Below are 1,106,885 nucleotides of genomic sequence, written 5' to 3' on the forward strand. Positions count from 1 at the left end.
AGAAGATGGCCCAAGTCCTCGGGCACATGTACCCATGTGAGAGACCTGGAAGAAGCTCCTGGCTCCTGGCTTCAGATTGGCGCAGCTCCAGCCATTGTGGCCATCTGGGGAGTGAACCATAGGATGGAAGACCTCTCTTTCTCTCTCTCTCTCTCTCTTCCTCTTTATCTCTCCCTCTCTGCCTCTCCTGTCTCTGTGTAACTCTGACTTTAAAATAAATAATAAAATAAATCTTTTTACAAAAAAGTCTTCCATAGCCTAGGCAGCTCATGTCAAGAGCCTTGGGTGATCACTGACCTCATACATAAGAGTATTAATAGTTCAGTTAACAAGAGTCACTGTGCACTAACTTCCTATGCAGGACCTCTGTCCTCAGAGAGTTGTATTATAATGATGTCTAAGTGCTCCCCCAAAAATGTATCATTCTTGGGTGCTTTATTAAAGTTAATTAAGTTTCAAAAAAAAAAAAAAAAGAAAGTGAAATTAACTTCAAGATGCAATGACTTTGAACAGCCCTTGTCTGGACTGTTGAGGAACAGTTTTGTTTTGTTTTGGTTTTGTTTTTTTTTTTTAACCATGCAAATTGTTGAGCTCTTTTTTTAGTATAGAGCTGGTCTTCTATATATAAAGTTAATAGAAAATGGATCTTAGTGGAGAATGGGACTGGGAATGGGAGAGGGAGGAGGAGGAGGGGTGGGAGAGTAGGTGGGATGGCAGGTATGGTGGGAAGAATCACTATATTCCTAAAGTTGTACTGACGCATTATGAAATGCATGAAATCTGTATTCCTTAAATAAAAAGTTTCTTTGGGAGGAAAGTGAAAAAGCAAACAAACAAACAAAAAAAAACCCCACGATTACAGGAGCTTTAAATGGGACACCTGATCTAGTCCACGAGTGGAAGGGGGTGGTTCAGGGAGGTAACACATAAGTTCAAAGTGATAGGGCAACAGTAAACAGTATGTTCCTTTCATGTTGTTTTAATGCCCCTTTCATAATAAATAATGATCATAAAAGAAAAGAAATGAAAATCTTGGCACAGGAAATCAAATGGATAAAAGCTGTAAAAGGCCCTCATGTTTCTCTTTATAGTCCAAGTAAATTAAAAGTTGTTTAACTCTCTGATGAAAAGTCTTCATCACCCAGTTTCTACTTTCACTGCTTAATCCAGACAGCAGCTTCCATTTGTTCAGTTCCCCTGTCTTTCATTCTATTTCATACTGGATCCTGCCACATCCTGCTCATGAAATAAATCCTCTTAAAGCTTTTTTTTTTTCTTGGTCAGTGTGTAATTACAAAACCCTATATCAGTTTCAGAGGAAGAGTATTAAACAAAGTTGTAGATCTGTCACCCTTCTTTGTTGTATTATAAATATTTTAGAGAAAGATAGCTATCATGACTTTTAAGGAACGTACCAAGTTGTTGTTATGTGAGGAACTCAAAAAGGAAGAGTGCTTTAATAGCAAATGATGAGCTTCTCATTATTCTGATGCGATTCTCATGAGAGAGGGCATTTAGATGCCTCAGTGGATTGCAGGACAAGGTGAAAAGACTGTGATGCAGGCATTGAATTTGAGAACCCCAGTTCAAATCTATTATACACACACACACACATTATAGTATTATTCTCATGGACTCACTTATGTGCTTGAATTGAGGAAGACCACAAAGATTTAAGTAATCCCAGACCATTGTGTCTGACAGTGGCTGTCACTAGGGAAGTACAACTTTTGACCATAATTTCTTTTTTTTTTTCTTTTTGACAGAGTTAGGTAGTGAGAGAGAGAGAGAGACAGAGAGAAAGGTCTTCCTTCCATTGGCTCACCCCCAAAATGGCCGCCACGGCCAGCACTGTGCTGATCCGAAGCCAGGAGCCAGGTGCTTCCTCCTGGTCTCCCATGCGGTGCAGGGCCTAGCACTTGGGCCATCCTCCATTGCTTTCCCGGGCCACAGCAGAGAGCTGGACTGGAAGAGGAGCAACCGGGGCAGACCCCAGTGCCCCAACAGGGACTAGAACCTGGGGTGCTGGTTCCGCAGGCGGAGGATTAGCCAAGTGAGCTGCGGCGCCAGCCGACCATAATTTCAAAGTGAAGGACAAAGTGTGGAGTGAAGAAATGAAAGAAACAAATATAGGGAAGAAAGACTAGCAGGTTCACCTCCATGGTGACTACATAAAATAAGTCAGGGCAGAATTGTAACTTTTGTATTTGCTGAGTGTGAAACAATTATTTTTCTCTCCATGTAAGCTTTTCCTGAATTAGCCCATGGGCCAAATAAATTTTTCACTTCACTTGAACGATTCCATTTAACAATCCAAAATCAAGTGATTATAGAATATACCTCTATATTTTGTTGAAAAATTGATGCGGTTGTATGCTTGGCAAGAAGGATTCAACACCCCTATTTCTTTGAAAATAGGATAAGGCATAGTTCAGAAGAGACAGAACTGCCTGAACCATGAAAATTTCTTTTGTAAAAATTGATAAAATACTTATGAATTTGTTAAAAAAAAAACCCTGAGCTACACGAATGTTTAGTACAATGTTTAAAGTTTAGAAATGTTTACATTATCCTTTTCACTTGACACAAAATCAAGAGCATTTTCTGAAGTCTTAACTACCTTCTTAGTATGTATATGTCGTCACACTTAGCGGACAGCTGCAAGTTTGGGCTTGGTTTGAAGAACATGAAAGTGTATGGAAACGTGCCAAGATATTTCTGTTAATGGACTTGTGGAGCACTATTGGGGTCTTGGGAAGTAAGATAAAGATGGACAGACACAGACAGAAAATATTAGCAATGTTAGAGCTTGCACTTTATGATAGTCTCAAAAACTGATCCTCAGAGAGACTTACCCACTCTATTTTTAATTCTGGAGCCAAGTGAGTCTCTCCAGCTTGGGATAGTGGGGCTGCCAGGAGGATTAATACTTGTAGGAGCAGAGGCTTCTAGCTCCTAAAGATGATGGAGGGTGGAACTGAGCTGAACATGCCCAATTTACTCCTAATTTTTCAATATGATAAGTTACTTTACTCCCCAGTGAGAAGAGAGTAAAGCAAGGGAAAGAGGGTAGGAGTGTTCAAGGAAAACAGCTCCTCAGAGAAACCAGAACAGCTGGGAAAATGTGTTTTTCTCTAGCGGAAATGACTCCTTAATCCCTTTGTCTGTTTTCATTCAACACTCTTGGTGGCTCCAACACATGGTTCAAGGTGGCTTTGAGGGATTAAGCATCAAAACTTTGAGATGTGTAATGCAGTGCTGTTGGTAGCACTGCTTTGTCTTGCTTTGTCCTAATGTTTTCCTTTGAGTCGCATGCCCAGAGCTATGTTAATATGCTTGAATGTTTTAATCTTATTGTAAGTAGCTATAACTGGTAAGAATGTTGATAAATAAACCACTAAGATCCTCATTCTTTACTTCACATGATCTAGTTCCCCAAACAAATCAGTGACACTTTGTCTTGTCCTACAGATGTTTGTTCAGATATATCAGTTACATCATTGTTCAGAACTTTACAGTCCAGATTTTATTCTAAACACAAATGAAAGACATTTCTGTGTCCTTCCAAGCATGAGAAATGTGGTGTTCTTACAAGATACAGATATTAACTTTTTTGGCATTTACTTTTCTGTCATTATATGTAATATCGTGTATATAATAGGGTGCTATTAATACTGCCTACACTATGAAGATCAAGTCAGTTATGATTGCCAAAGTTGAAGCTGTTTTTAGACAGAAAAGCAATCAGTGAGAGATTGTAAAGTTCAGCTCTGTATGCCAAATACAAAAAAAGTTTTTATGAAAACCTATGAATTTTTTGTTTTCAGATGACAATTGAAGAAACAAACATGCAGTAGGTCTTACTGTCTCTGTTCCATCTGACTACTAACAAACACATTTTAAAATAATGGCCAAGAGAATTTTGAGTGAAATCTTACAAACCAGGAGGACTAGCAATGGTCTTCTGCCTTTAGTGATTTGGTGACCTTTGAACATTTGTTACAGTATAGGTCGGAGGTGTTGTTTTTGGCTAGGCCTTTGAGTCCATGTGAGGACTGAGGGAGGCTGACTGGAATTCCAAAACCAGTGTGTGTTTATACTGTGCACAAATCATGGCTGACCCGTAACTAGGGCTGCTTTCCTTCATTTCTAGAAAGGTGCAAGGGTGCCCTCTTGGGCCCTGGTGAAAAATCTTTTCTCATACTTTTCTGAAATTCTATGGTCCCTCAAATTAGAAACTTCAAAGGCCATCATCAAGGTTTAGTCAGCTCAGGTGGAGCCCTTGGAGTGAGTGACAGCAGCTGCATGACGGAGGGCAGGTTTGCCAGTCATGGTCAATCCCATCGCAAGCTTTCTCCTGGGCTCTTGCTGTGTTGCATTGCGCTGCTGACCTGTCCCATCTCCTCAGTCAGAAGACTTTCAGCTGTTTTAATGATAGGTTAACTTGTACTGTGACCCCTTTGGAAATAACAACGGTGTTCCTTGGCTAAGCCATACAACACTGTTTCTTAAAGTGTCATCAAAATATATCATGTCATTTGTTGCTGTAGCCATAGAGACCTGTGAATCTAAAGGTCAGAAGAACATTGTAGATGATCTCATTTAGCCTATTCTGTAAAAAATGAGATGAAGGGTTAGGATAAATGTAACACAATGAAAAAAATAAAAACACAAGATGTGAATCTGGAAACTGACTGCTATCCTGAAACCCAGATGAATTAAGTTTATATTACACAGTGTTTACAACAAATATGCAAAGGCCTCAAGATAGATGTTATTCCTACTATACACTGAAGATCATGGAGGTTAAAGGATGTATATAAGGGTATATTACTAAGTTGGAACAGAGTTAGGAAGGAATTCAGATCCTTTAACTTCCAGTTAGTATTTTTTTTAACACACACATGCATAAATACACACTGAGAAAATGAGACATAGATTTACAACTAACCAGCTGGTCAACTACCAAACATCCATTGATGTTAGATACTTTCCTGGTCAGTGAGGATATTTTTGAACCGGAGAGTCTATGACCTTCAGCATATGGTAGGCTAATAAGATAGCCCCCCAATAAATTTTTTACCTTTTGACATCCATGCAACTTATCTAGTCCCTTCTCACATAAGGATCACCTATGTAGTCAATAAGATATTGTTGGAATGACCACGTGTTACCTGGGAGGCTGGATTATAAAGCCTATTGGGGTTTCATTTCTGCTATCTCTTGGATCACTTGTTCTCAGAGAATCCAGGGCTATATTTTAAGGGTCCAGCAACACAAAAAAGTCCGTATGGTGAAGAATTGAGACCCTCTGTCGATAACCAGCACAAACCTGCCAACCATGTGCTTTGGTCATCTTGAAATCATATTTTCAGGCTTCAGATGACTTCAGCCCTTCCTAACTTATAACTGCAAGTCACGTGAGACCCTGAGCCGGACCTACCTACCTAAGTAAGGCATTCCAAATTCCTCCTACCAAAAATATTTGACATAACTAATGTATGCTGTTTTAAGCAGATTATTCTTATTTTGAATAGTTTATTATGTAGAAATTAGTAAATAATATACAGGAAGTGAAAAATGCACACACAGATTGATAAAATATCTTCAGGTGTATAAGTGTTTTGAAGAAGACAACATAGGACAATATAATCAAGGCATGGGAGCGGTTGCTAAGAGAGGAAAAGAAAGGCCTCTTTGAGGAAATAGCATTTGAGTGGAGACATGACTGATCATAAACAGGCAACCCTGGAAGGGCCTGGGGGGAAAGAAGTTCATAAAGCAGTAGGAATGCGTGCAAAGACCCTTAGACAGGAAGAGCTTCAGTGTGTTTGAAAGATAGGAGGAAAGTCAATTTGGCTGGAATATGATGAATTAGGGAGAAGTTTAAAAAGATGAAGTCAGAAATATAGGCAGGGCCAAATGATTAAAGCCCGTGAAAGTCACTGGAAGCCACTGGAGGATTTGTAGGCAGAGGAGATGTGCCATCTGATTTATGTTAGAAAGATCACTCTGGTTACTGTATGAGCCTTGGATAGCTGAACAGTAGGAATTCAAAAGACCAGTTAGAGGCTGTTGCAGTGGCTCTAAAGAAGGATGGTTGCCAACTGGACAGGGGTGGCAGCAGTAGAATGATAAAAACTAACTGGACTCAGGCTGCAATTTGAACCTAAGCTGAAAGGATGTTCTTAGGGATGGGTTTGGGGTGTGAAGGCAGTGGAATCAAAGGCAACTCGGCTGTGATAGCTGTGGTCCAGAAACCACTCTTGGCCTCAGGTTCTTCACGTAGAAAGAAAAACCTAATAACTGGATATATCCTAGTGATATGGCATATACTGTGGGAAGTTTCTTTAAAAAAAAAAAGAAGATATTTTTATTGTTAATGATCTCCTCAAGTTCATAAGAACTCTTCTGCTTTGGAAAGGCAGCAGATACTAGCACAAACCTGGCTGCAAGGATGAACGTATGATCCAGAAGGCGCCCCTGATAGGGGAAAAGCCTTATGAACTGCTCTATGCAACAATGTCCTCAGGGACAAGAAACTGGTGAGAGCCGAGTCCAGCATTGGGCCGTATTCCTCAAAGGAGAAAGTAGTTCTCAGAAACAGAAATCCCTTTTTTTCAGAGGAAGAAATATGACTAGGATTACAATTACAGGAGGTCTCTTTTCTCTTACATTTTTGTGTCTTATTGAAACCTTTAAGACTTTCTATTAGTTATAGTTAGCACTTCATGAAGGTGACAGTAAAAGGCAGTTTATTTTTCAATTCCTTCAATTCTCTCCACATAGGAAATATGGGTTCTGATAATATTAAAATCAAAAGGCAGTTCACACTGTAAAACAGTGATTTCCTCTAGAGAACCTTAGGAACTAAGCACCCTCGTATAGCGCCGGCAATTTTTCTAAGAATAACACATGATGATTTCAGAATGATAAGGCATACAATTGCATGGATTGTTTATGTTTGGGGAACTAATGAAGAGTTCTGTTACGCTTTATCCTCCAAGGGAAAGACCATCATGGGTCTCTGTGACCCTATCATGTTAGAGTGCCATGCCATGATGCACTACATATCAGCTCTTCTCTCACTCATTCACATTTGCAGACCTAGCTACTTGACACACAGTTAACAATGTCGTCTCAAAGTGAAAATCATTGAAGCACTAAACAGATGTGAATAAAAAGAAGAGATTAGTCTAAAAATATTTCTGTTGCTGTCAGCAATTATTTTGTCCCATGAATGCCATTGGCTACTGGTGTAGAATGTGAATAAAGCTGGTTTCAGTTTATGAGTTTGCTTATTGAAATTTCATTGTGCTTTTCAAGCTACATTTTACAGACAGCATCAGATTAAAATGAAAAATAGTTTACATAGATCAGGAAATTATTTTCTTCCATATACTACCATAGATATGAACATACAGAAAATGTTACAAAACCTATCATTAGAAAGAGACAAGAGAGATATCTTATCCACTGGCTCACTCCCCAAATTTCTACAGGCTGAGCCTGAGCCAATTCAGGTCCAATTATCCAAGCTATTGCCGCTCCTTCTAAGGTCTACCCTAGCAGCAAGTTGGAGTTAGGAGCTAGAAAGGGATATCGAACCCAGATACTCCTCTGATGTGGGCAAAGTCATCTAAACCAATGTCTTACCTGCAAGGCTTATCAGATTCTCTAACGCCACATTTTAAAACACTTCTTTAAAAAAAAAAAAAAAGAAGAAGAAGAAGACCTAAATGAAAGATCTCTGTGAGTGAGATCCCAGTGGAAAGAATGGGGCCATCAAAGAAGGAGGAACCTTTCTCTGAAGGGAGGAGAGAACTTCCACTTTGACTATGACCCTATCGGAATAAGATCGAAGTCAGCGAACTCTAAAGGCTTCCATAGCCCTGGCAACTCATGACTAGAGCCTAGGGAGATTACTGACGCCATGAACAGGAGTGTCAAATTGTTAAGTCAGCAACAGGAGTCACTGTGTACTTACATCCCATGTGGGATCTGTCCTTAATGTGTTGTCTAATGTGCAGTGATGCTATAACTAGTACTGAAACAGTATTTTTACACTTTGTGTTTCTGCGTGGGTACAAACTGATGAGATCTTTACTAATTATATACTGAATCGATCTTCTGTATATAAAGATAATTGGAAATGAAAAAAAAAAACCTGGTGTTAAATTGGAAATGGCATAGAAAATTAATTAATTTAAAAAAATATTATGTAGGATCTCTGTCTTTAATGTGCTGTACACTGTTATTTAATGCTATAACTAGTACTCCAACAGTATTTTTTTTTTCACTTTGTGTTGTTATATGGGGGCAAACTGTTGAAATCTTTACTTAATATATACTAAACTGATCTTCTGTATATAAAAAGAATTGAAAATGAATCTTGATGTGTTTGGAAGGGGAGAGGGAGCGGGAAAGGGGAGGGTTGCGGGTGGGAGGGATGTTATGGGAGGGGGGGGAGCCATTGTAACCCATAAGCTGTACTTTGGAAATTTATATTCATTAAATAAAAGTTAAAAAAAAAAGAATTATCTAACCATATTCAAAGGAGTCCAAGAATATTTTATTTCTTTGGTTTTTTAATGTCAATAATTTTATTGAAATAAAACTTAGCCTAGAATATTACATTTTCTTGAGAATAATAAAGCTATGCCTCTAATATTAACTCTAAAAAAAAACCACTTCTTTAAAAAAACATTTCTCTTACTCCTCAAAATAACTGTTATCACTGTCTTTACCGATATAAAATTTTCTTCTTGAATCATATTGAGACACTTTAGATCAAACAATTACAAATTGTTTTTCTCTTATAAGATGTTATTTAGTTGAAGTGCCACCATTTGCTTACTGAAAAATTAGAGAATAAAAATATATTGCAGTAAATTAATTGTATATGCCAGTGATTTGACAATTCGGAATAATGTGCTGAAATTTCATGGGTGGAAATGAACTTTCTGAGTACAAAAACTTTATGAATCCTTAAGGACATAGTTTTAGAAGAAGTTCTTCTAGATAAAATGTCAGCCAACTCAAGATAAAGACCAACATGATGATCAAAAAAGCAGAAGGAAGTGAATACTACACTTGAAATTAAAATATGATCCTAAATTTAAAAATCTGGAACCAGAATACTTGAAAGTTCATATTAATTATGAATGACTATATAACAATATATATTTCTAACTTATATAGAAATTGAAAATTATATAACAGAACTGTATTAGATGGGGTTCTTTAGAAAAACAGAATCAATAGGATGTATATATAAAGAGAGATTTATTTTAAGGAGACTGGCTAGTTTAAAATCTGCAAGATGAACCAGCAGTCTAGATACTTAGGGAAGAATTGATGTTGCATTCAAGTCTGAAGGCAAGTTTGCTAGCAGAATTTCTACCTCTTCAAAAGAAGTTGGGCTTTTTCTTAAGATATTTAGCTGACTGAGTGAGGTTCTACCACATTCTGGAGGGTACTCTACTTAACAGAAAGTTCATTGACTTAAGTGATAATTGCATATAAAAAAATGCCTTTACAGCATTTCCAGATGTGTTTGACAAAGCATCTGGATACTGTGGCCTGACCAGGTTATTACAAGATTGTCCATCTCAAGTACATGGTAAATCATAAGATACTCTCATGTGATGATGGTGGGATATTAACTCCAACAATTCTGGAAAGTAATTTGAACATTTTATATTTGAATTCTATGGAAATAAATTTAAATCTAGACACAAAAAGCAAGTAGCATAAACCACAAAGGAAAGTACTAGTAAATGTGATACATCAAAAGTGATATTTTATGTATATATTTATATATTTTTTATGATACCTTGCATAAAGTTAAAAATAAACCAAGGAAGATATTTGGATAACATGTAGCAGATAAAAAAAACTGGTAGTCAAAATACATGGAGAATGCTTAATACACCCATAATCAATGAGAAAATGATATAAAGCCCAATGAAAAAATGACCAAAGGTTAACAGGAAAGTTCTTAAAAGATGACATCTGAACAGCCAGCAATCAGTTAAAAGGATATGCAGCCTAACTTATAAATAAAAATTAAAACAAGACACTTTTCAAACTATCAGAAAGGCCAGAATTAAAAGTTTAATAATGCCAACTGTTGGTAACTATAGAAACTGATATAACCACATTGGAGAAATATTTGCCAATATCTAGAAAAACTGATGGTGTGTTTACCTTAGAACTTTAAATTTCACTCGTAGGTCTATATAACCTTGTGAAATTCTGGTCATGAGCATATGTGTGTACAATGAATATATATTGTTTACAGTGTTGTTTAAAAATGAAAAAAAGCATAAGTAATTTAAATGTCCATCAGCAAAAATCAATGCACCTTGATATAGTCAGCAAACAGAATATTGTATGTCAGTTTAAATAAATAAATTTGTTTTACATTTATCAGCATGGATTTACCATGAAATTATGTCAGATGAAAAAACTTACAAACATACACATATGTATGTATATATATCTATCTACATAGAAAGATAAAATGCTTTCCTTTACACGAATGTTGAAAAAGTAAACTGTATTATACTATACTACTCCTGTATACATGTAAAATTATTAGCAGTAGGATTTTACTATTTAGATACATTCATTCACCTTTAAGACAACTCTTTAGACATGGGTAATCTACATTTTAAGACTATGGAATGAGATTTGAAAAATTATTCATTTTTAAAAAAATGTTATTTACTCTCTTCTGGATAATAGCCATTCTGACAGGGTTGAGGTGATATCTCAGTGTGTGTATGTGTATGTTTGTGTGTGTGTGTGTTTTAAGATTTATTTATTTATTTGAGAAGCAGAGTTACAGACAGAGCAAGAAACAGAGAGAAAAGTCTTCATCTTCTGGTTCACTACCCAGATGGCTGCAACAGCTGGAGCTGGACCCATCCAAAGCCAGGAGACAAGAGCTTCCTCCCGGACTCCTACACTGATGCAAGGGCCCAAACACTTGGGCCATCTTCCACTGCTTTCCCAGGCCATAGGCAGAGAGCTGGATCAGAAGAGGAACATGAACCACTGCCCATATGGGATGCCAGCGCCACAGGTGGAGGTGTAGCCTACAATGCCACAGTGCTGGACCCCTCATTGTGGTTTTGATTTACATCTCCCTGATAGCTAGAGATGTTGAGCAGTTTTTCATGTATTTGTGGGCCATTTGTATTTCTTCTTTTGAGAGCTGTTTACTGAGGTTCCTTGCCCATTTCTTAACAGGATTTGTTGTTTTTCTGTTGCTGAGTTTTTGGGGTTGCTGATATATTATGGATATTAATCCTTTATCAGGAAATATTTTTTCCCATTCTGCTGAATGCCTCTTCAGTCTGTTGGTGGTTTCCTTTGCTGTGCAGAAGCTTCTGAATTTGAAAATTAGTGCAGCCACTCTGGAAAACAATATGGAGAGTTCTTGAAAAACTAGAAATATATCTGCCATATGATTCAGAAATCCCACTACTAGGTATATACCTAAAAGACATGACTATATTTGATCCAAGAGATAGCTATACCACCATGTTTATAGCAACACTGCTCACATCAGCTAAAATATGGAATCAACCAAGGTGCCCATCAGATGAATGGATACAGAAAATATAATGTATGTGTGTATACATATACATGTATATATATATATATATATATGTATATATATATATACACACACACACAGTGAAGTATTATTCAGCTATTAAAAAAATGAAATTCTTTCATTTGCATCAAAATGGCTTCAACTGGGGGACATCATATTGAGTGAAATAAGCTGGACCAAGAAAGACAAATACCACATATTCTCCCTTATATGTGGGAGCTGAAATTAAAAAACAAAACAAAAGCAAATGCCTGTGTGTACCAGTTATTCTTTAAATATATTGTTTCATCAAACTTTGTTTTAAATCTTTGTCAAACAAATTGTTAGGAATGATGTAAGACTATAGTTTAATGAGCTGTGACTATTTAAAATTTACTGCATATAAATGAAATATATAAATTTTTTAATTTAAAAATATTTATTTATTTCAAAGTCAGAGTTACAGAGCGAGGGAGACACACACACACAGAGAGAGAGAGAGAGAGAGAGAGAGAGAGGAGGAGAAGGAGAGAGAGAGGAGAGAAAGAGAGAGAGACCGACCTTCCATTTACTGGATCACTCCTCAGATAGTTGCAATGGCCAAGGCTGGGCCAGGCCAATGCCAGGAACCAGGAGATTCATCCAGGTCTCCCTCGTGAGTGGCAAGGAATCAAACACTTGGGCCAGCTTCTGCTGCCTTTCCCAGACCATTAGCAGGGAGCTGGATCAGAAATGGTACAAATGGGACATGAACCAGCACCCATATGAGACGCCAGCATTGCAGGTGGCAGCTATTCCTTCTATGTCACAACTGGCCCCAACATTATTTAATTTTATTATTGTTTATAGTCCTTGCCTATATTTCTGCTGAACTATGGTCTTTTTATTTCTTATTTGTTGAACGCATTATTTCGTGGAGTGTTAAGTCTTTGACTATAATATAAATTAAAAATATGTTATCTCTGGGGCCGGCGTTGTGGTGTAGTGGGTTAAGCCTCTGCCTGCAGCTCCGTCATCCCATATGCTTGCCCGTTCAAGTCCCAGCTGTTCCTCTTCCGATCCAGCTCTCTGCTATGGCCTGAGAAAACAGGGGAAGATGGCCCAAGTGATTGGGTCCCTGCTCCAGTGTGGGAGATCTGGAAGAAGCTCCTGGCTCCTGGCTTTGGATTGGCCCAGCTCTGGTTGTTGTGGCCACATGACAAGTGAACCAGCCAATGGAAGACCTTATTCTCTGCCTCTCTTTCTCTGTGTCTTTAACTCTACCTGTCAAATAAATGAATGAATGAATAAAATCTAAAAGCAAACAACCAAACCAAACCAAACCAAACCAAACCAAAACCCTGAGTACCATCAACCCCTTCAGGTTAAAAAAAAAAGTTATCTCAAAAATAAAAGTAAAACAAAATAAAGGAACAAAAATTTATATATAAATTTTGACTATTTGAAGGGCAGAGCCACTGAAGACTGTGAGGGAGGGGGAGAAGCAAGATGAGAAGAAGGAGGGGGAGGAGAGAAAAACACACAGAGAGAAACAGAGACAGAGAGAGCTGCCATCTGTTAATTCACTCCTTTGATGTCCACAATAGCAGGACTGGGCCAGGCCAAGCCAGGAGCTGTGACCTCCATCTGGTTTGCCCTATGAGTGCTCAGAGACAGAATCTTACTCAGGATTTCTGATTTATGGCTATAGGGTTCTGTGTCATTCAATCTGTAACCTAAAGTTTCAAGTTTCATGAAGTGCGTAGAAGTACAAATCTCACCCACAGTATAATAGTGTGCTTTCTAGATGGTCTATCATTTGGAAAACTGATCTTGTAGCTAAACCACCAAAAATTTAAAGAAATTAAAGGTGGATCAGACATACGCTGTTGTGGACTACAGTTATGATTGTTGAGTGACACTGGAGATCTGTCATTTCTTCAGTCACTTGTTCATTCATTTACTAAAATTGTTTGCCTTGAGCATTATTTCATACTATATTTTGAATTTCCCAAATTATTTGTTTTGCAAACTTATTGCCACTTCTTATAGAAGACAGCATTTAATATCCCTGGCTTTGGTGACAAGGTTGTTTGACACAGCTAACAGAAAATCTTTGTGCTATGAAAAGAAAAAAGCTGAGACCAGTTGTATTTAACAAAGTTTACTTGACAAGAAAATGATTCCAGAACTGGGCAATATTCTAGACTGAACTTGGTTCAGAATGTCCTCTTTTACAATGTGATGAGTTGTGTTTTATAACCAGAAAGACAAGCTATGACATACAGAGATTAGCTGATTGGTACAGTTTGACCTTTGCCTTATTTGGTCTTGGGTACAATTTGGCAGCCTTCAGCCTGGGATCGGCTGAGGGGTTGGTTGCTGTGATAGGCTGCAGCTCAGCTGGTTTGCTAGGAGAGTTTTCTCTCATTCTCCTGCGGCCTCGGGAGGCCTCTTCTCCTGGCTTAAGAAGCATGAGGAATGTTGTAGCCATTTTCTACTTATTCATGTTTGACTATCCAATTATATTGACTTTGATTCTGTGGTTTTTTTTTTTTTTTAAATCTATTATCATTTGTTTCACAAGTACAAATTCTCATTGTTCTTTCCCATCATACTGATTCATTTCATGGTGTGAGTTGTAATTTCTGCCATAGCTTATATCAGAAACCTTAGAGAGTGATTTGTGTTTCCTTCTACAGAGAACTTATGGATTTTCCCTTGTCTCAGATAGTTTTTAAGCCAATTTTTCATAAACGATTTCTGTACCATATGGGTTGCTTTAAATCAAACTACAGATGTATGTGGCAGAGGCCTGTTTTTCTTAATTCTCACAGATTTTTATGTTCTACCCTGGCTATGGGATGTTGGCAAGCTGTCTAACTTCTTTTTATGGTCAATGTGTGTGCAAGTTTTCTCATATTTGTTTTATCTATGAGACAGCCCTTCCTGATTCTAAGCTGTGTATCAAGATCCAGCCATTGTGCTTTCTAGGGCAAGTGTTAGTGTCCATCTTGATTTTTTGTTAAGCTTCTAGATTTACCTGCCAAATACCACTCTGACTTTCAGTCCAGTGCAGCTATGGATTTAGTTTTGTGATCGTTACACATATTTCTCGGTGGTTAAAATCAGAGGGCAGTATTTCACTTGGCATCTTATTCTGCCATATTCACCAGGATTCTTCTTCCTATTCGTACACCTTCAGTCAATTAATGAAGTCTGACTTCTATTCCTCCCTTTGCAATCTTTCTTTGTATTTTACTCTGACTCCTGTTCTCTTGCCCCTGTCCAGACTCTTATCACACTGGATTAGTGCTTTTGCTTTCTAATTACTCTTTCTATTGTCATTATATACCCAAACCCATCTTAGATAATACTTGTCATAAAAATTGGGTTTGCCATTTCTCTCCCCAGAAGACTTCAGTGGCTCTGGAATGTGGAGTTCAAACTACTTCTACTGTAACTGGACCGAAACCTCTCTTTCTGAGCACATCTGTCTTTACTGTTAGCACCAACGCTGGATACCACTGTCCCTTTATGCATGCACCTTCTTCACACACTTTATTGTGCTCATACCACCCTCCAAGTGTGGAAAAATGTGGAATGTCTTTCTACAATGAGCATACATTTCCAACTAATTTTCTATCTTTTAGATCATTTCCTTCAATTTTTTTTCCCCTGAGATTCCTTCATGGGCCCTTATAAATTCTGTTTCTTGCCTCTGCAAGTCTTAGGTGCTTTCCTTGGTTCTATTCTCTCTGCTATCTCTCAATCTCTGTGTCCCTATGTCTCCCTTTACTTCTACCTCTATCTATATCTCTGAATGTATGCTCCTTGCAGGTGGGTGGAAGGGAACCAAGAAACTATATTGTATGAGGTACATTTGGTTTGTTAGATTTATTCTTCACAGTTAAGCAATGCTTTCTTTGCACATGAGGGCTTCTTGTTTGGATGTAGGAAACGAGAAAATAAATTTCGATGTGGGAAAAGGGTATAAAAAGGAACAGGAAATACAATCATAATTGTCACTGAAATCAAGATGGAACTTGAGATATTGCCTTCAGAATAAAAACTGCTGAAAATTCCTGCCACTTGATTTTCACCTACTTGATTAGCCATTGTGATTGGAGCAAGCCTCAGTAAAGCTATGAATGCACTGACACTTAAAACAAAACACAATGAAACACATACCCCAAACACAGATCAATCCTTATGTAACTGATACATTAAAAAAAAAACATTAATTACATGTTGTTTTAGATAGTCATTACTTTTGCTATCCTTAACTTCTATTAAACAAAAGGTCAAACAAAATGAGAAAACTTATTGGAAGTTTATTATATAGCTAACACACTAATACATTTTACTCATCAGTTTCTAATCCTTGATAAAATACAGAGACTTTCTTGTTCTGCTGTAGAATTGTGTACAAAATAGCTCAATAGCTCAGGGTTTTGGCTGACTAGAGCTTAGTATCAGCACATAGAATGATGTGGCAAAAGGAAAAGAAACAGACTCCATTGACGAATTCATTTTAGCTCTTGAGAAGCATAACCTTGCCATATTCAATGCTTGCCTATTTCACATAGAAATTTGTAAGGTCATAAAAACTTTAACATTATACAGAAACCCAAGCACTTAGTTGGTTTCTTTAAAATACAGATCTAAGTAAGTGGAAGAGATTGGTTTCAGGTTCTTGGTTGCCACTGGTGGAGCAGGGACTCTGCCGGCCTCCTCATTTCAGAGCTCTGGCCACTGCCTCATGTGTCCCCACTAAGGGCTGTGTTTTTGTTGGATGCTTTAAAATGGTCATTGAAAACTTACACAGAGTCTTGAGGAACCCACATCGTTTGATATAGGTGTTGGCATCTTCTCATGTCAGAAATACTGAAAGGAATTAACCCTCTTCTGCAGAAGAGGGACTAATGTGGCCAAAACATTGCTCAGAGGCACACAAAAGTGTTCAGGGACATATTGTTTAATCTCTGTGTTTTTGTATGGTTTTCAAGGCTTTTCTTTCTATTGGTTTCTAGTTTCATTGCATTGTGATCAGAGAAAATATTTAAAAACATTTCTTGAGACTTGTTTTATGGCCATATAGAAGAGGATTTTGAATGTTGTTATGACAAAGAAATGATAAACGTTTCATGTGACAGATATGCCAATTACCCTGTGTTGATCATTACACATGTATGCATCTGTCAAAACATCACTTTGTATCTCAGAAATATGAATATTATACGTGAATTAAACGAAGCTGAAACGTCTCATATTACTTTACTTCTTCCTTGTTTATGAAATATTTTCTTCTGGCTTCTGAAATAATAAATTGCATAGATCTTGATATTTCTTCCTTTTATGTTCTCTCTCTCTTTATGTATCTCAATTGTGAGTCATTCTTGATGCTTGGTTCCTTATCATCTGCTTTTCCTTCTGCATATACATAAGTAATTCAGTCTCAAAATTTATTTTAGCACTATGTATATAAACTTCAAAATGACATCTCATTTGTACTTCAGGTTCACATCTCCAACTATATAAGATGTCTTTACTTAGGTGTACAGTTATTGTGCGACCCCAGTGTTTAAAGGAATCCAATCTTCCCTGCAAACTCAATGAGATTCATAGAAGCCACAGTTTGTGTGGTCTGACCTAAGATTGGTATCCCTGTATGAAAACACACTCCAGTGACCAAAAGTGTATTCAAAATCATTAAAAACATTCTCTTGTGTTCATTAAACATCATGAAATAGCACATAGTAAATAAAAATACTTCTTCATATTCCATACTTCTCTCCCATTTTTCTTGCATACCATGCATATATTCCCAAGTATTTTCTTTTCTCCAAAACTCTTTCAGAAGTTCTAAGTCATTCCTCTCTTTCTCCTAATCTTGCATCACAAAAGTTTAAATCCCTTTGTATCAACAATATATCCCTTTCTAGAGGGTGTGGAAGGGAGAGAACTTGAATTTTCAGACAGCAATATTTTTTAGCATGTAGAAGCAAGCAAAAAAGCTGGACACATGTATATGGCAATAGTCCCATTAACATATTTTTCTATCCTCTCTTGCTAACAGACAGAAGCCCCAACATCTGAAAGTGTTTTGCAAATTCTATTGTTGGTGCAATCCCTAGTGGACACCTGTTGGAACGTCTGCCTCATGCGCAAAGATGCCTTATCTGCTTCTGTCCACCACAATGCTAGACTCTTGGCATTTGTTTTAAACAACGTAATCATACAGGCCCTGGACACAAATAATTAGACCCAGACTCGAGACAGATCAATCATAATCTATTTCCACGGACTTTCTGAATTAGGACTGAGAGATATTGTGTCTTGCTAGATGGCTCTGTAACTTGTAAGCTCCAAACTGTTTGCACTGGCAGATGTCAAAACACAACACTCATGAACCTCAGAGTCAGGTCACACAACTTCTGGGTTCCATACTTCTACTAGAAAAGGTAACATGGGATGGCACTGTCTCTTTGTGGGCTTTGTGCTCCATTGCAAAATTTAGTGGTGAACCCAGGAACTCAGTGCAAGCTGACCCCTTTCTAGGCTCCATTAATCTCAGGCAGAGGCTTAGCCTACTATGCCACAGTGCTGACCCTTCCTCAATGTCCTAATCCTTCCACAGTGCCCTCTGGAACTCTTCGTTTGTTAGCGACACAAATCTGTGTCCTCAAGCTTCTTTTTTGAATATTCCATTAGAGCTGTTCTAAATGACATCTGGCTCTCTCCTGAGGGCAGATTTTATTTCACACTCCTCAAGCTGATGATCTGGGAGGGAGAATAGGTATTATTCTTGCTCCTTGTTGCCACTTCCAAAACCTTGACTTTCTCCCTTCCATAAATGTTATATGCCTTAATTGGCTATCAGATTTCACTATCCACTGTTTGCTGCAACCATTGACCAACCTGTGGGACACTCATTCTTTCTTATTCCTACCTTGCAGTACATATTCCTACCATACTCCTTTAAGATTTGAAAATCCCAGTTTCCTGGCCTTTCAGGAATCTGACCTCTTCCCTATTCACAAAATGTCTTTTTAAAAGACTTAGCTTCCTCTTGTCAGTAAAATAGATATAATCATGACTTCCTCTTGGGCTTGTTGTAAGAATTACATGATGTTGAAAAAACATGCCTCGGAAAGGTTACCTGAAGTTGAATCTGGACAGCTTACCATTTTTAGATTAGACACTGTGACTTAGAGCCAGTCTCATGCAGAGGCCTAAAATGTGTACCAGTGGAGTTGCTTCTGTGGAGATGGGGGAGGGCGGTGAGAATGGGCAGTTCTCTGCAGCGTGACCAGCCAAGCCTGGAGGTCCCAGAACAGAGTTGCTAAGACTTGACCCAGAACAATTTGAAAACCACCATCCTACATTTCCTATTTCTGATCGACATATTGATTGAAGTCATTTACCCTAAAAAAGATACTTTGGTGCCTCGTTAACATTGTTTTCACAAGCAAGAGGAAGATTTAAAGTATATTCCTTGGATATTATTGATAATTACTGAGTAAAAGCTAGTTTTAGGATAGATTTTCGATATTTTTGAAAAAGAAATTTGTGTATAAAAATAACATAATTTTTTCTTCTATAAACTTTGAAGCAATCAAATTTTAGAGATTAATGCTAAGAAAAATGTTTGTTTCTTCTGTTAAATTATTATACTTCCTTATGTTGGTTGGTCATTATACAATATATTATGCTTGTTTTTGCCTTGCCTGGCAAAATTTATACTAGTTGTTCTTAGACTATTTCTTTAATCTAGTGCAGTTATTTTAGCATCTGTTTAATTGACTGATGTTGTCTTATCCTGATAATTTTAGTGACATATACTGCTATTTATTGTGACCATGTCAAATCCTTTTAGCAACAGAAAACATGCAGATTAAAATGAATATGATCTAAATAATAACAGGAAGCTAATTAAAGAGCAAACCTAACTCAATTGTTAGAAATTTATGATTTTATCCATTTATAGTACATGTAAGTTCTCAGCCATTGGAACTATTGTTTAACTTCTTTAAGCTTTGTAGGGATAGCTACTCATGGGTCAATGGGATATTCCTGAGAATTGCATAAATTTTAATGTCTTAGCAAATGTGGGTATTTCTGGTCAGTTAATAAAATTTCATGAGAAAAGAAAATAAGAATAAGTCAGATTCATTCTGTTTACTTCTGAGAAATATTGTTGTTAGTTTATTCTAGGATATTTGAAAAGTTGGTTCTGGTTTTGTAATGTCTAATGTTCATTTCAAAAAAAAGAGTGCCGGCTTCTAGGACCAAAAATATGTTGTGTTATTGTTAGATCATTTACAAACTCTACTTAAAGCTGACAGTTTACTGCTAGCATATAATATAATGTAAAATTAAATTAGAAGTATTCTAGAATAATTTTATAGGAATCCATCTTGTGATATATTTACTTAAACTGATATATTTAGAAGGACATACTTTAGCAAGCAGCATTAGTTTAAGATTGTAATGTAATTACTATCATAAAAGCATTTCCCTCTTTAAAAAATCATAGGGAAAAACTGATTATAATTTTTCTTTTAAAGATTGGCATTAAGCTTTTATTAGTAAGTACAAAAAGATTTTAAAAAGTTATGACACTGAAATAGACATATAGAAGAAAATTCCAACATTTGCAAACAGATTAGATTATAAAAACTAACATTAGTAATGGGTTGGGACTAAGTAATATTTTGCTTTAAATGAGAAGGCAGGGGAGAAAGGCCGACCTTTTGTATTTGTTTGAGTAAATGTATATCTGGCAAATTTCCAAAAACATTTGGATGGAAGAAAATAACTACAAAGAGGCCTGTGTTTAAATATCATGGTTGTGACATAAACTGACAAACGCCAGCCCCTTCAGTCTGTCACTCTCCCAGCTGAAGAAAACAAAGCAGGGACCTGAGGGAAGAGTGGCATGTCCGCAGGAACTCACAATTTTCTGGCTTTTGTCATTATGTCACACATTGTATTTCTTTTAAAGTATGTTTTATATTTTACACAAACCTCTCACCGATCTGGGGCATGTGACAAGCAGTCTAGAAAATAAAATAATAAAAACAAAGAAACTGGTGAGATTTAAAAATATATCCTTTAATCAATCATATTAGGTGACATGAGACATGTCAGTGTGGGCAGCATAGTAATGTGGGTGCAGGAGAGACAGGAGCAGAAGATGCCAACCTAAAATCAACTATACTTGTGTGTTTTTGCTCTGAAATCAAAGCTAGATGTTTGCAGTTTACTTCTATCTCAGTCACTCTCCCATCATCGGCTGGTAAAAGGGTAGGAAACAATAGGTCAGAGGTTGCAAGAAAGAATTGCAGCATAAAATATCGCACTTGGCCATTTTGCCTAGTATTTATTCCAAATAGTCTAAGACGGATTGTCTGACCCAGGGCACCATAGCTTTGTTACTATTGAAGGGCGGAAGTGTCCACTTTAGTAACAGCACCAACCACACTGAGTAACTTTTGTAGATTTGAGGATTGTAATGCTCATTCTCTAGCAGGGAACACTATATACATGGCAAATGCTTGATTCATATCTGAATGAAAAATCCCTCCCGGACCTTGACCTAGGAGACAATAAATTACTTAGGACAATGACTCAAGGGCCTCAGTTGCACAAATTCCCCGTATTAACTGTGGCAGCCAGGCCTGCACTGAACACAAGTGACAGAATCCAACTTGAATTGACTTAGGGCATTTGTTGTCCCATGTGTCTGAAAACTTCAGCTCTCTGTGGCCAGAGGCCAGATCCAAGCTGCCAAATGATGTCATTGAGGGTCTCTTTTTCAGTGTGTGACTCTGGGTTCTGTTTTCCCATTTCCCTTGTTATCAGACAAGCTTCTGTCGAACATTGGCAAGAAACTGACCAGCAGATGCAGGCTTACATCCTAGCAACTCAACACCACCCCCAAAAAACAGACCTTTCCTCTAAAAAACAATTAGACAAATTTAAAAAAAAAAAAAAAAACCTAACAAAATTTTTCACACCAGGCTCTTCAGATAGACTTCTTTCATTTGTCCATTTTAAACATTCATCACGGTCAGAGGGTAGAAGAGCTCAGTAGCCAGACCTGTGCCATATTCCTGACACTAGAATGGGGCTTAGAGGGAGGAGAGAATGGTGGAGGTTTGGGACCAGGTGAAACCCACATAGACGACAGTGTCTGTGGGAAGTAGCCGCTGCAATAGCACAACCTCTCCATTGCTATCATGACTCATATTCTTTATAGTCAGTAATTTTCTGAGACCCTTAAAGGGAAAAATGTATTTGATGAGTTCAATAAGAATTGTTAAAATGTTTCATTAACTATGGTCTTTATACTTTAAATAACAGCTTCGGGCTGGTATTGTGGTGTAATGGGCTAAGCCTCCGCCTGCAGTGCAGGCATCCCATATGGGCGCAGATTCGAGTCCCGGCTGCTTCACGTCCCATCCAGCTCTCAGCTATGGCCTGGGAAAGCAATAGAAGAAGGCCCAAGTGCTTGGGCCCCTGCACCCTCTTGGGAGATCTGGAGGAACCTCCTGGCTCCTGGCTTCGGATCAGCAAAGCTCTGGCTGCTGCAGCCATTTGGGGAGTGAACCAGCAGATGGAAGACCTCTCTCTCTGCCTCTGAGTAACTTTGCCTTTCAAATAAAGAAATCTTTTTTTTTTTTTAATAACAGCTTCTATGTGCAAACAGCTGATTTACAAATTTCTCTGAATTACAGACACAAATTGGAACTGTTGACATAAATCCCAGCAATGAAATTATCCTTTAACTTCTTGTAAAGCACAATTAGCACTCCACAAAACTATGTAACCAGATCAACTGTTCTTTAGAATTAAAACAATTTATTGTTCTTTTCGCATATATACTAGATTCCTTTGTATATCTTAGCTGAGTGACAAGTATGAGGGTGCATCAGTCATTGTACAATCTGGGGAGAGCAACCATACAGTAAACTGAATGGGGGAAAGTTTAATATGAAGAATTAGTAGCAAGGCCAGGGGATTAGAATACAAGGGATGAATTAGTGAGAATTGGAAGATAATTGTAAAGAGTGTAGGAATAGTAGTAGAAGGAGCAGTTACTGCCTGGGACTGGGCCAGGGAGCTGAGAGCCATCTCCCAGGAGGCACTTTTTTTTTTTTTTAGATTTATTTTATTTATTTGAATGGCGGAAATACTGATTGAGAGAGAGAGAAAGATCTTCCATTTGCTGGTTCACTCCCCAGTGGCTGCAATGGCTGGGGCTGGGTCAGGCTGAAGTCAAGAGCCAAGAGCTTCTCCTGGGTCTTCCATGTGGGTGTGGGGCCAAGGACTTGGGCCATCTTCTGCTTTCCCAGATTCCTTATCAGGGAGCTGGATCAGAAGTGGAGCAATTGAGACTCAAACCAGTGACCATATGGGACAAGTGGAGGTCTAACCTTCTATGCCACAGCATCGGCCCCCACAGAGGGGAGTTGACAGCAAAACTCCAGGGGAGAAGGGGAGGAAGACAGATGCTGGGTGCTGCCAAGCACCATGCACTGCAGAAGTGGGACACCAGAGTTGTCATAAATGCTCCAGGAGCCAGAGGCCTTCTGCAACAAAGTCTGCCCATGGGAGGGGAGGTTGCTGGATAGAGCTGCTAACTGAAGAGTGCTGAGCACTGCATACTGCATGGACTGGATGCTGGAGACCCCTGTGAGTACAAGAGCCTGATGCTGGAGTAGCTGTGAATCAGGAATCTGCTGAGTGAGCATGTGGAACTAGGACCCAAAACTCTTTCCAGGTCTCTCCAGCACTCAGTACTCAGGTACTCACAAAGCTTCAGAGGCAGATGACAATAGGAAAAAATATTTAAAGTCCCAGATCCATTGCATGGAGCAGGAAAGCAAGGTGAAGTTGGAACTAGAAGGCAATAAGTAGATAACCAGCGCACAGACATCGCAAAGCTGTACTTTGACTTTGGCAATACAATATGTGCATGTCCTTCACTTCTCAGTTTCCCCAGGTTTCTTTTCTTGTGTTCATAGGGTAATCTTGTAATCCCATAGGCAATGAGTGCATTCATGATTCTGAACATCCCTTGCACACCACAAAGGAAGATTTAGGAAGAAGCAGCCTGGGTGGATTTAAGAAGCCAGAACCAAGTTTCAGGGGATTTTTGTCTTATATAGTTGTTCTCATAATAACCCAAGGGAGGGAGAATCTGCAAACATCTTAATGACCTTTGTTGTATATGAGGAGACTTCAGAAAGCTTGTGGACAATGAACTTAAAAAGCAAGTTTCTAGTGATCAACAGAGGATGGGAGGGGTGGAAGATATCAAAGGAGTTTGGATAGAGCAAAATAGAGGAGCCTGGGTGTGGTTCATTAATTGTGACCAAACTATTATAAGACGTTAATGGGGCAATGGGATGAAGGGTATATGGGAACACTTTGTATTACTAATTTTCATTTTTTTTTAAATTTAAAACTGTTCTAAAATGATGAAAAGGCAAATTTTTAAAAAAGATTTTTTGTTTGAAAGAGTCTCTCTCTCTCTCTCTCTCTCACACACACACACACACACACTGCCAGAGAAAGAGATCTTCCACCCAAATGGCCACAACAGTCAGAGCTGGGCCAGGAACTCCATCTGGGTCTCCCATGTGTGTGGCAGGGGCTTAGATACTTAGGCCGTCATCCTCTGCTTTCCTAGGAGCATTAGCAGAGAACTGTATTGGAAGCAGAGCAGCTGGGATTTCAAAGACTGCTCTGAAAGGGAAGTTTATTTTGGAGCAAACATTTTTGAAATTCATGCATCATTTTTCCTGAACTTTTTGAACACTCCTTGTATGAATAGATTTAAAATCTTTTGCATCAAAGTAAACTCATGTTTTAATTCCACTTTCCATGAATTTTAAAAATTATTTGTATTTGGGGCCGGTGCTGTGGTGTAGCAGGTTAACGCCCTGACCTGGAATGCTGGCATCCCAAATGGGCTTGGGAACCTGCCATATGAGCAGTAGGTTCAACATCCGGCTGCTCCACTTCTGATCCAGCTCTCTGCTATGGATTGAGAAAGCAGTAGAGAATGGCCCAGGTCCTTGGGCCCCTGCACCTGCGTGGGAGACCTGGAAGAAGCTCCTGGCTCCTGGCTTCAGATCGATGCAGCTCAGGCCGTTGCGGCCAATTGGGGAGTGAACTAGTGGATGGAAGACCTCTCTCTCTCTCTCTCTCTCTCTGTATAACTCTGATTTTCAAATAAGTAAATTAATTATTAATTAAAATTATTTGTATTTATCTCAGCATATAGTAGGGTTAGTTATTATAATGATAATTATGTAATAATGGTAATGAGAATAACAACATATAGTACAGTTTCATAAACCATTCAGATAGCAGAAGGTTCTGAGAGAGTCCCAAGAAAGTTGAGGCCTCTTGGTACACAACAGGCGCAAACATAAAGCACAGTTTGGAATTTCAAGGTTTTTGCAAAACCCAGGAAAGAATTCTGTTCTAAATAAACACAAAATGAGTTTTACTTCCCTATGAGAATAAGAAAGGTTACTTTTTCAGTTTTAGTTTCTTAGTTTAAAGAACACAGACAGGGGCCATTGCTGTGGCACAGTAGGTTAATCTTCTGCCTGCAGTGCCAGCATCCCATATGGGCTCCAGTTCAAGTCCCGGCTGCTCCACTTCTGATCCAGCTCTCTGCTATGGCCTGGGAAAGCAGTAGAAGATGGCCCAAGTCCTTGGGCCCCTGCATCCATGTGGGAGACCTGGAAGAAGCTCCTGATCCTGGCTTTGGATTTGTGCAGCTCCGGCCATTGTGACCATTTGGGGAGTGAACCAGTGGAATGAAGACTTTTCTCTCTGTTTCTCCCTCTCACTCTTTGTAACTCTACCTCTCAAACAAATAAATAAAATCTTTTTTAAAAAAAACAGGGATAACCTTTCTCTCTGTCTCTCTCTCTCACTGTCCACTCTGCCTGTCAAAAAAAAAAAAAAGGGGGGGGGATAATAATAAATTACCAATCCCATAATTTTAAAATTTTTAAAAAGTTTTATTTATCTGTTTTATTTATTTGAAAGACTGACACACAGAGAAGTAAAGATTTCTCACTACTAGTTTACTCCCAACGTGCCCTTAACAAGGCTGGGAGCCAGGAACTCAATCCAGGTTGCCCAAGTGGGTAGCAGGGACCCATTTACTTAGATAATCATCCCAATGGCATATTAACGGCTATGCCAGTGCCTCTCCTCCTCACCCAGAATTTTTTGAAAAACTAAATAGTTTATATTGTGTTTTACATGTTCGTTAGCAATACGTGTTAAGTAACAAATCAATATTATTTATGTAGCCTTCATTAGAAACAGTAATGAGCTTATTACTATTTTTTCTTAATAAATATATCAATATATTTTTAGAAGACCCACAAATTTATCTCAGAAGATAGTTGAGGAGCTACCTGAATTTTCCTATTCTGGGGGGCCAGTATTATGTGATAACAGGTAAAGCTTCCGCCTGCAACGGGTGCCAGTTCATGTCCAGGCTATTCCACTTCCAGTGTAGCTCACTGCTATGGCCTGAGAAAAGCAGCAGAAGATTGCTCAAGTGCTTAGGTCCCTGACGTCCACGTGGGAGACCCAGAGGAAGCTCCTGGCTCCTGGCTTCAGCCTGGCCCAGCCTGAGCTGTTGCAATCATCTTGCAAGTAAACCAGTGGGTGGATGATCTCTCTCCCACTCTGTGTGTGTAACTCTGACTTTCAAGTAATTCAATCTTTTAAAAATAATTTCCTATACTACATTTTTTGCCCCCATTTCAATTTCAGTATAAACAAGTTTATTAATATATTCCATGGAAGAATCTAATAATAAGTCTTCTTGAGGTTACATTTATATTTGAAAAATTTCAATAATTGAACCCAATTAGGCATTTCATGCTGAAGTGCAGTTTGCTTTCATAAACACAGAAGCAGTTGGGAATTATTACTTTGGCCACCAGATGGAGCCAGTATTGTTTCAGAGATGCAATGGATCCTGATATTTTCCACAGTTTACCACTATCATTTCCACTTTTTTTTTTACAGATTTATTTTATTTATTTAAAAGACAGAGTTACATATATAGAGAGGGAGATAGATAGATAGATAATAGATAGATAAATAGATAACTAGAGATCTTCCATTTGCTGGTTCATGCCCAAATGGCTGCAATGACTGGGCTGGTCTGGGTCAAAGCCAGGAGCCTAGAACTCCATCTGGGACTCTCACATGGATGGCATGGGTCCAAACCCTTGAGACATTATCTGCTGCTTTCCTAGGTGCATTAGCAGTGAGCTGGATCAGAAGTGGAGCAGTTGGGAATCAAACAGGAGCTTTTATAGGATGTCAGCATCATAGGCAGTAGCTTAATGCACTGTGCCATAGTGCCAGCTATAACCTAGGAGTTTGTGGCCTAAATTTACTAAACCTAAATTTGCTTTTGAATTTGGTCAGAGATGCCAGAGATTACTATTATTAATGGAATATATTCTTGTCAATTAAAAGCTATGTCCATTATTTTCTATTAAAAAAAAACCCCTAAATTTCTTATGTGTAAAATGACTGCATTGTTTTAGGTGATTTTTAAGTCTTTCCAATTTAGAATTCTCTAGTACATGCTGAAAATTCTTTAAAAGTATCACTCAGATACCATAATGACTAGAAGACATCCTTTGACATCTCATTATTCATGATTATGGCAGTCTCAATGTAAGAGAATGTAAAGCCTGCATCAGCTAGCAAGAGGCAGAGAAATAGGTGAGATACAAATGGTTTCTACTATAAAGGTTCTTTGAATGTCTATCCAGAAGAAATTTCAAAATATTGAGCAATCTGATCCAAGAGAATGTAAATTTGTGTGTCTGAGGGCTCAGCTTAAGGATTCTTCAGTTTCCCATTAGGAAGACCTAGAGAGGTAACACTGCAATGCTAAAGTTACTTGTAAAAATTGAAATGTTTAAAAATTATCAGATGCTCAAGCTGGACTTCCCAAAGTTGATACACATGAGAACTTGTGATGCATAGAAGAAAACACACACACACAGATAAGAGTACTTAAAATAGTTCATAGAAAATGGAATTAAAACCTAAGTTTACTCTGGTGCAAAAAATTTAAATCCTATGCATAGTTTTTTCATAATACATATTTCCATAAACTTTAAAAAAGATTTTTGTTTATTTATTTGAGAGGTAGAGCTACAGACAGAGAGAGGGAGAGACAGAGAGAAAGGTCTTCCATTCCCTGGTTCACTCCCCAAATGGCTGCAATGGTCAGAGCTGGGCTGATCCAAAGCCAGGAACCAGGAGTTTCTTCAGGGTCTGTCACATAGATGCAGGGCTCAAGCACTTGGGTCATCCTCTGTTGTTTTCCCAGGCCATAGGCAGAGAGCTGGATGGGAAGAAAAGCAGTGGGGTCATGAACCGGATGGCCCCATCCATGAACTTTTTGATAATTCCTTATATACATACATATGTACAGGTCTGTGTGTCTAATATTATTCTGCTGTACCTTTATTTTACCATTTTTGTACACAAGGAATATCTGTCTTTTGTGAAGTAGATTCATATATATGTGTGTATATATATATATACACTCATATGTATGTTTTCTCTTCACTTTTTTTAAAGATTTATTTCAAAGGCAGAGTTACACACACACACACACACACAAAGAGAGAGAGAGAGAGAGAGAGAGAGAGAGAGAGAGATTCCATCTGTTGGTTCACTTTCCAAATGGCTGCAACTGCTGGAGCTGGGCCAGTCTGAAGCAAGGGTTCAGGAACTTCTTCCAGGTCTCCCACATGGGTGCAGGGGCCCACGCACTTGGGGCATCTTTGACTGCTTTCCCAGGTGCATTAGGAAGGAGTTAGATTGGAAGAGGAGCAGCTGGGATTCAAACCAATGCCCGTATGAGATGCCTGTGTTGCAGGTGGTGACTTTACCACAGCTGGCCCCTTCGCTTTTCTTCTTGTTCACAAACAATGTTGGTGATTTGAAAATCTGAATATGGAGTTGGAATTGCCAGTAAAAGGGACCGTTGGAGCTGAGAGAAGAAGATATACCATCAGAGTAGCAGAAAAAGGTTAACCTGAAGTGAGACCAAGGTATCATTTTAGGAAGACTGAGTGTGTGTTGATGACCAGGTGGTGAGAGCTCAGAACCCTTTCAAAGTCAGCAACTCAGGGGAATGGAATTCACACACTTAGTCTAAGCATGTAGTGTGAGAATGGATTTGACAATATATGAAAGGCAAGGCTATGAGTTTCTAATTGATTTCACTGATAAAAGCCCAAAAGAGAAGCTGCATGTGAATAATAGGAGAAGTTGAGGAATTGATGTTATATAAACTTAATGGGCATAGTTTGGCAACAGCATGTGGTCTCTAGGTTACTGTCAATTATAGCATTATGAGGGATGGTTGCTCTTGCCAGGACTGTACCTCAACACAATTGTGCTATGATTAGGCTAATGGAATATAAAAATCTGCTTTGGGGACTCATTGCTAAATGTGAAGTTGGGATGAGAAAAAAGATGAAAAGGCTCAAGGAAGTAGAATTAATACCTAAGAATACAGACTCCGAGGTGAAACTGGGAGTTCTCAGTGCTGCCCCGCCACTTCTAAGCTGGCCTCTGCGGCTGTGGTGTGCAGTCACTCTCCAGCTGGGTGATTTCTGCTCTCCAGATCTGTGCTGTTCCCTCTGGAAAGGGAAATAAATGTGACACTGTTGCAGGAGGGTGTTAGGATTGAGATGATACATAACAATAGTGCTTAATGTGTGATAGCTCAATGCTAACAATGAATAATACTGTCTCTAGGCTATTTCTTCCAGGAGAAACTTGGATGGCATTGAACAGCAAAGAATATCTCAGATAAGGGGACAGGTTTGTCCAAGATTCTTACCTGAGGAAATATTGAATTTCTAAGAGTGCTCAAAAGACCAAATGCCTCTTCTAGGACAGGAAAAGTATTCTGTTCAGGGAAGAATTCTCCTGGGGTAATTCTAAGAGGAGAAAAGCTGCCACCTTCTAGGGTGTACATTTACTAAGCAGGTTGCCTGTGGCCCACTTTTCTGGTTAGTGGCAGGGATCCTACAGGAACGCTGCTCAAGGACTTGGAGGAGCCCACAGGAATCCCTCCCACCAGACCTCTCTGAAGCCTGGTAATTTGGGAAGGAGTCTAATTCTTAAGAGAGCATTCCACTAATAAGGAAATTTTACTCATAGAGGAAAAGGAGAGATGCAAATGTGTTCACTTGGGAAAAACATAATTCTAAAAACAGAGTTTCTGAAAATTCTTGACTTGTTATGAGGACATTTTCACTGCTCACAATGTAGAGAAAACAATAAAACAAGACCAGATTAAAAAAATAATTATTTGGAAAGGCAGACAAACAGAGAGAGAGAGAGAGAGAGAGAGAGGGAGGGAGGGAGAGGGAGGGGAAGGGAGAGGAATGGGGAGAGGGAGAGGAAAAGGGGAAAGAAGGGGAGAGGGGAAGAGGAATATTATCCATATGCTGGTTTATTCCCCAAATGGCAGTAACACCCAGGTCTATTTCAGGCCAAAGACAGGAGTCAGGAACTCCATCCTGTGTCCCAAGTAGGTAGCAGGGGCCTAAGTATTTGGGCCATTGTCTGCTGTCCTCCCAGGTGCATAGCAGGAAGCTGGATCTAAAGTGGAGCAGCAGGAACTCAAAACTCAAAAAAGCTGGAATGGGTTGCCAGCATTACAAGGGGCAGCTTAACCCACTATGCCACAATGCTGGCCCCAAAACTTAAGCTTTTGAACAGATGATCTGCTATTGGATAGCAAGTAATGAGATGGCAAGGATGGTTCAGGGATGGTCCTGGCACTGTGGAACCCCAGAAATTCCAGTTTATAAGAAGGTCACATGACCCCGGCCTGGGAGGAAGCCCCCTACTGCTAGTAGGATACTAGCTGATGGAAGGTAACTTCTCAGAAGGCTAAATATTTAAGGTGTGTTTATTTGACAGGCTCTTAATCTTTAGCAAATACATGCAGCAGCAATTCATTGTGTCAAATAGAAATGGAACAACAACAACAAAGTAAATTTAAGATCCTAAAAAGAATATATTGGGGCCAAATTGTGCCACAGTGGGTTAAGCTGCAGCCTGTAAAACTGGTGTCCCTTATGAGTGCTGGTTGGCGTGGAGTCCCAACTGCACCACTTCTGATCCAGCTCCCTGCTAATGTACCTAGGAAAGCAGTAGATGATGGCCCGAGCACTTGGGCCCCTGTACCTATGTGGGAGACCCAGATGGAGTTTCAGGCTCCTAGCTTTGGCGTGGCCCAGCCCTGGTTCTTGTGGCCATTTGGTTTTGAGACAGAAGATGGAAAATCTCTGTCTCTTCCTTTCTCTTTGAAATTCTGCCTTTCAAATAAATAAATACATCTAAACAAAAACAAAAAGAAGATGATCTTTCCAGCTCCAGATAAAGAGTGGCCAAGAGGAACAATGTGTATTTGCCCATAGCTAACATGTTCCTTTTGATCACCTTGTGGCAACTTGATTCCAATTAAGTGAAATAAGTATTTTCTAAACCTTAAAAGTTCAAGAAAAGTCAATATAAATGGCACAATCACTTTAATAGAAAATAAAGGAAAATATGATGGCATGTTTGTTTAATTGTTTTTAATTAGTAGGAATATTCATATATAACATTGACTTTGTTATTAAATTTATATTTATAAAGTATGGATATGCTATTCTTTTATTCTGTGTAAGCAGGAAGTGATTAAGCCAAATAGAATTGGAAAATGTAGGAACTGGACCAAGAACTAGTTCTTGGGGGTCTACTGAACAATCAGAACAATAAGGCCTCACACATGTCAGAGGAGTGGATCACACAGCAAAGTAGAAAAGATCAACATTAAAGGTAAGAAGGCCATGAATTATGTAACAAGGCAAAAGGAAACAAAACTTAGGCAAGCTTTATGACTTATCTTCTAAGAGATGAAATCTCAATAGGGACCTTACAAATATAACAAAGCCCATGTGAGTTTATGATAATGATAAAAGACCTGATTTATACAGTGTGATGAAAAGAATTAAAGCAGACTGACAATGCAAGATTTTAAAACAATACACACGAGGAAGCAAAATGCTAGGTTGCAAAAAATCTAGGTGAAATTTGGCATGAACTTAGTCATAGTGACCAAAAAATATGAAGTTCAGTTTAGAAAGCAAGGCAAATAACTCAGATAGCTAGTAGAAAATGTGATTTTCTTTGGGAGAAGTAACAAGATTCTTGGTAGTAGTCAGAAGGCAATTGACTGTTTACCTAAATCCTGTTAGTTATAGGAGAGTGGGTAAAGATCTGGTTTTAAAGCAAAATTCTATAAGAAAAGAATACATGTACAAACAATAGTGTGAAAAAACAATGAGGAACAACAGAAAAAATAAACCCAGGGTCTTAATTTTTTTCTTAAAAAATATTTTTAAAGATTATTTGAAAGGTAGAGTGAGAGAGAAAGAGAGATCCTCCATCCACTGGTTCAGTCCCCAAATGACCACAACTGATGGAGCTTGGCCGATCCAAAACTAGGAGCCAGGAGCTTCTTCTGGGTCTCCCACGTGGGTGCAAGAGTCCAAGCACGTGGGCCATCTGCTGCTGCTTTCCCAGGCCGTTAGCAGGGAGCGCCATTGGAAGTGGAGCCACGGGACTGGCTGGAATCAGTGCCCATACGGGACGCCGACACCGCAGGCGGAGGCTTTACCGTTAAGCCGTGGTGGTGGCCCTAAGGATCTTAATTTTTACAAAATAGGTGTAAGTGTAGAAATAAGTTTTATACTTACTGTATTTAAAGACACCTGGTTGGTTTTGGAGTTTAAAAACATTGAAAGTAATTAGTTGTAGTAGATCTATAATTATTTTTAAAATCATTTAAGAGATTTTAATTAAATAAGACCATAATGTTTAACTGTTTAAGGAAATTCGGTTTCACAGTTTTGGTAATTATGTATAAATATAGTTAATTGGACATTCAATAAAATTAAAAGGATGGTGAGTATTGATTTTAAAGCACAAACACACAGGAACCCCCTTCTCTGTTGACTAATCTAATTATGGGATAACTAAGCCGTTAGAGTTTAGGCAAGCTGGAACTTGCAATGTAATACTATCTCTTTAACTATGACTTTGATACATCCACATTCCCAGGATGCAACTGTTGCATCTGGGACCAGGGCGCATGCTCCGACCCTGCGTTTGCATATTCAATCGGGTTACTGCCGCTTCGCTTATAAAAGGAAGTAGAAGGCGGTAGTGAGCCCTTCCGGTTTGGATCCTGCTTGGAGGAGCTATACCGGTTTTCTCTCTTTCCGCTGCAGCTGCACTGGGCCGAACCGCTCTCTCTACAGCTCTAAGCTGTCTCGGCATTACCTCTCCAACTGCCGGGTGGACCTTCCCAAATATAGGTACCTTTTCCTCTTATTTACGGGCAGTTCTTTGGCCTGCTCATGTTAGGTTCTTTGTGTGGTGTGGCCCATACTCATGTGTGAATTTGCGTTTATTCCCTCACTACCAGATAAAGTCTGTTTGTATTTGTGCAACATACCTTAAAATTGCTTAGTAGTCCTGTCTCCGTGCAGACAAGAACCTGTTCAAAAACTAATATATTCATTGCTCCCGTAATAACCACTTAATAAAACTACTGGAATTGGTGATGTAAGCCAGCCATTTAGCTCCAACACGGGAGAAATAGGACTACCAGTGTGGTAGGCAGTGCTGCCATCGGTGGCTAGGTGCTCACAGTAAGGGCCTAGAACCGGGGAGAACTGGGTGGGGTGCGGGGCGGGGCAGGGCTGGATCACAGAGAAGCTCTGCCTAGTGCTGTGATTTGTGCCATTGTTGGGGGCACGCGCGGGGTTGGGGGGATCTTGGGAAGTCCTTTCAGGCTCTTCCTGAAGCTGTGTAATGAGACCGGTTGCGAGCCTGAGGGGCGGCTGTGACTCCCTGGCCGAGGTCCTTGCCGCTTTCGCCGCCGGGAGCGTCCCTCCTCTTGGGGTTCTGTGCGTCCGAGCGCCCCAGGGGCCCGGCCCCGCAGGTGGAATGGTCGCCGAGGTCCCCGGCGGCGGGCGTCCGCGCGCCCTGTAAACGGACGGGCGAGGCTCGAGGGACCTCCGCCCCCACGCCAGGCGAGAAAGCCCCCGGGGGAAAAAAAAAATGAGACCGGTTGCTGTGCTGGCTTATTTCTCGCTTTTCATTTATCTGAACAGAGAATGTGAAATATGGTTCTTCCCGGGGCTGGGGAGCACAAGTAGGGTACTTGAGGTGAGAGGTGTAGGGCCAACTCCTGGGGCCGAGCCAGGGTGCAGGCACCACACTGCAGAATGGTTCCTGAAGTTGCCCTGTATTCTACACAAAGCAGCTTTTCCCTTTCAGATTCTAAATTTAATGCTTGATCTGTCATCCCTGCAAACGGCATCATTACTCACTCTTCTGCCTTGGATGGCAGAGGTTTTCTGCAGTTTGAACTGAATAACAAGGAGATTCCTCTTGTTTCTTTATTTCAATAACCGTGTTTTCATGGGAAAGCCTTTAACCTTTCTTTGCTGAGCCTCTGAAAAGCGGCTAAGAGATTTTCTTGTTCCTAATGTTTGTTCCTCAGACCTACACTCAGAGTGTTAATAACTATTTTGCAATACAAGGATTCTGTGATCTAATAATTGAGCAACTACTAGATAAAATGAGGTCAACGTTTTTTTCTTTGCTAAAAGACTTTTGGCCAAGGAACCATTTTTGAGATAGGCACCAGTAAGCTCAGTGATCTGCAGAATATATTTTGGAAATTGTGTCTACTTCCAGCAACCCTCCAGGCTCTGAAGCTTGGTTGATAGCAAAAGAGTGGATCAGCAAACAAAAGTAAAGTAGAAATCATACAGTTAAAGGGAAACAAGACCCATCATTTGCGTGATAGTGAATAACAGGCAAAACAGAGCAAAGCAAAGCAAAAAATCCCTTCCCCTCCACCAATCAAGCAAACAAATGTCAACTACAACAACAGCAAAAAACCATGGACTCAGGTAGAGAAACCTGGCTTCACAGCGTCTTTGTCAGCTGTGAGCCCTGTGTGTGACCTGGGGTTAGACCTCAGCTGTCCAGCCAGACGAATGAGGCCTAGAAGGATTGTGCTCAGGGCTGGATGAGGCAAAATGTTTAATAGAGGGCCTGTTACATGGTAGGTGTTAAAAACACAGCATCTGATTTTAACGCAATGATTTAAATTTTAATTATGATTTTAATGCGATCAGAATCCAAATTGTTCTTCTTTTGGTAAAATAAATGTCCTTGAAGAAAAAATTTTCAGATGTTTCAGTGTCTCTAAATCTAATTTCCTGGCATTGAAGTTATATAGTTGATTAACCCTACCAAATGTTAGGTGAGTCCCGATTCTAGATGGTTACTATAATTTGGTTAAAGAAAAATACTCGATAAACCAGGATGTTCCCAAAAGAGACTAATTGTCCACTGACAGGGCTTCTGAAGTGACTGGCCATTTTTGGGAGGAATCACAGGTGCGCACCACACTAGCTCAGGCTCCCCAAAATCCCAAGAACTGATCTCTGTCTCTGGGTTTTGTTGAGAGTATGAGGACTTGGAAAGACTCCAGCACAAAACTGGAATAATCATGTGTGTACAATAAAAGCAGTGAGTTTCAAGTTGGCGAGATTATAAGGGTTGTGTATATGTGTTTAATGGATAGTCTTCTTTTAATGAAATAAACATAAGATATCCCAAGCTAGTTTGATGAGTTCGAATCCCAAAAGGGAAGTGACCTATGTTAACCACTTGCTTGGTGTCTGTCATGTACCAGATGCTTTGTAAACAGTCTCTCAGTTAATAGCTTCACAAACATGCTGAGTATTGGATACAATTTCAGCCTCATTTTACTAAGGAGGAACTGATGGGTAAATTAATTACTAAAGGTTACGTGGAGATAGTTTTTCAGGTCACAATCGTTAGAGTCATTCTTTTCTTTCTTAGAAAAATTCTAATTATTTATTTGAAAAGAGTACAAAGGAAGAGAGAGAGCGAGCAAGTGAGCAAATGAGAGAGCAAGTGAGAGCTCAAGAGAGGGTTCAGAGTTCTTCACTCCCCAAATGGCTGCAATAGCCAGGACTGGGCCAGGTAGAAGCCAGGAATCTAGAACGCCATCCAGGCTCCCACAAGGGTGGAGAGGCCCAAGGGTTTGGGCCATCTTCTGCTGCTTCTCCAGGAGCATTAGCAGGGGGCTGGGTTGGAAGTGGAGCACCTGGGACTTGAACTGGCACCCATATGGGATTCTGGCATCACACGCAGCACCTTAACCTGGTGCACTACAATGCTGGCTCCCTTAGAGTGATTCTTGACAATTGTCTCTCTTCATAATCCACATCCAGTCTTTCAAGAAATCTTATTTGCTTTCCCCTTAAAAAATATCGCTATCACTTTCAGACTGCATCACTCTCTTCTTGTGCTTGACTTGCTGTGGTCATCCTTGCAATGGCTGCAATGATCTTTTTAGCTTTTTCTACTTTCCCCTGTTTCTACTCCACTCCTGGCCATCTTGAAATTCCATAAATTCACCAGGCATGTTTTCTGTCAGGGCAGTTTCTGTAGCCATTCCCCTAGATGGAATGTTCCCTAGATATCTACCTGCAGACTCCTTTACCACGCTCAGGCCATTCCTCAAATATCACTTGTCAACAAAAACTCCCCAAACATTCAGATTAACACCACATCCTATCCTTTCTCCTGAGCCTTCCCAATTCCTTATATCTTACTTCATGTTCTGATTTTCAAGGGCACTTATTTGGTCTTTAACGTATTACATGACTTGTGTATCTGTTACACAGAGCAAGGTTCTTTGTTGTGTTCACTGACACATCCTAAGTGTCTATAAAAACCATTTGAGGGGCCAGCACTATGGCTCACTTAGTTAATCCTCTGCCTGCAATGCTGGCATCCCATATGGGCACCGGGTTCTAGACCCAGTTGCTCCTCTTCCAGTCCAGCTCTCTGCTGTGACCTGGGAAGGCACTGGAGGATGGCCCAAGTGCTTGGGCCGTGCGAGGAAGCACCTGGCTCCTGGCTTTGGATCGGCATAGCTCTGGCTGTGGTGGCCATTTGGGGGGTAAACCAATGGAAGGAAAACCTTTCTCTCTGTCTGTCTCTCTCTCACTGTCTGTGATTCTATAAATAAAATAAATAATAAATAAATAAATAAATAAAAATCTAAAAAAAATAAAAATAAAAAACTATTTGAATAGGGCTGGTATTGTGGGATAGTGTGTTAAGCAGCTGCCTGCAATGCAGGCATCACAGATAGGTGCTGTTTTGAGTCTTGGCTGCTCCATTTCTGTTCCAGCTCCCTGTTGATGGCCTGGAAAAAAGTATTTGGGCCCCTGCACTCACATGGGAGACCCAGAAGAAGCTCTTGACTTCTGTGTTTGGCCTGGCTCAGCCCCAGCCATTGTGATCCTCTTTTGAGTGAACCTGCAGATGGAAGATTCTCTCTCTCTCTCTCTCTCTCTCCCTCTCTTCTTCCCTCTTCCCTTCCTCTTTTCTTCCCTCCCTTCCCATCTCTCCCCACTCTCTGTGTAACTCTGACTTTAAAATAAATAAATATTAAAAAAACTATTTGCCGTGTAGAAGTTGCTAAGTAAATATTTGTACAATTAGTGACTATGAAGCCCATGGCCTTTCCACTGTATCATCCCAGTAGGCTGGATTCACTTTTTAATGACCATTGTATCCAGGAACCTCTTAGATGAATAGCACAAAAATTTTCATTGCTGATTTTTCTTCCATAGCCAGTCAGTAGATTTTTGACAAATCCATTCTTAAAAGAAATTAGAGAAGAATCTTTTACTATATAACAGCCAGCCTTGGCATATTTGGAACCAGAAATTCCAAATATATACATATATATATATATATATATATATATATATACACACACACACACACACACTATGATTTTACTTATTTATTTATTTGAAAAGTAGAGCTACAGACCGAGAGAGGGAAGAGAGAGAGAAAGGTCCTCCATCCACTGATTCACTCTCCAAGTGGCTACAATGTCTGGAGTGCAATGTCTGGAGTTGTTCCTATCAGAAGCCAGGAGCCAGGGGCTTCCTCTGGGTTTCCTATGTGGGTGCAGGGACCCAAGCACCTGGGCCATCTTCCCCTGTTTTCTCAGGCCATAGCAGAGAGTTGGATCAGGAGAGGAGCAGCCGGGACTTGAACCAGTGCCCATTTTTTGGGGGGATGCAGGTGCTGCAGGTGGCAGCTTTACCCATGACGCCATAATGCCAGCCCCACTGGGAGTATCTTGAAGGTGATTTTTCTTATCTCTGTTTTCTATTGAGAGTCACCTTAGATCTCTGTTTTTAAGGACAGCCTATTATCCATGGCACTCTATAAACTTCCAGTATCTTAGTGTCCTTAAACCATTGAAATATACAAAATTTCCAGCATTATACTCAAATTAAACTTTCCCAGTACTCGGACTTAGCGTTCATTTTTTTTGGTTAGACCAGGGTTTTGGTTTTGGTTTTGTAAATGTAGTTATTACGCATACTGGTGACTGTGGTGTTTCCAGGGAAAATTTTTTCTTTGCAAAGTTTGTATAGATGAGAAAATTACTGGTGCCCAAAGATTCCAGGCTATAGGAAATGATTGTCTACACCAGCCAGATTGGGGCTTATTCAAGAGAAGAAGCGGGGACAAGGGGAGAGGAGAACCCTCCCCATCGCTACCACCCCAACGTTAGTATAACTAAAGATCCCATCTTTGCTTTTGTAAGCTACAAGGGAAAAATCCAGTCAGAATGTTGACTAATCTCAAAATATCTAGATAAAGTTCTTTAAGTATGTTCTTATTTTCCCTACAGTCTGCTTTGAGGAAAAAATGAAATAAATGTCAAGGTAAGCTTCTAGGGAATAATCGACAGTTCTAATTAATTTCTGTAGATATTTGTTGCTTCCTTTTTCCTGCCCCATATCCTTTCCTTTAGATGAGAGCATGAGGATGTCAGCCATGTTTTTCTTCTGTGCCCAGATATGTGAGCTGGCTAATCAGAGGATGATCCCCTCCTGGATTCGAAGAGTGGCCCAATTGTGAGTGTATAGTCCCCAGAAATTTCAGTTGTTGGACTATAAGGACGATAGAAGGTTGGATGTATAGGTGACCATCTTCTCAGAGACATGGAAGAGAGCTTCCTAGGGATTTAGCCATCAGCAAGGAAAGAAAAATTAAGAAGGGGAGCCGGCACTGTGGCACAGTAGCTTAGGCCACCCTCTGCAGTGCGAACATCTCATATGAGTGCCAATCCTCTTCCACTTCTGATCCAGCTCCCTGCTAATGTGCCTGGGAAAACAGGGGAAGATGGCCCAAGACCTTGGGCCCCTGCACCCATGTGGGAGACCCAGAAGAAGCTCCTGGCTTTGGATTGGCCTAGATCCAACTGTTGGGGCTATTTGGGGAGTGAACCAGCAGATGGAAACTCTTTCCTGGTTCTTAACTTTGAAAAGAGAGAAAAAAAAATTGAGAGGGAAGAAGGAAACTAAATACTGTTTGAGCTTCCAGATCTGCCTCTTACTGAAAGATTAGCCTCTGTCTCAGACTTCCCGATTACAGTTGCCCCCTTCTCTGTTTTGGAAATCTAGTTTAAGTTGGGTTTCCTTTCCAATACAGCTGAAAGAATTCTGACTAATAAGACAGTGTTCCAAAGTAGAATCACCTCACTGTCCTGCATATTATTCAGTTATAACTAGAACTCATGTATAAAATAATGACCCAGAGACAGGCACTTGGCCAACCATTTAAGACAGTGATTGAGAAGCCTGCATCCCACATAGGTGTGCCTGGGTTTGACTCCTGGCTCCAGTTCCTGATTCCAGTTTTCTGCTAATGTGCACCCTAGGAGGCAGCAGGTGATGGTTCAGGTAGTTGAATCCTTGATACTCACGTGGGAGATACATATTGAGATCATGGTTCCCAGCTTGAGTGTGGCTCAGCCCTGCCTTATGGGCATTTAGGGAGTAATAAGTGATTGGGAACTCTTTCTGTGTCTACAGGAGGAAGGCAGGCAGGCAAATAGAGAAAGAGGGAGAGGGGAAGAGAGAGAGAGATGGAGGGAGAGAGAAAAGAAAGAAAAAGAAAAGGAAGGAAGGAAGGAAGGAAGAAAATAGGAGCCGGCTCTGTGGCACAGCGGGTTAAAGCCCTGGTCTGAAGCTCCAGCATTCTATATGGGTGACGGTTCTAGTCCCAGCTGCTCCTCTTCTGATCCAGCTCTCTGCTGTGGCCTGGGAAAGCAGTAGAAGATGGCCTGAGTCCTTGGGCCCCTGCACCCATGTGGGAGACCCGGAAGAAGCTCCTGGCTCCGGATCGGCACAGCTCCGGCCATTGCGGCCATCTGGGGAGTGAACCAGCAGATAGAAGACTCTCTCTCTGTCTCTGCCTCTCTCTGTAAGTCTGTCTTTCAAATAAATAAAATACAAATTTTTTTTAAATAAAGAAAATGATGAACTGATGGTCTGGAATAATAAAGAAAAATAAATTATGTTTTAGGTTTTTTTTCTTTTTCCCCTTCTCTCCTCCCCTCCTTCCTTTTCCCTACCCTTTCATTTAATTTCCTACTTTTATCCCCAAAGGTTCTGTCTCCACTGTATGAAAAGGCAGAAAAATGGATGTTATAAGCAGATGTTGTGCCAATAGTTATAACAGCAAATTTTCTGGTTGATTTTCAGTTATCAAAAAATTAATATTCCCATTTCCCAAATATCTTGCTACTTGATTAAAACATTTTCCCAAGAGCATTATTTTGCCATTTTTCCTGTTACTAATTGTGTTATCAGATCAGATTACTAGTTTTTTTTTTTTTTTGGACAGGCAGAGTGGACAGTGAGAGAGAGAGACAGAGAGAAAGGTCTTCCTTTGCCGTTGGTTCACCCTCCAATGGCCGCTGGGGCCAGTGCGCTGCGGCCGAAGGCAGGAGCCAGGTGCTCATCCTGGTCTCCCATGGGGTGCAGGGCCCAAGCACTTGGGCCATCCTCCACTGCACTCCCTGGCCACAGCAGAGAGCTGGCCTGGAAGTGGGGCAACCAGGACAGAATCCAGCACCCCAACCGGGACTAGAACCCAGTGTGACGGCGCTGCAAGGCAGAGGATTAGCCTATTGAGCCGCGGCGCCAGCCCAGATTACTAGTTTTAAAGATTTATTTATTCATTTGGAAGTCAGAGTTAGGAGGAGAGACAGAGATAGGACTACCTTCTATCCACTGTTTCACTCCCAAAGTGCCACAGTGACTGGGGCTGGGCATGCCAAAGCCAGGAGCCAGGAGCTTCCTCCAGGTCTCCCACATAGGTGGCAGGGGCCCAAGGACTAGGACCATTTTCTACTACTTTCCCAGGTGCATTAGTAGGGAGCTGGATTGGAAGTGGAGCAGCCTGGACTCCAGCCAGTATACATATAGGAAGCCAGCGCTGCAGCTGGTGGCTTAAGGTGCTGAGCCACAGCACCTGCCCCAGATCAAATTATTTAAACTTTGTGACAATTCATTTTCTTATCTGTCTGTAAATGAGAATTATGATATCTACCTGGAATGCTCTTGATAATAATATAGTAAGATAATGTATCAAAACTGCCTGGCCTGGAGAAGATGCTCAATAAATGGTAGTTATTTTTATATTATCACTATCACATTACTTTTACCCACTATTTTTAGATTCAGGAAGGAGAATGACATAAGGAGGTGTTCTTATTCAGTCTTTAAGAATAGCTAAGAAAAATAGGACATTGCTAAGTAAGCAGGAAAAATTCTGTCTCTGTTTCATGCCCACGTTTGCTATAATGTGAAACGGCCACAAGTTTAAGTTTCGTTTATGGTAGCCTCCATGTTCTCTATCTCTGTACCAATGATTTCTTATTTTTCTATTGTTTTAAAGATTCTTTCCAAAAGATAAAACCAGTGAGGTGTATTGGCAGAAGTTATAACATCCTAAGGGAGAGAATGTTCTTTATTCACATGCAGATTCAGCATGGCTTTTTCTGTAACAGAGCAAACAAAGTTTTACTGGGTTAGGTACACATTTGACTGCAGATACTGTCCCTGAAGCTAGATTTTTACCAACTACAATAATGGCATCTATTTCTGTTGCATCATTTCCATTCAAAAAAAGTGCACATATTTTCAATGGCCTCAAATTCTAAGTATGAAAAGCCAGGAAGGGTGGAAGGATGCTAAAGGAAGATTAAGAGAGAATCATGATGTAACTCTGTTTTATCACCTTTTCTTAGACAAAGCTCTTTTGGGTTTTTTTCTTCCAGTAACTGATTCAGTGTTCATGCCCATGGCAATGTGGATCCTTAAAAATAACTGAATATCTTGAAGTACAGAGTTTTTCATAACCATGCAGTATGGTTTTGGATTAATCTTTTATTTTTCTCATAATAGATAACAGTACAAAAATAATGTCTTACATTTGCACAGTGCTCCAGGCTTTACAAGTGCTTTGTGTGCTTTATCTAATTTTATTCTTCTAACAAAATAGTAACAGCGGTAGAGTTTGCATATATCTCCCTCTCTGTTTTAAAGCTGTACAATTTGAGGCTCAGTGTTTTTAAATATTTAGCCAAAGGTCACAATGCTAGTGAGTGACATAGCTGGGATAGACTTCTGGGTCTAAGCGCAGTACCTTCTTTTCTGTACCATATTTTAAGTGTTTTTTTTTTTTAATATTTATTTATTTGAAAGGCAGAGTTACATAGAGAAGGAGAGAGAGAGAGAGAGAGAGAGAGAGCTGGAGCTGTGCCAATCCGAAGCCAGGAGCCAGGAGCTTCTTCCTTGTCTCCCACGGGGTGCAGGGGCCCAAGGACTCTTCTATTGCTTTTCCAGGCCATAGCAGAGAGCTGGATCAGAAGTGGAGCAGCTGGGACTCAAACTGGTACCCATATGGGATGCTGGCACTGCAGGCAGTGGCTTTACCCGCTATGCCACAGTGCTGGCCTCTTAAGTGTTTTATTTGTTTGTTGCTCTGTTGTATTTGCTTTAAATGATTGAGCTTGAGTATCTTCTTTTTTCCTAAAAAAGTCCTATTTTTCAGGTGAATGTAGAGCTCCTCTGTTTTTATTTCAGTGAAGGAGAGTCAATTTACTTTTCTACCCGACATAGTTCCTATAAGATACTTATTTGCTTCATCGTCTTTTAGTAAATAGTGACTATTTGGAAACTGTCAATAGCTGGCTTATAACACATTCACTCCACTTCCTTATCAACTAAAATCTACATTTAAGTTATACATAGTAGGGTATAAGACTGCAGCAAATTCAGTACTTTCTTAGGAGTTTGTATGCTAGACTAACTGTGAATTGGAAATTCCCATGAAAGTTTTCCTGTCCTAAACTATTGATGGTTGATAAAGTGGACGCGAGAGAATAAGTTCCACATATGCATTACTTCTTACCCATTTTTTCTTCTTTCCTCTGTCATTGGGTAGTAACAAAAACTGGATGATAAGACACAATACTGAACTAGAATGTCTGGAAAGAATTGTCTGCACTAAAGATGCTGGTTTGGAAGTAGAAGTGTTTTCTGACCATGCTTTATATAACACCTGCCTCTAATGTCCCTTATATTCTGCCTTCTTTTCCTCTTATCTTTTTTATAATAAAGGTCCTTTTTTTGAGATCTATCTAATATTTCTGTTGATTGATAGATTGAAATTAACTAATATCCAATAGTAAATTCAGCTTTATACCCCCCAAACTGTATTGTCCAGGAAGCCTACAGACTCACTGGGAATGAGAGTTGTATATTCCACTACATCTCAGTTTAACAGAATGTACTGACTGCAGTTCTATAATGGTTTAGAGAGTTCATGTGCAAACCACAAGGCAGTGTGAGATTAAGTGAGATGATTTAACACTTGTATAATTGAAATTTCACAAAGGAAGAGAGAGGGTTAAGGCAGAAGGAATATTTATAAATGTAACCACATTAAATTTTCCAAAAGTGAAGATTCACAAAATACCACAAAATTCAGTCAAATTTATGTCATATTAAAACAGCTAAAATAAGAAATGAATCTGAGAAAAACAAGGATTAAGGTTATTCGGTAACCCTATTGGTAAGAAAGGATCACTTCTAGTCCCCAGAGTTGTAGGCCTTGGCAATATAAGCCTGGTAGGACTGCATAATTGTTATGAACCAAGGACTGCTATGAGCATGTGTGACTCTCTGGATTACGAATGTCTGCTTGAAGTTATCCTCTCCCTTTCTCACCAATATATGTTGGATGTTGTATTAGTCAGCTTTTTATTACTACAATGAAATACCTGAGACAAGCTACTTAAGAAGGAAAGAGACATTTCATTTTGTCCAGTGTTGGAGGTTAAAAGTCCAGATGACATGGCACAAGTTTTGGCTTTTGGGAGGGGACCATGCAGATGATGGAGTACACATAGAAAGAGAAGCACGTGGTGAGCTAGGAAACAATGAGAGAGGCTGGGCCCAAATGCGGGCTTTTATAACAATAGTCTCATGAGAACCATCTTTTAAGGCCACATGTGCAATGATTTAAGGACCTTCCATTAGTCCCATCTCCTAAACACCATAGTTGAATGACTTTCCTATTTTCTTAGTATCATAACACATGACTTTGGGGTTTAAAGTCTTAAGTGGAAAAAAAATGGGGCCAGCACCGTGGTGTAGTTGGCTAAGCCTCTGCCTGCAGTGTCAGCATCCCATATGGGTGCTGGTTTGTGTCCTGGCTACTCCTTCAGTGCAACTCTCAGGTTATGGCTTGGGAAAGCAGTGGAAGATTGCCCAAGTGTTTGGGCCCCTGCACCCATGTGGGACACCTGAATGAAGGTCCTGGCTTCAGGTCAGCCCAGCTCTGGTTGTAGCAGCCATTTGGGGAGTGAACTATTGAATGGAAGACCTTTTTTTCTGTTTTTCTCTGTCTCTCTCACTCTATGACTCTGCCTCTCAAATAAATAAAATCATTTTTTTAAAGTCTTATGTGAATATGGGTGTGAAAAAATTAGTTCACAGATCCATGATCAAAGAAGACCTGATCCCAAAGCATCTTAGATGATGCTTCATTTGCATCAGGAACTCAAGTGAATTAATGGATCCTATACTTTGAACTAAGCCTTATGCAGTGATTTGATGAAATTTTGAGTCTTATGAGGGGGTTAGTGTATTTTGCCTATGGGAGAAGATGTGAATTCTGCAGACCAGAAAAGACTAGATTTTTACAATAACGTCCTCCTACTGAAGCATACATATCTGGCATATATTCCCCTGTCATTTGTCTGTGAGCTTGGCTGTATGAGTTCTGGCTAGTGGGGTGTCAGCAAACATGATACAGCAAAAACTCAATAACAGTTTATCGTTGATGTTTGTGTTCTTGTAATGCATCCTCTGACCACCATGGCATGATAGAGTCTGGAGATCACATGGACAGATTAGCCCGAGAGTCCCAGCTATCATAGCTGAGTCCATCCTTGGGTTCCCATGAGTCAAATGAAGCCATATAAGTAAGTTCAGTAAAGCGTACATGGAAGATGCCATTATTAAACCCACACTTATCTGAAACTGTTGTAGTATAAGTCATATTTAATGGTGTTTAGTTCATCAGCAATATATAACTGAAATGATATACTACATTCAGTTTTTTAAAAGTTCACTTAGTTCTTCAAGGGAAGGAATTTAGTCTGTCAGGAATGATATGTTTTCCAACTATATGTCATCAGCAAGAAGTATCACAAATCTACATTTATGAGTGGGATTTGTTAATTACACAAAATTTTCAAGAACTATGTTAGTTTTATAAATTACAAGGATTTTGCCTTTTAGGGGTTAGTAGGTTAGCAACTCTACCTAGTCTAAGAGGTCTGAATTACCACTTAAAATGGAAAATGAAAAACTCTCGGAAGATGGATTACTATGAACTCAGTTGTTTGGATCCTGTCTTTGGCTTTATGATCCATCACTGGGTCCAAGGGTAACAACAGAGACTAAATAGACACATAAACATTCCTACAAAATGTATGGATAGCTTCTTTTGTTTGTTTTTCTTAAGGTTTATTTATTTATTTGAAAGTCAAAGTTACACAGAGGACGAGACAGAGAGAGAGAGAGTTCTTCCATCTGCTGGTTTACTTTCCAAATGGCTATGGTGACTGGGGCTGGGCCAGGCCGAAGTCAGGAGTTTCTTCTGGATCTCCCTCGTAGGTGCGGATTGGGCCATATTCCTCTGCTTTCCAAGGCACATTAGCAGAGAGCTGGATAGGAAGTAGAGCAACCGTAGGATGCTGGCGTTGTAGGTGGCGGCTTTACCCACTATGCCACAATGCCTGCTCCTTCTTTTGTTTCTAAGTCAGATTTTACATTAAAAATGTTTTAAAAGATTTATTTATTTGAAAAGAAGAGAGAGAGAGAGAGAGAGAGAGAGAGAGAGAAACACACTACCATCTGTTTATTCGCTCCCCAAATGCCCTCAACAGGCTGAGACAGGCTGAAGCCTGGAGACAGGAAATTTATCTGTGTTTCCTCCCTGGAGGGCAGGAATCCAATTGTTGGGCTATTATCAACTACCTCTTAGTATCATTAGTAGGCAGCTGGATCAGAAATGAAGGTGAGACTCAATCCAAGATACTCTAACAAGCAGTATCTTAATCCACTGTGCCACAATACCTGTTCCCAGTATCTTTTTGATACATTACCGAGTTGTATATTTTTTAAAAACAAAAATATTTGGTTACCAAATCCATAGCAGAATGTATGTCCAAGGGACACAGTTAAGAATAGTTTGAGACTATTTGCAGCTTTTATCAAGTTAACCTTAGGCAGTATATTTCCCCAACAAAACAAAAATACAGGTTAAATATAAAAAGCCAGCCTTTCTAGCTAGTAATGCTTTCTCAGAGCCAGTCCCAAAACGCATAGTAAGAACAATCTTGTGACAAATGCAAATCCAATATTAAACAATATAGAGTTTAATTCTATTTTTCTTTATTATTTAAAAACAATATATAAACTCTTAAATTGAATGCACATACTACTGCTCTAGTCAACAGAAAGATAAAAATTTATCTTCATTAAAATACATGTTCATTTTCTCTGTCTGAAGAAAAATTACCTTTTTTTTTCCCCCCTGAAGACAAGAGTTACATAGAGGTAGAGACAGAGAGAAAGATCTTCCATCCACTGGTTCATTCCCCAGATGGCCACAACAGCCAGAGCTGTGTGATCCGAAGCCAGGAGCCAGGAGCTTCTTCCAGGTCTCCCAAGTGGGTGCAGGGGCCCAAGGACTTGGGCCATCTTCTACTGCTTTCCCAGACCATAGCAGAGAGCTGGATGGGAAGAGGAGCAGCCAGGACTAGAACTGGGGCCCATGTGGGATGCCGGCGCTTCAGGCCAGGGTGTTAACCCACTGCGCCACAGCACTGGCCCCGAGAAACTACTTTTAAAAACAATTAGGTTGAGAGAAAATGTCTGGTTAGATCTTCGTAAAAATTAAGAGTGAGAATAGGAGAGGGAAGAGGAATAAGGGTGGGAGTGTGGGTGGGAGGGAGGGAAAGGTGGGGAATATTACTGTGTTCCTGAATCTGTATATAGGAAATACATGAAATTTGTATACTTTAAATAAAATTTTTCAAAAAGAGCTTGCATGTCACTGCTCTTATTCTCAAGTGGAAAAATCTGGACAATTGAGAAATAACTTTTCTTGGACCCATAAGAGGATTGAGTTGGCAGGGAAAACCATTCCCCCCAAGTGTGGATCAAGAGGTACATCCAGAGAGTTATAGCTGAGGTCTGCTTACCTGGAGCAGCAGCCTTAGTAGGAACACTTAGAAGGTAATTTTGACAAATTGCTAAAGAGGCTGCAAGTGGGCTAGTGTCAGAATAAGAAACAGCAGAACCACATTGGTGGCAAGGCCCTAAACTTCCGTGAGTTTTTACACCAGGAACCTCACCAGATTCTCATTGTTAGAATGAGAGAAGCTATATTTACAGTAAGGAAGGAGAGAAGTACTTGTTACAGCTGAGAGTAAACCCAGGAGCTTGTTCTACTGATGATGAAGTTTGAGACCAGTGGACACACGAGAAGGTTTTTCTTTTTTTTTTTTTATCAAAGTTAATTAAAGTGAACAGAGACAGTTCTTGCAGCCAAGTGGTTCAGCAAGAGAGATCTTTTGAAACAGGTCTTATTGAAGAGCAGAGAGGACTCCAGAGAGAGCAGCTGGGAGGGACGTTTCTCAGCAAGGGGAAAAAAAAAAAGGAAATGGTCTGGGGGGTTTATATCCTCTGGAAAGTTCATCTTGCCTTCTTATCTCCCATTGTATCTCCCATTGTCCCATTTGGTCAGTCTCTGGTCCCAGGTGTCTTATCTAGGGTTTCCACCAGTCCTACTCCCAACCCCCATCTTGCTGTTCTTGACCTTGGACTCCTTACAGTCATATAATTTTTTTTTTCTCTTACCCTGTTAGTTTATAGTCTCCGGACTTTTGCTATTTAGTTTTGCAAAGCATATCTCATAAGTGCATGTCCTTGTGTTGCTTAATAAACAAGGGCCAGTATCCTCATCATGTAGCCCTCCCCTGCCAATCCTTAGCTGTCTGCCTAAGTCTAACCTAACCTAGCTAACTTTCTCCTACCTATATCATAGTCACTGTGAAATACAACTCAATTCAGTTCATAAAAGGCATATTAGTTGGGTTGGGCTGCCATAACAATATATTATAAGCTGGGCCAATTAACCAACAGAAATTTATTTTTTCTCATAGCTCTAGGGCTAGAAATCTGAGTAAGACTTCCAGCATGATCAGCATCTGGTGAGAGCTTTCTTGGTGGCTTATAGATATAATTTTCTCCCTTGTCCTCTGATGGGAGATGGAGAGAGAGGTTTAGGGGGGACAAACTCTGGTATATCTTCTTATAATGGCACTGATTCCATCATGAGGGCCTGACTCAAGGCCTCATCTAATCCTAATTATCTTCCAAAGGCCCCACCTCCTTGTACTATCATATTACAGACTAGGGCTTCAACACTTGAATTTTGCAGGGACAGTGCTGAGTCAGTAGCAGTTGGGGAAGAAAAGAAACAACCAGTGCGGCAAATGACAAATAGTGACAAAGATACTAGATGTTTGTTATATACCTAATCACTGTAAATGTGAGTGGTCTCAAAACACCAAATAAGACAAAGATAATTAGAGTAGATAAAAAGACAAGGTGCAATTATGTTATATGTAAGAAATCTGTTTGAAATATAAAAACTCAGGTAAGTTGAAAGTAGAGAGTGGAGGAATGTATGCTAATACTAATCAAAAGAAAGTGTTAGAGCACAGGAATGAGACAAAGAGGAGACAGCAAAATACAGGAACAAGACAAAGAGGAGAAAGATCACGAACTCAACAGCCAGAACAGGTTTATTCAGAGACAAACCTGAGAGGGACTCACTATCAGCAAGGGTAGAGAGTGTTGTTCTCCTACAGACTGAGTCTTCATATAGTTGGAGTTACATCCTCTTATCAGCTGGTTCTGGGTGGGTGCTAGGCAGGCTTGTGCAGGCTCTGGGGCTTTTGAGTAGGGTTGCATTGCCTGCAGATCTGTGCTTCGCTGATTGGGGGTTGTCCTAGGACGGTGGTGTGGCTGTAAGATGGTGGTACTTATGCTCATGACCTATGAGAAAGTTTGAAAAGTTGTATTAATGTCATAAAAGTAGATTTCAGAACAAGGATAATTTTTAGGAATAAAGAGGAGCATTACACATTGATACTGGAGTCCACTCTCAAAGAAGATGTAACAGTCTTAAAACTTTATAAACCTGAGAACAGATTGTCAAAAGTATGAGGTAAAAGCCAGTAGAACTGAAAGAAGAAATAGACAATGCCTATCATAGTTGATAAAACATATCTAGAAGAAAAACAAACTGACAAAATGGTTGTCTATTGGGAGGGAAATTATGTCTGGGCACAGAAGAGAGAAGAAGGATTTACTGTTTTATCTTATACCCTTTCCGACCTTTTTACTTCTGTGTGCCATTCCTGTATTATGTATTATCCATGAAAAAAATAAAAAAATCTTTGGAATTAGGTCAGATTCAAGTAGTGATTCTGCCACGTTGTTAGTGCCTGTTTTTTCCATCTATGAATTGTGGACAAGAGCAGTACTCTTCGGTGTTTGCTGTGAGCGTTAAATGAGGTATATATGTTAGGTGGTGAATGCAATGCCAGAAAGATACTTGAAAAGCCCTTGATAACTACCATTTTGATCTTAGGTATAATTAACTTAACACTTAATTGAGTTGTTCAGCTGCACAGGTCAGAATAAGACTTGGAGTATTTATTTTTCAGTGCCTTAGCTTCTCTAAGTTCTGGGTTTGGTGGTTCCTTCACTTTCTGCAGCCAAATTTGATGATTCATATTCATAGTACTTAAGATTTATTTGCTGGTCCCCTGCTGAAGTCAGTACATTACACAGCTGTAGCACACATTAGTGGAGTCATCTTTGTTTTTCTAGGACTTCAGTGTCCCAATTCACTTACTGACTCTGTCACTTGCCTTAATGTGAACACCAGTAGCCCCTGACACAGGTTTTTGTGCTTGCTTAAGCTTCATAGGAAAATGTTTAGAATAAAACTGAGCAAAGCAAAGGGTGTACCAGGAAATAAAGAGCACCACAATTAGACAGATATTATTGTGGGCTCAAATATTTTTACATTAAGTTAATGAGAATTAAAACAAATAACCATAGTCATTTTTAAAGAAACATAGTCATTATTAAAAGGTGCACAGTGCAGAATTTCACCATGAGAAGGAATGACATTATTTCCATTAAATATTTGAAGCATTTTGACATTTTGAAGCTAAGAATTCATAAAAGGTCAAAGGATCAAAAATTAATTCTAAATAAAGACTGGCTCATGCATTTAAAGGCAGGTCAGTCTTATATAGCATGTACTATGACTAGGCAGAGCTGTGGAATGGACTGTTCAAAAAGGAAAAACCTTTGTGCTTTGTTGATTCAGAACCATTTATATTGTGCTACCCCCCTGCTGTTTTTCCTATTGCCTATGTCTTTGTACTGTCCTTGGATGATCCAAAGTGGTGTCTTATTGAGGTTTATCTTTCTATTTGGAAATTTTCTTCTTACTACTACATGTCTAGATTTTCTTCTTAACACTACATGTCTAAAGTAAGCATATATCCAAAAAATCAGGAGGAAGTTATATTTTTGAACCCAGATGTCTTAACAGGGACTAGATCTACACTTTACCCTGAAACTAAAAAAATATGTGATTTATTTGAGAGACAGAGTTACAGACAGAGAGGGAGAGACAGAGAGAGAGGTCTTCCATCTGCTGGTTCACTCCCCAAATGGCTGCAATGGCTGGAGCTGCACCGATTTGAAGCCAGGAGCTGGGAGCTTCTTCTGGGTCTGCCACATGGGTGCAGGGGCCCAAGCATTTGGAACATCTGCTGCTGCTTTTCTAAGCCATAGCAGAGAGCTGGGTTGGAAGAGGAGCAGCTGGGATTAGAACCGGCTTCCATATGGGATTCTGGCACTGCAGGTAAGGGCTTAGCCCAGTATGCCACAGTGTGAGCCCCAGTAAATAAATCTTTAAAAAACCGTCACTGCTGATGTATTTCATAATGTTTGAAAATTTAGTTAAGTAAGATATGAAAAAGACCCAAATCAAATTTCCAGAGATTAAAACTACAGTGAAAGGGACTGATAACAGACAAGACATTGCATAAAAAATATAATAAGCTAGAAGTCAAAACAATAGGAAATTTATAAAATAAACCACAGGGGAAAAAAAGAGAATCAACAAAAAGAACAGAGCACTGACAATTTGGAAGAAAATAATAAGTGGTCTATATGCATTTGAGAACCTTGAAAAGAGAGGAATAGAAAATATATTTGAAGAAATAATAGCCAACATTTTTCTAAATTTGATGAAACCTGGAAACCCACATGTACAAGAAATAAATCCTAAGCACAAAAGTCATGAAGAAAATTATATGAAGGCACATAATTATCAAATTGCTAAAAATTACTATGAAGACAAAATCTAAAAATCAGCCAGATACAAAGATACATTACGCCAGGGGAACAGTGATGACAATGGACAGTTTTCTTTTCATAAACGGTATAAGTGATAAGACAGTGGAGCAATGTTTTCACAGAATTGAAAGCTTAAGTGAAATAAAGATGTTCTAAGTCATTAGAAAAAGCTGAAAGAATTCAACACTGGCAGATCTGTATAACAGAAAATATTAAAGAAAACCTCTCATGGAAATGTGGCTTTAGACAAAGGAACAGCAAGCACTGAAAATTGTATTTATATGAGTAAGTAAATGAAATAATTTTCTTATTGTAAAAAAAAGCTCTTAAAAATTATTGTTTAAACAAAATTATAGAAAAGTAATGTGGAATTTATAGCATATGCAAGTTAAAACATAATATTAGCACGAAATCAGTGATGGGAGTTAGAATAGCATTATTGTAAGGTTCTCATATTATAGAAAAATGGTATAATATAACTTGAAATAAAACTGTGATAAGTTGAAGATATATACTGCATACCCTACAGCCACCACTAAAATAAGAGAACAAAGGGTTGGATTTAATAAATCAACAAAGAAGTTGCAATGGAATTAATTTAAAATACTTAATGAGTCCAAAAAAGGTAGAAGAAGAAGAAAGTAGGACAAAAACATATGAAATAAATTTAAAACAAGTAGTAAGAGAACAGTTTTAATTTAACTATATTAATAATCTCAATGTACATTATTAACTAAATATTTCAGTTAAATCAGAGATTAGATAACAAACCTAAGCTCAGCTCTATTCTGCTTACAAAAACATGCTTACATGTAAGGACCCAAATGGGTAAAAATAAAAGCACCAACTATGTGAACAGTAGCCAAAAGAAAGATGTATTATGTATATTAATATCAGAAAAACTGGATTTCAGAACAGCAGTTGATCAGAAGCCTATGGATAAATATATTCATGAATAAAAATAATACTTCATAACGATAGAGGACTGACTGATCAGGAGAATTTTACCATATGAAATATTGTGGCACACTGAGTTAAGCTGCAGCTTGCAATGCCTACATCCCATATCAGTCCTTCTCACTTCTCAGCTAGCCCCTGCTAAATCGGCTGGGAAGGCAGCAGAGGATGGCCCAAGTACTAGGACCCCTGATCCATATGGGAGATCCAGGTGACCTTCTGGGCTTCTAGGTGGCCTGGCTCTGCCCTGTTTGTTATAGACATTTGGGGAGTGAACCAGTTGATTGAGGATCACTTTCTTTCTTTTTTTTTTTATTTAATAAATGTGAATTTACAAAGTGCAATTTTTGTTGTGGCTTCCCCCACCCCAACCTCCCTCCCTCCCGCGGCCCTCCCCTCTCCCACTCCCTCTCCCATCCCACCCTTCATCGAATTTCATTTTTAATTACCTTCATATACAGAAGATCAACTTAGTATATACTAAGCAAAGATTTCAACAGGCTGCACTCACACAACTGTACAAGGTATAGGGTATTGTTCGACTAGTAGTGTTGTCTTTAAGTTTCATAGTAAAACACATTAAGGACAGAGATCCTCCGTGGGGAGCATGTACCCAGTGACTCCCGTTGTTGATTCAACAATTGGCACTCCTATTTATGACGTCAGCAATCACCTGAAGCTCTTGCCATGAGCTGACTAGGCTATGGAAGCCCCTTGAGTTCACCAACTCTGAACTTGTTTAGTCAAGGCCATATCACAGTGGAGATTCCTTCCTCCCTTCAGAGAAAGGCGCCTCCCTTCTTGATGGCCTGTTCCTTCCGCTGGAGTCTTGTTCACCAGGATCTTTCATTTCGGTTGTTTTTGCCATCGTGTCATGGCTTTCCATGCCTATGAGACTCTAGTGGGCCTTTTAGCCAGATCCGAATGCCCTAAGGGTTGATTCTGAGGCCAGAGTGCTGTTTGGGGCATTTGCCATTCTATGAGTCTGCTGTTTGTCCTGCTTCCCCCGCAGGATCATTCTCTCCCTTTTAATTCTAGAGGATCACTTTCTTTCTCTCTCTCTCTCTCTCTCATTCTTCCTTTCACATAAATAAAATCAACCTTAAACCTTAAAGAGAAAATGTTTTAAAATTAACTATTCATACACCTAATACAAGAACTTCAAAGTGCATGAAGCCAAAACCTATAGACAGGATCTCCAAAATATTACTAGGCTTATTAAATACTTTTATCAAGGCCCCAAGATCCAATATAATTTTTTTTTAAAAAATTTGCACTTCCTTAATACTAGCAATGAACAATTTTAAATTAAATTTAAAATGTCATTTAAATAGAATCACTATATTTAATATTTAGAGATCAAAATGACCAAGATCAGCACAATGAAAACTCTAAAATATTGATGAGAGTAATTCTAAAAGTTCTAAATAAATGGAGAACTATAATGTGCTTATGGGTGCAAGGAGATTACATTTAAGATGCCAGTTCTCCCAAATTAATATAGAAATACAATTCAGTACCAACAAAAGTGCTAGAAGGATTTTGGTTTTGTTTTTTTCTACTTTTGTAGAAATTGAAAAACTACTTCTAAAATTCATGTGGAAATGCAAAGGGTTCATAATAGACCATAGGACTTTGAAAAAGAAGGAAATTAGAAGATTAAAATTATCTCATTTCAAGAGTGCTTTAAAGCTTTAGTAATCAAAACAGTGTGGCATTGGCTTAAAGAGAGGGAATTAGAACAATGGAAATGCATAGAGAATCTAGAAATAGATTCACACATATATGGCCAAAAATTTTTCAGCAAAGATGAAAAGGAAATTCAGTTGAGACAGGGCATTCTTTTCACCAAGTGAAACTGGAAAAATTGTATATCCACATGCCAGAATACAAATTTCCATTCATGCCTCATAACACATATAAAGATTCCTTCAAAATGGAATATTGAATTAAATGTAAAACAAAAACTTTACAATTTATAGAAATAAAAATCTTTGTAACTGAATTAGGCACAGATTTCTCTGGTAATATACCAAAAACAATGATAAATTAGATTTCATTAAAATTTAAAACTTTTGCTTCCCCAAAGACACTGTTGAAAGAGAAGAAAAGCCACAGATTTGGAGAAAGTATCTGCAACTCTGTTAAAAAAAAAAAAAAAAAAAAAACTTGTAACAAATTATATAAAAACTCTTAGAATTTGATAGTAAGAAAATGCTGTAGGCTGAATGCTTGTATACTTCCACCTCAATTTATATGTTGAAATCCTATGCTCTAATGTGATGGTCTTAGGAAGTTGGACTTTGATAGGTGATTAATGAGTGCCCTAATAAAGAGACTTGGGAGAGCTTCCTTAACCATTCTGATATGAGAGGATACAATGAGAATCCTGGTGGCCAGCTATGAACCAGGCAGCAGGCCCTCACCATACGCTGAATCTGCCTGTGCCTTGATATTTGATTTCCTATCCTCTGGGATTGTGAGAAATCAATATCTATTGTTTATAAGCCTCCTAGTTTCGCTATTTTAAATTACAACAGCAGCCTGAATGAACTAAGACAGAAAGCAAACACACCAAATAAAAAATTGGCAAAATGCTTGAACATAACTTTTAGTCAACAAAATGTAAGGATAGCAAATAAACACAAAATAGTATGTTCAGTATTGATGGTTATGAGGAAAAAGCAAATTAAAATGGCAATGAGAAACTACTTTCATCTTTTGGGATAGATTGCTTAACCTTATCAAATATTGGCACATCTGAAAAACTAGAACTAATTAGTTGCTGATGAGAATGTAAAACCCTTTGGAAAATAAGTTGGCCATTTCTTATGAAGTTAAACATTTATCTGCTATACAACCCAGCCATTTTGTCCCTAGGCATCTATGCAAAAGAAATGAAACATATACAAATGCTCATAGAATCTTTATTCATAATATCCTCTAACTGGAAACATTATATATGCCCATTCAGATGTTATTTGATAAATATGATGTATCTTCAAAAAGTTCATGGAAAATGCATATTATAAAGAAAATGCATGGATTTCAAAAATCTTTGCATCAAAATAAATATATCTTTATTTTTTTAAATTTTTTTAAAAAAATATTTATTTTATTTATTTGAAAGAGTTACAGAGAGAGGTAGAGACACAGAGAGAGGTCTTCCATCTGCTGGTTCACTCCCCAGATGGCTCCAGTGGCTGGAGCTGTGCCAATCCGAAGCCAGGAGCCAGGAGCTTCCTTTGGGTCTCCCACGTGGGTGCAGGGGCCTAAGGACTTATGCCTCTTCCACTGCTTTCCCAGCTCTTTGCCATAGCAGAGAGCTGGATCGGAAGAGGAGCAGCCGGAACCAGAACTGCACCCATATGGGATGCTGGTGCTTCAGGGCAGGGTTTTAACCCGCTGCGCCACAGTGCCAGCCCCTAAATATATCTTTTTTTTTTTTTTTTTGACAGGCAGAGTGGATAGTGAGAGAGAGAGACAGAGAGAAAGGTCTTCCTTTTCTGTTGGTTCACCCCGCAATGGCTGCTGCGGGTGCAGGGCCAAGCACTTGGGCCATCCTCCACTGCACTCCCGGGCCACAGCAGAGAGCTAGACTGGAAGAGGAGCAACTGGAACAGAATCCGGTGCCCCAACCAGGACTATAACCCGGTGTGTCAGTGCCGCAGGCGGAGGATTAGCCTAGTGAGCCGTGGCGCCAGCCTAAATATATCATTTTATTCTATTTGCCCTGACGGTTTTGAAGTAATCTTGTATACTGAGATCAGCTTATACAGTAGTGTATTACTTATGAATAACAGAAAATAACCTATGGATCCATACTACAACATAGTTGGGTCTCAAAATAGTTGTCCTGAGTGAAAGAAGCCAGACAGAAGGGAGTACACAAATTGTGATCCTAAAATTCTAAACAAGACAAAATAATCTATAGGAATATAAATTATAACGCTGGTTTCCTGGGGTTGGGAAGAGGTAGGTAGTGTGAGGGAGAGTGAGAATGAGAAACATGGGGCCAGCGCTGTGGCACAGTGTGTTAACGTCCTGGCCTGAAGTGGCAGCATCCCATATGGGCACCAGTTCGAGGCCTGGCTGCTCCACTTCCCATCCAGCTCTCTGCTATTGCCTGGGAAAGTAGTAGAAGATGGCCCAAGCCCTTGGGCCTCTGCACCCACATGGTAGACCCAGAAGAAGCTCCTGGCTCCTAGTTTCAGATCGGCGCAGCTCCGGCCATCGCAGCCAATTGGGGAGTGAACCATCGGTGGAAGACTCCCACCCCCCCACCCCTGCCTTTCCTCTCTTTGTGTAACTCTGACTTTCAAATAAATAAATTAATCTTTTTTTAAAAAATAGAGAATGAGAGACAGGAGGAGCATTGGAGCTATGGATATGGATCTGATAGTAATCTTGATTGTTGTGCAGCTCCAGTGAAATATATGTAATTGTACTCTTTTAATACATGCATTTTATTGTATGTCAATTTTACTTTAGGGGCTGTTCGAAAATAGGAAGCTAGAAGAAAATTGGAATGTTTAACCTTGAAAGTTTTTTTTCCCAATTTTTATATTTATGTTTAAGATGAAATGTCTTAGAAAATATATTTAATAGTTCATTAGGTAATCATTTAAAACTGCCTGAAACCATGTAGTTCAAGGAAACCTAGTTATGATATACTTATCCCAATCTAATTTCTACCCACATTGACAGTTATCAGATAATCTCACTAAAATTGTTACAAGCACATTGCCCTTTCTCAGCAGGTAAGTTTTGCTATTAGATATTGTTAGTGGAGTGTTACAGAATCTTGGAATCTTGCCTCTGAGCCCTGCTGTCTGTGATATGTAATAAGTTACTTTACTTTCCAATAGGCAAAGTTGTGCTCTGCCCAGATCCCTTTTTCTGTAGTGGGAGCCCTGTCTTGTGTGGGCCTGCTAGTTTGTCTTCCTACCCTGGCCCCACCACCGTACCTCTGTAGGTCTTTGCTGATGACTGATACATGCGGGAGTGACAAAGAGCCTCATTTTCCATTGCAGAGGTCTCCTGTTATATGAAGTTTCACAAAGCAGGGCATCACTGAAATCTAATAGATACATAGTTTATTCCTGTCCCCTATCCTGCCTTCTCCATTCTTTTTCCTATCTTCTTGAGTGTGATTCTTAATAAAACACCTGCATGAGGAATTCTCATCTTAAGGTCTGATTCTGGAGAGCTGAAGCTAAGATAGTTCTCATCAGTAAATGATAATGGCAAAATATTCCTTGCAGAATTATTATAAGAATCATGATATAAAATCCAAAGCCCCTGACACATAGAAATCATTATTAAATAGTAAACATGCTCCACTGGTTACCTAGTGCCAGTTAGCCAAAGTAGAGTACAATATTGAGGTGAGAGGATAGTGCCAAGTAGAAAAGAGTTATGAATTTTCTAGTCAGAGCTTCTTGGGTTCAAATTCCAGTCTTGTCATTTGCTAGCTGTATAGTTTCATAATTTATTACATTACTGTGAGTCTCTGTTTCTTTTGTGTAAAGTGATGATAACAGTTCACAGGGTGGAAAGAATATCCTTAGTTGTAACTAAGATTCAGGTCTGGCATGAGTTAAACAATATTATCTCTGGGGCCGGCACTGTAGCGCAACGGGTTAAAGCTCTGGCCTGAAAGGCTGGCATCCCATATGGACGCCAGTTCTAGTCCAGGCCACTCCTCTTCCTATCCAACTCTCTGGTATGGCTTGGGAAAGCAGTAGAAGATGGCCTGAATCCTTGGGCCCCCTCACCCACATGGGAGACCCGGAAGAAGATCCTGGCTCCTGGCTTCAGATTGGCGCAGCTCCAGCTGTTGCAGTCATCTGGGGAGTGAACCAGCGATGGAAGACTTCTCTCTCTGTCTCTACCTCTCTCTGTAATACTGTCTTTCAAATAAAAAAAAAATCTTTAAAAAACCAATATTATCTCTTCCATAAGTATCTATTCCTGTTATTTTTGAGCTAAGGAAAATTTTAGAAAATACAAAAGTGACATGCAAAGAACCTTGAATACAACCAAGGTTCAGGCATAAAGATAGTTTGGGCTAGGTTAGGTGTTCTGTATAGAGCACAGGAATTGATTAGAAATAGTTTTGACCCAGCTGCCCCATGGACATGTGTGTACTCCCTTGAGATGGAAGTTTCACTACAAATGGAAGCTGCACTCTTAACATTTTGTGACACTTCAGGTCCCAACTAACTATGCTGTTGGATCCCCCAGAACATGCCTAAATAGAACTGTGTTGTTTCTGTCTTACTCTCTTTGTACCAACCAATGGTAGAAGCCCTGTCTTGAGCAGAGATGACTTGGGAGTTTCCATTTTTTTTTTCTTTTTTGAACTTTGTTAATAACATTTACCAGGAGACCCACCCACTCTCTTAAATTTTGAAGTGTGCCATACATTGCTGATTAGAGGTATACTGTCATACAGCTGGTTTTTAGAGCTTATTCCTCTTCTTTAATGGGAACATTAAGCCTATTCATAAATAACTCCCCATTTCCCTTTCTTCTAGCTGCTGCTAACCACCATCCATCCTACTCCTTGATTCTATGAATCTGACTATTTAATAAACCTTATAGAAGTGGCATCATCCAACATTTGTCTTTCTGTGACTGGCTTATTATTCATTTAGCATAATGTCCTCAAGACTCACCCAATATCCTGTCCCAAATTTCAGAATTTCCTTTCCCTCTCTGTAAAGACTGAACAGTATTCCATTATATGTATTTTCTTTATACATTCATTCATCTGTTTGTGTATACTTAGGGTTTTTCCACATCTTGGCCATTTTGAATAGTGCTGCAGTGAACATGGGAGTACAGATATCTTGTCAAGATCTCTATCCCTCTTCTTTTGGATGGATATATCTAGTAGGGGGATTGATGAATTGTACAGCTTTATTTTTAATTTTTGAGGAAGTTCTGCACTGTTTTCCATATTGACTGTACGATTTTACATTCCTAAGGTTTTCAGTGTCACCACATTTTTCCCCAACACTTGTCTTTTATTTTGTTGATAGTAGCTATCATGATAGGTGTGAAGTGATATCTCACTGTGTTTTTGATTTGCATATCGCTTATTACTAGTGGGGTTGAGCATTTTTTTTTTCATATGCCTATTGACCATTTCGATGACTTTGGAGAAATATCTATTCAAATACTTGGTTCATTTTTCAATTGAATTATTGGGTGTTTTGTTTGTTTCACTTTTGCTGTTGAGTTTTAGGTGTTCCTTATGAATTTTGGAGATTAATTCCTTACCATATTCAATGTTTGCAAATACTTTCTCCTATTCCATAGGTTGCCTTTGTTCTCTGTAAGGATTTTGATCTTGATGGAGGAAGAGGTCAGGCAGGTAGACGCCTTAAGGCAAGCACAGGGATGAGGGAACATTTCTGAAGCTTGAAGGACTGAAACCAAAGATAGGTGATCAGTCAGGTGGGTTCATGAACATGTGTGATGTACTCTACACATCATGAAGGGAAATTCACAGGAGACTGGGAATTCTGTCTTAAGCAGGTAAGAGACACTAATTGCTAATTTCCAATTTCATTCCTTTGTGGTCTGAGAAGCTGCATGGTATGATTCTAATTCTTTTGAATTTGCTGAGACTTGCTTTATGGCCTAGTATGTGGTCAATCCTAGAGAAGGTTCCATGTACTGCTGAGAAGAATGTAAATTCTTTATGTGTAGGATGAAAAGTTCTGTAGATATCTGTTAGATCCATTTGGGCTATAGTGTCATTTAAATCTACTGTCTCCTTGTTGATCTTCTGTCCTGTTGATCTGTCTATCTCTGAGAGTGGAGTATTGAAGTCCCCCAGAACTATTGTATTGGGGTCTAAGTCTCCCTTTAAGTCCCTTAACAAGTCTTTTAAATAAACTGGTGCCCTGTAATTAGGTGCATATACATTGATAATCATTATATCTTCCTGTTGAATGGATCCCTTAATCATTAAATAGTGCCCCTCTTTGTCTCTCCTGACAGTTTTTGTGGTAAAGTTTATGTTGTCCGATATTAAGATGGCTACACCCGCTCTTTTTTCATTTCTGTTGGCATGGTATATCTTTTTCCAGCCTTTCACTTTCAGCCTGTATGGATCATTGTTGGAATGATGAGTTTCTTGTAAGCAGCAAAAAGATGGGTTTTGTTCCTTAACCCAATCAGCCAATCGGTGTCTTTTAACTGGACAGTTCAGGCCATTAACATTCAGTGTGACTATTGAGAAGGAGTAACTTTGCCCTGTCATTTGCCAAAGATATTTTCTAATATATGGTTTGAGATTCCTGTGATCTTTAGCTGTGAGGTTTCCTTCCTTTACCTTCTTTCATATTGGTGACCGTGTTTCTGTGTTTATGTATGTAAGACATCTTTAAGCATCTTTTGCAGGGCTGGACGAGTGGCGACAAATTCTTTCAATTTCTGTTTGCTGTGAAAGGTCTTTATTTCACCTTCATTCACAAATGAGAGCTTTGCAGGATATAATATTCTGGGCTGGCAGTTTTTCTCTCTTTTTACCTGGGCTATATCTCGCCATTCTCTCCTAGCTTGTAGGGTTTCTGATGAGAAGTCAGCTGTGAGTCTAATTGGAGATCCTCTGAGAGTAATCTGGCGTTTCTCTCTTGCACATTTTAGGATCTTTTCTTTGTGTTTCACTGTGGTGAGTTTGATTACGATGTGTCGTGGTGAGGATCTCTTTTGGTCATGTTTATTAGGGGTTCTATAAGCTTCCTGTACTAGGATGTCTCTGTCCTTCTCCAAACCTGGGAAATTTTCTGCTAGTATCTCACTAAAAGGGCCTTTTAATCCTTTCTCCCTTTCCATGCCTTCAGGAACTCCTAGAACCCGAATGTTGGGTTTTTTAATAGTATCCTGTAGATTCCTGACAGTATTTTCTAGATTTCTGATTTCTTCTTCTTTTCTTTGATTTGACTGTTTCCTTTCCTGTTCTCTGTCTTCTAAGTCCGATATTCTCTCTTCTGCTTCGCCCATTCTGTTTTTAAGGCTCTCTAATGTGTTTGTCATTTGATCTACTGAGTTCTTCATTTCATTATGGTTTCTTGTCACTATCACAGTTTCATGTTCTACTAGTTGTTTCATTTCATTTTGATTCCTCCTTAATGTTTCATTTCCGCGCGACAGATTTTCTATCTTGTCCATTAAGGATTTCTGTAGTTCAAGAACTTGTTTTTGAGAACTTCTTATCAATTTTTTGAGATCTGCTTCTTGCATTTCCTCTATCTCTTCATCTTCATAATCTTGCACTGGGGTGTCTTGTTCATTTGGGGGTATCATAGTGTCTTCCTTGCTCTTGTTACCTTGGTTTCTACGTTTGTTGTTTGGCATGTTGGAGATAATTTATGGTTTTTTCTTGTCTGTGGTGTTTTTTTCTCGTTATACTATGCCTCTAAGTGGGCTGTCTGCTTTGATGGATCCTTAGAGGCTGTGATGGGTGTGGCCAGAGAGCTCTGCTTGATTCTTCAGGTTTAAGGCTGTGCAAAAAGTGACTCACCCAGATTGTTCTCTCCCTTGCTCCTTGCTGGATCTCTTTCTCTCTCTCTCTCTCTCTTTTTTTTTTTTTTTTGGGACTCAGTTGGGAAGTAATTCTGCACAGCTGAGTGGAATTGAGGGTAGTTGAAATCTGGCCTCTGTGAGTATTCGTTTGATCTACCCCTGGGACCACACAAAGAGTTTATGCAGCCCTGAATGTATTCTCAAGTTTCGTCACAGTCGCAAGGTTACTGAGTTTGTATACTCGGTGAGTTCGCTCGCCCCCCCTCGGATTTTCACAGTCGCTTATAGTTAGCTTCACCTGTTTTCACTAGATTCTAACCTCCTGTTATTTCTCCCAACCAGAGTCAAGTTTTTCTGCTTGGCTACTCGCGGTTGCCGCTTTACATATGTAAAATGGCGCCTGCTCTTTGTTTTGCTCAGCTTTGTTAGGTGAGTGGAGAGAGAGGCTAGTGTCCATGCTGGTTCCCCTGATTTATTCGTGTTTTTTTTTTTTTTTCTCCTCCAGTCAGCCTGGTGATCTTTGCCCAGTGGGGCCTCAGGCCTCTGCTTTTCCCCGCCAATGTCTCGGGTTTCTGAGGTTTTTGTCTTACCTCCCATTCCCGCGCCGGCGAAATTCTGCGGCTCGACTCCCGCGGCTGGGCTTCCACGCGGTGGGCTCCCTATACCTCCTCTGTGTCACATCCACTAGATCCAGAAGCGTTTCCTCTGCAGTTTTTTTTCTTGAGTCTTTTCCTGACGCTACAGTAATTCTACTTTTATTAAACTATATTTTCCCAGACTATCGGTGCACGTCCTCACTATCCGCCATCTTGGCTCCGCCCCCCTCATTGTGGTTTTGATTTGCGTTTCCCTGATGGCTAGTGATGATCAGGATTGTTTTGAACAGACTCAATTACAGATGTTTCTTCCCATTTTTATTAAGGTATAATTTATAAATAAGAAATGAATATCATATTTCAAAACATGTGCAATGTGAGATGATTAAGTCTAGCTAATTAACACATCCATCTTTTCACATAGGTATCCTTTATTTAAAGTTTAGATGTTTGAAAAGGAGATATGCATATACACACATGCACACACCTATCCACGGGTTGACTCTACAAATGCCTGCAACAGTAGGTGCTGGGCCAGGCCATCTGGATCTCCCAAGTGGATGTTAGAGATCCAGGTACTTGAGTCATTATCTGCTGTCTCCCAGAGTGAACATTAGCAAGAAGCTGAATTGAAAATAGAGAGAGGACTCAATACCAGGCATTCCAATATGGAATGTGGATGTCCTATGTGGCAACTTAATCACAGTATACCACAAAGCCTGCCTCCATATCTTGTGTGCCTGTGTGTGTATGTGTGGTGAGACTATTTAAGATCTACTCCTTTAGCAGTTTTCAAGTACATAATGCATTCTAATGAACTGCAGTCATGGTGAACAATAGCTCTCCAGAAACTATTTCTTTTGTCTCACCCTCTGCCTTCCACTCGCCATCACTGGAGCTCCTGGCAACCGCTTTTCTAACCTTTGTTTCTACAAGTTCAACTTCTTTAAATTCTGTATATTAGTGAGATAATGAATTGCAAGCCTTCCTTCCCCCAACACACCCTTTTTTCTTAAAGAGAAGCATGTCAATAAATGTAACTGACCAAACTAGGTAGGTGGCAGAGTTGAGATTCAAACTCCTATCAGGGTCAATGAAACAAGTGTTCTGCTTCCCAGATACTTTTTCACTTGGTCTATTTTTTTTTAATTTTTATTTAATAAATATAAATTTCCAAAGTACAGCTTTTGGATTACATTGGCTCCCCCCCCCCCCATAACCTCCCTCTCACCTGCAACCATCCCATCTCCCACTCTCTCTCCCATCCCATTCACATCAAGATTCATTTTCAATTATCTTTATATACAGAAGATCAATTTAGTATATACTAAGTAAAGATTTCAACAGTTTGCACCCACACAGAAACACAAAGTATAATGTACTGGTTGAGTACTAGTTATACCGTTAATTCACATAGTACAACACATTAAGGACAGAGATCCTACATGGAGAGTAAGTGCAACAGTGAATCCTGTTGTTGATTTAACAATTGACACTCTTATTTATGACATCAATAATCACCTGAGGCTCTTGTCATGAGTTGCCAAGGCTATGGAAGCCTCTTGAGTTCGCCAACTCCAATCTTATTTAGACAAGGCCGTAGTCAAAGTGGAAGTTCTGTCTTCCCTTCAGAGAAAGGTACCTCCTTCTTTGATGGCCCATTCTTTCTGCTGGGATCTCACTCACAGAGATCTTTCATTTAGGTCATTTTTTTTTTCCCCACAGTGTCTTGGCTTTCCATGCCTGAAATACTCTCATGGGCTTTTTAGCCAGATCTGAATGCCTTAAGGGCTGATTCTGAGGCCAGAGTGCTGTTTAGGACATCTGCCATTCTATGAGTCTGCTGTGTATCCCTCTTCCCATGTTGGATCATTCTCTCCTTTTTAATTCTATCAGTTAGTATTATCAGACACTAGTCTTGTTTATGTGATCCCTTTGACTGTTAATCCTATCACTATGATCAATTATGAACTGAAACTGATCACTTTGCACTTGGTCTATTTTAACATCCACTGCAATTAACAACTTATTTTCAAAATGGTCAAATAAAAGTGAGATTATAAGGATCTGTAATACATTGAGCTTCTTCCTCTGTCCCTTCAGCACTCAACTCATTTAAATGCTGCAACATTGATCCTGACATAGCTCTTATCTGAATAGTTTCAAAAATACTGAATACCTGTATTAACACACTCTCTAAATTGTTGTGTCTGAAATATATATGTGCACATAGAGTTACATAAAATACTGTGCATCAATTATATATAGTTATACAGTTTATTAGACCCATTCTTAGGTTATCTAATGGTATCTAGTTAAACAACATTAAATGACAACTTTATTTGTTAACAATTTGAGACAATGGGAAAATGAATACTTCCATTTGAAATGTCATTCCAAGCTATACCATTTAGTTTCACTGTAATGAGTTTTTGCTTGTGAAGTGGAAAGTTATTTTTCCTGATTGTTAATATTATATTACAGCTGAATCTAGATAGTCACAGATCCCCTGGGCCTAAATATTAATGTTGAAGGCTGGTTAAAATGCACAGTGGCTTAGATGCAACCTGCCAGCCTTTTCCCCCAAGCCCCTTATTTTCCCCAATAAATTGTATTTAAAAATCCCAGGAGGAGGGTCTTCTTGTTTTTGGTGCTTATGGTTACAGGATTTCTGTTTTCTAGTCAGAGAAAAACTGTGTTAATACTAAGTATTAGCATTCAAGACAGATATAACAAAATGTTTTATAATTGAGTTGTATTTTATAAAATATAGTATGTAGAACTGACATAGAAGGAAATAGAGTTCTTATCCTTAATCTGAAAATTTGGAATTTTATTAGTAGTTAGTGATACTACATTTCTGTTTCTTTATTCATATCTGAGACAATTATATATTTATATTGTTATAGCAGCTTTTCCTCAAAGAACTTAAGGCACTTTGCACACAGGAATTCTCTCCTTGCTTCTGGGAAATTGGGAGAAAGTTTACCAGAAATCCCTGTCATTCTGATTCTATCCCATAATCTCATTTCTGTAAATGACATCCTCCAAGGGCTATTTTTCCAACATTTATAGGCCAGTGGTATACATGTATCAGTGTAATATTACTATATAATTTTTTGAATGACTGAAAAGCAGTATATTGACTATTTCCTTATATTATTAAATTTTGGAGAATGAATGACCAATGCATCACTAGAATTTTCCAGTTCTCAAGAATTTTCTAATTTAAATTTACTAAACTTTAGTTTTTAAATTTAAGGATGGAGTATATTCTCCTCCAGTGGTTAAAAAGTTGTAGATTAATTAAAACACATTCCAATCCTAGGTTTGAGCAACATTTCTGTTTCTGGTCCTGCCTATACACCCACACATATGTGCACACAGATGTCTCTCTATATCCCATGATTCCACTTCTGTGTATGGAACCCACTGTAATGGAAAACATTTTTGAAAAATTTTGAAAGATTGTATCTGTAATGAACATGGGCAGATATTTTATTCTTGTCATTATTACTTAAATAGTGCTGTATAATAGCTATTTATATAACATTGCATTGTATTAGATATTTTTAATCATCTAGAGATGATTTAAAATGTACCATAGGATGTGCATATATTATAGGCAAATACTATATAAATTCATATCAAAGGCTTAAGTACTCACAGATTTTGGTATTCTTGAGGGATCTTGGATTCAATTTACTGTGTATATTCATTATCAATAGTGATATCTTCACTTTTGTTGATTTTGCATATCTGTGACTGAGTTTTACCAAAAGTTTCCAGCTTTTATGCCTCCTAATTTTTAAATCTCTATCTCTTTCAGTTTTATTTCTCCTGTCTTTTATAAATGAATCATGATCCTTAAGAATGAAGTATCATTAATGGGTGTTATTAGAGTGAAGGTGGCACAATATTTCAGAGACATATCCTACAACAAGTAAAATGCAGTCACACAGAAATGCCCACAAAGCAAACACATAAAATAGAAACATGCAGTCACCCTGAGGGTAGAATGCTGAATAGGAAATTTGGTAGCTGTATTTCGTGTTTGTTTTTTTTTTTTCTTTTGCCACTAACTCAGGAAAGTGATTTAATACTGTGTGTTTTAATCTTCCATTTGTGGAAGAAAACCAATATTAAACCTTTTTAAATTGCAAGGTGAAAAATTCTCTACAACATTTGAATAGGTGAATGATATTCTTAGCAAACCTGAATCTGAATCATTAGGTAACAAAAATTTGGTATAATTATTTGCTGTATTCAAGAGATATATCATTTATTTGTTCTACTCCATACTATCAGTGGACATGTATATAAGAAGAAAAATATTGTGGACAAGAATGGTGGGAAGTGGCTCTTAAATATGCTATTATTGCAAATTAGTAGGTGATATGTATTACAACAGTAACATCAGCTTTTAAAGATATTGAGAGAGAAAGATCAAGGAAAAATTTTACTGTAGTAACTTGAGTTGTCCAATTAAAAGAGTTAATAAATATCAAAAACTGTAGCAAACAGTAATATTTCATTTTTCTGAAGATTCTTCAGGATATGATGTGGATTGCATGTGGTGACAATTATATTTACTTTCTAAATAGAGACACTTTTGAGAATAGAATTGAGAGTGAAAGTAAGTTATATTGATCATTATGGGTAATTGATATAAAAGACTATCCTGGGCAATCTTGAATGTAGTTTGAAGTCTGAAACTGGACAAAATTTGAGACATCACTGTACTTGCAAACTAACAAATTTCTCTGCCTCTATGTGTGTGTGTGTGTGTGTGTATGTGCTAATGTACTAACAGACAAGTTGTTTGGCTAGATCAGAAAATAAATCTTGTATTCCTCACAGAGCACCAGTTCCCCATGCAGTATTCCCCATATGGTAATTCTGAGCACCTGTACAGGTAGCAGAAAAGGAGCACCCCACTGTGAAACTCAAAACTTATATAGGGCAAATTTATATAGGGCAGCTGGCATGCTTGCTCACCCTCTTTCCTGGTGAAAGAAAGAAAGTTAATATTAGAGATGGGGATATTTTTGCTCTGGAATGTAAACAAATCCTATCTGTGGAGAAGAATGTAAATATCTGGCTCTAGGAAGGTAAAGCTGTATAGCTCTCTCTATATTATATATTAAGCCATATGGACAGAAGCACAGAGGGATTTGATGTGCAATGAGTTACAAAAATTGTAATTCTATGAAATTTTAAGCCAAGTTCCACTGCTCTTTTCTCAGAAATATTATAAGTTTCATGGAATATTTCTGCTAACAATTGTCATCCTAGTTGAGTATCACTGGTGTGCATGACTAGCTTTTCAGAACTAAAGCCAGTTAAATTCAGGATTTTCAGCATACGTCAATGTATCCCTAGACTTCTCAGCCTATTTGGGGCCAAATACATATTTGAATTGCACATTTAGAGTAAATCTACTTGAATTCCCCACAGATTTCTGGGATGGTAAAATAGGCATTAATTTATTTAACTAATCAAGTACAGAAATCTGACTTGAGCTAGCTTAAGCAAAACCATAGAATTTATTATAAGGCCATTGTCTAACCAAGAAAACCTAAGGTGAAGAAGAGCTGCAATGAAGGATTTTGCTTCTCTTTTTCATTTTCTACTTTGCTGTGTGCCTCTGTTTATTCTTCTATCTCATTGTACCTCAGCTCCCTATGGATGCGTTTCTGTCCAAATGGTTTAATATGTAGCATATAGAGTACTTTTCTTTCAAAATCCTAACAGTTCTCTATGAATATTTTGGATATCTCCTTGTTTTAGGCTTCTAGTTCCCTCAAACAGACTCAACTAAATTACCTTGAGTTACTCATGTAATAAGAAGGTTGATCCTGTGGAGATTAACAAAGAAAGGTTTGGATTTCCAAATAGGCACTCAGAAGCTGAAACTAGGTTAACTTCTAGCCTTTTGGAAGTAAGATTTTGTTCTTTTGCCTTTATCATCATTCAGAAACTCTGTTACTACAGCTGCCATTCACACTACCAGCAATAGCGACTTCATCACTAGACAGTCCTTATGAAAAACATGCCTCTCCCAAGAACCCTGGCCTTCCTTTGAATGCTTTTCAGCTTTTGTTCCTTGTTGAAACTACTCAACTCTCCTTTCAGTGATAACTTTAGAATTTCTGCATATGTGAGACTAAAGGGCCACCATCAAGTTTGAAAAGAAATCTCAAAATGGGTATTAATAAAATTGAGCATTTTAAGAAATTGAAGTAAACATTGATAAAGCTTATGGGATAGGAATGAATTGAGACTAAGAATCAGTTGTAGAAATTTATACATTTCAAAGACTGATTAGAGTAGAAAGTTGCTGTCATCTGTGTTTGGGTAGAGTGTTTGCATTGCCCTCAAGTTATATGCCATCCTTGGCCCAGTCTGTGTTCGGGAAGGCATGGTCATATGGCATAGCTGGTGAAAACCTGAATGGAAGGAGCTGCCTAGGCCACATTACCTAAGGTGCCCATGTCATTACCGTGTGTTTTCTCTGATTGCAGAAGAGAGAAGCTGATTCACAAGAACACCAAGTCATGGCCTTGAGCCTCTGTTCCAGCCACTGTAGGCAAGTTATTTTCTGTCTCTGAACCTCGATTTTTGTGCCTTTAATATGGAGATACCAACCCTACTTGAATAGTATATTGAAAATCAATTGAGATAACAATTTAGTGACTGGTAAGTCTGTACAAAATTAAGAAGTTGTTTGTAATGCTGTAAAACTTTTAAAACTTGAGTAACATCAGTTATTGAGTATCTAACACTTTCTGAATGCTTCTGCTCTAAAGACTTTCTGCATATTAATTACTCATCGTAATTACTCTATGGGGGACATTTCTATTTTCAGATGACAATGAGCATAGAAGTTAAGTAATTTGTCGAAGGTCAGACAGCCAGTAAATAGTTAGGATTTAAACCCAGATGGCCTAGTTCCAAAACGAGTAACCTTTTAAACCTATCTCCAAGATTCGAATACAATTCCGTGGTAACAGATGGTATAAAAAATAGAAATACTTCCACTGAGTAGAAGAAGCTAGCATTCTGCCCCCCCCCCCAAGTGTAGGACAATTTTAATCTAAGGCATCCTTGCAGGAGAAAAAAGTCTTTATGTACAGCTTATCTGGCCACAGTTTTGCCATTGCTGGTTTAAAAAGACTACCATCATTTAGTCATTTTTTATTTTTCACATTTTGATTTGGAGGGCCTCCTTATTCTCCGAAATACCTATAGTAGTTATTGAACTCTAATGGGTGTGTTATTGGATTAAAGAGGTACCAGTTCAATGATTTAAATCCTTTGATCTTCTAAAAAGAAAACAATTCTTTAGTTGTCTCAACTTTTTGTGCTAAGAAATTCATTTTGTATCAAACATGAAGGATCATATGTCAAAGCAAACATCGATTTTTCTGAATTCCAGTTTTCTAATTTCCAGTCAGTACCTTGATGTATACATATAGATTTTCTGAAAATAACATAGAAAAATCCTATTACTCAAAATTGTTTCTATTATAATTATGTAGCTTTTTATAATTGAAAGGTTAGGTGGGCAATTATTTTGTTCTTTTTACTTTCATGTAGTTTTTAAAAGTCAACATGCACTTCATATTAATAAATTGTTATTTTTAAATTAAAGAATCTAAATGCTTTACATGATTTTCACTATCTGTGAGCATATACTACAAAAGCAGGGATAAGATACACCCATAGCATTAAGTATTAGTGTACCATCTTAATAACTAACAATCATCATAGTTTTCTTATATTTTAGGCACTATTTTACATGTTTCAGATGCATAATTAATTTAGTCTGCAAAACACATAATTGATGTAGATTATGGGGTTTCCCTCCAATTTCTATTCTCTTCTTTGCCATAGGAATAAAAGTTGTAGTTAGGCATAAATGGCATCCTTTGAAACTAGACGTGGCCATTAACTAGGTTCTAGCTAAGGAGTTATGAGTAGAATTGATATGAAGAACTTCAGAATAACACCTGTAAAAGAAATGAGGACACATTCTCCTTTCTCAGATCTTCTCCTGCTGGTTAGGAGATAGGTATAAAAGGTTACTTGTTTTGGAACCAGGCTCTCAAAACTTGAGTTTCACTGTGGTCCTCTCCACAGCAGTCTTTTCAGTTTTAGATCTTCTAGGTTGTCTGGAAATCACCAGTAGTAGAATTTAATGGGACAGTATTCAAAGTTCTGGTTTTATTGTTTTGTTCACCCTGGCTTCTCTTCCTATCAGTATTTTGACAGCAAGGATACCAATAGCAAGAGGCTAGGAAGGTATATTTCCTAAAATCAGAAAATTCTGAAACTATATTGCTTTTGTATTCGTTGACCAAAATTCTATCTCAGAACAGAGGTGTTTTCTCTTACCACTGGTTCTTAAGCATATTTCTCCTCTTCTCAGGAGTTCGTTTTCCTTAGGTGTGAATGGAAGACTGGAACTGAGTTAGTACTGAGGTTATTCATGGGAATAGCCTTGCATAGTTCACCTTTCTTTATAACTTCAAATTCACAAATCATTGAAAAAGAAGTTATGGACTGCGTTTTTTTTTTTTTTTAATTCTTCCTTTCCATTGCCACAGTTACTTAGTTAAATGGGAAGTTTTATGCATTCATGCCTTTGTCTAAGAAACCATTAGAAAAGGTGACTTTTTCTCATACTTGCTTACACTGTGTAAGTAAGGCAAAAAGACAATTCTATCTTTAGGAGCATGAAATTGTTCCAGGGAGAACAATAAGATGATACATCTGGACTCTACATTTCTTGAAAGAAGAATTTTCTAACTTCTAGCTTCATAAATGTTGCTCCAGGAAAGGAGCGGTAGGAACCTCACTGACAAAGAATGCAATATAGCTCCAAATATGCTTGATGGAAATCATCACTAAGTTCATATCACTTTATACTTGGCAAAGTGCTTCACAGTGCAAGGCCTCCTTGCCCAATGTGGGTGAGACGCAATGAATAAAATATGATCCCAGCTCAGAAGGGGCCCTAATCTGGGGGAGAAAATAGACACATGCATAAATAATTCTAATTCAAGACAGACCCTGATATGTGCTTGAATAAAGATACAAAGGCAGTGCTAGAACAGCAGAGAGGGAGATATTACTTCCCATAGGGTCGTAAATGATGGTTTCATGGAAAGAATGAGTGTTTGTCAGGACTATGGCTAATAGCAAATATAATTAGTCACCTACTTTGCCTATTTCTCTTTAACTTTTCACAGTAACCCAATGAGGAAATAGAACAAAATGTAGGAAATTTATGGTGTTATGGGTACATGTAGAAGGACTTAATATTGGTATTCACCCAAGAGCAAACATACTGAATTCAAGAAATATCTAGATTTTAGGTCACTGCATGTAATAGGAGAATGTGCTCTATGAATTTTGACTTGAGGTTGATAAAATGAATTTTATGCATGCCTCGAAATCTGTATTTTAAGTCTGACCATATTAAGCACGGTTAGATTTGGAAAAGTTCCTTTTCAAGATTTTAATAATAACAACATGTTAGTCAACAATTAGAAAAGTGAATATTTCATTTTATTATGTTAAGCCACCTGAAATTGCCATCTTTGTGGGTGAAAAAGTCAAATACTCACAATCTTATGTAATTCAATAAATATGTATATAAATACATTGGGCAGTCATTACTTGACTTTAGGCCAGAGAGTAACGTAATTGGATTTGGGTTTTGAATGACGAAAGGGGGCTTGGAGGTAGGAAGTAACAACTATGGTGACCCTGGTGAGAGACAAAATTGCTTGAGTGGGTGGGTCTCCCTACTGGGTTGTGGGTTTCACATTTCTGCTGAGCACCTGCTGAACACAGAATAGAGGCCCCAATGGAGTTGTTAAGTGAATGAGTGGGAGACTGGGCATAGAGAAGAAAGAAAGTATATGTGAGATGTGGGGTCGATGTATTTGTACACCTCAATGTAGAGACAGAGACAGGGTGAAACAAACAAACAAAAAGGATGATTTCAAACCTTCATTTCTAAGGAAGAAACGTAAAAGAATAATCGCCAAGTAATACCAATGAACAAGTTTTTCCTAATTAAAATACTTCTCTCAGAGATTTTTGTAAAGTGTACTGTGAATCTCCAAATGGATAAGAATATATAATGTTGCCTAGTTTGATTCACTACTAACCTCTTCCTGAATGATCATTTTCTAGATCTAGTATTTTGTGACACAAACTTAAGGAAGTGTTGATTTGAGATTGCTTGTCTGATATAATTATTAAACTTTAAATTTAGAGATTTTTCCTCTGTTGACCACATTTTTCATAACAGTTTGGGGAATTATATTAGAAATCCCCCCAAAATTTATAATTGAGGGTATAGCATAATTATGATAGTGTTGAAAAGTAGCCTGTAACTATAGGGAAGAAAGTAAAAGGAATTATTTCACATTATCATCAATGATCTTTTTAGTATAGTGGGACTATGCAATACCATTTAAGGATATGTTGAAATGTAAGACCCCTTAAGCAGGCGTCCCACAACCCGAACCCCAGAAACACAGACTCCACTCCAATCGATGCAAAAGGCAAGAGGGAAGTTTATTACATTTGCAAATGGGCCGCTCCAGCAACACCTACTAGTAAGGTGCAGAGCGAGAGCGGCCCCAAACAATAGCTTACAGAGTATTTAAAACTTAAAACCACAGTATTAGCATATTTGATTGTGTTACAATTCTATTGGGCAAGCTACAGGTTACTAGCATTTTATTGGGTAAGTTAATGGTTGCTAGGTAAGGTGCTTGGGAGGGGGGTCACGGGCAGTTTCTTCTTGTCAGCTAAAGCAAGCAAGGACGAGGATGGCAGTAGAACAGTAAAACCTTAGTATGTCACAAGATAAGGGGTTGGAGACTCTCCGTTCTTCTTTGTTCTCTAAAAATAACACATGTTTTACAAGCTTAGCCATTATACAGAAGTAAAAAAAATTGGTTAGTGTTAACCTTAGTTCCCCCATCTTGTCTCTTGATTAGCCCTTTCAGTCACAGAACCTTATTGTAACTCTTTTCCGGACTCCTGCAAGTGTTATCGCGTGAGACCGTTACACAGACACAGAGCAGTTTCACAAGGCAGTTTCCCAAGGTTATTCTGCAGGCAGGTGGAGACACAGTTATCTTAAGGAATGGCTACTGTCAGCAGCCAAACTTTTTAACCCTTGCTAGAATTATTTTAATATTTACTTTTAGCAGGGGTCTTACTTTTAGCAGGGGTCTTATATTAATACAAATAAGAAATAAGATGGAAGAAATAAAAAAATTTTAAAAGAGTTATATCAAAGAGAGAACATTAATAAGTAAAATATTTAAAAAATTTTTATGTACAGGCAAATTTAGGAAATGTTGGAGCTAAAGCCAAAAGAGTAAAGTGCAAATTTTGAAGATAGTTTTCTTATAAGTTTCTACAGTTCTTACCTTGATCCTTGAGACTGTACACTGCGGCTTTTAGCAGACACTGTCAGGTGGTAGAAAGGGTCTAGGTTTAGAGTCTTGGAGGACTTGGGTTTAATCTTAGTTTTCTTTTTAAAAAATCCCTTTGGGTGGTTACTGGTGCCATAAACTAGAGTGTCAATTTGTTGGGTCAACAACAGGAGTCACTGTGCACTTGCTCCTCATGTGGGATCTCTGTCCTTAATGTGCTGTACATTTTGATTTAATGCTATAACTAGTACTCAAACAGTGTGTTTCACTTTGTGTTTCTATGTGGGGGCAAACTGTTGAAATATTTACTTAATATATACTAAATTGATTTTCTGTATATAAAGAGAATTGAAAATGAATCTTGATGTGAATGGAAGGGGAGAGGGAGCGGGAGAGGGGAGGGTTGCAGATGGGAGGGAAGTTATGGGAGGGGGAAGCCATTGTAATCCATAAGCTGTACATTGGAAATTTATATTCATTAAATAAAAGTTAAAAAAAAATCCTTTTGGTAAAATGTTGTTATGTGCATGCTTCTAATTTATTCCCTACAGTTTTGTGATCTTATTGTGCCATTTAACCTGTTGAGCAGTTATCATTCTCATAAATTAATTGTGTAAAACCACTATAATAAACATAGTCTAATATTTATATGGTCTTTTTAAAAATATATTTTATTATAAAATGATATATACATTGTAAGTAACTTAGAAAGCATGTAACTAAATATTATCACATTGTTTGCTTTTTGTTGAACACACTTATCATTTGCCTTTCTGTATCTCTATTACACAGTAAGTACAGTGAGAGCAGGGAATGTATCTGCTTTTGTCCACTTTGTGTTCACAGAGCCTGAAGAGCTATTCAATAAATGTGCTAATTGTGTTAATAAATGTGCTAATGAGGAAGTATTTAATAAACGTGTTGAGTGGGTAGAATGAAACACGGTTTGCTGGGGCTAGTGTTTTGGCACAGTGGGTTAAGTTACCACCTGCAATGCCAGCATCCCATCTGAGTGGGATTTTGTATCCTAGCTGCTCCCCTTCCAGTCCAGCTTCCTGCTAATGTGTTTTGGAAAGCAGTGGAAGATGGCCCAAGTGCTAGTGCCTCTACTAGCTATGTAGGAAACCAGGATGGAGTTCCAGGCTCTTGGCTTTGACTTGGCTCATCCCTGGTCATTGTGGCCATTTGAGGAGTAAACCAGCAGACAGATCTCTCTCTCTCCCTGTCTCTGTGTCTCTCACTTTTTCTGTATCTCTGCTTTCAAGAAATTTCTGTCCCAAGAAATCTGTTTTCCTCCTGTTTCCAACAGGGGAATTAGGAATCAGATGGTTTTTGGTGGATACCTGACTTACCTTCAAACTCCTATAGCCTCTGTACCAGGTAATAAAATTAACTTGAGGCCGGCACCGCAGCTCAATAGGCTAATCCTCCACCTGCAGCGCCGTCACCCTGGGTTCTAGTCCCGGTTGGGGCACCGGATTCTGTCCCGGTTGCCCCTCTTCCAGTCCAGCTCTCTGCCGGGAGGGCAGTGGAGGATGGCCCAAGTGCTTGGGCCTTGCACCCCATGGGATGTGGGGAAATTAGTTACATGAAGCAATTCAAAGATGGTGCCAGAGGAAGTAAGATGGGCGGAATCCAAAGTTGTTTACCACTAAAACTAATTGGCTGCGCAACATCAGGGGAGGTAACAAAACTAGTAACAAGTGTATAGACATAGGGCTAGTCCTATAGAAGTCCCCCCATAAGGTGATTTTTTAAGTGATTGGTTGGTCCTTAGCCCTGCCCCAATGACTCTGCAGTTTTGTGCTATAAAAGGTACTGTTACGCACAAAGTAAATGAGTCCTTGCTACTAGACTTGGCTCCCCGCTGTGTCTGTCTCCGGGATCAGGAGGCTGGGGAACAGGCGAGCGGCGCACTCACCTTTCCTCGGACCCAGTCCATCCTGTATGGGTGGACTAAGACCCTGCAATGGGAGACCAGGATAAGTACCTGGCTCCTGGCTTCAGATCGGAGCAGCACGCCGACCGTAGCGGCCATTTGGGGGGTGAACCAAGGGAAGGAAGACTTTTCTCTGTCTCTCTCTCTATCACTGTCTAACTCTGCCTGTCAAAAAATAAATAAATAAATAAATAAATAAATAAATAATAAAATTAACTTGAAAATACAGTTAACCTTGAGATGTTACTATCCGTGTTCAGGAAAGTCAACTTGAGGAGTTTAATTTTTATCTCTGTTTTAATTTACAAGGTATTTCTTTGCTGATGTGAGGACTGATTTGGATTTTGTAGGCTTCCCACCCTGCTGACACTGCAAAGAAGGCTCCACAGGTTATCTTCTCAGCTCTCACATGGCCTCTGTGGTTTGCAGTAACCTGACTTGCTACATTGTTTCACATTGTTTCAGTCATCACTTTCTTTTTTAGTATTAAATATTCTCTTATGTAAATGATGAGTGTCATCCATATGCTTTTTTGTGAGTATCATTTTTGAAATAGTAATAGCCAGATAAAAGCTGAAGGAGTCCAGTCAGAAGCCCCATTATGCAGCACTTCAAGGAAGGAACTGCAGTATTCCCTTCTGTTCCAATAACTCTTACCAGTACTTGAAATAATTGTCTCTATTTTAATGGGATTGGTATAGCTTTGTCACAAATCAGTGTTATTTTAGATCCTCAGAGCCACAGGGGGGAAAAACCCTCTCTGCTTAAATTAATAAAGAATATTTGTGTTAGGAGAAATAACATCATGGGGTATATTTTCTGAATGAAAAGACAAGGACATAGAACCTTCCTTCTACACATCCCTAGTTTTTGGTTGTCTCGTGGAACCACCAGTCAGTTCCCTGATCCGGACTAGGGCTTGATTCTCAAACCCTAATAGCAGCTAATTATATGCAAACATGCATATTGGACTGAGTTACAGAAAACCCAAGCAGCAATTCTGGGAGTTTTTTAAAATCAATTAATTAATGAGATTAAATTTATTTATTAGAAAGATAGGGAGAGAGAAATAGACAAAGGGGTAGAGAGCTTCTGCTCAGTGGTTCACTCCCCAAATGCTTGCCATTGCCAGAGCTGGGCTAGGCCAGCACTAGGATCCCAGAAGACAATCCTGGTCTCTTATGTGGATTGCAGGGACCTTGGAGGCAAATTAGCAGGGAGCTGTATTGGAAGTGGAACATAGGACTCAAACCAGTGTTCATGTGGGATGTTGGCATTGCAGGCAGTGGCTTAACCCATTGTGCTACAATGCTGCTCCTAAAACACTAAATTTTTTATGAAAGACATTGAAGAGCACACAAAGAAGTGGGACAACATCCTGTGTTGATAGATTTGAAGACTCAAAGTATCTATAGTACCTAAAGTTATTTATTTACAATTTTAAAGCAATCTCTAATGAAAAATTGTTGACATCTTTTATAGGACTTAAAAAAAAAAACTACTAATATTTGTATAGAACCACTAAAGACCTTAAAGAGTCAAAGCAGTCTCAAATAAAATAGACAAAGCAGGAGGAATTACACTACCTGACTTTAAAATATAGTATAAAGCTATAGTAATTAAAACAGCACTGTATTGGCATAAAAACAGATCTACACACCAATGGAACAGAATAGATACTTTAGAAGTAAGCTCATTAAAAAAAAAAAAAAAAAAAAAAGCCGGCGCCGTGGCTTAACAGGCTAATCCTCCTCCTTGCGGTGCCGGCACACCGGGTTCTAGTCCCGGTTGGGGCGCCGGATTCTATCCCGGTTGCCCCTCTTCCAGGCCAGCTCTCTGCTATGGCCCGGGAAGGCAGTGGAGGATGGCCCAAGTGCTTGGGCCCTGCACCCCATGGGAGACCAGGAGAAGCACCTGGCTCCTGGCTTCGGATCAGCGCGATGCGCTGGCCGCAGCGGCCATTGGAGGGTGAACCAACGGCAAAAAGGAAGACCTTTCTCTCTGTCTCTCTCTCTCACTATCCACTCTTCCTGTCAAAAAAAAAAAAAAAAAAGTAAACTCATACATCTGCAACCAACTGATCTACAAAGGTGTTAAGAATATGCCCTGGAAAAAGGACAGTCTTTTCAATAAATGGTGCTAGGAAAATTGAATACCTGCATTCAAAATGAAACTAGACCCCTGTCTTTCACCAAGTACAAAAATCAACTCTAAATGAATTAAAGACCTAAATGTAAGAAATAAAACTTTTTTTTTTTTTGACAGGCAGAGTGGACAGTGAGAGAGAGAGAGAGAGAGAGAGAGAGAAAGGTCTTCCTTTTGCCGTTGGTTCACCCTCCAATGGCCGCTGTGGTAGGCGCGCTGCGGCCAGCGCACCGTGCTGATCCGATGGCAGGAGCCAGGTGCTTCTCCTGGTCTCCCATGGGGTGCAGGGCCCAAGCACTTGGGCCATCCTCCACTGCACTCCCTGGCCACAGCAGAGAGCTGGCCTGGAAGAGGGGCAACTGGGACAGGATTGGTGCCGCGACCGGGACTAGAACCTGGTGTGCCGGCGCCGCAAGGCGGAGGATTAGCCTAGTGAGCCGCGGCGCCGGCTAGAAATAAAACTTTGAAACTACTAGAATATAAAGTAAGGAGGCCGGCCCCTAGGCTCACTTGGCTAATCCTCCGCCTGCGGCGCCAGCACACTGGGTTCTAGTCCCAGTTGGGGCGCCAGATTCTGTCCCGGTTGCTCCTCTTCCAGTCCAGCTCTCTGCTGTGGCCCGGGAGTGCAGTGGAGGTTGGCTCAAGTCTTTGGCCCTGCACCCGCATGGAGAGGAGGAGAAGCACCTGGCTCCTGGCTTCGGATCAGCATGGTGTGCCGGCCGCAGTGGCCATTGGGGGGTGAACCAACGGCAAAGGAAGACCTTTCTCTCTGTCTCTGTCTCTCTCTCTCTCACTGTCCACTCTGCCTGTGTGTGTGGGTGGGTGGGGAGTGAAACACTTCAGGACATTAAAATGGGTAAGGATTTTTTTTATATGACATGAAAATCAGTAAACAAAAGTAAAATGGAAAACAGGATTTCATCAAACTAAAGAGCTTTTGCACAGCAAAGAAAGCAATCAAGAGTAAAGCAATAAACTACAGAATAGGAGAAAATATTTTCAAATTATAGATCTGATGAGGTACTAATAATAAAAATCTGTAAGAAACTCAAACAACTCAGTATTAAAAAGCAAAAATCCAATTAAAGTTGGGCATTAGATCTAAATAGGCATTTCTCAAAGGATAGACATACATGTGGCCAACAGATATATGGTAAAATGCTCACTATCACTAATCATTGGGGAAATGCAAATCAAAACTGTAATGAGATATCACCCCCTCCAGTTCGACCATTATAAGAATGAAGAAAGATGTCAAATGTGGACAATGATGTGGAGAAAAGGAAATGCTTGTGCACTGAGGAGTGTAAATAAGTACAACTGTTGTGGAAAAGAATTTGGGGGTTCCTCAAAAAACTAAGCATAGAACAACAGCATGATCTAGCATGGTTGTATATCCAAAGCATGAAATCGGTCTACTGAAGAGGCATCTGTACTCCTAAGTTTATTGCGGCACTAATCACCATGATCAAGAAATGGAAACAAGTATCTGTCCAATGGTGAACAGAATAAGAAAATGTGGTCCATATACTCAGTGGAGTACTACTCAGTCTTTTTTTTTTAATATTGATTTATTTATTTGAAAGGCAGAGTTACAGAGAGGCAGAGAGAGGCAGAGAGAGAGAGAGAGAGAGAGAGAGAGAGAGAGAGAGAGAGAAAGAGAGGTCTTCTATCCACTGGTTCACTCCCCAATGGCTGCAATGGCCAGAGCTGGGCTGATCTGAAGCCAGGAGCTTCTTCCAGGTCTCCCACATGGGTACAAGGGCCCAAGGACTTGGACCATCTTCCACTGCTTTCCCAAGCCATAACAGAGAGCTGGATCAGATGTGGACTCAAACCCATGCCCATATGGGATGTCAGCACTGCAGGCTGTGGCTTTGCCAGCTACACCACAGCACCAGCCCCTACTCAGTCTTTAAAAAGGATTAAATCTTGTCATTCTCAAAAACATGGATGGAACTGCAGGCCATTATCTTAAGTGAATTAAGAAAGACATGTAGACTTTCAAAAAAGATAGTCTTGTAGAAGTTAAAAGTATGATGGTGGCATCCAGAAACTGAGGAAGGAAAGTTGAAGGATGAGGTTAGGAAATGTTGATTAATAGGTAATGTGCTGTGGTTAGATGGGAGTAAGAAGTTCTAGGGTTCTGTTTCACAGTAGGGTGGTTATTGATAATGTTATTGTACTATATCTCTTTAAAAAAACTAGATGCTAGGGCTACAGTTTTTTTTTTTCCACTGTAATGAAATTTTAAACATTTGAGGAGGTAGATATATTTATCCTGATGAGACATTACACAATATATACATGTATTAAAACATTATATGGTTCACCTAAATACATATAATTTTATATGCCTATTAAAATATTGTTGGATAAAAATAAAATGTCAGTAAATTACATTTTAAAGAGGAAAAAAAAAAAACAGGGCATTTTAGAATTCTCCAGAAGAAAGGATTACATTTTCACCTGCCCACTGTGGGATCCTGGGCACCTGGCAGATTTTCCTAGGTGGGACTGGGAGGTGCCCTCCTCCCCAAAGCATGGAGGGGAGCTATTGCTTGCTGACCACCAGAGTTCTAACCACACTTTCAGGACCTTATCACTAGCCCCTCTGGTTGCTTATTGTGATTCACTGAGTTTGTTTCAAATTCAGAACAATCATTTTCTCAACATCAGCACTTGCAATTAAAAGCTTTCTGGAATGTTATAGAGCCTCCATGACCTACCTATTTATACCTACTGCTTAGGCTGATATATGGATAATGTCCTCTAATCTGGGCTGCTTTGTAATCCTCAAACCACTGCTAGCTCTTTGACCATATTTGGCGCATTCTCCTTTCTATTATTGGTATGTTGACTTAATGTCAAAAATATGAAATTTACTATGCAGTGTGAAATTCTGCTTATCATTTAGCCCCCCCACCCCCGCAGTAGTATACAGCATGGATCATGCTGGCACAGAGCTAGGAAATTATAATCTTGTTAATTAGCATGGTTTCCTCATCACTTCTGTGAATCATGATCATGTGAGAACTGCTGTGAGAAGTCAGAAATCAGGTATAAGGCAAACACCTTTTCTAACAGGTGGTGTATTCTGCTCCTCCACATGCCAATTTCCCTGGAGACTAATGGGTAATACATGAAAACTGTAACTATTAGCAATGGGAGCACACTAGGGAAAACAGTAGCTAATTTGATTTGGTTTAGTGCCTTATCATTGCAACTAATTAGAAAAAATAACAATGATACAAAATACTGAGATGTAGTGACTATAGTGATACCTTTTGCTGCAAGGGAGCAAAGACCAAGTGGGATATGGCCAGAAGTGAGAGTACTCAAAGAGAAGATGCTGGAAAAAGCCTGGAGTTTCCAGGCTCATCTCTGAGCCTGGAATGTGGGAAACTCCCTTACAGAGGCTATGCTGTTCCCAGGCACTTCCTGCCAGACCTAGCTTCCCCTTGGGAGTCTCTTCACCGTGCAGAGCCTTATGATTATTTCTCCATGGACCAAAAGGCTTGGCTCTCTCCTCTATGATCCACAGCCAGGATCTTTTCCAATCTGGGTTATCTTCTTAGGCTCAGTAGAGCAGACAAGGCATGAATGTTCCAACTTCTCCTGTCCTGTCTCCCAACAGTTGCCTGAAGCTTTTAAAGATTTTGATGTTTGTTTGCCCCTTCCCACACAAATATAGGAATTGGCATCCTATGTCCGTGGTTTTCAGAACTGATTGCTTAAACACAGGGTAGGGCATTGAGAGTCACTTCTTCTGTCACTTTCCTCAGGTTTCCTTAATTGTACTGAAGCGGAGATCATCTATACTTTGGAGAGACAAAGCTCAATGTCTTAATCAATGTCTTAGTGTAGTCTGCAGGAAGACCCTCCTTTCCAATTTCAGAAGGCTGTTTCTTGCTCTTAAGGCTAATGTGTCTCTAAGCAGGCTGGAAATAGAACGAACATCACATATTTGGCATTAGGGGATGGGTTGGGGATGGGGTTTATGAGAGAGTGTATGTTTCTACTACAAGTTAAAATATTTTTAAAATATTTGGATGTCAAATCTCATTGACTGCCAAATTCTTGGTTCAACTTTTTTTTTTTTTTATTTTCACCGAAGACAGAAAGCAGAGTACTTTCTAACATATAGTGCTGGTATTTTGCATTATAGCCCTAGGCTCTAAGGTTAAAATGGAATATATGTTAGCTATACAGTTTTATGAGGAAAAATTTTGGTCAGGTTTAGTTTCTGTGAAGAAAAAGTATTGAAAAAATTTTCAAGCATTGTGAAGGGTGAAAATGAGGACTAATTCCCTAGAAAAAAAATCTCCAAGAGTGTCTGTGGGCTGTGGATACTTGTCTCCTAAATGTATTTTAGATCCAGTGATTACACAATCTGTTATAACATAAGCGGATATCAATTTTTAGCTCAAAATGAATTTTTCTAGTGGGGCATGTATAAAAGCTCTTTCCAAACGGAAAAAAAATTGGTTGTAGTTCACTGTGAAATATCTTAGCTGAACAGAACTATAAAAGAAATTTATCATGTAAAGAATCTATTTTTTGGAGTGGATGCTTAGCCTACCAGTTAAGACACTGGCATCCCATTTGGGAATACCTGGGTTTGATACCCAGCTCTGGCTCTCAACTCTATCTTCCTGCTAATGCACACCCTGAGAGACTGCAGTGATGGCTCAAGTCATTGGGTTCCTGCCACCCATGTAGAAATCCTGGATTGAGTTCCTGGCTCTCAGCTTCAGTCTAGCTCAGTCCCAGCCTTTGTGGGTTTTTGGAGAGTAAACTGGCAGAGTAAACCAGAGTTGTGTGCGTGTTTGTCTATCTCTCTCTCTCTCTCGGTCTGCCTATCAAAGAAGAATCCATTTTTCATGCAGTTGTTTTCCTGAAACAAGAAACAAAACTAAATAGATATATGTGGCGTAATTATCTAATTAATCCTGGAAAGGTCTCATACATGCTGTTGATTCTACTTTTATGGAACAAGTTGAGAAACACTTTTTTTACATTAAAAGTATGCCTTAAATTTCAGGGAAAACTACACAGTGCACCCTGGATTTGTTGTGTATAGGCAAAAATTTAATCAGCACCTTGGTAGAAAAATATCAGATTCATGGCAGGTCCTGGCAAAGTAAGCCTGAGGTCCAAAAAACCTTCATAAATACGCTTACCATATTTAACTGATATCACACAACACAGGGGAATTGAGGGGAAGACTTTGTTCTAAACTCCTGGAACATGTGTGTGACAGTGTTTTGATTTACAGAGGTATTTCTGCAAAAGTTAAAGGACTTTTAGAAAGGTACCCATCTCCATCCTGTAATGGCTATTCCATAAGTGAATTTTGAGGTAATGTTAAATAATTTATAATTTCAGCCACATTTAATTAATTTTCCACCTCATTACTGTTTTCAACTCAGTAAATGCTATCTCATAATGAATAATGACTTCCTATTTATTTGTTTGCTGGATAAACTATTATAGTCAGAATAAAAGCTGTGAATTAGCAAAAGTAAAGAACAGTTGTTTAAATAAACAAAATTGAAAAAAAGTAAAGACTTGATTTATTCTATGACTTTTATTTGTGCTACCTAAGAATTCACATTCAAATTTTAAAACAGTTTCTTTTAAACTGGAGTCTGTGGACTGTAGATCAATTTGTAGGCCATGTAAAATCTGTGAATTTACTGATACTGTAGGCAGAATTTCAAATGTGTGTGCGTATGTGCTCTTTATTGGATATAGGTTTTTCTCACTTACATCAAATTCCCAGTGGCGGACCAGAATCAAAGTTATTTAAGAATCACCAATTTAATGAGTTATGCATGTTACATTTTAAATAAAAAATAAATGAAGATATAGATAAATTATAGAAGTTGCCAAAGAGCTAATTTTCCCCTAAATGATAATTTGAGGATGTCTGAGAGCGTCTCTTCAAAACAGCATACTGACTAAGTGCTCATTACAAGCAGAGTGTTCTCCACTTCCTTTGCAGAAACTGCTCAGTCTAGTATTTAAGACATAAGCTTTGCCACATGGAGTAATGACAGCCATTTGTAAAACTGATGGCATGAAAACATAGAACAAACTTGCTATTTCACAGGGAAGTGAGTATTCTGATTATCAAAGAATTATCTTATATAGTATAATAAACATGGATAATCAATTTTCCAGCAATTTAATGCCTCTCCCTCTCACTTCAGAGTTTCACAGCCATTTTCATATCCACTCTCTGAAGAATGCATAGCAGCAATTAAAATCCTCTTTGCTAAGCAAAGTGAAGTTATTGAATGAGTTGGCCACAGCTAAAATGAGGGACACTGGGATATAGGTCTTCTGGTTTCTAAAATTTTGTTCTCTTTGTTTTTTTGTTACTGCAACATGTTTCTCTATATCTAAAATGGAAGTTATTGCTCTTTACTAATTCAGAAATCATTTTCAGGAGCACATGTTGACTTTTGCCATGATGTTCTTGTTACCATACAGTTCCAAATAAAACATCTAAAAATTTAAAGCTTCTAATAACTTGGATTCTTTACACCGTCATAAGGGTTGGAAATAATGTTCATTTCATTCTATGTGGCAAGTTTCAGGCTCATTTTTAGGTATATCAGTGAGAACCCTGACTTACCTACCTTAGCACTTACCCATGTTTTGCTTAGCTGTCATGTATAACACAGGATATTCATCTCTTCAGAACATCCACACATAATAAGTGTTATTGTGGAGTAGAGATGTTGGAAAATTGCTTAGGTGATTTATATATGGTTACTTTGAATTTTAAAATTATAAGTTTGGGTCAAAATTATTGAATGCTTGATTGCTAGGCATGACATTCGTCTCTAAGCATAGAATGGAGAATATGATGAGTCCTGTCCCTGCTTTGGGGAATGTGTATCTGAGGGAGAACTGGAACTCTAAGACCTGGATTGGGCTAAACAACGTAATAATTGTACAGCATCCTTGTAGAGTAAATATGCGTGTTAAAATGGAAGTCAAGATATCTGGACATTGACATAGATGTCTTCTGATAAATTAATGTTATGTTGTGGACGGGAACTACAGCGAGTTCACGTTTGGCCTTCCTAAGTGTCTATACTTCACAAAGATGAAAACCTTTTCTCTTGGGTATATCAAGTTCTTTAGTATGAAGGCTTCCTCCAGCAGAGATCTGCCAAGCTTTTCAGAGGATTGTAGAGGGGAATGCAAACATCCATGAATAGGCATAATTTGAAAGACAAAATTTTTTCGTCCAATTTGAGATTCTATGACTTTTGAAAAATCCTTTAACTTAATGTTGCCTTAAGCTTCTTCACCTTTTGAGATGAAATAGAAATATTTTATCTATCTACATTACGAAATCTTTATAGTTCTCTGGATAGTTTAACACATATATGTTGATGCATAATTGCTGAAAATTAGAAATTTATACTTCAGTTGTTTTGTTTATGTGCAGTTTTGTTTTCTTTTTTAAATTAAAAAATTTTTGTTAATATAAAGAGAACAGATTTTATGATTTTAATAGGTACAGTTCTAAGAAGATAACTATACTTCCCTCCCACCCTTCCAATAGCCTTACTTTCTTGCCTTCTTTTCTTTCCACTAATTTTTGCAAGGATGCAATTTTAATTTTCTATAATCAAAGGCTTAATATTTCATAATATTCAACACTAACCATAATATTAAACAAGTAAAAAGTAGGAAGACTGAAGTTCCACAGAAGTATAAACAAGGGCTAAAAACAACAATTATATCACTAGATATTTGTTTCATTGCTATACATTTTTTGTGTGTTCTCTAATAACTGCCACATTTCAGAGAACACATGGTATTTATCTTTTACAGACTGGCTTATTTTACTGAGTATAATGGTTTCCCAGTTGCATCTGTTTTTTACAAAAAACAGGATTTGTTTCTTTTTATGGCTGCAAAATATTCCATAGTGTATATATACCACATTTTCTTTATCCAGTTATCAGTTGATGGACATCTGGGTTAATTCTATATCTTAGCTATTGTGAATTGAACAGCAGTAAACTATTTCATAAGTAAGATAGCTGGGTCATTTGGTGGAACTATTTTCAGATTTCTGAAGAATCTCCATAGCATCTTCCATAATGGTTATACTAGTTTACATTCCTACCAACAGTGAGAATTTATCACCAGCATTTATTGTTTTTTAGATTTTTTTAAAGGTTTATTTATTTGTTTGAAAGTCAGAGTTACACATAAAGAGAAGGAGAGGCAAAGAGAGAGAGAGAGATCTTCCATCCGCTGGTTCACTCCCCAGTTGGCCACAATGGCCAGAGCTGCGCTGATCCAAAGTCAGGAGCCAGGAGCTTCCTCTGGGTCTTCCCTTGTGGGTGCAGGGGCCCAAGAACTTGGGCCATCTTCTACTCCTTTCTCAGGCCATAGCAGAGAGCTGGATTGGAAGTGGAGCAGCTGGGACATGAACCAGCGCTCATGTGGGATGTGGGTACTGGAGGCGGCAGTTTTACCCACTAAGTCACAGTGCTGGTCCCTGATTTTTAGATTTTTAGATGATAGCCATTCTGATTGGGGTGAGGTGAAATCTTATTGTGGTTTTTATTTGCATTTCCCTGATGGCTAATGATCCTGCACATTTTTCATATGTTTGTTGGTCATTTGAATTTGATTATTTTAAAAATGTCTGTTCTTGACCTTGCCCATTTCATAACTGGATTGTTTGTTTTGTTGTTGTTGAGTTAGCTTGTTTAGATCCTGGGTACTAGTCTTTTATCAGTTGCACAGTTTGCAAATATTTTTTATTCAGTGGTTTATCTTATTAGGTACTGGGACTTCTTTATGATTTTGGATACAACTTCTTTATCAGATACATAATCCCAATATATTTTCTCCCAGTGTGTGGTTTATCTTTCAATTTTCTTAATAGAGTTTCTGGAAGAATAGTTTCAAATTATGATGTTATCCAATTTATTAATTTTAGTTTTAGGAATTTGGCTTTCCTAGGTTTTTTCATGGTTTCTTTTAGAAGTTTTAAAAGCATACATTTTGCATTTATGTCTATGATCCACTTTGAGTTAATTCCTCAACATAATGAGAAGTGTTTATAAAACCAATCAGAAGAGAAGGTATTTAGCCTAGCAGGTAGATGCTCATGTCCCACATCAGATACTTGGCTCTGGTTCCTGACTACAGCCCCCTCATCAGTGCAGAGCCATAGAAGCAGTGGTGATAACCCAAGTAATTGGGTTCCTACCAGCCATGTGGAATACTGGACTGTGCTCCTGGCTCTGAGCTTTGGCTCCAGTCCAGTCCTAGCAGTTTCAAGCATTTGTGGAGTGAACCAGCAGCTAGGAGTTCTCTTTCTCTTTTTGCTTCTCAAATAATTAAAGAAAATAAAGAAAATTGATCAGGATGAGTCTTCAGGAGATTAACTTGGAACATTGTGTTTTTAGTAAGAAATGTACAGTGAGGAAGTTGGATGTCCAAATATACCCCTATCCACTGGAAAACAGGGTAATTCTTATGACAAAAGATCATTGGTAGGGACTTCTTTACAAAGTTAAGATTGTTAAGAACATATTTGTCTTCAACATTGGACCTCTCCCTATTTCTTCCAAAAAAGGTAAAACATACAAAACAATGATTTTCAAGATACTGGAAATGAATGAAACTATCTTATGTTTGCCTCAGTATACTGCATTGAGAGAAATTCTAGATTATGGATTAAGGAAGGAGAAGCAAGTGGAGCCCAGCAGACTTTCTAACTTGAGGAGACCAAGGCAGTTAAAATGCTCAGTAAAGTATACTATACATAGAGAGTTCTAGACATATGCAAATAGTCCCCTACAGTTCTCAGCTGAATGCTGTCCTGTGGATGCAGTGAGGATACTACCCTAGGTCAAAGAAAAGAGCTGTCCAAAGTTTTTTTTTTCAAGACAGAGGTTTCCTTATTTTCCGATAGATAAAATAAGATCTTATTTGGATATACACTTTGGTCTTTATACATTTGCTAAAGGTATACATGCTAAAGACATTTTCCAAGTTAGTCTCCTAAGAGTTCTTCTTAATCAATTTTCTAAACTGTATTGAGACATATTTTCTTTGACCTGTATTTATCCTTTTAAAAATGTAACAGTTTGGGGCTGGCACTATGGTGCAGTGGGATAAAGCCCTGGCCTGGGGTGCTGGCATCCCATAGGGGCACTTGTTCTAGTCCCGGCTGCCCCTCTTCCAATCCAGCTCTCTGCTATGGCCTGGGATAGCAGTAGAAGATGGCCCAAGTCCTTGGACCCCTGCACCTGTGAGGGAGACCTGGAATAAGCTCCTGGCTCCTGGCTTCAGATCAGCACTGCTCTGGCCATTGCGGCATCTGGGGAGTGAACCAGCAGATGGAAGACCTCTGTCTCTACCTCTCCTCTCTGTGCAACTCTGACTCCCAAATAAATAAATAAATATTTAAAAATAAAAATAAGATAAAAATGTAACAGTTTAATTGACAACATTCCTTTTATTATACTCAGCTTTCAATTAGTCCTGGCATCTTCTCTTTTTACTATTTTTCTTTTCCTCTCTCCTTTATGACTTGATGGCCCTGCTAGCAAAGGAGCCTCACTTGTTTTGACAAAGATACTTCTGATGAAAGGTTTTCAGCCCTGATGAGTCTACAGATAGTTTCTTCTAGATGCAATTAAAATGTTGAGTCAAACAGAGTCTAATGCATTTGATTTCTGGTTTCTATGATAGCATACGTCTCCCTAAGCAGAGTGGAAACTCAAGGTCAGTTGCAGTTAATCGTAGCAGGATTTGAACTTCAAAAAAATGGAAATGGAAGGTTTTCATAGAGAGCCTTTAGATCTGTTTGCATCCTTTCCAAGGCTTAAAGGCTTTTATTTTTCTATGTCAGGGTAGATGAAATCATTATTCAGTCATATCCTAAGGGGGTAAGAATTTAGCTAATACCCATTTTAAAACATTTCCTTTTCTTAACATGTATATTCCTCAGTGGATTTTGTGAGGATTACTGAGTTCTTGTTTTTGTTTTGTTTTTCATGTTTCCTTTTTGTAAAATAGGCCAGACTCCATGGAGGAAAATATTCAATAAAATACTTGTCTAAAGTGTAAAGTTTAAAAGACATCTGGTTAAGAAGGCTAGACAAGGGGAAAAGGGAGGAAATGACTTCTACATCAAGGCTCCTGTGTTCAAATATGCCCACTCACTTTGTGGATGAAGACTTCCTGGCAGATCCATTAGGCCTGGATCACAGAGGGCTCTGAGCCAGGTTGCCTGGATTCAAGACCTGGTTCTTCCTCTCACTGACTGAACCATGTTGGCCAAGTTAAATAATTCATCTATATTTCCATGTCCCCAGTGGTACTGGTGATAGGGAAAATCACCTCTTTTATAGGTTTGATGTAAGGATAATTCAAGTTAATAATTATAAAACACTTAGTAGCTGATGTATAAGCAAGTACTATATAAGTGTAATATAAAATATACATTTTAAAATATACTTAGAATCACCACATTTTTAGAAGTATCATCTTTTTGTAAATGTTAGGAAGATTGAGCTCTAGTCAAAATTTAATTCTAATGTCTGTTAATATGCTTGCATGGGCAAGTATATTGTCTTGTACTTTAATAAAAATACAAAAGTATTTTATACTCAAAAATATTAAGGGCTTCCTGAGTATTAATACAATACAAGTTGCTAATAATTTAAGGATGAATAAGGCCTGAATTTTGATAATAGAACATTGCAGTTAACAGACTGATACAAGGATCATTTAAAAACAGTATGCAGTTGCAGTAGCAAGAATTTTTCTGAAAATCCCTGGTAAGAGTACCAAATCCAGGAGTACAAATAGGTCAAAGGAACCTCATTGCAACTGGTGTGTAAAAATCAACCTGGCCCTGAGAAGGGAAATGGAATTCCAGACAGAAGAAGATAATTTCCCTGTGATCTTAAGATAAAGTAAGGCATGCAAGTTCAGCATTGTAGGAGTTTAAGAAGGAAGTGAGACGTCTGTTATTTGAGGAACATTATTCTTCTTTGCTAACAGTTTTTACAGATGATCTCTTCATATAAGGCTATATGTTGTATTTGAAGAGCTAGTCAGCAAGAAGGAACCCTAATGGCTAGGGTCCATGCTAGATCCCACAGGTTTGACATATCTTGGTGGGTCATTCTTGATTCCAAGACCAGACTCAAACTATGAAGTAAAGGACACGATTTATCATTTTTCTCACAGATGAGCTGAGTGTCAGTGTTGACAAAATATAAGCAGATACAAAAGAAGCTGATTTTCACAAGATATCATATTATGAATATACCCAGGACTCTAAATCCTACCCAATAGTCTACAGACCAAATGTTCATAGAGGCTCCCATCTCTACTCCATTGGCCAATCCCATTTAGGAAATCAAATTGGAGAACGCGATGTTGATTGGCAAATGTCAAAACTGTACAAAGGTCATCCATATTCTTGGGGAATACTTCCAACTACCTAGAGTAGTGGACACACCAGTAATTTTCCATCTGCACATTTCTAACCCTTAGTGACACACATTATGAGGGTTAGATGAGGCATCCTCTTCTGGAAACAGCTGAATACAAGCTGTTAATTTATTGATTCATGGCTCCCTGGTTTTAGAATTTGTGCAGGATTATGAATATTTTCAATATATCTCAATCTCAGGATATTATTACGATATGATTGACTTGGCAACAGCTTTCTTTAGGATCAAATCCATAATTATGTGCATTGTGTTAAAGAAATACTGTGATCCTAAGTGGATGTGGTGAGTTCCTTTCTTGACAAAAAAAATTACAAAAGCTTTCTTATTACAGATTACTTTTGGTATGTTGCTATTATTCATCATCTGTTGATTTTGTGAGCTTCCAAATGATGTTTCCTCACTTTATCTCTCAATTTGATCTTTGAAAATTTATAGATTTATTACATAACTTACTAACTGAATAATGCCTTTAAATATACTTTTTAGGGGTAGTCTAAATTGCTAAACATGCATTTCTGGTAAGCAGAGCATTAGGATTAAAGCTAAACAATAAAAATCAAAACAGGATGAGAGAGGAAGTGACTATACTTCATTTAAAAGCTAAAGAAACAGTATTTCTATTCCTTGATTCTTTCTTCTTTGATATATCACCAAGGACAAATTAATAATGTAACTTTTTCAATACCTTTAAGTCAATCTCTTGTCATACAAACTCATTAAATACGTTCCAAGTCTTTGATTTTTGTCTTACATTGCATCATCTATGATTGTATTATCTATCATATGATACAAAATATCATCTGGAAAAAAAACAGTTTCCTGTCATCAGAGATCTCAGATTCTTGGGGAAACAAGATACAATGCACACAAAAAATAAAAAAAAATTTAAATTTTTAATTAGCTTTTAACAGATTCAATGTGATTTGTAAATACATTTCTAAAAACTAAATATATTCCCTTCCTCCCTCCCTCCATCCTTCCTCTTCTCCCCACCTCCTTCCTTTTCCCTGTTTTTTTGAGATAACATTTTAAATTTACATTACAGTAAAAAGGCTTAATATTTTACTGAATAAGAACTTTAACAAGCAAAAAGACTGTAGTTTAATAAGAATACAGACAATGACTATAAACATTAATTAATTGGGAAATGACCATTTCACCTATATACAGTGAATTTTAAAGTAATCACAGATCATTAAAACTATAGTAGTATAACACTCTTTACCACTGTTTTGACAAAGGCATAAGGCAAAGTTTTACAAAACTATATTTGCAACAATACTGATAGACACAGACATTCCTTTTTGTTTTGTTTTGTTTTGTTTTTAAATTTTAGCTCCCACATGTAAGGGAGAATATGTGGCTTTGTCTTTATGGGTCTGGCTTATTTCACTCAACATGATGCCCTCCAGTTGTGTCCATTTTGCTTCAATGGTAGAATTTCATGCTTTTTAAAAATTTTTTTTTAAAGATTTCTATTTATTTGAAAGTCACAGTTACACAGAGAGAAGAGAAGCAGAGAGAGAGAGAGAGAGGACTTCCATCTGATGGTTCACTCCCCAATTGGACACAATGGCCAGATCTGTGACGATCCGAAGCCAGGCGCCAGGAGCTTCTCCTGGGTCTCCCACGTGGGTGCAGGGGCCCAAGGACTTGGACCATCTTCTACTGCTTTTCCAGGCCATAGCAGAGAGCAGGATCAGAAGCTGAATAATATTTCATTGTGTGTATGTGTGTGTGTATGTATGTATATACACACATATGTATACAAACACACACACACACACCCCACATTTTCTTTATCTGTTCAGCTGATCACGGACACCTTGGTTGATTGCAAATTTTGGCTACTGTGAATAGTGCTGGTGTAAACCTGGTGGTGCAGGTATCTCTCATATATCATGTTTAACTCTTCTGGGTATTTACCCAGTAGTGAGATTGCCAGTACATATGGCAAGTTTATTTCTAGATTTTTAAGAAATATCCATGGGGCAGGCGTTGTGGTGTAGCAGGTAATGCTGCCACAGGCAGTGCTGCCATCCCACATGGGTTCCAGTTCGAGTCCTGGCTGCTCCCCTTCCGATCTGGCTCTCTGCTAGTGCACCTGGGAGGACAGCAAAGGATGGCCTACGTGCTTGGGATCCTGAATCCACATGGGAAACCTGGGGGAGGCTCCTGGCTGCTAGCTTCAGCCTGGTCCAGCTTTGGCCATTGTGATCATTTGTGGAATGAACTGGCAGATGGAAGATTCTCATTCATTCTCTCTCTCTCTCTCTCTCTCTCTCTCTCTTTCCTTCCTTCCTTCTCCCTCCCTCCCTCCCTCCCTCCCTCCCTCCCTCCCTTCTTCCCTTCTGTTGTTCCTTCCTCCCTACCTCCCTCTCACTGTCATTCTGACTTTTGAGTAAACAAAATAAATCTTAAAAAAAAAAGAAATTTCCACACTGATTTCCACAATGGCTGCCTAATTTACATTCCTGCCAATGTTGTATAAGTATCCCCCTTTGTCCACATCCTGCCAGGATTTGTTATTCTCTGTGTTTTTGATTTTAGCCATTCTGATATGGTGAACTGATATCTTATTCTGATTTTGATTTGCATTTCGTGATGGCTAGTCATGTTGAACATTTTTTTCACGTATTTGTTTGCCACTTGTATTTCTTCTTTTGAGAGCTATTGAAGTTTTGCCCATTTCTCAACTGGACTTTTTTTTGTTGTTCAGGTTTATAAGTTGCTGATATATTCAGGAATTAATCCAAGGGGAGTTCCAAGATGGTGGAGGAGGGAGGGAGCTTACTGTGCTAGTCCTGGAGAAGATAGCTTTAAAAAAGTGGAGAGAGTGCAGTCTCAGGGAAGAGTTAGGAAGAAAATGGTGGAGGAAACTCTACTGAAATTAGAGGGATGTGGTGGACCTATGTGGAGGCTGTGGATGCCCACTACTCAGAACTCCAGCAGTGGAGAGCCTATGCACCTGTGTTGGGAAGTGAGGTGAGACCAGACCACAGCAGCCCAAGCCACTGGCAATAAAGCCACAGGAAGAGCCTAGAGGGAACCCAGCTTGGAGCCCCATGGAGGATAGTGTACGTGCAAAACTAGCTTGTTACTGCATCCTGTAACAAGCTGATAGAGTGGGTGCCTTTTTTGACATACATAACATCTGCACCAGTTCGTGTCTGTGCCCAAGAACCAGCTGAATGTAGACTCATGGCTCTGGTGGTGAGAACTAACAGGAGGCTAGGAGCTTGTGACTGGGCCAGGACTGTGAAAAAAACTGAGAGTGTGTGGGAGGACTCACAGTGTGGCTGGGACTTTTGGTAGTCATAGTGGGAGACTCCACATACTCAGGGCTTCCTGATTACCTGGTGAGAGACATTGCTGGGCAATCTGAAATTACACTGAGGACTGCACAGATCCTTTGTGTGGTCTTTGGGACACACTGGGGCTAGCACTCAGGCACTGGTCTCCTTTGAGGAGAGGAACTCAGCTGAGCAGAATAAATTTCCCTTCTGATTAAAAAAAAAAAAGATTTACTGCACCAAACCTGGGTGTGTCACCTTGGGCATGCCCTTAACACTGAAGAACTGAAGAGAGCTCTCTGGCCACACCCACTACAAACTTCTAAATATTCACTGAAAGCAGACATTCCACTTATCTTCAGAGTCATAGTATACAGATAAGAATGCTGAACAACAGACTCAGCAATTCAAGAAACAAGAATAAGGAAAGACATCATGCCATCCCCCAAAAGACCTTAACACTTTAATACTAAACTGTAAAGATGTTGAGATGGAAGAAATGAAAGAAATGAAATTCAAAAAATTGATCATAAGATTATATGGAAGTAACCAGAAGCAAATGCACGAACTACTGAAATCCATACAGGACATGAAAGAAAATTTCTCCCATGAAAATGAGATCTTAAAGAGAAATCAAAATTAAGTGAAGAATTCAGTAGAATAAATAAAAAATGCAATGGGGAGCCTTGACAGCAGAATCAGTGAAGCATAAGAAAGTATATCAGACTTAGAAGACAAAGCACAGGATATTATATAGTCATACCAAAGACAAGAAGAGAAAATTAGAAAACTAAAAAACACTGTTGGGAATCTACAGGATATTATCAAATGGCCCAACATATGGGTTCTAGGAGTTTCTGAAGTTGTGGAAAGAGAGAAATGATAAGAAGGCCTGTTTAGTGAAATAATAACATAAAACTTCCCTAATTTGGAGAAAAAAAACTGGTGACATCCAAGTACAGGAAGCACATAGAACTCTTAACAGACATGACCAGAAAAGACATTTACCATGACACATTGTAATCAAATTCATCACCATAAAATATAAAGAGAAGATTCTAAAATTGCACAAGAGAAAAGCCAGATTACTTTCAGAGGATTTCCAGTTAGACCTACAGTTGATGTGTCATCAGAAACCCTACAGGCTAGGAGAGAATGGCAAAATGTAGTCTAAGTACTAAGAGAAAAAAACTGTCAGCCCAAAATATTATACCCTGCAAAGCTCTGATTTATGAATGAAGGTGAAATAAAGACCTTCCATAATAGAAATTGAAAGAATTTGTCACCACCTATCCAACTCTACAAAAGATGCCAAAGGATGTACTGCACACAGAAGTACAAAAACATGGTTATCACTACGAAAGAAGGTAAAGGAAGAAAATCTCTCAGTAAAAGTTAAAAAGAAATTCCAAGTAAAAAATAGGAATATTTTTGAAAAAATGGCAGGGCAAAGTCATTACTTATCAATAATCACCTTGAATGTTAATGGCCTCAACTTTCCAGTTAAAAGACACAGACTGGCTGAATGGATTAAAAGACATAACTCATCTATTGACTGCCTACAAGAAACATCTCACCAACAAAGATGCATACAGACCAAAAGTGAAAGCATGGGGCTGGCGCCGTGGCTCACTAGGTTAATCCTCTGCCTGCGGTGCCTGCATCCCATATGGCCACTGGGTTCTATTCCCAGTTGCTCCTCTTCCAGTCCAGCTCTCTGCTGTGGCCTGGGAAGGCAAAGGATGATGGCCCAAGTGCTTGGGCGCCTGCATCCGCATGGGAGACTGGGAAGAAGCACCTGGCTCCTGGCTTCGGATCAGCGCAGCGCCAGTGTGGTGGCCATTTGGGGAATGAACCAATGGAAGGAAGACCTTTCTCTCTGTCTCTCTCTTTCTCACTGTCTAACTCTGTCAAATAAATAAAAAAAAGTGAAAGCATGAAAAAGATATTCCATGCCAACAGAAACAAAAAAGAGCTGGTGTAGCCATCTTAATATCAGACAACATAGACTTTAACACAAAAAAACTATTAAAAGAGACAAAGAAATGCACTATGTAATAATTAAGGGATTAATTCAACAGGAAGATGTAACTATTATAAACACATATGCACCTAATTACAGGGCACCTGGCTATTTAAAAGACATTTTAAGGGACTTAAAGGGAGACTTAGACTCCAATACAATAGTAATAGGGGACTTCAGTACCCCACTTTCAGCAATGGATAACTCAACCAGACAGAAAATCAGCAAGGAAACACTATATTTAATTGACACTGTAGACCAAATGGACCTAGCAGATATCTACAGAACTTCTCATCCTAAAGTTGCAGAATACACATTCTTCTCAGCAGTGCATGGAACTTTCTCTAGGATTGCCCACATGCTAGGCCATAAAGCAAATCTCAGAAAATTCAAAAATATTGAAATCATACCATGTATCTTCTCAGACCACAATGGAATGAAGCTGGAAATCAGCAACTCAGGAATCTGTAGAACATATACAAACACATGGAGACTGAACAACATGCTCTTGAATGAACATTGGGTCATGGAAGAAATCAAAAAATTTCTGGAAACAAATGAAGACAACAATACCACATATCAAAACTTATGGGATACAGCAAAAGCAGTGTTAAGGGGAAAGTTTATAGCAGTTGGTGCTCCATCAAGAAATTGGAAAGACACCAAATAAATGAGCTGTCATTACATCTCAAGGATCTAGAAAAACAACAGCAAACCAAACCCAAAACTAGTAGGAGAAAAGAAATAATTAAAATTAGAGAAGAAATCAATAAAATTGATTCCAAAAAACAATACAAAATATCAGAAAAACGAAGAGCTGTTTTTTTGAAAAAAATAAATAAAATTGACACACCATTGGCCCAGCTAACCGAAAAGTAGAAAGAAGACACAAATCAATAAAATTAGAAATGAAAAAGGAAATGTAACAACAGACACCACAGAAATAAAAGGAATCATCAGAAAGAAAATTACAGACCAATTTCCCTGATAAACATAGACAAAAATACTCAATGAAATTCTGGCTAATCAAATCCAACAACACATCAGAAAGATCATCTGTGCAGACCAGGTGGGATTTATCCCTGGTATGAAGGGATGGCTCAACATTTGCTAATCAATCCATGTGATACATCACATTAACAAACTGCAGAAAAAAACCATATGATTATCTCAATAGACATAGAGAAAGAATTTGATAAAATACAGCACCCTTTCATGATGAAAACTCTAAGCAAATAGGGTTAGAAGGAAAATTCCTCAACACAATCAAGGCAATTTATGACAAACACACCTCCAGTGTCCTATTGAATGGGGAAAAGTTGAAACATTCCCCTTGAGTTCTTGTACCTGACAGGGATGCCCACTCTTACCATTGCTATTCAGTATAGTCCTGGAAATTTTAGCCAGAGCCATTAGGCAAAAACCAGAAATCAAATGGATATAAATTGGCAAGGAGGAAGTCAAACTATCCCTAGGGGATCCAAAAGACTCCACTAAGAGACTATTGGAACTCATAGAAGAGTTTGGTAAAGGAGCAGGTTATAAAGTCAGTACACAAAATTCAGTAGTCTTTGCATATACAGTCAAAGCAAAGGCTGAGATTGCGCTTCTAAAATCAATCACATTCACAGAAGCTACAAAAAGAATTTCAAACACCTTGGAATAAATTTAACCAAGGATGAGATGAGAATTACAAAACTTAAAAGCAAGAAATAGAAGACAAAAAAAGACATACTACATCTCAGATGTAGAACTAAAACAGCCTAGAACTGGTACAAAAAAAGATGGATAGATCCATGGGACAGACTAGAAACACCAGAAATCAATCCAAACATCTACAACCAACTTATATTTGACCTGGAGCAAGAACAGTCTCTTCAACAAATGGTTCTGGGAAAACTGAATTTTCACATGCAAAAGTATGAAACAAGACCCCTACCTCACACCTTACCCCAAAATCCACTCAACATGGATTAAATATCTAAATCTACAACCTTACACCATCAGAATATTAGCGAATATTGGGGAAACCCTGCAAGACTTTGGGACAGGCAGAGTTCTTGGAAAAGGCCACAGAGGCACAAGAAGTCAAAGCCAAAATTAATAAACAGTATTACATCAAATTGAGAAGTTTCTGTCTATACAGCAAAAGAAATAGGAAAGTGAAGAGGCAACTGACAGAATGGGAGAAATTATTTGCAAACTATTCAACTGATATAGGATTAATAACCAGAATCTACAAAGAGATCAAGAAACTCCAAAACCACAAAACAAATAACCCAGTAGAGTTGGGACAAGGACTTAAATAGACATTTTTAAAAGGAAATCCAAATGGCCAACAGACACATGAGAAAATGTTCAGGATTACTATCTGTCAGGGAATTGCAAACCAAAACCACAATGAGGTTTAACCTCATCCCAGTTAGAATGCCTTTCATTCAGGAATCAATAAACAAGAAATGCTGGCAAGGATGTGGGGAAAAAGATAACCCTAATCCACCATTGGTGGGAATGTAAACTAGTAAAGCCACTATGAAAGACAGTATAGAAATACCTCAAAAATCTGAATATAGCCCTAACGTATGACCCAGTCATCATACTCCTGGGAATTTACCCAATGGAAATTAATTCAGTAAACAAAAGAGTTGTCTCCATGCTTATTGCAGCTCATTTCACAAAAGCTAAGACATGGAATCAACCTAAATGTCCATAAACTGAAGACTGGATAAAGAAATTATGGGATATGTACACTATGGAACACTACACAGTGGTAAAAAAAAAAGTGAAATCTGGTCATTTGCAACAAAATGGATGAATCTGGAAAACAAAATGCTGAGTGAATTAACCCAGTCCCAAAGGGAGAAATACTGTATGTTCTCCCTGATCCATGAGAACTAAGAGAACATCTAAAATGAAATCTATAGAAGTGTAATTGACACTTCAAGAAGGGATGACTTGAGTTGCCCTTGTCTTGACTACTGAGGAATAGTTTCATTTTCTTTTTTTGTTTGTTTGTTTGTTTTTCCTCATTCTATTTGTTGAACTTTTTTTTTTTTTTTTTTTGACAGGCAGAGTTAGACAGTGAGAGAGAGAGGCAGAGAGAAAGGTCTTCCTTCCGTTGGTTCACCCCCAAATGGCTGCTCTGGCCAGCGCGCTGCACCAGTCTGAAGCCAGGAACCAGGTGCTTCCTCCTGGTCTCCCATGTGGGTGCAGGGCCCAAAGACCTGGGCCATCCTCCACTGCCTTCCCGGGCCACAGCAGAGAGTTGGACTGAAAGAGGAGCAACTGGGACAGAATCCGGCGCCCCAACCGGGACTAGAACCTGGGGTGCCGGCGCCGCAGGTGGAGGATTAGCCTAGTGAGCCGCAGCACCAGCCTTGAACTTTTTAATATAGAGTTAATCATATGTGTATAAAGTCAATTGAAAATAGATCTCAATAGAAAGTAAGAGTGGGAATAAGAGGGGGAGGAGGAAGTTTGTCACTATAAAGCTTTATAGTTCTGTATACATCCCTATGGACTTATTTCTAAGGATACAGTTTAAAAATTTGTCATGGGACTCTAAATCCCATTAAGCCTGGTGGTAAAAATGCTATCTTAATTGTTATAAAGTGATTATCTAAAGTGTTAAAGTGAACATATAGATAGGATTAAGTGTTAAAGTGATCACATACATAGGATCAAGTGCCTGGTAATAATAATAGATGGAATTGGAAAGGAGAGATTGTTCCAGCATAGGAAATAGTCCACACAGCAGACTCATAGAATGACAATCACTTTAAATAACACTCTGACCTCAGAATCATCCCTTAAGTCTTCCTAGTCTGGCTGAAAAGCCTGTGAGAGCATTTCAGGCATGGAAAGCCAAGACACTGCAACAAAAAATGTTCTGCATGAAGGATCTCTGAGACCCCAGCGGAAGGAAGTGGCCATCAGAGAAGGATGTACTTTTCTCTAAAGGGAGGAGAAAACTTCCACTTTTCTTATGGCCTTGTCCAAATACTGGTGGAGTTTGTGGACTCAAAAAGTTTCCATAGCCTAGGCAACTCATTTCAAGAGCCTTGGGTGGTCACTGATGTCATATGTAAGATTGTTAATTGTTAAATTACCAACAGGAGTCACTGTGAACTAACTCCCCATGCAGGACCTCTGTCCTCAGTGAGTTTTATTATTTAGAGTTTAAAGCCAGTTCTCAAACATTTTATGTGTGTGTGTGTGTGTGCACACTTTATATAGAGTTGGTCTTCTCTGTACAAAGTTATTTGAAAGTGAATCTTAATGGAGAATGGGACTGGCAAGAGGAGAGGGATGGAGGAGGAGGGGCAGTATGGTGGGAAGAATAACTTTATTCCTAAAGTTGTACTTATGAAATTTGTACTCCTTACAAATAAATTTTAAAAAATCCATTAACAGAAAAACAACAGTAAAACCAACATAAAAACACAAAGAGCATGTGGGAAGGAGGCAGTTAGCTTGGAGCTAAGGGTTTGTGTACTGTGAGAGCACCTTTCCCTAGCACTACAATTATTGTTTCATTAGGAGTGACAATGACAAGGCACAGTAGGACAATTGTTATTTTTGAAAAACATTGGTCAAATGACCAATTATCAAGAACAATTAAACTTTTACAGAGCACCTCCAGAGATATTTGCATTCCCATGATCCATGGATATAATTGGCTCATGTGGAAAGTAGAAATGGCTGAGGTACAAAGCATAAGTGACTGACATAAAAACATGTTTCTTACTGGAGAAAAAATATAAAAGATCACCAAATCAAAATTTTGTTTTTTTTTTTTTGAGAAGATAAACAAAATAGATAGACATCCAGCCAGACTAACAAAGAAAAAAAAAACAAACCTGAAAGTTAGAGATAAAAAAGGAGACATTACAACCAACAGCACTGAAATACAAAGGGTCATAAGAAACTACAATGAAGAACTATGTGCTAATAAACTGTAAAATCTCAAAGAAATGGATAAATTCCTGATTCATATAACCTTCCAAGATTAAATCAAGAAGATATAGTCTAACCAAATAGACCCATAACAAGCAATGAGATTGAAGCTATAATCAAAATATTCCATCAAGGGAAAGTCTGGGACCTAATGGCTTTGCTATTGAATTCTGTAAAACATTCACAGAGGAAGTAACTCCAGTAGTGTTCAAGCCGTTCCAAAATATTGAACAGAATGTAACTGCCAAACTATTTTAAAGAGGCCAGCATTATTTTGGTACCAAAACCAAACAAAGATATAAAATGAAAAGAAAACTGCAGACCTGTATCATTAATGAACATAGATGTAAAGATTCTGAACAAAATACTAGCAAATCCAATCCAGAACCTCATCAAAAAGATCACATATCAAAAACAATTGAGATTTATCCCAGAAATGCAAAGGTGGTTCAACATTCTCAAATCAGTAAGTATGATAAATTAATTACACCAATAGAATGGAGAAAAAAACACATAGGATTATCTCAATAGATGCAGAGAAATCCCTTGATAATATTCAACAAAACTTCATGATAAATACCCTCCACAAATTAGGTATAGAAGGAACATTCCTCAAAATTAGAATTAAATATATTTTTTATTAAAAAGCCAATGTGTAGAAGTTACTTGAGAAGAAAATCAGTTGTTTCAGAAAAGAATTATAACCAGGATTTATAGTAGTAAAGGACATTTAATAATTCAGGTGGGATTCATGATTAATTTTAAAGATGAGATAGATTTACCATGAGATGGCTCAGAGGACACTTGAGAAAAGAAGAGCTAGGGATGAATTGCATATATGTTTGCATGTGTGTGTATGTGTGTATGTATATGCTTATGTGTATACCTTTGGGTGCTTGTATGCATATATGTTTGCTTGCATATGTCTGTGTTTATGCCTGTATGTGTGTTCATGTGTATGTGTGTATATGTATGTGCATGCATGTATGTATATATACGTTTGTATATGCTTACATGTATAAATTTGGGTATGGGCATATGTTTGTGTGTATATGTCTATGTATGTCGCTGTGTTTAGGTATTGTGTATATGTTTATGTGTATATGTGTCTTTGTGTGTTTATGTATAAATGTATGTATGTGTCTGTGTATCTATTTAAGTGTGGGTGTGGTGAAGGGCAGGTTATAATTAGTAGTCATGTTGGGAGGGGAGTGCTGAAATACATGTAAATATATTTGAATAGGTGAAGGGGGCTGTCATTTATAAAGTTCATACAATACAATGTCCTTCATAAATTATTCATATCATTGTTAACCAAAATCCTATGAAGTAGGCAGCGCTATTTTCACCACCACTTGACAAATTAGGATGCTGGGACTTACTACCTTTGTTCACATAGCAAATTAATAATGGAGCCACAATTTGTACCTAGAAAGTTTGACTGCTGAGTCTAGTCTACTTCTACCGGAGAATCAGGCCACATATTTCATATTATTAATTATAAGAAACATGAATTCTGATTTTGTGACTTAATATGGCAGAAGGCCTTTATTGCTCCCTGAGTGACATTGTGAAAGTGACATCTAAGGATAGGTAACCTATCAGAGACACTGGAGTGAACTGGGATGAGGTCATGAAATCAGGAGAAATAATGGGGTAAAAATGAAGACAAGTCAATGATAAAACTTGTCACCACTTCCTTACTTAATTCTACATTTTTTGGCTCTACTACTGACAGGTGTTTGGGTATAATAAAAGTCAAAAAGCATTGCCTACTCTCCCCCAACCCTACCATTTTCTCCTTGAGAGCTTAATTTACTTGAAGGATCAAGACCAGACCCCATTTGTGGGAGTTCTTTTAGAGGTTTGTCTGTCTGTGAGGTCATTTTGTGAGCCAGGGAAGAAAATAAATTATATCCTAGAAATCCAGATTGGATGTAATTTGTTTAATCATGTGACATACTCACCTGAAGTCTCACTTAACCTGACCGTACCTCAGAAAGTGTCATCATTTTTATTAACACACACCATGACCATGAACATGTTTACTGTCTGCTGAGTATGGCAGCATTATCTGATTTTCTGTTTTATCATTGACTTACATGTTGACTGTTAACTAAATTCCACTACATCAGTGGGCATTTGGGTTGGTTCCAGGTCTTAGCTATTGTGAATTGAGCTGCAATAAACATTAATGTGCAGACAGCTTTTTTGTTTGCCAATTTAATTTCCTTTGGGTAAATTCCAAGGAGTGGAATGGCTGGGTTGTATGGTAGGGTTATATTCAGGTTTCTGAGGAATCTCCAGACTGACTTCCATATTGGCTTAACCAGTTTGCACATAGAAATGACTTATAAACTCCCTAATCTATCCAATTGAAAAGTATATACTTTTAAAAAGGTTTAAGTAAATGAAGTATATAAATGGAACAGTCCCAGAAATTTTCTATGAGAACTATAACCAAATAAACATGCCTTGATTTATAGTCAGATTTTAAAACTCAATGAGCAGTATTATTGCCAAGAGTAATTTAATTATTCAGATTTTGACCATATGGAATATAGTTATAGTAACAGATTTAATGTCTTTACTAATACCATAATGTATGCAATTTTGGAAGCTATTTCTATTGATTGATTTTCCTGCTTCATAATGGGTTATGTTTTCCTACGTCCTTGTCTAGATTGTCTATTCTAGATTGAATACTAGATGTGAATTTTACCTTATGCAGTACTGATATTTTTTCTCTGAAAAATTATTGCATCTTGTTCTGACTTGCAGTTGGGTTATTTGGGAACAATTTGGTCCTTTAAGGTGTCTCTTTCAAGCTTTGTGAGGCAAGACCAGGAGCATTTAAATGCAAAGTTAAATATTCCTCACTGACACAGCAGTATGGTTGCAAATACTCTGCCTGATGCCTTCTGTATTATGAGGTATTTTTCGTATCCCAGTTGGTGGGAATATGCACTGTGCACAGACAGCCCTGTGTGAGTCCTGGTAATTGTCCTTCCTGCTCCTGTCTGGTGGTACTTTCCGTGACTCAGGTGGTTACCTCCCACACAGATATTCACCTGTACCCAGGTAACACCTGCCAATATGAATGTCTTGCTCTTCCTGTGCAACTCTTGTCTCCAGGCACTCCTCACCTCTCTGTGTCTCTCTCCTATCCACCATTTTGCCCTAAAAATTCTCTCCATCTCTGCCTTCTTGAATTTTCCATTCTGTTTCTCCGGTGTGGGAAGACCATTAGCTTCCTGGCACCAGGACTTGGAGACACTGAGGTAGTAGACTGGGGAAAGTCCTAGGGCTCACCTAGCTTGTTTCTCATCTTTTGGAGATCAGATTCTTGCATCGTCTGTTGTTTGATGTACAAAAACTGTTTGTCATAGTTGGTCTCAGTTTTTTAGTTGCATAATGATAGAGGAAGGTTAGTCCTGATTACCTATCTTGGTTGGAAGTAAAAGTCCAATTATTCAGATTTTATGTATGCCAAAAAATAAAATAAAAAAATGAAAACTTTTACTGCTTACCATAAATTGTGAGAGACTTGTAAATTGAATCTGGAATCATTTAGAAGATGTTCTGCAAGCCTTGTGAACAGAATATGGATCTCTTCCAGAATCTCACTCTGTCTCTTCACAGCAAAATTGATATGCTAAAATTCTGTTGTCCTACACATCAAATTTTTATAAGGAGGAATGCACCATAAAAAGAATTTCAAGATCAGTTGTGAGAGCCTATAAACCACATTTGAGACCAAAATAGTGATTATATGTATATTTATGTATGTATAGAAACCTTCATGTTTCAATTTGATTGGTGTTATAACCAAACACTGTCAATAAAATGTTTGGATGTAAGTAATGAGTGTCATGATTGATTGTAGTTTTAGTTATGTTTGATATATCTTGTTTCATATCTTCTGTTCAGAATCTTCCTAAGCTCTCAATTCTTTACTGATATTCCCTGGCCTAGTATGTCAAGTATACTTTTAATTAAACTTGGCTAGCATGCTTAGGGCTACTTTCTGTCTCACGTATGAGTTTGGTCTTGTCGTTGTGAAGACCAGTAGTGTATTTGGTAGAACCAGCCAGGAGAGAATGAGAGCAGTGGTGTGGGCAGAGCAACCTCATTCTGAAGAATGCTCCATGTCTAGTCTTCTATCCTTTCTCCTGCTTTGTGTAGTGGTAACTAAATTCTCTTTGCCAACATTTCATGGAGACGCTAGAGCCTCGGCCACTTTCCTTTACACTGGCCACCTTGACCTTGCCCTGCTGACTTCTTCTTTCAGCCCAAGTTGTCTGACTGCGCTCACACAGGAAGAGAACCTTACAAGATTCCGAGGACAATTTACTGTCTTTCAAATTCTCTACCTAGACCCCCTTGGCCCTCTCTGCCTTGTCTGACCTGCCTAGTGTCTGTTCACTATCCCCACTCCTTCCTTTCAGGTGTCTGGAAGTGAGTGGAATGTTACTGCTGTCCAGCCAAGGCCCTACACCTGGTCAGTAAGGCCTCCCTACTGAAGAACAACATATGCCTCAATTTCCTTATCTCTTTTGCCACCAATCTGAAAAAAAGCATGGTCAAGTATTAGTCATAATGTGACAGGGTAGCTTTAAGTTTAAAATTTTCCCACAGGACATAGCGTGCCCAGGTGGTTATAGGTTATCTTGCTTAGTTGCTTCAGAGCAGGACTGTTCCTCTGAGAGAAACAAGTTATAGATATCAGTCTGCTCATCCGGCTGTAATCAGCATATTTCTGGCTTCTGTACTTCTGCATGCTTGCTTGGTAATGGCCAAGGCCACCAAAATGTAGTTTCTGCCTTTAACCCCCCTCCCCTCCCCACTACAGCTTTGGGCCGTCTTCTGCAGACTTACTCAATGAGAGGGCAGTCGCCAGCTGGCTAATAAAGACTTGTAATTTGACCTCAAAAGTCCCACAAATAACATGTTTTTTTGTTTTTGTTTTTGTTTTTTTTTGAAAGAGTTACACAGAGAGAAGGAGAGAGAGAGAGAGAGAGAGAGAGAGAGGTCTTCTATCAGCTGATTCACTCCCAAAAATGGCTGCAATGGCTGGAGCTGCACCAATCCAAGCCAGGAGCCAGGAGCCTCCTCTGGGTCTCCCATGCAGGTGCAGGGGCCCAAGGACTTGGGCCATCTTCTACTGCCTTCCCAGGCCATAGCAGAGAGCTGGTTCAGAAGTGGAGCAGCCAGGACCTGAACTGGTGCCCACATGGGATACCAGCACTGCAGGGAGTGGCTTTACCCACTGCGCCACAAGCAGCTGCCCCACATGATTTATTTTTAAACCACGGTTTTTACCACTGACCAGGCCCCTTACAGGGCTATGTTTTCCAGCATGCTCTGAAGTTTATTAACAGTGAATCTTCTGTTTTCTTGTAAGTCTTCCCATTTTCTTGCTCACTAAATTATGGAAGCTTCTCTGCCTATTAAAGATCCTTCTCTCATAGACTGGGACCAATATATGCCTTTTTTTTAACTCAGAGAACTCTCCAATTGCACTGCCCTCCATTGTAGGCACTGAGGCCCAAAAGGATAAAACAGCCTGTGAAAGCCTACTGTACTTCCTAAAATGCTGTAAATTGCTCAGTTGTTATAGTCATCATCCATTTTAAGTCATTTTGTCATCTAGTTATGATTCTTTGAAAATATTTCTGATTATATTTATGGATCTATGTATTTTAACAAAACATTGTTTCTTCTATACCTTGATAGAAGGTCTTCTAGGTTTAAAGATTTTCCTGAGAAATCTAGTGTTCTCAACACTTTGGTGAAGTATAATTGTATATCAATCATTTACTTGTATTCTACTTGGTTCTTCCAAGATTCAAAAACTGCTTATGTAGCTATGGGTTAAAATTTTGTATGTTCTTTTAGAAGATGTTTTTTGTCTAGAGGTATTAGAGGATGGTTTCAGGATGTGAATTGAAGGTAATAGTAGATGGGAAAGAAAGAAAGATGTGGAGGAAGCCATAAGCATGAGAACGTATTCAGTGACTAAAGTTAATAAGCAATTTTTTTGAACTCTCTGAAGTAACAACAAGTTCATTTGCTGATGTCAGATGCTAATCCTTTTAATCAAGGTTTTCCTCTGTTTTTGCAACTGGCCTGGGTAGTGAAAATTTGTCCATTTTAGGGGAAGTTTCTCATGCTTTCTGTTGTCTTTATTGAGTCTTGATTGCTTGGGAGAACTTAGTTTTAAAGGAATTAACATCTGCCTATTCTAAAATGTTGGAGTGATTATCTTAATTCTGATTAGATCTGACCCACAGTTTTTGTTCAAATGTTAAGGTTAAATTGATTATTACTTTCACTTTTAGCAAATGGCTTGAGCCTCTGTCAGTTTTTTAAAGTTCTAAGCTGAGCCTTCTGATGAAGCAGCTTCCAGCTGAAACCCTGGCACTCTCAAAGGATGAGACTTTCAACATGGAGAGACAGTAGTTGTTTGAGTTAATTTAGGTGCTGTAAAACACACTGTCAGGTTACAAAATGATTTCACACTTACATTATGCATGTATAAAGTCTGATGTTTTATGTGTTGTAGTCAACTACTACTTTTAGGATGAGATTCCAGAGCTGACCCTTCCTCCTTGCCACGTGAGAGGAAGGCCCATCCGACAGACTTAGAGATGACTAAGTCTGGGTTACGTGGGGGAGCACCAGTTATCCTACAGTCCAAGAAGGTGGGCTATGCAATGAGTATCAGTTAAGTTCAAAAGCCCAGAGACTGGGACTATTCAATAAGCACTGGTTAAATCTGAAAACCCAGGGGAAAGACATCAGCTTTTTCCCAAGGGGGAAAATAACCAGGCAGACATGCATGGTGGCCCCATTTCTCCTCTGTTCCCTTCAAGATGGGAAACTGATGCTTTATATCATCTAGTTCTTCATTAGGATGCACAAAATGACACCCAGATGTTAATCTTCCTTGGTAACTCTGGCCACAATATAAATTAGAGGACCAAAAATCATTGTTTAAAAAATGAGACCTTAAATTATAATATGATTTTATAGCTAGATCTGTTCTGCTGTGGGTATAGTAAGTGGCTAGAAGTCCCCTTTTGAAATCAAATTAATAGGAGATAGGAAATTTTACCTACGACCTCTTATAAGCAGGTTGAATAAGACAGTTACCATGTTTGACCTTACCTGGAAAGACAGTTCTCATGAGCATTGTCTTAACTTGTAAGAAAAGGCAAACAATATCAGAACATGCGCATAACTATAAATTTCTAGCTCAGACCACTCCTGATATTAGAAAAAGTCTTCAAAAATTAGGGATGGGACTAGCAACCCCCGAACCCCCCACTGCCCCTGGCTTTGGCTGACATTCTTTTTTTTTTTTTTTTAAAGATTTAGAGGAGAGGGCTGACGCTGCGGCTCACTAGGCTAATCCTCTGCCTGCGGTGCCAGTACCCTGGGTTCTAGTTCCAGTCGGGGTGCCAGATTGTGTCCCGGTTGCTCCTCTTCCAGTCCAGCTCTCTGCTGTGGCCCAGAAAGGCAGTGGAGGATGGCTCAGGTCCTTGGGCCTTGCACCCGCATGGGAGACCAGGAGGAAGCACCTGGCTCCTGGCTTCGGATCGGCTCAGCATGCTGGCTGTTGCAGCCATTTGGGGGGTGAACCAACCGAAGGAAGACCTTTTTCTCTGTCTGTCTCTCTCTCTCTCTCTCTCTCTCTCTCTCTCTCTCACTGTCTAACTCTGCCTGTAAAAAGAAAAAAGAAAGAAAAAAAAATAGAGAAGAAGAGGCAGAGAGAAAGAGAGAGAGAGAGAGAGAGAGAGAGAGAGAGAGAGAGAGAGAGAAAGGTCTTCCATCTGATGGTTCACTCCCCAAATGGCTGCAACGGCTGGAACTGAGCCGATCCAAAGCTAGGAGCCAAGAGCTTCTTCTGGATCTCCCATGCAGGTGCAGGAACCCAAGGACTTGGGCCATCCTCTGCTTTCCTAGGCCATAGCAGAGAACTGGATTGGAAGTGGAGCAACCTGGTCTCGAACCGGCACCCACGTGGGATGCTGGCACTGCAGCCAGTGGCTTTATGTGCCATGCACAGCACTGGCCCCTTTGGCTGACATTCTAAATGCTGCTTCCAGGTCTACCAGGAAAAAGAGAGGAGTGACTTAGGCAGAAGGAGCAAAATAAGGATATGTGGCAGGCCTATCTTGATAACCGCTTTATGTGATGATCTTTCAAAAGGACCCAAGAAGGCCAGTTCATTCCCCAAATAGAACCTGTTATGTATGTGGAAAGCCAGGGTATTGGGCATGCAGCTGTTGCAACAGAAATTGGCCTCTATGGAAACTATGGATGCTCTGCCAAAAAATGGACCACTGAAAATGGACCTTCTCAGAAGGTTGAAGGACTTGTGGGCCAGAACATCAGACTCTGTTGGCCCTAAGCTAAAAAAAGCCCTTCACTTTGCCTGCTTCCCAAGCAGACCTTTACTGTTGAGGGAACAGAGACTAGGATCATTATTGACATAGCTTGTGGGACCATAGATTCTCTTTTAGATGGAGTAGCCACGTACTCTGTAGGTCTCCTATTCTCAGGCCGGCTCTCCTGCCAGTGTAGTCAGGAAATGATGGCCAACAGGGTGCTTTTCCTAAGTATGTTCACACCTCCCTTGTATTGTCTTTTTCAGTAGCCCATGTGAAGAAATAAATCTACAGGTCAGCCCACAGGTCCGGGCCAAACATAACTGGCCAGGCCTTAAAGCCCACCCTGTTATTAAGTCTTAAACCCTACTCATGTCATTTATTATTTACTTTTAAATTGGTTAGCATATAGGGCATAAACTGACAGCTAACCTGGACATTGCTGCCACAAAAGTTCAGACAGCCCCCTCCTATTTGGAAAGGCCTTTGCAGAGGACTTAAAGGACCAATCTCTTGACAGGGATGGAGAAACGATCTAAAATGTAGATGATCTACTAGCCTATTTCTAACTGGAGACAACATTTTTTGGTATGTGACTAGCACTCCTTTTTTTAAAAAAATATTTATTTATTTATTTGAAAGTTAGAAAGTTACACAGAGAGAGGAGAAGCAGAGAGAGAGAGAGAGAGAGAGAGAGAGAGAGAGAGAGAGAATCTTCCATGTACTGGTTCACTCCCCAGTTGGCCGCAACAGCCGGAGCTGCACCAATCCGAAGCCAGGAGCCAGGAGCTTCTTCTGGGTCTCCCACATGGGTGCAAGGACCCAAGGACTTGGGCCATCTTCTACTGCTTTCCCAGGCCATAGCAGAAAGCTGGAACAGAAGTAGAGCAGCCAGTATATGAACCTGCCCCATATGGATGCTGGTACTGCAGGAGGCGGCTTTACCCCCTACGCCACAACACCGGCCCCTAGCACTCTTAACTTTATAACAAAGTGTGACTACCAGGTATCCAAGAAAAAAAAAGAAGAACTTGATGTCAGGAAGCAAACTATTTAGGGCTCATTCTTATCTGGGAAACAGAGACTAGCCCCAGAGAGTTTATAGGCTACATAGAAAATTCTTATTTCTTTTTATTTTATTTTATTTTATTTTAATTTTTTTTGACAGGCAGGGTGGACAGTGAGAGAGAGACAGAGAGAAAGGTCTTCCTTTTGCCGTTGGTTCACCCTCCAATGGCCGCCGCAGTAGGTGCGCTGCGGCCGGCGCACTGCGCTGATCCGATGGCAGGAGCCAGGTGCTTCTCCTGGTCTCCCATGGGGTGCAGGGCCCAAGCACTTGGGCCATCCTCCACTGCACTCCCTGGCCACAGCAGAGAGCTGGCCTGGAAGAGGGGCAACCGGGACAGGATTGGTGCCCCGACCGGGACTAGAACCCGGTGTGCGGCGCTGCGGCGCCGGCCGAAAATTCTTATTTCTACAACCTTAAGGCCACATTGGCGTTTCTCTGACTAACATGTTACAGATCCATAGATATAGGGATATATCTATAAATCTCCTGTATCAGGTTCTCAAGAGTAAGCCAGAACAGGGCTCTTCTTTAGGGAAAGAGAGCAAAACACAGCCTTCACCCATTTAGAGGGCCCCATGCTGGGGTTGTTAAACCCAGTCCTTCTCAACAGGCAGGACTTTGACATACTTATTATTGCCTAAGGAAGCATTTCTGCCATGTTCTATGAAGAATGTTGTTTTTTGAGTCAAACTGGACAGATACAAAAGCATATTCACTATTTCTTGGATGAGTTCAAACAACTCCAGCCCCAAACCCAACAGGTGGCAACTTCTGGCCTAATACAGAAATCCTAGATGTTGCCTATCCTTGGCCCTATAGCTTTCATTCTCTTAATGAATTCTGTTTGGACCATGCATATTTAATGTACTCATTCATCTTGTATCTAACAGAATAAAGGTCATCCAGCTCCAGAGGGTCCTGAGGCAGGGCTTATGACCTATCCCACTGAATGACATCATCAGTCCTCTGGGTGGAACAAGGCAATCTTTTCCAAGGCCATGTCCAAACACTATAGGACATACATCACGAGAAGAATATCCATAAGCAGCTCTACACCCATATGCCAACTTGAAGAAAATACAGAAGATGAGCTTTCACCACTCTACCCCCATAAGATTATGGGTTACTTCTCTTAAGGAGGGAATGTTACAGTAGCTAGGTAGACGTTAGCCTATGTGAGTGAGAGAGGCCAAAGAATATGACGCCATGAACGGGAGTGTCAAATTGTTAAATTAGCAACAGGAGTCACTGTGTACTTACACCCCATGTGGGATCTGTCCCTAATGTGTCGTCTAAAGTGAAGTGATGCTATAACTAGTACTGAAACAGTATTTTTATACTTTGCGTTTCTGTGTGGGCACAAACTGATGAGGTCTTTACTAATTATATATTGAAGTGATCTTCTGTATATAAAGAGAATTGGAAATGAAAAAAAAAAACAACCTGGTGTTAAAATGGAAATGGCATAGAAAATTAATAAAAAAAAAGAATTTTTTAAAATATAAAATTGGAAGTTTTGTGGAGTTGAATTAGAAAAATTGTAGAAGCAAGCCTTGGAAGCAGACCAACATTTACATATCAAAAGTCTTGCCTTATTCGATAACATTGTAAGGTGGGTATGAACCCTCTCTTGGTGGTAGGTGCGGGTACCTTAGGGAATCTTTCCTGTCCTATACCAAGTGGGCCAAATTCCTCTGGGAGGAATTTCAGGAATTCCACATGCAGAAAACCCTTCACACAGCCATATCCCAGAGAGTAAGGGAGGAGAAGAAACAGAGGGCCATTACCTCCATCCATAAAAACTATCGAATACAGAGTGGGCCCTCAGCTCTTCACTGAGATGCCTGCCTGGTTGTTCAGGTGTATTCTTGATTAGCATGCTTATTGTTAAAAGTAAAAACAAATTTTATATTACTTTATTTGCTTTCCTGATAGAAAAAATTTGGTATAAGTTGGTATTTCTTATCTATGATTCTAATAGCCTTTCTAGATCAAAGTGTTGAACACCAGTAATCACTTTGTAACACTGTAGACTTGGGCAGTGCAGTTTCACTAGGGCTTAATGGCCAATACATTGATCAGGGAATGATAAACATAGACAAATATATAGGTCAAGGCTGGCATGTAGCCCAGAGACACTTCAGGAGACTCAGTCGGAAAGGTCTTGGCTTGTGAGAAGTTGACAACCAAAAATCCTATATGAGGTCGTATATGACTTGAAAGTGGGAAAAAAAATCTGTTAGTAAATAGAATAATGTACTAGATCTAGGAAAATATGATTTTGGAGAGAGTAAGGTGTGGATAATATGGGCAGATATATGGAATTTAGAACTTTAGTCTCTGAGGAAGAGGTAGTAGAACGGGACAGTCAAAACCATATTCTTCCAGAAAATGGAAATGAAAAGAGACCATCTAGATAAAAAAGATTAGAAGTACCCAGGAGCATTAGCAAGTTACTTGGTTAAACAGGTACTTGTTACAGGGCTACAGATGTGGCTGCACTTGTGCTTTCCCAGGGCTGGGGATTTGACCAGCTTAGTTTCAAGTGGAGTAGAACCTAAACATGCTTTTGACTGTAAAATGCAATGTGAGAATTCTAAGGCACAGGGAGAGAGCAAGCTGGCTGTTACAGTGTTGGGGAACAGGCCAAAGGTATCATTTCAGACTCTTTAAATCAATTCATTATAACCAAAAATACATACTGGGAGGGCCTGCAAAGGTGTCACTAGTGTGGCATACTTGGGATTAACCCAGACCCCCTCCCGCTAACCAGATCACAACATTCTTCTCTGTAAGCTTCCCTCTGTGATTCAAGACTTCAAATTTTTCAACTGCATACTCCCAGGTTTTCTTTTAATACTTGGCCCTTTGCCTTTGATTAAGACTGTTTGAACTACTCTTTCTAAATTTTTTTGTAAAATATTTATTTGTTTATCACTTCTGGATATTTTGGCTAAGATCAAGTATATCTATATCTACCTATTTATTTATTATTTGAAAGGCAGAGTGATGGGGGGGAGAGAGAATATTAATATCTTTCGTGTGCTAATTCACTCCCCGAATTACTGATATAGCCATGGATGGGCCAGGCTGAAGTTGGGAACTCCATCCTCTCTCCCACATGAGTGTCAGGGGTCCAGGTACTTGGATAATCTTCTAGTACCATATCCTGCGTATTAGCAAGAAGCTGGATAGGAAGCAGAGCAGCCAGAACTGGAACTGGCATTCTAATATGAGATGCTGGCATCACAGCTTAACCCACTGCATTGCCAACCCTAGCCTTCCTCTAGGACACAGATCTCAAAATTCACTCTGATACTTTGCATGTGGCAGACCTTGTGTGCAGGAAGGGTCATGCGGGACTGATTGGTGTATGTCCTGCTGTGTGTCCTTTAACCCCTCCATCAGCAGACTGTTCTGACTCTGAGTTATATCCTGGAAATGATCTATTTGATTACATCTGTGATGTGAATTTGTTCTACTTAGTTTAGTTTAACACCCATATCCTAAAAATATGTTGTGAGCCAAGGTGCAAACCAGGTCTTAGAACTGTGAAGAAGAGTGGGGCTATCTCCACAGGTGAGGAAGTTGGAGTTTAGGGTAAACAACACAGAGGAAGCAGATGACTACATTTGAATTTGACAAACGCTTTGGAGAAACCTACAGATGCATCTTCTGAAAGGAGGGACAGTTTAACAGTGAGGAGGGAGACATTTGGTCCAGCCTAGATATTTCTTTCATTCCTCTTGTTAACAAAAGCTATTCAGAAAATTCTCATCAGATGAAGTTTTATCACATGATCAAAAGTGTAATAATATACTCGAAATACAGTGCTATCTATGAAATACTGTAAGTGGCCAATTTTCATCACACTGTTCTTGAGGCATGGTTAGAGACTAGTTTTGGGAATTAGCAATCATTTATGGCTTTGACATAATCTGGCTCTGCCATTTAGTGAATGTACTCATATCTTTGCATGCCTATTTGTGATTTTAGATAATGGCTACTTTGCAAGTATATCACTTACTAATTTATTACCTCTCAGTTCCAATATATGTTCAGTGATAACTGAATTCCTTTAAGGATTTCTCATTTAAATGAAACACCATGTTAAGTTTTCTTAATAGAGGATAGCACAGGACATTGGAGAGGAAGCAGTCTCCTGCAGTTTCTGGTATGGGCAGGAGAAATGAACTGTGTGGGTATGAGGACATATGGCAGAAATGTCCCAGAATGTGGTCTCTGTGATCTTGCAAGCTTGGCTGGACAGTGTCTTGTCTGTAGCCTTCTAGACACGGAATCCAGAGCATCACAATACAGGCTGTAATTTCTTCTGCAACCTGCCTCCTTACATTTTGAAGGCCTCTGTCCTTGCCAGTGCCGGAATACCACTGCATACCATGATACCACATGGTTTTTGCCTACTCGCCTCCTGCCTACACTCTGGATAGTGGCCTGTCACTTACTCAATGCCTTTAAGCAAATGCTGACCTGGCCATGTTGCTGACTTCTCTGCTGTCTGGTGACTGAATCACACCTTCTCCAGTGAGGTCTGACCCACTTTCAGGATGGTCCTTTGAGCATTCTCCCTCAGTCCTGGGGTGCTGTATAGAATCTTACCTCATAGTTATATTTATATCTTTATTTAATTCTCCTTTATGACATATTTCTCTTGTTGAACACATTGTGTTGTTTCTATCTCTGGATTGGACTCACATTGCTATAGCAGGTATATCACGAGGATTACATGAAACAACAATGACATAATAAACAATAAGAGCCATAGATAGTATTTTCTCTTCCCTCTATCCTTCTACCACAAACTCTGATGTGTTTTTTTTGTTAGAGATTGTGTGTGTGTGTATGTGTGTGTGTGTGTATGTGTGTGAGAGAGAGAGAGAGAGAGAAGGAGGGAGCAAACGTGTGTATGAGGGAGAGCTTGTGTTGGGTCTAACTGTATATTGGCACAACACTGAGTGTGTTTCTTTTCTTTTAGTTTGCTTCTTATTACCAGACACCTAGCTTTTAGAATTGAAGGAAGCTTTAAGATCACATAGTTCAATCCAAATAAAGAAATTAATTAACAGAAGGCTAAGACTGTTGCTCATGGTCATGTGGTGATTCTCGGTGGGGCCTGTATATGAAGTCATCTCTCCTAAGGACCAGTCCAGAGTTTTCTCTGTAGTTGGGATTCATTAGAGGATGTATATACATTTGAAGTATAGAATAATGGCTTTATTAGTTTCCTAGGACATCCATAACAAATTGCCACAAACTGGGTGACCTAAACAACTGAAATTTATTCTCTGACAGTTTAATTCATCAGCGCTGTGCTCCGTTTGTGGGCTCTAGGGGAGAATTGCCAACCCCCAGTAGCTACCCTCCTTCTTGCACTTTTCTGCTGTCTCTGCCTTCAGATTGCCTTCTTCCCTCCATATCCCCTTTTCCTGTTTTTGTCTATAACAATACTTGTCATTGGATGTGGGGTTCATCTCCATAATTGAAAGTGATATTCATCTCATTATTTTTTCATAATTTGACAGGTAAGAGTTGTAGACAGTGAGAGAGAGAGAGAGAGACAGAGAGAAAGGTCTTCCTTCCATTGGCTCACTCCCCAAATGACTGCTACAGCTGGCGCGCTGCGCCGATCCGAAGACAGGAGCCAGGTGCTTCTTCCTGGTCTCCCATGTGAGTGCAGGGGCCTAGGCACTTGGGCCATCCTCCACTGCCTTCCTGGGCCACAGCAGAGAGCTGGACTGGAAGAGGAGCAACCAGGACTAGAACCCGGTGCCCATATGGGATGCCGGCATTGCAGGCGGAGGATTAACCAAGTGAGCCATGCTGCCGGACCCTTCATCTCATTATTTTTACCTAATTACATGTACAAAAACCCCTTTTCTAAATAAGGTAGCATTTACAGGTTCTGAATATTTGACTGTAGACATGCATTTTGGGGGATATCGTTCAGTCCACTATAAGATTTTCTTTCTTTCTTTTTTTTTTTTTTTCAGATTTAGATTCCAAATGGTATAATGATCCAGAGCTCCATTAGTGCAGTCAGTAAAACTCAGAAATACCTACCGAAGTGATTTGCTTAGTTTTGGTATGAAAGTAATTCTATGCTGATTTAGAAATATTTAGTCTGTTCAGTATAACCAGCTGTATCCTGTAGCTGACTGGCCATCTTAATGTAAATTCATGTATGGTATGGAGCTGGCTATGACAACCATGTAGCAAATCTTAATGTAATACTTTCCCCATTATAGGCAGGTAGGTACTTTACTCCACGAACACCTGAGTTTACTGAAGCTTTAGAGAACACATCTGAATTTTTGAGGTTGCATGAGTATTAAGATGTCGTGGAAGACTTTTGGATCACTGATCTTGTGTGCCAGTCTGCTATCTACATTCTGTAGAGTTTAAATTTCAAAATTCCTCCTGAAATTTAAACTCAGCCCATCATTTTTCTGTTAAGGTGATATGCTATACAAGATTTCCTCCTAAACTACATTGCTATCCACCCATTCCTTACTCTTGCATCACCTTGTGTTTAATCCCATTTAGATAGAAGTGTTTTTTAACATTCATTAAGTTAAGTGAGGTTAATTTTGAACATAATAGCACTGTTCATGCAGTAGGAGTATGTGCTGTGATTATGAATGAGGGAGAAAGACATGCTATCCTCCCGTGGGATCACTGATTAAAAAAATAGGCATTAGATTCAGGATAATTACTACTAATTAACTCTGGAATATAGACAACTGGGAATGCAGGTCACTTGCACTTCACACCACCCAAAGTGGATACAACTGTAAAACTGTGCCTTATTTTAGGTCATTTAGTTCCTTTTCTTTCTACTGGTGGTAGAGAAAAAAGATGATTTTTTAAAATATTTTTTAATTATTCATTTGAGAGTGAGAAAGAGGTGGAGACAGGGACGAGGCTGGGGATGGAGACAGAGAAGAAGATGGAGACAGAGATAGATAGATGGTGAGAGAGAGAGTTCTCATTTACTGGTTAACTCCTGAACTGCCCAGAGTAGCCAGGGCTGAGCCTAGGCCAAAGCTGGGAGCTGAGAACTCAGTTAGGTCACCAACATGGGTGCAGGGACCCAACTACTTGAACCATCATTGCTGATTCCCAGGGTCTGCATTAGCAGAAAGCTGATATCAGAAGGTGGGACTTGTACCCAGGTACCATGATATGGGACATAGATGTCCCAAACCAGCAACTTAACCACTAGGCCAAATGCCTGCCCTGAGATAGGATTTTTTTTTTTTAATTATAGTGTTACCTTCCTTCCTATGCATATTTATTTATTATTTTGTGATATGTCAGGAATGATAATTTTTTTCTAATCCAAGTCTAGAACTACTAGATACAAATTGAGATGACTGAAAGCTAAATTTAGAGGCCTGTACTTACCACCTAAACTTCCCAGCACAAGTTGTATGTTATTTTCTTGCAACAGCTAAAAAACAAAACCTAAGCCCTGCCTTGTAGAAAATGGAATCCCCCATATATATTTTTCTTTCTGGTATTAAGATGACATTGAATATCATTGAGTCTTCCTTCTCTACCATGAAAAACTCAGAAATGCTTTGGAATCTTCCTTTTTACTCTCTACACCGCTTTCTATTTCAAAGATCTTTTAATTCCTGTGGCTTCCGATGGAAAATCTAAATCAGAATGCTCTCTTTATCTTCTGCAAGTCTCCTTTCCTACACACAGACAATAACAATAGCAATAGTGACAGCAGTCAATGAGAGGTTGGGAGTGAGCCTGTCACCCATCAGAGAGCAGCTGCTTGTGTGAGAACCTGGACGACTTCTTTGTCCTCTCACTTTCCCAATGCAGCTGATGAATGCATCTCTGGGAAGGGGAGAGAGACATGGGTCAGAAAATAAGAGATTCTCTGGCTTGATTGTCAGGTATGTGTTTTTTTTAAAAGATTTATTTATTTATTTGAAAGGAAGGGTTACAAAGAGGCAGAGGCAGAGGCAGAGGCAGAGGCAGAGAGAAGTCTTCCATCTGCTGGTTCACTCCCCAGATTGCTGCAATGCCTGGAGCTACTCCAATCCGAAGCCAGGATCCAGGAGCTTCCTCCAGATCTCCCACACTGGTGCAGGGGCCCAAACATTTGGGCCATCTTGTACTGCTTTCCCAGGCCATAGCAGAGAGCTGGATTGGAAGTGGAGCAGCCAGGTCTTGAACTGGTTCCCATATGGGGTGCTGGCACTGCAGGCGGCAGCTTTACCCACTATGCCACATTGCCGGCCCCAGAGATTATCCGGCTTGATTGTCAGGTATGTTTTATGTTTTCTGATTCTTGACTGCTGTTTGTTAGTTGGTGGATACAGAGTAAGGAATAAATAAAATGCTGGCTCACCTGGAGCTTCAAGTCTAACAGGGAAGTTCGATCCTGGACTAATAGTTCTATGCATCACAAGTTGGTAGTGTTCATCAGAATTCTGGAGAGCTGACTCCTGGCAAGGAACCAGACTACACAGCAGGGCTGAGCATAAGAGGGAGGATCCCAAGTAGAATGACCAAGTAGAAGGGCAGGGAGAGAGAGAGCAGAGAGGTGGTAAAGGCCCTGGGAGAAAACAGACAAACTATTTGTAGTTGCCTAGAGTGAGAAGCTTTAAGGACAGGCAGGCAGATATCTAAAGTGGATTTTTCAAAAGCTCTCTGCATGAAACACTATTTAAAAATCTTTGTGCTTTTATGGTAAAGTAAATAAAGATTTGATTTTTAAAATATTCTTCAGGGTTTTCCAGGGTGGGATTTGCATTTGTGTTTGAGTTTCTGTGTAAAACTTTAAGAAGAGTGCTGCAGCTTAGAAAAATAAAAGAGGCTGAGGTAGCCCCCAGGCCCTCCCACCTCCTCTTCTTCTTCCTCCCCTTCCTTCCCTTCTCCCCCTGCTCGTGGCTGTGTTTGTTTATTTGTCAGCTGAACTCCATCCTTGTGAAAGAAGAAAACTCTTTTCCAATAATGCCTGCTCGTATTCTACTAAAACCTACAATTACCCCAGCTTTGCCAAACAGGCCCATCCCAGCTGGGATCCCAGAAGCACATGTGAATACTTTGAAGGACCTCCTTAGAGCTGGAGGCATGATGGACCACCCAAAAATGATGGACCACCCAAAAGCATGAGATCTGAATGTGGAGGAGGGGTAGCACCCGGGGAGAGTCTATCATTAGGAAACCATGAATGAATCTTTGCCTGGGGGGGCGGGGTGGGGGCAGTGCGGGTACTCAAAACAAAATTGAGTGGAAAATCTCTCTCTCCCTCTCTATTTCAATTTCTATTTTTTCTTATTTGAAAGGTAGAGTTGCAGAGAAAGACAGCAAGAGACATCTTTCATCTGCTGGTTCACTCCCCAAATGGCCACAGTGGCCAGGCACTGGGCCAGACCAAAGCAAGGGGCAAGGAGCTGCTTCTTGTCTCCTACATGAGTGCAGGGACCCAAGCACTTCGGTCATCTTCCACTGCTATCTTAGGCCATAAGCAGGGAACTGGATCAGAAGTGGAGCAGTAAGACTGGAACCAGTGTTAGTTTGGGATGCTGGGCTGCAGGCAGCTTAACCTGTTAAGTCACAACTCCAGCCCCAACCACTTCTTCAGCTGTTTTGCTATTTTAATCTTTGGAACTTGTCTCCTGCCCCATCTTCTTCATGTACTCTATTAATTAAAATTTTTCTCTTCAAATATGTACTTTTCTAGTTCACGCTTCACTGTTCATAGATTTGTTTTCTTGTTTCTGAGAAGAAAAAATAATCATCTGGCATAGATTATAATGAAAATGACAGTTTCTTGTGGAGAGAAAGGTAAATTGGTCCACTAATAGCTAAGAAAATAAAAATATGCATGAAATGTTAGAGCAGTACATATAAATGTTAAAGTGCTTCATTTGAGGCAACATCTGGCTTTACATATTCAGACAGGCAAACAGATTTTGATATTTAAAGATTTATATATTTTATTATTCATATTAGAGAAAAATTAAAACCCTAAAGTCTCAAATGCAGGATATTAGCTTAATAAATTATTAGATATCTACATAATTACTTATGAGGCATGCATTAAAAATAATGTTCTAAATAATGTTTAGGAAAGAAAAACATTTAATATAAAAGAACAAACATGTTTAGAGCAGTACACAGAATTGTAGGTACTCTGTGTTACTCTAATCTACATAAAAAATTTTGACACTTAAAGGGAAAAAATAGAATATGAAATTTTCATCTCTAAAATGGGTGAAATTAAGAGTATTGTTTTCTTTACATTTTGTTAAATTTTCACATTTAAAGGTTTTATCTATTATTTTAATAATCAGGTAAAAGAAACAATAAATGTTTCAAAGTTTAAATTTATCATAGTAACACTTAAGAAAATCTTGTTTGGATTCCAAGATGGAAAATTAGGGAATGACACACTGTGCTAGGCTAAGGATAAATAGTTAAAAAAAAATGTAGGAAGTGCACTCAGGGGAGAATTAGAGAAAACCACACTAGAAATTCTGCAAAAGGAAGAGGAATGCTGTGGACCTGTGTGGAAGGTGAGGATGTGCAGCATGACTGCAGCAGCTGAGAGCCGGAGCACGTGACAGCTTAGAGGTGTGGGTGAGACCAAACTGCAGCAACTCATGGTGATGTAGCCAGAGGGAGAGCATGTGCTGAGTCTGGATTGGAGCCCTGGGGGCTGGCAGTTTCTAGCAGTTCCTGTTGACCTTTATCTCACCCTGTCTTCCCCACAATGGTGTCTGCTGCCCAACTGAGAAAGGGTGGGCACCATTTTGGGTGTGGGTGGAAGCTGTGGAGGCCTTTTATACAAGTGGCTTTTGTATACCTGTGTGATCCAGAGATTCTAGCAGATGGAAAACTCCATAATACTTGCCATGTTTGAGACTGGCTCGCAGGATTGACAGGTTCCTGAGTAACCCCTATAGGACTCTGAGGCACACATAGCCTTCCAACATACCATAGGCTCTGGGGCCAAGCCACCTATGTGGAGCTGGTTCAGGGAACATCTGCCTCTCAGTTGACTGGACAGGCTGGCAAGGCAGAGCCAAACCTTTGAACCCAGAAACCGTGGAGCCTTGTGTGCTGAGACTGTGGGGACTCAGTGATAGCATTAGAGGGTGTAAGGTCTTTGGGCAATCACTGGGTGTGGCTCTACGTGCTTGGAGCTCCTTGGCTACCCAGGGCAGGTCATTGCAGTTGGAACAGTGATCAGGGTGAGGACTGTGGAGATCATTTGTATGTTGGTGCAGAAGAGTGTTGAACCCACTGAGGGCTAACACCAGGCATTGCACAGCTTGGAGGAAGGGAGATGAGGGGGTGATCACACTATCAGAGGTGACCATAACCCCGTTCTGTTAATAGAAGATTTGCCAACATAAAATCCATCAGAGGAAGAAACCAACAAGTGACTCCACAAATGCCCAAAAATAAATGCAGAAATCTGAGAAAAAAAGAATAAGGAAGACACCATCATCCCGCCCCCCACCCTGCCAATAACACAACATTTCAATATTAGAATATAAGATGGAGAGACTGATGAAATGCCAGAAATGAAATTCAAAAGATTTGTCATAACATTGCTCAAAAGCAAATACATGAACTAAAGAAAACTACATGGCATGAATGAAAGTTTTTCCCAAGAAATTGAGATTTTAAAGAGAAGTCAAAATATTAGAAATGAAGAATTCAATAGATCAAGTAAAAAATGCTGTGGAAAGCCAGGTTGAAGAAAGAATATTTGACCTGGAAGACAAATCTTTGGAGTTCTTTCAGTAAGACCAAAAAGAAACAAACAAAAATTAAGAAGAAACTAGAAGAGTTAAAAACAGTGTTGGAGATTTATGATATACCATCAAATGACCCTACATATGGATCTTTTTTTTTTTTTAAAAGGGAAAGGGTTTATTGGGGAAAACCCGACACACTGGAGGGAAAGGGCAAAAAAGGAAAAGAGAGAGAAGGAGAGTGTAAGAGAGAACAAGAGAGAGAATGAGAGAGAGAGGGAGAGAGATCATAAGACAGACAGAAAGAGATCCACATGTTCAGGAACAGGTCCTCTTAAAACTTTGCCGGGGGGCAGGCAGGGAAGTAGGAGCTGCGAATCCCATTAGGATGGGGGTGGAGCTGACACAAGTAGTTGGGCCATGTGGCCCCCTGGCTTCCAGCAATGGTGGCAGGGGCTAGAGCCTAGGATGGTGTCTGGGGTGTAGATCGCGCCATAGATAAGACTGTGCCATTATTAATATTCCCCCATTTTGTTTTTTATAAAGCAAGAGTTGTATGGGATTATGTTAGCCTCAAAAGTCCAAGATGGGTAGAGGGACGATGATCTTTTTTTTTTTTTTAAAAGATTTATTTATTTACTTGAAAGTCAAAGTTACACACAGAAAGAAGGAGAGGCAGAGAGAGACAAAGAGAGAGAGAGAGAGAGAGAGAGAGGCAGGCTTCCATCCACCAGTTCACTCCCCAGTTGGCCACAATGGCCAGAGCTGTGCCAATCTGAAGCCAGGAGCCAGGAGTCAGGAACCTCCTCCGGGTCTGCCTTGTGAGTGCTAGGGCTCAAGGACTTGGGCCATCTTCTACTGCTTTCCAAGGCCACAGCAGAGAGCTGGATTGGAAGTGGAGCAGCCAGGACTCAAACCGGTGCCCATATGGGATGCTGGTACTGCAGGAGGTGGCTTTATCCTCTATGCCACAGTGCTGGCCCTGATGATGTGTCTTTAGAGTTACTTCCTGCTGATATAGAGTGACAAGGTACTCTTTGCCAGCATGGGGCAATGTCTCAAACTGTTGTCTCCTGGGTGGGGAACTGAGTATATCCCTGTACCAGTATTTGGTTGACTGCTGGTTGGTTAAAGTCTTGGTCACAAGTTCCATTATCACCTCCTGTAAACACTTAAAAAGATATTGTAATATAAAAGACAGGGTGAGACTAGCAACCAATTATCCTAAGAGTGGCATTAACCAAGTAATGAGAGGATTTCATAAAGGAGAGGAACTGAGGAGGGTCTCTGGACCTTTGTGAAGGCTTTTTGATGGATGTGGTTTAAAGCTGATCCCAACCAATACCAGGAGAAAAGCCATTCATCTTTTGTGGGTAGAGGGGTTTCTCTGCTGATCAAATCTGAAGAATCATACAACATTAAGTGGGGGAAAGAACCATCAATACACACAGGTCAGGAGGAGAGCCATTGAAGTTAGAGTAGAGGCAACAACATATAGGTCTAGGAGTTCCTGAAGGTGTGGAAAGAGAGAATGGACTAGAAGGCCTATTTAGTGAAATAATTACAGAAAAATCCCCCCAGTTTAGAGAAAGAAAAGGAAGTCCAAGTACAGGAAGCACATAGAACATCTAATAGATACGACCAGAAAAGATCTTCACTGAAACACTGTAGTCAAACTTTCTTTCTTTCTTTCTTTTTTTTTTTTTTTTGACAGACGGAGTGGATAGTGAGAGAGAGACAGAGAGAAAGGTCTTCCTTTTTGCCATTGGTTCACCCTCCAATGGCCGCTGCGGCCGGCGCATCTCGCTGATCCGAAGCCAAGAGCCAGGTGCTTCTCCTGGTCTCCCATGGGGTGCAGGGCCCAAGCACTTGGGCCATCCTCCACTGCCTTCCCGGGCCATAGCAGAGAGCTGACCTGGAAGAGGGGTAACCGGGATAGAATCCGGTGCCCCAACCGGGACTAGATCCCGGTGTGCCAGCGCCGCAAGGTGGAGGATTAGCCTGTTAAGCCACGGCGCCGGCCTGTAGTCAAACTTTCAACAGTAAAACATAAAGATTTGAAACGTGCACAACAGAAACAACAGATTACTTTCAAAAGATCTTCACAAGCTGACTTCTAATCAGAAAACTTATAGGTTAGAAGAGACTGATGAGACATAGTCCAAGTCTTAAGAGAAACAAAGGGTCAATGCTAAAAAGTGTACAAAGCTCTCATTTATGAACAAAGATATAATAAAGACCTTCCATAACAAATAGAAATTGGAAGAATTGGTCACCATCCATCCAGCCTTACAAAAGATGCTTAAGGATGTGCTACACACAGAAACACAGAAAGATAGCCATAATTATGAAAGAATGTTGAAGCGGAAAATCCCCCACTAAAATTATAAAAGAAATCCATAGTAAACAATAGGAGTATTTTTGGAAAAATGGCAGTGCCGAGTTGTTACTTATCAATAGTTGCCTTTGTACTCTGGCCTCAGAATCAGCCCTTAAGGCTTTCAGATCCAGCTATAAAGCCCATGAGAGTATTTCAGGCATGGAAAGCCAAGACACTGTGGCAAAAAAAAAAAAAAAAAACAAAAAAACAAAACCAAACCAAACCAAAAAAAAAAACAAAACCTAATTGAAAGATCTCTGTGAGTGAAATCCCAGCAGAAAGAGCAGGCCATCAAAGCAGGAGGTACCTTTCTCTGAAGTGAGGAGAGAACTTCCACTTTGTCTAAATAAGATCAGAGTTGGCGAACATAAGAGGCTTCCATAGCCTTGGCAGCTCATGACAAAAGCCTTGGGTAATTACTGATGTCATCAATAAGAGTGTCAATTTTTAAATCAACAATAGGAGTCACTGTGCACTTGCTCCCCATGTAGGCTCTCTGACCTTAGTGTTTTGTACTATGCGAATTAATGCTAAAAATACTACTAAAACAGTACTCTATACTTTGTGTGTCTGTGTGGGTGCAAACTGTTGAAATCTTTACTTAATAAATACTAAGTAGATCTTCTGTATATAAAGATAATTGAAAATGAATTTTGATGTGAATGGGATGGGAGAGGGAGTAGGAGATGGCATGGTTGCGGGTGGGAGGGAGGTTATGAGGGGAAAAAGCCGCTGTAATCCAAAAGTTGTACTTTGCAAATTTATATTTATTAAATAAATGTTAAAAAAAATAGTTGCCTTTAATGTAAATGATCTTAACTCTCCAGTTTAAAGATATAGACTGGCCAAATAGATTAAAAAACAAGACACATGTATTGCTGCTTACAAGAAACACATCTCACCAACAGAAATACACAAACTGACAGTGAAAGGATGGAAAAAGATATTCCATGCTAATGGAAAAAAAAAAAAGGGTAGGAGTAGCTGTACTAATATCAGATGAAATAGATATATATAAAATGCAGGTACTTGTTTTGTCAATAGCTAATCATAAACAGTCTTCTACTGTTTTTATTTCTTCTAACACCCTTATGTTTATTTAGTGGCCTTATCCTTGGCATTTTTTTTTGTATGCTTGGCTCATTCCTTTAATAATATGTTTTCTTAAAATACATAAAATATCAATTTTTCTCTTCTTTCCTATATCTCTTGACCTTTGTTGCTTTTATTTAAACTTTCTATTTGGGATCTCTTTATTTTTTATTTTAGTTTTGGGAAAAGAACTCTGTCCTCACAAGAATCTCAGAAATCTAAGAATACAGGGGCTGGCATTGTGGTACAGCAGGTTACCATTCTCTGCAGCACTGGCATCCTGTATGTGTGCAGATTTTAGTTCCAGTTGCTGCACTTCCAATCTAGCTCCCTGCTAATTCGCTTGGGAAAGCAGTGGAAAATGGCCCAAGTGCTTGGGCCCTTGCATTCACATCAGAGACCCAGATGAAGCTCCTGCTTCCTGGATTCAGCCTGGCCCAGCTCTGTCCATTTGAGGAGTGAACCAGCACATGGAATCACTCTCTCTGTAATTGGAATTTTCAAATTAAAAAATAAAAAAAGAAAAAGAAAACAGAACACAGACCTTAGCATTTATAGCATAGCTTCGTGTTCTCAAGTAATTCCTTTAAATGTTATGGCTAGAAGATACTCTGGAGAGATCATGGCTCAGCCTGTTCATTCTGTTTGTATCATGCATTTGAAAATGAATAAACTGAGTTCAAAGAGGTGAAGGAACTGCCCTGCAGTCAGAGAGCTGGTTAACTGCGACTGACTTGGAATCCAGACAGCTCATCCATGCTTCTTTCTGTATACACTGCTCCTGACTTCTCTCCTTTGCTCTTCCCTCTGCTCTTCTTTAATATGGTTTAGTTAAAACCACATTAATATTTAGTTTCTCAACAGAAAATGTATCTGTCATATGCCAGAAGTCTCCTTGAAGATGAGGGCATGCCATTTAATATATCCATAAGCAAAGAGAGATAGCAAAGGCAAAAATCTGATAACAGTGATATGTAATATCAGAACCGACTTCTAGAATTTAATTTATATTTGGCTCCATCATGGGATTTATTGATTCTAGTTGTTTTGAATCTACACAAATTATGTAAGAATTTCTCCTTTGAGTGTGATCATTTGGATATAATATGAGCTGAACTCGTGTTCTTCCTCTACATGGTACACCATCTAGCCTGCCGAAAAAGCCAGAAACAAGGTGGATTTTATTTTTTCTCTTCTTGCTTTACGCTTGTTACACCATGAATCACAGGGTTCCGTCGCTTTACCTCCCACAGACCTCATGTGTCCATTCACTTCTTTCTCTCCATCCTTCCTACCCTCTCCTCACCAATCTCACTCCCACTGTCTCTCTTAGGGTCTCCTTCAGATCACCCAAACTTCCACACCCCTCCTAAGATAGTCTAAAGAATTCAATCCACTCTCTTGATGCTCCTGCTGGTGTGTTCAGTGTCTTTCTTTATTCTAACATCAAATGAAAATACTCATATGTAACATGGTCTTGTAGCCTGCTCTGTTTATTATCTAACTCTTCCCTTTTTCTGACTGGCTTTTAGTCCCTAGTACTCAGTGCACTGTGTTCCCTGCTCTCTCCAAGCCCAGGGCATTTGCTGTTTTTTCTGCCCAGCCTGAAATTGCCTCACACTTTTCCTCTAAGGAACTCCTGGTATGCTGACTCAGCTTTCAGCTTTTTTTTTTTTCTTCCCAGTCTTTTTTCTCCTTCGGAAGACTTCTCTGTTCATTGTGCCATGGGGGGTGGGGGAGGGGGAAACACTGTTAATGCTTTTATAGTTCCTCCATCTTTTCCTTTCTAGGGAGCTCACCATTGGGATTTTCAAATTATCTGTGAGGTAATTTGATAAATTTCTTGTTTCATTTAGACTACAGGGTCTAGTTTTGGCTCATAGCATATAGATGACATTTAGTAACCTTTTACTGAATGAATTAATCAATGGATGTGTATTTAATATTCCACAATTGTTTTGCTTATATTAGAAAGCCAGCTATGTTTCCTTCTCCTGATACTTCTTGTTAAGGAAGGATGTTGGCTTCCATAAAATTAGGCATTTAGTTTTTAGCTTCAGGGAATCACTGAAGAAAATAAAATAATGCTAGGGGCTTTTGAGTGCCTGAATATATAGCTGGCTACTCAGAGATACAGCGATTCTTCGCACATACTTCTCAGAATACTTTCCCATTCCTCACAGTTGATCTTCCAAACTTCTCTTTAACTTGCGTATTCTACTCCCACCATCTTCCTAATTCTTAGCTGTAAATATATCACCCAAGTAAAATGAATCTAACAAGATTGACATACTGCCTAATACACACATCCACGATTGTGCCCATCTTTTTCTCCTTCTCTACTATCCAAGACCAATCCCTGCCCTTTTGTTCTATATCCCAAATCCTCATATTTTCTTCAGGAGGATCTCATTGGATCCTTTAACCTATCATTTGTCTGTATTTCCAACTTTTATTTTCATTGACTAACCCTTCATCATATGTAGTTATAAATAGAAATGTTATAATATACATTTCATAAATGAAACTAGGGACTTCTTTTTGTAAAATGTAAGAAAATTGAATATATCTTAATCTAAAAATCTGCAGGTTTGAAATTTGCTAACAGCATCCATACCAGAGTGCTGGTAATATTTTTTCTCTTCTGAAACATCCCATTACTCTTCCATACTCTATATTATCAGTCATTAACTTTAGTTCATGTTTCACAGAAAAGCCATCAAAAAGATTTCAGGATCCCTGCAGTGCTGGTCTGTTGACCTCTATGTCTGTGTTCTCTGTATGCCTTTTGTTATTGGGAAACAGCTCTTCCTGCTCCTTTTTAAAGCCAGTGCCCCTAATTGTGCACAGATCCCATCTTTGCCCTCCTCAAGATCTTGTTTTTCCCCATAATCTGTTTGTCCTCTTTTATTGAATTATTTTCATAATTCAATACTTTTTCCAAAATTTCCAATTTTAAAGAACCACAGCAAATTCTCTTGACCTTATCTTCCCTTCTACAGAAATAGCTCTTGTTGAGGCTACTTCTGACCTCTGCAATGCTAAAGTCAATGCTCAATTCTTAGTCATCCATCTCCTGAGCCTATTAATAGAATTTAGCAGAGATGATACCTTCTCACCTCTTAAAACATTTTCTTCACTTGCTTTCCAAAACATGCAGCACTATTTCAGTATTTCTCCTACCTCCATTCAGACTTCATTGCTTGTTCCTTCTGATTTCCTTTTCATTAGTGCACCAGGACTCTCTTTTTGTACTTTCCTTTATCATCTATCCTTTCCCCCAACTGATCTCTTCTAGCACTCTAGTTTGGAATATCTGTATGCCAGTGTCTTCCAATTTTGTACCTGTGGTCCTGAACTCTACCCTGAATTCAAGATTAATGTATGGCATATGTAATCAGTTTCTATACTTACATGCCTAATAAAAGTCTCAAACAATGCCTGATCCAAAAGGAAGTCTTGATTCCAACTCTCCACCCTTGAAACCTGCTTCTCTTCCAGTGGCTTCTGTTAGCAAATGACATTTCCATTCTCCAATCATGGCAGGAGTGTGTGTAGTAGCAAGAGATCACACTTGAAACAGGTAACTAGAAACACTGGGGTCCTATAATCTTTTCAGAGTGCAGTGTTTCCAGTTGACCTAAATATCTCCTACTGGGCCTTGCTTCTTGAAAGTTCCACCTTCCAGCATTACCACACTGAGGATAAAACTCCTAATCCTTGGAGGACTGCCTCAAACCACATTCAAACCATAGTACTCTCTCTCATCAAGATTATTAACATAATCTCTCATGAGGTCTCCTGCTTTCGCCTTTGTTCCACCCCCCCCCCAACACACACACGAACACACACACACACACACACTTCACAAAGTAGCCAGGGATTTTAAAAAAAATATTATAAATTTTACTGATATAAAGGATATGTATCACAATTTGCAATTAATAATGAAATATGCATAAAATGCTTTTGTTGATATTGGTCCAAGCCTGTAACCCACTTACTGTTTTCAGACTGTGAAAACAAGGTAGCTACCAGAAGTCCAGAAAAGTCACAGTTGTGACAAAGGTGAAATGGCTATTTAACACAATGTCTCATTATAATAGAAGTTTCCAAGTTACAGGTCACAGACCTATTACAGCAGAATTATATAAGGGCCTGAGAGAGAGAGAGAGAGAGAGAGAGAGAGAGAGAGAAGGAGGGAGGGAGAGAGGGAGGTGAAGAGAAAAGACAAAGAGGAAGAGGAAGAGAGAGACTGAGACTCCTGAGGACCCATTTCAAACCTACTGCACTGGAATCTCTAGGATTTGGAAACCAAGAATATGTACTTATTTTTCAAAGTCTACTGAGTTTAAAAATAATAGCCTTATACTGTGCCCCAATGATTGTTAATCCAATATTTACTTCAACTGTGGTAATGGTGGCTGGCATTGTGGCATAGCAGGTAAAGCCTCCACCTGCAGTGCTGGAATCCCATATGGGTGCCTGTTCGGGTCCTGGCTGCTCCACTACCTATCCAACTCCTTGCTAATGTGGCTGGGAAAGCAGCAGAAGATGGCCCAGGTCCTTGGGCCCCTGTACCAACATGGGAAACCCAGAAGAAGCACCTGGCTCCTGGCTTAAGATCGGCACAGCTCCAGCCATTGCATTCATTTGGGGAATGAACCAACAGATGGAAGATCCCTCTCTCTCTCTCTCTCTCTCTCTCTCTCTCTCTGCCTCTGCCTCTGCCTCTGCCTCTGCCTCACTGTAACTCTGCCTTTCAAATAAATAAATAAATCTTAAAAAAAATACTGTGGTGAAAAGGGACTTGGACCCAAGGGATCATTTTTTTTTTAAATTTTTGTTTATTTATTTTTTGACAGGCAGAGTGGATAGTGAGAGAGAGACAGAGAGAAAGGTCTTCCTTTTTGCCATTGGTTCACCCTCCAATGGCCGCCGCGGCCGGCACATCTTGCTGATCCAAAGCCAGGAGCCAGGCGCTTCTCCCGGTCTCCCATGCGGGTGCAGGGTCCAAGCACTTGGGCCATCCTCCACTGCCTTCCTGGGCCCTAGCAGAGAGCTGACCTGGAAGAGGGGCAACCGGGATAGAATTCGGCACCCCAACCGGGACTAGAACCCGGTGTGCCGGCGCCGCAAGGAGGAGGATTAGCTTGTTAAGCCACGGCGCCGGCTCAAGGGATCATTTTTAAGTATAAGTTAGGTATTTCACTCTTGTTCTCCAAGTCTCCCAGATGGTTTTCCACAGAGGAAAGGCCCAAGTCTTTTTGGTTTTTCTTGCATGTATATGCTCTAGGTCCCTGCTACTTCTCCAGCTCCAACTCCTTCCCTGTTTTTCCCTCCTCCATCCTGCTCCAGTGATGTTGGTCTCTTTGCTGTTCCTTGAACACCTAGCATGCTCACAATAGGGACCTTTGAACTTGCAGATTCCCTTCTCTGTAGCACTCTTCCCCCAGATAATGTCATGCCTCCACCATTATTCTGCTAATTTTTCCAAATGGCACTTCATCACCTAGGCTGTTCATAACCAAAGTATAAGGCTACTTCTAAAGATCACAGAAAATGGAACTAAAAGTTAACTTGATTTTGATGCAAAACTTTTTGAAATATATGCATACCAATATAAAACAAGCTCCTTCTTCCCATTCTATTCCCAGGTTACTTCTTTATTTTTATTTTATTTTTTCTTACCTATACTCCTCTCCTTTAATAAAACTCCCTTTTCTTAAAAGAAAAAGGATGACTTTTACTTAAAAATTTATTAGTAACTTATTCTTTAAAACTGTACCATGGGGTCAGGGTTTTATTTATTTTTTAAGACACATTTTTTGCTCTCATACTTTTTTTTTTTTTAAGATTTATTTATTCATTTGAAAGGCAGAGTTACAGAGAGGCAGAGGCAGAGAGAGAGAGAGAGACAAAGAGATGTCTTTCATCTGCTGATTCGCTCCCCAAATGGCTGCAATGGCTAGAGCTGTGCCGATCTTAAGCCAGGAGCCAGGAGCTGCTTCTGGGTCTCCCACATGGGTGTAGGAACTCAAGAACTTGGGCCATCTTCTCTTGCTTTCCCAGGCTGTAGCAGAGAGCTGGATTGGAAGTGGAGCAGCTGGGACTTGAACCAGTACCCATATGGGATGCTATCACTGCAGGCAGTGGCTTTACCTGCTGCACCACAGCGCCGGCCGGCACTGGGGTCAGTGTGTTTTTGAGCAGTGTGTTAAGCTATCAGTTGCAAACTGTCATCCCACATCCAAGTCCTTGGTTTGCATATAGGCTGCTTTGCTTCCAACCCAGCTTCTTGCTAAGACATCCTCAGAGGCATCAAATGATGGCTCAATTGCTTGGGTTCCTGCCATCCATGTGGGAGACCCAGATGGAGTTCTAGGCTCCTAGTTTGCCCATCTCTGGCTGTTGCAGGCATCTGAGGAGTGAACCAGTAGACAGAAGATCTCCCTCTCTATCTGTATGCTTATATGTGTGCCTTTCAAGAAGATGAAAACAAATACTTAAAATTATAAAATTGTGCCATGTTAGATGCTGGGATTTGGAAAAATTCCTCTTTTTTGCCTGTACTCAGTGATTTGTTCTATAAACCCACCTTTTTCAAGTTCTTTCTGGGAATGCCTCCTATTCATAGTCCATGTTCCCTCCTACTGGACATAGCTGCTTTGCTGACTCCCTCATTTAATGCAGCTAATAAACACATCCTGTCCTCCCCATGCATTTCCTCAGTTCTCTAATGGTAACCATTGCTGTTGACAGGCCTAGGAGGAATGACCCACCAGCTCTTCCACTACAAATCAGTAGTTGCCCTAATGTTATGAGTGATGAGGTGGTGGCAAAGAGATGACCTCGGTTCTTTGTCTCACGTGAAGAAAGAATTATCACATGGATTGTTGCATCCACTTGTCAGCTAAAATAGAATGTTACAAAAACCAGTGACAGTCACACATGAGATTTATTGAAAATTAGAAGCAAATGAGGGCCAGTGCCACGGCTCCCTTGGCTAATCCTCCACCTGCAGTGCCGGCACTGTGTGGTTCTAGTCCCGGTTGGGGCGCTGGATTCTGTCCTGGTTGTCCCTCTTCCAGTCCAGCTCTCTGCTGTGGCCCAGGAAGGCAGTGGAGAATGGCCCAAGTGCTTGGGCCCTGCACCCACATGGGAGACCAGGAGGAAGCACCTGGCTCCTGGCTTCAGATCAGCGCAGTGCGCCGACTGCCGCACGCCGGCTGTAGCGGCCATTTGTGGGGTGAACCAACGGAAAAAAGGAAGACCTTTCTCTCTCTCTCTCTCTCTCTCTCTCTCTCTCTCACTGTCTAAATCTGCCTGTCCAAAAAAAAAGAAGAAGCAAATGAGAGACAAATGAGAGGTAAGGTAACCAATCGGGACCGGCCACCAATCGGGACCAATACACCTTATCAGAGTGCAGCTCCCAACAGTGGGTTACACAGCTTTTTATAGTATTCTGTCCACTAGGGCTCACAATTTCAAACCGGACTGCTGGTATGCAGTGAAAAATAAAGAGGAAAACCAGAATATGGTTGTAAGATAGCAGTTAACAATAACAAACCCAATAACAGATCCAAGGTATGTTTGTAAGATAACAGTGGAGGACACATTTCGGTCTACCTAGTTCCTGGGAATTTAGGCCCACATAGTTTCTTTCTTTTTTTCTTTTTCTTTTTTTTCTTTTTTTTTTTTTTTTTTTGACAGGCAGAGTGGATAGTGAGAGAGAGAGAGAGACAGAGAGAAAGGTCTTCCTTCTTTTTGCTGTTGGTTCACCCTCCAATGGCCACTGCGGCCGGCGCATCGCGCTGATCCGAAGCCAGGAGCCAGGTGCTTCTCCTGGTCTCCCATGCGGGTGCAGGGCCCAAGGACTTGGGCCATCCTCCACTGCACTCCCGGCCATAGCAGAGAGCTGGCCTGGAAGAGGGGCAACCGGAATAGAATCTGGCGCCCCAACCGGGACTAGAACCACAGTGCTGGCGCTGCAAGGTGGAGGATTAGCCTAGTGAGCCAAGGTGCCGGCGTGGCCCACATAGTTTCACAAGATACACACTTAGTCATTGGCAAGCAAAGCTAATATGTACAGAAGCAAAATATCTGCAATTAGCTTTTAGCCACACTCACTCCATTTTGATTCTGATTTTATAGGATAAGACAGAAAAGCAGGATTTATTTAAGTTGGAAACTTCCTGCTGAAGTGGCTGGGAGGGGGTTCCAAGATAGGAAGACCCAAAGGGATGGTGGTAGTGGGGTTTTCCAGCACAATTTTGGGGAAAAAAATTTCTAATCATTACAAGAGTTAGGTAGGAAGTCAGATATGAGCTTATGTGTGTGTGACATAAAGGCTTAAAGAGTTGACATCTAGGTCCAGCATATGCAGCTCAAATTCATCCCAATAACCTTATCTACATCCTGCCCTGCCCCCTCCTACCTGATAACCTGCCAGGTGGGGGTCCCTGCCCTTCTGCCTGAAACCTTCCAGGTGCAGCCCAGTGTCTGCACTTCAATATCCTGCTCCTCCAGGGGGTCCTGCCCATGCTTCCTCTACACCCAGGGGGCGCCAGCCAGGCTTCCTCCTGTCTGATAACTGCAGGGGGGAAACTCAGAAGTTTCTAGTATTTACACCCATAAAGTCTTTTGTTTCAGGAGGAGATGTGAGAAGACAAAGACCCATCCCCTTAAAAACCCCTGGCCTCAACCGGACTGCACGCTCAGCCCTCTGCTTGCTGCCTAGCCGCTCGCCTGGCCTGGCCAGGTGTATTCTCTCCACTCAACCGTGATCCCCGCTCTCCCCGAGTCTGAGTGACTGGGCACTCTCTCTCAGGTTCTGTCTGGAGAGGTGTCCATCCGTTCTGGATGTCCCTTCCCTAGTAAACCTTGCTATTTAACTTTCCTTTACTCTCTGTCTCACACCTGAATTCTTTCTTGCGCAAAGACAAGAACCCTGCCATTCACTGGTAACACAAGGTGGGGGAAAAAACCCATCAAAAGACCTGATTTGTAATCTTATTTACACTGTATGGCTGTCCTGATAAAACAAAAGAGCCATCGGAAGGGTGGGATATGTAACTTGTTCTACAGTAAACTGGGATCTTAGAAGGGTTGACTCACCACTCCAGTGCTGTTCTCTTGATAAGACTGGAAGCTCCCAAACAGTGGGGCAGGCACTTTAGATCTTGCTAAAGATAACTTTTGGGGGAAGCAAGCATTTTGCACCCTCAATTTCCACCAGGACCCACCTAACTGCCTATTATCCCAGCTGACTCCTCACACTAAGTTAAGTGGAAAACATTTCTCAGTACTGATTTGACTCTTCTCCCTGACTCGCTGTAGCCTGCCTTTCTCAGGAGACTCTTCCCACCCTATGCAGTCCCCTCAAGGACATGCAAGCACTTCCTTCTCATCACCAGTGAATCAAGACCACCACTTCCTTGACTTCTTTCTTCTACATAAAATCTCTGTTTCTCTCTTTCCTGATGGAACAAAGACATAAGCTTCAGCCATTTTTGCTCGCTGCCCAAATATTGATAAACATTGGAATTTATTTCTTGCCCTTGAGTCTCCATTGGATCTCACACCCTGTTGGCTTCATACCCTACTGTGCATTCTTATCCAGGTTCCCAAGGCCCTGCCTAGTTCCAGGCATTCACCTCTGCCTGCTGCCCCCTACCCCCACCCCTATCCCTAGCCCTCCTAAAATATAAAAAGGCCCAGTGCCTGGGGTCAGGGCCTTCTGCCACATGTTCTGTCAATGTGCACACCAACAGTTGGTGACCCACCTTTGCAAATTTTTGTTCTCTGAATAAATTCCGTCTGGCTGTAAATTCGTATGCTGCCTTGTCTCTATTGTGTGCTCCTTTTCCTAACATTTCTCTCTGTCTCTCTCCCCCAACCACTACCACCACCCACCCCTTTGGGTCTTCTTATCTTGAAACCCCCCTCCCAGCCACTTCAGTGGGAAGTTTCCAACTTAAATGAATCCTGCTTTTCTCTCTCTGTCTTATCCATGTGATAATTCTTTCTCTCTCTCTCTCTCTTCTTCCTTCCTTCTTCCCCCTCTCTCCCTCCCTCTCCCCCTTGCCCCACATGCGCACACACATTTTAAAGGCTCCTCTATGTTCCTGTTTACTCTCACTCAGCACAAGCAGTTCCCTGTCCCAACTCTTCCTTTGACCATTCTTCACCTTTCTCTCTTTTCAGTAATAATATAACTTACCCAAAGATAAAGCTACATATTCTAGCTTACTCACTCCCCCTTTTTCCTTAGCCCCCTCAATGCTCTCCCTTTCTCTCATTCCACAGAGCTTGTTCTTGTAAAGGTCACCAATGAACCAAATGACAAGTCCTAGCAAATCTAGTGGCCTGTTCTCTGTCCTTATTACCCATTGCAGTGTTTGAAGATACTGCCCAATAATTTTTCTTAAAATTTTTCTTTTCCATTAACTTTCAAAGAATGAATTATTTTTTATGACTTTCCTCCTATCTCAGAGTTTACTTTGTTTTTGTCTCCTTCCTGGGTCATCCTTCTTTCTCTACACTCTTATTATACAGAGTCCCTCAGAGTTCTATTTTGCATGTATTTCATTCTCTACACAAGCCTGGATGACAACTTTATTGTATTTCTCGTGCTTCCAGAAGTCTTTGTGAAATCGGACATGACCCCCTAAAATTTATACAAAAATATGGCCCCTTAAGTCCCCCAGAATTGCTATCTGGAATGCCACATGTGCTATCGAAATTTGGGGTGCCATATGATTTTACCATATGCTTACTAATAAATCCCCAATCTTAGTAAGCCCAAGAAGGTTCTTGCCTAATATTTAGAGAAGAATTCTAAATACTGGCACAGATAAACGAGGCAGCATGGTATATTTTAGGCTTTATTTAGTGTGAAAGGTATCTAGGAAAGTGAGGGCAGGTTGGAGAGAGGGCAAAGTCTGGGAACTAGGGTAGTGTCCATACCACGCAGAGAGCAGGCCAAAAGCCATGTGCAGCAAGCACCATGAGCTCTATGCACCGCTTATCACTGGCAGCAAAGCAGAGGCAGAGAGCTTTATTTAAGAGAGAGAGAGAAATATGGTTCATACCGAGGACCAGGAACCATCCATGTGGAGGAGCATCTAGGTCGAGAAGCCTAGGGCATGTGGCCTAGGTGCAGGGCTACAGCAAGAGGCCAGGGCCGAAGAGAAAAAGCCTGTGTACCAGGCTTTTTTTATTTATTTATTTTTGACAGGCAGAGTTAGTGAAAGAGAAAGAGAGAAAGGTCTTCCTTCCATTGGTTCGTTCACCCCCTAAATGGCTGCTATGGCTGGCGTGCTGTGCCAATCCGAAGCCAGGAGCCAGGTGCTTCCCCCTGGTCTCCCATGTGGGTGCAGGGCCCAAGCACCTGGGCCATCCTCCACTGCCTTCCCAGGCCACAGCAGAGAGCTGGACTGGAAGAAGAGCAACCAGGACAGAATCTGGTGCCCCAAAAGGGACTAGAACCCGGGGTGCTGGTGCTACAGGCGGAGGATTAGCCAAGTGAGCCACAGTGCCAGCCATGTGTCCCAGGCTTTTAACCCATTTCCAAAGGGGAGTGGTTAATTAACCTGATTGGCTGGTGGGCACCCAGATGTGGCCATGTAGGGGGATGAGGTCACACAGGGGTGTGGTGAAGGCGTGGTCTTCCAGCTCACAAACCTAATCAATTTTAACCTATATGCCTGCCTACTTCATTTGAACTTAAAGGATTGTGCTTGGTCAAGTCCAATCCACCTTGTGCTAGCTCTGTGCATAACTTATTCCCCTTGTTTTATTCCAAAGCTCTTTATAGATGGAACTGTGTTTTAATAACATTTATAGCTTCTTTCAGGCCTATCAGCGTTCAAGCATATACTGATTCTTATTGTTGGAATTGAGTTAATAGGGTTTAGAAGACCATGTACTAGAGAGCATCATCTGATTTTGTGATTGGTAGCCCGAGTCAGGGGCCTCAAGTTTTTGCTTTCTCTTTGTCAAAAGTGGGATAATTAACAAATGTGGACTAATTGACAAAATTTAATCACTGATCCTGACAAATCAAAATTGTATGTTCAATAAAGTATGTTCAGCTTGTAGTCAACGGTCAAATTTCATTAGGAATTGATTTGCAAAGAAAAAGCATATAACATTTTTAATATACATAATAGAACTGTGGTATCACTTTTTCAATCAGCCAGCCAATAAAATCTCTGTATTTTAGGTGATGTTTTAGCCTTCTGACTCTCTCAGCACTGCTCATCAATCGAGGTGCGGGCGGATATAAAAGAATACTATCGCTTCCTAGCAACCATAGCTAAATGTTGGACAGAGCACTTTCATTTGGTCTCCTCGGTGTAGTATGGAAAATATTATAATGGCCATTTTACAAATGAAGAAAATGAGGTTTATAGACATATAATAATGTGCCCAAGGTGAAACAGATAGAATGAGGTAGCCAGATAGAATCAGGGCCTACAGGACTACAGGACCCAGGAGACTAATGATATGCACTTAGGAGTCAGGAAACAAAGGCTTAATCCTACCTAGCAGGAGTATTTTGTTTGGATGCCAGAGCCTTTACATAGACAAACATTTCCATTAAATTGGAATACCTTTGTGTGGGGTATGCCCCAGGCAAAGACTCCCTTTCTTTGATGACCTTGTTCATTCACACATTCACAGGACATGGTGATAACAATTAATCATTTGACTCTCCACTACCATGACAAGGCATCCTTCTTGTGTGTACTCTGTTCATGTTATAGTTTAATGGGTAAGTACAAACCAAGAATAGATACACAGTGTTACAATTCTAGGAAACTAGAATTCTAGGTTTTTTTTTCTTTCAATGCTAGGAAATTTAAAACTTCCTCATTAAGAGGAACAAAATGTACTATGGAGCTATGATTTGATTTATATAGTCATGTGCTAGAAACTACACTACAACCATCACTTGATTTATGCTTCCTATTACTTCTCTAAAGTGAGGCTTTTATAATCCACTTTTCCCAGTGAGTTACCTGGGTTCAGGGGAAGTTAAGTAATTTCCCAAGACTACACAGATGGTAATTCTCAAAGAAAGGACTTAAACACAGGCCACCCAACTCCAAAGTAAAATGATAATAATTCTTGCTTAATGCTTCTGATTCCATCAATTATGTTTTAAAAATGGGCATTTGGTGGATTTTCTAGTGGGCCTTTATATTTCATCAAAGCATAGTAACAAGTGCACCTATTAGAAGTATGTGTGGGGGCCGGCGCCATGGCTCACTTGGTTAATCCTCCGCCTGCAGCGCTGGCATCCCATGAAGGTGCCAGGTTCTAGTCCCGGTTGCTCCTCTTCCAGTCTAGCTCTCTGTTGTGGCCTGGGAGGGCAGTGGAGGATGGCTTAAGTGCTTGGGCTCCTGCACCTGCATGGGAGACCAGGAGGAAGCACCTGGCTCCTGGCTTCGGATCAGCACAGCGACGGCCGTGGCTGCCATTTGGGACGTGAACCAACGGAAGGAAGACCTTTCTCTATGTCTCTCTCTCTCTCTCTCTCTCTCACTATCTATAACTTTACCAGTCAAGTAAATAAAAAAAGAAAAGCATGCACACAATTGGATTTTCACAAACTGAACACACTAAGATAATCAGGACCCAAGTCAAGAGACAGAATAATACCAGCATCCTTAAGAGTCCCCATATCTTGGTATTTAATAACATAAATAATTTTGCTGGTTTTCTGATAAATAGATGGGTATGTCCCCTTTTGACTTCTGCTTATCTCACTTATGTTTGTGAGGTTCATTCTAATTGTTCCATGTATCTACAAATCATTTCTTTTCATTTTGGTATAGTTCAGTGGATTTTATTATTATATTTACTTTTGTATAAAATAAAAATACTGCTGATTGTTCTCTCACACAAAAAAAATGAAGTTCAACTAGAAATTCCAAAGATGCTACATTTAAATGGATGCAAGAAAGTATTAAAAGGTAAGAACAGCTGACATCAGGATATTACCCATATGTATTTGTAAATTTATAGTGATTTTTATAGAGACTCCCACAGCCTGTTTTGGAAGATTATACATTATAACTTCTTTTTCATAATCTGCCATGTATGCTTATTTTGCTTAGTAGGAATTTCTTATTTATTTTTTGAAAGAATCTTCATATTTAGAATGAGTCAGACACCATTCACAATAGAATGGAAAATATCACAAGCAAAATTATTAATAAATATTTTCATACAAAAGTAAAGCTCACATTCATGCTATTAAATAGATTCTTTAAAAATAGGAAGGACACAGACAGGAAGGATATTTTTGTTCAAAGTTTCCATATTTTGGGATCATTAAAATTGTTTTACATTCACGTAGTTTTTTCTAGTTCAAAAAGTTTCTTCAAACAGCCCTTAAATGACCAAAGGAAGAAAGCAAGGGTTCATAGTCTATCAATAATGAAATATTTTCTTTTACTAAGATGCTGTCTCTTGTAGGCTTTTCATCCTGTTACCATAGCCCTCTACTCTTCCACCTAGCACAAAACTAACAGAAACAGACCTTCCAGTTGTAGACTTTTTTTTCACAAGAACTAGCTCAGACATAAAAAATGCATAACATATAATAATTTCTTGAAATATGGTATTGTCATACCTCTGGCTTTGTTTTTGTCTTCCTCCTTTGCTTTTGAAGTCTAAGGTACTCTAAATATGAGGCAAAATCGTCTTGCTATGACAAGGCCTTTCAGATGTTATTAATCTAGTTTCTTTTGACTCATGCCTTCTCTCTTCTATCTAAAGTTTTTGGGCAACTCTAATAGACTATATTGTCTTCTCCCCTGAGTTCTTACACCTGTTACTTCTCTATTTCAACTTCCCTCTTCTGCTTCATTTCCATTTTAAGATCCTGCTTCATCCTTTACTGTGGCTTCTTCCAGCAACATCCATTCCCTGCTCTCATTGTAAACCAAGTCCTGATCCCATGCATGAGGCTCCTCCACCAGACTCCAGCTGCCTTCTTGCTGCTTTTTTATACGTGTTTTCTTAAGAACTGTTTAGCACTTAAATTTTTTTAACTCTTAATTAACCAATTGCACATATTTATGGGATCCCATGTACATGTAGTCATTGTATAATATTCAAATCAGGGTAAATATATCCATCTCTTCAAACATTTACTATTTTTTTTGTGGTGAAAAATTCACAATTCTTTCATCTGGTTTTGTATGGCTTTGTATTTGTATTTTTTGAAAAAATATATGGTGTATATCATTACCCACCTTACTGTGCAGTAGAATATCAGGACTTTTTGCTTATTTTAAACTCTAACTTGGTACTTGTTAATTAATCTCTCTTCATCTCTCCCTTCCCCTTTTTCTCCCCAGTCTCTGGTAACCACCATTATACTCTCAACTTCTGTAAGATTGGTCATCTCCGATATCAATTTCACATGGAAAGTCATGTCGTATTTGTCATTCTGTGCTTGGTTTGTTTCACTTAATATTATGATCTCCAGTTCCATCTATGTTGTTGAAAATGATAAGATTTCATCATTTTTTGTCTGAATAGTATTCTATCATGTATGTGTTCCACATTTTCTTTATTTGTTCATCAGTTACCAGTCACCTAGGTCATTTACATTTCTTAGCTGTTGTGAATAGTGCTTCAATAAACATGGTGTTACAGATGTCTATTTGACAGACTGAAATCATTTCCTTTGATCACTTCACCTCTTGCTTCTTGCCTCTTAAATGGACCTTCTGTACATTTTGGCATAACTTTGAGGTGAGGGAATGGTTGAAGAGTTTGTATGGTCCTTTGTAGGACAGTGAGAGAAGAACTTCCCACTAGGGCTCTCTGGATCTATTAGTGATCATCTTCTGGTCACCTCTCTTTCTAATATAGCTTCTTACATGAGCAGAGTTCTTAACAACATCACCTTATGAATTCATTCACAATTATTCACTGAGTGTCTTCTGGGTCTGCTTTTAGTTTTATATAGTAATCATAGGTTGATGCTTTGAGTTTATTAGTTGTTACTGCATTTTCTTCTAGAAGTAAAGAAGTCCATAGTAGAGAAACATTTATCTTTTCAGAGTCAATTAGGTAGACTACCCATGTGAAGATACCTCTGAGTAGTCCTCTCTCTTTGATATTGTCAAAACATATGATTAGAACAGGGCTAAACAGGAGAACCGTTAATAGTACCAAAAACAAGGAAGTTTTTTTTCATAGTTGATTCCTGCCATCAAAACTAATGGTAAGCATTGCTTCTGTCCCTAAAGACACAGTGGAATAGGGTACACCATTATGTAAAACTGGGTGTGAACACACATACACACAGATACACACACATACATACACACACACATAAGTGACAGAAGGAGATAATAGCAAATGCAGTACAGCTCAAAATCCACAAAAATAACTCTGGTTGAAGAAAGAAGCAGTTGGAAAAGTCTTAGTGAGGAGCTGCTATTTAAACTCTGTTTTCAAAGTGAGTGGAATGTAGTAGCTATGAAGAAAGGGCATACACATTATTCACGGGTACATAGGGAAGAGGAAAGGCTCGTGGGAGAATTTCACTGAGCTAAAGTACTAGCTTGAGAGAAGTGTGTACCACTGAGCTGATGCCCTATGAAAAGGATCACTTGGATGACTGGCAGGAAGGGTTCCTTAAGGAATTCACTAGGTGGCGCTCTTTCTTTTTTGGCAGTTTCTTCATAATAAATGGCCGAATACTTGGAATTGCTACTGAGTTTCTTCCAGGTACCTGATGTAAATAGATATTGTACCCTTTCTGTCTCTGTGGTTGGTGCATGGAATGCTAGGAATGAGGAGTCTCAAGTGAAAAAATTGACACTGTGACATGTGTGATGGCCTCACAATTGAGAATAATTGAGATTCGTACATGTGTGATAGTCTGAAAGTGTTTTTGCTTGGTAAATTTTTGTTGGTACTCACAGTTCTTTCATTTCAGTACTTTCTTTAAAGTTTTCTTTTTCCAAAAAATATATTTATTTTAAAGGTAAAATGTCAGAGAGAAGGAGAGGGAGTGGGTGTGTGTGTGTGTGTGTGAGAGAGAGAGGGAGGGAGAGAGGGAGAGAGAAGAGAAGAATCTTCCATTCTCTGGTTTACATCCCAGATGGCCCAAATAGCCAGGGCCAGGCCAAAGCCAAGAGCCAGGGACTCCAGCCAGATTTCCTTATAAGGAGGCAGGGGCCCAAGCACTTGTAATTTTCTGTAATCTTTTCACGTGCATTAGCCGGAGGCTGGACTGAAAGCAGAGCAACTGGAGGTGCTGATGTTGTAGTGCAGTAGATCAAACCAGCTACTGCACCTCTGGCATTGCATATTGAAGCTCTGGTTCAAGTTCAAAGCTCCAGTTCTTTTCCAGCTTCCTCCTAATGTGCCTTGGAAGGCACTGGAGGATGGTCCAATTTGCTGAGGCCTCTGACACCTATGTGGTAAACCTGATGGAATTCCTGGCTCCTGGCTTCAGACCAGCCCAGCTCTGGCTGTTGTTGCCATATTGGGAATTAACCAACAGTTGGAAGGTCACTCTATCTTTCTCCTCCTGTGTCCACCGCCCCCAACACTATGCCTTCCAAATAAACAAACAAATAAATAAATACATTTTTTAAAAAGGTATTTTTGTGCCTAAGATTTTGAAATATATGCATAGATTTTTGTTTTTGTTGTTAAATATTTATTTATTTATTTGAAAGACAAAGTTACAGAGAGAGAGAGGTCCTCCATCTGCTGGTTCACTCCCCAGATGACTGCAATGGTCTGAGCAATGCCAATCCGAAGCCAGGAGCCAGGAGCTTCTTCTGATCTCCCACGTGGATGCAGGGGCCCAAGGACTTGGGCCATCTTCCACTGCTTTCCCAGGCCATAGCAGAGAGCTTGGTTGGAAGTGGAGCAGCCGAGACTCCCACCCACATGGGAAGCTAGTACTGCAGGTGGCGGCTTTTCTCACTCTGCCACAGCGCGGGCCATGCATAGGTTTTTTAGAATGCATATTTTCCTTTTATAACTTCAAATCATATGATAGAAAATATAACGGAAAAGGATTTTACTAATATATAGCTAATTACTTTTATTATAATTAATATCATGCCTTCTGGAAATAGTGGAAATAAAGTCAAAAACTAAAATTATAGCACAATACTGGGTCACATGTTAACTTTGAAATATATAGATTCTCAAGTCAATTAATCAGGAATTATTTTTGCAATTGATTTAGACATTTTTGGAAAGAGATTGACAGGTATTTGAATAATGTGTGCAGTGAACTGACAATTTAAATCCAAAATTCTCTGGAATAATTATACTTCTAATTATCCCTAATAGTGCTGCAGATCACATTTTGTTATTGTTCTTTATTAACAAAATAAGAAACATTGTCCTGATGTGCCCCTTCAAGATTTCAAGATTTACTTTCTTTTCCTTCCTTCCCTTTTTTTTTTTTTTTTTTTTTTTTGGACAGGCAGAGTTAGTGAGAGAGAGAGAGAGACAGAGAGAAAGATCATCCTTTTTCCGTTGGTTCATCCCCCAAGTTGCCGCTACAGCTGGTGTGTTGCGACCGGCGCGCTGCTCTGAACCAGAGCCAGGAGCCAGGTGTTTCCTCCTGGTCTCCCATGCAGGTGCAGGGTCCCAAGGACTTGGGCCATCCTCCACTGCACTCCCAGGTCACAGCAGAGAGCTGGACTGGAAGAGGAGCAACCAGGACAGAATGAGGCGCTCCAACCGGGACTAGAACCCAGGGTGCCAGCGCCGCAGGCGGAAGATTAGCCTAGTGAGCTGCGGCGCCGGCCTCCTTCCTTCCTTTCAATTTTATTTGTTTATTTGAGAGGTAGAGCCACAGACAATGAGAAGAAGAGACAGAGAGAGACAGAGAAGTCCTCCATCCACTAACTCACTCCCCAAATGGCCACAATGTCTGGAGCTATGCCCATCTGAAGCCAGGATCCCCCACCCCCTACCCTGCCCCAGGTTTCCCATGCAGGTGCAGGGGCCCAAGCACTTGGGCCATCTTCTACTGCTTTCCAAAGGCCACATCAGAGAGCCAGATCAGAAGAGGAGCAGCCGGGACAAGAACCGGCGCCCATATGGGATGCTGGCACAGCAGGTAGAAGATTAACCTACTGTGCCAGAGTGTTGACCCCCATCTTTCTAAAATATTTTAAGAGTCTCATGCTCTACTGACTGAGCTAGCCTGGCATGCATAAAATATTTTAATTATTTAGGAAGAATACAAAAATACTAAAAATCATTTTCATCGCAATTTATATTTTAGGGTATGCATTTAGCCTGGTTTTTAAGATGTCTACATCCCCTATCAGAATATCAGGATGTGATTCCCAACTCCAGCTCCTGACTTCAGCTTCCCAACATACCTTAGGAGGCAACGGTGATGCAGTGGCAATGACTCAAGTGGTTGGATCCCTGCCACTCACTTGGGAGACGTGGATTTTGTTCCTGCTCCCAGCATCACCCTGTCCCATCTCTGGCCATTGTCAAACATTTGAAGAGCAGACCTGTGGATGGGAACTTTCATTTTCTCTCTGTTTCGCTCTCACTCTCTTTCTCCTTTTCAAAGAAATAAATAATTTCTTTTTTAAATAAGGAACTTATTTTAAGGAACTTATGTAAAATTTCAAATACTTTATGAATTTCTGATAAGAGAGCAGTAACGAGGGCAGGGATTTGACACTGTAGATAAGGTAGCACTTGGGATGCTGATGCCCTTATATTGGAGTGCCTGGATTCAATTTCATGTTCTGCTGCTGATTCTAGTTTCCTTCTACTATCCATACTGGGGTATAGCAGGTGATGGCTAAACTCATGGCCAGCCATGTAGGAGATCTGGATTCATTTCCTGGCTTATAATTTGCTTCAGACTGGTCCAGGCACAGCCTTACAGGCATTTGGGAAGTGAATCTGCACATGGTAAACCTCTCTGTTAGTCTGGCTCCTCTTTCTGTCTTTCAATTAGAAATAAATATATCGCCAGCACCGCGGCTCAATAGGCTAATCCTCTGCTTTGCGGCGCCGGCACACCGGGTTCTAGTCCCGGTCGGGGTGCTGGATTCTGTCCCGGTTGCCCCTCTTCCAGGCCAGCTCTCTGCTATGGCCAGGGAGTGCAGTGGAGGATGGCCCAAGTGCTTGGGCCCTGCACCCCATGGGAGACCAGGATAAGCACCTGGCTCCTGCCTTCGGATCAGCGCGGTGAGCCGGCCACAGCGGCCATTGGAGGGTGAACCAATGGCAAAAAGGAAGACCTTTCTCTCTGTCTCTCTCTTTCTCACTGTCCACTCTGCCTGTCAAAAAAAAAAAAAAAAAAAAAAAAAAAAAAAAAAAAAAGAAAAGAAAAGAAAGAAAGAAATATATCAATTGTTTAAAAGAAAGTGGTAACAAAGTTTCCTAAACTTCTTGGTAAACTAGCCAGTATTTTCATTGAGGTTAAATAATGAAGCTGAGAGGACAAATATTAAAAAAAAAAAAAATAAGCAAGTAAACAAATCTGAAAGAGAGAAAGTCTGTGAGTAGTATGTCTGTATATCAAAAGGGGAATTCTGGTTAGTTTATTACATGTAACAGAGTATAATTTTTTTTAAGAGGCAGAGTTACAGACAGAGAAAGAGAGAGAGAAGGGTGTCTTCCATCTGCTGATTCACTCCCCCAATGGCTGCAACCGCTGGAGCTAGGCCAATCCAAAGCCAGGAATCAGAGGCTTCTTCTGAGTCTCCCACGTGGGTGCAGGAGCCCAAGCACTTGGACCATTTCAACTGCTTTCCCAGGCCATAGCAGAAAGCTGGATAGGTAGAGGAGCAGCCAGGACACAAACCAGCTGCCCTATGGGATGCTGGCACTGCAGGCAGAGACTTAGTCCACTATACCACAGCAGTGGCCCTGTGTAATAAGTTTCGTGGAAAAAAAAAAAGAACCTAACAAAACAAAATATACAGAGTTTGAGTTTTTGTTATCTTTTTTGGTTTGCACCTAAGCAGATCTAAGAGATCTTGAATATGTATGGAAGGAGTAAATGCTATATGTTCTTGATAACACTCTCTCACGTATAAAACTTGACTTTCTCTTGCTCTTTAGACCCAAAGACCATTTTCTGTTGATGTTGTGGTGGAAGTGCAAGAAGGAAGGAAACTCTTCCCTATATCACTGCTTGAATTCGTTACACTGAAGGGAGAGTGAAAGCTGCATGATATTCTGGAGTTGATCTACTGCATATGCTTAGATTACTGATATTCTTATTTGTACACATTCTATTTCTTGCTCTCAGCCATCCCCTCCTCTTAAACCATTTCATTCTGTTCTTCAGTGTCCTGCATATTGCTGAAGCCAGTGGGCACATTGCTGGACTCTTCACTTCCTTGATCACTTCTGAAAAAGCAGCTACTCCTACTTGTACCTCCTACAAGTGCAGTAAGTGTTTATTGGACATCTTTGCTTGGATATCTCTCATACACTTGAATGGGATTTACCATATCTCTCTCCTCCATTGTCCAAATCTCAATTACTGTTCCCTTATATAAGTCAGAAACCCTGCTTTCTCTCCCAGGTCCTTCATCTAATCAAGTTTCAGTGATATTCATTCTATCTCCTGTACTTCTCTACATACATCAATTTTCTCCCATCTTGACCGCCACTACCCTAGTATACACCACTGGTTTCTCATGCTATACCACTGAAGTGAATCTGTACTGGTCCCCTAGCATTCAAATTAATCTATGGTCTGTCCTGAATCAGGACTGCTTCATTGATTTCCTACTGTCCATGGGATAAAGCTCAACATTTTGTTGGTTTTACTTGGCCTCCTATGGCCTGTGTTTACATACTTCTCCAGTCTAGCTCTCTTCCCACTCTCAATGAGGGCTTCTAAGATAATGAATTTTCTGTGTCCTTGCTTCATGCCAATTCATTCTGCCTTGTAAGCTTCCATATATGCCAGTTCCCTCTGAGAGCTGACAAAATCTGTCATCCTTCAGATAAAAGCTTAAAGAGCACTTCTTTGGGGTTGCTAGCTCTCTCCAAGACTGTCTTTATCCAACATGTTTTATGTATTTTGTTTGTATTCTCAGATCTTTGTACAGTGAGTAGCACAAAGGAGAAAAATAGAGCTGAACCAATTGAATCATTTTACTTAACAGACAGTAACATATATGTTTTCATGTCTCCCCTGCTGTATTTTGAAGTCCTTACCAGCAAAGGCAGGACTGCCACTTACTGAGTTGATATCTGAAAGCATTGAGTGAATTAGTGAGTGCCTGAATTACAAAGAGGGGTACCTATACTTGGCTCCTGTACTAAGAGCTAGGAGATGACAGTGAAGTGTGATGAGACTTATGTGAAAGCACAGAGAATCATGAGAGACTGTAATCTTTATGAAGGTACGAATGTACACAGGCATCATATGTATAAAAGAGGAACATAAACTAGAGATGTGTGAGTATCCGTATCCATGGGAGAGGTTCTTTTTTTTTTCTGCACCCTTGCAAAAAACATTATGGAACAAATAGGGAGCAAAGCAAAAGCCTTTTCTCATGGTGTAAAAGCAAGAAATTTTAGAGGAGAGTTGAAATTGCAACATGAAAAAAGAAGCTTCATGACAGATTTTTGGATAAAATACAAATACATTTAAAATAAAAAATGTAAAAACTGGGCACAGAAGAGGGAAATTGAAGATTTTGGTTTATAAATTCCTGTTCATAGAAAAACATACTGTTTTTTTTTAAAAAGGTTTACTTATTATTTGAAAGCCAGAGAGTTACAGAGAGGCAGAAGCAGAGAGAGAGAGAGAGAGAGAGAGAGAGAGAGAGGTCTCCCATCTGCTGGTTCACTTCCCAAATGGCTGCAACAGCCAGAGCTAGACTGATCCAAAGCCAGGACCCTGGAGGTTCTTCCAGGTCTCCCACATGGGTGCAGAGGCCCAAGGACTGGGGCTATCCTCTGCTGCTTTCCCAGGCCATACCAGAGAGCTAGTTCAGAAGTGGAGCAGCAGGGACTTGAACTGGTGATCATATATGATGCTGGCACTGCAGGTGGCAGCTTTCTCCACTACTTCACAGCGCCAGCCCCACAAATGCTGGTTTTAATAAATGTTTAATTTAATATTTAATTACTTTGGTTGTTGGACTATTATAATGTCTAAATACTAAAGGAAATAGCTAAGTTAATTCTATGATGTTGCAATAAGCATATTTGTATGTAAGAATTTGTCTTAGAACTGAATCAATAATATTAAATCTATGAATCAATAGTTGAAACATAAAATATTGTGTAATTATATAATTTGTCCTTGACAACTAACTTACAGTAAAATCTTTGCTCTCAATTATGGGAATGCATAATTTTCTAAAATTTTATACATTAGAAAATGAAAAGGAAAATAAACATAATCTAATCTAGCTCTCATTTTACATGAGAAGAAATCCATGCTTGCAAAGTAAAAATATCCAAAACTCTTGGTACTTCTTGACCTTCCCCTGGGATAAGCTTCAGGGATCCCTCTTTCATTTTTCTTCTCTGTTACTCAAGGTCTCCACTACCTTATGTGTTCCATTTCTCTAATTAATAGCATATCAATGTTTTAAGTCAGTTTCAAGGTCTGTAATTCCAATAAGATTTCTACTGTGAAGAGAAAAAAAGGAAAAATGTGGGGTGGGAATTTGACTCAGTGGCTAAGATAGATTTGGGACTCCCATATCCCATATCAAAGTTACTGGGTTCAAGTCTCAACTCTGCTCCCAATTCCAGTTCCCTGCTAATGTGTACTCTGAGAGGCAGAAGATGATGGCTCAAATAGTTATTCCCTATTACCCAAATAGCAGACTCAGGTTGAGTTCAGAGCTCCTGGCTTTGGCCTGACCTAGCCATGGCTGTTTTAAACATTTGGGGAGTGACCAGCAGATGAGCGCTCCATTTATTATCTCTTTGTTTCTGCATTTCAAACAAATAAAAACATCATATTTTTAAAATAGAGAGAAACACTTCTTATTGAAATCTTGACATAGCTATCTCTTTTGATCTACACTGAAATGTTGTGACTTGTCTAGATAAGTATTATTTGTTTTACAAATAAAAATTGAGCTTTGGAGAGTTAAGGGGTCTAAGCAAACCCACAGATAGTGCGTGAAAGGATGGGATATAAGTCAGGTCTTCCAACATTGATCCCACATATCACTTGTCCTTCACTACCCTTCTATGCTACCACTGAGACAAGAAAATAGTATATTTTGTAGCCAAATTTTGCAGTACAAATGAATAAAATGAAAAGTTATCCAGAATAGTATCTTAAATAAGCTTTTTTTAGAATTATGAAAAACAAATCTTGTCTTTATATACTTTGAATATAAAGCCTATATGCCTATTTGTCCATAGAGGAACCTGTTTATATTTAAGTAGATTTCTTCCTGTGGGCTACATTAACTAACAGGTGCTTTTATTTTTTCATTCTTGTGTTTATTCATCTATTCAGCAAGCATTTTTGAGCCCTGTTGATATCAGCCAGGAGACTAAAAGATAAATAAGATAAAGTCTCAGTTTTCAAAGAATTCACTCATGGGGGCCAAGAAAATGTCTCAGTAGGAAATGAGTATATAATAATATTACATAAATTGACATAAAATAGGCACAGTATTACAGGAGCACAAAGATGATTTATCTAATTTATTCTGGATGTGGGTCTATGACCTAAACTGTGTGCCACCAGTTACAGAAGCATTTCATACAGAGAGCCCATCATAGCTGCTGAGTATCAGTAGATAAGCAAGATGTTGGTGTGCATGTGTGTGTTATTTGACTGTAATCAAGTGCATCTTTTGTTTAAGCACAAATACAAGATAAAGAATGGATATTAATATAGCCAAGATATGAAGGATCTTGTATATTACCATGTTAAGGATTTCAGCCTTTTATGCTGTAGGTACACAATGAAAGGAATCATTAAGGTGTTAAGTCGTGATTACATCTGCATTTAGATAGGTGGCCTTGGCTAGTTGATTAAGAATGGATTTGAAGAGCAGAGGCTAGGGATATTTTGTTTAGTTATCTTTATGCCAATTTATCCTGTGAAGTAAAACCCAATGAAGTCCACGCATTCATATGAATGAAGCAAAGCCCTTGTCTAGACTGTTGAGGAACAACTTACTATTTTGTTCCTTTTAGTATTTTTGTTGTTGTGGTTGTTGCTCTGTTTGTTCTACATAAGACCACTGGTTGAACTCTGTAATCAATGCACAATCATTCTTAGGCATTTAAAATTAACAGAAAAGTGATTTATGTTAAACATAGGAGTGGGAATAAGAGAGGGAGGAGATATATAGGTTGGCACATGCTCACTCAGACTTACCTCCAATGGTGGATCTAGAAATGTGTCAGGGGATTTCAAATCAATCTTACCAAGGAGGCAGGTACCAATGCCAGCACACTTGGTAAAGTGATAAGTATAAATACACAACCGATCAAAAAGATAGGGTATGTGTCGAAAAGATTTCACAAATAAGACCAGTGTAAGCAAATAATGAAGGATAGAATTAAAAAGGAGAGAATGATCCTGCAGGGGAAGCAGGACACACAGCTGACTCATAGAATGGCAAATGCCCAAAACAGCACTCCTGCCTCAGAATCAACCCTTGGGACATTCGGATCTGGCTAAAAGGTCCATGAGAGTCTCACAGGCATGGAAAGCCATGACACTGTGGCAAAAAACAATCTAAATGAAAGACCCTGGTGAACAAGACCCCAGCGGAAGGAACAGGCCATCAAGGAGAGAGCCGTCTTTCTCTGAAGGGAGGAAGGAACCTCCACTGTGACACGGCCTTGACTAAACAAGTTCAGAGTCAGTGAACTCAAGGGACTTCCATAGCCTAGGCAGCTCATAGCAAGAGTCTCTGGTGATTTCTGACGTCGTAAATAAGAGTGCCAATTGTTAAATCAACAATGGGAGTCACTGGGTACATGCTCCCCACGTAGGATCTCTGTCCTTAATGTGTTTTACTATGAAACTTAAAGACAACACTACTAGTCGAACAGTACCCTATACCTTGTGCAGTTGTGTGAATGCAGCCTGTTGAAATCCTTGCTTAGTATATACTACGTTGATCTTCTGTATATGAAGGTAATTGAAAATGAAACTCGATAAAGGGCGGGATGGGAGAGGGAGAGGGGAGGGCCACGGGAGGGAGGGAGGTTGGGGGGGGGGAGCCACAACAATACAAAAGTTGCACTTTGTAAATTCACATTTATGAAATAAAAAAAAAAACACAAATGGACAAAAGTAGCAAATCTTACAGTTATAGAATATAATGCAATTTTCTTGGGTTTTTATAGTTTTGCATATGTAAAGAGTATCTGAAAATTCTAAGACTTCAGTTTCTTGGTGCACATTTCAAATTCATGGAATAGGGTATGGAGGTTGTCAAAAAAATCTATAGTTTCACAATAATATCATTAAAAACTGACATAATTGCTCAATGAAGAAAAAATTAATTTTAGAAAATAGCCAGAAAAGGGGAGTTGCATGAAAGACACTGGGAACCTGTGGTATGAGACAATACTTGATTAGTGTTTACAGAAGAGGATATACTAAGTTTGTGTAGAATCTGCTCATTTGGACCACAAGACTTGTGGATTTCATCTGAATGGATTTCTGATCATAAAAGAGAGTTCTAGTATCCCCAAACAATAGGGGATTAAGAATACAGCCAACACTATAAAACTGGAAAACCAGAAGTAGTGATATGGACAAAGCTCTGTATCTGTTACATTTATCATAATAAAATGATGAATATAGATATACCTTAGATAAAAAAATCCAACAAGAAATTGTATCACTACTAGAGTATTCGGGATGACAAATTATTTTGTATTGATTAGTGTTTCCAGGACTGAGACTAGTAGGCAGAGGGAAGATACATCTCAAGCTTGCAGGGCTAAGACAGAATTTCTGCAGATGGTATTAAGCATCTTCCTGAATGATAATACTTACTCTGTCTCAAAAGGTGATATTCTTGAAAGTAGTCCAAAAGAAAAATTGCTGCGTTTTTTCCTCCACTTTTGTCTGGAGGAAAATTATAGCTCTACATTGCCAGTCAGAACCATAATCTTAGGATAGAGCAGTTTTGAGGAAGTTCTTTTGTTGGCTCTGTGGAGAGAGTCAGAGGTCTTGAGCAGTAACTCTTATTTGAAGTTACTGCTAAAAGGAAAAAGGAAGGTAGAGGATTTTTTAAGGAGAAAACACACATTCATTCCAAATTGATGTTCTAAAAATTTGGCTATTTCCAGTCATTCTGACCACTTCTGTTACTTTTAAACTTTGCTGGACATCAGATCACTTGAAGAACTGGTTGAATAAATATCCCTGGGAGCTACACATATACTACCATGTCAGATATCAGGAGATGTCATAGAGTTAATAAGCGATTTGTGAGGTTTGAAAGAAGCAGAATTATGGTATAGCACAGTAAGATGAATTTTCAAAATGGATGGCTAGAGTCCCCTGCCTTTGCTCCACTGACACAAATATAGCTTTCCAGTTTTATTGAAAAGGGAATTTAAAAAGAATGATTGGGCTAGTGCTGTGGCTCAACAGGTTAAAAGTCCCAGCCTGCAGCGCCAGGATCCCTATGGGCACCAGTTCTAGTCCCGGCTGCTCCTCTTCTGATCCAGCTCTCTGCTATGGCCTGGGAAAGCAGTAGAAGATGGCCCAAGTCCTTGGGCCCCTACACCCATGTGGGAGACCTGGAGGAAGCTCCTGGCTCCTGGCTTCGGATCAGCTCAGCTCTGGCCACTGCGGTCATCTGGGGAGTGAACCAGTGGAATGGAAGACGTTTCTTTCTCTCTCTCTCTCTCTGGCTCTACTTCTCTTGGTAACTCCTCTGTCTTTCAAAATAAATAAAAGAATTCTTTAAAAAAAAGAATGATCAGTATTAGTTGGTGTTTTCAAAGATTTATTAATCATGGCAGTTCTAGTTAGAGTTCAGTTCTACAAAGAAGAACAATTACTCATGATTATTACTTAGACTCCTGCAATGAACATTATCTGAGACTGACTCTGTAGAAATCTAGATCTCAAGTGGGAGGTGTGTGTTATTATACCTGTATAACTTTGTTTTGGATCTATAGCTAAGAAGAGGAAAAATTTAACAGTAAATAAACTTGATTTCCTTTTTAAAAAAGATTTATTTGAAAGGCAGAGATAGAGGCACACTCACACACACACACACAGAGAGAGAGAGAGAGAGAGAGAGAGTGTGTCTTCCATCTGCTGGTTCATTATCCATATGGCTGCAAAGGCCAGAGCTGGGCCTATCTGAAGCCAAGAGTCTGGAGGTTCTTCCAGGTCTCCCACATGGGTTAAGGGGCCCAAGGACTTGGGCCATCTTCTACTGCTTTGCCAGGACATAGCAGAGAGCTGGCTCAGAAGTGGAGCAGCCAGGACTTGAAACAGCACCCATATAGGATGTTGGCACTGCAGGCGGTGGCTTTACCCACTATGCCACAGCACCGGCCCCTAATTTGATATTCTTGACATAGACATTTGGGTGTTAGGAAGAAGCAATATCAAAGAAACAAAGTCCTATTCTCATAACTGCCCTCTAAATTAAAGGACCCAAGAAGCATCTCCTGGACATTGCAAACTTTTGGGATCCTAGAAACCATCATAGTTTACTAGTATATTCAAGTTCTTCTGTGTGGAAGGTTACCAGACTCAGAGTTTGTTCCAATTTTTTTTTTTTTTTTTTTTTTTTTTTTTAGTCTCTGTAATTTTGATTCCACAACCATTACATACCAATTGGTTCATGGACATAATGGAATATTATTGAAGTATACAAAGGATTAGAATCCTGTACATTTGCAAGAAGATTGGTCAAAATGGAATTGATTGTTCTAAGTGATAAGCCAGCCATGGAATGGCTAATACCCATACTTTCTCTCATATGCAATTGTTAAAAAACAAAACAAAACTAGAGTTTCCTGAACTTATAATAGAGAATACTAGAGGTTAGGAATTGGGTGAGGGAGGATAAAGGGAATTTGAACCAAAACACAGTCAGATAAAAGGAACAAGTTCTAGCATTCCACAGCACAGTAGGTTGACTGTGGTTTACAATAATGCCTCATACGCTGTACAAAGAACTGGAAGAGAAGAGCTAGTAGGCTCCAGACACAAAAAGATAAGGAAATAGAAAAGCTAGTTGCTATGTTTCATGTTTATGAAATACTGTACTTTTCCTATAAAAGTTTCAAGTATTGCATGTTAACCAAAAATTTTTTAAAATGTTTTAAAAAATAAAAAAACTTTTTTTTTGTTTCTACTTAGCACTATATGGGAGATAAGTTAGAAATTGTTATTGATCATAGCGTCATTTTTGTTAAGATGAATTTGTTTTTGAGATTTTAGAGCTCTCCTACAAATAACATATAAATACAAAAAAATGAATATTTGAAAAATTAAAAAAATATGTATTCTGGGCTTTTAAGAGATGCACATATTTGAACATGCATATAAGTTTTATACAAATCTCTGTGTTCTTTCTCTGTGTATGTCTTTGGCCAAGATTATATTTTTGTGATATTTGTAAGATGAAGGAAATTGATTAAGTTTATAATATGGAGGAAATTGACTTGTAAAAGAAATGGTTTACTTTCTGGAACACTCTGTCATGGCCTGTGAGTTACAGAACATCGAGTTTGTTTCCACAATGAAAACTTTCATTTCCTGTATCAAAAATATCGACCACAGTACAATGCCTCCAGAGAAAAGCTTTTTAAAAAATAGAATTATGTTTCTAAGTGACTTCTAGTAGGAAAATAAGATATGAAGCTTTTCATAATCACACATACCTTTTAATTTTCATTTTACTAATAAATGAATGTACACTAGAATTTAATAATAGTATTTTTGTTAAGCCTATATGTAGAGTCATTAAATAGGTTGATTGTGCAAACAGGTAACACTAAACTACACATAGGAATGTGTTTCATCTCATGTCCTTCCTGAGTGAGTCCACTTTCTTCTTTCCTTAAGTAAGAAACGTTATCATTTCAACTTTATGCATTATGGTAGCTTTGGTTTACTCAGTTGCTTTCCCTGGTATCCATTTTGCACTCATTCACCTGGCTTAATCATGAGATTCCCATGTGCATATCTCCTTGGATGTGTGGTGGGGGGAAAATATTTATAGCCACTCAAGCCTCCAGAAACCAAAAACACCAGGATGATAAGTAACCTGACAAGATGTTGTGGAAAAGTGTGGAGATTGAGACAGGAGATATCTCCAGGAACAAAGAGTTGATGGACTGGGGAGATTATCAGAGGGCAACACTTGAAGGAATAAGACATACATGGAATGAGCGAAGCTAGAGAAGCTGAAAGCTGGGGGTCCTCACTGTCTGGTCTCTTCATTAGGCCCTTAACCATGTCCGATACAAAAAAAATAGCAACCTGTCCCCAGCAGCAACCTTACCTTTGACACTTGGTGTTTTTTGTCATGTCCACAAATTGTTTGCAGGCACATTCCTTTTCTGGAAAGAGTTTCTGGGTAAAGCATTCCTCAGCTTTGTCATGAGACTTGTCTTTTATTTTTGTTTTTTTAAAGATTTATTTATTTATTTGAAAGTCAGAGTTACACAGAGAGAGGAGAGGGAGAGGGAGAGGGAGAGAGAGAGAGAGAGAGAGGTCTTCTACTGCTTTCCCAGGCCATAGCAGTGAGCTGGATCGGAAGAGGAGCAGCCAGGTCTTGAATCGGCGCTCATTTGGGATGCCAGCGCCTCAGGCCAGGGCATTAACCCACTGTGCCACAGCGCCGGCCCCAGAGAGTTGTCTTACCAAGTTCCATTCTCTTTGGCTTATGCATCTTCCAACCAAGTGTCAGAATGGAGCACAATAGAAGATTGGTTCTACAAACTGAGCAACACAAACCTCCTGGGCTTTTGAGGGTTCAGGGGGAATCTAGTACACATCTTGATTTGGGGAAAGAAGGGATTAGCGCTCAGTTAAATTTCAGATTTATTTATTTATTGAGTGACCATTTGGTATTATATGGTATTATTTAATAAATACAAATATACTCTGATGTGGGATGAAATGTTTACATACACTTGAAGATAAAACAGAAAACTTTAAAGTTTAAATTGAGAGTTAATAAGGATAAAACTAATGAAAAATTTGGAAGCAAAGTAACAGCTATGAATTAAAATTCAACTGAAAATTGAAGAAAATAATAGAAAATAAAATAATATGGAATACATTAAAAGCAAGCAGATGGTGTTAATCATCATAATTTAAGCTTTTCCATATGTTTTCTTTATTTAATTGATGCATATTTTACAGAGTACAAAAATGTGGTTTATATGACTGAAATTGACATTTTGAGTTGTGTTTGCTGTTGATAGCCCTTGTTTATGCTCTTGAGGAACAGTGGTTTTTCTACTTTTTTTAAGGAAAAAAAGATGAATTTTTTTATCTTCTTTTTTTTGTGATTGCTGCTTTTAAATAAATAAATTTATTTATTTAATTTTTTAAAAGATTTGTTTATTTATCTGAAAGGCAGAGTTACAGAGAGGAGAGGCAGAGAGAGAGAGAAATGTCTTCCATCTGCAGGTTCACTCCCCAAATCACTGCAATGGCCAGAGCTGCTCCAATCCAAAGCCAGGAGCCAGGAGCTTCTTGCAGATCTCCCACAAGGGTACAGGGACCCAAGGACTTGGGCCATCTTTCACTGCTTTCCCAGGTCATAGCAGAGAGCTGGATTAGAAGTGGAGCAGCTAGGTCTTGTCCTTGTATAAAGAATCCCATTAATAGCAAGCCCACTCCTGTGATAATAATATGAATCTTTCTGTGAGTGCGGAGCCCTCATGACCAAAACACCTCTTCAAGGTTCCATCTCCTAACACATCCACGGTAGGGGTTACTTTTGCTACACAAGAATTTTGAGGGACACATTGAAACCATATCAGATATATACAAAAGTTAGACTGATGGATCATATGGTATTCTATTTTTAGTATTTCTAGAAGCTTCCATACCATTTTCCATGATGATCTATGAATTTACAGTTTTAAAAACAGCGTCCAAGGTTTTTTTTCTTCTATATTCTCACCAACATTTGTTATATTTAGTCTTTTTTTTTTTTTTGGACAGGCAGAGTGGATAGTGAGAGAGAGAGACAGAGAGAAAGATCTTCCTTTTTGTCGTTGGTTCACCCTCCAATGGCCACTGCGGCCGGCGCATCTCGCTGATCCGAAGCCAGGAGCCAGGTGCTTCTCCTGGTCTCCCATGCGGGTGCAGGGCCCAAGGACTTGGGCCATCCTCCACTGCCTTCCCGGGCCACAGCAGAGAGCTGGCCTGGAAGAGGGGCCACCGGGATAGAATCCGGTGCCCCAACTGGGACTAGAACCCGGTGTGCCAGCGCCTCAAGGCGGAGGATTAGCCTGTTAAGCCACGGCGCCGGCCGAATCTTTAGTCTTTTTTATAGCTGCCATTCTAACAAGTGTGAAGGAACATCTCATGGTTTTAATTGGCATTTCCCTAAAGATCAATGATTGGTGATGCTTTTAAAATCCATGAATTTAGGATATCTTTCCATTAATTTATGTCATCTTCAATTTCTTTCATAAATGTTTTATAGTTTTATGAATAAAAATCTTTCATCTCCTTTTCCTATTTTGCTCCCAAGTACTTTTAGGCTATTATGAATGGGATTATTTTCTTAATTTTCTGTTTTGGATACAGCATTGTTAGTGTATACAAAAGGCAGTGATTTTTGTGAGTTTATTTTTTTAACCCTGAATTTTGCTGGATTCATTTATTAGTTCTAATTGGTTTTTGGTGAAGTATTTTGCATTTTTTTGATGTAATATCATGTCATCTTCAAACAGAAACAGTTTCATGTCTTCCTTTATTATTTGAAAAAAAATTTTATTTCTTTTTCTTACCTAATTGCTGTCATACGAACCTGGACTTGTATTAACTTCATTTTGTATCTATTTTATTTTCAATAGATTCCTGCTCTGATGATACTGTCCTTTCCAGCTTTGGCTGGAACATTTGGGTATTTGTGAGTGCCGGTCTCCATCTTTTCTCTCTCTAGCTTTATGTTGTCTCCAAGAGCTCTACTCATTTTCAGCACTATTAGACACTGATTTCTGTTTGGCATCTTTACCTTGAGCGCCTGTGCTGTGTAAAAGATAACACATTTCTTCAGGAGAAATAAGATTCAGAGTATAGGTGAGGAAGCTCAGGACCAAAAGCAGGCCAGACTAATGCCATCCCACAGCTGCCTGCGGGTGCACAAAGGCAGTGCCTTCCCCTCACCAACCACAAGCAGAACAGGATGGAAGCCCCTTGTAACAAATACTTATCAATGATGACAAGATTTAGCTTTAGATAGAAACAAGCTAGAAAGGGCTCCATTAAGACTGTCCTGTACCTTCACAGTAACTAATATATAACCACTGCTTTGTTCCTTGGAGATAACGTGTTAAGGACGTACAAATACACCTAGACTTTAAGACCTCAGCAGTTGGGTCTTTCTACCAGACCCCTAGAATCATGGTGTTGGGAGCTTCTCTTTTTCTTACATAAATAAAACATCATTTCTTCTACTCTCACTGTTGTGTCTGGTCTCATAAATCGTCATTGACACTAGGACATGAACCACACTCATCTCACCAGTTTTCCCACATTGCTCTCCTCTTGATGTGCTTTGTTTCTCCCTGGATTAACTTCTCTGCAAATCTTTCCTGCCTTGATAGCCCTGAACTTCAAGTTTTGTGCCCCCACCCCCAGCCTTGGAAGACTGCCAAAAGCTCATCTCAGATCCTGTTAGCAACCTCCTCTGCCTATTCCATTTCCGCTTAAAAATTAGCAAATGTCTCAAGGGGAAAGTGCTAGAGGATATAATGTACCCCTCAATATGTGTATCTTCTTTCTGGAATTCTGTTTCTCAAGGCCTGGCTCCTTTGGTATTTCAGTGATACACTTAAATAGGTGCTTGCATGTTTTAATTTCACTTTTATACTTGTTCTGTGTGTGAATATTGGTCAATACCAGTCATTCAAATTATATGAAAAGTGTAAATTTTTATTTTCCTTTTATTTCTGTAATTTCAGTTCTACAATTTTGGTTTGGGTCTTTATATCTTGTATTTCTTAGCAGAGACTGTCTACATTTTAATTTGTTTCAAGAGTATTCATAATTGTTCTTTAAAGCATTTTTAAAAATGATAGCTGCTTTAGAATCTTGGTCAGATTATTCCAGTATCTGTGCCGTTTAGATATTGTGTCTGTTGATTGCTTTTCTTCATTCAACTTGTGATTTTCCTAGTATTTTCTTGATATGACAAGTTGTTTTTGATTGTGTTCAGATCATGTTAGTCAGTTGTACTCAGCTGGGCACTGCTCACACACAGAGATATCTACTGTCCAGGCAGGAGTACCCTGTGGTCACTGCTGGTTTGTGTTTGTATTCTGCTCACAGAGTCCTGGTATTGGTTACCACAGATGATAGGGCCATGGAAGGCACAGGTTTTTGTTTTTTTCTGGAGTTTTTGTGGTGTTGCCCTAAAGGTTTATGGCTGCATGGCTTCACTTTAACCAGTCCTTTGGCAAATGAGACCAGGATTTTTTTTTTTTTTTTTTTTTTTGCCTTGCTATTGTTATGGTTTGAACTTAGCTGTTCTCTCTGGCTCATGAAATTCTTCAGGGCACAAGGTATGATGTTTAGGAGGCAGAAACAAAACACCTGCTCAGTCATTCCTTGAATCCCAAGATCTGTAAGAAGCTGCCTTCTTTTCAGAATCTTTCATTTGTTTTATGTATTTTGTCCAGAGGTTTTTAGTTGTTATAAGCAGAGATGAATAGGGTCAAACACGCCTATTCCATTTAGATAGGGAGAACTGGAAGTCTGCATTATTTTTTAATGCTCATCCTCCATTTAAACATCATTTCACAGCCTTGCAGCTCTCTAGCTTCTTGCAGTATGACATTCTTAAAGCATTCATTGCTCCTGGGTGGAAAGGATCAGTCAGGACCAAGCACTGCACAAAACGTTTGGATTTCAGCACTGTAGCTCAGAGGACCAGCCCCTGGTGACCAGGATTTTCTATTTCTTTTGTAAAATGAAGTTGATGATCCTCATTTTTCTGAATATAAAATAGATCTTTGTTCACTAGAGTAAATTTTAAAAATTCCTATAAATCTAGAAAATCTTTACAATGGCTCTCAACAGGGGCAGATATTGTAGCCCAGCTGCTTAAGCTGCTGCTTGAGAGACACGCATTCCACACTGGAGTGCCTGCCTTTGAATCTGGCTCCTTTGTTTCTGATCCAGTTTTCTGCTGTTGTGTACCCTGGAAGGCAGCAAATAATGGCTCAAGTACTTAGGTTCCTGCCACTAATGTGGGAGAGCCAGTTGGAGTTCCTGGCTCCCTGCTATAGCCAAGTCTAGCCCCAGCTGTTTCCAGCATTTGTAAAGTGAGCCAATGGATAGAAGGCTCTCTCCCTCTCTCTTACTGTCTCTCTCCTTCTCTCCTTTTTCCCTCCCTTTCACATCCCTCCACCTCTCCCTCTTCCTCTTCTTTTCCCTCTCCCTCTTCCTCTGTCACTCTGCTTTTCAAACAACTAGCTAATTAAATATTTTTTTCAAAAATAAAAAAATACAAAAGTGAAATAAAATTGTTTCCAACAATGGATTCTAATACTCAGGTTATAAGTTACATGTTTTTCTTTTTATTTATTTCACTGTAGTCTTTTAAAATTATATACTTAATAATTTGCTTTTCATTTTGATTTCTGATCTCTTGATTACTTCTATAATATTGTTTAAGCATGTACACATCTTTTATTAGTTAACCAATAACATTGATTTCTTAGACCCTGCATGCCTTCCTAGCCGTCACCTATTTATTTCATATGTTGGCCAATTCATCCATATACTTCAGTCTCCATGTCATCACGAAGCTGTTCCTGTCTGTGTGCTCTTCAGGCTCCCCTCAGTTTGACCTCTACAAGGTCCCCCTATTCCTCAAAGTAAAGGATATTTTCTAGCCTTTACTTTACTGGACTCATGACTGGCAGTTGATTACTATTTGACATTTCCTCCTCTTCCTTTCCTTTTAGCAGCATCTTTGTTTTTTCCAAGACGACTTTTTAATTTTTTCTTTTTTGCTACTTCAGAAATATGGACACAAGGTGGGCATTTGGCTCAGCAGTTAGTTCACCGTTCACCACTTGTTCCATCTTTTTGTTTTCACTCTATGTGCAACTTTAGATGTGAAATGAGTTTCTTTGGTCCTTTTTTTTTTTTTTTTTTTTTTTTTTTTTTTTGGGACAGGCAGAGTTAGACAGTGAGAGAGAGAGACACAGAGAGAAAGGTCTTCCTTTTCCATTGGTTCACCCCCCCAAGTGGCCTCTATGGCTGGTGCGCCGTGGCCAGCGCGCTGCGCTGATCCAAAGCCAGGAGCCAGGTGCTTCTCCTGGTCTCCCATGCAGGTGCAGGGTCCAAGGACTTGGGCCATCCTCCACTGCCTTCCCAGGCCACAGCAGAGAGCTGGACTGGAAGAGGAGCAACCGGGACAGGACTGGCGCCCCAACCGGGACTAGAACCCGGGGTGCCGGCGCCGCAGGCGGAGGATTAGCCTAGTGAGCTTCAGCACTGGCCCTGGTCCTCTTTTTTAGAAAAATTAGGATGCAATTGGAGAATTTTGTCCATTGGTGTTCAAAGTGCTTGTTTTATGTGAGGTCTTACTAATGCCCTTTTGTTGCTTGTTTTATATTATTATTGTAGTTCTTTTCTTTCTTTGTCTCTAAATTACCACCTTCATTTATGGTTAAGTAGTTTTCTCTCCTGGTGTACTTTAATTCATTGCCTATTATTTCTGGTATTCTAAGTTTTTGCTATTTTTGGTTACCACGAGGCTTACAAAAAATTTCTTTTGACTCTACCAAGCGATCTTAAAATTATAACAACTTAACATTGATTATAAAGATAAGGAAAGAGACAAACCAAAAACAAAGAGCACTCAGTATTTGTGCTCCATTCGTCCCTAGATTTTATATTTTTGGTGTTAAATTTGATCTCTATGTATATTGCCTGTCTCTTAACACTTTGATATAGTAATTATAATTTAGTTTTCACAGTAAAGATACAAATGATTTACACAGGATGTTTAATATTAGATCATTGTGAATTTTTGTGTAGTTACTTTAAGCACTGAGTTTTCTGCCTTATTACATTTTCTGCTTGCTTGTTAGCCCCCCTTTCTTTCAGTTTGAAGAACTTCCTTTAGCATTTCTTATAAAGCAAAAAAGTCTGTTGGTGATAAATTCTCCTAGCTTTTTTTCCAACAAATTTCTTTATCTTTGCTTTTTCTGAAGGATAGCCTTGCTTGGCACATTATTCTTGATTGGTAGTTTTTTCCTTATGCACTGTAAAAGTCCTATCCTCACCCTCTTTCCTTTTAAGGTTTCTGTTGAGAAATCTGCAGTTAGGCAAGTTGCGACCCTTTTTATGTGTTATTTCTTTCTTTTCTATTGCAGCTTTGAGAATCTTCTTTTTACCTGGGAAATCTTGGTTTTCTGTCATGGTGTAGACTTGGTTGAGTTGATTCTAATGATCTTTGAATTTCTTGTACGTGGATAAACTGGATCTTTCTCTGGTTTATGTAGGTTTTCTGTCATTGTCTCTTTGAATTGGTTTGTAACTCTTAGGCATTTTCAAATCCCTCTTGAATCCCAGTAACTTAAATATTTTATCTGTTTATGTTGTCCCATATTTCCTATAAACTTTCTTCATTCTTCTTTTTCTCCTCCAAATTGTGTATTTTCATATAGCCTATCTCCAAGCTCATTGACTCTTCTGTTTAATTTATCCTGCTACTAATACCTTCTATTATATTTTCATTTTCACTTAGTATACTTTTCAGTTGAAGGATTCTTGCTTGATTTTGTTTAATTACTTCCATCTCTCTGTGAAATCTCTTGTTAGAATAGTCAATCATTTTTCCGAGTTCTCTTGAATTTTGTTGTTTTCTTAAAACAAATATTTTAAAATACTCAATTGAGTAGTTGGAAATTTCAATTTCTAGATGATTTGCTTATGGTATCCTGTTTTGCTCTTTAGGTGATGTTATGGTTCTGGGGAGTTTCTTCACTTGATCTTAGCCAAAAGGCCAAGAAGTGATCCATGGACTTTATTGATACTTGTTGGTAAATGGTGCCATCTGAACATTTCAGAGGCAGGCATAATTTTTATTTTGTAAATATTTGTTTATTTTCAACTCTTTGAAAGACAAAGTAATGTGTGTAAGGGGATATCTTCCATCTGCTGGTTCACTCTCCAGATTGCCTCACCAGATAGAAGACCCCTCTCCTGCCCAACTTCTGCTGCTTTTCATGTAAATACATGAAAAGAGAAATTTTAAACAATATGTTAAAGTTTTATAAAACCTCTTTATTGCATAGTTTTTCAAAGATATTTATTTTCTTTTGTTTGAAAGGCAGAGTGACAGAGAGAGAGGAGAGACAGAGAGAAAAAGAAATTTTCCAGCTTTTGATTCACTCCCCAAATGGCTGCAACAGTAGGGGCTGGGCCAGGACAAATCCAGGAGCCTGGAACTCCATCTGGGTCTTACCTGTGGGTGGTAGGTATCCAAGTACATGGGCCATCCTTCACTGAATTCTCAGAGGTAGTGGTAGGGAACTGGACTGGAATTGGAGCAGCCCAGACTTGAACCAGTGCTCTGATACAGATGGCTAGTTTCAAAGGCAGTAGCTTAAGTCACTGGGCCACAATGCCTGCCCCACATGAATAGTTTTAAAATGATATTCTCCATCAAAACTTTGCATATGTCATTTAAAAACATGTTATCAGCAAATATGATCAAATTTGCCAAATTACTTATTGGAAATCTTCTACTATTAAATCCTTCCATTAAAATGGGTTTAACTCTCAAACTGTTCCTGCAGTTAAAAAGGTAAACCCCTTGGGAAGAGACAGTCATGGGTGACAAAGTCAAGGTGATTACTCAAACTTGGTGACAAGTCTTTGACCTCCCCACCCCAGCCTCTTCCTATTTCCCATACAGAAGTGGTGCTGAGAGGCAAGATAAGGCAAGCTAAGGATGCAGGCATGACTTATTTACAAAAATGATGGGCTCAGAATAATAGTGAGCTGACTCCTGGTATGGTAATAACAATATTGGTGTGACTATTGCTGTTCCCATTTGCTTTTGGCACAAATGATAGCCAGTTCTGTAAATGCTGAAGCTGTTTTCTGCTGCCAACATGTTGGACAAATGAACACTGCAAAAATGCTAGCTGCAGCTATGGAGGTAAAGATTTTTTTTTCTTGGTTTTAGAAACAGAAAAATGAAAGAAGACTAAATGAATGCAAATTGGACATAGAAGCTGTTCCTTTTCTGGCTCCACAACTTCTGCCCAAAGCTGTTGAACCACACTGCTGAAGACAGAAGTCCCCTACTTGTTCTTATATTTTTTCTTATTTATTTGAAAGTCAGAGTCAGACAGAGAGAGGGAGGTAGGTGGGGTGGGAGTGGGGGAGAGATATCTTCGATCTGCTGGTTCACTCCCCAAATGGTCACAATGGCTGGGACTTGTGCTGGGCCAAATCCAAGAGCTTCTTCCATGTGTCCCACGTGGGTGCAGGGGCCCAAGCGCTTGGGCCATCTTCCACTGCTTTCCCAGGCCATTAGCACGGAACTGGATTGAAAGTGCAGCAGCCAGGACTCGAACTGTTGCCCATGTTTAATGCCAGTGCTGCAGGTGACGGCTTTACCTGCTATGCCACAACACCACCCTACCCCCGCTCCCCAACTTTGCTCTTTCCCCAAGTTTCTTTGTCTGGACTGTGAACTATATCCTCCTTGTAATATTCAGAAATGAGTGGGTTTCCCTGTCATATGCTTATGAAAATAGGAGAAAAGTGCCAGATTCTTTTCTGCTGAACTTCACTACCCATTTGCATCCCTCGAAATTTCTGAGAAGCGTATAGGGGGATATGTGCTGGAGACAGTTTTCATTTGGTTTTCTCTGATCTCTGGAAGTGGTTCTGATTAGGACCATGCTTATAAAGCACAGAAGGTGTTTGGAATTAATGGCCAGAATCCAACTCAGCCAGTGAAAAGGCAACTCCAATTACCCTTCTTTGGGGCACTCTGAGGATGGCAGTGGGCAGGTTAATTGCACTCCACAATCCCCATAGCCACCTGGCCATGGTGTTCACATTTATTTCAGCCATGGCCCTGTCAGTTTGATTACATAGTTAAAACTAAGAGTGTTTTGCATATATTTCTGGAGCAGCTCAGCTGCTGAGCTCCTGAGAAGTACTGATGACCTGGAATCAGAGTGACAGGAGAATCTGAGGCTCCAGTCCTCCACTGTGTGCTCCTGCCAGTATCTGTCTTTAGCAGAGTAACTGGGATATGGGAAATTGATGCACGCTTTTTCATCTTTGATAAAAAATATGTATGCTTCTCATTGAGGGTGTACCCTGTATTAGACTACTTACATGACTTTCAATTTTCACAACCCTGCTGTGTAGCTCTATCTACTTCCATTTTTAAAGTGAGAAAGCAAGACTCAGAGCATTCAAAGAATTGCCCAAGGCCACACAACTAAAGTTGCTGAAACCAAGATTGGCTTCAAGACACCCTGATGCTTTCACTTGGACTCTTCCTCCAGGAAATATTTTTCCGCAGTCTTCATCAGCAACTTTGGTGCAATCAGTGGGTGTGCAACGACAGTGATGGACAACACATGAGGAAGCAAAGAGAGCCCGGGCTGCTATTGCAGTTAAATTTGTCAGCATCAGAAGGGAGAGATGACATTTAAAGTTAGTTAGAGGGGGCTGGCTCTGTGGCGTAGCAGGTTAAGCCAAGGCCTGAAGTGATAGCATCTCATATGGGTGCTGATTCAAGACCTGGCTGCTCCACTTCTGATCCAGCTCTCTGCTATGACCTGGGAAAGCAGTGCGTGGGAGACCTGGAAGAAACTCCTGGCTCCTGGCTTTGGATTGGCACAGCTCCAGCCCGTTGCGGCCAATTGGGGGAGTGAACCAGTGGATGGAAGACCTCTCTCCCTCTCTCTGCTTTCCTCTTTCTATGTAACTCTGACTTTCAAATAAATAAAGAAATAAATCTTAAAAAAATAAAGTTAGCTAGAGATGCTAATGGGAAGGAAGCGCACACACTTAGCAGGAACTATTAACACTTCGCAGTAAAGATCTAAAATGTTCCAACTTCCCATAGGCTCAGCAGACTGTACAAGTCAAATCGGTGTCACTCCTTCAGTCACAAACCTTCAGTGATTTCCCATCATTTTAAGATTAGTTCCAAACACTTAAAGGTGGCAAATTAAGTTTTTAAATTTACCATTTTCCATTTTCTTCTCTGTGCCCTTTTTTAAAATAGGCATTTTTTGGCTGGCGCCGCAGCTCACTAGGCTAATCCTCCGCCTTGCGGCGCCGGCACACCGGGTTCTAGTCCCGGTCGGGGCACCGATCCTGTCCCGGTTGCCCCTCTTCCAGGCCAGCTCTCTGCTGTGGCCAGGGAGTGCAGTGGAGGATGGCCCAAGTGCTTGGGCCCTGCACCCCATGGGAGACCAGGAGAAGCACCTGGCTCCTGCCTTCGGATCAGCGCGGTGCGCCGGCCGCAGCGCGCCTACCGTGGCGGCCATTGGAGGGTGAACCAACGGCAAAAAGGAAGACCTTTCTCTCTGTCTCTCTCTCACTGTCCACTCTGCCTGTCAAAAAAAAAAAAAAAAAAAAAAAGAATAGGCATTTTTTTTTAAAGATTTATTTTATTTATTTGAAAGACAGAGTTACAGAGGGAGGAAGAGACTGAGAGAGAGGTCTTCCATCCACTGGTTCACTCCCCTAGTTGGTCACAATGGCCAGAGCTGTGCCGATCCAAGCCAGGAGCTTCTTCCAGACATCCCACTTTGGTGCAGGGGCCCAAGGACTTGAGCCATCTTCTGCTGCTTTCTCAGGCCACAGCAGAGAGCTGGATTGGAAGAGGAGGAGCTGGAACTAGAACCGGTGCCCATATGGGATGCATGCGCTTCTGGCCAGGGCTTTAACCTGCTGTGCCACAGCGCCGGCCCTCTCTAAGCCCTTTTATTCCATCCATGCTGAATGATCTGGAGACCTTCTTCTCTGTGTCTCTGTCATCGCATATACTGGTGTTTCTGGCAGTAGTCTCCCTCACTTCGCTTCCTTTCCCAAATTTAGGAGCTTAAGGGTCTGTCACCCTCAGAAGTAGCACCAACCTACTCATCGTACTTTCCTCTCATGATGCTAAATTATTTCTACTCTCTGTCATGCATCAGCTACACTTAGTGCTATCAGTACACACTGTGTGGAAATATGATTTTGTTCACTTCTCTCCGACCAGACTGTGGGCACCCTGGGGGCATATTTTGACCAGTAGCACTTGTTAGAAAATTAAAAACTACTAAATTAAAGTATTTAGGCAATTTCTAAATTCTCACTTTCCTCAATTCAATAAGGTAAAAGACTTCTGAATTACTACTTTTCCTAAACATGTACAATTAATTTGGAATCAGTTCATTTTCAAATACTTTTACATTCTGGCTGCAAACTCCTCGTGGATTCCCTATTCTACAGGGTAAAAAAGAAACAATTTCTCTAAAAAGCATGGGGCTTAAATAGACAAGATAAAAAGCTAAAGTTTTTGAAACAAACATTTTCTTCAAATAATGTCAAACATGTATGGCAAATTGATGAGATGCAGCAATGTATAATACTAAAGACTTGAGTCAGTTTGTAAACTGTAAACTTTGATAGCAGGTACAAAGACTGGATGATTATATCCTCCAGAGAGGTTAGTGAATGAAAGTAAAAATATCAGCTTAAAACAAATCTTCACATGAGACACATATTTGAAAACAATGTGGATTACTTTGGTTTCAGATGTGGTGTTTCCTTGTATTTTTCGCTATGTGGAATTAGAAAAGAAATAAAGTATAGGGTTGGCTTACTGAAAAAGTTTGTTTGAGTTTGAAATTAGTATGTAAATAATTAAAATGTCTTTCTCATGGGCAATTCTTTTGTGTCCTGTCAAAAGTTTAACTTGAGTGACTTAAAAGGTATGGATGTGTTATATTATTTCACTCATAAATATCACATTGAAGTGGTTGAGTGACAGTACTGGACTCTCTCTCTCTCTCTCTCTCTCTCTCTCTCTATATATATATATATATATATATATATATATTTATTTAATTATTTGAGAGGCAGAGTTACAGAACGAGAGAGGGAGAGACAGGAGAGACAGGAGAGATAGGTCTTCCATCCACTGGTCCATTTTCCAAATGGCCACAACAGCCAGAACTGGGTCAATTCGAAACCAGCCATCCTCCACTGTTTTCCCAAGCCATTAGCAGAGAGCTGGATCAGAAGTAGAGCAGCCAGAACTTGAACTGACACCTATGTGGGATTCAGGCACTGCAGGTAGAGGCCCAACTACTATGCCACAGCGCTAGCCCCAGGACTCCTCTTTTAAAATAGAGCAGTACACTGTTTAATGCAGGAAGGAATGAAGAGTATTACATGTATAAGATTTGTTTTCAGAACTTTTTTCAATTGTTTAAGACTAAACCAAATATACATGGAAAATTTATATTTCACATTCTAGATTTTAATTAACAACAAAAAAAAGATATGGAGTTGTTATTGTCAAAGAATAAACAACCTTTACTAGGATTAAAAATGTTAATTTCTAGATAGGTTAACCCACATTTCTCAACCTGTTTTAAACCATTGCCTCACTGAACTAAAATCTTAAAGAGTTTAAATTTTTCCAGTTTACATTAAGAATTTTGTGTTGTTTCCCAACTATCATAGCTTATTATTAAAGAGGCTTTGCCCATTATATGGTACCTTCACCCTACTACCTTGAAAATCATGTGTTACCTTTTGCATACTCAGAAATTAACCCCCCACTTAACTAAGCACCAAACTTCAAAAGATAAGGTTTAGATGAGAAATGCTTTGGTGATGTCAACTTTTATCCAGAGTGATTATGCATTCCTGAGGATATTTTATTCCTGGTCCAATACATTTATTAAGGGCAAAATTCCAATATCTGGTACCTCAGGAAAGAACTCATGATAGGTAAGTTTACTTTTTAAAGAGAACAGTACATAAATATAGGAGGATTAGGAAAGCACCAACTTATTACATGATTATATTTCCACTTTCCCTTGGAGGTCAAGAATTTATTTTTTATTTATCTAAATGCTTAGTTCAAATAATGTGTCCCTACAAACCTTTCATTTTAAATGTCATACACCTGTCTATTGTTATGGTTTTTTTAAAAAAATTATTTACTTTGAAAGTCACCTTTGTTATATATAAAGACAGAGGGACACAGAGAGAGATCTTCCATCTGCTTGTTTACTCTCCAGATAGCTGCAATGGCCAGTGCTGGGCCAGGCCAAAGTCAGAAGCCAGGAGCTTCATCCAGGCCTCCAAAATGGGTGATAGGGGCTCAAATACTTGGGCCATCTTCAGCTGCATTTTGTAGGCCATTAACAGGGAGCTGGATTGGAAGTGGAGCAGCTGGGACTCAAACTGGTGTGCATGTGGTATGTTAGCCTCGCAGATGTCAGCTTTAACTGCTATGCCACAACACTGGCCCCTACTGCTAACGCTTTTAAAAAGAATATAAAAGTCTTCATGGTTTATATTTGAATTTATTACATGATGAAACTTCATTAAGCCTATCTTAGATTGCTAACAATCCTGATTAATATTTGAAATTTGAAAAGATGAACGCTTTAGCCTTTTCCCCTCTTGGGAGCATTTAATTTGGTGATCTGTTTACTGTTTCATTAGGTGAGCAATATAATCAGAGACCCGTAGTAACTATAGAAATTATAAGTTATTAATGATTCAGGAATTTCCCTGAAGTGAAAAATAATAACTAAACTGAGTAATCTAAATTGGTTAGTTTTGTTTATATCATGATATCTCTTGGGACCATATTATTAAACTTATCGCTTCAATATTTTCCATTAGTTTCATTTCATGTACATTCCAGTATCCAAAAGCAATTCTGCAAATGCAGTTTACCATTTCATTATTTTTTGAAATTGCTTTTGGCTTTGTCCTTTGGGGACTTTTTGAGCTTATAATTCAAAATCAGTATGTAAACTCCTTAACAAAATCAAGAATCATTGCCAATATGAGGGCCATCTCTCTGATTCTTGAGTTGGGTGATGAAGTCTCATACACATTGTATTGGCTTCTGTCAGTTCCACTATGATCGCCTCAAACTGAAGTGTTTTGTATGTGTTGGATAAGAATATGTGAGGGAAGAAATTCTGTCCTCAGGCAGCTTACAATCTTTGCTTTTGGGAAAATGATACATAAGAAATGTTTTGAATAATATGTGGCAGGTTGGGATTATTAAAATACAAAACATAATTTTTATATTTAAAAGAACATTATCAAACAAAGGGTCACTTTTGCAAACTGCCTCTGCAAGTTGATAGTTCCAGAAGGTAACAGTTTTGGAATATTGTCATTTGGATTTGCTCTTGAAGTGAGATATAAGACCACATGGGAATACCTGTCTTTTAACACCACAATTTTAAAACATGGAGACACTTTTGGCCATTTTGATTGACTTAACTTTTGAATGCTTTGAAAATTGCATTTCTCATGCTCAGGATATTAAAATTGTGTATATGCCCAAGCATCTAAAATCAATTCTAGTAGAGACATTTTAAGATTGAGACTTACCTTAATAAAAACAAATGATTGTTAAGGTAGAAAATTTGTATTTATAATATTTGTGTAAGTGTATTTGAATATTTATACAACACACATATTTGTGTGATACAGTCTGATGTCACAGAATCAGAATTTCACATAAATGAGATTTAGATAGCAGACAGAAGTATTAGGGGAATTTCTGATAGAGAAAAAAAGAACAAGGAATTAAGTAATGTTTGCAACTAGAGAGAGGAGGACAATGAGCATTTCAAAAGGTGATTGGAAAGTGATTTGGACACCTTTCATAAAGAGAGTGAAAAACAAGGGGAGGAATTAAAAAACTGAAAGATTTCTACCTTTGGTGATCAGTGGCCATTATCAAATGAGAGATGTTGACTCTGAAGTAGAGATGGTGATTTTATCTTTAGCATGAGGAATTGGAAGAACCTTAGATACTATCTAGTTGGAGTTCCCTTCCCTTGTAGAAAACAAATGTTTCCATTTGACCAAAAATATGAAACCAGTCAAGAGGGGCAGAGAGACACCTGCTGACATTTTTTCTTTAGATTAGGAGTGAGTTTGGGGCCGACGTTGTGGTGTCTCAGGCTAAGCTGTGGCCTTTAGTGCCTGCATCCCATATGGGCACTGAATTGAGCCCAGGCTGCTCCACTTCTGATCCAGCTCCCTGATAGTGTGCCTGGGAATGCAGCAGAAGATGGCTCAAGTCCTTGGGCCTCTGCACCCCCATGAGAGACCTGGAAGAACTCCGGCTCCTGGCTTCAGCCTGGCTTAGCCTTGGTTGTTGTGGCCATTTGGGGAGTAAACTCTCAAGTGGCAGACCGCTCTGTCTCTCCTTCTCTCTCTGTAACCCTGCCCTTCAATAAATAAATAAATCTTGAAAAAGAAAAGGAAAAAAAAAAAAAGAATGGGAATGAGTCTTTCAGAGAAGGGGAGGTTTGGGTAATTATTTGCTGTGTGAGTTATATCTCAATAAAACCTTTGTAAAAACAAAGCAACAAGCGAACATGATAAAAAAAAATATTAATCTCTTTAGGAACCTTGTCTGAATTTGCCATATCACTGCTTAGGATTCTCAGTAACTTCCTGCATACCTGTTTCTCCTGTTATTCCAGTCTCAGGCACTCAGACACACGGGAATGCTTACACACATACACATGAGCTAGCTGCACACATAAACTGCTCCTGGTACACCAGGATACCTGGTAGTTGAGCACCCTTGGTAATGATTTGAGATACTGTCAACAGCTTTCTAGTTCCCCCGTGAATTGTTGAACATGTTACACAATGCCCAGGCAAATTTAAATGAGGAAAAACTAAAATAATTTTGTTTTATGAAAGTAGTATTTTTGTTAGGAATTGATGGGCAAAATGCATCCAGAAATGTGGAGGTGGGGGTCTATACTTCAGGAGGCAAAACAAGGGAAGACCCAAAGTGTTTTATAGGAAGCAAAGGTTAGCAGAAACTAAAGCAGAGAGTGCGTGAGATGAAAATGTAAAGAACAGGTATACTCAGAGTCTGTGTATACATCCCATACTGACAAGTGAAAAGATGGCATTAGGTGGTGAGGGTCTCTGAAGTCTGGTAACTGGGTCAAATATCAGCCGGGTTATCTCTATACTGTCATGATGCCCCTTGATGATCCCGAACTCTATTCTGAATTTGCAGCTTACAGTCACACAAAACTAGACTTCTTCCCTTGAAATGACAATTTCATGTTTTAAAGCCATGATTAATTTAATTTTTAGATAACTCAAATGGTTGTAGTGAGTAATATTCATCATAATCTTCTTTATTACATAAATTTTTGCCCTGAGTATTAGCTAGGCTTTTACAATTCCAGCTAAACGCTTTATTCCAAGACCCTAGATTTCATGCTAGTTGTTTTGTAGCCATGACTGAATGTCTCAAATTTTTGTCACACAGGTTGCACGAATTAGAGATTAAAATTAAAAATTAGAGATTAAAATTAAAAATTAGAGATTAACTTGCTCCCTCATTTCTCTATTCTAAGCCCAACTTGTTCTTTCATTTCTCTATTCTCTTCAAGGTAGGGAACTAATTCTATTATGAAGGAATCTGTAGGACGCACAATTTAATCTTTAGACCTAATAAGAGATGGCTAACATTTTTCTGTAATAGCATAGCCAAAATAAGAACTTAACTGATAATCTCATAGCTAGATTCACATCGCCATCAGCGAAGATTACAGTAAGTAGAAAAAAAAAAAACTCCCTTTCAGACCAAAGGGAAAGAAAGTTTTAAAGTGAGAATATAATTTTCCTCATGGGCATTGTCTACCTTAGAAAAACTACTACAGAACATGCCTGCGACTATAGACTTGTAGTTCAGGCCACCGAAGATTAGAGATCGGACTTGGGCACTCCCTTGAATTGCATCCTCTGGTCTGCTTTAACACAAACCAGGAGGAAAAGAAAGCTCGGCATCAGAAGCAATGGGTGGCAGGCCTATTAATGGCTGATCTGTACAGTGATCTGCCCTCAAGGAGACCCAACAGGCCAGTCCACTGCAGTGGCTTTCAATGTGGTAAGCCTGGGCTTCAGCAGAAGTCAGCTTGTGAAGAGCCCTGGCAGCTCTGCCAAGAGTTGGATCACTGGAAATGGACCTGGCCTGGAGTCGAAGGATGCCCAGGTCAGAGCCACAGATCTTATTGGCTCCAAGCTGAAAAGCCCTTCACTCAGCCCAACTTCCAAAGTGACCACTGCAGCTGAGGGGATGGTCAAGTAGGGTCAGCAACATTGCAGGCAGAACTGTAAATTTCTTGTTAGAGATGCCCCCTGCCTTTACCTGGCCAGCTCTCCTCCCAGGCCAGCCAAGTAATGAAAGTCAACAGAGTGCCTTCCCCTAGGAGGTTCACACCTCCCTTAGGATATACCCCATGTGAAGAGATAGATGGGTCTGGGCCTCTTAACTTACAAGGCCTAAAGCCCAACAGATTATTATCAAGCCCCTTCTATCAGGTTCTATTTGCCTCTCAATCAGAAAACTTAATTGTAGCTTAGACAGCACCTTTCTTAGCTCCTCTAATAATGACTCTGTCCTTTGTTCTAGGCCCTGTCTAGTGCACTTGGGCCTTATTTCTTTGTAATCATAACCTCTACTCTACCACCAATGGCTCTACTCCCAACCTGTGTGTACTGATGGTCCTCTTCCCCACTTAATGCTGTATAATTGTTCAGACCTGGTAAATGCCACTCTTAGGATCATTGGTTACTGTCCTCACCCTGTCTTTTATGACCTTGTCTAAATATGATCAGAGTCGGCAAACTTGGAAGGCTTCCATAGCCTTGGCAACTCATGACGACAGCCTAGGGTGGTTACTGGTGCCATAAACTAGAGTGTCAATTTGTTGGGTCAACAACAGGAGCCACTGTGCGCTTGCTCCTGATGTTGGATCTCTGTCCTTAATATACTGTACATTTTGATTTAATGCTATAACTAGTACTCAAACAGTATGTTTCACTTTGTGTTTCTATGTGGGTGCAAACTGTTGAAATCTTTATACTAAATTGATCTTCTGTATATAAAGAGAATTGAAAATGAAAAAAAAATTAGAGATTAAAATTAGAGATTAAAAATGACACCTATAACATAAAATTGATAAGTAAAACTAATATAAAGCTCTTAGGGATTACATTGATAAGATTGTCAGGTTGATTAATTTGCAAATCAGAGTCACATTGGCAAGGCATCTTTTAGGTGTGGACTCCCTGTCCTGCTTCACCTGACTGTACGTTAGTAAGATTCTGTTAGAATCCAGACAATTGGTTTCATTCACTGCAACTGTGTCTTCTTTTCAAGCCAGTTAGGAATCATTAACTTGGTTATGCTAGTTATTATCATTCTTTTTTGTGAGCAGTCTCTAGATTAATCTCAGATGGAAGTGATCTTTGCCTTCCGTTGAATCCTGAAAGTTTCGGTTGTCACTCATACCTTTCAGATCCCTCTTTGTTGTACTGTAACTACATACACATTGTCTTTTCATTGATCAATATACTATTTAGTTCTAAAACCATGCTTTTTTTCCATCCTTAGTTGTGTCTATTCTAGAATAAGAAAAGAGTATGCACTCAAGTGTCTTTGAACAAATGAATAAAAGAACAATGGTGCTATATTTTCCTCATATTCCCCTTTTAAGTTCCCTTCAGCCATGGAGATTGTCCTAGAATTTATTACCACCCTTCATATTTCAGTGTGAGTTATTGAATACCTACTTAAAAAGAACCAGTATGTTATAAGAGGTAAATAGAGTATAAAAGAATAGATATGCTAATAAATATTGTCAGTGATTACCATGGATATATTTTATACAACACTGTTATTTTAAAAATTGAACTAAAATGAATTTCAAAGGAAGACTAGGAATCCATATATTTCAAATAAGTAATCAGAGCTCACCTGCTTTGATAAAAATGAAGTATTTTTTGTGTTACACTGAATTTATACTGATAACAGATGGGTACCTTTATGTTTATGTAACAGTTTATTTGGTGTTTACCTAATCAAAATCATTTGTCGGTTTTGGTTGACAATCAAAGCAACGCTTCACTTTAATTTAATCAATGATTGGTTAACTGTGTTAAGTTTTTTTTTTTTTTTTTAAGATTTTTATTTATTTATTTGAGAGGTAGAGTTACAGACAGTGAGAGGGAGAGACAGAGAGAGAGGTCTTCCATCCACTGGGTCACTCTGCAAATGGCCACAACAGCCAGAACTTTGCTGATTTGAAGCCAGGAGCCAGGTGCTTCTTCCTGGTCTCCTGTAAGGGTGCAGGGGCCCAAGCACTTGGGCCATCTTCTGCTGCTTTCCCAGGCCATAGCGGAGAACTGGATTGGAAAACAAGCAGCCGGAACTAGAATCCATGCCCATATAGGATGCTGGTGCTGCAGGAGGAGGATTAACCTACTGTACCACAGCACCGCCCCCTGTGTTAAGTTTTTGAAATGAATTATTTATAAAACTATGGTGTATGATCTTGGGCCATATCCATATGTTGTAATTGCTTTTAATACTTCATTATGAAGTGAAACAAAGAAGGAATTTAGTGGCAATCTCTGGAATTCTTTTTCTGCAAATTGATATATAGCAGATTCCAAAATATAGTATGTGATATGCCTATAATTGGTAATGAATTTGCAACACAGAATATTATTGCTTCATTTATATGTTGCCCAACAGAAAGAAACAAATTCCGGATCTCTTCGATCTTCAACCAGATTTAGTTACTACTAAATTGGTTGACCCCAAAGGTTTCTTGGCTAGTGAACAATCTTGGCTAGTGGGTAAAGGTTCCTTTGAGGGGCCAGCGCTGTAGTGCAGCAGATTAATGCCCTGGCCTGAAGTGCCCGCATCCCATATGGGCACCGGTTTGAGACCCGGCTGCTCCACTTCTGATCCAGCTCTCTGCGATGGCCTGAGAAAGCAGTAGAAGATGGCCCAGGTCCTTGGGCCCCGGTACCTGCATGGGAGACCCAGAGGAGGCTCCTGGCTCCTGGCTTAGGATCAGCACAGCTCCAGCTGTTGCGGCCAGCTGGGGAGTGAACTATCAGATGGAAGACCTCTCTCTCTCTCTCTCTCTCTCTCTGCCTCTCCCCTCTCTGTATAACTCTTTCAAACGAGTAAATAAATCTTTAAAAAAATAAAAGACTTCTTTTAAACATTGTGGATTTGTTTCATAAAGTAGTCAAGGACATTTAAGGATTAAATATAGACGATAACTCAGTAAAGAGAAGGGAGAATCTTGCAGTAGAATAACTAGGAAATAAACTTGAGTAGATCAGGTAATATAACACCAAGTATCTGGGGAGCTGCAGGCTGAAATAAAAGCCTGAGAGAAAGGGTAGACTTTCTGTGAATGGTTAATAAAAAAAACATAAAAACTAACTAGAAATGGCAGGGCTCAAAGTCATTACCAAAAGCAAGAATATATAATCATTATTTTGAGTTAAAATCTATGGCAAAATATCTTAATACTTGAAAAGATAGCAACATTGTATTGCTGCTAAGATAAAAGAATGTTGAACAAGAGAAAAAGTGTTCTGAATTTAATTTTTTTTTTTTGACAGGCAGAGTGGACAATGAGAGAGAGAGACAGAGAGAAAAGTCTTCCTTTGCCGTTGGTTCACCCTCCAATGGCCGCCGCGGCCAGCGCGCTGCGACCGGCGCACCGCGCTGATCCGAAGGCAGGAGCCAGGTGCTTCTCCTAGTCTCCCATGGGGTGCAGGGCCCAAGGACCTGGGCCATCCTCCACTGCACTCCGGGCCACAGCAGAGAGCTGGCCTGGAAGAGGGGCAACCGGGATAGAATCCGGTGCCCCGACCGGAACTAGAACCCAGTGTGCCGGCTCCACAAGGCGGAGGATTAGTCTAGTGAGTCGCAGCGCTGGCCCTGAATTTAGTTTTGATGAGTGTTATTTGTGTCCTTGTAACTATGCAGATTACTACATTTTGATGTTGTTTTTATTTTAAAGATGTATTTATTCGAAAGGCAGAGTTAATGGCAGAGAGGGAAAGTCAGATAAGAGAGAAGGGTCTTCTATTTGGTGGTTCACTACTCAAGTAGCCACAAAGGCCAGGGCTGACTCAGGTCAAGGCCGTGAGCTAGGAGCTTCATCTGTCTCCTAGGGGTGTGGCAGGGGCCCAAGCATGTGTGCTATATTTTACTGCTTTCCCCAGGTCATTAGCAGAGAGCTGGATCGAAAGTGGAGTGCTTAGGATACAGTAGAGTGCTTACTCTACTGCATAAGTTATGCTGGCTTCTCTGCTATTCCTAGGACATGCCAAGTGTACTCCCACTTCCGGGTCTCTGCCTTGACCGTGCCTTCCCACTGGAACCATTTTACTCTCAATTTTTGCATGGCCAGCTCTATTATTGCTTTCATGCCCTGTCAAATATCACCATTTTATGCATCTTCCCTGACATCACCGTATAAAATAGCACCATCCTTACACATTTCTTTTCTCTTTACCTTGCTTTATTTTCTTCACGGCACTTAATGCCCCTGGAACATTATTTGCTTATGTACATATCTATCTCCCACATTATAATGTAAGCTCATGAGGCCATGAACTTTGATTCATTACTGTGTCTCCAAGACCTGAAGCAGTATATCCATACAGTAGGTCCTCAAGAAAAATTTGTCAGATGAATGACTGATAAGTGATAACATATTAATCATTTAAGAGGGGTAGTTTAATAATTCTCAAAATAGTTTTAGTATCTTCACATTGTATTTAACACCATAACTAAGACACAATGTTAAAGTAAAATTCAGATTAACAGCTTGCATTTCTGTATGTGCACATATATATTATATATAATATTTATATATCATATATATAGCATGTATATACATATGTACATATACATATACACACATACATATATACGCATGCACTATAAATCTTCCCCTGTGAAGGAAGACACCTCTTGGGAGGGAGGGAGCTCCTTTCTCTGTTTGTTGCAAATCTGGTAAAGGGAATTTTAATAAGAACAGACAGAGTGGTTAATTAGACCTAATTCTTGTTAATTTAATAGGCATTATCTGTAGAGTAGATTATACATGCTCATTGATTTACAGTCATCATCCAACACTAATTTTCTTAAAATTCTTGGTCTTGTGTGATTTTCACACAGTGTTTCTACAGACACTAATCACTGTGAAGTAGCCACAAAAATAGGTTTTTTTGCTCAAATAACATTGGAAAAGGTTGGACTAAGCGAAGTTCAGCAAGTTTTTTTATGATAGGAATTTTCAAAATCTTTAACACTTATCACATGAGTCAGAAAGAATCAGGAGCCTGGATTGTTGCTCTACATCTGTTCTACTGAAACATTAACACATTTCTGTCCCTCCTTCTAATGTTTGCAAAATTTTTAAAAAATATTTTTATTTATCTATTTGAATGTCAGAGTTGGAGAGAGAGAGAGAGAGAGAGAGAGAGAGAGAGAGAGAGAGAGAGAGAGAGAGAGGTTGATCATCTATCCACTGGTTCACTCCCCAAATGGCTGCAACAGCCAGGGCTGGGCCAGGCCCATGCCAGGAACTTCTTCCAGTGTAGATACAGGGACCCAATGACTTGGACCCATCTTCTTCTATCTTCCCAGGCCATTAGTAGGAAGCTAGATTGGAAATGGAGCAGCCAGATCTCAAATTGGCATCCATATGGGATGCCAGCACTGCAGACAGCGGTTTAACCTGCTGCGCCATATCACTGGCCCCTGCAAAATTTTAAGAAAAAAGTAATATTATTGTTCTATAACCAACATAAATGTAAATGAGCCAGCTGTAGATAACGTTATCCTTGATCTCCTTTGCTTTTATTTTTGTGTCTTCGTTAAATAAAATTGTTCAAAAATTTGTTTAAGAAGTGTAGTAGTATAATATGATTTATTTCATTCACAAAAATGTTTGCATCTTTATGGGTTCTTAGGAGACAAAACTCTGGGAGAAGATGAGTTAGAAATTCAGGGAACTTTGGGCTTTATTCTGCCAGATCTGTCAGTACACATATTCTTTCTACTGTTCTCTTCTTCCCCAGTGGTTTGAGAGTGGGTGGTGCAAAGAAGAATCCTGATGTTTGGGAGTGTTCCTCATATACTCATGGACAGTGTCCTCTATGAGATTAATATGCCCGGGCCCGAACCTCATCCTCAAGTCACTTCCCTTAAAGAAGGCATGTCTCCTGGGTGAACTGCAGGAGGGGCGATGATAATCTATTGAAATTCCATAGTGTGCAGACTGAGTTTCTCCTTCCCTAGCCACTTCAGACCAGCATGAGGTAAAGGGCTGAGTAACTGCACCTGCTCTGCCAGCACATACTTTCCCTCAAATGGCTCACCTCAACTTTTTACAAAAATTATCCATTTTTTTTTATTATTTATTTGACAGAGTTAGACAGTGAGAGAGAGAGTGACAGATAGAAAGGTCTTCCTTCCGTTGGTTCACTCCCCAAATGGCAGCCATGGACGGAGCTATGTGGATCCAAAGCCAGGAGCCAGGTGCCTCTTCCTGGTCTCCTATGCAGGTGCAGACGCCCAAGCACTTGGGCCATCTTCCACTGCCTTCCCGAGCCACAGCAGAGAGCTGGATTGGAAGAGGAGTAACTGGGACTAGAACCCAGTGCCCATATAGGATGTCGGCACAAGTTATCCAGTTCTTAGTGATGGATGGGAGATAATCTATTGAACTTTTTCAAAAAATGTAATGTATTTTTTAACAACTTTAGATTTATAGAAAATTTGCAATAATATTATAGAGTTCCTATATACCCTACATCCGGTTTCACCTAACATGTTACACTTGTATGGTTGTTCCAGTTAATGAATAAACCATGATATATTATATACTATAGCTCATACTTTATTCAGGTCTTCTTACTTTTTTCCTATTGTCATTTTTCTCTTCCCATCCAGCTTACCACATGATACTTAGTTATCATTTCCTAAGGCAACTCTTGGTTGCAACATTTTCTCAGACTTTCCTTGTTTTTGATGATCTGGGAGTTTGAGGAATACTGGCCAGGTTAAAAGATGCCCCACTACTGGGAATTTCTAATGTTTTTCTTGTGATTACAGTGGAGTGATGTGGTTTTGGGAAAGAAGACTCAGAAGTCTTCTTTCATCAGTTAGAGGGTACATCATATCAACATGACTTTTCACTGTTGATGTTGACCTTGATCTCCTGGCTGAGGTTGTGTTTGTGAAGTTTCTGCACTGAAGAATTACTCTTTGTTTCTTTCTAGAACATGTTATTTGGAAGAAAGTCTCTGTGTACTGCCTAGACTTAAGAAGTAGGGAGTTGCACTCCAGCTCCTTGATGACTCCATGTGTTCTGTTCAGTTTTTGAACATTAATTTTTATATGAATTGGCTGCTGTGCAACATTTTACAAGGGGGCTATGCTGTTAAGTTACTGAAGATAGTTATGCATTTACAAGGAGGCTGGCATAATATTGTGGCTTGGACAGAAGTGCTGAACTGGATAAAGAAAGCAAATGTGCCCTTTTTTTGATTCATTGGATACTTTATGAGCAGTGTGACCCTAGCTTCTAACTTGATTCTGTGAGTGTCAAAGACCTGCTTTCAAGGAGGTTATGTTTAAGCACAATAAATAAATGCATTCTAAAAATAACAGAACTCCATTAGGACACGTGGATAAGGATTTTAAGATACATGCAAAACGGTTCTTGCTGCCTAGAGACAAATTTCCATAGAGTAGGACGATGTTTTTCAGACTCTTGTGGGAATTTAGTACAAATAGATACATGGGTGGGACTTTCATATAGACAGAAAGTGAACCTGTTGGTGTCATAGAGAAGATGCATGGATTCAGACTTCGGCCTTCACTGGTGGGGACTGAGGACAGTATGATCCCTCAGAACATCCTGAGATAAGCGTTGAAATGACAGGGTCAATGAAAATAATTCTCTCATTTTATGTGAATGAATTTTCCAAACGCACCTAAGTTTATTTACATTACTTCTCTTCAGAATAAAATAGTGATTTTACTTCACTTCTTAAATTAAAAGTTGGGTTTTTTACATGCTACCTTTCCGTCCTTGACAAGAAGTTGCAAAAGAATATTCTAAATCACAAAGTCTTATTGTTTCCATAGTCAATAATTTTGGAGTTCATTGTGCTTAGTGAACTTGAGGCTTATTTTCACTGTTTCCTTTTATTAATTAAACCTAAAATTAACACAGCTTGAACCAAGAGTATTATGAGTTCCAAATTATTCATGCTCTCTTGCGTATTGAAAGATATCTGATTCTGCATGGCCTTGACCAGAATGAATCCTGAATAAATGGTGATGATTATAGACTTACTGCCCTAATCTAGGGGTTCATTTAGTGTGAGTTCTGTCAAATTTCTGACTGAGACTTAGGGGACATCTACTGAGAGAAGGAGGCTTGATAAAGAATTTGCATCATTCCTTAAACTAGAGCAAGGAGGGGAGACTTTTTATATTATCCCACGTGGAATGACTGCTTAGTCTGCTGTGGCCATTTGTGAGTATGAAGGGTGCTAGCATGGAACAGTCAAATGTGCTAAGAATGGCAGAACAGAAAGAGAAAACAATGTTTCACATAATATCAATGAACCGAATTAGCAAACCTTCTAACAATCTGTGAGCTAGCAAGATTTCCTCTTTTTTGTTTAAACCAGTTGGATCAAAGTTCTTTGTCTTTAATAGCCAACATCTTAAAAGACTCTAGAGTTATTTATGTAAAATCACTTGCATGAAGGAATTTAGAACAATTTAAAATGTCTCAGATAATTTTGTGTTTACCTGATTCTGACTTTATATTTTAATCCCTACTAAGGGGCAACTCTTATGGAATACGTTTATTGATAAAATCTGGTAATTTCTTCTTTGTAACATTTTCTTGTTTTAGACATATTTTAGATTTGTATCATAAATTAGGCTTCTCTCACTTGTGAATTCTTCACCCCTACATAGTTGTGGACTTCATTGCATTTTGACAGTTCCAGCTTTTGCAGTTTGAACTGGGAAGACACCTGACCTGTGTTGGACCACTGAGACTCTTTTTAAATGGTATTTGGATTTGAATGTCAGAGGCATGGGTAATTCTTCATTAGCTCTGAAACTGTTAAGTGGTCCAAATTAAGGGCAGGGTCAGCCATATCTGACCTCGTGCATAAGAAAGTAGAGAAACTAATTTTGCAGAAAAAGAAAACAAATTAAGAAAAGAAAAGCAAGGCTAAGAGACCTTGACACTCAAAAGTAATTTTGTTTTGTTAATATCTGGTTTCTGGATCTGTTTTCTTCTGAGGGCTGACCTTGGATTCCATGAGATAAATTAATATTTTCTAATGTTCTATTTGAAATTTTTTGAAAGAGGGAGAGACAGAGAGAGAACAATATGGGCGCCGGTTCGAGACCCAGCTGCTCCACTTCAAATCCAGCTCTCTGCTATGGCCTGGGAAAGCAGTAGAGGATGCCCCAAGTCCTTGGGCCCCTGCACCTGTGTGGGAGACACAGAAGAAGCTCCTGGCTCCTGGCTTCGGAGCAGCTCTGGCTGTTGCGTCCAACTGGGGAGTGAACCATCAGATAGAAGACCTCTCTCTCTCTCTGCCTCTCCTCTCTCTGTGTAACTCTGACTTTCAAATAAATAAATAAAATATTAAAAAAAATAAAGAAGTTGAGAAGGTTTATGTTACTTGCCACCTTTTAGTACTTGACCAAGATAATAATGAACTTTAAGAGACTCATCTAGTAGTATTTCATTTTTTCTTTTTTGGTAATGCCATAGCAATAGTTCTTGCTGGCACTTTGTTTCATCTGCTATGTATTAATAGCTACTTGATGAATTACATAATATAATTTAGTACATAGAATTTTTGATTGGCCCAGAAATGGTTAAGACAATAAAGAATTTTGAGAAGAGCATTTTAAAACATTTAAAAAATTTGTCCTATTCATTTTTTAATTTACTAAATCATGAAGAATTATTTTTGCATATAATAGGAATTAAAAATATTTATTAAATGGTAAATGTAGGCCAAAGAAGGAAGACATAAGATTTTCATTAATCCAAATTGAGTATTTATTTTGGGTATCTTAAAAATACCTTGAGGCTGGCGCCGTGGCTTAACAGGCTAATCCTCTGCCTTGCGGCGCTGGCACACCAGGTTCTAGTCCTGGTCAGGGCGCCGGAATCTGTCCCGGATGCCCCTCTTCCAGGCCAGCTCTCTGCTATGGCCCGGGAGTGTAGTGGAGGATGGCCCAGGTCCTTGGGCCCTGCACCCGCATGGGAGACCAGGAGAAGCACCTGGCTCCTGGCTTCGGATCACCGCGATGCGCCGGCCGCAGTGCGCCGGCCGCAGCAGCCATTGGAGGGTGAACCAACAGCTAAAGGAAGACCTTTCTCTCTGTCTCTCTCTCTCACTGTCCACTTTGCCTGTCAAAAATTTAAAAAAATAAAATAAAATACCTTGAATCACTGGCTAGAGACATATATAAATAAAAATTATTTTGTTTATACTATTATTTAAATCATTGAAATCCCTTTTCAGCAGTAATCAACACTTACCCTATGGATGTCATTGTGAGATTTTTGCATATTGTTGGCGATTAAGTAGTTGTTTTAAAATGAACATATTACTTTTTAATTAATTTGGTCAAAATAAATTCCAAATGTGTTTTTACTGACAGTGCTCTTAGAACTTTTAATAAAATTAGGCAATGCTTTAGGGGTGACATTGCTCTAATTACCTGTCTTTTAAACAGTGCATAAATTATCCTCTTAACAGTGAGAGTCACAGAAACCCCATATTCACACATGATGGCCAAGATGACCTTAATGCTTCACTCAGCATGAACTAAACTTTAGACAGTATTCTCCTGATTGCTACCCGTACCCCACCTTTTTTGAGTATTTACTTTAGAAAGCCTCCAAAGTGTGTGTAACTCTCAATGTCTTACTAGTTTCACAACCCAGGACTGTCTTTCACAAGGATCTCAGATATATCTCTTAGAATTGCAACCGATGAAGACAGCACCAGTGGCTATCAGATATCAGATATCTCCCAGTTCAATATTCCTGAGGTAAGGATCCTAACTTCCTTGAGTGCTTTGCTCAGAGTTGCACCTTTTGTCATGAAAACCTGATAAAGTTTACTTTTCCTCTGGGTAAGTCCAATGAAAAAATAAATTATCTACAATTATATCTGTACTCTCCCTGCCAACTCTTAAATAAAAAAGAAACAAAAAACCCAGGGGTCCCTTGATGTGGCTCAGTAATTATGCCTCTGCCTATGGTGCCTGCATCCCATGGGCACTGGTTCCTGTCCCAGCTGTTCCTCTTCTGATCCAGCTCTCTGCTATGGCCTGGGAAAGCAATGGAAGATGGCCCAAGTGCCTGGGCCTCTGAATCCATGTGGGAAACCTGGATGAAGCTCCTGGCTCCTGGCTTTGTCTTAGCCCAGCTCCGGCCATTGCAGCCATTTGGTGAGTGAACTGGTGGATGGAAGTCCTCTTTCTCTTTCTCTCTTCCTCTCTGTAACTCTGCCTCTCAAATAAATAAATAAATCTTTTTAAAAAAAATCTCTTTTTTTTTACAACAGAGTTGAATTCAGACTGCATTTTCTCCTTTATTGTAATGGTCTTGAAAAAAGCTTCTTTACCTATTTAACAATCCAGTGAAGTGTTTGCTTTGACAGTTTCAATTAAAAAAAAGTAATTTCTATCTGCAGTGCTTATAAAATGCCATTGGAGAACTATTCTTATTAATTGTTTTAAACTTAAAGATAGTTAACTGCTATGCAAATTTTACTTGAGAATAGTAGGGATATGCTGACAAACTTTACATCATTTCCTGTCAGAAAGCCCCCTAGATTTACTTCTACCTAGTAGGGTTGGGGGATGCCTTATAATCTCTTTTAGTCCAGATATCTGGAATTTCTGAGCAAGTTATTCATGAGACTCAGGGTGCACTTGGATCAGTTTCTTAAGGAATTGAGAAAAATGGTCCTACTTGAGCTTGCATTCGTGTTTTCTGATCCCTCCCTCCCTCCCTTCCTTCCTTCAGATTTATTTATTTACTTGAAAGAGTTACACACAGAGAGAAGGAGAGGCAGAGAGGGAGAGACAGAGTGAAAGGTCTGCCATCTGCTGGTTCACTCCCCAATTGGCCACAACATCCAGAGCTGCACTGATGCGAAGCCAGGAGCTTTTTCTGGGTCTCCCACATGGGTGCAGGAGCCTGAGGACTTGGGCCATCTTCTACTGCTTTCCCAGGCCACAGCAGAGAGCTGGATCAGAAGTGGAGCATCCAGGACTCAAACCAGCACCCATATGGGATGCTGGCATTGCAGGCAGAGCTTTACCCACTACGCTGCAGTACCGGCCCCGATTGCTGTTTCTTGTAACCCTTACCTCCTAATGCTTTATGGAGTTTTGATAACAGACATTTCCATCGGTGTCAATTATTATCCTCAGTTTTGATAAGACTTTTTGGATGAACAGAGGTATTTAGGTAATGGTAGGTCAATAACTAAGCCACTTTTGGTGATCTTCACTTGCCTTGCACCTCCGCTCATCTCAGTGGTACCGGATTCCTGCAGGTAGCCCCATTCTCCTGGGTTTACTCATCAAGGGGACTACCCAAGGAGTGGACTGCAGACTTCTCATAGATAAGAGACAGGTAGAGGAAGGAGAGGATCTGTACCAGACGCTCAGAGAAACAGGGGCTGAAACATAAATGAAAAGAAAGCTTTGGCAAAGCAGAGTAGAAAACTCTGATAGTTGGAAAAAATTTTTGATTGACCCAGAAATGTTCAAGACAATGAGGAATTTTGAAAACAGTATTTTAAAACAAGGAAGCACAAAGGATAAGACACATACCTCTTCTTACTACTTAGGATTACTATCTGTGAACACCAAATCACCTTTGTTTGCATTCAGTTGGAATGAAGAAGGATTAAATGACAAACATGCCAACTTTTATCCTGTGATATTACTTATTCTATGATGCATTAAAGAGTATGTATTAAAGAATCTTACAAATGTGGGACAAAAATCATTAGAAAGTGTTAGAAAATAGTTCTTAAATAAACTGACATTCATTAGTCTTTTAATATGTAATTTAGAATTTTAAATTTTAATCAGCCATTTTCCTAAATCTCCAAATACATGAAAATTATTATAAATTTTAAAATCATTTTAAAAATTTAGAATCTGCAAATGCTGTTAACCTTAGTAAACAATATTTCATGAGAGATTTGTAGATATACAAGATGATATTTTTAATTACTTAAAACATGAACTCTGTTGATTCTAGACCAAGAGAGATTGTGGTTATGCAAACACTGGACCCAGGGCTGTGTGGTGACCTGTAAGATATGTATGCAACACCCTAGGAAGATACCAATTGGTAGAGGGGGCATCATTGACCTAGTAGACAGCTAGAAAGAGCAATACGTATCCTGGGTAGTGGTGTAGCAGAAGGGAGACTTAGAGAAGAATAGGTATGAAATATGATACTTATTAAGCTGATAACCATAGATGTGTACTTAAACCATCCCCCTCAAAATTTTTGATAAAACATACTGAAAAGATCCTTAGAAAATATCTACATTTCCTGTTGCTTTCAATGATGAAAAATTCTTTATGGTTATGAAAGATTAAGTTGTTTTCAATGAAGTTTGCACCAGTCCCAGCCACGTGAGAGACACCTCTGCAAAGACCTCATGCAGGGTTCCTTCAACGTGGACAAATGGAAAAGCAAGTAAATTTGTAATATTTGATGTGCACCAGCATTGTATAGATGGTACACTAAAGTGTTCATTGAATTCTGTGTTAAGAATTAACATATATTATTGACATAGTCTATTTTACACATTGAACAAGATCGTCTGTTGTTGAGGTGGATTCGTTCTGAGAGGAGGAGTGCAGTGGGGGCAAGAGGTGCGGAGTCACCACACAGACCCTGGGAGCCATATGAAAGCAGGCCAGAGGTGTGCATCCCACAGACTTGTTTATTTCAGTTGGTACAGTAGCTTAAATAGCCAAGGCAGCCAATCCGGTCAAGGGGCGGTCTATGCCCCAACCAATCACAGCCTGCTGCCAGGCAGTTTCTGTAGCCATCCAGTCACAGCCTGTTGCTAGTTAGGCTCCATTGCCATGTGGTTTCTGAAGCCATCCAATCACAGCCTGTTGCCAGGCAGTTTCTGTTGCCAGTGGCCATCTTGGCATGGCCTGTTCATTCCACCACATTTCCCCCTTTTCGTTTATTTTTGAGCAATGGGAGGCATGATTCTTGGTCATACCATTGTTGCCCCATTTCCATGTGGTCTCCGTACATGGCTGTGCCTGTCTTAGGTTGTCCCCCAGGGGATCTTACCCATCGTTGACTAACCAGCACTCAAAATGGGATACCACAGGAGTGCTTGCTCAGATGGGGGTAGGAATGAGGAACAATGGTAATCAGGGATGACATGACCACACGCAGGCTGTGGGTCATTTGAGTGGCTGACCAGAGCTAGTGGGGTATAAAGCAGTAACAGATGTGGCTATGGGCAGTTCCGCAGGGTAGGATGATAGGGCAGGTGCGTCTGCTAACAAGGCAGACTCTCAGTCTTGTTCAGCTGGTTCTGGTTGACTGTCAGTTGCAGGCTTGATGTTTCTGGCTGGTACCCAAATGGATTGTCTTGCATTCTCTGGAAAGACACAACATATCCTCGGCCCTTGGTTAGCAGAAGCCTTTCTATGGGCGTTGGAATCCAGGGCCTGAATTTTGTGTCTGCTCCTACATTAATGGCAAACATGTGGTGGGATGGGGTCTAGCAGCTGCCCTGAGAACCTGGGGTGCCTGGGGACTGCCACAAATGTGGGGACCCTCACTGAGTGTGGATGGGATGACCTCACATGGGTTATTGCCTCGAGGTCGTCCAAGTTCATCCCATGGATATTTGGGGGATGGCTGACTAGGCATTGCTGCATTGTTTGCTGTCATGTCATTTTCACTGTTGGAGCTCTCTCTCCCTAAGTCATCAACTGTTGTCTGTGAGGCAGAGGCTTGGAGTGACAGGCTCTTATCACTCACAGATTCATCATGTTTGGTAATCTGGGTGGCTTTCTGAGAGGGGGGTATCTTTACCATGTTTGAGTGCTTAAGATCAGCACACTACGCCAACTCTAGCCTAAGGAAAGACACCCACAGCACTGCTGCCATAACAAAGCAAATTCCTAGCACCTCAGCAGCTGATGGCATTATGCAGGGGTTTCCCTATGTTAGATGAACTGACAGTGGTGTGTCAGATTGTACGAATTTCCTGTGCTTAGTGGGGGACTTCCTTGATTTGTTAGGTCAAGGCCGTATGCCCACATGGTGTGTCGGAGCGTCACCTCTCTTGAGTGAGGGAAGATGACTTGGTTCTGAATTCTGGGATGATCAGTCCCTTATGTGAATTTGCTGGGTAAACAGAAAGTAAAATGAAGGGCCAAGAAGCAGCCTGATGCTTCTGGGTGGTGTGTACCTAACCTGGGGTCACTTAGACCGAGGACAAGGACAAGGAAAGGAGTGTAGGAGGGGGTTCTGTGCTCACCCTCACAGAACTGAACAACACACAAAACACCGACAGGCCTACTTGCCGAAATCAAGCTGGGGACCTCGCTGAGTTGAATTTCTTCTGAGAGGAGGAGCATGGTGGAGGCAAGAGGCACGGAGTCACTACACAGTCCCTGGGAGTCAGGTGAAAGTCGGGTGAAAGTGGGCTAGAGGCGAGCATCCTGCAGACACATTTATTTCAGTTGGTACAGCAGCTTATATAGTCAAGGCAGCCAATCCGGTCAAGGGGCAGTCTATGCCCTAACCAATCACAGCCTGTTGCCAGGCAGTTTCTGAAGCCATCCAATCACAGCCTGTTGCCAGTCAGGCTCCATTGCCATGTGAGTTCCGAAGCCATCCAATCACAGCCTGTTGCTAGGCAGTTTCCTTTGCAAGCGGCCATTTTGGCATGGCCTTCTCATTCTACCACAGTCTGTTCTATCTTCTTACACTGTCTGATTAGATGTAAATATATAAGCCTATCTTTATTATTCCTTGGTTATGGAATCACTTGTTTACTCATTAAGCATGGCCTGTACCAGGTACATTCTTGTCACAGGTAGCTTCCTTAACTTACTCATGATTAAGGAGCTGAGATGGATAGCTAAAGAGATGATTATGCTACAATACACCATGTGTGATGATAGAGGAATTTGGTGAAGTGTCAATTAAGTATAGGATAGGTATATTATTTGGATGCAGAATAGGTTAGGGAAGATACTAAGTAATTTGTAAACCTACTTATTCTCCTATCTTTCAAATCAGAACTTTTCCACAAACTTTTACAAAGACTATCCAATTATGGTTTATGGACAAGAACTATTCTAATTACACATATATAGTTTGCAGGGATGTGATTACTTTGTTTTCTGGTCAATTAACAAACATTGACATTAATATGCAAGTTATGAATTTATAAAACTTGGCACTAAAATTTTGGAATGACAATCCTTGTTTTAAAGATTTTATTGATTTATTTGAGAAGTAGAGTTACAGAGAGAGGGCAAGACAGAGAGAAGGGTCTTCTATTCATTGGTTCACTCCTCAAATGGCTGCAATGGCTGAAGCTAGGCCAATCCAAAGCCAGGAGCCAGAAGCTTCTTCCAGATCTCTCACCTGGGTGCAGGGGCCCAAGCACTTGTGCCATCTTCTACTGCTTTCCCAGGCCATACAGAGCTGGATTGGAAGAGCAGCTGCTGGGACATGAACCACTGCATATGGGATCCCAGCGCCACAGATGGAGACTTAACCTTCTAATCTAGGATGCTGGCCTTTTGAATGGCAATCTTGATGCTAACAAAATTTTTTTGTGAAGGGAAGATGCGAATATTATTCTTTTTTCAGGTTTATTTTATTTATTTGAAAGGCCAATTGACAGAGAAAGAAAGGAAGACAGAGACAGAGAGACAGAGAGACAGGAGAGACAGGTCTTCCATACCCCAAATGGATCAAATTTCAGACAGGGATGGGCCAGGCTGAAGCCAAGAGCCAGGTGCTTCATTTGACTCTCCCATGTGGGAGGCATTAACCCAAGCACTCAGGCCATCTTCTGCTGCTTTCTCAGGTGCATTAATAGGGAGCTGGATTAGAAGCAGAGAGCCAGGACTGAAATGGGCACTCTGACATGAGATGCCAGTTCAAAGGCAGCAGCTTAACCCACTGTGCCACAGTGCCAACCCTGATGGCAGCATTGAAAATGGAATATTCTCCGAATGGTAAAATTGTTTCTCATTTTCCTTTCCTGTGTAACATAACTTGTTTATGTTTGTTAACAAATACAAGTACAGTGTAGAGCAATCTACTTGAAAGAAGGCTGTTTATAGAGGATTTCATGTAGGCTGCATCCAATTCACAAATGCCATCGTTTTCTTTTTTTTTTTTTTTAAGGTTTTTTTTTTTTTTTTTTTTTTTTGACAGGCAGAGTGGACAGTGAGAGAGAGAGAGAGACAGAGAGAAAGGTCTTCCTTTGCCGTTGGTTCACCCTCCAATGGCCGCCGCGGTAGTGCGCTGCGGCCGGCGCACCGCACTGATCCGATGGCAGGAGCCAGGTGCTTCTCCTGGTCTCCCATGGGGTGCAGAGCCCAAACACTTGGGCCATCCTCCACTGCACTCCCTGGCCACAGCAGAGAGCTGGCCTGGAAGAGGGGCAACCGGGACAGGGTCGGTGCCCCGACCGGGACTAGAACCCGGTGTGCCGGCGCCGCAAGGCAGAGGATTAGCCTGTTGAGCCACGGCGCCGGCCCATCGTTTTCTTACCCACTTTGTGTGCATCTGAGTATCACCTACTAGGAGTTCTCCTGAGTACATACATGGGTTGCAGGTGAGACATTCCTTTAGGCAGGTATTATTGTTTTTTTTTTTTTTGCTTTCTGTTGAATTTAAATTAATTAATCAAAGCATTATGTATAATCCTCAAGACCTGGAAACCAGTAACTGGTTGTCTCTGTCTTCTAAGTCAAGGCAAAAAGGAATCTTCTTTGATAAAGATAATATGCAGACATCTTTTAAATTGAATACTAGCAATAAAATCTTTATTAAAGACAAAATTGAGAAAAAATTATTGTATGAGTAGGTTATAGAAGATGTACAGGAAGATACAATTGGAATCTTGGATACAGTAATAGGTGGAGAAGGAAGTGTTTTCTGAGTAGGACACCATCGATGTGTCATCACTTGTTTGTTGTTGCTGGTTGTGATTTAGGCCTCCTGCTGCTATTTTGGTTCCTACCTTAGAGTATTTACCATTTAACTTTCTGGCTAGGACCATTTGTCTTCCTGATTTATTCGGACTCTATGAGTAATATCCCTAAGCAAGTTTAATTTGTCCAATATCAGTGGGCTTAAACTAAGCTCTAGAAATATTTGTAGATGCTTAATTGAAAAATGCAGATTCTCCAGCTCCCTCTTTGAAATTCTGCATCAATATACTGGGAATAGGGGCCGGGGAGCTGTGTTCCTATTAAAAGTCCTAAGTGATTTTATCTTTACTTATTTTTACTAGTTTTGGTATGCATTGATACATGCTGTTTGTATTATTTCTTTTGAAGATTATTACTGTGTGCACTTTGCCAATTTCTATTTTCTTTTTTTCTGATTATTTAAAATTTTTATTTTAGATTATTTGAAAGGGAGAGAGAGAGAAAGCGATTGATCTTCCATCTACTCATTCATTCTTGAAATGCCCACAACAGACAGGGATGGGCCAGGCCAAAGCCAGGATCCAGGCACTCAATCTGGGCCTCCAAATGGGTTGTCATCTGCTGGCTTTAGCAAGAAGTTGGAATCAGAAGCAGAGCTGGCACTCAAACCTAGTCACTCTGATATGGAATGCAGGCATACTAAGTGGTATTGTAACTGTTGTACCAAGTACTCATCCCATTTTTTTTTTTTTTTACTAATTTATAAAAGTGATAGGTGAGTGGGGTCTTAGAAAAGAAGGGACATCTTCTGTTGGCTGCTCTGGACTAGCTTGCAGGACAGCTGCAGGTAAGGGTTACACGTCAGAGGAGCACTGGGATCCGAGACACTGCATTCCCCTTCTGAGCACTACCCAAACTCCAAATAGATTAGTGTTATGTGCAGTGTGAAAATCCCCTCTTTATCATGATCACCCCATCTTTATCCTGTGTGAAAGATATTCTGGCGATATTTTCAAAACAGATCATCACCTTTGGCAGTGAGGCATTGTCTACTCTGAGTCTTACTCGCATCTGACTTGGTGCTGTCGGTTGTGTATCTGCAAGCTGAGCTGCTGCATGTCCTGCTTCACTTTAACTTGCTGTCTTCCTTGATTCCTTTTTACAGTTTCTACAGTTCTGTTCTGAGGGTTCAGTGTAATTGTCTGGGCTTATTCGCTACAAAGCTAGCTTTCCAGCCTCTAATCTCAGCAACGTTTCCTGATCTTACATTAGGGGTGGGCTAATGTTTTCATCGGAGAACTAAATAGTAAATATTTTAGACTTTCCAGGCTGTAGATATCTGTCACATCTATTCAATGCTGCCATTGCAACACTAAAGCAGTTATGGGTACCAGGCAAGTGATGGCCATGGCTGTGCCCTGATAAAACTCTGTTTACTAACAGGCAACTAACTAGATTTGGCCAAGCAGCCTAGTTCAGCCATCCCTGCCTTCAGTGTTGCTTCCCTCCGCTTTTTGATTAAGAATCCTCACTATTTGCTTTGCTGGCAGCCATCTACAGTCAAGGGAGCCAATGGGCTATGATTAGGGAGCTGTGAAAGAAGCTGAGGGGCTTGCCTGGAGCAGGTATGGGCTAGTGGCTCACAAATTCCCAGAACAGCTGCTAGGAACTGTGGGAGAAGGGTGAACTTTTAACAAATAGACTGGTAAGGACTATATAACTGGAATATACAAAAAAATAGCTCATTTCATATTCAGCAACTGCTGAGGCCACTGAGATGGGATAGAAGAGATTTCTATGCATTTATTGATACACATATGCAAGCTCATATACTGTATTCTAAGGTTACTTCATTGCACACATTTTAAAATTTTTATTATTTATTTTCATTTTTAAAACATTTATTTATTTGATAGGCAAAATTACATCCTCCATTTTGCTGGTTTACTCCCCAAATGGCTGCAATGCCTGGAACTGGGCAAGTATGAAGGCAGGAGCCAGGAGCATCTTCTTGGTCTCCCATGTGGGTACAGGGGCCCAAGTACTTGGACTATCTGCTAGGCCACCAGCAAGGAACTGGATCAGAGTTGGAGCAGCCAAGATTTGAACCATTTGAACTGGCATTGCAGGTAGCAGCTTTACCTGCTACACCACAGCATTGGCCCCATTTTCATTTTAAAAACTCTAATAGGAGAGAGACAGAAAGAGAGGAGGAGGGGTAGAGGGGAAAGGGAGATATGTAGACATACAAAGAGATCTTTCATTGGCTGGTTCATTCCCCAGATGCATATAATGGCCCTGGCTGGGCCAGGCTGAAACCAGGAGCCAGAAACCCAATCCAGCTCCCACTGGGATAGAAGGAACTGAGGTACTAAACTATCATCTGCTGCCTCACAGGGTACAGAGCAGGAAGCTGTAAATGGAAGTGAAGCTGGCATTCAAACCCAGGCAATCTGGTATGAGATATGAGAGTCATAAGCAGAGTCTAACTATTGTACCAAATGTCTGCCCTGTTGCATATACTTTATGGAAGTTCTATTTTTGGATTTTCTCCAAATATTTAGAGGATTCAAACTTTCACTGTTACAGTTGTTATAATTATCTTTATGAATAAAGGATAGTATGTGTTTTTTAGATGATTTCTTTGAGATAGATTCCTAGAAAGTGATTTGCTGAATCAAATTTCTTCAGCATTTTCAAGGTTCCTATAACCCACTGATACTTTATCTCCAACAGAATGTGAAAATGCCTTCATTTTTGCATTCAACAACGCTGGATGTTGAAGAATTCTTTGCTAATTAAATATATATTTTAATTTCATTTACTTGATCAATAATTAATTTAAATATATTTTGTGTTTATTGACAGTTAATGTATAAATTGATTATTACAAATAATGTTTGATAATAATGCAGAGAGTCAGAGAAAGAGAGCTCCCATCTATTGCTTCACTCCCTGAATTCCTGCGATGGCCAGGATGACACAAGGCCAAAGATGGGAGACAGGAACTCAGTCCAGGTCTTCCTTGTTGAGGCAGAGGCTCAAGTACTTGAGCCATCACTGCTGCCTCCCAGAACTGGCATCAGCAAAAATGTGGAGTCAGAAGTCAGAGCTATGTGTTGAACCCAGACACTCTGGTGTGGGATGTGCAGTTCCAGTTGACATCTTAACTGCCAGGCCAAATACTTGCCCTGATATTTACTTTTTGAATCTGTAAGCATTATTATCTGCATGCTCCAGAGGAAGCTCTGGTTCAGCAAACTTACTTGTCTAGGGTCAAATAGATAGAAAGCTGCAGACCTGGAACTTCAACCAAAATTCTGGTTCCCATTCAATCCTTATTCCACCGTACAACAATAAAGAAGAAGCACTATGGCTTTCTCCACTTTCTGTATCTGATTCTATCATCATAGTCTTCTTTTCTTCTTTTAATTCCTGGAAATTACAACTGACACCAAAAATCTCAGGAGAAATTTATTATAGGAGCTACAAATCCTCATTCAAAGATGAAGGTCAACAGAGACAAAGTAGATACAATTTCAATCTGTTTTAATGAATCAAGACTGATGGAATGAATTCCCTTTTGTAAAGGAAAAAAGACTGTTACCATGATTTCCTTTCAAAAGGTGATTTTATTCAGTTTCTGATTAGGCTAAACAGGACATAATATTTCAAGGACAAGATACAGTTTTTTTCCAGATGTAGAAATACCTTCCTATCTGTAATCAATACTTATTTTCTATATAAAATTAAATTTGTGGGAAGTAGGATTGAGGTTATATCAAAAAGACAGAAGACAAGACTTAAAATGTCCTTCAGTCAAAGTTGAAAGAAGTCTTTACTTAAGTTGATAATTTCTATTAAATCCTTTCCTTTATGAACAAAAAAATGTGTTGATCATTCTTCTCCCTGAGATTCCCATCTCTATTTCCATCTCATCCTCAGATATTCCTCTGGTTTTTTTTTTTTTGTTTGTTTGTTTGTTTTGTTTTGTTTTGTTTGACAGGCAGAGTTAGACAGTGAGAGACAGACAGAGAAAAAGGTCTTCCTTCCGTTGATTCACCCTCAAAGTGGCCGCTATGGCAGGCTGATTTTCCAGGATAAAATAAGTAAATATGTATTACACTATTTTAGATTTAAAGCATGCATTCTTTTACATTCTCATGGACCCTGAGTTCAAAGACCTATTTGTCATTGCATAAAAAGACCTATCAAGAGGCCGGCGCCGTGGCTCAACAGGCTAATCCTCCGCCTTGCGGCGCCGGCACACCGGGTTCTAGTCCCGGTCGGGGCACCGATCCTGTCCCGGTTGCCCCTCTTCCAGGCCAGCTCTCTGCTGTGGCTAGGGAGTGCAGTGGAGGATGGCCCAAGTCCTTGGGTCCTGCACCCCATGGGAGACCAGGAGAAGCACCTGGCTCCTGCCATCGGAACAGCGCGGTGCGCCGGCCGCAGCGCGCTACCGCGGCGGCCATTGGAGGGTGAACCAACGGCAAAAGGAAGACCTTTCTCTCTGTCTCTCTCTCTCACTGTCCACTCTGCCTGTCAAAAAAAAAAAAAAAAAAAAAAAAAAAAAAAAAAAAAAAAAAAAGACCTATCAAGATGTGATGTGGTACCAGACTTTAAGTTTCTATAATGGAAAATGCTATTAATACAAATGTTTGAAAATTAAAAAGTCTAATGATCTTGTGTTACTAGACATGATAGTTATCTTAATGAGAAAGCCCCAGAGGCTTAAAGGGTTAAATACTTGTAAAATCCTACAGGTGCTTTCAAAAATACTGTGAAGTAAGCAAGTGCCTCTTGTTGATTGATGAGTTTATAATTTTAAACATGGCGACTTAAAGTCTTTTGTCATCCACAGTTATATATGATCTGCTGCTCATAAAACTAAAGCGTTGTTGGTTCTGTGTTTAGCTGTCCTCCTATAGGTTCCTATGGACTTTTTCCAGCCACTTTTATTGTATTCAGTACTTTGGGATGGCTCTGTAAACAGATGAAGCCAATAATGTATTAACAGTACCAACTGAGAGAAAGTATGGTTAACTGAGGTTACTAAAAAGAAAAAGCAATTCAAATCAATTGGCAATCTACAAAAAGAGTTAAAGATTTTAAAAGCTATTATTAAAATTGCTATATTGGTCTATGATGCTATATTATATGTGTGTACATATTGTATGTCCACATGGGGAAATTTTATTAAGAGTTTTATTTTAAATGGCTTATAGATAAGATTGTCCATAAATTTAAGCTGCTAAAATCAATCAAAGATACATTTTAATTTGTGGGACCTGAATCTGTGTATCTGTTTTAGACTTGTTGGTAGAAAGAAACTAAAAACATTTTAGATGGTTGTGCTTAAGTTTACTGGCTAAACAAACTACACCATGTTAGATATTTAAGAGGTGTTTTCAAATACATGATTCTTAAAATTTATAGAAGGCATTGGACCTTCTGGTAAATGTTTTCTTAAGTTGTTATCTAATGGTTGAAACGGTTTGCTAAGTATTCATGTGATATTGCTATTGTCAGCAAGCGATCTAGGACTTGCTCCCTCATTTCTCTATTCTAAGCCCAACTTGTTCTTTCATTTCTCTATTCTCTTCAAGGTAGGATACTAATTCTATTATGAAGGAATCTGTAGGACGGCACAATTTAATCTTTAGACCTTATAAAAGAGATGGCTAACATTTTTCTGCAATAGCATAGCCAAAATAAGAACTCAAATAATAATCTCATAGCTAGATTCACTTCGCCATCAGCAAAGTATACAGTAAGTAGAAAAAACCTCCCTTTCAGACCAAAGGGAAAGAAAGTTTTAAAGTGAGAATATAATTTTCCTCATGGGCATTGTCTACCTTAGAAAAACTACTACAGAACATGCCTGTGACTATAGACTTGTAGTTCAGGCCACCGAAGATTAGAGATGGGACACGGGCACTCCCTTGACTTGCATCGTCTGGTCTGCTTTAACACAAACCAGGAGGAAAAGAAAGCTCGGCATCAGAAGCAATGGGTGGCAGGCCTATTAATGGCTGATCTGTACAGTGATCTGCCCTCAAGGAGACCCAACAGGCCAGTCCACTGCAGTGGCTTTCAATGTGGTAAGCCTGGGCTTCAGCAGAAGTCAGCTTGTGAAGAGCCCTGGCAGCTCTGCCAAGAGTTGGATCACTGGAAATGGACCTGCCCTGGAGTCGAAGGATGCCCAGGTCAGAGCCACAGATCTTATTGGCTCTAAGCTGAAAAGCCCTTCACTCAGCCCAACTTCCAAAGTGACCACTGCAGCTGAGGGTATGGTCAAGTAGGGTCAGCAACATTGCAGGCAGAACTGTAAATTTCTTGTTAGAGATGCCACCTGCCTTTACCTGGCCAGCTCTCCTCCCAGGCCAGCCAAGTAATGAAAGTCAACAGAGTGCCTTCCCCTAGGAGGTTCACACCTCCCTTAGGATATACCCCATGTGAAGAGATAGATAGGTCTGGGCCTCTGAATTTACAAGGCCTAAAGCCCACCAGATTATTATCAAGCCCCTTCTATCAGGTTCTATTTGCCTCTCAATCTGAAAAATTACTTGTAGCTTAGCACCTTTCTTAGCTCCTCTAATAATGACTCTGTCCTTTGTTCTAGACCCTGTCTAGTGCACTTGGGCCTCATTCCTTTGTAATCATAACCTCTACTCTACCACCAATGGCTCTACTCCCAACCTGTGTGTACTGATGGTCCTCTTCCCCACTTAATGCTGTATAATTGTTCAGACCTGGTAAATGCCACTCTTAGGATCATTGGTTACTATCCTCACTCTGTCTTTTATGACCTTGTCTAAATATGATCAGAGTCGGCAAACTTGGAAGGCTTCCATAACCTTGGCAACTCATGACGACAGCCTAGGATGGTTACTGGCGCCATAAACTAGAGTGTCAATTTGTTGGGTCAACAACAGGAGCCACTGTGCAGTTGCTCCTCATGTGGGATCTCTGTCCTTAATGTGCTGTACATTGTGATTTAATGCTATAACTAGTACTCAAACAGTATGTTTCACTTTGTGTTTCTATGTGGGTGCAAACTGTTGAAATCTTTATACTAAATTGATCTTCTGTATATAAAGAGAATTGAAAATGAATCTTGATGCAAATGGAAGGGGAGAGGGAGCGGGAGAGGGGAGGGTTGCGGGTGGGAGGGAAGTTATGGGGGGGGGGAAGCCATTGCAATCCATAAGCTGTACACTGGAAATTTATATTCATTAAATAAAAGTTAAAAAAAAAACCTAAAAACTCAACAGAAATTATAGTATTATTAGATTGTTCTACCATAAACTCCTCAAAAAATGTTCAGAGAAATTTTGAGTAGAGACCAGATAGGGCTACAATTAAAGGAGAGAACAGGCTTATAATATGTGGATGGCATTCTTATCACTAGCACCTCAAGAGGCTTCTGATAATACCATTGCAAGCTGAATTGTCTGACACAGAGGATCTATAAGGGATGCAAAGGAAAGGCACAGATTTCTAAGGAAACTGTAAAGTATCTAGATTTTATGACATCCTAGAGATACTGGAATCTTGGGCAGGGTATCCAAAACCAAATGCTGGAATCATTAACATGTATGAATGGTGGCTTGTGCTTTTAAAGAGTTAAAATGTTTGCAGTATGGCCACCCCCATCCCCCCGACAGTTAGTTGCAGCCACCTGTTTGCTGATTACAGAAGTAGAAAAACTATGAGACAAGTCCTGGCTGTGGACCCCACGCCAGGTGGCAAAGGTACTAGAAACAAATGGTCCCCAATTTGTTCCCTGGTGGTGAGATGCTGCAGTATCATGTCTGGTTGCTAGCACTGCAAACATCAATCTAAAACTCTGTGAGTTCCTGAACCCTGCTAGATTACTGCCAGGACCCTGAGGAGATAGACCTGGCGTACTTAAATAGGAACTGTTGCAGATGGGAACCTCTGCCCAAGACAGAATGACTATGATTTGTAGATTGTAGCAGTTTTATGGTAAATGCTCCAGATGATGCAGTTGTTTTTACATGGAACAGTTTCATCTAAGAATCACTCCAGGCTGTTTACACAAAAGGCAGAGGTAAAAGCCCTGACTAAAGCACTAGAATTGGGAATAGGAAAGACTGAGCATCTTTATAGAATCCAGGTATGCCTTCTCAGTTGTCCTTGCTCTTCAGCCATTTGGAAAGAAAGAAGAATCTCAAATACCAAAAATAGTGAAATTAAATATGGTAAATAAATTCTCAGGACTGCTACAAGCTATAGAGAGATCTAAATAAACAGCACTGTACATGGCAGAAGGCATCCAAAGGGATATTCTGCAGTGAAAAGAGAATACCACCCAGCCGATGCTGCTTCAAGGCAGGCAGTCCTGACAAAGGAGATTCTCTTGTCACCTCTGATTCCTTCTTTGCTCCTTTATAAGTTTCAGCCTAAGTACTCTCAGGCAAACTCAACAGAAGCTCAACTATAGGGTTTTCAAAGGACCATTGGCTCACTATCTCAGTGGGGTAGATAGTAGACAAAAGAGGAGAAACGGGCGGATACTCTGAAACCTATGCTGGTTCTGTGATTCCACCTATCATGGTAAAGAGATAAGGTATTACTGGCTACTTAAGGCAATCAGAACCCCAGGGATGAAGAAACTGGTACATGAAAAACAGCAAAATAATGTAGTTGTTGCCTTAAAATAACGTACAGACCAGGATTTTCATTCCTCCACTAGCCAAAGCAGGGTAAAAAAAAAAGGTACCTTGTCTGGAGATTGGCAGGTTGACTTTACAGCTATGCCTACTGCTCAGAAGGATTTAAATACTTCCTAATGTTTGTAGATATCTTCTCTAGGTAGGTGGAAATCTTCTCCTCCCATCTGAAAAGACAGTAGAACTCTACAGAAGCTGCTAAGAGAAATTATTCTAAGATTTGGTCTACCTGTGACTGTGCAAAGTGGTAATGGGTCAGCTTTTATTTCAAAGGTGGTAGCTGGAGTGTCCCAGGCTTTAGGGTAAATTGGAAATGACTTGCTGCCTAGAGACCTCCATCATCCAGAAATACTTAAAGAAACAATCTAACCCCTAAAGGTACCTTTGCCAGGAAACATTAAAATTGGTTAAAGCTCTTATATCATCATATCATCTTATATCATCATAACTCATGTTAGAGCAGCTCCCAAAGGAAAGTTGGACCTTAGTCTTTCCCAGCATGTCTGGCCCCATGATAAGCCCAGATGTGGAAACTGAGAGATCAATAAAACAGGTAATACCGTTAGGGCAGGCAGTGACTGCTGTTAACCAGTATGCAAATAGGAGCCTCCCATTGCCTACTGAGATTGGGGTCCTCCCATATGAACTGGGAGACTGGGTCTACTTACAGGTATGGAAACTGGGCTTCTCTCAAGATCAGTTAAGTCCCACCTGGATGAATCCTACCTGGTTCTGTTAGCCGCTTATTCTTCAGTTACAGATATGACTCCTTGTAGTCACCACACGTGAGTAAAGAAAGCCCCTGAGCCTACCCTGAACCTTCTCCAGAGGTACTTTTGTGAGCCAGAGTTAGACCTAAAACTTCTCTTCCAAAGAAAGCAATAGTGGTAAGTCTACTTTGCTTTACCTTGTTGCTGGCAGACCCTACCAGCTATTCCTCATGACCCAAGATTTATCTTAATCTTGCAGCCCGAGAGTTTCACTACTCTAACGTTTGAGATGCTAGTGACTGGGTTCAGCAGGAAGTGGCTACAGAAGAATACCCTCACCCCTCCACCCCCCAAGAAGTTGGAGTGAAATGTCTTCAGGGGGGATTTTGTAACCAAGAGCATAGGATTTAGGCAGGAGAGGGCACAGGAACTGGGGCACAGAATCTGAAACAGTTTCTTCTCTGGCTTCTTTCTCAGTCCAGGAAAGTTTACCCTGCTGCACTGTACTCAGAGGAGGCCAGACCTCCTGGAACAAGGAAAGCTACAAGAAAACAGAGATTTGAACATATAATATACAAAGAAGTGTGCTGCTTGAATAGGAAGGGACTTCATACTCTTCCTTCCTTTTCTACATCCTATTCACTCCTCTGGCTGTTTCTCTAAAAGCACTGACAAGCATCTCCATGGAGAGGCCATTTCTTTAGAGAACCATACTTTCCCACTGTGTCCTTTGCTTTTCATAAATAAACAAAGCTTCCCCTTGAGAAACTCACCCTTGATGCTGATTATTCAGTAACATCCCAAGCCTAGGGACCCCTGGTGTCTATTAACAATATGAGTATCTTCCAAGGACTCTTAAACATGAGTATAATTTTCTATAAGCAAGTATGCTACTTTCTTGGTCTGCTGATGACAGCAGTATTTGCAGCTGGTTTTAAGGGTATGACATGAGTATTTATATTAAGATCAATTCATGTTTGGGGAACAAATAATTTTCTATTTAATATTGAAAAGCATTCTCAAGTACCAATAAAACAGAAATACTTCAAAAGTCATTTCAAGTAGAAATACATGTAAACCTGACATCATTAGTTAGCAGATTTCATTAATATTTTCACTACCTTATAATCTCTTGATTTGGAAACTAAAATTTTAATTTCTTGGTATGTATTGTATGTATCTTTCATGCTTTAAAATATCAAAATAATCTCTAAATTCTGATATGAAGCAATGTAGACTTTCATGTTTCTTGGCTATTTCCTTTGTCTAATATAAATGTACATAGTCAAATTTTATTTTAGAGCAAAAATTTGAATGGTCCATCTGAACAGAGTTATTTCTTTGAATATATTTATCTTTTATGAATAGAAGACTTTTATAAGATAAATAAAAATATGTTGAAATAAAGATAGTATTTAGAATACAAAATGGCTTTAGAGTTAAGATCTACTGAATCTCATTTCTGGTTATTTAGGGATGAAAGAGACTAATGAGATATTAATTCTGGTTATTATTATCCTTGTGTCAATTCTAGTAGGAAAAATAACAATCCCAAATACTTTAAATCAATGTTTTCTTTCAATTAAAGCATATTCAAAATGTTTTATATGTTTTATTGATTTATGATATCTTTAAGATATTTGATAAATATCTGATATTAATGTTAACTGAAAATAATAAATATGTATAGTTTAAACATTGTATAAGAAAAACCTAGAACTTTCAATTTCATGCATTACAAATATCTGTGGTTGAAATGGTATTGAAATGTAAATGTTTTAAATGAGGAAGAAAATGCTAGGAGACTGATTTTTGTTGTTGCAGCTAATAGAACTATGTGATTTTGCTTTAATTGAAATTTTATTAACAAAGTTCTGCCTGAATGATGAGACTTCTTAATTTAGCAACTTCCAACATCAATTTAGGAACTTTCAATGACTTTCCACTTATTGGTCCCTTGCCTAATTCTTTAACTTAAACAACAAATATTGATTCTATAATTAAGGAAACAAGTCCCGAATGTTTCAGTTGGTAATGAGAAAATAGGAAATAATTTCATGTCTGTTTAATAGAAAAGAATAATAAAACATCCTTGCTGTAGGGGAGTTTAGAAATCATGATTGTGGTGGAGCAGTGAGCGGTGTCGCGGCGTGGTATTATATGAGTACAGACTTTGAGATCGAGCAGACCAAGGCCTCAATCCTACTCTATCATTCATCAGCTGTGTTACCTTAGGAAGCTTCCTTACATTTCTCTGACTCAGTTTTACCATCTGTAGGAGAGAAATACCAACAGCCTCTTCAGGGGATTTCTGTGAATGTTAAACATGATGACTAATGCAAAGTTTGAGCATTGTGGTTGGCCTAAAAGAAGGGCTCGGTTCGTTATAGGTCTTATCAATATCACTGTATTATTTTTATGAATGAGTATGTCTCCTTCAATTTATTAGATGAGGAAATGGAGAGCCAGGAAAGTAAATGCCAAGTCCCAGGCACGCAGGATTATCTTTTTCATTCTGTGCTAGATGTTTAGAATCGCACCTGATTACCTAATTGAAATAAGCATTGCAATATGAACACAGAGGTTTCGAAAATTTTCTTAACATTTGTCTTTATCTAGAAACATAAAGATAAAAATACTAAATGCATGAGAGGGATAAAATTAAATCACATTCCCACAAAGAAAATACATATTCATACACAGTATTGAGAGAGAAACAAAATATGTTATTCATGTATGTACTGTGTTACCACAGTACACCTAATCCCTGTATGACCATGAATGTTTTTGAGTTTTTTTTTTTTTTTTAAATGAATGTTCTCCTCTAGAGATAGGTGACATTAGAGCGAGCACTTACCAGGGATGGGAATGCCTGTGTTCTGGTCCTGGTATCCCTTCTGAAATTTGAAACATACCATAGGGAATCAGCCTTTTTAGAGTCCCCATGTGTGCCTCTGTATTTGGGGAATGTTGATGTCTACTTGCTGGAAGTTCCACATTTTAAGGGTGTTAATATGGATTTCAATTTCTAAGCACTGTGCAACTGAGAGAAATTAGTGAACAGTCCTTAAAACGCTGTGGGTAGCAAGTAATTATGAACATTTATATGAAAACATGTTTTGGTTAAGAATATGAAGAGAGAGCATGGGGTTTTTTTTTTATAAGATTTATTTTTATTTATTTGACAGAGTTGCAGAGAGGGGTAGAGCCAGAGAGAGAAAGAAGTCTTCCATCCACTGGTTCACTCCCCAGTTGGTTGCAAAGGCTGGAGCTGCACAAATCCAAAGCCAGGAGTTTCTTCTAGGTCTCCCATGTGGGTGCAGGGGCCCAAGGACTTGGGCCATCTTCTACTGCTTTCCCAGGCCATAGCAGAGAGCTGGATCGAAAGTGGAGTAGCCAGGACTCAAACTGGGACCTATATGGGGTGCTAGCGCTGCTGCCCAGGGCTTTAACCCACTGTGACACAGAGCCAGCCCCAAAATCATAGATTTTTTTTTTCACTTTTTTTTTATTTAATAAATGTGAATTTACAAAGTGCAACTTTTGTATTGTTGTGGCTTCCCCCCCCACAACCTCCCTCCCTCCCGTGGCCCTCCCCTCTCCCTCTCCGTCTCCCATCCCGCCCTTTATCGAGTTTCATTTTCAATTGCCTTCATATACTGAAGATCAACTTAGTATATACTAAGCAAGGATTTCAACAGGCTGCACTCACACAACCGCACAAGGTATAGGGTACTGTTCGACTAGTAGTGTTTTTAAGTTTCATAGTAAAACACATTAAGGACAGAGATCCTACGTGGGGAGCATGTACCCAGTGACTCCCGTTGTTGATTTAACAGTTGGCACTCTTATTTATGACGTCAGCAATCACCCGAGACTCTTGCTATGAGCTGCCTAGGCTATGGAAGTCCCTTGAGTTCACTGACTCTGAACTTGTTTAGTCAAGGCCGTGTCACAGTGGAGGTTCCTTCCTCCCTTCAGAGAAAGGCGCCTCTCTCCTTGATGGCCTGTTCCTTCTGCTGGGGCAAAATCATAGATTTTTAACGCTAAGTAAAATAATCAGGAAGGTTTGAAAATTTGATTTTAATCTGCTCTACCTTGTTTGCATGTAATTTAAGACTGATTTTCTTCAACAATTTAATGTTTTATTTGAAGTTATGGGCTTCCAAATAATTTTATGTTTTGATTAAAACAAACAATACAAGTTAGAATTGAAGTTAGCCCATTTAAAAGAACCTCTGTTCTTTATAAGCAGTTATTCATAACTTTTATTTAGAAGTTGATAATTTCGAAGACAGAGAGGAAAAAATAGAAAAGTACACCAGATTTATAAGTTAGAGATGTATTATAGAAGGAATTGAGTAATGTACATCAGAAAAAAAAGAGAGAGGAGAAGATTTAAGAGGACAAATGATGTCCTTAATTTTTTGATGATGCTGAATTTGGGTTTGTCATGTGTCACTAAGGTGAAATCAGTTAGATATTGAGTTAGATATTGAGATACAATTTATTGTGGAGATACTAATTTAAGTGTAGTTGAATGAACCCATGTTAGAACACAGTAAAGAAAATAACAAAGGTCAGGGGCTAAGAAGAGAAAACATTATTAGCATATTATTCTTAAGCAATAGTGAGAGACAGAGGAGCACAATGGGCAGAGTGTGGTCAGCAAATTCAGGGCAATAGCAAAAAATGGAAAGCTACTCAGTGAATTAGAGAAGAGATACGGAATGAAGGAGACTATGGACACACAGAGAAAAACCAAACTATATCGAGAATATATTCCACAAATAGAAATGTAGAAATGTTGTATAATTCTTTGAATTCACCCAGTTATGATTAAAGAAAGGTTCTCAATAGAAAGCAAAGACAAGCCAGACAAGTATTAAAAGGGTGGGGTGGGGATGATATTAAGTAATTCAAGTCAAATTAGAAACCCTTACATTTGATAAACTTAGATAATTTTTATTAGTATGCATAGGAAATCACAAGTGGCCAGAAAATAAAAGCTTTATCTGCAATTATTTTCAATTATTTTCTTTTTTAAAATTTTATTTATGGTATACAAATATTTCATATTAACAGATTTAGAAACAGAGTGATACTTCCGACCCTACCCTCCCTCCCATTTTTGCTCCAACCCTTCTTTCTCCTCCCTCTCCTATTCTCACTCCTAATTTTTAAAAAGGTCTATTTTCAGTTTACTTTATACTTAAAAGATTAACCCTACACTAAAGAGTTGACCAAATAGTATGAAGAAAAAAACACTGTTTTTCAACAGTTGAGACAAGGGCTGTATACAATCATTTAATCTCAAGATGTTATTCATTCCTATACATTACATTTTGGTACTCTTAGTTATCACAGATCAGGGAAAACATATGATATCTGTCTTTTAGGGACTGGCTTATTTCACTAAGTATAGTGGTTTCCAGTTGCATATGCATCCATTTTGTTGCAAAAGACATGATTTCGTTTCTTTTTCTTTTTTTAAACTGCTGAATAGCATTCCATAGTGTGTGTGTGTGTATATATATATATATATATCATAACTTCTTTATCTAGTCATTAGATAATGTATATCTGGGTTGATTCCATATCTTAGCTATTGTGAAATGAGCTGCAGTGAGCATGGGGTACAGATAACTCTTCCATATGCTGATTTCAATTCCTTTGGATAAACTCCCAGGAAAGGGAAGTTCAAGTCATATGGTAACTCTGTGTTCAGCTTTCTGAGGTATTTCCATACTGTTTCTCACAGTGGCAGGACCAGTTTACATTCCTACCAATAGTGGATTAGGGTACATTTTCCCCCAGATCCTTGCCAGCATTTATTGTTTGTTGATTTCTGAATGAGAGCTATTCTAATTGGTGTGAGGTGAGATCTCATTGTGGTTTTGATTTGCATTTCTCTGATGGCTAGTGACTGGAGCATCTTTTCATGTGTCTGTTGGCCATTTGAATCTCCTCTCTTGAAAAATGCCTGTTCAAGTCCTTTGCCCATTTTATAACTAGATTTTTTTTTGTTGTTGTTGAGTTTCCTGAGCTCTTTATAGATTCTGGATATTGCTCCTTTATCAGTTGCATAGTTTGCAAATATTTTCTCCCATTCTGTAGGTTGCTGAGTGTTTGTTTTGTAGTGAAGAAGCTTCTCAGCTTTATATAATAGCATTTGTCAATTTGGGCTTTGATTGCCTGTGCTTCTGGGGTCTTTTTCAAGAAGTCTGGGCTATGCCTACATCTTGCAGATTTTCCCCAATGTTCTCCAGTAATGATGGTATTGGTCATAGATTTAGGACCTTGAATCATTTTTTTTTTTTTTTTTGACAGGCAGAGTGGACAGTGAGAGAGAGAGACAGAGAGAAAGGTCTTCCTTTGCCTTTGGTTCACCCTCCAATGGCCGCCACGGTTGGCGCGCTGCGGCCGGCGCACCGCGCTCATCTGATGGCAGGAGCCAGGTGCTCATCCTGGTCTCCCATGGGGTGCAGGACCCAAGCACTTGGGCCATCCTCCACTGCACTCCCTGGCCACAGCAGAGAGCTGGCCTGGAAGAGGGGCAACCGGGACAGAATCCGGTGCCCCGACCGGGACTAGAACCCGGTGTGCCTGCGCCACAAGGCGGAGGATTAGCCTAGTTAGCCACGGCGCCGGCTGAATCATTTTTTAAAATGTAATGAAACTTACAAGGTAAGTATTAAACCTTAAGTTATATGTATTCTAAAACAGAAAAATGGTTCTGTTATTACTTGCTTGAAAAAGGAATCTACTGAAAATGTGAGCTTCTAATAAAGAAACAATTCTCAAAATTTGTATGAGGCTTATATAGAATTAAAAAAATAAAATAATCTATGTATTCATTGAATCACTTATTTTATACAGGTATGTACTAAACAGTTACTATGAGCCAGGCAGCATTCCATGCCCTGGGCACAGCAGTGAATGAACACACACAAGCCTCTGATATCCCATTGCAAACATACTGGTGTGAGGGTGCCGCCATTTAATAAAAAAAATACATAATGCAGTTGGTTATAGGGACTTTGGAGCAAAGTAGAATTAAGAGGAAAAGGTCTGAGAAGTGGTATTATACACAAATGGTTACACCTTTCTGCTGAGAGGTATTTGGAGAAATAATGGAAGGAACAAGAAACATATGTGTAGTTATCTGGAAGAATATGCCAACCAGAGGGAACAGGAGCTGCTTGAAACATTCAGAAAGGGCCACAGGGCCAGAGTAATTAGACTACAGTGAGCAAGGTTTAGAGTGGAGGAAGAAGAGATGTGAGAGTGTGTGGGGGGCTGAAATACGTATTGTCTTAGAGGCTACTGGATGGACTTAGAATTTACTTGGAAGGAGTCCAGAAAATTTTGGAGAGGTTTGAGCAGAGTAATAACATCTGACTTCAATCTTTCAAAATATGTGGTTGGCTCTTCTGTGGAGAACAGTTCATAGGGTGAGAGTAGGGAGACCAGTAGAGTAGTAAAATGATAGATATCAATGATTTTGAACAGAAAGGTAGGGTAGAGGTGATAAGAAGTAGTCATAGTCAAGACATGTTTTGACCATACAGCCTACAGTGTTTGCCAGTGGATGGGCTGTGAGGGATAATAGAGACAGGAGTGAGTCAACTAATAGAGTACCTGAAATTTAATATATTGGAGTGAAGTAGACATTTTAAGAATTGGTTGTTTATAGCCCTTGTCTCTTCTGATGAGGAACAATATTTTTATTTTCTTTTCCTCTTTATACTATTTGTTGAACTCTTTTACTTAGTGTAGGGTTAACTATACAATCATTAGGTATACTGAAAATAGATCTTTGTAAAAATTAGGAGTGGGAATCCAAGATGGAGGGGGAGGAAGGGTTGGAGTATGGGCAGGAAGTGGAGGGGAAGTGCCACTATGTTCCTAAATCTGTATATATGAATTATATGAAGCTTTTATAACTTAAATAAAATTTTTTAAAAAGAATCATTTCAAAGATTAGAGTTTGAGTAATTGGGTGAAGTGTAGAATGAAGCACTGATTTAGTAAAGTTTTGTAAAAAGCAGGTTTTGGTGGTGAGGGTCAAGAATATAGGTTTGTGTATGCTAAGTGTCAGATGCCTATGGGATAGATAGGACTGTAGAGTTCAAGTGAAATACCTTCAGTGGAGATTTATTTTGGGAGAATGTTTGGCCTTACAGATGGTATTTAAAGTAAGAAGACTGGATGTACCATCTAAGAAGGTATGTGAGGTTTGTGAATAGAAGAGATCTGAAAGACTCATCATTCATGGATCCTAAGGACATTCCTCAACACATAAAATTTGAGAAAGTAAGGAGAATTCAGTAAAGGAGGACTGGCAGAAACAGCCAGAGTGTTAGGAGGCAAAGAAAAATGTTTCAAGGTGTGTGTGATAAAGTGTCAGAGATTGGGTGGCCATTACATTTGGCAGCATGAAGGTAACTGATGACCTGGATCAAAGACTAGGTAGAGCAGTAGAGGTAAGGAACTTTCTGGAGAGCATTCAAGAGAGAACAGCTTTAGCAGAAGTTCATACAGAATGGAGTCAACTGTTCCAAGAATTTTGCTGTAAAAGGAGGTAATGAAAGGAGAGCAGGATTTTAGGAGAGGATTTAAGAAAAACTGAATTTAAATATCAGTTCAAAACATTTTTGATAACTCAGATAATACATATGATTGGGAGTGATGATATAAGAAACTCAGCTATATTGTTTACAGTTATTCCAGGTGCTTCATTTGCATTTCTGAAAATAAATTTATGTTTTTATGCATACAATTGCATTTAAATTTCACTGTGAAAAACTTGCCTAAAGAGCTGACAACTCTTATATCTTTTTTCATCCTGATCCCTTATGATCTTTTTATCTAAATATTACATATGCTTTCTCCTTGCTACTGGTAGCTATTTGATTTGCCTACAAAAATACAACTCAGGAAATTTTTAAGTCATGAAGATTGTGTGAGACATTGTTAACTGCCTGCACAACAGTTATATCCCCGTCTTTACTTTTAACATATTTCCAATTTTGTGTAGGATGGCAACCTGCTTCACTCTCAGCAATGAAAATCTCACTTCCCCTTGGCAGATGATATGATTGTAACTGGCAGCCAGCCTATCATCATAATGGAAAAAGCCAATAGGCTGAGGATAACAGAGGAGAAGAATAAGTAAAGATTTGGTGTTTGATTATATTGTTTCTTCACCAAATCTCTAACCCTTTACCACTATATAAGATAATTTGATGTCTTAATTAAGTCATAGTTACTCATGTATGCTGTTACTTAAGGCTAACAATATCCATAATTGATAAAATTTTGATTTTAATTGGTTACTGAAATTCAAAAGTGGAAGCAGCTTTAGACTTTACACTGAAGAATTTATTTTATTCCAATTATTTTATTCCCATCTAAAGGAGTCCATAACAAAACATCATTAATAATAACAACTAACACATGTAAAACACTGGATTCCCAGCACTGTTCTAATACTCCAATTATTTTATTTCATTTAACTCAATAAGATAAATACTTTTGGGGTTGGGCATTGAGGTACAGTGAATTTCTCAGAACCTTGATATCCCATGTTGGACAACATGGGTCAAGTTCCAGCCATTCTGCTTCTGATCCAGCTTCCTCCTCGGCAAGAGGTTTTGAGGCCAGGGACCTGCTAGAATATTTCAGGGAATTTAAATGAGATAAAAGAGGCCAGCACCATGGCTCACTGGCTAATCCTCCGCCTGCGGCACCGGCACCTCAGGGTTTTAGTCCTGGTTGGGGCACCGGGTTCTTGTCCCCGTTGCTCCTCTTCCAGTCCAGCTCTCTGCTGTGGCCCGGGAAGGCAATGGAGGATGGCCCAAGTGCTTGGGCCCTATACCCGCATGGGAGACCAGGAAGAAGCACCTGACTCCTGGCTTTGGATTGGCGCAGTGCGCCGGCTGTAGCGGCCATTTGGGGGGTGAACCAACGGAAAAGGAAGACCTTTCTCTCTGTCTCTCTCTCTCTCTCTCTCTCACTGTCTAACTCTGCCTGTCAAAATGAATGAATGAATGATATAAAAGAGAAAGTTGAAGGTGTTAGTAGTAAAAGCAGATACTGAAACAACACAATTATAGGGAGAAGCCATGAGGCAATGAGGTTGACAATAGTAAGATTTATGGTTGGTGTTGTATATGAAAAACTAAAAAGTCAAGGCATATGTGACTGCTTGGCTTAATCTTCTGAGACATTATTTCTATTAATAAGATAAGATGTGTTTTATCATAAATCTGGATACATTTTATAGTATCTTCTTTCACAAATTATTTTCAATAATGTTCTTCCAATTTTTCCCAAAATATAAAATTAAGATTCACTTTTCTCTTTTGTTCTTCATGTTTGGCTTTCTTTACCCTTGTAACAATTAGCTGATAGTTGATTTGTATTTCCCAGAAAGTGCATCATCTGTTTATAAATTCTCAGAACTTTCAGTGTGCAGTTCCCAAGGTACTCTGCAGGTTATAATGCCAAATATTTAAATTGGTCAATAATGACAAAGGATGTAGAGTACTTTAGGAAATGTAATTCTAACTTGAGATGTAGTACCTCATATGGAAAGAGAAGGAGATGGTCGTTGATTAGGTTTTGGATGAGTCTGTAGTAATGACAGGTAAACAGGATTTGCTAATTTTCTGTCTGATAGAATACACTAATAAGGAGACACCTGGGTGGCTGTTAATCAGAATTTCTGTTAGCAGTGTAACTAAGATATATTGATTTGGCTGTGACTTTAGGCATCCAGTAAATGCAGGATGGCCCCACTTCTGGTCTGTTGCCATGAAATATATTTGACTTGATCCAGGGTAACCATGAAGGGACTCATTAGATAATTCACCATGATCTGGTATTTTTTGCAATTAGCAATTTCATAATTATTTTAAAATTTATTTATATGGGATATGAATTTTGAATTGAATATATTTTACTTGAATGCTGTTTCATGATAGCTTTCTATTATCCACCAGTTAACTTGTTTCTAAAATATTTCTCAAATGTATTTGGCCAACAAGTTGTGATTGCTATCTTGTCTCATTCTATATTAGTAGTTATTTGTGTTAACATTTTGTCAGCTATTTTTGTTATCTCTGAGCCCCTTATTTTTAGGTATATTGTTTTCTTTTATTAAAATATGACAGGTTTTTTCAAAGAGAAGTTAGAAAATGCAGAAAAGTGGGAAGATGAAAATATAAAATCTTTCAATTGCAAAGATAATTGATCTTGTTTTCTGGTCCATAATAAATTATCATATTGCCCTATTCAGAAGAAAAAGAGGATGGATTTGGGTATTATAGACATTTTTTACATATTTCAACTTAAATTAGAAGGATAATCACTGTTTTTAAACCATAAAATACAAATAAAACTTGTACTCACCTCTTCTCCCCATTCTGAATATTAGCTGTTTTTACAATTGCGAAGTGAGAAGCAAGAATAACTTCAATTTCTGTAGAGTGAATTATAATGAAAATAAGGACAGACTTATAAAATTCATGTATAATAGCAAAGATCAATCTTGTCAGAAGTTTTAGTTTTCCTCCAATAATTATTCTATTTTATTTATCCATATTAGTATAACACCCAATATTTAGGGTTCATGGTGATCCAATATAGTGACTACAGTGGCTGCTAGGTGTAGTTATAGCAGTAGGTAATGGCCAATGATAAGCTGATGAATATGTTTTGTGGCAGCTCTTGGGAATCTTCAGTAAAAAAGAGCTCCTGGATTTTCTTTGCTCTTTTCTTTCTTATTTTGGACCATGAAGAAAAAGATGAGGTGATATAATTGAAGGAGTTTGATATCTTAGGATTTCCCTCTGAAGCTTCATGTGAGGCAAAGATAGAATTTTAAGTTTATTATTATTGTTGACATTTCCTTGGTACTATTGTCTAAAATTAATTGTAATTCAAAAAATGTACCAAAAAAGCTTAAGAATAGTTCTTTGAGAAGGTAATAATATGTAATAAAAAGAAAAATAATAGGCTGGTGCCACGGCTCAATAGGCTAATCCTCCGCCTGCGGCGCCGGCACACCGGGTTCTAGTCCCAGTCGGGGCACCGGATTCTGTCCCAGTCGCTCCTCTTCCAGTCCAGCTCTCTGCTGTGGCTCGGGAGTGCAGTGGAGGATGGCCCAAGTCCTTGGATCCTGCACTCGCATGGGAGACCAGGAGAAGCACCTGGCTCCTGCCATCGGATCAGCACAGTGCACTGGCCGCAGCGGCCATTGCGGCCATTGAGGGGTGAACCAACGGCAAAGGAAGACCTTTCTCTCTGTCTCTCTCTCTCACTGTCCACTCTGCCTGTCAAAAAAAAAAAAAAGAAAGAAAGAAAGAAAAATAATAACAATGCAGTACTAAAAGGAAAAATAATAATTTTCCCTTAAAAGGAAAGAAACATGAAGAAATAGAATAAATCTGCAATTTGAGGAGGGGCTTAAATTCTGCTATCATTAAAAAGAAAAAAGAAAATTATAAAATAGCTATATCAACAGATATGAGAATGTACATGGAATTTTAAGAATCAAATTGACTTAAGACAGACAACTTGAATAATCTTATAACAATTATATAAATTTAATCACTTAAAACATCAGAAAGAAAACAAGTGAACTGTCTTATCAATAAAGTTTCCAGAATATTTAAGATATAGAATATTAGCCAATTTTTAGGCTATGTTATCTATAAGCAACTTTAAAGTAGACATGTGTTCCACAGAATATATGTATTTCTTGCTCATATTATGATATTTTTCATGTTACAGCCTTGCTCTAATTCTTTTCTACCTGTTCATTGTGATTATGTTGTTTATATATGTCTTCTAGTTCCAAGACTGAGGTGGAAGGAGCTGCTTCCAATTTAGATAATCTTTCTCACGATAAGGTCTTGGAAGTAAGGAATACTCTGCAACCATCCTGTTGCTTTATGGCTGTTTCTTGGATGTGGCATAAACCACATCCACTCACATTCCCTTGGCTAGAGCCAGTCTCAGGGCAGGTCCAACTTCAGTGGAATGAAAATAAGACAATAAACTATGCATAGTAAATCCCAATCTTTAGATAAACTCAGAGTATGACTCAAACTAGATATTACAAAAGTGGAACAACAAAACAGGCAGAAGCAGTAAGTGAAACAAATATGAATGACAATCTCTTTTTTTTTTAATCAAAAATATTTTATTTTTCTTTTTTGGAGTACAACTTTTTCACAAAGATACTGTTAATTAAAATTTTAGTAATTATCTAACAAACTGCTTGTTAGATTTATTGTTTAGTCAGCTTGATTATACAGATGATGCAATTAGTGTTGCATCCTATTCAATCTGAGTATCTTTTTTAAAATTTTTTTTATTTTTTATTTCATAAATGTGAATTTACAAAGTGCAACTTTTGTATTGTTGTGGCTTCCCCCCCAAATGACAATCTCACTCATGAATACAGGTAGAAAATTCCAAACAAGACAACAAACCAATCCAACAATATTTGGAAGGACAATATTAAAGACTAAGTGTTTTACACCCAGGTGCAAGTTTTTCTTAAAGATTTATTTTGAAAGGTAGAACATGAGAGAGGGAGGAAGGGAAAGGAGAGGAGAGGAAGGAGGGGGAAGGAGAGGAGAGGGGAGGGAAGGGGAGGAAGAGAGGATGGGAGGAGAGAGGGGAGTGGGGAGAGGAGAGAGAAATCTCCTGTTCTTTCCCCAGATGACTGCTACAGGCAAGTTTCAGCCAGGCTGAAGCAAAGTGCATTAGCTGGCTAGGAAGCAGACTAGCAGGGACTCAAACTAGCACTGGAATAGGGGATGCTGGAGTTGCAAGCAGAGTCTTAACCCACTACATCACAACATCATCCCCACACATTTTGATGAAGCCTAGAAAAATCAAACAATATACTTCACTTAATTAATGAAAGAAAAATATTATCATCACAATAAATCCAGGAAAATAAGAAAAAAATTAGATCTTTAGTATTTCCATAAAAAATTTAGCCAATGAAGAATAAGGAGAATTTCTAAACTTACAGTTTTTTAAATATTTTTCATTATGGAACAAGTTTAGACTTTTCAAAAACCTACAAAAATAATACAAATGGTTCCTGTATAACATTCCTACCCAAATAGTAGGATCTTACAGAATCTGCATTCAACTATCAAAAATCGACACCAGCATAATATTCATAATGTACAGACATTCAAATGTTATTAATTGTACCAGTAAAATTTACTTTTCTCAAAATCCAGGATCAGACATTGATTTGATTGTCATAGCTGCTTTGTCTCTTCTAGCAGAGACAATTTACCATTATCTCTTTCTCTTTCTCTGCTTCCCTTTGGCCAGTTAGTTTGTAATACATTCCCTAATTTAGATTTGTTTTGCAACTCCAAATAATGAATTGAATTCAGGTTTTGCATTTTTTTAAGGATTTATTTACTTATTTGAAAGTCAGAGTTACACAGAGAGAGAGAGAGAGGTCTTCCATCTGATGGCTCACTCCCAAACTGGCTGCAACGGCTGGAGCTGTGCTATCCAAAGCCAAGAGCCAGGAGCTTCTTCTGGGTCTCCCATGTGGGTACAGGCGCCTAAGGACTGGGGCCATCCTCTACTGCTCTCCCAGGCCATAGCAGGGAGCTGGATTGGAAGTGGAGCAGCAGGGTCTTGAACCTGTGTTCATATGGGATGCCGGCGCTTCAGGCCAGGGCATTAACCCACTGACCCCAAGGTTTTGCATTTTTTGTGGTAAAAATACCATGAAAAAGATGTGCCATCTCTGTTCATCCATCATATTAGGAAGATTGTAATGTTGATATGTCTCACTAGGGCATGCCACCTTTAAAATCAATGGGTTAAGACACTACTTGCTAAGATATACAAATAAGTATATGTATTTACATATATATTGCATTACAAAAATACTGTTTTCCTCTTTCAAAAGAAGTAAATATCTTGTGGAGAGATTGTTTGCTCATGTAAATATCTTATTTATCATCACAGTTTTGTTCCCTAATTTGGGTATCCATTGATGATACTTTTTTTTTTTCTGTTTAAAGATTTATTTATTTATTTGGAAGGCAGTGTTACAGAGACAAAGAGAAATTTTCCACTCATTGATTTACTCCCCAAAAGGCTGCAATGGCCAGGCTGAAGCCAGGAGCTAGAAGCTTCATCCAGGTCTCCCACATGGGTGCAGGAGCCCAAGGACTTGGGTCATCCTGTGCTGCTTTCTCAGGCACATTAGAAGAGGGCTGGATTGGAAGGGGAGCAACTGGGACTCGAACCGGTGCCCATATGGGATGTTGGTGCTACAGGCAGCGATTTAATGTGCTGCGCCACAGCACCAGCCCAAAATTTATGGTACTTGGATGGCAAAAATTATTACTATTGTTTGTTAAAATAATGATCTATTTATAATATTCTATCTTCAATAATTGAAATTCTGTAAGAACTTGTTTTCTCACCATTTTAAAAATTAATATCAATATAAGCTTACAAATATTTATTTTACTACATGGGTTATTACTCTCACTATGTCTTTTGTTACTCAAATTTTCCTAACTTGGGCCATTGTAAGCCACTTCAAAATAACTCTTACATTCTTTCTTTTGGAATGTCCCTAACAGTTTTTTATTTTGAAGACTGAAAGATGTGCCAATCTCCTGCTGTACTTTATGTGACTAGCCTTGAAATCAGCTATTTCTCTAAGGAGCTCTAATTATTGTATTGGAGAATAATACCTAGAAATGAAGATATGGTTTCTCGATGTACTCCTTGCCAATGGAATTTTATTGCCTTTAGACCTTTGTTAACAAACTGAACTAGGAAGTATAACTGTGTGTGTGCACAAATTGTGTGTGCACACTGTTTATAAATGCATATTTAAAATCATGAGTTCATACTGATGCCATTGATTCCAACCTGACATCAGATTTTTATAAGATATCTTATCGCCCACATGCTTTCACTTATTATTCAACCCTAGTACACATGTAAACTAGTGTCAGAATTGCCAAGCGTGCCTCTATGTAACACAAGTTTGCTGAAGGGAACACAGCATTGGTTTACAGTTAGTTTTTTCTTTAGTCTTGGAATACATTGTCAAATACTCTTTCTCAGTTAACCTAGGCTAGTTCCTTCCTTCCACTCCTTCAGTGTGATTATGTTATTCATTTGCAACACTGCCTATTCCATTTGGTGTTCTTCCTGCATCCTGCTAGAGGGATATATTTGAACCTGAGAAACATTAACATGTAAGTCAGTTATAGAAAAGATTTGCTCACAGAAAGGTCCCCTTCCTCATCCCTTTGACTCCATTTCCATTTGCCAATATTCGCTCACAGCTCCTGAGCACAGAAGCCTGGAATCAAGGTAACAGCAGAACTGCCCACCCTCTGGAGGCTCTGGGTAAAAATCTGTTTCTTGTTTCACCCACCTTCTGGTGGCTGCCTGGTATTCTTAGATTTCTTCGGCTTATAGTCACATCCCTCCAAACACTGCCTGTGTCCTCACATCAGCTTGTTCTCTGTGTCTTTGGCAAATGTCTTTTGTCTGTCTCTTGGAAGAACCCTGAAAATTGCATTTAGGGTCCACAAGATGATCAGAATCCTCTAGAGATTTTTAATCACATCTACAAAGAACCTTTTTCCAAATAAAGTAGCATTCAAAGGTTTTGATGTGAGGGCATGCACAAATATTTGGGAGTTATTTTCAACCTACTCAGTAATCAATCTCATCGTCTCATTTCTGGTTTATTTTTCTCATTTTTTTTTTCACAAAAAAAGCAGGTATTTAAATTTTATTTCCCTTTCTTCTAATACGGAAAGTAGCATACAGTAATCATTGTGGATTTACTTTATTTTTATAGAAAATTTATTGAATAAATATAAATTTCGAAAGTACAACTTTTGGATTATAGTGGTTCTTTTCCCCTATAACCACCCTCCCACCCGCAAACCATCCCATCTCCTATCTCTCTCCCATCCCATTCTTCATTAAGATTCATTTTTAATTATCTTTATATACAGAAGATCAACTCTATACTACGTAAAGATTTCAACAGTTTACACCCACACAGACACACAAAGTATAAAGTACTGTTTGACGACTAGTTTTACCATTAATTCTCATAGTACAAACATTAAGGACAGAGGTCCTACATGGGGAGCAAGTGCACAGTGACTCCTGTTGTTGATTTAGCAATTGACACTTTTATTGGTGACATCAGTAGTCACCCGAGGCTCTTGTCATGAGCTGCCAAGGCTATGGAAGCCTCATGAGTTCACAAACTCTGACCTTATTTAGACAAAGCCATAATCAAAGTGGAAATTCTCTCCTCCTGTCAGAAAAAGGTACCTCCTTCTTTGATGGCCCCTTCTTTCCACTGGAATCTCAATCAAAGAGATTTTTTATTTAGGTCATTTTTTTTTAAAATTATTTGAGAGGTAGAATTACAGACAAAGAGGGGGAGACAAAAAGGATTTCCATATACTGGTTCATACCCCAGATTGCTGTAACTGCTGGAACTGGGTTGATCTGAAGCCAGGAGCCAGGAGCCTCTTCAGGTCTCCCATGTAGGTGCAGGGGCCAAAGCACTTTGTTCATCCCCTACTGCTTTCCCTGGCCATAGCAGAGAGCTGGATTGGAAGATGTAGACTCATCCTGCGAGGCCCATACTGCCAGGATGGTGGGGCGATGGCGTTCTTCAACATGAAGCACCGGAGACACGTTTTGGTGAACATATCTGTTTATTAACAATCAGGTGCAAGCTTTTAAAGGGCAAGCAAGGAGAAGTAGCCAGTTCAGGATGTTCTCACGTTTCTATAGGATAAAGCAGACACTGGGGCCACTGTGTTTCCCCAATCAGCTTGAAGGTCTCGTAGTCCATGTAGCCTTCCAGGTGGTCTTTATGGGTCTGGGCCACACTGGGAGCTATTTACCTAGTTGACAATTACAAGGCCCTTCAACAGGAAGTGGGATTGGGGGAAATGTGCCTGGGGTCCCTACCACCTGTAGGTCCCAGTGAGCTGAGCCCTCAGCCATGGTTTTTCCCCGGGGGCATGGAGTGCCATGCACTCTTAACCTCCTGCATGGGATAGGCAGGCAGTCTCCCAGCAAGGCACAGGATCACCCACAGGTAGAGGAGCAGCTGGGACATGAACCTGTGCCCATATGGGATTCCACCACCACATGTGGAGGGTTAGCCTACTACGCCGCTTTTTATATAACAATATATCCAAGAAGTAAATCTGTATCCATTCACAGATAAATTTATTTTATTTTTGTAACCTCATAGAACTTCACTGTGTGGATATACTGTAGTGTTTTCACCCATTCTCATGTGTGTATGGATATTGAGGTTGTTACTAATGATTTGCAATTTCAAATGGTACTGTTATTTTTGTATTATTAGGGGTGTGTCTTCAAATTAAAATTTTAGAGGTAGGAGAATTGGACTGAAAGATATTCATATACATAGTATTGTCAGTGTTTCCAAATTCCCCTCAAAAAGGGTTATCCACATTTGATTTCTAACCAGGCAGTCCCTCTTTTCTAAGGCCTCATCAGAGACTGTGTTGTCAGACTTTTAATATTACAGAAGTCATTAGATAATAAGTGTTTTAGTTTTCATTTGTTTATTTTTTAAAAGATTTGTTTATTTATTTAAATGTCAGATTTACAGAGAGGCAGAGGCAGAGAGAGAGCGCAGTCTTCCTTCTGTTGGTTCACTCCCCAAATGGCCACAATGGCAGAGCTGGGCCAATCCAAAGCCAGGAACAAGGAGCTTCCTCCAGGACTCCCACGCGGGTGCAGGGACCCAAGGACTTGGGCCATCTTCTGCTGCTTTCCCAGGCCATAGCAGAAAGCTGGATCAGAAGTGGAGCAGCCGGGACTCGAACCGGCACTCATACGGGATGCCAGCACTACAGGCGGTGGCTCTACCCCCTACTCTGCAGCACTGGCCCCTTCATTTCTTTATCTTGAGTGAGACTGAACATCTTTTAACATGTTTAAGTAACATTTTAATATCTTTTTATGTTTGTCTTCTTATACATTAAGAGACTTCCATGGCCATGTAAATTATACATATAAATAAATCTGCAGACATATCAAATTAGCAAAGAAGCTGGAAAGTATTTCATTTTAGATTAGGAACACTGTAATGATTCTGTTCAACACTGAATTAATTATCCTGGCTAGCGAAGTAAGGCATGAAAAGAAATAAAAGTAAAAGTATTAGGAAGGCAGAAACAAAACTCTTACTGTTCATAACTGACATGATAGTCTATGCAGAAATATCAAAAGAATTCATAGTTAACATTAAATCTGTTGAAATGATTTAACAGTGTTTCTAGTTACAAAATCAAAGACCAATTGCATTTCTAAAAGCCCAAAAACAATGTTATTTGTAAGTATACACAATGAAAAATGATGAAATATTAACTATAAATAATTCATCCAAAGAAATCAAGGCATTTATGGAAAAATTATAAATACTATATTTTATTGGAAGTTATTAAAGACAATCTGAATGGTAAGGATGGACAAATATTGCCATAAGTAGGAAAGAGATGTATAATTCATACCCTGCTATTGAGAGCATAATGTTTTAAAATATACTTCAAAGTATATTTTAATATACTTTATATACTTTTAATATACTTTAGTAAAGTATATTTTTACTTATATTTAACAGAAGTTAAATCCAGGCATATTTTCATTGTACAAAATCCATTTTGAGATATATACCCCAAAGAAACTATTTGATATATACAACCAGAGACAACAGCCACAATGTTTCTAACAGCAACATTTGTAAAGAATGAAACAGGTTAAGTACCCAAATTTCCATCCACCAGGGAATAAATCAACTAGTGAGTCCACAGATAAGAACAAATCTACAAAACAGTGAAAATGAATGACATTCAGCTGCACATATCAATGTGGATAAATCTCAAGAATAATGTTGAGCAAAAATCAAGTTGCAGAAGAATATGTATACAGGCATATTTTCTATGAAGTTTATTCTGATATGTTACTAGGGATATATGATAAAACTTTTTAAATGAAAGGGTATAATAAATACAGTTTCATAGTGGAGACCATCTCAGATGCTGGGAAAGGGAGTAGACTCAGATCAGCCAAAGTCAGACACTTAAAGTATTTTAAAGTATTAGAGTGCTATTAGTATATTGTTTTATAAAAAGGACATATTCTTCATACCTTACGTGTACCATATATGCTTTTGTATATATAAAAATTGAAAGCAAGCAGTAGCATCAATTAGAAACATTAACAGAACTCTTGACCTTTTGGGAGAGTAGTTGTATATGTACCCTGTTATAAGAGTGCTGACAGCCCCTCCGTTCCTGATCCAACTATTTACAAATACACTTTCTCACTCCTGGCTGAATATTTTGGTCTAGAATATCATTTTCCATCAAGAAACCTAGACTCAGAGGAGTCTGATTCTGTGTCTTGGAACAAGTAAAACTCAGATAAGCTGTGACATTAGAAGAAAGCAAGAAACTTTCAGAGGGATGTAAGAAGAGGAATGTGGGGGCCTGTGCTGTGGTGCAACAGGTTAACACCCTGGACTGAAGTGCCAACATCCCATATGGGTGCCATTTCTAGTTCCGGCTGCTCCTCTTCCAATCCAGCTCTCTGCTGTGGCCTGGGAGAGCAGTAGAAGATGGCCCAAGTCTTTGGGCCCCTGCACCCACATAGTAGACCCAGAAGAAGCTCCTGGCTCCTGGCTTTGGATCGGTGCAGCTTCAGCCAATTGGGGAGTGAACCATCGGTGTCTCCTTTCTCTGTGTAACTCTGACTTTCAAATCAATAAATAAATCTTAAAAAAAAAAAAAAAAGATGAAGAAGGCTGACACCACGGCTTACTTGCTAATCCTCCGCCTATGGCGCCGGCACCCTGGGTTCTAGTCCTGGTTGGGGAACCAGATTCTGTCCCAGTTGCTCCTCTTCCAGTCCAGCTCTCTGCTGTAGCCTGGGAAGGCAGTGGAGGATGGCCCAAGTGCTTGGGCCCTGCACCCACATGGGAGACCAGGAGAAGCACCTGGCTCCCGGCTTCAGATTGGCGCATCGCGCTGACTGCAGTGCACCGGCCGTAGCAGCCATTTGGGCGGTGAACCAATGGAAAAAAGGAAGACCTTTCTCTCTCTTTCTCTCTCACTAACTATGCCTGTCAAATAAAAAAAAAAAGAAGTGGAGTGTGGCAGTGTTAGAAAACATAAAAGAAAAAAATGAATGCTGCTAGTTTCTTGCAGCTGACAAGCTGAGTATCAGAAGGAAAATAACTAATCGAGTTTGGGGATATATATTTCTAGAGAAGGTCACATAGATCAGTATTATGTCAATTTATAAATCTTTTTTTAAAGATTTTATTTATTTTACTTGAAAGAGTTACACACACAAACCCACAGAGAGAGAGAGAGAGAGAGAGAGAGAGAGGGAGAGGTCTTCCATCCGCTGGTTCACTCCCCAGATGTCCACAATGGTCAGAGCTGCACCAATCCAAAGCCAGGAGCCAGGAGCTTCCTCTGGGTCTCCCACATGGGTGCAGGGGCCCAAGGACCTGGGCCATCCTCCACTGCTTTCCCAGGCCATAGCAGAGAGCTAAATTGGAAGTAGAGCAGCTGGGATTGAACCGGCGCCCATATGGGATGCTGGTACTGCAGGTGGCAGCTTTACCCGCTATGCCATAGTGCTGGCCCCAGTATTAATGTCAATTTATTTTGTGAATCTCCACGAAAGATGTTGCCTGCTAATTAGAGGGTTAACCCTGATATTACCACAACTTCCTTGTCCTGGTGGCCTTTCTCCTGACTGAGTTAGAGGAATGTATTGTGCAGATTCTCTCCTAGACTATTCTTGATGCCAGTAATGCCTACCCCTGTACCCTGAACAACTACAGCATCCTTTCATGAAGAAGCCTAGCATCCTGCTCAGTAGCATGGTTGAAGAAGAAAACTTGTTCTGGGACCTCCTCCGTGTGCTTCATTCTAATCAGTCGTCTTCCTGGATCAAGAGAAATGGTTTTCATTCTACTATCTGATTAGAATTTTGTAATTGTTGATAAAGTTATTGGCAACATTGATTGGGTATATGTGAATGGCAGGAAACAGTTAACAATCAATAAGTTACTGGGAACATTGGAGAAGACTATCGTCATAAAGATATTTTGTAATAGAGAATGGAATCATCAGATATAAAAATGATAAGCTAAAGGAGAGCCATTTTGGGCTATTGCTTTAGGCTATGTATTGAGTCTTGCATACAGACACCAAGATGTCTTTGACACTTTCAAAGACCAGTGGGGCCCAACTAAACAACGCAGTTGTCTCAGGACAAGGTAACACATATATGACAGTGGTTTACTCCATGTGCTACTGTCATTAATAGGAAGTCACCCATACGAGCAGGGAATCTATTGTCATTTGCACTTAGAAAACTTCGATGACTACATGACCATGTTGTTACCAGGTTTACTAGCTCAGAAAACATGTCCAAGATGGGACTCTGCATCTATATTTTCCAAGCACTCTCCACACCTATTTCTCTCATATTGTTTTTTTATCTAATGGAGCAAATATCTCTGCCATCCATCCATAAACCTGAGCCAAAAATCTAAGAATCATTCCTTGAAAGTTCTTTTTAAGGAGACATTTCAGGGGGCTGGTGCTGTGGCATAATGGGTTAAGCCACTACCTGTGGCACTGGCATTCCATATGCGTGCCAGTTCTATTTCTGGGTGTTCCATCGATGATCCAGCTCCCTGATAATGTACCTGGGAAAGCAGCAGAAGATGTCCTAAGTGCTTGGGCCCTTACACCCATGTGGGTGACCCAGATGAAGCTCCTGGCTCATGGCTTGGGTCTGGCTCACTCCTGGCCATTGTGACCAAATGGGGAGTAAACCAATGGGTGGAAGTTTCTCTCTGTCTCTCCCTATCTCTCTATAATTCTGACTTTCATAAATAAATAAATAAATATTTTTTAAAAGGAGACGTTTCACTTCCCCATCCTGATATAATGCAAATCTCATTGTTCTATTGCAAATATGTATTTTAATCCATCAGCTACACTCTCAAGCTATGTCTAACCTGTACAGTCTCTCTTCAGAAATACTGAAATCTCCTAGTTTTCCTAACTCTACTCTTAACAGCTCATCTCCTCCTTAACTTCAATATCTAAATCTCTTCTCTCTTCAGGTATCATATTGTAAAAGTGCCTATAAAAGCACGTTATCCTTGCATACTTTGGTTAATGTTTCCTCACTGCTCTTAGAGTAAAATCCTCAGAGTTGACTTGATACCCAAGTCTGAAATAATCTGTCCAGTGACCCTTTACTCAGCAGCAGCTCATGCCACTTCCCCATCACATACCCAGTTCTGATCATGCAAGACTTCTGTTTCCTGCTTCTCAAACATACCATGCCCTGTTCAGTTTTAGTTTGTTTGTATTTGCTATTCACTTTCCTGGCTAGATATATCTTTGTGGTGGCAACTAAAATGTCATCCCACTAGATGACCCTCTATGACCATCTCGTGCCTCTTCCTTACTCTATCCCACTACTCTTGGTCACATTACCATGTATAATTCCTTCATAGCACTTGCCACCACGTAAAATAAAGTTGTTTGTGTTTGACTATTGTCTTTTTTTTTCTTCTTTTTCTGGCTTCCCTTGTTGGGCTGTAAACTCCAGTATGGAAGTCACTTTGTCTATTTTACTCCCTTCTGCAGTCCCTGTGTCTTGTGTCTTGTGTCTGTGTCTTGATTCTCAGTGAACTCTTGGTGAATGCATGTGGAAGATCTCAGTGACCTGGGTACATCAGTTCACCAGGACATATGTTGAGAGGCAAGCAGGAGCAATAAAAATATGTACAATAGTCATTATTTGTTACATGTAATTTAATGCCAGATTTGGTTCTAACCACTTTATAAACATGATCTCCTTTAAACTTCAAAGCAGCCTTGTGAATTGGGTATTATTATAGATGATGCAGTGGAGGCTCAGAGTGGTTAAATAATTTGTCCAAAATATCAGTGGTAATTGGAAGAGAAGTGATTTATACTTAGGTTGGACTTTCACATTCGTACTCCTAGTGTTGCTCATAGTTCAGCTTTCGTAAAGCACTGGATGAAATCTGAAGAATCCATTACCATCACGTCAAACCAGTGTTGTGGCAGCCCTTCTGCTGGAATGCCTACCATCCCTTTTACTCCTTGTGCTCTCCTGTCAACCACTAGCAATATTACTTCATTTTTCCCATGTATCATACTGTCCTAGTTCATCTGCTGCAGAATTTTATCCCAAGTAAAAGGAAAGTGGGAAAATTGAATTTGATATGTAGAATTGCTGGCAGTGGGAAGCTTATAAAGTTAATCAAGCAGAAGAAGGAAGCAGTGGGAAACTTAGCAGAGAAATAGATAAATGATTAAACATTTTATATGACTTTATATGTATATATATTCTGCAAAATACAGATTTGGCTCCTCATATTAAAGTAATAAGATCATAGAATTTGAAGCAAGAAGGAATGAATATGAATGCATGCTGTCCAACTTTTTACCTTCTGCCAACTGAGGTATTACCCATATTTTTCTAAGGCAAAGGTCCAAGAAAGTTAAATATTTGCTCCCATTTGGCCTGAAGTGAGAAGCATGTCTACAGAGAGAGCTCTCTGAATTCCGAGCGAAGTGCTTTATCAGAGTATCTGGCTTTTTGTAAGATGGAGTAGGCAGAATGCCGTCTTCCCTTACCCTCTGGATATCTGTGTCCTGTTCCCCAGGACCTGTGGATATTACCCTACGTGGCCAAGGAACTTTACAGAATGTGATTATAGCTGAGGACCTTGAAGTTGGGAGATGATTATGAGTATCCAGGTGGGAACAGCTTAATCACATGAATTCCTAAAAGCAGAGAAAGTTTCCCAGTTGTGGGCAGAGGATGTGACTACGGAAGAGGAGTCAAAGGGTTGCTGGCTTTGAAGGACAGGGTTACGGACTAAGGAGTATGGGTGGCTTCTAGAAGCTAGAAAAAGCAAAGAAATGAATTTTTATCCTAGCGCCTTCTAAAAGGTATAAGACATTTAGGTATATTTATTTTAAATCAATGAGACCTGTGACAAATGTCTGACCCATAAAATTATAATATTAAATTTGAATTATTTTTGAGCTACTAAATTAGTGGTAGCTTGTTATGCCAGCAATAAAAAAAGCTAATATATAGAAAATTACAATTTTAAAATATTATTTAAATTTTATGTAGTAGCATTCTGAAATAGAGCACATTTCAGAAATTGGAGTGGAAAGGTTTGGATGCCTTAAGCTCAAAAATCCCTCACGAATAAAACCATATTCAATGAACACTGGGTGTCTCTGTGTTGTGTCAGGGACTCATTTGGCTAGGGTTTGAAAAACCCATTAATACTAAGACCTGTTTCACCTAAGGAACACACTTTCTTTGTTTGTTTGTTTGCTTTTGTCAGATGATGACAGACAGAAATTCCTGAGAGAAGCCTATGACTCCAAAGCTAGGCAGTAGGTTTTGCTTGTCATTTGTTTTGTTTTAATACTGTTAGGTAATATCTTTATCATGAATTTGGGATAGTTAATGCAAATTGGAATTTTATGATATTAAAAATGGACCAAAAGTTTTAAATGCGATCTTTGTTTTCTGGACTTACATGCTCATAGTTAGTTCCTGTTTATTTAAGTCTACTTGAGGATATTGCTGTCTCACCTCATTCATTACAGAAGATAGAATCTTCTGGCTTATGATTCATCTTCTTTCCCTTCTTCCCCCGGTAAGGAACAGAATGCAGTTATACTGGGAATTGGAACTGTTATCAGGCCACAAGCATTTAATTAAACAATGCAGTTGATTACTTCTAATCATGTTGAATTAATCTTCTTGGTTCTGCCCTTTTATTAGTCAGGAAAGGCTAGACTTTGCTCTAGTAATAAATACATTTTCAGTGTCTATCCACAACAAATGTTATTTCTCATTCAAAGTCTACAACCTTCTTAAATCAGGTTGTTACGTGTAGTTAGTAAAAAATTCAGATTTGTTACAAGGTGTGGCTCGGTCTCCATTTTGCAACCTCCATGGGCATTGAGGCAAGAGAAAAGACAGCTGAATCATTCTAGTGCTTTGGTGTAAGGGGGACACAAGCCACTTGGGTTTCATATGGCAGACACATGTACCTCCTGATTTAATGGTAGCTGAGAAAGCAAGAGGAGCACATGGATATTAAATAAGAATCATATGTCTGCCAATCTCCTAAATCACAAAATCCAATTTCACAAACAAATTCTATTGATGTATAAAATGTCTATGAGTACTTTAAGGACAACAAATCTGTAATTCGTGTGAGATAAATTTAAAAAGTTTGTGGGAAGTGGAATTAAAAGATAAGTTTATCTTGGTGCAAAGCATTTTGAAATCCATGCATACAAGGAGTCTGCAGAAAGCTCATGGGGAATGTGTGCTATGTAAAAACTCTGCATTCAAAATGAATCAGTTGTTCAATGTAATGGAACATTATAGTTGTTATGGTTCTAGATTCCAGAATGCAAGTAAACCTTAAAAATTACGTAATATGTTTTGCTATAATGTCAATGAAGGATAACCATGAGTCTTTGAAAGTGTTCTTTTTTTTCAACCTAGAAATCTTTTACTGAAGGTATACAAACTTCATGTATTTCATAAATACAAATAGGAACAATAGTGATTTTCTACCCTACCTTCCCTCCTGCCTACACTCCTACCATTATTCTGCCTCCCCTTCCTATTCCCATTCATATTTTTACTAATATATATTTTCAGTTAACTTTACACACAGAAGATTAACCTTACACCAAGTAAAGAGTTTAAAAAATAGCATATTAAAAAAAAGACTGTTCCTCAGCAGTCAAGACAAGGGCTGTTCAAAGTCCTCACATTTCAGAGCATCAATTTGACTTCTATAGATTACTGTTTAGGTACTCTATTAGTGACCACAAATCAGGGAGAACATATGGTATTTGTCCTTTTGGGACTGGCTTTTTTCACTAAGTATGATGTTTCTGAGTTGCACCCATTTTGTTACAAGTGACTGGATTTCATTTATTTTTATCATTGTGTAGTATTCCATAGTGTGCATATCCCATAATTTCTTTATCCAGCATTCAATTGGCAGACATCTGGGTTGATTCCATATCTTAGCTATGCTGAATTGAGCTTCAATAAACATGGAGGTGCAAATAACTCTTTCATATGCTGATTTCGTTTCCCTTGGTTAATTTCAGGAGTGGAATGGCTGGGTCATATGGTAGGTCTATATTCAGATTTCTGAGGTATCTCCATACTGTCTTCCATAGTGGCTTTACCAGTTTAAATTTCCCCCAACAGTGGATTGGTGAAGCTTTTTCTCCACATCTTGCCAGCATTTGCTGTTTGTTGATTTCTCTTTTCTTTTTTTTAACAGGCAGAGTTAGACAGTGAGAGAGAGAGAGAGAGAGAAAGGTCTTCCTTCTATTGGTTCACTCCCAGGGTGCCGGCGCCGCAGGCAGAAGATTAGCCTAGTGAGCCACCATGCCAGCCTGTTGATTTCTATATGAAAGCCATTCTAACAGGGGTGAGGTGAAACCTCATTGTGGTTTTGATTTGCATTTCCCTGATGGCTAGTGATCCTGAACATTTTTTCATGTGTCTGTTGGCCATTTGGATTTCCTCTTTTGAAAAATGTCTGTTTAACCCATTTGTTAACTGGGTTGGTATGTTTTGTTCTTGTTGCCCACAGTGACTGCTCAGAGACCTAGCCACATCCTAAGCTCACAGCAGCCACAGTGTGTTCACAGTCCCAGCACACGAGGCTCTGAAATGGTTCTTAAAAAGCTCCTCCCTTTTTTGACTATATGTTTGTGGAAAGTCAAATTTTCTTCATACAATTTAATTGAAATGACACATCACAACAGATAGAAGGAAAGATCCATTATGAGAATCTAGCTGCCTTTTATAAGCCAAACAAGAAAGATGTTAACAAAAATGTAAAACAATACCACTATTCATTCTATATATTTTTAGGAAAATGTAGTTATTTTTCAGAAAAATAAGCTTTTATGTTGATATGTGATTGCTTTTTTATTGTTGTTTGTAAATGAATTAACAAATTTGTAGGTGAAGTGACTCAGTTTTAATCTTTAATATGGTACAAATTAGAGTTTAAGAACTTCTATAATGCTATGTTTATCAGTGGTTATAATGTACACAAACTAAAACTCAGGTTTTCAAAAATGTTCAACAGTGTAAAGGGATCCTATCACCAAAAATTTGAGAATGACAGATTTAGAGGTAAGTGCAGCATTTGACGTTTAAAAGAATATGTCCTCAAATTTGAGTATCTTTTCTATTTGAGTATCTTTTCTACTAGTTAGGAATATGTTTTTAAAGAAACATACCAAAGAAAATAACAAAATCATACTTCAACTGTACAATGTGAAATAAGCTACAGAATTTATTTGCATACTGCAACAGAGACTGTTAATGTACTCTCCAATATACATTCTCTCCTTCTGTACTAAGAAAAAAATTTTTTTTCTCTTCATACTATTTGTTGAACTTTTACTTAGTGTGTGGTTAATGATAAGATCATTTAGTAAACTTAAATTTACTTAGATTTTTCTAGAAATTGAGTGGAACTGTGAGAGGGAGGATGAGGAAGGGTTGGAGTATGGGCTGGAGGGATGGTGGGGAAGAAGTGTCACTCTATTCCTAAATCTGTAAATATGAAACACATGAACTTGTATAACTTAAGTAAAATAAAAAAAAAGTAAGGGAAAAAAAAAAGAAAACCACAGTTTTGTTGGTGTGTCAATCTTACCAACAAAGCAAATTACCCAGGTTTCCCCTGCAAATCAATCAGTTTCAGCCAATAAAAACAGCTGATGTAACTGCAAGCTACTGGACTGCACTTGGGTAAGGTGGTTTATTTTGTTTTTAAGGATAGGGATCTCACTTGCTTTCTTCTTTTACTCTTGTTCCTTTTGCTATTTGTCTTTATTTCACCTGGTACTATGGTACATAAGCTGGAACTCAGCATCTAAATTGGAAGTGTGAGGACAATGTTACACTTTCAATATGTAAAACTAAAAAGCTACTAGTTGATATGGTTCCTGATAATATCAACCATTACACTGATCTAGGCCTGTGTACTCACTGTATTTTTGTTATGGAAGAGAGAAATAATATCTTTTATTTCCACAATCCTTTTTATTGGTGATTTCTCAATTTAGTTCTTAACTAATGCAGACATGTTATCTCATTTAATTTTAAAGAAATTCTCTTGAGATGGATAGGAAAGTTATTTCCATTCTATAAACGAGGAGACCTAAGGCCAGAGAGTTTAAGCGAAGCACCTTTAATTGTGTCCTTGGGTTGCACGATGAAGTGCCATGAATTTGGTGTTTAAACAATGGTTCTGGACACTAAAAGTCTGAAGTTAAAATGTCCACAGATGTGGTTCCTTTGTGGGCTGTGAAGAAGAATCTCTTTTATGCCCCTCTCCTACTTTCTGGCAATCTTTGGCAATGCTTGGCTTAGATATCCTTCAGCCCAGTTTCTGTTATTAGATTCAGTGAGTTCTCCCTTTGCCAAGTATCTCCAAATGTCCCCCTTAAAAAAAGAATATTCATTATATTTTATTAAAGCTCATCCTCATGTTCTCATTTTAACTTGTCTGTATAAAGTCTCAATCTCTAAATGAGGTCACATTCTGAGTGACAAGGTGACGACTCCAAGATACCTTCTTGGGGATGTTAGGATTCAACTGATAATTGTACCCAATGTCACATAGCTATCAATTGGCAGAATTCTATACTCTGATTTTCTAACTTCCAGGTGATGCATTTTCTTCTAAAGCAGTGTGCCTTAAAGCATGGTTAGTATCTGTGTAAACTCCTGGAGCATGCACACATATTTGTTAATTTATAATCCTGGGCCTCACTCAGACCTATTCAGTACTTTGAGAATAACAATTTTAAATTTCATTTGTTAGTGTGTCTTAAAATTGATTTTTTTGGTGTGAAGTTCTGTGAATTTTAACATATGTAACCACCACTATAACCACGATACAGAACAATTCCTTTACCCCCAGAATGCCCCTCATGCTGTCCCTTTGTGATTACATCCTAAGCCCTACAACCACTAGTCTGTTCTCCACTACTACAACTTCACTTTTGTCAATAGAATAAATACGTGCTTGGTGCTACATTTTGAGAGTAGCTTCTTTGGCTCCTCATAATGCCTTTGAGTCATACAAGTTGCTGCATATACTCATTGTTCCTCTAGTGTATCCCTTTTTATGTTGGAGTAGTGTTCTACTGTTTGGATAAGTGGGTCAGGTTTAAACTTTCATTCGTTATATAGGATTGGGGTTGTTTCCAAGTTTGGGTAATTATGAACAAAACTGTTGTATGTATTGTGTATTTTTTGTGAAAATGTGTTTTAATTTCTCCAAATTAGATAAGTAGGAATAGGATTGTAGAGTTTACAAAAAGTATTTATCTAATCTTAAAAGTAGGAATAGGATTGTAGAGTTTACAAAAAGTATTTATCTAATCTTAAAAGGAATTACCAACTTGTTTATCAGAGTGAGTGTACAATTTTGCTCTTGAATCTTATTTAACACCCACTGTAAGTTATTCTTAGCTAAAAGAGGGCTTTGAAACTCCCACCTAGGGGCTGGTACTGTGGTGCAGTGGGTTAAGCTGCTACATGTGGTGAAAGTATTCCATATGGAAGCCAGTTCAAGTCCTGGCTGCTCTACTTCTAGTTCAGCTCCCTGCTAATGTGCCTGGGAAGGCAGCATAGGATGGCCCAAGTGCTTGGGCCCCTGCCACCTGTGTTGGAGACCCAAAAGAAGCTCCTGTCTAATTGCTTAGGCCTGTTCCAACCCCAGCCGTTGTAGCAATTTGGGCAGTGAACCATTGGATGCAAGATATCTCTCTCTCTCCTTCTATCTAAAAACAAACAAACAAAAACCACACACACACACACAAAACAAAATACTCCCACTTAATACTTTCAGTGGTTCATTCATAGTGTAAATCTGTTAGGTAATGATGATAAGATATATGATGAAGTAGATTTTAGTATCTGTATTAAGTAAATTATACACCATGTACAGAGTTCTAATATCTGTATTTTTTCTAGTTTTTAGCATGTTCTTCCAAAAACAGGAATACAAATATTCACAGGCAGTGTGCCTTCACATCTAATAATAACTTGTTCTTCATTTCCAAAATGCTTATTAGAGCAGTATTAAAATGTGCTCTCTTAAACACATACTGAGAATGGAGATTATGTATAAATAGTTGTTCTGAATAATTAATCTGAAAATTTCCTCTAGAAGTGTGTGCATATATTATTTATTAAAACTGTCTCAGGTGCAGTTTTAATTTTTAGCATTTTCTTAAAATAAACAATAAAAACTAATTTGAGAACCATGCCCATAAAAATATAAACTCATACTAATTCTTGGTTTTCAAAATCTCTTATAGAGTCTGGAATTTGTGTCTTTTCTATGGGACACTGTCAGTAACACATACAAGCAAGAGAATTGGCCAGCTGAAATAATAACAAACATCTCAAGGCCCTACACATAGTATTAGCATAACATTGATCTCAGTCAGTATCACATGCAAAATGCAACTAGTGCAGCTAAAATCATTAAGGGCCAGCTAAAATCATTAAAAGAAAATAACCTGAAGTTCTATTTATGCTCTTTGGGTCGCATTGATTTCTACCTCTATTATTGGAATCAATTTGATACCACACGTATTCTGCAGAATAATTAGTTGTTTGAGGATATGGAGCTGACTGAAATTTTCATACTGTCATGACTGAGAAATGTTAGCTTGCAAAATGGACTACTGGTGACAATATATTCTGGAGTTTTCCAGAAGGGAGACTCTAACATGGCAAGTAAGTTGATAATAATGAGACAGTTCTTTGTTCAGGTTTGTATTTTGAAGTTCCATCATTCCTTGCATTAGCAAGATTACCTTTCCTCTTATCCTTAAACTTGGAACCAATTAACATTTCTTTAAAGATTTATTTTATTTATTTGAAAGACACAGTTATAGACAGAGAGGTCTTCCATCCACTGGTTCACTCCCCAGATGGCTGCAACTGCCGGAGCGGCGCCGATCCGAAGCCAGGAGCCAGGAGCTTCTTCCAGGTCTCCTATGTGGGTGCAGGGGCCCGAGCATTTGGGCCATCCTCTACTGCTTTCCCAGGCCATAGCAGAGAGCCGGATTGGAAGAGGAGCAGCCGGGACTCAAACCAGTGTCCATATGGGATGCTGGCGCTTCAGGCCAGGGCTTTAACCCACTGTGCCACAGAGCTGGCCCCTAGAACCACCTAACATTATTGAAAATTGCCCTAACCTTCTCTTTGGTTGGATTTTTAGAGGACTAATTAATGGATAGAAAGTGCTTTGGAAATTTTAAGTACTAAAAAAAATCATTTGTTACTCAATAAAAGATCTAATCATTATAATATATTACATGACTCAACAGGCTAATCCTCCGCCTACCAGCGCCGGCACACCGGGTTCTAGTCCCTGTCGGGGTGCCGGATTCTGTCCCGGTTGCTCCTCTTCCAGGCCAGCTCTCTGCTGTGGCCCGGGAGTGCAGTGGAGGATGGCCCAAGTTCTTGGGCCCTGCACCCCATGGGAGACCAGGAGAAGCACCTGGCTCCTGCCTTCAGATCAGTGCGGTGCGCCGGCCACGCCGGCCATTGGAGGGTGAACCAACGGCAAAGGAAGACCTTTCTCTTTGTCTCTCTCTCTCTCACTGTCCACTCTACCTGTCAAAGAATAAAAAAAATAAATAAAAATAAAAAATAAAATGTTTATTTTCCTTTACCAGATTATATTGTTGCAAAGGCACTGTGTATACAATTGAATGTTGATGGATCTTTTTTCATAAAGATTTCAGTGTTAGCACACTTTCATCATGAATGCTTAAAGGACACTATTTAATAGCTACTAAAGTCCATCAAAGGAGGTTCTAAAGATGTTTGATGACAAACATTAACACTATGGAAAAGTATCTACCTTCTTTGCCATTTTAAAACCATCAGATATACTTGGTGATTTATTTGCTTATGTGCTAAATTACCTTAACATTGTTGGTGATTAAATAGAATACCAGCATATGGCCTGGTTTATGAGAGTTTCATAAGTGTGTCAGCAGTGGACATGTTAATTACTGACTTGATACTAAATTAACCTTAATCTCTCTTAATATCAATTTCTTATATATGATGTAAATATTGATATTTTACTTGACAGAGATATTGGAACTACATATATTTATTAAAAAAAAAAGTCAGTTTACCTGACCTTGTAAAGATTTTCTCTATGTAAATATTTCATAAAAATTAAAATGGGTTATTCAAGTTTTTACCTGTCTGGCCATTTCTACAATTTTCAGAGGTAGCATATTAAAAATATTTTATATTTGTTTTGAGATATAATTAAATGAATGTCCTGAAGACAGACTCTGAATGTGAGTAAAGCTTACATTGGCTTCTTCTGGGACAAGGACAGAAATCCAGGAGCTGAGGACAGGGCACACACATGCTCAGTAAACATATTGACAAATGAATAAAGTAAGTTAAAATAACTGAGTTCAGTTATGAAGCCAAACATAATGATACATCTTCATGTCTGTAAGTGATATGCAGTTGAATTCCACTGTAATCCACTGTAAGTAAAGTGAAATTCACGTATCCACACTGAAATTATTATTAAAATGGAAGAAATCAGGATTATAAAACTGTGCCACTTATGACTACTTTAATCAGTTTTTGTCTCAAAAGATAGCCTTAAAATTGATATCAGGAAGCTAAATATACCTAAGCTACAGAATTAGCTGAAAGAACCAAGAAATGACCCTTGCTCATATTCTTGTCTCTGAACACAAATTCTTTGTTTCAACAGATTTGTGTATATGTTCAAATGATCAATAGAGAGAAAAAGCAACATGTATACAGAAAAGCAAATATAGCAAAATATAGCAGTCTCAAAAGAAAATGTTCTCTGTAAAATTTCAGACTTGATGGGATGAAGGTGCTTCGAATTGAAAATACTATCGTGGAAAATTGTTCCTTATTACTTAGCAATTTCTGACTTACTGAATCTAGGATGTGATTAATCAGAAAGCATATATTATTTATGTATGACTAAGGAAGGAAAACATCACTACCAATTATAATTGTAGAATATTATTAGTTCTATCTTTTTTAGAGATAAAAGGATGTGCTAGATAGAATGAAGAAAATACATTATGCACAGTACCAATTTAGGGTAACAAATACTGCTGAAAAGGAAAACAAAAGCAATAAAACAAAGTGTATATCAAAGGCCAGATGAAAGAACTTTCAATGGCCAAAGCCAGAACAATTTGAGAACAGCTAAATAAATCAATATTGTGCTATAGCTCAAAGCATAAAATAAGTATCAGTGAATCTATGCTCATATAAGGGAGCAGGTTAGAAAAATATGCAGGATAAATCTAAATAATTTATGTGAATGTCACATGAAAAAAAGTGGAACTTGACTCTCCATTCCATAAGTGTAGGCTGTACATAATGTCTGTTCCCTGAAAATTATTGCATGGAGAATTACAAAAAAGATTGATTTTGTAATGGAAAACCTGAAACCCTACTGCATCCAGGGGTTTAAGAGGTTAAGTCGTGTTGACAGTCATGTTCTTAATATCGTGTGAAGAAAATGGCATGGTGCCCCTATTCCATTCTATGGTTTCTCTCCGTAAAACCCATGCTGCCATTTTAATAATGAAGAGTATGTTGACAAATCTCAATAGAGGAACATCTTACAAGTTTACCAGACTAGTCCTTAAAATTCTCAGGACCATGGAATAAAAGGAAAGTCTGAGACACAAGTGCAGTCAGGAGCAACCTAAATGTTACATGGTATGTGGTTTTAGAATCCTGGAGGGAAGAAAATCACATTAGGTAAAAAGTAAAGAAATATGAATAAAGTATGGACTTTAGTTAATAATGCATCAGTGTTAATTATTAATTTTAACAAATGTTCCATACACACGTAGTATTTAGTAATAGGCAAGACTGAGTTTGGGGGATATGGGAACTCTCTGTACTATCTTTGCAAGTTTTTTCTGTAAATCAAAATTGTTCTGAAATTAAAAAAAAAATCTTAAAAGTGTGTATTGCAGCATCAACAAATTATAGTGTATAAAGCACCCCCTGAAAACAAATACTGCCCTCCCATTCTCAATCTGAAGAAGCTCTTTGGAAAGGTGATATTGATTTGTGTATTTGCACCTAACAGATCCTTAATGAATTTGCCAAGGATAATTATTGAATATGCTATTTCATATTGTGAACCTAAGTGAAAGAGATAGTTCTTATATCCATTGAACTCCCTCATTTTTCAAAGCATCATGCTAGGCAACTAGTTAATGATCCCATTAAGTCCATAGGGATTGAGTCGTTTTGAAAAGAAAAGTCAATATCTGAGCGAAGAAACTTGTTTGTATGAGTTGGCTATGGCTGCCATAACAAAGCACCATGGACTGGATGATTTAAACAACAGAAACTCATTTTTTATAGTTCTTGAGGCTAGAAGTCTGAGATCAAAGAATTGGCAGTGTTTCTTGACTGAGGCCTCACTGGATTTTAGAGGACTGTCTTAAATTTTCATCTTTTAAGAATAATTAGGGTGAAGTGTGATAAGTTAAAACATGTATTCTTGTGCAAACATCAAATCAGGGTAGTCAGCATTGCTGGCTCTTTAAGCTTTTTTTTTTTTCAATTAAAAATAATCACATATTTATGGAGTAGTATGTGACTTTTCAATAAATGTATACAGAGTGTCCTGATAAAATCAAGGCATTAACATTTCCCTCTCTTTGTCATAACTTTATGAATGGAGCCTTTTAACTCTTCTCTTCCACTTTCTCAACCAATATATCATAGGTTATTGCCCACTATGGTCACCCCACTGTGTTGTGTAATACTAGGAGCTTATTCCTTCTTTCTAACTATGATTTGCTGCCTGTTACCCTCTTCTCTCTAACCCTTATCTCTGCTACTGCACAGCCTCTGGTAATTGCTATTCTATGTTAAGATTTTTTTAAGCATCTGAATATGAAGGAGAAAATGCAGTATTTATGTTTTCTCTTCTTATAAGGACATCAGTCATGTTAGATTAGGTCCACATGCATGACCTCATTTTAACTTTATTACTACTTTAAAGACTATATCTCCAAATATAGTCACATCGTGAGATACTGAGGGTTAGGAGGATAGCATATTAATTTTGGAGAGAGGTAATTGAGCCTGCAGCAATTGGTCCAACTTGGTCCACTTGCCCCTACCTCACTCCAGTGACAGAGGTGTGATTCTAGCATACATCTTTATTACCCTCAAACCATGTTCATTTCTTTAGAGTTTTATAGTGGTCATAAGCCAGTGTTTATTTATGCCTCTTATTGTGGTTGAGCTCCAGGAGAAGATGAATTAATCTAGCTTTGTTTTAGCATTATTTTTAAGTATCAGTCCATGGTGAACATTTTACTTTCAAGCACTAGCTAGTACCATAGTAGTCTAATAGGTTGGAATCGGACAAACCTAGATTTAGATAGTTGATAAGCTACTATGTAACTGTGCTATTTTCCTCCCAAGATTTTAGGGACTACTAAATGAGATAATATAAATACCTAGCTTGAAGGAATTATCAATGTTACCCTTATTACAGAGAATGCTAGTATAGCGAGTCCACTTGTCTAGTAAGTACAGTAAGCATATGAGGCATACAGTGACAGGTTCTTTATGAATGGATTAGGAAAGAAAATATTGCCCTGTGAGAGTTAAACTTCAAAATCACATAATGGATAAAAACAGTCTCTTTTTCAACAGCAGGAGTTGATGTAATATGACTGGAGCTATTAATACAACTAACGGAAGGATGTGTCACTCTGAGGTAGGGGGTTAGACAACCCAGTGGAGCTTAGATAGAAGAGTCATAGAGACAAACATTAGCAGAACCCATCTGGCTGGGCCCTTTCAGGAAACAGAGAATTGAGCCAGTAGATATTTTAAATATTAAGTTCCCATTCCTAGCTCCCAAATGTGTGGAATTAATAATTTGTCTCTTTTACTTGTAAACTATAGAATATTCACACATTCTAATGAATTCTTTGTGTCTGAAAAGTAATTTTACCTGGCCACAGTGTGATATAGATGTGCTTATGAGATTATGTGAGCCTATCAAACTAACTTGAATATTCAGCAACCTGCTAGACTTTTATGAACTTAGTTAATGTAATTGAGCAATGAATCCAAATTCTGTGTACTTAGGAAGTCTTATTTCTGTCTCTGAAAGTATGTAGACCAAATTCTACCATGTTTGGAATTTCAGTTATAAGTTTCACAATTTAGGGGTGTCTAACTTAGCAAATGAAAATATAGAATATTCAGTTAACTTTGACTTCATATAATCAGTAGGTGTTTTGAGTATAAGGGTGTTGCAGGCAAAATTTGAGATATATTTATGTTTATAGTTCACTTGAAATTCAAATTTAACTAAACACCCTGTATTTTACCTGACAGCCCTGGAATGACTTTTTTTTACATAACTCCTACTGTTAACATAATGTAAAACTCAGATTCTGGCACTTAAACACAACAAATGGCAGCTCATACCAGTTTTTTTGATTGTTTGTTTTTTTGTTTTGCAAAAGAAGTTCTATTAATGGGAAAGTCATCACCTTTGCTGATATCCAACAGAAAGAATGAAAAATATGTGTACTTTTAGTCTTCACAATATTACTTCTATTTTATTCACGAGGTCTCCAATATGGCTCCAAAGAAGAGGATATTTATGAAATGGTCAAAATGTTTGCTTCCCCTGTAAGATTAAAAAATAAAACAAACTCTTCCATTTGAAATTCCTTCCTGCTGACTGGGATGAGCTTAGAGTAGACATTAACTCAAGAGTCCTAGGGCTTAAATAAAATGTTTCTCTTCAATCCTGCCATAGTATGTCTGGTCACTTTCTATTAGCACAGTGCAGCAGCGTGGCAGGGCATGAATTGTTCTAAAATTTTTGTAGGCAATTAACCTTCAGAGTATTTGAATATTAAGGTATAAGAGGAAATACATATTTCCTTCACTCATCCTGGATTCACAGATGAGGTCCATATAATAAAAGCTTAATGAGAGAAGAGCATAAAAAAATTAAGTTTGATGTGACTATATGCACAAGGCTTAGGGCTCAGGACAAGCACATCCAGATTCTGACAGCTCAGAGAACAACTCAGTGCTGTTTGTGGGTTTACATTTCCTTTATTCATGGCAGCAGTGACAAATGCACAAGGAAAAGCCACTTGCTTCCTATGGTAGAAAGGCCGTAGGCGATATCTGCCTTTGTGTCCGTGGCAGTGGTCAGACACACACATACACAGACAGCAGACATCTACGTACACACACACACATGCAGTCACATAGCCACGTACGACTGCATCCACCGATTGCCACGTGAATATATACATCCATTCTCAGGCAGCCGCATTCATGTCCACCTCCATACACAGGCAATTGTGCCTAGCCATGCCTTCCAGTTGCTTCTATAGGTTGACAGACAAAAGTAGCCCAGAACCAAATCATTACATAACAGACTTGTGGGCAGCAATTGATAGGTGGTTGTCAATTGCCATGAAACCAGTTACCATAGAGAGACAGAGACATGGGGGCACAGAGATGGTGGGCAAAGGCAAAAGGCATGGGGATTCGCTAACTTTACTTTCCTGAGTTCATCTCTTCAACAGTGACACAGCGGCCATCATAAGGCTGTGAAGACCCAAAACAACAGATAAATATATTTTAGAAAAGTTTTGCTGAACAGTGGACAGTTATGCAGAAGCATGGCAGGATGAAAAAGGAATGATCTAATGGTAATAAACTAGAAGAAAGTTAGCAAGTCATATTTACTCATGTTCCTCTCTGTATCCCTTCTTCGTCAAAGATAAGGATGTTCCTTTGCTCGAAATATAGAGAAGGCTCCTCTCACAAGAGGGTCTGACAGTGTGCTTTGTAGGTGTCATGGCCTGGGTCAGGGAAGACAACAAGGGAAGGTGAGTGGCCTTCCTGCTCCTGTGGTTTTCTCAAATCCCCTCAATTTGAAATACATGGAAGTATTAGGCCCTAAATGCCATCATCCAAAAAAGTGAATGAGGCTTAGCAGAGAGAAGCAGCTATACTCTGAGCTATGCAAAGCCCTAAGAGTCTTCTGAAATAAAAAAAAAAAAAAAAAGAAAATCTTGACGGATAATTTTAAATGTCCTTTCTTTGCACATTTCCTGTCTGGACCAAAAATTCCCACAAGATTAAAAGCTGTTAACTGTTCTTTCCGATTACTTGGCTTATTGCTCTCCGGGCAAAAACTTTCTCCAGATAAGTTGTGTCAGCTAATCAATACATTCTTCCTTTTGTTTTTCCTTTGCTTTCCCGAGTTGTTCTTTAGGATATCCCTAATGACATGAAATATACCACCTCATGTACTCTTGTACTGGATGGAATCTACTTAAAATGGGCCATGTGGAATAGAACTCTGTCATTCTGAATAAACACTTTGTTTTCCTGACCAGGACATATACAATCATGTAGAAATTACTGGTGAAAATATATGGCTAAGCTACAGTTGGTACAGCTTTTTTTTTCTGAGTGTATTTTTTGTCTGTTGTGAAAAGAGAATGGCATTAAAAAGTGTGTTACATATTACACAGTATTCCACATTCATATATGCATCTGTTTTAATAAAACAGCAATAAGTTGAAAGGAAAATTAGCATATCACAAAGCAAATTTTCATTTTTGAGAATTGTATGGAAAAGTGTGGTCTTTCTTTTCTACTTTTAAGAAGTAGTTAAAATAAGCTGTCCTCCTTTTACTTAATTTCACCAAATAAGATAAAATGATGCTTTAAATTACGTGTTTTGTGGAATGATTTTGTTGGCAAAGCCAAACTGTGGGCATTCTTTAAGAAACAATTCCCCTAACAACAACAAACCCTTATTTAGCTCCTTTTACAAAGTCTTATATGATGCTTTACAATTAAAACACAGCCAGCGACCTACTTTCTTAAAGGTGTTTAGGAACAGGAATGAATAAATATGTCTTTAGTTTTCATTGTCCAGGCAGAAAGATACTATAAATAGAATCTAGAAAGAAATTCTGAGACTTCATGAGCCTGGAGCTCATGATTGGGATAAAGCAAATAGCCTGCTGATTCTGACCTTAATGATTGACCAGGGACATATGGTCATCACAAAAGATCTCACTGTTTTCGTGGACCTTAGCTGTTAACCAACTAATCAGTGAGTAAGACACCATTTAAGTCAGTATTGAATTTTATGGGGATGCAATTCAGAGTGTGTAACTGGAGGTCTGAGCCACATGAGCCCAATAGCCAACAACACTGAGGGCTACCCATCTTAAGGCCCAGGTCACAGTGGATTACTGTACCACTGGTGATGAAGGGTGAGGTTGTACTCTAGAGTGGAATGTGATGAAAAGAGGTGTCTACAAGATAGAAGTAGGAGCTGATGTTGCAAAATCCCCTGTGTCCAGCAGTACTGACATTCAACAGAGGCTTGTGTTGCCAGTAGCTCCAAAGGCTTCATCTGACTTTTCAAGCCAAACTTGCTTTAGCCAAGCCCATCAGTCATCTACTCTGGATATCAAGAGGAAATTTATTCTCTCTGGTTAGCCTTCCATACCATTATTGGGTTCTATGACTGGGAGAAGATCTAAAGAAAGAATCTGAACATTTCTCAGGGACTTAGGCTCAGCTCTCTGGTGTGTACTCCAGAGGCTCCAGCTTCCCACGGGCTCTAGTCGTTTACATTCATGTGCCAATGACCAGCCTGGATGATTTCTGTGTGAAAATGACCCTGAATGAAATCAAATGTCTTACCTAAATTTGTTTTTGTAATAGCAAATACATTTAATTCTAATGTCAGGGAAGATCTGTGGTTCCCGGTCAAGAGCAATCTTGTCTCCAGAGGATATTTGACAATGTTTGGAGACCTTTTCATTGTTACAGTTGGGGTCCTACTGGTATCACGTGGCTGGAGGCAGAGAATGCTGCAGAATGTCCTATAATGCACAGGTGTGTCACCCACAATGACGAATCATTCAGCTGGAAATATCAAGAGTGTTGCAACAGAGGGACCATAGGATAGATTTTTCTACATGAAAACTATTTTAGTCTAGCTGAGGATGCATATAGATAATTTGAAGAAGCTTTGAGATAGTTAAATTATGGCTTAAATTAGGACATAGGCACATATGCTGCAGGATTTGAGGGAAAAACCCAGTCAAGATGATATAGATTTTTAGGGAAGGATTCAGGATGGAGGTAAGGCTTCAGTTTTGCTTTAGCACTTACATAAGCAGAGACCAGTCATTGCTGGATAGTGAAATGGACATATATCCAAACTGGAAAGAATTGCTTAAAAGTACAGCTTAAGCGTCCCATTACCCCAGGTCTGTGTGGATCAACAGAGGATTGGAGAGCTTCCAGAAATTTTGCTGGGCATGAGTGCCTTCTGTTCTGTTCCCATTCTGTATGTCTCAGGAAGTACCACTGTGGCTGAGATTAGGGAAGAGTGTGTACCAGGTAAGACAGATTAACCAATTGGATAGAAGAACTTAGAGCACCACTGTTAAGGCAGCTATGCCAGTGGCCAGGCATCCTTTTGGTCTTCAAGGAGACTTAACGTCCAGTGAATTCATGATTTATTCACTTCAGGTTACTATAACAATACTCTGGAGTGTTTGGCTTATAAACATCAGAGCTTTATTTGTTATATTTCTAGAGGCTAAGAATTCTAGATCAAAGTTTGGCAGATTTAGTGTCTGCTGAGGGCCTTTTTATTATCTTCTCCCTCTGGTTTCACAAAGCACAAGAGGTAAGAGAGCTGTCTGGGATCTCTTTTTTTCACATTTAAAATATATAAAGAGAATACATTTCAGGTATTTCATATGCAATTCTTTTAAGATTTTATTTATCTATTTATTTATTTATTTATTTGAGAGTTAGAGTTAGGAACAAAGGGCAAGAGAGAGAAATGTCTTCCATCTGCTGGTTCACTCCCCAAATGGCTGCAATGGCTTGAGCTGGGCCAATCCAAAGCCAGGAGCCAGAAGCTTTACCGGTCTCTCACATAAGTGCATGGTCCCAAGCACTTGGGTCATCTTCTGGTGCTTTTCCAGGCCATGGCAGAGAGCTGATCAGAAGTGGAACAGCCAGGACATGAACCAGTGCCCATACTGGATGACAGTGCCACAGGAGGCTTAGCCTATTACACCATAGCACCGGCCCCCATATATGCAGTTTTAAGAGCATAATGATACATCCCATCCTACCCTCTCTCCCTCCCTCCCTCCTCTTCCTTTTCTTGTATTTTTTACAATGATATACTTCATAATCACAAGCTTAACCCTCCACTAAATAAAGAATTCACCAAGTAGAAAGTAGAAAATCCATGGTTCCTCAAGAACATAGACAGGGGCTATAAACAATAATCAAAACTTAATATGTCAATTTCACTCATATACATTACAATATTTTGTACTCTGTTTATAGTCCACAAATCAGGAAAAATGTGATATTTGTCTTTTGGCACTGGTTTATTTCCCTCAGTATAATGGTCTCCAGTTCCATTCATTTTGTTGCAAAAGACATATTTTGTTCTTTTTTATGACTCAGTAGTATTCATTCCATGAATACTGTTCTTTATCCAGCCATCAGTTGAAGGATATCTACTTGCATTTATATCCTAGCTATTGTGAATTTAGCTGCTAAAGAAATGGAGATATGGATAACTCTTTCATATGCTGATTTCATTTCCTTTTCATAAATTCCCTGAACTGGAGTGGATGGGTCATATGTTAGGTCTATTTTCAAATTTCTGAGGAATCTCCATTATGTTTTCCATACTGGTTGTATGAGTTTACATTCACACCAAGAGTATTAGGTTATCTTTTTCTCAACATCTTTGCCAACATTTATTATTTTTAAAAATTTTTAAATTATAGTCATTCTAACTGCGGTGAGGTGAAATCTCATTGTGCTTTTTATTTGCATTTCCCTGATGGCTTGTAATCCTGAGCATAATTTCATGTATCTGTTGGACATTTGCATTTCATCCTTTGAAAAATGCCTGTTCATCTCTTTAGCCAGTATCTTAACTGGATTTCATGTTGTTGCTGTTGTTGAGTTTTTTGAGCTCCATAAATATTCCGGGTATTGATCCTTTACCAGATGTATAAATTGTAAACATTTTCTCCCATTTTGTCAGTTGCCTCTTTGTTGAATATTTCCTTTGCTATGTAGAAGCTTCTCATTTTGATGTAATCCCATTTGTCTATTTTTTCCCTTATTGTTTGTGCTTCTGGGGTCTTATCCAAGAAGTATTTGCCTATGCCAATGCCTTGCAGTGTTTTCCTTTAGCTTTCCTCTTTGTTTCCTCTAGTAATTTGATGGCTTCAGATCTTAGATTTAGATCCCTGATCCACTGTGAGTTGATCTTTGTATAAGGTGTAAGGTAGGGGTCTTGTTTGATATTTCTGCATGCAGAAATCCAGTTTTCGCAACACCATTTGTTGAAGAAACTGTCCTTTCTCCAGGGAGTGATTTTAGCTCATTTATCAAAGATTAGTTGCACTCCCTGGAGAAAAGACAATCTTTTCAACAAATGGAGTCTCTTTTAATAAGGCCTGATCACCTCCAAAAAGCCCTCACTTCTAAATATCATCAGCCTGGGGATTAGGTTTCAACATGTGAATTTTGGAGGGACATAAATATTCAGACGGCAGCAGTTCAGAAATATGCTGTTAATGTGTACCTCAAAATTATCATGCTTTTTACATTTCCTTTAGTCAAAGACATGGGGCTTTGCCTCACTCACAATGGCTTTATTAATGGCATCTGTCATATATCTCTGTACTATGTAGTAGCAGAAGTTGTATGACTCTCACTCTTCCTAGTGTTTCAAACGGCCTGAAGACTGAAGACGTTCACTCTTTATAAGTAGCACTTGTGAACACAGAAGGGTGGAAACAAGATCAGGAAAATGTGACTGAAATAGAGGGATTAACAGATAAATTCCTTTTTTTTTTTTTTTTTTTTTTTTTTGCAGAAGGCCCTCACCTTGTTAAATAGCAGTGGTAATATTTTCCAGGTCTTTGTTTAATAGACTAGGTTGTATTCAAGTAGAATGGTTTTTAATTCAACATATATGATGAAAGTGTTCTCTGTAACTGTATTGAACCATGCAACTTGCTGTTAAGTATCTGAGAAATAGTACTAGTAGAAACTGGCAGTAAGTGGATCATAGGTAATAATCAAGAATCTGGTTGATAATTTGCTATCAGGAAGTTAACAATCTGTCTAGAGTCCAGCAAAAGAAAGCCAACAGACAAATACTGGGTTATTTTTGGTTCCCTATCTTCAGGAACATCATGTTCTGATTCCAGAAACTCATTCCTCATTCTTGAATTAATGGAAACATCCCTCCTGAGTATTTAGATTATTTCTTGAGCACCATGTGACTTGCCTTTCCTTTTTTGTTCTGTTGCTGTTTTATTTAGGGATAGCTAGCCTTGCATTTGTTCCTTTCTGTAGCCTTGTCTAGTGGGTTCAAACGCCCTGAATGGTAATGGGCTTTAGCTGTCAAGCTAAGGATCACTACCAGGACTGGCCACTTGTAAAATACTTGCACTTCTACATTAGTTTATTGAATCTGGATATAATCTAGTGAGGCAGAATGAACAGTGTTTTTTTTTTGTTTTGTTTTGTTTTTTTTTAATCAACATTCTCTATGGAAAAGGAAAAGCAAAACTAGAAATGCCAATTAGTTTGGTAAATCTCAGTCAGTTGTTCTGTGCCAGAGCTGAAATTCAAAGACAAGCCTATCTGCACTTTCCACAATGCTAAAATCCTGGGAGAGTCAATAACACAAAGATCCAGAGATGACAGAATAAGTCCCAGGGACAAAACATGCGAATGTTTCTGCCTGACACTTCTCCCAACCTAAACTCTTTTTCGTTCTGTGGTCTTCCCTCTCCCTGTGGTTGTTGTGACTTTGGTTTCCATTCAGGAGTCTCTTGGGTGACTCACTTTCTTTTCTCACACCCTGGAGGCATTGAGGATGATGTTAGAAATGACTGGGAGAGAAAAATGTGGCATCTCCAGGGACGTGTTTACCAGAGGATACGTTCTTCTGTGTGTAGCATGTGAGAGGAAGTGACAGTTGAAGAGGTGAACTCCAGAGTGTCCAGAAGAGTGAGATACTTTGAATCTTAAAATTCCCATGTCCTTCTTGATTTTTAGGTGACCAGACAAATGTTACATCTATCTGCCTTGACATTGCTGTTTGTAATTCTATAATGAGGATGCAAAAATGTTAAATAGAACAGGAGATAGATCCTTTTACTTTTACAGATCCTCAGGTACAAGGAAAATGTATCAGAAAGAATTATGTTTCTCAAATCATCTTTAAATTTGGCCAGTCATTTCATAGACTTGCCATATTTAATCAGCCAAGTATGTCATTTTTCGCCTTGCTTTTAAAGATTTGTTTATTTATTTGAAAGACAGAGTTACACAGAGAGAGAAATAGAGGCAGAAAGAGAGAGAGAGGTCTTCCATCCTCTGGCCCACTCCCCAGTTGGCCTCAATGGCCGGAGCTGTGCTGATACGAAGCCAGGAGCCTCCTCCAGGTCTCCTACACAGGTGCAGAGACCAAGGACTTGGGCCATCTTCTACTGCCTTCCCAGACCACAGCAGAGAGCTGATTCGAAGTGGAGCAGCTGGTCTTCGAACCGGCGCCCATATGGGATGCTGGCATTGCAGGTGGCGGCTCTACCCACTATGCCACAGTGCCAGCCCCTCTTGCCTTGTTTTTAATACTTAACTGATTGAATAGCTTTGAGTTACACCCATAAGAGGTTTCTCGGGCATGCCTTTCTTAATCTACTTATTTTTGAATATCCTACTTATTTATTGTTAAGTGTACTATTCTGATAATCTGAAACAAGAGATCTTTAAAGAAATTTCCATATCAGAAAATTGTGGATAAATAAATCATATGTAAGAACATACATTGGCCGGCGCCGTGGCTTAACAGGCTAATCCTCCGCCTTGCGGCGCCGGCACACCAGGTTCTAGTCCCGGTTGGGGCGCCGGATTCTGTCCCGGTTGCCCCTCTTCCAGGCCAGCTCTCTGCTATGGCCCGGGAAGGCAGTGGAGGATGGCCCAAGTGCTTGGGCCCTGCACCCACATGGGAGACCAGGAGAAGCACCTGGCTCCTGCCTTCGGATCAGCACGGTGCGCCGGCCGCAGCGCGGCAGCCAATGGAGGGTGAACCAACGGCAAAGGAAGACCTTTCTCTCTGTCTCTCTCTCTCACTATCCACTCTGCCTGTCAAAAAAAAAAAAAAAAAAAAGAAAGAAAAAAAAAGAACATACATTATTATCAAAATAATTCATCAAAATATTTAAGGAGAATTTAACATAACTTATATTTACATACAAAAAGTAGCTGGAGGTGTTTTGAGAAGTTAAATTATTACAGTATAACAGAGTCTGTGGAGCAAAAATAAAAACCTCAAGAAAGTGAACACAGCCAGTAACAAGTTAATTAATCTGCCAGTAATAAGATTGCATATTTAATAGCTTTAAAAAAGACATTATTTACATTTATGAATCTTCAGATGCAACTGTTTATCACCTGGTATCAGCTTGAATTTATTCCTTTGAGCCTACTCATTTTTCCTCTCAATGGAGTAACAGTGTGAATTACCAAAACTATATTTTAAAAAATATATTAATTTGTTTATAAGTCAGAATTGGAGTGAAGGAAAACAGAGAGAGAGAGAAAAGTCTTCTCTTCACTGGTTCACTCCCAAAATTGCTGCAACAGCTGGGGCTGGGCAAGGCTGAAGCCAGGAGCCAAGAGCTTCTCTTCCAGGTTTCCCACTTGGATGCAGGGGCTCCAGGACTCAGGCCATCCTTAGCTGCTTTCCCAGGACATTAACATGGAGCTGGATCAGAAGCAAAGCAGCCAGAACTCAAACTGGTGCCCATATGGGATGCTGGTGCTGCAGACTGTGGCTTAACCTGCTGCACCACAGTACCGGCTTCTACTGAAACTCTTGTTACAGGTTTTCATGAAGTGCCATGTGTCTCTGGAGCTGCCTAGGTTCCATAATTATGCAGTTTGTGTTCAGTCAATTTTGATTCATTTTTATTCCTTATGAAATCTCCATAGCAGATTTGAGAGTAAAAAGATTTGCAGCAATAACTTGCTGCTGCACACCATCCTGCTGCTATTGTTTTTATCTTTCTTGATGGAAGGAAGAAAAATGCTCTGCAATTGTATGTTGGAAAGCCCCCAAAGAATGTCCTCTTGAATCAAGACTGGAATTTAAGAGCCTCAAATTGAGCATTAAAACTTTAAAATACCCCTGGTTAGTGTTTGTCATCTAAATTTAGCTGCAGTACATGGACAGGTTTTTAATTAGGAAAGTGTGAAAACAAATGGAATCCTAAGTGAATTTCTTATTTTGGAATATTCTTATGACTCTGAGGCTGAACATTTGCAAGAACGTGCCTTAGTTTTATAAAACTTTTTTCAGACAAAACAGGATTGGGGAGCAATAGATTTCCATTGGTTTTAGTAATGTGTGTGCTTCTAATATCATGGAATAGATTTTTTTCAGTTGGTGGTAGCAAAGTTAGTACTTCTCAGTGTGAATCTGATTCTTGAGACCCCCTTGATTTATTTAAGGTTGCATGAATTTGTGCTTCTTGAAACCCTCTTTTCCTCGTTTATGATCAGCATCAGGCAAGAAAACTGCAGTATTAGTCTAAACATGGTAGAAAGGTAGTTGTCATCATAACCTGAAACTACATATTTATTTTAAAAGGTTTATTTGGATGCATTAGAATTGGAGGGACCCATTAATATGATCCAATAGAGGGGAAAGATAAGGAAATATTGTTCACATTCCCTTGAATAGAACCTCGAAGTCTTAGAAACAGTAAGCAATGCTTCTAGTAATGTGTTATTCAATTCTGTGAAATTTCTTGGTTTGGTCACACATGGATGCATTCAAATGAGTTCAACAGAATTGAATTTAAAGGACTTCAGTAGGGATAGTAGAAGACATACAAATTAAGACAATGTAGTATGCGCTCCTGTAGTATGCTGGACACGACACTGACATAAGACTTCTACAAGAACACAGATGCTTATTGTATTTGTGCTTCTTTTTCCTCTGTAATATTTTATGAGTTTAGGAGTGCAGGATCTTGTAAATATCTATTGCAAATGGCTATTATGTTCCTGAGATCAAAATAGACACTCGAGTATTTCTAGAGTAATGCTGAATTTTATTTTGTAATAGGAAATAATATAACTAATGTTAATACATTTCTGTATTGTTTCTTATATTAACCAAATGTGCTAGATTTACTATGTAAAAATAACAATAAGAAGAAAGCCTTTTAGGCTCTCTCCTCACTAATTCAAGGTCTATTGTGTTTACTAGGTGTAGTATCTGAAAGCAATTATTAATATATCCCTTTTTCTCTGCTTTCATTACTACGGATGTCACCCTAATTGCTCGGAGCCAACTTTTTAGGAGAAGGAGGTAGGGTAGAGAAATTAAGAATCTTTCAAATGAATGTAAGACAAAAAAATACAAGAAATATGTGACTTTGGAGCCTCAAAATAGAACAGTCCTTTTAAGTCATGTTATTTTTCTGGAATAAGTTTTCCAAGTTCTTGTAGCTCTCATTTAGCATTATCATGGGTTTACTTGAGCTCTTGATTCAGATAGAAGAAGGATTTGACATAGAGAAAGTAAAAGGACACTCAAATTCTTTCCAGTGCCTAAGGATTATGATACAAGTGTATGGACAGACACAGAAGAGAGAGCTAATAAGATGTCTATGTATTGATTTTCTCCTTTATGGGCTTAGCTCAATAATGGTTGACAAACAAGGATCTTATAATGGCAAGGTGTGTGGAAAGCTCTATTACCTGCAATCCTAGTTTTGGACTCTGGAAAGAGATATTTGCTTCTCCTAAGCAACCCAGGACATGGAAATATCAACTTGAAGGCTCAGTGAACTATTAAAAGAATGAATGATTTCAGTTCTCCTAAACTATCAGAATGTGGATCTGAGATCTGAGTTGGGCTTTGGAGGACTGGCCAATAGAATCTTTGTGTCAGCAGAGGCTAAAGATAAATGACTAGTCCAGGGCACCAAATCAAGGATGTATGTAAACAATTACGCAGAAGGGACCCAACCAAATAAGAAACTCCATCCCGTTCTGACCAAGCCAGGCCAGATTACACATTTCTCCAGGCATAAATTAGACCAGCTGTGGAAGAGGGCAAGTAACAAGCAGTTGAATAAGAGATATAACCCCTGAAACTGCATCACCAAACTTGATAACCAGTAGGTGAGAACTTTGAAAACAGGTAAACATATATGGATCAAGCTGTTACTTTTGTCTGTACATAAAAATTGTAATTAAATTCTTAAAAAACAAATTATTAGGACAGTAGTTTTTTCCCAAAAGTCTGGAGGCCTAATGGTCTAGTTTAAACTTGTCAATGATCAGGCAGTGTTAATATAGAGCTAAATCTCTCCTAATAGTCCTTTTGTACAGCCAATACATTTGTGATTCTTTAATCAAAAATCACTACTGGTAGGAGAGCCTGCTTAAGTCCTCCGAAAGTTGTCATTCCAAATAAAATAAATACAGGTTTGAGGATGCTCATTTTGTGAGTCAGGATGGGGAGGAAATGACTGCTTTCAATTCACTCTAGATATTCACATTAATAATGACCTTGAATCAGTAATATAGGCTACTAATTCGAAATGCTTAGTCCATTGTTTCCCATGTAGCAGTAAAAATACTGACTTATTTTGTATTACATTTAATTTAAACATATACATTTTTAAAACTTTCATAGTAACTCTGAGGTTAGAAATCAATATTATGTTTTGTGGCAAACTAACTCTCTAAGGGTACAGGTGAATTGCCAAATATCACAATTAATAAGAGGCAGTGTCAGGTATTTATTGGTTAGGTCTTTATCATGGGTTGAGAACTTTACATAAAGGATTAGAATTCATCTTCATGACAACCTATCAGGTGGATATTAATTTGTCTATTTTGTAATGAGAAAGATTAAGTAATATACTTAAGATGGTGCAGCAAGATTAGAACCCAGATTTGATCTGATTTAAATACTTCTGTTCCTTTTACTTTTATATCTTAACTTCTAATTATGTCTATTTGACATTCAATTTTTTTTATTTTTTATTTTTATTTTTTGACAGGCAGAGTTAGACAGTGAGAGCGAGACAGAGAGAAAGGTCTTCCTTTTTCCGTTGGTTCACCCCCCAAGTGGCCGCTATGGATGGCGCGCTGCGGCTTGCGTGCGATGCGCCGATCCAAAGCCAGGAGCCAGGTGCTTCCTCCTGGTCTCCCATGTGGGTGCAGGGCCCAAGGACCTGGACCATCCTCCACTGCCTTCCCGGGCCATAGCAGAGAGCTGGCCTGGAAGAGGGGCAACCGGGACAGAATCCAGTGCCCCAACCGGGACTAAAACCTGGTGTGCCGGCGCCGCAAGCGGAGGATTAGCCTAGTGAAATGTGGCACCGGCTGACATTCAATTTGACCACTATAAAATTTATAACATATTAAAGAACTTTTCATGTTATTTAAAGGATGAAGGAGCAAATGAAACATAACACTGGAATGCAGTTTCAGTGTTCTGAGTTTTATTGTCATATGTTTCATTCCTTATTTTTTTCAGGAATTAAATGGGATAATTAATTAAAAATACAAAACTATTTTTACTTATTCCCCTACAAACTCAAAATACACAGATAAGATATATAAATAGACACATATATAGGGTTCTATATATTATATATCTTTATGTAAGATATATAAATTTCACTGATACTGTAAAGGTTAAACATAAAATATTCAAACAATTTGCATTTGACTTTTTTAACAGATACAAAATAACTTAAATTCTTTTCAAAATGTTCATTTATTTTCATCTACTTGAAAGACATAGCAAAAAAGCAAAGGAAAGTGTGAGACAGGGATAGAGAAACAAAAAGAGAGAGATCTTCCATCTCATGCTTCACGCCCCAAATGCCTACAGCATCCAGGAGGTCAGAACTCCATCATGGTCTTCCATGGGGGTGTTAGGGACTCAAGCACTTGAACCATCATCCACTGCCTCCCTGGATGCACTAACCAGCATCTGGATCGTAAGCAGAGCATCAGGACTCAAACCAGCAATCTAATACAGCTTTCAGGCATTCTAGGCAGTGTCTCAACCATTGCACTACAACACCTGCCCCAGATTGTTACAAAGTACAATTAAATGAAAATTTGCCAAGCCTGAAATTAATTAATATTATTAATGTTATGAAATTTTGATTTGGTATTATTTGACCATACGTTGTTGTTGTTCAAAGAAATGTTACTGTATATGGTCAGGGGAAGTGTTTAAAATATCATTTGAAAATAAAAATATTTTAAAATAGACTGAGTTATGGCTTTCAAAAATTTATAATTAGGTAAAATACACCTTGGTAAAAGACACTGCAATGCTGGGCAGTGAAATGTCTGCATAGCCCTCTTGCTCCCCAGGACTTTAGCCTGTCCATATGGTCATCTAATAGGGGGCCTGAAGTCTGTGGGTGATCTTGCAGACCATATGTGCTTCAATACCTAGGAACAACTGGGGCTTGGCAAATGACGTGGCAAGAACCTAAATTTGGATTTACCTTGTTTTTATTGAGCACAGCCCAAACATCATATTTATTTTTGCATATTGCTGTTTTATTATTTAATTTGAAATGGACCTGCAAAAGTGTATCCCTTTGCACTACAGACGTACTTCAAGTGACCTGTTTTAACCAATATCAGGTCTCTCATTGTATGAAAATTTTTTTAAAAGCTGAAAGAAATAATGCTGCAATCTCCTTGTGCTGAGAACTATTTAGGCTACAGTCTACAAGGAGAGTGGCATTGGAATTGCAGCTGTAAATGACCTTGGCTACCTCTCTGAGCCAAGACTGTTCTCTAATTTCATAGCTGATATAAGAAAACATAAATGTGCAGCTTCTGAGATTATGTTAGAAACTCAAGTGTGCAAGAAGATCAGCATAAAGGGAAAATACCAATCTGATGAAATGATCATCAAAATCATGGGTTAATTCATTTCATTTTATTGTCTGTTTCTAGCTGAGCATCATCTTTTGTCAGTGCTACATCATTTAAATACTTCGCCCTCTTAGTGTTATCTTAGCACCACTTACAAATACAGCAAAATTTATCACCAAGGAATAGAGTATGTGCAAGAGTATTAAGGGACAGCGGTATTTAGAACTGGGTTCCCTGATTAAATTCATACATTACTTATTTGCTTCATGTCCAATTTCACATTGATCCACAGTCATTATCAACAAAATGTCAATAATATTAAGAAGCTTATTTTCAATTCATTCTCAGTATAAATTGCATTATAAAATGAAAGAAAATTCCTTTGTGTAAAAGATAATCAGAGGAATATCTGTAAGATTTTTGATGCACTCAAAGATATTCTATACCTCCAGAGAGGAGCACTGGGAGTTTTCCCTTAACAGAACCACTTTTCTACCTCAATATCCTTGTGAACAATTTGCACTGGATTAAGAAGCATTAAATTTGATCCTACGTCTTAAGTTTCATATTTCAAAACTATGTCTGATGTTTAGAAGCAAATTAAAAGTCTAAAGCTTTACGTAAATGTGAACAACTATTTAATTTCTTTCTACAGTTATAAGTCACAAGGAAACGAGGCTCTTTTTATATTTGTGTTGTGTTGCTTTAAATTCATTTGTACTGTTTTGTGATTTCAAAACTGGTAGATATGCCAGGGATATGCCACATTTAATTCAGAAACGTGTTGTCAGATTGTTAGGAAGTAATTTTTTTTAACAGAAGTGAGATCATTGGGTAATATTAACCTTTATGTTCAAAATTGGCTTGGGTTACTCTCAACATCATACTTAATGAGGATTGTGAAATGGAAGAACTAAGGTGTTTAAGGGTTTTCTTGAACATGCTAACCACTGAATTACTTCAGTTAATTTATTTATCAATAGGCTATTTGATTATCATAAGTAACAGAATGTATTCTGTGTTTATGGAAACTGATACAGAGAATGATATTGAGACTGTAAGTGTAAGTGCCTTATTCATGTAGTGGTGGAGTCAGAGGTGAGAAACAGATTTCTGCTAGTAGTTATAGGTCCTGAATGCTAGAATTCTTTATGAACAAAGGCTCTAACATAGCATAGATGAGAAATTACAATTATGAGGAAAGCATAATACTTTTACTAAAGATAGGGTAATAACAAGCAAGTAGAACCATGACTAATGGTCACTAAACTAGGTCTAAAAATAAAATGAAGACTCTATAAAGGGAACAAATTTCATGTATTTCATATATACAGTTTTAAGAGCATGATGATTCTTCCCAGAATTTCCATACCAAGAATCCTGTAGGTATTTTCCTTGAAAAGTTTTTGACAAAGTCTCATTTGGAATAAATTTATGGATCCATTCAACAAGTATTTACTGCATGGTCAAACAGAGCCCAGTCAGGAAACAATTCATACCAGTTACATAAAGAATCACAACTAGTTTTCCAGTGATTAAGTAGATTATAATGCTGTTATAATGAACAGCAAGGACAGTGTCACCCAACAGAGACAACTTACTAAAAGATAAGGAGATGCTTAATAAGACATGGTAAAAAATCTGTAGCATAAAAAGCTACTTTAAGGTGTGGCCGCATAATTTAACAGGGTCAAATCTGTGGGCAACAAAGCACTCTCAACACAGAGAAATAACAATCAGAAATTTTTTACAATTAAAGAGAAAGAGAAAGAAGTAGTTACGAGTAGAGCTTCAGAAACCGAGGAAAAGACACCTGTGCCTGAAGAATCATGGCTGGGAATCCCAGAACAGCTTCCTTTGGGTCCCAATTGAGCAGAGTTCCTCTCCACGAGTGAGATTTTAAAGTCTCTTCCTCCCAATGTCCCTTAAAAAGCCATTCTGAACAAAAGTGGCATTCATTCAAAAGTCCTGAGGGGACTAGGTAGGGTTTCCACTCTCCCAGGAAAGGCTAGTGAAGCGGCGGAGCACACACATACCAATCTTTGCTTCATATCTCAAGTTAAAAGTAAAGCTTGTTTTTCTCTATGTAGTGTGTCAAGCCCACAAGCAACAACAAAACACAACATATAGCTCTAGGCTTTTGAGTTTACAGCACAAAAAAGGGCATGGAGGATCTTTATTTTAATATTAACCCCTCGTAATCCCAGCGGCAAGACATGAGAACATAACAAGGGTTTTCTTTAGTTTGTATGACCAAAAGAAATCAAGGATAAATATTTCAAGGACTGAGGCAGTCACTCTAGTAAAATACTACAATCTGTTGCCCAATTTCTGTATTTGGGCCAATTTGCAGACTCAAAAGCCACAACTGGCCAGCTCTCCTCCCAGGCCAGCCAAGTAATGAAAGTCAACAGAGTGCCTTCCCCTAGGAGGTTCACACCTCCCTTAGGATATACCCCATGTGAAGAGATAGATAGGCCTGGGCCTCTGAATTTACAAGGCCTAAAGCCCACCAGATTATTATCAAGCCCCTTCTATCAGGTGCTATTTGCCTCTCAATCAGAAAAATTACTTGTAGCTTAGACAGCACCTTTCTTAGCTCCTCTAATAATGACTCTGTCCTTTGTTCTAGGCCCTGTCTAGTGCACTTGGGCCTCATTCCTTTGTAATCATAACCTCTACTCTACCACCAATGGCTCTACTCCCAACCTGTGTGTACTGATGGTCCTCTTCCCCACTTAATGCTGTATAATTGTTCAAACCTGGTAAATGCCACTCTTAGGATCATTGGTTACTATCCTCACTCTGTCTTTTATGACCTTGTCTAAATAGGATCAGAGTCGGCAAACTTGGAAGGCTTCCATAGCCTTGGCAACTCATGACGACAGCCTAGGGTGGTTACTGGCGCCATAAACTAGAGTGTCAATTTGTTGGGTCAACAACAGGAGCCACTGTGCACTTGCTCCTCATGTGGGATCTCTGTCCTTAATGTGCTGTACATTGGGATTTTTTTTTTCTTTTTTTTTTTAACTTTTATTTAATGAATATAAATTTCCAGTGTACAGCTTATGGATTACAATTGCTTCCCCCTCCCATAACTTCCCTCCCACCCACAACCTTCCCCTCTCCCGCTCCTTCTCCCCTTCCATTTGCATCAAGATTCATTTTCAATTCTCTTTATATGCAGAAGATCAATTTAGTATAAAGATTTCAACAGTTTGCACCCACATAGAAACACAAAGTGAAACATACTGTTGAGTACTAGTTATAGCATTAAATCACAATTCAGAGGCCCAGGCCTATCTATCTCTTCACATGGGGTATATCCTAAGGGAGGTGTGAACCTCCTAGGGGAAGGCACTCTGTTGACTTTCATTACTTGGCTGGCCTGGGAGGAGAGCTGGCCAGGTAAAGGCAGGTGGCATCTCTAACAAAAAATTTACAGTTCTGCCTTCAATGTTGCTGACCCTACTTGACCATCCCCTCAGCTGCAGTGGTCACTTTGGAAGTTGGGCTGAGTGAAGGGCTTTTCAGCTTAGAGCCAATAAGATCTGTGGCTCTGACCTGGGCATCCTTCGACTCCAGGCCAGGTCCATTTCCAGTGATCCAACTCTTGGCAGAGCTGCCAGGGCTCTTCACAAGCTGACTTCTGCTGAAGCCCAGGCTTACCACATTGCAAGCCACTGCAGTGGACTGGCCTGTTGGGTCTCCTTGAGGGCAGATCACTGTACAGATCAGCCATTAATAGGCCTGCCACCCATTGCTTCTGATGCCAAGCTTTCTTTTCCTCCTGGTTTGTGTTCAAGCAGACCAGAGGATGCAAGTCAAGGGAGTGCTCGTGTCCCATCTCTAATCTTCGGTGGCCTGAACTACAAGTCTATAGTCACAGGCATGTTCTGTAGTAGTTTTTCTAAGGTAGACAATGCCCATGAGGAAAATTATATTCTCACTTTAAAACTTTCTTTCCCTTTGATCTGAAAGGGAGGTTTTTTCTACTTACTGTATACTTCGCTGATGGCGAAGTGAATCTAGCTATGAGATTATTATTTAAGTTCTTTTTTTTATTAAACTTTTATTTAATGAATATAAATTTCCAAAGTACAGCTTATGGGTTACAATGGCTTCCCCCCTCCCATGACCTCCTTCCCACCCGCAACCCTCCCCTTTCCCGCTCCCTTTCCCCCTCCATTCATGTAAGGATTCATTTTCAATTCTCTTTGTATACAGAAGATCAGCTTAGCATATATTAGGTAAAGATTTCAACATTTTGCCCATATAGCAACATAAAGTGAAAAAACTACCATTGGATTACTAATTATAGCATTAAATAGCAATGTACAGCACATTAAAGACAGAGAACCTACATGATTTTTTTTCAAATTAATTAATTTTCTATTTCATTTCCATTTTAACACCAGGTTGTTATTTTTTTTTTCATTTCCAATTCTCTTTATATACAGAAGATCACTTCAATATATAATTAGTAAAGACCTCATCAGTTTGTGCCCACACAGAAACGCAAAGTATAAGGATAAAGTATTACCTTGTATATCTAGAGTCAGGACAAAAGCTGATCAGGTCATTGTTTCTTATAGTGTCCATTTCACTTCAGCAGGTTTCCCCTTTGGTGCTCAGTTAGTTGTCGCCGATCAGGGAAAACAAATGATATTTGTCTCTTTGGGACTGGCTTAATTCACTCAGCATGATGTTTTCCAGATCCCTCCATCTTGTTTCAAATGACTGGGTTTCATTGTTCCTTACTGCTGTATAGTATTCTATGGAGTACATGTCCCATAATTTCTTTATCCAGTCTACTGTTGATGGGCATTTGGGTTGGTTCCAGGTCTTAGCTATTGTGAATTGAGCTGCAATAAACATTAATGTGCAGATGGCTTTTTTATTTGCCAAATTAATTTCCTTTGGGTAAATTCCAAGGAGTGGGATGGCTGGGTTGTATGGTAGGGTTATGTTCAGGTTTCTGAGGAATCTCCAGACAGACTTCCATAGTGGCTTAACCAGTTTGCATTCCCACCAACAGTGGGTTAGTGTCCCTTTTTTCCCCACATCCTCTCCAGCATCTGTTGTTGGTAGATTTCTGAATGTGAACCATTCTCACCGGGGTGAGGTGAAACCTCATTGTGGTTTTGATTTGCATTTCTCTGATTGCTAGTGATCTTGAACATTTTTTCATGTGTCTGTTGGCCATTTGGATTTCCTCTTTTGAAAAATGTCTATTGAGGTCCTTGGCCCATCTCTTCAGTGGGTTGTTTGTTCTGTTGTTGTGGATTTTCTTGATTTCTTTGTAGATTCTGGTTATCAACCCTTTATCTGTAGTATAGTTTGCAAATATTTTCTCCCATTCTGTCGGTTGCCTCTTCACTTTCCTGACTGTTTCTTTCGAAGTACAGAAACTTCTCAATTTGATGCAATCCCAAATGTTAATTTTGGTTTTGACTGCCTGTGCTCCTGGGGTCTTTTCCAAGAAGTCTTTGCCTGTACCTATATCTTGCAGGGTTTCTCCAATGCTCTCTAATAATTTGATGGTTTCGGGTCGTAGAATTAAGTCTTTAATCCATGTTGAGTGAATTTTTGTGTAAGGTGAAAGGTAGGGGTCTTGTTTCAAGCTTCTGCACGTGGAAATCCAATTATCCCAGCACCATTTATTGAATAGACTGTCCTTATTCCAGGGATTAGTTTTGGATCTTTGATCAAATATAAGTTGGCTGTAGATGTTTGGATTGATTTCTGGTGTTTCTGTTCCATTGGTCTATCCATCTGTTTCTGTACCAGTACCATGCTGTATTGATAATAACTGCCCTGTAGTATGCCCTGAAATCTGGTATTGTGATGCCTCCGGCTTTGTTTTTATTGTTCAAGATTGCTTTGGCTATTTGAGGTCTTCTGTGTCTCCATATGAATTTCAGCATCATTTTTTCCAGATCTGAGAAGAAGGTTTTGTAGTTTTCATCGTAGAGATCTTTAACATCCTTGGTTAAGTTTATTCCAAGGTATTTGATTGTTTTTGTAGCTATTGTGAATGGGATTGATCTTAGAAGTTCTTCCTCAGCCATGGCATTGCCTGTGTATACAAAGGCTGTTGATTTTTGTGCATTGATTTTATATCCTGCTACTTTGCCAAACTCTTCGATGAGTTCCAGCAGTCTCTTAGTAGAGTTCTTTGGGTCCCCTAAATAAAGAATCATATCATCTGCAAAGAGGGATAATTTGAGTTCTTCCTTCCCGATTTGTATCCCTTTAATTTCTTTTTCTTGCCTAATAGCTCTGGCTAAAACTTCCAGAACTATATTGAATAGCAGTGGTGAGAGTGGGCATCCCTGTCTGGTACCAGATCTCAGCGGAAATGCTTCCAACTTTTCCCATTCAATAGGATGTTGGCCGTGGGTTTTTCATATATTGCTTTGATTGTATTGAGGAATGTTCCTTCCATACCCAGTTTGCTTAGAATTTTCATCATGAAAGGGTGTTGTATTTTATCAAATGCTTTCTCTGCGTCTATTGAGAGAATCATATGGTTTTTCTTCTGCAGTCTGTTAATGTAGTGTATTACGTTGATTGTTTTGCGGACGTTGAACCATCCTTGCATACCAGGGATAAATCCCACTTGGTCTGGGTGGATGATCTTTCTGATGTGTTGTTGCATTCTATTGGCCAGAATTTTATTGAGTATTTTTGCATCTATGTTCATCAGGGATATTGGTCTGTAATTCTCTTTCAATGCTGCATCTTTTTCCGGCTTAGGAATTAAGGTGATGCTGGCTTCATAGAAAGAATTTGGGAGGATTCCCTCTTTTTCGATTGCTCTGAATAGTTTGAGAAGAATTGGAGTTAGTTCTTCTCTAAATGTCTGGTAGAACTCAGCGGTGAATCCATCTGGTCCTGGGCTTTTCTTTGTTGGGAGGGCCTTTATTACTGTTTCAATTTCTGTGTCAGTTATGGGTCTGTTTAGGTTTCCTATGTCTTCCTGGCTCAATTTAGGGAGGTTGTATGTGTCCAAGAATCTGTCCATTTCTGATAGATTTCCCTGTTTGCTGGCATACAAGTCCTTGTAGTAATTTCTGATGATTCTTTTTATTTCTGTGGTGTCTGTTGTTATGTTTCCCATTTCATCTCTGATCCTATTGATTTGGGTCTTTTCTCTTATTTTTTTAGTTAGTTGGGCCAATGGGGTGTCAATTTTGTTTATTTTTTCAAAAAACCAGCTCCTCGTTTGGCTGATTTTTTGTAATTTTTTTTTGGATTCAATCCTGTTGATTTCTTCTTTGATTTTAATTATTTCCCTTCTTCTACTGGGTTTGGGTTTGGTTTGCTGCAGATTTTCTAGATCCTTGAGATGACTTGAAAGTTCATCTATTTGGTGCCTCTCCAATTTCTTGATGTAGGCACCTATTGATATAAATTTTCCTCTTAACACTGCTTTTGTTGTATCCCATAGGTTTTGGTATGTTGTGCTGTTATCCTCATTTACTTCCAGAAAATTTTTGATTTCTCTTTTAATTTCTTCTATGACCCATTGTTCCTTCAGGAGCATGTTGTTCAATCTCCATGTGTTTGCACGTGCTCTGGGGATTCCCGAGTTGCTAATTTCCACCTTCATTCCTTTGTGGTCTGAGAAGCTGCATGGTATGATTCTAATTCTTTTGAATTTGCTGAGACTTGCTTTATGGCCTAGTATGTGGTCAATCCTAGAGAGGGTTCCATGTACTGCTGAGAAGAATGTAAAGTCCTTAGATGTAGGATGAAAAGTTCTGTAGATATCTGTTAGATCCATTTGGGCTATAGTGTCATTTTAATCTGCTGTCTCCTTGTTGATCTTCTGTCCTGATGATCTGTCTAACTCTGAGAGTGGAGTATTGAAGTCCCCAAGTACTATTGTATTGGGGTCTAAGTCTCCCTTTAAGTCCCTTAACAATCTTTTAAATAAGCTGGTGCCCTGTGATTCAGTGCATATACATTGATAATTGTTATATCTTCCTGTTGAATGGATCCCTTAATCATTAAATAGCGTCCCTCTTTGTCTCTCCTGACAGTTTTTGTGGTAAAGTTTATGTTGTCTGATATTAAGATGGCTACGCCTGCTCTTTTTTCATTTCTGTTGGCATGGTATATCTTTTTCCAGCCTTTCACTTTCAGTCTGTATGGATCATTGTTGGAAAGATGAGTTTCTTGTAAGCAGCAAAAAGATGGGTTTTGTTCCTTAACCCAATCAGCCAATCGGTGTCTTTTAACTGGACAGTTCAAGCCATTAACATTCAGTGTGACTATTGAGAAGGAGTAACTTTGCCCTGCCATTTGCCAAAGATATTTTCTAATATGTGGTTTGAGATTCCTGTGTTCTTTTGTTGTGAGGTTTCCTTCCTTTACCTTCCTTCATATTGGCTACCGTGTTTCTGTATGTAATACATCTTTAAGCATCTTTTGCAGGGCTGGACGAGTGGCGACAAATTCTTTCAATTTCTGTTTGCTGTGAAAGGTCTTTATTTCACCTTCATTCATAAATGAGAGCTTTGCAGGATATAATATTCTGGGCTGGCAGTTTTTCTCTCTTAGTACCTGGGCTATATCTCGCCATTCTCTCCTGGCTTGTAGGGTTTCTGATGAGAAGTCAGCTGTAAGTCTAATTGGAGATCCTCTGAGAGTAATCTGGCGTTTCTCTCTTGCACATTTTAGGATCTTTTCTTTGTGTTTCACTGTGGTGAATTTGATTATGACGTGACGTGATGAGGATCTCTTTTGGTCATGTTTATTAGGGGTTCTATGAGCTTCCTGTACTAGGATGCCTCTGTCCTTCTCCAAACCTGGGAAATTTTCTGCTAGTATCTCACTAAAAAGGCCTTCTAATCCTTTCTCCCTTTCCATGCCTTCAGGTACTCCTAGAACCCGAATGTTGGGTTTTTTAATAGTATCCTGTAGATTCCTGACAGTGTTTTTTAGATTTCTGATTTCTTCTTCTTTTCTTTGATTTGACTGTTTCCTTTCCTGTTCTCTGTCTTCTAATTCCGATATTCTCTCTTCTGCTTCACCCATTCTGTTTTTAAGGCTCTCTAATGTGTTTGCCATTTGATCTATTGAGTTCTTCATTTCATTGTGGTTTTTTGTCACTATCTCAGTTTCATGTTCTACTAGTTTTTTCATTTCATTTTGATTTCTCCTTAATATTTCATTTTCACGGGAGAGATTTTCTATCTTGTCCATTAAGGATTTCTGTAGTTCAAGAATTTGTTTTTGAGAACTTCTTAATGTTCTTATCACTTTTTTGAGATCTGCTTCTTGCATTTCCTCTATCTCTTCATCTTCATAATCTTGCTTTGGCATGTCTTTCTCATTTGGGGGCGTCATAGTGTCTTCCTTGCTTTTGTTACCTCGGCTTCTATGTTTATTGTTTGGCATGTTGGAGATAATTTATGGTTTTTTTTTTTTTTTGACTCAGTTGGGAGTGGAGTTGAGGGTAGTTGAAATCTGGCCTTTGTGAGTATTCGTTTGATCTACCTCTGGGACCACACAAAGAGTTTATGCAGCCCTCAATGTGTTCTCCAGTTTTGCTAAAGTTACTGAGTTTGGCTGCGCTTTAGATATGTAAAATTGCGGTGCTCTTTGTTTTACTTGTTGAGTGAAGGGAGAGGCCTCTGTTTCCCTCCCACCCCCCCCCCCCCAATGTCTTGGGTTTCTGAGGTCTTACCCTCCTCTGTTGGTTCCCGCGCTGGCGAGATTCTGTGGCTCGGCTCCCGCCGCCCGGCTCCGCTTCCGCCGCCCGGCTCCGCTTCCGCCGCCCGGCTGGCTCCCGCCGCCCGGCTCCTACATTGGGATTTAATGCTATAACTAGTACTCAAACAGTATGTTTCACTTTGTGTTTCTATGTGGGTGCAAACTGTTGACATCTTTATACTAAATTGATCTTCTGTATATAAAGAGAATTGAAAATGAATCTTGATGCAAATAGAAGGGGAGAGGGAGCGGGAGAGGGGAGGGTTGCGGGTGGGAGGGAAGTTATGGGAGGGGGAAGCCATTGTAATATAAGCTGTACACTGGAAATTTATATTCATTAAATAAAAGTTTAAAAAAAAAGAAAAAAAAGCCACAACTGAAGAACTGAGTTTCCAGAAGGAAATATGGCAACACCATGGCAATCGTAAATAGTAATTATTCCTGTGCTCCTTATCCCAGAAGGACATATAGCCATTTACTCATAGTACCATAAACTGATTAAGAGAGATTAGACATTTCAAGAACTACTGAACACTAAGTTTGAGTTGACACTCATTTCTAGGGACCCAACAAATTTTACTATGATGGTCCCCCTGTTAGAGCAGAAAATAAGTGAGCAACAGATAATAAATAGAATATCAGCTCAGGCTCAGCTCACAGTAGGCTCCCTTGTCCAGTCACTCACACTGTGATCATGTTCTTGGTTCCTGATGTATTATTGGAACATACTCATTTTGTAGTTGACAGAAACCCACATTGGTTTCTTGATCTTGGTGAGAGCTATTTTAGGGGTCAGTTAGAAACTTTTGACATCCTCTATATCAACTGCACAGATCCTTTAGGGCAACAGTGCACTTCTACAAACTTTTTTTTTTTAATTTATTTCATTTTTTTTGACAGGCAGAGTGGACAGTGAGAGAGAGACAGAGAGAAAGGTCTTCCTTTTTGCCGTTGGTTCACCCTCCAATGGCCGCCACAGTAGGCGCGCCGCACTGATCCAATGGCAGGAGCCAGGTGCTTCTCCTGGTCTCCCATGGGGTGCAGGGCCCAAGGACTTGGGCCATCCTCCACTGCACTCCTGGGCCACAGCAGAGAGCTGGCCTGGAAGAGGGGCATCTGGGACAGGATCGGTGCCCCAACCGGGACTAGAACCCGGTGTGCCGGCGCCGCGAGGCAGAGGATTAGCCTAGTGAGCCGCGGCGCCGGCCGCACTTCTACAAACTTAACCAAGTAAATTTAGCATAATTTGTAGGTCCTGTGGCAGTCATGATTTCTTTGCTAGACTAGATTAATGTAATTTCAGGTTTAAGTGTTGGTATTAAGTGCAGTGGTTTTCAACTGGGAGCAAAGTTTTTTTGTGATATGACTGGGATGGGGCCATGGTTCTCTACTAGGTAGAAACCAGACAGGCTGCTAATCACCAAACTGCACAGGACAGATGCCTACAACAAAGAATTTCTAGAGCAATATATCAATAATGCTGATATTGAGAAACCTGGTGTAGTAAAGGCATTTTTTCCCATTTCTGTCAAGAGAGAAGACTAGAAGTAGTTTACATTCATATGTGCTAGACCTATAGTCAAGTCCTAGGACTATGCTACTTTTCCCATTCCTTCATAATATAGTTCAAATGCACCTAGACTTTCTTAACATTCTGTTGAATGTAACACCAGTCTGCAATATTAATTCCTTCATGTTACTCAGAATAGAAGTCTATGTGCTCCAGGTTAGAGATGTATTCAAAGTGTCCATTATCTATGAAAAATTGGTGAACTGTTTGATCTACAGAGATCTAGAACATGCTGAGATATGCCCTTACAGATTAAGGAACATATTACCTTTCTTACGTCTCATAGCTATAGTATAATGCCAAGTAGACTTATTTGGGGTCTCATATTCTAGAGGGAGTCTATTCCTCACTTAGGATCAGTGCTCACATGCATTACCAAATATAAAGGAAGAAAGGGCTGTAGTTGTAACTGGCTATAATCCAAATACCTCTGATGCTTAGAAGATTTGACCAAGCAGATGCCATGCTACTAGAGGTAACTGTGAAGGGAAAAGGTACAATGTAGAGTTTATGGAAAGACCCAAATATAAAAATCACAACCTAGGTGCCCTGCATGTTTGGAACAAGGCTAGGCAGAAAAATTTAAAACTATCCCAAAAACAATCTCCTTGCATCCTACAGAACATGAGTGCCTAAAAATTGGACTACTGATCATATGGCCATATTTTGTCATTGTGCATTGGGTTTTATAAGGTTCAATGGGTCTTGCAGCAAGTATTCACAATACAGAAGTGTTATATCTATTATTGGGCATAAAAAATAAGAGAGTACAAGGTGTGAAGATTTTTGTATCATTTATTATCAAAAACCAGAGATACATCCCTCCCAAAAGACAGAATGGCATAGTCAATTGTCTATATAAAATCTCTGTTCCAGCTACCCCAGTGTTAGCACATTAGGAGCATGAAGAGAGCATTGTCAGGTATAGATGCTGCCCAATTGCATGGCCTCTCACTCACTAAAGTTGAAATAACAATGACTATTACTGCCAACTGTTCTGTTTGCCAAGTGCTCTTGATATACCCCCATCCTTAAGGATACTGACTAGCTATTTGGTGAAAAGTTGACCACATTGAACCATTTCTGCTTCCTATACTCATCTTGACTAAAAGTTTTGAGTGAATCTCTTTGACTTTCCTGACTTTCAAATTCAGATAGCATCACTAATCAAGCTTATATACTGCTCAGTCAAAAAAGATGGGATATGTTTTAACATTACATGAGACAATAGGATGTACTTATATCAGTAGAGGTTAGTTATAGCAAATGATAATGTGATCATGAATTCTATCACATACCGTGTCATGTAGAAAATACTGGCATGATAAAGAGATGGTTTCTTTATCAAAATTTATTTTATTTCTTTAAGAAAGGCAGAGGATAGACAGAGGGGTGAGGCAGAGTGAGAGAGAGAGAGAGAGGGAGAAAGTGGGAGATATGTATGTATTAAATGAAAAAACAAAAATGCAAATGGATGGGACTTTGGTCAATCACTGTGAGTGATTCCATACACTTGGAGCTCCCTGACTCCCTGGTGAGGGTCATTGCTGAGGGATCCAGGCTTACATTGAGGACTACACAGATCTTTTTTGTGGTTTTTGAGGCATCACAGATGTTGTGCTCACTTGGGCTAGCACCTAGGCACTGGTCTCCTTTGAGTATAGGAGGTGAAAATGAGACTATGCCAAAAAAGCAGAAAAAACCTCCCCTCTGATTAAAAAAAGAAAGAAAGGAAGAAAAGAAAAAAGAGGAAATTTACCATTCCCATCCTGGGTATCACCTTGGACACTCCCTTTACCCTAGAGCACTGAACAGAACTCCTTGGCCACACCCACCACATGCCTCTGGGTATTCACTGAAAGAGCAGACATTCCACTAAACCACAGAGGTATAGTCCAAGGATAAAAGCTATCACAGAATTAAAAAAAAAAAAAACCAATAAGTATCTCTACAAATGCCAAATAATAAACATAGCAATTCAAGAAACAAGAATAAGGAAGACAACATGACATCCCCCAAAAGAAGACAACACTTTCATACTAACATGTGGAGATGGAAGAGTTTGAAGAAATGCCAGAAATGAAATTCAAAAAAAAAAATTGATCATAGGATTATTTAGAAGTTGTCAGAAGCAAATCCATGAACTAATGAAATCTGTACATGACAAGAAAGAAAATCTCTCCCATGAAATTGAGATCATAAAGAGAAATCAAAATGAAATCTTAGAAATGAGGAATTCAATAGAACAAATAAACAATGAGATAGAAAGCCTTCACAACAGACTCATTGAAACAGAAGAAAGAAAGAATATCCAAGTTAAAAGATAAATTGCTGGAAATTTTAGAGGCAAACCAAGAAAAAAAAGAAGAAATTAGAAAACTAAAAACAATGTTGGAGATCTATGGGATAATGTCAAATGATCCAACATACAAGTCTTAGGAGTTCCTGAAGCATGGAAAGAGAGAATGGACTAGAAGCCCTTTTTAGTGAAATAATTTCCAAAAAATCTCCCTAATTTGGAGAAAGAAAGGAACATCCAAGTACCAGAAGCACATATAACTCCTAATAGACATGACCTGAAAAGATCTTCACCACAGCACATCGTAGTTGAACTTTCTACAGTGAAACATAAAGGAAAGATTCTAAAATGTACATGAGAGAAATGTCAGATTACTTTCAGAGTATCTGCAATTAGACTCACAGCTGACTTCATAAGAAACTCTACAGGATAGCAAAGAATGGTGAGATATATTCCAAGTGTCAAGAGAAAAAAAAAACTGTCAGCATAGACTACTGTACCCTGCAAAGCTCTCATTTATGAATGAAGGTGAAATAAAGATGTTCTGTAACAAACAAATTCAAAGACTTCATCACCATTTGTCTGACATTATAAAAAATGCTTAAGCTTGTGCTACAAGGAAACACTCTGTAGCCAACATTATGAAAGAAGATGAAGGCAGAATTTCTCCCAGTAAAAGTACAAAGTAAATCCAAACAAAAGGAATATATATGGAAAAATAGCAGGGTGAAGTCATTACTTATCAATAGTCACCTTGAATGTAAATGACTTCAACTTTCCAGTTAAAAGACACAGACTGACTGAATGGAGTAAAAACAAGAACCAACTATTTGCTGCCTACTAGAAACACATCTCATCAGCAAAGATATATGTGGACTGAAAGTGAAAGGATGGAAAAGATATTCCATGCCCACAAAAACCAAAGAGAGCTGATATAGCCATCCTAATATCAGACAAAACAGATAGCTACAGAACTTTCCATCCTACAGACACAGAATACACATTCTTCTCACCAGTGCATGAAACTCCAGAGACCAGCTCCAGCCAGTCCAGGGGCCCCAAAGTGTGAGAGGTGTCGGTGCTCGGAGAAATGAGAGACACACTCACAGCAAGGCTGATGGCATGGCTCTGGCTCTAGAGCACCAGACTTTATTTTTATATCATAATTCAATTAATGATTCTATTTTCCCACAATAACAAGTCTATTCATTTTTTTTCCTAATTTTTCTTTGATTTTCAAAGGCATATTCAGAGCATAGGTTACAATCACAGACAGGTGTGAGATAATGGGCTGCCTACACAAGCCAAGGCCTGGAGTACTTTCAAGTTGTACAGAAATTGGCTACACAAGCTAGAATAATACCTTCCTAATCTAATCTTTACTAGAAGCCCCAAGTTCAAAGCAGAATCTTTTTAAATATATCCCCTCTTGGCCGGTGCCGTGGCTTAACAGGCTAATCCTCCGCCTTGCGGCACTGGCACACCGGGTTCTAGTCCCGGTTGGGGTGCTGGATTCTGTCCCAGTTGCCCCTCTTCCAGTCCAGCTCTCTGCTATGGCCTGGGAGTGCAGTGGAGGATGGCCCAAGTGCTTGGGCCCTGCACCCGCATGGGAGACCAGGAGAAGCACCTGGCTCCTGGCTTCAGATCAGCGAGATGCGCCGGCCACAGCAGCCAGTGGAGGGTGAACCAACGGCAAAAAAGGAAGACCTTTCTCTCTGTCTATCTCTATCTACTCTGCCTGTCAAAAAATAAAATAAAATAAAATATATCCCCTCTTTGCAGTTCTTTCTGCAATTCTTTAATTTCTTTATTGTACTTATTTAGAGGTTCACTGAGATCCATTCTACAGTTTTGATATCCTAACCAATGTTGTATTTGTAGCATATATTGAATTAAAGCTTTAATAACATTTATCTTTATTCTAGTGGGAATTATATACCAGAGAACCTGTTGCTTTTAATTCTTTTCCACAAACAACTCAACCTTGTATAAAGCATTAACCCCTTCTCCTACACTAGCATTTAATTTGATTAGAATTCCATAAAGCAGTGGATATTTTGGGGATAATGAGACTAAGCATTTTCCCTAAAATTAGGAATACAGCAATCATTAGCAGGACCACCAGGAAATTTGGCTTTCTTATGCAGAGTGTAATTCCCAACAAACCTAAAACCACCAAGAGGAACACAGCTGTCCTTCTCACACCTTGCTGAGACAGACCTTCTGCTGTGACCTTGTCAGCCAGCCCAAGTTGCCTTGGCCTCGCCATGAAACATTCTTTAAGATTGACAAAATGCTACCCTATAATGCAAGTCTCAGCAAATTCAAAAATATCAGAATCATATCATGCATCTTCTCGGACCACAATGGAATGAAGCTGGAAATCAACAACTCAGGAATCTCTATGACGTATGCAAACACATGGAGACTGACAAACATGCTCCTTATTGACCAGTGGGTCATTGAAGAAATTAATAAAGAACTAAAAAAATTTCTGGAAACAAATGAATATGATAGTACACCATATCAAAACTTATGGAATACAGCAAAAGCAGTGTTAAGAGGAAAGTTTATAGCAAGTGATGCCTACATCAAGAAACTGGGAAGGCACCAAGTAAATAGGCTACCAATGCATCTCAAAGACCTGGAATAACAGCAGCAAACCAAACACAAAACTAGTAGGAGAAGAGAAATAATTAAAATTAGAGAAGAAATCAACAAAATTGAAACAAAAAAATACAAAGGATTATGAAAACCAAGAGCTGGTTTTTTGAAAAAATAAACAAAATTGGCATATCATTGGCCCAACTAACCAAAAGGAGAGAGAAGACTCAAATCAATAAAATTATAGATGAAAATGTAAATGTTACTCAGACACCACATAAATAAAAAGAATCATGCCACATAGAGCTGTATACAACAAAATGGGAAACCTAGAAGAAATGGATAAATTCCTGGACACATACAACCTAACTAAATTGAGCCATGAAGACATAGAAAGCCTGAAAAGACCCATTACCAAGACAGAAATTGAATCAGTAATAAAGACTCTCCCAATAAAGAAAGCCAAGGACTGGATGGCCTTACCTCTGAATTCTACCAGACATTTAAAGAACTAACTCCAATTCTTCTAAGCTATTCAAACCAATTGAAAGGGAGGGAATATTTCCAGATTCTTTCTCTGAAGCCAGCATTATCGTAATTCCTAAACCTTAAAAGATACAACAGAGAAAGAGAACTACAGACCAGTTTCCCTGATGAATATGGATGCAAAAATCCTCAAAAATTACTAGCCAATCAAATCATCAACACTTTGGAAAGATCATTCAGCCTGTCCCAGTAGGATTTATCCCTGGTGTGCAGAGATGGTTCAGCATTCAGACATCAATGTGATACACCACATTAACAAATTGAATAACAAAAAACAGTGATTATCTCAATAGATGCAAAGAAAGCATTTGGTGACATCAATACCTTTTTAGCCTGAAATCATGAAATTATTAGAGAACATTGGGGAAACCCTGCAAGATATTGGCATAAGCAAGTAATTCTTTGAAAAGACCCTAGAAGCACAGACAATCAAATTCAAAATTGACAAATGGGATTACATCAAATTGAGAAGCTTCTGCACTGCTAAAGAAACACTCAGGAAAGTGAAGAGGTAAAAGACAGAATGGGAAAAGATATTTGCAACTATGCAACTGATAAAGGATTAAATCCAGAATATATAAATGTCTCAAGAAAATCAACGAGAACAAAACAAACAACCCAGTTAACAAATGGGCAAAGGACTTAAACAGATATTTTTCAAAAAAGGAAATCCAAATGGCCAACAGACACATGAAAAAATGTTTAGGATCACTAGCCATCAGGGAAATGCAAATCAAAACTTCAATGAGGTTTTACTTCACCTCCATTAGAATGACTTTCATACAGAAATCAACAACAACAAATACTGACAAGGATATGGGGAAAAAGGTACCCTAATCCACAATGTAAACAGCTGCCGTGTAAAAACCATTTGAAGATACCTCAGAAATCTGAATATAGACCTACCATATGATCAAGCCACTCTAGTCCTGGAAATTTACCCAAGGGAAATAAAATCAGCATATTAAAACATTATCTATACCTCCCTGTGTATTGAAGCTAGATTCACAATAGCTAAGATATGGAATCAACCCAGATGTCCATCAACTGAAGACTAGATAAAGAAATTAAGGGATATGTACACCATGGAATGTCACACAGCAGTAAAACAAAAATAAAATAAAATCCTGTCATTTGCAACAAATTGGATGAAACTGGAAAACATCATACTTAGTGAAATTAGCCAGTCCCAGAGGGGCAAATACCATATGTTCTCCCTAGCCTGTGGTAACTAATAGAGCACCTAAAAGGTAATCTATATAAGTGAAATTGACACTTTGAAATATGACTTTGAATAGCCTTTTGTCTCAACTGTTGAAGAACACTCTTTTGTGTTTTACATACTATTTGTTGAACTATTTACTTAACCTATAGTTAATCATATTTGTATAAAGTTAATTGAAAATAGATCTTAGTAAAAAATAAGAATGGAAATAGCAGAGGGAGGAGGAAGAGGGGTGGGATAATGGGTGGGAGGGAGCGTATGGTGGGATGAATCACCATGTTCTTAAAGTTGTAATTATGAAATGCATGAAGTTTGCATTTCCTTAAATAAAAGGTTTCTGGGTAAATAAAAGAAATGTGCCAATGCCCATGTTGCACATCAGACTAACTAAGTCAGACTTCTGAAGTTCAACCCCAAGTGTAGAATTTTCTCAAAATTTTCAGGTGATTTTAATCTGAAGAAATACTGATCACCACTTCTTTAAAGATCCTTGAAGCACATCAGCAGATTAGAAACCTTGAGAAGTAATGTGCTAACCATGCCTGGTTTCTTTGTTTAACCTACAATTCAGAAAATAAACTTCTTTTTTCCTTGTACATCATATTTAATATCTCAAGGAACAGTAGTATCTCAGTAATATATTTTGTAGACACTTCTGTAGATAATTTAAACCCAATCTGCACCTCCGAAGCATGAAAATCTGAAGGGTTAAAAAACCACCTCTTATTTTTTCCATTTGCATTTTCTTGTTTCTTAGCGAGGTGAACATCTGTTCAGATGTTTATTTAAAGGTCACGAAGCTTGCAGAGCTGCTTTTGGTGGTTATAGGGCATTGCAATAAGGGATGAAGAAAAGAATTTCCAAAAAATAGAGGACAGGTTGGCCAGTGTTTTCAGAGAATCATTTATTGGGAAACAGAATTCTGGGTTTTCCATCTATGTCAGTGGCATCATTATTTCCCCATGAACATTTATATAGGCAGTGATATTGAAGTGTTTGTTTTCATGTTCATCTGAGTACCTCCTCAAATTAGCAGTGTATGTCAGAGCCTCCAAGACATATCTGTTGAATGAAACCGTTATTGAAGTGCACTGCTGTGAACATTTCTAAGCCTCAGTAGGGGGTCATGGACACTGCATTAGTTTTGCTGCTGTAACAAACTGCCATTGCCTCCTCTCCTCTCAGTGGCTTAAGCAATCAAAATTTATTTTCTTAAATTTCAGAGTCTGGATGTCCAAGATTGAGGCATTGGTAGGCTTGGTTTCTTTCTTTTTTTTCTTTTTTATTTGACAGGCAGAGTTAGACAGTGAGAGAGACAGAGAGAAAGGTCTTCCTTCATTGGTTCACCCCCCAAATGGCCGCCACAGCCAGTGCTCTGTGCCAATCCGAGGCCAGGAGCCAGGTGCTTCCTCCTGGTCTCCCATGCAGGTGCAAGACCCAAGCTCTTGGGCCATCCTCCACTGCCCTTCCAGGCCACAGCAGAGAGCTGGACTGGAAGAGGAGCAACTGGGACTAGAACCTGGCACCTATAAGGGATGCCGGCGCCGCAGGCAGAGGATTAACCAAGTTAGCCATGGTGCCGGCCCCCGGCTTGGTTTCTTAAGACATTTTTCCTTAACCGTCTTCTACCTTTGTCTTTACAAGGTCTTTGTTAAGTGCAGATTTGTGTTTTAATCTCTTCTTGCAAGTACACCAGTCATATTGGAATAGTAATCATTCTGCTATGGGTGAAATGGTGGTGGACAAAATATTACCCTGGTTCTTTGTCTCACATGGAAGAAGAATTTCCAAGCAGACAAGCAGAGAGATCTAAAAGCAAGATTTATTAGAGGTAGAGTCCTCCAGCCAGAGTGGCATGGAGGAGGGTTCCAAGAGAGGCTGGTGGTAGTGGAGCTTTTAAACACAACTGTGGAGGAAAAAAAAAAAAAAACTTAACAATCAGGTTGACATTTAATTACAAGGCAAGACAAAACCCATGAAAAGACGTGATTTTCAATATTTTACCCTATCTGTCTTGCTCAAGATAAATCAAAAGAGCCATCAGAAGGGTTGGATACCTAATCTGTTTGTAGTAAACTGGGAGCTCAGAAGGGTGGAGTCATCACTCCCTTGCTATTCTTATGGTAAAATTGGAAGCTTCCAAAGAGCAGAGCAAGCTCTTTTGACCTTGCTAAAGATAACTTTTGGGGAAAGCAAGCATTTTGCAAACTAAATTTCCACTGGGACCACCCTGACTGCCCATTAGCCCATCTGACTCCTCCCAATTCCAATAACCTAATTTTAATTCAACTACCTTTTTGATGACACTTAAAATATTCCAAAAATATAATCACATTATGAGGTTCTGTAAGGGCTTTGAAGTAGGCAGGCATATAGGTTAAAACTGATTAGGTTTCTGAACTGGAAGACCACGCTTTCGTCACGCCCCTGTGTGACCTCATGCCCCTACCTGGCCACACCAGGGTGCCCACCAGCCAATCAGGTTAATTAACTACTCCCCTTTGGAAGTGGTTTAAAAGCCTGGGACATGGTGTGTCCTGGCCCCTTCTCTTCGGCCCTGGCCTCTTGCCAGGAGGGGGGCTTGCTGTAGTCCTGTGCCTCCACGGAGCATGGCCTTTGGGCCACGTGCCCTAGGCTTCCTGGCCTAGATACGCCACCACGTGGCTGGTTCCTGGTGCTCGGTATGAACCCATATTTACCTCTCTCTCTTAAATAAAGCTCTCTGCCTCTGCTTTGCTGCCAGTGATAAGCAGTGGATAGCAGCTCAAGGTGCTTGCCTCATGCAGCTTTTAGCCTGCTCTCTGCGTGCTTTTAGCCTGCTCTCTGCGTGGTATGGACGCCACCCTAGTTTCCAGACTTTCCTCTCTCTCCAACCTGAACTAAAACCCTCACTTTCCTAGATACCTCTTGCACTAAACAAAAGCCTAAAACGTGCCATGCTGCCTTGTTTATCTGTGCCGGTATTTAGAATTCTTCTCTAAATATTAGGCAAGAACCCTTTCGGGCTTATTAATATTGGGGATTTAGTAATAAGCCCATGGTGAAATTGTATGGCACCCCCAATTCTGATAGCATATGTGCCACCCCAGATAGCATTTCTGGGGAGCTTTAAGGGGCCACATTTCTGCGTAAATTTTAGGGGGTCATGTCCGATTTCAGCTTCACTATTTGAATTTTGATTCAGCCCCAAATAGATGACTTTGTGACTTGCAAATTATCTTGATTCCTGCATTCTTTTTCTCATCTGGATCATTGTGGATATAGCAAAATTTTTTCTCCCTCCCTATCAATCTGTGTGTACATATATATGTCTGTGTTTTGGATACCTGTATCCTAGAGTAAGAGACAAGCCATTAGAAAGAGAACTTCTAATGAAGTCGGGCTTTTGGAATATTCTAGCAGGGACTTATACTGAACAAGAGTCAGTATAATATGTCATATTTCTCCTCTCCAGTTTAGTTCTCTTGGAGAATTAAATCTTTGCGTGATGGTTTAGAACCTCTCAAAAGCTTTTGAGGTATGCCTGTAAAATGTAGGATTAATGGTTGTTTAGCTCCAAGATTGAGTACAGATATGTTTTTTTCTTTATATTACTTAATTTAAATCATTAGTTTGAGGTGGAATCAGTTGTAAGGCAGAAAGGACTTTAAAACAATGTGATAAGTTTCTTAAAAAGTGAGATTAGACTCTATATCTAGCACTATTCTTCACTTACTGAAGTGTTGCAATAGTTTCTCTCATCACAAGGTTTCTAATAATTTTAATTTCTCTTCTACTTTAAGTGATTTAGTTAAAAATAAAATAAAAATAAATCTGATAGAATAATCTCTGCAATCATTCTTGATTTTCTGTTATTTGGGAAAGCATATTAAATTGTTAATGTTCTCTTCTCATTTAGATTAAGATATTTAGAGACTAGCACTGTGGTAAAGTGGATTAAGCTGCCACCAGCCATGCCAGCAACCCATATGGGTGCTGGTTCGATTCCCGGCTGCCCTACTTCCAATCCAGCTCTCTGCTATGGCCTGGGAAAGCAGTAGACGGCCCAAGTCCTTGGGACCCTGTACCCACACAGGAGACGTGGAAGAAGCTCCTGGCTCCTGGCATCAGTCAGTTCTGGCCATTGTGGCCATTTGGGTTTAAATGGAATGGAAGATTTTCTCCCTCTCTCTCTCTCTCTAGTAATTCTGCCTTTCAAATAAAATAAATAAATAAAAAGAAAGATATTTAGGATCTGTCAATATTGGCAGGAATTTTATGTCTTCCCCTGCAATTATTAATCACTTGAACAAAAATACTTTTATCTTCATTTTTATTAAAGAGCAGTGCAAGAGCCAGCAAGCAAAGCAGTCCTTTAGCCTTACCTATTGGACTAAATTTCCTACTACAATAAAAAGATGAAAATTATCATGCATCAGTTAATTTGTTATACCATAACTACTAAATTTATTTACTAAGATCTTAAAGTTATCATACATGTGGAGGTCTTTCTGGATGGGAGAACAAAAGGGAGTGTGGATTCATTTCTGACACTAGGCCCTCCTGGGCTCCACCTCCCTGCGGTGGGCGCAGGGCAATTCTCTCTTCTCTGGTCCTGCCAGCTGGTGGGTCCCTCCTGCATCTTCCGGAGAAGCTTCTGCTTGGAGGTTGAACATCATTCAGGTTTAGTCATTAAGGTGATGCAGGGGGGTGGAGCCAAGATGGTGGATAGTGAGGACGTGCACCAATAGTCTGGGAAAATATAGTTTAATAAAAGTGGAATTACTGTAGCCTCAGGAAAAGACTCAAGAAAAAAAACTGCAGAGGAAACACTTCTGGATCTAGTGGATATGACACAGAGGACCTACAGGGAGCCCACCGTGTGGAAGCGCAGCTGCAGGAGCCGAGCCGCAGAATCTCGCTGGCGCGGGAACGGGAGGTAAGACAAAAACCTCAGAAACCCGAGACATTGGCAAGGAAAGGCAGAGGCCTGAGGCCCCACTGGGCAAAGATCACCAGGCTGACTGGAGGAGAGAAAAAAATAAAACACAAATAAATCAGGGGAACCAGCATGGACACTAGCCTCTCTCTCCACTCACCTTACAAACCCAAGCAAAACAAAGAGCAGGAGCCATTTTACATATGCAAAGCGGCAACCACAAGTAGCCAAGCAGAAAAACTTGACTCTGGTCGGGAGAAATAACAGGAGGTTAGAATCTAGTGAAAACAGGTAAATCTAACAATCTGCGACTGTGAAAATCCGAGGGGGGGGGGGGCGAGCAAACTCACAGAGTACACAAACTCAGTAATCTTGGGACTGTGGCCAAATTTGAGAACACATTGAGGGCTGCATAAACTCTTTGTGTGGTCCCGGGGTAGACGAAACAAATACAGAGGCCAGATTTCAACTACCCTCAGTTCCACTCAGCTGTGCGGAATTACTTCCCAACTGAGTCAAAAAAAAAAGAGAGAGAGAGAGAGAGAGAGAGAGAGATTGAGCAAGGAACAAGGGAGAGAACAATCTGGGTGAGTCACTTTTTGCACAGCCTTAAACCTGGAGAATCAAGCAGAGCTCTCTGGCCACACCCATCACAGCCTCTAAGGATCCATCAAAGCAGACAGCCCACTTAGAGGAATAGTATAACAAGAAAAAAAACACCACAGCAAAAAAAAAAAAATTATCTCCAACATGCCAAACAACAAATGTAGAAACCAAGGTAACAAGAGCAAGGAAGACACTATGACGCCCCCAAATGAACGAGACACCCCAATTCAAGATTTTGAAGATGAAGAGAGAGGAAATGCAAGAAGCAGATCTCAAAAAAATTGATAAGAACATTAAGAAGTTCTCAAAAACAAATTGTTGAACTAGAGAAATCCTTAATGGACAAGATAGAAAATCTCTCGTGAAAATGAAATATTAAGGAGGAATCAAAATGAAATGACACAACTAGTAGAACATGAAACTGTGATAGTGACAAGAAACCATAATGAAATGAAGAACTCAATAGATCAAATGACAAACGCATTAGAAAGCCTTAAAAACAGAATGGGTGAAGCAGAAGAGAGAATATTGCACTTAGAAGACAGAGAACAGGAAAGGAAGCAGTCAAAACAAAGAAAAGAAGAGGAAATCAGAAATCTAAAAAATATTGTCAGGAATCTACAGGATACTATTAAAAAACCCAACATTCGGGTTCTAGGAGTTCCTGAAGGCATGGAGAGGGAGAAAGGATAAGAAGGCCTTTTTAGTGAGATACTAGCAGAAAATTTCCCAGGTTTGGAGAAGGACAGAGACATCCTAGTACAGGAAGCTCATAGAACCCCTAATAAACATGACCAAAAGAGATCCTCACCACGACACGTCGTAATCAAACTCACCACAGTGAAACATAAAGAAAAGATCCTAAAATGTGCAAGATAGAAACGCCAGATTACTCTCAGAGGATCTCCAATTAGACTTACAGCTGACTTCTCATCAGAAACCCTACAAGCTAGGAGAGAATGGCGAGATATAGCCCAGGTACTAAGAGAGAAAAACTGCCAGCCCAGAATATTATATCCTGCAAAGCTCTCATTTGTGAATGAAGGTGAAATAAAGACCTTTCACAGCAAACAGAAATTGAAAGAATTTGTTGCCACTCATCCTGCCCTGCAAAAGATGCTTAAAGATGTGTTACACACAGAAACACAGAAACATGGTCACCAATATGAAAGAAGGTAAAGGAAGGAAACCTCACAGCAAAAGATCACAGGAATCTCAAACCATATATTAGAAAATATCTTTGTCAAATGACAGGGCAAAGTTACTCCTTCTTAATAGTCACATTGAATGTTAATGGCTTGAACTGTCCAGTTAAAAGACACCGATTGACTGATTGGGTTAAGGAACAAAACCCATCTTTTTGCTGCTTACAAGAAACTCATCTTTCCAACAATGATGCATACAGACTGAAAGTGAAAGGCTGGAAAAAGATATACCATGGCAACAGAAATGAAAAAGAGCGGGCGTAGCCATCTTAATATCAGACAACATAAACTTTACCACAAAAACTGTTAGGGGAGACAAAGAGGGACACTATATAATGATTAAGGGATCCATTCAACAGGAAGATATAACAATTATCAATGTATATGCACCTAATTACAGGGCACCAGTTTATTTAAAAGACTTGTTAAGAGACTTAAAGGGAGACTTAGACACCAATACAATAGCTCTGGGGGACTTCAATACTCCACTCTCAGAGTTAGACAGATCATCAGGACAGAAGATCAACAAGGAGACAGTAGATTTAAATGACACTATAGCCCAAATGGACCTAACAGATATCTACAGAACTTTTCATCTTACATGTAAAGAATTTACATTCTTCTCAGCAGTACATGGAACCTTCTCTAGGATTGACCACATACTAGGCCATAAAGCAAGTCTCAGCAAATTCAAAAGAATTAGAATCATACCATGCAGCTTCTCAGACCACAAAGGAATGAAGGTGGAAATTAGCAACTCGGGAATCCCTAGAGCACGTGCAAACACATGGAGATTGAACAACATGCTCCTGAATGAACAATGGGTCATAGAAGAAATTAAAAGAGAAATAAAAAATTTTCTGGAAATAAATGAGGGTAACAGCACAACATACCATAACCCATGGGATACAGCAAAAGCAGTGTTAAGAGGAAAGTTTATATCAATAGGTGCCTACATCAGGAAATTGGAAAGGCACCAAATAGATGAGCTTTCAAGTCATCTCAAGGATCTAGAAAACATGCAGCAAACCAAACCCAAACCTAGTAGAAGAAGAGAAATAATTAAAATCAGAGAAGAAATCAACAGGATTGAATCCAAAAAAAATTACAAAAAATCAGCCAAACGAGGAGCTGTTTTTTTGAAAAAATAAACAAAATTGACACCCCATTGGCCCAACTAACTAAAAAAAGAAAAGACCCAAATCAATAAGATCAGAGATGAATATGGAAACATAACAACAGACACCACAGAAATAAAAAGAATCATCAGAAATTACTACAAGGACTTGTATGCCAGCAAACAGGGGAATCTATCAGAAATGGACAGATTCCTGGACACATACAACCTACCTAAATTGAGCCAGGAAGACATAGAAAACCTAAACAGACCAATAACTGACACAGAAATTGAAAGAGTAATAAAGGCCCTCCCAACAAAGAAAATCCCAGGACCAGATGGATTCACTGCTGGGTTCTACCAGACATTTAGAGAAGAACTAACTCCAATTCTTCTCAAACTATTCAGAGCAATCGAAAAAGAGGGAATCCTCCCAAATTCTTTCTATGAAGCCAGCATCACCTTAATTCCTAAGCCGGAAAAAGATGCAGCATTGAAAGAGAATTACAGACCAATATCCCTGATGAACATAGATGCAAAAATACTCAATAAAATTCTGGCCAATAGAATGCAACAACACATCAGAAAGATCATCCACCCAGACCAAGTGGGATTTATCCCTGGTATGCAGGGATGGTTCAATGTTCGCAAAACAATCAACGTAATACACCACATTAACAGACTGCAGAAGAAAAACCATATGATTCTCTCAATAGACGCAGAGAAAGCATTTGATAAAATACAACACCCTTTCATGATGAAAACTCTAAGCAAACTGGGTATGGAAGGAACATTCCTCAATACAATCAAAGCAATATATGAAAAACCCATGGCCAACATCCTATTGAATGGGAAAAAGTTGGAAGCATTTCTGCTGAGATCTGGTACCAGACAGGGATGCCCACTCTCACCACTGCTAGTCAATATAGTTCTGGAAGTTTTAGCCAGAGCTATGAGGCAAGAAAAAGAAATTAAAGGGATACAAATTGGGAAGAAAGAACTCAAACTATCCCTCTTTGCAGATGATATGATTCTTTATTTAGGGGACCCAAAGAACTCTACTAAGAGACTACTGGAACTCATCGAAGAGTTTGGCAAAGTAGCAGGATATAAAATCAATGCACAAAAATCAACAGCCTTTGTATACACAGGCAATGCCATGGCTGAGGAAGAACTTCTAAGATCAATCCCATTCACAATAGCTACAAAAACAATCAAATACCTTGGAATAAACTTAACCAAGGATGTTAAAGATCTCTACGATGAAAACTACAAAACCTTCTTCTCAGATCTGGAAAAAATGATGCTGAAATTCATATGGAGACACAGAAGACCTCAAATAGCCAAAGCAATCTTGAACAATAAAAACAAAGCCGGAGGCATCACAATACCAGATTTCAGGGCATACTACAGGGCAGTTATTATCAATACAGCATGGTACTGGTACAGAAACAGATGGATAGACCAATGGAACAGAATAGAAACACCAGAAATCAATCCAAACATCTACAGCCAACTTATATTTGATCAAAGATCCAAAACTAATCCCTGGAATAAGGACAGTCTATTCAATAAATGGTGCTGGGATAATTGGATTTCCACGTGCAGAAGCTTGAAACAAGACCCCTACCTTTCACCTTACACAAAAATTCACTCAACATGGATTAAAGACTTAATTCTACGACCTGAAACCATCAAATTATTAGAGAACATTGGAGAAACCCTGCAAGATATTGGCACCGACAAAGACTTCTTGGAAAAGACCCCAGAAGCACAGGCAGTCAAAACCAAAATTAACATTTGGGATTGCATCAAATTGAGAAGTTTCTGTACTTCAAAAGAAACAGTCAGGATAGTGAAGAGGCCAATGACAGAATGGGAAAAAAATATTTGCAAACTATGCTACAGATAAAGGGTTGATAACCAGAATCTACAAAGAAATCAAGAAAATCCACAATAACAAAACAAACAACCCACTTAAGAGATGGGCCAAGGACCTCAATAGACATTTTTCGAAAGAAGAAATCCAAATGGCCAACAGACACATGAAAAAATGTTCAAGATCACTAGCAATCAGAGAAATGCAAATCAAAACCACAATGAGGTTTCACCTCACCCCGGTGAGAATGGCTCACATTCAGAAATCTACCAACAACAGATCCTGGAGAGGATGTGGGGAAAAAAGGGACACTAACCCACTGTTGGTGGGAATGCAAACTGGTTCAGCCACTATGAAAGTCAGTCTGGAGATTCCTCAGAAACCTGAACATAACCCTACCATACAACCCAGCCATCCCACTCCTTGGAATTTACCCAAAGGAAATTAATTTGGCAAATAAAAAAGCCATCTGCACATTAATGTTTATTGCAGCTCAATTCACAATAGCTAAGACCTGGAACCAACCCAAATGCCCATCAACAGTAGACTGGATAAAGAAATTATGGGACATGTACTCCATAGAATACTATACAGCAGTAAGAAACAACGAAACCCAGTCATTTGCAACAAGATGGAGGAATCTGGAAAACATCATGCTGAGTGAATTAAGCCAGTCCCAAAGAGACAAATATCATTTGTTTTCCCTGATTGGTGACAACTGAGCACCAAGGGGAAACCTGTTGAAGTGAAATGGACACTATAAGAAACAATGACCTGATCAGCTCTTGTCCTGACTCTAGATGTACAATGTAATAATACTTTATCCTTTTTAGTATTCGTTGTTGTTGTTGTAGTTGTTGTTCTAGTACTAGTGGTTGAACTCTGTAATTAACACACAATTATCTTAGGTGTTTAAATTTTAACTGAAAAGTGATCCCTGTTAAATATAAGAGTGGAAAAAGAGAGGGAGGAGATTTACAATTTGGGACATGCTCAATCAGACTTGCCCCAAATGGTGGAGTTAGAAGTGTGCCCGGGGATCCAATAGAATCCAAATCAAGGTGGTGTGTACCAATGCCATCTCACTAGTCCAAGTGATCAACTTCAGTTCACAATTGATGGCTCTGATAGGTCTAAGAGTCAAAGGGATCACACAAACAAGACTAGTGTCTGCTAATACTAACTCATAGAATCAAAAAGGGAGAGAAGGATCCAACATGGGAAGCGGGAGACACAGCAGACTCATAGAATGGCAGATGTCCTAAACAACTCTCTGGTCTCAGAATCAGCCCTTAAAGCATTCGGATCTGGCTGAAGAGCCCATGAGAGTATTGTAGGCATGGAAAGCCAAGACACCATGGAAAAGAAAAAAAAAGAAGACCTAAATGAAAGATCTCTGTGAGTGAGATCCCAGTGGAAAGAACGGGGCCATCAAAGAAGGAGGTACCTTTCTCTGAAGGGAGGAGAGAACTTCCACTTTGACTATGAACCTATCGGAATAAGATCAAAGTCAGCGAACTCTAAAGGCTTCCATAGCCTTGACAACTCATGACTAGAGCATAGGGAGATCACTGACGCCATAAACAAGAGTGTCAAATTGTTAAGTCAGCAACTGGAGTCACTGTGTACTTACATCCCATGTGGGATCTGTCCTTAATGTGTTGTCCTATGTGCAGTGATGCTTTAACTAGTACTGAAACAGTATTTTTACACTTTGTGTTTCTGTGTTGGTGCAAACTGATGAAATCTTTACTAATTATATACAGAATCGATCTTCTGTATATAAAGATAATTGGAAATGAAAAAAAAACCTGATGTTAAATTGGAAATGGCATAGAAAATTAATTTTTTTTTTAATTTTTGACAGGCAGAGTGGACAGTGAGAGAGAGAGATAGAGAGAAAGGTCTTCCTTTTGCCGTTGGTTCACCCTCCAATGGCCGCCGCGGTAGCGCGCTGCGGCCGGCGCACCGCGCTGTTCCGATGGCAGGAGCCAGGTGCTTATCCTGGTCTCCCATGGGGTGCAGAGCCCAAGCACTTGGGTCATCCTCCACTGCACTTTTTAAAAAAATATTATGTAGGATCTCTGTCTTTAATGTGCTGTACACTGTTATTTAATGCTATAACTAGTACTCCAACAGTATTTTTTCACTTTGTGTTGCTATATGGGGTCAAACTGTTGAAATCGTCACCTAATATATACTAAACTGATCTTCTGTATATAAAGAGAATTGAAAATGAATCTTGATGTGAATGGAAGAGGAGAGGGAATGGGAAAGGGGAGGGTTGCGGGTGGGAGGGAAGTTATGGGAGGGGGGAAGCCATTGTAATCCATAAGCTGTACTTTGGAAATTTATATTCATTAAATAAAAGTTTAATAAATGAAAAAAGTTATCATACATGTGAAAATTTAGTCAACTCTCCATAGTTTGTGAATTTGTATGTGAAAAAGGAACAATATCTATAAATTAAAGATGTCAAAACATCATACTTAGAAGTATTGATTGGGGACTAAACGTCTATATGTAGTTGTGCTTATCTCTCTAATATATTTAACAGTAAATATAGTTTATTTATTGTTTAAGATTTATTTATTTATTTGAAAGAGTTACAGAGAGAAAGAAGGAAAGGCAGAGAGAAAGAGAGGTCTTACATCTGCTAGCTCACTCCCTCGTTGGCTGCCAGAGCTGTGTCGATCAGAAGCCAAGAACCAGGAACTTCCTCCAGGTCTTCCCATGCGGGTGCAGGGGCCCAAGGATGTGGGCCATCTTCTGCTGCTTTCCCAGGCCACAGCAGAGAGCTGGACCAGAAGTGAAACAGCCATACATGAGCCAGTACCCATGCAGGGTGCCAGCCCTGCAGGCTGCAGCTGTACTGCCTATACCACAGCGCCGTCTTGAGTAAGTACAATTTAATCATTTGCATAATAAATACAATTTCACTTCCTCTTCAGTAATGTTTTTCTAACAATGAATGTAAGTACTATGAAGGCATACAGTATGTCACAGTATATAAACTATTTTAGTGAATTCTACCTCAGCCATTTTCTTGTGTGATAAAAAGCTGTAGTGCATTTTTTCTGGGGCTCATTACAAATGTTTTACTTTTAGCTCAACTTCTCAAAGTGAGAATCCTTAATAAAGTGATTTGTGATATAAAATTGATAAATTGCATCTTGGAATTGTGAACAATTAAGCAAGATGAGAAATATATATATATTTAAAGATTTATTTATTTATTTTGAAAGAATTACTGAGAGAGGTAGAGACAGAGAGAGAGTTCTTCCATCCGATGGTTCACTCCCCAATTGGCCACAATGGTTGGAGCTGCGCCAATCTGAAGCCAGGAGCCAGGAGCTTCTTCCGGGTCTCCCATGTGGGTGCAGGGACCTAAGGACTTGGGCCATCTTCCACTGCTTTCCCAGGCCATAGCAGAGAGCTGGATATGGGATGCCGGCGCTTCAGGCCAGGGCTTTAACCCACTGCGCTACAGAAAATTTGTAAGAAAATATTCAAAATGTTTATCTGAATACATATTATGAAAATCTCTGTGTAGCTTTAAATTTTTACACCAATGTAAACTTATTTTTTAAAGCCATTTATTTATTCAAAGGTCAGAGTTACACAGAGAGAGAGAGAGAGAGAGAGAGAGAGAGATCTTCCATCTGCTGGTTCACCCTTAAGATGGCTTCAAAGGCCAGGCTTGGGCCAGGCCAAAGCCACAAGTGAGGCGCTTCATTCAGATCTCCCAGATGGGTGGCAAACACTTGAGTCATCTTCCATTGCTTTCCCAGGCCAACAGGGAGCTAGATCAGAAGTGGAACAGCCAGGACAGGAGCCAGTGCCCATATGGGATGCTGGCTCCTCAGGCTTTGGCCCTACCCACTATACCACAATGTTGATCCCTAAACTTATTTTTCAATTACACTTTTTCACAAACTTTCTGACATACTCTTGTATATAAAACACTAAGGGCTTGATAAGCTATATAATTATTAGATTATAGGAAATGACTACTTCAAGAACTCCTACATGATAGGAGAAAAAGTAAGGAGAGTATAACTGGTCTGAAGAGGAGCCTTGAGTTATTAAGGTATAATAATGGGGCCGGCTCTGTGGCGTAGTGAGTGAAGCCTCCGCCTGCAGCGCTGGCATCCGATATGGGCGCCGGTTCAAGCCCCGGCTGTACTACTTCCGATCCAGCTCTCTGCTGTGGCCTGGGAAAGCAGTGGAAGATGACCGATGCCCTTGGGCCCCTGTACCCATCTGGGAGACCCGGAAGAGGCTCGTGGCTCCTGGCTTCAGATCTGTGCAGCTCTGGCCATTGTGGCCATCTGAGGAGTGAACCAGCGGAAGGAAGACCTCTCTCTCTCTCTGCCTCTCCTTCTCTCTGTGTAACTCTGACTTTCAAATAAATAAATAAAAATCTTTAAAAAATATGGTATAATAATGATAATTAAACAGCTGGATTGTTCCAGTAACTGTGCCATCTGTGTGGTACAGATTTTTCCTCTTGGCCTTCTGAGAGTGACTCAAGAAAAACCCCAAACCGATACTGTGATTTTTAGTCACTTTAGATTTTGTTAAGGCTAAAGACTGTTCTATTTATTTAGACAAATTGTTCCTCATAATCTTGGCAGGATCATTGATGATGGCCCCACGTCTAGAACATTTCACATGCAGAGAAGATAGTCTTTTTGCTTAAATCACCCTTCTCTTCTGTGCAAGAAAACTAGGTTTATTAATAATCATAATATGAAACAAATAATATTAGTGCTTAGAAAAGAAATGTCCAAACAGTGAAAGTTTGCTTTTATTTAACTGCACATGTGTAATAATGTAAATGATATATTTTTTTTAATTTTAAATAAAATTGGTTTGGGACTGGCATTGTGGCATAGCAGGTTGAACTACTGCCTGCAACACCCACATCCCATATGGGGACCAGTTCAAGTCCCTGCTGCTCCATTTCTGATCCAGCTCCCTACTGGTATGCCTGGGACAGCAGCAAAGGATGACCCAATTCCTTGGGTCCCTGTCATCCACATGGGAGGCTGGGATGGTGCTCTTGGCTGTTGGCTTTGACCTGTCCCAGTCCCGGGCATTGATGTCATTTGAGGAGTAGACCAGCGGATGGGGGCTCTCTCACTCTCTCTAACTCTTCATGCCAAATAAATAAATAATTAAAGCAAGCTTTTTAAAAATTAAAATAAGTGTAAAATTCTTAAAATAAAAAATGGCTTAATATAGTTCATTTATAGTAATTAATTTTTTGAAAAGGGAAATTCTTGTACCTAAATATTGGCCTATTACATAAAGAATGAAATTATAGTTTCCATTTCTAGACATCTGTTTTATAAATTTGTCAATGATTCTTTGACAGTTAATCTCTTTTTTTGCATGATGTTCAGCAAGATAATACAGATAGATTTGTCAATCAGCCTCCAAAGAATTCTATCAAAGAGCACTTTTTATTTTAATTTTTAAAAGTTTAATTTTTACAAGGTAATGATACTCCAATTGTTAGGAAAAGTTTTAATTATAAGAATGAATCTGTTAAAGATTCTTAAAATCTCATTTTATAAAATATTCCAGAAATTTGAACGTAATTTTTGACCAAGATTAATTATAGTCTCTGCAATGAAAAAAAAATATGGCTAATAATTGAGTGCTGTACATTTTAACATTGCTGAGAGTAAATTCTAATGTTCTCATAAAAAAAGGTTAAGTATTTGAGATGATGAGTATATTCATTACAATAGGTCACTTATCCCACATTGTATTAAAAAATTATAATAACATTTTGTACTCTGTAAGTATTTGCAACTATAATTTGCCAACATATTTTATATTTTATAGCACTAGACATGCTAGCCAAGTTTAATGAAGAGAGTACACCTGACATACCAGGCATACATCTCAGGAAAGAAATGAGAGGCCAGTTGGCCTTCAGACTGGAGTTTTATGGATTTGGGTATAGGCCTTCTGTTTCTACTCCCTCCAATACCCTCTCTATGATATTGGTGGGTGGAGGGCTTCCTCGGTGTGGAACCTAAAATTCCTCCCAAAACTTTATAATGAACCTAATGACCCCCTTGATGCAAGGCAGAAGAGAGTCCTCTGAGCTGCCCCCAGGGAGAGGACTGGCATTCACACAACCAGGTCATTGAACAGTGACGAGATTTTTTTTTTAAAGATTTATTTTATTTATTTGAAAGCTACAGTTACACAGAGAATGAAGGAGAGGCCCCAGTGACAAGATTTTTGATATGTAAATGCTGGTTTGCTTCTCTGCTTCTTCCCTTATTCAACCACACAAAAGACACACCCAACAAGGTTATTGAACAAGAGAAATATTTCAGATAAATAATAAGAGTCTGCTTCCAAGACTTGCTTCTGCATTTCTTCCTTCATCCATCCACATAAAAGTTCCAATTTTTTTTAAAAAGATGACCATTTTCTTCATCCTTTCTTACACACATAGGCTAATGTCTATTGGCTACCTAATATCCCTCCCTCAAGAAAAGTAATTATTTTCTATGGGTAACATGGATGAAGGTCCATCTTCTGTACTTTCTTTGATCTGAGATGTGAGTGTATAGCTGCTTATGGTTATTCTTACTCTCCATCCTGTGGTATTCAGAAGTAGCCTGGGAAAAGATTGTCTTGCGTTGTCCAGACAGTTGGTCAAATTGTACAACAGAATAGGCTGGAAGCCCTGCCTCACAACCATCTGGTGCTGGATTGCTTTTATTCTGTAGGAGACAAAACGAGCAAGGGCATTAAAGAGACATAGTATAAAAGCAGCAGTGAGAGTATGGAAGCTGTAGGGCCAAGGAGACAACAACAAGGAATTCCATAATCCAATGCTGGGTCATAAACTTGAACCTTGTTCAGCCTGGTCCTGGAGTTGTTGGGCCTCGTTCAAGAAATGGCAACTAGGATTTTGCACCTGTCTAATTTGATTGACCAAAAAAGCATTCGTGTAGCATGGTACAGACATCCTTTGGGCAGTAGTTAGCATGTCTAATTGCCTGATTGTCTTGAAGAATCAGGTTTAACAACCCTGGCACAGGGATCCTAGTCATGACTACATTTAACTAGCAGAAGCTATATTGTGTTCTTTCCCAATTGAGAGGGGCGTGTCTTGGATTGTTCTTGAGAGGCTGATACAGAAACTTTGCTATTTAAATGTACCTAGAGATGCTTAACCTGTTAGTCTGAGAAATGCTGGAGCAGTCTTAAGACTGTAGGAATATAAATCTACTGCATGGCCTATATCCTCTCTGGGGCAGTCTCTGTTCCCCAGATGAGGTTGAGCTCTAAACAGTTTATTTCCTGGGAAACCAGTTGTGCTTTTTCTTTCTTTGTTTTTAATTTACATTTTTTATTAATATAAAGAGAAATAAGAGATTTAATGTATCGTATAGGTACAATCCTAAGTAATAGTGATTCTTCCCTCCCTCTCTACCTCCTTCTCTCCTTTCCTTTCTTTTTTTTCTTAATTTTTGACAGCATATTTTTAACTTACTTTATCGTCAAAGGCTTAATGCTCCACTGTGTAAAGAGTTCAATAGGTGAAAAATGGAAAGACCACCGTTCAGTAGGAATATAGACAAGGACTATAAACAACAATGAAATACAAGTATGTTAGTTTCCCTCACATACATTAAAATTTTTTATACTCTGTCTATATATTAACTATCACGAATCAGAGAAACATGAGATGTTTGCATTTTTAGGTATGATGCTTCACTAAGCATAATCTCCAGTTGCATCCATTTGTTATATAAGTCAGAATTTGGTTCTTTTTTATGACTGAGATATACATGCCATATTTTGTTTATCTTGTCATCAGTTGATGGATATCTAAGTTTCTTCCATATCTTAATTATTGTGAATATAGCTGCTATAAACATGAGGGTACAGGTAACTCTTTCATAAGCTGACTTCCTTCCTTTGAGTGTGTTCCCAGGAGTGGACATGCTGCACCATGTGGGAGATCTATTTTTAGTTTTCTGAGGAATCTCCATACTACCTTCCATAATCGTTGTACTAGCTTACCTACCCAACAGTTACCAGAACTGTTGGTGTATACAGATACTATTTATTTTTTATGTTGACTTTATATGTTATCACTTTACAGCATTCTCTTTTGAGTCCCAATAGTTTCTTAGTGAAGCCTATTGGTTCCCCCTAATAAAGCATCATATCATTTGCAAACAGATAATTTGACTTACTGCTTTCCAAATTGTATTCCCTTGATTTCTTTTTCTTGCCTAATGGCTCTGGCTAAAACTTCCAGAACTGTATTGAAAAGTAATGGTGAGAGTGGACATCCTTGTCTGGTTCCAGATCTTAGTTTGAAATGCTGCCAGCTTTTCCCCATCCAATATGATGCTGGCTGTTGGTTTGTCATATATTGTCATGATTGGGTTAAGGTATGTTCCTTGTAGACCCAATATCTTCAGGTTTGTTTTTTATCATGAAAGCACGTTGGATTTTATTTATTTGTTTTATGTATTTATCTCATTTTTTGAGATAATCATATGGTTTTAGCTTTCATTTTGTTGTTGTGATGTATCACAGTTATTGATGTGTGAATATTGAACCTTCCTTGCATCCCTGGGATAAATCCCACTTGGTCCAGGTGGGAGATAATTCTGATGTGTTATTGGATTCAGTTTGTTTGTGTTTTGTTGAGGATTTTTGTATCTAGGTTCATCTAAAATACAGTTCTCTTTGTTTTATCTTTTTCTAATTGTGTAATTAAGGTAATGTTGGTCTCATAGAAATGGTGGAAGGATCCTTCCCTTACAGTTGTTTTGAGTATTTTAGGAAGAGTTGGCCTTAGTTCTTCTTTATTTTTTATTTTTTAAAAGATTTATTTATTTTATTTGAAAGGCAAAGTTACAGAGAGCAGAGAGAGAGAGAGAGAGAGAGAGAGAGAGAGGTCTTCGTCTTCCATATGCTGGTTCATTCCCCAGATGGCTGCAACTGCTGGAGCTGTACCAGTCTGAAGCCAGGGGCCAGGAGCTTCTTCCAGGTTTCCCACATGGGTGCAGGGGCCCAAGTACTTGGGCCATCTTCTGCTGCTTTCCCAGGCCATAGCGGAGAGCTGGATCAGAAGTGGAGCAGCCAGGACTTGAACCAGTGCCCATAGGGGATGCCGGCACTGCAGGTTGTGGCTTTATCCGTTATGCTACAGTGTCGACCCCTAGTTTTTCTTTAAAAGGTTGGTGGAATTCAGCAGTGAAGCCGTACATTCCTGGGCTTACCTTAATTGTGAGGCTTTTTTTTTTTTTCATAAATTTTAATTGTGAATTTAGCTAACATTTTTCCTGTATGAATTCGTTGTGATATTAATAGTCTTTTAAAAATATTTATTTTGAAAGAGTTACAGAGGGAAGGGGGGAGAGATAGAGAGAGAGAGAGAGAGAGAGAGAGAGAGAGATGGAGATAGAGATAGAGATAGAGATAGAGATAGAGATAGAGATAGAGATAGATCTTCCATCTGCTGGTTCACTCCCCAGATGGTTGCAATGAAGCCAGGAGCCAGGAGTTTCATCCAGGTCTTCAGTGTTGGTGGCAGTGGCCCAATCACCTGAGTAATCTTCTGCTGCTTTTCCTAGGCCATTTTTAGGAAGCTGTATGGAAAGAGAAGCAGCTGGGACTTGAACTAGTACCTGTATGAGATACTGGGATTGCAGGTGGCGGCTTTACCCAGTATACCACAATGCTGGCCCCAGGAGGCTCTTTATGATTGATTCAATCTCTGTCTCAGTTATAGGTCTATGTAGGTTTTCTATGTCTTTGTGCCTCAGTTTTGGTTAATTATGTGTGTCCAGAAATCTATCCATTTCTTCCGTATTTTCGAATTTGTTGGCATACAGTTGTGTGTACTAATTCTTGATGATTCTTATTTCTGTAGTATTTGTTGTAAGATCTTTTTTTGACTCAGATTTTATTAATTTGGATTTCTCCCTTTTTTGGTCTTTGGTGGGCCAATGGTTTATTAATTTTGTTTATTTTTTAAAAAACTTCATTTCACTGATTATTAGTATTTTTTGTTTTGATTTTTTAAATTTCTTGTCAAATTTTTATTATTTCTTTCTTCCTACTATGTTTGTGTTTGATTTGTTCTTATTTTGTTATGTTCTTGAGATACACTGTTAAATCATTTATTTGATAGATTTGCAGTTTTTTGATTCAGGCAATAATTGCTATATTCTTTCCTCTTAGCACTGCTCTTACTGTATCCCATAAGTTTTGATATGTTGTATTGTCATTTTCATTTATTTCTAGGAATTTTTATTTCTTCTTTGACCCACTGTTCATTCAGGAACATGTTGCTCAGTCTCCACGTGTTGTGTATTTTCTAAGGTTTCTTATGTTGTTGATTTTTCAGCTTCACTCCATTGTGATTAGAAAGGACACATGGTATGATTTCAAGTGCTTGTATTTGTTGAGACTGATTTCTTGGCCTGGTATATGGTTTATCCTCGAGAATGTTCCATGCATTGATGATAAAAAGAATATGTATTCAGCAGCTGTGGATGGAATGTTCCAGAGTTATCAATGAGGTGCATTTGGTTATAGTATAGATTAGCTCTGTTGTTTCTTTGTTGGTTTTTTGTCTGATCTGTTCATTGATCACAGTGGGGTGTTGAAGAGCCCCATTTTTATTGTGTCAGAGCTGTTGTCTCCCTTTATATATGTTAACATTTATTTTAAATAACTGCATGCTCTAGCATTTACTGTAGTCACCTGCCAGGCCTGCGCAGGAGAAGGTTCAAAGACTTCCTGGAAACATTGAATTGAGAGCGAAGTCAAGGTGCAGCTTCGGAGCAGCCGGCAGTCTGAGTGGATTGTCTGCCACCTTGTCCTGTGTTTCTGCCTGCCTGCATCTCTTTGGCCAACTGAAGAAGTCAGTGTAAACGGGGATGATGGAAATTTTTGCCACAAAACTGGAAAAAACAAGGAAGACTTGAAGATCTGAGGGACAAGAAGAAAGAAAACGAAGACAACCATGGATCATGATGTATGAAGTTTTTGATGTGGTTTTGGATTAAATTTTCTATAGAATCTTTATATCTATGTCATTAACAATATAGGTATCTAGTTTTCTTTTCATGCACATCTTTGGTTTTGTTATCTAAGTAATGCTTGCCTAATAAAAAGAGTTTGACAAGAGTTCCATCCTGTTCCATATTTTTGGAATAGTTTGAAAAGTATTGTAATTACTTCCTCTTTGAATATTTCATAATTCAGTAGTACAGCCATCAGGTCTTGGGCTTTTCTTTGATGGAAGAATTTTGATTACTGCTTCAATCTCATTGCTTGTTATGGGTCTGTTTAGATTGTCTCTATCTTCTTGAGTTAACCTTGGTAATTATATTAATTCAGGAATTTATTCATTTCTTCAATATTTTCCAGTTTTTTACCATTTTTCTTCATAGTAGTTTCTTATGATCCCTTGTTTTTCAGTGGTGTCAGTTGTAGTACCTCCTTTTCCATCTCTAATTTTATATATTTGAGATCTTCTCTTTTTTTCTGTTAGTCTGGCTAGAGGTTTATCTATTTTGTTTATCTTCTCAAGAAACCAACTTTTGTTGACCTTTTTTATTTTTTTTTAATTCAGTTTCATTTAGTTCTTCCCTCCTGCTGATTTTGGTTTTGGTGTGTTCTTGTTTTTCGAAGTCTTCAGGATGCATAATTAAATCTTTAATTTGAGACATTTCTCTTTTTAAAATGTAAACACTTAATGCTATAAACTTCCATCTTAAGTTTGCTTTTGCTGTATCCCACAGGTTTTGATATGTTTACATTTTTGTTTGAATAAAGAAAGTTTTTTATTTCCTTTTTAATTTCTTCAATGACCCATTGATCTTCACTTGCATGTAGTTTAATTTTCAAGTATTTCTGAGTGTTCTATTGTTTTTTAAATTGATTTCAAGTTTTATCCCTTATGTTCTGAAAAGATACATGGTATGATTTCAATATTTTAAAAGATTGATTTGTGGCCTAATATGTGGTCTATCTTTGAAAACGTTCCATGTGCTGCTGAGAAGGTGTGCTCTGTAGTGATTGGGTAAAATGTCCTATAAATGTCTGTGAGGGCCATTTGTTCAATAGTATGTTTCAACTCTGATCTATCTTTATTGATTTTCTGTCTGGATCACCTGTTCATTGATGACAGTTTGGAGTTGAAGTCACCCAATGTTATTGTATTGGAGTCTATCTATCCTTTCAGGTCTAATAGTATTTGCTGTATATAGCTGGGTGGTCTTGTGTTGATTGCATATATATTTATGATTGTTATGTCTTCTTGATTATTCAAACCTTTTATCAAAATATAATGCCCTTCATAATTTTTCTTTTTGTATTATTCCCTTACAAATACAAGCCTTTCAAAAGGGAGATCAATTAGAGTTACCGCATCACAATTTTTTCACCTCTGGATATTATTATAGAAGATTTTGTTTGTTTGTTTATCTTTAATTTATTGTTCATGATCTCCATTACAACTCATTTAGAGACTCTGGTTCCCTGGTTACTAATCCCTTTAGAGCTGATGGCTATATCACAAGCATGGACATCATCATTATTATGCAGAGACGTGTTCTTAGGGAGACAGCAAGAAAGAGAAAACATCTACAGCTTTTCCCTGGAGGAAACTGAGCATGCTATGGGAGTGACTAAAGAAACTATGTTAATGTCGCAGACTCTCACAAGGGCAGGGACTGTGCAGCCTACAGGTTGTATAATGTCCACAGAATCATTTGATCTGACCTTGCCAAGGCAACAGCAGGCAGGACTCGAAATTCAGTAAATCTGTAACAGGCAAATTTTTAAGTTGATAATTTTGTGTGGCCCATAAATGATGTTATAAATATCCAAATGGTCCTTGGGAAAAACAAAACAAAACAAAAAACAGTTTCACCACCTCTGTATCTTGAGACTTTTAAAACCATATACATACTACTAGAAATAGAGTGTATTAGGTTAACATTCCTAAAATTATAACTCATACTATAGTTTTACACATTTAAAAAGCACTTATGAGACTAGTTTGAAAATAATTCATTATTCTCTGGTTTTTAAAATTAGCTTTGGTTTGCAGTTTGTAAATTTGTTTGAAAGGCAGAGAGACAGAAACAGAGCAAGATCTTCCATCTATTGATTCACTCCCAAAATGCCCTCAATAGCCTGGCTGGGCCAAGCTGAAGCTAAGAGCCTGGTAGAGACCTAAGTACTTGAGCCATCACCAGCCTCCCAGAGTGTGCATTAGCAGGAAGATGGTTTTGATGGCAAAGCTGTTGCTGAAAACCAAGCACCACCAATAAGGCATGTGGAAGTCTCCACTGGCATCTTAACTACCACACCAAAGGCTGGTCCCTAGAGTTAACTTTCAACTGTGAGGGAAAACTCTAGGTTGAGGGACTGAGATAATCTTGGCTTAATTAAATGCAATTCCTCTTTTGTGCACCTAAGAGGTTCTGGGGCAGAAGTTGGTCCTGGGATCAGAGATCAATTAAGGAGTAGGATCTACCCTTTCAAAAGTACAATATTAATTTAAGAAATTGGACATCAGGATGAGTTTCATGAAAAATAATTAGTATTTTAAGGAGGAAAATTTTAAATAATAATTCAAAAAATAGGTAAATAACACTATCTTCTTTTTTATAAAAGATAAAGAAAAAGTTGTATAGATGTATTCTGCAAAAAGATACATGTAGTGTATTAGCATGGGCTGAATTGTTAAAGCAAATGATGACCTGGTAAATGCGGAATAGTTCCATTTCTTCCATTTGGCTTTTTAATATATCTGGAGTTCATTTTGATAAAGTAGCATTGATGAGGATGAATCATTCAACTTTGTACAAAGATTTTCACTACAATGTTCCTTATAATCACAAAATATTTGGAATCAAATTAATGTTACCAAATAATAAGATGGATAACTAAAATTTAGTTTGCTAAACTGATAATTACAGAAACATTACACTGTATTTAGGAGGGTTTTAAAAACACATTTAAATACTTTTTTCATAATGATTACTCTAAAAAGTGGCACATAAAATGGAAAATAGATTACTAATCTAATAGTTGGACTAAAAGCCAGAACTAAATATGAGAGATCTTCAAAACATTTGTGAAAAATTATGCAACAACTACACACTATGCATGGGTTTCAAAATGTTTTTGCACCAAAATAAACTTACCTTTAATTTACCATTAAATTTTTCCAAGAACTTTCCTAGGTACCCTCATAGTTTGAATATAGAGACTTTTCAAGCACACACAAGCATTTGAAAGGCTATATGCTGAAACATTCTATTTAGCACAGGTGATTTCTCTCTGTGATTTCTGTACTTCTTGGAATTCTCTATAATAAGTGTATCTTGGTTTATAAATAGAAAAGAAGCCATTTTGAAAAGTGAAATTAGGATACCAGAAAACTGAAGTAGCATATGTGGATACTCAAAGTTGACCTCAAAGAAGTAGAGTGTAAAATAGTGATTACCGGAGTCTGGAAAGGGTGTAACAGAAGGAGAAGAGAAAATGGTTAGCAGTACAGTTGATAGAAGGCATAATCTCTAATGTTTTATTGCTCAGTAGGGTGTGTAAAGTGAAGAACAACTGACTATTTTGAAATAGCTAGCAGAGAGAATTTTGACTCTTCCCATAACAGAGAAATGATAAATGTGTGGTAGTAAAGATGTGCCAATTACTGTGATCGTTACCGTTACATGGTGTATAAGTGTATTGGAATGTTACACTATACCCCATACATGTGTGTAATCACTGTGTCAATTAAAAATAAAAGATTTTGTAAAACTGAAGTAGGTTTGCGAAATTGTATTTGTCAAAGTAGCAACCATTGTAGTGACTCCTTTAAAATGTGCTACTAGTTAGAAGACTACATTAGCTTTATTATTTTCCTCTGGTTATAAGCAATTTCTGTTCATATAATTTTAGAGATGTAGCATTTTTAACATAGTATGAAGCTGATATTTTGGATGTCAAACATTTTTAAGCTTTTTATTGAAGTATAACATATGTACAGAAATTTGTAAAAAGTGTGTAGCTTTATGACTTTTCACAAATTCAAAGCATCTATTTAACCCAAGCCCAGACCAAAAAGCAGAACATCCACAGCACCCAGAGGACTTTTTAAAAATTTGTTAGGATTAATTTTATTTATTTGAAAAACAGAGTTACAGGGAGAGGTAGAGACCGAGAGAGAGAGGGAGAGAGGTTCCATTCACAGGTTCACTCCTAAAATGGCCACAACAGTTGGAGCTGAGCTGATCAGAAGCCAGGAGCCAGGAGCTTCTTCTGGGTTTCCCATGTGGGTTCGAGGGCCAAGGATTTGGGCCATCCTCCGCTGCTTTCCCTGGCACATTAGTAGGGAGTTGGATTGGAAGTAGAGCAGCTGGGACTTGAATTGGTGCTGATATGGGATGCCAGTGCTGCAGGCCAGGGCTTTAACCCACTGTACCACAAAACCGGCCCCCCAGAGGACTTTTTTTATGTTCTCCTCTCATCACTTATATCCTAGGGAACTACATAGATTAACTTTTTGTATATAGTGTAAGAAATAAAATCACATAGTATATTTTCTACTGTGTTTTACTTACTTTACTCAACATTATATGTATGCAGTTCCATCTGTGTTGCAGTACATAGTTTTAAATTGGGCACTATTGTGTAGTATTACATTGGGAAAGTAGGAGGGTATTTCAAAAAGTTCATGGAGACTTAGAATTAAAATATAATCTTATTCTGATATAAAATTGTTTTTTGAAATTCATGAATATTTTTTATAGTATGCATTTCCATGAACTTTTTGAAGACCTCTTGGATGCATGAATTTCTTTCTCTTTTTTTTTTAATTTAAATTTAAAAAATTTTTAAATTTAAATTTTGTGTTAGAAAAGACTTAATACTTAACCAAATAAGAAGTTTACCAAGTAAAAAGCAAAAAGACTCTATTTTAATGGGAATATAGATGATGGCTATAAACAAATATTGAATGGGAATAGGACCATTTCACTCATATACAGTAAATTTTAAAGTAATCACAGATCATTAAAACTATAGTAGTATAACATTTTAAACCACTGGTTTGACAAAGGTATAAAACAAAGTTTTAGAAAATTATATTTGTAGCAATATTGATACTCATATACATTTCTTTCTTTTTTGTTTCTGTTTTTTTGTTTATTTATTTTTATTTTCAGCTTTCACATAGTAGGGGGAATATGCCATGTTTGTCTTACTGTGTACAACTTATTTCTCTCAACGTTATGTCCTCTAGTTGTTGCATTTTGCTGGGAATGGTAGAACTTCATTCTTTTTTACAGTTGAGTAATATTCCATGGCATATATATACAAAATTTTCTTTATCCATTCATCTGATGATGGACAACTAGGTTGATTTCAAATTTTGGCTACTGTGAACAGTGCTGCTACAAACATGGTGGTGCAGATATCTCTTTGATACAATGTTCATGTCTTTTGTGTATATACCCAGTAGTGGGATTACTGGATCATATGACAAGTCTATTAGTTCTTTAAGAAATCTCCATACTTTTTTCCACAGTGACTGCACTAATTTACATTCCCACCAACAGTATATAAATGTTTCCCTTTCTCCACATCCTTGCTGGTATTTGTTACCATTTGTCTTGGATTTTATCCATTCTGACATGGGTAAGGTGATATCTCATTGTGGTTTTGATTTGCATTTCCCTGATTTCTAGTGATGTTGAGCATTGTTTCGTATATTTGTTGACCATATTTACTTCTTATTTTGAGAACTGTCTATTGAGGTCCTTTGCCTATTTCTTTACTGGATTGGTTGTTTTTCTGTTGTGGAGTTTTTTATTTTTTTTTAATTGTGGTATTTTTTAAATTGCTGTTATATTCTGGATATTAATCCTTTGTCAGAAAGTTGCTTCCAAATACTTTTTCCTATTTTTTTGGGTGTCTCTTAACTCTATTAATCATTTCCTTTGCTGTTGAAAAGATTTTGAGTTTTATATAGTCCTATTTGTTTAGTTTTGATTTTGTTTGTGCTTTAAGGGTCTTGTCTAAGAAGTTACCCCCTACACCAATGTCTTGGAGTGTTTTCCTCTTTATTTTCTGCCAGAAACTTCATAATCTCAGGTCTTAAACTTTGGTCTTTGATCCATCTTGTGTTTATTTTTGTATGGTAAGAGGTATAGATCTAATTTCATTGTTTGGTATACATATATCTAGTTTTTCCAGTGTTGCTTAATTATCCTTGCTCCACTGTATGATTTGTGCACTTTTTCCAAAAATTTGTTGGCTATATGTACATGGATTAATTTCTTAGCACTCTGTTTTGTTCCATTGGTCTATGTATTGTTTTTTTTTTTTAATGCCAGTACCATGCTGTTTTAATTACTATAGCTTTGCAGTATGCTTTGAAATCAGGTATAATGATGCCTGCAGCTTGATTTTTCTTGCTCAGGTTCACTTTGGGTATCTGAGTCATTTGTGATTCCATATGAATTCTAGGATTGTTTTTTCTAATTTTTTAAAGAATGTCATTGGTATTTTTATAGGGATTGCACTGAGTCTGTAAATTGCTTTTGGTATTATAGACGTTTTGTGAGAGTGATTCTTCCAATCCATGAACAAGGAATATTTTTAAATTGTATCTTTGATGGTTTCTTTCACCAGTGTTTTATAATTTTCATTGCAGAGATCTTTTATTTCTTTAGTTCAATTTATTCTTAAACATTTTATTTTTTTCTGTGGCTATTGTGAATGGGATTTCTTTCTTGATTTCTCTTTCAGTGAGTTCATCATTAGCATATAAAAAGCCATTATTTTTGGTATGCATATTTTGTGACATGTAAGTTTGCTGAATTGACTTACAAATTCTAATAGCTTTTTGGTGGAGTGTTTAGGTTACAGTGAATGCTTATTAATTTATAGAAATATAGTGAATTTTTCTTTAGATTTATTCCTTGTTATTTGATATTTCTTTCTTCCACTGTGGTTGGTATCATTTTAAAACATTTGTTTTCTGTTTGCAGTGCTCTCTGGTGCTCTCTCCTGTGAAACTGCCGTGCTTTCCTTGGACTTTCAGCACTATTTTCCTTGCTTATCAAGCCCCTTCTGTCAAGTTCTATTTGCCTCTCAATCAGAAAACTTAATTGTAGCTTAGACAGCACCTTTCTTAGCTCCTCTAATAATGACTCTGTCCTTTGTTCTAGACCCTGTCTAGCGCACTTGGGCCTCATTCCTTTGTAATCATAACCTCTACTCTACCACCAATGGCTCTACTCCCAACCTGTGTGTACTGATGGTCCTCTTCCCCACTTAATGCTGTATAATTGTTCAAACCTGGTAAATGCCACTCTTAGGATCATTGGTTACTATCCTCACTCTGTCTTTTATGACCTTGTCTAAATAGGATCAGAGTCGGCGAACTTGGAAGGCTTCCATAGCCTTGACAACTCATGACGAGAGCCTAGGGTGGTTACTGGCACCATAAACTAGAGTGTCAATTTGTTGGGTCAACAACAGGAGCCACTGTGCACTTGCTCCTCAAGTGGGATCTCTGTCCTTAATGTGCTGTACATTGTGATTTAATGCTATAACTAGTACTCAAACAGTATGTTTCACTTTGTGTTTCTATGTGGGTGCAAACTGTTGAAATCTTTACTTAATATATACTAAATTGATCTTCTATATATAAAGAGAATTGAAAATGAATCTTGATGCAAATGGAAGGGGAGAGGGAGTGGGGGGGGTTGCGGGTGGGAGGGAAGTCATGGGAGGGGGAACCATTGTAATCCACAAGCTGTACTTTGGAAATTTATATTCATTAAATAAAAGTTAAAAAAAATGAAAAAAAAAAAGAAACTGTCTTGCTTTCCTTGGACTTTCAGCACTATTTTCTTTGCTTATCACACCTTCCTCCTCTGTGTGCTGTGGCCGAGAAACTCTCCTAAAATAGTACAGCAAGAACAAGTTTAAGGCTTACCTCATTTGATTCCCACCTCTTCTGGATCACAGTCCTTTGTTTCCTCCTGTCTAGTTTCTTGAAAACCATTTTTTCATTTATTTTTGTGTGTGTTCGATTCAGGCAGTAGCACAAATATGGCTCTTTTTTCTCGACCTTGGCCTGGAAGCAGAAGATATAAAATCAGTAGGTGTTTGTTTAATTATTGTTTTTCACAATATGTGAAGAGATTTTTCTTTTTTGCAAATTTTAAGAAATCAGGGGCCGGCGCCATGGCTCAACAGGCTAATCCTCCGGCTAGCGGCGCCAGCACACCGGGTTCTAGTCCTGGTCGGGGCACCGGATTCTGTCCCGGTTGCCCCTCTTCCAGGCCAGCTCTCTGCTGTGGCCAGGGAGTGCAGTGGAGGATGGCCCAAGTGCTTGGGCCCTGCACCCCATGGGAGACCAGGAGAAGCACCTGGCTCTTGCCTTTGGATTAGCGCGGTGCGCCGGCTGCAGTGGCCATTGGAGGGTGAACCAACGGCAAAGGAAGACCTTTCCCTCTGACTCTCTCTCACTGTCTACTCTGCCTGTCAAAAACAAAAACAAAAACAATTTAAAAAAAATCAGGATAATTTCCATGTTGCTTGCCATTTTTTTAAAGATTTATGTATTTTATTTGGAAGTTGGAGTTATAGGGAGAGAAGGAGAGACAGACAGAGAGAGAGATTTTCCAGTTGCTGGTTGATTCCCCAGGTGGCCACAACAGCTGGTGTTGGGCCAGGCTTAAGCCAGGAGCCAAGAGCATCCTCCAGGTCTCCCAAGTGGGTGTAGGCACCCAAGCACTTGGGGCATCTTCTGCTGCTTTTCCCAGGCCATTAGCAAGGAGCTGGATGGGGCGTGGAGCTGCTGGGACTTGAACCTGTGCCCATATGGGATGCCAGCACTCCAGGCAGTGGCTTTACCTGCTATGCCACAATGCTGGCCCCAGCTTGCTATTTCTTTATAAATCCACTGTCATTTTTATAATCAAATAACCAAAAAAAAAGCATGTTAGACTATGAATAAACACCTGATTATTATCCAGTTCTGCAAAGAAGTCATTCGTGTTATTGAGGGGTGAGTATAGTTTTGACATTAATTTTGGTTGATGTTTATATTAATGAGTAAGACCAAAATGAAACAGTGAAGAATTAGACTAGAATTTCACTCACTCATCAGCAACACAAGTGACTTCATTGCTGTGCATAGTAATTTTCAAATACTAGAAGAATGTTTCCTGAACATCGTCCTGTTCCAATATGATAGCTACAGATATGTGAAAGCAAGAAATTATCAGCTTGTTCTGGTTTTAATGAAAATTAGGTTAAGGATAGCCTGTAGCAGCATTCAACAATTTTTCATTTAATCTGCCTCAATGGCATTGAGTTTTAGATTGAGACAATCAACAAAATAATATAGAAACACCTTATTTGTAGTATAGCTGATATCTGTTGTGCATATACTCCCACCATGACTAGCTCCTCATCTAATACCACTGAACATGTAGTTGGAAAGAGCAGTAGAGTAGCACACTATTCTGTAGTGTTTCCACCACAGGAATACAAGAAACACATCAACTCGGAAGCATTATTTATGGAAAATATATCAAAATAATGAGGAAGCTTTGGGTTTTAAAATTTAATTATAAAACCATTTATTTTAAATTTAAATTTATGTTCCTTATTTTTTAAGAATGATAATTTTTTTTTGATAGGCAGAGTTAGACAGTGAGAGAGAGAGAGAGACAGAAAGGTCTTCCTTCTGTTGGTTCACCCCCCAAATGGCTGATACAGCTGGCGCGCTGCACCAATCCGAAGCCAGGAGCCAGGTGCTTCCTCCTAGTCTCCCATGCAGGTGCAGGGCCCAAGGACTTGGGCCATCCTCCACTGCACTCCCTGGCCACAGCAGAGAGCTGGACTGGAAGAGGAGCAACTGGGACAGAATCCAGCGCCCCAACTGGGATTAGAACCCAGGGTGCCGGCACCACAGGTGGAGGATTAGCCCAGTGAGCTGTGGTGCCAGCCAAGAATGATAATATTTTTAATTAGTTCAAAAATAGCCTGGCAGTTTAACAATTGCCACTCATAAGCTAACATGAGTAGACTTGTGCCTAACTATGGAGTAGTTGAGATGTTTAAACGTACATAGGTAAAATTTGTTTTATAAGAAACTGCTAAATAAGGGACAACCATAAGCTACACTATATCCCCCAGCTCCCATTCAGGGAGACTGGTTCATCAGAAACACTTTTTTTAAAAAGATTTTATTTATTTGAAAGAGTTACAGAGAGAGGTAGAGACAGAGAGAGAGGGAGATCTTTCATCTGCTGGTTCACTCCCCAAATGACAGCAACACCTGGAGCTGAGCTGATCCGGAGCCAGGAGCTTCTTCTGAGTCTCCCATGTGAGTGCAGGGGCCCACGGACTTGGGCCAGCCTCTACTGCTTTCCCAGGGTCGTTAACAGGGAGCTGGATTGGAAGTGGAGCAGCTGGGACTTGAATCGACAACCATATGGGGTGCCAGCAAAGCAGGCTGGGGTTTTAACCCCCTGTGCCACAGTGCTGGCCTCTCATCAGAAACATTTTTACTTTGTTGTTGACACAAATGTAACATATTGTGGAAAAGATCTCTGTGATAAGAGCTCAGTATGGAAGAGGAGGATTCAGAACTGCTTGTAGGCCTTGATCTGTGCATTGGATAACTATTCCAAGCTTCAACTACTTCATCTGTAAGATAAGGACAATCATTATGTATGTACCATAAGGCTATGCACATAATAAATAAAATAATTTTTACAACATCCTTAGAACAACATTTTGTTAGTATAAAGTGCCAAAATTTAAAAATGTATGGGACAGAACAAATTCACATCTAAAGCTCAAAGAGTTCTCATGAGTTCATGAAAAGGTCTTTTCTATCCATCGCTCCTTCTTTCTGGCTCCACTGTCACTGTGCTATCACTTGTCCCTGCATCACTAAGAATATTTTCCAGGGCCAGTGAAGTGGCATAGTGGGTAAAGCTGCTGCCTGCAGTGCTAGCATCCCATATGAGCACCAGTTTGAGTTCTGGCTACTTCATTTCCAATCCAGTTCCCTGCTAATGCACCTGGGGAAGCAGTGGAATTTGGCCCAAGTGCTTGGGCCCCTGCACCCACGTGGGAGGCCTGGATGAAATTCCTGGTTCCTGGGTTTGGCTTGGCCAGCCCCAGTCATTGCAGCCATTTGGGGAGTGAACCAGCAGATGAATATTTCTCCTTGTGTGTGTCTTTTCCCCTCTCTCTCACTAACTATGCTTTCCAAATAATAAATAAATCTTTTAAATAATAAATAATATAACAATATTTCAAGTATAAAATAAATCTTAAAAAAGATCTGTACAGTGATCTGCCCTCAAGGAGACCCAACAGGCCAGTCCACTGCAGTGGCTTTCAATGTGGTAAGCCTGTGCTTCAGCAGAAGTCAGCTTGTGAAGAGCCCTGGCAGCTCTGCCAAGAGTGGGATCACTGGAAATGGACCTGCCCTGGAGTTGAAGGATGCCCAGGTCAGAGCCACAGATCTTATTGGCTCTAAGCTGAAAAGCCCTTCACTCAGCCCAACTTCCAAAGTGACCACTGCAGCTGAGGGTATGGTCAGGTAGGGTCAGTAACATTGAAGGCAGAACTGTAAATTTCTTGTTAGAGATGCCACCTGCCTTTACCTGGCCAGTTCTCCTCCCAGGCCAGCCAAGTCATGAAAGTCAACAGAGTGCCTTCCCCCAGGAGGTTCACACCTCCCTTAGGATATACCCCATGTGAAGAGATAGATAGGTCTGGGCCTCTGAATTTATAAGGCCTAAAGCCCACCAAATTATTATCAAGCCCCTTCTATCAGGTTCTATTTGCCTCTCAATCAGAAAAATTACTTGTAGCTTAGACAGCACCTTTCTTAGCACCTCTAATAATGACTCTGTCCTTTGTTCTAGACCCTGTCTAGCACACTTGGGCCTCATTCCTTCATAATCATAACATCTACTCTACCACCAATGGCTCTACTCCCAACTTGTGTGTACTGATGGTCCTCTTCCCCACTTAATGCTGTATAATTGTTCAAACCTGGTAAATGCCACTCTTAGGATCATTGGTTACTATCCTCACTCTGTCTTTTATGACCTTGTCTAAATATGATCAGAGTCGGTAAACTTGGAAGGCTTCCATAGCCTTGGCAACTCATGACGACAGCCTAGGATGGTTACTGGCGCCATAAACTAGAGTGTCAATTTGTTGGGTCAACAACAGGAGCCACTGTGCACTTGCTCCTGATGTGGGATCTCTGTCCTTAATGTGCTGTACATTGTGATTTAGTGCTATAACTAGTACTCAAACAGTATGTTTCACTTTGTGTTTCTATGTGGGTGCAAACTGTTGACATCTTTATACTAAATTGATCTTCTGTATATAAAGAGAATTGAAAATGAATCTTGATGCAAATGGAAGGGGAGAGGGAGCGGGAGAGGGGAGGATTGCGGGTGGGAGGGAAGTTATGGGAGGGGGTAGCCATTGTAATCCATAAGCTGTACTTTGGAAATTTATATTCATTAAATAAAAGTTTAAAAAAAAAACAAAAAACAAAACAAAACAAAACAAAAGAACATCTTCCACATCCCTTCCTGCAATATTTGAATGTGCTTGTCAAATATTTTCAGCAACTTTAAAAAAAATTTTAAATTTTAATTTTGAATTAATTTGTAACAGATTCAATATGATTTGTAGATACAATCCTAAGAGCATAATGATATTCACTTCCTCCCTTATTTCCTCTCTCCCCTTGTCTGTTCCACTCTCCTTCTTTTTCCCTTTCTCTCTTCTTTTTTTTTTAGATTTTGACATATATTAACTTTACATTGCAGTAAAAAGATTTAATACTTTTGAAAATTTGAAACAATGATATAAGCCAGTCAGTATCCACATTTGTTTCATAACACCCCTCAAACTGTTTTAGCAAATCCGTTGGAAAGCCATAAAGCATATACTTGTACTCATAGTGATTTAAAATCTGATTTGGCTTAGGGAATTTTGACAATTACATGATACTCCTGAAGATAATTGAAAACACCCCAGTGTCACAAAAGCAGGGCAGAGAGTTAGCAAGAGGAACTTGAAGAAGGCATTCCTAGCAGGGAAGACAAAGTGGGCTTTGGTCTTAGATGCAGAAGCCTGATCTGGCTGGGCCTGGCACGGCTCGGATGCCCCTGGAGAAGAAGAGTGATGGCAACAGGATCCTGAAGTGATGTTGCTCTTCCATACAGGAAACTATGTATAGGATGCATTGGGAAAAGAGTACCTTCTAGGAAAAGACAAGGGAGAAAAAGAAATGACGTCTTCTCCTTTTTCCTCCACGAAGGTCATTTTGCATGGAATCTGCTTTCTTAATAGTTAAGTAAGCACAGAGCTAAAGTGCCACAGAGTTCTCTGCCTCTCAGATATCTTGTAAGAGAACTGGAAGTTCAACATTCAAATAAAATGGTACGAGGTTTTCTGGTGGAGCAGAGGTCGAGGTCTTGAAGCAGAAAGACAAGTGAGCATCTGAAAACGTTGTGAATAGCCAACTGTGCATTATGATGTAGCAGGAGCGGAGACAGCTTGTTGGCCTCCTGTAGCATCCATAGGCTGCTGTAGCTTATGAGCTTGCTTATGCTGTAACCAGTTTATTGATGGGCTGAGCTCAGTAGTGCACATTGTACTTTTCGCTACCATTTCTTTGAAATAGTATCCATCAACTCTCCCAGCATTCGGCTAATATCATAATTTTAGATCACTTGCAGGTATGAAAAAGAGATTCATTGTCAGTAAAATTCCAGCCTGGTTGAAATCTATCCTCAGAGAATCCCCTCTTTAGAGCCCAAGTTGGTCCATGGATTGGAAAAAAAAGAAAGTAAGGATGGGATGACTTGGAATGTAAACCTGCCTTTTACCTCTTTCTCTCTCATGTACTATGCTGTTTCTCTGGCTTGCCAAGTTTGAGGTATGAGAGACAGGAAGAGAAAGGAGGAGCAGAGTAATAGCTTATTATTTTGCCTATGCAGCTGGTGATTCCTTTTTGGGAAGTGACATGTCATGCAGGTAAACGAATACGGGCCCTTTCATGGGGCTTCTCCCTAGGGATCCCTCGCAGTAACCTCCACACTACCCTCTTTCTATTGGCTGATTGCCTGATCTCCCGCGTCCAGCACCACAGCTTGAATTTTTCTGCTGGAGTCCTTTCTCTTCCACAAAATGCTCATCAGGGCTCATCCCAAGTGAGTCGAGTAAAGTTACAGGCTGTGGCATCTGCTTGACATGCAGATGAAAAGCTAACATCAGTCTCTGCTGAATTTTCAAGTTCTCCCATGATCCCTTGTGCTCCATCCTAAACAGCTCAGGAGAACATTCAAAATGTCTGCAGTTTGGTAGTCATTTAGGCGATGGGGGTTCTCTGTTGTGGCTGATACATGTGGTAAAGGAAATTTTAAAACAATAATAAAAATGACCATAAGTCAATTTATAATTATTGACATGGACTAACAATTTTAAACAATGTCAGTAAAAAAAATCCTTGTGAGAAATATTTACTGACCTAATTCCTAAATCATTGCTGCACTTCCTTTTTGGGATTAATAATGCATTGAAGGCCTCCAATAAGCATGTTGTTGTTACTTCAGCACATACTGTATTCCTTGAGGATGTTTGGAGAATTCCTTTTGATACAGTGGCCCCATGACAGACATAGACTAAGCTACAGTGATTCATTCTTGAGAATAACTTCACAATAGTTTGGAACAGTTGGAACTCACTTCCATTGTGGTTTGTGTCTCCAACCCTGGTGGAACTACATATTCCTGCATGTAAATAATAGATTTGAAATATGTAATAACAGCACAGCTATCATAATGCCAAGGGGACAGAAGTTGTTTCAATTCTATCATTCCTTGTGACCATTTGGCATTTTTACTTGGGTTTAAAATTTAAACAGTGAAGTAGGTACAAACTGTAAGAAGCAACATGTTTGGGGAATACAAATTTCTGTTCACTCATGAAACACTTTTTAAAATGTTAATATTATTATTTTTAATTTCAATAGCAGAGGGACAGAGAGATCTTCCATCCACTGGTTGATTGGTTCACTCCACAGATGCCTATACAGCTGAGGCTGGACCAGGCCAAAACCGTGAACCAAAGGTCAATCAGGGCCTCCCACACGGGTGGCAAGGAGCTACCCATGTTGGCCATCTTCTGCTACCATCCCAGGTGCACACTAAGAAAGCAGGGTCAGAAGCAGAGCTGGGACTAGAACTCAGGCACTCTGAGATGGGCTGTGAGTGTCCCAGATGCTGTTTTAATGGCTGTGCCAAATTGCACCTGACTTTACTGACTTTTACTAATATTTAAAAAATTCAGTTGTGTTCTTTATAAAAAATACTTTGTTTTTCTTTTTGCTATTTAATTTTGTGTTAAATTATAATTATTCATTACTGTGACAGTACAATATGTAGAGGTGTTTTTCACCTGTATGTTAATGCAAGTTTAAAATGTTAATTCATTATATCTTTCTTTTTTGTATTGTAATATTAATTTTGTTTTGCCTCTTTTTTACTGACATGATTGCATAAGTGAAGCTTAAAAACTTTTCACTTACCATTCATTTACTATCTAATATTATTTGCTTCAGTTTAGTAGTATTAGGAAGCAGACAGAGTGTTTAAAAATGATCATAATCAAACATAGAAGTTGCCATTGTGCTGGGGACTAGGATACCAATATCTCCATTTTGTAAGTGTCTTGTCCAATCTCTGAAGAGTTCTCCTGAAACTTCCTCACTGGGATGATCACTGTTACAAGTGGGTTAAATCTGAGATTTAGGGTAGAGTCTACAATAACCAGAACTTTTGATATATTAAAATTCTTTTCTAGAATTCTTCTACCCCTTCGGTAACCTAGTTGGGTATGCTTGTGCAAATCCGAGTGTTAATCCATTGGAGATAAAAGGAATGTGGTAGCAAGAAAGGAGTGCCTTCTGACCAGCTCCTTCCTGGGCTTCTGTGCATGGGGGGGAAACTGGAGAATTGATGAGCAAGTGCACTAGGGTTCCACATACAGGTTAGCAGGAGAAAGAGAGCATACAAAGGGGGGCCAGCAAGAGAAAGATCTCCCAGTCTGACAAAGAAGTCCCAAAGAGATCCAAGGCCACAGACTGAGACCAAACTTCTGACTTCCTTATCAGTTGGAAAGCCTGTACTTTTGAAAAGGGAGTAAGTAGCCCCAAGAGAGCTCCTGGATTACAACCCTATTCTACAAGTGTTTGCAATTTATGATGTGCTAGAAAAGGACAGGGCTCAGTTCAATGTAATAGATATTCCCCAGTGCACTATATACCCCACAAAGCAGGCCATTCATTCTGGTTCTTTGTGTCTGCAAGAGTCAGCATAGGGGTGACATTCAATTATGACACATTTCTTACTGTTTCCAAAGCCTTCTTCTCAGTCTCCTGACTTCTCAGAGAATCTGATACGTGATGTATTTCAACATCTTCACACCTTGTTGTTAAATTATTTTCATTCTCTAACTCAAACACTACTTCCTTAACTAAGCATTCCATAACCCCTGGATTAACTATGTTCTCATCTGGCTATGCATGACATTCTTATTCCAATGATCATTTTTATTTAATTTCAAATTATAATTTATATGTTTTCACACATTACCCTTGTCAAACTTTGAAGTTAGAGTTCATGTCCTTGTGCTTTCAGGTTTGTATCTACCCTTATATTTGTTGTTCAATAAAACACACTTTAAAATTTTTCTCATCAGTAGTTATTCAGTAAACATGTTTGGAAAATAATTTAACTGATTGTCAAAATACTGACCAGATGAACAGAGTAGTTACTGCATACTAATCAACCAGATTTCTGAAAAAGCTTAACCTATTTTTATTAAATGTCTGTTATACTCTACATCCTATTCACAACACAATAAATATTTCAACTGTGAAGAAAATATGAAAGGCTTTGTTTAACCCCCTCTAGGATTAGAGATGCCAACAGCCAACTACATTGTATCTATTAGAGAAAGAGTGTCTTGGACCCTTTTGTATTGCTCTAGTAGAATGCCTGGGACTAGGTCATTTCTAAAGAGCAGACATTTGTTTCTTCACAGCTTTTTAGGCTCCATGGTGAAGCACTGCATCGGATGAGGGTGTTCCTTCTACGTTATGCTAGGGCAGAAAACACCCTATCCATGTGAGAAGATAAAGGAGACAACCAACTCCCACAAAAACAAACCCAATTTGATGGAAGCAGCATTACCGAGCTCACCCCAAATGCATCCTGGTCAGCCCCACCTCCCAACACCGCTGTGTTGGGGATCAAGTTTGCAGCACATTAACTTTGTAGGATACATTCAGAACCATAGCAGATAGTTATCTTTCCAGTGAATCACTGGGATTGAGTTAATGAGTTTGTACAGGCCAAAGTCAAGATTCCTCAATTCAAATTCAAAATGAAACCAGGAGTCAGGTTATCAGACTGAGTTAAGAGACATTAAGATCGTAAGATCTGGAAATAATGGGGGAAACATGAGAATGAACAACCTGAGATCAGAATGAAGTGGTAAGTGGGGCAAATTTCGTTCAGTCCTTATTAAAACAAGATGAGCCAGAGAGCCAGATCATCATCAGGAAAGAACATTTTAGGGACTTTAAAGAAGGTGGACACTATCATTGTCTTCTCTGTTTACTTTCAGCTTCTCTGTATTTCTCTTTGGTAGGCTATAATCTACGCTGCAGCAGCAACTTCTATTTAGGGATCCTGATTACTTTTTTCAATTTGAGTAAAAGTATTAATAGATATACAATTACATAAATAAATACTTAACTCATTACATGCAGGTCACCCTCAAAGGTGGAGTATAGGGACAGATGTTTGGTATAGCAATGAAGACTCCACCAAGGAGAGCTGCATTTCATATTGGAGTGCCTGGGATCTAGTGTCAGCTGTATTCCCAATTGCAGCACTTTGCTAGTCTCTGCCACTCATGTGGAAGACTTGTTTCGAGTTTTGAGTTTTTGGCCTTGGGTTAGCCCAGCCCTGTGCTGCAGTTATTTCATGAGTGACCTAGCAGATTGGACACCTGTCTTTTTCTGTCTGTCTGTCTCTTTGACTGTCACTCTGCCTTTCAAGTGAATTTTTTTTTTTAAATTAGTGCATAACTTCAATATAGAACAAATCTATACCTGTGGTCTTATTCTTCATCTGAATGCTCTGTTATATCAAGTCTATAATAATATAAATGTGCCTACTTTCTTAAGAGAATAAGTATTTAAATATTCAGATTTTCAGCATGGAAAGTAATTTGTGAAAGATGTACTTAAAATACTGACATTGAAAAATAATGTATTATTTGATTCTTCTAATAGTTGTCTTTGTTTTATTTTGTTTTTTGGTTTTTTGCTTCTGTTTTTTATACAATTCCAGTTAATGGAGCTTTACTTGGGGAAGGGAACAGGGAATTTAATGTAACAGCTTGGAAACTGCAATAATTGAATATCTTTCAAATGCCAACTCACATTTCACTTCCTGAGTGAAGCTTTCCCAATGTTCCCAGAGTCCTTCATCTCAAAAATTAGGAAGAAAACTGAATCACTAAAATATGTCATACTATATTTCATAATATTCCAGAAAACCAACCATATAAAACTTTGGAAATCAATATATCACATACACATGTTAGTGTGCCTTTTGCTAAGTAATTTCATACTAAAATTGCTTCATTGAGCACAGATTTCATGACTTTTGATCTCCCAATTTTAACCTTATACACATGTCCAGCATTTTTTAGTAAACCAGACTAGAGAACTCACATCATGGTTTGAGACACATTTCTGTGGGTGCCACTCATCTACTCATTAGGAATATACTAATTATGGTTCTGTTACAAAGCATTGAACTTGGCCAAAAGGCCAAGAAGTGATAGAAAGCAATGAACTGGAAAAAAAAAATCCAACAACTGAGTTTGAGAATTGACTTTTCCATTTTTGAGGTTAATGAATTTGAAGAATTCACTCTATTACTCTGAGACTCAGTTTGATCATCTATAAAGTAAAATAGTGAACCTACTTCACACAACTATTGTGAAAATTTATTATAGATCATATATAGGGACTTTATGTTATGCAATTTTTGTCACTAAGAGGTCAGAAAAGCCTCCTTTACTTAGTTTGCACTTTTAACAGCATATGGACAAGTTGGCTGCTCTTTTGTTTATCTGCCATTTTCAAAAAGAAAAGTTGGGCAGCACTAAAAAAAGATGTGGAACAATAGAAACCAGAGAGAGCTATGTGTAATAGTAAAGTGTGATGTCATTTTTCCTACCTGGAAAGAGCCATGTCTGCCCTGAAAAGTCCAGGTGAGGTTCGGCAGCTCCAGGAGAGGATATGACCCATGGATACCTCATTTGTTCCATGGGTGAGTGAGAACCTGTTGGAAAATATGGCCTGCACATAGATTTATTGTTCATAATTGGGTTAATTTGAATTCAATTTCCTTTTGATTAAATATTTCTCCTTTTTTTCTTATATACCCTTATATACTATACAATATGTGATGTATTGTGTCCTAATTCTTATAATCTATCACTCTAGCCTTCCCCATCCCTTGCTTTATGGATGGGTATCTGGAAGGGAACTGACTGGTAAAGTGAAACAGAATTCTTCATGGACAGAAATATTGAATTGAGTGGTAAGGTTCCAGCTCATCTCCCCCAGTTCAACCTCTCAAAGTTTTCAATTTCCCTATCTGTAAATTGTAGGGTTTGACTAGCACCAGGTGATCCCTACGCTCTCCTCTAGTAAAACTGAATTCAGATCTTGTGAAGCAGAATCAAATGCTCTTTTCTCTACAATCACAGCTTCTTCTTTCCTTGAAGTGAATAGGAAATTTCTGCACATAGGAACCATTATAAACCTGACCTTTACCAAAGTCCATACATATGTATTTCACTGATTCAATTTTGCATAACATTAATACTCCACCAAGATGAGAATTCCTAAAGTTGTTGAAATGAAAAAGGAGAAGAATAGACCATTGATCACTTTGGCAGGGCATATACTAAAAGAAAAGATCCAAAAAAAATTTTTTTCTAGCATCACAAGGAATAACAGTAATTTTGTTCCTGATACGTGGCTATTGCACACATTCATTACACGAGAGGGCAAAATAGGTCAGGTTTAAATATCCTGCTGCTTATAAAAATATATGAAACTATGAAGCAGTCTTTGTGTGTGTTCCTTTTCTTGAAAGAGTGGATATTTTAAATGACCTGGACAGCTTTGAGGATCGATCCTTTTTTTCCATGGCAGTTCCACTGATAAAGGGCAAAAAGCTGGTTGCTTAACCACCTTTTCCTAGGAGGCAGAGATGACTGTAGCTGCAAGTTTCCTAACACCTAGAGGTACTAAGAGCTTGTTGTATTAATGTTAGAAAAGATAACAGAAATCATATTTTCTTTGAATTGTACTTTTATACAATTCTTATCTTTAATTCTAAATGCTATTAGAAAAGTTTCCAAGGGTAAATATATACATTACACTTTTACTCCTTGTACATCTGTAGTCTTCATTTTATGATTCTCTTGATCAAATCTTATATTGCATATATTAAAGATCTTGTTGCAATACCACTTGTAGGATATTTAAATCGCTTATTTTTATTGAGTATTCATCCATCTTCAACCACAAGATCTCTTTTGTTTTTATGTTATGCTAAAGAATAGAATTTCTTGAGTCAGTCCTGTGCATCTTTATTTTTGTGTAATTGCCATATCTTTGCAAGACTCTTAATTTATTTAAATAGCTTGAAGCTATCAACCTTTACAATTAACTAAAAATGCACTTAATTCCATTGTTTTTTCATCCCTCTGAATTTGATTTTTACCCCTAAAAGAGTCATGGACCACTTATCTAGGGGTTTCCAGGGGATGAGGCATGAATTACTGCTGCCTATAAATGCAGTGGGTGAGGGGCCAGCACTGTGGCATAACAGGTTAAGATGCACCTTTCTCTCTGTCTCTCTCTCTCTCACTGTCCACTCTGCCTGTCAAAAAAAAAAAAAAAAAAAAGATGCACTAAAGATGGCCAGAGTACTTGGGGCCCCTCCCACCCAAATGGGAGACTGAGATGAAACTGCAGACTTCTGGCTTTGGCCTGGCTCAGACATGGCTATTGTAGCCATTTATGGAGCAAACCAGCAGATGGAAAATCTGTCTGACTCTCTCTGGCTCCCCTTCTCTCTCTGTAACTCTGCCTTTCAAATAAATAAATCTTTAAACAAAATATTGAATGACCAAGGCAGAAAGTGACAAGGGAAGGAGATCTGAAATTACATAGACCTTGAAGAGGCCACTTGGGGCAGTTCTTGCTGCTAAATCTTCAGTATTTATGACATTTTCTTTGAGGTTGTAAAATGCTGGCCCTGAGTATTATATGGCAGTTTTACTAAATGGGTCACCTATCCTGCTTCTGAATTTTGCTGAAAATGTTCTCTATGCCTACAATTGTCTCCTCTTGCTCCTTCAGTTTGACCCTCGATGGTATCCTATTTGAGTTGCTACAATGAGGCATACAACCCTCCTCCTTTAAGTATTCTTAACTTTTCAAAGATAATGGTTTCTATTAAATTTACAGTCTAAAGAATTTTAAATGCCTACTGTAGGATAATCACAGTATTTGATTTTATAATAGCCTTTGTGTACATTGTGAGAATTTGTAAATACAACATCTCAATTTCAGTGGAGACTAAGTAGGACCTTCTGACCCAAAACAACCCTCCCCATAAATCAGGGCAATAAATCCGATTGTTCCTTGGCCTTATCTCTTATTCTAAATTAAACACTCTACTGCTGAGTGAGGTGACAACAAAATCGGTCATTAACACTTCTACGTGTTGGGTTTGCTCCGCACTCCTCTATGAAGGGTCTGGGAACACCTGTCAGTAAGGGAATGTGCTGTGACTAGAGTAACGGTGCTCTTCTGCATCCAGCCACAGCTTCCACATGCATCCTGAACAAAGCAAAGGCACCTTGAAGTTGTCTTCCAGAAGCACTAAGGGCTCCCCCTGGCCCAGTCCTCTCTGCAAGGCCTGCTCTTCGGGCAGGCAACTCTGAAGAGAGGAGAGGAATGTATTGTGCACTCAAAAATACTCTCTTTTAAATGGAAAAGCAAAAAGCCCAAGATAGCTAATTCATGTCTCCAAAGGGATGTTTTACATCAGTTGTCCTGAAGCAGAAACTCTGCCTACGCCCTTGCTCTCAGGACCTGCTTTGATATTCCTTTGTGTAAGGATAAAAAGGTCTAGATGGCATCCTTCTATCTCCATTAAGGTTGCTTATAAAGCAAAAGCATTCATATTAAGCGCTGTTTCTCCACTTACAGACATTTAGAACTAGGACAAAGGTTTCAGCAGGGTACCAATGGGCGCCAATCCCTGGAAGTCCTCTCCCCTGACCTGGTTGCCCAGGCTGCCTGTGGAGAGTCCATCATCTGCAGTAGAGAATCACAAGAAGCGAATTTGCTTCTGTTTGTTTAGAGGTGCAGAAATCTCCAGTACTTTAAAACAGTCAGTGCTACTCTACCAGAGAATTTATTATCATTCTTACTGTTCATCCGAAGGGTCACAATTTCTGGAAGAGTGTGACTACTGGGCTCTTGATTTACCAATGGTAATACATTAAAATTCTGTATCAAAGGTCAGTGAGTTCCAAAGAAATTTTCAGTATCCCTGATGGCCCTGCTGGAAATGTTTGAGATGAAAAAAAAAAAAAAAAAGAAGCAATAGAGTAAAGAAAGAGATGGCTTATCTGAGAATAGAACTGTGTCCCCGGGAAATTGCCTCTTCCTTCCTCTACCTCTTTCCTCCTCCTTCTCTCTCACACACAAAACTCACAGGGCTCATCTCACCCAGTGTGATATTATTACAGCAGGTGACACTGAAGTGCAGTGGCTGAGAGGTTTAACCCATTCAGTGGAGAAGTTTTAATCTGATTTCTCACTTCTTGAGCTACAGTGTCCCTGACTTGCTCTGGGAGGTTAATTCCCTTTCTCTTCTCAGAATCTTAACTGCCCTTGCCACACATGCCTTTGACCTTGGTAAGGTGCTCAGCACACTCATAACCTTCACCAAAGGCTTTACCCAGAGCAACACGTTAGAGACTGTCAGAGCCAATGGAAAATCCCCACTGAAATTCCCCCGTGCAAATGGTCTGCGTAATAAATTCCTGCCTACCAAGGAATTTATTATTATTACTGTTAGTTTGAAGCATCACAGTTTCCCTTTTATTTGTTCAAAATTATTTTCAAGGCATTTTAATGATATTTTTGAAGTTGCCAAACGAATGCTTACTTGTAGCTTTAAATTTAAAGTCAATAATTTCTAAATACAGTTAGATAGAAGTAACAAATTCTAATGTTCCACCACACAGGGCAGTGACCGCAGTACACAATCGCTATTCCATATTTTATGAGGAACTAGGAGAGAGGAATTTGAAGTCTCCAACCATGAAGTAATGACAAGGAGAGGGAAACAATAATTACCCTGACTTGATCAGATCACATTATATACATTTATTTAAACTTGACTGTACCCTATAAATAAGTGCACTTATTGTTAATCAAGACTTTTTAAAATGTTTTAGGAGATGAGAATGCAAACTAACCTGATTTGGTCATCACACATTGATTACATGTGTCATATTAGCATGAATATGTATAATTTTAAAAAGTGTGTTCTAAATGGCATGCTTGTGCTGCTTCCTTATCTTCTACCTTAGTACTGATCCAAAACAATCCCATTTCATTCTTTTATCTGTTTCTCTGGTATCAGCTTTCATGTTCCTATCTAGTGTTTTTATTCTGTTATTTATTTATTAGTGATATTTTGCCATTATCTTTTGATTTGACGGCAGACAAGGATTTAACTCCCTAATCCAACTTCTTCCTTGCTTTGCTGTTTCCCCAATAAAGGTAAATCAATATTCTGTGTTTAAATGATTACGATTATGTGAATGTTCTCAGTTCAACATTGAGCTACAATTTATTTTTGTGTACACACGTTTGATAATCCTGAAGTTAATACTTACTTGTTTCCTCATTTGATTTATTCTCATGGCAAACATCATTAATTCCTCCACCTCTTCCTAACAATTCCTCAATGTAATTTGCCAGACAGACTCATTTTCCATTTCTAATTACTTTCTGCAGATTTCCCTCCTGGTGGTCTGAGTCCTCCAGCTCTCAGTCAGTTGGTGGTTTTTAGGCCTGCTCACAATTGTCTTCCTGGAAATTTTTAAAAATTTAAAAATTTTTTTTGACAGGCAGAGTGGACAGTGAGCAAGAGAGACAGAGAGAAAGGTCTTCCTTTTGCCATTGGTTCACCCTCCAATGGCTGCTGCAGCCGGCGCGCTGCACCGATCCAAAGCCAGGAGCCAGGCGCTTCCTCCTGGTCTCCCATGCGGGTGCAGGGCTCAAGGACTTGGGCCATCCTCCACTGCACTCCTGGGCCACAGCAGAGAGCTGGCCTGGAAGAGGGGCAACCGGGACAGAATCCGGTGCCCCAACCGGGACTAGAACCCAGTGTGCTGGCGCCGCAGGTGGAGGATTAGCCTATTAAGCCACAGCGCCGGCCTGGAAATTTTTTTAAAAGATTTATGTATTTATTTTGAAGGTCAGGATTACAGAGTGAGGGGGAGAGAGAGAGAGAGAGAGCGTGTGCCATGAGAGAGAGAAAGATGTTTCATCTGTTGGTTCACTCCTCAGATGGCAGCAACAGCCAGCACTGGGCCAGGCCTAAGCCAGGAGCCAGGAGCTTGCTCAGGTTCTCCCACATGGTAGCAGACACCCAAACATTCGCTGCTTACCCAGGCCATTCGCAGGGAGCCAGATTGGAAATGAAGCCTCAGGGATGCAAGCCAGCGACTGTCAGGAATGCTTTACCTGCTGTGCCTCTATTCTGTGTGGAGCCACCTGACCCTTGGATCCTTCATCTTCCTCTTTCTTGGTTAACTTATTTGTTTTGTTGTTCAGATCCACAAGCTACCTTCTGAGAAAGGCAACTTGGAAGATAACATGCTGAAACGTAGCAAATCTGCAAGGGTTTTAATTCCATTCCTGTATTATTTACTTAATAGTTTTACATAGAAATTGAGGGAGTAAATTACGCCACTCAGAATTTTGTAAGCATTGGCATGTCGCCTTCTGCCTGTCAGTGATGTTAAAAAGCTGATGTCATTCTAGTTTTTATTTCTTTTTCCATTCTGGAAAATTTTAAATAATGTCTTTTTATCCTTGAGTTGTGAAATTTCGAATGCTGCCTTAGTGTCCCTGCGTTCTAATTTTCTCTGCCTGACTTTGGAAACCCCTTTTAATTCAGTGTTTCATGGCTTCCAGGTTCAGGAGATGTTTTATGTTATTATTGTTTTAGATATATCTGTGTTTCTCTTTCTTGTACGTTTTTGTAATTGGATACTGAATATTTTTCATGATCTTTGCAGTGTCTTGTATCTTCTCTTACATTCTGCACCTCTTTGTCTTTCTGTGCTCATGTCTGGGGGTTATCCCAATCAGATTTATTGGGTGGGTATTATCAGAGGTTCTCAACATTTATGGTTCTTCCCCCTTTATTTTTATTTAACTTTTATTTAATGAATATAAATTTCCAAAGTACAGTTTATGGATTACAATGGCTTTTTCCCCCCCATAACTTCCCTCCCACCTGCAACCCTCCCCTCTCCCGCTCCCTCTCCCATCCCATTCACATCAAGATTCATTTTCAATTCTCTTTATATACAGAAGATCGGTTTAGTATATATTGAGTAAAGATTTCAACTGTTTGTACCCACACAGAAACAAAAAAGTGTAAAATACTGTTTGAGTACTAGTTATAGCATTAAATCACACTACACAACACATTAAGGACAGAGATCCTACATGAGGAGTAAGTGTACAGTGACTCTTGTTGCTGACCCAACAAATTGACACTCTTGTTTATGACAAAGCAATTACAATTGCCTGTGAGTATTTCCAGGCAGAACTGCTTAAGAGCTGCAAAGTGATTCTCCATGTTCTTTCCTTTCAACAATGGATGCCAAAATAGGGTCTGTGAGTTTGGAGTAGCCTCATGGAGATTCCACCCATCCTCATATGGAACAGTTGGGTTAGAGAATCCCCCAGGCTAATAGCAACTGCGCAAACAAGAAATAAACTGTTGTGCTAAACACCTGAGAGTTTCTATACAGCAAAATTTTGTGTTGTCCTAAATGATTTCATTTCCAAGAGACTTTGTTGTGATTTCTTTGTTTTCCTTTTGTGGAATTTCGTTCTTGATACATTGATGTATTGGTATACCATGACTTCAAAGTGAAAACAACATCATGGTACCGTATGCTGCTGCTGTATAATCTGGGTACATTTTTGCTTCCCTGGCTAGCATGTTTTTCCCTCTGTCTTTCCTCAAATGTCAACGGATTCTTGGGTTTCAGTTCCTTTTAGCAGCACTATCAGTTTTGAACCTAGTGAATTTCTTTTTTTTTTTTAACTTTTATTTAATGAATATAAATTTCCAGTGTACAGCTTATGGATTACAATGGCTTCCCCCTCCCATAACTTCCCTCCCACCCGCAACCCTCCCCTCTCCCGCTCCCTCTCCCCTTCCATTTGCATCAAGATTCATTTTCAATTCTCTTTATATACAGAAGATCAATTTAGTATAAAGATGTCAACAGTTTGCACCCACATAGAAACACAAAGTGAAACATACTGTTTGAGTACTAGTTATAGCATTAAATCACAATGTACAGCACATTAAGGACAGAGATCCCACATGAGGAGCAAGTGCACAGTGGCTCCTGTTGTTGACACAACAAATTGACACTCTAGTTTATGGCGCCAGTAACCATCCTAGGCTGTCTTCATGAGTTGCCAAGGCTATGGAAGCCTTCCAAGTTTACCGACTCTGATCCTATTTAGACAAGGTCATAAAAGACAGAGTGAGGATAGTAACCAATGATCCTAAGAGTGGCATTAACCAGGTCTGAACAATTATACAGCATTAAGTGGGGAAGAGGACCATCAGTACACTCAGATTGGGAGTAGAGCCATTGGTGGTAGAGTAGATGTTATGATTATGAAGGAATGAGGCCCAAGTGCACTAGACAGGGTCTAGAACAAAGGACAGAGTCATTATTAGAGGCGCTAAGAAAGGTGCTGTCTAAGCTACAAGTAATTTTTCTGATTGAGAGGCAAATAGAACCTGATAGAAGGGGCTTGATAATAATCTGGTGGGCTTTAGGCCTTGTAAGTTAAGAGGCCCAGACCTATCTATCTCTTCACATGGGGTGTATCTTAAGGGAGGTGTGAACCTCCTAGGGGAAGGCACTCTGTTGACTTTCATTACTTGGCTGGGCTGGGAGGAGAGCTGGCCAGGTAAAGGCAGGTGGCATCTCTAACAAGAAATATACAGCTCCGCCTGCAATGTTGCTGACCCTACTTGACCATCCCCTCAGCTGCAGGGGTCACTTTGGAAGTTGGGCTGAGTGAAGGGCTTTTCAGCTTAGAGCCAATAAGATCTGTGGCTCTGACCTGGGCATCCTTCGATTCCAGGGCAGGTCCATTTCCAGTGATCCAACTCTTGGCAGAGCTGCCAGGGCTCTTCACAAGCTGACTTCTGCTGAAGCCCAGGCTTACCACATTGAAAGCCACTGCAGCGGACTGGCCTGTTGGGTCTCCTTGAGGGCAGATCACTGTACAGATCAGCCATTAATAGGCCTGCCACCCATTGCTTCTGATGCCTAGCTTTCTTTTCCTCCTGGTTTGTGTTAAAGCAGACCAGAGGATGCAAGTCAAGGGAGTGCCCGTGTCCCATCTCTAATCTTCGGTGGCCTGAACTACAAGTCTATAGTCACAGGCATGTTCTGTAGTAGTTTTCCTAAGGTAGACAATGCCCATAAGGAAAATTATATTCTCACTTAAAAACTTTCTTTCCCTTTGGTCTGAAAGGGAGGTTTTTTTCTACTTACTGTATACTTTGCTGATGGCGAAGTGAATCTAGCTATGAGATTATTATTTAAGTTCTTATTTTGGCTATGCTATTACAGAAAAATGTTAGCCATCTCTTTTATAAGGTCTAAAGATTAAATTGTGCGTCCTACAGATTCCTTTATAATAGAATTAGTTTCCTACCTTGAGGAGAATAGAGAAATGAAAGAACAAGTTGTGCTTAGAATAGAGAAATGAGGGAGCAAGTCCTAGATCGCTTGCTGACAATAGCAATATCACATGAATACTTAGCAAACCGTTTCAACCATTAGATAACAACTTAAGAAAACATTTACCAGAAGGTCCAGTGCCTTCTATAAATTTTAAGAATCATGTATTTGAAAACACCTCTTAAATATCTAACATGGTGTAGTTTGTTTAGCCAGTAAACTTAAGCACAACCATCTAAAATGTTTTTAGTTTCTTTCTACCAACACGTTTAAAACATATGATACACAGATTCAGGTCCCACAAATTAAAATGTATCTTTGATTGATTTTAGCAGCTTAAATTTATGGAAAATCTTATCTATAAGCCATTTAAAATAAAACTCTTAATAAAATTTCCCCGTGTGGACATACAATATGTACACACATATAACATAGCATAATAGACCAATATAGGAATTTTAATAATAGCTTTTAAAATCTTTAACTCTTTTTGTAGATTGCCAATTGATTTGAATGGCTTTTTGTTTTTAGTAACCTCAGTTAACCATACTTTCTCTCAGTTGGTACTGTTAATACATTATTGGCTTCATCTGTTTACAGAGCCATCCCAAAGTACTGAATAAAACAAAAGTGGCTGGAAAAAGTCCATAGGAACCTATAGGAGGACAGCTAAACACAGAACCAACAACGCTTTAGTTTAATGAGCAGCACATCATATATAACTATGGATGACAAAAGACTTTAAGTCGCCATGTTTAAAATTATAAACTCATCAACCAACAAGAAGCACTTGCTTACTTCACAGTATTTTTGAAAGCACCTGTAGGATTTTACAAGTATTTAACCCTTTAGGCCTCTGGGGCTTTCTCATTAAGATAACTATCATGTCTAGTAACACAAGATCATTAGACTTTTTAATTCTCAAACATTTGTATTAATAGCATTTTCCATTATAGAGACTTAAAGTCTGGTACCACATCACATCTTGACAGTCCTTCTAATATACTCCAAATAGACTGATTATTTGGTGTCTCTATAAGATGAGAGACATAGGTCCTTCGATTTTTTCAGTTGGGCCCAAATTGGAAAAACCAAAGTCCAGGATTTACTGGAAATTTTAGAGACCAGATTGTTTGAAACTTTGATTTTTTGAGTGCCTGTCAAGAATGCCAAGAAGGCTCAAAATCCAAAGTATCTGGTTGAAATAAGATTCCTTAAAATCATGACATAACATAGACCAAATTTGATCATTGTTACAAGGTGATTATTCAAATCTTTGAAAATAAGCACATATTTAAATAACCCATAGCTCTTAATAAAATTTCAGCTGTTTTTGAACAATTAGAATTTAACAGACATCAAGAGAACATAATAGATTACTTTAACACATTGCTTTAACAGAGCATCAGAGTTTAATTCTATGTCAAAGAGAAATTGAGCTTCCTGTGATCTTTTGCTGTGAGGTTTCCTTCCTTTACCTTCTTTCATATTGATGACCGTGTTTCTGTGTTTCTGTGTATAACACATCTTTAAGCATCTTTTGCAGGGCAGGATGAGTGGCAACAAATTCTTTCAGTTTCTGTTTGCTATGAAAAGTCTTAATTTCACCTTCATTCACAAATGAGAGCTTTGCAGGATATAGTATTCTGGGCTGGCAGTTTTTCTCTCTTAGTACCTGGGCTATGTCTCGCCATTCCCTTCTAGCTTGTAGGGTTTCTGATGAGAAGTCTGCTGTGAGTCTAATTGGAGATCCTCTGAGAGTAATCTGACGTTTCTCTCTTGCACATTTTAGGATCTTTTCTTTATGTTTCACTGTGGTGAGTTTGATTACAACATGTCGTGGTGAGGATCTCTTTTGGTCATGTTTATTAGGGGTTCCATAAGCTTCCTGTACTAAGATGCCTCTGTCCTTCTCCAAACCTGGGAAATTTTCTGCTAGTATCTCACTGAAAACGCCTTCTAATCCTTTCTCTCTCTCCATGCCTTCAGGAACTCCTAGAACCCGAATGTTGGGTTTTTTAATAGTATCCTGTAGATTCCCGACAATATTTTTTAGATTTCTAATTTCTTCTTCTTTTCTTTGGTTTGCCTGTTTCCTTTCCTGTTCTCTGTCTTCTAAGTCTGATATTCTCTCTTCTGCTTCGCCCATTCTGTTTTTAAGGCTCTCTAATGTGTTTGTCATTTGATCTATTGAATTCTTCATTTCATTATGATTTCTCTTCACTATCACAGTTTCTTGTTCTACTAGTTGTTTCATTTCATTTTGATTCCTCCTTAATATTTCATTTTCACGAGAGAGATTTTCTATCTTGTCCATGAAGGACTTCTGTAGTTCAAGAATTTGTTTTTGAGAACTTCTTAATGTTCTTATCAATTTTTTGAGATCTGCTTCTTGCATTTCTTCGATCTCATCATCTTCATAATCTTGAATTGGGGTGTCTTTTTCATTTGGGGGCGTCATAGTGTCTTCCTTGTACTTGTTAGCTTGGTTTTTGCGTTTGTTGTTTGGCATGTTGGAGATATTTGGTTTCTTCACTGTGGTGTTTTTTCTTGTTACACTATGGCTCTATATTAAGTGGACTGTCTGCTTTCAGTGGAGCCTTAGAGGCTTGAGATGAGTGTGGACTGAGAGCTGTGTTTGGTTCCTCAGGGTTGAGGGTGTGTCAAAGATACACTCCCAGGTTAGGTGTGGTAAATCTCTCTTTCTTTTTTTGATTCAAAAGGGAAGTAATTCCGCACAGCTGAACGTAATTGGAGGTAGTTAGCAGGCAAATGATATACCCACAGGAGCCAGAGATCGGAAGCTCTTTCCCAAGGACCACACTCTGCTGCCCTCAGTGTGGGCTCCAATTCTCCTGCAGTCTCCCACTGGGTTGCCAAGTTAGATCCTAATCTCCTGTTATTTCATCCCTCCCCCAAGAGTCAGGTTTTTCTGCTAGGCTCAGGGCTGGTGCAGACCTGAGGTCGCCCTGCTTATGACGTATGTCCAAAATGGCGCCTGCTCTGTCTTGCTCGCCTTTGAGAGGTGAGGTGAGCGGAGAGAGAGAAACTTGTGTCCGTATCGGTCACTTATTTTATTTTTTTCCTCTCTCTCTTCTAGTTAGCCTGGTGAACTTTTCCCCACGGAGTTTCAAGCCTCGTTCCCTCTAGCCTCCTCTTTCTGCTTGCCCGCTGGTGTCTCGGGCTATTGTGGTTCGGCTCACCTCGCGTTCCAGCGCTGGCGTGTCGAGTCTGCCGCTGGTGTCCCGAACTTGGGCTCCCACGCTCTCCACGCAGGTACACTGTGAATCACTAGTTCCAGAAGAGTTTCCTCTGCTGTTTCATCCCCTACTCTTCCTTGACCGTGCAGTATCTCCACTTATATTAACCTGTCTGTCCCCCGGACTAATAGTGTGCTCCCTGCCTATTCCGCCATCTTGCTGCTCTCTGAACCTAGTGAATTTCAATGTGAAGAGCAGGTGTTTGGGGCCTAAAGCTCAGAAATATAAGTTATAATAGAAGACCTGTGAGATCCAGAGTAGCCAGTGTATGTATAAGTTGAGAAAAACCAAAGAACTTTGAATCATCAACATTTGGGAGGTGGACAGAAAAAATATTCACCGAAAGAGTCTGAGAAGGTGTGATCAGGAGGGAAAGTGGAAAATCAATAGAGTTTTGTTCTATGGCAATCAAGAATAAACTGCTTTTTGAGGAGAATGCTCAATGAAATCTACTACAAAAGAGATAGAAATCAATTTAAAGCTTAACTGGTTGGAACTGAGTGATAATTAGCAGGTAGAACTGATAGGAATTAGAAATTGGTTGAATGCACAGCATGAGGAAAAACCTCTCAGACATCTGGCTTGGATCCTCATACAAACAATACTTTTTCTGAGATTAAAATTCCAGGAGAATAGTCAGGTTTAGCAGGCAAAGCTTTGTGGAGTTTGAGGCACCTCTCAAACAAACATCCAAGATAAAGCATCCTTAATGAAATTTTGTATGTGGTGTCGGGCTTGAAAGAGAGATCTGGTTTACATCAGAGAAGATAAGGGCTGTGAAGAAAAAAATTCTTTAATAAAGAGAGCATCATTTTTCTTGGCGAACCAGTTGCAATTGTATGGTGTAAAATAAAAGTGAGATTGCAGTGGTTCTGAAATAGAGTCAATATGTGATTCAACTGTTAAATGCATGTAACTTTTCCCCAACAAAACTCACCTTATTAGTCATATCCACTCTCTATCCTACTCCCTTTTCCCCTCTCCTCCTTCAAACTTTCCATAAATTTCTAGTGTCATTTTCATATTCATAAAAAATTCTGGCAATTTCACAATACTTACCCTGCTAATCCCTAAGACTAAATCAATACAACAGGTATGTTTTTTTGCTTTTATATGCAAGCTATTAAATAATTAAAAGTGCACAACTGTGTGGTTTGTTTACAATAGAAATTTATGGTCATGAGCCCTATTTAAGCCTGGGTCTCTTAGATAGCTATTTATTTTCTCATGATTCCTTCAGAATAACTTCAGAGCTCCAAAATTCTCACTGAAAGTTAACAGTAATAAATTGCTGACACAGGAAAAATTCGGAGCCCACTGAGCAAAAGTTTCTTCACTTTGCTACTTGAAAAAAGATATGTTTAAGACTCAAATATTCTTTTTTCTTCTTGTAAGCAGTGGTTTGGCATAATTATTTCTGACAAAAAGCAACCCATAAAACTTTTTTATAGGTATGCCTTGGGAGACCTAGTTTCACTAAACTACTGCCTCTCAATCCTGAATCCATATTTTAAAAATGCAAATTAACTGTGCCACTGCCCAGAAAAGTTGACTTTCTTCAAATAGTGCCATTGGGTTTAGAATGAAGTCCTAATTACTTGGCATTCCAAAAGGGCTCTCCTTAAAGATGCAAAGTTGTGGACATGAACGGAAGGAGATCTGAAGTAAGATGAGGTGGATAAATATTTATTGGCATGGAACTAGAAAAGTAGGCAAAGGACACATCATTAATGACCTTGTATCACAAGCTTGGTGGTGGTGTCTAGAAGGAATGCGAAGAATGAAACCAGTCTGATGTCTCAAGGTATACAGATTGGTCTCACCTGGGACCACATATGAACCACATGGAACAAAAATTTTAATGTTTTCCATCACGCAAGGCCTTCAAAGACTTCTGGACTTTGGAGCCAGTGCTACAGCATAATGGGTAAAGCTGCCGCCTGCAGTGCTGGATCCCATATGGGCACTAGTTTGATTCTGATCCAGCTCCCTGCTAAGGTGCCTGGGAAAGCAGTAGAAGATGGTCCAAGTCCTTAAGTCCCTGCACCCACATGGGAGACATGGAAGAAGCTCCTGCCTCCTTTCTTCAGATAGACCTGACTCCAGCTTTTCTGGGCATTTGGGGAGCGAACCAGTGAATGGAAGACCTCTCTCTCTCTTTTTTCTCTCTCTCCCCACCCCTGCCTCTGCATCTTCTTTAACTCTTTCATATAAAAAAAAAATCTTAAAAATAAAGACTTCTGGACTTAGAGTGAGTTCCTTCCTATCTCATTATCACTTGAGAAAATATGCTCATTGCTAAGCAAGTCTTAGGGTTGGACCTTGGGGTTAGAGGAGTGGCAATATGCAACAGATTATTTGTAGATTCTTAAGTCTATGAATTAGTCTTTATTTTTATTTATTATATTTATTTTTCCTCTTATGGGAATCCCTAGCCCTATCTTTCATTCACCCTTCTCCTGCCTGAACTTTTGTATAACCAATTGTACAACCCTAAATCTTCATTAATCTTATAAACTGGCAATGAGAAAGTATAATTCTAGTTATTAGTACTCTATACCTGTCCCCAGGCAATTACTGATTTTCTTTGTATCATTATATGTTAGTTGATATTTTCTAGAGATTTATATAAAAGAAATTACACAAACATTTTTGCCTGGTTTATTTCAACATAGTTATCTTTAGATTCATCTATGTCATTGTATGTATTAGTAACTCATTACTTTTCATTGCTACTTTTAGTCCATCACAGAAACACAATATTTTAGTTGTCCATTGAGCTGCTGATAGATAATTGAGGTGTGTCTAATTAGTGGCTATTAAAAATAAATCTGCTGCAAACGTTGGAATAGAACTCCAAGTCTGTATATAGACATGTGCTTTCATTTCTATTGAATAAATATCTAGAAGTTGAATGCCCTAATTATATTGATATATACATATACATGTATATAAATATATAATTTCTAAGAAACTGTAAGTTTTCTAGAGTTGTTTGCATTTTACATTCGCATTGGCTGTGTATGAGAGTTCCAGGTGCTCTGTATTCTCACCAATACTTGGTATGGTAAAGTATTTTGTAAATTTAGACATTCTAATTGTTATACATTCTGTTGTACTTTTGTGGATTTAAGTCACATCTTTATATTATAATGCTGAATATCTTCATGTGTTTCTATACCATATATATTTGTGTATATACATGTATTTTTCTATTTTCTTTAAAACTTTTTAAAAGCAGTATTTTAAAAGTTTGATGAACTTACTTTATCAACATTTTCATATTTTGGTGTTAGAGCTACGAGAATTTTTTCAAACTGGAAGCCAGTAATTTCTCCTAATTTCTTACAGAAATTTTGTAGTTCTAGAATTTATATTTATTCTATAGCCAATTTAGAATAGTTTTGTATTTTGTGTGAATATTAACAGAAGCTTGCCTTGTTGATACATGAGTGTACAGTTGTTCCAGCACCATTTATTGAAAAGATTATGTACTTTATCAACTGAGTTGAAATTTTTCCTCCATAAAATAAGATTTGTGTCTTTACTTCTGAGTTTACTACTCCATTCCTATTTACCTATTTTTATATTAAATCATATTGTTTTATGACAATTATATGGCAGCAAATTTCATAATCCAAAAGAAATGAAAAAAAATCCTGTATATATGCAACTCATCTGGATAAATTATGAAGATATGAAGAAAAAGACTGCCTAAGTAGATCAATAATGAGTAGTAAAGCTGTACCCCGATGTTCATAGCAGCTCAATTCACAATAGCTAAGATATGGAATGAACCCAGATGTCCACCCACTGAAGACTGGATGAAGAAATTATGGTATATATACACTATAGAGTAGTACCCAGCTGTAAAAAAAAAAAAAAGAAAAGAAAAAGAAAAGAAAAGAAATCCTGTCTTTTGCAACAAAATGGATGGAACTGGAAACCATTATACTTAGTGAAATAAGCCGGTTCCCGAAAGACAAATTCCGTGTTTCCCCTGACGTGGGGTAACTAATAGAGTACCTAAAATGTAATGTATTGTAGTGAAATGGACATTTTGAGATTCAATGATTGTTTATAGCCCTTGTCTGCACTACTGAAAAACAGTGTTTTTTTTTTTTTTTTCATAGTTTTGTTGAACTCTTTACTTAGTGTAAGGTTAATCTTATGGGTATAAAGTAAACTGAAAATAGATCTTTGTAAAAATTAAGAGTGAGAATAGGAAAGGAGAAGCAAGAAGGTTTGGAGCATGGGCAGGAGGGAGGGTAGGGTGAGAATTATCACTGTGTCACTAAATCTGTATATATGAAATATATGAAACTTGCATACCTTAAATAAAACAATTTTAAAAAGAAAAAATAAGCAAATAAATAAAAAAAACCCACCATATCAACAAAATGAAGATCAGACAGCTAGGCTGGAAATGGAGCAGCCCAGACTCCAACTGGCGCCTATTTGGGATGCTGGTGACACAGGTGGGCGGCCACACCACTATGCCACAGTGCTGAACCCAAGAATTTCTTTTTGATGGCATTTGTTCTTTCAGTATTTTTAAGATGTTGCCTCACCAGCTTGTTTAGTTGAATTGTTTCCAGCAAGAAATCTGCTGTCATCCTTATTTCTGTTTACATAGTGTTATCTTTTCATTATGCCTTATGAGACTTTTTTCTTTCTTGCTAATTTTGAGCAATTTTATTAGCTGCACAGTAGTGTAATCTGCTGTTTCTTGTGCTTAGAATTTATTCATCTATTTTTATTTGTGGATTTATAACATATCAATTTTGGAAAATTTGGGATCATTATTTCTTAAGTTACTTTTTCTTTCTCATTTTTCTGTCCTGGTTTTTGGGGATATCCATTAGACATTTGTGTGTACACTTGAGATTATCCTATATCTCATTGATGCTCATCACTTTGTAATATTTTCCTCTCTCTCTTCCATTCTTTTGGATAGTTTCTTTGCTATATCTTTTTTTTCTTAATTTATTTCTTTGAAAGTCAGAGTTACACAGAGAGAGGAGAGGCAGAGAGAGAGAGAGAGAGAGAGAGAGAGAGAGAGAGAGAGAGAGAGACTTGGGCCATCCTGCACTGCTTTCCCAGGCCATAGCCGAGAGCTGGATCAGAAGAAGAGCAGCCGGGTCTTGAACCAGTGCCCATATGGGATGCTGGCACTTCAGGCTAGGGCATTAACGCACTGTACCATAGCACCGGCCCCTTGCTATATCTTTTAATTGATTAATCATTCATTCTGCAGTGTTGCCATTTAATTTGAGATTATTTCAATCTTGTGTATTTTTCATCTTAGAAGTGTAATTTTCATCACCAGAAGCCAATTGTACTTTGTCATCTTCCACATCTCTTCTTAAATTTCTGAACTTATGGAAGATATTTGAATATATTTTAGTGTCCTTGTTTGTTAATTCTGACCTCTGTATCAGTTCTGAGTCAGTTTTGATAGATTCAATTTTCCCCTCATTATGGGCTATAGTTGCCTGCTTTGTATGTTTGCTAACTTTTAATTAGATACCAAATATGAAATTATGTGTTGTTGAGTGCTGGAAATCTTGGTGTACATTATAAATATTCCTAACTTTTTTATTCTGGGATACTGTCAGGTTATTGCAAACAACTGGGTCCTTATGTGTTGTGTTTTTAGATTTTAGCCCTAGTCAAATTTATTGTTAGGGCTAATTATTTGCCTCTGCTGTTCAAGACTCTTCTGAGTATTTGATGCAATACTCTTGAGATTTATGACCTTTTCCCATCTGCAGGTCAGCACAGGTACTCTTCTAAGCCCTGTGTAAACACCAGGTACTGCTTCCATTCTTTTCCCAGCTTCAGTTGTCTTCTGTTGTGCACATGTGCTGGTCAATACTTAGTTGAGTACTTGAGTGAACCCTGTGTAGATGCCCAGGGTTTTCTGTGTGCAGTTCTGTCATCTTCACTACTACTTACTCTAACTTTGTTGGTCTCCTTGGGTCCTAACTTCCATCTCTTCAACTCAGAGAATCTAACAATCTCCACCTGGGTTAACCTTCTCTTAATCGCATCCTAGACACTCTCTCAAGGAGGCAGCAAGCTCAAGGAATTACAGACTCACCTCATTTGTTTGCTGCTTCTCACAGATCCTCGTTCTTTGTTGCTTGATGTTTTGTTAAAAACTGTCCTTCAGATAGTTTATCTTGTACTGTGGCCATTTCACTGTATCATTCCTTTTTATTCTGTCTTGACTAGAAGTGAAAGTCCTAATTTATTGTTAAAGTTTGCTTTTAAATGATAGGAAGACTTGATCTTTGCTTTTACATATTTACTCTCTGATATATCATTTTAGCTTGCAATACATTTTTATAGCAGTTAATAGTAGCTTCAATTTATGCACTGTAAATCACTGATGTGATTTTTCTTTCTGGTTACCTCTTTTTACCCTTGTACTTAGATATTGCAGCCAGATCAAATTCTGATTCACAGAAAAGTGTTTGTGGAGATGGTAATTTTGACATTAAATCTCTTAAAAGTATTTATACTGTCCATTTTTTTTAAAGTCTTAACAATTCTTTTCACAATTTTATAGAGTCCTTTAGTTACTTTCCACCTTTTTAAAAGCCAATATTACTTTGTAATTTAAAAGATCGGAGAACTAGAAAAATGGCAATGACCAATTACTTTCATGCTTGATATAATTTTTATAAGATTTTAAATAAACTGAGGGAGAAGTTCCAAGATGGTGGAATAGGGAGGGAGCACACTGATAGTCTGGAAAAAGATAGTTTAATAAAAGTGGAGATACTGTAGTCTCAGGGAAGAGTTAGGGAAAAAACTGCAGAGGAAACTCTTCCGGAACTAGTGGGACATGGTGGACCTATGTGGAGGGCACAGGTACCCACGGCTCAGGACCCCAGCCACCGAGTCTATGCACCAGCGCTGGAAAGGGAGGTGAGGCGAAACCCCAGTAGCCTCATACACTGGTGGAAAAGTGGAAGGAAGAGCCTAGAGGGAATGAGGCTTGAAGCTCTGTAGGGGAAAGTTCACCAGCCTAACTAGAGGAGAGAAAAAAAATAAAAGGGACCAGTATGGACACGATTCTCTCTCTCCACTCACTTTACAAAGGCAGGGAAAACAATACAGCAGGTGCGTGAGCTCAGGGCTGTGCTTGCCCTCAGCCAAGCAGAAAAACCTGACTCTGGTGCGGAGAAAAAAGAGAAGGTTAAGTCCTAGTGAATGTGTGGAGCTTATGAACTAGGACTGTGGAAAAAAAAAAAAAACTGAGGGTGTGAGGGAGAACTCATGGTGTGGCTGAGATGTGAGTAGTCTTGGTGGGAGATGCCACAAAATCGGTAACCTTGGCAACCAATGGGAGACATTGCAGGGGAATCTGAGCTTACACTGAGGACTGCACAGATCCTTTGTGTGGTCCTTGGGACAGAGCAGATGAATATTATACCCACTGGGGCTAGCATTCAGGCACTGATTGCCATCAAGGAGAAGAGCTCAGCTGAGCGGAATTACTTCCCTTCTGGATGAGAGAGAGAGAGAGAAGATTTAACATGCCAAACCTGGGTGTGTCACCTTTGACATACCCTTAACCCTGAAGAACTGAACAGAGCTCTCTGGCCACATGCACCACAAGCCTCTAGAGATTCATCAAAAGCAGACAGTCCACTTAATCTAGAGTCATAGTATAACGAGAAAAGCCACCACAGCAAGGAAAAAAAAAAGAAGAAACCAAAGAATATCTCTACAATGCCAAGTAACAAACACAGAAACTAAGGAAACAAGAACAAGGAAGACATTATGACACCCACAAATGAGCATGGCACTCCAAAACAAGATTATGAAGGTGATGAGATAGAAGAAATGCAAGCTATATGATAAGAACATTTAGAAGTTATCTAAAACAAATTCATGAACTACAGAAATCCATACTGGACAGGATAGAAAATCTCTTTTGTGAAAATGAAATCTTAAGGAGGAATCAAAATGAAATGAGGAATTTAGTAGAACATGAAATTTTGATATTGAAGAGGAATCAAAATGAAATGAAGAATTCAATAGAACAAATGACAAACTCATTTGAGAGCCTTAAAAACAGAATCAGTGAGATAGAAGAAGACAGAGCACAGGAAAGTGTACAGTTAAACCAAAGAAAATAAGAGGAAATTAGAAATCAAAAAATATTGTCGGGAATCTACAGGATACTATTAAAAACCCCAACATTCAGATTCTAGGAGTTCCTGAAGGCATGGAGAGAGAGAAAGGATTAGAAAGCCTTTTTAGTGAGATACTAGCAGAAAACTTCTTGGGTTTGGAGAAGGACCGAGACATCCAAGTACAGGAAGCAAATAGAACCCCAAATAAACATGACCAAAAGTGATTCTCACCACGACACGTTGTAATTAAACTCACCACAGTGAAACATAAAGAGAAGATTCTAAAATATGCAAGAGAGAAACGTCAGATTACTCTCAGAGGATCTCCAATTAGACTCACAGCAGACTTCTCATCAGAAACCCTACAGGCTAGGAGGGAATGGCGAGATATAGCCCAGGTACTAAGAGTAAAAAACTCCCAGCCCAGAATATTATATCCTGTAAAGCTCTCAATTGTGAAGGAAGGGGAAATAAAGACCTTTCATAGCAAACAGAAATTGAAAGAATTTGTTACCACTCATGCAGCCCTGCAAAAGATGCCTAAAGATGTGTTGCACACAGAAACACAGAAACACGGTCATCAATATGAAAGAAGGTAAAGGAAGAAAACCTCCCAGTAAAAGATCACAGGAAGTTCAAAGCATATATTAGAAATATCTTTGGGAAAATGGCAGGGCAAAATCACTACTTATCAATAGTCACATTAAATGTTAATGGCTTCAACTGTCCAGTTAAAAGACACAGACTGGCTGAATGGATTAAGGAACAAAACCCATTTATTTGCTGCTTACAAGGAACACATCTTTCCAACAAATATGCATGCAGACTGAAAGTGAAAGGTTGGAAAAAATATTCCATGCCAACAGAAACCAAAAAGAGCGAGTGTAGCCATCTTAATATCATACAGAATAAACTTTAACACAAAAACTGTTAAGAGAGACAAAGAAGAGCACTATATAATGATTAAGGGATCAATTCAACTGGAGGAAGTAACTATTATAAATGTATATGCACCTAATTATGGGGCACTGGTTTATTTAAAAGATATGTTAAGGGACTTAATGGGAGATTTATACTCCAGTACAAAGTATTGGGGAACTTCAATACTCCACTTTCAGAAATAGATCAAGCGGCGCCGTGGCTCAACAGGCTAATCCTCCACCTTGCGGCGCTGGCATACCGGGTTCTAGTCCCAGTCAGGGCGCCGGATTCTGTCCCAGTTCCCCCCCTTCCAGGCCAGCTCTCTGCTGTGGCCAGGGAGTGCAGTGGAGGATGGCCCAAGTGCTTGGGCCCTGCACCCCGTGGGAGACCAGGAGAAGCATCTGGCTCCTGCCATCGGATCAGCACGGTGCGCCAGCCGCAGCGCGCCAGCCGCGGCGGCCATTGGAGAGTGAACCAACAGCAAAGGAAGACCTTTCTCTCTGTCTCTCTCTCTCACTATCCACTCTGCCTGTTAAAAAAAAAAAAAAAAAAAGAAATAGACAGATCAACCGGACTGAAGATCAACAAGGAAACAGTAGATTTAATTGACACTATAGCCCAAATGGATCTAACAGATATCTACAGAACTTTCAATCCTACACTTTAAGAATTTACATTCTTCTCAGCAGTACATGGAACCTTCTCTGGGATTGACCACATACAAGGCCATAAAGCAAGTCTCAGCAAATTTAAAAGAATTAGAATCATACCATGCAGCTTCTCAGACCATAGCGGAATGAAGGTGGAAATTAGCAACTCAGGAATCCCTAGAGCATATGCAAATACATAGAGACTGAACAACATGCTCCTGAATGAACCCTGGGTCACAGAAGAAATCAAAAGAGAAGTCAAAAACTTTCTGGAAGTAAATGAGGATAACAACACAACATATCAAAACTTATGGGTTACAGCAAAAGCAGTGTTAAGAGGAAAGTTTATAGCAGTAGGTGCCTACATCAAGAAATTGGAAAGGCACCAAATAAGCTTTCAGTGCATCTCAAGGATTAGAAAAACTGCAGCAAACCAGACCCAAATCTGGTAGGAGAATTAAAATCATAGAAGCAATCAAAATAATTGAATAAAAAAAAGTACAAAAGATCAGTCAAACGAATAGCTGGTTTTTTGAAAAAATAAACAAAATTGACACCCCACTGGCCCAACTAACTAAAAAAAGAAGAGAAAAGACCCAAATCAATAAAATCAGAGATGAAAAAAGAAATATAACAACAGACACCAAGGAAATAAAAGAATCATCAGAAATTACTACAAAGTGTTGTATGTCAGCAAACAGGGAAATCTATCAGAAATGGATAGATTCCTGGACACATACAACCTACCTAAATTGAACCATGAACACACACAACACTTAAAGAGACCCATAACTTAGACAGAAATTGAATTAGTAATATAGGCCCTCCCAACAAACAAAAGCCCAGGACTGGATGGATTCACTGCTGAATTCTACCAGACATTTAAAGAAGAACTAACTCCAATTCTTCTCAAGCTATTCAGAACAATCAAAAAGGAGCAAATCCTCCCAAATTCTTTCTATGAAGCCAGCATCACCTTAATTCCTAAGCCTGAAAAAGATGCAGCATTGAAAGAGAATTACAGACCAATATTCCTGATGAACATAGATGCAAAAATCCTCAGCTGAGAAAGAACTTCTAAGATCAATCCCATTCATAACAGCTACAAAAACAATGAAATACATTGGAATAAACTTAACCAAGGACTTTAAAGATCTCTACATGAGATCATGAGAATTACAAAATCTTAAAGAAAGAAATAGAAGAGGATACCAAAAAAAAAAAATGGAAAAATCTTCCATGCTCATGGATTTGAAGAATCAATATGATCAAAATGTCCATTCTCCTATAAGCAATTTATAGATTCAATGTGATACCAATCAAAATACCAAAGACATTCTTCTCAGATCTGGAAAAAATGATGCTGAAATTCATATGGAGACACAGGAGACCTCGAATAGCTAAAGCAATCTTGTACAACAAAAAGAAAGCAAGAGGCACTATAAGACCAGATTTCAGTACATACTACACAGCAGTTATAATCAAAACAGCATGGCACTGGTACAGAAACAGATGGATAGACCAATGAAACAGAATAGAAACACCAGTAATCAATCCAAACATCTACAGCTAACTTATATTTGATCAAGGATCTAAAGCCAATTCCTGGAGCAAGGACAGTCTATTCAATAAATGGTGCTGGGAAAACTGGATTTCCACATGCAGAAGTATGAAGCAAGATCCCTACCTTATACCTTACACAAAAATCCACTCAAGATGGATTAAAGATCCAAATCTATAACCTGACACCATCAAATTAGTAGAGAACATTTGAGATATATAGGCACGATGACTTCTTGGAAAAGACCCCGGAGGCACAGGCAGTCAAAGCCAAAATTAACAATTAGGATTGCATCAAATTGAGAAGTTTCTGTACTTCAAAAGAAACAGTCAGGAAAGTGAAGAGGCAATCGACAGAATGGGAAGAATTTTTGCAAACTATGCAACAGATAAAGGGTTGATAACCAGAATCTACAAAGAAATCAAGAAACTCCACAACATCAAAACAAACAACCCACTTAAGAGATGGGCCAAGGAAATCCAAATGCCCAGCAGACACATGAAAAAATGTTCAGGATCACTAGCCATCAGGGAAATGCAAACCAAAACCACAATGAGGTTTTACCTCACCCCAGTTAGAATGGCTCACATACAGAAATCTGCCAACAAAGATGCTAGTGAGGATGTGGAGAAAAAGGGACACTAACCCACTGTTGATAGGAATGCAAATTGGTTAAGCCACTATGGAAGTCAGTCTGGAGATTCCTCAGAAACCTGAACATAACCCTACCATACAACCCAGCCGTCCCACTCCTTGAAATTTACCCAAAGGAAATTAAATTGGTAAATAAAAAAAGCTGTCTCCACCTTAATGTTTATTGCAGCTCAATTCACAATAGCTAAAACCTGCAATCAGTTTAAATGCCCATCAACAGTAGACTGGATAAAGAAATTATGGGACATGTACTCCATAGAATACTATACAGCAGTAAAAAAAAAAAAATGAAATCCAGTCATTTGTAACAAAATGGAGGATACTGGAAAACATCATGCTGAGTGAAATAAGCCAGTCCCAAAGGGACAAATATCATATGTTCTCCCTGATCGTTGACAACTAACCGAGCACCAAAAAGGAAACCTGTTGAAGTGAAATGGACACTACGAGAAACAGTGACTTGATCAGCTCTTGTCCTCAAGTAATTTGTTGTTGAGTTTGTTTTTTATCACATATACTTTTTATTGATATTTAATGGTTAGAAACCATTGTAATTCTTTTCTATCATTATTTTTTTGTCACAGACCCATTGGTTAAGTAAACTCTCTTGGGCACTCAATATGAAAAACAGATGAAAACAAGTTGTTCACATTTGGACCACTGAGGCAGGAGGAATAGTTCCCATTTCTATTCTTTCATTAATATCTTTGGAAGTGTCTTTTGAGAATGTATTATGAGTTGGATAATAAAAGAATGATATTGTGGGCTGAGATAATTAGAACTATGACCTTGGCTAGAACTGCAGGTTTATCTGAAGCTCTAATGTCCTCATTCTTTGTGAGGAGGAAGGTATATGTCAAAATTCAATATGAAGAAAGCATTTGAACAGATTTGAAAAGCTAAGTTTTGTTTCTAACTGCTAAAGGTATAAGACTGACCTGAGGAGTAGATTATTGAGTCATGACAGTATGTTATAATTTTTAGCCAAATATACCTTCATTCCTTTGTTAATCATATTTTTTTCCTGCTAATCATTTATATAATAAAATCACTATTAAATTCATTTGCTCCCAAATTTGCTAAATTAGATCCACTGACAACCAAAGACTGCACTTGGATTTTAAAGTGCAAATTGGTGAATTCCAGAACCCCATTTTTCTTCTTTTTCCTTAAACTATATCATCCAGTTGTTATGTCTGAGTTTTAAAGTTGACTTAAAAAAATCGAAGACTCTTGCATAGGAGATTTGCATATTAATTTTTTTTCTGCCATGAAAGTCTCAATTTTTTAATCTTTAAAGTAAGGAATTTGACTAGCATGATTTCTGAAGTTCTTTCAAACCCTCAGCTCTGGAATATTAGGCTTTCTACTGGGAGGAAGGCACTGATATGTTCACACGAAATGGTAGTGACATATGTCACAAACCTGAGAAAAAAATTCATCTAGAAGAGAGATATACTTGAAATGGATGTGACAAGTGTTGAGAACTTAGGAATTAGAGCTTCGTTATTTCTGCAAATACCATCATTCTGGGCCATTTAAACAAAAGCAATTTCCCTCTCTATTCCTATGTGATTTTTATTCACATTTTTTCACAAATATTCACTCACTTTATAAATAGTTATTAAGTGTCATCTATGTAGCAATCACTTTTCTACTATGTACTATTGCAGATAGTTTTAATTTCAGATTTTTTTTCCTACATGCTAAAAATAAAGTATGGAGAATTGTGGGTTCATGAGTGAGTGCTTTAGAACATTTTGAAATATTGAATTGTGTGTGAGAGATGATCTGTCCACCAGCTGCTTCTCTTCTCATTTTCATCCCCACTCACATTCTGCACAATTCTTTGAAAGTTCTTTCTAAAGATTTTGTGTGCAATGAGGGGATAATTTTGATGCACAAAGTAGGAATTGAAGGAGGTAAGATTAGCATAAAATATTAAGATGAATACTCAGTGTAGCCAGAGATGAGAGAGCAAGTAGCCAGGAAAGAGATGAAAGAATTCTAAAAGTAAAAATGCCAGGGTTCACTTGGTTAATCCTCTACCTGAGGTGCCAGCACTCCGGGTTCTAGTCCTGGTTGGGGCTCCGGGTTCCATCCTAGTTGCTCTTCTGTCAGTCCAGCTCTCTGCTGTGGCCCAGGAAGGCAGTGGAGGATGGCCCAAGCGCTTGGGCCCTGCACCCATATGGGAGACCAGGAGGAAGCACCTCTGCTCCTGGCTTTTGATCAGCACAGCGCGCAGGCCATGGAAGCCATTTGAGGGGTGAACCAATGGAAGGAAGACCTTTCTCTCTGTCTCTCTCTCTCTCTCTCTCACTGTCTAACTCTGCCTGTCAAAAAAAATGCCTGCTTATAGATAGACTTGTCCTCATGCCCTAGAAATCACTTTTGGTTTCTTGCAAAAGCATAGCCTTTATGTGAGTGTGTGTGTGTCTGTGTGTGCACACCCATAGTTGGCATGCATTTCTACTTTGCATTTATGTCTTAAGTGGCCAAAATATTTTGTTTCATGTTTTTTTTTAAACTTTGAGGCATTCCATTTTTCTATTTATTTTATTGTATTCATAATAAGTCTGTATTTTATAGAAATCCCTATGAGCAAAACTATAAAGTAAGAAGACACTTGCATTAGAAATACATGCCTTGAAGTAGCACAAGCTTCTCTGAGTTCAAGACTTAATTCTTTATATCTAAACTGTACCATCCCATTTTCAGGTTTCTCCAACTTTCAGGCTGTACATGTCATCTTCATTCCGTTGTTTATGTGTTTATTTTGGGAATGAAACATTTAGAAAAAGGGAATCTGCTTCAAGAAATGTGAAGTGAGAATTCCGTCACGAAGTAAATACTGAAATCAAGTGGCATTTATTTTTCACACATCTTTTATTGAATTTTATATTTTTGGATGTCACCTTTTAGGGAGCCTGCAATAAACAGTATATAAAACATGAAGCAACTGTCAGCTGAAATTCACATGTTAAATTGTGGTAAAAGTTTGAATATTGGAGTTTATTGTAAAGTAGGGTTTTTTTTGTTTTATTTTCAGTTTGGAGTGGTTAAGAACTTTTGAGAAACTGACAATTTTTAATCCTAGCTTAAAATCTCAGTACTGAAAGTCTTTAGGATATTTTGTTATGCCATAATTTATTCAACAAATGCATATTAAATCTTTAAAACAACCATTATACTTAGTGAAATGAGCCAGTACAAAAGACACAAATACCATATGTTTTCCCTGATCTGTGTTAACTAATAGAGTACCATAAATATGATGTATAGGAGTGAAATTGATATCTTGAGATTTGATGATTGTGTACAGCTCTTGTCTCCACTGTTGAGGAACAGTGTTTTTCTCTCCATACTATTTGTTGAACTCTTTACTTAGTGTATCTTATGAGTATAAAGTAAACTGAAAGTAAATCGTTATAAAAAATAAGAGAGGGAAAAGGAGAGGGAGGAGGTAGAAGGGTGGGAGTGTGGGTGTGAGGGAGTACGGTGGAAAGTATCACTATGTTCCTAAATCTGTATATATGAAATCTGTATACCCTAAATAAAATGTTTGAAAAATAAAGACAAAAAATAAAATAGAACATGACATTAGGTGTAAAACAAACAAACAAAAAAGACAACTACAGAAAGTATAAATCATCTGTCTTTATTTAAAAAAAAAAAAAGTCTAGGGACAGGTGTTGTGGTGCAGCTGGTAAAGCTGCTGCTTGCTACACCTGTCTCATACCACAGTGCCCGAGGTTAAGTCCTGCCTCCGCTTCTTATCTGGTTTTCTGCTAAGGGAACTGGGAGGCAGCAGGTTATGACACAAATACTTGGGTTCCTGCCACCCTCATGGGAGACCTGGATGGAGTTCCTGGCTCCTGTCTGTAGCCTCAACTAAACCTGGCTGTTGTAGGCATTTTGGGAGGGAGTTAACCAAATGATGGAAATCTCTCTCTTTCTCTCTCTCTGTGTGTGTGTGTGTGCATGTGTCTCAAAGCTACTTTTGTAATTCTTGCACTTGACTTACTAATAAAATATATTTCAGCCACCTTTTTAAACCACTTGTGGAAAAGCTATGTATCTTGGATTCTAATATTGTAAAGGTGAACATAACATATTTAAGGGGAGGCACTTCAAATCCATTATGAAATGTTCATCACAGTAGACAATGAATCCCCCATTACAAGGATTTCATTATTCCTCTTATTCATTCAGTATCAGCGAAGATAATAATTTCTCATCAGTATCCAGAAGAGATCAAAGTGGCTCATCTTTAGCTTCCAGCAAGGCAGACCTGACATTTCATGTTCTCAAGAAGTAAATTAATATGTTGCATCTTGCCCTAACAGTGGAGACCAACATTATCATCTTCAGTTCCACAGATCATTTATGTCCATAATTCAAGTAAAGGTTTCCAGGAGCAAATAAAGATTTGCCAAAAGTGAAACAAGGAGAATTAAGCAACATCTATGTATTCCTTCCTCAACCTATTCTATAGGTTAGTTCTTTGTGGTCAGCTACCACCAACGATGGCAACTCCAGACCACGTAGCCAGGTGACCCTATTCTGTCAATTTAAACATGATTCCAACTCAGTTTATTTTAAAGCTTATCTTATTCATATTTGCAATATCCACCATAAAGTCCCGACACTAGTTTATCACTTCCTTAGATATTGAAATTTATTTAGAACCCCTAAATCCAAACAGCATAGACTTTGATTAATGTGGTTCCCTGAATTTTTAGGGCTTCTAAATACAACCTCTGGAATAAATCTTTCAGATAGGTAGCAAAATATAAGGAAAAATATAAAAGGAACTTTTAAAGTAAGTGCTTGGGATCCACATTTAAGGAAGTTAGTTTCCAGCATTTGAATAATATACATTTCAAAACAGTATCGGTCATAAAGTAGTAGTGGTCTTAGGAATAACAAGAGGGAATTTATAGAAAGTGAACAAGGTTAAGTAGTAAACACAGAAAAAGTTGACAAAAGAAGCAGAATACTTAATCTGTGAAAGGCAGCCTTGGGATGGCAGGATGTCAGGAAGGTGAGGCTGGAGATAATCCTTAGTGGATATAAACAGGAAGTTATTTTATCTCTACTTCATTCTCTGCAGAAAATTACAAGAGTTTTCCTAATTTTTATTTTGTTTTCGAAGTATTGTCTTTTTTTATAGCCCTGAAATCTTACTGATTTTGACTAACCTACCCCTCTAATTTTGTGAGCCAAGAAATAAAATTAGACATAACACCAGTCACAATTCTTTTAAGTTACAATTCTTTGTGCACTGATGTTAAATTTAATTGCATGGATACTAATCCCAATTCACTTATAGAATAGTTATCAAAGTATGCAACATGTCTGGGTAGCAAGAAGACAGGCAAAGGACATCTCGTGCACAGGAAAATGTAACATGCAATGGGAACCTGGCCATGCCTTGTATGTGTGTATGCATGTATGTATGTAGATGTGTGTGTGTGTATGATTACACAGAGAAATCTTATCCTTCTTGTCTAGGCTTGACAGAGTAAATACTCATGATACAGATATATACTTGCAAAACTGCCAATTTTATTATCTTGATAGCTGTCTGCTAGAATATTATCTCCAGAAATAAGGAACTTGGCCTGTTCGATTCACTGCAATATTCCTATAGGACAGCATTCAGAAGTGGCTAAGTATTTGTGGAATGAATGCACTAACATACTGATTTTTCTATTAAATGTATTTTTGCCTAATATGTTCATTGTTAGGCAAATTGCTTAAAATAGTATGTGGAAATAAAATGTCTATGAATAACATAATATTGTCAGTGTGCAGGGAAAGTTTATTGATTTCTTTGATAACCTTAAATGTGATCAGGTGCCAGGACTCTGCACACACTCCTTGGACAAATGTCCTTTGGTCTTTTGTGGTACATGACTGTGTCTCCCACTCTGCACTGGACCAGAAATATTGAAGAAAAAGCTGTGATACCATCAGTCACTTCTGGATTTTTCTGGAAATTTTACCATACTGGCAGAAGTAGGGATGCAAGAATGTTGATTGTTTTTTTCTTTCTTTCTTTTTTTTTTTTCTTTCCGGACAGGCAGAGTTAGACAGTGAGAGAGAGAGAGAGATGGAGAGAAAGGTCTTCCTTTTTCCATTAGTTCACACCCCAAGTGGCCGCTACAGCCGGCACATTGCGGCCAGCGTGCTGCGCCGATCCAAAGCCAGGAGCCAGGTGCTTCCTCCTGGTCTCCCATGTGGGTGCAGGACCCAAGGACCTGGGCCATCCTCCACTACCTTCCAGGGGCAAAGCAGAGAGCTGGACTGGAAGAAGAGCAACTGGGACAGAATCCGGCGCCCCAACTGGGACTAGAACCCCAGGGTACCAGTGCCGCAGGCAGAGAATTAGCCTAGTGAGCCATGGCGCCGGCCAAGAATGTTGATTGTAAGAGTCTGAAACTGATCCTGAAAATTGAAAATCATGCTGGGCTCAGAGGTACTTAAAGGAGATGTATCTGTGGCATTGTACATGTGCTAGTGTTGCTGGAACTGCTCAGCCAGGCAGCCAAGAATCAGTATGACTGTTATGGGGAGCAAAGACTGTCCAAATGCCTAAGATATTGCAAATATGAGAAGAGGAACAGAAATATGAAGAGCAGTTGACATTCCTTCAACAGAAAGAACTAGATTATAAATTTGGAGAGCTTAAAAAGCAACTGTACACATTAGGAAAATCTCTGTGCAAAACCAAGATTGTTACCCTGGATGTGGTTGCCAAAATACTGATAGAAGAAAGCCTGGACTCCCTAGACCAGAGAAAATTGGCAAGATTAGGTGGCTATTCCTCAGAAATTGGAAGTCTGGCAGCTGTTTACAGATGGAAAATAGAGGACAGTTCACATTTTTTTTTTTAATTTTTTGCTTAAAGGAGGGGAGCCAGTGTTGAGGTGGAGCACATTAAGCCCTCACCTATGAAGCCAACATCCCATGTAAGCACCCTTTGCAGTCCCAGCTGTTCCAGTTTGGATTCAACTCCCTGTTAATGTGCCTGGGAAAGCAGCAAAAGGTGGTCCAAGTTCTTGAGCCTCTGCAACCCATGTGGGAGACCTAGATGGAATTCCAGGTTTCAACCTGCTATAGTCCCAGGCATTGTGGCTATTTGGGGACTAACCTTAGATGGAAGATCTCTTTTTCTCTGCCTCTCATTTTCTCTCTCTAACTCTGCCTTTCAAAGAAATAAATCTTTTTTAAAAAGAAATGTGAAGTATTTTCCATACGTACTTAATGTTTTAGCTTTGTGCATTGGCATATACAAATATTTTCAATATGTTTAACTGTATTTTATAAACTGGATATGTATTAGGATAATATTGATATTATTTTATATGGCTTTACTGTGAAAGAGAATTATGTTTTAACTAAAAATGATTGACCATAAAACAAAAATATCACTAAAACTTAAATGCTTATTGACAATTCATAAAATTAATTTTAACTTATCAAACAGATCTTTATAGACAAGGCACTTTATAATACAAATGTAACCATGATCTTAAGTAATGACAGTGTTTCCCCATTGGGAATACACACTGTGAAACACGAATAAAATCCTCTCTTTAATAAAGAATCCTGCCACCTGAGCACTGGTTCCAAATCATGGAGCGGATCAGTGGAAATGGAATCTTGCTCTTTTTCTCCTTGACATTTTGTTTTTTTTTTAAAAAAAATATTTACTTATATATTTGAAAGTCAGAGCTACACAGAGAGAGAGACAGAGACAGAGAGATTCCATCCGCTTGTTCACTCCCCAAGTGGCCACAAAGGCCAAGGCTGATCTTGGCCCAAGCCAGGAACTTTATCTGGGTCTCCCACATGTGTGGCAGTGGCCCAAACACCTGGGCCATCCTCCACTGCTCTTCCCAGGCCCCTAGCAGGGTGCTGGATCAGCAGTGGAGCAGCTGGGACCCAAACCGGTGACCTTATGGGATGCCAGTGTCACAGGTGATGGCTTTATCAAGGTGTGCCACAATACCAGCCCCTCTCCTTTATGTTTTTTTGTGGATCCTTATCCTCAGTATATAAAAATACTTGTTTTGCCTATATTCCTCTCTTAAAATTAAGAATCCAAAAGTTACCTCTCTTTTGCCTTTCTTTCTCTCTCTCTCTCTCTCTCTCTCTCTTTCTCTCTCTCTCTCTGTCTCCCCCTCAAAAAAAATCACTTAGGAAAAGGTAACAGAAAAAAATTTAAAAAAAATCTGCTTCTCCACTGCCCTCTATCTCACCCCATTTTTCTGACCCATAATTACGTAGTGCTTAGCATAGTGGTTAGGCGTGCTGGCTCTGAAATTTCAGCAGGTATTCTAATCCACATCTTCCATCCTTGTGGCTCTGTAATGCTGATTAAGTTCTTTAGGTTGTATATGCTACAATAACTTTGTTTGTAAAATTGATGTAATGATGGTACCCAACTCATAGAATTATTGTTAAATTTAATGAGACTTTGTATAATGTACTTAGAAATGATAATACCTTGTTCTTTCTCAGTGCTGGATTTTGTCATTATTATTAGCCAATAAGTCTACTGGACCCATCATCTGAACCTTGTATTGGCAAAGATCATTAATGCCTCGAGTTACCATATATCAGTGTGAGGGACTGTTTTGTGTATACCTGTTATCTCAATGTCATGATGAATAACACTTTGTTTTAATCTCAGAAGTGTGGCAAGTTGGAAAGAAATGACATGGTCACCCTAACAGTAACTCTATTGAAAAATCAACTAGTCCAGAATCATGCCCATGGTCATTGTATCTGCCCATAAGGGTTGCAAGGACTAGGGGTTAGCAAGCCTCAAATAGTTTCCCATTATGACCCAGAATTTCAAAGAAAATGCTCTGCTCCTGAATTTGACCAGGTTCACAAAGATTATTTCATGTCAACAATATTTATGTTATGCTAACTACATGCAACAATACTGAAAATTACCTACACACCATTTGGGAAATCACTATCTTTCATACTCTATTTTTTAAATATATTTGACAGGTAGAGTTATAGATAGAGAGAGACAGAAAGGTCTTCCTTCCATTGGTTCACCCCCCAAATGGCCGCTACTGCCAGTGCACTGTGCCAATTCGAAGCCAGGAGCCAGGTGCCTCTTCCTGGTCTCCCATGCAGGTGCAGGGGCCCAAGCACTTGGGCCATCCTCTGCTGCCTTCCCGGGCCACAGCAGAGAGCTGGACTGGAAGAGGAGCAACTGGGACTAGAACTCGGCGTCCATATGGGATGCCAGCGCCACAGGCGGAGGATTAACCAAGTGAGCCACAGCACCGGCCCTCTTACATCCTCTATTTTGCTGAGCTATTTCAGTAGTCACATTTCTTTCTTTCTTTTTCTTTTTTTTTTTTTTTGACAGGCAGAGTGGACAGTGAGAGAGAGACAGAAAGGTCTTCCTTTTTGCCGTTGGTTCACCCTCCAATGACCGCTGCGGCCGGCGCACCGCGCTGATCCGATGGCAGGAGCCAGGTGCTTCTCCTGGTCTCCCATGGGGTGCAGGGCCCAAGCACTTGGGCTATCCTCCACTGCACTCTCTGGCCACAGCAGAGAGCTGGACCGGAAGAGGGGCAACCGGGACAGGATCCGGCGCCCCGACCGGGACTAGAACCCGGTGTGCCGGCGCCGCAAGGCGGAGGATTAGCCTGTTAAGCCACGGCGCCGGCCTTCAGTAGTCACATTTCAATATCTTCTTCAGGTCTTCAGTTTCTTATATTCAAGATTAAATATTCTTACTTTAGGTCCAGCCTAAGACCTCTTTAGTGCATAAAAGTATCAAGGTACAAACCAGCAGATGTCGCAACTGAAAAAAATCACTCACCTGACCCAAGAAATCTATTTCTCTGAAAAATAACTTCATTGCACCAAATATGTATGAAATTCTTGTTGAATCTCTGCTCTGTGATGTCCAATTCATACATAGTAAAAAACCAGAACACGTTTTAGAATTGTAGAGTATCACATCAACTACAACGGGATCAAGGACCAAAGATCTTTTTTATCAACATCTCATTCTTGAAACCCTGATCTTGTGAAGGAGATCTCATACATGATGTCCAGTTAAAAACTGGAAAGAAGCTACTCTCCCAGTTTCGAGCACAGATCATCCAACACCACTGATTCTTCCTTCTACCAAGCAAATATTCTTTTCGCCAGTCAAAATTTGACTAGCAATCACCAGGCCAACCTCATACCTGGTACAGTTCCGGTATTGCAACATTCTCTGCTGTGAGCGTGTTAAGACTTAGATTATGCTGTGATTCATCCTTGGACTGCCTTCCTGATTAATGTAGCATCTTTATGGGATAGGACATGCTCTAAACTTGCAGTTTGGTTAGGGGAGACCCATACACTTTTCATTATGCTTTTTAGTCTCATTGTAGATGCTTTCTTCATTTGTCGTTTCTGAAACATCAGTGGTTGGTTGCTGGATATGCCCTTACTTTTCCTATGTGAAGAAGTAACTCACAACTGTGCTTGCTATAGATTTGACTCTTAAGTACTGTCTATTCACCAAATTCATTGCTACCTGCTACCTACCTAATTGGATATTCTAATAATGCACACTTTCATAATTTGTTAGCAGATTGTTGTTTCCCTTTTGTTTTTCTGAGATTATTTTTATTTTTGAAAAAAATTGTTTTAATGTGAGCAAGTTTCATGTATTTCATATATACAGATATAGGAGCATAGTAATACTTCCCACTCTATGTTCCCTCCTGCCCACACTCCCACCCTCCCTCCTCCTTTCTTTCTTCTTCTTTCAATTTTGAGAATTTTGAGATTTATTTATTTGAAAGAGAGAAAGCGAGGAAGAGAAAGGAGGAGGAGGGAGAGGAAGAGGAAGGGGGGGAGGAAGGGAGGGAAGGAGGGGGAGGGAGAGAGAGGGAGAGAGACAGACAGAGAGAGAGAGAGAGAGAGAAAATCTTCTACCCTCGGATTCACTTTCCAAATGGCCACAATAACTAGATTTGGACCAGGTCAAAGCCAGGAGGTGGGAACTTCACCCTGCTCTCCCACATGAAAGGCAGAAATCCAAGTATCTGAGCATTCTTCCATTGCCTTCCTAGAGGCACTAGCAGGAAGATGAGTCAGAAACAGAATAACTAGAACTTGAACCCACATTTCCATATGGGATGCTGGTATTGCAAGTGGTAGCTTAACCTGCTGTGCCACAATGTTGGCCCCGGTTGTTTCCTTTTAGATGTCAGTACTCGAACTCCTAACTTTTCTCCGTATCTGCCTTATGTCTCTATTCTGATATTTCCCTATTTTATGGAGCTTTCAGAATGCTCCAAGTCTGAATATTTCCAAGCAAAAATAGTCATCTTCCTTTAGTGCATTTACTAGCTCTGAAACTTTGAGACATTTACCTATTACTTCTGTGACATAATTTTCTGTATAAAAATATGATAATGCTTTTCCTGCCTGTTCAAAGGGTTTTTTGTGGGTGAAATAAAAGTGTGTTTTTATGTATGAAAGTCATTTTTAATTATAAACTAATATTCAAGTTATTATGCATTATTCACACATGAATATTACATAACTATTTCCTATAATGACTTTCGTTGGGAATCTTTGATTTTAGAGTGTCTTAATATCTCAGGAAAAAAGCAAGTCTTAGCGAATGTATGGTTTGCAATGGATAAAACTACAAGAGAAAAATATCATGATTTTTTTTTCACTTCTCCTTTTGTACTTGACAGCATTTTAGGGAAGCTGATTCATTTGTCTTTTCCAAAACATCAGTGACTCTGGTGACTGGATATGCCCTTTGACAAAAACTTGTTTTCAATCCCATTGCTTTGGTGGGAGGCTTAGACAGATTAGGTAAAAAAATAAAATAAAATAAAATTTGTAAAAAATGGCTAGAATATTAGACAGTCTGATCCAAAGACTTGTCACTTTATGTGAGCATAATCCTGTAAGGATTCTAACACTACAAGTTGTTATCCTTTGAGTCAACTTTGTGATGACTTATTTTGATATCGGTTCAAAATATGGTGTGTTACTTTTATTTGCTAACTCCAGTCACTTTGGATACAAATATTTTTATTTTAACATTTTCATGTTACATCCCTTGAAAATATATACATATTTATTTGTAATAGAATAATACATAGTTTTAAACAAAATAGGTAGAAATGATGTGAGATTTTTTTCAAAAATTTAAAAGGCTTGATTAACTTGCAGTCCTAAATATGTAATACTGAAAATATTATTGAAATGCATAAGATATTATTGCTAAACCTTTAGTATCAAGACTTTTCAAATACACAGTAGGACCTAAATTTATTAAGCTCACTCATTTCAAGTAAAACTGTATTGGGATACTATAGGTTGAGTACATAGTTGCAAAGAAACAATTACTTACTAATCCCTATTGAAAGGATAAGGAATTGCAGAAAAACAGAGTAAAAGTTAAAACGCATTGAAAGGGATAAAGTAAAGGGAACTTATTTGTTGAGGATCATCTCAACAAGAGGGAAACAAGAAGGGTTAAAATTAAGATTGTAACTTTGAGATCATGGGGCATAGGATCTGCAGACAGAATCCAGCATTGAACAATGTGGCAAGTATCATTGGGAATACTCTCAATAAAACCTGGGACCCAAGAGTCCCTTTTTGGGGGGAAAGTAGAAATAACACTTGTTACAAACTACAAGAAAAATAATCAAATCTTGATAACCAATGGAGCAAAAAACTCTCCGTTGATTTTTCAACCATGAACTAGTTGTTCTTCATTTAAGCCTGGGGAAATCCACAGTTCTTGTACAGACTGAAAATAAAGCAAGAATTCAACTGAAAACCATCCTTGGTTGGGAGTATTTGTAGGCAGTTGCAGAAATTAATGCTAAGTCTTTCTGGAGCAAGTCACTTAAAATAAGGTTTTAAATATTGTCTTAGGCATTTGAAAAGAATAAACTCACAATAAAAATACAAATAAGGAAACACAGTAAGAGTAAACAGAATAATGTTTAATACCTTAAAACCTGTAAAATCTTAATATTTTGAAAATATAAGATTACAACATTTAAAGTATGTGTAACATGTAATTAAAGTGGAAATATTGACCGGCGCCGCAGCTCAGTAGGCTAATCCTCCACGTGTGGCGCCGGCACACAGGGTTCTAGTCCCGGTTGGGGCACCGGATTCTGTTCCGGTTGCTCCTCTTCCAGTCCAGCTCTCTGCTGTGGCTCGGGAGTGCAGTAGAGGATGGCCCAAGTCCTTGGGCCCTGCACCCCGTGGGAGACCAGGAGAAGCACCTGGCTCCTGGCTTCCAATCAGCGTGGTGTGTCGGCCACAGTGCACCAGCCGCAGCAGACATTGTGGGGTGAACCAGTGGGAAAGGAAGACCTTTCTCTCTGTCTCTCTCTCTCTCATTGTCCACTCTGCCTGTCAAAAAAAAAAAAAAAAGTGGAAATATTTGTGAGGGAAAACAGACAAAATGTCTGCACATACGTGAATAAATATGTTGGAAATCTAGTTTTGAAAATACAAACATTGAGATTAAAAAATACAATAGAGATGTTTCACTGAGTTAAAGGGAGAATTAATGAACTGTAACTAAAATAAAAAGTATTATATAAATGCAGTTTAGAGCGGGCACCATGGCTCACTTGGTTAATCCTCCGCCTGCAGCGCCAGCATCCCATATGGGCACCAGGTTCTAGTCCCCGTTGCTCCTCTTTCAGTCCAGCTCTCTGCTGTGGCCCCAGGAAGGCAGTGGAGGATGGCCCAAGTGCTTGGGCCCCTGCATATGCATGGGAAACCAGGAGGAAGCACCTGGCTCCTGGCTCCTGGCTTCGGATCGGTGCAGCGTCGGGCCGTAGCGGCCATTTGGAGGGTGAACCAATGGAAGGAAGACCTTTCTCGCTGTATCTCTCTCTCACTGTCTAATTCTATCTGTCAAAAAGAAAATGTAGTTTAAAGAAGAAAATAGTGGAAAATATGGAAGAATTAAATATACGAGAAGTCATGGATGTTTAACATTTATCTAATAAAAACTAGAAATTAGGAAGGTAACACAAGGTAGGAATAACATATAAACCTTGTGAAAATTGACAAAAAATGCCAAGCTACAGATTCACAAAACTAAACAGTTGTATGAATGAAAAAAATCATACCAAGTAACATTATTGTGAAAATGAAAAATGCCAATGACAAAATAGCTTAAAACCAAAAGAAAAAGTTAAATTATCTTTCAAACAAAAAAGAAGTCAGTCTTAGGATGTCATTTGACTTCTCAATAGCAATAGTCAGTTAGAAGGCAATGATATAATGTGGTAAGAGACCATCAAAACTGACAGCCAGATTGATTTACTCAGTGGGAATATTTTTTGGAACAAAGGGATATCTGTGACATGTTCAAACACAATAAAACAGAAATTTGCTACCAAGAGATACTCATTAAAATCAATTCTTTTTTTTTTTTTTACTTAACACGAAATCTGCTTTACCAAACTTTCAAGTGAACAATAGAGTATTATTAATTACAGGCACAAAGATACACACAAGCTCTCTGGACTTCCATAATTGAAACTTTATACCTCCTCAACAGCAATTCCACATTTTGCCCTCCCTCCACAACCCTGTTTCTGTGAGTCTGACTCTTTTAAATACCTCACATATTTGAAATCATGTAGTCCTTTTATAACTGATAGATTTCACTTCCTCCAAAAATGAAAAAAAAAAATAGTACTACCATATGATCCAGCATCCCCACTTCCAGATACATATCTAAAGGAAATGAAATCAGGATCTCAAGGAGACATCTGCACTGTCACATTCGTTACAGCATTATTCACAACAGCAAAATTCTAAAGGATGTACGTGAGTGAGAAATAGATTTCAGAGAGATCTGAGCTGCAAGAGGAAATCATAAGCAAAGAGCACGACAACACATGACTAAATCTAACAGACATTAACTGTATAAATAGCTATAATAATGTCGTGTGTGTGATTTTAAAAATTATATATATACACACACATACTGGTATCATGTATTGGAAAATATTTAAGTGTGTGGTAGCTAAAATGTATTGCTTAGGAAGGAGTACAGTTACTAAAATGATTAGCCTTTGAGATGTACAAATCTTCAAAAGTTCTTATATTATCATTGAGAGGAGTAAAATGAACTGTATGACACTGAAACAAAGAAATGGAATGAGAAGACGCAGCAGATTAATGAAAGAATATGTCATAGGCCACATAAAAAGCACAAAGTGACAACAGAGAAATGCTGTATTAAAAGATTAAGCGAGGATTTAAGAACCAAAATCAAACTATATATTTAAAATATTGACATAGGAACATATGTAAAATGTTCATAACATGAACAAATGATCAAAAATGAAATAAAAAATGAAAACTGTTGATTAAATGAAAACAGTCTATGTTAAGATCAGAAAAATAGAGGCTATAAAGTAAAAAGAAAAATTACTGCTGCTAAAGAGGTTTACTTATAAGAAATATTCAGTTCTTCAAGAAGATGTAACTACATTTCTAGGCAGTTAATACCAAAGCTTCAAAAGGAAAATTTACAGAATAAGAAGGAGCATTCAAACGCACAAATCACAGTGGAAATTTTGACGTAATTTTCTAAGAAATTGTTAAGTCATTACAAAATATGTATTGAAGATTTGATAACAATTCTGTAGCTTCTGCAAATAGATACGGTGGGATGGGTGGAAGAGAAAGAGAAAGACCGCAAGATGATATTATATTCTATGAAATACATAATATGCATCCCATTGAAGCATACATAGAATAGTCAGGAAAATTTTCATTTACTAGGTTCCAAAGCAAGTCATAACAAATTTCAGAGAGCTGATATCTCTCAGACTACCTTCTCTGACAATATAACAATTATAATAAGATAATTTATAAGAAATACAACTTTAAAGGCGTCATATAAATGATATTATGAAACATGCTTTAAAAAACACCTCTGTAGATCAGTATAGATGTAAACATAGTTTTGCCAGACTCTGTTTTATATCTTTGTCAAACAAATGGTCAAGAATGATATACAACAGTTTTAATTAGCTGTGATTATTTTAAAAATGTACTGTATGTGAGTGAAATTGACATTTCTCACTGTTTCTTGTTTATAGCTCTTATCTCTATTCCTGCTGAACTATGGTCTTTTTACTTGTTGAATTCTTTATTTGGTGGAGCATTAAACCTTTAACTATAATGTAAATTGATGTCATCTCAAAAATAAAAAAATAGAAAGAGAGATAGGAGAGAGGAAGGAAGGGAGGAAGGAAGAGATGGAGAAAAGAAGGCAATTATTATAGTCTTAGAATTGTACCTGTAAACTACATCAAATGTGTTCTCTTTATGTTAAGTAAATAAATGAATAACTAGGAAAATATATGCTATCTAAATAATCATAAATAAAATATTGTCAAAACATATTTTAAAATATTCATAATTCAAAAAAGAATTCTTTTTTAAAGGTTTATTTATTGAAAGGCAAAGTTACAGAGAGGCAGAGGCAGAGAGAGAGAGTGAGAGAGCAAGGTCTTCTATCTGCTGGTTCACTCCCCAGATGGCCACAATGGCTGGAGCTAGGCTGATCCAAAGCCAGGAGCCAGGAGCTTCTTCCAGGTCTCCCACGTGGATGCAGGGGCCCAAGGATTTGGGCCATTTTCTACTGCTTTCCCAGGCCATAGCAGAGAGCTGGGTTGGAAATGGAGCAACCAGGATTTGAACTGGCACCCATATGGGATGCCAGCACTTCAGGCAATGGCTTTACCTTCCAAGCCATAGCACCAGCCACCGAAGAAGAAATCTTAGAAAATACTTTGATAAGGGTCTGCGCTGTGGTGTAGCGGGTAAAGCCGCTGCTTGCAGTGCTGGCATCCCATATGGCTGCTGGTTTGAGACCTGCACCTGCCTGGGAGACCTGGAAGAAGCTCCTGGCTCCTGGCTTTGGATAGGCACAGCTCCAGCCATTGCGGCCAATTGGGGAGTAAACCAGCAGATGGAGGACCTCTCTCTCTCTCTGTCTCTCCTTCTCTCTGTGTGTCTAACTCTGACTTTCAAATAATTAAATAAATCTTTAAAAAAATACTTTGAACATAGTGATAGTAAAACTATCAAACAGTCAAATTTGTGTTATTCAAACAAAGGGGATTTAGAGAGACATTTATATTGTATTTATTAGAATGAGAAAAATGTGGAAGTGAATTGACTTACCATCTAATATAAAAGTTAGGAAAGAATAATATAGTAAATTTAAAGGAAGTATAAGTGGAAGAAAGGAAATAATAGAGACAAGAGCAGAAGTTAACATAATGGGAAGTAAACATAAAATGGGGAGAATCTATAAATCAAAAAAGTAAAAAAAAAGAAAATTCCCTGAAAACATTAACTACTGAAGAAAATATGATGCCTTATTTGACACTTGTATACTTACATGGTACACGTGCAAGTGTAACTTGGTATAACCACTTTGAAATACAATTTAGAGTATGTTTTGTGGTTGTAGGCAAACGTACCCTATCACCCCACAACTCCATTACTGGGTTTCTGTAGTAAGAAACTCCTGGCACTGTGCACCTGGAAAAAGGTACAGAAATATTCATAGATTCAGAATGGTACACACATGAGAAGGAAAGGAAATAATGTTCTTTTCTGATACTGTGTTGTGTTATGATGTTCATAGAGTCAGTGTGCTTTGTGCCTTACCAACAGTTAACATGAGTTTGCTTCTACTCAGTACTTAATAAAAATTGGTCCTATGTTTGGCAAATGGGGCCTCAGGGAAAAGATCCGCTAGCCAGGGTAACTTGGCTGGTGGTGTGGGCAAGTTATGGGTTGGTAGGCTAGATACTCTGATTCATAAAAACCATTGAGCAATTAGAAATCTAAAATTACATTTAAAAGTGATTTTTGAAACAGAAATACCCTCTGGAAGATCAAGCCCATTACACATGAACACTCCTTTCAGCATTACATCATCCAGCCATTGCTTTCATCTGTTCGGTTCTCACTTTTCCTCACTGAAATCTTAGTCCACGTTGCCGTTCTTTCTCCTCTGCATCACTATAGCCCTCTCTGAATCAGCCTCCTCACATTCACCCTAGCTTCCTGCAATACATTCCCAGGACGGATGCGGCCGCAAGAATGTTTCCCTCCAAAACAATTCTCTCATCCTCAGCTCTGCCCCAAATTTCTAGTCAAGCTGGTTTTCAATGACTTATCATTCCTTGCATCATAAAGGAACATGTCAGCTGTACCTATGAATCCTGTCATTGGGCCCAAGCTTCTGGTTCTTTCTTTCTTTCTTCTTTTTTTTTTTTTTTTAATTTTGCATTTCCTCCTCCTCCTGACATTTCTTCTTCTCATAGCATTATGTTCTGGAATACACCCTCGCCTGCACTCAGCTCAGGCTATTCAGTGCCCACCAGTTAAGATTTGCTTTCTTCACGCTGCAACTTTCTCCCAGTACACTGAGCTCTCCTCCCCCTCAGCCAAATCATGCCTCTTACTCCAGCCAGAGCTAAAGTTTCACCTCCCACAAGAAGTTTTCGCTGATGGTTCCCTACTCTGAAATGCTATACACTTTTCTAGACCAGATGATTCGCTTTAGTCCTTAATTATTTGCCAGTGATGTACCTAAGCACTTAGGAGTCAGATGTCTTAAATTTCAACCATCCAAGATGAAACAGGAATTTGGAAACATGTAAAAGAAAAATATGACTTGTAGAGAAAATAGCCTCTTAAATCCCAAGTATGCATGAGTCTGTGTCACTTGGCTCTAAAGCTCCTGAGGAGCCTCTTGGTCTCTCCCGAACACACATATGTTCATGAACTCTGCTCCACTCTCTCTTGTGACAAAGGCAACCAAAATTCTGTTTTGTTTTCACTGTTAGACATCTTGACTATGTGAACTAATAAAAACCAACTCTGAACTAATATACTTCTGGGAAAAGTCTGCATTAGCATTAGTAATGAAATCAATAATGCCAAATTATTCCAAAGATTGATTTTGTGTTGGGTTAAGCTCAAATGGAAACAATACAGCCTGCATCATGTGATGATGCCCATTACATGAGTGAGGTTCAAAGATCCCTGAACCACAAAGGAAATGAATAACCTAACAATATTATTATTATAATGTTTTTACAACCAGCTTTATTATATTGCTCCTCTAACAAGCATTTTAGACATCGTTTCCTAGTCACATCAAATTTTAATACCACATAGATATTCTGTATGCATTTATACTGAATGTATATTTGCTTTATTTTTAAAATAATAAAAAAAGTTTTATTAATTGTATTTATTTTAAAATGGGGTGAAGAGGAGATCACCCATCTGCAGGTTTATTCCTTAAATGCCAACAACAGCCAGGGCTACAACAATCTGAAGCTAGGAGCCCAGAACTCAATCTAAGGTTTCCCATGTGGAATTGTAAGCTGAACTGTGACTTAAACCCTGGCACTCTGATATGGGGTGGAGTCTTAACTGATAGTCCATATTTGTGCTTTTATACACCAAAACAATATTGACAAGTGTTTTAATTTAGTGCAGGATCAAGCACAAATTTTAGCCTAAAATTAAATAAAAATTTAGAAAAAATTTAACTTCACTTTTTTTTTTTTTTAATTTGACAGGTAGAGTTATAGCCAGTGAGAGAGAGACAGAGAGAAAGGTCTTCCTTCTGTTGGTTCACTCCCCAAATGGCTGCTATGGCTGGCTCTGCCCCGATCTGAAGCCAGGAGCCAGGTGCTTCCTCCTGGGAAGCCAGGGGCCCAAGCACCTGGGCCATCCTCCACTGCCCTCCCGGGCCACAGCAGAGAGCTGGACTGGAAGAGGAGCAACCGGGACTAGAACCCAGAGCCTATATGGGATGCTGGCGCCGCAGGTGGAGGATTAATCAAGTGAGCCACGGCGCCGGCCCCTTAACTTCACTTTTTAACTGTCTTCGTTGAATAACTTCTTTATCTGTATAAATTGCAGTGTTTTAAATTATATATTATAAAAACATTGTCCTCTCTCTCTCTGGGGATGCCGAAACTCCTCAACTTGACCTCTGGCTATATTGAGATGCCAGTGCATTGTATCCACATGAGTAGCCTCCAGAGTGGTAAGTGGCTGCTGGCTGAGTAGGCAAACACTGAGAATGAAGGGGAACAGTAACAGGGTGGAGCTTCTTGGCATAGCCTCCAATGTTCCTGGGGTAGCCCTGTTTAAAAAAAAAACAGGTGGAGGGGCCACATTTGTTCTGTAGGTCATTCTTGGCCAACCAGTAATCTAAATTATTTGCTAAAATAAATTTAGCAGGCTGAAATTTTACTCACATGATATTGCCTCGTTGCTCAATATACTTCATCAATGAGGTTTTATTATGCTGTCTTGTGTTCCTGTTTGCATCCCATTTGCTGTGACATTATCCTATATCTGTTGAGTGTTTCCTCTTTAGAAAAATGTTTCTATAAACCAACAGTGATCAAGAATACTAGACCTGGAGGCAGAACCCATGCAGATAGATTATTAAGAATAACAATACATCCACTCTTGCTTTCTAGATGTGTTCATTCTGGCTGTGGAGGAATCACACTTTTTTAAAAAATTATTTCTACAAGGTGAACAAATATCATATATTTCATAAATACAAATCTAAGTGTGTAATGGGACTTTCGACCTTACCCTCCCTCCTGCCCTTGCTCCACCTCCCTTCTCCTCGTTGTTGGCTCTAAGGATATACCCCGTTTGATGGCAAAGCACAGCCATCCTGCAAGGTGTGTTTCCAGATGGCAGCAGGACTGTGCCTTCGGTGGGTCATGTCATTGTTCTGCTGGGCCAGCAGTTGCTTTGAAGTGGAATACATCAAACTCGGGAGCATTAGCTGGAGTGTTACACTTCTGTAGTGAATGAGTTTCTTAAGTGAAAACAGTGTTATGTGGAGTATGACAATATTGCATGATGTGTTTTGGAACTCCATGACTGGTGTTGCTACCAGAAGAATGGGGTCATCAGGAAAGATCCATCCATATCTAAAACATGTGCCTGTTGCTCTGAGGATAAATTACTGCCTCTTCTGTGGTGAAGATAGTCCAGTGTAATGTAATAGTAGGAAGTGTAATGGTAGGAAGACTATGGTTTGTTCATGCCTTCAGGGAATGGTGAATTCGATTCTGCACTGGCTTCTGGTGTTGGTAGGTTACGATCTTAGCAATGGTGGTGGCTATTTCACACCTGGGATGGGAGTGGGGTTCCATGATATTCAATTTGTGAATAGATTTTATCACTACCTTACTGGCCACTTTGTGCCTGAGTCCATTTAGCAAGCAGCAGGGGACTGAGAAAGGAGCATGGCTAACATCCACAGATGGTTTATTTAATCTTCCTAATTATCACGAGCTTCAAAAACTGTAAAATAAATGCTAATATTTTATGTACTGAATGACATCAGGTTTTAAAAAAAATTTTTATTTGAAAGTCAGAGACACAGTGACACAGGTAGAGAGAGACAGATCTTCAACCTACAATAGAAGCTGGAACTCCAGCCAGTGGGGATTGAGCCATCACCTGTTGCCTCTCAAGTGCATTAGGAGGAAGTCAGAATTGGAAGTAGAGTCAGGATTCAAACCCAGGCACTTGAATACAGGAAGCAGGTGTACCAACAGATGTCTGCACTGCTGTACCAAACGCTTGCCTGTGTCATGGTTTAATACATAAAGTGAGTTTTTCCAGAAATATAGAAAGAAATAAAAATTTACAAAGTTGTGATGTTAGATTTTAATGTAGGTTTTCAAAGCTTACACATCAGTAGAGAAAATAAAAACAAAACAGAGTTTTGGAGATTCAATAAGCAAGTTCAATTTTATTTGTATAAATAAATAAATATATATATATATGAATATGTGTTTCCACTGTTTTCATAAAAGTGGCTCCCAAACTAATTATATATTGGACTGAATCATGTGAAAGAACGATTCTTACAGATCAAAAATAGTCAATATCAATAGTTTTAGTTCAATCCAGTTATTCATAAATCTTTTTTTAAAAAAAGATTTATTTATTTATTTGAAAGTCAGAGTTACAGAGAGAGGAGAGGCAGAGAGAGAGAGAGAGAGAGAGAGATCTTCCATCCGATGGTTCACTCCCCAGCTGGCCGCAACGGCCGGAGCTGTGCCGATCTGAAGCCAGGAGCCAGGAGACTCTTCCCGGTCTCCCACATGTGTGCAGGGGCCCAAGGACTTGGACCATCTTCTACTGCCTTCCCGGGCCATAGCAGAGAGCTGGATCTGAAGAGGAGCAGCTAGGCTTCAGATCGGCAAACAGCCAAGGAAGACTGTCCGTAACCAGCTCTACGTCCCTATACCAGCTCAAAGAAAATGCAAGCCGGTGCCGCGGCTCACTAGGCTAATCCTCCGCCTTGCGGCGCCGGCACACCGGGTTCTAGTCCTGGTCGGGGCACCGATCCTGTCCCGGTTGCCCCTCTTCCATGCCAGCTCTCTGCTGTGGCCAGGGAGTGCAGTGGAGGATGGCCCAAGTGCTTGGGCCCTGCACCCCATGGGAGACCAGGAGAAGCACCTGGCTCCTGCCATCGGATCAGCGCGGTGCGCTGGCCGCAGCGCGCTACCGCGGTGGCCATTGGAGGGTGAACCAACGGCAAAAGGAAGACCTTTCTCTCTGTCTCTCTCTCACTGTCCACTCTGCCTGTCAAAAAAAAAATAATAAATAAAATAAAGATAATATCTTAAAAAAAAAGAAAAAAAAAAAAAGAAAATGCAGAACACAGACCTTCCCCTATTCCACCCCTGTGAGATTGTGGGTTACTTCTCAAGTGGGGAATTTTGGGTAGCAAGGTAGACATTAATCGATGTGTGTGAGAGGGGACAAAGAAAAACATGGGAATTTTTTGTGTGGTCAAATGAAAAAAAAAAAAAATAGAAGGAAGGCTTGTTAGGTGGGGCCCAGACCTCTCCCAGTGACATGTTAGAGGTATCTTCCCCATCCTGTAACCAAGAGGGTTCATGGGTCCAGTGATACTGTACTCATGCAGTTCTGGGAGGAATTTCAAGAATTCTAGGTACAGGAAGCTCTCCATCCAGCAATATCCTGGTGATGGGGGTGGAATGTAGGATCCATATAAGAATTCTGATCAGAATGCACACTGGGCTCTCAGGTCTTTCCTCAGATATTTCCCTGTCCATCAGATATATCTTCTTCATCAAATGTTGTTATCTTGCTTACCACTAAAAGAAAGATAGTGTGACATATCGAATCTCTTACTTATTCTCAAAGAGTTTGTGTAGAATTTGCATTATTTCTTCCTTATATGTTTGTAGAAAATGCTGGTGAGGCTATCTGAACCTGGAGTTTCCTTGGAGGAAGGTTGTTAGCTGTGAATTTCATTTCTATAATAAACAGAATTTTCAGTTAATCTGTTTTTTTTTTTGTGAGCTTTGGTAACATGTACTTCTAGGAATTTGTTAAATTCATTTATTTTCCTAAATTTATTGGCATGTATTTGAATAATATTCTCTTATCTACTGTTTGAAAGATCTATTATGCTGTTCTCTCTTTGGTTTATGATATTATTAATTGGAGTTTTCTTTATTTCTTGATCATCTTAGGTACAGGTTCATCATTTTATTTTTCTCAAAAGCCACTTTCTGTTACACTGATTTTTCTCCATTGTTTTCTGTTCATTAATTTCTGCTCTTATCTTTATTATTTCCTTGATTTCGCTTACTTGGTGTTTGGCTTCCTAATTTTTTCTTTCTCTGATTTCTTAAGCTGTGTGATCAAAGCATTTGTGTAAGACTTATATGCTCAGCTAATATATGCATTTAATTCTATACATTTCCCTTGTAATATTTAGCTATGCTGAACAAATTGTGATATGTTATATCTTCATGTTCACCCATTATAAAATACTTATGTTCTCATAATAAGTTTTTTACCTATTTGATGTTTATCAGGGTGTATTTGAAAATTTTTACATATTCTTTCTTAATCTTACTTAATTTGGATATTCTCAGAGGATATATGCCATATTATTTCAATTCTTATACATTTATTGACATATTTTATGGCCTGGAAAATAACCTATCTGAGTGGTTATTATCATATCCACTTAAAAAAATGAGTATTCTGCTGTTATCGGCTGGAGAGTTTTGTAAATGTCAATTCTATCATGTAGGTTGATAGTGTTGTTCAATTTTTCATATTCTAATTTTCTGTATACTTGTTCCATCAGTTATGAATGAGTTACGTTGAAATATCCAAGCAAAACTGTAGCTCTGTTTCTCTTTGTCTCAAGAATTTTTTGCTTTTTTCTGTTTTTATGTGCTGCTTTAATGACTATACACATTTAAAAGTGTTTTCCTTTTGGGGGGTGATGTTCTGGCATAGTGGATTGGGCTGCTGCCTGTGACACCAGCATGTCCTACGTGCACCAGTTTGAGTCCTTGCTCTCCATTTCAGATCTAGCTCCCTGTTGATGAGCCCCGGCACCCACGTGGGAGACTCAGAGGAAACTTCTGGCTTTGACCTGACCCAGCCCTGGCTGCTGGCTGTTGGGGCCAGTTAGGGAGTGAACCAGTTAATGGAAGATTCTCTCTCTCTCTCTTTCTCTCTGTAACTCTGCATTTCAACTAACTAAATAAATAAATCTTAAAGAAAAAAATTGTTTTCCTTCTTGATGATTTGATCTCTTTCTCATTATGTGACATGATCATTTTTGTTCTAAAGACTACATCTGATAATAAAGCAATTCCAAATTTGGTTTGATTAGGCTTGTATGTTTTCCTGTTTAAATTATTTTACTTTCTAGTGTTCTCTATTTTTTTTTACTAGGCAAAATACTTTATCACCCAAATCAGGTCAGTAGTTCAAGGAAAGAAGAAAATACAAACCAAATTATTTTCTTCTATTGATTTAAGCAGAAAATCTTATTGAAGAAGAATCAATGAGATAGTATACATTTTTAAAAATTGAATTATAGAATAAATAGTAGATAAGCATCTTTAGAAGCAAATGAAAGCATGTGCCATAAAAGTCAAGTTCTGCTTAGAGAGGACTTGTTTATCACTTAATTATAAAGACATAGATGAAATGAGAATTTTGGAATTACTGTTGTAGCAACCACAGAAGCGAGCAGCACACATCTCTGCAGGGACCATCATTCACTGATGGCATCAGGTGTATCCAGCTACTTTCTGATCTGCGGTTTTCAGGCTGAGGCCATGTTTCCTGCGGGCTGCTACAATCAGTGATGAAGCACAACTGGTGCATTAGTTTGGGTGCATTCCAGTAGTCTGTACACCTCCTCTCAGACTTGACCTTAGCATGATGATCTCCTATTGGCCTTTTAAAATATTTCTTTTTTTTTTTTATTTGACAGATAGAGTTAGACAGTGAGAGAGAGAGACAAAGGTCTTCCTTCCATTGGTTCACCCACCAAATGGCCGCTATGGCCGGTGCTGCACCGATCCGAAGCCAGGAGCCAGGTGCCTCCCCCTGGTCTCCCATGCGGGTGCAGGGCTCAAGCACTTGGGCCATCCTCCGCTGCCTTCCCAGGCCACAGCAGAGAGCTGGACTGTAAGAGGGGCAGCTGGGACTAGAACTCGGTGCCCATATGGGATGCTGGCGCTGCAGGCGGAAGATTAACCAAATGAGCCATGGCGCTGGATCCTTAAAATATTTTTTACAACTTCTCAATAGTCTGAACTTCCTCTTTCTCAGTCCTCTTTTTTTAAAAAAATTATTTAAATTATGCAAGTTTCATGTATTTCATATATACAGATTTAGGAACATAGTAATATTTCCTACCCTACCGTTTCTCCCACCACGCTCTAACCTTTCCTTCTCCTCCCTTTCCTATTCCCACTCTCAATTTTTACAAAGATCTATTTTCAGTTTACTTAATACTCATCAGTTTAGAGTTCAAGAAATAATATGAAGAAGAAAACAAGGTTCCTTAACAGAAGAGACAAGGGTTGTAAACAATGATCAAGTCTCAACATGTCCATTTCACTCCAGAAAAAGGTACCTTAATCCACTGTTGGTGAAAATGTAAACTGGTGCAGCCACTGTGGAGACAGTATGGAGATAGCTTAGAGATCTAGATACAGACCTATCATATGATCCAGCCATCCCACTCCTGGGAGTTTATCCAAATAAAAATAAATAAGCCTCTGAACGAGCTATCTGTACCCCCATGTTCATTGCAGCTCAACTAACAATAGCTAAGATATGGAATCAACCCACATGTACATCAACTGGTGACTGGCTAAAGAAATTATGGTGTATATATATATATATATATGTATATGTATATATGCTAAGGAGCACTATTCAGCTATAAAAAAAAATGAAATCCTGTTTTTGCAATAAAATGGATGCAACTGGAAACCATTATACTTAGTGAAATAAGCCAATCCCAAAAAGACAGATAGCATGTGTTTTCTCTGATCTGTGTCCTCTATTTTTAAAGTAGGTTTCTTATAGATAGTCTGTAGTCATTCTTGCATACTTCTTAAGTCTGGGAAATTTTGCCCCTTAAGCTGACATACTGAGATCATTTATGTTTTTTAAAAATATGTATTTATTTAAACATCAGAGTTACAGTGAGAGAGGAAAAGACATATTATCTTTCATCTGCTGATCACTAGATAATGTTTTTTCTTTTTTAATGGTTGGATTTAAGGATTAAAATCTACCTTTTTTCTTTAGCTTATTATGATCAATTGCAAATAATAGTGTTTCAGTTTACATGTAGCATGAAGTTATTACATTAGGAAATTCACATTTTCTCCTTCTCTTTCTTTATATAATGCTTATGATAAAATTTACTTGTAAATCTCAGAATACATTATTACTACTTTTGCTTTAGTTTATCAAGCCTGTTTTAAAAAATTATTAAAAATAATCTACAACTCTCATAATTTTGAATCCCATTGTGTAGCGCCAAATTTCTATTTGTAATCAACTTCCTCCTTATGGAAAACTTATCTTAATATTTCTTAGTTTGTGTCTGCTGACAATAAATTCAGATTTTGTTTTCATAATAGTTTGTTATTTCATTTTTATTTTTGAAATTTATTTTTGCCAGATTTAGATCTGTTACACATTCCCTGTCTTCCTCTCTCTTCCTCTCTATTTTTCCTGGATGCCATGTATGTTTTTTTTCTTTCCTTTGGTTTTCAGCATATTGGCTATGATGTGCCTGTATTTATATTTATATTTTAATCTGGGATTATCTCAGCATTTAGATTTGTTGTCCTTCATTAATTTTGGAAAATTCTCATTCATTATGTCTTCAAATATTTCTCTGACACTCTCTTACTCTTTCTTACTTTAGGTCTTGATTTATATGTGTGTTAGTTTAGTTCATATCACCCAGTGGCTCTAATCTGCTTTGTATTTTTGTTCTTCCTCTGTTCTTTTTATTTTTTCCTATTTGTAAAAAAAATTATTAACTTGCCATCAAGCTCAATGATTGATTACTCTGTGGCCTCCAGGTTATGAATAAGACCTTTGGAAAATTCCTGATCTCTGTTAGATTTTTCCTTTCTAGAATTTGCACTTCATTGTTCCATCTCACTTTTAAAATCACTCATGTGTTCATCCCTGTTTTATAGCTATTCAACTAGATTCTCTTAGCTTTATTTTATTCTTTAGCTTATTTTTCTTGATTACTTTGAAATTCACATTACATAGTTTCATATCTGGTCTTTCTCTGAATCTGGTACTGTTTACAATTTTAAGTATTTTAGCAGAACTAAATTTACTGAACATGCTGCAAAGGAGCAGTGGGCAGGCAGGACAGCTGCCATACACTGCAAGGGAGCAGAGGGCAGGACAGCCAGGGGTTGTTCTTGAGAATTGGTTCTTTCTGCTTGCTTTTCTGTATGTCTTATGATATTTGACTGAATGACAGATATTTTGTGTAATAAAATAGTGAAAACTGTATATGCCTTTTTAATTCTTATGTCTTTAATGTGGGATATAAAGTCAATCTGTTCTTTTTTTTTTTTTTTTTTTTTTTTTGACAGGCAGAGTGGACAATGAGAGAGAGAGACAGAGAGAAAGGTCTTCCTTTCCCATTTGGTTCACCCCTCAATGGTGGCTGTAGCCAGTACATTGCGGCAGGCACACTGTGCTGATCCAAAGCCAGGAGCCAGGTGCTTCTCCTGGTCTCCCATGAGGGTGCAGGACCCAAGGACTTGGGCCATCCTCCACTGCACTCCCGGGCCATAGCAGAGAGCTGGCCTGGAAGAGGGGACAGAATCCTGCGCCCCGACCGGGACTAGAACCCGGTGTGCCGGTGCCGCAGGCAGAGGATTAGCCTAGTAAGCCGCAGTGCCAGCCGACAATCTGTTCTAATTTTAAGCTACAGTTGAGCTTTCTTTTTGCCATTGTTACCTTTAAGAGTATCTTTGGTTTCAAATTCCCTGAGTGGTAAATTCCTGATATCTTGTGCTTTGAGTGGCACCTGGATTACTAGAGGCTGTTTTTCAGTGTTTTTGGATGTCAGAGTCCCATGGCAAAGCTGGTCTCTCTGTCCCCCTGCAGTGCATTGCTGTTGCTTGTTATTCAAGACACGACTCTGAGCAGAGACTGGAGTTCTTGATTCTCTTGCTCATTAGCAGCCTTAGGTAGGTAGGTGTACCTGAACCTCAGGGACAGGACAGTCTCAGTGTCCCAGCCCCTCTGTCTCGGTATAGACAGCCTCTCCTCTTACTTAGTGCAGGATTTAGTGCACTTGGTTTCCAGCTCTCACATTTCCTGGTGGCAGTTGATCTCCACCTTCCATCTTTTAGGGTCTTTAATGGCAGCAATGTTTGCTCCTTCTCCAGTGTTGTATAAATTTGGCCTGATGAGGCAGCAGAGCATGGTTTCTCCTTTCTCTCTAGCCACATCCTACCTTTGTCAAAGCCCAGGAAATGAGAGGTCTTCCTCCCTTTCCCCAAGGAGCACACATGTGTGTGCTAAGGAAGAGTTAGAAAGTGACCATGCCTGGATCATGGCTAAGCTTCTTCAGTTACTGCCTCTGCACTCCCAAACATTGCCAGGCTCTGCACACCTAAGCACCAAAAGTAAGATGCTTCCTCAGGTCTTCTACCCCTGGACCCATTCTTTTTTGTTAGCACCAAGTAGAAGTCTATGGAAAAAAGGTGGTGTCTTAGTTAGATCTCCCTTTTGTCAAAGGATCTCAAGGATTCTATAGTATCATGCTATCCCACATTTAACCTTTAAGGATTGTTAAAATTTCACTTGTTTTCTCCTTAAATGCATTTACAGACACTGATTTTTTTGTGCACTGTTTACGGTAAATGCATTTGTGAATCTTATCTGTCAGAATCTCTTGGGAATTTACATCATCTGACTTTGCTTCTGAACTCATCCCAGAACAAATGTGAGAAAATAAGATCAATAACAAGACTTTGTAGAAACTGATATTTTGGAAGTTCATTCAGATTTTTTATTGTTAGGATGGGAGCAATTTTTTCTTAACACATTCTGTATCCTTTGTGGAAGCAGAATTCTGAATGCTTCGTTAAGTAGAAGACGTAGAGCTGAGTAATGAAGAACAGTGTATTAAGCAAAGACCAGCTCACCCTATAAACCAATGCTAACAAGCCTGAGGACATCTAAAGCTTTCACTGTTCTGAAGATGTCAGGGAAGGCAGCATCCATATTGATCCATATTGATTAAACCAAGAGTATAGAAATCTAGGCTCATTGAGGAACTGAGTTGGTTAGGAATTTGGAAATCCATTACTACACTTTATCTCTTCTGGGATCATCTGACCCAGGATATTTAAAATAGAAATCACATGCTGACAATCCTCCACCCAGCACAAAAGGTCTAATTGGCCCAATTTATATCTTCCTGCATGTCTTCTATCTAATCATTTGTTCCTTGAACAGTTTATTTACTTAGTGCTCACTGTGTGCTAGGATCCATTCTGTGCATTTGGGAAATTACAGTTAATAAAACAAGACTTGGTCTTCACCGTGCAACCATTGTTGTGGATGAACAAGTACACAAATTTCACTGGGCATATTATGCAGTTGCAGGTTTCATAACAAAAAGAAGCAGTCTAAGTAGAAAGGGAATGAAAGTGGTTCCTATAAAAATAGGATAATGAAAAATTAAGTCCACATGTTCATATATATACTGACATTTTGCTACTCAAGGAACTGTTTCAGGAGGTCAGAGCAATGTTAGTGAAGGGCTGGAATGCTATGGTCTGGATATTTGAGATCCTTCCTCCCCCCCAACCCCCGGCCACCCAGAGACCTATGTGTTAAATGCTGGATGCTTAAAGTAATATGTTAGTGATTAATGGATTAATGTTAATGGATTAGGAATGGAGATTTGATCCAATCATGGAGTCCAGGAAGTGAGACTAGAGGAAAGTCCTTAGGTCGTTAGGAATGTGCTTTCAGGGTGTAATTCTCATGAGAGGGCTGGGCCCAGCCTGCTGACGTCACCATGTGATCATTTCTCCACACTCACTCTGCCATTACCACCTTCCAGTGTCACCAGGTGGCCAAACCAGTAGATCTACTCCATTTTAGATGGTGGGCCTGCAAAACCACAAGCCAAACTAAACTTCCTTCAGAAATAACCTATGGTAGGCATTTAGTTATAGAAACAAAAAATAGACTAACACAGAAAGCAATACGTTGACAAGCTTAGAATGCATTTTGAGAAATAATGTAGTGGTTTAGACTTACCAAAGTTATAAGTTTTTGTTTTTTTTTTTTTGACAGGCAGAGTTAGTGAGAAAGAGAGAGAGAGAAATGTCTTCCTTTTCTGTTGGTTCACCCCCCAGATGGCGACTGTGATTTATTTTATTTATCTGAAAGACAGAGTTACAGAGAGAGGTAGAACCAGAGAGAGAAAAATGTCTTCCATTCCCCTGGTTCACTCCCCAAATGACCTCAATGGCCAGAGCTGAGCTGATCCAAAGCCAGGAGCCAGAAGTTTCTTCCAGGTCTCCCAGGCAGGTGCAGTGGCCCAAGCAGTTGGGCCAACTTCTACTGCTTTCCCAGGCCATAGCAGAGAGCTGGATTGGAAGAGGAGCAACTGGAACTCGAACCACACCCATATGGGATGCTGGCACTGCAGGCAGTGACTTTACCGCTGTGCCACAGCTCCGACCCCAGTTATGAGGTTTTGAGTAAAGAAGGTAGATTAAGGTTTAGAAGTAGAGGAATTAGAAAGTGTAAGATAAGTGGAATATTGATAATATTTAGGATTTATACATTTGAAACTGTTTTAAAAGCAGCTCTTGTATGATAAAATATCTAGAATGAATGTTGAAAGAGATTATTTATAATATCTAGAGTAAATTAAAAAGATAAAATCTTGTCTCAAAGAGTGTGGATTTAAAATCCCACATCTTAGTCTCAATTATCACAAATCCTTAAGACTGTGCTGATTGAGATTAGTCTAAATGTATGTAAAGCTTGTGTTTCTATTTTTGTCCCTTCCTTGAGTCGCAGTGGGTCAAGTGCCAGATCAGGAACCGAAGATGCTCCCAGTATGCCAAAGGCACTCGCACTGATGTCTAAGGAGGCAATGCGTGTCAACATTTTCAGGAGCAAACTCGCCAGGTGTGATGTTTCCACAATGTGGAAATCAGAGAGATTATCACAGATCTTTATAATATAGCAGAGATCCATCTATCCTATGTGCTCTGTGACAAAATCGAGCTTTTAAGGAAAGTATGTTGTAGTTCTACTTAAATGGAAGCTCTCCTTGATGGTGTTTATATTATACTTGATGTTGCATATGAAAGGGAAAAAAGTCAAACCTTTAAAACTTTAGAAATCCTGACCTTTTGTATTTTGTGATCACCCAGAGAAATAAAGGAGGCAATTATCCAGAGAAAGGAAAAGGAAGAGGCAGTCTGACAGCAGACACATCAAGAGTTACAGCAGCAACAGGGTTGTGTCAACTAATTTTTATTAAAATTAAAGGCATACTTCATTCCTTTCTGTGAGTTCAAGTTCCCAGGCTCTGATGAATTTCATTTCAAAGTACTGAGAATATTTACAGATATTTTTCTGCAATCAATGCTAGTCATTACATGGAATTGTGGGGGAAGGGAAAAAAAGTTAGGAAGACTGAATTCCAACTGGAAGTAATGTGGATTTAACATAAATTCCCAGTAAAAATCAAGACCTGTTTGTAGACATTTGGCTTCTGACAGCCAATAAAAAGAATACACTAGAAACATCAGGAGTTTTCTAAGACGAGCATCATAGCAAACAAAGTAACTTTGTTTCCTTTAAAATACTAAAAAGACAGTGTATTTTGAGATGTTAAGTAAATTCTCCCATGTGTACATTGTGACTGTGTGGAAATTGGTTGTGAAGTTGATTCATAGTCTTGCTTATTAGCAGGTTCAGGTAACTCTTTGACTCTGCCTTATTTAATATTTTGACAATGACTTAATTAAAGATAAATCTTCCATGCTTAGTACATGTTGTAGCAGCAGAATTAAGAGGAGGTTGACACGGTAAGTTGCAAAATCAAAGATCGAAGGGAAAATTTCTCATGCTCCCCAGCTGCAAGGGGTGACTGTATTTCACATTAACACATTTTATATTTTGTGAAGGAGCAGAGCTGGAAGGCTCCAAAGATAAAGGAATGATAATGAAATGGAAATGCTAATTACTCTGATTTGATTAGCATGCACTGGACACATATGTTGAAATATCACAACTGTAAATAAATACATGTAATTATGTGCATTTATTACATGTTGATCCAAATGTTTAAAAAAATAAAAAAATACAAATTTAGAAGAACATGGTACATAGGAATAATGGACTGAAATTCTAACAAAAATATTATAAAATCCTGCCTTAATTTTTTTTTTAAATCAGCCATGTAGCATAGACAGAATTTAGCTTTGGGCCTAAAAAATACCTGGTCATTGATTTCCTTCTGACAGGTAGACTAAGAGCATTTTTAAAAATTCCTTTACATTTTGCTTATTCTTCTAAGTCTGTCTATAATACGGGATTACTGTTCTGAAGGGAACAATATTTGTGACAGTGCACATTGGTGCTGGCTTGGTAGGAGTCAGTGAACCTGTTCAGGTAATTCAGGGGTGCAGGCTGTGGTTGGAAAAGGAATTGATAAAAGATCTACAAAAGGAGAACATTCAGCCGAGTCATAAGTTGTAATACTTGAAGTAAGGGCACTTAAAATTGGGCCTGCAGATCAAATCCAACCCAACACCTATATTGTACAGCTGTTGAACTGAGAATGCTTTTTAAGTGTTTAATTGTTGGGAAAGATTGAAGACAAGAGTAGTAATATTTTATAACACTGGAAAATTACATGAAATTTGAATTTAAGTATCTATAAACTTTTATTGGAACCCATCTACCCTCTTTTCTGTTAGTAGTCTTCCTTCTTTTTCTTTTTAAAATGCATTTATTTATTTATTTTGAAGTTCGAGTTACAGAGACGTGAGAGCCATCTTCAATCCTCTGGTTGACCACCCAGAGCATTCTTTTTTACCAGAACATCTTGATGAATGCCTCATTAAGATACATTTGTACTTTTAAAATTTTTATTTGAAATGCTCTTGTAACCAGTATCTCTATCACATTGTATCACAACAAACTTCACATAACCAGTAATTAGGCATATAGAGAGAAATTTTCTGAGTCCTACTCCTTAAAAACATGAACGCTTTGTTAGGTATAATCATAAAAATTTGAACTTCCAGAACATATGTCTAATCATAAATTATTACTTTATTTTGGGGAACATTATAAGTGAAAATCTTTGTGTTTTTTTTACATATATGCCTTATGAGTTTGTCTTATAAGTTTTATGCATTTGATGACTATGAATATACTACTGAATAGAAAAATTGTATTTTCAAGAACTTAATCAAAATGTGTAATCACTAGCCTGTATAAAGGATACAATAGGAAAAGATCAGTGAAAACAAATACTTTCCATGTCTCTTTGGTATTTGAGCAACTATAATAGTAACTAATAATAATAAATCAGAAAACATTACCTCTTTGCAGGGGTTAAATGAAAAGGTTGCAGTTCATTTAACTCCCCATCAAACACCCACATGACTGAAGTTTTATTACGGCTCTTCACAGGAGGCTTACCCTCTGCTACTCACACCATGCCACCACCATGTCTTCTGTGATCCCTGAAAAGTTCCAGCACTGTTTGTGAGTACTCAACCCTGACACAGATGGGCAGCACAAGACAGTCCTTGCCACACAGCCATCAAGCATGTGGGGTGAAGATACGCTCAAGTAGAGTTGAGGAAAACAAACAGGGACCTCACCAGGAGGGCAGGAGAATTCACTGAGGATGAGGTAGAGAGAGTGGTCATTATGATGCAGAATCCACATCAGGACACTATCCCAGACTGGTTCTTGAACAGACAGCAGGATGTAAAGAATGGAAAATGCAGCCGCGGATCTGGCCTGCGGTCTGGGTACAAGCTTCTCTGGGACAGGAACCACTAACGGAGATTCAGGCCCATAGGGGGTTGCCTCACTTCTGGGATCTTTGTAGCCAAAGCCATCACAACAAGACCACTGGCTGGGTGACTACTGTGGGTGTGTCCAAGAAGAAATAAATCTGTAGCTATTCTGTTGATACATAGTTTATACACCTAAAAATTCTGAAATAATTTGTTAAAGATTGGAAAATTTGACCATTCTTGGCAGTTTTTCTCTAGGCAAACTTTTCATATGTGTGCATCTAGTGAAATGAACTACAGCTTTCAGCATCAGATAAAAGCTGAATGCAAATCAATATAGGATCGAGAGCCAAGACAGAGGAAAGACAGAGCAGCAAAGGAAAAGGCAGAGTAGCTGCAGACATGATGTTGGCAATGGTGGCTTCCACCAGAGCTGCTTCCAAACGCTTCAAATTCTGTCCCAGGTCTTTATCCGTTTTGAAAGCAGGGTTCTTTGAAATTTAGTTCTGAAAAATCAGTGCGTGTAGACGTGGTATACTTGTTTCATCTTTGCATTTTGCCATTTGCTATGTAGCAAGCTGAGTAACTGATACAAATCTGAATGAGAAGACTGTTAAAGGGGGAATAAAGTAAAAGAATTACTCATCCTGATAATTTCGTGGGTAGAATTCTGGGAATTCAGTAACCCAGAAGTTATACAACATAAAAAGATTCGATCCCTTGTCTTCTCTTCAATCTACACAGTCCCTTGGTGATCTTATCTGATGTCTTGAATCTAAATCCATAGGTACATCTCACATTTGTATATTCGTCATATATATTTAACTGTCTGCACAACACTGCTGCCTGATTACTTAGTAAGTATCTCAACCTCAACATGTCCAAAATTAAAATCTTGATCATTCCCTCGAAATCTTTCCACTTGCAGGGCTGGGGAATCTTTTTCTTGCCAAAGACCACTGGCATATCTATAACAGCATTCGAAGGCCATACAAAATTACCAACTTAAAAATTAACGTGCCGTAGATTGATTGAACCTCAATCTCACCTGCAGTTGCCTTGGCAGGACTGGACCCGATGATTTTGTGGGCCTGATACAGCCCGAGGGCCGACATTCCCTACCTCTGAATCTTAAAGCTTTCCCCAACTCAGTAAGTGGTATCTGTTGTCCTTTAATTGCTCACAAGAGACGCTTGGGAGTCAACCTTGATTTTCTCTCTGTCTCTCTCGCTCTCGCTCTTGCTCTCGCTCTCGCTCTCTTCCCAACCCCAGATGCAAGTTGTTGGGAACTCCCATTGGCTTCACCTTCCAAATAAAGCCAGAATCCCATTGCTTCCCACCACCTCCACTGTTACCCTGGTGTTATGAGACACCTTCATCTCTTCCGTGGAATATCACAATAGCCTAGCAGATCTCCCCGCTTCTAGCTTTGCCATCCTACACCTGGTCTTGTCTCGGTACAGCAGACACAGGATGCTTTTTCAACACATCAGATCATGTTACTCCTCATTTTGATACCTGCAAGGACTCCCCTCTCCACTCAGAACAGAAACTGAATCTTTATAATGCCAGTCAAGGCCTTAACTATATCACCCTTCATACCGCCTTCACGTTAATTTTATTAACTGCATTTTTGTACTTTCTCCTGTAACAAATGGTCACAGACTTGGTGATTTGAAACAACACTCATTCATTTTGTTATGGTCCTTTATGTTGGAGGTCTAATGGTGGTCTCAGTGGATTCGAGTCAGGGCATCCACAGAACTGTGTTTCTTCTGGAGGTGCTTCAAGACAATAGCCCTCCTCCCTGTTTTGAGCTGTCCCCTGCCTTCTGTATTTAGCTCCTGGCTCCCTTCCTCAATCATCAAATCAGCATCACACTACAGCTCATCTTTTACTTTCCTCTTCCACTTTTGAAGAACACTTGTAATTGTGTTGGGATCATCTGCATAATCCAGAGCCCTCTAAGCATTTCAAGGCTGCTAATTAACAACCTTGTTTCCATCTGCAGCCTAACTCCAGCCAGCAGATGGAAGACCTCTCTCTCTGCCTCTCCTTTTCTCTGTGTAACTCTGACTTTCAAATAAATGTTTAAAAAAAAACACCAAACAAAAACTTGCCTTTTCTCAGTAGAAGAACATTGCTTCAAAATGATTATTAAGTTCTCTCCTTGCTTATATTGGGAAGTGATTTTCTATCAAACATGATCTCTCAGATAAACTGAGAAATGATTAAAAATTATTTTGAAACTTTCACAACATTCTTAACTGACATAAAAATTGCACATGTTTGTGGGGTACCATGTGATGTTTTGATACATGTGTAAATTGTGTAATGTCTAATTGGAGTACACAAATCTATCTCTTCAAACATATATCATTTCTTTAAGGTGAAAACATTCAAAATTCTATCTCATAGTTTTTTTATGAAGAAAATATATATGATGCATCATGATTATCTACAGCCATCCTAATGTGCAATAAAATTCCAGAACTTACTCCTCTCTAACTATAAATTAGTACCGAGTGATCAACACACCCCCTCCCTTTCCTTAGCCTCTGGTAATCACTGTTATATTGGCATCTTCTGTGAGATCAACTTTCATAGTCTATATATGACTGACATCATGTGGTCCTTGTCTTTCTGCTTCCAGATTTTTTTTTTAAGATTTATATTTATTTATTTGAAAGAGTTACACGGAGAAGGAGAGGGAGAGGGAGAGGGGGAGAGGGGGAGGGGAGAGGGAGAGGGGGAGTGGAGAGAGAGAGGCAGAAGAGAGGGAGAGGGAGGGGGAGAGGGAGGGGGAGGGGAAGAGGGAGGGGACGGGGGAGAGGCAGGGGATTGGGAAAGGGAGTGGAGAGGGAGAGGGAGGAGGAGAGGGAGAGGGAGAGGGTGAAATTCTTCCATTTGCTGGTTTATTCCTCAATTGGCTGTGACAGCTGGAACTGAGCAGTTCCAAAGCCAGGTGTCAGGAGCTTCTTCAGGGTCTCCCACGTGGGTGCAGGGGCCCAAGGACTTGGGCCATCTTCTGATGCTTTCCCAGGCCATAGCAGAGAGCTGGATCAGAAGTGGAGCAGCTGGGACTCGAACTGGTGCCCATATGGACTGCCGGCACTGCAGGCGGTAGCTTTACCCACTAGACCACGGCGCTGGCCCCTCCAGATTATTTATTACTACAGGACCTCCAGTCATATCCATGTTGTGGCAAGTGACATCATTTCATTATTTCTTATGGATGAATAGTATTCCATATATGTATGTACTGCATTTTCTTTATCCACATTTTAGTAAATGGACACTAAAGTTGCTTTCATTTCTTGGCTATTGTGAATAGTGCTGCAGTAAACATGGGAGAGCAGATGTTTCCTTGACATAATGATTTTGTTTCTCCTGGATATATACCCAGGAATGGGATTTCTGGATCATATGGTAGTTCTATTTTTAGTTTTTTGAGGAACCCCCCATACTGTTTTCCACTATGGCTATATTAATTTACATTCCAAGCAGTATTGTGCAAGTGTTTTCTATTCTCCACACACTCATCCACACTTGCCATCTTTTGCTTTTTTTGGTAAGAGCCAATCTTATTGTAGTTGTGATTTATACTTCCTTAATATTTAGTCATATTGAGCACATACTCACGTGTGTGCTGGCCACTTGTATTTCTTTTTTGAGAAATCTGTTTTTATCTGCTGCCTATTTTTCAACTGGATTATTTGTTTCTTTTTTTCTTTTTCTTTCTCTCTCTCTCTCTCTCTTTTTTTTTTTTTTTTGCTATTGACTTGGGTTCCTTATTTAGTCTAGATGTTAACCCCTTATCAGATGGATAGCTTGTCCAAGTTTTCTCCCATTCTGTTGGTTGTCTCTTTACTCTGTTGCTAATTTTCTTTGCTGTGCAGAAGCTCTTTAGTTTGATAAAAATCCCTTTGTCGATGTTTGCTTTTATTTCTTGTGTATTTTATGGCCTGATTCAGAAAATTCCTGCCAATTACAATGTCCTGAAGTGGTTTTCCTATGTTTTGTTCTTGTAGTTTCAAATTTTCAGGTCTTATGTTTAGATAGTTAATCCCTTTTTAGTTGATTTTTGTACATTGAGGAGTTTCATTTTTCTGCCTGTGGATCTCCAATTTTCTCAGCACTGTTTATTGAAAAGACTGTCATTTTTTAAACTAGTTCTTTCAATCAGGTGATTTTTTTTTTTAAAGAAATGCCTTCTTGAGTGGTACTTCTCATAAAGCCTTCACACAATTATAGTTATATTAATAAAAAACAAAACCATAGAACTTAGTAGTAGCCATAGTCTTAGGTGTTCTATCATATGGGAAGGCAATTTAGAATGAAAACTACTTTGGGCTTTCAAGGATTAGTTTCTGCAGGGATTTCCCACGTTTGCCTAGTTGTCACTGAAAACATGTTTATATCTTTGTGTGTGTGTGTGTCTGTGTGTCTGTTGTGTGTGTGTATGTCTGAGAAAACTTCCTTTGGAATCACTTCTTGCTGAGGATTAACTTCTCTGCAAATAAGATTGCATAGCCTTTTCAGGAAAGGACAAATGGCAAGTTCCCCCTCTTCTAACGAACATAACTAACAACATTACAGTAAAAAAAGATGTTTTCCCTGATCTGTGGTAACTAATAGAGTACCTAAAATGTGATTTATTGGAATGAAATTGACATTTTGAGATTCAAAATTTACAGTTCTTGTCTCTACTGTTGAGAAACAGTGTTTTTTTATTCATACTATTTGTTGAACTTTTACTAAGTGTAAGGTTAATCTTATGAGTAAAAAGTAAAAATCTTTGTAAAAATTAAGATTGGGAATAGGAGATGGAGGAGGAAGAAGGATTGGAGTGTGGGTGGGATGGAGGGTGGGGTGGGAAATATCACTGTGGTCCTAAATCTGTATATATGAAACACATGAAATTTGTATAACTTAAATAAAATTTTAAAAATAATGTAAATTTAAAAAGAAAAAAAAACTAACATCATAGTAAAAAAATTACAATGGTACAGTATATATTATATAAAGTTTTTGACTATTTAACTCTGAAATTTAATAGTTCTCAGTGCATTTTCATTGCAGTATAATCACCCTCAGTATCTGTTCCCCTAACTTTTATGTTAGCCTGAACAAAAACTCTGTTAGGCAGCATTTCCTGCTAGCACATAATACTTCTTATTTGATTTCCAAATATATGGATTTTCCTATTTCATTTTTGTTTAATTTTTAAAATTTGATTTTCTTTACAGTGGACACACGATAATGATGCATATGTATGATATATATGTGCACTGTGAGGATTTGATACATGTATGTATATAATATGATCAAATCCATCATCTCAAATATTTATCATTTCTTTGTGATGAAAACATTAAACATCTACCCTTCTAGTTATTTTGAAATATACGTCATTATTAACTATAGTCACTCTTCTGTTGCAATAGGACATCAGAATTTATTCCTGCTATGTAACTGTAACATTTATTCTTTCTAAATAATTTCTTCCAACTTTCCTCCCCTTCTTATCCTGCCCATTTTATAATAACCACTGTTCTACTCTCCACTTAAATGAGATCAGGTTTTTGTTTGTTTTTAAATTTTTTAATTTTAATTACTTTTTAACAGATTCAATGTGCCTGTAGATACAATCTGAGAACATAATGATAGTCCCTTCTTCCCTCTCTCTCACTCCCACCCTTCTTCCTTCTCTTTTTCGTTTTTTAGTTTTTAGGTAACATTTTAAATTTACATTACAGTAAAAAAAGCTTAATACTTCACCAAATAAGAAGTTTAACAAGTAAAAGAGCAAAAAGGCCCTAGTTTAGTGGGATTACAGGCAACAACTATAAACAACAATTGAATGAAAAAATGACCATTTCACCCATATACAGTAAAACTTAAGGTAATCACAGATCGTTATTAAACTAGTAGTTAAGAATGTTATATACTATGGCTTTAATGATTTGAGATCAATTTTTTTGTATTCTACATATAAGTGAGATACTGCAGTATTTGTCTTTCTGTGTCTGGTGTATTTCCCTTAACACAGTGTCCTCCAAATTCTTCAATGATATCACAACAACAGCAGTTCATTCATTGGTTATGGCTGAATAGTATTCCATTGAACACATATACCACATTTTATATATGTTCATCCTTTGATGGATACTTAGGTTGATTCTGTATCTTGGCTATCATAAATAACACTGTACTAAACATGGGAATGAAGAAACCTTTTTGACATACAGATTTCAATTCCTTTGGGTTTATCCTAGTAGGAGGATTGCTGGGTCATACAGTAGTTACATCTTTAATATGTTGAGTAACCCCATACTTTTTCCCATAATTACTATACTAATTTGTTGACTTTGCATAAGTTAGGTATTTCATTTAAGTAGAATCATATGACTGCCCTATTATGACAGATTTATTTCACTTATAGTGTTTTCAAGGTTCATCTATTAATTTAAATGACCAAATAATATTTTATTGCATGTGTAAAATGTTTTTGGATTATACATTCATCTGTTTGATTTGACACTTGCTTTGTTTCTACTTTTTGGCTGTTATGAATAATTCTGCAAGCAGTACTGGTATACAAGTGTCTCTTTGAGTTCCTGCTTTAAAACCTTTGAAGTATACATTCAGGAGTGAGAATGTTTGATCACATGATAGTTGTTCCAGCACCATTTATTAAAAAGATGATTAATGTTTGGAAGAATTACCAAACTAGTTCCCATCATGACCACAGTATTATAAATAAATTCCCAGTAGCAGTGCACCAGGATTCTAATCCCTTCAAATTCTTGCCAATTTCTGTATTTTCCTTTTCTGACTACAGCTGCCCTGGTGGGTATGACGTGAGCTCTCATTGTGGTTTTGATTTGTATTTCCTTCATGGGTTATTAGATAGGTATATGTCTTCTTTGAAGAAGCTAGAATCCAATGCCCATTTTCTAAAAAGTGGTCTTTATTGCATACATCAGTTTTAGATTCAATATGAAGTAGAGGGAAATGTAAGGAGATTTCTTATATACCTCTGTTTCTGCAGTACACAGCCTGCCACACTATCAAAACCCTACACAAAAGTGGTACAGTTGTTACAATTGATGAACCTACATTGATGCAACACATTTACTCAAAGTTCATTTACATTAGAGCTCTCTCTAGATATTTTACTTTCTATAAGTTTTGACAGAAATATAGTGACATTTATCCACATTTAGTGGACCATACTGAGTAGTTTTAAGATCTTAAAAATAAATCTTTCAGGCCGGTGCCGCCACTCAATAGGCTAATCCTCCGCCTGCAGCACCAGCACACCGGGTTCTAGTCCTGGTTGGGGCGTCGGATTCTATCCCGGTTGCCCCTCTTCCAGGCCAGCTCTCTGCTATGGCCCGGGAGTGCAGTGGAGGATGGCCCAAGTGGTTGGGCCCTGCACCCACATGGGAGATCAGGAGAAGTGCCTGGCTCCTTGCTTCAGATCAGCGCGGTGCGCCAGTCGCAGCGTGCCGGCCGCAGCGGCCATTGGAGGGTGAACCAATGGTAAAGGAAGACCTTTCTCTCTGTCTCTCTCTCTCACTGCCCCTCTGCCTGTCAAAAAATAAATAAATAAGTAAATCTTTCTCGTCAACCCCAGGCAAGCACTGATAGTTTTATTCTCTCTATTCATTTGCTTTTTCCAGAGTGTCATTTAGTTGGAATTATACATTATGTAGTTTTCAGATTGTCTTCTGTCACTTAGCAATATGCATTTAAATTTGCTAGATATCTCTTCATAGTTTGATAACTCACGTCTTTATAATGCCGAATATTCTGTTGTCAGAATGTACTGCAATTTATTTATCCATTTACCTGCTGAAAGATATCTTGGTTGCTTCCAAGTTTTGGCAATTAGGAATAAATCTCTAAACATTTATGTGATGGTTTTTATGTGGACATGAGTTTTCAACTCATTTGAATAAATATTAAAGAGCACAATTGCTGGAACATATGGTAAGAGTATGTTTAGTTTTGTAAGATATACTCAAACTGTCTTCCAAACTGGCTGTACCATTTTGCATTCCCACCAGCAATGAAAGAGAGTTTCTGTTGCTCCACATCTTTTTCAACATTTGGTATTGTTAGTGTTTTGGATTTTCATTATTCCAGTGGGTGTATAGTGATATCTCATAGTTTAAAATTCCCTTATAGTATTGTTTTTGATCATCTTTTCAGCAGCTTATTCTCCAACAGATACATGAAGTGTCTGTTCAGATCTTTTGTTTATTTTTAAAATTGGGTTGTTTGTTTATCATTAATGTTGAGTTTGAATAATTCCTTGTATAATTTGGGTAACAGTTTTCATATAAGAGGGTATAGTTCATGAATAAATGAAAATGTAGATCATGTACATTTTCCATGATTTTTTTAAAGACTCCTTTTAGGTGCCTTGCAAATATTTTCATCCAGTCTGTGGCTTGTCTTCTCATTGTCTGGGCAGTGAGGAACTTTCTTTTTAAAGTAGTTCTTAGTTTTAATACAGTCCAGTTAGCCAATTTTTTCTTTCTTCATTTATGTCTTAATTTTGATTGCTATACCCAAAGTCATTGAGATTTTCTTATGTTATATTCTAGGAGTTTTACAATTTTGCGCTTTACATTTAGGTCTGTGATCTATGATAATTTAAATTTGAGGAAGGGTAGAAAGTCTATAGATTCATTATTTCTGCACATGGATATGCTAGTTGTCCCAGTGCCATTTGTTGAAAAGATCTTAATCTATTACATTGACTTACTCCATGATCAAATGTGAGACATAGGGATCTGTTATGAGCTCTGTATTCTGTTATTCTATTTGCATATTCTTTTACCAATGTCACACTTTATGTAGCTTTTTGGTAAGTCTGGAATTTGTGTAATACAAGTCTGCTGAACTTCTTCTTCAAATATTGGCTATTTCTTTGTCTCCACCTCTGCTTATACTTTAGAAGCAATCTATCAATATGCACAAAATAACATGCTAGCATTTTAATTGGGATGATTACCTTGAATCTATAGATCACATTGAGATTAACCGACATCTTTGTGTTTGGGTCTTCCTATACTTAAAAATGAAATATCTCCCTATTCATTTAGTTCTTTATTTGTTTCATCAGAGTTTTGCAGTTTTTCCCTTACAGATTTTGTGCATATTAGATATATAGCAAAATATTTCATTTAGGCAAGAGCTAATGTAAATGGTCTTGTGTTTTAAATTTTACATTCCACTTAATCATTGTTGGTATATAGGAAATCAATTGACTTTTGTATATGCATTTGTATCCTGCAATCTTGTTATAATTTTATATTAGTTCCATGTATTGTGCTTGTTTGTCTGCCAATCCTTTTGGCTTTGTTACATAGACAACCATGTTTTCTTTGAACAAAGACAGTTTTTTTTTTTTTTTTCCCTCTGTGGCATCTGTAGACCTTTTTCTCTTTATCTTGTTTAATTGTGCTTTTTGTGATGGCCAATATGGTGTTGAAAAGGAGGTGCTGAAGGCAACATTCTTAACTAGCTTCTAAACCTAACAGGGAAGTTCCTAATTTCTCCCCATTAAGTACGATGTTAGCTTTTAAGTTTTTGTGATTTTTTTTTTTTACAAAGTTGAGGAAGTTACCCTCTATTCCAAGTTTTCTGAGATTTTTTATCATACATGAATGTTGGATTTTGTCAACTTCTTTTTCTCCATTTATTGATATAATAATGTTCTTTAGCTTGTTGATGTGATAGATTACCTTAAATGATTTTTTTGAATATTAAACCAGACTTGCATACCTAAGATAAATTCTATGAGTACTTGGTAATGTTTAAATCTTTTTTTACTTTATTGAGTTTGCTTTGGTAATAAATTGTTGAGGATTTTTGCATGCCTGTCCATGAGAGATGTCATAAGTTTGTTTTGTTTTTGTTTTTTCCTTTCCTGATATGTTTATCTATTTTTAGAATTAAGGAAATATTGGCCTCACTGAATGAATCAGTATGGATTCTCTCTGTTTCTATCTTTTGGGAAAGATTGTAGAGAAGTTTTATCTGCTGTGGCCCAGGAGTACAGTGGAGGATGGCCCAAGCGCTTGGGCCCTGCACCCGCATGGGAGACCAGGAGAAGCACCTGGCTCCTGGTTTCAGATCCGCACAGTGCGACGGCCATAGCGGCCAACTGGGGGGTGAACCAACGGAAGGAAGACCTTTCTCTCTGTGTCTCTCTCTCTCACACTGTCTAACTCTGCCTGTCAAAAAAAAAAAAAAATCTCTTTCTTAAATGTTTGGTAGGTTTTACCAGTGAACCCATCTGGGCTTGGTGCTTTCTGTTTTGTAATGTTATTAATTATTGTTTCAATTCCTTTAATAGGCATAGACCTATACCAATTACCTATTTCTTTTTGTATGAGTTTTAGAAGATTGCCTTTCAAGAAGTTATCCATTTCATCCATGTTATCAAATTTGTAGGCATAAAAAGTTGTTCATATTATTTCTTTATAATCTTCTTAATGCCTATAAATCTGTAATGATTTCACCTCTTTCATTTCTGATATATTTTCCCTTATTTCATAGATAGATGTTTATCAATTTTATTGATTTTTTTTCTAGAACTAGTTTTTTAATTTTTCCAACTTTCTCTATTGATTTCCTTTTTTCAAGTTAATTGATTCCTGCTCTAGTTTCCCTTACTGCTTATTTTATATTTAATTTTATCTAATTTTTCAAGTTTCCTAAGGTAGAAACTTAGATTATTTATTGTTAGATCAACTTCATATATAATATATATATATATATATATAAATATATGAAATATATACATTTGGTACTATACATTTTCCTCTAAGCATCATATTCTACAATTTTAATAAGTTGGATTTCCATTTTCACTTAATTAAAAACATCTTTTTTTAAAAGATTGATTTATTTATTTGAAAGGGAGAGTTACAGAGAGGCAGAGGCAGAGAGTGAGAGAAGTCTTCCATCCACTGGTTCACTCCCTAAATGACCACAATGACTAGAGCTAAGCTGATCAAAAGCCAGGAGCCAGGAATTTCTCCTGGTTTCCCATGTAGGTGCAGGGGCCCAAGCACTTGGGCCATCTTCCACTGCTTTCCCAGGCCATAGCGGAGAGCTGGGTTGGAAGTGGAGCAGCTGGGACTCGAACCAGCACCCTTATGAAATGCCAGTACTGCAGGCAGTGGCTTTACCTGCTACATCACAGCATGAGCCCAAACATCTTTTAATTTCCCTTGATTTCTTGAGTCATGTTTTATTTAGAAATGTGTTGAGTAATCTTCAAGATTTTCCAACTATTTTTCTGTATCGATTATTTATTATTATGTTTTAAAGATTTATATGTTTATTTGAAAGACAGAGTTACAGATAGAAAGAGGAAGAGATAGATAGAAATCTTTTATCCACTGGTTCACTCCCCAAATGACCTCATAGCCAAAGCTGGGCCAGACTGAAGCCAGGAGCCAGGAGCTTCTTCCAGATCTCCCACATGTGTGCAGGGGCCCAAGTGATTGGACCATCCTCTGTTGCTTTCCCAGGAGCATTAGCAGGGAGCTGGATCAGAAGTGGAGCAGCCAGGACATGAATCAATGCCCATATGGAATGCTAGCTTCATAGCCCACTATGCCGCAATGCCATCCCCGTATTGACTTTTAGTTCAGTTTCATTGTGCTCTGCAAGCAGACACTAGTATTTATTTTATTTAAAAACTGCTATATTTTATGGACCAGAATGTGGTCTATGTTGGTGAAGTTTCCACACAAGTTTGAGAAGAATCTGGAATCTGCTGTTGTTGGATGAACCAGTTTATTGGCGATACTGATGTATTGAATTAACTCAATACTGATTTTCTGCTGCTGATCTTTCCATTTTTGGGTAGATAGGGTTGAAATCTCCAATTGTGACTGAGGACTTGTATTTATCCTTGAAGCTTTTTCAGGTTTTGCTTTAGAATTGCTATATGTTGTTGAAAAATTGATGTCTTTATAATTATTTAATGCCCCCTCTATTGATAATAAAGCCCCTTGCTCTGAAGTCTCCTTTGCTTGAAATTAATATAGTTAATGCTGATTTTTTTTATTAGTGTTGGTATGGCACTTTTCCTACATCCACTTACTTCTAATCTAGATGTAGGATTATGTTTGAAGATTTCCTATAGACAATACACAATTGAATGTTGCTTTTGAGGCACTCTGCCAATCTCTGTCTTTTAATTGGTGTATTTAGACCATTGAAATTTTAATTAGTTATTTATATTGTTGAATTATCTACATTAGAATTATCTATATTAGTTGTTCCTATATTCTTTTAATTCCCATTGTTATTTCAATTCTTTCTTTTCCTTAACTTTCTTTTTTTAATTTAATTTAATTTTTTTGATTTGACAGGTAGAGTTACAGACAGTGAGAGAGAGAGAGAGACAGAGAGAAAGGTCTTCCATCCGATGGTTCACCCCCCAAATGGCCGCAATGGCTGGAGCTATGCTGATCCGAAGCCAAGAGCCAGGTGCCTCTTTCTGGTCTCCCACACGGGTGCAGGGGCCCAAGGACTTGGGCCATCCTCCACTGTGTTCCCGGGCCACAGCAGAGAGCTGGACTGGAAGAGGAGCAACCAGGACAGAATCCAGTGCCCCGACCGGGACTAGAACCCAGTGTGCCGGCACTGTAGGCAGAGGATTAGCCTATTGAGCCGCAGCGCTGGCCTTTTCCCTCTTTATTAATATATCAGTTATACTTAGCATATCAATTATACTTTTAAAAAGTCATTTTCATAGTTGTCCTAGAGTTTTCAATATATCCAGTCACAACTAATTCATACCTACTTTGATATAACAATATACCACTTCATAGGTACTATGAGTAGTTTATGATAACAAAATAATCCTGATTCATTCTTCCCATCTTATTTGTATCATTATTGTCATTCATTTCACTTTTAATAAGCATACACAAGCCCACATATGATAGACAATTATACATATAAAATATAAACATAATCATACCTAATTGAATATTTTGTAGGTATATTATTATTATTATTTAAAGATTTATTTTATTTATTTGAAAGACACAGTTACAGAGAGAGAGGTAGAGCCAGAGAGAGGGAGAGGTCTTCCATCCACTGGTTCACTCTCCAAATGACCGCAAAGGCCAGAGCCGGGCCAGTCTGAAGCTACGAGCCAACAGCTTCTTCCGGGTCTCCCATGCTGGGTGCAGGGGTCCAAGGACTGGGGCCATCTTCTACTGCTTTCCCAGGCCATAGCTAAAGCTGGATCATAAGTGAAGCAGCCAACCGGGACTTGAACTAGCACCCACATGGGATGCTAGTGCTGCAGGCCAGGGCTTTAATCCGCTGTGCCATAGCACTAGCCTCTTTGGTTTATTAATGTGGACTAATTACTATCTGTGAGGTCAATTAACAGACAAAAATTAAGGTATTTATTTTACCTTAGCTCACTTTTTCTGATGTTCTTTAAACAGATCCAAATTTCTAACCTATGTCATTTGCATTCACTCTGAAGAATTTTTAAAAAACATTTCTTGCAAGGCAAGTCTACTGGCAATAAATTCCATAATTTTTTGTTTGCCTAAGAAAGTCTTTATTTCTTCTTCTCCTTTGAAGGATAATTTTAGTGTGCATAATTCTAGGTTGATGATATTTTTCTCTCAGTGCTATTCTTCATTTTACTCTGTTCTTGTTTACATAGTTTTTTGAGAAGACAGATATGATTTTTATTTTTACCCTTTATTGACAAGATAGTTTCCCATCTGGTTCCTTTTATGGATTTTTCTTTATCTTTCATTCTGCAATGTGAGCATCATATGCCTAGGTGTAATTTTTCTTGCATTTGTTCTTAGTGTTCTCTGAGATTCTTGGCTTAAGGTCTGGCAGTGATTTGGGGGAAATTCTCAATTTTCATGGCTGTAAATGTTTCTTCTGGTTCTTTCTGTTCCTTTTTCTTCTGATATTACTATTACATGTATGTTACAGATTTTATAGTTGTTCCACAGGTTTATTATAGTCTTGCTTTTTCATGCCTTTTTTTCTCTTTGCTTTTCAGATTTTTTAAGTTTAAATTGAGGTAGCATCAAGTGATTTTCCTGTGAGTTTCTCTGTTTCATCTTGAGTCAGTTTAGGAAATTTATGTATTTCCAGGAATAACAATTCCTTTCTGAAAGGAGTTGTGTTCCTTATATTCAGTAGAAAACTGAAATTTACATTACTTTATTTCAGCTTGCAAACTTTTACCCATTATCTTAAAACGATCTTCTAAAAACTAGAGTGTCTAATTTTCTCCTTAGTCATTTGAAATTACTCATCTTAATCTTTGAAATAAATTCAATCAGATTATTTCACAATTATGTCTATCCTATGTCTAATTTTGTCATGTCAGTAGTATTACAAAGGGCCAGATGGTTTGCTGTTGAAGAACTCGGTTCCTGCCAGCATCAGCCCAGCATCAGCCCAGCCTGCCTTGAATCCCTTCCCTGATCCCTGGAAATATGCTAGTTTTTCTTGTAACAAGTCTATCCTAACCTCTTGGTTACTTATATCTCCTTGAGGGTAGTCACATCAATGCCTTCTTTAGAGTATTCTAAAGAGTATTCTAGAGTATTCTTAAATGTGACAAGCTAGAAATATTGTAAAACAATGATTCCTCATGAGTATCATCATGCTGTGTATATAGTAGTGCTATTATCAATCAACAGTCACGTGGTGGGAGGAAAACAAATAATATGCAGCTGTCAGACCAATAGGCCCAGGTCAGAATTTCAGCAGTACTCGTGTTCCTGCATGGTGATCCCATGAGAGTGCGTGTATGACTATCAGTTATGTTATTAACTAAAACAAACAAGTGGCTAAGAAGCAAAAGAGAGAAAACACAGCTGTGGTATTCGATATGGTTTTAGTTTCTGTTCATCTCTTCTTTCTTATTAAATCATGACTATATGCCCACTCTTCCACTCTTCTTCACAGCCATAGTATATGAGGGGGCAATATTATAATTGAGAATAAAAGTTCAGGGCATGGGATAAACAAAGGAATTACTTTAATATATTAAATCCCATAATGACAGAGTTCATGGTAAATAGTTTGGCATCAGGGAAATTCTGAGCAGGTGTGTTAAAATAACTATCACTTTGTGATATGTGCTTAGACATTTGACTATTGGTCCTTAATCTTCCGAGAATATTACCTCTGGAAGCCTTCTCCAAGGAGTTTCTTCCCTGCCTCCACCTTCTCCTAGCCTGCTCATGGCTGCCATCCCAGGGGCTTTATGTTTTGCTTCCACTCTCTGTGACTCTCATTGCCTCTAACAGGAGTCTCCCTAAGGAGCTCACACCTTTACTTTCAGCACAAGGCTCTCCCAGACTAGATCTGTGCCATCCACATTAAGAAGTAAGCCCCTCTCCTGACATGGCATTTGGTTACTCTTGCTGTGTCTATAACATAGCATGATATAAATCAAGACAAAGCATGCTAATAAAAATGAAGTTTAAAAAAAACTGCAGTAATATAACTATTACTGAACTGCTGTCTAAATTATTCCTACATCAAATACAAGAGCTATAGCAGTTAACTCTAAGGCATAATAATTTCCACTTTCTTCTGAAAAAGGGACATATTCAAGCTGTCGTTATATGTTAAGGACCATTTCCCTAAAAATTGGGAGAATATTGTACTATCTGTAATTATGCTGCTTCCCAAAAACATTTCTCCAAAGATCCAAGAAGTAGTATTCCATCTGGAAAACCAGTCATTTCAAATTCAGTATTTCTGCTAATTATTATGGTATAGGCCTTCCAGACATAATTTTAGGTATTCAGAAAAGCATTTTGCTAATGACAAATTAACTCTGAACACTTCTATTCATTATGTGTTGTTGAATTATGGCTTCTCTGTCTTTTACTTTGGCACTTACTTGGAGAAATACATTTTCAAAAATATGTCTTAATTTAAACAAGGAACATAAAAAAGCAAACACAAATATACTGTATATTTACAATTTGTATCATTCCCCTCATCCTTACAAAGGTTTTAAAGGCTTTATTGTTTCCTTTAAATGCAGAAGGTATCAGCAAATCTGTTCCATGATGGGAGAAGATGCAAAATTCTTGTCTCCATGTTACTATTTTCCTTTTTTTATATTATGAATAGAGTTAGTTTTACAGCAATCTATGTTTATATTTTGGATCAATGGATGGGGTGGAATGGGCAGTGAGGGAAAAGAAGATATTCGCCAAGAGAGCCGCGGTGCTGGTCACCCTCTGATTTTTGATACATGTTGTCAGTACCCACAACTTTCTTGCCCCATCTTTACTGAATAAACTATACATTCTTTATGTAGAAGACTTCCAATTTTGGAACCATTCAGTTCTGTACTTTTTCTGATCCTGACCTGTAGGCTGCCCTTTAAATGCTCAGATTGGCAGATTAGAAGCACCACTCATGATGTATAAATTAATCTGGGCTTTCCTAGAATTCTTTTCCATATCTCCAGTCATGTCCACATCTCACTCCTAACATAGTTATTATACAACTTCATTATTCACCACTCATTAATTATTCTCAATATATATCCTTATTTCTGTTTTATCAAAAAGCCCTCGATATTCATGTTTTCTCCTGTAGGATGCCATAAATTTCTATATCCAGACCAATTTTTACCTGTTTCTGCCATTTTGAGATATCACAGAGAATCACACTTTCAAATAAAACTTGCCTGAATCAGAGCTGCTACCCCTTTAAAATTTGCCAATAATGTCAAGGATACAAGTAATCAGGAGGCACAGATGAAACAGACAGAGGTGCAGCAAGTGTCCCTGAATCCGAGACTTCATACCTTAAACCCTGCCCCTAGCGCTTGTCCTGGTCCTGCCTGGATGTGTTTACTAAATCACCTGCCCACAGTGTGATGATGCCTCTCCAATGTAGAAACTTAGTTGAGACACATTCTTTCAATAATCATTTCCTGCTCAAGCTCTTTCCACACATCCTGTCCTCAACCTCATCATGATGCTCTTCTTGACCATATAATTGTTTCTCTGTCTCCTCCATGAGTGGCAAGCAACTTGTAAGTGGAAATTTTTTCCTTTATCCCTAACTATTAGCATGGTACTTGCATCAAGTTAGATTATCAAAAAATGCTCATGAAATGAATGACAGATTAAGGATACATGCTCTCTGATACAATGTAGGTTCAGGAGTAGGACAGCAACACAGAGGAAGTGATGGAAATACAATGTAACAAGAGTTACAACAGATTCAGGAGAGCTGTAAGAATATCAGGGGGAACCAGTATCTCCACCTCAGGTAGGCAAGGGGAATTTCACAAGGGCAGAATAGAAACAAAGCTGAATTCTGAAGAGAAGATAGATTTTTTTTTTCCAAGTGGAGACAGAGGAAGGTTGTGTGGGACAGAGAGGATACCATATCTGAAAACACAATTATCATTCTGCCACGTGCAAATGTGCTGATAAAAATTTGATACTTTATGTGACAAAATATTAAAGCTTTGTGCTTTTGCTTAGTGGTAGAAAGTATCTGGTATTTTGGTATGTACAAGGGAAGTGAATTTAGCCTAGTATTTGTATTACTGTATGATGGAAGAATATATAAAAATCAGTTTGTAATTTGAAGACAGATTTTTTGGTGGCTTATAATGCAATGATTTTTACAGATATGCTGTGAATTATTGACTTAGCAAGCAATTGAGTTTAAAAATTGCTAAAACTAAATGTGTAAGCATTTTATTTCTTATGATGCATGCATCTGAGCACACATACAACTTATTTATGTGTGGAAGAGAAGCAAAAAATGCTATTAATCAAATGCTCAAATAACTAGCAGAAATTTATGTCAATTTCCTTAAAGTTTATGATGACTTCAGAACCTAAAGGTACATTTTTTACTATGAAAATGATTGTATAGTTCTGTAGAAGAAACCAATAAAATATAAACTTGTTTTAACAGTAAGTAGAATATATAGCAGCTGATACATTGATATGTGTGTGTATTCACATATCAAAACCTACAGTTATGTGTGGTGCATTTTAATTTGCAACTAGAACCTCATTCTTTAGTGACCGTTGACATTATCATTGTGATTTAATACTTATCACTGACCAAGTTTGGCAAGTAAATGGTTTGGGAGAAGTAATAGAAGAGATTATGAAAGCTTCCTGTGCTCCAAGTATTTACACAAAAGAATTGTTTGCAGGTTCTTCAGTCACAGGAAGAAAATAGTACAGGAGCCACAAGGATATTTACATGCAAGGAATGTAATGTAATGTAATGTAATCCCCTGTGTACAGAGGATTCTCCATTCTCCATCCCTGGGGAGACTAGAAAGACAAACACACACAATGGAAACTGCATAGAAGGCACATGGAAAGTATCATTAGAATGGTCACTCATAACTTGAGATGATTTTATACCTGCCTACCCCACCAGCTCTCTGGGGATATTTGGCAATAACTGGAGACATGTTTAATTGTCACAAATGAAAGGTGCTACTGTCGTTTAGTGACTAGAGTCTGGGGAGGCTACCAAACATCTTACATGCACAGGCCTTCTCCACCACAATGAGTAAAGCCAGCCTTAAATGTCAGTAGCACAAAGGTTAAGAAATGCTGCACTAGGTCATTATAGATGACAGATTTTGTTTTAGTTCTAAGAAGCAAAATATGTGTGTGTGTGTATATATATATATATATATATATATAATAACTTGGCATTCCCTTAGGAATGTAAAACATAGAAGTTGCAATGAATGAAAAATCTACTTGACATATGCAAAAGAGTATAAAGGACAAAAATGAAAATCTCCTGTAATCCCTGCATCCAGAGGTAACCACTATTACACTTTTAAATTTCTAGTAGTTTTTGTGGTAATATTTGGAAAGGCACTATTAATTAGATGGGGATTCTGTTGCATTGGAGGATGGTATGTTATCAAGGTAAGTCATAAAAATAACAAGACAAATTAGTTCATTTAGAGAAGAAATGTACAGGTTAATGAGGACTTGTGAAGAGACAAACAAGAGAGAGGTGCCAAAGAACATATTCTGAGTGAATTGAGTCAAGTATTGATTGTGACTAAAATATGCATGCCCCAATGGGAATTATCTCCTATAATAATGTCAATTTGTTGGGTCAACAACAGGAGCCACTGTGCGCTTGCTCCTGATGTGGGATCTCTGTCCTTAATGTACTGTACATTTTGATTTAATGCTATAACTAGTACTCAAACAGTATGTTTCACTTTGTGTTTCTATGTGGGTGCAAACTGTTGAAATCTTTACTTAATGTATACTAAATTGATCTTCTGTATATAAAGAGAATTGAAAATGAATCTTAATGTGAATGGAAGGGGAGAGGGAGCGGGAGAGGGGAGGGTTGCGGGTGGGAGGGAAATTATGGGAAGGGGAAGCCATTGTAATCCATAAGCTGTATACTGGAAATTTATATTCATTAAATAAAAGTTAAAAAAAATGTTTAATTAGAAAAGAAAAATAAGCAAACAAGACACAATGGAACTAAACTGTAGATGTCCACTTCAGCTTGGCTGGCAGGGGAGAATACATGCTACAGAATCTTTGGAGAAGATTTTGCATTAGGTATCAATTAGTTTAAATATACCTGCATGAAGGAAGACTTTTGGATCCAGCATGCACTTGTTTCCCCAGGTAGTTTTCTCAACAAGCACCCAGTACCATAGTAATTAAAAACTTGTATCTGTTCTACTTACTGCCATTGCTGCACAGATTTTGTGCTAGACAGATTTTTGTTTTCTTGATGACCCCTTCCAGCTAATTTAGAACAAATGTGAAATCATCAAACACATACTTTCTATTGTTCAATCAATGAGAAGAGTTATAAGACTAATAATGGGGGGCTGGCACCGTGGCTCACTTGGTTAATCCTCCGCCTGCAGCGCCGGCATCCCATATGGGTGCCGGGTTCTAGTCCCGGTTGCTCCTCTTCCAGTCCAGCTCTCTGCTGTGGCCCAGGAAGGCAGTGGAGGATGGCCCAAGTGCTTGGGTCCCTGCACCCTCATGGGAGACCAGGAGGAAGCACCTGGCTCCTGGCTTCGGATTGGCGCAGCGTCGGCCGTAGTGGCCATTTGGGGGGGTGAACCAATGGAAGGAAGACCTTTCTCTTTGTCTTTCTCTCACTAACTCTGCTTGTCCAAAAAGAAAAAAAGACTAGTAATGGGGTTATCTACATAACCTGGGATCAAGCATTTGTTACAATTACATGACTTAAAAACTTGGGACCATAAAACATAAAGATGTGGTAGTCTATTTTTCATTTTGTGCATGAGTATATCATGAGCTTTTTCTCATTTCATTACCTAGTCTTGTAGATGCAATTTTATCCTCCTTGCACACACAGAATTCATCCCTTGGCTCTCCCATAGTTTATTTATCTAATCTCTGTTGTTGAACATATGAGCTTCTTGTAATTCATTTGTCTTGTAGGGTTTTCACACTAAGCATCATTTTATAATAATTGTATTAATTAAGTATATTTAAAATAGATGATGGATGGACAAGCAAGACAATGGATACTTTTGTTAACAATTTTATTGAGGTATAAATTATTAATTACAGAAATGCACCCATTTTAAATATATGATTCAGTGATTCTTAGTATATTTGCAGATATTTAACCATCATCACAAATTTTCTTTTTTGTTTTTTGACAGGTAGAGTTAGACAGTGATAGAGAGAGAGACAGAGAGAAAGGTCTTCCTTCCGTTGGTTCATCCCCCAAATGGCTGCTATGGCTGGCGCAGAAACCAGGAGCCAGGTGCTTCTTCCTGGTCTCCCATGTGGGTGCAGGGCCCAAGTAGTTGGGTCATCCTCCACTGCCTTCCCGGGCCACAGCAGAGAGCCGGACAGAAAGAGGAGCAACCAGGACAGAATCCGGTGCCTCAACCGTGACTAAAACCCGTGGTGCGGGCGCCGCAGGTGGAGGATTAACCTAGTGAGCCGCGGTGCCGGCCGCCCTGCTTTCTGAGGGAGAAACATGAGAAGGAGAGAAGCCCTGTGAAATCCTGAACTATGTCAACTTCTGAAGGGTACACTGGGACAGGGGCCTGTCCTTGAGAGGTTCTTAAACTTGAGCGTCCCATGTCTTTCTGCTCTCCCTTCCCACAATACATACATTACCCCCAAATGGTGAATTCTAATTTGCCTTCAAGATAAGACTCACTTAAAACGTCTTTTAAGTGCCCTTGGATTTCATAAATATGTTTTACTTTGACTTTTATAAAGGGATTTATTTGTTTATTTCTATTTATTTATTTATTTGAAAGGCAAAGTGACAGAGGATTGGGGGTGGTGGGGAGAGTGTCTTCCATCTGGTGGCTCACTGCAACTGTCACATCTGAGCCAGATCAAAACCAAGAGCCAGGAACTCCATCCTAGTCTCTCACATGGGTGACAGGGGCCCAAATACTTGTATCATCTCCTGCTACTGTTGCAGGTGTCTACTGGTACTGTAGTTTTTTTGTTTTTTTTTTTTTTTCCTCTGCCGGGTTCATGTCTCCTGTCCATAAAGACTGAGGAGCATGGAAAAGAAAAGGCATGTAAAGCAAAAGTAGTTTTTTGAAATAGCATAGAAAATGGGGGCTGGCTCTGTGATGCAACGGGTTAAAGCCCTGGCCTGAAGCGCTGGCTTCCCATATGGGCGCCGCTTCTAGTCCCACCTGGTCCTCTTCTAATCCAGCTCTCTGCTAAGGCCTGGGAAAGCAGGAAGCTGAATAGGAAGTAGAAACAGATAGGAAATTGGGAAGAGCCTGGATATTAATGACCTTGAAGACTTCATAGGCTTATTCATGGCCAGTTACACTTGTTTGAAAATTTGCTGTAAAATTAAAATCTACACAAGAGGTATTTCATCATGTTTAGTTGCATAGTTACATAAAAAAGTATGATTATTTCAAATATACTTCTGAAGTTTACTTAATGGAATTAACAATAATTTGATATTTCACCTTCATTTAATCATATACTTGGAATAACAGGAAAAAAATTATAAAACATTTTCTTTGTTTCATCTACAAACAAATATGTGTGTGCAGTGTGTATGCATGTGTTTGTATACGTGTATGTGTGTGTGGATAGTTTTCCCCACTAAAATAGCCATATAGTTTTCCATGTTTCTTATATTTTATTTCCTATTACTACACATGGCCTTATGATACAAGTATATTGTGCATTTAGCCCTTAACTCATTTACTATTGTGGTATCTATCTTCAATGTCAAGTATGCAATAGAAAACAATTTTTTTTATTAAACTTTTATTTAATGAATATAAATTTCCAAAGTATAGCTTATGGGTTACAATGGCTTCCCCCCTCCCATAGCTTCCCTCCCGCCCGCAACCCTCCCCTTTCCCGCTCCCTTTGCCCTTCCATTCATGTAAAGATTCATTTTCAATTCTCTTTGTATACAGAAGATCAGTTTAGTATATATTAGGTAAAGATTTCAACATTTTGCCCATATAGCAACATCAAGTGAAAAAACTACCATTGGATTACTAACTATAGCATTAAATAGCAACAGGTCCAAAAAGATGAACTATGTGGATACTCTTTCCAGAGTGAATGTATTGGTCTAATCACATGAATTGCTGAAAAGAGCCGATGTGTGCACCTTAGAAAATTCATAATGTACTCCTCTGATTATCTGCATGACTGCCTCCCATTCCTCCTTAAGAATACTCTCAAATACTAGCTTCCCGGGAGGACTTATTCTACAACAAGTTTATTTAACATTATACTATCAAATATTCCTTTGCCAACATTCATTCTCTGCTCTTCACAATATTTTTCTCAGATATACACTTCTGACATACTATGTATTTTATGTATTGGTATATATACTGTGTCACCTGTCTAGATATATAATTTGTAAGGGCATTTTGGGGGGTATTTTATTTACATGTCACCACCCCTAGAAGAGTGCCCCAAAAATTCCAGGAACTCCACAAGTGTTAAATGAATTAAAATTAATGATTGTGGCATACATGTGTCTTGTTTGCCCGGATTTCAAATCTAAGCAAGTTAAAGTAAAACTGCAAAATAGTTAGCGTCTGCTTCTATGTATTTTATGCAACTTGTGAGAGAATGTAAGACATAGCTGAGTGGCTCTTGTTAGGGCCTGTTCTTTTTCCTCAAAGAAATGTTTAGATTGCTTAACTGCAGTCAGGAAATTGGGCCCCAGGAGCTCAGGTTTAAGAGAATATGCAATGGATTTGATTTATCATTTTCTACTTCCCATCTTTGAAGGATCTGCACCTGTAACAAGACCATACTGGGGCCGGCGCTGTGACACAGCAGCTTAACACCCTGGCTTGAAGCGCCAGCATCCCATATGGGCGCCGCTTCTAGTCCCGGCTGCTCACTTCCAATCCAGCTCTCTGCTATGGCCTGGGAAAGCAGTAGAAGATGGCCTGAGTCCTTGGGCCCCTACACCCACGTGGGAGACCTGAAGAAGCCTCTGGCTCCTGGCTTCGGATTGGCGCAGCTCCAGCTGTTGCAGCCAATCTTTTTTTTTTTTTTTTTAAGACCGTATTGATGGTCTACGTAACAGGCAGAGGTGGGTCCAGGGTGTAATAGTCAGGCATGCAGAACCATAGGCACCCCTCATTCCTAGCAAGGAGGTTTCAGGTGTGCTGAGGAGCCTTTCTGTTCTTTACCACCTCTGCATGGAATGGACAAGTGACAGCTTACTTAATTTAGTAGAGAGAGCTGTGAACCCAAGCTGTCAGTCCACAAAGCAATTTCAGACTCTTCTACCACCTGACGGAGAAAATGCCTAATAAAGTACAGTGCCCATGGCCCCTTTTCCAAGATGCAATACACCTATTCAGGAATATTTCCCTCCCAGGAGTAGAACCTTTTGCTTTTCATCCAATTACCCTGGATTGAGGATTAACAAGGCATTCTTTCCTACTTCGTCAGCGTGTAAACTCTTTGGATAACCTTCTATTCTGTTTCAGTTAGGGTGGTAAAAGAAATACGGTCACATTAGTTAAACTAAATATTTTTTTTTTCCTGTCAAGTAAAATGAAGTTCAGAGACAGCTGCACAGGGTTATCAAGAACCTGCCTCTTCCTATCTGCCCCATTCTGTGGCAAAATGGTTGCTTTTACAACCCGGTGTATCTTGTCTATGTCCTTTCTAGATACTGAAGGAAGGGGAGATAGAGAAACAAAGAAGCAAGGTAAATGTGGTAAGTATTTTCAACTGAAAGCATTATCATCCTCAACAAAATAGGAGTTTACAGTTAGCAAGAAAAAAGCAAGGAGAGTCAGTATTGAGTAAACAAGAAGCACAGTATGACACAACCTGCTGTGTCTTCTTCATCGCTACACCCTCTTAGTTATTCTTTCTGTTGCTTACGTCCCTCCCGGGTTTCCATTCTACTGTGCCATCCTTATTCACATCCCTCCATCTCATGTGTATGTAGAACATACAGCACTATCTGCATAGCTGACCCTCCTCTCCTATTCATGCTTTCACTCTCAACCCTTCTTCCAAAAGGAGTGCTGTATATCCCTCCCTCACAGAGAATTCTTCACTTATTAAACGGTGCAACTAGTCCTTAGTCTTATCATCAAGGCCCTCAGACTCAATCCCAGCTTCACATAACCTTAACTACTCAGCTGATGCAAGCTGATCCGCCAAGCCAGTCTCCAATGTTTGTTTTTACTCAAATACTGACAAGTTTGTCCATATCTGTACCATTTTCCATTTAGAATGCCTAAGTATACTTTTCATTTAAGAAGTGTTTCACTTGATAGATTTTCTAAAATAATTTACTTATAAGACATTGGATTTCACATTTTCAAAACGATAGCAAAAAGACATAAAGGGAAATAAATGGAGGCTCCTTCTAGAAGCGGAGAGCACTCTTTTTGGAAGTTTGCTGAATATAATTTTATTTCCAAAGTGAAGAACATAGATGTGTGAGTCCCAGTAGAACCCTTTTTTGCTAACCACATTCCTACTTACCCATGCTCTGCTCTTTTGAAAATTGACTCTTTTCACAAAAATATTTCAAAGACAGAAATATGGTAGCTTTGGGGATTCATTAAGTCTATTGTTTTATAGGAACTGTACAAGAACTAACCAAAACTTTCTGCGCTATGTTGAAATTAATTATCGTATGTTTTGCCATCTCAAATAAAATTAAAACCATCAAAAAATAAAGATCTCTTCAAACTTCTTTCCTTCATCATTTCCCACTGTTCCATTTTAGTGTTGCCATGAACACAGCACTCCATACTGCTCTGCAATTTAGGTCTTTGTACTCATCTCCAATATCATAGTAAAATGAAAGTTGTCATACAGTTTAATAGACTATTTTTTGTGAAAATTCTAGATCTACAAAAAAAATTTTGAGAAGATAGTGTAAAGTTCCCATTTAGCCCATACAGTTTCCCTTATTACTGACATCCTATCTTAGTATGGTACACTTATTATAATTAATGAAATTATGCTGATGTATGATTAACTGAAGACCATGTTTATTCATATTTTTCTTATGTAATTTCTCTGCTCAAGCAGCCCATCCAGGACTCTACCATATATTTAATTATAATGCCATCTTAGACTTTTCTTGGCTGTGACGGTTTTTCAGAGGTTCCTTGTTTTTGATGACTTGGAGAGTTTCGAAGGGGTGTCAGGTAAAGGGTATTGTAGAATGCTACTCTATTGGAATTTGTATAATGCTTTTCTCATGAGTGTACTGGGATTATGGGCTTGGGGAGGAACATAGAAGTGAAGTATCATTTTCATCACATCATCAAAGGTGCATACTGCCAACATGGTTTACCACTGTTGATGTTGATTTGGATCATCCAGCTAAAGCAGTGTTTGTCAGCTTCCTCCACTGTAAAATTACTCTTTTCTCCCATTTCCATGCAGTTCTCTTTATAACAAAATTACCATATTACCATATTCAGCTCACATTGAAGTAGCATGGGTTTCCACTCCTCCTCCCTGAAGGTAGAGTGCATACATACATTATGCATATATGTATATATGTATATATGTATATATGTATATATGTATATATATATAAAATGAATCTGTGTATATATATATATATATATATATACACACACACAGATTCTTCTCCTCCATGAATTGCTCTATTCAATCATTTACTTCTGTCAATATGGATTTATGGCTATTCTATTTTATTTTATACTTGGATTATAATCCTTTTGTGGACAGCATGTTTTTGTGTTCCCAAATTTATTTATTTAAGCCCTAGCCCCTAATTTTGAATTGAGGACATTAGAGAGTAATTAGAGAGGACATAGCCACAGATCTGGGAATTCACCATGGCCACGGATCTAAGTATCTACCATGGCCATGGATCTGGAGGATCCATCATGGCCACAAATCTGAAGATTCACCACAGCCACAGATCTGGGGAATCCACTATGGGCATGGATCTGAGGATCCATCACAGCCATCTGAGGACCCATCATAGCCACAAATCTGGGGATTCACCATGACCACGGTGAGGATCCGGCATGGTCACCGGGAGCCTGCAGGGCATTGGAGGACATTAGAGAGTAATTAGATTTTAAAAAGAACATGAGAATGAGACCCCCATGATCAGATTAATGACCTTATATAAGGACAGGGTAAAGAACCAAGCTTACTCTCTCCACCAAGTAAAGACACAGGAGAAGTAAAGCCAGGAAAGGGCCTTTCCCATAAACCAAATATTCTGACACCTGATCGTGTACTTCTCAGGCTTCAAAACCATAAAAATAAATATCTGTAGTTTAGCACTCAGTCCATGATAGTTTTCTATGATAGCCCAAGCTGACTAACAGAAATCCCATGCTATTCTACTTTGTTCCTCAAATTGTTCCAACATTTGCTGTTAGAAGTTATTCTGATGGACGCCATAGCCCTAGACATATCCCCATGTGTTTTTGAGCACTTACACATTTGGGGTCAATATATGGTCTTTTTGGTATGTCATATATTTCCTGCCCTGGAATCAGCCTATTATCCTTGCTCCCCTGTTTTATTTTATTAGAGAATAATATTAGAAGCAACGACTTGGGTATTAGGTGTTCCTACTGAGTCATAAGTGTGCTCATCACTACTAGGAGTCATTTATTTTAGGCCCTCTCTGCTAAGAAAAAAAAGGAAATCTGTGTGTAGACTGCCCTATTTATTGATAATACATGCCCATGTATCTATAAATACTTCCATAAGTAACTAGGTTTCAGGAATGAGGAAGCTTTTTATCTGTCAAAGACCATTTGGATATTTATAACATCATTCATGGGCCATACAAGATTATCAACTTAAAAAAATTAGCCTGCTATTTATTTAATGAGCTTTTAATTTATTTATATAAGGTAAACAAATTTCATGTATTTCATATATACAGATTTAGGAGCATAATGATACGTTACCCTCCCTCCCACACATGTTCCAACCCTCCTCCCTCCTTCCTTTTTTATTTTTTTAATTTTTACAATGACACAGTTTCAGTTTATTTTATAATCACAAGCTTAACCCTCCACCAAATAAAGAATTCAACAGGTAGTAAGTAGAAAAAAAAAACCCACTGTTTTTCAACAATAAAGACAAGGGCTGTATATATTATATACATGCATTAATCAAATCTCAAAATGTCAATTTCACTCATATAACACTTTTGTACTGTGTATATTAGTTACCACAGATCAGGGAAAACATATATTTTGTCTTTTTGGGATGTATTATTTCAGTAAGCATAATGGTTTCCAATTGCATCTGTTTTTGTTGCAAAAGACAGGATACTATTCTTTTTATGGCTGAATATTATTCCATAGTGTATATATATCATAATTTCTTTATCCAGACACTAGTAGATGGACACCTGGGTTAATTCTGTACCTTTCCTACTGTGAATTGAGCCAAAATAAACATGGAGGGGGGGACAGATAACTCTTTTGTATGCTGATTTCACTTTCTTAGGGAAAAATGCCTAGGAATAGGATGGCTGGGTCACAAGATAGATCTATTTTCAGATTCCTGAGGAATCTGTTTTCCATAATGGTTGTACTAATTTATATTCCCACCAAGACTGCATTAGGGTATCTGTCCCCCCACATCCTTGCTAGCATTTGTTATTTTTTCAATTTTTGGATGATAACTATTCTAAATTGGGTGAGGTGAAACCTAATTGTAGTTTTTATTTGCATTTCCCTGATGGCTAGTGATGCTGAGTGGTTTTTTTTTTTTTCCTGTGTATGTTAGTCATTTGAGTTTCATCCTTTGAGAAGTGCCTGCTCATGTCCTTTGCCCATTTCTTAATTGGATTATTTGTTTTGTTGTGCTGAGTTTCTTGATGTCTTTATAGATTCTGGATATTAGTCTTTTATCAGTTGCTTGGTTTCCAAATTTTTCTCCCTTTCTGTCAGTTGCCTCTTTACTTTTTTGAGTGCTTCCTTTGCTGTACAAAAGCTTCTTAGATTGTTATAAGCCAATTTTTCAATTTTTGCATTTATTGCCTGTCCTTTGAGGGTCTTTTCCAAGGAATAGTTGCCTATGCTAATGTCTTGCAGAATTTCCCCAATGTTTTACTTTAATAATATTTTAATATTGGATTCATGAAGAGTTGATTTTTGTATAAGGTGTAAGGTAGGGGTCTTGTTTCATACTTCTGTACAGAGATCCAATTTTCCCAGGTACATTTTTTGAAGAAATTGTCCTTGTTCTAGGGATTTATTTAGTTTTTTTTTTTGTAAAAGATTATTTTTTTGTTGATGTGTGGACTGATTTCTGAGGTTTCTATTCTATTTCATTGGTCTACATTTCTATTTTTATGCCAGTACCAGACTGTTTTGATTATAATTGCCCCATCATATTTCTGAAATCTAATATGATGCCTCTGACTTTGTTTATGTTGTTTAAACTTGCTTTGGCTACTTTGGGTCTCTTCTGTTTCCATATGAATTTTAGCATTATTTTTTTCTGGATCTGAGAAGAATATTGTTGGTATTTTGATTGGAATTGTACTGAATCTATAAATTGATTTGAATAGTATGGACATTTTGAAGAAATTAGTTCTTCCAATCCACAAACATGGAAGATCCTTCCAGTTTTTTAAGTCTTCTATTTCTTTCTTCAATGTTTTGTAACTTTCATTGTAGGAATATTGGCTTAATATCCCTGGTTAAATTTTTTTCTGAAGTATTTAAATCTTTTGTAGCTATTGTGAATGCTACTGGTATTACTAGTTCTTTCTCAGCCATGGCATTGTATACATTGTCTGTTTATACAAAAGCTATTGATTTTTGTATGTTAATTTTATATCCTGCAACTTTACCAAACTTTCTCATGAGTTCTAATAGTTTCTTAGTGGAGTATTTTGGTTTCTCTATATATAGAATCATGTCATCTGCAAACAGTGATAATATGACTTTTTCCTTTCCAATTTGTATTCCTTTGATTGAGTTTTGAGTCCTGTCTGTGATTGCCTTGGTAGAGCCAGAGGAAATGACTTAGGTTCTCCACTGCTGGTTATTATGTATATCAAAGTGAACATGAATAATGCATCTTTAATTCATTACCTTGTATCCAACTGTAATCCATTACTACATAGATTACTCTAGTCCCCTCTGCTTGCATATCTACAAACACATGTTCCAATGGTAAGAAATCTGGTTACTGTGTGGTGCTATCAAATTACTTAACTGTTCAATTCCATTATACATGTATAGTAGTATCAGAATTGTTAATCTGAGAAGGCAGAAATACAGAGAGAGAAGTAGAGACAGAGAGAAGGAGAGACAGAGAGAGAATTTTCCATCTACTGGTTCACTTCCCAAATAGCCACAACAGCAAGGGTTAGGCCAGGCTGAAGCCAGGAGCCATGAGCTTCTTGAAAGCCTTCACAAGCGTGCTGGGGCACAAGGACTTAGGCCATCTTCTTCCACTGCTCTCCCAGCCACAGGAGCTGGATCAGAAGTGGAGCAGGTGGGACTGGAACTGGCACCTATATGGGATGCTGGCACTGCAGTTGGAGGCTTAACCTTCTACGCCACAGCGCCAGCCCTGTGTTTTTGCCTTTAATCTTAGAAAATGCACTTCATGTTGAATGATACTTGTACCAGCACCTTTAACTCCACTATCTTCAGTGAGGTTGTTTCATGTATTTGTTTTATTTATTTATTTATTTATTTATTTATTTATTTATTTAAAAGAGTTACACAGAGAGAGGAGAGAGAGAGAGAGAGAGAGAGAGAGAGAGAGAGAGAGAGTCTTCCGTCCGATGGTTCATTGCCCAATTGACAGGAACGACCAGAGTTGTGCCAATCTGAAGCCAGGAGCCAGGAGATTCTAACGAGTCTCCCACACAAATGCAGGGGCCCAAGGACTTGGGCCATCTTCTACTGCTTTCCCAGGTCATAGCAGAGATCTGGATTGGAAGTGGAGCAGCTGGATCTGAACCAGCGCCCATATGGGATGCTGGCGCTTCAAGCCAGGGTGTTAAGCTGCTGCGCCACAGCACCAGCTCCCGTTTCATGCATTTGTAAGATTTTTAGATTGTCTCATCACAATCTGCATTTCTTTCTGCAACATTACCTTAACCTCTTTCATATTTTTTTTTAATCAGCGTGCATCCAGATTCATTCTGCTTTACTACTCTGTGGCAACAAATTATGTCTGTGTCCGCCATTTCAGAACAGTCCAAAAATGCCTGAATACACTAAAATTTCCCTTGTGCTTCACTTATTTAATCCCCTCCTCTCCTTTGGCAATCACTGAACTTTTACACTCTGTAGTTTTTTCTTGTATAAAATGTCATCACTGTTACCACATAATATGTAGCCATTTAAGACTGAATCTTTGTATTCATTTAGTAATATGCATTTAAACTTCACTAGTCTCTTCATGGCTTGATAGCTTACTTAATTTTATTTCTGTATGGTATTATGTTATACGGATGTAATACAGCTTGATTATTCATTCATCTATTGAAAGATATTTTGGTGATTTGCAATTTGGAGTGATTATGAATAAGGCTGCTATAAATATTCACATGCAAATTGTTTGTGGACATAAGTTTTCAATTGAACAGGGTAAATACTGAGAAGGACAACCACTGTATTGTACAATAAGGCTAGATTTCACTTTGGAAGGGGAGAGGGAGCGGGAAAGGGGAGGGTTGTGGGTGGGAGGGAAGTTTTGGGAGGGGGAAGCCATTGTAACCCATAAGCTGTACTTTGGAAATTTATATTCATTAAATGAAAGTTAAATTAAAAAAAAAAAAAAGAAAGTGTTGAAACTGTCTCCCCCAGTGGCTGCACAATTTACTTTTTGTGCAAGCAATAAATGAAAAATCTTTGAGTTTTACATCCCTGCGAGCATCTTCAAGGGTTTTTTAGGGGGTGGTGGAGGAGGGGTTTTATCTTTTCTGATTGTTGTGTAGTATATCTTGCTGTTGTTTTAGTGTACAATTCCCTACTGATAACTTATGCTTAATTTTTTGGAATATGCTTATTTTTTGTCATCAGTACTAACTCCCTAAGAGAACTGTCCTAATTGTTTGCCCATTTTTAGTGCTTATATTTATATATCATAGAATTTTCAGATATTTAGATTTTAGATAAGATATTTAGAATTCTATCATAGAATTTTAAGAATTTAGATATAAGGCTACATTAAAATTTTATATGCACTCAGCTGTTCAATTCTCTGTCGTCCCACTGGTAATCATTGAACAGATACACAATTCACAATTATTTGCTCCCAGCTTGTGACCTATCTTTTCATTCCTTAAGTCTCATGTTTGACTTACAAGGTTTGTTTTGTTAATTTACAAGATTATAATATTAACTTTTTAAGGAATAATGCCATTACTTTTTCATTCATTTTAAGAATTTTTAAAATATTTTCCTTGATCCATTGAATGCTCAGGAAAAATGCTTTTTAATTTGCATTTATTTATATAATTTCTGAACTTTTTCTTATTACAGTTTCAAATTTTTTTGCATCACATTCAGAAAGTATACTTGATATTATTTCCATTCTTTTAACTTGTTGAGACTTGTTTGTGATCTTTTATATGATGTATCCTAGAGAATGTTCCATGGACTATTCAGAATGTATATTCTGTAGCTACTGAATGGAATTTTCTGTAGATATCTGTTTGGTTAAATTGATCTAGGGGGATAATTTAGCTCTACTGTTTATTTGTCTAAATGACCAGTCCATTTTGAAAGTAGGGTGGTTGAAGTCTCCTACCATTATTGTATTGAGGTCTATCTTTCCCTATAGTTCTACTAATATGTGCTTTATATATTTGTGTGCATACATATTTACAAATGTGATTTTTCTATTCTTTGGTTAAACCCTATTTTTTGACAGGCAGAATTAGACAGTGAGAGAGAGAGAGACAGAGAGAAAGGTCTTCCTTTTTCATTGGTTCACCCCCAAATGGCCGATACGGCCAGCAGACTGTGGCCAGCACACTGCACTAATCCGAAGCTGGGAGCCAAGTGCTTCTTCCTGGTCTCCCATGTGGGTGCAGGGCCCAAGAACTTGGGCCATCCTCCACTGCCTTCCCGAGCCACAGCAGAGAGCTGGACTGGAAGAGGAGCAACTGGGACAGAACCAGCGCCCCAACCGGGACTAGAACCCCGGGGTGCCGGTGCCACAGGTGGAGGATTAGCCAAATGAGCTGTGGTGCCGGCCTGGTTGAACACTTTAACATTAATAACTTTCTTTGTTTCTTCTTACTGCTCTTGATTTTAAAATCTATTTTATCTGATTGATATATAGCTACTCTTGCTGCTTTTTTTGCATTTAATATCTTCTGCAATCCTTTTGATTTCAGTCTGTGTGCATTTTTAGAGGTCAAGCAAGTTGTCTATAAGAAGATATGGTTGGGTCTTGTTGTTTTTAAATCCAGTAGGTCATCTATGTCTTTGAATGATAGAATTTAATCCATCTACATTTAATGTAATTATTGAAAGATAAAGTCTTACTTTCACCATTTTGATATTTGTTTTCTAGTTTTATTGTAGTTCTTTTTTTCACTCTTTTACAATCTTCTTTAGTACTTAGGAGAGTTTTCTCTGGTAGTGTGCTTCAAATTTTGCTTGTTTTTTTTATTAAGTCTATTATATATTTCTGCTTTGTGGTTACAAAGAGGCTTAACCTTTTTTTTTGTTATAAGAAGCTATTTTGAAATGAGAGGAACTTGACATGGATTGTGAGAATAGGAAAAGGAACAAACCAAAAAAAGAAAGAAATAATAATAATGAACTCTGAATTTGCAACTGCTCCTTCACTACATTTTGAATTTATATCCCATTTTATATCTGTATATTTTGACTATATCTTACTAATAACATTACACATATGAGAGAACATGTGTGGTGTTTGCCTTTCTGTATCTAGTTTATGTCAATTAGTATAATGATGAACAATTCCAACCATTTTGTTAAAAATGTCAGGATTTCTTACTTTCTTATGGCTGAGTAATAAGTAATATTAGGTTAGTATCCAGAAAATATAGATATATATGTATCACATGTGAATCCATATATCAAATATATGTATATATATTTATACACATTACATATATCACAAATTCTTTATCCCTTCATCAATTAATGTACATCTAAGATGATTCCATTATCTCTGTCATAAGAGGCACAGCAATAAACAGATGAGTGTAGGTATCTCTTTCATAAGTTGATTTAATTTACTTTGGATATAGTCTCACAAGTGAGATAGCTAGGTGATATGGTAGAACTGTTTTTAGTTTTTTGAGGAAACTCCATACTATTTTCCAAAATTATTGTACGGATTTGAATTCACCCACAAATGTATTAAGGTTCATTTTTCTCCATAACTTTATCAATATCTGATTTTTTTTTTTTACTTTTTGATAATAGTCATCCTGAAAGGAGTGAAGTGATACTTCATTGTAATTTTTATCTACATTTCCCTGATGGTTAGTGATATTGAGCATCTTTTAAATATGTTTTTGGCCATTTGTATTTTTCTTTAGAAAACATCTATTCAGATTTTTGGCTCATTTCTTTTTTTTAAGATTTATGTATTTATTTGAGAGCCAGAGATACAGAGAGGCAGAGGCAGAGAGAGAGAGTTCTTCCTTCTGCTGGTTCACTCCCAAGATGGCCACAATGGCCAGATCTATGCCAATCTGAAGCCAGGAGTCAGGAGCTTCTTCCAGATTTCCCACATGGGTGCAGGCACCCAATGACTTGGGCCATCTTCTACTGCTTTTGCAGGCTATAGCAGAGAGCTGGATCAAAAGTAGAGCAGCCAGGACTCAAAACTGGTGCCCATATGCAATGCCAGCACTATAAGCTGTGGCTTTACCCAGTAAGCCACAGTGCCAGCCCCTGGCTCATTTCTTAACTGAGTTGTTGGTATTATTGTTGTTGAGTTTCTTAGCTCCTTATAGATTCTGAACATTAATCTTTTACAGATACACAGTTTGCAAATATTTTTCCCATTCTGTCAGTCATCTTTACACCCTGTTGATTCTTTTGTATACAGAAGCTTCATAGTTTTTTTTTTAAAAGATTTATTTATTTATTTGAAAGAGTTACACAGAGAGAGAAGGAAAGGCAAAGAGAGAGGTCTTCCATCACTGGTTCACTCCTCAGTTGCCTGCAATGGCCAGAGCTGTGCCAATCTGAAGCCAGAAATCAGGAGCTTCTTTGGTTCTCCCATGCAGGTGCAGGGGCCCAAGGATTTGGGCCATCTTCTACTGCTTTCCCAGGCCATAGCAGAGAGCTGTATTGGAAGTGGAGCAGCAGGACTCAATCAGTGCCCATATCAGATGCCGGCTATGCCGGCTTTTCTTGCTTTTATTGCCTGTGCTTTTGGGGTCTTATAAGAAAAAAAAAAAAAAACAAAAAAAAACAAAAAAACAAAAACTTTGTCTATGCCTATGTCCTGTAAAGTTTCCCTTATATTTTCCTCTAATAGTTTCATGTCTTACATTTGAATATTTGATCCATTTTGTGTGGATTTTTGTATAGGGTTCAAGGGAGGGATCTTGTTTCAAACCTCTGCACATGGAAATCCAATTTTTCTGACACTATTCATTTCTCTATGGAGGGCTTTTGGTACTTATCAAAGACAAGTTGTTTGTAGACTCATTGGTTTATTTCTGAGGTTTCTGTTCTGTTCTATTGGTTTTTGTGTCATCTTTTTGCCAGTAACATGCTGTTTTGATTACAATAGATCTATAGAATATCTTTAAATCTGATATTGAGATATCTTTGGTTTCATTTGTATTGTTAGGGATTATTTTGATTATTCAGGGTCATTGATGTTTCCTGGTGAATTTTAAAAGTGTTTCTTTCTTAAAGAATATTTATTTATTCAAAAGACAGGGTGACCACAAGCGAGAGAGAAACAGAGACAGAAACACAGAAAGAGATCTACCCACTTGTTCACTCCCCAAGTGGCTGCAGTGGGCTTAGGCTGGGAAAGGCTGAATCCAGGAGCCCAGAACTCCATCATATTCTCTCACATGGTTGATAGGGGTACAAGTACTTGAACCATTTTCCCCTGCTTTCCCAGGCAGAAAAGCAGGGAGCTAGAGTGGAAGCAGAGCAGCCAGGACTTTATTTGGTACTGTGATATAAGATGCCAGTATTCCAAGTGGTAAATAAGCCCACCATATCACAATGCAGGCCCAAGGATTGTTTTTTCTCTAATTCTGTAAAGAATGTCATAAGTATTTTGATGAGAATTGCATTGCATCTATAAATTACTCTGAGTAGTAAAACCTTTTGAGAATGTTAATTCTAATCTATGAGCACTGGAGGTCTTTCTATTTTGTGTGTGTCCTCTTCAGCTACTGTAGGGTCTTAGTCCACCCAAACGAGGATGGATTGGGTCCAAGGAAAGGTAATTGCGCCGCTTGCCCGTTCCCCAGCCTTCCAATCCTGGAGACAATCAGATGCAGTGGGGAGTCAAGTCAAGCAAGAACTCGTTTATTGCGTGCATAGCAAAGCCTTTTAAAGCACAAAACTGCAGAGTCATGAGGACAGGGCATAAGGACCAACCAATCACTTAAAAGGTCATTTTACCGGGCGATTTTTATAGGACTAGCCATATGGCTATACAGTTGTCATCACTTCCCATTATGCTGCATGGCCAATCAGCTTCAGTGGTAAACAACTTTGGGTCCTGCCCACCTTACTTCCTCTCAGCGCCATCTTCTTTGCCCCTCTTGCAGGGCCCACTGGAGAAGAGGCTGCCGGCATCATCGTCAGCAGCCTGGTCCCTCTTCATCTGGTTCCCAATGGTCCTCTTGCCGGGCGGCTGTGGCCGCTGCACGAGCTGCTCCAGGATCCACTCCTCCTCTTTGCACAACAGCAGTTTGCTCATGGCCGGCTCTGAGCACAGCTGCACCATGGTAGCAGCTGTGCACACGCTCCAGCTCACAGTCCTGATCCTCCAGCACCTGCAGGTTGTAGATGAAGTCCTCCTGCAGGTGCTGTGGTCGGCCCTGTGCCTCCTGGAACCAGGCACGCTTCACAGTGACCTTCCTTGGTGCCACACAGGGCCCCCATCATCTACACCACCTGGGCCCTCACCTGCAGCCCCAGGGGGCTCTGGAAGTAGACGTAGGGCCCTGGGCCACCGCTGTCCACCATGGTGGCAGCTGGGGCCATTTGCACATGCGCCAAGTCCCTCCCTGCGCCACCGTCCCCAGGACGCCCGCCGCCTGACTCTGGGCCACTAGCTTGGTTTAGTTCACAGGCTCTTCTCCACACAGCTCAGGCGGTGGCAGGGTTGCCGGGGGCAGTTGTGCATGTGAAGCCCCCAGGCCTGGCCTGGTTGCACCATGGCCACACTCATGCCCCTCAGATTCCCCATTTTTGTTTTTAAAACAGACCCACCTCTCACGAGGTTCGGGTTTTTGGGTACACCCATTTGGCACCTCTTTTCGCCTAGAGTATAGAGGAATCCTTAGGGCCGAGCTTATCGTAGTGGACACAGAGCACCATAGTTTGTTTAATATGCAGGGCCCAAAGGTACAGATTAGGGTAAACAAGTCATATTAGTTGTATCCAATGGAAAAGTCAATCTGGCCAGCTGGGTTTCAGCTGGGTCTCCCCATCTGCACTGAGCCAGGGAATCTGCAACCTGGCACTTTCCTTTAACACCTAGTGCCTCATAGAAGGGAGGTCTATGTCAGGCCACCAGGTTTGGAGGACAACATTACGCGTGGTGCTGTTGAGGATCTCTCCATTGCCAGTGCTGGTCACTAGTCAGGTCACCCACTGAGGTTGATGTGAGTTTCTCTGGGCCACTGTCTGAGCCAACAGGGTTAGAATGCCCATCAGCTGAGGTACCTCCGTCTGAAATGGTTAAGGAACATAAAAGCTTCTCAAGAGCTGGGAGCCCTTGGGGATGATTACTAGTTACTTTTTGGGTCCTTTTTCCTTTGAAAATGAGCTGTGACCACCATAATCGTTTCCTCTCCTTGTTGGTCATTCTGTTTTTGGGCATTTTGCTGTATAGAGGAAATGGACAGAAACTTAAGGTTTCTGGCTGGAAGCCAAATTGGGGCTATCTCCCCTATGGGGAAGATGCATCCAAACCCTCTGCCCATGGTGATTAAGGGGACTGGTCCCCTCCATTGTTGCGTTAGAGGGTCCTTCCATTTAACCTGAACCCGGGGACTGGGGTTTAATTGGCCACAGTGTCTTTGGAATTTTGATTCAATTGATTTTAGGACGCCTGCCGGCAGGCTCCAAACCACTAGCTCGGGTTAGTTCACAGGCTCCACTCTGCGTGGCTCGGGCAGCAGCGGGGGCACCAGTGGGCTGCTGTGCATGTGGAGCCCCTGGGCCTGGCCTGGCCACGCCATGGCCACGGTCATGCCCTGCAAACTACTTTTATTGATGTTTCATAATTTTCATTTTAGAGGTTTTTCACACCCATGGTTAAGTTTGCATCAAGCTATTTACCTATTTGGGTAGCTACCGCAAATGGGTTGACTCTTAGAAGTCCTTTCCTAGCACAATTATTTTTGGTACATAAAAATGCTAATGATATTTGTCTATTAATTTTGAATCCTATAACTTTGCTGAATTCACTTATCAACTCTAATAGTCTCTTGGTAGTCTTTTGATTCATGTCATCTGCAAAAAATGATGATTTTACTTTCATGTTTCTTTTTGAATGCTTTCTCTTGCCTAGTAGTTCTTTTTTTTTTTTTTTTGACAGGCAGAGTGGATAGTGAGAGAGAGAGACAGAGAGAAGGGTCTTCCTTTTTGCCGTTGGTTCACCCTCCAATGGCCGCTGCGGCCGGCGCATCGCGCTGATCCGAAGCCAGGAGCCAGGTGCTTCTCCTGGTCTCCCATGCGGGTGCAGGGCTCAAGCACTTGGGCCATCCTCCACTGCCTTCCCGGGCCATAGCAGAGAGCTGGCCTGGAAGAGGGGCAACCGGGATAGAATCCGGAGCCCCAACCGGGACTAGAACCCGGTGTGCCGGCACCGCAAGGCAGAGGATTAGCCTGTTAAGCCACGGTGCCGGCCTTAGTAGTTCTTTATTTATTTGTTTATATAAGTGGAACAGATTTCGTGGGTTCCATATATACAGCTTTAAGGACATAGTGGTTCTTCCCACTCTCACTCCCTTGCTTCCTCCTCCTTCCTTTCTTGTGTTTCTTTTAAGTTTTTACAATTACATACTTTCTTTTTTAATTGATTTTTTATTTTTATTTATTTGACAGATAGCATTAGAGAGAGAGAGAGAGAGAGAGAGAGAGAGAGAAAGGTCTTCCTTCTGTTGGTTCACTCCCCAGATGGTGACTATGGCCGGCGCTGAGCCGATCCGAAGCCAGGAGCCAGGTGCTTCCTCCTGGTCTCCCGTGCGGGTGCAGGGCCCAAGCACTTGGGCCATCCTCCTCTGCCTTCCCAGGCCACAGCAGAGAGCTGGACTGGAAGAAGAGCAACCGAGACTAGAACCCGGCGCTCATATGGGATGCTGGTGCTGCAGGTGGAGGATCAACCTAGTGAGCCACGGTGCCGGCCCCACAATTACATACTTTGAATTGACTTTATAACCACTAGTTTAATCCTCCACTAAATAAAGAGTTCACTAAGTAGTAAGTACAGAGATCACTGTTCCTCAGGAGTGTAGGTAAGGGTGATAAGCCATAATCAAATCTCAAGATATGAATTTCACTCATATGCACTACAGTTTTATACTCTATATATTAGTTACCACAAATCAGAGAAAATGTATGATATTTGTCTTTGGGGAGCTTGCTTATTTTACTAAGCATAATAGCTTTTCAGAGCTATATTGAATAAGATTGGCGAGAAGATATTCTTATGGAGCTCCAGATCTTAGTGGAAATACTTTCAGTTTTTCCTCATCCAATAATACGTTGGCTGTGGACTTGTCATATATATATAGTCTTTATTATGTTAAGTTGTGTTCCTTCAATACCTAATTTCTTTATTTTTTTTTATAACAGATGGATGTTGTTTTTATAAAATGTTTTCTTTGCTTTCATTGAGATGATCACATGATTTTGTATACTACATTCTGATCATTAATGTGTTATGTTTATTGATTTATGTATATCAAACCATCCCTGCATCCTTAGAACAAATTTTCTTTGGCCAAGGTGGATTATCTTTTTGATTTGCTATTAAATTTGATTAGGGGTAATGAAACAGCAGATGGTATCATTCTCTCTGTCTCTCTGTCTGTCTCTCTCTCCCTCCCTCCATCTCTCCTACTCTCTTACACTCCACCTTTCAAAATAAATATTTTTTTAAAGGAGAAGTGTGTTATTCAATCTCAACATATCTATTTCTAGCCATATATTATTTATTTATAATTAAATCCATCATAATCTGAGAACATTCTTTTTTATTTCTACTCACTTAAATTTTTTTTATTTGACAGATAGAGTTATAGACAGTGAGAGAGACAGATAGAAAGGTCTTCCTTCTGTTGGTTCATTCCCCAAATGGCCGCTTCTGCCAGCACACTGCACCAATTGGAAGCTAGGAGCCAGGTGTTTTTTCCTGGTCTCCCTTTCAGGTGCAGGGACCCAAGAATTTGGGCCATCCTCCACTGCCCTCCCAGGCCACAGCAGAGAGCTGGACTGGAAGAGGAGCAACCGGGACTAGAACTGGTGCCCATTTGGGATGCTGGTGCCACAGGCGGAGGATTAACTAAGTGAGCCATGGTGCTGGCCCCTCACTTAAATTTTTTAAGTGGTGTTTTACATCCCAGAAAATGGTTCATCCTAGTATATGTTTCTTAGACACTTTAGAAGAATTTGTATTCTGCTATTGTTGGAAGGATTAGTCTATAAATGCCAATTATATCAAGTAGGTAACAGTGCTGTTCAAGTTAACTATATTCCTTATGGCATTCTATCTCTTGGTCTGTTAATTACTAAGTAAAGGGTGATTGGTGTTGAAGTCTCCAGCTACAATAGTGCATTGGTCTATTTTTCCTTCCAGTTCTATCAGGATTTTTAAAATATATTTTGATGCTCTTATGTGAAGCTTACATAGACTAGGAAAAATAAGACTTCTTGGAAAATTTGCCCCCTTGTCATTATGTACTCCTCATCTTGTTCCCCAAGATTTTTTATTCTGAAGTATCCTAGTCTAAAATTGATGTTATATTTAATACTTACAACAATCTTAATCAGTATTAGAATGGTATATATTACCCAGTCTATTTTCTTTTAATGTATAAGATTCCATATATAAAGTGGATTTTTAATAGACAACATATTGGTAGGGATTTAAAAAATGTACTTTGATGCTTTCTGTCCATTAATTTAGACCAATCACATTTTAAAGTGATCATTGATTGAGTTAAGTTAATATCTATTATAGTTCTTTTCTTTTTGCATTTGTTCTATTTAACTTCTTCCTTGTATTCTCTGATTTTAATTGAACCTTTTATATAATTCAATATTCTCTCCTTTCTTAAAGTTATAACTACATTTATTTATTTCTTCAATTTTTGTAGTTTCCCTAGTGTATTCAATATATCTTTACAGTGAACCCAAGTCCGTTTTCAAATAATACTGCACCATTTCAACTACTGATATACCTTAAAATGGGATATTCCCAATTCATTTCTCCCATCCTAATAATAGTGCAGTGTTATCATTAATTCATTAATTTCCATAAGTTGTATTAACCCAATACATGGCTATTATTGCTTTTTGAACAATTATCTTTAAGGTCAACTAAGAATAATAAAAGTAAAAGATTTCCTTTTAGCTTCATTTATTCTATCTCTGATGCTTTTCCTTTCTTCCTAGAAATACTAATTTCTGACTCAAACTTTTTTCTTTTATTAAGGAACATATCTTAACACTTCCTGCATAACATGTCTATCAAAATAAATTCTCTCTGTGTCTGGGAAGTTCTTTAATTCTTCTTCACCTTTGAAGCATAATTTTGGTGGATATAGAATACTAGATTATTGCACTTCTTCTTTCCACACTTTAAATATTTCATTTTACTTTCCTCATGTTTACAAGTTTTTTGATGAGAAGTGTCTTGTGATTCTTGTCCACATTTGTTTTGTGTTTTCTACAAATTGACTACGTTATACATCAGTGTAGTTGTATGGTTGCTGTTTTCACTGCTTGGTGTTCTCTGAGCCTTCAGGATCTGTGATTTGATGTTTGTCATTAATTTGGAAATTTTGTTAGAGTTTTTTTTCCTCAGACATCATTATTTCAAATATTTCTTCTCATCTCATCTTTCTTCTCCTTCTAGTATTCATGCAAATGTTACAGCTTTAGAAATTGTTCCATAGTTCTTGGATATTCTTATTTTGTTCAACTCTATTTTCTCTTTTAATTTAAGTTTATGAGTCTTCTTTCTTTTTTCATTTTTAAAGATTTATTTATTTATTTGAAAGGCAGAGTTACAGAGAGGCAAAGGCATAGAGAAAGGGAAAGTCTTCCATCCACTGGTTTACTCCCCAGATGGCCACAATGACCAGACTGAGCTGATCCAAATCCAGGAGCCAGGAGCTCCTTCCGGAACTCCCATAGGGGTGCATCTTCCACTGCCTTCTCAGGCCACAGTAGAGACCTGGATTGGAAGTAGAGTAGCCAGGAGTCGAACCAGCATCCATATGGGATGCTGGCACTACAGGCAGCTTTATTTGCTATGCACAGTGCCAGCCCCATGGATGCCATTCTTTTGTATAGCTTAGTAGTATTCCACAATGTATATATACCACATTTTCTTTATCTAGCCATCAGTTGATGGGCAGCTGGGTTGATTCCATCTTAGCTATTGTGAATTGACCTGCAAAAAACATGGAGGGGGTAAATTACACTTTCATTGCTGATTTCAATACCTTTGGGTAAGTTCCCAAGAGTGGGACAGCTGAGTCACATGGTAGATCTACTTTCAGATTTCTAAGGAATATCAACAATATCTTCTATAGTGGTTGTTCTAATTGACATTGCCATCAACAATGTGCTAGGGGACAACTTTCCAACTTTCTCCACATCCTGACCTGCATTTATTGTTTTTTTTTTTATTTCCGTATGAGAGCCATTTTAACTGGGGGGAGGTGAAACCTCATGGTGGTTTTTATTTGCATTTGCCTGATGGTTAATAACCTTGTGCATTTTTTCATGTGTCTATTGGCCATTTGAATTTCATTCTTTCAGAAATGCCTGTTGGAGTCTTTTCCTTTTTTCATGACTGGACTGTTTGTTTTATTGTTGTTGAATATCTTAAGGGCTTTATAGATTCTGTATATTAATCCTTTATCAGTTGCATAGTTTTCAAATATTTTATCTCATTATGTCAGTTGCCTCTTCACTTTTTTGAGTGTTGCTTTTGCAGTACAGAAGCTTCTTAGATTGATGTAATCCCATTTATATATTTTTGTTTTTATTGCCAGTGCTTCTGGGATCTTTTCCAAGAAGTCTTTGCCTATGCCTATGTGTTGCAGAGTTTCCTCGAGTGTTTTCCTCTAGCAATTTGATAATATCAGGCCATAGATTTAGATCCTTGATCTATTTAGAGTTGATGTTTGTATAAGGTGTAAGGTAGGGGGTTTGTTTCATACTTCTGAATGTGCAGATACAATTTTCCCAGAACCATTTTTTAATGAGACTATTCTTGCTCCAGGGGTCGATTTTAGGTTGTTTGTCAATGATTAGTTGGTTATAGAAATGTGGATTTATTTCTGGGGTCTTATTTTGTTACATTGTTCTACATGTCTATTTTTGTTCAGTACAATGTGTTTTGATTTTAGCTGCCCTGTAGTATATCTTAAAATGTGTCATTGTGATGCCTCTGGCTTTGTTTTTGATTTTTATGATTGCTTTAGCTATTCAGGGTCTCTTATACTCCCACATGGATTTTGGCATCATTTTTTCTAGATCTGAGAAGAATGCCCTTGGTAGTTTGATTGGGATCACATTGAATCTCTAAATTTATTTGAGTTATATGGACATTTTGATGATATTAATTCTTCTAATCCATGAACATGGAAGATTTTTCCAATTTTGTGTCTTCTTCTATTTCTTTCTTTAATGTTTTATATTAAGTGTTCTAGAAGCTATAGCCAGAGCCATTAGGCAAGATAAAGAAGGCAAATGGATACAAATTGGAAAGGAGGAAGTCAAATTATGTCTGTTTGCAGACAACATGATCCTACATATAGGTAAACCAAAAGACTCCACTAATAGACTATTGGAACTCATAAGAGAGTTTGTAATGCTACAGTATAAAAAAATCAACACACCAAAATGTTCTTTATGTATACAGACAATGCCATAGCTGAGGAAGAACTTGTAAGGTCAGTTCCATTCACAATAGCTGTAAAAATTTTTAAATACCTTGGAATATATTTAACCATGGATGTGAAAGGCTTCAGAATTTTTATTGAAATACTTCATATCTGTTGTTTCTTTTATAACCCTGTCTCATCTACTGGGAGCTTTTCAAAGGCATTTTCCTTTTATGTTACAAGGTTTTTTTTTTAATTTATAGCATTTTCCTTTGATTTTTTCTTAGTTTTTTTCTTCTCTCTAGTTGGGCCACTTACTGTTTCTTTCATATTGTCTACTTTTTTCTATTGAAACCCTTAACATACTGATCATAATTATTTTCCATTCTCCGTTGGTAATTCCAAAATCTATTTCATACCTGAATCTTACATCTTCTGCCTGTTTTTTCTTGACTTTAAGCATGTTTGCATTTTCTTGTTAAAAGTTAGACATTTATTTGGTAGTAAGAACTGAGAGAAAAGGACTTTAGTTTTTTTTGTTGTTTGTTTATTTTATTTTTTTTTTTTAGTCTTCCTAGGAGTTGTTTTCTGTCTGTAGCTGCCAGACATTTCAGATTTCTCTGGGATGCTCTCTTTTATTTCCCCTCTTATCTTTGGGTTTACCTATGAAGACCACTTTAAATAGTGTATGTGCCTTGCAACTTGTGCAAGTACAATGCACTTTTATTATACTGGAACTCTGTGGACTTGGTGATAAATTATGGAGTAGGGGAAAGACACTATAATTTTATGATTACATCTCAGCTTGCCATTGGACTTTTTTCATTATGCAGTGACCTTCATAAGTGTTTCCTAGCTTCTACCCCTCCCTTAGAAAGAATATTGTGAGACTAAGAGGTTTCAGATATTTTACTGATAAAGAGTTCTGGAATTCAAGAAATACCTTTCTTCCCAGAAGGGGTAAAGCCAAAGTAAAATCTTTTCCTTGGAGAATAGTACGTTTTAAATGAAAAACACTATGTATATTTCCAAATGGTTACTTTTATTCTCTCCTGTTCAAGGTCATGAGATAATTTGTCCTGCTACTTCTCAGAAATAACATTTATGAATGTGGGAGTCCTCCTAACACTTCAACATCCAAAAGTCTCTATGCTCACTCCAGTCAACACTCAAGATATTTGCAAAAATTATCATTTAAATACTAGTTACAAGGCATAACGGTTCTGCTCCTATAGCTGACCTTAGTTTTCTTGATTCATCTGTATCTTTAGAGTTCACGATGTAGTTTTCCCTGTGATCTCGTTCTGTGAGAGATCTAAAGAGAGTCAGTGTTCAGTTTGGTTTGCTTTTTTCTCATAGTGCAGGTGAGAATGACAAATTCTATGTTCCTAACATAGAATTCCTAACATTTAAAAGTGAAATCTTGAAGTGGTTTTTCATTTTTCCATTGATTAGCACCATGCATTATCTGCCTAGAGACACAATAGGATCCCAAGACATATAGATTACATTATTGCAGGCATTATTGATTACTATAACAAGTAAGTGTAAGCAGTACCATTTCTCCTCTGGAACAAGTCACATCAGTATAGGGTATCATTTCTATTTTCAGTGAGTCAGGTTAATTTGGCCTTTATAAAAATAATACAATTTAATAACACTTGTTGGCCAACATAGAACTCTTTTTTGGTCAAGTCCTAGATGAGAATGAACAAGGAGAAAGGAGAAAATAATCTTTAACCTTCCTTGGCATAAAAATATGAGTTTCCCTATAATTCCTAGAAAATATTTGAATTATAACAAGGAAGATTTATCACCTTGTCTGGGAAAACAAGTCTATTTTCTTTATTAAAATATATGAAAGAAAAAAACTAAGTTTCTTTCTTGGAAAACAGATGTTTGGGCAAATTTTACTATATTTTTCATTTTTTTTAGTTCAAGAACATTATCAGGAAAATGATATTTAAGATTTTGCAGTCTGAGCATATAGTTAATGTGAGAATTTTTCTTGATACAGTAAATAGTCTATAAAAATGTGTTTTTATAAATCAAGTGTGAGTCAACCTAGTATATTTAACTTAACTCTTACCTTAGGAAACAGTGTCAGAAACGTATCTTGAGGAAAAGGGAGAAATAAGATGAAGAAAGGGAGAAGAAAGAGGGCGTCGTTGTGAATGTAAAGAGAGAAGTTCTGATGTTGTGGATTTGGAACATTGTGTATCATAAAGATGGAGACATCAAAATGGACATTTTGATCTGGAATGTAGGAGTATTCTGATATAGTAACCTGGTCACAGTATTGGAGACTGGAGGCAACATCAGGTCATTGCTTTTGATCCAGTGAGTTTGTCGAAGTTAAATGCTTAGTAGGGACCCTGGGATAAGACATGCAAACAGAACTTCTGAAGCAAGTCTCGGAGTCCACAGGACAGAATAAATCATAAGTAAACCCAAGGTTGCTTCTGAAAGAATGCTTTCCTTCCTTTACCTGAGTGTGACCGAACAGTTTGGGGAGATTGGTCAGCTTCATTAGCTTGACTCATTGTGGAGAATCAGGAGATTAGTTCTAACCTTCATAAATAAAAAATGCATAATTAGTGATTATTAAAATGACTTAAGCATTGTAGGAAAGTCAATGCATCCTGATTTTTTTAAAGATTTATTTATTTATTTTGAGAGGCAGAGTTACAGACAGACAGAAGCAGAGACAGAGAAAGAGGTCTTCCATCCACTGTTTCACTCTCAGAAACCTGCAGTGGCCAGAGGCTGGCCAATCCGAAGCCAGGAGCCAGGAGCTTCTTCTGAGTCTCCCACCTGGGTGCAAGGATCCATGAACTTGGGCCATCTTCTACTGCATTCCTAGCCATAAACAGAGAGCTGAATCAGAAGCAGAACAACCGGGACTTGAACTGGAGCCCATGTGGGATGCCAATTCCACAAGGGGAGGCATAGCCTACTATGCCACAGTGCCAGCCCCACATCTTGATCTTAATCGCTGTGAATCAAAGAGAAGCACTGTAATATCAGGCTTTGCAGATCATTCATTCATTAGAAAACAGTGGTAGCTATGATTGCAAAGGAGATACATTACTCAAGTATATTCTTTGATTAGTGTATGAGTACATGTTGCTGCCTTAATTTGCTTCTCTAAACTTATAGTAGATTTTATAAACTCATTTATGTGAGTCTCTCTCTGTGGATTCAGCATCCATGGATTCAGCCAATCATGGATGAGAAATGTTTGGAAAATGAACACTACATCTGTATTAAACCTGCACAAATTTTTCTTACTAGTCCCTACAATACAGTATAGTACCTATTATACAGTATTTGTATTAATAAAGTGTTATAAGTAAGGTAGGCCGGTGCCATGGCTCTGTAGGCTAATCCTCTGCCTGCGGCGCTGGCACATTGGGTTCTAGTCCTGCTCAGGTCATCGGATTCTGTCCCGGTTGCCCCTCTTCCAGGCCAGCTCTCTGCTGTGGCCCGGGAAGGCAGTGGAGGATGGCCCAAGTGCTTGGGCCCTGCACCCCATGGGAGACCAGGAGAAGCACCTGGCTCCTGGCTTCGGATCAGTGCAGTGCGCTGGTCGCAGTGTGCCGGCCGCGGCAGCCATTGGAGGGTGAACCAGCAGCAAAAAGGAAGACCTTTCTCTCTGTCTCTCTCACTATCCACTCTGCCTGTCAAAAAAACAAAACAAAACAAAAAACAAAACAAAAATTAAGGTAGAGATGTTTAAAGTAAAAAGAAGAATATGCATAGGTTTACACAAATATTACACTATATAATTGGGTTTACAGCCTGTGGATTTTGGTATCTATGAGGACTTGTGGGATCAGTTACCCACAGACACTGACGCAGGTCAGTATACTTGGTTCACCAACTTATGCTTCTCAAGCCATTGAATATAAGGGGTAGTGTTCTATCTGTACAATGTAATCTGATCACATTTAAAACCACTTAACTTAATTAAACTTGATTACATTAAGCATAATTAAAATCCGGTTCCTTATTTGAGTTGTCAAATTTTAAGTACCCATAACCATATATGGCTAGTTTCTACTACATAAGATAATGCACAATACAGCATTTATATCAAGGCAGAAAGTTGTTGGGAAGTGCTGCTTTAGATATACTATATTTATTTTACTTCTTCAAATATTCTAAATACTTTTTCACAAAAGGCCTTTTGCTGATATCATCTTTATCTTCACTTCTTTGCCTATTTCCTACTTATTGGAATTGAAGTCTTAAAATGCAAAGCAATACCCTTGTACATGACCTCTCATTCATAGTGCCTTTAATAACTGTAATTAATTATTGACATTGATTCTCACTAGATTATATATTTATTATAGCAGAGATTATGTCTCCACTCCCATTTCTATCACAATGCCTGACATTTAGTGAGTGTTCATTAAATGTTTATTTAGAAAAAAAAAGAATATTGAGCAAAAGAAGATGACTATAAGAAGTGAGGATATTTATATAAAGGAAATGCTTTGAAATATCAGGAAAAACATTATTTGGGGTAAGAAGTTAATATTAGCCCAGTGTTAGTCACTATGTCTTTGAGATGTTGGTGGGTACTACCTATTTGGCCACTGGAAATGTGGAATTGAATGCTAGTAGGAAAGGAAACAAACTGAAATGTGAAAATCATTTGCCTGAATATTAGAGTCGAAGGCCTGGAAGTGAATGGTATTTGTGTAATACTATAGTCAGAGAACAGACATTAAAATGTGTGCCACCTATGAGAGAGAAGAGAAAATCCATTGATCACACCCAACAAAGGGCATTCAGTGAGGGTAAAAGGGTGCTGATATTGTCTAACATCATCAAAATTCATGTTCAACTCTAATAACCAAGGTGATAGTACTGGATAGTGTGCCTGCTGGGAGGTAAGTAGGTAATGAGGTTTCTTCATCATGAATGATTCAGGTCCCTTAGAATAAGGGCTTGTGTGTGGGGAGCCAGCCCCCACAACCTCTGTCTTCTGCCTGCCTGTAGACTGATGTGAAGTAATGCAACCAAACGTTCCCACCGTTCCAATGTGCGCAAACAGAGAGGCTATCAAAAGGACAGTACATACCCTCTAGGACACTCTAAAACAGGGGGCTGCAGTATGTGATATGCTGTGGAAGCCTCGGTCTCTCTCTTCCTAACTGCCTCATTGACCGCTTGCTCCTACACTGTTCTTAGGGTGGACCAGTAGTCAACGACGGGTAAGCACTCGCAGGCTTCTCTAGCAACCTAAGACAGAGGGCAGGACATGCTTCCTATATCCTTGATGACGGGTAAGCAGAGTAAGCGCTGCGGGGCACCTAAGACAGGCATGAGTCCACGCCATTCAGCGTTTAACGCGAGGGACTTGTGGGGGATGGATCCTCCCCTGCGGCCCTCTGGACAGTGTAGACACCGGTTACCATAAACACCAGGCCATTCTTGTACAAACAAGAAGGGGGAGATGTCGGGGCCAGTGGCCCTGGCCCGACATGAGATGCAGCATCCCTTATCTAATCCTGTTTCCAAGACTTTTCATCCCATATTCCTGCAGGCAGGATGTGACTTCTGATGAAGGTTTATGATGTTCTTTGCTCTATCTGCAGAGCTTGTACCCTGATCATTGCTACTTTGTAAACTTGCTCTATTCCTGTGCTATGCATGATTGCACACAATGAATGTTATCTGTATGGGGTCTGGGGTATATATCCTTGTCTTTCTGTGTGCTCGGGGCTGGAGACTGAAGGGTTTCCTTAGGGAGACTGCCTCCAGTCCCTCATCGCCGGGCCCCCTACTTTGGCTTGGAACGCGATGAGGCAATAAACGTGGTGATGAATTGACTGAGTGCTGCGTGTCTCCATGTGGTTTGTCGGGTGGCCTCCGACACTTGTGGAAGTGGATTTATTTTCTTCAGCTCTTTTGTCATGTCAGATCACAGATTTTTTCCCCTCCTGCCATTTTACCTTCTGCAATGTAGGAACACAGCAAGAAGACCCTCACAAGACACTGAATGCAGGAACGTTGGCCTTGAATTTCTCAGCTTCAAAATTACCCGGTTTGTGGCATGTTGCTCTTTACTATTATGTGCCTGCTTTAGTTTTGCAGGGTCCTTTTTCCATAGGTACAGCTTCTGGAGTATAGTGGTTCTTCCCCCCATAGCCGCCCTCCCACCCCCACTTCCATCCCACCTTCTACACCCTCTGCCATCCCATTCTTCATTAAGATCCATTTTTCATTATATTTATGTACAGAAGGTCAACTCTGTACTAAGTAAAGATTTCAATAGTTTGTACCCACACAGAAATACAAAGTAAAAAGTACTGCTTGAAGACAAGTTTTACCATTAGTTCTCATAGTACGGCTCATTAAAGACAGAGGTCCTAAATGGGAAACAAGTGCTCAGTGACTCCTGTTGTTGATTTTACAATTGACACTCTTATTTATGACATCAGTGATCACCTGAGGCTCTTGACATGAGCTGCCAAAGCTATGGAATCCTTTTGAGTCCACAAACTCCGTCAGTATTTGGCTATAAGCAAAGTGGAAGGTCTCTCCTCCCTTCAGAGAAAGGTACCTCCTTCTTTGATGGCGACTTCTTTCTACTGGGATCTCACTTACAGACATCTTTCATTTAAGTCATTTTTTGCCAGTGTCTTGGTTTTCCATGCCTGAGAAACTCTCATGGGCTTTTTATCCAGTTCTGAATGCCTTAAGGGCTTATTCTGAGGTCAGAGTGCTGTTTACGGCATTTGTCATTCTATATGTCTGCTGTGTGGCCTGCTTCCCCTGTTGGATCATCCTATCCTTTTTAATTTTATCTATTGTTATTACCAGACACATAGTCTTATTTATGTGATTGTGTTGATGCTAATTCCTATATTTATGATCAGTTATGCACTTAAAATGATCACTTTAACAAGTAAGATGGCATTAATACCTGCCAACTTAATGGGATTTGGAGTCCCATGGCAAGTTTTTAGCTTTACCCTTAGAGGTAAGTCCATGGGAGCATGAGCCAAACTATACATCGCCTCCCTCTCTTATTCCCACTCTTATTTTTTCAAAAGGGATCAATTTTAAATTGGATTTAAACACCTAAGAATAATTCTTTGTTAAGTAAAGAGTTCAACCAATGGTATTAAGTTGAAAAAGAAAATAGTAAAAAGAATAAAATAATAAGCTGTTTCTCGACAGTCAGGACAAGGGCTGATCAAGTCATTGCTATTCACAGTGTCAGTTTCACTTCTACACTACAGGTTTCATTTTAGCTGCTCAGTTGTCACAGATCAGGGAGAACATATGATATTTGTCCCTTTGGGACTGGCATATTTCACTCAATATGATCTTTTCCAGATTCCTCCATTTTGTTGCAAATGACCAGATTTCAATTTTTACTACTATATAGTATTCCATAGAGTACATGTACAAAAATTTCTTTATCCTGTCTTCATTGACAGGCATTTAGGTTGATTCCATGTCTTAGCTATTGTGAATTGAACTGCAGTAAACATGAATGTGCAGATAGTTCTTTTATTTGCCAATTTCATTTCCTTTTGGTAAATTCCAAGGAGTGGGATAGCTGGGTCATATGGTAGGACTATATTCAGATTTCTGAGGTATCTCCAAAATGTCTTCTATAGTGGTTTTACCAATTTCCATTCCCACCAACAGTAGATTAAGGTACCTTTTCACCAATATCTTTGTCAGCATTTGTTGTTTATTGATTTATGTATGAAAGCCATCCTAACTGGGGTAAGGTGAAACCTCATTTGGGTTTTGATTTGCATTTCCCTGAGGGCTAGTGAACCTAAACATTTTTTCATGTGTCTATTGGCCATTTGGATTTACTCTTTTGAAAAATACCTGTTTAAGTCCTTTGACCATTTCTTAACTGGGATGTTTGTTTTGTTCTTGTGGAGTTTCTTGATCTCTTTGTAGATTCTGTTAATTAGTCATTTATCACTTGCATAGGTTTCAAATAATTTCTCCCATTCTGTTGGCTGCCTCTTCACTTTCCTGACTGTTTCTTTGCAGTACAGAAACTTCTCAATTTGATGTAATTCCAATTGTTAATTCTTGCTTTGACTGCCTGTGCCTCTGGGGTCTTTTCCAAGAAGTCTTTGCCTGTGCCAATATCTTGCACGGTTTCTCGCATGTTCTGTAATAATTTGATGGTATCAGGTCATAGATTTAGATATTTAATCCTTGATGTTGAGGTTGATTCATTCCTGAGAGGAGGAGCATGGTGGGTGCAAGAGGCGTGGAGTCACCATACAGACCCTGGGAGTGGGGTGAAAGCGGGCCAGAGGCAAGCAGCCTGCAGACTCATTTATTTCAGTTGGTACCACAGCTTATATAGCCAAGACAGCCAATCTGGTCAAGGGGTGGTTTATGCCCTAACCAATCAAGGCCTGTTGCCAGGCAGGCTCCATTGCCAGGTGGGTTTCAAAGCCATTCCTGAGTAATTGATGCTCGCTTGCCAGCAGCAATCTTGGCATGGCCTTCTCATTCCACCACTCATGTTGAGTGGATTTTTGTGTAACGTGTAAGGTAGGGATCTTGCTTCATACTTCTGCATATGGAAATTCAGTTTTCCCAGCAGCATTTGTTGAATAGACTGTCCTTGCTCCAGGAGTTGGTTCTAGCTCCTTGATCAAATATAAATTGGTTGTAGATGTTTGGGTTGATTTTTGGTGTTTCTATTCTCTTCCATTGGTCTATCCATATGTTTTTGTACCAGTACCAAACTGTTTTTATTATAACTGCATTCTAGTGTGTCTTGAAATCTGGTAGCGTGATGCCTCCAGCTTTGTTTTTGTTGTATAAGATTGCTTTAGCCATTCAAGGTCTCCTGTGCCACCATATGGATTTCAGCATCATTTTTTTTCATATGGTTTTTGTTCAGCAGTTTGTTAATGTGATGTATCACATTGATTGATTTGCAAATGTTGAACCATCCCTGCATACCAGGGATAAATCCCTCAGTCTGGGTAGATGATCTTTGTGATGTGTTGTTGGATTCAATTGGCTAGAATTTTGTTAAGCATTTTTGCATCCATGTTCATTAGGGAAATTGGTCTGTAATTTGTTTTCTCCATTGCATCTTCTTCAGGTTTAGGAATTAAGGTGATGTTGGCCTCAGAGAAAGAATTTGGGAGGATTCCCTCTCTTTCAATTGTTTTGAATAACTTAAGAAGAATTGGAGTTAGTTCTTTAAATGTCTGATAGAATTCAGCAGTAAGTTCATCCAGTCCTGGGCTTTTTCTTTGTTGGGAGGGCCTTTATCACTAATTCAGTTTCCACCTTAGTTATGGGTCTTTGTAGGTATTCTGTGTCTTCATGGTTCAATTCAGGTAGGTTGTATGTGTCCAGGAATCTATTTCTTTTATGTTTCCCAGTTTGTTGGTATACAACTCTTTGTAGTAATTTCTGATGATTCTTTTATTTCTGTAATGTCTGTTGTTACATTTCCTTTTTCATCTTTAATTTTACTCATTTGGGTCTTCTCTCTCATTTTTTGGTTGGGCCAATTTTGTGTCAATTTTGATTATTTTTTCAAAAAATCAGCTCTTTGTTCTGCAATCTTTTGTATTGTTTTTTGGATTTAATTTGTTGATTTCTTCTTTAATTTTAAATTTTTTCTTTTCTCTTATTAGTTTTGGGTTTGGTTTATTGTTTTTGTTATTTCTTTTTTTATTATTTGACAGGTACAGTTATAGACAGTGAGAAAGAGAGAGACAGAGAGAAAGGTCTTCCTTCCATTGGTTCACTCCCCAAATGGCTGCTATGGCTGGTGCTGCACCAATCTGAAGCCAGGAGCCAGGTTCTTCCTCCTGGTCTCCCATGTGGGTGCAGGGTCCTAAGCACTTGGGCCATCCTCCACTGCCCTCCCAGGCACAGCAGAGAGCTGGACTGGAAGAGGAGCAACTGGGACTAGAACCCGGTGCCCATATGGGATGCCAGTGCTGCAGGTGGAGGATTAACCAAATGAGCCAGGGCGCCAGCCCCTTGTACATTCTTGAAATGCACTGATATCTCATTTATTTGGTATCTTTCCAATTTCTTTTTTTTTAAATTTTTTAATTTATTTATTTATTTATTTTTTTGACAGGCAGAGTGGACAGTGTGAGAGAGAGACAGAGAGAAAGGTCTTCCTTTTGCCGTTGGTTCACCCTCCAATGGCCGCCGCGGTAGCACGCTGCGGCCGGCGCACCGCGCTGTTCCGATGGCAGGAGCCAGGTGCTTCTCCTGGTCTCCCATGGGGTGCAGGGCCCAAGCACTTGGGCCATCCTCCACTGCACTCCCTAGCCACAGCAGAGAGCTGGCCTGGAAGAGGGGCAACCGGGACAGGATCGGTGCCCCGACCGGGACTAGAACCCGGTGTGCCGGCGCCGCAAGGCGGAGGATTAGCCTAGTGAGCCGCGGCGCCGGCCTCCAATTTCTTGATGTAGGCACCTATTGTTATAAATTTTCCTCTTAACACTGCTTTTGGTATATCCCATAAATCTTAATATGTTGTGTTATCTTCATTTGTTTCCCGAAAGTTTTTGATTTCTCTTTATATTTCTTTTATGACCCACTGTTCATTCAGGAGCATGTTGTTCAGTCTCCATGTGTTTACATATGCTCCATTGATTCCTGAGTTGCTGATTTCCAGCTTTATTCTATTGTGATCTGAGAAGATTCATGGTATTATTGTGATTTTTTTGAATTTGTTCAGACTTGCTCTATGGCCTAGTATGTGGTCAATCCTAGAAAAAGTTCCATGCACTGCTGAGAAGAATATCTATTCTGTAATTGTAGGATAAAAAGTTTTGTAGATAGCTGCTAGGTCCATTTGGTCTATACTGATGATTAAATCTCCTGTTTCATTGTTGATTTTCTGTCTGGTTGATCTGTCCATTGCTGAAAATGGAGTATTGAAGTTCCCAATACTATTGTATTGGAATCTAAATCTTTAACATTTCTTTTAAATAGCCAAGTGCCCCATAGTTAGGCATATATATAGTTTGTAATAGTTACATCTTCCTGTTGAATTGATCTCTTAATCATTATATAGTGCCATTCTTTGTCCTTTTTAACAGTTTTTGTGTTAAAGTCTATTTTTTCTGATATTAAGATGGCTACACCAGCTCTTTTTTGGTTTCTCTTGGCATGGAATATCTTTTTCCTTCCTTTCACTTTCAGTCTGTGTATGTCTATGTTGGTGAGTTGTGATTCTTGTAGGCAGTAAATAGATGGTTTTGTTTTTAATCCATTCAGCCAGTCTTTTTCTTTTAATTGGGGAGTTGAGGCCATTTACATTCAAGGTGACTATTTATAAATAATGATTTTGCCCTAGCATTTTCCAAAAATTTCCTAATTTATACTTTGAACTTACTTTGATTTCTTACTGAGATCTTCTTCCTCTATTTTCTTTCATAGTGATGACCATGTTTCTGTGTTTCTGTGTGCAATACATCCTTAAGCATCTTCTGTAGGGCTGGATGGGTGGTGACAAACTCTTTCAATTTCTGTTTGTTATAAAAGGTCTTTATTTCACCTTCATTCACAAATGAAAGTTTTGAAGGGTATAATATTCTGCAATGACAGTTTTTTTTCTCTTAAGACTTGGACTACATCTCACCATTCTCTCCTAATCTGTAGGTTTTCTGATGAGAAATTTGCAGTGAGTCTAATTGGAGATCCTCTGAAAGCAATCTGGCATTTCTCTCTTGCACATTTTAGAATCTTCTATTTATGTTTCACTGTGGTGAGTTTGATTACAATGTGTCATGGTGAGGATCTTTTTTTTATGTCTATTGGGAGTTCTGTGTGCTTCCCGTACTTAAATGTCCCTTTCTTTCTCCAAACCTGGGAAGTTTTCTGTAATTATTTCACTAAAAATGCCTTCTTCTTCTTCTTTGTTTTTTTACAAGCAGAGTGGACAGTGAGAGAGAGAGAGAGAGAGAGAGAGAGAGAAAGGTCTTCCTTTTGCCATTGGTTCATCCTCCAATGGCTGCTGCGGTCAGTGCGCTGCGGCCAGCGTACCATGCTGATCCAAAGGCAGGAGCCAGGTGCTTGGGCCCTGCACCCCATGGGAGACCAGGAGAAGCACCTGGCTCCTGCCTTTGGATCAGCGCGGGGTGCTGGTCGCAGCACACTGGCCACGGCAGCCATTGGAGAGTGAACCAACGGCAAAAAGGAAAACCTTTCTCTCTCTCTCTCTGTTTCTCACTGTCCAGCCTATTGAGCTGTGGCGCTGGCTAAAAATGCCTTCTAATCCTTTATCTCTCTCCATGCCTTCAGGATCTCCTAGAACCTCTATGTATTTTTTTTTAATAGTATCCTATAGATTCCCAACTGCGTTTTTTTAGTTTTCTAATTTCCTCTTCTTATCTTTGGTTTGACTGTATACTTTCCTGTGCTTTGTCTTCTAATTATGATATTCTCTCTTCTGCTTCACCAATTCTGAATTTATGGCTCTTCTCCTATCTGCTGGTTCACTCTCCAGTTGGCCGTAATGGCCGGAGCTGCGCTGATCTGAAGCCAGGAGCCAGGAGCTTCTTCTGGGTCTCCCATGTGAATGAAGGGGCCCAAGGCCTTGGGCCAACATCTGCTGCTTTTCCAGGCCATACCACAGAGCTGCATCAGAAGTAGAACAGCCGGGTCTCGCACTTGCACCCATATGGGATGCTGGCACTGCAGGCAGCAGCTTTACTCATTATGCCACAACACCGGCTCCTGGACATATCTGCTTTTACTCAAAATATGTACCTTAAGATCCATCCAAGTTGTGGTATGGGTTAACAGTTCGTTCCTTTTTATTGCTTAGTAATATTTCAGAAATGAGGGGGTATTAGGACTTTTTAATCACTCATCTGCAAAAGGACATTTGGGTTGTTCTCAATGGTTTTTTTTTTTTTTTGTATTACTGATAAATCCACTATTTATTTGCTTTTGTGTGAACACATGTATTTATTTCTTTTGGAATAATGCTCAGGAATATAACTGCTAGGTTATATGGTAAGTACACATTTAATTTTATAAGATACTGTTAAATTATTTTTCCAGTGTGGCTGAAACAGTGTGTATTCCCATTAGTGATGTATGAGAGACCCCTTATCTCTACAAGCTTGCCAGCATTTTAATATTTCTAATAGATGTACATATATTAGTATATCTCAGTGTAGCTATAAATTACATTTCTATAATGGATAATAATGTTGATGAATTGTCAGTTTTGGTACAAATAGGTTGTCTAAGTTAAGCTTCTGATTTTCAGCATCTATATTTTCATCTTATGATACTTTTATATCACACACACAAAAATTCCTAAACCATTCATTACCTACTACTGTAACATACTATTTACCACATTTTGTACTTTTAATGTTAGAGATATCTAGCCTTCTAAAGAATATTGTAAGAATATTGTTGAAATCCTAAGTTTTACATAGCAGGTAACTGAGGCCTAGAAACATTTATTCAAATCCATACCATCATAGCTTGAAACAGAATCCAGACAAGCAGTTTCTTGGTTCAGCACCCTTTTTTGGTACCACTATGTCTTCCTAAAATGGACATTCACGAGTATGTATTTGGTTGATAAATGATTTTAGATTTACAACTTTTTCTAGAACCTTGGCCTTCCAAAACCATATGTAAAGAATAATAACACTGGCTGGCGCCGCGGCTCACTCGGCTAATCCTCCGCCTTGCGGCGCCGGCACACCGGGTTCTAGTCCCAGTCGGGGCACCGATCCTGTCCCGGTTGCCCCTCTTCCAGGCCAGCTCTCTGCTGTGGCCAGGGAGTGCAGTGGAGGATGGCCCAAGTGCTTGGGCCCTGCACCCCATGGGAGACCAGGAGAAGCACCTGGCTCCTGCCATCGGATCAGCGCGGTGTGCCGGCCGCAGCGCGCCTACCGTGGCGGCCATTGGAGGGTGAACCAACGGCAAAAGGAAGACCTTTCTCTCTGTCTCTCTCTCTCTCTCACTGTCCACTCTGCCTGTCAAAAATAAAAAAAAGAATAATAACACACTACAAATGATTATTTAAATTTATAAAGCATTAAGAGATTTATTTGTTTGGATCCCTAAAGATATAAAGAGGTAAGGGTTAGGAATAGGACGGCTTGTGATAAATAAGGAGAGATACAAAATTCAGTTGGTAGAAAGGTAGTAGAGGCTTTAGCTGCTATGTTTTGAAGAAGTGAAATACTAAGAGAAGAAGTACAAAGAAGTGGGCCCCAGGACAAGACAACACCTTTAGAAATAGGTTCTTCCATGAAAAAAATGAACAGAGAATTTAACTGCTTGGTGGCTTTTCCTCAAACTAAAATAAAATCATATATAGCCCTAAATTAAAATTCCTTCCTTTATGTTTTGTAATTTGCTTTGGTTTCTCCTATACTTTTCCTACTATCAGATGTACACAATGGACGATCTGAATGTTTGTGTTCTTCCAAAATTCAAACAAAATCCCTGATGTGCTGATGTTAAGAGGTGTGTTTTGCAAAGAGATAAATCTGTCACAAGGGCAAAGCCCCCGTGATTGGGATTGGTGCCTTAAAAGAGAGCCCCATGGGCTTGTTTTTCCCTTCTGCCATATGAGGACACAGTAAGAAGATAACTTTTAGGATTCAAAAGATGACCCTTATCAGGTACCACATCTGGTGTCACTTTGATCTTGGATTTCCCAGCCTCTGGAACTATTAAACAAAATCTAAGGTACCTGGTCTGTAGTATTTTGTTACAGCAGCCCAAGCAGTCCAAGATAACCATCCTGATAAAGTCTGAGATACTCACCTAACTCCTGAGGAAGTGGTAGGAGTATGTCGGAATCAGGGTTGGGTGAAAACTGCCTTCCCTTCCTAGTCCCCCTCACTGTAATGGGTCTGATGCATTGTAAATCATATTTTTTTCCTGAGGGTCTGTAATCTCTAGATTCCAAAAGACCCTGAGGAAAGTGTGCAGTGGGCCATAGCAGAAAAAAGATAAAGATGTATAGAAGAGCAGCAGGAATCAGGTAATCAAACTGAGACAACATATTCTGCTTGCTGCCCTTTCTAAATCAGAAGGAGATATTAATAAACACGAATATGGAGAAATCTATTACATTATTTGAGAAGGAACTGTATAATATCAACTGAACATGAAGGTAACTAAAACTAAATTAAGCCTGGAAACAGAAAAAATAGGGTGTTGGTATACTGAAGGTGTCCAGATTTTCAGAGTTGTAGATATAATGAATGGCACATGCAGTCAATAAAGGGAAGTTTGAATCAGTGGTTTTTGGAAATTGTATAATTTGTGAGTATTCAGAGTCTAATAAATAGCCATGGAAATGGATACCAAATGTTATGGAGTTTAGAAGACTGGAATAGTAGAGATCAAGACATTAGATGGATCAGTCACAGGAAGGTTTAAGATGTTTTCCACTGGCGCTGCAGCTCAATAGGCTAATCTTCCACCTGCGGTGCCGGCACCCCGGGTTCTAGTCACGGTTGGGGCACCGCATTCTGTCCCAGTCACTCCTCTTCCTGTCCAGCTCTCTGCTATGGCCTGGGAGTGCAGTGGAGGATGGCCCAAGTCCTTGGGCCCTGTACCTGCATGGGAGACCAGGAGAAGCACCTAGCTCCTGCCTTCGAAGCAGCGAGGTGCGCCGGTCGCAGTGGCCATTGGGGGTGAAACAATGGAAAAGGAAGACCTTTCTCTCTGTCTCTCTCTCTCTCTCTCACTGTCCACTCTGCCTGTCAAAAAAAAATTTTTTTTTTAAAAAAAGATGTTTTCCATGAGAGCCGATCTTGAGGTAGAAACACTTTGAGCTTAAGTTTGCTGTACATGAAGAGAGTAAATGATCAGGAGGGTTGTTGAGTGATCCTAAATAGAAGGAGAGATTAGTATAAGCCACAGATTAGGATAAATTTTACAAGTTGGGGTGTGAATAACAATCTGGTAGCTTCGCTTGAGGGATCAAGGGAAACACTTGTTTTGTCCCTTAATTATGTGGAACACAGAAAATGAAGAATGACAATGGGCTGCACTGGTCATGTTAAATGGTGCCCAAAAGGATATTAGTGAATTCTCATTGTTAAAAGAAAAATGCATAATAATGCATGTAGAACATTTAACACAGACCAGGAACACATAATAGAGTATTATTACTATTGTGCAGAAGTTGGGAATAGTTAATGGAAATATAAATGTTTCCATTTTACAGATAAAGAAATTCAAGCTCAAGTGATTGAGTGTCTTGCTCAAATCTATGGCTCAAATGTGTATGGCTGGAATAAAGAACCAAGCCCTTATACTCTTCAATCATGTTTTCCAGTTGCCTGCAGAGGCTGTGGCATTAGGGATAGAAGTCAATATATTTTCCATGGTTGTCCTGTGTTGTGTTAGATTGCCCATCTCAGATTTTGGAGTAGAAAAGAGGAATATAGGCAAAAGAACTTCCCAGGAACTAGTCTTACAAATTTAAGTAAGAAAATTATAGGAAGGGTTGCTTACTTATATGACTGTTGATATCTCTGTGTTTAAATATTATTTTAATAAGAATATATAATCAGCTCTCCATATCTATGGGTTTCACATCTGTGAATTCAACCCATATCCAGGAAAAAAATTGCATCTGTACTGAACATGTGCATTTTTTCTTCTAATTTTCCCCCCAAAAATAGACTTTAATAACTATTTCCATTGTATTAGTTATTATATAAGCAATCTAGAAATGATTTAAAGTATATGGGGAGGTATAAATAGGTTATAAGTTTTTACTATACCATTTCACAAAAGGGACTTGAGCATCCACAGATTTTTGTACCTGGAGACAGTCCTGGGATCAAATTTTCATAGATACCAAGGCAAAGTGCAATTAATATATATGAAACTTAGTAAAAGTGCTTTCTATACTTGTTAAAATTGTAGTGCCTGTACAATAATGTAGTCTTAGAAATTATTATTTAAATCCATTTTCTACTTAGGATGTTTTTGGCTTTGTAGGTAGGCAAAAGTATATTTCTTTTAAAATTAATTCATCTGCCCTCCTCTATAACATAGAGATTAAGTACAAATAGAGAAAGGTTTCACTCACATAGCTGGACCAGGGTGAATGACTTTAAGACATTGGCACCATAGTCCACCCAGAGTAAACTCTTAGAAAGTACTCTCAGAAATATAAAACCAGAAAATAGTTAAGTGATCTCAAATGGAACCTCTTTCTCCAAATGAAATAAAAACTGAAGAATTTGAAGGAAATTACTCACTGTAATGAAGGAAATTAGAAAAGAACAGAATGTGGAGAAATTATTCTAAAACAGTGCCAATCAAGCATCGTAAGCTTGGCTAACATGGAAAGTGATTGGCCCCAGAAGAATGCAAAAGAGGCCATGAACTCTGATTCTGAATCAAGAGATGAGAATTGAAAGGAAATAACTCAAGGGAAGCATAAATAAGAATGCTAATTGCTTGGTGGGGAGGGGAGAAAGTACATCCAAGGGTGATATGACCCACCACAAGAAAATGAAATGATGTCCTTGTTTTTCAGGTCCAAGGACAAAAACATTTCTACACACTAAATTCCTCATGAACTAAATGACAATAGTGGAAGCTTCCCAAAAATCAGATTAAAATAGGTATTTGGCTGAATTTGAGCCAAAATCTGATATCCAGTTTCAGCCAAATACTTTCAGTGAAATCTCCTGAGAGCCAAATGTTCTTTGAAGCCAGAAAGACTATCTTTTTGCAGATTACTACAACTGTGCATAAATAGGGTGACCATATAATTCGTCATTCAAAGTAGGACACTTTAAGCGAAAGGAAACACTGTTCATAATAAACTCATATGGTCTTCAACCATCAAACTGGGACATGATTATCATATGTAAAAATCAATCTTATGTGATAGAATATGGCAATATTTGTGGAAATGGTGGTGAAAAATACCAAGGTGGATGTATGATAGCACAAGCCAAAAATCAAGGATGAGTATTCATTGTCTAGGCTAGATTAAATCCCAAGTAGGTGTTGAAGATATTCCAAAATAATTTATTTCAAAAAGTTGTGGAAATTAATAATAACAAATTGCTTGTTTGTTTAGAATCCTGAAATTAAATGTGCTACATGTTTAGTCTTTGAAGTAGAAATTAACTAATTCTTTACTTTTAGCTCTTATATGAATGTGCATATCTTTGTTTACTTCTGTTGATTATACATTAGCAGAATGTGAATTTTCTTCATTGTTAAGAGAGTGGCAAATCCCACTTCAGTCTTTAGACCAATCTTTGATAGCAGTCTGCAAAATAAAGATCATCATTTTTTTTTTAATTTTAGAAAAAAATACCTTGGTCAGAAGGATCAATGGGCAAATTAATTTCACATGAGTCTATTTTTCTTTTTGAGAATTTAGATGATGATGACAAAAGCAATGATGAAAATTCTTTTTTTTTAAGAGAAGTAAGCCTTTACTTCCTGTTTTGCATATAAAGCTGGATGAATTGGTTGCTTTTTGGCAATTAGATGGAGACCAAATCCCATACCCTTGCCTGATTCCTCTGATTCTTCCTTAGCATCAGTCTTGGCTGAGGCTGCAGCAGCAGGAGTAACAGCAGTGGTAGCAGCAGCTACAAATGCAGATGGATCAGCCATGAAGGATTTGACCTTTTCAGCAAGTGGGAACATGTGCTCAGTCTCCACAGGCAAAGTCAGGACCCACTTGTTCCCATTGATGATAGAATAGGGTATTGATGCGACAGATAACCAATCTGCTGACTAACACTGGCACCATTGCGGACACCCTCCAGAAACTGAGAATTTAGTTTCCTCTGTGATGTCCAGCACTTCACGGTTTAGATACTGCTGTTGTCAAACACCTGCCGAATGATCAGCCTAAAGGATTAGGGGGAAATGTTCAGCATGCTCAGCATTGTGGTTTTGCTGGCTTCCACCTTGTCTCCAATCTTTGTCAGCTGCACATCACTCAGGATTTCAGCAGTGCCCCTGGAGATTTTGTGGTGATGCCCAAAGCCTGGGTAAAGGAGGGCCTGTTGGGCCCTCAGACTGGTGTTCTGAATTGGCACAGTCTCCTCACAGTGGGCAATGTCACCAGCATGGCTGACAGCTACCCCTTAATGGCCAGCAGCATGTCCCTTTGTCTCTTTGGTGGACAAAAAGCCCAAGTTCTCCCAAGTATGAGGCAGGGATTTCTCTAGCTCCAGGTTGTTTTTCATATGCCCTTGGATAGCCTTGCTTATCATGGTGTTCTTGCCCATCGGCACCACAACCTTCCCTCTGATGGACATGTGGATCTGCTGAATATGCATGGAGCCCGCATTGGCTGCACCCATCCAGAAGCTGGATGATTCTGAGGAAGTAGTTGGTCTTCCAGGTTGTCTTGTCTTCCCTGGGCATTACAATGGTGCATCAGAGATTGCCACATTAAAGACAATGTCACTTTCATGAGGAAGTCTGGCAAGAGAAGAGCAAAAATTCTTGGCATGCCTACCATACCATTTGTCCTTTCCCTGTCCCCTACCTGACACACACATGAATCTGCCATCTCAATATGTGGACCCACAACCTACTAATCCACTGTTCATTCGAAAGCAGGCATCTCTTGAATGTGATCACAGTTCTCCAGTCCCTTCAGCTCAGGCCACTTTAATTTCTCCTAATGAAACTTCCTGTGTTACTCCCCCTTGCTGCTGTCTGTTCTGCTATCCACACGCAAAGCATCTTTGCAAAAATGTGAAGCACGTCATTTAACTCCCAGCTCAAGCTCTTTAGGGGCTTCCTATTACACAAGAAGAAAAGAACACTTCTTGTCCTGGCTAATTAGACCCTACATGAGCTAATCTCCTGGCATTTACTCCTCTCTGCACAATGTTCCTTCTCCACCATCTACTCCGTGTCCTCCAGAATACTGCCTCTTCTTAACTCAGGCCTGGCCACTCGTGATTTCCCTGCTTGTGACACTGTGCTGAACTCTTCTTGGGCTAGTTCCTTCTTATCCTTCAAATCTCCACTGACAGTGCCCTTTTCTAGGATTCCATGACTTCTTCTCTTCCTACAGTTACTGATAAGTTATTTTATGGAGTAATTATTATACACTGACAAGTCTTGTGTGTTTATTTAATTATGGTTATATCCTCCAACTGCTCTGTAGGCATCTAGATCATGGGTCAACAAACTTTTTGCTATAAAATGGTAGTAAATATTTCAGGCGTTTTGCAACATATGGTCTCCGTTGCATCTGTTCAGCTCTACCACTGAAGCATGAAGGTAGCTACAGAGAATACGTAAATCACTGGGTGTGACTGTGCACCAAGAAAACATTATTTATAAAAAACAGGCACTGGCTTAGTGTCCATATTTGGTCAGTCCTCTCTAGGACCGTCACCTTATATGCTTTTCTCCCTACCATATCCTCAGCATCAAGCACAAAGAAGGTCCTCCAGGAGTGCATCCTAAAAGAATGAATGAATAGAATACCTTCCATGTGTCAGGAAGTATGCCTGTATTCACAACCTTTCATTCTTACTAAAACCCTGGAAGGCCAGTATCATCATTTTCATTTGATAGAAAAGCAAAATAAGTCTCAAGTTCACAGGACCATTGTATTAGGTTCTTAGGGCTGCTGTAATAAAGTACAACAAATTGTACAGCTTAACACAAGAAGAAATTATTGTTTTACAGTTTTGGAGTCTAAAAGTTCAAAATCAAGATGTGAGCAGGCCATAATCTCCATGAAATCTCTGCTAGAAAATCATTCCTTGCCTTTTGTAGTTTCTTTTTCTTCTTCTTCTTCTTTTTTTTTTTTTTTTTGACAGGCAGAGTTAGACAGTGAGAGAGAGACAGAGAGAAAGGTCTTCCTTTCGTTGGTTCACCCCCCAAATGGTTTCCATGGCTGGTGCGCTGCGCCAATCCAAAGCCAGGAGCCAGGTGCTTCCTCCTGGTCTCCCATGCGGGTGCAGGGCCCAAGCACTTGGGGCCATCCTCTACTGCACTCCTGGGCCACAGCAGAGAGCTGGACTGGAAGAGGAGGACAGAATCCGGCGCCCCGACCGGGACTAGAACCCAGGGTACCGGCACCACAAGCGGAGGATTAGCCTAGTGAGCCACAGCGCCGGCTGCCTTTTGTAGTTTCTGGTGGCTCCTGGCATTCTTTGGCTTGTGGTAGTATAACTGCACTCTGCAAGACTTTTTTCCATAGATTTCTCTGTCTACACATATGATATTCTTCTATGTTTTTCTGTGCACTTTCTCCATGTATAAGGACACCATTCAGGGGACAGCTTTGTGGCACTTTGGGTAAAACCACATACCTGTGATTCCAACATCCTGTATTAGAGTGCTAGTTCAAGTCCCAGTTGCTTCACTTCTGATCTGGCTCCCTATTAGTGTGCCTGGTGGAAGATGGCCCAAGAACATGGGTCCCTGTCATCTACATGGGAGACCCACAAGGAGTTCCAGGCTCCTGGCTTCAGCCTGGCCCAGCCCTATCTGTTGCAGCCATTTCCAGAGTGAACCAGCAGATGAAAGACATTCTCTCATTCTATCTCTCTCTGTCCCTCTCTCTCTCTCCCTCCCTCCCTCCCTCTCTTTTTCCCTCTCCCCTTTCCTCCTTCCCTCCCCCGCTGCCTTCCTCACTCTGTCTCCCTCTCCACCTTTTTCACTCTGCCTTTCAAATAAATAAATCTTAAAAATAAAGACACAATTATTTGATTTAGGGCCGCTTTTAATCCAATCTGACCTAATTTTAACTCATTTCACCAGTAAAGACCATTTTTCAGATAAGGCCACATTCTGAATTTCTAAGTGGAATAATTTTGAGGAAACAGAACACCATACTCTGCAGCTTTCAGGTTGTAGTAAGAGGCTTTGAACTTGATACCATTCAAATAATTTTCTACTCTGAAGTTATATACCTTAATTATTAAGTTAAATTAAGAGTTGACAGTGGGGGGCCAACTTCATTTTGAGAATTGAATGTTAGAAAATATCAGTGGAAATGAGAAGTTAAAAGCCTTACCTTTTAGGAACTTTGTCTATATCATAGTTTCTGACTAGTATCCTAAGCATGATGTCACTGTTGACATCAAGGGCATTTGACACATGTCTTGTGAGTAGAGATTTAAGATGTTTTTGTATAGATTTCATTGGTTGACCAAGAAGAATCACATTAGAGGTTTCATGTCCCTTGGCTACCAGGTCTAAAATCAACTTTTTTTTTTTTTTTACCCCCAAAGCTTGTCTTAAGCATGCTTCCTACATCAGTCCATTTAGTAAATGCCAGACCAAACAAATTAAAATGAATTCCCTTGCTATAGTAAATATTTGCTTCTTAGTACTTTTTATTTGTTAAGATGGCTTGTGATTTTCTTGGATGGAGGTATTGCACAACTTTTTCCTGAAACATTTTTTGCAGGGCATCTCCAGGAATTGATCATCTGTGTCACACAGTTTGGTAGAATCACTTTGGGAGAATCACTTTGGGAGAATCACTTTGGGTGTTTGCTTGCTTATCAAAGTACAGGTGAACTCTGCTTTTCCGAAGGTACATTTATAGAAACCGAATTTCTGTGCTTTAGAAATTGGTTTTGAGCCCTTTCACAATGGATGAGGCTCCTGATAAAAAGAAAACACCTAATCCAAGGTTAAGGTGTCAGCAGGTTTACACCAAGGGCTTTACTGTTATGGCCTCATCTCAATCGCTCATTTATTCAATTATGCCTTCACAGATTTTACATGGATATATTCAGCCTAAGGAATTATCTATGAATTTAAAAATGATGGAGAAACAGATTTCTTTTCATTAAGTCATCCTGAAAATATATGTAGATCACCATTTCCCAAAGTGATCCCAATAAATGGAAATGACCAGTTATAGACAGAATCATGTTTCTTACCAAATTCCTATGTGGAAACTCTTACCTGGAGTACCTTAGAATATGACTGTATTTGGAGATAGGGCCCACATCAAAGTGGCAGTCCAGCTTGAATGGGGTTATAGCAGTGAAGCCCTAGTCTAATAAACTGCTGTCCTTGTACGTGAAGGAAGTCACCAGGGTTGTGTGTGCACAGAAGAAAGGCCGGGTGAGAACACAGCAAGAAGAGGCCATCTGCAAGCTGAGGAGAAAGGCTCAGGAGGAAACAAAACAAACCAAACCTGTTGATATCTTAACCTTAGGTTTCCAGTCTCCAGAATGCTTAAAACTTACCTGTTAGTCAGGCCGCTCTGTCTGTGGTTCTCGTTATGGCGGTTGGAGCAAATTAAAGCACTACTGTTCATTAGGTCCGCGCCTTCAAGAGCTTTCGCTCAGCTAACTGTAATGTCTGCTGAGGCTTTATTTGCATTTTGGAGGTATTTCATTTGAATGAACTTGATTGTAAACCTCTTGTGGGCAAGGCCTGTGTTGCACGTTTGCATTTCCACAATGACATGAAGGAGACAGGCATCTGCTAGAATGAACATGTCATCTCCATTTCTACTGTGCCCTGTGAAAGAGTAATGGAGAGACAGCACAATGTATCTTTGAGACAGCAAGAAATAAGAAAAAAAAAAAAAAACAGAGCCACATGTGCTAAGCACATAGCCAGAAGCTTCAAATATCTTCTTATTTAATACTTCTATTCTATTTGGAGATTCAAAGCTTTATACCATTTTACAGATGAAGGAACTGGTTCAGACAGATTAATTGCTTTAGCCAAGATCATAAAGTCATGGGTAGAACCACAATTCCAATTCAGTTTTCTTTTCCCTGAATATATGTTGCATGGAGGGAAACAAGTACAACTTTAAAAAAATGAAGAAAAAATGTTGAGTGTTTCCATCCATTACTTAAGGAAAGAGGAAGTCTAACTAGATAGCAGCGTTTATGAAAAACAACTGCACATCCCCATAAGTGACATGGGTATCACAAACTTAGCTCATGGCTAAGTCATTCAAATAAAAATAATGATTAGAAAGCATTATTGAGCACTTAATAAGTTCCAGGCACTGTTCTTGGTTACCTGTATTCTTAGACTTATTCTGTGTGGCTGGTGGAAAAGCTAAGTGGGTCCAAAGGCAGGTGGCCAGAATAACTTGCCTTTGAAAGGATGCTATGCAGTTACAGGTGAGGTTTGTTCTGGATAAGATTGAAGAAGAGATAGATAGCTGCATCGAATACTTGGGAACTCTTCAGTTAGAAGAGAAATTTAGACATAGTTCTTAAGAGATAGTGAGCTTTCAATCACTGACAATATTCATAAAGATGTGTGCATGTAAAGCAACTTTTGTGTTTAAAGGAAAGTCAACTCCTTACGTTTGGAGATTTTAGGATTCATAAATTATCACTGTCAACTTCTCCAATAACAAAATTAGTATTTGAGGCAAAATATGAGTTCTGATTACTATGGGAACTACAGAAAGAATTTCTAATGTGAGAAACATATCAATTCCTATCGCCATTACTGAGAGATCCTCACAAGGAAATTGTTCAATTTGAACCCTTCACATACTGATTCTTTTATAATTATGTTGACAAAATTCAGTCTCCAGGTTCCCAAGCCAATGCCATCACCTGTTTCTAAACTTTTTTTTTTTTTTTTCCCTTATCAGGGAGAGAAGCCCATCTTACAGCCTATCATTGGGCAAGGCATCCAGCAGAAGCTTCTTAAATGCAATAGGATATGATCGGATGTTTTTCTTATCTGGGATCAGTGTTTCTTGAGAAGTCGCTGTAGAGGCTAAGACATGAGTACATGATGACAGTGAATATCATTAGAGCAATTAGAGTAGATAATCCATTTGCAAGCACCAAAGAAGTGCATTTATGTGGTGCGTTGGGGCTACCCAGAGCCCCAAATGACAGTTTAGAGGTACTGTGTTGTGGGGCATCTTGAGACGAAATTAGGATACGTTGCTGAACAGTCCTAGCGAGAACGGGTCAAGAAAGACACTGCATTGAAGAGTACAGTGTACCCACAAAATCCAGGCTGTCGGAGGTGTGTGTGTGTGTGTGTGTAAAAATGATCTAGAAAATCACATTGTTGTAGCCCTGAACACTTGACTAGTAAACGCGATAACAGGAAGGAAGAAAAAAAAAATGTGTCCACAGGGTGTTCCATCCTGCTGTTCAGAACATTGTGGGTGCCCAAACAATATTAATGCTCTATGATGAAGACGGTAGAGAGGATGATGATGATTAATGCAACTCATGGAAAAGCAGGGCTGGGGAGGATGACATAGACCAGGGACCGCGAGAGGGAGGATGACTCACGGGTGAGGGCTACCTGGGGATAGAGCGATGTGGCGTGCACGTTGGCGAGCGTGGGGGAGCGGCCGGGGCACGCGTGCCTCGGACCTGGGAGTGGGCGGGTGGGCGCGGAGAGGCGGAGCGTATCCCGGACTGGGTGGCTGGCAGCTCTGTCTGCGAGAGCAGCAGCATCACCCGGGAGCGAAGCCTCGGAGACTCCGCCTAACTGACACCCAAACTCTCCCTCTCCCTCCCGCAGCCCCAAACTGGAGGCAGCTGAGTCTGCGAGCAGCCTCGGCGGCGGCGGCGGCCGCCCCAGCCCCGGCCCCAGCTAAGCTAGCCCCGGCCCCGGCCCCGGCCCCGGCCCCGCCTCGCACGCCCCGCGGAGACGCCCGGATCGGCGGAGCCCGGCGCAAGCCCTCGCCCCCTCGCCGCGCCCGCCGCGCCTCCGCCCGCCCGCCCCCGCCACCGAGACCCGGCTGCGGGAGGCGGCCGGCGGCCCCGAGCCTCGCCAGGGCGACCAAAACAAAGGCAGCATCCGGGGCTGGGTGGATGCACACAACCATGAAAGCCTGGGCTCGCGCTCTCCCCAGCTCCGCCGCCGCCGCCGCCGCCGCTGCCGCTCCTCCTCCCCCTGCCGCCGCCGCCGCCGCCGCCGCCGCCGGGAGGGCTCGGCTGTGAGGGGAAGCAGGGGCGCAGCAGCTGGGCGTGCTTCCGAAAGGTGAGAGCGAGCCGCCAGCGGAGGGGGCGGGCAGGCCACGAAGATGTCCTCGGCCGTGGGGCCCCGCGGTCCTCGCCCACCTACGGTGCCTCCCCCTATGCAAGAGCTGCCCGACCTGAGCCACCTGACCGAAGAGGAGAGGAACATTATCATGGCAGTGATGGACCGGCAGAAGGAAGAGGAGGAGAAGGAAGAAGCCATGCTCAAGTAAGCCACCCATGCCTCGGTGCCTCCCTCCGTCCATGCACCACTCACTCGCCCAGTCCTCCCGGCCGCGTGGGGGAGGGGCGGGCGCGGGTGCTGGGTTCGGGCGGAGGCGCCCGCCCCGGGGCCAGGGGTGCTGGGTTTGAGTAGGGGTGAGGCCAGTGGGGCCGGGGGAAGCCGGGGATGCCACCGAGCCGGAACCAAGGAGCCGGGTGTGGATGGCTTGAGGCTGGAGTGCCCGGGAGGATTGGGGGTGGACAGGGGCCACCCTGGTGGTGGGATGTGAGGGAGCTCAGAGAACCTGAAGCCGCCAAAGTGGAAGGGCCCTGGGCTGGGAGCAGGTGAGGGGGCAGCGGATAAGCGGTGGAAAGGAGGGATGGGCTGAAGAGGTGCTGAGGACAGCTCCTCTGCTCTTTTGGAGTTGTTTGGCAGGTCGGGGTTAGCCCCGTGAAGGGTGCCCGCATTTACAGAATGAAAATGCTGATTTTTAGTATTCATTTTGCTACTCATTCATTTCACAGACCAAGGTTGGGTCTTTTCTGGGCAGTTGCCATCTTTGGTAACCTGCCTCCCCAGCTTCTCTTCACCCTGTTCTTCACAGTCTAGAGCAGAGAATACCTGTGTGAAGATAAATTTTCTTACCCAGATGTAATGCCACGGGCAATGCAAAGTTTCTAATAATGAGAGAAGCTGCTGAGGAATCTGGCCTGAATAAAATAGTGGGCACCAAGAGACCTCCGGGGCCTGCTCCATTCCTGGAGGAAGCAGTCCAGTAAGATATTGAGTGTTTGCACACATCCTGCCTTCTTTAGAGCCCATAGAGCCTTCAGAGGATCTCTGTCTGGTGCCCTATTTTCCTGGGGACAGCGAGGGGATGGGGTTGGCTGCTGGTGGTGCAGGGGTGTGTGACAACTGTGCTGCTGCTTGCTCAGACAACACTGCTTACAAGGAACTGGCAGAGAGACTGGGCTTTCTCATCCTTAGCATCACCCACAGAGTGGAGCTGAAGGGGACTTCATCCTCTCTTTCCTGGGGGAAGTCTTCATGTATTTGGGAAAGTTTCCCACTATGGAGTGGGAGGATTCCGAGACCCTGACTGGGAGTAATTCTTCAGGCCCCTTGTGTAGGCTAGCAGGTGTATCTGGGGGCAGGGGATTGGCATGAAGAGCTGAGAGGAACCTGTTGCATCTGGAGTTAGCTGATAGGAAAAAAAAAAAAAAAAGGAGTAGAAAGGGAGCAGGAGTGACAGCCAGCACAGAGCACACCCAGCATGGCCTCTCTCCCACCCCTAGAATTGCCTCCTGGAAGGAAGATGCCGCTGGGAAGGTTTCTTCCGTTTCCCCTCGGTGTGCAGCGGTGCCTCACAGGAGAGGGAAGAAGGGAGGCTGCATTCACAAACTGATGAGTCTCCAACCAGTGCAACTGTCACCCAGAGCAGGGAGGCGACACTGAGGGAGAGATGTGGTTGCTGGGTCACAGCAAAATAGTAGAAGCCCCGTCATTCCTGCCCTGTAACTATGGATAGAGAAAAGGGCTGTTAACCAGGAAGGCCAGAGCTGGCCTGATTCTATAAAGAGCAGCAGGCTTCTGCATTCCCTGCTCCTTCTCATCCGAAAAACAAATACTTTAAACCTGCAGGCTTCAGAGAGGCACAGCCCTCGTTAATCTGCTGCCTGTCCCTAGTGGAAGAATGGCATCCCTGGTGCTGCAGGCTTTCCCTCTTCTGAGACTGGAAGTAATGGATGGTGTCTGATGGTGCTGCTGTCTGTGTGTCTAGTTGTCAGTTTGTCTGTCCTTACTGGTTGCAGCCCCTGCCACCTGTCTGGACACCTTTTCTGCTGTTCAGTATTTACAGGTGTGTTGCTGTTCCTTTTGGTGTTCACTGCAGACAGCAAGTGGATGGAGGTTTCCAGCACCTAGTGGAAAATATGGGTGGCTGCTTGACAGTCTGGTTAGAAAGGGGAAGGCACATTGCAAGTTGTGGCCATCACGCCTCTTCATTGGCTGTTTCAGGCATGGTGAAGAGTGATGAATTTTAAGTGGGAGTGGGTGAGTTTTAGGACAGAATCCTAAACCTGCTAACTGGTTAAGGACAGTGATTATACGATTGTATGGGCTTTTATGGGCAAATGAAAAATAAAGCATTGTCCAACTGCTCACCTGTAACACTTTTTTTTTCCCACTGCTTTTCCTATGAGTGCTTTCCACTTACTTGCAAATATTTTTCCTTCGTTGCATGGTTTCACAAAATACCACAGTATGTCTTGCTGTTATACAATAGACTTCTACAGTCTTGGACCTCTGCATTAATTTGTATCGATTATCCTCTTTTACTGATGTCTTTTGTGCGATGGATTGGTGAGTCTCAGTTTGTTGCCATGCAAGTATGTCATATTGTCTACAAGCAATGGAACAGTAGTATACTTTTATTGAGGGGACTCTGTCTTAAAAACTGAGGATAGCAAAGGCTATCCAGATGATAGAGGGGCTTAATGATACCCGGTTATAGGTGGTGGCTTTTTCTAAACTTCTCATTGTAGTGCACAGATTTTGACAACATTTGTTAAATCAGAGAAAAGCTTTTATGGCAAGGATAGGTCCATCATATTGCATATTAGAGAAATTGCTGTCACAAAAGGCCCTATAAAGTTAAAGTTCTGGAAGCAATAATAAGACTTAAAATTCACTTTTGTTACCAATGCAGAACCTTGAGATTCCTAGTGTGCATGCTTTCTCTCTTCCTAGTTTGTAAAAGTAGGCTTTAAGAAGGAAAAGGAAAAATAGATGGGTTATTGTGCCAAAGCAACATTACAAAATATCAATTAAAATATAATGGTGCAGTTTCATCAGCCTTGATTATTAAGTTACTGCTTAACTCTAGTTTCAATCATGTCTTTATGTATAAATGGGAAAAAATAATCAAGCTACCTTTACCTCAAGAGTTCAGAAAAATTTTATGTGAAATTGAAAGTACTTTATAATTAAAATTATTTTTGGCAAAAAGTATGTTAATTTTAAATACAACTGCCATATTACTGGAAATAGTTAACTTCTGCAAATTATATTTAATAATTGTTTTAATTATCTACAAATTAGAGGTATTTTCTTAATCTTAGTAGCTGTGTGTGTGTGTCTTTGAGTGCACATGTACATGCTAGAGGCTTTTTGAAACCTTATTTCCTCGATGAATACTCTTTCAAGTAATTTTAGGTAGATATCATGAGCAAATATATTATATAAGCTGAAAACTATATTATCTGGGGCCTAAATCAGGGAAGATCTCATTAGATCTAAAATCTTATTCTTTTTTTGTTAATAAAAGCTTCATAGGGAAAGGAGTGATAGAAGAGTAAAAAAAGAGGAAAAAAACCACAGAAATATGGGATTAAAGGGATGGGAATTGAGAGCTGCAATGGAATTCTTCATGAAAATAGTTAACATTTATTGAGTCTTTATCTCACATCAGCCATTACTTTATGTAGTTATTTAATCTGTAGTTATTTATTCATATTTAACCTACATATAGGTGAACAATGCTCAAGTGTAATGTGTGTATGAATATTTGGATTCTCACAGTAGCCTGTGCAGAGGTGAGGCAAGTATTATAATTTTCTAGCCTCACCCTACACTCAGAAAGTTCTAATGATATCCTCAAGATGACTCAGAAAACATGGCCCAACAAGGATTTAAACCCAGACCATTTAATCTAACTTTGGGTGTTTCCTGACACACTGCACTGATTTTCGATCAAGAAGAAGCTGGTGTTCCATTTATCTTTTCCTTAAATGAATTTCTGAATTTTCCTCAGTTCCAGAGAAGTGGTTTGGCAAGGGATTAGGCTGATTCAGAAGATCAGTATGGATTATGAGAAGGCTTGGAGCTTCACCCACATATGTTAATGTGGATTCATGGAAAGGGGGGGGTCTCCAATTTCTAGACAATAAATGCATCAGAGTATAGTGGAAAGATGAATACCTTTGAATACAAGGGTCTTGGACTGTAATTCTAGGTATGCCACTTATTGTATAAATATGGGCAAGAGAATTATCCTGGGATTGTGTGAAGTTCTATTTTCCTAAAAATTCCTGCAACCTGGATTATGAATTGATTTCTAAAGAGATTTGACTTTGGGCTTCTTCCTCTCTGCTTCACAGGGAGCCTAGCAATCATCCACAGTAGCTCCCTCCTTTGTGGAGACAGAAGAAGAATTCCTGTAACTTCATTTTTCTTCTCTTCTCTCTCCCTCCACATAACTAATATTTTGTCCTGAAGTGTGTCCATGAGATTCTCTATGAGAGACTCTGTTTAGCAACAGGGATAAGAAGACTAGGTAGACTGGGAAACTGAGGGAGGCATAATGGTAGAGTCCCATGTACACAGGTATCATATTTTCACTGGGATTTGCAAGCATTTTCCCATTTCACACCAAGCAGCATTCTCTCATATTGCTGAGGCAGGGATGGGTAAGGAGGAAGGGGAAAAAGACAGGCAGTGAAGGGAGTAAGAGGACCAAGTGCCAGGTGTCTACCTGTTCCAAGGTCTTGTATTAGGAGGAGACTTACTGTTTGACTCTAGTCTCTTTCATACCATTAATGGATAGGGTTAAACTTAGGGAAGACTAACCCTGAACTACTGTGGAGATTTGTGCTTTCAACCAAAAGCTGTCTTAATAAATGTACATGCCTAGTACTAAGGTCACAAATGCTAATAGAGAAAACACTGGAAAAGAACACTAAAAGATGAAACAGGAGGCGTTACCAAAGAGAAAGGAGAGTGAGAGACAGGATCATTAGTTGCCATTTCTGTCAGCTTGTCTTGATTTTCTTTAAACTTGGCTGTGTTTCTTCCTCACTAGCAGTAAGAGGCATTGCCATTTAACTAAATAGAATATTAAAGCAGAAGTGGAATATGGAAACACCGTTGTTAGCTGTATGTGCTATACTAACTTTATATTAACTTAAGTATAGAAATACATTCATGCGATGCTATTTGTTCATTTTGTTAAGTGGAGAGAATGATTTTTTAAATTGTGTAGAGAGCTTCTGAGAAAGATACAAAATGTGAATTCTTGTAATCATATTATTATTCTGCCATAGTTGTAATAGGAAAATGGATGTGGTTGCTGTACCATGTATTCAAATTCCATTGTATTTCATCTAATTGATCTTTTTGGGCCTTTCCTATTTTTAAGCAACTTATTAAATTTATTTCTGTAATACAAGTTGAATATTTTAGAATTGGTCCTGGGATTTAAAGTAAATTTACCTTAGGTGCATGGCAACTACAGTAATATAATCCAGCATCCATGCATACTGATTCCAAATACTTAGTGTTCTTCTAATTCTTTTTAAAAGTGTATTAAGCTCAAGTGGAGGGTTCTTGCCATCCACATGGGGGATCTGGATTAAGTTCCTGTTTCTTGGTTCCCAACTCTGTACCGCTGGCCATTGTGAGCATTTGGGAAATGAATCAATGGAGATTCATTCTCTCTCTCTCTCTCTCTCTCTCTCTCTCTCTCTCTCTGTATGTCTACATCTCAAATAAAAAAGAAGTCTTTAAAATTATATCAAGCGACACTATGTTTTATTTCCCTCATCAACTGGGATTAGACACTAACCTTTATTGTGTGCCTTTTATGCATAGGAATTTTGCTGGGTGCCTGGTGAGTTTTACTACACCCTGTGCTCATCTCTTGATGAGAAGTCCAGCCTACCAATATTTATTAATTTTCTAATGTTAGTGAAATTTTCAACTAGCTAGATATCTCTTTTAAAATATTTATTTATTTGTTTATTTGAAAGGGTTACAGAGAGGGAGAGGGAGAGAGGGTGAGAGGGGGAGAAGGGGGAAAGGGGGGAGAGAGAAAGAGAGAGAGATGGAGAGAGAGAGAACCATTCCATCTTCTGGTTCACTCCCCAAATGGCTACAGTAGCAAGAGCTGAGCCAGGATGAAACCAGGACCTAGTACTCCATTGGGGTCTCCCACATGGGTTCAGGGAGCAAAATACTTGGGCCATCTTTTGCTGCTTTCCCAGGTGCATTATCAAGAGCTGGATCAGAAGTGAAGCAGCTGTTACTTGAACTAACAGAGGCTTAACTCGCTATGCCACAATGCAGGTCCCACTAGGTACCTTCTGACCATTTACTCATGACATTTGCTCTGAGAGTGCAGATAGCATGCTTAAAGGGAGTAAGAAAATAACATCATGTGGCTATTGGTGTTTTCCACATTTTTCTGAGTGCTCTCATCCTGGCCTCACATTCCTCCTTAACCCCATAAATATTCAGAACTTACTTGATTTGCTGTTCTGTCACTCACAAGGCTCCCTAATACTTCAACATTTTCCCATATTTTCTTCTCCTACAAGGTTATGTCTTCTCACAAATATGATTCTGAATTTTATTTATTACATAGGCTATTTCTTTAAAAGTATCATGATATTTAATTCAATATTAAAACCATTGTTTCAGGTGTTAGAATTGGATCAGGTATTTGACTCTGGTTACATGACAGAGAATATTTTCCTTAAATTCCTATTGTTTTAAAACTGGCATGGTCAGAAAAGGAGGTGGGCATTGGATAGTTGGATAGAAGACTGCACTAGATTCTAATCTTAACATTATTACCTTTTATAGATATGAACATCACAAGGTAAGCTACCCAAGAATCATTTTCCTTATGTGGAAATTGGAATTTATAGCACCTGCCCTTCTTCAGTGGAAGCATCTTTCCACTTCAAATTGTGCTACCCAAGGAAGCTGCCTTTATGTTTAGCCTTTATAACTTCACAATAATAGGAAGACTATCCTTTCCTCTGATTGGTGCTAGGGAGTCTTGTAGAGATGAACTTTATAGTAGGGCCTGTCATCATATTATGTCATACTATGTTAGCAATGCAGTGTGGCCAAGGTTGAAAGAATCAGTGTGAGAATTTGTCATGGAGGTAAAAGGTAACATGAATACAGGGCTTGGTTTGAGGTTATGTTTATATTCTTCTTTCTTTCTCATGAAATAGATCATAAATGTTTTTAGCACAAAAAGCATTCTAGGTAAAATGATGGAGTTTGAAATACCTAAAAGGCAATGCTAATTCAAAAAACCAAATATTATATTAGCTTAGGTTGATTTCCTCATCTTGTACTAGAGAAAAAATTGGAGAGACAAATTGATGATTTTAGTGTCAATGAATTTAATAAATTATTGATTTTCACAGTTAGCTGAATAAGGGAATGTGTACATGGCGAATAGTAGTTTCCTTTTCATATCATTTTACTACTGACTAATGCAATAAATGGTATGTGCTTCAGAATGCTTGAAGATGCCTTAGGCCTTCTGTATGTATTTTCTTAATATTTACATCAGGTTTATGTATGCTTATTTTGATGTAGGTCAATTTTCTGTGGATGGGGGCGGTATATACTGGAGAGTTGACTTTATATTGTCATACTACTGCTGCTAGCTTAGGAATACTCCCTATGCATATGAATGCTTGAAGACAAAATAGTTTTTAAAAAGGAGTAGAGAAAAAAAATCTATACACATTGATCTGTTGTCATCTATTTATACCAATTCTCAAACATAATTATGAATAGTACTTCTTTCCCTTAATCTTGAGTTTAAGCTTAGGTGAAAAAGTATATTGTCTTCCTCTTTGTACATCTTGCTTCCCCTGCCCCAAATTACTCATTTAAAACCTTTGTCTATAAGGTGGGTATTGTATGACAGTGGGCTAAGCTGCTGTTTGGGATGCCCACATTCCATTTCAGAATGCCTGGGATCAAGTCCCACCTCTCCATTTTGACTCAGCTTCCTGCCCAGAAGACAGCAGATGATGTCTCAAGTGCTTGAGTTCCTGCCACCCATGTGGGAGACCCAGCTGGAGTTCCTGGCTCCTGGCTTCTGCTGGCCTAGCTCTGGATATTGCTGCCACTGGGGAGTGATCCAGCAGATGAAAAATCTCTCTCTTTTCTCTTTCTGTCACTCTGCCTTTCAAATAAATAAATGTTTTTCTAAACTCAGAATATGAGCAATTAATAATCTTAAAATATATCATCAATAAGTAATGCAGGCAAATTGTAGACATAAAATCTCAAAAACCACTAGTAAATTGGATGCATTGCTTTTGCTGAGGCTGAGGTGTTATCTTTTATGCAGTCTCAATGGAATGCAATATTTTTGTGGCAAAGTTGAATTTAAAATTTCAAAACATTTTTCAAATAATAATAGTTATGAACTGCAACTGCATAGAAGACTCTCATTATGAAAATTTTCCTTTGAGCCTTGCAAAAGGGCAGCCTACCATTGAAGACAGTATCTTTAATGTATGAGAATTCATTTAAATAGATTTTAGAATAATATGTTGATAATTCCCCTGAAGTTTAGATAGTAAAATAATGTTATATAAAGTAATTTCATGCAATTTATAAGTAATAATGCATTGCTTTAGAATATTAGCTTTTTAACAGAAGCATAATGATTGAAACAGACACCTTTATGCAATATAGAAGATATTACTTTGCTAATTATTTATACATTATTTAGTATGTTTTTGTGCTAGTTATCATTATTTCAGGTAATTATTATCTAGAAGATGCTATTATATTTAAATAGAGAGGGTATGTAAATTGAAAACCAATTAAAATATCTTTATTGTCATATAAATGTCTCAGGATATTTAGCTTCTTTTAATGGACTCATGCATAGTGTGTATATTCACAAGAACTACTAATAGTAGTAATTACTAATGAAGTTTTCTTGTAAGATTTGCTAGACTGCATTGTCTATGTGATCAGTTTCCAGCTTACATCTGTGTCCTTCCAGTATTATTGATCAGTTTTTGAGGAATATTCTTTTTTTTTTTTAAGATTTTAATTATTTGAGAGAGGTAGAGTTACAAACAGTGAAAGGGAGAGACAGAGAGAGGTCTTCCATCTGCTGGTTCACTCCCCAAATTGTCATAACTTTGGACTGCACAGATCTGAAGTTAGGAGCCAGAAGCTTCTTCCTGGTCTTACAAGCAGGTGCAAGGGTCCAAGTACTTGGGTTGTCTTCTACTGCTTTCCCAGGCCATAGCAGAGAGCTGGATTGGAAGAGGAGCAGCTGAAACTAGAACTGGTCCCCATATGGGATGCCGGCACCACAGACAGAGGATTAACCTACTATACCACAGTGCCGGTCCCTGAGGAATATTCTTAATCTCAAGAATATCAAATTATTTTAAAGCTGTAAGGTATTGATGCACAAGCACTGTGTGCCATGTTATTGTTCCATCATTTAAGCATAACTAAACTGTTGACAGCAGGAGTGAGAAACTCCTTAGTAGAGTGGTTTAATTTATATAGGTACATTTTAGAAAACTTGGTCTCATTGCCTGTGTAGTATCTAATATATGTGTAAATCAACATATCAAATATGAGGTAGTGTAGATCCACATTTAGAGTTTCTATCCAGGGAGAAAGATTATGTGGTATATTGGTAGAAAGAAATGAAAACAAAAGTAAAGCAACCAAATGGCTTTTTTCTTTTGTATTTCACAGAGCTTAACAGATTTATTTTCCTTGGCTACTTCTGTATTGTAATATTTTGGAGCTTAAGTCTTCTCTTTTAACTTTTTTCCCCTTGGGGGAAAAATGGATATATTTTTATATCCTGGCATTTGAAATAAAGGGATACTGAAATGAACAGTCTCATTTACATTGGATATTAAAATCTTGATAAGAGCAAAATCTGTAAAGAGAATCTACTTTAATATTATTCATGATCATCATGAAATTTTAACAAAATCATAATTTCAGAAAATAAAGTGAAATCTTCTTCATCATGAAGATAGATATTTCAATTTGCAAATGTCTACGTATCATAGGCCAAACTTAGCCATCTAAGATTTAGCACCTGGAGTAAAAACATGATAAAAGATACAAAGATCTGAGAATTTTTCCAGACATAGGAGTTAGAAATGGATTCCATGGTATTTGGATCTCCAAAGGTCTAAAAAACAGTTGTCGTTATTGAGTACAAATATGGTTGATTATTGCTTGACTTTCTAGTTCCTATTTTCCATAAAGATAGCAAACTTGAGATTTCTGGAAGAACCACACAAAATTAAAAAAAAAAAAATTCAGCCCAGGCTTTAGAACTGGATGCATTACCTAGTAAGGCAATGCAAATTTAAATATACACATAAAGTACTTTGGAAAAAGTTTTTTAAAAATTATTTATTTGAAAGGCAGAATTAGAGAGGAGGGTAGAGATAGAGAGATCTTCCATCTATTGGTTCATTCCCTTAATGGCTGCAATAGCCATGACTGGGCCATGCCAAAGTCAGGAGCTAGGAGCTTTATCTGGGTCTCCCACATGAGTACAAGGGCCCAAGCACTTGGGCCATCCTATGCTCCTTTCCCTGGTGCATTAGCAGGTAGTTGGATTGGAAATGGAGCAGCTAGGAGTTCGGTAATGCCCATATGGGATGCTGGCATCTTGGACAGCAGCTTAACCTTCCTCATTGGGAAAAGATTTAATAGTCATTAATACAGAATAGTACAAAATGATTGGTGTTTATGAGAGCTGAAGAACTTTTGAAGCTCTCTCTTGCCTTTCTCTGTAATTTCTTTTTTTTTTTTTTTTCTAATTTGGCTTAACTGTTCTCGATGTCACTGTTTTATCTGCTCTTAAATGTTATCCTTCTCAGCTTCTGTATCTTTTAGCATATCTTTGGTTCCTGGTCTATCTCAAACAATGGCTTCAACAACATTTATGTATCAGGAATTCTCACATACAAATACACACACACACACAGAGTAGAATTTTCTACCAAATCTAGATTTCACGTACTTAACAAATAACCTAAATATCTCTAGTTGTAAGTCTTTTTTTATATTTTTTTATTTAGTAAATATAAATTTCCAAAGTACAGTTTATGGATTACAATGGCTTCCCCCCCATAATTTCCCTCTAACTTGCACCCCCCCATCTCCCGCTCCTCTCCCATTCCATTCACATCAAGATTCATTTTCAATTATCTTTATATACAGAAGATCGATTTAGTATATATTAAGTAAAGATTTCATCAGTTTTTATCCACACAGAAACACAAAGTGTAAAATACTGTTTTGGTACTAGTTATAGCATTACTTCACATTGGACAACACATTAAGGACAGATCCCACATGAGAAGTAAGTACACAGTGACTCCTGTTGTTGACTTAACAATTTGACACTCTTGTTTATGGCGTCAGTAATCTCCCTAGGCTCTAGTCATGAGTTGCCAAGGCTATGGAAGCCTTTTGGGTTTGCCGACTTCAATCTTGTTTTGACAGGGTCATAGTCAAAGTGGAAGTTCTCTCCTCCCATCAGAGAAAGGTACCTCCTTCTTTGATGGCCTGTTCTTTCCACTGGGATCTCACTTGCAGAGATCTTTCATTTAGGTCTTCTTCTTTTGTTTTTTTTTTTTTTTTGTTGTTGTTGTTGTTGTTTGTTTTGTTTTGTTTTGTTTTTCCAGAGTGTCTTGGCTTTCCAGGCCTGAAATACTCTCATGGGCTCTTCAGCCAGATCTGAATGCCTTAAGGGCTGATTCTGAGGCCAGAGTGCTATTTAGGACATCTGCCATTCTATGATTCTGCTGTGTCTCCCGCTTCCCATGATGGATCGTTCTCTCCCTTTTTGATTCTATCAGTTAGTATTAGCAGACACTAGTCTTGTTTGTGTGATCCCTTTGACTCTTAGACCTATCAATGTGATCAATTGTGAACTGAAATTGATCACTTGGACTAGTGAGATGGCATTGGTACATGCCACCTTGATGGGATTGTATTGGAATCCCCTGGCACATTTCTAACTCCACCATTTGGGACAAGTCTGATTGAGCATGTAAGTCTTATAGGCACTTATACTTATTGTGACCCATCATAGACTTCATGGCTTTCTTCCTAAACATGCTGTCTCTGTACTCCCTGTCTTTGTGGGTAATATCTACCACCGTTGAAACTCCTCATTCAATCAATTATCAAATCTTTTAGATTCAATCTTCTTAGAATTCTTTGAACTTCTTTATTGTCTAATTCCTTTGCTGTTACCTTAATGTGGCATGTCATAACTACTTATCTGGAAGTCTATAATTACCTCCTAAATCATTGTCCTGCCCCCAGTCAAACTTTCTCCCATCTGATTCCTACATTGTTTTCAGGAATATTTATCAAGTTCATTTGATGATGTCTCTTCCATAAAAGCCCCTAACTTCATCATCTGGATCCAGCTCACTCTTGCCTCTCTGTGGTCTGTGCATAGCTTCCTGCCCTAGTCTTCCAGTCTTATTGACCTAATCCTCAAGGTGTCATTGCTGTTTCACAACTTGGTGACTCCACTAATGCCTTTTTTCCTGTCAGATGTTTCCTTTTTAGTCTAAATACTTTTTACCTAATACTTCAAATTAGCTCATATGATACCTTTCCAGATTTTGCAGGTTAATTTTGATATTTGTCTTCTGCATATATTTTTTCATAACCCTTCTCACTCAGCAGTACTTCTGCTTTAGTTGTACTGCTCAGTACAACATATACTTATGAGATCATTCTTATTTTTAGCCCTCACATAAGCACAGTAGCTTGCATGTAACAGGTGCCTGTTTTCAGAGCTGTGTATACAAATGAATGAATAGATTCAGAGGCTGTGGATGGAGGAGTCACCTAAGGCTGCTAAGGGTATGAGTAGGAGGATAGAGTGGGATGGTTATTCTAACCATGGGAATTAGATCAGCACATTCTGAAAGCAAAGAATAAGCTGAGTGTTTCTGGCTGTTAAGAAAATCAGGTTGACCAGAATTTATGAGGAAAAATATATTGGATATAGGACATTAAAAGGTAAAATTAAAATATAATTTTCTGACAGTCTGTTGTGTTCTTGATTCATCATTTGTGGCTTTTTTGGAAAGCATTCTTAAAGCTGCTTGAATGTCAACATGGGAGGATGTGAAATATTTTTAGGGAAATCCTCTGGAAAGACAAGCTTACAGGAAACATTTTCTAAAGTGTGATACATGTTTTCTGATTTGATATTTAGAATTAGATCAGATGCTGTGACCATACAGCATTGTACTGATTATAACTTAGTTAAGTCATCTTCTAGACTTAAATGTATCAAAACCAGTCTCCTGTATTCTTTGTATTTCTGTTGCCCAGCTCTATGATCAGCACATAGTAGGACCTCAGCAAGTGCTTGTTGAACTAACTTGAACAGTCTATCCAGAATATAAGTCACTGCCTTGCGTTTCAGACCTGGGCTAAGTTTATATGTGCTTGAGCACTTAGTGTCTGTCTAGACCAGAGCTGCTAAACACCCAGTACACATGCCAGTTCTTATACCTAGAAGAGCATCACCAGTAAGCTTCAGATGCCCCAGAACTTTTTCAAACATAGTGCTTCAGGCTATAAATTGACAAAAGTTGACGATCAACATGTCAATCAACATTTTAGCCACAGAAGATTTATTCCACTTCTGCTTTAAGAATTGAAAACTGAGGCCCAGAAACACATTCAAATTTTCATTAATTAATAGGAGAGCTAGTGATAAAATAGCAGCTCCTCTGTGTTCCAGTCCAGTGTGTTTTTCCACTGTCATTCCCGCTCTACATGCTATTTCAACTACCAGCAAATTTGAACAATTAGTTTTTTTTTTCAATTCTAGTTTGATTTGCTTACTTTGCATCCTGTTATGGAAAACTCCAAGGGAACTTCAAATTATTTTGTTGATTTTGAATTTGGATTATATTGAGTATTATTCAACATCAGTGAATCATTGATGGAGACTAATAATTATTTATTTAAATATTCTCTTCGTAATGATATTTGTTGCAATTATATTTAATCTTTATTAATATTTCTTAATTGTAATCATTTTTCAATGTTTAATATTTCTCTGAAAGATAAATTTCCAATATGCAATATTTCACTTACAATCTCAATAAGCTATTCCCGCCATGCTTTTGAATTATATCCACGTTAAGGTAATGTTTTTGTTCTTTCACTTAGAGTAGTCAGTTGTTTTTTGTTAACTGTTGGGGAGAAGAACTTCCCATGGTTTCTCCTCATTGGGGCTTTTGCTTCAAATAGACATTTGGTCAGTAATTCAAGAATGAGTTAGTGAGATAGTGGCTACTCATATATACATTCATGAACTTACATACAAATGCACATATACATTCTCATCTCATTTTGCACCCGTACATATGATCTCTTAGAGCAGGCCAAAGAAAATGAGTGGTGCTCATTAATTTGTTCATGAAAAAAATAATAGACTGAGCACTTAGGATATGCCAGACGTTATGCTAGAATTAATAGAATCATCTGCTCACTGACTGTTCTACAATGAGGTCCATTTTATAAACAAATACCCATTTAAAATTATGCTTCATGATAAATGCAGGTCAGAACGATGTTGGTATTTTGATAAATAATACAAACCAGGAATATAGACTAAGATCAGGATGTCCAAAGATGACTCCCCACAGAAGTGATAGAAAAGATTGAGCTAAGAACCGAGTATAAGTATAAATTAGTCAAGTAGGAGTTGAAGTTCCTATTGAGAAAAAAATACCTGCAAGGTCTCTGATAGTAGAGGAAATAGTAAATCTTAAGAACATGAAAAAAGACAAGTAAAAAAGCAGAAAGTCCAGAGAAAGCCAGATGGGGTATGGTTTGAGAGGAAAAGGTAGGCAAAGCCAGACAATGTGGGGCCTTCGAGGTCATGTTGCAGAAGAACCAAAAAGTTTTTGAAGAGACATCTGATATAATACCACTAGTATTTTTTAAAAGATTACTTTGATTGTAGTATCAAGAACGTGGGTGAAGGACAAAGGCATTCTTGTGCATAATCCAGTTGGAAGGATATTATAGAGATGCTGGTGGGGTATGTTAAAAACAAAGACATGGGTGGTGATGGCAAAATGTCGAGTTTTAAGAGGGAGCTAGAAAGCAAAAGCTGCAACTCCTTTACTTTTAGAAATCAATTGAATATTTGTTGACATCTGACTGTATCCCCAAGTTGGAGGAGTATTTGAAAAGGGAGATCCTAAGTCTAGTCTTGGTCATTTGGCTTGGTGGTAATTTTCAGAAGTCAAAGAGGAGAGATCAAGTAGGCTGTAGGTCTTTGTTTTAAGTATAAATTTATTAGTAGTCTATACACAGCCTAGAAACAGGCTTAAGGTTTCACTTTGAAACCTCTTACAAAACAATGATTATTGCAGTAGACCATTGTCGGTTGCTAAGAACTCAATGCCACAGACTAGGTAAGATGTAAAGAAGAGAGGTTTATTTTGATTCAAGGTTCTGGCCAAGGAACTGAATGTAACTGATGATGGCCTTCTTGCTGGCAGAGTCCCAAGGTGGCACAGGGCACACACGGCAAGAGACAAAGATTGCATGTGTGTATATCTTCTATTCTCGCTGTCTTCTTACACACACACACACACACACACTCTGTATTCGATCACAGGGATCTCCTGCCTTCTGACCTTACTAAGCCTAATCATTTCTCTTTGACCCACACCTCTAAATTGCATAATTGGATTAAGTTTCCACACTCTCACAATGGGGATTAAACTCCAACATCAGCTTTGCTGGGAAAAACCATATTCAACTTATAGCCACCCTGCAAAGACATAAAAAAGAAATCACCAGAGAGATAGGATAGAAATCATAGTAGCTTTGTTTCATCAAAGAAGGACAAGAATATTTGAAGGAAGAAAAGGCATACTCACTAGAAAATCCAAAATAAAAAAAGAATGGAAAATCAAATTTTGGAGAAGGCATGAGACACTAGAATTCTTACTTATTGTTTGTGGGAATGTAATATGGTCCAACCATTCCAGAAAACTGTTCTGCAATTTCTTAAATAATTAAATGTGCATGTACACTATGATTTAACTATGCTGTTCCTAGATATTTATAGAATAAAGGTGAAAATTGTATTCACAGACTCTTATATGTGAGTTCATAGGAGCCTTACTCATAATGGCCACAGCTGGTTATAACTGAAGTAGGTGTTCATCAGAATAAGAATGGATATTCATTCATGAAGTACTGTTTACCTATAAACCGAAATAAATGGCTAATACCTGAAGAACATGAATGCATCTAGCAAAACCATACCGAATAAGAAGAGCTTAATACATATAGTACAAATTGTGCAGTTCCATTTTTATATTCCATAATAGACAAAGAAAATTTATGATGGGACACATCAGATTTGTGGACTCTTCTGTGGCATCTCCTGGGAGGAGTCAATGTGAAAGAGACAGGTGGAAATTTTCTGGAGGAATGAAAGGTGTGTATTGTACATGTGTATGCATTTGTCAAAACTGATCAAACTATATACTTAAGATCTGTGTGTTTCCTTGCAAGTAAATTATACCTGACTGAATAAAAAAAGAAAATTCTCTAAGGTATCAAATATGATGAGAACTGAGAACTGGGAGTTACAGGACTCCGTAACAAAGAGATAATCAGCCAGAACTAGACTGGAATGGGTACAATGAGAGGCAGGTGAATAAATACATACAGTTAGTGAAAGCAAATCTTTCAAGAAATTTGAAAAAGGATAAGAGTCACATGAGTACATAACTAGATGGAAATTATAAGTTCATTGTAGGTTTCTTTTAAATGGAATAAAATTAAGAATAATTAGAAGTCAGTAGGAGGGAGATGGCATTGTAGTATAGTAGGTTAAGGTGCTGCCCACTGGCATCTCATATAGGTGCTGGTTCAAATCCTGGTTGCTAGTCTACTTCTGATTCAACTCCTCGCTAATGTGCCTGAGAAAGCAGCAAAGGATGGACAAGTGTTTGGGCCCCTGCCCCATGTGGGAGACCAGGAAGAAGCTCTGGCTCCTAGCTTTGCCTTGGTCCAGCTTCGGCTGTTGTGGCCATTTGGGAAGTGAACCAGCAAATGGAAGATCAGTCTAAATCTCTCCCTCTCTCCCTCTCTCCCTCTCTCTCTCTCTGTGTGTAACTCTGCCCCTCAAATAAATAAATCTTTAAAAAAGTCAGTGGAAGAAGAACAGGGAAGAAGGTGCTTTGTATAAGAGTCTAAATTTGGGCCGGCGCCGTGGCTCAACAGGCTAATCCTCCGCCTTGCGGCGCCGGCACACCGGGTTCTAGTCCCGGTTGGGGCACCGATCCTGTCCCGGTTGCCCCTCTTCCAGGCCAGCTCTCTGCTGTGGCCAGGGAGTGCAGTGGAGGATGGCCCAAGTGTTTGGGCTCTGCACCCCATGGGAGACCAGGATAAGCACCTGGCTCCTGCCATCGGAACAGCGCGGTGCGCCGGCCGCAGCGTGCTACCGCGGCGGCCATTGGAGGGTGAACCAACGGCAAAAGGAAGACCTTTCTCTCTGTCTCTCTCTCACTGTCCACTCTGCCTGTCAAAAATAAAAAATAATAATAATAAAAAAAAAGAGTCTAAATGTGTGGCTAGAAACATGAAGATCCTTTTGTCTTATATTTTCTTACTGTGAAGTAGATGAGGAGATTTAGAGATTTGAAAACAAGGGAGAAAGTTTAAAACAGTTGAGTTAAAGAGAAGGAGTGAGGGTTTACCAGCAAAATAGTTGATTACTGATATACAGAGGAAGCCAGATTGGGCAATGTTCAAGATGAGTCAACACATAGACAGGGAGACTGACAAAGACGTGCAGATAAGAATGATCTTTTGGCCCATGAAACTCCAAGAGAAGACTGTTTGTTCCTGACCTCCCAGGCTGAGTCACTGAGAATTGGCTCAGCACTTTGCAATGCATACTTAATCTGAGTTGGTTAGAATAAGTTTCTGTTCTGTGAACCCATAGAAGACTTTGTAGTTTTTTTTTTTTATTCTACACTTTAGAATTATACTAAGTCTGCATTGTTAAGTCTTAAGTCTGCATTAGAATTAGACTAAGTCTTGAGTTTTTATATCCAGATAAAGAGGGTATTTCCACTCCAATAATTAATATAGAAATTATATATGAATGCATGTACACATTCATACAAGAAATCTTGAAAAGTTTATGGAAATGCATAATGTGAGAAACTATACATAAATTTCTTTCTTTTTTTATTTTTTGGACAGGCAGATTTAGACAGTGAGAGAGTGAGAGAGAGACAGAGAGAAAGGTCTTCCTTCTTTTTCCTTTGGTTCACCCCCCCAAGTGGCTGCTACTGCTGGTGCATTGTGGCTGCCATGCTGTGCTGATCCGAAGCCAGGAGCCAGGTGCTTCTCCTGGTCTCCTATGTGGGTGCAGGGCCCAAGCACTTAGGGCCATCCTCCACTGCACTCCCTGGCCACAGCAGAGAGCTGGCCTGGAAGAGGGGCAACCGGGACAGAATCCGGTGCCCCACCCAGGTTTAGAACCCGGAGTACCGGCGCCACAAGGCGGAGGATTAGCCTAGTGAGCCACAGCGCTGGCCAGAAACTATACATAAATTTTTAAAAATTGTCCATAAATAATTTTTTACAAGCATTTTGAAGCACTCCTGTATATGCATACACACACACACACACACGTACATATGAAATCTCCATAAATTAGCTCGATCAACAAGGTAATTTGTTCTTCCTGTTTTGCACATACATCTACCATCTAGTCCTTTCATGTTTCTATCCCCTCCCTGAGGATGCCTTTGTTTATTTTTATATAAAAGCCTTGGGAGACACAGAGAATGGCATGATTTACTTCTAATCCTTTCCCATCACAAGCTCTCTGTTACTCACAATGATATAGGAGAAGCTCTGACCACACAAATTTGACTTATTTCCAGTGTCATGGTTGCAGAGTAATTTGGATTTGCTCCAGGTCAGACTCCTCAGCAGCAGACTTTGAAATGGAGATTACGAGGCAGGAAGTTTATTAGGGAGCGCTTTTAGGATCTACACCAGTGTGGGAGAGGAAGCCAGCAGTTGGAAAGTGAGTGGAGTTGGGCTGTAGTCATCTTCTTGGAAGTGCTGCCACTAATTGGAATATTCTAATATTGCCCAGTTTCTGGATTCATACTGCCCAGGGAATAGAACCATGTCCTGGAAAAGGTTCTGTCTTCAAGGCAACTTCAGAGTGAAAGCTGAAAGCTAATAGCATCTTGGCATTTAGAGGAGTAAGTACCCCAGTCTTGACAAGGACATTTGGGCACCTTAGTATAGCATCCATTCAATAATTTTAGCTGACAGTAAAAATAGGAAATTTTTGAAAATTAAGCATTTCTTCCATGCCTAAGAAATTAAGAGAAGTCACAGGATAAATATGAATTCGGCTCATAAAATGATTGATAAACCTAAGCTTTATAAATGAAATAGAATATGTAAGTCAATTGGTGACAGTGTGCAGTTGTGGGCCTTTTTGGAGATTGACAACATCATCCAGATCTTAAATTACAGGTACATCTAAAGAACACTTTGAAATGACGGTGAAATAATGGATAAGAATTGTGGAGGATTGTGACTTCACTTGGGACATTTACTTTGGAAGATTTGCTCTCATGAGACCTTTAGCTTTATAATATTTCTTTCCATAAATTATCTTTAAATAAGAGAATCTACCTGGTACTTCAAACAGTACTGAATAATGGGATTTTAATGTAGTGATTTAAATTTTTGGGCAACCATGCCATATAATCTTTGAAAAATAGATTTTCTCATTTAGGTCCTTGTTCCCTAAACAATACTTACCTCTTTCCTTGGTATGTGTGTACCTTATGTTAGTACTAAACTTTGTTCCTTCTTATATCGTAAAATAGAATAGTATGTTTTATTTTTTTAAATTTTTTGACAGGTAGAGTTAGACAGTGAGAGAGAGAGACAGAGAAAGGTCTTCCGTTGGTTCACTCCTCAAATGGTAGCCAAGGCCAGTGCGCTGTGCGGATCCAAAGCCAGGAGCCAGGCTCTTCCTCCTGGTCTCCCATGCGGGTGCAGGGCCCAAGGACTTGGGCCATGCTCCACTGCCTTCCCAGGCCACAGCAGAGAGCTAGACTGGAAGAAGAGCAACCAGGACAGAATCTGGGGCCCCAACCGAGACTAGAACCCAGAGTACTGGTGCCGCAGGCAGAGGATTAGCCAAGTGAGCCGCTGCACTGGCAGAGTAGTACGTTTTAGATCTATTCAGTAATTCATTCTAAGTATCTCAACTAAACTTAAAGTATATTTTTGTTAGGGAAAAATGAGCGCAAGCAAATTTAATGGCCTAAAAGGCACAGTTCTTTGTGCGTTGAGTGGCTCTTTTGCATCTTGAATCCCTGATCCCTGTAATTGCTAGCCACAGCTAAGGAAGAGAGGATGGAGGAAATGGACTCAATATATATCACTACTGCTCATGTGCCACTGCCCTGGCTCATGAACTGCATAAGAGAATGGGAAATATAGGAGGTCACATAGGATATTTTGTGAGTAGTAGCTTTGGATTTAAGTTAGAATATTTCCATTTTTTTAATTAAGTGTCCCATCTCCAAAAAGGAGCGTTTCTTCGTGAATGTAGAGTTAACATGTTGAAGATGGAAATGAATATTTACATCCATGGATGTGAATCAAAAGAGGCTCTGGCATCCATAAAAGCAGTTTTCAACCTGTGTTTCTAGCAGTTGTCCCAGGGGGTCGGAATGCATCATTGGCTGGACAAGGAGCAAGCGTGGAAAGCAGGCTGTAGGATTGATGCTCTACTGCAGTTTCAATACCTGTTCTATACATTTATCTGCGTTATATTCTCTAATTTAGGGTAAACGATTTCTGCAGCAAAGGAATTACATGACAACTACTCACTCATTACAGTGCCCTCCCCCCCTTATTTATAGCTATGGAAGTTTTAATATATTTAATACTTTGGAGACCACACTTTGTATACCAGGTCCTGATTTAGGCTATGGACAGAGTCCATGTCTTCCAAAGTCCACTCCTTGGTGTATCCCAGGGAACCTCAGTGCCTTTCTAATGTCTAAATATGATCTACAACCTGTTTTCTTAACTCTTAGTCCTGCCTTAAGTCACAATACGATTGATAAATGAGAACATTCTGAAGACATCAAGAAAATCTTGCATGGAAATGATGTTTAGGGAGAGTTAAGGGTTGAACAGCACTTGGTCCCACAAACTCTTGCCGATATTTAAACCCCAAAGTGTTATGTGAAGTTAATGTAATAATGTTAATGGTTGGTGGGCTTGAGATCAGATTGAATTATGGCAGTTAGGGCTTGACCCAGTGGGAAGTCTGTAGGTAAGTGGAAGCTTGCCCTCAAAATTAGTTCTTGCAAGAGAGTTGATTAGTTAAGCCCAGTTTGACCTTCTGCTTCCTGGCTCACCATAAGATTGCTCCTTCTCACATGCTCTGCCATCGCCAGCCTCCACCAGACATCAGACTGAACTACCTTATCTTGAATTGTGAATCTGCAAACTGTAAGCCATAATAAACCCTTTCCCTCTCAAGAAGTTACTCTTGGTATATTAAAGAATGAGAAGCTGGCTAATAGGAAGTGTGGCTATACTTCCTATTGATAATTGTTACTATCTTGGAGCAAGAATATAAACCTCCTTAAAGTTATTTTAGGTCCAGAGTATGTACATTGTTTAAGGTTCCCTTATGTCTCTCTTCTTGATTTCCAGTAGATTCTCTGCTCACAATCAATTATGTTTTCTTCACTACAAAATTATCAACAACATTCACACCTATAGCAAAGAGTTCCCATATGCACACTCCTAATTTTATTCTTACTTTTACTCCATGAAGTCAGTATGACAGCTATTACTCCTATCCCTACTTTATTGAAAAGAGAATAGAGTAAACGTGATTCAGGTCATCGTTACACAGCATGAGCAGTGAATGTTCCATGGAACTGGGAAATAATTATTATTACAACACGATATTAAAATGTAGGTAATAAACAGGAGTTTCTCTAGTGTAAATATTGTCACTGCTAACAGTTATTATTATGGGATGCAGAGAGGGACTGCCTGCATGTGTAGATTTCAGAGTCAAAGTGGCCTTGGTCACTTACTATGTGATCCTGATGAAGTCATTTATCCCCCAGTTGTCTTATAGGTGAAAAGGGGCTGAGTGGGAGGAGTAAATGAGCTGACAATTGTTATATAATGTACTTGGCACAACTCCTCATACATAGACAGCATTATCAACCTTTGGCTGTAGTCATTGTGGTTTTATAAGAGTATACATTTAAATAGTACCCAGTATTCACATCTCTTTGAGTATAAAGACAGGTGCATCTGCACTGTGTAAGCACTGTTCCAGCTCAGAAGTGCAGTACTTGCTGTGTTGATACTATATAAAAGAATTTTTGAATCACAATTGGAACCTTGGTTCTTACATTATGCTAAGCGAGAATACTCTTATTCATTGTAGTGATTTTAGCACAATGCAGTTCCCTGAGCTTTGGGAACACAGAGAACTTGGGTGCTTTCTGTTAAACTAGGGTAATAAACCTTATTTTACCAGTACTGTCCAATAGATTTACTCTGTATTATGCTTAAAGATTTAATTCTTCACATTTGCTGTCTTACTAAGGAAAGAGGTTGGCTCACTCTTCAGTTTATAAACTCAAATGAATGCATGAGAACTTACATATGTAATTATATGGTCTGTATTCAATACTGTATCTTGAATTTACAACATGGCAAAATACCCACAACTGAGAATACTCAGTTCTCATAGGAATACCTTATTAGAAACTGGATTCATTTTAATCCATGTTGTATGAATATCATTCCTGAGCACATGTTCAAATGTGCAGAATCAATGCTGAATGAAATGTTAAAAATGCTCTTTAAACATATTGCTTAAGTGAAGTCTATTGTGGACTTATACCAGGGAAAATGTGACATAATGCTGATATTTTCATACAAAATTAGGAGTGATAAGGATAATATTCCCATATTTGAAGATAACTCTATACCTTTGCTGAAATCAAATGTATTATGCAAATATTCAAAGATTAAAAAATGATAAAAACATCTCTCACTTCTAGTTGTAGCTCACAGCATGTATACTTGTGTAACACCACACATATGTTAGAAGGTCCACTTTTCACTCAGGAGAAAATAAACTGCACAGAATAAAGACCTGTATTTTGTCAGTGAAACTCTGGTAATTTGGATGTATTTTTTTCTTTTTTAAAAAATATTTTATTTATTAATTTGAGAGGTAGAGTTACAGACAGTGAGAGGGAGAGACAGACAGGTCTTCCATCTGATGTTTCACTCCCCAAAAGGCTGCAATGGCCGGAGTTGCGCTGATCCGGAGCCAGGAGCCAGGAGCCTCTTCCGGTCTCCCACAAGGGTCAGGTACCCAAGGACTTGAGCCATCTTCTACTGCTTTCCCAGGCCATAGCAGAGAGCTGGATTGGAAGAGGAGAAGTCGGGACTAGAACTGGAGCCCATATGAGATGCCGGTGCTGCAGGAGGAGGATTAACCTACTGCGCCTCAGCGCCGGCCCCAGATATATTTTTTCAATAATGAAAATTTTCAAAAAGATAAAATTCGTCCTAAAAATTTCTTTCTACATAAGCTCGCAGTGACTTAGAAGAATCAAGGTAACTCTAAGACTTAGTTTCTACTTTTTTTCTTTCAATTTTAAGTTTTAGAGGCTGGCATAGTTGTATCACAGGAGGCATTGCAAAGTCTTTCACAACACATGGTTGGGAAGAGAATTGGTGCCTCAACCCCACCCCCTGCCTGAAGGGGGCACTCTGGCTTTGGTTTCTGTTTTATTTCTTTAAGGAAGAATTAATGGTAATTTGGGCAGATTTAGGCACTTTATCATCTTTCTTCCCTTCTTTACTCTCTATTCCTCCTCATTACAGAAGACAAAAATAGGAAAATCTCAGGGGAGAATTTTCTTCAAATGAAAAATGGAGCATTTATTGCCATATAATGCCATTCATTTCTGGAGAGGAGTCATTGCTCTTGTTTGGTCCTTAGGCTCTGCCCTGCTTGATCACCCCAACTCTCTTGCTATCCTCCTCAAGATTGTTGAAAGGGAGAGCTTCTGGAAGGAGCTGTACAGATAGGAGGTAGGCATTACTTCATAGGAGCTTCCTCACTTTAACCTCTCCTTCTAGGAGAACTGGCCTCTCAGGGTGTAATCAACTTCTCTAGCTTCATATGGGTGGCTGCATATGGGAACTTAATGTACTTGTGGGCTCTGAGGCATTATAGACAAAACAGAAACTGTGGATGAGGTAGAATAGTGCTTTTGCAAAGGAAGGGGTTGCTGTGTTGCTTGCATAGTCATTGGTAGAGTCTGAGAAAGCCCTATTATTTTCCCTTCAGCATGATGTTGCAATATGTTTTGTTCAAGGCTAAGTGAACCTTTTCATCTGGTAATTAACATATTTACAGTGTCTCTCCTACTACCATATATTTTTGTTTAGAAAATTAAGACCCAGAGCCAGAGACAATGAGTAAAATGTTTATTTTGGGGAAGTGTATGTATTTAACCAACTAGAGATGATTAAAGTATAAAATGAGAAAGTTAAAATAATTTAATCTCCATTTACTTGATTTTTCCCATCTATCAATATTTTGATCCCACTGTCTTTGAAGTCTTTTATTTTTTATTTTTTGGAGCCTACATAGTTTAGATATGTTTCTGAAGCTGTCTTCTACTAACATTAAGTGGTAAGGACAACCACTACATGCATTTGGTGACATACCTTCCATGACATACATTTTCATATACACAGTGGTTTGACTCTGAGGTTGAGGAATCTGCGGCGCGAACAGCCACATTACACTTTAGCTGAGGAATTCCTGTATTCTGGTCTTGATTCCACTGTTTCTTTAATCTAACCCTCTAGGGTCTCTGAGTTTTCAAGAATGTTTAATTCATTTTAATTAATTAATTGCTTAATTACAATAATATTTTGGTTCTGGCTTGCATCAGGAAATACTGAGGAGTACTGAAATTGACAACAGTTTGGAGATTCTGTAAGTTATTGCTGAGCTTATTAAATTTTTAGGAGGCTCTATTTTTTTATGTACACATGTCAGAGCTAGTTTTTAATTTATCTGAAGTAGTTTGTAATTATTGGTAATGCTGGTAATAAAATTCATACTGTTTGTATCAGAAGAAATTAGTGGAGCGCCAGCCTTTGATTAAATGCAATTTGGACTCTATAATATGCTTCCTGGCACTACCCATATTGTGATGCCCTGCCTTCTGCCCTCCTCTCCTAGAACACAGAAGATGAACTAGATGAAAGGTCAACCCACTTCCTTCTAACACTGAACGTTTGCTATCAGCTGGATGGGCAGAGGCGTTCAGCAGCACTTCTAGGTCTCTGTTTAGAGATCTAAAAGGTAGCAGGGAGAGTTAATTTAGGCATTGGAGAAAACCTTCCAGTAGCAATGCTGTCTATTTTGCTGTGAAAATCAGAGCGAGAGGGACACTTCACTGCACACACTTTTCCTCTGGTTGGGAGAAAATTGAAAATAACTGTCCCAGGATAGGCGTTTGGCCTAGTGGTGAAGCCACCAGTTAAAATGCCTGTATCCCACTAAGGAGTGCCTGGTTTTGAGTCTGAGTTCACTCCTGTTTCAGCTGCTAGCTGAGGAAGGCCCTGTGAAGCAGTAGGTCATAGTTAAGGTAGCTGAGTCCTTTCACCCATGTGGATTGAATTCCCAGCTTCTGGCTGTGGCCTGGCCCAGCCCCCCTGGCTATTGCAGAAGGAGCCACTGGATAGCAGCTCATGTGCATTCTCTCACTCACTCTCTCAAATTTAAAGAAGAACCTGCCCATTTGATAGACCATGTACAAATTAGCTGACGAACCATGGTTTAAGGAACAATGTGAGCATTCTGTATTTGGAAAATACATTATTTTAGGAGGAGGTGAACAAAGTAAAACACAAATTTTATTATATTTTTGGATCTTGATGTTTGAGAACACAATGAAGTTCTGTGCATTCTTGGACTGGACATATTTTAGTCAATAACCTGCCTGTGGGATGCCTACGTTGACTACAAGGTCTGACAGAAAGGGCTAGTTGGTGCACGTTGTCCAGTATGAGAATACACACTAAGCTACATTATCCTTACCAATATCTTGGAATACAACTTTTTAAAAAAGTTAATTTGAGAGGCAGAGAAAGGGGATTAAAAGAGAGAAAAACATAGGAATAGATGGATAGATTGAGCAAACTTCTGTCCACTGATTTACTCCCAAAATGCCGGCATTAGCCAAATGAGGGCCGGCTTGGGGCTGAAGCCGGGAACCGGCAATCCAGGTGTGAGTTCCTCCACACATGTGTTTTGTGGTGCATGGCACACACTATGTGGTGTATTTATGTTGCATATATACTCTGTGCTATTGTAGAATGCAGACACAGGGAACAGAAGAATCTAGTTGTGGTTACTTCTAAATAAATTTGGATATTCCAGGGAAGGTGTGTAAAAGCACCTTTGATAGTTTGAGAGTTGACCCTCAAAGCTAAAGGTTCACTAATATTTTACTATTGTTTGGTTTAGTAAATGGTGAGGAAGTTAGGGAGACCTAGCAGCACTAGAGAATGGTGAGATTCACCAGTCTCCCAGGGAGACTGGATTGGAAGAGGATGCAGGGAGTTAAGGTGAGAATTTTTCCATTAAAACTCTGCCAGGTGAAGATTATACGGTAATTGAACCTAATTTGGGCATAAAGTTCTAAAGGCAAGGCAGTAGAGAAGGTGAAATTTGAGTATTATTAAAGTTACCTTTGAAAAAACTTTTGGAAGACGTGACATTGAGGACAAATACCATCTCTCGATTATGCCTCACAAAGACAATTTATCCTCCAGCACTAAATGGTGCAATTCTGCCCAGTACCAGACTATGTAGAGGACTTCTACTTTAAAGGTCATGTTGGATAAAAAGTCTTTCTCTCTTTGATTTAATTGAATACCGTGATTTCCCTCAACACGGAGAGGTATTCTATGGAAGAGATCCACACAGGAGCTGAGGCTGCCCTGGAGGACACAGTTCTCATGGGCATGCTGGCTAAGTGTTCATGGAGAGAGTTATAATGGTAAATGGACTCATGTCTGCTTTTAAATGATTTTCTTATGTGTTTCACTGTCACATGCATATGGTTAAATTCTAATAAATTAACTGCTTGTATGATGCAAATTCATTATTTTCGTGGTCAGCTGGCAATAGCAAAGGAATCCTCTAGATCCCACACTGTGACTCTTGGTGGATTCAGCACTGGAAATAAAAAACAAACATTGATTGTTAAAAATTTCTCAGTTTTAGATGGACCATCTCTTCAGAAATTGACTTGCTCTCACAAGATCTTGTTCTCCATAGTTTAGAAAAATACAAAATTATTTGTAATCATTACTTTTTTTAACATGTATCAATCTAAAGGTGAGATATTAATGAGCAATTTCCTCTTAAAATTTGTTGCTGCTTTCCAAGTACAAGACAAACTCTGACACTGAAGTGTCAATATTTAGCAAGAAACAAGTGCTACAACTTCTTATAGGGCTTCCATTTAAGTTTGGCCTTGCTGTTTCTACTACCTTTGATATCTCTTAAATTTCTCCATTTAAGACAAGGAGTGTCTCCATTGAAAGGAGGAAATCTCCCCTCACCAATGTCAAAGCTCTTGTATTCAGTTCCAGAAGGGGTAGCCTTATGTTCTCAATTTTTTGCTTCTCTCCAGTGGGTGTAAGCTTTTTATTAAATCTTCAGGTTCATATACTGAAACTAGTCAGTCGAGCCGAGAGAATAAATTGGAATTAGGTGTGGAAGAAATTTGAAGGTGAGAAAGGAGGCTTGAAAACTGGTATTCAACTTTGCCCTTTCTGTTATTACAGTGTTACATCAGAAGGGATTAGAAGCTTGCACTTCAATGAAGCAAGGGTGGTTCTCCTCTCATTGTAGGAAGTATATTTCAGCTAGTTCATATCTGTTTTCCAAGTGGAAGATTTGTTAATAAATCTCTGATATTAAAACAGATTCTGTATTTCTCCTCATTCCTCCCTTTCCTGGGTTCTAAATTAAAGCAAATATCAAGCATTGATCTGCAAAGAATTGGAATAGGATATAAACATTCTACCTTTTGGTTCCTATTTTATGATAATCAGCATTTTGTTTATTTATGAGGTCTTTATGCTTTTAGTGGCTCTTTGTTCACATGCTAACATATTTATTTAAAAGTGTCACAACGTTGTTCACAAGGATAGTCCCCTACTCTTTTCAAAGCAATGACTTGCTGCAATGACTAGGAAACTGTTTAACAGGAAAGAAGGTGCTCAAGAGGTCCTAAGGAACATTTGGCAAATATTTGACCTCAGAAATGAACATAAGCTTAAACATTCAATTTAGTTGAACAAATATTTATTAAGTATTATGTTTCAGGTAGTGATTCATATTGCCCAAAATCTATTAGTAAAATAAATAAAATTTTAAAGGAGAAAAGTATTTGCTGTATACTGTAAACCTAGCGTCATGGGAAAAAAAGGATTTGATGTTTCAGTATTATTGTGCCAACAAAAGACAAACACTTTTATTTCAAAATCCTAGGTAAAAGCAAATGTGAAAAATAGAGTTCATGCTAGCTTCTTAAATTTCACACAGTATCTTTTGCTCTGAAAACAATTGACTGCAATCAGATATGGTTTGAACTTCTTAAAGGAAATGGACTCAGATTCACTCTTGCTTTATTCAGTTGAACACTCCTTTCATCCAGTTATTAAATCTGCTATGTGCTGATGCTTGAATATAGCCCAAAATTTCTGAACTTTGTATAGTCTGGTTTTTATCAAGGACTTATATTTCTTTGAAATATATAAAATATGTCACTTAAAAGATTATTAATTTAATTTTGTATTGGAAAATAAACAGGATTCTTCTAATGAGGTGTTTATGGAGATCAACTTGGTTCATTAACTTGCAGACAAATGGATGACCTTAAATTTTTTTTAAATAATTTTACAATTTTTTTAACATTTTGCCATGTTCTGTGGTACTACATACATACACATATATGCTATTTTTTTAGTGGAAACAGATTCTAATACCTCAGAGTGAGTAATTCATGACATTGATCATAACATGGGGAAAGAAGAGTGTATTATTTATGTGACATTATTCAGTGAAGCAATATTTATAACAAATGATATGACATCCAAACAATTCTTATATTCTCTCTACATATCAACTTCCATAAATACAAGAAAACATGTGATATTTGTCTTTCTGTTTCTAGCTTATTTCACTTAGCATAATCTCTAGTTCTGTACATTTGTTGTAAATGTCAGGACCTCGATTTTTGTGGTTAATATTCATCATGAATATATACCACATTTCTTTATCAAATCATCAGTTATTGGATATCTAGGTTGATTCCCAAATGAGTGAATTTAAATGGATGCTAAGGGGAAAGGCCTTACGGACTGGTTAGCTGCTAGCACTCTGAATATATTTTGACAAATAGTATGGTAGACAATAATGCTATTTTTGGGAAGTCTGTGTATCTTTTCACAAGCCTAATAACTTTACTTCAATCTGCTAGAAAAATATATCCCACATGCCCCAACCACCAGCTTCATTTGTCTATACTGGGATTTTCATAATGTAACATCCTTAAATAGGGAACAATTTCATCCAATCCTACTTTAAAATGGTTGCTAAGGGACTATTCATAGGCACTTAAACACAATTCAAGATCTTCCTTTAAATAGTATAGGAGAAAAAAGTTTAAAAAATTATAGGAGTTTGACATATGAATTTTTGACATGTGATTTCTGGTATTAGAATGTAGGAATCTTTACATAGTCTGTGAAATTCTGGGCTTTCTAGTTGAGCCCTGAACCCAATCCCATTATGTGACTCTCCTGGATGCCTGAGGATCCTCACGGGAAAATGGGTTTACATAGCTGAAGTTAGGGTGGAAAGGATACTTTCTTTCTCTCCAGCTCAGGTGGTAGCTAAGGAGTTGATCAATAGTGCTGCTAACCTAGTCCTTGAGAAGAAGGCAGAGTAGTCACAGGGGTTGGGGAACAAGGCTGGCTGGTCAGGTGTACTCAGTTCTTCACTGCTTGTTTTGGAACTGGAGAAGTGTGTTTCATGGTGGCTCTGAATGTTTGACCTACGATTTCTCTGTTTCATAATGAATGTGCAATATCTATTTTTCCCTTCATCTGTGATTGACCATTATATTACTTTGTGATTAGGACAGTATGAATTCTAGGGTTTGCCATAAACCAGGTAAATGTGCTTTATAATAAACAATATTTTTCATTTCATTGCCAGTTGCAAGTATTCAAGAGCTTATAAGAATTTTTGAATGCCAAGCCAGACTTTCCTTCTGACAAACAGAAAGTTAGAGATCTCTTTGTCCACACAAAAAAATTAAGAATAGACTCAAGGACTTTTAAAAAGAATCAACACATGGCCAGAGATTTTAGAGCAGAGGACACAGTAAGAAATTTCCAACTCAAGTAAGAAGGTTAGGGTAAAATAGTTCAGAAAACTAAAGGTAGAACTAAGATGAGCATAAGCATCAAATTTTACTAGTGAAGTTATCGAATTATTCTTGGATGTTTGTATTTAAATTATTTTAGACATATTTATATATCATTGATAGTTGATTTTTATTGTTTATAAAGTACAGACATCTCTGTCTTGAAAGCTATCAGATTCAAATTTGAAATCTACCATCTCCATCTCAGTTTGTCAGAGAGCTTTACAATCTATACAAGGTACCATAATTCATTATTTGATTTTTTGGAAGCATATTAACTCTTCAGGGAATAAAGGCTTCTGATTGCTAGCCTACAAATGCAAACAAATTAAATATTAGGAAGCATAAAACAGGCAACAATTGTAGGCCCTATTTTGTTGGGTTTAGGTTTTTTGAAGCCTGTCTAGTGTTATATATGTACACACATGTCTTTTTTTTTCTCCCCTTCCTTATTTTTTCGCAATCTGGTCACATGTGCCTTTCCTTTTTGCCTCTACTTTCTCTCCGACTATGGTCAGACTGCTCCAGAAGAAATCAGTCTAGTGACATATGAGGTAATCTGCCTTCCTTTAAACAATAGTTCTCAATGTAAAAGCCCGGCATCACAGAGTATGTTCGCTCTGTGTAGGTTGTTCAAGTTATTTCCCAATTGAAAAGAAATGCCATCTTTTCAAACACCTGTGAGTCGTTTTCACTGGAGAATATACCGTATTCTCTGCAGTCTCTACAGACTTTGTTTCTTCTCCCTCACCAATGGGAGCAGAGTATAGTTACTGTGAATGCCAGAAACAGCAGAGCTTAGCAAGTCACTTTGCTTCTCTGTGCCTCACCTTCCTCTTCTCACAAGAATGTTTGGAGGATTTTGTGAATTAATATTTTAAAGCACTTAAAGCAGTATGAAAGATATAGTAAACACTATTGAATTGTTTGATAAATGAAAATGAGTGTAGAAGAAAACTAGTGATGAGAAAAATTATGACATTTAGGAAACAGAAATCTTTACCTCTAATGAAAAGAGTAGCAGAATTCTTTGGAGAAGTGCTTGGATGGAAATGCCGGAGTGACCTCCAGGGATAGCTTCTCATCCTTGTAATCGAGCCATTTCTAGCAAATCCAACTAGAGTAACTAGCATTCCAAAAGATCATTTTACGGATTTGAGGGAGTGTTTATAAGCTGTTTCCAAGGTAACAACATTTCCTAAAATACTCCATAATTGAACAATAGTGAAATTTTACTTCTTCATATTCCTTCTAAAAATTCACTGCTTGCTCTTCTTCCAGTGGTTAATGAGTCACCAAATTGACTTGATATTTTTACTTCTAAGAATTCGTCCTCTTTGATTAATTCTAAGATTATTTAAAGATTATATCTATAAAATTATTCCTTGTATTTTATATAGTCCTTTATTATATATAGATATACATATATAATTTTGCAAATCTGAAGATCATTCCTTTCTATAGTAATGAGAAAACAGAAGTACATTTTTTAAGCTGTCTTGAGAATGTTGTTTAAAAAAAAGGTGTTGCCGAACAAATTTTATTTCAAGGATTTTTTCATAGCAACTCCTTGGTGATTTCACATTGAACCTGTTTACTCCATTTTGTCTAGATTGTGTTATAGTTACTTAAGTTAGTTAATTAGTTAGAGATTGCCAGTTAGTAGTGGAATGGGAGCAACCAGAGCCTGAGACATCCATCTATTCTGCCAGTCGATACTTATTTACTGAGTATCTACAGTAGAGGGAATATTGCATAGTAACAACCAAAGCTCCTACCCATATGGATCTTATGTTGTAGTGGAGAATACATATAACACAGTGAAATTAGAGACATTCATATTACAGTGTTTGAGTAAAGACTTACATTATCTGTCTAATATCTACTATGTGACCATAACAACTTTTTAACCTCTCCATGCTTCAATTTATCTATAGAGTGAGAATAGTAACATTACTTCATGAAGTTGTTTTGAGATTAAATGGGTTCATATGTGTAAAGTGCTTAAAACTGTGGCTGGTACATAGGTACTATGTAAGCATTTGCTATTAATTAATTTAGAATATGGAATCAAGGATAAATGGGGAGACACAAGGTGAAGCAATAGGGAAGGACAGGGGCTACTATTTCAGTTGGGATTGTCAGGAAAACGCTCATCAGAATGGAGTAATCTGAACAGAACAGAACACTGAAGGAGAGAAATAAGCTGAGCTAGTATCTGGTAGAGAAGTCCAAGCAGAGGGGAAAATGAAGGAAAATGTATGCAGTATTGGAGTGCATCCATGTTCAGAGTAACACAGAAGTTTATGTGATGGAATTTAGTGAGCCAGAGAGACTGGAGTTGGATAAGAGGGTAGAGAATAGGGGAGAAGGCTATGTAGGGCTCTGTCAAACAGAATTTTCCAGCCATGGATTATATTGTAAATAATGAAAAGCCAGCAAAAGACTATGTCAGGGAAGTAGCAGTATACTGCATGATGAGCCAGAATGTAATGAAGGAGACCATTGAGCAGCCTATTTCAGAAATCTAGATGTCATATGATTAGCACTTGAGCTACAAAATAATGAGAATGAGTATAGCTTGAATGCAAGGTATATTTGAAAGGGGAGAGCTGACAAGAATTCCTTATAGGTTTGACTGAGTGTGAGTAAGGAAAGAGTTAAATTATGATTCCAACTTTGTGGATCAGCATCCACATGATGAAGGTGTTATTTGCTGTTAAGTGTGTATTTGGTGAAGAGGTATGGTTGGACTAAGTTTATTTTGGGACATAGTAATTTTGAGATGATATTGGTATATACATAGTTGGCTATAATGAGCACATAATTGAAAATTGAAGTTGGGAGTTCAGGAAGTTTTGGTGCCAGGGATGTAAGTTTGGAGTGGTCCAATGTTAGATATTTTAGAAAGTGATAGAAGCTAGATTTGATCACCCAGACCAAGCAAGACAAAGAGGAGAGGAGAGCAGAAGATTGAGCTGTGGGGTTGCTGCTATTTAGATGGACAAAGGAGGCTGGCGCCGCGGCTCACTTGGGTAATCCTCCGCCTGTGGCGCTGGCACCCTGGGTTTTAGTCCTGGTTGGGTCGCTGGTTCTGCCCTGGTTGCTCCTCTTCCAGTCCAGCTCTCTGCTGTGGCCCAGGAGTGCAGTGGAGGATGACCCAAGTGCTTGGGCCCTGCACCGGCGGGGGAGACCAGGAGAAGCACCTGGCTCCTGGCTTCGGATCTGCCAGCAGCGCGCCAACCATAGTGGCCATTTTGGGGGTGAACCAACGGATAGGAAGACCCCCCCCCCCTCTCTTTTAGACAGTGAGAGAGAGAGAGACAGACAGAGAGAAAGGAAAAAGCAGAGCTAGTGAATGAATCAAAAAAGACGTGACCAGGAAAGAGTGGAGTCCTGGATGACAGGTAAGGAAACCCTTTTAAGAAGGGGAAAGTGAGAACATCTTGCCCAGTGCATGTGAGAAACAGAGTAATGATTTAGGAAAGAGTTGCCCCTTGGGTTAGGTATTCTGGGAATCACTAGTACCCTTGCCAAGGGCAACCTCCTTGAATTGGTGAAGACAAAATACAATTGGAGCAGATTTAAGAGAGAATGAGAAATTGGATTGATACAATATTTTTGAAGAATTTTGACTTAAAGGCACATAACTAGTATTTGGAGGGTGTGTGGAGTTTGATTTTTCTTTTCAAAGCAGAGATGCTATCACTTGGCTATTGATAATGGGAAAATTAAATGTTTAAAAGCAAAAGCCTTGATGATGTGCATGAGAGGAGCACTCACAGGATTGACGTGTTTGCGTAACAAGAGGGAGTGGACTTGAGTAGAAAGGAGGAATCAGCTATAAATATATGAGCTAGAACAGCTCATGCATTGTTAATGAGAAGAGGTAAATTTAAAGGTACAGACCCAGATATGGCAGATCTGAAAGTAACGGGAAAATGAAGCTCTCTTCTGATTGTTTCTCTCCTCATAAATGCAGTGATTAGCTGAGAGTGATGAGAATGTAGAGGTGTTAGAAGAAAAAGAAGAAAATGTGAAGCAGTAGTTTCAGAGACTGAAAAGATGAATTGACTGAAAAGTTGCTAGCCATACTAAATATTTATTTGAAGTTTGAGATCATAAATGTAATTGTATTCAGTTAGCATAGGCATGTGATTTTCTTCAGTCAGCTGTTTAGCTGTAGACATGGATAAATGGAAACTTAAGATTGAACTGGGTTTGGAGTTCTCCCAAGTTAGTAAACACATGCAACAAAATGGCAAATGCCCTGAGGGTGTATGTCACACTATGTTATAGTAAACTTTGGTCTGTAAAATCTAAGAGGATAAAGGGACAGTGAGTTGTAGGTACTTCTGGACTGAAGAATTGTGAAGTGAGAGATTTTCAGAGTGAGTGAACACAAGATAAAGTGAGTTGAAAAAGCAGAGTGTTTGAAGTTGAAGATTTGTAATAGCAAAGTCCTGTATGATTAAGGCAGTGGGTTCTTAAATTACAGCAGTAGACTAAATTGCTGGAAAGAGACATTGAGTGTTGATGAGCCCAGTGGTCACATTTATGTGTGTATTGACATTACTAAGACTGGTGACAAGAGTAGTGGTGGGGAGACAGTAACCCACTGGAAAAATCTTCAGTGATGGGGGTTTGTTTCTAGGAAATAAGAGTTGGTGGATAGATAGGTTCATGGCATGTTGCTTTGACTTTTTAAGGGATTTTTCCAAGGAGTTTAGTGCCTACCATGTTCAGGCACAATGGGAGATCCATAGGGTCCATCAGAACATCTTCTAAAGGAGTTCAAAGTATTTTTTTGCAGCAGAAAAGAGAACCTTGCATGAGTAACTTAACAGTATGGTGAAGAGATAGGCGTTGTGTCACACTAGGTTATGCTGCCATTTTTGGTATTCCCTCATCCCATATCAAAGTGCCAGTTCAAGCCCTGACTGCTCTGCTTCTGGACGTTTCCTGATATGATACCTGGGAAAGCAGAAGATGATGACTAAGTATTCAGGTCCCTGCCACCAATGTGGGAGACTAGGATGGAGTTCTTGTCCCTGATGTTGGCCTGACCAATTGAGGAGTGAACCAGGGATGGAAAATCTCTCTGTCTCTCTGACTTTCCTTCTTTCTCTGTCTTTCAAATAAATAAATCTAAAAAGAAAGAAAAGCAGAGTAAAACTGTGATAATGAAACAACAGAGGTATAGTTAAAGCACAAACAGCATCTAGAAGAGTTTGCTTTCAGATTGGTATCCAGGAAAAGTTTTTTCTTTGTTTTTGGAAACAGTGTCTTTCAGGTGGGTTTTGAAGGCTAGATATGATTTGAGTATAGGATTGTGAATTTCACGCATAGGAAGAGTGTAGGTAAAGCCAGGAGAGTAAAGAATTATAGGGAAACATCAAGGGGTCATTTTGGCTTCCAGTACACACAGAAAGTCAAAAGGAGAGGGTTGGAAATTCTGATTGAGGCCAGTTGGAAGGGGAAGGATTCTCATGCCAATAAAAGGCATTTCATTTTTAGACAGCAAAGAGTGGAGCAAGATATGTAAGCACTCCAAAAGTTTTTGAGCAAAAGAATGACATGACTTGTGGGCTTCAGGAAGAGAACTATGTTGCCCAAAGTCTGGTGGATAGAGGAAGAGAGCATGGGGGGAAAAGAAAAGTTATTGCACAGGCAGAGGATAATTTATATGTTTTACAACTTTTAAATGCTTATTGTTGGTGATAATAGTGACAGTAGCATTGGAAAGGGATGGAAGGACAAATTAATCAAATCTAATGCAGCTTCAGTCAATAAATATCGACAGCTGGTTAGACATGATATTTAGGTATGGAAAGAAAATGACAAGGTGTTGACCTGAGCTTACCCACAGGGACATGTTCTAATAAATAAAAGAGAGAGCAAAAAGAACCAAGTGTGAGTAGGAGGATTGTCAGTTCTGTTTGGGCATATCAAGTTTGACATGTCAGCTAGCATCCAGATAAATTTATCTGTCAAGCAATTTGAAATTTATGGCTGGCACTTGGGAGTGATCAGTACAATGCTGATGGCAGAAATCTTGAGACTGGGGAAACATGCGTAAGGAGAGTGGGTATAAGAGAAGTAAGTAGTATCAATGAGGTAACCTGTGGCAAATTTATACTATAGGAGGAGAATGAGGAGGAGCAGCCAGAGATTGAGGCAGATAATGATAATGATACCCAACTAGAGAGCAAGCCCAGAAAACTATAATGTTACTGGGTTTAAGAGGAAAAAAACTAAGATAAGAGGGCTATTTAGTAGTATCAAAAAATGTAAAGTAGGGCCAGTGTTGTGTAGCAGGTGAAGCCTCTGCCTGTGATACCAGCATCGCATGTGGGAACCAGTTTGAATCTAGGTCCCTGCTAATACACCTTGGAAAGCAGTGGGAGATGGCCTAAGTACTTGGACTCCTGCTACCCAAGAGGGAGACCTGGATGAAACTCCTGGCTCCTGGCTTCAGCCTGGCCCAGCCCTGGCTGTTGCAGCTATTTGGGGAGTGAACCAGCAGATTAAAGATTTCTATTTGTCTCTCCCTCTCTCTTTGTAATTCAGCTTTTCAAATAAACAAATAAATCTTTTTAAAAAATCAAAGACATTTGAAAACAAAAGTTGAAAATATGCTGTTGGATTTTGTAACTAAGAAATCACAATTGATGGGCAATAGAAAAAAACACCATCAGTGACAACAACAACCACAGTCGATGCAATAGTATTATTTTACTACAGGCAAGGGAACATCACAAATGCCATAGTTATGAGAATATACTTAAACTTACAGCAGCCTGGGAGCAGTTCAGATAATATTCAGATAGTGTATCCCACTTCAGCAAACCTTGAAGAATTCAATAAATTATATTTTTAATATAATTGATGTTTATAATATTAAAACTAAAGTCATTAAGAAAAGATTAATTCACATTAAAAATACTTGACTGATAACATTTGCATCCATGAAGTCCTTTGTTTCAGACCTTCAAGAGAAGTTTTTCTATTTACATCCAAAAAGCCCTTTGTTCCAAGAGGAGCAGAGGTGGGGAAGCAAGACCCATCTCCTTAAAAACCCCCAGCCTCAACTGGACTGTGCGCTCAGCTCTCTGCATCTTTGCTGAGCTGCCCGCCTGGCCTGGTCAGGTGTAATCTCTCCACTCAACATGTAACCTCCCTCCTTCCTCCTCCCCAGTCTCTCAGGCTCTGTCTGGAGAGGTGCCCATCAGTCCTTTACAGATGTCCCTTCTCTAATAAACCTTGCTATTTTACCTCCCCCCCCCCAAAAAAAAAATACTTGACTGAAAAACTAATGACAACAAATGCAGTGCAATATCCTGAACTGAATCCTGGGACAATAAAAGGATGTAGAAAATTTAGTTAAATCCAAACAACGTCTATAGCTTAGTTTATAGTCATATACCAAAGTTAATTTCTTAGCCTAATATACCATGTAAGACGCAACATTAAGAGAGACAGGATGAAGGGTGGAGAAAATTTACTTTCACATTTGGAACTTTTATGTAAATCTAAAATTATTGTAAAGTAAAACTTATTTAAAAATAACCAAAAATTCAATGTACATATAAGATAAAAAGTATTTCTACCAATAGGTAAGTGAATAAATTGTTGGTGCTTAGGTAGGTAAATAGTTGATGAAAATTTTATTTTTTATAAATTAGACATTATTTTCATAAGACTAAACATAATTACTGTATAAAATTTCCTTCAAGTCACTTACTGTCTCATTTGCAAGCATCAAATGACCTTGCTTGCATTATGAAATCAACTGCAGTTTTATATTTGTATTTTATATTTCCTGTTAAATAATAGTTTATTTTTATTTATAGTTTCCCTTGCTAAGAACTTAAGACCAAAAAGAGATAGGTGCCCACTGTTTATTAAACAAATAAGGGCTTATAACTTTTTTTTTTAAAAAGTACTTATTTGCGCTCTCAGGGCATATTTCGTTTAGCTTGCATGTATAATTCATGTTTAAAAAGGCAAAGCCATCCTACTGGAAGTTCTGTATAAAAGTCCTTCTGTGCAGTAGGCAGGTCTGTCTCTGGTCTTACTGAAGACAGTGGGGTTGTTAATCAAAACTCCATTCCTTCTCCACTTTTTAGTCAAAGGTATGTTAAAGTGTCAAATTCTCATTTTCCCCTTGCAACATAGTAAATTTTCCAGATAATTACAGTTGCCTTTGGGAGGCTGACCAGTATGAGTTGTGCTGGCTATAGTGATTCACAAACATAATTTTGGCCTCTTATATAATCATGTTCACTGAATTGCATTTTGGCTATATAAGTTTGGGGTGGGTGTTGTTGTGCCACAGGTTAGGTTGCTGTTTTTGACACCCACAAGGTACATACTAGTTGATTAGATTTCTCAGCTACTCCTCTTACAACCCAGCCTCTTGCCATTGCCTCTTGGAAGGCAGCAGATGATGGCACAAGTATTTGGATCCCTGCCACCCATATGGGAGACCCAGATGGAATTCCAGCCAGACAGAATTCCAGGTTGTTGATTTTGGCCTGACCCAGCAATGCCTGTTGTGGACATCTGGGGAGTGAACCAATAGGTCTAAGATCTCTCTCTCTCTCTCTCCCTCTCTCTCTCTCCCTCCCTCTCCCTCTCCCTCTCCCTCTCCCTGTATGTGTGTATATGTGTGTTTGTCCTTCTAGCTGTCTCTGCTTTTCAAATAGATAAATAAATAAATCCTTTTAAAAAGAAGTTTGCCTAATGAATTAGTAAACATCAATACCAAAAATGCTTATGAAAAAGCAATGAAAATTATTGCTTTTTTCTTATCCAAATATTGAATCATTCAAAATATAAAATTAATGTATATATTACACTGTATTTGTGAGAATTACAAATATAAAAATAGCCATTTTATACATACAGCAAATGAAAAGAAACTTGTTTTGATCTTCATCATGCAGTATAGATGAGGAAATATGTTTACTTAGTGAGAATTTCTGGTATTATTTCTTTCTGGTTTCTTACTGATAAAATCTAAAGCAGTTGTTTTGATTGTTATTTTATGGACATTATGTGTTTTGTTTTGGCTGCCCTGAGAATCAGAGCTAAATCTCTGCCATACCTTTAACCACAGCAGGACACAGTGACAGACATTATGAGTATTTATTCGATCCAGTCTATTTTCCTATTCTTATCTTCACCTAATTCTACCACATAATATGTTATATGCATTTCTCTGATCTTTCTGGAATGATTTTTATGATAAAATATTCATGTATGTTACACATTTATTTTAACCACTTGTAGATAACAATTCAATGTCATTAAATGTTAAATACATTCACAATGTTTTGTAGTCACAATCACTATGTGTACCCCAATATGTCTTGATTCTAAACAAAAGTGCTGTACATGTTAAACAATCACTCCTCTTTCCCTAGCATTCGTAACTTCTATTTTATTTTCTTTATTAATTTGCTTATGTTGGGTTCCTTGTATAAGTAGAATTATGCAATATTTGTCCTTCTTTGGCATATTTCATTTACAATAATACTTTCAAGATCCCTTTATGTTGTAGGATATTTCATTAACTACACTCTTTTTATGACTGAATAATCTTTCCTCAAATCCTTTTCAAAACAAGGAAGGTGTAAAACAGAAAGCATAGGGGCCAGAGCTGTGGCGTAGCGGGTAAAGTCGCCGCATACCTGCATCCCATATGAGCACCAGTTTGAGTCCCGTCTGCTCCACTTCCAACCAGCTCTCTGCTAGGGCTGGGAAAGCAGTGGAAGATGGCCCAAGTGCTTGGGCCCTTGCACTCACGTGGGAAACCCTGAAGAAGCTCCTGACTTCTGGCTTCAGATCAGCGCAGCTCCTGCCATTGTGGCCATCTGGGGAGTGAACCAGCGGATGGAAGACCTCTCTCTCTGTCTCTCTCCCTGCCTCTGCCTCTCTTTAACTCTGCCTTTCAAATAAATAAATAAATCTTAAAAGAAAACAGGAAGCACAAGAAGAGGAGGAAGAAAGGAGGATAAGGAGCAGCATAGGAGATGGAGGAGAAGAACGAAAGGGGAAGAAGGGGAGGAAGAAGGGACTGGAGAAGGAGGAGGAAGTGGAAGAATAGAAAAGCTGGCCTAGGCTGTTCCTGTAGGAAGAAGTAGTTGAGGTTTGGTGGAAATGGAAATGGAGTCACACTCGAGCATCTGCTACATGCTAGATAACCTAATGTTGAATAAGTCAACTTAATTCTCTCAGCTTTAGTTTCTTCTTGTGTGCAACAGGAGGCACAACCTCTACCCCCATGAGAATTAGATGAAATAAATACGAGAATATGCCTAATATGTTGTCCATGCTCCACAAAAGTTATAGCTTGAAAAAAAATGGTTTTTTTTTAAGATAACCAATTATTGATTAAATTGTGAGGTAATCAAAATTGATGTTTAGGTCTTTTCTCCCTTCACTCTCAGGGCGTCTCTTCCTTCCCTCAACTTCTCTGTTCCAGATCTCAAGACACTTCTGCTCCAGTTGCAATGACTTATCTCCACCAGTTTCTGAACTGTTCACCAGTTCTTTAGGATTTAGCTCCCCTCATCCTTAATGGGTTAGCCTGTAATAAATTCATGTGATGCATTAATATCCAGTGGCTAATAAAAATTATGTGGTGATTTTGTTTATTTCAAGGGAGTTAGAATTCTAATGCTAGAATCTGGATCTCACAGTTTTCTCATGTGGTGATGATTTTCCTCAGGATACAAGGTGGTAAGAAGAGGAAACAGTCTTTCTTAATCACCAAACCACATTAAATGTGGAGAGACATGTGTTTTTGTGTTACCTCTACTGGTGATAAGGACAACTGGTCTGTAATAGTCACAGGGCAAGTTCCCAGACAAGAGGCTAGGTGTGCACCACTAAATACTGTATCTCCTTTGATGACTATTGAAGTGGTATTTGAGGACTCCCACTACCTAATTACATTTTTATGTTTTTTTTTTCTGCATAGAGAAGGGGGATTGATTCTATCTTCTGTTTGTTTTGTTCATTAGCTAATCATTTATATAGATTCTCTCTGGCAGATCTTCTAAAACTGCCTGTACTTGCCAATGTATTCTCTGTTCTTACTTTTTACCAAATTGTCTTGTTGGATTATAGTTGTTTTCCTGTAAGCACTTGCGTGTTTCATGCTTGAGCAGTTTTATTTTACTGTTGGATAAATTTACCATCTAAGTACTTGGTAAGCAAGAACTGGTTTAGAGCTTGTACTATGATGAAGAATACATAATACAATAGTCTCAACTCTCCATAAAACATTTGGTAGACTGGGGCTGAATGAACATTATAAAAGAAGCCGTGTTTCTCTCTTTGCCTTCAGGGGAAACAGGCCCTGATGACCCAGTCACCAACTTGGTAATATAATCTACAGGGATTTATTCTCAGGCTAGTTCCTCTAAAGGAATTTAGGAACTTAAAGTTTATGAAGTGCTCATTTATCACAAGCCAATAAAATGTAAAGATTTGTTCCCCTCTTTACACTTCCCTCTTCCTTTATTGGTCTTGTGTATTAGAAATATTGCTAGAAATCTCCTTGAGGATGTCACCTTCACCAGCAACACACTACCTCTTATTTTAAGATGTTACATTTTCTTTCTAGAAATAATGTTGTATACCAGAGTCTGGGCAGGGACTACACAGTTCTGTCTTGATATGTGAAATGCCTAGTACCTAGTAAATGGTTAAGGAGTACTGTTTGGATGTATGCATTCATGTGTAAATAAATAATTATTAAAAATTGGAATATAATATTTTACAGTGGTAATGGGTTAATGGAATAATCTGGAAAGATTAATAATTCCACTTAAATGCTTTTATTAATGTTTTATTAATTATTTACATTTTATTTAAGAGAGAGAGAGAGAGTGAGCCAGCTTCCATTTGCTGTTTTATTCCCCAAGTATCAGCAATAGCTAGGAGCCTGGAAGTCATGTGGATGGCAGGGACCAAGTGTTTGAGCTGTCATCTGCCTCCAGTGGTGCACATTAACAAGAAGCTGAGTTGAAAGTGGAGTGTCTGGGACTTGAACCAGGCACTCTGATATGGAGTATGGGCATCCCAAGTGATTTAGTCACTGGGCCACATACCCACTCATAATTCTGCTTTTTAGTTTTCCCTGTCATCTTTCATTTAGAGATGATAACACCTTTATACAATTGTGTTTGTCAGTAGGAACAATAAAATGTGCTTCTTCCTGAGCTTATCCACCAATCACCCTGCCTCCCTAGCTGCAGTATGAGGGAAGTCAGTGTGATAATATCCACGTCAGAGCTCCATTTATAATTTGGAAAATGGAGACAATGAGATCTCTTTGAGTGGTTTTGAGAAAAGAAATTAGGAGACAGGTATATGATAAATTAAATATTGCTTTCTTTTTCTTTTGTTTGAGGCAGAAAATATTGTGGGAGGGAAGACCATGGAACAGTTAAAAAGCTACAAAGCAGGTTATTTGGTGTAAATACAATGGAGAAAAATGCTTTAATATAGAACTAGTGTGCTACAGTGTTAGAGTATTTGTTTTCATGGTTTTTACAAATTGACTATGTAACTCCAACAGTGTTTTTTCACTTTGTGTTGCTATGTGGGGGCAAATTGTTGAAATCTTTGCTTGATAGGTGCTAAACTGATCTTCTGTATATAAAGAGAATTGAAAATGAATCTTGATGTGAATGGAAGGGTAGAGGGAGTAGGAAAGGGGAGGGTTGCAGGTGGGAGGGAAATTGGGGGGGGGCATTGTAATCCATAAGCTGTACTTTGGAAATTTATATTCATTAAATAAAAGTTAAAAAAAAAACAAATTGACTATGTAGAGAAAATATTTGACAATGTTCTTTGATGTTATAAATTACACACAGAATATGTGAATGTTACAGAAGTACAAAATATCTAGATGTTTGATGGTGAGTTACTATATGATCTGATTGGAAGACAGAAAAAATAGTTAAGGCCAAAATAAAGTTAGAACATTGTAAAGTCATCCAAATATTAGCATTCGTTTGAGTGATCATATTTTGGTTACTCATGCTGTTGTCTTACCTAGTATATTATTTTTATATTGGCTCTTGGTTTTAAAGTTCATGTTGTTCCTGGTACATTTTTATTGCAATCATTGATTCTATTAAATGTTTAATGAACATATTATATGTTTAATGGAATAATGGTAAAATGTCTAATCAATCAGTTTAATTTAGACATGAACTATGGATTGTTAAAATATATTTCTTCTTTACAGAACTTTCCTATGTTTATCTACATGGATGTCTCCATCTCAAGTCTCGTATTAATAATGTAGACCATGGGAGCCAGCGCCACGGCTCACTTGGTTAATCCTCCGCCTGCAGCGCCGGCATCCCATATGGGCGCCAGGTTCTAGTCCTGGTTGCTCCTCTTCCAGTCCAGCTCTCTGCTGTGGCCCAGGAGGGCAGTGGGGGATGGCCCAAGTGTTTGGGCTCCTGCACCCGCATGGGAGACCAGGAGGAGGCACCTGGCTCCTGGCTTCAGATCGCCCCGGAGGGAAGACCTTTCTCTCTGTCTCTCTGTCTCTCTCTCTATCTCTCACTGTCTATAACTCTACCTGTCAAATAAAAAAAAATGTAGACCACATTTAAAGGTATGGTGTTATAAAGTGTTAAAGGATATGGCATACATTAAAAACACAATTATAGAGCCAGTGTCACAGTATAATAGTTGTAGCTACTGTCTGCAGCCCTGGCATCCCATATGGGCAGTGGTTCGTGTCCCAACTGCTCCACTTCTGATTTAGATCCCTGCTAACACACCTGGGAAAGCAGCAAAGATGGCCCAAATGGGAGACCTGGAGGAAGTTCCTGGCTCCTGGCTTCTGCCTGACCCAGCTCTAGCCATTGTGGCCACCAGCATATGAAAGATCTCTCTCTGTCTCTCTCTATCTGTCTCTCTCTCTGTTTCTCTCCCCCCCCAACTCTTTCAAATAAATGAATAATTTTTAAAACAAATAACACAGTTATAAAATTATATATATGTATATATATATATAATGCTAATGTAATATTTAGGTTTCCACAAAAATATCTGCTCTATTGTGCAATCTCTGTTGTATAAATAAACCTGAACCATTTTCTCATTTCATCTGCGGGGTAAGAGGCCAGATACCACTTCCTTCAAGGGTATGCATAACATCGTTTAACTCACTGTGATAGAATTTAAGATGCAGAGCATTCCGACCACTTCAGTCTGATAACTTATATTAGTGAAGATATGATTTTTTTAAAAGATTTTACTTATTTATTTGAAAATCAGAGTTATACAGAGAGGATAGAATGAGAGGCAGAGAGAGAGAGAGAGAGGTCTTCCATCCGCTGGTTCACTCACCAATTGGCCTTAAGGACTAGAGCTGTGCCGATCTGAAGCCAGGGGCCAGGAGCTTCTTCTGGGTCTCCCACACGTGTGCAGGGACCCAAGCACTTGGGCCATCTTCTGCTGCCTTCCCAGGCCACAGTAGAGAGCTAGATCAGAAGTGGAGCAGCCAGGCCTCGAATCAGTGCCCATATGGGATGCCAGCACTGGAGGCGGTGGCTTTACCAGCCATGTCACAGCGCCCACCCCGAGATATGAATTTTAACTTATAGACTTTGTGATATTACTTTATAAAAGCAGGTTATAATATGAATTAAATACCACCTAGATCCCCACAGGTTGCAGGTGTTGTGATGGGTGTATGATAAAGGGATACTAGGTATTATTAACGTCATTTCAAATGTTAGGACACTGAGTGAAACTCATAAACATAGTGAGTGACAAACTAAGATGTAGCCTAAGTCTGTTTGGATCTAAAGCCAGTCTTCATTTTGTCTTATTGCCATTCCAAGTGAATTTTATCAGAACTGATCATAGGTGGAGAAGGGAGGCAGAGGAAAAATTGAAATGAATGGATGGCAACTAATTATTTGTCTTCTCCATACACTTTCACTCTATAGTAGTGAGCTGAGGAGGACATTAGAACATTCATCAATACTTGTGTACTATTCTACCCTTATTTTCAACAACTTTCTATTTCAAACTGATGGAGCACATCTACTGATATACAAACCCTACACAGTTACTCTGAAGGATAAAGACAATTGCAGCATTTAGACATGACTAACTTACAATTTTCTCATTTGTTACTAAACAATTTTGTGCAATGGTTTGTAAAGTTATTACAGCTAACTGCACAACATAATAAATTCAGTGTTGAATATGTATTAGTGTATCCTGTGATGAATAATGAGTCAAGGTGAATCATAATTGAAAGGCTAGCATTGGCTGAATAAAGGCAGGTGTTATTAGTTGACTGATTAGACAAGCTTTATTGACATTCTTAAGGGCGCTTAGTATGGGCTGTGTGATTGTAAACTTGGATCTGAATATCTGGTAGCATTTTTTTTCTTTGATTAGATAGTAGGGAAGTATATTATTGTATGGTACTGAGGATGATGTTTAATTGCTAGAAAGAGCTACATTTCCTATTCTGACCATACGCCAAACAAGAGAGAACTCATATTTTGGAGTTTATCATTCTTTTTAAAAATAAGATTATAACAGCATCACTATCATAAAGCCTTATACATTGAAATAAAAATTAGACACCAACTTACATTTGAAAGATAATATTAAATTGCCAGGTAAGCAAAATGCATGTATGTGATATCACTTATCCAGCCATATTTCTATAACTAGCAATTTCTTAAAAAATTTTAGTTTATGGTTGAAGTCTTTGAAAATTCTTAATAATCTTCATAAAATAGAAAGTTAGCATGCTCTGCAGACATTGTGGAAATCACAATCCTAAGTTTTTCCAAATAAAAGAATGCAAGCTCATTCTTTTAAACAAGTGAGCATATATGAATGAAAAATGAAGCTCTTAGCCCTTCCCCAAACACATTCTGCAAAACTGTATGCAATGATTCTAGACGTTCTTTGCATATATAAACAAGTTTATACATATATGTATATATACACACATAGTTAACACAGGAATCATTTCCTCCAAACTATTCTGATCTGATATTTTAAAAAAATTTACCAGTGAGGCCGGCGCCACGGCTCAATAGGCTAATCCTCCGCCTTGCGGCGCCAGCACACTGGGTTCTAGTCCCGGTTGGGGAGCCAGATTCTGTCCCGGTTGCCCCTCTTCCAGGCCAGCTCTCTGCTGTGGCCAGGGAGTGCAGTGGAGGATGGCCCAAGTCCTTGGGCCCTGCACCCCATGGGAGACCAGGAGAAGCACCTGGCTCCTGCCATTGGATCAGCAGGATGCGCCGGCCGCGGCGGCCATTGGAGGGTGAACCAACGGCAAAAGGAAAACCTTTCTGTCTCTCTCTCTCTCTCTCTCTCTCTCTCACTGTCCACTCTGCCTGTCTAAAATAAATAAATAAATAAATAAAAACACAGAAAAAAAATTTACCAGTGAATCCTGTTCATCTTTTACTTCAGAGTATATAGGATGGCAATATTATTTAATGATATTCTATAATATACATGTATCTGTTTATTTAATCAGTCCTGTATTGATAGTTTCCCCTTTTCATTATTTGATATAATACTCAAAGCCTTTTCTCACACATACATCCAATAAAGTGTATAAATTTGAATTGATTTTCTTTCACTTTTATCTGATTATCCTTGGAGGGTATATTAAATTCAATATGAATTACCAAGTTATGGAAAATTAAGAACATGTATAAATTAAAGAGTCTTTTATGAATGCCATTCATGATTATATATTCTTTAATAATTTATACTAGAACAGCTAATATACTGTTTTTGTTCAAGTCCTCAAATTTCTAGAAAGCACTACAAAGAGCTATGCCTCTCAGTCTTGACTGCATATTATATTTTACAAATCTTGATTCTGTGGATGTACCAATTGATGTAGAATCTCCATGAATGAGACCTGGGTTTACTGGTAAATTCTTCCAGAAAATTCCAGGGTGCAGGCTATACTGAAAACCATTGACTCAAGAAGTAGCTTATTTTGAATGACATATTTTCTAGAAAAAAAGAGAAGAAGCAATACAAATTTCAGTATATTCTATGTAGAAGAATTATAATAATTTGGCCTACCATCTAGAATTTTCTATATGTGAAATGCATGTCCACATCACACTTTTTCTAATGGCCTGAAAGTCACCATTTTGTGCTTAATTTGGTTAAGGGAAGAAAGTAGAAGCATTGTTGCCCCTTGCTGTGCACAAGACTTATCCTGTTACCTGCTATAACAGTTTGTGATATCTCTCCTTCCATGCACTTCTAAGGGCTGAGTTTTATATTTTCTGTTAATTTGCACAGCTTTTCATGTTTCTCTCCCCGATAGAGGATACACCACATGAGAGCAGGACCTCAGGCTTCTTGAATTCAGGCTGCATCCCTAGGGTCAGGTGTAGTGCTGACACACTTGGTGCTTGGTCAGTACAGCCTCCATGAATTCATGACCAGCATTTTAATGCTTCAAAAGAGGGTGAAAAGTATTCCGGGAACAGAGCTGACAGCTTGGAGCAGATTATACTCTTGTATGCCACATCAAGAACAAAGTGCATTGTTTTGAGGAAATACCAAACTGTATTTCAGTTAAAATTTATGTAGGGAAAAGATTTGGAGGAAAAGTGTTTTGCATCTCATACAAATGGTAGAGAGTTTGGGAGAATTATAATAATAATAAAGGTCATTGGAGGGGAAAAGGGCATTTTATTAAGTAAGATAGTAAGTACTTTTTTTGATAAGGCAGAAACTTACACACATTTTGAAAAAGGCTGTCTTGTATTTAAGCAACAAATAATTCAAAGGAGACTTGGTTCCCATGAAAGTCAGTTTTAATCAGAAGGAAGATTTTGGATGGAATAAAGATTGTTTCAGAAAGATCTGAGTTGGTTCAGTGCAGCAGGGAGGTTTTAAAAACCCTACATTGTAAGAAAATATTCTCAAGGTTCAAATGAGACATCTAAAGATATAAAAGTTATCATGTTTAATACATAATATCAAAATTAACGGGATTGGCACAGCAGCAGCAGCAGAAGGATGATTTTAATGTACTCCAGGACTCTGTATACAAACTTTGGTGTGAAATATGAATTCCTATTGCTATTAAAGAATGGAATACAGCCTATGTCTGCAAATTGCTATGATTAAGTTGGGGAAATAATGGGTAATATTTTAGTGGCCAGTAGTATTCTGTAGTTGATGACCAATATTGTTACATTAAGATAAACTTGGTTTCACTGTGTAAATTCAGTAGTAGGAAAGTCCCAAGTGTATGGGCATAAAGGTATGAATACATGAAGATATGGATGTTTTAAAATTATTTTTCTTTTGTCAAGTTTACCATCATTATCTTCAGTAAGTCATTTAGCCTCTGTACTTATTTCTATATTTGTATGTGCACATTTCTAAAATGTTTTCAAGTTTGTCCTCAGAAGAAATGAGTGATGAAATGAGCTTATTTTTTGTTACACATGACCTGTTTCTCATGAAAACAAGGCTACTTTGGTGTACTTAAATCTTTATTCTCCGGGGTTTTTTTTTATTATGAATATTTTCAACTGTCTTGTGTGATCATTTTAAAAATCATTCCCAGTGTTCTCTATAAGCCTCTTTATGAGAGTCTTCTGTTTTGGATGAAAGGATCCCATAGTTGTAGTTTCAAAGTGGCCACTTTAAAGCAGATTTAAGGGCAGTATTGGTTGGCTAAAAGTAATTGTCTTAATAAAAGAGTACAAACCAGATGGCCTATTAAAATGTATGTAGTTCATTATATTATTGTATTTGCATTTCTAATAAAACTATTTCTCATTCTGTGTGTGCTAAGAAGACACAAGGGTGTTATTTTAATAATGCTAAGTAATGGCATTAAGGAATGTTCTAATTACCACCTAAAGATATAGGTCAAGAGTGTTTAAGTGTGATATCATCCACCTTAATTTACTTCAGAGTATTTTTCATATTAATATAAACTTATGATTAACAAGTAAGATTTCTGTAATAAAACCCCAACCCAAGGAAACATGATATCAGTTTTGGGGTCACATTCTCACAGATTTTAGAATGCCTGAACATTTCTTATAATCAGAATTATATTGCTGATGGAAGGGCCCTAGAGATTACTCTGTCCGTTTCCCAGTTTAAAAGGTGAAAAAGTGGTCCCTGAACATTGTTACTTAGATAGCTAAGAGCCGTGAACGGAATCCAAGCTCCCTTGATTCCCTGTCTATTGCTCTTCCATGCCATGTTTTACTTATTTATGAGTGAATCAGATCCAAGATTTGCCCTTTATGATCTTGCCATTTTTTCAGCAGACTCAGAATGCCTTTTTCATCATGAGAACCCAAATTATTCTCTTGCTACACACTAAAGCTTGCCTGAAAATTTACAAATGGAAATGATGTTAACACACCCAAATCTGAAAATAACTGCCACAAGTATTTAGATTATATTAAGGTAAAGGTCAGGGTTGGAAAAGTCAGAATGGATTAAATGCAAAATCAGTGTAAGCACCAAGATACCAGTATCCATTAAGTAGATAAAGCAAAGATTGGCTTCATATTGACCCTTTTTATTATGAAGCCACTAAAAGTAGGAATAAATTTATGTATAATTATATTATTTGTTGATGCAAATTTTTTTATTCTTAGAGAAGATTTTTGCAATCATAGTTTTATGTATTCTTGAGTAATTTCTGTTCAAAATACCAAACTCAAATATGCTGACCCTAAGGAACTTAATTCTCTGCAGCTCAAAAATAGGGAGCCCTGAATAATTCCATCAAAAGGTTACTGTGCTTGCATTTAAAAGGGTCATGTAAGACCTCAGGAGAAATACTTGCTAAATGTCATATGCTTAAATACAGGGCATTTATATAAAAACCCTAATTTGCATATGCTTATGAAATATGAAAGAGAGCAGGAAGAAATTCTAGTATCTAAAGAATTGACCCAAGAAACCTAGCAATATTTTCCAGTAAGTAGACTCTGCCATATACCAAGAAATTTGAGGATAGCCAGTCACAGGCAAATTTGATAGTCTTTCATATTCTGATAATAATAATGAATTTGTCATCAATCATGATAAGTAGATGTCATTCTAGGATACATAGCTTGGCATTCAGATGTTCTACAACATGCTGTGACTTTTTAAATCATTTATAAGTGGAATGATCCCAAAATAAAATTTTATGGAATGAGACTGGGAAGTGTCTTAGTTTGGAGGAAGAAACTATAGAAGTGGCATTCTGAATACAATTATGAAAAGTATAGAGGAAAGGAGCATAAGTTAAAGATTCTTTATTTGGCTCCTAATAGTCCTTTCTTCAACAAATATTTACTGAGCAAGTACTTATGTGTCAAATGAAGGAGGATATAATAATGGCCAATAATCCCTGCCCGGAAGGAACTTGCATTTTAGTGATATGTATTGTTTATTGTTAAATGCTATATTGTCAATGCTTTGAATACTTATAAAGAATAGGATAGTAAGGAGTAGAGTGGAGGATGGAGGGAAAGGGGATAGAATATGACATGATGAAGTGCAGAAAAATTGTGAAAGGAAAGTAGACTCATTTCTGGGATTGTCTGCAATGTTGGACCTTCTCTGACTCTACCGCTGTGTGAGATATCCTCTCCCGTACCACTCAGGCCTGCTTGTTTTCACCTCTGCAGTAATCATCACCTCTCTCTGTTTCCACACATGTTCTCTTAGCTTTTCTCCCCATTTGACTCTCATCTGCTTTGGTTCATTGGTCTTTGTATCACACAGCCAGCCATGGTGCTTGGCACAGAATGGGACATTTAGGTTTGTTCAATGAATATTAATTGCAGTTATCTGACAGTGTATGAATTTATTGTAGAGAAATTGGGCATTTGTATTTTTGACTATCTGTATTTCACTGGAAACAGAAACAGAGTTTTTGTTTGATCGATTTTTTTTTCCCTTGGAATTTTGTAAGACCAAATACCAATGACAGGGAAAAGAGGTGGTGGTGTAAGGGAGAGGATTTTAGCTGCCTTACTTTCCCCAGATAATGTCTTGGCTCTTCCTCAGTCACAGGAAAAAACCCCACAAAATTAGATGAAAAAAGTGTGAATTTAGCTTCAAAACAGTTTCCTCGGCCTACCTTCCAGTCAGTTTTTTATTTTGACACAGCCATTCCAGAGCTGCTACCTTTAAATTACTAGCTATTGGAAACCATTTAAATCTTAGGAACATGTAAATATATCTTTTACTTATTTAGTAACTTTATAAAAACATCATCTGCAATACAGAAGTCCAATATAAGCCTTTTACTTTGTGGGCTTTACTGGACGTTTAAGGGAAATCCATACATCTGATGATTGCAAGTAAAAATATACTTGAATTAGTGCCTGGAAAACTCTCACACTTCTTTGGGTTTCCATGACAAGCACTGTTTTTGGTTCTCTCTGAACTCTGCAGAAGATCTGGGATGTGGGAGTGAAAGGCTAAGCATCTGTATGTGCTCAAACAGTTAAAAATAATTCCAAGAATTCCCTAGAAGAATTTTTATATCAGTTTGACAGTATTACCTCTGGTTTTATTTTGGCAAATCATTTAATTATGAGGGGACGAGTGGTGGGAGAGAGAGAGAGAGAGAGAGAGCGAGCGAGCACTAACCAGAGGACAGTGAGTCAGGAATGGGTCAGTTCAATGCTGAGGACTGGAGACTCAATACAAGTCTTCCACATGCGTAATGGGAACCCAGTTACTACTATGGTTACCTCCTATGGTCTGCATTAGTGAGAAGCTGGAGTCAGGAGTTAGAGGTAGGGACTGAACCCAGGTATATTGATATAGGACACATGCATCTTAAGTGCTAGACTAAATGCCTTGCCCCAGCAGATAATTTAAAACATACACCTATTGTCTTTGTTTCATGTTTGTAGTCAGAGTGGTTTGAAAATCACCTTTTTGAGATGTTTACCCTGCTTGCCACTTCAACAATTTCTAGTTATAGTTTATTTTGAGGTAGTAATGTTAATACTCTTCAATATTTTTTACTTAACAATTATCTTTTAATTACCATATGTTTTCCTTTTGAGACAAATATCACTGATCACATTAATTGTTAGTGGGCATTGGTATATTGAGATGTGTAGATTAGTCACTATGGGAAAGAGGAGGAGGAGGAGTTAATGTTAGTTGGATTATGTTAGTGCTGGCTATCAGAAGAAGAAGGAAGTAATGCAGAATGGGTCCTGGACTCTGGGTCCAAGCAATACTTGTCAGACAACAGCAGGTTCCTGCTGCATAATAAACATCCCAAGCACAGCTCTATTTTACTAGCACACCTTTCCAATTATTGGAACTTAAAACACTATGACGGTATTGTGCTTATTAACAAAACCTATATTTGTCACCAGAACACCTTTCCTTCCAGAATTAATGTGTGCTTATGTGTGTGCAAGCATGTTAATGTGTGTGCAAGCATTTATCCCCAGCAAAAGGATGAAGTAGAACTCAGAATTAAAGCTCTTTACGATGAAACTGCTGTCAATATTGGGAGCAGTGATAAAGTAGGTAGGGTGAATAAAAAGACAAAGTAAATGTAGTTAGAGTGAAAAAAAAAAAAAGATTATACAGAGAGAAAAAAGCCTGATGGGTTGGTTTCCTGGGAGGTTTTCTTGCAGTTCTGACTGAGACAGGAGTTTGGCCTAAAGAATCAACCCTTTGCTCTTTACTGGAAACTCTTGATTTCAAATGCAAATTGAGATAAATAATTTGTCAAGCCACATGGATTTACTAGTCAAATGAATTTCCTTTCCAACTATTCCATATTTTTTTCTGTAAACAAGGAAATGTAATTTATGTGCCAATTAATAATATGTCGTAGCACTATCTGATTGAAGTACTATGGATTATTTTTCTGAAACCATATTATTTCATAACTAATTTATATACTACCTTCATTTTGATAAGAAAAAAAATCAAATGTATAATCACATAATTAATCCCTGGAAAATGGTTTTTAAAACATAGGTGTTTATTACTGAAATATGCTTTGGTCTAGGTTGTTAGCTGGATAAGCTAAAAGTACAGAAGAACTCTTGCTGGAGAGAGAAGAGCTAGTCAGAGCATGCATATTTCCCCTTGGGCCTGTTTGCCTTAGCCTCTCTACCAGTTTATTGCTGTATCTATCCTGTCTGGGCTGAGAAGCAGCCTGATATGCCCTTAAAAATGTGAACAAGAACAAGTTGTGACCTGGGGCCACAAGAACTAGCTGGACTTTCTCCTGTTCTATCAAAACCATGATTCTAAGGGTTTAAAGTGGATTCTAACTAGGAACACAATTTTGAAATCTCTCTCTCTCATGATTTCTTCCCCCCTCTCTTAGATACTACAATTGTAGACATTTTCTTGAAGTAAGCTTTCATTATGAACATAAAGGAATCAGAACTGAAAGTATAAACTATTGAAAAATTTAATATTGGAAAGTCGTGCTGGAGGCCGACCACAGAACTTCCCCAGTCCGTGTCTCAGAAAGAAGACAATGAAAAATCGCAGTGAAGGTTCTTCGGACTCTGATGGAGCACAGTCCTAAGCTCGAAGTAAAGGAAATTATGAAAACTAATTATCTGATAGTTCTGATAACTGTGGGTGGGAGAGTTCTGGACTTGTGCATTAGTTAACCAGCTGCATACCTGCACCATGCGTAAAACGAAGGAAGGCCATAAACACAGAAAGCAGGATGTTCCGTTCAATTCTTCCCTTGGAAATAGTAAGTTAGAACAATGAGAAGAATTATCTTGAGAAAGCAAGTCGAGCTTCCTCTATGGCACATGCCCTAGATTTTTGTAGTTGGAATTAAACAGAAAGCTGTAGTCAGAGAATTATCTAGTAGATTAGAGAAGTTCTGCAATAATGTCTTAGGGAAATAAAATGCCTCCTACTGGCTATTCCTCTATGTAGTGCTGTCATTTCATAAGACTGGCTCAGAACAGGAAGCCCTCAAGTTCCTGCCTTTGCTGAAGAGGAAGTATTATGTATACAGCATAATTAGAAGCCAGTCCTTGAGCTCTGTCCATTTATTTTAAAGTTCAACAGTGGAATGGTCCAATGGCTCGCAGGGAAGACAGAACTGTTTGCCTTCTGGTAGTGTCCATTTGTTCCGCTGATCTGAAAATCTCCATGAGCCTAGTAGAGTCCTCTGTCTCTAGCTTACCTCTTTGTCCTCATCAGCTGAAGGCGTTTCCCTGTTAGCTGGGGCAAGTCTTGGCTTCTCTGCTCAGCTTACCTGCCTAGGTTTAACACAGGCAAGCTCTTTCCAAAGCAAACTAACATAGACTGGTTGGTAGTACTGACTATAGTTTGGCCTTTGGAGATAAACAACTCAGTGCAGAGTAACCACATAATGGGAAATGGGATTAGAGGGCCTAGAATTAAATACCTCTGTGCTAAGTATCTAAGTTATTTTATTCAAGTTAATAAACTGTGGTTTTTAGTTTACTTATGTGAATTTTGGGATCACTACGTTTACCTACTTTGTTGCTGCTGGCATTAAATGGAGGCAATTTACATGCGGGACACTAGTTGTTCCTTACTAAATTTAAATTCTCAAGTTACACGTATTATTATTAATTTAGGAATAGGAGTGTTGTTGGGGTCTATGGGATGGCATTATAACTTAGATTCTGGAATTCTCCCTTCCAATTGCATTCATATTTCTGTTCTCCCTACTCCTATCCCAAGTATTTCTATGGGAAGAAACATCCAAAGATGAAGCAAAACATGATAATCAGCTGGGGACATTTTCAATCCTCTCTGGGAATTCTGATAAACAATGGATTGGTACAGAGACTAGCAGAAGTCTAAACTGCAAAATTGTAAACCTTGCAATCCCCCTACATCAGTTTGGCTGCGTGGAGTAGAGAAGAAGGGTTGCTTGAGAAGATCCCTGTCCCCTGAAATGCCAACCACATGGAGAGGGATGAAGACAGTGCTTTTTGAAGCACAGTAAACTTACCTGTAAATTAAGTATGATCTGTCACAGAGAGATTGTACTGGACAGAGTTAGCTAGGCAAGGAAGACATTATTCAAGACTGCTGTTACAGGAGTCAAGACTTTTGAAACAGGGAAGAGAAACTGATCTGCACTAAAACAAATGCCCTGGTGAGGTAATAGACAAGAATGGGGAAACTTTAGAGAGAGGTTAGTTAATGAGAGCTGGCCATCTGTGTTTGCTAATTTCTACTTTTAGAAGTTAAAATCCCTTCTTCCCACAGTGACTCTGAGAAGATTTACAACTCAAAGGGGCAGAGAAAATTTACAATTCTTTTTTTTTCAAATAAAATTATATTTATTTTTATTTATTTTTTTAAACTTTTATTCAATGAATATAAATTTCCAAAGTACAGCTTATGGATTACAATGGCTTTTCCCTCCAAAACTTCCCTCCCACCCACAACCCTCCCCTTTCCCGCTCCCTCTCCCCTTCCATTCACATCAAGATTTATTTTCAATTCTCTTTATATACAGAAGATCAGTTTAGTATATATTAAGTAAAGATTTCAACAGTTTGCCCCCACATAGTAACACAGTGAAAAATACTGTTGGAGTACTAGTTATAGCATTAAATCTCAATGTACAGCACATTAATGACAGAGATCCTACACGGTATTTTTTAAAAATTGATTAATTTTCTATGCAATTTCCAATTTAAAACCAAGTTTTTTTTTTCATTTTCAATTATCTTTATATACAGAAGATCAATTCAGTATATACTAAGTAAGGATTTCATCAGTTTGCACCCACACAGAAACACAAAGTGTAAAAATACTGTTTCAGTACTAGTTATAGCGTTATTTCACATTGGACAACACATTAAGGACAGATCCCACATGGAAAATTTACAATTCTAAAGCATCAACCATGAGAAAATAGAGAGGGAGGAACCACTGTCAGGAAGAAACCTGTCCAAGTTCTAATCAGGTGGAAGAAATCTTAAGGCTGCCCATGATTGTGACAAATCAGAGTCCTCATTCTGTGTCAAGATGTATCTATGTGATCTATGGGATTTTTTTGTCCCCAGTGCAGATTTAGCCACTATATTATTGACTCGCTCCGCCTGTATAATTGCCCATTCATGCCTTTTATGAATAAATTTTTTATTCATAAAAATTAGAGTCTTGTTTATCATAGAATAATATTGTACTTAAATCAACAGAGAGCAAAGGAAAGTTTCGCATTACTCAGATCTCTTCTGGTTGTATGGTATTAAATATGTCTTTCCCACTTTGTCCTGGCTATGAACATTTGTGTTACAAAAATTGCAATCACCATGTAACATGCATAACTGATTTTTTGCATAGCATATTGTGCGTATTATTTCATTGTTACAAGTCAATGTTTTATTTACATTTCTTGTACCTTATTTTTGTTCTGATTGATGTTGCAAGGTATCTGGCCAATAGTAGCATTCAGTCAAGCTAAATAATGTGATAATTGCTTATTAGACTAAAACATTCTTAGTAAATTGTTTTACATAAATTTGCATTTAAATGTATGCATTCTTTTTCCTATTTTCTATGATTGTTCCTCAAGCATGGTCTGACATTTTATAATAACCCTTTTCTCATGAAATGAAATCATGAGTCCTGGTACATGATAGATGTCCAGTAGGTTACTATTATTATTAACCTATAAGGGAGAGAATACTATAGACCAGAGTTTGCCTGGGGACATCAAAAAATACTAAGTAGCAGTTTATTATGGCGTATTTGTGTAGTTTTATAGGTCATAGATCACACACATCTAAATTTAAGGCGACATCCTCAGGTTGTGAACAAGGTCTCATTAGAAGTTTTGTTGTAGTTGTTTTGATTTTTTGCTTTAGTCTGATTTACTGTGTATTCTGCCCACTTAAGCTCTCTTTGGATTCCCCACATCCTTTCCTCTGGTTCATGTTAAACGAAGTTAGCCCTTTGATGTATTCCCACCATATTATCTCTTGCCCATGATTCTGAGCCTTTTTGATCCATATTTTTATGTCTACTTTGACTCCATTAATTGCTCCAATTCTGCTAAATGTGTTCTGATTCAAACATGTGTTGAACTGTCTGCTTCGTTCTTGGAGATCATTATGTTGCTGTTCATATCTCATGCTTTACTGCTTTTGCCTTGGTGCTGCCCCATTTCTAAGCCAGCCCAAGATCCCTCATCTGGAATGCAGCACCAAGTCAACACGCGAAATTCATGATCGCTTCCCATCTCTGCTCTCCTTATATAATTCTAGACCTATAATTCTATCCTTTCGTGTAGCTGACAGCTTAACGTTTGAAAAAGTGATTTCTTGATAGATTTATGTATGGACACTGATTTATCAAGTTAGTTTTCCTTCCCTCCAGGGCTTTCTGGGGCTATGTGTTACATTGTGGAGCACTGAGCATGCCCAGGGTGGAGACTGGGAACACCTTCTTTTGTTATGTAGGTGTGTGTGGTGTTCCTTGCTATGGGCTTATCCTACATATGACAGTCCTTTACTCTGTGTGTAAGCCAGCACAGGTAACTCCATAAACACACTCAAAACTGAACCAGATAGGCAACTAATTCTGTGTTTATTGCACTATTATAAATATAAGGATTCCTTAATAAGGTTATGAAAAAGCTAAAATTTTAATCACTATAAATTTAGTTAAGTTTCATTTTAAATGATGTCACTTTCCTTACCGTACATACGTTGTACTTATATTCTGAAAATTGGAATTTTTATTTGGATTTCCATGTATTTAAAATTGTGCAATATAATACTTTGCTTCTTTTCTGTAACATATTTCAAGTATATGCTATATATTATAGTTACAGTTATAGCCTATGTCTAATTGGAATATTTGTCAGTCAACAAACATGTAAAGGTGATTTTCTGAAAATACTTTTTTTTTTAATATATAGTTTTTCTGTGTTTCAGGAATTGCCTGGTGTTTTTTTTTTTTAAAGAGATATCAGATGTAACAAAGGAAATAGCTTGTAATAAGGGATAAAAGCATAATACAAAATCTAAAATTGAGATACTTAAAAATTGTAATATTTTCCGAATCTCTGAATGTTAATAGTTATCCATGGACAATTTATTTAAATATACTTTCAAATGGTAAATGTAAGCAAATATTACATGTAAATTTATGGAAATGATAGCACTCCAGTGTTTAAGATGAGTATTAAAAGGAGGAAATATGTGCTAAAAAGGAAAGGCATAATATAAAATGTGCTTCCAAATTTTGAATAAAAAATAGCATTTGAAGGAGTCAAGATAGCATCTATGTTGCTTGTATACACTCTCATATTCTGTGATTACTCCTAGTAAAGAACTAACAGATGCGTTATTAAAAATAAAAAAGCTTTACCTGCTACTAAATTGTAAATAATTTTCATTTTTAACTTGAGCTACTTAGTGACATTGTACCCTGGAATCTAAACTAAATTCTAAGTCTAGTGATGATATTTTCTTTTTGTGCTCAGGTATTTGAAAACTGTAATATTTGTGGCCCAAGCTCAATAAGACTTCTGTGGAAACAAAGTTGTTTATTTCTAGAGATTTTAAGATTGTGGAGAAGAGAAGACTTTACATACATCCCACTAGATCACTCTGGATATTTTTTTCTTTTCCTTTTTTTTTTTTTTTTTTTTTTTGGTTCATGGATTCAGTACTCTTTGGGGGGTTAAAGTTAGCAGTTTCTGAGGAAAAAAAAAAAAATGTTTCACCATGGTGAGGAGCCAGCCACTCTTTGATTTGTTGGACTTTACCTGTGTTCAAGATTAGAGTGCTTTCATGATCAGCAGTTCTAATTGTGCTGTGATTCTGCATGATTTAAGAGTAGTTAAACTATATTCATCATGTATCATGTAATATAAGCAATAAGCAGTTTTCTTTATTAAGCTGCAGTTAATTAATACAAATGGCAAAACTGTAGCTGTCATGGTTATTTTGCTCCCAAACTCTTTGAGCATATCAGCTTTCTGATAGAATATTTGAACACCAAAGTTGTGATCCACTCTGTGATTTTCAGCCTTCACATCTAAAATTGCCAAACCAGTCTTACATGGCTTCAGCCTATTAAGTGATAGGAAATTATAAACTAGTAAGGCTTAAAATTATGTTACTCAACACATGAAATGTGATTATTAGAAACTTCAAAGTTTTTTAGATTTTATTTATTTATTTAAAAGAGTTACAGACAGAGAGAGGGAGAGACAGGTCTTCCACATGCTGGTTTACTCCCAAAATGACTGCAACGGCCAGAACTGGGCAGACCCGAAGCCGGGAGCCAGGAACTTCTTCCAGGTATCCCACGTGGGTGCAGGGGTACAAGGACTTGGGTCATCTTCCACTGCTATCCCAGACCATAGCAGAGAGCTGGGTTGTAAGTGGCTCAGCCGTGACACAAACCTGTGCTCATATGGGATGCTGCTGCTGCGGGTAGAGGCTTAACCACAGTGCTAGCCCCAACGTAAAACTTTTTAATGAACCATTTTTAAGTTTTGTTTTTTCCTGAAGAACATCATGCCATTATAAAAATATAATGTGTAAAATATGTGGTGCCTATCAGCTCTTTAAATATTGTTTCTGTTACTCGGCAGAATCTTACTACACATAAATTTGAGAAGTATACTGGTTATTTTCATATTTACAAAGTGTCTCAGCATAAAAACTCAACTAATGAGATATTTAATATATAAAACTAGGTTATATGCAGATGATTCTGAACTATGTAAGTTTTCTTATTGAATGCTGTGCACTTTTGAAAGGAAAAGAATCCTGGGAGGTGGATGTATGAACACGTGACTGTGCTGACAAGAAGAGGTTGCCTTTGTCTTCTGGTCCAAGTAGCTTCCCGCCTCCTGCTCAGGAGGGTAAATCAGAACACAGCAGGGCATCACCTACAACTAAATTGGCTATAGCAGGAAGTCTCATATCCTGATGACAGAGATTGAAGAAGATGTTGTAGGAGGTAGAGGAGTATTAGAAAATGTAGGGATGTTGGGAGGTGAGTGCTAGAAGGAGGAGCAAGGGAGACCACCATCCTTATCTGGGCTATAAAATGGTGAGATCGTGATAAAGGTTTCGGGTGAGAGAAAATGATGGGACATAAGACTGGAAAATTTCTCTGGAAAACAAGCTAGAACTTTAGTAATAATAGCAATAAAACCATTCCTCACAGTGGTATGTGGACTATAGTCTGAACTACATAGAAATCTTGTGAGATATCTATACTGAGGACACTCAACTAAAATATGACACTATTTGAACTGGGATTCAGTTGCTCATTATATATAAAGTTCTTTTTCAGTGGTGCTCCACTGACTTCTAGTCCTATATCTTGATGTTGCCTTGTTACTAACTTTAAAGGAGGGGTCCTGAAGATTTGGTCACATGTAGAAAATCTAATGCCCAATTTTTTTTTTAATATATATCTGAGGATAGTGTGTGAAAATTGTCAAGGCTACTACCCAACTAGAAAGAGATGATGGAATAACACGCAGCTGGTAACAGCAAAGGACTGTTTATGGTTAGGCCTAAAAGAAAGGGAGAAAAAATACTGAAAACCAGAAAAGAACCCTGTGGAAACGGACAGATGTTGATGGGTTTAGCTTTTTGTAAGGGAACAGAGCCCTGGAGAACATAGGGCTACTGTCTGACAGAGGGTGCCACTGAGATAAATACCTCATCCACATTTCTTCTCTGCCTTCTGGATTTCTCATGGATACCTTCCCTTGAATAGACAGACTCGAGCCAGAGGGGAAAAAATTTCATTGATACAATTCAGATGGGGGTCTCCTAGGGCCAGAACAGTGGTAGATACTGTGTGAGATCTTATGGGCAAACAAAAAATGTCAGCATAATGCCATCCCCACCAACCACTCATTCACAAAATTTGATTTTATGATTTTCTCTTAGTACTTACTATGTAAAGCTATATTATTTATTTATTTATTGTATGCCAATTTTCTACCCTCTTTTTCTCCTTTAGAATAAAGACTGTCAGCTGGCGCTGAGGCTCACTAGGCTAATCCTCCACCTGCGGTGCCAGCACACTGGGTTCTAGTCTCGGTCGGGGCGCTGGATTCTGTCCCTGTTGCCCCTCTTCCAGGCCAGCTCTCTGCTGTGGCCCAGGAGTGCAGTGGAGGATGGCCCAGATCCTTGGGCCCTGTACCCGCATGGGAGACCAGGAGAAGCACCTGGCTCCTGGCTTTGGATCAGCATGATGCGCTGGCCACAGCGGCCATTGGAGGGTGAACCAAGGGCAAAGGAAGACCTTTCTCTCTGTCTCTCTCTCTCACTGTCCACTCTGCCTGTCAAAAGTAAATAAATAAATAAATAAATAAATAAAAGAACTGTGCACTACACATGACAAGCACTCAAAAATTTGTTAACCGACTTAATTAACAATCATTTATTAAACATATACGTTTCAATATATAAAAGTCAATAACCAATACACTACATTAACAGAATAAAGGATATGCCATATGACATGTCAATAAATACAGAAAAGGCACTCAACAAAAATTCAACATCTTTCCTAATAGGAAAAAAAACTATCAACAAATAAGGTGTATAATAAATACACCTCAATATAGTAAAGGTTATGTACTACAAGCCTGTAGTTAACATCATTATCAACATGGAAAGTTGAAAACTATTCTTTTAAAACCAGGAATAAGATAAGGATCCCCATTCTGACCACTTCTGTTCAAGATAATACTAGAATCCCCAGCAATTAGGCCTGAGAAATAAATAAAAGGCATCCCAGTTGGAAGGAAGGTAAATTTCAGATATCAAAAACTGTTAGAACTAGCAGGGGGATTTAGTAAAGTTGTAGGATATGCAATAAAAATACAAAAATCCAGCAGCATTTCTATACACTAATAGTGAAATGTCTACAAAAAGAAAAAAAAAATGAAGAAAACAGCCTTGTTTATAGTATCAACAAAAATTGTAAAGAAATTTAAATGATGGAGTAAAAGATCTATACACTGAGGAGTATAAAATATTGAAGAAAGAAACTGAAGAAGGCCGGCGCTGTGGCTCACTTGGCTAATCCTTCGCCTGTGGCACTGGCACCCTGGGTTCTAGTCCCAGTTGGGGCGCCGGATTCTGTCCCAGCTGCTCCTCTTCCAGTCCAGCTCTCTGCTATGGCCCGGGAAGGCAGTGGAAGATGGCCCAAGTACTTGGATCCTGCACCCCATGGGAGACCAGGAGGAAGCACCTGGCTCCTGGCTTGAGATTGGCGCAGTGCGCCGGCTGTGGTGACCATTTTGGGGGTGAACCAACGGAAAAAGGAAGACCTTTCTGTCTCTCTCTCTCACTGTCTAACTCTGCCTGTCCAAAAAAATTTAAAAAAATGAAAGAAACTGAAGAAGACACCCACACACATACAAATGGTGAAATATTCAGTGTTCATAGATTGGAAGAATTAACATTGTCCATAAATCAAACTGATCTGCAGATTCAGTGTAGTCCCTATCAAAATTCAAACACTATATTCTTCAAAAAATATAAAACCCTACACTAAAACTTGTATGAAACCATAAAAGACCCTCTATTCAAAGCAGTAATGAGCAAAAAGAACAGACACACTCCCTGATTTGAAAATCTACAGCAAAGCTATAATAGTCAAAATAGCATGGTCTGGGCATTAAATCAAACACATAGACCATTGGAATAGAGTAGAGAGTCCAGAAATACATACATACATTTATGCTCTGTTGACCTTTCACACAGATGTCAAGAACCCACAATAGGAATGAATAATTCCTTCAATACATGGTTTTGGGAAAACTGGGTATCCACCTGCAGAAGAATGTTGTCGGGCCCTCATGTCACATCACATATAAAAATGCACTCAAGGTATATTAAAGATTTAAGCATAAGATCTGAAACTCTAAAACTAGTGGAAGAAGATAGGAGAGAAAACCACTATGACGTTAATCTGGGCAAAGGTTTTTTGGGTATGACCCTCAAAGCATAAGCAACTGAAGCAGGAATAGACCAAAGGGATTACATCAAACTGAAAAATGTGGTGGGCAGCTAGGGATGAGAGACAGAGTGAAAAGTCAGCCTAATATGTGGGAAAGAATATTTGCGAATCATACACCTATTGAGGGTTAGCATCCAAAATATATGAGGAACTCGACCCAATAGCAAGAAACAAATGACCTACTTTAAAAATAGGCAAATACCTAAATAAGTATTTCTCGAAAGAAGACAAACAAATGGCCATGGGAATGTAAATTAGTATAGCCATATGGAGGACTTTATGGATGTTTCTCTTAGACATATCTTGTGATCTGGCCACTCCTGGGTAGATATCCAAAGAATTTGAAACCTGGATGATGAAGCAATATTTCTACTCCCACATTAATTGCAGTAGAACAAGTACCTCTAGTAATCTCTACAAAGTAATCGCTCATTAAAGACTTGCTAAAAATTGTAATTGAGTATGTTCAAGATAGATAAATGAATGTGTTCAAGATAATATAACAATATGATTAATTTCACAAAAACTCCACCAAAATCAGTATTATTGCCAAATGGTTATAATTTGTATTTTTATACATTATAGGTTAAAAATATGTATTTACTACATTTATTAAACAGCCATCAATTAGACTTCATATGTCTAATTACATCATGAGGATATCAGATGATTAATCATTATATCAATAAGTAATATTAGTGTTATTTTTCAGATATTTTTGGTTTTCCTTTTTTTTTCTACTCTCTTAAGTTAGACATTATAATGTGATTTGCTTTGAACACCAAAATGTGAAGAGAAGCAACATTTAATACTTCTGAGTAAAAGCACTTAGGAGCCAGTGGTGGATCTGCCACTGTTCCTTTCACCTGGCTTGGCAATTCATGATAATACTAGTGGTAGAGCCTCCTGGCATGAGAACAGTATGGAACAAAGCCACTGCCGACCTGAGATAAACTTCTAAAAGGTATGGTAAATCAACCTTTGCTAGTTAAGCCACTAAAATTTAGTAGCCATTCGTCTAGTACCATAACTTAGCTGATTTCAAATGATAATGTAAGATAAATGAGATTAAGTGTTGGCTCTCAGGAATCTCATAGTTTAAAGAAAGGAAACCTTCCTGAAAAGAAATTATTATAAACAGTCTAGGACATGCAAGCTAGAGAAGTCAGACTGCAGGAACACAGAAATGCAACTTCTGCATGAGTTAGGGGAGCATTCAAGAAGAGATGGTGAATGATTGGCCTTGAGGAAAATCTGTAGAATCCTCAGTCAGAAGTGATGTAGAGACCGGCGCCGTGGCTTAACAGGTTAATCCACCGCCTTGCGGCGCCAGCACACCGGGTTCTAGTCCTGGTTAGGGCGCTGGATTCTATCCCGGTTGCCCCTCTTCCAGGCCAGCTCTCTGCTATGGCCCAGGAGTGCAGTGGAGGATGGCCCAGGTCCTTGGGCCCTGCACCCCATGGGAGACCAGGAGGAAGCCCCTGGCTCCTGGCTTCGGATCAGTGCGGTGCGCCGGCTGCAGTGGCCATTTAGGGGTGAACCAATGGAAAAGGAAGACCTTTCTCTCTGTCTCTCTCTCTCACTATCCACTCTGCCTGTCAAAAAAAAAAAAAAGAAAAAAAAAAGAAGTGATGTAGAGAAGCATTCCCAGATGGGAAAATGATGTAAGGCATGGTGAGACTTCCAGAATGACAAAGAAGCCCTGACTCTTGGGATGTGTCTTTGTACCCCCAACAGCAACTTGCATCCAATAGGAATCTCTTTAGCTCTTTAGTGAAATGGTGGAGAACACGCCGTGATAATACTGTGCACACTTGAAGCCTGACTTTGGTTGTTGCACTTCTTTGGGCGCAGCTTTCTAATACTCGGTCTCTTCCTCTGCAAATTAGAGGCAACAAGCAATCATGTAAGGAGGCTGTGACGATTAGAGGACATAATAATGTAGGGATAGGCAGAGCGGGCCTAGAGGACAAGACGGAGAAGGGCACTGCGGGCTGAAGTGACCTGGGAATGCGTCTGGGCTGTCAGAACAAGGATGCTCTGGGGATGTGTAAAACTTCTGGAACACTGATGTTGCCAAATCATTGCCAATCATATCCCCTGATGAATTTAGTCTTTATGCATTAAGAAGAATCTATGTTTACTCATAAAAAACTATAAATAGAGTGAGAGCATTAGCTAATTTAGGCCTGTAAATCAGTAGCAATGGACAATTAGGGCCCCAAGAACACCCTTTACATACAAAGGCTGCCTTGTCCCTGGTGATTAGACAAGCGCATTTCAAACTCTGCTGAATGCATTTTTGTGGAATGAGAATTTGTCCATCTAAGTGCTTATGGGTGTATTTTTATTCCTTTCAATGCAATATCTTAATGCAGACTCAGGGTATACATGGGATAGAAATGGAAGGATGAATCTGACTTGGCAGCTTTGACCTCAGTGCCCTATAGCAGGATGTATGCATTCTGGGAGCATCACCTCATAGGTCCCTGGCTCTCGGCATAGCAGGTTAACAGGAAAGGCCTTTTAAGTCATTCAAGGGTACTGTAAAAAGTTTGTGGAAAAAAATGTAATTAAAAGATAAGTTTATTTTATGCAAAAATGGGTAATATTACCTTTGAGGTGTCTCAAAAAGCTCATGGGAAATGCATATTCAAAAGTATGCATCAATTTCAAACATTTTTATTCATATAAGTATCTTCATCTCTTCTACCTCCAAAGATAAGGAGAAGAAATGTGTGAGACAGAACAAATTGTCAGTTGTTTCCTACACACTGCAGTGGGCTTTGGAATCCAACTGTCTCAAATAATGTTCCGGAGTTGCCACTTGCATTGTGGGCAAATTAACTCTCTAAGCTTCAGTTTAATCATCTATGTGAGGATAGTAAGTTTACTGTCCTTGTGGAGATACGAGAAGAATGGAACAAGCTAGGGAAGCTCAGAATCTCCATAAATGTTCAGCTACCTTCAGTGGCTGTGCGTTTTGCCAAGTCATAATGTGATACTACATAGAATAATTCATCATAATGTTTCAGGTTAACAGTTAATGACAGAACAACTGGAAATCTGTGGCACTGCTGGAAGGAATGTCAGATGTCGCAGCCACTTTGGAGGAGAGTTTCTCACAAAAATAACCTGCTTACCATATCACCCAGCTGTTCCAAACTCAGGTAGTTATCCAGAAAAAATGAAAATGTATACCTTTATAAAACCTGTCCTCAATACTCAGTGCAGTTTTATTCAAAATAGGCAAATAAAGGACTGATAAAATGGCCATCAGCTGAGAAGTGAGGGAGCAAGTAACCATGTCTCTATAAAATGGAACACTATTCAGCAGTAAGCAAGAACCAACTACTGTTACATGCAGCTAGACAGACAGATGAGTTTCAAAAGTGTATCAGACAAAATACTGCACATCAGATTATCCCTTTTTTATTTTTCTATTCTAGAAACATCAACATTATAGAGATAAGAGATCAGTAATTACCCTTGGTCTAGTAGGGGAAAGGAGGTTGACCACACAAATACTGGAAAGAACATTTTTGTGTGATATAAATATGCTGTATTTTAACTATGGTGGTAGTTATGTGATTGTATTTTTAACAGCCTACCTAACTGTGTATTTTAAATTGTGCAGGGGTTATACATTAATTAAAAGATAAGTTGAGACCATTAGAAAGTAAACCTCCAGGAAGGAAGAACACCACTAGTTAAAAAAAAAAAAAAAAGAGAGAGAGAGAGAAACCAAGAACTTGGATTTTGAATGTTTAGCTTCCCTAACAATAGAGACGTACATGCGTACATGTACACTTGAAACTGTCGTTAGAAGTTGGAAATAATGAACTAAGTCAAAAGGTGAATTACAAAAAAATCAACCACCCCTTAGAAAACCTGTGGTTGCAAGTTTATTAGAATACTTTTGGAAGTTGCCTCAACAATTCTGTATGTATACTTGAGAACTAGAATTTGACAAAACATTTTAAGATTTCTTTCAAAAATATCTTGCTATCTAAGCTTACATCCAGAAACAATTTTTCTCTACCAAGACAGCTTCTAAGTTTTACAGCCAGTTTTTAAGTGCCATAGCTTGATGCATTTTTATACAAAGTGATGAAACACACAAACTTCCTCTTTAGAAAGGAGAGAGAACTCAAAAGGAAAAATTCTTGAAGCAGGCCTTTTGAGCATGTTTGTTTTTCATGTTTAAGTATTTTATTGGGCTGCCTTTACAAAGAAAGCCAGTATTCTAACATTTGAAATGAGGAATCACACTAAGTAACTATACAACTTGACATTTAAATTTTTACTTAAATCAGCATGCAAAAATCAAATACTGCACTGATTAGTTTGCTGTGATAACATTGGAAGGAATAAAAAAATCAAAAGGATGCTGTTTTTATACTTTGTTCCTGATCTTCATTGGTGTGACAGTATTTAGATGATATTTCCTTTGGTAGATTTTCTTTATTCCATATTTTACCTTATTATGACAATTACCGTGACTATTATTTACTTATTCCTTATTTTTTCCTACCTAAATTCTACTTCAGCTTCAGCTTGATTAATTATTGTAGGGGATTTTGTTTTGTCCTTGTTTGTTCTTGCTCTCAGTACCACCCAGTGCTGACAATGTCACTATCACTGTGTTAGTAATGATGTTGCCATTCATTCAGCTACATTCTTATTTTCAATGATTTTGGAGTGCCTGTATTTCCAATGTAATATTTTAAGTGGGTGTAATATTAAAAGTGGACTTTACTCTTTAAAAACAATATTGTACAATTTCATGGTGCTTGAGTGTCTTCAATACATTTTACATACAACAGTTCCTTTGTTACTAAGAACACTCCCAGATACAATCCAGAAATATATTATTATGCCCAGTGTGTTTGATAAAAATGAGTTTCTTGTCAGTCAAGTGGCAAATCAAGCCTCAAATTCTGGCCTTCTGAATCCTTGTTCTACTGCTCTACCATGCTGTCTTTATAATACAATATTTTTGTTCCCCAGTAAGGTGAAAATTGGGACATTGTATTTGTGGTCTGCTTGTCATATTTTTTCCACCCAGGTCACATGGGATGGAGGAAGAGTTAAAATATTCAGATTGGTGGCCATGTGATTGTTCCATCATGGGCAGGATACAATGAATGATGAGTAATAATAATGTACAATATTGCAGATGGTTTTGTGGAGTTTTCTGGAAAACCTATGTGAGATGAGTTATGAAAATCCAGAAAAGTCCTTGTGAACCTACAGGTTTTATTCTTTCCTATTGTCCACCTCCCCCCACACAATTCCATGCACAAAATCTATATCTCTGCCCTTTAGGTAAATGTATCAAAGGCTCTTGTTAAATATAGTCATTATTATGTATTGAAAGAAAGTTCAGGTAGATTTATTTATTTATTCAACAAATATGACACCAATTATGTACCAGACAATTTTCTAGGAACTGCAGATAAGCAATGAATTAAATGAACAAAGTTCTGGCCTTCACAGTGATTTTAATAATGCACATTAGTAGTAGAAATTAATTTTTACTAAATCAGGAAATTTGAAAGGCCTTGAAACTCAACATTGACTGAGCTAAATAGTTAAAGAGGAAGGTGGTGTCCAACTTTGGACAGTAGGTCTATTGTAGGAAATACCTGGAATACTGGAACTTTGGGTGTCAGAATATGTGAGGCAGAGTTTGCACCTGTTGCAATAGGAAGAAAGGTCTATTTCACAACTGTACACCTAGGTATCCCTTATGGGACCAAGCAATGACTCTTGAACAAAGCGGAGAAATCAGCCAGAGTCTCAGGGCATAGTATTCCTATTCTCAAGCGTTACAGAGTTGATAAAGGATCCTTGCTAATCTCAATTGGAATTACACTTCATTTGGTTGTTTTGGCGGAAGTGACCCATGCAAGGTTTGGCAAGGCTTTGGCTTGAAGCTAAGATTTGAGCCCAGATTTGTCCCAAGTGTCTTGTTGTGGTCTTTTGGTAATGGTCATTCAAGAGGGAACTATGCCACAAGACAGGAGCACAATTCAAGGCCTTTTTTTGTCTTATTTGCTAAATCCCAAAATCCAAAGCAAATCACAAGGCCAAGATGGGAAGTACACTTTGATTACCATTGAGTGAAAGCAAATAGCCTAGCTACATCTGATAACAAAGAAGTAGAGCAGTGCAGTGAGAGGAATGGGGAAAGAGCAAATATTTTTGAAGGATAATTTTAATCAACCACAGAGGAGAAAAGAACTTTAAGGGTAAAAGAACAGATCCACTGACACAAATTGTCTGTGAAAGCATGTTAACATTGTGACTTATTTCTCATTATTTTTTCCATTATTTCATACCCTTTCATTACCACTGTTCTTTCCCCTTTCAGAATTAGTTTCTTTCCTAAATATAAAAACATGCTTACCTCTTAAGACTACATGTACACTGAAATAGCTTAATTTAGTGACTTCCAGCTGACTCTCCAGGATTCTCAAATCATTTAGGGCTGAGTTTTCAATGAGGAAGAAAGCCAAAACAAATGCACCTGCTCTTCCATTGAGATCACTGAGTTGTAGCACATCTAATAAGGATGCAAGGATTGCAGATCTCAGACTGTATTCGTGCTTCTTCCCAAATGAACAGAATGAAGTTTTAGGAATCATGCCTTTAAAAATATTGCCTTTACAGTCTTAAAAATTTCAGCACATAAAAACATCAAGAAGTCAAGTCTATAATATAATGATGGATAACTTGTACTTATTTACATCATTTTTTTTATTTGGCAGATAGAGTTAGACAATGAGAGACAGAGAGAAAGGTCTTCCTTCCGTTGGTTCACCCCCCAAAATGGCCGCTACGGCCGAAACTACACCGATCCAAAGCCAGGAGCCAGGTGCTTCCTCCTGGTCTCCTATGCGAGTGCAGGCGCCCAAGCACCTGGGCCATCCTCCACTGCCTTCTCGGGCCACAGCAGAGAGCTGGACTGAAGAGGAACAACCGGGACTAGAACCCAGTGCCTATATGGCATGCTGATGCTGCAGGCGGGGGATTAACCAAGTGAGCCAGGGTGCCAGCCCCTATTTACATAATTTTTTAAAATAGTAATATTAGGTGTAACTTCCATGTTTTTCTCTTTTTGCATTTTTTGGTATGTCTCTAAGAAAAATAAATATCATAAGCACTTTTGGTGTGGGCTGCTGGTTAAAAACTGCAGTTGATGTTCAGGATTTCTTAGAAATAAATATCATTTGCCTTATCATGAGCATATGGCACAAGGCCCATTTTCAGTTTCACATAAAATATAGATTGAGTCTTTCAAAACAAATTTTAGGACTTTCCCAACAAGAGATCATGTTAAGTTACATAGCATTACAATTATACATAAACTGAATATATGAAGACTTTGTCACATTTATCTTTTCTTACCAATATTTCACTTTTTGGTTGATTAACTGCTTACTTTTTTTTTTTTTTTTTTTGATAGGCAGAGTGGATAGTGAGAGAGAGAGACAGAGAGAAAGGTCTTCCTTTTTGCTGTTGTTTCACCCGCCAATGGCCGCTGCGGCCGGCGCACGGCGCTGATCCGAAGCCAGGAGCCAGGTGCTTCTCCTGGTCTCCCATGCGGGTGCAGGGCCCAAGGACCTGGGCCATCCTCCACTGCCTTCCCGGGCCACAGCAGAGAGCTGGCCTGGAAGAGGGGCAACCGGGACAGAATCTGGCTCCCCAACCGGGACTAGAACCCAGTGTGCTGGCGCCGCAAGGCGGAGGATTAGCCTGTTAAGCCACAGCGCCGGCCTCACTGCTTACTTTTATGCACAAGAAAAAAACAGAAAAGTTTGTTAATATGATGATATTTTGTTTTAGAAAAACTGTTTCAAAGTCCCTTGAAACTTCGCTAATGGTAAAAGATGGGCAATGCATTACAGCTGTGTTCCAGCAAAATGTGTATGAAATGTATAAATGTTAAGAATTTGTAATGTTTGTAATATTTCTGTTCCACTATTAATGTGGCACATGCAGTTTATTGGAATGATTACGTTTTTACTTTCACATATATAATTTAGGAATTACAAGGAAGTGTATTAAGATTTGCTGTGCCTCTTTAGTTTTTTAGTTATTTCTCTCACAGTTTCCATTTTCAACAAACAAAGAGTCTGGGTTTTGTACCCAAAACATGCTAGTTTACCTTAAAATCTATTCATTTGGTGTCTTTATATGGAACGCTTAAACATTAAACAATTTATTTGGTAGTTCATATGTGCCATTTTTGTGAAATGAGTAAATAAGAATGGAGAGTAATATGTAGTCTGAAACTGTATTGTTTTATTTGGAAGACCAACATACTTTGAGTTAGACGATATATTTATTTCAAATAGACCAAAAAGTAAGATTTTTACATATGGTTAGTAATGCTTGAATTTTAAGATGATGGTCCTTTTTAAGAGCCATATTTGTTATTTTACAGAATAATTTGTGATAGCTTTCCAAACATTGATTATATTCCCTGGGGAATGTGTATTTTTCATGTATTGCAATTGCTAAGTGAAATTTCATTTTTTCCAACCTAAATATTAATCCTTAGAAAGTACTACATATTGTACTTTTCTTTTAGAAGTGAATGATGAATGCTACCACTTCAAAGTTCTTAGAAGTTATGCAATGAAAAGAATCAACTTTTATAGCTTCCTATTTTCCTAAAATACTTGGCCATGAAACTGTTTCCTTTTCTGTGTGATAACAGTTAATTCCTATGGAATATTCATGATACATTCCTTAAGAAATTCTAATGTTGCATAATGTTTCAACTGTGGTAAGATATCATCATCATAGTTATTATTCACTATGTATCTACTAGATTCCAGACTCTACTTTGTATGGCCAAGTACATTTTCCACATTTAAAGAATTGAGTCTTAATTTTTCCTCTTAAGACAAAAGCTTTTAAGATTTGTGTATTAAATGTTTTAACCATTCTCTTTCTTTTTCTCTATGATTCTATTTTTCTTTTTTTTTTAACTTTTATTTAATGAATATAAATTTCCAGTGTACAGCTTATGGATTACAATGGCTTCCCCCTCCCATAACTTCCCTCCCACCCGCAACCCTCCCCTCTCCCGCTCCCTCTCCCCTTCCATTCGCATCAAGATTCATTTTCAATTCTCTTTATATACAGAAGATCAATTTAGTATAAAGATGTCAACAGTTTGCACCCACATAGAAACACAAAGTGAAACATACTGTTTGAGTACTAGTTATAGCATTAAATCACAATGTACAGCACATTAAGGACAGAGATCCCACATGAGGAGCAAGTGCACAGTGACTCCTGTTGTTGACCCAACAAATTGACACTCTAGTTTATGGCGCCAGTAACCACCCTAGGCTGTCATCATGAGTTGCCAAGGCTATGGAAGCCTTCCAAGTTTGCCGACTCCGATCATATTTAGACAAGGTCATAAAAGACTGAGGATAGTAACCAATGATCCTAAGAGTGGCATTTACCAGGTTTGAACAATTATACAGCATTAAGTGGGGAAGAGGACCATCAGTACACACAGGTTGGGAGTAGAGCCATTGGTGGTAGAGTAGAGGTTATGATTACAAAAGAATGAGGCCCAAGTGCGCTAGACAGGGTCTAGAACAAAGGACAGAGTCATTATTAGAGGAGCTAAGAAAGGTGCTGTCTAAGCTACAATTAAGTTTTCTGATTGAGAGGCAAATAGAACCTGATAGAAGGGGCTTGATAATAATCTGGTGGGCTTTAGGCCTTGTGAGTTAAGAGGCCCAGACCTATCTATGTCTTCACATGGGGTATATCCTAAGGGAGGTGTGAACCTCCTAGGGGAAGGCACTCTGTTGACTTTCATGACTTGGCTGGCCTGGGAGGAGAGCTGGCCAGGTAAAGGCAGGGGGCATCTCTAACAAGAAATGTACAGTTCTGCCTGCAATGTTGCTGACCCTACTTGACCATACCCTCAGCTGCAGTGGTCACTTTGGAAGTTGGGCTGAGTGAAGGGCTTTTCAGCTTAGAGCCAATAAGATCTGTGGCTCTGACCTGGGCATCCTTCGACTCCAGGGCAGGTCCATTTCCAGTGATCCAACTCTTGGCAGAGCTGCCAGGGCTCTTCACAAGCTGACTTCTGCTGAAGCCCAGGCTTACCACATTGAAAGCCACTGCAGTGGACTGGCCTGTTGGGTCTCCTTGAGGGCAGATCACTGTACAGATCAGCCATTAATAGGCCTGCCACCCATTGCTTCTGATGCCTAGCTTTCTTTTCCTCCTGGTTTGTGTTAAAGCAGACCAGAGGATGCAAGTCAAGGGAGTGCCCATGTCCCATCTCTAATCTTCGGTGGCCTGAACTACAAGTCTATAGTCACAGGCATGTTCTGTAGTAGTTTTTCTAAGGTAGACAATGCCCATGAGGAAAATTATATCCTCACTTTAAAACTTTCTTTCCCTTTGGTCTGAAAGGGAGGTTTTTTCTACTTACTGTATACTTTGCTGATGGCGAAGTGAATCTAGCTATGAGATTATTATTTAAGCTCTATTTTTCATTTTCTAAGGATTTCACATAAAATATTACAATGGTAGAAACTGAAACTTATGGCATTGAAAAAAAGATGATGAATGTGAACATGCTCACTCTGTCAACAGAGTTGTTACGGTAAGTTTAAAATTTTGTTTTATGCTCCCTTGCATCCCGGATCTAAAGAAATTGTATTGAGTTTTTGTAATATAAGAGGAATGGCATTTTTCCTGGTGCTAAATTTTGAAAAAAAATTACATGAAGATTTATGGAAAGGAATCAAACTGATGTAACAGTGAGTGACCTGACCACGATTTTACAGTCAAGGAAAAAACCCACTTCATAGAGCTATTTCTTGTATCGACCTGTCATAAAAGGTGAGGGCATAACATTAAAACACAATTCAGGGAAAGCTCTTTTATGAGGTACCATGGTAATGTGGTCCAAGATATGGAGACTTTTTGTAGTTTAGCATTGTCTAAGGAAAGGACTCATACCATGTAGTGGAGTGAATGAATGGCCCATTCTACATCAGCAGTTCCCAACACTTTCCCAAGTACATTAGATTCACCTGGGGAAGCTAATAATATTAGAAGTCCTTGGTCCAGCCCTCAGCCTTGAGGGTCTGGGCTGGGACCTAAGGAAGTCTTCCCTTTATAAACCTGTTTTATTTAAAAAAAAAAAAGATTTATTTATTTGTTTGAAAGGCAGAGTTATAGAAAGAGAGAGAAAGAGAGAGCTCCTCTATCCAGTGGTTCACTCCTCAAATGGCTACACCAGCTAGATCTGGGCCAAACTGAAGCCAGTATTCAGGAGCTTTCTCCAGGTCTCCCACGTGGGTGCAGAGGCCCAAGCACCTGGACCATCCTCCGCTGCCTTCTCAGGCCACTAGCAGGGAGCTGGACTGGAAACGGAGCAGCCAGGTCTTGAATTGGTGCCTATATGGGATGCTGGCACTGCAGGCAGCAGCTTTACTGCTATGCCACAGCATCAGCCCCTATAAACCTCTTTAGATAATTCTGATATCTGACCAGGTTTGGAAGGCACTCAGATAATTTCCCCAAGAATATCATGTTTTTGTCAGTTGGCCTCTTTATGTGACCTGTTTGAGAGGGTTCTAAAGGTTGAGTAATATTCCTGCTTGTGGATCTAGAGTGAAGCTATTGTACAACAAAGGCTGTAATCATTCAAAGGAGTTATTAACCAAGAGAAATGCACCTAGGGCAGCCGGGTCTCTGAAACACATGTCTAGTGAGGGAAATAGGAGGGACCAGGGAAAAAGAGAAGTTGTTGAATTCAAATATATGCAGGGATTGTCTTTGGGAAAGGCAATGAAATTGTTCTCTACAACTTTTTGAGGTGGAGTTAGGAACAATGTGAGTTACATAAAAGTAGATTTCCGTAAATATTTTTTAAAAAGATATGCTAATAGTCAGAAATCTTCAACAGCAGACTCAGCTATCTTAAAGTTAGTGAATTGTTTGAGTACAGTAGGCATATGAGTATTATAGACTTTAGTAGCTTTGATGGAAAGTGTGACAAATTTAGAGTTTTTTTATCTTTTGTTTTATCTTTTAAGAGATTTATTTGGGGGCCGGCGCTGTGGCACAGTGGGTTAAAGCCCTGGCCTGAAGTGTCAGCACCCCATATGGGTGCTGGTTCTAGTCCCAGCTGCTCCACTTCCTATCCAGCTCTCTGCTGTGGCCAGGGAAAGCAGTAGAAGATGGCCCAAGTCCTTGGGCCCCTGCACCCACATGGGAGACTCGGAAGAAGCTCCTGGCTCCTGGCTTTGGATCGGCGCAGCTCCAGCCATTGTGGCCAATTGGGCAGTGAATCGGTGGATGGAAGACCTCTCTCTATGTCTCTACCTCTCTCTGTAACTCTGCCTTTCAAATAAATAAAATGAATCTTAAAGCAAAAAGATTTATTTGAAAGGCAGAGTTACAGAGAGAGGGAGATATCTTCCATTTACTGGTTCACTCCCCAAATGGCCACAGTGGCCTGAGCTGGGCTGATCAAAGCCAGGAGCCAGGAACTTCTTCCAGGTCTTCCATGTGAATGAAGGGGCCCAAGCAGTTGGGCCATCTTGCTGGCTTTCTCAGGCACATTTTCAGGGAGCTGGATCAGAAGTGGAGCATCCAGGACTGGAACCAGTGCCCATATGGGGTACTGGCACCGCAGGTGGCAGCTTTACCCGCTAATCCACAGCACCAGCCCTAGTTATAGAGTTAGAAAACTTCTAATGTTTTTCTGTAAACCTGGGTCTTCAAGTAAGAGATTTATACAAAGTGCATGTCAGGACCGGAACTTTAGAAGTGATGCTGAAGAGCAGAGTGAACATTGGTTATGTGTCATTAAAAGCATTGTGTAACCTTGATGAACACAAAGTAATGGGAGATATATATGTATAAAAGTATAATAGACTAGAGGGAAGTGTTTAGCTTGATAGTTAAGATAGCAGTTTATCAGTTAAGATACTAATAGCCTATACCAGAGTACCTGGGTCCAATACCTGGCTCAGTACTTGAGCCTAGCTTCTTACTACTGCATTCTCTGGTAGTCAGTGGTAATGGCATTCCTGCCACCCACATGGGAGATCAGGAATGAGTTCCCAGCTGCCAGCTTCAGCTTGGTCCAGTACTGGACATTGCGGGCATCTGCAGAGTGAATTGGAGGATGGGAGTCTCTCTCTCCTCCCTCTATCCTCTCTCCTCTCTCTCTCTCTCCCCCCTCTCTCCCTTTCTCCTCTCCTCTCACTTCTCTCTCTCCTCTCTCACCCTCTTCTCTCCTCACTCTCTCTACTCTCTCTCTTTCTACTCTCTCTCTCTCTTTCCTCCTAAACTTCCCAAATAAAATTTTTTATAAAGTATAATATAATATATACTTTACATTTAACATTTTAGGGAAAAAAGAGACAACCTGTATTACATTAATAAATCTGTATCCCTGTGTTTGATCTTACTCTTTTTATTGGTCTTGAAGTGAATTAATTTTAGTTAAAAATTAATAATGTCAGAATAAAATAATACAGTAATGAAACAGAATTCAGCTTGTGGAACTAATGCTGTGGTGACTTATATACACAGGGCTTTGCAAATGCTGTCAATTATTTTTTTATCCTACCTACCACAACAAACAGTTTTGAGGACAATGCATTAATCCACATAAGGGCTTTTGAGTCTGTATCACACCCTAAGTGCTGAATAAATGGAAGTTATTATCATTGCTGATACAATTAATAATGAACAGACTGATGTGCTTTTAAGACGTGAATATGGCACTCAGCATCCTATGACACAGAACAGGTATCTTGTAAGTATTTGTTCATTAATGATGCCTAATCCCTATGTAATGATTTATAAAGATACCATAGCAGGGCTTCCCAGTGAGGTTTAGATTACCATCTTGTGTCTTATTTGCAAAGTAGACATTTCTTGAATTTCTTCCCAGTACTTGGGGTGCTGCTCTTGAACAGAATCTTGTTCATGTAAAGGCCTGTGTTTCCCAGAGAAGCTGGTTAAGGATTAATGACAACCTCTAGCCTGCAAGTCTTCTTGGAGTTCCTCCATTTGCGTTGAGTTTTGAAAGGACTAAACATTAAAGTAGAGGGAAAAGGGTGCAGACAATTTGATGTAAGAAAAATGGGATATAGAATGGAAATTAACTCACAAAATGGTGTTCTAAAAATGTGAATTAGAGTTATCTGGCTTGAGAAATGGGCTATGTTAGGAATGAAAAGGAGGTTGGTGGCTAACTACAACGTGTGGGTAAGATACCTTAGAACTAAGTAGCTGTGTATGTGTTTCATGTGGTGGGGACCGTGAAGCTCTTTCACAGAATCAGTGGAGGATTTTGGAATTTGGAAGTAACAAATGTAAATTAACAAAAAAGGCAATCTCAAGAGGTTTTTCAACAAATAGAGGACTCAATTACTTTTGATGATTAAAGAGAGAAGGGCCAGAGCAGCATCAAGGTTGTGAACATCAGTAGTGAGGGATTTAATTAACAATGACATAGAATTTGGAAGGTGATTAAGTCTGAGGAGGGTTATGAAGTCCTTATGCAACACATGTTCTTATATGATTGTCTGTTTTTTCTTTAACTTCCTAAGCAGGTAAATCGGTTGAGAAAATAGTTAAAATTAATTGAAAGTAATGACTGAAATATTTCAGTAATGCTTTTCCAACTTTCATTTTCACATTTTATTTTATCTATTTAAAATCCACTTAAATCCCACCAAGGAACCGTTATGGACCTCTCAGTAGATGTTTATTTAGCTATCTGGCTCCCAAATGAGAAGAGAATGAATGTTTTGTGCAGATAATGCACATTGAGATACATAGAACTAACTCAAAATCATTATTCAAAGAACTGTGGTTTTATGATACAAAGAAAAAGCAGAAGACCTGTTAGTTGTAAAACAGGCTTGGTGATTATTTTTACTGATACCATTCGTTCTCTCTATAACCAAATTTCACTTTTTACCCTGAATGTTCATACTGTAGACAACTGTTTTCTGACAACAGTGTCTTACTCTTATCCAGCATTGCAATGTGGTAACGGATGTGAAATAAACAAAGGCTAGTACTTGCAAACTGAGTTACAGTTCCTCCCTCAGTATCCATGAAAAATTAGTTCCAGGACCTCTGATACCCACAGATGCTCAAGTTCCCTATATAAAATGCTGTGGTACCAAGTGTTTGCATATAACCTATGCAGTCCTCCTGTGTACTTTAAATTTCTCGTTATGACATATAATACCTAATACAGTGAAATTGCTGTGTATGTAGTTATTATACTGTATTTTTAGGAGAACAGTGATAGGAGAAATGTCTGTACATGCTCAGGACAGATACAGTTTTATCCCAATATTTTCTACCTCCAGTTGTTTGGATCTGAGGACCCATCTTCAAGGAGAGGCAACTGTATTCAGTTATAATTATATGACCCTTGCTCAAATCTGAATGACAGTGAAATCATTTCTTTCCCAAATACATGTATCATGTTTTGGTATCATGCTATTTAAAAAAAATTTAAATAAAAGTAACATTTTTTTATTGTAGGAAATTTAGAAAATACAGGACAGGTAAATAAACATATTAACAAGAATATAAAACATATTAACAAGAATATAAAAAAATCAACCAGTCATCTGGTTATGATCACCATTTATATTTGGTTGAATATTTTCACAGGATTTTTCTTCTTCAAAGCAATTTCATTAAAAAAAAAAAAAGAAAAGAAAAGAAAAGCAATTATCCTCAGAACAGTATCTCAGCCTTAGTCTTAAATGTCTTGCCCTTGGTTGGAATATGTTCCTTTTTTTTAATAGAGATTTTTATTTTATTTTATTTTATTTTGTTTTATTTTATTTTATTTGACAGATAGAGGTAGCAGTGAGAGAGACAGAGAGAAAGGTCTTCCTTCCGTTGGTTCACCCCCTAAATGGCTGACACAGCCAGTGCTACGTCCATCCAAAGCCAGAGTCAGGTGCTTCTTCCTGGTCTCCCATGCGGGTGCAGGGGCCCAAGCACTTGGGCCATCCTCCACTGCCTTCCAGGGCCACAGCAGAGAGCTGGACTGGAAGAGAAGCAACCAGGACTAGAACCCAGTGCCCATATGGGATGCCGGTGCCACAGGTGGAGGATTAACCAAGTGAGCCACGGTGCTGGTCTCTTTTTTATAGAGTTTTTTTTTTTTAAAAAAACAAATTTTTGTATCATGTTATTTTGAAGCAACATGTTGTGCTTCTAAGAAGAAACTGTAGTGTTTCACAAGTAGATTTATACCAGTTTTTCCAACTCAGAAACCACCAAACAAAAATATATGACACAGGACCAGATAAAATAACCAAAGGCATGTGGGATTCATAGCACAGTTCCAGACTCATTGCAGGTGCTTAGGAAGTTAAACTGGTATTACTTACTATCATTATTTTTCTGTTTTATTGTTTGCTTTTCATATGTAAATAGATTTACACTTCCTGGAATTCTTGTTTTGCTACATTCCTTTTTCAAATTATCCCATCATTTTTACTTATATGCTTTTCATTGAGAGTGTTCATATTCTTATTTAAGGTGGTATGATTGCCATGTAAATAGCCTCCTATATCTCACATGTTCAACTCAATGATTGTTTTTTGAAACAGGACACTGGTTCTCAGTTGGGCTGAAAGACCAGTTAGCTGTGAAGAGTGTTGGAAATGGGAATACTAAAAGATACAAGTTCATATTTTTTAAAAAGATTTTTTTTCTATTTGAGAGGCAGAGTTATAGAGAGAGAGCAGGAGAGACAGAGAGAAAGGTCTTCAATCTGCTGGTTTACTCCCCAAATGGTTAAAACAATGGGAACTGAGCTGATCTGAAGCCAAGAGCCAGGAGCTTCTTCTGAGTCTCCCAGGTGGGTGCAGGGGCCCAGGCACTTGGGTCGTCTTCTACTGCTATCCGAGACCATAAGCAGAGAGCTGAATCAGAAGTGGAACAGTCAGGACAGGAACCGCTGCCCCTATGGGATGCCAGTGCCACAGGTGGAGGCTTAGCCTACTATACCACAGTGCCAGCTCCTTATAATTTCATCTTTTAGATAATGTATTTTAGCTCCAAAATTATCTCTATCAGACTATCCTTTTATCCTTTTTACTTTTAGACCAATGTGCTTTCTTTAGTGGCAGATAATGGGGTAGGACTTTGGTTTGTGTGATTGGATCCCATGGTGATATGTTCTCAGAGAAGCACCATCTGTCATGGGTGCCAGAGGAACAAACCAGACTGAGTCTGCTGATCCAGACCATGTTTCTTCCCTTGCTAGAGAATATTAGATGTCTTTTGGATGTTTCTGTTTTCTTCCAAATTACTGTGGGATGTCTCTCCTCTCCTCTCCTCTCCTCTCCTCTCCTCTCCTCTCCTCTCCTCTCCTCTCCTCTCCTCTCCTCTCCTCTCCTCTCCTCCCCTCCCCTCTCCTCCCCTCCCCTCCCCTCCCTTCCCCTCCCCTCCTCTCCCTTCCCCTCTCCTCCCCTCTCCTCCCCTCCCACCCCTCTCCCCTGCCCCCCTCCCCTCCTCTTTTCTCTTGCTTCCTCCTTCCCTTCCTCCCTCCCTTCCTTTTTTATTAAAAAAAAAAACAAAAACCTCTCTCTAAATCTAAATAACTGTACTTCATATGTGACTGTCTAAATAGTTCAAACACACAGGAATTAATGTAGGGAAAATGACAAAGAATTAGCTGGAATTAGAAGCCTGGTAGAGTCTGCCCAACCAGGCCTTCCTGCGGTTCTTAACTGCAAGAAAGGTAGATATCCGGGAAAAGGGAAAAGAAATTCCTTTTCTTTCTTGGACCTAACATGCAAAAGAGAAAACCTCTAGCTTATTCCTGCACTCACTAATGCATACATTACTGTTTGTGGGTGATAGTTGAGAAGAGAGAACTCCCTCAAACATTCCACCCCCTACCCAGCTGGCACAGGTGGGATTAGAAAGGAAGCTTTGAGCTGGTTGGTTTATGCTTCTAGGAGCTGTTAGAACTGTGGGGGAAGGGTGTGGAGATTTTTGTCCCTCTCCAAACCCTTCCAAAGTGAAGCTGTTGAAGCATTGTCCTGCAAGAATCCTTTTTGAGAAATCATGAGGATGGCACTGTCACAGGAAAAGGGATATTTTGAGAAATAATCCACCACCCATTTATTTCCTGTGGCCCAGTCCACCTCCTCAGCCACCCTGTTTCTTTGCTAAACTCTGTCTCACTTTCTCTCTCCTCCCACTTCTTACTCTAGCTCTGGCTTCCAACATCCCCTCCCCTTCTTTCTCCTCTCCACATCTCTCCCTTTAAATCTTTCCTTTCCCATAGCGAAGTCCTTCATCCAGAATTGCACATTTAAGTATTAAAAAACTCTCTTCCTTTCATCATTCCTTCTTTTCTTAGTTCAACTCTAGCCTACATTTGCATCAGTTGTTTCCACTCTTTATCTCCATTTTTTTTAAAGATTTTATTTGTTTATTTGAGACAGACAGTGAGAGGTAGAGACAGAGAGAAAGGTCTTCCTTCCGCTGGTTCACTCCCCAATTGGCTGCAGTGGCTGGAGCTGCGCTGATCTGAAGCCAGGAGCCAGGAGCTTCCTCCAGGTCTCCCGTTTTGGGAGGAGCTTCTTCCCAGTCTCCTAAGCAGGTGCAGGGGCCCAAGCACCTGGGCCATCTTCTACTGCTTTCCCAGGCCACAGCAGAGAGCTGGATCAGAAGAGGAACAGCTGGGACTAGAACCAGTGCCCACATGGGATGCCAGTGCCCAGGTGGAGGATTAACCTAATTGTGCCATGGTGCTGGCCCCATATCTCCATTTTCACATCTCCTTTTTTCTCTTAGACACACTGCCATTCTACTTGAGTTCCATCTTTTTGTGCTCTTGGAGAAGTCAAAGCAGGGTTTCAGTCCTCATTGTCTGTGATGCCCCCTCCCCCAAGCCCCCAGTGCTACACTGACAGTTACTTTCCTTTCTGGAAATACCTTCCTTTTACTAAGTGTTATTGTTTTTGTTGGGGATGAAGAGAGTTTCTCTCAAAGGTTTAGAAACAGGAAATTTCTGGACCTCTAGGGTTTTCTGTGGTTATATTGTGTTTTATGGGCAGCAAGTAGCTTTTGGAGAATACATGTAAGTTATTAAGTAGAAAAATGTAGGTGAGATGGTATGTAGGTGATGATCAGATACTTTTAAATCCATGGGCATATAATATTTCAGAAACTGGGGGATAGAGAAAGAAACTGATTGTATTGACCGAAAATAGTGGTTGGGGTGAAAAGAAGTGAATTGGATATATTACTAAAATCTTGGAAACAACATTAGGATCTTGTAGAGTGAAGTCCATTAGAATTCCACAGACGAATGAATGATAAACAAGGTAAGTTTGAAAAATCCAGAAGACCTAGGACTTAACTTGTTACCTATTACTGTCTTTTTTTAAAGCAGTCTTTGAAAAATGTGTATATCCACAATTTAAAATCTCCCATTAATCTCTGTAGTGACTCTTGAATCTTCTTATCACCTTTATTTTAGAATTGTGGTCTTTTTGTGTGGCTTTGTGAGTAATTTCTGACCTCTTCAGAAGAAAGTCAACAATCCTCATCACTCATTGTGAAAAATAACTAGCTGGTTTCTCTTTTATTATAATTAGGAGTCTACTCCACCTGTTTTCCAGGTTGCTTTAAAAATAGAAATTGCTCAAATGTAGCTTTTGAAGTTTCCTTAAATGCACATTGGAGGTATAACTAGTCCTGTTGGTTTGTGATTAGTACATCTGGTTTCTCCAAACATCAACACTGACTTTTCTCTTCTACTGTAGAATTTTTACATCTTCTTTTTATAAGTAATAGTCATATAAACTCATTTGTTCACTGTTAAATTGACATGAACGTGCAATTTATATAGAAATGAATTAAGTAATATTTTCAGCTTTTCGTTTAGAATTTGTGAATGGAAATTAGAACAATATTGAAGATACTCTTTGAAAATGCATTTGAAGAGATTTTTATCCCTTGCTCTCTGTCTTGCAAATGAATCACTTTTTATCTTTTCCAGTTGTTTTTTCTATAGAAGCACTTTTTTCTGTATACCAGATTACTTGTCTTGCATTCCACCTTCTGTAGTATTCAGTATTCCCATTGGCATTAGGGTCACTCTACATTTTTCTTTTAGGCAACTCAATGCTGCTTTCATCCATGTTCTGGTGTTACATTTGGAGAATATGGTATTATGATGCTGGAATAGTGTTTAAAAACTTTGTATGATATTATTTTATTACTTTCAATGATGCACCTGTATCACAAAACAGTGATATTAATATATGCCTGATGATATCAGACTGTCAGCTTAGAATGTTTTTTTTTTTTTTCATTTTTAGTCCTCTTTTAAATGTTAAATTTGAGTGCTACATGGAATGATGGGAAAAGCATTAGCTTTAACACCAAACTGATTTGAATTCATATCTTGGCTTCTTAAGGTATCAGCACTTGCCATTTACCTTTGGAAAACTAATTATCTCTTAGCTCCACAGTTTCTTTAACTCTCAAGTGGAATAATCATAGTCCCTTGCAGAGTTGTATGCAGATTGAATTAGGTATACCATGTATATTTTGTTACATTGTAGCTGTTTAATATAAATTTTTCTTGTTTTCCTACTTTGTTTAGAAAAATCAGAAGAAGGCCGGCGCCGCGGCTCACTAGGCTAATCCTCCGCCTTGCGGCGCCGGCACACCGGGTTCTAGTCCCGGTCGGGGCACCGATCCTGTCCCGGTTGCCCCTCTTCCAGGCCAGCTCTCTGCTGTGGCTAGGGAGTGCAGTGGAGGATGGCCCAAGTCCTTGGGTCCTGCACCCCATGGGAGACCAGGAGAAGCACCTGGCTCCTGCCATCGGAACAGCGCGGTGCGCCGGCCGCAGCGCGCTACCGCGGCGGCCATTGGAGGGTGAACCAACGGCAAAAGGAAGACCTTTCTCTCTGTCTCTCTCTCTCACTGTCCACTCTGCCTGTCAAAAAAAAAAAAAAAAAAAAGAAAAATCAGAAGAAAAAGGGATTAACTTTCTTTTTATTATTATAAAAATAATAAAAAGAAATTTATTATTAAGAAATTTCTTCATATAAAATGAATTTACAATTGCGTTTGATGAAATATTGCCTAGAATCTATTCTAAATCACTGTGTTTTACATATTAAACTTGTTATTCAAGCTTGATGTCTATAGCAATGTATACTTTTTCTCTTACTCATTTAACATGTGGTGAATGGCTGTTATATGTCAGGCACTATTCTAAGCTCATTGACATATGTCAATGAACCAAAAAGACAAGAATCCCTTATCACCAGAAGCTCATATTTCAACAATGAGAGACAGTAAATTTCTATAAATTTTGGAACAAGGAAAAAGACACTGGGAAATACATGGTTATGGTGAGGTGGAGGCATGCCATAGTAGGCATAAGTAGGATGATCAGTGTAGGAACCATCAAAATTTTACCTTTGAGCAAAGATTTGAAAGATACATTTGGTCATAAATACATTGGGGATGAGTATTCTAGACAGAAGCAAAGGCTGATGCAAAGCCCTTAAGGCTGGGGAGTGGGGGGGTAAGGGGAGGGTAGTGAATAGTAAGAAATGAACTCAGAGAGTTACGGGAGGCCAGGTGATAACCCAAGGACTCTGGCACTTTATTGTGAGGAAGTGAGGAACTGTTATAGGGTCTTGAGCACAGGTGTCAGAGGATGGCGTTCCTTTTGAAAGAACCACCAGCCACTGCATTTAGAATAGACTCTAAGAGGAGGGCAAGGGTGGATGCTGGACAACCAGTTAAAAGTCTGTGGTGGGAATGCAGTAAAAAATAATATTGGTGCGGGGCAGGGTGGCAATAGTGGAGAAATTGAGACATTGTCAGATTCCACACACATTTTGAACATAGATAAAATGGAAACAGAATGTGAGAGGTAAAGAGGAATCCAGTGTGAAGTTTGGGCCCAAACAGCTAGAGAAATCTGTTAAAATCAGTCAAAATGGCGATTGCTCCTAGAATATCAAGTTTGAAGGGAAAAATGATTGTTTCACAAGTGATTTTGAGAGGTCTATTAGACATCCAAGTGAAAATGGTGAGGATACAGTTGGGTATCTGATGTTGAAGTTAAGAAGGGAGCATTAGACCAGAGAAAGGGATTTTGCATATGTTTTGGGAGTCTTTGAGTCTAATGCCATTTTGAAGAATGGCTTGAAGCATTTAATGGGAGGTTTAGGGGTATTATGGCTGGATACAGAGTCCCTGAAGTCATTCCTTATTGATTTTCTCTGTTTCTATGTATTATTAATCGCTGATCAGAAATTCAGAAAATTAGGTATTTGAAAACTGTTTCATTTTCCCAATTTTACATCATTTTAACTATCTTAATATCTATTAGGACTAATGCAAAATAGTACAACAGTTGGGATGTTAAAACAAGTATACTTATTTCCCCAGTAGTATTTGAATATAGTTGTTGTCTCCTTTGATGATAAGAAAATTCAAAAATCCTATGATTTGAACAAAAATTAAACATGACATCTATTATTTGCCAGTTTCCTGCACAGTAGCTAGCTTAATGATGTTACTTACCAAAGGTAAAAAAAAATCTAAAATTCAGATTCAGATGAATTTGTAAAATAGTCATGGTGGTTTTCTTTGGGGGTGTGGGTAGGGGAAGATGCACAGAGGGTAGTGACTGCAGGCACCAAAATGGAAAGTCAAAGAGAGAAAGTAATTATGTAAATTGTGTTTCTTGAAAGCTTTTAGAGTTTTTAATTCACATACTCTAAGTATCTGGAAGCACATTTAGTTCCTGTTTAGAGAGATGAAAGCCTTACCATAGCCTCATCTGCAGGCTTGTGGCAATGTGAGTTTCTCCCATGTGTACATGCAGGGAAGAGTAGAAGTGGCTGAGTAGGCAGTTGGCAGCCATTCATTGCATTGATTGCAGTCATTCATAAAACCCAGCAGTGCAGAGGGTGGAGTCATGAGGCACAGTCCCTAGAGGTGGTTGCAGAATATCTTATTTGCATCAATCTTCAGTGATGCTACAGTGGTGAGGGAATGGTCACATGCAGTGAGAGGGCTGTAAGAGTCCATGTCTGATAAATCCCTGAGTAATTAAAAATGTTGCAAAGAGTAAGAGGTTAAACCCCTGACTTAGTGCATGAATCCTTTGTAATTCTGGAAAGTCAGCATTCTGACTTTGTTTGTGGTCTCCTTATGTCTGACTGATGAAATGAATGACTCATGTTCAGAGACAGACACTTAAGAGCTGCAACATAATGAAATAACATTACTTTGTTTCTTAAATTATCAGGGATCTATACCATTACAGTAAGTCTGTCTGATACAAGGGAGATAATGGAAATTTCTAAGGCTAAGCAATACAATACATTAAAATTGTCAAAACTGTAAAGGTTTGATTCCTCTAAACTGTGACATAATTTAATTATAAATTTAATGAAATATTAATCCACACAAGCTAACAAAAACCTTTTGAACATATTATATTTTTATGTGTCGTGTTTGGAATGTAAGGTTTTTTAAACATATATAGAGGAAATTATGGCTAAAGAAGAAGTTAGATTAGAAAATGTAGGAATATATATTACTATGGCTAGGAGTCCTCCCAAAATGATTGCATAGTAAGCACTCTGAAGGCTTTCCCTTAAAAATTCAGATTGATTAGTTAGCTTCATCTCCTTTATCCCGAATATATGCCTTGTCGTCAAAATGCTTGTTAGTATAGAAAATGTGTTGCTTTCCTGTTTTACACATTGAAATTAATTCTGCATATATTGTTTATAAAACTTAATGTTATATTTTCATTACTTAATAAAACCTTGAAGTTCAGAAATTCAAGTGAACTTTTGTTAGAAAAATTCTGTAGTACATGACACAGCAGCAGTATGTCAACAATTGTAATTTCAAGCCATAACCACCATCCTTGACATTTTCTTACAAATACATGGCCAAGTTTTAAACAGAAAAAAAAGTGTTTTGCTTAGAAATTGATCCTTAGTGTTTAATGCTTTATGTTTGTTAGAAAATAATCACATCAAAACATATTTAAGACGAACTCTAAATGGTAGATTTCTTTTCTTTCAAAGCTTTGTATAAATACCTAAGACTTGAGGGGTGAAAAGAGGAACCAAGATTTCTCACAGATATAATTAGATTTTTACCAACTTGGTGATATTTCAGATATTTTCACAAACCATTGCATATAGATTAAACATGCTGCATGTACTATTTTTACTTGAGTGAAAATTGCTGAAGATTTTCCAGTGCTATGAAATTTAATTTCCTGGGCATTGTACCTTGTATGAGTTAGATCAGAGTTTCAGACCTCAAATTTCCTAGAATATTACTCCTTCCTCACAATTGTGTTCCTGAATGTTCTCTTGACACTGATGCGTGATTGGCCTCCAAGTAAACTGGAATGAGAACAGAAGACTTTATGGTTACAGTGGATGCTTTTGACTCACATCCCCTGACTAAGCAATTGAGAAGTTAGCATCAGTGCTTGACAGATGCCCCCATTTCTTTACCCTGATCCCTGGTGGAAGGTGTGTTGAGGCTTTGAAATGACACCATTTTCTTTCCTTGTCATGTTATGTATTGATTTTTAAGTCATCCTTGGCTTTGGAAAGAGCAGTGTGTGTGTTTGTGTGTGTGTTTGCACGTCTCTGTGAGCTGTGTCCATGTGTCCTGTATCATTTCTTTCAGAAGTGGAGAACATTGCCATGCACCTTTTAGCTCTGGGAAAACAGTTTATCTAGCAGCCTCACCAGTGATTCACTTCTGGAATAACGTGACTGGCCTTCACTGTGCGCAGTGTCCTTGAGTCTCCAAGAAGCCTCCATGAAAGCTCTTAAAACACAGATTCGTGCCTGAGGACCCTGGGTCCCAGGGGGTGTTTCCATTTAGCACAGTCTAAGATGTGAGGGCTCCGTGTTGTAATCAAGGCTGCCCTATTTAAAGCTGTGGTTGGTTTGGAGCATTTGAGGGGAAGGAATATCTGAACCATCTTAAATACAGCCTCAGATGGAATTTTTTCTTAAGTATTATTTTTAATTTCTGTCAGTGACTCTCTCCAGTGCTCGTTAAATTCTGTTCACATGAGAATGAGAGTATTCTCTCCTGCTGCCCTGTAGGGCTTTGGTATATTGACTACCCTCTGCGATTTTTTATTCTTTTTGGTTATAGAAGACTTACTGTTTTCCTCTTACATTTTGGAGGAAACTCCTCTTCCTGTTTTACACACACACACACACACTTTTTATACATAAACATCCCATTCCATCTCTTCCTCTCAGAGTGTGACGGGCATTTCTTAAAAAGATTTATTTATTTGAAAGGCAGAGACGCAGAGCAAGAAGGAAAGAGAGCAAGCGAGACAGCAAGCTTCCATATGCTTGCTCCCTAAATGGCCGCTGGACCAGTCTGAAGCCAGGAGCCAGGAGCCTCCTCCAGGTCTCCCATGTGGAGGACCTGGGCAGTCCTCCACAGCTTTCCGAGGCACATTAGCTGGGAGTCGGAACGAAGAGGAGCAGCCAGGATGTGAACCAGCTCCCATGTGAGATGATGGCACTGTAGGCAGAGGCTTAACTTTCTACGCCCCATGAAAGGCATTTTGAACATAGGCTGTCTTTACATGTCTCAGATCTCTTTTTCATAAGCAGAAAGACCTGCGTGATGATTTATGCTGTGAAACAACTGTCCCTATCTTTCAGTAAGATAGCCAAAGCTACATAAAATCCTGCTCAATTTTTAAACATCAATGCAACAGCTGTTCCTATTTTTAAGCTTTCAGATGTCTTCATATGGTGAAGCCAAAGCTTTCAGTAGCTTTTCTGTTATGGGGAAAGCTGCTGACAATCATTTTATTGATGCTAAAAGGAAAATCAAATAAAGAGGCTAGCATAGATTATATTTGGGTGTAATTGAGCTTCAGGAAGCCTGGATCAAAGATTTCCAACTCTAGGGTTTCTCCAGGGCCCCAAGGTTGATATTGAAGGGGCTTGCAAAGGTTTTCCCTTAGATTGTGTGTTCAGTACCATGTTTAATTTCCAGATGTGTTCTACCCTTTTTATAATTAATAGTGCGTTGTGCTGTCTATCATGCGCCCCAGGTGTGTTGTCAGGGACATGGCGAAGCCTGCTGCCTGCAAAACACCAAGAAATGCTGAAAACCAGCCTCACCAACCTTCACCGTGAGTATGGCATTGGTTTTATTGACTGAAAATGTCGTCTGTTACACAGATCACTGGTTACAGATTTATTAATTCACCTTGCATGTAGGAGTAGATACTCTGGCTACTCTGGTGTATGTATAATAAAAAGGCTACTGTTGAATTAGATAAAATTATCTGGAAGCATGAGCTCTGGATTAAATATTTTGTTAAGTGATTTTTCTAATGCCCTATTGAAGGGATCAAATTAATTAAAGGAAAGGGACACATTTCTTAAGGCTCTAGTGTAGCAGCAATTGTGTTTTGTTTCATTTGTTTGCTTTGAAATATATATGGGCTGAATTATAAGTGGATAGCAATGGCTCACAGATAGTGTGCTGAGTTGGCATCAGCATACGTAAATAAGGGAAATACATAGGTTCTCCATTACTACCTTTACGGTATGTTATTTAAAGCTAATTAACCCTCTAAATGAGTGTGTTCTCCATATGGTTTTCTTTTTATTATTGCATTCTTAGGTGTATACACTCGTGATTACTAAATGACCAACTGAAGGGAGAGCAGGGAGTAGAGAAGAAATCAGATGAGTAACATCTGAGTTTCCAATGTGGATTTTGATGAGATAAAATGTAAAGAGCTTTAAAATTCTACAGAGCAGCATGATATATTGAATCCTCTGGAGAAAATTATGCTGCTGGTTAAAAAAAATTAGACATTTCCTTAAAATGGCTCAGTAGAGGCAATATCTTTAGCATAGCTATTACAGCCAAGTAGTTACTACTGGGGAAATACCTCCCTCCAAGGTTTTAGCAAAAGTCTTTGAAGAAATGTATCTTCATAGTGACTTTCTAAAGATTTCTTTAGCTATCTGAGAATTCTCTGAAGTAAACCAACAAAGTAATAAAATAGTAAAAAGGTTGTGGAAAGAAAATTAAATTTTGTAATTATTCTTACTATGGCAACTTTTTATTAGCATTGGCAAAAATTGAAATTTAATAAAATTCAGTTTAATTTTTCTTACCAGAAGCACAAGTCTGTTCAGAGGATTGAATCTAGCATACTACTCTGTAGAATTTTAAAGCTGTTTATATTTTACCTCATGGAAATCTACATTTGAGACTCAGAGTTTGCTTATTTAATTTCTTCTTTTCTCTCTGCTTTCTTCATGTATTTTGTATATTACATAGAGTAGCAAATAATTCAAAATTATTTATTTTTTAGGATATAAAATTTTGATAAAATATTTCAGGAGGCTCAGTTGATGTGTTATAGATTTTATCTCAACACTATACCTGAATATCCTCTTCTACATTTAATCAGTATTTCCTAAGATATGAAAATAGTTTTGATTTAACCATAGTAAAAATGATTTATGACTACACTGGGAAAAGTACACACTTGCAAGAAGTATTATCAGTTATCTTACATTTTTTCCCCTATAAATGTTTTTGTTGTAAACTTGTTACTTGTTTTTCTGTGATAGAATTTTTCTTGATAACTCACAGAAAAATCGTGGTCCTCACTTTCCACCCAATGTTCTAGGAATTACAAAACTCTACTCCTAGTAGGATTCTAGTATTATCTGGGAAAGTTTTTGAAGAATTGATGTTGATTTTAAAATCTATTTTATTCTACATGTTGAAGTTCCAGTTACAAAAGAACAATGCTGGAGTTTCCTTCTAATTGGTTCCACTTATTCCAAAGTCCATATTTTAGAAATCTGGACATGACGGGATATAAAGTTATCACTGTCATCTTCTCCAACAAGACATGAGATAATCTTTTCCTTGTTTTGTTTTTGTATTTTTCACAGATTATAGTTGTGGGAGTGTGTTGTAAATGACTTTGTACTTAGTGAAATTTTCCTTCTAGTCCCAAGGTCAGTGGTGTGGAAGTAACTGTGGGCTCTTTGCATCTTCCTTCAGGACTATGTTTTTGATCTCTGAGCCCTTTTGTTATTAAAATAATGAACTTACCTATAGATGACTGGAAGAGCTTGGAGTTTATTTTTATTGATTATCCTCAGAGATTATATTTGTCAGTTGATCTGTGCATATCCATATAAATTCCTATGTAGGTTATTTTGGAAAGAGCAAAATAATTAGGAGGGGATAATTACAGATGGGCATGAGGTGACAAAGTCAATGTTTTTAAACTTGTAATTTTTGTTACCCATTAATGGTTCTGAAATTCATTTATCACTGGTGACCAGATTTTGTTTTTAATTTTGAATGGAATAGAAGAGGACAGAAAATATAGGCATGCACCTAGGGTTATCATTTAAGGATATAACTTAGATTTCTATATATGATAGCAAAGTAAAAAATATAAAATTGGATAAATATTACATTTACTAGTTAGGTTTTCACTAATTGGTTTTAATTAGGAAATTGTTACAATTGGGCTTGTGTCATATGTATACAAATGTACATTGCTCACATTGGCAGAAGTGGAAATAATTGGATTATTAATGTGATGTGGGCCAATCTAAAGACAGGTAAATCGATTCATAGAATGCTTTCCAGGGAAAGAGGATAAGGTCTTGACATAAAGGAGTGATAGAGAATATGGGAAGGAGAAATTACAAGAGCTGAGTATAAAGTAAAATAGACAATACTTGATTGTCAGTTAGATACAGTTTGTAAGGAAAGTGTTTGAGAGAATTACCATATTTATGGCTTGGGTGGTTGTGGGGTACCAGCTGAGAAGCTGAGTTAAAGAAGCAAACCAAATTTACAGGTGACTGGGCAGTTGTGAGTTCAGATTCTAATAGTGATTCTGTGGTGCCTGTAAATTATTCAGAAATACAGATTTAACAAACCAAAGCCTTCCATTAACTGGAGGAGAAGATGGCATCATCAAAAGATACGTGGGAAAACCAACAGAGAAAACCCTAGGGAAAACAAGTGCTTATGATAGAGGTAAAGGAAGAGGATCCTCCAACGGGGTTGAGAAATAATGGTTAAAGATGCAGGACAACCAGAAAATAAGGTAGAAGAGAAACTCAATGGAATTAACCAACAGTGTTTAAATGTAGCAGAAAATCAAAGAATAACCTAAGAAATTAAAAAGATTAAAAAGTGTCCTTTGGTTCTGGTCACATAAGGTCATTTGATGGTATTCACCATAGAAGTTTCAATATAAAAAATGACTGGAAATGTGTTTCTGTAGGCTTTAGGAGAAAATGAGAAGTCAGGAAAATGAGATGGAGAATTTACATGACAGTTTTCAGAAAACTCTACTGAGTAGACAGAAATCGAGTAGTTTATAGATCAAGCAACAGGATGACTATACTTATGTTACTTGGTACATTCTATTATGTAAGTCTAGATTGATTGATGGATACACATGTCAGTATACTTTATACTTTTGATAACTGTGTAAAACTATCTGAAGATTCCCTTTAAGTTATTGAAATGTCAGGGTCATATTTTAATTATGCTGTGTATGAGTTATTATTACTTAATCAAAGTAATAAATATATCAAAATGTTAGCGTTCAACAGATTGAATCATATTTTTGCTATTCCTCAGGTACAAGATATATAAATGAAAGAGAAGTTTCTGTCTTAAGGGTTACCTTTCTAGTTAGGGAAATGGGTAACAGTTAGATATACAGATAAATTACAAAACTGCTATAAGTATGTTTTAAAAAATGATTTATTCTGCCTGAGACTGGTGTGGTCAGGAAAGGAGTTACAGAGACTACAATAGTTAATATGAATTTTGAGTGATTAATAGTTCAGTTCGTAGGCAAGTCTGGGGGGCAGTCTTCCTGAGGAAGAGAAAAATTACCCTGAGCCCCAAAATACCAGATTGTGCTAGGGCAAATCAAAACATGTACCCATTGCTATCGCATTTTTTATTCTAATTTGATCTTGATGTCTCTCAGGAGACTGGCTATAAATTCTAGTCCTGGGGAAGGTGGACACTATTATCTTTTATATGCTTAATGTCTGTTTTCTTCTATTTGTATTTCTTTGGGGAAATATCTATAAAATATGTTATGTATATTTAATTGAGTTGTCATTTTATTGTTGATTTGTAAGAGTTCTTCATATCAAATAAATGATTTGCAGTATTTTCTCCCATTTAGTAGGTTATCTGTTTTTGATAGTGCCAATAAAGCATACTTTTTTTTATTTTAATAAGTTCAGTTGAGCTTTGGTTATTTGTGGTGTTAACATTGTCATATCCTAGGTTTTAATGGCTCCTCTGTCATCTACTTGAAAGGCAGAGAGAGAGAGAATGTGAGAGGGAGGGAGGGAGGGATATCTATCTATCTATCTATCTATCTATATCTGTCTATCAAGAGACAGAGTCAGAGACAGAGGTTGATTAACTCCATCTGCTGCCCATATGCTCACTGCCTAGATGCTTACAACAGTTAGGGCTAGGAGAGGCCAAAGCCAAGAGCCAGAAACTCCATCAGGGTCTTCCACATGGGTGGCAGGGCCCTAAGTGCTTGAGTCTTCTGCTGCCTTTTAGGATGTATTAGCAGGAAGCTGGGTTGGAAGAGGTAGCTGGGACTCCTAACTGTCACTCCAGTATGGGATACAACCTTCCCAAGCGGCAACTTAACCCTCTGTGACGCAATGTTCATCCCTCCTGTGTTTTCTTCTAACAGTCTTATAGTTTTAGCTCTTAGATTTAGGCCTTTGGCTCATTCTGAGTTTTTATATTTGGCTTGAGATAAGCATCCATCTTTATTCTTTGACATTTCTATTTCCAGTTGTCAAAAATCAGTTGATCATGGGTTTATATACAGACTCTAAATTATTTTCTAATGACCTGTGGTATCACGTGATCTTCATTACTGTATTTTTTAAATAAATTTTCAAATCACCAAGTGTGAGTCCTCCAGATTTGTTCTTCTTTCCAAGATTGTTTTGAGTATTCTAAGTTACTTTCATTTTTATGTGACTTGTGGGGTCAGCTGATAAATGTCTGCATAAAAGATATCTGGGATTTTGGTAGGAGTAACAGTGAATCAGTAGACAATTATGGGAATATTTTCATGTTACTACTAATGCCTTCCAGTATATGAACTTGAATTTGACATGTATTTGTATGTCACCACATTATTCTATTCCCAGTTTTCACAGCTTTAGATGACCCAGACTTGAATCGACAGGAAGACTGTCATCCAGACTTCGTATTTTTTTTTAATTAAACTTTTATTTAATGAATATAAATTTCCAAAGTACAGCTTATGGGGTACAATGGCTTCCCCCTCCCAAAACTTCCCTCCCACCCACAACCCTCCCCTTTCTCGCTCCCTCTCCCCTTCCAATCACATCATGATTCATTTTCAATTCTCTTTATATACAGAAGATCAGTTTAGTATATATTAGGTAACGATTTCAACAGTTTGCCCCCATATAGCAACACAAAGTGAAAAAAAATACTGTTGGAGTACTAGTTATAGCATTAAATAAGAGTGTACAGTACATTAAAGACAGAGATCCTACATAATATTTTTTTAAATTAATTAATTTTCTATGCCATTTCCAATTTAACACCAGGTTTTTTTTTTCATTTCCAATTATCTTTATATACAGAAAATCGATTCAGTATATAATTAGTAAAGATCTCATCAGTTTGTACCCACGCAGAAACACAAAGTGTAAAAATACTGTTTCAGTACTAGTTATAGCATCACTGCACATTAGACAACACATTAAGGACAGATCTCACATGGGATGTAAGTATTTTTTAAAGACATAGTTTTACTGATTTCAGATGCATGACTCTTTTTGACAATAATAATGTTTCTATTTTTTAGGTCTCTTAAAATGTCACTTAATGTTGTTTTGTACATTTGGTCTTACATCTCCTTTTGCTAAATTTACTACTAAGTGTTTTATTTTCTTTGTTGCTATTGTAAATGGAACTGTTTTCTCAACTTTATTTTCTGATTGATTGTTTATATCTATGTTTATAACCATTGTTAGTATAGAGAAATGCATTTGATTTTTTATATTGATTATACCCTGCTACTTTTCTGTCCTCATTTATTAGCTCTAATACTTACGTGGATATGTTCCTTCAGATTTTATACTTGTCATCTCTAAATAGAATTTTCCTTATTCCTTGCAATCTGGATACTTTATTTACTTTTCTTGGCCTACAGCTCTGACTAGAACCTCTAGTACGATGCTTTAGGAAAGTGGCAATAGCAGGTATTTTTATCTTGCTTCTGCTCCTAGGGGGAAAGCTTAGATTTACTTTAGGAAGTTTCCTCCCATTCCCAGTTTGCTGAGGGTTCATAACCTGAAAGATTGTTGGAGGTTCCAATGCTTTTTCTGCCTCTGTTGGAATAATCATGTGAAATTTGTCCTTCACTCTGATAATATGATGTGATACATTGATTTTCATGTGTCGTGAAATAATTTGGCATTTCTTAAATTCCACCTGGTTGTTCGTTTTATTTATTGCTAGGTTTGCTTTATAGTATTGCTGATGATTTTAAAATATATATTTAAAAGGGATAGTTATTGGTAGCTTAATTGTGATGTATTACATTTATGTAATGTCTGGTATCAGGATAGTACTGGTTTCCATAATACAAATTTGTAAGGATACCCTGTTGTTTTACTAAGGAAGAGTTCATGAAAAAATTACTATAGTGTTTTTCTTCAAATATTTCATAGAGTTTCTGAGTAGATCTATCAGCTTTTCTTTGGAGGAAGTTTATTGATTAAGTTTTTCTTGTTTAAACATTTTAAATGGCACTCTATGAATTAATGTGTATGTCAGGTAAGTGTACCATATGTGATCCCCACATCTTCAGAAAGCTCAGATTCAAAATTTAGGTCGATATAACTCTTGTACCATTTGTGATTAGAGGTTATTGATATCACATTGATTTCTTATTGCCAGAAAATAAAGTTAATTTTGTATATGTGAGTGTTCACATATGATGACTTTTAATATAAAACAGTTAGCAGTATAACCTGTAGTCTGTGTTCTAATAGCTAAGGAGACAATCAGAAAGTATCTGACAGACCTTGTTGATATAAGATTTCTAATAATGTTGAGATTCTTTGGTTTGGGTTTCCCTGATTATCTTTAGAAACATTAATAACCTGTTTTCAGGATGGTGTGTATGTGTACTTATTTTTTATCTGGTTTTGTTAGCTGTTTATCAGTCCTGAATTGTCAGTTATATTCACTTATCAAGAAAATAAACATATGTACCAGCTCAAAAGTCAAGTTATTTACTCTCAGGTTTTGCTCTGCTATTCTGTCTTTGTCTTGGCTTTCTCCTTTCTAGAAATCATGTTGCTGTGCGGCGACAGTCTACATCCTCAACTGGATCGTCTTGAAGACCATCTGTGTGGAGGCTTTGACATGGCCATGTGTGTCATGCATTTCTCCCCCATCGCAGCTCTACATGAGTCAGCCTGGAATTGACAGGGAAGCGACCATCCACATTGCTTCTTTTAATAGGCATACTTTCTCAGATCTCAAGGACATGACTTTTTTCAACAAGAATACCCTATTTGTAGACTTAATTGTAACACAGAAGCTTCGGGGAACTGACATATAAAGGGTCTAGAATTAATTTGGTAATGGAAATATGCTAATCAACCTTGATTGCTAAAAATATAACTTTGAGATGAAGATATGTATCTTATGAAAGTATGAGAAATATATGTCTTTACATTTGAAAGCATGGCTTCACATTTAAAATCTTATCTTCTAATGCATAAAATTACAGTTTTTCAACTTAGAATCACGTATCTAACATCACAATTGCATCTTCTGTTGGATAATAGACCACAAGGAAGTATGTCTTTGACATGGTAAAGAGTTGGGAAGAACTCTTGTCTTCATGTCACTGCATTGTTGAGTTTTGCATAGTAGATGTGATCTTCAGCCTCTGTGGCCTAATGCCTTGGTGCTGTTGGATGACAAAACTATTAATGATGGCATAGAAGAATGGGAAATCAATTTTCCCTGTCAGCACCTCAGATACACCCCCACCATGAATACAATGATTCTTCTCAAAAGTCTGGTAAAGGTCCTATAAATGTTGGACTCTTACCCACATTTCCATGTTCTCTGGGCTCTTGTCCCTCTTTTCCTCCTGAGCCATGAGGTTTTCTCTGCTTCTAAAATTATTTTTATTTTCCACTCAGTGTTATCCAGATTCTCCTGCATTTTGGTCTCAGCACAGATGTGATCCATCCTCCTTTGGAAATCTGTTAAATCAGTTTTGGATGCGAAGGAAGACCTGAGAGGAAGGAAAGTCAATTTCTTCCACTTATTAAGGAATCTGCAGTAGGGGAAGCAATTACCTGCTTTCTTTGCAATGAGTTAGCCTATTAATTCTTCATGCAACACTCACCCAGTGTGCACTGAACAAAGTAGAATCCATGTCTTCCTATGAAGCTTACAGTATGGGGGCAAAAACAACTATAGTTGGTAAAACTGTTCATTTTTAGCAAGGGCCTAAACAAGGTACAATGATAGAGAACTAGACCAGGGAGTGTTTTAGATAGTGTGTTCACGCATGGCTGTGGTGACATTGAGGAAAGACTTGAAAGATGAAGTTAGTGTAGTGAAGAGCAAGGGGAAGGGAATTCCAAGCAGTGCTCCTTGCCTGGGCCTTAGGTGTACCACATCCTTTAGGGAATGAAGGAAGCTGAGAGAAAGTAAATGAGGAGGAAGGCAGTGAGTGAGGCAGGAAGGCTTCCAGGTCTTTGGATTTAATGTATGCCTTTCATTGAAAAGCTCTTAAAGCCCTTCAAAAAAGCAGAAGCATGATCCAAAGTAGTATGGGAAAAAATTTAGAAGAGGATAGGAGAACTTTAGGATACAGTTGTGGTGGTTGAGACAAAGCATAATGGTGGTTTGGGCTGTACTGGTGGTAAAGTGGAATCAAGTGAAGTTTTGGAAATGATGAGAGAGAAAGGGTGAGCAGGGGCCCTTGCTAAGCCAAGCCGGATAAAGCTCTTCTAGAGAGACTGTGGCAGCAGCCCGCATTCCCCTCCTTCTCAGGCTGGAAGAACTCGTGTGTGCCGGCACAGAGTTCTGAGGAGTCCCCTGGCTGAAGGCAGCAACCAGGGAACCTCCCAAAAGAGCACAGTAGCTGAGGGATTTTAAGCCAAGTTGACAGCATTGAGGTTGGGCTGCATTTGTAGCCTGGGGCTGGCAGGACACAGACAGAGTTGGATACTGATGTTTTTTTCCCTCATTTTAGATAGATTTGTTTTGTTTTGTTTTGATTGTGTGATTCATTTCAATGTAACATTCTGGGGGCCAGCGCTGTAGAGCCCTGACAGGGTTAACGCCCTGACTTGAAGTGCCAGCATCCCATGTGGGTGCCGGTTCTAGTCCCGGCTGCTCCACTTCCTATCCAGTTCTCTGCTATGGCCTGGGAAAGCAGTGGAAGATGGCCGAAGTCCTTGGGCCCCTGTATCCACGTGGGAGACCCAGAAGAAGCTCCTGGCTCCTGGCTTCTGATAGGCGCAGCTCCAGCCGTTGCATCCAATTGAGGAGTGAACCATCGGATGGAAGAACTCTCTGTCTCTCTCTGTCTTTCTGTCTCTCTCTCTCTCTCTCTTTCTTTGCCTCTCCTCTCTCTGTGTAAGGCTTTCAAATAAATAAATAAATATTTTTAAAAAGTGACATTCTGTTAGTATAGAAATTTAATAATTTTTTTGATGTTTGTATTCCTTAGATGAAATATATTTAATATATATATTATCCTTTTAAATATATATAAATATATATATATATGATCCTTTTAAATAGATATCTCATTTCCTGAATATCAGCAAATCAAGAATTTTATCATGAATGAAAGTACAGTTTAGAATTCAGCCTTCACTTTTATTTTTAACCATATGACTGTATTAAAATTGTGATAATTTTTGGTGAATTTTTTATGTATAGTAAGATATAGTCTGTGTCATAGCCTGTAGTTCTTTTTTTTAAAGACTTATTTATTTGAATGACAGAGTTACAGGGAGAAAGAGAATAAGAGGTTGGGGAGATCTTTCATCTGCTGGTGAGAGAGAAAGAGAGTGAAAGAGAGAGAGCGAGCGAACATTCATCTGCTGGCTCATTCCCCAAATGGCCACAATGGCTGGAGCTGGGTCAGGCTGAAGTCAGCAGCCTGGAGCTTCTCCTGGGACTCTCATGCGGATGGCAGTGGGCCATTCTCTGGTGCTTTCCCAGGTGCATTAGCAGGGAGCTGGATGGGCAGTAGGGAGAGGAATCAGTGCTCAATGGGTTGCCAGTCATAGGCAGCCACTGAACCTGCTATAGCACAGTGCTGGCCCCAGCCTCCAACTCCATTACCACCTGTAGTAGGAATTGATATCAATTCTCTATTGATATTAAAAATAAAAGGTCCAACTAAAAACTGTGTTTCTACCTGTTAGAATAAAGTCAGTACAGCCAATAACTTGAGAGTAAGAACACCAATGTTTCTAATTCATGACTGTATTTAGAAAGTGACAGAACTTTTAAAAATTGTGTGGCTTTTATAGTCTTCATTTTCTTTATATGATTTATTAGTTAATGCAAATTCGTTCTATGCCTATTTACAGTCTTCCAAAGTCCCTCATCTGCTGTAACTATCTTGATGATAATACTGTGTTATCTCTTTGTGAATACTCAGAGGAAAAAATGCCTTCTTCATTTTCTTGGCTGGTAAATGAGTTTAACTGTAGCAGCTTTATATGTAATGGTTATGTTTTGTGGAACTTGAGTAGCCATTAATTACTTTCACCAGTTACCGCTTGTTAACAAAACTAGGACTTTTCTGTTACTGATGCTCTGAGCAGTTCCTAAGTAGTGGGCACTGATAATAGAGGATTTTTCCCTTTGTATATTTTTTGTGTCCTATCCCTGTGACTAAAAAATTGTTTAAGTCAAATGCAGTTTTTCCCTCCTCTACAGCACATTTGCCTTGAATTCTATTTTTTTTTTTGTCTTATTAGTTCTATCAGGGAACCTGAAAGTCATTTTAACGTATGCCTAGTAAGCCCCAAGTAACCTGCTCAGTGGTTCTCTATCTCCAGCTCTCCTAATCCCTTCTTAGAAAAATGATGTTTTTCTATATGAATAAAGAATTTTTTTTGTTTATTTATAGTTATTTTAAAGGAAGAGAGAGAGAGAGAGAGAGAGAGATGAAAGAGAGAGAGATTGGCTTTCTATCCACTGGTTAACACCCCAAGTGTCTGCAACAGCCACGATTGGGCTAGACCAAAGGCAGGAGAGAGAAACTCCATTGATGTCTACCGCGTGGCAGCCTCTCAAGATGCACATTAGTAGGAATATTGATGGGAAGCAGAGGTGTGATTCAGTTGCCACCACTCCTACCCCAAGAGTTATTTTTCAAAAAACATCCTGAAGAAATGGAAGTTACAGAAGCCCAAGTCAACTTTTGATTGAGTTTATTTATTGGCAGCTTTGCATAAAGTCACATGATGTGAGCAACAGCTAAAATTTGATAGCGCATGAAATTGCCTTTCATATGGAAGACACAGCATGGATCCTATCAGTGATTTGCCCCAAGATCACTTAGCAGGAAAGGAGTGGATCCAGGTCTAGAACCCAACCATCTGGATTCATAGCACAGGATGGATTCTATGTAGGTAATCTGCATTATAAATGTTATGGCTTGAATGTGTTCCCTGACAGTTCTTGTGTTGGGAACATAATCCCCCAATTTGTTTGAAGATAGGGCCTTTTGGGAAGTAATTGGAATTAGGTGAGTTTATTAAGGTGGGTTCCCTTTGATGGATGGCAGGAGTAGCTTTATAAGAAGAGGAAGAGAGACTGACATTAGTATGCTTGCTCTGACTTGCCCCATGATACCCTTCAGCGTGTTACGGTGCAGCAAAAAGGCCCTCAACCAGATGGGCAGATGACAGTGCCATCCACTTATACTTGTTAGCCTCAAGAACGTGAGCCAGATAAGCTTTCATGCTCGGAAATTTACCCAGGATCAGGTTTTTTGTTATAGCAACCAAAAATGTACCATGACAAAAATCAGGGAGAAGAATTTTGCAATATTTTTCCTGGAGTAGTGTACAAACCCTTGTATTAAGGGTTAGGAGCATATGTGTGTTCAGTTGTTCTGACACTCACTGAATGGGTAACCTTAGCCCTATTGTTTTACCTTCCTGAATCTTATTTTCTCATCTGGAAAATAATAATTAACTTATTGTTAGCATTAGGAGTTTTTAAGAATAGAATGAGATAATGTAAATAAGAATTGTGTGCTCTATAAAGTCCCTTACCAATAGTGTTCACATATTGAGCTAAAGTACAAGTGAACAATTTCTATATTATTCATTATTTCATCCAGTTAACAAATATTTACATAATTCTTAGGTGTGCTCATATTGGTACATTTTGAAAATAATACATTTTGACCCATCCGGTCAAAACATAGGTGCACCTTTTTATCTCTGTGTGTTTCTTATGAAGAAGAGAGGTGTACAAAGGCATAGAGATTATTTTTCAAAGGATACATCCCACCTCACACTGCCCCATTGTGTCCGATGCTCTCTACTGTGCATGGATAGAGAGGCCTGGAAATGTGTGATAATTATTTGGAAAGTTCTTCAGATGATCCTTAGACTCTCCTGATTTAGAATCACAAATATGTATCACTGGTATGCTTAATAAAAATGAAGACTACCTGGGTTGGGTGATAATTCTGTAAGTCGGAATTAATATGAACACCACTGACTTGGACCTCTCTCTTAAAGCTCATGTCCAGAAGATATGAGAGGAAATCAGTGTTGGCAATATTATTATTAGGAAGTTGCTATGCTTCAGAGCTCAGCCTGGTTACTCAGTGAATCACTGTTATTTCCTCTGCTCTTCCACAGTCATTTGTCCAGAATGAGGATTGTGTGCCTGTGCCAAGAGAAAAGACGATTGGTGCCCAAAAACAGAAAGCTTGTAGCCAAAGGAAAATGTGTACCCTCTGGCTACTTCTGCTTTGGTATTAGAAGGAATATATTAAATAAAAGGAAAAGATCAAGCCAGGACCTTGGGCAAAGTATGCAGAGAGTTAATATTTATTTAGTGAAAAATGGTAATGGTAGATAAATGAATGTACTCATCTATTATGCATATAACAAATATTAAACATTGTGGATGTGTCTGGACTATCTTCACTGTCTTTAGATGGCATTACTAGTAATGTATAATTTAGGTCATTAAGTGAACAAATGTAGGAGACAATATGCTGAAGCAGACCTTTTAAATCTTGCTCAACTTCTAGTAATGTTGATTTTCATCATTTCCAAAGAACCCATGTATGTAGAACATTCGTTCTGTTTATGCATTCATTCAACAAATATTAGACACTTAGAAAAGAATTAAGAAGATGTAGCTTCGTTGAGCTGCGAGACAAATAAGCAGATGATTATAACACAGTATAATGAAAAAAGCTATTAAAGGGCTCCCAGTCTGTCACGAAAACACAGGGAAATGCCATCTCATTCAAAATTTGATGTCAGGAATACTTGTTAAAGCAAGTGATACTAGATATTTTATCATGTTGCTATTAGTGCTTAGTTATATATACCATCTGATATTTTTCTCTAATTGTTAAGAAAATACTTAGCAAAACCTGTGTCCAAATTAGATAGTAAGGTAAGGAAACACTACACAAATAAGATTTAGGAGCTTCTCTCAAGTAGTTTATATGTAACTCAATTGTGGAAAATTAGAGATGGACAGGTCGACGGTGGACAGCTGGTGACTAGGTACATTTAAAAGGATACCTTTTAATACAAGTAAAGGAAAAGTCAAATGAATTGCATTAAAAATGTACAGTTTCCTTAAAAGGGTGATATATAAATCATATGTTGCTTCACAAGAGGGATACATGAATTGTTCATCAATTTCATTATGGTATCTAAATCATAGTGTGCATATACACAAATTAAGACAGTTACTAAAGTCAGTAGTTTATGTAATCTTAAGAGACCACCATTATTTAATGCAGTCCACTGTTGACCAACACATCATTATGCAGCCCATGAGTACATAATTGTGATGGGGATAGTCTGGATTCAGGGAAAACTGAGGGCAGGGAAAGGAAAGATTTTAGCTTTCGTTGGAAGATGAGGTATAATTATATGAAAAAGAAGAGATTGAAGCATCTCAGGCTAAGAAAATGAACCTATCGAAGTTAAAAAGACAGAATGAAGCAGTCAGACAAAGGGGGCATCAGACATATAGAATGATTTCAGAAGTATATTTGACAAAAGAGTTGGGAGTGTACATGAACTTGTAAAAGGAAATTGAGGGTATTTTGTGCATGACCAAGAAGTCCAGCCTCAAGAAACCGGTTTTACTCTGAAGGAGGACATGAAAGGATCTGAAAATGGGGCTACCCAGTTGAATGTCTCAGGATAATGAGTTTGTCAGAAGTGTGCATGAAGAATGGTGATAGGGTATTCCTGGAAAGAAACCAATTAGTAGATGATTAAAATAGATCAGACATGGTTAATAATAATGAGGATAATGGCAGTGGTTACATAAGAAATGAGTGAGAAAGACATCTGGAAGGAGAAATTAGTAGGCCTTGGTGACAGGACAAGTCAGAGTACCCATGAAGGGAGCAAGGGAGAGGAAGGACTGAAAACATTTGCTGAGAATTTGAGCCTAGGATTTATTCTAGGGAAGTTAATGAAAAATGAGGCAATGGGAAAGGCATGTCGTTCCAGGGAATTACTTTCCCTAACACATGTACTTTTGTTTCCTTGGAGAGATGCATAGGAATTCTTGCTCCCATTCCATATGGGAGCATTAAAAAGGAAAAGAGCACTGATCTACATTTTTCAAAACTTCTCACCAATATAAGATATGCATATGATTAAAGCAGAAGAGTGTTTCATTTTACCTCTGATTCTCTGTCAACTGGAGTACACTGTTCTGATTTAGGTACTTCACGTCTAATTCTTATAGCATGTTAGAAAATATTCTTGTCTCCATTTTAACTTATAAGGAACTGAGGCTTAGAGAAGTAAATTAGTTGCCTATGCACATATGAGAAACTAACTTCAAAATGTTTGTGAAGAATGCATATTAAGAAAAAACACTGTACGGATTTCAAATGTTTTTGCACCAGGATAAACCTATCTTTTATTTATTTATTTATTTATTTATTTATTTATTTATTTATTTTGACAGGCAGAGTGGACAGTGAGAGAGAGAGAGACAGAGAGAAAGGTCTTCCTTTGCCGTTGGTTCACCCTCCAATGGCCGCCATGGCCGGCACACTGCGGCCGGCGCACCGTGCTGATCGGAAGGCAGGGGCCAGGTGCTTCTCCTGGTCTCCCATGGGGTGCAGGGCCCAAGCACTTGGGCCATCCTCCACTGCACTCCCTGGCCACAGAAACTTCTTGAGGTACCCTCATGTACCCACTATCAACGAAGCCAGGATTTAAAACCAGGCAGTGTGATTCCTAGGTCCGTGCTGTAGACTTGCTCAGAAGTAACTGCAGGTTATTTGTTTGAACTCTCCAGGTGAGGATCCATTGACAGCACTCTTGCACAATCTTGAACTAGACTCTTGAGGAGTTAGAAGTCAAGACTAGGATTCTTGTTTATAACAATCCCTTCTAGTGTGGTGGGCCCGTTATACAATCAGCGAGTAAGTCACACTCCTGTAGTATTCACCCTAATTTGAATCATGAAAAAGATGAAATTTGATAGACATCTAGAAGAGTATATAAAGTTGCCATTGGTGATGTTTTGGATCTGAGTTTATTTATTTGTAAATTAGTGGGCTTTTATTTATTTTTTTATTTGCTTAAAGGAGTGCTAATTTGTAATCTTGAAATATTCAAAGTAACCAGTCATTTGACAATAAATTGTGTGTTGTCTTGGGGCATGTTTTCTCTGTTTTAGACTTAAAAAATATATATATTACCTTTTTATTTCTTATGCCTTGTCTCCTGTGGCAGAGTTCACTGCTTAAAGAAAGAAGCTGTAATGCATGAAAGTCTTTGGTCTACTATAATATGCAATACTATGCTTTACCATTGGAACTTGATACAAATTGCCTTCTTTTGATTCGACTTGAATGAATCACAATTGACAAATAATTCTAAGATGCACTTGATCTTATTCTCATTATGAAAGTAGCAAACTGAGCTGATCAGCTTTAAGGTCTAGAGAATACCGAAGAGTGGGGGTATGATGAAAGACTGTTTCCTTTTGTCCCTTTGATTTTTGGGACTCTGCTTTCCCATGCCATGCTGGAGAGCTGTTCCTGCCATCTGTCATCATGTGAGGCATCAACAGTGTTAAAATATGTTTACCTGTCCTTTGAGATGTCATTTACTATGACACCTTAGGCCAAACATAGGAGAAAAGTTCAGACTTGGGAAAAGATATGAGTTCTATTGCGGTATATATGTCTGTTTGTAAAAACATAAATTTTAGTTATTTTGCAAATAAGATTAGAGGTCATGCAATTTTTTACTTCCAACAAAGATTTCTTGTACCCCTCTACCCGCCACAGCATTTTCATAAGGTGCTGAAATACTGTGTTGCTTGGTTGGAATAAAACAAACCCAAGTTCTGTGTCTTCTTCCACATCACAGCCCCAAATGCACAAGCCGAATTAGACCTAGGCAGCCGTCTTCACCTTCTCTCTTCTGTTGTAACATTGCCATCCTCCCAGCCACACAGACAGAAAACCCCGAGTCGTTTTCAACTCCTCGCTTCCTTGTGCTCCCTCCATGGATTCCTCAGTCACCATGTCCTGTCAGCTCCAATTCTGCACTGCCTCTCACATCTGTTCCTTCTGTCAGTTCTCTCTGACATTCTCTTATTTCAGGCTCTCCTTCTTTTACATGAAGTTTGAAACCTAAATGGCCTTTTGGTCTCCTTTTCTTTTGGCTGTCTAATTCATCCCACCCTGCTTTGGTTAAAGCATCTGCCTTCCCAGAGGCCTTCAGGCCCAGGAGCCCAGGCAGAGATTCCAAGCCCTGTGCTCTCCAGCATCTGGCTCTCATCTCTCGTGATGCCTTTTCTGACAATATAGTTTACAAGACCAGTACTATTTCCTACTTTTTTAAAATGCCCTTTTCTCCTTTTATCTGCCTGAGTTTTTACCCCTACTCTTTGAGGATCCAATTTTGACACTCCCACCTTCTCCACCAACTATAATCCTATCTGTGATTCAAGTCTCTGATCAAATGTAATTTTTTCCCCAAAAAACTTACCTGTTCAACTACTCGACCAGAATTTCTTCATTCCAATGTTTTGGTTACATTTACCAGGAGGACAGTAGATATTAGTCAGGAGCTCACAGCTGAGTGGCTAAGTGGCTAAGCAGTCTCTATGGCTTAAGTCAAGAAAAGAGAAGAAAGGTCTGGGAATAAGAAGTTGCCTGTGGTGTGTCCTTAGAGGGCTTTTGCTGCTGTTATATTTCTCAAACTTGATAATAGGAGCAATTTTGAGTTGATGAGGAAACATTTGCATTTGAACAGTGAGAGTTGTTCTAGTTCTGTTACTCAAGGAGTTCCTGAGGAAACTAAGTCTTCCAGAGTCCATATGGTCTGGAAAAGAACACCATGCTCAAATATGTGTGGGTCAGCAGACTGCTGTTTCTTTTTATCTCCTTCCAATTCTGAAGGGTGCTTAATCATTTACCCCATTATTGCAAATGTTACAATAATAATTATAAATGATTCTTTGCTTCCTGTAGCAGCAAATCTAAATTCTTCCACTTGACATCAAGATCCGTGCTAGCCTGTCTTCCATAACCCCTCTCTCCTATCTAATTGTCCCAAATTATACCAACAGCTTTCTTGAATCTCAGTCCTTAATTGCCACATGGGCACATTGTATTGTTTCTTCCTGCCATGTTCTGTGCTTATTCCTTTCACTATAAAGTCCATCCAATTTCTATCTTGCCTATCCAAATTATTTAGAGTCCAGGAGACTTATACATCCCAGATCATATGCTTAAAAATTTTTAAGAATTAATTCATTTATGTTCACTGACTTAGTAATTCCATTTCTAGGAATGTTTCAGACAGAATTAAGATGCCAGTATACAATGATATATGTATAAGAATATTTACTGTGATAGATTGGGAAAGTGTCCACCAGTGGGGTAATGGTTGTATAATTATAGTATTACCCTGCTATGGAGTCCTTTGTATCCTTTTCAGGTATTGAGAAAAATCAAATGCCTTCACCTATCCAATGAGTGGACTTAAGATTTGATGAAATAAATAATTAGAATATTTTGACCAGTCCACAGCAAACTTGTAATAAAAATTAGCCATTATTACTGTTATTGATATAATTAGATTTATTACTAGAAAACATGTCAACAATATATTTTTAAATGATAAGGCAGTTATGGTTATCAACTACAGGTATAATTTTTTGTTACGAAAACAATGTCAATTGTAAAGAAAACAATGTCAAATTCTTTTATATAAATGCATATATGCACAAGCAAATTATTAAACAACTTCTAAAAATACAAGTGAAAACCTAGCAAATGGTACCATGGCTTTGGGTTCCTAGATGACCAACGCTGGTTTGTAATGAATTCAATAAAATCCCAGTAGCTATGCTGTATAAATAGTGGAGAGAGTATGGAAGTATATATACATTGTTGGCTACAGTGGCTCATTATACAAGTGGGAGTAGAGCAGAGGAGATTATTCTACCTGAACACTGCTCTTCCCTGAACTGCTATAATAAGCATGTGTAACTTTTGTAATTAAAATGATAAATTAAAAATAATGCTTCTCTGGTACAGTGACTAGCACATAGCACATGCTCAGTATGTGGCAGCTGTTATTAACATTATGTCTGCCCCCAAGTGTAGTAAATTCTAGAATTCTTCCCTAACAACATGTATCCTATCCTTTGAATCCCTGGATCACTGATACATGCAGATTGTTTACAGCACCTGTAATTGAATGGATGTGGCTTCTTTCAACATAGCATTAAACTTCAGGTGAGGGTTTTTGTTTTTTTTTTTCCCGCTTCAACTTTTTGTATATTTACTATATTTCATCTTACTGTATCTGAAAATTTACTTATTCACAAAATGTTTGCAAACAGTTTCAATCAGTTTATTCCAAAGTGATAATACTCCCAGGTTCATGATTAGATTTGGTAATTCTCATTAGTTTGTTCATTCTTTAGAGAGAGAGAGAGAGAAATGAGCAAGTGCTTCATACCAGGCACCATGCTAGGTGCCAGGGATATAACAATGAATGGAAAATATAAGGCTTTTCCTGTCATGAAATTATATTCTGGTTGGTGATGAAACTCAAATAAACCTATATAAATATGTATCTGTAACTATATAAAGATAAATTTGAGGAGTCTTCAAAAATGTATATTATAAAAAAGCTATGGATAGATTTCAAAAAATTTTGCACCTAAATCAACTTATCTTTTAATTCAGTTTTTCCATGAACTTTTAGAAATTGTCTCATACATAAAATATAGTCTGTGATGGGAGCCAGGAATTAAATGAAGTGCAGTGACAGAGCGTACCAGAAGGGCCTCCTTTAGTACAGAAATCAGAGGTGGCCTCTTTGAGAGATCTGAGAACTGAAACATGAAAAGTAACAGTCTGTGAAAAGCTGGGACGTGGGTGGCCCTGGCAGTAGGGGCAGTGAGCTCTGAGATGAGAAGGAACATGTCCTTCAGCCCAGGGTGACTGGAACACTTTGAGTGCAGGTTAGAATAGCCTGAGGTGAAGAAGAGGAGGCTTAGGTGGTGCCATGCAGAGGGCACAGTAAGAACTGGGTTTTATCCCAAGTTTAATACTGGAATTCCAGCATAACGGCATCTGTTAATGATATCAGATTAAAGTCTTAAAAGGCTTCACGGAATGTCTTATTTTCAAACAACTAAGATAATAGAAGGCTTTTCAAAGTACGTGTATGTAAGAATGCTTTAAAATATATGTATATCAGTTTGGGTTATAAAAGATATTGAAAGGAACAAAATAAATAACAAAATGGACCTTTCATAATGTTGAAATTCCCAGTGTTAAGTGTATTTGATTTCTTTGATCTAGGCCTGTCTTCTCTAAGCCATACTGAAAGGGATATGGTGGCTGCTTTGTTTTTATCACTGACTTCTTTACACTGCAGACTTTTTTAGATTGTCTCAAGATTACATGAGGCATTTGTCTTTTTAACTTTAACAAATGAATTTGTTAGTAGCATTTAATGTCAATTTCCCCAGAACCTCTGAACACGTTTTTTTTTAAAATGCCTAAAGCTATACTTTTTACTTCACCCCTTACTTGGTTACATCCTTCTTTAGTAATACATCCTTTAATCCATAACTTTTGTAATTTTTAGGCCATACAAATGACTGTATCTTCAGTGGAGATTTCTAGAGTTCAGTATGTTTTATGTAGCAGTCTTATTCATCAAAAGCAAGCACATACTGTGTACAAATCTTAAGGCCAAATATTCTAAAGGCTATTAGACCCAATCCCTGCCTCTCAAGAATATTCAGTTTAGTAGCATAGTTTCAGTCTCATGATTGAAATGAGAAGTAGAACCCATTATGTGTTACCTTAAAAAGGGACAAATATAGAACTGTATTTTGGGAAGTCATAGTTTGAGCGGATGGTACAAGCAAATTATAACAGGAACTTGGATGATGAAGGAATCCCTTTCCACCAACAAAAACACATGTAAAGGTGTCTTAAGCTTTAAAATTATATAACATAGAGGCCAGGATTTTAGAACTAGAACTAAAAGTTTAAAGGATCATGCCATCCAGCCATCTTGCTTGAGGCATATTGACACTGAGCTTTGGAGAGATCTGACTGCAATACCGGCCCAGCACTCAGGGAGTTCATGGAAATCCCTAGCTGGCAGAGGCACTTCTTCCCACTGCAGTGGGGAGGGTGGTGGCATTTTGAATTATGAATGCTAGTGGGAAAACCAAAGCTCATCTAGAGAATGTGTTTAAGTCTTTGTTTTTTTAAAGTTTTAGATATTTACATTTTATTATCAGTGAATTTCTCATTGGAGTTTAACTGAGCAGGTGCATTCTGGTCATGTTCTAATCTAGAAACAGAAGACTGGGGCCAGTATCAGGGTGCAGTGGTTAAGCCACTTCTTGTGACACCAATACCTCATAGAGGAGTGGGGGTTCAAGTCCTGGATACTTTGTTTCCAGTTTCTCTGCTAATGTGCCTTGGAATCAAAAGATGATGGCTTAAGTGCTTGAGTTTCTAACACCCACAGGAGATCCAAATGGAATTCCTGGCCCCTGGCTCAACCTGGAGCAGCCCCAGCTGTTATAGCCATTTGGGGGAGTAACCTGGAAGATATATATCCCTCTTCATTCTGCCTTTCAAATAAATAAATATATAAATCTTAAAATCACAGAAAATAATAAAGACAAACAAGATACAGAAGGAGGAATCATACTTGAGTAAGCTATTTGAGGTGTAATTTGGTTATAGGTAAAGCTGCTGCTTTGTATTCAGGTGGTTAAAATACCAGAACACACTATCAAGACAGGTGTTTGAGACTCAGTCTCTGACATTTTTGAAATATTGAAAAGAAGAGCTATTTGCATATAGATCTCAGATATTAACTTGTCACAAGGTCTCTCAAGGCCTCTCTCCTCTAACTTTATTTGAAATTTGTTTTGTTTCATTTTCAAAGCCATGAGAAGAGGGAAAGCTCCAGGTGGAATCTGTGCTGACATCTAATTGTCCTCATACTCAAAGTTCATGACATGCAGAGTAGAGCAAAATAAACAAGAGAATTCCTGTGTTGGTGAGATTGGCATCTTGAGTTTTTGTTGAATATTTTTTTTTTAAATAGGAAGACCCCCTGAGTGGAAACTGGTCATAGTGTAAAAGGTCTCTGTTTCTTCTGCCTCTCTTTGCTACATTTGAAGAAAACAACCACAAACCAACAGCACGTGTTTACTTACAGCTTCCAAATAGTGAACACTTTGTGTAAATCGCAGGTTGAACATATATTAACATTTATTATTATTTTCCAGGTTTATACTTATTGTCAGATTATAAAGTTTGTGCAGTATGGGGATTCTTCCTAACTTTTCATATAATGGTGTGTGGTAGGGTATTTTCTTACAATTTTAAAAGTTGGATTTCTTCCAGAAATTATAGGTCCTTTATGCACACAATATATATTTATTTACATTAAATGATCACAAATTGAACATTTTTTTACATCGCGCTGACTGAACAATAGTCAAGAAATTTTAACAGCATTTCATTGTGACTTTTAAAAGTGCTTATTTTTGACTTCCAAGTGAATACAATTCAAGGACATTAAACCCCCAGTTAGTGAGAGTGGAGACAGATCACTGATGGTTGCAGTTGGTTTTATGAAGACATTTTATGGAAGATAGTAACAGGAATTCCCCAACTACATTTATTTGTTTTCATCTCACTTCTCACTTTTAAATGTGGAGGATTTATATAGGAACCAGTGTTATTACTTTAAATTAATCTTCATAAAGATAAGCCAGAATTATTTGGGGTTTGGCAAAACATTTTATTAGAAAAAAATAAATAATACAAATAAATATGGTAGAAAACCTTTTTACTTCTTTGCCTTACCATATGTTGCTAGGACAATGATTTAAACCAACTGTTCAAATAAGGGGATTGGACTACTGGTTAGCAGGTAATAGAAAGATAGGAAGGACCTGCTCTCAAGACTCAAAAAAACTATGATATAGCATGGAATTTATATAAAAATTTTTTTTAAAAAATTGTTTATTTGAGAGGCAGAGTTACAGAAAGAGAGAGGGGGAGACAGAGAGAGAGGTCTTTCACCTGCTGGTTCCCTTACCAAATGGCCCCAATGACCAGGGCTGGGTCAATCTGAAGCCAGGAGCCAAGAGCTTCTTCTGGATCTCCCACGTGGGGGCAGATGCCCAAGCACTTGGGCCATCTTCCATTACTTTCCCAGGCCATAATCAGAGATCTGATTTTTTTTCCTTTTTTTTTTAACTTTTATTTAATGAATATAAATTTCCAGTGTACAGCTTATGGATTACAATGGCTTCCCCCTCCCATAACTTCCCTCCCACCCACAACCCTCCCCTCTCCTGCTCCCTCTCCCCTTCCATTTGCATCAAAATTCATTTTCAATTCTCTTTATATACAGAAGATCAATTTAGTATAAAGATTTCAACAGCTTGCACCCACATAGAAACACAAAGTGAGAAACATACTGTTTGAGTACTAGTTATAGCACTAAATCACAATGTACAGCACATTAAGGACAGAGATCCCACATGAGGAGCAAGTGCACAGTGGCTCCTGTTGTTGACCCAACAAATTGACACTCTAGTTTATGGCGCCAGTAACCACCCTAGGCTGTCGTCATGAGTTACCAAGGCTATGGAAGCCTTCCAAGTTTGCCAACTCTGATCATATTTAGACAAGGTCATAAAAGACAGAGTGAGGATAGTAACCAATGATCCTAAGAGTGGCATTTACCAGGTTTGAACAATTATACAGCATTAAGTGGGGAAGAGGACCATCAGTACACACAGGTTGGGAGTAGAGCCATTGGTGGTAGAGTAGAGGTTATGATTACAAAGGAATGAGGCCCAAGTACGCTAGACAGGGTCTAGAACAAAGGACAGAGTCATTATTAGAGGAGCTAAGAAAGGTGCTGTCTAAGCTACAATTAAGTTTTCTGATTGAGAGGTAAATAGAACCTGATAGAAGGGGCTTGATAATAATCTGGTGGGCTTTAGGCCTTGTAAGTTAAGAGGCCCAGACCTATCTATCTCTTCACATGGGGTATATCCTAAGGGAGGTGTGAACCTGCTAGGGGAAGGCACTCTGTTGACTTTCATTACTTGGCTGGGCTGGGAGGAGAGCTGGCCAGGTAAAGGCAGGGGGCATCTCTAACAAGAAATGTACAGTTCTGCCTGCAATGTTGCTGACCCTACTTGACCATCCCCTCAGCTGCAGTGGTCACTTTGGAAGTTGGGCTGAGTGAAGGGCTTTTCAGCTTAGAGCCAATAAGATCTGTGGCTCTGACCTGGGCATCCTTCGACTCCAGGGCAGGTCCATTTCCAGTGATCCAACTCTTGCATCCTCTGGTCTGCTTTAACACAAACCAGGAGGAAAAGAAAGCTAGGCATCAGAAGCAATGGGTGGCAGGCCTATTAATGGCTGATCTGTACAGTGATCTGCCCTCAAGGAGACCCAACAGGCCAGTCCACTGCAGTGGCTTTCAATGTGGTAAGCCTGGGCTTCAGCAGAAGTCAGCTTGTGAAGAGCCCTGGCAGCTCTGCCAGAGATCTGATTTGGAAGAGGAACACCCTGGACATGAACTGGCATCCATGTGGGATGCCAGTGCTGCAGGCGGAGGCCACAATATAAATCATTTTAGTGGCACTCTTTAGATAAATCATTTTAAGATCATCATGGGAACATTTTGTCAAATCCAAAGGAGTTTTTTAATTACTCAAGGAAGGAGTTTAGCAAATGCCCTTACTCACTCACTCACTGAGTCTCACTCCACTCCTGAGCCTTATCCAGACCGTGTTTTTGTTTTGACAGTGATGCCTCATCATATTCCACCATGACATCATAACCACCTAAAAGGACTTGTAATATCATCAACTATTTCCCTGAATAAAGAAAAATAAAATAAACTGGAAGCAAAAGTCCCAGTTGTGACAGGGATATGGAGATAGTATTTTAAACATATTTAAATGATGCATTATAATTATTTAAATGATCTTTGTTGCTTTGCAATGCTACTAACTTTTAAGCTGAACCCTGATACTTTTTCCCAGGTAAGGAAAAGGTGGGCATACAATGACAGAGAAGTCATTGTTCAACATTTGCATGTCAAAGAAGGCTCTTTTGTTGTGGTCTTCAGCAAAGAAATCACTTTTATAGATAGCCTTTGTTAGAGAAAGACAGACATTTTAGATTATGCTCAGCCCATTGACAGATCAAAAAAGTAGGGTAAGATCATAGAATTTCCTTCATAGTAAAGGTCTAACACTCCTTCTGTCATGAAGAAAGGACATGATGTGGGTTGTTTGAGCCAATTCTCAGGTATTGTTTAGTAAAAAGCCAGGGAAGCTGAGGTAAAACTTTGAAAGGTTGAGCTTATACCAAAAAATAATTATTAAAAGAAAATCATTTCATTGAGAAATTACTGTTTCCAAATTGAATTTCCAAATTTAACTTCAGTTCTCCAGCCATTTCTATTTCAGCATATATTATTTTGTATTCCTGAGGATGATTTCTAAGTCATAAACTGCTGTATGTTTTTACATTGATGTGATGTGAACTTAGACATGGTGTTCTGTCTCTGGTTTTCAGTTTTTAGAGTCTGTAATGTGGTATGTGTTTCCTAGGTCTGTTCAAGATGGTCCCTCCTGCATTTATCTGCTTGGGCTCTCTTAACAAAATGCCATAGACTTTGCAGGTTGAAAAATCAGACTTTTTTGTAGTTCTGGAGGCTGGAGATCCAAGATCGAAAAGCAAACATGGTAGTTTTATGGTGAGGGCTTTCCTTCTGGCTTTGTGATGTCTGCCATTGTGTTACATCCTCACATGGCTTTCTCTGGTACCAGAGGATGCACAAGGAGTCAAAATGTCTCTATTCTTTTTTTAAGATTTATTTTATTTATTTGAAAGAGTTACAGAGAGAGGTAGAGACAAAAAAAGAGGTCTTCCATCTGCTGGTCACTCCCCGGAGCTGCGCCGGGTATTAACCCACTGTGCCACCGCGCTGGCCCCTCTTGTCTCTATTCTTATAAAGACACTTACACCGTCCACTCAGGGCCCAACCAAATGACCTCATTTATCTCAATTACCGCTTTTGAGGCTCTGTCTCCAACTACTGCCACACACAAGGGTAAGACTTCAACATACAAAATTTGGAGAGATTCAGATGTTTAAATTATAACATTTTCAAACCTAAGATTTTATTTTCAGAATAAGCTGGGAAGTTAAATCGATCTTATTTGCATATAATCAGGTTGGCTGTGAATAGCACCTGTGCTAAAGTTCTAAGCAACATTAAAATGATTAAACTGTGTATCCCTGTGAATACATGTTTTATAACTTTAAGCTCTATATGTCCATTATTGTATGTTTGGAGTTTACAACCAGCAGAATCAAACTTAAGAGAATTCATGGGAGAGATTCAAGGGTAGTTAAAGAACTATTAGGACCTGAAGCTCTTCTTCATGACCTGGGCTTTATTCCTTTCTATCTCACAGAAGGTGTCCTCTGTGCACTATTTATGTAGATGGCAGAAAATGACACTCATCCTAGAGCCTGCACTACTTCCCAATCACTTGATATCTAGTGTCCTAAGGCAGAGGAAACGTGAAGTTGGTGAGCAGGGAACCAGCCTCACACAATCCTCTGTGGGGATAGAGTGGTAAGTGTGGCAGTGTGTAGGGCAGTGTGACAGAGGAGACCCACCGTGCTGAGGAGGGGCACTCTCTCAGGGGCAGGAGAGGGTGTGGCTGCAGAGCTGTTTCCTAATCTTCCCACTAAAATTGCACAGAGTTTGATTAATGAAGTGAAGTTCAAATTAATATTGAAATTAATTTGTATGTTTCTAACAGGTAATAGCTAATCATAGGTGTAACAGCTCTATAATCATAAAGTTGCATGTGGGATGATAGATCAATATTCATCAGTGTGGTTGTATTGAAGTTCTAAATTTGTTTTGATAAATCACTTTAACCTTAGAGTCATAACACCATTTTGTCTGAAACAGTTCTCAGTGAGTGCTCTGCACAGAGTACATAATACCAAAGTAAGTTAATTACTTTTGCAGAGAGGCAAAGGTCACTTACATATAGTTTTAGAAGAGAGATATAATAAACATTTTCATATTAATGAAGAATTGCATTATGTGCCCCTGAAACCATTTACCTTGACATAAGTTTTCAAGTTTAGCTTCATCTTAGAATAATAGAAAAGAGAAATAAAGGTAATATGTGTGTAAGCGAGATGATACTTATGTGTAGCAAGGTTTCTTTGAGGTATTAACAATTCCTGGTTATAAAAAGCAAGCCAGCTAAAATTCTAAAGGAATGCAAAAGACATAAAATAAAATAGCCATTTAAAATACTTAATGAAGTGTGAAGAAAGCTCATGTGCTTTAAATAGGTGTCCCTTTCATTAAGTCCTTCTCTAAAGACTAAACAATTAGACTGGGATGTTAAAATCATCACAGAACTTAAATAGCACTTTGTTGAGGAGGTGTTACTGCATAAGAAGTTCAAACATGAAAATTCTGTCTTAATACAGATAGTGAGATGTGTTTTCTGTGGTGGCTGGCAAACAGAGAAGATGGAAATTTCAGTATTACTCTGAGTAGCAAGAGCTCTGATGCTTAGGTGTGCTCTGAATAAGGGAAGCTGGCTGATGTGGACTGTTATTTTGGAAACAGCATTTTAAGACTCTAAATCAAAGTTAAAGGGGAATCAACATGCGTAACACATATCTGAAGGCTTTAAAAAAAAATCTCTGTGGTTAGTACCCTGCTGTTCAACTTCAGAGAAGGAGCAACCTAGCTTTCTCTTAGAAATGCCTAATAGTGGAATAATATAGAAATGTAAGGGAATTGAAGAAAGGTGTCATTTGTTCACGTCCAGAATAATCGGTGTGAAATACAACATCTGAAGTGCTGAATGGTTACTAACTTTAGAGAAGCTGCTCTGAGGGGGGGATCTGCTGGTTTCCTGGCTTCCCTTTTCAATTTGGTGCTAGGCTTAGCACGTTCTCCAGTAATTTATTATTTAGAAACAGTTACATGCATTGTGTGAATTCTAATATTTCAGTCTTCTAAATTCAGAATGCTTTCTGTGTGAACACTGTGGCCCCCCACGTACTAGCCACCCTGCCGGAGGGAGGTGTACCTGTAGTTTCCCTTTCGCCTTCTGCCTGAGCAGCACTCTCCCTCAGCTTCCCCCTGTGCTGCTGTTATTCTTGATGGGCTTGTCCCACTTCCACTGAATAGTTATCTTTTATTCTGGCCTGCATCCTGAACTCCAGTGTACACTCCAAGAGAGCAGAGGACATTAATCTCTTCCCTGCTCCCTCCTTACACCTAGAATAATGCCTGGTGAATGGTCCTGGCTCAATAAGTTTTTCCTGAAGGAAAGGCTAAATGTGTAAATCTTTTCCCATTGATTTGAAATTCCACAATTATCACATATCCCTCTGTATGGTGACAAGTTTTTCTTTTTTTAATTATTTGTTTGAAAGAGTTACAGAGAGAGAAGGAAAGGCAGAGAGAGGAGGGGAGGGGAGAGGTCTTCCGTCTGCTGGTTCATTCCTCAAATGGCCGCAATGGGCAGAGCTGCGCTGATCCGAAGCCAGGAGCCAGGAGCTTCTTCCAGGTCTCCCACGTGGGTGCAGGGCCAAAGGACTTGGGCCATCTTCCGTTGCTTTCTCAGGCCATAGCAGAGAGCTGGATCAGAAGTGGAGCAGCTGGGACTCAAACCGGTGCCCATATGGGATGCTGGTACTGCAGGCAACAGCATTACCATGGTGACAGTTTTTATTTATTTATTTATTTATTTGAGAGGTAGAGTTATAGACAGTGAGAGAGAGAGAGAGAGAGAGAGACAGAGAGAAAGGTCTTCATTTCCATTGGTTCACCCCCCAAATGGCTGCTACGGTCAGCAAGCTGCGTCGATCCGAAGCCAGGAGCCAGGTGCTTTCTCCTGGTCTCCCAGGCGGGTGCAGGGCCCAAACACTTGGGCCATCCTCCACTGCCTTCCCGGGGCCACAGCAGAGAGCTGGACTGGAAGAGGAGCAACCAACCGGGACAGAATCTGGCACCCCAAATGGGACTAGAACCTGGGGTGCTGGCGCTGCAGGCAGAGGATTAGCTTAGTGAGCCTCAGCGCCAGCCTTAAAATATACTTTAATACTTAAAAATGCAAGTAGCCACTCAGTTCTTCACTGTTTCAAATATATTCTGTCTATTCTATTTTTATTTTTCCTGGATGAGTTTTAGAACAATTCTGTCAGATTTCAATGGATTTCCCGTTCATAAAAGATATGCTGCATTTATAAGCAAATTTGCCTCTTTAATTTTGAGTCTTCTAATTCCAAATTGAGGACAGTATTCCACATATTCTAGCTTATTTTTATGCCTATTGAAGTAATTGTATAGTTTTATACAGTTCCTTTTCAATTCAATTTGGGATATTTTGTGAACTTTTTTTGCACTTTTAATAGGATTCTTTTCCCATATTTTTTCCCCCTGACTGTAAAAATACTTTTCATTTTCCCATAATAATGTATTCCTAATCAAAATCTAATTTCAATATGAAATTTCAATTTTGTTTGTTATTCGTTCAAGGTAAACAGTCATACCAGGTGTCAGTAACTTTATTTCTTCTTTTTTAATTTTTGAATTTTAATTCCATTTCCTTACTGAGATATATTGGAAAGGACTCCCAAAAATAATACTAAACAATAATGATGAGTATCCTTGTTTGCTCCAGACTCAAGTGGGAATTCTTACTAGGGCTACTAGTGTGTGTGGTACTGGCTAATAGGTGGAGAAATGCACAAAAATATGGACTTGAATTCAGACAGATGGGGATATAACATGAGTAGCGTTTGCTCTGTAATTATATATTCTGTGCTACCTTTGTTAAGTTTTCCTAACAGATTTCAGTTGATTCTGTAAAATAAATTGGTAAGTGGATTATGTGCCTAGGAAGGCTTTAATAGTGTATAAACATCTATCGTGAGTGCTTCAAACAAACCCAGTCTGGCATTTCAAGGTATGAAAGTGCAATTCTTTGTCTTACAAACATTGTCTACTTTTAATAAAATCTAGTATAAACTTCTTTTGAATTAGTGTTAGTAAAACCTTGGTGTTGACTAACTTGGCGTCAGTGGGCGGGCCTGCCTAAGCTTTCTGCCAGCCCCAGCACTGTTGTTAGCAAAGGGATGAGATGTCCTTCATGGAGTATGTCCACCTTCCAGAGTCAGCCTGTGCTTCCAGTCCTCCTATCTCATACTGAGTGTTGTTAATGTTTTCAGTTTCCTCTATTTCCTGTGCTATTTTACAGTTCTTGAGAATAGTTGAATGTCAACTTCCATCATCTTACTACAAATTGGATTGAAATACTCTTTACCAAAAAATGTTCCTCAGAATTTGAAATACTGATTTGATGTTCCTTGTTGTCACTGTTGATGAACTTTTCTTCTTATAGTTTGTTCTTTTTATTCACTTCAGAGAATGGTTCAGGAGAAGGAAAGGGGACAGTACAAGACTGCACTTTTCCCCGTTCTTTCTTAGATATCAATATATGTTATGATATGACATCATAAATTGATATGCTATTGGGGCTGGCTCTGTGGTCCAGTGGGTTAACACCCTGGCCTGAAGCGTCAGCATCCCATATGGGCGCCAGTTCAAGACCGGCTGCTCCACTTCTAATCCAGCTTTCTGCTATGGCCTGAGAAAGCTGTAGAAGATGGCCCTAGTCTTTGGGCCCCTCCACCCGCTTGAGAGACCTGGAAGAAGCTCCTGGCTTCTGGCTTTGGATTGGCACAGCTCTGGCCGTTGCGGCCAACTGGGGAGTGAACCCAAGACCTCTCTCTCTCTCTGCCTCTCTCTCTGTGTAACTCTGACTTTTGAATAAATAAATAAATCTTTAAAAAATGGATATGCTCTTAACAAATTTTATGAATCAAGTGAAATAATAACCTGATTTGACTGAAGTAAAACAGAGTATCATTGGGATATAATTTGAAATAATAATAAAACTTTCTTCTATAGGTAATTAATTTTCATTGAATTCAAGGTACAGCAAATTTTCAAGTTACATAAATATATTCATCAAGCATATCTGGGAGTTAATTTTTTTAAATAAAGATTTATTTTATTTTATTTGAAAGGCTGAGTTACAGAGAGAGAGAGGGAGAGACAGAAAGATCTACCATCTGTTGGTTCACTCCCCAGATGGCCACACACACACAAATGGCTACAACAGTCAAGGCTGGACCAGGCCGAAGCCAGGAACCAGGAGCTTCATCCAGGTTTTCTACATGGGTGCAGGGCCCAACCAGTTGGGCCATTTTCTGCTGTTTTCCCAGGCATATTAGCAGGGAGCTTGATGGGAAGTGGAGAAGCTGGGACTCAAACCAACATTCACATGGGCTGTCTGCATTGCAGGAGGTAGCTTTACCTGCTAAGCCACAATGCTGGTCCCTGGGAGTTACTTTTAAAATCTTGTAAATATAGTTTGAAAAATCAAAGGCTGATAAATTTATAACCTTTGAGACTAGTATAATAGTTGCTGTTACGTTCTTTTATTTTCAATGTTGCTTCCCTACAATCTTCTTTTTTATAACCCATAGTTACACTTAAAATTGCCTCCTAAATAGGTTGTTCTGTAAAGAAACCTTGTCCTAATGTGTCTACCCCAGGGATACAGCTGGTGTCATCTGTCTCTCTACTACCAACCTCAACAGAGGAAAAGGTTACTTCTAAAGCTACTGTAGTTTGCTGCTTTTGCAGTGTCATTGAAACCTGTCCCCTCGGGCCCTAGATAGATTTCCAATTGCCAAATCCAATTGTTTTGTTTTCATTTTTATATCACTTCCTCAGCTTTAGCCATTTGGCATTACTGAAAGTCTTCCTTTATGAATTCTCTTACCTCCTTACTTTTCAGATAATAATCTGTACAGAACCTGCTCAGTAATCCTTCCTTTGGAGTCTGCTTCTGTCAGTCCTACTCTGCACATTTCCTAAAGGATTTCAGCTACCACTGTGTTTCACACACATACAGACACATAGAGAGACATGTCATATTCTGCATGTATGTTATTTCATGCGAGTACTGCTGTCTGTGCACTCTTCAGTCTTTCTAAATCTAGACCAGCTTCACACACTCTTGCTTCTTGTCATTGTTATCTCTGAGTTCAGTTCAGCTCATTAATTTCATGCATTCTCTGATGCAAGAAATCTGAAAGAGAGCCGCTTGGAGGAAACTTGATCTCCTTAGCATACCATACAAAAGCCTGTATAGTCTGATGCCACAGACTTCAAAACTTTCCATCACCCCAGCCTCACTACATACCAGTCATGCTCTCCCAGACATAAGCATCATTCTTACTTACACTTGTAACATTTCTCTGTGCTCTTCTCTTTTCCTAAAATGCAGTTTCCATCCTCCCATGTGTGGAAAAGCACTATTCACATTCAAATAGAACCTAATCCCTGAAATAAGCATTTTGTTTTCTAAGACCCATAGTACTTGGTTCATGTTGCCTTTTTAGAACTAATAAATTAGTGTTTATTGCTATGGATGTTTGTTTCTCTGCCCATTCACTCCTCCTTCATATAAAATAGTATATGTTCTTTTTGAGGACAAGAATAACATCTAATATTATATTTATAACTAAGTAAAGAATGGTAAGAAAAAAGAAAACATTGTTTCCTTAAGGATGGGTATAGTCTTAAACATTGACTGATCTAATATTCATTTTGTTGTATGCTTGGGTATGAGCTATAAATACTATGGCTGTCTACACCAGCATAAATAGATTTCCAGGACTAAATAATAATGAATTTATATCCAAGGCTTAGTGACTATCAGTACCTAGGAATAGCCCTCTTGTATAATGGGTAATGGAAGTATCTTATTCTTCCCAAACTGTGGTACTTAGCATTCCAAACAGTGAATGAATGGTAAGGCTGGAAGTCCTCAAAGGAACTGATTATATTATATTATATTATATTATATTATATTATATTATAATCGTGTGATGTAAGCTGTTCAAATCATTTTTAAAAATAATTTAAAATAAAAATATAAATATATAGTTGGAGAGAAATTTCTTAAAGTTTCCCACTGTGTCAGTGAGAGACTTGCTTGCAGACTAGCTCTGGCATTCCCTTGGCCCTCACCAGTCCATCTTGCTGTTAAATGTAGTCTCCCTTACAAGCTGTAGAAGATTTACAAATGGTAATAGGTTACGCGTGCAAAGAAAAAATCCAGGAATGCATAGTATCAGGACTTTTTAAAAGTTACTTCAACTCCATATTGAGAGCAGCTGTCACTAAGATTTCAACAGAAGGGAGAAATAATGTTATTAGCCAAAAGAAAAGTTCTGCAACATATAGAATGTGAAGGGTGATATACCACCCCTGGCACCATTATTGTCAGACTTGGCAAAAACACCCTAGAAGTCTGGGAAGGGGAGAAAAAAAGGTTGAAAATAGCATCCTAAAGATAAAATGTTTAAAAATACCTCAGTGGGACTGGTGAGAACAAAAGACCAAAGTTGCTTGGGGTGGGAGTACACAGACGCTGGTACAGAGCTCTCGGAGGTACATCATCTCAGGCAGGGAAGCTTGCGTGGCAGCCTGAGGAGGGGGCAGTGCCAGAGTCGGGTTTCACTGAGCAAAAGCTCCTGTGTTCAGGATTGAGATCATTAGTAATGCCTGTGGAACCCACAGAGCTGTGTGGACAGGTAGCCTGTGTCAGATTCAGGCAGGGTGCAACAAAAATAGGATTAGGTCAGACAACGTGGTTAGCAAATAAAGAAGTTGAAGGTCAAGAGGACAGGAAAAAGTAGCACTCACCTGGAGTGCTATCTACCCTTCATCCAACGGAAGTAAATGGCTAATCCCACATCAGAAAGTGGGTAAAGAGCTAGTGAAGTGATCACTCTTGCTCGTAGCAGAGCCTGTGTGTCCGAAGCTGCTGGACTCCATATGTCTATCTTTGTCTCCCATACGAGGTGGATCACAGGTGTGCTATCTAGACCCTAACTCCTAAGGAAATGCCCACAATGACCCCCCCCACCACCACCACACACACACATATCAATCAACATACTTGGTGGGCAGATCCTAAGAAAATCATCACCACTGCATGACTAAAGTTGGTGCAGAAATGAGGACGGACTCAAAATTAGTACTTAGGGTGATTATGAGGGTAATTTGTGGCAGATGAGATGGAGGGGATAATCTCATGGACACTCTGATGTGCTGAGTGATCTCTTCGGAGGCACAGAGCCTATGGCCCTTGGCTTGCCTTGCTGCTTTTTGACGTTTTTGCATCATGTGGTGTGCTTGCCTAAATGTTTCCTTCTTGAAGAGATCTCCTTTCCTGGTTCGGTGGTGTTAGATTGTGAGCTCGGTAGGGCAGTGGTCATGACGGTCTGACTCTCCACTGTGCTTCCCAGAGTCCTCTCTCCCCCCTGAGTTAGGTGTTGATAGAAGAATGACACAGTGCAGCCGTATCTCTGACCATTTCTTCCTATTTCCTCAGAATCCTAGTTTTGAGCAGCATTTGCAGATACATGATTTTGCCTGGGTTGTTTGTGTGTGTCTGTGTATGTGATGTGAATGTGCCTGAACTCTCTACATAAAGTATCACTGCTATAAAACTATGTCCCAAATGTAGGTCTCCAACAAAATTAGTCAAATATTAATTAGACATACCCACTTACTATGTATAGGCTTGTACTTTTAATTAACTGACTCAACGGTTGTTCTTTTTCTTCAATTAGATTTTAAACAATTTGAGGAATGGGGCCGCAGTTCATCTTTCTTTTCTCTACCCTTTAGGAATAATACAGAGCTAATCAGTAAGATTTGCTGATTAATCAACTGCAAGAAGACAGTTTATTTCTTATAGCTTTAAAAATTAATTTACCATTGGAGAAAAATTTGTATTTGCTTTTCCTTGAATTGAACTAGGAAGTAGACTATTAGTAACTAATAGGTAAGTAGAGAAGACACTGGGTAATGTCTTTTTATTACTTGTCTTTGTTCTAAGTACCTGTGGAATTCAGAACCTATTGTATAGATTGTATAGATCAAGAAGGCTCTTTTGAATACTATCCTCTTATTTATTATTCCTCTAAGAAGCATATTTATTGCTTATTCTGGGATTTATACTAGGGATAAAGTAGGGAATTAGATGAGTACATTTGGTCTCTGTTTACAGGGGATGTGTGGATTAGTTGGAGGGGAAAAATAGGAAAACGTATAAATGAGAAATTTAAGAAAGCGCAGATTGATGAAGCTAAACTACAGAAGATATAGCAATATAGCAATCTATTGCAATATAGCAGTCTATATATATATATAGATATATGTAAGACTGATGGAAATCTTAGTTCAAGTTCCTATAGTAAAGTGCAGTACACTAGGTGGCTATTAGCCTGCAGGCATTTATTTCTCTAAGTTCTAGAGGCTGAAATTCTGAGATCATGGTTAGGTTCTGGTGAGGTTTTGTAGCATATTTTAAAGATATCTGCCTTCAGTTGCCACAGACGGCAGCTTAACCTGCTGCGACAAAGCACCAGCCCGCATGCACAGCTTTTTCATAATATACATTTCCATGAACCTTTTGAAGACCCCCATATGCTGGGATTTCAGGGTTTTTTTGTGCAAAAATAAACTTCCATTTAATTCCAAAAAGAAAAAATATGTCTGCCTTCTTGTTTTATCTTCCATGGCAGATAGCAGAGAGGAACATTCAACCTTTGAGTACACTATATATCAAAAATATATGATCTCAAAAATATTAAAATATAAAGTTGGGAAAAATGAACATTTTATTGTGTCTCTTCTTATAAGGATACTAATTCCATTTATGAGATCTCTACCTTCATAACCTAATTACTTCATAAGTGTTCCATCTCTCAATAACATCATATTAGTGATTAGACAGCAAAAATGAATTTGGGGGATGAGACACCAAGTATTCAGTCCATTGCAACTGTGTTAATGTTTTTCAGGCGGCATGTATTTGAGAAGATCACATTAAAGTTGAGACTTGAAGGACTAATAACTAGCTATTTCAATAGCTAGTGGAAAGAACCTTGTAGAAAAAGAAGCAGCCTGGGTGTATATGCTAAGGAATGGGACAAATTTGATTCATGCTAGGAGCTGAAAGGAAGCTTGGATTTTTGGTACATAGTGGTCAAGAGGAATGGTAATGAAAGGTGGGGGTGGAGAGACACAGTACTACAAGGTGAAGGGACAGCAAGCATGTTCAAAATAAAGCTCCTTGGCATTGGTAAAGAATTTGGATTGTACTTGGAATCTGATGTGACACTTTGAGGCTTTTTAAGAAAGGGAATTACATGAACCAAATTATATCTTAGAAAATATCACTCTATTATAATTCAGACATTGTGAGCTAAGTTAATAAATTAGAGGTGTTTGGGTTAAATTGTATATTGAGAGCATAGATTTCATGAGAGCATACATCCCAAGGTTATTTTGCCTTAGGGCTTACTTTGCAAAAGCAACAGTTGATTGGGTATCAAGACACCTGCATTTAAATTATGCCTCTCTCTATGCCTATATATGTAATGTTTTGCAAACCACCACTTTAGTTCTTGATTTCTTAAACATTATGGCACTGGGTTTCATCCCAGCATCTCTTAAAGTGTCTTCACACATTGTAACTTTATAATTCTATTTGTGTATTGGCATGCCAATAACATTTATATATTGGGACAAGTAGGTCTATTTAAAGTGCCTAGAAAACAACCCCACTGTTATATATGCCTATCTGGAGATAGCTACTAAATCTTTGAACTCTGGTGTTTGAATGAGAAAAAAAAACAGGAATATAATTTGTGAATATTATCTCATAATAAGACAGCATTTATAATTAAGGGTATTTTTACTTTAATTCTGATTATTCTGACTTAATTGTTTTATTTGCCAACTATACATTGAATATTGAATGTCCAATGTGTTTGTGAACTGTGCTAAATGCTGTGACTATATAAATAGAATAATACAGAATATGTGATCCTTTCAAAGTGTCTAGAGTAGTGGAGAAAACAGATATAGGAACAAATAATGACAGTATAGTATGATATGAAAAACTCTGAACTGAGTACCTGGAGGAACCAGAAAAGAGGGAAGCAGTTTGTCTAATGAGAGAAGGATGTCTTTTATAGTCTACTTCCATCATTGTTTTCTTGTCAATGAATGTTAGATATAGTATAAAGTCCAGGCTCAGTACTCTTCTTTTTAAATAGCATCTTTATTGATATATAATATATGTACTATCAAATTCTCCTTATTGAAGCGTACAAGTCAGTGGTTTTTAGTATATTCACTGAGTTATGCATTCATTACTTCATCTTTACAGAATAGTTTTATTAACCCTAAAAGAAAACACATACTTATTAGCAGTCACTTCTCATGTACTCCTGCACTCAACACCTGACAACCATGAATCTAATTACTGTCTTTGTAGATTTGCTGAATTTTAACTTTTCATATAAATTAAGACTTACCATGAGTGATCTGTCATAACTGATTTCTTTGACTTAGCATGATTTTTCAGGGTTTAGCTTTGTTGTAGTAATGTAGCATATATACATATTTGATTCTTTTTTATTGCTAAGAGTACACTATATTGATATGCCACTTTCATTAATCCAGTCATCAGTTTATATACATTTGTAATGTTTCTGTGTTTTGGCTATTATAAATGATAGAAATATTAGAAATGAATATACTTCCTTTGCTATTGTCAATCATTTAGATTTTAGCTGTATTAGGTTATAGAGTACTATGGAGTATCAAGTAGTGTCTGTCTATGGTTTTGGCATGAAAGTCTCTAATGAAATAGAGACTTAGCATCCTTTCATGAGTTTATTGACCATTGTGTATATTTTCTGGAGAAATACCTAATCAGATTATCTGCATATTTTAATTGGAGTATTTATCTTTTTATTTTTGAATCAGATTGTTTATTGCCACAATTTAGAAATTTAATTGATTATATATTCATCTTGTATTCTGCACTCTGATTTTTTTTATTATTTCTATGAAGCTTTTTTGTGTTTCTTCAGAATATTCTATATAAATAGATTATATCATCTGCAAATAGAAATAGTTTTACATATTTTCCCATCCTTTTTGATGCATACTATTTTATTATCATTATTTTGTCTAATTACTTTGGATAGATCCTCTGGTAAAACTTTGAATAGAAGTAGTAACAGTAGAAATCTTTATCTTGTTCATGACTTAGGAAGAACCAGTTCTGATTTTAGCTGTGTTTCAGATTGACAAGTTTTCCTTATATTTCTTACTTACTAAATGTTTTTATCATGAGAAATTTTGGATTTTGTCAAATGCTTTATCTGTATCTTTTGGGATGACGAGTAGTGTTTTTTATGCTATCGATATGGTAGATTATGATATCTACTTTCAGGTATTAAACCAACCTTGCATTCCTGTAATAAATTACACCTGGTTGTACTCCATAATCTTCTTATATCTTGCTAGATTTTTTTTCTAGTAATCTTCCGAGGATTTCTATTTCTGCATATCTGTTCTTAAGGGTATTGGTGTGTAGTTTCCCTTTTGGTTTATGTCTTTGCTTTTGGTATCAAGGTAATATTGTGTGTTAGCTCTCCATTTTGTGTATTTTGGTTCTTTATCTTTTCTTCCCTTCTCATTGTTTCTGGCTAGGTTTGCTCATTTTTTCCTAGTTTTTCTATAAACTAGATCCTAGGCAACCTAAGAACTTTTTCCCTGGAAAAACTAGTTTTGAAACTTCTTATAGGGGCCAGCGCTGTGATATAGTGGATGAAGCAGCTGCTTGCAGTGCCAACATCCCAGATGGGTGCTGGTATGAGTCCCATCTGCTCCACTTCCAATCCAGCTCTCTTCTGTGGTCTGGGAAGGCAGTAGAAGATGACCCAAGTCCTTGGGCTCCTGCACCCAAGTGGGAAGACCCAGAAGAAGCTCCTTGGCTTTGGTTCAGTGCAGCTCTGGCCCTTGCAGCCAATCGGAGAGTGAACTAGCAGATAGAAGACCTTTCTCTCTCTCTCTCTCTCTCTCTCTCTCTCTCTCTCTCTCTCTCTCCCTCTCTTCCTCTCTCAGAGAAGGGGGCATGTAGCAAGTGCAAATACTATACAATATACCTCTTATTAAAAAAATCATTATTCAGTTCATTTTTCTTGAATCATTTTTCCTCAGACTGTTGAAGACTTATGGTTAATTTCCAGAGTTCTAGAAAATTATTTTGGCAAGTTTTGCCAGTGGTCTCACTGTTTTGATGTAAGATAGGAATTTTGAAGTCTTTTACTCTATCATTATATAAGTAGTTCTCTTCACAGTGTTATTTTCCCTATGTTTGAGAGTTGAATGATCCATAAAAATTTTGAGGAAACATTAGTTATACATTTATGGGAACACTAAACAGATCATGATATTATATGGGTGATAATTAAAATCCATCTCAAATTCATGTTTTGGGGGCAATAAAATGTCCTTGATAGTCAGTTGGTGAGCATGTGCCAATTAATATTGAATCCTGACAATTATTGTACATTGGAAGTCCTAATTGCTTTTGCTGTTATAAGGAAATTCTAACATGTTCACATCAACCTAAAATATTCAAGTTTATTAAAAGAGTTGATTATATTAAATATTGAAAATACTAGCTTTTTAGACAAGTACATATGCCAATAGACTACTTAGGGTGTAGTCAGAGTAGCCCGTGTTATTGACATGGACAGAGACAACATGCATTCATTATAATAACAGCAAGCTGTCATCTCTTTCTGTTAGTGTATATTACCCATTTCAAACATGATTTATGTTAATAGTTAAATATTTTGTTTCAATTATTAACACTTAATTTCATTCTCATGAGAGTATATCAAGGCTGATACATGTTGCTAGTCAGAATACTAGCGGTGGTAATAATTCAGTTTCTGTGATAAAGTAATACACAATTGCCATTGTGTTAGTCTATTAAAGCCATACTTTGCTTCTGGAGGTTGTAAATAGTGTTTCCGTGAATGTAATTCCTTCCATCTTTCTATATGGATATAAAATATACAAATACTATATTTTATGTAAGAAAAAATAATAAAAAAGTGAAACTAGATTAAGTTAAAAATAGTATGGTAGATGTACAGTGGTAACAGTGGTGTTGTTCATTTATTCATATATTGAAAAATTTTTTGGAGCACTTAATTCTGAGGATGCAGTAGTGAATGAAAATGGCAAAATCTGTACACTCAACTGCTTACATTCTACTGCAGGAGAGTCATGATAAATACACAAAATATATAGTACTCAACTAAAAATCGCTTACAAATTAAAAATTTAAAGAAGACAGACAGAGACACTCACTGTGAGGTGTTACAATAAAATACCTGGTGCCCATGAAAATATTTAACTAAGAAAATAACATGTCAGTGAAGACAAAAGAATTGTAAGTGCAGATCACATCCACGCTGTGGCATTGTTCCCAGAATAAGGAAGGAACATCTGACAGGACCAGGTGCTGCAGCACAGTGAAGACGAAAAGGTAGCAGGAGATGAGGAAAAAGAGGATCCAAAAAGTCAGAACTTTGTCAGCTAACGGAGAGACTTCAGATTTTGGTTTGTGTGAAGGGAGAGGGCAGAATTTGGCCAGAAAAGTGACAGGTACATTTTAATCCGATTAGTGTTCTCTTTCAAGCTAAGCATAGCCAATGGTGGCATGCAGGTAGGGACGGGGATACCATTTAGAGGCTATTGTATTAATATAGGTGAAAGGCAAGGACACTGACAAGGGAATAGCAGTCTAGGTTTTCACTATTTGTTGGATTCTAGATTTATTCTGGAAGTAGAGCTGAAAGGATATTGTGATTGATAGCATATGGAGTGTAAGAAAAAAGGATTGAAGAGTGACTTTTTCACCTAAACACATACAAAAAGAATGTTTCCATTTACAGAGATGTACATGTATGTTAGAGGGACAGGATACTTGTGTATGGAGGATTGAAATATGGGAAGCTTGGTTTTATTTTACATTATTTAATTTCTAAATTGTAATGGCATAGTATATTTGCACTTATTTATGAGGTGTAGTATTAGAATTTGGTATAAGTATGTAATATGTAATGACCAAATCAGGGTGATTAGCATTTCTATCTCCTGAAATATTTTTTAAAATTTATTTACTTGAAAGTGACATGGAGAGAGAAGAGGCAGAGAGAGAGGTCTTCCATCTGCTGGTTCACTCCCCAGATGGCCACGACAGCCAAAGCTGCACCAATCTGAAGTCAGGAGCCGGGAGCTTCTTCCAGGTCTCCCACGTGGGTGCAGGGGCCCAAGGACTTGGGCCATTTTCTGCTGCTTTCCCAGGCCATAGCAGAGAGAGGGATAAGAAGTGGAGCAGCCGGGACTTGAACTGGTGCCCATATGCGATGCTGGCACCGCAGGCGGTGGCTTTACCTACTATGCAACAGTGCGTATCTCCTCAAATATTATCATTGTTCTGTGTGGGAAACCTTCAAACTCTTCTCCTCTGATTATTCTTAAAATGTGTAATTAATTATTGTAGATTATAATCACCCTACTGTGCTACAGTACATTAGAACTACTTTCCCTTGCTCACTGTATTTTAATAGCCATTCATCGTTCTCTCTTGGGCCTCCACCACTTGTTCATTGACTCTAGTGACCCTTATTTTACTCTCTGCCTTTATGTGATCAACTTTTTTAGCTTCCACAATTCAGTAAGAACATGCAGTATTCATCTTTTTGTGCCTGGCTTATTTCACTTAACATAGTATCTTCCAGTTCCATCTGTACCATATTGCCAAGAATTACAAAATTTCCCCTTTTTAAGGTTGAACATTATTACATTATGTATATATTCCATATTTTTTATGCACTCAGCTACTGAAAGACATCTTGGATGATTGCATAGTTCAGTTATTGTGAATACTGCTACAATAAACATGGGTATTTCTTTGATGTAATTATTTCATTTCCTTTTCATATACACATAGTAAAATTACTGCACTATATGGTAGCTGTATTTTCATTTTTTTTCTCATAATGGCTATACAGATTAACATTCCCACTAACCATGTATAAGAATTCCTCTTTTTCATCATCCTCACCAATGCACTTAATTTAATATTACTTTTTATTTAAGAGGCAAGAAGTGAGAGAGAAAAACAGAGACAGACAGATAGCTCCCATCCCTGTTCCACTCCATGCAAATGCCTGAATGGACTGGGACAAGCTAGGGCTGAAGCTGGAAGCAAGGAACTCAATCCAGTTCTCCCACATGCGTGGTAACGAGCCAACTTTGTGAGCCATCACCATTGCCTCCCAAGGTCTGCACAGCAGGAATCTAGAGTCAGGAACCAGTGCCAGGCCTTGAACTCAGGGCATCTGGTGTGGGATAGCAGCATCTTAACTAACATTTCAACAAAAAGGGCAGATGCCCACTCTGAGCTTTGTTTTGGACAAGATACATCTGAGGTGTCTGTTAGGTAGCATCGATGAAGATATAGAGAGGCATTTGTAGGCACAAACCTAGAATAAAGGGAAATGTGCAAGCTGGGGTTGCATTTTGAGAGTTGTCAGCATACAGATGACATGCAGAGCGCTGAGTAAGGTTACCTAGGACGAGGGTGTAACAGTGGTAGAAAAGATCGGTGCTTCCAAGTGTGTGAGCCTTGACATTTATTCATTTGGAGGCTGGAGATAGGAGCAGGAAACCTAGAGAGTATGGTATCCTGGAAGCCATGTGAAAAATGTCTCAATGAAGAGAGTGAACAGTTTAGGATGAGAAGGGACCATTTGCTTTTGGCATACAGAGATCATTGGCTGATTGGACAGATAATCTCCCCAGGCATAGATAATGTGAAATCCTAATGAATTATGCACAATATTTTAGACAAGGCTACTCAACATTTTAATATGTAATAGAAAGTATACTGAAATGCAATGAACAATCAGAGCCATTAGGCAAGAAGGCCCCCACAGATGTTTTAGATTACCTGCCTGATTAGATAATACAGTGGATAAGAAAAGGCCCCATGACTCATTCTCTAGGTGGATACATCATAGAGTTCTGCTGTGAGAGGCACAAAGTTTATAGCTCTTCATATACTCCCACACTGAAAAATCAGTGTGTTGCATTAATTCATGTTTGAGGCATGAGAATGCTTTGAATTTATAGGGTGATAATTTTTATATAAATTTTAGATGGAATCATATTTCTGGGCTTTTGTGCAAGTACATGTGTGATCTTAGAAAAGAATCATTGGCCTTTAAATTAGAAATTTATTTAAGCATTAGATTACTATTATATCTGAGATTCCTTTGTAGAGCACAGTCCACACAAACCTTGTTAAGCAAGTAAGGTCACCAATATTTGCTGTGTTCATTTGCCAGTGCTGAAATGTGGATCAGATAGAAAAAGGTAAAAAATTAAAAACTTGACATTATTTTGTTATTTACAAAGACTTGTTCAGGGCCTGGCATTTGTGGTATAGTGGGTTAAGGCACCACCTTCAATGCCAGCACCCGCTATAGGAGTGCTGGTTCAAGTTCTGCCTTTTCCACTTTCAGTCCTGCTCCATGCTAATGTGCTAGGGAGGGAAGCAAAACATAACCCTAGTACTTTGGCCCCTGCCACTCATGTGGGAAACAAGAATGGAATTCCTGGCTCCTGGCTTTGACCTGGTCCAGACTACGCTGGGGCAGCCATTTTGGGAGTAAACCAATGGATATAAGGTCTGTTTTGGTGCTCTCTCTCGCTCGCTCTCTCTCCTGCTCCCCCTCGCTTCTCGCTGTCCTGCTTCACCTTTCAAATAAATAAATCAATCTTAAGACTTCTGCATGCTTTATGAAGATTATTACAGTAATTCCCTTTATATTTTTAATTTGAGTAAATCTGATTCAGGTAATGCAAAACAGGGACTATTCAAAATGTTAATTTGTATTTTAGATTTTGTAATGTACTTGGAATAGTTATAGGCTTAATTCTGGAAAATCATTTCACCTTGATAACCTGACTGAAAAGAAACTGGAAAGTTATTAAAATACATCTTCCCTTTCTTGTTCTCCTTGGTTTTTGTGCTGAATCTTGGCTCTGTATGAGGGAATATGAGGGCTGTGTCTTTGAGGGGAATGAGAGTGCTGGGACTTTATCAATTTAGTTGTTGAAATCTAGTTTATTGGCCGGCCCTGCGTCTCAATAGGCTAATCCTCTGTCTGCGGTGCTGGCACTCTGGGTTCTAGTCCCGGTTGGGGAGCCGGATTCTGTCCCAGTTGCTCCTCTTCCTGTCCAGCTCTCTGCTGTGGCCTGGGAAGGCAGTGGAGGATGGCCCAAGTCCTTGGGTCCCTGCACCCACATGGGAGACCAGGAGGAAGCCCCTGGCTTCCGATTGGCGCAGCACACCAACCGTAGCAGCCATTTGGGGAGTGAACCAATGGAAGGAAGACCTTTCTCTCTGTCTCTCTCACTGTCCACTCTGCCTGTCAAAAAAAAAAAAAAAAAGAAAAGAAAAGAAAAAGAAAAAAGAAAAAGAAATCTAGTTTATTGTGTTTTTCTCCATAGAAGCCTATAAATCTGCATATATTGCCCAAGTCCTTTGCCCTGATGTGCTGTCCTCATTGTCTTGTAAGATCCTTAGGGATAGAACATGTCTTATCTGGGCTTCTTCTCCCATATGCTGTTTATCTCTGTGCCAAACTATACCTGAATTTCTATAACTTGGGAAACTAGAGTGACAAAATCCTAAAGAACTTAGATTTTGAAGACAGAAAACCAAGGTTCAAATCCTGGCTCTATTACTTAACATAGAGCCTGTTTTCTTATTTAAATGGAACAAGTCACAATGTTAGTGCTCTGCACACTGGTTCTTAGGCTTATTAATGTTATATAGCAGTATTATTAATACTTACTAACACGATGGATGACAATATTCTACGATGTAAGTTCTTTCATCAGATGGTTTCGGATATGTGAATAGCCAAGCTATAAGTGTAAGCCCTTGCCCACTGAACGACTTCTACACAATATTCCAGCATCCTTAGTGTTACTTCTGCTGCCCACATGTGGCCGAGTTCTTCTTGCCTCAAATTAAAAAGCAGGGGAGTTACTACCTACTAGGGGCCCTGTGCTTCTCTTCCCAGAATCTGTCAATTGTCCAGCTCCTGTTTTTCCTTTATTCTCAGTTTAACACTAGCTTGGTATTTCAGTGGTGGTATTTCAGGTGGTTTGTGGCTAGAGAAGTCAGGAATGCTGGAGGCTTTTCTCATGAAGTTCTTTTCGGTTTGTTTGTTTTTAAAAATATATACTTATTAGAAAAGCAGAGTTACAGAGAGGCAGAGACAGCGAGAGAGAGAGAAAGAGGTCTTCTATCCACTGGTTTACTCCCAGAATGGCTGCAGCAGCCTGAGCTGGGCTGGTCTGAAGCCAGGAGCTTCTTCTGGGTCTCCTATGGGGGTGCAGGGGCCCAAGGACTTGGGCCATCTTGTACTGCTTTCCCAGGCCATGGCAGAGAACTGGATTGGAAGTGGAGCAGCCAGGTCTCAAATAGCACCCAAATGGGATGTTGGCACTGCAGGGCCCCCATGAAGTTCTTAGAAAACTTGACAAAGAAAGGTCTTGTCTAGTGAGCTATTTCTTAGTACCTCCAAAGAAAACTTTGCTGAAGCAATTTGGAGAACATGTTTTGATTGACAAAAAGGGTCAAAGTTAAATAGCAAGATAACAAGAAGAGGTTCTTACTCAATTTACCTATCCTTCCTTAAGGAGTGAGACCCTCAAGGATGTGTTATCTCTTAACATCTCGTCATGCAAAAACAAAAAATCTCCCACTAGTGTTTATATTCACTGGGTATATTTGAAGATCACATTTTAAAAATCCTGAAAACAATAGTCGTGAAGGAGTACTTGTGGGTTTTTTTGTTTGTTTTTTTAAACTTGAGACCAATTACATTTATTTTATTTTTTAAAGATTTATTTGAAAGTCAGTTACACAGAGAGAGAAGGAGAGGCAGAGAGAGAGAAAGAGAGGAGAGAGAGGTCTTCCATCTGCTGATTCACTGCCCAGTTGGCTGCAACAGCTGGAACTGTGCCAGTCCTAAACCAGGAGCCAGGAGCTTCTTCTGGGTTTCCTACCAAAGGGACCTAAGGACTCAGGCCATCTTTTACTGCTTTCCCAGGCCTTGGCAGAGAGTTGGATCGGAAGTGGAGCAGCTGGGACTTGAACTGGCACCCATATGGGATGCCGGCACTGCAGGCAGTGGTTTTACCCGCTGTGCCACAGCACCAGCCCCCATGAAGGATTACTTGTGAACAACCCACTCAATGCCATACAGTTAAGACCATTAGTTTCAAATTTCCTTTCTTATAATCTAGAGACAAAGAAGGTAAGTAGACAGACATTATCCTTTCACCCCTACCATCTGAATAGAAACATCCCCTGCTCCCTGGCTTTTAGATACTGATACCTGTGTGCTGACTTATCAGGCCTTGATATGGGTCACGCTGGCTCTCGGAGGGGGTGACTACCAGCACTGTTCACTGCGGTGTCAGGGGAGGTGACTCTCTGAAGTTTCTTGCTCTGCAGTCCCATTAAAGGTGATGAAACAACTTCAGATTCTGAGTGCTTTCATCCAAGTGCAGTGGAGAAGAAGCTCATGAAGTAGACCGGCTTTTCCTTCAGTCTTCCTTTCCCCATAACTTGCCTATACTTATACAAACATGTACACAGATACATATAGGTCAATGATGTTGCCCCATATTTTATCACAAATGGCTGTGTCGCTTTGAAGAGGAATTGTTTCTTAAATTCTACACTCAGAAAAGGCTTTGAATATAAGACATTTTAACATAATGATACCTTGTAAACAGTGGTCAAGCCTAAATTATTTTCCAGATACTTGGAGGTTACAAAGGTAAATTTGACATTGTCCCTTGTCCTTGAGGTGTGCTATCATTTGAACAAGATTTGGCTCCCAGATTCAAACAAATGCAGACATTTAAACCCTAAGGACTTAAGTTAATGATACTAAGAAAGAGGAAATTGAATCCGATTACAGTGTTTAGGAGTTAGGTCTGGTGTGAGGTCCTTAGGTCATTGAGATGTGCCCTTGGAAGGTATTTCTCAAGACAGGATTCATGATAAAGCCTGAGAATTGTGACCATGTGCTCTCTAGGCTTCATGGTTCATCATGTGATTTTTCCTCGGTGTGTACTCCATCTACCACCCGCATCAGATGCCCAACCATTGGGCTGCCCAGTGTTGTACCTGAACCTCTAGAGCTGTGAACTAAATCATTTTCTCATTACAAAGTTAGTTTCTCAGGTATTTCGTGAGAGTGGCATAAAGTTGACTGATACAAGGTCTTCACATAGACAAATAGATAGTCATAATAGCATGAAATAAACTTTGTGAGAAACCTGAGCCCACAATGTCTGGTGCATAAAGAAAGGACCTGGTGTCCATTGTGATTAGATTTTCATGAGCCCTATGTAACAAGAGAATATCCCAAATAACAAGATCAAAGTTGATTTTCTCTCATGTCCAAGAAGAGCACAATGATCACTCCAGGAAGAACACAGTGGCTCAGTGCATTAGCTCCCTAGGCTTCTCCTATACTTTTTCTCCTCTGTGGATAGAGAGCTTTCCTGTGCTCACTCATGGTTCTGGGTGGCTGCTGGTATACAGTTACATGTGCATTGAGCTAACAGAATGAAGATGGCAAGAACTCAGGACTCACCTTCCCCTTAGAAGAGTAATTCCAGAGGTTGTATGCAGTGAATTGGCATGTTTCCCATTACCAAGAAGTGCCATGTAGCCATACCCATGTGAAATGGAAATTTAGAAATATTTGCTTTATTTCCATCAGTCATATGCTCAAGTAAAAATTGTGCTTCATCTTCTATGAAAGAGAAAAAAGAATGGATATTATGAAACAACAAGGAATTCTGCCACAAAACACAAAACTGCCAAGAGTGGAAGCAGAGAAAACTAAGTCTTCATAATAAAGTAAGACTATTACTGAGTGACATTTTAATTTGTAAGCTGTATTGGCTTTCAAAAATATTTACAGAAAATGTGCAGTGTAATTGAAAACCTACTGTAACAAATGTGCTGCCACTGACAGCAAAACGTTGAAGTTGTCTGCAGTGAAGGTAGAAGAATGTGGGGGCACTGCAGGAGAATGTTAGCTGTTCTGCCTACAGAATGGGTCCCACAATTACCGTGTTCAAAGTTGGGCATTTTCATTGTTACTTTCCCCAGATTATTGTATATAAATGTTTATATGAAAATGGAATTGCTCATGAGGCTAGGTGGTAATTTGTCCCTCTAACATAATGTACATTCAAGTGCCTAGAGTTGCAATGTAGAAGAAAAACTTAGCATTGGATGCTTTACTGTATTGTTTTTAACATCATGGAAAATGCCTACTAATGAGTATGTTAAGCATTAAATAATTAGGAAATTAGTGCTCTGAATGCTATTTAATTATACCAAAATCCTTGGTAAATTATTCTGTGTGTTGAACATGGTTTTAGTCAATTTGGTGAAAGTGGGAGCTTTAGAAGGGCTAGGAAATATTTTTATTTTTTTCCATCTCAAATATTGGAGTGGGTGGGCATTTGGGTTAGTAGTTAAGATTAAGATTTAATTAAGATGTTTACAGTAAGATGTGTATACCCATCTCTGGCACTGGACTCCCATCTCACACTAATGCAGACCCTTAGAGGCAGTAGTGGTAGTTCAAGTGTTTGGGTTACTACTATCCACTTGGCAGACCTGGGTTGAATTCCTGGCTTCCAGCTTTGGCTTTTGCCCAACCTTGATTATTGTGGGCATTTGGGTAGTGAATTAGCAGATGGGAATGTGTGCTATCCCCTCCCCATCCTGTCTCCCTTCTCCCCATGTGTCTATAATAAAATAAAAGAAAATGTTGAAATATAAGCTCACAGTATCTGAATATTCAGTTTCTAGCTCATTTTCATATTTTGTATTAGGTACAGATAAATAAGAATGTCTCTAATTAGTGAGTTCTGAGACAGTAGAATGCAGTAGAAAGGTATTTTTTTTTTTTTCTTGACAGGCAGAGTGGATAGTGAGAGAGAGAGACAGAGAGAAAAGTCTTCCTTTTTGCCGTTGGTTCACCCTCCAATGGCCACTGCGGCCGGCACATCTCGCTGATCTGAAGCCAGGAGCCAGGTGCTTCTCCTGGTCCCATGCAGGTGCAGGGCCCAAGGACTTGGGCCATCCTCCACTGCCTTCCCGAGCCATAGCAGAGAGCTGGCCTGGAAGAGGGGCAACCTGGATAGAATCCGGCGCCCCAACTGGGATTAGAACCTGGTGTGCCGGCGCCGCAAGGCAGAGGATTAGCCTGTTAAGCCATGGCGCCGGCCTAGAAAGGTCTTTTATAAAATGTTAAATGCACACATATCCATGCACCTATAAGTGTATAGATTTTAGTCCTTTCATTCACTTATATTTGGCTGTTTACTCATGCATGAGTTCTCCATCTATGGGAACAATTGAGGATTTCAGGCTATGGATATATATTTGAAGTACAGCTCAGAGTTTGTACTGTGTTCTCAACTACCTTGATATCTGCAGAGAAAATCAACAAAGAAGATGATAGTTTAATCTTATCAAGGAAGCTTTTCAATGTAGTTTAAGTTATCCAAATCATATAAAAGCTTTCACCTAACATGTTTGTCAGTATCTCCAATCAGTAATGCGTTACTTGAACCTACTCACTTTCAAAGGTCTGCCAGCCAACTCCATCTGATCATCTCTAAGATAAAAATAGTATATGATCAGCTTCCAACTTGACAAACATAAAATGATTTAGAGTCAAATAAGATACTTTGAAAGGAAACTCTATGTCAAGCATTGTGTTGGACACTGTTCCATATATTATCTAGGTACACTTCACAGTGCTTCCCTGTTATTCTGAATAGGGTGATAATAACCTTAAATTCACAAAGAGAGACTGGTCCAGTGTCAATAAATAATGAGTAATGGAATTAAAATTTGAATTTAAGTTTCTTAAAATCTACATTCTTTTCACTGTGTGCTCCTCATACTTGATTTAGGCTTTTATGTACATTTACCTCTGAATCTGGTCCCTCCCAATGGTACACTATAAAGTAAATAAGGCAATTCTGTTACTTACCCCGGTATGAAGAAGGGAGATGACTTACTCAAGTGGCTGACAGAAATGAAATTTGAATACATGTTACTTGTCTTCCTAACTCTGTTGATTTTGTATGGTGAAGCTAACATTTTCACAAATTTTTTTCTGTTTCTCTAGATGATGGTGTTATACAAGTAATCCATCATATACTATTATTCTGCCTATCCCAAAAAATTTGTCAGTGTTGCACATAGAAACGTAATGGCTTTGTAATTTTCTAAAATAATGTTTTGTCTGATGTATATCTCAGCTGAGTTGATGGCTAGGACATTTTTGTATTGGTTATGCATTGCATCACCCCCAAACTTAGTGACTTGATAAATTATGTTTGTTTATTGTTGCTCATGGCTTCTGTAGGGCAGGAATTTGCGAACAATTTGTGTGAGTGCTTCGGGACTGGACTCTCTTGTGAGACTGTAGTCACGTTGGGTTGTGCTACATTCAACTAAAGGCTTCACTAGAACCTAAGGATCTATTTAAAAATGACTTGTGTGACAGCTTCTGCCAAGATGGTGGTTCTTATGCAGATGCACCCCTTTGTGGGGCTGCTTTAGTATCTTAGTATCTTTGAGTATGCTTAGTATGCTTCTAGTATCCTTAGCAATATGGCAGTTCCTCTCCTCCAGAGCAATCAGCCCTGGAAGTCAAAGCAGATGCTGCAATGCTTTTTGACCTGGACTTGGAAATCCTATGCTAACACTTCTCTCACACTTTATTGGTAATACAGGTCAGCTCTGATTCAAAATGCAAAAGGGCTACATAGGAATTCAGAAGTAGAGATGTGGATTATTGACCATAGTGGAGGCTGGCGACCACATTTTTTCAAGAGAAATCACATTTTCTCATTTATCCAGCACAGAGAGGAAGTATATTATGTCTGAAAGAGCAGATGTTGAAATCTGACAAGTCTGGTTTCCACCCTAGATTGAATACATACTCGTGACATGGCCTGTTGTGCATTTTATCAGAGTCCCCTTCATGCAAAAATTTCATGGTTCTGTTTTGTCAGTCGGACAGAGTGCAAGCACCGTAGCTTGGCATTGTAGGCTGTTCAAAATTCTGTCCTCTTCATACATTTCTCCCTTCATTTCTCATATTATTTTTAAGTTGGGAATTCCCAAGTCTGGTTACTTTGGGCCCAGTATGGGCTTCAGAAATACTCAATTTCAAAATTCAAGAAGTATGTAAAATTATGTATGTAGGATTATATGTTAGTTTTTTGGAGTAAAATTTGCCCAGATTTTCCACCATTCCTTCTTACCAGGCTCTACACAAATGGCAACTTCTAAGTGAAATTCTAATAAAAAAAATAGATTGACTGCACTGTAACTGCACCCCATTCCTCCCAAAATTATATAGTATTGCATAGTAACATGGTACTGCTTGTATCACCACTTGATGACTTCGGGCCTTATCTCTTTGTAAAAAAATCTCTAAGGCCCTTTAGGACTAAATTCATTCCTAAATTAATTTTGATTCTCCTAAAACTTGTTTTTCAGTACAAGTATAATGGATTCATATTTTAAAAATTGGAATATATAGAAAATGGGAGGAAAAATAATCCCACCTTCTGCATTTTAAGCTCTAAATATGATGAATAAATATATTAATTCACTATTAACCATTAATACAGTAGTATTAGATAACTTCTTTTGGTGTTTTTTTATTGTAAAATATGGCTCCTTAATTCTCTGTGCATCGTAAGAACAAATAGGCATTCTTCTAGCTTATTGGCTACCACACATAATTTCCTTTACATAAGAGAAGGATGAATTCAAATCCTAGACCCAGAAGACCTTGTGGTTCTTTAACCTGGAGAATTTAAATTGTGAGCAAGTTCAGATGGTATGTGGCTGGGGCAAATACTCTCTACTTTTATGAAGGAATAACCACTAAGTGAGCTATATAAAATGATCAATTTGACCACACATCTACTATGAAAACTCTTACACACTAATATAAGACATATGAGGGTACCTTTTAAAAGGTTCCTGGAAAACAAAATTCAAAGATAATTAATCTTGGTAAAGAAAATTGTAATCCATGCATATGAGGGGTTTTCAAAAAATTCATGAAATTATGTATTGTGTAAAAACTGTGTGCAGGGTTCAAAATTATTTTGCACCAAAATACATTTTTTAAAAGATTTATTTATTTATTTTAAAGGCAATTAGAGGCCGGCGCCATGGCTCAACAGGCTAATCCTCCATCTTGCGGCACCGGCACACCGGGTTCTAGTCCTGGTTGGGGCGCCGGATTCTGTCCCAGTTGCCCCTCTTCCAGGCCAGCTCTCTGCTGTGGCCTGGGAAGGCAGTGGAGGATGGCCCAAGTCCTTGGGCCCTGCACCTGCATGGGAGACCAGGATAAACACCTGGCTCCTGCCTTGGGATCAGAGCAGTGTGCTGGGTGAACCAACGGCAAAGGAAGACCTGGAAGACCTTTCTCTCTGTCTCTCTCTCTCTCACTGTCCACTCTGCCTGTCAAAAAAAAATAATAATAAATAAATTTTAAAAATAGAAAAAATTTTAAAAAGGCAGTTAGAGAGAGAAGGAGAGACAGACAGAACAAGGAAGATCTTCCATCTGCTGGTATACTCCTAAAGACCACTACAGCCAGGAATGAGCCAGACTGAAGCCAGGAGCCAAGAGCTTCTTCTGAGTTTCCCACGTGGGTGCAGGGGCCCCAGCACTTGGGCCATCCTTTGCTGACTTCCCAAATCTGGATTAGAAGTGGAGCAGCCAGACTGGAACCAGCACCCATATGAGATGCTGGGCACTGCAGGCTGGGGATTTAACCCACACAGCCAGAGCACCAGCTCCTAAAATTCCTGTATTTTTAAATCATATTTTCAATTAACTTTTTGAAGTACCTTTGTGTAATAAGGAGCTCTTTGGAATACTCTCAGAGAATATATTAATATAAATCAAATAATTTTCTTATTTGATAAAATCTAATGTAAATATCTTCTTTTTCATGGAATGCAAATCAATAGTCCTATCAAATTCTTGGAAATAAGCTATAAAAATTCTTAGGAAATTACATTTGCTTCTTCTTAATTAATAATGTAAATATGAAATCACCTTGATCTCAACATCTTTATTAGATAGCTTCTTACTCTCATACCTTACATTCATACCTCAATGCCAACCAGTTCAGGAACAACAACTCGATTTTTGTAAACCTTTTTCATGGAAATAAAGAAATATTAAAGACTCAAGGATTATTAGATTTATTTTGCACAACTTAGATTTTTAAGTTTCTTATCTCAAATATGTTTTTGGTAGCATTGATAATATGACCTTGATGTTTGTGTCTTGTTGTGCTGTTAACTGTACCAGAGACAGCAGTTTTTACATCCATGTATATTGGTCTTTGCTTAAACAGATCGATATGCAAAATTGCTTACCTTTAGGATTCAGATTTAAGAAAGGTTGACTAATCAAACTGCTATGCTTCCAACTCTATACAATTGAGGGAGACATTCTGAATTCTGAAGGTGTGTAAAATACAGTGATTATTTGATTCAGTAAAGAGGTCACCAATAATAAGTCTTATCTAATCACGCATTATGAATTTAGCAAAGAGAAACATGTATGTCTCTTGGACGTCATATTGCTAATATAGTTTAAAAGGACATTTTATAAGAAATAAGCATTACACCTGCTTGTCAAACTATTGAATTTCTGACCTAAGAACCATATATAATACTTGGTTGCTATAACTTAACTATGCAAAAAATTCTTTTAAATGTTTTATTTTAGTGCTTGTACCTACCTAGAAAGTTGAAAATACTTTTCGTGATTTGGAACTGAATGTGTAATTTGGGAATCTACAATCTGCCGGATAGGCCAACAATGGAAGCTGAGTAATGTTTGACAGTTTTGTCCTAAATCAATACCATTTTAAAAATGATGGAAAATGAAATGCTTCCTTTCTCAGCTTCTGCATTTTCACGTTTGTGATGAGTCAACACACCCTTCTGCCAAATCCCCTCCTAAAATGAAAACCATAGATGTCTTTTGGTTATTTTAGTTGAATTTGCCTGTGTTAAAATAGGATATTTCGGGAGTGGTTTTGTGGTGTAATGGGTTAAGCTGCTGCCTGCAATGCCAGCATCCCATATGTGCATTGGTTCCAGTCCAGGCAATTTCACTTCTGATCCAGCTCCCTGCTCATGCACCTGGAAAAGCAGCGGAAGCAGCCCAAATCCTTGGGTCCCTGTACTCATATGGGAGACCTGGATGAAGCTCCTGGCTCCTGGCTTTGGCCTGGCCCAGTCCTGGCTATTGTGGCCATTTGGGGAATAACCAGTGGGTAGAAGATTCTCTCTCTCTCTCTCTCTCTCTCTCTCTCTCTCTCACCTATAACTCTGCCTTTCAAATAAATAAATCCAAAAAAATGAGAATGTTGCTTAAAATATTTTAGGGATTGACCATACATATTCCTTTTACAAAACATACAATCATCTGGATGCTGTGTAAAACTGTATCTTCAGTTAGCGTTTGTGTATTTTGCACCTCTATGTGCCCATCCTCCTGTTAGAACCTCCAGAAGTAAGCACAAATGAGCTTTACTTGTGGTCCGAAATGTGCAATAGGGATATTCATGAGAATAAACAGTGGAGTTGTTATATTTATGTCTTCTCCCTTCTGAAGTAAAGTTTTTATTGAAATTTCTAAGCAAGCTTTAAAAAGTTAATGAACAGATGGATTTTACTTCATGCTTGCCTGTGATGTGGCTTGATCTTATTGCCTCTGTTTCTGCATTTTGCACACAAGAATCCCCATAAAGTTATTGAGCTTTTGGTGGAAGGCAGAAAATATTTTGGTCAAATGTAGAAAAAAGTAAAAACACGTCTGTGATTGTTAGGAGTTGGATAAATAGGTCCTCATGTAATTTTCATGCTGTTATAATTATTTATAACTTTCCTATGCAAGGCAGCACCAAAATCTGTGACATAGTGAGACAAAGAGGGATGGAGTGATACCAAAATATCTGTTCCCATATGCCTAAAAATCCCTGGTTTCCATCATTTTATTCATTCTAGATTTAAGATACTGAGCAACACAGAAAATGAAGCTAGTAAAAATTATCCCTGTTATAACTGTTGAGTAATTTCCTATTTAGACAATGTGCAGATACATCAATGAATGCTGTCATATAAAAAGAGAAAATGTGGGTGAATGGGATCTAGAACTGGATTGTTTTATAGAAAGACAGCCGCATGTAGAGGAAGCTCCGGATTACGTGATTTGGCTCTGGGAGGACATGTGCCAGTAAGGGCTTGCAGTGCCTAAGGAGCGCTAGAGGAAATCTATCAAAGTCAGAAGCTTGTTCTGGGGTAGGCCACATTTTTGTGATGTGTGCTTTTTAATTTTTAAGATTTATTTATTTATTTGAAAGGTAGAGTTACAGAGAGGCAGAGGCAGAGAGAGAGAGGGAAAGAGGTCTTCCATCTGCTGGTTCACTCCCCAAATGGCCACAATGGCCAGAGCTGGGCCCATCCAAAGCCAGTAGCCAGGAGCTTCTTCCGGGTCCCCTATGTGGGTGCAGGGGCCATAGCAGAGAGCTGAATGAGAAGTGGAGTAGCCAAAACTCCAACTGGCACCATTATGGGATGCCAGCACTGAAGGCGGCAGCCTTACCCACTATGCCACAGCGCTAGTCCCCGCTTTTTAATTACAAGACAATTTTGTTTCCTACTTCTCCATCCTTAATCTCATGAAAAGTCAGTTGGAGCTCTGTAAATTTTGATTTACTAGTAAATGGTTGTTCCCAAGATTAGAGTTTCTAATAAACTTCAATTATTGGTGTTTGGACTACACTTTGCTGTGGCGGTTGGTTAATAAAGTAATTTTACTTGTCCCAGGAATACTTTTCACTCTGTTACTTACTAGAGGGATTTTTTTTCTTTTTACAACTTCAGCAAAAAGTAGTTGTAACTTTTTATTTTGTACTTAAAATGTTATATTATTAGGACTAGCATAGTGGGTTTGAAAGTAATATATCAAAACATAATAGAGGCAATATGTATTAATATTTATAGTTGCAGTGTCAGTTTGCCTTGGTTATTTGTGCTGTATTTTCCCAGTTATTCCACCATAACTTCTATAGTTAAAAATATTATGAATTCAAAAGAAAATAGTACTTGATTACATTTGAATTAATACAGAAAACTGTGATTCAGTTTTTAAGTGGAATCTTAAAATATGGCTTATAAATTTTTTGTAATATCTTAAATGATGTAAATAAATCTTTGAAACCAAAATTTATATGCTCTTTTAAAATACAATGACAGCAGATAGATAGAAAAGCAAAATTTAAGAGATGCCTGCTTTCAACAGTTAACCTCTGTTGCTATTCTTGTTTTCATCAAAATGGAACACAGATCAGAGGAAGGAGATTTAGTTCAAATAATCTTTTTCTAACTGTTCTGTTGTTGGGGAAGAGCGCACACAAAGTAAAGACCACAGAAACAGTTGAAATATATTTTCTATGCATTTAAACTTGGTTCTATTATTCATTTACTGTCCCCTTCTAACAAATCTCATCTGAAGTTTTTGGGTCCTTCTTGCTGGAATAAAAGCAAAAAAGTATAATAAATACAACAAATAGCAGAACAATTTCAGCAACATTATATCTTGTGATTATGGAACTCTCCTCTGCAAACCTTTAGGATACCTGTGATCATCCCTACGTGAACAAAGATTACATAGATGGCCATAAATAGCAATAAGAACAACCACATGATGACAGCTTGAGGCTACATTAAAAGAAGTGCTAAAAGGAAAGATATCACCTTCAATTTTCTATCTGGTTGGAAGTGTGGAAATTTTAGTTCTACCACTTCCTATATATACTTAGCAGTATAAATGATTAAGCAAAACTTCCATCCAGAGCCCTAACCCTCTTTCTTATGTCCCCACAATACCCAACAAAGTATTTTTATTTATGGCCTAGAATAGCTGTTTATCTATATGCAAGTGTAATTTGCCAGTGATTCCAAATAAGAAGCGTTATTTTTGCAACTGGGATTAAAAATATAGAAAATGCTTCTCAATATGGAAAAGTAATTATAGAATTCAGAATCTCTTGAATTGATGTAGACTAAAATCTGGGGGATAATTGGATGGAGAAAAGCTTCATACGGGTAAACACTCAGGGAGCAATGAAAACAAAACTGCAGCATTCTGGTCCAGTTTCCAAGGTACATGGCAGCAACTGCCAGACAGAGGTGTCATCATGCTGCCTTTCGAGTTAAATTTTGTTATCCTTAAACTTTGACACTTTCAAATCTTGATTTAATTATTTATATACCAAAATGCCTATTATGTCAGCACTTTTATATGTACAGCAATATAGTCTGTATTATTACAGAAGAGAAAAAGCAGAAAAAGAAAGAGTCCTTTGTCTTTGGAGCTATGATAATAGTGATGGAAAGAGGAAGTCACCATCCACAAAATGATTAGACTACCTAAGCAAATGTTTGAGAATATAGTCTATAGTGTTAACTTTAAGAAGAAACATGATGAACTCTTCTCAGAAAGGTGACTTTGGAGCCCAGTGGTCTATGGTGTATCTGGAGGGGTCCTCTAGAACCAAAAGCCTAGTGGACAACATAAACAAAGGAATATAGATGTGTTTGTGAGGCAGAGAAGTGTATAGGGTTGTGTAGACGGGGGTATGTATGCATGGAATGCATGTATGTGTGGGTATTCCTGTGTGGTTTTACAAACAATAAATCACCCTGAATTAAACAGGAGGGAGGACTGAAATATAGCATAAATGGATCTTAGGAGTGAAGTTCAAAGTCACTAAGAAACGCTTTATGCATTTCTCATAATCTTCCTCAGTTATCTTATGTATGAAAATCTAGACTCCTAAATTGACTGTAGCTCCCTAGATATATCTTTTTTTCCTCTCCTCTCTGCCCCTCTTTTTCTCTCTCTCTGCGGTTCTTTCCTTATAGCAAGATTGTGTGTGTGTGTGAGTGTGTGTGTGTGTGTGTGTGTAGTCTGGCTTGTTCTAGGCTGCTGGTCTCTTTAATTGTGCTGGAAATGGTGTCTGGTCTGGGAATAGAAGACGGGATACCCCCAGGACATTGTGGGTTTATATTTATTCATTAAGATTTGTTTAAAAGGGATTCTATTTATACAAACCCTCTGTAAATAGAAATCCTTTAATTGCATTTGAATCAGATTTCACCCCACTTCTTAAAAGGAAAAGTTTAATTTTATAAAGTAAAATGTGCAAAATAAATTCATAATGGGAAGCAGCATGGCATAATAGAGTGTTATCTGAGTAAGCTGCCATACCAGATACTATGATCTGTATCTGATTATTTCTATCCTCTGTCTGTCATACCACTTAACATTCCCAAGCATTCATTCCTAAGTGTCAATGGAATGCTTGTAACATAACTCCTGTTCTCAAATTGCCATTGCCTTATAGGAAAAAAGAGTCCCACATCCCTAACAATCTAAAATGGTACTATATCCGTAGGAGCATTGTAGGGTATATAAAGGGTACCATGGGTTTCCAAAGGAATTACTAACCAGGCCTGCAGGGATTTGTACAGATTGTTTAACAAAAAACCAAGACATCTTCAGAGGAGGGACAGTGGAACTGGGTTTTAGAAATTAAGTGGACACTTCCCAAGAAGTGTAGAAGAGAAAGAAAAAATCTTCCAAGCTTTCCTAACCCTCCTGTTTCTTGGTAAGTTGCCAGTCATTGCTTCTTCCAGGATTCAGCTTTTAAAAAGGGTTGTATACATGGCACATCCACAGCCTTTTTATCACTGCTGCCTGGTTAACTTCTCTGCGCTAACCATCCAGGTTAAAGTTGTGTGTGGTATGCTGACTCCAGTGGCAATGTAGGGCTTTTCCTAGACACTGCTCTGTTTGACCAAATAAGCATTGGCATACAGTCCTTAGCCTACCCTGGTTTTTATGTTAATCAACTAATTGTGTGAGCTGGATTCCTAAATATCACTTACGATAAGGTGCTTAACAGATCACACACCACGCTTCCAGAACAAATTCTCTTGGTCATCTCCTATCTGCACAATTGCCAAATCCTCTTCTTTTTGTTTTGCATGGGCACTTCCTTTCTACTGATACATGAGTCATGAAAGAATACCCCTCAGGAGATTAAAGCAACTCTTAAGGGTTGGTTTATAGAGAATTTTTTTTTTAAAAAAAGAGTTTATGGCCTGTAGCATGTTTGAATAATATTCAGAAATACAATTTAGTCTCTCCATATATAAATGATAATTTGGTGTTGGGCAAGAGCAAATGTCTGAGGAATGAAGAAAACAGATGATACCTTAGGCTAGCATTTCTCAGAGGCACGCTCAGTGCTTTCTAAGTTCTAATTATTTTTCTTTGGTTTTGTTTTCACTTCAAATGAATGATTCATTCGCCAGTATGGTTGCCAGATAAAATACAGGTGCCCAGTTAAATTTCAGATAAACAGTGAATAATCCTTTAGTATTTCCTGAAAAATTTTAGTGTGGTGTACATACTTATACAAAAAAACTTCTGTCCCTCAATGGAACATACTAAAAGTAATTCTTAGTTTATCTGCACTTTAACTGGATCTCCTCTGTATTTATTTGCTAAGTCTGGCAGTCCCATTTATTAAATAATAAAGACTCTTTATCTTCTGCAGTAATAACTCACAACTAACAGATGTTTTCGTAAGACCTGAGGTTTTTTGATCAATGTTTCTCAGACTGGGCATCTACAGAAGTGTTTGGAAGCCCTCAAATGCTACTTTTTCTTGGAACCAGAGTGTGCTCCTTACCCAGGCTTTCAAAAATTTTAAGCAGCAGAGAGGCACAGAGCGATACAGACAGGCAGGCAGAGAGAGTGAGTTCCTATCCATTGGTTCATCCCCCAAATGCTCTTTATGACTGGAACTTGGTCAGGCTGAAGCTAGGAGCTAGGAATCCAATTCGGGTCTCCCAGGTGGGATGCAGGCACTGAACCAAGTGAAAGATCATCTGCTGCTTCTCAGGATGCACATTAGCAAGGTCCTGGAGAGGGCAGCAAAGCTGGTGCTGGAACTCAGACACGCTCATAATGGATACAGTTCTAAGAGACATCCTAACTGCTACACCAAACGCTCACCCCTAACCAGGCTTTTCATATACTGATTTTTCACTGCAAATTGCATAATTGTAGAATTGTTTCTTAATTATCTGAGGACTATCAAGGAGACAGAATAAATATCAGGAGACTACTGAATTCTAGAAATTTGGAGCTACAAGAAATATTAAAGATCACTTAGTCTAAGTGATATTTATCGTGAAGCACCTGAGCCACAGTTTTTTCTTGTTAAGTGATTTGTTTACAAGCTAGCATTCCAAAAAGCTGAGGTGACTTCTAAGTCTTTCTAGCTGTCTGTCTGATTGGTACAGGTATGTAGATATGAGAGTATGTGCTTTCTCTTATACAAGGCAATTAAGATGCATAATTGCAAGGTAATTAAACTGAGGAAATTATTTAAATGCAATAACTTTAAACATCCATGGGACATTGTAGACTATAACTAACAACTCCCAGTAGCACTAACTGCTTACTATTATCAGCCAGTCATCCATTGCCAGTTGGGGATTGTGGGAGCTGTAATGCTTCCTTTAAATTTCACATTTCCACCAACTGGCTATGTTAATTTGGTCACATAATCTCTCTGTGCCTCAATGCCTTTACCTATAAAAGTAGGTTATCCATTTCTAGCTACATGAAAAGAATTTGGCAAGATCCTTGTGAAGAATATTTGATACTGGTAAGGATCTAATAAGAGTTTCCCACTTTTATTTTGTTGTTGTCATTGTCATTATGAAAACATCAGATACCTACAAATGATGAAGGCTATAATTTCTCAGTGTTAGAGTAAATATGATTAAAAATGTGACAAAAAGCTGTAATTTAGGTAAAGGTTTTAGAGATTTTATGAGAGGCTCAAGGACATGACATTCAATGTTTTATGACTTACTGCTTTAATGATATTTTTAAAGGTAATACACTCTTTTAACAAAAGACAAATATCCAAATTCTTTTCCTATTTTGTTTCATGATATCATACCTGAAATTTAGCCCAAAAATTTCCTCTTATTTTAGAAAAATTAATTAGAAAAGTGCACTCATTAGGAAATTAGTATTCCTGAATTCATGACGTTAGGCTTTCCTTATAGGAATTGAAAAAAAAAAAAGTCATATTAAGCTTCACTTCCCTATAGCAACTTCCCAAGAGACTCAATTAAACACTCCTGGGAAGAAGAGAAGGAGTAGCTTCCCATTTCAGTTCTGATGATTCCAATTAGAGGTTTATAACAAGAAATGTTTGGGATAAATTTCCAAATTTAGTGGGTGCAGCGTGTTAAAATTGGAAATAGTCCCATGGTGGGGACTGAAAATATTTATCTTGGTAATACTTTTGGGTAGAAAAGATCAAATAATATTTTTCTATAGAAAAGTTCTTTTTTAAAAAAATGAAGACCTGACCTCATTAACTATAAGCAAGTAAAAACAGTCATTTTGCTGTTATTTATACTGTTGTTTAGCTGACTCAGATCCTTTGTATTACAATGAAAGGCACACACAGGTTCTGTATTATTGTTCTTGAAATCTTCAAATGCATAGAATTCTCCTGCCAGTTTACTCAACATTCTCCACATCAGCTCCCTTCCTGATGCTTCCTTAGCATAGCTGTGGGACAGAATGAGCGACTGTGAACCTCACAGGTCATGTCAGAGCATCAGAAGCAGGTTCCAAGTACCTGTTTGGACTGGCCTATTGCCTCTTGTCAATTTAAGAGCTGGAATTTAGTTAAGGAGTCCCTTAATTTTCCAAGGATGTTGATAAAGAGGAGTTTTCTGATTGGCAATAGTATCAGGCATATCATCTGTAAAAAAATACTCTAGCCATTCATATGTTCACGGATCTGTGTGTTCATTTGTGCATTCCTGGACTTACCTGTACATTCATTCTTTTGTCAATCATGCACTGATTGAGTTCTAAGGATGATACTGGTATTTGAAATACATCTGTTTGCAATTTGTACTAAAACCTACAGAATAAACCTGTAGTTCCAGCCTCACTTCTGTAAGTCTGGCATTGAAATAAATTCAATAATATCATGTAAAAGTTATTGCCAGTTAACTGGGAATCAGAGTAAATTATAACATCTTTATTCAAAACAGCTGTATCTTTCAACACTATACTCTCATTGTGCATGGCATATAGTAGGAAATAGTTACTATAGAATAGAGTAATATCTAGATATAGTCTTAGGAAAACATTGTATTTTTAAAGTTCAGAAAGGCTGACACCATCTAAAGCAAAGAGCTGTTAAAGTTGTCACTGGGGTAAAAAGCTGTTCTCAGGCTAGAAATGGAAGTGAGCAACATGGGAATTTCTAATGCAGTAGGGCAAGTCTGAGCTTCCATGTTTGCTTTCAGATCAATAAGTGCATCTTTGCTTGAACTTTCTCCAAGCTTCCAGCATTTCTGAGTAAGTATCACGTTCCTAACAAAAACAGCAGCTGTGCTTTGTACATATTTAAGTGATGAAGTTCTTCCCAGCTCTCCGACCCAGAATGCTTTGCCTTCATAGCCCTTTTGTGCTCCGAGCTAGGCTTATTTGTTTCCTTATCCCAAAGGCAGTTTGGAGGTTGGAGGTTGGGGGTAGGGAGCATTCTATGTCGGCATGTGGCTGAGGTGACAGGAGGATTTTAACAGCTCGTGGGTGGGTGTTCGGGAGCAGGTGGCATTGGAAGAAGGAAGTGACTGTCAGGATTCCATGACATTTGGGGGCGTGTATAGGCAGGCCTTAAAAAAAATGAGTGTTCTAAAAATGCCTTGGTATTCTCATAATGAGAAATGTAATCCAGGGTTTGATAGTCTAAGGCAAAGCATTTCAGTGGCACACCCTGTGCAGTTTTAGGAAATGAGTGCAAAGAGTTAAAGAAAAATAAGAGCAGAAATCGATTTTCAGAGAGTATTAATCCAACCTGAATGGTCACTTGAGGTTTTGTCTTTTAAACAGCTTTATTTACGTAAAATTGATATACAAAAAGCTGCACATGTTTAATGTATGAAATTGATGAGTTTGGTAGGCACACGGCGTGGAATCATCCCCACAATCAAAGTAATGAGCTTATTCCTCAGCTCCAGAGGATTTCTTTGTGCCTCCACCTTTTTGTGTTTATTTTTTGTTTGTCTTCAGGCAGTGCTTTGGCTGGTCAATAGTGGACCATTTAATGTTCTCATTTTCTCAGAGGATAAACATTTTTCACATCACTGTTGATTGATTTAAGCGGCATCAGTTGTCTCAAATGAAATGAAGCTGTTATGGCACATTGGAACCACATCTGCATCTGGTTACCAGTGGCACTTGATATCATGTACCAGGTATGTCCTGAGTTACACCTAGTGTTGCTCATCTCTTAAGAAATATGAGCACTCTTTTTTTAAAAAGATTTTTTAAAGATTTTTATTTATTTGCTTGAGAGGCAGAGTTACAGAGAGAGGGAGAGACAGAGAGAAAAGTCTGTCCACTGGTTCACTTCCCCAAAGGCTGCAATGTCCACTATGGCCACAGTGGCTACAGCAGGGCCAGTCTGAAGCCAGAAGCCAGGAGCGTCTTCCAGGTCTCCCATGTGAGTGCAGGGGCCCAAGCACATGGGCCGTCTTCCACTGCTTTCCCAGGCCATAGCAGAGAGCTGGATCAAAAGAGAAGCATCGGGGGCTAGAACCGGTACCCATAAGGGATGCCGGCATTGCAGGCAGAGGCTTAGTCCACTGTGCCACAATGCTTACCCTAAAATATGAGCACTCTTACACACACAACAGTAGAGCTTCTTTGGTTATTGATGTAATCCACAGTAATCCCAGACTCTTTTAGGATATGGGGAGAAAAATCTTTTGATTCAGTTATCTCTTGAACCTACCAAAAATAACTCCCCCACTCTCAACTTCCCAAAGACAATGTGGAAATTTTCAGTGAGGAAGGCTAAACAATATAGATAAAATGAACACAGATTTGTTAACCACAATGAAACCACAAATATATTTCTAAAGCTAGCCTCTTTTTCAAATAACCTTTTTTAAAAATTTTATTTAAGTCACACAAGTCTCATGTATTTCATATGTGCAGATTTAGAAGCATAGTGACACATCCCCCCCCCCATCTTCCCGCCCATGCTCCAACCCTTTCTCCTCCTCCCTTTCACATTCCTACCATGAATTTTTACAAAGATCTATTTTCAGTTTACTTAATGATCATATAGTTAAGTAACCTTTTGGTAATCTGGGAACATTTGTAAATACTGTCACCTGGAACCATTAAAAAAAAAAAAAAAAAAAAGACAGTATTCCAGCCTTTAGGAAAATGGTTTTTCAGAATTTACTGTCATGCTCACAAATAAGCATGTTCTTCACATTCTCATATCACTTTAAAAAAACGGGGAGCCTGAACACCTTAGACATGTAAGTACGTGTTGAAACAGGTGTGTTAGGTCTTAAATGCTGTGCATTAACAAGCCTAAACTGAAGTGGGGGGAAATGGGCTTCTCAATCAATGATTTACTTAAAAATGTATTCATCAGGGCGATGAAAGGGAAACATGTCAAGTCCAGACACGTGGCAAATCAGCAGTTGTCTGGTGAAGGCACTGGTGGTAACAGAAAGCCCCAGCTGCACACTCTGCTCCTCAGAGGAACAGCGTTCAGACTGCAAGTACATTGGGAATGAAGAGGGTATCTCCTGCTGTTCTGGGCTTTGCAGGGGCCTCCTGGGAAGAAAGTGCAGAGCCTCTGATGTCATTTGTGTTGGGAGTTCTTCACAATACATAATGAGATGTTTTCTTGTTGCCTGGGCCTGGCTGGGCTACAGGAACATGCTTACGCAGTTCATGTCGCAAAGTGTCTCTCTCTTAGATGTCTCCTAATCCATTTATATTTTATAACTTCAAAAAAGTTGTTTTTTTTAATTAGTGGCAATTTTCAGAAAAAATTAAAATAGTACGTCACACAGGATTCAGTATGAAAATAATCTTGATTTGATTTTTCCTGACATTTTCAAAATAGGTTTTGTAAACATTTCTTTCCCAGTAACTGTCATTAAAGGTTTTCAAATAAGAAGAAATACCAATCCAATATTTTATAGGATTTCTGATGTGAGGCTGTTGCTAAGCATTACACTATCATCACTGATGTCAAATATCATAAACCAGTTTGATGATTTTTATGTTTCTGTCAATGAAAAGCAATAAATATGAGATACATTTCTCTTAATCTCACAGAGAGAAAAATGTCCTTTTCTGAAGTGCATCTTCCTTTCTTCCTGACATTCATCTTGATAATGTGAGGAAAATGGATTGATCATAATTATGTTTAGTGAGTTCTGAATATCTTTGATATTGAGACAAGTCTGATGGCTTCATCTGCCAACGAGTGTATTGTTAAAATATTGAAGCACTTTGCTACCACTTTGAAAAAGAGCCCCTTCACCAAGTGTCTTCAAAGTGTTCTTGACTCTGAGGCATCAGGACTTTGTGTAATCCAGGATCTAAAAAAATTTTGCAACAATGAATTCTTTGCTTTTTGTGGTTCTGATTTGAGCAGAAACATTCATTTGCCCTTTAAAACTTATATTCTGCAATACCAATATATTGTGATTAATTTAAGCAGCCCAAATGAAGTTTAGACCCAGTGTGCATTGTGTCTTTTAAAATAAACTTATTTTAGCACTCTGACCTCAGAATCAGCCCCTGAGGCATTCTTGTCTGGCTGAAAAGCCCAGAGGAGCATTTCAGGCATGGAAAGCCAAGACACTGTGGCAAAAAATGTTCTACATGAAGGATCTCTGTGGGTGAGATCCCAGTGTGAAGAAGTGGCCACCAAAGAAGAATATACTTTTCTCTGAAGGGAGGAGAGAACTTCCACTTTGCTTAAGGCCTTACCAAGTTGTAGATCCAAAAGGCTTCTATAGCCTAGGCAGCTCATGTCAAGAACCTTGAGTGATTACTGATGTCATACATAGGAGTGTTAATTGTTAAAGAAACATCAAGAGTCACTGTGCACTAACTTCCCATGCAAGAACTCTGTCCCCAAAGAGTTGTGTTATTAGACTTAAGAGTAAAAAACTTGTTTGAAAGAATCATTTCCTTTTCATGTATTAAGTGAAGAATATTGTTATGTCTCATAAGTTATAGTTAAAGAGCCTGCAAAAGATGTATCATTCTTGGGTTCTTCTTTAAGGACAATTAAGTTTCTAAAAGGAAAGAGGGGAGAAGGAGGGAAGAAGAGGAGAGAGAAGAAAAAAGATGAAATTACCTTCAGGACGCAATAACTTGAACAGCCCTTGTCTGGGCTGTTGAGGGAGAGTTGTCTTTCTCTCTCTCTCTCTCTCTCTCGCTCTCGCTCTCGCTCTCGCTCTCACTCTCTCTATCTGTTTTTTCTTTTCTTTTTCTATCTCATGCAAAACACTAAACTTGTTTCCTAGAATAGTTAATCCTCTGTATATAAAGGTAAATGACAATGGGTGTTGGTAAAAAACAGGACAAGGAATGGGGGAGAGGAGTGGAGGAGAGGTAGGAGAGTAGGTAAGAGGGCAAGTACATTGGGAAAAATTACTATATTCCCAATGGTTGTGTTTATGAGATGCATGCAAATAAGTAAACAAGAAAGTACTGCCATATGATTCAACCATCCTACAACTGAGTAAATTTGAAAGTAAATAAAATCAGTCTGTTAAAGAAAAAAATAGAATAAAATAAACTTATTTAATATAGCTACAGTGTTTCAAAGTATTCACACTACAATCATTTCTAAGTACTCTGAGGATTGGTTCCAAAAACTCCCGTGGATTCCAAAATCCACAGATGCTCAAGTCCCTTATGTAGAATATTGTATGTCTGCATATAATCTGTGTACATCCTCCTAGATACTTTCAGTCAACTCTAGAGTACTTGTAATGCCTTTCACAGTGTAATTGCTATGTAAATGTTTGTTATACTGTGTCATTTAAGGAATAATGACAAGGAAAAAAGTCTATACTTGCTCAGTACAGATACAATTTTTTCTGAATATTTTCTCATCACAGTTGGCTGAATCTATAGATGTAGAAGACTGACCACTTTAAAAAATGAGCATAATTAATAAAACATTCTTAGGTAGGAGAACTTAATTAACCCACTAATAAGAAAGAAGAAAGGAAATACTCATAGAAATTGTAGCTATATTTCTGTCATCATCTTCTTCACTGTTTTTTGCATAACTAAAGAATGTCAGCCAGGGCTGATAACTTAGCATGCATACAGACTATGAAACATTATTAGTCACGTCAAGCGGTTTTGGTACTAATATACAAATTATTTGACTGAAGTATTTTTGCATTTGCTACTGACAGACTTTATTATATGGGATAGAAGTTGCTTAGTACCTATGAATTTTCATCTTTTAATTGCAAAGTCAAGAGTAGAACTAGGTTATGTCTACAGTTCTATAATTTGTATTACATTCTGATGCTCTGTTTTTCATTTTGCATGGTTATGCCATTGGAAGAGTAGTGAAGATAGACTTTGGTGTCCAGTTACAGTTTCTAACCATCTTTTATTTGGAGCCAAGTCTGAGAAATAACAGGACTTAATGAATAGTAGTAATGAACTTTTCTGGGCAGTGTGACAATAATGCGATGATTAGAAGTGCCTGTCTAGATTTCAGATCCCAGTATCTAGGTCAGTGCTGATATATTCAGATGAGAAACACTAAGCTCTAGAAGGTAAGCCCATAGTGAAGTTAGAGCATGTTTTCAGCTAGAATTTAGGACTGTTGGCTAGTGTGTTTAAGGGACATAGGGAACATTTTGAAAATGAGATCTGCACTCCTTCTGACATTATTACTATTGTATAAGGGGTGTAGGAACTTTTGAGATGGGTTTGCTGAGCCAGCTGCACAATCTATCATGTAAAAATTAGCACTGCCATAATTGGTACTTGATCACTAAACAAGCCCTGCCTAGAAAGCTAAATTAATTAATTTAGTGTGTAGTAGGTTGTTATGTAAAAGACTGTTTTACTGTTTTATTTACTTTTGCTCACTCACAATTTTCTAGTAAAATTATTAATGGAATTCTACCTTTATTTTTGGAAATTCCTTTTAGATGTTGAAAATATGTGATTTCTCATTAATAATTTTTTTTTTAAAAACTCAGTCTCTCCCCTCACCCTTTTGTAATCTGATGATCATTTCAGTTTTTTAAATCACACTCATCTTAGATCCCACACAAATTGACTTCTAATATACTTTTTTAGACTATATGACTGACTTCCCACTTATTTTTCTTCATTTATATGTGTATTTGTGTGTTTACACATGGGCACACACTCTAAGTAGCTCCATAATGTGCACATAGTACCTTTATGCATATAGTTTTTCAATTTTGTAATTAAAACCCCTGCAACTTGTCCTGACTGATGAGAATCATACTTACAGAGAAGACGTAGCAATACATTTTTGCCATGAAGAGAAACCTGAGTAGCTGGCTATAACAACCAGTCAGCCAGTACTATATTGTGACCTTTACCTTGGTCTCTTTTTTAAAAATACTCATGACACCGTCTCCCTTCGTTTTTATTTTATTTTATTTTTTTATTTCTGAGATGTTTGAAAAAATTACCTGTCCTTATAAGAAAGTATATGATGTGAAATCCTAAAAAACTATGTGTGTGTGTGTTTGTGTGTGTGTGTTTTTGTGTGTGTGTATGCAAAGTGATACCAAAAGTGATAGGTCCTCTTTTTCTTAATGAATTAGCATGAAGGATTGATGTTTAACTATTGAAAATCTGAGCAATGAGGTACTCTTTTCCTTACCACTGATGAAACTTTGTATATGTGTGATGTCTCTTTTACTAACATGTATTAAATTATATTGTTGCTACTCTGACTTGTCAGTAAGACAAAACCCCATGCAGTTCCCCTTCACACACCCAAGCATTCCTTCGACCAAAAAGTAACTGTAATGTATATGCACAAGTAATTGAAGAGTGTTATGTCCCTAGCAATAATGCATTGCTTACAGAGCACATACTAAGTGCCATGCTGGTATGCAACACACATCTTCCTGTATTCCATCATTTAATCTTAGAATGAGGTGGGTGCTGTCATGATTTATACTTAACAATATAGAAACTGAGAGGCATAACAAGGTAATTACAGTGCCCAGATTTTAAAAAAATAAAAGCTAATTCCTGATACAACTAGGTTTCTGAGGTTTACCTAACTCCAATGTTTAACTTTAAACACTGTGTTATCCTAATTCTCTCCGTGATAGGAAAGTATTCATTGTAGCACTTGTAGCTGAGAAGTCTTGCTTTCAAGTTTATCTTCCTATAGCTAAACATTTATGGCATCACTTAACATCTTTTAGAAATGACTATATTTTAAGATGATGACATATCTGTTATGGTCATTAGTTTCATAAAAAAATTTATTGAATTCTGGCCGGCGCCGTGGCTCAACAGGCTAATCCTCCGCCTTGCGGCGCCGGCACACCGGGTTCTAGTCCCGGTCGGGGCACCGATCCTGTCCCGGTTGCCCCTCTTCCAGGCCAGCTCTCTGCTGTGGCCAGGGAGTGCAGTAGAGGATGGCCCAAGTGTTTGGGCTCTGCACCCCATGGGAGACCAGGAGAAGCACCTGGCTCCTGCCATCGGAACAGCGCGGTGCGCCGGCCGCAGCGCGCTACCGCGGCGGCCATTAGAGGGTGAACCAACGGCAAAGGAAGACCTTTCTCTCTGTCTCTCTCTCTCTCACTGTCCACTCTGCCTGTCAAAAAAAAAAAATTTATTGAATTCTCACTCTGTCAACCCAGATTGGACATTTTGGAAGGTTAAAGAGTCTTATCATAATAGACAACAGCGTCTGGGCAAATTCCCTGGAGTTTAGACAAGAAACCTGCTAATCAAAAGCTGCCCTCTTATGGAGAGAGATTATGATAACATATTTTTACAGAAGTGCCATACCAGTAGTTGTGCCTTAAGATTCTCAAGAGTTTCTGCTAATATTATATGTGGCATACAAAAATGTAAATCACAGAGCAGTCAAAGAAAATTCTTAAAATGTTGCTCCTAATTCATCCACATAAAATCAAGTTATAAGTTATATATAACACCTTCCATTTCAATAACTTCTACCACATTATGTTTAGTATTTGGAAAATGTTTCAATGTATAGCTATGCTGTCATTTATTTCAGTATTTCTTTACCAACGGATACTTAGATATCTCCAATTTTTAAGATTATTAACAATGCTATATTAAACACTCTTGTACTATCTCTACAAACTACCATTTCTTTTATTCTGTTTTCCTCTGCTGAGGTTAAGCATACTGTATTCAGGGATTACAAATAAATAGCAATCACATGCAGTCTACATTTAAGATTATTTATTTTTTTTAAAAGTTTATTTATTTGAATGGCAGGAGAGAGAGAGAGAGAGAGAGAGAGAGAGAGATCTTATCTACTGGTTCATTTTCCAAATGACTGCAGTAGCCAGAGCTGAGACAGGACAAAGTTAGGAGTTTGGAACTCCATCCACATCTCCCTCATGGCTGCTTGGGCCGTCTTCCACTGCTTTCCCAGCTGCATTTGTAGGGAGCTGGCTTAGAAGCAGAGCACTGTAGACTTGAACTCCTGCTCTGATATGGGACACTGGTCTATGATTTAACCCACTGCTCCACAATGCTGGCCCCTCTAAGAATATTTCTAATGGAAGTGCTTTATTCTTCTACATGGTAAAGGTGTTTAACACTCAGAACATCATAATACTTAAAAATGGGCTTCTAAGACTTTTCCAATGGCTAAGATATAAAATGACCACCCAGAATTCTTGGTCAAAAGAGCATTCTGTGAGATTAGAGAGTGGAAGAACTATCCTTTTAATATTCAAAATACTCAAAATGAATGTAATTTTACCAGTTAGCAGTCACCCAAGAGCTAAGCCTCAGACAACACCTGAATTGGATATAAAAATGAATTTTTGACTTCTACTTTGCTTTTTTAGCTTTTACACTACACCCACTTGGTACTAATTATAATTTTTTCCATGTTTCAATTTATCTTAGAATCTGTGATGTGTAATGCTGTAGTCATAGAATGCACACGCATACACACACACTTGCAAGATGACTTGCATCACTGACATTGTGAATGCAAATAAGAAATTCCTGAAAAGGCAAGTTCCGCCCTGCCAAAACTATCATTCTTATAATAGAAGAGAAAAAAAGGGAAATGGTAAAGAAATAGAAGTTTTAATAGTTGTCACTTCTCTTTCATTTTAAAACCTAGAGGAAATAATCTCAAAAAAGTCAAAGCATTTTCCCTTGATGGTTTGCATCAGTTATATAACAGTTGCAAGCATAAAGTTTCTGATGACCTGTGAGTATGAAGGTAGGAGATCAAAATTAGATAAACATTAAAATCAGGTGTGGTGGCACAATGTCACTTTATTCCTAAATTACCCATTCATTTCTTTTTCTTTTTAAGGATGTAAAAAATGTTTTGTTAAGAACATTTGGTTTAACTCAAAAATTCTGTTTGCTGCTTTGAGAATATTCAGTTTAACAGTATATGTCAAATATATTCTCATGTTGTTTTTAGCTAATTATAAACTACTATTAACTAGGTCTTTATTTCCCTTTTCAGTCTGTCTTACTGCAACCCAGTTATTTATGGATGTAATATTCCTTCTACTTGTAGTTTAAATAAAGATCTAACTCTTAGGAAGCATTAATCAAAAATTTTAATGAGGAGCCACTTTTATGGTGCAACAGGTTAAGCTACCTGCTATGCTGGCATTCCTAACCAAGTGCTGATTTGAGTCCTGGCTGCTCTGCTTCAGATCCAGCTTCTTGCTAGTGTCCTTGGGAAGGCAATATAAGATGACCCAAATACTTGGGCCCCTGTCACCCTTGTGGAAAACCACGATGGAATTCCTGGCTTCTAACTTTGGCCTGGCTAGATTTAGCTGTTGGGGTCATTTGAGGGGTGAGCCAGTAGAGTGAAGAAATTTCCCTGTCTGTCTCTCCCTTTCTTTTTGTCCCTCTGAATTTCAAATAAATAATTAAATTTTTCAAAAACTTTAATGAAATTTCAAACATTTTTATATCTGTTAATTTTATATCTGTTAATAAAGGAATATTCAATTAAGCATAGGAAATTAAACTTACTCAAAATATGGTCACTCTCGTAGCATCCATAATACATATTTTGGTCCAGATATGTATACATTATTTTGCTTATCCATGTATTTGTTTCCACTAAACATTGTGCCCTTAACATTTTAACAGTATTAATAAATAGTGTTTTATAAAAGTGTTTAGCAAAAAGTGAGGTGTATTTCTGAAGATATTAATGAATGTTCATAAGTAAATATATTTCATAATAAGTGTAGGCAGCTTTTCGAGGTTTCCAAAGTAATTCAGTAATTGCTGCTGAAACAATCAAATATCCATATGCAAAAAGAAAAAACTAGACATTAACTTCATACTTTATACAAAAATTAACTTAAGGTGGGTTATAAACCTAAGTATAAGAGCTATAACTAGAAACTATTTTAAGAAAACATGAGGACCAGTGCCACGGCTCACTTGGCTAATCCTCCACCTGCGGCGCTGGCACCCTGGGTTCTAGTCCCGGTGGGGGCACCGGATTCTGTCCCAGTTGCTCCTCTTCCAGTCCAGCTCTCTGCTGTGGCCCGGGAGTGCAGTGGAGGATGGCCCAGGTCCTTGGCCCCTGCACCCGCATGGGAGATCAGGAGGAAGCACCTGGCTCCTAGCTTCGGACTGTCACAGCACACCGGCTGTGTCGGCCATTTTGGGGGTGAACCAACGGAAAGAAGACCTTTCTTTCTGTCTCTCTCTCTCACTGTCTAACTCTGCCTGTCCAAAAAAAAAGAAAGAAAGAAAGAAAACATGAGAAAGTAGGTAAAAATTTATTGAAACGAGCATCAAAAAATAAAACATAAAATAAAAATTACTAAATTAGTCTGTCAAAATTAAAGTCTTGTTCTTTGAAAGAAACTCTTCAAAAAATGACTGAAGAAGGAGGAAACAGATAAACTAAGATTCCTGAGAATGTTCCGGGGATCCTCATCCAAGCACATTTATAGGCATTAACCTTGAATAGAAGAAAATGCTTACCAACTGAGGCTATGGAAAAGTATGGGAACAGGACAGACGTATTTGCAATGAGGTGGAGGCGTCCTGCTCAAGCAGTCCTAATAATTTTACAGAATAGAGCAAGGTTGTTTGCAGTAAATTGGGGTCTGGGGCAGGTGATGATGATTTGTTTGAAAATTGATACTGAGAACGGACATTTTAGATTTTATTTTTGCAAACATTGAAATTCTAGGGGAACATATGGTACTTTTGTATAAAATTTGCCATACATATCTGTTTCAGCCAAAGAGACTATGTAAAATAGCTGTTTCAGACCAGTTTAACAATTTCTGCTTCTGCATTTATATGTTCTGGTTCTTTAACTACAAACCATTGTGTTCTACTGTCATCTTATAATTTGAATCTTTGCATAAAACAAGCGTTTTAAAAACTGGAATAATAGTCCCTGCACCCCTATGGGAGACCAGGAGGAAGCACCAGGCTCCTGGCTTCAGATCGGCACAGCGCCAGCCGTAGCAACCATTGGGGGGGGGGGGGTGAACTAACGGAAGGAAGACCTTTCTCTCTGTCTTTCTCTCACTGCCTAATTCTGCCTGTTTAAAAAAAAAAACCTGGAATAATAAAAATTACACCAAAGAATGTGTTTTGCTTTGTGTTTAGGAAATGAATTTTGAAGTCATATGATTCAGAAAACTAAAAAGCTATTTAATAAATGAGTTACTCAATGACTATGTTGATTATAACAAGATTATGATATGCAATAGCTGAGAAAATCTGTTTCAAATAGCCTAGGATGAATGTTGTGTAATTTACACTGACCTGTGGAAAGAAACCATGGATAATTTTAAGGCATTCCCAGGTTTCTAGATTTAGCAGTTTATTGCTTTTTCGTGTGACCCTCCACATTACAGAGATTGATTTTATATTTGTGCTCCCTGTCACAGTTTTGAGATTCCTTGAATAAGCTCATTAGACATAATTGCTTACTAGAGCTTTATTTCTGAGAAGCACCATTGTGACACTCAACAATTCCAAATTAAGTCTAAATGGAAACCATGGAATGTTCAGTTTCATAAATTTATCTGAAGACCTGGTGAGTACTGCAAAGGTGGTATTCTGTGCTGGAATCATTCTGGAAATGACGATCATATTAGACTTTGCTGAACTTCCTTATTTTAATTTTTACCAGCCTTAAGCAGTTTATAAATCTACCTGAACTAAATACCTTGTAACTGCAAGTTTAAAGCTGTGAGCATAATATATGAAAGAAAGGAGTATAATGGAATGAACAAACAGCTTTCCAAAACATTGCCAATAGCTCTGCTAGCTCGGGGGACTAGTTTGCATCTATTTTGGCCTGGTTGGCAATGTGGATGGGAGCAAATCAGAGTGGATCTGAAAAATCCAAATTCTCTCCTTTGATAAAACATATACTGGCCTCAAAAAGGTACAAGTTGTGAGTATTAATGACGGTGTTAGGTTATGTGGCCTTAAGCATCATCTTCCTAATCAGCAGTCTTTGCTGATGTTAAGATCTTTGTGTGGTCTTATGATTGAATAAACCAGTTGGATACTTCTAAAGTAAAAGCTTTAAGATTCTGTGCGAGGTAGTTTTAATTTGCTAATTATTTCCATTACTTCATTTAATAAGTTAATAATTATTTAATAAGTAAGTAATGGTTGTTTCAAACCTGTTACTACTACTAGCAAAACAACTTACTCATTCAATAATTATTTGTCACATGCTTGGTACTCTTCTAAGTATTTGAGACACAGCCTAAACAGAAAAAAAAATCTCTTCCTCATGTAGGTTACATTCTATTTGAGAGACTGGAAATAAAAAAAATGCATTAATAAATCATTCATTATATTAGGAGGTGATAAGTTGATTTGAGCGGGTCGTGGAAGTGTAATCAGAAGTCCCATAAGGAAACATGTATTTGTGTATTCAACTAGGGTGATTGGGATAACAACCTCAATGAGAGGGTAACATTTGAGCAAGGACTTGAAGTGAATAAGATGACGAGGCAAGTAGACTTACAGGTAGGGGTTTTGGTCAGCTGGAACAGCAAGTGCAAATCCATGAGGCCAGAAGGTTGCAAGTGAATACTAGAGATAGCAAGGAGAGGGAGAGTGGTAGGGGGTAAGGCCAGAATGATAGTTGGCTGTGCAAACATGTCTTTAATATTCAATGGGAAAAACTGAACCTAACAATGCAAACTTAAGGAATGGTTACAGAACCATGTATAAACACATTGAATGCCAATTGTAAAATTAGAGTTCTGCTTGCTTTAATGGAAAGGATGGCTGGTCTTTCAGCAGTAAAACTGGAAGGTTAAAAGTGTAAGTGTCTGTTCTGGAAAATAAGAGACAAGGTATGCTACAAAATGTGAAATTATATAGAAAACATAATGTGTCTTGATCTGAATTTTGCCATCTCTCTATATATAGTAGCTTTAGTTTACTGTAGGCTCATAGTCACCCTAATCAACATGGTTTCTTATTACTGTGCCCATACCTGAATCAAATACAGCTCTTAAAAAACAGAACTAACCTGTAGGTTTTAATAGAGTAGCCAATTTGATAAGCATGTTTTGATTTTTAGTTGCAGTCACGAAGAATCCATTGGAATGTATCTGCCTGAAACAGAACTATTAGAACTACCTCAGTTCTGCCTGGTTACCAAATATATATGTATAGATAGATAGATGTAAATACACAGTTCTTTGTTCAGAGCAACTGTAGATAGACAACTCTCTGCCACTGTTAGAGCTGCTAATCATCCCAGCCTTTTGCTTGTTTGGAATTTTCTGGAGAGAATAGGATGAAGACAATTCAAATCTTAAGATACAAGCTTCATTAAATTTATGTTTTGTGCTATTTTATTTCAAATGCTGGTAAGTTTTTAGTAGAGCAAATTTTGAGGTCCTAGAGAATCAGGAACAAACAGACTGAGAGGAAAACGATTTGTACTGTGGGGTCAGTGGTTCACATGCCAGTCTCAGCAAACAGGAAGGTAGAGAAGAGAGGAAGGATCTTCCCAGGTAATGGACCATATTATTTTAATTTCAAACATTCTTTTAAATTAAATAATCCAATTTGAATAAGTTTGTTTTGCTCCTGAAATCGTTTGATATTCTTTTTTATTAGGGAAAAATTCAGACTTAGACATACAAGGAATTCTTAGCTTTAGGAAAAATGCTATATAAAGTCTATTACATTACGTCAATGAAATTATAATCCTTCTTCAATGTTGTTCAATGAGAGCCCTCTTCAATGAGAGCCCTCCTCCCCCACAAGAAAAAAAAGAAAAAGGAAATTCATTCTCTACACATAGCTTTATATGTAATCTGAACTGTTGCCTCAGCACTTGTCTTCTGATATTCTTGAGTTTAGGGAAAATGGCGCATTAAGCTTTCTTTCTTTCTTTATTTTTAACACTCTGGTTAAAATAAGAAATTTGTCAAGACACCTAAACTCTGTGAAGATCTATCTTCAGGGGTGAAAATGTATGCGTGGTCATAGGTAGAATAACGTTTTTAAGTCAGAATAGTGGGCATTGGAATACCAAATGAATATTATAAATACCTTCATTTGCCACATTATAACCAGAGTTATTTTGACTCACATTGCAAGAATCAAGCTCTAACCGTTGGTTCAGAAGCTCATACATCCAAAGCAAAAGGATTTCCCAGTGAAACTTGTTAAAATAACCATCTCTGCTGGTGTCTGAGCACTTTCTTTCCTCTCCGGATGCTGCCTTTGCCGGGACTCAGCCAACCCAAACTCTGCTCAGCTCTGCTCAATACTGTGGCGTTCTCCTGAGCCCTGAGCCTGCAGCACACTGTCCTTTAAAGTTGACAGTAATGCTTTTCCATTCACCAAGGACTTTCAGCAAAATGAGGCCTAAATATTGCTTTCTTAAGAGGTACATGATTGGCTCTGTGTGTACAATGTAGAGGGCAAAGTAGAAACAGTTTTGAGAAAGAACACATATATTTATTGCAGTGTAAATGAGTACCCCAGGGAAGCCCTACCACCTCTGTACCCTTAACCCTTGACTGCAGGTACCATCCTGCTCTTTAGGTAAGCATGATACACGGTGTTGGCACGTGAGATAAGCAAGAAAGTTAGGGTTGCAGGCAGAACGGAGTAAAGTCAGGATGTTGGAGGTGGGAATGTGCTGATGCTGCAGGGGACACAGTGTGTGGCTGGAATTGAGGGTTCTAGGAAATGAGTTCAGAGTAGACCAGGCCTGCACCTAAGATTCAGGAGTACAGAACCTGAAGAAGCAAGGTCAAGAGTCAAGTATAAGGAATCTGGGGTCAAGAGTTTGTAAATCCTTGTGGCTGGTGCATCTTAAAGGATATAAGGAATAAGAACCTGATATCTTGCCCTGGGATGGAGATTAATATGTTCAGAGACCATGTCTGGGAACTCATGACCTCTGATAATTTGATCTGTGCGAGAAAGGATTGAGATCTTTATATTGCAGAAGAATCACAAATTGTAACGTACTTACAATTTATTATAAATAGAGTCAAGTTCACAAGCAGCAAAACAGTCGGATTTTTCTTTTAAGATTTATTTATTTGAAAATCACAGTTACACAGAGAGGGAAGGAGAGGCAGGGAAAGAGAAAGAGAGGTCTTCCATCTGCTGGTTCACTCCCCAGTTGGCCACAACCACCGGAGCTGGACCAATCTGAAGCCAAGACCAGAAGCTAGAAACTTCTTCCACATCTCCCACGTGGGTGCAGAGACCCAAGGACTTGAGCCATCTTCCACTGCTTTCCCAGGCTGTAGCAGAGAGCTGGATCAGAAGTGGAGCAGCTGGGACACAAAGGTGGCGGCTTTACCCATTATGCTACAGTGCTGGCCCCGACAGTGGGCATTCTAACAACAGAAAGAGGGAAGAGTACATAACCTTAGCAAAGAGAAGAGTCCTCCAGATTACTTAGGTTTGCATAGTACTGCGGAACAAGGTAAAGTTGGCAAATGACATGAAACAAAGTACCTTCTCACTCCCAGTCCCTAAGATGACTTCGAGTATAAATTTTGATTTTTTGCTGTGTATCATGTATCTTTTGTTTGAGATGAAATAGTAAAGATAATGTTAAAGGAAATAGTAAGGGACTAATAGGAAAAAGAGTAAGTGCTGTAATATTTTGTAGCTCTTCTGTTATTGATTTGACCCTTGCTAATTTATTTTAAGCAGTTTATTCTAAAAATTTGATAAAACTTTTTTAAAGAAAGCATTTATTTAATACCGTAGACATTAAACTTAAACCACACACATATTAGCTGCATTTGTTTATGTTACTCCTGTAGCAGTTACCTTGGACCCAAGGTATCTTCCTAAATGGTGAAACTAAAAAATCCTCATTGAAGGCACGACCAGAAAAATTAAAGATAATATGATGATTACTTCCCAAAACTTGGAGAGTCACTTAGAATAAAAGAAATATGATTATTAACAGCCTTTAAGGTTGCATTGTGATACAGAGTTTGTGAACTTCCACTGGTTCCTCTGAGAGCCAGATCCTGAGTGTAGTCTGTGTGGTGTGGATGAACATATTGGAGATTATAGTATCTGTTTTCTTAAGAAACTGTGTTGATTGAGAAGTCTCAACTCAAAAGGATCAGGCAGTGAATTATCCCCCCTTTGCAGGGAAAACTGTCTCCTTTAGTTTCAGCAGACCTCTGTTGATGTGAGTCCATTTTGATCCAATTCTATTCGCTTTTCAGTCACTTTCACTTACTAAGAATAAACAGGTCTGAGGAATAATATCTCAGTCTCACATTTGGCCCCAAATGCCTTCCTTCTACACCTTGCCATTGACTCGTCTCCTCAGTATAGGTTACTTGTGGCCCAGAACCCCAGTGTGTGTGTTAGGTGTGGGCTTTGGGCTGTGGGATGAGATCTGCTCCTGCCTCTCGCCCCCCTCCTTCATGCTCTCGCTGCTTGCTGGGCCTGGAAATGGGAAAGGGGGACATGTCCTCTTGTGGCACTCAGGGTGTGTCTGACCTCCCTAGTGGAGTCACCAGGGCTACTTTGACTCGGCTCCCCTCTGTGGAGTGAAGGTCCAAATGCCTGTCTTTCCTTGAGGTTCTCTCAAGGTGAACCTGGTGGACTTCTAGATGGCTGAATAGGGTGCTCCAGTGGGAGACATCCAGGAAAGATGCTGTTTGGATCCTCCATCTAGCTGCCTGTCCTTGACAAATGATGGCAGTGTAGCTTGCCAGCTTGCTTTCTATGGCCCTTTTCTCCAGGTACAGAGATATCAGGTGCACTTTTGAAATAAGAGTCAATCCCAAGTATGCATAGCAGTGCATGGAAGTAACAGGTTCATTTATCTTGGACAGAGGGACAGTAGAGACAGGGAAGGATGAGAAAACCAGCACCATGTCCTGCTTCCTTCTTGGTCCCTGCCTTCTTTGTTCTCACTCTGCTAACAGCCAGAAGCTGGTTTGACTTCCTTCCCTTTTGAAGGACTCTAAATTGGGCCCTACACGTTTTAGTTTCTTTTCTCACTTTTCTCAGTCTTTCTTTTCTTAGGCATCCTGTTTGCAATAATCTTATTCTGTCTTGTGGAGGGTACAGAGGAAGGAAGGACTTCCCATCATCCGTTAGTGACATTGAACGTTCACCATGTGTTTGGAGGTACTACTCGAGCTCTTGAAGTTGAGGCCCCGGAAAGCTGAGTGGCATGCCCGGTGACACAGCCAGTAACCGGCAGTGTTCTAACTTAAATCTGAGAAGCCTGAGCACAGAGCATGGGTTGTACCCACGGCCTCCTGAGGCTTGTGATGCCTGGGCATGGTGTGTGGAAGTATGATCCTGATTTATTAGGCTTGGACTTAAAACACAAACCTGGGAACACTCCTACAATAAGAATTCCAAGTAATGATGCTGTGAAGCTCATAAAATCTTAGTGTCGCCTATAAGATAATAGTAGTCACCCCAAGGATGAAGGGTTCCAGTAAGTTTATTTTTTGTCTAAATTAAACACTTATTTAAACAAATTTGAATGACTTTAGTGTATTTTCCTTTTATGATCTAATGAACCAAAAATAGCAGATAATTTTGCAAAGGGTTATATAATTTAGTTACAATTTAGCTGTTTTTTCCAATCTAGTACACACAAGGGTAATCAACAGTAGATTTATTAGATGAATAAAGAAGTTTTTAAAATGATGCTGACAGGCCGGTGCTGCAGCTCACTAGGCTAATGCGGTGCTGGCTCCCCGGGTTCTAGTCCTAGTTGGGGCGCCGGATTCTGTCTGGGTTGCTCCTCTTCCTGTCCAGCTCTCTGCTATGGCCTGGGAGTGCAGTGGAGGATGGCAGAAGTCCTTGGGCCCTGCACCCTTGGGAGACCAGGAAAAGCACCTGGCTCCTAGCTTCGGATCAGCGAGGTGCCCCGACTGCAGCAGCCATTGGGGGGTGAACCAATGGAAGGAAGACCTTTCTCTCTGTCTCTCTCTCTCACTGTCCATTCTGCCTGTCAAAAAAAAAAATGATGCTGACAATAATGATAAATACAAGCAAGATGGAAACCTATGGATGATTTTTATGTACTCTTCATGTTTGTGTTATGCATTACTGAAGTTTTAAAATCTATAAATCTCCCAGAGTTCCACAGAGATTCATTGGCAGGATATTGATGAACATAGTTAAGATTTCAAATGGTTAAAATTGTGTTAAATTCCTCTACAAAAAGCTGCATTTTCTCAAATGCCCTGTCAGTGCTACATTAAAGGCATCAGGAGCTTTTCCAGCCTCCTGGGTTACCAGTTAAACACCTATTACCTCAGCATTACATGTATATAGCAGTGTGTTTTCCACTGTAAATTAGATAATGCAATTGGGAAAGCCTAGGAGATAGTAGAGCAGCATGTAGGATTCCAGAGGGAAGAATGTAGAAGGAAGAGAGTGAGAAATAGGGATCTAAGTACCCAAGGGAAACTCTGAGGTTTCTACTTGTAGCTGTTTATCGCCACAGACCTATTCCTTGGTTGACCACTCATTTATCTCCTACTTTCATTCTTCTTTATATATTAAAATCAGAAAATATTCCTCATTTATATTTCTCTGGAGGATGAACATGGTGAGTTATAAAGATCATAGACTGAAATCTGACTGTCCTAGATTTTGTATTTCAGTTTTTGATGCCTGCAGGCTATACTACTTTTAGTAAATCATTTTATCTGTTTATTTATGTATAAAATAATCCATAATTTATTGGTTTATAATGATGTAGAGCATCATTTTTTGCATATGTATTCCCTTGTTGATGAAATTGTTGATTAATAATAATGTAGCACAAACATAATCATGCTACACAAGACACTTTATTCACTCTGATATATGTAAATTTACATTCTTATAATAAAAAAAAAGGAACAGTAGAGGTTGGGTCAACAAACTGGTGAGGAATTTGCTTCTGAGTGAGAGACTGTCACTTTGGTTACAATAGGATGTGCTATGTTGGACCCAAGAGCAACCTTACTTAACCTGTTAGTAATGGCTTACTCACTGGAGACAGGAAAGCTGATCTTGGGCCTTCTACTTCATGAAGGTAACTTTTACTAAGGTGTGGGAACCAGGCTCTTTCTATTAAGGTTTCTTTTGCAATCTATCCTGAACTTAACCAGCCTTCTCCTGTGTCTGGTTCTGCTCTCTAAATCTCCAAATCCCTTTGCCTCTCAATGTGAGCAGATCCCTTCTCCCCTGTGGCTCACACGTGCATGTCTACCACTGTGATGCAGTCTCATATTCCATGGCATATCTATGTTGCCTATTTAATTTATTTCAATGTTTCTGGAACATTTAAGAAAGAAAATAGGATCAGCAGGCCATTGGCTTTTGTGGAGAAATATCTGTTAATTTCGCTGTTTATCAATCGCCTATACCACCCAGATTCTGTGGTGATTTCTCACTTTCTAGGCACAGCTTTGAAATGATTGCTTCACAATGAGATGAGACAGCCAGCAGTGAAAAGCAAGCTGAATAAAGAAGCTATGCACCCAGATTGTTCTTGGCATCCCATCGTAAATTCATGGACTTGCTCATGAAAACCTATACAGTTACCATCACAAAATAAAGTCCATTTCATTCTGTTGTGAAGAATAGTACTGGAAATTAAGCAAACTTTAATGACTGATATTAGAAGAGAAGGTAACATGACAAAGCCTAAGAACACAATACTTTTCAACTGGGAAATAAATACAGGTTTACCAAGCTTAGAGCAGAACAGCAGGTTTGATAGTGATTAATACATATGACATGAATAAATTTGTGATATTCTGTAAATGTAACCAAGCAATGATGTTTTGTGAAAGTTTCTATTCAAACAAGTCCCTCAATTTTACTGTTTCTATGAAGTGACAGAGGGTCGTTGAAGAACGGGGGAATCCACAGATGTCTTGGAATATAGACTTTATGAATGGTAAGGAACTTTCTTTTTCTTTTGTTTTTTAAAGATTTATTTTTTTTTTATTTGAAAGTCAGAATTACACAGAGAGAGAAAGAGAGGCAGAGAAAGAGAGAGAGAGAGAGAGAGAGAGAGAGAGAGAGAGAGAGTCTTCCATCTGCTGGTTCACTCCCCAGATGGCCGCAACAGCCAGAGCTGCGCTGATCCTTCTTTTGGGTCTCCCAATCAGGTGCAGGGGCCCAAGGGTGCTAGCACTGCAGGCGGTGGCTTTACTGCTATGCCACAAGGCTGACCCCTTCTTTTTCTTTTTTCAAATAGTAGTTGTATTTAATCAGCATCTTCTGTAAGCAGGCTATACTCCTAGGTGTTCTTTATGTGTTATTATATTTAGTGCCCATAGAAAGTAGGTGAGGAGTGTCTTAATTCCCTTTTAAAGATGAAGAAACTGAGATACTGGGAGGTAAATTATCTTATCCAAAGTCACAATTTACATTTCCCTGAGTAGCCCAAAGGTATTTCTTCAGGAATGCTTTATGCATTTTTATTCAGAACTCATTTCTTTTCTCTGATTTTTCTGTTTCAAACCAGAATGACAATTTTCCTTTCATAACTAGACTGCAATAAATATATGATTCTTGCCAGCACTGTGGCGCTGTGGGTTAACGCCGGCATCCCATATGGGCACTGGGTTCTAGTCCCAGTTGCTTCTCTTCCAGTCCAGCTCTCTGCTGTGGCCTGGGTGGGCAGTGGCAGATGGCCCAAGTGCTTGGGCCCCTGCACCCACATGGGAGACCAGGAAGAAGCACCTGAATCCTGGCTTCAGATCAGCACAGCGTGCTGGCCGTAGCGACCATTTGGGGATTGAACCAACGAAAGGAAGACCTTTCTCTCTGTCTCTTTCTCTGTTTATAACTCTACTTGTCAAATAAAAAAATATGATTCTTTTACTTATAAGCTTAATTCGAATACTTCAGTCTTACAAGTTATAACATTTGTTCCCTAATCACAAATATGATAGATATTTTAAACTTGACTTAGATTATTTATGGCGTTTCTTACTTTAAATATCTGCTTGGCATCATACATTTACAAAAAAGTGTTGGATTTGTAACTAAAATATTTTGGAAAATAAGATTAAGAATAAATGGGTAAATAGATCATGTAAACTGTACAGAGTAGATTTTAAAGTATAACAAGGAAAGTTGATTTGTATACCTATATTCTAAAATTATTCTCAGTTTTATGGCAGTCAAAACAAGGAAAATACAATTTATAATTTACGTTAACATTCTCTAACAACAAAAACATACAAAGAGTAATATGCAAAACTTTTATCTAAAATGATAATAGAAAATGATCAAGTATATAGATTTGGGTGTGGCCTTCTAAACTGTTGGATTTCATCTGTTTCTAAGGTAACATGATCTGAATTCACTGCTTTCTGTACCCCTCACCTTCTAACTGATAAACAAGCCAAGTACAGAACAGACCCAACCATGCCAACAAAGTTGTGCAAATAGTTTCTTGTCAGAGGAGAGTCTGTAGCAGTATTTGCAGTAAGTTGAGACTGGCATTCTTTGACATGTGGTTGCCATGGAAAACATTTCATTTATTGATGGTTAACTCTTCTGTGTTATAAAATTTATTGTCTAAACTCACACACTTTGGACAAGAAACATCAACAGAGAAACTCCAGGCAAACAGGGCATATAGTAGCCCTCAGTAAAAGTAGTCATTTGTTTCAGGACATCAGTCACAGGGGCAGTTTCTGTGGCTGTTGAGGACTGTCCTTGCCTTGTCACCCACCAGAGGCTCCTCTACTTGATATATGCACATTTGCATGGGTTCTAGAAGATAAATCAGTATTTCTTTACATAATATTTCCAACAGTATTGTTGGAACAGTTATAAAGTATTTATTGATTCCCTGACGTTGGGTACCAGTTGTTAGGAGAACCCACTGGTTCTCTTTAAAAAAAGAGTTCACAGAATGACTTTCTGACCTTTTCCATTATTTCTAGGAGTCACATTCTCTTTTAGAATTTCTACCTCCTTACCATTGAAGCCCTCACACTGGCCTCCCTGAGGCTCTGCAAAGAGAGACTTTGAGCATGCCTTTCCTCTCCAGGGTAGGCCACCATGTCTATCCTAACAAAACTGTACAAAAGGATCAGAGATTACAGATGAATAATACATGGAAGCTGAGAAGCATCTTGAATAGCTTACCCACCTTCATTTTGGAAGTCCCTCTGGGGTTGGGTGGCCTGCTGGCTTCTCAGCCTATCTCCATTTGACTGAGTTCATCTTATTCCTCCCATATCTTGCAAGAATATTTTCAGATATGTTTGCATTGCTAGAAATCCAGGCAGGAAAAAAAGAGACTCAGAGAGAAAGTGATAAATATAGTATATACATGCTCCATTAAGTTTTTATTTTCATGCAAACTGTATATTTTGTAATTTTATATATATGTGACATGTTTCTATCAGATACTTTTTTAAGCATCTTCTAAATCATATTGGTTTCTGCTTGTTAATGACTGTCTATCAAAAGCTAATCCATTGACTTAATTATAAGAAAAGAATGATTAAATGTATAATAATGCTACTATCTAATTTTAGACCTCATTAATTTATACTGAAATCATTCTAGAAATGGTTGCTTCTTTCTGATGGTCTTGTGGAACACACGACCTGCAGGTGAATTCATTATTTGGTTATAAACCAGTGAATGAATAAATCAAAAGTTCCTTTTGAATTACTTGAAATTTATGAATCAGAAAAGATAACATTAAAATCTGAATTAACAGCTTTTCTGGAATACTTGGAATATTTAGCAGAATCACACCTGCCAAATTGCGGATGGACTAGAACTTAGAAGGCCCCAACAAATTAGACCTTTATAGTGTCTCCCTGGCCTTGATGACCACTTGTCTGCAACCCCTGATCTAGACAGTAACTATTCCAAGGCACCCTACACTCTGCTCTAGTACAAACGTCTAACTGCAGCACAGTAATTGTACCACACCGTCACTGCTATGAATCTCCCATGGTTCCTCATTGTCTCTATCACGTGGCCTTCAATGCCTTCCCATTTTGGCCTCTGCCTCTTTATTCTACCTTGTTTTCTGCAACCTTCCACTAGGTGCCCTTGCTCTAGTCAAGCAGGGTTGCTTGTTACCAGGTTACAGGTTGTGTATTTACAGGTCTTTGCTTTCTGCTGCTTTTTCTCTTCTTCAGTTTCCTTTCTTTCCATATTCATATATGAATACCAAAGCCTTGTTGTTAGGTTCAGATAAAAGTTTGAATCTCAGTTACATATTCTATAAACAGAATGGGAGTAATTTTCCTTCCCCTAAATTCATTTGTCCAACTTCCAAATTTCTGAATATTTAATCCCTTATATTGAAATTATTCTGAGCCAAGGCTTATCACAAGTATTGAGTTGGGTCTAAATATTGTTCAATTTGAATACCACATATAATTGGCATGATTCCTCATACTTTTTTGCCACTCAGTAATTATTTGTTGAATGAGAAACTTCTCATGTTTGTTCCAGTAGGCTTTATGTAACTAACATCATCTGAGACCCAAATGATATTTATATTTACATTTTAATTTGGTAGATGATAGATGTGTATATTTAAAGTATTGATTTTTGCCAGGTATGTGTTTATTTGAAACCCCAGAGCTCTTTGTATAATCAAATATTTGACCTTCTTGTGTAATCATTTTTTTAACCCCACTATCACTATGACATAGGTTGGTTCTTAATAGCACTCCACTACTAAAGTAATTCAGAAGAAATTATGGAACACATATGATATGTATTTATTAACATTATAAAATTATTATGGATAAACTATTAGAATAGCTGTTACTTCAAAACCATAATGTGTTATTCAGTTTTAGGTTAATAACATTGACTGTGAAGCTTGGCTGTAAACATGTGTCTCATTGAAGTCTTTGAAAATATTATAATAACTTTCTTATTATTTTTAGAAGATTGATTTATTTATTTGAAAAGCAGAGTTATGGAGAGGCAGAGGCGGGGGGTGGGGGAGCTTGCATCTGAAGTTCACTCCCTATATGGCCACAACTGCCAGAGCTGAGCCAGTACAAATCCAGGAGCCAGGAGCTTCTTGAAGTTCTCCCATGCGGGTGCAGGGGCCCAAGGACTTGGGCTATCTTCTAGTGCTTTTCCAGGCCATAGCAGAGAGATGGACTGGAAGTGGAAAAGCTGGGAACCGGCACCCATAGGGGATGCCAGCACTGCAGGCAGCAGCATTACCTGCTGCACCATAGCGCCAGCCCCACCATTTCTTAATATTTCTTTAGCTGTACAGTTCATTAGGACAGACTTTACTGATTGTTTCTAGCTCAGAAGCGTGTGCTTACATTTAGAATATGGTGCAGATAAAATATTGGTTGACCACCTCTTTGTATTTACAGGTGGAGTGCTCTCCTTTGCCTTATGTGTGCCAGGCCTTGGCAGCTGTCTGACTTCTGAGCCTTTTTTTTCTCCTTGGTTTCCTTTTTTTTGACAGACAGAGTTAGACAGTGAGAGATAGAGAGAGACAGAGAGAAAGGTCTTCCTTCCATTGGTTCACTCCCCAAATGGCCACTACAGCCAGTGTGCTGCACTGATCCGAAGCCAGGAGCCAGGACTTCCCCCTGGCCTCCCATGCGGGTGCGGGGCCCAAGCACTTGGGCCATCCTCCCTTGCCTTCCCGGGCCACAGCAGAGAGCTGGACTGGAAGAGGAGCAACCGGGACAGAATCCAGAGCCCCAACCAGGACTAGAACCCTGAGTACCGGTGCCGAAGGTGGAGCATTAGCCTAGTGAGCCGTGGCACCAGTCAGTTTCCTTTATTCTCAAAGTTTGTTAAGTCTAGATAAGGTGGTGGTGAAGGAAGAGGCCTGAAGGTTATCCTTTGTTTCTGGACCTTCCTTTGGGTTTCCTCTAATTTGGTTCAGCACCTTAGAGAGAGTAGCTGATTGCACAATGCAAAGAGCTGCCAATGCTGATCAATGTATATATGTGTAAACCTCAAGTCAAATTAATTTTTCCTTTTAATATTGTAAATCTGTTACCAGCAATTCTAGAAAAGACTTACAATACAGTAACGTTTTTATTTTTCCCCCAGAGGGAATCTTTAATTGTTTTTAAAGACAGAAACAATTTCATTCTCATAAATAAATTCATTGCAATGTGCATAAATATAATTATTCAGCCCAGCTGTGTCAGCAAGAGCTATAGGGATAACTTGTGCTTGACCTTTACACAGAGCAGAAAAGAAAGCATTTTGTGTTGGCATTTTAAATCTTCCACTGGACTGCTGCAGTGGAGGAGTGGCCTTCAAGGAACGGCTGTTAAATGCACACACTCTCTACTAAGACTCTTTAAAAATGTCTAGAGATTTTTTATTGGACTCAGTTTTTTTCTGCCCGCTTCTTAATATTTCTTATTTTATTGAAACAAAGAGTGATGAGGCAGTGGAGTATGACCATTCCATTGCTGTGATGTGTCATGAACCTGCTCTTTCCAAAGTCTCCCTTGTTTGTTGTAGATTATGTTTCCAGTTATCTATATTTTCATGCAATAAAATACTATGATCCTAAACGCATTTAAAAAATCACTTTTTCTCTCATCCCCTCCTTTCTGTCCCTACCTTTTGTACTTTCCAAATATTTAGTAAGCACTAACTGTATGGAAAATATCTTGTTAGTCTTTTAAAACAGTATCATCAGAATCTTTTTAAGTATTTCAAAATCAAATTAGAAAATACATTTTAGTTAAGCAGACCTAAAGATAAAAGCTTAAGTACAAATGGTTTATTTGGGACATAAAGGAACCCACTCATAGGGGGAAGATAAATGGAAAGCCAGATACGTTAGTTTCAGAGAGCTGTATTAACAAAGTGCTAAAAGCGGGAAGACTTAAAGCAACAGAAATCTCTCTGTGTGTCTTCATATCATTTCCTTCTGTTCATGTTAGTCTATGGGACCAAATTTACCCTTGTCCTAAGTCATACTGGATGAGGGCCCACAGGAGTCATTTCAATTAAACATTAATTCTCCACTTCTCTTCCAGATAAGATCTCATTCTGACGTTCTGAGGCCCTGTGGGTTAGAATCCCGCCCCCATCTCTCTATCTCTAGCTCTCTTTGGAGGGATGTAGTGGTGGGAAACAATTCAGCTCACTACAGCGGGGAGGCGAAGGAAGGCAAAGACAACTTAATTAAATCAAGAAACACTTGGGGGTAGGTGTGAACACAAGACTCAACATTATCCCACCAAACAGAATGAGGGGGCAGAAGTATTCATTTATAAATGCCCGTCATTCATGGGAGGAGGGGTTATTTCCCTGACATTGTAGCTACTCTGCACTAAGGGCAAAGCAGTCTTCAGTGGTCAGAGAAAGGCCTGAGACAGAGAAATGCAAGTGTTGGGTGTTGGGAAAAGCAGGCTGCATTGAAGCAGAGGAAGGAGATATTGGAGAAAAACCAACAGAATCTGCAACAATAGCTGAAATAAGTGAAAAAGAATGTAAAGTGAATTATACTAAAGAACTACAAAGCAGATATTAACTCAAGCAGAATTTTGACTGTACACGTTTTCAAACCCTGAAGGAACTGATGAATGTTGTCAACTGGTAAGAAGTCGACCAAGGAAGCAATGAGACCCAAGGACTGTTTCAAGTAGGAAGCTGTCTTATGTAATAGGTCTGAAGAGGGGCCTTCCAGCTTTGCAGAGGACCATTCTAGGCAGGTGACTCATCTTTGCTCAAGGTCAACATATACATTTTCCACTGTGCTTTTTTTTGCTTTTTTTTAATCTTTTATTTAATGAATATAAATTTCCAAATTACAGCTTATGGATTACAATGGCTTCCCCCTCCATAACTTCCCTTCCACCCGCAACCCTCCCCTTTCCCGCTCGCTCTCCCCTTCCATTCACATCAAGATTCATTTTCAATTCTCTTCATATACAGAAAATCAGTTTACTGTATATAAAGATTTCAACAGTTTGCCCTCTCATAGCAACACAAAGTGAAAAAATACTGTTGGAGTACTAGTTATAGCATTAAATAACAGTGTACAGCACATTAAAGACAGAGATCCTACATGATATTTTCTTTAAAAATTGATTAATTTTCTATGTAATTTCCAATTTAACACCAAGGGTTTTTTTTCATTTTCAATTATCTTTATATACAGAAGATCGATTCAGTATATATTAAGTAAAGATTTCATCAGTTTGCACCCATACGTAAACACAAAGTGTAAAAATACTGTTTTAGTACTAGCTATATCATTACTTCACATTGGACAACCCATTAAGGACAGATCCCACATGGGACGTAAGTACACAGTGACTCTTGATGTTGATTTAACAATTTAACACTCTTGTTTATGGCATCAGTAATCTCCCTAGGCTCTAGTCATGGGTTGCCGAGGCTATGGAAGCCTTTAGGGTTCGCCGACTTCGATCTTATTCTGACAGGGTCATAGTCAAAGTGGAAGTTCTCTCCTCCCTTCAGAGAAAGGTACCTCCTACCTTGATGGCCCCATTCTTTCCACTGGGATCACACTCCACTGTGCTTTTTAATGATTTGGTCACTGCTTGTTTCCAAAATCTTATCTGTTAGTTTGTATTAGTTTTATCTGTAAAAACTAAAATCAGCATCAATTTGTTAAGATTCCTGTAACAAAGTACTGAAGATCAGATGATTTAAACAATGGAATGTCATTATTTCACAGCTCTGGAATCTCAAGGGAAAGACCAGGGTGTGGAAGGGTTGGTTCCTACTGAGGCCTCTCTCCTTGACTTTTAGCTCATTATGTTTTCCCCATGTCCTCACAGCATCCTCCATTTCTACATGTCTATGACCTTAACATCTCTTCCTTTTTAAAAAATATTTTAAAAGATTATTTATTTACATAAAGGGGACAGAGCTCATGTAATTTCATACACACACACACACACACACACACACACATATATATATATATATATATAAAGAACCTAATGGTACTTCCCACACCTTCTTTCTTGCACTTACCCTCTCTCCTTCATCCTTTATTTTTCTTTCAACTTTTGCAATGACATACTCTCAATTTACTTTATAATCACAAGTTCAATTCTCCACTAAGTATAGAATTCAGCAGGTAGAAAGACCAGTGTTCCTCAGGAGTATCTACAAGGCCTTTAAACTATAAACAGATCTGAAGATGTCAATTTCACTCCTATACATTACATTTTCTGAACTCTGTATATTAGCAACTCTATATTTGTAACTAATATACTCTGTATATTAGTTAATAGAATAGAGAAAACAGTTGATATTTGTCTTTTGGGAACTGGTTTATTTTGGGAACTGGTTTATTTTACTTAGCATAATCATTTCCAGTTACATCTGTTTTGTTGAAAAAGATAGGATTTATATATATATATATATATATATATATATATATATATATAGACAGACAGAGTGGACAGTGAGAGAGAGAGAGAGAAAGGTCTTCCTTTTGCCATTGGTTCACCCACCAATGGCCGCCGCAGCTGGCGTGCTGTGGTCTGCGCATTGCGCTGATCCGAAGGCAGGAGCCAGCTGCTTCTCCTGGTCTCCCATGGGGTGCAGGGCCCAAGCACTTGGGCCATCCTCCACTGCACACCCTGGCCACAGCAGAGAGCTGGCCTGGAAGAGAGGCAACCGGAACAGAATCCCGCACCCCGACTGGGACTAGAACCCTGTGTGCCGGCGCCACAAGGTGGAGGATTAGCCTATTGAGCCATGGCGCTGGCCAAAAGATAGGATTTTTTTTTACAGTTTAATAATATTCTGTAGTGTACACATACCATAATTTCTTTATCCAGTCTTCAGCTGATGGACATCTGTATTTATTCCATATCTTTGCTATTGCGAATTAAGCTGCAGTAAAAATGGAGGGACAGAAAACTCTCATAAGCTGATTTCATTTCCTTTGGGTAAATTCCCATGAATGGATTGGCTGGGTCATATGGTATATCTATTTTCAGATTTCTGAAGAATCTCCATACTGCCTTCCATAATGGTTGTAACCATTTTATGTTCCCACCAAGAGTGTATCAGAGTACCTTTTCCCTACATCCTCCCTAGCATTTGTTACCTTTTGAGTTTTGAATGATAGCCATTCTAATTGGGGTGAGATGAAACCTCATTGTGGTTTTTATTTACATTTTCCTGAAAGATAGTAGTGATCCTGAGCATCTTATGTGTCTATTGGCCATTTTTATTCCATCCTTTGAAAAGTATCTTAGCACATTTTTTAATTGGGTTTTTTGTTGTTGTTGAGTTGTTTGAGCTTCGTATGTATTTTGGATATTAAACCTGTATGGAGATATATAGTTTGCACATACTTTTTTCTCCCATTCTGTCAATTCCCACTTCACTTTGTTAAATATTTCCTCTGCTATGCAGAAGCTTCTTCACTTGATGTCATCCCATATGTCCAGTTTTGCTTTTACTGCCTTTGCTTCTGGGGTCTTTAACAAGGTTATTTATTTATTTTTTAAGAATTGAAGATCAAGACACAACATGTAGAGAAGGAGGATGATTTGAGGACATGGGGAAAAGATAATGATCTAAAAGTCAAGGAGAAAGGCCTCAGAAGGAACCAAATCCCTGCCACACTTGGCCTTTCATCTTGAAATTCCAGTTTTATTGAAATACAATATGCATACACTAGAAATGCACTTACATGTACAGCCAAGTGAGTTTTTTTGTCCTCTAAGCACACTCATAGCCAACACCCAACTTCGAAGAAAATCATTGCTATTGCCCCAAGATTCCTCACTATTCCTCCTGTTTCATGTTTTTCAAGTGATAAAAGGATAATATATTGCCTTTACATGTTGTGATTCAGTGAAGCAATGTTTATAACTAAGTACTAAAGGTATGACAACATAGTTTTTATACTCTCTGTATATTAACTTCCACAAATAAGCAAAAGCATGATGTTTGTCTTTCTGGGTATAGCTTATTACACTTAGCATAATGACATTCAGTTGAATACATTTTTCTCTAAATTTCAGGATTCCATTTGTTTTTATGGCCAAGTATTATTCCATCTTGTATGTTTACCACATTTTATTTATCCAGTCGTCAGTTGATGCACATCTGAGTGATTCCACATCTTCTCTATCATTAATCCAGCTGTTATAGGCATGAGAATGCAGGTATCTCTCTCATATGCTTATTTAATTTCCAATGGGCATATACCCAGGAGTGGGATAATTGGATCATATGATAGACCTATTGCTAGTTTTCTAAGGAATCGCCATACTGTTTTCCATAATGGTTGTACCAATTTTCATTCCCACCAACAGTGTATTAGGGTATTTTTTTTTCTTCACAGCCTCACCAGCATTGTTATTTTTTGACTTTTGGATAACAGCAGTTATAACTGAAATGATGTGATACTTCATTGTGGTTTTTATTTGCATTTCCCTGATTACTAATGATCTTCTGATTTTAAGATCCAATCCTATTGGATCAGAGCCATTCTAATAACATCATTTTAATTTAGTTGCCCCTGTAGAGATCATTTCAGATGTTCACATTCTATTGTATTGAATTTTTGGAATTTAAAAATGTGAATTTTCAGTGGACATAATTGAGTCCACGACTCTGCTCTCTGGGCTTACAAAATTCCTATCCTCACATGCAAAATTATATACATTCCACCCCAAAAGTCTTAGTTCAGGCATCTATTTCATCCTCAAATCACGTCTAAATCTCATCTCAGTTGGGTATGGGTGAGAGTCAAGATATTATTCATCCTGAAGTAAAATTACTATCCAGCCAAATCGACCTAGGTTGAATTGTAGTTTGGATATCCTGTATCTCTTTCCAGTCCCTGAACTTTCTCACCTCTTGGCCCTGTTATATCTTTCTGTCTTCTCAGGAAACCCATCTTCATTCTCTTCTCTTAGTTTTTTCCCTATTCATCCATTCCACAGATTTTTACATCCCCCCCTCCCCCGCTTTGGGGCTCCCCTGCATTTCTTTCAGAGTCTCTCTTGCTTGCTTGCTCGTTAGGGACCCTGTAATTCATCATGATGGCATGTGTCACACCCTATTTCAAGTTGCCTGTTGAATACTCTCTCTCTAAGTGGGGAGCTGAGAAAAGGTGAGCACCCAAGGTGTTCAGCATATCACCAATCACAGTTCTGGAATAGCCCTAGAGATATTTGAAAAGGTTGATAAATTAAAATGAAATAGAAGAGAGGCAAAAGGAGAGATAAATTAGAGAGGCCTGGAGGGAAGGAGGAAGCAGCAAAGGAAAGAGAAAGGAAAGGAAGGAGGGAGGGAGGAACAGAGAGGAAGAAAGGGGGAAGCAAGACTGGTTTCCATGAAAGGCAGAAGATGAGCCTACTTGATAGGATGCAGTGAATAGTGAATAGGCTGTGATACTGTAGTTCCCATCACGGCTAGGTAAATCACTTAGGTCAAACAAATAATCTCACTGGATTTTATCTGGCACATATTAATTAAGCGGACTTTTTCATTGCTATAGCAATGAAGTTTTTCTTAAAATTTTTTTCAACAGCTGAGAGTGGATGTAAGATGTGAATAGAGCAGGCTGGCCTTTAAAGGACCACCTAGGAGTCTCTTACATAAATACAGGTGTGAGATTTTTGTTTGAAAGAAAGTTAAAATGATGAATTTGCTTTGAGGTTATGGTTTGGACATTTCATGCCTGCATTACATCCGTGTTTGTGCTTGTGTATGCTTTTTGCAGACATGTGTTTGCTGTAACATAGCTATGGTGTATGTCATCTAATACTATAGTTAACGCTTTAAAAAATATTTTTACTCAGCACCAGTACATAGGAGAGAGCAATGGTATGAGGGTATTAATTTGAAATCCTGTTTAAAAAATCTGTTTATATTGTTTTACTGAATTTCAGTGAGGTGATCAGTTATCATTTACCTGTGTTTAGAGAACAAATTCTGCTGGAACGTTCAGGGAGGTGTATGGATTCACATGGAGAATAAGAAATGTCAATTGGAGCTCAATGGATCTTACCTAAAACTGAAACGGAAGAATAACACTGCAGTGCCTAAGGAGTGCCAGATTGTTTCCGGGGTGTGTCTCTCATTCAAGACCACCAATAAATTGGCAGAAGAAGGGATTATTTTATGGAATTGAATCATAACATTCAATTGAGATCTACTGAAGATAAATATGAAAGGATAGTTAACATTCCCTGATTTTACTGAAATTATAAAATATTTGCCAAGGGGCCGGTGCTATGGCATAGCAGGTTAAGACACCATCTGTAGTGCTGGCTTTCCATATGGGTGCTGATTGGAGTCCTGGCTGCTCTACTTCTGATCCTGCTCCCTGCTAAAGTGCCTGGGAAAGCAGCAGAAGATGGTCCACGTACTTGGGCCACTGTACCCATGTGGGAGACCTGGAATAGGCTCCTGGCTCCTGGCTTCAGCCTGGCCCAGCTCTAGCTATTGTGGTTGTTTGGGGAGTGAGCCAGCTGATGGAAGCTCTCTCTCTCTCTCTCTCTCTCTCTCTGTCTCTCTCTCCTGCTGAAACTCTGCCTTTCAAATAAATTTGAAAGAGTTACACAGAGAGAGAAGGAGAGGCAGATGGTGGGGGGGCTTCTATCCACTGGTTTACTTCCCAAATGGCTAAAACAGCCGGAGCTGCACCGATCCAAAGCCGGGAGCAAAGAGCTTTCTCTGGGTCTCCCACATGGGTGCAGGGGCCCAAGAACTTGGATTATCTTCCACAGCTTTCCCAGGCCATAGCAGAGAGCTGGATTGGAAGTGGAGCAGCCAGGACCCGAACCAGTGCCCATATGGGATACCAGCACTGCAGACTACAGCCTTATCCACTACGCCACAGCGCTGGCCCCAATAAATAAATCTTAAAGAAAAGATTTGTCAAAAGTTCGTTTTGAATGTTAAAATTTTAAAAGTGACTGTTGATGATATTTTAATATTTTAGAAATTTTTATCATCTTGTTAGTTGTTTCTTCTTCCCCTAGGGAGAAGATAAGGAACACATGGAATTCTAAGTACAAGTAAAAAATAATAGAAGTAATGATATTATCAACAATAATAATCATAAATGTTGATTGATCTCTTACCCTAAGCCAGGTACCTTCTTGGGGATTTTACTGTATTAACTCAATTAATTCTCACTGTAATACTATGAGGAAGATTTTTTAATAGTCTCTATTTGGAAGATGAAGAATTTCCATAAAGCAAAGAGAGGTTCTGTGACTTGCCCTTGACCACATATCAGGAAGTGATGGGGCTGATACCCAAATTCAGTCTATGAGAGTCTGCAGACCATGCTTTCATTCAGACATGCTATATTCATAGTAGTTTATATCAGGAGTGATGTTAAGAGAGAAACACTGGAATGAGAAACTGAGAAAAGGGGGAGGTTGCATACTTGATAATCTGACAAAATGTATTCAGTGAATTTATGGTGTTGGGAATAGGAAGAAGCACCTGGCTCCTGGCTTCGGATTGGCGCAGTGCTGGCCATGGCAGCCATTTTGGGAGTGAACCAACAGAGGGAAGACCTTTCTCTCTGTCTCTCTCTCTCACTGTCTATAACTCTACCTGTCAAATAAATTAAAAAAAAAAGAAAATAGAATTTAAAGGTAAGTTTAGGTGACGGTAATTTGCCTGGAAGTTAAGAGATCTGCATTCCACATCTGAGTACCTGGATTTGATTTCCAGCTCTGACTCCCAGCTCTGGCTTCCTGCAGTGTAGACCCTGGGAAATGCTGGTGGTGGCTCAGACAGTTGGGTTCCTGCCACCTATGTGAGAGATCTGGATTGTGTTTCCAGTCCCCAACTTTGACCCTAGCCTGGCTCTGGCCATTGTGGGCATTTGTGGAGTGAACCAGAGTGTGGTAGCTCTGTCTGTCATTTAATAAATAAATAAGTTTATTTTAGTTTTTTAAAAAAGGAGGAAATCCATGCTTGCAAAATGTTCAAAATTTTCATGGAAATGCATGCTATGAAAAATGGATGCATGAGTTTCAAAAACTTTTTGCACCAAAATAAACTTTTTTAAACCAGTTTTCCATGAATGTTATAAATACCCTCACATATGCAGGTAAAGACCATAGGACACCACAGATTACACTAAGATTTAGACAGCCTCCTTTCTTGGTATATTTAGGTGCAGTTGAGAGACTTCTAAATGTGATAAATGATTCATTTTCTTCTTACATATTTATAGACTTCTTTTTAAACCTGTAGTTAGCTAAGATAAAATGTTTGTCTTCTTCAATTTTCTTCATTGCTTTCTAGGTGCATCCTTGATAGATTATTTATCTGTGACTTGCTAAAATGTCTCCTGGCATTTCAATGACTGTGAAACTAGAGTCTTCATTTTAAAGACATTTGGTATTTAGTAAATGCTATGCTTGTATATCCATCAGTATCCAAGCTTGTCTTGACATCATCAGTCTATGAATATATTCCCATTCCCATTGACTATATTTTTATATATCTCCCCTACCCCAACAACCCAGATATGGATCCAGCTATTTATCAAGAAACTATTTAGATCCTTCTCCTGTTTTGTTTCATTGTAATCTTTCTCAGAAGCAAATTATTTAGTTTCTGTATGTCTTCTTTGTCTTCTATAAAAATAGATGCTTCCTACATCTTACAACAATGTATTACATAAAACTTACATGTGTATCTCTAAACAACCACCTCCTGGAGGCCCAGACACTCATAATTCACTATTAATTCAACATTTTCAGCCAGATATGTAGTCGGCATCTCAAATCTAACATATTCGAGATCCTGCTCTCAGAATTTCCCCTTCAAATAAACTCTTCCTCTAATTTCCTAATCTCTGAAATTTAGTCAGTTGCTGTGGATAAAACCTTAGGGGTCAAGCTTGACTCTTCCATTTATACCTTGAAGCCCATCCATTCGTATGTTCTGAGAACTCTGCATTCAAAATAAGTTCTGAACCTGATCATTTTTACATGTTTCTTGCTAATATCCTCATCCAAGACACTATCCTCTTCACCAGGTGAATTCTTGTGTGTTCTGCCTGACCCCACTTTTGACCTCATGAAGACTGTTTTCTTTTCCAAAGCAGAGAGAGTGACCCTGTACATATTTCAGTTAGACCATGTCTCCCTCATGGTTTTAATGTTCTAGTCAAATTCCATCCCCCTAAGAACAAACTCCTTGCAATTTGTAACTGATGATGCAACCTTACAGCATCTGGCCACTGGCCATGTATTCAGCATCAGCCACTTTGCTTGTGCTCGTGATTATTAAGCCCATTCTTGTTAGTGATTTTGTACTTACTTAACCCCTACCTAGAATATTCTCCCTGAGATATTTGCAAGACTGCCTTACCTACTTGCATCCGTGTTCAAACTCCCTTGCTATAGAGGGTGTGAGTCAATCTTTTTTAGGATGATTTATCTGAAACAGCCCTCCCACATCATTAGGTACTCTAACTCCTCACTTAGTGATCCTAGCCTCTGTTATTTCTTATGTGATAGGTTTATTTGTTTACAAGATCTCTCTCCATCCAGAATGTAGGCACATTGTGTTCAGGGTACTTGTTGTATTCAGCATGATATCTCTAGTGCCTAAAACAGTAGCTGGAACATGGTAAATTTTCAATTTAGATTTGTTGAAAAATGAATTAATGTGTAGAAAGCACTTAGTATGTCCCATGGAACAAACTGAGCCTTCATACATTTTGTTTGTTTGCTTTACTAGTGATACACACAAGCAAGTCAGAGACTAGGCATAGACATTTGGCACAGTAGTTAAACTGCTACATCAGACACCCACATCCCATTTCAGAGGGTCTCGGTTCAAGTTCCACCTCTACTTCTGATCTGGCTTCCTACTAATGTGCATCCTGGGTGGCAGCAAATGATGGCTTAAGTACACATATGGGAAATTCAGAATGGCTTCCTGTCTCCTGGCTTCAGCTAGGCCCAACACTGCAGTTCTGGGTATCTGGGGACTGAACCAGCAGATGGAAGATCTCTGTCTCTGTCTTGCTACCTTTAAAATAAACAAAAACGATAAATTTTAAAATAGAAAATCGGAGTCTGTTACATTCTCCACTAATGTGAATCCAATACTTTTACTTATGTATCATGCATAAAATCTAGTAGGTCAATGCTTCCATATCACAAATAATAACTGAGAGGTTGGAAAATGGACAAGTTTTCTAGATCATTATTATCATAGTAGTTTAGAGGTTGCCCAAACTCTTGTTCTTATCTTCAGAAATCATGAAATAGAAGGTGATTTAAAAGAAAGAATGCACTCTTTTGATAATGAGTTGAGTTGGAAAATACCTCTGCAGGGCAATTGTCTCTTCTTTTACTACACAATGTACACACAAGGAAGAAGGTAAAACATGCAAGAGAGCATGAGATTGGTTTTTAATCCATGGTGTCTGACGTACTACAGCCAGACAGGTTCCAACATCCAGCATTATTCTACTATGTTCCATCTGCCACAGAATCACTGCCAAGAAACAAGTCCTAATTCTTTTTTTTTCTTTTAACCTTATAGCTTTTTCATTAATTTTCAGTTTACGCTGTATTGCTGGTTGTTACATAAGCCAATCTGAAGCAATTTTGCTTTCAAAATTCACTCTGCTTAAGCACTGGTAGATAAAATCTTTCCTTTATTCTTAGCCACTGATTGTGGGTCTGCTCAGTTGTCCTCAGAGGCAGAAAACAGGTGTGGGAGAGAAAGCAGATAGAAATAAAGCTGGGAGCAGAGGAGGGGTGGAAATTAGAGAGAAATAGCTCAAAGAAATGAGCAGATTGAAGGGAGATGGCTAGAACTGCAGCGTAATTGTTAATGATGAACAGGAAGAGGCTGGGCCTGGAGCAAATTTCTGAGGTGTCCAGGGCCTAAAGAAATCCAGAAAGGAACAGAAATGAAGCATAAAGAGGAAGAAAAAGGATCCAGCAATAATGGCCAATAGAGAAGTGGAGACTCGGTAGATGGTGAGGTGTTTGGGAATAATGCAATTAATGCAGTGCCATGGAGGCTAACGGTTGTGATTGCTAAGGAGGTGAACATGAGATAGTCATGCTGTGGACCATGGATTGAATACTATACTGAGTTGGAGAAGAAGTAAGGAAACTGGACCTGATTTTCCCTGCTGCTGATTTTTCCGGCTCTAAGAGATGCCAACAGCCCGTGGGTGCTTTGCTGCTGTTAATGCTGCTGTGGTGGAGGAGTTTAGAATAGCTGCCTCTTCAAGATGTCATGGCGTTGCAAGGGGGGAAGGCAGCTGAAGGCTCTGAATAGTCAGGGGGCAGGAAAGCACACCTCACTGGCCAACGTTTTGGTTTGTTGAGCCTGTAAGGGCAAATTGGACAGTTCTTGTGATAAAAATCAGATTGAAATTACTTGAGGAAGCTTGAACACCACATGTTAGTGCTGTAACAAAGATAAAATGAACCATATATTTAGGATTTCTCAGAGCAATAGGGGTGTTTCTGTTGCTTTTGCATTTGAATCAAAGCTTCCTGGACCCAGAGCATATGTGTTGATACAACACAGCCTATGACCACACATGGCTACTTAAAGCCTTCCTTCTCCTTGAAAGAAAAAGCTATATGCTTTAGTCTCAAAGTATCTTTGAGCACGAAACTAATTATATACTTTTCATTTTTCATTGGTAAACTGTGGCATAGGATTTAAAAGTTTATCATAGACCCATAGAGCAGTTAGGACCCATCCCACCCATCCAAGAGTTCATGCTTTTATTTAATTATTTATTATTGATTGATTGATTGATCTGAACTTGTTTTATTTTGATTTCATTTGTGTGGATGTTGGAGCAGAGTATGGGTACTGATACGAGGCTGAGAATAACTGAATTGTTGCTCCCTGGAAGATATTTACTGTACTTGGTTCATGTTATCCCAAACTTCAGTATAAGTTTCAGTTTGAGATATTACTTTTGATTCACATGCTTTCTCAATTTCTTACCACCTGTTGTAATACTTTTATATTAATTTATTTATTCAATCAAAATACTTAAAAAACCTTGTATATTCTAGACAAGATTATAGATACTGTGAATATAATGATCAGCAAGATAGTCCATAAAAATTTACATGCACAGGGTCTCATCCTTGGATTAAAATGGGTCAATTAAAATATGCCTCTTAGATTTATTAAATGAAAAATATATGTATTATTTTAATACCATTACTTTCATGATCATTTATTAGTATCTGATTATGAATGATACAATGAAACATATTGGCTCTGTAAGGATATTATGAATTGGGGGATAGGCATAAAAAATTATTTCAATGAAATTTAAGTCTACGTTGTCATCTATTCTTTACAGTATTATATTCACAATACTGAGTCATAAAAACGATAAGGTACTTTCTAGAAAAATTCAGAAATTCTTATTAAACAATAAAAAGCTGGTTTTAGAACTTTAGGCATACATGAGAAACATTCAGGGCTTGTTTTTCAAAATACAATTATTGGTTTGTAGGAGGTAAATGCCCAGAATTTATATTTGTAAATGTTCTTCAGTCAATGTTATTGCTAAGCCCTAGTTATGAGGGTGTGTCTCGGTGCATGCCAAGGATCTTTAACAAAGGCCCTGGGTTCCTCTCAGTAATGACTAAGATTAGGAATCAACTAACTATGGCCCATAGACCAAATCCAGGCCACTGCCTATTTGTATAGTTTATAAAGGATGGATGGCTTTTACACTTTTAAATGGTTGAAGGAAATCAAAAGCAGAATCTTTTGTAACATGAAAATTTCATGAAATGTAAACGTCAGTATGTACAAGTTTTATTAGAACACAGCTGCCCTTAATTGTTCCGTATTGTCTATTGCCACATTCTCACTACAGTGGTAGAGGTGAGAAGCCTAACATAGCTACTATCTTGTCCCTTATAGAAGATGTTTCCTATCCCTATGATGGGAATACAGTGTTCATTAGATTTTCACAAGATATGAATCAGGGGAAAATAATATGTTAGATGAGATTCTTAAAAGATGCTTATCCTCATAGAGGGGTGGGCCATAACTAGCAAGATAAAATGCTACAGGTAAGTTAGTAAGGTCCTATATGTTTGCCTAAGTAAAACAGTACAATTATGAGCACTTTAGCTTTGGAAATGTAAAAATGATGTAGGGGTTGTTGATGATAGCAAGTCCACATGGGTGTTAATTGTATGATTATGACCAACAAAAATGTATTGTAACATGGCTGGCAGGTAAAGCTGCCACCCGCCTCGCTAGCTTCCCATATGGGTGCTTGTTCCTGTCCCAGCTACTCCACTTCTCATCCAGTGCCCTGCTATTGGACTGGGAAGGGCAGTGAAAGATGTCTGGGCTACTTGGCCCAGCCCTGGCCATTGCAGCCATCTGGGGAGGGTATCTCTCTTTCTCTCTTTCTCCCTTTCCCTCTCCCTCTCCTTTTCCTCTCCCTCTCTCACTCCTCCTCTCACTCTCTCCCTCTATCTCTGTAAGTCTTTCAAATAAATAAATAAATAAATATTTTGAAATGCAATGTAATATGGACATATATTGATAAGACTAAACCTAGATTATTTATTCTAGTTCAGGGTATCCTGCTTTCATAATGCAATAAATACCTGGAATATTTTCAGAGGGAGGATGGTGAAGAAATACAAAACCAGGCACAATGATAAATAAATTTAACCTGAAGAAAAAATTGACAAGGAGACATAGCAAATAAGTTTTTATGAATGTCATGTGGAGAAAAGATTAAGGTTTTTTTGAGTGGGCCAAGACAATATGACTAGTTATGGAGCTGGAAAGCAATGCATTTTAAGCTCAATAAAGCTCACATTAACTACTGTAAATATGAAGTTATAACCATGTGTGGTGATTCTTTTATCTCCATGCAAGGTATGGGCATAGCCCAGAAGAACTTGGGTCAGAATATAATTGATGGGATTCAAGAAATGGAAGGGAATTTAGCTTAAATTACATCTAAGATTCCTCTCAACATTAAATGTGTCAGAATAATTCTTTTATGTTATGCATACATTTTAATTTTCATTAAGCATTGACTATTTACAGAACTTCTTGTTTATAATTGTAACAGATACAAAGGGAAAACATGATATGACTTGAGGGAGGAGAGGGAATTTTGCAAACAAAACATAAATATATGAAACATCAAGATGAGTTCCTTATAGACTTAAATTCTACATCCATGCAAAGAGGGTAAGATCACGGAAGACCTCAGGAAGAATGTAGGCTCTGAACAGAGTGTTGAAGATTGGTAAGATCACGGAAGACCTCAGGAAGAATGTAGGCTCTGAACAGAGTGTTGAAGATTGGTTTGGATTCAGAAACATAAATGATGATAAGACACAGGGGAGTTAAGTGATGGAGCCAGTATGAGCAACTACCAGGGAGAGTATATATATATATATAATGCAGAGAAGTGCTTGTTAGAACAGCATCCATCCATTATTCATTCAATATCTAAGGAGTACCTACTATGGGAAGCCATAATACAAAGCAACATTGGCAAGAGATTATAAAGATGAATGAAGTAAAAAACTCCCCTAAGAAGCTCCAGGTCTACTAACATGAAAATCAGTGTCAACACTTCTCTACAGGAGCTTAATTCCTGGGTGACTCAGCCAGAAATGAATTACTAGAAATATTTTTGAATGGTCTTCCTCTAGCTTAAAAAGCTAACCATCCTTCATTCAACAAATATTTATTGAGCTACATTGTTTAGCTGCTTAGGATATAGCAGTGAGCAAAACAGAGCCCTGATACTGACTAGAATGTAAGCAAAGCACTTTTTTTTTAATTCCTTGGTCCTCTAAGAAACATAAAGTAGTATTTATTGTTTTTGCAAACTTTGAGGGGCAAAATCAATAAAAAAAATAACTTTTGGATCTTTCCAAAGAGCATTTAGAACTCCATGAAAAAAATGTGAGGTAAATATTCAGCAGTATCTCCTTAAACTCATGCTGTTTTCTTGAGCAGCATTTGTATTTTTGTCATCCATTCGTTTTTGTTTTGTTTTGTTTTTGTTTTTTAGCACCTGCAAAATTTAAACTGGAAATTTCAGCCTTTGTGTCCCAGCCCTTGCCACTCTAAACGTCTTTTGTTGTGTGAATCAGTATTGGCTCTTCATACAAATAAAATGCAAATCATATCTTTACCAGAACTAAACACTTATCTCAATGAAGTCAGAATACTTGAAGGTTAAAACTGAGATTCACTGCTTAACAGAATAAAGAGAAAAACAGTAAATGCTGCATGAATTTTCCAGTGAGATGAATTCAAAATATAAGCCAGAATCTCAGTAGAGATAAAAATACTTCTCATGCCAAATGATAGGTTTTGATCTGTGTAGCCAGATATCATATTTGTTTCTCAACGACTTCTCTTTCATATGAAATTTAATACTGAGCATCTGATTGCTTCTCACTGTTGAAACATGCTGTATTAAATTTCACAAAGGAAAGCATTTTAATTCTGATGTCCAGATCAGATGACTGTCCAAAAGGAGTGGCTGTCCTGATCAAACAGAACCCAGTGTTCTACCCATTGGTGAGTGAGTGACCTAAGTTTCATTCAGCTGTGTGACTGACTTCTATGAATTGTGGTTTCCTCGTTTGTTAACTCCATGAGTCTGTAAATATCACTTTATGCAGGCAGTTGCTTTGACTCAAAATAAAAAAAATCAGTATTATAGTCTATGTTGTTTTTAAAAATGTATTATCCTTTGTGTATCCAAGAACTTAATATCATAACACATGTTGCTATTTTCTAAATTTATTTGAAGGTTTGATAACTTTTTTAAACATAGTTTATTTTTCTTATAATGCTATGTATTTTCTGATATATCCTTAAAGCCATTAATATAAAAAAATTATAGACTACCAAAAGCATTCATGACACAAAATGGTTCAGAAACCCCAAGTTACATGTCTTATTGGTTAAAGAGTGGGACACATGCTCCAACTCACTTTCCCTTTGCCCCTTATATTGTCCCTTTCAGAGAGAAGCAGGGCCCTAACCCAGTATGTGAAAAAGTTTGATGAAATGAAATACCTGTAAAGCAACATTCATTCACATAATGGTGTGACATATTGTTACACAGCTGGTATTCATCACTATTTTTTGTTTTCCTGGCATATCTTGTCTTTTGTTTGAAATTTAGCCAAAAGCAGAAACACTAACACTTAGATTTGACCTGTTAAAAATCTTATTGAAGTGAAACATGTCTGTTGGCACACCAACATCTGTGAAATGATTGAGATAGGGTGATGGAGATATAGTATCCATATTGTTTCTGCATTTAGATGGCTACTGACTGTTAACAAACACTATTCAAACATGTAAACTGATTTCTGGAAGGAATTAATGAATGGAAATGCAGCCTTGGCAACTCATGACGACAGCCTAGGATGGTTACTGGCGCCATAAACTAGAGTGTCAATTTGTTGGGTCAACAACAGGAGCCACTGTGCACTTGCTCCTCATGTGGGATCTCTGTCCTTAATGTGCTGTACATTGTGATTTAATGCTATAACTAGTACTCAAACAGTATGTTTCACTTTGTGTTTCTATGTGGGTGCAAACTGTTGAAATCTTTATACTAAATTGATCTGTATATAAAGAGAATTGACAATGAATCTTGATGCAAATGGAAGGGGAGAGGGAGCGGGAGAGGGGAGGGTTGCGGGTGGGAGGGAAGTTATGGGGGGGGGGGGGAAGCCATTGTAATCCATAAGCTGTACACTGGAAATTTATATTCATTAAATAAAAGTTAAAAAAAAAATCATAGACTTTAAATTTTGTAATTAATAGAGATGTGCAGGTATAATCACACTTTTGAGAATTTTCAGACATTAAAAGTGTTTAACTATATGATCATTAAATAAACTGAAAATAGATCTGTGTAAAAATTAAAAGTGGGAATGTGAGAGGGAGGAGGTGGAAGGGTTGAAGCGTGGAAGGGAGGGAAGGTAGGGGGAGAAGTGTCACTGTGTTTCTAAGTTTGTATGTATTAAATATGTGAAACTTGTTTAACTTAAATAAAATCTTTTAAAAAGTTGGGTTAGAATCCTTCCTAAGGTAAAGTTCACCCATTCTGAAATCAACATCAGAGAAAATATATAGTATTCCATGGAGTAGGAGTTACTATTTTATTTTATTTTTTTGACAGGCAGAGTTAGACAGTGAGAGAGAGAAAGACAGAGAGAAAGGTCTTCCTTCCGTTGTTTCACCCCCCAAATGGCCGCTACGGCCGGCAAGCTGCGCCGATCCGAAGCCAGGAGCCAGGTGCTTCCTCCTGGTCTCCCATGCGGATGCAGGGCCCAACCACTTGGGCCATCCTCCACTGCCTTCCTGGGCCACAGCAGAGAGCTGGACCTGAAGAGGAGCAACCGGGACAGAATCTAGCGCCCCAACCGGGACTAGAACCCAGGATGCCAGTGCTGCAGGTGGAGGATTAGCCAAGTGAGCCGTGGCGCCGACCAGGAGGTATTATTTTATATAAGGTTTCAGTCACAATGAATTTGATTTTTCACTTCTACATGGATCTGATGTAAAGGGATTTCATCCTGCCATCTGATATTTGATAATATTAAAAATTTATTATCATACCTAGCTAAGAATAGAAAAATAAATAAGGAATATTTATGAACCTTACATCTGTAATTCTCACCAGTTCTCAAGAAATTCTTTCTGTAGGAGGCAGACATTGTGGTGCACAAGCTTAAGCTGTTGCTTGGGACATCCACATCCCATATGAAGGAGCTGCTTTTAGTCCCAGTTACTCTGTTTCCAATCCTGCTTCTTGCTAATGTTCCTGGGAAGCAGTGAATGCTGGCACAAGGACTTGGGTCCCTGCCACCCACATGGGAGACCAGGTTGAAATCCAGGGGGCTTCTCTTTCTCTCTCTCTCCCTGTCTCTGCCTCTTTCTCTTTTACTCTGCTTTTCAAACAAATAAATCCCTTTAAAAAGAAATCCTTTCTACAGATATCAAAATAACAAAAAAATCCAAGCAAATCATAAATCTATATATGGTAGTTCTTAATTTATCATTTTTAAATTAGTAAGATTGTTTGTACAAAATTTGACACTGAGGGCTATTCTTTTTATATTAGACTTTTAAAATATTCATCCAAGTGGTAAAAAAGAAGAAATAAGACATTTCTTTATGAAAATATAAGCAACTAATGATTGGAATAACTAGAATTAATTTTGTTTATTGCTTGATATTGTGATGCCACTGAAGCTAATTTCTGTATAATATCTCATCTAAGTTCCATGTATGTGTCTGTTCATTTGACCTACATTTCTTGTAATAGTAACTATTCACTGACAGACTTTAAGGATTTTTAAAAAGTATTTTCCCTGGGAGTTGATGCAGATTAATTAATATAACTTCAGAAAATTTAAAATTACATTCATGATTGCTGCTATTATTAAGCACTTTGCTATATATGCCAGACACTGTGCTAAGCCCTTAACTCATTTTTGTTAAAGCTCACAAGAATCTTGTGGTGTCCACAGTATTCCCATTTTACAGGGGGAAGCTCAGCATGTTAGTTGGTTTGAATTTCCGTAACAAAATACTACAGACTGGATTAAACAACAGAAATCTATTCCTCATCATTTTGAGTAGGGGATGAGTTGTTCAAATTCAAGGCACTCACTGAGTTCCCTGGTGAGGCTCTTCCTGGTCTGCAGAGGGCAACTTTCTCAATGTGCCTTCACCTGCTGGAGAAACAGGGCGTTGCCATTTTCCTTCTTCAACATCCAATCACAGGTCCCTACCCATGTGACCTCGTCTAAAACTACCCCCCCCCCATGGCTCCACTACAGGGTTTACTGTGATTTTTCTTCAAAGGGGAGCATGAATATTAATTCTATAGCAGTTAGGTTTTAAGGAGGTAGAGTAATTTGCTTAATACTACAGAGCTAGTATGTGATAAAGATGCAGGATGCGCAAGAGGCTTGCTGAAAGATATGTCACATCTGTGGCTGGTTTGAATTTTCTTTTATCCTGAGCACAAGCAAGCACCCTTTCAAACCCCGGTGCAGCTTTCCTCTCTGCTGAACTGCATCACTTCTGGTTCGTTCCCCACACATCATGTCGGGTTAGCCCCTCTGTGATTCTCAGGGCCTTCCTGGTGTCATTTGACAGTGACCTTGTCTCCAACCTCTTGTCTTCTCCTCCTTTGTCTACCTTAACTCCACCTCCTTCCTCCACCTTCTTAGCACTTGTCCCTCCCTCTGCCTGGAATCCTCTTTCTCTTTCAGGATCTGCTCCCTACTCAGGCTCAGGCTTGCCTGCCCACACTCTTATTACAGCTCTGCCCTGCCACTTGTTGGTGGCTCTCTGTCCTGTAGCTTCTTTTCTTTGTTTCCATGTCCCTTAGAGCCACCTGATCTTTCTCTATTATATGCTCTTCAGTAATGTTTTAACACCTTCCTCTCTTACTTGAACACAAGTTTGGTGTGAGCAAGGACTGGCGTTCACTTATATTGATTATCGTCAATGCCTCCAGTAGCACCTGCCATGTAGAAGATGTTCAGTTACTATTTGCTGAATTTGCATTAATGAATGATGACCAGACTTTATCACTCTTGAGAGAAAGCAGCCAGTTCAGAGGTGCTAAAGGGCTATACCCAGTGCTACCCTGTGTGTGAAAAGCAAAGCAACTCAATCGAGGTCTTTTCACTTTACTCACCTTTCTATTCTACTTCCCTACCCTTTTCCACAAGACACAGAATAAGGAATAAATAATATTTTTATGAATGGGGAATGTGGTGAATGAAACTGAGATTTGTTGAGCATCAAATTACTACATCAACATTCTCTCCCATCCCCAAAGGCAGCAGTTAGGACTCTAAGTTTATAGATGAGGAAAAGAAAACTCAGAGAGACTGAATCATTTGTTCATGATCACTCAGCAAATTCCTGGAGGAGACTTTCTTCCAACCTTAGCTTTTATCTAACTGTAATGCCCTTACTCAAGGGATGTTGACCACCGATTTTGGATGAAGCACTTCTCTGGGCCTTAGACGATACCAATGATCTCAAGAAGTTATGAAACAGGACCTTCTTGCCTTCTGTCTTTCTACTTCCATTTACTGTGATGGTATTCAAAGCCAAAATGAAACCCAGGAACGTCTGGATTTTGAAAGCAATGTTCAAACACATAGTAATATGTGAATCCTCAGAGCAGAGCACAAGTCTGTGTGATTCTGTAATGTGATCACTTGATGAGACTTGGATGATGTGGTAGCCTTTAAAATGCCTTTTCTCATGGATACTATAGAAAGGTGAGCAGCAGGATACACAGAGTGACAAATTAGTAGTGCTCCTAGCCAGGCTGTTTAAATTATTTTTAGGCAGGAGACATACTGTACACACCAGGTTTTAGATGTGAGTAATTAATAAGAAATATTACTTCTTTGCCTGTAGTTACACTGAGCCTTCCTTATTTCTCCCTCTTTAATTCTAGTCCTTTTACTCAGTCCTGCTTGTCTCATCTTTCTTGTAGATTAGCCTTAGACTGTGAGAGTTTTCTTGTTATGTTGGTAAGGATGTCTGTACTTTGAATGCTGGTAGTAGACGCAGCAGGCATGTTCAGAGATCACTATGCAGAAACCTTGTTATTTCCCTTCCTGTGAGGGAAAAGGCATTTGCTCAGATCCACTAGTGTTTATACAGGGAGTTGAGACAGGTTGTTATAATAGAGCTTTCTTTAGTCCACTGCTCCCTCCATTAAGTAGAAGATTTCCCTTAGACTTAAGAGAAGCAAAAGCAAAAACAAATAAAAAGTTCATATATTGAAAGGAGCATTTACGTGGTGCATATATATAGATATAGATATAACATATATTGAGACATCTAATACATCTTGGAAGTTAATTTTATCAGAACATCACTGTTTAGGTTTCTATGTCCAACAAAGGTAAGAGGCTACAAGCCAAACAGAAAAAATGTTAAAGATTTATTAATTTATATGAAAGGCAGAGTTATATATATATATATATATATAGAGAGAGAGAGAGAGAGAGAAAGAGAGAGAGAGAGAGAGAGAGAGACCGAGAGAGACAGAGAATCGATCTTCCATTCATTGGTTCACTCCCAAAATTGCTGCAACAGGCAGGTTTGAAAAAATTCAATGTATCAGCCTAAGTCCTTGCTGCAGGAATTTCCATTTATGAAGCTAGAAAGGTACCAGGGAGTTACTACATTCATTATGCTAGCAAAACACCAAATAAACTTTTGTATTTTCAACATTGAGATAATATAGAATCATAATTCAGTAATATCTCCTTCTGATTGTGATTGATAATTGTCATTGGTGTCACTTAGCCTAGCACTTGGTGCAGTTTGGCAATGATTGTCTTTGATAGAAAAAATTCAAAGTATGAAATAGAAAGCACAACCCAAGAATCCATTTTAAAAAAGCTGTGATCATACATATAAATGTACCTTCCTATGTAAGCTCTGAGCAGATTTAAAGTGAGACAGAAGGAAGAAGTATCTGAACTCTTCCTAGTCTCTGTGATCAGAGCTCTGGTGCAAACTTCCACCATCTGCAGCCTGACTAATCGCCAGGCCTCTGACTGATGTCTCCTCTGTCATCCCTACCTTCTCCTGCTGGAGTCAGAGGCACCTCAGGGATCCTATACAAAAAATTAGTCCAGTCATTTGGTTTTTCAACTGAAACTCTTCCACTGACTTCTCGTTCACCCAGACTCCAGGTCCTTATGATCAACTAGAAAATCCACTTGCCTCTTCCTCCTCTTCCCATGTTCAGCCCTCTCTGGCCCCACTGGCCTACTTTTGCCACAGGATTGCCAGGCACGCTTCCATCTCAGGGTTTTCACACTCGCTGTAGCATTGGCCAAGTTCCACACTTTGTGATACGTTCCCTCACCTCGACAGGTCTTTACTTGAGTTTCACCATTTCAGGAAATTCTTCCATGACCACTCTACATTTACTTTAAATTTCAGGGAAATCAACAGTAACAATAATATTACTTAGCATTCAATATTCTCAGATAATGGTAACATTGGAATTTCACATTGCGTAGTTATCTTCAGTGTGCTACTAAGTTTAAGTGTACAAAGAGCAATACACCTTAAAGAGATGAGGGAGAAATGGATTACTCCTTAGCCTGACAAGATCTGTATCCTGATCCACTGTACTGAATAGCTTTCAGTGTAATTAAACTCCAGGTATTTATACATTGCTTATTCTAGGGGACTGGATGCAGAAGATACTGTGTGGATAAGAGATTAGGACCCAGGTTTAAAGTTAAGGTGGTCTATCAAAATGAATTAATCAAATACTCAAAATAATTTTTAAATGATTATTTATTTATTTGAAAGTCAGCAGAGCCGGTGCCACGGTGCAGTAGGTTAATCCTCCACCTGCAGCACCAGCATCCCATATGGGCGCCGGTTCTAGTCCCGGCTGCTCCTCTTCCAATCCAGCTCTCTGTTATGGCCTGGGAAAGCAGTAGAAGATGGCTCAAGTTCTTGGGCCCCTGCACCCGCATGGAAGACCAGGAGGAAGCACCTGGCTCCTGGCTTCTGATTGGTGCAATGTGCTGGCTGTAGTGGCCATTTGGGGAGTGAACCAATGGAAGTAAGACCTTTCTCTTCGTCTCTCCCTCTCACTATCTGTAACTCTACCTCTCAAATAAATAAATAAAATCTTAAAAAAAAAAAAAGAAAGCTATTGTGAACTGAGCTGCAATAAACATGGGGGTGCAAATAACTTTTTAATATGCTGATTTCATTTCCTCTGGGTCAGATATGAAATCAACCCAATTATCCATCAACTGATGACTGAATAAAGAAAATGTGGTATACATACACACCATGGAATCCTGCTCAGTCGTGAAAAAAATGAACCCATATCTTTTGTAATAAAATGGATGCAAGTTTAAACCATTATATTTAGTGAAATTAGCTAATCCCAAGAAAACAAACATGTTTTCTCTGATATGTGGCAGCTAATATAGAATACAAAAAAATGCATTAAAATGAAATGGTCACTTTGGGATATGATTCTCATTTTTAGCCCTTGTTTATATTCCTGTGGAACTGTGGTCTTCCTACTATTGTTGAATACTGTGATTAGTGGCTAATTAAACCTGTGAATAGAGTAGATTAAAATTATGTCTTTGTAAAAACTGATGGAGGGAAGGGAGAGAGAGAGAGAGGGTATTGGGGGAAGCAGGGGAGTGAGGGAAGTACGTTTTTCTTCTTGGAATTGTATTTACGGAATGCATGAAATCTGTTATGTTTACATTACTAAAATTTTTTTTTAAAGTGAAAGAGACAGAGGAAGACAGAGAAGGATCTTCCATCTGCTGGCTCACTTCCCAGTTGACCACAACAGCCAGAGCTGGGCCAGGCTGAACCCAGGATCCAGGAGCTTTCCGCATGAGTGGCAGGGTCAGAACATTTGAGATATCTTTTACTGCTTTTCCCAGGCCATTAACAGGGAGCTTGATCACAAGTGGAGGAGCTGGGACACCAACTGGCACCCATAAGGGATGCTGGCATTGTGGCAGGCAGTGTTACCCACTATGCCACAATGCTGGCCCCAAGAGAAATTTTCTTACATGTGTAAAGTAAGGTAGTGCTCATGAACAAAGAATACCAATGTGTTTTTTTTTTTGACCAGTTGCTTCAAAATTGATCAAATTGTTGATTTAGAATTAGATACTGTTTAATTTAAGTAGATCAGTGTAGTGACAAAAAGACCTGCATGATTTTCTGTCCAAAGTTCTGATATGTTTTATCAAACTAAATTCAGTGCAAATTCAAAGTACCTTGATAGTATTCAAATATTTCCATAGATAATACATTATTATAAAAGGTAAAATAGACTGCCTTGTGGGCATTGTGATTAGTTAAGGTTGATTATGATGCATTTTTAGTATCTAAATATAACATAAGATGTTACATTTTTAAAAATAGACTTGATTGTTCCCAGGCAGTGGCTGGTGAGAGTAGGAGAGGTTGTCTGGAGATGATTAAATGGTGGTAAGGGTGCTGGGTCACATGGGACAGCCATAAAGTGCATATACATATAAGTTACTCAAATTAGATGTTCTTTTGAGATCTCTAGAATTTTAGCATCTACATTAACATCACCATTTGAGTTATTTGCTTTATGATCTCCCTTTCATGGATATAAAAGCACGTAATTATTTTTTACCAACACCTGTTATATTATTTAGATGACAGTTAGGCCTTATATGCATATTAACAATATATTTTAATTAAGGTATGAAAACAGATGTCACCATTAGCAAATATAATGGGAAGGAAATTACATCTTGTCAGTTGTCTTGAAATGCACTCCAGAATGACTTGGAAAATAGTGTACCTAATGATGGCTGACTAATTCAGTATACTCTGCAAGGATTCCAGGAAGCTTATATTTCTCTGCTTTAAGAAATAAAAAAGAGGAAGCCTTTGTAGAATAGACTTCTTTCTTTCTTTCTTCTTCTTTTTTTTTTTTTTTTTTTTTTTTTTGACAGGCAGAGTGGATAGTGAGAGAGAGAGAGACAGAGAGAAAGGTCTTCCTTTGTGCCGTTGGTTCACCCTCCAATGGCCGCTGCAGCCGGCACATCTTGCTAATTTGAAGCCAGGAGCCAGGTGCTTCTCCTGGTCTCCCATGCAGGTGCAGGGCCCAAGGACTTGGGCCATCCTCCATTGCCTTCCCGGGCCATAGCAGAGAGCTGGCCTGGAAGAGGCGCAACCGGGATAGAATCCAGCGCCCCAACTAGGACTAGAACCCAGTGTGCAGGCGCCGCAAGGCGGAGGATTAGCCTGTTAAGCCATGGCACCAGCCTGTAGAATAGATTTCTTATTCTTCAGATATTCAGTTTAGTCTTTAAAATGAATATTTGATGGTGCTGCTTTTAAAAATATGAACTTGATATAGACATTTTATTTCATTGTTCTAGATATCATTGATATTTTTAATGCATTAAATAATGCTACATATTACTGGACAAAAATAGTTGCTTTATCTGCTTTGTGTTCATAGTTTCCTCCGTGTATTATTAAAATAGCTAATAATTTACTGAGTTCTTACCAATTGTCTAGCATCACCATAAGTGCTGTTAGCCATTTTAAACTTCCCAACAACCCTATAATAAAAAGGTAGGCACTATTATGCTTTTTTATAGCAGAAGATGAAGTGTATCTTATCCTTTACATTATTTATGATTTTAAAAAATTGTGGGCCAACATAATACGTGTTCATTCTTCTAGAGTACCAGTACACTGTTTGAACACATATAGAGAGTGTAAATTGATTATATCAGTTAGCCTTTTCATTTTCTTATCTTTGCTTTTGAGAGCCTACAACTCCTCTCTTCCAGTTCCTCATTAATACATTAGTGTGAGCTATAGTCACCCCACTGTGCTGGGGAACACCAGAACCCATTTCTTCCATCTGATTCTGTTCTAGTACTTATTATCCAACCTTTCCCCATCACCCATCCCTACACCCTTCCTCACCTGTGGTTATCACTATTTTTAAGTTCAGAGGTACTATTTTTTAACTTCCACATGTAAGAAGGAACCTGCAGTATTTGTCTTCCTATGTCTGGTTTATTTTACTTAACATAATCATCTCCAGTTACATCCACTTTGCTGCAAATGTCAGGATTTCATCTTCTTTTATGGCTGAGTAATAGTCAATTGTATGGGTATAATACCTTTTCTTTATCCATTCATTCGTCCATCAGTGAACACTTTGGTTGACCTAGGTTTGCCATTTCTGGTTATATGCCCAAAGGAAATATAAGTAGCATATGAAAGAAGTAACTGTATCCCATGTTCATTGTAGCATTATTCATAATAGCCAGAATCTGGAGTCAAGTTATGTGACAAGATATCCAAGGATCGACAAATGATTCGAGAATTGGAGTCTTGGAGTACGAACAGGTCAAAAGACTAATGAGAGGAAGCAGCCAGTACGGTTTTCATTCTAGGATATTTGTCACCCAAACTATGGAGCTCTGCCTTCTTTTCAAGTACTCATATTAACATATATGTAGATATATATAAACATGTACTTATATATATACATTTACTTACTGGGGAGAAAGAAGCAGGTAATGTTTATTCGCAGAGTAGGGGTCACGTGTCTGCATTATCCCCTCACCAAAGGTTAATGGGTGGTGCAGAACTTCTAACAGCAGGAGTGTGACAGGAGGATAGGTACTGGGTCTGGTAACTGGAGGCTCTGGTAAGCATGAATGTGAGCAGCAAGAATTTGTCTATGGAGAAAGACTCGTTAGGCATTCTGAAAATTGGAGGAGCTTCTCATTTACCCCCTTATTGGAAAACATTTCTGAAAATTGGAATTTCTTATTTACCTCCTTATTGGCTAAAATTCTGGGAAACAAAATAAATAAGTTTGACATTTTTTTCAAAGATGTATTTGTTTATTTAAAAGTCAAAATTAGAGAGAGTGGGAGAGACAGAAAGAGAGAGAGAGAAAGAGATCTTCCATCCTCTGATTCACTCCCCAAATGGCCACAACAGGAACCAGGAACTTCTTCCAGGTCTCCCACATGGGTGCAGGGACCTAAGCACTTGGACCATCCTCTGCTGCTTTCCCAGGCCATTAGCAGGAGCTGGCTCTGAAGTAGGTCAGCCAGGACTTGAACCAGCGCCCATTTGGGATGTCTGCGTTTCAGGCGAGGCTTAGCCTGCTATGCCCCAATGACCAACCTGATCATTGACATTTTAAAGGAATCATTCTGATCATTGAAAATGTTGAGGTCAGCATTGCATAGCATTGAGTTAGGCAACCACATGCACTGCCAGCATCCCATACTTCTGATCCAGCTCCCTGCTAGTGCACCGGGGAAAGCAGGAGAAGATGGCCCAAATATTTGGGCCCCTGCACCCATAGGGGAGACCTGGATGGAGTTCCTGTCTCATGGCTTCAGCCTGGCCTAGCCCCCACCACTTGGGGAGTGAACTAGCATATGTAAGATCTCTCTCTCTCTCTCTACCTCTCTGTATGTGTCACTGTCTTTCACATAAATAAATCTTTTTTTAAAACGTTAAATATGTAAAGTAGTGACTCTTTGTGGAGGTAAAGTTGAATGGTCCCCATTAGCCATCACATCTCAAATCATGTTTTATCATGAAGGAGAAAAAGCAACAAAACTTGCTTTCAATTGGCTAATAAGAAGGGATCATTCAATGTGTGCAAATTATCAGTCATTAAAGTAAAAGTCAAATCACGACTTTGATGTGTTAGATGCCTTCTCTCTATATATCATTCATTTATGCACTGTCTGAAAGCAGTGGGAATACTTGTGACTTAGGCAATTTACATTTCCCAGCTTTAAATAATCTAATGATAATAGCCTTTTTAAATACTAGATTTTACAAGCTCTTCTTTTTTCTTTTTTGGCGAACTGGTAACGATCATAAAAATATGAAAAAGTTCTCAGACAAAATTATGGGTATTCCCCTAGTGGTTGTTATCTCCTGGATTTTTCATAAAACAAATTACACTAATGGATTCCTCTCTCACTGTGACTCTTCATCTTACAAGATGACCTTTTTGCCCCTGACAAGTAATGTATTGATAGATCATCTCACTCACTCATCCTGATACCCATGTGCCAGGAATTTCTGCCAGTCATAGCTGCTTCCTCAGTTATCAGCTAAGGAACTCAGAAACTTAAAAGCAAAGTACTTTCTTCCCTCATGTATTATCTATGTCCACGTATATTAATAACAGCTAATATTTATTGAGCTTTCACCATATGCTAGACCCTGTGCTAAGCACTTTACATTGATTAGCTCAGTTAACCCTTACAATAATCCTATGAAGTTGCTATTATCATCACCATTTTATAAATGAAGAAACTGAGGAACAGGAAATTTAAATAATTTCATGGCCATGAAACTAAAAAATTGTTAGAACTGGATTTGATTTTGAAGAGGCCAGCATCAAATTTATGTCTTGACTCTGAGATTTAATCTCTTTCAAAAAACATCCACTTTTGTAGTATAATTCGTTTATATTTTCCCTTACCGTGGGAATACAATATAGCTAGTCTGGTGAAGAGAGTCACAAACACAGAGCAAAGGTAAGGTTTACAGTGTGCATTCCTGAAAACACAGTCATACCATTTTTTTAGCACTTTGGTTTGACCCTGTGTGTAGATAACTTGCCAGTACAAGGTGTTTACCCATTAGGTGTAGTAACATGATCAAATGACACATTCTGGAGAAGTTCACAAGGAATAGAATTAGACCCATTTAATCTATTTTGTCTATTTATTTATTTTAATGGAAGTAAGATGCGGGGACAGAGAGAAAGACACATATGCACACACATACACACACATACACACACACGCACCCCACAGCACAACCATCCGTTGGTCTACTTCCCAAATGTTTGCACTGGGCAGATCTGGGCCAAGCTGACGCTGGAAGTCTGGAGTGCAATCCAAATGCCTCTTGTGGGTGACAGGAAGCCAATTCATGGAGTCATCACTTCTGCCTCCATACTCTGGCAGAATATTGAACTGGGAACTGAAATCAGGCACTCCAATAGGAGATGCAGGAGTCTTACCCACCAGGTTGACTGCCTTCTCCTAAACCCATTTGATATTGTCCAATTCCATATCTATTTAAGAATGACCCCCAAATTACATATTAAGATTATTTTCTGTTAAATTAATTTTCACTTACCTTAAAAATTTCATTCCTAGTAAATGTCGTATGTACCTGATTTTCTTTTCTAGAATTGTAGTATGAATGAAATAACCTGCTTGTCAAAATATTAAAATGACTCCCTCTTGTGCTGGGTATTCTGTTTTAGATCTCTAATATTAGAAAGCATAGATATTTTTCTACAATCTGGAAATAATATTTCTGGAACTCAAAACAGGAAGCTGCTACACAGCCCTGCCTCTCAACACTAACAATCACATAGAAGGTGTTTCTTGGGAAATGAAGTGGAGCAAACACATCAGTGTATGCTGCTGGGCCTCCGTGTCCTGAGATGTCTTCATTTAATGCTTACTCAGGAGTGGCCTCCTATGGTAAATGGAAAGCAGAATTAAAAATAAATGCTTGACTGAAGTAACAGGCTATAAAACACTAATAGCTAATCATCAGTTACTCACTTCTTTTTCCTAAGTGTCATCTCTCAGTGCTTTCAGAACACTGTGGGATACTGATTGGAAGAACTCCATTTTTAACAGTGCTAAGTGGAAGACACAAAAAAGGCTGACCCACAGTGGAAGAATAGACAACTAAATCTTTAATACATGATTCTTTGCAAAGGGCATGTAGGATGAAAGTCCTCCATATAAGAGCAGAAATTACCACATTTTATAAATTTCTCTTTTGTTCTCTTTCAGCCACCTTGGAAAATACATTCTTTCTAATAAGTTACACCCCTGCTGATTGTACTAATTTTCTTTAACACATTAGATATTTTAAAGAAAAATAAATAACTATGCAAGAATTGCATGTAAAAATAAAAATCTTTAGTGCCATCTGCTGGGCATTTGCAATAAGTAGAAAGGATGTTCTTTTTAAAGTAAAGACTGAATGTCTTTAGATACAAAGTGAAAAGTCAATTTTGAACTGTAATATTTTAAAATTTTTCTCAACTTCTGAAGTAACTTTTTGAATTATTAAGTGCTTAGAATAATATCTCAGTGTATGTTTAAGTTGTGTAAAAAATACTGTGATCATTTTTAAAATTTGCATATACTAATATGTATTTACTATATATAATGCAGTATTTAAAATTTTTATATCATACAAGGCAGTGCCAGAATTTTATATTTCTGCTTCAAATTTAGATGTGTGTTGAAAATTATTTTTATGAAATGAGATGAAAGCTGTATTAAAAAATGCCTTCATTTTCAAGTTTGTTGTTACTGCATGGAGTATCTGTGTGATACTTCCCAGATAATTTGGGCCTGAATCATCTGGATTGACTGCTGTAGGTTCCTGGGATTTAGTCCAAACCCACTGAATTGGAAGCTCTGTAGGTTCGCCTGAGATTTTTACCTTTTAATGAGCTTCTTAAATAGTTTTGATGTATACAAAGTTTGAGAATATCAAAGAAAAACCCCCACACAAAGCAATAACTTTCTATTCCTTTAGCTAAAATTGAGTATTCGAAAGGTAGAATGTAGTAGAAACTTGGAAATGGAGGACCTAATTATCACAACTCTTTTTTTTTTACCTTATTTAAGTCCCTTGATGAAATGTGACCAAGGACCAGCATCCAGGAGGATGTGAGTTTTGGTCGAATCGGAGTGATGGCTGTGTGAGAGGGCTCATGAGTCTGCGAGTGAAGCACTTGGCAAAGAGCTGCTCCAGATAGATGGGCAGCAGTTCCAAGAATGTGAAGGGAAACAGAGGATATGCTTATTTTCCTGCCAACGACTATATACACATCCCAGAGAAATTCTTTATATTAGTGTGGTGCATGAAAACTATCCTGGTCTCTGCTCTCTCTTCTTCTTGGAGTTAGCTTCAGGACCTGCCACTTGGGGTTTGGAAACAAAACACTAGATCCCATCCGTTCCTTCACAATGAAAATCAAGCTCCACGTGTCTTGATAGAAAGGAAATACAGAAGGAAAGGTAGAATTTTCTTGTAGCATCCAACCACTTTAGAGATGGGAGAAAGAAAAAATAATTTGTTTTAAAAAGAAGTGAGGTGCAATGCTAGTTACCAATACTTCTTTGCATTCTACTATTACTAATCACTCGGAGTCTCTCCGTATGCCTTAATTATAGTAAGTGTTGAACTAATACTCATTGTTTGGCAAAAATGCCATCAATATTGCCTGTTTAGATGATTTATTTTACATGCATAGAATTATATTTTGCTTTTCAGACATTTGCAGAATGATACTTTGCATTTAAAGCATTCATCTTTATTTCCTTCAAACTACTTAATACCAACCTCCAAAATGACTTATTTATAAGTGGAATTTTGGAGTTTCTTGAATTAAGTATATAATTATTAAATGATACAGGGGCAAACACTTGACCTAGTGGTTAGATCACCAGTGGATCTGCCCATATCCAGTATAGGGTGCCTGCTCCACTTCCAGTTCCAGCTTTCTACTTATGCAGATCCTGTGAAGCAGTAGTGAGAGCTGAGGAGGTTGGGCTCCTGCTACACATGTGGATACCTGGATTGAATTCTTGCCATCAAGCTTTGTCCTGGACTGACTTTGGCTGTTATGAGCATTTAGGAACTGAACCTGTAAATGAGAATTCTCTCTGTCTCTCTGTCTGTGTGTCTGTCTGTCTCTCTCTTACCATCTCTCCATCTCTCTTCTCCAATGAAAAGATGTAATACAAGGGGTGGATGTTTAGCCTACAGGTTAAAATGCCCACATCCGCAGCAGGGATAGGGAACCTTTTTTTCTGCCAAGGACCATTTGGATATTTATAACATCATTCATGGGCCATACAAAATTATCAACTTAAAAATTAACCTGCTGTAGGTTTATTGAATTTGGTGTCCCAGCTACAGTTACCTTAGTCGGGCCAGACCAAATGATTTCATGGGCTTTATACAACACATGGGCTGAACATTGTCCACGCGTGCCATTGAGGAGTGCCTGGATTTGATTCCCAAGTGTCTTCCAAATCCAACTTCCTACTAATGGGCACTCTGAGAGGCATCAGGGATATCTCAAGTAGTTGGTTCACCCAGTTGGAAGACCTGAATTGAGTTCTCAGCTCTTGGCTTCAGTCTGGTCCAGAGCCAGCAGTTGTGGGCGTTTGGGGAGTGAACCAGCAAATGAAGCTCTGTTTGTCTTTCTGTCACTTTCTCTCTTCTCAAATAAACATAAAATTAAAAAATCACTATGTTTATTGTAACCTGAAGTCATTAAAATAATCATATCTAGATTGAGAAAACTCAAGTTTCAATATCAGTGCTTTTTTGATGGCATTGCCTATTTTATAGCACTCTCTGATTTCTATCGAGATGATTTAAAGCTGTGATTTATGATCATATATTTTGTCAACCTTGCTAATCAATAAGAATGTTAATTTTCAAATTGAAGTGCACCAATAAATTTCACAAGATTTTACCTTTGCAGTACCACCTTTACTGTAATACTGTATAATAAAATATATAGTTCCATTTATTATTCATAATAAAATGCTGTCCCATATTTGATATGGATTAAGGCATTAAAACATCAGATACAAAAAATAAATATGCTATTTATGGTTTTACTACCAGTATCTTGGTTCCAAAGGCTTATTTTATGATGAGGACGGCATCTTGACAGTATGAGATAGCAGAGCAATTGAGAAAAAGGGAATTAAAATTGGTCTTAAACAGGGCAGTTCAGTACAGCGTTTCAGGTAAGGTGGGATAGATTTTGAGGTTGTAGGAGAAATGAATGCAGTTTCTTCCTTTCCTTCTCCCTTTCAGCCTTCCTTTCTTCCTCCTTTTCTTTCTTTTTTGATGTCCACTGGTTAAAAACAGGGAGCACACTAGGAAAAAAGAGAGATTAACAGGGACCTGATTTGAACATTTTTCTGTGCAGAATAAGGGAATCCTACGAGTATATGTAAGTAAAGGAAGAAACCCAAAGGAAAGAGATTTGAAGAGAGTTCTAGGCTAGGAAGCAGCTTGCTGTTTCTTCCGTGGTTCTCCCTACTGGAATATGTAAGAGTTTTCTAAACATGGCCTTTGCTGAAACCAGGCAGGGGTTTGTAACATGTGAAAGGAGGGAGCATATGGGTGCAGGCCACCAGGGAGGACTGAGTGTTGGTAGAATAGGAGTGATGCCTCTGAGCATGGCCTCATCTGCTTCGAGGTGAAGCACTTGGCAAAGAGCTGTCCTAGGCCCCTCATACTTCTGTCTGATAGAAAAACACTGCTGCCACATGACTGTCTTCCTAGGAACTAACCTCTACGACTTCTCATAGCTGAGGTGAGAAGCAAGACTTCACCCTCAAACATCGGTTCACTGAGAAGCTTTATGGAGAAAGAAATATTGCTGCCTGCAGACCAGTCATGGCCCAGGAGTCCCCAAAGTATAAGATGCATACATGCTTAGGAATGCAACACAGGGACCACAAATCAGCAACGTATTTTGAATCTTTCAAGAGGACATAGAGTGTGAAGTCAGTGTGAGAAAAGAGGTTGGGAATATTATAGAGAAGTTGAACACTGAATGGAAGTATTCCTGAGCAGAAGTAAAAGGATCTGTAGGAATTTTAGAGCATGAGTTCACCAGCCTAGTGTTTGCTTTTCCATAACCAGCTTTTGTTCAAGTGCCATCAGTGAACAATGATCCAAAGTTGACAATAACTGCTAGTTACCACTTTCATGATTCCAGAAACAGTTTAATTTGCAAATTTAATCCATATTAATTGTCATTCTTTATGTAAGATCGTTATAATGTCCTAAGAATGTGAATTTAGAATGATATATTCATGTAGAAAGTAAAAGAAAAGCCCTCCAAATTACTTTCCTTTTCAATAAAATGAGAGGGGCATTCTTTTTAGCCTAACTTAAGATGCTTGTGTTGAAGTCCTGGCTCTTGCCGTCAGCTACACCTGTTGTTGCAGGCATTTGGGGAGTCAACCAGCAAATGTGAGCCTGCCTTCTCTCTCTGTAACTCAAATCAATAAATAAGAACATTGTTTTAAAGTTTAAAAAATAGGAATAATAATAATAACTACTGCACAAATTTATTCATGGTTAAATATATACATTCTTATTCATTAATGAATAGAATAATGAATAATGGATAGTCAAAGTTTTATGCATTTTCATGCTACCAAAGTCTTCATATTTTCAATTCTTAATAGCATTCATTTGTATTCATTTATACTTGTTTAGATATGTGTATATTTCCATTTCAGTATGAAATTTTTCATACATACAAAGGCTATTTCATGGGACCAGCTCTCTTGGATAGCAGGTAAAACAGCTACTTTCAATGCAGCATCCCATATGGGCACCAGTTCGGATACCACCTGCTCCACTTCTGATCCATCTCTCTGATGTGGCCCAGGAAAGCAGCGGAGAACCTGCACCCTCGTGGGAGACTTGGAGGAAGCACTGGGTTCCTGGCTTCAGATCAGTCCAGCTCTGGCCATTGTGGCCATTTGGGGATTGAGCCAGTGGATGGAAGACCTCCCTCTTTCTCTGCCTCAGCCTCTGTAACTCTGCTTTTCGTATAAATAAATAAAAATCTTAAAAAATAAAAGCTATTTCATAAAATATTTATAAAGTACAAAGAAAAATAATACATATAATGAGGCTGACAAAAGTTTATTGATATTTAATTAATAGATACTTATTCTGTGAGAAAAATTTTGAAATCTGTGCATAATGTTTTTGATAATACACATTTCCCACATACCTTTTTGTAGGCCTATCACACATTATATACCTATACACTTTCAGCTTAAGCTTTTAGTATTTTGAGGCCTATCACACATTATATACCTATACACTTTCAGCTTAAGCTTTTAGTATTTTGAGGCCCAGAGTTTTGGAAAAGTTTCACACCTGCATGAAATATATATTAAACACTATATATATGTGTATATAGTCATTATATTTTAGATAGATATTGAGAGAGAGAAAGAGAACTCAACTTGCAAGCTTAACAAACCTATTTGATCTGCTAGACAAATACAGATTTCTGTGTAAATGAGAACTGATATATATGTATATCATGTGCCTATATGTCAGTATGTACAGGAGTGTCTATTTAATAGATTAAATTTGTTAATTGTGTTTTTCTACTATCTCCGTCACTATTCATGTTTTATCTGCTTGATTTATCAGTTACAGAAAAAGACATCTAAAATATCCTATGAAACCCTATGTCTCTATCCTAATATCATAAACATTTTTTGCTTTGTATTTTATGGTATGTAATCAACTTTGGAATTTTCATATACAACATGAACAAATGCTTTTTAATAGTAGGTTACCCTCTTTATCTTTAGTAATTTTTTTATTTAAATACCGTACCAGTTTTTTTTGTTTGTTTGTTTCCTTATTTGTTTTTGTTACTATTTCCTTGGAATATATTTTTTCTTTTTATTTCAAATGTCTGTGTCTATATTTTGGGTATAGCTATTCTAAATATAACTTAGCTGGATTTTTAAAAATCCAGTGTGAAGGTCTTTGTCATTTAGTGAGGCTGTGGTCCATCATGCTTGTGGGTGTCATTGTGATGTATTGTTTCCACCACCTCATACTGTAATTTCTACTTTTTCTGCCTTCTTTATGTTTATATATTTATTTATTTTAATTTTTGTTTCAGATTGATTTTTGTTTCTCATTCCATGTTTTTCCTGCTACTGGTTTGGATATCAAATACTATGTTTAATCATTTTTGGTGGTCCTATAACAAATTTTATTTTGATTCATGTGTACAAGAGTTAAAACTAAAACACTCAGTCACAAAGCCTCAGTCCACGTCCCTAGGGCAGACATTCTTCTTCGGGGCTATGCTAGTTTTCTGAAATACTGTTCCTGTTTCATTTTTGTCCTTTCAGGATTTTCTCTCAGTACTTTCTCTCCAGCTCAAACATGCATTAGAAGTTATCCTATTAAATTTTTTATCCATATTTTGAGTACTTTGAGTAAATAAGATTATTTGGAATATTTATTCATCACTTTGACTTTGTACATTTTTTTCTCAAAATAGACTATAAACATGTATATGTGTGTATAAATTTTCCATTCAGCAAATATACATTAGCTATTACTAGCTAGATACAAGACTTAATGATTTGCTAAACTATACATTTCTAATGAGGTTTACTGCTTGGAAGAAGAGTGATATAATTTATAATAATGTTAATAATAATTTGTGTATATATATGTGTGTGTATATATGTATATATACACATTATGTGACCTATTAGTGACTGAAATAAGTGCTATGAGACTTCAGTAAAGTTTCATCTCAGTGGTCAATGCTCTTGTGTACATATCATACAAAGATTTCATCAGATATATGCTTTTTTGATTTGGGCCAATAAGATACATAACACTTTTTTTATTTTTAAATTTAAAATGCGGAGAGGCCCTAGTGTTGCTGCACAGCACTGTGACCCACTGCTTGGGAAGACAGTATCCTCTGTTCTGATGGCTTCTCAGCTTTGGATCCAGTTTTCTACTGATGCATCATGGGAGGCAGCAGATGGTGGGACAGGTATTTGATGTCTGCCACTCACTTGGGAAACTCAAATGGAGTTCTGGGCTGCTAGCCTTGGCCTGCTCTAGCCTGGCTATTGCAGCCATCTAGAAGGTGAGCCAGCTGTTGCAAGATCTCTCTGTCTCTCTTTCTGTCTGTCTCTCTGCCTTTCAAGTAGATGAAAATAAATATTTTTAAAGGAAAGCATAAAGAAGTTTTGGTTTTCAAACCATTATATCTAGGTGTAAAGTATATTCTTATTAGGAGTTGAGTAACCGATTCATAGCCTAATCTGGCCTTCCACCTACTTCTGTAAAGAAAGTGTTCTAAGAAAATGTCTGCACTCATTTTTTTACATATTATCTACTAGTACTTTCCTGCTACAATAGTGGATTAGTTGCAACAGAGACTTTATATGCTGCAAAGGTTAAAATATCTGAGGGGCAAGCTTTTAGCTCAGTGGTTGAAGCTACTTTGGGAACCTGCATACCATATTAAAGTGAGAGTCCTGGCTCCATGTTTGTTGAGCTTCCTGCTAATGTGCACTCTGTGAGACAACAGATGACAGCCCAAATGCTAGGTCCCTGCCACCCAAATGGGAGACTCAGATTGAATTCCAGGCTTCTGGTTTTGATATGGCCCAGTTCTGGTTGTTGCAGGCATTTGGGGAGTGAACCATCAGATGGTAGATTGCATATTCTCACTTTCAACTCTTGTTCTATCTGCCATTCAACTCAATGTGAAAATAAATAATTGAGTAATAAAATATTCACTTCAGTGTTGGTCAACACTCATACTAAATTATGTTCTGTATTGTAGAAATTTATGGAGAAACTTTCTCTTTTAGCCTAGCTTTCTCCCTCTCATTTGCATTTACTTAGATTTGATTTAGTAATTCTCACAACAATTTTTTTTTTCATGTACTGCCTGTATGTTCATAGTTTATTTTGTGTTTCTTTTGTTGGAGATATCCTGTACCTATTCCTGTTTTTAAAGTGTTTTTAATTTTATTTAAGGTGTACAAATTTCATGTCTTCTATATATATACAATTTAGGAACATAGTGACTTCTCACCCTGCCTTCCCTTGTACCTGTCCTCCCACTCTTCCACACTTCTTCCTACTTCCTTTTCTATTCCCTCCCTAAATTTTTACAATGATCTACTTTCACTTTACTTTATACTCATAAGACTGACCCTATACTACTAAGTAAAGAATTCAACAAGTACTAAAAAGAAAAAAATAATATTCCTCAACAGTAGTAAAATGTCAATTTTATTCCTATATATTACATTTTTGGTACTCTATTAGTTACCACAGATCATGGAAAAACAAATGATATTTGTCTTTTTGGGACTGGTTTATTCACTACGTATAATGGTTTTCAGTAGCATCTATTGTGTTGCAAAAGACAGGATTTAATTCTTTTTATGGCTGGTAGTATTCCACAGTGTGTGTATATATATATATATATATATATATATATATATATAGCATAATTTCTATATCCAGTCATCAGCTGATGGACATCTGGGTTGATTCCATACATTAGCTATTGTAAATTGAGCTGCAATAAACATGGGGGCACAGGTAAATGCTTTCATACGCTGATTTCATTTCATTTGAGTAAATTCCCAGGAGAGCGATGGCTGAGTCGTATGGTAGGTCTATATTCAAATTTCTGAAGTATCTCCATACTGTCTTCCACGGTAGCTGCACCAGTTTACATTCCTACCAAGTGGATTAGGGTACCATTTCCCCCACATCTTTGCCAGCATCTCATTGTTGCTTGTCCACACCTTCCACAACTGATCCCTGGCATCCCTCTTCCTTCTGTAGAATTTCCACTGCAGTTTTCTTGCTAGCTCTCCCCTGGGAATGCATTTCTTCCACAATTTCAGTGCTATTTTCTATGGTAATGTTTGAAATAATATGATGTCCAGAGTTATTTCTATTAATTTAATTCTAGGTTAATGGTACTTGAATATAACAACAAAAATAGGGGCAGATATTGGGCCAGTTGAGATAGCCGCCATCTAATACTGGGTGCCTGGGTTTGAGTACAGGATCTCACTCTCAATTCTAGCTTCCTGAAAGTGCGTGTACTCCCTGGCAGTCAGATTATAGTTTAAGAAGCTGATTTCCTATCACCCACAAGGGATAGTGGATTGGGTTCCTGGCTCCTGCTTCTGGACTTGGGCCCAGCCTGGGCTGTTAGTGAGCATCTGGGGCATGAATGAACAGCTGGGAGCTCTGTCAGCTTGCCTGTCTGTCTGGCTCTTGAATAATTCATTGGTAAAAAAAAAAAGTTTTGCAAATATATTAGCACTTTCTTAAATTGATCAGATATTCTTGCATTCATTAAATTAAATATCACATGTAAGCTGGGAAGGGCTTTAGATACTAAGCCATGTTATGTGCTAGTGCATGTATGTATAGTTTAGCAGTGGGCATTAAAGAGATAAAAAGTCATTTGGCAAACAGGACATAGTCACTAAAGGTCTGCAGAAGAACTTTTAGATGGTAAGAGGAAATAAAAGGAATTCTCAGTGTCTTAAATTGCCTTGTTGGAATATTAACTTATTTGATTGTGTTTCCATGGAATACCAGTTCCCTAGAGTTATCTGACATGTCGAGTGTCAATCTAACTGCCTGAAATAACAATAGCATCTGTGTACTCTGTCCTGGGGAAAACTTGAGTCCAGCAAACTCCCTCACATACACAGCTGAATTTGATCAGCCACATCCCAGGAGTTTCTCTTTTGGTGATAGCTGATGACTAGTGGCTGGATATTGGAAACCACTCCTAGTTCTCATGTACAAAACGAAGACATGCTACACGGGGGAATTCACTGGATGTCGTAATGTTCTATTCAAAAACGAGAGCGGTTCTGTTTGTAGCAGTGTAAGATTGAAGGATCCAGACTGATAGGAGACACATTCTTAGCGGAAATAGTTTGCTTCAACAATTATAGTTGTCCCGTCATCCTTAGTTGTCAGTGAGAAGTGCAAGCAGGCATCATTCATATAACCTGACTGAATTCAATAAAATTTAGGGATGTCAAAATCTGAATATTTGCAAGGTATCTTCTGGAACTATTAATGTAGCACGGAAGGACTAATGAGCTCAAATATATTGTAGAAGTTAACATTCTGTATACCTGATTACATTAGATACTTGATGACAAATAACATAAGTAGACTCCATAAATGGGGTGAAGGAAGATACTTTGCAGAAGACAGTTGGCCTGTCCATGTAGTTTAAAACAACATTTTTTAAACTATGCATCATGTTCAAATAGTAGGTCATGAAGTCAGTTCAGTGCAACAACTCTTTTGTGAATTGTATTCAATATTCAACTTAAAATAGGATAAAATATCAGAGTACTATATGTATATAGTTAGGTTAGATATTTTATTTGATTTTTGCTTCAGTTATATGCACATTAGGATGTAGTTTTAAAGTGTTGGGTCCTAGCTGGAATAATTTGTAAAGCACCTTTCTAAAAAAAGCAGAGATAGAAAATGAATACATTAATTCCACTGCCAGGGACAAAAGTGAATTTCAGTTGCATTTATGACTGTCACCATGGTGTGTCTGAACCAAACATAATAATAATTTTGACATTAATTATTAGGTTCCTAAAGATAGAAAACAAAAGGTCTTCAGATGGAAATACTATAACCCAGACCCTGTTTCCCTTCACCTTATAATCCTTAATTTGATTGTAATTAATACTTAATTGTAGAATGTAACATTAGAATATGTGTAAGGTAATCATTTCTGGCTATGGTAGCTTGAAAGGTTTCTATATAAAAAAATATATTTATGATTAGTGAAGGCAAGGAAGTCAACTCTAATATTTTTTATTCATAAATGTGAGAAAAATCTTCACGCCCCATATTTCCATGTCTTAAATAACTTATGTCCTGACATTCCATGAAGGTGGGAAGCATTTCCTTTAGAGTTACCATCTGAAACTTCACTCTCCATGGGAAAGGGTAAAACAGACTTCCTCCTCCTTGTTTATTCTGTGGCATACCTGGGGACTTGAGGAATGTTCATGGAAAATAGAATTAAAGGATGAATTTTATATTTGTACAAAAATTGAAATATATGCACACATTTATAGTAAGCAAAATTATTATCAGTGGGATCCATGCTAATGCATTGTTACTTTTAAAGGTAAAATTAGTGGGGAAAACAACTGAATAGGTATTGGTTTGGTTAAAATATCTGTATTTCCATTTTGTTAGGAAAATATTTGTTTTTCGTTTTCCATTATTTACTTAGTTTGCTGCCATTTTATCCCTTTCCAGGAGATTGCATCAACAGTTTGAAAGTTATAAGGAACAAGTGAGAAAAATAGGGGAAGAAGCACGGCGTTACCAAGGCGAGCACAAAGATGATGCTCCTACGTGTGGAATCTGTCATAAAACAAAGTTTGCTGATGGGTGTGGCCATCTATGTTCGTATTGCCGTACCAAGTTCTGTGCCCGATGTGGAGGCCGGGTGTCTCTTCGATCGAACAACGTAAGTATCGTGTGAACACAAAGGGTGCTGTGACTGTGGTTGAAAACCATTTGTCCTCCCAAGCATGAAAACACAGGCATGTTATAAAGCAGACATACACACAGATAGACAATATGTTTCCTCCCCTAATTTTTCATGTTTTACATAAAATTTTATACTGTCATAAGGATGAAAATAATTACTAAAGGTTCCTTCCAAATACATGACCCTTAATGAATAAGTCCTACTAAAAACCAGCAGAATACCTGGAAAGTAAATGTATTTTCTGAATAATATAGTAAATGTAGATTTAGTATCATCATAAATTATATAAAGCTCCTAAAAGCTGTTATGGCCAGTTTTTCCTGTAGAAATGCTAAATTAGCTTCTGCAACATTAGTTTTCAGACTGAATGAAGGTAAAATGCAGGATTAACTGTGGGTCATTTAATTTAACTCAAGATTATATATTACAGTGACTAACCTCTATGAGAGCAATTTCAGATTTAATATCAGGTTAAAGACATATAGTACCAAATTTATCTCATGGGAATTATGTGCATATTTAAAGAGTGTGTCAAATATGTGTTTTGATTTTGAGATTTGCACTTCTCCTTTTCTTCTCTATGAGATATATTGTCATCTAGTGTCCTATTTGACATAAATAAAGGCCACTTCTCTGTTATGCTTTGAAATATGCAATTTTTGATATTTGTTCTATTAGTAGAATAATTGTAGTACTTAGTTCAGTATACATTTTAATGTTGCACTTTATCATATCCTGTATATTAGTGTATAGAATTACTTATAGAGAAATGTGGGTGAGTCTTCTTTGATACAGCTGTGCAGCATAATACAGAACAGTTATGATTATCATATACCTAAAGAGTGCCCAGTGCTTCTTTACAGAATTTTCATATTATCAAGCCAAGAATAGAATATAATGCAATGTTAGATTTTAAAATAATATGAAAGCTTTAAGCATTTGAATGTTTTTCAAGTCTGGAAGACCACAATTTTGACTGCAGTTAAAATTAAACAAGCCTGCCAATTGACATTGTATTCTTTGGTAATCTGAGTTATAACATGATAATCTAAAACTCCCTTCAAATAGAATTAAGGCTGTCAGTATGATAGATAACAGTTTATACTTTAAGGTGAGACAATTTTTCTATCTGTGGGTTTGGGCAAATATCTAATTTATCTGAACAACAGTTTCCCTCTCTATGAAACTGGGTAGTAACAATTACTCTGTACGGGTATTATGAGAACTAAATAAAAAATAATTAAAATACATGCCTGTGTATTATGCATATTGCATCTATTTTTAGGTTAAGATTACATTGTTTTTTTCTTTTCCCCTTCTAAAAGTGATTTGTTGGAGTAAATCTTCACATGCAACCTTGAAGTCTTTCTAGAACAAGCAGGGTTATTAAGATGGTTTCTGGTACATAGAAAGCACACAAGACTTACTTGTTAGTTTCTCCTTTATTCAGTGTTCCCAAATGCACTATTTTGGAATGAATTCTCACAGGTGAGACATAGAGATAATGCTCAAAATATGTATCAACCCCTTTGGTAAGGGCACCACTCATTTTGAAAAGCTGCTGGCAGAGAAGAAGGAGGTGTCTGTCAGCTGAGTGTGGGTACTGGCTGAGCACCCACAGCTGGACGCTTTTAACCTCCCATTACAGGTTTCAGGCAAGCCAAGAACAATATTATTAACTAGTGATTTACTGAAATCATTAGGGCCAGTCTCAGGTTATGAAATGGAAAAATGTTTAAAGAAAATTGAGTGAGAAGGTGCTTACACTTTGGAGACAACACACAAACTAATCATAGTCCATGGGGTTTCTAAACCCATCTAACCTCAGAAAAATATTGAAAAAGAACTAAATGAAATAAAGCACAAGATAAATATTTCATCTTGGGCGTAAGATAAAAAGTTATATAAACATATAAAATGTGGTTTTCCTCTCACATAAATTTTGCAATTAGTATCACAAATTAATATTGTCTGTGGAATCATATGCAACAAATTTTTTTATTTACTACAAGTGTTTCCTATTCTAGGGTTTTTTTTTCCAAATTATGACTATAAATAGTTTACAGTAATTTAATTCAAATTATTCCTATAATTTTGGGCATTTTAATAAAATATTTTCAAAAATAGGTGGACTACATGTGGTAGTGAATTAGTCACCCTTTCTGAAGAATATTTTAAATACAGATTTAGTAATCCAAATCCTAAAAATTTAGGAAATTACTGTGCCCAACTCATGCATTTTCCAGTGAAGGACTGGACAATGGCTATTTTAAGGAAGAGTAAACATTTGCTTTCCAAAATACCAATGTTTTAGCACTTTAAAGAAACGTTTCATTGTTTTTTTTTTTTTTTTTGTAACCAATTCGTTAATATGTGGCTCATTTTTTTCTTCTTTTTTTCTTCTCTCTCTCTACTCTGCTTCCTTGGATGCTTTCCCAAAGGAGGACAAAGTGGTTAGAATCCATGCTTTCTTTTCTATAATTTGTTATTATATTGTCGTGAACTTTATTAAGTGAATATTGCACCTAGTGTTGTTAATCACTATATTTCAGAAATATATGAAGGAAAAGTTCATTCCTGGTTCTTATAAAATAAAAATAAGGTGGACATAGATATGAGTATTACAGAATTTAATAAAGTCTTTAATAGGTACAATTTGAGCTATGGGGATCCTGAGATTTTAATATAATTTATATCAGTATGAGCTTATTTGTCTTTTTGGCTCTTAGAATTTTAATGCTTATTCCATTACTTTCAAGAACAAGAAATTCTCATGGGCTCTACATTGCTCAGCATGCATTAGATGCATACGCAGGTGATTTTAAACTTTATTGCAGGAGGGATGGAATGTAGTGACTTAGTGGAAATAACAGATCAAATTCAAATCAAGAGCTCAAAATATAATTACCTTTCTATATAACACAAGTAGCAGAGTTGTCATATTGAACACATTTTTCCCTTTTCTTTTTCCTCATGCATGGAAATCACACCTCAGGGAAGTCAAAGTCACTTTGAACTGTTATTAGCTGTAGAAACCATGGCGACGATTGTTGAGAAAACAGATTCAAGTGGGACTTCAGTCAGCTCTTCCTTTGTATACATACTGCACACCTTCTTCTGGTGTAAATTATAACTTACAGCTCATAAATTTCCAAATATGAGACTGAGGAAATGAGTATTTTGGGGTTAAGTGTATCAACTCAGTTGCTTGTGTTCAAATTTTTTAAAGCTTAAGTGATATATTGCAGTGCATGAATAATGTTAATCTGTGTTGTTAAATTTGATGCTAGTGTATGATCATTGTTTTTTTTTTCCTATGAAAAAGAGGTCAGGTTGAAAAATGATGTAGTCTATGTTCAATACATTTTTTAATTGTACTGTTGGTGGTATGTGGGATCATGATAGAGGATATTATTTTTATGCAGTTATATACTGTGTTAGCAAAAATATAAGATATCCACCTGTAGTTTCATGAATATTTTAATTTGGATCCTTCCACATGTGAATGTGGATAATTGTAAATTCCTTTGTAGACTAAAGGTATAAGTAAATAATGTATGATAAGTAAATATTTTAAAGAGTTGGTGGTAACACTGTAGCTATTCCTGTAGAGTTGGCAAGATTCACTGTCCCTTTGACAGCACTTCCTATAATGGTAGGCTATCTCTGCTTATTATCATTACAGACTGCATCGTCAGAATTCAGATGGATTTTATGGTTCTCAGAAAAAACAGTATAAACTGAAAAATACAATCACTTTCAATTGTTTTCTTCACTCTAATTAAAAAGCGTACCCTATTTTTAGGTACATAGTCATATTTCTTAAAAATCTTTTTAGTCAACTGAGGAAGTTCAGTGAATTGCCTTTCCACTCGATGGATACTGAAACCAGATCTTTGTCTTACTCATCTTCAAGAGAATAACCAACTATTAAGCAAAGTACTTGATTGCCAGTCCTTTCCTTATTCCTCTGAGCTCTATTTTTGATAGAAAAATTATAATCAATAGTTGTGTGTGTGTGTGTAGGTATGGAAAGAGAAATAAGGATGAATAAAAATGTTATGAAATAAGTCTTAATCTTGATCAATTTAATAATAAAGTACACTTGGTCTAAAATTGGTGAAATAAGATTATGCATTATGTGATATATAAATCAAAGGATAGCTAATTTATAATTATTGCCTTTACTAAGTCTAAGAAAATACTAACTGCTTTTACTATCCATCAATATTTTATTCTAAGATTTTCCCTTAGCACAAATCATATCTGCTAATGACCTGTGTTGTAGACTGGAGTGAGTATGCATACCTGGATTTGTTCCAAGTTCTTGTCTAGGTATGAGAGAATTGAAAGCAAAGATATAGACAGGGCAAGAATGGAAACAAAATTTATTCAATGACATTAAAGAGATTTCACACACTCAGAAATGAATGGGGAAACCTCTTCTTTGTGGAGAGAGGGAGTCTTCTGCCACTGCTGCTACCCCTGCTGCATGTTCACCCAAGTTCAAGTTGATCCCTTTATTCGGTAGGAGGTGTTGCCCTAACTGAATATACAGGGGACAGAATTTGAGCTGGTTCATGATCACGTCATGATCTCTGAGAAAGTTTCATAGCGTCTCCTTCCAGTGCTCAGAATACACGTGTTCAGCATGATGTCTTGTGCATTATGGAGCACGCTCAGAAGCATCATAAGAAAGAGAGCATGAGGGGGTGGGGTCTTAGCAGTGTGTGCACTAACTAGCTCCCCACCTAGCCCACATCACTTGCAAGATTGGGTACTTGTTCATAAATAAATTGTTTTCATAAAGAATACATTTGCAATAGGCACAAATGGTAGTTTAGAATAGGAAAGTATTTTGTACAAGTGCATACTCTCATTAGTAAAATTCTATTTTTTTCACTTCATTGAAAACCATCTTTTAAGCCTAAATACTTAGGGATACTGTAAAATTCCATTCCCTATAGTTGTTTAAATTGCTTTTATCTTTGTGTATTCTCTATTTGGTGGTAGCATATTGAATTTAGATAGCTCCCTTGATAACATTAGCTCTTTGCTTCCACAAAGCCAGCTGAATTGAATCCTCCAAATTCAATTTCTTTGGGATTTCCTATAACTTTTCATCAGTATTTATCTTTGTGGATGGTGATGACTTATTTATGAGTACAGCAACTAAAAAAAAGACTTACTATTTTTAGTTTATATGTATTTTCACAAAAGATGTGTCAGGCTTATAAGTTATGAATATTTAAAAATAAATTCCCCATTACTCTGAAAAATGGAACTGTATCATTTTCTGATTCTTTCAAAATGTGAATGCTGCCTATCTTTTAAAGATCATTGTGAAAGTTGATTTTTATACAAAAGCAATAGTTGATGCATTATGTTTACAGGGTCACAGTTTTGAAAGTTGGTTTTGAGAATTTTTTAGTGATGCTTGTTTTTAGAATTATGTTAAACTACACGTGAAGAAACTTTTTTTTAAAAGAAGAAGTATTAACTGTAGGGTGGAATCGGGTGGGATGAGAGAGTGTATTCTAAATTTGAAACTGACCTTATCACATATAAGGTATTATCTGTAGGATGATTGATTCTTAACAGTATAAAACTAATTCCTTCTCTTAAATACCAGGTGATGATTTTTTTCTTCTCAGTAGGATTAGATAAAGGCAAGCAAGTCAGTGGAATCATACCTATTTAAAAATGATTTTCATGATTGCATTAAATATTTTTATTAGGCAAAATCTTCTCAGAGATACCCATTTTTAGTCCAAGACAGTTTGAAGCGTGACATCATAATTTATAACCTTTAGTCTTTTGAAAAAGACATTATAGAATTTGTCTAGAATGACTTTTCTGTTTTCTTTATTTTTTAGGTGCTTTGATGAACTGGCAGAAATTCTCTTATAGATTCTTCCCAGGAAGACAATATAGACCAATATAGAAAATGTATAAATATATAAAAATAAGTCAATAAGAAAATTCAGGATATTGCAAGAGGAGAGCTTAAATTAAGCAGTTTGATTGATGAGATTTCTGTAGGTGTCTTTTCTGGTTTGTTGAGCTCACCTCATAGGGGAATAAGACATCAAGTTGAAAATTTTTTTTATGTAAGATAATTCAGAAACCTAAGATTTTTTTTTAATTAAAATCTGTTTTCTGAAGTTGATACACTGTGTTTAACTCTAAATCTCTTGCATTCAGCATTGATGCTCTGGCAATTTTGCAATACTTAACCGTTATTAGGAAGTTTGGAGTCTTGGTTAGTCTTAGTTTTGTTTCCCACTCCCCAACCCCCCGCCCCATCTTCTTTAATACAATATAATACCCATTTCAGAAAATCATAATTTTTCAAATCCTTGTTAAACAAGGATCTGTAGAAGGACTAAGGGGGGCTACACAAGTGTATAGAAAATTAGCCTTTTCTAGTAAAAGGAAAGGCCATGGTAGGAACAGTTTTCACTAAGAGGAGGACCACAGTATAGCTTCCTGATGTTTTGTAAATGTAGTTTGTCATGTCTCTTGTTTAAACACCTATAAGTGGAACTTATGGGTCATATAATGACTCTGTGTTTAACATTAAGGAACTGCAAAACTTTCCCCAAGCAATTGCACAACAATGAATCAGGGTTGCATCTTTTCCACATCTGTCAATTCCTGTTTTGTCTGTCTTGATTGATAGACACCATGTTGCATGTAAAAGTGAAATGGTATCTTCTTCTCATTTTCGTAAAGGTATGTTAAAGCTGAAGTTATCAAACAAGTTTGATATATCTCCAGTGATTTACTTTCTGTCATATAAAATTTGTGCTTCTAAGTTAGCAATTTTTTGTGAATAAGTACTTCTGAAAGGCTACCAAATTGGAAGTGTTAGAAACCATATCTTTCCTAAGAATTCTTTGTTTCTCTGTTAGAATTATATAGTATTTATTAATCTATATTTCGATCAGAATCAATGGAATATGAAATTTAATATAACAGAATATACTATTTGGGCTAACTGCTTATAGAAATAAGAAAAAAAATTTAAAAATATGTATTTTCATTTATGTGAAAGGTAGTCAGACAGACAAAGATCTTCCATCCATTGGTTTAATCCACAAATGATTGGGAACAGCTTGGGCCTGGGCCCAATGGAAGCCAGGAACCTGGAACTCAATCCTGATCCCCTCTGTGGATGGCAGGTACCCAAGTACTTAAATCAGCTCTCGCTGCCTCCCAGGGCGCACGTTAACAGGAAACTGGAGTTGGAATTGGGACTCTGTTATGGAACACAGGTGTCCCAAGAGACATCAACTGCTATGCCAAATGCCTGCCCCCAAAAAAGCAGTTTTTATGAGTCACTGAAATTTTTTAAACAGAGAAAGAGAACTAGCAGCTTCAAGTTTACCTCTCAGCCATATGTCTAAAATTAACACACAAAATTAAGCCTATACCTTAAAAGGCTGTTCCTTTATGGTGTGAGCTATTTTATATAGACACACATAAAGACTAACAGCCAGACATTCTTTCAGTAGCCTTTCAACTTTCAATTTATTGCTGATGTCTGCCATCCAACAGATTTCATCATCAGATTCCTCATCATTACTACCATTACTGTAGATAATATTATGGTCATAAGCCTATTTAGCCTTGCAGTTTAGCCATTCTAGCTCTCTTATAGTTGCCACTTAGAAGGTGTATCTTTTTCCCCCTCCTTTCCTTTTACTCCTGTAGTTACCTTTCAGTACAAAATAATGTCTGCTGCAGATGTATCACACTTGAGTCTTGTGTTTTATTTTTGTTTTTTGCTTGTTGTTTTCTTTCATTTTATCTAGTCTAAAAATCTCTGCCTTAGGTTTGGATTCTTTAACTCAGTTGTATTCTCTTATTATTGCTATAATTTATTTAATTTTATTTCTTCCCATTGTTTACTTCTCTGTTCCAAATTTCTTGCTGCCTTTTGCATTAAATGAGAATTTTCTGTCAAATTTTGGTTCTTTCAGTGATTTACTCACTGTAATTATTCAGTTATTTTCTTAATAGCTTTAGAGTTTTCAATATACAGCTTATAATCTATTTCATATTTACACTATGTTAATCCCATTGAGAAATAGCAATGTGAATTCTATATAGCTCTAGAGCCTGGTACCTTTTTCTGTGCTGTTATTTTTATATTTTTTCATGTCTATATAATAATAAGACCAATAATGTAGTTATAATTCTTACTTTACATATATTTATGCCTTTTTAAAGAAGCTGAAAAAAGAAATGAGAGCAAGCATATATTTTTAGGGTCTGTTTTATTAATATTCATATTTACTACTTTTGGTTCTCTTCATTTCTTCCTGTGGATTCAAGTTACCATCTGGTGTCATTTCCTTGCTTAACACAATATTACTTCCACCCACTTCCTTTGTGCTATTATTGTCAAATATATTCAATTTTTATGTCATATTCTCAACGGTACTATCATGGGAATATTGTCTTATACAATTTTTTAAAAATATTTTAGGAGAACAAAGGAAGAGAAATATGAAATTTACTTTTCTACTTACCGATATAATTATTTTTACTGGTGTTGTTTGTCTATGTGGATTCATATTACTGTCAAGTATTACTTTCAACATCAAGAACTTGTTTAACATTTATTTAAGATGGGTCTTCTATAAATTATTATAATTATTACCAGCTTTTGTTTATCTTGTAATGTCTTTATTTCACCTTTGTTTTTGAAAGATTGCTTTTCTGAGTATAAGACTGCTTAGTGATATCTTTTCCCCCCTTTGAACATAGGGAATCATCCCACTGCCTTCTATCCCTGGTTGCTTATAATAAGATATTGGCTGTTTGCCTTATTAAGTTTCTGCAGTACACCTTGAATCACTTGTATCATGCCTTTATTAAGAATTTCTCTTTGTCTTTCAATAATGACAAGGATGTGAATGCATCTGGATAAGAATCACTTTGTGTTCCTCCAAACTGGAGGATGTTGAGTTACTTAGTATGTATATTACAGGTTTCCATCATTTTTAGAATTTTTCAGTCGTTGTAGTAAATCTGGAGACTTATCCCTAACCCCATTCATGGGACGTGGTTTAGTTTGGTTTGGGTTGGTTGTATATTGGCTTCTACATTTGTTTACAGAGATGGCTGTACTATTTCAATGAAGTCTCTCCCTTCAGTGAACAGCCTCTGATGATTATTGCTCTCAGGCTCAGCCTGGGCTTCATAGATCACTCTGATCATCTCATTAGGGAAACAGTAATTTTAACCAAGCTGTCTCTGGCTGTTTCACTCTTTTCCTCTTTCCCCTGTTGAATTTGCATCTGTTCTGACATCAACTGTCAGCCTCAACCAATTGCTTGGCAGATTATTATATTGTTTTCAATAATATGCTGGTGTGTCAATTTCCCAGTAGTCTGATTCAATTAAATATTGGATCCTTTGCATTGTTAAACTTTGAAGCAGTTTTTTAAAAATAATTTATTTTGTATTAATATAAAGCAGGCAAATTTTATGTAGTTCATAGATAAAATTCTAAGAATATAATGGTATTTTGCTCCCTCCTTTCTTCCCCCCAAACCTCTCTCCCTCCTTCTGTTCTCCTTTACTTATTTAATTTTTGTGATAACATATTTTTAATTTAATTTCTAGTTAACAATCTCAATGCTGCTTTAAATAAAGAATTAAGCAAGCAAGTAGTAGAAAGACCACTGCTCAATAGGAATACAGGAGCTATAAACAATAATCAAATGCCAAGGTGCCAATTTCACTTACATACTTTTTTCAACTTATAGTTGGCTACCACAAATAAGAGAAAACATTTGGTATTTGTCTTTTTCCGTCTGGTTTATTTCACTAAGCATAATGGCCTCCAGTTATATCTGTTTTGCTATGGCTGAGTAGTATTCCACCATGGATATAGGCACCATGTTCTTTATCCAGTCATCAGCTGATAGATATCTAGGATGATTCCATAGCTTAGTTATTGTGAATTGAGCTGCTATAAACATGATGGTACAGATAACTCTTTCATACTCTGATTTAATTGTTCTTGGGTATATTCCCAGGAGTGGGATGACTAGGTCATATGGTAGATTTATTTTCAGATTTCTGAGGAATCTCCATACTGTGTAGTTGTAGTTCACATTCCCACCAAAAGTGTATTAGGGTTCCTGTTGCTCCACATCCTTGTCAGCACTTGTTATGTTTTGGTTTTTGGATGATAACCATTCTACAGGGGTGAGCTGTTGTATGCATTTTATTTGCATTTCCCCAATGGCTGGTGATCTTGAGCATTTTTCATTATATGCTGGCCTTTTGTATTGCATCTGTTGAAAAATGCCTATTCATGTTCTTTGGCCATTTCTTCACTGGATTATTTGGTTGTTTTTGAGTTTCTCGAAGTCCTTATGTATTCTAGATATAAATTCTTTATCGGATGCATAGTCTGCAAATACTTTCTCCTATTTTATTGCTTCTTCTTTGTTGAGTGGTTCCTTTGCTGCATGGAAGCTTCTTAGCTTGATGTAATCTCAGTTGTCTTTTTACTTTTATTGCCTGCTCCTGGAGTCTTATCCAAGAAGTCTTTGCTGTAGCCAATGTTTTGCAGCACTTTCCCTATATTTCCTCTAGTAATTTGATGATTTGAGGTCTTAGGTTTAGATCTATGATCTATTGTGAGTTGATTTTTAGGTAGGGTGTAAAGTAGGGGTCTTGTTTCATACTTCTACATGCAGAGATCCAATTTTCCCAGCACCATTTGTTAAAGAGACTGTCCTTTCTCTAGGAAGTTTTTAGCTCATTTGTCAAAGAGAAGTTGGTTGTAGATACATGGAATAATTTCTGGGATTTTTATGCTGTTTCATTGGTCCACATGAATCTTGCTCTAATTTTAGACTCTTTTTAGCTGGATGTCTTTTTGTTTATTTTGTTAAACTTCCAGCTTTTCTACAGTTTTCATTTGTTGCCATTGTGGAGTTATCATTCTCTTCTCAGTCACCAAAAAAAATCTCTATTGTTTTTGAATGAATGCTGTACTTGAAATTTTCCAACCTCTGTTCCAAATAGTCGGTTTCTTTAGAAAAGCTACAGAGCTATCATCTGCCTCTCTTTCTGATCTGTACCTCTGCATTACTCAGATAGGCACAACTCAAATAGAATACCCTGATCCATGAATGGACCACTGGATAGAATCAGTATCTCCTGTTCATCCTTGCTTGCTTTTCCTGGTACAGAACCTCCACCCTACAGAAAGCTGGGGCAAGTAATATTAGAGTCCAGTATTCTTGCCTTCCTACACTACTTGAAGTGGAACTCCAATTGGGAGCCAGTGGAAAATGGAATCTTCCAAACACTCATTTCCATTAACCTACAGTAGAGCTTCTGGAGCAATAAAGATTCTATAAATGGGGATCAGAAATGTTGATAGTCTTCCTGCATGCAGTTACTGGTCCTTTACTGGGAACTGGTGAGAGAGTGCCCATGTTCTCAGCTGTACCCAACAAAAACCCAGAAGAATGCCATCTTGCTGAGCCAAAGGGGAGAAGAAGGGTAGCTGATTGTGCTTCAGTTGAAAAAGACTCTTACTGTTCTTCCAGAAATTTAAGAGTTTCTTTAATTTATGTTTCTCCCATCTACCATATACCCTTCAGACAAGAGACTTCAATTGATTGTTTTATGAAATCCTTTTTTTTATCAGTTGTGATTCTTTTGCTAAGAAAGGGGATTCACATAATCATTCTAGAAGAGATACTGAAATAGAATCATCATAATACTCTGTTCATTCATACATTCACTTATTAATTCATTTGTTCATTTTTATTAATTTTTTACTTGTAGGTTTTTCTGCCAGCAAGAGTCTCCTATGTATGTGATTATTTTTTCAATCAAAATTATTATCAATCTTTACAGTAAATGAAATTTTGAAAGCAATGCCGGATATTATTTTTCTATTCAACTTAATGTAAAAGTTATTTGGTATTCAGGACAAATCAATTATATTTAATAACTAAGCTAGCTTTTGCTTAACCAAGCAAAGCAGCCACCAAAGTTAACTATGATAATTAAGAGAAAAGTTTATTCTCTTGGTAACATGCTCAGGCATTCATTTGCTTATTTCTGAGACTTTTTAATCCTAGTTTATCATAAAATCATTAGGTTCAATGGTCAATATAGAATTATTTTCTTCTGCCGGCGCCACGGCTCACTAGGCTAATCCTCCACCTTGCGGCGCCGGCACACCAGGTTCTAGTCCCGGTCGGGGCACCGGATTCTGTCCCAGTTGCCCCTCTTCCAGGCCAGCTCTCTGCTGTGGCCAGGGAGTGCAGTGGAGGATGGCCCAAGTCCTTGGTAGCTTTTCCAGTTCAAGAAGAGCTGTTTACCAAAGGCCAGCGGCAACTCAAATGCCATCCCCATGTAGAGTGCTCCCTACACATCTCGGGCAGAATTACTGGTTTTTACATCCTTTATACTTCTTCACTGTAACATATTCCATTTTGATTTATGAGTTTCTTGCAAGTATGCGAAGAATAAATACACCCCAGAAAACTCAATGATGAATACATCACTTGACATATGATGTCTGTCCAATTCACATTTTTGGGAAAATGTTAATTAAATGAGAAAAGAAATAGGTTCTCTTTAACTCTGATGTTTTATGTACACATTAAATGCTAACACAGGGCCGGCAACATGGCTCATTTGGTTAATCCTCCACCTGCGGTGCTGGCATCCCATATGGGCGCCAGGTTCTGGTCCTGGTTGCTCCTCTTCCAGTCCAGCTCTCTGCTGTGGCCCAGGAAGGCAGTGGAGGATGGCCCAAGTGCTTGGGCCCTTGCATCCACATAGGAGATCAGGAGGAAGCACCTGGCTCCTGGCTTCAGATCAGGCTAGCTCCAGCCATAGCAGCCATTTGGGGGGTGAACCAACGGGAGGATGACTTTTCTCTTTGTCTTTTTCTCTCACTGTCTAACTCTGTCAAATAAAAGAAAAAAGTTAATACAGGTAGCTGAAGCAAATCGTTCCTAGAAACTAGATAATGCTTATTAAGCATTTTATTATCAAATACATGACAAAGATTATCAAATAAATGACAAGATCTAGTCTCTACGCAGTGTATATCAGAATTTCCACAATTGCCGGTACATTTTTTGTTGTCAGTTCAGTTATTCAGCCTAGACCATCACCATTGAACTATTTATTCATCAACACTGTCACCTTAGTTAGGCTTTTATTTATAAATTTACCAAGATAATCCATGCTCTTTTGTTCTTTCAGAGTTTCTTGTTCTTATGGAGATTTAGGAACTAAAAGACTATCCTCTTCTCCTTAATGTGTGTTCACTATAAGGAAATAGATCTCATTTTCCCATCTGTGCCTGACTTTTTTCTCTGTTTGCTTTATTGTCAGATTTTGGTGAAGAGTAAAAGTTGTAATATTAAGATCAATTGTTGGATATGGTATAGAAAACTTAATAAGAATTTTAGTTAATAAACTAAGAAATTATATATTTGTAATGAACACATATTCTGTTTCTATCTCAAAAGTATTGTTTAGAAAGAAAAATAATTTTGATGTATCTGTTTTGGGTATATTTAACATTTCTTTGTTTTAAAAATTAAAAAAAAAAAGATTTTATAGCCATGGCTCGTTATCAGTGTCTCACCAATGCTACTTACTTCATTGTGTATTCTTTTCACCTGAAGTCATATGTCTTTAGTTAATTGTTTCCTTGAGCATTGTTTCATACCTGTTGAGTAGATCTTCTCCTTTCTATGTGTTTTAAATTTCTTGTATGTATCTTCTCATATTTTTCTCAGCATCTTCACTGCCTTCCATTACTAATATTTTTCAGAGTCTTAAAGCTATTCTTACCTGATTATCCTTCCAGGTGAAGTTTGAATGAGACAACAAGCTTTTCTGGTATCAGGTTCTGTTTTCACAGAAGAAATGTCTCTCAAAACTCCATAAGAGCACGAATTGTAGTTTTTCTTTTTATTGTTTTCCACTGATTTCTTGTAATAATGTATGTTTCTAGACAAATGTTTGTCTTGATTCCTCATAAAAGCCTTACTTTTTTCCAATGTAATTTTCATTTATTGAAAGATCCTTTCATATTTGCACAGTTTTATATTTCTCCATAGTACTTCTTCCTTGAGAAAATTCCTTCCTTCTCCTTCCTCCCTCCCTCCCTCCCTCCCTCCCTCCTTCCTTCCTTCCTTCCTTCCTTCCTTTCAAGTTTGGGCTTTGTTGAGACAGAGATTTTGTTTTATTTGCATTATTCTCTCCCAAAAAGATGCAGTCAAAAAACTTGTGATGAATATTGAGAAGTGAGTGAGTGACATCTGGGTCTGTGGAGTCAGCTTCACATTAGCAGGACAAAACACCACTTCTCAATTGGCACAATCCTCCTACCTTGAAAATTCCACAGGACAAAGTTCTGCTGTCCTAACTGTGCCAGACTTAACCTTGGGACAGTGACGAATGGAATGGAACATTCAGCTTCAGCGCAGGGTGCAGAACCATGCCAGTTATGAAAGGCTTTTTCTACCTTCTCCAGCAGCATCCTAGTCTCTCCTAGTTCTAGGACCATGTGTTACTTATATTAGGTATCTCTGGAGTCTACGTTTACTTCCCAGGGTTCCCTGTGTCTGCGTTAAATCATGAACTAACCACTGTTTTACTCGGGCTGATTCTTATTTGTACTATAGCTTCAAAACAGAACCACTAGAACCTTATTTAACTACTGTATGGATCTGTCTCCTCAAACCTCTGACCTCTGATATTGCTATCTCTGCTGTCCTCAATTTGCATGGAATAAGAGCAAAGTTTGGTCCTTCTCTTCCTCATACAAGGTGTTAATTGAGTGTTACTTGAGATTCGCAGAATTAAAGGCTGCCACATACTCTTCTATTTAAGTATGTCCAAATATAAACCAGCCTCAGTACTGAATGGTATATGCTTGATAGATAGGCTCAGATAGCATTAATGTTTGAACCATTCATTCAAGTTTTCTCATCTAATTCTCTAATTCTGTCCAATGAATGCCTCTTAATCATACATTACTTGATCAGTACTTTATTATCAATTGTAATGGATTACTTCAATTCATAATATTGATAAGCATATGAGTTTGGTTGAAATTCAGATACTTAAAAGTACTACATTTTCTTAGGCATACATAACATAGCATATTATTGACAAATTAAGGTACTTGTATTAGAGATAAATTTCAACCATTATTTTTTAAAAGTTCCAGATACCTAATGTAAATAGTTTTTGGCATCTTTTAAAGGTAAAATAAATGTATAATATCAAGATGATGAGTTTTCAGAGTAATTACATTTGTTACATTTATTTCAAATTGTCTTTATATAGCCTTTACCATTCTTTAAATGTTTATCCCAACTTACTTTTAGTTAATGCATTATAAAATATTTTTAGTAAACAGAATATTTTATGCTAGCATAATATTATTCCATACTGTGTGCTTTGTGATCTTAAAACTATTTGCAGAAGTTATTCCTTTTTATTTCAGAAAACTAAAATGCTGTAATTCGACTATTTACATTGACTGTAGCAAATATCATCTCTTACTACTCTCTCTGGTATTAATGTCATTTAATTAAAGTATAGAATTCCTACAACTGCAGCTGGGGGACTGCTCGTATCCTTTCTTTCTTGGACTATAATTGGAACCTGATCTTTTTGTTTTCCTTTACAGAAAACCTCAAAGTATTATCTTTAAAATATGTTTTATTTATTGTCATACAGATATACATGTTTAAACATATTTTAGGGCCCGGTGCCATGGCTCGCTTGGTTAATCCTCCACCTGTGGCGCCGGCATCCCATTTGGACGCTGGGTCCTAGTCCCGCTCCTCTTTTAGTCCAGCTCTCTGCTGTGGCCCGGGAGGGCAGTGGAGGATGGCCCAAGTGCTTGGGCCCCTGCACCTGCATGGGAGACCAGGAGGAAGCACCTGGCTCCTGGCTTCGGATCGGCGCAGCACCAGCCATAGCGGCCATTTGGGGGGTGAACCAACAGAAGGAAGACCTTTCTCTCTGTCTCTCTCTCTCACTGTCTGTAACTCTACTTGTCAAATAAATAAAAAAAATAAGTAAGTAAATAAATAGAAATAAATAAACATATTTTAAAACTAGAGAATATAGCTAGCAGAAGTAATTTTTAATGATAGAATAAATCATCATCTCAGTATAATTTTGTTTAGGAATTGTGTTTTTTTTTTTTTACTACTACTTAATGTAATTTCTTTTTTTAAAAAAGCTTTATTTATTTGAAAGGCAGAGTTACAGAGAGGCAGAGACAGAGACACAGAGAGAGAGAGAGAGAGATCTTCCATCTGCTGGTTCACTCCCCAAATGCTACAGAGGCCGGAGCCAAGAAGTCAGGAGCCAGAAACTTCTTCCAGGTCTCCCACAGGGGTACAGGAGCCCAAGAACTTGGGCCATCTTGTACTGCGTTCCCAGGTCATAGCAGAGAGCTAGATCAGAAGTGGAGCAGTCGGGACTCAAACTGGTGCCCATATGAGATGCTGGCACTGCAGGCAGTGGCTTTACCCGCTATGCCGCATTGCCAGCCCCTACTTAATGTAATTTCTTGTGGAGTTGCTGAAGCAGTTAGAGCATAGTGAGGCGCACTGAAATGAATGCCGGATTCATCTCTAGCACAAATCCAACCCATATTCCAGGGACTGGCAACTCACTTGTACTCTCTCTCCATCAAGTCTTGAAATGGAAATGAAAGGTACTCAATAGTAATTCCTCTGAAGCTTGGCTTAGACTTGGGAGGATATTTATTAGGTTTGTGACAGAACTCATCAAAATGTGACAGTACAGTTGTTAGAGAGGGGATATTGTCGCATCATAAATTAATTCTGAATGGCAGTCAAGATGTAACAAAAAAGGAGATGAATGAGAACTAGATCATAAAACCATTGTAAGAACCAAAGGAAACTGGGAGTAGACCTCAGGCAGCATTATTATAAGTGTTACAAATTGATGTAACGTGAAATGCATGTCCAAGAATTTATAAGCACATGATTTGGTTTTTGCAATCTCCAAATAATTATACTTCAGTAATTATTTTAATCATTTGACTCTCCTTACTCTTTTTTTTTTAAATCTTTTTTTATAGAAATGCTTTTTTCAAGAGACAAGATAGTAAATAGTTTAGGGTTTAGATCTGCCATTACTGTAGGAAAGCAGCTATGGACGAGATAAAGGAGGATGTGACTGTGATCCAATATAACTTCACTGAAGGCCACTGAAATTTTATATAATTTTCATGTGTAATGAAATATTACTAATATTTTGATTTCCTATTTTGTTGTCAAAGGTTTATAACTGCTATTCTTAGTTTCTGGGCCATACAAAATAGATGGCAAGCAGGCATGGACTACAAACTGCAAATCGCTGGCCTCTGCTGTGGTTCAGTAGCTCTGTGTTGTGATCAGCACCATCAGTCAGTCCTAAGTGAAGTGAAAGGAGCAAGGGGGTCTCATGGCATTATTAATTTTCCCATTTTCCATTTATTAATAGTGTTTGTGTGTGATACATTTTCTATCAGTTGTGACAAAGAATTAGAAAAATACATATATAATAAAATATTTGATACATTTATCACATTAAATGTATACAATAGTGACATAATGCAATAATTTTAAAATATATAATGTATTATACAATTAAAGAAATTATGTGACTATATATCTGTATATATATATATATATATATTTAGCTATAATTCATTTTGTTACAGCATAGATTCCTCAATGTGTTGTTCAACTGGGGCTTCATTTTGTTAATATTAGAAATTTTCTTAAGGATGGTGTGCATCTTTTAAAATCAAATGTGTTATTAGCAATTGATAAATGATGACTTAATATCTAGTCATCAACAAATATGGGCTTTTTCTTTTGATAAAACTAAGACATGTATATCTTATAAAAAACAAAATACAAATTTATTTCCTTAATAACACAGTCTTTATAATGCAGATCCCTGACTTTCACTCTTAAATTATTAGAATTATTTACAAATACATAAATTGAGATACACTGAAAATTAGAAAGGGAGGAAGTGAAGGAGTCTTCCTGTGTATCTACAAAGAACTATCTTTAAAATTCTAGAGTACTGGGGTTGGTGTTGTGGACCAGTGTGTTAGGTCACCACTCGTGACATTGGTTCAAGACCTGGCAACTCTGCTCCAATCCCGTTTCCTGCTAATGTTCCTGGGAAGACAGTGAAGGATGGCTGAGGTACTTGGGGCCCTACACTCATATGGGAGACCTGGGCAGAGTCCCTGATTCCTGGCTTTTGCCTGGCCCAGCTATTGCTCTTGCAAGCCATCTGGGGAGTGATATCTCCATCTTTCCTTCTCTGTCACTTTGTTTTTCAAAAAAAAAAAAAGCAATAAATGATTTTTTTAAACTCTAGTGTATTATAAACTTACAAATGTTAAATTCACTTCTTCCTCTTATAAGTGTAAAAGATTTGGGTTTCCGTGATAGAAAAATATAATAAAAATAAATATAAATACTTGGGTTTTCTTTTCTTTTTAAGAGATTTATTTATTTTTTACAATTTTTTTTTTATTTTTGAAAGTTGGAGTCACAGGGAGAGAGGGGAGAGAGAGAGAGAGGTTGAGAGAGAGAGAGAAAGAATTGTCCAGCTATTTGTTCACTCCCCAAGTGGCTACAATGGCCATGGCTGAGCTAGGCTGAAGTCAGGAGCCAGGGAATTCTTCTGTGTCTCCTGTGTGCGTGTAGAGGCCAACTGCTTGGTCCATCTTCATGGCTTTCCCAGGTGCATTAGCAGAAACCTGGATCAGAAGCAGGGCAGCCGGAATAGGAACCAGCGTGCATTTGGGATGCAGGCGTCACAGGCTGCCCTTCCTTATTTTCTTTGATTATCTGTGTCCATCCATGATGGCAGCTTATAAATTCAGCATATTGATATTTATTAAAAATGTGACTGTGTTGATTTTCCAGCTTGCAGAATATTGAGAATGAAGGTACAAAATTGCTATTCAAAGCTTTTCTGTCATGCCTGCTAAATTTGCTGCTATTGTGGAGGAAGCATCTATTCCAATGTTGAATACCAGTGCTAGTATTATCCATTATTGGAGGTGTTGTCCATGTATTTTTGAGCCTAGTGATGGTGTTATTTATATTAATAGTCTGCATTTGTGTTAACAAAAGTAAAACCATCAGGAAGCTTTTTATTTATGAGTTTCAATTGCATTTTGCCCATAGTGATTACAATCTTTCTCCTGGAGGCGAATATCACCAAACATTGGAGGCAGCGGCCATTACGTGCTGTAAAGTTTTGCCCTCCTTACTTGTTTGTGATGTTTAACATGCAGATATTCTATTGGGATCCACTCCATTTGTCACCTTTTAGTGGTATGAACTCTTTAGGATACATAAATCCCTTGATTCCCTATGATACACTTACATTAACTTAATTCTGACTGTGAGACTCCATCCTATGAGGTCAGCAGACAATTTGCTGATGTTTCATCCTCTGGTGACCTCACAGATGCACCTTGTATGTACATCACGAAAGCATCATAAAGGCCTCTCCAGTCATCAAGACCATGCTGGATATCCCAGACATGCTCCAGAGGTTCTATCCCATACTTGTGGCCTGGCCATATATGATGAAGCTGATTCCTGATCCTCTGGTCCAGCTTTTGGGGAAATATAATGGAAAATAATTTTTTTTCTCAACTCAGAAAGCTCTGCACTAACATAGCAGATAAATAAAACACTTTATTATTGAATAACTATTAGGTCAGTATGTAATATGCCTCATAATCTGCTAAGAGATTGCAAAGAGAAAGAAATCTCAATCCCTTATGTAGCCAGTTGATACAACCCATTATATACATGTCCAAAATAAACATTAACTGGTCTTCAAGTGAGTAAGAAGGGTGGTCAACATCACCTGTCACTCAAAGATCATTGGAGATTTACTTGGTAATTGGGATTATCACCCTTGTTAGCTAATTGGATTAACAAGTGGGAAAATGAACTTCTGTCTTTGTGATTTGCAACACAGAGTGAGGAGCCTGCTGAACTTAGAGACTCATACCTTTACGCACATGGACAGATAGGGAAGCTATGTTCTTGGTGATTACATTTCAAAGAGATGGCTCCAGGCTCTTGGGAAAGACAGTACTGGTCTTAAAGCTGGCAAGAGTCTTATTTGCCATTTAAGAAGATTTACATACCTTGCATTTCTTTTTCCATTCTTTTAAAACTTGCATTTGTCCTTACATAGCCTCCTAGCCCAAGACAGAGCCATATCCCTAAAGGACTTACTATGTACCCAAAGCATTGTTGGCCACTCAGATTTCTGCTATCTCCGTTCTCCCAGGGTCTGCCAACCTCTAGGTTTTTTAAGACTGAGGAATCCTCCAGGATTCTTCTCGTAAAATTCACCATGTACCTGTTATTTTATAGAAAGTCCATGAGACAAAAAAAAGTTTGCCTAATTTGATCCTAAATTATTTTCTACAATACCATTATCATTAGTTTTACCCTTTAAACATTTTATAAATAAACCAAAAAATGAGATTTTGTTAACTGAAATTTTTTTGTGGTAATATTTCTTCTTTTTATAGCCTTAGCATTATATACATTATTGTGGTCTTAAATCCTTTTGTGAGTATAAATGTTCCCTCTTTAATATTTCCACCTTGCATGTAGTAATTTGAGATCATTGTGTGGCATTAAATTAACTCATTCAAGTCTATCATGTGGCATAATTGTTGCTGTTATTTCATCACTGCCTTTGAAACATGTTACAGATGGTTCTTCCACATCTGCTTCAGAATTGTTTTTATTGTTCTACATTCACCTTTCTTGACTCCAGAAAGACTGTGGCTTCTTAGCTATTTGGCTTGAAAATCGTTTTTGTAAAACTTCAGTTTCCTGCTGCCAAGTTCATCCGTGGTGAAAGACTCATTTATACACATCCGTCCCTATAAGATTTGATCATCTGTGAAGCATCACTGTATTCCATAATTACCTCTAAGTATCTGTGAATCTGTGTTAACAAATGGCCTCTAAATTTCACTGTGCCTTGGAGCAAATGGTTTTAGGGGTATAAGAAAAGGCTGTTTGAGGTGCGTGGCAACAGGGACACACTGGGAGTTGGATCATCTTGGCCTGAAATAGAGTCCTGGAATAAAATCACTGCTTCTCTGGACTTGGTTTTCTTACTTGTGAAAATAGGAATGATATCATTACTTGTTACCTACTTCTCAGAGCGGAACAGATAAAAATAGCAAGAAACTTCGTATTGGAAAATTATATTTTACAAGTGGAAGTTTTTAATTCCTGTTTTATTATATGTGACTGAGACTGTAAGCAGAACAGCAAGAACTATGTTGAGTCTTTACCTGAACTGCTCATTTAAAAAAAAAAAGAAGAAGAAGACTTTTTATCTGAAAGGTGGAATACAGAGAAGGAGAGAGAGAAATCTAATTGCTGGTGCACTCCCCAAATGCCTGCCTCAGCCAGAAGTAGTCCAGGCCAAAGCCAGGAGCCAGGAACTACATCTAGATCTCCCACATGTGGAGTGGGAACCCGAGCACTGGGGCCGTCATTTGCTGCCTCAGCAGATTAGCAGGGAGCTAGATGGGCAGCATGGATTAGCTGGGACTTGAACCAGGCACTTCCTTGTGGGATGCAAGCATCCTGAGCAGTTGTTTAACCCAATGCACCATCACACCAGCTCCAGTATTGCTTATTTAATATAATTGGGCCTCCATTTGACCTTTTGCTTTTAAAGTTGAATAAATCATATTATTTTACTCATTTCAAACTTGCAAAAAAATATTAGTTCAGCTCTGTTAGCTTTTAATATCTGTAGTAAAATGGTAACTGCCTCCAAGCATTACTTTAGGGCTGCTAGACTGAATAGTCTCAAGAAGCATCCATGGACTATAATAAGCAAAGCATGGCCAGGGCTTCACATCACAATGTTAGGTCATTTGTTGCTTTTTATTTCTGCTCAAATATTGTAATATATGTTTTCTCCTTTACAGGTTTGCTTTTCTACTCACACTATTTCTGGATGAGCTCATTTTGACCCTAGAAACCATTTAATTTAGTCATTGAAATTTTAACAGATTTTATTCCAGTTACTCTTGAAAGAAATTCATTATATTCTTTCTTGTTTTATCTTGCTGTTTTGTATTTGATGTTTTTTTTTCCCTGCATGTACTAAATATTCATGTCAGCCCAAACTCTTTGACTAATTGATTATCTCAGAAACTTTATTATTTAACATGCTGGAATGATGTAAGCCATTCCCAGCTATTTTCCCCGAATGTATTATTGTATGTACCAGCTTTATTTTTAAGAGGAAGAAATATTTTACCTTATTCATATATTCATGCCTTTGCTGTGAGGTTTGATAATTTTTAGGTCAGTATTTTATCAGTGCTGCTGTCATTCAGCTAAGCATAAATTGTGTATTCTCTCCATCCATTTTTAAAATAAAAGATCAAGGTAGAAACTGATTATGGAAGTAGGTCATAATGATGGATAATCTCCTTAGAGACATGTGTTTTGGGGATCCTGTGCAGTTTGATCCACTAAATTCTATTACAGCAGCATCAACATGATTCTGTTACTGTACAATATTTAGCTTAGTGCTTCATTGTATTAGTCATTATTCATCCTTCTACATACAACATCGTTTCTGAGTATCTTTTGGGAAATATATATGTTAGCTAATTTTATTGTAGGTGTAAAATTTAGATGCACATACTATTTGGGAAGTTTATAATAAGTTAGATGATTGAACCTTTTTGTGTTGAAAAAAATCATTAAGGCCTTGAAAAATAATATTTATGGGCCCATAATAATGGATAAAAAGATGATGAGGTATTTCTTCTCAAAGAGGAAATTGCCAAAATTAGTTTTCAAAAAACTTTTAGGACTCCCAAAATATGAAATGGTCCAGATTATTTCAAAGAAATTTGGCAGCCTAGAAAGTTCAAAGTTAAAAATGAGAAGGTGTTCTAAGAAGGAAACAGGAATTGATCAATCCGGGTTCTCAGGCACTGATTAATTACCTGTGGTGCTTGCAATATATCTTTTTGTCTCGGTTGCTTTCTTTTAGTGGAGAAAGAAGTACCCTCTATGTGTGATGATAACACAAATTGCGATTAGGGGGAAGAATTTAATCAATCTTCATTCTCCAACATAAGGGAGAAGAATCCTCCTCTCTGAGCAGAGTAGAAAGTGGACCAATTTCTTCTTTAACTTAAAATAGGAGTATAATGATATAAATGTAACCAAAGTAGCATTAATGATGAGTAGTGTCAATAATGTCATAATTAGAGTTAATTTGCAAAGCATATCATTTGAAATTAGCAACAAATTTATAAGCAGATGTTTTTAGAACATGTATTTTTGAGCACATCATATTGTTTCAGTCACTGTTCTCAGTTGTGTGTGTTTCATGCACCCATTTATCTTCCTTTAATCATCAAGACAACCTCATAATTATCTCTGTGTGATAGATGAGGAAAATGAATCACAGCACAGTGGCTCAAGGTTATGCATGGCTTGCACCATGCGTCTTTGGAAGAATAGTGACTCAAGGGGACCGGTGACGTGGGTCACTTGGCTAATCCCCCACTTGCGGCGCTGGCACCCCGGGTTCTAGTCCAGGTTGGGGTGTCGGGTACTAGTCCCGGTTGCTCCTCTTCCAGTCCAGCTCTCTGCTGTGGCCTGGGAGGGCAGCGGAGGATGGCCCAAGTGCTTGGGTCCCTGCACCCACATGGGAGACTGGGAGGAAGTACCTGGCTTCGGATCGGTGCAGCGGTGGCCGAGTCGGCCTTTAGGGGAGTGAACCAACGGAATGAAGACCTTTCTCTCTGTCTCTCTCTCCTTGTCTATAACTCTCTCTCTAATGAAAAAAGAAAAATTAAAAAAAAAAAAGAAGAATAGTGATTCAAGTATGACCACTTTATCTAGGCCAGTGCATACAAATCAGCTGGGGAGCTTGTTAATATGCAAAATTTTTTAAAAATTTATTTTCTTTACTTGCTTAGAGAGAGAGAGAGAGATGCAGAGACAAGAGACAAATCCTACACTTGCTGAAACACTCCCAAAATGGCCCATTTACCAAGGGCTGGGCCTTACTGAAGCCAGGGGCTTCATCTGATCTCTCCCACATGGGTGGGAGGGACCCACACACTTGGGTCATCTTCTGCGGTTTTCCCAGCTGCATTCGAAGGGAGCTGGATTGGAAGTGGAGCAGCCAGGAATGGGACTGGTGCTCATATAGTATGCAAGCATTGCAGGCAGTGGATTAACCTGCTACACCATAATGCTTGTCTCCCAATGCAAAAATTTAGCCTCACTGGCCCGGCGCTGTGGCGCAATGGATTAACGCCCTGGCCTGAAGCACTGGCATCCCATATGGGTGCCGGTTCTAGACCCAGCTGCTCCACTTCCGATCCAGCTCTCTGCTATGGCCTGAGATAGAAGCTGATTTTTTGAAAAAATACACAAAATTGAACCATCATGGGCCAACTAACTAAAAAAGGAGAGAAAAGACCTAAATCAATAAAATCAGAGATGAAAAAGGGAATGTAACAAAAGACACCACAGAAATAAAAAGAGTCATCAGAAATTACTACAAAGTGCTGTATGCCAGCAAACAGGGAAATCTATCAGAAATTGATAGATTTCTAGACACATACAAGCTACTTAAATTGAACCATGAAGACACAGAAAACCTAAAAAGACCCATAACCAAGTCAGAAATAGAATCAGTAATAAAGGCCCTCCCAACAAAGAAAAGCCCAGGACCAGATGGATTCACTGCTGAATTCCTCCAGACATATAAACAAGAACTAACTCCAATTCTTCTCAAACTATTAAGAACAATTTAAAGAGAGGGAATCCTCCCAAATTGTTTCTATGAAGCCAGCAATACCTTAATTCCTAACCTGAAAAAGATGCAACATTGAAAGAGAATTACAGACCAGTTTCCCTGATGAACATAGACGCAAAAATTCTCAATAAAATTCTGGCCAATAGAATGCAACAACACGTCAGAAAGATCATCCACCCAGACCAATTGGGATTTATCCCTGGTATGAAGGAATGGTTCAACCTTTGCAAATCAATCAGTGTGATACACCACATTAACAAACTGCAGAAGAAAAACGATATTATCTCAATAGATGCGAGAAAGCATTTTATAAAATGCAATAACCTTTCATGATGAAAACTCTAAGCAAATTGGGTATAGAAGGAACATTCCTCAATACAATCAAAGCAATTTATGAAAAACCCATGGCCAGAATCCTATTGAATGGGGAAAAGTTGGAAGCATTTCCACTAAGATCTGATACCAGATAGGGATGCCCACTCTCACCACCAGTGCTATTCAATATAGTTCTCGAAGTTTTAGCCAGAGCCATTAGGCAATAAAAAGAAATTAAAGGGATACAAACTAGGAAGGAAGAACTCAAACTATCCCTCTTTGCAGATGATATGATTCTTTATTTAGGGGATCCAAAGAACTCTACTAAGAGACTATTGGAACTCATAGAAGAGTTTGGCAAAGTAGCAAGATATAAAATCAATGCACAAAAATCAGCAGCCTTTGTATACACAGACAATGCCATGGCTTAGAAGGAAGTTCTAAGATCAATCCCATTCACAATAGCTACAAAAACAATCAAATACCTTGGAATAAACTTAACCAAGGATGTTAAAGATCTCTAGATGAAAATTGCAAAACCTTAAAGAAAGAAATAGAAGAGGATACCAAAAAATGGAAAAATCTTCCATGCTCATGGATTGGAAGAATCAACATCATCGAAATGTCCATTCTCCCAAAAGCAATTTATAGCTTCAATGCAATACCAATAAAAATACCAAACACATTCTTCTCAGATCTGGAAAAAATGATGCTGAAATTCATATGGAGACACAGGAGACCTCGAATAGCCAAAGCAATCTTGTACAACAAAAACAAAGCTGGGGGCATCACAATACTAGATTTCAGGCATACTACAGGGCAGTTATAATCAAAACAGCATGGTACTGGTACAGAAACAGATGGGTAGACCAGTGGAACAGAATAGAAACACCAGAAATCAATCCAAACATCCACAGCCAACTTGTATTTGATCAAGGATCTAAAACCAATTCCTGGAACAAGGGCAGTCTATTCAACAAATGGTGCTGGGAAAACTGGATTTCCACATGCAGAAGCATGAAGCAAGACACCTACCTTATACCTTACACAAGGGTCCACTCAACATGGATTAAAGATCTAAATCTACGACCTGACACCATCAAATTATTAGAGAACATCGGAGAAACCCTACAAGATACAGGTACAGGCAAAGACTTCTTGGAAAAGACCCCAGAGGCACAGGCAGTCAAAGCCAGAATTAAATTGGGATTACATCAAATTGAGAAGTTTCTGTACTGCAAAAGAAACAGTTAGGAAAGTGAATAGGCAACCGACAGAATGGGAAAAAAATATTTGCAAATTATGCAGCCAATAAAGGTTTAAAAACCAGAATCTACAAAGAGATCAAGAAACTCCACAACAACAAAACAAACAACCCACTTAAGAGATGGGCCAAGGACCTCAATAGACATTTTTCAAAAGAGGAAATCCAAACGGCCAACAGACACATGAAAAAATGTTCAGGATCACTAGCCATCAGGGAAATGCAAGTCAAAACCAAAATGAGGTTTCACCTCACCCCAGTTAGAATGGCTTACATACAGAAATCAACTAACAACAGATGCTGGCAAGGATGTGGGGAAATAGGCACACTAACCCACTGTTGGTGGAAATGCAAACTGGTAAAGCCACTATGGAAGACAGTTTGGAGATTCCTCAGAAACCTGCATATAGCCCTACCGCATGACCCAGCCATCCCACTCCTTGGAATTTACCCAACAGAAATTAAATTGGCAAATAAAAGAGCTGCTGCACCTAAATGTTTATTGCAGCTCAATTCACAATAGCTAAGACCTGGAATCAACCTAAATGCCCATCAACAGTAGACTGGATAAAGAAATTATGGGACATGTACTCTATAGACTACTCTACAGCAGTAAAAAACAATGAAATCTGGTCATTTGCAACAAAATGGAGGAATCTGGAAAACATCATGCTGAGTGAAATAAGCCACTCCCAAAGGGACAAATATCATAAGTTCTCCCGGATTTGTGACAACTAACTGAACACCTAAAAGGAAACCTGTAGAAGTAAAATGGATGCTATGAGAAACAATGACTTGATCAGCCCTTGTCCCGTGGAGGAACAATTTACTATTTTATTCCTTTTAGTATTTTTTTATTCTATTTAATACCATTGGTTGAACTCTTTAATTAACACACAATTATTCTTAGGCATTTAAAATTAGCTGAAAAGTGATCCCTGTTAAATATAAGAGTGGGAATAAGGAGGGAGGAGATGTACAGTTCAGCACATCGTCAATCGGACTTACCCCTAATGATAGAGCTAGAAACCTGCCAGGGGATTCCAATTCAGTCCCATCAAGGTGGTATGTACCAATGCCATTTCACTAGTCAAACTGATCAGTTTCAGTTCATAATTGATCATAATGATAGGATTAAGTGTCAAAGGGACCACATAAACAAGACTAGTGTCTGCTAATAATAATTGATAGAATTAAAAGGAGAGAATGATCCGACATGGGAAGTGGGATACACAGCAGACTCAGAATGGCAGATGTCCTAAACAGCACTCTTGCCTCAGTATCAGCCCTTGAGGCATTCAGATCTGGCTAGAAAGCCCATGAGAGTTTCTCAGGCATGGAAAGCCAAGACGCTGTTGCAAAAAATGACCTAAATGAAAGATCTCTGTGAGTGAGATCCCAATAGAAACAACGGGCCATCAAAGAAGGAGGTACCTTTCTCTGAAAGGAGGAGAGAACTTCCACTTTGACTATGGCCCTGTCTAAATAAGATCGGAGTTGATGAACTCAAGAGGTTTCCATAGCCTTGGCAGCTCATGACAAGAGCCTCTGGTGATTACTGATGTGATACATAAGAGCATCAATTGTTAAATCAACAACAGGAGTCACTGTGCACTTACTCCCCAGGTAGGAGCTCTGTCCTTAATTGTACTATGCGAATTAATTGTAAAACTACTACTAAAACTGTACTCTATACTTTGTGTGTCTATGTGGGTGCAGTCTGTTGAAATCTTTACTTAGTATATACTATGTTGATCTTCTGTATGTAAAGATAATTGAAAATGTATCTTGATGAAGAATGGGATGGGAGAGGTAGTGGGAGATGTGATGGTTGCTGGCAGGAGGTAGGTTATGCGGGGAAAAGCTGCTATAATCCAAAAGTTGTACTTTGGAAATTTAACTTATATTTATTAAATAAAAGTTGAAAACAAAGAGAAAATAAATACATAGAATTGTTTTTAAATAAAGAAAATATATCTGGTTTGTTCAGTGATGGCTCTAGGGAAAGAAAGGAATGTAGAATTCAGTTTCCAATCCCAGCTCACCTATCTTCTGGCTTTGGATTACACTAAGTTATCTGCAAGGCAATCACTTACCTAGATGAAGTGATAATGCCAATGGACAAATTCCTGACTGGTTGCCTAGCAAATAATGGAGATCCATGTGTCTCTCTTGGTCTTCAACAATGTGAAAGATGGTTAGCAACATGGGATATGGAGTCAGACTGATCTTACTGAGATCCTGGCTGCATACTTACTAGCTCATTAACTTTAGGCAAACTATTTCAACACTCAGTGTCTCAGTTTTCTCATTTACTAAGTGTAGTTATTAATACCTGTTTTTCTTGGGTGGTGGATAAATTGTCAATAATATACAAAAGTGCCTTGCATATATAAAACCTTCAGTAAAGATCATTGTAATGATTGTGTTTGTCATTCTTACTGTCTTCAAGACAGTACTGCAGGTATATTGGTTATTTTATAAAGATTTGCATCATAAATAGTAAAATAAAAAGTTAAAAAAAGGGAAACCAACAAACACAAATTTATGTTGAAAGGATAAACTTTCAGTAGTTCAATATAATTCATTGATACTGATTCTGCTTGTTTATTATTTTATTTTATGGGTTAATGTTTAAACCTTACCTTTATACACACACACATACACAACAAATATATACCACAGATGGGCTATATTAGTAAAATATTATTATTTGAGAAAATAATGAAAACATAGTTGTGAATCTGGGCTTAGTATCTTCAAGAAGTTCATGGAAAATGCTTGTGAAAAAACTATGAAAATTTTTGCTCTGAAATTAACAGATTTTAATTTTATTTTTCTACAAGCATTTTTGAATTACCTTCATCAGATGAATGAATTAAATGAAAATTAATTCAGAACAGAGCTGGAATGTAGGAGATGGGGTTTTTAACAGACTGTATCTTTTTTTACCTACTCCTCCAGGATAGTTGACAAAAGCAAACATTGTTTTAGTGCAAAACACAGACCATAGAGAGTTAATTATTATGCTTAGTGCAGCCGGTATAAATATTAAAAAGGGTAAACTGTCAGTGCAGTTAGTCAAGGGCACCCTGGTAGTGTCAAGGATATCTGAATTCACCTTATCTCCCAGCCTTATCTCCTGCACATGTGAGCATAAGAGAAAAAGGCAGTCATGTATTTGGCTCTTAAGTTCAGGCTAAAACTGTATCTTGTGAGGACTTGTGGCTAAATGCTGAGAAAACTGAGCTTCTTACTCAAGGAGGGTGTTCTGTGTGACTGTCAGCATATAAGGGAATCAGACAGCTGTAACTTAATGTACATAATTGGCATGGGTTGGGGAGATGAGAAGGACAGCAGCTACCCCAGTGCAAAACCTGCTAGGGGATTGTATCATTAGAGAACAATTTTTGATTAGTGGAGAGCTGAGAAATTTTCTTGTGTGTTTGGATAGGGGCCAGAGGCCAGTGCCCTTCTCCACATATTATATATGCTCCATGGGTGAAAACAAAGCCAATCAGAAAGTGCAGTCACCCATTTACTGACCCCACAGTGATTCACAACCTGTTTAGAAGATGGAAACCTTTAGGAAATAGCCCTGTGACTTGCATAATGGTGGAAAAAATTCACCCCAGATAGAATGGAGATGATTCAGTGAGATTTGATAATTCAGAGAGATTTGCACACATCAGAAGAAAGTAGTCTGCAGAATAAAAGGGAGAGAAGAAAGCAAGTGTGAGTTAAGAATTAAAATATACTTATAAAAATTGCTTTTTATTAATATATAGAGAAATTATTTCATAGGTATAGTTCTCAAAAGATAACCGTACTTCCCCCATCACCCTTTCCTCCATGAAGCCCCATCCTTCCTTCCTTCCTTCCTTTTTTTTCGTTAATCTTTATGCAGTGTTCAATCCACTCTATAGTCACAGACTTAATTCCACTAACCATAATATTCCACAAGTAAAAAGTAGGAAGACCACAGTTTTACAGGAGTATAAAAAAAGAGTCACAAACAACAATCACAAGATGTCCATTTTATTCATATACATTTTTTATATTTCATATCAACTTCCACATATAAGAGAAGATATATGATATTTGTCTTTGGGGAACTGGTTTATTTCACTAAGCATAATGGTTTCTGGTTGCATCCATTAGTGTGTGTGTGTGTGTGTGTATACACCATAATTTCTTTACCTAGTTTTCAGTTGATAGACATCTGGGTTGATTCTGTATCTTAGCTATTGTTAATTGAGCTACAATGAACATGGGGATACAGATAACTCTTTTTTTAACTTTTATTTAATAAATTTAAATTTCCAAAGTACAACTTTTGAATTATAGCGGCTTTCCCCCACCCCATAACCTCTCGCCCACCCACAACCATCCCATCTCCCACTCCCTCTCCCAAACCATTCACATCAAGATTCATTTTCAATTATCTTTATACACAGAAGAGGATCAATTTATTTTGCTTTTTTTGGTAAATTTCCATGAGTAGGAAGGCTGTGTCATATGGTAGTCTATTTTCAGATTTCTGAGGGATCTTCATACTGTCTTCCACAATGGATGTATGAGTTTACATTCCCACCAAAAATATATTAGGGTACTTTTCCCCACATCCTTGTCAGCATTTATTGTTTTTTAATTTTGGATGATAGCCATTCTAACTGGGGTGAGGTAAAACCATGTGTTACTTTTGATTTGATTTTACTAATGACTGCTGATCCTGAGCATCTCTTCATGTTTGTTGATCACTTGAATTTCATCCTTTGAAAAATGCCTATTCATGCCATGTCCTTTGCCCATTTCTTAACTCTATTATTTGTTTTGTTGTTGTTGAGTTTCTTGAGCTCTTTATAGATCCTGAATATTAATCCTTTATCGGTTGTATAGTTTGCAAATATTTTCTCCCGTTCTGTTGGTTGCCTCTTAACTTTGTTGAGTATTTTGTTTACCCTGCAAAAGCTTCTTAGCTTGATGTAATCGCAGTTGTCTATTTTTGCTTTTATTGCCTGTGCTTCTGCGGTTCTATTCAAGAAGTCTTCACCAAGGCCATTGATTTTCATATGTATACAATCTTAAAATTTGCATGTATATATATATGTATATATATATATATATATATATATATCTTTAACTTCTTTCTACTTTGTACTAGTATCTATACTGTTTTCTTATTGCATTAGCCAAAATATTCAAGACTGATATAAAAATAAGTTCATCTTTAGTGTATAAAAAAGCTTTTGCTTTTCTATGATTATGTTGTAATCCCCATCATTACTGAATTGATTTTTTGGTGATAACAGTTTTTGTGGTGTGATTTTTAACATTTTTCCATGTACAATATCATGGCATTTGCCAGCATGGTATTTTGAATTTCTACTTTCCAATTTTAATGTTCTTTATTTCTTTCTACTTCCTAATTGTTCTTACTAATACTTCCAGTACTATATTGAATAAGAGTGGTGATAGTGAACATTCTTGTCTTGTTCCAGATCTGAAGGGAAATGCTTTCAGGTTTTTACAATTCTGTATAATTATTGACTGTTGGTTTGTCATATACAGTCTTTAGAAATTTTAGATATGTTCAGTCTATACCCATTTGTGTAGGATGTTTATCATGAAGGGGTGTAGAATCTACTTCCTCCACATTTATGACCCTATGGTTTTTGTTCTGTATTCTCTTGATGTGATTTACGACATTTATTGATATGCAAATGTGGAACCACCCTTACATCTCCAGGATAACTTCCACTTGGTTGTGATGTAGGATCCTTTTGTTGTGGTTTTGGATTTGGTTTGCTACTATTTTGTTGAGAATTTTGCATTTATGCACTTCAAAGTTACAGCTCTGTATTGTTCTTTTAGTGTTGTGTCACTGTTGACTTTTTAAAAATTTTTTTGTTTATTTGAAAGCCAGAGTTACAGAGAGAGAGAAGGAGAGTCAAACAAAGATCTTCCATCTGCTGGTTCACTCCCCAAATGGCCACAATGGCTGGAGCTGGGCCGATCCAAAGCTAGGAGCCAGGAGTTTCTTCAGAGTCATCCACGTGGGTACTGGGGCCCAAGCACCTGGGCCATGCTCTGCTGCCCTCCCATTAACATTAGCAGGGAGCTGAATCAGAAGTGGAGGAACTGGAACTTGACTGGCACCCACATGGAATGTCAGCATTGCAGGCAGTGGTTCCACCTGCTACCCCACAGTGCTGGCTCCATCATTGTTAACTTTTGGTATCAGAGTGATGCTTACCTGATAAAAAGTCTACAAGAGTTCTATCCTGGTCAATATTTTGCAGTTATTTGAAAGGATTAGAGTTAGTTCTTCTTTAAATGTTTTATAGTAGCAAAGTAGCCAACTCATCAGGTACCAGAGTTTTCCTTGACAGAAGTATTTTAATTACTGCCCTAATCTCATTGCTTGTTGTAGCTCTGTTTAGATTTTTTGTACTTTCTTGGTTTCTTTTTAACTTATATGTATCCATTTCATTGAGGATTTTCAGTTTGTTAGCATATATTTTCTCACAGTAATTTTTTATGATCTTCTGTATTTCAATGATGTTGGTTGTAATGTTTGCTTTTTCATCTCTAATTTTGTCTGCGTTTATTCTCTCTATTTCTTTGTTAGTCTAGCTAAAGTTTTATCTATTTTGTTAGGCTCCTCAAAAAATAGCATATTCTTTTGTTTATATTTTGTATTTTTCTTACTTTCAATTTCATTTCTGTCTGCTTTGATTTTTATTATTTCTTGCCTCCTGCTAATTTGGGGTTTGGTTTGTCAGGCTGGTCTGGTGGTAGTGAATTCTTTGTTTCTGCTTCTCTAGGAAATACATTTTCTTCTTCACTTCTAAAGGATAGCTTTGCTAGATATAATATTCTTCATTAGAAGTTTTTTAAGACCTTGGATATATCTCCCACTCTGTTCTAGCCTGTAGGGCTTATGCCCTTCTCTTACTGTCTTTGGAAACTTTCTTTGTCTTTCACTTTGTAAGCATTGGAAATATTATTTGGTTGTGTTTGTTTGGGGTCCTTTGAGGTTTCTATATCTGGATATTCATGTCTCTTTCAAGATTTGGGAAGCTTCAAATATTATTTCATTCAACAGGTTCTCAATGCCTTTTACCTTCTTATCTCCTTCAGGAATCTCTACAATATGAAGAGTTGGTGGTTTAATGGTTTCCCATAATTCAAATAAGCTTTTTTTCATTTTTTAAGATTCTTTTTTATGTATGTGATTGCATTATTTTAAAGTCTTTTTCTGTAGATCAGAAATTCTTTCTTTCTTCTTGATCTTTTCTTGCTATTGAAACTCTCAATGGTATTTTTTATTTCACTGATTGAAATTTTCATCTCCAAAATTTGTGTTTATATCTTATTAATGACTTCTATCTTCTTAGTGAATTTTTCATTCATTTAACACTTTTATTTCCTCTTCTTTAACTTTTTTAAAGATTTACTTCTTTGAAAGTTGCAGAGAAACAAAGAGAGGGAGGAAAAGTGGGGGGAGAAAGAGAGAGAGAGAGAGAGAGAGAGAAAGAAAGAAAGGTATCTTCCATCTGATGGTTCCTTTTCCAAATGGCTGCAAGCAGCCAGGCCCAGGCCAGGCAAAAGCCAGCAGCCAGAAGCTTCTTCTGGGTCTTCCACATGGGTTCAGGGTCCCAAGGACTTGGACTATCGTATGCTGCTTTCCTAGGCACATTAGCAGGGAGCTGGATTGGAAGTGGAACAGTCAGGGCTTGAACTAGAATCCATATGGGATTCCGGTGTCACAGGTTGTTGTTTATCTACTATGCCACAATGCTGGCTACTGGTTTCCTCATTTTTTAAGATTTATTTATTTATTTGAAAGGCAGAGTTACAGAGAGGCAGAGGCAGAGGCAGGGTGGGGAGGGAAGGGGAGAGGTCTTCCATCAGCTGGTTCACTCCCCATATGGCTGCATTTGCTGGAGCTGCACCCATCTGAAGCCAGGAGCCAGGAGCCTTGTCCAGGTCTCCCATGCAGATGCAGGGGCCCAAGGACTTGGGCCATCTTCTACTGCTTTCCTAGGCCATAGCAGAGAGCTGGATCAGAAGTGGAGCAGCTGGGACCTGAATCGGTGCCCATATGAGATACCAGCATTGCAGGTGGCAGCTTTACTCTCTAAGCCACAGTGCCATCCCCTTTCTTCATTTCTTTTTTTTTTTTTTTTTTTTTTTGGACAGGCAGAGTTAGACAGTGAGAGAGAGAGACAGGGAGAAAAGTCTTTCTTTCCATTGGTTCACCGCTCAATGGCCACTGCGGCTGGTGCACCGCGCTGATCCGAAGGCAAGAGCCAGGTGCTTCTCCTGGTCTCCCATGGGGTGTAGGGCCCAAACACTTGGGCCATCCTCCACTGCACTCCCGGGCCACAGAAAGCTGGCCTGAAAGAGGGGCAACCGGGACAGAATCCGGCGCCCCAACCGGGACTAGAACCCAGGGTGCTGGTGCCACAGGTGGAGGATTAGCCTAGTGAGCCACGGTGCCAGCCTCTTCGTTTCTATCAGTTGTCTATCTGTATTCTCTTGCATCACATTGAGTTACCTTACAATCATTATTTTGAATTCTGTTACATAGGTTTCCTTTGCTCAGGCTCTATTTATGCAAAACTATTTTGTTCTTTTGGAGGTGTACTGTTACGTTGCTTCTTCACATTTCCTGTTTCCTGACATTGATGCCTGTGCATCTAATGAAATACTTCATTTTTCTTTGTGGACTAGTTTTTACTGTAAAAAAGAGTATGTTGTTTAGATGGAATACAGGATATCATTTGGCTTGTTGTTTTGGCTTTGGTTCTTGCTTATGCCACCTATGAGTTACTTCTTTTGCTTTAATCAATGTCAGCTATGTCTATAAGTGACCTAGTGGTCTATTCTACTGTAACTTATAAGGGTAGAAGTATGACTTTGAGAAGAATGCTAGCATCATAGTGTGTGTATCTTCAGTCCCCAGAAGGTTGGGATGAATTACATTAGAGATTGTGATAGCCAAGGACTTGTTCTTGGTGCTGGAGTACACAAAGAGGGGCTGTCCCCTTACCCCTTTGGCAAGCTGAAGTGATGCTGGAGCTTGTGGGACCAGTATCTGTATCTCTAGGACTGTGTGATGTGTATTGGACTTTTTTTCAGTTTCTGCTTGGAGACTGCAACTGGTGCTGGTGCTTTAATACCAACAGCCCTAGCCCCTCTACTGAGGAATGTGAACTGAACCCTGCCCTGGTCCTGCTAGGTGACTATAAGGCATACAGATGTTTTGCACTGGTGGGTATGAATCTAGAGAGGTGGAATGCAGGCAGATTTTCCCCCAGGTCATACTAGATATATCCCAGTGGGTTTTGGGAAATTAGTATTGATTCTTCCAATCATGGGGTTGCAGGTATAGAGGGTGTGTTACCCATATTTCTCAGGGTGAGAACTGTTGGGGATAATGGTGTCCACCTGAATGAAACAGAGTGATGAATATAGAGCCCTAGAGTTACAATGAGTGAAAGTTAATTACTCCAAGGATTATAATACCAACATGAACAGTCCCAGTTCCATAAGGCACAGATGTATAACTGTCCCTCATCCTCATAAGGCATGCAAGGTGTTGCTGGGGTTGGTGCCTGAGGCTCCCAGAACCCTGAGCTAGGAAGTCCAGAGGGAACTTTCAGATCAACTCTATTTCTGGAGGGACTACTACTGGTGCTAGCCTCCAGAAGCTGAGAAGAAACCCCTGATATCAGTTATATAATGTTAACACAGCTCTGGATTTAATGCCCAAAACTCCCACAGTTGCAGGATGCAGGGTGTCTGCTCTCAGCCCTGCAAGTTGCATGACATTAGCTTTGGTCACTGCTGTTAAGCAACAGATCAGAGAGCAGCTGTGTGACAACACAGCCAACTGAGTCCAATGCTCTGTGAGGGTTGGGAGAAGGGAGGCAGGCAATGTGGCTTTGCTTTTCAGAGCCAAGCAGTCACTTAGACCTCAGTCAGCTTTCCAGAGTGGATCTAAAGTCAGTGGGGGACTATGGAATTCTCCCTCAGCCAAAACTTTCAGTGTCAGGGAGTGAGGCAACTTCTGACCTTGACTTGGGAAGATGCTGACTTCCAACCAGCATCTGGCTGCACCACATGGCTGGGAACAACAATGTTTCCTTCCTATCTATTTCATGGAGTCCCTGTTCTTCCCTGTTCTGTCACTTCTCCAGTCATTCCCTAAGCAACGTGGTCCTTCCTTTGTTTTGCATGTTATCTTCTACAGCTGAGGTCAGAGTGTCTTCTCTCTATTCACCCATCTTGGGTCTTCTCTAAATCAAATTTTATTTGTTGATTTTGTTTGCTTTCTGAGCTTGCTTTTCTCTTGTATCCTAAAAATAAGATGTAATTTTTTTACAAAAATTAAGTATATGTGATATTAATAATGCAAAATTGTATATGCACATCTGTGTGTTTATGTGTTATATGTGTTAAAAAGTACAGAAAAGTTACATTTTGAACTAACTCTTATTTGTAAGAATATCCTTAATATATTGTTGTTTGAAAAAAATCAAATTGCCACGTAATGTGTGTATTTCATTTTTCAAAACAATTTGTTAATATATAATATAAAACTTGTCTCTTTCAAGTATACAATTCAGTGTTCCTTAGTAATTTACTCAATGATGCCATCATCACTCGTAGTTCAGTTTGAGAAGATTTTATTCCACGTAAGGTCTTTCTGCCTATTTAAAATTAGTCCTCTTTCCCTTTCCAGTTCCAGACAATCACGAATCTACTTTCTGTTTTTATGAATTTACCTCCTCTGGATTTTCCAAATAATTGAAGATAAATCAATTTTGTATGAGTAAATAAGCTTACATGTGTTGATATGAACAAGGGGAAAGCTGAGGAAGGATACAAATCTGACTGTTGACATTGACTAAAATCAGAAGGCTGGGATGAGAGCATTCTTTTTAAAAAATAATAACTCAACAAAAAATTATCAACAGGAAATTCACAAAAGGTACTTGACAAATAGCAAAGAAATACATTAAGAAAAATCACCTATAATGAAGAGTAAAATATTTTCACTATCTGACTTCAGAAGACTAGTAACACCTTGTTTTGATGTGGGATTTTGAGGAATTGTCATTATCATGCATTGCTGTTGGGAGTTCTAAGTCATTTAGTGTGTTTTGAAGGACAATTTATTAGCAGCTTTCATTATTTAAAGTGAATTTACTGTGAACAATTCCAATTTTATCTTTCCAAATCCTAGGGAAATTGCATGAGCAGTATTTTCTTTTGTAACAGTAAAACAGAGACTCTTTACACATTGACAAATGTGCTTGTTATGTGTGTAGGTACATACACATGCATATAGATATACACACAAACATACAATATAGTATAGTATTATAAGGAGACACATGAGGAGGGTCTGGACTCTACCAGGACCTAAAAGGTTATCCTCTTCAGCACCATCTTCCAAGTTGGTCTCATCTTCTCTTGCAGGACCCTTCACATAATCCCCGCAGTACACACTAGTCTCTTCTGTTCACAGGCTTGCCAAGCAGGGTCTTTCCATTCAGTTTCCTCTCCCTAGAATGACTCTTCCTTCATACATGAGTCCAGCTATGGTTTGTGTCTCTGCTCTCAGCCTCACATAATAAAGGTCCTTTCTAAAACCTCCTGCTATGGTAGCATGCCTATTCATGTCCCCAGTTACTCCCTAACCCTTTATTCCTATTTACATACCTTATAGCACTACCTCACTTCACATGGACTACCAGTGTGTCTGATTATTGATTGCTACTTCCTGTGGGAATATCAGCTTTCTAATGATAAGGACTAGTTGCTTCTCTAAGGCCTTTTTAGTGTCTGGCTCCATGCTGGGCACTAAATAAAAAGTATGTATTGAATGAGTGGACTAGATTGAAACAGTTACCAGAACTTGTAGGAAAGGAAAATTTCAGATTTCAGTTTTAATCTATGTAATTCTTTATTTTTAAAAAAACATGTTTACTTATTGGGTATGCTATATTTTAAGGTAGTGTATATTTACATATTAGATACACTACTTTTTACCAAGTCATTTAAGAAACCACAGATCAAAAGAAAATTAGTTGCTCACTTTACCAAATTAATCCAAGAAGCATGATTTTTAGTTATATTATTCCAAATTACCTAAATTATTGAAAACTTAAAATAAATTAAAGGTCCTCATTTTATATAAGGTAAGACATTTGAACTTTGATTTGAGATAGTACAGGAATAATTATGAGGAAAATAGCAGTTCATTTCTTTGCATTTAACTTTTGTGGAGTAACTGTAGCATTGGTCCAGATGGACAGGGAGCAGCCTCCCATATTTCTACTACTATAAAGAATAAAAAAAACCCTCTTTTTGTAGACGTCTAATTTCTAAGAGAAGCCGTGTTGTTGTAGCAAACTGTTTAAAGCAGCGATTTATAGTTAATACTGAGTACTTCTTCTATTGCAATCTGATTTTTTTTAAAAAATCACTTGAGCTTATCAGCCTTGCTTAAAAAAATGTTTTCCTCATTTTACAACATTGCAAATTTCCAATTACCAATCAGAAGCATTAGGTCTGTTTTAAGTAAAATTTTATGTTCCTACTAGTAATAGAGCTGAAAAGTCAGAAATTATGTGGGTAACAATAAAATAGAGGCAGAGCATTCTGTAATGAAGGTATCCAGATTCTGAACCACTCTAAGTAAGGTATCTCAGCATTTAGAGTTTTTAAAGATGAATACTTTGTCCTCAGAAGTTAGAGTCTTAGAAAGAGGAAATAACTCTGTTATATAGTATGATGTATTCTGATTAAATATTTCCACATGATGTGATTGTTGTATTTAAACTTAATGCCCTAAGCTCCTTAGGATGGTTATTTTTATTTTGGTTCATTTCATGAAAAAGGACACTCTCATTTCATCAACAGAGGGCAGACCTTGTTGTGTCAGTGCTGTGGAACCCGTCACAGCCCAGGTATTCTGATTACAAATGAAGGCCTCTAGACTTCGTGTCCCATCTTCAGTAGGTTCAGAATCAACAGAATTCTTAGTTCATATTTTCATATACCGAAGAAACATCAACATTTACATAATACAGACTCAAGTATAATTGTTTTCCAAGTTTTATCACTGATCTAAAAATGTATAGTCTTCCTAAGGGTTTTGAGTTGAGAACAAGCCTAGGAGGTGGAGGGAATCATCTCTGGATGTCCATGTTCTTTTTCCTTTCCCCAATTGGCAGTCAAACTTCGTAATCTACCACGTTACCTGACTTATGTGCAGTAAGTTGTACTTACCTTTCATTTTTTGACAAGTATGGATTTCCTTACTGCCAACAACACTTTTTTAAAAAAGTTTTTATTTATTTATTTATTTATTTGAGAGGTAGAGTTACAGACAGTGGGAGAGAGAGACAGAGAGAAAAGTCTTCCTTCTGTTGGCTCACTCCCCAAATGGCCACAACCACTGGAGCTATGCCGATCTGAAGCCAGGAGTCAGGAGCTTCTTCCTGGTCTCCCACTCAGGTGCATGGGCCCAAGGACTTGGGCCATTTTCTACTGCTTTCCCAGGTCACAGCAGAGAGCTGGATTGGAAGGGGAGCATCCGGGACTTGAACAGGCGCCCATATGGGATACTGCCACCGCAGCCAGAGGATTAACCTACTGTGCCACAGCACCAGCCCCGCCCAACAATACTTTGATAGACCTTTCTGTACATCCTCTAGGAGTAAATAATTTCTTGCCAATGTTTTCACTCATGGAGAGTTTAACAAACTATTTGAAACAGATCTACTAAGCTAGCCATCTAATAACAGTTACAAAGTTCATAGAAAGATTAATTGTAAAGTTATTTGCGCTATGCATGCATGGAGGAGTGACATAAGAAAAAAGCCAGCTCCTCTCCAGCAGATACAGTGCGAGCCAAATGTACATGACAGTATCAGTGTGCTGTTAATGGAGAATAGTTCCAAAGTGGCATCCATGCTATTAATTTCCCAGTCCTCACCTTCCTCTAAAGGATTTAAATACACCTTGAAATTTTGTGAATTTAAGTTAACTGAGCAATAGAATTTAGCATCTATTGCTGTTACAATTGGTAAATTAGGGGCTGCAATTTGAGACAAAGATCTCATTTAAAAAAGTACATTGTCCCTAAGAATGATAATGTTGAGTAGTGGCCAAAATGCTTAGTGTTCAAATTTGTAAAATTTCTCTTCAAATGAAGATGAAATGAAGAGACAACTAATTAATTTTTCTTCATATTTTGATATTACATAAATTACTTAAACTTGACTACATAATTTAAATAATCTAGGGAAAAGTATATAGAGAAATTCTAAGTTTATAAGAAATATTTAAGGAAACTGAAAACAATTACTTGGTGCCATATTTTTAAAGTATGTTTTTCATAACTCAATATGCTTAGAGTAGCATTGACATAAAAAAGGGTGATGATAGAAATTCTAAGTCACTAGTCTTGGATTCAGGTGGTCTGTTTTCATCTTAGAGCTGCTCATCAAATGTGACTGTGCACAAGTTATCCAAATGTAGTTTCCTTCCCTAGGAAGTGATGGATATTGAGATAGATGGCCTATTAGCTTCCTTCAAATTCTAGCATTCTAGTAATAAAAGGTTTATAATTTGTGCTCTTTAGATAAAATATATTTTTATCATGTTTTTAAAACAAATATTAAAAGTGACATTTTGCATTTGCCTTAGTGGTTAATGGGTGTAAAATATTTTTATGATGCCTTATAGGAGATCATTTTAAAATTTGTAAACAAAGCCTGGAGTGGAAGCTAGTTTAATTTCTGTGTTCTTCTAAATATCAAGCACCATTCTAGCCTCTCTTCACATAAATTATCTTTTACAAGTGAAAAAAGTCATTATACTAAGCATTAATATTCTCTTTTTATAGAGAAGGAAACCCAACCCCAGAAAGAGAAATTGACTCACTGTGTTTCCCAAGGCAATAGATGTATGAGTGTGCCTGACACCAAATACTGTGTTTTTCAGCTACAGTACCATTTTAAATGAAATGTCTTTTTATTCCTTGGAATAAAATATGAGATATTTTTATTATTTTAAATTGATGTGCTGATTGAAATTGGTAGAACATAAGAAACGACCAGCATGTATTCCAGCAGGTTACACAGTAAATTGCTTGGCTCTAATATGACCTCTTTCCATTTCCTGAGAAAAATAGCCATTATTCATATACTGTTTCTGAAATCAGAACTCATTCTCAGATCATATATAATAATGCGGAAAATAGCTGTTTTAATGAGTGGTTGCAGACTTCTCTCAGTGTGAAATCTCTGTCAAATAACATTTTCCATTATGTATATAGAAATGAGGTTAACTCCAGCTTAAAATTAAGCAGGAATCATCTTTCAGTGACAGGTGTTTCTGTTATGTTATGATATCATTTCCAAGGTAACTAAACAGAGCACCATAAAGGAAGGATTATGTTAGCAGGTGTGAAATAAACAGCAGGAGAACACTTTACAAAAACTTTATGAAATGTTATAAAGAGATGACATTCTTGGTAAACATTGCCACCAGCAATATTACATATGGAGTTAGGGAGGGAATAAAAAATGTACCTAGGATATTAAGTACATAGTGGGAACTGGTCCAATGTTAATTTGTTCGCTCTAGAGGAATTCTTGCAAACAGATTTCTGCTCAGTAGAGTTGTTATGAAGCAGACTATTTTTGCTAGTTCTTTGGTGACCACCTTAACGTTAGTCGCAATATGTTAGTAAGTTATGGATACAATCATGTCCAGAATACAGTGATAATGGTGGTTCATGTTTTCTTTTGTATTTTTTAAATTAAATTTTTTCATTTCTTTTTAACATGTAGGCTGATCATAAAATTCTCTTAAAATGCTGTTTATCTTAAGAATGTGAGCTTAAGTAAACCTAATTTCTTAGATATGTGGTTAGCAGTTTCTTAGAGGAAGAAAGACCTTTAGAAAACAGATGTTGAACTGGTATTGCTTCTTTTTGAAATTTTTATTTATTTACCTACTTGAGAGAATGATAGAAGGCATTCTATGTCTCCTATGTGAGTGACAGGAACCTTGAGCCATCACCACTGCCTCCCAGGGTGTGTATACAGTGGCAAAAGGATGGAGACAGGAGTCGGAGCCAGGGAATAGAATCAGGAACTTTGATGTGGGATGCAGGCATCTTAACTGGTATCTTACAGACTAAGCTAAATGCCCATCCCTAGTCTTGTTTCTATTCAATTAATAAGGAATATCAGAATAGGAAATTGTGGCTAGTATTGTGGCCCAGTGACAAGTTGTGACTTGCAAAGCCAGAAATCCCTTTCACAGTGCTAGTTTGAATCCTGGCTGCTCTGTTTCCACTCCACCTTCCTGCTAATGTGCCAAGGAAGGCAACTAGCAGATGATGGCGTATGTGCTTGGGTTTCTGCACCCACATGGGAGACTGGACGGAGTTCTTGAATCCTGGCTTTGGCTTGACCCAACCTGGGTTTTGCAGCCATCTGGGGAGTGAAACAGAGGCTAAGTTTTGGTATCTCTGTCCTCTTCTCTTTCTCCCATTCTGTTGCTCTGGCTACATGTAAGTAAATGTATATTTATATCAGGGAGTTGCTTTAAGAGCATATTTCTGGAGAAAAGACAATCAGTTTTAATTACCCCATGAAATCTGGCAACATAAAGCGTCCCCAACAAATCATGTTTACAGAGTCTCAACCATATTTTCTTGATATTTGAGAAGAGTGGCAAATTTGAGATTAGAAGATCTTGGTAAAGAGAGGGATAGAGACAAGAGGTGGAATCAATGGAGGGCAGAAAGGTATGTGGTATTTCACAGCTTCTTTGATCATGAATTATGATTCTGTAAGTTGAAACTTTGGTAACCAATGGACCTTCCTAACCAAACTGCAATTTCAGTATAGGATGACTCCTCAGACCACAAGAAAGGGGGCATAATTTTCAAGCACAACAAATAACTCTTCTACATTATCATATGTCTGTATCTTTTCTGCTAGAAGCCTGACACCTTAACAACAAATGCACAGTGGTGGACAAAGCACCATTTCTTGGGTAGCTTGTCCATGGTCATAATAGGTGTTAAGTCACAGAGGTAGACTTGGACAAGTCAAAGATGGAAGCCTGAAATGCAAGCCAGGTCTTTATATATATTGAGTATATTATCATGATCAAATGACACATTCTAGAAGTGCCCCTACTAATATATTTTAAAATATTTATTTACTTACTCAGAAGTTAGTGTGACACAAAGAGAGGGAGAGATGGAGACAGACAAAAAGAGAGAAAGAGCTATCTGCTTGTTCACTAACAAAATGCCCTCTATATAGCCAGAGAAAGGCCAGGCTGAAGCCAAGAGGCCATAACTCCATCTGAGTCTCCCACATGAGTGGAAAGGACCCGAGTACTTAGGCCATCACATGTTGGTTTCCAAAACTGATTAGCAGGAAGCTGGATTTGGAAAGGAAGCAGCCAGGACTCCAACTGACAATCTAATAGGGGACGACATATCACAAGTGATGGCTTAACCTACTGTGCCACAATGCTAGCCCCCATTTTAATATGCATTTGTTTATTTATTTATTTGAAGGTGGGGGAGGGAGAAAGCCTGAGAAAGATAGCAGTCTGCAGTCTGTGGGTCTGTTCCACAGATGCCCACATTGGATGGAGCTCCACTGGACCAAAGCAGAAACCTGGAATACAATCCAGATCTCCCATATAGGTGATAGGAACCCAACTACTTGAGCCATCACTGCTGCCTCCCAAGATTTGCATTAGCAGAAGACTGGAGTCAGGAGCCAGATCTAGTTATCAAGCCCAAGTACTCCATCTTAAACACATCTTAATTCTAGGCTAAGTGCCTACCCCTGCATACTTTTTTGACATCTTTAAAGGCATCTTTATGTAGTCTCTTCTGAACTGTGTCACCAACTTTAGCTTCAAAATGTTCTTGTGCAGTATGTATCCACTGTGCATGTGCTTATGTGTACTTGTGTATTTGATGTTATCATGATGCTCACAGAGATTTTCACAGTTGCTGAACTTTAAAATAGGAGGCAAGATATGCATATACATGTATGTGTGTGTGTGTGTGTCTGTGTATTCCCCTCACACTGTTCTTCCTTAAAACATCCTAACTAATTAAATTTTGAGTCCTTGGGCTCTGAATCAGTTTGCTTATCTTCAAAATAAAGGAGTTGACTTCATTGATTCTTTTTTCAGCTTTAAATTCTAGATCTGGATCAGGGTATGTATTGATTTTTAAAGCATCAGTAAGGACATTTCTCCTCAGTGTAGAGCAGACATTTGAAGTAACTATATCTCAAGATTTATTAATCTTCACCTTTGTAAGAACTGCAAGAGCATATTGTTCTCATAAAAATATAGCAAAAATTAAATTTTTACATAGCCACTTTACAATCTCTATTATCTCTAAAATGCTAAAGTAAATACATTGTAAATCTATTTCAATACTTATGCAACAAAATCAAAATAAATATCATCATATTGCATTACAAATCAGCTAAAACCACTTGCAGTACACTTGTAGTTGTGCAATATTGGGTTTATATCCTTGATGCACCAAGGGAGAATGTTCCAGCTGAGTCTTAGTAAAGGTTCTGATAACTATTCAGGAGAAGTATCCCTAATTTGATTGACCAGTTGCTTTTATTTGATGTGATGATTATTTTGATAGGAGATTACCAAGGCTTATACAAAAAGCATGACAATCACTAACAATGTCTCCTTAAATACATTAACTTTGGAAAATCTGAAGAGTCTAACAAAACAATTACATGTATGTGTTTCATTGCACAGGTCATTGTAATGCTACAGAAATTTTTTTATATTTTAATATGCTCAGAGTTTTAAAAGCATAAGATATGAAAGGTCCAAATTTGTTTGGCTGCCTCTAGATTTAAAATATGCAAGAGGAGACTCTGTTGAGACCATAACTCTCACCTAATGAAGGCATTGAATTAATTATAATCATGAAAATGCTATTGATTATATTGCTTCATGGTATCTCTGCTACTCTGAAATGAATTATTTCTGCTTTACAGTATACTTGATTCCTGGAAAGAATTTATATATATATATATATATATATGAATTATTTATATTTTATTTGTAAATGGTATATATATATATATATATTCTTGGTACATGTGTGTGTGTATGTGTGTATGCAACACCTATATGTGGAACAGCTATAAATGTAACATACGAAGAGGATAATTACATGTCAGATATTTTACTAAATACAAATCTTAAGATCCTCTCACTCTATGCGTCTGTCCTTCTCTCTGTTACTCTGCCTTTCAAGTAAAAATAAATCCTTAACAAAATCAATCATCTACATGCTATGAGAAGTTAACAAAGGTGAAAGAAACTAGTGAGATGAATGACTGAAATTAGCAGGATGGGAGAACTGAGCTTTCTACTGTTGTCTCCTTACAGATGTATTGATTTTGACAGCTGCCCACAGATAACAATATCTTCTTGAATGTCTGGGAATCATTTATGGGAAGTCCCAATACATTGTTGGAGCATGGAATCCAAAAACAGACACACTGGGGAGAGTAAAAGGAACAATTTTACCTTGCCTGCATCACTTTCCTCAAGGAAGCACAGCTCAGTGCCCACAAAAACTGTTTGTCCCTCAGTTTCTGCCCCAGAGGATTGTGAGTGTGTAGTGCATGGGCTCTTGGCTCCACTAGGTGTGCACAATGCTGCCCAAGAGGCCCACTTCCTGTTTGCCTCATCAGATTATTGAGAAATCTGCATAGCTGAGTACCTAGGAGAGGCTGGGGAGCAGGGAAGCAGACAGATCCTACTAGGGACTCCATGGATTCCTTAAGAAACTGTCCACCCGCCACTTGGGACACCTCTCCTGTGGACCCCCAATCAGCTAACCCGCCAGTGTTCCAAATGGATATTTCCTGTGTGCCCTACAGACAGCAAGTACAAGTGCCTTGAATGGAGAGTTGGCTCAACTCTGTGAGCTTGGAATAAATGCACAGAAAAATGCGTGTTTCAGGGCATTTCTCTAGGGAAAACCACTGTAGATCTCATAACATGGTCAGGCTTTTCAGGCTAGCAAGAAGGTGTGGAACCATGAAAACATGGATAGTCAAAGCAATCTTGGGCAAGAAAAACAAAGCTGACTGTATCATACTTCTTTATTAAAATTATATCATAAAAGTATTGTCACTGGGGCCAACACTCTGGCATAGCAGGATAATCCTCAGCCTGCTGTGCTGGCATCCCTTATGGGTACCAGTTAGTATCCTGTCTGCTCCTCTTCCAATCCAGCTCTCTGCTTATGGCCTGCGAAAGCAGTGGAAGATTGCCCAAGTGTTTGGGCCCCTGCACCCAAGTGGTAGATCCAGAAGAAGCCCCTGGCTCCTGGCTTTGGATCAGCCCAGCTCTGAATATTGTGGCCATCTGGGGAGTGAGCCAGTGAATGGAAGATCTTTCTGTGTCTCTAACTCTTTCTGTAACTTTACCTCTAACATTAAAAAAAAGTATTGTCATCAAGACAGTATGGTACTGGCATTAAAAAAAAAAAAAAAGACATAAAGCGCAATGGAACTGAATAGAGAGCTCCCAGAAAGAGGCTTAAATGGGCAAAGGATAGTGTCTTCAAGAAACACTGTTAGAAAACTTGAGTTATCCATATGGAGGAAGGGGGAGGGAGAGAGAGAGAATGAGTGCAATGAGGGAAAGGAAGTAATAAGTTTGATCTTTTTTACCATGCACAAAAAATTGAAAATTATGTCTTCACAAAAATTAAAAGGAAGGGAGGGTATTGGTGGAGGGAAAAGAGTGGGGCGGAAGTCTGGTTATCTTCTTCTTCTTCTTCTTCTTTTTTTTTTTTTTTTTGACAGGCAGAGTGGACAGTGAGAGAGAGACAGAGAGAAAGGTCTTCCTTTGCTGTTGGTTCACCCTCCAATGGCCGCCGCGGCTGGCGCTGTGGCCAGCACACTGGCCAGCGCACCGCGCTGATCTGAAGGCAGGAGCCAGGTGTTTATCCTGGTCTCCCATGGGGTGCAGGGCCCAAGCACTTGGGCCATCCTCCACTGCACTCCCGGGCCACAGCCGAGAGCTGGCCTGGAAGAGGAGCAACCAGGACAGAATCCGGCGCCCCAACCAGGACTAGAACCCGGTGTGCCGGCGCCGCTAGGCAGAGGATTAACCTATTGAGCCGCGGCGCCGGCCTGGTTATCTTCTTATAACAGAACCTGAAATCTGTTCTCTCTCTATTTTTTGAAAGAAAGGTATTAAATATTTAAATTAAATACCTGAAACCATAAAACCCCAGAAGAATATATAATAGGGAAAACCATTGGGACATTGGTTGTGATAGTGATTTTTTTGGATATGACACCAAAAGCACAGGCAACAAAAGCAACAATATAAAAGTCAGGATGATTCAAACTTAAAAAGTTCAAACTAAAATGTTTTTGCATAGCAAAGGAAGCAATAAAAATAATGAAAAGAAACCTATTGAATAGGAGGAAATATTTGCAAACCATGTGTCCAATAATTGGTTAATATCCTAGATATGTATGAAAGTCAGCCAACTCAATAATGTACAAAAAAGCCTATGAAAATGGTCAAAGGACCTAAATAGACATTTTTGCAAAGAAGACTAAAAATGACTAAGAAGATAATGAAAAGATGCTCAATACTATTAATCAGCAAGTAAATGCAAACCAAAATCACAATGACATAGCGCTTCTCAACTGTTAGGATGACTGTTATCAAAAAAAAAAAAATCAAAAGATAATAGCAATTGGTGAAGATGTGGAGAACAGGGAACACATGTGTATAGCTGGCCAGAATGTAAATTGATAAAGCTGCTATGGAAGTTCCACAGAAAATTAAAAAGTAGAACTACCATATGATCCAGGAACCCCTTGTGGATACTTCAAATTATTCATGTAAAACTGAATAAAATAACTTTCTTTTAGTGGAAAAGTTGAAAATCTATGCAGTTTTTTCATAGTACATATTTTGACTAATTTTTGAAGTTAGTATAGCAAAAAGAAATGAAATTAGTATCTCAAAGGATGTCTTTACTTCTGTGTGCGTTGTGGCATATTTCACAGTAACCAAGATGTGGCAGAAAGCTGAATGTCCATCAACAGATGAATGGATAAAGGAGATATGTGAATGCAATGGAATGCTATTCAGGAGGAAACCCTGCCATTTTAAACAATACAGATGAACCTGAAGAAAACTATTAAAGTGAAATAATCCAGGCACAGAAGGACAAATACCATATGATTTCACTTATATGTGAATTCTAAAAAAGTTGAACTCAGAAAGAGAGTAGAGAGTGTTGCTGTGCAGAAGCTGAGGATGAGAGAAATAGGGATAAGTTAATTAAAGGGCACAAACTCCCTCTTAAGATGAGGAAGTTCTGGAGACCTCCAGAATAATAAAAAATAATATATTTCTGTGGGGCCAGTGCCATGGCTCACTTGGTTAATCCTCCGCCTGCGGCGCCGGCATCCCATATGCAGCCGGTTTCTAGCCCATTTGCTCCTCTTCCAGTACAGCTCTCTGCTGTGGCCCCAGAGGGCAGAGGAGGATGGCCCAATTGCTTGGGCCCTGCACCTGCATGGGAGACCAGAAGGAAGCACCTGGCTCCTGGCTTCGGATAGGCTCAGCGCCGGCCGTAGCAGCCATTTGGGGAGTGAACCAAGAGGAGGAAGACATCTCTCTCTCTCTCTCTCTCTCTCTCTCACACACACACACAAAGAAAAGGTAACTATGAGTTTATGTATGTGTTAATTCACTTGGTTTTGGTAATCACTGCACAGTGTATGAATACACCAAAAGAATGGCTTGTGTGCCTTAGATATATATTAAAATTTTTACAGTTTTTAAAAATTTTCTAGCATGCACATAAATTATACATATTTATGCCAATCATGCAATACAATAGAAGTTTATATTGTGTAATGTCTAATGAGGGAACACATATCTGACTCCTCAAACATTTCTTTATGGTAAAAATGTTCAAAATCCTATCTTATAGTTTTTTTTTTCAAATAGATATACAGTACATGAATATTATCTCTATTCACCCTACTGTGAAATCTAACCACTGAACTTCTTACTCCCTTTAACCATAACTTAGTATCAGTTAATCAACGTTTCCCCGTGCCTCCATACCATCTTCATTACCCAGCCTTTGGTAACAGGCATTAATACTTATAATTTCCATGGATTGACCTTTTCATATGGCATAAACTTTTTATTTGTCAATTATACACCAATAAATATAGAAAGAAAGAAAGTGAATTGGTTAATGTGAAATTTTTGCCAAATGTATAGCTATTTATTCACATGTAACTAAACAATTTACTAATTAACATTTATTGAAATACATTATATGAATATGTGGCTACCAGAAAACTCAAGACATGTCTTTTACAAGTATCTTGTGCTGACTTATATTTAGAACAGGTAAGAATCACCTGCCAAAACAATAAAGAAATTGCTGTGATTTTAAATATAACAATGATGTTTTAAAAAGCAATGTGCCTGATTGTATGTAGGGATAATATTCGAAAAACAATGTAAGGTCCTAAAGTTTCCTTCTTCAGCATTGTCTTAGTTTTTTTAGCCTCTGGCAAGCCTACAATAATTTTAGAATCTCCTTATACCATCGTTGTTATATTATTGGAAAACTTTTTCTGGTTTGCATGTGTGGAAATGCATTGCATCAAATATATAGAGGGGTTTTGGAACCACACATTTATACATGTTATTCTATAGGTAATGAATGTACTTCAGTTTTTATGGTGGGTAAGGTCAAATTCTGCTCTGCTCTTCCATTTTCTTGCTGATTTTTATTCTGTGTGTTCTATCATTTCATTAAAAATGTGTTTATGTCCCTCACTACTTTTGTGATTCATTTGTCAAGTTCTGATTTACATACCTTGCTATGTTGTTTATGCATATAACATTTAATTTAGTGTCCTTGGGATGAATTAATCACTCATCATAATGAAATTGTCATTTCGTCTCTAGTAAAGATTGTTAGTCTAGTTAGTCTACTAAAACTGTACTAGTTTCTTCTATTTAATGTGGGCATGATATTTACTTTTCTTTCTCTTCATTGCATATTTTGTGTGCTTATATTCATGGAGTTCTCTTCTAATTAGCAAATCATTTGGTTAAATCTTTTACAAAATCTTGTGTGATGATTTTTTAAAGTTGGAACATTTTATTTGTTTACATGCTATTTAATTGGCATTGTATTTATATGTAAGCTCAGCATAATACTTTTTCTTTAAGATTTATTTATTTATTTGAAAGTCAGAGCTACACAGAGAGAGGAGAGGCAGAGAGAGAGAGGTCTTCCATCGACTGGTTCACTCCCCAGATGGCCACCACGGCCAGAACTGCACCGATCCAAAGCCAGGAGCCAGGAGCTTCTTCTGGGTCTCCCACATGAGTGCAGGGGCCCAAGGACTTGGGCCATCTTCCACTGCTTTCCCAGGCCACAACAGAGAGCTGGATCAGAAGAGGAGCAGCGGGACTTGAACCGGTGCCCATATGGGATGACGGCACTGCACCACAGTGACGGCCCCCACCATAACACTTTATATTATCTATTTCTCCTTTAATATATTTGGAATTAGTTACATTAAGCATTCTGTCCTCCATGATTTTGTCAATAATATATTTTCTGTTATTTTATTTTTATCCATAAGTTATTACTCATACTTAGTACAGGTTGATATATTTATCACTTATTCAAAAATGTAAGAAATTTATACTATTTTTAAAGATTTATTTATTTATTTGAAAGAGTAACACAGAGGAGAGGCAGAGAGAGAGAGAGAGAGAGAGAGAGGTCTTCCATCCAATGGTTCACTCCCCAATTGGCCACAATGGCCGGAGCTGTGCTCATTTGAAGCCAGGAGCCAGGAGCTTCTTCCAGGTCTTCCACAAGGGTGCAGGGGCCCAAAGACTTGGGTCATCTTCTACTGCTTTCCCAGGCCATAGCAGAGAGCCGGATCGGAAGTGGAGCAGCCGGGTCTTGAACCAGCACCCATAAGGGATACCGGTGCCCATATGGGATGCCGGCACTTCACAGCACCGGCCCCTACTTACACTATTTCATATATATATATATATATATATATATATATATATATATATATATATAAAAATAAATGTACTATTTTAATATGCTTTTTCCTGTAGAAACTTTTTTGTTATTCTTGTGATTTATTCTCTAGGATAAATACTTAATTATTCTTACCTACTAACAATATTCATTTTAAAATATTTTATTTTTATAAAAGAAACAAATTTCTCATATATGCAGTTTTAATAGCATAGTGTGCCCTCCACACTACCCTCCCTCCATCCTTCCCACAACTCCTTCTTTTCTTACTTTTAAGTTTCACAATGACTCATTTCAATTTTTTTATAATCATAGGCTTAACCTGCTACTAAACAATATTCATTTACTTTTTAAATTTAAAAAATGTAACTGACATAAAGCTGTACATATTTATGGGGTACTATATGATGCTTTGATACATGTATTCATTGTGTGTTTTCCAATTAGAGTAATGGATCTGTCTCCTCAAACATCTAATATTTCTTTCTGTTGAAAACATAAAAAATTATTCTTACTTCTTTTAGAGAAATACACATCACCTTATCATAGCTCTTGTCACCCTACTGTGCCATACAGGAGCAGCGGTTCTTAGTGCCCATGAATCAACCCTTTCCTGTCTCTTCCTTCCCCTTTCCCTCCCCAGCCTCTGGTAACCACCCTTATACTCTCCACTTCAGTGAGATCAGCTCTTTTAGATTCTGCATATGAATGAGATCACATGGTATTTGTCTTTCTGAAGTTGCCCTATTTCTCTTAAGCATATTTAGTTTTACCAACTGTTATTCTCTGTTTTTCCAGTATCTTTGTTTGCATTTGTCCTCATTTTTCTTGCACTAAAAGTTTTCATTAGTGTTTCCTTCCTATGAGTCTGCTTATAACACATTCACTTCTGGTTTGAATAAAAAGCTATTTAAAAAAAACCAATATTTTCAATCTTAAAGACTTCATTAAGCATTTATTTTCCTTCATCACACACATATAACTGCATTGTGTTCTTGTCTAACTTCTATTATGAGGTCAGTTATAAATATTACATTAGACCTTTGGAAACAATGTGTCTTTTTCTCTCTCTTTTTTTTGAAAGCTTTTTCTTTGATTTTCTGTAGTCTTATTATGATGTATGTAGGCCTTGTCTTTTTTGAATATATTCTGTTCATGGTTTGCAGCAGTCCTTAAATCTGTAATTTGATTTATATCAATAATATCTTTCACTTGTGATTTATTTCACACTGCTTATAGTGGGATATCATGGACTGACTTAAACAACATTTATTCCTCATCATACTGATAGAATTAGGCATCAACATGAGAGCAGATGTGGTGTCTGACTTGGTATCTGGTGAGCAGGATGGCCATGCATCTGACCATGAGGGCTTCAGTCTCATGAACCCATCTAAACTTAGTTGCCACACAAGGCTGCAGCTCCAAATGCTTTCATATTGGAGAGAACCATTATAATATACAGATTTGAGAGTGACACAGACATGTGGTTTACAGCAATATTGGAAAGCTATGGCCTCATGTACTGCTTCTGATTCATATTCTGTATTCTGCTTCACATTCCTTATTCTCCCCTTATAGGTGCCAACTGAACAAGTTAAACCTTGGTTCCAGTTACACTTGTTAAAACTTTTCAGGGCCAGCAGTGTGGCTTAAGAGCTTAACTCTCCACCTGTGAAGCTGGCATCCCATATGGGCACCAGTTCCAGACACAACTGCTCCACTCCCATCCCACCTCCCTGCTAATGCACCTGCGAAAGCATGGAAGATGGCCCAAGTGCTCGGGCCCATGCACCCACATAGGAGGCCTGGAGAAAACCCCTGGCTCCTGGCTTCAGCCTGGCCCAGCTGTGGCCATTGTGGCCATTTAGGGAGTGAACCAGTCAATGGAAGATTCTCTCTCTCTCTCTCTCTCCCTCTCCCTCTCCCTTCCTCCCTCCCTCATTCCCTCCCTCCCTCCTCCTCTCTCTGTAACTCTGCCCTACAAATAATAATAATAATAATCTAATCCAACCCTTATCATTTACTCTTTAAATATATTTTTAGGAATTTTCCAGTGGACATTTCTGGTTCTGGCATGTTCATTGTAAATTATATTTTAATTATGAATTCACCTTCTTTAATAGTTATGACTATTTGGGATTGTGTTTGTTTTGGTAATTTTAACTTCTGAGGAATTTCTCTATTTTAGCCATGTTATGGAATTTATTGGTAAAATAAGAGGGGGACAACTCTCTGTGATTTGTTTTAATAAGTATGCTGATATTCTCTGAAATTCTCAGGCCCCATCCTTACAACTTTGTTTAACCTTACTTATCTCTTTAGTCTCTGACTCATAAAGTTGGTTTGAGTTTGGTTAGTCACATTGCCCTATTTTTTCTTTGAATGAGTCTAGAATCTTTAGTGATATCATCTCTTTTGGTAATTATATTTCTTTGGTTAGTGAAATGTCCTTTAATTTTATTAATCCTCTCAAAGAGCTAATTTCTGGTTTAATTAATTTCTCCATGTTATATTTACTTTTTAATTTTAAGTTCCATTAGCACTATAGAATAGATCAATAATGTATATGAAAGAAAAATATAATTGTGAGAATGGGAGTCAGATTTTAAGGAGGAAGAAATAAATGAAGTATAAGAGCATGGGTATGAAATAAGTTTAGATTCCTTAAACAACTAGCTTGAACTTAAATAGAAAAAGAAATGAATAGAAGTGAGATAGTTTGCAAGGAGAATTATGTTTACCTGTAAAAACCTTGATTATTTAATTTTCTTTTATAGTTATACAGTCATCTTCTTAAGGACATTTTGGTCAATGACAGACCACTTAAATAATGGTGAACTTGTAAGATTCTATTGTTTAGTGACATTGTAGCCATTTTAGTTTGTGTAAGTACACTCTATGATGTTCACCCAATGATTCTAGATTGGATTAAAAATATGATTCAGTCCTGTTCTACTATAAGAAGAAATACAGCTCTAACAAAATGACACAAAAAATTAACCAAAAAAATGTAGAACTATATTTGGCAAAAAGTAGCTAAAAGAGTAAAACTAGCAGTATTGGAATGTAACTCACAAAGATTGTACCAGTCCATGCATTTTATTCTCACAACAACCACCAGAGGGATCCTACTTAAACCTAACACATATCAGCTCCGAAACCCTCAATGGGTCCACATATTTCCCGTCATAAAAGTCCGTGTGTTTGCGGTAGCTCACAAAGACCAACTCAGCTGCTCCTTCGCAAACCCATCTTATACTACTCAACCCTTCACTTAGTTCCAGCTGTTCCTCAAAACTGCCAGGCATAAGCCCCATCAAGGTTCTTTTCCTTTTCCATTTTTTGTTGTTGTTGCCCATAAGGTTTTCCCTCAGATATCTGCCTAGCATAGTCTCACTCAGCACTTTCTTGATGAAGTTTGCCTTGACCAACCAATTTTAAATTGAACCACACTACCAAATGGATCATCCTCTACCTTTTTCCCTCTGCATTTGTTTCTGGTATGTGTCAACATCTAGCATGTTATCTATGTTTACTATTATGTTTTAGTTTTGTTCGTCTTCTTTCACTGGAATACATACTGCAGGACAGAATTTTTGTCTATTTTGTTCTCTGCTGCTTCCCCAGTGCTTAAAACAATGCCCAGCACATAACATGCTCTCAGATAATTAATTGAAATCAGAAGTATGTATAACATAGCTCTTTAAAAAAAAAAAAAGATTTGTTTATGTGAAAGGCAGAGTTACAGAGAGGTAGAGTCATAGAGAGAGAGAGAGGTATTCCATCTGCTAGGGCACTCCCCAAATAGCCACAACGGATGGAGCTGAGCTGATCTGAAGCTAAGAGCCAGGATCTTCCTCTGGGTCTCCCATGTGGGTGCAAGGCCCCAAGGACTTGGGCCATCTTGTAATGCTTTCCCAGGCCATAGCAGAAAGCTGGATTGAAAGCAGAGCAGCCAGGACTCGAACCAGCGCCCAATGGGATGCTGCTGCTGCAGATGTTGGCTTTACCTGCTACACCACAGCGCAGGCACCTAAACATAGCTCTTTATATTGCAAGAAAAGAATATTTATTTTTCATTTGAATATATACTGTCAGTAAATTTCATATATTGTTAAGACAAATATTTTTGTCATGAAATATTTTATTTACATTATAATTATACATATTTATGAAGCATAGTGTGAAGATTTGAAACATTGTTCAACATGTCATTACCAAATCAGAGTAATTACTATGTATCAAAACACAGTTACATACAGTATCCTATTTAATCTTCATGTATAATCTATGAAATCGTTATTTCCCTATTTTATAAAAGAGGATACTGAAGCACAGAGAAATGATGTAATCTATCCTAGGTAGTGATACAAGAAGTTAGGAGAACTGGAATTCAGTCCCACATAGGCCACCTCATTCAGTATTCATTGTTGCTGCTTATATGCCATGATCTCCCCAGAATCAGGATAACGGGAATATTAGACATTTACAGCAGCATGATTTTTTTTCTCTCTGGAAACTTTTATGATCTTTACTTTGGTTTGCTGAAATTATATACCAATTTCGTATCTTCAAGGTTTCAGTTTTCATTCATTGTAATAAAGTTCAGTGAGATCTGTACTCTGGAAATTGTCTTCTATTAATTTTGAAATATTTATTCTCCTCCATATTTAAAAATTATTTTATGGTTTCTTTCCTATTCTTGTACTTGTACATTACTTTTTTTTTACAAGATCAATTCTTTGTCTATGAGTTGCCTATAGATAGAATTATGTGGACCCTGCAATTCTATATCTATATAGACAACCATCAATCAAATATACAGGTAGTATAAGATATTTTGAGGATCTGGAAGGACTTGTAAAACTTACCATTTATATATTCTCTTTAGCAAAAGAAAGTCTACCAAGAAAGAGGAAAAAAGGAATTCCAAGAAGTAAATGATCTGTTTGTAGAAGAGTAAACAGTTAAGAAAAGTCCCAAGAAGAACCGATTACTGAAAAGCCTGGAGAGAGATTTGGAGCAGAAGAATGGGAGTTCTAGAAAGGAGGGGGCTAGGAGTAAAAATCAAATATACAAGAAGAAAAGGATAAAACTATTAATAGGATAAAGAAATTTGACTAAAGAGAGGAATCATTTGCATTTGAGACTAGGAACATTTTCCATTAGTGAAACATTGGTCATCATGTTGGATACACAGAATCTGAGGCATAATCTAAACCCACTAGTTGGTATAATAACCCATATACAAAGTTGAAAAATGATTGAGGGTTGAAGGAAAGAGAAGTACCTCAATGAACCTTATCCTTAGCTGTCATTGCAGTAGGCATTTAAGAGGCTTCAAAAAGTTCGTGGAAAGTACGTATTATGAAATGACTATAAATGGACTTCAAAAGGTTTTTTTAACCAGAATAAATTTATATTTGAATTCCCTTTTCCATGAGCTATTTAAAATGCCCTTATAAGATGTTTGAAGAGTTTATTAACCTCAAACATAAGTGCTTAGTAGTAGTACTTTGACTTTCATGAATACACAAAGTTGGAGGAGAACAGGCAGATGACTCTGCATTGTAAGTCCTTCTTTCTGTTTCTTTTTTTTTTTTTTTTTGACAGGCAGAGTGGACAGTGAGAGAGAGACAGAGAGAAAGGTCTTCCTTTGCTGTTGGTTCACCCTCCAAAGGCCGCCGCGGTAGGCGCGCTGCGGCCTGCGCACCGCGCTGATCCGATGGCAGGAGCCAGGTGTTTATCCTGGTCTCCCATGGGGTGCAGGGCCCAAGCACTTGGGCCATCCTCCACTGCACTCCCGGACCACAGCAGAGAGCTGGCCTGGAAGAGGGGCAACCGGGACAGGATCGGTGCCCCGACCGGGACTAGAACCCGGTGTGCCAGAGCCGCGGCACCGGCCTCTTTCTGTTTCTTAAGAGTGTTTTTGTGCGTGTGCAGAGCTGCAAGCCATCAGGATGGAGACAATCTTCTGACAGAACAAGGAGTGCTTTTGTAGGTCTACAGTAGCTCTGTTTCAGATGTTGTGAAGAGTGGTCACTCTGTATGTAGAAAATAAACATTGTATAATGAAGACATTCAAATAGTCTATTGCTGTTAGTTCACTTCTCACTTCTGTCCAGCTGGGGTGTCTGTCATTTCTAAATAGAACTTCTCTGAGTTCTGATAAGAAGATTAACTCTGGTTCGACCTGTGGTTTAAGCCACAGCTTCCTCCATTTAATTTAATTTACCACCTTCTCCCATATACAACTTCTAGAAATGTGTTGGCATCTCCCTTCCTCTTTTGTGTGACTTATGACTCTATAGATTTATTTTCTGCTCTTTACATGGGCTCACACTATGTTATTTTAAATTTGAAACATTTCTGAGGTGTGGGCATTGATGCAGTGGTTAAGGACTTGCTGGTGTTCCAATGCAGGCTCCTCTGTCCATACCAGCTTCCTGTTACTGTGCGCTCTGGTGAGAAGCAGCTGGTGGTTCGAGAGGTTGTGTTTCTGACATCCTTGTGGGAGACCTGGATTTAGTTTCCAGAATCCAGCTTCAGCCTGGCCTGGTCTGGCCTTGGCTGTTGCAGGCATTTGAGGGGTGTACCAGTGAATGGAAAAATCTCACTCTGTCTCTGTCTCTCTGTCTCTCTCTGCCCTTCCCTCTCTATATCTCACTCTATCTCTGTCTTTCAACTAAATAAAATACTTAAAAAAAAATAGAGACATTTATGAGAAAACAGGGGTTGGGAACATCATCATATCATAAGACTTTAAAATGCAGAGCCTAATTATCAGGTTTGGTTTATAATTTAGCACAAACCTTTTGGGAAGCAATTTTGCAAAATATACACTAAAAGCCCCAACTCTTATCACAATGATTATAGTGAAAAAATCTTTTAATATGTTCTAATTTTACCCAATATATATATATATATATTTAATTTTACTTATTTATTTGAGAGGTAGAGTTCCAAACAGTGTGAGGGAGAGACAGAGAAAAAGGTCTTCCATTCCAAATGGCTGCAATGGGCAGAGCTGGGCCAATCCAAAGCCAGGAGCCAAGAGCTTCTCCTGGGTCTCCCATGTGGATGCAGGGGCCCAAACTTGGGTGATCTTCTACTGCTTTCCCAGGCCATAGAAGAGAGCTGGATTGGAAGAGGAGCAGCTGGGGCTTGTACCAGTGCCCATATGGGATACCAGTGCCTCAGACTAGGGCTTTAACCACGATGCCACAGCACTGGCGTCCTACCCAATAATTTGATCTTTTTGCCAACATATTCTACAAGAAATGACCTTGAACATGAAAATGGTTTGATTATTTTTTTCTGTAGAATTCTGTTAATTTGAAAGAATTTAGGAAGTTTAATGGTTAGGCAAATTAAATACCATTTCTATGGAATATTTATAGATACTGAAATGTTGCAATCATTATGTTCCTGAATCTGTATATAGGAAATACATAAAATTTATATACTTTAAATATAATTTTTAAAAAATTAAAAAGGTGCATAATACTTGAGGATCACAAGAAAATATGCTGTAATATTAAACTGGTAAATAACCACAAATTCCCAGTGGAAATTCAGTTATTTTAAATTTGCCTAGACAATGAAACCAAAATGTAATAGCAAAACAATGGGAGTGAACTACTCTTTAAAAAGAAAAATTCTATGTCATTATATATTTCAGAAATCCACACAATGTATTTTATGAACTTCCAAAGAGAAATAATAAACTTAGGAGATAGAAACAAGGACAACAAAAATCAGAACACACTATAAAAAGAACTGAAGGGAATGTGCTGTTTCGCATCCATTCATTCAACTACTACTTTCTACTGTCTTATTTCGTTTATCAGCATCACTAAAATTTTACTGCGATAATTTCTCCCCAGTTTATGCTACAGTGAATATTGCACTGAATTGAGGAAGTAGGGAAAATGAGTAAAAGTTTCAGAAAATGCAGCAACTGTAAGGTTGATTAAGTCCAGTCTTCTGCTTTTCACACGCTTTTAAAATGGTAGTGTAATATTGTTAAAAAGTACTAATGAAATGAAAGTCAATCTTAAAATGTATTAATTAAAAGAAACTTCACAATATCATTTTGTATTTTGGGGGAAACTTTATGCTTATGTGTTTATTCTTGATGCAATAATGCTAGACAGCTCAGATATATTCTTATAAGCAAGACATTTGTGTTAATATGAGAATTCTGGATTTCACCATGAAGAATAACCTTAGTAGTATAATCAAGAGTAAATCTATGGCATATTTCTTTTTTAGTGTGTATCTGAGTCTCCAAACATTTCATGTGAAGGCAAGTGTAGAGTACTTTTGTTTTTTGTTTTTTTTTTTTTTTTTTGTTTTTTTTTTTTTCTGCTAAAGCCATGGCTTTATCCATGTTAGTCTCTCTGTAAATACAGTAGGAAGCATTGTCATTTTTATTTCTCTGGATAAAAAAATTCTTGTGGATCTTCTAATTGTCTCCTGTATTTCTGAAGTATTCAGTAAGTGAAAAAGAATGATTTTAAAATCCTGTTATCTGTGTATTTGAAATACATGAAATTTGTTGCCTTAAATTTAAAAAGTGCTGTTGAAGCAAAAGGTCAGAATAAAGTTTTTAGTTATTCTTATTTTTTCTGATACATGGTGTGGAGTTTCAGAAGCCAAGTTTCATCACAATAATTTGTTTTTTGAGTTTGCATTTGATACTTAACATCTGTGAACTGTTAAGTTATTGTACAGATGTAATTTAGATTACTTTGGAATATTTCCTAGAGTATTTAATCAGGGTATAATCCAGCATGGTACAGTATCTAAAAGGTGTGTCTCTGTGTGTTAAAAGCATTATTTTTATAGACATAGTTATGTCTTATCCTCTTGTTTAGAAAAATGTGTGAAAGTCTCCTCCCCTCACTTTTGGATTATCTTAGCTCAGGGCAAATATAATGCCTAAAACTAGCTCAAAAGAGAACCTTACATGTAGATTACTATGTTGCTTTATGGTGTGTGGCTCATTTTTGTACATGCCTGCCATATGAACTGTGTGGTAGGAATTGTATTGAAAAGCATGAAAATGCCCTATTATAATTATTTTATTTAACATATATAAAGCATTTTCTTTTATTGTCAAATTTTTGATATGAATAATTATAATTAAAATCAGGAGGTAGTATTTTAATAAAAGTAAATATTTTAATGTTTTTATAATTTTAAAGCTGGAGGAAAGGTTAACCACATGTGTAACTAATTTTAAGAGATTAATTAAAAGGCTGTTTTACACAAGAAAAATATACTAAAATTTGCTATTGAATAGCATTTTCATAAATATTAAAAACAAAACAAAATAAATGAGACATCTCAGACTAACGTGAATAAACAGTATTTTAAGACCATATTTATAGTACCTATGCTATTTTTAGTTATTCACTAATTATCATCATTAGAGTACATTTGAAATGAGATGAAATGAATTATAAAAGTTATCTTTATTTAATAATATTTTGTTTGCTTATATTGACCCAGCAGCAATTTTGATTATATTTAAAATTTGGAACTTGCCCAGATATGGCAAATACTTTTCACTGACACATTCCATAATATTTAAAAATATAAAACAGTCAAAACAAGATTATGGTAACAATGTTCTAAAAAATATTTGGATAAATGAAGATAATATTCTTTTCTGCCCTTTTATTTAGCTTCACTCCACTTTGAAAACTTTGCAATAAAATTTTAGATTGTATTTTCTGTACAGTTTTAAAGGAAATTCATATTCATCCTAAATTTATTATTTTAATAGAAAAGGACCTACTTTTGATGATAATTATTTATTAAGAAATGTAAATTGAATATTTATGCAGTTGGCACAAAACAGCAAAAATGTCATACCAATCTTCTTGAACTATATGATTTCAGATCTTATTGTTGTCCTGTCGGCGACAGAGGCAAACCAAAAGAAATTACATTCCCTGTCCCGTCTAATCTGGATATTCAAGATTCAGTCTCACTGCTCATGGAATTCTGGGCCTCAGAATATTGCTCCTTGTAATGTTATCCTTACTATGTCCATGGTCTAACCATCAGGACTTCAAAGAGACCTCATAAAATAGAAGAGATGATGGCACCTTATGCAAAATATAGTCCTATGTTCCAAGCATTTAAATAGAAGCTGCATTCCAAAACCTTTGTATTTTGATATATGCTTATGCAGCGAATCACTTAGTTTAACATCTTAGTAAATGGAAATTATGTGATAGCAATTGTAAAATTTAATGCAGATGTTTCTCCCTATGTAACTGAATGCGTTCATAGTATATTTCTTCTTTTGGCCAACTAAACAGCACTTTTACTATCTTACTTTGTTTCTCATGTAGGATTTCTTCATCCTTAGGCAACATTTTTGAGTAATGGTTGACTGAGTCAGTATTTGTAAGGGCCTGGGGTTTTTCCTTGGGGTACTATTTATAGAGTCCAAAGATCAAAAAATAAAAAATAAAAAGAATTTTAAAGGAAAGCAAGAGAGGCAGGAAGAGTAACGTGAAATCACAGCACAAAAAAAGCAGAGGTGCTGAGGCTGTTTGAGAAGGCAGCTCATGGGGCTGCTGGCACCTCTCATTGCTCTGTAACTGCCAGTTGTTGATATTATTTTGACCACTGCCTTCATTATTATATCATTTTGATTTTCATCAAGATGAGAGCAGGTACATAGGTTTATTTTAAATGATTATGCATCATAATTTATCAGTGGATATGTTTCTAAAGAGTGGTTGTAAAATAGTTTTCCTAAGAAAACACTTCATTGAGGTGGTCACATATGAATAAACTCGGCCTCAGGTTTTTGGCATTAGTCACCTCTATGGGAAAGTGGTATTTTGTAATTATTTTTGTAAAAAAAAAGCTTAAGTTTAGTTTATTGCTAAGAAACTAGAGGAAATGTACAGCTTGACTTTTTCTCCACTCTACCTTTTGTTTATTTCATATAAATAACTTTTAATACTAAAAGATTTTTGAGAAGATATTGTCCAAGTCTTTTGAGATATTGAAGTTTATGTACATAAATATTGCACATAAATTATAACATTCTTCTTAGCAACTAGCCACCTGGAACACATTCACTGACAGATATTATAAATGAAGCTTCAGAGTGAATCATATAAAATATGACAGATACATGGTACAAGGAAACTCAGAATCATCAAGTTAGAAGTGTTGAGGGAAAAAAGCACTCTGGTTGCCCAGAAACATGCTGGTTTGGATAGGTCCTAGTCCAAGCATTCATATATTGTGCTTGATGTATGCAAAACTAATTTTTACAAGAAATGTACAAGGATAAATAAGAAAATAAGGACTGTTGTTTTTCAATAAAAGATATTACAAACAAATTATTTCCAAGTAGCACAGAGAATTTATATTTTCTCTCTTCTTCAAATAGGTTATGTGGGTGTGCAATTTATGTCGAAAGCAACAAGAGATCTTAACCAAATCCGGTGCATGGTTCTTTGGAAGTGGCCCACAGCAGCCAAGTCAGGATGGAACCCTGAGTGATACGGCTACAGGTGCTGGCTCTGAGGTCCCAAGAGAAAAGAAAGCCCGACTCCAAGAACGCTCACGGTCTCAGACTCCCCTGAGCACCGCAGCTGCCTCCGCCCAGGATGCTGTTCCTTCAGGTGCACCACCAGATAGAAGCAAAGGGACTGAACCCGCACAGCAAGCCACGGGGCCCGAGCAGAAGCAGGCTTCATCCAGGTCTAGAAGTGAACCACCGAGAGAGAGGTAAAGTTCATTCACCCTGTAAGCAAAAGATCGTACTTCTAGATAAAACACATTTTCAAGAGTTTCAACTTCCATTAGGAAGATTATTTGGAATTATTACTTCCCAGACCCTACATGAAAGGCAACAAGAGGCCTGGTGTACTTTGTCTGTCACTCTAGGATGCATCATTCCTTAGGAAAACTTTGTTGAAAAGCTTTTCCTTCATGCCACACACAGATGCTTACATAAGCTAAGGCACCTGATAGTTACTGACTTCCAATCTTGAAGTCAGAGAAGCTTAGGTCACTTTCCATTTATAGAATTAGTCCTTTCATTAAAAGTGTTGGAAAGTTTTGCTTACATCGGATAAGCCTTCTTTGAGGACATGTATTGTATGCTGAGCTCTGAAAATTGACTAATTATTAATCAGGGGAAAGGACTGGATAGTGCTCCAGGTATCTTCACAGGCATGTGGCCCGACAGAACAACTCCAGTGGCATGAACTAAAGACTAGCCATTCCTACAGTGCAAGAAGTAGAGGGATATTGGAGGAGAGAGATGACTGGTGAAGGGACAGGTTAACCTTGATTTTATCCTAGGCATAATGGAAAGCCAATGAAGATTTTAAAAAGATTTGAACAGATAATTTACTTCAGTTGATCAATTTAAAAATGTATTTGTGGCCAAACATGATGCTACACACCAGGACATATGAAGGTCTTCAAAATTTTCATGGAAATGCGCAGCATGAAAAAAATCTAAGCATGAATTTCAAAGACTTTGGCATCAAAATAAACTTGTATTTTAATTATATTTCTCCTTGAATCTTTGAAGAGAATATAGTTCTTGCTTTCATCATTTTGGGGAACTGACTGCTGTTTGGACCTGAACTAGGATTGATTGCTTTGGTCTGTGAAGCTCTCATTTGTCCCATTGGGTGGAACAAGTAAGGCTTTTGATTCCATTTACAAATAAAGCCCATACTGATTAAGTACTGTCTAGTCAAGAGATCTGGATTCTAACCTTAGCTCTGCCACAACAGGCAGTAACAACTCACCTTATAGGGTTGTAGCAGGTATTAAATAGAGCATCTGGCACATGATAGGCATTCATTGCATACAGCTGTTAGTCAAGCTAGCTGCTGATGTATAGAGATGCTCCTCAACCTAAGATGTCATTCTGACCCAATACACTGTGGAAACCTGAAAATACTGTAAATTGAAAATGCATTTAACACACCTAACCAACTGAACATCATAGCTTAGCAAAACAGTTTACTGTAAAGTTGTGATTGTATATTCTGATTATGTAGTAGAATGGGAGCTGCAGCTGGCTGCCACTGTCTAGCATTCTAAGAGATTCTCCTACCACACATCACTAGGCCTGGAAAAGCTCAAAACACAAAATTCAGATTACAAATCTACTGAACACTTATCGTTTTTGTAGCATCATAAAGTAAAAAAAGAAAAGTAATTCAAACCATCATTAAGTTGGGCACCATCTGTATTTACTGCAGGTAAACACTGTGCCAGGAACCAGAAGGTGTAAAGATCATTAGGACTTGATCCTTCCTCTCACAGACCCTATGGAAGAGCTCACACGATATCCTATTGAACACAGACACTTAGGCAAATAGCCAGGATGCTAATCTGTTCAAGGCCAGAAAATAGTATATAAGTAGTACTTTGGGAGCCCCATGATAAAAGACTTCTAAATCTTTCTATGATATACAGAGGGAGTAGAGAGAGTACAGGAGGACAAAGCAGGAGAACGAGTGTACCTAAAATATTTGGAGAGAAAATAGAAAGGACACCAGAGATACCTCAGTGAAGGTAGAATTAATAGGATCTGTGACAAACTGTCGTGGGTGAGGAAGAGCCAGAAATACCAAAGGTGCAGTTTGACATTGGTTAGAAGATGGTATCTTTAAATAAGACAGAGGATTTGGAAATTTAAAGTTTCTAAAGGAAAGAGTTCTCTTTTGACATATGGTAACAGCTACAAATATTCAAAGATGATCTGAATATAGACTTTTTGCTTTGACTTTCATAGATGAAATCTGAAGGAGATTGATGGGGATGAATACCTTTACTGATGATATAACTACCTAAGACAGTAATGAGGAAGTGGCAGTGTGGCAGCAGGAGCAAAGAGAGATGGGACTAGGCTACCTCAAAGAGAAGCCAGATGGAAGGAATGATAGTTTGAAATTATTGAATAGTGCTTGATCATAGTTTATATTTAGGACCACCTAACGGTAGAGGTAAGCGAAAGTGTGGAGCAAGAACTAGAGACTAGAGAACTCTCTCCATTCACAGAGTACTCTACTCTTTCCTAAAACGTCTTCACAGGTGATGTCTCCTTTTCAGTCCTCCCATGAACTCTTCAAGGTAAGCATTATTTATCAGCATCTTAGGAAAAGTAAATGGATTCAATAAAAACTTCAAATGAGTGCAACTGTGCCATAATTATCTACTGAAGGTTTGTAATAGTCATTACACTCTTATGCAAGTGATAGTTGATAATGATTTAGTGTGTATTCATATTAGACCCCTTACAGCACAATTACAAAACCACTCTTGCAGTTCCACCTTCAGATCCAAATCCCTTTCATATCAAAGGATCAAAGTAATCGAAATGCCTCAGACTCAGCCCCTTGTTTTTTCTTCCTGTGCCATTTCTCTCTACCATCACAAGCTTCTCTTCAAACTCAACCCATTATGTATCTTAGCAGTGCCTTCTTTGGTAATCCACAATATTAATGGACCTTTTTCCCATGTTATATTTTTGTTGTTATTGTTCATGTCTGTTTTTAGACTTCCATTCCAATGATCTTACCTCTATGGTGTACTTTCTTAGGTCCTTAGAATGTCCAAATGAGTCTGGGTTGTCTCCATTTTAATTGCACATTGGATCTATAGGGTGAGACTGCTTAGCCAAGGCACCTCCTTCTTGTAACTTATGGTGTGACTGCTGGAAATTTCTAAAACTAGGTGCCAGAGAAGGACAAAAAGGGATAACTAAATGATACATCTACGGATGTTCAAGTGTTGTCAAACACATCCCCTTCTCTTTTATCTCTGCTAGTGCTTTCAACAGCTTGTAGGGAAAAGTTGAACTCAAAACACTTCTTTTGGTTGGTATCCCGAAATCATGGAGAGGAACAGGAAAAGTGGGTGGCAGGGAAGGAGTAACAATTTCAGTATTTCTATCATTTTTTTCATGAGCAAGGTAAAATGAAAGCTATGGTTAGCCATTTCTTTTTTTCCTAAAAAACTCCCTAAAAGTGTTTGGATACATACATAGAATGCAGTTGAAATTACTTTCATTCTACTGCTGAAGAAGTGCTGTGAGATTTGATTTCTGAAACGGACACACTTGCATCACACTCATTTAAAAAAATCTTACAAGAGATTGTCAATATGTATTAGCCACATTTATATCAAGTATATATTTAGTTTTGACTAAATAATTGAGAGACACTCTCTCTCATTACCTGGTTCACTCCCCAAATACACGTAATGGGCTGGGACTGGATCAGGCCGGAGTTAGGCACTGGGAACACAACCCAGCTCTTCCATGTTGGGGTCGGGAACTCAAGCACTTCAGTACTTAGCAGGAAGCTGGAATCAGGGTCAGAGCTAAATTGGATGGAAGTGTCCCAAGTGCCAAATCCCCAGCTCTATGTTATCTTCTGCTCGTATATTACTTATATTTTCATCTGTAACGCTTTAAGTCATAAGCAGAGATTAGAATAAAACGTGTTTATTTATTGAATTTTTGATGGCTTTTACTGGTCTGATTAGAGAGAGAACTTAAAATAGGAAAACAAGTTTTGAAGGCCCCGAATATATATCGCCAGGCAAAAGCGCCATTTTCAACAGCTAATCAGATATGCAGGTTTAATGTGGTTCTTTGTCATCTCGATGTTTAATGAGACATGGAATTCTAATCATTTGAAGACTGGATATACAAAGAAAGGAGTTTCTGAGGTCTCTGGCCTTTCCCTGAAGTTTTATCAGCCGCTCTCCTTACGTTCCCTTGTCTACCACAGGAAGAAGGCTCCAGGGCTCTCCGAACAAAACGGCAAAGGGGTCCTGAAGAGCGAACGGAAACGTGTGCCAAAGACCCCTGCGCAGCCCGGGGAGGTGGCCGCGGAGGAGCGGGAGCGGAAAGAGAGGCGGGAAAGCCGAAGGCTGGAGAAAGGGCGGTCACAGGACTACCCCGACATGCCGGATAAACGAGAGGAGGCCAAGGCCAAGGCGGAGGAGGAGAAGCAAAGGAAAGAGGAGGAATACCAGACCAGGTATCGCAGCGACCCGAACCTGGCGCGCTACCCGGTGAAACCGCCGCCCGACGAGCAGCAGATGCGCATGCACGCCCGGGTGTCCCGCGCGAGGCACGAGCGGCGCCACAGCGACGTGGCGCTGCCGCGCACCGAGGCGGGCGCCGCGCCGCCCGAGAGCAAGGCCGGCAAGCGCGCGCCGGCGGGCACCAGGGCCTCGCCGCCGGACTCGCCGCGCGCCTACGCGGCCGAGAGGACTGCGGAGACCAGGGCGCCGGGCGCCAAGGCGCTTACGAACCATACCCCGCCGGCGCCCAGGCATGGGCCGGGCCCCGCAGAAGCCGCGGAGCTCAAAGCCCAGGAGCCCCTCAGGAAGCAGAGCCGCCTGGACCCCAGCTCGGCCGTCCTCCTCCGCAAGGCCAAGCGCGAGAAGGTGGAGACCATGCTGCGGAACGACTCCTTGAGCTCCGACCAGTCTGAGTCCGTGCGGCCGTCTCCGCCCAAGCCACACCGATCCAAGCGGGGTGGCAAGAAGCGGCAGATGTCCGTGAGCAGCTCTGAGGAGGAGGGCGTGTCGACCCCCGAGTACACCAGCTGCGAGGACGTGGAGCTGGAGAGCGAGAGCGTCAGCGAGAAAGGTGAGGGGCGGCGCCCGCGTGCGCCGGGGCGGGAGGTGCGCGCGCGCGCGGAGTTGGCGGTGCGGCTGCGGTGCCGCGACGCAGGCGGTCGCTGGACGCAGAGGAAGGTGTCAGTGTTTGCTTGTGTACCTCGATGGGGGATTTATAAACCTGTTACAAGCTCCTGAGTGAGTGAGAAGAGTTCTCAATGGTTCTGGATGCTGGCATTCGGGGAAATTCAGCGTTGCAATCTTAGGTTTTTCAGTTACTACTTTGGAATGGATGTACTTGGGAAAAAATAACTTCTTTTCTAGAGAACAAAAGTTGTCTCTTCCAAAAGGAAACACGTGTATTTTCCAAAACTTCAATGGAGTAATAGTTTAGACACAGAGGTATCATCTTTTCAAATTTCAGATTAATCTTCCCAATTTGTGACGAAATTACTAAACAGGTAACACGTCATGCGAGGTGCTGTTTCTTGTGTTTGGGGTAGTAACTGGCTATGAAATTCACATTCCAAAAGATTTTGGAACATTGCTTGATGAACTGATTTTTTTTTTTCCTCTCTGTCTAAATCTGTACCATACAACACTACGGCAATATGTAGCCATTTAAATTATGTAAATACATTTTAAAACTTAGTTCATTATTTGAATACATTTTAAAACTTGGTTCATCAACTTATGGGAGTCACATCTCCAATGCTCAAGAGCAATCATTATATAAAATTCCATTGGAGAGGCTGCTCTAGAAAATACTTCAATTAATATTAAAATTAAGTGCTTGCTGAGAAGAGACACTTCATGTTGCCGCAGTTCACTTGGGTTTACACTGGCTACAGTCCCAAATTTGATGGTGGTGGTTGCCATCTTTGTGGTAGTGTTATGGTGTCTGGGTGCTTCTAATTTTGTACAAGGGGTCTTTAAGAAGACATGGAAAAGTGTATGTTATGAAAAAAACTATGCATGGATTTCCAAATTTCTTGTATCAAAGTAGACTTATCTTTTAGTCCCATTTGCCATGAACTTTTTGAAGTACCCTCCTATTTGGAGGCACTATGTTTAGTTTTTTTTTTTTTTTTTGGCTTGCTTTAAGTTGCCAAATTGTATGCTAAATTTTATTAAAAGCTTTGTTTTCTATTTCCTGTCTGCAGAGTGCATGAAGGCACAGTCCATATAAAAGTGTATCTCCTAATCTCATACTGTATATGGGAACAATTAAGAAAGCTCATTCTGTTACCGATTAGCACAACACAGCCTAAAATAGGTGTCTTAGATATGTGCACACACGCGTGCCATCAGTTTGGCACTATCAGCTCACTTTCTCATGACTTTGTAAGTTGCATATTGTCTATGAGCCTTTTAAAACTCAGATGATGAGTAGACTCCCTTGACTGTCTTAATGTTCAATACTGTTTATGGACACATTTTTCCCCTGGAGTAATAAAGTAGCTATTACATAAAAATGTAAGTAGATGCACTAATTTGGTATACAGATAATTCTTGATGGGAATGTGTATTTATATTTTCCCATTCCTTAAAGAAAGGGCTCTACACCAGTTCTTACTGAAAATGTGAGATAAATCACAGTGGCCATGGAATCAAACAGAATTGAATCCCTAAATTTACAATAGCAACAGATGATAAAAGAAAACCTTTTATATTTGGAGGAATGGAACTGATCAGATATGATGAGTTTGTTGCTTCTGAATGCTGTGTTCTCTCTTTGGGAACTTGTTCTGGAAAATTTGGGGACTGCTCAGGATATACCCAATTCTGAAGCTGGTGTTAAAACTTCATCTGGGAACACAGGGACATCACATATACATTTATCTGGTGCAAACATCTCACATTCTCTTGTGTTACAGTTAATCTTAATCTTAAATAAATTTCTTGAATATATTTCAGTAAAAGTGCAGAGTAGTTGTGATACTCCAATATTATAACCAATTTAATTAAAGATTTATTTATTAATTTGAAAGAGGGAGGGAGAGAGAGAAAAAAAAAAACAAAGAGAGAGATTGATCTTCTATCTGCTCACTCACTCCCCAGATGCCCACAACAGCTAGTGCTGGGCCACGCTGAAGCCAGGAGCCTGGAGCCTCCTCCATATTTCCCATATGGTGTCATGGGCCCAAGCACTTGAGCCGTCTTCTGCTGCTTTTCTCAGACCATTAGCGGGGAGCTGGATGGGAAGTGGAGCAGCCGGGACATGAACCAGCACCCACATGGGATAGTGGTGTCACAGGTGGCAGCTTCACCAGCTGTGCCACAATGCGGCCCCTAATATTACGATAAATTTTAACATAGCATTTAAAAAATAAATATTAAATATAAAAAATACATCATTTTTCCTGTTTCAAACTTAATTAGAAATACCACCATTTGCAATAGCCATTAATATCTTTATTACCAAATCTCTCCATGGCCTATTCAGAGTTTTCTTGGGAGCTAGCCATAATCATCTCCAGTACCCTGTGGCACAGCCTAGGTTACCTAACCTCCATAAATCTTTGTTAGCTTATTGGCATGATAGAGATAAGTCTGTATAATAAAGTTGGGTGATTTGGATGAGTTGGTGTATGTGTAATAGGATGCTAGATTAGTATTCTTCCTGTCTTGATTTTGGTTGTGGTGCCTATTGTTACCTAATACAGAAATGAGTGTGAGATAATCAAGATATCTATAATATACAAAGCAAAAGTAAAAGAGAGTTTTATAGACCCATTGGGATCAGAAGGGCAAGGATGAGCTAAAAAGAGATTTCTTAGGAGAGGATAGATGTCATGTTGTGATTTTCGTGATCAGGATTATCTCCATGGAATACAATTTAAAAAGGCAGAGGGAGGAAAGAAATGAAGTTGCATTTTGACTAAATCTTAAATATTTGCTTAATCGATTTATAAAATACACATATAAAGTAAACATTTAGCAAAAACCCTGATATATGTTACCTACTTAATATATGTGTACCATTCTTGGCATTGATATTGCTGTTCTTACTTTAGTGTTATGCTGAGTTGGTTATAATATTAGAAAATATCTGTTTAGCACTTTCTGTGAATGTCCTGGGGTTGGCAAAAGATAAATATGCTCTTTACCCTTGTGCAACTTACATTTTGCTGAGAGAAATAAGCAAAAAGTTTCATTATACAGTGAATAAAATTTAATGAATGCCTGAAAGAAACATTTATTTCTGATATATTGATATACATTTACTATGTGTTCAACTATTCAACAACAAAAAGTTAATCTTGTCAAAATGACATCTGAAAAAATGCAGCCTTTATATTCAATGTAATTTGTAACATATAATTTAATTCCATTCACATACATAGATACACACATGTACATACACACAGAGACTACAGAGAGGTCCATTGCATAGGCTTACCTAAAAATTTAGGTCAACTACCATCTGTATTAAAAGTAAATTCTGCCCATTTTGTTATTGCAAGGTATGAAAAGTTGGGGCCAGTGGTCTGGCAAGCGGGTTGAGACACTGCTTATGATGCTACCATCCCATACTGAGTACTGATTTGAGTCCTGGCTACCCTGCTTTGAATCCTACTCCCTGCTAATATGCCTGGGAAGGCATCAGAAGATGTCCCAAGTATTTGAGTCCCTGCTACCCATATGGGAGACCAGGATGGAGTTCCTGGCTCCTTGCTCCCTCCTGGTCCAGACCTGGCTGTTGCAAGCATTTGGAATGTGAACTGGCCTCGGAAGATCTCACTCTTATATTCACTCTCTCACTCTGTCCCTCCCTATCTGCTTTAATAAATACATAATTTTTTTAGAAAATGGGAAAAGTTAGACATCTTTGGTCTCTCAGCTTATAAATATTAATATAACTACAAGAAAAAAAGGAGCATGAACTAAATCTTGCTTATCAAATGGTATATAGATGAAATGTGTAATTGATTGAGAGAAGTTCTTATGAAGATTTGTGCCCCTAAAGAATGGAGTGAAGGGGCTAAGAGTAATAAAGGAGATCAAAATGATGCCAGTGTAGAAGAAAGAAATAATTGATGCCAGTTGTGAGAAGAAACATGGAATCCCTGCTGACTTGATCCAAAAGACTAAACCACTTAGGTTTACAAGGAACTTAATATCTGTGTCCCTACACCAGCAGGTTGAAGAAGAGCTTAGCATTGGGTGACAGGATTTCCTTCCTTATTTGTTTGTGTAATATTTTGTATTTGGAGTGTGGAGAGGGAGAGACAGAGAAAGAGAAATACCCTTAACAGACAGGTCTGATCCATGCCGAAACTAGGACCTGGAAACTCAACAGAGTTCTTGAGTCATCAACTGCTGCCTTCCAGGATGCACATTAGCCTGAAACTACAATCAGGAGTAGAGCTGGGATTCAAACCCAGGTACTTTGACATGGGATTCAGGCATATTAATGGCAAAACCAAATGCCCACTCCTTCTTTTCTTTCTTTATTTTCTCCTTCTTGCTGACTTTGGAAGAAAGACAACAGGAATTCATTATGCTTTTGAACTTTTTTTTTTTTTTAAAGATTGATGTATTTTTTGGAGAGTCATAGTTATAGAGAAGGAGGAGAGACAGATCTTCAGTCTGCTGATTCACTCCCCAAATGGCCTCAATGGCTACATCTGGGTCAGTCAGAGCCAGGAGCCTGTAATTCTATCCATGGCTGTCAGGGGCACAAAGAGTTGGGACATCTTCCACAGCTTTCTCCGTGTGTTAGTAGGGAACTGGATCAGAAGCAGAGCAGCCAGGGCTCCTACCTGCATTCATATGTGATATTGGTGTTGCATCTAGAGTCCTAACCTGTTGTGTCACAAAGCAGGCCCCACCTTTGAACTTTTAACTTCCTAGATTGCTTTGGATGCCAATCTGTGTAACAAGGGCTAAGTTGCTGGAATTAGCAGCCCTTTTTTGCAAGCATGTGGTATCCTGAAGAAGAAATGAAACCTGTAGGGGCATCAAAATTGAATAGTTGGAAAATAAAACTGGAGACCTTTAGTAACAGATGTGATTTTTTTTTTCTCCTAGAGATAATAATAGGGAATCAGGTGTAGGCTGTAGACAATATACAAAATTCACTATTAAGTTACAGTACATGCCAAATTCATCATTTAGGAACCAGAAACAAGGGTTGGGGGCCCTTGCAAAAATGGGGTACTAAATTCTTCAATTGTAACTTATTCAAGTAGTTATTTACCTCGTTCTTAAGTCATTAAACTAAAAGTATTAGGCATATCCTCTTTGGCCTCAGAATACAAAGATTACTATTTACATAGTAATTACAATTCTGACCATAAGTTATTGACTTAACTTCTCTTTCTTAAGATGAAACAATGCAATTTATATATTTTTTTACAATCTTAATTTTTATAAGCTTAAAAGGTTTCAATTAAAAAGTTTGGCCACCATACATTTGTGTATTATTTGTTTAATAAATATCTGTATGAACCTATTACATTGCAAGTGTATTGTACTAGGTTGGAGAAGTACAGTGAGTAAATAAATATATTCAGGTAGATAGATACCTAGATAGATGTCAAAACAGCAGCAGCCATGACTAGCCCTCATTAGATTTTCTATTAACCAACCAGAAAGCTAGCTGAGGACTTTACAGAGAGACCATATGCCTTAAGATAAGAAGCTCTGTAGTAAGAATTTGACCTCAGACGTTAAGAACAGTAAAGTCAACAAATGTTTAATGACTCTGCCAGTCTGAGGTTCGCTTCTCACTTCCAGCTTCAGTGAATCTGTCTCTGGGCCTGAAGATTCTGAGCGATGCTTCATGGCCCAGAAAGAGGCAAACATGAAACAGGCCCATGAGAAAGCCCATGCAATCCTGGGGTTGTCCAACTGTCAGAATCCTGAAATTTAAGACGAACTCCAATTTCTTTAAAGATGCAAAGGAAAAAGAAAAAAAGTCCAGGAGCTTGGAGTTTAAAAGTAAATAAGGCATGTAACAAAAAAGTTAGAGTTAAACTGCCTTTATACCTCTAATCAACAATGAATTCTAGACTAAAGTTGATCAGTGCTTTTGAAGTTTTGGAAAAAATCATTTTGAAAGTATAATTATGTACACATCTAAACTATCAGTCATTGCCAAGTTCTCAGAAAGCCTACTTCTCAATATCCTGAGAAGATTATTTTACATATCACTCAAGAAAACTGAGACTAATGATGAAGACATTGGGAAAATAAGAAAGAAGACATAGTGGAACTAACTTAGGAACCCAATGGAAAGAAATCCTTGAATTACATTGGGTGAAGGAAGGTTATATTAAAACTAGAGATCATTTCCAGGAGGCGTCAGAAAGAGTGTTTGTTAACAGCAGTGGCTTTCATTCCAAGAAATATTTAGTGACCAGAGGCATACGTGACATCATTGAATGGTGGAGAAGTACTGTGTTTACTTTTTTTTTTTCAAAGATTTATTTATTTATTTGAAGGAGTTTCAGAGAGAGAGAGAAAGAGAGAGAGAGAGACTGTGTCTACTTTGAACCAGAGCCATTAAAAGTTTGTAAAAAAAATTAAACTGTTAAAAATTGTCTAAATATAAAGCAAATAAAAATATGACATGATTTCAACTATTTGGTGCAGACCATTGAACTGTTAACCTGGATGTCTAGGTATGCTTACCTGTGAGAGAACACAAACCCCAGCATTATATCTGTAGAAAAGAAAACTTAACTCTTGCACATTATTGGATTTTTCTGGGTTCTGAGGTGTTTACATATAATAATATTATGAAAGCTGCTTTTTGGTTTTCAGCTTTTAGAATAAATCCTATCCCACATTTAATATGAATAAATAAATGAATATAAATAATGTGTCCAGGTCAAAATAAAGATATCTGATAGAGCAGAACTTTCCATAGGGGAGAAATATATAAACATGTGAATATTCTCTTTTCAAACATTCAAGAATTAAAAGTTCCTGTTCTAGTTTTAGGGGAAGAAATAGAGGATTAAGTAATTTAAGTAGTATATAATTGTATAAAACTATTGGCTTTTGAAAGCAAAATAATGATGTAAATAAAGAAAGCTAAAATCTTCTCTTTAATAAGTTTTAACCAGAGATAATGTCAGAGTAGACAGTGAGAGAGAGACAGAGAGAAAGGTCTTCCTTTTGCTGTTGGTTCACCCTCCAACGGCCGCTGTGGACGGCGTGCTGTGGCCGGCGCACGGCACTGATCTGAAGCCAGGAGCCAGGTGCTTCTCCTGGTCTCCCATGGGGTGCAGGGCCCAAGGTCTTGGGCCATTCTTCACTGCCTTCCCGGCCATAGCAGAGAGCTGGCCTGGAAGAGGGGCAACCGGGACAGAATCCGGCGCCCCGACCGGGGCTAGAACCCGGTGTGCCGGCGCCACAAGGCGGAGGATTAGCCTGTTGAGCCGCGGTGCCGGCCCAAAGATAATGTCTTAAAATTAGAAAAGTATGGTTATTATCCCAAATAAAGAATTCAACATATAGAGATAAATTGTTTAAAAATGAAGATTTTTTGCCATTAGAGGAACAAGGAAACAAAATATTTTAAATTGGATTGGAAAATGGAATTGATAATGTGGGCTGAAGGGACATGAGGGAAAATTAATTACAGCAGCTATTCATTGGAAATCCTTATTTATTTTATAAAATATGCATGCATTGGTTTATATCCATTAAAATAGGAAAATATAAAAAAGCTATTAAGTCTCTTTATTAAGTTGTAAGTAAGCAATATTAGTGTCTTCTAGGGCATCCCATAATTTGTCTGTACCAATTAAAACCTTAGAACAGCAGTGGGTCTGCACGGAATTGTATTGGTTCACTTCTCCTCTATGCTAACTTCTCTTTAAATTTTCTTTATACATTAAGCTTTTATTGACAGTCACTTACCAGGCTTTTGGAATGTATTGATTTGAACATAGTCCTGCCCCCAGTAGCTTTCTCAAAAGAGCCTGTTTCATTTCTTCTTGTACTTCTGCCTTGACCCCTTTCCCACACTCGCTGAGACTTCTGGCTCCACTTTTCAACCTTCACCCAAATGTGGCTTCTACTGTCTTCCTTAATTTGTCCTAGTAATCCAAGCAGAGGGAAGGGCTTGCAGTCAGACAGCAGCTAACAGTTGGGCAGGTTGACATTTAACATAATTGCCCAGCAGTTTTACCTGGCCTGATTTTCTTGAGTATTATGAAACACAGGGATGGCAACTGGTATAAAAGGGAAGAAAAGCTACTGTCTGGCATTGCTGAGGGAAAGGTAGATTTAGTTCTTCCTCACTACTGCTGGAAGAGAGACACATGATTTTGGGTGTTAGAAAATGTTTCAGTGTAAATACCCTGGAGAAAGGGGGAGTCTAATTTCTTCTTCCAGTGAATGTGGGATTGGCATTAACTGCTTAAATCATTTGCACAATTTACATCTTGAGATTAGGGTACACAAGCAATTCTCTCCCTCTCACTCTCTCCGTCTGTGTGTGTGTGTGTGTCCTGAGCTAACAAACTAATTCTTGATTTCCCATGAAGAACACCCATGAAGAAAAAATTTAGAAATCGTTTCGGTGAGAGTCTAGATTTTCAGTATCAAATTCTGCCTGATATATAAATACCTGACAAATTTCTTTGATTCTAATGTAGGATCTATGGCTAAAAAGAAGCTGTATAAAAAAGCAATGAAATTAAGTCTATAAATCTAACATAATCATACCCAATGATATTTTCCCCAAATTAGTTGATAGCTGGAAATATTATTTAGTTCCATTTAAAAAAGTATTCCCTATTCTGAAGTCAGGAGAAACTAAATAAATATCTGGGTTATTTTCAAAAATAATTGTATAAATTGTACATGTAATACATGCTTAAATTTTAATATAGAATGTTTAAAAATATGTGTAACTAAAGGTCATTTGAAGATGAAACATTTCTGGTCAAATCTAGTTTAAAAAGATGTGATACTGAAGATCTCAATGTCACCTATTTTATCTCAGTAAGTTGTTCTTCAGTATCCTTTTAAAATGCAGAATCATACTGCAGTGTTTTTGACCCATTTTATCCAGTGAATGAAAAGGTTGTTCTTACTTTGGTTCAATTTAAATAGACTGACAGAACCACAGACCTGGGAGAGACTTCAGAGGCAAACAGAATCTCTCTTTTCACACACCATTGAACAGAGACAGAAATGTTATGGGTGTGACTCCCTGCCCTCGAAGCTCTTTTCTCTTTGCAGCTGGGAGAACTTGGAACTCATCTTGTCCCCAACTTCCACCAAATCCTATGAGCACTAACATTTATTCAGTGTTGCTACTTGCTCTTTCTGCAGTCTGGGCCCAATCCTAGCACTCTGGCTTCTGAAGTACTCCTGGCATCTGGTGCCAAGCGTGTGCCTAATTCTGCTGCTTAGATCTGCTCCTTGTGACAGTCTGACTCGGATGCCAGCTCCCTCTACAACTGCGTATTTGATTCCCCTCACTAATCCCTGTCTAGGAGTTACAAACAGATTCCTACACACTGACTTCACTACTTATAACTACCATATTGGATATGGTATATCCAGATACTTCTTTCCATGGCATTCTTCTTCACACTTTATGGAATGTTTCTTATTCTTAAGATTTCGCATGCGTTATTCTATCATCTGAGCTGAACTTCTGTACGTGGGCCTTGTCTAAAAGCCCCTGATCCATTCCAGATCTAATTTTAATTTCAGTGAACTCGTCTTAGTCCTCTGTGTACCAAATGAGATAATAATTATATGTTTTCTAGGGTTGCTATGATAGGGTGCTGAAGACTGGGTGGCCTAAACAAAAGACATTTATGTTCTCATAGTTGGAGACTACAAGTGTGGCATCCGAGGATTGGCAGGGTTGGTTCCTTCTGAGGGATCTGACCTTGGTGTCTCTCCTTTGCCTGTAGAGATTACTGTCTTCTCCCTGTGTGTTTCCTCTGTGTGTGTCTGTGTCCAAATATTCTCTTCTTATAAAGATACCAGCCAAATTGTAATAGGGACCTCCCTAATGACCTCATTTGAATTTAGTTAGCTTTTTAATATACTATCTCAATACATCGTTGCATTTTCAGGTACTTGGTGGTAGGACTCCCATATATTAATTTGAAGGAGAATATAACTCATAATGAAAGACCAAGTCCTGTATGTTTTTGTAAACATACATGATAAATACAGATGTCTGGCATTTATCTGCATTATTTTTTTCCGTGAAAATATCTAAGATTGTCAAGAAACTTATTCAGTAATTTATGAGGTGAATTTGATATTCAAGACCATGCAAATACAATTAATTTTAGGGACAGCCAGAGAGTGAACATCTTGGGCATATTACTGTGTTTATAACTTAGTGCCTCATACCTGATACAAAGCAAGTGCTCAAAACATATGGTTTTCTTTTAAAGATTTATTTATTTATCGTTTGATTTACAGAGAGAGAGGGAGAGACAGAGGGGAGAGAAAGATCTTCCATCTGCTTCTCACTTCCCAAATGGTCACAATGGTCAGGGCTGGACAAGCCTGAGGCTTGGAGCCAGGAGCTCCGTCTGGGTCTCCCACATGGATGTAGGGGCCCAAGCACTGGGGTACTTTCCCAGGCCCATAGTAGGGAGCTAGACCAGAAGTGGAGCAGCCAGGACTCAAAACGGCACCTATATAGGATGCCTACACTACCAGCTGTACTACAGCGCCGGTTCCAGAAACATTGTTTATGACACTAAAAAGGATGTGTAGATTTTGTATGTTACAGGAACTGGGAGGAAACCTGGAGTGCCAAGTTTTCATGTTGGAGCTGGAGTAGGATTTGGGCAAGAAGAATCAATGTGTTATTAGTTAGGGGATGAGAGGGAATATAGAGAGACAATCTTACCACTCTTCTGGGGAAAGTAAACCTTATAGACCTGTGAATGGGAAGGAGCCCAAGGGTTACTGGGCAAGGAAACAGGTTTTCATCCTAGTTATGTCAAGAACTGGGTTACCTCGGGTGACAGAATGAGAGTGTTGGATTGGATCAGTGATCAAATGTACTTTACCCCCACCCACCAGGTGCTGTAAAAATTAAGTATAGGGGAAGTACAAAAAGTGATTCTGTGTAGTCAGTGTGGAAGTTTCCCAATTTATTTTATTTTATTTTATTTTTAAAGATTTTTTTTTTATTTGAAAGAGTTACAGAGAGAGAGAGAGAGAGAGAGTCTTCCATCCACTGGTTCACTCCCCAAATGGCCACAAATGCTGGAGCTGAGCCTATAGGAAGTCAAGGGCCAGCAGCTTCTTCTGGGTCTCTCACATGAGTGCAGGGGCCCAAAGACTTGGGCCATCTACTACTGCTTTCCCAGGCCATAGCAGAGAGCTGGATCAGAAGAGGAGTAGCCAGGACTAGAACCAGCGGCACCCATATGGGATGCTGGTGCTTCAGGCTGGGGCTTTAACCTGCCGTGCCCAGTGCCACCCCCTGCCCCACAATTTATTTTAATGTGTTACCAAGTTAAGATGACTAGTTAGTGCACATTTTAATTAAATGAGGAGCTTTTAAAAAAGATGCCAGTGTGTTCAGGCCCTAAGCCCAGAGATTCTGATTTATTTATTCTGTTTTGAGACCTGATTATTACTACAGTTTTTAGGATTTTTGTTAGTAATTCCAGTCTTCGAGGACTTTACTAAATCTCAGACCTGCACCTTCACAGATTATGAAGTGTTTATCCATTAGAGTGTTTGTTCTGTTATCATGTGAACTTTCTCTGAAAAGTTGTATACTTACTTGTGGACACAATTGACTGGAAAAAAGAATATGAAATGACTCAGGTTTAGCAGATAAAATAAGGATTTGTATATATGCAGATACATTTTAGAATTGCAACCCAAGAACCTTGAATTCATTCTCTGTCTAAATAGTAGAGGCATGAAAGAAGAAAAAGCAAAGCCAAGAAATGAACAGTAAATAGGAAACCTGGATTGAATGAATAAAGGAAATATGAACCTAGATGAGCCCTGTAGAGGAACAGAAGAGCTATTTTGCAAATATTTGCTTTTTTTATTTTATTTTTTTATTTTTGGCTGAATTAAGGCCAGGTTTCTTTTCTTTTCTTTTTCGTTTTCTTTCTTTCTTTCTTTCTTTTTTTTTTTTTTTTTTTTTTTTTTGACAGAGTGGATAGTGAGAGAGAGAGAGACAGAGAGAAAGGTCTTACTTTTTGCCGTTGGTTCACCCTCCAATGGCCGCTGCAGCCAGGCAAATATTTGCAAACGAAACTAAAACTTGTGCCTACTTTGAGATAATAAATGGGAAAGTACTTCTCAGATTCTAGAGGGTTATAAAACATAGTAACTTTGATTGGATCATTCTTTCATGCAGATTGAAATTCAGAAAACTTCATGGCTACTAAATGTTGAGGATAATTGAGTTTTTAAAAGTGTTTTTTCCTTCTTATAATTCTTTATACATCCCTTAAGTTTATTGATTTAATAGCCATGAATTTGGAAAAAGTACTTCAGTCAGTAAGTACCTCTTCATTAGATGACAAGAAATTATTTACTTTGTATCTTGTGTAATTGTAGTCTATCTGAGGGTTTCAGAATTCTTTAATTGTTCTAGTAATTTGAACATTAGGGAAGCATAATATTTCTATCATTGGACTGGGTATATATTTTAATGAAAGAGTAAAAGCTTACTTATCCACAGAAGAAACTACAATATGAGTTACAAGAGAGAATCATCATTAGGTTTAAGAAAGAAATAAAGCAGCATCAATAATAACAGTGAAAAAATGGTTTAGGCAGAACTGGTGTCTGAGTGCTCAAAAGGAAAAGAAGCTGAAATTTTAATTGACATAATCAAAAACAATGAAGAATAGGAGCTCTAAATTAGGTTTAGTGGCTGCAGAGAGACCATGAGTCAGGTTAGCACAAAATGACATTTGGGAAACCATGTGTTAAGTACTGCAGGCCTTGTATTTTTCAATGAATTAGGTACTTGGAGTAGTAACTGGAGTTGTTCAAACTCAAGCGTATTTGATGTTTGGAATTAAAACCAAGTAAGAAAATGTTTGCAGCTCACAATAAGTAAATTATTAAATTTATTTAATGACCAGAATCCTTTCTTCTGGCATATTTGTGTTTAATTTATAAAATGTGATTGTATCTTAAAGAGTATCTTGGTATAATGCTCATTTTGTGATTGGGAAATGCTTTTCATTGTAATAATATTTATAATATATAAATTGGAAGCTAGTTTGGTTTCCAGTAATAGGGTAGTGGTTAAAAGATAATAAAAGTATTTTATTTCCATACAGTGTTATATATTCTTATTTTAACGACATGAAAATAAATAACCTATGTTAGTTGAGAAAAAGACATTGCTAGTCATATACTGTATGATATATTTTTGAAGAACTATATGTGTGCATAGATTACTGATAGGCTATACATCAAAATGTTGAGTATATTTATATTTGGACTGTAAAATAACGTTTATCCTTCATTTTTTTATCTTTCTAATCTGCTACCATGTCCATGTTCTATATATTTCACTTATTCAGGTTTTCTGTTACCATTTGTGCTTTGCTTTTTCTTCTTTCATACCTCTTAATATGCAAGTCAAGCAGTTTTCTATAGCTTTTCATTTCTTGTAGAGATTAGGGCATTATAGATTCCTTTTTTATAATTTAATGCAAACCTTAACTTTTCAGTGCCATAATTAATTTTGAAATTTTTAGCAAAATAAAAAAATTAAATGATTATCTCCATGGAAGAAGACTTCAGTATGCTTTAACTTGTCTTTAAAATTTACTGCCTTTATTATTTCCTCTATGGTATTGTTATCTTAAATCTTAGGCCCAGCTTGTTTTTGCACACTTATGAGAGTGGGTGTTGATATTTGGGTATACATTATAGCCTTCATCCTGTGCTTCGTTTCTTAGTCACAGGAGTGCCACACATTTGCAGTGCAGCCCTAGGAGACGGGCTGGAGTTACCTTCAGCCAGGTTAACTGGAGGACCTTTAGTCAGGGACTGACTTCATCTTTCTCAGCAGGACAGGGCATTGCAGTTCCAGCAGCCTCCATGGAGACCTGGCCTCCCATTTGAGCTGAACAGCTCCAGTATTGTCACCATAATGTTCTCTAGCTTGTAGTTCCACATTTATTATCTTATGCTTTGCTTTCTGATACTTATTTCTTATTAATGGTTCATTGTGTTTAAAGGAGTGAGAATTACATGTCTACTTATAATGTAACCTGAAGATCATGAATATTTAATGGAAGAATAAACAAATAAGAAGTATTCTGAACTTTAAGGCATGGTCTAAACAAGAAAAATGCTGACGTTTTGTGTGATTTGCTTGGAAAACCAATTGAGGTATAAATTAGGGAGTCTTCTGAGAAATTACTAGTTTGAAAGTATTTTGTTTAGCTCTTGGAAAGGTTTTAAAAGTATTTCTGGGGCCAGCATTGCAGCATAACGGGTGGAGCCACCAGCTGCAGTGCCAGCCCCCTGCATGGGCATGGGTTCAAGTCTCAGAATATCCAGCTCTCTGCTATGGCCTGGGAAAGCAGTGGAGGATGGCCCAATTCTTTGGGCCCCTGCACCCGCATGGGAGACCAGGAGAAGCCCCAGGATCCTGGCCTAGCTCTGGCCATTGCAGCCATGTGGGGAGTGAACCAGTGGATAGAAGACCCCCTCCCCCTGTGCCTCTGTCTTTGTAACTCCACCTTTTAATGAATAGATAATTATCTTTAAAAAAATATTTTAAATTTATTTCCAATAAAATGTGACAAAGTGTCAGAAGTACAATGAGAAAATGTGGGGTGATACTTCAGCAACTCCTTTGGGTAAATCAAGACTTGTAATGGTCAGCGGCTTGGGTGTTTAAACCACACAAGGCCACGAGAGTTTGGCCATCACAAGAGGCAGAGAATTGGAACTGACATCTTTGCATAAAGGTCAGGCCCCACAGAAGACTTCCTCCACATAAAAGGAAGATGTATGCAAAACTTCAGTTAGCCCAGATGTATGAGGAACCTTCTTTCTGCCTGAAACATGGGTGAAAAAAATGCTAAGTGAAGTGTCTGATCAAAAACGTAAACCTCATTCTGTTCATTGGGTTGATTTTTGTAGAGTGAATTTTTCTTCCATTTTTGCATAATCCAACACCAAGGAATTAATATTTAATTTGACTCATGATTAATTATACCTCATTCTGTATTACCTTCCTATATAGCTTTAAGCTCGAACCCTTTCCAATTCCCTGGAGGCAGTTACTTAAGTTACAAAAAGCAGACAAACACTCATAAATGGTATTCAGAGAGCCAATATTTTGATAATGTCCATTGGACTCCTTTCTTTATTAATGCATTTTCTGTATTTATACAAAAACACTGTAGGCCGGCACCATGGCTCAACAGGCTAATCCTCCGCCTTGTGGAGTCGGCACACAGGTTTCTAGTCCCGGTCAGGGCGCCGGATTCTGTCCTGGTTGCCCCTCTTCCAGGCCAGCTCTCTGCTATAGCCCGGGAGTGCAGTGGAGGATGGCCCAAGTGCTTGGGCCCAGCACCCCATGGGAGACCAGGAGAAGCACCTGGCTCCTGCCTTTGGATCAGCGCGGTGCGCCGGCCACAGCGCACTGGCCTCGGTGGCCATTGGAGGATGAACCAACGGCAAAGGAACACCTTTCTCTCTCTCTCTCTCTCTCTCACTGTCCACTCTGCCTGTCAAAATAAAAAATAAATAAATAAATAAATAAATAAAATAAAAAAGAAAAACACTGTAATGAACAAAACATTTGTGCCTGTCTTTAGTCTGAAACAGTCTGTTTCCAGTTATCCTTTAAGTTGCACATCTCTGTGACGAGCACTCAATTTAAAATTCTCTTATTTTCCAAGGTCTCCTATGGAATAGTATCAGGCAGAGGATATAAGTTAAAGGCATATCCCATGGTAGGTGAGTCAGATTTATAAAATAAATACAGCACTAGTGTGCCTTTTTTCTCTTAATTTTTTTAAAGATGTATTTATTTGAAAAGAATTGCAGAGAGGCAGAGGCAGAGAGAGATAGAGAGGTCTTCCATCCTCTGGTTCACTCCCCAATTGGCCACAACAACCAGAGCTGGGCCAATCTGAAGCCAGGAACCAGGAGCATCTTCCAGGTCTCCCACACAGCTGCAGAGGCCAAAGTATTTGGGCCATCTTCCACTGCTTTCCCAGGCCATAGCAGAGAACTGGATCGGAAGTGGAGCAGCTGGGACTCGAACCGGCACCCATATGGGATGCTGGTACTGCAGGCGGCAGCTTTACCCGCTACACCACAGCGCTGGGCCCTCTCTTGATTTTTTAATACATACATCTTTATATTATATGAATATATGTTTAATACATACATATATATATATATGATATATTATTTGCAAGGCAGAGTTATGGAGTGGGAGAAAAAGTGAAAGAGTCTTCCATCTGCTGGTTCACTATGAAAATACCCACAACTGTTGTGGCTGGGCCAGGCCAAAGCCAGGAGCCAGGAACTTCATTCAGGTCTCCCAAGTGGGTGGTAGGGCCCCAACCACTTGAGCCATCTGCTGCTGTTCTCCCAGGTGCATTAGCAGGGAGCTGGATTAGAAGTGAAACAGCCTGGACTCAAACCAGTATCCATATTGGATGCTGATATTGCAGGTGGAGGCTTGACCCACTATGCCACGATGCTGGCACCTTGGTCATTCTTTGGTATCCAGTCATCTTTTCCCCTAATCTTCCAAAAATATCTTCCTGAAATGTTCTCTAACCAATCCTGGGTCATATCCTGCCACTGTCTAACATTGCTATATTTGATGTTTGGTTACCCTTTCTTTCTTTTTCATTAAGATTTTATTTATTTATTTGAGAGGTAGAGTTAGAGAGGGAAAGACAGAGAAAGGTCTTCCATCTGCTGGTTCATTCCTCAGATGGCTGCAATGGTTGTGGATGAGATGATCCAGAGAAAAGTGCCAGGAGCTTCTTCTGGGTCTATCCTTTACTGCTTTCCCAGGCCATAGTAGAGAGCTTGATCAGAAGAGGAGCAGGTGGGACAGGAACCAGTGCCCACCTGGAATTCCAGCGCTGCAGGCAGAGGCATTAGCTCGCCATACCACAGTACCAGCCCACCCTTTATTTTATACCGTAGTATTGCCTCAATTTCCCATATGATTGCATGAGGGTGCAGAAGCCCTAGGGATCCTTAACTTAGAAGACAACTGGATCAAGGCAAGTTGTACTTACCAGTTCCCCTGGAAGATCCCTTTCAAACATACTTGTCCTCTCACACACTACAAAACAAGGTGCAGTAGCATTCATGCAGTGCTTGTATTCCTTTATCTTGATAAGGGTATCAGTAGTTCATCTTGAAAACAGTAATTCCAATACCTTGGTTATTTGAGATCCAGAACCCCTTGATGGTATCAAATACTTTGAGTCATTTTTTATTCTTTTGTTTTATTTTTACCTTGGATACTTTTGCAGGTTAGATATTTCACAACCATAATTGCTTCTAGAGTCCAAAGTGCCCTTGTGGGAAGCCTATAAATCCTGATACAAGGTAGCTTGGGGCCTCATGACTCAGGGGATTGCCAGTATGTAAGAAACTCTCAATCCTGGGGGAAAAATTGAACTAAACATGTTATTTCTCCAAATCCAAGTATTTTATTTATCCTTACATCTGTAGAATCAACATTGCCTTATTTCTTGCTATTGTTAATAATATTTATTTATTTTCTTTTTTTTTAAAGATTTATTTATTTATTTGAAAGTCAGAGTTACACAGAGCGGAGACAGAGGCAGAGAGAGAGAGGTCTTCCATCCAATGGTTCACTCCCCAGATGGCCACAACGGCCGGAGCTGTGCCAATCCGAAGCCAGGAGCCAGGAGCTGGGTCTCCCACATGGGTGCAGGGGCCAAGGGCTTGGGCCATCTTCTGCTGCTTTCCCAGGCCACAGCAGAGAGCTGGATGGGAAGAGGAGCAGCCAGGACTGAAACCAGCACCCATATGGGATGCTGGCGCTTCAGGCCAGAGTGTTAACCCGCTGAGCCACAGTGCCGGCCCCCAGTAATATTTATTTTAAATACTGATTTATGCTGTCTAGATTTATACAATTAGAAGTTCCTAGAATATGTCAGTTGGGCTTGTGGAGGAGGAGGAGCGGGTCATTGGCCAGCATGTATATATGCATACACACATATTTTATTGTAGCTTATAGTCTTTCAGGACAGTTGTTTCTGTGGGATTGCATAGAGTTGAATAAATGGAGGGACTTGATACTGAGTCAGGAAGGAGAGAGCCAATTTGGTGCTTTAATCCCGCAGAGTCACAGATATCCCAATAACAAAGGAAGACATGGGACACTTCCTGTTATTATAAAAATTACTCAAAGGATCAGCATGGTTCTGAACATCAACTGTGAGTCTATAAAATGGAATCCAATACTTCCCTCCCTTTCTTGTTCCTTAGGATGTCTTAACAAATGATAATAAACAATATTAATAGTGAAATCATTTCTCCCACTAGTATTACTCCAAAACAGTAATAGGTTTAAGAACTGCTTCCAAAAATAGGGGTTTATGCTAAAATAAGTTTGGCCAATGCTAATTTTGGCTAAAATGTCCTAATTGCAAAAGTTCGCACCATCTTTAATATGATGTTCATAATGATTGTTCCAGAAAAGAATAGACTCTGCAGTGTGTCTGGAATACATTTTATTATAGTTTCTTTCGTTCTGTACCATCTGCTGACGTCTCTATAAACGGCTCTTCCGAGGTCCATGGCATGGCACAGAGCATACATTCTCTGTGTTTGAAGGCTATGCCAGGAACATATTCTGTGTTTTACTTGATGCAGTTTGTTTCCTCCATCACAACACACAAAGAACACAGCCCTGTACTAAATGCTAGATGAACGCTAGATGTGAAATTTGAGGAAGCAGGGGTCACAGCGTGAGTTTTGGTTGTTATTGTTATTGTTGAATTTGAATTTTGGCTCAGCTACTGATTTCCTGTTTCACTAATCATATATAAGCCTGAGTTTCCTCATCAGTAATATGAAACTAATAATAGCATTTAAAACTTCAGGCAAAAGTCTGATGTAGATATTTTTTTCTCTGTATTCAAGTGCTTAGTATTGTTGATGTTCAAAATTTGGGTTGTATGGAAAAAGTTGTCAGGTCATGTGTGCAGGATCAGTGACAAAATAAAGTCCCATGTGGAGCTCAGTGAAAAACAGTGAAAAGATGCATGCATGCGAGGCTTAGTCAGTGAAAATAACTCAGAGGAAATGCCATGGACCTGAACTTGTCTCTGTATGTAACCTTTCATAAATGTCGTGTTTGACTCTTGGTTGCAAAGATTAATTTTGTTATCATTAAGATGATCTGATGTGTCTTTGGGACTGGCTTAATTCACTCAGCATGATGTTTGATGTTTTCCAGATTCCTCCATCTTGTTGCAAATGACTGGGTTTCATTGTTCCTTACTGCTGTATAGTATTCTATGGAGTACATGTCCCATAATTTCTTTATCCAGTCTACTGTTGATGGGCATTTGGGTTGGTTCCAGGTCTTAGCTATTGTGAATTGAGCTGCAATAAACATTAATGTGCAGATGGATTTTTTATTAGCCAAATTAATTTCCTTTGGGTAAATTCCAAGGAGTGGGATGGCTGGGTTGTATGGTAGGGTTATGTTCAGGTTTCTGAGGAATCTCCAGACAGACTTCCATAGTGGCTTAACCAGCTTGCATTCCCACCAACAGTGGGTTAGTGTCCCTTTTTCCCCACATCCTCTCCAGCATCTATTGTTGGTAGATTTCTGAATGTGAGCCATTCTCACTGAGGTGAGGTGAAACCTCATTGTGGTTTTGATTTGCATTTCTCTGATTGCTAGTGATCTTGAACATTTTTTCATGTGCCTGTTGGCCATTTGGATTTCGTCTTTTGAAAAATGTCTATTGAGGTCCTTGGCCCATCTCTTAAGTGGGTTGTTTGTTTTGTTGTTGTGGATTTTCTTGATTTCTTTGTAGATTCTGGTTATCAACCCTTTATCTGTAGTATAGTTTGCAAATATTTTTTCCCATTCTGTCGGTTGCCTCTTCACTTTCCTGACTGCTTCTTTTGAAGTACAGAAACTTCTCAATTTGATGCAATCCCAAATGTTAATTTTGGTTTTGACTGCCTGTGCTCCTGGGGTCTACATATGTACTAATGAAAATATAGTCCCCTTCTTTTGCTCAGTACTTGTTCTGATGTTGACCATTATGTGCCAATACATTAATAATACAGCAGGGTTCACAAAATGGATAAAGCCAGCCCATACAAGAAGTAGCCCCACCATAAAAGTCATTGTTCTGTGACCCTATGAAGAAGCAGATGTTGAATTTGAGGGTATTTTAAGGGGTGTATTATCTAGATATCCTCATTTAAAATTGCTTGGTATATTTGCTGGTTATTGTTTATAAGACACAGTTGTGTTCAGCAGAGAATATTACATGCATGAGTCAGTTGTAGATTGGTAGAGATGTTTTCAACTTTTGAAAGTACTTCAAGTTGAGAAATAATTTAAACATCTACTTACAATACTACAGTGCTAATTTCCTTAATATGCTGGTAGTATATGTAACTTAGAAAAATCAATATATCATTGATTATTATTTCAAAGTATACTTGTAGGAGAGTTGTAATTTTGCAGTCAGATTTAATATTCATATAATATTACTGGGACTTTAGTGGAAAAATTGAAATCCTAAGGTATTGCATGTGATTAAAATTTCAATATTGACATTTGATTGCAGTAGATTTTATCTGTACTTTCTGGGTGTCGTGTTAATACTAAAATTTAATTTGAAAACAGACCTTTGGTGAAACAGAAGCCTTAGGTAAGTGATTTAGAAATTTAGTTACTATAATGAGACAATCTTGATATATACTTCATGTCTATTTCTGTAAATGGCTAATTCTTTTCTTACTTTGTTATCCATGTTGGTTACTTCTTAGTTTCATTTTGAAGTACATCAGTATGTACTTCATCAGTATGCTTTAGGAATTATGGGACACCTTTATATGAAAGGTTATTGCATTCTCTTTACTGTTTACTCTTTGTCTTTATTAAAAATGCCCCCGAATAATAACTACTTCTAGGAAAATGTACTTAAAATTACACGTATCCGTTCTATTTTAGGAAAAAAAATGTAGTTGTTGTAGAAAAAAAACATATAAAGTAGAATTCTTGGAGCTCATCCTGACATGTGCAATAAAATGGATATAACTAGAGATCATTATGTTAGGTGAAATAAGCCAGACACAGAAAGACAAATGCCATGTGTTCTTTCTCATATGCATAAGTAAAAAAACAAAGTAGGTTTGAACCTAGAATGATAATTACTAGAAGCTGGAAAGGGTGAGGGGTGGGAAGATAAAGGTAAAATGGATAATGGGTACCAAAAAAAGTGCATAGAAGTAGTAAGTGCTAGTGATCCATAGTACAGTGGAATAATGATAGTTCCCAATAATGTGTTATCTACTGGGTGAAGAAATGGAGAGGAGAAGCTTGTTAGGCTGTAGTCACAAACAACAGAGAAGGAAATGGTCATGCTAACTGTCTGGTTTCATCAATTTATGCTGAGTTATATTGTTTATTTGTGTTGAAATATTGCACTGGGCCCCATAAAAATATAGATATTACATGTTAATAAAACATTTAAAATGAAATTATACATGTAATTTCTTTTTTCCATTAAGTAGGAATTTTATCTCACCTGTCCATCAATGTACCTTTTCATATACTAGAAATATATCATTTCACAATCAGGAGAAGAAACTCTCAGAGTAGCGTATATTTTAAAAGCATTTGCCTGTTGTAGAAAAATACAGCAACAGGAAGGGAAAGTCTACCTTTAAAAGTTTATGTAATAGGATAAAATATTATATGAACAAAAACAATAGGTACTAATATAGCCTAATTTTAAACATTTGTTGAGGAAAAAACAAAAAAATTTATCTTCACAAATCAAAAGTAGAATATTAAGAAATATCTCCTCTGAATTAATTTTAATAGTACTGAACCAAAGCAAAAGAATTATGTTTTAAAAAATCATCCTATGGGCTAATTGCCATTTTGTTGTCATAAAAATCCTTTATTTAGCCCTCTCCACAAATAAGCTCACAGCAGGAGAAAGGACACTAGTTAGAGTAATTTGAGCGATAAGTAAACAGAAGGAATGGCTAGGAGCATAGTGTCATCTGGCAGAGAGCTTATTTCCTGGATCCTGTGGATCTGGTTAAAACCCAGCAGAGATGCCAATATGCTTCTTCTCAGTAAATGCTACCAGTCTCCACACCACCAGGCCCACTGAGGCTTATGTACAGTATTTTATCCAAGCAACCCTTTGGGTAGCTGCACAGTGCCTGCAATGACCTGAGTCAGTCATGCAAAGAGACTTTCTTAGGCTTACACCCACCCATGTTGACTTTCATTTTCCAGTATCAGTCCTGTTGTTCAATGATATAAACAGAGTGATGGAGGAGATACTTCACACTCTTCTTAGATAAGACCTTGAGCAGCAGAGACTGTCTTAAATACCAAGGCTGAAAATTCCAGGCTGGATTTCTGTGCAAGGTTGCTGTCATGTGTGCACCTGGGATACCCATCTCTTCAGGAGGGTGGGAAGAAGTGAGGTCCATTGATTCGGAAGAGGGAACAATCAAGGCCCGAGGAGCAGGTGCAGGTAAGCGACAGACTGAATTTGGGGAATGGTAATCCACTCATTTTTCTCCCCACTTGTTCTGAAATCTATTTAACATTCCTGTATCTGTGTTTCCAATATAAATATTTCACTCTCTGTGTATCAAGTGCAGAGTGGGTTTTTTCCCTGTTTTCTTAATGTTGTAAAGTTTCCAGTTACCAGCTCCATGTTTAATCTGTCTGAAATGAAATTGTAGGATTTACAATACAGCCCTAAAGATTAGAAGATGATTAATAATATTCATGATTTATATTCTTGTGTATTAGCCAAGTCAAGGAAGGTTTAAAGATTAGAAAGTAAATGTTCTGTGGAAATTAGAATAAAACAATAATAAGTTGCTTAATTGTGCATGGGTTTTGTTTTGTAGTCAGTGTATTGCATGCTTTACTCTCTTGGTCTAATACAGAAAATGAGAAATATATGACAAACTGGAGTCATAATAATTAGTGGAAAATCAATCCAAAAATAGAAAGTTTATATCTATTTTTCAAAATAATGGATCCTCAGATCTTATCAAAGAATCAACACATATCCACAAATGCAGACTTTGATGTAGACCACAGTGCCACGAGGTTAAATGGCATATGTAAATCAAGCTCAAAACTGGAACTGCTGTCAGGTTTTATGTGTTCTTTCCCAATGGTAATCAGTTTGCTGGCCTTTGAAGTGTGGTGAATTATAGCTGGCTGAGGTTGTGAATACTTGAAAGGATACTTGTGACTCAAGAGATACAGTGTTGTATAAATACTTTAAATAAGTCAATATTATTAACATACCTTTCTGAGTTGATATAATCAAAAACAAAAGCTTTGTTTTCCTACTTGTATGTGGGCAATAGCTTTAGTGAATGACATTTGTTACTAAGCACAAGCCCAGAAATATTTTAGAGTAAGGCCTACATAAACCTCCATAATCCTGATTCTGTATTTTAATTCTATGATTTTGAAAACTGTGAATATCCTCAGACTCCTGCTTTGGTTCACTAAGCATTTTCTGTTAGAAATAAAGTTTGTTACCATTTGATAAATTTCCCTAGATAAAAGTACTTTAGGGATCTCAAACTAATTATATCAAGTAGTATAAATTTGCAAAATGAAATGAAGGTAAAGTATTATATTAATAGAATGCAAATTATTTTATAATTTGAAATAAGCCTGTATCTGGTGATAAATGAAAAAAATTAAGGAGACAACTATAAAAAAGAAAAATCTCGAAATTCATGCACAATCATAGCCTCATACACTATGTTAAAATGGTTAGATTCAGTTGACTTGAGCCTACATACGTCCTAGGAGCTTTAAGGAGTGGAAATGAATAAATTGCTTGTTGAAAGTTTTGACTGTCCATCATCTGTTCTCTTGTATATTGGTGGACCCGCTCGTCTGTCTCAAGACCATGATGTTTTCAGGTCATTTTGATACTAGTGCCGGAATGAAGAAAACTTAAGTTCAGCATGTGTAAACTTCAGCCACATTAGCTGCCATGGACAATTCTTAATGGTTCCAAATCTGAGAAATGGAAGTATATAATTGTAGATCCTTCCTGCACCACATGGTTCTTTTTTCTTTCTTTCTTTTTTCTTTTTTTTCTTTTTTTGACAGGCAAAGTGGACAGTGAGAGAGAGAGAAAGGTCCTTTGCTGTTGGTTCACCCTCCAATGGCAGCCGCAGCCGGCGCAGCGCTCCGATCCCAAGGCAGGAGCCAGGTGTTTATCCTGGTCTCCCATGGGGTGCAGGGCCCAAGCACTTGGGCCATCCTCCACTGCACTCCCGGGGCCACAGCAGAGAGCTGGACTGGAAGAGGGGCAACCGAGACAGAATCCGGCGCCCCAACGGGAACTAGAACCCGGTGTGCTGGCGCTGCAGGCGGAGGATTAGCCTGTTGAGCCGCGGCACCGGCCACCACATAGTTTTCTCAGTAGCACTTGAACAAAAACTGGTGCAACTTTGAAGCAATGCACTAGAATATTTGCAGTAGCCCCTAACTACTATCATGATGTAGTAAATAAAACCCTGGTCAAAACCCAACTGTGTGCCGGCGCCGCGGCTCAGTAGGCTAATCCTCCGCCTAGCGGCGCCGGCACACCGGGTTCTAGTCCCAGTCAGGGCACCGATCCTGTCCCGGTTGCCCCTCTTCCAGGCCAGCTCTCTGCTGCGGCCAGGGAGTGCAGTGGAGGATGGCCCAAGTCCTTGGGCCCTGCACCCCATGGGAGACCAGGAGAAGCCCCTGGCTCCTGCCATCGGATCAGCGCGGTGCGCCGGCCGCAGCGCGCCTACCGCGGCGGCCATTGGAGGGTGAACCAACGGCAAAGGAAGACCTTTCTCTCTGTCTCTCTCTCACTGTCCACTCTGCCTGTCAAAAATAAAAAAAAATAAAACAAAAACCAACTGTGCTACTTGTATGAACCATGTGACTTTAGGTAAATCAGTTTTCTTTTTGGAGCCTCATCTGTAACATAGGGTAAATATTTATTTTGTCATGAAAAAATAAATGAATTAAATAAAATTAATGGACTAAGCATTAAATTCGGCACATAAAAAGCAGACTTGAAAGTTTGAGAATAGAAATATAAGCATTCTAGTTGGAGGCTAAAATACATTCTTTTTATCTGGAAAAATGTCTATTTGAGACTGATATTTTATAGTTGCTTTGGTGATGTTGTAATGATCCATGGCTTAGTATGACTTTTTTTCCTTACCAGATAATTATTTTTGATAAATATATGTAATTTAAATAAATATAGTGCATTTATTTTAAATACATGGAAGATATTCCTAATGTTCCCTCTGTTACCATTTAACCATTTCATTTCTTTTTTTATTTTTTTATTTTTGACAGGCAGAGTGGACAGTGAGAGAGAGAGATAGAGAGAAAGGTCTTCCTTTTTGCCTTTGGTTCACCCTCCAATGGCCGCCGCGGCTGGCACGCTGTGGCCGGCGCACCGCGCTGATCCGATGGCAGGAGCCAGGTGCTTCTCCTGGTCTCCCATGGGGTGCAGGACCCAAGCACTTGGGCCATCCTCCACTGCACTCCCTGGCCACAGCAGAGAGCTGGCCTGGAAGAGGGGCAACCGGGACAGGATCAGTGCCCTGACTGGGACTAGAACCCGGTGTGCCGGCGCCGCAAGGCGGAGGATTAGCCTATTGAGCCGCGGCGCTGGCCTACCATTTCATTTCTAAAACAAACTTGAAGCAACCTGCTCTGTTTCAATAACTAAAGAAGTATATCATTGTTCATAGTTATTTCTGGAAACTGAGTGGTTTGCCACAAAAAAAAAAAAAATCATCAGAGAGGAACATCATTGCAGATTGACTAATTTTGTCCTTAATGTTCCTGTTGTTCTGTATACAAGTTATAAGATGGCTAAAGTAAATTTAAGTGAACTAATTGGAGACTAATATTCTCCGGGAAATGTCTATTGTACCACAAAGTAGACATCTACAATTAGCAAAAACATATATCGTTAAAAATCTCAGAAACGTGAGCCCCACCCCCAGCTCCCTGGTGGAACTTATTTGAAGTTGTCCTTTTGCCCCCTGGAGATGAGCCATGCCATAACAGCCTGAAGAAGCACTTTTGCTGGTGTTCCCAACACCATTTGTACTCTGGTTTATGCTTCCCAGTGCAAGTTGTTGTCATTGGGCTGAATGAGATTCCTCAGTTAGGGAAGCTGCAGAGGAAAGGATCTGTTACACAGTGCCTGGCAAAACTATTGCCGGCGATTGATAATGGGATCAATTCATCTCAGGTGAGTTTCCTGTGGTCTACAGGGCAGCAGGGTTCTGCTCCACTTTGTCTTAGCCCATGGGTGTTGCAATGAGCCATCACTTGGGGGTGGGAGAAAGGAGGGTTAACAAGAGGTACTCTGGAGCATCTGCTCGGGTTTTCTTCCGTACTAGCTTGAAGGGACCACAGCATTTCAGCTCTCTGGCTGCAGGGAGGTAGAGAGCGTCTGCGTATCGTTGTAGGAAATGGTTAATAATTGTGGAGCTCTCAAAGCTCTGGTATTTGCTACAGTGGGAAATCACTTTAGAACAGCATAGAGCGCTATAGATTAATGCTGTAATCAATGAGAATCTGTGCACTGCAGAGATCTGTTTTGATGACAGCAGCACTTATGGCCTTGTTTAGTGTCACCATTGTATAATGTTGGACACTGCAGGCTTTTCTGGTTTTGATTTAAAAGGCAAAGATCACAGGGTATTTTATTTAAAATTTTGTATGTTGATTGATTTTTTAATTGTGCTGTGGATTTGCTTCCATTGCTATCTGGAATTTATAGTGACTTGATGCCAGTGGCATTTATTTAACCACTCCGATGCTGCTGTTATGTTTGCTGGGTTTCTGCAGTTTCTGCTACTTCAAACGTTGCACTCAGGAACAGGTAAATTAAACTATAATGTTAATCTTATAGATAAATGTGAAAATAATGGATGTTATTGTTTAATTATCCCAAATAGTAAAATATTAAAATGCTTCATTTAGATTGTATCCATAAAGCATAATGAATATTTTCCTTACACATGGAAATTATATAAATATATTATTATAAAATAGCATAATGATCTTCTAGTTACTTTACATAGTTATTTACTGAGTTTTAATTGTATGTCTGGAAGTACACATTGAACTGAATACATTTTAACATTATATTTACCTCTCAACTTGACCTATGGATAATATACAGTTAATTCAGAATGTATGTTTTCCTTCTCTGATTGAAGGCAGTTTGCTTTCCGTTTACTTAATTTCACTGAAATTTGAAGGCTTCAGAGATTTATCTTCCTAAAAATGAGAATATTTAAGTGGATATAGATTGTTCAAGGGTTTAGACAAAGGCTGCCAAGGCCTTGTTTCTGCTAACAGTGCCGATTATAGAGCACCTCTGTGGAAATAGCATGTGTTTTCGTGTGCTATTAAGCCACGGACTAAAGACAAAGCTCTTTAGATAAGGGGAGCAGATCCCAGAAACACCAAAAAATGGAAGGAAAGTATAATCTTTGGGGTTAGAGATTTGGGTATGTGACCTTGGATGAAAGCAGAAAAAAGAACCTCTTCTGCTCATTTTTTCATTCTGCCAGTTTGAAAATAGACTCTCTGTTATTCTCACTGGGAGTGGCATAGCATTTCTTCAAATGCTCAAGATTGTTTATGACTTCCATGTGCCAAAAAAGACACTATTAGTGAATTGCCTGCTATTTCCTTAATACAGGAAGGAAATAGAGCCCTCCCCTTTTATTTGCCAATTTTTAGCAAGTAAGGCTTTTTAGAAAGGGGATTATGGCATTTTAAAAATTAAGCTGATAAATATCCTGCCTCCACTCTAACTATTTTTGCCAAATAGGCCTTGGGCAAGTTTAGGATGTCCTGCGGGTACAGGCTGTTAGACTGAACTCCTCTGGAGGGAAAGGAGGCGTCACATGCTATGCTGCAGCCAGATGAGTGCCTGGATGCAGAGAGGCACTGGGCTCTCTGAAAGCTTGCCACAGGCTCACCTCCCTGGTCCCTTGCTCCCTCTCAGGTTCAGCAGGTACAGCTGAGGGCATTTGCAGAAAGCTCCAGCCTTCTCGGGCAGTGAGTTTCAGGAGGTCCACTTCCCGATGAGAGCAAGCTCAGAATCAGAGGCAACTGGAAAAGCAGCAGCGACTTCCCCCTGGCTAAAATGTCAATAAGATCGCTACCTATCAAACGCTAGTCAACATTCACAAGTCTGGACTCATTGCATAATTCTTCAATGAGAATGGAAAGTTTTTATAGTAAATTAAACCATGTGCTTAGAAAGTAGCTAATAACTGCCGGTTGATAGAGATCTTGGATCTTGTGCTCATGGTCATACTTACTGGGTCTTCTTAATGAGAGGCACCGGTAATTATAAGAGGAAGACTGAGAAAGTGGGGGTTCATGTTCCCATGCTCAAGCATAGGAAAAGATGAAAATACTCAGTATTTTTAATTTCTCTAGCTCTGTGGGACTAGTTGATAGGTATATATTTATGAGGATAAAAACCTTATTAGTAAAGTGATTCTCCACCATACAGAAGGTTTTTGACTCAGATCTCTTCCAAATTTCTGATTTTATGTGGTGCTATGACTGCGTTGTTTGAAAGACATTAAAGAAGAACAATATATTTTAAGTTTGAGGTATTACCTATGAATTGCCCTGGTGAGAGTTCTGTTAGAGAAAAGGTGGAAATCATTTGGAAAACAGAGACAAAATGAATCTCAGTGAACAGAAAGTATATATTCTCTCTCTTACTTCTCCAAGCAATCCACACAGACACTTCTAATAAATAAAATAAATGATTGCTGTCTCAGTTTTCTAAGGCCAGGGATCTTTGGAAGGAGCATGCCAGTTTCTGAAAGTAGATAAATTAGTGAAAGAATTAGTAATTATTTTGTAATATGATAATATTAATTAATAGTGAGGAAAACTTTTAAATACTTACCATCATGCCTATAAGTTATACCCCATTGAGATGGGTTTAGAATTTGTATAGCTAAGGCCGGCGCCACAGCTCACTAGGCTAATCCTTCGCCTTGCGGCGCCGGCACACCGGGTTCTAGTCCCGGTCGGGGCACGGATTCTGTCTCGGTTGCCCCTCTTCCAGGCCAGCTCTCTGCTGTGGCCAGGGAGTGCAATGGAGGATGGCCCAAGTGCTTAGGCCCTGCACCCCATGGGAGACCAGGAGAAGCACCTGGCTCCTGGCTTCAGATCAGCGTGGTGCGCTGGCCGCAGCGCGCCTACCGCGGCGGCCATTGGAGGGTGAACCAACGGCAAAAGGAAGACCTTTCTCTCTGTCTCTCTCTCACTGTCCACTCTGCCTGTCAAAAATTTTAAAAAAAAAAAAAAGAATTTGTATAGCTTGCTTCAGGTTGTACATCTTTATTAAGAAGGAATTATCATAATCTTATGATGAAGTAGTCAATTACCTGCAGATATGTCACCAGTATTTTTGAATTCCTGGTTAATTTACATTATTTTTTCTCTGAGAAGTTTTTATATGAGTTGTGAGTTTTTAAGATCTGTGAAATAAATCTGATTGTGATAAACAGTAACCATACAACATATTTCAAAGCTAACTTCCAAAAGAGGGCCAATATTGATTGTAGTAACTGAATTCCAACAAACATGTTTTCAGTAGGGTTACATCCGTCATGTATCTCAGATTTATTAATAGTTTTGAAGTTTTCTTTCAACAAGAGGCAGTTAGCCTTGCAATTTTTTTTTTTAAATCTCTAGAGAATGCTTAGCCTCTCAAACTTGTTCTTTGTAGGTCGAATGTGGAACGTTATTTTATCTACAATTTTTAAATTTTATTTCAGGGTTTTGTTTTCTGATAGCATTTAGATCATCTAAAGTTTGTTATTGTTTTTCTTTTTATCTTCCTTTTATCAGACAGTTTTGAGATGGTGCATAGCACCCATTAGGGAAAACATATTAGTGAACTTTGTATTTCTCTTGCCTATTGTATATTAAAAACTTTTTAAAATATGGTTAATTATGGCCTTGGTTGCTTACCTGAGTTTCTTCCCTTGATTTCCTAAGTGCTTGACTTAAGTAGGGATCTTAATGAAAGTATACTGAGGAAGCTGAGGACCTGCAAGAGAGCAGAATCTGGGAGCTAAAGGCAAAACACCAAGTACATGTGGTAATATCCCAGTCTGACTCATTCACCCAGACCTTATCACGTGTCTTTAATATAGAGAGAGATTATGCGTTCTACAGAGAAATAAAGAAAGCAGGGGACTTTGGGCAGAAAAATGCTTAGGCACACACAAAAAAATTGGCTAGAAATTTTAGAATACCCTAAGTGTAATTGTGCAATTATGGGTGATATAAAGGGACCATGTAACTCAGGCTGTAATCCTTGCCTTAATGGTCAGAACAACAAAGCACTTTGCATTCAGTGCTTTCACTGTCACATGTCCACATGAAGGTAAGCCGTTTTTTTGTATATGGTTAGTGAATAAACACAAGACCAGCTTCAAAATGCTCTTATTTAAAAAAAAAAAAAAGCTTAATTATTACTGGCTAGTTTCATGGACTGTGCCATTTTATATCATATAAACAATCTACTCGAAGGTTAAACCTGAAAGATGAATTAATGGTGATTGGTGACATTGGTTTAAGCAAAGGGATTGAGAAGGACTGAAAATTCAAATGCAGCATGGAGAGTTTTCTGCACAAGTAGGGGACTGCACTTTACGTGGGCCAGCATCATTTCACCTGAACCTGAAGGGCTAGCAAGGACTTATTACCTTTGAATTTGCTGCCTTCATTCTCCAAGTTTGCACTGATTCAGTTCATGGAGCTAAATTGTGATGTATACAGTTTTCATCTTGTGAACTAAGTGCACATATGGATATTTGATCTAGAATGTCATGTCATAATGATTACATAAACTAAGATTTATGATAGGTCCAAAGATCTGGGGTTTGTGTGTGTTTGTGTGTGTGTATGTGTATGAATGTATGCATGTGTGTGATCTTTTGTCATCAAAGCTATTATAGTACATCACTTTAAAAAATAGAACTGTAGTAATAATTGAAAATATTATGACTAGTAAGATGTTGTTTTTGAATGTTTGCATCCCTTTTTATAGTAAACATTGCAAAATGGCTGGGCTAGAGTAATACATATTTTCTCATTTGAAAACTGAATATCTAGCAATTAGAATATGCAGTTGCAACCTGTATCTTTATGCAATATATCTTTATAAATATATTTAATACATGAATAATAAAAGTAAATGTTACAAAATTGCTAGTAAAAAAGCAAATGAAGTTGAATTTAAGACTTACTGTTAACTGGCTTTTTCACTTTAAAATGGCAATTAGCCTTTAAATTTATTTTTATAATATATAAAATAAATGTGTATATTGAGGGAGCTGGTGCTGTGGCATAGTGGGTTAAGCCACCACCTGCAGTGCTGGCATCCCATATGGGCACCGGTTTGAGACCTGGCTGCTCCACTTCCCATCCAGCTCTCTGCTATGGCCTGGGAAAGCAGTAGAAGATAGCCCAAGTCCTTGCCTCCCTGCACCTGTATGGGAGACCAGGAGGAAGCTCCTGGCTCCTGGCTTCTGATTGGTGAAGCGCTGGTCGTTACAGCCAACTGGGGAGTGAACCAGCAGATGGAAGATCTCTCTCTCTCTCTCTCTCTCTCTCTCTTTCTCTGCCTCTCTTCTCTCTGTGTAACTCTGACTTTCAAATAAATAAATAAATCTTTTTTAAAAGGTGTATGTTGAGAGAGGAAGGAAAACTATAATTTTTCTTAATATTGGGACCATTACAATTATAATTTGAGATTTCTCATGGATTCCATATTTCTCCAGCTCACTCCTACTATGATCAGTAGTGTATTTTAGCTAATATTCCAGTTGATTTAAGTGGAAATCAGGTGCAGAATAATGATCTTATATTGTTAAGATTGGTGTGATTATTAGATTAACCTTAAATATGCCCATTTTTATTGGGAGAAATGAGTTAAAGTAATTGTTTTTGTGAAGAATATCACCTTGTATCTCAATTGATAAAGATTTTTAATAAAGATTTTTAAGAATTTATAGAACTTTTAGAAAATGATTGTGAAAATGATTATTTTAATATTTCTGAAATAATGTTTAGTTTTTGAATAAAATCAAAATTAGAGTAATTCTAATTCTCAGATAAAATGTCACTATATATTTTAAATAGTAGGGTTAATAGTTCACAGTTTCAATTCTTTTACCAAAAATATCTTAATTTCATGGCTTAAATCAGTTATGTTATCTTTTAGAAAATTAAGACACACTAACTTTGTTTAAGATTCTTTGGGAGACAGTTTGGTTTCTGTATCTGAAGGAGGTTGGGGAAAAGCATTTAATCTTATGTTTCCCCATGTTTGTACTGTATTTATAAGCTGTCAGGAAATAGAATATTTGAAGGATGAAAATGAGAAGTATTATCTGCCATGCAAGTCATATTTAGTACATGTTGGATTGGAAGCAGTGTTTCATAAACAGTTGCTGTGTTTTTTGGTTTGTTGTTCTTGTTGTACTGATGAGTAATGATTTAATTTTTGGATTATAAATTCTTAACTTCAACACCCCCCCCCATTTTAGATAGATTAGTTTTCTCTCTTTTTTTTTTTTTAAGATTTATTTTAAAAGGTAGGGTTATGGGTGGCAGGGGAGAGAGAGAGAGAGAGAGAGAGAGAGAGAGAGATCAATCGCTCCTCTGCCGGTTCACTCCACAAATGGCTGCAAAGGCTTGGGCTGGGCCAGGCAGAAGCCAGGAGCTAGGAACTTATGGTCTCCCACGTTGGTACAGGGGACCAATTACTTGGGCCATTTATGCTGCTTTCCCAGGCACACCAGCAAGGAGCTGGACCTGAAATGGAGCAGCCAGAACCCAAAGGAGCACATACATGGGCTGCTGGTATTGCAGGCGGTGGTGTAACCTATTATGCCACAGTGCTGGCCTCAGATAGCCAAGTTTTATTCATGTGCTATTTGCCAACCAACTTGTGATTGTTTTTGTTAATTACATTATTTTTATTAATTTTTTTATCATCAGAGATACATTTTATCCACTTTTTAAAATTTTAGGTCAGAAGACTACAAAGGGGTTTTCTTTATTTTAATTTTTTGACAGGCAGAGTGGACAGTGAGAGAGAGAGACAGAGAGACAGAAAGAAAGGTCTTCCTTTGCTGTTGGTTCACCCTCCAATGGCCGCTGCGGCCATGCTGATCCGAAGGCAGGAGCCAGGTGCTTCTCCTGGTCTCCCATGCGAGTGCAGGGCCCAAGCACTTGGGTCATCCTCCACTGCACTCCCGGGCCATAACAGAGAGCTGGCCTGGAAGAGGGGCAACTGGGACAGAATCCGGTGCCTAGAACCCGGTGTGCCAGCGCCGCTAGGCGGAGGATTAGCCTGTTGAGCCACGGCGCTGGCACAAAGGGGTTTTCATGCAGAGTTTGCATACCATAATTTTTTAAGTGTTACCTACTGGATTTTGCATTAACATCAATTTACCACCCTGCAATTCTGCTGTATTCATATATAACCATTCAGACAGTTATCTTCATAGAATTGCTTGCAGTATCAGTGTTGATACTGTTTCATTTGTTTTTGTGTATTTTTGTTAATTAAATAATTACTGTCCTCTTTCTTGTGAATTCTTATTGTTGTCAGCCCCTTTGTACTTTTTTATCTGGTGCACCTTCCATGGTCCTGGGGGTGTTGAATGTCAGATACATGCTTTTATGCTTGTGGTATAATATTATGAATATCTAGTGGTTTCACTGGGAATAAAGACTTGAGCCTTTTTTGTGACATTGGTTTTTACCAGATGAGACTTTTTGATTTGCTTCCCATCCTTTGGCATGAATCCTAAGTGGGTTAAGATAACTTTTTATTTACCTAATTGTGCTGTTTAAGTTATTGATAAGCTAATAACTTGTTTTTCAATTCCATTTTAGTTGTTTTCCATTGCATCAAAGATAGTTTGAGTTTGATAGATGGAAAAATCTGCATTTTAATGAAAATAAAGTTACAGTAAATAAACCATGTTTTGCACATATTTATGAAATTTGATCTTCCCATTTAAAAACCTACCTTCATATCAAAAGTGACTTAAGTTAACTTCCAGTGTTCTAAATGTAATCTATGAGTGATCTTAAAATGCATAGAAGAGATCAGTGAGGGAAAACAAGAGGGAAGACTGGACTGCAGATATAATCATAAACATTCAAATACACCAATTTTGAGAAAGTTCCATTAGCTGTAAAATGTACAGCGTCTGTAACACAAAAAGTTAGGTGCACACTAATTATTCTTGATAGGGATATCAGAGAGCAGTGTCTTCTGTGTCATTTCATAGAGAAGCTAATCAGCAGCAGCGAGGGGAGAGGAACTGTCTAGAAATCCAGGAGCATCCAGGAGCATCCTTGTTTAATGGAGTGGAGTAATAACAATGTAGAAAACCTAAAAAAAAAAAAAAAAAATCATCCCTTACCCCTAAAAAAAAAACAATGTAGAAAACCTAAGTTGATTTACTGCATATGCATACATACACACATACATTACTATATATCCCTAACAAGGACCTCTCTAGAAGCTTTAAGTTAAACATTTCAAGAATATTAAGGGATGATATATTCATGAGGTGTGCTTATGCATAGTTCAGTGCACCTTTTGACTGTAGAGTCATGGATTTAAACAGCCAGCCAAGGGGGTGGGAGGTATAGGATTGTTTCGCATTACTCAGTAGAAGGCCATCCCATTCTTCTCAAGGGACCACCTGAGACAAAACCAAGAAACCAATGCTGAGCATCTCAGTCTAGGTCAGTGAGGATTCATGATTTTTAATTTCTAAAATTGTTTTTTAAAATGAAAATTTCATCTAAATGAAAATAGTTTGAATTTATTATATGGAAAGTATAGTTTTACATTCATATATCCAAACCACGTTTCTTTCAGGGAATGTGGAATGTCAGTAGGTTATATTTTGACCAACTTTTGCTTAGTTTGCTTTCTAATAAATGTATATCTTTGTTCACTTATGAATTTCGCTTTTTTACCCTTATTTCCCTCTGTGCTTTTTCTTTAAAGATTTATTTATTTATTTGAAAAGGTGGAGTTACAGAGAGGGAGGGAGGGAGGGAGGGAGGGAGAGAGAGAGAGAGAGAGAGAGAGATCCTCCATCTGCTGTTCACTCCCCAAATTACTACAATGAGTGGAGCTGGGCTGACCTGAAGCCAGGAGCCAGGAGCTTCCTCTGGGTCTCCCACACAGGAGCAGGGATCCAAGCACTTGAGTTATCGTCTACTGCTTTCCCAGGCCATAGGAGAGAGGTGGATTGGAAGAGGAGCGGTTGGCACTGGAACCAGTGGCCACATGGGATACAGGCACTTCAGGCAGTGGCTTTACCCACTGTGGCACAGCACAGGCCCCTCCCTCTGTGCTTGATCTTACTTAAATTATTTACTCTGACCCATTTTGGTGTACCATTGAAGGGACGTGCCTTTATAACACTTTTTACACTGGCCATTTTTGCACTGTGGCAGAGATGTTTTTAGACCAATAATGCAGTGTTTTGCAGCCTAGATTCTTATGTCTATAATTGAAAGTTTATTAGTATGGATACCCAGCAGAGTTCTCAAGAACAATGTTGAGGCCGGCGCTGCAGCTCAATAGGCTAATCCTCCACCTAGTGGTGCCGGCTCACCAGGTTCTAGTCCTGGTTGGGGCACCGGATTCTGTCCCAGTTGCCCCTCTTCCAGGCCAGCTCTCTGCTGTGGCCCGGGAGTGCAGTGGAGGATGGCCCAAGTGCTTGGGCCCTGCACTCGCATGGGAGACCAGGAGAAGCACCTGGCTCCTGGCTTCTGATCAGCGTGGTCTGCCGGCCGCAGCGGCCATTGGAGGGTGAACCAACAGTAAAAGGAAGATGGAAGACCTTTCTCTCTGTCTCTCTCTCTCTCACTGTCTACTCTGCCTGTCAAAAAAAAAAAAAAAAAAAGAACAATGTTGAACTATAAGATAAAATGTTCTCCATACTTCTGTCTCATGATTTCCGATTGCCAGTCAAGGGATCTCCAATTAAAAAGAAAGTCCTTTTGTATATTTATAAATTATTTGTTTCTGTAGCAAAAATAAAACAAAGATGAGCAAATCAAGAAACAAAGGCAACACTCTGGTCTTTGCAGTAGCTTACTTCAAAGGGGTTCTGGTTCCAAAACATCCATTTATGTCACCACAAATGTTTGCTAACGTGTAAACTTATTTTCCTACATTTTTATAGCTTAAGGTATTTTAAAATAATAAGTATCATATCAATAAGTACTTCATTTTGTTGGTGTACTCTGAAAATTCATCTTCAGTATCATTTGACTATTATCCTTGGTGTTTATGTCACTACAACCATGCTAATGTGTTGATCTCAATAGTTCTCATTTTGTTGTCTTTGAAATTGGTTTGACATTCAGAGTATCATTGTAGGCTAATGCTGTTAAGCTGGTGTCACCTGGTTCTAGAAAGACTAGCATCTTCTTTGGTCAAAGATAGTTATATCTAGAGATCTAGAATGTGTTCTTGTAATGTCTCTGCTGTGAACTCACCCAGCACTACATTTTCTTAAACCTATGGTTAACATCCAGTCCCCAAACAATGAAAACAAATAAACCCCAATTTTTTCCACAGGGTTTCCCGGCTGGTTATTCCGAGGCTTTGCACGTGACAACCTGTTCTCCCACGTGAATGGAATACTCAGTGTCAATGTGGAAGCCTGGTCAGTTGGAAGGTTGCAGTAAAATATTTCCCTCCTGTGTATAGCACTCGAGATTCTTACTGATGAAGAGTCATTGTGTTGTGGGAAAAATGTTTCCCTAAGATTGCCAGTTTTGTGATTTGTTATCCTTGGCATCTTGCTATTTTATATTTAGGTTATGGGGGAGAAAATTCTGTCACTAGGCCTCAGAGCATATTTGCATAGAAAGTTAGTGTTTCTGTAAACTGTGAAAAGATGTTGGCTCTGTCTTCAGTGTACTTTGAGAATTTTTCTTCAGATGCATTTTTATTATTGCTTATTACAGATAATATACCATGGTCTAGATTTCCTGAAGACCATGAATTATGTTTTAATTCTGTGGCATTAGGTTGTATGTGTGTATGCGTTTGTGTGTGTGTGTGTGTGTTTGGTGGGGTTGTTAAAAGCTATTAGGGATTTGGAGTCCCATGGCACGTTTCTAGCTCTGCCATTAGGGGTAAGTCCAAGTGAGCATGTGCCAATGCCATCTTACTAGTTAAAGTGATCAGTTTCAGTTCATAATTGATCATAAAGATAGGATTAAGTGTCAGAGGGATCACATAAACAAGACTAGTGTCTGCTAATAATAATTGATAGAATTAAAAAGGAGAGAACGATCCAACATGGGAAGCAGGATACACAGCAGACTCATAGAATGGCAAATGCCCTAAACAGCACTCTGGCCTCAGAATAAGCCCTTAAGACATTCGAATCTGGCTAAAAAGCCCATGAGAATTTCTCAGGCATGGAAAGCCAAGACACTGTGGCAAAAAACAAAACAAAACAAACAAACAAAAAAAAAAAAACAGACCTAAATGAAAGATCTCTGTGAGTGAGATCCCAGTAGAAAGAATGAGCCATCAAAGAAGAAGGTACCTTTCTCTGAAGGGAGGAGCGAACTTCCACTTTGATTATGGCCTTGTCTAAATAAGATTGAAGTTTGTGAACTCAAGAGATTTCTATAGCCTTGGCAGCTCATGACAAGAGCCTCGGATGATTACTGACATCATAAATAAGAGTGTCAATTTTTAAATCAAAAATGGGAGTCACTGTGCACTTACTCCCCATGTAGGATCTCTGTTCTTAATGTGTTGTACTTTGCAAATTAACGGTAAAAGTAGTATTCAAACAGTACTTTATACTTTGTGTATCTGTGTGGGCGCAATCTGTTGAAATCTTTACTTAGTATACACTAAGTTGATCTTCTGTATATAAAGATAATTAAAAATGAATCTTAATGAAGAATGGGATGGGAGAGGGAGTAGGAGATGGGATGGTTTGTGGGTGGGAGCGTGCTTATGGGGGAAAAACCACTATAATCCAAAAGTTGTACTTTTGAAATTTATATTTATTAAATAAAAGTTTATTTTAAAAAAAGCTATTAGGAATTTTTAATTTATCAACTTTGAACCCTGTAGCATCAGGTCAGGGAAGAGGTAAAATCTGCCATTGAGTGTCATGGTTTTTGGGGGTATTTCTGAACTCTGAAACTTATAGGCTCAAAACTTAAATTGATATAACTTTATGTAACTTTCAAACCAAGAGAAAAATTAAATTGATGAGTAATATTCACTATATCAAGCATCTTAATGTCTCAGTTTTTCTAGCCTATGTGAAGTAAATCCACAAAGTGAGTTTTGTATGCTTTCTTTTTTTTTTTTAAAGATTTATTTATTTATCTGAAAATCAGAGTTACACAGAGAGAGGAGAGGCAGAAAGAGAAAGAGAGAGACGTCTTCCATCCAATGGTTCACTCCCCAGTTGGCCACAACGGCCGGCACTGAGCCAATCCAAAGCCGGGAGCCAGGAGATTCTTCCAGGCCTCCCACGTGGAAGTGTCTGTACCAAATTTCTAGTGTCAGGGAATTGGTGTCAGGGATGTCTTGAGTGATTATGTCAATTTTTTTTTTTTTATGAGCAAAGGTGCTTCAGCATTTTCTATGCCCATTTCAAAACATATTTTGCAGACATTCCTGATATTATACGTTTAGTTATGATAGCTATTTAACTTAAGTCTGAACTTTAACACCCTGATTTCACGTTCTTAATCTCAATTTTTTCCAGTTTCTTAAGAGTCTATACTAAAATTCTTTACTGTTTGTAAAGCTAATATATCTCACTTACTGTTCATGGAATTTTGTGAGGAAAGTGCCACCATATCCATTTTTCAGAAAAGTACAAGGGTTATAAATGTGAAAGAGATATTATGAAGATAGCACACCTAATATGCATAGTTTGGATTAGAGTCATACATCTCCACTTTCAAATGCAGTACTCATTTACTATGCAATAGCCGTCTTTTTTATAAGTTTTCTTTTAAAGATTTATTTATTTATTTGAAAGGCAGAGAGACAGAGAAAGAGGAAGAAATACAGACAGAAATCTTCCATTCACTGTTTGACTACCCTAATGATGGCAACAGCCAGGCAGGGGCCAATCCAAAGTCAGGGACCAGGATCTCCATCACTCACATGGGTGACAGCAGCCCCAAGAACTTCAGCCATCTTTCCTTGTCTTCCCAGGAAGCTGGATCAAAAGTGAAATAGCTTGAACTCAGTCCAGCACTCCATATGGAGTACCAACATTACAAGCAGTGGCTTAACTCACTATGCTACAATGCTGGTTCCTTTTTATAAGTCTTAGAAGTACTGGCATTAGTATAAATATAAAAAAATGTACATTAACAGAGAAATTGCAATATATTGAGATTCTATGATGATTCAAGGTTTCAAGTATCTAAACTGGGACGAAAAGGTATTTTTAAAAATTTTACATGCTAATAGGATTGTCAGAGATGCTTGTTAGTATTATCATTAAAAATAAATTTTAGTATATATTTTTGTACTGCAATGACTATTTGCATTTCTGTGGTGCTTTATAGTTTATAAAGTTGTGTCACATAGATAATCTCATTCTACCCTGAAATAAGAAGGCGATGCTGCAGTAGTTATCTCCAGAATCAAAGGATTATCTGAAAGAGTGAACTCAGGGTTCAGGCTGAAATTTGATTCAGAATTCCTTGTAAGTACTTTGTAGGGTTGTGGTGGTGATAGTGGTGTTGCATCTGAACCATTAGTTTTAAAATTCACCGAACAATGCTGTAATTACAGAAGTGCCACCTCTAGCAAATTTGTTAACACCATTTCCCTTTCCTGGGCCAGTTACTGAGTCTTCTGCTCATGCCCTAAATTACAATACATAGAAATGACAGTGTAGTTCTTAAACAAATATGTGATCATTGTTGATAGATTGTACAACTCTGGGGTTCTATTGATTATAAATAGTTTCTACTTACAAATATCTTTGACACATCATTAATGTTTGGTGATAGTTTCTGTGTTAACTTGAGTGAACATTTCAAATGTCTATTTTACTTGAATGACAAAATTTATATTAATGAAAGAATGATAGTATTTTTTTTTTTTTTACTTTTTGACAGGCAGAGTGGACAGTGAGAGAGAGAGACAGAGAGAAAGGTCTTCTTTTGCCGTTGGTTCACCCTCCAATGGCCGCCGCGGCCAGCGCACCGCGCTGTTCCAAAGGCAGGAGCCAGGGGCTTATCCTGGTCTCCCATGGGGTGCAGAGCCCAAGGACTTGGGCCATCCTCCACTGCACTCCCTGGCCACAGCAGAGAGCTGGCCTGGAAGAGGGGCAACTGGGACAGAATCCGGTGCCCCAACTGGGACTAGAACCTGGTGTGCCGGCGCCACTAGGCAGAGGATTAGCCTGTTGAGCCAGAGCGCCGGCCTTGATAGTATTGGTTTTACAAAGAGCATCATGAACAAAGGGAATTTTAAAAGTGAAGTTCTTTTTGTTAAAAAAAAAACAAAAAAACAAAAAAAAACACTGTATCAGATAAGAAGCTTACAGATATTTTCTCCCATTCAGTGTTATATATCTTTCACTGTTGATTGCTTCCTTTGCTATATAGAAGCCGCTGAGTTCTATATAACACCATTTGTCTAGTTTTGCTTTTGTTGCTGCTAATCTTGGGCCCTTATCCAAAAAACCATTGCCTACACCAGTGTCTTGAAGCATTTTTCCTATGTTTTCTTCCAACAATCTCATACTGTTTGATCATACATTTTGGTCTTTGAGCTGTCTTGAGTTAATATTTTTTGTACATGGTGATAGGTATGGATCTAATTTCTGTTTTCTACATATGTATAAAGTTTTGCCAGCACCATTTGTTGAAAAGATTATCTTTTCTCCGAAGTATGTTGTTGGCATGATTTTCAAAAACAATTGGCTGTATGTGTATGGGTTAATTTCTTGGTTCTCTATTCTGTTCCATTGGAGTGTTTGTGTGTGTGTGTGCATGTGCCAGTTTTTATGCCACGTACCATGCTGTTTTAATTAATTCATCTTTGTAGTAAGCTTTGAAGTAAGGTGTAGTGTTGCCTACCTCTTTATGTATTTGCTTTGCTCAGGGTTGTTTTGGCTATTCTGACTTTTTTTCTGAGAAATAATTAATACCCAGAATACACAAGAAACTAAAAAATGTCGGCAAGAAAAAATAACCAGTCTTATTGAGGAATGAGTAAAGGACCTGAATAGATGTTTCTCAAAGGAAAAATACAAATGGTCAATAAATATATGAAAAAAACTGTCTAGTATCACTAACCGTTAGGGAAATGTAAATCAAAACCACAGTGAGATATCGCCTCACCTCTTAGAATGGTTGTTATAAAAAATGACATAAAGTAAACGTAATGAGCATATTGAGAAAGGGGAACTCTTATACACTGTTGTTGAGGATATGAATTAGTGCAGCCATTATGGAAAATAATGTGGAGATGTCTTAAAAACTAGAAATAGAACTTCTGTATGATCTAACAATCCCATTATGGGGTATATATTCAAAAGATATGAAATCATTGTATCAAAGAAATACCTACTCTATGATATTTATTACATCATTAATCACGACAGACAACACATTGAATCAGCCAAGGCATCCATCATGAGATGAATGGGTGAAAGTGTCTGGTACATATATACAATAGATTAGTCTTTAAAAAGATTGAAATCCTGTCATTTGCAGCAAATTGGATGAAATTGGTGAACGTTATGTTAATTAAATAATCCAGACACATAAAGACAAATACTGTACATTTTCCTTCATATATGGAAGCTTAAAAACTCAACCTGAGTACAGAAAAGTGATTAGGAGAGACTGGTATAGGGTAGGGAGAAGAGAAGGAGTTTGGATATCAGGTACCAAATTAGAGTTAGGTGAAAGGAGTAAGTTCCTAGTGTCATGCAGCATAGTATGATGACTACAGTTCATATAACCTATTAGATAGTTTATAATTATGTCAAATCACTGTTAAGAAAAGGAAAAAAAACACTTTAATGAAATATAATTGACATATATAATTGCCATCCATTTTTATTGCATACATATTGATGAGTTTGAACATGCGCACACACACACATACACATATATGTTCAAACCACAACGTATGCCAAAAACACACAGATTTTCTTCTTCCATCTTTATTTATTGTTTTGTCCTTTGATGATAACACTTAACATTTGATCTACCCTCTTAACAAATTTTTAAGTATGCAGCACCGTATTGTTAACTTTAAACACTATGCTATACAGCAGATCCCTAGGATTTATTCATCTTGTATAATTGAAACTTTGTAATTTTTGATTGACACTCCCGTGTTTCCCCCATCCTCAACCCCTGACAATGACCAGTGTACTCTGCTTCCATGACTTTGACTATTTTAGGTTTCTCATATAAGTGAGGACATGTCAGATCTGTCTGTGTCTGGCTGATTTCATTTATCAAAATGTTTTCCAGATTCGACCACATTGCTACAAGTGGAAGGATTTCCACTTTGTTTTAAGACTAAATAATATTATGTTGTTTATGTATTTATTGCATTTTCCTTATCCGTTCATTTGTCAACAGATATTTAAGTTGTTACCACATCTTACTATAGTGAACACTACTGTAATAAATGTAGGAGTTCAGATATATCTTTGAGATCCTTATTACAGTTCCCTTGGATATATATGTAGAAGTCATATGGTTAGATCAGAATAATTCTATTTTAAATTTTTTAGGAAACTTCATATTGTTTTTTATATTGACTTCATTGCATCAAAAATGTGTAACAGTTCTAATTTCTCTATGCCCTCTCCTACACCTACTTAAAATATTTGTGTATTTATTTGAAAGAGTTACAGATTGAGAGGGGGAGACAGACAGAGGTCGTCCATCCACTGGTTCACTCCCCAAATGGCCAGGGTGAAGCCAGGGGCTTCATCCAGGTCTCCCACATGGGTGGCAGGGTCCCAGGTACTTGGGTCATCTTCCACTGTTTTTCCCAGGCCATGACCAGGGAGCTGGATCCAAAGTGGAGCAGCAGGGACATGAACCAGTGCCCGTATGGGATGCTGGTATCACAGGCACTGGCTTTACCTGCTGGTGCTGGTGCCGTGCTGTTTGTTATTCTAACAGGTGTGTGAAGGCATCTCATTGTGGTTTTGATTTGTTTTTCTCTAATGATTAGTGTTATCAAGCATCTTAAATGATGAGCATTGCTGTCTTCCAAAGTGGTATTTCTAAGTGGCATTTAGAGAATAATCACTAATGAATCCCTTATGGCTGGATACAGTGGAGTTGTGCCAAGGAAATATATTGTGTTTTTTGTTGTTGTTGTTGTCCTAAGCCAAAGCCAGAAGCTGGATATTAAATTATGTAGAATTGCTAAACTGGTTCTTGACCACAGCCATTCTTTTGAGAGGTCTCTAAACCTGCATTGCACATAGAGAGAAAGAGACACAAATGTATCAACTGATATTATGAACTGTTTACCTTCAGATATATTTGGGGGGAGTTAAAGCTGGTATAAATTTTGGATGAAATTGCAAAAAAAAAAAAGGTTAACATTTTTACTGTATTGTAAATTTACACTGACACTAAATCATTAATAAAAATAATTCGACCATAAAGACAACTTGCTGACCTTGCAAGAAATACATAATTATTTAAAATAGCCTCTTACGGGTGAGAACTTGTCACAGTGGTTAAGAGGTGCTTAGGATGCCGACATCTCATGTCAGAGTGACGGGGTTGAAGTCTCAGCTCGGTTCCTGATTACAGCTTTCTGCTAATGCACATCATAGAAGGCAACAGGTGATGGTTCAAGTACGTGGGTGCCAGCCACCAGCATAGGAGACCCAGATTGAGTTCCCAGCTCCTAATTGATGCCTGGCCAAACCCCAACTGTTGTAGGCATTTGGGAAGTGAACCATTGGATGGGCGGTTTTGCTCTGCCTTATACATAAATAGCCTTTTAAAGTTTATTTAAGAGAGAGAGAGACATAGAAATAGAAATAAATAGAAATAGAAATATCTTCCATCTTCTGGTTCAATCTGCAACTGCCTACAACAGCTGGGGCTGGGCCAGGCTGGAGCCAGGAGCTCAGAATTCCATCTAGGTCTTACATGGCACCAGCCCAAGGACTTGAGTCATCATCTGCTGCTTCCCAGGATGTATTAGCAGGACGCTGGATCAGAAGCAGAGGTACCTATCAGAAGCATGGCACTATGATATGGAATGCAGGCATCTCAAGCAGTGGCTTAACCCCGTGTGCCACAATGCCCACCCTAAAAAATAAATTAAATATGCATCTTTTTATTACAATATAATGCAAGAAATATTTTACTCACAATGACCATGGTACTTAGTGTAAAAAAAAAAAGTACCTTCTCTTGACTTAAAAATCCATTTTTGGAATGAAATTCATGTTTGTTTATGCTCATCATACAGACATCCAATAAACACATTTTGTAAAAGTTCTATGGTATCTAAGGTAGTTTAGGATTCATATAATTTTATTGAGTTTTAGCATACATTCTGCTAAAGAAAACTAAAATGTAAATTGAAGAGAAATATTTTTAAAGAGGTTTAGAAAATATCTGGAAGAATGATTCTTATGATTCTTGGTTTGTGAAATTTCATTTCTTTTGAACAACTGATTTTTGAGATGACAAATAGCAAAATTACAGACAGCCATTAGGAATTGTGGAGAATTACTGAGTCACTATTAGAATCGGTTTGAGTTGCATTTTTAGCATCATTTATTAAAAATGTGGTTTTTTTTTAGAAATGGGCAAGTTCAAATTTTCTAATACTTAAAGGTTTTAGTGTAGGATAACCTTTCCTTTAGTACATCAGCATTCGGTATACTCCTAGATACTCCTCCTAGCCAAATTAACTATCACATAAATTGTTAAATAGATATTTAACATAGAAACTAAAAATATGTTTTTCTTGCAGTTTTAATATAGTCATACATAATCACGCATCCGTATTGTTTAGAAGGATTTTTGTTTGGTTGACATTGATTCTTATTGGAATCCATTATGCTTTGACAATAGATATAATAAAATACAAAACTTTAAACCATATAGGGGTAGATTTATGCAATGTTTTTTACTGTAATCATGACATGGCTTTGGGAAAAACTTTTTTTATAGAAAACTCACGTCTCATTTAGCTTACTCTTATTTATGTGTTGAAAGTTGTGTGCATACTAATTTAGTTAACCTAATTTTTTTGCAAGTGGTAGGATATATGTCTATAATTTTCTTCATAAAAAGATACTCAGAATTATACTTCATTGAATGTGTCTAGTTCTGAACATGAACTATTTCAGTAGACTCAAATAGCTGATAAATTTTTCATTGTAAATTAGTGATAATAGTAAATTGGTTTCCTTATATAGAATTTTACAATCAAGATACCTTTGCATTGATTCCAAAAGTAAACATTATAGATTTAACTTTTTTTGCAGTGTGATGCCACCTGGCAGTCAATATACTAGTTTCTAAACATTTTAGGAGTAAACTTAAGTGAGTTTTGCTTATTTAATTAATTATAGGGAAGTATGAGTTATAAATAGAAATTGAAAGTACTTGAAATCTAGTAACATCATGGCTGGCACTGTGGTGTAGAAAGTTAAGCCTCCGTTTGTAGTGTTGGCATCCCACATGGGAGCCAGTTCATTATAGCTGCTCCATTTCCAGTCTACCTCCCTCATAATGCACCTGGGAAAGCAATGGAAAATGGCACTAGTCCCTGGGCCCCTACACCCATGTGGGAGACCTGGAAGAAGCTCCTGGCTCCTGAGTATGGCCTGGCCCAACCTTGGCTGTTGCAGCCTGTTGGGGAGTCAACTAGCAGATGGAAGATCTCTCTCTCTCTCTTTTTCTTTTTATATTTCTGCCTTTCAAATAAATAAATATTTAAAAAAAATCCAATAACATATTTAAAATTCAGTATTTACATAAGTAGATGAAACAAATGTAGTTTGAAACTGCATATTTAGAAACATTTTACAAAAAAAGATACCACTTAATGGATGATAATGAAATTAGTGATAAGAAAGTATCAGAAACTTGTTTCTATCTTTGTATGTTAAAATATTGTATAAAAGGCCGACGCCGCGGCTCACTAGGCTAATCCTCCGCCTTGCGGCGCCAGCACAGCGGGTTCTAGTCCGGGTCGGGGCACCGATCCTGTCCCGGTTTCCCCTCTTCCAGGCCAGCTCTCTGCTGTGGCCAGGGAGTGCAATGGAGGATGGCCCAAGTGCTTGGGCCCTGCACCCCATGGGAGACCAGGAGAAGCACCTGGCTCCTGCCATCGGATCAGCGCAGTGCGCTGGCCGCAGCGCGCCTACCGCGGCGGCCATTGGAGGGTGAACCAACGGCAAAAGGAAGACCTTTCTCTCTGTCTCTCTCTCACTGTCCACTCTGCCTGTCAAAAATTAAAAAAAAAAAAATACAAAAATACAAAATTTTTACATTTACATTTGTTAGTGATCTTGAATAGATATTTGTAATGCTCTTTGTGCTCAAAATTGGCTAAAAATATTTTGAAGCTACAAATTCTGTTACATCCATATTATCACAGTGGTAATGAAAGAATTACTGCTGGCTGCATATTGGAAATTCCTAGACCAGACCAGTTAGATTAGACTCGCCATTCAAAATTGTTTTCCTGTAAATCTTATAGAGTACCCAGCACAGCTTCAAAGCAGTTTTTTCATAAAAAAAAAAAAAAAAAAAAGTGTGCCGTTGTCACTGAATCGTGCCAGAAACATCAGTTTCTGGTTCTTTGTCTTTAAGGAATATGTTTGCATGACGCATAGTCACCAGATGTGTTTATACACCTCCTTAGGAAAAGTCAAGTGAAACATAGCATTGAAGTACCTACATAGGAAGAGTTAGGACATGAGCAGTTTTTAAGACCAAGTTATTGAGGGATACAATGAATTGTTATTTTTCAGATGTCAGATTTTTGTTATATTTTTAAATTCCAAGACTTCTTAAATCAGCTTTCAATTTAATGACTAATTTTTCTTCTTCAGGGAAATGCCCCATCCTCACAAATATTTCATTGTTTCTTTCATTTATTTATTTTTGAAGATTTAATGCTTTATTTGAAAGAGTTACAGAGAAAGAAGGAGAGAGAGATTCATCATCCATCCACTGGTTCACTCCCTAAATGGCTGCAATAGCTAGGGATAGGCCAGGCCAGAGCCAGGAGCCAGGCACTCTATCTGGGTCTCCCACATAGGTGTCAAGAACCCAAGCACTTGGGCCATCTGCCCCTGACTTCCCAGGTGCATTAGCAAGGAGCTGGATTGGAAGTGGAACAGCCAGAAATGCCAGAGTCGCAGATAGCGACTTGACTTGATCCACCACAAAGCCAGCCCCTCAGTGTTTGTTTTAATTTATCACAGTATTTTAAAGCGAATCAGATTTACATCATCAGATCATTTTACTAGGTACCTGAAATTTTAGGGAGAAAGGTTTACAAATTTCATTAGTCATATTTGGATAATATTGTTATTAGTAATATTATCAATGACTTTTCTTTCAAGAGGTATTGCTTAAAGTAGAGCAACTTTATAACTAAACATGGAATGTTGTACAAAAAATAAATTTCAAAAAAACTTCCTTTTGCAATTTATAAACAAAGGTGGTGCAGTAGAGGTTTAGGAATCTATAATCTTTGGTACCATATATATATATATATATATTTGGACAGGCAGAGTTAGTGAGAGAGAGACAGAGAGAAAGGTCTTCCTTCAGTTGGTTCACTCCCCAAATGGCTGCTACAGCCGGTGTGCTGTGCTGATCCGAAGCCAGGAGCCACGTGCTTCCTCTTGGTCTCTCATGCGGGTGCAGGGGCCCAAGCACTTGGGCCATCCTCCTCCACTGCCTTTCTGGGCCACAGCAGAGAGCTGGCCTGGAAGAGGAGCAGTCGGGACAGAATCCGGTGCCCCAACCGGGACTAGAACCCGGGGTGCTAGAGCCGCACGTGGAAGATTAGCCTAGTGAGCCATGGCGCCGACCAAGTACCATATATATTAAAATATATGATTTTGAGAGAGAGAGAGAGAGAGAGAGAGAGAGATGGACCCTATGAGGAAAATTTTAAAATAGTGACGTTTCTAATATAAATCCCATACATAGGATCTACTAATGTTTTCTATGTGACATTTTTGAAACATATCAGTATTTATTATAGCATATATGGCATTTGCCTTAAACATTTCTGAGACATATAAAAGGTAAGGAGAAGCAGCCACAAAAAGGTTAAAGTGTATGGACTATTATGCCTGGAAATCTTAAACACTTAGAAAATATTTCCTGTTTCATTTTTTTTTATAGTGCCAATACTTACCATGCCTGTCATAACTGTAAAATTCTTTATTTATGACATTTACAGGTATCAGCCAACCATATTTCCCCAACAGTTAGCTGGATATCTCAATTTTAGCTGGCATGCTTTAGTTACTCTCTTTAATTTTTCGCTTTGATTCATGGTTAGAAAAAGTTTGTTTTGCCAACTGATACTTAAAATATAAAAGGCCATTTATTTCCTTGCTTTTTTTCTTGTGTGCTCTTTTCACTTAGATTTACCCACTCTCTGTACTTTAGTCTATGAATGTATTGAAATTAAGGTGTCTGACTTTTTTAATACTTTTTGTCATTATATTTAACTTAAAAGTTAAAAGTAAAGATTATATATTCATGTTTACAAAGTTAGAATGTTTAAAAACATTTATAGTTTCAGTAAAATTAAATGCTTTGTCATTTGTTTGTCTTCCTTTGCCAAATGTTACTTTCGATATTTAATTAACTATGTTAAATCACTGTGTTCTAAAAACATGCAGATCATGTTTCTCAGTTGATGACAGAAAATAGAGACTGGAGAATAAGTTTGAAATGTATGATATATTTCAGAAGGGTAGAGAGACACTTATTTTTTTAAAACATTTTGTGACAAAATAGCTTTAAATTTACAAGACAAAAATTGTGAATAGTACAAAGAGTTCCCATAATTCTCACTTTCAGGTCCCTTCGTATATTTTTGCCTTAAATGAGTGTGATATATTTGTAACAGTCCGTTTAGTTTGATGAATATCATTTTAGACATCACCACTAGATGGCGAGTTCTAGCATGGTACTGAAAATACCTTGTGAGCAGGAAGGATAGATTAACCCTGTTTTTTGTGCTTGTGTGTGTTTCTTAGTCAATTTAAAGAACAAAAAGGTAGCCCTTCCTTGGTATAAGGTACATCTGTAGCACATATTTATTTCAGTGATTCGAGTTACAAACTTTGCTACACGGGGTGTCTCATTGTGGGATACATACACTTCAAGATTTTACTATTCTTAACCCTTTGCTTTATAGACTGAAGAAGTAATGCTTAAAGTGTTGCTCTCTCGATTGTAACACCATTAAGCTTTCCATTCCTTTTCTACTGTGCAGGTGACTTGGATTATTACTGGTTGGATCCTGCTACGTGGCACAGCCGGGAAACATCCCCTATTAGTTCGGTAAGATTTATGGGAAGTTAGTGTTGTCCATGGCCTTTGTCCGGTATGTGATGGATAGTAATCTTGTTCTGCTCCAGTATACATCTTCTGAGAGCAAAGATTAATTTCATTTAGGACAGTATAATTTTGGAGAAACAGTTATCATGGAATAATTATAACAAAAATTAAGCCAAAAAGCAATTACTAAATAATTACTACATGTAAATGAGATTGAGAGCAGAAAGGACAGGTTTAAAGAGTTTCCTCTAGAGTATTTTCTAAATTTTTTAAAAATATTTGAGAAGCAGAGAGGTAGATGGGCAGAGAGGGAGGGCGCTCCCATCCTCTGGTTCAGTCACCGAATGACCACCACGAATGGGACTGGGTGAGGACTGGAGCCAGGATTCTGGCTTCCATGTGGGAGGCAGGAACATAATCCTTTAGTCATTGCCTCTGCCACCCTGGGTCTGAATTAACAAGGAACTTGAATTAGGAGTCAAAGCAAGGAATTATACTCAAGTGTGGGAAGTAGGCATCTTAACTGCTGTGCTAGACATCTGTTTTTTTAGTATCTTTTCACTGAAGAACTAATATCATGCCGCAACCAATAACTGTGTGTCTGAAAGAAAGAAAGTTATTTTTTAACTTTATTTATACTTTAATAGCATCCTGTAACGTGGCAGCCATCTAAAGAAGGGGACCGATTAATTGGACGTGTTATTCTTAACAAGAGAACAACCATGCCCAAAGAATCAGGTGCATTACTGGGCCTGAAAGTAAGTTTACTGACTTAGCATGTTTCTTTTTTTTTTTTTTTAAGATTTATTTATTTGAAGGGCAGAGTTAGAAACAGACACAGAGAGACAGAGACAGAGAGAGACGGAGAGAGGTCTTCCATCTGGTTCATTTTCCAAGTGGCTGCTATGACCAGGCCAAAGCTAGGAGCCAGGAGTTTCTTCTGGGTCTTAACACATGACTTGGGCCATCTTTCACTGCTTTCCCAGGGTTATTAGCAGGGAGCTAGATCGGAAGTGGAGCAGCTGGGACTCACCCTTATGGGGTCCTGGCATTACAGGCTTTGGCTTAAACTGCTGTGCCGCAGCGCCAGCCTCAACATGTTTTCTTAGAGGGTGATTTATACTATGGACTTTATTCAGTAAGGTTTCTGACAGCCATTTTTAAGTATCTTCCTCTCCTCTCTAAAATAAAATTCCTCTTGTGCAAATATATTGTTAATATGTCCATGTCTTATGGTATATGTAATATTTTAATCTGGATTAATATATTCCTGAATCATTGTATTAATAGAGCATACAAATTTGTTAGGAAAATTCAACAAAACCTAGTAAAATTCAAGAACTTTTCACTGAATATCAAGTTCAAGTATGATTTTTACACTTAAATGATCCTAATGGAATTTAGTAAAGTTAGGTAATGTGGACCCTTATTGTATCTATACTTTGCAACACAAAATATAATTATTTCCTCATAACAATAGTATTTATGGAAGTGCCAAGCATAAAATTTACTATTTTATGATTCTGTCTTTAAACAGATATGAAAAATTGATAGAAATTAAAATGTCACTTTTTATTATAGAAAAGTATGCATACACATATACACACATATAGTGATCTATCTTATATGCGTGTAGGTGTATGTGTGTTAATCACATAACTTAGTTTGCTTTAGAACTTTAAAGAAATTTTAAAAAATATTTATTTAAAACTATTATTAATAGATTATCTTAGACTTGGATGATAGTTTGAGCTCTTCAAAGCTATTGACCATTAATCCAACTGAAAAAAACAACTTAGTATATTTAATAGTACTATGTTTTTGTTAATATTAGTTCCTCTTGTTATAAAATAATTCCAGTTACCTCCTCTGAGGAGACTGTTTCTAAGAATTGTGGCTTACCTTCCACATATAGGGATATTTCCCTCAATTTGATTATTATACTTGAGCTCCTAGAAACTTAGAATCTTTTCAAGTGTATTTAATTTTTGGTAGAGTGGAAAAACCAGGTGGGAGTTTTAAACATTCAATATCACAACTCAGGCTTTGAGAGTCAGGTGGACGCAGATGTATGTTTCACATGAGGAGGTCGTTCAGGTGATCAGCTGGCAGAAACGCACTCAGTTACTTCCCCAAAGAGGCCTCTTCTTGGCTTAAATCCTAGTCCTTCTGGTCTTGGACCTACACTCTACCATACATGGGCAAAAGAGATCATGATAGACGATGAGAAGGGAGCATTGTCTTCATGTAGGAATAATTCACACAAAAAGCATGAATTTAAATAATAAAGATAACTTTATTGTAAAATATGTCAAACATTTGCTGTTTGAAAGTCAGTAGGGGTTGCCTGTCAGTTGTCTATTTTAAGTGTATGCATTATTCATGAGGCCCATTTATTTTTAGATCAGTGTAAGAAATCAGTACATAAAATTTATTAAGACACATGGGCATCTCAAATACAATGAGATGTTTTGTTTTCAACTGCCAACTGCCAACTCCTTTTTATCAAAAGCACATTGTATCATTGAAGTCCCTACACTCAATTCTAAGTATATTATAAAAGAATATAGGGTTAATTCCTCGACAATTACACTTTGGTTTCAATGTGAGTCTTGGGAACTTATACATTTGTAATTATTCAGGTTGTTGGAGGAAAAATGACTGACTTAGGACGCCTTGGTGCTTTCATCACCAAAGTAAAGAAGGGTAGCCTAGCAGATGTAGTTGGACATCTAAGAGCAGGTAAAGTTTCTTTTTTAACATTTAATCCATGTGTTATTTGTGCATTAGTTGATGGTTTTCAACTTGAGGTTAAATATGTGTGTGTGTGTGTGTGTAAATATTTATATAATTAAGTCAGTAACTAGCTTGATGCATGGATACAGCTTTTTTTCCTGGTAAGAATATTGCAATAATAGGTAGCTGCCTTTCAGTAGCTATTGGAGAGAGTAAGAATATTAATCTTTCTATTCATTTAAAAAGAAATAGGTGCAAAATACTGAAGGATTTCTCATGCTTGTAGATGGATCATAAGATTGCTCTACAATTTCAAATCTAAAATAGTTTATCTGTGTGAGGAAAATGTTTCATTGCATCATTTCATTCTATAGTTATAATTTAAGCTATGGTAATTACTAAAGTTAAAGTCACAAAGCACTTTTCTAGAAGTTGTGTTTTTAGAAAACAGTCATAATCACATTTCTCATATAGATTATATAATAAAATATTTGTTACTTTAAATGTGATAAAAATTTTACTTATGCAGATGTGTTATTTATTGGTATTTGAAAATTTATTTGTTGTTCTATAACCTGCACATGACTTAGAAAAATCATTTAAGTATTCAAATGTACTATATATTAAGTAACAATCCATTTTAAACTCTAAGTCTAATGTGAGATAAATTTTACTACAAAATCCTGAATCTTGCATATCAGATTATAAGTATAACAGCTTTTGATTTTGTATTTCTGTTTTGATTGATTGCTTAAGTCAGTAAGGGGTTATTTTTAGTAAAATAATCTTAATTAACAATTTTGTTTATTCAGCAACCTCATAAACTGAAAGTCTGAGAAACTTAATGTTAAAATATTAAAAAGTTCAACCTAAACAATGATAGCTAAAATGTAAAAAGTGAATCTCTCATTTTAAGCAATTGATATATCTAAGGACAGTAAAGTTTTATTTGCTAAGTCAAGCATTCTATTTCTTTACATTATATGTTAGAAAGTTTTATTTTTTTCTATTTTATATAAACATCATTGACCTATAAAACTCTCATGCTATTTTTTAAGGCAGTATGACTTTTATTCATCATTTAAGATCTTGCTTTTATAGTGCCAAAGCTTTTTGCAGTCTTGTTCCTCTTTAAGGCCATGCTTTGCACTGCTACTTGACTTAACCACCTAAGACAAAATTAACACTGATATATTCCCTGTCACTAAGACCCATGTCTCCTGGTCATCAGCCTTCTAATACATCTGATTCTCTAGCAATAGCAGTCTACCTGTAGATCCTCCACAAGCTTTTCCTACCTTCAAGACAGAGTTAACCGCCTACTTGGTTACCCTTTTGTTATGCCTGTTGAAGTCCCTTCCATTCTTCAACTCACTGAAGGTACCTTAACTCTAAAGTGGTTTCAGAGAGCTCCCCTGGAGCAGTAGCAAATTACTACCTGCATAGTATCACCTGCCTCTACTTCTGTTCCTCAGATGAACCCATATCATTGTACATAACATTAGATTATTTCTCCACCACTAAATTTAAGGACAGAGGAAAATCATTTTCATCTTAGTGCCCTCATTGTCTGTATCTCTGTTGGGAGAGATTACCTATCTATCTATGTATCCATCTATTCATAAATAAATACTATTAAAGAAATCACCTTCTGCTTTACTAGTTATTGATCTCTAAATAAATAAATGCGTACATTCAGTTAATTTGATAGTAAGCCCTATGTTTCCAGGTTACTGTCTGTAAAGAGAATTTTGTTATGAAGTGCTTTTGCAAAGTGCTGATTGCAACTCATTACTGGGTAGTGAAATCAATTTTATTGTTTATATTCATTATTTAGAATTATTTATATCCATCATTAAAAATTATATAGAACTTAATAGAGTAGAAAATACCAGGGTAAGTATTGTTTCATAAGATATTTCATAGGATACACACATACATACATCTCCTGTATGTATGATATAAACTTAACTTTTCTTGGTTCAAAACAATTGAAAGCACTCCTAATATATTTTTATTGTAATTATTTTATGTACTTGTTTTTATGGTGTAGTATATTCATTGCCTGTTTGAAAAACTTTTGTAGGTAATAGCTTGGGGCAAACCGTTACAAGTATTGGTGATAATGATACTGTTTCATGAAACCACAGTATCATGTGCTTTTCACATATGTAGTTTTACCTTTGGTTAAGCACCACTTGGGGGAAAATAAAGAATTACTTTGAAATAGTTCTAGTTTAAAAAATGTTTTCTACTTTTGTATAAAAAGACCTAGTCAAAAATAAAAAAATTCACGTATATGCCCAGCTTTAAAATGTCTAATGATATTTACCAGTTAGTTCAGTAAATTTCTGTTTAGCTACTAAAATGTCCTAGATACTGAGAATGGCAAAATATGCATGAACATCATACAATTAAGACACTTCAGTACGTCTTTGAGGTTGAGAGATTTCAGCTCAACCTAGTAGATATTGTGTATTGAAAGGTCCTAGACACAGAACTTTTTGGAACCTAAAACAGTTTTAACTATTTATGAAACAAATATTTTCAACTATTTAGGAAAATAAATGATTTTTCTCAAATGATTGATGGTGAAAATTCTAGTTAAAATGACAACTGTAGGTTGTTACCATATTAATTTCTTATTATCTTGAAATGTTTTCTACTTGTACTTTAATCTTCATAGCATATATTATGTATAAAATGTTTGTGTTCTGAACATCTGGAAGTGGGTTAACTGTCATGCAACAGTTTCACATCTGCTTGCTTTGTAACTTTTCCATAGCTACCTGTGTTACCCTATGGGTGTGAATTCAAATCCTTTCATGCATTTTTCTGTTGTGCATCTGGTGAAGAAAAGGAAGCATTATGTATAATGGAAAAAATTTGTGCTGACTATGTTAATTGCTGTTTTAATCAAAAATACAACAGGATTTACTCACAGTTTAATAAAAATTTTTCACATATAGAGCCGCCTACATTTATTATATGGAGGGCATGCTGCTAATTATTATTTTTTTAATATTTTTCAATAGGCTGTGCTAATTCCATCCCATAGCATGAGATTATTTTTATATTATTTCTGGTATATCTCAAAAGATGAAGATAGTTTGTATTATACTGTTTCCAGTGACCAGTAATATCCAGGGGGAAGAAAAAAGATAAACAAAGAAAAGAAAAAAGGTGTTTAGAAGAACCATTTAGCTGACATTATATGACAATCAATTTGCTTTTGAGAGCAGAGCCTAGAAAATTAAACTATTTGTATGTTTTGCATTTCTTTGTTAAAAAAAAAAGATAAAACATAAGAAAAATAAACAGAATATATAAGGTAAAAAAATACCCTTTTTTTTAAATTCAAGGGGATGAAGTTCTAGAATGGAATGGTAAACCCCTGCCGGGAGCTACAAATGAAGAAGTTTACAACATTATTTTAGAATCAAAATCAGAACCTCAAGTTGAAATTATTGTTTCAAGGCCTATTGGGTAAGGCTAAAAAAACTTACTTCTTAAGTTTAGTAAATTACATGTATTAGCAGGGTTTTAAAAAGAAGTTTATACATTCATATAGTACATGTTCACATGAATAGTTTTTTCATCAGTTATGGGCATATAGTTTAGATTTTAAAATATCTTAATTCTTAAAACTGGAATACTGAATTTTCTTCCCTACATTTTAGAAACTCCACATTTGACAACTATAATATAAAAAGGTATTGATTTGTATTTTTCGTAAGTCAGATAGAAAGTAAAAATATTTTATTTTAATGGTAGAAATATTTGTTTTTACTAATTCTAATTTAGTGAATAGTCTTTCCTCTAAGGGAGTCAGTAGCAAACACATCTCGTAATATTTTAAATATTAATTTCATATGTCTACATGAACTTTGTATTATTCTACAAAGGATATAATATTTTTCTGTATCTTTATCCATAGTAGTCTGACCTTTAATTTAAAATTCAGAAATCATCGCAAATATTTTCACATTTTAATTGATTATAATACATGGTATGATATTTATAAGGCCAAAATTTTCAGCATAATTTGTTATCTGCAGGCAGTGGAATTTTTTTTTTTTTTTTTATGTCTGTTGAGGGTTCTCCATACTGTTGACTTTAAGCTTTTTCTAGCAAACTGACATAGTCTGGAATAAATATTTGTTTTGCCTGCCTATAATTTCTGGAAGGCATGTTGAACCATCTCATTATAGTTAGCTTAATGTTTGAATGCATTCTTAGAAATAATTAGTTTACCTTCTTCCCCAAGATTTCATAGAGCTATCAATGTAAGTAAGACTTTTTATGTTGAAAAAGTGTTGATTTTTTTGTTCTTGTGAATATATGTCAGTGTAAAATTTAGAAGAAAATATAATCATCCTAATTCTCAAACAAGTGAAAATGTATAATCATGTACCAAAGGTTAATATTAATATATAAAACTTAAAATAAAGGGAAGCTATAACCCATATTAAGTGGTGATTTAAGAGTAAAACTTGGAAGACATTTGCAAAAGTATTGAACATGTAGATCTAAAAAGTAACTACACTATGCTAGTTTTACATGACATATGTCCTAGTGCTGAGGTAAATATGAGACTGGAAAAGAGGTAAGTAAACTGGGAAATGCATCAAAAATATAAAAAATAAAATTTAAAATAAAGCATTGTGCACATTCCCAAATACTTTCAGAAATATAGTTGTTTAAAAGTAATCTACTTTAATATTATTCATTCATGGTGACCCAAAAAACTAACAGATAATTAAAGTAGACTGGGATAATATTATTTTACTTCTGCATAAAAATTACTTAAAATTAGTCATCAGCATAGCCAAATTCTAAACTATCATGGATTATTGAATTTATTTTATTTTTATTTTATTTTATTTTTTATTTTTATTTTTTTGACAGGCAGAGTGGACAGTGAGAGAGAGACAGAGAGAAAGGTCTTCCTTTGCTGTTGGTTCACCCTCCAATGGCCACTGCAGCCAGTGCACTGCGCTGATCCGATGGCAGGAGCCAGGTGCCTATCCTGGTCTCCCATGGGGTGCAGGGCCCAAGCACTTGGGCCATCCTCCACTGCACTCCCTGGCCACAGCAGAGAGCTGGCCTGGAAGAGGGGCAGCCGGGACAGAACCAGGGCCCCGACCGGGACTAGAACCCCGTGTGCCGGCGCTGCAAGGCGGAGGATTAGCTTCGTGAGCCGCGGCGCCGGCTGGATTATTGAATTTAAAACAATATGAAATACAAAGATTATTATTGGAATAAAAATTAAAGCTGACATCAACTTTCAAGTTAATATATAATCGGAAAAATAATTCTAGCTATACTTTAATAATTATATTATTAATATATTATTAATCCAGCTAAATTTTAATAATTATGTTTAATGTAGTTATGTTCAACACCTATTATTAAAGTAGAAAGCCAGTATTTACAGTTTAGTAGCATAGTGATTTTAGAATCATTCTAAGTATGAATTACATTGATCAGCATGGTATAAAACATCAGTCACCTTGAAACATTGATCATTTTTGTGAACTTACCAAATACAGTATCCTTGACCTTTATGCTTATAACTACTGTGATAACAACTTTACCAAGTAACTTGTAAAGAAGTACTGGCAAAGAATATACAGATGTCAAGTGGAAATTTATGCCTGAAAATGCTACTGAAGTGATTAGCATTATTTCATTCAGATTCATTTAAGAATTTTTAGCAACTTTCTAACTTTGTCCTTTCAGAGATACATAAAATTCAATTCTGTACCTGAGTTTAGACTTCCAGTTTCTCATTTTGCATATCTGACTATGAAATTGACTTTCAAAGACATCTTACTAGCTAAAAAACCATTTCTGAATTTTTCACAGCTTTTATTTACTAACATAGATGAATTCAGATGAAGAAAGCAAAAGGTAAATAGGACAGATAGTTGGTTTCCTGTGTCTTGGGTATTATAAATTAGCTTCTTAATTATAACCCATAAAATTATTTTATGGAAATGGTTCATTACATAAAATATAGATTTTACTTATAAAATATACAACATAAAGTATATTATCACTCGTAAAATGTATGAATTGTAGGTGGATTAAAGTTACTTTGTACAAAAAAAGTAGAAGTAAGAAGTCAGGAAAACAGAGAAACCTTTTAGTTTCCATTCCTTGCAAAAGTGAAAAGAAAATCAAAATTATGTTAGATTATAGGCTAAATGATTAGAAATTCTCAAACAACATGGTGATAGTTGTGTTGGTCCTAGATAACTCCAGTCTACTTTAATATGTCATGTTAGGAATTGCATATTTTTAATCTTAGATTGACACTAAAATGTCTTTGGAAAGTGAGAAGTAAAGTAGTCCTGTACAGCACAATCAATACCCAAACAAAGGTGATCCAGGGCTCCCAAGGTCATAGTGGAAAATGGATTGAGCTGAGGTGATACGGAATATTCTTCAGAATAATCTCTGAGTGTGGCAGGAACGTGTGGTTCTCACTAGTCACTTTCTGATGTACAGTGAATAGCCATATATTTAGCTAACTTCAGTTTAGAGACATGAATCTCTATAGAGGGTATATATGTGAATATATATATATATATCCACATACATAAAATACTTTGGCTTTTTTGTTGCAAGCTTGAACCATTTTTAATTTTCAAAGCAACTCATTCTTTTCATTTTATTAACTTTGCCCATGATATCCACCCCATCAATTTATTATCAGGAGATGTTTCCATCCCTTTCATTCAGTAAACTCTTTCAGATGTGTTTGTAAAGCATATTACTGATTTGTAAAATTTGTGTCATTTTGATTTTATAGAATTGAGTAAAAAATTACCTTTAACATTTTTTATTTCCAAAACCTGCTGTTTTGGTAGTAAAAATATTGTGGTGATTTTAGCCACAATATTAGTCTGATTGTTGTCATATTAAAGTGTTTGCTAATAAATATATAAAAAACTTATTTTTATTGCAGTTTTTTTTTGTGTGGTGTTTGACATTCATGCACATTAATAGTTGCCTAAATAGTAACTCTCCTCCATTTCTACATCTGTAAAGACCCAAAAGGATTTTTCACAACACAAATAAAAAGGGCTGTGATTGCCTCAGGGTGGGTAGTTGGCTAAAAGGATTTTCACCAAACTCTGTTTCTTTTAGTGACATTCCCCGGATTCCTGAGAGTTCCCACCCTCCACTGGAGTCTAGTGAGTATAAGATTTTTTTGTTATTGCAACATGTATAAATTTAACTCAACTGAAGAGTAAAGATTTAGCACTTTCTGTAGTTTTTTGCTGAATGAAGTGGTGTTACCCTGCTAAGGATGTCTCCACCAACACCCTAAGTTTACAACCATGGCAATCACTGGAAACCCAAAGAGTGTCTTCTCTGCTTTGAGATTTTCCTCTTTCTACTCCCCATTGGGGGCTATACTGGCAATGTCCTTCTGCCTCTTCAGCAGTTAGGACCCCTGGGGAGCTAAATTACTATAACAGTAACAGCTGTATGTGCTGTTGATAAAAGTGTGCTGTGGCCCTGGAGTATTCAGTTGGGTTGGTAAGCAGTTCAGTTACCTCAGCAGTCTAGTGAAGGAAATAGGCACATTCATAAATAATTGTAGCACTGCTTACTAGTGTCAGGTATGATAACGGCAGTGAGTAGGTGGAGTAGAGATGAAGTTCACTTAAGTGGGGTGGGGCAGGGTATGCAAAGGACTGTGAGGCTAGAGGGTTGCAAGAATTATCTGCATGGTGATTAAAGTTTGTCCAAATGAGATAAGAGGGTATTGTATACACTAAAAAATAGACAAGTAATGAATTTTCATTCCTAATGTGGAAGTGACCCAAACATTTACTTTGCAGTGGATTAGCGTTAAATTACAAGATAATGTGTCTGACTTGTTTCACTTAATAGGATATCCTCCAGTTCCAGCCATTTTGCTGCAAATGAAAGGATTTTGTTCTTTTTTGTGGCTGAATAGTATTTCATTGTACCTCATGTCCCTCATGTGCAAGATAAAAAAATAAATAAATAAAACAACCATCTGAACACAGAATGTTGATTACTGGAGGCTGAAAGGAGCAGGAAGAATAAGGGGAGTTTGGATATAAAAAATAGGGAAAGTGGAGTGTGATTCATTAATTGTGGCAAATGAACTTATATGAGATGTTATGATAGTTCCAGAAGTTAACTGTGGCTGATAGATTCTAGCATATAACATACTAATTATAAGATGCTGAAAATAGGAGAGGCTCTGTGTGGCGTATATTGGAACTCTTTGCCATACTTCACAGTGTTTGTTTTGTACATTTAAAACTATACTGAAATAAAGTATTAAAAATTGCAAGATAATATGGGAGAAAACCATTAAGAGTGATTAGAAGGGAGAATAAAATACATGAATAAGATAAATAAGGAATCATAGACTAGGTTATCATATAAAATGCATAACATGTTATTCTTATATGTGCTAGAGATGGGTTTCCAGTGACTAATACAAGAAGGAAACGGGACTAGTTACCTGACTCACGGTATTAACATTATTAAAAAATTAACTGATTGCTATTCTATCAGAAACAAACTGAATATTACAAGCAACAATGTTCCTATTCTGAGATCCTAGAAAAAATTACCTTAACGATACCTGATAGCCCCTGCTTTCCACTGGGTTCTCACTCACACAGATCCTTCATGTAGATAATTTTTTGCCACAATGTCTTGGCTTTCCACGCCTGAAATGGTCTCCTGGGCTTTTCATCCAGATCTGAATGCCTTGAGGGCTGATTCTGAGGTCAGAGTGCTGTTTAGGATATTTGTCATTCTGTGAGTCTGCTGTGTGGCCTGCTTCCCATGAAGGAGGCACTTTTCTCGGAAGGGAAGAGAGAACTTCCACTTTGGTTATAGTCCTTTCTAAATACTGACAGAGTTTATGGACTCAAAAGGTTTCCATAGCCTTGGCAGCTCATAACAAGAGCCTTGGGTGATCACTGACATCATAAATAAGAGTGTCAATTGTTGAATTAACAACAAGAGTCACTGTGCACTTGCTCCTAATGTAGGACCTCTGTCCTTAACGAGTTGTAATATAAAAATTAACAGCAAAAATTGTCTTCAAACAGTACTTTATAATTTATGTGTCTGTGTGGGTGCAAACTGTTGAAATCTTAGTATAGAGTTGGTTTTCTGTATATAAAGATAATTAAAAATTAGTCTTAATGAAGGATGGTATGGGATGGGAGAGGGAGTAGGAGGTGGGATAGGAGTGAGTGGTGGGAGGGCAGGTATAGGGAGAAGAACCGCTGTATTCCTAAAGCTGTACTTATGAAATTTGTATTTATTAAATAAAAGCTTTCTTTAAAAAAAGATACCTGATAATGAAAACATAGTATCAAATAATTTTAGAGCCCAATTTATTACCTTGGAAAGTTTTTCTGGAGGGTACAAAATGAGACTTAATTTGTTGATACAGGAAAAGCATATGGATGGCACACTCTCAGACAGTGTTCCATAAAAGGTATTTCTCAGTGAACTCTTTTCTAAGTTCTGAATGTCTGTGAGTTAAAGGTTATCCTTATTAGAGTGATCACCTTCTACAGATGTGCCACACTGCTGTATGTGTCAGGGTACAGATCAGCCTCGTAGAGTAGCTGAGAGAAGAACTAGCCACTTCTACATAAAGGCAAGTCACTCTTGAATTCCTATAAGCAACATTCTCAAAGGTTTAAGAGACTCATTTGTAAGATCAAAACTATAAAAGATGATAAATCGGATTTTAAAGCAATGATGAATTCTAGGCTTAGAGGCTGCTCATAAATTATATTCTATATGGCATTTACATTAATAAGAAAAACAGCTCAAAAGTGATCTATTAGTCAAATGATCAACATAGCAAGCTCGATCTTCCTTATCACTAAAGCCTGAGATGTGTGACTATGCAAGAACATGTGCATTTAAAATCTCCTCCAAAAATGCAGATCAAGACAGTCAAATTGGAACAGATTTAAACATTTTGGTATGTCATTTTGAATACTTTAATAGTCAATTAACCAAAGGAAACAAAATAATAATTTTCTTTGCAATCCCCTCAAAAAGTAGATTCTTTTTTTTTTAAGGGAACAGTTTATTGGGGAAAACCCAGCAGGCTGGAGGGAAGGAGCGAAGAAGGAAAGAGAGAGAGAAACAGAGAGAGAGAGGAGAGGAGCTAGTGAGGAGAGAGGAGAGGAGGCTAGGGAGAGAGAGCCTGCAGAGAGCAGAGAATGCAGAGAGAAGAAAAAATGTAGATTCTAGTATCAATGTAATTAATTGTTCTCAGGGCCAGCGCCGTGGCTCACTTGGTTAATCCTCCACCTGCGGCACTGGCATCCCATATGGGTGCTGGGTTCTAGTCCCGGCTGCCCCTCTTCCAGTCCAACTCTCTGCTGTGGCCCAGGAGGGCGGTGGAGGATGGCCCAAGTGCTTGGGCCCCTGCACCTGCGTGGGAGACCAGGAAGAAGCACCTGGCTCCTGGCTTCGGATTGGCGCAGTGCTGGCCGTAGCGGCCATTTGAGGAGTGAACCAACGGAAGGAAGACCTTTCTCTCTGTCTCTCTCTCTCACTGTCTATAACTCTACCTGTCAAATAAAAACAAAATATATTGTTCTCTACAAAGAATAGACAATTTTGACATTTCATAAAAACAGTTTATTCCCAACACTTAGAATTATTACTTATTTTTTTTTTCTCATTTTAGGTTCCAGCTCCTTTGAATCTCAGAAGATGGAAAGGCCTTCCATTTCTGTTATTTCCCCAACAAGTCCTGGAGCTCTAAAAGATGCCCCCCAAGTGTTACCAGGACAACTTTCTGTATGTATTTTTTATTTTAACATGCTCACCCCACTGTGCTGTACAGCACTAGGACCCATTAATCCTATCTAACCACTGTTTGGTACCTGATACACAATTTCCCTCTATCTCCCCTCCCTCTACTCTTTCCAATTTCCAGTAATTACTGCCCTAAGTTTAAGTTGACATTTTTAAACTTCCGCATATGAAAGAGAACCTGTGCTATTTATCCTTCTGTGTCTAGATTATTTCATCTCATATGATGTCTTCCAGTTCCATCCATTTTGCTCTAGATTTCAGGATTTCATCGTTTTTAATGGTCTGTATACCTCAAGTTATCCTCAATAAACTGAAAATGGGTCTGCCATATGACCTAGCTTTCCCACTTTTGGGTATCTATCTGAAGGAAATAAAATCAGCATCTCTTCCAAGTCTGAAGATACTATTTATGTGTTCAGCCCTTTTTTCTTATCTCTTTATCTCATGAAAATTAGTCTGTAATAGCTTAATTATAAAAGCAGATCAAGGCCGGCGCCGTGGCTCACTAGGCTAATCCTCCGCCTGTGGCGCCAGCACACCAGGTTCTAGTCCCGGTTGGGGTGCCAGATTCTGTCCTGGTTGCCCCTCTTCCAGGCCAGCTCTCTGCTGTGGCCAGGGAGTGCAGTGGAGGATGGCCCAAGTGCTTGGGCCCTGCACCCCATGGGAGACCAGGAGAAGCACCTGGCTCCTGCCATCGGATCAGCGCGGTGCACCGGCCGCAGTGGCCATTGGAGGGTGAACCAATGGCAAAGGAAGACCTTTCTCTCTGTCTCTCTCTCTCTCACTATCCACTCTGCCTGTCAAAAAAAAAAAAAAAAAAAAAAAAGCAGATCAAGAATAATACCAGTGAACACTTAGTGGTGTCTGGGTTTGAAGTAGGGCCATGGTGTTTCCTCTTCTCCAACCCACTGTGTATCTCAGTCCTTATATTAGAACTGTTCTTGTATCTCAACTACCTGTGGCATTAGAAAATGCATGTAGCCACCCTGTAGTCCTCAAGCACTTAGGGTCACCAAACAATTGCATGTAACATTTAAAAATGAATAACTATTTAAATATCTCCCAATTCCCTTCTTTTTTTTAAAATCATCATTAATTTTATCTTTAAAACATAAGATATTGTACTGTTGGCTTACCAGGTATGTTACATTTAAAATGCTTAAAGAAAATTAAGTGACTTTTCTTTCAAATTGGTATTCCTTTCAGAAATCATATCTGTAATTCCATTTCAATACAATCTGAAATTTTTTCACATATGATTTCTTTTTCAAATATAATTTAAATATCATTTATGTAAAATTTTAAGGCCTCAGGATTTTTACAACAATCATTTCTTTTTGCGTCACTTTCAGGTGAAGCTGTGGTATGATAAAGTGGGGCACCAGCTGATCGTAAACGTCCTGCAAGCCACAGATCTGCCACCTAGGGTTGATGGGCGTCCCCGGAACCCCTATGTAAAAATGTATTTTCTCCCAGATAGAAGGTAGTGAACGGTTTTAGAAAACATACATGGAAATCTATACTAATAGAAGAATTGTTGTTTCTGGGATATATTTTCTAAATATAAGTGATAACTAAATTACTTCTAAAAATTTCTTCAAGTCTTGTGTTTATTTGAAAGTAATCTGCCAGCTTAAAAAAATGTCATTACCTTGCTCATACATTTATTTGTCTTTGATATGGGCACATCATTTAGAATATAACTTCCTGTGTAAGTGCCAGTAACCATAAATGCTCTTTATATTGTAAATGAAATCAGAATGGTAACAAACTCTGAAGCCTTTTCATACTTTTAAAAGTGATAAATTAAAATAGTAAAGTAACAGAGGTACTATTACATTTGACTGCAGTAGATGGCAGTATATACTTGTCTTCACTTTGTCATTTACAAAAAATACTTATTTTTTCAGTGATAAAAGTAAAAGGAGAACCAAAACAGTAAAGAAAGTACTAGAGCCGAAATGGAATCAGACTTTTGTGTATTCACATGTGCATCGTAGAGATTTTAGAGAACGAATGTTAGAAATAACTGTGTGGGATCAACCCAGAGTGCAAGAAGAAGAAAGTGAATTTCTTGGAGAGGTGATGTATATTGCAAAGATTCAAGTCAAATGCTTGGTGAAGTTGTTGAAATATGCATTAATCATGACTGTTTCTACATTATGTTTTGATAGCACTTGATTTAATTTGAAAACTGTCCTTTCAGATCCTTATAGAGTTGGAGACAGCACTTTTAGATGATGAACCACACTGGTACAAACTTCAGACACACGATGAGTCTTCACTACCTCTGCCTCAGCCATCACCTTTCATGCCAAGGCGACACATTCATGGAGAAAGCTCTAGCAAAAAGCTACAAAGTAGGTTAAAGTCTTTTTGAGTTATCAGAAAGTAATTCTGTTATAATGACATGATTAGATATTAACATTCAAGATATTTTTTCTGTTGTTTCACTAGAGATCTGAATACTTGAAAGTTGTTCATCTGTAGGAAAGAACTCAGTAGAACTAATTTCTACATTTAGCAAAGAAATTATATATATTTAGCAATGTAATTACATATATATATATACACACACACATTTGTACATATGTGTGTACTTCGGGAGCTGTCAGCTCAAAAACTACTCTGAATTCTAATTATTACACAAGATTTACTAAGTTGTTGATTAGCTGACGGAGAATAATTTGTCATTGTTGATGGATTGCTACATGTAAACTTTTAATGACTTCATAGTTCATGATTGTCTTTACTATTAATCACAAGAAATATATATTTTAAAACACTGGAAAGTATGTTTATTGTTATTTATGTGGTAATTGGGGAATGTTTTTCTGTACCTACAATACTTTTTGAGTGATGACTAAATTTCTAATTTAAAAAATACAATTTGCGAGCTTCATTCTGGTAATCTGGAACTAAATAGTTTTTCTTGTAAAATTGAATATTTTACATTAGTGCTTCTCTAGTCAAGCCTTTTCTCAAAATTAATGTTTAATGCAGTAAAGTGGATAATTTTAGGAGCTAATATGAATATTTTATAAAGGGCCTTGATGCTCTTTCAATCATATGAGCTCAATAGATCTCCAGCCAAGAAAGGCCTCCTGGAACCTTTCCACTCAGCCTCATCCTCCATGAACTACACTTGCCATAGATTTTCAGCATGGTATTTTAACTAAAGAATAAAAAGCCAAACCCATGTCCTCTAGTCAGTTTGCATCTATGTATCTTCATTGTAATGTTATATAAGGAGAGAATTCTGGGAAAATGTTGTTCTTGAAGAATGACCATTTCTTTAAAACTCAGCTCCGTGTTGACTTTGTATTATTCCTGTTCAAAAACGTTGAATAGTAATATAGCTAGCCTTTTTAAAGTCTTTGACCGTGTCCTTTACACTTCATAAACCAACCAGACACAAAAGTTTCTGTTTGCCTTACTGTTGTACAGGATCTCAGAGAATCAGTGATAGTGACATCTCAGATTATGAGGTTGATGATGGTATTGGAGTAGTGCCTCCAGGTGCGTGGGTGAAGAGCATGGCTCTGCTTCCCTGTGCTGCTTTGCTTGCTGTCACTGCCAACTTCCAGACTGCTCCAGAATACTGAACTGGAGACTTAGAGCACACAGAAACTAGTATTATGTTATTCCATGGTGACTTGCGTTTCAGATTGTTAAGGAAGTTTACAAATGGACTGGTACCTATCAATCAACATCCCCACTCATTTAATTTCGTCCAAATCTTCCTTGAAAGTCTGTTATCTAGGTGAAATAAATCATTTCACAGTGCTGTGAGCATAAGTGAAAATATGAATTTCATTTTTAAAGCATATGGTTAATTTCATTACATAAATACTCATTTTTCTGTGTTTTTTACTTCCTCCGTTTTGGAAAATATATAGACTTCCATGGAATACACTGACAGGGATGCATGGCAGGGTTTAAAATTGCATGTGGCATGGCTCTAAGTTTTATGCTTTTGTGATGTGTTCACCACTAACTCTACCTAGAATGTGTCTGTATGTTTATTTTTGAAAAGAAAATGCTTTAGAAAGATTCAAACTTCATTTGAAGTCAGTATCTTTTTGTCATTGTATAAATTAATTAAAAATTTTGTGATACTGGGCAAATCTATGTTTCTCATCTGAGTTTTGTCAGGAAAGTACATAAAAATCTCTGAAGTTTTATTTTCTGGGCACTAATTCTATAATAATTACTTGATTTACTAAAAATAGAGAAGTAAATATTCAAAAAGAAATTATTTTTAAATATGGAAAATTAAATATGAATTACTAAAGGCAGTTCTTTTGGACAGTCTTGACATATGTTCCCTTAATTTTTACTGAACTTCTAAGATAGGGATACACTTATTTTGTGGGCAGTTATTCCACATTCATGAGTAAGTTCACAATCTGGGAGATGCCAACAACTTCGCTAAAACTAGGATACAGTTATGGAGAATTATCTAAAATCAGATTTTATTTGCTTCCCTTGAATTTTGTATTTCTGTACAAGGTAACATATAGTATTAAAACAATCCAGAGCTGCACAACTAAATTTTTCACTATTACTCATTGATATCAGAATATCAGTGAGAACTGTGGATAGTAGTGGATAACATTTCATATTTCCCTTCTATTTCTATTTCTGTTTCTGTTTCTAAAAGGACTGTAATAAGTATATACGTTCTATACAGAAACTTTCACATGATATTTGTTAGTATATTAGTTTTTATGAAATTGAAAGGGTCCAAAAGATGATCCATTTAAAATCATTGACTTATTTAAATATGATGAGATTATTCCTGGTAATATTGTCCCTACCAACTTATCTAAGTAGAATTTGCTTCTATGGATAATTCTCACATTTTTCTCACCTGAAGCTTTTCATTATTTGTAATAAGAAAGGATAGTGAATGAATTAATGAGTAATGGACCAATTAAATACTAAAATGATGAATCCTTTCTCATTTCTCTGAAAGGTCACAAAATAATAGTTACTGAGGGTTAAAAATGAGTTATGGGATCCAATACACATGAGATTGGTCTTGGACACCTCCAAAGAATACTGAGTTCTAACTATATTTTTTTTCCATACTGGTGTATATAATATTTCTCATAGTGTTAGCAAACATATGTAATGTTTTTTATTATATAGAAGCAATGTTGAAGTTGTTCTTCCAAGTAACACTTTTCATTTTTACTTAGCATATAAAAAGCTAATGAGACCAAATTGTAATATAACTAATAATCAGTGTGATATTTTATGAGTCAGAAGTCTCTTCATAAACTAATAAATGAACCATGCCGTTTGCTTTTATTTTCACATATACTCTTCAGTGATCCAATGCTGGATGCATCGTGGCTTCTAAAGATACCTATGAGTATGTCTGGCAAAAAGAGAAAGTTATATAGTAATATACAATACATTTTAAGTGAAAAGGAAAGATGAGACATTGATAAAATAGTCAAGAAGTAGAGTGAAGGTTTAAATCAATGAACAGCCTTGATGCACTTACATACACTTTCAGAGACTTATTATGTTTCTACATTTTCTAGCACCCGACATGAAAGAGCATTTGTTTAGATGTGGGTGCCAGTTCTGCGTATGGTTATTGTGCTCAGTGAAATATCTGGATATATATACCCTGAAAAAGCTCAAAATATTAGTTCAAAATGTTCTACGACAGCCAAATCTAACTTTCCAATAATTTGGCTTGCCTAGAATCACCTAATTCTATGCTTTTGTTCTATACATTTGGCACTTTTTCATACTTACAGAAATGTAGGAAAATAGTTGAGACTGCTAGAGCTACATTTTGTTAACTTTTTAGTTACAGCCTTATTGCTATTCAGAATAAAAAAAAAGTTTAACTGCTTAGGAAAATGAAAAACTTATACAGAATTCCCTCATATGAGGTGAAGCATTTGGCAACCTTGACTTTTCAGAGCATCAGTCAATGCAAATGTAGGAAATTGGAGAAGAAATTTCTGCTTTCTATCTCTGAGCCAACTAAAACATCTGAGTTGAGCATAGAATAGCAGTTCCCTCCCATTCATAGTTCTAAGAGTAGACTACATATTACCAAAATAAACCATGTATTAGAAAGCCAGATTACTGTTAAAAGCAAATTACAACTGCCTATTTATCTGAAATCATTAATTACAGATTCCAGTGTTAAAACTTTGAATATTATAAGGCATACATTATATATGAATACATTATACTGAGAATGACTTTGAGTCACCAAAATAGGGTTTGTTGTCTTCAGTATAGTCTCTGTAAATTCAAGATGTTATAGTGAACTCTAAGACAGATTGCATTAAAAGTTGTTAATATATAAGGTAGCACTTGTTTCCTGAAGTCACTTGACAAAAGGATGAAAGAGATACTAATTTCTGTATAAAGGACCCTAGAGAAATGTACTTCATAATAATTAACTAAACAAAATTTGTTTATGTATATCAAATATCCTTCAAATGATTTAAGCTAATAATGCTCCCAATTCAAAATTGTCCCTACATAATTACTGTATTATTGATAGCAAACAGAAAGTTGAAATGTTTAACTAATTCAAACTTTGGATCACATATAAACAACCACCTTCTAAATAATGAGCATGAGGTACATTTCCTTATGTGTTAATTTGCTTGATAGCTTTACAGTCTTAATTTTACAGTATATACAGTTGAACAACAAAAAGGCTTTTCTCTACACAAAACCCCAAATACTAGCTTAATTGCTTTTTATAATAAAAATTAAAATGTATTAAGTTATAAATTATACCATATTGATTGTCATATTTAGTCATTATATATTTTGTAGAATGAAAATTATTGAACTTCTTTGTGGTTTAAATATTGTCAGATTATAGTTTCTGAAATGCTTAAAGACCTTCTTTAAACTTTAAACTTAGTGTTAAGTTCAGGCAATCCCAACAAATAAACAATTGGGAGATATTAGTCTGCTTTAATATGGTAATTTGTGGCATATTTTTCAAATAATATGGGAATTATCATATAATAAATGAGCAACACTTTAAACATTCATGGTGTATGTACATTTTATGTAGTTGCAAATAAAATTGTTTTTTTCTTTGGCCACACAATATTCTTATTTTCCCTGCAATAACAGAAAAAAATGACTTTTGTGAAAAAATTTTAAACTTTATACTGTTATAAATTTGAAATTTTTGTTTTATCATAGCCAAATTAGGGAAGATATGAACTTTTTTACTTGAGTTGAAAAGTAGCTGCTAGAAGTTATATTTATTTGCAATTATGTTAATTACTATAACTTATACTACTGACTAACATGGTAATGGAATAGATGCAGATGTCCAAGATAGATTTAATTTTGTAGGAAGACTAATTTTTTCTCCATTGTTGCCACAATCATCCCCAAACATACATTATTTATATTTTAAAATTGCATTATTATCTGAGATTTGTAAAATTCACCATCAGTAATAGTGAATATCTGCTACTCTTCTTTGTTTTAAATAAAATTGTTTGGGAGTTATTTTCATTTTCTTAATAAATTATGGCATTTTTTATTTCTTTTTAATGAGGTCATTGGCAATACAACTATAATAATTTATTCTTTAAAAGAAAAGCTCAAATAAAGAATTTATTTAAAGACAATTCAAATTTCTAAACATTGACTTATATATTAACTGTGGTTCATTGTCAAGTGCTTTATTGTGTTACTGAGAAGTCACTAACTCATTCTTTCTTTATAGTATCTATCATAATGTCTGAAACATCAATTGTCATGTTCATATGTAGTATCTCCATGGTGCCATAGACCTAGACTGTAACCTGTTCTTCTGCATGTATGTTATACCCTGTGTACATTACTTAAAGCTTTTGAACATAAGGCTTCTGATCAAATACTAATTGCATGGCATTTAGCTTTAGTAGGTCTATGGCTGCTATAACATAACGTGATCTCCACATTAATATTTGCAGTATGCAAGAATACTGACTGACTGTTTTATGTGTACTCTTGCCAGTGAGTTATAGGTCTAGTGCTAGAGAAAGTAAATCAACAACATTGACTGTGCCAGAGCAGCAAAGAACAACTCATCACCGCTCACGTTCAGTGTCTCCTCATCGCGGCGATGATCAGGGAAGGCCGCGTTCACGTTTACCAAATGTGCCATTACAGAGGTAGGCTTTGAAATGGGCTCCGCGTCCCTGATAATGCTTTCTCTTGTTATATAATAAATTTCCATGGGACTCTAACCAAATGAAATGAAGGTTTGGTCAGTTAATGTTTTTTTTTTTTTTTTTTAGTCCTTCAAGTAATGATCTATTCCTTAATCTCAAAAAATTCCCCAGGGAGTGGAAGCTTAATTTTTGCATTGCTGTCTTGTCTTCTATTTGCTAGTTTTCTTTCACGTTAGGAAAAGTTGTAATAAATATCGTCTGGGCAAAGAAATGGCAAAGAGAATAAGGTTAGGAGGCAGAATGTATTTTTAAGGTAGCTGGGTTTGTCTCTTTGAACACTTTAGGTACTTGGAAAAGTAAATAAAATGTGTAATGCAGTGCTGTACTTCCTCTTACTCTGAAATATACTGCTGAAATCACCAAATATGCTGATGCAAATTGTGGTCCTTTTTGATAGAATTTTGAAGAGTTTGGAGAAAAGCAGAACGGGCAAAACGCTCAGAGAATAAACACTCTTAATTCATTGACAAAATAGGTTTTAGTTTGATGCCAGCACTTCTCAAGCTATGTTCTTTGTTTGCAAATAATTATCAGTTCCTTCCTGTTAGTCTGCCTACCTGCTTTAGGAACAGAATATACTTTGACACATTATTTTTTGGCGATCATTTTAGGAGCTTAGATGAAATTCATCCAACAAGAAGGTCACGTTCTCCAACCAGACACCATGATGCCTCCCGAAGTCCAGTTGACCATAGATCCAGAGATGTGGATAGTCAGTATTTGTCAGAACAAGACAGGTACTTGTCCAAATTATGATCTCAACATTATTACTTTCTTTGTTCTATTTTAATATATACAAACTTTGTGGCATTGTACATTAAAGAAAGTATTTTGTCACTCAGAATTGAATTTTTCTCAAGAAACAAGGTGTTGGAATAGAAATGAAAGTCTAGCAAATATTTGGCTAGCATTCTATAGTTATATACATTTTTTACAAAACTGAAACTTAGGTTATTCAGCTTTAAATATACACCTTGTTGTTGACTTAGATACTGACCTAAATTACAGAAGCGAGTCTAAATATTTTCTCTTTTGTAGGTCATAGTGTTTAAGATGCTACTTAGGTAATTATAAAATTATTTATGTAATTGAGAGTATTTTAGAACATCTGAAAGATGGTTATGATTGCAGAGTTTCTTTGAGAACTTCAGTAATAATGTTTTTGTTATATATGCTTTTTTTAATAAAATGCCTTTCCATAAAATGTTTATAAACTACAAAATACTGAGGTGGATTCTTTCATAAATGCATATGTAATGATATGTAATTAAGTCTAGTTTTGCACTTGTTTATGAGCAAGTATTTAATGGAAACAGCTACTATAAATCTATGTTAAGAATACTTTGTATGTGCCTACCGACTGTCTTCTTAAAGTAACCACACACCTGTGCAATTAGCCTAACAAGAAGCTGAAGATTTGATTTAAGGTGTTGTAATATTCACCTTGTTGCATATTTTTTTCTGGCTTTTTGAAGTGGGGAAACTTCCTTGAGGGATAGGGAAAGGACAGGGGTGCTGAATGCTTTTTCACTGTGGAGTCAAGGACACAGTACCCAAGTTGTGCTTCTTACTTTACAATTGTTTCCCTACTTTGAGAAGTTGTGTGATGACCTTCAAGAGTGGACTTATCGTGGGTACTGGGACAGGAAAATGCTCTGAGGAATAGGATTACAGATCACCTGGCTTAAGTTAAGTTAGGGCCACTTTGTCAACGTTCATCTGGGCCAATGTGAATTTTTTGTTGAGGAGGAAAATCAAAGGGCAACTTTACCAGAGCAATCCATATATTGAAATTAATTTGGATTGGATATTGAAAAACATACCAGTTTTAAAGGTTAAAAAATCCCAAATACATTTTCAGTTGGTTAAGCACAAATACAATATGAAACTGCATTTTCAGTGGCTATGGAAGCTCAGGAAACTGTCACTCTAGGCTGCCAAAAATAAACAAAATCTTTTTGGGCCCCCAAGGATATCAGAAAGGCTGAATTTATAATATTTTTATGACTCAAATGTCTATAGTTGAAATAGATTTTGATATCTTATTTAGGGAAGGCTTATTTTTGTTTTATTTTAATATTCTGTTAAATTGTTTTGAAATACAGCAAGTCAGCAATAGCTAGGACCTCTACCGTAATGTTTGTACTTTATTGTTTAGACTTTTAAAATGCTGTCATGTTTACTTTTGCTTAACCTCTCAAGCCAAAATGCTAGTGCAGACAATCTGGTTTCTTCCCTTTTCATGTTTTCATTGGCATACCATTGGCATAATCCACCTCATTTAATGCTGTCATAATTTATCTGTTTCACTCACCACCCATCATCCTGTCTGTGCAGTGAGCTTCTTATGCTGCCCAGAGCAAAACGAGGACGAAGTGCAGAATGCCTACATACTACCAGGTAAATACAGGGATTTGGTAATGGTGACTGTGTGTGGTGACTCTCTCCATTCTACTATTCTTCCATCTCCCCGTTAGTGGTATTATTACAAATAGGGAAAGTGGATTTGCCAAGTATTTAAAATTTGCTTTGTTTAATATGGAGGTTATGGAAAAGATTTCAAGTATATTTCAATTCTGATCCAACAAGATTACTTTACTATCTACATATTCAAAATCCAGCAACCAATGAGCTTGGTGGAACCATGTTCATATTCCTAAAACTTAGGCAGCAGTTTCTGCAATTGAAATTCTAAATGCTCAGTTGGAGCATCCCTGCCCCTCACACACAAACCTGTCTAGTCACAGGAGGTCTGATCTTTATGTGCATGGCAGTGTTCTTGTTTTCATTATTATAATTTTGCTTTCTTTAGTCATTTTTGTTTCTTTTTGAAATCTACTGTTATTTGTGTTATGTTCATATAATAAAGTCTTTACCAGTTTATTTTAATGGATTATTTTCCACTTTCTGCCTGATGGTGAAGATGATTGACCTTGTCAACTTCTTGACTCCTTCACCCCCTCAAACTCAAAAATGCTGCAATGCAAACTTTCCCATAAAGGCTTGTAGCCATACAGCAAAGGATATAATACTCATCTCTAAATTGGAACTCACAGCCCAAAAGCTTTATGTTAGTTTCATTATGTCTCAAATTTCATATCCAAAGTTAAAATTTCCTACAGGATATCTCATAGAATGAGTCTGTAAATTTATTTATTGTTAATCTGCAGTTAATAGAAAGCAAGGAAGGAATAAGTCAGTGAAACAAATCAGCACACCAAAAAACTCTTCCAAATATTTTAGCAATAAGAAGTAAAAGGAAGGAGAATGAAAGAAGTATGACCGCAAGGCATGGGAAACAAAGACAAATGCCAGGTTCATCATTTCTGTGTGGAGCATGTGGTTCTGCTCATTAATGCAAACATGATTGTGCTAATAAGAATTGTTTCCATTTGTACATGCCTGAAATTATTGGTAGCAGTTCCTCTGTTTGCTTGTAGTGTAATGAGGAATTATTAGTTCTACTTGTCAACTGAGGAAATGATATAAAATCATAAATTTTATAAAAATCAACTCAGATTCTTTATAATGCTAAATTGCCCAGGCATATTAGTTATTTTTCCAGACAAATGGCTTCTAGAAATGGTTTATTTACTAATTGTTGACATTTTCTTGTAGTCCTGTTAATGTGACTAATACAACCATTTAAAAACAAAGGTACATGTGTAAGAAATATATATATTTATTAAGGTACCTGGTATGTACTTGGTACCAAGTGGGTAGTTTTTTATAGGATGTTATGTATGCAGTCTTGTTTTTAAAATTGATGCCTTGCTATTAATTCTGAATTCCATATAACCTATCTCTTTAAATTAGGATGTTGACTTTGTCTGTCCTGATATAGGCAAATAATCATAGGTGTATTTATATATAAACAGCTTAAAACTAGAGGAATGTTCATCTGAGGCAAATCAAGCCTTGTTACTAATAACAGCTACAATAACATAGGAAACTGAAGCAGAGCTAGCCAAATTTTTGGATCCAAAAGTATGTCACTAATATCTTCTCTTTCCTCCTTGATGATTTTCTTTTATAATAGCAGTAATTTTCTGGCTTAATTAATTCCCTAATAGTTGCTAATTTCATTTTTATTAAAACTATAATTATAGCAACTATCATTTTATTCCTGAGTTTTTAAAAATTTTCTTTTCATTCCCTATTGTGTAAATGCTTAAAGTATGGAGATAGAGAATACATGAGGTCAAATATATGTATATGTGTTTATATATAATCTTCTATTTTATACTCACATATTTACAAAATACCTTAACATTTCCAGATAAAAATATAAAAATCTGTACATATAAATAAATGCAGCTTTTTAGTGGATATATCAATAATAGAGATTTGTTTCAGGCAAATTATAAAAATTCATTAATCTATTTATGACTGAAATTCTAATTAACCAAATTTTTCAAAATATGTCATATTAACTTAGAACTTTTATAAGTAAAACCAGAAGATTTACTGATCTCCAATAAAAATAAGAAAAATAATATTATTAAATACCAAGCACAGCGTTAAATACTTAACGTACTTTAGCTCAGTTTTCTGACAGTTAATTATGTTAATGTTATGAATTAATGGTATAATTTTATATATGAATAAAATTCTAACAGACTTTAACTTCATAAATAACAGGAAAAACATTCAAAATCATATGTATTTGATATTTGCCACAAAACAAGTTTTTTCTAAAGATCTAGTTGGTCCTGTAAGAAGTTCTACCGATAAAAGAGTTTGTGGATCGAATGGATTTTTGGGAAACTTCCCAATTAAAGTGCCTTCCTATAGATTTAATAGGCACAGCATCTTAAAGTTGTGTACTGAAGTGCCTACTTCATATTAATTACTCCATTTCCCCTAGAATTATTGATATTAAAACCCATTTTCCCTAAAACACATTCTGAGGAAGTAGTATAAAGCATAGGAAATGCTGGCACTGCCTTACTGTATGCCGTATACTTTATATACCTGTTATCTCATTTAACTCTCAAAGGGACCCTGTTAAATAGATGTTATTTCCCCCATTTTGTAGAGCTAGAAGCAGGCTTAACAGTAAGTGGCAAGGCCAGCTGGGAACTCTGATCTTCAGAGTGTAAATTTCATGCTGTTTTCTATTGTTTCCCCTTCTATGAAGAACCTTGTTAGACTATTCCTGAAAAGAAATTACCTCTGAAGCAATTTTCTCAAATGCTTTTATAGTAACCTGTTAACAAAGATAATAAGTACCTAAGGTTGGGAATTCAAAAGAAGACTGTACTCTAAAGAAAGCTGAATTCTTGGTTTCAATAAAATCTTTTCTCAAGTTGAGCTTGAAAATGGTGCTCTAGGACAGTTTTAAACTTAAGCTTTGAGGAATTTCTTTTGATTTGATCATTACTCTACTATGGGATGTTTGGCAGTGTGTCCTTGGTAAATGTTGACTCCCTTCCCTACTTACCACACTTTCATGTAGACAAAAATGGATGGTAGGTTTCGATAATAGCCATTAAATTATTAGAACATTATTATATTCTCAAAAAAATAATCGATAACTGAGCTTTGCCTTTTTGGCATATAGCGTCTAGAATTCCTGATAGATTTTAAAGGAATTCATGTGAATTTGGGCTTCACTTCTGCCACTATGCAAATTCAGAATTCACATTCTGATTGGCATTACTTATCTTGCCCAGTCCAAAGATAAGTTTTACTTGTGGTTGGATTTGGAACCAGTCATTGCTTAAACAGAAAGAGCCTGCTCTTTCAACATTGACTACTTGGCCTTCTGTTCTTTGAGTCACTGCAGTCCAGGACTGTAACCAAACTTGTCTCTCTAATTCTGTACAACTGTTTTGTTTTACAACATTTACTCTTTTGCCATATTTAGTCCAAGTACATGAATTATTATATTTGCACTTTTGACTATAAGTTTTTTCCTTCCATACAAACAGGAATAATATTAAATGAAGGATTAAATAATAAATTTAAATATTGGTTAATAATAATCCATAGAGTTTGATTGGCCAATATTTTTCTGATTAATTCAACTAAACTATAATTTATATTTTAATTACAGAGGCAGAGGTCTGTGATTTCAGAACTTAATTGTTTCAAGCCCAACTTTAAATAATTATTGTAGTTCTTCCTAGGGAAAACAAAATATCCCTCTAAGTATCCTCATAGACCTCATTCTTAATATATTAATAAAATTTGCTTCATATATATTTTTCTGTTTCTTGCGTTTTTGTGTTGCACGTTCCAGACATCTTGTTAGGCACTATAAAACATTACCGCCCAAGATGCCTTTATTACAGAATGGTTCTCACTGGAATATTTACAGGTAAGAGCCATAACAGTGAGTACCAGTTATAAAATCCCTAACCCCTTGCTTACTAAATGTAGGAAATTTGCATTCTGATAAAGCATTGCCATTGCTCTTTGGAGCTACTTATATAACAAGAATAGTGATACCTAAAACTACTTTTAATTATAAAACTTGATATTTCAAGAACTCTTCTCTAAATTAAATCTACTCACTGAAATAGCAGAATTCTATTTGTTTTTGTCATTATTTGTTTTCTATGTTGACTTTAAGTGCAGTAATCTATTTCATTTTATTTTTGGATAATTTTAACTTGTGAAGCTCAATTCTGCCTACACATTCTAAGACCAAATCAGTGACTAGACAGGACAATCCCCTTCATCACGAATACTTTACCTCAAGAGTGCTGAGGTTTTCTGATGAAATACTGGCTAGGTAAGAGCATCTGGAAGTGAAATGTTCCACTTCCCTCGTCTGGTGTCCTGAACCCAAACAGCTGAGTTGTAGAACTGTTTCTCCTCTGATGTCCTTCATTTTGTTTTGGTGTGGCATCTGTTCTTGGTAATGAAGTTTGAGGCATTTTCTTTTAGTGCTTCCTGTGTCCAGTTTTTGCCTTATTAGATGTGATTTAGTGTCATTTTTCAATCTGAGACCCTTTAAAAAATTATGCAAAGCAACTTAAGCATAATCTTTGTTTAGTTTCATTTTTCTAAACAAAATTTTGCACTGTCATCCCGTCAGCTCTCTCGCACCCTTATGAACTGAATCCCAGCGATTCTACCTTTTGTGTAAAGAGGACATTATTTTATGCTCTACTCTCTAACATGGTCTTCCTTTCTTTGTTTTCTTTGTCTTTCTCTTCTACCACTGGATGCAATGCACTGGCACTAGTGAACTGCAGCCCTCCCTTGACAGGGCTAGGAGTGCTAGTACCAACTGCTTGAGACCAGATACTAGTTTGCATTCACCAGAACGAGAAAGGTATAAAATAAAGACTTTCTTAATTTCTTACCATTTGTACTAGTGTTTTTTTTTTTTTCCAGTCACTGTGTTTTGTTTCATGTGAGCCTCACAGGTTTATTCATTCATGTTCACATTGCTAACTGTCTACATTTCCCCCTCCCTTATTACATGTCTATGTAGAGGTATGTGTATGTGGATAAGCCACAGGGCACACATACACATATTTCTGTGAATGTTGCAAACGGTGTGATGTAATTTGTAAGGCTGTTGGCTACTGCTTCCCCCTCCCCTTTATTTATTTATTTATTTATTTTTTCTGTTCTTTGGTTTATTTACAAAGTTCTCAGGGAGCCTTCAATATGCTGATCATGTTTTAAGGTCCAATGAGTTATCTAAAGAGAGAGAGAGCTTTCCTGTTAGTTACACAACTAAATAGTATTTTTAAGTTTAACAACAATCTTCCATAGCTCAAAACAGGAATTCTGGGCCGGCGCTGTGGCTCAACAGGCTAATCCTCTGCCTTGCGGCGCCGGCACACCGGGTTCTAGTCCCGGTCAGGGCTCTGGATTCTGTCCCAGTTGCCCCTCTTCCAGGCCAGCTCTCTGCTGTGGCCAGGGAGTGCAGTGGAGGATGGCCCAAGTGCTTGGGCCCTGCACCCCATGGAAACCAGGAGAAGCACCTGGCTCCTGCCATCGGATCAGCGTGGTGCGCTGGCCGCAGCGCGCCGGCCGCGGCGGCCATTGGAGGGTGAACCAACGGCAAAGGAAGACCTTTCTCTCTGTTTCTCTCTCTCTCACTGTCCACTCTGCCTGTCAAAAATTAAAAAAAAAAAAAAAAAAAAACAGGAATTCTCTTATAATAGAACCATTCTATGTGCATCTCTTTTCATTTTTACCTGGTGTTTGAATATAGGTCATGTTTTGCATTAAATTACATTTTGACAACAAAAAATGGCATATTCATTAATGTCTACATAATATATACAAGGGTACTTTAAAAAGTTTGTGGAAAGATGAAATTAAATTAAGTTTGATGTAAAAATTTTTGAATCTGTGTGGTTTTATACAACATTTTATGAACTTTTTGAGTTCATATATGCACATATAATTTTGCTTAAAACTTTTATTCTCATTCTAATTCAGTTCATTCAGTGATTATGGGTCCCAGCTCTTAATTGTAAGCATTTACCTTTTTCATTTTGATAGAACCTTCTATTCCAGTAAATTTGGTTGCAATAGATAGCTCAGGTGATAAATACTGTCTGTTTTAAATTAGAAATCATTCATTCACAAAATATTTTCATTTTATCTCTTTATAAATACTGAAGAAAAATATTCGGTTGTGATAATTTACCCCACTTCTCCTCCTTCAGAGGCTATGTCAAATTTATCTTCAGCAAACTTTCTAGTCTAATTGTTTATTTTCTTACAAGACATTCCTGGAATTAAACAGTAGGTTCAGAAATACATACATATCATTAATATCTTTGTTAGATTCTAATAAAATCTACCTTTTAATTATGTACTGTTTTATATTTATAAGCTTGTAATAGAAAAAATGAAGTTTAATTTGCATTTTGTATCCTTTTACCCTTTTAATAGAAATTTTTGTTGAAAGGGCTTCAGGCTCTTCAAAAATCACAATTAAAATTGTGTCTTGTGTTTCCCCAAACTATAATTAAAGAGTAGCTAGACATTTTTAATTTTTTTAGTATTTATTATTTCCTATATGTGTTAGGTTAGTGTTTTTTAAAGAACAATTGCTTAAGTTCCTAGAAGCTTCTAATTGTGACACCAACCTAATGTTTTTAATAGAATCTAAACCAATGGCATCTGACAAAAGTAAATGTAAGCTACAGGTATACATTTTCTTGTGTTATAGCCTTATGATAAAACGTAAAATTAATTTTAATGTTTTACGCAAGCATATCAAAGCTATCTTTGTAACATATCATCAGTATAAAGCCTATGAGATTGCATTCACTTTTTCATAGTAAGCTATGCAAAGTACATTTTGTGCTTAGAGCACATCTGAATTTAGATTGGCCATGTGCTCAGCAGCTTCATGTGCCTTTGGCTACTATCTTGGACGACATAGGTTTGTTTTTATGGTGACACCTATCTGTCGTATCTCCTTGTGCCACTAAAGCCCCAACATTCACAAATATGTGTGTTGGTGAATTCAGTCCCTCAGATACACCCTTAAAACGTGTCAAACTGAAGATGGCTAATCTAGCCTCTGTTACTGCACAGGAAATTCAAGTGGATAAACTTACCTTTAATAGAAGAAGAAGAAATGAAAACCTCTATTGATGCTATATATTGACTAAAAATACGGCCAGCACCGCAGCTCAATAGGCTAATCCTCCACCTGCGGCACCGGCACACGGGGTTCTAGTCCCGGTCGAGGTGCCGGATTCTGTCCCGGTTGCCCCTCTTCCTGTCCAGCTCTCTGCTGTGGCCGGGAAGGCAGTGGAGGATGGCCCAAGTGCTTGGGCCCTGCACCCTAATGGGAGACTAGGAGAAGCACCTGGCTCCTGGCTTCGGATCAGTGCGGTGTGCTGGCCGCGGCGGCCATTGGAGGGTGAACCAACGGCAAAAAGAAAGACCTTTCTCTCTGTCTCTCTCTGTCTCACTATCCACTCTGCCTGTCAAAAAAAATTTTTTTTAAACTTTAATAAAAATAAATTGTGCACTTAAAAAAGCAAGGAGAGGGAACTGGTACTATCAGCAACCCTCTTAATTTATTGAGGTTACTTTCTTGCCAAGAAGAAAATTAAGCAAGTTTAGTTTTATTAGGGGAATTAAAGTAGTTGTAGATGCTTGTTGGTTTGGAAGATAGGAACTACATCCACCTTTTTGTTCCTGAGAGTGTCAGTAACTCCAACACAGAACTTAACAGCATCAGGAGTATGGACTTTATTGTCTTTGGAGGATGAACATGAGGAATATTGTAGGAAGAGAGAGGCCCAGAGTGTTTACCAGGATGCTTATTACTGTGATTGACCAGATGGCTTATTACATTAATGCCTACTATATCCATAAATTATTAGATACTTTTTAAACATTCATACCCTTAAGATAGTAAATTATCCCAACAAATCAGTGAACTAATGTTTCAGTTTTAAATGATGAGTCTAACCCATTTTGATATTTATATGCTGTTCCACTAACTTAATGCCACTTTCTGAAGTATCTTTACTAAATTTTAAAGCAAATTAAGTTTTGTATTAACATGAAGGGTGAAATTGCCAGAGAAGACTCAATACTTGGCACCATACTTTACTCATGATTCAGTAGACAAAGGCACAACATCCTTTCCTGAGGAAGTAGGAAGCCATAAATCCACCTTTTCTCTTATTATATGACCTGTCCCAGGTTAACAGATGAGTTTTGAGTAATACGTGAAGAATCACTGCTTGGAAAGGAAGCCTTTTCCATTTAGGAATTCTTACCATTTGTGTTGTGTGGTTACATGAATAGAAAAAATAGTTATGTGTTGCCATAATTCAAGAATGCCTCATAAACCAAGAAATACTAGGTTAATTTACAATAATGCCCACTCCCCATGCTTTCCTGCTTGGGAAGGAGTAAATCAAAGGCCTCAGGTCGAGCTGTTCCCTCACAGTTTTTTTTTTTAATTCTTAAATGTTCTAATACATTGATTTTTTTAGAGCTACTGGAGAACAGTTACTCTTCTTGGATGTTTTGTCTTTTTTCTTAACTTCTCACAGCAATCATTGCCTCACTTAAGTTCTCCTGAAAGGGTGATCCATATACTTGCCTCAGTCTTTGCCTTTCAGTAAATCCTGAAACTTGACTTCTGTGCCGTCCCACTGCACTGTTAGTATGCTTAAACTCCTCCGTGGGTTGCACTGGCTCCCTAGTTGTTCAGTGGCGGCTTACAGCATTTCACATTAACCTTACTGTCACCAATCTGTAATCCCTGTAATCCCTGCAGCACTCTCTTGCCTTGTGACACAGTCTCCTTTGCTGGCTTGTCCTCGCCTCCTACCCCATATAGATTAACATTTCCCTAGTTTCACCACGGGTTTCTTTTTAGCTACATTCACACCATCCCTTCGATTACATTTCTAACAAAGGCTCCCACCAGAATATATATGAGGACAGCGCTCCACTGTGGTTGATCAGGGCAGAATTTCCTCCTGAGTAGCAAGTCCAAATGTCCATTTGATGGCTTCCACATATAACTAGGCTCATCATCTGGAAATACTTCCCCTCTTGCTCTTTCTTCAAATCTAGTGCATCAATAAATCCTGTCATTGCCTCCCAAACAGATCAGTCACCTTGATGACAGCCCTTCTACAGTTTGTGTCATCCCTGACCCCCATTGTCTTATAAACTTTAGTAATACTCTTCATTATTTTATAGATTGTTTTTTCCAATAAAATTAAACTACCTTTCCTCCTTGAAAATTATACTCATTCTTTAAGAATTCAGGTCAAATGCCATTTTTGTTTTTGGTAAAACATTTCTTCACTCATGCCTGCCAGTCCCCCTTACACACACACACACACACATTGCCTTCTTCCCCTCTTTTTTTTTTTTTTTTTTTTTTTTTTTTTGCCAATTAGAACGATTTACATATCTGGGAACACGTAACTTAAATGCTTCTATTAAAACATATTACAGGGGCTGGCGCCATGGCTCACTTGGCTAATCCTCCACCTGCAGCACCGGCATCCCATATGGGCACCGGGTTCTAGTCCCGGTTGCTCCTCTTCCAGTCCGGCTCTCTGCTGTGGCCCGGGAGTGCAATGGAGGATGGCCCAGGTGCTTGGGCCCTGCACCCGCATGGGAGACCAGGAAGAAGCCCCTGGCTCCTGGCTTCGGATCGGCGCAGTGCTGGCCGTAGCAGCCATTAGGGGAGTGAACCAACGGAAGGAAGACCTTTCTTTCTGTCTCTCTCTCTCGCTGACTATAACCCTACCTGTCAAATAATTTTTTAAAATATTACAGTGTACTTAACAGTGTGTTTGTTTCTTCCACTGTGCTGTAAAACACTACAGGGAAGAGATTATATATTTGTCTTTTCCATTTCTAACAGCAGTGTTACTATTTTTCTCTTAGTAAATACCCAGTTTGGGGATTTTGTGAGTTTAGGAAAACACTCTGAAAGAAAAATAAAATAAAATTTAAAAAAAAAAGAAAAGCACTCTCTATTTTCCACCATCAAATTTGTCTAATCATGAGCTATACTCAGATTCTAGAAAAACTGGGAGCTCTAATTCTCAGCATACATATGATATACAAGTTTGAATGCCATGGCTATAAGACTGTAAGTCTGCTAACAAACCCCAAAATCTACCAGTTTCACTGAACCCCAAGAGGCTTCTGTTAGGCCTCCTGTCACATGGCTGCTTTGCAGGTTTGTTCATCTTGGTATTCACTATGTATAGAAAGGCAACCTGACTTTTCAAGGAGGAATCTGGAAAGGGATAAATCAGTTGTACTCGATTCCTGAACTGAAAGTCACCTGTCCTGTAAGCCACTCCCACCGTGAGGTGCAGTAAAGGAAATGGTTTTGTTTGTGTGAAAGTCCCTCCATAGGGAAACATGAGGCCAAAGGGAGGTGGTTCCTGTCACAAAAACAATTGTAAATTGAATCAAAATGAATTTCATGAATCTTGTTTCAAGTGTAAGCATCTATGTTAATTAAAATAAGTAAAATCACTTTAATGCAAAATTGGGGGAGGTCTTTTTATATTAGTTAAAATAAGAAAAGTAAAATCACTTTAATGCAATATTGGGGGAGGTCTTTTTTATTTTTGTAAAGATTTATTTATTTGAAAGGCAGAGTTACAGAGAGAGAAGGAAAGAGAAAGAGAAAGAAAGATACCTTTCATACGCTGGTTCACTCCCCAAATGGCCAGAATGTCCAGGGCTGGGCCAGGCTGGAGCCAGTAGCCAGGTGCTTCTCAAGGTCTTCCATGTAGGTGCAGGATCCCAAGCACGTGGACCGTTCTCTGCTGCTTTCCCAGGCACGTTAGCAGGGAGCTGTATAGGAAGTAGAGCTGCTGGGACTCAATCAGCGGCCTTATGGGGTGCCAGTGCAGCAGGCAGCAGCTTAACCTGATAGGAATTAATATGAATAAAATGAGAGTGAAACAAAAATACATTCTCGTATAATCATTTGGTTTCTAATGTTATAACTGCTCACAAATATTTTTGATTTGTGCTACATAAAACAAATGATTTGCTTTTTGCATAATCTCTTTTTTAGATAACTGAACTGCTCAGTTATATTTTCCCAATATGTATATACCTTTAAAAGATATATGTATATATGCAACCATGTATATTAAATATACACACATATTTGCTTTAAGATTTATCAATGCTAGGGAAGAAAAAGTCACAATATAACAAACATTTAATTTGCTCTGGAGGCATATCAGTTTTAATTCCGTTGTATCTCATCAGTGGGTCCTGTCATGTGTATCATCACTGTTAGTTTTGTCATTAAAATTCTCATTATCTCTTGCCTGAATTACTGCAAATCCTAGGGTCTTACTCACTTAATATCTACCCTAATACTCACACATGTTTATTACTGATTCTGTGCTGTGCATAATGGAAACAATTGTAAAAAAATAAATAAAACACCACCATAGGCAGGGAACTTATACCCTAATCCCTCAAACCTATATCCATCAGAATGATTCTTTTCTGAGCACAATGAAAGGAATGGACCCCAACAAACAGATGTTGCTGAATCAATACATTTACAATACCTGATATTTAAATACTAATAGTGTATTAAAATGTAAACAAGCAATATAACTTAGAAGCAGGCTGGTCTGAAAGAAAAGTCAAGAAGGGGTGATACAGTGCCATTTCATTATTAAAATTTCCAGCATAGCTTATCATATGAAAATAGTTGGACCTTTGTGTATTAGTTAACTAGGGTGGGTGTAAAAATTCTAATTTTGGTCTTTCTGTGTGATGGGAGAAAAAGAAGTTTCACCATTTTAAAGGCATATGAAATATGTTAGTCTATTTAAGTACAAGTATGTAATAATAAAACTTAAGTGACGTCTACTTTTAAAACAAAAAGCTGGGTATATATCAACCCTGCTCTCGTTACATCCAATATACATGAGGGGAAAGGTAAACAGGTTTCTTGAATGGGTGTTACATGTCAGCATATTCAGAAGGACTTCGAGTATAAAGATATAGATGTGTTCTGCTAAACATGTTTGTTCAAGATTACCTTTTAATTGCTTGCCTACACCACTCTCCTTCATAATTTACTGCATGCTTCATCATTATTACGTTTTATTTTTCTTTACTTTTATGTTTAAATAAATACAAGGACTGGAATTTTGCCTCAGGAAGGAAGGTTATACTTAAATCCTTTTAAGTGAATATTACTACTTCACAGAAGAATTTTTTGTGTTTTTGTATTTTTTTGTTTTCAAATAACAAAAAAATTGAGCTATTCTACATTACATGAGTATAATCTTGAAAACACTGAATTTGAATTTTTTAAAACTATTTTAGAAAACATTTTTTAATCCACAGAACAAAACCTATAAAGTGAAAAGAAACATTTTAGAGCCTTCAAATTGGATTAGCCAACCATTTAAATAATTTGAAATAATCTAATAATTTTAAATTGATGCAGAATTTTTTTTTAAATTACATTTAGAACTTTTAAGAGTATATGTCACTCAATCTTCTCTTCTCAAATTCTATTTTTGAACATCTTCGCTTGCTACATGGTTTCCTTAACACTCAAATTGAAATATGCTGAGTTTGGTTAAGACTGATTAGACAAAGCCTTACAAGGGAATTTCAGAACTGAGTACCTGCTGACATCAGGCATCTTGGTCATATGTTGACAACGCTTGCAGCTTTTGTCCTGATGATCTAGTAAATCCAGTAAGCCATATATGATGTCAAGAAAGGTGGATTTTTTTTGAGGGGGTGACATTAGAAAAAACCTCCCCTTTTTTTTTAAGATTTATTTATTTGAAAGGCAGAGTTGCAGAAGGTAGAGGCAGAGAGAGAGAGGTCTTCCATCCTCTGGGTCTCCCAAGCAGTGCAAAGGCCCAAGGATTGGGCCATCTGCTGCTGCTTTCCCAGGCCATAACACAGAGCTGGATCGAAAGTGGAACAGCCGGGACTAGAACCAGCGCCCATGTGGGATGCCAGCCTGCACTGCAGGCAGCGACTTTTCCCGCTATACCACAGTGCCGGCCCCAAAGTCTCCTCCTGATTCCTTTAATATGATTAATTTATCCCTTGTTGCATATGAGAAAGCCAATATATAGAGAAATTATCCTACTAAAATCTTCATAATTAATACATAAAAAAATTCCAAATCTGTCCTGTTCACTCTGTTATTACCTCTTTTCGTTTTCAACTAAGTGCTTGCAATTTGTGTTCATATATGGACAGACTGTCAAGGTAATTTAGTAAAAAAATGAACCAAGTTTCAGGCTTTAACTGTTAGTCATAAAGTATTTTAAATGCTGAAATTAAAAAAAAAAAAGTGTTTAACCAACTAAGAAATACTTTGCAAATAAAGAGTAGCAGACATTTAAAAATATAGTCCTGGTTTGTCATTTTATACATTTATAGTTTCCTTTTTTATCTAGCAGTGTTTTTCACCACTGTTTTTAAATTTCAATAGTCAGCCCTACAGTTTTTGACAAGAACACTTAAAACTTCAATTGGTAGCCTTCCCGTAGCTTTCCTCTTTACATCATTGTTTTTACACTAAAGAACATTTTAATTTCTTCCACTGTGATCCTTTTTTGTATTAAAGTCACAGACCTCACATTTACGGCTTTATCTTGAAAGTTCAATGTCTCAAATCAAATAAGCATTGGAAGTATTAAACTTATTTTATGGAAACCTAAGTGAAATTCTGAAGGATGCATCTTTTAAGACTTTTTTTATATGTGTTTATTGATATCAGTACACACAAAGCACATTTCAAGAGAAGAAAAAACTACACCTAATACAGCCCAAACATGTTCACAAATAAATGTTTGCTCTGCTTACTTGTGAGGTTACAGATTTCATTTTATACCGTGTATAATGAATCTTACTAAGGCTTATCAAAACGAGGATTAAATTATGAAGTACAGAATCTATACTTTGCCTTTTTGAGGTGATTTTCCAGTCCTGTTGTTCCATATATTCCTTTTTTTAAGAGTTACTAAATGTCCTGTTTTTTCCTGTCTTGTTCACTGGGCAAACAGGGGTAGATGGTCCCCCTCCCTAGATAGGAGACGACCTCCTAGCCCCAGGATTCAAATCCAGCATGCATCTCCGGAGAATGACAGGTACTAGCCAACTCCTCCTCACAGACGAGCGGCGTGGAGGGGCTTTAGGTCACCAAATAAAGGGTAACCAGGAAACGTGTGGTTGCTGCATGCCTCCTATGAGGAGCCAGAGCCACCTGTGTTCTGTGAGTCCATCAACAAAGGCATCCAGCTCTAATAAACACCTCAGGACATCTGGCTAACAGAGGTTAGAGCACAGGTGGCAACTGCACACACAGTCGAGGCAGGACCCAGTGAAGGAGTTGTTTCCACCGGCATTTGTTTCAGTGTTTTGAATCTCTAGAAGCATATTTAAGTACTGTTTTTGCTTACATTTGAATCCTATAAATCCTCAGGTGTTTAAGAGTGTATTAAAATCTACTACAGAGCCAAATATTCGTTATAGTTGATCATTTAATCTCAACTGTCTTGTTTTAGTACTATCTAAGCTTGTTAATCATGAACTTTAGGCTTTGGGTATATTAAAAATCGCCTAGTTTAAAGCAGAACACCTGGTTATTGTACACTTTCTGAATATTGTGGTTTTAAACAAAGCATTTTCAAGGGCAAGGGTGAGGCCACAAGGTAGGTTTCTAAAAATAGCATCAGTGCTTTGAATCCACTTCATGTTAATAAAGTCACAAGTTCCACAAAATATATTTTCTATTCCTTTTGTAATTATTCTGTTTGGTTTTTGTGGTTGTAAAATTGAATTGTGGTGTTTGTTGTTATCTTTAGTTTTTTTTGTTGTTGTTGTTTTATTTTTTTTCTGACTGGTCACAACTGTTTTGGGATATTTTAAGTGCTTTTCTGGTGTAAGCAGAAGTTAAGTCAACATATTAATGATGTTTATTAAGAAGATAAGTAGATGTAGTATTTCTGAAATTGAACAACTGATCTTATGAGCATTTAGGTTCTCCTTTTCTTGTATACATACGTATAGCAAAGTGGTTGTAGCCTAAGTTATTAATGACATCTTTTTATTCTTATTATGTAAACAAAAATATGTTTATGAATTCAATTTAAAAGAAAAATTATACTGCCACAAGAAGAAAAATGTTATTTTACAAATTTTGGAAAAGACCACGATTTTCTTCAGATATTTTCTGAATGTTTCAGAATATTTTAAACATTTATATTTTAATATTTAGAATTTAAAATTAATTTCTTCTGCTGTTACCTGATTTCTAGGATAGAATTTCTGGAAGAATTAGTAAAATAACTCATCTAAAAATTATTACTAAGTGTAAAGCCCTTTACAATAAGAGTAAATCTGTATTGAATAAAAATTTAATCCTATACTGCTACTAATTTGTCCAGTAAGCACTTAGATGGGCCCCTATTATGGATATTATTCTAATCACTGGAGTTCAACTGTGATTAAGAAAGACAAGGGTCTGGCTGTCAAGGAACCTAGAATTTACTTTTAGGAAAGATAATTCTGGAAAATCATTGGATTTATTCCAAAACAAATAAGTGATTTCACCCAGTGTAATAAATGCTTAAGTATAAGACAGGTAAATATGATGATCTTTCAAAAGTGAATGTAAGTTTATCTGGATATTGATTAATCCAAATACTAACCAAGTAATAGTTTAGTTTTTATATGCCTGTCATTAGCTTCAATTAATGGTATATAATTTATGTTATTTTATTTTCCAGATTGCATATATACTTGTAAGTGTAGATTTTAGTAGGGAAATTATTCTATTTGATAAAATTTTTAAACCAAATTTATTAAATTCAAAATTATGAATATGCATTTTACTGTGTTTTAAAAAAATATAGGGAGGAGTTACAGAGAGATCACCCATCTGCTGGTTCACTTCCCAATAGAGAGGGCTAAGCCAGGCAGAAACCAAGAGCTAGGAACTTCATACAGGTCTCCCAAGTAGGTGACAGAGGCCTAAATACTTGGGCCATCTTCTGCTGCTTTTTCTAGGCCTTTATCATGGAGTTGGATCAAAAGTGGGTCAGCTGGGAAACAAACTGGCATCCATATGGGATGTTGGCATTGCAGGCAGCGACTTTACTGAAATGCCACAATGACAGCCCCACTATTTTTTTTTTATGATGGCTTATTTCTAAGTAAGTCTTGAATTTATCCAGAAGATATATGTTTTAAGATGATTTGATACTATGATTTAGTATTGTATAGAGTAAAAATAATTTGTAATAAACTTTTGTTAAAATATAGCAGTAGGGGCTGGTGTTGCGGCATAGCAGGTATAGCTACTGCCTGCAGTGCCAGCATCCCATATGGTCACCAGTTCATATCCCAGCTGCTCTACTTCAGATCTAGCTCTCTTCTAATGTGTCTGAGAAAGCAGTGGAAGATGGCCCAAGTGTTTGGGCACCTGCTACCCACATAGGAGACCTGGATGAAACTCATGGCTCCTGGCTTCAATCTGGCCCAGCCCTGGCAATTCAGGCTATCTGGGGAGTGAACAAGTGGAATGGAAGATTCTTTCTCTCTCACTTTCAAATAAATAAATCTTAAAAAAATAAAAAATATATAAAAATTATATGTATCCATAAAGATGAGAGAGAAATCACTATGAACTAATGCTAAATTCATGGGTAGCTATGTCAGTCACTTAGCAAAACTTAATAAACATGTGCAGGACACCACTCATCAACTTTGGACTCTCATTGAGAATTTCTACCAATTTCTAAATGCAAAGAGCATGGCATCAGATTTGGATGTAGCTAATGTTTATACGCATTTGGTCATTGGGTGGCTTTTGCCATAGGACATTGAAAGCCAGGGTTCTAAAACCAGTGACAGTTTATACTGTCAGTCTGTGGATGTTTTGTATAATGGCCATGTTTGGTTGTTTTGAAAATAATAATGTGGCGGGCACCGCAGCTCAATAGGCTAATCCTCCACCTGCGGCGCCGGCACACTGGGTTCTAGTCTCCATCGGGGCGCTGGATTCTGTCCTGGTCACTCCTCTTCCTGTCCAGCTCTCTGCTGTGGCCCGGGAGTGCAGTAGAGGATGGCCCAAGTCCTTGGGCCCCGCACCCAATGGGAGACCAGGAGAAGCACCTGGCTCCTGCCTTCGGATCAGCACAGTGTGCCGGCCGCAGCGTGCCGGCTGTAGCGGCAATTGAAGGGTGAACCAACGGGAGGAAAACCTTTCTCTCTGACTCACTCTCTCACTGTCCACTCTGACTGTAAAAAAAAAAAAAAAAAAAAAAAAGGAAAGAAAATAATAATGTGACACAAGTAAGAAATACTTTGTCTTTTTTTAAAGATTTATTTTTATTTATTTGAAAGACAGATTTACAGAGAGAGGTAGAGACAGAGAGAGAGGTCTTTCATCTGATGGTTCACTTCCCAGATGGCTGCAATGGCCGGAGCTATGCCAATCTGAAGCCAGGAGCCAGGAGCTTCCTCCAGGTCCCCCATATGGGTGCAGGCTATCCCAGGCCACAGCAGAGAGCTGGATCAGAAGAGGGGCAGCCAGGACTAGAACTGGCACCCATATGGGATGCTGGCGCTTCAGGCCAAGACTTTAACCCACTGTGCCACAGCGCCGGTGCCAAGAAAAACTTTTTTAAGAGGGTTCTCAAGTACCTTCAAATAAGTCAGAATACCTTTTGGTGCCCTCTGATTTCCCATACAGGTATATGTACACAGACACACATGTATTCATATAGATGTACACACACACCCAATTTTAAATGAATCACCTCTACATAACCTAGTTTCAACAATAAGCATTCCTGATGTTATCTCAAATGGTACTATATATATAGTTTATCTAGATCTAGAAATAGATTAGAAGTTATAGGCTATTTAAAGTAATGATAAAAATACATAATTTTGGACCCCTTCATGAATATTTGTGACTTAAAAATTTCAGTGAAAATTTGCCTGCATTTTATTACTAAAAATGCTAAGACTTTTAGAAAATCATCATTCTGGTGACAAAGTATCTCTTTCAAAATGGCATTATTTTAATAGGTTAAAAAGTACCTTTTTTGAACTTGGGTGCACATATGTCTATGAATCTTAGTATAACTTAGATCTGCGTGTGGCTTGTAATTACCACATTTTGTGAATGCCACTTAGGGAAAAAATGTGTTTTAATGTGTTCCTGAAGCATGAAGTTTCTAAGTTTAGTGCTGACAGTTTAACCATTCATCTTTAAGTAGGAAAGGCTGTTGTAAATTATTATTGTTATCTAATTCAACTTCAAACTATTTTGGTAAATACTTTATCCAAGAAGATACAAATCCTTGTAGGTTACGTCTTGAAGTGTTTTAATATGTTGTTAACTTGAAGTTTTGATTCCAGAATTTTGATTGAGAATTATTTTGCATCAATACAAAGGCACACGTTGGAGATACCATAAGTTCAATTCCAGGTTAACACAATAAAGAACACATTGTAATAAAATGAGCCACACAATATTTTTTTTTTGGTTTCCAAGTATATGTAAAAGTTAAACATATTACGTGTACAATAGAATTATGATCACAAAACTGTGTGCATTTCCTAATTGTAAAATACTTCATTACTAAAAATGCTAGTAATGATAGAAGCCTTCAAGTAATAATCTTGCTGATGTGGGGGGTGGGGTCTTCCCTTGATGTTAATGTCTGCTGACTGATTCAGGGTGTGGTTGCTAAAGGCTAAGTGGTAGTGACATTTTCTTAAAATAAGACAGCCATGAAGTTTGCTGCATCTGTTACCATGAGAGATTTCTTTGTAGCTTGTGATGCTATTTGATTGCATTTTACACACAGTAGAACTTGTTTAAAAGCTGGTGTCAATCCTCTTAAATCCTACTTATGATTTATCAACTCAGTCTATGTAGTACTGTAAATCCTTCGCTGTCATTTTAACAATGTTCACAGCATATTCTTTAGGAATAGTTTCCATCTCTAGAAGCCAGTGTCCTTGCTAATCCATAAGAAGCAAGTCCTCATCAGATAAGTTTCATCAGGAGATTGCAGCAAGTCAGTGACAAATGTAGGCTCTGCTCCTAATTTTGGTTCTCTTGCTTTTTCCATAACTTCTATGTTTACTTCCTCCACTGAACACCCTCAAAGTCACTGATGAGGGTTACAATCAACTTCTTCCAAACTCCTATTAAACTGACAGTTTGGCCTCCTGTGAATTATGAATGTTCTTTTTTTTTTCTTTTTGACAGGCAGAGTGGACAGTGAGAGAGAGAGCCAGAGAGAAAGGTCTTCCTTTGCCATTGGTTCACCCTCCGATGGCTGCCGTGGCCGGCGCACTGTGGCCAGCGCACCGCGCTGATCCGATGGCAGGAGCCAGGTGCTTCTCCTGGTCTCCCATGGGGTGCGGGGCCCAAGCACTTGGGCCATCCTCCACTGCACTCCCTGGCCACAGCAGAGAGCTGGCCTGGAAGAGGGGCAACCGGGACAGAATCCGGCGCCCCGACCGGGACTAGAACCCGGTGTGCCGGCGCCGCAAGGCAGAGGATTAGCCTAGTGAGCCGCGGCGCCGGCCAGAATTCACCATTCTTGATGCCATTAAGAACATTCATAATTCGGCCGGCACCACAGCTCAATAGGCTAATCCTCCACCTGCAGCGCTGGCACGCCGGGTTCTAGTCCCGGTTGGGGCGCTGGATTCTGTCCCGGTTGCCCCTCTTCCAGGCCAGCTCTCTGCTGTGGCCCGGGAGTGCAGTAGAGGATGGCCCAAGTGCTTGGGCCCCGCACCCAATGGGAGACCAGGAGAAGCACCTGGCTCCTGCCTTCGGATCAGTGCGGTGTGCCGGCCGCAGCGCGCCAACCGCGGCAGCCATTGGAGGGTGAACCAAAGGCAAAGGAAGACCTTTCTCTCTGTCTCTCTCTCTCTCACTGTCCACTCTGCCTGTCAAAAAAAAAAAAAAAGAATGGTGAATTCTTTCCAGAATGTTTTCATTTTGCCCCCAGATGCATCAGAAGACTTACTCTGCACTGCGGCTGTAATCTTACAAAATGTATTTCTTAAATAATAAGGTGTGAAAGTTTAAGTTATTGCTTGATCCATGGGCTGTGAAATGGATGTCATATTAGTGGACATAAAAATTTTAATCTTATTGTACATCTGCTTCTTGAGTGACCAGGTGCATTTTGAATGGACAGTAGTATTTTGAAATGAATCATTTTTTTTTCTAAACAGTAGTTCTCAGCAATGGGAAATAAAATATTTGGTACACCATGTTGTAAAGAAATAGGCGCTGCCATCCAGAGTTCGATGTTCCTTTTGAACACGGGCAGGGTATACTTAGTATGATTCTTTAGGTCCCTAGGATTTTCAGGATGGTGAATTCCCACTGGTGTCCTCTTAAAGTCACCAGCTGCACTAACGTCTAACAAGAGAAGAGACTCAGCCTGTTCTTTGAAGATTTAAAGCCAAGCATTGATTCTGTCTAGCTTTTAAAATCCTAAATAGCATCTTCTTTCATGAGGCAGTTTTGTCTGCCCTGAAAATCTGTTGTTTAGTCATTTTCATAGGTAATCTTAGTAGGTCTTCTGGGTAATTTGATGTATCTTCTACATCAGCCATTGCAGCCTCACCTTGTGGTTTTATGCTTTGGCGACAGCTTCTTTCCTTAAACCTCCTGAACCAACCTCTGTTAATTTAAAACTTTTCTTATGCAACTTCCTCACTTCTCTCAGTCTTCTTAGAATTGAAAATTCAGGACTGTGCTATGGATTAGGCTTTGGTAGAAGAGAATGTTGCAGCTGGTTTGATATCCTATCCAAATGCTAAAATTTTCTCCATCTCAGCAGTAAGACTTTTGACTTTTCTTATCATGCTTGTTCTCACATTTCCTTCAATAACTTTCTTTGCATTCACAATTGTTTGGCACAAGGAGCCCAGCTTTTAGCCTATTTGGGCTGTGGACATGGCTTCTTCCCTAAATGTAATCATTCCTAGCATTTGATTTAAAGTGAGAAGAAGGTGGCTTTTCCTTCCACCCGAACACCTAGAGACTACTGCTGAAGTACTAACTGGCTTAATCTCGGTATCATTGCGCCTGAAGAATGTAGAGATGGGGAAACAGCCACTAGGTGGAGCAGTCAGAACATGTACACATTTATCAGTTAGGTTCACAATCTTACATGAGCACTGTTAATGGTGCCTTCAGACAGTCACAGTAGAACATTAAAGCTCATTAACACAGATCATCATAACAAGTATGCTGATAATGAAAAATTTGGAAATATTTTGAGAAATACCAAAATGAATTAAAAAAAACACACAGCAAGTGATATATGCTGTTTGAAAATTGTTGCCAGGCTTTGTTTATACAAGGTAGCCATAAACCTTTAGCTTATTAAAAAGTGTATATGTGGTATAATAAATATAGAATAATAAAACAAGTTAGCCTGTGCAGGGGTTTTTTTCTTGTTTTGTTTTGTTTTGTTTTCAAACTTTGGAGAGAGATGCTGAATGCACATGATTGGTTGGGTCAAGGCCAAGAAATCAATCCAGGCCTCCCAGATGGGTAACAGGAACTCAATTACTTAAGCATCATCTCCATCCTCCAGGGTGCACATTACAAGGAAGCTAGAGTTTGGAGCTGAAGGATTCAAATCCAAGGAGTCTGATGAGAGATGCAGGATCTTAATCATGTAGAGGCCTGCTTCCTCTACATGATGTGTATTTTTTTTTAATATGTTATTTGAAAGGCAGAGTTACAGAGAAGGGGAAATACAGAGATCTTCCATCCTCTGATTCATGCCCCATGTGACTGCAATGGCCAGGGCTGGACCAGACGGAAGGCAGGAGCTCCCAGTGGGCCTGAGGATTTGGGCCATCATCCACAGCTTTCTCAGGAGCCCCAGCAGGGAGCTGAATTGGAGTGAAGCAGCCATGACTCAAATTGGTGCCCACATGAGATGCTAGTGTCACAGGCGGCAACTTTACCCACTACGCCGGCCCCTTCTATATGATATTTTTAGAGGTACAGTTTATTAGTGTGTGCTTCAAATACTAAAAATATTTGATTAATTAATCCTGTTTTCCACGGCTTTATTGAAATGCTTAAAGCATCCTGTTGTATTTAAGATTTATTTCTTTGGTCTTTTTGCTAAAGTAGTTATAGTACGTTACACAGCTAACCAGATTGTTGCTTGATAGCACCTACTTCCTGTAAGAATCCTTGACCAATAGTGCCAAGTAGTTTCTTTCAATTTAAAATGAATTAACCTTCCTTCTTCGCTGGAAGTATTTCTGAAATAAAAAAGTCACCCACTTTTTCAGAAAGAATTCATGGCAGTTGCCACAACATGGTTAGTAAATCTGTTACTTACCATTTTTATTCACAACTTTATTATGTGTATTTTTTTTAAATGTCCTTGTTGGGAGTGAAAGGAATGTGCCTATGTACTAAAATACTTGCACTAAATCTCTTTAATGGGTATAGACACACATAAATACCAACATACAGAAGGAGAAATGTATGAGGATCTTAATGACATGCATCCATCTTCACTACATGTAAACACTACTTATTTAGACTGATTCTTTTCAATTTTAATATTTTACTTTTTTAAGATTTATTTTATTTATTTGAAAGACAGTGTTACAGAGAGCAGGGATCTCTGCTCCCAGATTTCTGCTTATGGCCTGAGAAAGCGTTGGAGGATTGCCCAAGTACTTGAGCCACTGTACCTACCCAGAGGAAGCACCTGGCTCCTGTCTTTGGATTGGTTTGGCTCTGGTCATTGCAAACATTTGGGAAGTGAACCAGTGGATGCAAGACCTTTCTGTTTTTCAGTCTCTTTCTAACTGCCTCTCAAATAAATAAATAAAATCTTTTAAAAAAGAAAAAGGGCACATAATACATTTTAACAATTACCATTCTTTTGATGGCCAACTTTATGAATATTCACACAAATTAATAGATAATAATTTAAAATCGAATTACAAGTAATTTAGCTTTACTTGGAAACACCCAGTTTTTCTATTATGATTTGTGCTACAGTTTAAAAGAATTGTTTATTATACCTTAAATTTGAATGTAACTTTATTTTTCAGAATTTTATTTCTGCCCTGTTAACTGGAAAGTATAAAGCCAAAATCATACAGTGTTAAGTTGTGAAAAAGAAAAAAAAATCTAAATGTTTGATTCTGTCATCTTTAAATGAAGATACATCTTTATGAATAATAATTTTTAAAAGTAGAATAAAAATGCATGTGTATAAAAACAGGGAACTTAAGGACAAGAGTACATGATGGTGATGTCCTCACCAGTTAAGACCTATATTCCCTTGGTGAATCACCTAAGTTTTTCAGAGACTTAGTTTTCTTACCCTTTTTTAAAAAAAAATATATTTATGGTAGGCTGGCGCCGTGGCTTAACAGGCTAATCCTCTGCCTTGCGGTGCCGGCACACCGGATTCTAGTCCCGGTTGGGGCGCCAGATTCTATCCCGGTTGCCCCTCTTCCAGGCCAGCTCTCTGCTATGGCCCGGGAAGGCAGTGGAGGATGGCCCAAGTCCTTGGGCCCTGCACCTGCATGGGAGACCAGGAGAAGCACCTGGCTCCTGGCTTCGGATCAGTGAGATGCGCTGGCCACGGCGGCCATTGGAGGGTGAACCAAAGGCAAAAGGAAGACCTTTCTCTCTGTCTCTCTCTCTCTCTCACTATCCACTCTGCCTGTCAAAAAATAAATAAATAAATAAATAAATAAATATTTTTATGGTAAACAAAGTCCATGTATTTTTATATATATACAGGTTTAGGAACACAGTGATGTTTCACAACTTATCCTCCCTCCCACCCATGCTCCTACCCTCCCTTCTCCTTCCATTCTTACTCTTTTTAATTTTTGCAATGATACACTTTCATTGTATTTTAGAATCATAAGTGTAAGCACTCCACTAAGTAAATAATTCATCAGATAGTAAACAGAAAATAAACAAAAACACTGTTTTTCAACAGAAGAGACGAGGGCTGTAAGCAATTATTGAATCTCAGGATGTCAGTTTTGCTCCTATACATTACAGGTTTTGTACTCTATTATTTACCACAGATCAGGTAAAACATGATATTTGCCTCTTTAGAACTGGCTTATTTCACTAAGTATATTGGTTTCCAGTTGCATCCATTTTGTTGCAAAAGACAGGATTTAATTTTTTATGGCTGTATAATATTCCATAGTGTAAATATTCCACATTTTTTAAATCCAAGCATTGATTAATGGATATCTGGGTTGATTCCATATCTTAGCTATTGTGAATTGAGCTTCAGTAATCATGAGGGTACAGATTACTCTTTTATATGCTGATGTCATTTCCTTTGGGAAAATTCCCAGGAGTGGTATTGCTGCATCATATGATAGATCTATTTTCAGATTTCTGAGGAGTCTCCATACTGTTTTCCACAATGGCTGTACCAGTTTTCGTTCCCACCAACAGTGTATCAGGCATACCTTTTCCCCACATTCTCACTGGCATTTGTTTTTTGATATCTGTATGAGAGCTGTTCTAACTGGGATGGGGTGAAACATCATTGTGGTTTTGATTAGTTTTCCCTGATGGCTAGTGATCCTGAACATTTTTTTATGTTGTCTATTGGCCATTTGAATTTCATCCTGTGAGAAGTTCCTGTTAAAGTCTTTTGCCCATTTCTTAACTGGATTGTTTACTTTGTTGTTGTTGGGATTCTTAAGCTCTTTACAGATTTTGGATGTTAATCTTTTATCAGTTTCATAGTATGCAAATATTTTCTCCCCTTCTATCAGTTGCTTCTTCATTTTGTTGGGTGTTTCTTTTGAAGTGCAGAAGTTTATCAGCTTGATGTAATCCCATTTGTCAATGTTGGCTTTGATTACCTGTGCTTCTGGTGTCTTTTCCAAGAAGACTTTGCCTATGTATTACAGTTTCCCCAAAGTTCTCTTCTAGTAATTTGGTGATATCAGTTCTCAGATTTAGATCCTTGTTCCATTTTGAGTTAATTTTTGTATATGGCATAAGGTACAGGTCTTTTTTCATACTTCCGCATGTGGAGGCCCTATTTTCAGTTGGTTGTAGATGTGTGGATTGATTTCTGGGGTTTCTATTCTGTCCTTTGGTCTACATGTCTCTTTGTGCCTGTAGCAGCCTGTTTTGATTAGAACTTCCCTGTAGTATGCCTTGAAATCTGGTATTGCATGCCCACAGCTTTGTTTTTATGTTTAATATTGCTTTAGCTATCCAGGGTCTCCTGTGTTTCCATATGAATTTTAATATCGATTGAGAAGAAGTTTGTTGGTATCTTGATCTGAGTTGCATTGAATCTGTAGATTGATTGGGTAGTATGGACATTTTGATTATATGAATTCCTTCAGTCCTCAAATATGGAAGAGTCTTCCTTTTTTTTTGTTTGTCTTTTATTTCTTTCATTAATGTTTTGTAATTTTCATTGTAGAGATCCTTCACCTTCTTGATTAAATTTATTGCAAAGTATTTAAATTTTTTGTAGCTATTGTGTACAGTACTAACCTTATAAGTTCTTTCTCAGTCATGAGATCATCTGTGTATACAAAGGCTATTGATTTTTGTGTGTTGATTTTATATCCTGCGACTTTATGAAACTCTTTTTATGAGTTCCAAAAGACTCTTAGTGGAGTTTTGGCTTCCCTGAAACTTAATTTTCTTAACCATACATTTATCTAATTGTAGATAGACAAGTAGAATTCTGATGTCCAAAAGATTCTAAAATTGAGTCTCTGCAACTTGTGCATTGTGATAAAATATACCTTGAGCTCATAATACCTGACAATTCATTATGCTTAGGGAAGTATAACAAAAGTCATTTCTTATTTTTGATATTTTATTTTTACTGAAGCCCAGAAAGCAATGCAAAGTTTCATTTCTTTGTTTAAAGATTGACTTATTTATTTGAAATGTAAAGTGACAGATAGAGGGAGGGAGCAGAGAGACAGTGAGGTCTTCCATCTGCTGGTCCAATCCCCAGTTTTCTGCAGTGGCTGGGGTGGGGCCAGACTGAAGCCCAGAACCTGGGGCTCCATCCGAGTCTCTCACATGGATGACAGGGTCCAACGTTCTTTAGCCATCTGCTGCTGCTTTCTCAGGTGCATCAGCAGAGAGCTGGATCAGAACTGGAACACCAGGGACTGGAACTGGTACTCATGTGGGATGATGTTATTGCAGGTGTTGGCTTAGCCTGCTGTGCCACATGTGGGCTCCTCAAAGTTATTTCTAAATTAATTTCATATGAACTAAGTTTTACAAAGTTAGTTTTATCTCACTGCAATTTTTTAGCTCTCAAATTCCACAATAATTCTTAAAATATTACTGTTTTTAATCAACCACTCAGCAAGTAATACTGGGAACTGAATACATTGTAGGCATTGATATTACAGTGATAACTCAAACAGGTGCAGTTCTAGAACACAAATAACTTAGAAAATGTAGTGTAGGTCGGCGCGGTGGCTTAACAGGCTAATCCTCCGCCTTGTAGCGCCGGCACACCAGATTCTAGTCCCGGTTGTGGCGCCAGATTCTATCCCGGTTGCCCCTCTTCCAGGCCAGCTCTCTGCTATGGCCCGGGAAGGCAGTGGAGGATGGCCCAAGTCCTTGGGCCCTGCACCCGCATGGGAGACCAGGAGAAGCACCTGGCTCCTGGCTTCAGATCAGCAAGATGTGCCGTCCGCAGCAGCCATTGGAGGGTGAACCAGCAGCAAAAAGGAAGACCTTTCTCTCTGTCTCTCTCTCACAAACCACTCTGCCTGTTTAAAAAAAAAAAATGTAGTGCAATGTACAAGGTGGTTCAGTTTCACTGTTATTCATTTTGTGAATATACAATTAATAGTTTTAATAGTATAGCACATAAATATAGATGGATTTGTTTGAGTTTTCCCTTTTTTTTTCATTTATTAAACTTTTATTTAATGAGTATAAATTTCCAAAGTACAGCTTATGGGTTACAATGGCTTCCCCCCTCCCATAACTTCCCTCCCGCCCGCAACCCTCCCCTTTCCCGCTCCCTTTCCCCTTCCATTCACATCAAGATTCATTTTCAATTCTCTTTATATACAGAAGATCAGTTTAGTATATATTAGGTAAAGATTAGTATATATTAGGTAAAGATTTCAACAGTTTGCCCCATATAGCAACACAAAGTGAAAAAACTACCGTTGGAGTACTAGTTATAGCTTTAAATAACAGTGTACAGCACATTAAAGACAGAGATCCTATATAATATGTTTTTAAAATTAATTAATTTTCTATTCCATTTCCAATTTAACACCAGGTTGTTTTTTCATTTCCAATTATCTTTATATACAGAAGATCAATTCAGTATATAATTAGTAAAGACCTCATCAGTTTGTACCCACACAGAAACATAAAGTATAAAAATACTGTTTCAGTACTAGTTATAGCATCACTTCACATTAGACAACACATTAAGGACAGATCCCACATGGGGTGTAAGTACACAGTGACTCCTGTTGCTGACTTAACAATTTGACACTCCTGTTCATGGCGTCAGTAATCTCCCCTAGGCTCTATTCATGAGTTGTCAGGGCTATGGAAGCCTTTAGAGTTCGCTGACTTTGATCTTATTCCGATAGGGTCATAGTCAAAGTGGAAGTTCTCTCCTCCCTTCAGAGAAACATACCTCCTTCTTTTTTTTTTTTTCTTCCAATTATTCTTAGGTGTTTAAATTTTAACTGAAAAGTGATCCCTGTTAAATTTAAGAGTGGAAAAAGAGAGGGAGGAGATGTACAATTTGGGACATGCTCAATCAGACTTGCCGCAAATGGTGGAGTTAGAAATGGGCCAGGGGATTCCAACACAATCCCATCAAGGTGGCATGTACCAATGCCATCTCACTAGTCCAAGTGATCAATTTCAGCTCACAATTGATGGCTCTGATAGGTCTAAGAATCAAAGGGATCACATAAACAAGACAAGTGTCTGCTAATACTAACTGATAGAATCAAAAAGGGAGAGAAGGATCCAACATGGGAAGTGGGATACACAGCAGACTCATAGAATGGCAGATGTCCTAAACAACACTCTGGCCTCAGAATCAGCCCTTAAGGCATTCGGATCTGGCTGAAGAGCCCATGAGAGTATTGTAAGCATGGAAAGCCAAGATACCATGGGAAAAAAAAAAGAGACCTAAATGAAAGATCTCTGTAGGTGAGATCCCAGTGAGTTTTCCCTTTTTAACATATGGCAAGCCTGTATTAAAAAGATAGCTGTATAATATATTTATAACTAGGATTAAGGATTCATCAGAGTGGAAATGATATTTAAATGACCTTTAAATTTTTTCTCTATTCTGGCTTTATACTGGGCTGCTGCAATAAATTATACATGATTTTAACCCTATTTGAGAGTTCTTCTAAGTGATGAGAAGAGTTATAAAGGTCTATCTATTGTAGGAATATTTAGGAGATGACAAGTAAATACAGACAAACAGTGGTAATCAATTCTAGTGTGCCACGGCACAGTGAGATGGCTATAGTTCACATAATATATACTGTATGAAGAATCAGAAGGGTGGGGCTGGTAGGCTCCAAACTCAAAGAAAGATTGAGGAACTGGAAATCTCATTGTCTGTCTTGATCAGTTTACACTCATCTGTTGTGGAAATATTGTACAGAACCTCCCAAAAGTATACAAAATTTACATGTTAATCATTTTTTAAAACCTAATAAAAAATCCTGGAATTAACTTGAAGATACCTGTCATGGAGCACTGTACTGCTGTGAATAAATATAATGAATAAATAAGGTAGAAAAGTCTCTGCATTGGTATTGTTCAGTAATGGAGCACTTACTGAGTTTGATGATCTTACAGATAAATAAAAATCTTTGCTATCAAATATTTTTATCAGTTTAAACAATATAACATTTCCTTTTTCTACTTTTAAATGATGCTAGAACTACCACAGATGCAGGTTCTATGCAATACTACAAAACTACGAATGCTACAGTGCAAATACTAAGAAATTTTGTAATAGAATTAGCAAACATGTGGAGTGATTGTGTTATTATTACCACTTAGCAGGTAAAATAAAAAACTGTTGCATAGTAAGCAACTTGTTACGTAGCTAACCAATAAACCAACAGAATTAGATTCAGTCTGACTCCAGACCCCATGCTTTTAGTTACTAGCTCCAGTGTCATTTGTGCAGGAGATGTGATATGATTACTGCTACTGAGACTACAGTATTTCCCAGGCCTATAGCCGATTTCATGGTTTCTTCCCTTCTTGGACAAATATGTACCCACAGGACCCGTGTCAATTTACGTCTTCCACTCTCTTTGCTGGACAGTATATGGCAGAAGCAGCTTAGGAGCCAAGTAGATTTATATTCTTTTTTTTTTTTTTTAAGATTTATTTATTTGCAAGTCAGAGTTACACAGAGAGGAGAGGCGTGGGGCGGGGGCGGGTCTCCCATCCAATGGTTCCCCAATTGGCCGCAATGGCCAGAGCTGTTTCGATCCAAAGCCAGGAGCTAGGAGCTTCCTCCAGGTCTCCCACATGGGTACAGGGGCCCGAGGACTTGGGCCATCCTCCACTGCTTTCCCAGGCCATAGCAGAGAGCTGGGTCAGAAGAGGAGCAGCTGGGTCTCAAACCGGTACCCCTATGGGATGCCGGCGCTTTAGGCCAGGGTGTTAACCCACTGAGCCACAGTGCTGGTCCCGTAGATTTATATTCTAATCCTTTCTTTGCCACTTTATAACCGAATGAGCTTGCCTTGAGCCTGTCTCCTCATGTCTAAAGAGAAGACCCTTTTATAAATGGTTATTATCAAGACTAAATACATCAGTACCTTTCTTAGCACCAGACATAGAGTTGTGCTTCAATATTTTGAGTATTTTCCAGTTAGTAAGAGCATGGTGAGGGACATCTATCTCCCTCCTCCCATTGCATTTTTCATGTCACGAGTGCAGTGCCAGATTAACTGGAACCTGAAGACCACATAGCTGACCTTCTGAACTAGAGGGATAAAGCAGTGTGAACCAGTTTCTGGCAAAGGTAGAAAAGATGAGACAACATGAAGAGCCTCCTATATTAAACACCCTGTGAAAGCAGTCTTTGTACTTTGCTGTGTATTTCTAGCATCTCACGTGACTAGACATAAAGTGGCCACTTAATTAGGATATCTGACAATAAGATAAACACTGGTCTTAACATTGTTGGAAGGAAGGAATAACAGGAAGAAAAAACATAAGTTTTAGAAACTCAATATTAGAATATATATTCTTATTGTTTCTCTATTTTAGTATACGTAAGTTTCTTCACAATGTTTTACATTATTTCAAATATATTCTGTGTGTAACTATGTGAGCTGAAAAATGTATTAATTTGACCATATTTTTACTGTAAGAATATTTCATATGTATATATGTATGTATCTTACAACATCATATTGTGTATCTTAAATATAAAAAGTAAAATTTATTTTAAAAATACACACTAATTCAACATTTAGGCTAGATAGGCACATGTAAGCTGCCATAGAGAAGAGAAAATTCTCTATATAAACAGTATGTTATTTTTTACCTTATGAGAAGGTATATTTATAGTTCCAAAGGTTGAATATATTAAATATCTAAACATGATTTTAGAGAGTATATTTGGGATTTCAGTAATTCCTCAATTTGTGATGTGATTAGCTTTTAAAAATGCTACATGATTACAAAAGCATCTGTATGATACCTTTAAAAATGTTTTTAATAATTGAAAACTTTCGCTTCTAACATGTTTCGCTATAGCATTTTTCTTCTTAATTTTTTGAAGCATAAAAACAATCAAAAACCTTTGTGACACCAAGTTTCAACTTGCAAATGTAGAGACTACTTCACCTCTTCCTGGTCTTTCAGCACCTGAGCCATGGCATCACCAAATTAATCATCATTACATTTCACCATTGAATCTGTGTACTCATCAGGGGAGGTAGAGTTGCCCAGCAGGAACCAGTGTTAGATTGTAGTTGCAGAGACCCCATCTACATCAGCTCCTTGTGTTTCCTGTTGGGCAACTTGTGTCTTCCATACAGCACCAATTTATTTTTATTTCGAAAAATGCTGATTAAACTATCTAGGCACTATAGTTTCCATTTTCATGTGTCTGTCTGTTTTTATCATTGTATGATGTTAATGTAGCTTTATTCATCATATATTTTGTGTTTCTTTAACATTTCATTCCACAGGCACTCCAGAAAGTCTGAAAGATCTAGCATCCAAAAACAGACTAGAAAAGGCACTGCCTCTGATACAGAAAGGTAGGCTTGGTGTCGTGCTGTGCTGCCATCTTCTGTATTGATATATTCAGGAGTTCCCTCATTCTCATTTTCCATTTTCTGTTCCTAAGTGTGAATTGTAATGTTTAAAGACAGTCATGTAAATAAATCTACTCTGATGTGAGAATGGTCTCTGAAGAAGTTAAAGAAGGGTAATTTGAAGGCAATCCTTAAGTATTATGATTTTTTTTAAATCTCTCCTATTTCTCTTAATGATCATGCTGATTACCAGCAGGGGGCAAATCTAGACTCACTCCTTAATGCAAATGGTACCTTAATATTTTGTGTCTGAGTTCATTTTGAATGATACCAATGAGTATAGTCCTGGAATTTGTAAACATTTTGTGTATCTGTTATTTTTCTGAACAATGTCATGATTAACAAAGAACTTTTGACAACGGGATAATCTAAGATCCTTTTTATGTACTACAACTGAAGGTGTGTGCTGAATCAATGTAAAAGTTACGGGAGATTATTGACATTTTGTTTGTAATTCATCCAATTCCATGAATATTTTTAGTATTTTTTAAGGTAAAAGATATTGAAATGCTTCTTTACATAGCTGTAGAAACGCTTAAAAAGTCTTCCTAATATAAATTCATTTGCCCATTCATTTATCTGACAGCTAACTGAGAGCATATGGGGGAGATAGATGTTAAATGGATGAGTACATTCAGATGACATAGGTGATATGTTATATACAGGTGTGCACAGTGAGAACAGAGAAGAAAGCAAAGTAGGGATGAAATTAGGAGCTATTTTATAATTAGATGTCACTTGAGCTAAATCCAGATAAGAAAAAATAGATACAAAAAGTAGAGTATTCCACAAGACAGGACAATATGAAAGAATGCTGAAACTTGAAACCTTGTCTTGAGTTTGGGGAAATTGTACCATTTTTTGAATTGAGAATAGGATTCAAGATTGGGAAAGAGAACAGAAAGTAAAATTGGAGAAATTGTGGTAAGTTAAATAGTTGCTATAGCCATGCCGTTGTTAATGCCATGCTAAAGAATTTCAATTTATTTATTCATCTATGAGTCATTGGTGTATTAAAACATGGGATGTAGAGGAGCAGTCTTGAGTATGAAAATTACAGCTTGCTTTGATGACTTTTTGGAAGATAAATTGACGGATTTAAGGGTGGAGGGAAAACACCACGCAGGCCATCAAAACTGGCTTGGTCAAGGTAGAATGTGTACAATTCAGGGATTCATTCAGTGAGTGAATGTGCAATGTGACAGTATAAGGAACAAAATAGTGAGCAGCTGGAAAGGGAGACTTCCTGGAGGAAATTACCACTGATTTGAGTTCTGAAAAATTAGCGGGTGAGGTATCTACCACATCAAGATATGTGGGTAAAAATGAGATAAAATTTACTTCTGAGAGCCCATGGTGAACTCAAAAAAGAGTTGAAGCAATGAAGGAGCTGAACTTTGATGGAGAAAATGAAAGCACCAAATTCTAGAAGATAGATTAGATAGGCAGCATGTGATTAAATTATATTTATTGTATTTCTGTCTTCACATTTTTTTTTTTATTTGAAAGAGAGAATGGGAGAGAGAATGAATACTCCCAGCTACTGTTTAACTCCCCACCTGAGACTAGACCAAAGCAAGGACCAGCAATCCAGGTTTCCCATTGGGTTTCAGGAATGCAGTTACTTGAGCCATCACAGCTGCCTCCCAGACTCTACAGAAGTAGGAAGCTCAAGTCAGGAGCTGGAGCTGAGTGTTGAACCCTGGTACTTCCTTGTGGGATATGAGTGCTCTAATCAGTGTCCTAACCTCCAGGCCAGACGCCTACCCTTGACTTCACATTTCTAAATCTCATTCAGATTAACAAATTGCTGTACTATCCTTGTAAATGACTTCAGGTACTTAGATGAGATTTTAATCTTCAACTGACATTCTTAGCTCATCCCTTCCATCTGCCATTATTTCCATTATTTTGACATCGTTGAAAATTGTCCTTGAGATTATACTCCTTTTATCCATTCAAGCTTCTCTCATTCATTTGACAAATAGTAGTTAAATGGCTACTCTTTGAAGTTATGTGTTGGGATATAATAATGAACAAGTTTTTTTCAGTTTGACAATAGAGTACGCTATTAAAAAGCATTAGATGATTCCAACGTGAACTGAAGGTGCCTACATACAGAGGAGTGATATTTGGGCACCTGCCTCTGCAACTTTGAAAATCATCCATAGATAAACACAAATTCTCCATCTCTCCAACAAAAATGACAGGATTTGGTTGACTTCAACTCTCAACTATTTGCTGCTTAAGGACCTTAGACATACAAGTATGTTTGGAAAGGTTTGTGGAAAATCGAATTAAAAGCTAAATGCATTTTAATGCAAAAATTTTTAAATCCATGCATACTAGATATCTTCAAAAGTTCATAGAAAATGCATATTATTTAAAAAAAAGTGTGTGCGTGGATTTCAATATTTTTACACCAGAGTAAACTTCCCTCTTAATTTCATTTTCCACAAATATTTTTGGAATATCCCCGTATTATTGTTGTCTTTACTTTGCTTGTAGGTTTAAAAATAGAAAACTAACCTTTTAGGCATGTAGATTTGTTTGATTATAATGGAAGCTTTTCATTGACTTTTATTAAACTACATGCCTGCTTCTTAAGTTAATAGTCAAAAAGCTTGTTAACAAAACAAAACAAAAAAATGTTGGCCTGGGTTTTCTGGTTTACATTCCATCTGGTTTCTTCAGAAGATTCCTTGAGCTCCAGGAGAGCCAAAGTCACAGTATGAATGCTTTGAACCCTGATTCTTGGCCTTTGGTAATTAACCTCCAAAAGGAATCATACTACACCATCATGCATTACCCTCTGGAATAATTTGCTGTGTAATTACCATAATTTTAAAGGTCCTTTGTTGGCCTCACCAACTTTGGCTTCCTGAGGAACAGCCTTCTAAGAAACTATTTTGAAAGATTCAATGACCATTTGCAAGTAAAACATACACAGAACTGATTTCTGGTTTCTGTGCCTAGCCATGTAGTATATGTGGTGCCAAAGGAGCACTTTATATTCTCTTGGGAAGTTCTGTAGTGAGACAGAACTCTAGCTTTTCACCTGCCTGTTAATTGAACCTTGAGAATTGCTACCATAATTTCTACATCCCATCCTAGTGGCTTTTCTTCTTTTGGAATTCAAACACTGTGTCCTAACTTGGAAGTGCTTTTTGTTTGTTTTTGTATCAATTCTCTTGAATACTTTTTCTTCTTTAAGATTTATTTATTTATTTGAAATTCAGAGTTAGAGGGAGAGATGGAGAGAGATCTTCTATCCGCTGATTCACTCCCCAGATTGCTGGAATGGCCAAGGCTGGGCCTGGCCAAAGCAAGGAGCCAGGAACTTATTGTAAGGAAGCCAGACACGTGGGCCATCTTCCACTGCTTTCCCAGGTGCATTAGCAAGGAGCTGGATTGGAAATGGAATAACTGGCACTGGAACCAGCACTCGTATGGAATGCTGTTGCTGCATGCATTGGTTTAACTGGCTATACTACAATGGCAGCCTGGGAAGTGCTTTGTTTGGGCTGCTATTTAGAGTTGTCTAAACATGCAATTTACATTGTGGTGTTGCTGTTGGAAAGAACCTGTGCAGGCCCGTCAGGGACTGTCACAGGAGAAACCATTTTGAAAGCCTTCCTTAAATACCACATGCAGATCCATCCTTCAGGAAGTCATTTAAGATATCCCAGAACTATATTTCAGGGCTTCAGGAGAAGTAGTATGTGACTAAAGAACTAAGGTTTTGATGCGAAATATGTTTTATTTTAGAACTGGTGAGAAGCTGGCATTGTAGTGTAGTAGCTAGGGCTGCTGTCATAGCATTTCTTATAGGCACCGGTTCAAGTCCCAGCTGCTTAACTTCCAATCCAGCTCCGTGTTGCTGGCCTGGTAAAGGAAGCTGAGGACAACCCAGGGGCTTGGGGCTCTGCCGCCCGTGTGGCAGACCTGGATGAAGCTCCTGGATCCTGGCTTTGTCCTGAACAACACTGGCCATTGCAGCCATTTGGGGAATGAACTAGTTGATGGAAGATCTGTGTATCTCTCTCTGTCTCTCCCTTTCTCTGACTTTCAAATAAATAAATAAATCTCAGGAAAAAAAAAGTGAAACACTAGTCTTAAGTGAAGACAGTAGGCAGAGACTGAACTCAGTGGCAAATAATTGATAGGTTTGAAGATGGTGAACTAGAGTGGGAAATACTTAAGTTTGGATTGGAATTTTGCTCCAGAAGCCACCTTTTTGTTTTAAAAATCGAGATGCACAAGCATACAATATTCATTATGTGCAATTTCCCATATATTTGATCCTACAAACTTTCAGAACATTTCTGTTTTTATTTTAATTATATTAAAGGCAGAATTACAGAGAGAGAGACAAAGGAGAGGCATTGTCCATCCTCTGGTTCACTCCTCAAATGAATGTAATGGCTGGGGCAGAGCCAGGCCCAAACTAGAAGCCTGGAACTCCATCTGGATCTCCCACATGAATGCGGGGGCCCAAGGACTTGGGTCATCTTCCTCTGCTTTCCAACATGCATTAGCAGGGATACTTCTGTCCCAGAAGTGAGGCACCCGGGACTCTAACCTGCACCCATATGGGATGCTGGTGTTGCAGACAGCGCTTTAGCCTGCTGAGCCACAGTGCTGACTCCCTCAGAACAAAATTCCGTCAAGTACTGCCAACAAATTGATCCTGGACATATGTTTTCTATATTGAGGTTGATGATACATCCAGAGATGGGAAAATACCACTTTTCATCTCATGATACACAAAGGAATCCTGTCTCACTGGGCTAAAAACAGAGCAAATGTTGGAGTTTCACAGGACTGTGTAGATCTGGCCTCTACTGCGTTTGAGCTCTTGTCTTGTTCCAGGTCCCTCAGTTTTTCTATCTGGAAAATGGCAATACTACTCTTTTGGAAGGTGTGAGAATATAAAAATGTACACACATGTATACACATACATATTTCAACAAGTTTATAGAAAATGGAGTTAAAAGATGTATTTTTATTTTGGTGCAGAGAAATTTTTATACTGATGTGGTTTTTTCATAGTATACATTTCCCATGAATTCTTTGAAGACTCCCTCATATGCAAGGATTTCAAATTTCACTCTGTCAAAATGAACTTATCTTTTTATTTCATTTTGTACACTTTTTGAAACACCCTCAAACATACATACATACATACACACATACATGTATGCACGCACTCACACATTCATTCCTTGCCTGGTGTGTATAGATGGTGGCTCTGTATTGATAGTCAGTAAAGAATAGTTTTGTAACAATTATTTTCCTTATTTATCATTCACTCCCACTTCCGTGCTCTAATATTGTTCTTCTTTTCTTTCATTCTCCTTACATTCTTAGCACATCGCATTTCACTGAATAGATCAAGGCTCCTGATCTTTATGCTCCTGTACTTCTGAATTTAATTATCCTTTGCTTTTGCCTAAAACGAGCTATGTTTGGCTCTGCAAAAGCTTGCTCTTCTCTCTTCAAGCTAGCATTTTTCCTCTGCCCAGGACTCCCTCCTGTAATGTAGCCTTGCTGTCAAATTCCTCTCTCTTCCTCAGGAAACGTAGTTTTATCTTTCTGTGTGTGCCTTCATGCTTGCTACAGATCTGCTGGTACCAGAAACTGTTTCATTATTGAGGGACTTTCAGTTCATGTCAAAGGTAAAGCAGATCTTCTTCTAAAGGTGAACCTCAAATCTTACAGCCTCTGCCACCCCCTTATAGTGCAGAAAGTGGACAGCTAAGGTGCATATTCTTGAGCTAGGTAATACTCACGTAGGAAGCCATTTATTTGCTCATTAAATCGCTGTTTATACTCTTGCCATTTAGTTTTTGCCACATGAAATCCACATAGATTGTTAAGATTTCAAGGAACATTCAAGTTCTTTTAGTGCTTATGAATTGCATTAAGGAGTGAAGCAAGATTGAAATTGCAATATCCATGAAATTACTCGGTTTCTAGGGTGAAAACTGTATGATTCAATTTTTGATCCACATTTTGAACATATATCTCCAGTAAATTTATTCTAATGTTAATGTTCTTAAAGACTAAGGAAAAAAATCCTTTTTTGTCATTGGAGAGGACTTGATCATCTAACCCTTTTCATACACAGTAATTCTATACAATTGAGTTAATACAAAAAGTCAATTTAGAATGAACCATTTTAATATGTAGAATAGCGTCAGTTCCTTTTTATTTTAATTTGAAAACTGAAATAACAAGTCAGGTTTCAGGGTCTGAATTAGGGTCTGATAAAGCATTAATCCATAGCTCAAGAAGACAAAATACACATTTGTTAAAGACCTTTGCTGTACCTTCTTGTTCTCTACAACCTAACATTTTCCCATTTTATGACTCTCAAGTGGAGGAGCTGCCCTGTACTAGAATTATCAAGACTGTGAAAATAGTTTCAGTTAAAAGAAAGATTGTCAGCTCATGCATATTGAACAAAGTGTTCGTTGATATACCTATAGGGATGAAGATATGTTCATTATTCTCACACATTTTAATTTACTTGATATGTGCATTATACCACAATGCTTTGAAAAGGGTGAAGTGTTATTTCATTCCTCTGTCAAACAGATACATACTGGATATTTTAATGATATATATTTTATTTAAAACATATACAGAAATGATGGCAAAAGCATGTATCTGTTTTAAACAAGTATGCACATGAAGATGTTTTAAATTCTTAATCCTTAATTCGTAAATAGGCTTCATGTAATTTTGAACAGCATATTAATATAACTGTCAATATGGTGACAAACAGCTATCAGAATTTTTGTATCTGAGTAGACAGGTTTTATGTATGTGTATAATTCATTTGGAAGTAATCACTTGTATAATTAATGCGTTCTCCATCTTACTATATTACTTTAATTTTTTTGTCTGCTTTGATTAACGTTGAAAGTCCTTCTCCTTTTCCATCTATTTGGCACAGACTTGTTTACTGCAGAGTAAAATTGTGAGCGTTATAAAAACCTGCACAGAGTGCTACAGTGCAGCATTTCTTCTTGAAGGCAGGTCCTTGGAATATCCCTGCATTCATCAATCTGATTCTACACATTCAGTCAGCCACCATATCTTTATTGTACCCTTGTTCTCGGTTCTACACCCTGGAGCAAGCGCTAAGGAAAAACAAGAGACCGTATTTTTAGAACTTGTGGAACATAATAAGAGGTTTATTACATTAGTGTAAACTACACTAGCCCTTAAAAAATAAAGCATGGTGAGTCACATTGGCAATAGCAACTTGTCAGTTGTATTTGAATTCCACTTAAGTATTTGTGTGGTGGGGTTTCTTGTAAGAGTAAACAGGTTTTTTCCTTGGACAAATGTGTTGGTATCAAAATGCATGTAAACCTGCTGACTGAAGATCTTTTTTGGCCCTAATGTTTTAGGGTTCTCCCACCCTGTCTTTCTAGAAGGGGACACGCAGCCCCAAGAACAGCTGATCAACCAGGCGTTAGGGGAAAGCACCCTGCTCGCTCCAGGTCGAGCGAGCACTCTAGTGTCAGAACACTGTGTTCTATGCACCACCTTGCCCCCGGAGGGTCGGCGCCGCCTTCACCGCTCCTGACAAGGTCGCTACTCAGTGTCCAGCTCAGCATTCGTGTCCTGCCGGGTGTCGGTGTGGTGTTGTACATTCCTGAGCACTCGAAGCTTCCACTCATTATGACACCATACTTTTTTAATTCTTTCTTTGTGGCACTTAAGCCTCTCCTACATTTCTCTTTCACTTGCATATACCTTTACTGTGCTGGTGGTTTTCTACAGCTCTTGCCAATAAGCTATCATTGGAGATGAAATTTGGCTGTGTTCTGTCCTTTCATCTGTTTGTGGCATACTCATATAATTTTTAAATGATGTTAAATTCCTATAATAAATGATCTGGAATTCAATATGTATTTACTTTAAAAGGCGTATGAGGAATTTTTTAAAAAAATAATTTTTATATGAGGTTAGTAAAATCTCAGAATGTATTAAATTTCTATATTAGAAAAAGCTACTTGAAGGCCAGAAGATAGCAATCAGCTTAAGCCTGGGTAGCAGTAATATATCTGCATGTATATCAGATGTTAATTTGTACTTTCTATCCTTGCATCAGTGTATTTTATAGCATCTGTCCAAGGTTATTTTAAATGTAGCTCAAAGTTTTTCCTATTTAAAAATAAAGTACAAGTGAGTGGTAATTTATAAAAGCCTGCAGCTAGAATTATTCTTCCTAGTTGTAAATAGTACTGGAACATATATATTGATTTAATAGTAGCAATTTTGGCAACAGCCTTTCTGAACTGGTTGATCCATATTATTAAGATCCAGAGGCTGTCGTTAGATACATTTGGTTCAACCTTAGTGAAAAAGGAATAACTTGCCTAGAAAGCACAGCTTCATAAAAAAATTAATGAAAGGGAGTGAGTAGGATGCAGTTCAGTTTGGGAATTCATTATGCACAACTGTGTGTGGCAGACATTGCCTTACCTCTTTAGTTCCTTTTTATAATATTCTTTTGCAAATATCAGTTTTAAAAAAGTTTCAATAATTTTTTAAAATTTAAAACATTTAAAATTAGAGGGTTTTATGGTTTAGTAGTGACAGGAAGAAATAAAACACTTCTGTCAAGCCATATTGGAATCTCATCTTTCCATCCGCCTTTTTGCTTTTTAACCCGCAGAATGCACCGACAAGGAAGCCCAACCCAGTCTCCCCCGGCAGACGTGTCTTTCAGTAACCGCAGGGGAAGACAACTCCCGCAAGTGCCAGTGCGAAGCAGCAGTATAGAACAAGGTATCCAATCAAGAGAGATCATTATCCAAAAATCTTGGTTGTTTAGAATGTCTCTCTTTTATGTCTTTTATTAAATGAATAGTATTTTGATGACAAGCGATTTATTGGATCCTAAGAATTTAAATTTTTTTTTTTAGAATTTTATCCCCAGTACCTAGTTATTAGTAGTTCAGAGCATACATTCAGTTTTTGCTGAGTGAGTGAATGAATGAATTTTGGATGGTTATTTAACAGAATGGATGAAGATCTAGAAACACATTTTTTACAAAGAAATAAATTTTTTGAAGAACACAGTACAATTTTGATATTTTATGTGTTATAAGAAGACTTATTTTTATCAGATTTTTAAAACTTTTAGAACAAAATGAAACACTTGACAATATTGAATTCTTTATTAGTGTCTTTTATTTTAACTTAGTTAGCAATGGTCTGTATTTTTTGCATAAGTTTAATGATAGTAAAAATGATAAAGAAATGACATGAGGCACATATTTTAGTGTCTTTTTCAAAGTTCAGTTTGCTTAAAGATTATATTATTTTAATCATATTTAGATTGTGCTTTGAAAAGGAGAGTGAGAAGAGGATGAGTGAGAGAGAGAGAGAGAATGAGAATGAGAGACATGAAAATCTATCTGATAATAGAAACTAAATTTTCTAAACTAACAGGGATGAGTTAAATATCGGCTTAAAAATGTCAGTATTCTTTATGTGACCTATGGTGCTGTCCCATTTCTCAGGAGGTGAATTGATTGGTTATCAGTATTTGTTACCATGTGTTTCTTATCAAGGATTTGTTAATTTATGAAATCATTTCTAATTTGAAGAAGTTGTAGTATAAATGCACTGGACTTCTGCTTAAAAGATATATCAAAAAATCTTCATCCCTACCAAATAACTGAAGAGTTAACATTTTGAATATTTTTTCCAACAGTGTCGATCGTTGCTGATGTAAAACTTGCATTTCATTCTTATATTGAGAGTTCTGGGTAAATGTTTTCTCACTGAATTGGAGTGTGTTACTGAATGTGTCACAGGAATGTTAACAATCTAAGATGTGTGCCTTGTATCAAAGACTGATAGCATAGTTTTGCCATGCAGAGTATTTGATTATAGAAAAACTAGTGGAGAAATTAAGAGGTGTCAAATGATTAAAAGAGTAATATTGGTGCAGAGAACTCTAGATTTGTTTCAGTCATACATCCTGTTGATATGTCGTGCTTTAATTTTCAGGATTGTTATAAGGATTTCCATTTAGTTAATGAGAAAAATATGATGCTTTATGAAAATCTGTCTTTCCTTTCTAAAATAGCTATTAATTTGTTGGAATTATCATTTCTCATGTTTTAACAAGCATTCTTTTCTCTTTTGGGGGAACATTTTGAGAAGATTATTTGTTATTGAAATTCTAGTTAGCAGTAAGTTAGATGAATTGTTTTAAAATTTACTTTTTAAAAATAAAACTTGGTGTTTATTTAAATTATCCATTCATGAACTCCTGTTGCACAACTGAAAGACTACAAATTTTGGTGTTTAGCAACAAACACAGTTGCATATTTTGCTAAAGATTGATATTCAAAAAGTCATGTGCTCCTAAAATTCTTTGCATTTCCTCTAGTTGCAAATTAAACACTCTAGGGATTCTGCATATAGTGGGGGTACTGTATTTAATTCTCACATGGTGAGATTATAGTTACATTATTTCGGTAGAAATAAGAATTGCTTTTCCGGAATCAGTTGAGTTGTATGTTGGATTTTGATTTTTCAAAGCTCATGTTCTATTGTTATATCAATGTCATTGTTTATGATATTCATATTCACAGTTGTCTTTCACAGAAAGCATGAATTTTTAAGGTTTGAATTCAGGTGGGAAGAAGAAATGACTGAGAATAATACTGATGGACTTATTTTGATACTAAACATCACAAATGCATTAGTTAATACTTTGAGGTTCTTGAAATATCTTAAGAGACATATAAATGCAGCTTTTTGAAAAGTGACAATAATCATGTACTATACTTGTTCTTCTATCAGCAAAATAGGTCTGGTGTATTTTATGATGTTAATATGTGCTTTGGGACTTTTTGGTAACTAATGATACTATATACCATCACCTTATTAAAGATCATTTTAAAACTAAACATTTCACAGGACAGTTATGTATGTTCTAACATACTTTTTGAAAGCAGTTTCTAATTTTTTTCATGAACTAGATAGGATTTAGCACATTATTTTTAGGATTGACTTTACTGTTGTTCTTATGTCTACTGAATACTTTTTTTCTTTTGGCATTGTTTGTTAAACTTTATTCTGTCTTCTATAAATTAGCGTTTATTTGCATTTGCTAAAGCATTCTCTGAACTTGACTTTCTTATAGTCTCCTTTTTTTACTTTTAAGAAAAAAGATAGTTTTTTTTTTTAAAGAAAGTAGTTGAAGAGATAAACAGCTGATTGGTAAGAACAAATATTTCAAGTGGTTGGATTCCTGTATAGACCTACAACTTTTTAATGCACTTATACTTTTTGGTATGGATGCAAGAACGATTTGACTGGATGAATGGTTTTGTTTTGAAAATCATAGTTACTGCTGTATTTATTGTATAAAATAAATGTGGCTTATTTTAAAAGTTAACATGCCATTTGAAAAGATATGTTTACTTAATTTTTGAAAAAGTAAAGTGTTTTTATTTTATTTTTTTTAACTGAGAATTCTAGCCTGATTGGTACATAGGGTCTGATTATAATTACGGTAAAGTAGACTATGAGGAGAAACAAAGATGTGATTGCAGTACAGATTTTGAGATTCAATTATTGATAAGATAACTTTATCATTTGGGTATGTGAGATTGAGAGCAGTGATTTCCATGAGATTTCTCTGTTTATATTTCGACATTTTATTTCAGTGTAGTCCTTGTATGGGGTCAGAATAAAGACAGCCTAAAATCATGTATAGAAATGTATGATTTTATGAAACCAACCAAGTGATTTTTGTGTGTATGTTCAACCCAAAATCATTTCAAGAAGTATTTTAAACTAAGTGTTTTAAGCCAACACTTAGGTCATGCCAGTTATGTTTTATATGTTCCGTTATTATTTCTGCTATCTCAAATGCTAATGATATTCCCTTTCAAGAATATCTGGAAAGGCCATGTTATTTCTCAGTAAGTAGTACAACCACAAGGAAGTAGATATAAATGTCTAAGAAAATCTCCAAAAAGCAAGTAATTTTACTTTGGGGCATTTCCATATAATTAGAGAGGGACAAAAGGATTATTTAAATTAGACTACATTTTTTCCATATGTAAACTGTTACAAAATGCTTTCTGCAGTTTACATAAACTGCTAACTACTTAGTAAAACATATAATTCGTTTTTTTCATTTATCATGCATTTCAAATCACCTGATTTAATATCATTTTGAAACAATAAGATTTTGTTAATACTAAGAAAATTTTAAATACATTTACAATAAAAATCAAGATGGATTTAAGTTAAAATCTTTAAATTGCTTGTATTCATTCTTTCTTTGATTAATTTTAGTGCCATATTTGAGACTTCCTCATGGTTTGTCATTGCAGTTTATCATGTCACGTTATATGTTATGCATTTTTATTATTCATACCATTGTGTTAATTTACATTTCTGTGTCTAACTACAAATTTGCTGATTTCTTTCTTTTGTTTCCATCATTATGTGCATTTAATTCATTGAAGAACAAGACAAATATAACTCTTCCACAAAAGGTAAATATTAATGTAACTTTAATATTGCTACTTTTATAGCATAATGAATTATGTAATTGGGTTTATTGAACTGATGAGTGAAATTATTTAACAGGTAGTTATTTCCCTAAAATACTTTTGTAGGGCCTTTTGTATTGGTTCTTTCATATTAAGTGCAACTCTCATTAAAGAGAAAGAAACATTACTTTAAAATTATGAATATTTTTGCTTCAAATTATTTATACCCACTGACAGCTAGAAAACAATTCTCTTTGTAAAATAATAATTTATTTTTTCCTGCTCACATAGCCAGAAGATTTAATTTTTACCTCTCTTCAGGGTAATACCTGGTGTAAATAAACAGAAAATCCCTGGATTTTACTTTCCAGATAGGAATCACTTCAGTGAGTGTCCAAACTTCCACTGCTGTCATGCATCTAGGAAGGGACCGTGACTCCCCTAGGCCTCGGCATTGATATAAGCCTCATCAGTACTGTTTTCCAGAGAGAATAGGGAAGAAAAACCATTCTGATTACTCCATTGATAAATGACTGAATTCCTCTTTACGGGCTTTTTCTTATATGTTTTACTTTCAGTGTTTGCACTTAAGTTTCAAGCAGGTAGCAGGCCTCAATTCACACCTGCTGTTTCCTATTTAGTGTGAGTGGAGCCTTGATAATGATGAAGATTTGAACATGAGTTTTCAGTATAATATAATAATGGTATTAATAATACTTAACATTTTATTATACTGTATGGTTTGATAAAAGTACATTTACTTCATATTTGAAAATGGATCAATGATTGAGTTCATTTATTGCCAGTGATTGAGTTCACTTGTTGCTAGTAGTAACCCTCAAAGTTAGACCTGAAAACAGCATCATCCCTATTTTATGAATGAGGAATCTGAAGTTGAGTGATACTGAGAGCCGTTCCCATTCACAGTGCTGATCAGTAGTAGACTACAAACCTAGCTCTCTTAATGTTGAACTCCTTCTGTTACATGCTGTTGTATCTACTTTAATACACAAACCCAAATATATTGTCCTTAATTCCCAGAATACTTGAGTAAGTTACCCATCTCAGAATTGAAGAGAAAATAGGGAATATTTAATTAAATATTTTAGTCTGAATTTATAAAAATATGTTTATATTTTAGCACAGAGCATACCACTGTGGCATGATATCTGACAATTGAGGCAAAAATTGATACTAATAAAATATTATTCAATGAGATCTAGATGTTTTGGTTCCTATACTTTACATACATTTGTAGACATCCTACATTTTTAATTTAGATATCAGAATACAACTTTCGTTTCAGTACCAAAAAAATTGTCAATTAATTTTTACTTTGAGTCAGAACTTAGTTGGATTGGCAAGATACTTTTTAGAGTGAAAAACATTGGAATTCTATGTTGGAAATGGACCATAACCTAATGCATGTATCTAATTTAAATATTAGAGCTCTTCCACATATATTATTATTAGCCAAAAGTTGTAATTAGATAATCAAAGCTAAAACAAAAACAAAAGAATCCCAGAGTACCATAACCCAAAGTCTGCATGAGGAATATATACTCATGACCCAACAGAGCACACCAAGTTGTTACATTTTTATAAGATCAGTGGATCCTGGCTGAGAAGTGTCCTCACCCTGGAATGTCTTCCTTGAGACAACATAAAAATGTCTCACTGAGTAGACCCCATAACAGGAAGCAACCTGAGAAACTCCTGCCCAGAAGCATCCAGCAAGGCAGAGGGCTGCAGAAGATGCTGTAGCCTTCCGCTGGCACTTAAGGAAGGTTCAGCCACCAAAGGGACTCTTAAAGCCAGCAAAAACAGAATCAAATTAATTTGTTTAAAGTCAGATTTCAGGCTCACACATTCTAAAAGAATGAAAAGATTTCACAACCCAGAAATTCTGCTGTGAGCTAAAGTTCCACATGTCTGGGATCTCTCATGTTGGAGAATTCAGATTCCCTGGGTAATTGAGGAGTGGAATACACCATCCTAGCTGACCAGACAGGCTACAAGGCTCATTAGAGTTTGTTTTTGATGAACTCTAAATACGTTTCTAAGATAAAGAACGGTCTCAGTTTGCTGGGAACTGAGAGATTTCCTGAAATGCAAGACTTTCCATGCTGAAATCAGGACAGTGGATGGTTCCACAAACTGTGACAATTGGTAACCAAAACTATAGGGAATGAGTCTATTAATTTTCCAATGTAAAGGTACATTACAGAAATGTAAAGCACTACTAGCATTATTAATGGCAGATAAATTTATTGAGCAGTTACTATTTATGTGTCAATGACATGGTAAGAGTATTATATATATATAATATATATATATATTTTTATATATATATAAAATCTCAACATATTTTCACTACAGCCAGAGACTTAATGCCCTCACTTCCAGCAAAAAAAAAAGCTAGAATTTAGAAAGTTAGAACACTTGACTCTTTGCCAGTCATTCATTTGGTAAATAGTAGAATACAGAACTAGACAGAGAGACACAAGCCTCCCTCCAGAGCCCTTGTCCTTAACCACTTAGCTCCACAGGCACTTCAGCATTCACACAGCATTTACTGAGTATCTACTCTGCATGCATGCCACATGATTATAGTATGCACACAGTCATGGAGGGTTTTATTATCCTTGTTTTATAGAAAGAATCAAAGGAAATTACTGGACTGCCTAACGTAACAAAGCTCCCATGCTGCAGAACCAGATCTGGTTGCATAGCCCACATTCTGTCCCGTGCACCACGTTGCTGTAATGTCCACCAGTCAACGTCAGAATCTTGGGGAAGCCTTCTTAGTTATCCTACCTCCCCTTGATGATGCAATTTTTCACCACTCAGTTAAATCTTCTATACCAAATGTGCTCGCTGTATTATCATACAACTTGAGAAAGGAAGAGCCAGTGTATTTGAACAAAGATATCATAACATATCTTTGTGCTTAAAAAGTTAACCAAGAAGCTATAAGTGTTCATGCTACTTAATTTACTTTTTAATTCCCTCTTATGTTGAAAGCTGAGAGACCATATCATTTTAGGCTTCTCAAACTGCTTTATAGGCCTCTTTTAAATTATTCATTCTAAAAGTAAGCCAATTTTTCCCTCTCTGCTACATTTCTTGGACAGTTTTAAAGAGCCCATGAATGTAGTTTGGGGGCATCGAAATAATGGTTTAAGAAGATCAAAACTGAACCAGAAATTAAATGACTTCAAGGTGAGAAAAAATGTTATTGTCATAATACATTTCTAATTTATATGCCTTTAGATAGTGTTTCTTGAGTACATTAACTTTTTGGCTTTTGGAAGCAATTTTGAATAATAATTACAATATGACATACTGTCATTTCTATGAGTATGAATTCCCTTTATCATTAAAATGTATAATTTATACACATTGAGAATGAAAGGTAACTAGAAGTCCAATAAGTAAGTTATTTGAACAGGAGTAAAGGTTAAATAGCTTTTTATTGCCTTGTGGTTTCCTGTTTCACTAATATGTGATAATTATTGCAGCCAGATCATATGGGCTATTTGAAGATTATCTGTACTCAGCTGAATTTTAAGTAAGAAGTTGCTATCATAAATACTGAAATTACTTGTATTTTCCTTCTTTAAATGTTGGCAGTAAAAGTTTGAATGTTAAATTACAGAAAATACATTTTTATGGAACTATGAGCATTACTCTCAATTGTGTAATTTATATTAAAAAGTAAAATCATTATGTTAGTAATTTGTTGCACAAGTTATTGTATAGATGACATTTGAACACATTTTGATAGTGTACTTTGGTTGTGAAACACATTATAGCAACAAATTATATACTTGCTTGTGCCAAAATAAGTAAACTAAATTGTGTATTTTTCTGAATCAATGATTTTAACTGACATTAAGTAGCAAAGAAGTTCAACTTAATTTACATTTTATTGTTATTTAGTATAAATAATGGCATATGAGTCCAGCATAATCATTTCTGTTACTGTATGTTGGGACTTTGAAGGTGCAAGTTTCTTAATCTTCTGGAGCATTAATTTTTCTGAACAATTATTTTAATTATTAAAAATAAAATTATCTAATTGGGCCATTTCCCTTTTTTTGCCACAAGACAAAAAATGTAGTTTTCTTTCTGGTCTTCTCTTTAAACTGTGTGTGTCCAAGAGGGTGAAGCAGCCCAAATAGAACAATCCAGAAGTTATGATTTTTATACTGTTCTTCCATTTTTCTGATTCAAATGTGCTTATTTTTAATAGCATCATAGGCTTTAAATATTTCAAGTGCTTACTGTACCAACCAAGTCTCCTCAGCTTGTAAGATACACCCCCAGTTGAGGGAGCAGATCATTGTGCCATTCATTCTGAGGTTGGTGGTGTAAGTGCAGATGAAAATAGAAGGCAGATGTCTAACCATGGACAGGTTCTTTGATGGTATTTTTTCTCAAGATATATATGTCCCCCAGTTAAAGAGACTGTCAAAAATGAAAGCTGAATTTAGTAAAGGTATGATACAAGAAGCCTTTTAAGATAGATTCTGTTGCTATTAATGTCACTGCAATGATGACATACAGACAGACAGAAAATTAGAGATCAATTGAGATAAACAACATGATGCCCTTGGTGATTGGTTTTGTTATCCCCTAAAGAAGCCTTCATTTCATTGACTTCCCTTTATCAGGTTGTCTTCAAGGTGTCTTTTAAAGAAGACAGTGCTCCCTCTCAAAACCTATATATGCTTTAAAAAAGTGACTTAACCCTGCACAACGCCAAAGGGCAAGGCCAATGATACATTCCTTCATCAAGAGTCTAACTTTCTTACCTCTCAATGCCCAGCATTTTCAAAGTTACCCTGGGGCTTTGCTGTCCTCACAATCGGAAGTAATGGGGCTGGGAATCTTCGACTTTATTTTGGGTAGTTCAGTGGAAATAAGCATGCTAAAACCAAAAATGGGCTTGTGGTTTTGGCTGCAGTGAGATTTCAGTACAGTTGTGTATGCACACAATCTGAAAGCTGTCTCTCCTATACCCCATGTTCCATTTCGGTTATCTATACCAGATTTAGGTTGTTTTCTTTAACAATGCCTAAAGATGATGTGGTATTTTCATTTAACATGTGGTATTTACTTGTGTTTTGTGTTTCTCATGTGCATAGATGTTATCTGTTATTGTTTGCATTGTTACTGCATAATTTTTAATATCCCAGAGAATTACTAAGGGCATAAGGGAAGCAGCTTAAAACATATGTTATACACTTGCAAGTTAAAACACATTTTATTCCAAGAAACTGACCCAGAACTTGGGCATTGTATACAGCCAAAATATTTTAAACATTTAATGTTTTTGTGGTGTGTATGTGTGTGTGTGTGAGAGAGAGAGAGAGAGAGAGAGAGAGATGGTTGAGGTTGGAATAATATATCAGAGTTGATTACCACACTTTTATCATTCCAAAATAATTGTCAATAAAGGAATAGAATATTTTTAATCAAAAATGGAAAAGAGTAATTTAAGACATAATGTGCTTTTTTCCCCTCTTAACACATATAGTTTTGTTCAACTGAAAGTTTTAAAATGCTGGAAATTAAATTATAGAGAAAAAGACAAAGTCATTGTAGTTTTCCCTTCTTGTAAACATGAAAAATCTTCTTTAAAACACTTTAACCATCCATATTGCAATAATATGGAAGTATAGATTATAACAGCTAGAAATTATTCTAAGCAGTCTCTTCACTTTGCATATGGAAATTTTGTGAAGAGGGATATGTTGAGAAATAACCAAAGAAATATTGATGAACTGATGAATGGTGATGGTTCCAGAGCTATAATTTGTGCCTACTCATCCCCATTCCTAGGTTCTTACTGTTTTGCCCCAGGAGTGTGCAAAACATTTATCCATATCAACAATCAAACCAAAACACCTGAACAGAAAATAGTATTGCATTCTTGAATTTCAGATTTTTAAATATAAAACATTCTTTCTTGATGGAACATTTTAAGATCTAGTTTATATACAGTCTCTTCTAGATATCCTTTATATAGTTTATGCTGGTTACAAATATAATTTTCTAAAACTTTTATCATCCTTTATTGATTTTTAATCTATATATTTCATATTGTTTCCTGTATTTGTGTTCCCATTAATAAAGGTTTTTTTTTTTTTAAATTAGTCTTTATCTATTTGTGAAAGACAGAGTTATAGAGGGAGGAGAGTGAGAGAAAGAGGGATAGAACAATCTTCCATCTGCTGGTTCACTCCCCAGGGCTGAGCTGGGTGCGGTAGAAGCCAGGAGGCAGGGAATCCGTCCCACAAGCATGCAGAGGCCTAAGTGTTTGGGCCATCTTCTGCTGCTTTCCCAGGCGCATTAGCAGGGAGCTGGATCAGAAGTGAAGTAGCTGGAATTTCATCTGGAGTTGTTGCAAGTGAAGGTTTCACCCATTGCACCAGATTGCTTGCCCAAAGTTGTTTCTTAAAATGTTTCAAAGAAGGATTTTTTGGTAGGCGTTTCACTCATATGCATCATTCTGTCTGACACCTCCCATATGTGTGATCATTTGTCATTGCTCTTCCTGAAAGATGAATTGGAGTGAGGTGCAGCTCCACTGTTGCCTAGATCTCATCATGTTGCTAAATAGCAGGAAGCAGAGTGCTAATTTTCCTATCTGTAAAATAGAGTAGCACACATAGTTAACCACATAAGCTTAATTATCCTCTCCAGATGTTATCATGTATCTCCTCTGACACATGTATTAGTTAAACTTGTTTGACTTACTCACAATCTTTTAACTTTAATATATTTCACAATACAGAAATTTTTATTGCTTCTATTATTTTGTCAGTCATATTTCAGCCAAAGTACTTAGAAAAGATTGGTAGTTTAAGGATATATTAATATAGATTATTATGATACAAACAAAACATTTAAACTTTTTTTTTAAGATTTATTTTATTTATTTGCGTTACAGAGAGAGGTAGAGATAGAGAGGTCTTCCATCCGATGGTTCACTCCCCAGATGTCCGCAGTGGGCAAAGCTGCGCCGATCTGAAGCCAGGCGCCAGGAATCTCTTCCAGGTCTCCTACATGGGTACAGGGGTCCAAGGTCTTGGGCCATTTTCTACTGCTTTCCCAGGCTATAGCAGAGAGCCAGATCAGAAGAAGAGCAGCCAGGACTAGAACCAGCACCCATATGGGATGCCGGTGCTTCAGGCCAGGGCTTTAACCCGCTGCGCCACAGCGCCGGCCACAGCGCTTTTTAATTTAAATTCATGTTTATTTATCCATGCATAAATGTATGAAAAATGTTAAGGACATTTAATATCAGAGCAAATACATTTATGCATACAAATTCAAAAATAAATGTTATATGTATTTATGAAAAATTGTTTAAATAATGTCCAGAATTATCCATAACTATGTTTATAATATTTACAAGTTGAAAAAGACTCGTAAACCAGAGTTTACTAGAACATTTCCATTGTCTTTGGAGAAGACAATATTATAGAAAATTTTTATGGTAAGTTAGAGTATTTAGTAAGGATTTCTAAACCATTCTATTTTTTAGTCATAGGCTTCTTTAATAATATTATGATAGGAATAGATCTAGAAAAGTACATATAGACACGAACACAAAATTTGCAAATGATTGTCACCTCACTTATAGATTTAACAAAGATACCTGTAATGCTAGATTAAGAATTGTTATCAGGTGCTGGCACTGTGGTGTAGCAGATAAGGCTACCAGCTGCCAAGGTGGCATCACATGTGGATTCAGGTTAGTGACTCAGCTGCTCTGCTTCCAATCCAACTCCCAGATAATGGCCTGGGAAAAGCAGCCAAAGATGGCCCAACTCTATGGGCCCCTGTCACCCACATGGGAGACCCAGAAAAAACCTGTAGATTCTGCCTTCTCACTGGCTCAGCCTTGGCCGTTGTGGCCATCTGGGGGGTGAACCAGCAGATGGAAGATACCTTTCTCTGTTTCTCCCTCTTTCTGTAGCTCTTTCAAATAAATGAATGAAATCTTAATCTTAAAAAAAAAAATCTTACCAAAGTATGGGACACAATTATAGAAGTAATTATTTTAATCTGAGTTTTAATTTTAAATACTAATACTTTACATTAAAAATTCACTAAATTATAACATTTTTTAAACTATATACTTTTCTTACCATGCATGCTCCAATCAGAATTCTTTTTCATTTTAGAAGAAATGACTTCATGCATTCAGTTTTAACTTCACTTGTAAAAATAAGTTCCACTTTTATGCTTTCCTAAATGTAATGTTGCTTATTTTTAATATAAATAGATTCATTGGATCTAAATTCTAGAGTTTGCGAAAAACAATGGTAAGAAATCACTTTAATGAAATGGGTATTATTCAATAATTTTTATAAATATATCCTTTTTTATAAAGTATAATTTAGTCACCATAAAGAATATCATTCAGTTTGTAACTTATAGTAAATTTTAAATCCTTAAACTCCTTCAAAAATGTTTGCAATATTAATTATGTCTTAGATACTAAGGGAAATCAGTTGTTCATGTCCTATCTGTAATACACTGTCTGTAATTAGAGTTCAAATATAGTCTGCAGTAAAGATCCCTATCTCTTGATTGCATTATATAAACACTAAAATTTCATTATATAATAATTATATTTGTTGTATGAAATGAAAAGAATCACTTGTTATTATGTGAAAAATTTTTTTAAGTAAAACCTACTAAATCCCCCAATTTTTTATCATTCTGTGAAGAAATAGTATCAGGGAGTTTAGTGATTTTTTTTTTAAGTTTACATTCATGATCTTTTAGATGCTCTTAAAATGTTAATTTAAAGCTATGATTTATGGGAAAATTGGAAAATATTTAATTTCATATTTTAGTTTTACTATTGGGATTAATTAAAACTAGTAAAGTACTGTATTTTATGTGATGATCAGTGATCATTATTTTCAAAGTGAGTTATTAAACTCACTGAGCTGTTAATTTTGCTTGTAGTGATATACTTGATATATAATCCCATTCCAAGGACTTAATTCACTTTTAATTAGTACCATTATTTTCTGCATAAATCATGTAAATTAATGAAATAGTGTTTTCTGATTCAAATTTTTGTATTCAACTTTACTTCACAACTGTATCTTAAAATTTAGATTGGTACACCTCTAATCCGGAGATAGTGTCACTTTATTTACCATAAGCTAAAACTAAAGTGTAACACAAAGACAATATTTGGTAAAGTTACAAAACATCCATATTCACACTGAAGGAAAAGCATGATAGGTTAACTTACATAAACAGTTTTTTTCAGAGTGTGCAGTAAAATACATGTCATTAGGAAATAATGAAAAGTACTACAAAAGTATGTGACAACATGTAGTTATCTGGCCTTTTGAAATGAGTAATTGATAAGGTATTTGTGTTTGGCTTCCATTCTTGAATTTGAGAGCAAGCCCTGAGGATAGAATAGCAACTGCATATTTTTGTAGAGAACCAAGGGGATCCACTTGTTACTTTGAGTAATAATATTTGGAGATTTTTTTTCTTTGACAGTTTAAAAGAATTCAGCTTTACCTCCTTTGGTAATAAATACAATGTATTAGTCATTTATGGAAAGTAAAAGTGAAATTTAAAATCATGTCAAGATTCATCTTAGTTCTTTCCACTGTCTTTTGATTCAGTTTTGAGTTTTGCAAATCAAAGATTTAAATGTGGCCATATCATAAACTAAGTAATCCTATTCAGAGAAATGTGGTGTTATCTGGCAAGATTCAATCACTTGGAACCATTTCAGACTATTTGAGGCCAGTCACTCTTAAATAATCATCAGTGTTATCAGTGCTTACATAACCATTCACCTTAAGATTTGCATGACACTGAAAGTGAATATTAAAAAACTATGGACTAATAAGTATCAAAACTTATTAAAATTAGTGTTAATTGGTGTGAATAAATTATTTAAATACGTTTTAATTACAAATTGAGGTGGTTTTCAGTTGCTTTAAGCTTCAACTAAAGAATACATCTGATTACAATTTATTTGACTTCCTCAAAGCTCAAAGCAAAGGATCGAGGTTGTACCCAGAGATACCACCGTGTAGGCAAAAGGCAGAGAGCAGATGTTTTTCTGTATTGCATGACTTTCTGTAAAAATATAATACATTTTTCTGTAACTTTGCTTTGGTCTCAGTTCCTAATTACTTTTCATATAGTATTTTGCTTTATAATACTCCTTTTGGCTCTTAATATGTTGTCAAGTAATTAATAAACTTCTGAACTGCCTTTCTCAAGTGCTCCATTGAACTGTCCTCTATTTGTAATGATAGTCGCCATTTGTTGTCTTTGAAAGTAAGCATTTTCACAGCAGTTATATAGCAGTGCTTAATTCATTTAAGATAATGTGAGGGATTGAGATTTGTTTCTCATTTACTAAGTTCTAACAAAATGAAACATTTAATAGTTTGGTACTGAAAGTACCAAAGATTAAAATAGCCACAAATTTCAAACTTTACATACTTATCTCTTGGGCTGTTTATATTGAACTCCCAATAAAAGTTAAAGTGTCAGTATCTTTTATCAAGGAAGATAGGCTATATTTAATAACTTGAATGGAAGAGTTTGTCAGCAAATTCCTTTACAGACTCCTTGTAAAAGATGAAATCAATAGCCAAGTCAATGAAATATGTCAACATTTCCATTAACTTTTAAACCATTCAGTCCCCTTGGCAGAAACACCGGTAATATATTAGTCACAATTTTTTCTCCTTACAGATACATGCTCACCACTTAAAAAATGAATTGTAGCACTTGAGGAGGTTGACAAGTCTGGGGCATTGACACAAGATAACTTGTGAAATATAAACTTAGGTCTCATGCAGCATGAGTACGGTGCCTCCAAAAAGTTCATGGTAAAGGGTATTATGAAAATTGTACATGATTTAACATATTTTTATACCAAAATAAATGTAACTTTTAATTCCGTTTTTCCATGGAATATTTGAAGTTGCTTCATATAACCTTCTGAATAATTTACATGGCACAGAACTGTACCTTTAGCTCCCTTTTTATCTTTAAGTTGTGCAAGTGTAAAAATTAAAGATGGAGTTTTGAAACTAAGTTGCTTATAATGAATTCTGTCTTAAAGTAACTTATGTCCTTGAAGGCTGCAATTCTTGCTCCATAAACAATTGCACCTTCTACTTAGAAGATAAATAATGACTAAAATGGAATACATTTTTTGACCAATGATAAATTAAGTAGCTAAAATTTGTACCTCTCATTTTCAAAACTTACGAGTTTTATATATGTGCTTCAAACCACCATTAGAAACAGAAAGCAAATCTTTTGGTAGGTCCATTTTTAAGAATGAAAAATAGTCCTGAGAAGTTACTGGTATAACTGAATGGTTTAATAATAATGCCTAAATAAAATAGATTCTTATAGGTGACTTCTGTTACCTGAGGAAGTCAAGTGGGCTAGTACATGCATGTAAGCATGTGCATATATGTGTGATGTGTTAAGTATGGATATTTGTTTTTGCTATATATGTACATGCGAAACCAGCAGTTTTAAGTTGAAAACATATTTGCACAGTTAAATTTGGTTTCACATAATTATTTATGAAGGTAATTGAAAATAATTCAGTCAGATGTAGTCCTAAGGTGCTTATATTTTGTTACTAACATCTGTGTTCCTCATTCTATGTAATTTGAATCATGTTCATCTTTAGATTAACAGTTACTGCTATTGTATATTCTGTATTTGTTTTAAGTTATTAGTCACATATTATTTCTGAATTTCATTTAATTGAAGTCATTTCAAAAGCATTGCAATCTTAAACCATTCAGTTCCTAAAAGATGCTTCATGTGTTTTAATAGACTTCCATTGTGTGTTTTTGCAGCAAGCTTAGTAGTGGAGGAGCGAACAAGACAGATGAAAATGAAAGTGCATCGATTTAAGCAGACAACAGGGTCTGGTTCTAGTCAAGAACTTGATCGCGAGCAATATTCCAAGGTAAAACTAGTAGTATTAAACCAATAATTACCCTTTTGTAAATGTATAGTGTGTATACCAGGAAGGATTAGCAAATACCAATTTACACTCAAATAAGAGAAGATATAATTAAATGATAGTTTTGCATCATAATTTCAACCAAATTCTGAAATGCATCTTACCTCTTGATATGTTCATAAGCTATATATTTCTTGAAATAATACTTATTAACTTGGAGTTATATTTTAAATATAAAATATGTAAATGCTTGATATTAAAATCACTTAATGATCAATTGTCATTGTCAAATTCACATAAATAATCTATAAGAAGCCAATTTGTAGCTTGAATGTCAGTAAATGTGACAATTAAAATATTAATTTCTATAGTTACAGCCCTAGACATTTTTAGTTGATATTAATTATTGAGGTTTTTCCTTTTTTTTTTCTAAATGAAGTGTTTTTATTTATTTAAGGTAAACACATTACATGTATTTCATATATACAGATTTAGGAACATAGTGCTGCTTCCTAATCTACCCTCCCTCCTGCCCATGGTCCTACCCTTCCTCTCTTATTCCCTCTCTTAACGTTTACAATGATCTACTTTCAGTTTACTTTATACTCATAACAATAACCCTACACTAAGTAAAGAGTTCAACAGATAGAAAGAAAAAACACTGTTCCTCAACAGTAGAGACAAGGACTTTAAGCAATCATCGAATCTCAAGTTGTCAATTTCACTCCTATGCATTACATATTTGGTACCACGGATCAGAGAAAACATATGGTCTTTTTTGGAACTGGCTTACTTCACTAAGTATAATGGTTTCCAGTTGCATCCATTTTGTTGCAAAAGACAGGATTTCATTCATTTTTTATGGCTGAGTAGTATTACATACTATATATATATATATATATATATATATATATATATTTATGTATATATATATATATGCCATAATTTCTTTATCTAGTCATCAATTGATAGGTTGATTCCATATCTTAACTATTGTGAATTGAACTACAATAAACATGGGGGTACAAATAACTCTTTCATATGCTGATTTCATTTCCTTTGGGTAAATTGCCAGGAGTGTGATTGTTGGGTCATAAGGTAAATCTGTTTTCAGCTTTCTGTGGTATCTCCATACTGTCTTCTACAAGGGCTGTACTAGTTTACATTCCCACCAACAGTGGATTAGAGTACCTTTTTCCTTACATCCTCACCAGCATTTTTTTTTGTTGTTGTTGATTTCTATATGAGAACCATTCTAAATGAGGGAGGTGAAACCTCATTGTGGTTTTTTTTTTTTTAAAGATTTATTTTATTTTTTTGAAAGAAAGTTATAGAGTTATTTTTTTGAAAGAGAGATAGAGACAGAGAGGTTTTCCATCTGCTGGTTCACTCCCCAAATGGCCACAACGGCCGGAGCTGAGCTGATCCAGAACCAGGAGCCTCTTCCGGGTCTCCCATGTGAGTGCAGGGGCCCAAGCAGTTGGGCCATCTTCCGCTTTCCCAGGCCACAGCAGAGAGCTGAATCGGAAGAGGAGCAGCCGGAGCACAACCAGCGCCTATATGGGATGCTGGCATTGTAGGCAGTGGCTTTACCCGCTACGCCACAGCACCAGCCCCTCTTCTAGTACTTTGATGGTAACATATCATAGATTTAGAGCCTTGATCCATTTTGAGTTGATTTTTGTATAAGGTGTAAAGTAGGTATGTTAATGAAAATTAAAAAGTATGTGATGTGATACTATTGATATCTTCAGTAAGAATAGTAACTGATTTCAAAGTGGTAGAAGGTAAAATTCACAAAATTCAACTGTAAATGATAATTTAATTTAACAGGTTCATTAACTGCTAATATCTAAGAATTTTAGTTGAAATAGCAAAATTTATAATTCATGAGGTAATTTTACATCTACTACCTGACTTATTTATATCCATTTAAAATTTTTTTTAATTATTTGTTTGAAAGAGAAAAGTAGAAAGAGAGAGACAGGCAGGGAGAGATCTTCCATCTGCTGGTTCACTCCCCAAATACCTGCAGTAGCTATGCTGTGCCAGGTTAAAGCCTGGAGCCAGGAACTCCATACAGGTCACCCACATGGGTGTTAAGGACCTAAGTACTTGAGCTGCTTTCCTGCTGCTTTCCAGGGTGCACATTAGCAGAATGCTGAGATAAGCCAGAGCAGGGACACAGACCCAAGCATTTCAGTATGGAATGTGGGCACTCCAGTCAGCATCTTAACAGCCACTCCAACTACCAGCCCCAAACCTCTTCTTTTCAGAGCACTACGAAAGCAGACGCAGCCATTGTAGGGCATCCTTTGGTATAATTTGTTATCAATTTGTGGAAGGAATTACCTGTTAGAAAGCAAAAGTTAAAAAAAAAAAAACTGCATTAAGTCAATATTGTGAGCTTAAAATATAGAGCTAGAAAAAATATTTCAAATAAGAAGGTGGTTCATTTTATAATCAAATATTCAGTGACTAATACAAGAAAAGAAGCAGTCACACGGATATATTACCCACACCACCATCAAGTTGTGTGTTGTATATCATCTGCCATTGCTCACCTAGGTTAGAGAAGGGTTTCCAACTCAGGAAATACAGTTGGTCACTGTGCTTCCATGATGCTCCTACTCCCTAACAGTTTGAAACAGTTCTCACAGAATAAGATTAGTGAAGCAAACAAGAAATAATATACTGAGCAGAGTATCTTGATACCCCATAGAACTGCTGATTCTAGCTTTGTTCAGTTTCTGTGCAGCTTATTCTTCATGTTACCATCACCTAATCAGCTTACTCGTCTGTCTTCATAAATACCTTCATCGGTGTTGACTTTTATACAAATACAGTAAAAATTAGGAGGCAGTGTAATACAGGACTTTTTTCCCCTCTGTAGTTGGAAGCAGTTAAATGAAAACTTCATTAAATTCAGAAATAACTCATCAGTTTTTTTTTATCTTTATGGGAAAGGATAAGGTCAAATGGAACAGCAAGGGGAGGTAGAGCCAGGATAGGACTCAAGAAGGAAGTAAGTCAGGAATTGTGGTAACATTGCTGAAAGTCTTGCTGAATCGGAATCATTCTGAAGTATGACTCTAATGGTCATTCAACTTCTGATTAAAAAAAAAATCTGTAAAATGAAGTGCCCTAAAAGTCTAACTCACCACTGACACGTGTAGTCATAGTAAGTCAAGAGTCGGCTACTCTTGTTTGAGAGGCATCAAATTCTCTGATTCACAGCCATTTAGAACTTAAAAACATCTCAAGATAGTCTTGGATTCCAGCTTACTTATTTAACAAAGTCCTGAACACTGAGACTCAGGAGAAAGGCAGGATGAAACCTATCTGTAGGAGACCCAAAACACATGATTTGAACAAAGGGTACCACTTTGTTCTGATTCTTGTATCATTTAAGGGTTCCCAAGCTTGATTCAGAGGTCCTCACATAGCATTTAATCTACATACAATTAAATTAGCATGCTCTTTTCTTTCCTTTTTCCTTTGTACAAGCACTCTTCCCCCCACCCTTTATTACATTGGAATAATTTAAAAAATTATGTTCAGATACATTACTTTGGCTCTTATTGTCTAAACTGGTATCTTTTTACTGCTTAAATAAAATTACTATAGCTCATAATCTCAATCATTAAATGTGAAATCAGAAATACTGTTGCTTTTAAAACTTGTAGGAATATGGTATAAGAATAAAATAACAAATGAATAGCTTACTTTTTATTTTATATATACAGTAAAAGGTAAATATTCCTCACAATTTTAATATTTAATTTATGAACTAATGCTCACATAAAATATTTTTATTAACTTTTAAAAAGATTTATTTTATTTACTTGAAAGAGGTACAGAGAGAGAGAGAGAGAGAGAGAAAGTCTTTCATCTGCTGGTTCATTCCCCCAAAGGCCACAATGGCCAGAGCTGAGCCTATCCATTGCTAGGAGCCAGGAGCTTCTCCCAGGTCTCCTCCCTGGGTCTTGAGACTTGGGCCATTTTCTAATGCTTTCCCAGGCGCATTACCAGGGAGCTGGATCTGAATTGGAGCAGCCAGGACTCAAACTGGCACCATGTAGGATGCTGGCACTGCAGGAGGTGGCTTTACCCACTATGCCACAGAGCTAGCCCCACATTAGAATCTTTTGATAGTTTCTAGTAGCTATTTTTGTTCACTTAGATTTCCCTCATATACTTGAGAAATTAACTTTTTAAAATTTTTATTCTTTAATATAAAGCATTTTATAATTTGTTTCAAATATCTATTTTTACTTTTATTGCTATAGTCAGGTGCCAGTATTATCATTAATTTAATGTAGGTTGCATTTTGATGAAGCAATACACTTTAGCTGAAAATTCTAGTAAGTTAGAAATTAGTTCACCATTCTCAAAATATTTTAACCTGGCACCAATAGAACTTAATATTTTCAAGGCAAAACAACTATCAGACAATTATAATTCCAGGGATGTTTTTTGAAACCTGGTGCCTCTTTCAAAAGATTACAGGAACCTAACATCCATCCTGAGTAAGGAATTTACACACACTTTGCTTTTTGAAAAAACACAAAGTTGCTTGTTTGATATGCTTTTGTTTCATCAGTGACAGTGCAGAGTTGCAAGCCTTAATGATGGAGTGAAATTCATAATCGAAGGGTGAATTCACAGTCATGCACATTTTAAAGAGTGCTTCTGTCACTGTAACCCAGGAACAGCAACCAAGATTGATGTCATGGGTTTACTAGTATCCCAATAATGAGAGTTTCCTCTCATATAAAAGACTTATTTCTCTACTGCATGGTCAGTATAAGCTCCTCTCAAGGATATTGTGTTCCCCAATATGTAGTTAATGCATTTCCACTAAAATGTTAAGTTGTTAAATAGAAAATTCAATGAATTATGCCTCATAAAAAGTCAAAATGATTAAAGTTTGAGCATATTTTTTGAAACTAAATGAAGTAGTAAAAAGTAGATATAAAAATCTTTCATATATTTCAAATAACCAATGTGATGAAAATTATGATCTTATGTCAGAATGATTGTTCTTTATCCCAGTATAGAAAAGTTATGAGAGTTTTTAAGTGTCATGACAGTTTTTAAGATCCTTTCTTTGTCTCATTGCTGGAATAGTAAAAGTCAATATACAGACACGTTGAGAAAGGGAGATTCCTTTAGTTGGAGAACTATTTCCTTGGGTGCTCACATATCTTTATGCTTTGTCTGAACTGCTTAATATGGCAATTACCAAATAAGGGGAAACATTTGTTCTGCTGTCAAACTAATACTAGAAAATCCCCTACATTTTGGCACAGTCCTTCGGCTTTTTGTTTTTAAAGAATTATTTATTTATTTGAAAGTCAGAGCTAAAGAGAGAGGGATTGGGAGAGAGAGAGAATCCATCCAGTGGTTCACTCTCCAGATGACCGCAACAGCCAGAACTGAGCCAGGCAGAAGCCAGGAGCCAAGACTTTCATCCAGGACTCCCTCTGTGTGTGCATGGGCACAAACACTTGGTCTGTCTTCTGTTTCTTCTGAGCCATTAGCAGAGAGAGCTGGATCAAAAGAGGAACAGCCGGGATATGAACTGGTACCTACATGGGATGCCAGCATCACAGGTGGGGGCTTAACCCACTCACCATGAAGCCCCTGTCCTTCAGCTTTGATATCAGCCCTTTTTGGGGTGAACAGCTACATTTTTTTTTTAACAAATTTGAGACACAATATGATGTGCTGGAATAAGGAAAGTATGTAGGATTCTTTTAGAAAGAATAAAATCTAGACAGAAGCTCCCTGGATCATGAGTAGAATAGAAGATGAGTGAAGCATGCAATAATGAAAATGAAAACAAGAAAAGAAAACTGATGTGTTAGAAAAAAATGAGTATTATAATTTTAGGTTTAAAGTACATACAAGTAATTTAGTGAATTTCCCATCCAAGTATTTAATTTTTGTGCTTAATTTATAATTTCATCTTCATATGCCATTTCTTACCAATTAGAATTTGGAAGATTTTAATACCAGAAATCATCTATTATGTTAACATTTGGGTTATTTTTAATTCCATGCCCTACTTCTACAAAGGTGCATTTTTGTTCTCTGGGGGCTAAGTGGACATTAACCTCACCATTTATGTCTCTTATTTCCATGATCTGATGATGGAGCTCACCCTTTCTTGTTTTTAATCTTTAGTATAACATACATAAAGATCAGTACAGAAGCTGTGATAACGTCTCTGCCAAATCATCAGATAGTGATGTCAGTGATGTGTCCGCCATTTCCCGAACCAGCAGTGCCTCACGCCTCAGCAGCACAAGCTTTATGTCAGAGCAGTCTGAGCGCCCCAGGGGTAGAATCAGGTGAGTTGGAAATACTTTTTATATCAACTCGATCTCTATCCTCAGCATAAAGTGCAAGTCGCTTCTTGAATATACTTTCTAGAATACAGTTGAGGTCAAATAACAGATGTCTCATTAAAATAACTGGGTCATTTGAGCTGTCATCCACTACGGGGTAGTGTCATCAGCAGAACACCTAGACTAGCAGACACAGCTTAGAACCGCAGTCGTAGTTTTAGCGACTGCTCAGAGTTACAAGCAAGAGTTTCCTCGAACAAAATTAAATCCGCGGAGCATCTTTCAGTCCAGCGTCAGAAAAGCTTTGCCTGTAATTGGCTAGATAATAAATATTGCAAGCTTTTCAGAACAGTCTCTGTCGCAACTACAACATTAGTGTATTGTGAAAGCTACACACATACACCTGTATACACACATGCATGCATACATTTGTGTATATTCATATGTATATGTATATATGTATGGTAGACGGTTTTGCTTTTGTTTTTGTACTTAAAAAAAAAGAAAAAAAGCACCAGGTTATTTTCTCTCCTCAGGCTCTACTTTTCCAGCTCTTTAGTACCATAATGGGCTCTTTCCAGGGTAGAGTTTCATTGATGTGATAAAAAAAAAAAAAAAGTACATCTCTCATTCATAATATGTAACTGGTCAGATGTGTGTATCAAGTGTGTTTAAATTACAAATGGTACTCTTATGTTCTTATAAGGCACATTCAAGGGCATTTCGCAAAGTTCATGAAAAAATAGAATTAAAACTTAAATGTTTATTTGGATACAAAAACAAATTGAAATTCATGAGTAAGTTTCTTTTTTTATTTTGTGATACGCATTTTCCATGAACACTTAGAAGGCCCCTGGTACAAGTGAAAAGACCTCAGACTCCGAGAGCTGTCTAGAGTAAAGGATCTTTTGTATTTTCCTTAATTAGTTTCCAGAAAGAGAGGTATCTATGAAGGAATTTGGTGTTTGATGAGAGACTCTATAAATATAAATGTTGTAAAAATAAGAATAAATAGATTTATCATACTCCAAAATCCTAATATTATTGCATTATTTGATGATGTAAAATAAGCTGCATCTTAAAAATTCATTCTTCCTTGATATCCTTTCACATAGCTTGACTCCTGATGTAAATCAAAAGTATCTGTTATTTAACAGTTTTTTACTTCAATAATTAATCTACATAAGCAATTCCAGCTGATAAAAAATATTAATGGAAAATATTTTGTTTTTCATTCTTACAAAACATAATGTCCTTTAAAACTGAAGAAAGAATTAAAAGAACTAAATAGAAGATAGCAATATTGAGCTACTCAGGATCAAGTGGTAAAAATTACTCTGGTTTCTTTTTATTGAAATATTAATACGATTTTATTTGAAAGCCTATAGAATTTAGTGTAGAATATTGATAAATAGCATGTAACCAAGGAGCTTTTCACTTTTAAGCACTAAAAGCAATTTAGTTAGATAATTATAAAATCACAAAATTTGAACTATTCTTACTTTATATTTATTACAGAGCCATGTACTTTGAATCTTATGCTATAAAATATTAGTAGTTAATAGAATTTATATGACTAATCAATTTCAAAGCGTAAATTGTTGGTCCACTTTCATTCTCTTGAAATTTAAAAGAATGTGATTCTATAAAAAATTGTCTTCAGGTTAAATTGGATGAGTAATTTTGTAGGAGGAAAACAATGAACAGAGAAACCTAAGGAAGCTCAACCACAAAAGTGATTTTATCTCAATAGAATGGGGGAATCTTCATGTTATTACTTTGGAGCTAGGGAAATGTTACATGAAACCAATTCTGATTTTAACTATGTCATAGCAAGAGACAAAACATAGTGGATTTCTTCCTTTCTTGATTCCTAGGATTCTTCTTGACTTAAAATGTTAGGGACAGGAGTAGACTTAAAATGGTACAAATATATTCCATAAGGATAAATCAGTTTTCTCTAGGCTTTTCTCTGTTTTAAGCTTTTCCCCCCTTCTCTGGAGATGTAACACATATGGTCTCAGAGTTTATTTTATGTAAGTGGATTATGTATATTAGGCTGTAAAGATAATAGTTAAAGAAGTTTTCCCTTAAGCTAACATGGAGATCTTACTTTCTTGTAATCCTGGTTTTTTTTATATTACTGAGTCTCCATATGTGGTATTTGTTTGACCTTCTTAAAATAATTAGGAGGAATAGAAAGAGAAAAAAGGGAGACAGAGGAGTGGACAATGCTTACACAGGCAAATTCTTCCATGTATGTTCTTTTTGTGTACTCTCATAGGTGCACATGCATAGCTGTATACCCACCAAACCACACACACACACACACACACACAGCACAGAGATGGTTTGCTTTTACCTCCTCCCATCAATCTTGTGATAAATTCCTGAGAAAGAATGGTTTCCAATGAGGAGTTGGGGAACAGAACAAAGTGTGTCTAACTGATAGGGAGCAGAGGCTGCAGGCTATTCAGCTGTAAATGCTCCCCATCTCATAGCTAATACTGTGAAGAATAGTTGGCTACAGTATGTTATTGCTTATTGACTCTTTATTTTTCAGTAACTAACTTCTGCATAGGTTTGATACTGCTATTTATTCAAGTTTATGGTTAAAATTAAACAAGACTGATTCCTGTTAGGCTATATTTATAGGTCACAATAAGTAGCAGTAAGCTGTCTTGACTTTGTGTCATGTATAAAGACTTCATTATTACCTGAAATTCCATTAAAATAATAATACTTAGGCTGTATACTGAAAAAGATTATAATCAATTTAAAGTTTGAACTTTTTCTTTATATCCAAGTTCCCCAAGCATATCTTTCCTCAAATTGTTCCATCACACAAGAAATGTTTCATTATACATTGAAGTATATGAACTTTATTTTGGAAGTCAATAAAGGGATTTAGAAGACATGAAAGACTTCCCCAAAGTCAGTGTTAATGTGTTAGGAGTCAACTAAGTACCAACTATTCTTAGGAAGTACCATGGAAAGAGTATGTATGAGATGATCCTAACCTTATTATTTAGAATCATAGTATGCAGTCACTTAAAATATCAGTGTTTTCCACACCCTGCATATTACATTTTCCTCTTAATGATTCATAGAACCTATTTTTTGGCTTAAAGAATTTGAGAAGCTCTTTCATGAAGTGTTTTTTTCTTTGTTTATTCCAGCATATTACAAATTTATTTGGTTTTGGAATTTTTTTTCCATAGGAAAATCTGTTAATATTTTCATGGGGTTCTTGAGCACATTTGGAAAAATCTCTTCTAGATAATCATCGCTCTTCCGTCTAAAAGACGAAAAGCCTTAAAATTCAGTTCAGAAAGCCTAGTTGGGGACATGTGTAGTTTAAATAATATAAAACACGTGGCTAGTCAGTCTCTGCATAAGACTTTCAAACACTATGGGAGATTCTTGGGCTATATACTGAATATTTTGAATATTTTTTGTTTCAGATAATGATAATAAGACATGCATCTCATCCACCCAGGGCTGCACTGACAACAGACCGTCCTGTGTGTATTGAAAAAGGGCTTTCCTTCCTCCATGTGCCTTCACCCATGGCAGCCTATTCAACATGCAGGGGTTCAGACATTTTCCCCTGTGGATTGACTCAATAATTATTCAGAATGTTCTAAAAAAAATTTTTTTTTGACAGGCAGAGTGGACAGTGAGAGAGAGACAGAGAGAATGGTCTTCCTTTGCCATTGGTTCACCCTTCAATGGCCGCCGCGGCCAGCGCGCTGTGGCCGGCGCACCGCATTGATCCGAAGGCAGGAGCCAGGTGTTCTCCTAGTCTCCCATGGGGTGCAGGACCCAAGGACTTGGGCCATCCTCTACTTCAGTCCCTGGCCACAGCAGAGAGCTGGCCTGGAAGAGGGGCAACTAGGACAGAATCCGGCGCCCCGACCGGGACTAGAACCCAGTGTGCCAGCACCACAAGGTGGAGGATTAGTCTGTTGAGCCATGGCGCCGGCAGAATGTTCTAAAATTTATGTCATGTTTTCAAAGTTTAAGTACAAACATACAAGGAAGCTATAGCAGGAAAAAATAAACTATAATATTTAAATTGGGGTAAATAAGTATATGTAGATATAATGAATTAAAAGTTATACTAAAATTGGCTGTCATAGATTAAAAATTATTCAGAAACTTAAGGATGATTCTACAATATAAAGTCAGCAACACTGCAAAATAGGGGGTTGGCATTGCAGCACAACAGGTAGAGATACCACTTGCAATGCTGGCAGCCCACATCTGACTGCATGTTCAAGTCCTGGCTGCTCTGCTTCTGATCCAGCTTCCTGTATTAACATGGGAAGGCAGCAGAAGATGGCTCATATTCTTGGCCCCCTGGTGCCTATCTGGGAAACCATGATGGAGTTCCTGGTTCCTAGATTCAGCTTCCCCCAGACTTGGCTGTTACAGAGGGTAAACAAGAAAATTGAAGACCTCTCTTTCTCACTTTGTCTCTCCCTTTACCTCTGTTTTTCTACCTTTCAAATAAACAAACAATACTGTGTAATAATAAGCATTGATAAAGATTTGAGGTTCATAATTTTTCAGATTTGTTACACATGGACCTTACCATTTGAATTTAGTGTTGGCATAAATACTCCTCAAATAATGTGTTTGCATCTGCACACAACATATGGACAAAAATATTAGTAGAGATGGCATAATTTATAATTAAAATGCACATAAAATAGAAGCACAAATGAATTATACTTCTGACCTCTCTTTTTAAAAACATGTATTTTGTTTATTTGAAAAGGAGAATTACAGAGAGAGAGAGAGATAAAGAGGTCTTCCATCCACTGGTTCAATCTCCAAGTGGTCACAATGGCCAGCACTAGGCTAGGCCAGAGCCAGGAACCAGGAGCTTCTTCCAGGTCTCCCACTTGGGTTAGGGACCCAAGCTTTTGGACCATCATCAGATGCTTTTGCAGGTGCATTAGCAGGGAGCAGAGCAGCCAGGACTCAAATGGATGCTCATGTGGGATGCTGGCCTTGGAGTCAGTAGCTTAACCTGCTAGGCAGTTTATTTTTACATCTAAAGAAAACGTTCTTCCAAAAATGGAGCTGAATTTTCATGGGATTGCTCTCGCATATTTTTATCTGGATCACATACCTATTTTTTTTTAGACAGATAAATTTCAGGTGTTTTATACAAAATCAAAGTTTTAAGCCATTCTGAGGTTAGTCCACAAATAGCTTTCAGATATTTTATACTTCTAGAAGCTTTGTCATAAGCAACAATTTTTCCAAGTTCATTAAAATGTGTAACATTTATTTATTTATTGAGACTTAGAAGTATTTATTAGACTCAAGGACCTCCAGCTAGAGTGGTGTGGAGGGGGGCTTCCAAGAGAGGAAAACCTAAAGGGGACTGGTGGCAGTCAGCTTTAAATACAATTTCGAAGGAAAAAAAACTTGAGGATTAGATTGGCATTCAGTTACCAGGCGGGGACAAAAAACCATCAAAAGATCTCATTTACTAGTCTCCATTCTGTCTGGCCTGCTAAGTGTGCAGCAGGTAAACTTGTTTTCTCAATAAGCTGTGAGCCAGAGAGGAGCTTCCTTGCTATTCTCATGGTAATTTGGAGATTCCCAAGGAAGAAGGGCAGCCTGTTAGTTCTTGTTAAAGATAAAGTTTTGGGGAAGGAAACAAGTATTTTACATCTCAAATTCCATTGGGATGCCCTATCTATGAACCCATCTGACTCCTCACATTCCCTCCTCCGGAGATGCAAGTCCTAACATCTGTTAAGGGGAACTGGGCTGATGATAGCTCTGGCTGCTTCATGCTGAAAAGGAGCAATTTTGGGAATGGGAGTCAAGACAGGTTTGCAGCAGGAGGTGGCTTCTCCAGGAGGATGCAGTGCCAGCTTGCAGAAACTGCTTCCATGGGAGGCTTCATGGGCATAGCCTCCTAGAATTTTACTCTTTAATTCAGGAGAAAACAAATCTAACAAGCAGTTCAAACTCATAGGATCTAAAATCACAGGTTCTAAAACCAAGAACATTCTAAGAGGCCCTAAAAAGTGTCTAAACCATGAGCAAGTTTTTTGTTTGTTTGTTTGTTTGTTTGTTTTCTTTCATTGAGAGGCAAATGCAAACTGACAGAAAGGGCTTGAAAATAGTCAGGTGGGCTTAAGGCCTTGTCAGTTATGAGGCTCAGACCTATCTGTCTCTTTACATGTGGTACATCGTAAGGGAGGCATCCTGTTGACTTCCATTATCTAGCTGGCCTGGGAGGAGAGCTGGCTTGAAGAGAAGGTGGGTGGCATTTCTAAAAGGAAAACATTTATTAGTTAATATACAGTTCTGCCTGCAGTGTTGTTGACCCTACTTGGCCATCCCCTCGACCGCAGTGGTCACTTTGAAACTGGGGCAAGTGAAGGGCTCAGCTTAGAGTAAACAAGGCCTGTGGCTCTGACCTGGAGCCCTCCGACTCCAGGGCATGTCCATTTTCAATGACCCAACTCTTGGTTGGCATAGCTGCCAGGGTTCTTCATAGGCTGACTTCCGCTGAAGCTTGGCTTTCTACATCGGAAACCAGTGCAGTGAACTGGCCTGTTGGGTCTTCCTGATGGCAAATCACTTTGTAAAGCAGCCATTAACTGGCCTGTCACCTATCTTTGTACTGCTTCTTCAACCAAGCTTCCTCTTCCTCCTGTTTTTGTTAATGGAGACCAGAGGAAACCTTTAAGATAATGCAAGTCAAGGGGGTGCTCTTGATATTGGAAATGACCCCCTAAAGTATATATCAAAATGTGGCCCCTAAAGTTCCCCGGAAATCCCACCTGGGGTGCCACATATGCTATCAAAATTTGGGGTGTCATATGATATCACCATATGCTTATTAATAAATCCTAATATTTAGAGAAGAATTCTAAATACCGGCATAAATAAATGATACAGCATGGTACATTTTAAGCTTTTATTTAGTGAGAAAGATGCATAGCAGAGTGAGAGCTTTATCTAAGAGAGAGAGGTAAACTGGGTTCATACCAGCACCAGGAACCAGCCATGTGGAAGGCCAGGAAGCCTAGGGCGGGTGGCCTGAAGGCCACGTGCCCTGGGGGCACAGGGCTACAAGCCAGCCTCCCCCCCCCCCCCCCCCCCCCGCAAGAGGCCAGGAAACAGAAGAGAAGACAGGACACACCGTGTCCTAGGCTTTTAACCCACTTCCAATGTGGAGTGGTTAATTAACCTGATTGGCTGGTGGACACCCAGGTGTGGCCAGGTAGGGGGGATGAGGTCACACTGGGGCATGGCGAAGGTATCAGGTAGGGCATGAAGTCACACAGGGGCATGGTGAAGGTGTGGTCTTCCAGCTCACAAGCCTAATCAATTTTAACCTGTATGCTTGCCTGCTTCACTCTGACCCTAATCTTTGGTGGCTTAAACTAGAAATTTGTAGTCACAGACAAGATTTGAGTGGTTTTTCTTTGAGGTAGACAATGCCCATGAGGAAAGCTATGTCAAAAATGATGACCACCTTATTTATTAAATTTGAAGTCATTAGTAAAACTCTTCCTTTATTGTGACATTTATTTTTGCAAAGTTGGCTTTCTATAGCTAAATGAATTGTAGAAACAAACTTAAAAAGCAAATTTCACACAAATTGTTTCTGGTCTCATTTTTTTAGCCCCTTATGAGAGAATATTATCATTATTATAAAAACAATTAGTGTTATCTTCTGAATTCATAATTTGAAGGCAATAAAAGATTTTATAGGACAATTTATATTTTCTTACAAATAGTAACCTTGTAGCTACTTGATTTACTAAAATTTGGCATTTACTGTCAGTATACCAAATAATCACTAAGTGTGTACTCAGACTGAAGGAAATTTTCTTATATTTATTTGGGGATTTAAAAACAAATAGGTGAAGTTTTTATATTTTTATATTTTTTATATTTAGATTAATACTTATGAAAGATCAAACCTGATATTTTAGTTATGTTAGAATATGGTATAGAAAATAATTTCAGATACCCCTTATTTCACAATAACTCTGCAGTTCAGTAAGGAATCACAGAATTTAATATTTTGTGTAAGCATATGAAAAGTGCTTAACTGCAAAGTAGTTTATTAATCTAGTAGTTCACATAAAATATAATCAAAATCAGTTACACCTACTGAAATAAAATATCAAAAGTGATGAAGATATGCTGTTGTTTTATTTTAGCTATCCATACGTAATTGTGAATGCTTGCTTGTTGTACTTTGCAAAATCTGAAATAAACAAAAGTACTAAAGAGGAAAAGAAAGTGTATGTGGAAGAAATTAGATGATAATTAGAGAGTGAATTTCAGCACAGGGTAACATGATAAATAAAGAATATCTGAGAATAACATACTTACGTGACCTTCTAGTGTGTCCCTTTGTGGCTTTTTTTTTTTTTTTTTGGACAGGCAGAGTGGACAGTGAAAGAGAGAGAGAGAGAGAGAGAGACAGAAAGGTCTTCCTTTGCCATTGGTTCACCCTCCAATGGCCGCCGCGAATGGCACACCGCGCTGATCCGAAGCCAGGAGCCAGGTGCTTCTCCTGGTCTCCCATGCAGGCACAGGGCACAGGGCACAGGGCCGAAGGCCCAAGGACTTGGGCCATCCTCCACCGCACTCCCGGGCCACAGCAGAGAGCTGGACTGGAAGAGGAGCAACCGGAACAGAATCCAGTGCCCTGACTGGGACTAGAACCCGGTGTGCTGGCGTTGCAGGTGGAGGATTAGCCTAGTGAGCCGTGGCGCCGGCCCCTTTGTGGCACCTTAGTTTTACTATTTTAAGGTTGAGGAGTCATCACTACTGCTATTCCTTATGAATAAAGTAAACCTGTGAAGAGATGGAACTAGTATGCCTCGTGCCCTTTAAAGAGACTCTATTTTTCTGGGTCAATAGATTAATAAATCCCTTTACCATTGCTTTTTAATATATCGTATGATTGAATCAGTCATGGTGCCATATAACTGAATTATACAATGTGGTATCTGTTTCAGCAATGAATATAGGTAACATGGCAATCTTGGAAAGAGCCAGTTAACAAGACCTTGAAACAGATGAGTACTTTTTCCTGATTAGGTTCTCCCTTATAAACCTTTTGGGACTGCAGCTTAAAGTGTAGCAACACTAGTACAGTTTGAAACAGCTACAGTGTACTTTTCTTTTACATTTGTACTCAGCCAGTTTATTAGAGATTTACCAACATACATTTAGTTAACCTCTAAAAGGTCAGTGGTGTATAAGATAAATGCATACCATAGAATAGATGATGACAATGGTCAGTTATAATAAAGTTTTTAAATTTTAATACAAACCAGAAACATTCTATCAAGATGAGATTATTTACAGTAATAATGATTTGTAGGAGGTTCTTAATGATGAATTCTGCCTTTGGTGCAAAAAGAACTGTACATTTACTCTTAATGGAATTTAAATTTTTTAATTTATTTTATTGGAAAGGCAGGGACACAGAAAGACAGGCAGAAGTCTGCCATCCTCTGGTTAACTCCCCAAATGCCTACAGTAGCTGGGGCTTGGCTGGGTCAAAACTGGGAGCCAGTGGGCTCAATCCATTTTTCCCACTTAGACGGCAGAGACCCATCATCTTGAGCCATCATCTGCTGCCTCTCAGGGTGCAAGTTGGCAGGAAACTGGGGTTCAAAACAGCTGGAACTCAAACCCAGACACACTAATATGGGATACAGGCATCCCAAGTGCATCTCAACTTGCTAGACCAAACACGCACCCCTGTTCATGAAACTTTAAAAAGATGTTCTAAAATTTCATTATTTGTAGGAATCAACTTCCCTGTAGCATTATTTCCTTAGCTGGATTTAGATTGTTCTTTAGATTGTTTTGAGGTCTTCTCAAACCAGTCATCCTGCTGTTTTAAAGTTAATACAGCATTGAACATCTTTAATATAGTTGGTCTGTATGGCAGTTACAGCAAATCAAAAGACAAAGGAGTCAAGTAGCAGCCTTTGAGGGAGTCTTATGTGCTGCGAAAATGGTTCTCTGCATTTATAATTACTATATACTCAAGTGCTGATTAAAACCTAGCACTGTTAGATCAATTGGAAGCTCATTGTTTTAATGGTCTTCAGGCATGAACTCTGGCTATGAATGTTAAATACATATTATTTGGGCAGAAATTAGGCTAATCCTTAGAATGGGTAGAATATCCTTTCACTCTGAAATAATACTTGCCAAATTTCACTAATATCAAGTATTACTTTCATATTATTGAACTTGCTGTATATTACCCGTATTATTATATTTTACTTATTTTAAAAATACTACAGTTTATTAAGCTGAAAGTTGGTTTATATTTTTTCACTGTTTATCTTATTTACTGTATTACTTTTTACTATTCAACAACATTATATAATTATTAATAATCTTATTTTATGAGAATATGTATGAACAGGAAGCAGTCTTATGAATTACATGGCCATAAACAATAGATCATAATTGATAGCATGCCAGCTCAGTTCCAAAACACTTTCTTCCACTTAATCTATACCTTACTTTGTAATTTTTAGTGCAATATTTAACATGTGTGACTGGAATGAATAATTATAAATTCTCATGTATCTATTTCTAAGCTTAGAGAGTCAGATATTATAATTGGATCCCTTTGACCTCTCCAACCCCATTCTATTTCCTACTGATCTGAATACATCCCTGGTCAAGTCTGTACAGACCCTAAATCTACTTCTGGCATACATTTCAATATTCTGATGTCTATTGCTGTACCAGTACTACACTATCATAAATTAATATAACATATTAATATAACTCTGAATACCATTATAAGACAGTTATCTTCATCTCATTCTTACTCCTTATCAGGAATATTACAGCTATTTTTGTCCTCATGCTGACTTATTAATTTTAGAATAAATGTATTAAGTTCTACAAAATAAACCTTTACTTTGGAACTATGTTAAATATATAAACTTATTTGAGAAGAATTGGAATCTTGGGAAAATTGAATCTTGCAACTTTGTATATGTCCATTATCTTTGATAGCTGTCAGTGAAGTTTTAAAGTGTTCTTTATAAAGTTTATTTATGCATTGCTATTGTTATAGTATCACATACCATCTATTTTTGATGGTGTCATGAGTAGTATCTTCTGTTGCTCTTTTATAGGGATAAAATCCATTTTTCTAATATATCACAGAGAGAGAGAAAAAGAGAGGTATCATCTGTCTTACTAGTTCACCTCCCAAATGGCCTAAATGTCTGAGACAGCACCAGTAGCCAGGAACTCCACCCTGGTCTCTCATGTGGATGGTCACTTGGGCCATCTTCTACTTCCCAGCCCCATGAGCGGGGAGCTAGATCAGAAGTAGAACAGCCAGGACTCTGGTGCTCCACTATGGGGTGCCAGCTTTTTTTTTTTTTTTTTTTTCCTTTTCTGACAGGCAGAGTGGACAGTGAGAGAGAGACAGAGAGAAAGGTCTTCCTTTGCTGTTGGTTCACCCTCCAATGGCCACCACAGCCGGCTCACTGTGCTGATCTGAAGGCAGGAGCCAGGTGCTTCTCCTGGTCTCCCACGGGGTGCAGGGCCCAAGCACTTGGGCCATCCTCCACTGCGCTCCCGGGCCATAGCAGAGAGCTGGCCTGGAAGAGGGGCAACCGGGACAGAATCCGGCGCCCCAACCGGGACTAGAACCCGGTGTGCCGGCGCCACAAGGTGGAGGATTAGCCTGTTGAGCCACGGTGCCAGCCTTGGGGTGCCAGCTTTTAAGCAGCAACTTAACACTGTGCCACAACACCGGCCCTAGATCTAATTATTTTTCATGAAAAATTACTTAATTGTTATCTCAACAATTTTGATTTGTAATATGTTTATTTTGTGTGATTTTTTAAGTATATTTAATCTTCACATTTTCTTTTTTATCCATTTATTATTTAAAAGAGTAAATTTCAAAAGATATGCATGTGTTTGAAAGTTTTTGTTATTTATTTCTAAATCAGTTGCCTTAATGGCATTATATTCAAAGTGTGTTTGGTTTGGTAGTAATTGTTTCTGAAGTGTGATTGAGAACTTAATTGTTTGGTCATTTTGTAAATATTCCCCATAATCCTAGGAAGAAGATAATCTCTAAATTTCGAATGTATAGTTATCTATATATCCGATACATGAAGCTTGTTATCCATACTACTCAGAACTTCTGTTGCTTTATTAGTCTTTTGCCTACTTGATAATGATTCAGATTGTACAGGTAAAATCTCTCTGATGAGGATGTGTCAATTTCTTTATTGTCTCCACTTTTTTTGTGTGTGTGTATATGAGAGTAGTTAGGTTGAAGTTCAAAATTCTTTTATCTTCCTGATGATTTAAGCTTTTTATCACAACTAGTAAATTATTTGCAGCAATAATATGTTTTATATTGAAGTCTATTTTGTTTTGTATAAGAATATGAGCTTTTGGGTCTGGCACCATGGTTCTCCGCCTGCAGCGCTGGCATCCCATATGGGCGCTGGTTCTAGTCCCGTTGCTCCTCTTCCAGTCCAGCTCTCTGCTGTGGCCCGGGAAGGCAGTGGAGGATGACCCAAGAATTTGGGCTCTTGCACCTGCATGAGAGACCAGCAGGAGGCACCTGGCTCCTGGCTTCGGATGGACACAGCACCGGCCATAACAGCCATTTGGGGGGTGAACCAACAGTGGGAAGACCTTTCTCTCTGTCTGTCTATCTCTGTAACTCTACCTGTCAAATAAAAAAAAAAAATGAGCTTTTAAAATGTAGTATTTATATTGCTATTTACATACTTTTACATCAGACTTTCTGTGACCACCCAAGAGAACTTCAAGAAAGTGGAAGTGATAATAGGTTTATAGTGGTTTAGAAAAAAATTTTGAAATCCATGCAGTCTTCAAAAAATTTGTGAAATATGTACATTGTTGAAAAAAATCAATGCACGAATTTCAAAAATTTTGCATCAAAATAACCTTATTTTGAAATCCCATGAACTTTTTGAAGTTTCCTCATATGTGCCAGTTTTATCTCTTTAAACAGCATACAGCTTGGTTAATTTTTTCAGCCTCTCTATTCTTGTCATTTAATTGGCCAGCTTACCTATTTGCTTTTGTCTTGGAATCATTTCTACTATCTTATTTATACTTTCTATTTTCCATTGTTATTTTTTCTTCTTTCCTGATTTTTTTAGTGTTTCTTCTTTTTTTTAATTTTATTATTTATTTGAATGTCAGAGCTACAGAAAGGGAAGAAGGGAGGGAGGGAAGGAGAGAGAGAGATAGAGAAAGAGATCTTTAATCTGCTGGCTCACTCCTAAGCCAGGCCAAAGCCAGGAACCAGGAGCTTCAACCAGATCTCTCTTGTGGATACAGAGGCCCAAGCATGTGAGCCATCTTCTGCTGCCTTCCCAGGCACATTAGAAGGGAGCTAGATCGGAAGTGGATCAGCTGGGACTTGAGCTGGCGCCCATATGTGATGCGGACAGTCTAGGCTGCAGCTTTACCCACTACGCTACAGTGCCTGCCCCTTCTGATTGCTTTTAATTGAGTTATTATTATTTCATTTACCCTAATCATTGCTCTGGAAATTACACTATTTCTGTGATTTTTAATTGCTGATTTAGTGTGTCAAATATAAATGCTTAGTATAGGAGCAAAGTTAATAATAATTACCTCTACTCCCTCCTAGGGAAAAATAAAATATCTCCATACAATTTAGCTCCTCTGCTGTTCATCCACTTGAATACATTTGTGCCCAGTGTTTTAATTATGGATTGGTTTCTTTCCTCCACTATTGTATATTGGTTGTCTTTCAAGTACTTTACATTGACCACACTTTTTTTTTTTAGTTTCTTGGCCAACAATTTCAGTGATTTGCACACCTTCATTCTAGGCTCTCCTTCTTCCAGAAAAACATTGACTAGAAATGCCACCAGTGAGGATTCATTAGGGCAACAAGACACGTGATTTTCCTTGTTGTCCTTGAAGAACAGGCTTGTGCAGGGACTTCAGTTGTAACTCATTTCTGAGCCTGGACCTAAGACTCCAAAATTTTCATCTGCAAAACTTCCAATTCATCCATCTACTTAGCAGTCATGTTTCAGTTCCCTTTTGGTTAGGAGGATATACCTTTCTTTGTCGTGACTTCAGGTCTGTATTTAAACACATCTTTGTTATGCTTTCTCGCCATCGTTTCTAGATATTTGTGCATGAGATGATTTTTTTCAGAGTATATCATGGCCCTTCAGGGTGTATCCTAAGCAAACCGAAAAATGGGGGGGGAACAGCAGAGAGAGTCATATCTTGAACTGGAAGTTAGATTTAATATGTTTCAGAAATCATAATTAGGTGTGGAAGGAGAAGATGAGGGAGGCCGAAGACTTGAGTAATCTCAGGACAGAGGTGAGCTGCTGTAGACCCTGGCCCATTTGAGTTGTGAGCAGGTTTGAAGCTAGCAAATGGAGGACTAATATGAGGAGTTAAAGGCAGTTACAGATTCTGGGGACATTAGAATTTGAGGAGGAGAGAAAGGAGAGGGCCTGAGATGAAGGAAGTGGGTACTGATCATTTATAAAGAGCATCCTGTGATCAGATTTGACACTAGGACGGATGAAGGCTGCCCACTGCCCTGGGAGACGGCTTTCGATGAACGTGCTGATCTTTGGTGCGCTCGGTGATACCTCACTACTATTGCTAACCAACATGGGGAGGTCAAGCAAGGGCACAGCTTCTGCACACCTTGATTTATGCTTCTGTGTAGTCACACCTCATTCATTCACTCACCAATCACTTATTGAGTGCCTGCTATTTTAAGTATTTAGTACTATCTGAGTTGAGTCTCCAGGAGTCCAACTTTATTAGAGTAGAAATTTTCATATTTATTCATGTGGCATATAGGTGTCTAATGAACTTTATTCTCTTTAAATGTTACCCTATAGACAGGGGGGAAAGCCATCAATGGAGTAGAAAAAACGTTTAGGTTGTAGTACTCCAACAGTTTAAACCAAATCAGTTCTTCCAGAATTGGCTTTATATTTCAAAGGTCTATAAAATGATTTATTTTTGAAAAGGGAGTACTGCTCCTTTACAAACATACTGTACACCAAAATATGTGGCACAATAAATTTTAGAGCTATGACTTTCAGGTAAGAAAAGTAAATTATGAGATCAAGTTCTAGAGTTTTTGTTTTTAATATTTATTTATTTTTTTGAAAGGCAGAGTTAGAGGCAGAGAGAGACAGAGAGAAAGAGGGAGGTCTTTTATCCACTGGTTCACATCCCAGATGGCTACAATGGCTGGAGCTGGGTCAATCTGAAGCCAGGAACCTGTAGCTTCTTTCAGGTCTCCCACAGAGGTGCAGGGACCCAAGGACTTGGGCCATCCTCTGCTGCTTCCCCAGGCCATAGCAGAGAGCTGGATCAGAAGTGGATCAGCCCAGACTTGAACCGGCTCCCATATGGATTGCTGGCACTGAAGGCAGTGGCTTTACCCTCCGTGCCTAGTGCTGGCCCCAAGTTCTTGATTTTCTAACCATGTTTTTACTCAGTACCACAGTTTAGATAAAGGATTATAAGACATGTACAGTCATTATGGTACACCAAGAAACAACTTTAATTTCAAAGAAAAAGAAAATTAGTATACTGAGTGTCATTGATACTGACTCATCTGTTTTCCCATTTGTAAATTGTATTTATTAATTACACCCTTGGTGTATGAGATTGATTAAATACTTTCATTGCTTTCTAGAATATGAGCTTTACACTGTATGTTGTAGTTGGATTGTACATATATATTTGAAAGGCAGAACAACAGAGAGGAGGAGAAACAGAGAGACAAATCTTCCATCCGCTGGTTCATTCTGCAGATGGCTGCCAACAGCTGGAGCTAGGCCAGACTGAAGCCAGGAATTCCAACTGTGTCTCCCAAGTAGGTTGCAGGGACTCAGGCACTTGAATCAAGAAAAGGCTCCTGGCACATTAGCAGGGAGCTGGATTAGAAACGGAGTAACTAGTACTTGAACCTACACTCTGATATGAGATGAAGACGTCCCAAGGATAGCTTATCTTGCAGCACCGCTGCCTGCCCCTAGAGAAATATATTTTATTTGTAAGTTCTTTGCTTCAGCTTTCACTGTTAAGACTTCATACCACTCTTGGTAACTGTTAAATTTAAAGCAATATGGTAGAAACCTGAAGTAGTATTCAGTGTTTTATATTTAGAGCACCATCATTTTTTTAAACTTTTATTTAATAAATATAAATTTCCAAAGTACAGTTTTGGATTACAGTGGCTTTTCTCCCCCCATAACTTCCCTCCCACTCACAACCCTCCCATCTCCTGCTCCCTCTCCCATTTCATTCACATCAAGATTCATTTTCAATTATCTTTATATACAGAAAATCAGTTTAGTATAAATTAAGTAAAGATTTCAACAGTTTGCACCCACATAGAAACACAAAGTGTAAAGTACTGATTGAGTACTAGTTATACCGTTAATTCACATTGTACAACACATTAATGACAGAGATCCTACATGAGGAATAAGTGCAGTGACTCCTGTTGTTGACTTAGCAAATTGACACTCTTGTTTAGGCGTCAGCAATCACCCTAGGCTCTTGTCATGAGTTGCCAAGGCTATGGAAGCATTTTGAGTTCGGCCACTCCGATCTTATTTAAATGAAGTCATAGTCAAAGTGGAAGTTCTCTCCTCCTTTCAGAGAAAGGTACCTCCTTCTTTGATGGCCTGTTCTTTCCACCAGGATCTCACTCGCAGAGATCTTTCATTTAGGTCTTTTTTTTTTTTTTTTTCCCCAGAGTGTCTTGGCTTTCCATGCCTAAAATATTCTCATGGGCTCTTCAGCTAGATCCGAATGCCTTAAGGGCTAATTCTGAGATCAGAGTGCTGTTTAGGGCATCTGCCATTCTACGAGTCTGCTGTGTATCTCACTTCCCATGTTGGATCATTCTCTCTTTTTTAATTCTATCAGTTAGTATTAGCAGACACTAGTCTTGTTTATGTGATGTCTTTGACTCTTAGACCTATCATTATGATCAATTGTGAACTGAAATTGATCACTTGGACTAGTGAGATGGCAATGGTACTTGCCACCTTGATGGGATTGAATTGGAATCCCCTGGCACTTTTCTAACTCTGCCGTTTGGGGCAAGTGAGATTGAGCATGTCCCAAATTGTGCATCTCCTCCCTCTCTTATTCCCACTCTTATATTTAACAGAGATCACTTTTCAGTTAAATTTAAACACCTAAGAATAATTGTGTGTTAATTACAGAGTTCAACCAATAGTATTAAGTAGGACAAAAAAAATACTAAAAGGGATAAAGTATTAAGTTGCTCATCAACAGTCTGGACTAGGGCTGATCAAGTCACTGTTTTTCATAGTGTCCATTTCACTTCAGCAGGTTTCCTTTTTGGTGCTCTGTCATTTGTCACCAATCAGGGAGAACATATGATGTTTGTCCCTCTGGGACTGGCTTATTTCACTCAGCATGATGTGTTCCCTAGCTATTTTTCTTTATTCATTTTAGTGTATGGTTACCTTGATTTCATCTGGACTGCCTTAAATCATAGGTTGGCTAATCAAATGGAGATTAATTATGGTCTGTTGATTTAATACATACAACATGTGCAGTATAGAGAACCAAGAAACAATAGACTTTGATGGATTCTCCAAAGGTTTTGTTTGCTAGTTTTATATTCAGTGGAAAGAGTTTTCATTATCAGAGTCATCCAGAATAATTGGTTGTCATCTTTCTTCCTTGGTAAACTAAAACAGCGAGTATATTAGGAAAGCATTGGTGTGTTCTCAGCTTTAATTTTAGGACTATCATTTGGACTCATTTATACAATTTTATAGTTCATATATTTGATGTAGGAGATTATTTTCTCATGTTTTCTGTTAATTGAATATTTTACACCAGCTTTTATTTTACTCTGTGTGTTTGTGTGTATGTGTGTATAATTGTACTTAGATTAAAAACACATGAGTAGGCCAGCACCATGGCTCACTAGCCTAATCCTTTGCCTGCAGCGCCAGCACCCCAGGTTCTAGTCGGGATTGGGATGCCGGATTCTGTCCCAGTTGCTCCTTTTCCAGTCCAGCTCTCTGCTGTAGCCTGGGAGTGCAGTGGAGGATGGCCCAGGTCCTTGGGCCCTGCACCTGCATGGGAGACCAGGAGGAAGCACCTGGCTCCTGGCTTCAGATCGGCGCGACGCGCCGGCCTGAGCGTTCACTTGGGGGGTGAGCCAAAGGAAAAATGAAGACCTTTCTCTCTCTCTCTCTCACTGCCTAACTCTGCCTGTCAAAAAAAAAAAAAAAAAAAAAAAGCAATAAAAAAATAGAAACTTCTAACCTACAAATTTATGCTTACTAAATATTACCAAACAAAAATACATTTTTCAAAAAATGTTAGTGAATTCATTGATGGGTAGATAGATCACAGAGAAAACAACTAAGAAAACCCATGACCACCAGACCTGAACTGAAAACAATACTAATAGAAGTTCTTTACATTGGAGAAAACTGCCTCCACACTAAACTTGAGGAGACAATGAAAAACCCTGGGAAGAATTAATAATGTTAACACAATATTTTGTGTTAGTTAAAGCATATCTAAAAATAAAAATATGTAAACTTCCTGGATGAAAGGTAGGAGGGCAGTAAGTAGAATTAAGCCTTTGCAGTTATTGCAACAAAGTGGTGACGTTTCTAATTCATGGGATTTTTTTTTTTAGATTTAAATTTATTTATTAACAAATATGTAAATAAGTAGACAAGTTCATGTATTTCAAACAAAAATTAACCAAAAATACACAGAAGAGACAGTTTAAATACTAGTAGTAATTACAGATTTGAAATTAAGTCACTGTTTCAAAGATCAGTGCATCTGGACTGGCTAATCCAAAACATTATCATCATTGAATAAGAAACAAAAAATAAAACATGACATTTGAGGAAAGAAAATGGTAGTTTCAAAATAAATGTGACTTTTTCCTTCATTCCAAAAGCACACAATTTTTCTAAAACATGAAATAGAAATAAAGGTTGAATACAATGGAAATATGCTGCATGCCTTCAAAAAAACCTCTTTAATCATACACAGAGCTAAGATGAATCTAAGCAGACTTTTATAACTATTCACATAGTAGTTTTAAGATTAAATAAGTGTGACTTATTAATGGAAGTTTCAACTTCCTTGTGTTTTTAAACTTTATTTCCTAGTTCAACAAAAAATGATAATACTTTCATGATATATTACACAAAAAGCAAGAACATCTTTTTATTTATCAATAACTTCTCTGAAAGGAACAAAACAAAATAAACTATGAAGTGAAGAGGAGCCACAATGCTCTCAAAGTAGAAATGTGTGATTTGTATGTAAACTTTAAAATAGCAGGCTACCTAATTAATCCAGACAGTACAAAAAGCAGTATGAGGCAGGATATAAGAGGTGGAACTACACAGACCAAATTGCTAATAAGATAGTTCACGATGGCTTTACTTTCTGACTTCTCACTAAGTATGAGGTACAGAAGGTAAAGAAGGAACAGTAGAAAAAAACTATACACTATGTTCCCTTAATAGTTCGTATACTGTAAGAAACTTAGAAAAAACTACACTTCCAACTCAAATGATTTAAGGACAGCTATAGATTAAACAAATATTTTAACTATAATAATTTTCCATTCAAAAAGAATAGTCAGAGTTGAGATAAAACAGGTAGCAATTTTAAGCTCCATGTACATTGAATCTTTACACTTTTATATAATAACTTTCAGTTATCTATTAAGAAATAGTTTCTCTTTAGTCCTCTAAAATTTCACATAAAAGGATGAGTGAAAGATTACCCTTATTACAAATGAGAAGCAAAGGCAGAGAAAATACTAAATGACTTATAAGACAGGTTACCCCCATGGCCAAACTGGGAACAAAGTCAAACCTGCTCTACAAACATTTTTATAGACATATTAATAAATATCAGTGAAGTCATTAAATACTGAACTTGGACCTTATTTTCCATATAAATTAAGGTGGAATGAGAGGCATCTGATAAACATTTAAAATAAAACTTCAGAATCCTTATTACTGTGATTCCTTAAATTCACTTTTCAACTTTTAATAGGTGAACTAATTTACATAGGACACACACCATTTACTATGTGACATTAAAGTTACCAATTAAGAAAATGGTTACCAGCAAAGCGAGAAGCACCATGACCAAAAAAACCAAAAACAAACAAACAAACAAAAAAAACAATCTTCTGAGGAAGACTATGAGGAAAGATAGAAGGAGGTTGGGCCTTTATAATGTACAAGTTAGCCACTATACTGATTCTAGAACCAACTATCTCCAGACTTTCTGTTGTGAAAGGTAACTAAATGTCATTTTAAACAAAAAAAGGAAGGGAAAAAAATTAGAGAAGGAGGTCTTAAAGTTTTACATGGAATTCGTTAAGATAATCTTTTTATCTTGGAACAAAGATGGTTAAAAACTTGGGTTTTCTAAAAAGACTTGCATGAATGTGGAGCTATGAAGACATACAAAGCTGAAGGATCTGGAACCATATGGTCACCTGTAGTCTTCAGTAAGATCACAAGGTTCCCAAAAATTCTCTGACCTTTTCAACCAGACTTTCATGTTTGTCTTTAAAGTCTTCGTTAGCATCCAATGTTAAGATAGGTACCTCCTGTAGATAATCAAAGTTGGTTTTCAGTGTCCTATGCAAGAGCCAGCTTTCATGTTTATAGTGAAGCTTCTCTAAATATTCAAGAGGAATGCCTTGCTCTTCATTTCTTCCCCGTAAATATATTCTATTCAAGCATTTTTCTGGAGTAGCTCGAAGATAAATGATTCCATCCAATTCGAGGCTCTGGCCAAATTGGTTATTCATCCAGTCATGCCAGTCTTGCTAAATCGTCCACTCAGTTTCATTCATGGAGTCAGATTCATATAAATTAGATGCAGAAATATACCTGTCGCTATACACTGATCGTTCAAAAAATAATACAGGGTTCTCTGCATCTTTGAGCTTGCCATTGAGAGAAGCAAGCTGAGCTCATATTTGACTGAGACAGGCATATGATTGGAAGGTAAAAGACCGTCGTTCAGGTTTTTCATACATTATCTGAAGAACATTCCCACCACTTTTCTGAGACGTTGTTAGTTCCTCAAATTCATCTTGAGGACTTTGAACATTGCACCATCTGGCTACAGGTTCAGGAACCACTTCCCAGTCTTCACAGACTTGTTTAAGAATATTCACAAATGTTGACTTCCCTGCAGCGATATTCCCTTCGATGGAGACTTTCTTGATGCGGGTCCCCTTGGAGCTCGTGGAGGGAGACGGGCAGCTTTTCTTGGGTGGAGTGGCCATGTTGGTCTGGCGGCAGGCGGGGAGGCGGTCACAGGTGCGCGCTGGGCTCACGCAGCTGCCGGATCTCTAATTCATGGAATATTTTAATAAGTCATGGTGCATATTTTAATCTTAAGAGTGGACATCAATAGACTAGTAAAAGATTGCACAGCTCAGACAATTCTAGTAGGGCAAACAGGAATAATAAAAATACCTAATCAATCTAGTTAGGCAAAGAAGAATATAAAAAGAACCATCAGATGGGATGATGAAAAATAAACAGCTAGTTTTAGACTTAACTCCAGCTATATCAGTAATGGCAGCAAAGGTAAATTAACTAAATGCCTATTACCAATATCATAGGTATCAGTAATGTATTAGAAGTATTTAAATGATACTGTGAATCACTTTATGCCAGTAAGTTCTGCAACTGAGATCAAGATGAGCAAACTATGGCTAAAACCTAGTCCAATGCCTATTTTGTGAATAAAGATTTTTCACGTCATATCTATGCCCATTGATTTATATACTGTCCATAACTTTTTTTCCATCGAAACACAAAAGTGAAGCAGTAACAACAAAGATATTCTGGCCCAACAAACCCTAGAATATTTATTATCTGATCCTTGACAGAACAAATTTATTTAACACTGACTTAGATGAAATATATACAAATACCTTGAAAAGTACAGCTTACTAAAAGTGGCTTAAGAATAGACTTTAAAATCTCAAGAGTCCTGTCTTTATTTTCAAAAACAATTCAGTAATTGTTTTAAACCTGTCCGCATAGAAAGTTCATGACCCAAGTGGATTCACTAACAAATTATTCCAAATATTTTAAGAATAAATACTATAGGCCGGTGCCACGGCTCAATAGGCTAATCCTCCACCTTGCGGTGCCGGCACACTGGGTTCTAGTGCTGGTTGGGGTGCTGGATTCTGTCCCGGTTGCCCCTCTTCCAGGCCAGCTCTGTGCTATGGCCAGCGTGTGCAGTGGAGGATGGCCCAAGTGCTTGGGCCCTGCACCCCATGGGAGACCAGGAGAAGCACCTGGCTCCTGCCTTCGGATCAGCGTGATGCGCCGGCCGTGGGAGGGTAAACCAATGGCAAAAGGAAGACCTTTCTCTCTGTCTCTGTCTCTCACTGTCCACTCTGTCTGTCAAAAAAAAAGAAGAAGAAGAAATACTATCAGTCTTACACAGATTGTTCCAGAGAATCAAAAGGAAAAACACTTCCAAACTCCTTTTTTAAAAGATTTATTTATTTACTTGAAAGGCAGAGGTAGAAAGAAGAGAATCTTCCATCCAGTGGTTCACCCTTCAGATGGCCACAATGGCTGGGGTTGGACCAGCCTAAAGCCAGGACAGGAGGTTTTTTTGGGGCTCCCATGTAGGTGCAGGGGCCAAAGTACTTGGGCCATTCTTCACTGCTTTCCCAGGCACATCATCAGGGAGCTTGCTCAGAAGTAGATCTTGAATTGATGCCCATATGGGATGCCAGCACTACAGGCTTAACCTTCTACGTAGTGCCAGCCCCCAAACTCTTTCTGTGAGGCTATCCCTGGTGAATTTGTTAAGCACACTACAAGATATGATAAATAGGCCAAAACTCATAAAATAGACAAGGAGACTGCAGAAAAAATTTTAGTGAATTGAATTTAGGTAGATCAGGTGGATAGATGACATGATACAGATAGATGAGGTAGATAGATAGATAGATAGGTAGATAGATAGATAAAGAAGGACAGGAAAGAGGGAGAGAAAAATAAACATGAACAAAATTATTCTGATTTTGTTTCATACATGCAAATTATAGAAAAATCATATGTTCATCTCTATAGATACAGGAGACAAAACGCTTGATAAAATTCAACAGTCACTTATGATTTTTAAAAATCTTAGCAAATCAAGAGTTTTCTTAATTTGGTAAAAGTCATTTAAAGTAACCATACAGCAAACATCATACTTACTGTAATTCTGAACACTTCCACACTGAGTTCACTGAGGCCATTCTTATAACTTCTGCAGGACCAAGAAGGTCTCAACCAATGTTGGACCTGGCAGTATGACAGTATAGCAAGATTTTAAAAAAATGAAAGCTATCAAGTTTGGAACTGAAAGAAACTGTCAAAATTTATAGTTATATGATAATGCATATATGAAATCCAAAAGAACCTACCATACAACTACTAGAATTAGTAAGTGGATTTACCAAAGTCACTGGATACAAGGTCAACATACAAAAAGCAGTTGCATTCTTATGCACTAGCAAATTTAGGAAATGAAATTCACAGAATATCTTCAATATAATAAAATATTAAATACCTAGAAATAAATCCAAGAATAAGCTAGCAAAATGTATGCAAAAGCTCAATATGGAAGATTACTTATAACTTCTTGTTAAAGCACCACATTTATATGTTTAGGAATGAGAGTCAAAAACACTGAGTGGCCATTGCTTCTCAATGTCTGGCTTCTTTGAAGGGAATGAGTATAAATAGAGCTCTAATTTTAGTGCAGTCCTCATTTTTCATTGATGTTTAGTATCAAAACGGGTCTTCTGGGCTCCTTTAGAAATATTTGATGCATCTTGGTTATCAATCAGTAGTTTACTGTATTTTAACCACTGGATGTTATGAGATAGATGCTTGGGAATGTCTTGGTAATGTTGATCAGCATGTTCTTGTTCATGTCTGCTATTTGTAATTAGTAACTTGTGTATTGATCCAAGTTTATATGTTGGACTCAAAAAATTTGTGTTAATTTTTAACATTTCTGTAAATAGGATTGTGACCGTATGTGCATTTATAGCCTTATAGCCTTCTATGTTTACTAGTATGCCCTATATTGTCCTTTCTTAAACTTAACATGGAGTCTTGACAGATCTCTGGTTTCTTTGGTTTTATAGATATAGATAAATAGATATAAATAGATAGATCATAACTATTTTAAATTAAAGTTGCCATTAATTTAAAAGTAAGAACCAAGATCTTTTAGACCCATATGTTGTTATCCTATTATGAAACTTTGTGCCAGCCATTCTACATTAGAATAACAAGCCAAAATATGGCAACTAATGGTGCAGATTTGATTATCTTGAATGGTCCCTCACTTGCATATCTGTAGCTAACAAAAAGACATTTTGGTCTATGTTTTGCCAAGGGAGCTCATAGTGTTTTAACTTTATCATTTTTTCCTAAAAAAGTCATATTTGAAGTAGGTTACTTAATTGTCTATTTGCATAATTTAATTTGTCCTAAAATGTACAGTTCTTATTTGTATTTTACCATCCATGAATTCAGCACATATATTAGAGTTAATGACTTGTGATAGGTGACTTAAAAGCTTTTTTTCCTTAAGAATTAAATAAAGTGAGGATGTGTCTTAATACTGATAGCATCTTTTATGCTTAATTATTATCATTCCAAATTGTGTGTGTAATTTATAACATGAAGCAAACTGTTATCACTACTAGTTTTCACTTCTACTAACAACCAGTGTGAAGTCCCCAAATGTCAAAAATTCAAGTATTACCTTCTTCCCTATTTGTAGTTCTAAGAGCCTTTAAGCCATAGAAGAAATACCTAACCAGTTTCACTTGTAGGCTTTTTAACTGTTGGTTCTACATATGAAGTACAACTCTTGCCCTTAATATTTGTCTTACCATTCCTGATTAACTCTAAGTTCAATTAGTCATTCCAACAGAAAACAAAATTTTCATATTGCATTAATGTAATACCTAGTAAAGGATTCAGACATCTTTCTTATGATATGAGGATCTCCATCAGATTGGAGCTTATCAGTTATAATTTTGTTGCTCTTTAGACTCATTATTTATAGCTACAGTAAACTAAAATATTCACTTCTGCTCAAACTTCCTACAGTTTAATATATACACCCAACTTCTGTCTTTTAGGATCCTCATTTATATTTAGGCATTTACAGTAAGAAACAATTGCCAGTTTTTCTTTGATGAATAAAACTGCATCTTTGGGGTAGAAATTTTGGCATATAGGTAAGATTCCACTCGGGATACCTGCATCCCATAATAAAGTACCTGGTTTCTAGTTCTGGATCTGCTCCTGATTTCAGCTTTCTTTTAATGACTACTCTGGGAGGCAGCAGACACTGGCTCAAGTAATTTGGTTTCTGCCACCCACGTGGGAAACTCAATTGAGTTTAGGCCCCTGGCTTTGACCTGGCCCAGGCCTCCTGGCTGCAGGCATCTCAGGAGTGAACTAACAAGTGCACGTGGAAGATTCTCTCTTTCTCTCCCTCTCTCCCTTTCTCACTCTCCCTCTCTCTCTTTCTCACTCTCCCTCTTGCTCTCTCTGCCTTTCACAAAGAAAAGGGTCACTCATATTAAATAAAACTTGTAACCTAAGCTTCTGTTTTATAGAGCAAATTTGGAGCTAAATAGTCAAGCATAACAGGGTATGTAATTCACTGGGGTGTAAGCAAGTTAGCAGACCGGCAAGTTACACAGCGTATATAATGAAACATCATACACTCACAGAATCTCTTGGACTTAATCCTAAAATTTTTGCAAAAATGAAGATAAACTTTACCATCCAAAGATAAAGCCACTCTATGACATAAAAATTGGAAGGCCAGCACTGTAGTATAGAAGGTTAAGCCTCCACCTGCAGTGCCAGAATCCCTTATGGGCACCGGTTCGAGTCCCAGCTGGTCTACTTCAGATCCAGCTCTCTGCTAATGCACCTGGGAAAGCAGCAGAAGATGGGCCAAGTCCATGGGCCCCTACACCCACATAGGAGACCCAGAAGGTCCTGGCTCCTGACATCCACCTGGGTAGCCCCTAGTTATTGCAGCTATTTGGGAACTGAACCAGTGGATGAAAGATTCATTCATTCTCTCTCTCTCTCTCTCCCCCCCCCCCTTCTCTATCTGTATCTCTGGCTTTCAAATAAATAAATCTTTAAAAAGTATATACATATATATATATGCACATATATTTCCTTGGTGATTAACCAAGATTTTATAATGTAACTTACTTAGAAATTATCCATTATTCAAATATTTTATGGATTAATCAAATTTATTATTAATGCTAGGTCGAATGATTAATCAGCTAGGATGTATGTTTATGCTAACACTACAACTTAATGTTTATATCAAGAGTTTTTTTTCAGATCTGTAGTTCAATTTAGTTATATCTTTTTACATTTTCAGAATTTTAAACGTATGGGAAAAGTTGTTCCCTTATCTATTAAGTAAAACCAGGATAAGAAATTTGCAAATTCCATATTAGTTAATATCTCCATGGGAAAACCAACCTAAATCTTAAAAAATAAGATGTTGATACAGTGTGGAAACACATGTAAAACTCTAGTTTTTTATTTGAAATATAATTCATATGCCACAAAATTTACTATTTTAATGTACACAATTCATTTTTAGGGTGTTTATAAAGTTATATAATCATCATCACTATGTAATTCCAGAATATCTCATCATACCCAAACGGATACTTGTACCCATTAGCAGTCATCTCAATGCTTTAGCCACTCAATGCTAGGATAACACAAGTCTACACTGTCTTTCTTTGGATTTGACTAATAAGAGCATTTAAATGGAATCATACAGTCTACAGGCTTTTGTATCTCACTTCTTTCACATAACATATAATATTTTCAATTTCATCTATTTTACATCATCATTTGGTATTTCATTCCTTTTTGTGGTTGATAATTTCACATTGTGTGTGTGTGCAACATTTTGATTATCCATTCAAGAGTTGATGAGTATTTGAGTTTATAGTTTTGACTAATGAATAAGGTTGATATGAACAGCCATGTATGTGTTTGTATAGAAAAGTCTTCAATTATCTTGAGTGTAAAAGGTCAATTTAAGTAAAGTCAGACAAAAAGTGTCTCTGAAGAATAGTGATCTTTATTTGGGAATATCAGAGCATTGCATTGGAAATACACATGCCATTGTAAACCATGAGCATATTCAAAGAGTTTGAGGCAAGAGAACATTTTTAAATGTTAAATGAGTAGTGTTATATAAGATACTTTGAAATTGCATAAGATACTTTGAAATAAATTCTTTACCACAAGGATTAATAATGCCACAAGAGTGGCACCAGTCCAAAATTGAACAGATGCTTTGCAGATAACCCCAAAGAAGTATTTTTTTGTATAAGTTTGAAGTAGCCTTTGTGGAAGGTTGTGATTCTGTGAGTAGTTCTTACTATCATGGATCCATACATAATATGTCCTCCTTCATAAATGCTTCTCTCTCCCTCTCCCACCCCCACCCACCCACCCACCCTTCCTCTCTCTCTCTCTCTCTCTCTCTCTCTCTTTCTCTCTCTCTCTACACACACACACACACACATTTAAAGAGCTTGGCAAAAAATGACTCCATTCTTATTTTGATAACATTCACAATACCAAAGAATGGTATTGCTGAATAATATGCTACCTCTATCTAACTTTTTAATTGAATTTCTTCTCATGTAGTAGTTCTTAAGTTTAACTATATTTAACTTAACTGCCAAAATGTTTTCCAAAGCAGCTGTGTCTTTTTCTATTCCCACCAACAATGTTGAGGATTCCAGTTTCTCCAGATTCTTGTTAATATGTCTTTTTTTTATTATTTCCATAATAGTGCATGTAAAATGGAATCCACTTGTGGTTTTCATAAGCTGTTTTTAAGTAAAAATTATCAAACCACTTTGACATCTCCAAGGATTCACTTTATAGGTTTAGATTGCTCTTTTAAGGTTTTCCTGAGTTTTTATTAGTTTCTTGAAAATGGATTTTTCTTAAAAGACTAGCATATTCAAAGCACTGGTTTAGTTTCTTTAATCCCTGGAAATGTTTATTTAACTGTTAGGATTGTATAAACATGTACTAATTTGTATAGATTGCTAAAATGGGAGATTTATTAATTTAAGAACCTTTGGTACCAAATGTCTACTTAGTTATCTCTACAGCAAACACAAAGTAGAAGAATTGTATCATCAATTGAAAAGACTACATTTCAGCTGGCGCTGCAGCTCACTAGGCTAATCCTCCGCCTACAGCACTGGCACCCCAGGTTCTAGTCCCGGTTGGGGCGCCGGATTCTGTCCTAGTTGCTCCTCTTCCAGTCCAGCCCTCTGCTGTGGCCCGGGAATGCAGTGGAGGATGGCCCAAATCCTTGGGCCCTGCACCAGCATGGGAGACCAGGAGGAAGCACCTGGCTCCTGGCTTCGGATTGGCGCAGCACGCTGGCCACTATCCATTTGGGGGTGAACCAATGGAAGGAAGACATCTCTCTCTCTCTCTCACTGTCTAACTCTGCCTGTCAAAAAAAAAAAAAAAAAAAAAAAAAAAAAACACAAGACAGGGGGCTGAGACCCAGAGCCTACCCTCAGTGCTGGCCTGGGGTCAGGGCCTATTTAAAAAAAAAAAAAAAGTAAAGAAAAGACTACATTTTAGTAAAGAGAACTAGTAACTCGAATTTTACCATTCACCAATAGGGCTAAAATTACATGGACCAAACCCAGACTTTGAAAGGCTGTTCTTCTTTCCATATGCACAAGACGTTTTGTCATTGTACACTTTTAGTAGCATACAAACAGACATGCAGAAAGACTAACAAACCAGATTTTTTGTCATCTGCCACTCCGAAATACTTCACCAATTAGAATAAGTGCAAATGTTCTTTGATGTTTTAGTTTCCTATGTGTGAAGTTGGAGGCTTATGAGATGGTTTGTCTTCATCTCCCCATCCCCCATATATCTTTGAAGACTGCCATCCAACATATTTTACCAGAGATATATTCCCTGCCATTGCTTCACCTACTTTGGAATGTATTTTTAGTCACAAGCACAGAAAAATTAGTGCAGTCTTTTGCAGAAACCAGCACCAGAAACAATCAAAACAAAAACAAAACATGCATGGAAGGTAGTGAAAGAAACAAAAATAGAAGACTGTTCTGAAACCTCGAGATTAACTCTAGAAGCCAGGCAAAGGCATCTTTGTATGTAAGCCCATGAAGCACCCTACTTGGCTTAGCCAACACAGTTTAATTGGCACAAGTGGGGAAGCATTTGGACATCTTTGGTGAGATTTCTGAGACTATGAGAATTTGATTCTTGAAATATAACTATCAGAAAAATATAAATTTAATTGTTGGGTCATATGGAAGCAACATTGTTAAAATTTTAATCAAGTCATTATAGCAAAATCCAAAAGGATCATAGGCTGATTCCCAGGATATTCTGAGAAACTCATGTATTATATGCACTCATATACATGTTTAGTCATTAGGCAAAAAAAAAAAAAATAGAAGATTACCTAAACTCAAAATTGGATAATATGTTCTAGGTCTATAAAACCATGGCCTGTTGGGTTATTCTCTCTAGTAGATAGTAATCATTTGCCATTTATCAGTTTTCTTCAAATTAACATCTAATCTCACAGAGCTATAAAATGTAAATAATAAGTCAAAATCTTACATTTGCCATGTAGCCAAATGACCCTTACGTGGGCATGTTAGGTAATGCTCAACCATGGCACTAAAAGTTAAGTTTTTAAAAAAGTAAGTATCATTGGTCTTGAATCCAAGTTAGAGCTCTTTATTCTTTCTCTGAAGCAGTCATTTACTCTAAGATTGAGTTGATGGATGACAGGTGTGTCAGATGACAGTCAGATATATTCATTTGGAGTTCAGAGCTTAGTACAAAGTGAAGAAAAACAATTGGAATCTGCAGAGTATTAGATAGGATGCAGAGTGTTAGATAGGATGTATAGCTTGAGACCAGGTGAGACATCTAGGTTAATATTTTCATATGGAAGAATATAGGTTAAAGGGCTGGGCACTGAAGATCTCAAACATTTAGTGATGAAAGAGGATCAAGGTCCTGCCAATAAAGGAAAATCGTGTGAAGAAAGCATTTTAAGTCCAAGAGAATCAAATGATTCTTCAAATGCATGACATGTTGGGAGGTCCAAAGGAAAGGATTTAGAAGTAACAGGATTTTGCTGCATAAACTCATTGGTGACTTTGTTAAAAGCAGTTTAGGGAAGTGGTAGGGAGAGATCCTGATTAAAAATTGTTCAGAAAAGCATAGGAGAGGATGTCTAGATAACTGCTCAGGGAAATTTTTCAGCAAAAAGCCAAGCTGGTGGAAAAGGGATGATCAAAGAAAAAATTTGCTTTTTTTTTTTCCCTTGATGTTTACAGGTAGATCATATCAAAGACCTTCTGTATGGGGTAGATCACTTCTTTACTACATATAATTCATTCATCAAGGGGAAGGGTACTGTAGCAAATTTAGTGATGCATGGGTGCATGCTGATCTAAACTATCAGAATCATAACCAGTGCAAAATAGAAAAGGAAGGCTTGGAGACAACCTCATGCTGCTGGAGACCCTGGAAAGCTTTCTAAAACACTACTCTTGAGATACATCTCAGAGAATTGAGGCACACATAAATTATAGGAATAGTTTTTCATGTGACTCTCTGTGTTAATGGCATTGATTTAAGCTGTGCCTAGTAAATATCATGGCCAGGTGTTGGTGCTGTGGTTTTCACATATGTGTAGCAGTAGCACTACTGCTCAATTGATCTTTTCCCCTGAAAAATGGCCTGGATTATTTCAAAATAAATTAGATTTAGAATTTCAGTTATGCTGACCTGTAATTTATGGATGCATATATGTTTTTACTTTGTAAATATAGTTCATTTACCCCCAAAATGCAAGGCAGACGGATGGGGACTTCAGGAAGAGCCATCACGAAGAGCACCAGTGTAAGCGGAGAGATGTACACACTGGAGCATAATGATGGCAGCCAGTCAGACACAGCCGTGGGTACAGTTGGAGCAGGTGGAAAGAAACGGAGATCCAGCCTCAGTGCCAAAGTGGTTGCCATAGTATCTCGAAGGAGTAGGAGTACATCCCAACTCAGCCAAACAGGTGAGTGAAGTGAATGCAACTTAGACATCTTAAGGTTTTGCTGGAGAGACAAGAGTTTATCATCATGCTATGGCTTGTAAGGGGATTATAGCATGTGTTTGATTATTCTTCACAAAGAAAATTTATCTATCTGTCTCTAAAAATCTGTTAAATGTACTCATGGTTTTTTTTGTGTGTATCTTGCTTAAGGAATTATTTGTTTAACTGTAAAGTGGTCAGTTATTTTCCTATAAATCAAAAATGATAACATATGCAAGGAAATGCAAAGAAATATTAGACTTCCAAATTGACTTACATGTGTAAAAGCAACAGGATTCTCCTTTTCAAAATGTTCCATGATTCAATAACTCATAATTTAGGCAATGGTTATTTCTTTTTTATATGAAAGAAGGTCAGTTGTGCAACTTGAAATATAGTCTTCAGGCTACTGTGTGAATATGATAATTGAATTGTACTCGTTATAGTTTAAAGTAAAGACTCAGCAGTGGTTTTTTACTTTAGGAATATGGGTCAGTGGATTTATACAAAGAATGATGTTTTAATACAAGTTTGTGTTTCAAATATTTTTTTCATAAATCTTAAAAGCTTTATATACTAAAGGGATGGGTATGAGGAGATATATGTATATATATATATATGCAGAAAGGAGAATGGCTACTTTTGTATTGTAAAAGTAAATAGAACACTACTGAAAATTACATAATATGATATTTGATCAGACATTAGATAATTCCAAAGCTTTGTGAAACCAAGGTAAGTGAAATATTGAATCTATTTAAATTGTCAGCACTTGTTTCTCTGCTTATAACCATTGGTTCCATTTTCTATTCCTTAAAAGCAAGATTTTATTATCATAAAATTTCCTTTTACCAAAAAGCTTTCATAAATTCCTCTTTATAACCCACTCAGTATTCTGGAAAGCACTGTTTTCAGTTATGCATTCTGCTAGATATATGAGTATTGATAAACATATTACAAGTAGGAAATTTTGAGCCATTCAGAAAATGAACAGGTGCATACAGCTATTTATCTGAACAGTTTTGTCTTAAAAACATGAGATTAGAATAAACCTACATTAGCTAGCATTCCTGAGATAGATCTGCCTCTTTGCCGTCATACAATTTGAGCATTTTACTGTGAAGGAAAATAATTTGTCTCTCTTAGGGTCAGGTTTCTTTACAGTAGTAGGAGGCATTTTCACTCACTGTTTTTTTTTTTTTTTTCTTTATGGTAGTATTTGTTTTGATGTAACTGTGCTTTTATGGTATGGGGTGTAGAGAAGGTATTGATGACTAGACTCCGAAATACTTCACCAATTAGAATAAGTGCAAATGTTCTTTGATGTTTTAGTTTCCTATGTGAGAAGTTGGAGGCTTATGAGATGGTTTGTCTTCATCTCCCCGTCCCCCAACTTTTGCTTCCCCTCTGGTTAGGGGCCTCTCTCTAATGCAGTAGTAGAATAGAATGAAGTTTATTACAATAACGCATAGCATAGAAGAACTGTACTTGTAACGTAGCTTTGTAAGTAATAAATTCTAATGATTATTGTGGAAACATTCAGCCCCTTCACTTGTTAATTGATTTTCAAATAATATCTAAGTTTTCAAAAGTTCATTGTTAATAACTTCTAGAGAATACCTTACTTTTAGAGAATAAATTGCAATGTACAGGTGCAAAAAGGACACTGGATTATAAAGCTATGGTAGAAAAGTAATTCTACCGCAAATGACTCTACAAATGTACGTCGACTTCTCTTAGGACTCACTTGACTATAATAATTATGTATAATGGTGGGTTAAACTAGATTTCTTCCTGTGAACATTCCAGGTGTAAAATTTTGTGTCTCTTTCTACTTCATTATCTTACCTTTCATTTGATAATCTATCCTTAGATGCTGTAGTTTTTATTTTTCTGGGTAAATGACAAATGTTGATGGTCCTTAGTTATCATTCCTCTTTAATGCATAGGGTGATTTTCTACCTCTTGTATCTTCCACTAGTGATTGTTTTCTTCCACAATGATTGTATTGTGTTGCTTCTGTAGAGATTTCACCAAAATTCACATTCTCTTATCCTAAGAATTCTCATTTTTTTATTGCTCCAACTTGTTCATATGAAATCCAATCTGTGTTTCCAGATTCTTCTCACTCAAGAAATAGTCCTTAATTTTTAATCTCCTCAGAGAAAATTCTGCTTGGGTGCCCCACTTTAAACAAACTTGGTGTTTCTATATCTCTCAATTTCCAACCCTTCCAGTTTTTATACATGTAAAGATGTAGAATAGTTTTATCTTTTTAAATTTTTTCCTAAACTCTTCTCCAGGTTCATCACCTCATAACAGCTATCTGGTATGTATCCCATTTTAATAAATACCATTATAATTTATTTTAATATTTTCATTGTGAAACAAAACCCTTAATCTTGGGTTGGTGAGGCATTTAGGGGGCACTCCAAGTGAACAGATAATTATGACATACTTTGTAATGATATTGATTGATCAAATATATGGAGACGACAAACAGAATTATCTATATATTAAGACTAGCAGGAATAATAATTTGATAGAATTAAAAAGGAAAGAATGATCCAACATGGGAATTGGGATACATGGCAGACTCATAGAATGACAAATGCACTAAACAGCACTGTGGCCTCAGAATCCACCCTTAAGGTATTTAGATCTTACTAAAAAGCCCATGAGAGTATCTCAGGCATAGAAAGCCAAGACACTGTGGCAAAAAAAATGACCTAAATGAAAGATCTCTGCGAGTGAAATCCCAGTGGAAAGAAGGGGCCATCAAAGGAGGTACCCACTAGGCTAATCCTCCGCCTTGCGGCGCTGGCACACCAGGTTCTAGTCCCGGTCCGGGCACTGATCCTGTCCCGGTTGCCCCTCTTCCAGGCCAGCTCTCTGCTATGGCCAGGGAGTGCAGTGGAGGATGGCCCAAGTCCTTGGGCCCTGCACCCCATGGGAGACCAGGATAAGCACCTGGCTCCTGCCATCGGATCAGTGCGGTGCGCCGGCTGCAGCGCGCCTACCGCGGCGGCCATTGGAGGGTGAACCAACGGCAAAAGGAAGACCTTTCTCTCTGTCTCTCTCTCACTGTCCACTCTGCCTGTCAAAAATAAAAAAAAAAAAAAAAGAAGGAGGTACCTTTCTCTGAAGAGAGGAGAGAACTTCCACTTTGATTATGGCCTTGTCTAAATAAGGTCGGAGTTGTGGACACAAGAGGCTTCCATAGCCTTGGCAGCTCATGACAAAAGCCTTGGGTGATTACTGACATCATAAATAAGAGTGTCAATTGTTAAATCAACAACAGGAGTCACTGTGCACTTGCTTCCCATGTAGGACTTCTGTCCTTAATGTGTTGTACTATGAGATTTAACTGTAAAACTAGTCTTCAAACAGTACTTTATACTTTGTGTGCCTGTGTGGGTGTAAACTGTTGAAATCTTTACTTAGTATAGATTTTATGTATATAAAGATACTTTTATGTATATAAAGATAATTAAAAATGAATCTTAATAAAGAATGAATGGGAGAGAGAATAGGAGATGGGATAGTTTGCGGGTGGGAGGGTGGTTATGGGGGAAGAACCACTATAGTCCAAAAGTTGTACTTTTGAAATTTATATTTATTAAATAAAGGTTTTCTAGTAAAAAAAAAAGACTAGCAGAGTATCCTAAGGAATGGAACTGATGTATTTAATATAAATGTTTAATTATGCTTAATGTTTAAAAAAAGACTTTAAGGGCTTCTCTCTTAGGACGCTTCTTTGAAACTCACCTTAAGACTCCCTGACTGTCATTATAGATGACAGATAATTAGGAAAAGGAAAAGCATTTATAAAGAAAATATAACTCTTTTTTATGATAAACTAAAAGCATATCATTTTCTATGTTTGTTTTTATAGCCACAAGTATACTCAAATGAGTATATTTGATTCCTGTTGAAGTCTTGTAAAATTTATTTCAAAAGATGACTAGCTTAGTAAATTAAATGTGTAATTCATATGAAGATACTTTACAATGCTCATGGAAAATGGAATTTAAAGATATGTTTATTTTGGTCTAATTTTTTAAAATTATTTTCATTTTATTTGAACAGGGAGAGTCAGAGACAGAGATCCATCTTCCATCTGCCAGTTCTCCCCCTAAATGTCCACAACATCTAGGACAGAGCCAAACTGAAGGCAGGATCTAGGACCTCAGTTCAGGACTTCCATGTGGATAGTAGGGACCCAAGCACTTGAGTCCTCACCTGCTGCCTGCCAGGGTCTGCATTAGCAGGAAGCAAGAGTTAAACGCAGAGTGGGGACTCGAAGTCAGGCAGTGCCTTAAAACCATTGCAAAAATGTACACCCCTAAAAATTTTTTATTTATAAATAATAGTAACTTTTAAATCACTATTATTATACTGTCTCTTCATACCAAAAATAGAATAACTTTTTTAAAAAACTTATTTATTTATTTGAAAATCAGAGCTACACAGAGAGAGAAGGAGAGGCAGAGAGAGAGAGAGGTCATCCATCCTTTGTTTCATTCCCCAATTGGCCGCAACATCCGGAGATGCACCAACCCGAAGGCGGGAGCCAGAAGCCTCCTCTGGGTCTCCCACGTGGGTGCAGGGGCCCAAGGACTTGGGCCATCCTCTAGTGCTTTTCCCAGGCCACAGCAGAGAGCTGGATTGGAAGTGGAGCAGCCGGGACTCAAACCAGTGCTCATATGAGATGTCGGCATTGCAGGATATGGCCCTATTCACTGTGCCACAGCGCTGGCCCCTAGAATGACTTTTTTTTTTTAAACTTTTATTTAATGAATATAAATTTCCAAAGTACAGCTTATGGATTACAATGGCTTCCCCCCACCCCCTAACTTCCCTCCCACCCGCAACCCTCCCCTTTCCTGCTCCCTCTCCCCTTCCATTCACATCAAGATTCATTTTCAATTCTCTTTATATACAGAAGCTCAGTTTAGTATATAGTAAGTAAAGATTTCAACAGTTTGCCCCCACATAGCAACACAAAGTGAAAAAATACTGTTGGAGTACTAGTTATAGCATTAAATAAGAGTGTACAGCACATTAAAGACAGAGATCCTACATGATATTTTTAAAAAATTGATTAATTTTGTATGCAATTTCCAGTTTAACACCAGGTTTTTTTTTTCATTTCCAATTATCTTTATATACAGAAGATTAAATATACAATATTTTTTTTTTTACTAGGAGAGTGACGAACAAGTAAGGTTTATCAATAATGAATCTGGGTGCTGCTACATCAGCCAATCTGGCTTGTCGCTAAAATCCTATTGAAAAAGCAGTAGCTAAGTTAGATTAAGAAGGTATAATGCAGGAAAGGGAAATTTCAAGGAAAAAATTCCCTGACACAAAAATATTTTGTAATCAAAAGAAGCTCTAAGTAAACTTAGGTCTGGGCTTTAGAAAGTGAAAAAGTTGGGGCCAGCATTGTGGTGTAGCAGGTAAAGCTGCTGCCTACAGTGCCAGAATCCGATGTGAGCGCTGTAAGTCACGGCTGCTTCACTTCCAATCCAGCTCCCTGCTGATGTGCTTGGGAAAGCAGCAGAGGATGTATCTGGGAAGGCAGCAGAGGTCAGCCCAAGTACTTGGGCACCTGCATCCATGTGGGAGACCCAGAAGAAGCTCCTGGCTCCTGGCTTCGGATTGGCCCAGCCCTGGCCAGGGCAGCCATTTGGGGAGTGAACCAGTGGATAAAAGATCTCTATCAGTCTCTCCCTCTCTTTCTTTCTGTAATTCCATATTTCAAAGAAATAATAATAATAAAAGAAATGAAAAGAATTTTTTGTTTTTATAAAGATTTATTTTTATATTTGAAAGTCAGAGCTTCAGCTAGACCAGAAACAGCAGCAGGGACAAGAACCAGCACCCAGAGAGGATGGTGGTGTTGCAGGCTGTGGTCCCACCTGCCACAACACAATGCCAGCCCCCAAAAATTTTATTCTATGTTTGTTTAGTTGCACAACCTTTGCATGCAATATGAATTTTTCCCCTGCTGCTTTACTAACTTTGGGATATCCTCCACTGGTGATAAACAAACAAAGGCATTAATGGGAAGGGAACACAAATCTGACATATCATCCCTACATACACTCTTGAAATTATGGTAACCAGTGTCATAAAAAATAAGTACTCATGAGCCTAAATGAATATAATGAATAGTATATCTAGATTTCTGGAGTTCTTTCCATGCACTTTTCATTTATATATGTGGGTGGGTGCATAGTATTTCACTCCTTTGTTGGGCACAACAAGGCAATGAGGTATTATTATTATTCCTTTTGAAGCTGAAGAAACATGGAGAAATGAGCTAACTTGCTCAAGGTCCTATAATAAGAGATTAAGCCTAAATTTAAATCCAGACTATCTGGTGCCAGAGCACATATCCACTGTGCTAGAAAGAAGAGTTTGAAAAAAAAAATATTCAGTGTACATCTATGTGCTTAGTGTGTGCTGTACACCATTTCAGGCACAAGGCTAACAGCTGGGAACAAAGGGATGGATGAGATACTGTCCCTGCCCTCGAGGCTATTACAATGCAATAATATAAAAAGCACATACAACAGTATAAAGGTTACATGTAGATATTCCAGCTATATATGTGGGAAGAGGGACAGAGGGATCGCAGAAAAACACGATGCACTCATGACATGGACAAGGATAAATAGGAAAATCCCAACGACTTAAAAATGATCCACGCACCCTCAGAAAAGAAGGATCAGAACCGATATATTTTTAAGACATCTTTCAGTCACGGTAAGCTCCTTACATAGTCTCCTCCTTAGGTGTACAGCTGGGTGCTGGGAGCAGGACATAGGCCCTTACGGGCCCCAGCCCATTGCTGGTGGAAACATTCAACAAAGCCTTCTTTTCTCCTCCTGGAACTTTTAGCATTATCTATTTTAAAGTTGAGGCATTTACAGAAGGCTTAAGTGACTGCCTCCTGACTGCCTCTGGTTTTCTACAAATTGGTGAGGCAAGGAGTAATAAAATAGTTTTGTGAAAAAGAGAAGAATGAAGACTGGGAGAAAAATACAAACGTGTAAACCAACAAATTAATCCCAGTCCATGAGCACAGTTTGACTATGTTGAAAATGGGTTTATAAAAAAGGTTGGGGTCAGTCTTCAGTCTTTGGTATCCCTCTGAAAGACCTTGCTCACTATCTGATAGGGAACTTGTACTAAGAGAGACACCTCCTCTGAGCTCCTGGGAGCTTAAAGCGGAAGCAAGTGCAGAACTTCGGTGAAGTGCCTGGAAGCAAGATGGGTGGGGCCTGGTATGGCAGACTGTGAGCCAGAGGAATGGAAATGAGTGAACTTACTCAGGAAGAGGGACGAACTGAAGGTGGGCTCACCAAAAGTCAAAGTAAAATCGAATATAGAAGTACTGTACATATGTAGATCTAAATGTTCATTGCTGGCTACTTTTTTTTTAAATTGATATCTTACATGCATAAAGGGAAGACATTAGGATTTATTGTCATAAGAAATTTGTTACAATAATACAAATCCTTACTCTTTCTGTAACCTAGAGAAAATATGGAGTATAATACATTTTTCACTCTATAAAGTGCAGTTACATTCCATAGATGTAAAATTTGTTTTAGTCCCTGCCTCCTGCCCCTACAAAAGGCTTTAAATGGTTCTCCCTGATTGATTAAATGCTCTAGAAACTCTTTTTGTATGTTCAAAGGAATTTTCTTGATTTCAGTTAATGTATGTATTTCATTGATTTTAATAAAATTCCTACCAAAAAATTAAAAGAAGTAAATTTAGGACCAACCAATGAAGAAAGATGGAAAAATAGGAAGATGGGGGAGGGGTGAAAGGATGTTACTTCTTTTGGATGTTCTCCCAAAGAAGAGGAGAAACTGGGTCCCAAGTGCAGCAAGAAGTTTAAAGTGTGGCTGGTTAATCCTACAGAAAGATCAAAGAGGCAAAGAACTATAGACCTTTGGATATGGTGACTGAAAACTTACTCCAGACCTTAAATTTGGATAGACCAGTGAGGAAGTGGTAAGGTTACAGCCTAGCACAGGATTCAGCATGGTCTAGAGCCCATCCCACTGTCTGTTTTGTCAGTTTGCCTCAGCCCCCTCCTCTAATCCTCCCCTTGTCCACCTCAGCTTGAGTTGCTCCTTGGAATTGGGATAGGGCTCTTGACATGAATGTGAGGAGGGACTAGCACAGGAGATGCTACAACTGCAGGTGCCCCTGGGGTGGTTCTGAAGAGTCTACTAGGAGGTGGAATGAGGCTTCCCCCAGTATCCCTAAAGATTGTTCAGATGAATGGGTTGGGGTTCGGAAGATCTTGTGAGCTTCCCTTCAAGAAGCTTAGCATGAGGAAGAGAAGAGTTCGTCTGTGAGAATTCTTCTTTCTTTGATTCTACCGAAATTTATTAAGCATTTTTCATGTATTACACTCTGTAATTGAGGGAGTAGTAGGAGTAGGGATTTGAGTGTCTCAGAATAAAGGAAATCTAAGCATTTTTCTTGGATGGAATGTGAAAAGACAGATTGAAGAGCTAATACAAAGAATTCTGATTAATGGGGCCAAGTTCCAGAGAACAGAGAAGTTAATTCAATGACACCTGTTTATTCTTAGGGTAAGGAAAGGATGCTTCTTTCCCTGAGTTTGGTTTTTATTTTTATTTTTTCTAAAAAGAGGAAATGGTTGAAATGAAAGGAATAATCCATTGGGAAATTTGAAAATCTGAGGAAGCCTGAGACACTGGTCCTTGATCTTCTCAGGGCAAATGAGGTTATTTGCAGATGGCGAAAGTGAGGAGCCAGGGTGAAGAACATTGTCGGAAGTTAGTTGGCAGGAGTGAAATTACTGCTGCACAGCACTGACATTCTGGCTGATTTTGAATTATTTAAATCATCCAAAAAGTAACATTTAAGGAACGTTCATCGGCCATCAAGGCCACCCTTGCAGGCGTCTAGTTCACTTTAATGTTCTCTGTTCTCCAAGACGGTCATCCTCTGCTTTTGTTCGTCCTCACGACGAACCGTTTCTGAGATCACCATAAAATTCTTTGAGATCATGTTGTCAACGATATTTAAGACTCTGAGCCTGTTTAAAATCTGCCTGGATCTGGCTTCTTGAATTCCTTTTAGAAGCTTACCTACCGTTGGCTTGCATTTACTGTTTAATTTAACCCTTTCTGGATTCTCCTTTTGGGGGAAAATTGAAGTTCTATGCCCTTTTCCTACCTATTAATATTATCTCTTTCCAGGGCAATGGGCAAATCCTTTTCCTGTTCTTATTCTGAATATGGCTCTAAGAACTTTTTTTTTTTTCATTTGTGCTGGCAGTTTATCTCTATGAAATTAAACAATTATTTCATTATCATCAAAGGTATGAAGCAGTTCAGGAGGCTGATAGTGGAACCTAAAACTATAGTTTATTATAAGATAATATAAAAAGACGTGTTTTAAGAAATTTGAGGTAGATTTATAGGCATTCTGTTTGAAATGTTAGTAAGAGTTTACAAATGTCCAAGGCATGTCACTTACTCTTCATGATGAAATAATAGGTAGAAACTAACAAAATTGTCACTTCATGTCAAGATAAAATTATAACTTTAATTCACTTACTTCTCAAAGGAGAATGCTTGAATAATCTAATTTCCTCATGCATAGGCCTTATTCTAAAAATCTCTGGAGCCAGCACTGTGGCATAGTAGGTTAAGCCTCTACCTGCAGTGCCAGCACCCCATTTGGGTGCCTGTTTCAGTCCTCACTGCTCCACTTCTGATCCAGCTCCCTGCTAATGGCCTGGGAAAGCAGTGGAAGATGGTCCAAGTGCTTGGGCCCCTGCACTCATGTGGGAGACTAAGAAGCTCCTGGCTCCTGGCTTTTCTACCGGCCCAGCTCCAGCCTTTGCAGCCATCTGAAGAATGAACCAGCAGATAGACGACCTCTGTCTCTCTCTGTGTCTCCCTCTCTCTGTCTGTAACTCTGCCTCCCAAGTAAATAAATAAATATTTTTTTAAAAAATTCTCAATGTTGGCCGGCGCCGCGGCTCAATAGGCAAATCCTCTGCCTGCGGTGCCGGCACACCAGGTTCTATTCCTGGTCGAGGCGCTGGATTCTGTCCTGGTTCCTCCTCTTCCAGTCCAGCTCTCTGCTGTGGCCTGGGAAGGCAGTGGAGGATGGCCCAAGTGCTTGGGCCCTGCACCCGCATGGGAAACCAGGAGAAGCTCCTGGCTCCTGGCTTGCAGAGCGCCAGCCACAATGGCCATTGGAGGGTGAACCAACGGAAAAGGAAGACCTTTCTCCCTGTCTCTCTCTCTCACTGTCCACTCTGCCTGTCAAAAACATAAATAAATAAATAAAAATTTAAAAAAACTTTTCAACATATGCAGACAATAATTATACCAAGAAGGTATCCAAAGCATTAAGTTCTCTTCCACTAATCCTTATCCAGTTTTCTTTCTAAAACTCACACAGGCAAAGCAAATCATAAAATAAATTAAGTGAGCACCTGTCTGGAGAGAATGCTTTATTAATCTTGGAAAATAAATGTTCTATCAGTCCTAGCACCATTTTTCCTCCTCCCAACCAATCAAGTTTACCAAAAATATTCTCTGTACATTAAAGCTAGCACTGGCCTGTGAAGGCTGTCTACATTTTCTTTCACAAACGTTAGTTTATAGTTACAAGGAAGGGAAGTGTCTTTAAGAGTCTAAGAAATGTTTGGGGTTTTTATTGTTGTTGTTTTGGCTGTGGTGATTATTAGAAATGGAAGACAAAAATGCCAACAACGGGTATGAGTTCCCCCAAAATTCAGAAACAAAGCTTCTGCGAAACAAAATCTCGCTTAAAATCTAAATTCCTTACCCATGCTACATTTATTTGATTCATTTAATGGCATAAGAAAAACATTCTGCGGAACATAATGTTTCATGTTCTTTGTTTCCTGAACACAAAATCGTGCTGCCAGAAATGATTCTGAAGTCTGCAAAACCATCAAATGAATGTAAGCATGGGTTCTTTTATTTACTGTTGCTGTCTGGCTTAGGAATTCACTACTGTTAATAGAGACTCAATTCAGCTATAGTAACTCATCTTCTCAAGGGATGCCCTAATAAGGATTAGTATTTTCAAACATACTTAAGCTGCTCTATTTTTGCTGTTTTCCTTGCTCTGGACTATAAGTTTTAAGTTTATCTAAGGTGTGGATATACATTTAAGTTGATTTGGTAGAAAAATGCTGATTTGGATGAAATTAACATTTATATTATTTTGTATTTCAAGATTTGGTGGGGAAAATAGTTTATTAAATATCTTCAACTCATTATACTTAGAGTCAAATACTTACACATAGTGATAGTTATTTTTAACTGTACTGAATTAAATTTTTAAACATGAGATGAATTTCATAATGAGTATCATTAAATATTTTAGGGATCTGAAGTTGTAATAAGAAATTTTTCTCATTATTTGTAAGTAGATGACCAATTTTAACGCATCCTCATTTAATACAAAGTGATTTTAAATAGAGATTGCTGTTTTATCTTATTAATGTGTTTCACATTTTTAAACACAGAAATGCAAAACAGTAGATATATAAAACTCCAAAATATCATCATAAACTATAAATTAAGTGTAAAAATATTAGTGCAATATTGGCTAATCTTTTTGCATTTTATTAATATTGGTAATACTATTAAAACCATTAGCAATAATAGCTGTGATTTATTGAGCAATTACTACATACCAGCCATCATTCTAATTGCTTTCTCTGTATTAGTTTCTCTAATAACACAGGGTGTTATTAGTATTCCAATTTTATGGCTTCTATGACTTTTCTGAAGCCATGCAATTCTTAGAAATTGGAGTTCATATTCTCAGCCACTTCACTATAATGTCATTCAAGTGTATACACATATAAAAAGATAGTATTTTTTTAAAATAATATATTTATTTGAGAGATAGAGTTACAGATGGAGAGGGAGGGAAAGACAGAGAGAAAGGTCTTCATCTGCTGGTTCACTAACCAAATGGCAGCAAGGGCTGGAACTGGGCCCATCTGAAGCCAGGAGCCAGGAACTTCTTCCCCATCTCCGACGTGGGTGCAGGGGCACTCTTCTACTGCTTTCCCAGGCCATAGCAGGAGCTGGATCAGAAGAGGAGCAGACGGGACACAAACCGGTGTCCATTAAGGATGCTGGCGCTGCAGGTGGAAGATTTTAGCCTACTGTGCCACAGCGGTGGCCCCAAAGATAGCATTTTTATACAACTTTTAAAACAAGCATAGTTTTTATACTATTTAATTTTGTTCTATAATCTTGCCTCTTTTTCTTTTTTCACTTTGAAAAAAAAAAAGTGTGTTTAAGAAGACCACTTAGACCACCACTGCAGTAGGCTTATATCCAGGAAGATTTGGAACAAACTGGGTAGGTTCTGGGAGATTATTTCCTAGAATAAACAGTCCTTTGTCCCTAAGAGAGTGTGGGCCATAGGCAGGAGGGGAATGCCAGAGATAAGGGTGTGTGATTTGCCACTTACTGGAAGAGAGATTCCTGGGAAAGGACTGTATTTGTTAATTCTGGCCATATTGAGCTCGGAGCATCCATTGGGAAGATTCTTTATACAATTTGTGCATGATCAGTATATAAAAGGCAATTGAAATCAATGAAATTGCTTACGAAGGGCGGAATGTAAGGAACAAGAAAAAGAGACTTTGGAAGGAAGAAAAATGCTGGAGGCCTTTTAAGCCTCAGTTTCTCCAACCATAACATGGAATAATAATTGGTACACACTGCAGAGGAATGTTGTGAGGATTGCATGAAAACTTTTGTAAGCATTTTTATCTGTTCATTAGGTGTAAAGTTAATGGATTACAAATTCTTCAGTTCTAACACTTGAGTTATAGGTCAATAGTTCTCCAAGTAAAGCTGTCAAGCGCAAGCCCACCTTTGAGAATCTGGTACAGTTGATCAGCCCTGGCCTCAGTAAATTACTCCTACTCTGATACCCACTTTGTGCACACACTTGAAAGGGTTTATAGAAATATGTGCATCCCAAAACAGGATACACTCAAAGACAGTAATCTAAGTTAACTCTTTTTACTAATTCCCTCCCTGAGTCCTGTTAAGCAAAACCATTATGATATTAGGTCAGGGGTCGGAAACTGTGGTTCAAAGCCAATTTTTTTATGGCCATGATTAAGAATGATTTTTTTTTTGACAGATAGAATTAGACAGTGAGAGAGAGAAACAGAAAGAAAGGTCTTCCTTCCATTGGTTCACCCCCCAAATGGCCGCCACGGCCAGAGCTATGCTGATCCAAAGCCAGGAGCCAGGTGCTTCCTCTTGGTCTCCCACGCAGGTGCAGGTGCCCAAGCACTTGGGCCATCCTCCACTGCCTTCCCTGGGCCACAGTAGAGAACTGGACTGGAAGAGGAGCAACCAGGACTAGAACCTGGCACCCATATGGGATGCCGGCACCGCAGGATTAACCAAGTAAGCCAGGGTGCCAGCAAGAATGATTTTTGTTGTTGTTTTTTTTTTTTTTAATGGTTGAGAAAATGCAAATGAGAATAATGTTTTATGACATGAAAATTCTGTTAAATTCAATTTTGATGTTCATAAATATAGTTTTATTGAAAGGTGGCCATGTCTTAGACATCTACATTTTGTCCAAGGCTGCTTTTGTGTTGCAAGCATAAAGTGGCCCATGAAGCCCAGTATAGCTCACTGTCTGGTCCTTTCAAAAGAAAGTTTTAGAACCTCTCCTGTACACCCAGAACATAGTTGCTGAACTACAAAAGGAGACCTTAGTTAAAATATGTATGTTTCTGTCATTGTTCTCTGCTTCTCAGATCAGGAGTTAATTTACCCTTCTAAGATCCCACTTTCCTGCCATAATTACATTTATACCATGTGCCTATGAATACCGTCTCTCATTAGATAGAGTCTTTCTCCATAATGAAGACTTATGCCCCAATGGTATGGCTCTTCAGATTTCAACTTTGCCTTGAAACCAATCCCTGACTTAGCTGCTTACATAAAGTAGTAAAAGAACTTCCCTCAATCTTGATTTTCCTAGTTGGGAGATCAGGGACAATTATTATATTATATGATGATTATTATATCTCTAGGACTCAGCACAGTGCCTGAGCTAGGCATACAAAAATTTGCCTCAATGAAAGAAACTTTCAAAGAATTTTCTGTGTTCCATCACATTCTTCATAAGTTACTCATTCCTCCTCTCACTCCAGTGTGAATTCTCTCCAGTTCCCCCAAACTATACATATTGTGATAACAGAAAATCCACAGGCATGAATTTACTGGGTAGACTTTAACTTTCAGTGTAGGTCACAGATATTGTGGATAAGTAAGACCAATCAGATATGTGTGACAGAAAAAAATATTGATAGGCAACATCTGCTTTTTATTTGGCATGAGTAATGATTCTTGTTTTCCATCTCTCAAATGTGTAACTTCATTTCTTGCCATGCTCTAGCTGAGCTTACCTTCCTCTCAGGTTCACAAAACACACCTTAAAGCATGTTTCTTTGCATCTTTGCAGATACTAATCCTTCCACCTGGAAATTTCTTAATCTGTCATCCTGTTAAAACCCTTCTTTTCTTCAAGCTCTGTCCAAATTTCAGTTCTCCCCCCAGAGCCAAAATTAAATCTTTTATTCCATGCAAGACTACTTTGGTACTCAGATGGTACTGCTTAAATACTTAACTGCTTCAGAAGTATCTGTAAAGATCCTATCGCAAGGTGAATCCAAAGGCACTCAAGGGTAGTAACCATAAATGAGGTATTTTTTTGGTCTTGCATAAAAGTGCCTTTAATAGGTTGAAGAATCTCAACAACCACGTATCTGGTGAGTATGTGTGATGTTTGCTCAGTCAGAAAATCATGAACACATGCTAGGTAATTCATTGATTGCATCATGGAATTTCATTTAGCATTGTGATATGCTGTTCTTAGTGCATAAATTTTAAAAGCAGTTTTCCTGAGTGCTGAGTTTTGTTATTCCTAGGAGATGAATATATCTTTTAAAGTTATTTTTTTTATTAAACTTTTATTTAATGAATATAAATTTCCAAAGTATAGCTTATGGGTTACAATGGCTTCCCCCCTCCCATAACTTCCCTCCCGCCCGAAACCCTCCCCTTTCCCGCTCCCTCTCCCCTTCCATTCATGTAAAGATTCATTTTCAATTCTCTTTATATACAGAAGATCAGTTTAGTATATATTAGGTAAAGATTTCAACATTTTGCCCACATAGCAACGTAAAGTGAATAAACTACCATTGGATTACTAATTATAGCATTAAATAGCAATGTACAGCACATTTAAGACAGAGATCCTACATAATTTTTTTTTCAAATTAATTAATTTTCTATGCCATTTCCATTTTAACACCAGGTTTTTTTTTTTTTTTTCATTTCCAATTCTCTTTATGTACAGAAGATCAATTCGGTATATAATTAGTAAAGACCTCATCAGTTTGTGCCCACACAGAAACACATAGTATAAAAATACTGTTTCAGTACTAGTTATAGCATCACTTGGCTTTAGACGACACATTAGGGACAGATCCCACATGGGGTGTTAGTACACAGTGACTCCTGTTGCTGATTTAACAATTTGACACTCCTGTTCATGGCGTCAGTAATCTCCCTAGGCTCTAGTCATGAGTTGCCAGGGCTATGGAAGCCTTTAGGGTTCGCTGACTTTGATCTTATTCCGATAGGGTCATAGTCAAAGTGGAGGTTCTCTCCTCCCTTCGGAGAAGGGTACCTCCTTCTTTGATTGCCCCGTTCTTTCCACTGGGATCTCACTCACAGAGATCTTTCATTTAGGTCTTTTTTTTTTTTTTTTTTCCATGATATCTTGGCTTTCCATGCCTGCTATACTCTCATGGGCTCTTCCGCCAGATCCGAATGCCTTGAGGGCTGATTCTGAGGCCAGAGTGTTGTTTAAGACATCTGCCATTCTATGAGTCTGCTGTGTATCCCGGTTCCCATGTTGGATCTTTCTCTCCCTTTTTGATTCTATCAGTTAGTATTAGCAGTTACTTGTCTTGTTTGTGTGATCTCTTTGACTCTTAGACCTATCAGAGCTATCAATTGTGAGCTGATATTGATCACTTGGACTAGTGCGATGGCATTGGTACATGCCACCTGGATGGGATTGTGTTGGAATCCCCTGGCACATTTCTGACTACACCATTTGCGGCCAGTCCGATTGAGCACGTTCCAAATTGTTCATCTCCTCCCTCTCTTTTTCCACTCTTAGATTTAACAGGGATCACTTTTCAGTTAAAATTTAAACACCTAAGGATAATTGTGTGTTAATTACTGAGTTCAACCAATAGTACTAGAACAACAACAACAAATACTAAAAAGGATAAAGTATTACATTGTACATCTAAAGTCAGGACAGGAGCTGATCAGTTCATTGTTGTTTATAGCGTCCATTTCACTTAACAGGTTTCCCCTTTGGCGCTTTTAAAGTTATTTTTAATAGGTAAAATAAATTTGCTTATTATTTCTCTGCCTCTTTTCCCTCTCCCTCCACCTCCCTCCTCTCTCTCTCTCTCTCTCTCTTTCTCTCATTTATATATCACTTCCAAAGCACATGAACATTGATCTCGAAACATTTTCCCGGAATTTCCACCATTTCACTTTTAAATATTAACATTGCTATAAACAAGAGTAGATAATTATGATTTTAAGACAGTAACTGAATTCTTTTTTATTTTGTTTGGGAGTGTAGATTTTTTAATTTTTAATTTGTTTTTATTAATATAAAGAGAGCAGATTTCATGTATTTCATAGGTATGATTCTAAGAAGATAACCATACTTTCCTATCTCCCTGCCTCCTTCAATCCCTCCCTTCCTTCCTTTCTTTTCTTCCCTTTAATTTTTGCTATAACTTACTTTCAGTTAACAATAATCACAGGCTTAATGCACCACAACCATAATGTTCAACAAGTAAAAAGTAGAAAGACCGCTATTGCACAGGAATATGTTAGCTGTTTTACCATTACAAAGTCAAAGTAATATTTTATTATAAAAGTAATGGGAGATAAAATTTTGCACTTAGGAAAAATAACAGCTAATGATTGATAAAGACATTGTAGTTTCCAACTTCCTTTGACATACATTATTACATTTGGTATAGGTTTGCCTTTTAACCTTAGGAAAATACTTATTTAAAAATTGCAAAATGTTCAAGTCTTTTGGAAATCTATCTTTCACTGGAGGATACAGACAAAAAATTCTTGTGGAAAACAGTAGCTGCTTTTCAGATAAGCTACTGAATTCTTATTTGGGAAATAAACTTCTTATGTCAGGCCAGTACATCTTGATACTTACCACAAGACCATTTAAATCATTAGGATTATTTTCTTACAACTAAATGATGTAGTACACACAATGGTTAGTCATAGTTTTAGTGAAGCTTAACAGACTTTATTTTCTAGAACTAGAAGGAGATGAAAATATTCAGTATTCCAGATTCAAACTTAGTGCCCTAGATGGTTTTATAAGTGGAAATATCACCCTTCTTTTGTCTTAATGTAAAATCATAAAGCATCTGAAAACTAATCAAATAGTGACTAATCATATTTGGGAAGGTTTCAAATAAAAATTTTAAATTGTGCATAATAGCTAAATTGATTTAACTCTAAAAGACATACAATTGCATTGAAACACTGCTGTTTTCTAATGGTGTAATAATGTAGAAGTATATTGACAAATATGGGAAAATCAATTATTATCCTTAATTTGAAATTTTTATCACTCTAAATCTGAAGCGGCAGGACAGAAACTTTGATCAGTCGACCTGCATCATGAAAACTGAAAATGGGTACAGAGCCTCTAATGAGGGAAGGTTCTTGAACAGAAAGGGTGTTGATTAGAAATCCACAGGAAAAATAAAGCCAGGAGCTAATCAACTTTAGGTGATTCAACCTGCTGCTAAAAATGCCAATTGCTATTTACAGTTTCTGCCTAAAAAAATGGTACCCTAAGCAATTATTCAGTTATTTTTAAAAACTGAGGACAGAGTGAGGAGACATAAAATTTCATAAAGATTATTTAGAAAGTAGTGTAGGATTCTATGACCTTCAGGAAATCGCTGGAAAAGTACCAATCGGCCTGTGTATTTGAGACTCACTGAGAAGGTTTGTGTGAATAGCAAAATCAGAGTAGGAAAAAAATGGCTTTCAACATAAAAGTTCACTGTCAGGTCAGTTCTTTCTATAATCCTGTCTGCTCATGGATCATATGTTTGTTTTCTTTTTCAAAGTAAAGACTGAAAAGCATTGTGTTTGGGGGGGAAACATCCATTTTCATAAATTATGTAGTTAAAATTATATTGAATGAATGTATGTATACAGAAAAAACAAGGGGAAAAGGAGGATTCAAGTATTTTGGTGTTGCATTAAGTTAATTCATCAGGGTTATAAAACATATTTTTTCCTGAGATATTTGAATTTGGGCTAGGTATAATTGCAAGCATTAATTTTATTTCTTTCTTCTACTTTTAAAAAAGATTTACATTTTATTTATTTGAAAGGCATAGGGAGAGAGAGCGAGAAGGAGGGATAGGAAGGGAGGGAGAATGTTTCTGTGTCCTGGATCATCCTCCAGTTGGCTGAAAACATCAGGGCTGAGCTAGGCCAAAGGCAGCATCCAGGAACTCCCTCTAGCTCTCCGACATGGGTGTCCGGGTTTCAAGTGCGTGGGCCATCTTCAGCTTCAACAAGGAGCTGGAATGGAAGTGGAGCAGCTAGGACCAGAACCAGCGCTCCAATATGAGGATGCTGATGTTATAGGCAGTTACCTAGCCTGTGGTACCACAATGCCAGCCCCTTTTTTTCATTTGGTCTTGGTATATCATAAGTGTGTGTATTTATGGGGTAAAATACGATAATGTGATACATTCTTGTAATATATGTATAATCGAATGAGAATAAATAATATTAACATTTCCTTCAACATCTATCATTTCTTTGTGTTGGGAATCTTTAAACTCCTCTCTTTTATTTCTTTATAAGATGATACGTAACATACTTGTGAACTGAAGGCACCCTGCTGTGCTGCAGCCCATGAGAACTTCGTCCTCCTGTGTAACTATACTTTGGTACCTGTTCTCCAAATTCTCTCTCTCCCTCTACCCTTCATCTTGTGCCCACTTATTCAACTCTCTGCTTCCATGAAGTCATCTTTTTTTGTTGTTGTTGTTTCCACAAATGAGAGAGAACATGCATTATTTGTCTTTCTGTGCCTGGCTTATGTCACTTAACATAATTCCCTCCAGTTTCATCCATGGTATTACAAATGACAGGATTTTTGTAGTAAGTATTGATTTTAATTCCCAAGTGTATATGCTTTGAAGAATGGGTCCTTTGGCAAGAGTGCCGGGATCAGAACAGCCCTGTACTAAGTCAGCTCTGCTGGCTCTGCCCTGCCGACGATGCTGGGGGCAGAAGCTGTCTCTCGTGGTCTCTGCCTGTGCTTTTCTCTTCATTTTCTACATGTCCTAGATTTGCTGGCCCAGATAGCACAATTCAGTACACATCTTTTTACTCTGTAAATGGCTTAGTGACGTTTTTACAAGTAACGTCAGTTGTCTGTTCTTTTGTCCTGCTTTTATATTTTCTTATGGTTGTCACTCATTGCATATCCTTTAACCAAGCCTTTGGGAAGAGCCTTGTGCCCTTTAAAAGTCAGCACTCAGTTCTCTTTGTGCTACACAAGAAATAGACAGCATTTTCCTTGCCCTGGAGTTGTTTACAAGCGCCTTTACTAAGCAGCATATCAACAGGAAAAGAGCTAGCTTCTTCTTAACTTCAGTTTACAAAGCTCTTTCAGGCTCATCATCTGACTGCAAATTTATTGAAAGCTTTTAAAATAAGAGCCTGATCAGATTAGGAAATATAAGGGATGTATTAACTGAGGATAGCTTACAGAAGGAAATTAAACTTAAATATACCTATGTACTCTTTATTTCTCAAAGTTTCCATAAGCTTTAATATATTCTCTTTTCTAAACATTCTATTTCCAAATAGCCTTAAACTTAGAAAACAGAAATTGTGAGGTAGTAATGCAAAGAGCTCACATATATCCCCCACCCTATTTCCCCTATTAACATTTTATGTTAGCATCTTTGTCACAATTCATTAACTATACCAGTCTTCCCCTATTTTTTTTGGAAAGATTTATTATTTATTTGAAAGAGTTACAGAAAGAGATAGAGATGGAGAAAGACAGGTCTTCCATCCACTGGTTCATTCCCCAAATGGCCGCAATGGCTGGAGCTGAAGCAATCCAAAGCCAGGAGCCAGGAGCTTCTTTGGGTCTCTCACATAGGTGCAGGAGCCCAAGGGCTTTGGCCATCCTCTGCTGCTTTCTCAGGCACATTAGTGGGTAGCTGGATTGGAAGTGGAGCAGCTGGTACTTGAACTGGTGCCAATATGGGATGCCAGCACTGTAGGCCACATCACCATTCCCTCCTCTATTTTATTTTTTTAACTTTTATTTAATGAATATAAATTTCCAAAGTACAGCTTATGGATTACAATGGCTTTCCCCCCCCCCCCCCATAACTTCCCTCCCACCCGCAACCCTCCCCTTTCCCACTCCCTCTCCCCTTCCATTCACATCAAAATTCATTTTCAATTCTCTTTATATACAGAAGATCTGTTTAGTATATATTAAGTAAAGATTTCAACAGTTTGCCCCCACATAGTAACACAAAGTGAAAAATACTGTTGGAGTACTAATTGTAGCATTAAATCACAATGTACAGCACATTAAGGACAGAGATCCTACATGATATATATATTTTTTAATTTAAACTCCTTTCTCCTTCTCTCCTCTCTCAGGGTCTAGTAATCACTGTTATGTGCTCGGTTTTTCAATTTTAGCTCCCACTTGTAAGGGAGAACATGTGGCATTTGTCTTTCTGGGTCCGGTTTATTTCACTCAACATTTTTTTTTCCACCAACTGAGAACATAATCACAATAATTAAATACAATTTTGAAGGAAGCCAGTTATTTCAAGGTTCACAAACATAGCACCTGAAATTCTAATTTTTAAAAGAATCTATTATCAACAGCATATAGGATTTTCTAAGTAATTCTTAGTTGTATCCTACTCACTTCCCCCAAGATACTGAAAAAAATAAAATGCCAGCCATTATTTCTGTGTTAAGCTTCACCTCCCACTCCCCACACCCAACCATTAAAACTTTAGATCAGTAGTGACTGAAACCAGCAGTTATTCTCACTGAACTTAATAAGTGGCTGCTGTGTTTGTTCTGGTACCACTGACAGTAATGTTTATGTGATGCGAAGCATTTATGTCATTCACTCCACAGGTTTTCCCTCAGGTGGTAACAGCTAGTAAGAATGGCTAATACTTTTTCAACCCAAATCATCTGATGGATCCTATGCAAAGAACTTGGTGTCTATTATCACATTTACCTCTTTCAGCAACAATGCAAGGCTGCTGCAAGAGACCTTGACTTAGTACAGTGACTATCTCTAGATTTTTCAGGAGAAAAACAACTGAAAGTTGTCACTTGACCAGGATCACATAGTTAGTATGTGGCAGAGAGGATCTGAGTTATTTCTCTCTGTTCCCAGAGCATCAGTCCTTAACCACTATGCCATGGCCTAAGTATGTTTCAGTTTCTGTTATAAGCTGGTTAAGCATATAATTACCTATAAATATCCAGAATATGTCAATAGTCAGTATTTTGTCATATCTACAGAAATTTACAAACCTGGAAATATTTAATTTGGATTTCATTTTCCAAATTTATAAGTGATACTAAACAACATACACATTCACGTAATTTTACACTCTAAGGCTAGGAAAAGCACACTGCTGTGTTTTCTTATTCAACACTGTGCCTCACTTTATTAGTCCCATTTTGCCTTTCAAGAAGCTGAAACAGAGAGAGGTTAAGTGACTCGCCTTTTCCACAGCACAACCCAAGGGCAGAGGTGAAATGGGAATGCAGCAGTCGGGCATTGCTCAGTCTGTGCTCTGAGTAAGGCATGCCATCAGACTTGTCCCAAGAAGTTACAGTGTCTACAATGTCTATGACCCTTACACTGTGTGCCACCCCAGCAGCTTGATAAACTGGCTCAAATTCAATACAATTCCAAGTATTGTTCAGTTAACAGTTTGAGACAGGCACTCGTGGTTGACAGCTCTTCCTCTAGGCCGTGGTTCGGGTACCGGGCTCCGTACATCTTATGCATTATCAGTTATGACAGAAGAATAAATGTGAGAATGGAGAAGCTATGTCTGATCCACAAACCTTATTCTAGTTAATAGTCGAATACTGACACTGAATCACATGGCCATGCCTAGATGGAGCCTGGGAAACAATCTTGTCCTTGCAGCCACTCTGGAGAATGGAAAGGGACAAACTACTAACAGGCTGTCACACACATGACTTTAAAATTTTTTTACTATAAATAATTCAAGCATTCAAGATTTAATTTTTTCTAAGAGTCTGAAAATACTGTTGGTTTCTTAATGTTACTGTAAAAATCTGTGCACTGTCAACATAATCTGGGAACCTTGTTATCCCAGTTTCAAAGCCTGTCAGATTCCAAAACTCGCCCCAAGATTTCTGTTCTTCCAGCAGTTTTAGATTTCCCTGGCCTTTTGATTCCTGTGGTCCATCATCCTCAGTCCCAATCCATGTAGACTTCATGAATCAACCATATTTCACTTTTTATAGCAAAAAAAAAAATCGCTCATGTTCAGAACTCAAGATTTTAATGGACTATGATGAAGGTCCCATTGGCAATGGAGGGATTAAAGAGAGGTAATTGGGATACAGTCACACAATATTTTGTTGTCTCTCAACCTGCTGCTCAGTAATTTCTTCTACAAATAACAAAAAAGTATGTTTATGTAGCATTCGCTGTTGCCAGTTGTTTTTATCAATATGACATTTAATATTTCAAATAGGCCTCAGATGATATGTTCAATTATCAATTTTCCTATTAAGGAGGAAACTAAGGTAACCTTACTTAAGTGTAGATTCAGTTAATTTAAGTAACTGATGATCAGCAGTTTTCTCACCAAGGAAAATTTTGGTGCCAGATTTTAAGTTATTACTCAGTTCCATTAAATTTATTTCTGAAACTAGGTCCATGTTTTTAAAAGATTTATTTATTCATTTGAAAGAATGACACAGAGAAGGAGAGGCAGAGAGAGAGGTTTTCCATCCACTGGTTTATTCCCCAATTAGCCACAACAGCCGGAGCTGCGCTGATCCAAAGCCAGGAGCCAGGAGCTTCTTCCAGGTCTCCCACGTGGATGCAGGGGCCCAAGGACTTGGGCCATCTTCTACTGCTTTCCCAGGTCATAGCAGAGAGCTGAATTGGAAGTGGAGCAGCCAAGATTCGAATGGTGTCCATATGGTATGCTGCATCAGCTTTATCCTCTGTGCCACAGCGCCAGTCCCAGCTAGGTCCAATTTTAATTGGACTGAAATATTTGGTGTGGTTAAAATAATTGTATTGACTACATAACACTTCCTTAACAGAAAAGTAAAATGCGTTACACAGTCACACATTGGTCATTACTTATATTTGATAATTAGACACTCCATACCCCATTCTCAGGGTTTTCCTTTTTAAGATTTTTTTATTTATTTGAGAGGTAGAGTTACGGAGAGAGAGAGAAACAGAGAGAAAGGTCTTCCATCCACTGGTTCACTCCCCAAATGACCACAACAGCTGGTACTGGACTAATATGAAGCCAGGAGCCAAGAGCTTCTTCTGGGTCTCCCATGCAGATGCAGGGGTCCAAGGACTTGGACCATCTTCCACTGATTTCCCAGGCCATAACAGAGAACTGGATCAAAAGAGGAGCAGCCGGGACACGAACCAGCACCTATATGGAATGCCAGCACTGCAAGCAGAGGCTTAGCCCACCGTGCCACAGCACAGGCCCCCCATTCTCAGTTTTTAAGAGTGAGAGAGTTTCTATTAGTTGTTTTATTATTGTTGTCATTGTTATTATTAGAGACAGAGAGGAGAGCTCCCCTCTGCTGGTTCATTCCCACAGTGCCTGCAGTGGCTGAACCTCCACTTGGCCAAATTAAGGAGGCAAGGGCACATCCCCTTGACATCACCTACTGCCTCCTAGAATCTGCATTTCAAGAAGCTAGAATTGGGAAACAGAGACAGGGTGAACCCAAGTACTCCAAAGTGGGATGCAGGCATCTTACCCAGTGTCCTAACCAGTAGTCCAAACAGCAGCCCCTGATTGTTGTATCTAAGGGAATTTGACGTTAAAATTTTCCTGGGATTCTTTCACTATTTAGAAAATAAAAATTGTGATTAGTATATTTAGTTTTATTCACCTTGTACTTGTACTCTCTAAAGCATATAGCCACATCCCAATATAATTGGCAGCCTTGTTAGTTCCTTGAACCTTTTATATAAGTTGAGCCACAAACTGTTGCTATATTATGCATAGAACCTGGATGCCAATATTTATACTTTCTCCCTGTCCGTCTCCCTTAAAATCCATTCTTGCTGATGTCATGGCTCAGCGGGGAAAAACCCCACTTGCAAAGCCAGCATCCCACACCAGGATGCCAGTTCAAGTGCAGTCTGCTCTGCTTCTGTTCCAGTTCCCTGCTAATGCACCTGAGGGAGCCAAAGATGTTCCAGATACTTGGGCCCCTGCCACTCTGCTGGGAGGCCAGAATGGAGTTCCTGGGTCCCAGCTACAGCCTGGCCTAGACCTGGCCATTGCAGCCATTTGGGAAATGAGACAGTGGATGAAAGATTCTCTCTCTCTCTCTCTCTCTCTCTCTCTCTCTCTCTCTTTCTCTCCCCCATCCCTCTGCCTTTCAAATACATAAAACACATCTTGAATTCATTCTTATCTGCCCAGTAACATATTCAGAAATTAAATGTGAGGAAAATCCATAGAACTGGATAGCCAAATTGGAGTGACAAAACTATTATTATATGTTGTAATTACTCACTCCAAGTGCCACCAACTGATAAGAAAGATAATACAGTATGGAAAGAAGGGTGAAGACTTCCATTTTATATGCTCAACTAAAGTTTTGTTTCCATTTTTTATAGAATAGTTCTAACTTCTGACAAAATGCAAATATAGGAGTAAAGGGATATATAATTACTTTCTAGCCAATTTATAATAGATTTTATGTTGTGTGAAAGTTTACACTTATGCCTAGCACTTACACACAAATCTCTTAAGTATTGCAATTTAGCACACCCCTGTTTTAAACTTAGTTTATCATAAAGGATTTACTTGGTGTGAATTATATGACTTAAGTTTTAAAACAAAGATATATACTCATATTTATTCACACTCTAAATTACTGAAGCAAAAATAACCCAGAAAAAATGGCAATATAAAATGCCTGGGCTCGAAAAGACTCTTTAATTCAGTTTTTAGCCCTTGATTCTTTCTTTTTTCCTTTAGATGCAAGAGCCTTGTGTATACAAAGATGGCTGAAAACACCATTATAATAAGGAATTCATTTTTCACACGGATACATTCTGTAGCAGTTTTGTTCTCAGATTCGAGACTGCTGCATCAAGAGACACTAGGTATATTCACCTCCTGGACTGCATGACAATTAATACAGATACACATCCTCCATATTCAGCTTCCCAGTAGTTCTTTGCTGTGGTTACATGAATCTGTCCTCTCTGTTGATAGTTTCCTTCGAGCTCTATCTCTGTACCTACCTTGTCAATCCCTCTTTCCTTCCTTCCCTCCTCAGCAAATAAAAATTGAGTCAAAATAAGAATAGCATTGGATTGGCTTATAAAACACCCTATAGGAATTACTGTAATACACACAGTGACTCCTGATGTTGATCCCCAGATTAGGTTAAGATGTACTAGACACTTCTTCAGTTTAGACATCTCAAAAAATATAAAGGAGAATGGATATTATTAATGTATTATTCCTCCACAAAAGCTGGAAGATGGTCCCAGCCCAATATACACAGCTGTCCTGTGATACCCCAAAGATAACCTAACATTCATTTTTAAAATTTTTTTTAAATATTTATTTTATTTATTTGAAAGAGCTACAGAGAGAAAGAGAGAGAGAGAGAGGTGTCTTCCATCTGCTGGTTTATTCCCTGAATGGCTGCAATGGTTGGAGCTGTGCTGATCTGAAGCCAGGAGCCAGGCACCTCCTCCTGGTCTCCCATGTGGGTGCAGGGGCCCAAGGACCCAGGCCATCCTCCACTGCTTTCCCAGACCACAGCAGAGAGCTGGATCGGAAGAGGAGCAGCCAGGACTAGAACCGGCGCCCATATGGGATGCCAGCACTTCAGGCCAGGGCTTTAACTCATGTGCCACAGCACCGGCCCCCCATTTTTTTTAAGGTAGAGTTGAAGAGAGAGAGAAGGAAAGACAAAGAGAGCTCTTCCATCTACAGGTTCACCCTCAGAATGGCTGTAACAGCTGGGGCTGGACCAGACTGAAGCCAGGAGCCAGGAGCTTCTTCCAGGGCTCCTAGGTGGGTATAGGAGTCCAAGCACTTGGGCCTTCCTCTACTGCTTTCCCAGGCACATTAGCAGGAGCTGAATCAGAAGTATAGCAGTCAAGACTCAAACTGGCACCCATGTGAGATCACAAGCAGTGGTTTATCCTGCTATGCCACAATGCCAGCCCCCATCTTAACATTCTGTATCCAGTCAGTTGATCTCCAAGATATATCCAAAGAACTTAAACATTTCGTTACTATAGAATGAATAATGAAGAACTACTTTAACTCCAAATCACTAAGCTCCAAGGATACTTGAAATGAATATTTTAAGATGAAAATATAGGGGCCGGTGCTGTGGTGCAGCAGGTTAATGCCCTGGCCTGAAGCACCAGCATCCCATATGGACGCCAGTTCTAGTCCTGGCTGCTCCTCTTCCAATCCATCTCTCTGCTATGGACTGGGAAAACAGTGGAAGATGGCCCAAGTCCTTGTACCTGCATGGGAGACCCAGAAGAAGCTCCTGGCTCCTGACTTCAGATCAGTGCAGCTCCTGCCACTGTGGCCAATTGAGGAGTGAACCATCGGATGGAAGACCTCTCGCTCTCTCTCTGTCTCTCTGTCTCTGTCTCTCTCTCTCTCTCTCTCTCTCTCTCTCTCTGCCTCCCTTCTCTCTGTGTAACTCTGACTTTCAAATAAAAATAAATAAATCTTTAAAAAAAGATGAAAATATAAAGAGAGGGTCTGGCGTTGTGGTACAGTGGGTTAAGCCACTGCCTGCAATGCCAGAATCCCATGTGGGTATTGGTTTGAGTCTTGGCTACTCGACTTCTGATCCACCTCCCTGCTAATGGCCTGAGAAAGTAGCAGAAGGTGGCTCAAGTGCTTGTGCCCCTGCTACCCACATGGGAGACCCACAAGAAACTCCTGGCTCCTGGCTTTGGCCCATCCCAACCCCAGCTGTTGTGGCCTTTTGGAGAGTTAATCAGAAGATGGAAGATCTCTCCCCCATCTCCCTCTTTTTCTCTAACTCTGCATTTCAAATAAATAAATCTTAAAAAAAAAAAGTGTGGGGGGGTGTGGCATACTCAGTAGAGGCTGGGCTTTGAAAAGGCAAGAGGTATCACATACAAGAGGAGAGAAACTGGATACCTTTTGCATCATGACGGAGAGAAGGGAAGGGATGTGCATGGGGATTTGAGGGGTGCAGTGATCTCTGGCACATCAGACTTCAGTTAACTGCGTAAGTGCTCCCTAAATCTATTGATGGGTGATCCTCAACACACTGATTGCCCTGGGTCATAACTGAGCCTCAGGCATGACTATTCGATCAGAGAGGACATCTTTTTTTTTTTTTTTTTTTTTTTTTTGACAGGCAGAGTTATGGACAGTGAGAGACAGACAGAGAAAGGTCTTCCTTCCATTGGTTCACTCCCCTAATGGCCGCTACGGCCGGCGGTGCACTGATCAGAAGCCAGGAGCCAGGTGCTTCCTCCTGGTCTCCCATGCGGGTGCAGGGACCCAGGCACTTGGGCCATCCTCCACTGCCTTTCCCGGGCCACAGCAGAGAGCTGGACTGGAAGAGGAGCAACCGGGACTAGTACCCAGCACCCTAACCGGGACTAGAACTCGGGGTACTCACACCGCAGGTGGAGGATTAGTTAATTAAGCCACGGCACTGGCCCAGAGAGGACATCTGAACACTGAAAGAAGCTGCCTGATTGTCATTATCACCACCAACAGTCCTGTATTCTCTAAACTTCAGTCTCCTCTTTATGTAACACCACTAGAAAACAATTCACCTTTTTCCTACAGGTCTTCCCAAATATCACAATGGCCCTCCTTAATACTGAATATGCCAGACTGTAGCATAAATTGCAAAGCTCATTAAATTAACATTTAGCACTCATAGAGTCACCAAAACCTCCCTAGAACATAGCAATTAGTATTATAGCACATTTATTTTCATTAAATGTAAAATAGCTAAAATTCCCTGTCCATTTGACAAGAATTTTCCTTCGAGGGTCCTGAGGCAGAAATAACAGAGTACATAAATCACAAAGTACTTCCCAGTTTTAGGTTTCCAATGCATGTTACTATGTTTTAAAACTACTTTTTACCATGAGCCCTGTTTGGAAAAAGTATTGTTGAAAATGGTTCAACATATAAAACTTTTGTTTCACCCAGCTTTCTAGAAGCATTTTGTGTTCTTTTAAATATATAAACCTTTACACAGAGACTTACTGTGCAATAGTTTTCAAAATTTTCTGATACAAATTGCATAAAATTTATCAAATCGCAAATTTAACAATTTGCAGTGCCTGGGCTAAAACAGAACAATTTACAAGTCAGTTTTATTCAGCCTCGGATTTACATTTCTTTTTTTTTTTTTTTTTTTTTTGGACAGGCAGAGTGGATAGTGAGAGAGAGAGACAGAGAGAAAGGTCTTCCTTTTTGCCATTGGTTCACCCTCCAATGGCCGCTGTGGATGGCGCATCTCGCTGATCCGAGGCCAGGAGCCAGGTGCTTCTCCTGGTCTCCCATGCGGGTGCAGGGCCCAAGGACTTGGGCCATCCTCCACTGCCTTCCCCGGCCATAGCAGAGAGGTGGCCTGGAAGAGGGGCAGCCAGGATAGAATCCTGCGCCCCAACCGGGACTACAACCTGGTGTGCCGGCGCCGCAAGGTGGAGAATTAGCCTGTTAAGCCACGGCTCTGGCCTCGAATTTACATTTCTTAGCCTCCCAAATTCTCAATGTGCTCAATGAGCACAGGCTCATTGGGTCTGCCTTTGTTACCAAGTAGGGCTCCAACACCTGGCCTCCAGCTCACCTGTCCTGAAAAGTCACAAGTAACATCTAGGATCATACATACCCTCTCAGTACTCACGTCCAGGGCAAATTTCAAAATCCCATTTGTGTCGGATTCATTTGTAATACATTTTTTCACCTATCTTCTGACAAGGTTTATCTAAAATTTAGTCTTATTAGCAATTGCTTCAAGTTTATGTGAAAATTAGTCAGAATCCTTATTTGAAAGAAAATGCAGAGGATCTATAGGGCAGTGCCATTTAATGTAAGTTTATAAACACTAACTAATTGTATTAGTGTAATAGCTACTAGCCTTTTAGGGAGAGAAATATGTATATGTATGTGTCTTACATGTGTGTTTATACACACACTCATACATTTATATATACACATATGTATGTAGTGTATGTATCTAAACAAAATATGGATAAAAGTAGTATGTATTTTTGTGTATAGTTCTTTGTTACTTAATAAATATCTAACTAAGTGTGAACATAATGGTGTTTATAGTAGAAATGTTTTCTAGGCTTAGAAATCTTCCATTTAGATGATAATTTTTCCAAACTTCTTTTCAAACATGTTTTAATATTCCCAGGATTTGGATTATGAGGTCTTCTTATGAATTAAAGAGAGTTTCAGGGCAGTACTTTTGTGAACTTTTTTTTTTTTTTTTATTTGACAGGCAGAGTTAGTGAGAGAGAGACAGAGAGAAAGGTCTTCCTTCCGTTGGTTCACCCCCCAAATGGCTGCTACGGCCAGCGCGCTGCGCCGATCTGAAGCCAGGAGCCAGGTGCTTCCTCCTGGTCTCTCATGCAGGTGCAGGGCCCAAACACTTGGGCCATCCTCCACTGCCCTCCCGGGCCACAGCAGAGAGCTGGACTGGAAGAGGAGCAACTGGGACTAGAACCCGGCGCCCATATTTAATGCTGGCGCCGCAGGCAGAGGATTAACCAAGTGAGCCATGGCGCCTGCCCCACTTATGTGAAGTTTTAGCAGGTTGGGTAATTACTTCAAAAAGAGACAGTGTATTAGTTTCTTACTAATCACTGCTATAATAAATTGGCACAAATTAGTGGCTTGAAACAATCAACACTTACTCTCATAATTTCAGCTGTCAGAAGTGCGAAGTGGAGCAAAGTTTTGGCAGAGCTGTTGTGCCTTCCGAAAGTTCTAGGGGAAAATCCATTTTCTTGCTCTCCTAGTATCTGGGGCCATCTACAATTCCTTGGTTTGCAGAGTGCTGCAGTCCTCAAAACCAAGAAAGGCTGAGTAAACCCATCACATCACTCTGACTCTGCAACTTGTCTCCCTCTTTTGAGGACCCTTGAATTACTGAACCTCCCCATCCCCTACGCACACCGAGAGAACAATTCATAATGATCTTATGCCTAATGTCAACTTATTAGCACACTTAATTCCATCTGCAATCAACCAACACGCCTCCCCTTATTGTGTAATGTAGCATTCATATTCATAGGGTATAGAAGTTAGGATGTGAATATCTGTGTGTGTGGCGGGGGACCGGAGTGGATTTTACTTACCACAAATGGATTTAGGTTTTGTAGAGTCTTATGTTTCAATCAATTTGTATGAATTCTGTCACTTTTATTTAAGATACCTCACCCAAGGAGGAAGTGATGACCAGCAATAAAAGAGGCATGAAGCAGAGAGGAGCTGGAAAAAAAGATTAAAATCACAAACTAAAGATCTTAAATGAAACACAAAAGTCCTATCCAGCCTGTCTAGTCTTTGAAAATTTAAATGAAATAAACCTTCATTTTGGTTTTCTGATAGCAGGAGATAGCTTAGGTGGAACTAAACACAAGACATTTTGAGTTTAGACCTAGAAATGATCATCTGTAGTGTTACCATCTGAAAACACAGAATAATATATTTGATTCAACCTTTTTGGACCGGACAATGCAATCTGTGTTTCATACTTTATCAAATTTATTCACCCCCAATGAAAAGTGAAAAAAATATATACTTTCTTGGTTCTTTTGCTAATTAGTATTATGGAAACTGTTTCCCTTCTGAGTTCTTGGAATGCTTTTCATTGACAGAAAACCACTTGCTGGTATGGTTTAATTTCTAATGGGGACAAGTATGGATTTTATTTATTTTGACAAAGTTAGCATGCTAAATAAATAAATAAATGTCAATAAAAATGAACAAACAATCTTATAAATATAAAGTTAGACACTACAATGTATGCACATGTAAATGAGGGGGGAAATGACAGCAAAAGACATTTAAAAAAGCAAACTACATAGCAGGTGTTTGGCTCAGCAGTAAAACATCACTTTGGATGTCTACATCCCATATCAGAAACCCTGAGTTGAAATCCTTGCTCTGCTTCCCATTCAGCTTCCCACTAATGCACACCTTAGGAGGTAGCAGGTACTTTCCCCGTGTGGGAAATCTGAATAGAGTTATGGAATCCTGGCTTTGGTCTCACTTAGCCCTGGTAGCTGCAGGCCTAAGGGAGAGAATAAGCAGATGGAAGAGTGATTCTCATTCCCTGTCTCTCACTTTCACTTTCTCCCTTTCTAATAAAATAATAAATCAAAGTTTTTAAATAATAAACTTCATAAATATATCCTGCTTATTTCAAACTGATTTTATACCCAATTGTTTTGTATACACATATATCAGATAAAACAACTACATGATAAAAATGTTTTATTCATCCATTCATTTTGAATGACTTAAAAAATAAATACAATTCTTGCCAAAGTTTATGTCTTGAAAGTTTGATTTCTGGCCAGTTCCTTATTCATCTATATGTATACCATTTTTTCCATCAGTTCAAGTTGGCTGTTTCATTTTTATGTAGCAGATATAACACAAACAATATAGAATCTGGGGCCAGAAGATCTTGTATCAAGTGCCTGCTCATTCATTCCTTCAAAATACGTTTATTGAAATCTGATATTTTCCAAGCATTACCTGGGCTTGGAGAATATAGTAGTAAGCAGGACAGTCACTTTCCTTACCTTCATAGTCCTACAGTGAAACTAAACAGTAGACATAGGGTGGTCACCTCAACCTATTAATTATAGCAAATGTAGGGATAAGACCAATAAGCAGATCACCTAGACTAGTGGCAGTGAGGTTTACAATAGGACCAGGAGGCAGAGGCAGAGTGAGCCGGACACGAATGTGGGGCAGAGGGGAAGAAGAGGACCTCAAACAAAAAGAAATGGGGACAAGGCCTGTGATGTGGAAGCTGATAGTACTTTTGAACAGTAGCCAATAAGCAGGAAGGGAGAGAGCAGTACAACATTCTGGAGAAGTAAGGGTCAGGTCCCAGTAAGGCCACGTGAGCAATGCAGTGAAGTTGGCTTGCATCTTAAGTGCAGTGGGGGACCATAGAAGGATTCTGACCAAAGCTAAGGGGTCATCCGATCAGCAGATTTCAAGCTCTTCCTGTTTGTTTTGGAGGATGGGGCCGGAGAAGGGGAGGTTAAGAGGAGTTGGAAGGGAGTGAATGAGGATGCACAGAAATGTTTGCTTTTGAAATGTGAAGACTTGAGTTAGTAACTGTCTTCTCCTCCTCCAGAGGATTTGGTGAGTGTGCTTTTTCATTGCAGTGTCTCCTCCTTCAAACGTGCTCTTATGAAGCACTATCTGAGATGCACAAAATAAAGGTAGAGAGTATTCCTGATCAGTTGCTTTTATGCCGGGACTCATTTGTACTGTTTCTTTGACCACTGTTTGTGTTTTCTTCCTAATTGTTGTAATGAACACAGTTTGCTTGAATACGTACATTACATACACTAACAGACTAGTTAAGAGGATTTTTGGGTAGTGACCAAGCTTCTTCTCAAACCACAGCAGGCTTCCTTCAGTAGATTTTAAAAAGTTATCTGATTCAGTATTTGATGTGACGAGAGGGGAAGGAGAGAGCAGCCTACCCCCACAGCTTCCATTTCTGTGGACATCACACACATTCTAAAACTTGGCATGGGCAGCCTTCCTCTGTAGCTTCCACGGAGCTTACCTTTAGAATAGTCTGCTGGTGTCAACTCATCCACTCTAGTCCTTTCCTTCTGACTCTTCAAGCCTGGCCATAGGTCCAGACCGCTCCTCTACTCCCAGCAGTAAGAATATAACTTTTTAGGCTCCCTGTTTTACCACCCTAATATTGCCAGTGGCATAATTTATTATTTCATATGATTTTTTGCCTATATTTAACTTTGTCACACTCACTATTTTAATAGCTCTGAGCCCCATTTGACAAGGTTTCTGGCTGTGTAATGACAAGGATATGTGTCCCTGAGATACATTTCTCTGCTTATAGAGATATAGTAATGCTTTTTAAAATAGTCAAAAGAAGGGCCCGCATTTGGCATGGTAATTAAGACACTCATTAGGATGCCCACCTTACATCAGAGTATCTTGAGTCTGATTCCCAGTTCCAGCTCCATCAGAAGCTTCTTGCCCCAGCTGGAGCGTTGTGGACATTTGGGGAGTAAACCAGCAGTTGGAAGCATCCCCTGGTGTGCATGTGCACATGTGTGTCTCTCTTCCTCTCAAATAAATTAATTTGTAACTTCTATTTATTTTCTTTTTTCAGTTAAAAATCAGGGAGACAGAGATCTTCCATCACTGGTTCACTCCACAGATGCCCACAAACAGCAAGTCTAGGTCAGGATGAGGCTAAGAGCCTGGATCTCAATCTATGTCTCTCATGATTTTCAGGGAACTGAGTACTTGAGCTATCACATGTTGCCCCCTCTCCCCCCCTCCCATGATTCACCCTAGTAGGAAGCTGAATCAAAAGCAGAGTAGCTGAGGGGCCGGCGCTGAGGTGTAGCTGGTAAAGCCGCCACCTGCAGTGTTGGCATCCCATATGGGTGCAAGTTCAAGAGCCAGCTGCTCCACTTCCGATCCAGCTCTCTGCTATGGCCTGGGAAAGCAGTAGAAGACTGCTCAAGTCCTTGGGCTACTACATTCACATGGGAGACCTGGAAGAAGCTCCTGGCTCCTGGCTTCGGATCGGCACAGCTCCTGCCATTGCAGCCAATTGGGGAGTGAATTAGTGGATGGAGACTCTCTTTCTCTCAATGCCTCTCCTTCTCTCTCTGTGTATCTCTGACTTTCAAATAAATAAATGAATCTTTAAAAATAAAGCAGCGTAGCAGGAGCTCAGACCAGGCACTCTGATAAGGGATGTGGACCTAAGGGGAGACTTAACTGCTGCAACAAATGCCTGCCCATCAAATAAATAAAAATATCAAGCATTTTAAAAAATAGTCAAGATGGATAGGCATATAAGAATGATCATTCTGTAGAGATAAATTGCTGAAAGGCTCTACTCTAAGTGTGTTCCTCAAATGCTCCCTATAAACTATTAGTCATTTAAAGATTATGTTAAGAACTCTCATCTTTATAAGATGCTAATCACTTGATTAATAAAAAAGTTGCTTCATTTGCCAAATGGTAGTCAAACCACAGAGCTCTCAACATTACTGAGTAAGCTTCTCTTTGGCAGCTGTGTTGGTTTAGTTCCCCTAAAAGAATACCCTGAAACAGAGATAAGCTTTATTTGAGAGGTGAGCTCAGGAAAGCAGCAGTGTGAGTAATGCAGAAATAAGACAGGGAAAGGAAGTCAATTGACTTTTTTGTTGTTTGTGTGTGTTACTTAGGAGATTGTTGCTGTGTGGGCAGCCACAGTTCACTCCCAATGGAGTTCTATGTAGAAGTGTTTCCCTTGAGGATGAAGTAGCTGGAGCACTTATCTAGCAAATCCTGTTTGTCCTTGGCTGAGGACTACTTGCAAAGTCCTTAAGTCTCTGACATATCAGGCTGCTTGATTTCCACATGTGCCCACCCAATTACAACAATTGGAAGGAACCCTCATTGGAGAGTGTGGGTGCCTTGCATATGGGAACAGGGGGTACCAAGGGAATATGGGACCACCAGCAGCTGCACTTTATCCTTCTCCACAGAATCTCCATCTAGATTTGTGCAGTTTGGGCTCTGCACAAGCATACCCAAACAGTGTAGGTACAGGTGGGGGTGGCAGGAATTGGGTGAGGTTATTCCACTTACCCTGATATTCCAAAATTTGCAAGATGTGTTGTGGACACAATTTTTAAAAATTTTCCTTAAAATTTTTAATTGTGATAAAATACATTTGTATAATTTTAAGGTAAACAATTTTTATGTATTTCATATATGTAGATGGAACATAGTGATACTGCCCACTCTACCATGCCTCCTGCCCACATAGCCAATCTTCCTCCTCCTTCCTCTCATTACCTCTCTTAATTGTTTTAAAGACTTATTTATTCAATAAAGGCAGAGTTAGAGAAAGAGAAACACAGAGATATCTTCCATCCACTGGTTTACTCCCCAGCTGGCCACAGTGGCCAGGGCTGGACCAGGCTGAAGCCAAGAACCAGGAGCTCTTTCTGGATCTTCCACGTGGTACAGAGTCTCGAGCACTTGGGGCATTTTCCACTGCTTTCTCAGGCACATTAGCATGGAGCTGGATTAGAAGTGGAACAGCCAGGACTTGAACCAGCACACATATGGGATGCCAGCATGGCAGGCTATGGCTTTACACACTACACCACAGAGCCAGCCCTTCTCCTCTTAATTTTTATGATGATCTATTTTCATTTATTTTACATTTGTAAGATTAACCCTGCACTAAGTAAACAGTTCAACAAATACTAAGAAAAAAACACTATCCCTCAACAAGGAACAAGGACTGTAAACAATACAAATCGCTAAATGTCAGTTTCACTCCTATTTTTTGGTAACTATTACCACAGATCAGGGAAAACATATGGTATTTATCTTTTGAGACTGGCTTATTTCACTAGGTATAAAGGTTTCCAGTTGCATCCATTTTATTGCAAAAAAAAAAAAAGGATTTCATTCTTGTTTTTAACTCTGAGTAGTATTCCATAGTGTATATATGCCATAATTTTTTTATACAGCCTTCAGTTAATGGACATTGGTTCATTCCATATCTTAGCTATTGTGAATTGAGCTGCAATAAACATGGGGTACTGACAACTCTCATATGCTGTGTTCATTCCCCTTGGGGAAATTCCCAGGAGTGGAATATCTAGATCACATGGTAGATCTATTTTCAGCTTTCTGAGGTATCTCCATACTGTCTTCCACAATGGCTGTACTAGTTTACATTCCCACCAACAGTGGATTAGAGTATCTTTTTCCTTACATCCTCACCAACATTTATTGTTTGTTGATTTCTGTATGAGAGCCATTCTGACTGGAGGGAGATGAAACTTCATTATGGTTTTGATTTTCATTTCCCTAATGGCTATTGATCCTGAGCATTTTTTCATGGGTCTGTTGGCCATTTGAATTTCCTCTTTTGAAAAATGCCTGTTCAAGTTCTTTGTTCGTTTCTTTATTGGATTGTTTGTTTTGTTGTTGTTGAGTTTCTTGAGCTCTTTATAGATTCTGGATATTAGTCCTTTATCAGTTTCATAGTTGGCAAATGTTTTCTCCCATTCTGTCAGTTGTCTCTTCACTTTTCTGAGTGTTTCCTTTGCAGTGCAGAATCTTCTTAGCTTGATATAATCCCATTGACTATTCTGGCTTTGATTACATGTGCTTCTGGGGTCTTTTCTAAGAAGTCTTTGCCCATGCCATTGTCTTGCAGAGTTTGCCCAATGTTCTCCTCTAGTACTTTGATGGTATCATGCCATAGATCCTTGATCTATTTTGAGTTGATTTTTGTATAAAGTATATGATGGTAGGGGACTTGTTCCACACTTCTGCATACGGAGTTCCAGTTTCCCCAGCACCATTTGGTAAAGACACTGCCCATTCTCTAGGGATTGATTTCAGCTCTTTTGTCAAAGATCAGTTGGTTGTAGATGCATGGAGTGATTCCTGGAGTTTCTATTCTGCTCCATTGGTTTACAAGCCTATTTTTGTGCCTCTACCAGGCTGTTTTGATTATAACTGCTCTGTAGTATGTCTTGAAATGTGATACTATCATGCTCTGGCTTTGTTTTTGTTGTTTAAGATTGCTTATCTAATCAGAATCTCTTTGTGTTTCCATATATATTTTGTCATTTTTTTCTCTAGGTCTGAGAAGAATGTCATTAGTATTTTTATTGGGATTGCATTGAATCTGTAAATTGCTTTTGTTTTATGAGCATTTTGATGAAATTGATTCTTCTAATCCACTAACATGGAAGATTGTTCATTTTTTGTGTCTTTTTCTATTTCATTTTTTAATGTTTGGCAATTTTTATTCTGGAGATCTTTCAGCTCCTTCATTGAATTCATTCCAAGGTATTTACATTTTACTGAAGCTATTGTGAATGGGACTGATCTTACAAGTTATTTCTCAACCATGGCATTGTCTGTGTATACAAAGGCTATTGATTTTTCTGTGTTGATTTTATATTCTGTCGCCTTACGAAATTCTCTTTTGAGTACCAGCAGTCTCTTAGTGTTATCTTTTGGATCCCCTACGTATAGAATCATGTCATCTGCAGATAAGGATAGTTCGACTGGCTTCTTTGCAATTTGTATCTCCCTTTGATTTTTTTTTTCTGGCCTCATGGCTCTGGCTAAAACTTCCAGGACTATATTGAATAGCAATGCTGAAAGTGGGCATCCTTGTCAGGTTCCAGATCTTATTAGAAATGCTTCCAACCTCACCTCATTTAATATGATGCTGGCTGTGGGTTTGTCGTGTATTGCCTTGATTGTATTGATTGTATTGAGGAATGTTCCTTCTATACCCAATTCACTTAAGATTTTTATCATGAAAGGGTGTTGTTCTTTTTCCTGTTCTCTCTAGGTCTTCTATTTTCTATTGTGGTCCCACAAAAAGATTTCCAATCTTGTTCTTCTGTCTTTGCCCAAGTTGTCTCTCAATGTCAATCCCCATGGACATGGCTGCCCCTGATAAACCTAGATAATACTGCACAATCTAAGGAGCAGAATCATTGTTTGCTGGAGTACCCATAGGCAAAACATTTAGTTGCATAAATTTCCATCTGTTGCCATTTTAATTTTAATAAAAGTGTAATTTAGGTGTCAGCACTGTGGCGTAGTGGATAAAACCGTCTGCAGTGCTGGCATCCCCCTATGGGCACTGGTTCAAAGTCCCAGCTGCTCCACTTCCAATCCAGCTCTCTGCTATGGCCTGGGAAAGCAGTGGAAGGTGGCCCAAGTCCTTGGGCCCCTGCACCCACATGGAAGACCTGGAAGAAGCTCTGGGATCCTGGTTTTGGATTGATCTGCTCCGCCTGTTGTGGCCATTTGAGGAGTGAACCAGCAGATGGAAGACCTCTCTTGCTCTCGCTCTCACTCTGTAACTTGTCCTTTCAAATAAATAAATAAATCTTTAATAAAAATGTTTAAGTTAGATTCGAAAAAATCACTTGTAATTGTGTCAAGGCAAGTTGAATTTAACATGCATTGCTCTACCTTTTCTATAAACATTGACTATAAAGTTTGCCATCCAAGCTGGAATATCTTTGAGAATAAAAAGAAGAAACTATAAACAATATATCAGAACAACAGGCATAAAACCAGGATTATCTGAAGTTTAGCAGGAAATGTGATCCCTTTACTGCTCTTTGTCCATTTGTGCTGTGGACACAGCCCTGGAAGAAGAAGAGGAAAAAGCAGAATGATCTGAAGTCTAATCTTTCTAGTTCCTCAGTGCCAGTGTGGAAAAGAGGAGGAGTCATAGGGAGAAATGCCTATTATCATAAAATCATCCTGTTGCCACTTTTCCCCTTCCCTTAACATGCTGTCATGAAAAAAATTAACAGAGCTTACATAGGTTTTAGTGGAGAAGAACTTTAGAATTTGCTTTTGTTTTTGCCTATGATCATAGTTTTTCCACCTACTAATACTTAAGTCTCAGAGCTTCAGGTCTGGTCTTTGTAAAATAGAGCAATACCAAAACCAGAGAATTATGATTAGAATTAATGGAAATTTGTGTGCAGCACTGAGCATAGGGCATGGCTAAGTAAGAAGTTTTAAACAAATGTTGGGACTTTTTAAAAACAAGCAACAACAACAAGAGAGAGAGGGAGAGACAGAAAACGTTCTTCCATCTGCTGGTTCACCCACTAATGACCACAATAACCAGGTCTTGGCCAGAGCAAGGTCAGGAGTCAGGAACTGTATCCCAGTCTCACACATGGGTGGTAAGTGATCAGGCACCTGGATCTTCTGCTGGTCTCTCAGGCACATTAGCAGGGAGCTGGATTTTAAATGGAGCAGATGGGACTCAAACCACCACTCTGATAAGGTTGCTCACATTGTAGGCAGCGGCTTAACAAGTTGCATCACAACACTAGAACTAGGACCTTTTCTTTACCACTTTCCTTTCCCTGGTGCTTATCTCCTGGCAGCAGGAGAGGCATGGGAAAGGACTAGGGGAAGGCAGCAGAAACTATAAATATTTAATAAATGCATCTTAAAAGTAGCAATTTTGACAGCTTAAGTGTATCAAATAGGCATTAAAATTGCCAAATGTGTGCAATATATAAAATTGATGTGGCACTTTGTTCTTGCCCTTTAAAGAGGTGTCTTCTGGAAATCATGGATTAGTCCTCAGCTTTGCTTCTAGGATATTTCTTACAAATTGTCAAAACTATCTAATATTTAGGTAAGTAAGCAACATACTTTCACATCATTTGATTGAAATGTGCCTTCATTATATGGTTTGTTTAAAATTTTGTGACTACATGGCAGCTTCCAAATTGTGGCTATTTAGCAGTTTCCAAATTTATGAGCTGCTCCATGTCGAATATGCTACGATTTTTGTGCTTCATGGGCTTATAATATATTACACTATAGAAAAACACTTTTGACAGAAGCAATTTAATCATACAATGTGTGTATGAGAAAGGGCTAGGGGAGAGGGAGGAGGGAAGAAAGAGGGGGGAAGAGGAGGAGGTGAGGGAAGAGGAGGAGGGAGCAAGAGACAGAGTGAGAAGGAAGACTTCACAGAGAGCTCTGATAGATATTCCATCCAGAGACAGCACAAGTTACTCAAACCAGGTCAAAGCTGCTTTGGCGTTGTTTTTCTCTGAAGACGATACAATTCTGATTCTCATTTTTTTTTCCAAGACAAGCAAGGTAAGTCGATGTTCCATAAGTGTATTTAATAAGTCCTAACAGGAGTTTGCTAATTTGTAACTTTTTCATAAAACTAAACTCAGAAGCCAAATGTCTGTATTTGCCTAAAGCTTTCAGTGACATGTAACAGTTTTCAAACAAAGACCATATTATATTTGAGATTAGCAGGAATCGAATGAGAAAGAAAAATGTAAAGATTTTTATGTGGTAGATGAAGTATTTATGAAATGATGTTGTAGCTGTAAGGTCATTTATAAAATTGAAAGATCAGAATATGATTCACTTTAAAGCTACAGTTGCAGGCTTTTAAAGCTGGATTTGAAGTTGAGCAGAGCTTATACTCATTCATTAGTGCCAAAACTTACCTCTTATTGTTATCACAAAGTTACATTTTTCTTAAAACAATTTTATTTCTATTTAAAATTGTGTCAACTGTATTGCATGCAACATAGCCCTTTTACCTACAGTTACATGAAAATACTTTATATGGACATTTCTTTTGGAAATTTCCAAGTATATTTACTTTGAATCTTGAGATTATAAATCACATTTTCTATTTAGGCTCTCAAAAATTTTGCCTTTCACTTTTTTATATTTAGGTAAAGATCAAAGAAGTGTGCTTTTTTAGAATAGAAGAAAACATATATGTTAAGAATTTGGTGAATTTTCAGAAATACATTGACTTTTGTGCTTTTGGAGAATTTATGAGGAGAAATATAATTTGATAATTTGTTCCCTAGTTCATTCGCTTATTTACTCATATGCTGATGTCACAAGCAGTTTGGCTGAAGTTTGAAATGTATTAGTGTCATCACTAGCGTCTGTGCCAAAGCCATTCTCAGAACCCTCTGGAAAAGGACATTGTCTCATAATTGTTTTTAAAAACAGTGCTGTTCTCCAAAAGCTTAACATATCATCTGTTTTGTAGCAGCAATATTTGTCCATAACTTTCTTTCTTGAGTCTTCCTAAGAGGACTCCAAATCAAAACCTGAGTAAGAACACTTTTGCGTATAAAGGGTGTTACAAAAATTTTTCTTGATAGTGCTGTGTTTTGTTTGTATCTTTATTTTGTATTCTTAGCAATACTTGTGTGGAATTATTTCCCAGTTGGTAGTTTAACACTTAATATTTAACTTCAGAAGCAGGGCTTATCCATGAAATGAAGGCATACATATACTCAGGATGACCATAATACATATGTGATTTATGTCTTCCCCTCCCCTAATTCCCAGTTTAGTTTCAGTCATTTGTCTTAAAAGGAATCTTAACAACTGTTTGGTTTCCTGCCATCTTCGTGCTTAACCAGCTCAGTGAAATGGACTGCTGCTTCTTATCTGTGCTTATTATTTATAAGCTGCAAAAAGTGCATTTTTCCATCGAGGTAAAAAGTTCCTTTGTTCTCCTCCACACTTCAGAATTAGTATAAAGTCAACACTGTGGCATCTATGTTTTCAGAACTTTTTTTCCCTGACTGACCAATTAATAGAAAGCTCTTTGGGCTTCTGTGAAGATATATATACAGAAAATTCTCTCACCAACTCACTCAATAAACATTTTCTGAGAACCAGTCCCCTCAAAGCATTCGACAGGAAAGTACTGAGGAGAGATACAGAGCATGTAGATTCAGATGGAAAGTTACATGGACGTGAATCGTTTCATTAAGTTTATGACACTCATGTGTGTTTTCACAGAATAGTTCATAGTGAATTAGTGACTTGTTTATAGGGAAATAATTAATATTGGTAATTAGAGAAGAATATTACTTCTACTTAGGCTGGTCACAGCAGCTTATAAGGAAAGACACTTAAGAAAAAGACATGCTTTGGGGTGGTGTCACAGGATTGGTAGGAAAAAGACATTCCAGGTAGGTGAGATAATTTAAGGAAAAGCTTGGAGGCAGAAAATGACATCTCATGAAGAGAGAACAGGATGTAGCTAGCTTGGCCAGACCAGAAGGTTTCTGTTTCTGCTGGAGTAGAGAGTAGTGTAGATGGCAACATTGATGGGAATAAAATATGGAAGTACTGTAAATGGGATGCTACAGTGTAGGGAAGCCAATAAAATTAGAGCTGGAGACCAGTATGCCTTCAGTATAAAAGTTAACCGGTCATGACTATAAAAATTCAAATGAAATGACAAGAATCTCAATATGGGGGGGGAGGCGAAATAAGGAAGAAGGAAAAGGTAGAGGAAATAAGGCAGTAGAAGACATGTTTTGATAGTGGAAAAAAAGCCAGTATCTTTACCGAAGAAAAAGAAAAAAAATTAGTAGACTGCCAGTTTGAGCTGGCAAATCTCTACCAGGGCTCCACCAGAAAAGCAAATCTGTAGCAGAAATGGCTTGTGTGATTGTGGCAGCTGGATAAGCAAGTCTGCAGGCCAGAATGAAGGCCAGGAGAAGGGGCAGGCTAGAGCCCCAAGGCACTGGCCAACCTGCAGCCCACAGGTGCAGTGGTCTCTTCACCAGGGAAGCCCCAAATCTGCTTGTAACGGCTTTCTGCTGCTCAAATCAGGGTCGCCCAGATCAGCGGGAATCATCTCCCTGATTTACAGCCAGCAGACTGTGGGCTGTGATCTCATCTACAGAATACCCCCACGTGGACACCTACATTGTGTTTGATTGAACAACAGAGGACTTTGGCGCACCCAGTTTGACACATCAGAACTCTTCAAAGTACAGGAAACTATAAAGCACTAGGAGGATTTCTAGGTAGAAATAATTGGAAATGTATTGGAAGTCAGTGCTGAATGTCAGGAAGTTACTGACCTTGGCGATTTCACGGGAGTTATCCACATAAAGATGATGTGTGTTTAGTTAGGAGAGTTAAGGATTCCCTCAGAGTATGCAGTAGACATCTGCATTCAAAATGAATGAAGAAGAATTAACTAAAAGATGAAGTAAAAATGATTAAACACCTGAAGAAATTTACATAGTAACATACAGCCTTAGATGTCTCTCTATTAGCCACACTTTTCACTGCTTTTCCAAGATTCTCAAAGGAGCAAGGAACAGTACTGGTGATCTCCCCTGCCTTCCTCCAGTATTGAGGGTACTGTTGCCAGAGATCTGAATAGCACTGGCACTGGGAAGAAGCCAGTGGTCTTTATCATGAACTTGGAAGGGACACTTGAAGTAAACAAGAAAGACTCCATAGTGCAGATACTTCAAGACAGCGGATACTAAGCATCAGAAGTACCACCATTAGGATTCCATAGTGGAGAGACTTCGGGGACCTTTGCCCCACAGTCTCGAATGCCCTTTCCCTTCTTGTCTGATTGGCACATTTTTAGTTAACTGTCAAGATACAGCTCAAACTGCTCTTCTTTGCTGGGAAGTTCTTTAACACCCCAGCAGACATGCTGATTTGGTCCCCTGTCTCATTCCTCCCTTAGGCATGTTTTATACTTCTGATCCTACTGATAACAATTGCTATTAAACAGTTTCCTCCACTCCCAGGTTGTAAATTCTGTTTCATTATGATCCCACACTGCCTACAACAGTACTGTTTAAGTGTGTAATATATATCTGAGAAGTGAAGGTATGAGTATGCATGTGTGTGCGTGTGTGTGCACACACTTGTAGAATCACTGTGTTCCCAAAGTTGTTAGTTATTAAATGCAATAAGTTTATATTCCTTAATGGTTTCTGGGGGAAAATAAATAAAATAAAATAAAAATTAGGGGAAAAAGATGGACCTGTATTACTTAAAAGCAGCTTGTGGAGGGAGAAAGCTGGGGAGTTCTAGGATTTAAAGAATAACATTTAAAAGAATACTATAGAGAAGGAAAGAGGAGAATGTTCCTTCTGTTAGGAACTCTGCAGAGGAGAGGGGGTACTCTTCAGATACAAAAGGGGAGGAGGAGAGTTCTGATTTAGATGCAAATGTAGTTAGAAGAAGAGCAGGTTGGAAGATTGCTGTTGGAAAAGAAACAAATGGATGTGGAGAAATCGTGCGTTCTTCTAAAAAGATGAAATGGTTTTTGTGTTAAAATTTTAAACTGTCAACTTTGCTTTTATCTAAAGCACTGAAAGATGTAACAATAAAAAGGGTTATTTCTCTCCTCTTCCTTTTGTGTGTGTGTATGTGTGTGTGTGATTGGAAGATTCTATCAGGAAATGCTTCTTATGACAATTTGTTTAATTGATATTTCACTTCTCTGTTTTCCCCTCAGTCCTGTGATATCCAGTGATTTATTGTATGTGCTATAAGTCCAAGTATGTGTCCTAGAAAAAGGGTCGTAGGTTATTATTCTAGTAAACTTTCATTAAAACATTCAAATAAGATCATTCTCCTCAGAAATGTGTATTTTGCAAATGCTAAGTCGTGTAAAGCAAATACTCATGCTGTCTTTCCTTTTGATAGAGCACAGTTATGACCATTTTAATTAAGACTTGAAACTCCATACATATTTGCATTTTACAGTTTAATATTATATATGTGTGTGTGCGTGTGTGTGTGTGTATTTAAAGTAGATAAATCTATCCCCAACAGTTGAATAAGTTCTCTGCCAAGGGTGGAAAACTAGATGGAATAAGGCAAGAGTGAAGGCTAGAGTTAGGAGGAGGTATCATCTTTGAGGTTACACATGTCTTGAAGCACTGGGCAGCTATCAAGGGACAGTTGGAGGCAATAAGTATGCCTGAGCCCCTCAGTGGTCACCTGGTGAGGCCTAGTGAAGTGCAGAGCTTTTGATAACTTGGAGCTAGAACCTCTGGAGTTGAGTTCTGGTTCTGCTGTGATTGTAGCAAAGTCACTTAACCTCTTTCTCACTCAGTTCCTTCATCAACATGTTGAACGTATCTTGCAGATAGTAGAATTCTTTATGCACATCATTATCATTTTACGAGATGCGGTGTAACCAGTAGACAGTCTAGATTGGCCTGGGTCCAAAGCAGGTCAGCATGTGAAGCGTTAGAAAAGGGTGGCAGTCTTAACAGTGGTCTCCAAACAAGGAAGTTCCTGCACTTTCGGAAGCCTCTTTGAGGTTGCTTGGTCAGAACTCAAGAGTCTCCTGAACATGGGATGGATCTGCGTACTGGTGATAATGTCTTTACGTATCCATATTGTATTGCAGTGTCCTTGTGTGGAAAATACAAAACTTATAAAAGAAGTTTCTCATTCCTTAATAAAAATTGCTTATATATTTTCCATGGCATTTAACTTTGACAAAATTTCTCATCAGAAGTGTTGAATATATTCTGGAGATGATTCTTTTCAACTCTGCCTTGCAGGGTTCCGTTTTTTCTATTTTTTTTTAAGTTTGCTAGTACTTAGCAATGATAGATTAAGCTTTTAAATATATAAAACAGTCTCTTTTTACTCAGATGGATTTAGAATTTGCTTACTTTCTTGCTAAAAATATAAACTAATTTTGTAGACACAGCTGAAATTATCTTGAATTTAGGATACAAGGAATATTCAGTACTTCTCTTCCATTTGTACTTTTTAGGGATGGTTTAAAGTAGCATTACTGAGAGCCTTTCACTATAGTGCCTCAGAATTAGGTTTGCCAACAAAAATCCTCCTGTCTTGATGGAGAAGGTTGAGACTAAGATTGATTGCTCTGGACGGTGTCTAATCCTCAGTAAATGGGCTCCTTCTAATTGGGGAAACACTAAACAAAGGAGCTTCCAAAATTTATGCAAAATTCGTATTCAAAAAAATCTATGCATGGATTTTTATATTTTTTGCATCAAAATAAACTTAGCTTTTAATTACATTTTTTCATGAACCTTGTGGATTCTACCATACATGGCTCAGGCCAGGTTGTACCACCTGCCATGGAGTAATTCAGTTGAAACAGAGATATGCGAAAGTCACTGGAGGTTGAACTTGGCCTGTTGAAGTGTGAACAAATGGATTGTGACAGTGTGTATTCTTTCTGAAACAAACAATTCTGGGAATAAAAGACACAGTCCACTGCTTTCATGATGAGACTACCCTGTATTGTTTTTTTTCTCTTCTCACAAAGTGGAAACTGACTTTTCATCTACAATAAAATCCAGAGACTTTGGAATTGAAAGCTTCAGGCTCTCATTTTCATTGTGTCAGTAAGGAGCTATGTGACTCCAGGATAAAGGTTTAGCCTTAGGACACATCGAGTTCTTTAAACAAAGAGTTTGGATGAGGTTGTTCATTTTTAAAGTTCCAGGGCTAAGTTGCAGACCTGTTCTGTTCCAAAAAGGATTAAATTGATCCACCTATCATTTGCATTTCAGGGTTCTTGGCTCAATATTTATTTTTAGTACTGCTTTAGTATTGCTATAAGCCTAAAAATACATTGTTAAAAATTATTATAATTTGAATTTACATCTGCTTTCATAGAAAACAGTCAGGTTTGTTTTTAGCTTACATGATAATGTTTTCCTTTTCATGGAGTATCACCAACTATATAATCTTGGCAACATTGACTTGTTCCCACCTACTGAAGTCTAATCTAGAATCAAATATTTTTGTGCGATTAACACAGAATGTATCTCTGACTCTCAAGATTGTCATGGAAAATCAAGTTAAGACAGTTCCTTGAGAATAGTAAGAAGAAGGGGAGAAAGTGATGGAGTTTGCTCAGAATGTTAAATTAGCATTAACAATATGAACAATCATTTCTACCTTTCATTTTGTTAACATTTCACTCTAGTTAAAAAATCTGCTCTCCCGGCCAGTGCTGTGGCTCAATAGGCTAATCCTCCGCCTGCGGCACCAGCACACGGGGTTCTAGTCCTGGTCGGGGCGCCGGATTCTGTCTCGGTTGCCCCTCTTCCAGGCCAGCTCTCTGCTGTGGCCAGGGAGTGCAGTGGAGGATGGCCCAAGTGCTTGGGCCCTGTAACCGCATGGGAAACCAGGAGAAGCACCTGGCTCCTGGCTTCGGATCAGCATGGTGTGCCGGCTGCAGCGGCCACTGGGGGGTGAACCAATGGCAAAGGAAGACCTTTCTCTCTGTCTCTTTCTCTCACTAACTCTGCCTATCAAAAATAAATAAATAAAATAAAATCTGATCTCCCATAGAATCTTTTCTCCAATAGAATCATTAACCCCTGCTCTTGAAATAAGTTAGTTTTCCCTTCAATGCAGCCAATGCAGTTCTGGCCATTGATAAACTGTAGTGTACCAAATTTTTTCTTCACCAGTACACCTTTAGGTTTCTAGTGAATTGCATATTTCAAGGTCTTGTTCATCTAATTTTCAAAAGGTGCAGGTACTAGGATGAAAATTAAAGATGTAATTTTTTTTTAATATTCTGTTGTACAGTTTTTGCCACCAGGCTTTTTTTTTTTTTTTACTTTCCACGTGTTTTCTTTTAGTCTTTGACACTCAACTTTATGTTTTATCATTTAGGCTTATTCCTGTTACAGTTAGTGGAAAAGGAAGTAGCCAGCACTTCCCCTAGTCTCTCCTACACAGGCTCAAATTAACTCCCTTGTATGTTGGTTATATTCTTCCCAGTCATAGACTTATTATCAGTGCCACTCAACCCATCCCCAAATTACTACCAAATTGCCACAGTTTGCTCCTTTGCCAGTTTTCCCCCTCGGAGTGCTCATACTCTGAGGTAGGGTTTGATCTCACTGCCATCCTGAAGTGAAGCAGTCACAGCATTTTTTCTTAAAAGGAATAAGACTAGGTCAGAATCCTATTGTGCTGATGGCCACTCACTCTTGGGATCTTTTGCTTCATGAAGTTTGACATTTCTGATTCGTTTTCCCTCCCTCATCCCCTCTGTAATTCATTCTGTCTCTCCTTAGGTGCCTCCAAATTTGTCCTGAATTTACTGACCTACCTCCTTCTATGCCTGCTACATAATCTTGATGTCTTTTCTTCTCCTCCTAAACCAAAAATTACCTTTCTGATCACTCAGTAAATAGATACTACTGGGTTTTTTTTGTTTGTTTTCCATCCTTTTTTTTTTTTTTTTAGTTCTTTCTCTTTCCTCTAGAATAGGTGTTTAAATTGGTGTTAGAAATTGATCTGATGGGCTGGCGCTGAGGCTCACTTGGCTAATCCTCTGCCTGCGGTGCGGGCATATAACCGGGTTATAGTCCCGGTTGGGGCACCGCATTCTGTCCCGGTTGCTCCTCTTCCAGTCCAGCTCTCTGCTGTGGCCCAGGGAAGGCAGCTGAGGGTGGCCCAAGTGCTTGGGCCCTGCACCGGCATGGGAAACCAGGAAGAAGCACCTGGCTCCTTGCTTTGGATAGGTGCAGTGCTCCAGTTATAGCAGCCATTTAAGGGGTGAACCAACAGAAGGAAGACCTTTCTCTCTCTCTCTCTCTCTCTCTCTCTCTAACTCTGCCTGTCAAAAAAAAAAGAAAGAAAGAAATTGATCTGATGAACTACCCTGTACCAACCATGTGTATTTTGTAGGCACAAATCCAATTATGATACAACAAATGACAGTGTTACTATTTCAGGAGAGAGCAACCACCCTAAGGCATTTTTTTCACAGTTGAATTTGGGTCTTTTGCAATGACACAGAATCTTCCCAGATTGTATCCAAGTCTCATAGGAAGCTTAGAAGAATAGGGACAGTCAGCTGCAATTGTTTTGTAGCTATGATACGGCCTTGTGTGTAATCTCTGCAGTATTTGCTGGCCTACTCCCTGGAAGTTTGCTAGTGAACATGTTTGTAACCTTTGCCAACTGAATTGAAAGTATCCTGTCTGCTATTAAAATTCCAAACGTCCCTATTAATTAAATGGAAATTGGACTGCTAAAAAACTTGCCAGTGTCACAGATGCCTCTCACTCTGATACTTCCTACCTCTTGCTTATAAATACAAAAGAAAGGAGATGGCTGTTAGTGCATCTGAATTCATGGCCTCTTTCTTCTGAAAATTCTAGAGCTGTTGAGTTGCATTCTTACAAGTGTGAAAGACTGACACCAGAACCCCAGTTTTCTTTGGAATCTGCTTAGTTCAGATCTTAGCAAATGATGCTTTTACATTCTATTAAAGTATGTAGAAAACATTCAACCAATTATGTAGGATCCTAAACCACTCAATACAACATGTGCTGGGACATTCTAGTGATATTCTGTGAAGTGTAGGTTCTGCTACACTGAACCTGGCTACTGCCCTGCTGTTATCCCACCCCACTTCCATGAGGGAACCTCTGTCCGAGTCTGTAGGTTTCATAATGCCTGGTGTGCTTGCATGAAGGACCATCCCCCATGGAAAGAACTGAGGGTTGAGTCCTCAGAGATATGTGCATTGAGTAGGACTGTTAGTTTCCCTGAAGGTTACTGGTTCAGGCTACCCTGAGTTCCTCAAATAAACAACTACCCTGATATCACTAAGCACCGGATTTTTGAGAGTACTGGAGGCTGAGACTCTGTGAGCGCCCTCTCCCAGTGGTAACTGATTACATAAGCCAGGTCTCTCCTGGATAGGTTGCACTCCTGTCTCAGGTTCTCCTAAGAATTGCTGCCGATGTCTTTAAGTTGTCCTGCTGCATATCCCAGAAAGGCATTTTGCATGTACAAAAAGACTTTATACTGTAAAGACATCCCAATTTTGATGAAAATTCATTAATTCACCTCAAGAGCTCTGGTGAGTCACACAGAGGCCTGTTTTGTTTTATAGAATGTAGAATAAAGGTCTGTTCATTGTCTAAAACTCCCTTCTGCATCCCTAACAACTTGTGCAGAACAATGATTACACACAGTCGTTGCGAGCTCCATATGCACGTGTTTGTTTCAGAATATTGGGCTTCTAGGAAGGACCCCTCTGTTAGTTGTACCTACCGTGCAGAGTACCTTTGCTTGCCAGAATGTTACCCTCTAACTTTACTTTCTCTGAGACCTCACAGGGAAGAAACATTTCCTTTAACTCTATGAAGAGCTTTCCAGATGTGAAACTACAGAGGAACTGCTTTGATAAAAGTCCCCTAGCCAAAGATAAAGAATTGAGAGTATGCTTTGAAAACATTTTCTTTCTTTACAACAAAGTCCACACGAGGTTTATTTAGAATACCAGCTACTAGGGTATAGAATGGGGATGCTATAACAAGACATCCACAGATAGAGGGGCTTAACTGAAGCTCACATATAAGTGGGCAGTCCAGCCAGGGGCTGTTCCTGTGACACCACCAGGCCAAGGGCCTAGGATTCGCCAGCTTCAACAAGTACTCCCATTCTGAGGCCTGGAATAGCCACGCCCATCCCCACAGTCACAGGACAATGTAAGAGGATCATCATCATTTTTTTTTTTCATATGACAGTATTCATAACTTTATTCAGTGTTTTTTTTTTTAACTTTTATTTAATGAATATAAATTTCCAAAGTATAGCCCATGGGTTACAATGGCTTCCCCCCTCCCATAACTTCCCTCCCGCCCGCAATCCTCCCCCTTCCCGCTCCCTTTCCCCTTCCATTCATGTAAAGATTCATTTTCAATTCTCTTTGTATACAGAAGATCAGTTTAGTATATATTAGGTAAAGATTTCAACATTTTGCCCATATAGCAACACAAAGTGAAAAAACTACCATTGGATTACTAATTATAGCATTAAATAGCAATGTACAGCACATTAAAGACAGAGATCCTACATAATTTTTTTTTTCAAATTAATTAATTTTCTATGCCATTTCCATTTTAACACCAGGTTGTTTTTTTTTTCATTTCCAATTCTCTTTATATACAGAAGATCAATTCAGTATATAATTAGTAAAGACCTCATCAGTTTGTGCCCACACAGAAACGCAAAGTATAAAAATACTGTTTCAGTACTAGTTATAGCATCACTTCGCTTTAGACGACACACTAGGGACAGATCCCACATGGGGTGTAAGTACACAGTGACTCCTGTTGCTGATTTAACAATTTGACACTCCTGTTCATGGCGTCAGTAATCTCCCTAGGCTCTAGTCATGAGTTGCCAGGGCTATGGAAGCCTTTAGAGTTCGCTGACTTTGGTCTTATTCCGATAGGGTCATAGTCAAAGTGGAAGTTCTCTCCTCCCTTCGGAGAAGGGTACCTCCTTCTTTGATGGCCCCGTTCTTTCCACTGGGATCTCACTCACAGAGATCATTCATTTAGGTCTTTTTTTTTTTTTCCATGATATCTTGGCTTTCCATGCCTGCTATACTCTCATGGGCTCTTCAGCCAGATCTGAATGCCTTGAGGGCTGATTCTGAGGCCAGAGTGTTGTTTAGGACATCTGCCATCCTATGAGTCTGCTGTGTATCCCACTTCCCATGTTGGATCTTTCTCTCCCTTTTTGATTCTATCAGTTAGTATTAGCAGATACTTGTCTTGTTTGTGTGATCTCTTTGACTCTTAGACCTATCAGAACTATCAATTGTGAGCTGAAATTGATCACTTGGACTAGTGCGATGGCATTGGTACATGCCATCTTGATGGGATTGTGTTGGAATCCCCTGGCACATTTCTAACTCCACCATTTGCGGCCAGTCCGATTGAGCATGTTCCAAATTGTTCATCTCCTCCCTCTCTTTTTCCACTCTTAGATTTAACAGGGATCACTTTTCAGTTAAAATTTAAACACCTAAGAATAATTGTGTGTTAATTACTGAGTTCAACCAATAGTACTAGAACAACAACAACAACAACAAATACTAAAAAGGATAAAGTATTACATTGTACATCTAAAGTCAGGACAGGAGCTGATCAGTTCGTTGTTGCTTATAGTGTCCATTTCACTTAACAGGTTTCCCCTTTGGCGCTCAGTTGTCACCGATCAGGGAAAACAAATGATATTTTTCTCTTTGGGACTGGCTTAATTCACTCAGCATGATGTTTTCCAGATTGCTCCATCTTGTTGCAAATGACTGGGTTTCGTTGTTTCTTACTGCTGTATCGTATTCTATGGAGTACATGTCCCATAATTTCTTTATCCAGTCTACTGTTGATGGGCATTTGGGTTGGTTCCAGGTCTTAGCTATTGTGAATTGAGCTGCAATAAACATTAATGTGCAGAGGAGGTGGGAATTGTGGTTAGCTTCTAAATGTAGGAGGATGGGAGAATTGCTATTGCTAAGAAAAAAGGTGAGAATGGGTATTAGAGGGGCCAGTTTTGTGGCACAATGGGTTAAGTTGCTATCTGTTATGCCAGTATGCCATATGGGCACAGGTTCATGTCCTGGCTGTTCCACTTCCCATCCAGTTCCCTGTTAATGTGCTTGGGAAAGCATCAGAAAATGGCCCAACATGCTTTCTGAGTAGAGCAAAAGAAAATAGCATTATTTTACACAAAGGCCTAATCTACACAAAATATCCCAAGACCTTAGTGTGAAACAAAATATAACTTTAAATAGATTCTGGGCACAACCTTGAATACCTTACATGTATTATTTCCCTTGATAATCAAAGTAACCCAATGAGTGTTATCTTCCCACTTCATATATGAAGAAAGTGATGCAGGCATAGAAGAGGGGGAGTTGACAACTTCAATCCCGACATGGATTCTAGCCATCACTTGGAATATAAGGTGGCCCATATTCCATGTGGTGACCAGATAGCAATATTAGGCCTTCCTTCAGAGAGGATTCCTTTAATATTAATAAATTACCTTGAGTTTTAAATTCTTTTTTAAATCCTAGATAGCAATTTGCTTCTTTTGGGGTCTCAGCCTTAGGTATTGTTTTATTTTTTTAAAAAGTTTATTTATTTATTTGAAAGAGTTACACAGAGAGAGAGAGGGGTCCTCTATCCAATGGTTCACTCCCCAATTGGCCGCAACAGCCAGAGCTGTGCCGATCCGAAGCCAGGAGCCTCTTCCAGGTCTCCTATGTGGGTGCAGGGGCCCAAGGACTTGGGCCATATTCTACTGCTGTCCTAGGCCATAGCGGACAGCTGGATCAGAAGTGGAGCAGCCTAGCCTCAAACCAGCGCCCATATGGGATGCCGGCGCTTCAGGCCAGGGTGTTAACCTACTGTACCACAGCACTGGCCCCAAGTATTGCTTTATTTTTATAGTCCTGGAGGTAGATTGTAAAGAGACTTTCTAAGTTAATAATTAATAAATAAAAAGAAGCTTTATCTGAGTTATTAACTTATTTTTTAAATATTTATTTATTTATTTGAAAGTCAAAGTCACAGAGAGATGGAGACAGAGAGAGAGATGGAGAGAGAGAGATCTTCCATCTTCTGGTATACTCCCCAGATGTCTGCAAGAGCCAGGACTGAGCCAGGCTGAAGCCAGGAGCTAGGAGCTTCATCCAGTTCTCCCGTGTGGGTGGCAGTAGCCCAAACACTTGGGCTATCCTCTGCTGCTTTTCCCAGGCTGTGAACAGAGAGCTGGATCTGAAGTGAAGCATCCGGGACATGAACCAGCACCTATATGGGATGCTGGCATCACAGGTGGTGGCTTTACCTACTTTGCCACAGTACTAGCCATGAGGTATTAACTTGGACCAAAGGGAAGTAAACAGATTTGAACTAGATGTGATATACTAAGGTGCTTCAAAAAGTTCATGGAAATGCGTATTACAGAGAAAATAAGCATGGATATAAAAATTTGCAACATATTCACATTTTAATTTCATTAAACTTTTGGTATACTCATATTTACAGCTCTTAGACAAATCTGTCATTTTGTTTTCTGAATGTCAAGAGTTATTTAAAATGATCCAGGCTCTTCTACATATAATACTTCAGACCACTTTTGAATCAATACAACCTGAAAAACAAGTCCATCCCAGGACTTGGCGCTTAATCTCATGCAAGCCCATTTAGGTGGTTCTTCATCCTCACGTGCTTTAGTATTCAAGTCATCACCTTTACTAAATAAGATGAGAACTTCAGAGTTTCCAAACAGTAACGCCATGTCCCTGATGTAGTAACCATGGACTGCATGGCTCAAGCAACAGAGATTGGTTTTCCCAAAGTCTGGAGGGTGGAAGTCTGCGATCAAGATGTCTGAACATTTGGTTTCCTTTGAGGCCTCTCTCCTTGGCACTGTTGCTGTCTTTTCCCAGGGACGTCTCTGTACATAAGCCCCTACGTGCCTGTGTCCTTGTGAACTAATCTCCTCCTCTTATAAAGACACCAGTCAGATTGGCTTAGGACCTACTCTGGAAGCCTCATTTTAACTTAACTATCTCTTTAAAGTCCATATATCCAAATACAGTTATTTCTGAGGACTAGTGATTAGAGCTTCAACATGTGTGTTTTAAGGGGACACAGTCAGCCCCTCACAATGAAGAACACTGAAACACTGAGGTTGAGAAATCAATTTATAGCTATGAGAAACCCAGCATGTGAATGTTTTTCCTTCCCTTATTTCACTTTAGCCAAAATGAGTTGCAGATATACAGATGGTTTGTTTCAGTGACTATAAACCTCTTTACTGGGCAGCCATTTGGCATGGTGATTAGGATGCCACTTGGGATACCTGCATATTCAAGTCCTTCCTCCTCTTCTGATGCAGCTTCCTGCTAACACACACCCTGAGAGACAGCAGTTACTCAAGTACTGGATCCCTGCTACCCACGTGGAAGACTCATCTTAAGTTCTGTGGGCATTTAGGACGTGAGCCAGCAGATGGAAGTTCTCTGTTTCTGACACACACTTTCTCTCTGCCTCTCTACCTTTCAGATATGTGAAACATAATTATGTTTCTTAAAATAAATAAACCTCTTAAATACTTTGTCAGCTTATTAAGTTTAACATGCAGATTATCTACAACATACAAATGGCCATCTTGAACTTGCTATTGTGCACATTGCCACTACCTTGGCAAAAGGAAAAATCCATGTCATGTTAGCAAGCATTTTGCAAAAAAAGATCAATGTGATCGAGTGATGGGAGCAGATGTAACAGGTACGGCATTACAGTTGCTCATAATGATGCCAGGTTTCTGATAAGACACTAACTGTTAGCCATAGAAGAGCTGGGGTGGAAAGAAACCAATATTCAACATGATGAAACTCTTTACTCAAGCTGTCATCTGTAGAGAACTTAAAGTACATGGCAACAAAATAAAACATTTTATCTCTTTTGGGTTATGGGAGTAGAATAAAAGAGGATAAGTACATCATTGGAAAAGATCTGATGTATCCTCTTGGAAAGTATCATCAAGGGAATTTACTCTGTCCATCTCACAGAAATGTTCCAGATGGCATCATTTTTAGCTTCTTGACTATCGTATTTCTTTCACTAGAAGTCTCTTCAGAAAATGGGAGGATAAAAGGAAAATAGTAGATCTATAGCTTCTAGGCTTAACCTAGGGAATAAGTGCGAGAAATGGAGGAAAACCATAAAAGTCAAAGAACCCTCATGCAATTTTCTAAAAATAATCCCACATCTATGACATTTTTATATGGTGTACTTATCTGGTTTGGAATGAAATATATTCAAATAACTTGGCATAACACAAAAGGAATATTTTTTTATTTGTTAAAATACTAAAGGAAAGTGTGGCATTCTCAGGGCAGACCATCTAATAAAAATGTACCACTGCATGATCATCACAACATTGGATGCATCTAACACTGACAAAGAATAACTGCTAGAAATTTTCTTTTATAGGATTACATGAGGATATTACTACAACATTTTGTGTGTAATACAGGGTATATACAGTTTGGTATGGGGAATATTGGCATGGGAAGAACCAGACCTTGAGATTATTGGGAACAGCGTAAATAATAATACAACAGCCCAAATGATATATAAATGTGCACCCTGGGGCATTACGTAAAAGGTCCTATGTGATTTCTCTTTTGCTTATTTCTGTGGCTTCAAATCTCTCTGTCTTCAAAGAAATGTATTTTTCCCAAGGGGTCATACTTTTCTTTCATTTCAAGACCATTAAATATGCTGTTATCCTGACCTGAATAAAATATGACCCCTCCCACACATCCTTTATCATCTATACTGAATAAAATTTCATTTGAAAATCCCTCGGATACAAGATTATAATCTTTTATTAAGTCTAATACTGTCAGACTTCACAGTTTGACTGCAGTACTGCTATTTTATTTGAACACCAGATAAAGTTTTGCTTTTATGGAGCATGTTTTAGAAGTCATCATAAACAGCAGAATTATCTCCAGAAACTGAAACTAAAAACAAAAAAGGAAAAGATTTGCATTTCTCACCTCATGGTCTCTCCAAGTCATCCACTCATTAATTAACTAGAATTGCAAGCTGCAAACTCATACACACTTGTAAATGTCCTCTCTCTTTACTTTCTACCATATTCTTTAAGGCTGAATCACAATGAGACCTTTGCCTGTCTCTCTCCTTCTAAGCCATAAGATGGTTAAGGTCAGGAGGTCTCTCCTTTTCACACTTACTGTTAGGGTGCAAAGCTTTCAGGAAATAGTTTGTTGAATAAATAAAAAAAGGCAAAGTGAATAAAGCATATCATGTTAACCACAACTATTTTTATAAAAGAAAAAAATTGGATTTTGTCACCATACATATAAAAAATCAATTATGTCACTGATCCCAGTGGTTACTTTCAGGATAAGACAAAGGTTACACTTACTTTATTTGTTGTAAGTTAATAAGACATGATTACATTATCTCTGGATTCGAATTGATCAATCAGATGATACTCTTTATTGATTTTTCCAATTAATGGATGAAATTGGTTAGTTATGTTGGTACTGAAGATAGCTGATTAGATGATTTATCTGGGGACTAGCCCTGTGGCATAGCAGATGAGGCTGCTGCTTGCAGTGCCAGCATCCTCCATAAGCACTGGGTGGAGTCCCAGCTGCTCCACTTCCCATCTAGCTCCCTGCTAATAGGCCTGGGAGTGCAGCATAGGACGGCCCAAGTGCTTGGGCCTCTGCATCCATGTTGGAGACCTGAAAGAATTCCTGGCTCCTGGCTTTGGCCTGGCCCATTGCTGCCATTTGGGGAGTGAACTAGTGGATTGAAGATTTCTGTCTCTCTATATCTGCCTTTCAAGTGAATAAATCTAAAAAAAGAAAGAAAGAAAGAAAGAAAGAAAGAAAGAAAGAAAGAAAGAAAGAAAGAAAGAAAGAAAGGAGGGAGGGAGGGAGGGAGGGAGGGAGGGAGGGAGGGAGGGAAGAAAGAAAGAAAGAAAGAAAGAAAGAAAGAAAGAAAGAAAGAAAGAAAGAAGGGAGGGAGGGAGGGAGGGAGGGAGGGAAGAAAGAAAGAAAGAAAGAAAGAAAGAAAGAAAGAAAGAAAGAAAGAAAGAAAGAAAGAAAGAAAGAAAGAAAGAAAGAAAGAAAGAAAGAAAGAAAGAGAAAGAGGCCGGCACCGTAGCTCACTTGGTTAATCCCCCACCTGCGGTGCTGGCATCCCATATGGGCGCCAGTTCTAGTCCCAGCTGTTCCTCTTCCAGTCCAGCTCTCTGCTGTGTCCCAGGATGGCAGTGGAGGATGGCCTAAGTGCTTGCGCCCCTGCACCTGCATAGGAGACCAGGAAGAAGCATCCGGCTCCTGGCTTCAGATTGGCCAGTTCAGGTGATAGCATCCATTTGGGGGAGTGAACCAATGGAGGGAAGACCTTTCTCTCTGTCTCTCTCTCACTCACTGTCTATAACTCTACCTGTCAAATAAATTTAAAAAAAAAAAAGATTTATCGGATATTATCTATCTTTATCCACCTAACAAATAATGTTAGACCTAATAATGTTGATTTTTGCATTGTTCATCTAATTCCTATCTGCATAAAAACAAACTGACATCTTAAAGAAATAGATAACGTCCCCTAATATATGTAGTCATCCAAAAACTTCCTCTCACTCACAGCAAACCTTTCAAAATAGTATCTGGTCTTCTGAGTGACCACTGCTGCTTCATAGGGTCTACTCTCTGAAAGTCAGTGACCTCCACTGAGCCAAGCATTACCGTCATTTCTGTGTCTTTTCTTACTACCGCTCTAGGTGGTAATCAATGCATTTTTTTCTTTTTTCTTTTTTATTTCTTGAAATAATTCTTATGATTTATACACCCTTGTACTTACCTATTTCTCCCTACCTTAAAAAAAATCATCCTTTTCAGCCTCCCTAACAGTCTTGATTTTCTTGTAGACCTCTAATATGGGAATGTTCTATGATTCATTCTCTTTACTCTTTTTGCCCTTTATAGCTCTTGCCTCAGTGATTGCATTTATCACCATGGGTTTTTGTGATATCTGCTTGACAGTACACCTTGTCTGCTAGTGTATTTGTAGCCCTGACCTGTCCCTCATGGACCTGACTCATACTTACCTGTCTATGGTATGCCTTACTTATGATGTTACTTACTTACTGATGTTATAGCTCTTCATATCTAGAATGATGCCTATTATGTTATAGATTCTTAGTGTTTAATTAGTGTTTACAGAATGAATTAATAAGTCAGTGAAGTGTTTCTAAATATAAAATCTTGCTAAATATGCAAAAAGAGTTCATATGTAAATGAGACAATTCTAGAATGTTCTTTGAGAGAAGGTTTGCTCTTCCATAATGTTTAAGATGTTGTCTGCCAAAATTATGGATTTTGCTTATTTTTCATGTATTTGTGACTGTAGAAAATTGAAGTGCCCTGGTTTTCTTATCTTTTTGTTCTTTGCAGAATATTTGAGAGAGTGTTTTAAAATCACATGTTTCATGAACAAACTGATAATGGACCTCATGTCTTTTTTAGGGAATGATTCTTCAATTGATACAAATAATTAATAATATTCTTAAAAACCAATAACATATTGTAATATTTTATATTTTAATACATTGCATTTATTTTAAAACTATTATATATGTAAAATATTCCTATGTTGTGTTTATAATATATGTAGAGAGCTAGATACATATATTTGTGCTCATTTGGAATATATGTGATTCTAGCAAAGTCTTCCAAATGAATTTGTAAGGCCATATGCAAATATATGCACAAGAAGGTATATGTAACTAAACCATTGTTCAATTTGCAAAACATGAGAGACCAGATTTTGTGTTTTACTAAACTGCAATATAATGGGACAATGCAAGCTTTGAATTTAGAAAATCAGGTTTCTAATTTAACGTTTTGCTAGTAACTACTATGATGCTGAACAAGTCATTATACCCCTGGATGGTAAGCCCCACTAGGGTGAATGTGTCCATCTGTTCCATTCATTAGCCAGTGCCTGGAAAGGAGTACTTTCAGAGTAAGTGCTGATCACATTTGCCCATGGATTATGTTTCTCCATTTTTACAGTTTCCACATCTGTAAGATAACATTCTGCTCAACCTTCACATTCCCAGTTAATGTTAGAGCCCTTATGAACTGAAATAAGGCAGATTCAAAGCTGGAATACCTTATTCAGCTTCTCTCAGGCCATCAAGACTCTTTTCTTTGAATATTTATTAATATGAATAAGACAACCGTTTGGTATCAGTCTGTATGCCATGCTCAATTGGAAGGAGTGAAAAGAAGATTTTAAAAATATATAAATGAAATTCCAGAAATTAGGTAAGTATAAAAGACATATCAGTGACCTCTGAGATCATGGTTTTACCTAGGTGTATAGAATTCACACTGTGTTAGCTATTAAGGAAAACTAGTCTATGAATTTTACAACACCTTGTACATACACCCGTTTTTTAAGAAGGTGATATCTCATTTAAAAATACAAATTAATAAATTTTATTAATTTTTAAAGTTTCTTTTTCTCTTCATTCCTTGAACAAATATGTAAGGAATAACAAACATGTGAAATATGTGTTAAGAAATGCAACAAAAATCAGATATTACAGTCTACTTCAGTGTCATCGGGATCTCCAGCTGTGCACAGAGCCCTGACATCTCTGGCAACAGAGCTTCTTGATCCAGAGTCAACAAAGGCATTGAAAAGACAAGAGAGGAAGTCTGGCGCCCTCTATGCTTTTGGCAAGACGAGGGTACTACTCACCACCAGAACTTGGAGCTTCGCTTCTGCAGTCACCGGGACCGGCTCTGTGCTTCTTCCTGCCTCCTGTGTCACACACATACTTAGTTCTTCCACATTCCTGCTTAATGGGACCCTGGTTGATTTTTAAATAAAATCCTTAATGCTGTACCCCTATCACTCTCTATCTCCTTTGTCCTGCCCTTTTAATTTTAATTTTTTTCTTGGCCTAGCATGTATTGCCACCGATGTTGTATCATTATTTGTTCATTGCCTTCTTGTATAAATGCACACTAGAATGTAAGCTCTCTGAAAGCAGGATGTTTGTTTGTCATTCGGCAGTATATCCCCAGAACCCAAAACAGTTTATAACACATGGCAGACGTTCAGTAAATATTTGCTGAGTTATGGATGAATGGATGAAAAACTGAATTAAAAACTTTTTACCCTGAACCCCCAAGCTGCTGATCCTCATAACAGTTCCTCCTCCTGTTTCCAACATCGCCTCATCATTTAGACTTAAAGTTTGTCCTCATTTCTCTATTTGAGATCTTCATTATTTCCAATAAAGATTGGTGTTCTACCCTGGCTATATTTACCCAAGCTAACTTGAGTAAGCACTTGTAATTCCGCTTGGCTAAGAACTTGGTAATATGCCCAGTGGTCTTCCCCATGTCTCAGATGGGGTCTGGCCAATATATGAGCATGAATGAAATATTGCTCTGTCACAGTAACTTCATAAATGAACTGCATTTAAGAAGGAGGCATAGTATAAAATGAGGAGATACAGAACAGCCATACATGAAATCGTTGACTTCAGTAATACACGTGTTCTACAGTGACTTGTCAGGAGAGCAAGACAGATCACAAAGGGCTAAGAGAATTCTTGACCCTCTGGTGGGAACATCCATTTGAATGTTGGTGAAGTATGTATAAGTTGTTATAATGTCTTTATAAGACATTTTAAAATAACCATCAAGATTAGATTCCCATCCTTTCACTAGCACTTCAGCTTCTAGAATTGTATTATATAATAACTCTCCTGTAACAACTGGAAACATCCAAAAGCCTATCAATAAAAATGTGGTTTAATTGTGAACTGTGATACCTATAGCCATCCCATGGAACAGTGCAGTCCTTAAGCAAGGATGAATAGAAATATGTTTGTATGACATTATATTTAATGGAATGAGAAAACCATTAAAAAGAATGAATATAAAATGTTTGCATTGCATACTAAATGTAAAAATAGTTCCACATTAATATGTGTCATGTGATCCCACAAGTTTATATCACTGTTCTAAATACTGGGGATAGTGGTGAGCAATATGCCCAATATCCCTACCCTTATAGAAGTTACATTCTAATTGGAACACAGAAAACAACCATGTAAAAGTTTGATGATAGTGGAATCAGAGATATGAAAAAAAAACAAAGTACAGCAAGGGATCAAGAAGGATGAGGATCAGAAAAAGCCTCCCTAAGGGTTTGAGATCAGGGCAGAGATCTAAATAGAGCAAGAGATCCAGAAAATGAGAAAGGACAGAGAGAAAGTAACAAAGCCTGTGAAGCGGCATGCTCAAGGTGATAGGAAACAGGAAGACAGTGTGAGTGGACAGCGATGATCACATGGAAATGAAAGATAGAAGGTGAGAAGTCCCAGAGGTATCCAGTGGCCGGATTACCTGGCATTTAATGGACATTGATAACAATTTGGATTTTCTTTTAACTTTTGAGATGAATCTTTATAAAATCTTGAGCACGAGAGTGACCTGTTGGGATTTATGTCTCTTTGGAATTGCCATGGATATTACGTAGAGGGTATTCTGAGGAGGAGAGGACTAGATGCAGGGAGAACAGTTTGATGGGTATTGCGTTGGTTCTCTCGAGTGATGCTAGTGGCTTTCAGTGTGTTGAAGCAGTGGAGAGAGGTGTAGTGATCGTAATTGTGACATATTTTGAAGGTTAAGTCAAGAGGATTGGCTAACGGCTTGGGGATGGGTGTGTTAGAAAGAGGAATCCGGGATGATTACAAGGTGGTAGGCCTGGGCAGCTCAGTCAGTGGAGGTGCCATCTACTGCGGGAACAGGAGTCTGGCAGTCAGTGGAGGCAGAGATGGAGAGGGAATGAGTTCTGTTCTTGGTGTGTTAATGCTGACATGTCTGCTAGGTCTCTCAATAAAGTTAACAGACAGTTGGATTAATGTCTCTGGTGTAGAGAATGGTTATGACTGGAGACATATTTGGGAGGCCTAAACCCAAGGCTGAGATCACTTAGGAAGTAACTAGAAAAAAATGAAAACTTCCAAGAGCTTAACCTTAGGGACCTATATCTAAAAGCCTTAAAGTTTCTAACATAAGATACTGGGGAGAAGCAACCCATGATAAACTAGCAAAAATGGAAAGTGTGGATCACAGAAGCCAAGTGAAGAAGCGTGTATAGGTATAAAGAAAAACATAGTTCTCAAATTAATTATTATCATCTTCCTTGAGGGGTGAAATTATGGGATACTCAACATTTACTATCTCTGAAATATTTCAGTATTTTATAATATATCTATATTGTCTTTGTAATAAATTCAGAATGAGAAGATTAAGAAAAATAACAACATAAAAATTTAATAAACATGTTGAATGGGGAAGCATCAGCATTGATCTGTATGCATCATCTATTGTGTCTTTGATTAGACAGTTTACAAAGAGTCACTATGACCAAAAATGAGAGGAAAATTAATCTTCCAAATGACTCATCTGAAAGTATACTTATGCACCAATTTTAGAATTTATGAGAATTGAGAAGTTTACATAAATTTATGAGAGTACTTCAGGAAGTTAGAGAAAAATAAAGATAAGTTAACTTCGTCACGAAAAGATTTGAAGCCCATGCTTATTTTTTTCATAATAAACATTTTTCTTGTACTTTTTGAAGACTCCTCATAGAAATATGTGTATGTATATATAGCTTTTTATATATTATTAATGGATACTAAATGACACTATGCAAAATATAGAAGAAAATGAGAGATGCATATAAAATGGATGGATGGAAAAGAGTAACAACTTGTCTAACTTGTCAACATTGCCCACACCTGTAATCAAATGAAGGTTTGAGAATTTGATTTCCATGCTATGAACAGATTTCTGGTTTGTGCTTTTCAAAGTGGCTCTAGGAAGTTTTTCTCAGCTTAGTGTTTATAGAAGACTGAAATGAAAGCGATGATCAGCATAATTCAATCAGCATAATTCACAGTGCAAATGGAAGCTCTCCCTCCCACTGCCTGTCAGAAATCCTACAGCTGAGTCAATAGAACCTGAGATGGCTTTGTAACTTAGAATTAGGGTCCTGCTAGTTCTAAGTAATATATATGCCTTCTTCAGTGAGAAAGCATGTTAAAATTTTGTTTAAAAAATCAAACGAAATACTGTTAACTTCTGTTTAAGAGGATTGCTGATATGTGGCAGTATCAGAACTGTGGTATTTTTCATACTTGGTTTCAAATGTCTCTTCCTGTTTAAAGGACATGACCTGTTCCTTTAGCTCTATTTCTGCACATTTGGAAAAATCTAGATTAGGAGAAAGCTATTGAACTATTCAATATTATCTTTCCATGTAACAATTCAGCACAAAACCAAGATTTGCCTGACATTTTCAGCCGCAATAATACAGTGAGTTTGTTGAGCCTTGGGCAGTCTCTGCACCTGTGGCTATGGTGTACCTTCCACCGCTGCACCTCTTAGCCAAAGCCACGCTGAGGGGAAATACACAGTTAAGCAAGTGATTCTCTCAGGCCACTGTTTTTCTGATTAAGTTTTTAATTAAATGCAAAGTTAACTATTGCATTAGCAGAATCCATTGACATTCAGGAGAAAACTGTCTAAATCAGACTTAGTGTTTCTTTTACTCTCTCCTGTCAGAGTCGGGCCACAAGAAGTTAAAAAGTACTATACAGAGAAGCACAGAAACAGGCATGGCAGCTGAAATGAGGAAGATGGTGCGGCAGCCAAGTCGGGAGTCTACCGATGGCAGCATCAACAGTTACAGTTCTGAAGGAAAGTAAGTGCCATCAGCGTGTCTGTGTGGCGTCACCGCCACAGATTGTATAGTAACCAGTGAAATAGCAGAGCCCCCAGGAATTACCCTGGAACTTCTCTCTTTAACCAGAAGGTCAGCCATCCGTTGTTGTGAACCGTCCTGACCTCTTAGAAGTACACACGGACCAAATCACACAAACATTCTACATGGATGAAGACATGCTGCATTAGTATGGATAAACTGATTTTCATAATCTAGTAAAGTACAGAATAGTCCCTATTGAACTATAGTGGAAATAGAACATTTAATGGATTCTGTCGTGTAACAAATTCACCCTCTGGCCCTGTTGCCAAAATCTTTTAAAATTTAGGAGAAACTGGCTGCCCATTTTCCTACTTGTCTCCAAACACTTTGGGACTCTGATTTGTTTTAAGTATAACACTCCCATACATGTAAGCAACTTACATTTGTTTGTTTTGGAAAACATTATATATTTTTGCCCTTTTTTGCCTTAGGAAATAAAATCCACAATCTTCCTCAACATTTTTTTTTTCATTATAGAATTTAAAAAAAAAAAAAACAGAACTTTCTTGGTTAATTTTTTACCATTTCCTATGAACCTTGCATAAAATCTGCATTTTGCTAAACTTGAGAGTTTGCCTGGTAAAACAACTTTGATTGAGGTAGTGGATTTTACAAATAAGGGATTTTACAAATAAGTGATTAAGTGTTGCTGTGAAGATGGGTCTTGTACAGACTTTCCAGAATTATTCACTCATTACCATTCATCTCACTCCAATACTAATCTAGTAGTCATAATTTGTTTTACTGACATTTTCCTGTTTTGTTTAGAAAATGAATAGAATTATGCCAAGTTAGTTTAGCATTAGGATATTCTTTCATATTCCTGAAATGAATGAATTCCTGGTGTTTGATCCAGTGATTGGTCTGCATGCTCCCAGCAAGCAGCTAATTACAAATCAGCAGGTAGGAAAGTTATGGAGATGAGCTGGCTGAAAAAGTACTAATGTTTGATGAAGTAGTATAAAGCATGTGCAGATCAAAGACTGGAGATGTTTTCTGAGATAATAAGTAGCAAATCGAGTAAAATTTGCCTCCACCTTGGATAAGCCACTTAATCACTCATAGATTTTCAGTCTCTGGATGAGAAAAGAATGTCCTGTCTGTCTCCCTTGGCTGTGAGGAAAGGCTATGCATACAGCACAGTGGAAACAATAAATCCCATTCAACAGAGCTCATTCTAATAATAGTTACTGAATGCTAACTAACCAACACGGTCCTTACTACCCAGAGACAGTAATATCAGTGAGCCAGAGGAGGGTTGGATGTCCTGTGTTCGCAAGTTACGCCGCCACTTGCAATCCCTGCATCCCAGTTGGAATGCCTAGTTTGAGTCCTGGCTCAGCATTCTGCTGCTGTGTCTGGGAGGCAGCAGATAATGGTCCACGTGTACTTGTGTTCCTGCTGCCTACATGAGAGACTGGGATGGAATTCCTTGCTACAGGCTTTGGCCTTACCCAGCCATGGTTGTTGGCATGTGGCAAGTTGTGGGCATTTGGCAAGTGAACCAAAGTGTGTGCATGTCAATCAATTTGTATTTGAACCAGTCTCTGGTAATTTAAACATTGAGCTCACTCACAGATGAATAAATTAAACATATCTCTTTTATAAATAAGAACTGTACAGTGCTATGATATTTATTCAAGAAATTACTAACCACTTAAAATTAGAATAAATATTACCTCTTGTTCATGAGTAATTATCTCTGTAAAGTTTATTATAAAAAATATACTTCTTACATTTTAGGTCAGCAGTACATTTATATAAGGATTTAGAATCGGCTCTGTAAATGTCCAGAATGCTAGGCATATTAAAAACTATCACTGGGTGCCCTAGCAAACAGCATCAAAACTTAAATCCAAAGTTTGGACCTTTTCTCAATCCCTGCTGAGTTTCATGTGCTTGGCTGAAAGGCAATAGAAAGAATCAGTAAGAACACATACACCCAAGGAGTATTTATGTCTCAAGGTCAGAGTTAGTCAAGTAGAATATAAGGAAAAGAATTCTCAGAGATCTAAAGTTTTAGTTTTCTTGGTTCTTGTCCTTTCCCCGATAGCTTAATATTTCCTGGAGTGCGACTAGGAGCGGACAGCCAATTCAGTGATTTTCTTGATGGACTGGGACCAGCCCAGCTTGTTGGCCGGCAAACCCTCGCCACCCCTGCCATGGGTAAGACTCATGTTTTCCCCAAAGACTTTTAAAATAGCGTAATAGTAAGCCAAGTGAGAAGTAATATTTTATCTAGCATCCTGCTGTACATTTTTCTAATTTGCAATATTATACAAAATAAAATTAGTCATAAATCTTGCTTTTCAATTGTATTTATTTACTTTTTATTTTTTAAATTTTTAATTAGTTTTTTACATATTCTATATAGTTTGTAGATATAACTCTAACAGCATAATAATATTCTCTTCCCCCCCCCTTCCTTTCCCCCTCTTCCTTCCCTCCCTCTTTTTTTTAATTTTTGAGATAACTTATTTTAAAATTTTGTTAGAGTAAAAAGACTCAATGCTTCACCAAATAAAAAAGTTTAACAAGTAAAAAGCAAAGAAAAAAAAAACACCCTAGTTTAGTGGGAAATAGACAACAGTCAATAATAACTGAATGGAAAAATAACTAGTTTTAATGATCTGTGATTACTTTAAAATTTACTATATTTTTAATTAATATGAAAATGTACATACTTACAGTGTATCAAGTGGTGCTTTGATACATATATACATTTTAGAATGTTAGAATCAGGGTAAACACGTCTGTCTCCTGCAGGATTTATCCTTTATGGTGAAAGCATTCCTTTCTTATAGCTTTATTTTAAGAATATACAGTCCAGTATTATTATCTGTAGGCATGATAATGTCCAATAGAACACCAGAACTTTTTTCTGCTATCTTAACTGAAACTTGGTCATGAATCTTTGTGTTAACAGAAAACCCTGTCAAGACAAAAAAATCTACAGATCCCAGTGTAACATAAGGGTGACATTTCTCGACATGGAACAAAAGAGAACTATTCAGTAAATGATGCTGCAATAATTGATTAGCTGTGTGGAAAAAAAAAAAAAACTAGTGAAATTGCCTCCCTACTTCACAAGCTACAAAAAGATTTTATTTAATATTTTAGCATTGATAGTAAAAAAGAAAAGAGGACAGACAGTTGGCTAGTGATTAAGCCACTGACAGGGACACCCATATCCCACATCCTTGTGATTTGAGTCACAGCTCCACTCCCAACCCCAGCTTCCTACTGTTACAGCAGATTATGGCTCAAGTAATTGGTTCCCTTCCACCCACTTGAGAGACCTAGATTGAGTTACTGTCTCCCAGCTTTTTAAGTTTTTTTTTTTTTAATTAAAAAAGAAAAAGAAAAGGGAGTATGGAGAAAGACAGCAAAAAAGTAGTAGAAAACACTGCTTTTGTTATCTTGGCATGATAAAGAAATTCCAAAGATCAACCAAATGCAGAAAAAGTGAAAACTTCTAGGAAAATCTATGCCACATGAGATTAAAAGTGAAATGATAATTAGGAGAAAATTTGTATGTGTAGTACATTCAAAAGATATTTCCCTAAAGTATAAGACATTTCCCTCCATGCAGTCTATCAGAATACATAGAAATAGATCAAAATGAACGTGCATCACCATGGGGCTTCACAACACAGGGGATTGACAGAAGGTAAATTTTCTAAGAGGAAAAATATTGTGACACAAAATCATCAAGTAATTAGATTTTCATTGGACTTTGTTCAGTAATAACATTGGAAGCCAGGAGATGATTAAGCATGATCTTTAAAATCCCAAGTACTAGCCAGCGCCGTGGCTCACGAGGCTAATCCTCCGCCTTGCGACGCCGGCACACCGGGTTCTAGTCCCGGTCGGGGCACCGATCCTGTCCCGGTTGCCCCTCTTCCAGGCCAGCTCTCTGCTGTGGCCAGGGAGTGCAGTGGAGGATGGCCCAAGTCCTTGGGCCCTGCACCCCATGGGAGACCAGGAGAAGCACCTGGCTCCTGCCATCGGAACAGCGTGGTGCGCCGGCCGCAGCGCACCTACCGCGGCGGCCATTGGAGGGTGAACCAACGGCAAAAAGGAAGACCTTTCTCTCTGTCTCCCTCTACTGTCCACTCTGCCTGTCAAAAAATAAAAATAAAATAAAATAAAATAAAATCCCAAGTACTAACTGTTTTCTGAAGTAGAGTACAATAGCTAGCCAAACTGTCAAGTTTAAGGCTGGAATAAATACCTACAAGCAATGTCTGAAAACGTAACCAGCGTTTTCTTCATATCCAACATTGTCCAGAAAGCTACTGGAGGATTCACTTCAGGAAAATGAAATAAGTGAATTTTTTAATATCTTTTAATGAATGTCATTATTTAAAGATATCACACATTTTTCATTATAATTCTATTTTAAATTTATCATACTTAATATATTTTTAAATTTTTGATTTATAGTAACTTTACATATTTGAGGTACGTTTTGAAATTTTAATGCATGTATAGAACGTGAAGTATGGAAGGTGAAAAAAACTCAATCTGAAAATACAATAGTAATTACTCGAGGCTAGGAAGGCTTGAGGGGAATAGAGAGAGGCTGGATTAATGTTACTAAATCATAGATAACAGAAATAATTCCCAGGGCTGCACAGCACAGTAGGGTAACTAGTTCAAAATAACCTCTAATATGTTTTCTAAGTGAATGTTTTTTGATTTGTGAACTAAAAAAGGAAGTTGACATCCAGTAAATCAGTGCTGTCTCATGAGAGAGGTGATTGTAATACTGAGGATGAGAGTGAAAGAATATCTGAAAATAATTGCTGCAGTAAGACCTGGAAAGAGCTAGTCCAAATTGTAAATTGTCAGATTTCCTGAAAGTAAGTCTATAGAGTAGCTAAAATATTTAATTTTATGAACAAGATAAAAGCCAGAAGAGAGTAAGGATCTGAATTAGTAATACAGACAATAAAATGTAAGCAAATGATTTTAAAAATGACATTATTAAGTATGAGGAAAAAGAAGATACATCCAAAAATCAGAAGCAATAAACAATAAAACAATAATAATTGTGTAAATATTAATATTGGGAGAATGAGATGACAGATATTGTCAAATATGTAATAGGAGTGGGAAGGTAGAAAAACTCAAAAGTGGAGATCAATAATTAACTCTAACACTGTGGAAAAGGAAAATGTTTTATAAGTAGAGTGTTTAGAATAATGAGGCAAATGTAATAAAGTACAAAATAAATCTGATAAAATTGTTGAAACTTTTGAAAGCATTGACTTTTAGAAGACAAGAAGTTGTGAGAGTAGATAGAAGTCAGTTATTTATACTGATAGCAAATCTTATAAAACAGTTTGGCTCTTTATGTGGGTATGTGATAAGAGAAACCCAGAAAAGTTTAAAAAGAGACAAGAGGTCTCTAGAAGCTGGGGTCTAAAACAGAATCATAAGACTAATGAGAAAGTCTGGAACAAGATAGTAAATAAATTGACTTAGCAAATAAATAGAATTCACACCTAAGAAAATGGAGATGATTTGATGAGCTAATAATAAATATATTTAGTATTTCAGAGGAAAATTATCACATTTAATTAAAAGTACAAAGACAAGAAGCTGTGAAGTAAAAGCAAGCATACTTTTTTTAAAATTTATTTATTTATTTGAAAGGCAGAGTTACAGAGAGAGAAGGAGAGGCAGAGAAAGATCTTCGACTCGATGGTTTACTCCCCAAAGACTGCAACAGCCAGGCCTGGGCCAGGCAGAAGATAAGAGTCAGGAGCTTCCTCCAAGTCTCCTACATGGGTAGCAAGGGCCCAAGCACTTGGGCCATCTTCCACTGCCTTCCCAGGCACATTAGCAGGGAGCTGGAACAGAAGTGGAGCAGTGGGGACTCAAACCAGGACCCATATGGAATGCCAACACTGCAGGTGGCATTTAACCTGTTATGCCACAGTACTGGCCCCAACATACATTTTTAAGAAAATAAATTGGAGAATGAAAAGTATGATCCGATGGCAGGAGCCAGGTGCTTCTCCTGGTCTCCCATGGGGTGCAGGGCCCAAGAACTTGGGCCATCCTCCACTGCACTCCCTGGCCACAGCAGAGCTGGCCTGGAAGAGGAGCAACCAGGACAGAATCCAGCGCCCCAACTTTTAATTAAATGTGATAATTTTCCTCTGAAATACTAAATATATTTATCTATGTTATTAGCTCATCAAATCATCTCCATAGCAGAGAGCTGGATTCGAAGTGGAGCAGCTGGGACTAGAACTGGCGCCCATAGATGCCGGCACTGCTGGTGACAGCTTTACCTGCTGTGCCATAGTACCGACCCCTCAAGCCATACTTTCAAAAGCCCCTATGAACCCCATGTGGAAAAAAAAGCCATCAGTATTACAAATAATAATATCACAATCGAATTGGATTTTTCCATGAATGTGTGGTTTGTTTAACATTTGAAAGCCAATGCAATTAGTCACATTAATAAAGAAAAATATCAATATTTGGAGAAAAAATATTTGATAAAATTCAGTATTAATTTTTAAAAATCTCTCAGCAAATTAATCTAATGGTACTTAGTTAATCTGATAAAGTTTCCACAAAACATATGTGTCTGTGTGTGCAAGTACACTAAATTGGCCAAAAATTTTAAAATGTTTTACTAACAGAAGGTCAAAGCCTTTTTGAAATGTGCATCTTTGTACAACTCTGTTGAAAGTTTAAAGCAGTGGAAGAAGCCACCAGGAAAGGCTGCATTCCGTACCAGAGTGCCTGGCTCCACTTTCAGTTCCAGCTTCCTGCCGATGCTCACCCTGGGAGGCAGCAAGTGATGGCTCATGCACTCAGGTCCCTGCCACCCACGTGGCAGACCCAGATTGAGTTCTTTAATCTTTAAAACAATTTTATTTATATAAGGTGAACAAATTTCATGTATTTTATATATACAGATTTAGGACCATAGTCATACTTACCCCACACACACCACCCCCCTCCCTGCCCATGGTCCGATCATCCCTCCTCCTTATTTTTTCTTTTAATTTTTGCAATGAAATATTTTCAATTTATTTTATAACCACAGCTTAACCCTCCACTAAGTAAAGAACTCAACAAATTGAGTTCTGAGTTCCTAGCTTTGGCCTGGCCCAGCCTCAGCTGTTGCAGGCATTTCAGGAATGAAATAGTGCATGAAAGATTTATCTCTGTGTCTCCGTCTCACTTTTTATATAGCTCTGCCTTTCAAATAACATCAAAATAAATAAACACATAATATATTTTTAAAAGGAATAGAATTTTGAAAGAAAGAACAAGTTTAAGCTGATGCCTTCACCCAGTGGGGTAATTTAACAATATCTACTTAAAATGAAAATGTATATGAGCTATGACCCAGCAATATCATTTCTAGTTGTTTATAACCTCAAGGCACTCTTGACAGACTGAGCAGCATTCTTTGTAATGATACCAGGTAGGGAGTTGAAAATTAAATGTTAAAAAATGGTATTTTCACACAATAGAATATCATAGAGCAATTAAAGAGAATGAACTAGACCCCTATGCATAACATTGGATGGATATCTTAAGAAAATGTTGAGGAAAGAAAGCAAATTACTGAATAGTACCACTTATACAATTGCTTAAAATTTGGAATAAATGGATAGTTGTAAAAGAAAATAATCAAAAATGAGGAGAGGCCAGCGCCATGGCTTAACAAGCTAATCCTCCACCTTGCGGCGCCGGCACACCGGGTTCTAGTCCCGGTCGGGACGCCGGATTCTATCCCAGTTGCCCCTCTTCCAGGCCAGCTCTCTGCTATGGCCCGGGAAGGCAGTGGAGGATGACCCAAGTTCTTGGGCCCTGCACCCGCATGGGAGACCAGGAGAAGCACCTGGCTCCTGGCTTCGGATCAGCATGATGCGCCGGCCGCAGTGGCCATTGGAGGGTGAACCAACGGCAAAACGGAAGACCTTTCTCTCTGTCTCTCTCTCTCTCACTATCCACTCTGCCTGTCAAAAAAAAAAAAAAAAAAGAGGAGAAACAGAAGAGGAAAATCTGAAAAGAACTGCAGCCATTAATAATTTGCATACTACCCATTAAAAAGGAAGCCAAATAGATGCACATGGATTTACAGATGAATTCTAACAAGTATCAATGTGAGAGGCATGAAAATTCTAAATATTTTCAAGAAGTAAAAAGGAAGACAGTTGGCATTAATTATAGTGTAGCGGGTTAAGCTGCCACCTGCAATGCTGGCATCTCATATGGGCACCTTTTGGTGTTCCTACTGCTCAGCTTCAAATATAGGTCCTGACTGATGGCCTGGGAAAGCAGCAGAGGATGCCCAAGTACTGGGGCCCCTACATCCTCTTGGGAAACGTGGAAGACGCTCCTGGCTTCAGACTGGCTCAGCCCCACCAGGGAATGAATCAGCAAATGAAAGATCTCTTTCTCTGTCTCTCCCTCTCTCTCTGTAGCTCTGCCTTTCAAATATGTATTTTTAAAAGATTTATTTATTCATTTGAAAGGCAGAGTTACAGAGAGAAGGAGAGGCAGAGACCGAGAGAGAGGTCTTCTATCTGCTGTTTCACTCCCCAAATGGCCACAATAGTTGGAGCTGTGCTGATCCGAAGCTAGGAGCCAGGAATGGAAAAATTAGACATATTGCTAATACTAATCTTAGTGGATGTGGGAAATTAGAAGATAGATATTTCTGATGATGGTGCAAACTGATAATAACCTCTCTGAATGATACTTGGCAATAGGCATGGAATATTTGGATGTCTGTACAATTAATCTGAAAATTATACACATGGGAAGTTAATGCTCAGTAAATAATCAGTGAAATGTGGTAAGAATCCTTACAAAACTACTCACACTACTCAATATTAGCAGCAATGTAAGTGATCTATATTTCCACTAGCAAGGGACTTACTAAATAAGTAGTGACATGTCCATGTCAGTGGTCCATATTGACAATAAAAAAAGTGTGAAAATTGAAATTTAAAGATAACTGTATTTAGGGGCTGGCATTGTGACTCAGAGAGTTAAGCCACCATTTGGGGAGTAAACTAACAGAAGATCTCTCTTCCTCTCCCTCTGTCTTTCCCTCTCTCTGTCACTCTGCCTTTCAAATAAAATAAATCTTGTAAAAAGTGTATATTGCACATAGATTTTTATAATGCTTGGGTTTTATGAGATTTCTGAAGTCCATTATCGTGGGTGGATTTCAAAAAAATTTGCACCAAAATATTTTTAATTGCATTTTCCATGAAGCTTTGAAGTATTTATAAAATTTCTTGGAAATCACCAAAATAGGAATGGTAGTTTCCTATACATAATTGAAAAATAGATAATTACAATTTTAGTAAGTAAATATAACAAGTAAATATACTGGATGGTATAAGAAATCTTATTAGAATACAAGAAATATTTAAATACTCAGCATTGTACTTAGTGATTTGTGAACTAACAAACAAATTTCCTAAGATGGATTAGTATCAGAAAAAAATAAAAATGTTCCAAAGCTTGATTTTGAGTCTGGGGAAGTAAGTTGGATTGGGGCACCTAAATATCAGATTTTTATCAAGATGGAGATAGTCTCTTTCATGGAGATAGCAGTTTGGAGTCTGTTACGGGCTACTGTTTTTCTTAACTGCATGCGACTGCGAAGAAGCTGAATCATTTTCCTTCCTCTCTGCTTGCAGGTGATATACAGATTGGAATGGAGGATAAGAAAGGCCAATTAGAAGTTGAAGTTATCAGAGCACGCAGTCTCACGCAAAAACCTGGTTCCAAATCTACACCTGGTAAGGAAAATATTACTGACTTTGGTCAGGAGAATATTAGAATATGCAAGACTCAAAACATTTGCTGTGTTTGAATTTCGTATGCTCTATTTTGCATCATCTGATTGATTTAAAAGGCAGCTTCTTTTGTTGTTCATTTAAACTTTAAAAATAGATCTGGGTTTTCCTTATACAATTATCGTTTCAAAAGATAATAGGAATGGTATTGTTATATTTTTAAAAGTTTAGTTATGATTGTTGCTTAGCTTGTGTCAGTTTTTTCTGAACATTTACAAATATAAAAGTATTTAGTTGTATTAATAAAAAAGAAACAGTGAGTTTTAAGACATAAATCGGCATTGTAAGGCTAGCTATAACCCAGTTTAAGTCAGATCTTAAGATAGCTTTATATGCATTTACTTTAAATGAGGAAAATGACAGTAATGATAGCACTAGATTTTAGGGCATAGATTTTGTGGATCAATGGAAATTTAAATTATTTAAATAATCTATGGAAAACTTCCAAAAAGTATCTCTCATTCTCTTGGAAGACATTCTCTAATAAAAATCAGTTGAATTTGAGAATTAACTTCTTGCATGTTAATACTCCAGCTCCATATGTGAAAGTATATCTTTTGGAAAATGGGGCCTGTATAGCCAAGAAGAAGACAAGAATTGCACGAAAAACCCTTGATCCTCTGTATCAGCAGTCCCTGGTCTTTGATGAAAGTCCACAGGGCAAAGTTCTTCAGGTCAGTAATAATTGGTTCAGCTTTTTACATTGTAATATCTATATTATCCATATAAGCATTGACAGAGTGGTCAAACAGAAAGAATAAAATTCAGTAAAAAAATAAATGTAGTGTCCATATCCTTGATCAGAAAAAAAATGTGATTTAATTTACAATACAGTTAATGGCATATTATTAAAGGTATCTGAGGGGCCAGGCTGTAGGCATTTGGCCTAGTGGTTAAGATTCCTGCTCCCCATATTGAAGTGCCTGAGTTTGATTCCTCTTGACTCCATCTTCCTAATAATGCAGACTCTGAGAGGCAGCAGGGATGTCTCAAGTAGTTGGGTACATACCACTCACAGGGGAGACCTAGATTTGGTTCCCTGCTCTTGGCTTCAGCCTGACCCAGCCCTGGTCATTGCAGGCATTTGAGGGAGGAAATTAAGCATGGGAGCATTTTAAAAAATATTTTTATTAATATAAAGAGAACAGACTTTGTGCATTCCATAGGTACACTTCCAGGAAGACAACCACATTTACCTCACTCCTCTGCTCCCCCTCCCCATTCTTCCTCCCGTCCTCCTCCCTCTTCATCAGTTTTGCAAAGCCACAATTGTAATCCACTCTGTATTCTTAATTTGCCACTAATCATAATATTCCACAAGTAAAGTTGGAAGACCATAGTTCCACTGGAGTATAAACAGAGGCTAAAATGACAATCACATCCCAAAATGATCATTTCATTCCTATACATTTTTTGGTATTCTGTATTGCTGCCACATATCAGAGAAAACATATGATATTTGTCTTTTTGAGACTGGCTTATTTCACTAAGCATAATGTGGGAGAATTGTAATGGAAGAGTTGTCTGACTCCAACAGGATTTGACCCACATTGTGGTAACTGTGGCTGAATTCATTGATGCATTAATCACCTAATCAAATCAGAATCAGCAGTCAAGTCTTCAAAAGTTACCAGCTTACAATTGGTTTTCTAACTGCTCATTCACCACCAGCAAGTTTATAATACAAGAGACATAAAATGAATACACTCATTCCTTGTACATCCATCATACACCAACTCCTTGGAGTTGGACTTTATTTTGCCCACCTGGGTTGCATTCATACTAATTTTTGTACTCAGCATCACCCTTCCCATTCATTCTGCAACTAAAAAATAGTTACACAAGAAGGGTGCTGCATTTATATATGAATGAACTTACAGATTTTTTTTTCTTTCTTATCTTATGTAGATAATGCCCCTCATTGGCTAAGGAAGCACTGCTCCTATTCCACCAGATCTAAAAGTTATTATGAAGTGGCTCTGAGCACCTTAAATGTCAGAGATTCTTTTTACCCATGCCCCTTTTTCCGTGTTGTATTCATTTCCTGTCCTTCACTGGCTGTCCCACTTGTACAGAATAATTGCTTTAAATCCTTTGAATGTGAAAGAGAGAAGTTCAAGTTATATTTCATTTTTCTGTCTTTGCAGGTGATTGTCTGGGGGGACTATGGCAGAATGGACCATAAATGCTTTATGGGAGTGGCACAAATCTTGCTGGAAGAACTCGATCTGTCCAGCATGGTAATCGGATGGTACAAATTGTTTCCCCCGTCATCCCTGGTGGATCCCACACTCACTCCCCTAACCCGCCGGGCTTCCCAGTCATCTCTGGAAAGTTCAACTGGGCCTCCCTGCATCCGATCATAGTGAACTCATACCACATCCATTCCAATAAAACTCTACCTTTCAGGCTAAGAATCTGAACCAGATATTTTGTGGTCAAAAGCATTGTTGGAGACAGACAATCACTTGTGTTTTGCCTGTAGTACTTTTTCAGTGTGTCCCAATTGTTGTTTAAAACATGGCTTCATATGACAGAACAAAGCAATCTATCCAGTTACAGGAACAATCCACATGCTAGTGAGAGTCACTGATGCTTCTAACAAATAGAAAAGAGGAAACTTCCAATTCACACACACACACACACACACACCCCAAATTGAACAAACTGGAAACTCTCACTCTGTGAAAAGTAGCGTTTTACATGTTTCGGCAAAGACCAGAAGCAGTGTTACTTCTTTTTTGTGTTTTGTTTGTGTGTTCTTTGTTGGGTTTAGGTTTCTTGAGTTTCTGACTTTGTTTTCACTGTATCTGTTCTTCCCACTAGATTTTTGGCTGTGTCATAACAGGCCTCCTGATGCCAACAGAGACCCTTCCTTTCTTTTTCCAAAAGCATTCAAAAAAGGGCTGAAGCAGTCTCTGTGGCATCCCCCACCAAGCACTCAACAGCTAGACAAGAGAGGCCAGTGACAGTTTTCAGTGGCTTTCATTTTATAGTTCTTCAAAGTCTTGTGTTTGGAAACCCAAAAGACCAAAAGTTACCTTCTACAATTAATCACCAAATCACTTTTTTTTAATATATATCCAGAGCATCTTTTTGCATTCCAGAATATTAATTTTATGTTTTCCACAATTTTGCATGGAAGACTTTTCAGTCCATCTGCAACTAATGCTGGGGACTAAAACATACCACATGGTTATACTCTGGAAACACTCTTTGTAATGCCTTTTTCTTCCTGATATCAAAAGAAAGTATGCTCATGTGTATAAACCATACATTTGACTTCCCAAAATGGTGACTAGGAATGGATTTGAGCCTAAGACACTTTCAGCTACGCCCAGGCTTCTCAGCCATGCCTCAGTGTAGACCCACCCATCTGCCCTGGAAAGAGCATGGTATGACCTGTTCAGTATTCCACTGGAAATTCCAGTTGAAATATTCTGCACTAAACTAATGTTTTTATTGAATTTTAGTTTACATTTCTTTGAGACTGATGCAAGCACAAAGCTTGATTTTTTAATGCAAAGTATCTTACTTTTTTTGGGGGGAGGGGAATAAAACAAAGTCACACTTCAATTTGCATTTCTTCATTTAAGTTCTCCTTGGCCTTGAATTTCCCTCGTGACATTCTGTACATGTGCTATAAACTGCAGACTCTGCAGGTGCATTGATATGTTCTCCCTCCTTTTATGAGTCATTCAACTTTTGTGATTACACAAATAGAGCAGCATGACTTGAACTGTTCAAAGCTGCATGCACATTTTGTAAAAAAAAAAAAAAAGAAAAGAAACAAAAGGTTATTTAATAATGTATGTTAGTTTCACATAGGCCAGCTTGTATGTTGCATGTAATTGTACAGTTTGCTCGTTAATTACTATACTGAAATAACCAAGAAATCTAAGCCATCCATTTTTGTTATAGACATTTTGCAGGTTTTAGCCAGACTCAGTCTGCGAGTCTGCGGTGAAATGTCTATAGATGGACTTTATTTTTTACCCTCTGGAAAAACGTGACGTAGTACGGACCAAATTCCTTCTAATAAATATTTTGGTGTAGATTCCTACTGTGGGGCTGTAACACATGTAGACACTGTGTACACACTAGATTTTAATCCATAGACATACTGCCTGCACCAAGTGAATTATTTATTATTATTTACACACGCCAGAATTACCTGCCCATCATTCCACAGGGCACAGATTGACCACTGCTCACCATGCTGAGCAGGAAGACCTGAAGCATTGGTGCACTTCTACTAGATTCCGTTCTGTCTTAGTGGCCAACAACTAACTGATTATAATTGGGTAGTATCTTTCTATTTTGACCACTTGTCTTAACACTCCCCTGTGCTTTTAAATGAACTTCCAACTCATGTATGTAAACATGTTTAATAAAATTTACTTTTCATGTCAGTAGCCATCTGTGTTCTATGTTTTGCCAGATTTATCATTGTGGGTTCTATGGTGCAAAAATGGGAGCCAGATTATGGGAAGGGGAGGCTGGGAATTATTGTCAGCTCTGGGTATTTGACTTGACTTGTCATTGCACTATATATGTCTTAATCTACAGCCCAAAGGCTTCTTTGGATCACATGTGAGTTTTCACTGTGTCAGCCTGTCTAAGTGAGCACATGACTATACTTCTGAAAAGTGGCATTATTAAAGACAATAAATCTCAGAATCAAATGGAAGACTGTTTTTCTGCTGCTCTTTGTGCTAATAGGAGATACAACTCTTGTCCAATTGCCAAAACCTTTCAAGTTATGTGATGTATCAAAATGATTCTGTGCCTCTCATCATAGTACCCAGGTTCCTCTTTCCATCTTTTCCTCCTGAACCCTTGGCAAGTTTTAGAACTTTGGATTGGAGTAGGTGAAATTAACAAAAAATAAATGATCCATTAATCCTAAATCATTTTCAGTCAAATATTAAGGAGTAAACACATCTCCATATATATATGTAAGCTGCTAAAAGATTATTTGTTTTCTTCATTTTGTTTTTTTTTTTCTTCTTTATGAGTGTATTTGTATATTTTACAGTCATCACCCGTCATAGAACACATGGCAAGCACGACTTTCACATTGGATTATGGTAAAATAACTGATGAGACCTAGTTTCAACCTCCTAAGAGCTCCCAACTTTTTATAGGCCTCACTGACTTTAACTTTGTGAAGCAGTATAAACACAGCTAAGTCGATATCAAATTTGAGACAGTTAAACAGTTTGCCACATGACACCCACAGTTGTTTATAGTTTTAAAAACAGCTGACTGAATTTTACCCTATTAAGTCATCCAGTTGTTTGGTCTAAAAGACACAAGATTATCTGTCAGGCTGTGTCGGTCACAGGCGAAAACAACTGATCAGTGGAGTTTAAAACAAACTGTCAGAGTAAAGCCGTTTAATGCACATGCATTTAAGATAGCATGCAGCGGCGGAGCAGGAGACAAGTTGCCACTGAAATGGGTGGTAACTGGAGACAGCTTCAGAATTCCTTGTCTAGACAGGAACAGAAAAGCAGTAATCTCTTCAAATCAGAGACAGCTACATGTTAGGATTTCTGGGCCCACAAAAATCGAGAAGAAGTAACTGAGTACAAAACGGTTTTGCCAAGTCTTCATGGTTTCTTATTGACCCTGACAACATTTCTTCCATCCCAGTCTGACACAGTTGATCTGGTTTTATGTAACCAGCTTCATTAAGGGCTTTTGAAGTATAGATGTTAAGAACTTGGAATACAAGCCTTAGAGCAACTCCCTGTCCATTAGAAACATTATATAAGATTATTATGATTGCAAATACTCTATTTGTATGCAAAAGGCAACAGGTTTGATTCTCACAACAGTCCTGGGAGGTAAGTACCTTTATAGCCCTGTTTTCCAGGAAAGGATCTTCAGTTTGGAGAAGCTAAGCAGCAGCAAAAGGTCCCACAACTGTCTGGTAAAGGATCTAAGATGTAAAGCAAGCTCTGACCAATTCAGGATCCTGCACTGCTAAACAGTGTACCCTCAATGAGCTGCTGACAGCTCAGCTAGGTATTAAACAATTAAGAGTCCACCAGTAGCAAAGGACTTGAAGCCAACCTAACCTACCACACTGAGGCAGCTCCTGGCCAGCTTGGTCTCCTACATGTTGCCTGAGTGACTGCCATTACCCCCAGGTGTAGGAGAAATAGGGGAAGAGGCAGGTGTACTCTTCATTCCCTAACCTTTATAAGGCTCTTGTCTAACTTTCTCCTCTGTGTCCCCTTCTTATTGGACACACCATTTGCATTACCACACAAATACCTCACGTGAAGCTCTTAGAAATTGTATGCGATAAGGGAACAGAAGAAAGTTTTCTTTAGCTAAGTCTCAGACTTTTCCTTTGGCCTTTAAGTTACAAATCAAGTACTCCTCGCTTATTCCTTGTCCCCAGTTCCAATATAGCAATGCCCCTCAATTCTTCATCTTGGGGTTGAATTGACCCAACAGGAATCACAGCCTCGTAGAGCTTTTGGTCCTCTATATTTCCTTCAACTTACTTGGTTCCAAATAGTTTCCATGAATCACGTCTGTGTGCAGGACTTCTCCGAGAAGCTCAGAAATCATCAGTCCCTTGCACAACTCCCACATCGTACTTCCACTCTGAGACCTTGGATACCTCCCAAGAGGAGGCAACATGTGTAAGTCTTTACAGCTGACTATAAATCATCATAGCCATAAAACAACCACATTCTTATGAAGTGGTGGTGTGCAAGTTCTCAATTCATAATATGGAACACAGTCATTGTGTGTGTGTGTGTGTTTTTCGGTCACTGTGTTCAATTACAGCTGAAATTTTTATTATCTTCCAACAGGGTAACTGCTCCCCCATGCCTGCCACATCACACACACACACACACACACATACACAGTGTATCTGTATGTGTAATGAACTCTGGTAAATTTCTGGTAGTCTGAATCACTTGTGCTAAAAGAAATCTTCCTAATTATGCAGAGCTTCCAGTTTATTCTCTTTCCCTCATTGCCAGACTTTCTGAAAGTAATTTTTCTCCCTTTCTCCTATATTACCTACTGCACACTTGGGACCTCAATTTATGGTTGCAAGATCAAATAAAAGATACTCAATTAAAATGGATTCAAATAAATTAATAAAATTTAATATAAAATTCAAATTATTTATTAGAAGTCAAAATTTAACTGGGCATCCTGTTTTTATTGGACAAATATGGCTGCCCTACTCCCATTGTCATCTGGTTTGTGCACCTTTCACTAGCTGAAGTATTCCCCCAAATCACCATGTAAATACAAATGGCACAACTTTTTCTCAGCATAGTTACTACTATGTATCTACTATTAAAGCTATCCTTCTATACGTTTTCCAGTTCCTCTACCATTGAAGAGACTGAGTTTTCTTCCCAGTTCTTCAGTCGTTCTAATGAGATAGTTCACCCATGCTACTTTGCAATATTTTGGTAGAATAAGCAGAGAACATATCCTTGTCCCGCCATTTGGGGCTTGCACAGGTGTGTGTCAGAGAAAGTTAACAGGTGTCACAAAAGCAGGTGTCACATATCATTCTCCAAGAGAAGTAGCCACTGCTTGTTTGTAAATGAGAAGCTTGTAGAGCAGATCTGGGCCCAACTCTCCACCCAAAACAACTAACTGCTCCAGCTGAACTCCAGATATATGGACAAGGAAAAACCATTTTTGTGATGAGCACACGGATTTAGAAGTTGTTCATTATGCAGCATGATTAGAGCAAAAGCTATCACATCATCCTTTCTTTAAAAAAAAAAAAAGATTTATTTAATTGAGAGTTACAGAGAGAAGTAGAAACAGAGAGAGGTCTTCTATCCGTTGGTTCACTCCCCAGATGGCCACAATGGCCGGAGCTGAGCCAATCCAAAGCCAGGAGCCAGGAGCTTCTTCTGGGTCTCCCACATGGGTGCAGGGGCCCAAGGACTTGGGCCATCTACTGCTTTCCCAGGCCACAGCAGAGAGCTGGATTGGAAGTGGAGCAGCTGGGACTGGAACCAGCACCCATAGGGGATGCCGGCACTGCAGGTGATGGCTTTACCCACTATGCCACAGTGCCAGCCCCACCATATAATGTTAAACAAAACAAAAAGAAGCATTAATTCTAGAGTAGAGGAACCTACAATCCACCTAGGCTCAAGGAGTGGTGTGGCAAGGTTATGAATACTTTCCTAAAGTCCTTGGGCTCTTGAACCTGTGTGGAAAGACCTGGAGGAAGCTCCTGGATCCTGGCTTTAGATCAGTGCAGCTCCATTGAGGCCATCTGGGGAGTAACCCAGCTGATGGAAGACCTCTCTCTCTCTTTTTGCCTCTCCTTCTCTCTGTGTAACTCTGACTTTCAAATAAGTAAATACATCTCTAAAAAAAGAAACTGGGTTGATGGGGGCCCTGGAATCTTCCATACATGACATTTGAGGTTCCCTGGACTTTGGCTCTGTTGTTGCAGTCTAGAATGAGAAAATAAAGTGGAGAACCACATTCAGGAGATACGTGTAGGCCTGAAGTGGGTTGCATCGCTTCTCAGATTCCACAAGCTGGAATTCAACCACGCAGTTTTACCTAACTGCACAGGCAGGCAAATGAATGCCCAGGAATATGAGGAAAACACGGATTTCTGTGAGTTAGCAGTCTCTGTAAGTGATCATCCCAGTGAATGAACAAATTAGTGGAGGTCAGAGCCTCTTATTTGTACAAGTACTGGCTCGAGTGCTTCCCTTTTGATTTCAACAACACACCTAAGACACTCGAAACAATTAGAGGACAATACTGAGGACTAGGTGGCAGTCCTGCCACCTGACACCTTTACAGCACAGTCATGAGCCTCTCCAAAGTAGGGGTCCTTCACCAGGATACGAACAATAGAATCAACACTTAACCACAGGTAGTTAGTGTTCTCACCTGTTCTCAGCAAGTTCTCTTCTTGGGGAGTATGCTTTCTTGGGCAGAAGCAGTTTGCTATAAACACACTGTGTTCTGTACCAAACCATTGCAGGTGTGTGCATCCCAAAGTGTACCCATCAGTCCTTCACTGGCCTTCAGACTCACCCCATCTTGGTTACAGTTAACTGTGACATTTCCAGTGGACTAAAGGCCTGTGTTGGAACACCTTGAGAGGGAGTGGTTGATATCCAGCTGAAAGGCATAAATCAGAAAAGGGAATTAGGCTCATCTCGTGCCTAGGACAGCCACGGGATCTCGCAGCTGTGTTTCTTTTCAATCAACTTCCTCACCTTGTTTACCACTACGCTGGGTCTGATATCTGAAACCTTTCTTGCACAAGGATGAGAACCTCTGGGCGGTTTTCCCGTAATCTATTCAGCAGAGCCGACCAGGAGAGAAGAGTGGCGGTAAGTTCTGGACAAACTTGTCCTGAGAAAAGCTCCAAGTCCAGCCTTCTATATTTTTCCCTGCCTTGCCTACTGGAAGCCAAAACTGAGGCAGAGGACCATTTCTTTCAACATAACCACCTTGGCCTCTCCCTGCTGTGTCTCTCCTTTAGCCAAAATCTTTCACTCTCTTCACTCTCCCTACAACCTCCCACTTTGAGACATTGGGAAATGGGGAGAATTTTGCATCTGCTCAGCCAAGCCCCAACGCCTGGTCTCAGTCAGCGCCCTCCCCCCCCCGCCGCCACCCAGTGAAAGAGGCCATGTGCCTCATTACCCCTCTCCCCTTTGCCACCATGTTAAAATGCTCTGGGTTCTAGTCCCAGTCGGGGCACCGGATTCTGTCCCGGTTGCTCCTCTTCCAGTCCAGCTCTCTGCTATGGCCAGGGAGTGCAGTGGAGGATGGCCCAAGTCCTTGGGCCCTGCACCCACATGGGAGATCAGGAGAAGCACCTGGCTCCTGACTTCTGATCAGCGCAGTGTACCTGCCGCAGCGGCCATTGGAGGGTGAACCAACGGCAAAGGAAGACCTTTCTCTCGGTCTCTCTCTCTCACTGTCCACTCTGCCTGTCCAAAAAAAAAAAAAAAATGCTCTGGGAAGAACTGATCCTAAGATAGCTTCTCTTAAACTGCTACTTTTACATGGACCTGGGCCATGTTCTCCAACCCCTCTTAAGTTTTTCCTAGACTAGCAAGAGTGAACCTCCTGGTCCGTCTTACTCAGAGGATTCCCATTTTTTTTTTAAAGATTTATTTCTTTGTTTGAAAGTCAGAGTTACACAGAGAGAGGAGAGGCAGGGAGAGAGAGAGAGAGAGAGAGAGAGAGAGAGAGAGAGAGAGATGTCTTCCATCCACTGGGTCACTCCCCAGATGGCTGCAACGGCCGGAGCTGCGCTGATCTGAAGCCAGGAGCCAGGAGCTTCTTCTGGGTCTCCCAGGCGGGTACAGGGGCCCAAGCACTTGGGCCATCTTCCACTGCTTTCCCAGGCCATAGCAGAGAGCGGGATTGGAAGAGGAGCAGCTGGGACTAGAACCAGCGCCCATATGGGATGCCGCCGCAGGCAGGGGATTAACCCACTGCACCACAGCGCTGGGGTCCCCCCCCCCCATTTTCTTCCTCACTAAATCTTAGAAGTTTCTCTGTCCACCTAGTTAAGAGCTCTCTGTTCTATGTTAGGGGTCAGTATAGACCTTGTTAAACTTATAGAATTCTCCAGTGGTCACTCCCTCCCCCATTTAGTCCTGGGGCCTTACAGGATAAAACAGTCTGTGAAACCCTGCTGTCCTTAGAAAGTTGTGATTACTGAATTGTAGCTGTGACCACGTATTTTAATTTTCATCATTCAGTTGTGATTCTCTATAAATACTGGCAATTATATCTGTGGAGCTATGTCTTTTAACAAACTGTATTGCTTCCATATTTAAATGTTTTGTCTTCTACCTAAATGAAAGATCTCAGTGAGTGAGATCCCAGTGGAAAGAACGGGCCATCAAAGAAGGAGGTGCCTTTCTCTGAAGGGAGGAGAGAACTTCCACTTTGACTATGACCCTATCGGAATAAGATCGAAGTTGGCGAACCCTAAAGGCTTCCATAGCCTTGGCAACTCATGACTAGAGCCTAGGGAGATTACTGACGCCATAAACAAGAGTGTCAAATTGTTAAGTCAACAGCAGGAGTCACTGTGTACTTACGTCTCATGTGGGATCTGTCCTTAATGGGTTGTCCAATGTGAAGTAATGTTATAACTAGTACTGAAGCAGTATTTTACACTTTGTGTTTCTGTGTGGGTGCAAACTGATGAAATCTTTACTTAATATATACTAAATCGATCTTCTGTATATAAAGATAATTGAAAATGAATCTTGATGTGAATGGAATGGTAGAGGGATCAGGAGATGGGGGGGTGTGAGTGGGAGGGAAATTATGGGGGCGGGGGGAAGCCATTGCAATCCATAAACTATACTTTGGAAATTTATATTTACTAAATGTAAAAAAAAGGAAAAAAAGAAAAATGTTTTGTCTTCTAAGTTTAAAGATTATTCTGAGCTTTCAAAAATCTGTAATGCTGTGGTAAAGTATAATTGTGTCAACAAAGAAAAAGTAACTACGAGTTAAAATTCTGTATGTTCTTTTATTAAAAGAGGGTTTTCTCTTAATTTTGAGGTATTAATAATTATTTCAGGATGTGAATTGAAAGAAACAGAGGGTAAGAAAGATGATGTGGAGGAAGCTATCAGCATGAGAATGTATTTTTGATGATAAAGTTTAAGAAAGAATTATATATATAAAGGAATTGAATGAATAAGTACTTATTTATTTATTTATTTTTGAATAAGTACTTTGTAGAAGGTTTGTGGAGGTTGAATACTGTGTAAGATTAGGTTGGATGAGATTAGAAGGAAATGATTTTCAAGTTAGTTCCTGTATTTTAGCAATTCAGATAAGAGGATTGTCAGATTCTCTATTTCTTAGTTCCATGATATGTTTAACTTTAATGGGTTCATATGCTGATGGCACATGCTAATCCTTTTAATCAAGGATTTTTCTGTGTTTCTGTGGCTGACCTAGTAACAAGAATTTTATGTGTCTCAAGGGAAGATTTCTCATGTTTTCTGTCATTGTTACTGAGTCATGACTGCTTGGGAGAACCAAGTTTTGAATAAGTTAACGGTATCTCTTTTTAAATGTTGAGTGATCACCTTAATTCTGATACAAAGGTCTGATGTTTTCTGTGCTGGGGTCAGTCTCTGCTAATGGGATGTGGTTCTGGAGTGGCCCCATCCCACATGGCCTTACAACGCATAGCTTGTCTTGCATGTTATGTAGGTGGTGTGATGATGGGTGCTCTCTCCTCTGTCCCCAGCCTCTGACCAGGTTCGGGTGAGCGCCAAGCCAGGGAGCTAACTGCCCTCCCACGCGGCACTCCCACTCTTGCTCACGGCTCTCCTCTCCCGGGCCCCTTCCAGGTACCTGGCATTCAGGGCTGACCCTCCTGGCGGACAGGACCTTACAGGGGTGGAGCAATGCATCCTTGCGCAGTCTTTAACCCTGGCGCACACCCGTGTCGGGCAGGCAGGAGCTTCAGCAGCCACTGAGAGGCTGCCACACACATCTTTCCAGCCACAGCCAGCTGAAGAGAAAGGGAGGAAACACTTGATTTGCTCAACTGTAGTACGCATGTAGCTTCTGAAATTCTAACCCATACTTTGAGGAGGGAAGGGATAAAAGCAACAAAGTATCTTCCTCCTTCTCCACAGAATGTATTAACACTTCCTCCCCATGCCTAGAACTCAGTACTAACTTACATTAATATTGTACTTCAGTTACACAATTGCCTGCATAGGCATATGTGGACTTACCTGGGCATGTAACTCATTATCACATTGTTCCCATGCTAAAATGTAATGTAAACTCAAGAAACAAAATTACAAATTCAACTTTTGGAAAGTAATGTATTTCAAAAGCAAAGGTTGTCTCTACTCAGCAAGAAAGGTAAAACCCCACTAAATAAACACTACCATGTAAGATTTTTAAGCCTTAACTAAATTCATTTATTTTGTCTAAAGCATTTTGAAAACCCCTTGGAGTTCATTTATTAAAGAATATATTGCTTTTTCTATGAGTTCAATGAGGCATAAGACGGTGTCAAATTGTCAAACTAAAAATTCTGTGTGTGCTACAGAAAGGGTGCAACTTTCTCCTCCTCCTCCTCAATGTCATTTCTGTTCATTGCATTTTATTTTTTATTTTCTCACACCTCTTTGACACTACTAGCTTTCAGTACATGGGTTAAAATACACTCTTTTAACAAGGCATTCATAATGGTAGGAGGAAAACACAAGGATTGCTTGGTACTTGGTTTAGAGGGCAGAAAAGACTATTCTCAAATCTTTCTTTGCACTTTCACAGAACAAAATCCTGACCAAATTCTCATAGCCCAGATAATCATAAAATGCTTAGATATTCTCTGTTTTTCTCAGTGCTAAAATCATTCTCTGGTTCTAAATTAGACCTTTTACTTGAACTCACAGAAACTATTGGGATATCATATACTTCGCAGATGAATTTAGTTTCCAGATAACAGTTTTAACGGTAAGGAAGGAAAGAACAAGTAAACCAGCAATTAACTTTAACTTAGCTCATAAGACACATCAGGACATTCACCAGTCCCTTTCCGTGAGTTGTTGAAAACACCATCAGGTCACGGTAGTTTGGTGCGGCAGGTTGAGCTACTGACCACAGTGCCCATCACATGAGCGCTAGTTTAAGTCCTGGCTGCTCCACCCAGCTCCTTGCTACTGTGCCTGGGAAAGCAGTGGAAGATGGCCCAAGTCCTTGGGATGCTGTCACCCATGTGGAAGACCCAGATGTAGTTCCAGACTCCTGGCTTCTGGCTGGGTCAACCCTGGCCATTGCCAACCATTTGGCAAATGAACCAGTGGAAAGAAGATCTTCCTCCTCTGTCCCTCCCTCTCTTTCTCTGTAACTCAAATAAATTTTTTAAAGAAGAAAAGAGATTAAAACAGTTTAACTTAAGTGAATATTTTATAGGTTGATCCTATTATAGGCATGGGCTGGAGTTAATACATCAAAGTTATCACAGGAAATTATATATCCCTATATCCTGGTTTCTATGTTCTGTTATATTCAGGCCAAGATAGATACTTCTGAGGTAGAGAAGAACAGAAACTGGATAGCCAAGAGTATTATTCTTTTTTATGCTTTATTTCATTATTGTTATGAAATGGCAAAATGCTACTCTTATACTTCCTTTTATAATAATCCATATTTAATACAATATCACAAGTAGTCTTGTGCAGGGGGCTAACCTGCCTCTTACCAGACCAGTGTCCCTCATCAGAGCACCAATTATAGCTCTGGCTGCTCTGCTTCTGATCCAGCTCCTTTCTAATGTACCTGGGAAGGCAACAGACAGGCCAGAGAATGGCCCAAGTTCCTGGGGCCCTGCCACCCATGTGAGAGACCTGGTAATGTTGATGAGGCTCAGCCGCAAGCATTGTAGCCATCTGGGGACTGAATCAGTGATGGAAGATTTTTTAATTTTTTAAAAGATTTATTTTAATTTTAATTTTTTAAAAGATTTATTTAATTGAAAGGCAGAGTTACAGAAAGGCAGAGGCAGGGAGAGAAATAGAGAGAGAGAGAGGTCTTCCATCTGTTGGTTTGCTCCCCGGATGGCTGCAATGGCCAGAGATGGGCTGATGTCAAGCCAGGAACCAGGAACCAGGAACTTCTTCTGGGTCTCCCACTTGGGTGCAGGGGCCCAAGGACTTGGGCCATCTTCTACTGCTTTCCCAGACCGTGGCAGAGAGCTGGATCAGAACTGGAGCAGCTGGGTCTCAATTCGACACTGCAGGCAGCAGCTTCACCCACTATACCACAGTGCTGGCCCCTTAAAATATTTTTCAAAATAAATGACACCCACTAGTATTTCATTGACTGGCACAAAGTACATGTAAATACAAGATAATAGAACAAATGACAGAGCTTTGAAGACACCATGTTTTCTTAGATCACTATTTCTCAATGAAAACTCAATCTCCCTTGATAAATGCAGAAATTTTACTTCATTCAAAAAAATAAAAAAAGAAAAAAGAAAGGTACAGTTAAATGCTGTTATATGCTGAAGGGATCCACAGTGATACCTGTAGATGAGAATCAAACCGAAGTTTGTATTGTTTGTTGCTAGTACCCAAGATATTTTAGCATACTATTCTCTGGCTTGAAACACAATAACATGCTAAGATATCTTGGGTACAGACAACAAATACTTTCGTGTTGCTTTTTTTCCCTTATGGTACTTTATCAACATATTGAAGATCTCTTTTTTATTTCTTAAAACTACATATACCAACAGGGAGATTTCTACACTGATAGTTTATTAATCAGGCTCATTGAAATTGCAATGCAAACAATGAGGGGTGCTCTAGACAATACAGTACCAAAAAACTCCTATGTAAGTTTTTTTTCTTAATTATTACAGAATACTTTTAGATTATGTGTTACTTTCTCTTTATACCCAGCACTAGGATTTTGGGGAAGGTGATCTATCAGAGCCTTTCCTCCTGATGCCTCGTGCTTTCGAACCAGCCACAGCATGAAGTCAAAGTTTCCTCCAATCTGATCTTTGGTAAACATGTAAACACCTTGATCTCAACAAAGTGTGGATGTCAGGGTGGAAGTGAGGGACACTGGAGAGCCGGGAGGGGATGGAGGAGGGCATTTCTAGAAACAATGAGGAGATGAACAGCAACCTACACCCCCCCACCCCCCCCACCCCCCCCATCCCCGTCAGTGTGGATTCCTCCCCATTCCATGGCAGAGCAATAGCTCAACAGGGGACCAAGTGTCTTCCAAAGTCAGGAAGACTTTCTCCCATTTCTCTCTTGTCCTCCAATGTTAGAATTGAGATAATCAAAACGTGTGGCTGGCCACTAAGATAAAAAAGAAATGGCTTTCAAGAGGCACGTAAGTCATGCCCAAGTGCCCCTCCCCATTCACACTCTGCAAGCCTTTGTTTCTTCTGCTTGCCTGTATTCCCTGCATCCAATTGGTTCTCGCTCTCTGAGCCTGCCTACCCCAACCTCATCTGGAGCTGAGACTAGTCCTTCACAAACTTCACTGCTGCAACAACTCTCCTAGGAGTGGTTAAACGCAGGTTCGGAGCCAGCATTGTGGCACGGTGGGTTAAGCTGCCACCTGTAATGCTGGCATCCCATAGGAGTCCCAGTTCAAGCCCTGGTTGCTTCACTTCTGATCCAACTCCCTGCTAATGTGCCTGGGAAAGCAGTGGAGGATGTTCCAAGTCCTTGAACTCCTTCTACCCATGTGGGAGACCTGGATGGAGTTCCAAGCAGGCTCCTGGCTTCTGCCTGGCCCAGCCCCAGGCGCTGCAGCCATTTTGAGAGTGAATCAGCAGAAGGAAGATCTCTCTCTCCCCCTCTCCCTCTCTCCCTCTCTCCCTCTCTCCCTCTCTCCCTCTCTCCCTCTCTCCCTCTCTCCCTCTCTCCCCCTCTCCCCCTCTCCCCCTCTCCCTCTCTCCCTCTCTCCCCCTCCCCCTCTCCCTCTCTCCCTCTCCCTCTCTTTCACCCTCACCCTCACCCTCACCCTCACCTTCTGTTTTCCTCTCTCTGTAACTCTGAATTAAAAAAAAAAATACTTTAAAAAATCCAGATCCAATTTTAAATGTCTAGATGGGGCTTCAAAGCTCCCAGACAGGACCTGCTCCAAAATGTGGGTTGTTTGGGGCAAAATAAAAATGTGAGGCCCTTGTTCAAATTTTTTAAAGAATTTCAAGTTGGCAACAACATTTCAGTAAGCTGGTAGCAGACTTTCCAAACTTGACAACTTACGTGACCACGCAGGTCTCTGGCCTCTGAGGTTGACCCTACACCAAGTGACATGGGGGTTGGTGGGTCTCATTTTGAGTAGAAAGATGTAAGTGCCCACGCTGAGGAAACAGAACCTTGCTACTGGCCTTGTTTTCTAGGGATTTTCCATCTACCAACAGCAGTGCCCAGGGGAAAATTGTCACGATTTTTCAGTCATTTAGATCTCCGATTCAATTGACTAAAATTGATAAATTGACACCCCTGGAGCATAATGGTTGGACTTCATTTCTCTTTGTTTGTAATACTCTTTAACAAGGGCTTTTCAAAGTATATGCTAAAGGACCAGGGAAATTTTTAGCTTGGTAGTGGTGGAAGAGATAGAAGAGAGAACAGCAGGTGGCTCCCAGAACCTTCAGTTTGGCTCTGACCAGAGCTCTGATTTTTAATCTGCTTAGAATTTTTACTGGTGTTTGAGGTGGGAAGATGTTGATAATTGTCAATTCAGCAAGTTCCACCTTTGAAAAGTTAGGTTGTGACTAAGAGAATCATTTCTAAAACTTTTATTTATCCACTTATTCGTCTATTTCATCTTATTTGAAAGGCTGACAGACAGATGGAATGAGAGCTCTCATCCAGTGGTTCACATCTTAAATGTCTGCAGTAGCTGGGGCTGTGGTCAGACCAAAGCCAGGAGCCTGGAACTCAATCCAGGTCTCCCCTGTGGGTGTCAGGGACCCAGGTACTTGGGGCATAACCTGCTGCCTCCTAGAATGGGCATTGGTAGGAAGCCGCAATCAGGAGCCACAGGTAGATACGGAACCCAGGCACATAGACATGGAATGTCCCAAGCAGCCAGATATCTTCCTGTGAGATTCTTTATCTAATGGGAAATATGACACTAAATTACATAAACAAACTCTTTCACAGCAAATTAGGCTCTCAGAATCCTAGCTGGTGTAAATATCAAACAGAATTTCCATGGCCTGAGAGTTAGGTAGCCTCAAGGCTCCAAAGGTCACAGCCTAGGTGTTAGCTGACCCTCCCGAGGTTCTGACCTGCTCCCTTACCTCCCTGTTGGCTATCACTGCAACACAGGGAAAGCAGGGACTAAAAATATCAATTGCAAATCCTAGTTTAGCTAGTGTACTATTTGTGAATTTCCAGTGTTTTATTAACTGGTAAAAAGCAAAATTTTATTTGACCTCCCCTCAATATTCAGTTTCAAAAGAAATCTCACTCTGCCCCCCACTAGCTAAATGCGCAAAGATCAAAATTATCAACCGAAGTGTCAACTTCCAATCCCCGCCCTCTGTTGGTGAGAACGAGATACCTAGAAAACAAATAATTGTAGTGGTACATGGGTGCCACCAGAGGGCAGCAGTGCTTCACGCACCTCCTGGAGGACGCTTTAAAAGACAGGGACATTTTCAGGGGGCAAAACTATGGGGAAATAGATGTTTTCTTAAAAATATCTTTGTGAGAGTATGATTTATAATTATTTTATAATTATTTATAATTATAAAAAACTTGAGGGGAAATAGATCTTTCCTTAAAAATATCTATGTGAGAGTATAAATATTTTATAATTATAAATATGGGCAAATTTTTTCATCTTTATCTCCATCAAAAATCAGCCAAGAGGGGTAGGAAGTTAGTGTAGTTGTTGAGACTCTGGTTAAGTAAGATAGCCGCATTCCGTGTGGGAGTGCCCGAGTTCATGACTCCACCTTGCTGCAGATACGCACCGTGGAAGGCAGTGTTGGCTCCAGGAGCTGGGTCCCTGCCACCCACAGGGGAGGCCTGGGTTGAGATCCCTGCTTCCTGAGGCAGCCCTGACCCAGCCTTACCTTTCATAGGTATTTGGAGAGTTGATCACCTGGTGAGGCCTCTCTCCGTCTTTCTCTGTCTCTCTACCTCATAAATAAAAAGAAAAAATTAAAAATCACAAGGAAGTCTTGTTGAATGAATTTTGAGTTTTTCTAACTTCCTGGAGATCATGGAAAGTTCATTTTCAGCCCCCAAATGTGCCTAGTCAGAGGATCTATGCATCCAGTTATCTAGTAGGAAGTTGCTGCAGCCCCACGTCCACAACATCACCATCCTCCAGCCCAGGCCTCAGCCAGTCCTGTCCAGCTGAGGCCACATGCCTGGGATGCCTGGACAGAGGTGAGGCACCAGCAGTGTCTGGGGGTGCAGAAGCTTCTCAAGGCCAGACCATACGTAAGCATGTGGGTTTCGTAGGGCTACCACAATTTACGAGGCCGTTGGTGGCTTAAAGCAACAGACATTTTACTTTTACAGTTCTGTGGGCCAGAAGTCTGCACCTAGTGTGTGCAGGGTCCCTCTCCCTCCAGGGGCTGCAGGGAGGACCCTCACTACCCGTTCTCAGCTGCTGGTGCTCTTGGCTTTCCTCGGCTCCTGGTAGCACAACCCCAGCTGCTGCTCAATCTAGTGTGAGTGTGGTTCCCTGTGGGGGCATTGAGGCGATGGTAGGGACCAGTGGGAGGTCAGTGTGGGTGTGGCCCTTGGGAGGATTTGATCTGGTTTTCACGGGACCCTTGTTGGTTCTAATGAGCTGGCAGTTGCAAAAGAGGAAGCCTGGACCCTGAGTCATGTGCTGGCTTCCCATCTTCCCGTGGGGTCTCTCATCCTGGGACCTCTCCCTTTCCATGCCTCCTGGTCTTGATGCTCTGCACAGGAATGTGATGCAGCCAGGGCGCTCAGTGCCCGAGTCAGTGCCATGCACTTTGGACTTTCTGCTTCGAAAACTTAGAGCAAGATAAACCTTTTTTCTTTATAAAGTGCTCATCCTCAAGTATTTCATTACAGTAACAGAAAATGAACTAATAGAACACCTTCCTTTCCTGTGTCCCTCTTTCTCCTCCCTCCCTCATGTAAACATTTGTCATTAGGTGTAGGCAGGGCTTATACTAAGTCAAGATGACCTTCTCTTAAGATCTTTTCCTTGATTATGTCTGCAAATTTTCTTCTTCCAGGAGAAAATATTTGCAAGCTAAGCAATGTGACAAGGGGTTAATAAAGAGACTATGTAAGGAAATTTTTTTAAAAGCCCAATAACAATAAAACAAAACCACAAATAATTGAAAAATAGGCAGTATATTTAAACACACATTGTTCCAAGGAAGACATCCAAATCGCAAACAGGTACATGGAAGAAATGCATGCTACCATTAAGCATCAGGAAAATGCAAATCAAAACCACAGTGAGATGTCACCTCACTCTAGTAAGTGGCTGTTATTAAAGAATGGTATCCAGTCACAAAACACAGCATAACTCAAGGTGAAATTTATCTGAAATGGCCTAGATGGAACAGAAGGTCTTTCTCTTCAGTGACAAAAGCTGAGCACCAAACAACAGTATCACATGATCTCACTCGTGTGAAGTCTGAAAAGGGTGATCTCATAGAAGCTAAAAGCACACTGATCATTTCCAGAGGACTGGGAAGGTACACATGGGGGGCATGGTGTAAAGTAGATCAAGGGGACACTGAGTTATAGTTAGATGGGAGTAAGAAGTTCTGGGGTTTTATTTCATAATAGAATGACAGCAGATAATGATGACATACTGTGTTTTTCAAAAAAACTGGAAGAAAAGAGTGAATACTTTAGATATAAGGAAATGATAATGTTTGAATAGACATATGTGTTTACTCCATATATGTGTATCCAGCTTATGTAGAACCTCATAAATACAACTTTTAGATGTCAGCTATTTTTTTAAAGATTTATTTTATTTGAAAGACAGAGTTACAGAGAAAGGTAGAGACACAGAGAGAGGTCTTCCATCTGCTGGTTCACTCCCCAGATGGCTGCAATGGCCAGAGCTGTGCCCATCTAAAGCCAGGATCCAGGTTTCCCATGCAGGAGCAGGGGCCCAAGGACTTGGGCCATCTTCCACTGCTTTCCCAGGCCATAGCAGAGAGCTGGATTGGAAGAGAAGCAGCTGGGATTAGAACCACCGCCCATATGGGATGCTGGCGCTTCAGGCCAGGGCTTTAACCCACTGTGCCACAACTCTGGCCCCAGATGTCAGCTTTTTTTTTTAAAAAAATTTTAAAATAGAAATAGCATTCTACCTTTTCAGTTTGAAAAAATTCTTCTTCCCACATAAGGTAACATTCTGACTTACCATGTGGGGTTTTATTTTGGTGTGGGGTCTCACTATCATTTGGAGGCAGGTTATTCACTGGCCTCTCTCATTATTCTCATCAGTATCTTGGTTTTTCAGTCAATCTAGACAGAAGCCAGTGTGTCAGGCCAAATGAACAAGGTGCACCCGACTCTGACTGCAGGTGCTTCTGCAGTGGCTCATTGGTAAAGAAGTCCCTCCCCCAAGCTGGGCTATCTCTCTCTTCTGTAATTCTATGAAATGATACATAGTAACTTAAGCTCCTGGTATCTTGGGTTTAGTGTGCTTGCATGTCATTAATAACAACCATATTCTGACTGGCGCCATGGCTTAACAGGCTAATCCTCTGCCTTGCAGCGCCAGCACACTGGGTTCTAGTCCCGGTTGGGGCGCCGGATTCTATCCCGGTTGCCCCTCTTCCAGGCCAGCTCTCTGCTATGGCCTGGGAAGGCAGTGGAGGATGGCCCAAGTCCTTGGGCCTTGCACCTGCATGGGAGACCAGGAGAAGCACCTGGCTCCTGGCTTCGGATCAGAGAGATGTGCTGGCCGCAGCGGCCATTGGAGGGTGAACCAAGGGCAAAAAGGAAGACCTTTCTCTGTCTCTCTCTCTCACTATCCACTCTGCCTGTCAAAACAAAAAACAAACAAAAAAAAACAAAAAAAAACAACAACCATATTCTAATTTGCATACAAATGTTGTAACAATGGACAAAATAAACACAAAAATACTCTAGATATTAGTCTTTCAACTATTGTGAATCCTTGGGTCCAGAATCTCATTAGCTATTTGTCATTGGGCAGGAAAAATAGAAATAATACAACTTACCTTGCTTGCATTGAGGGATGAGTGTGAGAGTGCTTTGCAATACAAAAAGACCTACAGGAGTGCTTTTCTCTCTGGTCCACCGTCCCAGTACATACAGGGCGCACTGTAGTCTTCTGATGTGACCAACAGCATTAGCATGATCTGGGAGCTTGTCAGACATGCAGACCCAAATATGCTGCCCTAGGAGGACTCAATCAGAATCTGTCACTCCAGATGACCCCTGTGTGACTTGGATGGATACTAAAGTTGGAGCCTCCTTGCTGTAAGGAGGTACATTTTCTTTACCCAAGTGGGTATCTGCTATATTTTTCTCTCATTGGAGCTCCTTAGGAGCACATAGGTGTGAGCAGCAATTGGCAAGGGGAGAGAAGAGAAGATCCTCTTGCCATAGATGTAGTTCCTCTTTGCTGATAATCCCAGACAAGCTGGAGGACTAACTGCAAGGGAAACGCCCAATTTGGACATCAGTTGGGTTCAGGTTTGGTGACTAAGAAGGATTGATGGGGCTGCACTAACTGGAGAGTTGAACAATATTCTGTGATCCTGACTATGGCTTTTGAGGATGGTAATTTCACAGGCAACCAAAAGAGCAACTCTAAGGGAGTGTCAGGAACATGGAATTTAAAAAAAAAAGGACAAAAAAGCCCACTGGAGATCCCTTTGATTCTTTTTCCCACTCCTGATCCCTTACAGGAACGTGAAAATGATGACATGCATCTCAATAAGATAAGACCCATGTTGTGCAAGCATTCCTGCTTTGAGGTTCCCAGATGAAAGGTGCTCTTCAAATAAAAAACGATGGCACCTGAGTTGGCATTTGTTCCAGAGAGAGTCTCCTGTGTGGTCTCTCAGTGCTTAAAAGCAGAGAGCACCTGACAGGGCTGCAGGGTTTCACTTGGTCCCATGGTGAGCTGGCGAGCTCTCTGTCTGGGCCCTGGTTGCCAAGGAAACTGCTGCAGGAGAGATTGGGGCTGTCTGGTTTGCTGGTTGATTGGTGGAGCTGAGAGCATAATTTCACATGAAAGACATGTATTTTCAGTGAGCAGGACAAAAGCAAATGATGGATCACACCCATTGTCTCCCACAGCAGAGCCCATTTGAATGGCAACTCTTAACAATGAAGGAAGTGGCCTTCTCAAGAACAAAACAGAGGACTTAGAAAGCTGAAGCCCAAACTTTTGAGCCATATGGGGAACCATTGTCTTTGCCAGGCACAGAAGTCTTACCTTTCCTTTGGCAGAGAAAGCAATAACCAGGTTCCTGCCTTGTCTTGGATGCCCTCAGTTAGGGCTACAGAGAAAGGCTGTGGTACCATCTTCCTCTCAAGGAGAAGATACAGGGTGAAGCAATTTCTTCATCTTGCTTATTGTACAACCATGAACTTTCTTGACCCTCCCCTCCACCAAGTAGAATGAGTTCTTTACCTTTGCCTCCTTAGTACAGTATTCAAACTGCAGTGATCTTTTTCTGCTATAATTGTTTTGGGAATGTTGTTTTACCACTCAAACACCTTCCTGTGATCAAAGATCATGTTTATCTCTCTATTGCAAGTGTCCAGCACAGTGTCTGATATGGCAGATCCTTAATAATTATGTGATTGTCCTGCCTTGTTGAAAAATACTGGTAGGTGAAACAGACACAGCCAAAGAGTGAGATTTTCAGAAAGGTTAGTACAAAAAAAGCCAATTATCAACACATTAAAGCCTCACTAGTTGCCAGGAGTTTATATGGTTATTGCATCTAGTTTTCATATTCCTTCCAACCCTATAAGAGAGGTAGTACTGCCAACCCTTATAGAAAAAGGAACTGAATCCCAGTAGGTGGCTTAGACATCAAAATAGCTAGTTGCTGTGCCACTATTTGTAGCCAGTTCTATCCGATGCAAAGCAGTGACCCTAGCCATTGTGCAAGACTACATCTGGGCCATGAGACAGGTCCTGTAGAGCCTCACTTACTGGCACAGGCCTCTTGTGAGAAGTGAGGGGGCATAGATAGCAGGGTGGGAGGGATCCAGCTGGGTCCTGATGATGTGTACATAATGACAGCAGCGCAAGCACATGGACAGGATACCTTAGGGGTCAAATCCAAGCTCTGCCAATCGCGAACTCCACGGCCCTTTGGCATGTAACTTAAACACTGTGTTTTTCAGATGCCTCATCCCCAAATTGGGATAAATAATGCTCCTTACCTAAAAGAATTAAACTGGCAATACATGCAAATGTGCTTAGAACAGTTCTCAAAACATGATCCATTCTCAGTGAATTATTTTCAATGCCATCGTGCTAATGGTAGCATTTTTTTTTCCTAAAAAGTGATTTTAAAAATTTAAAGAGCTGTTCAAATTTAATCATCATTTGAGGGGCTGGTGCTGTGGCGCAGTGGGTTAACGCCCTGGCCTGCAGTGCCAGCATCCCATATGGGCGCCAGTTCAAGACCCGGCTGCTCCACTTCCAATCCAGCTCTCTGCTGTGGCCTGGGAAAGCAGTAGAAGATGGCCCAAGTCATTGGGCCTCTGCACCCGCGTGGGAGACCTGAAGGAAGCTCCTGGCTCCTGGCTTTGGATTGGCGCAGCTCTGGCCATTGTGGCCAATTGGGGAGTGAACCAGTGGATGAAAGATCTCTCTCTCTCTCTCTCTCTCTCTCTCCCTCCCTCCCTCCCTCCCTCCCTCCCTCCCTCTCCTCTCCTCTCTCTATGTAACTCTGACTTTCAAATAAAAATAAATCATCTTTCAAAAAAAACAAATTTAATCATCATTTGAGTATCACTTCAAAATCACCCCTTGTTTAGCTTAGAGAAGATAAAAAGTTGTTGATTAAGAGAAGAAGGAGGGTTCTGTTTGGTCAATATTCTCGTCACTATCTATCAGAGTAGTTCCTGTGGTATTTGCATAAGTCATTTGACGTCTTTTCCACATCTGTGCAAGAAGGTAGTGAAAGTGAAGGGTAATTTGTGGAAGTGCTTTGGAAACTAGAACGTATGACACAGAGGCTCTTTTTCCCTGTTTAACAGCTAGCATTCACAAACAAAAATTTCAGGTCCCTCTCCCCCATTTTCAATGAAGACAGAGTGGAATACCTTTGGGTCTTCTCTCCTTTCTACCACCCTCACTTGCTTCTCAGGGGCCAAGAGAGGAGAGAGACGTGTATTCTGTCCATGAAACTCATGTTAAAAAAAAAACAAAACAGCTGTTTAAGCACACAGTTTGCACTTTCCAGGGCACAGTGGCTTCAGTCTTTCTGTAGATATGTTGTCACCTGCTATCCATGTCCCTAGATGTGAAAGGCTCTCTGTGTCTACACATAATTTGATTGCCCAAGACTCACACTTTGCTGGGTCTTCCACCATCACCACTTGCTGGAGGCCGTGGGTACAGCCAGTCAGCACCTGGGCCCAGGAGCTGGAGTCCACTGATGGCTGGTTTGTATTGTTCACCAGCAAGGATCCACCTGTTCTTCCGGTGAGCTGCTCTGGTCCTCACTGCCTAACAAGTACATGTGGCTGACCAAGCTAGAAGTGTGGATTCGGAATGTTCTCCTTACAAAGACAGGATAAATGTTTGAGAGAATGGATAATCTAAATGTCCTGAGGTGGTCAGTGTACAATGTATAAATGTTCCAAAACATCAAGTTGCCTATAAGAGCTGCAGTTACTATCTGTCTACAAAACCAAACACAGTTCTGCAGCTCCTAGTGTTCTTACAGATCTCAGAAGCCCATTGTGTTGTGGATGCCATGGTCAGTGTTCATTTTAATTGCACATTTTGGTAACATCCACAGAACACAAACTCCCGTCTGGCGGTGGCTCTTCATGGCACCTCAGCAGCCCCAGTTGCAAAGTTAACAATTTTCTTTTGCTCGCAAATGTTCTTCTGTCAATAAGGTCTGTGCAAATAGAGGTATTTCAGCTCAAATGGTCATTTATTTCACTCACTCAATACAACCGTTACCTTTGCAGTTACCCAGTCATTAAGAGGACAGCCTGCTTAGGATTCTTTCTGCTTTTCCATGGACAATTCCAGAAATGTTGCAGCCATAGGCAGTACCGTTTTAACGTGCTCAGCACACCCCGGCTGTCTAGCCTTGAATCAAACAGTCTCATCTTGGCTTCATAAAAGAAGCCATAAACAGAGACAAAAATGCAGTTAAAGCATTATATTTAGCATTGCATATGCTTAGGTCAAAATCAGCCTTCCAAAATAGCAGTGCCAGAAATCCAGTTTAACTCCCTAAATGTGATTGAATCCTAAAATGTTAAAGCTGAAAAGAACTCCTCATTTTACAGAGGTAGTAACTAGGACTAGAAATATAAAGTGACTTTTGCTTTCCTCGTTGGTAACACAGCCAGGATGAGAACCCAGTTAATAAGCCCAGTGCTACCCTAACTAGTGTCTTACAGTCTCTTGTTTTGGGATGTGATTTAGAGTTTATACGGTGTTCAAACCGTCCACAGACATTATCTCACTTGATTGGCACACACGTTGTATTGATTTCTATATAACCATCTATTAGGTGAAATAGAAGCTTTCTGAGCCAACTTGAAATCCCCCCCTCTTCTGCCTCTGGAGTTCTCAACTAGACAGACCTCAATTTGGATCCATTCCAGAAGTGTTGAAATGCCAGAAGTCACATATCCATGTGCACAAGGTAACTCTGCTCTCTTGTTTTCCCTTGACACAGGCTCAGGGATTCAGAGTGATCCAAGAAGGCTCAGCAAGAATTATGCAATGACAGATACACAAAGGAAACAAGACAAAAAGACAGCACATGAGAGGGATTTGTTTTGGGAGAGACTCTGTTTCTCATGCCTGGCTTTCGCTGACATTCAGAGGGATTAAGACAAAGTGAAGGGAGAATGACTAACACAGCAACCTGCTCACCTTAGAGGAGGCAGCTCCTGTGCGGATCTGCATTGCAAGGAGGCTGTTGGGGAGGGAGCCCAGCCAACAGATCTGCACATGTCTGGGCTGGTGGTGGCTAGGAGGTCTAGATTCCCACCCAGACCTGCCACAGGCATCATTAAGACCCCTCTCCTCACCTGGGACAGGGGAGTGTTGAATCATGGCAGTTGGAGTTTCACTGTTACTCTGATCATTGTTACTATTTACAAAAGCAGAAGAATGTCTTCAGAAAAAGCTTAACCTGTAGATGCCCCCCCCCTTTACTTCTTTATGGAGTGAATTTTGTGGTTGGATGGGGGACAAAACTCGGGTGGCAGGCCCTCTCCTGCTCAGGTCCATGTTGAGTAGATTCTAAAGTGAAGGGATGTTCTCTAACAGTCTCTCATTTCTCTCCTGATTCTTTTCACTTCCATGTCAATCTGTCCTCTGTGCCAAGTACCTTCTTGCACATCACCAGGAGGGTGCACGGAATCCAGATGGTTCGCCTCCTGCTCTGATCCCCTGAGTCAAAGTGAACATTGCCTTCCAGATGGCAATGAAGAAGAGAACCCCTGCCAACCCCGCAATGAGTGGCAGAACGGTGGAACTTAGAAGGATTTTTAAATAGACCCATAAAATGCTTTTAATTTTCTAAACAGTCACTTGAGCAAGAGCTATTTCTCTTAACAAATGCACGATATGCACTATATGTAAATTGGTGTAAAAGCTTTTTTATTAATACGGAGGCTGTGCGTTTCTCAGCTTCATCTCTTGTTAGCAAGAATGGGCACTTGCAAGGTTCTGCATTTTCTGTTTGGACAAGAACATTGTTAAGTGCTGGGAACTGGCATTTTCTCCAATCCTTTTACTTTTGTACTTGTTTTCTGTCTCTGCCTTGTTCTCTGGTGTGAAAAGAAGTTGGTTTCTGTGTCTTGACTGAATGCAACAAAGATTTTCTTGGTAATAAAAGGGTGGACTGGTAACAGGTAGCTTTTCCTCAGCTCCTATTGATTTCTTTGGCTCTGAGTCTATGAAATCGCTTGAGTCTAGCAATTTGTAGATTCAAATCTTGAACATTTTTCTGTAACATCCTATGTATTTCTATCAGTTCTATAGTGCTTGTTGTTTATCATACAAAATATGATTTTATTGATTCCTGTGAGGTTTTACAAAACAACCAACAACACTTTGTGATATATTTGCATTTTCCCTGAAATATCATGAGTAACATTGCATTAAAATGATTGTGAATGCAAGAAATGCTAAGTGTGAATTCCCTGTTGTTTTATAATTTTGGCTGAGGCTTCAAAGCTGATAAGGAAGTGTGCTAATTATCTGTACATTCTAAAAGAAGGTGCCAGAACATCTAGACAAAAATTTCCAAGGGGTAATCCAAAACATGGTGTGGTCACATTTAACCAAACATTCTTGGTCTAGAATATTTATAAAAAGAGGAGATTAACTATAGAAAGATTGGGAATGAAGATTTCCTCTGGGGAAGTTGCCAGAGTGTGGATTATCACTTTTCTAGCAGTAGGAAAAAAAGGCTGCTCTCTCTCCCAACAGGCTGTGCAAGGAGAGCTTTTAGAGAAACACTTGTGGGTGGATGGGCACTTGCTAAGACTGGAGGGATTGACTACCATTCCTTAGCAGTGTAGAAATTGGCCAGCTGTAGAAATCTTTGTACCTTGTGACCTTATGGTTCTTAGAGATAATGGCCATTTACGCAGCGGCCATTGGAGGGATGAATGTTTTAACATCTGAATCTCACCTGGAGAAGTCTGAGGGATGAAGGCAGTCTGTAGATTTCCCCAAAGCAGGGAGAACACAGAGAGAGTGCTCACAGCGTTCTACTCCTACTCTGGGTCTCCCTTTACTTAATGGATGCATAAAAATAACTTGCCTTGAATTACATTGATAAAGACTGGAGAATGGCCCTTCTTTCAGGGGTGAGGCATCTTTGGCAAGAAGAGTCTGTGTGTATCTATTTAGATAGGATGGGGGAATGGGAGTTGTAAATGGCCAACCAGAGACTGCATTACCTCATCTAGGAATTAGGGATATGGGAGGTCCATATTGAAAAATTCAGAAATTCTGGCAGAATCCATAGAAGTTAATGTCCCAAAGTCCAGCGTTTGGGCACCTCCCTCTCTAGAAGTGCAAACTGTGCTAGACTACAATCTTCTCAACTCCTTCCTCTCTTCCAAACTTTTTAATACATCACTGGAACGGCCAGCAGCAATACAGAGATAGCACAATTGAGAAAATATAGAAATATAGAAATGGAAAGGAAACATCATCTGATATTCTCCCCATCCCTACCATAGATTTCTAAGCCTGAAATGGGTCCTCACTGGCAAATAGTGAGAAGCTTAAATTGGTTAAGAAGTTAAGGCTTTAAAAGACAGAGTGAGGATAGTAACCAATGATCCTAAGAGTGGCATTTACCAGGTTTGAACAATTATACAGCATTAAGTGGGGAAGAGGACCATCAGTACACACAGGTTGGGAGTAGAGCCATTGGTGGTAGAGTAGAGGTTATGATTACAAAGGAATGAGGCCCAAGTGCACTAGACAGGGTCTAGAACAAAGGACAGAGTCATTATTAGAGGAGCTAAGAAAGGTGCTGTCTAAGCTACAATTCAGTTTTCTGATTGAGAGGCAAATAGAACCTGATAGAAGGGGCTTGATAATAATCTGGTGGGCTTTAGGCCTTGTAAGTTAAGAGGCCCAGACCTATCTATCTCTTCACATCGGGTATATCCTAAGGGAGGTATGAACCTCCTAGGGGAAGGCACTCTGTTGACTTTCATTGCTTCGCTGGCCTGGGAGGAGAGCTGGCCAGGTAAAGGCAGGTGGCATCTCTAACAAGAAATTTACAGTTCTGCCTGCAATGTTGCTGACCCTACTTGACCATCCCCTCAGCTGTAGTGGTCACTTTGGAAGTTGGGCTGAGTGAAGGGCTTTTCAGCTTAGAGCCAATAAGATCTGTGGCTCTGACCTGGGCATCCTTCGACTCCAGGGCAGGTCCATTTCCAGTGATCCAACTCTTGGCAGAGCTGCCAGGGCTCTTCACAAGCTGACTTCTGCTGAAGCCCAGGCTTACCACATTGAAAGCCACTGCAGTGGACTGGCCTGTTGGGTCTCCTTGAGGGCAGATCACTGTACAGGCTTTGATACTAGACTAGACTATATATTTTTTTTTAACCTAGGGAAATTTTCCATCATTCCCAAATAGAATCATATAACAAACTTCTACATGATAGCATAAATGGCTGTCATCTATTTTATCCTACCTGCATCCATCTACACATTATGTTGAAATAAATCTACACTTGTCTGTTTCTTTTTAATTTGAGAGGCAGAGTTAGAGTCAGTGAGAGAGAGAGAGAGAGACAGAGAGAAAGGTCTTCCCTCCGTTGGTTCACTCCCCAAATGGCCGCCAGGGCCAGCGCTGTGCCGATCCGAAGCCAGGAGCCAGGTGCTTTCTTCCGGTCTCCCATGCAGGTGCAGGGGCCCAAGCACTTGGGCCATCCTCCACTGCCTTCCCGGGTCACAGCAGAGAGCTGGACTGGAAAAGGAGCAACCGGGACTAGAACCCGGCGCCCATATGGGATGCCGACACTGCAGGCGGAGGATTAACCAAGTGAGCCACGGTGCCAGCCCCCACTTGACTGTTTTAATACTCACACAGAATGACTGCATTTTAATGTCTCACCTTTCAGTCCTTGTCCCTTTCTTTCCTCCCCAGACCACCCGTGAAGACAGTAAGAAAGCCTGTGGTGTTCCTTCCTGTAACTGTGCAGACTCCATAGGTCTTCCTGGCTCTGCTGGGTATTAATAAATGGTTTGATTCTTCGTACTTCATAGTTGCTCTGTTGAGGGAGGGTTCAATCTCTTGCTCAGTATCTGTTCGGGTATTTAGGACAATGGTGACATACACACACATACACATCCGGAGGGCATGAATAGGTTTATTACTCATATAATGGGACTTTCTGGGGAGAGCTTGGCAGGCATCCAAGTCATTATGGAAGGGCTTGAGTCTCCTAAGGAAAAAAAGGGGGGGGGGGGAAGGATTTGGCTTTTTATTGTACTCAGAGCTGGGGCCTGGATGGGTTCCATGCAGCCTCTCCCAGGCATCACCTCAGGGTATCCAAGCTTCCTGTGCCTTCAGCCCCTCCTGATGACTGATGCTCGGCAGTCCGCACACACAGAGGTGAGAGTTGCTGCGGATGGCGATTCCTTTCAGCAGACGAGTGCTGTGCCAGATTGCAGAGGCCAACAGTGGTGTGGCACTTTTCCCAGGAGCAGTTTTCACTGGAAATGCTGAATGTACATCATACATTATAGCTCTTCATCGATGAGTTTCTAGGAATAGTTTTAGTCACTGTGTTGTTACTTGTTTCTTCTTACCAATACATGTGAAAGGGTCTAACTGGCCTGTCAGATAATCAGTGTAGCACATTATCACCCAGCCAGGTCAATGATCTACCATTTACTTCTGAAGATTCAGCTAGACAAACTTCTTGTTTTCAACTCTAGAACTTTGGAGTCAGCTCACTGTCTAAGTAGCTACTCAAAGTCTTCCTAGGTTTTTAATGATTACCATAAAATTTACAGAGAAAATAATGTCTTCTCTAGGTATTTTTTTCAGGAATAAGCTTAATGTATTGAAAATGTTACAGTGTCCAATCCCTCAATGCATAGAGTTGTTTCCTTCTGGATTGTATTCTCAACTACCATGGGCCCATTGTGACAAGGTAGAAATGCTGGTATACTAGGACCAGCCTACAGAAACTGATGGTACACATTTCTTCCTATGAGGCTTACATACAATGTTTTATAGTTTAACAGGTTATTTTAAGCTGATAACAACTTAACTTTGATCACACACAGAAATTGCACTTTGATCCCCCCCCCATTTAATGTTTTGATGTGAATTTTAGCCTTTACACTAGAGTTTATTACAGTATTAGATATTCTGAATTGGACTATGTATTTGCATTTGCCATTGAGTTTTTTACTATCATATGGTTTCATGTAGCTAATTAGCATCATTACATTTCAACTGAAAGACCTCCCTTTAGCATAAATTCCCTCAGTATTTATCTTTCTGGGAATGTCTTTATTTTTCCTTCATCCCTCTCCCTCTCCCTCTCCCTGTCCCTCTCCCTCTCCCTCTCCCTCTCCCTCTCCCTGTCAAGAAGAGCCTTGACAGATACAGTATTCTTGGTTGGCAGTTGTCTTCTTTAGAAAATTTGAATATGTCATTTCCATTTGCTCCTGGCTTGCAAAATGTTTGTTGAGAACTCTGCTGATAGCCTATAAGAATTTCTGTTATATGTGAAGAGTCTTCTCTCTTGCTACTTTTAAGATTCTCTCATTTCTGTAGCTTTTGGCATTTTGAGTATAACATGCCTTGTAGTATTTGTCTTTTTTCACATAATGTTTGCTTTTTCTGTATCTCATGTAAGGATATTGCATATTAATGGCCTGTATATATAAAGCAAACAATGAACTTTCCAGAACACTAAATATTGCAAAATGGCCTTCCTTGGCATAATAATACTATTCCTTGCGACAACTTAAGACATAACATCTCTGTCAAGTGATATATATGTTCACTATATTTTCAGAGTTACAAACATATTAAGGGCTTATTTAGGTAAAGCAAATAACTCCCTTAACTTTGACTGGAAACTCAATATTGTAAGCTTTTTCTAATGTGGACCCAAAAACTATTTTATGCTTCCTTAGGTTAATATTGTTTGAATTTCTCTGTACTTCATAAATCTGGATATCCGTATACCTCCTGATTCACACATTGACAACTTAAAATCAGTCATGGTGTGAATATTTACACTACAGAAACTCAACAAATGCTACAAACTAGGGCTTTAGAGAACTTACAAGCAAATTAAGAGGGGAAATCTTACCACAAGTTAAGAACAGGGAGAAGGGGAGTAAATGAAAATTTGACAATTCTATACAAATGAGGCAAAAGTGTATAACTTTTCAGTATGGCATCTGATTTAAGAACTTGGGTTCTGAAGTCAGAATTCTGACTCTACCACTTTCTAATTATTTGACCATGGACAGTTTCATTATTTGAAAACTGTTTCCTTGTCAGAAATTGTTGACAATAGAACAAAAAAAATACTAAAAGGGATAAAGTATTAAGTTGTACATCAACAGTCAGGACAAGGGCCGATCAAGTCACTCTTTCTAATAGTGTCCATTTCATTTCAACAGGTTTCCTTTTTGGTGCTTGGTTAGTTAAGAATCCTTATTTTATAGAGGTACAATGAGGAGTAGATAAGATACTGTATAGCATATGCTGGGCACTTGTTAGATACTTGTTAAGTAAATGTTTTATGTACTCATAAAATCATTTTGTCAAAGCCTGGCACAAACGTGTGCTTAATGAATGTTAAGTGATATATAGCAAAGTTCAGTAGCCTATAATTACCTTCGCTATGAATTTATTAACTTTCTTAAAACTTTCTTCGTATGTATTAGTCTCTCGTAAGTCAGGATCTGTTCTTGAGAATTTGACTCGTAAGCCACCCTCAAATGAAGCAATACATAAAGTTCAATTACTACTCAAACAAGCTGGAGAAGAAAGAATAAACTGAGGATGAAAAACAGCAATTGGCGTACCTACATGTAACTTCAGGCAGATTCTGGGTGTGCTGCAGCATGTCCTTAAACAATATTCACCAACCATTCTTTCTGTGCTTACTGCTTTTTATACTTGATGCTCATTAAAATATTTAATTTTCATATTTGAATTTTAAAATTTATCCACATGTTCCACTACATTAGCCCCTATTGTGTTCAATTATCTTGGATATTTAAGAAATTTTTTTTAAAAAAGGATTTAATTAAATAACACAACTCATCTTGAAATTGCATAACTTTCAATTCAAGTATTCATATATTTCTTTGAGTGTATATCTTATCTGGTATTGGGGCTACATTTAGGCTTCTATGTAAAACTCATTGAAAATATCTGGAGAGATGAATGATAACAATGGCAGTTACAGGAAATTAGGAGAATAGTAACCAATTTTTTTTGGCCCAAAGACAGAAAGAGAAGCAAACTGCAGATTCAGTGCACTGGTAGTCAGTTGTTAGAAGAAGCTGTGTCTTGGTATACTGATGAGTATACAGCACCTTGTAAAGCATATTTAGGACAAAGCAACTTTTCAAAAGGAATAATAACAATAATTACTGGAGGTCTATACAGAATTCTTTCTAGGTGATTTCCCTACCACCACCTCTACTTCCTCTTTCTTCTCCTTTCCTTGAACAGTGATATAAATTCAAGCATCAGTAAATGAATCACTTGAGCACTTATTAGCCCATTCCGCAGGAAGACTTTGATTAATTAGTGCGGGTTATCTCTTCACTATGTTTTTTCTCCTTCTTTGGCAGGACTGTGGGATACTGTAGTTCAGGTAATAAGTATGCTCAGAATTTTCTAAGGGTGGACACTATAAAAGTATAAATTATTATGCCTGCTCTCCAAAGTTGACAATCCACATAGGGAATAAAGATTTTAAAACATGCTACACCATTAAGCAGTATTACATTGACTGTACTTAAGTGATAGTTAAACACAATTCAGTGGTTAGTGAAATATTTTAGACGAGAGGAAAATCATTGAGACTCTTGGCAGTCACAATTCAGGTAGGATTGAATGGATCATGAGAGAGTGTCATATTTGGATATTCCAGTGAAATAGAGAATTTGGGAGCTGGAGTAGATGTGAAAGTATCTGTCAATGAGAAAGCCAGCAAGGTCTGTGGAAAGCAGTCAATCTCAATCTCATCATTATGGTGAGCATACTCTGCCGACTAGCAACATGGTTTTAAGGGCTCATGTCTTATCTCCTCTACTGCTAGCTGATTTCCTTTATACTGAAACCCTACAGAGTCTACTTTTCTATGACTTCTATGCACTTCATACAATCTGGTTATATCACAATTCATTTGTACATCTTCTAGGTTGGCAGTAGACAAAGAACAAACCAAAAATCAGCTTTAGAAAATTAACTGTATGAAAATGCACCCATATTTGGCTATTTCCTACCCAGGTTGGGGAAGAATAATTAGAAATTTCCTTTTCCTTATACCTTTAATTTCATTTTATCTATAATGGATATTTTGGTAAATATTATGATTGCTTCATTTTAATAGTTATTTTATTAAGAGCAATAATGTAAAGTCATAAATGTAAGGTGATGTCAAGTTACATGAACACTGCTCATCCTGAAATATTCATAAAGGTGACAGTGTGTTCTGCCAAAGCCAAATTCACCATTGGTCAATATTAGGATGCTAAAAAAACAAGAGTATATTCATATTTGAATCTTAAAAGTAGTTTTCCTATTTACCACAAAACCTAGCACATGATTTTGATAAGGTAAGAGTGAGTTGGGTTTTCATTTATAATATCACAGGAACATTGAACAGTGGAGATAGGTGTTGGCCATTGTGGCTCAGCAGGTTAACTTGCCTCCTAGGATGCCTGAATCCTGTATCAGAGTGCCTATGATTGGATCCCTTTCTGCGTCTGATCCAGCTTCCTGCTAATGTGAACCCTGGGGGCAGCAGGTGAAGGCTCAAGTACTTGAGTCCCTGCCACCCATGTGGAAGACCAGGTTGAGTTTCTGGCTCCTGGTTCTGGCCTGGCCCAGCCCCAGCTCTTGCTGGCATCTGAGGAAGTGAACCAGTGAATGGAAGTTTCTCTCTCTCTCTCTCTCTCACCTTCTCTGCCTTTTAAATAAATTAAAATGAATATTTTTTCTTTTCATAAAGCAGTATAGTAATCATAATAAGGCTGAAAATATTGGTTTGAGCCAAAAAGAAAAAAAAAAAACACACAAAACAAAAACCAAGGGTGGTTGACCTAGACAGAACAAAAGCCTAAGTAAATAAATAATAAATAATAGATTTTCACAGGGAGTGAATTTTTAAATTATATTTAATACCCAAAGCTTTGGGGAAACTATTTCACTTCATTATGATTGGACAATTAGCAGATGACAATTAATAAATAGAATCCTAAGGGCGTATTAGAGTGGCAACATTTTAAAAGTTTTAGACTGTCCAAATTTTTAAGTGCTTGCCAAATTTACATGTTAATTAACCTTTGCTCAACGTGGTTTGTTTCTTGCTTTCTTAGTCGCTTACTCACATATGCTCAGACTGACTCACTGTACTTATTCATTCAATATCCTTGACCAATCTCTCAAACCTCCTGCCCAACGTTGTTCCTGAATCCAAATGTCTATTGGGTTTTAAAAGCATTTTTTTTTTTTTTGATAATTGATCCTTACTTCTAACCACCTCAGCAATCATTATGAACAAGACTCAGCGGCAGTCAAGATCAAGAAATGAGCAGAATCTGAATTAATGGGACTCAGCTCCAGGGGCCCTTTCCTATTCTGACTTAGTCATTGCTTGTGAGAACTCTGTATGTCCCCAAGTTGTCTCCCCAGTCCTCCTCACATCCACACTCTAACAGCACTTGCACTTGCACTCTTGCTCTCCCTAGGCTGGCATAGACAGAGGTTTATGTCTGTGTCTACTATTAACCATGTAGCTGGAAATGAGAGAGATACCACCTTTGATTTCTGACATGTCCAGTGTTGTAACCAATTCCTCTCATTTGATTTCAGTTTACGGGTTCATGACGCACTCTCCTGTCAGAGTATATCCCATCCTGGAAGCTGCCTGAGAGAGGTAGGATGTCACCAAGAATCCTCAAGCTTTCTAATGGCGTCCTGTATTCTGTCAGCCTCCTTCTTATGACAGTACTAATCCTAAGCAGGGAGGGAGATCTGGGGAAGTGCACAGAAACCCACAATTAACAAGTGATAGGGCTCCAATTCTCATTATAGGGACTTCAAAGTCTTCCCGCAAAAATAGAGTTAAAGTATAAGAGCATTTTGGTGCAAAAATGTTTTTCAAATTCATGTATTTTTTCATAATATACATTCTCCATATATAAAAAATGTACCTCAAATTTTTGCAACACAAGAAATCCATGCTTTTAGTTGTATTCGCCACAAACTTTTTAAAGTCGCCTCCTATAATCAAGAGAAGTAACGGTGGATAACACTTGGAAGGAAGAAGAACCCAGACTTTGAAAGCTATTTTATGCTTAGTTTTAAAATTAGGTTTTATATACCAGGTAATGAAGTCTCTGTTGAATAATTTAAGAAAAGAAATAGGCCGGCGCCGTGGCTCAACAGGCTAATCCTCCGCCTTGCGGCGCCGGCACACCGGGTTCTAGTCCCGGTCGGGGCACCGATCCTGTCCCGGTTGCCCCTCTTCCAGGCCAGCTCTCTGCTGTGGCCGGGGAGTGCAGTGGAGGATGGCCCAGGTGCTTGGGCTCTGCACCCCATGGGAGACCAGGATAGGCACCTGGCTCCTGCCATCGGAACAGCGCGGTGCGCTGGCCGCAGCGCGCTACCGCGGCGGCCATTGGAGGGTGAACCAACGGCAAAGGGAAGACCTTTCTCTCTGTCTCTCTCTCACTGTCCACTCTGCCTGTCAAAAAAAAAAAAAAAAAAAAAAAAGAAAAGAAATAAGACCTACCTTATATTTCAGAAAAATAATTCCAATGGCAATGTCATAAACATTACAGCATAGATTGAGGGTGTTTTGAGGAGTAAGAGCAAGTATATTTAAAAAGTAGTAAAAGTAGAGAAAAAAGGCCTCCAGACTTTGTTGTAAAGTGTTGAGTTATTTCACCTCATCGAATATATTGTTAAACAACTAAGACATTGACAGAAATTGGGAGCCATAGAAGTCATAGGCAGACTTCATAAAGTGATAGCATTAATATATGCCAGTTATACTAATCCTAAGTCATTCATTCTATTCCAGGAGTAAATAAATAAAATTTCAAGGAAAAATAATTTGATTGGCTTAGCTTGGGTCAATCATGCATGTTCAGCAAACAAACTAGCTGACAGAGTTATGGACGTTAAAGGTCTTATCTATTGGAGCTGTTAGTTATTTTTTGTGAATTGAACAGCCACCTAATAAAAGTGTTAGAAAATAGTTGTTCTACACTAACATGGCTCCATTGTAGTGAAGGCAGAAAGTGTAAAATGTGTTCTATGCATTTGTTAGAAGTAATATAATTTGGTAAATAATTGGACTTGACAAGTAAATTATGTAAAAGAGAATGACCCTTTGAGGTGCAAGATGAGACTATAATATTAATTGTCATCAATCAAATAGAAAACAAAGAAAAAGGAAAAAGTTTTGAGGGGAAGAGAGGATTGCTTCTGGTTTTGACTTTTAGAATTTGAGATGCTTGATGTCTCTGCAGCATACCCAGGAGGAGATACTCAAAGGAGGATTGAGATATGATTTGGGAACTTAAGCAAGACCCCAATCATGGATGTCATTCGTGTGACTGCATCACTGAAAGGCACAGATGTAGGTGCCAGAGACCTTGTATCAGAAGCGCAGGAGTTGTAAATAGTGACTGGCTTGTGACAGGGGGAGGGAAAGTAAGGAAAATTCTTGTTTGTTATCTGGAGAATTGTTGGTGACAATTGTTGGTGAGAGCAAAAGGTGGCATAGTATGACAGAGATGGCAGCATGTGCCTAAGTAACAAATTAGAGTGGAGAAAATAGAAATAATCAGTATAAGATGGCATTATTTTAAGAAGTTTATCCAATGAAAGTAAAAGTAGAGACTGATACAGTGGTTTGTTTTTATATCTGATGACGAAAGCACAAAAGTTTAGAAAGTATATAAAAATCATAAAAAGCATAAGTAATAGACTTCAGAAACAGCTCAAAAGAATGGACATGAACATATTTACTAGTAGAGAAGGAGACACAAAACACTAGAAAGGAAAAGAACTGCTGGCAAGCTTTTGGAGGAAGCAGTAGTGTTGGTGAGGGAGTAGTTTTACAAAGAAAGTTTAAACACTGTCCCTGCGAAAGGAGAAGCAAGAGAGAAGGCAGCAGAAGGAGCTTGCTGGTTTCTTTGCACTAGGGAGTTGGAGACAAGGTATGCTGCCAGAAAGCAGGGTGAGGGACTTGAGTTAAAGTGTGGTGTTGAGTCGAATGGAGGGGTAGGAAGCGGAAGGGAGCATGACCTTTCCAAGAATAAGAAATTCAACCCCACAGAAAAATCTCAGCTGATACTAGACATCATGCATGTGCACATCCAGTTAGAAAACATTTTGAGGTTTTGAAAGGCATTAGCAGGCTTCCCTAGTCTTTGAGGTGGAGAAAAGGTAGGCATGATGAATGCCATCTGGTGGCTTCTCATGTCAGACAAGCTGAATACCAGCTGGTAAGACTGCATTATTGCAGGTTAACACCCTGGTCTGAAGCGCTGGCATCCCATATGGGCACCGGTTCGAGACCGGTTCTCTTCCAATCCAGCTCTCTGCTATGGCCTGGGAAAGCAGTAGATGATGGCCCAAGTCCTTGGGCCTCTGCACCAATATAGGAGACCCAGATGAAGCTCCTGGCTCCTGGCTTCAGATTGGCACAGCTCTAGCTGTTGCAGCTAATTGGGGAGTGAACCATCAGATGAAAGACCTCTCTCTCTCTTTCTCTCTGCCTCTCCTCTCTGTGTAACTCTTTCAAATAAATAAATCTTTAAAAAAAAAAAAACTGCATTATTGGGGGAGTCTGGTTGAAATGGTTTGGCTGAGGTATGTAAGCTGTAAAAGGAAGAAAGGGAGCCCTTAGAGTATTAATCAATTGAAATTAAAGAGAGCAAAGACCTAGGGGATCTCAGTTAAATAGCAGATGTAGTGAAGTAGATAAAAGAGTGAAGAATGAGGGTTTGTTATAGAGAAAAATATAAACGTTATTGTTTTTAATTCAACATTGCAGAGAATCTAATAATGGCTACTAACGAGATAAAAAGAATTTGATTTAAAGTGATCTTAACCTAAGATTCACATCTAGAATAATTAATTTTCTTTGGAAATTAAATTCTTCCATGATTGTGGGTAGGAGTTGATGGAGAGATGATGACTGAACTAGGTATCACAATCCTCTAAGTGTGTGTGTCAGTAACATGACGAATTACCTATGATTACATTGTTTCCAATCATAGGGTAACAAAGCTGCATGCTATGATCCCGGAAATAATTCTTCGATTTTTTGAGAAATGTGGGAAAGCAAAGTAATGATCCTGAAGGGGCAATGGAGAATAACATGAATTCTTCAAAAATGCTTTTAATGTTTTAGAAGTGTGACAAAAAATTGAAATTCCCTATTGATAAATATGATGCCATCAAGTACACGAGTTTTTAAAACTCAGATGTTTCATTTTTTAAAGATACACCCCAACATGTGGAAAATAGAATAGGAAGTAAATAAAACAAGTGCTCAAATTTAAATGCATGGTCTCTGAAGGCCATTCCTGTACTTCTTTTGACTTATTAACAACCTCTGATGCTAAGTGAACAGTAAAGATTTCCTGACTTATGAGGTCGCATCTTGATAAACCTATGGTAAACTGAAGATATTCTAGGTAAAAAAAATGCATTTAATACACCTAATCTATGGAATGCCACAGAAAATGTATAAGAATGCAGAAAAGAGGATTTTTAAAACAATTCAGTTATATATGTTCATGGGGTACAATGTAATTAACCTGCGCGTGAAGATCAAACTTGTAATATTTGGGCATTTTTTTTCAAATTAAAAATATTGAAATACGTAAAGCAGAGCAGCTCATGGTTAGGTCTTTAGTTACCGCCTGGTTTATTATTCAAGGCCCAGTTCGTCTCACTTTCTCTCTCTAGGACCAACTCAATTTGCTGTCATCTCCTAGTTACCTGAACTCCTATGTTACCAGATGTATCACTTCACTTGGCACTTAATAGTTTTGTGAGTTTAAAGACAAAGGATTAAGAAACTTATACTTTTCCTTGCAAAATGCACATCTACATGCTCACAGTAACAAGACACATTGCTCTTCTTGTCTATTGGCAAAACAAGATGCTTCCCATCATCTGCTTCCTGTCCCAGGTTCTAACCAACATCTTTAAAATCCTAACCAGTATAGGGCTTACTCTGAGTTCCAAGACCTTCAGACTGAGACCTCCAAAGGGTCAATGAAACCCCCACTCCAAAGGTGCTAACTCACTAGAGTTGGCAAGAAGATCCCTTTTGGATAAAAGCCTAAAGAAATGTCTCACTTTCTGCCTAGAGATTAGTTCCCTTAAGACAGAGGGAGGGCCAGGCTAGCACTGTGGTATAGAAGGCTAAACCTCCACCTGCAGTGCAGGCATCCCATATGGATGCCAGTTCAAGTGCCGGTTGTTCCACCTCCAATCCAGCTGCCTGCTAATGCACCTGGGAAAGCAGCATAAGATGGCCCAAGTGCTTGAGCCCTGGGCCCACGTGGGAGACCAGGAAGAAGGTCCTGGCTCCTGGTTTGGCCTTGCTTAGCTGTGGTCATTGTGGCCATTCGGGGAGTGAACCAACAGATAGAAGATTCTCTCTTCATTCTCTCTCTCTCTCTCTCTCTCTCTCTCTCTCCTATTTCTGCCTTTCAAATAAATAAATATATCATTTTGGATAGGAGGAGGTTGTGGTGGTGAGAAATAATAAGTATGAACAAAACAAACAAAATGCAGTTTTGATAATCAATACCACACACTTGAAAAGCTCGCTTACAGGATGGAATCACACTTTCTATGGGATCTGCTAAAATAGTTTTTTCTGCTCTAGGTCTCCAAAATTCCAATCCACTGTAGAGGTCTTTTTTTTTCCACTTTGACCTAAAAATTGAGTCGTTTTCCCTTCAAGAAGAACAGAATTCCTTACTACTGTGTGCACGTATATGTGTTTTTGTAATGGAAAGTGTGGGTTTGGTCAATTTTATCTTTAAAAAATGCTGCAGGCTTTCACTGCTTCACAGGTGCTTAGCTGTTTTATTTTGTTGATTCACATAATGGATAGAAAAAAAGAACTGAAAATACTTGGAAAGAAGAGTTTTCTCTGGATTCAAATGGAAGAGCAGCACTGGATGGGAAGTTTTAAGAGATCGAGAAAAGTAGGAGGTACTCAGACTAATATGAGCTGAGTTTGGAGAAAGTATTGGAGGACAGAGAAGAAAAATTTCCCAACAGCTTGTGTGTCTTGTTAGATAATTGGAGATGGGGAAGGAGGCTTTGAAGTTGTTTTCTGTATGTTATGAAAGTAATCTCTTGATGCTGAACTGAGTGACTGCAGTAGAGAATCGAATCTCATTCCAGTTTTGCTGGGTTTCAGGTTTGTGTTTCTTTGGCTGCTTGGCCTTACTTGACATTAGACTTCCAGGAAGCCTGGCTTTATGCAAGTGACACAAAACCATTATGTGGCAAAGCTCATCTACTAATGTGAAACACTGAGAAGGCCAGAGAAGGTGCCCTCCTGCACTGACTGCGCTTCTAGAAGCAACTTCCCCACCAGGAGTTCCACCAAGTGTCAGTTTCCAGGGCAGATACAATGGGGATAAGGTCCTCAGCAAATAAAACAGCACGGAGGTGGAGGCATCCTCTAGGAAGGAAACAGCAGAGTGCTTCAGCCCATCCTCCTTGACAAAGGAGTGTCAGACAGAAGCTGAAGAGTTACAACCAAAGGAGAAGATCAGTGGGTGAAAACTATAAGTCGTGGGGAGGTGCAGGCTTTCTAGAAAGTATCCATGTTCTGTTTGGGTACAGTGAGCTTCGTTCTTTCATGTATTTAGTTAATCATGATTCTCTCCTGCTGTCCTATTGGCATATGTCAATGCTAACAGATAGTTAATTTTCATTTATTTGACTTTGTCCTTGTAAAAAAAAATAGCTGTTTTCTCTCATCTTACTACTGAGTCACTCAAGGCACAGTTGATGTTGTTGAATGTCTTTTATCCACTGCCTTGAAGTATGCATTCAGTAACTCCCCCAAATTTGTACTTTTCCATTCCCAAACTGTCACTCACTTGCTGCCTGTATTCCTACCACACAACCGCTGTGCAAAAGAAAGCTGTAATTTTTTCCCTTAAGGTAACTATTGATGGCCTTACCCCAAAGAGTAGATTCTTTAACTCCTTGAAGTAGATTATATTAAGTGCATTTCTAAATTTCACAGAATTCTTTTTCCAGAAGATACATTCCTCTGATAAGAGTTTTCATGGCGTTAGCAAAGATCACTATCCACAAGAAGATTATTTAGACAAAGGACCCAAGGCTGGTGCTGTGGCACAGTGGGTTAAAGCAATGGCCTACAGTGCTGCCATCCAATATGGGTGTCAGTTTGAGTCCCAGCTGCTTCACTTCTGATCCAGCTTCCTGCTAATGCACCTGGGAAAGCAGGGGAGGATGGCCTAAGTCCTCGGGCTCCCACACCCATGTGGCAGACCTAGCTCCTGGCTTTGGCCTGGCCCAACCCCAGCCATTGTGACCATTTGGGGAAAGAATCAGGAAATAGAAGACCTTACTCTGTCCCTCCCTGCCTTTCTCTGTAACTCTGTCTTTCAAATACATAAAAAGTAAATCTTTAAAAAAAAAAGAGTCAAAAGACCATTCTTTAAGGACCACAGTGAAAACAAAAATATACCATTTCCAAAGAAGGGAAGAAATTAAATGAAAGTCATTCCAAAAGAGGACATATGGCACATAGAATGTGTGTGTCTAGAGGACTCATGTGCTGAGGAAAATACAGATTCTAGAAATCAAAAATGAACCCCACCCCCTCAGACACACAAAGTGGGTCAGCCAGTGGAGCCAATTCCAAAACCAAGTTTCTTATCTAATACTCCTAATTCATTTTGCCTCTGTTGATAGAAGTTCACAATTTTAATAGTAAATTCAATTCTCACCTCACCATTATTCTGATATGTGGTATAGCTATATTAGCTAATACTTCCTCTTAGGGGTGAGATTGAGGAACATATGCCACTTAGTTATAGCATCTTCTTCTGGTTTTAAAAAGAAATAGATATGTACTTGGACTCTGTAGAAGCATATGTGCACATAATTCCTCTCCTTCACAATAGCTAGCATTGTACAAAAGTTGAAAATGGATTCAGGACTTAAGAAAGAACGCTTGTGGCTTTCCTCAAGAGTTTTCCCTCAGGGCAAAGCTTTCTCAACATTGGTGCTATTACTGTTTTCAGTTAGATAATTGTCTGTCTTAAATGGAGTTTATTTTTAGAGCTGTTTGAAAAATGAGCAGAAAACACAGAGGGTCCCCATATACGAACACACTGGATAATTATTTTTTATAGGAAGCTGTCATGTGTATAGTAGGTTGGTAGCACCCCTCTGACTGCCATCCACTGGGTACCAGCAGCATCTCTCACCTTCAAAAATGTCACCAGATATTGTCAGATATGTTGGGCAAAGTCACCCCTGATCTGGGTTTGGCCCTACTCCTATTGGAAAAAAAGAAGGAAGATTCTGTCATTAAGTTTTTTTTTTTTTGGTTGTTTTTTGTTTTTTTTTTTTGTTTTTGTTTTTTTTTTTTTTTAGGGACATCACCATTTGAACTCTGCATGACTAAACAGAACCTGTCTAGACAGTTTATGGGTTTAAATGCATCAGATAAAATTCCTACCAACACATTATAAATGTTTGATAAAGATATGACAGACGGAGATAGGGAGAAGGGATAGAGGAAGCCAGAGAGGTTCCAAGAAAGATCCACAAGATAATAATCCAGAATCTCTCTATTCGCCCCGCACCATGTCCAGAAGCTTAATATATTCCAAGAATCATTAATCTGTAAGACTCAGTTTAAATCACAGAAACAATGCTCACAGGTATTATTAAATCAACAACTATAATCATTTGTGAATTAGCAATGTGAAAATTTATACTGAAAAGTCCCCAAGCCATATTGGCTTGATCTGCAATTTCCTCATTTAGTTACATGGAAACTAAATTTCCAGAGGGTGTTTTGTGAACATGGAATCAAAACACGGGGAGTAGGGTTTATGATTTGACAGCTTACAGAGCATTAGATTTTGAATAAGCCTGGTACAGCCCTCTTCACATTGGGCCCCTTCCCTCTGCTCCGTGCAGCTCTGGGGTGAGTTCCATCTGAGTCAGTGCTCTCGCAACTTAATGGGGCAAAAGCAACAGCTGAGAAACTTGTTGAGATTTAAGTCCCTGAGCTCCACTGCCAGGGATTCTAATTTAGTCGGGTTGAGGTGGGGGTCCCATCATCTGTGCATTCGAAGCATCCCCAATGCTTGTGGAACACTAGCCTGGGGTATCTGCTGTATCTGCCTTTCCTGCTTTGCTTCCATGGGGTTCTGAGCAATCCCCCAGTCAACACTGTGACTCTATCAACTTGTCCACTCATTCAGAGGTTGCAGAGAAGCCCGATGGCCTGGAAAACTCTGTCTGTATGATGCTGGTTATATGGGCATTGATCTCCACTCAATTGAAATGTCAGCACATATCCCTTATTTCCTTATTGGAAATAGAAAGCAGAAGGTAGGGACATCACAGTGTCAATCTCATGTGACACCAAAAACACTAAAAAGATGTTTTAATAAAATATGTTTGAAGTTAATTAACTTTAGGAAAGAACATTCCTCTCTCTCAAGCAGATTGAGACCTTTTATTATTGGTTTTAGGCTATTGCTTTTAGAGAAAGTAGCAAATAAAAGAATATTAAATACTGAGTAATAGGCATCCCCACTTCCCTCCGAGCCCCCCAATTACTAAGCTGAATGTCCTGTTCTTTACTGCATAAGCCCATCTGTCCATTCATTACATAAATATTTAGTGAGAGTTTGTTCTAAGGCAGCTGTGATTGTTCAGGTCTTGAGATAAGAATTTCTTCTTTGCAGTGCAAATTTGGGATTTGGAAGGCAACAGAGAAATAAACAAAGGGTGCTCTTTGTGCAAATAGGAAAAAAATGTCCTAAATCAAACAGTAAGTTGTGTTATGGGGGGCAGGCAGAGCTTCTCATGGAGGATTAGCCCTGAGTTGTATAAAGAGGCTAAGGATGGTCCCATCAAGCAGAGAGAGAAGAGATGACAATACAAAGATGACAGAGGATGTGCAAAGGCATGGAGATGTGAAAGAACGTGAAACCTCCTGAGATACCCCAGTGACTTGGTTGGCTGGAACATGGCATGTATGTTGAGATTCAGCACACGATGGGAAATAAGCAAGAGCCACTCCTTAAAGGGCCTTATACAAAATTCTGAGGGCTTTTGCTTGGTAGATCAGTGTGGTGATGAGTATTTAAGCAAGGAAAATGACAGGAGTGGGTTTATGTTAAAGACACAAAACTCAGTAGAAAAGTGGATGTCACTCAAGTGGAGGCTGCAAGTATGGCATGAGGAGGGAACAGGAGCAAGGACAAGGTGCAGGGCTGTAAAGCATTGTTATCCATCTTGTAGCTGCTTTAGAACCTTTGTGCTTTAAACAATCTATTTGCTTTTTGGATTTTTTGTAGCAGTTCTCAGAAGCAAGTTGTATAAGACAACTAGTGATGATGGTTGGATTCATTCATGGTTGTTACAGGTAATTTTTTTAGGTTGAGGGGGTGAAAATTTGAACAAGAGATTTGGTGGGAGAAATGGATTGAGTGGAAGAAGGGTGAAATAATGTAAGACCTTAATAAATTTTAAGAGCACGTTTGTAGTGGTAATGAGGAAGTGAAAAAAGCTAAGGATAGTAGAATATTAAAGATTAACATGGTAGAGGCAGAGCAATCCTTGGTGATAAGTCAATACTCTGGATGACCATGGTAGGAAATCTGTAACCCATAGCCTCTCAAATGTTCCCATTTCCCACCCACTCTTCTTTTTAAAGATTTTTATTTATTTATTTGAGAGGTAGAGTTACAGACAGTGAGAGGGAGAGACAGAGAGTAAGGTCTTCTGTCCACTGGTTCACTCCCCAAATGGCTACAATGGCTGGCGCTGTGCTAAACTGAAGCCAGGAGCCAGGAGCTTCCTCTGGGTCTCCCATGTGGTGCAGGGGCCCAAGGACTTGGGCCATCTTCTACTGCTTTCCTAGGCCATAGCAGAGAGCTAGATGGGAAGTGGAGCAGCCGGGACTAGAACCGGCACCCATATGGGATGCCGGCGCCACAGGCGGAGGATTAACCTGTGCCACAGCGCCAGCCCCTTCCTACCCACTCTTTATCTGACCCTTGGCACCACAGAGGGCAGCATAACAGACATGCTGGCCGTATTGGACCCATTGGATGAATCAGTTTCTCAGGCCTGGGGATCTGAAACCAAAATGTCAGCTACTGTCTTGCTTGAATTCTGGTCTGACAGACCATTGTCATCTTTGCCATATGCCTTGTTCAACAGCAGAAAGTTGATGTGTCGGGGGTCTAGGGGAGACATGTGGGAAGACACAGCCCTAAGGACCTATGCCCATGAGAGAGAAAACCTTTTTCCCATTAGCCTCACAGTTTTAAGTCCACTTCTTTGGATGCTCATTCTCTAAGTTGATCGCCTGATCTGGTCCTTTGTGACATGTTTCTTCAGGAAAAGAAGTGCACCCAAACTCATACATTAAGTAGTTCGTTTTGAACATTATTTAGCTAAAGTGTTACTGTGCAATAACAGTTGACAAAAGTGCTCCCACATTCATTTGGAAAGGAACATGTATGGACAACCATTGTTTTGAAGGGCAACATTTCCTGTGTGCACTTTTTTGGAGAGAGAAATTTCATGTTGTATAATCTTAAAAAGTAAATAAAATATACTATGCATAATTCTATCCCTACAGTATTGCTTGTAACAGCAAAAACAAACCAAACATGGTAAACATTCACAAATAGATGACTGACTAGTTAGTTACAATATGATATACATATACAGTGTATTACTTCTATATACTACACAGTCCTTGCATAAAACAAGGTTGACCTATATTTGCAAATATGTTTAATTATTTCTTTTTCAAATATATCTAATTTTTATTATTTATCAAATAGATAATCTTATTTTTATTTATCAAATAAATAAGCATTATTGAAAGAGAGAGATTTTCTGCCCACTGGTTCAATCCCCAGTGGCCATAATGGCCAGGGCTTTGCCAGGAGCTTCTTCCAGGTCTCCCATGTGTTTATCAGGGGCCCAAGCACTTGAGCCATCTTTTGCTGCTTTTCCCAGGCCATTAGCAGGATGCTGGATCAGAAATAGAGCAGCTGGGACTTGAACCAGAACCCATATGGGATGCTGGCTTTGCAGGGCTGTAGCTTTACCCAGTACACTGCAATATTGAGTCCCATGTTTAAGTATTTCTGAGAAATATTATTAAATAGAAAATTAAGTTACCAAAGAATTGCATACCTTAATTCCATCTGTGAATATTTAAAAGTATATGTATATACGTAGCCATACCCAAATATTTTCTGACTGGATTCACAACAAATTGCTTGGAGTGATTACTTTTGGGAAAAGCATTTGTGTGAACTCATCCCATAATGAAGGAGAAATAAAATGTTTTTCTTCTCATTCTATGCCTCCTTTCTGTGCTGTTAAATTTACTGTTGTGCTAAACAAAATTTTTGATTGATTCCCCAGCCTTCTCAGAGAATAGTTCACTAATCTACCTGAGAAACTAGATCAACACTAGAAACTTTGTTTAAATTCTCTAACACATTACAGAGCTGAACTTGAACAACCTGGGCCAATTAAGGAAACACAAACTAGTTCGTCTCTATTGGGTTCTTATCAGGAAATGATGTAAAGGTGGTAGGCTTGGGCTGCCGCTTTGGCCATGTACACATGGAGAAAGAGTCCGTAGTTAAAGAGTAGAGAACCATGGGGGACCCACAGAAGAAGTGATAATGAGAGACCATATGACCCAAGTGAGATTAAATGAGAACATGATGTCTGTATCCTGAATTCTTTTCTGGATTTGGTTGTAGTTCCCCCAAGGTTTCAGTGTATTCTGCAGATCCAAATGATTAACTACTACTTTAATATGTGTTTATTGTGTTTGCTTGTTTATATTTCCATTATTTGCAAACAGTCTTATTGCTATATCATCATTTTTTCCTTTCAAAATCCTTGCTTCTGCAAATAAAGGTTAAAGGAAAATCGTCCTTGGGCCCAAAGAATTCAGCTGTTTCCATCTTCTTTAAATTAGGGCCTCAAATCTATCCTTTGAGCAATTAAACATGCTCCCATATTTTGTTTCTCAGAAGTATCTTTGCAAGAATAGATGTGAGGCATAGAACACTTAGTGATCTTGCCTTCAAAAATGTGTGTTCATTTTTATGTTTTCATCTCATATATATGGAATTAGTAGCCTCAGGTTGCACCTTGAACCCCAAGTCTGTGCAAGACATACTGGATTTTAAAATGCATGAGGTTGTCTAGCCTGCACTGTATTTTTATACTGTGGCTCTTTACCAATTGTAAACTCACAGTAAAAAATTCCTCCATGCTTTCTCTTGAATAGCAGTCAACTCAAGTTGCTGACTGTGATCCTGAGGCCATAACAAACAACTTTCCTTCTTAGGCCCCCTTTTTTATTGGAATGCAATTGTATGAAAAGCAATAACTCTAATCCTGTCCTTGTCAAGCATCAATTATTTTGCAGAAGTTACAGCACTGAGAATATCTCTAATTCTTGCCTAAGTGGAGGACTATTGTACTTCTAGTCTTATTCCAAAAGATGCAAGCAGTGATCAAAAGGATCATCAATGTCATGACTTCATTGTATAGACAAACTCCTTCTGTAGAAAATACCTTCTCCCTTTTGGACTCAGCAGTTTTTGCTCTTTTCCTACTCGGCATTTCCAGTAAGCCTTTCTGGCCTGAGGAACCCCGAGAAGGGAGCCGGAGCTATGAACAAGGGTAAAGTCACATCCTTAGCGAAATCTGAGGAAAAAGTAGGAAGTTAATCAGCCTCTCTGCTGGTTCCTAGCCGGAGCTTAGGGTATTAACATGTGAGTTCTGGAGGGTGGCTCATCAGAAAACTTTTAAATCTGTTGTAAACAGATGGGCGCAATTCACATTAATCCCGCCCAGATTTTCCCATTTCTTCCCATTCATGAAAAATCATGATATGTACTTATCTTTTCCAAGTGAACTAGAGTTTTTGTTCAGAATTGGAGGTAAACAGAACTTCTGGGGAAGGCAAGACCCAGAATGAATTGATCACATTTCAGCTAATAGCTCATTCATGTTCATGATGCAGCAACATCATTGTTGCTCAGTATGCTAATCCAGAGTCCTTTTTAAAAAAAAAAAAAAAAAGACATGAAATATTCACCAGACAAGAAGGAACAAATACTTTTCAGTGGGTCTTTTTATGAATGCCTAAATGCCAGCCACTTCGGTGGTTTCCATCTTGTCCTATCTCTTGCTCCTCCCTCTGTCTCTGTCTCCTCTTTCTCTCTCCCCTGCCTAGTCTTTAAGACAATTAGTGCAATTATTTCTTCTTTTTCAGTCTTATGTGGTTCCCTCTTTCTCTCTCTCCCCCTCCTATATTCCTATATATATATATATATATATTCTGTAAATCTTTTTCTAAGTGACACTGATTCTCAACTTTCTACCTTCCCAAAACTGATCTTCTCAGCTCTCTAGTCCTTTATATGTCATTGTTTTGTGTATTAGCCTATTCTAAGAGTTTTAGACTCATAGTAAATCTCATGTCAACCACTTAAATATATTGGTAATGTGCTTAATAAGTTATTGCTTTCCATGTAATATACACATATTTTCAAAAAGTAACCGGTATCCTAACCACTTTTTATTAAATATTTTCAGAGAATGTGATGGGTATTTTCAGGAAAAATTTGGGTTTGGAGTTCATTTTCTAAGCATCATGCTCAATAGGAAAGCACTTTTTAAAAATTTTTATTTATTTATTTTAACTTTTATTTAATGAATATAAATTTCCAAAGTACAGCTTAAGGATTACAATGGCTTCCCCCCCATAACTTTCATCCCACCCGCAACCCTCCCCTTTCCCACTCCCTCTCCCCTTCCATTCACATCGATTCATTTTCAATTCTCTTTATATACAGAAGATCAGTTTAACATATATTAAGTAAAGATTTCAACAGTTTGCACCTACATAGCAACACAAAGTGAAAAATATTGTTTGAGTACTAATTATAGCATTAACTTTTCATAATCCTATCCCTCCCCTTACCTCTTCTGTTGTCCCCTGGTGTTTTCATGTTAGTATTATCATTTTAACTGCTCTGGGTCTCAGTCTCTTCATCTGGAAAATTAAAAATATTTGGCTACCTAGTTCATAATACCCCTGCTATCATCAATGTTCTTGTGCCCTTATTAAATCCATGACTTATGCTTGTTGCAAACATCTTTAGAGCTCCCTTGGAGAAAACTAGGAATATATCTAGAGATTTTGATTCATTATTAATTAGTTTCTTAAAGCATCATTTCTTAGACCCGGTTAGGACCTATGCTGCTGCCATGCTTGATAGATTCTTGCTGCTATATCCATTTAGTAATTTTTGCTACAGATAAATTTACATGTTTTCTGTTGTCAGAAACCCAAAACATTCAAATTCCACTGTGTTATCTGACTGTAAGAAAGCTTAGAGACAAAACTATGTCTAATTGATCCAATGTCCAAATGCTATGGGTAAAGAAAGTATTTGTTTCCTTTCAGATGGACTTTGTTCTCCATCATCCTCAAATGCCTTACTTGTGAGTTTTAATTTGAAGGTGTGAATAGCATGCAAGACTCAAATTCAATTCATCGCACAACCTTCAATTTCATGCTGATAACTTTTTGGATCCTTGGTTAAAAATTAATTCATTCACTTGGGATTGTTTATCTCCCAGTCTGTTGAAAGGAGTCATAAGTAACGTTTTATTCTCCATCAGAGGTACAGTTTTGAGATATGGATATGAGAAGATGATCCTATAGAGGCCATCTGTGGAAAGCCAAAGTGGACAGCCTTTCAGAGACTAGTGCAATTTGTGCAAATATCATCTGTTTACCTGTGTACGAATGGAACTGATTTGCATAAGAATATCTTGTAAGTTCTACAGATGTGCAGCATTTCCAATCTTCTAACCCCCAAAGAACATTCCTAGTGCTGTAGCCACTTGGTTCCTTTCCATTTCAATCTTCTTCCTGGGACCAAGGATATGGCCAGGTCAAAACAGCCATGTACTGGCAGGCGCCATGGCTCACTTGGTTAATCCTCTGCCTGCGGTGCCGGCATCTCATATGGGCACCAGGTTCTAGTCCCGGTTGCTCCTCTTCCAGTCCAGCTCTCTGCTGTGGCCCAGGAAGGCAGTGGAGGATGGCCCAAGTGTTTGGGCCCCTGCACCTGCATGGGAGACCGGGAGGAAGCACCTGGCTCCTGGCTTCGGATCGGCATAGCTCTGGTTATAGAGGCCATTGGGGGTGAACCAAAGGAAGGAAAACTTTTCTCTCTGTCTCTTTCTCTCACTGTCTAACTCTATCTGTCAAATAAATAAATAAATAAATAAGCAGACATATACAAGGTTGACAGTGCCCTCAAGATGTGATGAACACAATCTTTACAGCTGTAAACAGTTGCCCCGTGGAGTGCTTCCATAACCTGGTTCAGAATAGCCTTTTTAGTTCCCACTTGTATCTTTGATCAATTCCAGCAGGACTCTTAATTATTCAGAAATGTATTCTGAAAGAAACACCTGATGTCTTTCAAAAATCACACAACAAACAATACTGAGAATTACAACCAGTTTTCATTTGAACTATCAGGCTTCTCTATCCAGTAGGAATTCAGCAACTGTGACAGTGACTTTTGAGAAAAAACTAATAGAGATTAGTTGACTTAGATAAATTCAAGAAGGCATTTAATTGCATTATTTTAACAATGTTTCTATAAAATAAGACTTCTTCATAAGTACTTCAAAGTATTCATAATTTTAATTTCTTCTGGAGAAATTCAGTTTAATTGAAACTTCCATTAGCCTATGAAAAAAATCCCCAGAGAAGGTGTTATGACATCAGTCTGATTTTTCCTTAAAGAGCAAATGAGATCTGAAGAGTTTTTTAATGTTTATGTGCATTGCCTCTAGGATCCAAATTAAGAACCAAACTTCCGGGCTACCAATGTTCCATCAGATTTTGAAAACACTTATATTCATCTACTCATCTATTTATATTTGCTGTGTCAGAGTTTTTGGAGAAAGGGACACATTAGCAAAGAGATAATAATATTGATGCTTCTGAGAGGAAGTTCTGGGATTGGTACACATTTAATTTGCTGCCCTATTACACCAGAAGACGAAGATTATTGAATGAAGGAATGCTGTTTAAAACAATGATGTTATACCATACAAGGGTCCCAAATACCGCAAAACCTCTAATTTTCTTGTCTTGCCATTTTTGTCAGGAATAAGAAAAGTACATGCCTTAGAAAGAATCTCAGTAATCCACTTTACATCCATGAATTTGAACATCTTTTCATTTGATTGATGTATATACATCAATAGCCCTTGCTATTTTCCTGCATTTTTTGTAACATTTTATTTGTTGAATTCCTTATTTGGTGGAGCATTAAACCTTTGAGTCTAATTTAAATTAGAAATATGTTGTCCGAAAAATAATAAATAAAATATTAAGCTGGGATTTAAAAAAAAAACATTGCCAACTGGTTCCTGAATTATGTGCTACTTCTAAGTTGTTTTCCTTAGAAAATAGAAATCTCATGACTTAATATAAATATGTAAATGAGGCCCATAGCTTCTTATTCGGACATGGTTTATGGAAAGTCTGAACTAGGGAAGGAAGGTAAAACTACTAGATTATGTCTTGAGGTTTGCTTGAGAATCTCACAGAAATTTTCCCATGCACACATTTTGTAGCTACCTCAAATCTGCAGAATAATACCCTGTATTCTACACTCCAAGGAACAGTCCCTGCCTTGGGAAATCTATTTGCCTTGTCAGAACTCTTTATCCACCCTGGAAGCCAGCAAACCCAGTACAGAATGACCATCATTCCATGTTCCATATGACCCGAGGTTTCTTCCTCAGTCTCTACCCCCAGCATCCTGCTTTGTCTTCATAATTTTACTTATCAATGCCTGACATGATTTTCAATTTATTATCACAATCATCTGAATGAGAATGCACCCCCGGAGGTGAATGGATTTTTTTACTGCATTGTCCATTGCTCCAACCTCACCTCTAAAAGCCCTTAGGATGGTACAGGATGCAGAGAAGTTACTCAATAAATATACTTATAAATAAATGAGTAATCTTCCTATTTATGAAATACATGAAACTTGTATAACTTAAATACATTTTTAAAAAGAAGAAGAAATAAAAAATGAGTAAATTTGGTGAATTCCACAAATGAACTGTGATCCATTTAGCTTTGTTATTATCTAGAAAGAATCATAATACTGGCTGTGGTGATTCAGCTTTTAAGGTATTCTTTGTTACTAAGTAAATGCCAATGAACACTTAACAGTATTTTTATTATTTAAAATAACTTCTGTTTTCTTAACTAAGTGATAGTGCTTTCCTATTTGCTACTTTGTTCCTAATTGTTCCTAATCTAATGATCTGAATCCTTAATACCAAAATGTAAGTCCCAAATAAATAATTTTATTTATTTGCTCTATAGAAATAGGAAATCATTCCTTCACCAAACTGTAGACATCACAGTATAATTCATTGAATTTTTTTCTCAGGACACTGAACAGCATTTTTGTAAAGTACAAATCTGTTTATCATTTAAGCAATGTTATTATGAAATAGAAAAAACATACCTAAGAATGGTTAAGATATATATTAGTAGCTGATTGGAAAATAAAGCAAAAAACTCTGTAACCTCACATTAAATATATATCTAATATATTAATATAACACATTAATATATAATTATATAACATATAATTATAATGTAGCATTAACATTATTCATAAATAATAAAGTATATTAATATATTAACAGTACCTAAGAAATTCTTTGTCTTTTCTCTGTCCTTCCTACTCTCTGTGGAAAACAGTATCCTGAATTTTAGTATAATCACTTCCTCATTTCTCTTTAAAGTTTTACTTTCAATCTATATATCCATAAGCAATATAGCTCATTTTTGCCTGGCTTTGATCTTCCTATAAACAGAATCCTACAATGTGCATTCTGTTATACCCTTTCTTCAACATTATATCTTTAAGATTCATTAATGCTGTTGAATGGATAAGTAAGTGAGTCTGTAATTTATGCAATGGCAAACACAGCATTCTACGGTTGACAGATTAGTTCTAGCTTGGGTATGTTGCCAACTCTTGCTGAGGACATTCTTGAACATGTATCTTATTGTGCATAAGTATTCATTCCTGTAGGATTTATACCTGGTTGCTAATCATGGACTTTTTATGATCAGCTCTTGAACATTTCTCCAAAACGTTAAACTTTTTCTAGCAGAAAAGTATCCCAAATTGACTACACCTTCACCAAACCCAAGAATTATAAGATTTTAAAACATTTCCCAATATTTTAGGTATGTGACAATCTCAGATTGTGGTTTTTATTTACATTTTTCTGATTGCTAGAAAGATTAAGCACATTTTATGTTTTTTAATATTTGAATATTGTTGTGAAGTAAATTTCAACCATTTTTCTTTGTTTTCTAAAAAAAGTTTAATTTTATTTGAAAGAGAGAGAGAGAAAGATTTTTCCAGCTGTCAATTAATTCCTCAGTACAACAGTTGAAAATGGACCAGGCCCAAGCCAGGAGTTGGAAATTCAATTGGTTTCCCATGTGGATGGCCAGGACTCAGGTAACTTGAGCACTCACCTGCTGCCTCCCAGGGTGCTCATTTTTAGGAAGCTACAATCAGGAATGGTGCCAGAACTCAGATCCAGGCAATCTGATATAGGATGCTGACATCCAAATTGGTTTAACTGCTATACCACACACCTGCACTCTTTTTACTTTGTTCATTCATTTATTTAAGAAATTTTATTTAAGGTATACAAATTCCATGTAATTAATGTATACAGATTTAGGAACATAGTGATATTTCCCACCCTACCCTCCCTCCTACCCATGCTTCCATGCTTCTTCCACCTCTCTCTCCTATTCCCATTCTTAATTTTTACAAAGATTTATTTTCAGTTAAATTTATACTCATAAGATTCACCCTAAACTAAGTAGAGAGTTAAACAAATAGCATGAAGAAAAACAGACAATATGTTCCTGAACGGTCTAGACAAGGGCTGTTAAAAATCATTGAATCTCAAAATGTCAATTTCACCCCTATAGATTAATCTTTAAGTATTCTATTAGTTACTACAGCTCAGGGAAAACATGGTATTTGTCTTTTTGGGGACTGGCTTATTTCAGTATAATGGTATAATGGTTTCTAATAGCATCCATTTTGTTGCAAGTGAAAAAATATTTCATTTTTTTACCACTGTATAGTATTCCATAGTGTATATATACCATAATTTCTTTGTCAATTCTTCAGTTGATGGACATTGGTTGATTCCATATCTTAGCTACTGTGAATTGAACTGGAATAAATATGGGAATACAGATCGCTCTTTCATATGCTGATTCATTTCCTTTGGGTAAATTCCCAGGAGTGGGATGGCAGGGTCATATGGTAGGTCTATTTTCATATTTCTGAGGAATCATCATGCACTCTTCCAGAGTGGTTGCAGCAGTTTACATTCCCACCAACAGTGGATTAGGGTACCTTTTCCCCTACATCCTCACTAGCAATGATTTTTTTGTTGATTTCTGCACGAAAGCCATTCTAACTGTTGTGAGGTGAAACATCAATGTGGTTTTGATTTAGAATTTCCTGATGGCTAGGGATCCTGAGCATTTTTCATGTGTCTGTTGCCAATTTAAATATCTTCTTTTGAAAATTTCCTATTCAAGTCCTTTGCACATTTTTAAATTGGATTTTTTGTTTTGTGGTTTGTTGAGTTTCTTGAGATCTTTAAATATTCTGGATATTAATCCCTTATCAGTTTCATAGCTTACAAATATTTTCTCCCATCCTGTCAGTTCCCTTTTCACTTTGCTGAGTGTTCTTTTTGTAGTGCAGAAACTTCTTAGCTTGATGTAATCTCATTGTCCATTTTAGCTTTAATTGCCTGTGCTTCTGGGGTCTTTTCCAAGAAGACTTTGCCTATGCCAATGTCTTACAGAGTTTCCCCAATGTTCTCTAGTAATTTGATGGTATCACGTCATAAATTTAGATCCTTTATTCATTTTGAGTGAATTGAATTTTTGTGTAAATTGTAAGGTCTTGTTTCATACTTCTGCAAGTGGAGATCCAATTTTCCTAGCACATATGTTGAAGAGATTATCTTTGCCTCAGGGGTTGATTTTAGCACCTTTGTCAAAGATAAGTTGGTTTAGATGTGTTTCCATATGAATTTTAGCATTTTTTCTAGATCTGTGAATAATGTCATTGGTATCTTGATTTGTCATCACATTGAATCTGTAAATTGCTTTTGGCAGTATGGACATTTTGATGATGTTAAGTCTTCCAATGCATGAACATGGAAGATTTTTCCATTTTTTTGTGTTATTCTATTTGTTTCTTTAATGCTTTGTAATTTTCCTCGTAGAAATCTTTGACACTGTCTGTTAAATTTCTTCCAGGGTATTTAATTTTTTTGTAGGTATTGTAAATGGGGGTGATCTTAGAAGTTCTTTGTCAGCCATGACATTGTCTGTGTATATGAAGGCTATTGATTTTTGTGTGTTGATTTTATATCCTGCTACTTTACCAAACCCTTTAATGAGTTCCAATAATCTTTCAGTGAAGTCTTTTGGTTTCTCTACATATAGAATCATGTCATCTGCAAATAGAGATAGTTTGACTTCCTCCTTTCCAATTTGTGTCCCTTTGATGTCTTTTTCTTGCCTAATGGCTTTGGCTAAAAATTCCAGAACTTTATTGAATAGCAAATGTGAATATTGAATAGCAATTGTGATAACTATATTGCACGTTCAGTATAGAATAATAACTCTATAAATAGCAATGATGAAATAAATTGAATAGCTTTGTCTGGTTCTGAATCTTAGTGGGAATGCTTCCAACTTTTCCCCATTCAATAAGATGTGGCTGTGGGTTTGTCATAAATTGCCTTGATTATGTTGAGGCATGTTCTTTCTACACCTAATTTGCTTAAGATTTTCCCCATGAAAGGATGTCAGGTTTGATCAAATGCTTTCTCTGTATCTGTTGAGATAATCATATGATTTTTGTTCTTCAGTTTGTTAATGCGATGTATCACATGTATTGATTTGCGATTGTTGTACCTCCCTGCATACCAGGAATAAATCCCACTTGGTCCAGGTGAACAATCTTTCTAATGTGTTACTGGATTTGATTAGCTAGCATTTTGTTGAGGATTTTTACATCTATGTTCATCAGGGATATTGGTCTATAGCTCTTTTTATGTGATGTATCTTTTTCTGGTTTAGGAATCAAAGTGAAGCTGATCTCGTAGCAGGAGTTTGGGAGAATTCCCTCCAATTCAGTTGTTTTGAATAGTTTGAGAATTGGAATTAATTTTTCTTTAAATGTACGGTAGAATTCAGCAGTGAAATCATCCAGTCCTGGGCTTTCCTTTGTTTGGAGTATTTTTTAACTGATTCGATCTCTGACTTGGTTATTGGTCTGTTTAGGTTTTCCGTATCTTCATGACTCAATTTTTGTAGATTGTGTGTGTCTAGGAATCTATCCATTTCTTATAGGTTTCCGAATTTGTTGGCATACAGCTCTTTGTAGTACTTCCTAATAATTCTTTTTTTGTCTGGTATCTCTTGTTACATTTACTTTTTCATCTCTGATTGTACTGATGTCTATTGACGGATGAGAGGATAAAGAAAATGTGGTATATATACACTATGGAATATTACTCAGCCATAAAAAGGATTGAAACCCTGTCTTTCATAACAAATGATTATAACTGGAAATCATTATGCTGAGTGAAATAAGCAAGTCTTAAAAAGACAAATATCATGTGTTCTCGGATATGTGGCAGTTAATGTAGAATACAAGAAATGTATAAGAATGTAGCAGACATCTTATGATATTATTTTTAGTCTTGTTTATACTCCTGAGGAGCTTTGGTCCTACTGCTTATTTCTTGTTCAATATTATGATTAGTATTTAATTAAGCTTGTGATTTTAGAGTAGATTGAATGTATATCTTTGCAAAAATTAACATAAAGGAGAAGTTAAGGAAGGAGGGGAATTGAGAGAGGGAGAGGTAAAAAGAGTGAAGCCTGGTTGTCTTCTGAGAACTGTGCCTGTGAAATATATGAAATATGTTCTCTTTATATTAGTTAAAATAAAAAAGATGAAAAGGTGAATAAAAACAGCTAAGTAATTCAGTTTACATGATGGAATATTACTGAACCATAAAAAAAGAATGAAAATCTGACATTTGCAACAAAATGGATGTAACTGAAGGTCACTATGCTAAGTGAAATAGGTCAGACCCACAAAGACCGCTATCACATATTTTATTTGTATTAGTATGCATGAAAATACTACTATAGTTTTACTGATTAGTGTTTTTTAAAGAGTTTACTGTAGATGAATCAAATGGACAACTTTTTTTTTTGACAGGCAGAGTTAGACAGTGAGAGAGAAAGATAGAGAAAAAAGTCTTCCCTCCATTGGTTCACCCCCCAAATGGCCGCCACAGCCGGTGCACTGCGCTGATCCGAAGCCAGGAGCCAGGTGCCTCCCCTTGGTCTCCCATGCTGGTGCAGGGCCCAAGCACTTGGGCCATCCTCCACTGCCTTCCCGGGCCACAGCAGAGAGCTGGACTGGAAGAGGAGCAACCAGGACAGAACCGGCGCCCCAACCGGGACTAGAACCTGTGGTACCAGCACCGCAGGCAGAGGATTAGCCTAGTGAGCCACAGCACCGGCCAACTTTTTGTTTGATTATTGTTGTAGACCTTGCCTATATTCCTGGTGAACTATGGGTATTTTTTACTTGATGACTTCTTGATTTAGCATTCAGTTTTTGACTATGAATTAAAATATGTTGTCTCAAAAATTTTTAAAATGAAAGAGAGAGAGAAAGGAAGGCAGAAAGAGAGGAAGGGAAATACCATTGTATTCTGATAATTATTTCCATGAACTACATTGAAGCTCTTCTCTTGTATTAGTATCCCATTAATGTGAGAATTTATTAGAAGTTTGTAGTAGTATTTATACATTTGCTGTGACCCTGAGAATCTAATGTGTTAAATTCCTTAAAAATTAAAAATGGGCAGTAGATCTAAACATACATTTCTCAAAAAAGGACATACAAATGGGTAGGAGGTACCAGAAAAAATACTCAACTAATCATCAGGCAAATATAAATCACAGCTATGATGAGATATTACCTTATTCTAGCTAGATTGGCTATTATCAAAAATACAAAAAATAGCAAGTGCTAGCAGGGATGTAGAGAGAAAATTCCCACTGCACACTGTTGGTGGTAATGTAAATTAGTACAACTATTATGGGAAACAGTGCAGTTCCTCAAAAAAAAACCTAAAAATATAGCTACCACATGATCCAGCCATCCCACTACTGAGTATGTAGCCAAAGGAAATGAAATCAAAATATCAAAGAGAGAATTGCACTTTCATCTTTATTGTAATACTATTCACAATAGCCATTATAAGGAACCAATCTACATGTCCATTCTTGGATGAATGGACAAATGAAATATGACATATAAACATAGAACACTATTCAGCCTAAAAAATGAATGAAAACTGTCCTTTACAATAATATGGATGACTCTGAAAGTCATGTTAAATGAGGTAATCCAGGCACAGAAAAACAAACACTGTGTGATCTCTCATATGGAATGTTAAAAAGTTGGACTCATAGAAGCAGAGAGTATAATTGTAGTTGCCAGGGGTTAAGGTATATCAATTTGGGAGATATTTGTCACAGAATATGAAATTTCAGTTAGCAGGAATGATTTCTTTTTCTTTTTCTTTTTTTTTTTTTTTTGACAGGAAGAGTTAGACAGTGAGAGAGAAAGACAGAGAGAAAGGTCTTCCTTCCATTGGTTCACCCCACAAATAGCCGCTACAGCCAGTGCACTGTGGCCGGCGCGCTGCGCCGATCTGAAGCCAGGAGCCAGGTGCTTCCTCCTGGTCTCCCATGCGGGTGCAGGGCCCAAGCACTTGGGACATCCTCCACTGCACTCCCTGGCCACAGCAGAGAGCTGGACTGGAAGAGGAGCAACTGGGACAGAATCCGGCGCCCCAACTGGGACTAGAACCTGGTGTGCCGGCGCTGCAGGCGGAGGATTAGCCTAGTGAGCCACGGCGCTGGCCAGCAGGAATGATTTCAAGAGATTATACAATACAATGACTGTAGTTAATAGCAATGTGTTGTGTTCTTGAAAATCACTATTTGAGTAGATTTTAAGTATCCTTATCACAATAAAATGCTAAGAGAGGTGATGCATTTATTAATTGGCCTAGTGTATACTTTATACATTGTATACATATTTCAAAACATGTTAAATATACAATAAAGAAAGTATATTTTAAAATACAATATACAATTAGGAAATATATTTCCTTTATTATTAAGTAAACAATTACTTAACAATTACTTATTACTACATTAAAAACCTTCTAGCTAATGATTTAGCAACATATTAAAAGTTATTAAATCTCATATTTTTAATATCATTCAACTTGAAATATTACTTAATCTGGTATGATTTCCTTTCTGAACTTGTATTACAATGATTATTTCCCAATTCCCAAACATGATTATTCATTTTTATGTTTTTCCTTCCTAACATAAATGCTTTATTATCAGTAAGCATAGTCTGTAATATTATAACCATTTAAGGTCATAACTTATCTTTTTTTTCATTTATTAAACTTTTATTTAATGAATATAAATTTCCAAAGTACAGCTTATGGGTCATAATTTATCTTTAATAAATGATCAGTTTTTCTTAGTATCATTATGTGCTAAATAAAAACCTGAGTCTTGCAGAGAGTTGTATGAAGAAACAAAAATGAAATAATGAACATATCTAGATGCCATGTAATACCATCAAAGCAAACCCTTGAGTTACCCAAACTATTGGAAATCTCTCCTGTTCTACCTCTGTGTGTGGTCCTAGAGTTTTTTAAAGCATCTGTTGGTGAAATGAAGAAGGAGCCAGTTGTATTACCATATAGTTTTTTCAACTTTGCTCAGCTGAGAAGCTCACAGCCATATGAGCCTTATTTCCAATTTTTGTTTTATTTTTATCCCATCAGCCAAGAAACAGTATATTTTTAGAATTTCAAACCAGTAAACAAACAATGTATCTGGGAAAGAAGAGTTTCTTGTTAGTAACACACAAACACGTAATAAAATAGCTGTAAATCTGATGCTCTTTCTCAGAAAGGTGTCTCCAAGGGTAATGTTTGAGATCACTGATTTTTTTTAATCAGATATTCATTTTTAGTTTAACAGTGTTGTAAATAAAACAAGATTTACTTTCTGCTGAACGTTCTAAGAAATTTGGCAAGAAGAGTAATTTCATTTTGTATCAACGACATACCTAGAATACAATGATGTCAAGAAAATTGGAGTGCCATATCAAAGCAATACCAAATAAAAAAGACACACACCCTGCCCCCCCCCCCCCCCCCCCAATACTGGCTTTGCACTGAATTTATGTAACTAGAATGAATCAGGCCAATTCACATGACTATCACTGACATTCGAGCAGCACAAAGCATGGTGATATACTCAATGTTGTTTTGAATCTTGTTTTAAGTTATCCAGGTTGAGGTAGGAGTCCCTGAAGGCTGTGCCTGCGCTTCTATTAAGTTTTCTATCATTATGAGTGCAAGGGTTTGAGCAACGTTCACCGAGGCTGCCAGTTAATAATCGAAATGAGGCCGGCGCCGTGGATCAACAGGCTAATCCTCCGCCTTGCGGCGCCGGCACACCGGGTTCTAGTCCCGGTCGGGGCACCGATCCTGTCCCGGTTGCCCCTCTTCCAGGCCAGCTCTCTGCTGTGGCCAGGGAGTGCAGTGGAGGATGGCCCAAGTGCTTGGGCCCTGCACCCCATGGGAGACCAGGATAAGCACCTGGCTCCTGCCTTCAGAACAGCGCGGTGCGCCGGCTGCAGCGCGCTACCGCGGCGGCCATTAGAGGGTGAACCAACGGCAAAGGAAGACCTTTCTCTCTGTCTCTCTCTCTCACTGTCCTCTCTGCCTGTCAAAAAAAAAAAAATTAAAAAAAAAAGTCAAAAAATAAAAATAAAAATAAAAATAAAAAAATAAATAATCGAAAGGAAACAAGAAGCCCGACTGTGCCCATCCTTCTTTTTGTGGTTGTGTGACCCTGAACAAGAGGCTTAATCCTATAGCCTCAGTTTCTATAGCTGTGAAAGGAGAAAAGTGGTGCCTACATTGCAACGTTGTTGTTGAGGTTTCCACCTGAGTATCCTTGTATGTGGCTGTACAATGTATTTGGCACATAGTGTTTATGCAACGCTTTGAAGACCTGATTATTTCTACAATTATTTGATTGCTATTAGATTCTGGAGGCAGCCAAGCCTGCAACACAAGGGAGGGACTTACTGGCATTAGGAGGCAAATGGATTGAGCCTCTTAAACACAGTCGAGTTTCTGTTTATGGCTGTTTCCCAAAAGCAACAATTTCCATTTAAATCTTTGGAAACACAACAAGATGAAGTGCTTTTCAGATGAAAAGGCCTACTCCAAAACACAAGTGGCTTTTACATAGAAAATAACTGGATAATCAAAACAGTATCCCAAGCCTCCCGTCAGTCACCATCCTTTTCTGCTGTGATTCTTGTACTTCAGGTGCAGACATCTCCGTGTTGTTGTGTGGTCTGTCCCCTTTTAGAGGTCCTTCCAGATGGAAAGGACAATGATTTTTCAGGCTTTCTCGGGCAGGAAAAGCAAAACACTACTAATTCATTTGTGATTCTCTTTTGTTCAACTGAGTGCATTTTTTTAGAAGCTTTGTTCCAGAAAAATAAGAATTCTGTTCTCTTTACCAGAAGGATTTGAGAATGGAATACCATTTGAATGCCATCAAGTAATTCATGGTGTTACTTACACTAAACCACTTAAAATGCTTCTGACATCCTACCATAGAAAATTTGTTAGTAATAATCAGTGTCTTCTTTGGCAAAAAGAAACAGAAAAAGACAAAGTTAATTCAGTAATAAGAGTAGTTGATATTTATTGATCACTTCCCACGAGCCAAGTGCTATGTTAAGTATTTCATATGCAATTGATAACGTTTAATCTCAATCCTATCTGAAGACTTCTAGGATTATCTTCATCTTCAGATGATGAAATGGAGGCATGGAGAATTTAAATAACATTCCCAATGCTACAGGACTGGTTGGTGGTATACTCAAACCCAATCATTCTGTGTTGAGTCCATTCCACAACACCTTGCTGTTTTTCCAGTGAAATGAGTTCTCATCTCCACTAACAGACATTTGGTGAATCAACAAAGATGTACAACTTCTAGTATAGTAATTACTTTATCAAACGTGTTGTTTGTTGTTCAGTGAGGTATATTCTCTGTGTCTCAGGCAAAGACATGGATTTAGCTGCCTATCTCTTCTGGCAAGAAAACCTGGTTCTTTGTACTCATCATGACATAAAGATGGTATAATTCTTGCAAATGTTCTGCAATAATTATAGTGTGGTCCATCTTTTGTGTTCTAAGACTATCTATTGTATGCCTGCCCAGAAGATTTGTTCTAGAAGTTTTGGTTCAAACTGAATGCCCACATCTCAGCATGCCCTACCCGTATGGACTCTCCACAGTGCTAGCACCAGCTGTGCTTCAGAATATTCTTGAAACAACTTCCCCTCACTGCAACACCCATCTGGCTTGCAGTTGTTTTACTCTGCTAAGCACAAAGGGCAAACATTCACAACAAGCCTGCCAAGGCAGGGAATAATTGAAATTGATGCTACCTCACTTGAGTTTCTTTCTGTTCCAGCTCAGATTCTGCTGTCAGAGTAATTTCTCTTGACTATCAGGCAGCTTTATTGATTTCCATTTCTCTACCACAGAAAATGAATGCATTGCCTTCCTTCCAGGCCACTTTGGGAAAAACCTTGCCTGCACATCTCTAGCCGGGCTGGACTACTCCCTGTCACAATTTTATGTCCCCTTGCAGATACTTTGTCATGCTTGCTCAAGTTTTCAGTGGGTTCTTCTTGAGCACCCACTATGCACCAAGCATAGAGTAAGATGCTTGTCAAGAATGATTTCCTAGGGACTGACATTGTGGTGTAGTGGGTTAAGGCACTGCCTGTGAAACTGCAGCCCACATGGGAAATGGTTTGAGTACCAGTTGCTCTTCTTCTGATCCAACTCCCTGCTAATGTACCTAGGAAGGAAGCAGGAGATGGTGCAAATGTTTGGGCCCCTTCCACACACATGAGACAAGCAGATGGAGCTCCAGGCTCCTGGCTTTAGCCTGGTCCAACATTGTGGCAATTTGGAGAGGGAACTAGTACATGCAAAATATATTCGCTTTCTCTCTCTCTCTCCCTCCCCCCCCCCTCCATCCCTCCCTCCCTCTCTCTCTCTCTCTCTCTCAACTCTGCCCTTTTTTATTTCAAATAAATAAATCTTCATTAAAAAAGAATGACTTCATCTCTCAGTCTATTCTTTCCTTTTCCAGGACTCATTATTTTTTATTGGTTTAATTTCATCTCCTCAATTAAGGAAAATCTGCTTATCTAGGCTTTATACCTCTATATCCCTATCACATTGAATAGATACTAAGTGAGCAGAAATGCTTATTTGTTGAGGAACTTCAGTGAGGCCCTCACACGATGATGAATAGTTCAGAAGCCAGTAAATTATTGTAAATTGTGCAGATGTAGTGAGGAATATGGAATCACTTCTGCTCTTTAAAAATGTGTAGAGTTGATGTGTGTCTGAGGACAATGAGGATGGGATGAAGGGAGAGGGGAGGAAAGTATTTTTATTTTATACAAACTGATCCAATCTTTTGGTTTTATACCTTAGTATCTTTCTACAAAACTTTTTTGACATATGTCATCCCTATTTCTCTGAATTTTTAAAGCACAGATTTTAGTGTTCTCTCTATTCGAATTAGGAATTAATCCATCTCTCTGACCTCTGCCTTTTCTTGTAAAATCACGCTTCCTCAGTTCATACCTTACGCCAACTCAGTGCTAACCCTGTTAACATAGTGTTTTCTCCATTTCTTTTGCAGTATATCCAGACATTTCCAACATAGTACTATATTGTAAATACTTCAGCTTATTCACTTAATCAAATCCCACTTTCTTCATTTTACTTGGTAATTCAATCTCAATGCATCTTTTGCAGCACAATTGTTACGAATTTTCAATTTATTTTTAAATCTATTTTTATAGCTGCCACTTCTACAGTGTGGCAAGCTTTTTTCCCCCTTAACTTAAAAAAACATCATTTCTGAAAGAAAGCTGTTCTGAAATATGGCTTTTTCAGCAAACTGAACACCCACACAACCAAGACAGGATGACAGAAGTTAGAAGTTAGGTGGAAAAGATCCATAAGGCCATCTTTGCAAATACAAAGATGTGTGTGCAGTCATATCTGAGTTTACATAACTTCCAGTTTAATCTTAGAAAATGTTATCTCCATTATATGTTCAGATATTTATATATTTTGCTGGAACATTAGGAGTTTCGCTGACAGTTCACATTTTAGAATATCAGCCTGATGGAGTCCAAAGTCGTTTTGCCTTTTTTTCAAAGATTTATTTATTTATTTGAAAGGCAGAGTTACAGAGAGTTAGAAGCAGAGGGAAGTCTTCCATCTGCTGGTTCACTCCCCAGAAGGCCACAACGGTTGGAGCTGCGTCGATCTGAAGCCAGGAGCCAGGAGCCTCCTCCAGGTCTCCCGTGCTAGTGCAGGGGCCCAAGAACCTGGGCCATCCTCCACTGCCTTCCCAGGCCATAGCAGAGAGCTGGATTGGAAGAGGAGCAGCTGGGACTAGAACAAGCATCCATATGGGATGCCAGCACTGCTGGCGGCGGCTTTACCCACTGTGCCACAGTGCCGGCCCCCATTTTGCCTTTTAAACCCTTTTGTTGTTGTTGTTGTTGTTTTTAGGAGTAGTGTTCTCATATATTGCTTCATGAAAAATCAAGTTAATCACTTAAATGACAATAATCGTTTATTTTTATTTCGTTGTGTGTGGCAGAGAACCTCAGATTGGCTAGGCAGATCTTATTTGGAGAATCTCATGTACGTCGGTCAGATGGGGTGGCTGCAGGATTAACCTAAAACATTTCTCTTACACTCATGGCTACTTGATGGAACTGCATCTAGAGCTTCTAGGAGGAACACTTAGAATGACTTCCCTCCAGAGGAAGGGACTGAATCCCATGAGCAAGTATCCCAAAATAGAGGGAACGCAGTATGACCTCGCCTCAAAAGTTACAGAGTGCACCATTTTCCAGTCTCAAAGAACCACCAAGTGTAGGTTAGATAAGGAAAGGAATTAAGACAAGGAGTAGGAAAGGTGGGAACATTGATCCCACTCATGCACGAGAGTGGCAAAGTCATATTGTGAGAACATCTGAAATGTGAGACTACATCTTTGGAAAATCCAGTCTTCCACAAGTAGTTATTTAATCAACTATTTTTTTAAAGGAAATAAAATTTTAAAATGTTCAATTTAGATACCAGTTTCAATCTCTTTTCATATGAAACTGTATATAGTTGCCAGTAATTGGTCTAGAAAAGTCCACAGCTCTTCAGGTAACTTATTTTAGCTTTGTGTTTCTAATCACTGCCTTTAATTTAGAAGCTGCCAATGAAAATGTAGATGTTTGATCATCTGCACACCCTGTGTTTGAATAGTGGGCTCTAATCACACATCTGGGCCAGCTCGCCAAGAGCTATATGAACTTGAATGTCATTTGACTTCCCTGGGTTTAACTATGGTTAAAATTCTCCCCAAATTCTCTTTGAGCTCTAATGTTCTAGAATTCTGACTCTTGTATTTGCAAGCCTGAAATTCTATTTTCATCTGCTAAATAAACACCATTACCAGTACCACCAGATAATTATCTTAATGAATATTCATGTTTATTTTTCTATTTTGAATGACATGGAAAACCATGAAATCAATTCCTATCACATGCTCCCGTATCACAAATAAAAGGACTGTGTTTCTTCTTAGAATTGAGTTTATCCAAATTACACATTATTTTTTTCTTTTTCTTTACCCTAGAATAGTCCCATCAAGCTACAGAAGCTTTCTCATAAAAATAGTAATACTCTTCCAACAATGCATTCTTACTGGGCTTGTTGGAAATATTTTTCTTTATCTGTGGTCTAATCTGTGGTCACATGAAGAAAAGAAAATCTGGTTATGTCAGAATCATGAATTCACTTGGGAAGCTGGTTGATAGTATATGGAGCATTCACAACACAATAGTAGCCATGTGGATTTATAAATTAACATGCAGCTCAAATCTCCAAAACATCCACTAAACCTACCTAGACTGATGTCCAGTACTGGGAGATGGCGTAACAGTGGTTAACACTGGTCCCTAAGGTCATCCACCAGTAATATTTTATTATTTGTTTCAGTTATCCTGAAGAATATATTTGGTTAAGCATTAAGATCTTGGGGCTGGTGTCATCGCTTAGCTGATTAAGCCACTGCCTGTAATGCTAATATATTTTAAGGTACCCAGTTCAAGTCTTGGCTGCTCCATTTCTGATTTAGCTGCCTACTACCATGCCTGGAAAGCACTGGAAACTCCTGCCAGCCATATGGGAAACCTAGATGGAGCTCCAGACTCCTGGCTTCAGCCATTGGAGCTATTTGGGGTATGACCCAACAGAGGGAAGATCTGTCTCTACCTATGCTTCTGTAACTCTGTCTTTCAAATAAATAAAATGAATCTGAAAAAATTCCCTTTATTACAATTGTGAGAGTTTAATTAACACTTTCCAAGATCTCCTAATTTTCCTCTATGTTCCCAGTTAAGAAAATGTCCTTACTCCCCAGTGTTATTAACAAGATAACTTTTCTCCACTCCCACAATCTTTTCTCTCATATGCTACTAAGTTTTTCTTCTAGTCTAAATTGAAATTGCAAACCTGGACAAAATCCCCTGGGGATGTATCTGCATATATATATATATATATATATATATATATATATATATATTGCTCTACTTACAAGTACATGTACTGACACATACAAGATAGCAGAGAAACTTTGCTTATTTCTCCAAGCCTTAGTCACTGTCCTTTGGTAATTGTAGCATCAGTGGTGACTATGTCTTCTTTCTCATGAAAGCCAAACCAGAAATGACTGAAGGACTCTTTAGCCCCGGCTCTCCAGAAGCTGCTAGCGGAGGTCAAGTGCCCTGCTGGAGGGCCACAAAAAGACAATGAAAACGCAAGCTATGAAGTCCCTCCTCCTTTGCACCACCATAATCGTGCTCCTGAGGGAGAAAGTCCAAGGATTTGCTGGTATTTCTCCCCATCCCTCATGTGTCAGCGCTCCTTGTAAGGACAACATTTCTAAAGGTGGCTTGAGACACAAGGGATGCACACTGAAAATGCCCCTGTGCTCATCACAGCCTGTCATCTAAACTAGCAATTGGGAAGTGGTTGGACCCAATGCCCTATCATTGTACACAGCTTACTTAATAATCTCATCCAAAAATATTAGTCCAGGGAAAGCAAGATAAGGGATGTGACTGCTCTGTTTCTAGTAGTATGTCACATACTGTACAGGAAGGTCATCCTACCCCCTAGAGCACACACTGCACAGTACCCTTGCTATTAAAGGGAGTTCAGGTGCCCACATGTACCGTTGCAACCCGAACCTGTTTTTCTCCTGTGCTGGGAAAAAAAAAAAAAAAATATATATATATATATATATATATAATTTTGGCATAGAAGAAAAGACTGCAAAATCAACCATCCACATTGTTCTTATGCTTCTCTGGCCCCCCGAAACCACCCTTTCTTTTTTTATTATTTGTTTATTTGATAAAATTTCAGACAGTGAGAGAGAGAGAGAGACAAAGGTCTTCCTTCCATTAGTTCACTCCCCAAATGGCCACGACTGACTGGAGCCACGCCAATCCGAAACCAGGAGCCAGCTGCTTCTTCTGGGTCTCCCACAGCGGTGCAGGGGCCCAAGCACCTGGGCCATCCTCCACTGCTTTCCTGGGCCACAGCAGAGAACTGGACTGGAAGAGGAGCAACCGCGACTAGAATCAGTGCCCATATGGGATGCCAGTGCCATAGGCGGAGGATTAACCTAGTGAGCCATGGCGCCAGCCCCTACCACCCTTTCTTTAAAAAGCCTTATGGTAACATGTTGACATGACTGGATTAAAAATTTCTTTTTCAACTATGAAGAGAATATTCACAGTATGGGATATTGTGCCAATAAGAAAAGAAACACATGAGTCTCCTGAGAAGCATGGTCAAAATAAAAACAGGAAAAGAAAATTAGAGGAAAGATACACATATACACATACACAGCCTATAATGACACTAATTAAAATCAAAAGTATGTTGGAATACACCAACAGGTCTGACTGATAGATTTCTTTAACATCAAATGCCTCGTGACAAGAAAAATAAAGAATATTTGGTAGTCTTGGGAATTGGCCAAAGTCCTGATAATCATCTCTTCTCATATAAAGCAAAACATTTCATTGTTTTTCTTGGTCTAGTGGAAGGAGATAATTTTAATATGATTGAAATTCAAAGGTATCTAATGGGGCTAGAATTTTGAAAAATAAAAATGGTATTGGAGATGGGACACTAGAGTGTTGACATCCTCTTCCTGGCAACTCTGGGGTGTTTCAGTGATGGAAGATATACTGGAACCCAGCCTGTTTAACCTATACTGGTAGCTAAATAGATGTCTTGTTCCTTGGAACTATAGGTCCGGGCCTGAGGTAGGAGATGAAGTCCCTCTTTGCTGGTGGCCAAACACACTCTTGCTCACCAAGACACAAGCACACACAAATCTTTCTGTGTGCAGGTAATGGGGAGTAGACAGTAAATCCATAGATCACAAGTAGTCATTATAGTACTTGTCTTCCTAGTACTAAGAATACTTTGTGCAAAGTTTCAGATGAAGTAGGGTGTAACATTTACTTTATAAATGTCAAAATTGTCAGAGTTTGTATTCTTGGATGGGTTTGTGTATTTCTTGCTTTTAAGCTGCAAACTGTCTTAAATATGCCTTTAATAGTCTATTTTAGCATGGTAGATGGAGATATGTGGTAAGCACGCTGAAGTGAGAATTATCACTCAGAATTTGAAAAATTTTATTTAGTAAAACTTGTTAAGTAACTGTATTTGCTGGCCTATGTCTACAAGATGATTTCATATCATTTTTAAGATTATTTATTCATTTTTTGAGGGGAAGAAAGAGCAGTCACATTAGCTCATCTACTTTTCAAAAGCCCACCAAAGTTGGTGCTAGGCCAGGCCAAAGGCAGGAGTCAGGATCTTACTTCTGGTACCCAACACGGAGGCAGGAACCCAAATACTTGAGCCAGTATCATTGCCTCTCAAGATCTGCATTATCAGGAAGTTGGGTCAGGAGCCATAGGCAGGTGACAAATGCAGGTACTTTGATAAGAATCACAGACTTCTTAACTGACATTTTCACAGCTAGGCTGATTGCCTGCTCCTCGCATCAGCTTTTAAGGCCCGCATGTCTTTTTCCTCGATAGCACAATGTCACCCTCTTCAGAGGACTCAATAGCAAATGGTCTCCCTTAGGAGACTGGGCAGAACGAGTCTGTTGGCTGCAGTGCATCGTCAATGTCTCTGTCTTATTTTCCAGCTCCTGCTCCTATTGTCCATTATCTCTGGCTATGAATCTTCACACAGACTCACAGATGTGGTTGATGGGCCATTGTGAGAACGCCATTATAAACATCAAAGTAGTAGCTCAACGTTTTCAAAGCTTCCAGGCTCTCGGTTGTCACAGTAATCCAGTTCTCTGAAGAACTGTGCCCAATGAAGTGCTCTCTATCACTCTTCAGCCTTCTGGTGAAGATCGAGTGTGAGAGTGGCGTGCCCTCCTACTATCTCCCCTTCAGCTCTGGCTGAGCTCCCTCCACAGTTTTTCTTCAAGACAGTTCTTTTCTCTTCAGTGAAAATGTTTTCCTCCTCCTGGCAAGAAATTTTAGAATCTCCACAAAACTGCAATCTCCATTTAGGCTTTGGGCTTTTCCTTAACTGTACTTAACCAAAACAAAGTAACTCAACCCTCCCCATTCCCTGCATGCACACATACACATACACATACACATACATACAAAAAGATTGTAATCCTTTTATTTTGACAGGCAGAGTTAGTGAGAGAGAGAGAGAGACAGAGAGAAAGGTCTACCTTCCATTGGTTCACCCCCCAAATGGCTGCTACAGTCAGCGCACTGTGGCCGGCGCACTGCGCCGGTCCGAAGCCAGGAGCCAGGTGCTTCCTCCTGGTCTCCCATGTGGGTGCAGGGCCCAAGGACTTGGGCCATTCTCCACTGCCTTCCCGGGCCACAGCAGAGAGCTGGACTGGAAGAGGGGCAACTGGGACAGAATCCGGCACCCCGACCAGGACTAGAACCCGGAGTGCTGGCGCCGCAGGCAGAGAATTAGCCTAGTGAGCTGCAGTGCCAGCCGAGATTGTAATCCTTTACCTAAAATGGCATCTAAAGAAAAAGGACTTCCAGTCTCTAGCTCTTACATATAAAAAATAACTGGCATTTTTCTCTTTTCCTCCCAAATTCTACCCCGAGTCCATCAAATGTTTTGGTTTAATTAAAGCTACATACAAAGTACTATTGTTTCTCTCCTTGGCAGTCTCTGGAAACACATGATCTAGAATCAGGATTTAGCCCTTTAGTGATGACAGTGAGTGCTGAAATGATAGATCTTTCCACACTCTATAAATAATGCCTATTTAATGTATGCAAAGCATCAGACCTGGAGATACCTGTGACTCATGGGCTGTAGTCTTAAAGAAAAAGGAGGCCTGTCTATCAACAAATCAATTATAAAGCCATCTGTGGATAACTGTTTCACCGAGAAAAGAAGAGAATAATTGAAGTTTTACAAATTCATAAATAGGGGCCAATGCTATGGCATAGTGGGTAAAGCTGCCACCTGCAGTGCTGGCATACCATATGGGTGCTGGTTCTAGTCCCAGCTGCTCCACTTCTGATGCAGGTCTCTGCTATGGCCTGGGAAAGCAGTAGAAGATGGCCCAAAGCCTTGGGCCCCTGCACCCGTGAGGGAGACCCTGAAGAATCTTCTGGCTTCTGGCTTCCGATCGGCACATCTTCAGCCATTGTGGCCAGTTGGGGAGTGAACCAGCGGATGGAAGACCTCTCTCTCTCTCTCTCTCTCTCCCCCTGCTAAGGAAGAATATTGTGAAGACTGAAGATGGTTAATTGAGATAATCAAGTTATTGAAACACCTGACCAACTGGCCATTGAATTAAGTTTTGGAATAGAGCAATAATATTATCAGAGTTGGTTCTGAAAAAAATATAAAACCTCAGGACTAAGAAATGATTTATAATCTTAAGATAGAGAAAACGAGAGGAGAAAAATGCATGATTGTTTATCAGTTGTTAAAGAGCCAGTGACAAATACTAGAGACTCACAGCCCATCTAGGTTTGCCAAGTGACACTCGATCAAAACTATTATCAGGAAATGTGTACTCATCCCTGTTTAGTTCAAGTTCCAAATATCCATTTCTTTGCTCTCAGGAACAGAGCAAAGATGAATGTTGTGTTGAATAAACTTCATTTCAAGACAAATGACTTTACTTCAAGGAGTCTGTTTTCTCCAAATGGTCTCATTGTTTATATAATAACAATCATGAGTTGTGCTGGTGTGATTCAGGATGGACTTGTTTTTCGATATAATATCTTGAACCATATTGCAGTAGCCTGGAAATGTTTTCAGAAATGATTATCCCTTCAAATCTAGAAATATGCCTGTTGGCCCTGAACTCTGAGACCAGCTGAAAAATTACAAATGAATTGCAAATTATCATTCACAGAAACAATTAGGGTGATCATGCCATAGTCAAGTTATGAGTCTTGCGTTGAACAACTCACTCTCCCTGATGGCTTAATTATATGACCAAGTCAAAAGAAAGTTGCCAACAGTAAAATGAAGAATCTCTTCCCCTAAAATCAAAATTATTGGATGTGGGAGTGCAGGAAGGTGAAAGTAGCTGATTTATTGACACATAATTTTCCCTCCTTACTAAATTACCCGAGCTGCACATAACTTCAGAAAAGTTTAATTCCAAAACCTCTTCACCATAATAAAGTCACTGGATATATAATCTGTGAATGTTGCCTAATGATTAATTGAAGCCACACACACTCAGCATTTATTTAGATGCTGAAAGCATCAACTGTTAGTCTTCAGAGATTTATTGGTACTCTTACAGCTTTTTTATAGCAAAAAAATATATATGAATACATTTTCCGTGTAGCTATGGTGTGGTTTTACTGGTGCTTTATGGAGCAGATACTTTGTTTAATTGAGAAAACTCACATTCACATATCCAGGGACAGCAAACCATAGCATATGGACCAAATATGGCCCTGATGCCCATTTACGTGTTGGACCTCTCAGTTGTAGAGATGCCCACTTGCTCGAGAGGACGCCCAAAAATCCAGACTCCAGACCAGTTGATGCAAAAAGCATGAGGTATTTATTGTACGTTTGCGCAAACGGGCCCCCACCTAAGGCGGTGAGGAGCCCTGAGCGGCAGTTTCACACAGGTTATATAGTCAACAAATTAGCATATGGGATTGGCCGGTTCGGAGGGACAATTAGCATACCGGAGAGTGCTGAGGAGAGTGCTGAGGGAACCAGCTGAAGAGAATGCTGAGGAGAGTGCTGAGGGAACCAGCTGAGGAGAATGCTGAGGAGAGTACTGAGACTCTCCGAAGGGGAGTGGCAGCTCTGCTCTGGGCATGCCTAGAGGTTCTCTAAAGGGGATAGACTTTTCCTTCCCAGAGAACGTGCCCGCTGGACCCTGGGGAACATCTAACCTCTTAAGAAGCCCCTGATATCTGCCCAGGCCTAGTTTCTTGTCCCTCTCCCCCATAAGGGTCCTTCATACGTAGAGCCTGAGAGCTATGTATGGCTTTTATATTTTTAATGATTGGAAAAATATAAAAAAAGAATTATTTTTGTGACTTACAAAAATGAAACAAAATTCAAATTTCAACATCTATAAATAAAGTATTGGTGTTGGCGCTGTGGCACAATAGGTTATCCTCTGCCTACGGCTCTGACATCCCATATGGATACTGGTTCTAGTCCCAGCTGCTCCTCTTCCAATCCAGTTCTCTGCTATGGCCAGGGAAAGCAGTAAAAGATGGCTCAAGTGTTTGGGCCCCTGTAGCTGTGTGGGAGACCCAAAGGAAGCTCCTTGCTCCTGGCTTCAGATTGGCACAGTTGCAGCTGTTGAGGCCTTCTGGGGAGTGAACCAGAAGAAGGAAGACCTTTCTGTCTCTCCCTCTCACTGTCTGTAACTCTACTTCTCAAGTAAATAAATAAAAATCTTTAAAAAAAAATACAGCATTATTGGAACATAGTCACACCCATTCATTTGTGTGGCTGCTTTTGAGCTCCATAGAAGCAGAGTTGAATTGTTGAAACAGAGATTGTATGACCCATGAAGGCAAAAATATTTACTCTCTGGGCCTTAACAGAAAAGGTTTGCTGAACCTGTTTTACAGCATTCCTGGAACAAAAAATCAAGAGTCACTTTGTTGGATTTTTTTTTTTAAATCCAAGGAGTTTTTAAAAATCATATTTATCTACCAGAGAGCAAAAGTTTCCCTTAACGAGTGTTTGGTTTATGTGACAGTAATGCCAGAATTCTCACATGGGTACCTGAAAGTATGTGATTTTGAATTATGCAGCAAAATACTGGGTGAGTAAGTAAAATAATACATGAAAGGATACCATGTGGGCCTGAAATCCCGGCAAGGCTTAAGAAAATATACTGAGTTACAGAATGCGTGCCTGTTTGTCTTTCTTTCTGGCAGGCATGTAAAACTGAACTATTTATAATGAGTCAGGCAATGGATAAATGGGTGTTAGCTAGAGAACTACCTTAGAAAATAATGGGCATTGTTATTTACAGAGTGAGGGGCCAGGGAAAAGTCTACCTTGAATGTACCAGAGTAGAAAAACATCAAAGAAAGGGAATATAAAAAATACTTGAAAGCATAAGAGGGCATGGTTAATGCCCCAACTTGAAAAGATTTTGTTTTAAACTAACTCTGATGACATAAGTGTCCCTCTCTCAAAATAATACTACTTCAGTCCTCTAATCTGGTACCTTAAATCCCTATCAAGATATGACTAGTGTTTCCAGTGTATTTTTGAGGCATTTATCTGACAGATTTATAATAATTACATTCAGACAATGACCAATTAGAAGTCATAGAAGTCAATTTAAATCCCCCCATCCCTGGTGGTATAAGTAGAAGAGAAAACAAACAGTTTGGGGTGTCTGGTTTTGTGCACTGTTCCTTTTGGATGAAGAGAACAGGGCCAGTGTGAATGGCTGTGGGCTGCCTTGGCAGCTTGCTGATTTGCTGGCATCACAGTACAAATCAAAGGAGCAAATAAAATCACTGCTGCTGTGAACAGAGATGCAGAGCGCAGAGGGCGTCGTTTGCAGTCTTCCAACGTGACACAGTCTCACTTGGGCTTCTAGAATCCTCTGGACACAGCAATTTGAGCACATTTTAATGTACATCACCAAAATTGATCCTTTCCTTTTTAAGTCAAAGGACCAGCTCTGCACAGCAGCACGTGGATCCTCAGGTGTCTGAACAATGTCTCTCCAGTACAGCTGAAAGTACAGAATCAGACATGCCGCTGTTGGGGACAACTGTTGCTTTCAGGCCAGCAACACGTTATTGCTTTGCTTCCACAGCATAGCCATTGGCTGTGTCACTCCCTTAGTTATGTGGCTGTATCTGGTTTTGATTTGATTGCCCTAATTTATTCCTTTGGTCCATCAACTTTGAGCAGCTGCTCTAAGATTCACTCAGACTTTTCTTGCTATCTTCCATCCTTGCATACAGTTCTATTATCAGAGTATTGATAAAAAAGAAAACCATGTTCCTAACTGGAATTACATTGAGTCTGGTTGATCTGGTTCTCACATGTACACTTTCCCTACGTTGATTCTACCATTATTCTAAGGGCTTGACTTGGTTTTCATAGTTATTTTCAATAATTGAACAACCAACATACTATAATTTAGCAATTCATTTTTTAGCTGTTGGTTAACTTTCTTTAGGTATAACCGCTCAAAGTCTTAATTTCCCACTCACATGCTCAGTTAGAGCCTTCACTTAAAGTCATTATTTTATTGTGTGAGCCACTAACATTTTTAGCAATGGTAGAAAATTGGCAATCGCCAACGAAAATGTAATGAAGATGAGAAAGAAAGCAATAATAATGGATGAAATAGTGCTTGAAGTTGGCAATCGATGAAAAGTACTAAAGAACATCGTTTGTGCTGAACACAAAAGTAAAGTGGTAAGTCTAGTGAATAGAATAAGATTCTCTATTGGCAGCTTTATGTGAAATGTAGAAGTATAAAGTATCAGAAGGTACATCATTTCATTTTAGAACCACTCAATATAAAGAGTAGTGATTAAAAAATTTTAACCCTCATTTTATTGCACCGTAAACTCTAAAGCAACACCTTATCAAGAATCTACTTTTTAGCAAAGTGTTAAATATCACATTAATGGCTAAGAATTATCTACATGAAGAGAACAAATACAAGAACTGAAAGAGTCATTATGAAATCTTTTCAACTAATCAATTGAAAAATGGCAGACATTGTGAATAGGTAACTAAACAACTGTTTTGCAATGTTTAATGCATATTAAATATGTACTCAGAAACTATGACAATAAACTTGTAAGCACAAGCACAGGATTTGGAATAAAGAGGTCAGTGTGATTTTTGCACACGTGACTTGAATATTTGAAATCTTGATTTTCTTAATTTGAAAGTGAGATTGGTGGTTGTGTTGTGGCACAGCAGGATAAGCTGTTACCTTCAGGGTAGGCATCCCATGTGAGTACCCATTAAGTCCCGGCAGTTCTACTGCTAATGTGTCTGGGAAAGGAGTGGAAGAGAGAAGACCTGGATGGAGTTCCAGGCTTCTGGCTTCCTCCTGGCCCAGCCCTAGCCATTGTGGCCATTTGGGGAGTGAACTATGGGAAAGAAGACCTCTTCCTGTCCTTCCTCTTTCTCTGTAATTCTACCTTTCAAATAAATAAGTAAATCTTAAAGAGGAAGATGATGAAGAGGAAGAAGCAACAGCAGAAAGCATGGATAGAACTATTGGCTATTACAGAGTTTAGGGAAATGAGATACATATATGCAATATATTTAGAATTACAAGTTGGGAATTACAAGTAAGAATGAATTGAGTTTGATAGACTGCTTTTGATGCCACTATTGATAGCTAACAATTTGCTATGTACACCAGTTCCTTAGCCTCCCGACTTCAGCTGGCCCAGGCCCAACCATTCAGGGATTTGAAGAGTGAATCATCAGATGGGAACACTCCCTCAAATAAATATTCAAAAAGTTAAAAAGCTCTTCAGTTTATCACTTTATGTTGCTTTCAATCAGCATTTCCCCATTATGTATCTCACTAGGATGCAGTCAATTCACTCGTGTTCATTGAATTGTTATCTCTGTCACAATCTGAGCTCTTTTTCAGAATAGTGTATCACTTCAACCCCAGGGTTAACATATTTTAATCCCAAATTATTTTTTTATCTGATCATAACTTGCCAACTTGCATTCTCTTTACTTACCTACTAACATTTTATGTTATTTTTCGGTAGCATTTTGGGTGTTATCTGTACATCCTATATGAGGATATTGGTTTTAACTCTATATAAAAGGTTCCATGTTGTTTCTTAATTAGAAACATTTAACCCATTTGTACTTTTCTTAAAACAAACATTGAATCTTTTCTCTGTCACTTTGTTCTATTGTTCCTGGATTGTTTTTATTTTGTCCCACCCCCATTTTTTCTTTCTAGATAATTCTTTATTCTTTGTTATAAGAACTATTCTTTTTATCTCTTTATTTTAATTTTTCCAATTGTCAATGCTATTTACTCTATTGTTCATTTTACTGGTATTTAACATTGTAGTTTGTAAAAACAGCTAAAATTGTTATTCTCTAGTATCTAGACATAAATATGAAATGCTACATTTATTCTAGCTGGTGCCACGGCTCACTAGGATAATCCTCCGCCTCGGCACCGGCACCCCAGGTTCTAGTCCCGGTTGGGGTGCCGGATTCTGTCCCGGTTGCTCCTCTTCCAGTCCAGCTCTCTGCTGTGGCCAGGGAGTGCAGTGGAGGATGGCCCAAGTGCTTGGGCCCTGCACCCACATGGGAGACCAAGAGGAAGCACCTGGCTCCTGGCTTTGGATTGGCACAGTGCGCCGGCCATAGCGGCCATTTAGGGGGTTAACCAATGGAAGGAATACCTTTTTCTCTGTCTCTCTCTCTCACTGTCTAACTCTGCCTGTCAAAAAACAAAATAAAAACATGTTTATTCCTCCTCTCTTGAATTTTCTTGAATTTTATTTCTCCTCTCTTGAATTTTCAATTTTAGTGCAATTATTTTAAATAGAGATAATTATTTTACACAAATAAGTTCTCTTTAACATTTACATACAGTTTTATAACTGAAAAGAGAAAGATTTTGCTCATTCCCTCTGTTCTGTATTTTTATAGATTAACAGGTTGCTGATGGTGGGGGAGATGCCCAAAACCACAGTTGCACTCATAACTGGAATCATGTCTTTGTTGGTGTGAATCTTCAGGCAAATACTTTTGGTCATGCAGAGAAAATTCATTCTGTTGTATGGTTCCTAGCATTTCACAATATGCATCGATGACAGTTTGTAACTTTATAAATTCTTGGGGCACCATTTTCCATCAAAGCCCTCTGTACTTTATATCATTGTCATCAACCCATCACCAGTAAATTCATCAGATGTCAAGCTGAATTCCCTTTTATCTAACTTGATCACCATGGCATTGCTAACCATCTATTTTATCAAAGTGTACACCTGATTATTATGTTTTCTGGTGACTCATCATCATCAACCTCCCAACACACACACACACACACACTTTCACACTCCAACTGGTAATAAAATGCTCATTCATTTACATAACAGATTTTTAAAGTGTGAATAAAATGTCCATTTGTAGGAGTAAAGAATATAGAGGCACAATATCTTCCTTAAGATGATCACAAACAATGCAGTGAAGGAGCAGGTGATGACAGAGATGTCTGAAGAGCCACCCTCCAGTACAGCAGGAGATGGGGGGAGGGGTGATTATTTCAGATAAGCAGATTCTTTCTCTCTTCACACAGGATGGCCAGTAGCTAGTTAGTATGTCCCTGTCTTTTACTGGGAGAATTTAGCAATCTTTTAAAGGAGACTCTCTCAGTCTTTTAATTTATTTGTGATAGAGATGGAGACAGAAAGAGAGAGAGAGAGAGAGAGAGAGAGAGAGGTGCCTACAGACAGCAGAGCTTCCATGCTCTGGTTTACTCCCCAGTGCCTGCAATGGTCAGGCATCAGGAAGGAGCCAGATATTGAATGTAGGAATTCCAATGCAGCATGCAGACATCCTACCTGGCATCTTAACCACTATGCTAAATTCCTGCCCCTCTGCCTCAGTCCTTTCCCTGAAAATCCAGTCTCAGTTGTCACCAAAGCTGTTTTTTCCAAAGCCTTAATAAGTTTAGTCACATCTCTGCTGAAAGTCTTTGATTTCCCACTGGCAAAGATTCTGTCTTCCTTTTATGTATTTTTAAAAGGTTTGTGTATGTATTTGAAAGGCCAGAGTGACAAGAAAAAAAGGAGAGAGAGAGAGAGAGAGAGAAAGAGAGAGAGAGAGAGAGAGAGAGATGGAGATCCTCCATCCTCTGATTCAGAAGCTAGAGCTAAGCCAGGCCAAAGACAGGAGCCTTGAACTCAATCCCAGTCACCTACATGGGTGACAGGAACCCAAGCGCTTGAGTCATCACCTGCTGCCTTTCAGAGTGCAAATCAGCAGGAAGCTGCATCTGAAGCAGAGGCAGGACTCAATCCCAGGTACTCCAACATGGGATGAAGGTATTCCATGCAGTGGCTCAAGCCACTGCACGTCAATGGCCACTTTCTTTCTTGCTTGCTTGCTTTCTTGCTTTCTTGCTTGCTTTCTTGCTTTCTATTCTTTTGAGCAAAGCAAGATTTATTTAAGTTGGAAACCTCCCGCAGCTGCAGTCAGGAGGGGGCTCCAAGAGAGAAAGACCTGAAAAACTTGTCAAAGTGGTCAAAGTGCTGTCGTTTAAGCACAATGCAGGTGAGCAGAATAACAGCTAACAATCAGAGGGCAGGGACAAACCCATCAGAAGGCCAGAATTGTAGGTCTGTCTAGAGGCTGTTCATGATAAGGCAGAAATGCCATCAGAAAGGTGGGATTGATAAATTCTTTCTATTCTCATAATAACACTGAAAACTCAAAGGGGTAGGATTACTACTTCCTTGCTATGTATTTATTTTTAATTGTGTATTATATCTAAGTTTTAACAGACAAAATGTACATATTTATACATATTACATGATGTTTGGGTTCATAAAAACATTGTATAATATACAATTAGGATAAAATATTTATTTAACATTTAATATTTCTTTATGATGAAAAATATCCAAAACTACCTTTTACCTAGCACTTAGTGAGAGTCAAAAAGTATAAAAGATACTATATTGGATATGGTCTAATTTAAGCCTCATAAAACATTGTGGAAAAATAAATATTGTCCCTATTTTAAGATACTGAGTGGTTAAGTACTTGCATGTGCTCAAGGTGCTAGTTGGTAACTGGGAGATTTGTAACCTAAATGCAATATCTCTGACTCAACAGCCCAAACTTAATCACCGTATTGTAATATTTAATCACTTTATTGTAATACTGGGCAATAGGTTAAGAGGAAAGTTGTGTTCTATACTGGCTTTCCACAACTCATTGAGTAAATTTATAACTAATTTAACTCTTAGAATCAGTTTTCTTCTCTGTGAAAGTAGGAGAAGGAACTAGTGCATTTTTAAAGATTCCTTCTTTTCCAACATACTGCATATGTTTGTAGGCTTTGGGCAATTCTTAAATGTACAAGAGCTGTAGTCCTCAGACTTCTTCAATCCTAACTTTCATTTTTTTAAAAATTGAAATCAAATTTAATTAATAACTTTAAATATTAGAGTTTCCCTCCCAAATTATGGAAACTAGTAACAAGGAATAAGAGTTTGTTGAGTAGTGTTGAGTGTTGGAAGTCCACAGTGCAATGTATTATCCAGGACTGCTTTTTCGTACTAACAACCAATTTTTAATCCTATTGACAGTGCATGCCTTAAAGTTATTAACAATGAGTTAAATAGCTTTTAACATTATTGGGGTAGGGGAACCTAATGGGTGACATCAGAGGTTGAGTTAGTGGCCTTGATACTATGTCCCATATTGGCTGTATGCTCTCAGAATAAATCATGCTTCTTTATTTCCTTGCTTTGGAAAACACAGAATAGCAAGAAACCTAATAGCTTGGAAAAGTAATTAACCTCACTGGACTCAAAGTTCTTGGATATAAATTGAAGAAATTGGCACAGATCAGTTATTCTCAATTCTGGCTGCTCTTCGCTGGGGCATATAAAAATACATATCAATTCTCAGCTACTATCTACCAAGACCAATGAAACCAATATCTGAAGGATATGTTCTGTCCAGTGGTTCTCAAACCATAGAGTGAAACAGAGTCACTTGCAGGTCTTCTTAAAACATAGATCGCTGGACCCCTCTCCCAGAGTTTCTGATTTAGCAGGTTTGTAATGGGGCCCACAAATATTCATTATCAAGTTCTCAGTTCTTCCCTGCTATTCTATGCTACACTGTGCTACTGGTCTGGGACCAACACTCTGTGTAAATGTGTGTATGTGTGTTTATCCCCACATGTGAATTCTGGTCTCAGAATTGTTGGTTTAAAAATATCACCAAGGTGCTTTTTTAATTATAGGGCACTGAGACTTTAATGACAGTTTTTTTTTTATTTTATTTAATGTCTACAAATTGCATGAATTTATATATACAGATTTAGGAACATAGTGATACTTCCCACCCTACCCCTCCTCCAGCCTACGCTTCCATGCTTCTTCCTTACTCCCTCTCCTATTCCCACTCTTTTATTTTTTTAAAAGCTCTATTTTCAGTTACTTTATACTTGTAAGATTGACCACACACTAAGTAAAGAGTTAGACAAATACTAAGAAGAAAAAAAACACTGTTCCTCAACAGTGGAGACAAGGGCTCTAAACAATCACTGAATCTCAAAATGTCCATTTCACTCCTATATTATTACATTTTATTGACAGCTTTTAAATATCATAATGATGTATGTAAAAAGGAGATCAATAAACAAATATTAATTTCTTGGTTGATTTTTATTAAAGTTTGTTCCTCCATACATGCACAGTGTTTTTTGAAAATGAACATTTTTTATATTGCACTTGCTGCATATATGGTATTTTATTTTTCAGTAAAGATAATCTATTTGGCTGGCAGTGTCTCATTCGTTAAGACTGTTGGTCCACTGCCAATGGTCTAACAAACCAATGGATAGTATCCAGATGTTTTTGGATTGTTTGAGAAGAATCTTTTAAATGTATAGTCTATGGGGTACTTCTGCAGTTGCTTCAATACTTGGTATTGCAATACTGCTGTAAGTATTGATTCCTTAGAAGACAGTGTAACAAACAAGGAGTCTTCTGTATTTTCCAATCCCAAGACTGAATCGACAAAAAGCCCCATTTTTTAGATAAACTATTTAGAAGTTTTGTCTTTGGCCCCTCGTTTTTTCCTTTCTTCTCAAGAGACTCAGACACCTCAGGATTCTCACCTATTTCCTCTGAGTTTCTCCAGGAGAAACTGTCTCTTGATTCCCACAGCAATGGGCTGGAAAAACTCTAACTGCATGCTGTCCCCAAAGTAAACAACCATGGGTTCAGGTTTGCCAGACATTTCCTTCAGAAGTTCATAAAGGTAAACAATGTTCCCTTGGGAGAACCACCAGGATTAGCCAGAAATGGCAGCACCTCTGGCTCCCCTTCATTCGTGAGTGTCTGGAAAGACCTCTGACTTGGCGAATGGGAAAAGAAACCAGGTTTTAGTGCATTTAAAATCACGATGTCAACACAATCTTCAAAATTATTCTCAAGGATATATTTGCAGAGAAGTCCATGATAATCACTGTGAGAACTGGTAATTAACAAAAGAATTTTCCTAGCATTCTTGAGCTGTTCAGGATGCTTTCTTAGATTCGAGACAACTATGTAAATATATGCCTGGATCTCTCTCTCTCCCCTCTCTCTCTCTCTCTCCCTCTCCCTCTCTCTTTATTTCTGGAAAGTATGATCAACAGTTTTCCTTAAAAGCTGACATTTTAAAATTGTGTTGTAGACCAGTAGCTACATCCTCTCAAAAATCAAATGCTTTTTGATCACTGTTCTGTTTGTTAAGGAGTCCACCACCCTGACACATAGAAGAGCTTCTGGCAGGTCAAAGTAGTTATCATAAAAATAACAAATTCATGAGCAGAAAGGCATGCCAGTGTGTGACACAAAGAGTTTCCATCTCTTCCATGCCATGTGCCTCTACCAGTGCCTTTGATTCCTGGGGCTTGCCCTGAGCACAGTACCATTAACTGCAATTTTAATGGATGCCCCATCTTCCAGACCTAATGCCAAATTCTTGCAACAGAAATCATAATCCTCTGGGGTTACAGTGAGCAATTCCATACAATACCCCCTCTCCCTAACTAGGAACTGAACAAAGATATTATAAATGGGTGGGTGCTTTGGGGAATGTTGTTGAAACACAGAGTGAGGTCCAGGTCTAAGCTGGCCATGTGGTAGGTGGCCAGGGAGAAGTACTGAGGCACAGTGGCAAGCAGAGCACTGGTGAGCATTTCTGCTGGGAAGCCCATCCTGACTTTCTATTTCTATAATAGCAAAATATGGACACAAATCTATGAACTTGTCTCATATTGACTTTAAAAAATATTTACTTATTTACTTGAAAGGAAGAGTGACAAAGAGGGAAAGGACAGAGAGAGAGAGAGAGAGAGAGAGAGAGAGAAAGGGAGAGGGAGAGGGAGAGGGAGAGGGAGAGGGAGAGGGAGAGGGAGGAAGGCAGACAAACATCATCTATCAGCTGGTTCATTCCCTGAGTGCCCACAACAGCTGGGGCTGGGCCAGTTTAAGTTATGAGCCATTCACTCCAATCATGTTTTCCACATGAGTGGTTGGGACCCAAATACTTGAGTCATCATCTGCTGTCTCCCAGGTGCCTTAGCAGGAAGCTGGATCAGAATCAGAGTCAGGACTCAATCCCAGACACTCTAATATGACATGCAGTTGTCCCAAGTTGGGGGTTAACCTGCTATGCCACAATGCCAATCCCCTCATATTGAGATTTGATTTGAGAAATATCATTGGTTTCATGTTGCTTGTGAAATAAAGCCTGATAGACTTCCTAATTCTATATAAGTTGATCACCTCTACACAATTAGTATGAGACATTATATAGTAACCAAGAAAGAGAACTTCTAAAATTATTAACTCTTAAAAAAGCAGAGTTAAAATAGCCCATAAAAATTTTCCCCATATATAAAAATTTGAGTAGGAATTAGAACAGCATCTATCTACTTTAATAAAATATGATGGTTATTGGTAAAAATTTCAAACTATTTTTCTATTTTCCTCTTAAACTTTCTAAATTATTAAAAATATGCACAGGAGTATAATTTCATATATACATAATATACACTCATCATCCATCTTAAGATATAGAATATTAGATCTATCAGAGCCATCGATTGTGAACTGAAATTGATCACTTGGACTAATGAGATGGCATTGGTACATGCCACCTTGATGTGATTGGAAGGGGAGAGGGAACGGGAAAGGGGAGGGTTGTGGGTGGGAGGGAAGTTTTGGGAGGGGGAAGCCATTGTAACCCATAAGCTGTACTTTGGAAATTTATATTCATTAAATAAAAGTTTAAAAAAAAAGAAATAGAATATTAAAGAATCAGATTTAGTGTAGCAGTTAAGACAACCGTATCCCATACTGGAGTGCCTGGGTTTGATTCCCAGGTCCAACTCCTGATTCTAGGTTCCCGCTAAAGCAGACTCTGGGAAACAGCACTGATGGCTCAAGTATTTGTGTTCCTGTGACCCACATGGGAGACTAATCTTGCATTCCATGGCTCCTGGCTCCAACTTAGCCCAACTTCAGCTGTTGTAGGCATTTAGGGACTAAACTGACAGATTAGAGTATTTTCTACCTGCCTGTCTGTCTTTATCCCTCTTTCTGCCTCTCAAATTGGTTTTTAAAAAAATACTAGAATGTTTGTAGCATCTTTCAATTTGTGTTCCTTTCTCATATCATCTAATCATTGTCTTGATTTGGTTCCCAACCTGACTTTTTTATTAATTGTTCTCTTCATTTTAATTTTGTCCTTCATGTATATGCCAGCAATGTATACTGCATAATATACAATGTATAATACTGGTATTATACCAATATTGGTGTAATATTGGGATTATATCTGGGTATACAGCTATTAATATTGTCACTGATGAAAATATTGGTATAATATTGGTATTATAATAATATTGGTATTATGGTATAATATTCCATGATTCATTATTAATTCTGTTAATGTACCTATATGTTGTTTCTTCTTCCTTTTTTAATTTGCTATTACAAATTATGAATATTACTTGTTTCTTAGCACTATATGAAACAAATTCTCAAGAACTTACACACAGGGGAGAGGTGTTGCTAAATCTAAAGGTATGCACATTTCATCTCTACTAAGTCAGGTTAGTAAACAATGGTTTTATATATACATAAAAGAAAAATTTTGTGTTTATGCAATTTTTATTGGACATAATGGTTCATATTTAAATACATGTATAGAATATGTGATGATTAGATCAGGATAATCATTAAATCTCTCTCTTCAAATTTTGATCATTTGTTTATAGTAGAAAAATTTAAAATCCTCTCTACAAACTAAATACACAGTTAATTGTGGTTAGTCACGTTTATCCTACTGTACTGTAGAACATTAGGAGTTATTCTTCATTCGACTTCACTCCTAAATGTGTTGATCATCTGTCTATCCTTCTAACCTTCATATGCTTCTCAGTCTCTGTTCACCACTGTTTGACCCTCTAGTTCTATGAAATATATGAGAAGCATATGAGAAATAATATGCAATATTTGTCTTTCTGTGCTTGTTCTAGTTCCATTCATATTGCTGTAAATAATGAATTTCATTCTTTTTACTGCTCAATAATACTCCATTCTGTATGTATACCATATTTTCTTTATCTATTCATCTATATTGTGAATGCCTATATTGATTCAAAACAATTGGTTATTATGAATAGTGTTGCACTAATAATGCAACTGCAGAGATGGACACTGTGGCACAGCAGGTTAAGCTGCCACATGGGATAGCCACATCCTATATCAGAGTGCCATGGATTGAGTACCATCTTCATATCCAATCCAGGCAACTGTTAATGTATACCCTAGGAGGCATGCTATGATGGTAAAGTAGTTAGGTCCCTGCCCCTCAAGTGAGAGACCTAGGTAGAATTCCTGGCTTCTGACTTAGCATGGCCCAACCTTAGCTGTTTGTGGATATTTGAGGAATGAACTGGTAAGTGAAATATATTTTATCTTTCTCTTACTCTGCCTTTCAAATAAATAATATATTAATAAACGTCTAAAAACTTCAGTTAAAACATACAAATACAGAAAAACATCTTTTCAGCATACTGATTTTGTGTCCTTTGGCTATATACTTGGTAGTAATAGTAGTGGGTCATATGGGAATCCTATTTCTAGTATTTTGAAGAAATATCATGCTGTCCTCTATAATTAATCTATCAATTTACATTCCTACCAACTGTGTTTTTAGAATTCTCCTTTATATCCTCATGAGCTATTGTCATGTTTCGTCTTTTTGATAACAACCTTCTAACTGGTGTGAGATATCTCACATGGTTTTGATTTGCACTTCCATGATAATTAGTAACGTTGATCTTTTTTTTTTTTCCATATACCTGTTGCCTACTTACTTACTTTCTTTTGAGAAATATCTATTCAGGTCATTTGCCTATTTTAAAATCATATTATTTGCTTTGTTACTGTTGAGTTGTTTGAATTGTTTATACATTCTGGGAACTAATCCTTTGACAAGTGAAATTTAATTTGTTATAAATATTTAACATTCTGAAGCATGAAAGAATGTGTAATTCTGTTGAGCTGTACAACTTAGATTCCAACACTAAATTAATCATAATAAAAGAATACTGTACACAGTCTTATATGGCTTTAAGCGAGATATTAGTATAGTTCCCTAAAAGAACAGAATAGCACCATGGTTGGATGAATAAAATATGGAGAAATGGTCCATTCATAAGAACTACAATAAAATCTCCACAGAGAATGCAGAAGGTAGGGATAGGGTGCTTCTGATCCTAGAAAAATAACTTAGAAAAATAATAAGATCTTATTTCTTTCCTCTTAATAATTTCTTTTCTCTTAGATATTTATGTTATTTAAACACTCCAGAAGATGTTTAGCCACTAGTGCATTCTATATCAATGCTTGTAAGCTTACAAACTTAGAACACCAAATACAGAATCTATTTTGACTTCACCCATCTATCTTATTACCTCATGCCTCATACTTCCTCCTTCCCACTTCACCTCACCTTAGCCATCTATTTCACTTTACTCATTATCAATTCAAATAACTTTGTACTCATGCTGTTGATGAAGCTCCATGGGAGTCACAGTGCAGAAGGGAAACGGCTCAGAATTTGTTCTCATAGAAATGATATCCTAAAGAATATATTCTTAGGAATATAAAAGACAATACAGAGTTCACATTTGTTTTATGAACTTATATTTTTTCCATTATGAAATATCTTGAGTATTCTAAGTTAACCTTTAAAAGAACTGCATGAATAGCCCTCCTCAGCAGGTGTTCCATGCCAGGAGACCATGGACTTCTGTGGACACTTAGAACCATCTCAAGTAGCTAATGACTCAGTGTTTACATATAATATTTCCAGTAGTGAAATAAAGGGCACGGTATATCTCACATACCTTTGGACAATGGCTGCACAGATATAAGTAGATAATTTTATGATGAGTAAAGGTCAAATTTTCAAATGTATTTAACACTATAGGTTAATCTTGCATATCTTTGTCATACTTTTAACATGGTTTTCAGCTACTATCAAGGAGGTGAGTGAGGAAAATTTTTGACATTGAAAGTGTTTTTGAACACTGAAAGTATGGGAAATACTATTGTATCACAAACCCCTTCATTTCTAACATCAATCATATATATATATATGTACACATACATATATATATATGTGTGTGTGTATGTGTATGTGTTTCATTTAATGTATGCATACATACATGCACATATATAGGTATACTTACATGTATATATATTTTGTAAAAATGCACATGCATACGCACTTCTTTCTCTTGATGTATTTTCTCTTTACTACCAGAAGGATAGGGAAATATTCAGAAAAGTATTTCTATAGAGATATTCCTTCCAGCTCTGTCTGAGACACCATTTAAATTATTAAGCAGGATACTTAACATTTGTACTTGAACATCTTATTTGTAAATAGATATATTAGCAGTACTAACCTGCAGGGTTTCTCACATAAAAGGAACACAGAGTCCCTTGTAGCTGCATCTTTGTGGACATTATGTATAAATCACTAAATACTCAACAGCAAAAGGATCACAAAGTCTAGCTGATTAAATATAAATCAGAAATGGAGATGAAGCAAATGCTTAATAGCAGTCTCTTCTTATTTACTATTTGGCTTTTGAAAAATGGTTTCATTTTTTTCCCAAATTTTGCCAGCTTTGTTACTTGGAACACATTTTTTTTTCCAGGCCAGAAAGTAATTATTAGCAACCATGAATATACATGTGAAGTGCTTATTTTCTCTTCACTTGAGCAAAATTTCCTTTATTGGAAGAGACTGATCTTTTTAGATAGCATAAAAATGACACCTCCTTCATACAACTCAGTTTTATAATTGAATTCTTCAACTGAAAATAAAAACAACAAGAATGATTCCTCAAATGACCAACACTCAGCATCAGGATTTCTCTTGTTGACCCCGCTCAGAAAATTGTTATGGAAAATAATTATACTGGCTTTCTGACAGTGTTTTCACATACAAAATGAGATATAAATGACAGTCTTCACATTACTGCTAATAACGAAAATATTGGTGTCTAAATATTTATATTCTGGAAAATACAAGATGAAAGCTTGATTGAAATTTTAGAAGACAACAAATAAAACATATGCTAATCACTGAAACAGATTTCTAAAAAATTTATGAAGCAACCAGCATCTAATGTCCCCTAGTGATGCTTAATGGAGAAAGTTAAATTGAAAAATGAAGAAAGAAAGAGAAGAAAATATACCAAGCAAAAGGATGAGTGTAATAAAATTACTTTATCAGGTGATCCATGAGATCCCTGCTTGCTCTTTGCCACAGGTCATTTGATAAATAACACACTCCAGAGAGTTTATGTAAATAGTGTCTTGGCACCAGGGAAAGGTAAGATTATAACTAACTCCTGGAAAAAGGTCTTGACGGCCTCATGGAACAGTTCTTTGGTGCGAGTTGATGTACAAGAAATTCAGTACAGGACAGTTTATCCTTTGTATCTGCTGTGTTTATAGATGTGAAAATATAGATACTGTAGTGTACATACAGATGAACAACTATTTGAAAACATTCAAGTTTGTTCCTTGTATGACAGTTTTTCTTTGCTTTTGCCCTTCAATGGAAACTTGTTCTCTTCCCACATGGAAACAAAATGTTGCAATGTGAATACAGGCTACAGACAGTGTTTGTTGCTATTTAGAGAATGGAGGTTGCCTCAATGGATGGATTTGGAGTCCCTGACAAGACTTATGTGTTAATAAATGGGATATCTACAAGGTCATACTACCTGTAAGAGCTGGAACTTAGTCTTAGTAGTAATTGCTTTAGATGAGTTCATCTAATCACCATTATAGAATGACACAATTTTCTTCAGAGCAAGCAGTTCCCACATGGTATTTATTATTTCCCAGTTTGAAACAAAAATTGAAGCCCATCTTTTTCTCCTAGCACTTCCACATTGCTTCCACATTGCATTCAGATTCCCTTAGCTACTAGCTACTTACCTAAATTAATTTGTAGTCTCTCATTTAATATATTAAATTTGTTTCCTCCTTCAAAGCAAGAGGGTACAACTTGTTATGGTCAGATTTATTTATACTTTAAAAATACATCAGGCTGGCACCATGACTCAATAGGCTAATCCTCTGCCTTGCGGCGCCGGCACACTGGGTTCTAGTCCCAGTCGGGGCACCGGATTCTGTCCCAGTTGCCCCTCTTCCAGTCCAGCTCTCTGCTGTGGCCCGGGAGTGCAATGGAAGATGGCCCAAGTGCTTGGGCCCTGCACCAGCATGGGAGACCAGGAAAGGCACCTGGCTCCTTTCTTCGGATCAGTGCGGTGCGCTGGCTGCAGTGGCCATTGGAGGGTGAACCAATGGTAAAGGAAGACCTTTCTCTCTGTCTCACTTTCTCTCACTGTCCACTCTGCCTGTAAAAAATAAAAATAAATTAATTAATTAAAATATATACACATCATTAACTTACTTGTTGCATATTTGACTAGGTATAGTAATGCACACTAAGTCTGGCAACACTTTACTCATACCCTTCTGAAGGAGCACAAGCAAGCCACATTTGAACTATTCCTAGTTCTCTTGGCCATATCATTTGACGTATTTAATTTTCAGGTTTGACGACTCTGAAACAATCACGCAGATTCCTGGAAATTCATTCAAAAATTTCTCTAAGTTTAATGTTGAATTGTGCCATTTTCATGGGTGATATATGAGAAAAAGTCATTAGGTCCAGTTCAATGTACTGGGCTAGAACATTTTCTAATTAACACTGACTCACATTATACAGTCCAATAACTCTCATGAAGTTAAAACTTTGTTTCTTGAAATAAGGATTTCCAGAGAAGCTATTCTTAAAACTACAAGACCTTTGAAGCTGAGGACGTGGAAGATGTCAAGAGCACCTGCCAGATATCAAAGGTCTACTATATCAATGAACATTTTATTGTTTTCATGGCATAAATTTAGAACTCTGAGTTATGAGTGACAGAGGACTGAATGGGAGCACTCAAAAAATAATAAAAAGGAATCTAATGATTCAAATTATTGGAAAGGACAAGGGATGAAGATAATTTCATATAGACTTAATACAAAGATCAGTTGATGTCACTAAATTCATCCTCTGGGTTGGTGCCTCATGTGGACTCTTCTCTCATGGAAGCAAGATGCCTGCAGCATCTACAGCCTCATATTATTCCAACTTCATGTCTAAGGGAGAGAGAACCTATTTGGTGTCACATTTCCTACTGAAAAATCTTGTGTATTTGATAGTCTTTGATTATGTCACTTGCTCATTCCTCAATTAATCACTGAGATCAAGTGAATATAAGAATAAAATGTACTTATATACACAGGTCTCCGTCACATGGTCCACCCCTAAAACTGGGATTGGAGGCCCTCCAGGCCAAAGGAAAGAGAATGAAGAATAATGAGACTATGAACTCTAACAGTAGGTTTTCACTAGTTTCTGTGGACCCAAACCACGATGTTCAATACTCGACATCCCTGGAACCTGATAGTATCAGATACAACCGCATCTAGTAATACTATCCCTTTTATGTCAAAAATGTTTTTTAAAAGACACATGTGGTTACATAACTTTGCAGACCTTATAAGCCATAGTCTAATAATATAATAAATTATTAATAAAATAATGGACTTACTGAACACAATATTAGCTATCCATTATGTGGGTTCTACCTATTGACTTTTAGAAATATTTGCAATTTTCATTCACAATTCAAGTTTTATAACAGTCAAATTATAATATTTGAATAAATTACATTTATGTAAGCAAATTCCTTAAACTCCCCTCCCTGCCATGAAACCATTGCATGATACAGGATTTAATTTCTTCTGCTAAAGATTCAAAACCTAGGAGGAACAAGGATTGGTTATCAACAATATGAGCTACAAAGTGTAGAGAATGTTCTTTCACAGGCCTGTCTTTCATTTCAAGTGTCACTGAGCCCCTCCACATTGCTGGCTCTGTCCTAAGTATTGAGATCCAATGATGAACAAGACAAAGGTGGCCCCTGACTACAGGGTGCTTCCAGTGCAGTGAGAGCAACAAACGTTATTCATGCAATTATACAAATATAGTCATCAGCACAAACTGTAGTTAGCATAGTAAAGGAAATTTCTAGTGCTCCTGTTATTTTGTCTTATAGCCTGTTGTGGCCCAGTCTGGAAGCTAGGAGAAGGTGTCTTTGAGCTGAACACAGGAGAATGGAAGTTTGGGTTGCACTACAGGTTGAAGCCTCTGATGTTCATCCATCTGGAGCACAGAGAGTGAGGTAAGAGAGTCCCTGTGGAACCAGGTCATGTGTGCAGACTGCAAGGATTTCAGTCTTTAACCTCAGGGTTATCATAAAATTTATCTTCAAATATCCTCAAAGGGTAGCATAATCAAATTTGCATTTTAAAAATCAGTCAGCCTGTTGTGTAGAGAAAAGTGTGGAGGCTGGTGTAAAAATGATATGAGAGCAGTTAGGAAGCTCATAGAGTGGTCTAGGTGAGGGAGCATGATGTGTTAGTGATTGTCCTACAGCGGTAGAATTGAAAAGATTTGACAGATTAGACTGAAAATCTGAACATGAACTTCAAAGGACATTTTGAGCCTCACTTAGTTTTAAAAATAATTGAATGTCAGGTGGTTTTTTTTTTTTTAGCATACTTTGAGATATCTCATAACCTACTTCACTTTTCTAAAGAGACTCAATAAAGATTGGCATTCTCTAGTAGCCACATTCCTTTATTTATTGTGATTTAAGATACCTCTAGAACAATGATGCCCATAGCCTATAGATTACTTTTACATTTTTATTTATTTACAATGAAGAGGGAGGGGCAAGGGGGCACTCCAATCCATTGATTCACTGCTCAAATGTCTGCAATGGCTGGCATGGGGGCAAGCAGAAGCTGGGAGCCAGGAAGTTAATCCAAGTGTCCCACATGAGTAGCAGGGATCCAACTACTTGAACCATTATCACTTCCTCCCAGGAAGTTGAAGCTGGGGATGAATAATGCGGACTCCAATATGAGACCCAGAAACCTCAACTGGTGTCTTAACTGCCATGTCAAAATCTGCTCCCCACAGCTTTTTGGTTAGCCTGAATTTTGATACTATGAATTCGAATCTCTTTGCTCTTTCTTAAACAGATTTTTTTTATTTATTTGAAAGAGTTAAAGAGAAAAAAAGGGAGAGAGGGATGTAGGTAGAGGGGGAGGGAAGGAGAGAAAGAGAGAGAGTAGGAGATCTTCTATCTGCTGGTTCACTCCCCAAATGGATGCAATGCAGAACTGGGCCAGGTCAAAGCCAGGAGCCAGGAGCTTCATCTGTGTCTCCCACATGGATGATGGATGCAGGGACCCAAGCATTTGGGCCCATAAGGGACCCTGAATTTACTAGAAAAGATACTGAATTAATGACATGCTTTGAAACCTTCGTTTCTACCTTACTTTTCTTCCTTGTCTCCTTCAATATGAATGTTTGTCAGTCTCATTTTAGGTCATCTTCTCTTATTCTGAGCAGTGATTCCCAAATCTGATTCTATTTCTTATCTTTCAGCTTCCTTGTCTAATTATTCACATTTTTTTTTTGTTAACAATTACTTTTGAGAATCTAATTCTATCCCAGCCCCTACTAATATTTCCATAGGATGGTCTTCTAACAATCCAAATCTACATATCTAAAATGAAATTATCATTAGGTTTCCCCAAATCTATCCCTTCAATGTAATATTCTCTATTTTGCTAAAGGTTAACATAATATGCTCACTTTAACTGGACAATCTATGGCTTTACTCAGTGCCTGCCTAATCTCTCCTTGTTTCAACCCAGCCACAAAACCTAGAGTTATTCCTCTCACACCTCCTTCAAAGCTGTACCTTTTTCTGCCTTCACTTTCAGAGTCTCAATTCTGTAAACTAGTACAGCCATTGATGTAGACAGTGTAGAGATACCCCAGAAGTTTGAAAATAGACCTATCATTTGATCCAGCAATCCTACTCCTGGGAATTTACCCAAGGGAAATGAAATCAGTATATGAAAGAGTGAGCTGTACCCATTGCCATGTTTATTGCAACTCAATTCACAATAGCTAAGATGTGAAATCAACCCAAATGTCTATCAACAGATGACTGGATGAAGAAAATGTGGTATACATACACTATGGAATACTACTTAGCCATTAAAAAGTATGAAATCCTGTCTTTTGCTATAAAATGGATGCAACTGGCAACCATTATACTTAATGAAATAAGTCAGTCCCCAAAAGACAAATACCATATGTTTTCCCTGATCTGTGGTAACTAACAGAGTACCAAAAATGTAATGCATAGGAGTGAAATTGACATTTAGAGATTCAATGATTGTTTACAGCTCTTGTCTCTACTGTTGAGGAACATTATTTTTTCTTCTTACTATTTGTTGAACTCTTTACTTAGTGTAGGGTTAATCTTATGCATATCAATCAAACTGCATGTAGATCACTGTAAAAATTAAGAGTGGGAATAGGAGAGGAAGGAAGAAGAAGGATAGGAGCATGAGAGTGATAGAGGGAAGGGTGGGAAGTATCACTAGGTTCCTAAATCTGTACACATGAAATATATGGAATTTTTATACCTTAAATAAAATTTAAAAATTCATATTCTTTTCAGCTCTAGTATGGTAAGCTCACATTGAATTTCTCTTTCTCTAACTGAGATCTTCTATCAGTCAATCCTTCTAACCCAAAGGGTCTATAAGGAAAATTGATCTTCCCATGTTACCTCTGGGCCTGAAAATTTAAAAGAGGACGGTCCTTACTGCCTTTAGCCCTGCAGTATAGCAGACACAACCCTTAGGGATGTACTCTTCCATGTTTCTATGATATCATCTCTGTCATCCTTCAGACTAGTTGCAAATGGCTTACTATTCTGTGGTTATGTAGCATGTTCCTGTCCATTCATTTGCCCTTTTTCCTGCCTCCCTCTACTACGATTCTTCATCTTCAAAATTTCTCTATACTGGCTTGTCAGTGTCAAGCCCACATGTATGCCTGCCATTATATTTTGTCCATCTTTGCATAGGGACACTCAGATCAGTTTTCTTCAAGTATTTGTTTATTTCTCTCTCTCTCCTGCTCAGCCAAATCTTCTGGAACACGGATTATCTTTTTGCTCCCTAAGGATCTACTATAGAGCATGGTATGAAATAAGCATTCCACAAGCACTTATTGTGTTAATGCTGATCATAAAATGGTTGTTTCTTAATATGTGCTAAATGTTTCAATAAGTTGGTGAGGAATGCACATACACACTCAAAGCAAACCAAATTAAAAGATGATGGATATGTAAATGTAAAAACTCAGTTAAACAGAACAACTTTTTTTTTTTAACATAACCAATAGTAACAATACATTTTGTGTCACAAATCTTCCACCATTCAATCCTATATAATGGAAATTAAATGTTAAAAAAATAGTTCTTACTCTTACTACTTATGATGCCTTTTGATTTTGTTCTACAACTATTTCATTTTAAATGTTGCTTGTAAACTACTAAATTTGTTTCACAACTCATTTTGGGAAACACTGACTTCGAATTTTTACTATATTTAATTTAACAGGGTTTTGGGCACACAATTTCTGTAAATGGTTATGCCTGGATGTGAAAAATGGATACAAAATTTTGCTAAAGTTTACCTCTACTCATCAACCACCTAAATATGTGACTCTCACTGCCAATATCCACACTATGTATTAGTAATGATAAATAGCTTCTGTAATAATTTTTGACATATTTTACACACAATGATATCTTTGTAAGAAGCTTGAGTGATCATGGAGCAAGATTTGCAATCACTGAATGGGCTGTTCCTATTTTTAATCTTCTATGTTGAGTCTCAACATTGGACCCAAATTTTCTACTGTAAAAGAGAGAAAACTCTGTGACAGTATTCTATTTCTATTAGGTATGCTTTCTTTGTTTCTTTTTAAAGAAAATAGCATAAATAATACCATGGGATACTTTTCTTGAAATGAAGCTATTGATAGGAATCCATTCAGTACACACCTGAAGAATTGTTCCAGAATATTTTCCTTTCCTATTTTTGAATGACTTTATCACTGTGAATAAATCACATATAGCTCTCCTATAACCATAATGTTTGGCAAGGAAATATTTAATGTTTCTTTTTAAGCTTAAGGAGCACCTATCTGCCAACTTTTATGTTTCCTCATGGACAGTAACAAATGTTTCATTTCGTGTACCTCCATTTCAGGGCCCATCCATTGTTTTTCTAAATGAAGGGGCTAAGAATTCAGAAAGATAAAGAAATGTTTGCCAATGTTTTTCTAGTGAAACATTGATCTCGTTTTTAAAAAATCTGTTTTATAGAAATTACATCAGAAATGGGGATACTTATCATGATATATGCCTTCATAACTAAAGCTGCCAATATTTTAAGTGGAGATTTTGAAAAGCTTATATAAATAAGTGTTTTGTTTTTAAATAATTCATTTTTTTAAAACGATTTAAGCTGTGTTGAGTAATTTGTCAAAATTAAATTTCTATTCCTACCCTCTTGCTAAGTATAGTACTACAGCTGCCATGAATACTAAATCTGAATGTACAACTTGGGTAAGTGGGGCATAGGATGCCATTTCTCAAGAGGAGTATGGGGTTCTCTTGACATATTTCAAGGCCATGTATTTCCTTCCTACATTTAGTAGTTATACTAAAACTGAAATCAAAGAGTGATGAATAGAGGAAGAAGGCTATGAGATATCCATATTCATATGGCTGTTTTTCTAAATGTATTTGATGAGTTGGAGGATTGTTTAAACAGGAAATGTCAAAGCTATTTATTGCAGATTTTCCATGTTGTTAGATGAACTAGAAACACAGGTGAGAATGTTAGTACATAGGAAGACAGCACCACACAGGGTCAGGGGAACATCAGAGTGATCAGGGAGTCCACATGGTAGGCCAGGGTTGTGATCTGCAGCAACAGCTACCCAACACATAGATTCAGGGCACAAACTGAGTCAGACATGGAGGGTGGTAGCTACAGTGGGGGATATAGAGGAGTATTCAATGACAAATGGCCCAGCCTGTGATACCAGAACCCAAGTAAAGTAAGGAAGGCACTGGTGCAGTAAGATAAGGGGTGTGATTTGTTACATCCAGGTGTGTGACTGAATAAGGAAATACATGATGAATGATGAGAATATAAGAAAAGCTGATGTTGCAATTGGAGTTTGGAGACAGGAAACACCCCGGCTCAAAGGAAGTCAGGCAGGAAGAGGTGCCCTTTATCTATGGGGGATTCAATGTTTTAATTCTCTGGGCTTTGACTGATTGGATGAGGCCCACCTGCAGTGGGGAGGGCACTCTGCTTTATCTTGTCTACCAATTCAAGCAAGAGTTATTCTCACTTGGAAAAAATCCTCAGAGGTGCACCCAGAGTAATGTTTGACCAAGTATTGGAATAATTACCCCCCGTCCTACTCAAGGTGATACATTAATTATGTTGTCTGTGATTGTGTGTCAGTGTGTAAAATACCTAGCATCCAGATATGAGTTATTAAATACTAATCTGATTTAAAAAGAATTAGGGCTCCTTAGAGAAATGGCTCAATCCAAGGCTGATCAAGGAAAGTAAAAGATGAGCCTGGAATATTTTCTTGTGCCATAAAAAGCGCTCAAATAATGATCAGGCCATCACCTAAGGATTTGAGATCCTCCCTGGAGGAGGTTTCCACTGGCTAGATCCAGGATGAACATCAAAACAAACAATAATAGTAATTGATTGTAGAATCAAATATGAATTCACAAGCCCATACTCATATGTTAATTCATTAAAAGTTTAATGAGTGATGGGATATTTTCATAATCTCAAAGTAACTCCTGTTAAATATGCATTGATTACCAAGGGCACAGTAGTAACTTTCAAGTAGAGAATGCTGTCAGATACCATTTTAAACAAGTGATCAACTTAACAGTAATAGGATAAATCACACAATGTATTGGCTGATAAATGGCAATGTGACTAGTGTAATAACCCTTCCCTGGTATTCACACAAGAAATAAAATGCATGTCTGAATCTACTCATGAGGAAACACAGTGCAACTCATTGAGTGACATTCTACCAAATGGCTGACTTTTATCTTCAAAAGTGTCAAGATTATGAAATCAAAGAAAGATTGAGAATCTGTTCCAAATTGGGAATAAAAAGATGTGACAACTTAATGCAACATTTGATCCTTAACTGGATCTCTTTGCAGTCAAGGACATTATTTGAATAATCAAAAAATATAAACAGGATCTTGGATTATTTATTTATTTTTTGGACAGGTAGAGTTATAGACAGTGAGAGAGAGAGACAGAGAGAAAGGTCCTCCTTCCGTTGGTTCACCCTCCAAATGGCCGCAATGGCCAGCACTGCACCAATCTGAAGCCAGGAGCCAGGTGCCTCCTCCTGGTCTCCCATGCGGGTGCAGGGGCCCAAGCACTTGGGCCATTCTCCACTGCCCTCCCAAGCCACAGCAGAGAGCTGGACTGGAAGAGGAGCAACTGGGACTAGAACCCGGCACCCATATGGGAAATCGGCACCGCAGGTGGAGGATCAACCAAGTGAGCCATGGCGCCGGCCCCAAGGATCTCAGATTATATGGGAGTAAAACATTTATGTTAATTTTCTGATACAGGATATCAGATTATATGGGAGTAAAACATTTATATTAATTTTCTGATATTGAAAGCTTGTGGTAAAGTAGGGTAATATCTTCATTTATTTAAAAACTACTCATTAAAGTCCTTGGGCTTTATGTGCATCACATGGTCATCCTGCTCTCTCAAAGTCAGGGGAAAAATGTGTTTGTTCTGTTTTTGTAATTTTTCTCCAGGTTTGATTTTGCTTCAAAATTTATTTATGAATATTTTATTGCCTTAGCAATCAGAATATCATTTGTTTTCTTAAAAATACATCTCTGTTGCTGTGGTATTCCCTTAGCTGTTAAATCTGGAAAGGAAGGAGGGAGGCTGGGATGGGCGGGAAGTAGGGTGGGGTGGGCAGTATCATTATGCTCTTAAATCTGTATATATGAATTACATGAAATTTGTTCACCTTAGATAAATAAAATTTTTAAAAAATATATCTGATTACTTTAATGTGCAATGGCAATAATTACTATACCCTTGGTCTTATAAAGTGCAAATATGATTTTTCAAATTTTAAAAAAATTCTTGAATGTGGGTTTTCATTATGCAAAAACGTTATCAAGTAGTGGTACTTGATTACACCTAGTTACAGGGAGAATACGTCTATACTTCCTCCATGGATTGCTCCTTATTTTAGGCACATTTTCTACATGGTAAACTCTCTACCACTTCAATGAAACTGCTTTAGCAACTGTTATTACCTTTTTCTTTTTCGTTATTTTACTCTGAGATTGCTTGGTGCTTTCTTGATATCTCTTCAAGAAACTCCTTGGATTCTGCCTTCTTTAAATGCTCATTTAACTTAACTCTGTGACAAGTGGATGTTGTTGTTCTTCTTCCTTCTTTCTTCTTCATTTATTTATTTAGTTGAAAGAGTTAAAAAGAGAAGGACGCACACATACACACACACACATCTTCCACCAACTAGTTCACTCCCCCAGATGGCCACAATAGCCAGCACTGGGCCAGGCTGAGCCAGGCTGAAGCCAGGATCCAGGAGTCTCATCCAGGTCTTCCACATGGGTGACAGGGACCCAAGTACTTGGGCCAGCTTCCACTGCTTTTCGCAGGCCAGTAGCAGGGAGTTCTTGATCTCTCTTGCCTCTCTGGGAATTCCCCTTTAGTGGTATTCACTGTTGTTTTCTCCTTAATAGTCCCTAAAATATTGATATTCATCTGGGTTCTGTTCCCATAACTCATCTTTTCATCCAGTCTCCCATTACATACTTTTCCTGGGTCATCATTAAAAGTTTTAATCATCATCTAAGTGCTGATGGCCTCAAATCTCTATTGCAGCTAGTTATCACTCCTAAGTGTAGACCTGAACAGCCCACTGTCAAATAAATGCACACTTTAGGGATTTCAAAGTGAAGTAGTAAAAACTTGCATTCATCACCAAATCAGTTGTCCCTCAAACACCCTCAAATGGTCTTGGAACTCTTTTGCCCCCTCTCTTGGTGGAATGCAATGCCATATACCTCATGGCCAAGAAGCCAACATGATCTTTTTCTTTCCTTGCATGTATCAAGTCCATACATTTCTTTCTCTCTTCTCCCAGTGTCTTAACTCAGGCCATCATGATCTGTTCTCTGGTTTGTGGCCTCACATTTGGTATTCTGGAGAGAAGAGTTATCCCTCTCTGATTTGTTTTCAAACCAAATGCCAGGGAGGGCATGCTCACTGCCCAGGGGAAATACTCTGGCCAAAATTCTATGGAGTCTTCTTCTAGCAAAGCGGGCTGACTCTTTCATAATCTTGCCGTGCCTTTCACCTTCGGCTTCATTTCTTCTCATTACCAAGTTCCGTGTAGTCCATGACAAAGTCCAACATTACCCAGCTTCCAGACTAGAACACTCTTCAAGCCCTGTTTCCTTTCTTTTTCTTAACCTGATCAATTGGTTGTCTAAATAGAGGCATTGTATTTTTTGAGAGCCTTCTCTAAAAGCACCCCAGCCCCTGGTTGTCCCCTCCGAATACTGTTATTACCTCTTTCTGTCAGAGCACTGTATCAGGGTATCACAATACTTTGCTATTTTCTGTCTCCACCTACGTAACTACAATCAAACTTAAACCCCTTTGATAGCTTTGTGCAACTCAGAACAAAATCCAATTCCTTGCTCTAGTTCATGGACCTCTATATTATCTGATCGCTCTCTAAATCTCCTAGTCATGTAGAACCACTCTCTTCCTCCCACATTGTCCTAAAGTGTTGCCAGCCACCTTGCTTTTGTGAGTTGCCTGCCACATCTGGTCTTCACCTGACTGGATCCTATCTTTCATTTGTATCTCACATTAAATATCATCTCAGCCAAAAGGTTTTTCTGGCCATCCAATGTATTATATTCCTTACATGAATCTCTGTCTTTCCACAGTTTTTCAGTTCTTCACATAGCACTCATCACCCTTGAATTTTTCTTACTTATTAATTTATTTTTCAGCTGTAAATCTCATCAAGAAGTCAAACTCTGGAGGAGAATAGACTTTGTCTGCTTTTTTCTTTTATGTCCCCAAGCCAAGACAAAGATCTCAATAAATTGTTAATTGAACAAATCACTTCTCTATGATTATAGGCTCCTCATGGACATAACTTCTGTTTTTGTGGCATCATCTTTGGCATATCAAAGGTGCTAATCTCATTAATTCACTCGACAGATATCTATGATTTATACATCCAAGGTGTTATGCTGTTAGTGATACAAGTAAGAAATACATAGTCTAGTAAGAAAATCTCATGCTCCATCAGAAAAGACCCCAAATATGCCATTGCAATCTATTTTTCCTGGTTGCCAAACTTTCCACGACTATCCTTTTCTTTGATCACACAATGTAATTCTAAAGCCTGTTGGAATCTAGCACCCCGGCTGATATTGCTAATAATTCTTCAGTGGATGGGAATGGTTAGTTCCAGAAGACATTTGTTACCTCTTGCTCCAAATCCCTGCCCCAAGCTCTGTTTCTGGTCTCTTTTTGCTTTCTTCCTTCTTATAGCTGTTATTCATTATCCCTCCAGAAAATAAACAATGCCCCTACCTACTGTATATAATGGAAATGTACAGATTTCAATGAAATTGTCTCTTAGAACAGGAAACAAGCTGCCATTAAATAGCAGCCCTGAAAGCTCACAGATCTTCCACAGCAAGAGAACTCTCCCTAACCTTCCCTGTTCTTGGTCTCTACCCTGTCACTGCATTGCTAGATCTTTACCTCAACCTTCGAGATCTTCCCCAGGAAATTCACATCTTTACTATCCCTCATAGCTTCCCTGGTATCACATTCTGCTTCCAAAGTAAACCCACATCATTCGTTCACACGGGAACCACTAAAAATAAGTTTTCCTTAAAACATGAGCTGTCAACTCCCCTTGTAGAGGGGTGACCTTTGATCACAACAGAGCTGTCATCTCCCTCGTTTTAGATCGTTGACTTCTGTCAACAATGCCTATAATTTTATTTCATTTAGGTATGCACTTGACTCACTGGAAGAGTTTAGTCTGAAACTTTTAAGCCTTTTGTGAGTTGCCTTTAAACTACATCTCTCTTAGTCTGTATTTATTTTCTTGGAATTTTGACCTAAGTACAGACATTCATCCCTGTTAAGTTTCATCTTATTATATTTGGCCCATCATGTCAGCCTGTCAAGATCCTTTAGAATCTTGATTCTGGCATGCAGTCTATTTCCTATCCCTGCCAACTTCACGTCAAGTGCAACTTGCTTAAGTATGTTCTCTATTCCCGCATAAGCCACCAAAAATGGCTAATTGGCATGTGCTGTTTTGTTACAGGATTCCAAGAGCTAAAAAAAAAAAAAGAGAGGATAAATTGCCAAATGAGACATCTAAGGACAAATATCTTTAGATTGAGAGTGAAGGTCTCATGTTCAGACATGTGTCTCCCATTTCTCTTGGCAATTCCTCTTCTACTTATTTTGAGGTATGGGTTGATTTGGTAAGGGAATGTGGCCTGAAATGGGCAAGTGCCATAGAAATATTTTAATGTGACAGGGCCAGAGCTACAGTAAAGCAAGAGAGAAGCTAAAGACAGAGAATTTAAGGAAGTGTCTACTCTCAGGGTCTTGCAAGAATAGCGGGGGCATTCACAGACTCTAGTAGCAAGCATTTCTTTACATTTTGCAACATAGGCTTCTCACATACCTCTTCCTAGTCCAGGTCCCATCATGCTTAGCTTACGTAAGGCGTCTTTTTCTGGATTTAATCCTTCAACCTGGGCTTGAACTGTCATATTACCAGCTTCCTCCTTGCAAGCAGAAAGTTCACAGTCAGTACCCCTAGCACTCCTGGAGCCATACTTGCATGTGTCTTCAGTTCATTTCTCTGGTGACTCAAGATCAAAGTCACAGAGGAGAGTTCCAGGCTTCAGAAATAACTAGACATAGATTAATCTCACTTTTAAATATTCAAGGCTTTCTACTGCTATCTTTGTTATTTAACACATTTCTCAAACTCTGACAACCCCTCTATTAACTTCATTGCTCTATTTTCCCCAGTTCCATCCAGTTTGGTCCACCTATACCTTCACTTCCAGTAGAGACAATTTATAAATCAAGTCTGGCTTAGCTAGGAGCTGTATTGGGGTCCTTGTTTTGGTACATACAGTTAACTCGTTCTGTCAAGACATGCTCACTCAGTGTTTCTCAGGGTCTGCAGCCTAGATTGCTACTGAGCATCAGAACCTCTGTGCCACTGGACTAATGCCCAAGTGTTACATAGTCCCAAACCACAAACCACTCCCTCCCTCTTTCTTTATACCCATTGCTATTAGACCAGAGCTGCTGAGTGCCTGCGGATGTTTTATTATCCACTCCAAGTTATGTGTTGCTTTAATTAAATTGTTTTTATACAGCTGTTTACCTTGTTGACTTCACACAAATTCCATCTCTTTGTATTTTTTTTAAACAGTAGGTGTTTTACAGTCATTTGATGAATGCATGAAAGGACCAATGGGAATGAGCATTAGGAACGAGGTATCTAGTTGTGCAGAAGCCATGATTTAATTAGCAGAATTGCTGATCTACCTTTCTGTGTATAAGCACTGGAGAGCCAGGCTGATGACATCGGGGATATCTGGGTCGTATATAGCTGCTCCTTATCTATAAGCACTGCTTTGCTAAGCATTCTGGTTGGCAAACTCATAATGAACAAGTTCAGAGCAGTGAGTAAAGGGGTTTCAATACCCTGGCTGTTCACCCTCCTCATGCTATTTGACATTCGCTGCTCTGCTGTTAAGTCTTTTCTTCCTTTGGCTACCTTGACCTTACCAACTCCTAGCCTCCTTCTTTTCTGGTCTTTCCTCCTTAGTTTCACCTCTGTGTTGTTAGAGTTGTGAGGACTCAGTCCTTGGCCTTGGCTTCTTTCCACTCTTTTCCTGGGGAACCTCAAATATTCCTGAGTTAAGCTATCAACTCTATGACTCTGTCACCCATATATCCTAGGCAGATACCTCTTGTGTTCCCAAAAGTCGTATGTCAAATCAAAACCAAATATGTCTACTTGCATGCGTGAAACTTTATTATCTTCCTCTTGTCTAAATGCAGAACCAAACCTTCTCTATTTTCAATCTCAGTTTTACATATCCAGTTTCCCAAGCCAGAAGTGTCCATCTGGATTTTTTTCCCCTCATTCCTTCTACTTGAGGTTTGTATAACAAAATTGGGCCTTATTCCCTAGAGTTGGCACCTCTCATCTTTTCTGTCATTGCTTTTGTGTACATCTATCATCACTTCTCACCCACAGTGAAAAAATAACATCTAATGATCTCCCAGCTTTCAGTTCTGCCCGACTCCTCACCCATCACCCAACACACATGGCTGCTAGAATGATCTTCCCAAAGTGTAAAGTTTCCCTTTCATTCTCCTGCTCATAAACATTTAATGTTTCTCAATTGCCCTCCATAAAAATTTCATCACATAAGAAGCTTTGTGGTTTGATTCTTCCTCCAGCATCAAGATTCATCATTTTCCCTGTTGATTCTGACAGTTTAGATTTCTCTGTGAAAACTTTTTCTTGTACCTTCTTTCCCCTTTGCCTTTTTCCAGGATCCTCTTACTTATCCATCTGGAGTAAGCTTGAACACTTCCTCAAGGAAGTCTTTGAGAATCTCTCCACTCAATAATTGTTTCATTTGTAAATTTTCAACTAGATTATGAAGTATTTATAAAGCACGAGTATTTTCTCAGTTCAAATAGACTGCATATTTTGAATTTGTTGTTTTTGGCTTAAAAATGGTCAGGTCATGGATGGGGCCAGCATTACAGTGTAGCAGGTAAAGACACTGCCTGGGATGATGGTATTCCATATGAGTGTTGATTAGTAACCCAGCTGCTCCACTTTTGATCCAACTCTCTGCTAATGCACCTGGGAAAAGCAGCAGAAGACAATCCAAGTGTTTGATCCCCTACCAACCACATGGGAGACCTGGATGAAGCTTCCACATCCTGGCCTTGGGGCCCATCTAGGGAATGAATCAGCAGATGAAAGATCTCTCTCTCTCTGTATCTTTGTCTCTCTCTGTAACTCTGACTTGCAAATAAATAAATAAATAAATAAATATTTTTTTAAAATCAAGTCATATAATTAACAATTTTATATAATTTAACTTGATATGTCCCGATGCTTAAGATAACACCCAACACTTAGTGAATGTTGGGTGACATGTTGTTCAAAGAATGAATAGGGGCTGACATTTGCTTTAGCATTTAAGATGATACTTGAGATGCCTGCATCCCATATTTGAGTGCTTGAGTTCCATCTTTGCTCCATTCTCAATTACAACTGCCTGCTAATGTGTGCCCCCAAGGGCAGTAAACTGATGGCTCAAGTGGCTAGGTCCCTGCCATGTATGTGGGAGACACAGATTGAGTTCTCTGCTCCAGATTTGGGATTGATTCAGCCCCAGCTTCTTGCAGACATTCAAGAAGTGGTCCCAGATGGAAGATCTTTGTCTGTCTCTCTGTCTCTCTTTCTCTTTGTCTCTATATGTCTCTGTCTCTGTTCATCTCTTTTAACAGAAATTTAAAAATGAAAATATATAGACTATCAAAAGGGAGGGGGATATTACTTTTAATATCTGGATTTGAGATTTATTCAATTAAGAATTAAAAAATAAATGTTTCATTATTACAGTGTAAGATAAATGTAGTAATTTAAAGTCAGAAGCTAAATTGTCAATATTTAAGTCAATGATGTATATTAAATTAATGATTATAATATACTCTTTTTTTTTTTAAGGGAAAGAGTTTATTGGTGGAAACCTGACAGACTGTAGGGAAGGGGGAAGAAGGAGAAGAGGGAGAAGGAGAGCATAAGAGAGAGAGAGAAAAACAGAGAGAGAGAGGTCAGAAGATGGAGAGAAAGAGACACATGCCAGGAACAGGTCTTTTAAAAACTTCACAGAGGGATGGGCGAGCAGGGAAGTAGGAGTAGCAAATCCCATTAGGATTGGGGTGGGGCTGACACCCACTGGTGGTTGGGTCATGTGGCTAACTGGCTTCCAGCAATGGACAATATATATAATAATATATATAATATTTTTTAAAGATTTTATTTATTTGAGAGGTAGAATTACAGACAGAGAAAGGGAAAGACAGACAGAAAGGTCTTCCATCCACTGTTTCACTACCCAAATGGGCGCAATGGCCAGAGTTGGGCCAATCCAAAGCCAGGAGCCAGGAACTTCTTCCTGGTCTCCCACACAGGTACAGGAGTCCAAACACTTGGGCTATCTTCTGCTGCTTTCCCAGGCCATAACAGAGTTGGATGGGAAGAGGAGCAGCCAGGAACCAGCGCCTATATGGGATGCTGACACCTCATATGGAGGCTTAGCTTACAATGCCGCAGTGCCAGGCCCCTTTTGTTTTTTAACTCAGTCACAGAATCATTCTAACAAAAGAAGGAAATCATTAGTTAAAATAAGGGACACATGAAAAACATCAAATAAAATTCACTTAACATCTTGATAACTAAATTACAGAGTGTTTTCTTACATGATATTTGTGAAGAGAACTTTTTCCTATAGAAGAGAGGAATAGATTTGCCACTGACCACTCTGTATTTGCCTCCCTATGTTTAATTTTCAGCTAACAGTGTGAGGCAAAATCAAATACTTTTTTTTTCAGTCATTTTTGGTTCATGGATGTTTTAAAGAAGACTACCCGCTGAACTGGGAATGAAAAAAGTATTGATTGAATGTAGTGAAATCGATCAGACTTTTTAGTGTTTTACATCTGTGTGTTTCCTACTAACTTCCAAATGAGTTCACTGATTTTGATCAAATTTCCTATACTTCAATTTTAAGTATTGTGATTAAGGCCAATTTTAAGGAGAACTTTTCCAGTATGGAAGGTTTGTCTTTAGATTAAACTAGAACATTTCTCGTGCAAAATTACAAAACAGAACTAATATATCCCAAGATAGCCTCATATAGCTTTATCTTTTCAATTTCCCATCTATATGGTGTATCTTTCCCTATCATGAGAATCAGATACATTTCTACAAAAAAATGGAAAATTCTGACTTTTAACATAAAAAGTACAAGCATTAATTATGAGACACAGGTAGGCTTTTGCCCACTACTCTTGAAAGCATTTCAAGTCCCTTCTTGTTCTGTGGTGAAATAGCACTGTGTTGCTTGTGAAAACAATGGACGCCGTGGCTTAACAGGCTAATCCTCCGCCTTGTGGCGCTGGCACACCGGGTTCTAGTCCCGGTTGGGGCACCGGATTCTATCCCGGTTGCCCCTCTTCCATCCAGCTCTCTGCTATGGCCCAGGAAGGCAGTGGAGGATGGCCCAAGTCCTTGGGCCCTGCACCCGCATGGGAGACCAGGAGAAGCACCTGGCTCCTGGCTTCGGATCAGCGAGATACGCTGGCCGCAGCGGCCATTGAGGGTGAACCAATGGCAAAACGGAAGACCTTTCTCTCTGTCTCCCTCTCTCTCACTATCCACTCTGCCTGTCAAAAAAAAAAAAAAAAAAAAAAAAAACCCACAAAAACAATGGAAACTGAATTAGCTTCTCTAAGCTTCTAATATGTCATCCAAAAATGGATTCAAATACTGTCTACCTTGTAAATTTGCAGATTATGTTAGTTTGTTTTGTGTTGCTATAACAAAATACTTGTGGCTGAGTAACAAAGAATGGAGTTTTATTTATTTTGCAATTCTGCAGATTCAAGGGCATGGCACTCACAACTGCTGGGTGCTGTTGCACACCTGATGGTGGATGACATCACATGGTGGGAACACATGCAGAAACAGAGCACATGGCAAGATAGAAAGCAAGGGAGACTTAAGGAGGTATCAGCCTCATTTAAAACAATATACCACTGGATTCTCTTGAAGTAAATGGTACTCTTCCAAAAGAAAAGCATTAATTCTTCTAGGAGATCTACCTACCTCCCATGTCTTAAAGATTCCATCACCTCCCAACATTGCTACACTGGAAGCTAAGTTTTGGGCATATGATTTTTAAGGCACAAATTATATCCAAACCACAGTAAGAATTATGTAAGAAACTACAGGGAGTATGTCTCATTGCAAAGTTTCTGACATATAATCAGGGCTTGTAAGTTGTTGACACTATTCATCCACAAACAGATGATGTCTACCTTATGCCTTAAAATCAGAAAAGGACTTCCGAATCTTAACTTTATTAATGTCTTCTTTCATCAAATGTTTTATTTTTAAATAATTATACTCATAAAGGAAATTGGAAAAAAAAGCTATATAGGATGATCCTATGTGCTCTTTAGCCACACTGCCCCAATAGTAACATCTTATATTACTGTACTACAATGTCAAATCCAGGAAATTGACTTTGGTATATTACACAGCATACGTACATTTTGTCATGCTTGCATGAGTTTATGTGTGTGTGCATGTATGTGTGTAGGGCTGTGGAGTTTTATCACGTGTGTTTATTTGTATAATTACAACAACGATCAAGATATGCACTGCTCCACTATAAGATATACACTCCTTATACTATCCCTCTGTAACCATACCCACCCCCCTCATGTCTCATACCTACTCCCTCCTCCAGATAACATGGATTAGTTATAAAACATATTATATAAGCAGAATGACTGTATATGCTTTGGAGATTGGCTTTTTGTTCTCAGTATGATTCCTTTGAGATACATCCAACTTTTATATAATCACGCATGTGTATGTGACATGAAATTATTGAAACCTTTTGTTAGGACACTGAGTTGTTTCAAGTTTTTGGCTATTGAGAGCATATAAAAATGCAATGAACATTCAGTTACAGGTTTTTGTGTTAATAATTTCTCAGCTGTAAATGCTCAAGTGTATGATTCTTACATCCTAAGGTATATGTATGTTTAGTTATGTAAGAAACTGCCACATGATCTTCCAAAGTCCCTGTACTGTTTTCCTTTCTCTTTTTAAAAAATATTTATTTATTTATTTGAAAGTCAGAGTTACACAGAAAGAGGAGAGGCAAAGAGAGAGAGGCCTTCCATCCGATGGTTCACTCCCCAATTGACTGCAACCCGGAGCTGCGCCAATCCAAAGCCAGGAGCCAGGAGCCTCCCCTGGTTCTCCCACGTGGATGCAGGGGCTCAAGGACTTGGACCATCCTCCACTGCCTTCCCAGGCCACAGCAGAGAGCTGGACTGGAAGTGGAGCAGCCTGGTCTCGAACCGGCACCTATATGGGATTCTGGCACTTTAGGCCAGGGCATCAACCCACTGTGCCACAGCGCCAGCCCCCTGTTTTCCTTTCTAACCAACAATATTGAAGTCATCAGTTTCTCCACATCTTTACTAGTGTTTGGTGTTATTGGTATATTTCATTTTAGCCATACTGATGGGTATAAAATGGTATCTCATTGTGGTTGTATATACTCGATATGTTCAGTGTCTGAAATTCTGGCATTTTTGCTTTATATATTTTACAGCTCTATTGTATGGTGCATATACATTTAGGTTTGTTTGGTTTTTTTTGTTCTATATGTTTATACCTTTATCACTATGTGATGATCATCTTTTGTAAACTTCTTTGCTATAAGATAGACTTCAGCATATATTTTTTAATTAAATTTTTATTTAATGAATATAAATTTCCAAAGTACAGCTTATGGGTTACAGTGGCTTCCCCCTCCCAAAACTTCCCTCCCACCCACAACCCTCCCCTTTCCCGCTCCCTCTCCCCTTCCAATCACATCATGATTCATTTTCAATTCTCTTTATATACAAAAGATCAGTTTAGTATATATTAGGTAACGATTTCAACAGTTTGCCCCCATATAGCAACACAAAATGAAAAAAAATACTGTTGGAGTACTAGTTATAGCATTAAATAAGAGTGTACAGCACATTAAAGACAGAGATCCTACATAATATTTTTTTTAAAATTAATTTTCTATGCCATTTCCAATTTAATACCAGGTTTTTTTTTTTCATTTTCAATTATCTTTATATACAGAAGATCGATTCAGTATATAATTAGTAAAGATCTCATCAGTTTGTACCCACACAGAAACACAAAGTGTAAAAATACTGTTTCAGTACTAGTTATAGCATCACTGCACATTAGACAACACATTAAGGACAGTTCCCACATGGGATGTAAGTACACAATCACTTCTGTTGCTGACTTAACAATTTGACACTCCTGTTCATGGTGTCAGTAATCTCCCTAGGCTCTAGTCATGAGTTGCCGAGGCTATGGAAGCCTTTAGAGTTCGCTGACTTCGATCTTATTCCGATAGGGTCATAGTCAAAGTGGAAGTTCTCTCCTCCCTTCAGAGAAAGGTACCTCCTTCTTTGATTGCCCCGTTCTTTCCACTGGGATCTCATTCACAGAGATCTTTCATTTAGGTCTTCTTCTTTTTTTCTTTTCCATGGTATCTTGGATTTCCATGCCTACAATACTCTCATGGGCTCTTCAGCCAGATCCGAATGCCTTAAGGGCTGATTCTGAGGCCAGAGTGTTGTTTAGGACATCTGCCATTCTATGAGTCTGCTGTGTATCCCACTTCCCATGTTGGATCTTTCTCTCCCTTTTTGATTCTATCAGTTAGTATTAGCAGACACTTGTCTTGTTTGTGTGATCCCTTTGATTCTTAGACCTATCGGAGCCATCGAATGTGAACTGAAATGGATCACTTGGACTAGTGAGATGGCATTGGTACATGCCACCTTGATGGGATTTTATTGGAATCCCCTGGCACATTTCTAACTCCATCATTTGGGGCAAGTCTGATTGTGCATGTCCCAAATTGTACATCTCCTCCCTCTCTTTTTCCACTCTGAAATTTAACAGGGATCACTTTTCAGTTAAAATTTAAACACCTAAGAATAATTGTGTGTTAATTACAGAGTTCAACCACTAGTACTAGAACAACAACAACAACAACAAATACTAAAAAGGATAAAGTATTACATTGTACATCTAAAGTCAGGACAATATTAATATATAGTCAGTCAGTGACTCTCTCCCCTCTCTGTAACCCTGACTTTCAAATAAATAAATAAATAAATCTTATTTTAAAATATGGTCATTTCTGTCAGATTTTAATTTATGATTGCCTTTTTATATGGTTTTACTTTCGATTTTCCTGTATTATATGTAAAATAATTTTGTTATAAACAGCATGTAATTATGTTTTTTAAAGATTTTTTTATTTTTTATTTATTTCAAAGAGCTACAGAGAGAGATAGAGCCAGAGAGAGAGAGAAGTCTTCCATCTGCTGGTTCACTCCCCAAATGACTGCAATAGCCAGAGCTGAGATGATCTGAAGCCAGGAGCCAGTAGCTTATTCCTGGTCTCCCACATAGATGCAAGGGCCCAAGGATTTGGGCCATCTTCTGCTTTCCCAGGTGATGGCAGAGAGCCAGATTGGAAGTGGAGCAGCCAGGACTCGAACCGGCCCCCATGTCGGATGCTGGCACTGCAAGCCAAGGCTTTAACCCACTGCACCACAGCGCCTGCCTCGTTATAGTTATGTTTTTTAATCAAGTCTGCCTTTCTCTGTTTTTTTAACTGATATATTTGTGTGATTTACATATTTTGAAAAAATTATTTGTTTAATTTAAAAGGCAGAGAGACAGAGAAAGAGAGAAACAAAGACAGACAAGTAAAGATCTTCTGTCTGCTGGTTCTACCCCCAAATACCTGCAAAACTGAGGCTGGACCAAGCTGAGGCCAGGAGCTGAGAACTGCATCTAGGCCTCCCAAATGGGCGGAGGCCCTAAGGACTTGGTCATCACTCAATGCCTCTCCGGGTGTGTGTTCACAAGAGGCTGGAACTGGGAGCAAAGCCAGGACTCAAAGTCAGCATTCCGATATGGGATGTCGGCATCCCAAGTGGCATGTCATAACTGCTGCACCAAACACCAGCCCCAGCAGTTTTAATTTAATGTAACCATTGATCGGTCAGGGCTTAAACCTAGCATTTTGTTCTTGTTTTCTATACTTTCCATTTCTCTCTTTTTTTCCTACCTTTTTGAGGGTTGCTTTGAACCTTCTTTATACATCCACTTTGATTTTTCAGAGTGTATTTACATAGTCTTTTGTTTTGTTTATTAGTTCTTCCAGGTAGCAGCTTATACATGTGGTTCTTACTAGGCCATTGGTGTCATTTTAGTAGTTCTGGTAAAGAGTAGAATGTTTACCTATCTCTACCTCCCCCATTCATACAAAATTTGTGTTAGGTGTTTTCTGTTAGTGCATGACATATATACAGCATTGTAGCTTTCTTCAACCATCAAATATAATTTGGAAAAGTTAAGAGAAAAATAAAGTTTGTTGAATTTTCTTGTTTTTTCCTTTGTTCTAAGACTCAGAATCTCATGTTCAGAAAAATAAATAATCTAATCATTATTTTAGGCTAGGTCTTCTGACAACAAACCCTCTTCTTATCTATCTGAAAAAACAAAAACAAAAAACGTGATTTCTCCTTTATTTCCAAAGGTTATTTTCCCTTGATTTTTGCTTGTAGTAGATGAACAACACTACTCCACTTCCTTGTGGTCTTATGGCTTCCAATGAGAAATTCATTGTGATTGAAATTGCTTCTCTTCCTTAAGTGAAGTCTTGTTTTTTTCTCTTTAATTTTCTAGATCTTTCTCTTTGTCTTTAGTTTTCAGCAGTTTGATTATGTTATATCTTAGCATGGGTTTCTTTGAAATTTTTCTTGTCCAGCACTGTCTCGGTATCTTAAATCTCTAAGTAGGAGACAGTGTGTGGCATAGTGAAACCACCATTTGCAATCCTCACATCCTGTATTGGAGTGTTGGTTTGAGTACTGGTTACTCCACTTTTGACCCAGCTTTCAGCTTATGAACCTGGGAAGGTAGTGGAAGGTAGATCAAGGATTTGGGCCCCTAAAACCCATGTCAGAAATCAGGATAGAGTCCCTGGCTCCTGGCTTTGGCTGCACCCAGACATGGCTGTTTTAACTATTTGGGGAGTGAATCAGCAGATGGAAGATCCCAATTTCTCTCTCTCTCTTGCCACCTTTCTCTCTGTCCCTTTCCCCCATATGTCCCTCTCTCTTCATCATGGTTTCAAATTAAAAAAAGAGATTTTTAATAGAAAATTTCTAGGCATATATCCTTGGCAATCTTGAGGAAATTTCATACACTTTTATTTATGTATTTATTTTAAAAATTTATTTATTTATTTGAAAGTCAGAGTTATAGAGCGAGAGATGGAGAGACAGAAGGAGAGAGAGATCTTCCACCTGCTGGCTCACTCCCTAAGTGGCTGCAACTGCCAGGATTGGGCCAGGCTGAAGCCAGCAACCCATAGCTTTATCCAGGTCTCCCACGTGGGTGCAGGGGCCCAAGCACTTGGACCATCTTCTGCTGCTTTCCCAGGTACATTAGTAGGGTGCTGGATTGGAAGTGGAGCAGCCAGGACTTGAACCAGTGTCCCTATGGGATGCTGGTGCTGCTTATGGTAGCTTAACCATGCTAAGCTACAGCACTGGCCCCTCATACACTTTTAAAAAATAGTTTTTCAAACCCACTCTGTGTCTTCTGTCCTTAGGAGATTCTGATGGCACAAATGTTAGATCTTGAGTTACACTTCCAGATCTTTGAGACAGTATTCATTGTTCAGTCTATTTTCTTTTTTCCTGGGTTCAAGTTCTAGTTCTTTTCTTTGTCATATCCTTTCTACTGGCAAGCCTAGTCACTGACTTTAAATTTTCAGTTGTATTTTCAATTCTACAATTTCTATGTTGTTCTTTGATACTTTTTATTCTGTCTTCCTGGTAAATTCTATTTCTTTGCTGATACTATTGTCTCAATTGCTTTAGGCTTGCTGAAACATTGTTTATGACTGCTTTCAAACCCTTCTCATGTTAGGGTTTCATCTGTTTCATCTTTGTGTTGTTATCTGTGATGTTCCTTTCTCAATTGAGGTGATATTCTCATGTGATTTGTATGCCAAACGATTTTATATCATAGCTTGGCATTTTAGTTGCCATGCAAGGAAACGCTGGGTATGATTTAGGTAATTTGTTTTAAAAAGTCCCTACTGATATTGTGCTGGTAGGAAGAGGGGGGAGAGTAGCTCACTCTTGCCAGGTAACAATGGATGTCCGTGCTTCCCACTTAGCCATAGTTGACATCCCAGGGGAAGACACATCCTTACTATTGGGTGGAGGTCAGGTTGGGTGTTCAGGCCCCCACTAGACTTAATGCTGACACCATCTTCATTTATGATTGGCCTAGTAGCTCAGGGCTGCTCCTGTCATGGTCAACACTGACACCAGGAAGCTGACATTGGGTGCTTGTATGCATTCAGAGGGAATGAAAGTTCTGGCTTCCCACTCTACGTTCATTTTTCTACTCCAGGGATGAAGGGGTGACTTTTTGAGAGTTTGTAAATTTATGTTTCCTACTCTGCCTCTGTTATCAGGGGTGTGGGTACAGTCAAAATTTTATACATGAAGTTTGGTTGGTATAAGGAGAGATGTTATTGTCTAAACATTTTTTCTTGCTAGAAATACCCCTTTTGTTGTTTGACTTGAGAGAATGAACTTTTCCAAGGGATTTTAATTCCTTTGGTCTTGACTGATTGGAATTCTTGGGTTTGTATCTCTCTGGCACGGGGTGAAGGTTGTGAGAGGAAAAACCCCAGAGGACACACCACAGTGTCATTTCTCAGATCCCAAGGTACCTAAAATCTACCCTTTCCCCTTCACTTCTCAAATTCTTCCAACATTTGCCCAGTGTGGAATTCCAGGTTTTTCTCACTGTGGTTTTAAATCTCAGTCCCCTAATTGCTAATAATGTAGCAGATCTTTTAATAGACTTATTTGCCGGATGTATATTCTCTTTGGTAAAATGTCTACTCATGTTTTTTCACCCATTTTCTAATTGGGTTATTTTTTACTATTGGGTTTGGAGAGTTCTTTGGGTTTTCTAGATACAACTATCTTGTGAAATATATGGTTTGCAAATATTTTCTTCCAGTGTGTGTCTTCACTTTTCATCTTCTTAATAGAGTCTTTTATGGAGCAAGAGATTTACATTTTGATGGAGTTTTTTTTAACTGCGGTGAGTACTCAGAATATTAAGAAGTTCTCCCACAAACATTCCTTAATTAAACACATGGCAGAGAAAAAGCATTAGAGACACTTACCAGTGTCCTAGCAGAGAAGGATCTGGATCATAAACTAGTAATTAAGAGATCTCTCCAAAAGTGAGCATGGGCTCTGCGACAAGATATCTGGGACATTCATCGCTTGCTAGATTCGTGACATTTAGCAAATTACCTAACTTCCTGGGATTTCAATTTCTTTATCTCTAACAGGCAGATGATAAATGTAACTACCAGATAGCATTATTATGCTAGAATTTTTTAATACGTAAAACACTCTAGAGTAGTGCCTGGCCACAGTAAGTTCTTTAAAAATGTCAGTTGCTGTACTTGTCAGCATTGTTGTTGCCATAATCATCACTTTTCCATAAACATTTAATGCTACAGTATGTAACTTGAATATCAAGGAATCCCATTTAGTCCTTCCTTAGTCCAAACATTAACTCTGTGGAGACTGATAAAACCTGGTTAATTCTTACTGAGAAACAACACTCCACACATTGCAGGCAATTCATTTGGGCCATACTCTCATTACAACAATGTCTCTGAACTTCTATTTTCTGGACTTGAAATTCTATCTGATTTTTCCCTTTTTCACTAAAATTTTTTATATTTTTTAATATCAAATAAATAAAAGCCATAATTATTATAACTGAAAACTTGGAAAATAAGAAAAGTGGGAAAAAGGAAGAAAAATTTTCTGTAATCCCACCACATAAATTCTGAAAATACTTTGATATCTTCCTAACTTTTATGCATTACCAAGTTTTTGTTCTCCTACACAGAATTATGCACTCATTTAAAAAATATTCTTAGGATGTAAGAATTTCTTCATGCTATTAGCATAGTTTATTAAGGTAATTATAATAAGATTATAATCATCCTACATGGAAAAATAAACTAATCCAAAGGACATGAACAGTTCAATATTTTTGGCACACAAACCTACACACAGTGTTCAAAGGTATGGCATTTTCATACTGAAAATGAAAATCGAGGTATTTAATAGTGTCCATTTGAGCTACCTAGTTCCAGTAGTACACAATAAAAGATCATAATGGCTTACAATAAGTAAAATATGTTTTAGCATTCTATTTAGAAGAATAACTTTAGATAGTATAGTTGAATATATTTCAAAATTATTATTAACATTTTATATTTATTCTTTTGTGAATTATTTCTCCCTATTTCCCTCTGGATCATGATAGACTTTTGGATAGAAACATAATAGAAGAAAGACACGGGCATTTTACCAGGATCACATGTAAAGGCTTGCAAGCTGTACCCTGAACTAGAGCAATCAACAAAGAAAGCAAGTAGAACCTTAAGTCCAACTCATTAATCCATGTATCTGTGGGGATTGTCCCCCAGATGAGATGTGTTTCTCTAGACAATTATGCATTGCTATTTTTTCCATTTTCATTTCAAACGAGTAGCTTAAACTTTGCAAGTTCTTTCTCTGTAGGATCTCATTCATATGTGGAATCTGAAAGTTTATCTCTTAGAAGTTAAAAGTATATTGATGATTACCAGAGCTGAAGAGAGTGTAGGTTGCCAATGGGAGGGAAAAAAAGTTAAATAATGAAAACTAAGTTATAGTTAGGTAAGAAGTTAGTAAGAAGTTCTGAGATTCTATTGCATAGCTGGGTGCCTATAGGTAATGATTAAACTGCTTATTTCTCAAGAAAGAACTGGAAGAAAGAATTTTGGAAGTTTTCATTATAAATAAATGTTATGTGTTTGAAGAGGTAAATATGTCATCCTCATTGGACAGTACACAATGTACATATGTGTTGAAATATTACATGGTATCTACCCCATAAATGTGTAGAGCTTTTATGTGTCAGTTAAAAAATAAAAGATATTTTAATAAGGTAAAATAGAAGTACTTTTTAAAATAGCTATTTCTCCTCCAAATACTTTATAAGCAATAATCTTAAATATTTTAGTTTATTTCTTCCCCACAGTTAAGGCTTTAATTTATCTGGTTTTAATTTGACAAGGGATGAGTCTGCAGCTAGTTGTTCCTGAGTCACTTTAGAGAATAAACCTGTCTTTGAGTATTTTGTTTAAAGAATATCTTTTTAAAGCATATGCAAATAATGAGTTATTTTTCTAAAATAGTTTTCAATTCAAATATGTATTATTGCTTTAATTATTGCAGCATATATTTTAATATTTGAGTTAATATATAAAATATAATACTTTAAAAATTGTCTTTACCTAATTTTTCCAGAGGAAATTAAAATTATTTTTCAGAGTTGAAAATATAAGCTAGTAGGAAATTGGATTAGAAATGTTTTAAAATTAATTCAGTAATCCTCTACTACAAAGATTCTTTCAGTCTTCCTATCAGGATTAAGGATGCTATACCATTGGTTCAAACTTTCTCTTATACTGTTTTAATTTACCATTATATTTCCATAATACATGCCCTCTATAGTTTCCATTAAATGTAATTCTAGAGATTTTATATGATTGAGTGTTTCATAATGAGGCCTGCCTCTGAAATCTAATCACTGATTCTGGTGAAGAGGTAACACTGACCTATAATAGAAGCCTCTCAAAGACAGAATTTTTTAAGAGGGAGATGATTAACATTTTTCTTCATTCTGTGCACAAGAATCTTCACTAAAAGAATGACAGAAGGAGAACCGCCACAGTTAACTATGTGCAATAAAATAATGCTAAAAAGTACTGTTTAGCTTGAAAACACAAAGCCAATTAATATTTGAGACTATTCTAAATGTCTACTTGAAGACATGTATGCAATATGGTCTATATGTGTCTGTGTAATAATTTGCATTTGATTAATATTTGTTTTAATTATCTATTTCCCAGTCCAACTTACTAAGAAACTAGTGGTGATGCTTTAGAGTAGCTAAGAGGATTGTCTCTCTCCCAGCCTGTGTTCTCTAATTTTACACGTGGTATGCTCTTTGTGTCTACAGGCTCATTACACTCTTCATGTTCACAAGTGCATTTGGCTGTATCCGCAGAATTGGCTGCATTATGATTGCCAAGCTCAATCCACTTCCATTTCTCCTCTGCCTGAATTTTTGAAAACTTATTGTTTAACATTTTTAGCTTATTTTATTTGAGAGAGATGGAAGAAGGAAGAGAAGGAAGAGGGAAGTAAGGATAGAGAGCAAGTGAGAGAAGGGGAGAGAGAAAGAGAATGAGGAAACATCTCCTAGCTGTTGGTTCACTCCTCAGGGCCCACAATAGCCTGGCTTGGGCCATGCCAAGGCCAGAAGCTGGCAGTTCATCCTTGGTCTCCCATGAGGGTGGTAGGGACAGATCTACTTGAACTATTATTTACTGTCTCCCAGGGTTTGCATTAGCAGGAAACTGGAATTGGTAGTGGGGCCAGGACTCAAACGCAGGCAAAATGATATGGGATGTGGATGTCCCAAGTGATGTCTTAACTGATAGCAATTGTCCACCCCTCTACCTAGCCTCTTCTTTCCTTTAGCGGTTTCCCTATGGTGCTGTAACAATTTGGAGGGCTCTCAGTACCAGCTTAGGAGCCAACTAAGAATATCTGTTTGTGTGACACCATAAGCCTTTCTCTGATATCCCATTGAATGCAACCTTGAAATAGTTTCTTATATTAACTTAAAAAAAAAAGATTTATTTGAAAGCCAGAGTTATAAAAAGGGGGAGAGGGGAGGGAGAGACAGACAGAGAGAGAGACAGAGAGAAAGAGAGGGAAAGAGAATCTTCCATCTACTGGCTCAATCCCCCAAAGGGTCTCAGTGGCCAGGGCTGTGCCAGGTGAAAGCCAGGAGCCAGGAGCCAGGAGCCAGGAGCCAGGAGCTTGTTCTGGGTCTCTTATATGGGTGATAGGGGTCCAAGGACTTGGGTCTTCTGCTGCTTTCCCATGTGCATTAGCTGGGAATTGGATCAGAAATGGAACAGCTGGGACTTGAACAGGCACCCTTATGGGATGCTGGTACTGCAGGCAGCCCCACTTATACTTTTAATTATGTTATGTGCAAGATCATTAGCTGTAATGTCCATTTCACTCCAATACATCACATTTTACACACTCTACTAGTTATCCCAGATCAGGGAAAACTTATGATTTCTGTCTTTTTAGGACTGGCTTATTTCACTAAGTATAATGGTTTTCAGTTGCATCCATTTTATTGTAAAAGACAAGAGTTCTTTTTTTTTTTTTTTTTTTACAGCTGATTAGTACTCCATAGTGAATTTTTGAAGATCCTTTGTATGTACAGATTTCAAAATTTTTGCACCAAAAGGATCTTACTTTTAATTCCATTTGCTTTGAACCTTTTTAAAGTACCCTTATCCTACTTCTCTAGGCTCTAACCATCACTGGGGAAGAAAATTTATTCTTGAGAAGAGTATATATTACAGGATGCATGAATCAGTACTTAGTCTTAAAAATCTAATGTTGGTTAGCACTCTGATGGAGTTAAGTTCAAATAAAGGGGAAATAAATCCAGATGGATAATTGTTATCAGAATATAGCCTAGATTTCAGGTTTTCATTTTCCATCTTGAGGTAAGAAAATGAGTTACTGGGGACTGAGCTGTTCACCCCAGCAATTGCTTTACTTTATTGCATCGCACTACTCCCAGTGGATAAAGAAAGATGGCACTGATAGCTTTTAGAATACACCTGATATCTTTAGATTCTGATAGAATTTTTCACCGTTTGTTTCTTTTTGTGATGACTCAGTGAAGTATTTCTCAGCACTAGCTCTCACTCTGTCATCCTCCCAAGACTCTTTTGTGTTGCTATTTTGCTAGTGAGTCCAGCATCTTTCTGTGTCCCAAAGGTGAACAACAACAAAAAATCTGTATGCAAGAGTCTTGCGAAATGTGTTTGCCTTACCAAGCCAAGGTCAAGCCAGCACGTTGGAGGAATCACTATCTAGCCTTAATTTTACTTCAAAAATTAAATTATAGTATAAACCCAGAATGTGCTTCCAAACTAAAATAGAGGATTTTTGTAGACATGTTTTATATTTCATTTTAATCTTTTAACACACTATAGGGTTTGTTCAAGAAATATAAAGGATGGCTATGTCTCTGAGTATTTTTTATTACTATTGCTTGCAATGTTTATTCTTCATTCTGGGCCCATCCCACATACCACACTCCAGAAAAAAGTGCAGGTATGAGTAGGCAGTTGTGCTTAAATATCAGTTATTGAAGTATGACCATCAGATTAAGGTTGTTATAAAGAGATATAACTGCTAAAACATGCATTCTGAATTCCTTAGAAATTGGCTGCTATTTTAAATTCGCTTATTTGAAAACAATATTCTATTTTAGAGAATAATAGAGCAGTAAAAAGCATCTAACAACATAATCCTATTGTTGACAGGATAAATACATCAAGGATTTGTGCTTGTAAAGGGTAAAGGAGCACCATGGCAAAAGAAAGTCTGAAAATGTATCAGACAAAACAAAACAAGTGAATTGATAACAAAAAATGAATAGAGACTTTGGACTCAGGGAAGAGGTTTGGAGGAGACTGCAGCACCTCCTTCCCATGTTTGCCTCTCAGATACCCAAGGACACATGCCAGCACTGTTATATGTTTCTGTTAGCCGTCACAAAGCACACCGAACACCGGAGTAAGGTAAGGGAAAGAGTTTACTGGGGAAAACCCAGCAGACCGGGGGGGAAGGGGCGAAGAGGGAGAAGGAGAGTAAGAGAGAAAGAGGAGAGAGGAGAGGAGAGAGGGGAGTGAGAGAGGAGAGAAGGCTAGAGGGAGTGAGCAGGAGAGAAGAGAGAAGCCAAGAGAGCCACGTGTTCAAAAACAGGCCCTTTTAAAACTTTGCCGGAGGGCAGGCAGGGAAGCAAGAGCAGTGAATCCCTTTAGGATGGGGGTGGAGCTTGACAACAGCGGTTGGGCCATGTGACCACCGGGCTTTCAGCAATGGTGGCGGGAGCCAGAGCCTAGGATGTAAATTAGGGTGTAGATCACGCCATAGATAAAACTGCACCATTTTCCTAACAAGTACTCTATCCATCAGTCAGAAGAGAGACTGGTCTTTAAGAAAAGTTGAACTACACCAGGGAAAAGGCCTACAGATGCAAATATTCCAAGATCTAGATTGAAAAGGTTATTGGTCTAAGATCTCACCCGCACCAGAGATCTTCCAGTTAGGTTCTTTCACACATACAAACACCTCAATAAGACTGGATATATAAGGAAACCCACAGCCGTCCTGATGATGAATACATACGTTCACATGTGTATACATATACACACAAGTACACTCCAAACTGGAGATCAACTCAACCAAATGTATTCCATAGAGATCTGCTTAACACTCTGATTATTCCTATTTCTTATTGCACCCTTAGGTCACCCATAATTTCTTTCTTTAGGTTTCAGCTTTTTTACTTTTCTTGGAATTTCCCAATGCTTCCAAGCATAAAACCACTACTCATCCTCACACTGTGCAGGTCATCTCAGTGCGCATACAGAGCCTCTGTGAAACTCAATTCAGAATCACCCATCTTTATCCCAATGAAGGTAGCAACAGCAAAGAGAGGGAAGAGGGGCCTCTAGTCCTGAAAGAGCTCCAAAGATAGTTACAAATGGCACATTCAAGCAGATAGGAGTGTTAGGGTCTGAATTCAGTCACTGCCTCTCTATGAACTACTCTCAGGGATCTGAGCATTGGATCCAGATAAAAAGATACGGAATCTTGAAGAACTGAAATAGTATCCTATCGCCAATGAACCAAAAAGAATATGGGTCAAAAGAAATATGGATTTTGGCCTAATTTTCACTGGAAACACTTGAATGGGGACTTTCCTCTTGTCTGTGGTTGAGGTTGCAATTGACAAAGGTGATTTGGGACTGTAGCCTATACAGTCCTGGGTGGTCCTCTTTGTACAGAAGTCTGGGCCTATTAGGGGCAAAAACTTTTTTAATCCAAACATTAAGGTGGTGTTCACTGAAATTTCTGGAAAAAGCTCTCTCTCTCTCAACTTGTTATGGGAAAATGGCACGAAGAGACGTCCTCTCCGTTCTGTGTCTCACACAAAAGAAGAATGATCATGGGGACAGGGTGGTGAAAGTAAAGTAGGATTTATTCAGGTTGGAAATCTCCTACCAGAGTGGCAAAGAGGGGGGCCCAAGAGAGGAAGACCCCAAAAAACCCCTTAGCATTCGGGCTTTTAAGTGCAATTTCATTTCAAAGGAGGAAAAATAAAAACTTGACAATCAGATTGGCTTTCAGTTACCAGGCAGGGACAAAAACCATCAAGAAACCTAATTTACAATCCTTTATCTTATCTGGTTTGCTCATGCTAAAACAAACAAACAAACAAAAAATCAGGAAGGATAGTGATTTGTTTTCACAATAAACTGTTAGCTCAGATGCAATCACCACTCCCTTGCTATTTTAATGATAAATTTATAAATTTGGAGATTCCTAAGGAAGCAAGACACTTTGATCTGCTAAAGATAAGCTTTTGGTGGGGAGCAGACACCTCCCTATTCCAAATTTCTTTTTTTTTAAAGATTTTATTTATTTGACAGGTAGAATTACAGACAGTGAGAGAGAGAGAGAGAGAGAGAGATCTTCCTTCCGTTGGTTCACTCCCCAAGTGGCCGCAATGGTTGGAGGTGCGCTGATCCAAAGATAGGAGCCAGGTGCCTCTTCCTGGTCTCCCACGTGGGTGCAGGGGCCCAAGCACTTGGGTCATCTTCCACTGCTTTCCCAGACCACAGCAGAGAGCTGGATCAGAAGAAGATCAGCCAGGACTAGAAACAGTGCCCATATGGGATGCTGGCGCCTCAGGCGGAGGATTAACCTAGTGCACCATGGTGCTGGCCCCTCTATTCCAGATTTCTACCAAGGGAACACCCTGACTGCTTATTACCCCTTTGACTCCTCACAAAATGAATTGAGATACTTTCTGTGGAAGTTTGGAAGGGCATTTGAGAAAGCCTGCATTTATGGGAACTGATTAAAACTTGTCCATTTCCTGGTGCCCACAGAAGCTTTGGTTATTTTCTTATACTGAGTGCACTTCCTGTGTTTGCAAGAAGATGATTTTTTATAAAGTGAAATTTGTTATGTTCTGGTTCTCAATGGGTGAAATATAAATAAATTTATTTCGTAATGCATTTAAAAGTAAAACAGGCAATAACATCTGTAAGCAGGACCATAGGGAAATGGCTGGGAAGATGAGAAAATGGGGTCTCAGGAGTGCACCTATCCTAGGCTTCCATGCCCCCTACAGGATCATCATTTCTACCAAGGGTGCCATTACCTGCATGAGGTGCTATTTGCTGCGGCATCTCGCCAAGTCAGTGCATCTGAATCACCCTTTTCAAGGGCTGTGCTGAAGCCATGCAGCCACATGGGAACTCACACATTGCAAAGTGGAACTTGCAGGTGAGGTAGCTAGCTCCCTCCTTCACCAGACACTCCGACTGCTGCAAGGGCTGCCCACACTCTGCTCGGCCACCAGAGATCTGGATGCAAAGTCTGTCTGCCCTGGAAGTTGCAGCTGTATCAGAAGCAGATGTCCTACCCCTCTTCCCAGAAGGAGCCTTTCTCCCTCTCTGGACCAAGTACTAGTGCTATTAAGGCAGCCCACCTGAGAAGGTGATCTACCCCTGACATAGGTGTTCCAACTTCTATGTTAGCTTCTCATCACAATAACTAAAATTCCTGAGGGAAGTCTCTAACGAAGGAAAGAGGTTTACTTCAGTATGGTTTTAGATATTCACAGGCCAAGATCAAGGTACACCATGGATTTTGCATCTGAGAAGGGGGTGCAAGGCAAAAGAAGAAGGATCACATGGTGAGTCAAGAGGCAAAGAGAGGGGCTGGCTCTGTGGCACAGTAGATTAAGCTGCAGCCTGTAGTGCCAGGATCCCATATCAGTGCCAGTTCAAATCCCAATTGCTCCACTTCCTCTCCAGCTCCCTGCTGCTGGCCTGGGAAGGCAGCCAAGGTTGGCCCAAGTCTTTGGGCCCCTGCTACCCATGTGGGAGACCTAGAAGAAGCCCCTGGCTCCTGGCTTTGGCCTGGCCCAGCCCAAGACATTGCAGCCATTTGGGGAGTGGATCAGCAGATGGAAGATCTCTCTCTGTGTGTCTCTGTCTCCTTCTCTTTCTGTAACTCTGTCGTTCCAATAAGTAAATAAATTGAAATCTTAAAACAAAAAAAGAAGCAGAGATGGGGAGCATACCCATCCATATCTATGTGGTTTCTCCTTATAAAGTCACCATGATCTAAATCTGAGGACTCTACCTCAACGACCTAATAAAATCTAATCACTTCCCAAGGGTCATAGTCTCACTCCCCATAATTGGCTCAAGCTCCTACCTTTAATCCATGAATGCTTAACATCAGTCTGTTAAGCATTAGCTTAAGACTTTGGCGATCTAGCCTGTAATATGCTGGTCTTTGGGGGACATTCAACATCATAGCAGTCAAGAAGGTGTAGATGCATCTGGAAGACAGCCTCTGGGATACTTCAAGTCCTGTTGACCTTGGCAGGCATTCTTGCAAGGGACTGGTAAACAATTAATAAATGTCAGGCCTTCTGAAAAAAAAAAAAAACTTTCCTTTCATACTTAAAAAATCAGAGGCCTGTTGTTATCATGTACAATTTTTTTATTACTCTTCCTTCATCCTGCACAAGAAATATTTGCAGGTTTAGCTGCCCCCTTGCTGAATTCTGCAGGAAACCCAGAATCTCCTATTGCATGAACTATGTGAAACCAAAGGCTTATGCAGACCCAAAAAGAGATCTGTGCAACAACAATATCTAATGCTCTCCTAAGAGGATTACAGCCTTGTGGAATTTCACTTGGCTGCCGTTCTCCCTCTCCTGCTGCCGCACAAGGTGTCAAACCCCTAATGCATCTATCCCTCTCTCCATTGAATTTGCCTGCCTCTAAGGAGACATGTTTACCCTTCCAGTTAAGAAAGGAAAGCCTTCCATATCTAACATATATTTCTATGAAAATCACTATTCCCAAGGTACTTAACCAGTTCAAAGGCAGGCAAGATGACCCATATGAAAACATACCAGAAAAAATCTTCTCCAAATATGTTGCATTTATCATTGGCTTCACTGCCTGCTGCACATCTTTCCCAGTGACATTAATCAACGACTATTTTGGGGCAAAGCTCTGAATGTGCACAAGTTGTCTTGGTGATATACTTTCATATTCCTGTGGATTGGTCACCAAAAGTGTGCTGTGAGCATCCATGTATGTGGAGAACTGAACTGGTTGTCTGACTAGAAGGATGTGACTATGATTGATAGCAGTTAGAAAATATTTAAGAAGAAGAATATAGAGTTCCCATATGATTTTTTCTTGCACTCTCTTCAGCCTCTTGAGAAAGTTCCAATGGCAATTATGAACAGGAAGCTATTAGCAACCAGGATAATGGAGAGAAAACATTCTGAAATATGACTTCTCAGAGGACTTGATTACCAATAGTCTTTAAATTAGAGTAGCATTCAGTGCATTTCAGATAAGACAGCTTAAACTGAAAATTCTCTTCTACTTTGTATGAGTTTATAACTACTCTTAAGCAATCATACTTCCTAAGAACCACGAAGTGTTGGATTCAAAGTATGTTCCTCTTGGAAGAGATTCTTGAAAGTCTTTTGTGAGAAAACTCTATCTCCTTGGCTTAAGTGTTTTTCAGCTCCTGGAATGATTTCCTATTATATTTCATTTTGTGCCTCTCTTGAGTATTTCTTACTTACTCAGCTCTTTTGATTCCCAAGGAGTGTTTTATTTTTTCTCCATCCTTTGGTTCTTCCTCCCTTGTCAAAAAGAAACATCACTCAGACAGTTGCTTCCTTTTTTCTGCAAGGGTAGAGAATTCTAAAATTGTTTAATTGTGCCAGGTGGTGAGGTCTTTTCAACCTCTGAAGAAAATGCTGTTCATTGAAATTAAGCCATTGTAACAATATGGATCCTACAGAAATGCTTTCCTCACTTGTGAAGTTAACTTCATGCCTAAGTGGCTTTCAAAACTCTTATAACTACAGAGTCAAATAATGTTTGGATGGAGGTGGGCATTGTGGCATGGTGGAATAAGCTGCCCCTTGGAACACCTGCATCTCATGTCAGAGTGCCTGGTTCAAGACCCAGCTACGCACTTCTGATCCAAATTCCTGCTAATGCACCTGGGGAGAAGCATAGCATACCCCCAGGTACTTAGGTTCTTGCCACAAAAGTGAGAAATTCAGATGGTATTCCTGTTTCCTAGTTTCCACCTGGTATAGCCAGGGGCTATTGTGGGTATTGGGGGAGTGAAAACAGTGGGTGGAAGATATGAAGATCTCTCTCTCTCTCTCTCTCTCTCTCTCTCATTCAAATAAATTAATCTTAAGTTCTGTTTGGATGATATAGAACACAATATTCTGTCAGAGAAAACTGTAGAAAATATTTAAATACAAAAATATCTACATCTATTTGGAGAAATACTATTGTCCACTGCAAATGTCAAAGGAAAGCTAATTTATACAGAGGGATTATCATCACTAACTTTATCAAAATTAGGAGAAAAGTGATCCTGTGAACAAATTACAGGAAAGGGACATATACTCCGTCTCTAAGAAAAATACAACAATTACCTGTTTTTCAGAATTTACCCTTGAGGAACCTCACAGGAATTTAGGATAAAAGTGCTTAAATTTCCCCTAACTTCGTAGTCCTGAAAACTCATCTTTCAGCCAATTTCTAAGCACCTCTAGCAATGGAAAACACTATTTCAAGAAACTGACTTTTTCTTTAGATTTCTGGTTTTCATGTAGTAACTCACTGGCTATACATATAAACATCTCAGATAACTGTTGTCCCACCCAGGGTGCCTCAAAGTTGTCTGTAATCATTTTTCATAGTGAGCCAATATCTTTCTCCTTATACTTGAATTCACTGACCCTAGCTTTGCCTTCTTAACCACACAGAAGAAATCCAATCCATCTTCTATGTAGAAGTCCCATACACACGACCACCCATCATGTGTCCTCCCTCAAATCTTTATTCTATAAACACCCTATTCTACTACAACCATGTGATGCAATTAGTAGGCCAATAGCTCTTCCAAACACCTCCCTCTGGATACCCTTCAGAAATAACTTTAACCATCATTGAACCAGTGGCTCATGGTAAAGTCTATTCAGCATACAAACCAACAAGGCCACTTGGACACTTTCTATAAACCTAGCTTTAACCACAGAAGATTTCTTGGCAGGCACATCTGCTCTTTATTTATTGGCCTCCCAATCAGCTAAGTCAAAAGTCCTCTCCCCTTGAATTGGACAATTTGACCTGAACCCAAATATAAACTTGCATTTAGGCCTCTCACATTTCTTTATGTTATACTTATTCCAGCATTCTAGTTTTTAAGTTATTTTTCATTCCTGCTTCTTTATCTAATATGTTATGCTTCCTAATTTTCAATCTTTGAATTTGTTTGATGTGTCATTGATATGTTTTTCTAAATAAATTTATTTAAATTGCTGAATACAGTTCAAAGAGTCTTTTGACAGGGCTTTATAGAAGCATATACAGATTGGCATCAATCCAGTGATCTTTCCAACTCTATTCTGAGCATTATTGCTCTGGCCCAAGTACTCCATCTCCTCCTTGATACAGAACCTTTTCACTCTTCTATTTCTTTTCGCTTTGGAAGAAACAAAGAAATCTATCAACCTTACCAACTTTTTACAGACACATCACTATGTTCTCCAAATATTCAAAGCCTTATAGACTTACACAATGATGGATGAAACCAAGATTGTTATTTTCTGTGTGTATCAAGATACATGTACTTAGGAATCCTTTTTTGTTCCAGTGCCCTTGGCAAAGCATCCCCAGTGCATAGATCATCCCAGGTACCTCATACTCTGTATGAGTTTGAGCCTAAACTAAATCAGATCAATGGTTTCAAGTCTGAAGGATAAAGACAGTGGCTTGCTAGGAGGAATAAAATGAGCCAGTAGGCTCATTATGATGATGCATAACCATGATTGTAGATAACAGAGAAATGCTGTAGGTAGAGGCAGGAATTCTACACTTAAAGGTACTGAGTTACTTCAAGGAAGGGAGACAAAATATTGTCTCCATGTATTTCACTTCTGTATTATATATCATCTACATTGTGTTTAGGAAAATGAACAGACATCCTTACCCCAGTCATTATGCTTGTACCATTGTGTCTAGCGCAAATCCCTCAACACTGGCACTGTCTCAGATTCCAGGCTTTTCTTTATCACACACACATCCAAACCTAGAATATATGGTTCATTTCTGGTATTTCCTTGAGAGAGGAACTTTTACTAAGCCAGCCTTATATATGTGTTTGAAATAATGGTGTTGAAAATTAAATATCAATGCATCTATTGATATTTGCACTTTTAACAAAAGCTAAACCAAACAAATGTTAAGCATTCAAGAAATATATATTTAGGTCTAAACCATGTCAAAAAATAGCCATCTTCCTCTACTGACAAACAAAGTCACCCTTGAAGCTACAATCACCCCAGTGAGGCTGGAAAAGCTGATTTATGTGTAAGCAACTCCTTCAAAATAAAATTCACTACTATGTCTTATCTTATATATTAATAATCATTCCTGTTAAGCTTTCTTAGGTAAAATTAAATAGATTATTTTATTTAAAAATTTGCATGGTTTAGTAAAGAGTGTCTGCCTTCCCCAAAGTTCAGTTTCCATCAATATTTAAAATATCCTAATTGAGAACAGTTGTCAGAAGGATTTCAAAAGCCATGCTCAAACAGCAATTAACAAGAAAAACAATACCAATCACTTCAATATAGCTTTGGCACTGTGGCAATCAATGCACAGTGTCAGCTTATTTTATGGAAGATTTCAAGTGCTGCTACTAAAGCTACATTCCCATTTTCACATTAAAATATAATCAAGTTTTTAAAACTATCATAACAACATCTGTTCCCAAATAACAATTCACCAGATTGTAAATGTTTTATGATACTTTCCACCCAACTTAACTGAAATTAAATTAGTTCATATATGCATATATAAACGTGTGTATGTATGTGTGTGTACATATACATTCTCGGGTTGCTTATGAGAAATTTCAGGCAAACATTTCTCTAAAAATTGTCAGCAGTCCTAGTAAATTTAATAATAAGAAGGCATGTTTTCAAGAGTTTGCATCAAATAATTTGTTTAAAGATTATAATTAAAAAGGTATAGGGTCACAGTATATTGAGAAGTTAAAAAAGATTTTTTAAAAGATTATTTATTTGAAAGTCAGAGTTATACAGAGAGAGGGGGAAAGAGAGAGAGAGAGAGAGAGAGAGCACGAGCAACCATCCACTGCTTCACTCCCCAAGTGGCTGAAGTGGTCTGAGCTGCACCGATCCAAAGCCAGGAGCCAGAAGCTTCTTCCAGGTCTCCCATGTGGGTGCAGGGGCCTAAGGACCTCGGCCATCTTCTACTGCTTTTCCAGGCCATAGTGAGAGCTAGATTGGAAGTGGAGCAGCTGGGAATCGAACCGGTACCCACATGGGATGCCAGTACTGCAGGCGGCAACCTTACCCACTGTACCACAGCTCTGGCCCCCAGAATAGATTTTTTGAATCTCTTATTCCTCTGAAAATGTAAGTGTGGAGGCTCAGTAAATCACAGTTTAACCACTAGATGTTTTTGGTGGTGATGGTGCTGAATGTGTTCTGCACAGCCATTCTAATTTTTCTACTCTCCCTGACTTGCTGGAGGGCAACAGATAATAATAACAGAGTCTGGAATCAGATGGCGTGAGTTCAGGTTATTGACCATTTACAATACTAGCTGACTTGGCAAGTCATGTAAACTTTTGAAGTTTCTGTTTCCTCATTCATAAAATGGGACTGATAAGGTTGATGTGAAGAATTATTATACATAAGAATGTATGAGACTTAGGTAGTTCCAAGTGTTTGTAAGCACTTCAGAAGACTTAGTTTCTTCTTCTTAACCATCATTATCTTCATCCTTTAGTAAAGTAATTTTCCCTGGTTCACAGAGTTAGAATTCACGCTAGGCCTTCTTACTGTAAACCCTGGGCTTTCCCCCATATATGCTGCGTTCACTACATATAAACTTGACCTGTATTAGGAAAGGACAGAAGATAAAATAAGGCAAGGATCACTGAAGAACCCTTCAGCTAGTAACTGAAAATCACCACTGAACAAGAACCAGCAAGGTCTAGTTAAGCAATTCTGGTGTAATGTTGCCCATTCATCATTTCCTTAATAACGAAGGAAGACAACCTAGAATCTCCAGGAATGGTATCTCTTACCCAGCTTTCACAATGACTTGTGCGTCAGTAGTCAGTGTCGATGACACTTCCCCTAAACACAGGTTCAGTGAGCTTAACTTCCTATCCAGGTCACTGAGCTGACATATAGAGTGCTCAGGTCTCCAGCTTCAAAGCTTGGAAATTTTACAGTCACTTAATATTGTCATTTGCCTAAAGCCTGGCTTGGCTTTTACTGTATCCTATTGGATATGCATATCTATGTATTGTCCATAGAGGGTTGCCACTGTTCAGTGCAATGGATTTGTTAGGTTTCTTACAGGAAGGCCATATATATAGTTGAAAACCAGTGATTGGAAATCATTTCCTCATTTCAAATGAAGAAAAGATTTTTAATTTTTATGCCAGCCATGAGTTTTTAGTGGTTCTGGAAATGACTAATAGTAGTTGCCTTCTTGTTGATCACAATGGATCTGGCTAATGTACTGATATGCAGCTATTTCAGTTAGCTTCCTATATTAGTGAAGTTTTGATCTGTATTGGGTATTTCCTACATATCCATTATTTAGCTTTCTGCCTTTCCATATAGTTGGCTAAGCCTATACCATGATAATCAATCATTCTGCTTTGTTACCTTTAGCAATCCCCATTCTATGTCACCCTCAGGAATTTTTTTATTACAAGAGAATTGACTATATACAGATTTTGTGAACCTAGTTAAGACTGACTTTGGTACAAAGTCAGATTATCTTAGAGACATATGTAAGAGTGTTCACAAAGTGCATTTATTAATATTTGATGCACTTAAAAAAACAGAATGGGGAGAAGCATCTGTGGTGAGATGAACATATGTAGCAAGTTTGTTCATTACTTGTTTGAGACTGTTGCTCTGTCAATAAATACACTGGGTAATTACTCAGTTTGTGAGTGTTAAATCTGAGAGATCTGCTAGGAAAAGAAGCACAGTCAAGCAGAGTAAGTTAGTATCCAGTAATAGAGATTATTAAAATGTATGGAGAAAGATGTTCCCAAGACAGTTTATTCTTGCTCAACCATGGAAGAAACTATGCACATAAATTGTTTTAGTCAACACTTAAGAATTTGTAACACAGGCATGAGGAGCAGAGGTTATCACTCCTCCTGACAAAGCCTTCCAAATATATTTTGAAGCAAACCTTCAAGTATTTTGTCCACCATGATCAGTTTAGTTGTAACAAGAAATGGACAAAAATGTTAAAGAGCCACTTGGTTATTTTGCTGGGACAAGGAAAGTAGAAGTGAGTTTATTTAACATCATTTTGACTTAGCAAAGTTCTGATAACTGGCACAAAAATGTGCCTCCCTCGAAAGTCTTTATTCTGAATAGAAGCTGCCTAAAAGTTTGGCTTTGGAATTTGAACATGACAAATGCTAACAACTCCATCTCCCAAAAGGATTATTATATTTCACTTTATGTAAAATATTTTTAGAAAAACTGCATTCTTTGGCAGTACTGTATGGGATGAGTCTTTAGTTGATTTTATGCTTTCCATATTCACCCAAAATGTTACTCTTGTACAAAGGTATTGCAATTATTCTGATAGAATATGTGGCTACTTTTCAAGATACTCTATTAAACGAATTACTCATTAAAACCTTTATTGGCTCCTTGCTCTTCCCATGTGGGAGGCAGTTGGAAGGCTATCTATACCAGATGGAGTAGGGAATATATGCCCATGCAGAGTAACACCACTGACATCAAAGGATAGAAACGTTTCCAGAAGACTCTCTAAAAGTAGAGAAAAATGTTCATTGTCCAGTAGTTAGAGCATAGAATATGCAAGCAACACTTCTTAGGTCACTGTCCCCTAGCTAGGGGTAGCAATAATGCAAATAGCACAAAAATTAATGTCGTGCCATCACTCTCTCACTTGTAGAGTCAACAGTGATTCTCAACACCACCCACCTTGCATTGCGCCTGATAACCTCTTTTTTCATAATCATAAGCTGGGAAAGCATATTGCCTCTTCTGTTAGCTTTGTGACTTCTTCCCCCTTTGCCATACAGTTTAAGCATCTCACAGTGGCTGAGATGAGCAGTACTGAGGAACTTGTTTGGAATCTCTTGCCCAGGGTTCTGCCACTCCCCTGCAGGTCCATCATCCTCACATGTCATACTACTAACACGTGGCTATGTGAATGCTAGTCCATCTTCCTTGGGTTACCATCACTTTGTTCTTGTCTCACTGTTTGGTCCTCTGGTCTGACCAGAGCCTAGACTTTTTCCTGAGGCTGTCTCATAAAGGGCTGTTGCTTCTTGGCATTGATCCTAGGTGAATGTGGACTCCGGAGAGATTCACACATCATTTCTCCCTTCATGTTTTATAGGTTGTGCCTCTTCTTTGTTGAAAGAAATTAGGAGCAACTCTTTTTCAAGGCTGAATTCAAAATTCGAAATGGCTGACCATCCTCATACTTCTATCTATGGATTATTTTCCAGTATCTTATGATCTCCTCCTGCAACTCATCATTCATTATGGTGTTTTTTTTTTTTTAATTCATTTCTTTAATTGGAAACACAAATAGGGGAAGGAAGAAAAGTGAAACTGATTCAGCTCTGGGGTATAATATTAGCATGAAAATGGAAAGGAATGAGAAATAGTAGAGGTGACAATGATGCATTCTTTGGAGTTAACAACTGAGTCTCCATTGTAAAGCATAGAAGTACTGGCCCATGTCTTTGTGGACCTCAGAACACCTGCCTTCTCTCCACTCCAGTGTCCTAATGTATGGCTCAAACTTCTTACAGATTCTTGGAGAACCTTCCCATCTACATTTTAATTGTGAAGCAACTACTTTTTTTGGTAATGCAAAACTCTTCAACTGACATTCTGTGAATTATTTCTCATCTGTAAATGTGTTTGTTTTGCCCCCACAGAGGTTCTTGGTAATTTGAGCTTTAATGCCTTGACATAAAGGAGTTATGGTCAGGTTTAATGTCTTCCCCACTCTCCATTGTAATTCACTTTACTGGCTTTACTTGTTTACATGAGCTGGTTGAGAACTCCTATAGACTATGTATATCCCCAGGAAAATCGTAAGCACATTTCATTGCAGAACCACTAGTATCTAGGATAGTGACTGGTATATGAGACACCCAATAACTATTGAATAGATAGAAACTTTTATTTGAAAAAAAAAATGTGTGTGAGGGTAAAGAAAGAGACATAAAAATATAAAATTGATTGTAATATAAACTACACTACACTCTGACTACTAAGTAATATATTTCAGTTTAGCATGCTCTATACAGTTCCAATGTATTCCTGGACCTCACTTCATTCCCCAAACTGAATCCCTCTTTAAATATCATCAGGTTCTACCATCCTGTATCAGCTAGCTGTCTCTTGTTTGTGCTCCCTGAGTACACTGTTCTGAAATTATAGCACATGACACATTCTCTAATGGCTTATTAACTTCTCTGAATCCGTCTCTTACTATATACTTTAAAAAGATTTATTTATTTACTTGAAATAAGAGTTATATTGGCGGGGAGAGAGAGAGATCTTTTATACTCTGAATGACTTACCAAGTGACTGCAATGGCAAGAGCTGAGCCAATTCAAAGCCAGGAGCCTGGAGCTTCATTTGGGCCACCAATCACTTGGGCCATCTTTCCCTGCTTTCCCCACACCATTATCAAGGAGCTGGATCAGAAGTGAAACAGCTGGGATGGGAACTGGTGCCCATTATGGGATGCTGGCATTGCAGGCAATGGCTTCACCCACTCACCACAGCACTGGGCCCTCTCACTGCATAATTCTTGAGGACAGGGAGCACATTGCATTACTACCTAGTCTATCTACAGCACTTAGCAAATTGTGTCATTGCTTAACACCTAGTAGCTTCTCAATTAATATTTGTTGAATACATAAGTGACTTAAAGCCTTTCAGGTTTCATTTTCTTTTCCTTTATATTTTATATTCAAGATCAGTCATAATCACCTCCAAATAAACATATGTGAGAGAAAAACATGTTTTTCTCTAAGAGTTATAAATTCTCTATTCACTGATAAAACCATAGGAAGCAAAGTTAAGTACACATGTTTGTATGAGGAAAGGTAGGAGGGGGCAGGAGAGAAACAGCTTGAGTAAAAGAATTGAACTTGAGAATCACCTCCTTTAAGGAAAACCTGTAGCCTCACCCCAGGATGAGGCTGGGATAGGATGGCTCCCTTATTATGCGTATTTCTTTTAAGTTTTTATCTATATGTTCTGACAGTTCAGGAAGAATGGATTTTTAAAATTTTAACTTTTTTTCCTAAAATTTTGTCAGCGTTTCCTTTTGGACTTTTGAATAGGGATCCCAGATGTATCTGAGCTTGAAGACCATCATGGGAGAAAAGGCTGATGCTCCATGCCAAAAGCACTAAAGACTGCTGCTCAGAGTTCAGCTTAATTGTAGTCTAACCTTTCTCCTCCCAAGAGAGGTATGTGGCAGACACAGAGGTAGCTCAAGGGATCTACTAAAATAGTATTGTCCTCTTATCTTCAGACTCAAAGAGATGCTAAGTAACATAATCTGGGCATTATATTGCAATATGTCCATAAGACCAAGGATGGATTGACAAAAAGATAGAAGAAATGACTTTGGGATATTCTAAGTGAAGCAGAATGAGAACATATATCAGAGCAGAGGCTATGGAAAAGGAGAGACACTCTAGAAGAGACATTTTGAAGTGATATTCTCAACTAACCAAATTCAGTGGAATAGCTGACAACTAACCAAATTCAGATCTTCACTGCCCGTCATCTTATAAACCAGAGAGCCAGGCAGGTCAATCTCAGAGCAATGTTTTGATCAAAGAAAGCTCAAAACAGCAAGCAAATATTTGTTAATTTTAATTTTTATGCAAAACATTTGCTCACAAAGACTATGAGGAAGATGCAGATGTATAAAGTTTAAGTGCCATATTTAGATCCAGTATCTCCCCTACCATCTTCCCTGAACCTTTGTGTACCCATCCAGGATCTCTCTTCAATTCCCCAAATCCTTTCCTCCACCTCTTTCCAAAGCCCCAACTTGCTTCTTGATGTTTATGATTCTCTACTTTAATCTTTCTGGCTCCATCTTCCTCCCCACATTTGCCTTGTTTTTTAGCATACAGCTCCAAAAAAAGTTAGTTGGGCATCTTCAGATCCTTT

At 38.3% G+C, this 1,106,885-nt stretch overlaps 1 protein-coding gene and 4 pseudogenes across 6 annotated transcripts; 2 read left to right on the forward strand and 3 right to left on the reverse strand.

The window, feature by feature from the left end:
- Nucleotides 1–370,448: 370,448 nt before the first annotated feature.
- On the forward strand, nt 370,449–370,902 carry LOC133756953 (small ribosomal subunit protein uS13-like; annotated as a pseudogene).
- Nucleotides 370,903–432,990: 62,088 nt separating this feature from the next.
- On the reverse strand, nt 432,991–433,953 carry LOC133756567 (putative ribosomal protein uL10-like; annotated as a pseudogene).
- Nucleotides 433,954–440,545: 6,592 nt separating this feature from the next.
- Nucleotides 440,546–974,710, forward strand: RIMS1 (regulating synaptic membrane exocytosis 1). Of its 6 annotated transcripts, XM_062186349.1 has the most exons (34): nt 440,546–440,709; nt 530,362–530,442; nt 659,607–659,820; nt 662,286–662,297; nt 722,968–723,308; nt 727,343–728,211; nt 777,995–778,062; nt 778,707–778,817; nt 780,702–780,801; nt 784,158–784,281; nt 787,951–787,997; nt 791,519–791,631; nt 793,002–793,132; nt 793,560–793,731; nt 793,856–794,009; nt 795,097–795,168; nt 799,661–799,817; nt 800,489–800,614; nt 802,215–802,277; nt 806,122–806,199; nt 806,503–806,616; nt 807,073–807,162; nt 816,377–816,460; nt 833,592–833,663; nt 841,142–841,324; nt 842,416–842,528; nt 858,160–858,272; nt 864,459–864,625; nt 895,698–895,933; nt 960,076–960,214; nt 962,331–962,443; nt 969,970–970,071; nt 970,663–970,802; nt 972,276–974,710. In XM_062186349.1, the coding sequence occupies exons 1-34, from the start codon at nt 440,546–440,548 to the stop codon at nt 972,492–972,494; spliced, it is 5,082 nt and encodes a 1,693-aa protein (XP_062042333.1). In that variant the 3' UTR covers nt 972,495–974,710. The 6 variants fall into 6 exon arrangements, with proteins under 6 accessions (XP_062042333.1, XP_062042334.1, XP_062042335.1 ...); XM_062186350.1 differs by lacking the exons at nt 440,546–440,709; nt 530,362–530,442; nt 659,607–659,820; ... (5 more) ...; nt 816,377–816,460; nt 841,142–841,324 and adding an exon at nt 846,239–846,268 and having other exon boundaries at nt 728,041–728,211; XM_062186351.1 differs by lacking the exons at nt 440,546–440,709; nt 530,362–530,442; nt 659,607–659,820; ... (5 more) ...; nt 816,377–816,460; nt 841,142–841,324 and having other exon boundaries at nt 728,041–728,211.
- LOC133756012 (deoxycytidine kinase-like) lies at nt 884,949–886,019 on the reverse strand (annotated as a pseudogene).
- Nucleotides 974,711–994,674: 19,964 nt separating the features above from the next.
- Nucleotides 994,675–1,054,827, reverse strand: LOC133756568 (5'-nucleotidase domain-containing protein 1-like; annotated as a pseudogene).
- Between the last annotated feature and the right edge of the window lie 52,058 nt (nt 1,054,828–1,106,885).

The sequence above is a fragment of the Lepus europaeus genome, chromosome 3 (genome assembly GCF_033115175.1).
Source record: "Lepus europaeus isolate LE1 chromosome 3, mLepTim1.pri, whole genome shotgun sequence".
NCBI classification, from domain to species: domain Eukaryota; kingdom Metazoa; phylum Chordata; class Mammalia; order Lagomorpha; family Leporidae; genus Lepus; species Lepus europaeus.

Excerpts from the sequence above, each read along its gene's own strand:
- RIMS1 (XM_062186349.1), top strand. The coding sequence starts at position 440,546 with ATGTCCTCGGCCGTGGGGCCCCGCGGTCCTCGCCCACCTACGGTGCCT. Across the intron at positions 778,063-778,706 it reads AAACATCCCCTATTAGTTCG|CATCCTGTAACGTGGCAGCC; the intron begins GTAAGATTTATG and ends ATACTTTAATAG. Across the intron at positions 791,632-793,001 it reads TGTTACCAGGACAACTTTCT|GTGAAGCTGTGGTATGATAA; the intron begins GTATGTATTTTT and ends CGTCACTTTCAG.